The sequence below is a fragment of the Hemicordylus capensis genome, chromosome 2, assembly GCF_027244095.1.
Source record: "Hemicordylus capensis ecotype Gifberg chromosome 2, rHemCap1.1.pri, whole genome shotgun sequence".
In the NCBI taxonomy this organism is placed as follows: Eukaryota; Metazoa; Chordata; class Lepidosauria; order Squamata; family Cordylidae; genus Hemicordylus; species Hemicordylus capensis.
The window spans coordinates 304,826,053-305,671,774 of NC_069658.1; the positions used below are offsets into that span (position 1 = coordinate 304,826,053).

Sequence of the window (845,722 nt, forward strand, 5' to 3'; positions counted from 1 at the left end):
TCCCTCATTGGTCTTATGTTCCTTCAAGCTGTTTGAGAACCCCTCTCTTACCCTCCTCACTGTTTGCCATGCTTGGATCATTTTCCCATTTCCAAACAGTTGTAAAAAAGATACAAAAAGTTTTGGACTACACATACAAAAAAGGGACTCAACAGTTCCATTAATCCAGCTGTCATATCAGATTTGATGGAACGTTGTCCGATGGCTCAGCAAGAAGTTGGAATAGTCTAGATGACCAGACAAGACTTATTAGTAATTAGCAAAACTGGAGTAGATATAGGACTGAGTCTTTAAGAAGGGAAGCCTGCTTACAAATTAAGAACACTCTTATTTAATTGCATTTACATTGCTTGTACCTAGGAGAGACATCCAAAACCTTGTAGCTTTGTTACTAGGCCACATTCCTCTCTTTTTACCAGCTTTCTCTTTCATTTGTAAACATTAGGATAGCAATCCCTATAGATTCAGATATAGATAGCTGAAGTCACATACTCACATTTCTGCCACCAGTTTTTCACTTTAGCTACTGAACATTCTCAGGAGCCAATTTTTAAACATAGTCCAGAAATATGGATTACATTTATTTCATGAAGCAGAGTTCCTACTACTTTATAACTGAATATTTAGGATTTTGTTACTTAAGACATGGACAAGAAAATCAATTGCCACATGAACAGCAAATGAGACAAAAAAATTAGTCTGCTTACACTTTTATGCATTACTAAAAAGCAAAGAATTCTTTACAGTACTTGCAGAAAACCATTTCCTTATTGTCAGAAGAAGTCAATGCACAAACATGTAGGTTTTTTTTTTTTAATTTAAGTACAATTTTGGTTTACATGGACAAATTGATTAGGTCTTGTTTGGGTTTTTGTTAAAAATAACACACCTGAGAACAGGTAGTTGTGCCAATCCACTCTTGAATCCTATATTTAAATAGATGGTTTTATAATGTGGCAGTATACATTTACACAATTTTGGCACCTTGTTAAAGAGCAACAGATATGGTACTAGTTGAGAATACCCAGACCCTCACATTTGTTCCGATTTTTACATAAATTCAGCTGCCCATTGTAGTAGACTGTACTTTAAGTAAAATACTCTTAATCACCATTTAAAAACCACCTGAAAGGAGAAGTATGATAATCCAGCTTTAAAACAGCATTGAACATTTACTGCTTTGCTTATTAACACAGAAAAAGGAGCATTAGCCATAAGAGCATTCTGGTTTATAAGAATTATGACCAGTTACCAAGAGCTGAAAATCTGGTACAATGTCACTAATTGGCATGTAAACCCTTTTATCAAATTCTCCTTTGTAAAAAGTCATGACCAAGCTAGGATTTGAGTTGAATTCTCCTACAGTAGCCCGAATCCCTCCCTTAAAAAGGAAGGAATAGATGCCAAGAATGTTTTAGTCTATTTCCACTTTAAATCACATATTAGTGCTATATGATCTGAGGGGTGTGAAACACTTGGTAAGGCCTGATGAGTGGTTACTTCTTCATGACTTGGCAGTGGAATTACCTGTTCAACTTCCAAAGCATTTGCATCAATGAAAATGTAGTCCAAACATCCATGAAAGCCCCCAACATAATTAGTGTATGCTGGTTCTCCACAAGCACTTTTAAGTTTGAATGGATGGGTTAAAGACATACTGCACCACTGTTCTTCTCCATTTGAGCCCCAGTCCTCATGATCTTCAGCAATGCTGCCACTATTGACAAAACTATACATTCCAGCAGATGGTGTGCTATTAAAATCTCCACAGAATATGACAGGTATAGCAGGATACATGTCATGTGTTACATGCCTAATATGGGACAATGCTACTGCAGCTTGGATTAGACGGATGTTTCCACCTAAGGAGAAAGAAAATAATGTATGAAAACTTTTTTTTTAGCCTTCAGGTTTAGAAGTCGCAATCAATCAGTAAATTTGGAGGTGCGGAAAGACTTACAATTCAGTTTAATACCTTCAGTATCCCCTCACCAACTACCCTAAGAGTTCTGTCCCCTCTACTTCCAAGAGCAGTCTCAAACAGGTCAAGTAATTACTTTGCTCATAGTTTAGCTAAGGCATCTTTTCACAGAGCTGCTCTCTGGCCCAACAGGTGTTTAATGCCATCTTTTTTCCCCAGTTGACTTGATGACTTTTCTGTTTCTAGTTGTCACAAAAGCAGAATGTGGATATCTTCTCCTTTAGAACATTCACGTTTTCAGTAGTTAATCTGGGAAAACTTCCCATCAGGTAAATTATTCACAAAGGACGTCACTTTAGCCATCACTGCAGAAGTCACACTGAAAGCTACTTACAGCACAAGTGTGTGCGTGCGTGCGTGCATGTATAAACACACACACCACCCCAAACTAAAAACTCAACGTTGTTTCCAAACGATCAGTAGCAGAATTACCTTTTGGGTGCCAGTACAAATGGGTGTTAGCTATGCAAATCTTCCTGGAAGGATCACTTGTAGAATGAAGAACAGAAACCTGTAAGAAACACTCTATAAATGCTCATATCATTAGCATTTACAGTTTGTATTTAAAAATAGAAGTAGTTCTGTACTAATTAACCAATCATCTTATGCTTTTAAAGCTATGTTAAACAACAATTTCATTTTATCTTTCTTCCAACTCTCCCCAGTGTCAACTTTTATCTACCCTTCCCCCCATCCTGGCCTCTCATTTCCAAGTCACATTCCTTTACAAGGAGCTAAGCAGCACTTCATTTAGTACAGTACTGTCAACTGTAATTAAACCCAGTAAGCCTTAATCTGACGTTAAAACTCAATTTCAGAGAATGAGTAACAAAGCAACCTATCAGCTTGGAGAATTATCACAGTGTAGTAATCGACTACCTTGTTCCTTTGTCTTTTTGCCACACCACTCAAATTTTGTTGTAGGATAATGAAGTGCAAAAGATGATAGGGCTCCTATGCTTCCAACCTGCTGATTTTTTAAATTTAAGATACAAACGTTCTGCCCACCTTTTTATCTGGACACCCTACTTAGCTCCCTTAGGCCTCATTATAACCTACCCTGCCAGTCCCATTCACCCAAGGGAATGACTACAGCCATTCTACCTGTGGCAGATATTTATTATGTATTTATTTTTACATTTTATATCCCGCTCTTCCTCCAAGGAGCCCAGAGCAGTGTACTACACACTTAGGCTTGTCCTCACTACAACCCTGTGAAATAGGTTAGGCTGAGAGAAAAATGACTGGCCCAGTCACCCAGCTAGTATCATGGCTGGATGGAGATTTGAACTCGGATCTCCCCGTCCTTGTCTAGCACTCTAGCCACTACACCACACTCTCTAGTAACATACCTGCAACACGGATGATCTTTGGTGCACCTTTTCCTGCACCTGAGGATAGGGAGCCAGCTTGTCTCGCAGTTCTTTGTTCAAGGGATCTTCAAGTAGGGCCTGGTTTAAGGCAATGTCGTGCTGGCTGAGCAGGCTAAACTTGTCCCTTCGGTAGAAAGTGGCCAGACCTTCGCGCTGCTTCTCTTTGAGCTTAAAGAGACCCTCCAGGCCGAAGGCATCAAGCGCCGGGCCCAGGCTGTCCGTGAAGACCACCTTGTCCACCTCCTGCAGGCAGATGATGTCGGCGCTGTAACCGGCCAGTTCTTTCTTGAGCAGGTTTTGCCGGTAGTCCAACTCCAGAGAGTAGGGAGCGCTGTAGGGATAGAGCACGGTCCGGGAGAGCTCGGTCTGGGCGTAGATGTCCGCCAGGATGTTGTAGGTGACGGTGCGGATGAGGCCAGGCCCGGTCACTTTCTTGGTGTAGAGGTGCCGCGCGTCGAACGTGCAGGCGCCCGGGCCGGCCTCCACCGGGCCGCTGCTCTCCACTTCGCGGGGCACCCCGTAGCGCCGCTGGCTGTCGCCCGGCGTGCACAGGAGCTTGAGGCGCAGCCCGATGTGCGCGTTGCTCGGCGTGAAGACCCGCTCGGTGCCTCCAGGCGCCTCTACCCAGCCGCTCCTTTCGCCCCCAGCCGTCGCTGCCGCTGCCGGCTCGACCCTCTGCTCCTGGTACCAGCGAAAGAGGCAGTCGCTCGCAGAGCCGAACTCGGTGCGCAGCTTGGGGCAGACCGGGAAGCCGGCGAGGAGGGAGCGCGGCAGCTGGAGCTCCGTCAAGGTGGGTGGGTTGCGCTCCACGCGATAGCGGGCCTCGCCGATCTGCAGGACCGCCCCGTCTTGCCAGGCCTCGGCGTTGGGCACGTCCTCGGCCACGGCCTCGCCGTCCTGGGAGAAGAGGCAGACGGTGGGGGGCTGCAGAGGCAGCGCTCCGGCTTCAGCTTCGGCCCGCGCTTTCTTGCTCTTCTTGGCCGCCTTGGTATGGCCTTTGCCGGCGTTGTTGGCGATGCGGGCAAGCGCCCGGCCCAGAGGCTCCGCCTGGTCCCGCTGCATGTGCCGGGCGCTGCCGTCGCCCAGCACCAACGAGACACTGAGTTTGGGCTCGGCTGGGACGCAGCGCACCACGGCCCGCTCCATGGCGGGAAGCGCGCTGCCAGCAGGGCCCCGACAGCCCAGCCGCTGCTTCCTCCCTCTCAGGCCAGGAAGGGCTCTCAGCGTGTGCCGCAGCAAGCGCCACATTTAACTCGTAGCTGCCAGGGAGACACCATTCATTCCTCCCTTCCTGTCCGGCTACAGCCGCTCCTCGGTTGCCAGGCAGGAAAGAGCCACTTTGGCTGCCCCGCCCCGCAAGGGCCGATGGGAAAAGAAAAGGGACTTTCGAAGCAGGAAACGCGGCGCCTTCTGGGAAATGGTGCCGGTGAAACGCTTAAAGCATGTCGTAGGAGCGGCCGGAAGTGCCCTTTCATTGTTCCCCGTGTAGTCTCTATGGAATCCTGTCATCATCCGATGTTACTGTGAAGCGATAGGGCAATGGCCGCATAGGATGCTTGAGAAACATCTCAGAATCAGGAGATGGTTTCAGTATGCAGCTGCAGTGCAAATTTAGAAGGTGCTCTCCATGACAGTGCCATAGCCACGCCCACCTCAATGGCTACACACCCCATTTAAAATGTTTTTAGCCACAAGAAGTTAAGGATAGTTTCCTAATTTTACAGCCTTTGTAGCTCTCATGGTTATTCACCCAGAAGAGCTGTCTGGTCGATTGTCAACCACAAAGGGTGGACGATAGTCATAGTAACAAGACAGGAAGAATGCTAATAAAATAATAAAATAATATTTTAGTCTAATATTCTATGTAACAAACTGTTGGAATAGCAAGAACAGTATATTATCCCATTTAGAAAGCAAAGGGCTTCACGTTCCTGCTGAGATCCTGGAAGGAAAAAAGTACTGGGACTATGCTGCTGCCTGTCCTTGCAGCGCAACACCACTGGTGTGCAGCCATGGAACATTTAGTTACATTAGTGTGCTTGTGAGCATGTACAGAGCTCCATACATTTTCTTCACCAATGACTAACCACTGTTACTCATCTAGAATTATGCAGAGCAATTCCTTGAGTTGCAAGGAAGATCCAAGTGTCCCTAATAGCATTAGATTTGTCTTGCCAAATGCAGTTTTTAGAGTTCAGAGCTACAGGCATATGTGACAAGTATAAGTAGATCCTTAGGATATCTGTTGATGCTAAAGTGTGTAGGGGTGGGCATGAGCCACGATTCAAGCACCAGTTCGGCGCCATGGGGAGGAGAATGGGGAGCGTTTAAGAAAGAGGAGAGCAGGTCCTTACCTGCTCTCTGCTGCGGCGCAGCTTCCTGCTGGGGTTGCGCTTGGCCCAAGTACCCCCATGTAGCGCTAGCACACAAATGGTGACTGTAGGTGCCATGTGCATGCTGGTGCCATGCAGGAGTACTTGGGACAAGCACTGCCCCAGCAGGAAGTTGCATGGGTCTGCAGAGAGCAGGTAAGCTCTCTTTCTTAAAGCTCCCGCTCCTTTCCCCATGGTGCCAAACCGATGCTCGAACCACGGTTCATGCACACCCATAAAAGAGTTGGGCAAGGTCTCATTTACAAAAACAAGTGAGATGAACCAAAAGGCCACCTAGCCCAAAGTCCTTCCCAACTTGCCACACCAATCCCTATATTAAGGCACTTTGATTAGTGAGATTTGAAAAGGGTAACTAAAACTGCCATCCTAATCATACTTAGGAAATAAGTCCCACTGAACTCAGGAAGATTTACTTCTGAGTAACCTTACAGCACATTTCAGTATGACATCAGCATTCGATACTATCGGCCATAGTATCCTTCTGCAGCGTCTAAGGGGATTGGGGGTTGGAAGCACTGCCTTGCAGTGGTTCCACTCCTATCTCTAGGGCAGATTCCAGATGGTGTCCCTTGGAGAATGTTGCTCTTCAAAATCTGAACTCTCATATGGTGTCCCTCAGGAATCCATATTGTCTCTAACGTTGTTTAACATCTACATGAAACTGCTGGGAGAGATCATCAGATCTGGTGCAGGGTGTTATTAGTAGGCTAATGACACACAAATCTGTTTCTCCATTTCAACATCATTGGGAGAAGGCATAACCTCCTGAAATGTCTGCCTGGAAGCGGTGGTGGGCTGGATGAGGGATAACAACCTGAGACTGAATCCAGTTAAGACAGAGGTACTTATTGTGTGGCATTGGATCTTGGGAGACAATTCTGAGCTGTTGGTTCTGGGTGGGGTCACGCTACCCCAGAAGGAACAGGTACACAATCTGTGGGTGCTTCTGGACCCACACCTCTCCCTTGTCTCACAGGCTGAGGCGGGGGCTAGAGGTGCTTTCTTATCAGCTTCGGCTGATACACCAGCTGTGTCCGTTTCTTGAGATAAACGACCTCAGAACGGTGGTACATCTGCTAGTTACCAGACTTGACTACTGCAATATGCTCTATGTGGGGCTGCCTTTGTACGTAGTCCAGAATCTGCAGTTGGTCCAGAATGCGGCTGCCAGGTTGTTCTCTGGGTCATCTCAAGAGAAACCATTTCACTCCAGTACTGAGCCAGCTACACTGGCTGCCAATAAGTTTCCAGGCAAAATACAAGGTGCTGCTTTTTGTAGGGGAATAATGGCAGTTCAGTCCCCAAATAGCAAAGCAAAACCAATTTGGTGAGAAAGCAGCAAAACAAGAGGTCTTGAGACAGTTCTTTAGTATTGAAGAACTACAAGGATTTATTTAAAGAAAAGGTTACAAAGAAATGTGAAAAAGCCTGTAGCTTATTTCAGCTGTAGCTCATGGCTTGCAAGAGATCAAAACAAACAGACATCTCTGGAGAGACAAAATGAAGACTAATCCTGGAAGAACAAAGAGGGGAGGAGTCCAGCATTTTTATCCATGACCCTAATCCCCCAGTGGTCACTATGAGAAATTGCAGCTGAGAGCTGATACTGTTGGTCCTAGCTTCAACAGTTATAAAGCCCTAAACAGCTTAGACCCTGGGTATTTAAGAGAATGTCTTCTTCACTATGAACCCCACCGCCCATTGAGATAATCAGGAGAGATTTGTCTGCAGTTGCTACCGGCTTGTCTTGTGGCTACTCAGGGACGGGCCCTTTCCATTGTTGCCCCAAGGCTCTGCAATGAGCTCCCTGCCAAAATAAGAACCTTCCCATCTCCTACAACTTTCAAAAAGGTACATTGGTACTCACCATGAAGGTGTCTTCTGGCTGGTGTAGAAGAGGTCACCCAACGTGGGATTACATCCCTCCACATGCTCCAGAAGGCAGGAAGTAGAAAAAACTGAAGAACTCAACCCAGTGCATGTGGGCGTATACCTTCAGTACCTAAAACAGCTCAAGCTCCAGAAGAAGTAATATAACACTAACATGAACAGGAAAATATCACAACATAACTCAGGACAAGAAGAGGAAGAGCAGAACAGAGTAACCCTCCCTCCCGGGTCAGAGATCCAGCCAAGGAAAAGAAACGAACCCCGGGTGGGCCTTGGGTGACCTCTTCTACACCAGCCAGAAGACACCTTCACGGTGACTACCAATGTACCTTTCTCGGCTGGTGTAGGAGGTCACCCAACGTGGGAGATACCACAGCACCAACCACGGGAGGGAAACAGAGTCCCCAAACACTGGATCTAATGAGCCGGAAGGACCCTCTGAAGGACCCTCCAACCAAAGGCCGCCCTTGCTGAGGCGTGCTCGTCCAACTTATAATGTCTTGAAAACGTGAATGGAGACGACCACGTAGCTGCCTTGCAGATTTCCTCCAGCGATACCGCAGAGGACAGTGCCGCCGACGTGGCCGCCGATCTCGTAGAGTGGGCCGTAATCTGATCAGGAACTGGCAGGTCCTGCGACCTATACGACTTCACGATACAGGACTTCACCCATCTGGCGATGATTGCCGCTGAAACCTTCATACCCAACTTGGCCGACTTGAATGCTACAAACAGGGCGTCGGATTTTCTAAATGGTTCCGTCCTACGTAGGTAGACCTTTAGCGCCCGACGGACATCCAGACGGTGCCATTCCTTCTCAGCAGGGTGTCTAGGTTCTGGACAGAATGAGGGCAGAAAGATGTCCGCAGCTCTATGGAAGATTGAGTTGACCTTGGGAGCGAAGGAAGGATCGGGAATGAGTCGAACTGCGTCCTTAGAGAAGACACACAGGCCACTCTTAATGGATAAGGCCTGCAGTTCCGAGAACCTTCTGGCCGACGTTATAGCCACGAGAAAGGCCACCTTCCATGAAAGTAGTTGAAGAGAGGCGGAACGCAGCGGCTCGAACGGGTGAAATTGAAGACCTCGGAGAACCACATGCAAGTCCCAGGATAGGAAACGATGACAGACTGGCGGAGATAGGTGTGCTGCCCCTCTCAGGAATTTCTGTAAAAGAGGGTGCTTAGCTAGGGAGGCACGCTGTCGTGGGAACAGCATCTGGACCAAACATGCCGCTTGCCGCTTGAGGGTGTTAGGTTTCAGGCCCATGGATAGACCGACCTGGAGAAAGTCTAGCAGCAACCCCAACTTACACCTGTCAGGCTGTAGCCCCCGCCGAGCCGCCCAACGAAGAAAACTTCTCCAAGTTGACTGATAGATTCTATTGGTAGAATCCTTCCTGGAGGCAAGGATAGTCTCAATAACCTGCTACAACAATCTTTCCCGAACTAGGATAGCCCGCTCAGCTTCCACGCGGTCAGTTGCAACCATTCTGGTTCTGGGTGGAGAATTGGACCTTGCTGTAGGAGGTCTGGACGACAAGGTAGCCTGAGGGGCCTTCCCACAGCCAGCGCCACGATTTCGGAGAACCAGGGTCTCCTGGGCCAGTAGGGCGCGATCAAAATCATGGAGGACCGGGACCCCCAAAGCTTCCTCAGGCACCGAGATAGTAAAGGAACTGGAGGAAAGGTGTACAGCAGCGAACGAGGCCACGGTGTCGACAGAGCGTCCACTGCTTCTGCCCCCTCCGACAGGAAGCGCGTATAGAACCTCCGCAGCTTGGCGTTCTCCCTGGACGCAAAAAGGTCTATGCACGGGTTGCCTAGCCTCTCCGTCACCCACTGGAATACCGAGGGATGAAGGCACCACTCCGCCGGCTGAATCTGCTGACGACTGAGCCAATCCGCCTGTACATTGGAGGCGCCACTCACGTGATGTGCCAGGATAGATAACAAGTTCTGCTCTGCCCAATCCAGCAGGGTCACTGCCTGTAGGTGGAGGGACCTCGACCTCGTCCCCCCTTGCCTGTTGATGTGCGCCTCAGTCGCGGTATTGTCTGTGCGCACCAACACATTCCGTCCCTGCACAAGTGGATGGAAGGACCTTAGGGCCAGGAACACTGCCCGCAGCTCGAGCCAATTGATGCTGTGACGCGATTCCTCCCTGGACCACTGGCCCTGAGCAGATTCGTTCCGGCAGTGCGCCCCCCAGCCCCACAGGCTGGCATCTGTTGTGACTAGAATTCTTTCTGGTTCCAGAAACGGTCTCCCCTTGACAAGGTTTTTCCGAACTGTCCACCACTTGATCACCTCCCTCAGATCGCCCGGTAGGAGAATCTTCTTGTCTCGCCGCAAAGCAATTCTGCTCTGATGGGGGAGAAGAGCCCACTGCAATCTGCGCAGGTGGAGCCTTGCCCAGGGAACCGAGTCCATGGCCGCTACCATGAGCCTGAGAAGTCTTGCTAACTTGAGGAGGCTGGCTTGGTCTTTCCTCAACACTCTGTTGGCTAGGAATGACAGGACTTCCATCCTGTCCTCTGGAAGAAACAGTCTGCAGACCGCAGTGTCCATGATGACTCCCAGATGACAAAGGCGCCGGGACGGTGTCAGGTGGCTTTTGGCTAAGTTCACCAGGAAGCCGTGCTGTCTCAGTAGAGAGAGTGTCCTGGACAAGGCGGAGCTCACGGCCTCTGCTGAACTTGCTCGAATCAACAAGTCATCTAAATAAAAATAAAGATGAATGCCCTCCATGCGCAGGATGGCTACTAGGGGGCTCAGGATCTTTGTGAAGACCCTGGGGGCCGATGACAGTCTGAATGGCAGTGCTCAGTACTGAAAATGCCTTCCCATGTAACAGAAACGCAGCAGAGGTCGACTGAGGGGATGGATGGGTATATGGAGATAGGCATCCTGAAGGTCGATGGATACCAAGAAGTCCCCTGCCTGCAGAGCCTCTGAGATGGTGCGTAGAGTTTCCATCTTGAAGTGCTTCTTTATCACGAATCTGTTGACAGGGCGCAAGTTCAGTACCGCCCTTGCTGACCTGTCTTTCTTTGGCACAGTGAAGATTACAGAGTACACTCCCCGGCCTCTCCGGTCCAATGGGACCTCCTCTATGGCTCCTATTTCCAACAGATGTTGGATGGCTAGCAGGAGGCCCTTGTGCTTTGTGGTGTTCTTTGATCTTGGAGTGAGGAGGAACCTGTTGCCAGGGCGACTGGAGAGTTCCACCCTGTAACCCTGCTTTACAATAGAAAGAACCCAATTGTCTGAAATGGACTCTTTCCAGACGTGCCAGAAGTCCAGTAGTTGAGCCCCCACACCGCCGGCCAGAGAGTCAGGAATGCTGCTTGGGGCCCCGGGACTGGGGGTTGAAGGACTGACGGTTCTGGGTATGGAATGATTGCCTGCCCTGACCCCTAGATCTATTCCACTGGGGCCGAAAAGAGCGGAAGGAATCCCTCTGCCTGAATTGTGGTCTGAAGGCTCTATAGGTTTGTGTATTCCTGCGAGTAAAAGCCTTATCTTCCTTGCGTGCGACCAATGGCAATGCCTTACGCTTGTCCTGGGTCTCAATGAGCACCTCCTTGAGTGCTTCATCCCCAAAGAGTTTGCCCCCTGCATAGGGAACTGCTGCCAGGTTTGCCTTCGAGGTGTTGTCGACTTTCCAATACTTGAGCCAAATATTGCGCCTGGCTAGCACTCCCGCGCCCAAAGCACGAGCTGAGAAGCGCACGCTGTCGAACGTGGCATCTGCTGCGAGGGTGGCCACTTTTTGTAAACGTATTAGCTTGCGTCGCATCTGCGATTCTTCCGACGGTGGGTTATTGAGAAGCTCATCAATCCATAACACTAAAGCCCTCGAAACCAGGGAGGCTGTCGTGTCGGCCCTGATAGCCATAGCAGACAAATCATGAAGCCTGCGCAGGGCTGCCTCTGCTTTTTTGTCCGCAGGGTCCTTAAAGGTGGAATCCCCGTCCTTGGGGACCACTACTCCACTAAGGAGGGCTCCAAAAGGGGCATCTGTGAGGGGAACCTTCAGGAGGTTCAGTGTCTCCTCGTCAAAGTCATAAAGCTTTGAGGCGGCCGCTGGTGCCCGCTTAGCAGTGGCAATAGCGGACCATTCCTCCTTTATAGTGGCAGAGAATCCCTCAGGCATAACTGCCTTAGACTGCAATGGCTTTGAACTGGGTAGAACAAGGGAGCCCTTGGAAACTGGATTATCCTCCTCAGGGGTCACTGGCCTAAGACCCAAAGCGAGCAGGGATCGGTTAATAATGGCTTGGGCATCCTCTTTCAGAGAGAGACGTTGACTGTTAGCCCCAAGTCCCTGCTCTTCGGGGATCTCGCTATCCTCATCAGAGGAAGAGTCAAGCTCAGGTTCCCTGCTCTCTGCGCCAGCCACCTCATCTCTGTGTTGCATAATGTCGGGAGACTCCTCCCCCGACTCCTCTGAGGAACGAAGTTCACGGGCACGAGAGTAAGAGGTGACCCTCATGGCGTGCCTGAGTCTCTTTCTAACCGGGGACAGGTTCTGGGAGTCCAAGGATTTGGACCCCTCCTCCCGCCTTCTGGGTGCCCTTTCCCTCGATCGCCCTTTCAGTGCAGACACCAGGGAGCATTGGACTGCCTCCTCGATCCAGCCCCTTAGGGCCTCTGGATCCACGGAGCTCCCGGGAAGGATCGCGGGGGTGCCCCCACCCGGTGTAGGGTGGCCAGGGGAGTCCAATTCCAAAGGCTGAGTGGTTGCCTCCCCGCTCCCTCGTGAGGGCCCCGGTCTCACCGGAGATGCCCGTGTCGGGCTGCTGTACTCCTCCTGCTGCCCCGCGGCTTGATCCCCCTCGCCCCGGAGCTCTTCTGGTCTGGGGCTGGCGAGTCGAAGCAGCTGCCGTTCTTCCACCGGCCCGCCCGCTGAGCCCTGCACCGGCCGTGCATCTGCCGGCGATAGCGGGGGCGGGGATTGAAAGGCTGCCTCCTCCACAGCGCATCTCGGCAGCCGCTCTGGCGAGGCCGTCCGGTGTCTGCGCGTGCTCGGCAACGGTTCCCGCTCGGAGTGCTTGCTCTTCTTCTTCTGCTTCTTTCGTGGCGGGGATGCCGAGCGGAGGTGATCGTGCCTGGTCACAGACCTGGCATCCACACCCTGGCCTTTTAGCTGAGGGGACAGTCGCTGTGGCCTGGAGGCGCCAGCAAGACTCCCCCTAGCAGCCGACATTGTTGTGGCGTTCTTTTCACCCGCTCAAGCCTTAGGCGGGAAAGACCGTTGGCGGGCTGCTTGCTCCCTCAACGCCAAAATTCCAACCACCTTCCTTGTGGCCATCGGATGGAGGACCGACCAGAGGTGAAGAGAGATTGAAAGGGCAGTAACAACAGAGAATCAAACGAGGATGAGTAGTGGAAAAGAAAGGGTTTTTTTTGTTTTTTTTGTTTTTTTTAAGGTCTATAACAAGAGTAGAAACAGTCAAAAGTGTAATAAAGGTAGATAATGAGCCGGAAATATGAGAGAAAAGGAGAGAACAGGGAAGATCACGAAGCGAGCTGAGTAGAAGAACCTCCTGGAGCGAAGGCAGGAAGTAGAACTGAAGGTATACGCCCACATGCACTGGGTTGAGTTCTTCAGTTTTTTCTACTTCCTGACTTCTGGAGCATGTGGAGGGATGTAATCCCACGTTGGGTGACTTCCTACACCAGCCGAGAAAGTCTGTCAAGACACATTTGTTCACCTAGGCTTTTAATTAGATATTGTTTTGATAGTTTTTAACATTGTTCTAAATTTGAAATGATTGTGGTTTTAGCCTCTTTTTTGTTGTAATTTGTATTTTATTGTGAGCTGCCCCGAGACATATGTTTTGGGTGGGTTATAAATATGTCAAATAAATAAATAAATAAATAAATAAATAAATAAATAAATTCAAAGGTGGAGGTTGTCTGAGCAAGTTCACATGGTTACGAGTGCTACATGGATGCCAACATTATTTGGGTCATCTTGTATAAATAAAAAGTAAAAAATGAACAAGTGTTGAAACTAATCAAAACTCTTAATCATGCATCTCTGTTCCTCTAGCCTTTGGTGTAACTGGTGATCCTTTTGGCATCAAGCACAGCTCAACCCAATTAAGAATGCAAACCTAAACATACTTACTGAGAGAAGGTCTCATTAATCTCAGTGGTACTTCCTTCTGAGTAAGCATGCTAAGAACCCTTTCACTCCTCCCCCCATTTTTTATGCTCAACACCCAACTTGATAAACAAATGCGATGAACTTGCTCACTTCTTTGTGATGTTTTAGTTGTACACCAAACTATTATTTATTTAAATAAGTATTATATATTTACTTATTTATTACATTGATATCCTGTTATTCTTACAAGGAGCCCAGAGTGGTGTACATGGTTATGCTTATCCTCACAACAACCCTGTGAGGTAGGTAAGGCTGAGAGATACATGACTGGCCCAGAATAATGAGTGAGTTTCATGGTGAAACTCATGAGTCAGTTTCATGGCTGAATGGGGGTTTGAACTCAGGTCTCCCGGGTCCTAGTCCAACGGTCTAACCACTACACCATGCTGGCTCTTTAAATAACTATCATTTATTTATTTAAAACCTTGTTGCTCTTCAGCCAACATGACTTTCCGTGTGCCTTACATAACACCAATGTTTTGCCAGCCAGCATGGTGTAGTGGTTAGAGTGCTGGACTAGGACCAGGGAGACCCGATTTCAAATCCACATTCAGCCATGAAACTAGCTGGGTGACTCTGGGTCAGTCACTTCTCTCTCAGCCTAATCTACTTCACAGGGTTGTTGTGAAAGAGAAATTCAAGTATGTAGTACACCGCTCTGGGCTCCTTGGAGGAAGAGTGGGATATAAATGTGATGATGATGATGATGATGATGATAATAATGATAATAATATTTAAATATGTATGCCCAATCCTCTTTCAAAGAAAATGAAAGCAGTATTTATTTATTTGATTTATAAACTGCCTGATATAAAACATCTCAGGCAGTTCACATAAAATTACATAAAATTAAAACCAACAATTAAAAAGTAATTAAAATAGTTTAAAATAATTAAAACTGTTCTTAAAAAATTTGATGACTTATTCTCCTCCCTACTGCTTACAGGCAATTGGTGGTTCTGCTGGCCTGTGTGATGGGAGGAGAGGCACAGTCCCACTGCACTGCATGGAAACGAATTTATAAATCCAGCTCAGCTAGACCCAAACTTGGTTTTATCTTCGTTGACATAAGCAGCCCAAGTTAAAGTTCTTCCTGGTGGACATATGAAGCTGTCATTTTACTGTCTTTGCTCTGCTGCCAGCAGCAGTTCTATAGGTTTTCAGCCACTCCCAGTCCTGCTCTACTGTCCAAGGAGAGGAGAGCTGGTCTTGTGGTAGCAAGCATGACTTGTCCCCTTAACTAAGCAGCGTCTGCCCTGGTTGCATATGAAGTGTGAGCACTGCAAGATATTCCCCTCAGAAGATGGAGCTGCACTGGGAAGAGCAGGTTTCCAGTTCCCTCCCTGGCTTCTCCAAAATAGGGCTGAGAGAGATTCCTGCCTGCAACCTTGGAGAAGCTGCTGCCACTCTGTGAAGACAATACTCCGCTAGATAGACGAATGGTCTGACACAGTATATGGCAGCTTCCTATGTTCCTGTGACCTGAGTGGATATGCTAGGGACACAGAACCCAGCATCTTCTGTGAGTTATGTTCTGCCCACTAAGCTTTGACCCTTTCTGCTATTTAGGTTTGAGAAAGAATTGGTATTATAAGCAAACTTAGAACAAATCTATTTTTACTTAATATTAAACACATTAGTTAGGATAGTAGATAGACCCAATGGGTTTGTTCAAATAGAGAAATGTCTGCTTTCCATGAGTTTTGAGGTTGCACTTTTGGTGAGTGTAAGTAACCCTACATCCTTGTCTTCATTACAGATTATGTGGTAGGTAAATGACACTCTTTAGTTTTGCTTCACAACTTGTCTTGACTCTTGAGAAGTTAACTCCTGTAATGAATCCTGCACTCTACCTGTGTCAGCTGTTGTAGCTGTTGAGCCATCTTCTGTATCACTGTGCCAATATCTGCCTGAATGAAAGAGTGGGAAAGGCTCTATATGAGCCTCTCTTACTTGTATCTATGCATTGTGCATGATGCATATTTATTGTATAGATTGTATTTTAATGAATATCCATGTATTGTGCATGATTTATTTTTATTTATAAAATAAAGACATACAGCAAAACCATTCAACAATCTAAGGAAGGATTTGCACTAATAACGGCCATTGTTATAGAGATGGTGGTGGGAAATCAATTAAAATACATTAATTGAATAGAATATAGCATAACCACATTTTTAATTTTCAGAATCTGTTTCACAAACACTAAGTAAGTGAGGAGTGTGTTGTGGGGAGTAGAGTGTTCTTACAATTCCATTAATGGGGTGAAGAGGTCCTAAATCCCTATTAACATCACTCTTTGATTTTTCAGTAGGGCAAATGAAACAGGGAGCGGGTATTCACATTTGGTCAAAGTTTTCTTCCTCAAAAAGCAGCCGAGAGGGGAGTGTGATTTGGACCAGGTCATCAGCATGGAGAAGGTTTGAGTTTTATAAACACTTCCGATTGTCACACTGTGGCCCAGTGCAAATTGTGTCCCAGCATTTGTTGGGTCAGGTGTGGAGATGTAACATGCCCAGAGTTCTCTATAATTAGGGAGGCTTAACAAGAAGTACAAGATCAACAAAAGGTTATGAGCATGAGTAAGAAATAGATTTAAGGGAAAAAAATTTTTTTTAAAAAAAGTGGTCACCGAAAGGTACAAAATAAATAAAAGAGTGACAGCTGTACAGACATCCCCCCACCCCTGCTTTCCACAGTCCCACAAAGCTCCCTCACAGCTGCAGTCAGGCTTTTCAACTAATGTCTGCTGTGCAGGAACTGTCTCTTCAGGTAAATCTCTCTCTTTCCAGCGGTTGCCACTTCTTCTCCTTAGGATATTCTACAGCCTTCCATACGGTGGCGGTTTCTTTCCCCCATTCCTCAGTAGCTCGGCTCTTGTTTCTTGCCCCAGTTACAGTTTAACTGCTTCTCCCGGTTACCTAGGTAACCTCCCCCCCAACACTGCCTCCTTTTGCAGAGTTGATTGAAAGCAGATGCCACTGGCAAAGCAAGCTGGGGAAGTTCTTGTGTGTTCTTGTGTGCCCATAGCAACCAATGCATTGTTGACACCCTTGGTGAGCCAGGAAGCTTGTCGGCAGAGCTCAGCTTGGGCACTGCTCAATTGCCCTGCCATTGCCCTCCATCCTGCTCTCTCCAGAAGGGCAGCAGCCTCTTTGCCAGCTTCTTGTCACGCCAACGTCAGGAAAGGTGAGCAACCAGAAGGTGAGAAAAGCCAGAGTTCAGCCTGATTGCTCTTGGTGGCCTAGGGGGTGCTGAGACGGCAAGGGCTTTTGAAGAAAGGGAGAGAGTGAATGTTTATAAAATGAAAAACTGCTGAAAGGCAACACCTTGAACGTAACACATTATGTGTGTCATACATTAAGGACAACTGGTTGAAACTCATCAACTGCAGAACAGAACGGCACTTTGCACATGTTCTTTGTTCTTAGCAGGCAAGCATGTGCCGCCCTTGGCACTGAGAATAGATTGTGTTGGGGCCGACTCCCAGCCCTAGTGCAAATTAAGCCCTGCACTGCTCTGCTTTGCTCTGCTCTCCAAACCAAGACACTGTTGCACTGACTGCTCTCCTTCTTAACAGCTGTCTAGTAATATGGCAGTTCTGGGCTGAAATATGACTTTGTTCCTTATTCCAACTGATTGGCCCAGATGATCATTTTAAATCCTTCTTTGTCAGCAGCATGGCAATAACTCTGGCAGAAATACTTAATTTTTGAAACTCTGTCTCCACCCACATACTCCCAATAAGGAGAGCACTTACATTTTTTTATCCATACCTCAGTTCAGATTTATATTACATTTTAAATGATGTTAAAGATAAGAGGTGTGAGGAACTGAGCATGGATCTTACAAGACTCTCACAGGAACAGTGTTCTCTCAGACATCTCTCAGTCTACCTCGGAATGGATATTAAACTGCATCTTGTTCAACAAAAAGTAGTTTTCAGGATGTATTTGTCTCCAGAAAGATCTCAATCATTGGGGAATAACAAATTCTGACATGGGTTAATCATGCAGTGACCCAGGGACATATTTGATCCATCTGCTATGGCACTGTAAATAATTTTGCCCTTTTGGAGGGAAGTGTCTATGAGACTTAACTTTATGCTTCAGCTAAACCTCAAATTACTAGACACTTTGATTGTTCTTTGATCTAATTTTGATCTCTCAGAGTTAAAAATATCTAACAACAAATCATTGTTTCTAATAGCCTAGAGGCTTATTCTTCAACCATGGAAAGCCACTCCAGCCCTAAATAAAGAAGACTGGATGAATGAGATGATGGCTCTGGCTGCTAGAGAAAACAATGTGTTTAGGAAAATTGACAAGCTAAGCAAATTTAACATTTGGAAAACTTTTATGGAACTCTTTTCACATAGACAGATACCTGAGACTTGTGTTTAGTCCAGGCTTCAAGGGTGGTGGCTCTTTTGTATGTTTTTCTTTCTCTCCTTCCATCTGTATGAAAGATCAGGGGTGGACATATGGAGTTTTGTTATTTTAGATTTAAATAATTGAAATGCTAATAAAATGTTAATACAAAAACAGACCACTATCTAGAAACCTTCTGTCTCCACACTTCAGCAAGTGTCTTGAAAAATGATTTACATTAGGTTATGGCTGCTATGCACGTCTGCTCACACAATAATGAAGAAACTACAGCTTATTTATATCTAGATTAAAATCACTCTGTGTGTGTATGCGTGTGCGTGCGCGCGCCATGCTATTTTGTTGTTCTATTGTGTTTGGTATGCTGATTTTTATGCAAGTTTAATTTTAATAATCTGACCATTTCCCCCGTGCTTAGAATTGTTTGCTTGCTATTTTAGATGTCAGCACCGGGTAAATCGTCGGACGTCCCAGATGATGATGCATGGAACATTCACTTACCACCTATAGCTTTGCCCTCCACATCCAAGGAGTTGACAGAAACACAAAAAAAGTTGATGAAATACCGAAGAGTTAAGGAACAGCAAAAGATGCTTAATAAGATCATGTGAGATACCTTTTTCTATAGTTTTATTGTTAAGCATATTTATATACTTATTTATATACAACTTCTCAACAAAAAAGTATTCAAAGAGATTTATACAGAAACTGCTACATTATATGTTATACATCGTAGACATTAAGAAAGGGTAACAGTTGTACTCATATCAAACTCTGCATCTTCCATCGGATGTGAAGTTCTATGCCAGGTCTCGGAGAATATCTGTATCACCCTGGATTCCATGCAGTATTTTAACTGGCCACTGTAACTATGCTTTTAACAGCAGCTTTATGTACAGAAAAACTTCATCTGCAGATTTCTGCATATCAGGTTGTTGTTAAAGGCACAAGAACAGGTCAGAACAGGTTTTCTGATCAGTTGGAATACTAGCCAATTGCTCTGCTTCAAGCTTATTATCAGTATAAGGGTGAAGGAGAGCAGGAATTAATCCCCCTGGACACAATTTGTAGTGCTAGAATAATTAGCCTCATTTATTTAAAGAGTTTATAAAGGTTATTCCTTTTCAAAATATAGCTAGTGAGTGTACAAGTCTTCCTCATTATCCAGGCATCTATGGACATTCATTGTCATTGACTGTGATGGTGTCTTCAAATAGTAGTGCAAACATAAAAATTCTGTTAGCCGAAATCTATATTTATCACTTTAGTTGAGAAGCAACTCCACCTTTGTGAGCTTTTTGGCACCCTCAAACAATATTAGTTAATCATAAGAAAGAGTGTGTCTCCTTTTTAAAATCACGGTTTATTCAATTATTTTTAAAAATACTATTAATTTACTTTTTAGGTCAATTTGCAAATAGGATGCTTCTGGAGCTAACGTCCTTTTGTTATTATTTTAATTGTAAATTGCCCAGAGATGCATGTTTTGGGCCATATAGAAATATGATAAATAAATAAATAAATCATGACCCTGGTCTTTTTCCATTCTCCCAATTTAGATAGCATTTTATTATTTCAGTTAATTAGTACAAAACCTGTTAAAATGTATCCCATCTCTGAGAAAAATAGATTTCTTTTGTGTCTGATATTGCCACATTACACATCCTACTGTTAGTATACGGATAAACCTGGTACTACATTGTATGCTGCGTTTATTGATTTTAGATTTGCTCTTGACTTGATATCTAGAGTCAAGTTGTAGTGCATACTAAAGAATTCTACCATAGATAGAATAGGGATGTGCAGGAACTGAGGTTCCGTGTCCAGCACCAAACTGGTTCGGATGAGGTCTGAACTGGTTTGGTGCCACAGTTAGAGGAGCAGTGAGCGGGATCTTTAAAAAAGAGGAGAGCAGGTCCTTACCTGCTTTCTGCCACTGTATGCAGCTTCCTGCTGCGGCGGTGCTCATCCCAAGAACCTGTGTGCAGCACCAGCATGCACATGGTGTCCATGCATACGTGAGCGCCATTTGCATGGTCAGTATGATATTGCTGACCACGCAAATGGCGCTGGCACATGTGTGGATGCCATGTGCATGCCAGTACTATGTGCAGGTTCTTGGGACGAGTGCCTTCACAGCAGGAAGCTGCATGTGGCAGCAGAGAGCAGGTAAGAACCTGCTCTCTTCTTTTTTTAAGATCCCACTTGCCACTACCTCCTCGTGGTGCCAAACTGGTTCAAACCTTGTCTGAACCAATTTGGCTCCAAACCAGTGCACAAACCTTGGTTAGTGCACATCCCTAAGATAGATGCTTGTTACTCCTACAGTTTAAACTCCATGAAAATTCCCGATTGAAAGTCTGTTACAGTGTGCAAGGTATGTAATCTTACTAAAGAAATTCTAACATGGAGAGGCGTTAGACAAGGTTGTATTGCTGCCATCATTATTTATTTTCCGTATCAATCCTCTGGTATCTCACCTAAATAATCTCACCCAACATCCTCCAAAGCTGGCAAATAAACCTACTGCAATACTACTTTATGCGGAAGATGTGATTGTGCTGTTTCAGACCCCTGTTTGCCCAAAACAAGCATTATGTTCTTCTGCCTCATTCTGTGACAAGAAATTTTAGAGATCAATTACACTAAGACTAAGATCCTTACTTTTGCTAAGCATCCTTGTAGTTATCAGCCCATCCTCTACCCTAAAGAGTTAGCTGGAAGTGAACCCTGTCCTGACTGATGGGCTGGTGAACTCCAGGGCTCAGCCAATCCACACACCAGGTGGGTGGGACCTAGAGAGCCATGAGGAGGAAGATAAGAGTTTCTTGGTTAGAAGGGAGCAGGCTGAGGGTGAGAGCAGGACATGTGGCCATGGAGTATGACTGCGAAAGGAACTACAGATCCTTTAGAGACAGGATTGCAGGAAGCTTGATTCTCATCAGGTGTTGAGTGAGTTTTCAAGGAAAAGGGGATTCAGCATAGGGAACATTTTGATAGTCAGATTTTGCATTAGAAAGTTATATTTCTTTTGTGTGTTTTGTATACCCCTGAACCTGTTTTGTTGTTTACTTGTAATGCAACTAAGCTAAGAAAATCCATCCAGCCAGGGCATTGCAAAAGACTCTGTAAACTTTAAAAAGTGCTTTTGTATTTTCTTACACCCTTGTTCATTGCAACTGGGTAACCGCAATTTTTAAAGTGTGCCGCCGCAATATCATCTGGAGTGCTTTTGAAGTATCCTTGTAACCTACTGAGCATTTTCTTTACCTGTAACTAAAAGCTGAGAAAGCCTGAGACGGAAGCCATCTGTAGTATTCTAAATAAAGCTTTTTGTTTCTTTTGTTCTTTGCCATTTTAGAAAGCCTCTCTGAGTGGATTTTTGACTCAGGAAAGAGGCTGGAAGGGGGTTTTCTCTGGTGCAACACTCCTAGTTCTGTTAAGAAAATCTATCAGTTTTCTCACCATGTGTAGGTTTGCATGTGGAAAGTTTTTGTACTTTTCCAGTAAAAGAGGAAAGAGAGTTTCCCTGGGATTCCATCCAAGCCTGGGGCAGGGGGTGGGGTCAAGTTCTGTTGATAATTGGGTGGTGGTGGCAGCCGTGAACTACCAGAAATAAAGGAATGTTTTGGGAGAAGCCTTTGCCAGAAAGCTCAGAGGGGATGATTCAGCATTTTTCTTGTTCTGAGACAAAGACTAGTAATTTGCTACTGTCTAGGGGTTTGCACAAAACCGGAAAACCCAGTTTGGTAGAGTAGAACTGGACTCGATCCAAACTGGGTCCAGTCCGGTTTTGTGCACACTAGAGTGGTCCTGGTCCAGCTTGAGTCCGAACCAGTTTGGGCCTGGCTTGCGGGGGACAGGAGGAAAAAACATTTTAAAATTAAAAAATGGTGGACTTACTGCCATTGCAGGGCCTCAGGGAGTGCTGCTATGACCTTGCATGTGTGGGGGGTTGTCTCCTGATGTTCCCCTGCTGGTCTCACCCAGTCTCAAACAGCCCATTTCAGGGCTGTTCTGGGCCTTTCTGCACTGGGAGCAACCATTTTGGAGGCCACCATGCATGCACACTGGCCATTTGTGTGGCTGGACCCGGCCATGCAGATGGTTAGTGTGTATGTGCAGCAGCCTCCAAAATGGCCACCGCCAGTGCATAGAGGCCCAAGCCTCAAGTGGCCAAAAATGGGCCATTTGAGACTGGCAGGGGGAGGAGGAACATCAGGGGATGACCCCCCCCCCCCAGCATGACCGTGGCAGCACCTCTGAAGCTCTGCAATGGCGGTAAGTCCATCTTTTTTTCCCATTTTTTATAAAGCCCAAACCAGACCCAGGCTGGTTTGGTAGGTTTGGTTTGACCTCAAGCTGGGCCAGTTCAAGTGTGATCTGGCTCAGCCCTGAGCTAGCTCTCACATCCCTATCCTAAAGTGCGTACTTGGCAGTTGAATGGCTATGAAATTGAACAAGTTAAAATCTTTAAATATTTGGGTGTAGTTTTTCAAGCCTCTGGTGGGTGGAGTGCCCATTTGGATTATGTTTCTCAAAATGCCCCCAAATCGACATCTGCCATACAATCTTTTTACTTTATTAGAGGGGCACTACTTATTCCAGCATCAATAAAGCTATTTTTAGCTAAAGCCCGAGCACAGCTTTTGTATGGTGCACTGCTTGGTCCATATGGAAATTTTGCCTCACTGGAGGATGTGCAATCAACATTTTAAAGAAACATTTTCCATGTAGCATGCTGTGTATCAAATGTTCTCCACTGGGAAGCTGGTGTAACCAAGGTAGAGATGGGTAGGGGTGTGTCCAGAAGCATTTATTGTGGTTCAGTTTGAATTTGAGCTGTATTCAGACCGAACCACCAGTCCATGAACTGGTCTCAAACCACTGGTTCAGTTCCGTTGGTTGAACTGAGTCAAACCAGTTCAAATCAGTTTGAGACCTATGCTTGTAAAGGGGATTCCGATAAGGATCCCCCTTTACAAGCAAAGGGATGGGGGAATCCTTAAAAAGGTTTCTAAAGAGCCTTACCGGTCTGGTGGCTGGTCGTACTCCATGCATGCACAGAGGCCAGTCAATGTTGGAGCCGCGCTATGCAGGCGGGCTGTTGAGGAGTGCCAGGGGTCTTTTAGGAGCCTCTGGTTCGGTCTGCGATTGAACCATTGAACCAGCTTGGTTCGTGCACACCACTATAGACAGGGTTATGGTTAAATATCTTTGCTTATTGGTTCAGGTTATCTTTCTATTCTGTTGGATTAGTCCCACTGACGTTAGGTGATAATTTTAACACCAAGTAGAAAAGGTCGCTCCTACAGAAATTGTATTATGATGGGTTATCTCAGGATGCTCTTATAGTGATGGGCTTTGAGGAGGCTAAGTTAGCACTTAAACAATCGCTCATCACCGCCACAGCCGGGTAAATGTAGTCTTTTTGACTCTTTCGGGCCTCCATAAAGGCGAGCGGCGGTCATTTTGGATGCCGCTGCGCATGCGCAAATGCCATCTGTGAGGCCATAGGGAGGCTGGTGGGGGGAGAGGGAACCCTCGCAGACACACACACACACACACACACACACACACACACACACACACACACGTGGCTACAGAAAGCCTCCCAAAGGGGCTACAGGTAGTTACTTTTAATTAAAAAAAAAAAAAGTTCGCGGACCTGCCGGACCGGACCGGTGGTTCGGTCTGGATGGAACCAAGGGGGGGTGGTTCGGTTCAACCACGAACCCACGAACTCCCGGACCGAACCATCGGACCGGTTCTGCACATCCTTACTAACAATGTATTTATTATTTTAGTTGATTCATATACCAGCTGACTCCAAAGGCTTTAGGAGATTTACAAAAACAGCAGTACATAAAAATACAACATTAAAACAAATGCAGCAGAAAGATAGTAAAAGCCATTTTAAAAATAGTTAAAAATAGCAATTAATTGCTGCATTCATCCACAAATACATTCTAGTCAGCACTGGGGGTGGCGGGGTGGTGCTAGGCAAGGGAGAGAGAATTCTAGAATTTTAGGCAAGGGAATTCTAGGCAAGAGAGAGAATTCCCTGTTTGTCTAACTATAGCCTTTATTTCACAGGCAGATTTGCTGTAGCAGAAGTTTAGAATTCTGTGCTAATACCTCTCAGAACAGAAGACAGACATTCTGCAGTCAGAGTGCATTGTATGAATTATGAATTTTCTTGGACTGCAGTTCTAAGTCTACTTACTGGGAAATATGTTCTGCAGAAGGGGATATTGTACAATATACTGAGGGATATATTGTATCAAAGTAGGGATAAAATAATTAATGACAAATTGTTTCATGGCTAATTTTGTCTACAGTAAATAATTTAGTTTGGTTGTTCTCTCATTGTGTAACAATCTTGGAAACACTGAGAAATCTATGCTTCTGCAAGATCTTACATTACTTTTCAAATTATTGTTTATAGATGTTCCTATTTTCTAACTGTTAACTTTACTTCAGAGTCACTGAGGCTACAAAAGAATACAAAAATGCCTTAGAAGCATTTGCTAAAAGAGAGGCCGAACCTCCTGTTCCAGAATTGCCTGCTACTGTAAGTTTTGAATCAGTCTTAAGATATAATACTATTATCATAGCCTATATTTGAGAGCATTACAGCACAGCCTGTGTCATATTTGGATACAGTGAATGAACTGTGCACTGACCCTTTGAACACAATCCAGACTCCTCCTTTCCTTTCTTCTCTTGGATTTCAAGAAATCCTGTTGTAGGTTTGCATTAAGAACCCTGCCATGGCACAAAATCTAGTCTCTGTTAATAAACCCAGTTAAGTTACCAAGACTTGCATGGAGCCTGAATTCCATAGTTAAAGTTCAACAGACAACACACAATTCACAGACATTTCCCATGCATCTGAGACATACACTGAGGTTGCATCCTCAGGAGTTGCAATCAAGCACAGGCTGGATCAGTCATTGTTCAGACAAACTAGACTATGTTCAAATAATTGGGAAATATTCCATATCCTCAAGTAAACTGAGCAGAGGATTGCATTTAAGTTACACAAGTCAAAGAAGGAGATGGAGAAGCTAGTAAAAAATGACAGATTCATACTAGCACAAATAGTGATGTAATTGTTGGTGCTGTCACGGCTGGTGATGTGTCTGTTAAAATGATGGATATTTTATTATAACTCCGTTGTAATTGTTCCTCTGTGTATTGTCCCTTTTGTTTAAACAAGTGATAGTGTTCCTGGCCTTTCAGTATTGAGCTTTGTTACATTTTATGTACCTGTTACACTGTGAATATCAACTAGAGATGTGCACCAGCCAGTTTGGCGCCTCCTCTGGGAAGCACCAAATTGGCTTAGGTGCCAGTGTTTGAACCAGCTTGACGGGACGGGCAGCAGTTCCCTTAAAAAGCAGGCAAGAAGCTTCTTACCTTCTTGGTCCCCCCCCCCCCCCGCTGCTATTCCACCAGTGGTGCCCACTCTCCAAACGGCTGCGCAGGGCTGCAGAGCTGTTCCCTGCAGCCTCCGCACGGCATCGCTGGCATGCACTTTTTAAGGCAACCATTCCCTCCTGGAAAGAGGGTCTGTTGTCTCCTCCCCTCTCAGTGACTCTGCAGCAGCAGCAGGAGGTGATGATGTGGAAAACTGCCTTGCAGGCCACCACTTTATACGAATGACTTGTCATTTGATTTTATAAATTGGAGTCTGAAACTCTAACCACTGTGCTATACTGATTTTGTATTTTTGTTGTTTTTTCAACAGATGAACAGTGAGCAGAAAAAAATAAGAGTAAGTCAAAGCATTCAAATATTTTAGTCATATTGCATGATTCCTATGGCAATTCCAATTCTGTACAAAGAATGTGTAGAGAAGGAATTAAAATATGAGGAATATCTATTCTTCAGCAAATCCTTGGAGCCCAGTGCCCTGGCAGGGCCCACTAACACCAATGCAAATATGTATTAATTTATATACATACGAAGGCTCGCCATACCTGTGAGCGGTGGGGCAAAGTGGAAGGAAGTCCTTGTCCCGTTAATTTCAGTAAGACTGCTTATGAGTAACTTATTCTGGGTGTAAGCCAGTGACTCAAGTAGCCCATCTCAGAACTGTAACCTGTAAGTTGGTGTGTGTATACAAATATATACATAAAACATACACATTTAAGTGTTACAGTTAGGGAGACAGGCTTCTACAGTCACTGACTCACATCCACACTATGGCCTCATTCAGACATACAGTGAGGGAAATAAGTATTTGATCCCCTGCTGATTTTGTCCGTTTGCCCTCTGACACAGAAATGACCAGGCTATAATTGGAATGGTAGGTTTATTGTAGCTGTGAGAGACAGAATAACAACAAACAAACCCTCAAAAGCCCAGTGCCCAAAAGTCAGCGATGGATTTGCATTGTAGTGAGGGAAATAAGTATTTGATCCCCTATCAACCAGCAAGATTTCAGGCTCCCAGGTGTCTTTTCACTATATGCAGGTAACGAGCTGAGATGAAGAACACCCTCTGTAAGGGAGTGCTCCTAATCCCAGCTTGTTACAGTACCTGTATAAAAGACACCTGTCCATAGAAGCAAGCAATCACTCAGCTTCCAAACTCACCACCATGCCCAAGACCAAAGAGCTGTCAAAGGATGTCAGGGACAAGGTTGTAGACCTGCACAAGGCTGGACTGGGCTACAAGACTATCGCCAAGCAGCTTGGTGAGAAGGTGACTACAGTTGGCACGATAACTCGCAAATGGAAGAAACACAAAATAACTGTCAGTCTCCCTCAGTCTGGGGCTCCATGCAAGATCTCACCTCGTGGAGTTGCAATGATCATGAGAATGGTGACAAAGCAGCCCAGAACTACACGGGGGGAACTTGTCAATGATCTCAGGGCAGCTGGAACCATAGTCACCAAGAAAACAATTGGTAACACACTATGCCGTGAAGGACTGAAATCTTGCAGTGCCCGCAAGGTCCCCCTGCTCAAGGCAGCACATGTACAGGCCCGTCTGCAGTTTGCCAATGCACATCTGAATGATCCAGAGGAGAACTGGGCGAAAGTGTTGTGGTCAGATGAGACCAAAATCGAGCTCTTTGGCATCAACTCAACTCGCCGTGTGTGGAGGAGGAGGAATGCTGCCTATGAGCCCAAGAACACCACCCCCACCATCAAACATGGAGGTGGACACATTATGCTTTGGGGGTGTTTTTCTGCTAAGGGGACAGGACACCTTCACCGCATCGAAGGGACGATGGACAGGACCATGTACCGTCAGATCTTGGGTGAGCACCTCCTTCCCTCAGCCAGGGCATTGAGAATGGGTCGTGGATGGGTATTCCAGCATGACAATGACCCAAAACACACAGCCAAGGCAACAAAGGAGTGGCTCAAGAAGAAGCACATGAAGGTCCTGGAGTGGCCCAGCCAGTCTCCATACCTTAATCCCATAGAAAATCTGTGGAGGGAGCTGAAGGTTCGGGTTGCCAAACATCAGCCTCGAAACCTTTCTGACTTGGAGAGGATCTGCAAAGAGGAGTGGGACAACATCCCTCCTGGGTTGTGTGCAAACCTGGTGGCCAACTACAAGAAACGTCTGACCTCTGTGATTGCCAACAAGGGTTTTGCCACCAAGTACTAAGACATCTTTTGTGAAGGGATTGAATACTTATTTCCCTCACTACAATGCAAATCCATCGCTGACTTTTGGGCATTGGGCTTTTGAGGGTTTGTTTGTTGTTGTTCTGTCTCTCACAGCTACAATAAACCTACCATTCTAATTATAGCCTGGTCATTTCTGTGTCAGAGGGCAAACGGACAAAATCAGCAGGGGATCAAATACTTATTTCCCTCACTGTAATGGCTAACCGCAGTTAAAAGTGGCCAAGGTTCCAATTTTTTACACCAATTCACACTGCAGATGTTCACTAAAACGTGGTCAGCCAAACTCCAGTTTCGGGAGAGGGGAGCCCCTCCCTGCTGCTCGGCCTCCGAGGCCAATCCCAGCCAGCTCCATGGCCCGACTGTGGGCAAAGTGTCACTGCATCAGCAGCTCGGTTGTAATTTGCCACAATATAGAAGGGACATGCCAAGCACAACTGTGCATTTTTAGAGCGCTCTGCCCTCCTTCAGCAGGGAAAGAACATTGAAAGCCCTTTAAATGCCCTGCAGTGCCAGTGCTGCTTCTGCCAGTCATGGCACTGCTGCCTTCCCGGCACCCCGAAAGCACCAAACAAGCACAAATTCCTTGGTAGTTTTGGGGCTGGGTGGGGAGTGGAATTCACTGTTCCCTCTAACAGGGATTCCCAGATGTTCTTCACTACAACTCCCAGCATCCCCAGCTGCAGTGGCCTTTGGCTGGGAATTATGGGAGTCCCTATTAGAGGGAACAGTGGTGGAATTCTGCTTTCATTGTGGGAGGGGAGGGGGGAATCCACATTTGCTAGAATGGGATTGCAGATGGAGGATGGCAAAGAATGCTAGGGGGTCTGTCCCACCATAACCTGGAAAGATGTCACAAGGGGTGACACTGGAAAAGCAGCCTGTCCTGACCCAAGTGATTTCCTTCTGGCCGGCAGCTTGCTTCTGAGTTGGCTAGCACTCTCATGAGAGGGCCAGTCTACTGGGGATGTAGACTGGTTTCATCTGTAAAATGGCAAATCCCCACCCTCAGACTGCGAGCTCATGAGTACAGCCTGCTGCTAGCACTGCTTTTCTGCTGGCTCCCAGAAGCCTCTTTGCTTATGTTTGAGACTGCAGGCTTATGGGTCTCACTTTTGACATGCTCAGAAGCTTCACAGCATCATGAGCTCTCCATTTGTTGGCTTACTGGGGAACAGTCACTTAGTAGGCAGTGGGACAGTTACCCCTAGATTTAGCAGCTGCACAAGGGCCAAATTGAAAGGGAGCTTACCTTGTGCCTTCCCTTTGCTGGGATACCTGAGTAGACTCTCAAAGCTAAGTTACAACAGTTAACTCTCCATTCAAGGTCGCTCTGCACAATTGACCCATCTTTGGTTTACCTCCCATCCATAGATGCCTCAAACGAGCTAAAGGCCAATTATCTCAGCAGGGAACTCAGATAAGGCTCTTCGAATGTGCATTCCGTCCTTATCAAAAGAAGGCTAGAGTGGGCGATAGGAACTCAGAGATGAACCCATTAAAACGCTGATTAGTTTACTAGGTGTTTCCGACCGAAAAGAGTTCCCATGTTTGCACGTTCAACCACTCCATTTGTATTATCTTATTTGTACATTGTGTTGCAGTGCAGCACAACAGGCAAAAACAATGGGATCTTTAGAGATTCCCCCGGAATGTCCCTAGCCAAGAAAGAAGGTCAACTGGAATGTCCCCTCAGGACACATTTTGGGCTTTATCTGCCCCTGGATTCTTGAGCCAGTGTGCTCCCCTTGGTCTCCAGTGCTATCCACTTGGTTGCCACCTTGTGGAATTGCCTGTTACTTGAATGCTGCAGTGGACACTTGCTATACCACTTAGCTGTGTTTTGCTCTGCGGGCCATCCCTGCTTCCAGGCCCTAGATTGGCTCCCTTGCTGAATCTGATCTGCACAGCCTTCCTTGTCACCACCTGGAGTTGACTTCATGAGAACAGATGCCCTTTGTATCCATCCCTGCTACTTAACTCCCTTGATTCTTTGCTGCTGCTTGCTGCTCCCCAGTCTACCACCAAGGGTCCTTCAGTTGCTCCATAGCCACGAAGACCCACCTGCTACTGAAGGAAGAAATGAAATTGTTTGATAACTGCTGCGCTCCAGTCTGGGCTCCCTCTATCTCTGAATCTTCTCTCCTAAATCCAAGAGGCTGTTTCTCTGAGCCTCCTTTCTCTGGCCAGCCTAGAAGCTACCTCAATCTGGACAATAAGCTAAATTTCCTCTTAGCAGTTGTATGGTTAATCTTGTAACGTATTGCTTTTACTTCAGTAACAATATTGCTTTTAGTGACACTCTTATTCCATTGTACCCCTTACCCTCAAATAAAACCTTCTCTGTTTCTAAACATCTCTCTCTCTTTCTCAGCCTGTAACCAACACTTTGCATTAAAATTATTCTGATGTGGAACTGCTCCACTCTGAGCTAACTTCCTCACACAAAGCCTGAATGCAATTTTGGGGTGTTTACCAATCACCCCAGGGCAGTTCCATTAACAAGCTATCCCTCTTAAGCACCAGGGAACCTAAGGGGGCCTTACTCTGGTGGGCCCCCCAGTTCTCTTTGTTAAAAAATAGAAAATATTCTCAACTACCTTCTTCTCCCTTCATCCCTCTGAAGCCTTGCATGCATCCAAGAGGAGATCCTGACACCCAATGTGCCATAGCCTGGCTGCATGCACGGCCATGGAGTAAGCTAATAGGACTGCATATTTGCACAAATTTAAAAATCCCAGGTCCACTCCACCTGTGTGCCAAATGCAGATAAGTGGGCATGAGGAATTGCAGGAGAGGGCAATTTGCTCTTCTCCACCAACTCCAGGGCAGTGCGGTTGACCGCAGGTGAGGGCACACCTGTGCACATGCACTCTCATGAGCGGGCATAGTCTGCATGGGCTTTGGTGCCCATCATCATCACAGAGGAAGTATCGCTCTAAAAATGAGAGTGATTCTTATTCCCTGGCCCTGCTCATGAGTAAGCGAAGGTTGTGACACCCCTCCTTGGAAGTGGCTGGACCCCACTTCCCCACCCTTTCTTTATAAAAAATAGAACAGATCCCCCTTGAACCTCCCCACCTTCTTCCCATGTGCAGATTTTCATTCACCCAGAGGCCATTTAGACACTCCCTTTCTCCTTGTCTGAGTGCATATGTAGAGGGGAGGGAGGAGTTGACACCAGGACGGACCTTTAAATATTCAAAATTCCCTGGTCCTACTCCGTTGTCATGCTGTATGCAGATATCCCACTGTGGGGATTTCCTGGAGATGTAAGCCCCTGTTCCCCAGCCACCATGGGACAGAGGGGTAGACATTCCAGGGCATGGACAGAGGCTCACATGGGTGGGCTGGAAGGGGACACAGCTTCACAGCAGCTTGCCTGCGGTCACCAAGACAAGGAAACCAGTCTCTGGGGCAGTACTCCCTGTGATTCGCCTGCACACAGCAACCTGGCTCTATTCAGAGCCCCCATGGCCTGACACTCTCATGAAGGAGGTGTTGTTTGGGAAAGGGAATGTATTGGCCTCTTGAATCAGTTATGCTTTGTCTGGGCATTTATCTCCTTTCCCTCCCTGCAGTGGCCCTTCTCACGAGTTCTCTGGGGGTGTCCCCATAGTCTTGCTCTCATGCCTGGTCAGTGAGCCCTGGGTCAGGTGGCTGGATCCTTGAAGAAGGATTACAGTTGACCCAAGACTGACCTAGGTGACTGGTCTCGATCATGAGTAAGCCTGGGGGAGGCACAAAGCCCCCAAAGGCGAAGGGGCTGGGCCCCCTTCCTCAACCGTTTTGTGAAAAGAATATAACTTGGCTGCTCAGGAATCCCTTCTAGGGGGCAGCCTTTCTAACCGTGCCTATAGCACCATTTGCATGGATGGTGTGGACACCAAGCTGTGGTACGGACCCTCAAACTCATTCAAAATTCCTGGGTCTGGCCCGGCATGCAGCAATATGCAGATCTCCTGGCATGGGTATTGCCGGGGAGGGGATCCCTGGTCCCCAGCTGTCCCTCAGGGGAGCGGGCAGGGGTTCTCATGTCCACATGGGTGGGCCGGCTGGCAGGTGGCACATTTCTGCAGCAGCTTGGCCATGGTACCCAAGATGTGGAAAGCTGTCTCCGGGGCTGCCATCCACAAAGCAACCTTGCTCTCTATAGAGCCTCAATGGTCTGACACTCCTGTGAGAGGTCTATTTGTGAGAGAAGGGGACTCTTTGCTGTCACATAATATTGGTGATTGTGGTTGGCTGTTCTTTCTCCTTCCCTTGGATTGTTCTTCTCATGAGTTCTGTGGGGTGTCCCTATGGCCCTTCACTCTCATGATTGAGCACTGTGCCCCGGCTCAGGTGGCTCATTGCTCGCAGTCGTGCTCTCCTCTGGGGAGAGCACTGGGGCACTACAGACATACTGGGGCTCTACTGATCCTGTCAACTGGCCTTGATCATGAATAAGTCTGGGGAGCAAGAACCCCTCAAAGGGGAAGGGGCTGGGCCCCTTCTCCAACTTTTCAGTGAGAAAGATAGCGCTTGGAAGCTACAGAATCTTTGCTTGTGGTGGCCTCTCAAACCGGGACAGGAGCCCCTCCCCCCCAAAAAATTGCTCTGCGGCCAGAGAGGGGATGCCATGCTCATGCTAGCCATCCCTCCCATGTGAGGGCATACCAGCTTGCATCAATGGTGTAGACCCAAGGGTTGGCACGGACCTTTAAACCCATTAAAAGATCCCAGGCTGGGTCCGATGCAGATCTCCCAGCACAGGCATTCCTGGGAGAGGATACCCCTGCTTTCAAGCTACCCCAAGACATTGGCTCATGTGGGGCTGTGGGCAGGGGCACACATCCCCACATGGGCATGCAGATTGGCAGGGCTCAGGGTTTAACAGCAGCCTGGCAGCAGTCGCTGAGACCAGGACAGCACTTGTCTAAGTACCCGTCCCCATGACTTTCATGCATAGATCATCTTCCCTCGCTCCCCTTAGTCTGTCACTCTCTTGAGAGAGCAGTCCGTGGGCCAATGGGCCAGTGTTGCAGCATGCACCGAGAGTACCACCGAGTACAAATTGAATACTATCTCATGCATTTTATATTAGTGCCCACAGACGGTTCTTCTCATGAGCAAGACTAGGGAGCAAATATCCTCACCCAGGGAAGGGGCTGCCCCCCCTTCCCCAATTTATATGTGAAAGAATAGAACTTTGCTGCTCTGCCTTTTATACCCAACCAGTGTTCTCACTATTTTTTTTTTTTTTCATTTTTGTGTGTAATGAGTTCTGGGCGGGAATACAAGTCAGTGTATGCACACATACATTCCGAATGGGGCGTTCCTGATTCAACCTGAGTGGGATCTAAAATTTAACTAAGCGGATATTTAAAAAACTTGTGAGAGCATGCATGTTTGCACGCCTTAGAGGGAATACGGTACCCAACCCCAGGAAACCCTTTCCTCTGGGCACTTGCTCCCCTCTGGAACTGTGTAGGGGTGCCATGCAGTTTTCCCTCTAATTTTTTTAAAATAGTGATCAGGGAGAGGTCTGTCCTGGGCAGCAGCAATGAGGCAGTGTGTGTACATCACACACACACACACACACACACACACACACACACACACACACTCTACATTCAGACACACACACTCACACATACACTACACTCATGCACACTCTCTCACACAATGATTTTTCTTTTTTACACTGCGGAAAGCACAGTGCACATTTTTTTAAACCTCCCCCCCCATGGGGGGAGCCAATGCTGCCTCCCATTTTCCTCCCTCCACCCCCAGCTCTGTGACTTGGGGGAGGAGACACCGCTGGAGGGGAGCCACTGCTAGGGGGAGCCACCACTGCTGCCTCCCATCCTCCTACCCCCCACCTCCAGGCCCCCGGGTCCAGTTTCCATCTGTGCTGCTGGGGCAGGGAGCCACTGGGGAGGGAGCCGTGGTGGGGAGGAGCCATCACTGCCTCCCCCTGTTGTCCTCTGTCCCATCCTCTTCTGGCTGCAGATATCGTGATCTGCAGCAGGAACTGGAGGAGGAAGAGGCCTGGCAGGGCGGGGAGAGAAAAGGAGGGAGAAGTGGTGGCAATCCGGCTGGGGAAAGCTCGGCAATTTTCCCAGCCAGGGGTGGGGGAAACAAGGTGGCGGGTGCAGCAGAGACTGCATGCCCACCAGAATCTTCTGTGCGAGGGGCTGGGATTTGGTATGGATGTGAGCACCTTAGAAGGAACAGTGGTGCCCTGCCCATGTTGCCCACTGTGCGAGGGGCTGGGATTTGGTATGAATGTGAGCACCTTAGAAGGAATAGTGGTGCCCTGCCCATGTTGCCACTTGGAGTGTTTGTGAACATACACAACTGTTGCTCTTTTCTCAGGGAGCAAAACACTTGGTGCCCATCCTCCCTCTCCCTACTGCTTGCCAGGTGGGGGAAGCAAGGGACAGAGTGGGAATTGGGACTGCCCCCGAGCGACTGTGCAGCTTGACAGGCTGACAAGGCCAGGATGGGGCGTGGCGGTGTCCCTGTAGCCTGGCAACTCCATAGCTGTGTAGCTGACAGGAGGTGTGGGGCTGGTTTTCCGAGAGGCTATCTGTGAGAAGCAGCAAAGACATGGAGCAGCCATGTCCTTGGGCAGGTCTGCACTGCCACCTCTATGACTGAGGTTTGAAAATTGGTGTGAAACTGCAGTTATAGGTGTGTAAGCAGTCGGACATAATGCTTTGGGGGCAAAACCTCAGTTGTAGGCGGTGAACTTTAGAGAGAATCGAAGGTTCCAATAGAGAGAACTGAAGGTTCCAATTGGAGTTTGGTGAGACAAACCTGAGGTAGCTTTCAGCCCGTTAACTGCGGTTTCATGCATTTGGGCTTAATGGAGTTACAACCTTGGCCAGGATTAACTGTGGTGAGCCATTATGTCTGAATGTGGCCTAAGTTACTTGTAAGCACTCCTACTGAAATTAATTCTATTAATTTCAATGGGAGTACTCTGTGCTAATTTTCTAAAGCCTGTCAGTCAGGCTGATGGGAGGGGAACGCTGAGCCAAACACAACCTACCAGACTTCATGTTTTTTTGGTCTTGCTAGGACTGCAAAAACAGGAGCATTTCCAGACGAAGTTTTTAGCTCGCTTGTCCTTCAGAATGGAGGGTGTGTGTTCACATATCTGCCAGTTTTACCCCGAAGTTCCTGCGAGCTCTTGGGGAGCACTCCACACCCTATTTGAGATTTTCACTATGCATTGAAACATAGCCCGATTTATGTCCGGGGTTAAAAAAATCTACTTTTTTGCAGGGGGGGGTTAGGGGGGCAAATTCAAATTTGCAGGAAAGCTTCACAGTAAACTTGCGGTAAAGCCTGCTGTCTGGAAATGCTCCAGGTGAGGTTAGCAGTTAAATGAGTGGTAGGCAGTGTTTGGCTTAGTGAGTTATATGTTATGCAGACCTGTGTTAGATAATCCATGCTGTTTTGCGGACCAGGTGGCAGATACTATAGTCCAACATGGTTTTGTGGGGTTTTTGTTTGTTTGTTTGTTTAAATAGTTCAAAATTATTTCTTCCACTGATCTCTTTGATACAGTGCAGTCTTTAATACAGCTGACCTCCAGCTGTTTTTGGATTACATCTTCCATAATCCCCAGCCACAGTGGCCGATAGTCAAGGATTATGGGAGTGGTAGGCCAACATCTGCAGGAGGGCAAAAGTTGAGCAACCCTGCCTTAATATATAGTTCCCTTCTTCATCCTGTGCCGTGACGTAACCTGATGTGTATAATTTCTGCAATGACATTATATTGTTCTGCATGTCAACTTTAGCTAAAAGAAGTTTGCCTCATTTCCTGACAAGGTTTTCTATCTAAGCCTCTGAGGCAAGATAGAAAGGCAAACTAAATGTAACTGTTTTATCTTTTTAATTATCAGCAAGGGGAAATCCATTATTTGATCTTGCATAACAGGGTTTATGTACATGACTATGATGTCATTTCAGACCAACTATCTCTTTATGAAGAAATGCGTAGAAAGTAATCCTGTGGTGCCTATACAGCAGGAATGGTTAGCCTCTATGCTCACTTTGATTCCTCCAAATCTAATGGAAGGCAAGGCCAGAGAGAAACTGGTGGAAGAGCTCTTAGCTGAGATAACAAATGATTATGAAGCCAGCATGAAGAGATATATGGGTAAGTGCCACTAGGAGTACTATATTATGATGAATTTATGTTAATATGACCCTGTGCTCAGCTTCGTTTTGGCTGGGTCCAAATAAAGTGAGGTTCCTGAATAAAGTGAGATATCTGAATAAATAAAATGAGGTACCTACCTTGATTGTTTGTGTAGTCTCTTTTCCCTCACAGACCACTTGAAAATGGCATGATGCATAAAAGGAAAATAAATTAAAAACAATATAAAACACACACGCACTCCACTTTAGGGTAACCAGCCCTCCAGCACTGACATCAATCTATAGTTGATGTTTGAAAACAAGCCTGAATATATAGTGAAAAGTGTGTGTGTGTGTGTGTGTGTGTGTGTGTGTGTGTGTGTGTGTATGGGGGATCTCCAGGAAGGAATAGCTTCAGTTGGAGTTAGCAACTATTTTGCAACTATTCCTCTTGCTATGCAAAACACTTGAACTTTATTGTTGTATATTAATAATGCTGCACTCACTGTCACAAGTTGGATAAGCATAAGGAGAATTCCTCAATTACCATGATCACGTATCCATCACCCATGGTGTCTTTAAAGAGGAAATCATCCAGGAAGATGGAATGATAATGAGGCAGTTTAATTCAGGGGATTAGATGGATCGCCCACAGAGCTATCAGCTCCTCCCCACATTCCCTGCAATCTTTTTCCTGTGCAATCCCACTGGCTTACTCCAGGTTTTTTCTCCAACCAATCACAAATCACAGCAGAGAGGCAGAGAGTGAGAGAGCTTTGTTGTTGTTAGTTTGACAGCTACAGAGGAGCGGAAGACAGCATGACAGGTTGCCAAAAGCTGAATCAAACAGCAGAACACTTAACCCTTGCCTTTGTGAGTGACTGCCTTCATCACCTCATGCCCCCCCCACATCCCCCCCAAATGATTTAAGAGGCAGGGAGGGAAGTTTAAAGCAGAAATCAGAGCTTTGCTTTCTCTCTGTCATGAAGAAAATTGCAGGCTAGTGGAATCAGCTCAGACAAAAAGGCTCAGGTTACTTCCATTCTGCATATCTAAAGCCTATGTAAACTCCCCTCATTGAGTTTTGAAAAACTCTGAATTACTGACATGACCACTCCACACATCAAAGGAGAAGTGGAGGGGCACAACAGAAGCCTCAGATTTTTTCCCCAAAAGCTGCTGAAACTAGAAGATTTTTTTAAAGCCAGACATACTTTGGGCTAAGCCAGAATGTGCAGCCTTGATTTGGGGGGAAAACAGAGTCCTGTCTGTACTGGTCCCCGATAGTCCGCAGGGACTTCAGGGAAAATACAGCTAATAAGTGGACTGGCACACTCCATGCCTGAGGATATTCAAAGTAAAAGCCCTGTGTGTAAAGCCTCCAGGAGCATTTCCAGATGGGGCTTTTAGCTCGCTTCTCCTCTGGAATGGATGGTGTGCGTTCACATGTTGGACAGATTTACCCCAAAGTCCCTGTGAGCTATTGGGGAGCATTCCAGATATGATACAGGTGCAGCTGCTGCTGGAAGAGCTGTGTGCAGCAGCAGCAGCTGAAGTCTCTCCATGCTGTTGATGGTTTCAGCAAAAAACAAAACAAAACACTCCTCATCAGCAAAGACCACAAGGCCTTAGCTACAACATTTTTACTCCCAGCTCCCCTGCACCAAAACACACACTCTCTCTCCCCAGCTCTCCCCAGACACCTTTGTTCTCCTTCACAGCTTCCCCACTCCACATATATACACACACCCTCTTGAGGAGGAAAAGGGGGCAGGGGAAGCAAGAGGACTTGGCTCAGCCCAGAGAAAGGGTGTAAACTCAGCAGGTAGCAAAAACTGTAGCCTTGATCTGGATGTATCATGTATATTTTTCTCCATTCGTCTCATTTTCTCAAAGTATTTTAATATGTTCATTGTCAATTATATATAGCATTTATATAGTGATTCACACACATTGTCTTAGTAATTCTTATAACGCCATTGTAAGGTAAATCAACCTTATTACCATTCAGTAGACAAATGGCTGAGGTGGGGAGGTGGTTGCCTGCCTGCTTGTGGTCTTTCTGGACATATGTGTCTTGCTGCTGATGGAATTGGAATACTAGTCTAAGTAGATTCTTGGCTTAATCCATCAGGGCTGTTCTTACATTCTGGTTCCTAACGCCACTTCATGACTGACACAAGTGTTAAACTTGGTGATTTAAAAAATTCATTCTCTTTTTACAACAGAGATAAGTTAATATAAAATATTTAAACTATTTCCTCAGTAACATTTGAGGAAACTCCTTAAATAAGTTAACAGTCCTATTGATCTGCTTATAATAACAACAAAAAAATGAGATACTCGTTTTTTTCTGTGTTAAAAAAATCATGAGATACTCTAGAAAAACTGGAGTACTTGTTTTAGTAATGTTTCCTAATTTATAATATTTTCCAGTGCGAAGTGTTCTTGTCAAGCCTAAGGTAATAGGGCTTGAATATGAGATAGAGGGACCATTGCCAGTTGAACCACTGTGAGTAAATTAAATTAATAAAATAAATGCTTTATGGTCTTATCAGCCCACCCGATACATGTTTGTATGTACGGTATGAGACACCTTGCTCACTTTTGCTGTCTGCTTGTGGGTAGTATAATATATGGACGTTCATTGACTATAATGTCATTCTCCCAACCTCTTACCCATGGGCTCTCAGAGGCAGGGTGTCGGGAGTGTGTAAAAGGAACAAGAGAAAGGCATGCCCAAAATGTTTTGTTTGTCACCATGTCCTTGCCATTCTTCTGCAACAAAGATATGGGGTAGAGTGGGAGAGAAGGCAGCAAGGGGCCCATGGGGGCAAGGGCCCATTTTAACTTCTTGTCCTAGGGCCCACTCCAACCTTGCTATATGACTGGGAAGGAGAGTCCCACATCACCCCAGGTCAGTGCATGTAGCACAGTAGAAGGTGTGCGCAAGGAGCGTTGGGAGGAGTTTCCCTCCCAGCACTCCCTGAACACACCTCCTGCCTCACCTCACACCCTTTCCCACCAATTGCTGGGCTGGTAATGAGCTCTGCTTTCTCCAGGGTTTTTAGCTGTTTGAATGTTTTAATTGGTTTTATTCTGTTTTTATAGTTGTGATTTTAATTAACTGGTTTTACTTGTTTTTATTCTGTTGTAAACCGCCCTGAGCCATTTTGGAAGGGCGGTATATCAATCAAGCAATCAATCAAATAAATAAATAAAAATAAGGCTCCTCCCCTGCACCAGAAGTGCACAGTACTGTACAGAGACTGCTGCACTACAAGTGACCACCACCACCACGATACCAACATAGTGGAGTGGTGCAGATTATTCAGCTTCTGCACCCCCAAATCACAGACCTAGTGTCTGGGACCTGACAAGGGGCTTCCCGTTCCACCAGGCAACCTGAAGGCAATGTCTAGGGCCTAATTCTGTTGGGAGCAGTGTTTTTTCTGACACAAGAAAATGAAAATATTAAAATCAAACTGTTACACATTTTTAAGGCAGGGAAGTATCTTTGTGATATATTGATAAGAGGTATGAAGTTACTTTGTATTAATCTCTGTTCAATATCTTAATACTATTTATTTTTCCAGAGGGCTAGACTTTTCCAGGCCTTGGCATAAAAGCTTTGTACAAGCAAGAAAACAGATTAACACAAATTTACATATTCTCCATCCAACTCTAAGGATTTTATTGGATATTGGTTACAGAACCTTTTCTAAGTTACTCATAGTAGATATGTCAAGTTTCAGGTAAAATTTATGTTATTGAATTAGTATTTTAAATGTAGAATGTATGAATAGTCTAGTTACGCACACTGTGTTATGAAACTAATGTATTTTTATGCCCATTTGTAACAAATTATTTAATGTGTTACACTGAGGCCTTAACATGGGAGACATTAGACAGCCTCAGTAAAATATCTATGTACTTGTGATATTCTATTACTATTATTTCTTATTTGATTATTCAAATTTTGCAACATATTTTACTTATGACAACCCTTGAGCATTCTTTCCTCCAAATAAAATATGGACTCAGTTGTTTAATATGTAAATGCTAACATTCTAGTTCTCTGTGTGCATATTTATTATATATTTTATGATACTATACAGAATTGGCTTTGTCTAATGCTAATTTTTCTGATTGGTCTTGTTTTATTGATACACAGGTCTCGAGGCCCAGTTGAATGTGAATCACTTCAAAATGATGTGTCTATAAACTGCCTAAAAACAGAAGAAAAAATATTAAATACATGGTACCCAAGTGTAATCAATCTCTTTACCAGAAAAGAAGCACTGGAAGGTGTAAAGACAGACAAAGTTGATTCTTTTTACAATTGCGTAGCTACACTTATGTCTAATCAGGTAAAGCTCATTTTTCAGCTCAATTCTTGGCCAGTCCAAAGCCCCATGCATGCAGTTCCATATGCATATGCTGTCTCATTCATTTCAGCACAAGAGTAGCTCAGGGTATATGGAAAGTGCAAGTCATTTAATTGGTACTAGAGAAAGACCTGCTGTTCTGGTAGCTCCAGGTTTTAACACTCACATCAATTTTGGAGGATGAATACAACTGAAGGAAGCCCAGGCGGGTGCGCGGCTGGGGGAGTCAGTCATGTAACTAGCCTCTAGGGGGCCTCCAAGGCAGTGGGCCCCCAGACAACTGTCTCCCCTTGCCCTATTATAGTTACGCCCCTCCTCTTGATGTTATCCTTTGTGGAAACAAATGGGAACTCTTGTGTGAGGGTGGATTTTTGTGTGTGCATCAGACACACCTCCAAGAATTCACTGGATCAGGGCATGTATTTATTGTGTGTATGTGTAAAAATACAGCTATAGTCCTCTCCCTGCTGATGCCAGTGGGAATTATGTGAACCTAAGGTAACTGAGATTTGTATATTTAGTCACATTAATTAGATCACATTAATTGTCCCCTAACAACCAGGCCTGCATTTTATTCGAAAACTTAAAACTTGCCACTAGGAGAACATATTAAATCTGTATTTTATAAAGCAAATTAAAATGGAAACAAGAAAGGTTTTGTGACAATTAACTAGCAATGGCTGACATGATGAGGAAAATTAATCAATACTATCTTCTCCCGCGCAGACATCTCCTTGCTTGCCCCCGCTGCTGCAGCCCCTGCTTTATTGCTCAGTGTCTCAGTGTCATAAATTTCTTTGTACATGCAGTTTTTGATCTCAGTCTCTAATTAGTGAGTCAAATGATCTTACTCTTGAGAGATCTATGTACAGTTGACCATGACTACAAACTGGAGAAAGGAGAAACTGGAGAAAGGAGATGTCCTCAAACAACCTGTGGGGCGATGAAGTGTGTCCTTCCAGTTGACACCTGACATGACCCAACATAGCTCCCTGTTCTCTTTCATGCAGACTGAAGGCTTGCTTTATTTCTCTCTCCTCCCCCCACACACACTTTCCCCTCTTCCTTCTTCCTTTCTCTTTTTCTCTCTTCCCCTCCCTCCCTCCCTCCCTCTTTCATCCCTCTTTCTCTCCCATGTGAGGGCTTGGTGTTTCCAAAGGGACAACTCTCACCTCCATTGCCCTCAGCAGTCATGGACACTTGTGTCTCCCACCTCCAGTCCCAGAAGCAAAGCAGCTGCGGGGGTTGCCTCACAAGCCTCTGTGCACAGCACCCAGGCGTCTGCCTTGGCTGGCCTCACTGCCACCCATTCCTGCAATCCACCCGACTTTCAAGCTTGCATGGCACAAAAAGAGCCATGAAAACCACAATTATTAGGTCCAAATTAAAACTGAAAATTATAAAAAGCTAAAGAAGCTAAAGAATGTACCAGATATAACAAAATAATAATGGTGCATTTTTTAAAAGCTTCCTTAAAAAGGTGTGTTTTAAGAAGTTTTTTAAAAACACTGAGGGAGGGAGCATGGTGAAGCTCTTCCGGTACAGAGCCTGATTGTAGGGATACGTTATATATTTTAGCAAGGAGGTCATCAATTTCTTGTTTGAGTTCTTTGAGGACTCCTGGATGGATGCCGTTTAATGGTCCAATCACCTCCCTGGCAGGTTTCCTGCTTCTGATATATTTAAAGAAGTTTTTGTTATTCCCCTTGATGCTTTAACTAAATGTTCCTCAAACTCTCTTTTGGCCTCCCTTATTGTCACCGACCTTGCATTTCTTTTGCCAGAGTTTGTGTTCCTTTCTGTTCTCTTCATTTGGGCAGGCCTTCCAATTTCAGAAGGAAGTCTTCTTCTTCTATATGGCTTCCTTGACTTTACCTGTTAGCCATGCTTGCATCCTCCTGGACTTAGTGGTACCTTTCCTCTTTTTGGTATACATTCTGACTAGGCTTCTACTATTGTGGTTTTCAGTAAACTCCATGCATTTTGGTGGAGCGAAGTGACACTCCTGATTTTCCCTTTCAGTTTTCTTTTCACCATACTCCTCATTTTGTAGAAGTTTCCTCTTCTGAAATACAAAGTGTCTGTGTTAGACTTCCTTGGTGATTCTCTCCCTGTATGTGTGCTGAATTTGATCGCACTATGGTCACTGTTCCCTAAGGGATCGATGGCACTGACATCACGCACCAGGTCCTGGGTGCCACTCAGGATTAATTCCAAGGTCACCTTCTCTCTGGTTGGTTCCATGACCAACTGTTCTAGGGCACAGTCATTCAGCATATCTAGAAATTTGACCTCTTCGGATGTATACCTTTTGGATACTAGCACATCCAGCCTTTTAATCACCAAGGCTCAGAAGCAGAAGTAACTTGCAGACTGCATATCTGAGAGCAGGCCAAAGAGAGAGGAATGATTGCTCAATTGGGTGCTAAGTCCACTTATAGGCTCAGCCTCACCCACAGGAATGGTAGGATGATTTGTGTTGATCATGTCCTAGATTTGTATCCTTTATTCTACATTTCAATATTTGGATTTTTATATAATTTCCCATTCTACAAATTCAACTTGGATTAATGAAGTTAGGAGAAGTTATTTAAAGCCTGGCACAATATGATGATATGGGTAGAAAATTCCCCTAGTCTTTGAAAATTATGCATGTCAATATATGTATATATATTTGATGGGGTGGAGGGTGAGGGAGACATTTTATTTTGTTACATGTAATGAAATAAATCTGTGCTCTTTTCTAGATTAAGGAGTTATTGAAAAGAACTGTAGAGCATTATGTGCAACTGTTTGATCTTGATGACCAAAGATGGCTGCCTTTATTTAAGATGGAGCTGACTTTCGATTATGAGAAAATGGACTTTTATCCAAGCTTTCAAGATCTGGAGAGTTCTATTTTGTTTATAGTTAATTTGATTGCACAGACACTGCAGGTTCAGTTTAGTTCGCTGTTATTTTACTTTATAAATGTTTAAGAGTGCTGAATGTTAAATGGCTTCTACCTCAACCTTAAACATAATTATTTTAAACCAAGTCCAATTTACTTCAATTAATGTTTCAAGTATGTGTATATAGGATCACAATCTTACTTGCCAGTACTAAACACGTTGCATTTAACTATATTGCTGGAAATCAATTGGACTTCCTTCCACTTAATACTTACAATTCCTAACAGGCATCTAAGAGACCATGGATTCTTAATGCTACATACTCTGATTCAGAGTATGTAGAAACATACATTATTTGACCAGGTTAGTTGAAGAGCAATACATGCAAACATACCTTTTGTTCTCCAGGGGTGAGCTCAAGGTTAGGAAACCAATTCTGCCAGATTGCTGAAGAAACCAAGTGTGCAAAGTTTGATTGGTTGGCTCATGTGATATCATGACCCTTCCTCCCTTGAGTAATTTTGCAACTTGAAAAAAGTGTGTGTGTGTGTGTAATAAAGCAATGTACAAAATGTTCAGTTGAATAAATTTGCAAGTACTGATTTAAAAAATAAAAGATGAACAGACTGCCTAAAGTAAGGCAGATAAGTAAGGGCAACATATTGAAACAACATTTGATTTGATATTAGGCATGTCTGTAAAATTAATTGCAAAGGCAGGGGAAAGCTGTGAGAAAAAGGAAGCTGTTTCCCCAGGAGAGAGAGAAAAACACAGTGACTGACATCTTGAGTAATGCCATATGTGTGTGTCTAACACCAGCACACACTCATTGCTAGTTCCTGCACTTGTGCAAGAACACAACTATTTTCAGCCCTGCCACTGCACTCTGGAAGCACTTTGTTACATCTGAAACACATCCCTGACCCTGTAACAAAACACTTCGAGATAGTGGGGAGAATGCCCACATAGCTGCACTCTTACACAGAGGAGATTGGATCCTGTTCAATGTTTTCAAAGTGCATAATGTTTAGGGATATGTAGTCTTTGCTTCTAATCAGATGCTCTGCTCATCTGAATTTGTGGTGAATTTGTAGCTCTACTATTGATTTATTCATGGATTATCTGGAAAAGAAAGTAAAGAATGAGATAGTAAAGTCTGCATATGAAACAAGATACTTGCTAGTCAGATCCAAAGCAGACTGCAGAGGTAGAGAAGAATTTCATAAAAATAAGCACCATACAGCATGAGTCTATGCATGTTTATTTGGAAGTAATTCTCCAAATATGTTCAGTTGTGTTTGTTTTCAGGTTAGCATGCATGCATTTGCAGCCTAAGTAAGAAAAGTAGCATATTGCATGTTTCCCCAGGAGAGAGAGAAAAACACAGTGACTGACATCTTGACTAATGCCATATATGTGTGTCTAACACCAGCACACACTCCGTGCTAGTCCCTGCACTTGTGCAAGAGCACAACTATTTTCAGCTCTGCCTCTGCACTCTGGAAGCACTTTGTTACATCAGAAACACTTCTCTAATCCTGTAACAAAACACTTCCAGAGCGTGGGGAGAATGAGAACATAGTTGTATTCTTGCACAATGCCCAGACTTCAGAAGTGTGGAGACTAGTACAGGAAATAGTGCTGCTTGTGCACTGGTGTTAGAAACATGCATGTTTTAGTTGAGATGTCAGCAAGTGAGTCCAATGTTGAAGTATGTGCCATTAGTGTCCTATTCATGGTGCAATTGCAATGCAGGTGCGCTTGAGAGTATGTATGTGGAGTGTATATAAAACAGATAAAAGTAAACAAATTCTGAAATCGCTACCAGTCATCACACCTTGGACAAAAAAAGAGGCCCAAATGAAAAGATCTTACAATGGCTAGGATCCAAACTGCTGCACATGGTTCATACATTTGAGCTTCTAAAGCTCTTTCTTGTAGGGTTGTGCGTTTTGTATTTTTTCTGTTTCGATTTCTACCAACCCCATTTTGTATTTTGTCCAAAATTAAGCCTTCAGAATCACCCCAGTTTTGTTTTGTATCCAAATTAACCCGAATCTGAATCTGAATTAATTCAGATTTAAAAATGGGTCACATGGTCAAAAGAGTGGGTGGGGGTTATAGTGCCCAATGAGTGGAAGCTACCACAAACATTTCAAAGGAATTGGGAAAACTGCTGATTTTTGGTGAATTTTTGAAGTTTGTGCATCTTTCAGATTTTCCCCATAGGGTATGATGGAAGTTTCAGGAAAAGTATAGCTTCACACGCGGGGGAGGGGTGGCCCAGAGTGGAGTGTTGTTCGTGGTAGTGCCCAGTTGGTACAAGGAAGCTACCACAATTTTTTCAGAGGAATTTGGCAAAGGGCTGATTTTTAAAGAATTAATGAAGTTACGCATCTTTCAGATTTTCCTCGTAGGGTATAATGGAGGTTTCTTCAGTCCCATAACTCCACTTGAGGGGCACTGGGGTGGCCCAGAGCAAGTGGCGGTATAGTGCACATAGGGTGCCAACCACCCACATGGGTTGCCAACCCATGAAGTACAGGGTTTTGTTGTTCTAGAGGTGTTCTGAAAGTAGATTCTCTAGTAGCATATGAGAGTGGATTCATGGATCTAGATAGTGATTCCAACGACACTCATAAAAATGGGTTCTGCGCCTGCGCAGACCAACTTTGGGTAGCCATCGTTAGCTCCTCGCAACGCCTTCAACTGCCCCTGAACAAGCGTGCAGTACCTCATATCAGCGGTTAGGCATCTCTGTCTTCAGTTTCTTTCTGACCGCCCTTGCGCTCAGACGCTTCAGAAAGTTTTCAGTTCCTCAGCATTTACTGATTGGATTCTTGGTTTTGAACTTTGGATTCGGCACTGGTTACTTCTTTGGATATCCTTACAACTTAGAGAATAAAAAATAAAAACGGACGGACTCTCTCCCTTGTGACTACGGACCGGTAAACAAATGACGGCTTCCTTAGCGTCTTTCCCCCCTTATACCTACGACAGCCCTCCACCCCCCATGAGCAAACGACCCAAGGCTATTGCCTCCTCTGTGGGAGGAGTGGGCAAGGCCAGCACTCACGAAAAGACCACCTTTAAGTGGTGCCAGGGCTGCCGGGGCAAACTGCCATCTACGGACGGACATAGTTTCTGTCTCCTCTGCCTGGGAGAAGGGCATACAGCCACAGCTTGTGAGATCTGTGCTGGTTTTTCGAAAGAAACCCTAAAAAATAGATTGGTGCGTCTTAAAGTTGCCCTGATGGAGGAAGCCCTACGCCCAGCAGCTACAAGCTCAGTTGGGGTCCCGGGAGCTGTCTCTCTTACACAGTCTAAACTCCCAGGGAAGGGGAGTGAGCCCTCGACATCGACGGCATGTTCGACATCAAAAGATGATAATGGCTCACGACAAGCGTCAACCTCGGTATTGACGGACAAACCTCCAAAGAAAAAGAAAAAGTCTCGCCATCTGAAGGCTAAGGAGGCCATTCCGTCATCGTCAGGCTTGCAGCGGACTCGCTTACGGCATCGGACGGTCTCGCTTTCTCCCGCCCCTATACCGCAGCTTTTGCCATCGCAATCCACAATACAGGGGACGTGTGCTCCTTCGGTGTCGAAGGAGCGCACCCAAGAAAGGCGCTTGGCATCGAGAAAACACAACTCTAGGCGCCAGTCATCTGCCCAGCCGTCGACATCTAGAGCAACTCAGGCCACAACACTAGACAATACATCGACATCAAGGGAGTTGGCGTCGACATCGAGAGATTCTACTGGGACTATTAGGGGCTATGCTGCAGCTGCTGCTGAGCAAGAGGGAACGCCCCTTGTGGTCGAGGTCGAGCCCCTCGGGGTCGAACGCCAATTGGAGTTGGTTGCTGTGTCGGCGACTGAGGACAGTCCCGTTAATATGCAGGAAAGAGCCTTACTGACCCTTCTTCACTCAGAAGAGACAACTCCGACCACCTCCATGTTTCAAGGGTTCTTACACCCTGGCCTGGATGTGGAGGATGATGAACCAATGGAGGATGCCCTACCTGGCGTCCCAAGAACCCCAGATATCAGGGGTTTGCTTCCTAGGGGTGGTTGGGGAGCCTCAACCCTATCACTGTCACCAGAAGATCTGACCTTGTTTAACCAATGGAAGTTGCGGAAGCAACATCTCACTAATACAGGCACTCAAGTCACGCCATTAAGAGAACCTGTTTCTGTTTCTCGTGATGCACAAACACAGCCGCAACTGGCTAGAACCATAGCCGTACAGGCTGCTTTACCTTACAGAGCAAGAACTGTGTTGGTGCAGACAGCTGTACAAACAGCTATGGAGGCTACTGTTCAAGATCGCCCTGTAGTTGCGACTGAGGGTGGGGGGGTCAGGCACCCCTGTGGTTCTTCCTCCTCCGAGGGACTACCCGCCTGCTCCAGACTCCTCTGATGATGAGAGCGATAGCGACGAATCGGATTCTGCTGGGGATGGCTCTGAACCTTCCTTACCGGACCCTTCCTTACCGGACTTACCGAAAGATGTTCCTCCTCCATTGTCGGTCTCTCTGAACGAACAGCTGAAGACATACCACCAACAGGTGGCTGAAATGGCAACAGTTCTTGGCCTTGAGCTGCGCCCAAAACCCACGGAGCTGGATGACCCGGTCTATAACTTTATGAAAAAGACTCCGGGACTACAGCCGGTTTATCTTCCCATGCTACCGGTCATTACGAATGCAGCCCAGTCGGCTTGGGACATATTGCAGACATCAACACCTACATCAAAAAAATTAGAGGCTCTGTATCGAATTCAGGAGGCGGACAATGTTTATTTGCCAAAACTTCTGTCTGAATTCTTCCGGAGAAAGGCTAGCCCTCTCCTCATACAGCTTTCCCCATAAACAATGGGTGTATTTAGCCAAGCAGGCCACGTAGTTAGTAATTTTGAAAGAGCGGCAAGAAGTTGAGTACATGCGCCTCCCTAAAACGTCTAACTTCCGCCCCTCCTTGTCTGCCGGTGTAGTATGACGTCTTCCTGACTTAGAGGTGGAAGCACAGTCTATGACTAAAGAATTAGACTGTGCTTCCACCTCTAAGTCAGGAAGACGTCATACTACACCGGCAGACAAGGAGGGGCGGAAGTTAGACGTTTTAGGGAGGCGCACGTACTCTACTTCTGTCAAAATTACTAACTACGTGGCCTGCTTGGCTAAATACACCCATTGTTTATGGGAAAAGCTGTATGAGGAGAGGGCTAGCCTTTCTCTGGAAGAATTCAGACAGAAGTTTGAGAGCACCTTTCTCCAGACCACTACTACCACGCGCCAGCAGTTGGCCAATGCAAAACACCTGGCGGAGTCTGAGTCTAGAACACTAACATCAGCCATCATGCTAAGAAGACATGCTTGGCTCTGTTCGACTTCTCTGCAACCGGACATGCGGGATCGCATAGAATCACTACCCTTTGATGGCAAGGGTCTCTTTGCAGAGACAACGGATGAGACCATGGAGCAATGGAGAAAGTCCAAAAACATGGCTAGAACCTTTATGAATCAGACCCAGAGGTACACTTCAAACAGGTACCAGCCTTATTACAAGCGGCAGCAGAACTTCCAGCGAGGAGATCGTAGAGACTTCTGGAAGTCATGGAATCGATGGAATAAGAAGGGCTATTCAAACAAGACTAGGCCTGATCAGCAGAATAAGAATAGACACAACACCCAAAATAAGCAACATTTGTGAGCTCAGCGGAATTTAGGGTCCATACCTCCTGGCAGTAACCCTGGGAAAAATCCAACTGAATCACTGACCTCGTCAACGGTCGTGAAAAGGCCCAACATTGCCTTGGACATAGCCATTAATAACAGCATAGCCAGTAATACCATCCATCTGGCAAGTCATGCCTTTGCATGGCGCAATATAACATCAGATTGTTGGGTTTTGCGCATCGTCCAGACTGGATATGCTATTGAGTTCCTTTCCCTGCCTGAGTACACGGGCATCAAGTTTACACCTGAAACTGAAATTCTGAGAGAGGAGGTCAACTCCTTGTTGGAGAAGGGTGCGATATCGCCAGTACCGTGGTCAAAGTGCCACTGGGGTTTCTACTCTAGATATTTCCAAATTCCGAAAAAGGATGGTGGCATACGCCCCATCATGGACCTCAGAGATCTCAACCAGTATGTGGATGTTAGGAAGTTCTGTATGATTACGTTGCAAGCGATCCTCCCTCTCCTTCAGGGTGAGGGTTGGATTGCAACGTTGGATTTAAAGGATGCCTACTTCCATATTGGCATACAGGTGAACCACAGGAAGTTCCTGCGTTTTACACTAGGGTCTCAGGTCTATGAATACAATGTGCTTCCCTTTGGGTTAGTGACTGCTCCGTGAGTGTTTACTAAATGTATGGCGGTGGTTATTGCCTTTTTAAGGGTTAAAGGTGTTTCTATCTTTCCCTATTTAGACGACTGGCTTCTGACAGCAAGGACGAAAGAAGATCTTCTGCGTCATGTGTCAACAGTGTTGTCCCTTCTGAAGCAGTTGGGGATACATATCAACGAGAAAAAGTCACACCTAATGCCGGCCAAGTGCCTGCCACACATCGGGGCAGTGTTGGATATGACGGTGCAGAGGGCGTTCCTGCCCGAGGAAAGATTCAATCGCATCCGCGATCTAGTCCACCAGTTTCACATGCAGCCCCTTCAACAGGCCAGAGCCATCCAGATGCTACGGGGCTTGATGGCTTCCTGCACGGCAACAGTCCTGTATGCGAAACTCCATATGCGGAAGCTACAAATGTGGTTTCTTCATCTGTTCAGCCCAAATTCGGACTCTCAAAACATGCAGCTACTGATCCCAGAGAGGGTGTTGGCATCTTTGCTTTGGTGGACAAGGGCAGGGAACATGCTGGCAGGTGTGCCCTTCTGTACCCCATCTCCTTCAATGACACGTACAACAGATGCCTCTCAGCAGGGATGGGGCGCGCACTTGGGCGGACGGCGGAGATTAGGACGCTGGAGTCGCCACAAGTGCATCCTTCAAATCAATTTCCTGGAGCTTCTAGCTGCGTACAAGGCATTGCGGGAGTTCCAAGACGTGTTACATGGCAAGACACTGCTTCTACAAATGGACAACACTACGGCAGTGGCTTATGTAAACAACCAGGGCGGTACGGTATCAATACCTCTTTGCCACCTAAGCCTTCAAGTGTGGAATTGCAATGCACCTTCAGGCCATCCATATAAAGGGCCGGGACAACGTCCTGGCGGATGCATTGAGCACGGACAAGACGCTAGGGCAGAACGGAACTCTGTGTCAACACGAGTGGGAGCTAAACCCACACCTGGTAGACGAGCTATTTCGGAAGTGGACCACTCCGTTAGTGGACCTTTTTGCTACAGCAGAAAACAAGAAGTGTGCACAATTCTGCTCAAGGATGGGACTTGGAAAAGGTTCAAAGGGAGATGCGTTCCAATTCCAATGGACGCAGAGTGTCTTTTACTTGTACCCACCATACCCACTCCTGAACAGAGTGGTGGCCAAATTGCTTCAGGACGGAACCAGGGCAATAGTCATTGCGCCTTGGTGGCCACGACAGCCGTGGTTTCCGAGACTGAAAAGTCTGATGGGTGTCCGCTACGAGAGACTACCACAGAGGCCAGATCAGATAATTCAAGCAGGGGGAGAGCAATTGCATCCGAGTCTATCCACTCTGAAGCTCACTGCATGGAGAGTAGGCTTTTGAGGCACATTCTACTAAACAACAGAAAGAAGTCAACGAGAAGGAATTATGCCGCAAAGTGGAAGAGATTCATGGCGTATGTGAAGGACAAGGGGTTTCGGCCATGGGAGGCCACTTTGCGGGAGATCCTTCTATACCTTACGTCCTTAAAGTCTCAGTGCTTGGCGAATGTTTCTATTAAAGTGCACATGGCGGCTCTCTCCTCTCACCATCAGGGATGGGATGGAAAGTCACTATTCACTCATCCTCGATCAAAAGATTTCTTGAAGGGGATTAATAATTTGTATCCCCCCTTCAGGCCTCCGATTGAGAAGTGGAGTTTGTCCCTGGTTCTGTCCGCAATGATTCAACCGCCATTTGAGCCAATGGCGACAACAACCTTGAAACTAGTAACTTTAAAGACTCTATTTTTTATTGCCATCACCTCCGCAAAGCGGGTGAGTGAGTGAGTTACAAGCTCTTTGGATAGATGAGCCTTACACTAGAATCTATCCTGAGCAGGTGGTGATGCGCTTTGACCCAGATTTCCGGCCCAAGATTGTGACTAACTTCCATGTTAGCTGTGACATTGTTCTGCCGACTTTCTTCAGAAACCCGTCATCAGAGTTGGAGCAGGCTATGCATACCTTGGATGTTAGGAGAGCTCTCCTTTTCTGCTTAAAGAGGACACATCCTTTCAGGAAGACTTGCCGCCTTTTTCTGGCGATCAAGGGCACCAACAGAGGCTCATAGCCTTCCAGACAGAAGTTGTCCGCCTGGCTAGTAGAGGCAATTGAACTGGCTTATAGTTGTCAAGGAAATACAGCTCCAAAGTCTCTCAGGGCGCACTCGACACAGGCCTACTCAACTTCGGCAGCCTATTTGGCTGGTCTCCGAATGACGGACATCTGTTCAGCTGCGTCCTGGGCTACAGATCACACCTTTGTAAAGCATTATGCCTTAGACCTACGCTCTGTGGCGGAGGCAACGTTTGACAGAGAAGTCTTGAAGAGGGTGTTACAGTAGCATGCAGCTCCCACCTCCAGGGTAGGCAGCTCATTACTCACCCATTTTTATGAGTGTCGTCGGAATCACTATCCAGATAAACAGGTTGCTCACCTGTAACAGATGATCTGGTAGTGATTTCACAACATTCATAAAACCCGCCCATCCAGCCCCGCTGCAGACTGCATACTGCGTACAACCTAGGATCGACATGGTTGGAATAGTTGTGTCGGTCATCCAGGAACTGGAGACAGAGACGCCTAACCGCTGATATGAGGTACTGCACACTCGTGCAGGGGCGGTTGAAGGCATCGTGAGGAGCTAATGATGGCTACCTGAAGTTGGTCTGCGTAGGCGCAGAACCCATTTTTCTGACTGTCGTGGAATCACTACAAGATCATCTGTTACAGGTGAGCAACCTGTTTTTTTCCATTAAAAATCACATTTTCTACCAGAGAATCTAAACTCAACACTTCAGAAACAACAAAGCCCAGTACCCCAATGGGTTAGCAATCCGGGTGTGTGTGGGGGGGTTGGCACCCTCTGTGCACTACACCACCACTCGCTTCAGGCTGTCCCAGTGCCCCCCAGGTGGAGTTATGGGGCTGCTGAAACCTCCATTATTCCCTATGGGAAAATTTTTTAAAGATGTGTAACCCTCAAAAATGCCTAAGAAATCAGCCCTTTGCCCTATTTGGAATCTGGGTGCACCACCCTTGGGGCACTGCCACCCAACCCACTGTTTTGCCCCTGAAGCTACACATAAACAAGTTGAAAGAGTGAAGAGAATGATGAACAACAACGACACAATTTTTTGGCATAGTTATTTGAGAATATTGCAGCGGGTGTGAGCCTGTCCCTGTGGCACTAGCACAGCAGCACAACCCATTTGTGAATTCAAGCAATCTTTCAATAAAAACACTCCCTCCCCATGGAACAGTGACCACAGGTCATTTGAGATAGCAAGATAGACCAATAAGCCAGCGTGGTGTAGTGGTTAGAGTGCTGGTCTAGGACCGGGGAGACCCGAGTTCAAATCCCCATTCAGCCATGATACTAGCTGGGTGACTCTGGGCCAGTCACTTCTCTCAGCCTAACCTACTTCAGAGGGTTGTTGTGAAGCAAAACTTAATGTAGTACACCCCTCTGGGCTCCTTGGAGGAACAGCGGGATATAAGATGTTAAAAAAATAAAATAAAATAAAATAAAACTGCCTTGGTACTATGGAACAGCTTCAAATGTTCATTTAACTGAAGTAGAGTGAGCTGTAGCCCAAACAAATGAGCCTACTGTTCAGAATTGTTGAGATTTATCATCACTGCATTTAAGAAAGTGCAAAACCATGGATCATGGTTGCAAGAAAGAGAGAAGCAACTAAGATTCCTAGGGATGTCAATAGATTGACAGGGGTGGTATTCCCCACCCCCCTCTTTTTGTCTCCTGTAGTCCCATGTGGATGACCTGTCCCTGCAATGGCAAAAGTTGTGAACCACTGGCTTAGACATCATGTCCCACCAAATTACATTGTGGCCTAAATTACGTTAGACTGCTCAACTTGAGCAACAAAACTTAGACACCACTATAACACATAAAAATCAGAAGAAAAATGAAATAGCTCTTCAAAAGACCCCTGAACAAGTCAAGAGATTCTTTCTAAATCTTTGGACACTAAAACCTGTTTAATTTCAGAACTTTCCTAACCAGCTTCTCGAAAAGCTTCTCCACACAATTTATACCGTGGCTTTTAGCAAGAGCTTTGGAATTGCATTGAGCTCCCAAAGATATTTGGGTATTTCTGTCTCAAAATGCTGTCTTCCAAATTCCTTTGTAAGGTCAATTTGCATTTCAATCACTCTGAATACAACACATACTTAACGAAACCATTCATGCTCAACAGCTTTTTGCATATCTTATCTTCTGCTAATCACTCAGTGCCTCAGCTGGAGTGGAGAGAGTCAGAGAAGTCAATTTGAACTGCAATGCTTTTCTGAAGAACAAAGCATTCTGTCTGAAACATGGTCATTTCGATTTGGAAACAAAATTCTCTGTTTTGTAATTCTTGATTTTGTTTTGGTTACAAAACCTCTGAAATTGACATTTTCGGGCACAAAATGTTTGTACCCGAATCGAAATGCACAAGCCTACTTTCTTGTAATAGTGGATCCCCTGAAAAGTGCCCCCGGTCAGGGGCCTTCCTTCAGAAAAGCACCTTATGAGGCACCAGGGGTTACTGCCAGGAGGAAATTTTGCCTTTCCCCATGCATGAGCAGAAGTACTTCCCACTCTCACAGAGAGGAGATTGGATCCTGTTCAATGTTTTCAAAGTGCATAATGTTTAGGGATATGTAGTCTTTGCTTCTAATCAGATGCTCTGCTCATCTGAATTTGTGGTGAATTTGTAGTTCCACTATTGATTTATTCATGGATTATCTGGAAAAGAAAGTAAAGAATGAGATAGTAAAGGCTGCATATGAAACAAGATACTTGCTAGTCAGATCCAAAGCAGACTGCAAAGAGGTAGAGAAGAATTTCATAAAAATAAGCACCATACAGCATGAGTCTATGCATGTTTATTTGGAAGTAATTCTCCAAATATGTTCAGTTGTGTTTGTTTTCAGGTTAGCATGCATGCATTTGCAGCCTAAGTAAGAAAAGTAGCATCTTACACTTTGACAGAAGGCAACATTTGTGGGATAAATCACTGTGTACTCTCTATAGTGATGATTTTTTCTTTAAGGAATCTGACACATTCGTATGCTGTTACTTGTTATTAAGTCATTACTTAAAAGACTATGGGTAACTCTTAAATGTGTTTTTAATAGAATGTCCAAACAATACATACTTGGCTTGGAGGTGGGACCACAGTTACAACTATAGACACTGAACTCCCTGAACATGTGATAACATGGGCATCGTCTGCACTAAGAAAAGCAATTAATGCGAACTTGAAAGGTCCTAAAGCACATTTTGATTCTTATGGTGAGTGATTTGAAGCTGGGCTTTGCAATATAACCTCAAGAGAGACATGTTTTGGGTGGTATAAAAATATGTTAAATAAATAAAGTAAGTAAATTAAACTAATCATATTAAGTAAAATAACGTTGATGAACTTCTGTTGCTTGCAGTTGAGAAGTATGGCTGGTTAGTAGATGGTGCTGCAGATGAACGTTTAAGACAATTTGTATCTGAGGAACATACTTTTGATGAATATACAGAGGTAATATTTATATATAAGTTACTAATAAATTCAGCTTGTATTCTGCAAGCATAGATACAAGTTCCTGCCTGTGACCAGAACTTCCTCCTCTCCAAACCAAGCTTGATTCAGTTGCATGGAAGAGCAAAAATGCTTTCACAGCTCAGCATTCTGACACAGGATGTTTGCTCTGTTCTTGAGTTCTAACTTCTGTTGTGAGATGAACTTCCTGTCCCTGAAGGTTTACCATATCAATACATTCTCTTTTTAAACTTCTGCAATAATCAGGGTATAATGGACTACATGGACCCCATGTTTCAGTTTTCTAGCTAGTTCCTTAACCATTCTGGAGTACATTTCAAGTGATCAATTTTGAGGGAGAGATGTACTGATGTATCAGGGTGTCTAGGACTATGTGCATACCTTATTTAAGATTCCCCGCTAATGAAAGCTGGACATTTGGTACATCTCTCCTCAAATGAGTGTAACATTCTGGGCTACACTTCTCTCAAACCTGATATTTAGTACATACATAGTTCACTACACCCTGATTAACAGAAACACTTGAAAATGAGAATTATACATTTCTCCCCTCAAATTAAAATGTCTTGTTTTCTGATGTTGCTGACTGACATCCAGATTAGCACTATGCTGATGCAACATTGCCAAGTTCCAGATAATATTGCACTGTTGCACAAGAAGGGGGAATGTTCAGTTACCCCCCCTTTCCTCTGAAGCTCGCTATGCATCAATAAAATATGTTCCTGAGGGTTGTGTGATCTTCAGGGACATTTTTTTTTTGTAACTCAAAGTGGGCTTCAGAGGAAAAGGGAGATCTTCAAAAATTGCCCCTTTGCGTGCTTGTGTGACAGCACAGTCTTAGTTTGGAAGTCGGCACTGTTGTGCCAGCACCATGCTAGTCTGGATATATACCATTTTTTTCTGTAGAAAAGACATCGGTTAAAATTGACATATTTAGGTAAAATCATTAACATACAAATGTTGATCAATTAATAGATCAGTCAAAGGAACATAGTGCCTTCCATTCAGATATAATTCAAAATTCCTGCAAAGTTTAGAACTTTTCCTCATTACTTTCATACATTTATATTCTTCACATTGCCTTTCTGAAACCAAATAATATAAATTTCATTATATTAGCCATATCCCATAATTTTACAAGACACATATCTATAGGTGGTGATTTTGTTTCCAGTATTCATCAGGCACAGCTTCTTAGGACTGTAAGCCTTAAATCTTAACTGATCAGTTTTATGATCAATTAATGAATGAAATTGCATTAATTTGCATATTAATAAAGATAGTCATTGTGAAGAAAATGCATACTGTTTTGTTTTTAGAATATGCATGGTCACAGCAGGCACCCTTTTAGAACAGGCTTTCTGTCCTATGCATGAGAGAAGGGAAAATGCTTCTTCTAAGAAGGTACCTGCCCCCATAGTTTTTGTCAGTTCTTGCATTAAAATATATAAACAATTCTGCTGCTCAGTCAATTAGGGGCACCTTTTTAATTTATCAACCCCAGCACAGTGTCCCTCCAGTAGCTACTGCTGGTGTCTACCTTATGTGTCTTAGAATGTGAGCCCTTTGGGTAGGGATGTGCAAATCATTTTGAGGTCAAATCAATTCAACTTGAATCTGGTCAATTTGAGTCATCCAACCTCAAAACGAATCTGCCCTGGCACCTCTGGCAAAAATAGATCTTGAAACGAATCTCCCCAGATTCTATTTGGGATTTGGGTTTCCCTTAGTCATTGCCATTTCATCATGGCCCTCTGAGCTTTTCTGTCACTCTGGTTGGTTTCTTGTAGTGTGTAATGATTGGCTGGTGATCCCCCTTGCTTCTTGGTTGGCTTGTTATCTTGCAAATCTTGTCACCTGGGTCACCCGGCCACACGGGGTCCTACTGGGCAGGCGCAGTGGCCTCCAAAATGGCCACCATGCCAGGGAATAGGCCCGGAAAGCACCAAAGATGCCCGAACCAGGCAAGTTTTAACTACCCAGGAGGCCAGCGGGGAGATGGGAACCTCCACGGACCCTCCCGCCACCTTGTAGAAGCCCCTGGAGGGGGTAAATTTAATTTTTTTTAAAAAGTTTTTTAATTGCTTGTCAAACCCCCGAATTGGGATGGGTTTCGGTTTGGGGTTGAGCTGAACTGGGGGTGGGGGGCAGGGGTTTCAGCTCAACCCCGAACCTTTGAACCAAACCAAAATTGAACCAGTTTGGTTTCAAACCCGTTTGCACACCTCTAGCAAACAGTAGGCAGCACTCATCTTACCCTGCCACCCAACCTACTTTGTTGCCTAGCATGAAAAAATCAAATTAGAATCTATTCTAATTTGAATCACATCAAATTTGAATCAAATCTACCTTGATTTGAGGGCAGCAGATTCAAGTCTGAATCAAATCAGACTGATTCGATTCAAACTTGAATCGAATAACAAAAATCATTTCATGCACATCCCTATCTTGGGACCCTTTATTTTTCTGTGCAAAGCACTTTGAGAACTTCTGTTCTGAAAAGAATATCAATATTTGTAATAGTAGTAGTAATTTTAAATAGATTAATCTAGCCAGTTGAAATTTAGTACTGTTATTCAGGTATGTACATGTTTTACATAGTGTTTTAAATTAAAATTAACAAATATAATTGTTTTGAAGTTTATAGATGAATTTCTATGTCTTTCTAAAGAAATAATGAGCTTGCCAATGTTAGCTCATTTCCCTATGGTGCGTTTAGACTGTGATGATTTGAAGCAAGGTCTGGTTGATAAAGCAAGAAGCTTTGCAAATAAATTATTGGACATAATAGTTGTAAATCACAGAGAAGAAAATGAAATGTGAGTAAATGTCTTGCTATAAATAATATCTAACTTAAGAAAGTTATCGCCACATGCATAGTGTTATTTATTTTCCCCCTTATGCTGTGTGTGTGTGTGTGTGTGTGTGTGTGTGTGTGTGTGTGTGTGGTGTGGTCTTCCGTGCATCCCCAGTACTGGGAGTGTGCCTGCACAATTGATCCATCAGGAAAATTATAAAGCTCCTCATGATGCTCTGATATCACTTGCATGCAGGCAGCTTGGCCAATGGAAAGAGATGGTTGGAACACTGACTGCTCAGTTCCCTTCTGACCATGTGCAAGCAGGTTATTGGGAACAGGGCTCTTTCAAGAGCAAAGCTGGTTTACCTGTAAAGAAATATTTTGTTTTCATGGACTCTAATTTTTTTAAAAATGTAAAAGATCTGGATAGTGATCCGTTGCATTCATAACATTGGGTTCTGCGCCTGCGCAGTGACCTCACGGACCGATTAGCTAGCTCCTCGCTCCGCCCTCAACTGCCATGCACAACGCCGTGCCGTCCTTATCTCTGGCAGTTGGGGCGTGTCTCTTTCAGTTTCTGTTTGACCGCCGTTCCGTCAACACCTTGGACTGTTAGCTCCTCGGATAGTTAATTTTTGGATAAAGACTAGGATTGGAATTGGACCACGGAAAGGATCTTGAATATTGGGCTGTGTATTGGACTGTGTACAGATTGCCCTTCAAAGAGTAAGCAAAAAAATGATCATTCCCAAGGCGAAAATGGCTGAGGCCATGGCGGCCAGGGATAAGCCCAAAACAACTTTTAAACGCTGCTCAGAGTGCAAAGCAAAGCTGTCCTCCACGGACACACATGATTCCTGCTTGTTGTGCCTAGGGGAGCAGCATAACCCGGCGAGTTGTAAAATTTGCTCATCCTTTTCGAAGCAAACTTTGAAAAACCGGGCATTAAGATTGCGTGCGGCACTTTATGATGATGCACTCCGTCCGCCGATGCCGAGACCCTCGACCTCGATGTCAGGGGTGGCTTCGATACTGACCATGATGTCAACCACGAAGTCGGGCTCGAATGCTCCTGCGGTGGACTCTGCCGCCAGGCAGTCGAAAGCCACTGTGGTAAAGGAGTTCAAGCAGCCAGAGGACATGGGGAAGAAGCGCCACCGGCATAAGCGACATACGCGCAAGTCGTCGACGGAAGAAGAACAGGAAGCTTCGCCCCCTCAAAAATGAAAGAAGAAGAATCGAGTCCATAGTCGTACTCCATCGCCATTGCTGCTCCAGTCCGATTGTGAGGGCTGGGACTCCACGGAATCGACCGCTTCGACACCGTGGGTCTCGGTGTCGAGAGAAAGTCCAGGTCTGCCAATGTCGACAGGGGTGACGATGATGGCTGCACCGCAACAACTGGATGCTGTGACGTTCTCGATGTCGGTACAAGACTCATTGGCACCTGTACAGGAACTGCTGCTGTCGATGTCGGGCTCAATGTCGACGCTGGCCTCGGTATCGAGACCGCAGCCTGTCGGGACAATGTGGGATACGGCTTCGAGAATGGTGTCGATGGAACAGAGCGTACTGATGTCGACGCCGTCCTCTGTACCGAGACCCGCTGTGGCATCGTGCTCGGTGTCGAAGGATGCCTGGACTCACGGCATGTTGGAACCGCCGGATGCGAGACCCCTTCTACAACGTCGGGGAGCGATGGAGCTCACCCCAGCGCATACCCCACTGGTCTCGCCTGCCTTGACTCCACGGCAGGAGTACAGGACGGAGGACTACCTTGATTTTGGAGAGGATGCTGCGGAGATAGGGATAGCAGAGGGTGCAAGGGCAAGAACTGACTTGCTGGCTCTCTTGGATTTGACTGATACCACGCCGACTTGGTCAACATTTCATGGCTTTTCGGGTGTGACTACTGACCAGGGTGCCAGGTTGCTGTCGGTACCAAATACGCCGACTGTCCTCCCGGTACCGAGAACCCCATCGATATCGCCGCAGTGTGTACCACTGCATTTACCCGCTCTACTGAGGCCAGTGCAGCATGTTTCAGCTGCAATGAGCCTGATGCAGGCGCAGAGGCCAACAGTGATGGATAGGGCAACCCTAACTGGGCCATCCCCGTTGTTTGTACGCCCTCCTGCGACGTGTTTCACCCACCCGGCCACCTCGCAGTCTAGCCACGTGTGTGGATTTACACACACCCCACCAGTGGTTTGTCTGGCGGACTATGGCGAGTACAAAATCTGGAAGGCACAGCAACAATCTGGGGCTTTGGTAGCCCAGGCTGCGGTACCTGCACCTGAACCTCCACCCAGGGATGCACCGGTGACTGCGCCACCGGTAAGACAGCAGCAGAAGGTGCCATTCCCACCAGTGGAGGTACCAGATTCTGGGGATGCAGATTCTTCGGATACGACAGAGTCAGATGAAGGTGACCCTTCGATCCCGGAGGAACCGCTTGAGCCAGATCTGCCGTCTGATGTGCCCCCACACACTTTTGTATCACCCACAGAGGAATTGAAGGCATACCATATTCAAATTTGTGAAATGGCAGAAGCCTTGGGGCTTGAGTTGAAACAACCAGAGTTGGACTTAAAGGACCCCGTATACAATATGATGGCGCGTGCCAAAGTGGCACACCCAGTGTCTCTACCCATGCTACCGGCGATAACAAAGGCGGCAAAAACGGCCTGGGAAGTTTTGCAGACATCTACGGCTACTTCTCGCAAGCTGGAGGGACTATATCGGGTGCAGGACGATGACAATGGCTACCTCATGAAGCACCCGGTGCCAAATTCACTAGTAATAGAGTGTGCCTCTACAAAAGGGGGACAGCGTCATTCGATGCCCAATGACAAGGAGGGCAGAAAGCTCGATGTGCTGGGCCGGAAGGTCTATGCGACGTCTAGTTTGGCAATAAAGATTGCAAATTACTCAGCATGTCTGGCGCGTTATGGACACCATATTTGGGATACGCTGTTTCAAGACTCGGCGACGATGTCGTTGGAAGAGTTTCAAGACAATTTTAAAAAGTCATATGAAAAGTCCACAGTGGTGAAAAGGCATCTACTGAGTACATTCAAGCATGCTGCTGAAACTGAATCTCAGGCAATGACTACTGCCATAACTCTGCGTTGCCATGCGTGGCTATGCTCGACAAATCTGCAGCAAGACATGCGCGAGAAGGTGGAATATCTGCCATTCGACAGCAAAGGGCTCTTTGCTGAGACTACTGATTCGACAATGCAGTCTTGGAAGCAGTCAAAATTCACGGCAAAGACATTCATGGCGGCCGTGGGTGGACAGACATCTAGGAACCGCACGTTCGGGCGGCAGCAAGGCCGGATGGCGTACAGACAAGACAAAAGGGAATACAGGAGACAGTATAAGCCTTACCAGCATAATAAGCCCTATGCCCAGTGCCAAAGAGGTCAAAAACAAGGCAAAGACCAGCAAAAGCAGTCTCTTTGATGGGACAGTCCATCCACCTCTGGAACCAACAACACCATTGAAACCAACAACACCACAGCAGAAGGAACCCAAGGCCCACGACATCGGTCTTGTGCAGGTCAGCGCATCCATCAAGCTGGCCAGCCACGCTCAAGCGTGGCACCATATAACATCAGACCAGTGGGTCTTGAAGATCATAAGGGCTGGCTATGCGATAGAGTTCAAAGCTTTGCCACCCTTTCAGGGAATAACATATACCAGACCAACCCAGGTGCTGATGGAAGAAGTACAAGTGTTGTTGGAAAAGCAAGCAATCGTACCAGTGAGGTGGATGGACAGGATGCAGGGGTTTTACTCCCGTTACTTTCAAATCCCCAAGAAGGATGGGGGGATAAGAGCCATTATGGACTTGAGAGAGCTGAATTTATATGTAGACACAAGGAAGTTCAGAATGATAACCCTGCAGAGCATCTTACACCTTCTAGTGCAGGAAGAGTGGTCCGTCACCCTGGACCTGAAGGGCGCCTATTTTCATATAGGCATTCGCGAAGAACATCGCAAATACCTGCGGTTCACCATAGGAAGTACAGCATACCAGTATGTGGTTTTGCCATTCGGCCTGTCCGCAGCGCCACGGGTATTCACCAAAGTGATGGCGGCTGTGGTGGCTTACTTAAGGACCAAGGGTATAGTAATATATCCGTATTTAGACGATTGGCTGATGGTCAGCGATGAAAGAGAAGGGTTACTTTTGCAAGTCCAGTGTGTACTAGATCTTCTGAGAGACCTGGGAATTACGGTGAACTTGAAGAAATCCAGGTTGGAGCCCAGAAGGTGGGTCGATTATATAGGTGCAGTTTTGGACATGCAGGAGAAAAGGGCATACCTGATACCAGTCCAGATACCAGCAGATCAAGGAACTTATTCACCTGTTTCAACAACAACCGGAGCAAAGGGCTGTATCAGTACAGAGGCTCCTGGGACTCATGGCTTCATGCAATACAACAGTTTGCAACACTCGGCTGCATATGCGCACACTACAGAGTTGGTATCTGAAAAGCTTCTGCCCAAACCACGACAGTCAGCACAAGTGGCTTATGCTCCCCAGTGCGGTGCTAGAATCCTTGCATTGGTGGACAATCCCGACCAACTTGCTGTCAGGGGTACCTTATCAACCGCTCACACCCGCATGCAGTGTGACAACAGATGCCTCCCTGCAGGGTTGGGGTGCGCATTGTCTACACCATCAGATACAAGGACAATGGTCGAGTCAGCAGGGGAGACAGCACATAAACTACCTGGAGCTCCTTGCTGTATTTTTAGCCCTGAAGGCATTTCAGCCGCTGCTACAAGGGAAGGTTGTGCAGATTCATCTGGACAACACCACGGCAATGGCATACCTAAACAAACAGGGAGGTACAGTCTCTCGGTCACTCTGCGTGCTGAGTCAAGACATTTGGGACTGGTGCATAGCTCGAGACATAGTTTTGATGGCAATACACATCAAGGGAGTGGACAATATACAAGCAGATGGTCTCAGCAGGTCGCTGCTGTTCAGTCAGAAACACGAATGGGAGATGAATATGATCTATCTAAGAACCTCTTCGACGAGTAGGGATGGCCAACTGTGGATCTGTTTGCGACAGCTGCAAATGCAAAGTGTCCAACGTATTGCTCTCGTGCGGGTGTAGGCGAGAGATCACAAGGGGACGCTTTTCAATACAGGTGGACCAAGAGTCTGTTTTACCTGTTTCCACCACAACCACTGATATCGAAGGTTGTTGTACAGATGCTCAGGGACGCCACGACGGGCATCCTGATAACGCCATGGTGGCCCAGACAACAGTGGTTCTCAGCGGTGCTGCGTATGTCGAGAGGGGTCTACCACAGATTTCCCAACGTGCCAGATTTGTTGACTCAGAACATCGGGGCGCTACGACATCCTCAAGTAGAGACTCTAAGACTGACAGCATGGCGCATAGGTTACTAAAAAGAATACTGCTAAATAATAGAAAAAAGTCTACGTGCCTCAATTATAATAGTAAGTGGAGGCGTTTTAAACAATATGCCAAAGAGCATGGTTTTTCCCCAAAGAGGGCAAGTGTTACTCAGGTATTGTTGTATATGACAACTCTTAAGATGACGGGCTTGGCGAACACTTCTCTGAAGGTTCACTTGTCAGCGATCTCAGCAGAACATAGGGGTTGGGACAAGGCTACGGTGTTTTCCCACCCTGAATGCAAAAAGTTCCTCAAGGGCCTGAATAATTTGTTTCCACCAATTCGACGCCCACAACAGCAGTGGGATTTAACTTTGGTGCTGCGGGCAATGACTCGAGAGCCGTTTGAACCCATGGCCGCAGCTTCTTTACGTTTACAAACCCTAAAAACTGCCTTCTTGATCGCGATCACCACGGCCGGATGGACCGGCCATTCATGCAAATTTATCCACATAAGGTCACGCTACGATTGGATCCGAGATTTCGCCCCAAGGTGACAACGGATTTCCACATCAATGCAGACGTAATTCTTCCAACGTTTTTCCAAAGCCCAGAGTCTAGTATAGAAAGGGATATGCATACTCTGGATGTGCGTAGAGCACTCTTGTACTACCTGGATGCCACAAGACGTTTGCGGCGCACTAAAAAGCTGTTTGTCCTATACAGAGGACCCTCTAAAGGAAAGCCAGTCTCACGGCAAAGATTGGCTCAGTGGATTGTGCAAGCAATTAGGTTAGCTTATACTGCTCAAGGAAAGATTCCGCCAGGGTCTGTTACTGCACATGCAACAAGGGCCTACGCGTCCTCGGCAGCGGACTTGGCAGGGGTTCCGATGCAGGATATCTGTAGAGCGGCGACCTGGTCGTCCAGCCAACCCCAAGAAGGAGAGTTTGGGCGGGGCGTACTGAAAAGGGTCCTGCCATGAATGCTACCCACCACCAGGATTACAGCTGGCTAATCACCCAATGTTATGAATGCAACGGATCACTATCTAGATAAACAGGTTGCTTACCTGTAACTGATGATCTGGAAGAGATCCGTTGTATTCATAAGACCCGCCCAGACCTCCCCACGATGAATGAGCAGGACAAGATCAAGTAGGGATGTCAAAGAGACAACTGACGGTCCACCAGAAACTGAAAGAGACATGCCCCAACTGCCGGAGATAAGGACAGCACGGCCTCGTGCATGGCAGTTGAGGGTGGAGCGAGGAGCTAGCTAATCGGTCCGTGAGGTCACTGCGCAGGCGCAGAACCCAATGTTATGAATACAACGGATCTCTTCCAGATCATCAGTTACAGGTAAGCAACCTGTTTTTATAGAGTGAAGCTCCCATTAACAGATCAGCACAATTTTGTCTGATTTTTTAAAGACGAAAATCATAAAATATAAATGTGCTGTATCTGTTTAGCTTTCTCCAAACTCACAAAAAATTGGACTGAGAGTTTGAGCAGTTTTTTACAACCTCGCTCTTCATCCTTCTTACACGCATTCCTTGACTACTACTGCTTCACCATCGGCTGGTCAATCAACATAGAACACATTCTCATCATCAACATGGATGCTGACATCAACCATGTCCATAGTCTCAGCACCAATGGCAGTACTGGCCCCTGTTTCAGAGCTACCAAAACAAATTCTTCAGAACACTTTTCAGGATTCAAGTCTATCTTGGGAGACCACAGCTCTGGCTCCAATCAGAGCTACATCCAATAACTCCTCAACATCAAAGCACAGGAAGAAATCTTTGAAGGAGAAATTGAAGAAATTTTCACATGAGCATACAGAATCTAGAAAAACATAAGAAAGAATATACAACTACAGACATCCCATTGTGGTCATTCTTCTCAATGTGTTCAACCTGGACCTTCAACATAGAAGGCCATTGCTGATCAAGTATGAATAGAGCACATGGAGGATGATGATGAGGTTCTCAACATTCCAAGAACTTCATCATTTTTGCCTTGGTGTCCTCACTCTCCAATTGCTGAAGAGGATGCCCAAGTTAAATTAAATTTATGGCATCAGGCCAAGACCACATTGGATTTCTAAAAATCAAGGTTCTATTAACAAGAGGGTCAAAGTCACTACTTTTTCAGACATGCTTCAGGGGATTTCTCTTGTTTTTCACTGGGATAATGGAGCACCCCATGGAGATCCGATAACAGGTTGACCAAAATATCAAAACAAGTGGACAATGCCAAACAACGTTTTTAATGTCTTTGTATATCCTCAACACCAGACCAGCCTATTGCATCCAAATTCAATGACACCACTTTCCTAGTACAACAACTGCAATCTCATGACAGTAGATTCCTGGGTATTAAAAATCATTAGGATAGGGTGTGTGATCGAGTTTCATACCCTTCCAATGTTTCCAGGGGTGAAGTACACCCACCCCTCTCCTACTCTTACCAAAGAAGTGCTGTCCTTGTTAAAGAAGGATGCAGTAGAGCTGGTTACGTAATTCAACAACTCCAGGGATTCTATTTAAGATAGTTCCAAATCCTAAAGAAGGCTGCAGAATCCTGAACAGATTTTTATTACAACAAAACATAGGATTATATCTATTCAAAATAGCCTCTGTTTGTTGATCAAAGAATGTTGGTTTGTTGCTATAGACCTCAAGGATGTGTATTTCCATGTGAGCATCCCGCATAAAGTATTTATGTTTTGCTGTAGGAGAGCATATCAGTATGAACTGGAGGACTTTGTACTGGTAATCTACAGCCTCCAGGGCAGAGGCATATCTAGGGAAAATAGCGCCTAGGGCAAGCACTGAAATTGCACCCCCTGTCCAAACATCTGACACCCATCTTTCAGATAACTTTACCATAATATCAGCTGAAAAATACAAGTCAAGCTCGTTAATCTTTTAATATTTCAAAAACTATTTAGCAGTAGACGTAGCCAGACCAAAAAATGCTGGAAAACTACAAATTTCAGTATGCTGGGGCTCATGAAATACCCAAATACTATGTGGAGGTGTACTTTGAAAACTAATGTCTAATTCTCTACTATGCATTGTAGCATCACTATTACATAAGTTTTAAAAATAAATGGAGAATTTGACTTTTCCCAGATACTCTGAAAATAATTAAAGGATATGCAGAGTAAACTGTGTCACTGCTTGGAATATATTCTAGTATTTCAGAAAGACAGTTAAAATGAGAGAAAGAGAGCAAGAAACTCCCAGTGGGCCTTAATACTAAGGATTTCACACTGGTTCAAAGACAAACTAACCATTAATAGCCATATTATTAAGACATCACATCTAACTCACTTATCACAAGAAGTAAAATAAGAGCAAATGAACACAATCCTAGCTCATAAGCTTCTGCTCATTATTCACAAGCCCTGATTCTCTGTACATAGTGCCAAACTGAATATGTGTACAGTGACATATGTTATATTAAATTAAAAAAAACCTGTAGCCCCTTCGGGGGCTTCCTAAAGGCTATGGGGTGGGTCTGCAAAGGCTCCCCCTCCCCTCGCTGACCTCTAGGGCTTTGCAGGGACCATTTGAGCATGTGCGGTGGCCATTTTTAAGAATATATATATATGTTAAAATGGCCACTGAAAACAAATGGCTGCCATGCATGCTCATATGGCCTCTGCGAGGCCTGGCATGTCCTAGGGCCTCACAGAGGCCATTTGAGCATGCAGAATGGCCATTTTGTTTTCAGTGGCCATTTAATTTTTTAATTTTTTTAAAAAAATGGCACCCCCTTCAAGTGGTGCCTGGGGCATGTGCCCTGCCTGCCCTACCCTAGATATGCCCCTGCTCCAGGGTTTTCATGAAATGCATGGCCACAATTATGGCATTCTTAAGAGAGACTTTATAGTGGTAAAGATCTATCCTTACGACGATGACTGGTTGATTGCTTTGGAAGACATCCATCAATCAACTCTTGCAGCACATAAAAATGACATTACAATTGCTTCAGGATCTAGGAGTTCAGCACAACTGTGAAAAATTTAAATTGGTTCCCACTCAGACAATACAGGTTATAGGTGCTGTCTTAGATTTCATCACGAAGGGGGCTTATCTACCAAAATAGAGAGTGATGTGTATCCAAACAAGAGGGTACTGTCTCCACATCCCTGTATGCCTTAGCAATGAATATTTGGGACAAATATATCCAACATGAAATATTCCTGGTGACCCTCATATTCAAGCAGTTCAAAATGTCACAGCAGACTTTCCCAGCAGACACTGTCTATCTCCACAGGTTCACAAGTAAAGCAATGCATGGCATTCCCTAAAACCTGTCTTTCAGAATCGGTGTGTTCCAACAACAGTTTATTTCTTCACTTCAGCTGCCAAAAAGAAGCTCACCTTTTCTGCTTCAAGGCGGAAGCCAGAAATAGATCTCTTGGGAATGTGTGAATGGGAACATTCCATGCCGTGAATGGGAACATTCTTCTACCTATTCCTCTTTAATCCTAAGAATTATCAACATTTTAACTCAAGGAATACATTGCATCCTTGTAACCTCTTTGTGGCCAAGACAGGTATGGTTTTCTCTGCTTTGTCAAATGTCAGTCAATACTTACCTAAGACTTCGGTCAGTTGTAGATCTTCTGCCTCAGGACAACATGAAGATCTTACATCATGATGTATCCACTCTGAAACTGACAGAATGGAGGATACGGATTTAATAAGACACAAAAGGCTTTAGAAAATATTCTATTAAATGCAAGAAAAGAATCTACTAGGAAATCCTGTTCCTTCAAATAAAAAAGATTCTCCATTTATGCTCATCAGCACAAGTTTTCCTACAGGAGGCAATTATACAACTAATTTTACTTTATATATCATTGCTGAAGTCATCTGGACTCTTAAATATGTATCTGAAATGCCACTACATTTAGTGGCAATATCTGCATTTTACCCAGGATTGGACTCATCAACTGTTTCCCCCCCATCTACTTGCAAAACAGTTTATGAGGGAGCTTAACAATGTGTTCCCTACAGTTAAGGAGTCTATTCAGCAATGTAGTTTATCAGTTTTCTAACAGCTTTCATGTCTCATTCAACAACTTCTTTAAAATACTCATTGCTCAAAATGTCTTTTTGATAGTAGTAACTTCTGCAAGAAGAATGAGTGAGTTGTTAACTTTGAGGTCTGATGCTTCTTATGTCCAATTTTATAAGGACTAAGTCATCTTGAGACCTGACATTTCTTTCAGACCAAAAATAGCCTCATCTTTCCATTTCAACCAAGATAAAACCTTACCTACTTTTTTCCTAATCCAGTATCAGAGAAAGCTCTTCACATACTAGATGTCATGTACACTGGAGGGCATAAGCTTTTAATTTAGACAGGATACAGACTTCAGACATGACAGTACCTTGTTCATTTTCTACAAAAGCAAGATAATTTCAGGACAAAGAGTTTCACATTGGATAGTAGACAGAATCAAGTTGCAGTTTGCAGAAGGTCTTTCAGGACCCAAGACATTTGTAAAGCAGCCATCTGGTCCACTGAATCACCACTGATCAAACAGTATGTGCTGGACATCAGGCCTGCTGCAGCTGCTTCATTTGGGAATAGTGTATTGCAGCAATTGCTATTCTGACTCACCTGCACCCTCCTATAGTTGGGTAAGTTATAGTTGGGTAAGCATGGAGGACCACAACAAAGGTAAACAGATTGCTTATTTGTAACCGATGATCTTTGAGTGGTCCTCATGAATTCATGCGACCCACATACCTACCCCACTGCAGGTGTTCCTTACCTTTCTTGTCTCTCACTTACCTTCAGATTCTCCTTGATTGGTAGATGGTTGTTTTACCTTCAAAGGTTGTTCAGGATTGGAACTGTGATGGCTCCAATCATCAATGGCCATGCTGCCTATGTGCAAGTGACATTGGAGCATCACGCTGTGCTTTAGAGGTTTCCCAATGGATCAGCTGTGCAGGCGCACTCCAAACAGTGTGAATGCACAAGGACCATTGTAACATCATCATTACAGGTAAGCAACCTGTTTTTCCTTTGATGAATCCTAATCATCTGGATTGAGATCCGTCGAGATCTATAAGAATGGGCTCTGTGCATGCGCAGGAGACCATGCAGTAGCCATGCCCAGCTTGTTGAGGCATCCAAGCCATGCCCCCATGTGTGCAGTGTGCTATTTAAGGGGTGGCTGGACGTTGCGTTCCTCAGTTCTTTTCTGACTGCCTTAGCATTTGGACCTCGGTCTGCCACTGCTTCATCGGAAAGTTCCTCATGAGTTCGATCTTTTTTTTTTTGGTTAAGGCTGTGAGGGCTGCAAGGCAAAACTCCCCTCGAAGGATCTGCACCATCTGTGCTTCATCTGCTTAGGAGAGGAGCATAACATGTCGGAGTGCAAAATATGCCCCTCGTTTTCTAAGCAAACTCACAAGAACAGGGTCCTGTGCTTGTGAGCAGAGATATATGACACCAGGGACGCCAAAGAAAACGCCAACAAAATCTGCCTCAGCATCACCATCGCTGCCGAGTGTATCGACATTGACGAAACCAACATCGAAGGACTCAGGCTCTACGGTGTCAACCCAGGGAGCTGCTTCAGCGTTGGGTATGCTGTCAACATCAGGTCATCTAAAGTAGTTGAAGTCAATGTCAGCCACCCATCATGACCCTTCGGTGTCGAAACCGTCGATGTCGTCTGACTATCGGCGTAGAAGTTGCTCCAATGGCCACCGCAATCGTAGCTCCAGTGCCTTGTTGAGCTATTCCAGACCGTTGAAGCGCCACGGCATCGATGACCCTTCGGCGCCAGCTGAGAAGCGTCAACGACTGATTGACTTGACAGGAGACTGAATACCATCTCCTACTGGTCTACAAGAGCGACCAACGTCTGCAAGTCTACAATCGACATTGGAACCAGCGGTTTTCTGCCTGGCATCGACAACATCACTTCGACATCGACAGGACCCGCCTCCAATATTGGGGATGTCGAGGGCAAGGTCTCTTTCACTGGCACTGACCCCAATATCTTCATCTGCACCTTCGAAGCCAACAGCCAGTACCACTGACATCAACTCTCCACATGCCAGTAGTGTCGATGTCAAAGCAGGTGACTCCGTGCCTTCAGACACCTTTACTGGAGGCCGATGATGATGAAGGATTGCCTACTGATGTCGAAGCCAGACTTGATCCTGCTATGAAGCGCACAATTCTGTCCATCTTGGATTCGTCTTCAAGCACCCCATCAACATCCATCTTCAAGGGGTTCTTACCCACTGAAGAAGGGGTTCCTGCCCCCGTGAGTACACGACGTGCGTCACTCACTGCCGAACACCTGCGTAGCCCCCTTTCTTGGCACATGTGTGATTGTGCACATGTTCTGTCTGCTGCGGCTGAAGACTCAGCCCCCAACCTAGGAGTCTGTTCTCTGGGTGCCCCTTACCAACAACCATAGAAGCCATACGTCCTGCCTTCCACAGCTGTGACAGTTGCTTCGTCTAGACCATTGTCTACCACAGCATCCCAGACAAGTCCGTTGCTTACAACACAGAGGGCAGTACAAACTACAAGCCCATCCATGTGCACAGTTGCCACTCAAACGACACCACTGTCCACGGTTGAATTGTCTACTGCGCATATACAGACAACTGTTCCATCGTCTCCCAGTGGTTCAGCCTCAGAACATTATGGCTCCTTGGATTTTGAATCCAACCCAGAAAGTGAAGATACCTTGCGGGAGCCCCCTACAGACGTGGTCCCGACAACTTATGTTTCACTGAATGAAGAAATGAAAACATGCCATCGACACGTCCATGCCATGGCAGAAGCGTTGGGTCTAGACTTGAGGTCTGAACTGCAGACAATAGATGACCCAGTCTACAATTTCATGCTTAAGACACAAAGCACGGCTCCGGTGGCCCTACCCATGCTCCCTGTAACCACTAGGGCAGCAAAATGTGATGGGAGGGCCTTCACACCTCGACCCCCACTTCAAAGCGCCTAGAGAGTTTATACAGGACAAAGACAATACCTATCTTTTAAAGCACCCAGCACCCAATTCCCTAGTAATTGATTGTGCAACTGCTTCTAAAGCTGGGAAACAGCATGTAGTTCCGCCAGAGCGGAAAGGGAGAAAGTTAGACCTACTAGGTTGCAAGGTCTATTCTACCTCCTGTTTATCCATCAAAGTAGCAAATTATGCTGCATGTACAGCCAAATACGCTCATAGTATTTGGGAAACTCTGCAATCTGACTTAGACTCATTAGCTCCTGAGGACTTTTAGCATAAGTTCCAACAAACACTTGAACGTTCAGCAGAATTGACCAGGCAACAGCTGAGCATAGCCAAACATTTGGCTGAGTCAGAATCCAGGTCCCTGACAGCAGCTGTAACTCTGTGCAGACATGCCTGGCTGCATTCGACCAGCCTCCAATCAGGCATGAAAGACAAAATTGAAGGACTTCTATTCGACGGCTCTGGTCTCTTCAGTGACACCACTGACAGCACCATGGAGCTAATGAAAAAATCAAAATTTACAGCAAAGAATTTCACAGTGCAACCATCAACGTCATCTTACACACCAAGATATCGCACTCTATATTCAAAACAATGGCCGTCCTACCACCAGCAGGATTGCCACTATTACAGACAGCAACAAAACCCCATACTACAAACAGAGTTTCCTGAACAAAGGGAAGCAGACACAGTCTCGCTTAATCAAGACATCAGACACCCAGAAGCATCTTTGAGAGACAAGCCCGTCCACTGGCACCACTCTTCCCATTACCGCCTGCGGGGGCCTCAACATCTCAAACAACAGAATACACTATCAATCCAATACTGCCGTCTCCCTCTATCAGATTGGCAAGCCATGCCCCTGCATGGCACCATATAACATCAGACCGCTGGGTTTTGAAGATAATATCTTCCAACTATGCCATAGAATTCAGGCAGATGCCGCAGTTTACGGGAATGAGATTCACTCCTCCAACAGTCACCTTACAGGAAGAAGTAAAAGAACTGTTGGAGAAGAAAGCGATTACTCTGGTGCCATGGGCGGCCAGGCGGGGGGGGGGAGTGGGAGCGGGAGCAAGTGGGAGCTCGACTCGAGATACATAGTCCCCTTGATGCAACCTGGATGCAACCTACGATAGATCTATTCACAACCCCCAAGAATGCGAAGTGCGACCACTTCTGCTCCAGATCAGGACACAATCCCCTGCCCTTGGGGGATGCCTTCCAACTAGACTGGTCAAGGGAAACACCGTACATGTTTCCGCCTCAACCACTGATTGCCAGGTGGTGGCTCGACTCCTGTCCAAACCAACTTCCTGCATCCTGGTGATGCCGTGGTGGCCAAGGCAACCTTGGTTTCCACAAGTACACAGACTATTGGAGAATCGATACCACTGCCTGCCAAAGGTGCCAGACCTCTTCTCCCAGGACAACGGACTCATCTTACACCCAGACGTCAACACCCTTCATCTGACCGCCTGGCAAATAAGCTTCTAGATAAGATTCTATAAATCAACGGAAACCCTCTACCAAGTGGAACTACCTGGGGAAGTGGCTTTGATTTAAGACGTATGCCAAAACCCAAGGTTTTTTGCCTAGAACTGCTTTTGTCCAGAACATACTCCTGTATTTGACCAAGCTGAAATCTCAGGGCTTGGCTAATGTTTCCTTGAAAGTCCATTAAGCCACTCTCTCCTCGAAGCATGAGGGGTGTGAGGGCAGGTTGTTGTTCTCACACCCGCTATGCAAGGCTTTTATGAAGGGCCTCACTAACGTCTTCCTGCCAATCAAGGCTCCGGTAGAACCCTGGAGCCTGTCATTGGTTCTATCGTCATTGACACAAGCTCCTTTCAAGCCAATGACTGCATTCTCCTAGCGTCTAGTCTCCCTAAAGACAGCTTTCCTCATGGCAATCACCACAGCATGGCGGGTGAGCGAGCTGACAGCTCTAAGAATGGACTCACCATACACCAGATTCTACGCGGATAAGGTCCTCATGTGTTTGGACCCATCCTTTCTTCCAAAAATTGTCTGACTTCCACCTGAACGCGGACATTGTCCTCCCAACCTTCTTCAGAGAGCCGTCAATAAGTCTGGAATGTGCCATGCACTCTCTGGATTTATTTATTTGATTTATTTATTTATTTATTTATTGTTACATTTATATACCGCCTTTCGTTAAAAGACAACCCCAAGGCGGTTGTGCGACGATCACTCCTATACTACCTAGACTTCACCAAAGGGTTCCGAGCTATGCCACGTCTTTTTGTGGCCTACAAGGGCTCTACCAAGGGCTCCTGTATCTCCAGGCAGCGTTTGTCCAGGTGGCTAGTTGAGCGAATCATACGTACCAGTTCCAGAACAAGTCACCACTAGCAGCCATCAAGGCCCACTCCACTCGGGCCTATGCTTCCTCGGTAGCACACCTCTCGGGGATCACCTTCCTGGATATCTGTAAAGCAGTGACATGGTCCTCGGAGATGCCTTTCATTAAGCATTATTCCATAGATGTGCGCTCTGCTGCAGAGGTGAGCTTCTGGAGAAGTGTACTTAAAAGGGTTTTGCAATAGCACTTCTGCACCTTCCTTCTTAGGGAGCTTGCTAATTGCCCATTCTTATGGATCTCGACAGATCTCGATCCAGATAAACAGGTTGCTCACCTGTAACTGATGATCTGGTAGAGATCCGTTGATATCCATAAGACCCTCCCGAACCACCCCTCTGCAGTAGTGCTCTGCTATGTACATACTTGTGTGTTTGCCGTTGCTCATGATTCACCGTGTCATCTTACGAACTCACCCGCTCGACTGGATGGTCATCCTCCTCGGTGGTCGTCCAAGAACTGAGGAACGCAACGTCCAGCTGCCCCTTAAAAGGCATGCTGCACGCGTGGGGGTGTGGGTTGGATGCCCCGACAAGCTGTGGCATGACTACCGCATGGTCTCCTGCACAGGCTCAGAGCCCATTCTTATGGATGTTGACAGATCTCTACCAGATCATCAGTTACAGGTGAGCAACCTGTTTATTCTTGATTACTGCACACTGACAGCCTGAGCCTGTTCTGTGCTGTATAATGCCAGTACAGTATGAGATCAGGTGCCAGGCTCCCGGTGCTGGTGCAAGGTGTCATCTCATCAACTTGTTCCAGCATGAAGAGATGACCTTGCTCTTGCACTGGAGCATCAGCAGCCACTGGCATGGTAATAGAAGACTGCTTCCACATTAGAGCTTTTTAGCATTGCTGAAGCATTACCGTTACATAATTAGCTGAAAGCAGAATTAAAATGGAAGTTCCATACAACACTTAATACAGGTTTTTATTATCCAGCAATACCTACCAAAGTCTTCTACAGTATTTACTTAGAAGTAAGTTCTACTCAGCAAAGAACTTCTACATTGCTAAACGAACAATTCTATGTTACAGATTTAGCCAGTTTTACTGCTCCCCTATTCAGCATGGCTGAGATTAGTGCTGAATAGCCTCTGATTTGTCACTTGAACAGCTATGGGGAGGCATTTTAATTACATATTTCCTCTTTTTTTATCTTCATTTTAAAATAGTGCTATTTTTGTTTTTTTGTTTTTGTTTTTAAAAGGAGCCAGACACTCTCCAGAGATTATATTAGCCTCAGAGATGTTTGCTTTATTCCCCCTTCAGATCTGTAATTGTAAAAGTGATTGTTTGTTGTATTTTTAATTGCATTATTCATTGATTATACTTGATAGATGTGTTAATTGATTTTACTGTAAAATGTTTCAGGAGCTTTCCTGGGAAGCCGTCTAGAAATGCAAGAAATAAAATGTATGGGTCAGGAATAACCAAATTAAGCCTTTAAACTTTTGTATATGAATTATTTTTCAGGATATGCAATGAATTTGAAACTATTAAAGAACGTGCATTAAAAGTTCCTGAAACAACAGAAGAAATGATGGAAAGTATAGTATATATAGACAAGGCTAAAACCATAGGTATCCAGAAGTTGTATGAAAGGATCAAGGTAAATGATAATATTCTTTTACAGGTGATTTATTTACTAAATACAGCATAGAAGAAAGGATTTTAATTTAAATCCAGCTCACTTTGGTTGGCTTGTAGACTGGCTTAACCATATTGTAAAACAACACATGCATATCTGAACTAACATTTAGTCATTGCAGCAAATTTCCAGGTACAAATAATATAATCATAAATAGCTTTCAATTTGTTGACAGATAGGACATTTTTGAATACACAAATATTTAGAGCTGTAGCCTGTTTCTGCATTTCAGACTTTGTCCTTAACTATTCCTCATTGTTGGTTTTTTACTAGTGGCTGAAGTCCCTCTGAGCCACATGTACAAATGTTCATATGGCTGGAGTGTATTTTTGCTGTTTCTCCCTCTGCAAAGGCTATCTCACACCTCCCATCTCCCATTGTTGGCACTACCCGTCCATCACTGCTTTTGCCTCCTCTGCTTCTCCCTCCCACTCCAGCAACCCCTTCTCCCAACTCCTCTTCTGTGCCTGCTTCTTCCTACCAGTGTGCTCTAGAAGCACATTTATCTTTCCCTTTCCCACATGTCATTCTGTTACATGATCAATTACACTCATTTCTCCTCCTGGTCCTTTATTCTAGTATGTCATTTGACTCCCATGCTAAGTTAACCCCACTATATATAGACTGAAATTTCTAACCCAATTAACCCACTTAATATTCATGTGAAGTCAAGAGCACTGATCCAGAATAAGTGGGACATAACCTTCATTTATAATGTGATATTTTTTCAATTTGTGTAGTGATCTGCATGATATTCATAACAATGGACCTCATGCAGGACCTCACAGAGTAAACTTCTTTAGCTCTTCATGTGCTCTAACCACGTTGCGTGAGAGCACAACTGTTGAATAGGCAGTTAGAGCACCTTTACCATCAGTTCCTTTTTGACTGCCTCAGCGTTCACCTCATCAGACTCTGCTCCACAGTGGATCAGTTCTGGGGGACAGCGTAAACAGTGTTTTAATGGTTTGATTCAGATTTGTTTATTTGTTTATTTGGCAATAACTTGTATCAATTCTTGGCTATGTAAGTAGGTTGTGATTTGGCTGTGGTGCTCGAGATAATTTGGCTTGACCTGGACTTGACTTGACTTGACTACCCCTCTGATGAGTGCAAAAAAGACTTTTTAAAATGCACTAGGTACAGTGTGGTTCTCCTTTCATGCGATGGACATTCACTTTTTTTTGTTTGGGTGATGAACACAATACTACAACCTGTAGTATTTGTGCCTTGTTTTCACGCCAAACTAAAAAGACAGGGCTCTTCGACTGAGAGAAGCTATCTACGAGGATATCCTCCACCCAAGAATTCCATGCCCTCATTCACCACAGACGGATATTGCGATGTTAATGTCGAAGCAGCTGACTGAGACTAAACTGAAGCCTTCAATATCGGGCGCAGCCTTGAGGTCAGAGGCACATTTATTTAAGTGCCCAGTGTTGGTCTCTGGCCCATCCTTAACAAATAGGGCAGATAAGAGGCACAGACCGGGAGAGGAAGAAGCACTCCTTTTGGCCACCTCCACAAAGAAACAGAAAATGGCAGATATGTTGATATCAAAGCCCCGCTCTCCAACATTGATGGGGACATCGACAACCATGCACCATACTCCTTCTCTGATGTCAGCTCAGAGTTTAAAAAAAGCATTGATGTTGACATCAACAAATGCCAATCACAGCTCAAAAACAAAGCCTAAGTCAATGTCAAAAGAGAAGGCAAAGCATGCCCATTTCTCCTTGACAGCGAAGGCAAGATCAGAGCCTCCTGTGAAGGCTCCTTCAGCCTTAGTTGCAAGTGAGGGAGCTATCCACCTCAGTATAGATAATGATCCCACTATTATTCCACCACCTAGAAATGTACACATCAGGTGGTATAAAAATATAAATAAATAAATTTATAAATATTTTGACAGAGGATGAGCCTTCCAATACTCTCCTGTCATTATTGGATCCTATAGAAACAGCACCTTCAACTTCTAAAGTTTTTTTTTTAACAGTGAGTTTGGATGTGGAAGGCGATGCAGAGCACATTCCAATCCCTAAAACACCTTCCATGTCACCCTTGAGGCATCACTCTATTCATCAGCAGAAGAACCTAGATGGTGGAGATTCTCATAGTCATGTACCGTTTTGTGTTCCTCAGTGTTCTTGCACAGATCCATTTGGTGCCACTAGTCACGAGTGCCCATATAAGCACCAACAGGGTAACTGTAGATCAAGGGAGAGCAGATTCTTCTGCATTGCCATTTGATTATGAGGAGTTCAGGATTTTTAAGCAATGAAAAGCACAGAGAGCATTACAATATGCTTCCCCAGCAAGGTCACTTGTGCCTCAGTGTCCATAGGTAATGCTACAGCCTCAGATTCCACCAGCTTGTCATTCAACTATACAGTGTTTCAGGCTATGCCAGCTAAGTATCAAACTGAAGAACCTAAAAGGGATTTCTCTACTCTGGCAAATAAAGTTGCTTTTTGGACAAGATCTATCCAAACATCACCCCAGTCAGGTGTAGACATTCCTGAAACAACTTCAGTCTCTGTTCAAGCCCACTTCTCTCTACAACATCATGACCACGAATTGTCTGAAGAGGAGTGTCTGGGTCAGAATCAGAGAAGTGACTGTGAAGAAGGTTAGGCTGAGAGAGAAGTGACTGAAGTAGGTTAGGCTGAGAGAGACGTGACTCTCAGTTCTCTGGCTGAGAGAGAAGTGAATGGAATAATGGCTGAATGGGGATTTGAACTTGGGTCTCCCTGGTCCTTATCCAGCACTCTAACCACTACACAACACTGGCTCAAATAAAGTGGTAATGAGAACAGACCCACAATTTTTGCCAAAGATTGTTTCAGATTTTCATTTGAACACTGGTATTGTCTTACTGGTGTTCTTTCAAAATCCAACTTCTGCTTTAGACACTGTGTTGCATGCTCTGGATGTATGCAGGTCGTTATTGTACTACCTAGAGAGAACAAAGGATATACACAAAACAAACCTTTTATTTATTTCCTATGAAGGGAAATGCATGCAACAGACTATTTTGCGTCAACATATGTCCCATTGGTTGGTGGAGCTAATCCTTCTGACTTATAGAGTTCAAGGTATGAAACCACCACTTATTGTGAAGGCACATTCAACAAGGGCATATGCATCTTTGACTGAGCATATGTCAGGGATGAGCATGCAAGATATTTGTCAGGCTGTGACCTGTTCATCTAATGTGCTGTTTGTAAGACTATGCTTTGGATGTGGGAATGGCTGCTGCAATAGAGTTTGGAGAAACATCTTGAAAAGGGTCTTGCAGTAGCATACTACTCTTGCCTACCAGGGTAAGATTACTAATCAGTGATCACACATTGTTATGATTACCATTCAGATCATTACACAGATAAACAGGTTGCTTACCTGTAACTATTGATCTGTGAGTGATCTGCAGGTATTCAAAAGACCCTCCCATCCTCCCTGCTGCAGTATGCTATTCTGTAGTAAAGGTAAAAGGTAAAGTTGTGCTATTGAGTCGGTGCTGACTCCTGGCGACCACAGAGCCATGTGGTTTTCTTTGGTAGAATACAGGAGGGGTTTACCATTGCCATCTCCCATGCAGTATGAGATGATGCCTTTCAGCATCTTCCTATATTGCTACTGCCTGATAGAGGTGTTTCCCATAGTCTGGGAAACATACCAGTGGGAATTCGAACCAGCAACCTCTTGCTCCCTAGATAAGTTACTTCCCCACTGTGCCATTAGGTGGCATTCTATAGTACTTACCTGTATTTCAAACACTGTTGTTTGAAGTTGTAGGATGATCATCTCACGTGGCAGTCATCCAGGAACCAATGGTAAAGGCACTCTAACCACTTATTCAGTGGCCATGTTGCCACACAATGCAGTAAGAACACACAAGGAACTAAAGAAGTCTACTCCGTGAGGTAGACTACTCTATTCTGCACAGGTGCAGAACCAATTGTTATGAATACCTGTGGATATCTCACAGATCAATAGTTACAGGTAAGCAACCTGTTTTAATGGACTTGCTTAGTAAACAAAAATGATTTGGAAAGGGTGAAGGTCCAAATTCCTCTAAAGCTGCCTCCCACTTCCTCTTCTTGGGTCCTAGAAAGGCACCACTAAATTCACTTCCCTCCCAGGATTCAGGTTTGGATCTGCTTTCTTTCTCTTTATGCTTCCAGAAAGCCATGGTGTCACCAAATGAACTGGGTGGAAACACCAAATTATATGTTGTGAACTATACCTGGTTTCGCACTCTGTACATGCTCAGAGGGAAAGAGGCAAAGTCACATCATACACAAACTGAATTGGTTCTTGGAGATGGTGACCATGTAGGATCTGGGCGCGCAAACAGAGATAGAGAGAGACACACTCAGGAAGTTCAATGGGCTTTATTATAAAAAGTTGCTCATCAGGATAAAATAATCCACATTAAAAACATGTTTCCGATTCAAAGTGTAGTGTAATGCGCCTAACTAACGTGTGTGTGCAATCAGTAATTACAGATATCTAATAATCTAACAAATCCTAAATAAAACATTTAGAGAGAAGCAGAGAAAGGAGGAGGAGGAAGGGCGGGCTTAGGAAGGGGGTAGCAGTGCTTAGTAGGAAGGAGGGAAGAGGGATCCAAGGCTTGTGAAGGCAGCATATTACCAGGATCAGAGGCTTGAGAATGGTGGATCTTTCAGCTGAAGGAGAGAGGCTGTAGCTGGGAACAGCAACTTGGGAGCGGTGGTCTGGCTTCTGGTGGTCAAGCAGACAGTTTGCTCAGAGTGAGGCAGAGAGTGAAGGTACCATGGCTGGGTAAGTCTTGACCTCTCACTGCGCAGTGGAAGTCACCGACAGTTCCTGTCCATGGACAGAGTTCCTGCTTGTTGCCCCGCGGCTTAGCAGCAAACTCTGGGATTGCTCATGAGCAGATCTTGCTTGTAGGCACAAGATTGCTTGTAGGCAAAAGACTGCCTGCTGTAGGCAAGAGACTGCTTGCTCTCTGTCCAGTAAGCCTCATTCTTTCTAGTTGTATCTTCCTTTGATCTCCCTTCATCTTTCCTGGGTCCCAAAAGGTGACAACTTGCTGTTACCTTCTGGATAATGTCTTTTTAATTATTCAGGCAGTCCAGGGAGATCTTAATCCCATCTTCTGTTAGCTGCTATCTTGGGGAGGGGACCCAAGCTAATCTGCATCTCTGAGCTGCAAATGGGCCTCTTCTCTTGTCCCAGATTTGCCAGCCTTATCCCATGAGGTGTTAAGGTGTTAGTAAAGTAAGAATTAAAGTTTATAGGTGTTTTCTTTGTGTGCATTTACCTATGTTGAATTTCTATAGAGAGCAATTGAGTATAGCAGAGCAATCACTGACAAAGATTAACATAGACTTCTTGCAACACGAAAGGGGAAGTCAGTCCCTGGCCTCTCCCACAGACATTATCTGATAGTGAGTCACATTTTAGCATTTGGATTATTCTGGCCTGGCTTTTGTGCTTCTTTGAGTACCCATTTCACAATACAATGCTGGATCACCTCTTCCTTCACAGAACAGTTCAGATCTGGGGGTCAATTCACCCTGATTCCAGGCATTAATTCCTGTCTTAACAAAATGGAACCAGACACAGGCCTCTGGGTTGGTGGCTCTGGGTTTAATGTTGGGGTCAGGGGCGGTGTCCCCAACACCATGTTGCCACACAATGCAGTAAGAACACACAAAGAACTAAAGAAGTCTACTCCGTGAGGTAGTAGGTGCAGAACCCATTGTTATGAATACCTGTGGATATCTCACAGATCAATAGTTACAGGTAAGCAACCTGTTTTAATGGACTTGCTTAGTAAACAAAAATGGTTTCCAACCTCATCGAGGAAGGCCAAAAGGGGTTGCTCAGCAGAGAGGAGAGAGGCCCATGTAGTCACTTGGGAGGAGGGAGGGGAGCTGAAAGGAGCTCCCTGCCCCCCATTCCCAAAAAAGGGGGAACTCTCCCCTCCTTGCCCCCCTGCAGTTACTACCCCCACCCTTGCTGCAGCCACCACTACCCCCAGAGAAGGGTGGCAAAATTTGAGGAGATGCAACATTTGCCACTTCTCAAATTTTCCCACCGTAGGCAAATGCCTACTCTGCCTCTCTCTTAATCCACCACTGATTGTCCCCACAGAGTGATCATGAGCTCCTGCACTTCCCCCACAATCCCCTCACAATGCAGAGAAATGAACAATCAAAACATAATATCTCAAGGGACGTTTACACACAGCAGATTTTACTGGGAGGCTTTACTGCAAACTCAGTTGTCCCACCAAAACAGACACAAATAGTGGATTTTTTTTTACCCCAGATATATATCGGGCTACACTCTTAACAGGCAGTGAATAACCCAAATTGTGTGTGAGCTGCTCCCCGATAACTTGCATGGACTTCGGTGTAAATCTGGCCAATATGTGAACGTAACCCCTCCATTCCGGAGGAGGTGCGAGTTAAAGGGCTTTAAAAGCCCCATGTGGAAAAAATTCATGGTTAGCTGAACATGGGTTCTCCTCTGACACTTCTTAAAAAACTATAAAATTAAATATCCCATGTGTCATTCACTTTTCCCTGTGGTGAAAGAAGTAAGAGGGGGAGCACACAATGATAGAAACACAGGAAACTGCCTTATACCAAGTCAGAGCATTGCTCCAGCTAGCTCAGTATTGTCTACTCAAACTGACAGTGGCTTCTCCAAGGCAGGAGTTTCTCTCAGCCCTATCTGGAGATGCCAGGGAGGGAATCTTCAGCATGCAGATGCTCTTTCCAGAGCAGCTTCATCCCCTAAGGGGAATATCTTGCAGTGCTCACATGTAGTCTCCCATTCAAATGCATACCAGGGCAGACCCTACTTAGCAAAGGAGACAATTCATGCCACCATAAGACTAGCTTTCTTGCCTCAGGAAACCTCAGACCCACTTCCAATTATTTTCCAAGGGCAATCCTGGAGGGAAAATAATTTTTAAACACATCCTAAAAAATAAGCACTTTTTGTTCTTTAGTAGTGCAGGATTCCTGTTTGTTAAAAATAGAAAACATTATTTTATCTCTTTTGTAGGAATGCCAGCGACGAATGAATTACTTTTTAGATGTTCATCTATTTGAACCAGAAGACCTGACACTGAATGCAACTGTCCTATTATGGCCTCAAAATATTAATCCCATATTTGATGAAAACGATGATGTAAATATATACATTTTGTTTTCACATGTTACAATGTTGGATTGTAGAGTTGGGAAAGACCTATGCTTAAACCCCTGAAACCCTTGAGTTGGTTTTAATAATAGCAATAGCAATAGCAATAGCACTTACATTTATATACCGCTCTATAGCCGGAGCTCTCTAAGCGGTTTACAATGATTTAGCATATTGCCCCCAACATTCTGGGTACTCATTTTACCGACCTCGGAAGGATGGAAGGCTGTGTCAACCTTGAGCCCCTGGTCAGGATCGAACTTGTAACCTTCTGGTTACAGGGCGGAAGTTTTTTTACCACTGCGCCACCAGGGGCTCCTATGTAATAACCAGTCGTGTGTAATAACCAGTCATGTGGGGTATATTTGATCTAATTCAGTATAAAGTGACTCTCAGTATCCTTGTATATATTGAGTCCCAAGAAATCCCATCACTAACTTCTTTTCTTTTAACATCTTTACATTATCTTATAGATTATTGAACAGTCTAAACGTAAAGGGGAAAGTGAATTGCTGGCCAAACGTGAGAAATTGATATTGGAAATAGAAAAACAGACTCGTCGTATGCATGAGTTTACTGAATACCAAGATTTGGATCGCATGCAACAGGTTTGTGACAGATGGGATAAAGGAGGCTTATTTTTTGCACAAATATATGAATTTTTAAAAAGTATTAACAGACTATAATGCTGGCAGAGAACAAAAAGTTAAATGGTTAAACTTTGTCCGGTGCTTTTAAGCCCTTCACTGCCGACCTTCATACTGTAATATAATAAAATTAGCTGGATATTGACACTAAAGTTGTCTATTCCGCTTTGGAATAGAATTTCACAAGAAGTTCAGATAGTAAACAGATGGGTAAGGTTGTATAGCAGAAAAGCAATATTTTGAATTTTAGGTAGGGAAAAGGTTTACTTTTATGGTAAATATATCGGGAGGGATTTAGCAGTTCTGAATTAAGTTCCCACTCTGTCATAAACTTACGTCACACCCCTATAATGTCTGGGGCAGCTCATCACACTCAGTATGATGTATACAGTTCTCCCCCAAATTGCACATGTATGGGGAAGTAATAGCTTAAAGGAGAACATAGATACACACAAGAAACCATGGGGCTGGGCTGATATTCTGTGTTCAAATCTCCTCTTCCTTAGTTTTCTATTTTTAAGTCAAACCATATGAAGACTCAGGCTTTTTCCAGACATTCAGCAACAGTATGCTTCAAGAACATTTAGCCTTTGACTGACAATGCAAATCATTCAAAGCACTAAATGCCACCCTATGTAACTTGAGGTGGTGTTTTGCTTCTGAGGATATCTAGCACTGGAGACAGAGAACATGCATATTCAAAATTAGTTTAAAAACAAAATAATTGAAGTTTTGTTGCATCAGGGGACAGAAACAAAAGACCACTTCACTTAGGGTGTATTATCACCAGCTTTATTTCTCTGGTTATACTCTGGAAACAGCTAATGTCATCCACCAAATCCCTGATGTTTAGCATTTTACTTTCAAGTTTGGTTATGGGAAAGTAAAGTACTTTGGCCAACATCGTAATGGAGCAGTCACTATGTGAGATGTACACATGCTGCAAATGGATACAACTAACTTAGCACTAGGGGTGTGCATTTTGGAATTTTCTTGTTTCAATTTGTATCCGAATCGAAACATCCCCGTTTTGTTTTGTAACCAAATTTTCTGAATCCGAATCAACCCTGTTTTGTTTTGTAGCCAAATTTTCCGAATCCGAATCGGAATCGATTTGGATTTTTAAAAAGGGTCCCAGGGCAAAAAGAGTGGGTGGTGGTGGTAGTGTCCAATGGGTGGAAGCTAGCACCCAAATTTCAAAGAAATTAGGCAAAGGGCTGATTTTTTTTTTGTGGATTTTTTTAAATTTTACACATCTTTAAGAATTTCCCCATAGGGAATAACGGGGATTCCAGCAAATGTATCACTTCAAATCAAGGGGAAAGGGATGACCCAGAGCAGAGTGTGGTGGGTGGTAGTGCCCAATGGGGGCAAGGAAACTTCCAGAATTATTTCAAAGTAATTGGGCAAAGGGCTGATCTTTTGTGATTTGTTGAAGTTTACATGTCTTTAAGATTTCTTCCATGGGGAATAATGGAGATTTCTCCCATGGGGAATAATGGAGTTTGCCACTGTCTGCACTGGGGTTGCCCAGCACCCCCATAATTCCACTTGGGGGGGCACTGGGGTTGCCCAGAGCGAGCGGTTGTGTAGTGCACATAGGGTGCCAACCACCCCCACAAGCCTGTGGGATACTGGGTTTTGTTGTTTCTGAGGTGTTCATTGTAGATTCTCTGGTAGCATATGAGATTTTCAGTGAAAAACAAGAATCCACTCTCATATGCTACCAGAGAATCTACACTCAGAACACCACAGAAACAGCAGAACCCAGCACCCCATAGGTTAGCAACCCTTCCCCTGGCCAATGTGGGGTCAGTAAAGAGTGGGAAAAAGCAAAAGAGCCAATGGGGAACAAGGAGGGAATTGTCAGCAGGTCAGCCCATGATTTAGGTCACTGATCAGAAGGCTGGAAGGGTGGGAAATTCAAAGAGATGTCAAACACAAAATGGAGACTGACTCAGAGATCACCACAAAATGGAGGTCCGAAACAACAAAACGTTTTGTAGCCGAAACAGGGATGTTTTGTTTTGTATACAAAACTTTTGGATCTGGAAAATGGGTGTTTTGTTTTGTCTACAAAACACCCGAAACAGGCTGTTATGGGTACAAAACGTTTTGTATCCGAAACGTTTTGCACATCCCTACTTAGCACTGGCAATTATGTCAGGAGATGAATTTTGCCAGTCTCTCCTTCCCTCCAGTGGCACAGGATGTTTCTAGGGGAAGAATTCCCCCACAACAGAAGAATTCTCCACCCCCCACAACAGCATGGGTGCTGCATACATTGAGAACTCTTCAGCAACACTAACACTTCTGCACACAGCATGAGTGCTACGTAAGTCAGGATGTCAACCTTCATTATTTCCCCCACATTATCTGTTGATGTTGAAACATCTTGAAACATTGCCCCCTTTCCCATCAGCATTTTGTTTGAAGAGAAATATAAGTGAATCAAGCTGTCATTGTTTTTTTCTCAGGAATTAACCTTTTGTAGGAGTGGGAGAAGTCTCTCTCTTCCTCCCATTATCACCGCCCGCCCCCATCCATTTCTGAGGACAAACAATAGATTTTCTTGGATGCGACTACTTTCTTTATCAAACTTTAGGGAACGGGATTGCATGAAGGATGGAGAAGGATTGCATCTCTGGCCTGATGGTTCAAAGAGTTAATGGATCTGGAAGTGATCAATTGTCGTCATAAGAAATGGGTTACTGCACCTGCGCAGGGACCTCTTGGATGGATTAACTAGCTCCTCTTTGGCGCCCCTCCTTGCCGTGAACGTGCTCCGTGCCTTGCTTTTCTAGGCAGTCGGGTGCTATTTTGTCTCAGTTTCTTTTCGACCACTGATATGTTGAGACCTTGGTTCATTGCTCCTCAGTTCTGGAAAAGAAAGCTTTACTTCGGACAGATTTGTAGTGTTTAATTTTGGACTGTGACTTGACTATTCTTTCTCCTCTAGACTTCGTTCTTTGGATACTTTGGACTTTTTGGTGCTTGACCTCAGACTGTGAGTTGACTATTCTTGGGGCTTTGATTCAAACTTAGCGACTGTTATTCCACGGCCTTGCCATCGAAAGAGTCATGGCTGAGAGAAAAAAGACAACGTTTAAGCGTTGCTCTCAGTGTCGGGCTAAACTTTCCTCAACTGTCAATCATGAACTCTGTTTACTGTGTTTGGGGGAGCCACATGTCCCGGCTTCTTGTAGGATTTGCAGATCCTTTTTGAAGCAAACCCTGAAGAATTGCTCTTTTCCTGGGTTGCCAGATTTGGCTTTTTAGGCCAAATTCTGGGTTACGGCCTCTATTTCACACGAATATACCCCTCAGGTTCTGGCAACAGTGCTTTGTACCTCAGAGCTGCTCTCTACAGAGATGCGCTGCATCTGCCGATGCCGGAACCAACATCAATCTCGGGATTGACATGGGCAGGCCCGCTCTTGATGTCTGTCCCAGGGTGTGTGTGTGCGCACAGTCTCAAACCCTGCAGGATAATCTCGAAGAGATTGTCTTCAAGAAGCCCAAGTTGTCCGACCACGGGCATAAGAAGTGTAAACAACATCGTGTGGCCTCCGATAGCGATTCACCTCTGATGAAGAAGCATAAGTCGAAATTGGCTCATTCATTGAGGTCGAGAACTCCCTTGCCATTGACAGTCCAATCTCAACCACTGATGCCATCATCGAGTCTGTTGAAACCACTGCTTACTGATATGGCTGCTGGTCTATTCGTCCCCCTCTCAACACCGTTGTGTTCGGTGCCACCGGCCATTCCGTTGACCTCCATAGCGACATCCATGTCAACACCGAGTTTCCCAGTACCATCTACATCGGTCGTTCCCTTGACTTCCTTCATGTCGATGTTCGATACTGATGTGGGCATCCTGCTGACTGTACTCATCTGCCCTCCCTGACAGCTACTGTTGTTCCTCAACAATATAAGCCACTGCCCCTCTCACCAGTAAGGACACCGTTGAAACTGCTGCTTATGCTGCTCGATACCGCCAATGATGCCTTGTTGGATCAAGGAACTGCCAAGTCCCTATTAAGTGTTCTGGACTCTTCCACGAGTACCCCTCAAGTTCTACGTTCTAGGGGTTCCTGACCGGTAGTTTGGATACTGAGGTCAATGTTGACGAGGATATTTCTCTGAAGACCCCCCTCGATGTCTCCTCTCTGAATGGGAGCCAGGTCTTTGAATTATACGGTGCCGACAGTAGTTCCACTGACTACTGCTTCACCCTTGAAACCAACGCCTTCTTTTGTGCCCCTGCAGTTTGTGCCTCCAAATGATCCCATACATGCCTGCGGTTTTCTACACAATTTATCACCGTCCATACAACTGGATAGGGCAGAGTTCTGGTTGTGGAAAACACAACACATGCTGCAAGGCCTGCTACCCCATCAACCAGTAACTCCTGTCCCACAACAGATACCACTTGTTCAACCTTTGTTACCGCTGCCTCCTAAACCACCTGCACCCCAGTGCTTATAAGCCAGTGTGTTCAAATGACATCGGTGCCAGTTGACACCTCTGTATTGCCGTTGGAGCCGCTTCCACAATTGCCTGTTGTGCCTGTTGTGCCAGTCCCAGACCTACCCCTGCCTTCCTGTCCACCAGCACCACCTGTCCCTGTTGCACCATTGGAATCTTCTGAAGATGATTCCTATGATTCCTCGGAGTCCTCCAAATCGGACACGGACTGCGACAGTGACACACCATGGCACCCGTCTGATCTGCCCTTGGATGAGCCTCCAAGGAACCCCACGTCTCCAAACAAGGAACTGAAATCCTACACTAAAATGATTCAGCAGATGGTGGAGATGCTAGAGCTTGAGGTCAAGCACCCTGCCACTGACCTTGAGGACCCTGTCTATAAGATGATGGCGACGGTACAATCCCCACAAACGATTGCATTGCCTATGTTGTCTGTCATAACCAAGGCGGCTAAAATTTCCTGGGATATCTTGCAAACATCGACTCCTATGTTGAAACATTTAGAAACCCTCTATCGTGTTCAAGAGGAAGACAATCTCTATTTGCTCAAGCACCCCATCTCCAATTCCTTAGTAATTGACTACACATCTAAACCTGGCCACCGCCATACTCCCCCCTCCAAGGAGGGAAGAAAACTCGATGTTTTGGGGTGGCATATTTACTCTACGGCAAGTCTTTCAATTTGCATTGTGAACTATGCGGCCTGTTTGGCCCGCTATAACTACTGTCTTTGGGACTTGTTCTGAAAAGAACTTACCGCATTGAATTCAGAGGACCTTGTCAAAAAAATTGATGACATGCTTACTAATGCGGTGATCTCACCCAACAACAGTTAAGCATGTATAAAAACTTGGCTGAAACCGTGTCTAGAACAATGACGACTGCAATCTCTGTTCAACGCCACGCTTGGCTGAGATCTACTACTCTTAATCCTGATATGAAGGACTGTATTGAACACCTTCCATTTGATGGAAAAGGTCTTTTCAGCAAATCTACGGATTCAACCATGGAGACTCTTAAGAAGTCCAAATTCACAGCTAAAAGCTTCTCTGCTACAGCCACATCCTCCCAAGGCTCTTTCCGCTACAGATCCTACAACCGTTACCGTGCCGGTTTTAAATTTCAGGACCAAAAGGACTATAGGAAGCCTTTCAAATCCTATCATAAGAACGGTTATGGTCAACAGAACAAGAACCAAGGTCATTGTACCACCAAGGACAATACCAAACAGTCTCTTTGATCTGGGAGACTGTCCACCACTTGTACCATCACTTCCAGCTGAAGCCTTCAACACCACTCCTCTGACCGCTTGTGGCATGCCATCGATACCAACTCGTTTGCCACCCAACATCATCAGGCTAGCCAGTCGTGCCTCAGCATGGCACCAAATAACATCTGACCAATGGGTCTTATGTTATCAACTCTGGCTACGCAATCAAGTTCATAACTTTGACACGTTTTGAGGTAATCAAGTCCACCCCTCCAACCCCGGCTCTGTGGCAAGAAGTGCATGCCCTGTTGGAGAAAGGTGCACTAGCACTTACATAGCACTTACATTTATATACCGCTCTATAGCCGGAGCTCTCTAAGCGGTTTACAGTGATTTTAGCATATTGCCCCCAACATTCTGGGTACTCATTTTACCAACCTCGGAAGGATGGAAGGCTGAGTCAACCTTGAGCCCCTGGTCAGGATCGAACTTGTAACCTTCTGGTTACAGGGCGGCAGTTTTACCACTGTGCCACCAGGGGCTCACTAGTTCTGGTGTGGTGGACAGATCTACTACGAGGTTTTTATTCCTGCTATTTCCTTGTCCCCAAGAAGGGTGGGGGAATCGGAGCCATTATGGACCTCCACAACCTAAACCAGTATGTGGATACACGAAAATTCCGTATGACAACGTTGCAGGGAATTCTTCCGTTCCTGGCCAAGGAGGAGTGGCTTGCCACATTAGATCTCAAGGACATGTATTTTCTTATCAGGATCCAGGACAATCATTGCAAATTCCTAAGATTTGCCATAGGAGGTTTAGCATTCCAATACAAGGTGCTGCCCTTCAGCTTATCTACAGCACCCAGAGTCTTCATGAAATGTATGTCCATGATCATTGTTTATTTGAGGACTCGGCGATTGGCTTTTAGTGCACAGCGACAAATGTTAATTGGAATCTCAAATCCAATTCACACTCTGTCTCCTGCAAGACTTGGGGATCCAAGTCAACTGGGCCAAGTCCAAGCTTCAACCAGTCAAGATGGTAGATTTTGTAGGTGCCCTGTTAGATACTCAAATGAAGTGGGCCTACCTACCTCTGGACAGGTACTGACAGATTTGTATCCTTACAGACCACTTCAAACACATCCCTCTCCAATTCATATCCAATCTTTGGATTGTATCCAAAGATTGCTAGGCCTGATGGCTTCATGCAAATCCACAGTTTTCAACACTTGCCTTCAAGTGGAGAAGGCGAGGAGAGCTGGTCTTGTGGTAGCAAGCATGACCTGTCCCCTTAACTAAGCAGAGTCTGCCCTGGGTGCATATGAAGGGGAGACTAGAAGTGTGAGCACTGAAAGATATTCCACTCAGGGATGGAGCCGCTCTGGGAAGAGCAGATGGTTCCAAGTTCCCTCCCTGGCATCTCCAAGATAGGGCTGAGAGAGATTCCTGCCCGCAACCTTGGAGAAGCCGCTGCCAGTCTGCGAAGACAATACTGAGCTAGATAGACCAATGGTCTGACTCAGTATATGACAGCTTCCTATGTTCCTATGTAATTGTGGTACCTGCAGACCTTCCGACCGAATGTCGACAGCCAGGCAATGATCTCCCCTGATATTGACATTCCTCCACTGATATTTAAATCCTAACATGGTGGAAGAAGAAAGAGAGTGGGGTCCCCTTCATCACCCCTACTCCATCACTGTGTGTCACAACTGATGCTTCCTTCTTGGGTTGGGGAGCCCATTGTGGTGAACACCACGTACAAGGTCTGTGGTCAATGCACCAACGCCACATGCATATCAGTTTTTTAGAGTTGATGGCCACTTATCTGGCACTCAAGTCTTTTGCTCCCTTGATTCAAAACTCAATTGTGCAGTTATTGATGGACAATACTATGGCAATAGCCTATGTGAACCAGCAGGGTGGCGCGGTTTCCTGCTTTCTGTGCGCCCTAAGTTACCATCTATGGACTTGGTGCATATCCAGGAACATCTTCATAAGAACATAAGAACAGCCCTGCTGGATCAGGCCCAAGGCCCATCTAGTCCAGCATCCTGTTTTGCACAGTGGCCCACCAGATGCTGCTGGAAGCCACAGGTGGGAGTTGAGGGCATGCCCTCTCTCTGTTACTCCCATGCTCCTGGTACTCAGAGGCATTCTGCCTTTGAGGCTGGAGGTGGCCTTTAGCCCTCATGATGACTCTTCACATCAAGGGGCTGCAAAATGTCTTGGCGGACAACCTCAGCAGGACTTTCGAGAACCAGCAACATCACGAATGGGAACTGGAACAGTCCTGCCTGGACCACCTGATACAGAAGTGGGGTCTTCCTCAAATAAACATCTTTGCTTTGGTAACGAACAAGAAATTTCCGCAATACTGTTTGAAAGTGAGCATTGGTCGTGGTTCCCTGGGGGATGCCTTCCGACATCATTGGGGAGGGAACCTTCTTTACATGCCCCCCCCCCGGTAATTGGCAAGCTGGTACGCAACAATGCATGAGCCATTTTAGTAACATAATAGTGTCCTCGCCAGCCTTGGTTTGCGTCACTACTCAGACTGACAGACGACAACTATTGTCACCTGCCTCTAGACCCGGACCTACTGTTGAGAGATACGGGAAAAATCTTACATCCATCTCTGTGAACCTTGCGAATCACAGCCTGGAAGGTCGGCTACTGAAGAATATCCTTCCCAACTCTCGAAGAGCTTCCACTCAGAAAAGTTATGTGAGTAAATGGAAGTGTTTTACGATATATGCAAGAGACCATGGATTTCGTCCACTGAAATCAGGTCCTCTTATATCTCACCAGTTTCAAGGAAGCTGGCTTAGCTAATGTGTCCCTCCGGGTCCACCTTGCCACTATTTCCTCTAAACATGCTGGTTGGCAAGGCCATTCTGTGTTTTCGCACACGATGTGCAAAAAGTTTTTGAGGGGCATTTATAATCTTTATCCCACAGTCTGTGCTCCGACTGAGCAATGGAGCCTTTCCCTGGTTCTAGCCTCTCTGATGGATGCTCTCTTTGAGCCTCTTCATGAAACCAGCCTCCGCTACCTGATGCTTAAGACCGTCTTTCAAATAGTGATTACTACCACCAGGCGGGTAAGCGAGTTAATGGCCTTGCGCGCTGATGCACCATATATGCAATTCTGTCCTAACAGGGTGGTGATGCGTACTGACACGGCTTTCCTACCTAAAGTGGTGACAGACTTCCACTTGAATCAGAACATTGTTCTTCCCTCCTTCTTTCAAAATCCTGAGTCTAGATTGGACAAAATGCGACACTCTCTCGATGTGAGACGATATTTGCTCTACTACCTGAAACGTACAGCGCCTATTAGATGCACCGAGATGCTCTTCGTCTTGTTCAAAGGCAAGAATAAGGGTCTCTCTGTCTCTAGACAGAGACTTTCCCACTGGTTGGTGGAGCTCATTTTCTTAACATACAAATTACAGCATCAACAACCTCCTAAATTAATCAGCGCACACTCCACGAGAGTGTATGCTGCTTCCGCTGCACATTTATCTGGCCTCCGCTTCGAAGACATTTGTGCTGTGTCCACCTGGTCGTCGCACCTACTTTTCATCAAAAATTATGCTGTGGACTTATGTTTGGCTGCGGAGGCCAGCTTTGGGAGAGAGGTACTCAAAAGGGTTCTCCAGTAGTGGGTGAAATGGCTGCACCTTCCACCAAGGGAAAAAGCTAGTTAGTCACCCATTCCTCATGATGACAACAAATCACTTCCAGATAGACAGGTTGCTTACCTGTAACTTATGATCTGGAGGTGATCCATTGTCAGTCATGAGACCCGCCCATGCCTCCCTGATGCAGCATTTTCAAAACAAATCTGACTTACCTATTGGATCAATGAATCCCATACTGTGTGGATCGTCTATCATCAGACAGATCTCCAAAAAACTGAGACAAAATGGCACCCGATTGCCAAGAAAAGCAAGGCACGGAACATGTGCACAGCAGGGAGGGGCGCCAAAGAGGAGCTAGTTAATCCATCCGAGAGGTCCCTGCACAGGTGCAGTAACCCATTTCTCATGACTGACAATGGATCACCTCCAGATAATGTTACTGTTGGAAATTCTCTGTGGTGAGAGAATCCCTTTCTCAATATAGCAGAGTGCACAGAGGCACAACACAGCAGTGTATTAGTTAGGCATGCGTGTGTGCTGAGAGTAAAGTAACTTGGAGCCAATTCATAGTTTCAAATCAATATAAAAGGCATTTATTAAGGAACTCCATTCTAGATAGGAAAGTGAGGATTTAGGATCTCTAATCTATCTATCTAACTGGATGCAGATGGATTCTGCATCCTCTCTGCACATTTGGTGCAGGGAGGGGAACTTGCCATGTTGCAAGGTAGGCGGGCAGGTAGCAAGAGAGAGAGAAGGAGGAAGGAAGTTGAATCCCCTGAGATTAGCAATCTACATTTCAAAGGGATAGCATCAGAGCAGTGGAGAAGTGATGACAAATGTCTTGACCCTCTAGCCCTCTGACTTACTAGTCTGTCCTCCACTGTCTGAGGCAAAGAGACAGCGCAAAGTCCTTTAGCTTTCCAACAGTTACCGGTAAGCAACCGGTCTTTCGCGTTTGTGCTGGTTTACTTGAGGGAAGAGGTTTTAGAGCCCTTTCTCATGATCGAGTGAGAGAGCTTGAGGGCAGGTGGCAGGGAAGGCAGCAGAAGCTCACCTTCCCCACAGACGATCCATGTGGAGTTGCTGAGCGTGGAAATCGCATGCTGAGTCATGGGGTCTGGATGTGTCGTCCTGGCCCCTGGAAATACCATAATGCACCACGCTAGTGCACTGTGGTACATTGTGGTGGTTCACCCAGTGATGTGTGGGTGCTCATGTTTCAGTGCTGCCTGAAAGTAGCTGGCACAGATACACAGTCAATTAAACAGGGTTAAGGGAGTGCTCGATCCCTTAACCTCGTTTAACAGCCCAGCATCTTATCTGGTTTGCCACTGAGGCACCACTGGGAGCTGTGCAGCTCCCAGCAGCTCCCATGGGCAGCCAAGCCTGGGCTTAGCTGCCCTAGCCCGGTCTTGGCTGCTTGTGAGAACAGCCTCACTTTGTAGAAGCTCTGTCTCACACCACTGCATGGTGCTAGAGTAGCAACCCTGGTGTTCCCACTGCCAGTTTGTGACACTTTCTAGTGAAAGCATTGGGACAGGTAGCCTTTAACCATTCAGTGGCAACAACAGCTGAAGTTGGTAAGTGGTAACCCTCCAGTCAACCTCTGCATAAGCTCCTGCTGCTTTCAGTCATTTAAAATTTTTTGGAAAGGATAATTGTGTTTCACAGAGAAAATTGTAGCCCATTCCTGTAACATTTAATTAGAAACACTAGACTCTTTGCTCAGCATTCACCTTAGTTCCTTTTTTGACAAATCTAAAAATGTATCCTTTGTTGGATTAGAAAAAAATATGCCTCATTTTTATCTTTTATTCCTAATGTGTTTACTTTATGTTTTAAAAGCCAGCAATGTATTCTCTTGTAATGTTAACTTGTTATTCATTTAATTGCCTAAGTGTTTCTCAAGAGGTATAAATCTGTTTCTAGTATGTAACCGACATGAGAGCACTGCAGAAACGCTTACAAGATGCTGATGAAACTGTTGCCTTCATTAATAAAGAAGAAAAGCTTTTTAATTGGGAACTGACTGAGTATCCAGAGTTGGAAACCTTAAAAGTTAACATTGAGCCATTCCAAAAACTTTTTGTTTTTATATTGAAATGGCAGCGGACTGAAAAACGGTAATTAAATGCAGAAATATTTATATAAAAGTGTATAAATCTGAGAGTGCTTTAATTTGTTAAAGAAAAAGCTAAACCTAAGCTAAAGCTAAACTGTTATGCTAAACATGTTAGTATTAAACAATTCTGTTGTCCATGAGTTTGCAAGTTTTGCTTATGAGGCAGTGATATTCACACTGTTATGATTTACATTTTATTTCATCTTGTCTTGTGTTAAGTTATTAGCATATATGTATAAATTAGATGAGTCTAATTTACTTGCTGAGTACAAATAGTGTAACTCATATCAAGTAGCCTAAGAAATACACCGTACAAAGTTAGCAGCACAACTTATGAGTAAGTACTTCAGTTTCCTGTATGAAGCTTTAGACTGGGCTCCATATTGATGAAGAGATCTGCTGACTGGGGTTCTGTAGCACCATATTTCCAGCATCCACAGCCTCTACAGCTGGCAGATCTGCTGCACTCTTTCATAAGGCATCATTCTTTCAGTTAGGAAGGTTTCAGATGGAAAACTTGGAGCTCTCTCATTCCAGCAAAGGTACTTCTGAATAACTAACCTGCAGGGAATGCTAATTCATGAGTAGATGCTCTGGTAGGGAGGATTGCATCCTGCCAGTTGAAAAACTGGCAGATCTGCAGATCTCATGCAGATTAGCCAGTTTTTCCCCAGCAGGCAGATCTGCATGAGAACCTGAAGGGTGTAAATACTCATAAAAGAATCTACTTGAAGGGAACCCTTACCAGTCTGCAAATATGGGAATATCTAGCAATATCTGTTCAGACATCACAAGGAAATTAGGTTCCCCTTTAAAGACTGTGCACTCCCTAGCTTGTTACCCAGGATATATCCCAGGACCAGTGGAACATAGCAACTAAGGAAGCTGCTATATACTTAGTCAGACCAGTGGCTCATCCAGCATAGTAATGTCTATACTGACTGGCAGCAGCTTCTCCAAGGTTTTAGACAGAAATCTTTCCCAGCCCTACCTGGAAATGACAGGAATTGAACCTGGGACCTTCTGCATGCAAAGCAGATGCTCTACCACTGAACTACAGCAGTTATCCTACTATAATATCAGGCCTTCTGTAGGGCTTATGTTGCCCTCTAGTGACTAAATACGATATAAACATTAATCTTTTCAGAAAGATGAAGAATTGATTTTAACTTACCCTGTCTGTTCGTGTATTTCTCATATTGACACACCTATACAGCTGTAAAGTAGCATAAAATTGCTTCCTTATCTTTGAAATTAATTCTATACAGTTTTAAAAATCTCTTGAGTTTTCAAATTGCTGCTCTTGAATTCCTTGATACTGCTAGTCTAATATAGTCTTTCTTGTGATTATGAAATGTTTAATGTTTAATTCTCTGTGTACTATAGAAAACTTAAACTTAAGGGACACCGTTATAAACTGGGTTTCTTTGACTTTTTAAAACACTTGTGCCACAAAAATTATTTTTAAAACTATGTTTTGATCTGGAACGTTATATTTGTATTTGTTATATAGGAATAAGATTAATTCTAGCTTTCCTTTTTTAAGGTGGATGGATGGTGCTTTTTTAGATCTCAATGGGGAAAGTATGGAAGCTGAGGTAGATGAGTTTTTTCGAGAAATCTACAAGACACTAAGGTTCTTTCAACAGAAGCAAAAGAAAGCTGAAATAGAAAGAAAAAAGTCAGCACAGCGCAGACCAGTGTCAGATGAGAGAGTAGAGGAAGAAAAGAAGGACAATCCAACTATTAGAATGTGTGCTGTAGTTATGGAGCAAATTAAAGACTTCAAGGTACATGGTTAATTATAAAGACAGATGACGTTAAGCAGATCTTGCTTACATTTGTGCTCTGTACATACAAAGATAAGCCTGAAATATGTTAGAATGTGTTGCACAAATGTTCTTGATAAAATAACTTACATACAGACACCTGCTTGAGCCCTCTTGACTGAAAACCCAAAATACTTTCAAGTCTTCTTCCCAACAAAACTGAATATTAGACCACAATGGGAGTTCTTGGAGCAGATGAGATACAGCTAATAAGTTTCAATAAATAAAATAATATTTCCAAGTAATGCTACTTACAGTGTTTTTATTATTTGTTGTTATTTTATTTTATTTTATTTTATTTTATTTTATTTTATTTTATTTTATTCTCAATTAGGAAAATATCCCTTTGGTGACTATCCTCTGTAATCCAGGCATAAGAACTCGCCATTGGCAACAGATGTCAGAAATAGTTGCATATGATTTAACTCCAGATTCTGGAACCACCCTAAGAAAAGTTTTAAAGCAGAACCTAACTCCTTACCTAGAGCAATTTGAAACCATAAGTGTGGGAGCAAGCAAGGTAAGAACAAACACTGTCTCTTCCACTCTTAACAGCACAAAATTGAAATGAGCTAAGTGGATGATGAAATATTGTATTTCCACAATGCTATAGGAATTCTCATTAGAGAAAGCAATGCACACTATGATGGAGATATGGGATGGAATTTCCTTCCAAACAAGTTTATATCGTGAGACTGGAGTTAATATTTTATCTGCAGTAGATGAGATTCAGACTATTTTGGATGACCAGATTGTAAAAACACAAACAATGAGAGGATCACCTTTCATCAAGCCATTTGAAAAACAAATCAAGGTATTTGTAAACAGATTTCCCTTTAATTTAGGGTATGTTTGCACACTTTGGTTGCTGAGTTTATTGTTGCTTTGTTAGATTTCTATTAAAATATTACATGTCCTGGGCTTAGCAAATTGCATAATCTATGGGATATCACTGACATATTCAAGTGGTTATATTAATTTTTTTTAATCTTCATTTTAGTCTTAATTGATTAATCAGTCAACTTATTGCATTTAAATCCATATTACAAAACCCCCCAAAACAAATAAAAGACCTTACAGAGTGAACAAATGACTTGGACTTAGACCCCACAATTACTGCAGTATCTGAATCGGAGGTGCTGAGTGACTCCTCTTATGTGGTCAGGCTGGATCAGTTCCAGGCTGTGACCCCTGAGGATGTGGACAAGCTGCTTGGAGCAGTGCAGTCTACCACCTGTTCTCTTGACCCTTGTCCGACATGGCTTATACTGTGTGTCAGGGAGATTGTTGTAGAAGGCCTAGTAGATATCATAAATGTTTCCCTGAGGGAGGGCAGGGTGCCGCCTTACCTTAAGGAGGCAATTATTAAGCCTTTTTTTTAAAAAAAGAAGAAGCCTACATTGGATGCCTCAGAGTTAAGCAACAATAGGCCTGTGTCCAACCTTGATTGGGCAAGGTAATTGAGAGGGTGGTAGCCTCCCACCTCCAGACACCTTGGAGGAAACTGATTACCTAGTCCTAGATGCATTTCAGACTGGCTTTCGGGTGGGCTATGGAGTGGAAACTGCCTTGGTCAGGCTGATGGATGATCTCCAATTGGGAATTGATAGAGGAAGTGTGATTCTATTGGTCCTTTTGGACCTCCTGGCAGTTTTCAAAACTATTGACCATAGTATCCTTCTGGAGCGTCTGACGGGGTAGGGATGGGAGGCACTGTTTTGCAGTGGTTCCACTCTGACCTCATGGGCAGATTCCAGATGGTGTATCTTGGAGACTGTTATTCTTCAAAATCTGAACTTTGGTATGGTGTCCCTCAGGGTTCTGTATTATCTCCGATGTTGTTTAACATCTATATGAAACCACTGGGAGAGATCATCAGGAGATTTGATGCTGGGTCTTATCAGTATGCTGATGACACCCAAATCTTTTTCTCCATGTCAACCTCATCGGGAGAAGGCATAACCTTCTAAATGCCTGCCTGGAGGCGGTGATGGGCTGGATGAGAGATAGCAAACGAGATTGAATCCAGATAAGACAAAGATACTCATTGTGCAGGGTCAGAACTCAGGAGATGGTTTTGATCTGCCTGTTCTAGATGGGGTCACACTTTCCCAGAAGGAGCAGGTACACAGTCTGGGAGTGCTTCTGGACGCAAACCTCTCCCTGGTATCCCAGGTTGAGGCAGTGGCCAGAAGTGCCTTTTATCAGCTTCAGCTGATATACCATCTGCACCCATTTCTTGAGATAAATGACCTCAGAACAGTAGTATATCTGCTGGTCGCCTCCAGACTTGACTACTGCAGTGTGCTGTATGTGGGGCTGCCTTTGTACGTAGTCCAGAAACTGCAGTTGGTCCAGAATGCAGCAGCCAGGTTGGTCTCTGGGTCATCTTGGAGAGACCATATCATTCTTATCTTAAAAGATCTGCACTGGCTGCTGATATTTTTCCGGGCAAAATATAAAGTCTTGGTTATAACCTATAAAGCCCTAAACAGCTTAGGCCCAGGTTATTAAAGATAACGTCTTCTTCGCTATGAGCCCCAACACCCATTGAGATAATCAGGAGGGGTTCCTCTGCAGTTGCCACAGGCTCGTCTGGTGGCTACTCGGGGATGGGCCCTCTCCATTGCTGCCCCAAGTCTTTGGAACATGCTTCCTGCTGAAATAAGAGCCTTCTCATCTCTTACAACTTTTTAAAAGGCAGTTGAGACACATTTGTTTACCCAGGCTTTTAATTAGATACTGTTTTAATAGTTTGATGGTTTTTAATAGTTTTAACATTTTAAGTTTTAAGTTGTTGTAATGTTTTAACCTTTTTACTTGTTTTTATTGTTTTGTTGTAAACTGCCCAGAGACTTGCGTTTTGGGCAGTATACAAATCAAATCATCTTTATTACCATCATAGACCAGCACAGGATAAAAGCAAAAAAATGTGATATAGTTACAGATTACATTATAATCATTGTCATAAGGCATATTATGAGACAGTTGAGTCATGATTAATTGTCATTCTATAATTATACTATATGACTATAGTTAAGATAGTGATTATAGAATAAAAGTATAAATCAATTCTCGTACTATAAAATATTACTCTAATATTGTAAGGAAGACAGTAAAATAGAGATAAAATTGGGAAGTTCATAAGTAAAATATGCATTAAATATTTAAGATATAGGACACAAAAGCTAACATGTAAAAGCAAAAAAAGTGTGATATAGTTACGGATTGTATTATAAGGCAGTATAATCATTGTCATAAGGCAAATTCTGAGGCAATTGAGATAGTTTATAGATTAAAAATGTAAATCAATTTTTTGTATTATAGAATACTACTCTACTATTGTAAGGAAGCTAGTAAGACAGAGATAAAAAGTAGGGAACAAAATAGGTAAAATATGCATAAAATATTTAAGAGATAGGATACAAAAGCTAAGATGTAAGTAGGACAACTAACTGCAGCAGAGAAATCAGATAGAATAGACAGTAGGTAAAATCTACTACACTGATTATGAGGTGGTAGTCAGGTTTTGGTGGATCTTGCACACTGCTGCATAAAACTTGGCAGTGTTATATGTGAAAGTCTGGTTATCATCCGAGAGTAGCATCATGGTGTAATCTTGACGGGGGCAACCTGGATACCTGAGGAGTAGTGAGAGTATAAGCTTGTTGCAACTGTCTTTATTAAAGGGGCAGGAGAGGAGAACATGTTTCATGGTTTCTACCTCTCCACTGTCACAAGGGCAGAGCCTTTCCATGAATGGGATCTTCCTGTTTTTGCCTTCCAAAATGGCAGAAGGAAGAGCATGACTGCGGGCAAGGGTGAATGCCCTTCTGTGGCTTGGTGTTTCCAGTTGTGTCAAATATGCAGTGGTGGAGACAGTAAATCTAAAGCTTTCCATGGCCAGGAAGTGAGATGCCCTACCAAGTTCTTCCTGGCATTCTGTATCCAAGACCCTCTGTTTGATAGTTGATTTTGACTTGTCATAGCCCATAGCAAGCAGGAGTGGCGGGGAGAAGCCCAGTAGCGCCACTTTGTTCCAGGCTGCCCATTTCCATGAGGATTGAAAATTGTCCTGCAGGATTAGTGGAGCTAGTCCCCGGGGCACTTGAGCCAGTGGTTGAGAACAGTAATCCATAATCTGGTCTCAACTTTTATCATGCCAGTTTCCAAGCATAGGGTAGCATTGGAAACACAGCAGGGCACTTGTAAGGCTGCTCTAAGGAATTTAGACTGGACATGTTCTAGTGAAGTGAGATTGGATAGGGGTCCAGCTGGGCACCATATATTAATTGGGCCAGCGGCTTGATCTCATGTAATTTGAGCGCTGTAGAAATGTAGTGGCCACCTTTGGCAGCAGAGCTCCTCTGTGCAGAGAGGGCAATGTGGCCACTGTGGGCCTTTCTTTTGCCAGAAGTGTGAAGGACCACCCCCAGATAAGTAAAACAAGCTAGCTGCTCAATTCTGTGTCCATCAATATTCTAGCAAAGGCCATATCCTTAATTTTTTGGTAGTTTATTTAGAGTTGTTTACTTTTGCAGTACTGTGATAATATTGCCAGCACACTTCTGAGGCCTATGGGGGTCCTCAAAAGGATTGCAGCATTGTCAGCATAGAGTAGGATGGAGATGGATCTTCTGGCCAACTTGGGTGAAGGTCAGGGTTGTTCAGGTGGCTCACCATGGCATTAATATAAAAATTGAACAAGAGCAGAGCCAGGATATAGTCCTGTTTGACTCCCTTCTGGGTTGGAATGGGGTTTGTAAGGTGACCTTGGAGGCTACATCTCACCCTGGGTATTGTGTCTGTGTGGAGGGTGTAGATCAGATAGAACAGGTGTTGGTCAATTGTGGTGGACTCAAGCTTTTCCTAAAGCTTAACATTGCAGATAGAGTCAAATGCGGCCTTGAGGTCTATGAAGGCAGTGTAAAGGGAGGTAGAATAATTAAGAGGAATACTTTTCAATGAGGTGTTGGAGCACATCAGATCAGTTGTAAAACTGCCTTCCCTAAATGCACAAATTCTTATAGTCTTGTTTTAATTTTTTTGGAACTGCCTTGGAATTGTTTTAATGAAAGGTGATATATAAATTTAACAATAAATTAAAAAAATTAAAAAAAATTCCTTTATAGCACTATCAAAGCAGAGCCTGGTTGAATTTAAAAATTTGGTCTTAAAAAAAAAAGACCTATGAGTATAGTAGAAGATCCAAGTGAATTAACAGGGAAGTATTTTTATCTCCCTTTTATTTGTATTAGATCTATTGTAATAATGTAAATAAAAGTTATGTTATTTCTGTGTCTTTGGTTTTGATCTTTAACCTTGTACGGTGTGGGTATTTTATGCTAAGGGATTTTCTTTTCTTTTTAAGGAATGGGAAGATCGTCTGATTAGGATTCAAGAGACCATTGATGAGTGGTTGAAAGTGCAGGCTCAGTGGCTTTACTTGGAACCAATCTTTTCTTCAGAGGATATTATGCAACAGATGCCGGAGGAAGGGCGTCAGTTTCAGACTGTGGATAGATACTGGAGAGACATTATGAGATACTGTTCCAAAGACCCCAAGGTAAAGTAGTACGATTGAGGTCTGTACTTAGTAGTTGCTAGGGCAAACACAAAGCATGTGCTCAAACTGTGCACAGGGATTTGCAAGATCTTATTCATGATCAGTTGTACATTCACAATACTGGGTAATGCACCTACCTGCACAGTAGCCTCACAGATGGAATTCTCAAGCTCCTTGAGGCATTCCAGCTTCACCCATCACTCTCAGCATGATCATTAACTTTGGCAGTTGGAGTGCCCAACACTCAGTTGCTTTCTGACTGCTGCAGCATTGTCCTCATTGGAACCTTGCTCCTTCAATTGGCTTGGTTCTTAGCTACAGAGATGAGAAAAACAGGAACACACTTTTAAATATTGGATTTTTGGCTTGACTTTTGGACTATCAGGAATCTCCTCTATTTCCTAATCAACATTAAAAAAATATTTCAAGAAATGTGAGAGCTGCGGTGCAAAGCTGCCCACAATTGACCACCATGATTTATATTTGATTTGTTTGGGTGAGGACCATAACACCAGTGTATGTAAAATTTACATTTCATTCTCCTGCCAAATGAAAAAGAGTGATAAGTTATGTTTAAGAGCATAATGGTTAGAGCATTAAGAACATTATGTTTATATGAATTAATAAGAGCATTATGTTTATATGATCAAGTGCAAACTCCAACTCTGATGCTGAAATATCTTTCAATGCTTTCTGCTATGAGGGCAACATCAGCTGACGTCAATTCAGTGACAACAAAGGGTCAGACGATGTTGACATCAGCATCAAATGTTATAGCACCTGCAGTCCCACCGACAGACATCAGCAACGAAGTCCATCCCCTCGACATTGGCATCAAGCAGGGAGACCAAGCATGTGGTACGTTGGACAGAGACACCAAACATCACCTTCAAATGTCCAGAGGATGTAGGGAAAGAGAAATAAACACAGAATCAGCCAAAAAAGCATAGGAAGCACATGGATTCTAAGCACTCCTCCCCTTCATTGAGATCAAAGATCAGACACACATCAACGTTGAAGCATTCCTCCTCAGAATCGACAGGGAAGGGAACATTGTCACCATCTAGCATTGCGAAACATGTGAGAACATACACTGTCTCTGTGCAAATGACAGTTTTTGCCACCAGAGTACCCATACAACTTCAATACAGGCATCGGTAGCAACTGAGGAACTTCAACAAGAAGACATCACAACATTGTTGTTGACAGCAACATCAAGCAATGTCCCTTTGAAAGCTACTTTGGAGTAAAGGATGCCCATTGGCATTACCAGGCTCAGTAATTACACACACAACACTAAGGGAGGAGACCTGGTCCTGTGGTAGCAAGCATGAATTGTCCCCTCTGCTAATCAGGATCTGTCCTATTTGCATTTGAATGGGAGACTACTTGTGTGAGGACTGTAAGATATTGCCCTTAGGGGATGGGGCTGATCTGGGATGAGCACCTGCACGTTGGAATGCAGAAGGTTCCAAGTTCTCTCTCTGGCATCTTCAAGATAGGTCTGAGACAGACTCCTGCCTGCAACCTTGGAAAAGCTGCTGCCAGTCTGTGTGGACAATACTGAGCTAGATGGACCAATTGTCTGACTGGGATAAGGTAGCTTCCTATGTACCTAACTACTTTGGATATCCCGTTTAGTATACCAGTGCCTTCAGTCTTTCAAGGATTTATTAGCAAGGGTTTGGATGTGGAAGAAGATACAGATAATGAAGTTCCATCTATTCCAAACACACTTTCCATGCCTCCAACTAGAGTGATACCTCCTATTTCACTGGGACATCATTATAAGCGTGAGCATTGGCACACACAGAGAGTCTCTCCACATGAGCAGTGTGGAGAGCTGTAAGGGGTTTGGCAGGGAGAGTGGGTCAAGCCCGCTCTCCTCTCACACTAGCCCTGCCTAGCCCTGGGCGGCTGGATCGGCCGCCCACATGATTACCAGCTCTGTCACAGAGCTGGTAGGAGCAGCAGGGATTGGGGACCCCTAGGTCCCTGAAAGTCCCTGAACACCCTGTGTGAGTGTGTGGGGCATTCTGGGGAGACCCCCAAGGCAGGGAGGCTTGTTGTATTCTCCCATTCGGCAGTCTCCTTGTGATCTGCCATGGTGTGGAGTGGTGCCATGGCTATTCATGATCAAAAGAACGGGGTTAGCAGAGTGCTCACTCCGCTAACCTCATTTTAGGGGAGGGGTACTTTGGAGGGCTAGCAGCTGGGAGCCATATGGCTCCCTTAGCCCAGTTTGGGAAGGTTGTGAGAATAGCCTTAGAGAGTGCCTTACCTGAGTCCAAGACATAACTTCTACGATAAGCATATGGGTTATTGGAGTTCACCAGGTATGTTTGAGTATGGATTCATATATAGATGAGGAAGCTCCTATGAAGGTCATCATACTTTTTCTCCAGGACTTCCTTATGATTATGAGGAATACCACCTTTGGAAGGCAGTAAAGTTGAAAAGCCAAAGTAGCATTCCAGGCGATTGTGGGGATGGACCTACACAACATCTTTCATATTCGGGGCAGGTCATCCCAGCCTTGGCTCATGGAACTGCTGCATCCACATTTCCAACTGTGGAGAGCACTTTACCTATTCAATGACCTCTACAGCAGCCTACTCACCTACAGGCACAAACTCACCGGTCACAGCAACTACAACTTTGATGACAGCAATGATTTCCACTGTCCCTTTGATTCCATAGGACCCTGCAGGAAAAGATCAAGAACAATCAAAAGCACATTATATGTCATAAGAACATAAGAACAGTCCTGCTGGATCAGGCTCAAGGCCCATCCAGTGCAGCATCCTGTTTCACACAGTGGCCCACCAGATGCCACTGGAAGCCTACAGGCAGGAGTTGAGGGCATGCCCTCTCTCCTGCTGTTACTCCCCTGCAACTGGTATTCAGAGGTGGCCTATAGCCCTCCGACTAGTAGCCGTTGATAGACCTCTCCTCCATGAAGTTATCCAAAACATTCTTAAAGCCATCCAAACTAGTAGCCAACACCACATCTTGTGGCAGAGAATTCTACAAGTTGATTATGTGTTGTGTGAAAAAGTACTTCCATTTGTTGGACCTAAATTTCTTGGTAACCAATTTCATGGGATGACACCAGAGTCTAGTGTTATGTGTGTGAGAGAAAAATTCTCTATCCAATTTCTCTACACCATGCATGATTTTATGGACCTCTATCATGTCTCCCCACAGTCGTCTTTTTCCTAAACTAAAAAGCCCCAGGTTTGTAGCCTTGCCTCAAAAGGAAGGTGCTCTAGGCCCTTGATCATCTTGGTTGCCCTCTTCTGCACCTTTTCCAGTTCTACAAAGTCCTTTTTTAGATGTGGTGCCCAGAATTGTACGCAGTACTCCAGGTATGGCCGCACCATAGTTTTGTATAAAGACATTTTAATATTAGCAGTTTTATTTACAATCCCCTCCTAATGATCCCTAACATGGAATTGGCCTTTTTCACAGCTGCCACAAATTCTGTAAGACACTTTCTTTTGCTTTTAAAATTTTTATTGGTTTTTACAATATCTTAACAATCCCATTACATTTAATTGAGTAAATATTGACTTCCCGCTCACCAATCAGCACGATTCATTAACTATACAAGTCAACCATTGCTATAGTAATTCAAAACATATATCCTACACATTGCAAACTTGATTTTACTCTACGCAACCTGCTATTATTACTAAATTTCAAACCCTGCTGAAAAATCGATATTAGAAAAATAGTTCTTTAAGTATAGTAAGAATGGTTTCCAATCTTCTTTAAAAGATTCCAAGTTTTCATCCCTTATCAGTACTGCAAGTTTAGCCATCTCAGCATATTCAAAAATTTTTATCAACCAATCTTCTTTTCAGGACATTTCATTGTCCTTCCATTTCTGCGCATATACTATTCTGGCCGCCGTGGTTGCATTCATTAAAAATGTTAAGTTTCTTCTGGAAAACTCTCCTTGCGTTATTCCCAGCAGCAAGGATTCTGGCCTCTTAGGAAATGTCATTTAAAAAAATTTCTTCAATTCATTATATATCATATCCCAAAAGGCCTTTGCCTTCCCGCAAGACCACCACATATGAAAAGAAGTTCCTTCACAATGTCCACATTTCCAACATTTGTTTGGAACATTTTTATACATTAATGCTAATTTTTTGGGTGTCAAATACCACCTGTACATCATCTTGTAATAATTTTCTTTTAAAGTATAACATGCAGTGAACTTCAAATCCATTTTCCATATTTTTCCCCAAGCTGCCATATCTATATTATAACCCACATCTTGAGCCCATTTTATCATAGTCGTTTTAACCACTTCATCTCTTGTCTCCTCCAAAAACAACAGCTTATACATCTTAGAAACTATTTTTTCATCATTTTCACACAGCTCCTTCTCAAATCTCGACATTTGATCCTCAAATCCAACTTTAAGATCCTTCTTGTAGATTTCATTTATCTGATGGTACTGAAACCAGTTACTAACCAAATTTTGTACTACAATTAGGTTTTTTAATTTACAGCCCTGTTCTTGGAAACATCATAAATCCCTGTAGGTACCCCATTCAGGTTGCATATTTACCTCTTTACGTGCTAAAGCTTCAATTGGGGACAGCCATAATGGAATTTTAGATTCCAACCATTTTTTACATTTTACCCACACTCTCATTAGACGCCACTTAATAATGATTAAGAAAATCTTTATGCACTTTACTTTTATCATACCACAGATATGAATGCCATCCAAACCTTCTATCGAATCCTTCCACATCAAGTATTCTGGGATTTCTTAATGTTATCCATTCTTTTAACCATGTCAAACAAACAGCATCAAAATACAACCTTAAATCTGGCAGGGTAAGATCACCTCTTTCTTTAGCATCTTTTAAATTTTTAAATTTAATTCTTGGTCTTTTCCCTTGCCAAACAAATTTGGTTATGTCCTTTTGCCATTGCTTGAAACAAGTTAAGGTGTTAATTATAGGAATAGTCTGAAAAAGAAAGAGCATTTTAGGTAAAACATTCATCTTCACAACTGAAATTCTTCCCATTAAAGATAAGTTCATTCTAGTCCATCTTTGCAAGTCAGTTTTTACTGTATTCCATATTTTGATATAATTATTTGAAAACAACAAAGAGTTTTTGTTTGTCAACCAGATGCCCAAATATTTAATTTTCTTCTCCACTTTTAGTTCACTTATTTCAAAAAACCTATCATTAGATTTCTGGTCCATATTTTTTGTCAACACCTTGGTTTTAGTCTTATTTATATAAAACCCAGCCAATTGGCCAAATTGTTGTATTTTTTGCAGAGCCGATCTTCTCTAATGGATTTTCTAGAAAAAACACCACATCATCCGCAAAGGCTCTAAGTTTATATTCTTGTTTCCCAACTTTTGGGCCTTGTATTTGATCATCTTCTCTAATATTTCTGCAAAGCACTTCCAGTACTAATATAAAAAGTAATGGGGAAAGTGGACAGCCTTGTCTAGTTCCTTTTTGTATTTTACAATTATCTGATAATTCCCCATTTATAATAATTTTAGCGTATTGCTCCGAATATATTGTCTTGATAGCCCTAATAAAATTATTACCAGCTCCCATTACATCCATTAGCCTCCACATAAACTGCCAGGAGACATTGTCAAATGCTTTCTCTGCATCCAGAAAGATCATAGCTATCTGTTTATCATTGTGTTTTTCATAATACTCCAATACATTCAGAACTGTTCTCACATTATCTCTTAATTGCTGCTGCTGAAGCAGTTTAATGACTTGAGTAATCTTCTTTTTGTCCTTAGCCCATGGAAGTTCTCTTTCTTTTTTAGAAATCTCCATCAATAATCCCTCTTTTTTCAATCCCCTTTGTTTTTTAAAGTATGCATTTTGTTGTATAAAAAAACCTCTCATAACCACTTTTCCTGCATCCCAAACTATCTTATTGTCCATTCCTTGGTTTAAATTCAGTTCAAAATAGTCCTTTAACTTCCTTTTGGCTTTCTGCACAACTTCTGCTTTTTTCAGCAAGTATTCATTCAGTCTCCAGCGAAAGGAAACCGTTCCCTTCTTCTTCCATGTAAAGCAAATTGCATTATGATCTGAAAAGGTTCTGGGCAAGATATCCATTCTTTTCATACGTGGTATAATAGATTTACATGTCCAGACCATATCTATCCTTGAATGAGATTTGTATCTTTCAGAGAAATAAGTATACTCCTTTGCATTTGAGTTTTTGATTCTCCACAAGTCGTAGTGATCCATATGTTCTACTAAATCAAAAAAAGCTTTAGGTAGCCTGCCTTGCAGATTCCTTTCAGACGTATCAGATTTTGTATCCAAGGATGTAGAAACAACCCCATTAAAATCTCCCAGTAAAACTAAATTAGCATTCGATACTTCAGCCATCTTCTGTTCTAGATATTTATAAAACTCTACTTTTTTTTTCATTGGGTGCATAAATTCCAATTATCACAGTTTTGATTCTGGAAACTAAGATTTCCAAAGCTAGCACCCTACCTTCTTCATCCTTAAAAATCAACTTGGGTTCAAACTGTTGTTTCACATAAAACACTACCCCTCTTTTTTTTTCTTGTCAGAGGAAACGAATTCTTGTCCCAAGGCTTATTAACCAAATATTTTCTATCTTGTTTTCTAATATGTATCTCTTGTAAGCATACAATATCCAAGCTTTGTTTTTTAAGAGAATGAAAAACTTTTAGCCTTTTGGTTTTGCTATTTAACCCATTCACATTCCATGAAGCTATTTTATAATCCATCTTGGCTAGTTAAAATTATGTATTGAAGGCACTGGGTGCTCAGAAGTTAAAGTTTTTTTGTATTTCCACCAAAATTCTTGTGCTTTGAGGAGCTCTGTGAATCTATTCCTCTTCCCCTTGTAGAAAAAGAAGACCCCTTCAGGTATTTCCCATCTAAAACATATTCCATTGGTGTTTAAAGTATCTGTTAAAAATTTGTAATCCTTACGTTTCCTTAAAATCCTGGATGGTATTTCTTTCAGAACTTTTATCTGTTGAGCGTCAATGGTTAGGGCTTTGACAAAATGTGCTTGCAGTATCTGCTCTGTAATTGATTTGGAGTTGAATTGAACCATGCAATCCCTAAATAATTTGTTTCTTGTGGCATATTCAGAATTCACACAGAAGCATCTATCTGTTGTTCCATGTCTTCACTTGAAATTCCCAAAAGTAGTGCGAGTTCCTCCCTAAGCACTTTTTTGATATCTTGACCAGTTTTTTCTGGGATTCCTCTAAACCTCAGGAAACACTCTTTTTGCCTCAGTTTCAACAAAGCCATATGATCTAATAATTTTTCCCTATCATCTCTTAGTAATCCCACATCTTGCTCCAGGCTTTCCACCCTTGTTTTAAATTCTTTGTTGTCTTCTGCCAATTTTTTCACTATCTCCTCAATATTTGATGTTCTCTTATTAAGTGTTTGTATATCCTTACTTACTTGTTGGAGGGTACCAGTATTAGCTTCTAGTAACTGTTTCATAGAACTAGTGTCTCATTTAACTCTGAAGACATTTTCCCTTCACCCAGGCCTGGGTTTGGAACAGAAAGTCTCCTAGTTTGTGTCTGTGTTTGGTTCTGCTGCTTTGCCTTTTGCATTATTTACAGCTCCTCCAGCAACACAGCTCTTACAGCAAGATTCAGCCTCCTTGTTGTCCAAGAAAGTAAAGGCCTGCAATTATTTTCCAAATAAACTCAGCTCCAGACCGCAACCTTTCTGTCTTATCACTACCAGTTGAATTTTTTCCATGGTTCAATAATCCGCCTTCTTGCTCTAATTGGTGCACTTCATAATAGACATATCCAACAGCAAACAGCAAATCACTTATCCCTTAAGTTAAAGTCTCTCAAAAGGTACTGGGGAAAAAAAAATAATTCCAACTGCTTTGCTTTTTAAAGTTTTAGAACTTTTAGCCATCAGTTCAATTTTTAAATTCCAGCATTTAGTACACAGATTGAATACCCATCCTTAATTTATAGTTGGCAGACTTAGGACAACTTCACAACATCGGCTTGTGATCTGTCCAATCTTTGCAGCAAAAGCAGGTATAATTCCAGCAATTTACCACTAATCACACTGAGAGGTGAGCTTCTTGAACTTTAACCATTAATTATAATCCAAACTGAAAGAAATTGTATGCCAGACTGGCTTCTGTCCACTGGATTTCCGATGAAGGACTGTAGCTTGATGAATCCCAGCCCCCACCGCTCGACTTAAATCAAAGCTGTACTTTCCAGCACAGCCTTGAGATAAGGAGCAGTCTCCGGGGGATGCAGTGGTCAATCTTGATCCAAACCCTTTGATCCAGGGTGGTGGTGGTGGTGGGGTTATGAGGGCTCAAAACCCCCCCAAATAACTCTTCCTCGGTCTCCCCTGTCGGGAAGTGTGCAGCCTCGTTAGCAGTCCAACCGGAAGTCTGTGTAAGACACTTCCAATGAGCTGTCCACCACAACCCCAAGATCCCTCTTCTGGTCAGTCGCCGACAGCTCAGATCCCATCAGAGTATACTTGAAGTTGGGGTTTTTCGTCTCAATGTGCATCACTTTACATTTGCCAACATTGAACCTCATTTGTCATTTTATTGCCCAAGCACCCAGTTTGGAGAGATCCTTTGGAGAGGATCCAGTCTGGATCCACGGACCCAGTTTGGAGAGAACCCTTACAATCTGTTTTGGATTTCACTACCCTAAATTGTTTGGTATCATCTGCAAATTTGGCCACCTCACTGCTTACCTCAACTTCTAGATCAGTTATGAATAAATTAAAATTAAGTACAGATCCCTGGGAGACCCCATACTTCCCTCCATTATGAAAACTCTCCATTTATACCTACTCTTTGTTTTCTGTTCTAAAGCCAGTTAGCAATTCACACATGTACTTGTCCCCTTATCCCATGACTGCTAAGTTTTCTCAAGAGTCTTTGATGAGGAACTTTGTTGAAAGCTTTTTGGAAGTCCACATATACTATGCCAACTGGAACACCTTGATCCACACACTTGTTGTCACTCTCAAGGAACTCCAAAAGTTGTGTGAGGCAAGATTTACCTTTGTAGAAGCCATGCTGGTTCTCTCCCAGCAGGGCCTGTTCTTCTGTGTGCTTTACAATTTTATCCTTGAGGATGTTTTCCATCAATTTGCCTGGAACAGACGTTAAGCTAACTGACCTGTAATTTCCCAGATTACCCCTGTATCCCTTTTTGAAAATCGGTGTTACATTGGCTACTTTCCAGTCCTCTGGTACAGAGCCTGATTGCAGGGATAAGTTATATATTTTTGCAAGAAGGTTGGCAATTTCACATTTGAGTTCTTTGAGGACTCTTGGATGGATGCCATCTGGCCCTGGCAATTTGCTAGTTTTCAGTTTTTCCAGACAGTTTAGAACATCATCTCTTGTCACTTCTATCTGACTCAGTTTTTTAGCCTCCGTCCCCAAAAAGCCTGGTTCAGGAACAGGTATATGCTTAGTATCCTCTGCCATGAAGACAGATGCAAAGAACTCATTTAGCTCTCCGGCAACTTCCATATCCTCCTTAATAATCCCTTTCACTCCCTCATTGTCTAACAGTCCAACCACCTCCCTGGCAGGTTTCCTGCTTTTGATATATTTAAAGATGTTTTTGTTATTCCCCTTGACGCATTTAGCTAAATGTTAGTCAAACTCTCTTTTTGTCTCCCTTATTGTCACCTTGCATTTCTTTTGCAAGAGTTTGTGTTCCTTTCTGTTCTCTTCATTTGGACAGGCCTTCCAATTTTGGAAGGAAGTCTTCTTCTCTTATATGGCTTCCTTGACTTTACCTGTTAGCCATGCTGGCATCTTCCTGGACTTAGAGATCCCTTTTCTCCTTTTGGGTATACAATCTAACTGGGCTTCTAGTATTGTGGTTTTGAGTAAACTCCATGCATTCTGGAGTGAAGTGACTCTCCTGATTTTCCCTTTCAGTTTTCTTTTTCACCATACTCCTCATTTGGGAGAAGTTTCCTCTTCTGAAATTCAAAGTGTCTGTGTAAGATTTGCTTGGCGATTCTCTCCCTGCATGTATGCTGAATTTGATTGCACTATGTTCACTGTTCCCTAAAGGGTCCATGACATTGATATCACGCACCAGGTCCTGGGTGCCACTCAGGATTATGACCTAGGTCATCTTCTCTCTGGTTGGTTCCACAACCAACTGTTCCAGGGCACAGTTGTTCAGCATATCTAGAAATTTAACCTCTTTGTCATTACCTGACTGTGAATTTACCCAGACTATATGTGGGTAATTGAAGTCACCCATTATTACTGCCTTGCCTCTCCTTGATGCCTCCCTGATTTCCTTCTGTAGCTCCCAGTCACTGTCAGCATTTTGATCCAGAGGATGATAGCACGTCCCCAGTAGCACATTTCCTTTCATCTATGTCAGATGAGGACTATGATTCCTCTACTAACACTGACATACATTCTGTGTTAACTGAGATCCATCTTATCCATCACAGGATGAAAATGCAACAAGCTCATCAGCCTTCAAAAGAATATAAGAACAGCCCTGGTGGATCAGGCCAAAGGTCCATCTAACCCAGCATCCTGTTTCACACAGTGGCCCACCAGATGCTGCTGGAAGGCTACAGGCAGGAGTTGAGGGTATGCCCTCTCTCCTGTTGTTACTCCCCTGCAACTGGTACTCGGAGTCATCCTGCCTTTGAGGCTGGAGGTGGCCTATAGCCCTCTGACTAGTAGCCAATGATAGACCTCTCCTCCATTAAGTTATCCAAACCCCTCTTAAAGCCATCCAGGTTGTTGGCTGTCACCACATCTGGTGGCAGAGAATTCCACAAGTTGATTATGTGTTGTGTGAAAAAGTACTTCCGTTTGTTGGTCCTAGATTTCCTGGCAATCAATTTCATGGAATGACCACTGGTTCTAGTGTTATGTATGAGAGAGAAGAATTTCTCCCTATCCACTTTGTCCACACTATGCATGATTTTATAGACTTATATCATGTCTTCCTGCAGTAGTCTTTTTTCTAAACTAAGTAGCCCCAGGTGTTGTACCTATGGAAATGTTAAAGATATATCATGTACAGGTTATTGAGGTGGCTAAGATATTGGGCTTAGAATGGAAAGAAACAACAAATATTAAGGACCCTGTTCATGATTTTGTGTCAGCTTCAAGTTCAACTACATCACAACCATCTGCACTCTTCATGCTACCACTCCTAATTCAGTTGGCTAAATCTGCTTGACAGAGCTCATCTTCTACATCTAAAATATTAGAAAATCTCTACCATGTGCAGGAGGAGGATTGCACCTTCTTGTTTAAATATCCTTCCCCAAATTCCATAGTTGTTGTTTGTGCCATGGGTAGCAAAACATGGAGAAAACTCTCTGCTTCCACTGACAAGGAGCGTAGGAAGCTGGATGCAATAGGGAGATGGTTCTGTGCCACTAGCTCCTTGGCAGTAAAGATAGCCAATTACATGGTGTGTATGACAAAGTACAACCACACTATGTGGGAATGCACCAGAGGAACCACAACAGAAGTTCCTTGAAATGTATGCAAGGTCTGTAGATGTGACCAGGCAACATCTAATCACAGTAAAACACCCGGCAGAGTGAAAATCCGAAACCCTGGCTGTTGTGATTGGACTACAGGGGCATTTCAGATTTGCTGAAATCTTTTAATCTACAATCAGATATGAAGAAGAAAACGATTTTTAAAAACCTTGCCATTTGATGGAGATGGCTTATTTTATTATTTATCTATCATATTTATATACCACCTGATATATAGGTGGTGTTACATCTTCAGTGCACAGATGAAACACTAGAGAAGATGAAAAACTCAAGATACACTGCAAAAACATTTACAGCACTAGGCAATTCTACAGACTGTACACTTCGGAATATAAGAGTTATGGTTCATGCCAACAGAGGCAGCAGTACAGGACAGGAGATATAATGTCCCTTTTTGTCCGCAGCAAAGGAAAGGGCATGTCAGAGTCTAAAAGAGCATCAAGGCTGCCCAAAACAATAAGATGCAACCAAACAATGTATTTGACATATTGATGAGAAACCAACAACAATTAAATAAAATTGGCTCCCTTTGCACTGGTATGGCATCAAATAACATCAGATGTTTGCGTGCTGAGCATTGTAATATTAGGGTATGCAACAGAATCTGCAACAAAGCCCATCTTTATGGGCATAAAATATACCCACTTCATGGGCATAAAATACACCTTACTCTTGTAGAGGAAGTAAAGTCTTTACTGGAGAAGGATGCAATAGAATCAATCAACAGCATAAATCTTCATAATGAATTTTACTCTAGATAGTACCAAATACCAAAAAGAGATGGAGGAATCAGAGATGTGAAGGTTTGGGGGGAAAGCAAACCTTGGATTTTTCAGGGTTTTTCTGTCCTTTCCCCAGGCTTTCACATTTCTAGGAAGTATATAACTTTTATTAGACCTAAGGTGGCTGAATGACTTCATTGCAACCAGGAAAGTTCAGAATGATCATTGCAGGGCATTCTTCTGTTGCTGATAAGAGAGGAGAGGATGGCTTTGCTAGATCCGAAAGATGCCTATTTTCACATAGGTATTCAGAAATGGAAATTTCTGTGATTCATGGTAGGAGAGTCAGTATTTCAATACAAGGTTCTACCTTTTGTCCTCAATAAAATTGCAAGGGTGTTTATAAAGTACATGAGAGTAGTGATTGCATACCTCAGAACAAATGACATATGGATTTAACCGTATTTGGATGACTGAATAATGACACACATGCAAAGTTTGTCTATGTTTGCAAATTCAGTTCATACTCTAACTGTTGCAAGATCTAGGAATCCAAGTAAATCGGAAGAAATCAAAACTGGCTGCAGTACAGAAACTACAGTACATAGCAAGGGCAGTATTTAATACCCAGAACGAGAGAGCATAACTTCCTCAAGATAGAGTATTGGCAATAAGAGGAATGATTCAAAAATTCAAACAAAACCCAAGGCAGAGAGCGAGACACGTTCAAAGACTGCTGGGTCTATGGCATAATGCACCACTACAATATGGTATGCAAGGCTAAGAATGCAGATGCTTCAGCTGTGGTTCCTCACTATTACCCTGCTTACCCGGGGTGCACGGGTTGCCTGTGCACCCCGAATATAGAAATTTGCCTTTTCTCAGGTCATGAGAAGGGAAGCCATAGCCCACTTACATTCCTAAAATTCCAGACATGGGGGTAGGTGGTTCTGATTAGGTGTTCTTTGTGCCCCCAGGTCATTAGGGCAGTGCAAGGGACTAGGAGTACTGCTCTGGCTGCCTCCGAGACATGTGCAGAGAGCCAGCACTGCTTGGCTGACTTAAATAAAAAAGGATTATCTAACACTTCTCTGAAGGTCCATTTGGCAGCTGTCTCTGCTAAACATCTGGGTTGAGACTCAAAGTCCATTTTCTCACAATTTGTACTTACCATTTAAGACGCTAATGAAGCTAGTGAAACAGTGGAGTTTGTCATAGGTGCTTTCAACTCTAACAGAGGACCCTTTGAACATTTGGTATCAATTCAATTGAAACTGCTGACTTTAAAGATTGCTTTTCTGGTTGCAGTTATGACACCACATAGTCAGTGAACTAACTGCCTCTAGGTCAGACTCACCTTATACAAAGTTTTACCCAGAAAAGGTGGTATTGAGAACAGATTCTATTTTTAAGCCAAATACAGTATCAGACTTCCATAGACATTATTCTACCTGCCTTCTTCAGGAATCCAATCACAGCTCTAGAGATATTTTATGCACTAGATGTCAGAAGGGCTCTCCTTTACTACCTAAATAGAACAAATTATTTTTAGAAAGGACATATAGCTGTTCATTTCATACGAAGGGACAAATATGGGCAAACCCATGTCCAGAACTAACAACATTAGCGTACAGGAAGCAGGGAGTTAAACCTCCACTGTCGATTAGAGCACATTCCACAGTTTCCATTTCTGCATCAAAGCTGTCAAGAATTCCAGTAGCTGAGATCTGGAAAGCAGCACATGGGCATCGGATCAACCTTCCATTAAGCACTATGCATTGGAAGTATGTTCTGGAGCTGAGGCAGATTTTTGGAAGGTTGGTGCTCAGTAACTGCTATAACTTTACTACAACAACCTCATCGGGTAAACTGGCTAATCATCCAGTGTTGTGACTGCACAATGGATCACAACAAAGCTAAACAGGCTGCTTACCTGTAACTAGTCGTCTTTGAGTGATCCGTGTACATTCATATAACCTCCCCATCCATCCCCACTGCAGTAGTGTTACCTGTCTCACCTTCGAAGTAATAATAGGCTTGTTCGTCACCACAGGTTGGTTGTCCAGGAACCAAGTGTTGGGCACTCCAGCCACCAAAGTTAATGGCCACTCTATGTGCAACGGGCAGGGCTGGAGCATTTCAAGGAGCTTGAGAATTCCGTCCACGAGGCTACTGCGCAGGTTCATTATGCAGTATTGTGAATGTTCACAGATCACTCAAAGATCACTAGTTACAGGTATACAACCTGTTTTTTCTCTTCCTTTTGCACAACAGGAGTTGCTTATGACTCCCCCACTCCCCAAAGCCACTCCTGAGACTAGGAGGAGGGGAATGTTTTGAGTGGCATCCATCTCAGCATGCACAGAATTCAAATCAGGAAGTGCACATGATGTACATGGTGCTTTTCACTTTATTGTTTTTATCATTGTTTTCAAAGTAGTTGTAATCAAATAACATTCTTTTTGAGCTACAAGAACTATTCACTCACTAGGATTCCAAGGATAAAAATGTGTAAGCATGGAAACAGCCACCATGTATTGCTTTACTGCAGTAATCCATTTATCTCATTGTTGTCCTAGATGCCTAGCAGCAACTCCTGAACATAGTTCTACAGACTTTCAGACTGTTTTTCACATTTTACATTTGTCATGGGTGCTTGAAAAATGTTACATGTACCTGTAAAATGTAATAGTTGCAGTCAGTAATGCATGTTTTCGGCCATACGAACCAAATATGCACACCAGGATCCAGGACTGGCTTTGGCTCCTTGTATTAAAATGTGATAGCATATGCACATTTGCCACCATGTAACATATGAAGCAGCTGTCAGCCTTTCCAAGCCCATGTACTAAATGCTAAATAAGCATTTAGCAGCATATTCTGTGCTATAGCTGGTATGCCTATTGACCATATTGACTTTTTTAATAGGTTCTTGCTGCTACTTCATTGACAGGCTTGTTGGAAAAGCTTCAGAATTGCAATGAACTACTAGACAAAATAATGAAAGGATTGAATGCTTATCTTGAGAAGAAGCGTCTCTTCTTCCCTCGGTGTGTAATGTATTCGGACTAAAATAGCTAAATGTCAATGCACGCACACTCACATTGTAACTTGGTGTATTTACCATTTTAAAATTTTTTATTTGTAGCTTCTTTTTCTTGTCCAATGATGAAATGTTGGAGATCCTGTCAGAGACTAAGGATCCTCTCAGAGTTCAACCTCACCTTAAAAAGTGTTTTGAGGGCATTGCTAAGCTGGAATTTCTTCCCAATCTGGACATTAAGGCAATGTACAGCACTGAAGGTGAACGTGTGGAGCTGATTTCAACCATCTCAACTTCTGAAGCTCGGGGGGCTGTGGAAAAGTGGCTAATACAAGTGGAAGATATGATGCTGAGGAGTGTACATGATGTCATTACAAGATCAAGACTGGTATGTGTTCTGTTCAATATTTAAAATTAGATCTTGCCAGACATGCACACACAGCTGCCTATTAATTTCAGACTAGTTCTCTTTAGTTTTATACTCCTGTGGTTTTTCTTATCTAAACTAGTAAAATCTGCAGTTACTCAGGCCAAAATTGCCATGCGAAACTCATAAGAGAATAAAGTCAATGAAAATGCTGCATCTGTAAGCACTTAGCTTTGTACTGTTTTGTTTACTGTAGCACATGAAATACAATGTTTTAAACTCCTGAGAGTTGTTCAGTTAAATAATATATATCATAATTTAAGTTACATTTGAAAAATGCATATTGACAAATTAAAATTAACAAATCACTAGATCCAAGTGGCATACAACTAAGAGTTCTTAAAGAATTCAGATGTAAAATGGTTGTTTTAACAAAATATACAACTTATTGCTGAAATCTGTATCTTTACCAGAGGATTGGAAAGTAGCCAATTTTTATGCCAAACATCAGGGTTTTTTTTAAGGAATCTGAGTGGAGCTGGGAAATCACAGGCCCTTCAGCATAACCTCTGTCCTAGGTCAACTGGCAGAAAGATTACAAAGAAATTTTATTGCACATATAGAAGAACAAACCTGCCTGTGGAAGAATCAACATGACTTCTGAGGGAAAGGAAAGGGAAGGGAAGTTCTGCCACATCGATTCTTTTTAGTGGTTTTTAAAAAAATAGTAATAGAAGTGTAGATTAGGGATGTGCATTTCGATTCAGCAACAAAATGTTTTGTGTCAGAAAATGGCACTTTTGGACATTCTGTACACCTTCCGAAAATCAAAATTGCAATGACGAAGATTTTTGTTGCCAAACTGAAATGCCCCTGCTTCGAAAGTTTTGTGCTTTGGAAAACATTCCGTAGTCTCCATTGCATTGAGTCCCTGACTGCCGTGCTGACATCTTCTTGAATTTCCCGCCCTTCAGGCCTGCAGGGCCAGATGCGTGGTTGAGCGTCAGTTTCTGGACCGGAAAGGGAAGGGAGATTGCCAAAAGCTCCTTTCTTTGGGTGGGCGATGAGGTGGCAGCTGCGGGCACAGCTGAGGTGGGGAAGGAGCGGAGGCAGTAGGCAGCTGGGTGAGGAGGAGGAAGCAGCAGCGGCAGTGGGCCCTGGCATAGGAGGCGACAGGTGAGCGGGCAGGCAAAAATGGTGGGAAGGGAGGGAGCCCGGCAGGGAGAGAAAGCACTGCTGGGGGGCGGGGAGGGAAAGTTGCCGGTGGCGGGAGGAGGATGGGGACCTCAGGGATGGCAGAGAACGGACTGTGGAAAGAGAAAGGGACAATGGGGAATGGACTGGGGTGGAAGGGAGGGGGGAAATGGCGGGGAGATTTCAAACTGGCAATTCGGTTTTGGATTCCAATAATATCGGCTCCGAAACAAAAAATGGGGTCTTTTGGGAAGGCTAATTTCAGTCCCTCTCAGAATTGGGGGGTTCCAGATTCCGCCCAAAATGAAACACAAAAATCCAAAATGCACAACCCTAGTGTAGATGGGATGAAATGTAACAGACATTAAATACTTGAAGGTCGTTCACATGATCTTAGCTTCTGAAGCTGGGGAGGGCAGGGAGGAAAGAAGGAGCCCCACATGGCGCTCACCACTCCTGGTCCTGTTGCATGCCTGTATGACTGCCGCATAAGCACTCCCAGAGTGGTGAGTAGGATGGGGGAAATCTGGCTGCATCCTCTGCGATCTCACAATGCACCACATGGGGTGCATTCCTCTTTCCTCCTGGCTATGGAAACCTGGGCTGCCAGCAGCCTGAGCTTTCAGATGACCGGGTGATGTAAGAAGGCACATGCATGCACCCTTCTACTTTACTTTTAGCAATAGCAATAGCAATAGCACTTACATTTATATACCGCTCTATAGCTGGAGCTCTCTAAGCAGTTTACAATGATTTAGCATGTTGCCCCCCAACATTCTGGGTACTCATTTTAGCCTGAGTACTGTTGATGGAACTGCCTTGGGGATGATTGATTGACACCCCAGTACTGGCAAATGTGGTGAATTTAGTTCAAAAGGAGAGGCAGTTCCAATCAGCCTTAATTTGTGCAAGCATATGAACTCAAGAAAATCGGCTTGAGAGAGAGGTTTTAATTAACAAAAAGGAGTTTATTGACAGAGAAATAATAAGAGCAATAGACTAAGTTACTAGGTGGTCCTAACATAAAAGCAATACAAATATGTTTAAAAAACAGTAGGGATGTGCAAAACGTTTCGGATACAAAACGTTTTGTACCCATAACAGCCTGTTTCGGGTGTTTTGTAGACAAAACAAAACACCCATTTTCCAGATCCAAAAGTTTTGTATACAAAACAAAACATCCCTGTTTCGGCTACAAAACGTTTTGTTGTTTCGGACCTCCATTTTGTGGTGATCTCTGAGTCAGTCTCCATTTTGTGTTTGACATCTCTTTGAATTTCCCACCCTTCCAGCCTTCTGATCAGTGACCTAAATCATGGGCTGACCTGCTGACAATTCCCTCCTTGTTCCCCATTGGCTCTTTTGCTTTTTCCCACTCTTTACTGACCCCACATTGGCCAGGGGAAGGGTTGCTAACCTATGGGGTGCTGGGTTCTGCTGTTTCTGTGGTGTTCTGAGTGTAGATTCTCTGGTAGCATATGAGAGTGGATTCTTGTTTTTCACTGAAAATCTCATATGCTACCAGAGAATCTACAATGAACACCTCAGAAACAACAAAACCCAGTATCCCACAGGCTTGTGGGGGTGGTTGGCACCCTATGTGCACTACACAACCGCTCGCTCTGGGCAACCCCAGTGCCCCCCCAAGTGGAATTATGGGGGTGCTGGGCAACCCCAGTGCAGACAGTGGCAAACTCCATTATTCCCCATGGGAGAAATCTCCATTATTCCCCATGGAAGAAATCTTAAAGACATGTAAACTTCAACAAATCACAAAAGATCAGCCCTTTGCCCAATTACTTTGAAATAATTCTGGAAGTTTCCTTGCCCCCATTGGGCACTACCACCCACCACACTCTGCTCTGGGTCATCCCTTTCCCCTTGATTTGAAGTGATACATTTGCTGGAATCCCCGTTATTCCCTATGGGGAAATTCTTAAAGATGTGTAAACTTTAAAAAAATCCACAAAAAAAAATCAGCCCTTTGCCTAATTTCTTTGAAATTTGGGTGCTAGCTTCCACCCATTGGACACTACCACCACCACCCACTCTTTTTGCCCTGGGACCCTTTTTAAAAATCCAAATCGATTCCGATTCGGATTCGGAAAATTTGGCTACAAAACAAAACAGGGCTGATTCGGATTCAGAAAATTTGGTTACAAAACAAAACGGGGATGTTTCGATTCGGATACAAATTGAAACAAGAAAATTCCAAAATGCACACCCCTAAAAAACAGACTATTATAAGGCACATTTAGCTTGAAGTTCCAGATGGTGTGTAAATTCCCAGGCAGGCTTGAGAGAGGTACTTTAAGATAGAGGGGCAAGGCTTCAGAAATAAGAGAGAGGAATAGATTCAGCCCTGAAGGAGCTGGGAAAGAGGCTATATCACCTGTCCTCATGAAGATCCGACTTGGGCAGTTGGAGACTAGTGTCCATCTGGGGAGGTGAAGTGGAAAGCAGGAGAGCTGAAGGAATTATTGGGGTTGCTCATGATAAAAGTTCCATCTGGATAGATCAGCAGGGAGATCGATCTCAAACCAGGCACAATAAGCTGAGCCTTGGTTTGAGGGCAGCGAATTGGCCAAGCAGGTAGTGATTTCAGCTCGGGTGGCCCCGATGAAGAGGGGAACACCAAAGTTGTCTGCTGGAGTTCTTGTTGCAGTCTGATGGGGTCTTGAGTGAGAGGCACAAGGGAACACTGAGATGTTTTGCAGTGGGAGTTCCAGGTGTAATACACGAGGAAGCACACTGAGTCATGGGGTTAGGGATACTTATATCCCAAAATGTGCCTTGGGGGCACTTTGCTGTTGTCATGCTCTGCTGAATAGGGGAGTCCATACAGGCTCTTTCAGAATGCATTGTGTCTGATTTCTTTTCCTGGGTGAGAAGGTGTGTGAATCACCTGTTGTATTCAAGGCTGATTGTAATGAAAACTAGAGTATGCAGGTGTGTCAGAGGAGTATCCTATGCTGGGACTGATTTGCCCAATAATTCTATCAAAAGTTCCAATGGGCACCTCTTCAAAGTTACGTCACTGACTCATCCCTATTCGGAGTCTGCTGTTGCTCTTGTCTTATCTTCCTTCCCTTCCTGGCCGAATTGCTTCATTAGCAACAGGTGTTATCTCTTTTGCAAGAGGATGAGGGGAGTTTAGATTTCATTCCAAGGCCAAAATGATCTTGAATGCCGGACACTTGCAGTAACTAGTTCTGGAGTCTGCTTTGCTGGTATAGAAAGAGGGAGTGTGAATCTAATCCCCTTTCCAATTTGTGGTGCTTGTAGCAAATCTGGGGGTGACCAGTCCACTACCAACTAAGCAACATGTCCTCATGTATAACTTGGGGGATTTTGAAAGTATATAACTGTACACTGTTTTGTGACCAAATGGATAAATTATAAAATGTTGTATACCTAATTTTGAAAGCATAGAACTCTTCTGGTGTTAAAAAGATGATGATCTTCATCATCATCATCATCATCATCATCATCATCATCATTATCATCACATTGATTGATGACATAGTATATATTGTATACATTGAATTATTCAATACAATATATTCAACTGTGAATAATTATACAATTGGACAATTTTATGAACATTTTTAGGCATATCCAGAAAGAGAAAGAAAAGACTGGGTAAGAGAATGGCCTGGGCAAGTGGTTCTCTGCGTGTCACAAATGTTCTGGACAAGTGAAGTACATGAAGCCATAGCTAGTGGCCCAGAGGTATTATGACACACTTTTGTATTGTCTTTTTATGTTGCTTGATTTTATTTTATTCTATCTTACTCAACTACATTAGATTAATTTATGATGGTTATTATTTTTATATTAAAGTTGTTAGTGGCTTTGAACGGAAGAAGATATAGATAGATATGTAACTTGAGTTTTCCTCCTTTCCCCTCAAAGTAAAAATGAATGCTGCAATTAAAAGCTAATCCATCCATCCATCCATCCATCCATCCATCCATCCATCCATCCATCCAGTTACCACTAAACACTGGAGGAACAGAAAACTGTCAAATACTGAAGAGAATTTAGAATCTATTGCTCATGTTTCCATTTGGTATTTTGGTGAATTATTGGTAGATGGGTGACTGCTCCAAACCCTGCAATTACTGGAAACACCTAGTAGATTTTCTGTGAACATATTAGGACATGGAAACTTTTGTAATATATCCCACTCCAGCAATTGTTTATGAGCTCAGATGCTCACACAGGTTTTCTCTGCTTGCATAGGAACATAGGAAGCTGCCATATACTGAGTCAGACCATAGGTCCATCTAGCTCAGTATTGTCTACACAGACTGGCAGCGGCTTCTCCAAGGCTGCAGGCAGGAATCTCTCTCAGCCCTATCCTGGAGATGCCAGGGAGGCAACTTGGAACCATCTGCATGCAAGCATACAGATGCTCTTCTCAGAGCTGCCCCATCCCTTCAGGGGAATATCTTACAGTGCTCACATATGTAGTCTCCCATTCAAATGCAACCAAGGTAGACCCTACTTAGCAAAGGGGACAAATCATGATTGCTACCACAAGACCAGCTCTCCTTCCTAAGAGCTTTCCAGTTTATTTCAGTGTAGAGAATATGTGCATATATGAGGTCTCTCTACCAAATTTGATGGGAAACATTTTGTGGAAGAGAGATGTTTGTGACTGAGGCATTTACATAATGTTTAAAATAGCTATAGCATTGCATTATTGTTCATTAGAGACTAATAATTATATAGGATAGTAATATAGAGGAACCACTAAGTATTCTCTATCAGGATGTGATTTGTAGTAAGCAAAATTGTTTGAGATCTATTTTGATTTTGCAGGGCTTAAAGAATTATTACAACAACCTTCAGCTTCAATTAAATGATATTGTAGAGCTGGTAAGAGGAAAATTGTCTAAGCAAACAAGGACTACGTTGGGTGCTTTGGTCACTATTGATGTGCATGCTAGAGATGTTGTCATGGATATGATTGAAAGTGGTATGTAACTTTGTACTAGCTTTCAAACTACTGTTTGTCATAACATAAATTAGAAGCAAGATATTTTATTATTATTTTTTAATTAGATTTTTATACCGCCTCACCCAGATGGCTCTAGGTGATTCACAAATATAAATACATATAAAAACAAAACAAATAATTGATTAAAAACAAATAAAAACCATTTTAAAATCATTTCAGTAATCACTAAAGGCCTGGCCAGAAAGATATGTTTTTAGGGCTCTTTTAAAGGCTGCTAAAGCTCAAGCCTATAATATCCATAGCGGGTATGTCAAAATATATTGACATACTTTGAGCTCTTTTTCATGATCAGTGAGAAGAAGGGCTTTAGGGTGGGCAGTGGGGAAGGCTGATTAAACTCACCTTCCTCGCAGACGTCCTCTCTTCCGTTGCTGGGTGTGCTTTCCGCGTGCCAGGACAATCCCCCACCGGCCTAGGCAGTGCGGAGGGTTGAGGGCTGGGACATGGTCATCCTGGCCCCTGAAAATCCCATAATGCACCACATGAGTGCGCAGTGAATTGTGGGGATCCCTGCAAAGATGGGTGAGCGCCCATCGCTGCTACAGCACTGACTAAAAGCAGCTGGCGATGGTTCTCACTCTCAGCCAAGCAGTTCTCACTCTCAGCCAAGCCCAGGCTTGGCTTTCTTAGCCTGGTCTTGGCTGCATGTGTGAGCAGCCTCCTGATCTGATTATTCTCCATTGCTCTTAGAAACTACTGACTGTAAAAATTTATTTATTTGTTTGTTTGTTTAAATTTTCTTATATACCGCCTCCTTCAGAGACTCTAGGTGGTGGGCAACAAAACCAATAGGAATTAATTAAAATCATCATCAACAACAACAATAGGGGTGTGTCCGAACCGGTCTGGAGGCCATTCTAAAGACCTCCAAACTGTCTGGACCGGTTTGGACCTGGCCGGTCCGGGTCCGGGTGGGGGGTCTTTCTTTAAGGGCGGGGAGGGCTTACTTACCTCTCCCGCCTCTTTGCCCCCTCCAGCGCCCGTATATTACTGAGTAATTGGGGTGCTGGAAACCAGCTGCCCCTGCCGCCCCTGCCGCCCCCTGCGAGCGGATTATGGCCAAAGCTACTGCTGCCCCCGTCGCCCGCCCGCCTGCCCTCCCAGCAGCCCTCCCTCCCTCCCTCCCTCCCTCCCAGCTGCCCGCCTGAGTCCTCACCAGATATTGATTTAAAAATAGAGAGGAGCTCGCGAACAGAGCTCCTCTCTCGGCAAAGTCCTGGACGCTACTGAGGCTTTGCGCAGCGCGCGCGCGCTGCAAAGGACGCGTGGGAGTTCCGGCGGAGGCCCAGTCTACCCACCAGGACGAGGCCGGGTAGACCGGGCCTCCGGCGATCGGAGGCCCGGTCTACCCAGCCTCGTCCCAGTGGGTAGACCGGGCCTCCGCCGGAACTCCCAGGCGTCCTTTGCGGCGCGCACGCGCTGCGCAAAGCCTCAGTAGCGTCCGGTACTTTGCCGAGAGAGGAGCTCTGTTCGCGAGCTCCTCTCTATTTTTAAATCAATATCTGGTGAGGACTCAGGTGGGCAGCTGGGAGGGAGGGAGGGAGGGAGGGAGGGCTGCTGGGAGGGCAGGCGGGCGGGCGACGGGGGCAGCAGTAGCTTTGGCCATAATCCGCTCGCGGGGGGGGGGGGGCGGCGGGGGCGGCTGGTTTCCAGCACCCCAATTACTCGGTAATATACGGGCGCTGGAGGGGGCAAAGAGACGGGAGAGGTAAGTAAGCCCTCCCCGCCCTTAAAGAAAGGCCCCCCTTCGGTGCCGGTCCAGACTGCTCCGGACCAGGCACATCCCTAAACAACAACAACGAACAGCAAGTGCCGCCTCTGTAAAGAAGCAGATGAAACAGTGGACCACCTAATCAGCTGTTGTAAAAAGATCGCACAGACTGACTACAAACAAAGGCATGACAAGGTAGCAGGGATGATACACTGGAACATCTGCAAAAAATACAGGCTACTTGTAGCCAAAAATTGGTGGGACCACAACATTGAAAAAGTTGTAGAAAATGAAGATGTAAAAATGTTATGGGACTTTCCACTGCAAACAGACAAACATCTGCCACACAATACACCAGATATAACTGTAGTTGAGAAGAAAGAAAAACAAGTCAAAATAATCAACATAGCAATACCAGGTGACAGCAGAATAGAAGAAAAAGAAACAGAAAAAATAACAAAATACAAAAATCTACAAATTGAAATTGAAAGGCTGTGGCAGAAGAAGACCAAAGTAATCCCAGTAGTAATTGGCGCACTAGATGCAATTCCAAAACATCTTGAAGAGCACCTCAACACCATAGGGGCCACAGAAATCACCATCAGCTAACTACAAAAAACAACTTTACTGGGAACAGCCTACATTTTGTGGCAATACCTATAACAACAACAATATTGATAACAAAATTCTGGCATCTCAGGTCCTTGGGAAGGACTCTATGTCTGTATAAAACAAACCAGTCAATAACACCTGTTTAACTGTGCAAACAAGAAATAATAATAATTTAAAAAATAAAAATTGAAGGGCAAATGGCTGGTGAAACATGTGGGTTTTTAGAAGGGCCTTAAAAGCAGCCAGGGAGGGGACTGAATGAGGTTGGGGGGAGGAGAGTGTTCCAAAGAAGAGGAGCAGACATAGAGAAGGCCCTTCTATGGACCCAGGCACTACACACTACACCAAGGCCTGGGGCACTAAGGAGGGCCAGCTGAGAAGATCTCACAGGTTGGGATACAACTGGCTGAGAGGGGCAATCCCGGGGACATACAGGTGTTAAGCCTATAAGGGTTTTATAGGTGAGAACCAGCACTTTGAATTGGACCTGGAAGTGAGCAGGCAACCAGTGCAGCGATGGTAAAAGAGGTGTAACACTATCAAATCTACAGCCACCCATGGGGAGGCAGGCTGCTGCATTCTGGACTAGTTGAAGCTTCTGAATAGTTTTCAAAGGCAACCCTAGGTAGGGCGCATTACAGTAATCCTAAGAAGAGGTAACAAAGGCATGAGTTACTGATGCCAGGGCCTGCTGGTCGAGAAAAGGCCATAACTGGTGAACCAGCCGTAGCTGTGCAAAGGCACCCCTGGCCACGGCCTCCACCTTCTGTTCAAGCAGGAGCCACAAGTCCAGCAGGACCCCCAGATCACGAACTGTCTCTCTCAAGGGAAGCACAACAGCGTCAAGAGAGAAACTCACACATGGCAATTGGCCAGATCACAGACTGAACAAGAGCAACTTGGTCTTGGAGGAGTTGAGCCTGAGCTTGTTTGGGCCCATCCAGGTCCTGGCAGCCTCTAGGCATTGAGCCAGCATATGTTTTGGCATTGAGCCAGCATATGTTTTGGCCAATCCAGGTCCTGACAGCCTCTAGGCATTGAGCCAACATATGGATGGCATCACCTGTTCAGCCAGGGGTAGAGATATAAAGCTGAGTATCATCAGCATATTGATGAAAATTTACCCCAAACCAATGGATGACCAGGCCCAGCAGCTTCATATAGATGTTAAAGAGAATGGGGGCAAGGACCAAGCCCTATGGAACCCCACAAGAAAGGGACCAGGGCACAGAACACTCACCCCCCAATCAACACCAACTGTAACTGCCCAAGAACATTCCCCCTTGCAGCCCTAATGAGCCAGGAAGGACAAAGGGCTAGAGGTCGCTGTGGCCACATTGGCGAGAATCCTGTCCACATCATCAACCTAAACAAGCTCAGCCTCTATTACCTCAACGGATACTGAGCAATTGGAATCCAACTCTGACTGAAGGCGAGCAATTTTATCAGTGAAAAACCTAGCAAACATGTCACAGAGGCCAGACAGAAGGTTACCAGAATCAACCTTTCCCAGCAAGGAACGGGTGATTCAGAAAAGGGCCGCTCGACAGGAATCCGCTGATGCAATAAGTGTGGAGAAATGAGTGGATTTTGCCGCCCTTATCACCACTGTATACTCCCGAACATGGGTAAGCAACCGTGCTTGGTCAGCTTCTGTTTTAGTATTCCTCCAGTGACACTCTAGACATCTTTTGACTCGCTTCATCTCTCGAAGTTCCTCAGAGAACCAAGGAAACTGTGATCCATGAGCCCTAAGAGGCCGCTCAGGAACAATCTCATCAAGCGCCCTCATAGCCCCAATGTTCCAGGCCTCAACGAGTAATGCTGGCGAGTTGCCTACCAGATTGCTGGGAAACTCCCCAAGCGCCCTCTGAAAACCATCAGGAGCCATAAGGCACCTAGGGCAGATCATCCTAATAGGTCCAGTGCCCCTGTGAAGGGAAGGAGCGGCAGCGACCCACAAACAATTAGGGAGTGATCAGACCACAGCAAGGGACAGATGGATAAGTCCCCCACTTTAAGATCACATCGTCACTGCTCCAAGACAAAACCCAGATCCAAAGTGTGACCGCCAACATGAGTCGGGCCAGAAATAATTTGCGAAAAGCCCATGGCTGCGACAGAGGCCATGAAATCTCAGGCCATCATCAAAGTCTCACCCAGGGCCAACAGGTTGAAATCCCCCAGAATCACAAATCTGGGATTCGTAACCAGTAGGCCCGCAACAAGGTCAAGAACCTCAGGAAGGGCTTAGGCTGGGCAGTGGGGCAGCTGGTACACATCCAACAGCCCAAGCTTATCGCGAAGACTCAGTATCAAGAAAAGGCACTCATAACCTGCTGCCTGCAGGGCAGGGGCCTAATAATAATAATAATAATAATAATAATAATAATAATAATAATAAATAATAATAAAAAATCATTTTGATTATGATGCTGATGATTAACTACTTTTCAAGAACAAAAAATCTTCAAGTGGTTTATATAGCAAAAAGGAATAAGAAAATAGTTCCCTCTCCCAAGTGACTCACAATCCTTGAAACACAAGACAGATACCAGCAACAGCCAGTATAGACATTGTTCTTTCCTGCTACATATAAGAAAGCCAGTTTTAAAAGGTACCCATTTCCATTGTTAGAGTAATACCCAAGGCAGCTTATAAAACATAATAAAAATTAAACATACACATTTAACACATATACACAAAACTTTAAAATTGAAAATAAAATTGGAGTAGGCAACCACATTTTCAGATTTTTCTTTTCTTTTTCCCTTTTGCCATGTCAGAATGTGCTGTGGATTGTAGCATAATATATTTTCCATGTTTCTTATTACTAGGTGTGTCGCATGAAACAGATTTTCAGTGGCTTGCTCAGTTGCGATATTACTGGGAATATGAGAATGTTCGGGTCCGTGTAATCAATTGCAATGTAAAATATGCTTATGAATATCTTGGCAATTCTCCTCGACTCGTCATTACTCCTCTCACAGACAGATGTTACCGCACTTTGGTATGCCTTTTTTATTAAATTTCTGATCAGAACACTGAAAAATCCAGTCAATTACAGTACTGTATGGCATATCCTTCACTTGCATTTATGACAGTAACATGCAGAGAGCTTAATGTTCTTCAACCCATAACCCTGTTAGAAAGATTGGAGGGGATATTTCGTTATCCACTCCAGCTCCAGCAGAAGTGCACAGTTATGGAAAGCACTGCTAATTAATATTGTCTGGAGACATGGAATCAAAGTTCTAAATGAAGTAGTTTATTTAGGAAATCCATTAGGGAGATAGATAAAACCTACATGCCTTGTTGCTAGCTACAAACAGGAATAGGGGAAGGGAGAAGAAGTCTGACTCTCAGATAAGAGAATGAAACCTGAGACTATCATTCTAACAAAAGGGAAGTAGAGTAGAGAAAGTGTACTCAGAGATGGAATTCCCTTGCTGGCTGTCTCAACCCCTAATGCCCCTACTGGTCAATCGGGCTGCTGTTGCTAAGATTCAATGCCACCAGGGGCTGCATCTCCAACAAATTTCAATGAGACTTCAGCATAGCTACTTTCTCCAGTTTAGGACCAGTTTTCAGAGATATATAAATCCAGTTTTAATTTTAAGCCTGATTTTAACTGGTTATAAACAGGGCTGTAAGAAATAGCAAATATATGTGTTCTGGACTAGGAATCACTCATCAGCATAGCAAAAAGATTGTCTTCAGTTTACTCGTGCTTCAAATAAAACCTGTGCTCTGTTGCACATGATTTGTATAGTACTATTAAAAGGAAGAGATATGAGGTGGCTGAGCTTAGGAATGAAAAACAGAAATTTTAAAAAGGGGAGGAGAAAGAAAGACAGTTGATTCTTATGGAGGCCCAATGTCAGGGGTTGGCTACTTCAGGAACTGGCTTATGCCCATCAAAGAATCGTGGCTCCCTAGTGGTTCGCAGTTGTGGCACAACTCTCTTGGATGAGAGAATCATGCTGTTGCTGCTGCCTTCTCTTGCCCTTCTCCATTTGACAATGCAGTGGCTGCTGGAGGAAGTCCATTTGTAGATAGAGAGGGTAGGAAGAAATGACAACAGAGCACATCCAGCCCATTTGTTGCCTAATGGTGCTGCCCTGACAGCTTGTGACAGCACTAAAGGAATGTCCCCTGCTGCCTGGTAAAAATCATCTCCCTTTCTGGTCCAACTAGTTTACCAAGTGGCAGTGGCAGCTCCTTCTGTAGTACTGCCTGTGGCTGTAGTGTTGGTACCATTTTTAAAATTGTCTAGTTCTGGACTGGTCCCCACATTTTAAGAAGGGCTTTGATAAACTGGAATGGGTTCAGAGAAGTGCAACTAAGATGGAGAGGGGCTGGAAACAAAGTCCTATGAGGAATGGTTGAAGTACCTAGGTATGTTTTGCCTGGAGAAGAGAGGACTGGAGGAGCATAGGATAGCCTTTCAATATTTGAAAGGTTGTCACAAAGAAGGAGGAGTGGACTTGTTCTCTGCTATTCCTGAAGTCAGGACCAGAACCAATGGACTGCAATGACAAGGAAGCAGATTTAGGATAGAAATTAGGAAGAATTGCTTGACAGTGGAACAGTCTGCCTCATGCAATGGTGGACTCTCCTTCTCTGGAGGTTTTCAAATAGCTGCTGGATAGCCACCTGTCAGGGATGCTCTAGTGGTTTCCGGTCCATTGAGCAGGGAATTGGACTAGAAGACCTCCGTGGTCACCTCCATCTCTAAATTCTATTATTCTATGAAAACTTGGTCCTGGTCCAGGTATTATATTTTTCTATAATTTTGTATTGATACACAATAGTTGCTTTGTGCAACTGATTTTCTTAGCTACTTTGAGCATGCGAACAGAAAGGCATGCTCAATAAGATAAATTGTGTGTGTGGCGGGGGGTAAAACTGGAAGAAATAATGGTGGGAGTTGAGAATGTTGAGATGGCTGGTTCACACAATCAGATAAACCATGGTTTGACAGGGAATGTAAGCTGAGCCTGTGTACTCCCTTTCCCCTCCTCCTCTTATGTACTCTACTCTGTCATAGAGCAGTGATGTTTCAGTCCTGTCTTGTGTGAAGCTGGAACTCATGATATAACTCTGCTTACAAGCTAGGATGTGAAACCACACTTTGAATTTGGTTTCACATCCTGGTTTGTAAGCCAGAGTTAAACAAAGTTCCTGGCTTTGCACAAACCATAGAGCTGGGGTTTAATAAGCCAGGATATCCAGTAGTGTACAAGGTAAGGAGGAAAGGGAGTGGCGAGTGTTTGTGCTCCTGACTGATAAACTATGGTTTATTGATAATCTGAATTGGCCAAAGTCTGATATGCAAGATGACGATGTATAAGAAAGCAAGATAGGACAATACACATTTTCTTCAATACTTTCACTCTGCCATTTATAACTTGGTGTAATTTTCTTTCTTTCTTAACATTGTGATAGTATTACATTTTGCACTATTTGTCATGAACTCTTTTCATTCTTAGATTGGAGCGTTTTATTTAAATCTTGGCGGTGCTCCAGAGGGCCCTGCTGGGACAGGGAAAACAGAGACCACCAAAGACTTGGCTAAAGCCCTTGCCGTGCAGTGTGTTGTCTTCAACTGTTCTGATGGTCTTGATTACTTAGCCATGGGGAAGGTAAAGTGAATTAAGTTCTAATAGTGAGATTTCCTAGTTAGACAAGTGTCACTTCCACTAATCAGCTATGTCCTCTTTAATCAGCAGTGTTTATCCTACTAACACATATTACACCCCCCCCCCAAATTAAAGATATATAATTTTTAAATATATAAAATCAACCAAATAAGTAGCAGTGTCTACAAGGTTAAGAACTTGTCTATTCCTACAGCATGGCAATATCAGTAACAGCTAGATAGGATGCTAAGGAATACTCATATGTGTATTATATATTATACTGTGCTGTGGAAACCTTTTGAAGCATCTGAATCTGGTCACTGTAATGAAGATAAATGGATGGTTGTTGTGAATAAACCAGTTTTGCAAGGTTTGTCTTTTTATAGCATGTCAACTGTGCTCTCAAAAAGCCAACCCCAGCCTCCAGAAACATGAGTGGTGTTGCCACAATAAAAGAACACACATTTGCTATTATTCTTATGAGCATCTACTGAATAATGCCCAAAACAAGCAACACACTTTCCTATTATTAAACCAACTGATCTGGATAGTGATTCCACAACAATCATAAACTATGGGTTCTGCACCTGCGCGGATCAACTTTGAGCAGAACTCGATAGCTCCTCGAGATGCCTTTAACCGCCTCCTGCATGTGCCCTGAAGTACCTTATAGTGGCGGTTAGGTGTCCTTTCAGTTTCTTTCTGACCGCCTAAAGGATCACATCTTCGGTTCACTAGAGCTCCTCAGTGTACTTAATGGCTTGAAATCAGAACGGACTGTGACTACTCTTCCCTTTACTCTAGGAATTTTTGACAGTTTTGAAGATAAGATGGATTTTGACCTCGGAACGGCAAAATGATATAGAGACGCTCATCGATTTAAACTTGTTTATGGCAGGATTTACTGGCTTGGTCCTGGACTGGAGTTAACTATTCTTTTGTATACCACCCCCCCCTTCTGTAATACTGTATCTCCCATGAGTTTCCAAGCTCCAAGGGAGAAGACCACCTTTAAGAGGTGCAAAAACTGCAAGGGGAAACTTCCTTCAACTGACGGGCACCAACTTTGTTTACTGTGCCTGGGAGAGGGCCATAGTGTGGAAACCTGCCCAATCTGCTCAGCTTTCTCTAAGCAGATGTTAAAGAACCGGGCAGGCCGACTTAAGGTCGCCTTGATGGAAGATGCACTCCGCCCAGGAAAATAGATGCCACAGATTCCTGTGGCTTCAAGGTCTACCTCAAAATCGGTACCGAGAACTGCAATTTCAATGCAGTTTAAACTCTCAGTGTCAGGACTGGCAGCCTCGACCTCGAGAGATGAGACATCCTTTTAGAAGCTGATTGCCATGCGGACCAGCCCCTGCTAACTTGGCAAAGAGGCACCTTTTAACGTGGTGATTCTCTTTATTTAGCAGGGGGAGAGTAACTGGCCCTCTCCACCCCCAGCACAGTACCTCCAGTGACTGTTGCTGGTGTTGATCTTATGTTTCTTTTAGATTGTGAGCCCTTTGGGGACAGGGATCCATCTTATTTATTTATTATTTCTCTGTGTAAACCACCCTGAGACATTCTTGGAAGGGTGGTATAGAAATTGAATTATTATTATTTCTTGTTTACACAGTCAGACAGGTGTTATTGACTGGTTTGTTTTATCCAAACATCGAGTCCTTCCCAAGGACCTGGGATGGCTGAATTTTATTGTCAATTGTTATAGATATTGTCGCAGATTATAGGCTGTTCCCAGTAAAGCTGCTTTTTGTAACTGGCTGATGGTGATTTCTGTGGCCCCTATGGTGTTGAGGTGCTCTTCAAGGTCTTTTGGAACTGCACCCAGGGCGCCAATTACCACTGGGATTATTTTGGTCTTTTTCTACCACAGCCTTTCAATTTCAATTTGTAGATCTTTGTATTTTGTGATTTTTTTCTATTTATTTTTCTTCTATTCTGCTATCCCCTGGTATTGCTATGTCGATTATTTTGTCTTGTTTTTCTTTCTTCTCGACTACAGTTATATCTGGTGTATTGTGTGGCAGATGTTTGTCTGTTTGTAGTCGGAAGTCCCATAATATTTTTACATCTTCATTTTCTTCAACTTTTTCAATGTTATGGTCCCACCAATTTTTGGCTACAGGTACCTTGTACTTTTTTTGCAGATGTTCCAGTGTATCATACCTGCTACCTTGTCATGCCTTTGTTTGTAGTCAGTCTGTGCAATCTTTTTACAACAGCTGATTAGGTGGTCCACTGTTTCATCTGCTTCTTTACAAAGGCGGCACTTGCTGTTTGTTGTGGATTTTTCTACTTCGGCTCTTATTGCATTTGTTCTTAGTGCCTGTTCTTGTGCAGCCAGTATTAAACCCTCTATTTCTTTCTTCAAGTTGCCATTCTTAAGCCATTGCCAGGTCTTGGTGATGTCTGATTTTCCACTTTTATTGTGCAAATATTGACCATGCAGGGGCTTATTTCTCCATTTTTCTGCTCGGTTCTTGACTTGTTCTTTTTTGTAGGCCTGCTTTGTTTCATTGGTGTTGAATAGTTTCTCGTTCTTGACCATTTGAAGTGCATCTTCTTCACTGTCCTTGATATATTCTTCAAGGTCTCTTTTCTCGTCCTCTACTGTTTGATGGACTTGCAGCATTCCTATTCCACCTGAGCTGCGAGGGAGGTATAGCCTATCGACATCATTGCGGGGGTGCAGAGCATGATTGATGGTCATGATTTTCCTGGTCTTACAATCCAGCGTTTCTAGCTCTGCCTGGGTCCAGTCTATTATTCATGCAGTGTATCTGATAACAGGTATAGCCCAGGTGTTTATGGCTTGTATAGTGTTCCTGCCATTGAGTTTGGACTTGAGGATTTTTCTAACTCTCCTGATGTATTCACTTCCAATTTTTCTTTTAACTTCAGTATGTGCGAAGTTATCAGCCTGGAGAATGCCCAAGTATTTGTAATGTTCTTTCTCTTCCAGGTTCTTTCTCTTCCAGGATCTTGCTTCCATTGGGTAGTTCTACTCCTTCTGTTTTTGTTATTTTTCTTCTTTTCATTATTAATGCAGCACACTTGTCTAGTCCAAACTCCATTGCTATATCGCTACTGAATATACGGACAGTGTTTAGCAGTGAGTCGATTTCTGACTGGGACTTTCCATACAACTTCAGATCGTCCATGTACAGCAGATGGTTGATTTTACTTGATGTTTTAGATGTTTGGTTTCCGAGGCCTGTTTTGTTTAGTATTTGTGAAAGTGGGGTCATGGCGATTACAAACAACAGAGGAGATAGTGAGTCCCCTTGGAAAATGTCTCTTCTAATGCTAACCTGTCCAAGTGTCTCGCCATTGATTGTTAGCTGTGTACTCCACATGCTCATTGCTTTTTAAAATAAATATCTGAATGTTTTTGCTGACACCAGTTGTTTCTAAATACATTTTAGTATCCATGTGTGAGGCAATGAATCGAAGGCTTTCCTGTAGTCAATCCATGCAACACTTAGATTGGTTTTTCTTCTCTTGCAATTTTCTAAAATCATTTTATCAATCAGCAGCTGGTCTTTTGTGCCTCTGGTGTTCAGGCAATTTCCTTTCTGTTCAACTGGAAGCTGTTTGTTAGTTAATAAGTGTTGCATGACTTCATCTGCTATTATTCCAGTTAATAATTTGAACATGGTTGGCAGGCAGGTTATCGGTCTATGATTACTTGGAACTGCACCTTTTGCTGGGTCTTTCATGATGAGATGAGTTTTCCCAGTTGTTAGCCATTGTTCAATATCACCTCCTTGCAAAATGTGATTGAACTGTTTGATAGTTCTTTATGAAGGCTTGTTAGGTGTTTAAGCCAAAAGCCATGCAGTTCATCATTGCCTGGTGCAGTCCAATTTTTAATTTTCTTTGCTCTTTCACTTATTAATTCTGGTGTTATTATTAGATCTTGCATTTGTTGGTTACATTTTTTGACCTCTTTCATCCAGCCCGCTTTTTTATTATAATCTATTGGATTGTCCCATAATTTCCCCCAGAATTGCACTGTTTCTTCTTTATTTGGTGTTTCTACGTTTCTTGCAGTTTCTCCTTCTATGCTTTGGTAGAAACGTCTCTGATTCGACTGGAATTGGAGATTCTGCCTGTGTTGTGTGATTCTGGCTTCGTATCTGCTAATCTTCTTTGACACTGCTGTTATTTGCTGCTTTATTATTTCCAGGACTTCTCTAATTTTCCTTGAATCTAGGTGGTATTTTTGGATCAGATACTGTTTGGTGTTTTCATTCTTCAGCTTCTTGTCTTTCATATCTTTCAATTTACTAGCATCTGATCTAAGCCTGGAGATTTTATTTTCTAATCTAATCTTCCATTTAGGTGATGTACTACTTTCTTTTTTTACAGGTCCACTGATCTTATATCCGAGCTCTTGTGTTGTTATTGTTGCTGCACTGTACGTTAGTTGGTTTGTTTCTTGCAAATTATTGGTTGTTATTTCTGCAAGTGCAGCATTGACATCTTTTAATGCCTGAGCAAGTTGTTTTTTGGCAACTGTTTTTAGACCTGGAAGTTGAACCCTGGTGGTTGTTTGGTTCATGTGCTCAGTTATTTTTTGCTTTAGTTCTTGTTGCTTTTCTGTTAAACGGCATTCGGGTTTTTGAGGTGAAGGCAAAGGGGAGGTTGCCTGGTTTTGATTTTGAAACAGTTCATCAACAGTGGCATCCTCTGTTTCCAACACCTCCTCTACCTGCGCCTGAGCAACTGCTTCAGTTGGTGGTAATTCTTCTTCCATATCTTGAGCCTGTGTTGCTCTTTGCAGTTCTTCCAGCTCAACTCCTGTGAATACTTTATTTCTTATTATGAATCTTCTCTGGTCTGCTAGCCTTTGTTCTGTTATTTCTGTATCTGGATGCTTCTCTTTCCAAATTTGGAACATTCTTTTTAAATAACCTCTTCTAGTTGGACTAGACTTGTAATAGCAGATCATTATTTCCTTGTTGGCATTTTCCGTATATATTTTTTCGGTTAAGCGACGTTTCTTCCAGTAACTTTGCTGTCTTCAGCCCTGGTTGCTCAACTGAAGATCCTGAGTCCTGTTGCCCACTTGCCACCAGATGTCCAGGGACTGTAGCACCTGGCGCAGTCCTTGTTGACCCGGGTGACGACCAATCCGGTATAGATTTATTAAAGTTATGTCTCACCATATTGTTGATGGGAGAGGCACTCTTTGTCTGGCTCCTCTGGTGAGACCTGTCCAGTATGGTTGGACCTCTGGCATAGCTCTCACCTTCCTCAGAGCACACAAGCCCCACAACCACACCAAGGTAGTGCCTCACTAGGGCATTATTATTATTATTATTATTATTATTATTATTGGCAAGCCCTCAAAAGAGGCACACACACAAAAAACATAACATAAGGCTCACAAGGAAAAAAACATAAGGCTCACAAGAAAAAGCATCAAAGCCAAACTTTGGATAAAACCCCATCTCCTACAGGGTTGCAACACACCAGGAGCCCACCGGCATCTACCTTGGATCAACATCAAACGGAGTCATGTCATCGGGCAGTATCGCTCTCTCCAGCACCAACTCCATAACAATCGCCTTCAACGCCTTGCTCAATATCGATGTCCTTGATATCGAGGTTGGGTGTGCAGACATTGGAACCCTATCACTATAGAACCTCTTTCTCATCGACACTAGAGGTGATATCGATGTCGGAGCCGCAGCTTACTATACCATCATCAGCACTGAAACCATCGTCGACATCAAAGACCAGCAGGCACCTGTCTGAAAAGAGTAAGAAGACATCAGTCACCCTTGACACTGATCATAATACCATGCAAGACCTTCAACACGGCACCGAGCTCGACATCAGCCTCCAACACGGCACTAAGCTTGACATTGGCCACGATACCGAACATGGTATCGGAACAGTGGTAGAGATGGATTTATGCACTACTCCATCACCGGACATTGTGCAGCTCTTACAGTCTCGAGAAAGCACCCCATCGACCTCTATGTTTAGGGATTGCTTAAGCCACGGATTGGATGTCGAGGATGATGAATCCGACCAACATTTCTCAATACCAAAAACACCTTCGGTATCGGGCACAACTCTATATAAGACCACCCCAGTATTGGGGCTATTACCACATGGGAGTTGGAGTGATACCATAAGCTTATCCCCAGAAGAGTACTCTTCATTTAAACAATGGCAAAGACAAAAGAATCAGTTGACGCAGACAGGAACACAAGTTTCACCAGGCAAGCAGGACTTCAGGGATACATCTGTACAGACACTGTCATTGCAAGAACCAAGGTCGCAAATTAGAACAATCTCCATTCAAGCAAGTTTCCCTCCTTTGCCATCGGCACCTACTCGAATGGTACAGCACTCAACAACCCAGACCTTACGAGTAGCAGACAACAAAAGAAGGGACACAAGGAATCTGCCAACTTCTTCGGCTGACAGCACAACGGACACACGTGCTACTATGATCCAACCTTCGGAAGAGCAGATAGGCTGAGAAAGCTGAAAGTTACATCTCAGATTCCTCAGGAGAAGAATCCAAAGAACATGTCCCAGAACCAAGTCAAGATGTATCAACAGCAGCATCAGTTTTGCCAACGGAGGAGTTGAAGTCCTATCATCAACAAATAGCGGAAATGGCTGAAGTGCTTGGCCTAGACCTCAAACAGGAAACTACTGATTTAGATGACCTGGTGTATAACTTTATGAAGAGGACTGCAGCCAGTGTACCTATCTATGTTACCGGTCATCACCGAGGCTACAAAGTCAGCTTGGGAGGTTGTTCAGACCTCCACCCCGACATCAAAGTGGCTGGAGACTCTCTATAGGATACAGGAAGAGGACAATAAACATCTCATCAAACATCCAACACCAAACCCAGTGGTCATAGATTGTGTATCTTTGCCCAGAGGTGGAAGACATCATACAATCCCATCTGATAAAGAGGGTCGTAAGCTGGATGTCCTCGGCAGAAGAACCTATTCAGCTGCATGCCTTTCTATTAAAATTGCAAATTACATTGCTTGTTTATCGAAGTACACACACTGTAACCTGACTCCATTTGAATTTGAAAATAAATTTGAGAATACCTTCGTCAGGACAACAGCAACACGGCAGCAGCTAGCTAATGCAAAGCATTTAGCTGAATCAGAATCTCGCACCTTAATGTCAGTGATAATGATGAGAAGACACGCATGGCTGCGTTCAACCACCTTGCAGAAGGAAGCAAGAGTGTAGAGAAGCACTTCATTTTAATGTGAAGAGTCTGTTTTCTGAGGAAACAGATGCCACAATGGAGCAGTGAAAAAAGTCAAAGAATACGGCAAAGTCTCTCATGACTCAGAGATACATGGGTTCTAGGTACCAACCTTCCCAAAGGAGGCCGTACACTTACTGCCAGAGTGAGTGTAAGGATTACAGAAGGCCATATCAACAGTTTAACCACAAGACATACACTCCTAAAAGTAGATCAAGTCAGCAGAACTGCAACAAGGCTGCTCAACCGGCCAAGCAGCATCTTTGATTGCAGTTAGAGCCCACCTGCACCCAATGACAAGACAACAATAACGACCATCTGTACAAGGAAAAACATCACCTTGACGCCAGCCAGAGTCACCATCAAACTGGCAAGTCATGCACAAGCATGGCACCGTATAACATCAGATCAATGGCTATTAAGGATAGTCACAACGGGATGTGCAATAGAATTTGTGACTCTGCCAGAGTTTAGAGGAATAAGATACTCTCCCGAAACTCCGACTCTGAAGTAAGAGGTCAAAGAGTTGGGGAAACAGGCAATCATGCCAGTACAGTGGGCTCACAGTCAAGCAGGATTTTACTCCCAATACTTTCAGATCCTGAAGCAGAATGGGAGCATACACCCTATAATGGGCTTATGTTGGTTGAACCTGTATATCAATGTGCGGAAGTTCCATATGATAACGCTGCAAACAATCCTCCTACACAAAGAAAGGTAGATTGCAACGCGGGATATGAAGGACGCTTACTTCCACATCGGGATACAGGAGAACCACAGAAAGTTCATACGTTCCCCGAGAGTCTTCACGAAGGTTATGGCAGTCATCATAGCCTTCCTTCAAATACAGGGCCTATCCATCTTCCTATAGCTCGACGATTGGCTCATCTCTGCAAAGACAAAGACACAATTAGCCCCCCACATCCAGGTTGTGACATTGCTGCTGCACGACTTGGGAGTGCAAATCAATTGGGAAAAGTCACCCACCAAGCAGCTACAATACATAGGAGTGATACTAGATATGGATGACCAAAGGGCCTACCTACCAGAGGACAGGATAGAACGCATCCAGATAATAGTGCGACTGTTCCAGGATGTACCGCTACAGAAAGCCAGAACAGTGCAAGTACTCTTGGGCTTGATGGCTTCGTGCACGCCCACAGTTGGCTATGCAAAATTGAGAATGAGAAGACTACAAATGTGGTATTTGTCAGAATTTTGTCCCAATGTAGATTTTTAAGGGAAACTTCTCCATTTACCAAAAAAGATATTGGCTTCACTACAATGGTGGACCAACGGCAAGAATCTCAGAGAAGGAATGCCATTCAAGACTCTGATGCCCACACTGACTCTTACGACGGATGCCTCCATGCAAGGCTGGGCGGGGGGGGGGCTCATATGTCAAATCTAAGGATGCAAGACCACTGGTCAGCTCGAGAAAGACAGTTGCTCATAAATTTCCTGGAACTACTGGCCGCCTTTAAGGCTCTGAAGTCATTTCAGAACATGATCAGGGACCAGGTGATCCAGCTTCAGATGGACAATACCACTGCTATTGCTTATGTAAACAACCAGGGAGGCACTGTATCAAAACCAATGTGTCAACTCAGTCTGCAGATGTGGAATTGGTGCATAGTAAGGAACATTCGCATGATGGCCATCCACATAAGAGGAGAAGACAATAGTCTCAATAGTGGATGCATTGAGCATTAGCCCGGTACTCCAACAGCACGAATGAGAACTGAATCTCCTACTTCTGGAAGACCTGTTCACCGTTTGGGGAACACCAGTAATCGACTTGTTTGCAACAGCCCAGAACAGGAAATGCAAACAGTACTGCTCAAGGATGGGTCTGGGAGAATGATCCAAGGGCGATGCATTCAAATTTCAATGGAGTCAGAGTACATTCTACTTGTACCCACCGTATCCTCTACTGAATAAGGTGGTGGCCAAGGTGCTGCAGGACAAAACCAGAGGAATTTTAATAACTCCCTGGTGGCCAAGACAACCATGGTTTCCGCAGCTACTCAAACTTTCTGGCCAGAAACACAGCAGCCTTCCACAGAAACTTCCACAGCAGCCGGACCAGATATCTCAAGGAAAAGGCCAACTGCTGCATCCAAACCTCGCCATACTAAATCTGACAGCATGTAAAATAGGTTACTGAGGAAATTTTGGTTAATAACAGAAGAAGATCAACAAGAAGGAACTATCAGGCCAAATGGAAGAGATTTTGCACCTATGTGGAATCAAGGCACTTCACACCCAAAGACGCAACTTTAAAGGAGGAGCTGCTATACCTTACATCCCTGAAATCTAGCAGACTCGCTAATGTCTCTATCAAGGTACATATGGCAGCCATCTCAGCACACCACAGTGGTTGGGATGGAAAAATGGTCTTCACCCACCCTAGGTGTAAAGACTTCATGAGAGGAATAAATAATTTGTACCCGCCAATTCGGCAGCCAATGGACAAATGGAGCCTGTCTCTCGTACTTGCTACTTTAACGGAAATACCTTTTGAGCTAATGTGCTAATCAGAATCTCGCACCTTAATGTCAGTGATAATGATGAGAAGACACGCATGGCTGCGTTCAACCACCTTGCAGAAGGAAGCAAGAGTGTAGAGAAGCACTTCATTTTAATGTGAAGAGTCTGTTTTCTGAGGAAACAGATGCCACAATGGAGCAGTGAAAAAAGTCAAAGAATACGGCAAAGTCTCTCATGACTCAGAGATACATGGGTTCTAGGTACCAACCTTCCCAAAGGAGGCCGTACACTTACTGCCAGAGTGAGTGTAAGGATTACAGAAGGCCATATCAACAGTTTAACCACAAGACATACACTCCTAAAAGTAGATCAAGTCAGCAGAACTGCAACAAGGCTGCTCAACCGGCCAAGCAGCATCTTTGATTGCAGTTAGAGCCCACCTGCACCCAATGACAAGACAACAATAACGACCATCTGTACAAGGAAAAACATCACCTTGACGCCAGCCAGAGTCACCATCAAACTGGCAAGTCATGCACAAGCATGGCACCGTATAACATCAGATCAATGGCTATTAAGGATAGTCACAACGGGATGTGCAATAGAATTTGTGACTCTGCCAGAGTTTAGAGGAATAAGATACTCTCCCGAAACTCCGACTCTGAAGTAAGAGGTCAAAGAGTTGGGGAAACAGGCAATCATGCCAGTACAGTGGGCTCACAGTCAAGCAGGATTTTACTCCCAATACTTTCAGATCCTGAAGCGGAATGGGAGCATACACCCTATAATGGGCTTATGTTGGTTGAACCTGTATATCAATGTGCGGAAGTTCCATATGATAACGCTGCAAACAATCCTCCTACACAAAGAAAGGTAGATTGCAACGCGGGATATGAAGGACGCTTACTTCCACATCGGGATACAGGAGAACCACAGAAAGTTCATACGTTCCCCGAGAGTCTTCACGAAGGTTATGGCAGTCATCATAGCCTTCCTTCAAATACAGGGCCTATCCATCTTCTTATAGCTCGACGATTGGCTCATCTCTGCAAAGACAAAGACACAATTAGCCCCCCACATCCAGGTTGTGACATTGCTGCTGCACGACTTGGGAGTGCAAATCAATTGGGAAAAGTCACCCACCAAGCAGCTACAATACATAGGAGTGATACTAGATATGGATGACCAAAGGGCCTACCTTACCAGAGGACAGGATAGAACGCATCCAGATAATAGTGCGACTGTTCCAGGATGTACCGCTACAGAAAGCCAGAACAGTGCAAGTACTCTTGGGCTTGATGGCTTCGTGCACGCCCACAGTTGGCTATGCAAAATTGAGAATGAGAAGACTACAAATGTGGTATTTGTCAGAATTTTGTCCCAATGTAGATTTTTAAGGGAAACTTCTCCATTTACCAAAAAAGATATTGGCTTCACTACAATGGTGGACCAATGGCAAGAATCTCAGAGAAGGAATGCCATTCAAGACTCTGATGCCCACACTGACTCTTACGACGGATGCCTCCATGCAAGGCTGGGCGGGGGGGGGGGGGCTCATATGTCAAATCTAAGGATGCAAGACCACTGGTCAGCTCGAGAAAGACAGTTGCTCATAAATTTCCTGGAACTACTGGCCGCCTTTAAGGCTCTGAAGTCATTTCAGAACATGATCAGGGACCAGGTGATCCAGCTTCAGATGGACAATACCACTGCTATTGCTTATGTAAACAACCAGGGAGGCACTGTATCAAAACCAATGTGTCAACTCAGTCTGCAGATGTGGAATTGGTGCATAGTAAGGAACATTCGCATGATGGCCATCCACATAAGAGGAGAAGACAATAGTCTCAATAGTGGATGCATTGAGCATTAGCCCGGTACTCCAACAGCACGAATGAGAACTGAATCTCCTACTTCTGGAAGACCTGTTCACCGTTTGGGGAACACCAGTAATCGACTTGTTTGCAACAGCCCAGAACAGGAAATGCAAACAGTACTGCTCAAGGATGGGTCTGGGAGAATGATCCAAGGGCGATGCATTCAAATTTCAATGGAGTCAGAGTACATTCTACTTGTACCCACCGTATCCTCTACTGAATAAGGTGGTGGCCAAGGTGCTGCAGGACAAAACCAGAGGAATTTTAATAACTCCCTGGTGGCCAAGACAACCATGGTTTCCGCAGCTACTCAAACTTTCTGGCCAGAAACACAGCAGCCTTCCACAGAAACTTCCACAGCAGCCGGACCAGATATCTCAAGGAAAAGGCCAACTGCTGCATCCAAACCTCGCCATACTAAATCTGACAGCATGTAAAATAGGTTACTGAGGAAATTTTGGTTAATAACAGAAGAAGATCAACAAGAAGGAACTATCAGGCCAAATGGAAGAGATTTTGCACCTATGTGGAATCAAGGCACTTCACACCCAAAGACGCAACTTTAAAGGAGGAGCTGCTATACCTTACATCCCTGAAATCTAGCAGACTCGCTAATGTCTCTATCAAGGTACATATGGCAGCCATCTCAGCACACCACAGTGGTTGGGATGGAAAAATGGTCTTCACCCACCCTAGGTGTAAAGACTTCATGAGAGGAATAAATAATTTGTACCCGCCAATTCGGCAGCCAATGGACAAATGGAGCCTGTCTCTCGTACTTGCTACTTTAACGGAAATACCTTTTGAGCTAATGTCTACAGCCTCTTTAAAGTTGGTGGCATTAAAGACATTATTCCTCATGGGCATAACATCTGCAAAACACGTAAGTGAGCTTCTAGCTCTACACATAGATGAGCCATATACGAAATTTTACCCAGACAAGGTAGTGATGCGCTTGGACACAGAATTTAGACCAAAAATAGTTTCTGAGTACCATTTGAACAATGATATAGTCCTACCAACCTTTTTCAGGAATTCATCCTCACCTTGGGAGCGTGCTATGCATTCTCTTGTTTATTTATTTATTATTATTTATTTATTTTATTTGTTTGATTTATATACCACGCTTCCAAAATGGCTCAGGGCAGTTTACAACAAGATAAAAACAATTAAAACAATTAACAGTTAAAATCAAAACTATAAAAACAGAATAAAATCTATTAAACAGTTCAAACAGCAAAAAAAACCACCCCTGGAATTCCAAACAATAATTTAAAACAATTTAAAACAGTTTTTCAGTCATTTAAAATCCCTGGAAGGCCTGGCCAAACAGTTAAATTTTAAGGGATCTCCTGAAGGACAGTAATGATCTCAAATTACGAATTTCTGCCAGAAGTGCATTCCATAGCCCAGGAACAGCTACAGAGAAGGCCCAGCTCTGGGTTGCCACCAGACAAACCAGCGGTAACTGAAGACAGACCTCCTCAGATGACCTTAACGTGCAGTGGGGATCATGAGGAAGATAACTAGGACCTAAGCCGTCCAGGGCTTTAAAGGTAATAACCAGCATTCTCTTGACATTTGTAGAGCCATTCTGTTCTATTTACAAAGGATACAAAAGATCACTAGGACAAAACAACTTTTTGTCTGTGTAAGCGGCCATCAGAAAGGCCAAAATCCATCACGCCAGAGACTATCATATTGATTAGTAGAAGACATAAGCACGGCTTACGATCTGCAGAAGGTGGCCCCTCCAGGATCTATAAAGGCCCATTCTACCAGGGCATACGCAACATCCACAGCACATTTATCCAGAATTAGATTCAAAGACATCTGTATGGCTGCTTCCTAGGCCTCTGACCAGACTTTTGTCAAGCATTATGCTTTGGTCCTTTGCTCGGCAGCGGCGGCTGAATTTGGACGGGTGGTGCAAAAGAGAGTGCTACAATAGCTTGCGGCTCCCACCTCCTCTAGGGAAGCTTGTAATTCACCCATAGTTTATGATTGTCGTGGAATCCAGATAAACAGGTTGCTTACCTGTAACAGATGATCTGGTGGTGATTCCACGACATTCATAAAACCCACCCAGCCATCCCCACTGCAGAGCGCAAGCTAAGTCAAATGCAGCACTAATTAGGATACAAAATGTGCTATGCTGCACTGCATAGAGGAAAACCGCTAGCCGGCCAACAAGAGTAAAGTAAAGAGTAAAGCCAAACTGAAAGTAGGACACCTAACCGCCGCTATGAGGTACTGAAGGACACAGGCAGGAAGTGGTAAAAGGCGTCTCAAGGAGCTAACGAGTTCTGCCTGAAGTTGATCTGCGCAGGCATAGAACCCATAGTTTATGAATGTCATGGAATCACTACCAGATCATCTGTTACAGGTAAGCAACCTGGTTTTTTAAAAGTGTTTAATGTAGCCCTTTAAAAGGAAAAAAATCAGTTCACACTTTCTTCCTGTTACCTAATTGTAACTTATTTTACTTTTTGTAATCAGATCACAAGCGATAACTCGTAAGAGAAATTGCACTCCCCACTTCCCCGCACAAGCCCACACTCCACCTCTGATTTGTGCATTTATCAAACTACCAATGCTGAACCAAGACTAGAGTCATGGTAATAAAGGGGAAATACAGTAATTCCTGAACAGAAATAACTGTTTGAATGTAACCAAAATTTTGGAAAACATTTCTCCTTGAGAGGAACTCCTGAAATTTGGAGAGAATATAGCCATTGGATCTTCGGAATGCTCCACTTTTCCCCAAATGAGGTTGAAGAATTCTGAATCAAAATCAACTTCCCAAGTGTGGATTGGAAACCTTCCTCCAAAATGGCCCATATCAAGCCATTTCTGATATTCCTAGTGTGACACTGCACAGCCCTAATAGCCATTTTCAGACATTATGTTGTATGAGTGTACAAATATCTGTACAGTCGTACATATTTGTGTGTTCATTTAAAAGTACAAAGATACAAAAGTACAAGTACAAGCCCATAAAAGGTATAGTACAGATAGGAACTGTACTGCTATGCCTATGTTCAACAGGCATATTGTTCATATGTGTGAATAACTATACCTGTATGAAAATCTGTATCTGTGTACACGGTACACTTGTTGTACAGGTGTTGAATATAAAGCGTGAATAGGGCTTATCAGTTTTTTCTGTGGGGAGCTCTGAAAACCCTGAAATTTGAAGAGAATTTCTACTTTGGAGAAAAATTTCTACATTGAGTTTTCTCCCTTACAGATAGGGATGTGCATGAAGTGTTTCATCTGCATATGGGGGGCGGGGGGAGAGTTGGCACTTTAAAAGGAGGAGGGCAAGCCAAAAAGCTTTGAACTGCCCCAGCTGAATCATTTTAGTGGGGGGCGAGCGGGCACTTTAAAAGGAGGAAGGCAGGTCTTACCTGCCCCTCCCTTACTCCTCTGCCATCCCCCGCCATCCTTGTGGCACTGTTTGTATTCAGCTGCCAAGCTCTCTGTTTGCCCAGCTGCAACTGTTCCCTGTTCCCAGCAGCCTTTGGGCAGCATCAGGGAGGAAATGGCATCTGAGCATGTGCAGACACCATCTTGAGTGTACAGCAGTATGACATGCCTTCCTCCTTTTTAAGTGCCCGCTTGCCCCCCACTGAAATAGTTCAGCAGCTCAAGGTATTTTGGCACCTTGAAATAGAGGTGCTGAAATGTTTAGAGCACTTCCCTATTGACAGGTTTCATTGTGATTGAAGTATAGCACAAACATATATTCCTGAGGCATTGAGATACTTTCTTTTAAACAGGGAGTTGAACCATTAGGAATTTCTGTTTAGTTCCTGTTCATGGGGGGTGGGGGGAACCAATTTTTGGGACTGGGTTCAGTTTGACTGCCTACTTTTAAAACTTTGAGTGATGAATGAGTGATACAATTATTGGCTTTTAATTTTCTTTTTTAGTTTTTCAAGGGTCTGGCTTCTTCGGGTGCTTGGGCTTGCTTCGATGAATTCAATCGCATTGAGCTGGAAGTGCTGTCTGTGGTGGCTCAGCAAATTCTTTGTATCCAGAGAGCTATACAGATGAAACTGGAGATATTTAATTTTGAAGGGACTGAACTGAAGCTTAATCCCAACTGTTTTGTTGCAATTACAATGAATCCAGGTTATGCAGGTCGCTCTGAACTGCCAGATAATCTCAAGGTAAAAAAAAGAAAAAAGAAGGCTAGGTAAACAAACAAACAAATAAATAAATAAGGTCATTTTAGATATTGTTTTTTAAACTCATATGTCCTAAAATTATGTCTTAAGATCTGTGCATACACCATGTAGAATGATCTATGTATTTCATAGTGAAGATGTACATTTTCCTGAATAGCTTCCATAATTTTTTCAAATGTTGTACAATAGGCATGTGTATGACAATGAGGTATTTTCATGCATTTTAAGACACAGGTCTTAAAAGGGCAAATATAAAAATACAGCATTGGAAATGGCCCTGAATAAATTAACTGCATCAAACCACAGGGGGTGAAGATGGGATATAGTATTTTAAGAATGGCAGGGGTGGTGGTCTGCTCTGCACACATTTTTTCTCTCCAGGGCAAATGCTGAAAAACCCAGTTCCGCAAGATTCTGGAGTGAGCCAGCTTGAACGGAAAGCCAGTTCATCTTGAATGAGAAGGTGTTTATTAGCTAGCACCCACTATTCTCCAGAGAAATTTTTGTAAATGTTTTAAAAACATATGTGAGTGTGGGGGTAAGGGGAAATCTGAACATATACATGAATATTCATATGCTGCCTAAAAATACGGCAGACAGCCCAATGATGCATGAGGGGAAGTACAAGATTCACAACTAAGACTGGTCTTCAGCTTGATGGTATGTGTGTCTGTCATATGTGTAGCAAAGTCATGTTCCCAGTGTGAGTGAAGAAGCTGCTATGAGTGCTCTTACAAAGGAGCACAGGAAGCTGCCTAACAAGGAATCAGATTATTGGTCCAACTAGCTCAGTATTGTCTACTCCAACTGCCAACAGTCCTCCAGCACTTCAGACAGGAGTCTTTTCTAGCACTACCGGAGAAGGGTGTAGGGAGCCCACTGGCAGCTGTGTGGCGAGCTTGACTGGTGGCCCCCTGCCCTGGGTTGATGTGTGTGCACCTGTGCATGTCAACACACCCTGCACATGACATTATATGCAAGGGGGCATGGCCACAGTACAAGACAGGTGTGCTGCCAGTTTACCAGTTGGACTCGATGCTTTGCTCGCGTACCATTGGGGTTAAAGCAAATGCATTCTTTCTCTGCCTCATTTTGAGCAATGATTCTGGTAGCTTCCTTGCCCCCATTGGGCACTACCGCCCACCACACTCTGCTCTGGGCCACCCCTTTCCCTCTGATGTGAAGCGTTACATTTGCTGGAATCCCCATTATTCCCTATGGGAGGGATTAAAAAAGGGGGGGGACTTCAAAAATTCACAAATAATTGCAGGAGTCTCTGATTGCTTTGCCATTCAGTGGGTGGTAGGCACCCCACCACAGTTTTTTGCCCCTAGGTACTCCACATAGGGAATAATTGGCAAGAATAATAAAACATTTCAAAAATTCATTAAAAATTGTAGGAGTGTCCGATTGCTTTGGGGTGGTAGTTGGCACCCATGGGTGCCTACCACCCAACCCAGTTTTGGAGGCTCAAACTGGCTTAAACTGGTTTGAACCAGTTCAAAATGAACCAGGCTCAGTTTGTTTCGAATTCAAACCAGCAGGTCGAACCCAATGCCTGGTTCAGTTTGAATTTGAGCCATTGAACTGAACCGGTTAAAATTAGAACTGGTTCGGATTTGAATCAGTTTGCACATCCCTGCCCCCCCAAGTGCTATAGTACCACTCTATATAGGCTCCCGCAGCAGCTGCTATTTACCAAGCCTTTAAAAGATGGGAGGACTGATCACAAATCTCTGTTGCTGCATCTAGTTTGGCCCCAAGTGGAGTTTGCCAGATCAGGGGAGACATGTCAGGTGGCTCTCACAGACTTAGATTCTATACTCAGGGACTGCTAAGAGTGCTAGCTGCTATTCACCAAGACTGAGTGAGGAAGGGTGAAATGGATTTCTGCAAATGTCAGTCTTGCAAGTTGTTTTTGCATGTGCACTTGTGGGATACTGAATTCTAGCTCTGGCCAGTAAGTTGCCAATGTCTGGATCTGAGGAGAGAAGGTTAACTTGATACTCTGGGCAAAGACGTCTATGAATGGGGAAACTAGAGGAGGAGTTCACAATAGGGATGTGCACAGAACCAGGTTGGAGGCCCTTTGGGCCTCCAAACTGGTTCAAATAACTGGTGGTTCTGCCGGTTCGATGGTGGGGATGTGTCTTGCTTTAAGAGTGGGGGAGGGTGCACTTACCCCTCCCGCTGCTTCCCCCCCCCCCCCGGCGTCCATTGTTTGAATAGCCCATTGGGGCGGCAGCGTACGTCCCTTCCACCCCGTTGCCCCCGTTTCCCAGATATGACTGGAAGTTGCCGATGCACCTGTGCATGCTGGCACAGGCATGCACACATTGTTCGAGGGGCCCACGCATGTGTCGGCGTGTACAGATGTGTTGGTTACTTCCTGTCATATCCGGAAAACAGGGGCAATGGGGTAGCAGGGAGGTACACTGCTGCCCCAATGGGCTATTAAAATAACGGATGCCGGTGGGGGGGAAGCGGTGGGAGGGGTAAGTGCACCTTCACCCGCTCTTAAAGCACCAACCCCGCCGCCTTCAAGCCTCCCTGCCGCAGTTCTGTGCACATCCCTAATTCACAACACACCTATGTCTAATTTCTCCTCTTTTTGTTTTTTAGTAAGTGAAAGGTTATGGCTAGGCAACTTGTCAGAGATAGGAGGCCAGGGAGAGCAAAACATGTAGCTGCATCCTTGAATTAGAAATAAGCAATGCCATTGCTAGAGGAATATGTGGGGTTGTTTTGTAGTTTTAATACTAACAGAGTTCTTGGAATGCACTTGTATGCTTGTAAGTGCAAAAATGTCATACTTCTTTTGATTCACCTTTCAGGTCCTTTTCCGAACAGTGGCCATGATGGTTCCTAACTATGCCCTCATTGCTGAAATCTCTCTCTACTCCTATGGGTTTCTGAATGCCAAGCCATTGTCAGTGAAAATAGTAATGACCTACAGATTGTGCTCAGAACAGCTTTCATCTCAGTTCCATTATGACTATGGTATGCGTGCAGTCAAAGCTGTGTTAATAGCTGCTGGTAACCTAAAACTGAAATTCCCAGTAGAAAATGAAGACATACTGGTAAATATCTATTTATATCTATGTAAATCACTTTGGGAACTTTTTGTTGAAAACTGGTTATAAATATCTGCCGTATTCATATTCGTACCCTGTTAGTGGACCTTGGCAGTTGTACTATGCCGTTTGTCCTGTTCCAGCACCTTGGTACATAAGAAGAGACTTGCTGGATCAGGTCCAAGACCTATCTAGTTCAACATCCTGTATCCCACAGTAGCCCACCAGCTGCCTCTGGGAAACCCACAAGCATGACCCATCCCCTATTGTTGCTTTCCTTCTACTGGTCTCTAGGGGCATTTTGCCTCTGAACCTGAAGGCTGTACAGAACCTGATTTTTAAATTAATGTACTTGCAAAAGAGAAGTAAAAGAACAGTTGGAAAACCAGAATTGACACTTAGTTTGTATAAATGGCCCCACCCGTGATATCCCCCCCGAGATTACACTGATAGAGAAATAAAATATATGTAATAGATTTTTAATTAATGTGCTTGCAAAAGAGAAGTAAAAGAGCAGTTGGAAATTTGTGAGATTCAACTGCAAATGTTATTCACTTTATCTAAAATTTATCACACACACAAAACTGGCATTTATGTATAAGACCTCTGAACATGGAGGTTCCACACAGCCATCATGACTAACAGCTAGTGATACTTCTCAGAGAATTTGTCTCTCCTCTTTTAAAGTCCTCTAAACAAACACATCCTATGGCAGCAAATTCCAAAAATTAATTACAGATTGTATGAAGTGCTTTCTTTTGGCTATCCTGACTCTCCTTCATTTTTTAGTATTATGAGAGAGGGAGAAAAGCACATTCTCTGCATAATGTACATTTTGTAAACCTCTGTAATTTCCTCCCTTGGTTGCCTTTTTTTTTGGTAAACCCAAGAGCCCCAAACACTTTAACCTTGCTTGTAGGGAAGTTGTTCAAGCCCACTGATAAAACTTTGCAGTATTATTCCATTGACAGAATAATGATAGGTGATAGATAGAATAATGTTAGGCATGATAGGTGGTGCTCCTTCCAGACAGTGTTCACTTCATCAAAATAAGTATCAACAATCAAAAATATTAAATATAGGAACTTATAAATAAGTTCCTTTTAAAGTCCCTACAAATATTTACTTACTTTGCTGAAGTAAATACTGCCTGGAACAAGCACCACCTATCATACAAATGGAATAATGTTGTAAAGTTGATGAGGGAGGGGGGCACTGATTTATAGGTTGCAGGGGTGTGCTAGAACCCCTAGCACCAGCCCTCATACAGAATGCATCCAAAAAGTGTTAATTTGCTTTTGTCTTTAACCTTTTGCCTAGTCGCTAGTCTCCCTGCTGATCTCCCTCCCCCCACCAATTCTCCTCACCTTTCCCCACCAATCTCCTTCACTTCCCCTGGCCAATCTTGGTTTCCCCCCATTTCCCCTTACCTGATGTCTGTGATGGCCATCGCCACCATGGTCTTCATTCGTCTCCCCACTCCATCGCAATTGCATCCTGTCCTGCCTTTTGAAAAGGCAGAGGGTGGGGAAGTTGGAGTGGCAGGAAGTGTCTTGAATCACTTTCTGCTGCTCCAGCTTCCCTGCCCCCTGCCTTTTCAAAAGCCTAAAGCACAGTATGATGTGGCTGGGACAGAAGGACAAGCAGGATGAGGACAGTGGTGGCTGGTATGTGTGCACTCTGTGGCTGTTAGGAAATGTTTGGGAGATGGCAGAACTGGGATAAGGTGAAGCTGCCAGAGGCAATGACAACCAACCTTTTGCCTGAGCAAATCCACTACCCGAGGCGGCTGCCTCACCCAGCCTGATTATTAGATCAGCTGTAGCCCTTAGTCTTAGGCTAGTGTTAGAGCTCAGTGCCATTGTGTGGGGAGAAATTGCCTGTTTGGACCAGTACTCTATGCAAGATCCTATAAGCTACTGCAGCCATGCAGTGACTCATTGGAACAGACTGTTAGGTGAATGGGAAGATATAAAAGTAAGCTGCTTCATGAAGTTTCTCAATTTTATGAGAAGTTTTTTATGCTCCTGAATCTTCCCAAGGATCTTCCAGGCTCCATTGCTTAAATTCTTGTTCTAGCTATATTGAAAAGCTAGTTGATCATAGCCAGCCCACTAATGAGAATGGGTGAGGTGGCTGTCTCAAGTGGTGGATTGGCAGCTGCCTCCACCACCACCTCCAGATGCCTTCGCAGGCCTGCCTCCTCCCCCAAACCATACCCAGTTGTGGTGTCCATGTAGCAACTACCACTCTTGCCACTCTTCACTGTCCCACTCATTCAGCCCTACATTTTTAATTGGCAGAGGACAATATGAAGCTACAGAAAGGGTCTTTTAATCACTTTCTGCCTTTCCACACTGCACTCTGCATTTTGAAAAGGCAGGGCTAGACAAGCAGCAGGAGGAGAAAGAGCAAGAGCACCATCGGATAAGGGGAGATTGGGAGGGAGATTGTGTTGGAATGTCAGAGAAATTGGCACAGGATTGGAGGAGATCAGATAGTGGTGAAGAGAAAACTGACGGGGATGGGGAGGGAAATCAGGCATGGGTGAAGATAAGATTGACATGGGTATGGGAGGGAGATCAGGTGGGTTGGGGGAGATTTGGTATGTGGAGTAGGGTGGGGAAGACTGGCCAATGTGTTCTGCACACCATGTAGGTGGTGGGAGGGCAGCATCTCATCAGGTGCTGGGTTGGGTGGGTCTGTAGCTGGCTCTTTCTATTCATCTGCAGTGGCTTCTAACTCCTTTTTTAAAAATGGGTGGAAAGAAGAGTGAGGAACCAAACACAAAGACAGGCATAGTGTCTATCTGCAGGTGACACACTGATTCAGCATGACTAACACTCACAGTCCCTCTCTCTGAAGCATCCCAAATGATCCTCCTTACCCATTTGCTGTATCCCGTCATTGTTGTCCCTCCAGATTGGATCCAGGCTCCAATTCGAGCTCCTAGCACGTCTTAGGACTGTGCTCTAACTTAGCAATGTCATTAATTAGAAGTTTGAAAAAAGAAATACTAGAAGTATATTCTTTGACTTATGCAAATATCTTTTTAAATTGCAGATCAGATTGTGATATAAACTAAAACAATTCTTTTAATACAGTTCTATTGTTATCTTTTTTGTTCAGCTTCTTCGATCAATCAAGGATGTGAATGAGCCTAAGTTTTTGTCACATGACATACCTCTTTTCATAGGCATTACAAGTGATTTATTCCCAGGTATTAAGCTTCCTGAAGCTGACTACAATGTGAGTACATTTGTAGGGTATGGTTTCCCCAGTAATATTTTCAGCATTTGCCAGCTTTTGTTAATGCACTTGAGTGTTTCTAACAGCATCATGATGCTAATTAACATTGTTGTGTTTATTTATTTATTTGTTTAGATAATTATTTGCTACACTTTAGTAAAAAGAAGATTTCAGTGTGGCTTCCATAACTTAAAAATAGCTGTAAAAACACAGTAAAATAAAAGTAAAATTCTGCAGAGCAAATAAAACCCAAGCATAAAAAGTACAATTTAATAATCAGTAGACCTGTAACACCTGCGCAAATAAAAAAGGTCTTCATAAAGTCCTTTTAACTAAATGTCTTTCTGGGAAGTAAAAAGGTCTTCATAAAATAAAAGGTTGTCTTCATAAAGAAAAGTGAGATGGCATCAGGTGATGCTGTGTTCTGGAATGAAAAGACCCTATCTCAAGTCAACACCTGCCTTAGTTATGTTGGTGGGGATCCTCAGAGGACAATATGAATACTTGAGCAGGTTTGTGCTTGTGTCAGCAAATTTCAGCTCACCTCATCTAATCATACTGTGAATCCAAAGCTTGTCTCAGAATTTGATCTGTTCATATATATATTTTGTTCTAACTTTTAATAACCACTGTTTTATGCAGTCTTTCAGTATATAGTTTAGTATTCTGGCATTCATCCCACCCCATTAGGATTATGTTCCTAGTCCTTGTAATTTGTCAAAAGTTTTTTTCCCCAGCAATGTTTTCTTCAGTCTCCCACTTACAATAGAGTGTCTTGTCATTTAAAAAAGAGGATTCCCATCCCTGAATAGGTGACTGAGATCCTGTAGCCTTGCTTAGTTTTAGAGTGCATGCAGGCATGATGATTTCCAGCAACATTCTCACTTTATTTCTGAAGAGTATTGTGCCAAGTGTTTTTTTTTAGTTAAAAAAAAAAAATCCTGGCAACTACAGTATATTGCCAAGAAGATTCGATGCCACGTTCCAAAATTCTGTTTATGGACTGGCTCACAAGATAACTTCTGACATAATTTCCCATTTTGCTATTTAAAATGTTTCAATAGGTTATTAAATTCAGATTATTATCCCCCAACATAATACAGCTCACTAGAAAGGCTTGATGGACAGTAATTTGAAAGATGTTTTGTGTTTTTGGGGAAAAATAAGAAATGCTAATTTTTTTAATGATATGTGGAAAATATAGGATTGTTGCCAGGTGCATCACTGAATACAAAAATAAAATTGTGAATTTCTTTATCAATCATATTTCCAGTATTTAAAATTGTTTTTCAGGATTTTTTGGAATGTGCACAAGAATCCTGTAAAACACATAATGTCCAACCAGTGAAAGTTTTTCTAGAAAAGATGATACAAACCTATGAAATGATGATAGTTAGACATGGGTAAGTATATTTGTGATAAATACTCTTCATAAGTACTTCCACTTGTTCTTTATCTTAGACCAATAGTCAGAGAGCATGTTTAAAGTGGCAATAGATATAAATCCTATTCACACGTTACATGATACGGATACCTGTACACTTGTTCATTTTTATGTGAATTCATTTCACACAAAATGCTGTAACTGCATTCATTTAAAAAGTGAACCTGGATTCAGGCCCCTCAAATGCATAGTACAGATGGGAAGTGTACTGCTGTACCTGTGTTCAATTTAAAGTGTGAATAACTGTACCCAAGTACAGATCTGTATATTCATTGTATGAGTGTTGATCATAATGTCTGAATAGACTTTCTGTGTATAGTGTACACATGTAGATTTGTATGCACATACAGTTATTGTTATGTTGTATAGCAGTACATTTCTTATTTTCCATTTGAGGGGCCTGTACCCAGATTCACTTTTTAAATGAATGCACATATAGTCATTCCCACAAAAACATGTACATGTGTACAGACACCTGAGTGCACATACAGCATAATGTCTGATAGGGCTAAAGATTATGGCAGAACTCACTCTGGACTCAAAATAAAAGTAACTCACCATATTTCTGCCACCTTTCTGGAGTCCCTTCATGGAACTGTATGTTTTCACACTTATAATAAATGATTCAGGTTTAGTCATATGAATAGTATAGTTGACTTCTACAACAGGGAAGATAACAAATAAAACCTTTCTATTTATCAGTTTTATGCTTGTAGGAGAGCCTTTCGCTGGAAAGACCAAAGTTCTACATGTATTGGCAGATACACTTACCCTTATGAATCATCGTGGGTATGGGGAAGAAGAAAAAGTAGTGTTTAGGACTGTGAATCCAAAAGCTATTACTATGGGTCAACTTTTTGGACGATTTGATCCAGTATCTCATGAGGTGAAATTTCTAATAAAGCTTAGCTTGCACAAAATGTCCGTTACTGTGATAAACCATATAGGTCGGTGGATATGCTTATGCATTTCCAGGAAATGTGTGTAGTTAGGAGTGGGGGTTGGCAAAATAATTCAAAAAGTGTGTGTGTGTGTGTGTGTGTGTGTGTGCGGGTTTGTTTGTTTTTACAGTAAATGTCCAAAATGTAGAAACTGTTGACAACACAAGGGAATGTGGACAATCTCTCATGCATTTAGTGCCATTTCCCTCTCCCAAAGGAGGTAGGCACACAATTCACATATGCAGCGACATAATTTCAGATGTTATCCATTCAGGATTGATACTACCCTCTTGTGATCATCAATAATCTTCACATTTTGGACATTCAACAATGAGAATTGAATGGAAATTTTAGTTTAAAACATATGAACATATATTTATTATGTTCATATATAAACCTTATACTGATGCAGGCATTGATCTATTTAGCTGAGTACTGTCTACACTGACTGGCAGCAGCTTTCCAGGGTTTCAGACAAGGGTGAGCATGGTTCTCTGACATCACTGATAACCAACCTGGAAAGACACAATATAAAAATACAATGTAATTGTACATTTTCTGTTCAGCTTAAATTAATGGCAACACATTAATGTAATGTGTTACATTACACAGCTTATTTGTTCCATTAAACTGTGTGTGCACATAATTTACACTTAGTGGGTTTTTAAAAGATATTTACCTGTTTAATCCATTTATTGTAAACTAGTGAATTTAAGCCCGTTAAATTAACGGGCGCTAGTAGACCGCTATTGCGGCTCGCTCTTTGGGGCTGGCTGTTCCCTTCTCTCTCCTGCCCCACTCTCCCTCCCTCCCTTCTGCCCCACACTCTTGCCTCTCTTCCCCTCCCTCCCACTCCACTCTCTTGCCCTTCCTCCCCCTCCGATCCCTCTCTCTCACCCTCCCCACCCTCTCAGCGTCCTGCTCCAGTCCGGCGATCAGGAAAGTCCCGCTGCCCGGTTCCCTCCCACATTGTCATTACGCCCGTTGCCTTCATGGGCGCAAGAAGAGTGCCACCGCCGCGTGCGGGCGGGCAGGCAGCCGGGCCCGAGAGTGCTGCCGGAGCCGCGGGCGGCTGGGTGGCCGGGCCGAGGCAGCCGGGCGGAGAGTTCCACCGTGAAGAGTGCCACCGCCGCTGCGGGCGGCTGGGTGGCCGGGCCGAGAGTGCTGCCGTCGCTGTGGGCGGCCGGGTGGAGAGTTCCGCTGCTGCCGCTGCCAAAAGTGCCGCCAAGAGTGCCGCCCACCGCTGCCGCCTCTGCCCTCCCCGCAATCCCTCCGTTCCCACGGCCGCCGCTTCCGGCCTTCCCGTGGCCGGGCCGGCCATCCAGCCAACATGGCAGCCTGGTGCCTGCGGCCGTATCTTCCTCGGATGTTCTGGGCATGCACTCCGCGCATGCCCAGAACAGCCGAGGAAGACACGGGCGCAGAGACATGGGCGCACACCCAGGGCTTTTATTATAGAGGATTATATTTACAAGAGTAAATGTCCATTTGCTAAAACAATATGGTAATATTTAAATGAAGTGCAGAAATAAGTCCAGATGATTGCTTACTTAATATTTTAAAAGGTATTTCCTCCTCGTTTTAGTGGACAGATGGCATAGTTGCCAACACTTTTCGAGAATTTGCTCTAACTGAGACACCTGACCGAAAATGGGTTGTTTTTGACGGTCCTATTGATACCCTTTGGATAGAGAGCATGAACACTGTGTTGGATGACAACAAAAAGGTAATGCCTAGCTCGAAAAAATGATGAAAAGTGTTTGCAAAATTCTTTTAAAAATCTAACCTGGTCACAAACTATTGAAGACAGGAACTGGGCTCTAATGTTCTATGGCCAATTGCTGCCCACATTTATTGTAGAACAGAGTTTATACTGCAAAATGGTTTCCTTTTGGATTTTAGTTTTTAGAAATGACATCAAAAATATATGAAACAATCTCTTAGAAACAGCTCCCTTGTTGTCCCATTACAAAAATAACTATCCCATTATAAAGTCTATTATCAGTGGTGCAGCAAGAGCATAGGCAGCCTGTGCTCTCACGAGCAGCACCCCACTCTGTAGCTGCACCCCAGCACTCTCCTTTCTCTGGTGGTGGAACACTCCCTTTCCCAGTAGCAGTGGTGGCCTCCTCCCCACAAAATGCGGGCATGCTCCTACCACCTGCACATCATGCTCCAGCTGGCTCTGCCCCCAAGGCAAGTGAGAATGAAGAGTGTTCATGTGTCCTCATTCCCAGCCTCCTCAGGGTCAGAAACCAAGGCAGTTGGGAAGCAGCGGTGGGCTGTAGGAGCATAGCATGCCACTGGGAATGGGTGGCATAGTGCGGGGAGGAGGAAAAAGCTGCCAGGAGTGCGTTGGCAGGCAGCAAGAGTAAGGTAGAGCATGGCAGCCCAAGGAGTAGCTGGCCAGCAGGGGAGAGGAAGTGAGCGAGGTGGCCACAGAAGTGAGCAAGGCGGCCCCGGAGGCAGAGCAGTGTATGTTCTTGGGACACATGTGCCCCATTGTAGCTCTGCCCTTGTCTATTAAAGCATTTATATATCCAAATTGTTCATATTTGACATCTCTTTGTACAGCAACAGCATAACCATCAGGCATTTGTCCAATGAATGGCCCCCGGGCTCTCTTTTTTAACATAGCTGTGTTTTTGTTTTAGCACTTTGTTTTTATTGAAGTTGTATGTATGTATTTATTTGATGTATATGCCACCCTTCCAAAATTGCTCAGGGTGGTTTACAACAAGATAAAAACAATTAAAACAAGTTAACAGTTAAAATAAAACTATAAAAACAGAATAAAACCAATTAAACATTCAAACAGCTAAAAACCCTGGAAAACCAGGGCAAACCAGGGCAACCATTTAAAACAATTTAAAATGGTTTACAGTAGTTTAAAAACCCTGGAAGGCCAGGCCAAACAAATAGATTTTAAGGGCTCTCCTAAAAGACAGTAATGAACTCAAATTATGGATTTCTGCTGGGAGTGCATTCCACAGCCCAGGAGCAGCTACAGAGAAGGCCCACCTCTGAGTTGTCACCAGACGAACCAGTGGTAACTGGAGTCAGACCTTCTCAGATGACCTTAACGTGCGGTGGGGATAATGCAGAAGAAGGTGCTCTCTAAGATAACTCAGACCTAAGCAATTCAGGGCTTTAAAGGTAATAACCAGCACTTTGTATTTCTACCAGAAACATATTGGCAGCCAGTGTAACTATTTCAAGACAGGCATAATATGATCTCTCCAGGTTGCTCCAGAGACCAATCTGGCTGCTGCATTTTGAACCAACTGAAGTTTCTGAACTACATACAAAGACAGCCCCACGTAGAGCACATTGCAATAGTCAAGCCTGGAGGTTACCAGCTGATGCGCCACTGTTTTGAGGTCATCCTCTTCAAGGAATGGGCGCAGCTGTCGAATCAGCTGAAGCTGATAGAAAGCACTCATGGCCATGGTCTCCACCCGAGATACCAGGGTGAGGCCTGGGTCCAGGAGTACTCCCAAGCTGCGCACCTGCTCCCTCTGGGGGAGTGTAATCCCATCTAGCACAGGATGATCTAACAGCCTCGGATTCTGAGCTCCTATTATGAGCACCTCCATCTTGCTTAGATAGAGCTTCAATGGCCGATGGAATCGAGAGATCCCGAAGAACAAGTAGAGTCACACTCCCTCTGTTGGTTCCCCCGGTAAAGGCCATACATCAGGCTGACCAAGGCTGTCTCAATCCCATAGCCAGCTCTAAAGCCAGTTTGAAATGGGTCTAGATCAGGAATTCTCAACGTTGGGTCCCCAGATGTTATTGGACTTCAACTCCCATAAGCCCCAACTAAAGATCCTTGGGGCTGGGGATTATGGGAGCTGAAGTCCAGTAACATCTGAGGACCCAATATTGAGAATCCCTGGTCTAGATAATCGGTTTCTTCCAAAACTGCCTGGAGCTGGTCGGCTACCACCCTCTCAATCACCTTGCCCAACCACGGGAGATTGGAGATTGGCCTGTAACTATTCATCGCTAAGGGATCCAGGGAAGGCTTCTTGAGGAGTGGTCTGACCATTGCCTCCTTCAGACAAGGAGGCACCCTACCTTCCCTCAGCAATGCATTTATGATATTAACTAGGCCACCTCCAATAATCTCCCTACTAGATAGAAGCAGCCAAGTCAGCAATGATCCAGAGAACAGGTGGTCGGCTGCACCACCTCAAGCAGCTTGTCCACATCCTCAGGAGTCACAGATTGAAACTGATTCAATCTAATACTGCAAGAGGGATCGCTGGACACCTTCTCCATAGACTTTGCAGAAATCGTGGAGTCCAAGTCAGCCCAAATACAGGAGATCTTGTTCGCAAAGAACCTACTAAAAGCATCACAGCAGAATGATCCCGGGAACTGATTTGAAGTAGAAGGAGCAGAAACTAAACTCCTCACAACCCGGGATAGCTCTGCTGAGCGTGAACTTGCAGCCACAATGCGCGCAGACTAAAATATCTTTTTTGCTGCATGCACCGCCATCGCATAAGTCTTCAAATGGTTTTATTGCTGTTTTTATCTTGTTAATCACCCTGGGATCTTTGGACAAAAGGTGATATAAAAATATAAATAATAATTAAATAATAAATAATAATTGGCATATCTAATTCTAATATATATTTAAAAGAAGAAAAAGGAAATGCACATATACAAAAAACCCAAGAAGTTTTGGTAAGAACTAATCTGCCTACTTTCCTTTCACTATAATCTTAATTGATAATTACCATCTTCACAAGTTAGTCTAGTTCCACCTCAAACAGTCCCTATGTGTCCTTACAACTGTTCCAAATTTGGTTCAAATTGGTTAGGCGGTTCACAATTAGCACACTTGCACCTCAAATGTTCATGCATCTGCCATCTTGAATTGGGGTGGATGACATCATCACAAACTACGCCATTGAGGTGTCCCTATGTGTCACTAGAACTGTATTAAATTTGGTTGGAATTGGTTCCCACTTGCAAACATTATCACTACAACTGTACCACATTTGGTCCAAATCAGTTAGGTGGTTCGCAAGTTAGGCAGTCCACTTGTGCCTCAAATGTTAATGCATATACCATCTTGAACTGAGGTGGATGACATCACCACAAACTATGCTGCTGAGGTGTCACTAGAGCGGTATTGAATTTGGTCAAAATCGGTTCCAACTTGCATCTTAAACATTCACGCGTCTGCCATCTTGAATTGGGGTGGATGGCATCATCACAAACTATAATTTTGGGGTGTTTCTATGCTTCCTTACAACTGTTCCAATTTTGGTTCTAATTGGATGGTCGTTCACAATTTAGCCCACTTGTTTCTCAAATGTTCACACATCCACCATCTTGAATTGGGGTGGATAACATCATCACAAACTATGCACTTTGCCTGCAACTGTTCCCAATTTGGTTCAAATTGGTTAGGTGGTTCACAAATTAGCTCACTTGTGCCTCAAATGTTCATGCACCTGCCATCTTGAATTGTAGTAGATGACATCATCACCAACTTTGCTGTTGAGGTGTCTCTAAGTGTCCCCACAACTGTACCAAATTTGGTTCAAATTGGTCTATTTGATATAGGATGGCACATGGACACACAGAAAGCTGGGTATGTCCCAGATTTCCTTAAGGAAGGAAGGCTATAAAAGGGGTGGTGGTCTGGAGAATACTCACACACAGGAAAAGGAAAAGAAAGAGCAAGAACAAGTCCTGATGGTTGAACAAGTTTTGTGTTAAATCACAGCATTCTTAAAATGCATCCCTATTGTTTTTCTTGTGTGAACAATCAGCTTCTTAGAAGCAACCTTTACCATTTCTGGTACTCACGTTTGGAATTGATGAGGGAGGAGATCTTGGTATTCCAAGCCTGAAGTACCAGACATTTGGCAGTAAATGCAATATGCTGCAACCCATCAATGTTCCATACTTTTGGAATACGGCTAAGTATTAACTATGAAGTCCAAGAAACAAGAAGAGTTAATGGCAAAATTATTTTTTTCAACAACCTCTGACCAACCCATTCCTCAAGGACCCTACAGGACTGCAATGTGTGAGTGAGAAGAGCCTCACTTTTGTCATATCTCAAGCACTTTAAATTAGTTGAAGAAAATAGTTATAAACGATCCATTGGAGGGCCAATAGATATATATGCAAGAGATTTTTTCTTGTACCGGCACAAATCTAGTAATGATTTAGGTGTTTCTTTTGGTGCATTACTCCACTGTGAAGACTAGGTTGCACAGCCACATTCTGAGTTCTGCATACACATTAAAGAATCTGAATTTGGTGCTTTCCCTTTCATTAAGTAGTGATAGAGAGGAACTGTGCAAAGCAACTCCAAAACATCAATATAAATGGTCACAGCTGAAACTGAGCAGAGTTATGGTGCAACTGAGTATAATTTCAAATTTGTTTAGCGGTGGCTGTATTTTGTTTTAATTGAACTTCCTGAAAAGATAATAAAAGATCTTGTGAGCTCAAGGAGACCAAATAAGAATAGTTCTACTTGCCCATATTTTCCAATAAAGCATTTCCCTCCCAGGTTCAAACTGGAGTTTAACCAATGTCTGATGCATAAAAGATACAGCAAATTTGTACTCTTATAAGATTTACATCTATTATGCATTTTATTTTAAACTGGGTGGTTATTTTTTCTAGCTTTGTTTGATGAGTGGAGAAATAATTCAGATGTCACCTCCGATGAGCCTCATCTTTGAAGCAATGGACCTTTCTCAGGCTTCGGTAGGTTAGCACCTAGTTTAAATAGTCAGCTGGAATTGAAGTTGGAGATATAATGAGATTTTAAGAATATACTTCTTATTCTGCTATAGCCAGCTACAGTCAGTCGTTGTGGTATGATTTACTTGGAGCCTTCACAGCTGGGCTGGAAGCCACTTGTATCTTCTTGGCTGAATACACTTCCTGAACCCCTTGATCAAAATGAGCATCAAGAACTTCTTCAGGACCTTTTTAACTGGTTAACACCACCTGCATTACGAGTTCGTAAAAAAAAATGCAAGGTAGTCTGAGGTTTGTTTTTAAGAAAATGGTTACTTCAGTATGTCCATTGCAAAGACAATGAACTACAATTATCAGATAATACAATATCAGTATATAAAGGTGCCAGCATTATATTTTAGCAATACACAACTCAGAACCACATTAGAATCTATCCTAAAACTTGTCAACCATGCTAAGGTAAAAATCTAGATAATATTAAATTAAGAAAAGTTTTTTGTGCATATTTTAGAACATGTTGTGATGTCCATCAACCCTTTATAATGTGCTCTGTCATTAAAAAACTTAATCTGTGAAAATTTTAAAGATAAAATATTATTTGTTGAAACGGTATATCATTGATTAAGGAGAAAGTTAACTTATAGATAATATGAAACAAAAATATTTTTCAGTCTTATGGTAATACTGGAATATTGAAAATGTTTCATATTTATAACTATCAGTTAAAATTCTTGAACATAAAATTTTGCTGTATTAAAGGGAAAATGTATGTCAGTATTACTGAGATATGTACCTCTGTTATATACCTTGCATACTTATATACTTTTTGCCCCTCCTACAGGAGCTAGTCCCCACCAGTAATAGCAATGCGGTGGTATCTCTCACTCGGCTTTTGGAAATGTTGCTTTGTGACCCTGTACAAAAGGATCCTCAAAATAAGAACATCCACAAATGGATTATGGTTGGTTTGATGTTGGATATATGTTTTTCAAGTTAGTTATACTCCATCTGGCAAATTTGAGTGTTTAAGCTAATATTTTTTCTAATAAATTTTCAACAACAGGTAGATGTATAGATTAATTTAAATACTGAAACTTAAAATACTGTTATTGGTATATGTGAACAGTAGCTGACATACCACACAGCCTCCTCCATGTATTTAGTACTACAGGCACTGCTGCATCTTCCTAATGGCAGTTGTGAAGGTACACATTTGCACAAATGCTGAAATTCTGTAAGGGAACTGTGTACAATCACACAGCCATTGGAAATAATGGCCACGGTGCACTAAACACATGTGGAAGGCTGCATTGTATGTCAGTCAGCAAACATTTCCATGTTTGAAGTGAAATTTGCCATAGGTACATAATTAGCTGACATAGTTGTACTGATGAACTTATACTATGAAAGGACATTTTAATAATTGCTGTATTTTTTTAAATTAAATCAAAGGCTTGTTTTGCTTTCGCTGTTGTTTGGTCCATTGGTGGAACCTGTGATAGTGATGGTCGGGTTGTGTTTGATAACTTTATGAGGGATATTCTAGCAGGAAAGATAGAAGAACATCCACTGCCAGCATCGGTGGGCAAATGGGACAGTCCGTTTGAAGAGAAAGGATTGGTGTATGATTACATGTTTGAGGTATGGGATCATCCATAGAACAAATACATATTTGAAACTGAATTTTTAAATAAGTAGTTCGCTGTAAATAACCTTTGAAAACCAGTGGAAAGTAGTAATGTGCAAGCCAGCTCGGCTAGAAGGCTTACCCTCAAGCTGAACCGGGGTGGGGGAGGCATCCAAGGACAAATTGAATAAAGCTGCTGGGCAGTGGGATCACAGTGGCGGTGACCGCAGTGGTTGCAGGGATGGCACAGAGGTGGCAGGGGGCTCCTTCCACCCTCTCGTTGGCCTCCCAAATGACAGCCTGCGCTGGCTGCAAAGCTGTTTTGGCGTTTTCTGTGCACATCCCAGCCTGTGCAGAGAGACCTGAAATGGCCTGCAGCCAGCCTGGGCTATTCAGTCCCTTGAGCCGGCTCAGTGGCAGAACCAGACCAGGCTGGGCTCAATCAAGCCAAGCCCAAGCTGTCCAGGGCAGATGGAATCGAGTCTGGATTTGAGCTGAACCGGGTAATCTGGCTCCATGCACATCCCTACTGGAAAGCAACACAAGGAGAATTTGAACTATCTTATGTTTCTTTTTAGATTATGAACCCTTTGGGGACGGGAATCAATCTTGTTTGTTTGTTTGTTTGTTTGTTTGTTTGTTACTTCTCTATGTAAACCACGTTGGAAATGTTTGTTGAAAAGCAGTATATAAATATTTGTTGTTGTATATGAACCTGCATTATTGATCTATACATAGGAAGACACACTGTTATGATTTAGACCATTTTTGTGATTGGCAGCAGGTCTCCAGCACTGTTCCATCTAAGGTGTACGCATGTGTGTGCGCTCACAAGTTTTTTGATGTCTGCTTAGTTAATTTTAGATTCCATTCAGGTTGAATTAGGATGGCCCCACTCTGAATGCATGTGAGCACACAGTGCCTTGATACTGCCGCCCAGAACACAACTCATTCCGCACAGAGATGAAAAAAATTAGAGGGACCACTGGTCTCCAGTGGCTCAAGCAGAAGTCATTCTCAGCCCTGCTTTCTGAACTCCTTTTAATTAGAGATAACAGGGACTGAATTTGAAATATTTTGTAAAAAAAAAAAAAGCATGTACTCCATCATGAAGAATGGTATGTCCCCACCCACCCACCACAGCATTGAATTCAAATGGTTCTGCATTACCCAAACATGACTTGTGCATTTGGAAATCTTGCATGAAAATGGTATGCTTCTTGTATCTGCATTCTAAACAGTTACAAGATAGCATCTGGATTTGATCCCTGGACTAGGGGTGTGCATGGAACCAGCTGGTCCAGTACAGTTTGAGTCTGAACTGGACCAGGCTCGTTTGGTTCAGCACCCCGTCAAACTCCCACAGTTCGGTCCGGTCCGGGGGCAGTTCTCAAGGGTTTTCCCCCCTAAAATTGTTTTCACTTACCCCCTCCAGGGGAGTTGTTCAAGCTGGTGTGTGGGAGGTGTCCATGGAGGTTCCCCCTCCCCCTTCCAGCCTCCCATAGATCTGGTTCGTGATCCGTTGAAACCATTAAAGTGGGTTCTGCGCCTGTGCGGAAGTCTCTCGCTATCGAGTTCTACAGCTCCTCTTCGGCGCCTGCGCCCCGCCCCACGTGACCATGTGGCTATTTAAGGCGGGAGGAAGCGCAGGCACCTCAGTTCCTTTTTGACCGCCGTAGGGATCACTCGTGATTTCTGCGGCTCCTTAGTGTTGGTTCCTTGCTAAAATTGCATGTTAGTTCTACTGTTTTTGACCTCGGACCGGTTTCTGACTATTCTTTTGACTTCGGACTTGGCATTGTTTGAATTATTGGATTGACCTCGAACTGTTTTGTTGGACCCTCTGCTGCATATGGTTTTCAAGACGATGAAGGACGGGACGGATTTTAGTGCTATTTGACGCGGTCTAGTGAAAGGAATGAGTACGATGGACACCCCTAAGGGAAAAAAGACGTTTAAGCGCTGCACTAAGTGTAACGCTAAGTTGCCCTCTCAAGATGGCCATAATCTGTGCCTGATTTGTTTGGGGGAGGCCCATCTAACCTCGTTCTGCAAAATCTGCCTGTCGTTCTCTAAACAAACCAGGAGGAATAGAGAACTGCGTTTGAGAGCGGCTCTATATGACGACGCGCTATCCGCCCCTTCTACATCGGCAAAATCTCCACAAGGCTTGAGGGCCCTGGGTTCGGCCCAGTCTAAAACCTCTACGCCTACCAGTAAAACCCCTAAGTCCTCAAAAAGGCCGGGTGACAAAATGGCATCCACCGAAAAACGCGCCAAAAGATTGCTGACCTCCAGCTCGACACCGTTGCCGGGCTCGGCTCAGGAGCTAGATGCTCTTTCAACGTCGAAGAAATCGGCTCCGACACGACCTTTGACATCACAACCGTCATCTTTTGTGTCAAAATCGAAGCATACCGCTTCTTCGACATCAACGCTGCAAGCGCCGATCTCATCGTCGATACCGAACACTACCGCTCCGTCCACATTGGTATCGGGACCAGTTGGAACATCGACACCGGCATCGGCATCGATACCAAAAGAAGTTTTGCCCTCGACGCCGAGAACACCGTCGATATAGATAGAGTCAGCGGAAAAGACCCCGTCGTCATCGATACCGAAAATTCTAGCAGCTCAAGATCTGGCACCAGCGATGACTCCGATCCGTTCCCCATCGACGTCCTGAGACGGTGACCGTCAGTCGACGTTGAATACTCCCGCTTTTATGACCACAGTTACTCCTCGATTCCGAGTCCCGATGACCTTCTCTATAGAAGAAGATCTCTCCGAAGTGGAGCCTGCCCCACTAGATCCCCTTCTGAAAATGCTCGATCCCACGTCAGCTACCCCCTCGACTTTCCATGGGTTTCCACCCTCGGATGATGGAGTGGCTACTCCTTCAACCCCAGTTCCGGGGCTTCTAATGTCTACACACTTGCGGATTCACCCATGTCGTGTCCCCAGAAATGGCTTTACCAGGTGCGGCCTCGCCAGGATTTGCGTATGATTACCAGTAGGATAGGGTGTGGAGACCCGTAAATACGACCATCCACTCTGATGACCGGGCATTGCATCGGCCTGAGCCAGAGACTGCTCAGATTCCAGTACACCCACTGGCGGCGGGAGATACCCAGGCCTTACCTGCAAAGGTATCTAAAACAACTTCAACTCAGACACCTCACACGATCGTCATTAATAAGGGCTCTCAAACCAGAATACGGCCGTCTACCGACTCAGCAGTGCAAACTGAAGTTTTTACAACACCACCTTCTCCTCGCCCGACTTTGCCAGAGGGCCCACTGACTAGTCTGACTCATTCTGACGGCGAATCATGGGATAGTCATCATGGCTCCTCCGATTTCGAATCGGATGCTGAGACACTAGAGGCTGACCCTTCCCCGGATGTGGCCACGCCAGCCCATGTGTCACCAACCGAAGAGCTTAAGGCATACCACTCGCGAGTTAAGCAAATGGCATCAGCTTTAGGTCTGGATCTCTCTTCTAAACTAAAGACTAAACTAAAGATCCAGTCTATAATTTCATGCGGCGATCTCAATCCTCTCAGCCAGTCACTTTCCACTTCTGCCCATAATATCAAATGCGGCACAGTGCGCTTGGCAAGTTCCTCATACATCTACTCCTATGTCCAAATGCCTAGAGGGACTCTACCACATACAGGAGCAAGATAATATGTACCTATTCAAACACCCTGTCCCCAACCTGTTAGTGATTGATTGTGCAACCATTTCTAAGTCGGGGAGAAGACATACTACTCCAGGGGATAAAGAAGGTGGAAAACTGGATGTCATGGGTAGGAAACTACATTCAACATCCTGTCTCTCTGTTAAAGTGGCGAATTATTCTGCCTATATGGCGAAGTACGGATATTGCATCTGGGAGGACTTGGGAAAGAATTGGGATGCCTTATCCCCGGAAGAACTGAAATTAAAATTTCGCAAGATGTTACAAAAGGCAGCAGACCTCACCTGCCAACAACTGAGTACAGCTAAACATCTGGCTGAGTCAGAATCCAGGTCCCTTACAACAGCAATAACACTGAGACGCCATGCATGGCTTCAGTCTACCTCCCTTCAACAGGACATGAAGGACAAAATAGAGGGGCTGCCTTTCGATGGAAAAGGCCTATTCTCCGAGGAGACAGACACAACCATGGAGAAATGAAAAAATCAAAATTTATGGCAAAAACTTTTACTTCCACTACCACAACATATGGGAATAAACAAAGAACCTTTTATCGCCCTCGTCCTACGTATAGACAGCAGGACCACCGCGACTACCGCAAATCGTATCAACTTTACAATAAACGCGGTAACCAGCAAAAAGGGAAATTTCGTTCTACTCAACGAACACCATCCAAAGAAAACAAGCAGCGGCTTTGAGACCCAGGACAGCCTGGTACCACAATCCTACTCGCCTCCCCACAACATTGGGGACAAGGGGGGTCTGCCTCACAACACTCGGGCATCCCCAATAGCCACCAACAACATCAGGTTGGCAAGTCATGCGCAAGCATGGCGCCACATAACATCAGATCGTTGGGTGCTGAAGATCATTGAGTATGGTTACGTGATAGAGTTCAAAGCTCACCCGCGCTTCTGTGGTGTTCGCTTTACAAAGGAGACACCAGTCCTATATCAGGAGGTGCAGGAACTCTTGCGCAAGAAAGCTGTGGTACCAGGGCAATGGGCAGAGAGGCGGGAGGGGTTTTACTCCCACTATTTTCAAATTCCAAAGAAGGATGGCGGGATACGGCCGATAATGGACCTCAGACATCTAAACAAGTATGTCCAAGTAAAAAAGGATCGCATGACAACATTACAGGATATCCTACCGCTTCTACAACAGGAGCGCTGGCTAGTGATGTTAGATTTGAAGGATGCTTATTTTCATATAGGAATCCGTCCATCCTTCAGAAAATATCTACAATTCACTGTGGGAAGTGCAATTTACCAGTACCTAGTACTACCATTCGGACTATGCACTGCCCCACGTGTCTTTACAAAGTGCATGGCGGTAATAGTGGCCCACCTAAGAACGAAGGGGCTGAAAGTCTATCCTTACCTCGACGATTGGCTCCTATACTCACAAGACAAAAACAAGTTACTTTCGCAGATACAGTATATGCTGACCTTCTTCCATGACCTTGGAATACAGGTCAACTGGAAGAAGTCCAACCTCACTCCAGTACCTGTCATAACATACATTGGAGCTGTGCTGGACGCCAGGTTGGGAAGAGCATTTCTCCCAGAGGATCATTTCCAGACCATTGCATCTCCAATAAACACTTTTCAGGCCCGCCCTTCACAGCCAGCCCGTCAAATACAACGCCTGTTGGGCTTAATGGCCTCTTGCAAAACGACGGTGCGTTACACCCATCTAAAAATGAGGAAGTTGCAAATGTGGTTCCTCTCTTCCTTCAACCTAATGAGAGACAGCCCACTAAAAAATCTTCTGGTTCCCAGCCCAGTCTTACGCACGCTGTCCTGGTGGACTCAGAAGTCCAATGTGCTCAGAGGGGTACCCTTCCAATCTCAACCTCCGTCAGTTTGGGTAATGACAGATGCTTCTCTCAAGGGTTGGGGCGGCCATTGCAATGCCACAATGACTCAAGGCCTCTGGACACACGCACAGAGTCAACTACATATAAACTTTCTAGAACTGTTGGCAGTCTTCCTTTCAATGAAGGCCTTTCTGCCAATGCTACGCGGCAGAGTTGTTCAGTTACAGCTAGACAACACAACAGTTATAGCCTACCTGAACAGACAAGGAGGAACAGTCTCCAGGTCTCTGTGTGCCCTCAGCCTGCAAATTTGGCACTGGTGCATCAGGAACAGTATTACACCACTAGCCATCCACATCAAGGGCATGGACAACATAATAGCGGATGGCCTGAGCCGTTCATTCTCAACGGAAGCTCAACATGAGTGGGAACTGAACGACACTTACCTAAATCAGCTGTTCCGCCTTTGGGGACAGAAATAAGACTTATTTGCTACGCGACACAACACAAAATGCAAACTAATCTGCTCGAGGGCGGGTCACGACCCTCGTTCCTTGGGGGACACCTTCCAACTGGACTGGTAGGACATATGGAGCTATATGTTCCCCCCTCTACCACTTGTGGGCAGAGTTGTAGCTCGCTTACTGATGGGCCATGTGATGTGCATCCTGATCACCCCGTGGTGGCCGCGCCAAGCATGATTTCCACATTTACTCAGACTGACCTCGAACACCTTTCGGAGATTTCCCGACCAGCCGGACCTCCTGATTCAGGAGAATGGCCATCTGTTACACCCAATGGTGCAAACCTTACAACTAACAGCCTGGAGAGTCAGCTCCCGAAACGGATCATGCTAAACCAGCGCAAACCATCTACGAGGCACAATTATGCGAGTAAATGTTCACCATCTACGCTTCCCGGCATGCTTTTCGCCCTAAAGAAGCCACAGTCTAAGAACTCCTACTTTATATGATCTCTCTAAAAAGGCGAAACTCTCGAATGTATCTATCAGAGTTCACCTGGCAGCTTTATTGTCCAGACATCCAGGATGGGATGGCAAGACAGTATTCTCCCATCCCCCCTGCAAGAGTTTCTTGAAGGGCCTGGCCAACTTATACCCCCCTGTCCGCAAACCACTCAAACAGTGGAGTATCTCTCTGGTCCTCTCCACTCTCACTGAGCCCCCATTTGAACCGATGCATTCTACGTCCATGAAACTAGCGTTGTTGAAGACTGCCTTCCTAGTGGCAATCACCATGGCACACAGGGTGAGCGAGCTTACAGCTCTCCGAATGGATGTCCCCTATGCTCGTTTTTACCCAGACAAAGTACTCTTGCGGCCGGATATCTCTTTCTTACCTAAGATTGTGTTGGACTTCCACATCAACCAGGATGTTGTACTGCCCACTTCCTTCAAATCTCCAACCACACCACTGAAAAAGGCTCTGCATTCTTTGGACGTTCGCAGAGCACTTCTTTACTACTTTTCTAGGACTAAACCTTTCTGGTTGTCAAAAAGGCAGTTCATCTCCTATAAAGGGAAGAACAAGGGGCAAGTATTGTCTAGACAACATCTGTCACACTGGCTAGTAGAGACTATCCGCCTCGCGTAAACTCTACAAAACATGCAGCCCCCGAAGACCATCAAGGCACATTCCACTTGGGCATATGGCGCATCCGCTGCTAACCTGGCTGGGATATCCTTTCAAGACATTTTCAAGGCTGCTACGTGGTCATCTGAACAGCCATTCGTAAAGCACTACGCCATAGACTTAAGGTCTGCTGCGGAGGCAAATTTTGGGAGGGCTATCCTTAAGAGGGTATTGCAATAACTCTACTGCTCCCTCCTCCTTACGGAGCTAACTAGTCACCCACTCTAATGGTTTCAACGGATCACGAACCAGATAGACAGGTTGTTCACCTGTAACTGATGATCTGGTAGTGATCCGTTGATATCCATTAGACCCTCCTGAACCTCCCCTCCGCAGTAGTACCTGCCTTACATAGTAGAACTTACCTGCTTACCTGACTGCTTTGCGGTCTCCAAGGAACTGAGGTGCCTGCGCTTCCTCCTGCCTTAAATAGCCACGTGGTCACGTGGGGCAGGGCGCAGGTGCTGAAGAGGAGCTGTAGAACTCGATACCGAGAGACTTCCGCATAGGCGCAGAACCCACTCTAATGGATATCAACGGATCACTACCAGATCATCAGTTACAGGTGAGCAACCTGTCTTTCAGCCACTTTTCGGGCAGACAAAAGACTATTACTTTCCCTGCAAAGGAACACATTGTGCACAGATAACTTTAATTGCTTAATAACTGACCTGAGGTCAGCAATTAGAACAGTGAAAGTATTTTTGCAAAATCTGCAGGCTGTAGCAGTAACCTGCAAAATGGAAGGAAAATATATAAATACCTTTAAAAATTCATATCTTAACTAAAAACCCCAGGGACTTGGCAGTGCCTGGGATGGCTTGAGGCCATCCCTGCCATGCCCCCAAACCCACTTTGGGGTGCCCTGCCACTCGAACGGGGGTTTGGGGCAGCCCCAGATCCCCATTATTCCCTATGGTTTTTTTTTTTGTTTTGTGTTTTTTTTAGAAATTCACCATTAATATTAGGGGCACCCAATTGCCTTGGAGTTTGGTGGGTGGTAGGCACTCCTGACTGCCTACCAACCACCCCATCAACTTTTGCACCCCTGGGTACTCCACATAGGAAATAATGGGCAATAATATATTTTTTTCAAAAATTCTTTTAAAAATCGTAGGAGTGTCCGATTGCTTTGGGGTTCGGGTGGTAGTTGGCACCCATGGCTACCTACCACCCAAACCAGTTTTGGAGGCTAAAACTAGTTTTAACCAGTTCAAACCAGTTCAAAATTGTTTGAACCTGGTTTGAATTTGAACCTAACCCTGGGGGTGGTGGTTTTTGAGCAAAACTAAAAACCGAAGCACCCCACCCCAGTTTGAACTCAATTTGAATTTGAACCGAACTGGACAAACTGGTTTTGTGCACACCCCTACTATCGGGTCTGATTATTGCCTCTATTGAAACTATCAGAATTCATTCCAAAATCAGAACTGTTTCCCTTACTACATACAAAGAACCTTACAATCTTAAAAAAAATGTTTTTCTTTCTTCTTCCCATTGCCTTTGTGAACTGTTTCTGCCAAGAAGAAATGAGTAGGGATTCTCTTACTGCACTTTAAAAAATGTATCCCCCCCCCCCACAATTCACTTAAGAAGCTAGCAGTAGATTCCCTGATGTTACTGCACTTTCTGCTATGAGTAAAAAACCCCATTAATAATTGATGGGTGAATCAATTGGGTGAATCAAGGGGCAGTCTCCTCCAAATGTGGCTTGAATAATGGTTGGGGGTGGCTGCAATTCAATTAATGCACTTTTTGTAGCTTTCTGCCATGAAACAAGCAATTTAACACTTCTTTGAAGTTTTTACTTTCCCCCCCAAAATTCATTAAAAATCAATGAGTGGACCAATTTACTTCAAAAAGCATACATACTGATATAATACCACTGTATGAATTTTTAAAGCTGTCTGTCCAGCCTTTTTGGAATAATACATTAAGGAAACAAAAAGGGGAGAATCTCCTTTTATATGATGGCAGAGGCCAGATTCCTCCCAATGAGGCTGGAATAATAGAGAGGAAGCTTCAATTCCTGTAGTTTTTGCAAATTTTTGCCATGAATCAAGCAGTTTATAGCACTTCTTAAGCAGTTTTTAAAATATAATTTTTAAAAAATCAATTAAAAATAAACAGGATCGATCTTCTTCAAATGCAATTCACTGAGTTCGGTCATGATGTACTACTACTGTGCAGAATTTCAAAGCTTTCTGCCCAGCCATTCCTAACTTATTAATTTTTAGCCTACTATCTAGGCTTGTGCATTTCAATTCAGGTACAAAATGTTTTGTGCCCCCAAATGGCAATTTCGGAGGTTTTGTAACCAAAACAAAATCAAGAATTAAAAAACAGAGATTTTTGTTTCCAAATCAAAATGACTGTGTTTCAGACAGAATGCTGAAAAAGCATTGCAGTTCAAATTGACTTCTCTGACTCTCTCCACTCCAGCTGAGGCACTGAGTGATTAGCAGAAGAGAAGATATGCAAAAACCTGTTGAGCATGAATGGTTTAGTTAAGTATGTGTTGCATTCAGTGTGATTGAAATGCAAACTGACCTTGCAAAGGGATTTGGAAGACAGCATTTTGAGGCAGAAATACCCAAATATCTTTGGGAGCTCAGTGTAATTCCAAAGCTCTTGCTAAAAGCCATGTAAATTGTGTGGAGAAGCTTTTCGAGAAGCTGGTTAGGAAAGTTCTGAAATTACACAGGTTTTTCTTTCCAAAGGTTTAGAAAGAATCTCTTGACTTGTTCAGGGGTCTTTTGAAGAGCTATTTCGTTTTCCTTCTGATTTTTATGAGTTATAGTGGTGTCTAAGTTTTGTTGCCCAAGTTGAGCAGTCTAACGTAATTTAGTCCACAATGTAATTTGGTGAGACATGATGTCTAAGCCAGTGGTTCACAACTTTTGCCATTGCAGGGACAGGTTATCCACATGGGACTACAGGAGACCAAAGGAGGGGGGTGGGGAATACCCCTGTCAATCTATTGACATCCCCAGGAATCTTAGTTGCTTCTCTCTTTCTTGTAACCATGATCCATGGTTTTGCACTTTCTTAAATGCAGTGATGATAAATCTCAACAATTCTGAACAGTAGGCTGATTTTTTTGGGCTATGGCACACTCCACTTGAGTTAAATGAACATTTGAAGCTGTTCCATAGTACCAAGGCAGTTTTATTTTTTATTTTTTTTATTTTTTTACATTTTATATCCCGCTGTTCCTCCAAGGAGCCCAGAGCGGTGTACTACATACTTAGGTTTCTCCTCACAACAACCCTGTGAAGTAGGTTAGGCTGAGAGAGAAGTGACTGGCCCAGAGTCACCCAGCTAGTAACATGGCTGAATGGGATTTGAACTCGGGTCTCCCCGGTCCTAGTCCAGCAATCTAACCACTACACCACGCTGGCTCATTGGTCTATCTTGTTATCTCAAATGACCTGTGGTCACTATTCCATGGGGAGGGAGTGTTTTTATTGAAAGATTGCTTGAATCCACAAATGGGTTGTGCTGCTGTGCTAGTGCCACAGGGACAGGCTCACACCCGCTGCAAAATTCTCAAATAACTGTGCCAAAAAATTAAGTGTCATTGTTGTTCATCATTCTCTTCACTTTTTCAACTTGTTTATGTGGGGCTTCAGGGGCAAAACAGTGGGTTGGGTGGCAGTGCCCCAAGGGTGGTGCACCCAGATTCCAAATAGGGCAAAGGGCTGATTTCTTAGGAATATTTGAGGTTTACGCATCTTTAAGATTTTCCCCCATAGGGAGTAATGGAGGTTTCAGAAGCCGCATAACTCCACCTGGGGGGCACTGGGATGGCCCAAAGTGAGTGGTGGTGTAGTGCACAGAGGGTGCCAACCCCCCCCCCGGATTGCTAACCCATTGGGGTACTGGGCTTTGTTGTTTCTGAGGTGTTGAGTCTGGTAGCAAATGAGATTTTTTATTGAAAAACTATGAATCCACTCTCATATGCTACTAGATAATCTACTCTCAGAACACCTCTAGAACAACAAAACCCTGTACTTCATTGGTTGGCAACCCATGTGGGTGGTTGGCACCCTATGTGCACTACACCGCCACTTGCTCTGGGCCACCCCAGTGCCCCTCAAGTGGAGTTATGGGACTGAAGAAACCTCCGTCAGAGGAAAATCTGAAAGACGCCTAACTTCATTAATTCTTTAAAAATGAGCCCTTTGCCATATTCCTCTGAAAAAATTGTGGTGGCGTCCTTGTACCAACTGGGCACTACCACCAACCACACTCCACTCTGGGCCACCCCTCTCCCCCATGTGAAGCTATACTTTTCCTGAAACCTCCATCTTATCCTATGTGGAAAATCTGAAAGACGCGCAAACTTCAAAAATCCACCAAAAATCAGCAGTTTGCCCAATTCCTTTGAAATTTTTGTGGTAGCTTCCACTCATTGGGCACTATAACCCCCACCCACTCTTTTGACCATGTGGCCCATTTTTAATCTGAATTAATTCGGATTCAGATTCAGATTAATTCAGATACAAAACAAAACTGGGGTGATTCGGAAGGCTTAATTTAAGACAAAATACAAAATGGGGTTGATTCGGATTTGGTACAAATTGAAACAGAAAAAATACAAAACACACAACCCTACTATTATACTTAAGGAAAGTAAGCTTATGAGATAACTCGGCATTCTGTTTCCGTGTCCATGTGTGTGTCCGTATGTCTGTGTCCATGTGTGGGTCCCCCATCAACTTCACAATGTTTGGACCAATATGAACCAAATCGGGTACAGTTGTAGGGACGCATAGGGATACCTCAATGGCATAGTTTGTGATGATGTCTTCCACCCAGATTCAAGATGGTGGATGCATAAACATTTGAGGCACAAGTGAGCTAACTTGTGAACCGCCTAACTGGGGAATTTCTGACTTAAGTTGGAATTTCTGTCCAGAAATCTGGCCTGAATTAATGACACTGGGAAAGGGTCTTAATTGTAATTCTGACAATTTCTATGTCAGATCAAAGTGTGTCAGATCTGAAACAACTTTTGTGTGTGTATAGGCCTACTGACTAGAACCAAACCTGCTTAGCTTTAGCAAGGCTGGTCCTTGTGTGTGTTCAGACTGTAGGGTTGTGCGTTTTGTACTTTTTTCTGTTTTGTTTTTCAGCCAATCCGAAACACCCCAATTTTGTTCTTTCTTCAAAATTGGAAAATCCGAATCCGAAACGTTTTGGATTTTAAAAAATGGCTTTGGGGGGAAACTAGTGGGTGGGGGTGGTAGTGCCCGATGGGTGGAAACTACCACCCAGGTTTCAGAGGAATTGGGCAAAGGGCTGATTTTTAGTGAATTTTTGAAGTATAGGATTTTTCCCATAGGGATGAATGGAGGTTTCAACAAAAGTATAGCTTCATGTTGGGGGGAAAGGGGTGGCCCAGAGCAGAGTAGGGTGGGTGGTAGTGTCCAGTGGGGGCAAGGAAGCTGCCAGAAGTATTTCAAAGGAATTGGGCAGAGGGCTGATTTTTAAAGATGTAATGGAGTTTGTGCATCTGTAAAGGTCTTTCCCATAGGGAATGATAGACCTCCATAATTCCTGCCCCATAACTGCACTGGGGGGGCACCAGGGTGGCCCAGAGCAAGTGGTGGTGTAGAGCACATAGGGTGCCAACCACCCACATGCGTTGCTAACCCATGGGGTACTGGGTTCTGTTGTTTCTGAGACGTTTTGCGTGTAGATTCAGATTCTCTGGTAGCATATGAGAGTAGATTCATGGTTTGTCATTGAAAATCTCATATGCTACCAGAGAATCTACACTCAGAACACCTCAGAAACAACAAAACCCAGCACCCCATGGGTTAGCAACCCATGGGGTTGGTTGGTACCCTATGTGCACTACACCACCACTTGCTCCCAGCCACCCCAGTGCCCCCCAGGTGGAGTTATGGGTCTGCTGAAACCTCCATTATTCCCTGGGTGGGGGGGAACCTTAAAGAAGCATAAACTTCAACAATTCCTAAGAAATCAGCCCTTTGCCCTATTGGGCACTGCCACCCAACCCACTGTTTCCCCCCCCCAGGCCCCCTTTCTGCCCTGAATCTGCCCCAAAGACATGTCAACTTCAAAAATTCTTTAAAAATAAGCCCTTTCCCCAATTCCTTTGGAATCTGGGTGGCAGCAGGCACCCATTGGGGCACTACCACCTGAACCACTCTTCTGCCCCCAAAGCCTCCTTTCTGCCCCGAATCCACCCCAAATAACATCAACATCACACATCAACAGCAGCAGAGCTTTGGAAGAAAATCAGGCAGATTTCCAAAGGTCATGCACAGCCACATCCCCCCTGCCCGAAATGCAATTGATCTACACACAACAGTGTGAAACAACAACAATGAAATGCACACTGCCTCACTGGCCAATGAGGGTAAAATTTACCCTTACATTTGCTTAAAAGGAATAAGGAGGCAATTGCCAGCAGCTCAGCCCATGCTTTCACTGGCCAATCTGCGGGCTGGAAGGGCTGGAAATTCAAACAGATGTCAAAACTCAAAATGGAGTCTGAAGGAGAAAGACTTTTTGCGATTGCAAAATGGAGTTCCAAAACAGCCAAAACAACAAAACATTTTGTATCCGAAACAGGGACGTTTTGTTTTGGCTACAAAATTTTCTGTTTTGAGCATTGGGTGTTTTGTTTTGGCTACAAAACAGCCGAAATGGCCTGTTTTGTGCACAAAACTTTTTGTATCCGAAACGAAACGCACATCCCTATCAGACTGTACCCTCTCCCTAAACAATTTAGGTTTTTTTAACCTATGCATTGAAAATTACACTTACATTTATTTTTTTATATTCTGCATGTATGTACTGAGTATTACCAAATTTATTTGTAAATAAATGGCAGTTTGAATTTCATACACTATAGTGTTTATAATTTTAAAATAATTGCTTTAAGATTCAATTATATGTTCAAACATAACTAACTGCTAAAAGCATCAGGTTCGAATGAAACCATTTTGAATGTCTTCCATCAGCACCGTATTTTCTACAATACTTTATTTCTCTATTTCTCTTTAGCTGAAGGGTAAAGGTCGTTGGGCACATTGGAATGAAGCCATTAAAAACATCAATTATAATGATAAAACTGCTAAGATTCAAGACATTATAGTCCCAACAATGGACACTGTCAGATATACCTACTTGATGGATATGTGCATTGCACATGGCAAGTAAGAAAATTTTCATCTTGTGAAAGGGGGAATGATTTTATTGTTTATCTGAGGCCTTTGCTCAAAGTCTATAGGAACTGGAGTTTTTCAGTTAGTTATCTTATTAGAACTATATTCCTGCACTATGGTTACAATATGCCAAGAAATAGCCTTCCAAAAAAGGGAAGGCTTATTTTTGCAGATACATGGTGTTTCTGCATTAAAAGAGGGTTTTGTTGGGGGGGGGGGTTTAATGGGTTAGCTTCGCCCTCCCCCATAATGTCTCTTGTCATACTGTTATCCTGGCTTATTATATTAAGAATTACTGGTGATTTGACTGTGAAAATTGCCTAACAGCGTAGGGGTGCTCAGTTCTCACAAGTCACCCCCACTGTCATTCCTAACTATATTTCTTAACAAGCATTCTGCAGTCAAAAACTATGGCTTTCATTTGGGATGTGCATCCAGAGTTGTCTCCTCATTGAAATAAATTGGTCTTTAAAAATTATTTATGATATTTATATTCCAGTTTTTGCTAGGTAGCCTCAGTGCAGTTTACAATGTTATTTTACATAACTGTGATTGCATAAAGAGGCAGAATGTTAATACATCTTTAAAAAGTGCTACCAGTCATTAGCCTTTACTTGTTTCAGGGGCCTAGAGCACCTTCCTTATGAGGCAAGGATACAGCATCTGGGGGTTTTTAGTTTGGAAAAGAAATGTCTAAAGTGGACATGGTAGATAGGTTTATAAAAATATGCATGGGGTAGAGAGAGTGGACAGAGAGAAATTTTTCTCCCTCTCTCAGAACATTAGAGCCAGGGTCATCCCTGAAACTGATTGCCAGGAAATTTAGGACCAATGAAAAGGAACACTTTTCACACAGTGCATAATTAATCTATGGAATTCTCTGCCATAGGATGTGGTGATGGTCATTAGCTTTGGGGGCTTTAAAAGGGGCTTAGACAAATTCATGGACAACAGGTCTATCAATGGCTATTAGTCTGATCACTGTAGGCCACCACTAGCCTCAGAGGCAAGATGCCTCTAATACCCATTGCAGGTGAACAACAGCAGGAGAACGGGTATGCGCTCACTTGTTGCCTGTGGGCTTCTCAGAGGCACCTGGTAGGCCACTGTGGGTAACAGGATGCTGGACTAGATAGGCCTTGGGCCTGATCCAGCAGGGTTGTTCTTATATTCTTGTGTTCTAATTTTCAAAGTCCTGCCTTGAGAGACTAATGCAAACATATGAATTTCTTTCCAAGACCACTGCTTTTTGTGGGACCAACAGGTACTGGGAAATCTGTTTATGTGAAGGACAAGTTAATGCACCATTTAGAAAAGGAACGCTACTTCCCATTCTTTGTTAATTTTTCAGCTCGAACCAGTGCCAATCAGACCCAGGTTGGTAAGAAGAACTGTCGTGAGAATTACTTTTAATATATTTTCTTAACCAAGCATGGAGTTTATTATATTATTTGCTCAAATGATAAACCAGTACTCATGATCAACTATTGATTCACCCACTGTGGCTGTGCAAAGCAGCCTTAGCTGCTTCAATTTGGGAACTACCTCAGAGCTACAAAAGGGTCCCCTATTTGATTTGGACCCACTGCAGGGAATCCTGCTTCTCGTAGGACTGAACCTTTCATCCTTCCAAAGCTCATGTTGGCCCCACTCCACCCTCTCTCCTACACAGGACAGGACAAAGGTCAGGAGAAAAGCCGCCTGCCTGTATCTTCGTGCCCGATGGCAAGAGAGCATACAGAATCTTTCCTGGTTGGAATTGTAAAGTGCCCTTTTCTTTTTCTTTACTTCCTCTGAAGTCCTAAGAATAGCAGAGATGCTCCTGGGAATTTCTGAGCCTGAAGCCATTGCTTCAGCTTCCAAAAAACCGCAGTTCCCAGGAGCACCGGCATCATTCCCAGGACTCCAGTGGAAGTTCCAGGTTATGTTCAGGTTTGGCTCTATGACTCTCTCACTGAAGGGAAGAGGCACTCCTACAGTGCCTCCTTCTTTCAATGGCAAATTTACTTACTAACTCTTCAGTACATTTACTTGTGAGTAGCCAGGCCTGGGGAAAAAATCTAAAGCAGGCATGATGTGCCATTTGGGGGGGGGGAATATCTCCCTCATTTTCTTAAGCTATTTTTAAGCTTGAATATTTGCCCAGCTCTTTGTGCATAGCCCTAGTCTAAAAAGAATAATTGAGGGTCAAACTAGATGTGCACCTAAAAGCTTTGTTAGGAAGCATGGTTCTAACTGGAAGCACTTCTTTTTCACATAATACAGCTGGTTGTGAGAAGGCTTTATCCTGAAGGTTAAATCTTCCCCCTTGTGCAGTTTTCCCACTGAAAATAGTACGACTGCATTGCATCAGGCCAATAATTGGAACTAATGTAATGCAAGATTTATCATCAGATATGATTCAATGAAAAACTGTCTGATAAAATGATATAGTTTGATAAATATAATATTGTGTTGTTTTGTATTTTCTGGGTCAGTTGCAGGGTGTGTGTGTGTGTGTGTGGTTTCCCTTCTATATTCCGACTGGAAATCTGCTGCTTTCTGGTCAGTGGCAGCAATGATACTTTAAGATGGATCCAGCGTGGTGTAGTGGCTAGAGTGCTGGACTAGGACCGGGGAGACCTGAGTTCAAATCCCCATTCAGCCATGAAACTAGCTGGGTGATTCTGGGCCAGTCACTTCTTCCTCAGCCTAACCTACTTCATAGGGTTGTTGTGAAAGACATACTCAAGTATGTAGTACACCACTCTGGGCTCCTTGGAGGAAGAGCGGGATATAAATGTAATAATAATAATGCCGTCTCCCCTCCACCAACAATTGCTCCACAATTCAGTGGGGAAGGAACATTGCATGCCTTTCCCCACTTTACTTCCTCTGAAGTCCCGGAAATGGCAGGAATGCAGTGAACAAATAAAGTTGTTTATCATTATCATCATCATCATCATCATCATCATCATCATCCTTTCCTTGGGGATGCTTCCTCAGGGCATTATTGATTTTAAAAAATTGCCATGCCCTGTAACTATAGATCATGATCTTTTTTCCCCTTGGAAAAAATACAAAAAAGTGAGAATTCCATTTTTTATTTTGTATAACCCACTTATAAACAATAGGGAAAATCTTCTGCTTTGTATTTTAGAACATTATCATGGCCAGGCTGGACAAAAGACGAAAAGGAATATTTGGCCCACCTATGGGAAAGAAGTGTATAATCTTTGTAGATGACATGAATATGCCTGCATTGGAACAATATGGAGCTCAGCCTCCTATTGAACTTTTGAGACAATTTTTTGATCATGGAAATTGGTAACTATTTAGGTCTAGATTAAAGATGTTAAATAAGTAGATGATTGAATCCTGTAAGGCTCATTTAGTTTTGAAGTTGCACTTTTAAAGCTACTTTCTTATGTATATTGTTTTTTAAAGTTGCATTTTTCACTTTAGCTTTTAAGCAGTATGTTATTAAAGCTGAATGTGTGAATTTTAGACAAAAGGTTCATTATCATGTTTCTGCTCTTCAGAGTATCCATCTCACCTAACTCTCTTGAACAACTTTTTGTTCTTGTGTTTAGTAGTTCTTAATAGTTTTAGCCCTGAGCTAAAACTATTAATAAAAGCATGTTTATTATTTCTCTGTGTAAACCACTTTGGGAACTTTGGTTGAAAAGTGTTACATAAATATTCATAGTTGTAATAGTAGTAAGGCAGGAAGACCTTGATTCCACATGGAATCCCAATGAATCTAGTGTAGTTAACGCTTCAGAATCAGCACCCGTGGTTAAAAATCTTTTAAAAACACACAACAGAATCAGAACCTGTGGTATTATAGTTCATATATTTCTACATACATAAGTTATATTATGTTGTTTGTAATTGTCTGAATATTACACATATTTGTTTTGAAGGTATGACATAAAAGACACAAATAAAATTGTACTAGTTGATGTGCAGCTGATGGCCGCCATGGGTCCACCAGGTGGTGGAAGAAATCCAGTCACGCCTCGTTTTCTGCGACACTTCAACATTTGCACCATTAATTCCTTTAGTGATGAAACAATGGTCCGGATTTTCTCCACTGTTGTGTCTTTCTATCTCAGAGTAAATGAATTCATCCCTGAATATTTCACAGTTGGAAACCAAATTGTCAGTGGCACTATGGAGGTAAGATGCAAATATCTGTATCCCAAAAATGTTGCAAAGAGTCTCCAAAGTATCTTACTTCAGGCAATCATGCAGCTGAATTTTTAGGATGCACATATAAGAGGGTTTCAGAAATTAAGTTTTTGGCTGCCTAGGAACATAGGAAGCTACCATATACTGAGTCAGACCGTTGGTCCATCTAGCTCACAGTTTCTCAACCACCGGTCCCTGGACCGCTGCCAGTCCCCGAAGGGTTGAGTGCCAGTCCCTGACTGGGAGTCAACTCCCCCCCACAAACAACTGCAATCAAGGCCCTCACTTCCTCAATTTTGCACATGGCACAGAAGAGGGAGAGGAGGAGTATCATGGAGGCACGGGGCCCTGCTTCCGCCTTGTGTGCAAGCACAGCGGCAGCAGCTCTTGGACCCAGGCGACCTTCCGAGTGCAGTCCGGTGCACCATTGCCTCGCCCACCCTGAACAGTGCCTCGTCTCCCCAGCGAGAAGATGAGCCATCCATCACTACAACGCCCCGCATGCCCTGCCATCTCAGAATTGCCCCCTTCCCTTTAACACCAGGTCCCCACCGCTCTTCTTCATGTTTTCTTTCACCATAAAAAAAACCATTCCCAGCGCCTGCCACACAACTGTTTGTAAGGAGTTTTGGAGGAGCTGCGTGGGTTTCATTAGGTCCGCCTCACAAAGTGCACAATTAAGAGCAGGATCCAGATCAAGCCAGGTGATCATGACCAAGCAGCATTGACACAAATGAGAGATGACTACATTAATTTCAGTGGGTGGTCCTGACTAACGTGGTCTGGATCTGGCCCTGCGACTATACAACTCTGGCTAAAACTCTACCTCCATCAAGAGAGGGTTAAACTGTAGACTTCGGGCTCTACCGACAACTTGCCCAGCTCTCCTCTCCTCACCTTCTTTTTGCTTTGCATGACATCCAGCATGATGAATTGTTTGGGGGAATTCAAAAGCTTGCTTGTATGTTGGTTTCGTAGTTTTTGAATTTTTCTAATGGCTCAACATCCCCTCTCCATTGAGTAATCACAAGCACCCCCACCCCGCACATACTGAAGACATACTGGAGACATATTTGTTCACCCAGGCTTTTAGATTCAGGGGTTCTCAACCTTGGGTCCCCAGATTTGGTGGACTTCAACTCCCATAATCCCCAGCCATAATGGCCAAATGCCATTGTGGTTGGGGGTTATGGGAGTTGAAGTCCACCAACACCTGGGGACCCAAGGTTGAGAACCCCTAATATTCCATGTTTGCAAAAGATTCCATATTTAATGATTTTAATGCTTATATTATTTTAATTGTAAACTGCCCAGAGATGCAAGTTTTGGGCAGTATAGAAGTCTGATAGATAGATAGATAGATAGATAGATAGATAAACTTAAACTTGAAACCCCTTTACTAACTGCTGGTCTGGGAAACTGTGCATGAAGAATGTAGCGGTCCTTGAAACTCTGCACGAGGAATTTAGCGGTCCTTGACTACAAAAAGGTTGCGAAACACTGATCTAGCTCAATATTGTCTACACAGACTAGCAGCAGCTTCTCCAAGGTTGCAGCCAGGAATCTTGCTCAGCCTTATCTTGGAGAAGCCAGGGAGGGAACCTGAAAGCTTCTGCTATTCCCAGAGCGGATCCACCCCGAGGGGAATATCTTACAGAGCTCACATGTAGTCTCCCTTTCAAATGCAATCAGAGCATTCCCTACTTAGCTAAGGGGACAAGTCATGCTTGCTACCACTAGACTAGCTCTCCTCTCATGCATACACATGTATTCTATTAAAAGTCTCCTTTCTGACTCTCAAAAGGCATTTTGCTGTTCTGGATTAACTTGTCAAATCCTACATGGGTTACATAGGAAGCAGCCTTATGCCAAGTCACTATTGGTCCATCTTCCTCTGTATTGTCTGCCCTGACTAGCAGGCAGCAGCTCTCCAGCGTTTCCCAGCCCTATTGGGAGATACCAGGGATTGAACATGGATCTTTTCCATGTAACAGGGATCTTCCCCCCACCCCCCGCCCCATGAACATGGATCTTTTCCATGTAAAATAGGTGCTCTACTGCTGAGACAATTTTAGACCAACCAAGAATGGTCAAAGGTATGATCACTTAGCAATAACTGGGGCAGGGGGAGTATTTCTTTTGTTTTTTCTACAGCTATTTATGTCCACATCACTATTTCTAATACTTTGCTATCTTCTCCTCTTGTTTGTGTTTTATGTTTCTGCTGCTACACTGGGTCCTATTAAAAGGTTTTCCCCACTTTCTGTGATTGTAACAACTGACCAATTTACTGTATTGTTCATTGTGCAACAATTTACTGATTTGTAATAACTTTTGCCTCTGTTCTATAACTGCTGAAGTACATGTATTTCTGAGATTATTATTAATCACCTTTATAATACTGTAAAGTGCATCAGTTTAGGGAATATTTCATTCTTATTAATTCATTCTTATTCAGCATTCATTTTCATTCTGTGGTGGTTCCCCATCATTGTAGCTTGTGTATGTGCTGATGGGATCAACACAGTCATCATCTAAAGTAAAATGCCAGCTCACTTTCTCCGATTCATATTCTATCTTCTCCTCCAGAAAATTATTCCCCAAGTGCTGAAGCAAATGTTCAGAAAATTTCTCTGTGTTGCAATTGTACAAAATGTTTTAAAATCATTATCTGAATGTTTTTCTGTTGCTCATCTTCTTTTCAATGTCAAGGTATATAAAAAGGCCATGGAAAACCTATTACCAACACCAGCCAAGTCTCACTATACTTTCAATCTGCGTGACTTTTCACGAGTTATCCTAGGTTGTTTGCTCATTAAGAAAGATTGCGTTGTAAACAAAAATACAATGATTCGTCTCTTTGTGCATGAAGTCTTTCGAGTATTTTATGACCGCCTTGTGGATGACAGTGATAGAGCTTGGCTGTTCAAACTAACAAAAGATATTGTGAGAGAACATTTCAAAGAAGCGTTTGATTCAGTATTTGCACACCTGAGACAAGGAAATGCACCTGTGAGTATTGACATGATTAATTGCAAAATAGTATCTCTCTCTTTTTACCCATATGTATGCCTATTGCTTCATAACTTTACTGGAAGAACAACAAAACTTTTAAATCATGTATCTTTTCACATGGCAAAGAGCAAGCTTGGGACTTTTTAGGGCTCACTCTTTTGAGTCTGGAACCAGTGCTCTTTAATTTAATTATAAATTATCTAGAAATTGGGGTAAGCAGCAAAGTGGCTAAATTTGCAGATGACACTAAACTATTTAGGGTAGTGAAATCCAAAACAGATTGTGAGAATCTTCAAAAGGATCTCTTTAAACTAGGTGAGTGGGTGACAAAATGGCAAATAGGGTTCATCATTATAAACAAAAGGGATGCACATGAAACAGATTTAGCATTCCATGGAATGCTAAATCCCTGGGACATTCTGTCAGAGCAACTGGTCAAGTTGGTTGTTCCCACCCTGTTCTGTGCTGGAACATCCCGAGTGCTATTTTGAAATCCAAAATGGTGCTCTTCTGGCCTTTGTGCACACACAGTGGCCATTTGTGTGGTGCTGCTGAGGCCAGAAGAGTGCAATTTTGGATTCCAAAATGGTGCTCAGAACATTCTGATCAGAACTTATCTGAAATGCTCAGAACATTTGAGGAGTATTCTGTTCCGAGCTCAGAACACTCTAAACTGCCTGTTTTGGGTCAGAATGTTCCAATCGTGGAACATTCTGCACATCCATAGTAAGCAAGTGTAAAGTGATGCATATTTGGGCAAAAAAACCCAGCTTCACATATACACTGATGGGGTCTCAGCTGTCAGAGAATGACCAAGATTGAGATCTTGGGGTCGTGGTTGACAGCTTGTTAAAAGTGTTAACTCGGTGTGCAGCAGCTGTGATAAAGGGAAATTCCATGCCAGGGATCATTAGGAAGGGGGCTGACAATAAAAATGCTAGTATTATAATGCCCTTATACAAATCTGTGGTGTGGCCACATTTGGAATACTGTATACAGTTCTGGCCACTGTATCTTAAGAAGGACATTGTAAAACCAAAAAAGGTGCAGAAGAGGTCAACCAAGACGGTATGGGGCCTGGAGGACCTTCCTTATGAGGCAAGGCTACAGCATCTGGGGCCTTTTAATTTGGAAAAGAGGCGACTATGGGGAGACATGATTGAAGTGTATAAAATTATGCATGGAGCAGAGTGTGTGGACAGAGAAAAATTGTTCTTTCTCTCTTACAACACTAGAATCAGGGGTCATCCCATGAAACTGATGGTCAGGAAATGTAGGACCGACAAAAGGAAGTACCTTTTCATATAGTGCATAATTAATCAATAGATTTCTCTGCCATTGGATGTAGTGATGGCCACTAGCTTGGATGGCTTTAAAAGGGGCTTGGACAAATTCACAGAGGACAGGTCTATCAATGGCTACTATAGTCTGGTGGCTATAGGCCACCTCTCGCCTCAGAGGCAAAATGCCTCTAAATACCAGTTGCAGGGGAGCAACAGCAGGAGAGAAGGCATGCCCTCATCTCATCTGGTGGGCCACTGTGTGAAACAGGATGCTAGACTGGATGAGACTTGGGCCTGATCAAGCATGGCTGTTCTAATGTCTGCAGCAGCCTCAGGGCATAGTGTTATGTTGTGCTGTGTTACATAATGCTGTGTATCATGCCAGTGACTGTTTTATTTTTTGTACATTTAATCTATAATTTAGACACTTGGGGTATTTCCAATGAAAGGGATTATTTGCAGGAGGCTCAATGGGCTCATGTAAGAATTGCTTGCAGGAGTTATTCTTGGGCATCCATACCCAGCAGCTCTTTTATTAATTCATCCTGCTATTTTCTGTCCACACAAAGACAGACATTTCAGGTTATGATTGCTCTCTATTCCTCCCACTTTCACTGTCCCCTAAGGTACTTAATTCTGTGCATGTGTAGAAAGCAACTCCCATTATCCCTGGCTATTGGCCACTGTGGATGGGGATTATGGGAGTTGTAGTCCAAAAACAGCTGGGGGTCTAAAGTTGAGCAGGCTTGTCTAACTGATTTGAAACAAATTTGGTAGAGTTGTAGTAAGTGACACACAGGAACACCTCAACAGCATGATTTGTGATGATGTCATCCACCCTGATTCAAGCAGAGGCATATCTAGGGAAAATAGCGCCTAGGGCAAGCACTGAAATTGCGCCCCCTGTCCAAGCATCTGACACCCATCTTTCAGATAACTATACCATAATATCAGCTGAAAAATACAAGTCAGGCTCGTTAATCTTTTAATATTTCAAAAACTATTTAGCAGTGGACTTAGCCAGACCAAAAAATGCTGGAAAACTACAAATTTCAGTATGCTGGGGCTCATGAAATACCCAAATACTATGTGGAGGTGTACTTGGAAAACTAAACAGAAGTGCCTGTCTAATACTCTACTATGCACTGTAGCATCACCATTACATAAGTTTTAAAAATCAATGGAGAATTTGACTTTTCCCAGATACTCTGTAAATAATTAAAGGATATGCAGAGTAAACTGTGTCAGTGCTTGGAATATATTCTAGTATTTCAGAAAGACAGTTAAAATGAGAGAAAGAGAGCAAGAAACTCCCAGTGGGCCTTAATATTAAGGATTCCACACTGATTCAAAGACAAACTCACCATTAATAGTCATATTAGCAAGACATCATATTTAACTCACTTATCACAAGAAGCAAAGTAAGAGCAAATGAATACAATCCTAGCTCATACGCTTCAGCTCAGTATTCACAAGCCCTGATTCTCTGTACATAGTGCCAATCTGAATATGTGTACAGTGTCTTATACTATATTAATTTTTTAATTTTTTTACTCCTGTAGCCCCTTTGGAGGGCTTCCTAAAGTCTGTGGGGGGGGGTTGCAAAGGTTCCCCCTCCCCCCGCTGGCCTCTAGGGCCTTCCATTTGAGCATTTGTGGTGGCCATTTTTAAAAATAATCTTTTTTTAAAAAAAGGCCACTGAAAAGAAAATGGCCACCGCGCATGCTCAAATGGCCTCTGCAAGGCCTGGCATGACCTAGGGCCTCACAGAGGCCATTTGAGCATGCACGGTGGCCATTTTCTTTTCAGCAGCCATTTTTAATTTTTAAATTTTTTTTTACAAAATGGCGCCCCCCTTCAAGTGTCGCCCAGGGCACGTGCCCTGCCTGCCCCACCCTAGATACGCCCCTGGATTCAAGATGATGGTCGTGCAAATGTTTGAGGAGTAAGTAGGCTAACTTGTAAACTACCTAACTGATTTGGACCAAATGTAGTCCAGTTGTAGGGATAGTAAAAGGAAAATAGGCAGATTAGTTTTTACTAGAACAGCTCATTAATAATTCACTTAGATCCTGTTCTTGCATGGGAAGCTCAGTGTGATCAGGTTCACATCCACTTAGCTTAAGCAATGCTGCAGCTTCAGGTGCTCCCAGACCACTTATTGAATCTTTGTTACCATTCTTAAATTAGGGCAACATGGCCCTAGTTTGTGCCTGCTTATTCTTTTGCTTAAGTACACAGTGGCTTGGATGGGAATTGCACATGCAAAATCCACTTGCCCAAGGTGCCAGTTCCCCCACTGCTGCCCCTTGCATCACATTCCACACCACTCCTAAGCTTTTCAGAGAGCGCAGGGAACTGCAGTGGGGAGGAGGGAGCAGGAAAGCACCACTACATGAGTGATCTGGATCCAAGCCAGTATATAACTAAACTAACCCATGTGCTACTTATTTTCTGCCAATAGGTAACTGAAGAAGATATGAGAAGTCTGCTGTTTGGAGACTACATGAGTCCTGATCTTGAAGGAGATGAAAGGCTTTATTTTGAAATTCCAAGTGTGCAAATGTTCAATGATGTTGTGGATTTGTGTTTGGATGAATATAACCAAACTCACAAAAGAAGAATGAACTTAGTAATTTTCAGGTGCAGGCACTCTCTATAAATAACTTACATCAATAGTTATTTAGATGACATTCTTTTTTACAGTTTGTAGAAATTATTCCTCTTTAGGGCAATGGCATTTGTATTTCTTCTGAAAACTCAGAACCTTGATCAAACTGATCCAAGTGTTTGGATTAACCCACTAATGATTTGTACAGAGCTTCTGCAACATGTCAACTCTTTCTAAGACCACAGCTTAAGAATTCATTCATATTATGAATGGGAAAAAAGTTTATATGTTTGGCAGACAAAGTAGACATTTAAACATGCAGTTCTTATATTATAAGCCCAAATATCTGTTAGCTGTTTTCTCAAGTTCCCGCAAAACCCAGTAAAAATATGGAATTCAGCAGTCTGAAATATAGAATGTTTGTAATGGAACTACTAACCAATCAACATTTGTCTGGGTATGTCCCAGAGCAGTGCAGCCTTCAGGAACATAATTTTGGGTTGTGTAGCACCCTTTCAGGGGAAGAAGAGATCAGCAAAAAAAAAAAAAAAATCATGCCTCCTGCATGTGAGTGGCCATGCTGCTGAAGCAGGACTAGATAGAATTGCTGCAGGTGAGCATCTACTGGCTGCACATGTGGAGCATTAGCTAGGATGTCAGCCATTATTTCTCTCTCAGTGGAGGAGGGTATCCCCACAATGAGTCATCATATCCTCCTCTCACTTTTGGGCAGGGTCATATAAATAAGGCAAAGTTTTGGGTTTGAGAGATGGGGCTTCACCTGGGTTTAGATTTTTCCTGCTCCAAGGCTGGGTTGCAGAGACACTGCTCTGCTTCTGATTTGCAAGGCTATTGGGGGGGGGGGCAGAGAGCAAGGAAGGCATTTTTTTTCTTTATTGCCACAAGACAGTGGCAGCCAGTACCTGCGGCTCATTCTCCGCCCTGCCGCCCACACAGCTCCAATCCTACTGCCACAAGGAGGGAGTTTGCTTGGCATTAAGCCAATGAATAAGCCATTACTTCACTTTCACAGTCCAGGTTATTGTTTGCTTTTTCTGAGGAAGCCTGTGGATAATGGCAGTGCAGGCAATGCTGCCTTTGAGCTGCCACCTCAGGCAGTTCCCACCCAAATGGCATCAGAGGAGCAGAAGGGGCCTTTTCTGCAACTGGCACATTCACCTCACTGAGAGGTTTCTTGACATATGTCCATTCATGTGGACACATGTCTATGAATTTCTTAATCTTTGAAGATTATATTAGATACTCAAATATAAATACCTTAAAAAGCTGCATGGAACTTTTGTAATTATTAGGGCTATGCATGCACAAAAAAATCAGATATGATCCAAATCCAATCTGATCTGATGGAATCAGTTTCTTGGGCACCTGGGGGCATTGGATGTTGAGTCAAAGTCAGATTTCTGGTTGGAAGTCTGACTTAACATCAGATTGCTCCCTATAGAAGTCAATGAGGAAATGGAAAAAATTCAGGAAAAATAAAGGGCTAGGGCTAGGACTTCAAAATTCAGCAGTAGTGAAACACAGGATGGAATGACTGTGTAGTGAATTGGAAATGAATTGGACAATCCTGCAATGTTTAATGATTTTGTTTGTTTGTTTTATGAGGCGTTCTTGTGCAAGAACACCTGTTTGGCAAAGTGGTGCTCTTGCACAAGAACACCATACTACAATTGCCAGAATGCTGCTCTTATGCAAGAACACCTCGTATGATGAACAACTCATCATAAACAAATAAAATCATTAAAAATTGCAGGATTGTCCAATTCACTTCCAATTCACTACATAGAGCTCTGCTAACATGTACTTTATCTGTACTGAATTTTGAAGTCCTAACCCAGCCCTTTATTTTTCCTGAATTTTTTCCATTTCCCCATTGATCTCTAGGGAAACAATCAATTTTTCTTTGGGTTTCAAATGGCAGTTTCCGCCATTTTATGCTTCCTACAGTCCAATATGAATTCCAATATGAATTCTGACATTCCAACATGAATTGTGGCAATTCTGATCTGATATCGGGGACCCGGTATCGGATTGGAATTTGGCTGATTTTTAACCATCTGCAGCAATGTTGGATCAATTCCGATATTGCCAATCCAAATTTGCACAGGCCTAATAATTATATTCTGACAAGAATATCGGACTGAGATGATATTTGATACCAGTTTCTTTGTTCATGTAGACCTTCCTATTAACATTCTTTCAAAAAAGAAAAGTGAAATAGAAATCATTAATATGTCCAAAAATACTTTGGGCATAATAGTGGTGTAGAGAATAGTGGTGTAGAGAATACCACACACAATGTCCCCCCGCCCCAGTAACTAAATATATTAGGCCTTCAGTTTTAATTGTGATGTATATATTTCTGTGATAGGTATGTGCTGGAACATTTGTCTCGCATAAGCCGTGTCCTGAAACAATCAGGAGGTAATGCCTTATTAGTTGGAATGGGAGGAAGTGGGCGCCAGTCCTTGACTCGTTTGGCTACATCTATGGCAAAAATGAACATTTTCCAACCAGAAATCTCTAAGAGCTATGGAATGAATGAGTGGAGGGAAGATTTAAAGGTAAAAATTGACATAGATTAGCTTAGTTAAAATCAGTTATTTTAAAATGGTTCAAAAATCAGTTATTTTTATATGGTTCAATGAAATCTCTTTTACTGGTTCTAGATTATACTTTAACAAGCTAGGAACTTGCGAGGCCTCATGAGGAAAGGCTCAGCCTCACTTCTTCCTTAAAGCAGTGGTGGTTTAACTCTACCTCCCACTCTGTACCACCAGTCCATTCACAGTTCACTGTGGTACCATAATAGTAGGAATAAAAATCATCACCTCCATACCAGTTAAGACTTTACATAAGAACAATGCAATAAACATACAATAGAAATGCATTTAAAATCCAATTTTTAAATAAAAGAATATGGCATGGAAAGGTTCAGAGTACACTACACAAACCCACCGTTGATCCTCTGAAAAGCATGTAACAAAATTTCTTTCTGTCTGCTTCTGCCAACTGACCTACCTATATGTATATGTTCAGGCACTTTTTAAAGATGAGGCGAGAAGAAGAGGAAGATGGACATGTATCTTGAGGGATATCTTGAGGGATAAATTTTCATGCTAAAGTATCCACTAAAGCAGAGTTTCTTAACCTTGGGCCCCCAGATGTTGTTGGACTACAACTCCCATCATCCCCAGACATGGCCTTTGTGGCTGAGGATGATGGGAGTTGTAGACCAACAACATCTGGGGGCCTAAGGTTAAGAAACCCTGCATTAAAGCAAAAGCCTGGCTATCCACAAACTCAAATTTAGGTGGGCAGGGACCCTCCAACAAAGGTGATCCGATATTAGCATTGCAGGCTAATATGTAGGTGTACATGTTTAGCCACCAAAATGCAGAAGTATAAGATTAAATTGTTTGAGTGATTTTTCCCCACATTTGCTTTTAGAGCCTTCTGAGGAGTGCAGGCATGAAAGGCTTGAAAACTGTGTTTCTTATCACAGACACACAGATCAAAGAAGAAGGGTTTTTGGAGGATGTTGACAGTGTGCTCAATACTGGAGAAGTTCCTAATCTTTTTGCAGCAGATGAAAAACAAGATGTTATGGAGGTATCCTTGTGAGAAGCTCATATTTCTCTTAAAACAAAATGTTGTTATGAAAATATTACATTCCCACAGAGATATAGCTATGCCACAATCCTTTAATTCCCATTGATTTCACTGAGAAAGTTAAGCACATACCTAAATTGTTGCCCTTTAAACCAATGGGATATAAAAGTTCTTAACATTGGTTGGATTTTGCCCCTAGTAAATAAAGTATAAAGAATAGCAGGATTGGTGCCTTAACATTATGGGTAGCATCCACAGTAGTGCTTGAACATTTGCTAACTCAAGCCATTTTTCTCCTCCCCCTATGCAAGTTTCCTCATCCCACTGATTCCCCCAATTCCCCCTGAAGGGTGTGTAGGATGGTTGTGTATGGAATGCAGTACAGAGTTTTTGGTGGTCAGGCAGAAATGCCCAGAATCTGTTAGCAGAGCAGTTACTCTGCTAGCCCTTTCTGAGTTTTCCCCAGTCTCCTTGCATCCTCCTGTGCTGTGTCCTGTGTCATTGCCAAGGATCCCATAACCCGGAAGAATTACTTTTCAGGAGGAACCAGGGGGGCAGGGTATAGATGCCTTGTGCTAGTGCACTTTGCACAAGTATCACTCTGGATGCTACCCTATGTTTTTTTTTAATTATATAAACTTAATGCTAAGACTTCATTTCACATTATTTTTATTTCAGTCTCTTGAATTGACTTGCTCCAGTGTAGTTAGGAGTCTGTAGAATGCACAAGCAGTGAAGATTAATATTAAGTTTTCTATCTGATGTAACAGTGCTTTTTGGTCCTGACCTCTGAGCCAGTGTGAGGCCATCTATGTGAAGGGGCTGTTTTGAGGGCACAAAATGTCCTCTATCCAGCAATTATTACTAGTCATCCAGTCCCCATTCTAGAGATGCACATATGCACAGCAGTGGATGCCTGCTGATGAGCTCATGGAATCTGCCCCTACCTTGTCATCCTTTTAGAAGGGAGAGTGCTGTTCATGTACCTCTTTACCTGTCCTCCAGATTATTTAGTGGGTAGAGAAGAAGGGTGGTGATCTATGGGTTTCAGTGGCCAACATCCAGACTTCTACCACACTTGCAGAAGAGTGTTTTTCCTCATGCAAGGGGAGGGGAGGACCTTTGCAGAATCCCTCTTCCCTCTGCAGTCCCACAAGCCTCAGGGACATCTTTTCAGGCAGCACAGGTAGCTATAGAAAGAAGGAGGGATCACCAAAGATTGCCTCTCTTCCTTAGGAGAGGAGAGCTGGTCTTGTGGTAGCAAGCATGACTTGTCCCCATAGCTAAGCAGGGTCTGCCCTGGTTGCATCTGAATGGGAGACTTGATGCGTGAGCACTGCAAGATATTCCCCTCAGGGGATGAAGCCGCTCTGGGAAGAACAGAAGGTTTCAAGTTCCCTCCCTGGCTTCTCCAAGATAGGGCTGAGAGAGATTCCCGCCTGCAACCTTGGAGAAGCCGCTGCCAGTCTGTGAAGACAATACTGAGCTAGATAGACCAATGGTCTGACTCAGTATATGGCAGTTTCCTATGTTCCTATGTTCTTTGCATGACCAAAAAGAAGTTATTCCATGAGCACGACATTAATTTGGATGTTGACTACTATATTTTGTTCAGAGATGCATATTTTGGGCAGTATATAAATATGTTTATTAAACAAACAAACAAATAAAATTATTTAAGCATTGAGGAAGTAGATTTCAGTTTATTTCATCAGATACCATAATCTCTTTCTTGCATTTTAACTAGTTTGATTAGTATGCAGTTTCCTCAGGTATTGGATTTGAAGAATTATTGCTATCTAACACTCTGTAAGAAAAAATAATAATTTCATTTTTGTCATGCTATAAACAGCCCTGCAGGGGTGGAGGACCTATTAAGATGGTCCACCCGAGCAGCTGTTGGATCCAGTCGGATTCCAAAAAGCCTTGGAGGGTTTTGATATTAGTCCTGCTAGTGATTCTGTCAATGCCCTGGTGGGAACCTGGAATAGGGAACTCACCAGGGCAGTAGACACGATCACTCCGAAGCATCCCTTCTGATTTGCTTTAAAAGTGGCCCCTTGGTATACAGAGGAGTTATGGGGTCTGAAGCAGCAAGTTAGGTGACTAGAGCGCAAGTGGAGGAGAACTCAGCTTGAATGTGACAGGACACAGCATAGAGCCCATTTGAAGGTTTATGTGGAGGCAGTGTGTGTGGCAAAAAAATTTTTTGGTCTGCGTGCATTGCTTCTGCAGGTTCGCATCCAGCAGAGCTGTCCCGGGTTGTGAGGAGTTTGATTCAGGCTCCTTGCAATTCAAACCAATCCCCGGGGACTTTGTTCTGTTGCAATGCTTTTAATGGGTTCTTTGCGGACAAAATCTCCTGTATTCGGGCCAACTTGGACTCCACTGTTTCTGCAGAGTCTATTAAGGTGGTATCCAGCAATCCCTCCTGCAATATTAGATTGGATCAGTTTCAATCTGTGATGCCTGATGACTTGAACAAGCTGCTTGGGGCGGTGCAGCCTACCACTTGTTCTCTGGACCCTTGCCCAACTTGGCTGCTTCTTTCTAGCAGGGGGATTGTTGGGGATGGCTTAGTTAATATCATTAACTCATCGCCGAGGGGAGGGGAGGATGCCTCCTTGTTTGAAGGAGGCAATGATTAGTCCACTTCTTAATAAGCCTTCCCTAGATCCCTCAGTGATGGATAGTTATAAGCTGGTCTCCAGTCTCCCATGGTTGGGCAAGGTGATTGAGAGAGTGGTGGCTAACCAGCTCCGGATGGTTTTGGAGGAAACTGATTATCTAGACCCATTTCAAACTGGCTTTAGAGCGGGCTATGGGGTTGAGTCTGCCTTGGTCGGCCTGATGGATGACCTTTACCGGGGAATCGACAGAGGGAGTGTAACTCTGTTGGTTCTTTTGGATCACTCAGTGGCGTTCGATACCATTGACCATGATATCCTTCTGGATCGCCTGGGAGAATTAGGGACAGGAGGCACTGCTTTGCAGTGGTTCCGCTCCTATCTCTCAGGCAGATTCCAGATGATGAAGCTTGGTGACAGTTCCTCTTTAAAACAGGAGCTATTATATGGAGTACCTCTGGGCTCCATTCTGTCACCAATGCTTTTTAATATTTACAAGAAACCACTGGGTGAGGTCATCAGGAGATTTGGTGCAGGGTGTTATCAGTATGCTGATTACACCCAAATCTATTTCTCCTTATCATCATCATCATCATCATCATCATGAAATGGCATTCACTCCCTAAATGCCTGCCTACAGGCAGTAATGGCCTGGATGAGGGATAGCAAATTGAAGCTGTATCCAAGCAAGAAAGAGGTGCTCATTGTGGGGGATCGGAATTTAGGGGATGAGTTAGATCTTCCTGTGCTCGATGGGGCTACACTCCCCCAGAAGGAACAGGTATGCAGCTTGGGAGTGCTCTTGGATCCAGGCCTCACCATGGTATCTCAGGTGGAGGCTATGGCCAGGAGTGCTTTCTATCAGCTTCGGCTGATTTGACAGCTGCGTCCATTCCTTGAAGAGAATGATCTGAATACAGTGCATTAGCTGGTAACCTCCAGGCTCGACTACTGCAATGCACTCTGTGTGGGGCTGCCTTTGGACGTAGTTCTAAGACTTCAGTTAGGTTAAAATGCGGCAGCCAGATTAGTCTCTGGGGTAACCTGGAGAGACCATATTACGCCTGTCTTTAAAACAGCTGCACTGGCTGCCGATATGTTTCCGGGCAAAATACAAAGTGCTGGTTATTACCTTTAAAGCTATGAATGGCTTGGGTCCAGGCTACCTTAGAGAGCGCCTTCTTCAGTATGATCCCCATCACTCACTGAAGTCATCTGGAGAGGTCCGTCTCCAGTTACCACCGGTACGTCTGGTGGCGACTTGAAACCGAGCCTTTTCTGTAGCTGCTCCTGGTCTATGGAATGCACTCCCGGCAGATATCCGCAGTTTAGGCTCACTGTTGGCCTTTAAGAGAGCCCTAAAAACTTATTTGTTTGGCCTGGCCTTCCAAGCCTTGTAAAATGTTGTTGTTTTTTAAAAGTATTTTAATTGGTTTTAAATGGTTGTAATGGTTTTTGAATTGTTTTATATTGTTTTTAGCACTGTGTTTTGAATTGTGTGTTTTTATGTCTTTTAAAAAGTTGTTGTACACTGCCCAGAGCCTCTGGATGGGGCAGTTTATAAATGTAATTTAATAATAATAATAATAATAATAATAATAATAATAATAATAATAATACACCAGATATAACTGTAGTCGAGAAGAAAGAAAAACAAGTTAAAATAATCGACATAGCAGTACCAGGGGATAGCAGAATAGAAGAAAAAGAAATAGAAAAAATCACAAAATACAAAGATCTACAAATTGAAATTGAAAGGCTGTGGCAGAAGAAGACCAAAATAATCTCAGTGATAATTGGTGCCCTAGGTGCAATTCCGAAACAACTTGAAGAGCACCTCAACACCATAGGGGCCACAGAAATCACCATCAGCCAATTACAAAAAGCAACTTTACTGAGAACAGTCTATATTCTGTGACAATATATATAATAATAATAACAACAGCAACAACATTGACAATAAAATTCTGGCATCCCAGGTCCTTGGGAAGGACTCGATGTCTGGATAAAACAAACCAGTCAATAACACCTGTCTGACTGTGTAAACAACAATAACAACAACAACAATAATAATTAATTATCTTATTTATTGATTTAATTATTTTGCAGTCTCATACTGTTGAATGAGTGTAATTTATATGAGTCTATTCTTCAAGGGTGTTCGTGCAGTAGCCCAAGCTGGCAGTAAACATGAAGAACTCAGTCCTTTGGCCTTATTTGCTTTCTTTGTGAACCGTTGCAAAGACAATCTCCATGTTGTGGTAGCTTTCAGTCCAATTGGAGACGCTTTTCGCAACCGACTGAGACAGTTCCCATCTCTCATCAACTGCTGCACCATTGACTGGTTCCAGGTTTGTAAGGTTACTTATACTGGTGGTTCAGAACATAGTTCATCAGCCTCAATATTTTCATACTACATAAAATCTTTGATGCAGGGTACATTTACTCTCAAATTACATATAATATAATATAATATAATATAATATAATATAATATAATATAATATAATATTATATTATATTATATTATATTATATTATATTATATTATATATATTTTAAAAACATTACTATCTTCCATAGTTTTGAGAGTAATGCAGCTTTGAATATTTTATGCATCTGTTAACAGGGAATGGGAACTGAGCCAGTTCAGACTATACTTGTCTGATTGGTTTGAGCACACATGATCAGAACGTGTGCATTCCATGAACACACACATGCTTTCCCCCTTCTAGTGTGCTGTGCAGCTTTGCCTAGTCACATGGGGATAGGGGTTCATCTGATGCATGAGCGTATCCTCGGGCTGGTCAGACAAGTATTGTCTGAACCAGCACACTATAAATAATACCACCACCCCCGCCTGATTACTCTGAAACTCAGTACCTCAAGGCATACTGGTTTGTTACTGGGGAAATATGCACACACACAAACATGGCACTTCAAACTTTCTAGTTGTGTATACTTTGCTACATGCAACTAAATCTGGAATTTCAGTATGTTTACAGCTTGCTATATAATAGTTCTCCCACTGTTTCATTGCTGTGGGAAACATCAAGAAAGATAATAAACAAAGTCTCTGGACAGCTAAGTTCTTGGGTTCAGGTTTCTAACATTTGCTGGGCAAGAAAATTAGCGGCACATCTAGATGCATGGATTTGATAGTACAATTTAAAATACAACACATACAAAGTGAAAAATGAATAGCAACAGAGAAAATACAAGACACCGTCTAGAAAGGGACAAAATATGGATCCAGGCTTCACCAACTGGGCAAAACTTCTTTAATGGTGCACACAATTTTGTTTGAGAAATCCAGGAAGGGAAATGCAAACAGTAAGGGGGGAATGCAAAATTCATGAGCTGTAATGCAGAGTGTGGCTTCTTCCTTGCACAACTGCTTGTAGCAGATTGCATAAAGAACTGATAGTGAGAACAGACCCCCAAACTGTGCTGTGTTTAATAATGAAAAGTAGATCACAAGTAAGGTTTATATTCTTATTTTTTCAGCCATGGCCTGAAGATGCTCTTGAACGTGTGGCTATTAAGTTCTTGGAAAGGCTTCAGCTCACGGAAAATGAACGTCAGGAAGTTGTTCCAATCTGTAAACACTTCCATACTTCTGTGTTATCACTTTCTGAAAGGTTCTCTTCCTATATTTATTTTTTATAAAGCAGGCTAATATAAATATGGGACATCAGCTAGAAGGGAAGAGCTGAGAGTCATATTATTAATTGGTATTAATGATTAATCAGTGACATAAATAAGGTTGTTCCAATTTTTAAAGCATTAAAAATAATGCTTTTATAGGAAGCAAACAAAAGATTAAAAATAATGCTTTTATAGGAAGCAAACAAAAAATTTAGGAGAGAAATGCAGTATGCTCAGTGTTAATGCTAGAATACAATCTACAACCAATTTTGAATGATCTCATTCAGATGTATAGGTTTGCCTGGAGTAAATAGGTAGTGGGTTGCAACTTCATTGCTGATCCTCACTTTAATGCTGGATTGGTGAACAAGAGCTCCTGTGTGTATATTGAATATTTATTCCTACATGTACATGTATGTTTTTCCCTGCAGGGCAGTTAGAAGCTTCTGTAAAGGTAAAGTGTGCCGTCAAGTCAGTGTGGACTCCTGGCGCCCACAGAGCCCTGTGGTTTTCTTTGGTAGAATACAGGAGGGGTTTACCATTGCCTCCTCCTGTGCAGTATGAGATGATGCCTTTCAGCATCTTTCTATATCGCTGCTGTCCAATATAGTACCAGCAAGGATTTGAACCAGAAACCTTCTGCTTATTAGTCAAGCATTTCCCAGAAAAATGGCATGGGGGGATGGGTTAAACTGCCACCCCCTGCCAGGACCCCACCAGACCGGGTTTCCAACCCCCCAATATGATCTCCCCCAGAGAGGATGAGGAGCAGAACCCTGAGGTGGCTCTCAACACAGATGGTGATCCTGAGGAGTCAACAGCTCTGGAGGGACAGCTGGTTTGCCCCCCAGATCACATCCCACCCAAAAAAGGGTGAATATGGGGTGATCAATCTGGAGCACCATCCCAGTTCTAGACTTTTAATTAATTAAAAGATTTAATATACTGCCCAATCCACAGACTCAGGGTGGACAAAGGAAGAACAGCATCCGAGATTTTTATTTTTATTTTTAAAAAAGATTTTAAAGGGCAAATGCCTGGTGGAAAAGAAATATCTTCAATAAGGTCTTAAAACGGAGAAGGCAGACTGAATCTGGGGGAGGGGGAAAGATAATTCCAAAATGAAGGGGTGGCAACAGAGAAAGCCCTTCCAGGGGCCTTAGTACTATGGACCTCTCTGAGACCAGGGACCGAAAGAAGGGCAACCTAAGAAGATCTCGCAGGATGGGACAGGACAGGCTGGGAGAGGCAGTCCTGAAGGTAAACAAGCGCTAAGCCCTGAAAGGTTTTAAAGGTAAGAACCAGCACTTTGAATTGGACCCGGAAGCAAATAGGTAACCAGTGCAGTGACTGCAGAAGAGGTGTCACACTGTCATATCTTCTAGCGCCCATAAGCAGGTGGGCCACCCCATTCTAGACCAACTGAAGCTTCTGGGTCATCTTCAAAGGCAATCCCAGGTAGAGCACATTCCAGTAATCCAAACAAGAGATGATGAGGGCATGAGTTACCATTGCCAGGGCCTGCCAGTCATGATAGGGCTGCAACTGGTGGACCAGCCGAAGCTGGGCAAAGGCACCTCTGGCCATGGCCTCCACCTGCTGCTCGAGCAGGAGCCGTGAGTCCAGGAGGATCCCCAAGTCACAGACCACCTCCTTCAGGAGCAGCACAATCCCATTCAGGGAGAGACTATCCTGGAGGGATTAAGTCGGAGCTTGTTTTGACCCATCCAGATTCTGACAGCCTCCAGACACTGGGCAAGCACAGAAAAAGCATCTCCGGAATGGCCTGGGGTGACAAGCTGAGTATCATCGGCATATTGATGGAATCTCACTCCAAACTAACAGATGACCTGCCCCAGCGGTTTCATGTAGATGCTAAAAAGAATGGGTGCAAGAACCAAGCCCTGAGGCACCCCACAAAGGAGTAGCCACAGAGCAGAGCACTCACCATCAATACAAACCGACTGAAAGCACCCACTAAGGAAGGAACGGAACCACTGCAAAACAGTGCCCCCAATACCCAACCCGTGTAGGTGCTCCAGAAAGATACCATGGTTGATGGTATCAAAGACCACAGAGAGATCTTAAAGGACCAAGAGAGGGTGCTACCCTCATTAAGATCACGATACAAGTCATCAACCAGAGCAACCAATGCCATTTCCGTGCTATGCTGTGGCCTGAAACCCGACTGGCAAGGATCTAGAAAATCAGCTTCATCCAGAACTCTTTCAAGCTGGGCACATACAACCTTCTTCAAAACCTTTGCAAGAAACGGGAGGTTGGATCCCCCTTGTCACTCTCAGGCTCACAAAAACAGTGATGGGAAGCTAGGTTATAAGCACAGAATCAGCAGGGAAGTACTCATTTGGCTACCTGAGGTTTCCATTCCCGGAGTCCTATTCAGGCAGAGGCAAGTACAAGCATTTGCCTTGCATCAGGACTGAGCTGAAGTCCACCAAGGAATAGAACAGCCATTTACCACAAAAACTCTTCAGTATCTCTGTTTATCAGCCACTTGTGCAAGTGCTCTGTGTAAGTAGTGCCTCATTGAGCCTTCCAGCTCTGGCCTTGGGACATGTGACTCTCTCCATCTTTCATGTGTAGCCCAAACAAATACAGCAAATACAAGTTAGTCTGCATGACAGTCCCACAGGTCCTCCTTCAGACCAGTAGAGTGATGTCTAAATCACAAGCCTTACTAGAAGCAGGAGAGCAAGCTCTATAGGAAAAAGGAGAAGGAAGGTATCTGGATTGTATACAGTAAATGAGTAACAAGTGCAATCTGCACATTAATTTTGCTAAACACTGATTATCTGGGAAAGCCTTTAATGACACAAATAATTTGCAATTAGCCAACCCCGTACAGAACATCTGTGCGGTATTTGGGGCTGGCGTTTCCCTCCCGGGCTGGTCCTTCCCATCCTCCCCTCCCCACCCGCGGTTTCTGGCCGGCTTTAAAGCCAGCCTGTTCCCTCCTGGGCCGTATCCTCTTCCTGGCAGTCCATCCGCCACCTCGCCGGGCCTGAAACTGCCGCCGCCACAGCCAGGCCTGCCGCCTGGCCACCACAACCCACTGGCTTGCCGTGACCTGGCCACTCCTGTTTTTTGGTGCTGCCCGGCCTCACTGCTGCCTCAGCCTATCAGGCGCCTCCGACACCCAGCCAATCAGCTGGGCACCAGGATGCATATTCTAAAGGCGCACCCAGGAGAATTAAATATATAGATGTTAAAAAGTATATTCAGAAATTCTTTAATTAAACAAAGAGCGACTTTCTTTTGGATTCCAATTAAATACTATTTTCTTGTGCTGCAGATTTTTGCATGATTTGGGACGACATAATTATGTTACTCCAACTTCTTATCTTGAACTGATTGCTTCCTTCCAACAACTCTTGACTCAAAAACGAGATGCTGTGATGAAGGCAAAGAAAAGATACACTAATGGCTTAGACAAACTAGCTTTTGCTGAATCTCAGGTAAGCTGATTTTTAAAATGTAACAGCCACCCATAGCTTATGAGGACTGCTTACTAACTGTCCAGCACCTTAAAATATGACAACTGTTCCTGTTGTTCCCTTTATTTTCATTCTTTATGTCTATATACTCTGTATATTAACATGTAACACGTTAAAACCACATGTTCTTGTCCCCAGTGTTATAGGGTTCTTTCAGGGGATATAATTAATTAAAATGCACTTGCAAATTTGCATTGTATTTGATATATTGGCATATTTAAGTGTTTACTGTCTCAGTTCCCAATTTGGTATATTTTAAACAGCTCATGTCCAATTGTAATTGGTTTTAGGTTGGTGAAATGAAAAAAGAACTAGTTGATTTGCAGCCTAAATTGGAGCAGGCTAAAGTGGACAATGCAACTATGATGAAGGTAAGTTCCTCATCCTAACAGTGACTGGTTTCCTGTGCAGTGAACCATGAGTGGTCATGAAGAACCTGTGCCACTGCAAGCATCTAAAACGACATTAGTGGTGTTACATTAGAGTGCTTTTGCACTACTACTTAAGCTTGCATCATTAAATTTCTTCAATGCTGCATACATAGGAAATAATGTATGTAGCATCAAATTTCTTCAACGCTGCATACATAGGAAATAATGTATGTAGCATCATGCAAGTTTAAGTAGTAGAGCAAGAGCCCTCTTAAACAACACTGCATAGGAACATAGGAAGCTGCCATAAACTGAGTCAGACCATTGGTCTATTTAGCTCAGTATTGTCTTCACAGACTGGCAGCAGCTTCTCCAAGGTTGCAGGCAGGAATCTCTCTCAGCCCTATCTTGGAGAAGCCAGGGAATGAACTTGGAACCTTCTGCTCTTCCCAGAGCAGCTCCATCCCCTGAGGGGAATATTTTGCAGTGCTCACACTTGTAGTCTCCCATTCATATGCAACCAGGGTGGACCCTGCTTAGCTAAGGGGATTTGCTTGCTACCACAAGACCAGCTCTCCTCTCAAGACTGCAGTTTGCCCACAGTAGCACAAGTGGATCAGAATCACCTAAGTTTTTGCTGTGCATAATGTCAGCTGGTAAGTTTAGTTGCTGAGGTGCACCATGTGGCTTAATTGGGACTGATTTCCCTATCCCAGTTCCCTTAACATAACAGCCACAAATATCTAAAAAAAACACCAGCTTTTCAGCCGTAAAGTGATACTGCAGGGTGGTCATCAGTGGCCTTATGTTAATCTTAACCCAGGTCCCGCAAGCAGTGCAGAGTAGGCAAAAAAGCTCGGTCTCTGAGTCAATTTGGGTCAAGGGTGGGGGGAAACATTCCATCTTGGTCCTAAAAGGTGACTTGCTACACCTACACTGCCTGTGCCAGAGAGGGTAGGTGGGTGTTCCATTAGCCAAAGAATAGGGCACCCTGGATGAGCAACCTAACTTTAATAGCCCTGTGCTTCTCCCTGTACTGTTGGCTCATTCACTGACATGATACTGCTCACAGAGCTCACATGCCAAACCTCCTCTCCACTATGGCTATGCCCAATATCACCCCTCTCCACTTTATGGGGACAGGGAATTGAGTGGACTTCTTGCTTCATCAGAGAAGGTGCATATCCAAACTGATGCAATGACTGATTTCTCCCTTATTTAAATAGTCTAGGAATGGACCCAAGTGAAGCAGTTTCCACTCAACTCTGCATTGCCCATTTTCTCTTCTACCCTTGCTCCTCAAAGAGATGTCATGTGTGGTATTGGCCTAAGTGAACAGGGTAGTGGTTAGTCAAGTGGTTAGTGGTTAGTGGTTAGCCAAGCAGTTAGTCCCTTTTTATGTTTCCATACAAATGTAACAGACATGATCACGCCTCCACATTGAGAGCAGGAATGGCATTTATGGTAAAAACTACCAATATGGAATCCTATCCACATATTCCTTTGTACTTTCCTGTTGGGTTGATCTGATCCTAATCAGAAACAGAATTTAAAGAGCCTTTGTCAAAAGAAGCCTCAAAAAGTACTTCTTGCTGCAATCAATCAGCTGATTTAATGCAAGGTTTAGAATCTTGCATAAAAGCCTTCATTAGAATTCCAACTGATCTGCTCAAAAATAATGAGAATATTTTAATGGATATATCTGGGGCAACTATATAGAACTATTATGTTGTATAGCAGGCCTGCACAACATACGGCCCACAGGCTGCATCCGGCCTGCAAGGCCTTTTTTCATGGCCCACGGGGCCATTGTGCTTGCCCCCCCCCCACGAACCTCCGTGTTTTGTTTTTAATGCCAATTCAAGCTGCTGCGGCCAAGGGATGGCTGCAGGGGTGTGAGCCAGTAGTCCTTCTACCCCCCCCCCCCGCATGGCAGCGGCTACTAGAGTGATGCCGTGGCCTGCCATTTGGCCCAGCATCTCTTCCCAACTGTGAAGTGCACCTGCGCAGTTAAGAGAGTGTTGCGCAGGCACGCCTCACAATTGGGAAGAGATGCCAGACAAATAGCAGGCCACGGTGTACCTCTGGTAGCCACTGTCATGTCGCTGGGGGCGGGGGGGGGGTAGAAGGACTACTGGCTCACACACACACCCTGCAGCCATCCCCTCAGCTGAGCAGCGGCTGGAATTGGCATTAAAAACAAAACACGGAGGTTCGTAGCAGGGGGAGGCAAGCTGCAAACAGCACAAGGCAGAGCGCAGCAGCTCTTTCCATCTCTTTCTTTCTTTTTAAACTCTCCCTCTCTCTCTCCCTCTCTTGCTCTCTCTCTCACTCTCTCTCAAGCCAAACCCACCCATCCTCTTTCCATCTCTTTCTTTAACACTCTCTCTCTCTCTCTCTCTCTCTCTCTCTCTCTCTCTCTCTCTCTCTCTCTCTCACACACACACACACACACACACACACACACACACCTTTCCTATCTCTCTCTTGCTCTCTCTCACTCGCAAACCAACCCTACCTAGCCTCTTTCCATCTCTTTCGTTAACTTTCTCTCTCTTTCTTTCTCTCCCACTCTCCCCTCAAGCCGGCCCCATCCCCTTTTCCTTTTTCAGCCCCCCCCCTCTAGCAAAGCCTACCCCCATCCTTTCTCTCTTTCTTTTCCCATCTCCCTTCTCTCTTTCTCTCACATAAAAGCCTTTGTAGTGAAGGATCGAAGTTTAATCTTATCAAAAATTAAGAGAAAAACTTCTCTAATTTTTTTCCTTACAAGTGCTCCATGTTAAGTGTGATGATTTGGCAGAGGTAGAAAGGAAGAACAATGCATTTTATTATGTATTTTGTACAGATTGTATTGTATTTATTTTATTAGAATGAATTTTAATTCAATTTATTTTATTTTTATTTTAATTAATCTTGGCCTGCCAGAACTCCTGATATTAAGTGTTACTTTAATAATCAGCAACCTAAAAATTGACCTTGGCCCCCATGAGCGAAGTCATGGTCGGTTTCGGCCCACCAGGTCATTTGAGTTGTGCACCCCTGTTGTATAGTATATCTCATTATTTCTATTTATTTGTTCTTTCTTTAGATCATAGAGAAAGAGTCTGCAGAAGTTGAAGCAAAAAGTAGAACTGTAAAAGTGGATGAAGGGCTTGCTACAGAAAAAGCAGAAGAAGCCCAAGCATTGAAGAATGAATGTGAGAGTGACCTTGCAGAGGCCATTCCAGTCCTAGAGGCAGCACTGTCTGCACTCGACACCCTGAAAGCAAGTCAAATTAATACAATAACAGCATGTGAACACAAGCTAAAACAGAGCATGGCCTGGAAAGAATCACCAACCCCCCCTTTTTGTTAACTTCTTCTCTGGCCCTTCCATTGATCCATGCATCATCATTATCTTGATAATGATGTAGCAGTAGACACAATCACTACTAAGCATCCTCTCTGACCTCCTTGCAAATCAGCCCTGCGGTATTCAGAAGAACTACGGGAGCTGAAGTGGTGAGGTCATGGGTGTAGCACCCATTGGACAAACAGGGACAAATATCCCTGGACCCAGAGGGTCAGGGGCCCCCCCAAGGGGCCCCCAAGCAGTTCAGACCATCCCTGCCCTTTCCCTGCCACACTCCTGCCCTTGCCCCACCACCGCTTCTTATCTTTGCCTCATGTGGCAGTGATGGGCACTGTGGCTGGGCCGGGCCTCTCCTCTCTGCCCGGCATGCCCCCCCTCCAGCTGGCTGAACTGTGCGTGTGCGCAGTTCTGACCATGGAAGTCCCATGCCCATGACGTCATGGGCATGCAGTGTCAATAGTCAAACTGCGCATACTTGCGGTTCGGCTGGCCAGTGAGAGAAAAAGGGGGGTATGCTGGCTGGCCAGAGAGGTCCAGCCACAGCGCCTGCCGCTGCCGTCACAGGGGCAAAGATAAGCGGTGGTGGGGCAAGGGCAAGGGAGGTGGTGGTGGGAGATGTTTGTTGCCCCACTCCATGCATCTGATGTCACATCAGACATCATGCACATGCTTTGTGCACACGATAGAGGGGGGCCCCTACAAAGATTTTGTCCCTGGGCCTCCAGGGGTCTCTCTACGCCTCTGCCATCGACCATGGTATCCTTCTGGATCACCTGAGGGAGGTGGGATTGAGTGGCACTGTTTTACAGTGGTTCCATTCCTACCTCTGGTAGTTTTCAGATGGTGTTGCTTGGAGACTGCTGCTCTTCAAAGTGATAATTAAAGTATGGAGTTCCACAAGGCTCCATACTGTCTGCAGTGCTCTTTAACATCTACATGAAACCACTGGAAGAGATCATCAGGAGATTTGGTACAAGGTGTTCTCAATATGCTGATGACACCCAGATCTATTTCCATATCAATCTCATCAGTAAATACTATAACTTCCCTAATGCCAGCCTGGAGTCAGTAATGGGCTGGATGAGGGATAACAAACTGAAGTTGAATCCAAATCATATGGCGGTACTGACCTAATGGCACAGTGGGGAAATAACTTGCCTAGGGAGCAAATCCCTAGGCATCCCTGCTAGTATGTTTCCCAGTCTATGGGAAACACCTATATTGGGCAGTAGCATTATAGGAAGATGCTGAAAGGCATAATCTCATACTGTTTGGGAGATGACGATGGTAAACCCCTCCTACATTCTACCAAAGAAAACCACATGGCTCTGTGGTCGCCAGGAGTCGACACTGACTTGTCGGCACAACTACTGACTGGGGTGGGGGCGGGGGTCAGGACCCAAGAGATAGTTTAGATCTCCCTGTTCTGGATGGGGTTACACTCCCCTGAAAGATTGGGTGCATAGCTTGAGAGTGCTCCTGGTTTCTCAGGTTAAGACATTGGCCAGGAGTGTTTTTTATCAGCTTCGGCCCATTTCTGGAGGTAAATGACATTAAAACAGTGGTGCATATTAGGGTTGTGTACGAAATGGATTTAGCATTTGGTTTTGAGCTCAAAATTAAATGCAAAATCCTTGAAATGTTTCGTTGAAATACTTGAAATGTTTTGAGTCCATTTTGCGTTTCAAGTGTTTCAGCCATAGGGAAAAATGAGGAACTCAAAACTCCCCATTGTTCCCTGTGGGTAGCTCCTGAGGACACCAAAATGTGTTGAGTGGGTAAGGCATGATGTGTGCTACCTACCACGCAATCCACTAAGGAAATGGGCAAGCAGGAAATTAAAAAACAAAACAAAACCTTTTCCCAAACCCCCATGGGATCCTATGGGGGAAGGTTAAAAATTGTTTAAAATTGTGAATTTTTACAATTTCAAGTGTAAAAGGAAGGGGATACTTCCTATTCAAGAGGAACTGGCATGCTGTAAGGGCTCTTTGCTTCCCAGGCCCTTAAATACATTTGAAACCCCCTCCTTTTGTGTTTCCTCCCTCCTACCCTGCCAATGGGGGCACAGTTGCCCATGACAACAATTGATTTGGATCATAACAGCAACCAAAAAGCAAGGAGTTCGCAAGCCATTCAGAAGCTGGTTCCAGAAAACCAATTGGCAGGGGAAAAACACTCCTCCAAAATGGTGCTCAAAACAATTCGACTCAAATGGGATAGTTTCAAGCTCGAAACAGGCCCTTTATTTAAGGGTGTTTTCATTTCAAGCGCAAAACATTTGGAATAGCCCTTTCGAACTCAAATTATTTTACACATCCATGGTGCATATGCTGGTTACCTCTGGTCTTGACTCCTGTAATGCACTCTATGTGGGACTGCCTTTGTACGTAGTCTGTAAAATACAATTGGTACAGAATGCTGCAGACAGACTGGTCTCTGGAACAACTCAAAGGGACTATATACACTGATTTTAAAAGAATGGCACTGGCTGCTGCTATGTTGCAGAGCGAAAGACAAAGTGCTGGTTATTACCAATAAAGCCCTCAACGACTTGGGTCCAGGGTATTTGAAAGCACCTTCTATGTCATGAACGCTGTCACTTATTAAGATCATCTGGAGAGGTCCGGTTACGGTTGCCACCAGCTTGTTTGGTGGCGACTCAGGACCAGGACTTCTCTGTGGCTGCTCCAGGGCTTTGAAATATGTTCCCTATCAAAATAAGAGCATCTCTTTCTCTGTTTGTTTTTCGGAAGATCCTCAAGAAAACCCTCTTTTTTCAGGCTAACTGAAGTTAATTTTAAAATGTTAAATATTTTTAATCCCATGAAATTATTATAACTTTTTATTCTGTGAAATTGTTTTTGTTTTTACTCCATTTTATATTTGTCGTGTTTTTAATTGTGTACACTGCCTAAGAGATGCACAGAACAGGCGGTATATAAATATAAATAAATAAAATACAGTAACACATGGATGGAGAAGATGGTTTTTAAAAAGCAGGGGGCGGGGAGACAGAAATATTGTTTTGGGCAAGTGTTTCTACTAGGACTGTGCAAGTCAGAAATGTGTACAAATGTGTTAAATAAATAAATAAATAAATAAATAAATAAATAAATAAATAAATATCAGCACCCTACAAGGAAGCAGCTGATGGGGCAATTGCGCTAGATAGTATGGTGGTGGTGGTGGGTTCTTTAAATGCTGACCCAGCACTGGTGTGGGGAAAGCTGGGCAGCTGCAGAAATTCTCAGAAGCATTCGGGATTGGTGGGTGGGTAGTGACACAGAGGAGGCTGTGGAAGTGCAGGGTTACCTGGAGAAATGCCAGTGCAAGGATATGTGGGGGCTATAGTTCCCTTCCCAGAGGAATGTTCCTCCCTTCCTATGGGAGAAGCTCTGGGATGTGGGGTGCTGATACTTTCAACTTCTCCAGTCCTAGTTTCTACAATGAAAAAAATAGGGGTGTGCTTGAAATGCGACCCAGCTTCTGAATTGCAGCACAACCCCTTTAAAATCGAGGGCTTATCCAGCCCCTTTAACGCAGAGAAGAGCAGGTCCATCCATGCTCCTCGCGCGCGCGCTGCCATGGCCATACTGGCAGTGCTCTCCCCAGCTATCAGTGCACGCAGGCAGCGCCCTCCCTCCTGGCTTCTGAATCGTAGCAATCCCTTTAAAATTGAGGGCTTACCCAGCCCCTTTAACCAGGAGGAGAGCAGGTCCATCCCTGCTCCTCGTCCGCTCACTGTCTTTGTCGTACTGGCAGTGCTCCCCCCAGCTATTTGTTGGAGATGGAGTTCCAGTGCATTGACCTTTTGCACCAACTATCCTAATGGCCACTAGGGGCATTGGGAGTAGAGATCGTGAGTAAGGGTCTCCCTGACTGTTCTACCCGTCCCTGCTCTATGACCCCTGATCTGACTCTTCCACACTTCCTGTGCTGAGTCACAAACCTTCTTTTCCTCCTAGAGAGCAGATGGAAACATCTCTCTCCCTCCTTACCTATTCATTTTGTAGTCCTTTAGATTATTAGGTTTAGGTCTTTCCTATCCAAGTGTATTTAACCAATAAATACTTAGTGTTTAGTTCTACAAGGATCTCCGTGTGTTTTCTCTAAATAGCTGCAATAACTAAGCCATCCTCTGCTACCTACTCTGTAACTGGAGTGTGTGCTCATTCCTTAGTGCTTTGCTGTTTTGCCTATTGAGGGTAAAAATTAACAACCTCTAACACTACTAGCATGTGCCAGCAGCACCCTCCTCCAGCTCTCCCAGTGGTGGCCATTTGTGTGGTCTATGCTGACCAGGCAAATGGCCACCATGCATGTGTTGTTGTGGTCCAGGCCTGATTTGTATACTAAATATGCTCATTAGCTAGCATACAAAATTAGGCCTGTCTCATCAGTGTCACTAAGTGACCAAGTTCTTTTATATAGTGACCATGTAGGATCTGGGCGCAAGGAAGAAAGAAGGTCAAACCAATCCTAAATGATTCAATGGGCTTTACTGAGTATAAAAGAATAACAACATCAATCTGAGCAGAAAGCAGAACATTCTATCAGTATTACTAACAATATTTCAACCCTAGCCAGCAACAACGTTCACCCAGTGTTCCTAACTAACATATGTTTGTGTATTAAATCTTCCTAGAGCCTAATACAATTCAGATATAGATGGAAAAGGGGGGGAGGTAAGGAAGGCTGAGGGATGGCATGGTTTGGGGAGATCAGGAATTAGTAGAGGGACGAGGGGAAAGGAGAAGAAGGGAAAAGGATGGAGAGATCCAAGGCTTGTGGAGGCACCCACAATCACAGAGATCACAACCACCCAGATCAGAGGCTTGAGAATGGTGGATCTTTCAGCTGAAGGAGAGAAGCTTTTGGCTGGAGAGAGGAGCTTTTAGATCAAGCATGCAGTTTGCTCAGAACATGGCTGAGAATCAGAGCACCATGGCTGGGGAAGTCTTGACTTCTCACTTTGCAGCAGAGGACACAAACAGTCCCTTCTCCCATGGAAAGAGTTCCTGCCTCTAGCCCCGTGGCTTGGGCAGCAAACCCTTGGATTGCTCATGAGCAGATCTTGCTTGTAGGCACAAGATTGCTAGTTCTCTGTACAGTAGCCTCATTCTTTATAGTTGTATTTTCCTTTGATCTCTCATAAAGTCTATTCACATCTCCTCATCTTTTCCTGGGTCCCCAAAAGGGTGACAACTTGCTGTTACCTTCTGGATATCATCTTTTAATTATTCAGCCAGTCCAGAGAGATCTTAATCTCATCTTCTGTTAGCTGCTATCTTGAGGAGGCGACATTGCCCCAAAGCAAATCTGCATCTCTGAGTTGCAAATGGGCCCCTTCTCTTGTCCCAGATTTGCTAGCCTGGTCCCAAAAGGTGTTAAAAGTCAGGAGTTAGTGAGAGAATTAGTTCTATTTGTGTGAGACAGCAATTACATTATTTCTCATGTACCTCTATCTAGTGTGTAATTATAACAAGACAATATTTAAAGTAACATAAGAAGGGGTACATGTGTGAGACGAGTTAATCAATACATTTGACTGAGGCAGAAGCATCCTGTCAGTGAGGAAAAGGGATAATTTCAGCAGTGTGAGACTGGTAATTAAGCCTGACCCATTGAGTCTCTTGTGAGTTCCACAAACACTGATAAACAATGCTAGATTACCCCTGCCTCTACAAATCATTTACCAGGCATTACCCAGGCAGATCTGGGTGTCAATTCACCCTGAGTCCAGGCATTTAATTGAACTCTTAATATAAAATGAAATCAGACACAGGCCTGAATTCCATATACTTCTGGGCCATATACTTCCATATACTTCCATATACTTCTGGGAATTCCATATACTTCCATATACTTCTAGATACCTCTGGATCTAAGGTTGGGGTACATGTGCCCCAACAGTGTAGAGGCCATGTGCATGCCAGCACTGTGTGGGGGCATCTGGGAGAGGTCACTGCCAGCACACGCTGATAGCTTGAGGGAGTGTTTCCAGTTCAGCAATTGCTGTGAGAGGAGGAGCAGGGATGGACCTGCTCTCCTCTGCATTAAAGGGGCTGGGTAAGCTCTCAATTTTAAAGGGATTGTGCCATGATTCAGAAGCTGAATAGTGTTTTGGCACATCCTTAGAAAAAAGTGTAAAAACAAATTATTTTGTACTATGCTACCACACCCTGGGCACATAACTGATTTGTATCAAAAGCAAAGAATTGTATTAACAATTATCCATGGGATTATATATAGAAGTATAATGGGGAAATAAAGAGCATATATATTTTATCATATGAATTCATTTTTTAAATAAAGTTGTCTGGACAGCCTGCATTCCACCCCTTCCTGCCTCATCCCTCTAATTAACCTTTCCACTACCATATCTTTCTTCATCCCCTCCCCTCTGAAACCTCTGTTTAGCAAGTTCTATGAAATTGAGTACCTATGTGTGGGTTTTAAAACTTTTTTAAACTTTAATTTTTTGCTTGTATTTTCTGAACCTAAAATAATTAATTGGATCCAGCTGCTATATGGATTATTCTTTACTTTTGGGCAACTTTAAGAGAACATTAATCAAAATATTAGGTAAAACTTAAATATAGATTCAGTATTGACTGTGGGTTGGTTGTGATGCATTTATATGCACTTTCCATTATAAGATGAAAACTGAGTATTTGTTTTAATGTATGACAGTTGTGTACTATATCATTAATCTTTTTTAAAAATTTATTTTAGCCTGCAGATATCACAATTGTGAAATCAATGAAGAATCCACCTGCTGGTGTTAAACTTGTTATGGCTGCCGTCTGTGTCATGAAGGATATAAAACCTGAGAAAATTGCAGATCCTTCTGGACTTGGAGGCAAGGTAAAATAGCTGACAGTAAAGCAGCAACACATTTCTAATTGAAAATACCATTCTAATCATATATGAAAGGTGCATCTGGAAAAAATTAAGGGCATATTTTCAACTTCAAGAACAGTAGTTGCATACTGTGCACTTACCCATGGAGTTTGCAAGAGCTTTATCGATAATATGTGAACCTGCAGAAAGATTATGGATTGTATTGTTAATAGGCATGTCTTTGACTATACTGATAAATTCCATTCACCATAGGAAGAAGCTATAGAGAACTCTGAAATGTGGTTTGTACAAACGTTCTTGATTCCATCAAGGAAGTAAGCTGATTGTTTCCTTGACAACTGCTTTGGGTTTCAGTGAATATAGAAGAGTTTCCCCCCACTTTTTCCTGTTTTCTTGGTAAGGCTCAGGCTTATGCAGACCAAGTGTCCCAGATTCAGTGCTGCCCCCCCCAAAGAAACATTGAACCCGGGGCGAGGGGCATGGCTAGCTGGCATGCTTCCATCCCCCCACTATCTGGGTACAGTGTACCCAGGATTGTAATGCCTGAAGTAGTTATTATCTCATGACATTGTAGGATATCACTTATATGATGTACATGATTTGAAAGATTAATTTGCTAGCCCAGTGGTGTATGGGACGGGTCTGTAAGTCTTTGGCGGAAAGTATCTGCTATACTGGAACACTGAGGGTGAATAAAGCGTCATCTTTAAGTATACGGATAGTCAGTTACAATTATTTTGTATTCTGCCTGTTTTCTTCTCTGATGATGACTTCTGTCATCATATTTAATGTGTGCATAATTATATGTCAGAGAAGTTATCACATTTCTTTTTTCAGTTCTAAAATTTAATGTTTTCAATACCGCATTACAACTTCCTTTATAGATTTTAGACTACTGGGGACCTAGCAAAAAGCTTTTGGGTGACATGAATTTCCTAAAAGATCTGAGAGAGTATGACAAGGATAATATTCCAGTAAGTTTTTGTTCATTTTTCCAATAATAAATATAATAGATGTCAGTAATGCTAGTAGTACTGAATTTGCCTCCCACTTAACCTTCAAAAGTTTTGTAGCTAATTAGTCGGACATATCGTCCCTAACACAAAAGATTATCTCCATTTGCTGGTAGAGCAGTATTTTTCATTGTAAAGCCCAGGGGCCAGTGGCAGCTCCCATCAACCTGAAGTGCAGCTCCCTGACTAATTGTTTATTGCTATAAAGTTTCAGTCAAAGCTGGCACCCTGTGGAAGTGACCATTTTCACTGAGCAGTGATGCACTTTGCCAGTGCCGGGGGACTCCTTTAAGGGAAAGGGGACCCTTTATAGCCTACAACTTCTTGGAAGCAAGCTGGCACACAGAGTGCTGGGAACTGGAGCTTTTAAGAGAGGGCTCTGTCTCTCTTAAGGGGCGCTCCCAGCACTTAACAGGTGCTCACAGTACCTCCTAGCAGTATTGTGAGGAGGTCAGCAGAATGAAAAACGGCTCTCACACTAAAAGATTTTTGCCAGTGGCCCTCGCTTGAAAAATAGTGAAGATTACAAAGAGTAGCGGGGAAATTTACTTACCACAATCAACCAGGATTTGGTTTTGCAGTCTTAAGTTGAAGGCTGGTGTGAGGGCTTTTTTGGCATGGACAGAATGCTACAGTAGACATGGCATCACACTTCACAGGGACTGAAAAACAAGAGTAAAGGGTTGTTTAATGCTTTGTTGTAAGCTGGTGGCCATTCATATTTTCTGTCCGCTAAAACCTATTTTCCAGGCAAGAGTGTCCATATTCTCATCCTCCTGCTCCATTTGGGCCAATGGGGTTGTGGAGTGTGTGTGATGTGATTTTTTTTTTAAAAAAAATTTAAACTAGGGGAGTGAAAGAGAATCCTGTGGCAAGCCTGGAAGGGGGGAAGAGAGGATCCGGCGCACCTGGGTTGGCTCTCTCTTCCATGGCAGTGGCGGCCAACGGCCCCTCAGCTACCCTGCCAGGTTGCTGGGGGCAGTCATAGCAGCAGCAGCCTCTGCCACTCTTCCTCAGTCGGTGCCCCACTAGAGCCGGAGAGCCTTGCAGCGGTGGTGGGGCACCTTTCTCCTCTCTGCCGTCGTCCTCACTGCTTCCCTCCTGCTGGGCCTTCTCCTGATGAAGGAGGATGGTGGCAGCGTGAATCCAAATAAATAAATAAATAGAAAAAATAGGGAAGAGACGGAGGGGAGGAGGGGAGGGAAGTGCTCCTGCAGTGAAGGCTGTGGGATTGCACAGAAGTAAATGAATCATGATTCAGTTCAATGGACTTCATGTAGTATGTATGTATTTATTTATTTATTTATTTATTTATTTGACATACTTGTATACCGCCCAAAATACAAGTCCCTGAGCAGTTTACAACAAAACAATAGAAGCAAATAAAAAGGTTAAAACATTGCAACAATTAGAATTTAAAATGTTAAAAGTATTAAAAATCATCAAACAATTAAACAGTATCTAATTAAAAGCCTGGGTCTTGACTGCCTTTTAAAAAGTTGTAAGAGATGGGGAGGCTCTTAAACAAGTGAGATTACACAAAAGTAAATAATTTAGTTCAATGGGCTTCCTCTTCAGTAAAAAGTGCACAAGAAAGGATTGGATTCAGAAATCTTCTCAGCTGCTCTCTCCTCCCCTTATGCATTGACAAGCTTGAGTTATGTTGGAAGCAAGCAGAGGAGGAGGGAGGTGTGTGTGGTTTGGGATCTGTGGGGAGGAAAGGAGGGGAAAGCCGAGATTTCTCCCTGCTTGTTTCTCTCCCCATGGTGAGGTGGCAGAGGAAGCAAGCATGGGCACGGCGGGAGGTAAAGAACTGTCCATGCTGCCACACTCTGCAACAGATAAAATGCAGGGCAAGACTCCCTACAATGGAAAAGTACAGCTACTTTCCTGCAGCACATTTACAACATTGTAAGGCAAAAACGCAAAATTAAAATTTGATTCAAGGCATGGGGAATATGAACGGCACCCTGCTGACAACGCAGCGACACTGATGTGGAAACATGGGCAATATGGAAGGGCACTTAGCAGATACGCTGTGAGTACGTTGCAGCATGTAATCTGGAAAATGCTCAGGAAATCCTTAAAGACTCATCATTTTAGCCTGGATTTTAATATCTAGTTTTAATTTTAATCTGGTTTAAATGCTTTTTAAACGTTAATTGTTTTAATATGTGTTTTTGATTTTAATGTAAACTGCCCTAAGCCACTTTCGGAAAGGTGGTAAATAAATAAATAATAAATTACATATTGTACAGCTACTCTAGTTGAATAGTGCATGGATAAAATCTGGTAAATTGTTCACAGGAGGAGTGATAACTGAACCCTATGTATAAACATAGTTTTCAAATTATGTAATGTGTTTTTCACATAGGTAACTGTGATGCAGAAGATTCGTGCTGAATATCTGAACAATCCTGAGTTTGATCCACCTAAAGTGGCTAAAGCATCCTCTGCAGCTGAAGGCTTATGTAAATGGATTATGGCAATGGAAGCATATGACAGAATAGCAAAGGTGGGATTGTTGATGTTATCATCTCTCTGCATGGGAGATAGTACCCAAAGCCATTTGGTTTAAGCATGTTTTCCAACTATGACTAGCCAGATGTCTTTGGGAAGTTCACAAGTGGAATATGAAGACAACAGTCCTCCTTCGTTGTTTGTCCCCCAGCAGCTGGCATTGTGATATATGTTGTTTCTGAATATGAAGGTTCCATGGTAGCTACCATGGTTACTAGCCATTGATAGACCTATCCTCTGTGACTTTGTCTAATCCTTTTTAGGTCATAGTTCACTATTGCTAGAATAGGCTTGAAGGTATTTGCAAAGTATTTGAAGGTGTTTACAAGAATTCTGTGTCTGAAGCGAAGCAGGTCTCAGTCATTACCTGGATGGGGAAACCCCATATTTAGTGCTGTGCGTGTGTGGTAAAAATATGAAAAATAGACAAGTAAAAGCAAACCATACTCTGATATCCTCTCATAGTAAGGGAGGCATGCAGACTTTTCCTCTAACTTCATGCCCTTATCCCACATTCTTTTTCTCAAAACCAAAGATTCGGAAACCTATAAAACTCTCAGCAGGCTGGCCACCTTAAACCCCTTTATAAAAAGAACCCCCATATTATTTGAGTATTGTATTTATCTGGCCATAGCAGTGTATAGAGTAGCCATTTGGCTGAAAAACCCAAGGCACATTTTAAAATTAAAAAGTAAAATATAATTCCAAAGGATATTGGAGTTTAGATAGCCCTTATGGGCTTAGCACCTGTGTATCTCCAGGATCGCCTCTCTTGGCCAGTTGTATCCCATCCTGTGAGGTCTTCTCAGTTGGCCCTCCTTAGTGTCCTGGGCCCTGGTGCAGTGCGTGGTGCCTGGGCCCATAGCAGGGCCTTCTCTGTGACTGCCCCTCTTCTTTGGAACACCCTTTCCCCCCAGATTTGTTCAGCCCCTCAGTGGCTTTCAAGGCTCTTCTCAAGACCTACCTTTTTTGCCAGGCTTTTGCCCTTTAGTTTTTATTATTATTATTACTATTGTTATTGTTATTGTTCACTGCCTAGAGACTTTGGAGGAGGTGGTATACAAGAAATTTAAAAAAGTAAAATATAATTCCAAAGGATATTGGAGTTTAGATAGCCCTTATGGGCTTAGCACTTGTATATTTCCAGGATCGTCTCTCTTGGCCAGCTAAACCCCATCCTGTGAGGTCTTCTCGGTTGGCCCTCCTTAGTGTCCTGAGCCCTGGTGTAGTGCGTGGTGCCTGGGCCCATAGCAGGGCCTTCTCCGTGGCTGCTTCTCTTCTTTGGAACACCCTCCCCCCCAGATTTGTTCAGCCCCGCTTGGTGCAAGATGTTATGCTTAACAGGGCCTCAAAAACTTACATGTCTGTTTAAGACAAGATTCCTAAATAGACTATTGAACATACATACATACATACACACACACACAAACTTGCATATGGGCTACTTGCAGTGGGATGCAGCGAAGGCTGCATCAAGTTGTCAACCAACCTTTAGAAATCCAGCCATATAGGTCATTTCCATTACTCAATCATATTCTTTTTTAGTGGATGGAAGCAGCATTTTGTAGATTATGCTCCTTCTGGTTTTTAAATACAATGGATAATAAGTATTGTTTTGAAGAGGAGGTGGAAGTCTATGTAAGGTGTTTTATTATTAGATTGCCATCTATTTGATTTCATTTTATTTATTTGTTCTTGAATTTCTTTAAAATTTTCTATTGGCAATTTAACAATTCTTTATTAAATATAATTGAATAGGTTGTTGCTCCTAAAAAAGCCCGTTTAGCAGAGGCACAGAACTCCTTAGCACAGACTATGGCGTTACTAAATCAAAAGAGAGCCGAACTTCAGGCAGTTGAAGATCGTTTGGAAGCTTTGCAACAAACCTTCGTTGAGAAAACTGAAGAAAAGGCTCGCTTAGAATTTCAAGTGGATTTATGTGGTAAAAAGCTAGAAAGAGCAGAAAAGCTGATTGGAGGACTTGGTGGAGAAAAATCAAGGTCAGAGAAAAATACATTGTATTCATTTTAGTAAGCACTACTATATAGAAGAGGACACACAATTTTGCAATTGTTTATACATAAGGATTTAAAATCCAATTGGTTAAATATACACAAACATTTTAAAATACAAATATAAGCTTACATAACTAAAAATGTGCAAAAACAATTTTGGTTTCGTGCCTATTTTAATACACAATATTTTAATGTTTACATTACGTTTAGCTATGATCTTCCAAAAAGACACCATCACCATCTTTAATTCTGAGCTAAGAAGTCCTATGTAACAAGGAGAGGACTATATTTTGATGAGTTACTCTGAAAGTAATAGAGCATTTTGGCTTTAATCTTGTTCTTTCCCATAGATGGTCTAATGCTGCAAATGATCTTCAAGACACTTACGATAATTTGACAGGAGATGTCCTGGTATCAGCAGGAGTGATAGCTTATCTGGGTGCTTTCACTGCTGGTTTTAGACAGGAGTGTACTAAGGACTGGAGTGAACTGTGCAAGGTAGTACTGATTTAAACATATTTCTCTCTCAAAAGTGTACAATTTCTACTACTGCTTGCTCTGTCAAAGGTTAGGTAGATTTTATGCTGGGATAGCAAAATGTATTTGTTGATTGTGTTGCTGGTACTATAAGTGGTGATTGTTGTCATGATGTATTTTAATATAAGAGTCCACCATAATTTACAAGGACAGCTTACTAATTGTATTACAATGGATAAAGGAGCTAAACAGGGCTGTATCCTTGTCCTCTCACTGTTCAACTTCTATCTTTATTATTATTTTTATTTATTGTTAAATTTATATACTGCCTTTCATTAAAACAATCCCAAGGCAGTTTACAGCAAAATTTAAAATCAAGATTGTAAAAAAGACACAATTAAGCTAAAAATATAAAACAAATCTGATTAAAATGAGAGCCAGTGTGGTGTAGTGGTTAGAGTGCTGGACTAGGACCGGGGAGATCCAAGTTCAAATCCCCATTCAGCCATGAAACTAGCTGGGTGACTCTGGGCCAGTCACTTCTCTCTCAGTCTAACCTACTTCACAGGGTTGTTGTGAAAGAGAAACTCAAGTATGTAGTACACTGCTCTGGGCTCCTTGGAGGAAGAGTAGGATATAAATGTAAATCATCATCATCATCATCATCATCATCATCATCATCATCATCATTATCCCCCAGTGAGGCACTACTTAGGCGTGGTTGTGGGGCTTGCGTGCTCTGAGGAAGGTGAGAGCTATGCCAGAGGTCCAACCATACTGGACAGGTCTCACCAGAGGAGCCAGACAAAGAGTGCCTCTCCCATCAACAATATGGTGAGACGTAACTTTAATAAATCTATACTGGATCGGTCGTCACCCGGGTCAACAAGGACCGCGACAGGTGCTGGAGTCCCTGGACATCTGGTGGCAGGTGGGCAACAGGATTCAGGATCTTCAGTTGAGCAACCAGGGCTGAAGACAGCAAAGTTACTGGAAGAAACATCACTTAACTGAAAAAAATATATGAAAAATACCAACAAGGAAATAATGATCTGCTATTACAAGTCTAGTCCAACTAGAAGAGGTTATTTAAAAAGAATGTACCAAATTTGGAAAGAGAAGCATCCAGATACAGAAATAACAGAACAAAGGCTAGCAGAATAGAGAAGATTCATAATAAGAAATAAAGTATTCACAGGAGTTGAGCTGGAAGAACTGCAAAGAGCAACGCAGGCTCAAGATATGGAAGAAGAATTACCACCAACTGAAGCAATTGCTCAGGCGCAGGTGGAGGAGGTGTTGGAAATAGAGGATACCATTGTTGCTGTACTGTTTCAAAATCAAAACCAGGCAACCGCCCCTTTGCCTTCACCTCAAAAACCCAAATGCCGTTTAACAAAAAAGCAACAAGAACTAAAGCAAAAAATAACTGAGCACATGAACCAAACAACCACCAGGATTCGACTCCCAGCTCTAAAAACAGTTGCCAAAAAAACAACTTGCTCAGGTATTAAAAGATGTCAATGCTGCACTTGCAGAAATAACAACCAATAATTTGCAAGAAACAAACCAACTAATGTACATTGCAGCAACAATAACAACACAGGAGCTCGTATATAAGATCAGTGGACCTGTAAAAAAAGAAAGCAGTACATCACCTAAATGAAAGATTAGATTAGAAAATAAAATCTCCAGGCTTAGCTCAGATGCTAGTAAACTGAAAGATATGAAAGACAAGAAGCTGAAGAATGAAAACACCAAACAGTATCTGATCCAAAAATACTACCTAGATTCAAGGAAAATTAGAAAAGTCCTGGAAATAATAAAGCAGCAAATAACAGCAGTGTCAAAGAAGATTAGCAGATACGAAGCCAGAACTACACAACACAGGCAGAATCTCCTATTCCAGTCGAATCAGAGACGTTTCTACCAAAGCATAGAAGGAGAAACTGCAAGAAACATAGAAACACCAAATAAAGAAGAAACAGTGCAATTCTGGGGGAAATTATGGGACAATCCAAAGATTACAATTTAAAAGCAGGCTGGATGAAAGAGGTCAAAAAATGTAACCAACAAATGCAAGTTCTAATAATAACACCAGAATTAATAAGTGAAAGAGCAAAGAAAATTAAAAATTGGATTGCACAAGGCAACGATGAACTGCATGGCTTTTGGCTTAAACACCTAACAAGCCTTCATAAACAACTATCAAAACAGTTCAATCACATTTTGCAAGGAGGTGATATTGAACAATGGCTAACAACTGGGAAAACTCATCTCATCATGAAAGACCCAGCAAAAGGTGCAGTTCCAAGTAATTATAGACCGATAACTGGCCTGCCAACCATGTTCAAATTATTAACTGGAATAATAGCAGCTGAAGTGATGCAACACTTATTAATTAACAAACAGCTTCCAGTTGAACAGAAAGGAAATTGTCCGAACACCAGAGGCACAAAAGACCAGCTGCTGATTGACAAAATGATTTTAGAAAACTGCAAGAGAAGAAAAACAAATCTAAGTGTTGCATGGATTGACTACAAGAAAGCCTTCGATTCATTGCCTCACACATGGATACTAAAATATTTGGAAACAACTGGTGTCAGCAAAAACATTCAGATATTTATTTTAAAAAGCAATGAGCATGTGGAGTACACAGTTAACAATCAATGGCAAGATACTTGGACAGGTTAGCATTAGAAGAGGCATTTTCCAAGGGGACTCACTATCTCCTCTGTTGTTTGTAATCGCCATGACCCCACTTTCACAAATACTAAACAAAACAGGCCTCGGATACCAAACATCTAAAACATCAAGTAAAATCAACCATCTGCTGTACATGGACGATCTGAAGTTGAATGGAAAGTCCCAGTCAGAAATCGAATCACTGCTAACCACTGTCCGTATATTCAGTAGCGATATAGCAATGGAGTTTGGACTAGACAAGTGTGCTGCATTAATAATGAACAGAGGGAAAATAAGAAAAACATAAGGAATAGAACTGCCCAATTGAAGCAAGATCACGAACCTTGAAGAGAAAGAACATGACAAATACTTGGGCATTCTCCATGCTGATAACATCACACACACTGAAGTTAAAAGAAAAATTGGAAGTGAATACATCAGGAGAGTTAGAAAAATCCTCAAGTCCAAGCTCAATGGCGGGAACACCATACAAGCCATAAACACCTGGGCTATACCTGTTATCAGATACACTGCAGGAATAATAGACTGGACCCAGGCAGAGCTAGAGACGCTAGATTGTAAGACCAGGAAAATCATGACCATAAATCATGCTCTGCACCCCCGCAGTGATGTCGATAGGCTATACCTCCCTCGCAGCTCAGGTGGAATGCTGCAAGTCCATCAAACAGTAGAGGAGGAGAAAAGAGGCCTTGAAGAATATATCAAGGACAGTGAAGAAGATGCACTTAAGATGGTCAATAATGAGAAACTATTCAACACCAATGAAACAAAGCAGGCCTACAAGAAAGCACAAGTCAAGAACCAAGCAGAAAAATGGAAAAAGAAGCCACTGCATGGTCAATATTTGCACAGTATCACTGGAAAATCAGACATCACCAAGACCTGGCAATGGCTTAAGAATGGCAACCTGAAGAAAGAAACAGAGGGTTTAATACTGGCTGCACAAGAACAGGCACTAAGAACAAATGCAATAAGAGCAAAAGTCGAAAAATCAACCACAAACAGCAAGTGCCGCCTTTGTAAAGAAGCAGATGAAACCGTGGACCACCTAATCAGCTGTTGTAAAAAGATCGCACAGACTGACTACAAACAAAGGCATGACAAAGTAGCAGGGATGATACACTGGAACATCTGCAAAAAATACAAGCTACCTGTAGCCAAAAATGGGTGGGAGCATAAAATTGAAAAAGTTGAAGAAAATGAAGATGTAAAAATATTATGGGACTTCCGACTACAAACAGACAAACATCTGCCACACAATACACCAGATATCACTGTAGTCGAGAAGAAAGAAAAACAAGTCAAAATAATTGACATAGCAATACCAGGGTATAGCAGAATAGAAGAAAAACAAAGAGAAAAAAAATCACAAAATACAAAGACCTACAAATTGCAATTGAAAGGCTGTGGCAGAAAAAGACCAAAATAATCCCAGTGGTAATTGGCACCCTGGGTGCAGTTCCAAAAGACCTTGAAGAGCACCTCAACACCATAGGGGCCACAGAAATCACCATCAGCCAATTACAAAAAGCAGCTTTACTGGGAACAGCCTATATTCTGCGACGATATCTATAACAACAGCAACAACATTGACAATAAAATTCTGGCATCCCAGGTCCTTGGGAAGGACTCGATGTCTGGATAAAACAAACCAGTCAATAACACCTGTCTGACTGTGTAAAATAATAATAATAATAATAATAATAATAATAATAATAATAATAATAATAAAAAAACAAAAGCATAAAAGCAATATAGAGTACAAACAGCCGCAGCAGAGACAACAAAATAAAAGCCTGGGTAAAAAACCACAGTTTAACATGCTTTCTAAAAAAACAAAAGTGATACATGGTATCTTTGGTTATTTGACTTGGATTGGCTTTTATTTGACTATTTTTCACTGTTCAGATGTCCGCTTTGTTTAAATTTGGATAACTTGGGCTGGACTTAGACTACTGTTAGGACATTGGATGTTGGCTTTCTTGAGACCATTAAGCAGTTTTTACTGGCAAATGGATGTTAAAAAAACTTTTTGGCACTGTACAGACTGCAGTGGTAAGCTCCCATCTACCAACTGCCACAACTCCTGCCTCTTATGCCTTAGAGAATATCATAATCCAGCAGCCTTTATGATTTGCACATCATTCTCAAAACAAACTTTAAAGAACCGTGCTGTTCACCTTCGTGCCACACTCTACAAGCAAGCTCTAGACTGCTGACTCCAGTGCCAAGATTTCCCTCAACATTGCCATTGATGTTGAAGTCAATGTTGGGGACTGCTGCAAATGTGCAGTCAAAATCCTTGACATCCACTGCTACTACTTCAACCTAAGAACATGTCTTTAAGCATCTGAAGGAACTCCCAAAGGGTTCCTCCTTAATGCATCACCACAAACATTTACAAAAGAGAAGATCTTCGGATGAAGGACTCTCTCCTCCACCCTCAAAGAAGCACAGGGATAAGTCACCTAGATAGACTTTGAGGTTGACAGCTGGGATGGCTTCACCAACGGGGCTCCAAGATACCTGTCTTTCTCCCTCCATGCCAATGCCTTGACATATGTCCAGTAACTCAGTGTAAAGACAACATCACGTCGACGTTGTGTCGATGTTGACCCAGGTTCCTCACTCTCTTTTGACATCTGTTCCAGGGATTGCTCTTCCATCCCTGTCAGCTTCCATCTTAACTGCAACACATTGTCCAATGATCATGTCTCCAGCCAAGACACCAGAACAGTATCCTTGGACACCGAGGGAGACAGCCCCTCAGCATTGACAAGCTACCTCTCCTGCAGATTCTGTAATCATCTTTGAGCCAGAGGAGGACCTGCAGGATGCTGCCTTAGTCCCTAAAACTGTGAGGACTTTACTCTCTGTTCTGGACTCTACAGGAAGTATACCTTAGGGATCGAATTTCCATGGCTTCCTGAGTCAAGGGTTAGATGTTGACCCCAACATCAAGGAAGTGGCAGCATCAATACAGAAGACTCCTACGATGTCCCCAGTTTGACTGACTATCCGGTGTACGTTGATGTCAAGATCAGTACCTGCTCGAGCCATGGTACCATCATCAGCACCATCGGGATGCACCTGCCATAGGTCTTGGAAGTACCCTATGGAATATACCACCACTCAAAGTTTGATGGGCCATAGAGAGTTGATGCATGGCTGTGGTTTTCACCATTCCCTTTCACCAGAAATGCCATATGATTCTGCAGAATATCATATGAAATATGGAAATTGAGACATTTGTTGAGTCAGCAAATGGCTTCATTTCTTCTTGTGCCTCAAAGGCCATCGGCACCCAAGCTTAACACTCAACTGCCTGCAGGGTTACCTTCTGATCAACACTATGACCTTCCTACTGTGCTTGTTCTGACATAACTTTCATCTGTGCCAAAAGCCCCTAATCCACTTCAGAGTGCCCCGGCTGCTCCTTGCCATCCCACTGTGCTGCCGGCTAGGTTGGCAACTGCTTCTTCAACTACTAATATTGCTCTACAAGGGGCAGGTACTTCTCTACCCCTTCATCAGAGGATGATTATGGTTCTACTTCTGACTCAGATGGTGAGTAACTGAGCACTGAGCATCCTTCTGACCCACCCTCTGATGTCCAACCCGAGCCTTCTACTGAGGAACTCAAAGCCTATCATATTCAGATTTCAGAAATGGCAGAAGCTTTAGACCTGGAAATTTAAAAAACTGTGGACTTGAAAGACCCAGTTTATGATCTAATAGCATCTGTTCAGTTGGCACAGCAGGTAGTTCTGCCAATGCTGCCCATCATATCGAAGGCAGCACAGTCAGCTTGGAAAATACTGCAAACTTCAGTGCCAATTTCCAAATGCTTAGAAGGTCTGTACAAAGTTCAGGAGGAGGATGACTCCTACTTATTGAAACACCTTGTTCATAATTCCCTCATCATTTATTGTGCATCCTCATCAAAATCTGGACGTCACTATACCATCCCATCAGACAAGGAGGGCAAAAAGATGGATGTATTAGGCCACAAGTCTATTCCATGGCACGTTTTCCCATTCCCATAGCCAATTATACTGCCTGTATGGTCAATACAACCATTCTCCATGGGAGTATTTGCCTTTCTGTCACCAGAAGAATTTCAGCAACATTTCAGTGAGATCTATGCTATGTCAACTTTGGTCACTCAACAATTTAGCATTTCCAAGACTGAATCTAGCACTATGGCAACAGCACTCTCTATTTGGAGGCATGCATGGTTAAGATCCACTATGCTGCAGCAAAATATGAAGGACAGGATTGAGTGCCTACCATTCGATGGCAAGGGCCTTTTCTGTGAGAATACTGACAGCACAGTGGAATCACTCCAAAAATCCTAGTTCACAGCAAAATCATTCACCATTACCACTTCAATATCTTATTCAATGTACCATTACTGCCCTAATGGTTGCCAGCGCACCTCCTACAAACCACAAGATCTCAAGGACTAAAGGAAACCTTACAGACCCTACCAATGGAAAGGCTTCAGTCCTAAAAACAAGAATCAGAGATCCTGTTCCAACAAGGATTCCTCCAAACAGAATTTTTTGATGTGGGTGTCAGTCCACCATCACCAACTCCACAACCTGCCAATGCTCCTAGCACCAGCTTGGCTATTGCCAATTCCATCAAACTGGCAAGCCACATAACACCATTATCATATACACATTATTGCCACTAATTACTCAATAGAGTTCAAGGCTTTGCCAGTTTTCTCGGGCATAAAGTATATGCCAGCAACTCCCACGTTGTTGGAAGAGGTGCAGGTTTTGCTGTAGAAAGGGGCTGTTGCCCCTGTATGGTGGATTCAATGACAGGACAGATTCTACTCCCACTACTTTCAGATCCTGAAGCAGGATGGGGGAATCCGGCATATTGTGAATTTCATATGGCTGAACAAATATATCGATGAATGGAAGTTCAGAATGATAACATTGAAAGGCATCTTACCACTCCTCCAGAAGTAGGAGCAGCTTGCAAAGTTGGACCTCAAGGATGTGTACTTCCACATCAGTATTCAGGAAAATCACAATAAATACCTAAGGTTGACTATAGGAAATTCAGTGTACCAATAAAAGGTGCTCCCCTTCAGGTTATCCACTACTCCAAGGGTGTTCACAAAGTTCATGGCTGTGATCATTGTGCACCTCAGAACACAAGGAATAATTGTTTTTCTTTGTCTAGACCAGTGATTCCCAAACTGGGAACCTCCAGATGTTGCTGAACTACAGCTCCAATCATTCCCAGCCACAATAAATTGTAGCTGGGGGCTGATGGGAGTTGTAGTTCAGCAACATCTGGAGGCTCTCAGATTGAGAACCACTGGTCTAAACGATCGGTTGCTAACAGGACAAGATAAAGAAGAGTTACTTTCTCAGATCCGCTATGTGCTGAGTCTTCTTCAAGACCTTGGCATTCAGGTCAATTGGGGAAAAATCACACCAAAAAGGTCATACCTTAACCCTGTGAAACAAATATCTTACACTGGAGCCGTGTTAGACGTGTGCACTAGAAGGGTACTTGCCAAAGGAACGCTACCTTCAGATCCGGGATATTGTTACAGACCAGGCCTGATTTATATGCTAATTACAGTATGCTCATGAGCTAGCATACAAAATTAGGTCTGTCCCATAGTGTCACCAAGTGACCAAGTTCTTTTATATAGTGACCATGTAGGATCTGGGCGCAAGGAAGAAAGGAGATCAAACCACTCAAAAAGGATTCAATGGGCTTTATTTAATATAAAAGAATAACATATCAATCTAGCAGAAAGCAGAACACTCTATCAATATTACTAAGAGTATTTTAAACAGAACATCCTAACCACAACCAGTGTTCCTAACTACCATATGTGTGTGCAATTAAATCTTCCTAGAGCCTAATACAATTCAGATACAGACAGAAAAGGGGGGGTGAGAGAGGCTGAGGACTGGCATGGTTTTGGAATTAGTAGGGGAAAAGAGGGGGGGGAAGGAGAAGGAGGGGGAAAGGATGGAGGGACCCAAGGCTTGCAGCATATTTACCAGGATCAGAGACTTTGAGAGCGGAGATCTTTCAGCTGAAGGAGCTAGGCCTCTGGCTGGAGACAGGAGTTGTTGCAGTTGCTCAGATCACCATGGCTGGGGAGTCTTGACTTCTCACTGCGCAGTAGAAGTCACAGATAGCTCCTGTCCATGGGCAGAATTCCTGCTTTTTAGCCCCGCGGCTTAGCAGCAAACTCTGGCATTGCTGTGAGCAAATCTTGCCGTAGGCACCAGATTCTAAACTGCCATGTCCAGAGACTCCTACTTATAGGAGCAGGAGGGGGAGCAAGTGTTAGTAGAAAGACTAAATCTACAGGTGTTCCTAGGGTGGACTTTCTATAGACAGCAACTGAGTAATCCCCCTTGGGCATATCAGGGCCATCATTGACAATGATTAGCATAGATTTATTGCAACAGGGAAGAGGAGTTCAGCCCCTGGCCTCTTCCACAGACATTATCTGATAGTGAGTTACATTTCAGCATATTGATTAGCTCAGGCCCAGCCTTTGTGTTTTCTTAAGTATCCAGTTCACAGTGCAATGCTGGAATGCCTCACCCAGAGGCAGAGCAGGCAGTTCACCCAGAGTTCAGGTGTGATTTCATTTCTTAATATAAAATGAAATCAGACACAGGCCTATATTTCACATACTTCTGAGTTGGTACCTCTGGTTCTGATAAATAAATATATGGACCGTCCATAACAATATGACCACTGAGTTCTGCAACAGACCAACCCAAAGGGCTAGACACATACAGAGACTACTAGGCCTGATGGCTTCTTGCAATTCTACTGTGCATCATGCCCCACTAAGGATGCACAAGCTCCAGCTATGGTTTCTGCAGGTTTTCAGGCCCAATGTGGACAGTCAGCACATGACACTGACCATTCCAACCTCAATTCTACTGTCTCTGCAGTGGACAATGGAGGCTAACCTCCTAGGGGGTATCCCCTTTCAATCTCTCTCTCCCAGACAGGTCACAACTGATGGTTCCCTTTTGGGATATGGAGAAACCAAATCCAGGGTTCATGGAACTTTTACTAGGGCCAGCTTCACATCAGTTTCTTAGAATTTATGGCTGTGTTCCTGGCTCTCAAGTCTTTTTTGCCTCTATTACAGCTGGAGCTTGACAATACCATGGCCATAGCCTACCTCAACAGGCAAGGGGGAACTGTCACCTACTCACTATGCTCCCTGAGCCTACAGATCTGGCATTGCACACCAATCCATCAAACTGTCATACATATAAAGGGCATAGGCAATGTGCTTGCAGACAATTTGAGTCTACACCTACATCATCACGAGTGGGAACTCCACCAAAATACCTAAAACAGGTTTTCTGGATGTGGGGCACCCCGAGGATCGACATGTTCACCACTGCGGAGAACAAGAAGTGCCCACGGATAGAGCTTCATGGGAAACACCTTTCAGCACAGCTGTTGCTGGGTCTCTTGTTTATTTATTTATTTACTATTTAACATATTTATTTAACATGTTTTATACTGCCCAAAATGTACGTCTCTGGGTGGTTTAACTCTCTGGGCAGTATATGTTTCCTCCATAGAAGGAAACAGTATATGTTCCCCCCTCAACAGAGTGGTGGTGAAACTTCTCCTAGATAATGCAAAATGGATGCTGATCACCCCTAGTGGCCCCCGCCAACTATGGTTTATATCACTACTCAAACGGTCGACACACACTTATTTCCATTTGCCTCAACGTCCTGACCTCCTGTCCAAATAAGGAGGGAAAGTTCTTGCAGACTTTGCACTTGACAGCGTGGAAGGTCAGCTTCTGAATAAAATTTTACTTAATAATTGGAAACCTTTCACTAGATGAAACTACTTTTTTAGGTGGAACTGATTTCGCAACTATGCCTGATCTCATAACTTTGACCTATATAGGGCAACAATATGTCAGGTGCTACTATACTAAACTACTTTGGAAAACTCTGGTTTAGCCAGTGTTTCCATCAAGGTTCATCTTGCTGCACTCTCCTCTAAGTATGAAGCCTGGGATGGGGAAAGAGTATTCTCACATCCCAATTGTAAGAGGTTCCTGAGGAGTATTAATAATGTGACCATTTATGCACCAGGAGTATGTTTTGGGTCTCTTGGCAAAGACCATGATTTTGGTTTTGTGGTAGTTGATTTCCATCAGGTCTTCCTTGTAATACTGGGTGAGGCCCTCCAGTGCTCTTCTGAGGCCTATAGGGAGTCCTTGAAAGAATTGCTGCACCATCTGCATAGAGCATGTGTCTCCCTGCAAGCTTGGGGTATGTGTGGAAATCTGCGTTATTGAGCTGACCACCATGGCATTGATATAGAAGTTCTATAAGAGTGGGGCGAGAATTCAGCCTTGTTTAACACCCTTCCAGGTTGGGACGACACTTAAGAGGTGTCCTTGTGGGTCGCACCTTACTCTGAGGGATGTAACAACGTGTAGAATATGTATTAGGTATAGCAGGCACTGGTTAATGCGGGGGGTCTTCGAGCTTCTCCCACAGTTTAACTCGGGAGATGGACTCGAATGCTGCTTTGAGGTCTATGAAGGCTGCATAGAGGGAAGTTGTGTTGTAACAACCAGAATGTACTCTTAAACATTGTAATGAATTAGGAATCTGTCCTAATTCATTGAATCTGTCCATTATTGCCCTTTCTTCCGTTATTCCTACTCATTCTACTAGAAAGTAAAGTTCAGTCTAAGTTGTTAACTGATTATTTAGATTTGACTCAAGGAGTGTTTTTATTAATATATTTTCTAAAACCATGATCTGTTTCTACAGGATAAAAGTATTCCTTGTTCTGAGAACTTCTCTCTGAGTAAGACACTTGGTGATCCAATTAAAATCAGATCCTGGAATATTGCAGGGCTTCCAACAGACCAGTTTTCTATAGACAATGGTGTGATTGTTGACAATGCTAGACGTTGGTAGGTGACATAAACCTAATATTTTACAAAAAATAAACTAAAATAAACATTTTGTACTAAGAATTATGAATGATGCTTTCAATATCCTGCCCATTTTTGTTTATATTTTCTAAACCTGTTCCAGTTTTATGAGATTCTTTTATAGATGAGATTATCAAAATTGGCTAAAATTATGTAAAATTTATTTTAACTGCTCCTTCTGTTAGTGATCTCTCGTTATGATGTGAAGTGGCAAGTGAATTAAAGAATCCTTCCCCCAGTAATTTGCGAAATGGTCATGCACCAAAATGAATCAAGGGGAAAGAGCAGGAATGGGTGCCTATTCATTGAAGGGATGGTGAAGGTTTCAAGAAAATTCAAATCAAAGGTTTTTTTGGGGGGGAGGGGAAAAGCTCTGTGTTGATAAAATAAATAAAAATGGGGGGTGGGATCATGGTATGAGTGAAGAGAGAGCTTTACTTCACTTATTCTCCACCTCCCATTTTTCAGTTATAATGGAATCCACAGATCAATTATATGAATCACATTTCTTCCAATCATGATGCTACATGGTATTGTGAGTGGGGAGGGGGAAAACAGGAAGGCAGCAGCCACTGGCTAGAACACTGTTGCTGCTGTTGCCCGACCAAGAATGAAAGAAACCCATGTCTCCTGCCATGGTAAGGGGAGGGGGCCCATCCAGCTGGCAAGGTCAGGGCCACTCACCCAAGAGGGTCAGGACTAATATTTGGGGTGAACCCCTCTGTGGCACTGTACCCTTGTTAGCTACCCAAGCTGCCTTGTGCTAATGACATTCAAACTTGATATTAGTTTGGATGTCAAACCTACATGTTGGTCTAGGTAAGTTTGACACTGAAGACTATATTTTTGCACTCACTTTGGTTGCAATATTGGTACACAATAAAGACATATTTCAGTAAAGGTAAAGTGTGCCATCAAGTCGAATTCGACTCCTGGGTGTTTTCCAGATTACACACTGGAACGTATTCACACCATATCCTCTAAGTACCCCTCCATATTGCCTGTGTTTCCACATCGGTTTTGCTGCGTTGTAAGCAGGGTGTGTTCACATTTCCCATGCCTTGATTCGTATTTTAATGATGTGTTTTTGCCCTACAACATTGTAAATGCGCTGCAGGAAAGTAGCTGAATTTTTCCGTTGTAGGGAGCCTTGGCCCGCATTTTATTCATTGTAGCATTTTGCAGTGTAAACAGGCACCCCATACCTCCCTCCTCCTCCACTTGCTCCCAACATAACTAATTAAAAGCTTGGGTGAACAAATGGGTCTTAACTGCCTTTTTTAAAAGTCATAAGAGATGGGAAAGCTCTTAAAGCAGTGGGATTGCACAGAAGTAAATGATTTAGTTCAATGGGCTTCCTCTTCAGTAAAAAGTGCATGAGAAAGGGTTGGATTCAGAAATCTGCTTAGTTACACTAGTAAGAGTCTCTGGCCAAAGTAGCAAATTAAAAGGGGAATGCACATAAGAACCCCAGTGGAACAACAACAACAACAACAGTAATAATAATAAATCTTCCAATCTCCTCCCTCTCCCTCTGTGTTGAGAAGCTCCAGATACTGTTTTATTTGTTTGATGATTTTTAATAGTTGCTTTAAATTTTAAATTGTTGCAATGTTTTTAATCTTTTTATTTGTTGTTTATATTGTTTCATTGTAAACTGCCCAGAGACATGCGTTTTGGCAGTATACAAATATGTTAAATAAATAAATAATAAATACTACAAGGCAAAGGACAAGGAGAGAGAACAGTCACTTACTTAAAAGGAAGCCCATTGAACTGAATCATGATTCGTTTACTTCTGTGCAATCCCACAGCCCTCACTGGAGCAATGCTCCCCTCCCCTCCGACTCTTCCCTCCTATTTATTTATTTCTCTGGAGGCACACCACCAATGCCATCCTCCCTCCTCAGGAGAAGGCCCAGCAGGAGGGAAGCAACAAGGGCAAAGGAGGAGAGGAGAAAGCCACAAGGCTTCTAGTGAGGCTGTGCCAAGGGCAGGCCCATCCTTAGGGTGGGGCAACTGGTGTGATCACCTTGGGCGCTGCTTTTGAAGGGGCCCCACAGTGGTAGTGCCATGGTGGTGGTGCGAGCGGCAAGCAGACTGCCTCACTGATCGCTCAGCTCCAGCCTCCCACTGGCTGCGCCATCTGGGGGAGGGCAGCGAGCAGCGGTCAAGGCAGCGAGCAGTGAGCAGCCTGCTCCACTCGCCCACCTTAGCTTCCAGTGTCACGGCAACCAGCACGGCCACCGCCAAGTGTGCAGGGGGGAGCGGCGGTGGCCAGTGAGAGGTGAAGGGCCTGCTCCATGCAGCGAGGCTGTCCATGTGCCCACCTCGGCTCTGGGGGGGGTGGGAGCAGCCGCAGTGGCCAGTGAGTGGCGAGCAGCCTGCTTTGCTCAACAAGATTGCTTGCATGTCCGCCTCAGCTCTGGGGAAGAGCGGTGGCTAGCGAGTAGCCTTCTCAGCTCAATGAGGCTGCCCACGTGCTGACCTTGCCTCTGAGGGGAAACAGTGGCAGCAGCCAGCAAGCAGCCTGCTCTGATCAGCGAGGTTGCCCATGTGCCCGGGAGAGGAAGGGCTGCTGGCTGCCGCCGCCACCATAGAAGAGAACGCCCACCCAGGTGCACCAGCTCCTCTTCCCTTTTCCAGGCTCGTCACAGGATTTCCTTTCTTTCCCCCATTTTTTTTTTAAATCACATCACACACACTCCATGTCTCCATTGGCCACAGTGGAGCAGGAGGAGGGGCAGATAAATGTGTTTCAAAGAGAATATGGACACTCTTGCCTGGAAAATACATTTCAGGGGATGGAGAATATGAATGGCCACCAGCTTACAACGAACCGTTAAACAACCATTTACTCTTGTTTTGAAACCATTACACTAGTCCGTCACAGTTTGCAATGTATTAGATCTTGTAGTCTGGAAAACACCCTGGCACCCACAGAGCCCTGTGGTTTTCTTTGGTAGAATACAACAAGAGTTTACCATTGCCTCCTCCTGTGATGATGCCTTTCAGCATCTCCCTATATCGCTGCTGCCCAATATAGTATCAGCGAGGATTTGAACCAGCAACCTGCTGCTTGTTAGTTAAGCATTTCCCCGCATTAGGTAGCGGTCATAAATGAGTAATTTTGTAATTAGAAATTTAATTTCTAATTCCACTCATCTGTGGATTCCAGTCCTTTGACTTCCACTGGCATAGTTGTTATGGGTTTTAAAGGCCAGCTACAATATACAATAACAGAATATTAGGCATTGATCCTTTTTAAACATCTGATATTATGTTGTAGGCCATTAATGATTGATCCTCAGGGTCAAGCAAATAAATGGATAAAAAATTCTGAGAAAGAAAACAGGCTGAGTGTCATAAAGTTCACAGACTCCGACTATATAAGAACATTAGAAAACTGCATTCAGTTTGGAACTCCACTTCTGCTGGAAAATGTTGGGGAAGAAATAGATCCTTCATTGGAGCCTCTGCTGCTTAAACAAACTTTTAAACAAGGTATAAGAAATAATTCTGAGCTCTAGACTATATACTTTGATACTTCTTGAATGATCTGTTGCATAATTCAATATTTTTCTTTTTATCTCTTAAATACTGCTGCATAGCAACAGAGGAAGGTAACACCAGAAAGCCATTTTTAGTTTTGTGATATCATTTACATGCACTGCCTTCTCCTGTCATAGATTTAGAAACAAAAAAGGAATTAGCATATTGTATATATGGTCACTGATAACAATGGGGAGCAGCATCTTTTAAAGTGATGGCTCTCTTACATTTAGCAGGAGGATAGCAAACTGACCCTTTTCATTTCTACATAAGATCCCTAGTCTCCCTTGTGCTTCTTTTTAGATTGTGAAGCCTTTGAGTACAAGGAATCATTTTATTATTCTTTTTTCTCACTTTTCTTATTCCATTTGCATGTAAAATGCTTCAGGAACTTTTTTGTTGCAAAGCATACAAATATATAAATATTCTTAATAATAGAAATAACAATAAATATATGCAATATAATCTTTAACATTTTATATTGTTTTGTTTTCCTCTGCTCTGAATGGTGGAAAGTTCAAGGTAGGCCATTACATGGCTATTTCCTTATGGAAGAGAGCTGGAATTTCAAATACTGGACCTATCTTCCTTTTTTAATAAGAAGGAATGTTAGTAGGTGCAAGTTTTCTCACCTATATAAAAATCCCCCCTTCTACACTATTAAAGATACAAAAACCCTTTCAGCTTATGCATCAGGCCACCTTCAAGGGAGTGCTGTAAATTTATACTGTCATACAAAACTGTTATACAAATATACTAGTTGAAGAAGTATTTATGGTATTGCAGCAGTGAGTATATCCACTAGTTCCAAAACAAAACAAAAGCAAGCCTTTCTCTTTAACCACTGACTCAACACAGCCAAAATCACTCATCAATGTTCAGGACCTTTCATTTCACCCACCCACTCACATGAGCTTGAATTCCAAAGAAATTCTATACAGACCAAGTAGTTGGTAATCAAAGCAACATGAAGATCTTCTGCTTTGAGAACATTATCTACTCAGCAATTGATACCATCAGCCAAACATCCAAGGAAAGCTTAATGGTGATGAGGTAGAAGGAAAGGGAGAAAATCAGGAGGGGCAGCAAGAGGGAGCTAGAAGAGTCAAAGAAAATAAATAGAAATAATTTTGTCTTTTCAACACTAGGGGGCATGGATTGCATTCGACTTGGTGAAACAATTATTGAATATTCCTTTGATTTCAAATTTTATATTACGACCAAATTAAGAAATCCACATTATCTGCCTGAAATAGCTACAAAGGTTTCTTTACTCAACTTCATGATTACTCCAGAAGGACTTGAAGATCAACTTCTAGGTATTGTTGTTGCAAAGGAGAGGTAAGCATTCATGCTTTATATGGGTAGTTTTAGGAGCAAATTAAATTAAGGATCCTCAAGATGGCAATTATCTGCACTACTTGAGAAGCTTGCTCACAAGTTCCAAGAGCAAATTTACTCAAGCTCCTCACAGACCCACAGGCTTCCATCTTCTTTCGCAGTGTAAATTCATGCTTCGTTCAGACATTAAGCAGGGTCCTTGCACAATTCTTGCTGTGTGTCACCTGCTGGCCAGCTCTTGTTTTCCAGGAAGAACCTTTTCCCCATTTGCCAGAAAAGTAATAATTCATTTTCGGGCAGGAGGGATCTCGCAGGCAGCTGGCACTGCAAAAATTCTGTTCGGATCCTGCTTGATATCTGAACAGAGCATGAATTTGTGCTGCAAAGGAAGATGGAAGCCTGAAGAAGTGTGTGGAGGATGAGTAAACTCACCCTTGGAACTTGCATGCAAGATTCTCATATTGTGTAGCTTACTGCTACCTGGAAGGACACTTAGTTTCATCCCACAATGCAGCATGCTGACCAATTATCAAACCCTCCCTCCTTTTATGCCTCTTTTATGCCTTTTAAGCCAGTGTGGTGTAGTGGTTATGTAGTACACTGCTCTGGGCTCCTTGGAGGAAGAGCGGGATATAAATGTAATAATAATAATAATAATAATACCAAATGGTAGGGTAGATCAGGAAATAAATGAGACAGGTAATATACTGCAGTGTGGACTGTACCTCTTCCTGTTGCCACAATCAGTAGCAGACTAATTGTGACAAGATGCAAAGCCATTCTTTCTAACAAAAAAGTTAGAAATGATGCCTTGGAATCTTAATGCATCAGATTACATTGTAGAGCAGCAGCACTTATGGGAGTCTCCTAGAGGAAATTACATTAGTCCTCTTCAGACATTGCTCACCCCACAAAACTCATGCTCAAAGCTACCAGGAGCTTACTCACTTCCTCCTGCTGGGCGCTCATGGTTACAGAGCTGTTTGTATGATGGGGGGAAGGACTGTAACCATGGCTGGATCTTCCATGAGCAGCAGCCTTAGGCTTCCCCTGCAAACAGCTCCATAATCATGAGCTCCGGGCAGGAGAGGGGTGAGTGACAGTCCTGGGTAGGACGTCTTGCCCACTTTTGCAGCTGTAAGCTTGAGTTCCATGGAGGTAGGTAACATCTGAAGAGGACTATTGTCACCTTTGCAAGTGTACATAATGGCCTACATCCCAGTATGCTCTTCTTGACCTGGTCTTAACATCATAATGCTGAAAAGGATGCAAAAGATGTGAATTACTGTTTTGATAGAATTCTGATAGTTTCTAATAGTTTTAATGCTACAAATAAAGACAAAACTACCTTTGTGACATTTACAATATTCATATACTTTTTTACAATATTCATGTAATTTTTGAGCTGTGTTGCCCACTGACACCATCCTGACTAACAAAGTGTGCATGCTTTGAGGGACTGCAGCATGTTTTCGATCTTGCAGAACCCTTCTGGAGCTCAGGAAGTTCTTGGAACTGTAAAGGCTCTTTTGCAAGAGAGTGCACTCAGTGGGAATGGGGGAATTGTGCGAGGAATTCTGTCGTGGCCTTGCAATCCCTCAAAGCACACACACTTTGTTAGTCAGGATGTCAGCCACTGATTTGTATGAACCAACACAGCTACTCACAGCACCTTTTTTTACAAGCAGCTAGTGAGCTTTGTAGTAAAACTATTACAATAATTGTAGCATAAGACGTAATATTGCATATATATCTTTTTAGACCAGAATTAGAAGAGGAAAGGAATGCTCTTATCCTCCAATCAGCTGCAAATAAGAAACAACTAAAAGATATAGAAAATAAGATTTTAGAAACATTACAGTCTTCTGAAGGGAATATTTTAGAAGATGAAAGTGCAATTACTATTTTGGACTCTGCCAAAGTAATGTCTAATGAAATTACAAAGAAACAACAAGTAAGCAATGAAAGATTTGATAAACTGTAGTTCTGTAAAATGGTTGACACTCTGATCCTTAAGGTATGCATAGTTGCTACAGTGCACAGAGATGATATTTTATTTATTTATCAAATTTGTGGACTGCTCCAAACTTCTCTCTCTGGGTGGTTTACAACATAAAACAAATTAAAGCAAAAATGAGGGGGGAGGAGCCAAGATGGTGACCAGTTAGCAGCACCTCACTGAAGCTCAGCACATCCACTGGGCCAAACTCCGCTCCAGGGCACCTTTCTCCCTAATTCAGCATGCCATCAAAAGGGGAAAAACAAAGCAGGAACAACAGAGAAAGCCCTGCTAATAAAAATGGTGCTCAGCTTCAATCTGGGAGGAGAAGGAAGAAGAAACAGCTGAAGCTCAATTCGTTCTTGCCACCAACAAGGCAAAGGGAAACTGTGAGTAGTCCCTCTGACAAGACTCCCTTCATTAGAAACAGATGTGCAGCCTTGTGCACTGATGAATTCGATAGCCCCCCACAATAAGGAGTTTGCCGCAGGGGAGCCGCAATTAAGCCAAACTACTCCCAAATCATCTAAACCAGGGATTCTCAATGTTGAGTCCCCAGATATTATTGGACTTCATTTCCCATAATTCCTAACCAATGACCACTGGGGCAAGGGATTATGGGAGTTGAAGTCCAATAACACCTGGTAACTAACATTGAGAACCCCTGATCTAAACAGCCTGGCCAGAGCCATCTCCTGGGACTGAAAAAGGGGACCCATAAATCTCCCAGGCATACAACCCCCCTCCCCCATGAACTCCTCACCCAGTATCTAGGAGATGCCTGCCTGCTGTCCGCAGAGTCCTTGGTCATGATAATTGGGAAGTTGAATGAAATTTCTGCTAAAATTGATTATCTCAGGCTTGAATTTGAGCAACTTATTTCTCAGAGCACACAAGGGAATTGCCCTCCCCCACCCCACCCAGGAACAAAAAGGGTTCCTGTTGACAGTAACTCCCACCCAGCCCCCCTCTCTGTAACGGCTCCAAGAACACCATGTCGATAGAAAGCAAGTAGCAATGTCAATGTCTACAGAGTGCTGCAGCCCCATCAAATTCTTGTTGAGCTGCCTAAAAGGGACTCCCGGATTTGGTCAAACTGGAAAACTATTCTGGCTTTACTGTCTGAGATTCTAAAATGTCAATGTGGAAGCATAGATCTGAAAGACTTTCACTTTCTCCCAAGAAGAACTGACTATAAACGCCTCTTCCTAACTTTCAAAACAGCAGCTATTCCATCTCAACTCCTATGATTGACTCACTGCTTAAGTGCCAGTATTTACGAGCTGTCCATTGCTTTCTAGTCAGATCGCTTATCTCTGGGAGGCTAATTACTAACAGGAGGGCCGTCAGTTCTAATTACAATAAATCCTCCCCATGGACACATCCTCCAGCCACTACAATCCTCCACAAGTTATCCTCTTGATGGAGATCCCCAGGCTAAAAGCAATTCATGATGACTTTGCTGGTTTTGTGTGGCCGGAATGTGTCTCCCTGCCCTTAAAGCAATGGCCCGCGCTGCCCAACGTAGCGCGGGCCGATTTCCCAACAAAGCACAGCCCCATTTGGGAGGGAGACCATGCCCTTGCACCTGACATCAGATGTGGGGGTGTGGCTAGCCATCACCCTGCATCTGACATAAGACATTGGGGGCGGGGCCAGGGGGACCCCTCCTGGGTTTCACCTCTCTCCTCTCCTGGTTTGATCAGGTGTTTGAAGGCAATCTGCTTCTTTTTATTTCAGTTTCTCCCTCTTGTTTTTGAGCTACCTCTTATTTGCAAACAAATCCTTACATAATCTGATTGCAAGCCCTTTTGGAATAGAGCCATTGTTTTATTTATTATCATTATTGCCGTGATGCATTTATATGAACTAAGTATTTTAAACTACAGTACTCATTTATTCCAATGCCTTTGCTTGAGGTTCTTGCATAAGGGTATATTGTATTTGTTTGCATACTCTACATAAGCAAATTAAAATCAAGCAATTACCCTTAATATCTGTCAAGTATATATAATCTGTCTAACAAGTATGGTAGAATGGAATATTTCTAAACTCTTGCAAAGTTCTTTGTTTTGTAATCCTACACATGTTCCTGGTTGCTCTGATCCCTGATTCCATGTACATACTTTTTAAGATATACTTATTCAGAACCATGTGCTTGGCATGAACACATGAATGTGTCAATCTCACTTAATGGAAAATTGGTGTCTTATAGCACAATCAAGGGACGTTGCACTAGCAAAATAAGTACTTAATACAGAATGTGCCAATCATTGTCCCAGTGTAATGTCACAAACACTACACCAACATTACAAGGACCTTTCACCACCAGTAGCAAAAATGTTCAGCACCAATGTATCAGTTTAATGTTCTTTAACATCATGGAAAGTGTCCATTGCTATATTGTTGTTAATTTTTGCTAAGTAAAATATTTATTTTAGATTGCAGAAAAAACTGAAGTTAAAATAGCACAATCTCGAGAAGGCTACAGACCCATTGCAAAGCATTCATCAGTATTGTTTTTTAGTATTGCGGATCTGGCTAATATTGACCCTATGTACCAATATTCTCTCAGTTGGTTTGTAAATCTTTACATCAACTCTATTCATGACAGGTGAGCAATTACTGAGTTGAGTTCAATTTCAATTTTCTTTTTACAATATGCATGTTATTTTAGATACAGTTTCTGAAAATAATTGCTTCTCTGAATTTGAACTTACAAACATTTGTAAATACAAATAGAATCAGTGTCAAGACTGGTTCCATTTGATATTCAATCAACTGAGAGTCAGTTCTCATTTACATTTTGTACTTGGGTATGTACACACAGGTACATATTAGAGATGTGCATGAAACGGATATTGCATTTTGTTTCAAGCTTGAAATGAAACACAAACAGCCGAAATGTTTCATTGAAACAGTGGTTGATCTGGGTGTTTTGATGAAACAAAACTCAAAATGTTTTGCATGTTTCAGCCATAGGGAACAATGGGTAAACTCAAAACACCCCTTTGTTCCCCATGGGTAGCTCCTAGGGACACCAAACTGGGTTAGATGGTAGGGCATGATGGGTGCTACCTACCAAACAACTCATAAAAGAAATGGGCAAGAGGGCAATTTTAAACAAATTTTTAACCTTTCCCCAAAACCTAAATAGGATCCAATATCATTGGCACAAGCTGCTTTCTCACACACCATTATAACTCCTTGGAATATAAGAACAGCCCTGCTGGATCAGGCCCAAGGCCTATCTAGTCCAGCATCCTCCTTCATCCTGTTTCACACAGTAGCCCACCAGATGCCTCAATGGTGAGAGGCGTCATGCCTCTGAGGCTTGAGGTGACCTATAGCCACCAGACTAGTAGCCATTTGTTTGTTTGTTTTAGACATATTTGTATACCGCCCAAAACGTAAGTCTTTGGGCAGTTTACAACAAAACAATAAAAACAACAAGTAAAAAGGTTAAAACATTACAACAATTTAAAATTTAAAACATCTAATTAAAAGCCTGCGTGAACAAATGTGTCTTGACTGCCTTTTTTAAAGTTGTGAGAGATGGGAAGACTCTTATTTCAGCACGGAGTGTATTCCAAAGCTTCGGGGCAGCAATAGAGAAGACCCATCCCCAAGCAGCCACCAGACAAGCCATTGGCCACTACAGATGAACCTCTCCTGTTGATCCCAATGGGTGGTGTGGTTCATAGTGAAGAAGATGTTCTCTTAAATATCCCTAGGCCCAAGCTGTTTAGGGCTTTATATGTTATAACCAAGACCTTGTATTTTGCCTGGAAACGTATCTGCAACCACTGTAGATCTTTTAACATAGGAGTGATATGGTCTCTCCAAGATGACCCAGAGACCAACCTGGCTGCCACATTTTGGACCAACTGCAATTACCAGACTATGTACAAAGGCAGCCCCACACAGAGTGCATTGATGTAGTCAAGTATGGAGGTGACCAGCAGATGTACTAATGTTCTGAGGTCATTTATCTCAAGAAACGTTTGATAGATCGCCATTGATAGACCTCCTTACATTCCTAGCCTTGCAACAGCTGCCACAGGAGCACCCTTAACAGCAAACATGGTCATAAGCTCAACAAGAGCAACTGCAGCCACATTTTGACTGAGTACACCTTGCAATGCAGATTGCAGAGCAGACCAGAACAGTGAGTGAAGCACAAGTTAGTCTCAAGGCCAGACATGAAGCTCATCACAGCAATCACCAAGAAATATGAGAGAGAGAGAGAGAGAGAGAGAGAGAGAGAGAGAGCGCTGCCACTGTCCATTTCTTGCCACAACACTATCTCATAAGCAAAACAAACCACAACTCAAGGAAGGAAGGCACACAAGTTCTGCCTTTGTCAATCTGAGATGCAGCAAAACCAGATAGTTATAGCAGCAATAGGACAGCATATTGTACTCAATACTGAGCAAACCACAAAATCAAACCTCCCTTCCTTCCATCCATCTTCCCATCCTTCAAGAGAGTCACACTATAAGGGTTCTTTCTGTCTCCCAGTCCCTATACATTTTTAAACTCCTTCCTTTTGGGTTCCCCCATTCCTCCTACTCCCCACCCCCAGCCAGTGGGGGCACAGTTTCCCATGACAACGCTTGCTTTGTATGATAACAAGCCAACCAAGAAGCAAGGAGACTGCAAGCCAATCGAAAGCCAGTGTCAGAAAACCAATCAGCACAGGAAAAAACACAAAAACAGGCCTCCAAATGGCATTTGAAAAGTTGAAATGTTTTGACTTGAAATCTGGCTCTTTTGTTCCAAGCTCAAAACAGGCACTTTATTTAAAGGGTGTTTTGTTTAAAGCTTGAAATGGCCTGTTTTGAGTCAAAATGTTTTGATGTTAAAAAGTTCTGCACATCTCTTGTACATATTATGTACCACATCAGTATTTTCTGACTAAACATATATATGCTCTTTTTTTTTTATAGCAACAAGTCTAAAATTTTGGAAAAAAGGCTACGATACCTAAATGATCATTTCACATACAACTTGTATTGCAACGTCTGCCGTTCACTGTTTGAGAAGGATAAGCTGCTGTTTTCATTTTTACTGTGTTGTAATCTCTTGATGTAAGAGGCTCCCTTCTTGCCTTTCTCTTTCTATAGTTTACTCCGCTAATCCAGTCTTATAGGGTGCCTTATTAAACTTGTTGAATTGGACAAGGTTGCATTATTATCCACTTATTATCACAACCACAGCATATCAGTGCTACTGCATAAGTGTTCTCCCAAGTCCATGAGCAATACAGCTGTACTGCACAAAGGACTTAGAAAGAGCAGGGCTGGAGTACAGTGGCAGGTGGGCACACTTTTCAGTGACCCTTTGACTGTTAGAGAATCCCAGATCACTTAATAGTTAAGGCAGTTTTAGCAAGTTTCAGTGACAAATGAGATGGTAAAGTGAGGTCTGACCCACTTGACTTAGAATAGACAAGTATTAGCTTTAGGAGCACACACCTCTCAAAACCAACCAGTTAAGGATGGGCTGTAAATGAAACATTATTGATTGTTTAGGTTATGTTACATCATGGTATTTCAAGCTAGAATAATTAGAAGTGACTTACAAGGTATTTGATCATGGCTTTTCAATATAGGGCTAAGAAGGAAATAGAACATCAAGAATTTATGTTCCTGTTAACTGGAGGAGTTGGCCTCAAGAGCAAATACAAGAATCCAGATCCATCTTGGCTACAAGATAAAAGTTGGGACGAAATATGCCGAGCAAGTGACATGCATGCTTTTAAAGGACTACGGTAAAATAATAAATCTCTTGTGATGTCACTGATTTGTTTGTGTGTGTGTGTGTTCACTTAAAGCAAAAAAAGTTTTGCAATTCTTTGTAATTGAATTTTCTTACTTTTTAAAACAGAGGGTGCCATAGTGGCATAAAAAGGTAAGAGGGATCCTGTGTTCAATAAATGTACATTGCCCCCTCCCAATTTTTATTTTTTTCTGTTTCAGTGAGGAAATAAGCCATTCTTCTTCTTACTGGTATGCAAACGGGCTGGCAAGTGAGAGAGTTACAAACACTCTCATGTTTACATTTTTTCTAGGAATCATTTAGCTGCACAACCCAGTGACTGGCGTAAAATCTATGACAGCAAAGAACCTCAGTCTGTTTCCTTACCAAAACCATGGGATGAGAACTTGAATGAAATAAAGAAGATGATTGTTCTTCGGTGTCTGAGACCTGACAAGGTAAAATATATGAATATCATTTTTATAGGCAGTCACATCACTGCAGTTATTTATAAGCAGTTATTTGCTTCCTGTCATTGGCTAGGATTTTTAGAAAAAATCAGGAGAAATACACTGAGAGGTTTTCTAGGCGAGAGGGGTTTTTATGGGACAGACTGGTGCGTTTAATTTTATCCAGATTGCCTGAGGGGGCTGTGCACATACAACAGTTTCTTCACTTTTGTGCAGTTTTCTTGTCTCCACTGTCAGCATTTTGCAATTAAATAATTGCTCTTTGCGATGGATGCCTCCTTATCTTACCTCCCCACCATCAGTGTATCATCCCCATTTTCTTCTCCATCCAATCCTGCCACCCACTCTTACCACCAGAGCAAGCAGCACAATGACAAACTAGGTCATCCAGCTGGTTTTATTCTCATCCATTTGAGCAGGGGCATAACAAGCTGGTTGGCTGTTTCCTCCCCCAACACCGCTGACATGGAGTTTCTTCCCCCAGTGCCAGCCACCACCTTTCCTCTACCATGTTCCTCCCCGTTGCACACACACACTTCTCCCCCTCATCACTGAGGCCAGGCAACTAGTGCGCTGGTCATACTCCTTCCTGCTGCATCTTCCTGGCCAGCTTGGATGAAACGTGTGGAGTCTCCCTCATTCAGTCTCTCCAAGGCGAAGAACCTGCTTCCTAACAGCATCCTACCAGCATTAAGCAAGCACTTCGTGGGCTGTAGAGTGTGAGAGGGCTGCCATGCGTTCCTTCCCAGTTTCCCAGAAGACACAAGTGAGAGAAGCATGGCCAGCACACAAGTGTGTGAATAATGACCAAAGAAGGCAAAAAAGGTGTGGGCAGGGGTAAAGAAAACTCTTCTCCTTCTCCCCAAACCCACCCTTCACTGCCCAGAGAATGTAATAGGCCCACCTATGCCTCCCACAGAAATCTATTGACAGAGTCTACATGCTGCAATCTAATGCGCACAAAAACGTCTTTTGCATTCAACACAGCAAAAAGGGGATTTTATTAATTCTACTATTTCAACGGATTTGAGGGCTGTTCATAGAAATGTGTGGAATGGCATGAACATAATTTATACAGGCAGCAACATTCACCATGGAAATCAATACTGAAGCTGGTACAACTTCCTGTCTAGAAAGGCTCTGAGAGAACTTTCTTCTATAAGGTTGTCTTACATGTTCAAACATTTACCCAATGCTAATTTGTTAGCTCTCAAAATTGTGAGGTCGGCCTAGCCAAAAGCTGTGTGTAATGTTAGCCTAAGGGCTGCTTCTCCATTCCAAAAAGTCTTCAGGTGGGAGTGATTTGCAACAGAGAAAGGGGGATGTTTAAGGGGGAAAGGGAGGGAAGATATATGATGTACTCTTTCCCTTCCTGCCATTTCCCCTCTGAAACTCCCTCTTTGCTACTTTTACCTCACTAAGTTTCTAGTAGTGTGCATGGAACCGGTCTGGGGCCATGTAAGAGGCCTCTGGACCGGTTCGGAATTCGGCCGGTCCGGCCAGGTGGGTGGGTGGAGTGCTGCTTTAAGGGTGAGGGGGCTGTACTTACCCCTCCTGCTGCTTTTCCCCCTCCGGCGCTCGACTTCTTAGCAAAGTTTTTGGGGTGGTAGAGTTCCTCCCTGCCGCCCCGTCCCTATCATTGTCTGGAATAAGGAGAAGTTGCCCGCGGTTTCATGCAACTTGCCGCCACGCATGCGCAACTTGCCGTCACATGCAACGTGTGCGGCACGCATGCACGGCGGTGGGCGCATGCGTGGCGGCAAGTTGCACAGAACCGCTGGCAACTTCTCCTTATTCCAGACAACAATGGGGGCAGGGGCGGCAGGGAGGAACTCTGCCACCCCAAAAACTTTGCTAAGAAGTCGAGCGCCAGAGGGGGAAAAGCGGCAGGATGGGTAAGTACTGCCCCCCACCCTTAAAGCCACACTCCCCCCCCAGTGCCGGACCTCCATGGTTCCGTGCACATCTCTACAGTATAAGGTTCTAGACCATGTTTACCTCACAAACATGAATCTGAAACTTTGTGAGGATGGGAAAGCACCTGTAAGGAGAGTAGCATTGAAGAAGCAGCCGGCAGGGAAATGCTTAACATACATACGATATCTTTGCTGGAAATTAGATTTCTTACAAATGCCTAAGTGTTTATCAGTTGTATGGTCTGGATACATGAAATGAGCTAAATACTGTGCATTTTATCACAAAATCCTATTTTAGGCTGATAGTTTCTTTTAAAACAGATTACACCAGCAATAACCACCTTTGTGACTGACAAACTTGGGAAGAAATTTGTTGAGCCACCACCATTTGATCTAACAAAAAGCTACGTAGATTCAAATTCCACCATCCCGCTCATTTTTGTGCTGTCCCCTGGAGCAGATCCCATGGCCAGTAAGTTAACGTATTGTAGTATGTTTTCTTTTTCTTTTGAAACAATGGCAAATAAGAGCCTCTGACCATTTTTTTCTAATTAAGGATCTAAATTAAGGATGCTAAATGTTCTCTGGGTATCTCTGTTTCCCTCAACATACAATTCCTCACATTCTATACATACAATCTTATACACTGTTCCTTTAACCTGGCACCAGCCCTGTGTGCTAGGTTAACCTGTGCCAAGTTAATTTTTGTTTTTAAAATTTTATTTAACATATTTTTATACTGCCCAAAACTTATGTCTCTGGGCAGTTTACAATTAAATAAAAACAGAAAGTAAATCATTAGTTAAAACAAGAACAAGAAGTTTAAAATATTATAACAATTTTAAAATTTTAAAACAATATTAATTAAAAGCCTGGGTGAACAGATGGCTCTTTAGAGACTTTTAAAAAGCTGTCAGAGATGGGGAGGCTCTCTGTAGCTCCTTCAATACAGGAGTTATATGGTCTCTTTGAGATGACCCAGAGACCAACCTGGCTGCCACATTCTGGACCCACATAGAGCGTGTTGTAGTAATCCAGTCTGGAGGTTACCAGCAGATGTACCACTGTTTTGAGGTCGTTCATCTCAAGAAACGGATGCAGCTGGTGTATCAGCCGAAGCTGATGGAAGGCACATCTGGCCACCGCCTCAACCTGGGAGACCAGGGAGAGGCTAGGATCCAGAAGTACCCCTAGACTGCATAATAGTTCCTTCTGGGGAAGTGTGACCCCATTCAGAACAGGCAGATCAAAATCGTCTCTTGAGTTCCAACTCCACACGATGAGTACCTCTGTCTTATTCAATCTCAGTTTGTTATACCTCATCCAGCCCATCACCAATCTTGTGGTAGCAAGCATGACTTGTCCCCATAGCTAAGCAGGGTCTGCCCTGGTTGCATATGAATGGGAGACTTGATGTGTGAGTACTGCAAGATATTCCCCTCAGGGGATGAAGCCGCTCTGGGAAGAGCAGAAGGTTTCAAGTTCTCTCCCTGGCTTCTCCAAGATAGGGCTGAGAGAGATTCCTGCCTGCAACCTTGGAGAAGCCGCTGCCAGTCTGTGAAGACAATACTGAGCTAGATAGACCAAAGGTCTGACTCAGTATATGGCAGTTTCCTATGTTCCATTTAGGGAGATCATGCCCTCTCCTGATGATGCTGACATGGAGAAATAGATTTGGGTGTCATCAGCATACTGATAGCACCCTGCAACAAATCTCCTGATGATCTCTCCCAGCGATTTCATGTAGATGTTAAACAACATCAGAGACAATATGGAGTCCTGAGGAACACCATACAAAGTTTCAGATTTTGAAGAACAGCAATCTCCAAGGGACACCATCTGGAAATTGCCCGAGAGGTAGGAGTGGAACCACTGCAAAGCAGTGCCTCCCACTCCCAACCCCCTCAGACGCTCCAGAAGGATACTATGGTCGATAGTATTGAAGGCCACTGAGAAGTCCAAAAGGACCAACAGAATCACACTTCCTCTGTCCATTCCCAATTGGGGATCATCCATCAGGCCGACCAAGGCAGTCTCTGCCCCATAGCCAGCCTGAAAGCCAGTTTGAAATAGGTCAAGATAATCTGTTTCCTCCAAGACTGTCTGGAGCTGGGAGGCCACCACCCTCTCAATTATCTTGCCCAGCCATGGAAGGTTGGAGACAGGCCTGTAGCTACTCAGCTCTGAGGGATCCAAGGTAGACTTCTTCAGAAGCAGTCTAATAATTGCCTCCTTAAGACAAGGAGGCATCCTACCTTCCCTCAGAGACATCTCTTCCAGGCCTTCTACAACAACCCCCCGCCAGATAATATAAGTCATATCGGGCAAGGGTCAAGAGAACATGTGTTAGGCCACACCGTTCCAATCAGCTTGTCCACATCCTCAGGAGTCACGAGCTGGAACTGATCCAACCTAATCACACAAGAGGAGTTGCTGGACACCTCCACATCAGACACTGAAGTAATTGTGGAGATGGAGTATAAGTCGGCCCAAATACGAGAGATTTTTTCCATAAAGAATTCATTAAACACATCACAGCGGGTAATCGATGGTTCCAGATTCTGATTCAAGGGAGGAGGGGCACATACTAGCCCTCTCACAACCCTGAACAACTCCGCTGGACGTGGATGCAATACAGACAGAAAAGAATCGCTTCTTTGCTGCACATATCACCTGAGCATAGGTCTTCAAATGAGCTCTGTGTTGCAATCTGTCGGATTCAAGTCGAGTCTTTCTCCACTTGCGCTCCAGTCGTCTACCTCACTGCTTCAGCCCCCGTATTATTATTTTTATTATTATTTTTACATTTATATCCCGCTCTTCCTCCAAAGAGCCCAGAGTGGTGTACTACATACTTGAGTTTCTCTTTCACAACAACCCTGTGAAGTAGGTTAGGCTGAGAAAGAAGTGACTGGTCCAGAGTCACCCAGCTAGTTTTATGGCTGAATGGGGATTTGAACTCGGGTCTCCCCGGTCCTAGTCCAGCACTCTAACCACGTAGTTCTTCTGTTTACCAAGGGACCAGTTTTGAAGTGGGTCAGAGAGGACGCTTAGGAGCAATCATGTCTAGTGCCCCGGTGAGTTTGCTTTTCCAATTCTCCACCAGGGCATCAACAGGATCGCTGGCAAAGCCAATATTAAATCCCTCCAAGGATTCTTGGAATCCTATTGGATCCAATAACCTTCTTGGGCGGACCATCCTAATAGGTTCCTTGCCCCTGCGAAGGTAGAAAGTGATTGTGAGTCCAACTTTAACCAGACAGTGGTCCATCCCTGACAATGGGGGAATCACAGGATTCCCCACCCATGGAACACCACCCTGATCAGAGTGAAGGACCAGAGTGTGACCAGTAATGTGCATCGGCCCCGAAACCACTTGAGATAGGCCCATAGTTGCCATGACTGCTATGAACTCTGAGTCGCCCTGGACAAATTGGTCCCAAAATGAACATTGAAGTCCCCCAGCATCAAGTCCAAGTCCAAGTCCATCAGCTCAGTTAGGGACTCTGTTGAGCATTGAGGCGATCGGTACACTAACAAAAGTCCCAGTCTATCCCTGTTCCCCAGACTTGAGTACATACATTCAATATGGTCCGACACTGTAACAGGGATCCTGGTAGGGAAAGGTTATTCTTATAGACCACAGCCACTCCACCTCCCTGCCCACGGTCCCTCACCTGCTCCTCAACAGAGTATCCTGGATGAAGAAGCTGAGACCACACTGAGCCCCCAGCCTCCCCCATCCAGGTCTCTGTAATACATACCAGGTCAGCACCTTCATCCAGAATCAAATCATGGATGGTTTCTGATTTGTTCTGGACTGACCTGGCAATACAGAGGAGCAAGGTGAGGTTCCAAGGGTGGTCAGCACTGCTCTCCAGGGTCAAAAAGCTGTCAGAACAGCCGGAAGGGGAAACAGCTATTAGATTTCCAAGTCCCCTTCCCCTGTAACAGCCTGCTGACCTGCCAATGTTACTTCTTCTGTTCCCCACCACCACCAGAATGGCCACCCCACAATCAGTGGACACGCCCCTAGTCTTCCCATCTCCAAGTAAGCCCAAACACATTCTAAAACTATCTCACCCAGATCTCAGCTAAAAACAGAAGCCAAACTATTAAATACCCCACCCTACATGCTGGTACTTGAACCAGGAAACCTGGCCTTTGCCCTCACTGTCCCCCAAAGTTAATGTGATTTGTACAGCAACTAGTTTAAGGAATTTTATATTGGGGAAACAGAGAGACCTGTTTGGACACTGAACCGTGTATGCTCAATTTTGGAAGATCTGTTGTTTATTTTATTTTACACATTAAAGAGGCCTAAACGACTTCTTTGAAGAATGGAACTATGTGTATATCATCACTATTGTATTGTCTTATTTAAAGAAAGACAAAAATGGACAGTGTGATCAATTGACAAATTACTAGGATTGACATGGTACTAGGCATCTTGCGAGATGTCAACATGTACTACAAATAAGGGAAGATGTGTAGGCAGATTAATGTGTAAATAAGGATACCACACAATGGTCTTACATGTGTAGTAACATTATTGTAACATGAAAATTAGCCCTTATTAAGTAACATACCTAGCACCTCATTTCTACCTACAAAAAAGATATAGAAAATTACCAAATCTGATTTATAATTATCTGCCTTGGAAAATGAAAAAGGATTACTTACAAATAATTATATTTTGTAATTAGCATTTTCAAACTAATAAATAGTAAAATGTTACACCTTTCATGCCAGGTCTTCTGAAATTTGCAAATGACAAAAATATGATTGGAAACAAGTTTCAGTCCATCTCTCTGGGACAAGGTCAAGGACCAATAGCGGCAAAAATGATTAGAGAAGGAATGGAGGAAGGAACCTGGGTTTGTTTACAAAACTGTCACCTTGCTGTCTCTTGGATGCCAATGCTAGAGAAAATCTGTGAAGACTTTAATGGAGAGGCTTGCCACCCCATTTTCAGACTGTGGCTAACTAGTTATCCATCACCCAAGGTACTTTTAATTCCAAGAATTATTTAATGATACATGCAATAACTATGTATTTATGAATTTTGTATTTGTAATAAATATGAAGTACTGCATGCACCTTAAGCGGTGCAGTGGGGAAATGCTTGACTAACAAGTAGAAGGTTGCCAGTTCGAATCCCCGCTGGTACTATATCAGGCAGCAGTGATATAGGAAGATACTGAAAAGCATAATCTCATACTGCACGGGAGGAGGCAATGGTAAACCCCTCCTGAATACTACCAAAGAAAACCACAGGATTCTGTGGGCGCCAGGAGTTGAAATCAACTTGACAGTACACTTTACCTTTACTGCATCAATATGTTTACCCATATTGTTCTATTTTAAATAGAAAATTCACTTTTAAAGAGAAAAATTTACTCTTCCTTTGGTTAAAGCATAATTGGATGCATTTCAGCAATCAATTCTGATCTGTACAACCCAAATATTCCTGCTGTTTTGTTTTATTAAATTCTTTTATGAAGTACCATCATAATTTATTTACAGTCCATTATTTAAAAATTAAGATAAAAATGTAATCAAATACAATAAAAGCAGCAGAAAAAACCAATAAAATAACACAAAATAAAACAGCAGTGACTGACACATCAAAAACAACAACAACAAGCAATTAAAAGTACAGTACTAAAACCATTCAAAGGAGCTAAAACAAGCTCCAAGAATATAAGCTATAAGTAGATCTTCAATGGAATGAAAAAGCCTGAGATCAGGAAAGCCTGGGACTGGCAACCTAAAAGAAAATAGTGAAGTTGCCAGGCAAGCCTCCCGGCAGGAGGAAACACAACTCAAAATAAAATGGCATTGTTGAGGGTGGATACCAACAAATAAGAAAGTCCATGATCAACCCATCCTGAATAGGGTTACAGCCCTTAAAAAAATCAGTGTGTGGTATATGCAATGTATGGTATTGTTCAACTGGCATCCATGGTTGCAGTTTCCCACTGTACCTCAACATTCTCCAGGGAGACCCTTTTCAGGGTACCCTCATAATCTAAATTACATCAAGAAGGTACCTGTAGTAAGACCTTAACAGTGGTGATGCCTTCACTGTGTAACTCCCTGCCAAAGGAGGTACTTAGGACTGACTCCTTCCTGTCCTTCAGGAAATGTATTAAAATGTTTCTGTTCCAGGGAGGTTTTGATTGTTGAGCTGGCGTTGTTTCTATTGACATGAATCTGCTGGTTGGAACTGTATAAGGATTTTTTTAGTAGTTACCTGACAGAAGTTTTGTGTATTGATTTCAGTGAATTTACTGTATTTAATGAGCAGTTTTTGTAAGCTACCGTGAGAATCTATTTGATAAGCTGGTGGTACTACATTTCAGGGATAAAGTGAGAAAATGTATCTGTGAATGCTAGTGTTCACAAAATTAGTCTGTCTCACATTTACAAAATAATTAGCACTGGCCAACATCCTAACTTGAGCTGCACACATGAAGCCAAAAGAAGAAGAAGAAGAAGATGTGCAGCGGTAGCATCCCTTCTTCAGAAGTGTAGGGCCTTGCACGCTGGGAGGAATTTCACCAATCTCCTTTCCCCCTCAAATCACTCTTTGAAGCGCCAAAATATGTCCCTGAGGGTCACACAGCCACTAGTGTGAATGTCAACACACATGCATACATATATATACATATACATACATGTCAAACAGTATTGTTAATCTTCATAATATTTTGGCAGTATATTACATTTTCTCCTAATGATGTAAAATGTGGAAAGAAATAATTGTAAAGCAGCTTGTACTCTTGAATGAGTACAAGTTGAAGGACAGAGAAGAAGAGGACGACCAGCAGCAAGATGGATGGACTTGATTACAACAGCAATGAATGCACCACTGAGAGACCTTAAAGGTCAAGTTAAAGACAGATCATCCTGGAGAGAATCTATCTGTGTGGTCACTAAGAGTAGACACTGACTTGACGGCACTTAATCAATCAATCACTCTTGAACAGTAGTGCAGAAATGGTAGATAAGAACAGAGATCTCCTAATACAGTGCTGTTGTTGTACTTGCTTTTTCTAGTTTCCTGTAACAATTCTACAAAATGGTGTAAAGATGACAAATGAGCCTCCTACAGGTCTTCGGTTAAACTTGCTTCAGTCTTATCTCTCTGATCCTCTTTCTGATCCCGCCTTCTTTGCTGGATGTCCTGGAAAGGAACTGGTAATTTTTTGTCAGCAATCTTTTATGTGATAATTAATTAGCAAAGTTACTGACTTCAGTATTGTGTACATCAAATATGACATGTTTACTGAATGTAATTGGACTTGAATATGAAAGATAATAAGGAGTGTCATTGATCAGATTATTTATTAAAGAATGAACTAATAAGACAAAAACATCATATAAATACTTTCAAATCAATAATATTTTTACAAAAATAAGTTAACTAATACATAAGATACTCTGCTTCTAGCATCTACTGTCCTATCAGGAGCTTGCTTAAATATAAAAAAATATTCACTATTTACAGGGTTTAAATAATTACATTTCACACACAGAATGGGGAAGAAGCAATTTTCACCAATACCCCGCAACCCTCTGGGCTTCCTAAAAAGAGAGACAACTTGTCTCTCTTTGGCCTCTGTCAGGCAGAGGTGCCTGAGTTACCAAACTCGGGGAGTCCTCCAGTATTGCCCTCAATCCTGAGGAAGGTTGACATTGATGCCATTGAAGCTGATGGGAGCAGTGATCTCAGCACCGGAGTTGGAGGGTGCAGTGCAGTCTCGTACAATGTAGCCTTTAGGCAGAGCTCCCTACTTTTCCTTGTTTTCTTTGAAAAAGCTTAACAGTTTTGCAGGACCGCACATTATGGGTTTTGCCCAGGCAGATCAAACACTTGTTATGCCTAGCAGAGGGGTAGTGTTCCCCTACAAGGGACATGCTTCTTGAACATTTTTTTTAGAGTCCATTAGAACAAAAGCCAACATGTAATATGAAAGAGAAACCAGAAATAGTACGTGTCAGAAAGCCAGCATTTTCATTGATAAAGAACAGAATAAAGTTCTCCTAAAAATATGTCTCTGAAGCTTGCAGGACCCTCAGGGATATGTTTTTGAGAGACACAGAGAGCTGCAGAAGAAAGGAAGCATTTTTGAGGTGATCCATGTTCCCAATGGGGGTTTTGCGGCTGCACAGTAAACCCTGCTGAAGAATTCCAAAGCTCCATGAGGTGCTCTTCGGCACGACTATTATTTTCAGTTTTCAGCAGGACCTTCTCAGTTCCTTCTTGAACTTCTTGACCGTCGCACTGCTTGCATCATGAAGGATTTGCTCCATAGATACTTGGTTTCTAGGAGAAGAAAAATGTACTAGTTTATTCTGGCTTTGACTTATGGACTGTTTCTTGGTTTATGGTTTATTCTTTGGATCGCATCTTAATTAATTCTGAGGGAGGCTCGGTTGTCGTGCACAAGGGACAGGGCCTTCTCTGTTACTGCCCCCAGACTCTGGAATGCTCTCCTGGTGGCTATTCGCTCCTTGGTCTCCATCACAGTTTTTAGAAAGCGTGTTAAATCTTGGCTTTTTACCAAGGCTTTGATATTATTGTCTCTACTGCTGCTTCTTTGTATTTGTACAGTTTTTATGCTATTTTAAATCTTTTTAGTCAGATTTGTTTTATATTTTAGCTTAATATTTTAATTGAATCATTTTTATTGTCTTGTTTTTAATTTTTGTGTAAACTGCCTTGGGATTGTTTTAATGAAAGGTGGTATACAAATTTAACAATAAATTAAATTTAAAATTAAATGTTACAAAATCAAGCCGCTCGCTGCCCTCCTTGGCGGCGCAGCTTGTTTGCCCTCAGCCCCCACTTCACAGGAGCACATGGGACCTGGGAGCTCTCTCCCATTGGCCCCGGCATGCTTCCGGGGCAGGGCCGGAACTGGTGAGCCGGCAGCGCACCTGCACCGGCATCAGTCCACCTCTCTACAGCGAATGTTACAAATTAAATGTTTAAAAAAGCAAGGTGTCAAACCACCTTCCAGAGTCAAGGCACATTCCACTAGAGCTATGGCCATGTTAGCAGCCCACATGTTGGGCAAGACCATGACAGACATTTGCAAAGCAGCAACATAGTTGTCTGATCTTCCCTTCATTAAGTATTATTCTATCCGCTCAGTGGTGGAGGCCAACTTTGGTTGGGCAGTTCTTTAAAAGGTGCTGTAACTAGCACCCACCACCATTCAGGTGAGCTCACTAATCACCCATTTTGTGAGGGAATATGGATCACTTCAAAGATAAATAGGTTGCTTGCCTGTAACTGATGATCTTTCTGGTGATCCATGTTCACTCATAACACTCACCTGGCCTACCCCACTGCTAGGATACTTCCACAGTAATAATGACTTACCTGACTTCATCCATCAACATTTTCCACTCATCTGATTTTCTGCACATCTGCCTGATTGGCAGCAGCAATCAGGAACTGAGGCGTATGTGCTCTACTGCTGAAAATAATGGTCATGCCCTGAGCACAATTTGGCAGAGCCAAAGAGTGCCTCATGGAGCTTTGGATTCTTCCATGGAGGTTACTGCGTAGGTGCAGAACCCCCATTTTGTGAGTGAACATGGATCACCAGAAAGATCACCTGTTACAGGTAAGCAACCTGTTTATCCATGAAAAACACCTCTCCCCAATGTGCAACCACAATGTTATTCAGCATGTGCAATGTTAGTCTGGATGTCATTCACTTTTTGTATCCTTATGTGTATGTGTAATTTACACAGAGAGCGAGCGAGCGAGAGATGCCTTCTCCACCTATATTTGCATCATATTTCTGTTTGGAACAACTAACCACTTTGCTTTTTTCCCAAAGAGATGGGAGAAACTGCTCTTTGGAGTTTGCTTTTTTCATGCCCTTGTTCAGGAAAGGAAGAAATTTGGGCCTCTTGGATGGAATATTCCTTATGGATTTAATGAATCAGACCTACGGATCAGTGTAAGACAGTTACAGGTAAACATATTTATTATTCCTTCTACAGTACATCTAAGGCTGTGGCAGAGAATCATAAACAGATTTTAATGTAGTTCACATTTCTATGGGCACTAGCAGCTCAATTCTATGAATTGTTGCACAATCACAACACTTGATCGTCACTTTGCTTATCTGAAATTTGCTTATCGGCGGTGGGGGTTATAGATAGGACTACAGCAAAAGCAAGATGGCTCTTGAAGTACCTAGGCCATTTAGGGGTTTAAAGCTTAAAAGTGCTGTCCAGAAATTGACAGAGCCAGTATAACTGTTCCAAAACTGGCAAGATATTATCCATAAATCCAATCCCAGTGAGCAATCTAGGTGCTGTATTTTGAGGTAATTGCAGTTTCTGAATATGTGCTCTGTATGCTTTGAAGTGCTTTAAATTCTTTATTTTGCTTTCTATTTCAGTTGTTCATTAATGAATATGAACATGTTCCATTTGAAGCAATATCTTATCTTACGGGTGAATGCAACTATGGAGGAAGAGTGACAGATGACTGGGACAGACGGCTGCTACTAACTATGCTTGCTGATTTTTACAACTCAGAAATAGTTGAAAATCCTCATTACACCTTTTCTCCTAGTGGCAACTACTATGCACCACCCAGGGGCACCTACGATGACTACCTTGAGTTTATTAAGGTGCTATCTTGCCTCCCTATACTCAAAGGTCATACAAAGCAGAGTAGTCAATCCAATAAAACTGCATAAAACCAAAATCTAAAAGGCTCAGCAAAATAAAAGGGTTTTCACTTGGTGCTGAGAAAGAACAGGCTTAGTCCCAGCCAAACATTCCTGGGGAAAGAATTCCAGATTTGGGAAGTGACAACTAAGAAGGCTGTATCTCCTTTCATCACCCACCTCACCTCTGATAATGGGAAAACCTAGAAAAGAGCCTTCAAGTATTATCATAATACCTGGGCAGGCTCATGTGAGACAAGGTGGTTCTTACTTTACTCCTAAGCTATTTAGGGGTTTAAAGATTAAAACCAGCACTTTGAACTGTGATCAGAAATGGACTGAAAACCAATATAACTGTCCCAAAACTGGTGAGATTATCTCAGTGAGCCCAATCCAAGGGAGCAATCTAGCTGCTGTATTTCAAACTAATTGCAGTTTCTAGGCAATCTTCACAGGCAGCCCTATATACATACAGTGCATTGCAGTAGTCCTAACAGGATGGTAACAGAGAATGGATAACTATGGCGAGGCTGTCTCCTTCCATGAGAGGCCGCAGCTGGCACACTAGCCTAAGCTGATGAAAGCACACACACCACACAAAAGTCATTTGGGCCTTTAAAGATAAGGCTAGATCTTAATAGCACCCCCAGACTCTGAATCTGATCTAAATGGCATGGAGGGTCAAGGGGGGTGAAGAATGGGATAGCTGAAATAGGGGGCAACATGTGAGGGGACAGAGGGAAGGAGATCAGAGCAGATAGTTTCAATTTTTGCATGAAAAGAGGTGAACTTCTGAGCAGTGAGTGAAGAGAGGCCTTTGGCAGGTGTTTGGCATTAAAGGTAGAGAAGAGGTGTTTGGGATTCCTAGATTTAATGCAGATCAGAGAGATGTAGTAGTGTTGTTCAGCTGTATAAATGGCAGGAGAACAGGATGAATATAAAGTGGACAAAATCAGCAAATCCTTCAGTTTTCCTCCAGAGGTGTTCAGCTGCATAAGATCATGAGTAGAAACAACAGATGGAAGAAGTAAGCCAGGGCAAATGTATGAAGAGCTGAGGACAGGGATGACCACATCTCTGCCACGAGATGTGGTGACAGCCAACAACCTGGATGGCTTTAAGAGGGGTTTGGATAACTTCATGGAGGAGAGATCTATCATTGGCTACTAGTTGGAGGGATACCTCTGAGTACCAGTTGCAGGGGAGTAACAACAGGAGAGAGGGCATGCCCTCAACTCCTGCCTGTGACTTCCAGCGGCATCTGGTGGGCCACTGTGTGAAACAGGATGCTGGACTAGATGGGCTTTGGGCCTGATCCAGCAGGGCTGTTCTTATGACCTTAAGATAGAGAATGCAGACTCTAGGGAGCAGGGAGAAATGACAGAAGAGAAAGGACAAAACAGTGGTCCAGTATATTTCTCTAAAGCAAAGGGCTGGAAGTCACAAAAGGCTGAATGTGGTGAGGGTGGATTGTGAGTAATATTGAAGGAGACAAGGTGATGATCAGACAGAGGAACTCGCACAGAAGAAAAGTCAGAAACAGTACAGTTTTGGGTGAAGATGAAGAGAGTGGCCAAGGCCATGTGTGGGGGAATCAGTCCAAAACTGGAGACTGTGGAAGGAAGCAAGAGAGAAGATATGAGAGAATCAGAGGGTCATCAACATGAATGTTGAAATTATTAAGGAACAAAACAGAGGTGTCAGAAAGGAAGAATGGAATCAGTGATGGATGTCACTATGCTTTAAAATGCCATTTTATTCCATGTATCTTCCCACATCTTGTTAAGCACCTAGGAAGATGAGTAACCATCCCCTCCCCCCCATGGGACCCCCTGTCATTTTCAGGCAAAACCACTCATTTAGTCCACAGATGTCTGCCAAGTCTTGAAGTCATGACACCAACTTTGCAAATTCTTAAAAGAGTTAAAGGGACTAAAACTCTTTGAACCAATATAGCACTCACTGACACATTTAATGTATTTGGTTTGTTTTCTCCTAGAATCTTCCTTTTAGTCAGCAGCCAGAGGTGTTTGGATTGCATGAAAATGTAGATATCTCAAAGGATCTCCAGCAGACAAAAATCCTTTTTGAATCTCTATTATTAACTCAAGGAGGAAGCACACAAGGGGGGTCTTCAGGTGCTAGTGATAGCACTTTATATGAAATTGCAGATGACATACTCAGCAAGGTAAAAAAAACTAATTAAAACTATTGCTCTTAATTTAGTTTCATTTTCTGTTAGAAACATAGGAAGTTGCGTTATACAAAATCAGACCATTTGTCCATCTAGCTCAGTATGGTCTACACAGACTGGCAGTGGCTTCTCCAAGGCTGCAGGCAGGAGTCTCTCTCAGCCCTATCTTGGAGATGCCAGGGAGGTAACGTGGAACCTTCTTCATGCAAGCAAGCAGATGCTCTTCCCAGAGCCGCCCCATCCCCTAAGGGGAAGATCTTACAGTGCTCACTTGTAGTGTCCCATTCATATGCAAATGAGGGCAGACCCTGCTTAGCAAAAGGGACAATTCATGCTTGCTGCCACAAAACTAGCTCTCCTCCCTAGTGATATTTCAGCTCCCCCTCCTCATTGATGCAAAGTTTAGGGTAGTCCTTATAGGGTGAATTTTCTTTGGAGAAGAAAGGACTGGAGACTAATTATGATGTCTTTTGTAATAATCTTATCTTTTGTCATAATCTCATATACCAGTACTCAGTTTAGCAGGTATTATAGGACTGCTGCAGTAAGTACTTTAACAGAACCAGATTCATTTCAACATCAGTTTAGTCCCCAAAAATGTATAACTTCAGAACTACTGCTTTTCATTTTTCCACTCAAGACTAGATGATGGTAATAATAGTTAATAATAATAATAAACTTTGTTAGCTGCCCTATAACAAATTGTTCTCTTAAATCACAACAGACCAAAGGGTCATGACACCAACAAAATACAATACAAAAGAATTTCAAAACTGTTTTAAAAATCTGTTTTAAAAATCAAATTTAAAAGGCCTGAGTGAACCTGGCATCTAAAAGAACAAAGTGATGAAGCCAGGTGAACCTCACTGAGAAGGTTATTTCAGATATGTGGTGCAACCACCTAAAAGGCCCTCTCCCTAGTGGAGAGATTGACCATGGTCACCTCACCTTGTTTGGCAGGGGCACTTGGAGCAGGGCCTCTGAAGAAGATCTTAAGGTCCGAGTCAGGATGTATGGGGCAAGGTGCTCTCTCAGGTAACCTGGTCCCAAACCATTTAGGGCTTTAAAGGTTAAAATCAGCACTTTGAATTGGCTCCAGAAACTGACTGGGAGCCAGAGCAGCTGACAAAGCACTTGCATAAAATGATCAAAACATCCAGTCCCAGTTAATAATCTTGCAGCCCTATTTTGTAAGTTGCAGTTTCCAGACCATTTTCAAAGGCAGCCCCATGTACAATGCATTGCAGTAATCCAAGCAAAAATGAGTAACTGTGGTCAAGCTATCTTTATCCAGGTAAGGTCGCAGTTGGCTTATCGGCTGAAGCTGGAACTCCGAGCCACAGAGGCCACTTGAGTTTCTAGTGACAGTGCTGGATTGATGAACATCCCCAGACTGAAAACCTGGCCCTTCAGAGGGAGTGCAACCCCATCTAGAACAGACTGAACATCATTCACCCAGGCAGAAGAACCACCAACCAGCAGTACTTCTGTCTTGTCTGGATTGAGTCTCAACTTGTTCACTCTCATCCAGTCCATTACTACATCCAGGCATTGATTTAGGACAGACACCACCTCACCTGCATCTGATGAAAAAGAGAGATACAACTGAGTGTCATCCGCATACTGATGACAACCACATACTGATGATCTCTTCTAACGGTTTCCCATAGGGGAAAGAATGGAACCTTGCAGAACCCCAAAGCACAACAGCCAAGGGGTTGAGCAGTAAACCCCCAGCACCACCTTTTTGGAAAGGGCCTTGAGGTAGGAGCAGATCCACCTCCAAGCAGTGCCTCCCACACCCAAGAGGATACCATGGTCAAGCATATCAAAAGCTGCTGAGAGATCCAAGGAATTAACAAGGTTGCACTCTCTCTGTCTCTCTCTCTGCATAGGTCATCCCACAGGGTGACCAAAGCAGTTTCTGTTCCAAAGCCAGGCCTGAAGCCTGGTTGAAATGGATCTAGATAATCCATTTCCTCAAAGAGCGTCTGCAGCTGATCAGCCATGACTCGTTCAAGCACCTTGCCCAGGAAGGGAATATTGGCCACAGGCTTATAGTTGTTTGCATCATCTGGGCCCAGACTGGGTTTCTCTAGGAGTGATCAAATAATAGCTTCCTTCAATGGAGCTGTGGCCACTCCCTCTCTTAATGAGGCATTTAGAACCTGCTGGACCCAGCTAAAAATCCCCTCCCTATTAGATTTTATAAGCCATGAAGGGCAAGAGTCAAGCAGATACAAACTAGTTTCAGCAGCATGGCACATGGATATGCCTTTGTATATAGTCGGGAAACTGCAGTTGGTCCAGAATGCAGCAGCCAGGTTGGTCTCTGGGTCATCTTGGAGAGACCATATCACTCCTATCTTAAAAGATCTACACTGGTTGCCGATAGGTTTCTGGGCAAAATACAAGGTTTTAGTTATAACCTATAAAGCACTAAACAGCTTGGGCCCTGGGTATTTAAGAGAAAACTTTTTAAAACTATAAACTACACCTCTCATCTGGAGAGGTTCATCTGCAGTTGCCACCGGCCCGTCTGCTGGCTACTCAGGGGAAGGCCTTCTCCGTTGCTGCCCCAAGGCTTTGGAACACACTTCCTGCTGAAATAAGAGCCTCCCCATCCCTTACAACTTTTAAAAAGGCAGTCAAGATGCATTTGTTCACCCAGACTTTTAATTATTGTTTTGTGTTTTTAATAGTTTTAATATTTTAAATTTTAATTGTGATGTTTTAATCTTTTTATCTGTTTTTGTTGTTTTGTTGTGAACCACCTAGAGACTTGCGTTTTGGGTGGTATATAAATGTTTTAAATAAATTAACTAAACAAACAAATAAATAAATATGACTTGCATTTCAGATGCTTGAAGCAGCTAAATGCCCATTGTGTTCATACTGCCTTGTCAACCATGAGGTCTAAAGGGAAGCCATTTGACAGGATAATTCTCACCAGTATTGATTTAAGCCTCATTGTCTCATTTGTGCCACATTTGCCTGTGCTGCTTTTTGGAAAAACCAACTGTGATTGTGAAGTTATGTGGCACAACAGACACAACAAAAACCAAATCAAAATTGAGTACATATAATTAGGCACACCTACTTGCTGTTTCAAGTATCTGAAATGCAAGTCATATCCATGTGCAATTCTACCTGCAGCTAAACATAGTTCTGGACTGAGGTTCCAATTTGTTCATTTCAAGTCTTAAGTTTGAAAGGGACACTGTTCCTTGCAACATCTATCCAAACAACACAGGAAAGCTGATATCCTTTTAATAGTACTAACTTTCCCAGGGGAAAACTCAGCACTGAAGTCCTGCTCGGAGACGTGAATTGGGGTGCGTTACAAACTGCATCAGCTTTGAATCTCCTCCAGAATGGAGTGTGCCAATCCACATATTAGCTGCATTTATCCCAAAGTCCCTGCAGGCTATGAGGGACCAGTACAGACAGGACTCTGTTTTTCACCAAATCAAGGCTGTGCATTCTGGCTTAGCCCAACTTATGTCTGGCTTTTTAAAAATCCTCTATTTCCAGTGGCTTTTAAAAAACAACAACCAAGGCTTCTGTTATTCCCCGCCACTTCTCCCTTGATGTTTGTAGGGGCCATTGCCAGTAATTCAGTGTTTTTCAGTACTTTTCAAGAGAACAGCAAAGCCCACATTTCCCCTTCATTTTCCTGATTGTGCAAAAAGGGTTGACTTTAGCATGGCAAAAGGTAAATAAACTTGTTTGGACGACAAATGCAAATGCAGAACATTCCCTAATAGCTTTCTATTATTAACAACATAGAACTTTTTCAAGGGAACTTTTTCAAGGTGTAAAGTTCTTTACAATCATGGTTGTCCTCACAATAATCTTTGGAGTTAGATCACTGTGCTCAGCATCTGCAGTGCTAGAATACTTGCGCGGAGCGGGCAGGTGGGCACGCGCAGTTGTGCCTTGCAAAGGGAGGATGGCAGTGGGTGAGGAGGAGAGAGCACGCTCTCTCTCTCAGGCCTTCTCGCTTTGTGCAGGCACCATGCTGGCTCTGCCACAACCAAGTCAGAGCAGGAGGGAGCCAAACCAGGCAGAGCCATGGAGGAGCTGAGCAGTGTGGGAGAGCAGGTCTTCGCTGCTGAGTGCATCCTCAGCAAGCAGCTATGCAAGGGCAAGCTGGAGTATCTGGTGAAGTGGGGAGGCTGGTCTTCCAAGCACAATAGCTGGAAACCGGAGGAGAACATGCTTGATCCCTGGCTTCTCTTGGCCTTTCAGAAGAAGGAACACGAAAAAGAGGTGCAGAATAGGAAAAGGGGCAAGAGACCCAGAGGTTCAGAGTGAATGGAGACTACAGGTTCCAATGTAACCTGAAGCCTTTTTATCTGAGTTGATTCACCTGCATTTTTCTTCATGACTGAGAGAAAGCAATGATTTCTCCTTTAAACTTCCCTGCCTCTTAGATAGTCTGGGCAGGGGGGAGGGCATGAGGTGATGAAGGCATTCACTCACAAAGGCAAGTTCATTATAAAAATCAGCAAAGATTTGGATCAGATTCGGCAGGTTCAGGTTAAGCGTTCTGCTGTTTGGTCCAACTTGTCATGCCATTCTTCCGTAACCAGTTAAATGAACAACAAAAAAGCTCTCTCGCCTCCTCCTCTAAGTTCTGATTGATTGGAGGAAAAACCTGGAGCAAGCTGTGGGGACGCACAGGAAAAAGGTCTGTCAGGGATTGCAGAGAGGAGCTGACCCTGTGTGAACTGTCCATTTAATCCCCCAAATTAAACATCTGTGAATCTGCTGCGAAGCAGATTTTCTCTTCAGATACCACGTGGCATGAAGCCATGTGTGAATAATTCCCTGGTGAAAACAATTGGTGCAGATATTTAAATCACATTTGATCAGTTCCTAGACAGCTAAATATTCCAATTAGAAATTTTTAATTTTGCAATTATAATTAATAATTAAATGAATTACTGAAAGATTCTGTGACTGCTTACAGGCATTCTTACGATGCAGAAGTTGATAGCAATTTGGGGAAAATTAGAATTTGACTGATACCTCATTATTCAACATGGATTTCACAGTTTATTCAGCTCTATATGCTTTTAATATTACCATTGAAATATATGTTAAAACTGATTTACATTTGTCAACATGGAAACAAATATGTCAACATTTCTAGCTTCCAAGTGATTTTGATATTGAAGCTGCACTACTTAGGTATCCTGTGAGATATGAAGAAAGTATGAATACTGTGCTGGTACAAGAAATGGAGCGCTTTAACAAGTAAGAAGATTATTTCTTTAATGTGATTTGTATTTTTGGCTGTTCTGTTTTGGTTTTTCTGATATGCATTCATCTCACAATGTATTTTTGTGATGACATATATGTTGTCCCCTTTCTAACTCTTGAGCTAGAGCAGGAAGGATTTTCTCCTCAGAAGGGTAAGATAGGTTTTAGGATAAATGCTAGTAATTGTGATAGTAGCAAATTAAGAGACAGAGGGGGAAAGATGATCAGAAAAGAAAAAATTGCATACAAATCCCTGTATGTAATCCACCCCACTGTCCACAGTTATAGCATTTGTCTACAGAGAGTAATGCTGACTCATGGACAGATTCCTCCCATGATCAGAATACTGGGTCACCCTGGAGTTCTGCATCACAGTGTATGCATTTATTTAAATAGTTTAAGTGTTTCTCTCTGGGCTTGGCCATAATCTCAGTAGAGACACTTTAGTTCAGAAGATAGGAACCTCCCAGACCATTCATTCTGATGTGACTCCTAAGAGACCCAAATGTTCCCATACAAACAGTTTATTAAGGAACTTGCCACAAAGCAAGGATAGGATGAAGCAGAAACAGTGTCATTGCTTAGTCAGCTGACAGTGCTCAGACTTCCAGTGAAGATTTGGGGGATCCTCTATGCATCTCATACAATAGTTTTTACACTATTACTTTCCAGTCAACATGTCTAATTCCTAGAATCTAATAGGGATGAGCCCGAATAATTTCGGCACCTCTTTGAACAGGTGCCAAAATGATTCGGTTCCCTGCAGCCAAAACATTATGGCGCAGGGCGAGGGGTACCTTTAAAAGGAGGTAGGCAGGTCTTACCTGCCCCTCCCTCAATCCTCCCCCACCCCACCCCATCCCATCATGGCACTCTTCTAAGCAAAACTACTCTGTGAAAGTGGCAGCCCTTGTCGCTGGCTCTTTTAAAGTGCAGTGCTGCAGCGACGGGATGTTGCTCCCTTGCGCTGTGTTGGCACACAAATGGCATTGGCAAAAGGCATCACAGAGTAGTTTTGTTTAGAAGAGCGCCACAATGGGGCAGTGCAGGGCATCAGAGGACTGAGGGAGGGGCAGGTAAGAACTGCCTGCCTCCTTTTAAAGGCACTCCACCCCGCCCCCTGGGATATTGCCGAAGTATTTCGTGCACATCCCTAGAATCTAGATGGTTACATTCTAAGTCCCCCTTCCTTTGGGTCAGGGTTTCGTACATAGCAGAGCAACTCCCTCACTGCAATCTATTGAAAGTCAGCCCTCGGCAACAGGAACAGCCTTTTCATAAGTACAGTGTTTGTCTCTGCAGACAAATCCAGTAGCCATGGACAACAAGGTGCAAGGCTTCTGAGTGTATCAGCATTAGGTGGGGCTTGCAAGTATGTGAGTACAGCATTCTCAGTTTTCAAAATGCCTGGACAGTTAAAGGGAAACTGCAAAGTGCCCCAAGAACTGGCACAGGTGAAGTAGAAAGGAGGAGAGTGAGAATGTAAGCCGCTTTGTGTATGTCCCAGAATATATCACTGGAAATGTCTAGATGGAAGTCAGCTCTGATGTAGACATGTGTCCCAATCCAGTCAGGGGCAATCTGCACACAAGAAACAACTACAGATGTGGAAGTGAAATATCATACCTCAGTGATAGCAGCAGCAGCAGCAGCAGCAGCAGCAGCAGCAGCAGCTGAAAGTGCTTCTCAGTGGCCACATTGGTATCTATCAGCTTTTTTCATCAGGGTCTCAAGAGCTGGCCAGGTACCCTTGGATGATCCAGGGTCTTTAACCAGTCCCTGAGTTTATTGAGTCCTAATGCCAGCTCTGTTGCAGTATCATTTTTTGAGATTAGTACATTATACCTTGCACTGCAAATTGTTTGCAATTTGTCATTTTAGTGAGCTCGGTACCCTTTTCCCTATATTTAGATTAATACGAACCATACGTACAACTTTGGTGAATCTGAAGAAAGCCATTAAGGGATTGGTTGTGATGGATTCTATGCTGGAGGCCCTTTGTGCCAGTCTCCTTGTTGGAAAAGTTTCAGAGACCTGGGCGAAGTGTTCATATCCAAGTCTGAAACCATTGGGAAGTTATATTCTTGATTTCCTAGCTAGGCTGAAATTCTTACAGGTAGAGCAAGCATTTTTTAACAAACCTTTTTGAATTTCTAATTCATGAATTAGGTTAATAATAAATTATTAATTATAACAACTACTTTTGGAATTTATCTTGGAAATCTTGTTGATAAATTATCTTTTTATTGGTAAAAGTTGCAAACATGATTTTGTAAAATATGATTCAGGTATAGCTAAAATATGTTCTTCTATTCCTCTTCCAAGGATTGGTATGAATCTGGAAAGCCTGAAGTGTTTTGGCTGTCAGGGTTCTTTTTCACACAAGCATTTTTAACTGGAGCAATGCAGAACTATGCCCGGAAGTACACTATCCCTATTGATCTCCTGGGATATGAATTTCAGGTATAACTTGGATGCCAAGGCTACATTTTATAAATTAGGCCATTGATTTACTAGCAGAATGTGGTGGACTATCAGGTCTGCACCTCCTTTGTGGGGCAGAAATCTTGATTGATAATATACTGCATTAATTTGCTGATTGTTGCTGGGACAGCACACTTCCAAGGAACAGCACACTTAGTTCCACATGACTAAGGGGGCTTTGAGCTTCTTATGGCACATGGCAAACCACTTTTGAAACTAAGGGGATTTTTTAAAATAGTTTGTGATATGGCACTGAGATTTTGATTTTTTGCTGTCTATTTAAAAATTCCACTAGGCATGCCCAAGCCCTTAGGTGTGCCTGAAGTAGTTCTTTGGATTGTGCCTGTATAGCAGGGTATACTTTTTTTTAACACTGTTTTTGTGAATGAATAATTATGATTAGTACACATGTTGAAAGGTTTGCTATTAACCATTCTCACTATTTTGCATAATCTTTGGTCAGTAAATTACTCCACATGGAGTGTCCAGGCCACCCCCTGAGGACCCAACTGTGTACAAGAAGTATCATCTGACCCAGCTTATCTCCAGAAACAACTGCTTTTCCATGGCAATTTGTATTGGTGTGGCATCTGAATAATATGCAGTACACTCAAGTGGATCTCCACAGGAAGTGGCTATGTTCAGGGACATACTGAGTCAGACACTACTTCCTCTACACAACTGTAAGCGGGTTGCTCTGCATAGAGGAATTTACTCACTCAGGGGCATATCAAGGTTGGAGTGGGCCCAGAGATGATATTTTAAAATGGGCCCCTCACTGCCTTCCTCTCCTTCTCCTGGCCCCATGTCTCTGCTGCAGAAGAGCATTAAGGACATGTGTAATATAGTGTAGCAGATTAATAGAGGACAGGAGACTACAATTACAAGGTGTAAATAACAGCAGAACCAAATAATACAACAGTATCCGCTTTCTGAAATACAAGAGGGCAATTCATGCTTGTTATCATAAGACCAGCTATCTTCCCCTTCTGTGGGTTCCAAAGGAAGCTTCTGTTCTAAGCTTATCCATTTTTGTCAGGGCTGTAGCATGGTGGGATTTAAAACACACACACACACACACACACACACACACACACACACACACACACACACAATTTTTTACTTGGAAAAGGCAGGTGAAGGAATATCCAGGCAAACCAGTTTAAAATTAGCAAACAATCAGGAAGAATGCTAGGTTATCTCCACTCTTCCTCCAACCCTCAAGTATTGTGAGCCATTCTGAGAACAAGGAACATTTTTTGAGAACTTGTTTGATTGAAAAACAATTGAATATATTTTCAACAACCACAAAGAACCAACCAATAAACCCTCTGCTACCCCTCTTTTCCTTTCCACAGAGAGGAAAACGACTCATTGCAAGTTCTGAGGGGAAGATCACATGGGTCATCAAGAAATAGAGGGAAGAATCCAATCATTTAAAATCATTTTTTAAAAGTTAAAAATAGCTCAGGCACAAACAATGGCTTTGGGAGGGGGGGGCACAGACACATAAAGGAAGGCTTTCAATTGGGGATAGAAGGAATCTCTCATTCACTCAGTCACTACATGTGGGAAGCAGGAAAGAACCAAATCACACGTAAAAAACACACAGATAAGAGTAGTTTGTCTGACTTTCCTTTCTACTTGAACAGCTGCTAGCTCCCAGCTCCATCCTTAGTTCAGCAACTGCACTCAGTTGCTGAGCAGCGAAGGATGTCAAGACAAGGAGAACCAATCAAAGAAGGCAGCTGCTGAGGAAAGACAGGACTGCTTTAAGCCTTTCCTTTTTCTGCTGCTGCAGCCGCTTTCCTCCTGACTGACAAAAGAAAAATTGGGAGTCACATAGAACCTGCTTGGGTGCACTGCAGCTCAGCAGGGGTTGGGGGAGAAACTTTTGATGTGGCAAGGCCCGCTGTTGCCCATTCTCCTGGTTTTGGGACTGGAGAGAGGACAAGGACTGGCTTTGGGGGACCCTCAGAGGCTGCGGGACAGAAGACATTTGTCTTCCTTTGTCTTATTAACGGTACACCCCTTATTCTCACTTGTCATATGCATCAATTTAGATAGGGGATTGGCACATAGATTAATGCATGCATCCTGTCGATTTAAAGGGAACTTACAGTAATAAGGAGTAGATCCTGTTGATTTAAATGAAACTTACTGTGTAATCATCCCAGGCCAGGGAGGGTGATTTGCTTGTGGAAATAGGGTTCTGGTTCTATGTGCATTAATGGGTGCTGTGCAAAGAAAAATAAATCCAAGCACTCAGCATCTAAACATATCACTCTTCCCACAGAGTTGGGACTTCACAGGCATTGGCACCACCACACAGTTTGCCATTATTAGCTCTTATAGTACCAATCACTTGTTTGGAGACTGAGGTATATTATTCCAGTCAGCAGATATTCCAGGTATATGATTCACTCCACAACATGGTATGTTGTCAAAATGCTGATGATAAGAGGCGAGATCCTCATGCTGCCCATGAGGGATAAGGGCAAATATACTATTATCAAAGCATAAAGCAAAACTGCTTTGAAAATGTATTCATCTTTCTGTTTCATTCAGGTTATTCCTAAAGACACTTCAAATGTTGCTCCAGAAGATGGTGTTTATGTCAATGGATTATTTTTAGATGGCGCTCGTTGGGACAGAGCAAAGTCAGTAATTCAGTAAATGTGCTGCTTATTGGCATCTATTGAAGTGCTTCCTCATATATTTCCTGCATGCTAAGATCCCGCTTATTTAAATATCTTTATATTGTTTGAATATTGAAATAATGTGTAATACTACAGTAATGTTCTTCTTTCTCTAACAAATTAGAATGAAACATAGTTTATTAATATCATCTTGTTCTTATAATCAGTTGATTTAAAGACAAATTTCTGCTTGAATACAAATAAACTAGGCAGCCATTCCCAGCAGCGGTAGAACTCACACATACATTAACTGTTTATCATTTGAAGTCACATTCTGCCGATGCTTGATCTGAGTTTCCATCAAACTCCATCTGTAGCTCCACCAACTGGGATAGTTTCCCTGTTAACCTGAATGAAGAAATTAGGGATATGCAATATATTTTGAGTTTGAAATGTTTCGAGCTTCAAATGGGACATTTTGAGTGATTTGAACTCAAACAAAACATCCTTACAATAAAGGGCCTGTTTCAAACTCAAAACAAGCTGACCCCATTTTGAGCTTGAACATTTTGAGCACCATTTTGGTGGGTTCTTTTTCCCTTGATGATTAATTTTCTGGCACTGGCTTCTGATTGGCTTGAGATCTCCTTGCTTCTTGGTTGGCTTATTATACAGATCAAGTGTTGTCATGGGCAGCCATGCCCCCATTGGCTGGAGGAAGGGGGGGAACAGAAGGGAGAGAATTTCAAAATGTATTTAAAAGGGAGGCAGAGAGAGCCATTAGTGTGCCCTTAAAGAAGATACATCAGAGGAAGAGGGAGGGAGGGAGGAATTAAGGAAAGTTTGATTTTGTGGTTTTCTTTTCTCAGCACTAAGTATAATATATTGTGCTATTGCTGTAATATTAACTATCTGGTTTTCCTGGATCTCAGTTTGACAAAGGCAGAACTTGGGTGCCTGCCTGCCTTTTCTGGTTTGTTTTGTTTGCGAGATAGTGTTGTGGCAAGAAATAGAGAGTGACAGCTCAGCTCAGCTAAAGCGTACTATCTCTCTGTAATATTTTCATAGTGATTGCTGTGAGATGAGCTCCATGTCTGGCCTTGAGACTAATTGTGCTTCACTCACTGCTCTGGTCTGCTTTACAATCTGCATTGCAAGGAGTACTCAGTCACAATGTGGCTGAAGATATTGCACTAGGGATATGCACAGAACCGGCAGGGGGATAATGTTAAGGGCAGGGGAGGGTGCATTTAGCAACCCCCGCCCACTGTGTTTCCCGCATCAGCGCTCACTGGAAAACTGGTCTGGTGGGGCGGCAGCATACCTCCCTGCCACCCCATCGCTTCTTGGACCAGAAGTGACAAGTAGTAGCATGCACGCAAGCAAGTGTGATGTGCACATGCATGCGCTGACATAAACATGCTACTTCCTATAACTTTCAGTCCGAGGAGTGGACAGGGTGGCAGGGAGGTACACTGCCGCCCCACTGGACTGGTTTTTCAGCAAGCATTGGAGGGGAAAATGTGGCAGGGGGTAAGTGCACCCTCCCCTGCCCTTAAAGTTATCCCCTCCCCACCATTGAACCTTCCAGTGTTCAAACCTATTCGGAGGCCTGTAAAAGGTCCTCCAAATAGGTTTGTGCATATCACTACATTATTATAGTTGAGCTTATGGCTATGCTTGCTGCTAAGGATGCTGCTGTGGCAGCTGTTGCAATGCTGAAGTAAGGTGTCATCATATAATAATTGTGTGTGAGACAGCAACCTGTCATGTGCACTCTGTGTACACTCGAAACATCTAGATGTTCCCCATGGGTAGCTCCTAGGGACACCAAAGTGGGTTGGGTGGTAACACATGATGGGTGCTACCTACCAGCCAGTTGCAGAGGGAGGCCAGCAGTGGCCCAGGCTCAGCACGCCGCCACAGCCCCCTAGCCCTGCCTCCTGCATCACCATCTGATGTCAGACAGGGGAGGGATGCTTTAGCTCCTGAACAGGGCCACGTGGTCCCATTTGGAAGTTAAATTCAGCAGCACTGCATTTGCAGCATGGCCAGGAGCGGCTCTCCATGTCTTTAAAAGGGAGAAAGCATGACTGAACATAAGAACAGCCCTGCTGGATCACGCCCAAGGCCCATCTAGTCCAGCATCCTGTTTCACACAGTGGCCCACCAGATGCTGCTGGAAGCCTACAGGCAGGAGTTGTGAGCATGCCCTCTCGCCTACTGTTACTCCCCTGCCACTGGTATTCAGAGGCATCCTGTCTTTGAGGCTGTAGGTTGCCTATAGCCCTCTGACTAGTAGCTGTTGATAGACCTCTCCTCCATGAAGTTATCCAAACCCCTCTTAAAGCCTTCCAGGTTGTTGGCTGTCACAACATCTTGTGGCAGAAAATTCAACAAGCTGATTATGTGTTGTGTGAAAAAGTACCTCCGTTGGTTGGTCCTAAATTTCCTGGCAATCAATTTCATGGGATGACTCCTGGTTCTAGTGTTATGTGAGAGGGAGAAGAATTTTTCTCTATCCACTTTCTCCATTCCATGCATGATTCTATAGACCTCTGTGATGTCTCCTCACAGTTATCTTTTTTCTAAACTAAATAGCCCCAGGTGTTGTAGCCTTGGCTCATAAGATAGGTGACCTAACATGGAATTGGCCTTTTTCACAGCTGCCGCACACTGAGTCAACACTTTCAATGTGCTGTCCACCACAACCCCAAGATCCCTCTCCTGGTCAGTCACCAACAGCTCAGATCCCATCAGCGTATACTTGAAGTTGGGGTTTTTCATCCCAATGTGCTTCACTTTACACTTGCCAACATTGAACCGCATTTGCCATTTTGTTGCCCACTCACCCAATTTGGAGAGACCCTTTTGGAGCTCCTCACAATCCATTTGGGATTTCACTACCCGAAAGAGTTTGGTAACATCTGCAAATTTGGCCACCACGCTGTTACCCCTACTTCTATAACTTTTATGAATAAACTAAAAAGTACTGGTCCCAGTACAGATCCCTGGGGGATCCAACTTCTTTCTTCCCTCAGTTGTGAAAACTCTCCATTTATACCTATTCTCTGTTTCCTGTCTTTCAACCAGTTAGCAATCCACACATGTACTTGTCCCCTTATCCCACGACTGCTAAATTTTCTCAGGAGTCTTTGATGAGGAACTTTATCGAAAGCTTTTTGGAAGTCCAGGTATACTATGTCAACCGGATCACCTTGATCCACACACTTGTTGACAAAAGACCCTTAAAACATATTTGTTTGGCCTGGCCTTTCAGGGCTTTTAAAATGTATATATGTGTGTATGTGTATATGTGTATATATATATATATGTGTGTGTGTATATATATATGTATATATATGTGTATGTGTGTTTGTGTGTATGTATGTATATGTATATATGTGTATATGTATGTATATATATTTTTTTTAATCTTTTAATTTTTTAATTTTTAACTTGATTTAGTGTTTTTAATGACTTAATAACCCCCCCCCCGCCTTGTGCAGATGGGAGGGAGTTTGTCACAGCCTGTCCTGCGCGAAGCCCAGGAAGGGTTCCGTTTGACCTCTTTGGTCAAGGGGCAGGGCTTCGGCCAGGATTGACCGATCCCGGCCCCATCCTCCATTTTCCATTCTCTCTTCAGTTGGGGTCAGGCAATCACAGGAGAAGCGGCTTTCCCCTCCCTCCCTCCCCGGTGCAGAGCGGGTCTAGCGACTGGCCGCCTGAGGGGGCCGAGTAGGAATTTTTTGCTCCCAACGCATTGGCCACTGTTGGGGTTTTTTTCGCCTACTCCGTTCTGTGTCCTGGGTGCGTATTTAGAGTTAGGTCAACCACAATGGCAGGAACAGTGCGGGCGGGGTGGCAATTTGAGGGTTAGAACATCGGTGAGCACCCTTGGATATATAAAAGGGGTGATTGGTTAATCGCTCCTTTGTAGCCTGTGCGGCACGGGGAGAATGATTGCCATGAACCCTGCTTCAGGACTTCTCTAACCTTTGGGCTGTGCGGTCCGGGGTGGACGAATGCCTAGAAGTATCCAGACCCTCTCTTACAGAAGGGGGGGTTGGCTTTGAAGGAATTGGGTGGGATGTACCTGCCCATTCCCGAGCCAGGGTGTCTCCCCCCCAGTAGGGTGCTGGGTAGGATTTCAGAGTTCTGACCTGCTTCTATTGGCCCGCACTGTTCTTTAAGGGTGATTAATCACCTGGTGTTCCAGTCTGCCATGCTGTGTGTAATAATTAACAAAGTTGTGGCCCTTTTCCTCTATACTGAGTCTATGTTTTCTTGAGCTGGGGTCTGGGGATAATGTTTTATTTTTGTTTTAAAATGTTTTAAATTGTTAGCTGTTTTATTGTTTTAATTTGTTTTAGCTTTTTACTGTTTTATAAGTTGTTTTAATTGTGAACCGCCCTGAGCCATTTTGGAAGGGCGGTATATAAATCAAATAAATAAATAAATAAATAAATAAAAAGACTCCAAAAGGTTTGTGAAGCAAGATTTCCATTTGCAGAAGCCATGCTAGTTCTCCCCTAGCCGGGCCTGTTCTATGTGCTTCACAATTTTATCCTTGAGGATGCTTTCCATCAATTTGCCTGGATCGGACTTTAAGCTAACTGGCCTGTAATTTCCCGGATTGCCCCTGGATCCCTTTTTGAAAATCTATTTTACACATTTGTTACTTTCCAGAGCCTGATTGCAGGGATAAGTTATATATTTTTGCAAGGAGGGCGGCAATTTCACATTTCAGTTCTTTGAGGACTCTTGGATGGATGCCATCCGGCCCTGGCAATTTGCTAGTTTTCAGTTTTTCCAGACAGTTTAGATCAGGGTTTCTCAATGTGTGGGTCCCCAGATGTTATTGGACTTTAACTCCCATAATCCCCAGCCCCAGTGGCCTTTGGTTGGGAATTATGGAAGTTAAAGTCCAATTACATCTGGGGACCCACACATTGAGAGTCCCTGGTTTAGATCATCAATTGTCACTTCTATCTGACTCAGTTCCTTAGCCTCTATCCCTGAAAAGCCTGCTTCAGGGACAGGTATATGCTCAGTATCCTCTGCCATGAAGACAAACTCAAAGAACTCATTTAGCTTCTCTGCAACCTCCATATCCTTCTTAATAATCCCTTTCACTCCCTCATTGTCTAATGGTCCAACCGCCTCCCTGGCAGGTTTCCTGCATCTGATGTATTTAAAGAAGTTTTTGTTATTCCCCTTGATGCTTTTAGCTAAATGTTCATCAAACTCTCTTTTCGCCTCTCTTATTGTCACCTTGCATTTTATTTTGCCAGAGTTTGTGTTCCTTTCCATTCTCTTCATTTGGTCAGGCCTTCCAATTTCGGAAGGAAGTCTTCTTCCATTTTATGGCTTCCTTGACTTTACCTGTTAGCTATGCTGGCATCCTCCTGGACTTAGTGGTACCTTTCCTCCTTTTGGGAATACAGTCTAACTGGGCTTCTAATATTGTGATTTTGAGTAAACTCCATACATTCTGGAGCAAAGTGACTCTCCTGATTTTCCCTTTCAGCTTCCTTTTCACCATACTCCTCATTTTAGAGACGTTTCCTCTTCTGAAATTCAAAGTGTCTGTGTTGGACTTCCTTGGTGATTCTCTCCCCTCATGTATGCTAAATTTGATCGCACTATGGTCACTGTTCCCTGCAGGGTCGATGACACTGACATCACGTACCAGGTCCTGGGTGCCACTCAGGATTAAGTCCAAGGTCGCCTTCTCTCTGGTTGGTTCTAAGACCAACTGTTCCAGGGCACAGTCATTCAGCATATCTAGAAATCTGACTTCTTTGTCATTACCTGACTGTGAATTTACCCAGTCTATGTGTGGGTAATTGAAGTCACCCATTATTACTGCCCTGCCTCTTCTTGACACCTCCCTGATTTCCTCCTGCAACTCCCAGTCACTGCAACTCTCAGGCAATGTCAGCGTGCTATTGCCAGAGGGCAATAGCGTGTCCCCAGTAGCATATTTCCTTTCAGGCCTTGTATTGTCATGCACAGGATTTCTGTGCAAGACTCCAGTCCACCTAGGTTTTCTACCTTGTTAGATTCTATCCCTTTAACATTCAGTGCTACTCCACCTCCAAGGCGCCCCTCCCTGTCCTTTCTGTAGAATTTATATCCAGGGATAACAGTGTCCCACTGGTTCTCACTGTCCCACCATGTTTCTGTTATGCCCACTATATTTCTGCATTAGCAACCAAATACTCCAGCTCACCCATCTTGGCTTGGAGGCTTCTGGCATTGGCATACAAGCATCTATACGCTGAATCTTTTACCTGGTGTGTGCTATCTTTCTTTTGACTCTTTGACCAGCCAGCACAGCCTTCTGTCTGCTCTTATGTGGTTCTGCTCTGTCCCCTTCTGTTTTATCTTAATCCTTTGCACTCTTGCACTTTAAAGGATGACATTTGCTGAACCAGATACTGTCCAGCTCCTGTCGGCTATTCCCCAGGCATCATTTTAAAAGCTGCTCTGCAACCTTTTTGATTTTAAGTGCCAGCAGTCTGGTTCCAGCTTGGTTCAAGTGCAGCCTGTCCCTTTTGTACAGTCCTTGCTTGCCCCCAAATGTATCCCAGTGCCTAACAAATCTAAACCCCTCCTCCCAGCACCAATGGGAGGGCATGTCTGGGCACAAGGCGTGGCCCCTGAGGGGCGGTGGCCCGGATTCTTTGAACCTGTTTGCTCAGTGGTGGCTCCGCCCCTGCTACCAGTAAACTCAGAAAAGAAATGGGCAAGAGGATAATTTTAAACAAATTTTTAACCTTTTCCCCAAACCTCCTTAGGGCCCTATGGGGTTTTTGAGAAAAGGTTAAGAAAAATTAAAAATCGCCTGTTTACCCATTTGTATTATGGGTTGGGTGGTAGGTAGAACATCATGCCCTACCATCCAACCCACTTTGGTGTCCCTAGGAGCTACCCATGGGGAACAGTGGGGTGTTTCAAATTCCCCATTGTTCCCTGTGGCCAAAGCACTAAAAAAAAACTTGAAACATTTCAAGTTTTTTTCCAAAACAGCCAGTTTGGCCACTGTTTCGATGAAACGTTTCAAGCATTTTCTGTTTCATTTCAAGACAGAAATGAAATGCAAAATCCATTTCATGCACATTCCCAGAAGTAATGCATGCAGTCTGTGCAGAGCAGCTTCCTCCGCTGAAGGAAAAGGGGACCCACAGGCAGGCAGGAGTTCCATTAGCACATCAGGGAGTACATATAACTCTATATTGGAATGTGAAGAAATTTAGCCGATTTTGCCATTTTGTAATTAGTTTTAGTATTCTATTTAACACAGTACAGTGGTGTGCAATGGTCTCCTTTGGGTGGATAAGTGTATTATTTTGCCTAGCTGTTGTAGGTAGTCAATTTTAACCCCCAAAGGGATATTTATAGTGCCCCACTAGGAAGATGAGAAAGTGCTTCAAAAGTTGTCATCCTCCAGGAGGCACAAAAGGTTATACTAGGGCTGCACAACTTCAGCATCCGAGCTGAAGTTTTGGACTACAACTCCTGTCATCTACAGCCACAGTGGTCAATAGTCAAGGATTATGGAAGCTGTTGCCCACATCTGTAGGAGGACCAAAGTTATGCAGTCCTGGGTTATAGGAAATTCAAAGGGTCACCCTGGTGGGGGTTGGGGGACCTTGAGATATTGGGTAAACAGAAACAGTTAGGTCCTGCCCTATGGGTTGGTCAAAATCTGGGAAGGGGTCAAACTATTTAAGCCAGAATGAGACAAAGACAGACAGAAGAAAAGCCAGAATGGTCAATGCTGAAGAAGAGCACAAAGGCAAGCTTGGGTGGGCAGGCAGAGGGAAGAAAATGTAAATTGTTAGTTTTTACCACCTGATTGAAGTATGAGAACAGTACAGATAGATTTAGCTGAAAGTGTTTCTTCGTTATTATGTTTATATCAGTATTGCTCCGGGTATATGGGTTACTATACAAATTATTTTAGAATTTTTCTTGGTGTACAGATTTGTTTATTGACAGATTTTTCATAATACCTAGTAAAAACTTAGAGACCAAACTTACCTTGGTCTCTGAAACATTGTTTGCCACCCCACATGTAATTGCTGTTCCAAACTACTTGGTACAAATAAATTTGTCAAAATATTATTCTCTATTCTCAACAATGTTAGTGTTCTAGAGCTGTTTGGTGGAAGCAGACAGGATGGGAGAAAAGAAAGAAAAAATACTTCTGCTTGGTAACTTTGTGGAGCAAGAAGAGGGCTAAGTCAATTGCTTTGTTTGCCTCCTCTTTTAGTCATGGTGTAGGCTACCACTAATAACATGAGCTATGGTTTTTAATGTTGGATGGAAATTTAGATTCATGCCTTCAGAACATGAGATTGAAAAGTCATGTCAGATGGTAACATGATATGCTTGCACTGCAGTAACAGAAGGAATATTTATTAGCCATGACAGCTAAACATGACTGTACAAAACGTCCTCTATTCTTTTAGTTCAAATGCTAACTTTCTTCACATCATTTTATCGTTTCCATCCTTTTATTCTATTCCTAATTTTTTTTATCATAGTTATCCTAAACATCATTTTATATATATATATATATATTCCATTATGTGTATTATTCATTTATTGTTTTTCACAGTTATTTTCTTACTTTCTTTCACCAGAGGACTCCTAAGTGAACAGCACCCTAAAATACTCTTTGACATGATGCCAATTATTTGGATAAAACCAAGTAAGTGAAGTGGAGTTTTGGCAAATATTTGCTGGCAATGCCTCATCCCTTTTTGTCTTACAACCGTATAGAGGTGTCATTCATCTCTGCTGACAAATTAAGTATTTGCATACTTTGACCATGTAACTTTCCAGAAATTATTTAAGCTGTAAATATAGGGCTCATAATTTATAAGCCACCTAATGGCACAGCAGGGAAGTAACTTAACTAGGGAGCAAGAGGTTGCTGGTTTGAATCCCCGCTGGTATGTTCCCCAGACTACAGGAAACACCTATATCAGGCAGAAGCAATAAAGGAAGATGCTAAAAAGCATCATCTCATAATGCACAGGAGATGGCAATGGTAAACCGCTCCTGTAGTCTACCAAAGACAACCACAGGGCTCTGTGATCTCCAGGAATCGACACCGACTCGACGGCACAACTTTAATAATTTATATTCACCTAAATATTTGGCATAGAGTAAGAATCTACTCTGGTGGGCAGATTTACTCTTTCCCTGCTCTCCTCTTTCTTTTTCATTTAACTAGAAACTAGCCGACCCACACAGAGCATCTGTGTGCTCTTTGAGGCCAGCTGTTCTCCCCTCCCTCCCACCCCACTCTCTTGCTTGTCCTCCCTCCTTCCTCTCTCTTGCACTCCCTCCTCCCCCGCCCAACTCCACGGCTGGGCCTGCTGCCACCTGGCCTCCGCAGCCGGGCGCACTGCCGCCACCACCTGGCCTCCGTGGCCAGGCCCACTGTTGCTTGTCTCTGCGGCCACCAGGCCCGCTGCTTGCCTCCTGGGTGTGCCTCAGCCAATTAGGCGCCTCTGCCACCCAGCCAATCAGCTGGGTGCCAGGACACACATTCATTCATTCATTCATTCATTCATTCATTCATTCGATTTCTATACCGCCCTTCCAAAAAATGGCTCAGGGTGATTTACATAGAGAAAGAATAAATAAATAAGATGGATCCCTGTCCCCAAAGGGCTCACAATCTAAAAAGAAACATAAGATAGACATCAGCAACAGTCACTGGAGGTAATGTGCTGGGGGTGGATAGGGCCAGTTACTCTCCCCTTGCTAAATAAAGAGAATCACCACGTTAAAAGGTGCCTCTTTGCCCAGTTAGCAGGGGTTACATTCTAAGTCACACCCAGGAGAATTAATAATATCGATGTATATGTTTTAAACTGCAACATAAATCATTTTCATTTTCAATGGTTGGCAAAACTCAGTAAAGATTTCTACCTAATTCTTCCTTTCTTCCCTAGTTTTTTCTATCTGATAAAGATAGAATAAGCAAGATTTTAATAATTTCTTCTAGGTATAAAAATTGTTGCAGAACAAATAATATTTCTGTTTCCAACCCATTTGTGCATTTTGCCTGAAAGGGGAGGCTTTTCATTATATAATACTGCTATCAAAAGATTACAATTTAATGTGCAAAAGCTTGGGCAGGCACATTATAAGTTCTCAGAAGATGAGCAGAGTTCCAACAGGGTCAGCTGGGTCTATGGCTGTGGAATCAAATCTCCTAGAGAATCTATTCCAGAGCAAGTTTTAAATAGAGAGTATGTGAATATTCTCCAGCATTACACCAAAAGCCTTTTCTATTAGCATCTCATTTGAATTTTAATAACTTTTTGACCATTTAGATGCAGATGTTATTTTGAAATTCATCTATTACTGCTGAAAAACAATAGCATATACAAAATACATTAGTGCCTATCAAGTAGCTCCTTACACATATAAGAGCTTAGATGTGTAAGGCTTTGGCATATGCTTCAGTATCAGAGGGTAAATAAGAAGAAAAAAGAGCAGTAGCCTCCTATACTAAAGTATAAGTGCTGCTGGACTTCTTTAGACTACAGATGTGGTTGTCGAATGTTTGAATATCATGTAAGGATGAATCAGGTTTGCAACTTGAGGGTGCTATTAGATCCAGCCCTTGCTTTAGATGCTTATGTGGCATCTGTAGCTTAAAGCTCTTTTCACTAGCTTAGACTGGTGCACTGGTTGCTGTCCTTCCTGGGCAAAGAGAGCCTTACCACAGTTATCCATGCCCTGGCAACATCCAGATGATATTACTGCAATGGGTACATGGGGCTGCCTTTAGGAACCACAGCTGTTTCACAGGAAGTGCTTCTGAGGGAGAAGGATTGATGACCCCCACCCACCATGCACGACATGACTGCATCATTAAATGTCGTGCACCATGCACGACATGACTGCAGAGGGGCTTGGCAAACTGTGCTTCTGTGGGGATGACACACTGTGTCATTAGTGGGGATGGCAGCAGCTGACTGATGGTCTACCTTGATCTTAAATGTAGCCTATCAATTCTTGAGAAAAAGTGAGTCTCTACTGAATACAAATCATTTTTCTTCAGCATTAAATGTTTGTACAATATTCACATTTTTAATGTAAAGCATAATCATTTTATGTCTTTTCTCATTTAAGAAAAAAAATCAGAGATAAAGAAAACAAATGCCTATGTTTGTCCACTCTACAAAACAAGTGAGCGTAAAGGGACACTTTCAACAACCGGGCATTCTACGAACTTTGTCATTGCATTAATGCTATTAACTGACAAACCAGTCCAGCACTGGATTAAGCGAGGTGTTGCTCTCCTCTGCCAACTGGATGATTAACTTTGTATATCTCAAAATCAGATGTGACAAAACTGAACATATTTGTATCCTTTCCCTAAGCAAAGAACTTTGTTACAGACATCTTTCAATTTTGACTTTTGAACTGATCTAGCTTTTCAAGGTACAATACTTAGCAATAAATAATGAAATATCATTGTTATTTCTCTGTAAAAAGCTGATGTATTTTTCTGTTCTTTTGTAAAATTCGTGTCAAAAGTCAATGTACAATATGGGTTATTTAATGTATCACTGAGACTTTTTGGAATTGTTGAAGGCTCACATTCCTTTTGCAGGAATGTTTCATCCTCTCAGCTCTAAAACCTTGTTTCATCCTCTCAAATCCCACAAAAACTAGGCACATTTAAGTCCCATTCATTTCAAAGGGGGAATTAAGCACAAGTGAAATCAAATGCACTGGATTGGTTCTGTTGAGATTAAGACTGTTCCACATAGGGGGCTTGCCTGCCAGGAACTTCTAGATTATCCCAATCAGACCTCCCTAATGCAAATAAATGACCTCTGATCATAGCCAGTATATTGTTTGAACGTATTACAGGCATGGGCTCTTTCCGTATTTTCTACATGGCTTTTATTGTCTCACAAATCTATTGCAAGCATTATAATACAGAGGTTTAGTATAAAATAGGGATGTGCATGAGCCAGTTCGTCACCTCCTCTGGTAAGCACCGAACCAGCCTTGGAGGATTAAGACACAATGGAGCAACTTTTGAGGCAAACTGACTAACAAATTGTCAGCTTTCACCGTCTGTTTTGGGATGTACACCACTCTGAGATATTGTGTGTCCCAAGTACATCACAGAGTGTGTGCAAAACTGACATTACTCTGTAGAGATAGTAAGTCTGTGGGAGTTTTCTGACTTCACGGGCTTGCAACGATCTATTCGAACTGTGCAGGCGCACCTGACAGTTTCAAGGACCGCTGGGTCAGACAGGCCCAGTGGTCTCTCTGCCCATCGCCACCATGGGGGGTGGGGTGGGGGCAGGGCAGGAGGCCTGCTCAACTCACCATCCTGGCACAAGAACCATTTCCTCACAAGAACAATGCGAGAGACTCATTCTGATGAATCAACAGGCTCTATGATGTTAGCATGCTGTAATCTTAAGAGCTACTAGTAAGTGGTTGGTGCAGTGCTCTGGGTACATCTGTCACTTTGTGTTGTACAGGTATTGCATTTGTCTTCAGCTGAATTATATATTTGGAAAGTATGGAAGTGCCAGGAGTATCAGCAAACATGTCTGAGAAAATCAGCATATTTATTATTGTTTGAGATTATTTTAATGAAAAGCGGTATATAAATCAAAGTGGCTTACAATATAATTAAAACAATGCATAATTAAAATTCAAAGTTACAGACGATCTCAAAGCAGTTTACAATTAACAATATAAATATAAATATATCTCTATTTAAAAATTTAATTACGACATTAAAAACAACACATAAAGCACAATGCAGCAGCAGTAAAAACAATACTTTCAGTTAAAAGCCTGGATGAAGAGCCATGTCTTTATTTTCCCCCTTAAAACTGTCAAGGAGACTGAGGAGCAGATGCCAGCTGGGAGAGCATTCCAAAGCCTGGGGGTAATGACTGAGAAGGCCCTTCCCACATGCTCGACAACCAAGCCTCTCTCACAATCAGTTCATGGGGCAGAGCCCCCTCCGACGATCTTGCCAAGTGGGCAGAAACCCTTGGGAACAGGTGGTCCTTCAGATATCCAGGGCCAAAACCTGGATAAAGGGCAAAACCAGCACATTGAATTGGTCCCAGAAACAAATTGGTAGCCAGGTAGATGATGGATGCTCTATCATCTGTAATACGGTTTCCATGCTATTTGGGTCTAACACAATTTGTAGATCTTTCTGATGTTTCCAGCCCAATATGGAGACTCATTTTTGTGACACATACACTTTTCCCTTCTGCAGTACATCCTTTGTATTCCAGGACAGTGAAGAATCCATTTATTGCAATAAGGGAACCTTCCTATCTCTATGGGTGGATATCTGGAAGCTGCAGGTCTGATGTAGTAAGGTGTTTCTTGTAAAGTAGATGAGAAATGACAGGGTACAGAGAACCAGAACCAGCCATCCTCCTCACTTCATGGCCATTGAGTTTAACTTGACAATGTGAAGAAGCAGGCCCTAATTCTGTCACATTTAAAATGCTGTCAGAAAGTGGTTCTCATATGGTGAATCAGTAATGGAATGGAGAGTAGACTTTCAAACCTCAGCAAAGAGTCTCCCCATTTTTTGCACCTGTTGCAAGTGACTTTCCATGCAGGACAGTGAGCAAAATCAGCTTTGTGGGCTAATGTAGTCTCTCTACATTAGTAGCAGTGGTAACTCCTTTCTTGTGCTGCCGCTTTCTATGGCATTACCATATGAGAAGATTGGGTTTGGAAGGGTTTTGACTGAACAGCCTGGATTTCAGGAGGTTAGTTTTGGGGTATCAAAGAAAGTGATTTGGCACAGTGAAGAGCATTTTCCACTCTCCTAGCCATCTCTATAACTTTATCCAAGGTGAGTTTCCACTCCAGTAGCAGTTTATCATGCAGTTTGGATCAGTAAAGTTGGCAAACTCACAGGTTACACTTAAGGCATGCAATGCTGTGACATACTGATAGATAGATCCATCAGGCAGTTGGAATCTAGAATAGAACTGTAACATTCAGCAATCGCATTCGAAGCAGGGTTGAAATGATCATCTAAGGCTTGAAGAGCAGCTTCATAAGAATTGGTATCTCTTTCCAAATTGGCAGGAAAGGGCAAATGACTATATATTCTTTGACTTTCAGGGCCCAGGCAGTGAAGTAATACAGCCTTCTGCTTCGCTAGAGTAAAATCAGGAATCTGTATAGTAAGGAGATAGTTACAGAAATAGAACCTCAATTGTTTCCAGGGAAGAGCAGGTTCTCATGGGATGGAAAGAAAAAAGGTAGTGGTGGGATCTGAGCCATGCTGCAGTGAGCATCTAGTGAACAGCAGAGTCCAGGATTGATAAGGAAAGGAAAGTACCTTCAGTGGTTGTGTGGGTTGGGAAGCTAGAGAAACAGTCAACAGCGGCAATAGTAGAGAGCAGTTCAGGAATTCAGGCACAGTCATGCAAAGAAATGAAATTGCAGGAACATTCACAAGCTTTGTAAATTCACACACTTAGGTGGTTCAAAAATCTCATCGCCAAATGTTTTATAGCTGCTTCCCTCACAAACACAGAATAATCACCACACACACAAAAATTAACTAAAGGTTTATTCAGAAACAACTCAATTTTTCTCCTTCTCCTTTCTGACTCCACCCCTCACACTCTCTACAGGATCCACACTGGGACAAACAACTAAACATAAAAGATATTCCAGCTTTCCATCCACACATGCAGGCGGCACCTCGGGCAGCAAGCCTGCCTCCAGAGCTACCCTCTTAAATGGGATTAGGAGAGTAAGTGCTCTCCTAACCCTGTTTTACTGATCATCTGCCAGTCAGGGCTGGCAGACTGCGGGGCTTCTGGCTGGCATCAGGGAAGGGAGGGGGGATTCCCATCAGTGTTCTCTCTCATTTTTTTCATCTGTGTGCAGAATGGATTTTGTTCTGGGGGCAGTATCAAGGCAATGTGTGCACACATGTATTCAGAATGGGGCCTTCCTGATTCAACCTGGATCTAAAATTAACTGAGCGGACATCAAAACATGTGAGTGCACGCACACACGCATGCCTTAGAGGGAACACTCATCCCCATAATGCACCGCTCACTTGCATGGCACATTTTGGGAGTTCCGGCGGCAGGGCAGTGCATCCTGGCACCCCAACCCTCAGAGCTACTGGCAGAAGTCAGCAACTGTAGTCTGCATGGGAAATAAGCTTTTCGAGGCTTCCTCCTCTCGCCCATTCAAGCCCTTCTCATGGACCATGAGAAACAGTTCACTGGATAGAATACAACACTAGTGGAAGCTGCTACAAAGGTGACATTCCAGTTAGGATTTTTCTAAGCAAGAATGGGTAACAAATTCAGTTTTCCTTGCAATTCCTTAATTGCACATTTTCACCCAACTACATCTAGATTATTTTGATGAAAAAAAATCTTCCTACTACATCAGGAGTATGACTCTGAATGCTGTTAGCCCTCATGTAACCATACACGAAGAAATTTGTGGGCAAGACACAGTGTCTTCTGGTCAGGTATTTATAGCAAGTTATTAATGGGTATGGACTTTGCAAGGATCATTTTTCAATACATCAAACGTCACACTTAGCTTTAACACTTAGAGTAAGAAGTCTTTTCTGTTTCGGATGTGGAAGAAAGGTAAGTTTTTTGGTTTTGTCAATTTTTAGTAATTTATGTGAAATTTGAATTTTATGTTATTTCCAAAATTAATAATTAAAAGACTTTAATAGTGTGCATTATGTATAGCATTTTATTAATCCTATAGCAAATTATTATATGAATATCTGCTTGTTTGCTTGCTTTGCAAACCATCAGTGTTCTTTTCAGAAAAAAAGTTTGTAACTGAATGGTTAAATAATGTCTTCATTCAAACTCCTGCTTTAAAACATTTGTACCACTTGTTAAAAAATATAGGAACAGGAGAAAACCGTATTCTCAATATGTTATAGAGAGTGTTGCTTGAATAATAACAGAGAAGAGCATTTCACCAAGTTTGCAATGTAGAGAGCGAATGCTAGTGTTTTCTGCAGGAAAACAGAACTATACAGCAGATGTCAGTGCTTTTCTATCAATAATTGAAACCCAGCCTACTGTGCAGCCACTCGCATACCTATGAGGTTAAATTCAGAGCAGTTTTATGCTGAAAGTCTGGCGTTTGTTAATGGGCTTGATTTAATCCATGCCCTGTATATGCTGAAGAGTCATGGGAAAGGACAAGAAGGCAAGAGGGAACAGAGACAATGGGAGGGAATTGCCACATGGGAGAAGCCTACATGGGATGGAGATGGCGGGGTCTGCCATAGTACTGGTTGTGGCCTTTAAGTCTACATTACTTTTGCTTTATTGTTCTGATCAGTAATTATTTCATTGGATAATTTTCTTACAACACACAATTTCTACACCAGTTTTACACAGATGGAAAAACTGCTGCAATCTAAACCCATCCATAATAGTGGGAATTTTGACACCGAGTTGAACCAGTGTAGATCTCACACATATTAAAATCTGCTTCATTCCATTTGAATCCATTTTCAGTTAATGCAAGACACAAAGTATACTAAAACTGAAATTATTTAAAAATCATACCTGATGGCTTATCCCCCCCTTCACAGTATGCATGTATTCTATATTTAATTTAAATTTATTTATTCTTACATTTCTGTACTGCCCCATCCAAAGGCTCTGGGCAGTGCACGACAAGTATAAAGCAAAAACAAATACCATTTAAAACAAACTGCTTAAAACAATGTATAAATATATTTAACACAATTCAAAACCATTTAAAACCACTTTAAAATACTGAAAAACAATTTAAAAACCTTGGAAGGCCAGGCCAAACAAGTCTTTAGGGCTCTCTTGAAGGCCAACAACGTGCCCAAACTATGGATATCTGCCGGGAGTGCATTCCACAGGCCAGGATCAGTTACAGAGAAGGCCCGGTTCCGAGTCACCACCAGATGTGCCAGTGGTAACTGGAGATGGACCTCTCCGGATGACTTCAACGTGCATTGGGGATCATACAGAAGTCTATAGTCTCTTAACCTTTTATTTTCAGACTTACTGTGTCGCAAACTTCCATTTCTATCACCAGAAATGATTAAATGATTGTTAATTGAATCAGTTCTGCCACATTCCATGTTTTCCACACCAGTTCAGTTTTAGATTTAATGTTTGATGTTTTCCATCTTGATGTAATTTCTATTCTTGCAAAAGTCAAGTTGCTCATAAGTTCTAAATCTTCCTCCTCCACCAAATCTTCAAACACACACACTAATTGACACAAACTGTATCAAATTGTATCAAACTGTATCCTGAATAATTCTGTCATGCTTAGTGACTGACATACTGTGCAAGGACATGTGAGCAGCTTGAGCACCACCCACACCTGTGCATGCATGTAAACCTCTGTGACTGGGTTGTGCTACAGGGCAGCAATGATCAATGGTAAGGGCTCTGTGCAACATGCAAATATATGTGATTGGGCTGCACTGTGTTTCAGGCCTTGTGGAGAGTGGGGAGCAATCTAAAGGCTCACGCACAACTGCACTCATGTGGGGGGATGGGGAGTTGCAAGAGGGCTCTCGTCGCACCCCTGCAGCCCTTAGAAGCACAAGCACTTCTTTATTTATTTAACACCCACCTATACCACCCAAAACTCACGTCTCTGGGCAGTTTACAACAAGCTATGATGTCAGCCATTATTCTTTATTCTTTAGTTATGATGTCAGACATTATTCTTAGTTTTTGGCATGACCTCCACAATACCTCCAGATGTATTTTTTTGTTGCTATGTGTTACATTTGTATCCTGCCTTTCTTCCACAGTGGAACTCAAAGCAGCATATACGGGGTTACATAAGATCAGCCCTGCTGGATCAGGCCCAAGGTCCATCTAGTCCAGCATCCTGTTTCACACAGTGGCCCACCAGATGCCTCTAGGGAGCCCACAGGCAAGACGTATGTTCATGCCCTCTCTCTCTTGCTGTTGCTCCCCTGCAACTGGTATTGAGAGGGATCGTGCTGGAGATGGCCCACAGCCACCAGACTAGTAGCCATTGATAGACCTGTCCACCATGAATCTGTCTAAGCCCCTTTTAAAGCCGCCCAAGCTGGTGACCACATCCCATGGCAAAGAATTCCATAATTAATTATGCTCTGTGTGAAAAAATACTTCCTCTTGTCAGTCCTAAATTTCTCAGCCTTCAGTTTCAAGGGGTGATTCCTGGTTCCAGTGTTGTGAGAGAGGGAGAAAAACTTCCCTCTGTCCACCCTCTCCACTCCATGAATAATTTTATTCACCTTGATCATGTCTCCCCTTAGTCACCTCTTTTCCAGGGTAAAGAGCCCCAGATGCTGTAGCCTACCCTCATAAGGAAGGTGCTCTCGGCCCCTGATCATTTTGGTTGTGCTCTTCCACACCTTTTCCAGTTCTACAGTATCCTTCTTAAGATATGGTGACAAAATATTTTGATCAACTTCCTTATAGACTACTGCCTTCTTACAGGAAACACTGTGATGGCCATTTTTCAATAGCTCAACCTTGTCTCATCTAAATTAGACAGTCTCCTGACAGCCTTTGATAATTTCTGCCAGAGGTATTTGGGGAGCATGTACTCTAAGGCGGGCTGTTGGGCTGGGAGATATTTGTAATTTTGGCCACCCCAATAATAACACTCAGCCCACCCAGTTGGTAGATGATTCTAATTGGAAAGGTAAGATGAGACTTCTTTTGGCATTTAGTCAGCCTATGATTCCGAAAATGCTATTTAAGATGAGGAATTACTTGGTGACTTTTCAGATATCTCCAGACAGAGTATTCAAGTACGAGTCTGTATATCCACTGTTATCTGGAGGCTAGAAGACTCCAGCTGTGATTCTGGGCCAGGTGCCAAAGATTGATAAAGAGAATGTTTGATAAAGAACCCCTCTGTGTGGGGCTGCCTTGAAGAATATTCGGAAACTGCGGCTATGCAAAATGCAGCAGCTAGGATTTTATCTAGAGCTGCCCACTAGGATAATATTACACTCATTTTGAAAGAGCTACATCGGCTGCCAATTTGTTTCCAGGTCCAATTCAAGGTGCTGTTTTTGACCTTTAAGGCCCTTAACAGCTTGGGCCCTGGATACCTGAGGGACCACCTGCTTCCAAGGGTTTCTCCTCTCTTGACAAGGTAAGCTGAGGGGGCTCTGCTCCACATCCTGACAATGAAAGAGGCTTGGTTGTCATGCACACAGGACAGCGCCTTCTCAGTTATTGCCTTCAGACTTTGGAATGCTCTCCCGGTAGGCGTCTGCTCCTCAGTCTCCATCACATTTTTTTTAGAAAACCAGTGAAATATTGGAATTTTACCCAGGTTTTTCTTTGAATGATGGTTTTTTTGCTGCTGCTCTGTATTTTATGATCCTATTGTGTATGTTTTCTAAACTTTGATTTTAAATTCCAATTTCATATTTTATTGTGGAACTGTTTTATAGTCTCATATTGTTTTAAATGTTTTGCAAACTGCCTTGAGATTGTTTTAATGACAGGTGGTATAAAAATTAAATGATAAATAAATAAATAAAACAAAACAAAATCTGTAAATCTACCTCCTGTTGCCAAAGGCAGTAAAGGGAAGGGAAATGGATGAGAACATCAGACTCAAGGCAGTCTACAAGTTGTGAATGGAACATTGCAACTCAATCAGGGCAATCAATCACATACTAGATTGTCGGAAGAGAAAACCAGTATGTCTCTCCAGATGGAGGGTTTAGAGAGTAAGATGTGGAAGATACTTTCTATGGCAGAACCCTTGAGAGCCCTCCTCTTGAGAGAAGATATCCATGGAGTTTCAGATAATAGGATGGCAACCCCCCAGCAGGATGGAGATCTGATTGTTTTGGGAAATGGTTTCTCCTCTAAAATGTTCTCATGAGGGCAGGGGATAGGCCTGAGATTCTGTTAGTAGTGGCTGACAAATCAGCAGAAGGGGACTACAGTGTGGAATCTTGGCCTCTGAATCACAACCCCATTGTGAGGGGGACTCTAGGATGGAAATGGTCCTAAATAACGTGGAGATGTTGGAATTGACTGGACCCTCCTCGAAGATACTACAGTTTAAAGATCTACTCAAGGTTGAACCTATTAGGAGATTACCCGAGTAAGACACTATATGAGATCTAGGTGTGCTAATGTGGAGTTGCAGCAGTCCATCACGCAGAGGAACCCCGGGTAAGTGGATGAGGATGTGCCTCTCCCAAGTTCATTCCCAAAGATGGAGGATGTCTCTTGAAGCAGGATGCCTTACAGACCGAGTCTTCTGTTCTGCCAGCACTGTGTGCAGGTGAAAGCAGGGTTTCCACACATGCTCTAGAAAATGCATTGCAAGAGGCAGCAACAGTGGACATCTTGGTCCATGGCTGCCATGAGGGCCTTACTTCTAGTCTTGCAGACTGATGGTTGAAGTTGATTAAGAATATTAAAGTCCTTTCTTGGAATGTGGCTGGCTGGGTGTCAAAATAATCATCACCATCATCATCATCATCCCCCAGTGAGGCACTACCTTGGCATGGTTGTGGGGCTTGTGTGCTCTGAGGAAGGTGAGAGCTATGCCAGAGGTCCAACCATACTGGACAGGTCTCACCAGAGGAGCCAGACAAAGAGTGCCTCTCCCATCAACAATATGGTGAGACGTAACTTTAATAAATCTGTACCGGATCGGTCGTCGCCCAGGTCAACAAAGACCGCACCAGGTGCTGTAGTCCCTGGACATCTGGTGGCAAGTGGGCAACAGGACTCAGGATCTTCAGTTGAGCAACCAGGGCTGGAGACTGCAAGGTTACTGGAAGAAATGTCACTTAACCGGAAAAAATATACGAAAAACAGCAACAAGGAAATAATGATCTGCTATTACAAGTCTAGTCCAACTAGAAGAGGTTATGTAAAAAGAATGTACCAAATTTGGAAAAAGAAGCATCCAGATATAGAAATAACAGAACAAAGGCTAGCAGACCAGAGAAGATTCATAATAAGAAATAAAGTATTCACAGGAGTTGAGCTGGAAGAACTGCAAAGAGCAACACAGGCTCAAAATATGGAAGAAGAATTACCACCAACTGAAGGACTTGCTCAGGCGCAGGTGGAGGAAATGTTGGAAATAGAGGATGCCACTGTTGCTGAACTGTTTCAAAATCAAAATCAGGCAACCTCCCCTTTGCCTTCACCTCAAAAACCCGAATGCCATTTAACAGAAAAGCAACAAGAACTAAAGCAAAAAATAACTGAGCACATGAACCAAACAACCACCAGGGTTCAATTTCGAGCTCTAAAAACAGTTGCCAAAAAACAACTTGCTCAGGCATTAAAAGATGTCAATGCTGCACTTGCAGAAACAACAACCAAGAATTTGCAAGAAACAAACCAACTAACGTACAGTGCAGCAACAATAACAACATAAGAGCTCGGATATAAGATCAGTGGACCTGTAAAAAAAGAAAGTAGTACATCACCTAAATGGAAGATTAGATTAGAAAATAAAATCTCCAGGCTTAGATCAGATGCTAGTAAATTGAAAGATATGAAAGACAAGAAGCTGAAGAATAAAAATACCAAACAGTATCTGATCCAAAAATACCATCTAGATTCAAGGAAAATCAGAGAAGTCCTGGAAATAATAAAGCAGCAAATAATAGCAGTGTCAAAGAAGATTAGCAGATACGAAGCCAGAATTACACAACACAGGCAGAATCTCCAATTCCAGTCGAATCAGAGACGTTTCTACCAAGAAACATAGAAACACCAAATAAAGAAGAAACAGTGCAATTCTGGGGGAAATTATGGGACAATCCAATAGATTATAAGAAAAAAGCAGGCTGGATGAAAGAGGTCAACAAATGTAACCAACAAATGCAAGATCTAATAATAACATCAGAATTAATAAGTGAAAGAGCAAAGAAAATTAAAAATTGGGCTGCACCAGGCGACGATGAACTGCATGGCTTTTGGCTTAAACACCTAACAAGCCTTCATAAACAACTATCAAAACAGTTCAATCACATTTTGCAAAGAGGTGATATTGAACAATGGCTAACAACTGGGAAAACTCATCTCATCATGAAAGACCCAGCAAAAGGTGCAGTTCCAAGTAATTATAGACCGATAACCTGCCTGCCAAACATGTTCAAATTTTTAACTGGAATAATAGCAGATGAAGTGATGCAACACTTATTAACTAACAAACAGCTTCCAGTTGAACAGAAAGGAAATTGCCTGAACACCAGAGGCACAAAAGACCAGCTGCTGATTGACAAAATGATTTTAGAAAATTGCAAGAGAAGAAAAACCAATCTAAGTGTTGCATGGATTGACTACAAGAAAGCCTTCGATTCATTGCCTCACACATGGATACTAAAATGTTTAGAAACAACTGGTGTCAGCAAAAACATTCAGATATTTATTTTAAAAAGCAATGAGCATGTGGAGTACACACTTAACAATCAATGGCAAGACACTTGGAGAGGTTAGCATTAGAAGAGGCATTTTCCAAGGGGACTCACTATCCCCTCTGTTGTTTGTAATCGCCATGACCCCACTTTCACAAATACTAAACAAAACAGGCCTCGGATACCAAACATCTAAAACATCCAGTAAAATCAACCATCTGCTGTACATGGATGTTCTGAAGTTGTATGGAAAGTCCCAGTCAGAAATTGAATCACTGCTAAACACTGTCCGTATATTCAGTAATGACATAGCAATGGAGTTTGGACTAGACAAGTGTGCTGTATTAATAATGAAGAGAGGAAAAATAAGAAAAACAGAAGGAATAGAACTGCCCAATGGAAGCAAGATCAAGAACCTTGAAGAGAAAGAACATGACAAATACTTGGGCATTCTCCATGCTGATAACATCGCACACACTGAAGTTAAAAGAAAAATTGGAAGTGAATACATCAGGAGAGTTAGAAAAATCCTCAAGTCCAAGCTCAATGGCGGGAACACCATACAAGCCATAAACACCTGGGCTATACCTGTTATCAGATACAGTGCAGGAATAATAGACTGGACCCAGGCAGAGCTAGAGATGCTAGATTGTAAGACCAGGAAAATCATGACCATCAATCATGCTCTGCACCCCCGCAGTGATGTCGATAGGCTATACCTCCCTCACAGCTCAGGTGGAAGAGGAATGCTGCAAGTCCATCAAACAGTAGAGGAGGAGAAAAGAGGCCTTGAAGAATATATCAAGGACAGTGAAGAAGATGCACTTCAATTGGTCAATAACGAGAAACTATTCAACACCAATGAAACAAAGCAGGCCTACAAGAAAGAACAAGTCAAGAACCGAGCAGAAAAATGGAGAAATAAGCCCCTGCATGGTCAATATTTGCACAATATAAGTGGAAAATCAACATCACCATGACCTGGCAATGACTTAATAATGGCAACTTGAAGAAAGAAACAGAGGGTTTAATACTGGTTGCACAAGAACAGGCACTAAGAACAAATGCGATAAGAGCAAAAGTCGAAAAATCAACAACAGCAAGTGCCGCCTTTGTAAAGAAGCAGATGAAACAGTAGACCACCTAATCAGCTGTTGTAAAAAGATCACACAGACTGACTACAAACAAAGGCATGACAGGCTAGCAGGGATGATACACTGGAACATCTGCAAAAAATACAAGCTACCTGTAGCCAAAAATTGGAGGGACCATAAAATTGAAAAAGTTGAAGAAAATGAAGATGTAAAAATATTATGGGACTTCCGACTACAAACAGACAAACATCTGCCACACAATACACCAGATATAACTGTAGTCGAGAAGAAAGAAAAACAAGTCAAAATAATCGACATAGCAATACCAGGGGATAGCAGAATAGAAGAAAAAGAAATAGAAAAAATCACAAAATACAAAGATCTACAAATTGCAATTGAAAGGCTGTGGCAGAAAAAGACCAAAATAATCCCAGTGGTAATTGGCGCCCTGGTTGCAGTTCCAAAAGACCTTGCAGAGCACCTCAACACCATAGGGGCCACAGAAATCACCATCAGCCAGTTACAAAAAGCAACTTTACTGGGAACAGCCTATATTCTGCGACGATATCTATAACAAGGGCAACAACATTGACAATACAATTTAGCCATTCCAGGTCCTTGGGAAGGACTCGATGTCTGGATAAAACAAACCAGTCAATAACACCTGTCTGACTGTGTGAACAAGAAATGATAATAATAATAAAGCTGACCTGACTTTTTTGAGATATATAAAATCCTTTGATGTCATTATGTTACAGGAAACCTGTGCATATGAAAATGTGGAACTTGAGCCTTTTATTGCATGTGATTGCTTAACAGCATTAGAGTAAGGGAGGGGCAGGGATAGTGGAGGCTTGGTTACCCTTATTGCCTCAAAATTACAAGTAGATGTAGTTAAATTATTGCCCTGTGATCAAATAGCCCTGGTGTGTTGAAGTTTAAGTCCACTGTTATGCTGTTCATAAATGTATATCTTCCACCCCATGGGCTCCAGGCAGTTATAGATAATAGGAGGTCCCTCTTAGAAAAATACATTATGAATGCCTTATTAAAGTACTCAAAGGTCCTGGCTGTACTGGGAGGCAATTTTAATGTGAGAATGGGACCGAATGATATGATTTTATACTCACATTTTAAGGTGATCCTCCCGGATACTGAAGAGCAAGGAGTCTCCCTGCTGATTTTACAGTCCAAGGATTTAAGATGTAACCAGAATGGTCTCTATTTGTCACAAATGGCCAATTGGTTGAATCTGGTGGTTTTGAATGGGGTGGTGTGTGAAAATCATCCAGGATAATTCACATTTTGGTCTGGATGCGGATCTAGTATGATAGACTACATGCTAGTTGCTAATGGGTTGTTTAAATAAATTTGTTGATCATTTTCCAAGAGGAGTTAGATTGGATCTAACCTTACAAACAGAAGACTACAAGACATGTAGTCGGGTACTCAGAGTTAGATGTAAGACATAGGAGAGTTAGATGGATGGGTAGAATAGGGAAAACAGTTCTTGGGTTGAGTAGCATACAACCTAATGCATGCCAGCATTATTGGCTCAGAAGTATCTGAGAACATTTTACAACTATACCAAGGAGTTGTAGGTGGAATTCAAGAAATACTGTTGAGAGTTGTTTTAGCTCAAAATGGGTTTAGAGGATGTTCCAGACCCTGGTTTGATGCTGAGTGTGTTAAAGCCAAGAAATCCTTATTTGTGCAATTCAAATGCTACAGGCAGAAAATCTGATTCTATCCCACCTGCCTTATAACAGGAAAAGAAACAGTATAAATTGTTAATTAGAAAAAAAAGGAGAAAGCTCAAAGAGAGGCCTGGGCTAAGCTGAAGCATGCTGTTGATAATAAATGTTCTGTATCCTTTTGGACAATGATGAGGGGTGGTTGCAGGGGGAATATTGTTGGTACTGTTGAGTTGATTAGTACTGTAGCAGTCAAGGCACTTTTTCCTCTCCCATTTTGCAGCCCAAGTTGAACCTTCATCAACATGGGTTTTTGGCAGAGTTACCCTCTTGACCTCTGGTCACAATAGCTGAGATTAAGAGTTTGTTAGCGCAGTTTAGATCTGGGCCTGATCACATTTCTGCTGTATTGATTAAAAACCAAAGCTGATTGGTGGATCCCAGTCTTGGCAGCACTGGGATCAATGACAATCAATGGTATGGTGAAGGCCCCTAAGGAAATTGTTTAAGAAAGGAGTGAAGACTGAGCCTGCTAACTACCACGCAATAAGCCTGTTGAGTATTGTGGGAAAACTCTATGCTAGGCACCTACAGGTGAAACTCGGAAAATTAGAATATCGTGCAAAAGTCCATTAATTTCAGTAATGCAAATTAAAAGGTGAAACTGATATATGAGACAGACGCATTACATGCAAAGCGAGATAAGTCAAGCCTTAATTTGTTATAATTGTGATGATCATGGCGTACAGCTCATGAAAACCCCAAATCCACAATCCCAGAAAATTAGAATATTACATGGAACCAAGAAGACAAGGATTGAAGAATAGAACAATATCGGACCTCTGAAAAGTATAAGCATACATATGTATTCAGTACTTGGTTTGGGCCCCTTTTGCAGCAATTACTGCCTCAATGAGGCGTGGCATGGATGCTATCAGCCTGTGGCACTGATGAGGTGTTATGGAAGACCAGGATGCTTCATTAGCGGCCTTCAGCAATTCTGCATTGTTTGGTCTCATGTCTCTCATCCTTCTCTTGGCAATGCCCCATAGATTCTCTATGGGGTCAGGTCAGGTGAGTTTGCTGGCCAATCAAGCACAGTACACTGTATACTTTTCAGAGGTCCGATATTGTTCTATTCTTCAATCCTTGTCTCATTGGTTCCATGTAATATTCTAATTTTCTGAGATTGTGGATTTGGGGTTTTCATGAGCTGTACGCCATGATCATCACAATTATAACAAATTAAGGCTTGACTTATCTCGCTTTGCATGTAATGCGTCTGTCTCATATATCAGTTTCACCTTTTAATTTGCATTACTGAAATTAATGGACTTTTGCACAATATTCTAATTTTCCGAGTTTCACCTGTATATGAACAGTTTAAAGAGTGGTTGGACAGATAGGGTATAATTGCCAATGAACAAGCTGGCTTTAGAGAAGACCACTCCACAATGGACCAATGTTTGATTTTATGAACTTTTGTGGGGAAATATTGTTATAGACCCAATGGAACCTTATTTGTGGCCTTTGTGGATTTTAAAGCAGCCTTCAACTCGATAGACAGAAACAGATAATGGTGAAACTAGAAGTATCTTCTGTTGGCTGCCGCCTCCTAGCTCTTATCTGGATGCTGAATAGTGACAATTGGCTGAGAGTGCATTGTGGTGTGTAGGGTCATTTAACTGAGTAGGTCCCAGTACAGAGAGGTGTGCTCCAGGTCTGGATTTGGGCCCCTTTTCTTTTAAATCTCTCTCTCTATATATAAAGCACATCAGGGGCGAAACTATAATAGGGCAACGGGAGACAGTTGTCTGGGGGCCCACTGCCTTGGGGGGGGCCCCCAGAGGCAAGTCACATGACTGACTCCCCCAGCCACACACCCGCCCTGGATTCCTTCAGTTGTATTCATCCTCCGAAAGTGATGTGAGTGTTAAGACCTGGAGCTACGAGAACAGCATGTCTTTCTCTTGTACCATTAAGTGACTTGCATTGTCCACAATTTACGAAACCCTTTCAAAATAAATTAAGATGATGAAAATCTTGTCTCCGGGCCCACTCCAACCTTGCTACGCCCCTGAATCACATGCTTCTTAGTTACAGGGCCCTGTAAACTCTATATAAGATATTTGAACCTTAAGCCACTGCATCTGTATAAGTGTCTTTGATTTTTTTAACTTTTATAATAAGGGCACAATACTATACAGAAGAAGCATATGCCACTGAGTGAGAAAAACAGGTTGCTTACCTGTAACTGATGATCTGGTAGAGATCCGTCGATATCCATAAGAATGGGTTCTGCGCCTGCGCAGGAACCACACGGTAGCCATGCCTGAGCTCGTCGAAGCGTCTAAGCCACGCCCCACGCTGCTGCGTGCTATTTAAGGCGCGGCTAAGGCGCGTAGTCCCTCAGTTCTTGGACGACCACCGCAGAGGACGATCATCTATCAGGTGAGTTCATCCATGACACAGGACAGAAGATCCGAAGAGGAGAAGCCACACACCAGTACGCACAGAGACGTAGCACTACTGCAGAGGGGAAGGTCGGGAGGGTCTTATGGATATCGACGGATCTCTACCAGATCATCAGTTACAGGTAAGCAACCTGTTTATCTGGTTCGAGATCCGTCGATGCCCATAAGAATGGGTGTTTAGCAAGCTCCAATAGGAGGAGGGAGCAGTAGTGGCTAATGTAACACCTGTTTTAATACACTTCTCCCGAAGGTAGCCTCCGCAGCAGAACGTACGTCTATGGCGTAGTGTTTTATAAACGGGGATTCTGAAGACCAGGTAGCAGCTTTGCAGATGTCCCCAAATGAGACCCCGGAAAGGTGAGCAGCAGAGGAAGCCTGAGCCCTGATGGAGTGGGCTTTAATGGCCTCAGGAGGTGATTTGTCCTGTAGACGATAAGTTAGCAGAATGAGTTCCACTAGCCATCCGGACAATCTTTGCCTGGAGATAGGAGAACCTTTGTTCGGTCCCGTATAGGATATGAATAGACGAGAGGAAAGTCTAAAGGGTTTCGTGCGATCCATGTAGTATAGGAGGGCACGACGCACATCCATAGCATGTAATGATTTTTCCAAGGCAGAGGAAGGGTTCCTGAAGAAAGTAGGTAAGATGATATCCTGGTTTAAGTGGAAGTTAGAAACAACTTTCGGTAGAAACGCCGGATCGAGGCGCATGCGGACTTTGTCTGGGTGAAAAACTGTGTAAGGCGAGTCAACTCTAAGAGCGGTCAGTTCACTAACACGTCTTGCTGATGTGACTGCAATCAGGAAGGCTGTCTTCCAGGAAAGTAGTTTGAGGGAGGACGTGGCCATGGGTTCAAACGGAGCCTGAGTCAGTGAAGACAGGACCAACGATAGGCTCCATGGTTCTACCGGTATCTTGACTGCAGGATATACTCGAGACAGGCCTTTCAGGAAGGCTTTACTTAGTGGATGTGAGAACAACGTACTTCCATCGTGTCCAGGATGGTATGCGGATAAGGCAGCCAAGTGGACCTTCAGGGACACGTTAGCAAGACCCTTGGTCTTCAAAGATGTAAGGTATCGTAGAACTTCACGGATTGAAGCTCGCCGAGGGAGAAATCCCTTGGTGCGTGCATAAGACCTAAAACGGTTCCATTTGTGTTTGTAGTTTTGGCGCGTAGATTCCTTACGCTGATTGAGCAGAATGTGAGTTAACAGATTATCCTCCATACAGTCAGATGAAGGGTTTGAATGTCTGGATGCAGAACGAGACCTCCATCCTGAGTGAGGAGATCTTGATAATAAGGCAGGTGCTTGTAGCAGTTCTTTGCCAGTCTGCGTACTTGAGGAAACCAAGGTTGTCTTGGCCACCAAGGAGTTACTAGGATGCAGTTGGTCGGGTTGGAAAGAAGGCGGGCTACCACCCTGGGTATTAACGGCAGGGGGGGGAACATGTATGGCGTCTCCAGAGACCAATCCAACTGAAAGGCATCCCCCAGTGAAAGATTGTCGTGGCCTGCTCTTGAACAGAAGCGGTCGCATTTCGCATTTTCCAAACAAGCGAACAGATCCACAGAGGGCCTCATCCACTGGTTGAAGAAAGGAGTTATCACGTCTGTCCTGATTTCCCATTCGTGCTGGCGGTCCTGCAAGAAGACCCTGCTGAGGTCGTCTGCCAGAGTGTTGTCCAGACCCTTGATATGTACAGCCAGGGGATAGATGCGGTGTAGAATACACCAGTGCCACATTTGTACACTGAGAGCACACAGACTGCGGGAGACAGTTCCTCCTTGTCGATTTATATAGGCTTGAGCAGTTGTGTTGTCCAGGTGGATTTGGACAACCTTCCCTCGAAGTATTGGCAGGAAGGACTGCAAGGCCTGGAAGACAGCCAGAAGCTCGAGGAAATTGATGTGCAGCTTGGACCGTTGGAGGGACCATTTCCCTTGAATCTTGTGGCTGCCGCAATGGGCTCCCCACCCTTGGAGAGAGGCATCTGTGGCCATCCACACCGAAGGGGTAGGAGACTGGAAGGGCACTCCTTCGAGTAAGTTCCTGTGGTTTGCCCACCAGGTGAGTGATTGAAGGACTTCTGATGGAAGTAGAAGGCGTCTCGATTGATTGTCTCTGATAGGGTGAAAAACTGAAAGAAACCAGAGCTGAAGTTTCCTCATTTTGAGTCTGGCAAAGAAGATCACCGTATTGCAGGATGCCATCAGACCCAATAGGCGTTGAATCACCCTGGCCGGTTGTAGAGGACGTTCTTGAATTTGGAAGATAAGATTCTGGATGCAGGTGAATCTGTCTGCCGGGAGGAACGCCCTTTGTTGCGCCGTGTCTAGGAGTGCTCCTATATAGGAGAGTACGGGTGTCGGCGTCAGGTGCGATTTCTTCCAATTTATTTGGATACCCAAGTCGTGGAGCAGGTTCACTACATAATGGACGTGCGAAACTAACTCGTTTTCGTCCCTTGCAGACAGGAGCCAATCGTCCAGGTACGGATAGATTGACACACCCCTGGTCCTTAGATGTGCGATCACCACAGCCATACATTTCGTAAAGACCCTTGGGGCGGTGGACAATCCGAAGGGCAATACATTGTATTGAAACACTCTGTCGCCGACAGTGAATCGCAGGTATTTGCGATGACATGGACGTATATTGATATGAAAATAGGCGTCCTTGAGATCCAACGTCGCAAGCCACTTTTCCCCCTGAAGCAGCGGGAGGATCTGTTGCAACGTCATCATACGGAACTTTTTGGTGTGGATAAATTTGTTCAGGCGTCGGAGGTCCATGATGGGGCGGAGACCCCCATCCCGTTTCGGGATCTGAAAGTATGTTGAATAGAACCCCCCTTGCCTGTCTGCCCATGACACCGGGGCGATAGCCCCTTTCTCCAGAAGCTCCCTCACTTCCTGAAGCAGCGGCTCCGAGGCCGGAGTGAGTTTCATCCCCGTAAAACGTGGAAGAGTCCTGAATTCGATCGCATAGCCAGAGGATACTATTTTTAGGACCCACCGGTCCGATGTTATATGGTGCCACGCAGGGGCATGGCCTGCCAGCCTGATTAAGGGCTGGAACGGAAGGATGGAGAGATCCGTCAAGGCAGATAGAGGTGCCCCTGCTGGCGGGAAAGGGGGGATATGCGGAGAGAGGAGGCGGGCAGGTGTCAATGGGCGAACCAAAATTTCAAAGACGCTTTTGGGCATCTTGCGTCTTCGGTCGCTGGGATTGAGGAGTCTTCTTTCTCTGATAGAACTGGCGGCGTTGGTAAGAGGAGTAGGGCTTCCTAAAGTCACGTCTATCTTGAGGTTTGTAAGAAGATCGGAATCTACCGTAGTTGTTCCGGTATGAAGAGGACGACGTAGAGGTAGAGGTAGAAGGATGAGAGGCAAAGGTTTTTGCAGTGAATTTAGATTTTTTAAGCTGCTCCATCGTAGAATCAGTTGTTTCACTGAAGAGACCAGTGCCGTCGAAGGGCAAGCCTTCTATCTTTTCTCTCATGTCCATCTGGAGGCTGGTAGATCTCAGCCAAGCATGTCTTCTTAATGTTATTGCTGCAGTCATTGCTCGCGACTCACTCTCAGCCAAATGTTTGGCAATACTGAGCTGTCTGCGCGTTAAGTCTCCGGAGTTCTCCAGGGTTTGGCGGAACTTCTTCTTAAAGTCTTCAAAGGAGAGGCAGTCCATATCATTTTCTAAATCTTCCCACAGGCCGTGCGAATATTTAGCAGTGCATGCTGCATAATTTGCCACCTTGATGGAAAGGCAGGAAGTCGAATATATCTTTCTTCCTAGTAAGTCAAGTTTCCTGCCCTCTCTGTCTGGAGGCACAGTGAATCTCTTGCCAGATTTAGATGCCGCTGCGCAATCGATCACCAATGAATTAGGTGCCGGGTGTTTAAGGAGATAGCCGTTATCTTTGTCCTGAATTCTGTAGAGGTTTTCTAGTTTTTTTGAGGTCGGGGTAGAGGTATGGAGTACATCCCAAGCACATTTAGCCGCCCTTGTAATTACAGGTAACATTGGTAGGGCTACTGGAGCAGTTGATTGTATTTTCAACATGAAATTATACACAGGGTCATCAATAGTGGCTAGCTGGGAACGGACATCCAAGCCCAGCGCATCGGCCATGGCCCGAATTTGCTTGTGGTACGCTTTCATTTCATCGTTTGGAGAAACGTAGGTCACCGGAGCCACGTCAGTCGGAGGTTCGACAATAGAACCAGCGTCTTCCGGATCAGATTCGAAATCAGAAGATCCATAATGTTCTGAGGGAGAGGCAGGTGGCGGTTGGTCACCCTCATCGCGATGACGGGCAGTTTGAGTAGCAGCAGTAGTCAGAAGCGGCAGTAGATTCGCTTGTGTGGACGTAGACGCAAACTGGATTAACGACGTCTGTGTGGCACGGTGGATCACTGCGAAATGGTGTGTTTGAGTGGACACTGTCCCAAAGGTGGTGAAGGGGTGAGAAGGTGTAACCGGTCTCCAGGGCAGGTTCGTCTCATCTCTATAAGGACCAGCTGGAGAAGAGACTCCCAATGAAGGGTGGCGGTACCCACAAGAATGCCAAGGTGTCTGAGGTAAACGGCTGGAGGATGAAGAAGCAGGAGGTCGTGACGAAGGAGCTGTCACTTCTTGAGCATCTAAGCCAATTGACGGGAAACCAGTGAATGTCGAGCGGCCGCTCGATGTCGAGTCCAAAAGTGATAAAAGCGACCGGGTTGCAGCTGGTAAAGATTCCTCAGCTTCAGCATCGACCACCTGGAACGGTGGTATCGGCGCTCGATACCGAGGAGTGACTTGAGTTGAAGTCGAGAGGACTGGAGTGTGCAATGCTGAGGGAACAAGTATCGAAGCTTGTGGTGTCGAAGGCGAAGCAGAAGATGCCAAAGGCGTAGGAGCTGGAGAAAGACTCCTTGCTGTCGGCATCGAAGGCTGTGAAGAGTGAGGAAGGACCAAATCTTGTTCGACGTCGCATGAGGTCGATGCATGTGCAGAGACAGTCTCGGCGGATCGCTCGGCGTCTATTACTATCGATGTCGACGTGTCCGAAATGGGAAGCTGGAGACCCGGGGCATCAATATCGATGACCATCGATGCCGAGGGAGTCGGCAATACCTGTGGGACCATCGTATGCGTCGAGGAGTCGGTCGATGTCGATGTCAAAGGTCTCGGCGTACTAACCGGTATCAATGGTTGAGCCGAGGAGGGAGACAGCGTATGGCCCCGTGGGCTCTCCCGGGTTCTCTGACGTTTAGAACCACTCGGAGTGGAGACATCTTCGCGTCGATGTTTGGAAGCCTTGTCACGTTCTTTAGAGTGACGGGAGGACTTCGAGGTGAAAGAGGAATTCTTCGATGAAGACCGTACCGACACCGAGCCTTTCTCTGATGTCGAGGGGCTTTTCGACATCGACACAGTTTTGGCGGGAACCGCATCAGAAGGTTTACGCGCAGTCGACGTCGATGAGAGTTTCGGCGTTTTCGGTGTCGGAGTGGCACGCGCGGTAGACATCGAAGGTCGAGGTGTGCCAGGTGTAGAAGGGCTCAGAACATTATCATAAATTGCCGCACGAAGGCGAAGAGCCCGATTCTTTCGTGTCTGTTTTGAAAAGGACAGACAGATTTTACAGGAGGAGACGTTATGCTCCTCACCAAGGCACAAAAGGCAGAGGTCGTGGAGGTCTTTAGAAGGCAACTTAGCCCTGCAACCCTCGCACCATTTAAACGATTTCTTTCCGTCAGCCATAGTCAGTGGTCAAAGCCGTTCCGCGTCCGCTCACCAGAAGTCACCAAGAAAACAGTCCAAGTCAAAGCCAGAGAATCACCGTATGCCGTTCCGTAGTCAGAGCCAACGAAGTCCAAAATTCCAGTCCGTGGTCAAGAGGATAGATAGGATGAACGAAAGAGGTACTATGTACGACGAAGAGGCACAGACCGCAGGTCCAAGACACAAGGCGGTCGGAAAAGAACTCAGGGACTACGCGCCTTAGCCGCGCCTTAAATAGCACGCAGCAGCGTGGGGCGTGGCTTAGACGCTTCGACGAGCTCAGGCATGGCTACCGTGTGGTTCCTGCGCAGGCGCAGAACCCATTCTTATGGGCATCGACGGATCTCGAACCAGATCGGGATCTTGAAGATAGTATGAAATTTTATTTTGATCAAAAGGAGTCTGGAGGCGCCATGCCCTCATGAGAACAATAATTGGAAAGTCACTGAGGAAGACTGCGTGTCAAAATGCATCTGATTTTATAAGATCTATAAGGACTCAATATCACCTGGAATCACACAACTACATGATCCAGTCGACATATGTCTAAGGACTTTTACAATATTTGAACTAAGTACCTAATCCCCAAAAGAGGATTTCTAATGTATTATGACTTTTTAAAATAATCCTCATTAATCTTTAAATTTTAAACAATTTTATGCAGCATTATTAACCTTTATCATTAAAATACCCAGGGGCATATCTCGGGGTAGGGCAGGCAGGGCACATGCCCCGGGCGCCACTTGAAGGGGGACGCCATTTTTCTAAAATTAAAAAAAAAAAATTAAAATGGCTGCTGAAAACAAAATGGCCACCACGCATGCTCAAATGGCCTCTGTGAGGCCCTAGGCCATGCCAGGCCTCGCAGAGGCCATTTGAGCATGCGCAGTCACCATTTTGTTTTCAGTGGCCATTTAAAAAAAATATTTTTTTAAAAAAATAATGACCACCGCACATGCTGAAATGGTCCCTGCGAGGCCCTAGAGGCCAGAGAGGGGAGGGGAAACCTTTGCAGACCCACCCCCCCAGCCTTTAGGAAGCCCCCTGAAGGGGTTACACGTAATTTTTTTAAAATTACTTTAAAAAAAAATTAATTTAAAAAAAAAATTAATATAACATAAGTCACTGTACACATATTCAGTTTGGCACTATGTACAGAGAATCAGATGGGTGTCAGATGTTTGGACAGGGCGCGCAATTTCAGTGCTTGCCCTAGGCACTGTTTTCCCTAGATACGCCTCTGAAAATACCTATTGATGTGATGCACATTGGGACAAAGTGATGCACATTGGGACAAAAAACCCCAACTTCAAGTATACGCTGATGGGATCCGAGCTGTCGGTGACGGACCAGGAGAGGGATCTTGGGGTTGTGGTTGACAGCTCGTTGAAAGTGTCGACTCAATGTGTGGCAGCTGTGAAAAAGGCAAATCCCGTGCTAGGGATCATTAGAAAGGGGATTGAAAATAAAACGGCTAACATTATAATTCCCTTATACAAAACTATGGTGCGACCACACCTGGAGTACTGCATACAATTCTGGTCACCACATCTAAAAAAGGACATTGTAGAACTGGAAAAGGTGCAGAAGAGGGCAACCAAGATGATCAGGGGCCTAGAGCACCTTTCTTATGAGGCAAGACTACAACACCTGGGGCTTTTTAGTTTAGAAAAAAGACGTCTGCGGGGAGACATGATAGATGTCTATAAAATCATGCATGGCATGGAGAAAGTGGAGAGATTGAGATTCTTTTCCCTCACACACAACACTAGAACCAGGGGTCACTCAATGAAATTGATTGCCAGGAGGTCTAGGACCAACAAACGGAAGTACTTTTTCACACAACACGTGATCCACTTGTGGAACTCTCTGCCACAGGATGTGGTGACAGCCAACATCCTGGATGGCTTTAAGAGGGGTTTGGATGACTTCATGGAGGAGAGGTCTATCAATGGCTACTAGTCAGAGGGCTGTGGGCCACCTCCAGCCTCAAGGGCAGGGTGCCTCTGAGTACCAGTTGCAGGGGAGTAATGGCAGGAGAGAGGGCACACCCTCAACTCCTGTCTGTGGCTTCCAGCGGCATCTGGTGGGCCACTGTGTGAAACAGGATGCTGGACTAGATGGGCCGTGGGCCTGATCCAGCAGGGCTGTTCTTATATTCTTATCTTTTGTAGTTTAGATATTATTAACCTTGAACCAAATTGCAGTTTTTCCTGATCTTGTATAATGCTTAGGAAACCAAATTGAAACTACAAAAAGAAAAGATTAGACACATCAATTAAGACGTTTCTGCTTCTGAGTGAGAAAATGGGATCATCCAAATCAGCTTATCTTTCTATTTCTTTTTCTTTTTATGGCTACTGCTGTTTTTGGAATACATGAAGAAATCTAAAAATTGGAAGTTGTCTTCCAGTATAGGAAACGATTCAATCCTGGGCAGTTTTATAATCTGAGATACACAGTTTTAACATGTATAATACTACAGATACATATGATGATATTGATGATGACATCCATACTCAGTACGTCATTCAACAAAGTTTGCAGGACAGGCATAAGAGTGAATCAGTGGCTGCAGAAGAGAATGACAGGTATGTATATCCTCTGGCAATATTACTAGTAGCAGCTATGTGAGATCAGCACAGAAGTCTGTGTCACTTTCAGATGTACAACCCTGCAGCATAAAATTGGCTGCTGTGGACTGCTGGAAGGATATTTTTTTGGTATGTAGAATTTCCCCCATTTTCTTTGTTTATTTGGGTGAAGGGTGATGTGTGATTTGGCCACTGTACAGAATCATCATAATTTTAGTCATGATGTAACAAAAGTTAAGCACTGTACATTATTTACTTTACTTGTTCACTTGTACTCCTCCTAACTCAATTTAAAGAGATCCCAAAGTCTGCAATATACAGTACAGTGCTACATATATTCTTATCTGTACTCTAGACAGTAACACTTAGGTCTCCCTACTTCCATCCCGTTCACAACAAACAGCTAATTGTTGCTCAATCAAGCTTAAGTAGTCTTAAAAGATCTGGAGGGAATTGACCAGCTTAGCCCAGATTTAATTGAGAAATTCTGCCCTTCCTGGATTCACTAATGGTTCAGTTTAAGACGGTTTATTTCAAATCCCCTTTCATTTACATGGATAATGGCTTTTTACAAATACTGCCTCTTGTAACCTTCATGAATTGTAAAGCAATGAGTGGTCTATGTATCTCACCAGAGATGGGTGGTCTCTGTTTCCCCACCCCTGACTTTTTCCCTATTCAGGGGCAGCATTTGTTACCTGGGTGTTTTTCACACAGCAGGCTTTACTGCGAGTTTACTGTGAGGTTTGAAGTTGCCCCCCCAAACCTATGCAAAAAGTGGATTTTTTTTACCCTGGATATAAATCGGGCTACACTCTAACACGCAATGAAAAACTTGAATTGTGTGTGAAGTGCTCCCCGATTGCTTGCAGGGACTTGGGGGTAAATCTGGCCAATATGTGAACGCACACCGTCCATTCCGGAGGAGAAGCAAGCTAAAAGAGAGTCTTCTTCTCCATGAGCCCCATTGCCCATTGAGATCATCTGGAGAAGCCCGCTTGGAGCTGCCACCAGCTTGTCTGGTGGCTATGCAGAGGCGGGCCTTCTCTGTTGCTTCCCCAACACTCTGGAATGCACTCTCTGCTGAAATGAGAGCCTTCCCATCTCTGACAACTTTTAAAAAGTCCTTAAAGACTTACATTTTCACCAAAGCTTTTTAATTAAACAAGCCGACCCCGCACAGAGCATCTGTTCGCTCTTTGGGGCCGGCTACCCCTTTCTCTCTCCACCCCCCCATCTCCTGCGGGGCCAAGTGTGGCCGCCGCTGCCAGCGGGCTGAGTGCCGCCGCCACCAGCGGGCCGAGTGCTGCCGCCGCCGCCAGCGGCCTGGCCGGGCCCGCCAGCCACCGCCTCGCATCCGTGGCCTGGCCGGGCCCGCCAGCCGCCGCCTCGCATCTGCCCAGCCAGTCAATTCTCCTGGGTGCGCCTTAGCCAATCAGGCACCTCCGCAGCCCAGCCAATCAGCTGGGCTGCCGGGACGCACATTCTAAAGGCACACCCAGGAGAATTATTTATAGATTGTGGTTTAAAATTGTTTAAAGGTTTTTATTTTGTGTTTTTTGTTTTGTTTTTATGCTGTTGTATCAGGCAGCAGCAATATAGGAAGATGCTGAAAGGCATCATTTATATTGCATGGGAGGAGGCAATGGTAAACACCTCCTGTTTTCTACCAAAGACAACCATATGGCTCTGTGGTCATCAGGAGTCGAAATCAACTTGACAGCACACTTTACTAAAAGCTGCCCAGAGACGAAGGTTTGGGACAACATACAAATTTGATACATAATTCAATAAATAAAAGCCCTGTATGAAACATGTCCTGGGAACTTTGATTGTGCAGAGGGTCTTCTGCTATGAGGTAGATTCCTACATTCCTGGATGGTTTGTTAGTTTTTACTAGGGATGTGCATGGAACTGGCTGGCCTGGTTCAGTTCGAGTCCGAACCGGACTCGAACCTGACTGGACCAGTTCGGTCCAGCACCCCTTAGAACCACCCCCAAGTTCAGTTCAGTCCAGGGGGGTTCGTGAAGGTTTTTTTTAACCTTTAGCCCCTTCAAGGGGGCTTCCCCTAGGCCACAGGGGGGGTCTGCGAAGGGTCCCCCTCACCCTGCTGGCCTCATTCATCACCACTGTGGCCCATTTAAAAAAAAATGGCCACCGTGCATGCACAAATGGTCTCTGCGAGGCCCTGGGCCATGCTAGGCCTCACAGAGGCCATTTGTGCATGTGTGGCAGCAGAGAAAATGGCCACCACACCAACATATGGAGGCCCAAACAAGCTGAAAAAGGGGGTAAAACATGCTGTGGTGGTGATGAACAAGGCTGGTGGGGGAGGGGGAACCTTCATGGACCCTCCCCCCTTGGCCTGGAGGAAGCCCCCCAAAGGGGCTAAAGGTAAAAAAAAATCCCCCAAAAAATCATGAACCCCCCAAACAGTCGAGGGGGTTCAGTTTGACCCCCAAACTGAACTGAATCAGTTCAAGGTAGAACGGAACCCCCCTCAAACTGTTCACACATCCCTAGTTTTTACTCCCATCCTGACCAGACATATCTGAGCAGACAAATGGGGACTGAGGACAGCTTCTGCCTTCAACTCCTTGTATATAGTTTTGGAAACAGATTAAAAACGAGGTAAAGAATGTGTGTCCTTATCCCAACATACATCAAATAAAATTTTCTTTTCAATCAGAAATATATATTATTTTCTTTTGTGTTTTTCATCCTAAGTGAACTGATTTTCTAATACTACATCTTTTAAAATCAAGTCTAACTTTTCCACCTTTTTGTGCTCTGAATTATCTCTATTTGATAGTAAAAAAAATCCAAACCCCGCCAGTTTAAGACCAGAGTTAAGGCTATCTCATATTAGCTGAAGCGCCACAAAGCCGGGAAATTGAAAACTAAGGCTGATACCTTAACAGATGTGGCACATGATCAGTAAATATGTGCAGTTTCACAAACTGTGCTTGCTTAACCTGCCCTCCATGCATCCACACTTTTACTTGGTCTTTAATGCCCAAATCAAGATGGGGAGGATAGAGTGCCTGGCACCAGCAAAGATGCCCCACCAGTGGTGGCTGCTGCCATCTGGGACTCGAGGGGCAAGGATTCTTGCTGCAAAAAACATACAGTGAATGTTACACATGAATAATCCCATTATTTCTGATGGGCCTACTCACAGGTAACAGCTGCTGAGTTATTTGAGCCACTCAAATCTTGCAGCATCCAGAACCCCTCCCACACACACCCCCAAAAGAAAGAAAGAAATCCCATGGCTGGTAAAAGATAATTTACAGTGTCCAGCCAGCCAGGGGAGAAGATAGATACAAGTTTATTTGGTCACTGACCAGCAAACATTTACAATAAAAGAGTACGCATTTTTCAAATAATATAACAGAACCTGGCCATGACAGAGATAATGTCAGTGTCCACATTAGTTAAAAGATAATTTAAATAAATTTCATCAGACCGGCCAGGCAAATTATCTTACACAGGAGATATGTCCTAAACGGGGTTCACTATAAAAATCACAATAAAGAATAACATGCGAGGTGGATTCTATAACCCCTTTGCCACATGGGCAAAGGGGAGAAAAGGGGCAGCTGATCTGCTGGGAAGCAGGGAACTTCCTGCTTCCTCTCCTGCTCTGCTACCGGAGGGACTAGTCTGCTAACCAAGAAGATTCCCTCACCTCGTTGCTTTGAGCTCCCTGCATTACTGCCTCCAAGGATTAGACATAAAAGAGCAAGAGAGGCAGGTGTGCACGTCACAGGGCGCCCAAAGCAACGAGGTGAGGGAATAGCCTTGTTTAGCAGGCTACGCCCTCCAGTAGCAGAGTGGGGGAGCAAGCGGCAGCAGCTGGAGGAGAAAGCAGGAAGTTGCCTGCCTCCTAGCAGATCGCTGCTTCTGCCCACCCCACCCCCCACCCCCCGCCGGCTGGTTGGACACTGTAAATATGTTTTGTTTTTAAAGTATCCATACAGTGTTTCCTTTTCTGTCCTCTTTTTTTTTTTGTGGTGGTGGTGGTGGTGGTGGTGGTGGGGCACAGACGATACTGATATCAATATCCCCCGCCTATACTGATTGGCCACCACTGTGCTCCACATTGTTCTGGTCCTGTACTGCCTTATAAAGTCTCTGAGCCTTAATGTAGTGCTAGAAGAATTCTCCTGTGAGTTAAACTATTCTAACTAATTGAGCAGGCATTGGACTTACAATAGAATCCACCAGCTGGCTTACCTTGCTGATGTCAGAGGACTGGCAAATGTGTCAGCATTCTAGCTTCATTGTCAGTCAGATTGGTCATTCTCTGTATAACTTCGCCAGCACTTGCTACCCATAGATTTTAATGGGACAGAAAAACCTTAATGTCTTTTGACCCACTGCTCGAAACTTCAGCAAACCACTAAAAGGCACTATTCCTGATAAGCCTAACAGAGTACATAAGTCATTTTCACCAAATGTTGAGAGAAAGAGATGATATAACTGGAAAAACTTTGGACAAAGGGCGGTAAATCTGTCAATTTTGAGCATTTGCTATACAGTAGCTGCAACAATTTTTATCGGATCTCCTTGAAATTAAGCACATTGGTAGACCTCATCAAGTAGATCACACAAGTTTCAAGTTATTAGCTCAATGTCATATTTATAAGCAATAGAATTGAGGCTTATAATTTATCTATCTATCTATTCAATTTATAAACGCCCCCCCCTTCCAAAATGGCTCAGGGCAGTTTCAAATTGGCTCAGGGAGGACCTCAGGAAGAACCTTTTTTTGCTGCTCACCTTAATTAATTAAACTCCTGTGCCCCTTTCATTTGAATCTTGTTTGCCTGCCTGTATGCTTAATGCTCTGTTATGTTTTATTCATTCATTCATTCATTCATTCAAGTTATATACCGCCCTTCCAAAAATGGCTCAGGGAGGTTTACAGCAAAGCAAAAACAATTAAAATCAATTAACAATAAAAACAGCATAAAACTAATTAACAGTTAAAACATTTAAACAGTTAAAAACCCTGGAAAACCAGGCCAAACATTTACAGAAGTTAAAAACAATTTACACAGATAGGGACTCTCTTGAAGGCTAGCAGTGAACTCTCTTTAAAGGCTCTCCTGAAGGCCAATAATGAGCTCAGATTACAGATTTCTGCCGGGAGTGCATTCCACAGCCCTGGGGCAGCTACAGAGAAGGCCCGCCTCGGAGTCACCAGCAGACGAACCGGTAGTAACTGGAGATGGAACACCTCAGATGACCTTAATATGCAGTAGGGATCATGCAGAAGTGACTGATACGTGACTGATTTAAAAACAAGAAAACCAACCAGACCCACCTCCTAAGATGGTCATCCTAGTATATCCCATAAAGATTTATTCCCAAGTATATGTACAGAAGATTACAGCCTTAGTCTTCATTTTACTTGCACCACATTTGTATGGTAAATGTCAGTTTAATCTCCCCTTTATTTTCCTACATTCTAATTTCATGTTTGTTTACTTTATAAATTTAAGTGTATAATCATGACAGGGACTTGTTGGGGCGGGGATCTGGGCTGATTTATAATTTTGTTCTCTTTGCAGCTTACATTTTGCTACAAGTGCAAATCATGAAAGAATAATTACTGCCATTCGGAAAGTTAAGTATCTGCCTTGGTTTCTCTGGGGTATTAAGTGGAATTTCAGACACAAAAGCAAGTATCTGCTTTCCTTCAAGTCAATGGACTTTTTAATAACCAGACTGATTAACTCATACTGAACTATCAGTTACTGAGTAATCAAATAATGAGAACTAAGAGAGGTACAGTACAGGTATGAACCAGATTTGAGTGTTTTGTTTTGTTTTTAAACTAGAGATTAAAAATCCCTCTAGACCTAAGAATGCCCCAAAGTGCCTTTCAGTTTAAAGCACAGGCAGCCGCAGAAGTAATTATTGATGGAGAGGTCAGTCAAGGATGGTGACTTTGAGTTGGTGGGGCTGTAGTTGGGGTGCATTTGTGTCATGCTATTCACATCTGTGCATTTTTCTTGTGCTTGTACATGCTTTTGGACCTATGAGCCTCCACCCAGTCAATTCTCTCAACCATCTCCACTCTACATCAGAGATCATACCTATCAAATCACTAGCTGCATCAACGTTACCTGAGACTTATAACATATCCATAAATAACTTCATAATAAATGATAAAACTATAGAATACTCATTTATATTAAAGGTCTTAAATTGTTACTATACTGAGGCATGCTGAGCAAGAGAAGCCAATTAGGAACATGATCCTAGGTGTGTCTACTCACTTTTGAGTCCCAGTAATTTCAAGGGTCTGTCTTATTCCTAGGAAAATGTGTTCTAAGAATCCCAGTTTGGAAACATAAGAGCCAGCAGTGATTGGATTCCAGCCCTAGTACCTGTTTTTAGCTTAATTAACCAATTAAGAGTTTAATCTCAGTCAGGGCTCACCAGGGATTAGAACCAGACCTTAATTTGAATGCCATAGCTGAGTATGAGCAAAGTGACTTTCTTTCACTGCCACTTAGCTATAACAGCCTATAAACAGAGGATCAGAAAGACCCTATGTATTTCTTCAACACAATAACCACCACCATTATGATCTTTCCCCCTCCCAGCTGGTTCCTGAGTTAGCTGCTAAAGTCTATATAAAATGCAGTGCTAACCTTCCTCTCTGTCTCTGCTTGTAGACAGAGAAAGACCTAGAGCAGCCTGAGGGCATGGAGGGTCTTTGGCACAGCCCCTAGCCAGGGGGAGGAGAACGGATATATTTTACCAGGACCAGGGAACCCTATTGCACGCAAGCCCATTATTGTGAGGGGGGAACTGCAGCTAAATTGAAGTAGATCATGCTTAAGGATCGCTATGCAAACCTATGTGCAGCCATGTATATTTTAACTTTGTATTTATGGAGTGTCCAGATCTTGTAAGATTTGCAGAGCAAATCAGAAGCAGTCAGTGTCTGAGAAAAATTATTCAAAGTGACCCATTGTAATTAAAAGGACAAGTCAGGCACTGCCTCACTTGTCCCTTGTCCCTTTAATTTCAGTGGGACTACTTTGAGTAATTTTCCTCTTCCCATCAGCGAATATCATTAGAGGAGAACAAGCAACATTAGTCTGGCTATGAACTGTTGCTGCCCTAGGCCTTCCCTCCTCCAGAACAGTATCAAGAGTCTAGGCTGGCTGGCAGAGCCTGGTACTATTAGTACACCAGGACTGGTCTCAGACATTTCTCTAGTCTAGGCTGTCTGTTAACTAATGGGTGTGGGCAGAGGGGGAGGGAACCAGAGCAACCTAATCAAAAAAAATTTTTAATTAGAATTCGGGGTGGTGGGGATGCTCCCTCTTGCCGCCTTCAGCCATGGTTTAAAGAGCATAGGTGTGCATTATTCTGTCTTTTTTAACTTAACAGGTGAAGAAGATGCTTTGCTCAAGCTGATGAGTAATGGCTCTGCTTTCCAGGAAGCAGACCAACTAGGCTGCATTCCTTTACACGAAGCTGCAGCACAACTGAACAAGAATATTTTAGAAATAACCCTGAAAGGTAGAACCCTCGGTGTATTCTCTGTGTTAAATTAGACTTGCATGCTAACCTGGTGTCCAAGCATATGCCCATTTCTCATTTTTATTTTTATTTTACTTTATTTTTAAAGAACACACAAGCAAATAAAAACAGAATGTTTGGTAGATTACATCTACAACATCAAAATCATTCTTAAACAAATACATCTTTCCAAACTTGAATAAACTGAATTGATCCCTTACTTCCATAATTTTTATGAATCAAGAAATAATAATAGATCATGCCAAATCATGAAAAAGATACAGATGGCATTATACCTTTTTGAATATTTAAAGAATAGGCTAGTTTTTCAGCTGTTGCTAAATATCAAAGTTTATTATACCAATCCTCTAATGAAAACACCTTCTTTCCTATTTTTAGCTATGACCAATCTGGCTACTATTAACATATAAGATAACAAGTCTTTAGATTTCAATAACTCTTGTTCCCCTGAAAAAATACCTAACAAGGCCAAAAAGGGATCTGGCTGAATTTCCTGGATGATGATTTTTGCCATCTCTAAAAAAAAAACCTTATTTCCCAGAAAATCCTATCTCACAGGCACATCTAGCATAGATGGTAATAAGTCCCCTTCTCCTTACAACTATTATTCCAACAATTAGGTGATGTATTCTTTATAATATGAGCTAGTCCCACTGGGGTCATATACCTTTTATGGGTTATCTTAATATAATTTTCTTTAATTTGAGCTGAAACTAATGTAAAGAATTACTAGACCAGATTTTCCCCACTCTCCTTCATTTAGAACTTTTGGTAAGTCCATCTTCCAAACCTATTTTAATCTGGTCAAGGGTTTTCATACTTCATAACCTCTTTCTAACACTATTGTCTCAAATTTGGTCAGATCTCTACTGGACATGGATAACACCTAGTATGAAGAAAGACATGATTTCAGTTGTAGCAACTGAAAACATGAACAACTTAAATCAACAACTAGTTGTTGTATTTGACTGAATGTCTTAAGTTTATCCATATGGTATAAATCTCTCAATCTCACTAACTTATTCTCACATCTATTTATTCCACAGAATATTTCTATAAATTTGAAATGAGATCTTACCTTTAATATATTTAACATCCAGAATTTAACAGTTTAACATTGTTCTCTTTCAGCCTCACACCCCATTGTGTGGCAACAGACAAATCTGAAAGGAGAAACCCCTCTGTTTGTAGCAGTGGACAAATGTTTTGTGCAAAATGTTCATTTTCTGCTGATCAATGGCTTCAGTCCTGATATTAAAAATGAAGAAGGAGATTCTGCTTTAATTATTGGTAAATCATATTATGTAGTTTATGTAGCAACTATTTTACTGTTAGAGTGTGTGTGTGTGTGTGTGTGTGTGTGTGTGTGTGTGTACACAATGTGCATGTTTTACCTCTTCAGCCCTGATGCAGTAGGTTGGAAATATGGTAAGATGACATCTAACATCACAATACTGAACATATGTGGTAGAAATATGTTCTGTTAGAAGCAATGGCTGACATGATAAAGAAAATTATTCACAGTAGTCCCACTGAAATTAAAAGGACAAGTTTACCGGTGCCTAATTTTAATTTCAATGAGACTACATTGAATTGTGTTCCTCATCATGTCAGTTACTGCTACTTATTCATTTTTTTATTTTAAAGAGTCTTGTGGTACCTTAAAGATTAACAGATTGTTTTAACATAAGTTTTTACATAAGAACAATTTTGATGCAGAAATAAATGTCTTCATACGGGAGGTGCCAATGTTCCCTCTAACAGGGATTCCCAGATGTTGTTGACTACAACTCCCATAATCCCTAGCCAAAGGCCATTGCAGCTGGGGAGGGGATGCGGGGAGTTGTGGAGAACTGAATCCCTGTTAGAGGGAACACTGGCAGGGACATAGGGAGCACTTGGGAGGTTGGAGGGCATAGTCCTGCGGGTGGCTCCCCTGCCCCTTGTGACTGTCCATGTGCAAAGCGTGCACGCACCCCAAGCCATGCCCCCTGCATCTGACATCAAGGCCAGTCGGTCAGTGACATCAGGGGACAGGGCCAGTCGATCCCTGCAGAATTTCCCCAGTCAGCATTTTGTTGAATCACTGACTGGGAGCTGCTTTCCCTGCCTCCTCCAATATAAACAGCTGTTAAAAATCATTATAGTAAGCTCCCCTATTATAATGATCAATGGAGAGAGCTTGGCCTTAGTATAATTTAAAAAAAAACAAGAGGAAGTTTTGGAATTTGGTGGCAAATGGCACTCATATGTATATTATAAGTATAATACTATTCCAGATGCACATATTTTGGCAAAGGATTGGTTTCAACATTCTCCCATTATTTATAGTTGCCCCCCAAGTGAGCCAACAGAACACACAGATAAACTTCCAGTGTGGCCAGCTGTCATGGAAGTAGAGTGTAAGCAGCTGATTACTACCTTTAGCTCTTGGGAGAGCTCCTGGAGAGGACATGGTGCTCCCTGAAGTCTATAAGCTGAATGTTTGCTGGTGGGCCCCCATTCTGGCGAGACTCTTTTCAGAAATTGATAACTTGTGTGTCATGCCCCATAACTGGAAACAAAGTATCATATATCCATTTTTTTTAAGCTAACAGGCAGGATCCCTCTAATTATCATCCAATTATTCTTTTAGATGTTTCCTCCAAGCTATATTCTCAACGTCTTTTAAATAAGAGGGAGGATTGGGAGGAAGCGATAAAACATTTTCATCCAGAGCAGGCTAGTTTTCGTAAACGCCATAGCACAATTGATAACTGTGCTACCCGTAAGGCTCTAATTCAAAAATATACCAATGGCCATAAAAAACAACAACTTTATGCTGCATTTATTGACTTTATGTCAGCATTTGATAGATCTAGATTGTGGGAGACCCTTGAGAGGACAGATATTGATAGGCGACTTCTTAGGTTATTGATTGAATTACATTCTAATATCAAAGCTAGGGTGAAAGTGGGCCAACAAGGGTCTCTATGTGATCCTGTTTTATTGAAGAGAGGTGTTAAATAGGGTTGGTTATTGGCTCCAGTTTTTAAAGCAATTATATTGTATAGCCTACGGAATTGAAAAATTTCCCCCCTCCCTCACTCAGTGGACACAAAGTCTTGCTTCTAATGTATGCCAGTGATATGGCACTTATTTCTTGTGCTGAGATCGGACTTAGAAGGATGTTGGTTAGACTGGCCAATTATTGTGAAGAGGAGAAACTGATAATTAATTATGACAAAACAGAAGTGGTAGTTTTTGGCAGCAGAAACATTAAGCACAGGTGGTCAATCCATGCTCAACAAATAGAGCTCTCAAATAATGCTCAACAAATAATGCTCTCCTTTTTCCTTCTATAAGTCTCTTGTATGGAAGGTGCACCTTAACATTGCTCTAACAGCTGCCCAATGCTCGGGGGGGGGCTATTTTAATTTTTTTTAAAAAAATTCCAAAAGGGGAAATAGCTCCTGCACTTAAAATATTCCAGGGCAAAGTGATATCACAGATGCTGTATGGCGATGAGATCTGGGGATAGGATGAGAACATTACTGCTCAGCTGGAAATAGTTCAAAAGTTTCCTAAGGAAAATCCTGGGCTTCCCCCAGCGTATTCCTACTGCTTATCTAAGATTGGAGGTAGGGCTGCCCTCAATCTCTGTTAGAATATATCTGCCATTGCTAAAGTATTTTAAGAAACTAGACAGCCTCCTGGAACATCATTTAGTTAAATCCTGCTACTTGAATTACATGGATAGGAATCAGGGAGGGACAAATTTGCTGTCCTATATTTTGCAATATAGGAATTTACAAGAGCAGAGGAAAACATTAGAGATTAGCTCCTTGAGCAGGATGCTAGCCAAGATGCTGCTGCTGTGCAGTCCTCAAAGTTTTCATCTTGGTACTTAGAAGTACCAAGAAGTTTCTCACAATACCTGGTTAAGTTCACCTGTGCACCAAGGAAGGCATTTACTATCTTATGCTTTCAAACCATGCCTTCAGCGTATCTTGAAGGTAGATTTCAGACTCCCACTCTTTGCCACAGCTTTGGAGCAGCGTCTTTGCCCTTGTGGTTCAGGGCAAGTGGAGGACATTATCCATTATGTAATAAATAAATTATGTCCTACACTGCCCCTTTTATGATGTGATCGGGGGTGGGGGGGAATACTGAACCAGATTATTGATACATGTAAGGGCTCAGATGTGGCATGTTTAAACTACCTTCTTGTGGATGCAATTCCATATTTTAGTTATGAAGTTGCTACCTTTGCTTTATTGTCTTTTAATTAAAAAAGAAAGAGATGTATATCTACTAAGCCTTTCTCTAAATTGTAGAGGTCTAGTCTTATTCTATATGCTTTATTGATTGAGGTAATTGCTGATAGGTTTTTAGGCTATTTTTTTAAATTGTTTTTTTAAAGACTTTTTTCTTTTTCTGTTATGTTTCACCTATGTTATTTCATGTATTTTGCTCCTTTTTAATGTTGTGTTGTGTTTTATGTTTAATTTTGTTACAACAATAAATACATTACTTACATAAGAGCAGCCCTGCTGAATCAGGCCCAAGGTCCATCTAGTCCAGCATTCTGTTTCTCACAGTAAGCTGGAAGCCTACTGGCAAGAGGTTAAGGCATGCCCTCTCTTATGCGGTTGCTGCCCTGCAACTGGTATTCAGAGGCATCCTGCTTCTGTGCCTGGAGAAACTCTTTAGTAATCAAGACTAGTAGCCACTGATAGATCTGTCATCAAGGAATGTGTCTAAGCCCCTTTTAAAGCCATCCAAGCTGGTGGCCATCACCACATCCTGTGGCAAAGTATTCCATCAATTAATTATGCACTATGTGAAAAAGTACTTCCTTTTGCCATTCTTAAATTTCCTGGCAATCAGTTTCATGGGATGACCACTGGGTTCTAGTGTTGTGAAAAAGGGAGAACAATTTCTTTCTCGCCACTCTCACCATACCATGCAAGATTTTATAGACATAATTTTGTGAAGTAGATCCCATTTCATCAGATACATTAAGTTTCATAGCCTTTTGGCAGGTATATATACACTTCAGGAAAGAGAAAGAGAAAGAGAAAGGGTGGAGATTGTAAAGAGTAGAGCCAAAGGGCTATGGAATGCAAAAGCTACATAGTCTGTGACCATTTCAGTGTAGAGTTGCTGTTGCATGTAAGGCACCTTAACCTTCCACTGTCTTGTCTCTTAACCTATTTTTAATAACTAGAGATGTTTTTGATGATATATTTTAACCTGCCTGCATCTCAGCAGAATCACTGAGTTCTCTAGTCTGTGTTCTATGTTCCTCTGTTAATTGCGACAGCTGGAACTCTCACCGATTTCCATTTACTTTGATTGCCTCTTTGTCAGCTAAGACATTACCACATCGAGTTAGGGTTTTTGAGAGACAGTGCAGTGCCTGCCTCATGTTGGTGTAGCTATCAGAAGCATCGCTTCTGTAGCTATTGGACAGCCCAGCAATTATCAGACTGGCCAAATGTGAAGCTGTGCTCCAATCTGTCTTCTTTGGCTGCCACCCTAATGGAGGGTCTAGTATTTTGATTTTATACAGAACGTTTTGCCGCAATTGCAGAACCAAAGGAAGAACCAGGAACTGGTCTGCTGGTTGCTGGCTTGGGGTTCTGACTTTGGCTTTCTCCTGTGCCACTAGCTGGGAGCAAGTGAGATGTGGTTTCTCAGCTTGGTTTGGTGTTTGCCCTTTTGACATGTTCCATTTCAAAGGGACAGCAAGGAGGCTCACTGGGAACAGAGGGAACTACAGGAGCAACTGTAAAAGCAGCCAAACCCCATAGCAAAATAAACCCTATTTGTAAAATAAATAGGTCAATATATATTTTTAAATCTAGAACTGAAGAATTTGGTCCTATTTTTAGCTCCTCACAGTGTTATGTGACCTTATTCCTGTATATAAATAGCACGACAGACAACAGAACAAAGATTTCTCCTGCCCTGGTGTCAAAGTAGATAGAAGTATTTCAGTGCAAGATCTTTTGAATTAATACATTCAATGCTGCTCTTTGCAATCTACTGTTTTGCAGCAATTAAACACAACTCGTATGAAATTGCCTCCTTGCTGATAGAATTCGGTGCCAATCCCAATCTCCAGTGTGTCAACAAGAGAACAGCTTTACATGAGGCTGCCAGGCTAGGCTTAAAATCCATGGTGGAGCTTCTGCTTTGGTCCAAAGCAGATCCAGATCCACGAAGTTCGTACGGGCTCACGCCTCTAGCACTGGCAGCACAGAATGGGCATACACACATTCTGCAAATCTTACTTCAGAAAGGTGAGAACTTATACACAATTCCTTGTGAAGTGTGGACCTTAGGTTGTCTGGTGACTGCAGGAACAATCCAGTTGTATGCTGTTGTCTCCTCCTATGGAATCAAAGGGGCAGAATTCACGTCCTATTGCTTAATTCAGAAGTTGAAAATCCTGTGTTTTCTTCTGTGAAAGCAGATAACATGAAATAAACGATACAGAGCTGGTGGCAGAATGATTTTTATAGGGACATTACTGTATGATTTCTCCCTCAGTGCTGGGTATGCTAACTCAGAGCACCCAATCCTAGCAAGCCAACTAGCAGGCATGCTGATCTGTAAGTAGCCTATAGAGCACATTGAGGGCCCAGCAGTAATGATAATGTATACACACTGGCAACAATTGCAAAACTTTGCTCATCACTAATCAAGCAAAGTGAGGCCTTTGGTTTACTTGCCTGCTCTGTTGGCGTGTTTGGTGGGCATGTCCAGGAAACAATTCTAGCCCCTAGGTTTAAATATCAGTTCTGATTAAAACTGCAGCTGGTTTATTTAGAGGTCAAAATAAATTAAACACATGATTGACCCAATTTAGAGAATTCTAAACCATTGTTCAGATTACTTGGGACAAGCCTGCCCTCCCTCCCTCCCTTCTCCAAGCACCAGAGAGGAAGAGCAAAAGCTTCTGCTTTCACTTTTGAAACAGCCAGAGTTGCCAATTCATTCAAACTTGGGGAAAAGTTGCTGGGGAGATAGCAGCAGGTTGGGATGTGCAAGCCGGCTCAATTCAAATTGTGGTTTGAATCGAATTGGCCTGGTTCAGCCAGTCAGAGTCTGAACTAGACTGGACCAGTCTGGGGGGTCTATTGGTAAAGGGGAATCTGCTGACAATTCCCCTTTACCAGTAAAGTGGGGGGGGGGGCTTCCCTAGGCCTAGAGGGAGTGGGAGTGGAGTCAGTAGTACTCACAAAAAGGATTGGTGGGGGCGGGGGCAGGGGGCGGCTCCCCCCCCCCCGCAGCCTCCTGTGGAGTAGCCTGGGCCATGGTCACGCAAATGGAATCCATGCATGTGCGGAGGTAACTAAAATGGCTTCCATGCATGGATGCCCTAACCAAGCCGCAGAAGACCCCAACCAGGCTGCTGCCAGCCCAGGCTACTCTGGGGGAGGCTGGTGGGGTGGTGGGGAGCTGCCACACCCCCTGCGGCTGCCACCACCAGTCCTCTTTGTGAGTACAAATCCAGTTCCATGCACACCCCTAGCAGCAGGCCGGATGGGGGAACATAATGAGTTAAGGCCCCTTGGTTATTAAGCCCTTGCTTCAAGATTTGTCCTGCTGCAATATTCTAGCACTGATCCTTTACCCCCAAGTTGTCGCAATAAGAGCTCAACTGATTCCAGCACACTCTTTCCAAAAGGACTACAATTCACAGTATAGCAGATTTCCTATGCTAATGATTTCGTGTATATTAAACTGTTGCTCTTTCCTTCTTAGGTGCCGATGTTCTTTCCCAGGCATCTGATTGTGCATCTATATTATTTGAAGCTGCTGGAGGAGGAAATCCAGATTCTGTCTCTCTTCTACTAGAGTATGGTGCTGACGCTAATGTGCCAAAGCACTCAGGTCATCTGCCTATCCACAGAGCTGCTTATAAAGGACACTACTTGTAAGTTAGAACATGCCGGCTCTGTTTATGAGACCTGGGGAATTGGCCAGTGGAAGGCTCTTATAGTCAGCCCTGAAGTTTGTCATACACCTGGGGAGACCAATAATGCCTCTCAGGGAAGTTGTTTAACTGTTCCCCCTTTTGTAAGCTGCCCTGTGACACAGAACACAGAACAACAGGTAGGATGGCTCCTAATATTTTGTAAGCTCATCTGCCATTCAAACGTAAGTAATAGGAGCAAAATAGAAACTCAACCTGCAACTGTAAACCTTCAAGTCTCTTGAAGAATCTGATTGCCTCTGTTTTTCTACCTAGGGCTTTACAGATATTGGTTCCAGTGACAGATTACACTGTTATAAAGGAGAGTGGGATCAGTCCAGTTCACTCAGCAGCAGCAGGAGGGCATCCTCAGTGCCTTGAGTTCCTTCTCAAATCTGGATTTGATGCCAATTTTATGTTGCATCAGAGAATTCGCAAAGGCTATGATGATGAGAGAAAATCGGCTTTGTATTTTGCTGTTTCTAATGGGGATATCAGCTCAGCTCAATTGCTCCTGGAAGCGGGAGCCCTACCAAACCAAGACCCAGTTAACTGTCTCCAGGTGGCCTTGAGAATGGGCAACTATGAGCTCATTAGTCTCCTGCTTCGCCATGGGGCCAATGTGAACTACTTCTGCAGGGTGAATACAACACATTTCCCATCAGCTTTGCAGTACACATTGAAAGATGAAGTCATGTTAAGGATGTTGCTGAATTATGGCTACAACGTGTGTCGTTGCTTTGATTGTCCTCATGGAGACAGCATACATTCTCAGTACATATTTGAAGGGTGGACCTCCACTGTTATCAAAGACACAATGGTAAGTAGTTCCTATAGGAAGGAGGGGTGCTTAACCCCTACTGTGTCCACTATCAATCTGCAAATTCTCCCAGTCCATTTCTCCCCCTCCCCCACTAAGGCTCCAGAAATGGAAGCAGGTCTGGATGGGGATGGGGACCTTTTAAAAACGATGGGAAATGTTCAGTTATTCAAATTGAACCTGTTGGGTGGGATTTCTACTCAGTTGCATTAGTAAGAATTGAAAATTAATAGTAGATTTTTACTCAAATAATTTTGCTTTGCTGCTGTTTTGGTCTGTGAGTTGACAGGCTGACATGCCACACAGGCATATGGAGATGGAGGCAGGTGTGGGGATACTGCTGTAGGCTCCTAAAGCAGGAAGGATACTGTTGCCAACACACAGGCTTGAAAGCAGCATCCCCCCAGTTTTCCTTACTTGGCACAATGTGGAAACTATGGGTATGCTGCCCTGCTTTCACGCCTGTACATCATCATCAGCATCCTCATTGCTTTAGCAGTCTGCAGCACCATCCCTATATCTCTCTCCATCTCTGTACAGCTGCAGGAAATGTTGGCCACTAGGTTCCTCTAGGGCAGGGATTCTCAGCATTGGGTCCCCAGGTGTTATTGGACTTCAGCTCCCATAATCCCCCGCCCCAGTGGCCTTTGGCTGGAGATCATGGGAGTTGAAGTCCAATAACACCTACGGACCCAACATTGAGAATCCCTGCTCAACGGCCACTGGGGCTGGGGATTATGGGAGTTGAAGTCCAATAACACCTAGAGACCCAATGTTGAGAATCCCTGCTCTATGGAACTTCAGTGATACAGTGTTGAATTCTGTGGTCTCAAACCCCTCTTGTCTTCTCACTCGTAGTTCTGTGAAGTGATAACACTATCCTGGTTAAGGCACCTCTCTGGAAAAGTAGTGCGTGTGATGCTAGATTATGTTGATCATATCAGCATCTGCTGTAAGCTTCAAGCAGTTCTTCAAGAACAAAAGTTATGGCCAGAAATCAATGCAATTTTGAGTAAGTGTCAAATACAGTTCAGCATCCAGAACAATGTAAATTTCAAAGATGATGTGCTGTGTTATAGTTCACCAGTTGCATCAGCTTAACAAGCTAATTAAATAAATTCTTTAAAAACCTACTGGACAAAGCTAAAAGGATCCAGTAGGTTTGAATCTATCTATATATTTAGTTCTCTTAGCCAGCATATGTGCCCTCCTGGATTTGGCGGCGGAACTCTCGTGACACATTGCAAGAGTTCTGGCTTTGGGCGAGAATTGAGGGGGAAAGAAAAAATGGAGGTGGTGGCAGGCCGCAAAATGGCCAGATGAGGTGGTGGTGGGACGGCCTGGCCTGGCCAGGCCAGGCCATCCTGGGTGAGGAGGATGATGCGGCCCCGGCTAGCCGCTGGGAGGTGAAGGCAGTGGTGGGACGGCCTGGCCTGGCCAGGCCATCCTGGTAAAGGCGGAGGTGGTGGCCTCGGCCAGGCTGTCCCGAGTAAGGATGGCCGCTGGGAGATAAGGAGGCGGCGGCAGCCTCGGCTGGGCAATGGGAGGCAGAGGCAGCGGGATGGCCTGGCCTGGCGAGGAGGTGGCGACAGCGGCCCGGCCAACGGGAGCATGAGGCAATGGCTGGAAGGCCAGACACAGGCGAGGGGAGAGCCGGCGAGAGGGCAAGGTGGTGGGGAAGCGAGTGGGGCACCCTGCATCGAGAGTGGGGGCAGGGGTGGGGGCAGGAGGGAGGGGGCAAGAGGGAGTGGGACAGGATGGGGGGAACAGCCAGCCCCAAAGAGCGCCCAGTTGCTCTGTGCAGGTCGGCTAGTTTGCTATTATTACTCAAAGTCACAATAATCAGTGTACCTTATTTAGAATCACATTGGAGTCCTCTGTCTGTAAAGGGCATATGAGATTCCATGCCTTTTTGAGTTCTCATCAATGGTAGACTCTTGCAATTTTTTTCTGTATCACTAAGGAAGGCTCAAGCCAAAATACTTTGGGCATCATAAGCCTTGTGTTCTGAACAAATTCTTGAGGCTTTGCCTCTGTTTTTTTTTTTTAATTTCCCATCCACAAATACAGCACTGATGAAAGTACTGTCAACCCAAACAGCACTTACTACCCCCCATGCTCCAAAATCTACAAGCCCAGAGTAAGTTTACTGGCATGTGTGATTCCAAACTAAGGCAATCACACATGCACCCCAGCTACTAGATGCAGTTTTCATTTAGTGCAACAAACTTCTGAAGCTGCAGGATCCTGCTTCACTGTGTGGCTGGCTCTTGATTGTGCCAGGCACTGGATCAATATCAGTTGCACAGCCCTGTTTTAGAGTGTTCAAAGTGTTTTATATATATTATTATTATTAAATTTATATCCCGCTCTTCCTCCAAGGAGCCCAGAGCGATGTACTACATACTTGAGTTTCTCTTTCACAACAACCCTGTGAAGTAGATTAGGCTGAGAGAGAAGTGACTGGCCCAGAGTCACCCAGCTAGTTTCATGGCTGAATGGGGGTTTGAACTTGGGTCTCCCCGGTCCTAGTCCAGCACTCTTACCACTATACCACGCTGGCTCTGGTAACTGCCTTGATTTATCAAAGCTTTGCTTTGAATTTACAGCTTATCCTATCTTGACAACCTCATTAACCTTTGTAAATTCTGGGAGGTAAATAATCCCCCCCACCCCTTTTACTGATGGGAACTAAGGCTGAAAAGCAGGGAATTGTGTTATTGGCCTCACAGATGTCAACAACAGGGCTATTCTGAGCCCCTGGTGGCGCAGTGGTAAAACTGCCGCCCTGTAACCAGAAGGTTGCAAGTTCGATCCTGACCAGGGGCTCAAGGTTGACTCAGCCTTCCATCCTTCCGAGGTCGGTAAAATGAGTACCTAGAATGTTGGGGGCAATATGCTAAATCATTGTAAACCACTTAGAGAGCTCCGGCTATAGAGCAGTATATAAATGTAAGTGCTATTGCTATTCTGTAATTTGAACCCAGCTGCATGTACACTACTCCCCCAAAATTAAGCGGGCTGAAGCAGGAATTTCAAAAGCAGCTCCAAAGACTGACATTTATATTGGCCCATGCGCCTTCATTTTCAGCAAACACCCGTTCTTTGCAACATCTTTGCCGACTGAGAATCCGGAAATGCTTGGGGCGCTTACGTCTACGATGTCCTGTGTTCCTGACATTTCTTCCACTACCAAACCGTATGAAAGAATATATACTCTATAAGGAATATGATCTCTATGGACAAGGAAATCTGAAAGGAATCTACTAATTCAGGTGCACAAGTTTGTGGTCAGAGGATATCCTATATATTAGGCCTATGCAATATCAGATTTCTGATATCAGAACTGTCCCAGCATTGGAAGTAGCAAGTCTGATCCAATATTTAGAAGGCTATATAGGTTTGGAATTCTCTGATATAGTATCAGGGAACATATCAGAAAAAATAAATCGAGGGAAATAGCAAAGGAAATACAAAATGGAGTCCACATTCATCAACAGCAAAAATATTTATATACTGCTTTTCAACAAACGTTTCCAAAGCAGTTTGCATAGAGAAATAAAAACTAGATAAGTAAGATGGATCCCTGTCCCCAAAGGGCTCACAATCTAAACATAAAACACCAGAGACAGTCACTGGGTTGCCAAATTCTCCACTTGATTGCTTTTTAAAATTAATTAAAAATCAATGGATGGGCCAATGTAATTGAAATCAAACACACAGAATCCTGCTATTCTCTACCGTGTGCACCAAGATTTTCTTGCCAATTTAAAAAATGTATTTCTCAATAGACTATCAGGATTTTTGCCTATAGTTCCCAGATTGCCCATCAGCAATCGAATACCAATGCTCTGAAGGGTCAAAATACCAAATAAAGGTATAAATTGGATCAGATATTTATGATCGTGGACATACCTACAATATATTAGTATACTCATTGTCACTTTCTTTTTGTGGAATTCTAATCATTTAATACTAACAACACTGCTAGTTTTAATGTGGTATAAAACAAGCAAAAATTCTTCTTGATAAAACTGGAGAGCCCACTGGAGAGTAGTAATTTATTAATTTAAACCTAACAGTAACAAGCAAGATTTCCATCTTACTTTTCCTAAAATGTGTCATATATAGAGGACACTAAGAGCCATAAAAAGGGCGTGCTCTATTTTGTAGCTGGGTGATTTTTTAAAAAGCATAATTGTTATGATACTGTTGCTTTCCAGTGAGATATGTGGTGGTTTGTTGCTTTGGTTAATATTGGAAGAAAACTGAAAAATATCTAATCTGCCCCTACCACAAATGGAAGCAGATACTAATAGTTGGTCCTTTTGCTCTGAGGCGCTATGCAGAACCGAAAGTACCAATACAAGTGTCGTTTAAAAAACCAAATACTAATATTTTCTGTTAATTCCCTCTCAATCATACAGTTACAGAGTATCAGTTGCTGGATCAGAAACTAAAGATGTTGCCTTTCTGTACTGTGTTGTTTTCAAGGAGATATGTATTCAAATGCACAGCCTCATTCACCTAATGGCAGAACTAGTTACATATAGTTTTATTTAAAGACAATTAGTTGGATCAGAAATGATGTAATTTAGAATTGGTGGGGTTAAGATGCAACATCATGCACAGGTAAATTTGTGTCGGGTATAGTTTGAAGTACTAGTCTAACTCTGAGTGATTAAACTGAAGACTTTAGTCATTTCAACCCTGAAAAGATGGCCCTGATATTTAAATCTAGCAAGAAGCAAAATGAAAATTTAGGGTTGCAAGGAGTTGGCAAGCACCTCAGTTCATTCCACAACATGGTAGCCTACTGGATCCCATTGGGCAAAAAAACAAGTGAGGACAAAAACTGTGGACGAGAACTCAGAAGCTTCAGGTTCTGCCTGGATTAAACACCCTTTTTTATTGTGGCCACAAGTAGAGCAAGCACAGAAACTTGATATAGATCAGACGTAACAGAAGAGGAAGGAATTGTTTGCATAGATACCACCTACCTCTAGATACCCCTGCTAACTGGGCAAAGAGGCACCTTTTACCGTGGTGATTCTCTTTATTTAGCAGGGGGAGAGTAACTGGCCCTATCCTCCCCCAGCACAGTACTTCCAGTGACTGTTGCTGGTGTGTGTCTGATGTTTCTTTTTAGAATGTGAGCCCTTTGGGGACAGGGAGCCATATTATTATTATTATTATTATTATTATTATTATTATTCCCTATAAATTTTCATCCTGCAGCCTCCTAGATACAAGAAATAGGAGAAAAGGCCAGAGAGAACGTACCAAGGCCTTTAGGGGATCAAAAAGCTGCCCAGCCCTCAAGGACATATTTCTAAAGTAAAAATATATTTTTGGAGGGAGGAGGCTACCTCTCTCCCTCTGCTCAGCAACATACTAGGCTGAAGATCTGTTGCAGTTTTCCACGGACAAAGCTCCTGTTACATGTTTCTAATACTACTCAGAATGTTAGCCAGTCTTTCTATGTCCAGTAAGATTACTGATTTTAAATAAATTTGGATTCCCTTTATTTATCTTAAGAGTCCAATATACACAGCCATATTTATCAAGCGAATGCCACTGCCACAGTTCAACTCCCATGGATAAAATGTGTAACCATGTAGAGGGATGAGAAAACCCTAACCACAAAATAATTATACAGAATTAGTTATGTTTGATAGTTTGTAACCACTGAATTAGCTTATTTTTAAACAAACCCAAACCACAGGTTAATGTTCTTGCATTACTGCTATACATATTACATATAGCATTATGTCCCATTAACTATATTATGGATTAATAAGAATTACAGGAGGGCAGAGAGTTAGGGCTCCCTGATAATACCATGCCTGTGAGGAATGGCACCAAAAACCCAGCAGCCAGAAATAGCACAATGTCATCCTTTTATTAGCAGGAATATAGCTTCAGCTTCTTCAGCCAACTGCACCCAACATTTTTTTTAAAACCCAAATGGAATACAAGGTGTATATTCTTCCTATTGCACTGCAGAAGCTGCTATACTTCAATCAGTTTCAAAGAAATAAATATATCATTCCAACTGTTAATATTTTTATTAAGTACAATAAATGATTCTCTGGCTATATTAAATATATGGATAAGATTATTGCATGACTGAAATTTAAAATACATTTGACAACAGAGCATTTCAGGTACTTTTCAAATTTTGGGATATGTGATGGGCTTTTGGGGAGCAACTGTAAATGAAGTATATTTACACAATCATTACAGAAAACCATCTTCTAAAATTAACTGAACTTTGTTTCCAAACAGTTTTATTAGCATGCAGATTTCAGTCTGCAATTGATAACATAAATCTGATAACATTTGGAGATTATTAATTACAAGTACTCAGGGAAACTGTATTTGGTTCTTTGAAACACTGCAAAAAAGCACATCACTAGAACAGGACCAAACCATTACATTACTGTAAGAATTTGACCAATCCATTACACGATAAAGGTCACCTCCAAATTTATTGTACAAAATTCTTGGCTTGCTTATAAATCCCATTATGGAACACTTTCAGAAGGACATTTTAGATTATACTTTCTACCAAACTAGATCACATGATGATCTTAGTTTATTGCTTGATATATGTATTTGCAGAGAGAAGATAGCTATTTGTTTCACATATGCAACTCTGAAGACAGGATGCCCAGAAATACAGTTAAAATGTTAACACCTGTCCACTCGAAACTAGGTGGTCTTTTTGTTAAGAGAGAGAGAGAGAGAATGAATGAATCAGTGATAATTCTGATCAGGATTTTTAACATCTGCTTCACATGCGAACAAATTAAAGGAATGTCTATGGACGACAATACATTGAAGGGAAACATGCAAAAATATTTTTCTTTGCTATATTTCTGGATAGCATAGAAACACACCTCTTAGGTAAGAGTGCTCACCTATCTAAAAAAAAAAAATTAACTATTTCATCTCTTTCTTCAGCTTTGTCCCCCCCAAACCTGATCAATTCTATTGTACAAAAAAAACCCCATAACCCCAGCTGTAAAACACATGCATTGCTCAGGCAATTGTGCTCAACCTGTGGAATTCAACTCTTCAGCTTTGGCATGGTTAAATGCCAAATTTAACAAACAAAACACAGTGTTATTTACCTTGTATATGTAACAGTAAAAAGTGTTTCATAATTACTAAAACATTACTACAAGCATTACAAAATCTTCCATGAAGACAATCTTTAGGGCTGGTTCAGTTATAATGTGGAGCCATTTTTTATTTTGTCTAACTGTGGTTAGTTTGTATGCTTGAACCCATGCCACTCAATAAAAATGTGGTTTATTTCAGACTGCAAAACCACAGTCTGACCCCAGGGTTTGAGGTTGGTTTGCAAATCACAGTTCATGCTAACTGTGGCTTCGCATTATGTCTGAATTCACAAACAACCACTAAACCACCATTAGACATTGCTCCATCTCAATAGGCTACTCCACCATGGCAACAGGAGTGAACTTACAACCGTATGATGCAGAATCCTCAGCAGATGAGATACAAAAGCAGAGAAGTAGATGTTTGGAAGCAAAAACCATGGTTTGGGTTCTTAACTATGGTTAACACAAACCATGGCTCTGTGTTACACCCAAACCAACCAGTGTGAAACACAGCATGAGTATCTTTATGCTACCATAAGCCCAATCGCAACAGTTAAACAAAAACAAAAAAATGCTTCCAGTGACAGAAAACTTATTTTGAAAAAACTTTTGTATTTTCAGTATAATTAGCAATTACAGAACATACTGCTATATATTACAAAAGGTAAATTTAAAACAAAGTCATGGGAAGAGTGCCTCCTGATATAATGTGAAATAAAATACAAAAAAGAGAAGTGTGCATACAATTATGTATGTACATGTGTATACGTTATTAGATAATTAATTTACAGTTGACAGACAAACATCTATCATGTTTATAAACCACCTGACATTTGTATGGTACAGGCAGTGTACATGGTCAATGTAAAATATCCTGCAACATTAGCAGTACTATTGATTTGATTCAAATTACTAGCTGGCAGTCAGTGAAGAAATATGCACTTCAGGTAATGTGTGCATTTCCTTTTTCTTCCTCAGAGGATACTGTTTTGACAAAATCTCTCTGATGATACCACCAGATACTGATAGTGCAGGGGCTAGCAAACTTGACTTTCCAGCTGTTGTTGAACTACAACTCCCATCATCCCCAACATAATAAATGGTGGCTGGGAAAGATGGGAGTTGTATTTCAACAACAGCTGGAGAGCAAAGGTTGCCAACCCCTGCCAAAGTGATATGATGAGAGAAATTGCTCAAAATAGTCAAGTGTATCAGCCAGTACATGTTATCATTGGCAGTCATTTATCATTTTGAAACTATAGTTGATGGGCATAAGGTTACAACAATATGTAATACACTTGCACACTTCCAAGTCATATGTAATATGTACTAAATGTCACAGTTTTCTATTTAATCAATGTATAATCCCACCTTTCAGCCATACTGCCTTACAAGCCAGTGAGGATGATGATGCCAGGAGGTAGTTTTTCCAGGATTTTATATTTAATTTACCAGCAAGTATCTATTTATTCATTTTTATTTTTCAAATTTGTAGACTGCCCAAAACTTGGGTCTCTGGGCAATTAGACAAACATTAGATGAACACTGTGCATACCAAACATTGCATACATGCAATGGTGGAACAGCAATTTTCACTGATTTTCACCCTCTGCAGCCCTCTTTGCTTCCCCCCCAAAATGTCTCTGAGGGCTGCTGGACTCTCAGGGATGTAAGAATCTAGGAAGCTGCTCTATACCGAATCAGACCAGCAGTTCTTCTAGCTCAGTATTCTCTACACTGACTAACAATGCCCCTCCAAGGTTTCAGGAAGGACTCTCTCTCACCCCGACGAGGAGATGCCAGGGATTGTCCCTGGAACCTCATACATGCAAAACAGATGCTCTACCACTAAGTTGCAGGTCCCAATCCTCTGTGCTTTTTCAGGTAGAATAGAGGAACACATTGGGGGAGGGGGTATCAGCAAAAAATCACCCCTCCCCTTTTGTGTGCACACAATGATATTTGGCCACACAACATTAGCCACCTTTTGTACTACATAGCAGTATATTCTGTAATTGTCACATATATTTACACTACGGTCCATTAGTTGTATGCTGGGCAATTCCACAACACTACCAACACTGAATGATCTTTACACCACAAGTATACCAGATAGCCAAGTTACATGTTTTTCTATACAGGGATCATCTCCAATAGAAATACTAATGGGAAACAGCCCTAAGGGTGAATTTACACATTCTGATTAGCAAAATCTTTCTAATATAATGCAGAAAAATCTGCATGACTTCCAGGGTTAAGACCTATTAAAGCACTGCCAAATAAATACACCAGACCAGAGAAAACTGCTATCCATGGTTTCATCCTGTGCTGGCCCATTTATTATTTTTTTATTTATTACATTTATGACCATTCCATCCAAAGGCTCTGGGCAGTACACAACAAGTTTAAAAAGACATACAACAAACACACTACTAAAAACAATATAAAAACAATTTTAAAACCATTCAAAACCATTTATAACCAATTAAAATTCCTAAAAACAATTTAAAAACTTTGGGAGGCCAGGCCAAACAAATAAGTTTTCAGGGCTCTCTTAAAGACCAACAACGAGCTTAAACTGCAGATATCTGCCAGCTGGGAGTGCATTTCATAGGCCAGGAGCAGCTACAGAGAAGGCTCAGTTCCGATTTGCCACCAGACATACCAGTGGTAACTGGAGACGGATCTCTCCAGATGACCGCAACATGCGATGGAGATCATTCAGAAGAAGTCGCATTCTAAGGCAGCCCAAGCTGTTCAGGGCTTTAAAGGTAATAACCAGCACTTTGTATTTTGCCCGGAAACATATCGGCAGCCAGTGCAGCTGTTTCAAAACAGGCATAATATGGTCTCTCTGGGTTACCCCAGAGCCAGTCTGGCTGCTGCATTTTGAACTGAAGCTTCCGAACTATGTACAAAGGCAGTCCCACATAGAGTACACTGCAACAATCAAGCCTGGAAGTTGCCAGCTGATGCACCACTGTTTTGAGATTATTCTCATCAAGGAATGGACACAGCCGTTGAATCAGCCGAAGCTGATGGAAAGCGCTCCTGGCCATAGCCTCCACCTGAGATACCATGGTGAGGCCTGGATCCAAGAGCACTCCTAAGCTGCATACCTGTTCCTTCTGGGGGAGTGTAACCCTATCCAACACAGGAAGATCTAACTCATCCCTCAAATTCCAGTCCCCCACAATGAGCACCTCTGTCTTGCTTGTATTCAGCTTCAATTTGTTATCCCTCATCCAGCCCACTACTGCCTGTAGGCAGGCATTTAGAGAGTGAATGCCATTTCATGAGGAGGAGGAGAAATAGATTTGGGTATCATCAGCATACTGATAACACCCTGCACCAAATCTCCTGATGACCTCACCCAGAGGTTTCATGTATATGTTAAAAAGCATTGGTGATAGACAGGAGGCCTGAGGGACTCCATATAATAGCTCCCATTTCAAAACCAAGCTCCACCATCTGGAATCTGCCTAAGAGATAGGAGTGGAACCCCTGCAAAGCAGTGCCTCCTATCCCCAATTCCCCCAGGTGATCCAGAAGGATACCATGGTTGATGGTATTGAACGCTGCCGAGAAATCCAAAAGAACCAACAGAGTCATAGTGCCTCTGTTGATTCCTTGGTAAAGCTCATCCATCAGGCCGACCAAGGCAGACTCAACCCCATAGCCTGCTCTAAAGCCAGTTTGAAATGGGTCTAGATTATCGGTTTCCTCCATAACTATTAAAAAGTTATACAATCTTTTTAACTGTGGACTACTCCAGATGTCTCCCCCATAAACACACACACACTATTGTTAGACATGTGCATCCATCCCTCTCTTAATAGTTTTTCTGAATCTAGGGGTAACATATGCAAAACCAATATCTGACTTCACTGGTAGAGAAAAAAAGCAACTGGCTTCATTAATAAAGAAATGTAAGTATTATACACATTATAATACAGTGTATCAACATACATCTTTACATATATACACATATACATGCAAGTGCACGCGCGCGTAAACACACACACACAAACACACGAACTGCAGAAGACAACTGCTTGAGCTTAGCTTGAAAATGTGGAGGCCAAAGTTTAACTGTTGCTTGCTACCAAAACTGCTTCACTTCAACATAAATTCAGGCTTCTCATAGTATATGGCTTTAAGCAGTTCAAAAAGGGAGCGTAATTATTGATTGACAAAATTTGTCAGAGTGAGTGGCCTCAAAAGATAAAGCCACATTTAAAGTTAGTATTTCTTACAAGAATGACATGAAAGGCATTCCATCAACCTTTATATTCAAGCTGAAACCTGTGGAAAATCAGAGGTGGACAAAGGAGGCACTGCCAGACTGTGAGTAGCTGCAGCCCCTGTTATGTTTACTGAAGCCCTATTAATCTCTTTCAGTAGCTTGGGGCAAGGAGACTCCTACAGGAACTTAAAAGCTTCCTGGCAAGCCACACCAGGCAGCCTCCAAGGGTTCTAAGAGAGCATCCCCTCTGCAGAGGTCTGGGATATAGCAAAAGGTCCCAGATACATGACCTCTGTTGTATTTCCTTGTGCTTCTTACTTCACAAAAAGATAACATTGCCAAATTATGATTTTTTTTTAATCTATTCACCCATTAAAAAGATAATTGTATTAAACATTGGTGGTTGTTTTCCCTGAGCAATGCTTCCTTACTACAAAGGAAAATATATGTAACACCTATGCCTGGGTGGAATGATGCACATATTGAGTAACAAGGATATATGGGTTTCTCATGTGCAACTGGCCTTCCTTTGTTTATATTATGAGATAAATTAGACCTGGAGCCAAAAACACAAAAAAGGGCGGACAGTGGTTTCTTCTATTAAAAATGGTGTCCACCAACTAGTAAACCCATTTTGCTTGATTTTAAGGAACAAATATAAAGAAGAATTTAGAAAACAAGGTAGGCTACATACGGAACAGGTGACTCAACCCATCAGAATGGATTTCTTTATTGTTTCCACTCATTTATGTTCTTAATAGAACAAGGACTTCTGTATTAAATATTACTTATATGGGGGCGGGGGGTTATAGCTGATTTGATCTCATGCTTTACACTACAAAGTTCACTGTCAATTTATGTGCTATGTTGCATGTGGAACTGTTTAGCAAAGAAGTCCTACAAATTAGTTTTCAACCAAGTTAGATCATTGTTGCCTGAATACAGAAGTAATTTTGATCTCAGCTGTAGTCCTTTCATCAACATTCTCAAACCATGCTGATTAAGAGAGACCCCAAGGATCTATTTGTAATGGCAGTAATCATGGCAGACCCGCTGGAAATTGCTTGAAGGATACACACAGTATTCTCATTTTGACATGGGAAGCTTTGCAGTATATTGTTACAAATACATATGGTGCAATTATATCCCACTTCAATTTTTAAATCTGATTTAATCCCTTTCACCCTCCAAGAAAAAGCCCTGAAATGTGTTCAGGAGAAGCAAGGCCAGTAGGGATGTGCACCCACTGGAAGGGCAGGAAGCAGTTCCCTCAAAAAGGAGGTCAGGAGCTTAAAAAGCACGTATGTCATGCAAGTATTTGCATGATCAGCATGGTGTTGCTGGTGTACATATACGTGCTGATGCCACACAGAGGCTGCAGGGAATAGTGCCGCAGCCCCACACAGCCATTTAGAGAGTGGGCACCGCTAACCTGCCTTTTCACGGAAACTGCTCCCCACCACACCAAGCCAGTTCAAATGCTGCCGCCTGAGCCGGTTCAGCGCTTCCCAGAGGTGGCACCAAACCAGCTCACGCACATCCCTAAAGCCCAGTACTATCCAATGCAATCTTTAAAAGAAGTAGCCTCATATTTAATCTAGAAATAGTAATGCAGGGCTATTTGTTTTCTTTTACACTCCCACCACCACGCCCCAGGCCAATTCTCAGAAGTATTTAGCTACATGTTAGCACTTGATTCAAAGCCCATTTTAGTTCCCAGCACAGGCTACAGAGAACAAAAAGTCAATATAAAATGTTTCTGCCTAGTCCTTATGTTTAATTTATGTCAATTTCTTCCTCATTAAGTCACCTGCACAGCCAGTTAAGTGAAAAGGAAGTTCAAAAGATCCACGTCTGCTACGGCCATTACAGCACCACCATGGTTCCTTATGATATGAAAGGAAATCCATATTTACATTAAGCAAGCAAAGTCTAAGAGATCAGAATATTACTATCTCATCTAATAAAGCAAACCCTCCACCTTTGCCATCTATTCTCCAACAACGCGTCAGATGTCTCCCACTGAAGTAATCTCATGCTTCAGATTCTCGTTTCTTCTTTCCTTCTTCTCCCAAATCACTGTCTTCTGACTGGCTACTACTAAGGACTACAAATTGTCCTTCACCAACACTTTGGTTGGATCTACTAGAAGCAGCTATTAGTCGGCTTTGCTCTTCCAAGTCCTGAAAGGAAGAAAGGAATTCATTTTTAAATGTACTCCATTTAAATAGCTTACCAATGTGACTCTCTGGCACACTAGACACCTGAACAATAAAATGAATAATCAGTAGTCCAAAAAATGGCAAGAACCTAATGCGTTCACTAAGTCACACCTTACTATAAATGAGCAACGAAGACTTCTAGGTAACCAACTAGCACATATATAACAGCCCAGACTTAGAGAAGAAATGTGTAAAGCACTTTATGCGCCATACCAATTAGGGGGACTCAAAAGCATGGTTCAGATCAAGAGTCCACCTGGTCCAGCATCCTGCTTTCAAGAGCAACCAGCCAAATGCTCCTAGGAAGTCCAAAAGCAGGACATGAAGCCAGCAGGGCCTCCTCTGTTGCTTGCCCTCATCAATGGCATACTGAAGGTTCCATTCAGCTATTGGTAACCAAATCTTCTATGAATTTATCTAATCTCCTTTTGAAGCCAATGACCATCAACACATTTTGTATTCATTAACTTAATTACGTGTTGTGTGACGTACTATCTGTCCTGAATCTGCTGCCTATCAGTTTCATTAGGTGAACCCAAGTTCTAGTGTTAAGAGAGAGAAAACTTTCTCCACCATGCATAATGTTATAAATCTACCATTGGGAATACCCAAGTCAAAGCACACACATTTCTGAATCAAGACCATTATCTACACACTTATAAAAGGCAGAAGAAGTTGCATTCTTGTCTGAGCTCAGACATTTCTTTAGGGCAAATCTATTTTCTTCCACAAACAGCAGCACTAAAAAAAAAATCAATCCTTTTTTAAGGTCAAATCTGGTTGAATACCCGAGATACAATCAAATGTAAACATTAAACACCAACATACCTTTTCAATTTGTTTTTGCTTACTGAGTTCTTTTTGTTGCTTCTCTTTCACTCTCTCTATTTCCTTCTGCTTTTCTGATGTTCTACGATCCTGAAGAATTAAAAAGACATATCTAGTAATCGTTCATTAATTACATCATACATATTTGGAGAATATTGAGATTAGTATGTTAAAGCTTTACTGCAACTAACTACTATGGGTAAGACCCTAGCTGCAGTGCAGAACTCTCTAGAAATCTCAGTTTCTATGCCAACAAAATACAGAATATTTAAAGCCATAAAATATTTAATTTTTCTAGAGGATACATTGTAGGCCACATTATCTAACACTACTGCGAGAAGAGGTGTTTTTTTGCTGATTCTGAAGTTGTGACTTGTTTACATACATCTATCATTAGATCAGAGTACTCATGAGCTGACAATTATCTAATCCAGAGGAAAGAGAAGACTGTAAGCTACTGGACAACAAAACAAGTATATTTTCAAAAATTTGGAAGGAACGGTACAGAACAGAGAACTGTAGAAGCAGTTTCAGCAGACTTGGCTTCTCCTTGATTTGGGAGAAGCAGAACGACGACCGGCAAAGGCTTCAGCAGGTCTTGAAGAAGTTCCCTTATGCTCTTCTCTAGCACAAGGAACACAATTATGAGTCAAACGACACCTGTGGTCCTGACACCTGTGGGTCAAAAGGAGTGTCTCCCTGCTGGATCAGACAGGCGTTAAAAACTCCAGAGGACTTTTGCTCTCTTTGCAGAATGCAGCTGAGCTCTAGATCACTTTACTGAATTATTCCTTGCTTACAGGCACCCTGTCATAGTGCATCTTACACTGTGACTCTCAAGAATCTATGGAAGGCAGTTAACCTTTCCCGAGCAGAAAATACCACCGTATGGTAGGGGCTTCACTAACTACTCTTTCAGTTTATTTTAGCTCTGTGACAGGAACACAACATACACAGATTTACTGCAATACAAAATCTTACCAATTCAGCATGAAGTGCAATCTGTTTTGCAAGTCCTACAGAGTCACAGATCTAAATGAGAGAAAAGAGTGGGACATGTGGTAAGAATAATCAGATGTGACCATCTTTAAATATATCATGAAATAAAATTGCTAGAGCTTCAAGATGGCTTAATCAGTGTATTCAAGAACTTTAACTGGAGCAGGGTTAATACCTTTTCTCCTTCATTGTTTGATTCAAATATATAGCAGACTGAAGTTGGTCTACTATCTGTTCTCCCTGCTGAAGTGTGAAGCACAAATCCAAAAAGGCGCTTGTTCTCCTGGTGTGTGGCACACAGAACTATATTTGGCAAATGAAACTGTTAAAAAAAGAAAACAAGAATTGAACTTAAAAAGCTCACCAAATACTAGATAGCAAGAACCTGTAGCTTATTGAGATAAATGAAATTACAAAAATTCCACTGACCAAATTGCAACCATAAATCACTACTTCAGTTTCAAATTATGAGATATTGTTTACACTGTAAAATAGTGGGAATTAAACTTGAAACATGAAAGAGATGGGAATTAAACATGACATTATATTTGAATTCTCAATCAATATGCTGGCTGACATCCAGACTAAAGTGGCATATGTCAAAAAATGTTCTGTGAATGCAGTGGGAGAAGCCACAACCCCTTCCTTTGCAGTCCACTATGCTTCTAAAATATATGTCCTCGAAGGTCCCATGACCCACAGGGACATATTTTTGGGAGGCAAAGAGCAGCTACAGAGAGAAGCAGAGATCAGCAAAGTTGCCCCCCTCTGTTGCCTGTGCAGAATGTTTTTTGGGACATGCAACATTGGTTTAGATGTCAGCCATTGTTTACAGCCACAATTTTACTAAATTACAATATGCCTATTTCCTCCTTTGAGAGAAACTACAATAAAAATATAAGCCAGGAGTCAGCAATCTATGGCCACACATGGAACATAGGAAGCTGCCATAGATGTACCTTTGGTCCATCTAGCTTAGTATTATCTACACAGACTGGCAGAGGCTTTTCCAAAGTTGCAGGCAGGAGTCTCTCTCACAGCCCTGTCCAAAGATGCCATAGAGGGAACTTAGAACCTTCTGCATACAAGCATGCAGATGCTCTTCTCAGAGTGGCCCCATTCCCTAAGGGGAATATCATATAGTTCTCACACGTAGTCTCCCAAACAAATGCAAACCAGGGTAGACCCTGCTTAGCAAAGCAAACAATCCAGAAGCCTGCTGGAGAGGAGGAGAAGAGGATACCATCTACCCCAGGGTGAGAGGCTGGAGTGCCTTCCTGGCTGCCTCTTCTCTTCTGCCCCCATGGCTGCCATCTGCCTCCCCACAGGACTGCTTGTGGAGAGGCTTTGCAGGACTGGGGCTGCAAGGGTGACTGGGCAGTTTTTCCTGGTACCACCTGCTGAGCTTACTGCTCAGCCTATATAGGAAGACTGCCAGAGGCGGCAGGCCCGCCACCAGTGGGTTTTTTTTGGGAGAAACGTTTTGGAGAGAAACAAGGGCGAGGGCTGGACATTTTGTCCAACTATTTGTATAGAGGGAGGCATTCAATAGTGGAGGCTTCTGTTTAATCAGTTTTAGGTTGTGCTGAAGTTGGGTTGAAGTTGTAATGTATGTAGGTTTGTCTGGAGATGGGGAGGCAGGGAGCACCTTCACTGAATGTGGGGCAGCTATTCTGGTGGTGGTGGGGGAATAGAAGAAGTAACGTTGGTAGGTCAGCAGGCTGTTCCAGGGGAAGGATAATTAGAAACCTAATAGCTGTCTCCCCTTCCGGCTGTCCTGCCAGCTCTTTGACCTCGGGGAGCACTGCCAACATCTCACATAACTTTACCTTGCTCCTCTGCAATGCCAGGTCGGTCCAAAATAAATTAGAACTCATCCATGATTTGATCATGGATGAAGGGGCCGACCTGGTGTGTATTACCGAGACTTGATTGGGGGAGGCTAGTGGCCCAGTCTAGTCCCAGCTTCTTCCTCCTCTGTAGTGGAGTGGGTGAGGGGGCGTGGGCGGGGAGGTGGAGTGGCTGTGGTCTATAAGGATAATATCTCCCTTACCAGGGTCCCTGTCAGGGTATTGGACCATACTGAATGTGTGTACTCGAGTTTGGGGACCAGGGATAGATTGGGACTTCTGTTGGTGTACCGATCGCCCTGCTGCCCAACGGAATCCCTTACTGAGCTCACGGACTTGGTTGTGGAACTTACTTTGGAGTCTCACAGACTTTTGGTGCTGGGGGACTTCAATGTTCATTTCGGGACCAATTTGTCTGGGGCAGCTCAGGAGCTCATAGTGGCTATGACAACTATGGGCCTATCCCAAGTGGTCTCTGGACCAAAGCATATTGCAGGTCACACACTTGATTTGGACTTTTACTCTGATCAGGGTGGTGTTCCGTGGGTGGGGACTCCTACAATTTCCCCGTTGTCATGGACAGACCACCATCTGGTTAAGGTTGGACTTACAACCGCTTTCCACCTCCGCAGTCGAAGAGGTTACTGGATCCGGTAGGATTCCAAGAAGCCTTGGAGGGATTTAATGTTGGCTCTGCTGGTGATCCTGTTGATGCCCTGGTTGAGAATTGGAACAACTTGCTCATCAGGGCAGTAGACACGATTACTCCTAAGCGTCCCCTCTGACCTGCTTCAAAATTGGCCCCTTGGTATACAGAAGATCTACGGGGGCTGAAGCGGCAAGGTAGGCGACTGGAGCGCAAGTGGAGAAAGACTCGACTCGAATCCGACAGATTACGACATGGAGCACATTTAAACATCTATGCTCAGGCGATACGTGTGGCAAAGAAGTGGTTCTTTTCTGCCCGTATTGCCTCAGAGTTCACATCTGGCAGAGTTGTTCAGGGTTGTGAGGGGACTAGTATCTGCCCCCCACTCCCTTGAACCAGAATTTGTAAGCATCAGTTGCCCGCTGTGGTGTGTTTAATGAATTTTTCGCAGACAAAATCTCTCAGATGAAGACTCCACAATTAATTTGATGTCTGAACTGGACGTGTCCAACAACTCCTCTTATACGAATCAACTGGATCAATTTTAGTTTGTGACTCCTGAGGATGTGGACAAGCTGACTGGAACGGTGAGGCCTAACACATGTTCTCTTGACCCTTGCCCGACATGGCTTGTTCTATCTAGCAGGGAGGCTGTTGTAGACGGCCTGGTAAAAATCATAAATACTTCTCTGAGGGAAGGCAGGATGCCTCCTTGTCTTAAGGAGGCAATCATTAGACTTCTTCTAAAGAAGCCTGCGTTAGATCTCTCAGAGTTGAGCAATTATAGGCCAGTTTCCAACCTCCCATGGCTGGGCAAGGTAATTGAGAGGGTGGTGGCCTCTCAGCTCCAGGCGGTCTTGGAGGAAACTGATTATCTAGACCCATTTCAAACTGGTTTTCGGGCAGGCTATGGGGTGGTGACTGCCTTGGTCGGCCTGATGGATGATCTCCAATTGGCAATGGACAGAGGAAGTGTGACTCTGTTGGTCCTCTTGGATCTCTCGGCAGCTTTCGATACTATCGACCATCGTATCCTTCTGGAACGTCTGAGGGTGTTGGGGGTGGGAGGCACTGTTTTACAGTGGTTCCGCTCCTACCTCTCAGACAGGTTCCAGATGGTGTCAATTGGAGATTGTTGCTCTTCAAAATCTGAGCTTAAGTATGGTGTCCCTCAAGGCTCCATACTTTCTCCAATGATTTTTAACATCTACATGAAACCGCTGGGAGAGATCATCAGGGGATTTGGAGCCGGGTTTTACCAGTATGCTGATGACACCCAGATCTACTTCTCCATGTCAGCTTCTTCAGGAGTTGGCATATCCTCCCTAAATGCCTGCCTGGAAGTAGTAATGGGCTGGATGAGGGAGAATAAACTAAAGCTGAATCCAGATAAGACGGAAGTATTTATTGTGCGGGGTCACAACTCTAGAGACGATTTTGAGCTACCTGTTCTAGATGGGGTCACACTTCCCCAAAAAGAACAGGTTTGCAGTTTGCGAGTACTTCTGGATCAACGTCTCTCCTTGGTTTCTCAGATTTAGGGTTTCTTGATATCAATCTTGCGCCCGTTTCTTGATATCAATGACCTCAAAACAGTGGTACATTTGCTGGTAACCTCCAGACTTGACTTCTGTAAGGTGCTCTACGTGGGGCTGCCTTTGTACATAGTTCGGAAACTTCAGTTGGTTCAGAATGTGGCAGCCAGGTTGGTCTCTGGGTCATCTCGGAGAGACCACATTACTCCTCTATTGATGGAGTCACACTGGCTGCCAATAGGTTTCCGGGCAAAATACAAAGTGCTAGTTATAAATACAGGTTGCTTACCTGTAACTTAAGATCTGGAAGTGATCCGTTGTAGTCATAAGGAATGGGTTCTGCGCCTGCGCAGGGACCTCACGGGCTGATTGATTAGCTCCTCACGACGCCACTCCCCGCCTGCACGTGCTGTGCTTAGTCGTTAAAAAAGGCGGTTGGGGCGTCCAGTTTCTCGCAGACCGCCCAAGATGACGATCTACAAGACAAACTGTAATGCTGTGTCATGGCTCAGACTTCAGAATTAGAAGAATCAGAGCAGGAGGACTCGCCTGCTAGTGAGCCACAGCAACAAGAATTGGCAGAGAAACCAGACTCTGGAGCTGAAGATTCTCAACAGCTGCCAGACTTGGTTTCTGATGGGGAAGAGCCTGGGATTTCCCCTGTATTGAGATGACGTATCAAGAGGCAGGCTCAGTGGGACTCACGCAGGTGCAGGAGATCACAAGAAAGAAAGCCAAACTGCTGACTCAGGGAAGCCTGATTGGTTGCTGGTTCTGTGGAACCATATATATTCAACAGTTTCTCATGGCTGAGTTGCTATTTGCAACTTCGCTGGCAGCTTATAGTGTGCTCTTGCATATTATATATTTTCCGTTTGTCTTGTCTGTACTTCCCTGCATTGTTCCCTTAATTCCTTGTTCTGTGTCCTTCGCTTGTTTCATTCCTTGTTTTGTCTTTTCCTTCCACTTATTACTCAGTTATTGTTAGAGGGGGGTACCTAGTTTCAGTTCAGGGGACTTTATTCATTTACTGTTTTCTTGGCGAGCCTTTTATTTTCCTTCATCCAGTTTTGTTGCTGCTTTCTGTTTACTTTCATGGGGTTGTAAATCCTGTAGGGTTAGCCGGGCTATCAGTTCACGACATGCTGCCTTCTTCTAAGTAGTACTGCAGTGGGGATGGCTGGGAGGGGCTTATGACTACAATGGATCACTTCCAGAGCTTAAGTTACAGGTAAGCAACCTGTATATCTGGATCGTGATCCGTTGTGGTAATAAGGAATGGGTGATTAGCTAGCTTCCTCTCTTTGAGGTGGGTGCAGTAACCCTAGCTCATGCTAACACCCTTTTTAGCACATTCATCCCAAAATCTTCCTCCTTCACCATTCTCAAATCCAATGCATAATGTTTGACGAACGGCAGTTGTGAAGACCAAGTGGCCGCCATGCAAATATCTGACATCTTAATGCCAGACAGGTGGGCCGCAGATGTTGCATAGACTCTTGTTGAGTGTGCACGCACAGACTTTGGTGGGGCAACCCATTGGCACTTATACGCAAGGTAAATCACCTCCACCAGCCAATGTCCGATCAGTGAAAGAAAAAATAGTTCTGAGGAGCTACAGCTACGAGGTTTGAACGCTAAGGCAGTCAAAGAGAAACTAGAAACTGGACGCCCCAACCACCTTTTTTAATGACTAAGCACAGGACGTGCAGGCGGGGAGGGGCGTCGCGAGGAGCTAATCAATCAGCCCACGAGGTCCCTGCGCAGGTGCAGAACCCATTCCTTATGACCACAAGGGATCACGATCCAGATCTTATAAAGCCCTAAACAGCTTAGGCCCTGGGTACCTAAGAGAGTGCCTTCTTCGCTACGAGCCCCACCGGCCACTGAGGTCACTTGAGGAGGTCCATCTTCAGTTGCCACCAACTCGTTTGGTGGCTACACAGAGACGGGCCTTCTCGGCTGCTGCCCCGAGATTGTGGAATGCGCTCCCTGCTGGGATACGAGCCTCTCCATCTCTGGCAATTTTTAAAAAACTTCTGAAAACACATCTCTTCAACCAGGCTTTCTCAGCTTTTAAAAACTTGTTTTTAAATTGTTCTGATTATTTAATTGCTGTTTTATGATGTTTTTAATTGTTAATCATTGTTTTATGCTTTATAATTTTTGTTTTACTTGTTAACTGATTTTAATGGTGTTTTAATGTAAACTGCCCTAAGCCTTTTGGAAGGGCGGTATAAAAGTTTTAACAATAAATAAATAAATTCATGCTTGCTTCACAAGACCAGCTCTCCTCCCATGCCAAAAGCCACATATGAAATGAGTGCCACCAACTGGCACTCTCACTGCTGGGAAAACCAGCCACTACAGTGCCCGCTGCTTGCTTCTGGCGGTGGAAGTCTCTCTGGCAGTGCCAGCTGCCTGGCTCTCTCTTTTGAACACACACACACACACACACACACTGAAAGAAATGCATGTGCATACGCAAACTAAAGCCAGAGAGCATGCCACCAATCCTGGATGTCTGCTGCCTGCTACAGTGCCAGCTGTTAACTTCTATGCCTTATCTCCTCCATTATGGGGATGAATAGAAAGACAGACACACAATGCTTAATGCCATCTGGGGAACAGTGCTGAATGCCACTGAGAAGAAGAGAGGCTTCCAACTTGGAATAGAGTCTGGCAGCTGGGGACATGGCCAGTGATGGGGGGGGGAGGCTCACTGCCCCAGCTATGATGCAATCCTTTGTAGCAACAGAACCTCTCTGAGCTCAGAAGTGAGAACATGATATTTACTCATATGGAGCCAGCATGGGTGCCCTGCTCTTCTATGGGTAGTGTGCTGCACTGCATGTGAACTAGTGATATGGAGAGGAGAGCTGGTCTTGTGGTAGCAAGCATGACTTGTCCCCTTAGCTAAGCAGGGTCTGCCCTGGTTGCATATGAATGGGAGACTTGATGTGTGAGCACTGCAAGATATTCCCCTCAGGGGATGAAGCCGCTTTGGGAAGAGCAGAAGGTTTCAAGTTCCCTCCCTGGCTTCTCCAACATGAGAGAGATTCCTGCCTGCAAGCTTGGAAAAGCCGCTGCCAGTCTGTGAAGACAATACTGAGCAAGATAGACCAATGGTCTGACTCAGTATATGGTAGTTTCCTATGTGCCTATGAGTTTATGGCTCAGATGAGATTTGAAACAAGAACTCCCTAATTCATACTCTTAGCCACTATCTTACACCCACTCTCATGCACAATCTCACAGACCATTATTTTACTGAAGATGTGTCTTTGTTGTGTTCCCATAGCTTCCAGTAAGTGTTCTTTTAAGCAATGAATTCATGGTGTATTTCTCTCATTTAGAGCCTGATGTAAAAGCCCTGACTCACAGTAGACAGAAAACAGGCTTGGGTGCAATTTAGCAGAGTGTGTGTAGCTGAGTATGATAGAAAGCAGAAACTGCATTGAAAAGCCACAAAGTAATTTTCTAAAATTAGATTCTTTTTAACAACTTACCCTGAGTCTTGTAACTTGGGTCTGTGGATCAATTAACCTAGAAGTGTTAGAATTTAAGAAACCAGAAATTACTACGTAAAGGAAAAGAGGACTGTATTAAATATGCTTGACAAACATTGATTAGATTTGGACAGAGCACTTACTTTAAACAGTCGCACGTTACTAACAAGTGTGATTCAGTCATTCTGAAAATGTTATGGATAGCTCGAGCTGCTAGTATCTGGCGCATTGTCTCGTAAACAACATCAGGACTTTCATCAGACTTCACTTCCATGGATCCAAGGAATCTTACAATAAATAACTGGTGAAGGATAGAATCTAGAGCAAATACACATTAAACATGGAGTGAACCACCTCTGGGTTTTCTAGGAAAATCTTACTCTTTCCTTGCCTAACAAAATATCAGTGTTGTGTATAACATAGTATAACCCACAAGACACTATCCTAATCTTCAGATATTTGATCAAAATCCATTTATTTTTTTTAAAGGGCAAAACATATCTAAGTTCTGAAGTTCTTCACCAAAATCACCAAGAGCTGTCCCCAAATCTTTGTTAACATCTAAAAGATTTGAAGAGTCATTCACCCATTCCGTAAGTGCTACAAGTTCAGCAAGTGTGAAACTGGTAATTTGGCAATGAATGGCATCAGAGAGCAGGTGAATTAAATCAACCACGTAGTGAAAGCAGATGAACAATGAACTAAGTTTGTGGTCTGGATTGATAGCAGGGAGGGGTGAGTGAAGAGGACTGATGGATGAGAGAGGACGGGTCTTATCCTCTCTAATAAAACGCTTGGTGTCCGTCCGTGGACGGGCACCAAGCGTGTGTTCGTGCCTCCCTGCCCTGTTCTGCGCCTGCGCGAAGCGCAGGCCCAGAACAGGGCAAGGGAGACACGACCGCCAGCACCCGGTGGACATCTTGGACGGCCGAGAAGAAGCCGGTTGTGGGCGGAGGGGAGCTCTAAGCCGGGTGAAGAGGCGGCAGGGGAGATTGGCTGAGGCCGCCTCGCCGGATACCGGAACAGGGAGGCAGAGGGCGGCGGCGGCGGTTCCAGGGAGGATGACGGCAGCTCCTGCGGCTGCGGGGAGGGCAGAAGCAGCTGCCGCCAACTCAGGGAGGGCAGAGGCGGCAGCGGCGGGACCGGCCCTGCCACCGAAAGCGACAGAGGTGGCGGCGGTGGGATCAGAACGAAAGCAGCCCAAGACAACAACGAGATGGCCAGAGGTGGCTGCCCCGAATACGCCGGGAGCAATGGCGGCGGGAGAAAATTCAAAAGGAGGACGGGAAAACCGGTCAAAACAAAAAGGAGAACGGGGAAGCCGGGCGAGAAGGCGGCAAGGCCGCCAACGAGGCCTGCCGCACCAAACAAAACAATAGTGCCCGCTCACCCGTCCTCCAAGGTGCCAAAATCCACCTTCCCCACTCCCCCCCCAAATTAATAACTGCACCGCCCCCACCTATCGCCCACCCGCCCAACCAGCTGCCCAAACCTAACTTCCCCACTGCACCCCGCGGCAATCGGCCAAAAAAACCCAAACAAACAAAAAAACCAAACCTCCAAGAAGAAGTGAGGAGCTTACAGAAAAAGCTCCTCTCTGTGGCAAGCCTCTGCCCAGACTGCCGGTATGGAAGCGAAGGAGCCTATTGTATCATTTGCATCCATTGTAACAGTCTGAGCAGCAGCAGAGCATCGAGAAGAGCTCTTTTCGCGAACTCCGCACTTCACAGCTGATAAAACGGACAAACAAACAAAAAAAAAAAAAACCAGGGGCAAAAAGGAGAGAAAACAGGGATAAGGGAGAGGAAAGGGGAGGGGGGGAGGTGCAGGGGAAAAAAGACCAAGAAACAGTGAGCAAAAACCAGAGAGAGAGAGAGAAAGAGAGAAGGGGGGAAAAACCAAAAACCCAAGGGACACAAAAAAACCCACAAAAAACAAAACAAAAAAAAGGGGGGGGGGAGGGAAGGCTAGCGCCCGTTATTATAACGGGCTTAAAAATACTAGTACCATATAATGCTAGAATAATTTATTAAGATTCTATTTTTACCTTCCCTTTTTGACTCTTCTCCTTCCCCCCTTTTTTGCTGTTTTCATTCTTCTCAGGCTTGTAAGCAAATTGCCAGCCAGCAATTTTCATTTAATAATAGTTTTTCTTTAGATGAACACTCCATTATTTTCAAATGTTTCTTGCATAACCACAGAGGCACTATTAAATATCATTTATGTTTAACTGAAAAGTATGCTTTACCTTCTGTTTCTGATTTAGTTCCTCCAGATTCTCCAAAAGGATTTGTACGCCTGTAAAAAACGGGGGGGGGGGGGGAGAGAAACTGAGTCAGGAATCGGTGTGTGCTAACATCACTAATATTTCAACTGTGCTCTTTTGGTTAAAGAAACTACACCATTTATGAAAGGCCAGGAAGGATTCCCAATTATGAGCTTCACTCTACAGAACAACAGATACTTCACAAAATGCTTTAGCAGAACACACATGGGAGGACCACTTTCCTATAATACTATTTCTATGTTTTACAAACTAGAAGATCAAAACAAGAGCACATACCAGGAGGCACAATACCTTTAGCATTCCAGCTGCTGTTTAACTACAACTCTCATCATCCACAGCCACAATTTACTGATGATGAGAGATGTTCTACAGCAGCTGGAATGCAAAGGTAGCACCCCTGGTATACACCTTCATTTTGCTCTGGCAATTTCAACATTCTCATGTTGAAAATATGAAAGTATCATCCAATTTTGGATAATACTGATTATCTAAATCCATTTCAAACTGGCCTTAGCACAGTCTATGGGGTGGAGACAGGCTTGGTCAACCTGATGGATGATCTTTACCAAGTAATGGAGTGCGACTCTGTTGGTTCTTTAAACCTTTCTGCGACTTTTGATATATCGACCATGGTATCCTTCTGAATTGCTTGAGGAATTTGGGAACAGGTGGCACTGCTTTGAAGTGGTTCCAGATGGTGTCACTCAGAGATGGATCCTCTCTGAAATGCATATTGTATGATATCCCTCAAGGTTCCATCCTCTCTGCAATGCTTTTTAACATCTACATGAAACCACTGGGTGAGACCATCAGGACATTTGGAGCAGGGTGGTGTTATGCTGATGACACCCACATCTATTTGTCCAGGAGATCATCATCAGGAAATAGCATGCCCTGCCCCCAAATGCCTACCTACAAGCAGTAATGGACTGGATGAGGGATAATAAATTGAAGCTGAATCAAAGCAAGACGTAGGTACTCATGGTAATAGTCATATTTCTCATATTTCTAGGGACGGGATAGATCTTCCTGTTCTGGATGGGGTTGTACTCCCCCTGAAGGAACAGGTATGTAGCTTGTGAGTGCTTCTGGAATCAGGCCTCACTCTGGTTTCTCAGGCTGAGGATATGGTCAGGAGCACTTCCTATAAACTTTGTTCATATTTGGTTGATATGACAGCTGCGATCATTCCTTGAAGATAATGATCTCAGAACTGTGGTGCACTCTCTAGTAACCTCTAGGATTGACTACTGCAATGCGCTCTAAGTGGGGCTGCCTTTGTATGTAGTTCAGAAACTTCAGTTGGTTCAAAATGCAGTGGCTAGATTAGTCTCTGGGGTGTCTCAAAGGGACCATATTATGCCTGTTTTAAAGCAATTGCATTGGCTGCCAATAGGTTTCCAGGCAAAATATAAAGTGCTGGTAAATACCTTTAAAGCCCTAAATGGGGGAGTGCCTCCTTCTACATGATCCCCACCACACCTTAAGATCATCGAGAGAGGTCCATCTTAGGGGTGCGCACAAAACCGGTTTGCCTAGTTTAGTTCAAGTCCGGACCAGATTCGAACCAGACCAGGCATGTTTGGTTTTGTGCACCCCAACCGCCGCCCTGCTCCCATGCCAGTTTGGCTCGAATTCAAGCTGGTCTGGGGTTCAAAATGTTAAATAATTTTTTAAAAAACTCACCACCAGGCCAGGGGTCATTCTGCTGCCTCTGGAGGCTGCTGCCGTGGCTGCAGGGGAGGGATCTCTGAAGCTTCCCCTCCTCGCACCAGCCTCCCCACAGTCTTTTCTGGGCCAGTCTGGCCCATTTGGAGGCCTTTCTAGCCCCCTCCCGATGGCCAGTTTGAAGGCCACTACACATGCACACAGGTTATTTGTGCCTGTGGAATTTTAGTCTTAAGAGAAATTTGGCTGCACCTGACTCAAAGACATCATTATTCTTCATACTCTATGAAAGTGAAAATACTCTAGGCTTCTAGTCTGTATCACAAGCAAAGAGTGGGCTCAACCCAAACAAACTGGAACATTAGGAGAGGAATTTTAAGAGGGCACAGGCCAGTACAATAGTTGTAGAACTAGTGCTTTTTAATACTGTACAGTCTCTCTCGTAAAACTGAAAAAAGGGCATCCAAGGCAGACAGGTTTTCAGAAAATAAAACATGCATAATGTTTTCTTGGTATGCATTTTAAACATCTAAAAACCTCCTGATGTGAATCTCTGTAACAGCTATTCACAAGAACTCCTAGCAACTTGTATAATGGATATTCTACATTTTTAAAAAAATACTAACAGTTCTCTTGGTTGGTTCTCGCCTTGCAAACTCTCATGTAGTAGTAAACGACACTCATTCCTTTGGCTCAAAAAGGAGGCCCGTGGAGCAATCTCGGTCATACCTAGCAGCAGCTTTCTGTCTAGTGAGCATTCAGTGTCTCTTATCTATGATGGGGATGTGCAGGTACATACAGGAACTTGAGCATAGCAAGCAGTGGGTCTCCACCGGTTGTCATTCCTGTTCAGTCTAGGAGTCTTAGCATGGCTCCTTTAGGACTTTAACAATTCTACCCTACCAATCTGTCTCCATCCCACATTAAGACTGGTCTTAATGTTCCACTGAAGGCTGTTGGTGAAAGTCCACTTAAGTTGAACTATTTTATAAATATGCTACCATATACAGGTTTCATCAGCTACCTGCCTGACTTTACATTTGTTTCAAAAGGGCCAAAAATCTCTAACTATGAATAGTTCTTTCACCTGAATATTCTAATTTTGAATTAAATTATTTTTAAATAGATAAAGAATTGTTAGAAGATTTTGGGAGCGGTCAAAAGGTATATAAAATAAACTGCCAATTTATCCTCCTAACAGATTACTTGAGAAGCCTAGATTATTTTCACTCACCTTTTTTCAGCTTAGGAAGAGAGTCATCAGTATGCCACCTGGAGGCAGGACTCCCACATTTGTCTTGAGTTTCCAACAGGAAATACCCAAGGTGCTGGGGTGGGCAAGCAAGCAATAGGAAAGGAAAATATGCTTTTTAAGAAACAAGAAGTTTAAAGATTGCTCCACAAGGTGATAGAAGGCTGCTGCAAGAAATATCACACAGAGAAGATGAAATGCCACACACACTTTCACAGCTGTGCAAGATTCTAATTTTGCATCTCTCCTCTTTTGATGAGCCCGTGAAAACACCACAATCCTGGTCCTTTATTCACAATTAAGGGCTCAGACTATAGGAACATGCATTGCCCTCCTCTGCATGGGTTCTCTCTCCTCCCCATACCACTTTTAAATGCAAGTAAAGGCTATGACAGCACTCATCTTAAGAGTAGTTAATGCTAGTCAGGTTTCATTCTTAACCAGGATTTGAAATCAACCTCAAGCTTGGTTTCAAGTCCAAGTTAAGACCAAACCTTGTGTATGGTTAATCATGCATGGTTAAGGCTGAAAAGAAGGAGAGAGAGCAGGTGCAATTTCTGCAGAGGAAGGCACTGAATAGGAGGGAGCACATGTTTCAACAGCTTGTTCCTGATCCCTTAATCAGGATTGTGAAAGGATTGTGAGCATTGTTCTGTTTAGGCTAAAAGAGTTCAATGGAAACCATGTTTATTGTAGGCTAGTCCCAAATTTGTTTTCTGCAGTTGCAAACTCTTGGCTGTTCTCTTACCTGCCTGATTGCCCTGGTGTTTTTGCTTGACCAGGCTGATCTTCACTTACTGGAGAAATGATGTCAAATTGTATAGGTGTGTCAGGTGCAACAATTGAATCCAAGGAAAGTGCTGACAGAGATGCTGAATCAGATCCCAGAGACCCAGTGCTGCTAGTGCGAGTTGTGGGAGGACGAGGATGTCTAGCAATAAAATAAAACAAGTCCAGAAGAAAATGTCTCACTATACACTGTTTTACATTTCCAGGAAGGTGGGGGGAAGGTGCTGAAAAGATCCAGGTCATTAGTCATCTACACATTAAGAAAAGAATTTATCTCTCTGCTTGGCAGACAGACCATCAAACTCTTTACCTGCAGGAAGTCCCATTTCAAGCAGTGGGATGCTCCCAATAGTTTCAGAATCACTACCTTGATCTAGGCAAATTATTGTCATATCAAAAAACAGTAGAATGACCTTGTGTAAATACATAGGAAGTCTAATGTCAAGAGGCAGAAATATGAAGAAATTCTAGATCTCTACCATCTAATCCAGCCTTAACAGGCAGACCATCTAACAGAAGTAGTTAAGTTATTGAATAGACCTCTGTAGAATCAATATAATTACACACTGCAAAGTTCATATTGGTACAACTAGTTATCCATTTGTCTTGAACTCCTCCTCAAGTATTATGGAATAGTCTCTGTAGAAAGCTCAAAGTCTGTCTAATAATTACCAGATCTATGAATTCAGAAACCTTGGTAAGATGTTCATTTGGAACAATAAGCCAGGGCTTATTGATCCTTTTCAGTTCATGGCCTGGTCCAAGACTGTTAAACTGAAATAACAGGCAAGAATAGGGCAGTAGAGGTTAAACATGGAAACAAAATGATTTATTTAACAAACTGCAGCTGGCATCAGATACTGTGAGAGTTGTGTACCTGCTGTCAGAAACAGCAGTCTCACACATGGCTCTTCTCAGTAGCAATACAGACCATTCAATAATAGCAGCAATACAGAACACTTAGTTTCTGCCTTCACTCTATTGCACTGATTCTCACTTATGGTGGCAGAAAACTCAGTGCAGTTGTACGACATCAAGCATTTGAGGCTTGCAAGAGTTAGATGCAACCCTAAACAACAGAAGAGAGCACAAAAGCCTTTACAATAGTTTGGACAAATGGAAGTGACAACCCTATCAGTAAATAAATAGCAATTGCCTAATATTACAGCTCAAATTGAAATTACAGGTTACTCTCAGCTTAGAATGACTTTTAAATCTGCTAGGAGGAAGAGGAAATACAGAAGGAGTGAGGTACAGAGCAGGTCTGGGAACATCCCAAGTCCCATAAAAAAGGCCAGTTTTAGAAAAGTCATCACTCAGCCAACAAAGCCAAATCACCACATCATCATAGTCATGAACAGATAACCTGTAAGCTAACCCTGAGTAATAAAATAAACTTCTATGATGAGACAATCAATGAAACATGTTTACAAAATTGACTGTGAGGGAAGATGCAAAGCAACTGACTGCAAGCTTTAAGTAACCTTCAGTAATAATTTAAATTAGCCCTAGATAACCCTCCAGGCCCCAGATAACCCTCCAGGCCCCATGACCAGTTCCCAATGGAATTACCATGATTTACAGGTCATTTTAAATATTCTACTGATTTGCAACTTACACTGCTGGCCTCATACTCTCATGTCTCTGCTGGAAAGATGGAGAGGGAGTGACAGCCTCTAAAGCTGACTGATTTACACGTGCAGCAATTTCCTGTATCGTTGAAAATAAAAAAACCAATACACATTGAAGTGCTTCTTTTCAATAACATTTGGATATAAACAATTCTACTTACTGTAAGACATTCATTCAGCCATATGTCTGGCTCATTATTTATTATTATTTATTTAATTTTTAAACCACCCTTCCAAAATGGCTCAGGGTGGTTTACAATTTAAAACCAGTAACAGTTAAAACAGAAATATAAACAATATAAAACATCAGTTAACAATTAAAACATCTTAAAAAACTAAACAATTAAAAAAACCCTGAAAAGCAGGTTACAGCATTAAAACAATTAAAACTAGTTAAAAACCATGGAAGGCCAGGCCAAATAGATAGGTTTTAAGGGCTCTCCTGAAGATCAATAAAGAATTCAGATTGCGGATTTCTGCCGGGAGTGCATTCCACAGCCCAGGAGCAGCTACAGAGAAGGCCACCTCTGAGTTGCCACCAGATAAACCAGTGGTAACTGCAGATAGACCTCCTCAGATGACTTTAACGTGCGGTGGGGATCATGCAGAAGAAGGCACTCTCTAAAATAACTCGGACCCAAGCCATTCGAGGCTTTAAAGGTAATAACCAGCACTTTGTATATTGCCCGGAAACATATCGGCAGCCAGTGTAACTGTTTCAAAACAGGTAAAATATGCTCTCTCCGGGTTGTACCAGAGATCAATCTGGCTGCCACATTCTGAAGTTTCCAGACTACGTACAAAGGCAGCCCCACATACAGCCCATTGCAATAGTCAAGCTGGGAAGTTACCAGCTGATGCACCACTGCTTTGAGGTTATCCTCTTCAAGGAATGGGTGCAGCTGTTGAATCAGCTGAAACTGATAGGAAGCACTCCTGGTCATGGCCTCCACCTGAGATACCAGGGTGAGGCCTTTGCCCAGGAGTACTCCCAAGCTGCGCACCTGCTCCTTCTGGGGGAGTGTAACCCCATCCAGCACAGGAAGATCTAACACCCCCCTCAGATTCTGAGCCCCCACACTGAGCACATCCGTCTTGCTTGGATTCAGCTTCAATTTGTTATCCCTCATCCAGCCCATTACTGACTGTAGGCAAGCATTTAGAGAATGAGTGCCATTTCCTGAAGATGAAAAGGAGAAGTAGATTTGGGTGTCATTAGCATACAGATAACACCCAGCACCAAATCTCCTGATGACCTCACCCAGCGGTTCATGTGGATATTAAAAAGCCATTTAATATCTGACTGTCAGATATTATTGTGCCATATGACTGTCATTGACAGTCATATGGCACAATGAACACTCTACAATGATCATATATTATAAATGCTTTTTTAAAATGCTTCTATAAATAATTACATCTTTTTAGCTTTCAATCCACCCCATGCTTATACCCGGGGTAAGTATTTCAAGAGGACATGAGCAGAAGGATGCAAAAATCATATTCCTAAACTAAGCAACTGTGTCTGTGCAGGAAATATCTCAGAGCAGCAATACCAATTTTGCAGTGAAAATAGGGTTTTATCAAACACTTGACAGGTTCTTTTTGTCATATTTATTTTATGACATAAAATAAATGGCGCTAACCAGGAAGCCAATACACAAAGTGTATCAAAGCCAGGGCTGTGAAGGATCAACTCACTCCAGAAACTTTCAGCACTTCTGGCTATATGCTACAGAGTGAAACTGGGAAGAGGGAAAGCTGCTGTTGAGACTTTTTATTTTCAATGTTTTTGTTTATTATTTTTAACATGAAAGAAAAGGAGGACACAAAGCATTGATCTAAGACACAATGAATAACGGAGCAACACAAGTTACAGGAATATAAGTTGAGAGTTCCAAAGAGAAGTATTGCACTGTGGCTGAAAATTATGCAGGTTATGAAGAGAGTACATCTTTCTAAAATGATGTGATCACTTATGTTTTACAGTCAGATGCATGTTGATCTGTGCAGAACAGTTTGTGGTCAGAATATTCCAACTGTGAACCGGGCCATTTCAAGTGTTCCAAGCTCAGAACGGAACCCCATTATAGCTTGTAACACTCAAAACTCCCAAAATGACACTCTTCTGGCATCTGCACATGTACGGCAGTGATCTGCATGGTCAACACCACCATGCAAATGGCTGCTGCATGTGCAAAGAGGCCGGAAAAGTGCCATTTTGGAGTCCAAAATGGCGCTTGCAACATTCTGAGTTTGAAGGGGGTCATTCTTTCAGAACAACCAGCTCAACTGGTTGTTCCAACAGAATGATCCAGGGCATTTGAGTTCTGTTCCGAGCTCAGAACAGAACGCAAATGCTATCCTGTGCACATCCCTGATATAAATGTTTTATGAAGCAGTCTGAGCAGGATGTTCCTCATGAGAGCTGTATTTCTTGTGTTAGCTTATCCATTAAGGTTAGGTTCTGCAATTGTTGTTACCACTATGCAATACTGCCCTGACACTCTTAAAACTTCCCCCTCAGAATCAGTTTTTTAAAGTTAGAAGGGTCCTTGAGATCTTCTAGTCCAATGCGCTGCTTGCTGCATTTTTACACTACCTGATATTTGATTTAGATAAATTCATGAAGGAAAGGTCTATCCATGGCTACTAGTCTTGAGGGTTATAGGCTACCTCCAGCCTAAGAGGCAAAATGCCTCTAAATACCAGTTGTAAGGGAGCAACAGCAGGAGGGAGGGCATGCCCTGTGGGCTTCTCAAAGGCATCTGGTGGGTCACTGTGCGAGACAGGATGCTGGACTAGATGGGTCTTAGGCCTGATCCAGCAGGGCTGTTTTTATGTTCTTATTTCTGTTTCATTAAAATCCTAGTTGTGAAATGGGATAAAACTTCATGTATTTTTTAATGTTGGAAAAGCAGAACATTATTTTTTAAATGAAAATAAAGTTATACTTGAACATAACATCAGTACTGGAAGTTCCATTGACTTTTTCTGACCTTTGCATTCCAGTTGTCCCATCCATTTTAAATATATATATCCCAGGGTCACCTGTGCAGACACAATCCCATTTGCATGACTGCACAGAGGACCACCATGACAAAGATGAGGCAGTTTAATCTTTGAAAGAGCTTCTCCTAAATTACTCCACGCTGCAGTTTGTAGTAGTTCTCTCCTCTTCTAAGATACATTCAAATAAATGAATCACTGACACGGCAGAAACCACCATTACTTAATAGCACCCTCGACAAGCCTCACATGCTATGCCAAACCATGGTTAAGGAAGCTTCTAGGATTGGCATATTATCTGAATTCACAAGCCATAGTTACAGCTGTAGTTCAACATGTGGAGGCAGCTGCACCACAAAAATGGAAGTGCTGAGCAGATGGAAAACAAAAGCAAACAAGCAATTCTATACCATGGTTTGCTCCTATGTCTGGAAGCTCTGCTTACAATCCTGTATAAGCTGCTTTTAAAGTACGTGTAGATTTAAAATGAAAATTTCACATTCCTTGCCATCAACAAATGGTTTAGAAAACATTTCTCAATTTCCCAACACAGACTGAATTGGAGTATTTCAGTCTGCATACTTTTTAAACATCTACATTTATACACTGCAGTTAAATTTTGACATTAAATATTCATGTTACCTCTGGGTTTTCACTTAAGTATATCTGTTTAGAGATGTTGTTTATTGTACATATCCACTGAAAAAGAGTCAAAAGGTACAATTAATTCTAATTGTTTATAATGTATCATGTCCATGGTTCATAATATGCCATGTCATTTCTGTTTTTCAGATTTCTCACCCCGTTTCTCCATGTAATTTGCTTCCCACACATTTTCATATTTACATAGTGAAGCAGTGTATTTTTGAAAGCTTGAAGATGTGGTAAAACATTCTCAATGTGACTTCATGTGGTTAGATAAAAGTTTGTCCACGGTAAAAATAGGCTGCTTACCTGTAACATGTAATCCTTCCAGTAATCCATGTTCACTCACAACCTGGGTTCTGTGCCTGCACAACAGCCTGTTGCAGAATAATTCAAAGCTCTTTGAGGTGCTCTTTGGCTCTGCCGAATCGCACACGCGGCCATTATTTTTGATGGAAAGGAACCATTTGCCTCAGTTCTTGTTCGGCCACTGCGATGAGCAAAGAGGAATGTCCATAGGCAAAGACAGGTAAGTATACCTCTATGGAGAGGCTAGTATACCTCTATGGAGGTATACTAGCAGCAAAGTAGTCCAGGCAGGTATTGTGAGTGAACCTGGATCACCAGAAAGATCATCTGCTAAAGGTAAGCAAACTGTTTATCTTTGAAGTGATCCATGTCCCCTCACAAACTGGGTGATTAACCAGCTCACCAAGATGGAGGTGGGCACTAGGATTCTGCTCACAGAACTCTTTTGGAGGACTGCCTGCCAAAGTTGGCCCCTGCCACTGAGTAGATGTTCATAGCATAGTGCTTCAGAAAAGGTAAGTCTGAGGACCATGTGGCCAATTTCCTTCATACTGATGCTAGACATGTGAGCTGCCGTCACGGCCATGGTCCGAGTGGAATGTGCCCTGATCTTCGAAGGGGGCTTTACCCCTTGTTGGTGGCAACACATGAATGTGAGCTCCACAAGCCGATGGAAGAACCTTTGTCGAAACACAGGTTAACCCTTGCTCTCTTCGTTATAAGAAATGAAAAGTTTGTTTGATGTCCAGAAAGATTTTGTCCTGTTGAGGTAGCAGAGAAGGGCTCGCCAGACGTCCAAAGAATGTATCAACTTCTCCAGTAAGGTAGAAGGGTTCTGGAAGAAGGCAAGTAAGAAGATATCTTGGTTGAGATGAAAATCAAAGACCACCTTCAGAGTGAACAAGGAGTCTATCCAAAGAATGACCTTATCAGCATAGAACTTGGTGTATGGAGAGTCAGCGTGGAGAGCTATCAGTTCACAGACATATTGTGCCAAGATTATGGCTACAAGTAAAGCAACTTTCAAAGCCAAGGACTTGAGACTAGTGGAGCGGAATGGTTCAAATGTACCACAGGATGACAAGAAAGGACCAGAGAGAGGCTCCAAGGTTCAACAGGATCCTGAAGGGAAGGAGGTTGTTAACACCCGAGGAAACATTTGCAATCCAGATGGGAAAACCATCCATCCTAGCCTGGGTGTCTCGCAGAAAGAGTTGCTAGATGTACCTTGAGAGAGGTATTTGAGAGACCAGAGCATTTGAGGCCTGTCAAGTAAAGAAGAATCTGCCACAGCACGGGCAGTGAAACATCTCCACTTACATATGCAGTTCCTGCGTGTGGATTCTTTCTGTTCATTCAGTAAGATAGAGTCTAATAATTGAGCCTCCAGGCAGTCATATGCAACAGATGGAGGTCGGGATGGAGGACGCAACCCCTGTGCTGAGAGAGAAGGTTCTGTCAAAGAGGAATGTGCTTCATGACAGTCTAAGCAGGACTGGGAACCATGGTTGCCGTGGCCACCATGGGGTGGCCATGGGGTGAAAAGAATGCAGCAGGTGCATTCCGGTAGAATCTTCACTGGGACCCTTGACAGAAGGGGAAATGGAGATAATAGAGATCACCAGTCCATGACATCTGAAGAAGTGTCTCACATCGGGTTTAGGCCCACTCCCACCCTGGAACAGTACAACCTGCACTTTTTTTGAACTGTGTGGCAAACAGAAAACTCTGCGAGTAGATGTAATGGTGGAAAATGGTGTCAAGCAGGACTGCCTTGACCTCCCACTCATGCTGATCCAATCCCAAAGCTGTAGAGCTACACTGCACAGGGACCTGGAGACTATTCCGCCCTGACAGTTCAGGTAGGCTATGGCTGCCATGCTTTCCAAGAGCATTTGGACCACCCATCCCTGGAGCGGAGGCAGAAAGGACTTCAGGGCATGAGAGACTACAAGGCATTCTAGGAGACTGATATGGAGAGACTGCTGTTGAGGAGTCCAGATGCCCTGGCCATGCAATGTGCTCCCCAACCTGCCTGGGAGGCATCTAAAGTCAGCGTCACTGACAGTCTTGGCACTTTGAAAGGCATGCCCATTGAGAGTGTGGTTTTTAACACCAACACAGGGATTTCAAAATGGGTGGTGGAATAAGTAGCCACATGGTTGTCTGGCTGTCAGAGTTCGGTTTGAACACCGATAGAAACCAATTCTGGAGCCTGCACATGCGAAGCCTCACATACAGCACAGTGGCAGTGCAAGAAGCCAGGCAACCTAGCAGTCTTTGTATGAACCATGTCATCTGTTTTGGATTCAGAGCAGAGACATAAATCAGGTCTGTGATCAGTCTTCTCCTCTCCTTGGGAAGATAAGCTCTCTTTGTAGTGGAGTGGATTGTCCCGATGAACTGAATGTGCCTCCGAGGCCTTAAGACGGACTTCTTCAGGTTTACTGACATGCCCAGAATTGCTAGTAGATTCAGCGTGCACTAACTTGAGAAACAAGGGTCTCCTTTTCGTCTGATGTGAGCAGCCAATTGTCTAAGTATGGATAGATCGAGAACCCCACTCACCCAAAGATGCGCGATGATGCACTTGGTGAACACACAACAGGCCTTCCAAAGTCCAAAAAGAAGGACCTTGTATGGGTAGGCTTGCTGTCCCAGAGTAAAACACAGGTATTTCTTGCAGGCAAGACATCTTCCCACATAGAAATACACATCTTTGAGATCTAGAATCACAAACCAGTCGTCCTCTATGATCAAGGAGAAGATGGTGTACAATGATATTATCCGGAACTTCCTGGTTTTTACATGTTTGTTCAGGTTGCAAAGGTCTATGATAGGCTAAAGGCCTCCATCTCATTTGGGCACCCGTAAATATCTTGAATAGAAGCTTGTCTATTGGTCTTTGGGGGGAACAGGCGGTATCACACCCTTCTCCAGCAGCGAACATACCTCTTCTGCTAAGGTAGGAGTTGTGGGTGTATTTTATCCTGGCAAATGCAGACAAAGCTGCAGGTGTATTAACAACCTCCACATCAGGATCTGAAATGTGAGAGGGAGCAGGCGAAGTAAGGTTTCGTGTGCCTATAGGTGCAGTTGGTATTTATGGAAGCTTAAAAGTTGAGCTGCAAGCTAAGGAGACAGGGTCATGACCCTTGGTGGGAGAAGACTCAGGATTACCCCGCAATGTCATAAGTTTCCATAATCTGTACTCCTGGAAATCGTATGGCTAGGCTGGCGAAGACATATAGTATGGGTCCCGGTACCTATGGAGGCCATTTATAAATTCAGAGTCCAAAACCCCAGGAAAACTCCAGTATTCCAGACATGGACTAATAATGCAGGACAGAATGATGAAAGCTTTCTTCCCAATGTTGGGTGGGAGAACATCGAGTAGCAGCTTTGGCTGGCGAAGCAAGAGTCGCCTTTGGAATCAGTACCAATTTGTTATCGTCATCCCCATCGAGACTGTGCAGCTGGAAACTCCAAAAAGTAGACCCTGAAGGAGTACTAGCAGAGAATTCAGGAGAGATTCTAGGTTGCGAGTACCAGATCTGTTGATCGATGTTTGAGTAGGTTCCCGAGGTGCATGGTGCTTCTGTCCAGGAGAACCACGAAGGGAACGTGCCGGTGAAGAAGCTGGGAAAAGATCAATGGGAATTGGCGAAGGGGCCCTAGGCATTGGCGACAGTGGGGTGACTTGTGCCATCATTGAAGCAGAAGAAGCAATGATCGTAGACTTGGAAGGAAGCGATGTAGAAGCAGACATTGAAGACTATCCCGAACACAGGCTGAAGTGCAGTCTCATAAAGGGCCACGCGTAGACTAAGTTCTCAGCTCTTTTTAGTTTTGTGCGAAAAGGTTAGTCAGATTTTACATGCTTTTACATTGTGCCCTCTACCCAAAGCAAACACTCACATGCTTATCTGATGAGAGTAAAGTACACCCTCAAGAGGTACACTTTAAAAAGTTTTCCCACCATCCATTAGACCAGTAGAGGCGAGACAAAAAATCAAGAACAGTCTGAGGTCAAAGCCAAAATGACCACCAAGACACTGAGTCCAAAGGGAAAGGCAGAAGAATAAGTCAATAACCAGTCCAAAATCAAGCCAAAAATCACCTGGTAAACAAGCCAAATGGTTTAACCAGAAGAACAGGCCAAAAAAAGGCCAAAGTCAAGCCGAAAACCAATCTGAGGAATGAGGAGAACAGAGCGAATCCTTCCCGATGCGAGCAAAGCAGTGGTCAAGAAGGAACTAAGTTCTATGGCACTCCCCCACCAAAAATAACAGTCACGTACACGTGTGATTGGCAGAGCCGAACAGTTCCTCAAAGAACTTGGAATTCTTCCGTACAGGCTACTGCGCAGGTGAAGAACCTAGGTTGTAAGGGGACATCGAGCAAACATTTGACTAGACACACCAGATAAATGATTTTTTTCCTTGTAAAGATTAACGAGAAAACTCTTATCATCCATTAGCACAAGAAGGTATGTTAAAGATGTATTTTACTTTTGACCAGGCGAGAACATTTCACTCAATTTTCCAATAAGGAATTGTTGGCAATTTAAATGGTACACATTCAGAAAGACCAATAATTTGATGAGAGAAGTAATCCTGCCGTAGAATAGACGCCTCTGATCCCACATGGCCAACAGGCGCTCAGATTCTATATATCTGGCAGCACTGTTATGCTAAAACAATAATGATGTGTTAGCCTAGCTCATGGGGAACCCCAACCCAAGTAACTACAAGCTGCTGCAGCAAGTCTAATCATCACCTACATCCAAGACATGTACAGCTAAGTTCCAATCCACAGAAATACCAGGCAAGTTTGTGCAGGGCTTTTAATGTTCATATTTGAACAACAACTCTCCCTAACCTCACTGAAAGTCGATTCTCCCCTTCCTGTTGAGTTTGTGGCTTTTTCTAGGCAGGCATGTATGTCAAATGCAAATGGACTAGCAGGATCAGCACAGCAACAGTGGTTCAAAAACTAGCAGTGTAGCTCAAACACCTCTACCAATAAGGTTCTTTCCTCTGTATGTGCTGGGAAGAAGCAGCTTTTTTAGAACCTTCTTCTTAACCAATTTATGATAGTTTGAGGTCAAGGTAGGATGTACATGGCCTAAGAAGTCACTCTTCCCCCCACTCTGAGTCCCTGTGCAAGCTGAAACATGCATCTACTAGCTATTTTATTTTGAATATGATGGATATACAAAAAAAATCAAGGTCTGAATGCTACTATTTAGCAGAAGTAGTATTTGCACTTCCGGCTACTCAAGTAAGTGTAGAGAGAACTGTTTCTGGGCTCATGTTCATTCTATAACCTCAGCAATCAAATATGATTGATAGAATCCTGGAGGGTGTAGTGTTAGTGCAGGCAAATAACATATTTAAAATGCAAATACTTTTCAACTCATTCCCTTTTGTTCTATTTAATGTTCTATTTTCCTACTTTATTTTGTATATTTTTAAAAGATAATGTCTGAACCAGAACCAAACTCAAATTTCTAACAGTTTGACTCTGCAAAGACGACAGATTGGTAGAACCACAAAAGGGCCACAGTTCAAGAAAAACTTTGGGCTTAATGCAAAGTTTGTGTTCACCCGATAACATTTTTTTCTTTGATCAGCAGGCCCAATATTAATTACATCACACACTGCTTCTGCAATTTCCCCCAATTTCAAAAGTCTTATGACTATCACCATGTGGTAATAGAGGGTCCTGTTAAAGAAATCAAAGTTCAACTCACTGAACTAATTGAACAGATCCTTGGGTCCTTGCCATAATATTCAAGATAAAATATGGATATTGGGTTTTTTAAATTGCTGTTGTCTAAGGGTTTAGTTCCGGTTCAATTCAACCTTGAGATCAGGTCCAGTTCTGTTTCACTGACAAAACCATTCTGAACTGTTTATTTTCTCCCTAAACAGAGTATTTTTGTTTATTCTGTTCTTCTTCATAATAAGTTATCAGCTTCCATTGGTGGTATAATTTTTTAACAGTTATACACCTTCCACTCTTGAAAGAACCAGAGTCTCGTGACACCTTAAAAGGCCCACAAAAGATTAGGTAGCATACGCTTTTGTGGGCCAGATACCAGCTTGACAAATGCATGCATCTTAAGTGCCACAAAACACTTTTCAGTTTTAACATACGTTTTATTGATCAGCTTACCTCTTCATAATCTTTTTTGCTCTCTGCCTGCAAAATTGAAGATCTGGCAGAAAAGAAAATATAGCAGTTTTAGCCTTAGTTTTCTCCTGGTCCCCACCAAAAGTGTTTTCACAGTAGCTACATCCAGATTAACAACGCACCAGTGCAAACATGTTGCACTTGGTGCAAGAATGATGCACTGGCTAGTTCTGCTAAGTTGGGAGCCTGCATTCCAGACTAGTGTTGCGATAGTGCAGGGATGTCAAACTGTGGCCCTTCTGCAGATGTTGGCGTACAACTCCCATCATCCCTGGCTATTGGCCACTGTGGCTGGGGATTATGGGAGTTGTAGTCCAAAAACAGCTGGAGGGCGACAGTTTGACATCCCTGCACTAGTGCAACAGGGTACACTTGTGCAACTGGTGGTGCGCCCCTTGCTGCAAAACCGCTTCCTCACTGAATAATGTACATTCACTATACTTTTGCGCAAATGCAACACTTGTGCAAACAGCCTAAGAGCACAGAACTTTAATCATCTGCTCAGCTATGCACAAGACTAAGCATCCATTCAGCTATGCAACCTTCTTGCATCAATGCATCTTTGTGCCAACACTAGTGCAGCATTAGTCTGGATGTTAGCCAGTGACTTTTCATCTTATGGTAGTTTTCAATGAGTACTACTAAACCCCAACATTTCAAGGACTTATACTGTAATAAAACATTAGAAGAAAATGAATTTCCACGGAGTCAACATGCATATTACTTTATTCAAAACAGTACCTACATTTAATGTCTGGAATTTAGAAAGCATAAGAATTCAGATGTTTATTCATATTTAGAAGATGTATCTGTGCACAATGGAGCATATATTCATTCAGCTGTGCTTACATCGCTCAACAGGGAGGAAGTCATGAGACGTACTTAGGAAATGTTTACCCCGTCATGCTTGTATAATACTGTTATACCCAGCCAGAAGCAGACAGATGGAAGAAAAGGAAAGGAATAGTGAAGAAGTAATAGCTGAAGAGGTTACTCCATGTTAGCTTCCTAAATATGGATGAGCTGATGGGAGCCAAGTATGAAAGATGAAGTGCATAAGTAGCATCCAATCCAGCTGAAAACTACCCATAGAGTCACAACCTTATAGAAAGAAGCTACACATACATTAGACTATAACCTTACCAAAATCCCAGACTGGTTTAATGAGAATATCTACATGGAATAATCTAGGACTCAAACATATACTGGTCTTCAAAAAACATATATTCCAGTGCACAAAATTCTAATCAGTAATTTGATTTACTACCAGCACTTTGGACTTTGGTAGTAATATAATCAGTGTTACAGATCTGTCATTTTCCCAGTCCTATAACACAATACAATACTAAAAACAATAAAAATACAAGCATTTTAGCTATTTAGCAGTATAATTGGTATTTAAATTTTTTGTTTTAATCATTAATCATCACAGAGCCCCTGGTGGCGCAGTGGTAAAACTGCCGCCCTGTAACCAGAAGGTTACAAGTTCGATCCTGACCAGGGGCTCAAGGTTGACTCAGCCTTCCATCCTTCCGAGGTCAGTAAAATGAGTACCCAGAATGTTGGGGGCAACATGCTAAATCATTGTAAACCGCTTAGAGAGCTCCGGCTATAGAGCGGTATATAAATGTAAGTGCTATTGCTAAGTGCTATTGCTATTTTAAAACTTTGTTTTATTGCTGTAAAACATTTAGAAGCTTTGGTAGTGGGCGGTATACAAATCTATTTTTATTTTATTGATTTAATATAACACAGACATCTCTCCCTTCCCTCTGCTCTCTTCAGCAAGAAATTTTATTTTTAAACTAGTACTCTCTCCTAGGGATGTGCACAAAACCGGCTGGACCGGTTCAGTTTGGGTCTGAAATTGACTCACAAACCTCCCCAGGGGTCAGACTGAACAGGGGATGGTTCGTTTCAATCTCCAACTGTCGAACTGAACCGGTTCGACATCGAACATGTTCAACGTCGAACCTGTTTGCACATCCCTACTCTTGCCAAATCAAGGTTTTTATTTGTTTCCAACAACTAAAAGTTTACTCTGTAAGCAACAATGAGAATGAATACGAACTTTTTGCCATCAAAAGATGTTATCTGAAAGCAGTATCTTCTGTCTTCACAATCCACGGCCATTACTGAACAGTTGTCTATATCCATAACAAGTCCTCCAGCTACATCACCTCTTGCCTGGCTCATTAGATTTCCACCCTGAGTGAAGTAAAACTGTCTGTCCCAACTGGAAGACACCAGCCCTGTTTTACTGAAAAAAGAAAGCAAATTCTGATTTAGTGTTAGAATATCTAGTGTTTAACACCAGATATGCAAATTCCTCAACTGGAGAATACAATGATCAACAAAAATGAGGCTGCTGAAATCTACCCAAAGAGAAAAAAATGTGAATTATCAGAAATAGCTGACAGTTTAATAAGATTTTTAACCAACTATCTTTATCACTAAAGAGAGAAACTTAAATTATGTGCATAGTATAAAAATTTTAGAAAGTTAAGAGAAACAAATAAGAGGGGTGACTGAATACATCCAGAGCATCCCAATAAACAACCTATATAAAACTGCATAATTAATTATATATTTAGCTAAATTTGAAAATGTACTGCTTGAAGTATAGTTTCTCCTTTTCTTAGGGCTTTAAAGAAGGGCACGGAATATATTTTCCATGCTGAATGAAGAATATATGGTTACTATAGCTTCCACCTGCAGACATCAAGTCTGCAGACATTAATTGGACCCAAGAACCAATTAAGTTATATTAGCATACTATCAAATGTTATCTATTGCTGTTACCTTAACAGTTCCTATTGTCAAAGATACAATCAATTTTTAAATTGAATGGCTTGTCTATTTGGCAATGAGAGCTGCTGCAACAAACACACAAAACAAAGGCCCAGCTGTGTGCATATCACTTCTTTGAATTCCATTCCAAGAATCCTACCTCCCTCACACACATGGACACCCAACTTAATCTTGTTGTGTCATAAACTTTCAAAGATAAGATCCAATCTTTTTCAGATACATGAACTTGATTGAGAAAGTATATCAGCTGAGTTTTATTATAAATCTCAACCACACCAAAACAAGAATAGCAGCCACATTTCAGATTTATAACTCAATCATTACTGGCAATCCAGAATCATTGTTCAAGATATATCTTCATTTCTAAAAATGGCTTTATTTTCATACATCCTTGTGTATTCTCCTGTTAAAACCCCTACATCACAATGCTGCATGCTATCATTTCATAAGAGACAGGAGACCTGAACCACCTCAAGAACTAAGACCTCTATCTATATATTTAATTCTCTTGGGACCATGCGTGCCCAGGATTTGGCGGCGGAAGTCTCGCAGTCGCAACACGCTGCGAGAGTTCAGGACTAAAGGAAATGTCAGTTGGGGGTTGGAGGAGCTCAGAAGAGGAGGCCGAGGGGGTGCCGCTCCGGCTGCTGGAGGTGGCTAGCGAGGGGCGGTGAGATTAGAAGAGGCGGCGGGCAGCTGAGCTGCGCCACCGAGAGGAGCCCAGCTGGGTGGGCGGCAGTGGCGGTGGGCTCCCGAAAATGGCCGGGCGGAGGCTGGCGCAGCAACTGGGGCTGTTGTGGCGGGCATGGGGGCTTGGAGGGGGGAGAGTGGTAGAGGAGGATGTGGGCCCTGGCAAAGGAGGCGGCCAGCGGGCGAAAATGACTGGGAATAGATTGAGGCAGAAGGGAGTGGGGGAAGTGGCGAGGAGAGACTAGCGGCGCAGATGCTGTGTGCCGGTTCAGCTAGCAGGAAGTAATCAATCTATTCTTTATTTTATATGCTTATATCTATGTCTCTTTGGGAACTTTTGTTGAAAAACGGTATATAAATAATTCGTCGTATTTGTATTTTATTTTTAAGTACCACACAATTAGCAAAGCGTCTCACTGCAGTGCTAACACAGGTTATTCAAACTCTTGAATAGCAGAAATTGGTTCTTACTTTCTTGCATTAAGATAACCAGCTTTCCGAGTAAGGTTCCTCTGTGCAGGAAATTTTGTAGTATCGGGATCAGGCAAATAGAATGGGTCACTAGCTACCTCCAAGTCCTCTATAGTCTGCTGCATGGTTTCTACTTCATGATCCATTTCCCTGCGAACACTAAAGAGCATAGGTCAAATGTCTTAATTAACAGCATATGTAACTTTAAGAGGTGTTTTTTAAAAAGATATGTCAAGTCATTCATTTCAAAAGAGGATATTAACTTACTCCTGTACACTTGTTCCAATATTTGTTAAAAATTCTTCCAGCTGGTCAGTAAGATTTTCTGAGCCCATCTTAAAGAAGCTTATCTTTTAGAAAGGAGAATTCAGTCATTTATCAAAATAATTTTCTTCATGCACATTTCATTTAGGTTCTTATTTGGAATTGGACTTTAGAGAAATATGTGACTATAACCACTTGACTGTACATGTACAGCTGTAGATTGGGAAATCGGTTCAATCACACTGTACATACTAAAATCATATATTTCCCCAGTAATTATTTATCTAACATTTCCAATTAAATGCGGTTTCTCCAAACGGTGAGAAATCACCCTCTAAGGCATGAACACAATGTCTACAGAGTTAATTTTAGATCCCGCTCAGGATGAATCAGGAAGGCCCCACTCTGAATGCACGTGAGTACATACTGCTTCGATACTGCCGCCCAAAACAAAACTCATTCCACACACAGATGAAAGAACCAGAGGGAACACTGCTGCTCACTACTAACTGTAAAGGAAAGAGCTTCTTCTGCACAAACTGTACTCAGTGGCAGCTGGGTAGAGCAGAAAGCGGAGTACATCTTTAATGCTACCGCCATCCTGCATGGGGAACCAACTATGTGCCCCTCCTCTACAACTCAGCTGGCTGCTGTACATATGGCGGCTGCCAGTTTTTGCTATGCTAACACCTCAAATGGCCACACACATGTGCATCGACCAACTGAGTGGCTGGGGTGAGACATGTGGTTGGTTGCCCATACAGGATGCCAGGCAGGAGGTTTTACTGGGTGTTAAAATACTTCACCTTTCACTCTGCCCACCCTCCACTAACTGTCCTGTGTTTAATATCTACTTATGTATGTTTGCTGCTCCCCTGAAAAGTTAAAACAGGATCACCTGATGTACAGCCCTCTAAGAGTGCCCTTCCATATCATATTTGTGTCTACAGTAACTGGATTTTGTTATGCCAAATCACAATCCTTTGAAATGCACTTGATAGGCACTGCTAAGAAACAGCATATTATTTCCTAAACTGCTGCACTTTAACAACACCAGCATATAGCTCATGTGTTTGTTTAACATGGGGGCGGAGAGAGGAAAGCAATTGGGACCGAAAGGCATTTCCAGGAGAAACACTTTGGTGGGCCAAGGGACTTACATTGTTTATTAATCTATAAGAATATTTGACTACATTGCTTTAAGCATCCAAATTACTACTGTAGCACCAGCAAATCTAGATGCAAATGTGACCTCAAGTACTCTTACTTAAGCAAAGTAATTTTACACAAATCTCATTTCATAACTCCTATTTTTGAACACATTCACCTGAGCTTGCATGTATCCTAACAAAGGTTCTAACATAGCAATTTTCTTCTTGTACTGAAGAGTATTTAATGCACAGAAATAGTGCATCATAGTCTGATGTTGTTTCTTCCTAGAAGTATAGACATCTTCTGTAACTTCATATTTGACCTGAAGAGAAAAATAATTTTTGGCTCAAAGAACAGGAAATTATAAGAACATAAGAACATCCCTGCTGGATCAGGCCCAAGGCCCATCTAGTCCAGCATCCTGTTTCGTACAGTGGCCCACCAGATGCCGCCAAAGGCCACAGGCAGGAGTTGAGGGCATGCCCTCGCTCCTGCTGTTACTCCCCTGCAACTGGTACTCAGAGGCATCCTGCCTTTGAGGCTGGAGGTGGCCCACAGTCCTCCGATTAGTAGCCGTTGATAGACCTCTCCTCCATGAAGTTATCCAAACCCTTCTTAAAGCCATCCAGGTTGTTGGTTGGCTGGATGGCTTTATTATATTAGTGCATGTTTGATTATATATAGGAGCAGAACAGAAGTCCACTTTGCTAGGTTTTACATGACACTAAAGCAATGGTTCCCCTTTTATTATCCAGAAGGATCTAAAAATAAGAACACCCAATTTTTTCAGGGTCAGTACATTCTCTCTCTACTGGACATGTTTATTTTGTTTTTTAAAATATACTTTTAGAAAATATGCCATATGGTAAATTATTGTTAAGAATGTTTATATACTTGTTTTCAACCCATACACACACAGCAAAGGGAATGAGAAAAATGGTTCCCTGTTTCAAAGGGGTTCATAATCTAAAAAGAAACACAAACACTAGCAACATCCACTTGAAGGACTTGATGTTGGAATTAAAAGAATAGTAACTATCCTATGGTAATGCTAAGAGAGTTGCCACTTTAAGAACTTGACACTTTGCCCAGTATACAGGGATTCCACACTGTAAATTCCACTTTTATAAGCAGGATAAAAGAATCTGCATTCCTTACATGACTGTCTGGACTACTGGGTGTGTACAATAGTGCCATGTATATCATTTAAAAATTACTAGAGGATGTAGCCATTCTATAACAACCTACTGAAACCTAGCTGATGTATTGAAAGTTTCTCAGACCTTCTCATTCTCTCTCTTTTTTGACAGTCGGCTATATCTGGCGATAGCAGCATCATGATCTGCAAAATAAAACTGCATTACATTTCAGCAACACCTACAAACAACAAAAATGTCTGACATGCACAAAAGCTATACTCTTCATAGAAGTAGTGTTTCTCTGAATTAAACTTAACTCAGTTTAAGTTGAAGGTTCTAGAATCTTGGTAATTATGAAAAGCTAAAAAAACCTCAAGCCAATTACTTATACAATGCTATATCAATTCAGAGTTTTGTATGAATGTTTTGTTACTGGTTGACAGGATGAAAAGGTATTTTTAAAAATTAATATTGTCAAGGATTGAATAGCCTTTCAAAAGTTTCTCTTGTCTCCTTTGTTAAAAATATTCCATGACTTAAAATTTGACGTTGACAGGTAGCTATTGCAATCAACAAACTAGCAAACTAAATCTCTGGAGCCAAATAGAGTATTTTTAATGTTTCAAGTATACTAAATCTCAGAATAAAGCTTTAAAGCTATAATGCTTGTAATATATTTACTACAGTTCAACCAGACAACATATTATATAGAAGTATGCCAGTAAATCAACATTTAAGACACACATACCATTGCTTGAGATCTGGAAAACTTCTTTTAAAGTCAAGATTTCTGAAATGAATAATACAATCTTATTTAAAGTAGTTCACAATTTTAATGCAATTTTGCTGATGTTAATGTAAACTATAGGACAGAGCTGCTTAATTTAGGCCCTCTTGCAGATGTTGGCGTACAAATCCCATAATCCCTAGCTATTGGCCTCTGTGGCTGGGGATTATGGGAGTTGTAGTCCAAAAACAGCTGGGAGGCCAAAGCTGAGCAGGTCTGCTATAGGGCAAGAATTGATTCACTGATTTCAGGCTTCAATCTGTCCTACCTTTTAACAAACTAAGTGATAGATACTTTTTTAAATTGACAACTTTCACTAAGAGTATATACAGTACAGAAATTAATCTTATAGGTGGCTCCTAGCCATCTTTATCTAGAAGTAAGTCCCACTGATTTCAAGTGGACCAAGTAAGTGTGTATGGGACTGACGTTTTAAATTACTAGAATCTGAATGATTAATAGGCACAGCTCAAAAGCTACTAAGAGTAATGTCCAAGCTAAAGAGACACACATATACCATAAGGCAACAATGTTGTACATGATTTCTGTATCTAGGTGGGGGAGAACATGTCTTGATTTAATAATGCTTTTTGATCTGTAAATTAGAAATTAAATTGGGACATTCACAATGATTTCCAAACAATGAGACAAATAGCATGACATTACATCATTTACTGGCCCACATTTAAGCATGTTGCTGATCACCATGTTTTACAAGTATTTTACATTTCCAATGGTTAAAAGTTGAAGATTTCAAACAACAATAATTCAGAAAAATACCAATAGGATTTTGGTGGAAGGAACAGAAGGAACAGGTACGCAATCTGGGGGTGCTGCTGGACACAAAACTCTCCCTGGTGTCCCAGGTTGAGGCAGTGGCCAGAAGTGCCTTTTATCAGCTTTAGCTGATATGCCAGCTGCATCCATTTCTTGAGATAAATGATCTCAGAACAGTAGTACATCTGCTGGTCACCTCCAGACTTGACTACCACAATGCGCTCTATGTGGGACTGCCTTTGTACATAGTCCGGAAACTGCAGTTAGTCCAGAATGCGGCAGCCAGATTGGTCTCTGGGTCATCTCAGAGAGACCATATCACTCCTATCTTAAAATATCTACACTGGCTGCCAGTAAGTTTCTGGGCAGAGTACAAGGTTTAAGTTATATAAAGCCCCAAACAGCTTGGGCCCTGGGTATTTAAGAGACTGTCTTCTTCGCTATGAACCACACCACCCATTGAGATCTGGAGAGGTCCGTCTGCAGTTGCCACTGGCTCATCTGGTGGTTAATCACGGACAGGCCTTCTGCACTGCAGCCCCAAGGCTTTGGAACACACTTCCTGCTGAAATAAGAGCCTCCCTATCTCTTACAACTTTTAAAAGGGCAGTCAAGACGCACTTGTTCACCCAGGCTTTTAATTAGATACTGTTTTAATTGTGTTTTAATTGTTTTAGATTTTAATTTTAATTGATGAAATGTTTTAATCTTTTATTGGCTGTTTTTATTGTTTTGTAAACCACCCAGAGAACTTGCGTTTTGGGTGGAGTAGAAATGTGTTAAATAAATAAATAAATAAATAAATAAATAAATAAATAAATAAATAAATAAATAAATAAATAAATTTTTTTAAAGACATTTTGACCAACTTTAAAATATATGAATCCAAAAATTAGTCTGGATATATCTATATCTATATCTATATCTATATAATGCTCTGCTTAGAAATATTAGGAGTCATTCATTTAGCAGCAACATCTTGTATTCTGCTTACTTTCTTTTTCTGTTATACTTTCTTTCAGTCCTTAACCTCACAGTTTACTACACTGTTTTGGATGGATACTGGGGAAAACAAGTAGGGAGGGTGGTGGGATTAGGTTAGATAGAAATGAATAATGTTGCTAGGGGGTGGAATTAAAGTTAAAATTTCTTTTAAATAAGATATTAATACCTTTTGGCATACATTCAACCGAGATTACTAAACAGCTTGTCCCCTCCCTTTTTTAAAACTGACCAATATTTCTGTCCCAAAATAACTCTCAAAACGCAAAAAATATTCTCAAAAACCATTTTCAAATTCTTTGCAGTCAACAATTTGTGGTTTTATACAGCAACTAAAAAGTACAATGTCTTTTCACATCATTTGATATAAACCCAAATTTCATTTGAATGAACATTTTTCTTCCTTAAACATGGTCAAATTTCACCACAGTATCAGTTTAATACTACTACTGTAGTCAGAAGGGAATGACCGACACAGGCCCATGCACAAATAACAAAACTAGTAAACTGAGATTGAATAAATCTTTATGTATAAACATACCATGTGTGACAGTAATACTGTACCTTTTAGATCTCTTTCCTTGAATTGGGTAATGGGAAACATCATGGCATCAGCTAGCTGAGTTGACAGTACTGCATGACAAGAACTTAGCTGAGGAGAGATAATCCACACAGCAGAACAATTTTGTCTACAAGTGTATAAATTTCATCTGCTGGATAAATAACTTCAAATAATTAGAAGGCTTCTACATCAAATTTCAGTTTAAAATGGCATACACATTTAAGACACAAACCAGCCAAAGTTAGGTACTTTAACATGCCACTGATTTAAATGAGAGAATTAACTAGGAGCTTAAGTATTTTCAAAAACTGCTTAACTTTGGCTAGGTCGTGCCTTTACTTTTGGCAAATAAAGACAACTTTATCAGCCCACAGTAAAATGTTTTCACAAGTGATATTAAGAATGCCTTTTTAGTCTATACCACATTCTCAAATTTTGTTCATGCAATACTTTATACTCTCCTTCCTGGTATTTGACTAACAACAACCTGGAAGAATACAACCCCGGTTCCTCACCACAACCTATTTGGGGTCTGCCAGTTTTTTCCTCTTGTGGAACTCTTTACTAGCCCAAATAAGTTCAGTTAATTCTCAGTGGGGTTTTTAAGTGCCTTTAGATTTATTTCAGTTAGTCTATGTCTAATTGTTTTCAGACTAGGCATGTGCACGAACAGCAGTTCGTGCACAGGTTCGACGCAGCTGGGGGCAGGGGCAGGAGAGAGGCAAGCGGGATCTTTAAAGAGGAGGAGAGCAGGCTTTCAGTGCACAGGTAAGTGCACAGTTCATGCACATTCCTATTTTAGACTTCTTCGTGCACATCCCCTTTTAGACTTCTCCTCCAGTTCTATTTTATTATAGCTATTTTGTTTAAATTAGAGTCTAAGGCCACTTGGCAGGGCCTGTCTTTTTGTGCATACTGTATAGCAACTAGGCATTTAACAAACAATATAAAAAACAGGAGAAAGTTGTTCTTAAATCAAGTGTTTGTTCTCAGTGTGATGCCTTCATTCAATGTATATATTTAGACGATTAAAATACTGTTTCTGAAAAGCTCTTAACCTTTCAGTAAGCAATCAACTAACTGTCACCTTTACTGTACTAATTGTCCTTTCATCAGACAGTCATACGTCAACTTCTTCAGCCATGAAACACTGTCACTGAAAGATCATAACCACTAGATTTATCTTCTTCCAGTTCATTGCACATACATCTTGGCTTTTATCTACTTAGGTTAGCACAAAAGGGCATGAATCCAAAAGAAGGTAAAATGTTTGCTAAATTATGTTATTGTTAGCTGGGTTCACCAATGGTTGAACCACCAATTAGTAAGGCTTCACATCATCCCGCAAGGTGCTATCAATTGGAGAGTCACAGGGCTCTCTCTTGAGCCCTTTACTGTTAAACACTTTTGTAAGTGACTTGGAGGAGGAAGTGGAAAGGATGCTTATCAAGTTTGCAGACAAGACAACCTGGGGGTAGGACAGTTAACATTTTTCCAAGGTAGGATCCTGGTTCAGTTCAATCTAGACAGGCTTCAGTATTGGGCCAACACCAGGATAAAGTTAAACGGAGAGATGTGTATTTGGGTAAGAAAAACCAATGCTCAAGTAAAGAATGTGGGAGACTTAGCCTGGCAGCAGTAGATATAAAAGGGAATTGGGAGTCTTAGTAAACCACAAGTTGAACATAAGCCAGCAGTGTGATGAAGCTGCTAAAAAAAGCTAATGCAATGCTAGGCTGCATTAACAGAAACATACTGTCCATGAAAAATAATTGTTCCACTCTATTCTGGACTGATCACTTAGAATGCTGTGTCCAGTTCTAGGCACTGCATTAATAAGTTTGAACACAAGTGGAATGGGTTCAGGAGGGCAATGAAGATGCCGAGGAGTCTGGAAATACAGCCCTATGAGGAACAGCTGGAGAGAATTGGGTATGTTTAGCCTGGAGAAAAAAAGTCTAAGGAGGATATGATAGCCATCTTCAAATATCTGAAGAGTCGCCACATAGGAAGAGAAGCAATCTTGTTCTCTGTTGCTCCTGTAGGCAGGACTAAAACCTGCCTTCAGGAACAAATGGACTGAAATTACAAGGAAGCAGACTTATGCTACACATAAGGAAGAACTTCCTAATTGTTACATCTGTTTGACAAGGTAACAGTCTGCCTCATGCAGTGGTAGGCCCTTCTTCACTGGAAGCTTTTAAACAGAACCTAGACAACATTTTTTAGGATGTTGCAGTAGTTTCCTGCACTGAGGAAACCAGAAGGCCTCTAAGGTCCTTTCCAACTCTATACTGCTGTTTTTCTAAGGCCCTAGAGTACATTGCAGTATTAACTATACATGACACGTGGGGAGTTACTTTTAAATGAGCTTTCAGCAGTACAAAAGACACACGCCTCAGAAGCACAATTAATTCCTGCCTAATTTAAATAATCCAATGGAGACTCAAGCATCTCAAGAGAAGTATGAATTGGAATGTTGCAAAACAATGACTATGGTTTAATACATACATTATAATCAGGTATAAGAAGACTATCGTTAAAAGAGTTTCTAGAAAAGTAACACATGCATACTTACCTCATCTATCACTTTTGCAAACTGCTGCAGAGTAGAATTCATAACTTCATCATCACCACCCAAGGGAAAACGCTAGCAAAAAATCCACACACATTTTTTTGTCCCATGTTAACTTATATTTAATTTTTTAATAAAACACTCAATTGTACCCCAAACTTTTTATTCAAAATGTATTAATATAGTCACAAAATTAAACCCCCAAAAGAAGGTTATGGGCCAGGAGAAAAACATTCCTTTAACTTTTTACAATTGACTTTTGATAAAGATATGAGTGGAACCATGGTTTAAACCAGATTTGGCACGATGTTCCTAACTGGAGGTAGAATCATTCCTCCTTTCATACATAAAGCTCCCCCATCCCCTTTATGTATGAAAGGAGGAATGATTCTACTTCCAATACTGGCTTAAAACAAGTCACTGTTTGCTATGATGCCCGAACAAAAAAAAAGTTGGTTTGTTCTAAAGAGAGTCTGGAAACAATCTAGGATCTGAAGCAGTTTTTTTCCTCCTCTCTCACACAAAGGAGTATGTGTTCTCAAAGCTAGAAGATATAATATGGAACCAGAATTAAACCATGGTTCCATATAACATCTAAACTGATTAAATCATAAATAAGCAATTAAAATAGGTCTGGCACTCTGGCAAAAATACTTGAGCCTTTCATTCCATAAAAGGACTATACCTGCTTCTCATATTCTTTTAGAAGCTTTGAAGTCAGATGTGTTGCTGCACTTAATTCATTCTGGTTAGAAAGAGAGAGAGAAATACACCAATATAAGCATGTATGTCCTGACAATGTCCTTAAAAGTATTTAAATCTACATAAATTGTGGTTAGAAGCAAGCTACATCACTGATGAATTCTGCAACATTTGCTCAGTTTCGTGGCATGGGCCCGAATAAAGATGTATCAAGCAATTTCAGTCTAGCAAACAGAGCTAAACAATAAGTAACATGGAAATATTATATATAAACACATCAAATGTCAATAAAATTCTAAGCCAATGACTATTACTAGGACATTAGCCAATTTAAAAACAAACTCTGAGCTGTTGAAGTTCTAGGGCAAGGGTGGGCAAAGTTGGCCCTCCAGCTGTTGTTGAACTATAACTCCCATCATTCCCAGTCACAATAAATTGTGGGTTGGAATGATGGGACTTGTAGCTCAATAACAGATGGAGGGCCAACTTTGCCCACCCTGTTCTAGGAACTATAGTTTGCAGCTCATGACACTGAGTAGCACAGAAAATGTGTTCGATTGCAAAAGATGCCATGCACGAGCAAAAAAGGCACTTCTACTTATACAAGACAGCCTCTCTCCCCCATTTTTCACCCATTTCCCTTCCTGTTGCAGCCCCTTGAATCCCAATTTGATACTGCTCTGGTGGGTCCCATGATCCTCAAGAGCAGATTTTTAGGGGGCTGCAATGGACAGAAAAGATCTCTTGCATAAGTGATCTTATGCAAGATCCATTCACACTTCTCAAGATCTAACTCAAATCCAGTTACATAGTTTTGGAAACTGATTTAATATTTTCTATCTCCTACATTCTGCAATCACCTTACCTGTGCATCATAAATGCGGTGCATGGCCTGATACAGCTGGTTAACATATCTAGTAATGGCTGCAGCATCTTCTTCAAATACACCTAGCAAAGAGCGTGTCTAAAAATTGAAGAAACAATTATATGAACAACATTAAAACAGTGTAGCCAACCTTATAATGTTTCTGGGCAACCCACAAATCCAGAATAAAAGTCATGACTATCAGATGAGTATCCTCTAAGCCAGAATATGACAACAATGTAAACAGAAGACAACTGTTTTAGGTAAAGTCAAGTACATTATTACTGTTAATTGCTTTTGACTTTCTATGCTAAACTAGCATTGCAGTGTTTTCATCTTTGAGCAAGTGAAGACCTTTTTGTTCATCCATGTTTTTTAAATTTTTTTTAAAAAATTGTCTTTTTAGTTTTATTTAATAGCAGTTTTTATTTTGTTTGCTTTAATTTGTTTTTAATTGCATGTTTTATATTTTTTAAATTTATTTAGTAAGCCATCCAGAGAACAATTTGTTATGGAGCGACTACGGAGAGCCAGTGTGGTACAGTGGTTAGAGTGTTGGACTAGAACCGGGGAGACTCATCCATGAAACTCACTGGGTGACTCTGGACCAGTCGCATATCTCTCAGTCTAGCCTACCTCATAGAGTTGTTGTGAAGATAAAAATAACCAAGTACACCGCCCTGAGCTCCTTGGAGGAAGAGTGGCACATAAATGTAATAAATAAATAAATAAAATACATAAATAAAGCTAATTATTTATTATTTTATTATCATTAGCAGTTAAATTACTTAACTACAGTCAAATCTAGTCTAAACTGGAGGTCTAGTTCTCCAAATAGTAAAGCTTGGAATCAGGAAGTGTTTCCAATCTAGACATTACCTGAGCAATCCAGACAGTGTTTATATTTGAATTTTCAAAGTTTTTGATAAAAGCTCTTTTCAGAAGGTACCCTCCAATGTTCATTAAGCACATGGGAGGGGAGTGGGGCTGCACTGGCTAGCCATTTGACTGTGCAGGCAGCAGTGGACCGAGCAGGGCTCCTCCACACTATTTGCAACCTTGGATCACCTCCGTAAATGCTTATTTAGTCCTAATCTGGATCAGGGGCTTAAACAAGTGCTATTTACCAAAATAAAAAAGGAAATTAAAGCATACAGGAACAATGCACAAATGTAGTATCTGTGTATATTATTAAGGTATGGAATGTATGCTCTGTTACTATTGTTAAAGGTAAAATGTGCCGTCAAGTCGATTCCGACTCCTGGCGCCCACAGAGCCCTGTGGCTTACTTTGGTAGAATACAGAAGGGTTCACTATTGACTCCTCCCACACAGTATGAGATAATGCCTTTCAGCATCTTCCTATATCGCTGCTGCCCAATATAGTACCAGCGGGGATTCGAACGAGCAACCTTCTGCTTGTTAGTCAAGCATTTCCCCACTGCACCACTTTAAGGGGTTACGATTGTTACCCTGCTCTTTAGTCAAATAAATATTTAGAAACACTTATATCATAATAAAATCAAAACAAAGTTAAAACAACCAGCAGCATCACAACAGTCTCAGCATAGAACAATAAAATCCATCAGTTTTAAAACTCAAAAGCATCTTTACCTGGTGCCAAAGAGCTTAAAAATCAGTGCCAGGCAAGCTCACCTGGGGTGGGACATGTTTCATACTCCTGGACACTACCAGCAAACAAGTCGCAACCACCCATGTCCAACAAAGGCAGGGTGAACAATACAGAGGATCCAGAATGTAAAGTTATAAAATACTAACTAATATAAGTCATACAAATTGCTTTTTGTAACAATATGAGTTTTAGCATTAAAGTAACTCACGCAAGAGTTCAGCAAAAGCGAGATATCCCTGCATTGTTCTGTAAGACATAAGAAAACTCCTGCAAAACCGAGTTTTTCTGAGCCATTTTTGGAAGGGCGGTATAGAAATTGAATGAATGAATGAATGAATGAATGAATGAAGATCAAAAAGCAATTAGAAAAATAGTTCAAAAGCTTTTCAAAGGGTAAAATGGGGGGAAATAGATTCATTGCACACTGACAGCATTTTGCCTTTGAAAAGCTTGACAGCTTTTTGGACTTGGTAAATTCAAGCAATAATTTGGGAGAGTAGCAGTTCTAAGTAGAACTAATGAAACCTACTTTTCACTTCTTCATGGTGACTCCTACCTAGAATCCCCTCCCACATGCTCTGAATTTGGTTCATATCCAACTGTGAGCATCTGGGTTACAAAAGGGCACTGCCTATATTTTGAGCAGCCACCATCTTGAATCACGCTGGACTGATAAAAACTACCCCCATCAAGGTCCCCTCACACACACATCTCCGCACATGAATACGGTTTGCACTGGACTGTAAATTCGAAAGTTATTAGAGATCGAAATGCAAACCCACATGGTGATCTCATCAGCCTTCTTCCCTTTGGAAAGAAGGTTAAAAATGAATGTACACAATCGTGTGCATAGACCTCTCTGGAGCAGAAGAGCAGCCCACTGGATCAGACCAAGGGTCAATCTACACCAGCATTCTGTTTCTAACACCAGCCAAGTAGAATCCTCTGGAATTTCAAAAGTAGAGCATGACCATAGTAGTCAGGCTTGCACAATTCGGTTCACTATGTGAATGCTAATGTGGTCTTTGGCAACTAAAACTGGGAAAGGGGGAAATGATCCCACCCAGCGTTCCCTCTAAGGCATGTGCATGTGTGTGCACTCGAAAGTTCTTTTTATGTCTGCTCAGTTAATTTTAGATCATGCTCAGGTTGAATCAGGAAGGCCTCACTCTGAATGCACGTGCACACTGATACTGCCTTGATAATGCCGCCCAGAACAAAACTAATTCTGCACACAGATTTTTAAAAAATTAGAGGGAAGACTGCCCCAAGCCCCAAGCTTGAAAGAATGTCTGAGATCCATGAAAGGATCACTAAGATGCCTGACACTGCTATTTTTTGGTATGCTACGTGCCTTGGAAGTACAGCACCAAAACAAGTGCAGTCTCTCCTCTAATTGCCCAGCAACCACAGAGCCAAAGAAGCTCCAACCTTCCCTTACTGAGCTGGAAGAGGAGGGTGGGAAAATCTTAGGTTAGTGCTATGCTCTTTCAGAATACAGCTGTGAGGATGATTCCTACCATCTCTTCCTCCCCAACTTGAACTAGGAGCTGTGCTGGGTAGATAAAAATCAATGATTTTTTAAAAAAAATTAAATTGGATTTTAGTTGTGTGTTTTTTAATTATTAAGAACTTAGGTCAAAGATATCATCATGAATATTAATAACTTCTCATTATATTCTATTAACATGTTAAGAGCAGTATATTATTTCTTGTTTACACAGTCAGACAGGTGTTATTGACTGGTTTGTTTTATCCAGACATCAAGTCCTTATAATTCAGTATAGTATTACTATTATTATTATTTATTTACACAGTCAGACAGGTGTTATTGACTGGTTTGTTTTATCCAGATATCGGGTCCTTCCCAAGGACCTGGGATGGCTGAATTTTATTGTCAATGTTGTTGCTGTTATAGATATGGTCGCAGAATATAGGCTGTTCCCAGTAAAGCTGCTTTTTGTAATTGGCTGATGGTGATTTCTGTGGCCCCTATGGTGTTGAGGTGCTCTTCAAGGGCTTTTGGAACTGCACCCAGGGCGCCAATGACCACTGGGATTATTTTGGTCTTCTTCTGCCACAGCCTTTCAATTTCAATTTGTAGATCTTTGTATTTGGTGATTTTTTTCTATTTCTTTTTCTTCTATTCTGCTATCCCCTGGTACTGCTATGTCGATTATTTTGACTTGTTTTTCTTTCTTCTCGACTACAGTGATATCTGGTGTATTGTGTGGCAGATGTTTGTCTGTTTGTAGTCGGAAGTCCCATAATATTTTTGCATCTTCATTTTCTACCACTTTTTCAATTTTATGGTCACACCCATTTTTGGCTACAGGTAGCTTGTATTTTTTGCAGATGTTCCAGTGTATCATCCCTGCTACCTTGTCATGCCTTTGTTTGTAGTCAGTCTATGCAATCTTTTTACAACAGCTGATTAGGTGGTCCACAGTTTCATCTGCTTCTTTACAAAGGCGGCACTTGCTGTTTGTTGTTGACTTTTCTACTTTTGCTCTTATTGCATTTGTTCTTAGTGCCTGTTCTTGTGCAGCCAGTATTAAACCCTCTGTTTCTTTCTTCAAGTTGACATTCTTAAGCCATTGCCAGGTCTTGGTGATATCTGATTTTCCACTTATATTGTGCAAATATTGACCATGCAGTGGCTTATTTCTCCATTTTTCTGCTTGGTTCTTGACTTGTTCTTTCTTGTAGGCCTGATTTGTTTCATTGGTGTTGAATAGTTTCGCATTATTGACCATTTGAAGTGCATCTTCTTCACTGTCCTTGATATATTCTTCAAGGCCTCTTTTCTCCTCCTCTACTGTTTGATGGACTTGCAGCATTCCTCTTCCACCTGAGCTGCGAGGGAGGTATAGCCTATCAACATCACTGCAGGGGTGCAGAGCATGATTGATGGCCATTATTTTCCTGGTCTTACGATCTAGCATCTCTAGCTCTGCCTGGGTCCAGTCTGTTATTCCTGCAGTGTATCTGATAACAGGTATAGCCCAGGTGTTTATGGCTTGTATGGTGTTCCCGCCATTGAGCTTGGACTTGAGGATTTGTCTAACTCTCCTGATGTATTCACTTCCGATTTTTCTTTTAACTTCAGTGTGTGCGATGTTATCAGCCTGGAGAATGCCCAAGTATTTGTCATGTTCTTTCTCTTCCAGGTTCTTGATCTTGCTTCCATTGGGCAGTTCTATTCTTTCTAGTTTTCTTATTTTTCCTCTGTTCTTTATTAATGCAGCACACTTGTCTAGTCCAAACTCCATTGCTATATCGCTACTGAATATACGGACAGTGTTTAGCAGTGATTCGATGTCTGACCGGGATTTTCCATACAACTTCAGATCGTCCATGTACAGCAGATGGTTGGTTTTACTTGATGTTTTAGATGTTTGGTATCCGAGGCCTGTTTTGTTTAGTATTTGTGAAAGTGGGGTCATGGCGATTACAAACAACAGAGGGGATAGTGAGTCCCCTTGGAAAATGCCTCTTCTAATGCTAACCTGCCCAAGTGTCTCGCCATTGATTGTTAACTGTGTACTCCACATGCTCATTGCTTTTTTAATAAATATCTGAATGTTTTGCTGACACCAGCTGTTTCTAAACATTTTAGTATCCATGTGTGAGGCAATGAGTCGAAAGCTTTCTTGTCGTCAATCCATGCAACACTTAGATTGGTTTTTCTTCTCTTGCAATTTTCTAAAATCATTTTGTCAATCAGCAGCTGGTCTTTTGTGCCTCTGGTGTTCGGGCAATTTCCTTTCTATTCAGCTGGAAGCTGTTTGTTAGTTAATAAGTGTTGCATGACTTCATCTGCTATTATTCCAGTTAATAATCTGAACATGGTTGGCAGGCCTGTTATCAGTCTATAATTACTTGGAACTGCACCTTTTGCTGGGTCTTTCATTATGAGATGAGTTTTCCCAGTTGTTAGCCATTGTTCAATATCACCTCCTTGCAAAATGTGATTGAACCATTTTGATAGTTGTTTATGAAGGCTTGTTAGGTGTTTAAGCCAAAAGCCATGCAGTTCATCGTCGCCTGGAGCAGTCCAATTTTTAATTTTCTTTGCTCTTTCATTTATTAATTCTGGTGTTATTATTAGATCTTGCATTTGTTGGTTACATTTTAAAATCTCTTTCATCCAGCCTGCTTTTTTTATTATAATCTATTGGACTGTCCCATAATTTCCCCCAGAATTGCACTGTTTCCTCTTTATTTGGTGTTTCGATGTTTCTTGCAGTTTCTCCTTCTATGATTTGGTAGAAACGTCTCTGATTCGACTGGAATTGGAGATTCTGCCTGTGCTGTGTAATTCTGGCTTCGTATCTGCTAATCATCATCATCATCATTATTATTATTATTTCAATTTCTATACCGCCCTTCCAAAAATGGCTCAGGGCTGTTTACACAGAGAGATAATACAATAAATAAGATGGATCCCTGTCCCCAAAGGGCTCACAATCTAAAAAGAAACATTAGATAGACACCAGCAACAGTCACTGGAGGTACTGTGCTGGGGGTGGATAGGGCCAGTTACTCTCCCCCTGCTAAATAAAGAGAATCACCACGTTAAAAGGTGCCTCTTTGCCAAGTTAGCAGGGGTTGCTAACTTGGCAATTATATGGGTATAACAGACCTGATCAACCCTATTCTGCAGGTGGTGTACATACAGCACACACACACACGCGCGCGCACACACACACACACGCGCGCGCACACACACACACACGCGCGCGCACACACACACACACACACAGTCAAACCCTTGGCCCCTCTCTTTCTCTCAAAGTGAAATGACAAAGGTGGTCAATAAATGATAATATACTTTTACTAGAAAATGATGGTTTTCCTAACTAGTGATTTAAATCATTAATATCGAGTCTTTCTGTGAAGTTATTTAAATCATGATATAAATCAACCCTGGAGCTGTGGGAGAAGTGCACCATAATCTAAGGTGTGCCTGCTCAGAAGTAGGTTCTACTGCATTCAATGGAACTTATTCCATATGTTAATTGTGTTGTGTGAAGACGTATTCTCTTCATGCCTGTTCTGAAATTAATACTGACATCAATTTTATTTGGTGAACCTAAGCTTTAGTATTTAAACTGATTGACAGTAGCTTCACAACAGGCCCAGACTTAGTCTGGATGTACAGTAGATCTGGCAAACATTTCTGCATCATTTATTTGGACTTAAAATTCTTTGCAGAATGAGAAATCCACAAAAGTTAATGTGCATGATTTAGTTCATTAAATGAAAAATAAAAAATAAAAAAATAATAATAATCAATGCATGGTTTAGTTCATCTTGCATCAACAAGATGATCAGATGATTGTCTCTATTCTGCCTCATGCTGTAAACTGGCAGGAGTGAGATTCTAAATGTTACTGAAATAAGCTCCCTGGAGACCAAAGACATGCAAGTTGCTGAGGATCAGAAGAAAACAACAGTGTACTTACATCTTAACAAGCATGGCAGATCACAGAGGTACTATGCATACGCTCCTGTATCATAGCAAAGTGGATATGGGGACCAGTCTTCCCTCTAAGGTGTGTACATGTGCATGCATACAGTTTTTTTGATGTGCACTCAGTTAATTTTAGATCCTGCTCAGGTTGAATCAGGAAGGCCCCATTCTGAACGCATGCGCACACTCACTGTCTTAATATTGCTGCCCAGAACAAAACTTATTCTGAGCACATATGAAAATATTTATTTATTTATTTTTACATTTATATCCCGCACTTCCTCCAAGGAGCCCAGAGCAGTGTACATGGTTATGTTTATCCTCACAACAACGCAGTGAGGTAGGTTAGGCTGAGAGAGAGATGACTGGCCCAGAGTCACCCAGTGAGTTTCATGGCTGAATGAAGATTTGAACTCAAATCTCCCCGGTCCTGGTCCAACACTCTAACCATTACGCCACACTGCAGAGGGAACATTGGTCACCTTGAAGACCCCATTACCTGTGGGTTTTGGGGAACAGCCAAGGAGGAAAAGGCACATGACAGAACGGGCAGCACAGATGGCTCCCAGTCAAAGAAGCAGGGTGCGGATGGCAGCAGCGGGTGTGGGATAAGAAGAATGGAAAGCAAAGCAACTGGGACTCAGGGAGCTGGAGACCTGAAGGGAAAGAGAGCCACAGTCTTTATGGAGAGATAATAAAGAGGTGGGGGGAAGGGAAGGGAGAGGCGTGGGCAGAGCCTTGCCTTAAATAAATTGGCTAGGATCAAGGATGAGGCCAGCGGGTAAAAGAGAGCCTGGGTCCTCCAGTGAGAGGCCAGGCACTTGGGACTGAGCAAGCCCCATAAGAATGAGGGAACCCTTTTGGGGCCCTCTGTGGCCACCCCTCATGTCCTAGAGGCTCACTCCAGAATGCCAGCCAGCATGAGGTTGGGAAATGGGATTTTCAGTGAGCAGTGTGGTTTACTCATGGCCTTCCAAGAGGTACATAACAAAAAATATTTTGTAATTAATAGTGCCCTATTATTCAGAGTGGCACATACTAGCAGACATTTTACCACTGTGCCCGTACCTGTGTATTACAGGGTCATTTGAACAATGACTTTGGCAACTACTAGTCTAGAAAGAATTGTTACTCATCTGGGAAAGCAGCCAACTGCAAGACTAATACCTAGCTTTCTTGGTTATCTATCTATGGTTATCTATCAAATTTCAGAAATGTGTGTACTGTATTAAAGTGACATGGCTGCTAACTTATTTCCCTTCCTTGAATAAAAGCACATTTAGAAAGAACATTGCAAGTTTTAATTAAAGTGTTTTACATACATTATTTTATCAACTGGCTTTCCAGTGAAAACTGCCCAAGTCATTGAGTTGGTTTCATGAGTAATGCCAAACCAAAGGTTGATATTACAGGACCAAGCTTGGGGCTCTTGTATTCTGCTTAATTTGTTCCTAGTTTGATCAAGTCACTGCATGCCATTATAGCTGAACTGGCAAACTGATCTGCAGGGCAAACACAAACCACAGAGTTTCCCCTAGTTTGAATGACAAGAACAAACCACTGTTTGCCTTTATATCTGATCAAATCAGGAACTAACTAACTAAGCAGATCACACAAGGGAAAGAGTGAACATAAAAGCACAAAGCTGGTTCCTGGATTTGTCATGTGTGAACTGGCTGGATTTGTCATATGTGAACTGGCTCATTAGTTCAATAATCTCTACAACAGCCCTGGCAAAGCAGGCTAATATAGTTACCCCGTATTAACAGATATTGGGGGTGGGGGGGGATAAGAGGCTGGATGGAATACTGAATTACTTAAACAGCAATTTCATTGCTAAGGTGAGATTTTAACCAAAAGCTTCCTGGCTCGTAGCTCATATAGTTAGCCAGAAAACTACATCAGCCTAGGATGCTCAGAACTGTCATCAATTTCAAAAAATTATATCAATATAAGCTTGGCTAACAGAAGTGTCTATATGTGCATCACTATAAATTAATGCTTTAAAAGACATTTCATGACTTTTGTAGAAGAACATGTGCATGTCATTTTAACCATTTTTTGAAAAATTGTTGGGAGTTGCATAGAATGTGTAAATCAGCTAGGGCTGCAATCCTAACCTCACACACTTGTAAAGTAATCCCTGCTAAACTCACCAGGACTTACTTATGAGTAAACAAGCAGAAGAGTAGGCTACAAAAAACATATTACCCAAAGCAATAACATAACATTCACAGCATGTCAAACTACAAGAAAAGCACTTCATTCAAGTAGCAATTCTGTCTCTGTAAAGGTAAATATAAGCCTTTAAGTAAATATAAAGGTAAATATAAAAATAATGTAATGGCACAGTGGGGAAATGACTTGATTATCAAGCCAGAGGTTACCGGTTCAAATCCCCACTGGTATGTATGGGAAACAGCTATATTGGGCAGCAGCGATATGGGAAGATGCTGAAAGGCATCATCTCATACTATAAGGGAGGGCAATGGTAAACCCCTCCTGTATTCTACCAAAGACAACCTCAGGGCTCTGTGGTCGCCAAGAGACCATACCGACTCTATGGCACACCTTAAAGGTAAATATAACAAAGCTGCAACTATTTCCTGACATTTGCTCACCAAAAATCGTCATTGTTACTAAGGATATAGAAGAAGTAGACTTCAAAGCACTGCTCAGATAGTTTTGGAGATGGTAGGAAATAATTACACATCTCCAAATTAATCAATCTTCTAAGCAGTGGCAGAAAATAATAAAGTAAACACTTCATAGGAAGTAAAAGATGCCAGTCAGCATCATCCCTTATGTTTCAATCATTAAAAGAAACAGTCAGGGTAAAAGTATTTTAATCTATCTCCACCCCTGCCTTTTCGAAAAAGAATATGCAAAAAATAAGTGCTTCTCAGTTTGTATAAACAAAGCATGGGGCAGAATATGTATTTTGTAGTACAGCATCTAAACTGAAAGCTTATTTAATATATTATTAATATTTATTTAATATAATTGTGCTTTGTAGCACAATCTAGTTGAAAACATGCACATTAACTCAGGACTGTCTTCCATGTAAATATTCTATATATAAGATATAAAAACGTATGACGCCTGTGAACAGGCTTCCCTATGCTATAACACACTTAACACTGCAGCGAAGATTGCAGTTTCAAAGCTACCGATAATCTAAACCGCCTAACGACTGAGTAGGAGGAAAGGGTGTGGTGGTGGGAAACTGAGGCAGCAATTTAAATAATTGCACTGTATTAAGGAAGGCATTGATTTCAGCAAAGTATGTTGCCCCTTTCACACTACCACCCATTTTACACAATCTGGGAACTGCAAGCGCCCACTCATGCCCTCCCCAAATTCTATACTCTAGAAACATTTCCATCTGCCTCCCAGCAGCCCAAACATGGGGGAGGAGGCCCTTCCTACTCCCCCTCCAGCTTGGACCTCAAAATGCAAGCGCGGCGGAAGGAAGGCGACGGTGTCTTGGCGCCCCCCCCGGCCCCAAGGCTAAGAGCCGAGACCACCTAACGCGTCCTCGACACCTCTGACCCCGTTGGCAACTTCCAGGGGCGGGGCGGGAGATCCGACCCCGCGCTGAAGACCCGGACCCCACGGAACGGAAGGCCATTTCCCCCTAACCACACACATCTCTACGGGCGCGTCTGCACCCGACGCGTGGTAAAAAGCCTCCTCGTCGGCGGCGAGCGGGATGGGACGGACCGCGAAGCACAGCGTCGCTTGCAGGGGCTACCGGCCAGGGGCGGCCACGATCCCGCGTTAGGTAGCGCGGAGTGTGCCAAGAGTGTCCATACCAACGAGGCACCTGGCTGGGCCATCCTCCTCGTCGCCCAGGACCAGGAGCCGCCGCCGCCCCCCCGCCCCGACGGCTGCCCTTCCCTCGCCCACCTGGGGACTGTCCTCCAGCGTCTCCTCGATGGGCAGCTTGTCTATCCCGGGCATGTCGGCGGCTGGGTCTCCGCACGGGCCGGCCCCTCTTCCCACGCCGCGCCCAGCTGACAGGTCGCTCTCGTCGCTCCCCTCCTCCCCCCTGCTTCTTCCTCCTCCCACCCGACCCAGCTCTCTCGGGCTCTGCTCTCCGTAGCTCAACCCCACAACAAGCCCGCCCAGCCCAGGAAATCCCGCCCCGGCACTTCCACGGTCGGCGTCTGACAGTCTCCAGCCAGCCGCGGGGGGCGATCCTGCGCTTCTTCCCATTGGGTGGAGGAGCGGCCCGTCTGCCTCGCAGGGAGTGGGCGGGCGCTCAGCCCGCGTCGGGTCCCCCCCCCCCCACAGATGCCATTGGCGCTGGCGATCGTGGAGCCGCTGCTTCTTTTGCGCTGATCGAGGCGCTCGTGGAGAGGCTCGTGGAGAGATTCGGGACCGCGGTTGCTTTTCTGTCTCAGAGGGGCAGGGAGGGAGCGATCCAATCGTGTTTTTCAGGCCCCCACTTTTAAAGTTGTTCTACAGCCTGAATAGAGGGCTGTTGTTATATGGGTCTCTCTCTTTTGTGCTTTTTTAAAAGTGAAATAATAGAAAAGAAGCAAGTGGGTAACAGCATCTTTAAAAAACAAAAAGCGCTATGATGTCGAAAGTCTCCAGTAAGCGCATGACTCGATTTCTCATCGCTTGGTGACTCATCGCAACACGACAGGCAGCACGGCTGTAATCTGATCTCTTTTAAAACCAAATTCAAATGTTATGCGTGGATACATACACACACACACACACACAAATACACGCACGCATACATATTATTATAAACATCTTGGTAACCTCCAGACTTGACTACTGCAATGTGTTCTATGTGGGGCTGCGTTTGTACGCAGTCATTAGACTGCAGTTGGTACAGAATGCAGCAGCAGCCAGGTCAGTCTCTGGATCATCTCCATATTACCATATTACTCCTATACTAAAAGAGCTACACTGGCCCCCAGTAAGTTTCCAGGCAAAATACTAGGTGCTGGTTATCCTATACCATAAAATGGTTAGGTGTGCGGCCGTGCTGCCCGTGTCTTTTTGGGCAGTTCTGAGCATGCGCACCGAAAAAGATACGGCCACCCAGACACGGGCAGCCATGTTGTATCTGAGCAGGGAAAGGCGGCGGCGGTGGCAGGAAGGACTGGCCCCGCTGGCGGTGGCCACTGCCGCGCCGAGAAGACTGGCCCCGCTGGCGGCGGCCGCCACCGAGAACACTGGCCCCGCTGGCAGCCCAAGGTGAGGCCAAAAGCAGCACCCCCTCCCACTAGAGCCCATTATTAAAACGGGCTTACAAATACTAGTAACCTATAAAGCCCTAAACAGGCACGGGCAGTGGAGTTCTTTAAGGGCAGGGGGTGCACTTACCCCTCCCGCCACTTTTCCCTCGCCAGTGCTCCTTTAAAAAAAAAACTTCTTGGGGTGACAGCGTACCTCCCTGCCGCCACTGCCCCCGTATTTGGCACATCATGCGTGTCCATGTTGGACTTGCGGGCACACAATGTGCACATGCATGCGAAAACGGGCAGGGGCAGCAGGATAGTATGCTGCCACCCCAAGAGGTTTTTTTTTTTTTTTAAAGGAGCAGTGGCAGGGGGGAAGTGCACCCCCCCGCCCCTAAAGAACCACCCCCTCCCGGCACCGGACCGTGGAGACGCGGTTCCGTGCACACCACTACTGAGTATTTAAGAGAATGTCTTCTTCACCATGTCCATGAGCCCCACCACCACTGAGATCATCATCAGATGTTTGTCTGCAGTTGCCACCAGCTCATCTGGTGGCTACATTGCGAAGGGCCTTCTCTGTTGCTGCCCCAGACTCTGGGATGTGTTCCCTGCTGAAATGAAAGCCTCCCCGTCTCTGACAACTTTTTAAAAGTCTCTAAAGACTTCTTTTCACCCAAGCTTTTTAACTGGACCTTTTAACGTGATGTACGCACACGCAGCAGACAGCTCCAGCCAATGACTTACAGAAGCGACAAGGAGATATCACACTAACCCTTAGCCAAGTCCTCACTGGATGTCCTTAGCCAAGCCAACACATCTAATTTCAGCATCCAATTACATAAGGAAAAATAATACTAATTTACCTTACTAGGTTGCTGTATTGATTATTTAGGGCATGAACGTGAATCACTTTGAACACTCAAGAAAATGCAATATAAATACCAAGTACTATCATTTTTGTCCATTTTTGATCATTCCTTCTCTTAAGTTAACAGATGTATTAACAGGATCTCTCTTCGTGCATTTTCTTGGAAACTACTGGGACTTGATTGCTGATAGAAGAACATTTTCCTATCAACTGAATAGAAACATAGAGATGTTTGCTTGAATAATATGGTGCAGTATAGCATATGTGTCACTCCGCAATAAAATCTAGTCCACCTACCTGCGTTACAGCTTTGTGCAATAAACCAGCTGGGAATGGGACTGCTTTCCTGGTTCATGGCTCCGCAGAGCCACATTTGATTCACACAAGGTTCAAAAATACAATAAATCAAGCAAGTTGGGTCCTTGCTCTTCAGTAAGCTGTTTATAAATTAATACAAAATTAAGTAATTATACTCCACTTATAGTTATCTGAATGTCAAAAAAAAAAAAAAAAAGCAAGCCCCTCCCAGCCCAGTATTTTTAAAACAACTGCTTTATAAGCTTCTTGAGGAAGGACCTCTCTTTTGCTTATATTACTAGGTAAAGTTCAGTGTACCCTGAGGTTACTTTGTAAATTATATAAATAATCATGACCCAGATTAGTGATGTTTTTGTAAAGTCCTACAGATAAGCATTTCTCCATTTTAAAAATGGGTTCTTGGAAATTTTTTTACCTAGGCCTGTTTTAAACATGACATCTCCCATGTAAAAAACACATTAGTGCAGGTTTCTATCCACTCAGCATTGTTTATAAGCTGGGTTACTATTAACACACCAGAGTTCCATGGACATGGAGTTCCATGGACATGAAACCATCATGCTAAAGGGATAAAATATGTTCTAGATGGGTCTGCACTCCATCTAGGAATATGAACATCTACGATCAGATGTTCATAGATCTGCAGTGCACAGTCTGGGAGTTTCTGGACCTGGCATCACTCCTGAAAGTTCAAGTGCCAGCCATCACCAGGAGTGCCTTTGTACAGTTCTAGCTTATGTTCCAGCTGTGACCATTCTTTGAAAAAGCATGTCTGGCTACCATTAGCCATGCCTTAGTCATATTGCATTGGGATTACTGTAATGTGCTATAGGTGGGGCTGCCATGACAATTATTTGGCAATTTCAGCTTGTGCAAATAGAGTTGCCAGGTTGGTATTTGGAGCTATGGGTAGATTATATCCATCATCCCAGTACTGTACTGGCTGCTGATTTGTTTGCAGGATTGGTTCAAGTTGGCGATTTTGACCTTTTCAGTCCTAAACAACTTGATATCTGAAGGACCACTCATCCTAAGTGAATCTACCCTCTTTACAAGATCTTCTGAGGGGTTTCTTCTCTGCATGCCAATTCTGGCTAAGGCTCAGTTGTCATGCATGTGGGACAGAAAGGCCTTCTCAATCATTGCTTCCTGGTTGTGGAACCCTCTTCCTTCAGAGACATAGGAACTGGAGACCACTTTCTTTGGGCCATGAGAGGGCCGTCGTCCACTTCTGTTTTAAGCCTCTTTTTATAAACATGTTCTTTTAAAATACTTTTTAAAATTTCTTTTCTTCAAGTTTCGGTGGGCGGGGGGAATAATTGATTAGCTAGGTTAACTTAGCCAACAATAAAATGCCTGATGCCATATCAAATTGATAATATTAGTGTTTTTAAAATAAAACAAGTTGTTCTAGTAAGAACTAATCAGACTTTCACTGTCTCTACATCTGGACTGGACTGGACTACATCTGGTCCACAAGTTAGATGTCTTGCACCTCAAATGTTCATGTGTTCACCATCTTGGATCAGGGTGGATGTCATCATTACAAACTGCACCATTGAGGTGTCCCTGTGTGTCACTCACTACCACTGTTCCAAATTTGGTTCAAATCGGTTAGACAGCCCTCAAGTTAGTGCACTTGCACCTCAAAAGTTTATGCATGCACCATCTTGGATTCAGGTGGGTGACATCATCACAAACTACACCATTGGGGCATCCCTATATGTCCATTCAGCTGTAGCAAATTTGGTTCAAATCGGTTAGACTGTCCACAAATTAGTACACTTGCACCTCAGAAGTTTACATGTCCACCATCTTGAATTGGGGTGGATGATATTGTCACAATCTGGCTGTTGAGGTGTCCCTAGAGCTGTAGCAAAATTGGTTCAAATTGGTTCAGTGGTTCACAAGTTAGCTCAATTGTGCCTCAAAGGTTTATGCTTCCTCTATCTTGAGTTAGGGTGGATGACATTATCACAAACAACACCCCTGAGGTGTCCCTGTGTGCAGGTGCGGCTCATGAACGCGCTGCTGGGGGCGGGGCGGCAGGCAGAGTAAACAGAGCTGGTGCTCCGTGCCGCCCAGCAGCCCCCACAGCGGGGAATCGCCTCTGCTGCTCACCTGGCTCCCGCGGAGGCGAGCCCCCGCCAGCTCACTCACTACAGCTATGTAATTTGGTTCAAATCAGTTAGTTAGCCCACTTGTGCCTCAAACGTTCATGCATTCACCATGCTGGATTGGGGTAGATGACATCATCACTAACTACGCCATTGAGATGTCCCTATGTGTCCCTGCAGCTGTAGCAAATTTGGTTCAAATTGCTTAAGTGGTTCACAAAGTAGCCCACTTGCACCTCAAAAATTTATGTGTCCATCATCTTGGAGCGGGGTGGATGACATCTTCACAGACTATGCCATTGAGGTGTCCCTGTGTGTCACTCACTGCATCTGTACTCAATTTGGTTCAAATAGGTTAGGCAGTCCACAAATTAGCCAGCTTGCAGCTCAGATATTCACGCGACCGCCATCTTGAACTGGAGTGGATTACATCATCACACACTATGCCATTTGGGCATCCCTATGTGTCCCTGAAGCTGTAGCAAATTTGGTTCAAATCAGTTAAGCGGTTCACAAGTTAGCCCACTTTTGAGTTAGCCTCAAAATCGACCAGCTTGGATCAGGGTGGATGACATCATCACAAACTACACCACTGAGGTGTTCCTATGTGTCCCTACTACTGTACCCGATTTGGTTCATATTGGTCCAGGTGTTGTAAAGTTGATGGGGGGGACACACAGACACACACAGAGAATGCTGGATGATCTTATAAGCCTACTGGAACGTAGGGTAAAAATGCAAAACACTTACACATATTTTTAATATATATGAACAAAGGTCATAAGGTAAGAATTAGTCACTCCACTGTCAAATATTTACTCTGTTATATAAACTAGCATAGAAAATATAGGACCTTTAATGAGATAAATTATTAACCAAGTGCTTATATTTTATTGCAATGAATACTTTTTCCCTATGTATATTGAGATAGCATGGCCTGGGTTGCCAAAATATTCTAGCATACTAACAAGAAAGTTCTGCCTTAATTTCAAAAAAAAGTGGCATTAGGGAAGAGGGAAACAATAACATTAAATTTAAGTGTATTTAAAGTTACACTATCAGTAGAAGACTCACTAAGGCTGTATATATTTGTAGTGTTCCTCAAAGAATAACAGTGTTTTATTCCTGTAATTCCTCCAATCCAGAGTAAAATACTTCATTACTAAAGTCCTATTCATAGATTATGATCAACGGACATACAGTCTATGTACACTGCAAGCACGTATAGATATGTATGCATGTGCAGTTATTAACATATAATGTTCAACGCACATACAGCTGTACACTTCATATCTGAACCCTACATTTGAGGGTCCCTGTACCCAGGTTCACTTTTAGCATGAACACATATACAATCATTCACACAAACACATGTACAATATAATGTCTGAATAGGGCTCATCTGAACTACAAAATGAATAATGCAGGGAGAGAAAATAAGGGATAAGCCTTGGATTGCCAATTCTGACTGAAGATATTCCTGCATATCCTCCAAACTTTCAAAGATTAAAGTAGGGTTACATTTTTAACAACAAGTTCTCATACCAAAGATTGCTGCCCATACATTATTGCACATTACTGAAGACTGGATTCTAGCCACTGTATGCTGTGCACGGCAACATGCCTTAATGCAGTGCACCCATTCACATGCACTAGAGACATAAGAGACATGCAGACATCCACAATTTGAATTCTTTCTTGGAATTTAGGAGAGCCCTAAAGACCTACCTGTTTGGCCTGGCCTTCCAGTGCCCCTAAATTGTTTTAAAGGGTCTTTGATGTTTGTGAACCACCCTGAGCTATTTTGTAAGGGCAGTCTAAAAAAATCGGACAAACAAATAAATAAATAAGGCATCCACTCACCCACTTGGAAATGTAATTTCTAGAATTATCAATTCAATCTAGAACTGAATCATTCTTCAAGATTCAACTTCATCTAGACTCTAGAGGAAGTTGAATCTTGATTAGCAACTTATGCGGGGCGCGGGGTACCACAAGGCACCCCCAATAGGCAAAAATACGGACAAAGAGAGACAGTGGGGCTATTCTCATGATTAACAAAAATCGGGCTATGAGAGCCTAGCCCGATTTTTGTTAATCATCAGAACCACTGGGCTCAGCTGTGAGCCCGGTGCTTCTAGAGTGGGTAACCTGCTCTGGAATCCCTGGTAAAAAGCAGGTTTGCGAAGCGAGCGCTCCGCAAACCTGCTTTTTACAATCATGAGTAGCCGCGGCGCGCCTTCGCACCGTGCCTACTCATGAGTAGACCCCCGGCCGGGAGGTGAAAAGCTGCCTCCCAGCTCCGGGGGTCTCCCCAGTATGCCCTGTGCGCTCACTTAGGGCATACTGGGGCTTGCGGGGGCCATGCGGCCCCGGCTCCCCCACCCCCCACCGGCTCTGTCACAGAGCCAGTAACCGTGTGGGCAGCCGATCCGACCGCCCAGGGCTCCCTGCCCGCTCATCTGCAGGGAAAGCGGGCTTAGCCCGCTCTCCCCGCAGTTTCTAAAAAAGCGGGTCCCACGGATCGTGAGACCCGCCTCAGTGACTTATCAGGGACAGATTCCAATAGGAACCTGGCCAATGGGAGCCATTGGAGCCTATGTTCTTGGATATTTCTTTCCCCAATACTTTCCAATATTTTCACAATATCAATCTCCAGGATTGCTTTCATGAGATTGATGCCAATGCCTGGAGACTCAAAATAAATCCTGGAAGGCTGGCAACCCTAAATGAGCCTCTGCACTGTCTCTTATTAGTGAATCCCTCCCCTCCACTCTGACCTCATTACCTATCTTTGTCTGAAGGAAAAAGTTTGTTTTTTAATTCCCGCATATCATGGGCTGAGCCTGACTGCCTTTCACGAGGAGCAAGCTAGAGTGAAAAGAGTTCCAACAAAACTGGCTTACGCCTACACCGAAATGTGCTGGTAATATTGTGACTTGTGAGGTTACCCCACGGGCTGTCTTGAATGGATTGGACTGCAGAATCTTTCTCTCAATATTTTATTTGCTAAGTTGTGGGCTTTGGTTTTTAATTTGCAGGAACCTTTTTACATGAGGAAACCTTAAAAAACTGTATCCTTCACCTGAAGTGATACAGTGATACAGTCTACTCTACTACCTCAAGATTATGGGTTGCCAACCAACTAGAACAGATCAAAATAGCTGTTTGGTAGGTGGGTGTTGGGAGACCAGTTGCTAGATAAAAGAACAGCTTTTTTCCTTTTTCCAATATTCCCATCTCTAGTAGTGGTAGTAGTAGTAGTGATTAAATTTTGTTCATTTGCACATTAATACATTGTGCACACATACACACAGGCAGGAAGTATGTGTATCTGGCAGCAGTCCACATAATTTAAGTTGGCTGCCGCTCCCATTGTAAATGGAGCAAGGGAATGGTAGTTACACAGAGGAAAAGAATGGGCAGTCAAAGAGAAGCTCCACCACTACCCCTGGCTGAAGAAACTTAGTGCGCCAAGATGCCATACCTGCCTGAGTGCTAATTTCTCTAATTCAGTGGCCACCCCCAAACTGATTGAGCAGTGGCATTGGAGGAAGAGTGCTGCAGTTGCCAACCCAGCCATGTCTGCCCCATCAATAAACAAACCACAGCCACTACTGGTAAGGGAAGGGCCAATATCCCATGTATGTTGTTAATGGAACTGCCCTGGGATGTTTGGTCAGCACCCCAGTGTTCAGGCTTTGTGGGGGAATTAGCTCTTAAAGAGGGTCAGCTCCACCAGTTTTAATTTGTGCAAATGTTGGGACTCAAGAAATGACTGGATTGAGACAGGCTATAGTTTCAAAATTAAGAAGAATTTATTGTAGGACGGGGTGCACAAAAGTGGAGAGTTATGTGATTAAAGCAATAAAAACCTTTCTAAATATACCAACTGCAATGAGGCACTTTAGCTTAGAGTAATAAAGGTACGTTTCCAGATAAATCAACTGCAATAAATAAGGTGTTTTAGCTCAGAGTCCTAAGACACAATGCATTCCGTGCAGGTCCATCCTAGCACCTCTAATCAGAAAACTAGGGCAGTAGGAATTCTGTGCACCTCAGCTGCAAGGCACCAGCGCCAGGTGCAGAAAGGGCAGCATCGACAGCAGGGCACACCCCAAGCCTTGTGGGGCCACTGACCCTCCGGGCCTGGGGACATTTGTCCCCCCTTGTCCAACAAATACTACACCCATGCCTATCAATAATTTCAATAGATACACCTCTAGGTGTACGTCACTGACTCATCTTCTTTGTGATGGGCAGGTCCTACTTAAAACAGGGGCCAAAATGGCACTGGCCAGGGGTGCCCTTGCTCTTGGGGCAGCTGTGCCCGCCATCATGATCCCAAGACCAAGGGTGCCCACTGCCTCTTGCCACCAGTCAAGCCACCAAGCCAGGCCAGTCCGCCACCTGCTGCCACCACCCATTGTAAGCCCCGCAGGCCACTGCCCACTTGATCTGGCTGCGGTGAGGGTGAGTGAGAGGAGGAGGCCGCCTGCTGAACGTTACTTGGCCTGCTGCACGTTTTATTTCAGTTTAGTAAAGTTAAGTGGGAGGAAGTAGGTTAGGCTGAGAGGTAAGTGGCTGGCTGAGAGGGAATTTGAACTCAGGTCTCATTGGTCTTAGTCCAACATCTTAAGAAGGATATTGTAGAACTGGAAAGGTGCAGAAGAGGGCAACCAAGATGATTAGGGGCCTGGAGCACCTTCCTTATATCCCAAGGCTACAGCATTGGGAGCTCTTAAGTTTGGAAAAGAGGTGACTACTGGGAGACATTATAGAAGTGTATAGAATTATGCATGGAGTAGAGAGAGTGGACAGAGAGAATGTTTTCCCCGCTCTCTAGAACCAGGGGCCACCCCATGAAACTGAAGGTTGGGGAATTTAGAACTGACAAAATGAAGTACTTTTTCACATAGCACATAAATAATCTATGGAATTCTCTGCTATGAGATGTGATGATGGTCACTAGCTTGGATGGCTTTAGAAGGGGCTTCAACAAATTCAAGGAGGGCAGGTCTATCGATGGCTATTAGTTTGATTACTATTGTCCACCTCTAGCCTGTTGCAGGGGAGCAATGGCAGGAAAGAGGGCATGCCCTCACCTCTTGCTTGTGGGCCTCCCAGAGGCATCTGGTGGGCCACTGTGTGAAACAGGATGCTGGACCTGATTGGGCCTGGATAGGCCTTGGGTCTATGGCATGCCTTCTTCCCACACCAGTGCCATCTCTCTGAAATACTGCAGCAATGCTGGCATGGGAAGAAGCTATGGAATGGACTCCTGCTCCTTTGTAACCTTGGACTTCCAAAGTTACTGAGCAGTATAGGTAAGAACTATGTTGAAGTGAAGTGGTTCTTTCAGACCTGCTTTTTCAAACCTGCCCCAATCCCTACTGGTCCAAACTGAATGTGGCCTAAGGACAAAGCAAGGAAGTCAGAAATAGTCTCCAGCATGCATGTCTGAGGTAGCAATGGTCCACATTCCTTCTTCTGAACCTGAATCCTGAGGAGTTGGGGTGGGGTAGTGTCTCAAAAAACGTATCATTAAAATGTGGGGGCAGAGAAAAATTGGCCAAGGGCACCACAACCCCTTGAGCTGGCATTGGTGATGGGGTGACCATTGCTTCACTACCTTATCTACTTTTCTTCCTGCTTGGCATAATCAGCTCCTTAGCATGTGTTATCTCTTGTGAGAGCATGAGGGGAGTTAAGGCAGTTCACTCTTTAGAGTTTAGAGCAGCCTTGGTTGCCAGTTAACTCGCTGTAATTAACTATCTGGCGTCTGCTTAGCTGGGGCTCTTGCATAGGGAATAGGTGTGCATCAGATCCCCGTTCCAATTTGCTTTTGTTTGCAGCCAAATCTAGGGGTAACTAGCCCATTGCCAACTAAGTGACCTGTCCCCCTGTGTACCATAAATTGAGAGCTTACTGTGAAGCTCTAGAGCACATCCAAAGTGAAATCTCCAAGCCTGGAGATGCAACTGCAAAGAGGGAGGCTCCTGGGAGCCGAGAAGAATAAGCACAGCTAGCAACAGTATGTTTGTGAAAGAGACAAACAGACAAAGAGGAGAGGAGAGCCAGTCTTGTGGTAGCAAGCATGACTTGTTCCCCTAGCTAGGCGGGGGCATTTGAATGGGAGACCACATGTAAGCACTGTAAGATATTCCCTGCAGGGGATGGAGCCGCTCTGGGAAGAGCAGAAGGTTCCAAGTTCCCTCTCTGGCTTCTCCAGGATAGGGCTGAGAGAGATTCCTGCCTGCAACCTTGGAGAAGCCACTGCCAGTCTGTGCAGACAATACTGTGCAGACAATACAGGCCAATGCTCTGACTCAGTATATGGCAGCTTCCTATGTTCCTAAATGTATATGACTTGACCTGTAATCTGTGATTTAGTTCACTTTCTTGACTTCTATACCCTATATGCCGGTTATTTCCTACTTTCTAACTGAGGCAAAGTTGTAGTCTGAATTGTATTGTGGTCTGGGGGTTTGATGTCATGTGTAGATAGTATTATATAGTGGCAGGGGATTTGTAAGTAAAGTGTGCCGTCGAGTTGGTGTCGACGCTTAATGACCACAGAGCCCAGTGGTTGTCTTTGGTAGAAGAGAGGAGGGATTTACCATTGCCATTTCTCACGCAGTATGAGATGATGCCTTTCAGCATTTCCCTATATCGCTGCTGCCTGATAAAGGTGTTTCCCATAATCTGGGAAAAATACCAGTGGGGATTCAAACTGGCATCCTCTGGCTTGCTAGTCATGTAATTTCCCCGCTGCACCATTATGCTTTCAGGGGGTTTGTAGGCACGTGCAATAGCTTTGAACATTAGAATAATGAATTTATGTGGCTCTAACAGTAATGGTAACCCCTCCTGTATTCTACCAAAGAAAACCACAGGACTCTGTGGGCACCAGGAGGCGGAATTGACTTGACGGCACACTTTACCTTACCTCTGAGGGAGTATATCTCCACCCCGAGGCATGGCAGACTCTGCTATGTGTGTGACAGACTCTTTTTCTGACCCCACCCAGATTTGATTTTTTATTTCAACAACTGGCAAAACTATCAGAATTCTGCCACTTCATTCTGCTATATGTAGAGTCCCAGCCTTAGTGACCTCTTCCGCTCCCTACATTCCAAGGGTCTCCCTGTATTTGTTTCCTGTGATTTGTATGCCAAGAAAATGTAGCTAATTTGTGCAAGCATGTTATTTAACATTATATGAATGAGAATTAAAACCTAGGCAGCTATTCAGTTGCTATATGGATGCAAAGCACATATGGACTGTGCAGTACTGAAAATTACTTTTTACATTTATCGCGCTCTTCCTCTGAGGAACCCAGAGCAGTGTACATAGGTTTATCCTCACAACAACCCTGTGAGTTAGGTTAGGCTGAGAGAGAAGTGACTGGCCCAGAGTCACCCAGTGGGTTTTGTGGTTGAATGGGGATTTGAACTCATTCAGGTCTCCCCCACCCAGACCTACTCACTCTAACCACTACACCACACTAGGATCACTACATCACTACAGGGAAGGAGGATGTGTGTAAGGACTGTGTTATACCTCAAGAAATGTGCTGGTTTCAAGACATCAGAACACTAACACACATGTGTTCTGATGTCTTGAAATCAGCACATTTCAACTCGGAAAGTAAAGCGACCCCTGCTAACTTGGCAAAGAGGCACCTTTTAATGTGGCGATTCTCTTTATTTAGCAGGGGGAGAGTCCAAAAATACCATCTAGATTCAAGGAAAATCAGAGAAGTCCTGGAAATAATAAAGCAGCAAATAATAGCAGTGTCAAAGAAGATTAGCAGATACGAAGCTAGAATTATACAACACAGGCAGAATCTCCAATTCCAGTCAAATCAGAGACGTTTCTACCAAAGCATAGAAGGAGAAACTGCAATAAACATCGAAACACCAAATAAAGAAGAAACAGTGCAATTCTGGGGGAAATTATGGGACAATCCAATAGATTATAATAAACAAAGCAGGTTGGGTGAAAGAGGTCGAAAAATGCAAGATCTAATAATCAACAAATTATTAGGTCAACAAATGCAAGATCTAATAATAACACCAGAATTAATAAGTGAAAGAGCAAAGAAAATCGAAAATTGGACTGCACCAGGCAATGATGAAGTGCATGGCTTTTGGCTTAAACACCTAACAAGCCTTCATAAACAACTATCAAAACAGGTCAATCACATTTTGCAAGGAGGTGATACTGAACAATGGCTAACAACTGGGAAAACTCATCTCATCATGAAAGACCCAGCAAAAGGTGCAGTTCCAAGTAATTATAGACTGATAACCAGCCTGACAACCATGTTCAAATTATTAACTGGAATAATAGCAGATGAAGTCATGCAACACTTATTAACTAATAAGCAGCTTCCAGTTGAACAGAAAGGAAATTGCCCGAACACCAGAGGCACAAAAGACCAGCTGTTGATTGACAAAATGATTTTAGAAAATTGCAAGAGAAGAAAAACCAATCTAAGTGTTGCATGGATTGACGACAAGAAGGCCTTCGACTCATTGCCTCACACATGGATACTAAAATGTTTAGAAACAACTGGTGTCAGCAAAAACATTCAGGTATTTATTTAAAAAGCAATGAGCATGTGGAGTACACACTTAACAATCAATGGTGAGACACTTGGACAGGTTAGCATTAGAAGAGGCATTTTCCAAGGGGACTCACTATCCCCTCTGTTGTTTGTAATCGCCATGACCCCACTTTCACAAATACTAAACAAAACAGGCCTCGGATACCAAACATCTAAAACATGAAGTAAAATCAACCATCTGCTGTACATGGATGATCTGAAGTTGTATGGAAAGTCCCAGTCAGAAATCAGATCACTGCTAAACACTGTCCGTATGTTCAGTAGCGATATAGCAATGGAGTTTGGACTAGACAAGTGTGCTGCATTAATAACGAACAGAGGAAAAATACACTGGAACATCTACAAAAAATACAAGCTACCTGTAGTCAAAAATTGGTGGGACCATAAAATTGAAAAAGTTGAAGAAAACCAAGATGCAAAAATATTATGGGACTTCCGACTACAAACAGACAAACATCTGCCACACAATACACCAGATATCACTGTAGTCGAGAAGAAATAAAAACAAGTTAAAATAATCGACATAGCAGTACCAGATAGCAGAATAGAAGAAAAAGAAAGAGAAAAAATCACAAAATGCAAAGATCTACAAATTGCAATTGAAAGGCTGTGGCAGAAGAAGACCCAAATAATCCCAGTGGTAAGTGGCGCCCTAGGTGCAATTCCAAAACAACTTGAAGATCACCTCAACACCATAGGGGCCACAGAAATTACCATGAGCCAATTACAAAAAGCAGCTTTACTGGGAACAGCCTATATTCTGCGACGAGATCTATAACAACAGCAACAACATTGACAATAAAATTCAGCCATCCCAGGTCCTTGGGAAGGACTCGATGTCTGGATAAAACAAACCAGCCAGTAACATCTGTCTGACTGTGTAAACAACAACAACAAAGTTCAATTTATTTGTAAAAGTATACCTGAAGAATAACACAGCTCATGTTCATATCATGCTACAGAAGACTGGGATCATCCCTTCTGAACACACCAGGGAAGGGTGGGTAAGACAGTTAGGTTCTTTCTATAGCACACTTTTGAGAACTAATAGCACATTTATTTCCTTAATTTTCCTATTTCTCTTGTAGAAGCTATATTTTCTCTGTTTTCAGAAAACAGCCCCAATTAATTGGAAAACCAATTAATGTATGAACTAACTTCAGAATAATTGAATTATGACACATTATTCCATTATTTAGACTGCAATTCTATGCACACTTTTCTTAAGACCCAGTGAATACAGTAGGATTTACTTCTGAGGAACCCTGCATAGGATTGCAATGTAAATTCACATATTTTATTTAATTATTTCCAGATCATGAATCGAGAAGACTTTATATAACATTTCTACAGGACTTATCTACATACCTTTGAAAATAATGCTTGATGAGTGTCTATCACCAAGAGATTATCAGCACTAGATGGCAGCATTTTAGAATGATAGCTAGTGTTAATATTTTCCATACAAAATAAAACAATCATTTCATATTCATTTTTAAAGAGAAAACCTTATACAAAAAGGAAATAAATATTTAATCTAAGCAGTTTGTCTGTTATTTTTAACACTTCTCACCAAATATCCAAACACATATTTCTGTGCTGTCTGTCTTAAATCATAAATTCTCCTTTTCCATGAGAGAGGTGACCATCCGCAGTGCCAGCTGGACTAACAGCCAGATTTCAGGTTTGTATCTTTTGCAAGTTTTCTTCAGCCTTAAATGTTAATGTCAAAGCAATTAGAATGACGCACATCAGTTTTGACTTCAAGTATATTCAGTTTGCTAATAAACATCTTAAGCTTGGGATAATGTGGGAGGAATATCTCCTTTTGCATCCATGGGAAGTAGAAACTACTAAAGTAAAGGTAAAGTTAACTCCTGGCGACCACAGAGCCCTGTGGTTTTCTCTGGTAGAATACAGGATGGGTTTACCATTGCCATCTCCCACGCAGTCTGAGATGATGCCTTTCAGCACCTTCCTATATTGCTGCTGCCCAGTATAGGTGTTTCCTACAACGACTCTCAAGAGCCTATCAAAATTATCTGTCTGCTGCCTTCAGGGTAACAATCAGCCATTCCTGCTTTAAAGTTTGCTTATATGGATTTCTGGGCTTTTTAAAAAAAAAATATATATATATATATATATAGCAAAACTCACCAGGAGCAAAGACGGAGCAGAAAAAAAATCCTAATAGGTCTCTTCAAGACCTCTTCAACACTGACCTCTTCAAAGGCAAAGGTCTTGGCTTGGTTTGTCATGGATTGTTGAGAGGACTTTGTGGCCCCATTATCCATCTTCTTGTATTTTCACAAAGTCTCCCTACAGAGCTTCCTGCTATCCACCATCCACTCTCAGAACCAATCTGGTACACAGGAACTGCTGTTGTCTTACTAATAATCCCTTTCCCTTTGGGCTACCTCCCTCACCGTATTTTGGGATTAAACTGTTCCCTGCAGTAACTGAAGGCCTGAACCCCTCTCTAAAAAATGTCTAGGCTAGCACCAATTGTCCTTGTGCATTCCACTTCTTCTTCTTCTCCTTCTCCTCTCCTCTCTCTCTCTCTCCTTCTGTTCCTTTGCACTAAGCACAGAAAGGAGAGAAGAGAAGGAGGAGAATCCTAAACTTCCACTTGGTAAAAAGGTTTTATTCATCTGTGGGCAAAGTATACTGGGCTTTACAATTCTCTCTGTGGATCCATAACACAATGCAGAAATCAACACCATGTACAAGTGGCGTGGTTCATCCATGTCTCCAGGTAATAAGAGGAAGGTTTTGTCCTTTCTTTATAGCCATGGCATGGGGCATTTCCCACTCTTATATACAAGCTGCTCCTCTTGAGAGGCTGATCGTTATTTTTGCTGCTGCTGCTGAGGTAATCCCATTTCCACTGCTGAAATGAAGGCTGTCTGTGATTACATCTTCATTAAACAATAGGGGCATTCCATTCAGCTAAACACTGGAGGACTAAAGGTTAATCATACCTATTTCACAACTTCCTGAGCAAGTGAATAAATGCTGGAATTAAGTCCCTGAGCTATGCTTTAAAAGTACTGGTAAAATAAAATAATCCACTGGTTTTTTAAAAAGCTGTCTTGCACACATTTTGTTTAATATTTTGTTTATCAATGTATTGTACCTTACATTACTTCTATATACTTATGTTTATTAAGAAAGCTAGTTCTAATGAGAAACAAATTTTACTTAAATATACACTGCAACAGATGCAAAGGTGAACATAGTATTCTCTCTTTAGGCATCAGAAACAAAGGGCACAATCCTGTTTGTTGAAACAGAAGGATCTTCTGCTGTTGGGATTCCATAGGATTGTTCTCAAAAGTTTTGTACAAGTATTTGGTGGATCCCGATGAGAATTTCAGCATATGCTACCTTTTGATAAAGCTGCATCCCAATAAGTACAAGTTGGGGGGAAAGCAAATGAATGCCTACCTTTTAAAGTACTTGGTTCAACTGTTCCTGTTAACTAATCCAAGCCCTTGGAAGACAATTACACAGAGCTCTGACAACATTGCCAACCCAAGGCATCGTGTCTTATGCCAAACACCATTGTTATTTTATTGACCATGTTCACCATTACATATGCATGTGAAAAAACAGAAGCGTTTTCATCAGGATTACCCTAATAGCATTAAGAGATTATTTTTTTAAATTTCATTGGAAGAAAATTCACTTAAATGAGATTACTTATTACTTGACTGGTTTCCTATCAAGCTGTTGTGTTTAGGTAAGTGGAGTCCATTAGAGTTTTTTTTAAAAAACCGAAACCTGATTTTATACATTAATGATTTCAAATAAAAGAGAAGTGATATATTTGTGCATTGGTTCTTTTGAGAAAGTTAAGTCTGATGTTCTGGTTAGACGAGATAACACTTTTTTGTCCCTCTTGGTGCCCCCCCTGGTGTCACCATTAGTTGCTAATTACTTCCAAACAAATAAACAATTAACTCCTCGTGCCTCTTGGTGGGAGAATCTTCATTGACATGCTAAAACTTTCTAATAAAAGATTTTAATTAATGACGTGGCGAATCCAACCCCCTTGTCAACAAAGCTATAAGAGGACCTGCAAGAAAAACCTGAAGTATAGTGAATTTGGTACCTAGACTCACGATACAAGAATGGCAGACAGATCATCACTTTGTTCTCATAACGCAACTTCTCATCATCGTCAGAACAAATCCACTCTTGGGGAAAATAAAAACACATCGTGTTCATTTTCCATTGAAAGCATTTTGGGGTTAGAGCGGAAAAAAGATGGTGCTTCATCTGTAAAGCCTCACAGGCCGTGGGTGGATAAATGCAATGATTTAGGTAAGGTGGTAGCTTCCATTCTTTGTTTTCTTAACTTTTTACACTGTGTTTGTGCTGTCTATTACAAACTATGCATCCAGCAAACAAACTGTAAAGAAATTTCAGATCATTAGCATAGAATACAGGACAATTTTTCACTACTATACCATATTAAAACTATATATTTGTGACTTTTCAGGAGAGGACTGTAACCCCTGTCTGTGTGTCCCTGCCATTTCCTATGCAATCCCATTGTACAATGCAAGCAGTTACCCAGAGGCAGAAGAAAGAGTTCTGAAATGTGAAAACTATTTTGCAGTCAATGAAAGGCTTTCTTACAAAAGGGAATTGAGTTGGTACAGAGGTAGGAGGCCAAGGACTGCATTCACTCGAAACCAGGTAGGGATTCAGTACATTTAACCTATTCAGACATCTAAGAATGGATGTTTTGCTTAGCACATTGTTTAGTAAGAGGGCATTTATTAGTAAGAATCCAGAAGTGCCTGTTTCAGGAAAGGCTGTACAATTGTGCATTTACTGAATAAAAAGATCTGCAAACGTAATTAGTAATTAGTACTTTTGTTTGTCCAAAATAACTTCATTGATTTCTACTGACTTTTTCTGATGTGTTTAAGATTGAAATCTGTCCTAGAGTTTTATCAAAAAATTAAACTTTATATAATGTTTGCTACAGTAAAAAAACAAAAACAAATTCTCTTTATTTTCTTTAGATTGAAGTACTAGAAAATGTGTTTAGAGTCAACTCTTATCCTGGCATTGATGTTAGAGAAGAACTAGCTAAAAAAATAGATTTAGATGAAGACCGGATCCAGGTAATTTAGCAACATTTTAATTATTTGAATATTTGTTGTGATCACAAATATTATGCCTGCTCAGTAAGGATCACAGTGGATGGAAATAACCTTTAAGTACAAAGATTATGACCTCTAATGAAATAACTAAATACATGGTTGTTTTTGCAGTGTTTGTAAGAGAACAGAAAATGCCTGATTGCCCCATGTACTTCCTGACCCAACACCACAAAAATCTGCATTGCTACAAACTTACTGTGAAACAAGTGCATTTCCTTTTCCTGCTAGAAAACAATTCTGTAGCCATTAAGAGAGTAGAGTAGGTAAAATTATCACTTTAAGTATTTTTATTTCTAAAATCTATGTTTTTCTAACTGCTGTTTAGATAGGTTGAGAAAATTAAAATATGGTGACCATATATAATGGGATATGAGTGGGACCATACCTCTGTGGTAGAGCACCTGCTTTTTTATGCAGAAAGTCCCAGGTTCAATCCCGGGCATCTCCTGGTAGGGCTGAGAGAGAATCCTGCCTGAAACCTGGGGAGCCACTGCGAGCCAGTGTAGAGACAATACTGTGCTAGCTAGACAAATGGTCTGACAGTATAAGGCAGCTTCCTATGTTCAAGAGAAGTAAATTGTGCAATTTGAGAATACTAGATTTTATTTTAAAACGAGAGCGAAAACACAACTTCAAGCCTGTTTCAAACACTTTAATCTATCTTCAGACTAACTGAGCCCATTTCTGACTTCAACATTAGACAATGGGCAGGATCCAGATGAAGTTAGGCATGACTAAGCAACTTTGAAATAAATCAGTCATGACTCCCATTATTTTTAAGGGGCCTTAGTGAAGGCTGAAGTCAGGCTCCTGCCCAGACTTATTTTTATGTCCCAGTCTGTCATCCTTCAAGTCAATAGAAAATTCTTACAATAATTTCAGGTGATTGTGCATCTAGGCCTTCTCAAACTTGGGTTCCCAGATGTTGGACTAACATCTTTGTTATCCCCAGCCACAATAAGAGATTGTAGTTCAATCACATCTGGGGACCCAGTTTAAGGACCTCCTGCACTTTAATCTCTCCCTGCTTTGGATGCCACAGGTAGGGTTTCCCTTTGTTTTCAACTGTGCATTAGCACTAAATGGTAAATACTCAAACATCCAGACAGCACTTTCTAGGATCTGTGCCCAGAAATCTAGAGTTGCACTGGTGAGGTTAAAAGTGGCTTCGTCATGTACTTCAGTGGAAACACAATCTGGTCTTTCCAGAACAGACACCAATTTAAATAATAATTGCTTCATGCTAATTACTGTATTGTTTTTAAAATAATCTGCTTCTCATCTTTGTTTCCAAAATTGACATTTTAATTTAGCATCCAGGTAGTAGGGTTTTTTCATATACTTTACTATATGGTTCTGCACTGCAGCCTTATTTTCCAAATGGCTCTCTTTTATGTAGTAGTATCTAATCTAATCTAATTACTAATCTGCCTTTTTATTTGTTTTGTTTTAAATGTTTAGATCTGGTTCCAGAATCGCCGGGCAAAGCAGAAGAGATCCCACAGAGAATCTCAGTTTTTAATGGTGAAAAACACTTTTACTCAAACAATGATAAAATAAGAAGATTCCATGTGACTCACAATTATATTGTCAGATTATGTGTTCATAAAGTGTACTGTGTTATCAAGAATGATTATGTAATTTAAAAAATGCTTGGATATTATTCAACTACTTTTGAAAGAGTATAATGGTTTTACTGTGAAAAATGAACAACTACTGTTGCATGATTCCCTGAAGGGTACAATAGCTATTTACGGGGGGGGGGGGGGTTTGCCATTTTTGCAATTAACTGACCAAAGGTGCTAGTGATGAATCACTTGGGTAAATCATAGAAACTTCACATGTGTCACTGGAGTTTTGGATGAGGCTCTGTACATCATTTTTCTGGTACTGTGGAATCTTGTAAGGTCTATAAAGATCAGAATAGCTTAGCTGGATCTAAGAGCTAGTCTGTTTCTTGGAAGGGCAACAGCAGCTTTCCTTCACTCAGCTCCATGCTGCATTACAAATAGGCACCTTGCCCTGCATGTAAGGAACAGCAGACTGATGTGATTAAGTGATGTCCTATCTTGGGAGTAAGGAATGGGGGGGAGGGGCAGGGAGTAAAATACTGCACAAGATGGGCACAACTGTTTGTGTCATTCTCTGGCCTGTGGCTATGTTTTTAAGGGAGGGTGCATATGGAAAACACAAAATAATTACTGTCATTCAAATTGTCTGCTAACATTATAGAAAATAAACAATTTTCAGTAACTAACTGAAATTAAATGCAAATTTCTGACAAAAATTCTGAAAGTAGTATTTTTTTTAATTAGACATGTGCTGAGAATTCATAATATAAAAGCTTTGAGCATAGATAATGTATAGTGAATTGTGTATTGAAGATAAAGTTGAATTAAGATTAAAAGCAATTAATTATTGCATATTTTGTACTGTGCAATATTTTCTTAATGTGTCTAGATTACGTTAGCTTTGAATGCTTTCCAGATAACTTTTTTCAGTACGAATGCTTTACCAAGGACTTAACCTTCTGATGTATTCAGTATCTCAAAGTCCTTTAATTATTAAACCCAGCAACTCATATGATATATGCTATTCATATGTTAATTTGTTTGCTTTGCAATCTATAACATCTATAATATTAATTTCACTATGTTATTTATGCAAATGATTTACAAATCCCAATTATGTTATTTGACTTATAAAGGCAGTGTAACAAAGACCAACAATTGGTTATTTGTCAGAGAAACAAACCACCGTTTGCCCCTAAATAAAAATTATGTTGATGTGCCACAGGTAAAATAATCTCCTGATATTTCAAATATACTGAACTATGTATAGCTTTGACACACAAAGTCAGCTGTGAATAAGAGAGTCATGGTTGTGTTTACGATTCTTAAATGCCTGAACCAGAAATGTATTAGCAAAACTGTTTTAAATGGATACATGTCAATAATGATGTTCATACTGTGTTCTAATAAATGATCAGTGGCTTGCCTCACCTTCATTTGACTGGTGCTGTCAATCACCAGCATTAAACTTCTACAGAGGGAATCTTCCAGAAACGCATTTACAGGGGGCAACTTGATAATTTATTCACAGGATTTTGTACTAGAAGGAAGCAGACTTCCAATAAAAGAACCCAGCCTGCCTGAAACCCGATTCAGTCTGTCAGCAGGGAACAGGAGAAGCTGAGAAAGGACTAGCAGATTGCCTTGTCTAGCTGTCATAACTTGGAAGTAGGGAATACACAGGATGAAGGTTACTAAGGCTGCTGAAGCCTGATGACCATCAGTTGCATCCTGGAATTCCCAGCTCCAGGTTTTGGATGGTCTCTTGGGCAAGATCCCCTCAGTGGGCCACTGTCATGCCTGCCAATTTGGTTGCCGTCTTCCTCTGGCCCGAATCTGCACCGCACCCCTCCCTGTTCAGAGGGAGAGGTGATTGGAAGCGACTGTTAATTCTCTTGTTGTCGTTGATTGGAGACAGAAAGTAAAATGACAGTATGGAACATAGGATCATTGGAGGCTGTCTTATGCTGAGTCAGACTATTGGTCCATCTAGCTCAGTATTGTCTACACTGATTGGCAGCAGCTCTCCAAGGTTTCAGGAAGAAGTCATTCCCAGCTCTATGAAGACAGCAGGCACTGAACCAGGAACCTTCTTCATGCAAAGCAGATGCTCTACCACTGAGCTACGGCCCCCATCCCCTGAAGGGAACGTCTTAAAGCAACACACATGTAGTCACCTATCCAAGCACAAACCAAAGCAAACCCTGCTTAGCAACAAAGACAATTCATGTTTGCTACCACAAGGCCAGCTTAATCTCTGTTGTTGTTGTTAGTTAGTTATTCGATTTCTATACCGCCTTTCCAAAAATGGCTCAGGGCAGTTTACACAGAGAAATAATAAATAAATAAGATAGATCCCTGTCCCCAAAGGGCTCACAATCTAAAAAACAACATCAGATAGACACCAGTAACAGTCACGGGAGGTACAGTGCTGGGGGTGGATAGGGCCAGTTACTCTCCCCCTGCTAAATAAAAGAGAATCACCACGTTAAGGTGCCTCTTTGCCAAGTTAGCAGGGGTTAAGCAGCAGCAATAGGGCTCCCTACTCCTGGAGTCAGCAGTGGGCTTCCTGCTAGAGCATGAGACTCAGTAGGTGTTCAGAAATTTCAAACCATGATGCCAGCCTTGGCCTGGTGAGTGGCCCATGGTGGGAAGACATAGGAGCTGTGGTTGTAGGTGGGAGAGTGGAGCCATATGGGGGATATTGCAAAGCATATGAGGAACCCAAAGGATGCCGGCTTTCCTTGCTTTTGCCATGTTAACTGGGCAAAGAGGCATCTTTTAAAGTGGCTTACTGCCCCTACCCAACCCCAGCACAGCATCTCTCCAGTGACTGATTCGTTGTTCAGTATCGGTGGCTCCCAGCTTGTTTTTGTACGGCTCTCATATTGAACTCGTTGCTGAATTCCATTTTTTGGGAGTAGTTTTTGACTCCAAGCTGACGTGGATCCCCCATGTTCGTTCCCTTGAAGATCGTTGTAGGTCACGTCTTAATTTACTGCGAGGTATTTCTGGTAATTCTTGGGGTGCGGACCGGGGGTCTCTTCTGTTGGTGTATCGTGCCATGGTTCGCTCGGTAATGGACTATGGATGTCAGGCCTTCTCGTCAGCTTCTAAATCTACTTTGCACAAGTTGGATGTTATACAGTCTACGGCTCTCCGGACTGTTTGTGGGGCTTTCCCTACTACTCCTTGTAGTGTTCTCCGGGGGTGACTGGTGAGATGCCTGGGGCATTGCGTCGGGAATACCTGGATATTGTGCTATGGAACTGGCTCCGGGATTTTTCATTTAGGAATTGGGGCTCCGTGTATGACCAATGCTGGGAGTTTAGTGATCCTGGGAAGTTTGATGGAGGTCGTTGCCCTCATGCAGTGAGATTGTTCAGATGGCTTAAGTCGGATCTCACTGAGGGGCTACGGCAGACGCGAAATGTGCCTTTGGTCTATCCAATCTGGTTGTATAGTCCCCCTGAGGTTTTACTGGATGGTTCGGGGGGGGCCCTTTTGGGGAGTCCGACGCTGTGTTAAAATCTCTGGCGTTAGAACGGTTATCAGCGGATTCTGGGTTTTGCAGGATCTATACAGATGGTTCCAGGGCCATCCAGGGAGACAGGGTGTCTGCGGCATTTGTTGTTCCCAGTTTGGACGTGAGGAGGGGATATAGGTTGACTGGGGGTGTCAGTATTATGACGGCAGAACTCACCGCAATCCTCTTAGCTCTGGAATGGATCCAGGGAATGCCCCCTGGGAGGTATATGATTTTGTCAGACTCTATGTCCGGTTTGCAGGCTATTCAAGGGGGTGCTTTTTTGAATAAATCCCCCGTTGTATCTGAGATCTGGATCCTGAGGAACTTACTCCATTTGGGGGTTTTTTTCATCCGGTTTCGTTGGGTACGGTCCCATGTTGGGATCTTTGGTAATGAACTTGCGGATGCAGTGGCAAAGGAGTCTTTGGACCGCCCGGATGTGGATTGCAGAATCCCATTTAATGGCATGGAGGTTAGGTCTTGGGTACGGTCAGAATTGCGGAAGGTCTGGCAGGCGGATTGGGATGTGGACTCCACGGGTCGAAGGGTTTATGCTTTCTGCCCGAAGTTGGATGATTTTAGCTTGTTTGGTGTCTTGGGTAGGTCCTGGCAAGTCTCTTTGTTCAGGGTGCTGTCGGGTCACTGCTCGACTGGGGATAGGTTGTTCCTTCTTGGAAAATCAGGGGATGATCTGTGCCAGTTTTGTGGGGTTTCTGAAACTGTGGACCATCTTTTATGGGATTGTATCCATTTTAGTGACGATCGTGTTGGTTTTCTTCACTCTCTTCATTCCGCTGGTTTTAGCGGTAGGTCTATCCAAGAGCTGTTTTTGGATCGACGAGGTTGGAAACAAGCAGTCTCGCTTTTATAGAATTTTCTCAAGTCGTCGCATTTATCTGAACGTTTATAATTCTTTATTGATTTAACCACTAGAGCTCTTTTATCGGTCTTCTAGTAGGTGGCGTTAGTGGGATCATACGGTCCTGGTACGCCATTACCATCCACAGGAAGAAGAAGAAAGAAGAAGAAGAAGTGACTGTTGCTGGTGTCTACCTTATGTTTCTTTTCAGATTCTGAGTCCTTTTGGAACGGGGAACCATCTTCTTTATTTATTATTTATTTTTTCTGTGTAAACTGATGTGAGCACTTTTGTTGAAAAACAGTATATACATGTTTGTGGTAATTCATGGTGATAGTTCATAACTGGCTAACTGAGGAGAGATCAAAGGAGAGCTGGATGTGAGGCCAGTGTAGGGATGTGATGCCTCTCCTCGGCAGCCCTCCCACGATCATGGGCAAATAGGCCTCAGAAGGGTGGGAAGGGGTCCTTCAAGCACCCTGGTCCTTCTCCACCTGCCAGGGAGAAGGAATGCCCTGCTCCTTACCAGGAGGCCAGAGAGGCTGCCATCCTCCATCTCTTCTGGTCTCCTCATCACTGGCCGAGGGCCCGTTAAATAGCTCCCTACAGTATGGACAATCAGCTGCCTCTCCTGGCCTCCTGTCCCTCCCCCTGACAGCCTCTAAGCTCTCCAAGGCCCTGCCCCATCTGCATCATGCAGGGACATTTGCAGAGGGTGTGTGTGTCATGAACTCACTCTACTGAAGAAGCTGACCAGAGATTTATGACACAATAGTTGGAATTGTAGCTCAAGTTCCAGCTTTACTGATAAATGGTAAGTTTTAACAGTCTACCATGAATACAGGAATGAAGAGTGAAAGCACCATAGACCCAGTCAGGGGCGTAACAAGGTTGGAGTGGGCCCAGAGACAAGATTTTAAAATGGGCCCCCCCACCTGCCGTCACCGCCTTCCTCTCCTTCCCCTGGCCCGATGTCTCTGCTAACTATCCCAACTAGTTGCAAGGTATAAATAACAGCACAGCAGAAGAAAACGTAAGTGTTTTCTGTAGAAAGGGTTTTTAGAGAGCTGATACTTCTGCTTCTGTTCTGAGATCAGTTAATTACATATGGCTGTTTGGTAATGGTTTTGTTCCCTCAGTTTGCATATTATTATTGATTTGAAAGACTTACTCATCAACCTCTAATAGTGCCAATAAGCACTATTAAAAGTCTATTTTATTTCTGCAATACTTACCACAGATATGTCCTTTTTGAGATTTTAAAAAAAGAGAGAAAGCAAACTGCCAGACTAGAGACAACTGTGAATCTCAAAAAGGACACATGATCTGTGGCAATTATTGCAGAAATAAAATAGAATTTTAATAGTGCTTAATTTTAATAGTGCTCCAGGACCTTGGCTCTCCATGAGGACTTCAATAGCTACCTCATCCTGGCAAAATATCAGACTAATGCCAGCAAACACACTGCTCCAAAGGGCGCATAGAAGTTAAAGGGAATTTAGACCCAGAAAGATTAAATATGTGAATGTTTGATGCACAACAAAGGCAGTGAGGTAGCAGGCACTTTATTACACATTAATTACACATTATTTGGCACTTTGAAAGGGAAAGATGGATGCTTTGCTGCTCAAAATAAAAACAAGACCATGCTTGTTAACCCCCATGTGGCTGCAGAGGACTCAGGGCAAAAAAAGCAGTGGCTGCCATGTAAGCTTAGGGGTTCCCAACCTGTGGTATTCCAGCTGTTGCTGAACTACAACTCCCATCAACCCCAGCCACAATAAATTATAGCTGGGGATGATGGGAGTTGGAGTTAGCAACATCCCGAGAACCATAAGCTGGAAACTCCTGTCCTGTGGAAAAGCCTAATCAACTTCACCTTGCTCAACAAACATGCAGGAGAACAGCATGAGAAAGTGCTTAAAAAAAAAAAATCCAAGCTGCTCTTAAACACACCACTTAGTGCAGCATCATTTGCAGGAGTTGTGCGCCCAGCTGCTCCTCTGCTGTGCCTTCTCCTCTGGGTGTGCTCCCCCCTCCCTCTGCCTTGGCTGGCATGCATGGCTTTCTCTCCCCCCCCCCCCGCTCCCCAACGCGCCTTCTTTGCCTTCCAGTCAATCATTTGGGGCGCACCCCAGGTCCTCCAACCACCCCACCCCCTCACCACAATCCCCAACAATAAAATAGAAGTTCAGCCAAATTAGCTCTTCTGTGCTTTGTTCCTAAAAAGAGAGGTGAACTGTAGATCTGGGCAGCATACACTTTTTAAAAGGGGCAGATCGCAACTGACTGAAACTGAACTGACTGAAACTGAAAGTTTCTCTGGACTTGGAGGTCCCCAGCAACTCCCCAGCAGCCGTTGCTTGTTCTCCACGTTAGGCATTGTAACTCCTAGCTTGCCGAAGCTGGAAGCATGTTCAGTTTGAAAAATTGCGGGGGTGGAAAGGGGCTAGCTATCTCTTTAAGAGAAAGGACTACTGCGACGTTGGGTTTTGTGGTGGCAATATGCAAACAAGGGAGGACTCGTGCAGCTAGGACAATTTAGTTGCAGATACGGAGGCTGCAATCCTTAGTAGCCTTATCTGGAAGTAGTCATTTAGCCCGTTACATTAACGGGTGCTAGAAGAGTGGTGTTAGAAGAGCGCTAGAAGAGTTGGACGCGGCTCCGGCCGGGCCCACCACCCACCGCCGCCCGCGGCTCCGGCCGGGCCCGCTGCCGCCGCCAGCAGCTCCAGCTGGGCCCACCGCCGCCTCGCCCGGCTTCCCCCGCCATCTCCTCGCCTTGCCCGGCCAGGCCCGCTGCCTCAGCTCCGCGGCCACCATGGCCGCCCACAGCCTGGCCCGCTGGTTCTCCTGGGTGTGCCGCCAGGACCAATCAGGCGCCCCCTGCATACACGGATGCCTTTACGTATGCGCCACACATGCGCAGAACACCTTCAAGAGACATGGACGCAGGTACCTTAGGGTTTTATTATATAGGATTAACTCTCTGAAAGTAATGGGTCTTGTTTCCAAGAAAGTGGCTTGGGAAGGATCGAATTATTAAAATGATCAAGAAAAGACGAACTATGTCCTCCTAGCCCGGGTAAGAATCTTTTCACGGGTGAAGGCAGGAAGCAGACTAAACCAGAGTGAGTGGGCGGGGAGGGATCCCTAAAACTCCAACCTTTTAGACAAAGGAGGCCTTTCAAAATGGGCTTTCTCAGGTGAAACGTACCTCCTGGTAATCTTAGAAGCCCGAAGGGGGAATTTGGAGGGGCAGCAGTGGAGAAGAGCTGCCTGCTACAGCTGGAAAGGAAGGTGTGTAAGCCCTCCGCATGTGCTTTGCTGCCCTCATAGTGTTGGCGGCTCGATCCCCGCACGCTGCTCCGTCAGGGTCTGTGATGTTAGGAAGGCAGGAGCAGCAGCTGCGTGTGTGTTGAATGCCGAGGCGTCCAGCCAATGAGAGCCTTTCTCTGAGCCCTGACGCCAGAGAAGGCTCAAGGCTGGCTGGCTGGGGCCAGGACGGGGAAGGAGGAGCCTACACGGCAAAAGTGAGATGGGGAAAGGAGAGAGGGGAGACAAGGAATACTGCGTAAGGAAAAAATACCGAAGGAAGCCCAGGGTGGGCAGTGGGCTGCAATCGAGCGGGCGACGGCTGGGGAGTAGGGATGTATCATGTGACTTGCCTCTGGTGGGCCCCTCGAGGCGGGCGGGCCCCGAGACATCTGCCTCCCCTTGCCTGGTCATAGTTACGCCCCTGGACCCAGTACATACACTATCTGATAATCCAGGCTTTTCAGTAAACTTCAGAAGGCCCAAACGCCAGAGTCACAAAATTCTCTGACACACGCTCCAAGCAGATTAGACGTGTTGTTTCCAGCAGTTTGTTCAAGGCACACGCACTTAATCAACACTCCACCCCCGCCAGCTGCCATAGATTCAATCCAGCTCCTACTGCCTTCTTGTCAGTCAACTACTTCTCCGTAATTCCCTCATGTGCTGTTGCCGTTTTTCCCACCTGCGTCCTCAAGGAGATAGTGGCTATTCAGTCTCTGGCTCAGATCCTGACCCTTCTCTCCCAAGGTCACCCGGCCCTGCTGGCCCCTCCTGTGACAAAAACTCGCTCTGGCCTGTCTCAACCACTTCCCCATTCAAATCACCGGCCTGCTCCTCCTCAGGCACCTCCCCACTTCCTAGTAAGTCCCCTGCCCTCCACTCCTTTCCAATGTCCTCGGGTGGGGGCATGACAGGTGGAGACTACACATCCCTTGCTACAGCCAGGTGACGGCCTGTCGGGCTACTCGAGCCCAGCCATGAGCAGCCAGCCTCCAAGCTCCCTCACCCTCCCGGGCCTCCATGAGTGGTCGCTTCCGCCTCCATGCGGAGAAAAAAAATGACTGCGTGGAGACAGGTCTATAAAATCATGCATGGTGTGGAGAAAGTGGATAGAGAGAAATTCTTCTCTCACACACATTAAACTAGAACCAGAGGTCATCCCATGAAACTGATTGCCAGGAAATCTAGGACCAACAAACGGAAGTACTTTTTCACACAATGCCTAATCAACTTGTGGAATTCTCTGCCACGAGATGTGGTGGCAGCCAACAACCTGGATGGCTTTAAGAGGAGTTTGGATAACTTTATGGAGGAGAGGTCTATCATCCGCTACTAGTTGGAGAGCCACTTTTCCCATTTACATGCCCAGTGACATGCCCCATGAGTTAGTTAATGCGAACCAAATGGTGAACGCACAATCCCCGGGGGTTCAGAGGGGAGAAATGGAAACTACAAGACTCTAGCTCCAAATCAGGTGTAGGCGTGCCCTGGAAGCCCCCAAACAGGCTATCTAGATAACAATGCTGAATTATATAATTTAAAACCAGCAAATACATATTCAATATATGGAAATGACTGTATCTAATGTCCTAAGGGTACCATTACAGACTTCAGCAGATATAGCTCATGACATGTCATGCTTCAGATATACTCAGTGCTCAATATGTAATTAATCAAGACACCATGCTCCAGAAATATATTTTGTTTCAGAAGCTCTGAATTAAAGCATATGTCAGACACTGACCTCTGCTGCTCCTCCTCTTCCTTCCACTTTCTCTACAGGATTATTGTTAAAACAGTAGACAACATCATTCCCCACTGAGCAGGTGCTGCACAGTTAAAGGCAATGGAAGATATGGACTATGGTTTGGGGCAGAATAGTTATTCTTAGGGACAAACTAGATGTAATGTATCATTTTCTAATTTGGGCTTTACTTTGGAGTAAAAATAGAAGTTCTGTGTGGCCCCAACCTGGAGTGGGACCATGGTATGGAGGTAGGGATTTTTAACGCTTTACCTCCACACTGTTTTCCTGCTTAAAAATACCCCCGCAAGTTGATATAAACCATCAAAGGTATCACTGAAACAATCACCTCATCTCTGCTCTGCAGTCCCAATCCAGACTGAGTCACCAGGCAGCTGCTATTTTTATTTTAACCCCAAACTAGATTATGATAATGCACTCAACATTTCTTCTAGTTTGACCCAAATAGTGAGCAATTGTGGGTTTTTTGTGGTTGGTACATGCAAATATACTGTATTTTGATTGTTATTTGTCAGCAGAGCTTTCTCCACTGCTTTCACTCCCATTCATTAGCTGAACTGCTATGATCCACTGGAATATTCACGAGATGTCCAGAAGCTCAGGGGAAAGCAATCAGCACCATAGTTTTTAATACAAACTTTTAGTAAAAGATCATAAATGTAAAGTGTGCTGTCAACTCCTGGTGACCACAGAGCCCTGTGGCCCTCTCTTTGGTAAAATACAGGAGAGGTTTGCCATTGCCTCCTCCCACTCAGTATGAGATGATGCCTTTCAGCATCTTCCTATATTGCTGCTGCCTGATATAGGTGTTGCCCATAGTCTGGCAAACATGCCAGCGAGGATTCAGACCAGCAACTTCTTGGTTGTTAGTTGAGTCATTTCTCCACTGCACCATATAAGAAATATATATTTTAAGAGGAAGTTCAGATACACAATCTCAACAAGCAAAATATCACAAAATGTTTACAGTGCAGAGAAGCTACAATAGTGCAGAGAAGTGGAAAGTCAGTTTGCCTGTAAGAAGTCTGTTTTGGGGTCAGGATATAGGAAGCCTGTTTGTAGTCAGGCAGGAGGAACAGAAAAAGCAAGGGAAAGAGTCAGAGAGCTGAAAGGCTGTGGGAAGAGGCCCAGGAGGTAGCTAAGGTAAGGGATAGAGAGACAGTGAATGAATCCACAGGGCTAAAAAGAAAGGATCTTCTGGAGGGAGGGTGGAAGAGACCAAGGCCTGAAAAGGAGGTATGAAAAGATGAGGCAAGGGGAAGGGGCAGCTAGGGGAAAAAACAACTCACAGCCTAAGGACAAAAGAAGCTGTATGCTCTTGGTAAAAAGCATTTTCATTTGGGAGGCTGGGGGACTGAGGTCCAGCAAGTAAAGGACAGGGAGCCCAAAGATGTGTTTGCAGTATCCATTACGCCGAATGATTTTACTAAAGCAACTTAGCTGCCTGTTTTCCACACTGTGAGCACTGACAGTCTTTTTGAACTCTGCAAGTGTCTGAATGCATGATGCCTCTGATAAACAGGTCTAATGCTCCAGAGAATCTCATAAACCGCTTTTGCTCACTGCAAGAGTGATACATTGAGAATGAATTAGAATAAGGATTTGTTTTACTCAAACCTTGAATGGAGCTTATGTTGGCATTATGTTAGATGGCTTAGCACTCATGGATATTCAAAGAAACTCATTACCTTTGAATGAAAATATTTAAAAGAACCGGAATGCAAATATGTTACTCTGGGAACTGGTAACAGTGAATGGGATAGTGAAACCAAAAAGCATTTCTTCATGGTGTGGAGGCAATGCATTATGGGTAGGGGGAAAAGTCAGTCACCAGTATGGCTGCCACACTCCCTGGCTGCTGATACTCAGGGGTCTGTAAAGGATCTTGGCCAAGGATCCCCATTAAGCTAGCACTGGCCCTAGGCATTTTGGCAGGAGGAATCTAAGGAAATAGGCCAAAAATATGGACGAGATGTCTTGCATAATGCTGACTGACTAGTTAAAATAATTTAAAACTGTTTTAAATTTACAATGTGGATCAGTTCAGAGATAAGATTAAAACATGGTTTAGTGTGATATGCACAAGCAAGTACAAGACCTGGGCTTACAAATTATTTCCTTCCCTTCCAAGCATCAATTTATTAATTTGTTTCTGGGTTTTTGCCCAAAGGTTGCTCTTTAACCCAAACCCAGCAAACTTTGAGTTTTGACTTTCTCAAAAGCTTTTTGAAAGCCCAAGAATACAATATCTACTAGATAACCACTATCTATATGCTTGTTGACACCTTCAAAAAATGGTTTAGGTTAGTGAGACAAGGAGGCTATTCACACGATAGGAGAAATTGGGCTAGCGGAGGCTAGCCCAATTTTCTCCCATCGTGTGAACCACCAGGCTCGACTGCGAGCCCGGTGGTTCATAAGCGGGTCACCCGCTACACTACCCCTCCCCTTAAACCAGGTTTGTGAAGCAAACCGACCCTTAGTTGGGGTAACCACACTCTGAACTGTCATGGCTTACTGCAAGATCGGCATATGTACCACTGTTCTGAGGTGGTTTATCTCAAGAAACAGAAGCAGCTAACGTATCAGCTGAAGCTGAAAGAAGGCACTGCTGGCCATCTCCTCAGTCTGGGACACCAGGGAAAGGCTTGGATCCAGAAACACCCCAAGGCTACATATCTGTTTGTCAGGATGCCATGTTACCTGGTTGCTTGTGTGGCTCTGAGGAGTCTGGAGAAGGACATAGCATAGCATACCTTCTGTGTGGCTTTCATTCCCTTCAGGGGGTGGTAGGAATGAAAAGGGTCCAGGCTGGTTGAATCCCAGTGGGAGAACACAACAGGGAGAGCTGTAGGAAACTACACCATTGAGACAGCTAGGTTGGGTGAGGCAGGAAACGAAAGACAAGGTCAGGAAGGGGGCGGGGCTGGAAGTAGTCTTTAAGCTCTGTCAGCTCTGCATTGAGGCATTTAAAGACAAGGCAGCTGATGATGAGGAGCTGCTTCTCTGAGTATGAGAGCTAGGAGTTCTCCAGGAGAGGGAACTGACTGAATGCAGCAAACCAGGAGAAGGACTCAGGTGACAAACTAACCACCCCTGGCTGTTCCTGAAACTGATATTTTGAGTGCTTACAAGAATGACTGGATAGTCATTCTGGAGTTCAAGAAGGGCTAGGAGCCTACCTTGTCCCCCGAGAGTCTGACACTATTCCTTCTGGGGAAATGTGACCCCATCCAGAACTGGCAAATCAAACTCATCTCCTGAGCTTTGACCCCACACAATGATATGAGTTCTTTAAAAACTCATGGGTGAACAAAATCTGGACCTGGTGATTTGTTTATTTTTAATTTGTCAGTAAGACCTAGAACTTCATCTCTATTTGCCTCAGTTCTTCAGAATCTCTTCCTAAAAGGCACAGATATCTGGCCTATATCTTCAGTAATGAAGACAGATGCAAATATTTCATTTAAATTTTTTACAATCTTGTGGTATTCTATCCAGTATATTTTATGTTTTGTTATTTAGAAGTTTGTCCAAGTGGGGATCCTGTAGAGAATGTGGGAGTGTGGAGTCAAAAAGGAAAAGGGAAGGAAAGGAGGAGAAAACTGAGTTGTTTCTGAATAAACTCTTAGTTATATAAGGATCCTTTGAGGCTATTCTCATGTGTACCCTAACCCAGGCTAGGGAAGCCCAGCCTGGATTAAGCTACACATGAGAACTGCCGAGATTGGGATCATTCCCACTGGAGCAGTGCCGCCTAGCCCCACTTTGAAACCTGGTTTATTTTTTTGTCTCCTCATTTGTGGAGGAGAACTTCCATTTTCTGAAGGAACCCTTCCATTTTCTGAAGGAAGCCTTCTTGCTTTTAGTAGCTTCCTTGACTTTGCTAGTTAACCACACTGGCATCCTCTTAGACTTGATGGTATCTTTCCTGATCTGAGGCATACATTCTGCAATGTCCCACTTACACGTATGCTGCATTGTGGTCACAATTTCCAGTCAGCTCAATTACACTTACAACCCAGATTCTCAGCACCACTCAAGAGTAAGTCCAGTGTTGCCTCCCCTCTGGTTAGTTCAATTAGCAACTGTTCTAGGGCACAGTCATTTACAGTATCTAGAAATGTTACCACTTTGTCACAACCAAAAAATACTAAAAATGATTCTGAAACCTCTTGGAAGAAGAGCTTGTCTTCTGGTAGCAAGCATGACTTCTGGTAGCAAGCAGTGTTGCCTCCCCTCTGGTTAGTTCAATTAGCAACTGTTCTAGGGCACAGTCATTTACTACAGTATCTAGAAATGTTACCACTTTGTCACAACCAAAAAATACTAAAAATTATTCTGAAACCTCTTGGAAGAAGAGCTTGTCTTCTGGTAGCAAGCATAACTTGTCCCCTTCGCTAAGCAGGGTCCACCGTGGTTGTATATGAATGGTAGACTTGATGTGTGAGCACTGCAAGATATATTCCCCTTAGTGAATAGAGCCATTCTGGGAAGAGCGTCTAGGTTCGAATTTCCCTCCCTGGCTTCTCCAAGATAGGGCTGAGAGAGATTCCTGCCTGCAACCTTGGAGAAGCCACTGCCAGTCTGTGTAGACAATACTGAGCTAGATGGACCTATGGTCTTACTCAGTATATGGCAGTTTCCTATGTTCCTATGTTCAATTAATTAAGCTGTACAAAGACAGCCTTTGATTTAAGTGGAGCAAGGTCTAAAATCCTGTGCATAATTAGGCTGCCTCAGTCTTCCAAGAGATTTAAATATCTAGTGTACAGGACAGCAGCTATGGTTTCCAGTCCTTCAGAATTGCTCTGGAGTCCCCAGGAATTGGCATGAGTCTCCAGGTGACTGTTGAAAGCAGTCCTGGCAATCCTAGTGACTTGATTGTGAAAGCATTGGCGGGCCGGGGACATATCCAGGAATAGCTAAAGTCAGAAATGGCAATTCAAATTGAACCAAGTCTTTAGCCATGGCTTGGCTGTAGTTTGCTTATGGTCAAAGCAAAAATGCAAGCAGAGTTCCTGTAGTAGTTGAGTCTCTTTCATTTTGTGTAGAAGCGTTCCATAAGTAGAAAGTTCAGTCCAGTCTAGATTAATTCGTGTGTTTTTTTCTTGAAGGAAAAACCAAACGTTTTGCCTTACATAGATATGAACCAGAGCTCACAAAAACACCTATAAAACATAACACATCAAATCTGGGCTTCTAAGTTTCCAAAAAAGTCAACATGTGGAGCCCAAGATAAAATGATCTTATTTTCTTGTTTTCATTGTAATACAACAGCAAAACCGCCAGCATGTAGCATTTAATAATTGCCAGGAAAACCTGCCCCACTGAAGAATGAGATGAAATGTTTGAGTGAATGTAATATGCAAAACTATGACTTACCAATGTGTAAGTCTCAAAAATATTGAGACTTACCAAAAAAAAATTGGAAAGGGACATCTCTAATGACCTTGTGGAGATTCTGGCCCGATGGTGACAAGATCAGTGCATGGCTGAAGCACCATTGGTGAAAATAGCCTTGCAGCCCGAGCTTAACCAAAAGAGGCAAAAAGATCCATGGAAAGCACATTGCCTGTAGTGGATGTAAAAAGCACTGGAGAACCGAATCAACCTACTGAATCACTGTGTTTTGCAGCTCAGGTTCTGAACCATGGTCCTGCTTTAAATAGTTTTTGAATCAGTTGAGCCTTGGACAAAGGCAAAATACTTAGCCACTGGCTTAACACACTTCTGTTTGGCTGTTTTCATATAAGGAAATGGGACACTTGCAAGGAATTCCAATGTTTATTTGACTAATTAGGACAAGAGTGTGACTGAACAAAAGACAGTATAATTTGCAAACATCTTCATTTTGCGCACTGTTGAATGATGGAGCATCTTCTAATTAAATACCTGTGTCATTAAATGCCACTAACTGGAGATCTTTGTGACTAATAGTGATCAAATCAGGGTTGTTTAGCTGCAGCCTATGTTATTATACATGGATTAACACAATTTCCTTAGTCATTGTCTTGTTAATCTTATTTGCTTTCTTTCATTTTAGAGAACTGATTGTTTTATAATTGGATACATTACTTGAAAGCTTTATTTACTTCCGACAAAAAATAGTTTATAAAATGCTAAAATAACAGCACTGCAATTTGACTTCTGATTGCAAAATGGAGTGTCTTCACTATCACCAAGGTGAACATATGCAATCTCACTTATTGGAGAGATCTTTATTTCTCTTATAACCACTGCACAAAAATAAAAGTTGCACATGTAAGATCTACACACTTAATGAGTGTAAAGCCCATTGGACAGAATGGATTTTCTTCTACGTATATGACTGGATTGCTTGACTGTTTGTAACCTTTAATCAACTCTGCATTGACCAAGAACACTGTAAGGAAAGTCATGATGGAAGTGATAGTAAGACTTACCACACATACAAAGGTGAGGAAAGCAGCATCTTTGTTGTTTTAATTTTCATTTGTCCCAGGATAGGTAAAATGGACTCACAGTAGAACTAAAGTAATTTTCAGATGAGCTCTTAGAAAGTATTGAGCACAGTTGTCTGGCTTAGCTGGCATAAAGTTTGCATTCTATTTTCACCCTCTGTAGAATGACCTCTGAATGAATAATAGAAAATAAATCACTATACTTGGCAAGATTACAAAATGCAGTAAATTGAATTCCTCCTAATCTGTGTGGTGGCAGGGCACTTGCTCTTGGCAGTGAGATACTGGCATGTCGGCAAAAGCACTATGTTTAACTATGGGCTTATTCACTTGCTATTTTACAAGGAGAAATCTCAGCCTGGTACAAGTCTTGGACAGGTCCCCAGCACCAGAGCAAAAGGGTGAGTTGTTTCCTTGCACTAGACCTTCATACTATCTTAGGAACTGCTGCTTTTACACAAAAGAGCAGAAGATTAAGCCATTAGACTATACAAATTTAAAACACCATAAATTAATCAAGGTTTTTTTTTGAGAGAGAGAGTGGGGTCCAGTCAGTTCCATTGTATTGACATGCCTCCAGTATCTGGTATCCAAAGGTAAGGGTTGGTGGATTGCTTTAGAGAGATTAAACAGGTTATTTAGATTTTGTTTGGGACATATATGTCCAGTTCTTTTAGTATTACTAGATTTTTGTGAGGATTATATGATTTGTCAAAAACCATACACCTTTGACTAAGTGCCAGTTTCCCTGTATGACGTACAAGGAAGTTGATAAATTATATCTCTGGAATTTATTTTCTCCCTGTTCTCTACTCTCTTTAGATGATATTTTCCTGTTATCTGTCTAGATGATCTTAGAATCGTGCCATTGAAATTAAGATCATGATGTCCAAGCAAATTCCCAGAGTGTTCCTTTCCTACCTGTGTAGCTTGTTGGTGTTTTTGTCTGCTTCATTTACACTTTCTTAGGATTCCTGTTTCCTACAAAAACTTGTATTTATTTTGTGCTTTGTCCTTAACTTTCTCCATCTTTTGACTTTCTGTTGCTATTTAGTTCTTGTGTTGAATTGCTTACATCACATGTCCAGTGTTTTGAAATACAACTTGTACAAATGATGATGGATGTGAGAAAATCAGAGAAAAATATAATATCTGGCCAGCAAAGAATACTCAGTATATTGATTGATTGATTGATTGATTGATTGAGTACTGTCAAGTCGGTGTCGATTCTTAGTGACCACATAGATTCTCTCCAGGATGATCTGCCTTCAGCTTGGCCTTTAAGGTCTGTCAGTGGTGCATTCATTGCTGTCATAATTGAGTCCATTCACCTTGCTGCTGGTTGTCCTGTTCTTCTCTTTCCTTCAATTTTCCCCAGTATTATGGACTTCTCAGGGGAGCTGGGTCTTCACAAAAAGTGTCCAAAGTATGAGTATATTAGCCTCACCAAAACTCTGTATGGAAGGTTAGGCTGAGAGACAGTGATCAAGACCACTTGGTAATCTTTGCAACTGAAGTCTGGTTCTCACCAACATCAAGTGAGGCAATGAACCTGTTTCCGAGTTTACCATTTCAGTCTGCAGTTAGAGAATTCACTTTATTTAATTCTCCTCTGTAGGGAAAAATTCCTGGCATACTGAAAACTAAATGGGAGGTCAGGGAGAAGTCTAGGCTAGAAACCTTCTACCTGACAGCTGCTGTCTGCAGACTGAAGTGGTGCAGCCCAGAAACAGGCTAACTTCATCTGCTTTTTGTGAGAACCAAACCCAAATCAGGATGTGAATGTATTTCCCAGTGCAAACTCAACATCTGAATCTCTACCTTACACATCTCCAATGGAAGAAACAGTTTGGGACAATTAATTCTCTCTAGAAAAGCTGCTGCTAACATTTCCCACCCAAGTAATTTCAACATCTCTTTAATTTATGTAAAAGTGAATTAGAAGTAGAAGTTTAATTTCTCTGTGTAACTTCTCCCCTCTTGTGGTATAGTGTGGACTTGCAGTCTTTTTTATTTTACAAACTAAACTAAACTATATAAAAATAAAATAAAACCTTGGTGCCACCACATCTGGCAAGGCCCATTTGATAAGGATTGAAAGCCAGCAGTCAATAACATCAAATTGCTTTCTAAAAACAAAAGTGGAACTCTTGAATCTGTGATACTGGATAACTGCACACCATATATTATTCATTGCTAACAGAACAGAGCTAATTGACACAACTTTATCAGCCTGTGGAAACCACAGCCTAGGCAGACTTTTAGTTGCTCTGCAGCAGATTGGCTGCCACTGAGAACATTGCAGTACAATCCTAACCAAGGTTACTCAGAAATAAGTCTCACATAGGGCCAATACAAATTATACTTTTCCAGCCCTTGCGATGAAAAGGGGTGTGTGCCAAGAGCATGCCCATCCTGACATCTTTCACAGATGTTATCCCAGCATATTTCTTTATCATGTACAGGAAGCAGTTTGTCCAGATCACCGCTCTACACACGACCAAAATACTAGTTCAAACTTGCTTTTAGGAGCATAATAAGATGGTTTATACTAAACTTCCTTGGGTGCTCTAAAACGCAGATACAGGAGGAATATTGTACCCAGGTGCAGGGGAAACAGGACTGTGATGACTAGCTACTCCCCCTGGCAGTGAAGCATTCCATAGTCACACGCCCTCTTGTTCCCATGTCCAGTACTTGTCAGCAGAGGCAAGTGCTGAGCCGAGGGAAACCTTCTTATTATTACTTGGAATACTGAGAGAGACAAGGGGTGAGCTTGGGGACAGCAAGGGGAGTGGTTGTGAAGGGCATGCTTGGCACCAGGGGGCAGGGATAGCCAGCATGCTTCCATTCTCATTATAGCTGGGTACAATGTACTCATCACAATAGTACTACCATAATAATACTACCACAATACTATAATATTAAATACTATGTTCTAGTATTTTAGTGGTGCAGCGGGGAAATGTTTGACAAGCAGAAGGCTGCTGGTTCAAATCTCCGCTGGTACTATATCGGGCAGCAGCGATATATAGGAAGATGCTGAAAGGCATCAACTCATACTGCGCAGGAGGTGGCAATGGTAAAGCCCTCCTGTAGTCTACCAAAGAAAACCACAGGACTCTGTGGGCGCCAGGAGTCTAAATCGACTTGATGGCACATTTTACTTTTACCTTTATAATGTATTCCATTTTTGGAAGTCTGAAAAGGGCTGCTGTCAGGCCATTGGTGCATCTAGCTTAGTATTGTCTACACCAGGGATTCTCAACGTTGGGTCCCCACTGGGACAATTTGTCCCAGTCCACTGGGGCTAGGGATTATGGGATTTGAAGTCCAATAACATCTGGAGACCCAATGTTGAGACTCCCTGATCTACACTAACTAGCAGTGGGTCTCTAGGGTTTCAGACAGGAGTCTTCCCCCACCCTACTCGGTTATATCAGGAATTGAATCTGGGACCTTCTGCATGGCATTGAAAGCATATGTTTTACCACTGAGATATGGTTCCATCCCTTACAGCCCCCTAAGGCTTTACCCCTTGGGGGAAAGGAAACATTAGATTAAGAAAATGCTGAAGAGTAGACAGACATGCGTGATAATAAATTACTAGAATTGGGAGAGGGCAGAAGGTGGCAAAAGGAATGCGGGGGGAGTTGGGGTGGAGTTACTAGAATTGAGGGAGGGCAAAAGGAATGTGGAATGCGCTCCCTGCTGAGTTACGATCCTCCCCATCTCTGGCTATTTTTAAAAAACATTTGGAAACCCATTTTTTAACCCAAGCTTTCTCAGATTTTTAAAATAAAAATACTGTTCAATTTTATGGTTTTTAAATCATTGTATTGTTTTAACTTTATATGTGTTATATGTTGAACTGTTTTAACTTTTATATGTGTTTTAATTGTTGTTGGCTGCCTAGAGACGTAAGTTTGGGCGGGGTATACATTTGATTGATAAATAGATAGATAAATAAATAAATGGAAATCAGGAAGAAGGTTTTGTGAACCTCAGAGAATAAATAAGGAGACTATCTGTTCAATAGCTTACACAAAGGTCAGGATTTAAATAGCCTATTTTTTCCTTAGTATTATTGTACATTTTTCATGTTTCCTTTGAGTAATTCAGAGCAGTTTAAACAGGCCTTTCAGGCAGTTTCCCAGTTTCTCATCTAGGCAGTTTCCCATCTAGACCAGCACCTACCTCTCTTTAATAATGGATCAGCATAATGTATGCTCTGACTGTTCTTTGACCCTAAATGAATCTTGGGTCGGTTTGGACGATACTGCCCTGGCACATGAGAAGAGGTAAGTTATCTCAGCACACTCTTGGCATGTCCCTTTATTGGGTGTGGGTGGAAGTTCATCTGAATTGCCCCTCGTGCTAAAACCCTGTTTAAATAGGTTTTTGGAGCATATGTAGAAGGGCAATTCAGATAAACAGCCCCTCTCCACACAATAAAGTAAGGCACCAAGAGTATGTTGGCATATCCTCTGTGGAAGTCATGAAGGCGCGCTGCATTATTGGCATGACCCGTTCTCTAACTGTGTGTGCTGGGACACTATCATCTATATTGGTCCCTCGTGAAAAACAACTGAATGGTTAGAAGAAGAGGGAATCTATTCTGGTAGAATGAAGCCCAAGCTAATTGAAAGGCAACCAGGTGTGTGTGAATCACATATTTGTCCCATTCACCTACAAAGCCAGGGTAGGTTCTGCTTTTTATACCAAAAGGAGCACACAGGAAAGAGGAGTGAAACTCATCTCACTTTTTACTTTAGCTCAGTTCACTCTGGGCCAGTTGAAATGAACTCCAGCCCACTGCTGCTCCTATGCACAATAATGCTGGGACCTCCCTGAGATTGTGTCTGCCCCTACATCACTCAAGGATGTGTCAACATGCTCCCGGAATGTCCTTTACTTGCGTGTAAGAGGCATTTTATTTATTTATTTATATCTATGTAAACCACTTGGGAGCTTTGGTTAAAAAGCGGTATATAAATATATTTGTATTCTTGATCATCTGCATCACCCTCTATGTGTATGCTTTGCATGCATGTGTAGATAGTGTTTCAGATTATCACCCCTTTCACACTAGTAAAGAACATGCTGGGAATCATGTCACCATGTCCTTGAGTGATGTAGGGGTGGGTGTGTTCTGAGTGGGGCCCCAGCATTATTGTGTGTTGGTGCAGTGGCAGGCTGAGGTTCATCTGAATCATCCCTCTGCTGTTTTTAAGGGTTTTTCCCCACCCCAGCTCTGATACCAGAAGTGAGCTAGGTAAGGAGACGATTGCTTCACACAACAGAGCACAGCAAGGTCAAGCATAAGAAGGGGTGAATTTCACTCCTGATCTCCATGTTCTCCTTTTCCTACACAGAGCAGAACCCCTCACCCCCCACTTTACAGGTAAATGAGAGGAAAATGTGCTTATTAAACATGGTTGCCCCAAAAGTCTAGTTTGGCCCTGAGAAACAGCTGCTACTTTGTAGCCTTCAGGCATACTCATAGGAACATAGGAAACATAGGAAACTGCCATATACTGAGTCAGACCATTGGTCTATCTAGTTCAGTATTGTCTTCACAGACTGGCAGCGGCTTCTCCAGGGTTGCAGGCAGGAATCTCTCTCAGCCCTACCTTGGAGAAGCCAGGGAGGGAACTTGAAACCTTCTGCTCCTCCCAGAGCGGCTTCATCCCCTGAGGGGAATATCTTGCAGTGCTCACACATCAAGTCTCCCATTCATATGCAACCAGGGCAGACCCTGCTTAGCTATGGGGACAAGTCATGCTTGCTACCACAAGACCAGCTCTCCTCTCCATTGGGAAGTTCTCTTGTGCACACCATTCCCTGTTGAAATTAGTGAGAACTTTGCTACAACACAATTTATTTCATTGCCATTCATTTCAATGAAGCTTAGCCGTTGTCTCATGACTGAGTCTCATTTGTTTCTCAGAATGAACAGAAGTTGCTAGTTAGAAAATATCCACAAATTTTCTGCCTAGCAATTTTTGAGGTATCAGTGTTTTGGTTTTTTCTGTGTTTGTTTTTGTGCATCTCTGGACCCAACTGCAGCCAGCAAGCAGAAAGAAATCCCCTCTTTCAGATTCAGAATTTGATTACATCATTTGTACTGTATAGGTCAGAGTGGGGTGGGGTTAATCACAGAGGGGTTCCTCCTTTTCTGTGAATAAAGATAATGTTATTTGCAGGAAAAAAATATTTTAAACCTTGGCGAGACTAAATTCTAAATCTCAGCAACCATATATTCTAACAGTTCCCTTTTACCAGGGACTGTCTAATGGTTGTTTCCTGTTCTTGGTGGTAATTCACTATTCTGATTTTGCTCCTATTTTTGCCTTTTGGAGATGCCTTCTTAAAATTTTGTTAATGTGAGTTTCTCTGGAGTTGTAATTCTTCAGGTTCCCAGAAGTAATATCTCAGCAGAGCATAGATGCACCTTTTCTTGAGTTCACATGCATTAAATGCTCGTGTGCATGAAAATAAAATAGCAGCAGCAACAATAAACACTAAAGCATGATGCAGTGTATGCATAATGTGTTATTCCACCAACTAAAAAGATTTATTTTGAACTGTTGTAATTTATTTTGAACTACAAACAGAGTATAGGTCAACTTTTTCCCCCTTGCATATTTTCTTTTAAACCAGTGGAGTGCTGTCGAGTCAATTTTGACTCCTGGCGCTCACAGAGCCCTGTGGTTGTCTTTTGGTAGAATACAGGAGGGCTTTACCATTGCCTCCTCCAATGTAGTATGAGTTAATGCCTTTCAGCATCTTCCTATATTGCTGCTGCCCGATATAGTAACAGCAGGGATTCGAATCGGCAACCTTCTGCTTGTTAGTCAAGCATTTCCCCACTGCACCACTTAAGGTGGCTGGAGGGCAGGCTACTGCAGACTAAAGGAATACACAACAGCAGACACAGTGTGATTGGAGGAGGGCTCTCAGGTAGTAAACCTTAGGATGGAAATGGCAGGGTGGAGTGGGGTTGGGGGTGGGCAGGTTAGTGTGCCCTAGTTTCACTTGTGAAATATTGGAGGATTTGGAAAACCAGTAGCAAATAACTGTTGTCAAGCATAACAGTTCAATGAGTCCTTAATCTCTTATCTACTCACCAACGTGTTTACTTAGGCCATTGATTTTAAAAAAAAGTTACATTGATGTAAGTAGGTTTGGATAATAGACTAAGGCCACATTCTGAAAACATTTTTGAAAGTAACTCCCAGCGGAATCATTAGAATTTATCTAGGGTAAGTGAGATTAAGGCTGTAGCCCATGTTTCCTTCATCTCAAAATAACTTTTACAGTCAAGAGCACTGGAGAACGGTAAGCCCTGCAGGGAGGGATTTATGGCATTCTTTTCTGCCAGTGCCAGACGTGTGAGGTTTGGGTGTAATATATGTCTGCTAAAATCTCAGGAAGAATTTTTTTTTCTTTTGCTGAGTGATAGAAAGATCTGGTGGGAAGTTTCTGATCACACTGCAGAACTTTTCTGTTATTTTCTCGATGTTCCGGGCTTCCTTAGGGGAACCGTCATGCTCTGCATGTCTCCTCCATCTGGGAGCAGCTGCTGAAGAAGCAGAGAAGGTTTTTAGCTTGAAGCAAGGAGGAGAATGGCAACTAAAACCATCTGCAGAACTCATTACACTGATAGCCATGACTTTTGAATGTGCTCCAAGTCAAAGGTATTCATTTGTATTCAACAACAAGAGGCTATTGTAAAGAGAGAGAGAAACTGGATTTGAACCCCCAGCCATGCAGATACATTTTACCACTAATGTGCAGCATTTGAGATATGATGTCTAATGTTGTCACTTGATTCCCCTTACGTCAAAGCATTGGGCTTTGAAAATAAAATAGCTCAAATACTTAAGAATGTATTTCATGATAGGATATGTTAGAGAGCATGTGATAATTAACAAGAGCAGGAAGGGGTGACCGAACAAAATATTTGAATATTATTGTATTGTGTTAGCCATCTTGACTATAAATGTACCATTATTGAGTAAAAAGTCTGCCTAGGGTCAAAGGTTCTGCCTGCCAGATTCTCAAGTTGTTTCTTCCTGGAATGTATATTGAAACCAGTTCTCACCTATTTATTGTCTTGCCTCTAAACCACAATTTGCACCTTCCTGCCCATCTGGCTGGCAACACTGTGCTAATGAGACTTCTAAAAACCAGAATGAAGCTTCTTTCAGGCTGCAAACTTATGCGTGATTACTTGGGAGTAAGCTCCACTGAATGCAGGACTTACTTCTGAATAAAATGCATAGGATTGGGCTGCATGGTGCATATTAATTAGTTAATTGTTAAATATGAAACTTCAAACAGTTTTTTCACTTACCTTATTATTATTATTTTTACATTTATATCCCGCTCTTCCTGCAAGGAGCCCAGAGCGGTGTACTACATACTTAAGTTTCTCTTTCACAACAACCCTGTGAAGTAGGTTAGGCTGAGAGAGAAGTGACTGGCCCAGAGCTAGTATCATGGCTGAATGAAGATTTGAACTCTGGTCTCTCCGGTCCTAGTCTAACACTCTAACCACTACACCACGCTGGCTTATAAAGAATGTTGGAGTTTCTTAGCCATAAGATGCTGAGAAACAATGAAGAGAAGTAATAGAAAGAGTCTTTCTCTCCACATAGGATTGTGTGACAAATCTTTAGGACCAATATCTTTATGAGAAGAAGGTCCTATACTCAGGGTTACCAGATCCTTGTTCTTTGATTGACCAGGCTCCTAGTGGGATGTTATGGATTTCTTACCCCTGCTAAGTAAGCAAAGAGGCACCTTTTAATGTGGTGATTCTCTTGTATTTAGCAGGGGGAGAACAATTGGCCCTGTTCAGCCACAGCACAGAATCTTTCTGGTAGCTGTTGTGGGTGTCTACCTTATGTTTCTTGTTAGACTGTGGGCCCTTTCAGGACAGGGAACTATCTTATTATTTATTATTGGGTGTCTACCTTATGTTTCTTGTTAGACTGTGGGCCCTTTCAGGACAGGGAACTATCTTATTATTTATTATCTGTAAACTGCTTTGAGAACTTTTGTTCAAAACAGTATATAAGTATTCATAGCAGTAGTATACTTCTGTTGAGACTCCAACTTAACCACATTGTGTGAAGTTGCATAGTTTGTACAAAATTATGTAGGTCACTCTAAGGACTTTTCAGCTGTCAATATTCCCAACCTGATGTACAGCTTTTAATACTTAAGTGAAATGGGCTGCAGTCCTATGCACACTTCACCTGTCAGTAAACTCCACTGAACACAGTGGGCCTTAATTCTGAGTAGAGAAGTATAGGATTAGGTTGTCCATGTATTAATGCGAATGCTGTTTTCTATTATATGCCTGAACTCATGCTTTATTTCTCCAAATAAATATGTTAATTTACACGGTTGTTTGTTCTTCAGGTATTTGGGTAACTCTTCTACCAGCAGCTTTACCAAATGCTCAAAATACAATACTTTTGACATAATACAGAGGGGAGATATGCAGGATTTTGAAATAGTACCTACCATAAATTCGGAAGTATACATAGAAGAATATCAGCTTTACATCTGACTGTTGCAAATCCCCACCTGCCTAGTAATAAAGGAAGGGATGAAGAACTGGTGGCTATCAGAACTAAGCAAGAGTGACAAGCTGGGCAACAGCAAGGACAAAACTATAATTTCCCCGGCCTCACTGCATTAAGAAGTAATTCCAGAGGAGTTTTGTAAGTAGCTTTATTATTTTTTAGTTTGATTCTGCTTTAACTCTGGATATTTTTAAAGCAGCAGTTTAAGCACATGTTTGATTTAATAATCACCCAACAGCAATGAGTTCTACTGCTTGGAATGGCTCCCTCCTCCATTTATCTGAACTGAGACACCCACGTGGCAGAGGTATATATATGCACACATATCTCTGGCTTGGGGAAATATCTGTTGCAACATTTGTTGTTGTTGTTTTATTTTAAATGTATTTTGTTGGATACAAACTGCTTTGAGCTTCTAAAAAAGCATAATAGTAATAAAGAAAGAAGTGTTAGAATTACCATAAGAACACAATAAAAGCCCTGCTGGATCAAGCTCATGGCCCATCAAGTCCAGCATCTGGTTTCACACTGTGGCTCACCAGATGCCTCTGGGAAGTGTACAGGCAAGTGCTGAGGGTACAGGGTACGCCCTCTCTTCTGCTGTTGCTCCCCTGCAACTGGTATTGAGAAGCATCTTGCCTCTCAATATGCCTCAGGTGTGTTTAGATTGTGAACTGCCCAGGAACTTGTGTGTGGGGTGGTATTAAAATGTGTTAAATAAATAAAATAATAAATAAAAAAAATAAATTAATTAATACAACAAACAGATATGGCTAATGCTTTGAGATAGTATCTACAGTTACGTGGTTTTCTCTGTAATTCTTGGGTCGCTCTTGACAAGGAAGACATTCCAGTCCTAATCTACTTAACCATTATTGGCTAGAACTCATCTTAGTACAGAGTTTAGCCACTGGTGTAGCTTGGGCAGAGTGGGCCTGTGTTCTGGTCCCCATTGACCTCCCCAGTCCCTTTTCCACCGATAATGTATGCCTTCTTTTCTTACTGGTGGTAGCAGCAGCACCCCCAATCTCTGCTTCTGAGATGCAGGGAGGCTCCCATTCCATTCATCTCTGGACAGAGGAACGGACTGGGTTCCCAGAGGCCCCCAAGCAGGATGGGAATGAAGAGTACACATGCATGCTCCATTCGCATCTGACTTGGAGGTTGCTGGGAAGCAAGAAGGCAAGCCTGATCTGCTTCTCTCTCCAGAGAGGAACGGAACAGGGGCCTCTCTGCTTCTCAGCAGTACAGATCAGCGGTGAGGGGCAGAAGCCTGCCGGAAAAACAGTGAGGTCCTTGTTCTGTTCTTCTCTGGAGACAGAAATGGAACGAGGCCTCCCTGCTCCTCAGTGGTGGACATCAGTGGCAGCAGTGAGGGTGGCAGCTGGTGGAGAGAAGCATTGAGGAGCTGGCAAGGGGCAGCAGCAGCCATGGTGGAAATTAGGGAAAGGGTGGGGAGAGGGTATGGAGACCACTGTGGGGCCCTTGGTGACCCCAGTCCCCCTACTGGCCTGTGTTCTTTGAATACCTCTGCCCCTGAGTTTAACTGATATTCATGGTGTTCCGAATTGCCTGCTTACCTGTGCTAAGCTAAGTAACAGTCTCTAATCCTATGTAGAGTTAGGCCTGCGTATGCCCATTTATTTCAATGGGTTTAGATTCATCTAATTTTGAAAGCAATTGGCTTGCAAAAATTGACTGCAGGTAAGCAGGCAAGGTTTTACTTAGAAGGTAGTCCCTCCTCTTTTGCAGTCTGTTCCACTGTTCCCTCTAACAGGGATTCCCAGATATTGTTGACTACAACTCCCAGCATCTCCAGCTTCATTAGCCTTTGCTTGGGGGTTATGTAGTCAACAACATCTGGGAATCCCTGTTAGAGAGAACACTGGTCTGTTCATGTGCAACATGACATAAAAATAGTTCAAGATTACATTTTATGGATTTATTTGCAGGGACCATGTGGTGGAACAGCATCCATGTATATTATTCTGTCTCTGTGTGTGTGTTGGAAAGGTAAAGTCAGTGAATGGAGTGAGGGAGAGGCCCTGGTGAACATCTGGATCTGGCCAAGGGGAGGAGATACTCATCTAATGAATATAATAGGAAGGAATCATCCTGAAGCCCCATGTCATTCACTTTCCAGAAAGAATGACTTGACCTTGGCACTGAAGACCGTAGTAGAGTAATGTCCTGCCTACCCAAAGCTATCATTGCCTGTCTGGTAAAGTTGTAAATCTGTGCCCTCGAGTCGGGGTCGACTCCTGGCAACCACAGATTTTCTTTGGTAGAATACAGGAGGGGTTTATCATTGCCTGCTCCCGCTCAGTGTGAGATGATGTCTTTCAGCACCTTCCTATATCGCTGCTGCCTGATATAGGTGTTTCCCATATTCTGGGGAAACATACCAGCGGGGATTTGAACCAGCAACCTCTTACTCACTAGGCAAGTCATTTCCCTGCTGTGCCATTAGATGGCTTTGCCTGTCTGGTAATGATAGATAAATTTATTTCGGTCATTGACCAGTAAACTGTCTGGTAATGTAGATCGATCAGTTAATGAATCCCTGCCCAGTTTGGTACCTGGTATCGGATATTTTCAGTTAACTGTTTGCCATGGTCACAAGATCTCTTACTTGGTGGTACTGCAAAGTTATGCAAAGTTATGCACACATTTAAGAGTTTGCAGGAGTGCAGCTGCCTATGACTATGCCTATGATTATGCATAAAAGTTGGAATGTAACTATCTTTGGAACAACATTTAGTGCCTGGTGCAATTTGCTTAGGAAAATATTTAAATGGGGTCAAAAGACACTAGATGATTAGATACCTCCCCTCTATTTACATGACAAGGAAAGAAAAAGAGAGGAACAAATATATCTCTACTTCGACTAATTATCTCGAACTTCTGTTAGTCCCGCTGGCTGTAGACCTATAAAGAGCCCAAGGGCGAACATGCAATGTTCTTTGTAAAGATCCTCGTCTGCATTCCTTTCAACTCCTTTTGGGAGACTGATTGTGTGTGTGTGTGTGAGAACAATTTTTCCCTCTTCCTTTGATGCAAGAGCTAAGGAAGTAAAGAAACGTCTCACTTGATTTTACTGCGTCTCAGATGTTGCAAATTAAATAATAAAGCTTTAGAAAAGGGTGGGCGGGCAATTGACCTCTGCACCTAGACACATGGTAGTGGTTGTCCCTTCCAGCCCCTCCTCCTCTCGCATCCTTGGCAAGGTAGGGGAGAAAGGAAGGAAGGCAGGCGAGAACTTCGCATGGACATATGTCTCGGTGTGTTGCATCGCGCATGCGTGCAGCTCTGACACACACACACACACACACCCGCGCCCCCCGCCTTTTCCAACCTGAAGTTGCTTCTGGAGCTTTGATTCCGAGCTTCGGTCTCTGCAGCTGCAAGACGGACGATGGCAGCTTGGCTCAAGTTTTGCTCCTTCTTCTTCTCTCTCACTGCCTGTTTCGATGGGCAGCGGCTTGCCGTGTCCGCGGGAGGGACCAGCAGCAGGAAAGTGCCCGTGGGCGATGCTTGTGGCTGGAGGGTAAGGAAGGAAGGAGCTTTTGTTTTGGGGTGACTTTAAAAAAAAAAAATTCAACAGCGGTGAGTTGGGTTGAGTGGGTTCTCCCCCCACTTCTGCGTTCTTTCTTCAGACTTACGGTGACCGGGGAAGGGGATGCCAAGGCTGTCTTGCTACGGGCTGTCTTGTGGGGCCAAGGGGTGCTTCCGAGCCTACACACTGTTGGGACACTCACAGGTGGTGTGTTTGCCTGGGCAGCTGTTTGCCATTTTTGTACCAGGTGCAACTGACTCACACACACACACACACACACACACACACACACACACACACACACACACCCATTTGGCTGTTAATGATGTGAAGAAATGGCATTTCTGTTGGGATGGTTGGTGGTGCTGAAGTTTCATTGCCTACCGAAAGAAGCCGGAGGAGGGAGGGAGGACCAGGGGACGGGAGAAGCTTACAAGTGTGAAGTCACTCAACAGGTCTTTTATCCTCGCCCCCCTTCCTCTCCCTCCCCTTCCTTAACTAGACCTGCCCTGGGAGAGAGGATAAAAGGCGATCGCTTGGGCTTTGTTATTTTAATGATTCGAGGCTGAGTTGGCTACAGGCCTGGTCATTAGACCGAAGGGGAACCGTGTGTGTGTGTGTGTGTGTGTGTGTGTGTGTGTGTGTGTGTGTATGTATGTGAGAGAGAGAGAAGGTGATAAAAGAATGTTTTAGAGCTTTACCCTGTTTCTATCTTTCTAGTTACAAAGTTTCCCCTTCATTGGTTTTCCGGATTGTGTGTGAGTGAGTGAGTGAGAGAGAGAGAGAGAATGAATTTTAAAAAATTCTTTAACCGACTTGGTTTTTCCATTCCATGTTCAGCCTTATTAAAGATTCCAGATGAACGCTTGTCGAAGGCATGAGTGACTTTCATTGCCTCTCCCTTTTTGTCTTTTTGTTAGACTGTCACAGAGATTTCCTTGGGTTCAGATCATAACACTGAGGGGGGAAAGTTACAGCAACAACATCAACAAAAAGCCTTATTGAGATTTGTCGGGAGAATCATACGGGAATCGGGAAAGGCCGAGTGTCCACAAAAATACCTTTAGAACAGGGGGTGGGGGAGTGCAAAAGCAGTTCAGCTTTTGTAAAGAACATAACTCTCCCCTGGGCATATTTGCATCCTGAATTTTGTTAACTGATCTTGAGGGAAACTACATTCAGTTGTCTTTTGTTTACTGTTTCACGTAACAAAAGTGGTGTGGTGTTTTGTTTGCATATTTTAACAGGGCACATACACCAGGTCCTATATATCTAACAAGGCTAAGTGCTTAACGATGTTCGTTTTTTGTTTGTAATGAGCATTCAAGAATGTAGTGGGGTAAATTACATTTTCTGATTAAAACCTAGAACTTAATCTAGTGTAAAGATAAAAGTTCTTCCTTATATTTAAACTTGTAAGGGGGAAGAAGACAGCCTTTTAGACTCATGATCAGTGTCAGGAAACTACCCTGTTTTCAGTTACAACAAACTCAAGGTTCTAACTAGCTTTTAAACCATTGGCTGCTTTAATCTGTGTTTTCTGTAGCCTCTTAACTTCTTTTGTGTGTTGATTTTTAAAATATAGCGGTCATGTTTCTGCAATCTTGCTTTTGGCATAAAAAGTTTAAACTGAATACAGAGAGGGAGATTTTTCCAAGATCTGACTGCAGGATGGGACCCATTGTCCTGTTTGTGTAGTATTTATCTTAGGCTGCATGTAAGTTTTGAATAGACTTGACATACTATTAAATGACTGATGGCCCCTGTAACACATTGTCTGCTCTGGGGCAAGACTGCCTTTGAAGTGCTACCCTGTAGGAAGTAAAAAGACTATTTGCTCTATTAAAATTCCTTGGTATTTCCTCTGTTTAACCACAGGCCACTTCCCCTCTGCCACTCTAAACACTGCAGGGACACTGACTGATTGAAAAGGCACAAGCCCTGAAGTAATTGCATCCTATTCAGACAGATACCCTTAGTGTAGCTTATTTATAGTGAGTATTGTATAGATAGGGGATGGGAACTTTTTAAAAAGATGAAAACTTTTTTAAAAATTTAAGATTGACTTGAATGAATAGAATAAATATGTTGGTTATAATATCTTCTTAATTATTTGGGAACTTATATTATAATCCTGAGTATATTTTACTCAAATGGTCTGGGAAATCTTACAGCTGATAAATTTAATACTGTAAAAACACTTGCAGGCTAACTGTGGAGTAACAAAACAGTATTCAGAATGTGTTGACACTAGTATTTTGATACCCTGATAGACATAAAGTTTTCCGGATTTGTAATGATAAATCTGATGTCAAATGTGTAGCTTTTTGTAATACATTCATGTTAAAAAAATTAAACCCTCAATCTGTTAAGCCGTACCGAGTTCAGTAGGATATGCTGTACATTCTAGAAAGTTGTCTGTGCACACTGGCACGCTTAACAGAGTAAGCCCCTTTGAATTCAGTGAAACGTCTGAGGAAGCATGCTCGGAAACATGCATGTTGTGTTATAGAAGTTGGCTAATTAAAGCCAAAGAGCAAAATTTTTAAAGGCTTAATAAAGACCAGCTGCCCTTTCCAGAAGCTCAGCCCAAAGATGATAGGACAGGGCTTTGATGTGAACTTGCCCATTTACTTCTTCTTAAATGGTGGGGCTTGCCAATGAGTTTGCATTATACAAGGAAATAGTAATAATAATAATAATTGATGTCTGGATAAAACAAACCAGTCAATAACACCTGTCTGACTGTGTAAACAAGAAACAATAAATAATTAAAAAAACAGAAGGCTTCATTGGCCAACAATTCAAGAAAAATTGTTCTTCAGAATCTAAATATGAAAATAATTTTTAGGTCTGCTGTGAGGAGCCCAGTCTAGATACCATGAGCGCATGTGCAGTGATTCCAAACCATGTGCAAGTTGGAAACCTCACAACTGGCAGTGTCCAGTCCATGCGGACAACACTGATCACCTGCTAGGAAAGGAGGTCGTTTGGTGTCCCCATACCCCCACAGCAGCTGCTCAACTATTCTTATTAATAGAGAGAGTAGGGGCCCTGTAAATACAGCACTGGGTAGAAGTGTGCACGAACCTACATTTAAGAAAGAGCAGAGCAGGTCCATAACTGTTCTCTGCCACCCCCTGCAGCATCCTGCTGGGGTGGCACTCATCTCAAGTACCCCTGTGCAGTGCCAGCATGCACATGGCATCTGTGCTTGTTCGGGTGCCGTTTGTGTGCTCAGCAGCACTTAGGTGTACTGATGCTGTGCAGCGGTACTTGGGACATAGTGGGCTCTATGTGCGTACTGGCACCGTGCAGAGGTACCTGGGACAAATGCCACCCAGGTACCGCCCCAGCAGGAAGCTGCATGAGGTGGCGGAGAGCAGGTAAAGGCCTGCTCTCATCTTTCTTAAAGCTCCCATTCCCTGCTCCCCTCCCCTCTGTGCAGTGCTGAACCAGTGCTTGAGCCACAGTTTGTGCTCACCCCTAGCACTTGGTGCTCAGTCTTCTGCTTTGATGATGTTTTTGTGCATTTGGGCATAAACCTGTATCCTAACATTGTAGTACTCCCACCACCACCACCGCCCTATTAAACAACTCTAAAGTTTCCAAGCAAACTTGTGGCGTTGTGCAGCGTGCACAGTGTGGCAAATTGCAATGGTAATGTGATATAACCAGTTGGATTCCTACTACCATCATCTTTCTTTTGGGCCATTAGGATGGTTCTGGGTTTTTTAAGACTCTCAAGAAGTTCCTGGCACCAGTGCACTGGAACAGGTTCATGAAACGGGGTTGCTAGGTTCACTGCTGGCAAGTTCTTAACATTGGGAGCCAGAACTATGTGATGGTTGTGTGGAGGAGTCATGATATAGTGGAGACAGACTGGGTGGGCTGAGTAGTTGCTGACTGTACAGCAACTGCCTGTTCTAAATTTTGCATCACATTTGCTCTCCAGGTTCCACCTCTTTAACCTGGATGCAGGGCTGGATTGTAACAGGATCAGGTGAAGTGAGAGAAAAATGAGTATCGATTTCTTTTGAGGGGAGGGAGGGGCGGCCAAATGCTTTCTGTGTATGTTTTGGTACTGAAATGCTATATATCCTTGTTTGGAAAAGCTCTCAATTTTTATACTTTAATTATTTATATCTTACTTTCCCCTGTAAAAACTGGCACAGTGCACTTACAACAGTTTAAATCAGTAAAGGTAAAGTGTGTTGTCAAGTTGACTTCGACTCCTAGTGCCCACAGAACCCTGTGGTTTTCTTTGGTAGAATACAGGAGGGCTGTACCATTGCCTCCTCCCACGCAGTATGAGATGATGCCTTTCAGCAGCTTCATGTATCGCTGCTGCCCGATATAGTACCAGCAGGGATTTGAACCAGCAACCTTCTGCTTGTCAAATATTTCCCAACTGCACCACTAAAATACTAGAACATAGTATTTAGTATTGTAGTGACCAAACTCCCCTGCCCCTAAAGCGTTAACAGGGAGTGAACCCGTGTCTTGACTGACATGCTAGTGAACTCCAGGGCATCCAATCAGTACACCAGGTGGGTGGGACCTAGAGAGCGGTTGATGGGAATTTTGGGAACAAGAAGGACAGTTTTTGTTGGAGAGAAGCAGGTGTGGAAAGGCTTAGTGAGGGGCAATGGAGTTTGCTTCTTCCTGGTTGAACCCAGCATGGAGGTTTCTGTCATGGAATAACTGTAGGTCCTTAAAAGAAAGGATTGCAGGAAGCTTGATTCTCCTCAGGAATTGGGTGAGTTCAAGGAAAAGGGAATTCAGCATAGAGAACATTTTGTTAGTCAGATTGCACGTAAGAAACCTATATTTCTTTGGTGTGTGTTTTGCATATTCCTGATACTGTTTTATTATAGTTTACCTGCAACGTAATTGAAATAAGAAATATTAGCCTATGCTCATCCTACCTAGGGCATTGCAAAAGTCTCTATAAACATATACCTTTTGGTATATGTTAGGGCATTGCAAAAGTCTCTATAAACATATACCTCTTGTACCTAAGAGAACCTATTTTTTGTAATCTACTAAGTATTCTTAACTGTATCTTAGAAAGCCTCAGATGGAATCAATCTGTAGTAATTGAATAAAACTGTTTTTTAAAATCTGTTCTCTTTACAAGCCTCTCAGAGTTGGTTTTTAGCTCAAGAAAGGGGGGGGCGAAGGGAGACTTTCTCTGGTGCAAACATATCCTCAGATGTTCAGCAGCTATCAGTTTTCTCATCCCACGTAAACTTACACATGGGTTTTTTGTATTTGCCCAATACCCAGTGACAAGGGGAACCTTGGATTACAGCACCTAATCCACTGGTCAGGTTCTCTGCAGGTTTTAGGGTGCTTGGTGGCAGCATTCTGAACCTACCAATAATTACAGAATAGTTTTAGGAGAAGCCTAGCCAAGCAGCTCAGCAGAGATGATTCAGCATTTCTTTCCCTCAAGTGAGCAATAAAAACAGAGACAAGTTTCATTGATATATGTATATATGTATTTGTTTATTTTTGCCCAAGGCCAGCATAACTGATATAATAAAATTACAGTATAAAAGCCAGACAAAAGTTTAAAAGTCTTCAAATGCCATTTAAAAACATTTTAAAAGAAGGAACTTGACTCCTCTCATGCAGTGGGGGAAGAGAAGTACTACCAAAAAGGCTTCGTCCCTTCCAAGCATATTTGGTTAAAGCCAGGCCTCTGAGACTGATCTGTAGCCTTGGACAGATTCATACAGGAGTAGGTGGTCCTTAAAGTAACCTGGTCCCAGGTCATGTCTTGCTTTAAAGGTCCTAAGCAGCATTTGGAATTCATCTCCCTCTTTACTGATCTTTCCTCCTCCCTTAGGGACACGTCTTACTTGCCACACGTAAATGATGATTTGCAAGCCAATTTCAGATTCTTGAAGCATAGTGTTGTTTTATTATAAATGTCACTTGAATACTGTAGTTTTTATTTGTGATGGGGATGGATCTTTAATGTTTGAAAAAAGACCTTGCCTCCACAGCCCTGTAGGTTTGGTACAACACAGCCTTATTTGAGTTACCAAAAATAAGATGAGCACATCAGTTGCATTCTCTTGACAATGATATCCTCTTCATGTATGATTTAGCTTTTACTTGTCACTTCAAAAAATAGCCATAAAGTGATTTTACTTTTAGAAGTCTAAAAAGTTTAGAAGTCTTGGAGTTCTAGGTTCTTGGACCTTGTCATCTATGGCCCCAGCACCCACAGTTTTGCGTATCTGCAGTTGGGCCATGTGCACCCAACCTTGGTATACATAGTTAAACAAAGGGTTAAAATCCATGTGTCCATGTTTCCTGGGTGGTTGGAAATACCTCTGAGGTCATTTCTAACCATTATTTTGCTGAGCAGAGCCATTTTGTGGCTGTTACTTGAAAACAAAATTTTAACTGAGATTTTTTTGCAGAAAATCTACAAAATAGGGGGTTGGGGGGGCATCACTGGACAGCTGGAGACCTGTGGAGCACAGTATGGCACTTTATTTATTTATTTATTTATTTATTTATTTATTTATTTTTCTTGATTTATATACCACCCTTCCAAAATGGGCTCAGGGTGGTTTACAATTAAAACAAACCACTAAAACAATAAAGAGCTAAAACAAATTAAAAACAATATAACAATTAACAATTTAAAAACATTTTAAAACAACAATTAAACAATTACAGTGATTAAAAGCCCTCAAATTGGGTTAGAATATTAAGACAGGTTTTAAAACCCTGGAAAGCCAGGCCAAACAAATACGTTTTAAGGGCTCTCCTGAAGGCTAATAGAGAATTCAAATTGTGGATTTCCTCAGGGAGCGCATTCCACAGCCCCGGAGCAGCTATAGAGAAGGCCCGCTTCCGAGTCGCCACCAGACGAGCTGGTGGTAACTGGAGACAAACCTCCTCAGATGACCTTAATGTGCGGTGGGGATCACGCAGAAGAAGGTGCTTCTTCTGCGTAACTTGGGCCTAAGCCATTCAGGGCTTTAAAGGTAATAACCAACACTTTGTATTTTGCCCGGAAACATATCGACAGCCAGTGCAATTGTTTAAGAATAGGCATAATATGTTCTCTCCGAGTTGCCCCAGAGACCAATCTGGCTGCCGCATTCTGAACTAATTGAAGTTTCCGAACTATGTACAAAGGCAGCCCCACGTAGAGCGCATTGCAATAGTCAAGCCGGGAGGTTACCAGCTGGTGCACCACTGTTTTGAGGTCGTCATCCTCAAGCAATGGGCGCAGCTGTCAAATCAGCCTAAGCTGATAGAAAGCACTCCTGGCCATGGCCTCCACCTGAGAAACCAGGGTGAGGCCTGGGTCCAGGAGTACTCCCAAACTGCGCACCTGCTCTTTCTGGGGGAGTGTAACTCCATTCAGCACAGGAAGATCTAACTCACTCCTCAGATTCTGAGCCCCCACAATGAGCACCTCTGTCTTGCTTGGATTCAGCTTCAATTTGTTATCCCTCATCCAGCCCATTACTGACTGTAGCAATAGCAATAGCACTTACATTTATATACCGCTCTATAGCTGGAAGCTCTCTAAGCGGTTTACAATGATTTAGCATATTGCCCCCCAGCATTCTGGGTACTCAGGCATTTAGGCAGGCATTTAGAGAATGAGTGCCATTTCCTGAAGGTGAAAGGGAGAAGTAGATTTGGGTGTCATCAGCATACTGATAACACCCAGCACCAAACCTCCTGATGACCTCACCCAGCGGTTTCATGTAGATATTGAAAAGCATTGGTGACAGAATGGAGCCCTGAGGGACTCCATATAACAGCTCCTGCTCTGAGGAGCGACTGTCACCAAGCTCCACCATCTGGGATCTACCTGAGAGACAGAAACAGAACCACTGCAGAGCAGTGCCCCCTATTCCCAACTCCCCCAGGTGACCCAGAAGGATACCATGGTCAATTGTATCGAACGCCGCCGAGAGATCCAAGAAGAGATCCAAGAAGACCAACAGATTCACACTCCCTCTGTCCATTCCCTGGTAAAGGTCATCGATAGTCTGGAAAGGAGGTGGTTGCTCTGGCAAGTAGCCACAGACTGCCTCCTAGCCTTGCTTTTGGTTTCATTTTAGATTTCTCCTTAGCAGACTATCAATGTCAATGAACTACCTACAGGCTTGTCCTCAAAGGATCAAGCGGCAGCTGCTTCTCTTGGCAGTGGGGTGGGTCAGAGAACTCTCTTCTCTTCTCCCAGGCCCCTTCGGCACAGCCTCAGCATCCAGTCCCATTCGACAGAGATCCACTGGCTCAGCTGCACATGGGCACAACTTTCATAGAGGTGCCTCTGCAGCCCCATGTGGGAATGCCTCCCACAGTGGCGCCTCCACAGAACAGCAAGGAAGCCACTCCTGTAAGGCTGCACCAGTCCTGCCAATGTTGAGCTTAGCCATGCCACTTTTCATCACAGCCATGTGCCCTCTAGCCGGGCAGTGTGCCCCCATGGAGCTGTTGGTAGGCAGCCTCTTTGTGGCTCCAGCAGGGGCACTTTCCGTTTTGGGAGAACAGGTTCTCCTGTTTTCTCTGACTGCAGGGGATGCAGCGTTAGGCTTTGAGCCTGGTCCTTCCATGTGGACACACCTCTGTGCTACCTCGGCCTCTCAGCAGCCCAGCATTCTGCCTCCCTCATGGGCTGGTCCGCCACATCAGTTACAGTGGTGGGCACTGCAACAGCTCAGGCTTTGGGTTCTGCTGCTGGTCAGGCAGCCCATCTGGAGAAGACCTGAACTGCTCAAGTGGTGAGTAGGCCATCTCCTCAGATTGCCCCCCACCCACATCCAGGCTCTTGATCTGAGCACCGACCCACCCCCATTCTGGGACAGGACCTCACATAGGACCTAGGAGGGTTTCGATGTTGGTGAGGCCGGTGATTCTGGCCTGGTTTAGGAACATGGGGAGGTTGGAGCCCTTGGGGCAATGCCATGGGATGGGGCAGTTGAAGCCCCATCTTTGGCCACCTCTGCAGGTCTACCTCTCAGGGAGGCTCTTTGCTCAAGGCACCAGCAGAGAGACAGAGATCAAATCATCATTCTTCTTTGTGCTCGGCCCTACGTCTCCTGATCCTAGGAGGCCTTTGTGGCCTGCTGGCAGAGTCACACTCAAGGCATCTGAGTCAGACCCAGAATCAGGATCACCCCTTATCCCAGGCACTTCTGAAAAGGAGGAGGGTGAGCTTCCAGAGGAGGACTCTGCCATGTCAGTCCCAATCTATTACTCATCTTTTTTTTCCTTCAGCAGACTTTGTGGTACTCTTGGCAAAGGCTATGATGGCCATTAGAGCTTGGTCTACCTCCTCTGACTCGGCAGATGCAGCTAATTCTACCTTAGCCCAGGAGGCTCTCCCTACAGCTGCCCCACAGGGTGTGTCTATCCCCCTCCCATATCACCTGGCTTTGTGCATGTGTGTGTGTGTGTGTGTCCGTCCATGGGTATGTCCCCGCCCCCATGAACTTTGCAACGCCTGGACCAATATGAACCCAAACGGGTATAGTTGTAGGGACACCTCAACAGCATAGTTTGTGATGTCATCCACCCTGATCCAAGATGAGGGATGCATGAACTTTTGAGGCGCAAGTGGGCTAACTGGTGAACTGCCTAACCAATTTGAACCAAATTTGCTACAGCTGTAAGGACACGTAGGGACACCTCAACAGTGTAGATTCTGACAATGTTATCTAACCCAATCCAAGATGGTGGAAGTGTGAACTTTTGAGGTGCAAGAGATCTAACTTGTAGACCCCCAGATTTAGTCCAGTTGTAGAGACAGTGAAAGGAAAGTAGGCTCATTAGTCCTTACTAGAACTTGTTATAAGACTGTGGTGGCAGAGTGGAGTACCCCTGCTTCCACAAAGTCCAATGGATTCTTTCCCTGCAAGTTTTACACCCTGCCCAGTGAGGTAATGTCTCAGTTGGCCACTCCTGTTGTTCATGGGCCAGAGGCTGCTCAGCTCAAATCACCTGAGGACAGAAAGATGGACCTGCTTCTCTGTAAGGTCCATGAAGGATCAGGATCTCCTCAGTCAGCTCCGTTTGCTAGGGCTGCTATAATTTGGGCCAAGGAGCTTCTTAGTGAAGTTCCGGAGGGCCAGAGTAGGTTGCAACAGGGACTCAGTAAGCTCGCAAGGCACCTGCTTTCGTGGCAGACACCAGTTTAGATTCTCTCCAGTCAGTGCCCTGGTCTATGGCTTCAGGGGTTGCCCTCCACAAGACAATGAGGCTCAAGAACTGGCATGTTGATCACAGGTCCAAGGTCAATATTGCCTCCATCCTGGTGGAGACATGTGACAAGAAAACCTGTCCTTAGGTCACAGGGTCAAACGCCAGTCCTTCTGAACCAACCACTCTAAATCTTCCTTTTGTTTCCTACAGAGTGCCTACCAGGTCCAGGGGCAGCCACACATTCCGAGTTTCAGACCGCCCTCAGTGGCTGGCCAAGACCAAAGCAGGATTCATACTAGCTTATAAGCAGTAGGCCAACACTGGTGGATCCCATCTTAATCATTAGCAGAATTGGCTCCCCTCACATAGGGGGCAGACTTTGGATCCACACATGACCATTGGTTTTCTGCAGACACTCATGAATGGCTACTCACTCACTAGACCTACTTCCCATTCCCCATGATCATTTCATCTCATCTCTTGTCTACATGAATTCAGTCAAGCGGCAGGCTATGGACCAGGCCATTCTCCATCTGCCTCAGATCCAAGCAATTCCCTTGACAGACATATGTTGAGGTGTCTACTCAACTTTATTCTTGGTGAATATAACTGGAGAGAGAGAGAGAGAGAGAAATCCCTTAAACACATGTATTATTATGTTTATATACTGTATGCTTATTGCATTAAAGGAAATTGGGGCGGGGGAGACTTCTGTTCTTGGTCTCCAAGAGAGATGGATCATGGAGAGCAATCCTCAGTCTAATGTACCTCAGTTGCTTTATTCAAAGGTTCCGCACCCTCAAATCCATCAAAGAGGCCATAGTGCCGGGGGACTTCCTGGCTTCCATAGACCTGTCAGAGGCTTATCTGCATGTACTCATCCTCCCACAGAACACCCGCAGGTTCCTGTGGTTATGCTACAATGGCAGGCACTTCTGGTACAGTGCTTCCCTTTCCGCCTCTGATCGGCAATGAAAGTCTTTACCAAGGTTATGGCAGCTCTTGCTGAACACATGGGACTGCAAGATTTGTGTACATGTTGACCTGATTGATATCCACATCAGTTCTCTGCGCCCCCAGGCATAGGGGGACACAGCCCAGACCCTGTGCATTTTTTGCCAGCATGGCTTCATTGTCAATGAGGCCAAGAGCCACTTCACCCCAACACAGACTCTGCAGTAGTTGGGGGTGTGGTTTGATACCATGAGGGCAACCAACTCTCTTCTTCAAGACAGGAGGAAGAGGAAATGCCAGCTTATATCTCCTACTCCTTTATGCGTCTCATTGGTGGATTTCATGCTACTTTCTCATGTCCTAGCAACCATGATTGCCTGCCTCAATTGCATAGCTTGGGTACACCAGCATGCATGCATGCATGCATGCCTGCTTCAGTGGTCCCCTTTCAATCACAGATCATGGCTCGCTTACTCAGGCCAGTTCCCTTTTCCAACCAGCTTCACTGCTCCCTGCAGTGGTGGATCTCCCCAGCAGTAGCCAGGGGTCTCCCTCTCAGGGAACTCCTCAGGGTGGTAGTAACTTCCAATGCCAGTCTTTTAGGTTGAGGAGCTCATTGCAACAACCAGGTATCCCAAGAAAGGTGGAGCCCCTTAGAGATCCACCACAGCATCAACTGGCTGGAGCTCTGGGCAACCAGACTGGTCCTTGTCCAGTTCCTCCTCCTCCACTGTCACATCCTGGTCGAAATGAACAACATGACTGTCGAGTCACACATGAACCATTGGGGGTACCAGATCACGGTCATGGATGTAGGAATCCAATTTCCTCTTCCACTGGGTAGAGTAGCACCTGGCCTCCATCAGGGCAGAGCACCTCAGCAGTTTGGCCAACACTTGGGCAGACTGACTCAGTCAGGAGACATTAAAATCTACAGAGTGGAGTCTCTACCCCAAGGTATTCCACCTCATTACTCAGCATCTTTGGCAGCCTCTGGTAGACCTCTTTGCAGCACCAGCCAATCACAAGCTTCCCTGTTGCTTCACTAGGCTCAGCTCTCCCCTGTCGGAAGCTACAGATGCACTGTTGTCTCCGTGGCCCTGAGGCCTTCTGTATGCCTTTCCGCACACTGCACTGATCTCCAAAGTGATAGCCAGGGCTCAGTCCGAAGGAGTGGACCTGATTTTGTTTACTCCACATTGGTCCAGACACTGATCTCATTCCACTGATGCTCCATGGCACCTCCTTCTATGCCTGGACCTTATCTCTCAGGGGCTCCTCATCCCTCCAGGTCCACAAAGGCTACAGCTCTTACAGGTTGAGCATGCGCTGTTAGAAAAGAGAGGTTATTCCAAATTGGTTCAGGATACCATTTTGGCCTCATACAAGCCTTCCACTAATGGCATTTATTAGCCACATGGGCCACCTTCATCTGCTGGGAGCGGAGGTATTTGCTTTCCTGCAGGTGGGCCTAGACTGGGTTCTTTGCCCTTGCACCCTGAAGCACCAGGCTTCGGCCCTTTCCTCTGTTCAGCCCTCTCTGGCTCAGGTCTGCAAATCATCCCTCCCTACACCCTCACATTTCTAACATTGCCCCTCCCCCAGTACCTAGGTTCCTCTTTTGGAAACACAACAAGGTCCTCAATACACTTATTCAAGCACCCATTGATCCTTTGTGCTCTGTTTCCCTCAAGCTTCTTTCCTATAAAGTCTTCTTTTTGGTAGCCATCACAACGACCCGCAGGGTCTCTGAGTTGGGAGCCCTTTGAGTGAGGAAGGAGCTTTGCATTTTCCATCAGGGTGCTGTGGTCCTTACTGCTGACCTTACCTTCCTGCCTAAGGTTAAGCCTTCCTTTCACTGATCCCAGGATATCATCCTGCTATCTTTCTGCCCAGTACTAGCTCACCTGAAGGAATGATCTTGGCATAAGCTATATGTCTGCAGGGCCCTGCACATATATACGTGCAGAACCAGGGAATTCCGTAAATCCGAATCCCTATTCATGCCATTTCCTCCAAAATTGCTGGGTTCCAAGGTTTCCATGGTCCTTGGCATTGTGGATCAAGGCATGCATCACTCTGGCTTACCAGGACTTTACTTTCCAGTACCATAGTCAATCATAGCCCACTCCATGCTCAGCACCTCTACTTCTGCGGCCTTCTCAGCTCAGGCTCCATTAGCTAAGATCTGCAGAGCTGCTACCTGGTCCTCCATTTCTCCCTCCATTAAGCATGATAAAATCAATGCCTTCTAGTCTGCACAGGCCACTTCTGAGCACACAGTGCTCCACCAGGTAGTGACAGATTGATCCACTCCCTCCCTGACAGCAATGCTCTAGTACATCCCATCATAGGAACAATGACCTCCTACACTGTGGGAGGAAGAAGTGTTGGACTTAGAGTGAATGGTTCTTTCTCCAACTTCTCTGGAGTATTCCTTTTCATTCTCCCTCTAACCCCTCTACCTCTCTTTCTCCTTGTAACCTCACTTGCTGCTGGGAACCTCTTCTCAAGCAGCGGAACAACTACTTGAGAAACTGGGGGAGACCAGCTCCCGCTTCCTGCTGGGTATGGAGGCAGGGCCAGTGAACTGTTGGATCCACCTGACACCTTCCTGTCTCTGGAGCAAGTAAGAGCGATTAACCCATCGTAGGAATGGGTTAATACTATGTCTGTATACTATGGAGAAAGAACCATTCACAGTAAGTCATACTTTTATTTTTCTAGACCTCTCTGTATCCCTGGACTGTGCCTTCCCAAGTCTCTCTGTGTGTTTTTTCCCCCCTAGCCCCCTACTTGTTCTGTTTCTCTGCAGTTTACCTTTAAGTCAGCATGCTCTGGTTCTCCCTTTTTCCTCCTTCTTCATTTGCAAGCAGAAGTGTTCCCTTTTAATAAACCACAGTTCAACATTATATATGAACATGGTTTACCCTTAAAACAGCATCCTAAACCATGGTTTGATCCTCATTTGGGATTCTAGTTTAAGAGCAAAAGATGATTTGAGCAAACCACAGATTTCTGTGCTCAGATGTACTCACAAACTATGGTCTGCTGACAAACAGGAAACTAGTTTAAAAATCCCAACATATGAAGGAAGGATGGAGCATGGAAGTATAAAACTCTGCTCATGCATGTAACACCAAACTATGGTTTGATATTACACCTGAATGCAGTCACTGTGCTTAGATTTTCAAATGTAATCTTTTCTTCTCCCATCTGCTGCTTCAGCGTCACAGATGAGCAAGGCACAGACTGTGGCCTGCTCAAAATCCTAAATCTGTTATCCAGGTGTTTCTCTTGTGGTCTGGGGGAAGAACATTTCCTGCACAGTTTCTTTTTTCAGGCTTTAGGACTTTTGTATGTTGAACACTTCAAATGCAAAGTGAAAGAGTTCCTAATGAAAAGTACAATTGTGAGCTATCAAGCACTTCTTTCTTATAGCTAATTGTGTGGTGATCTGTGCATACAAATTAGAAGGGTCTTGCCAGTGTCAAACAGTGAAAGGCACAGAGAAGTTAATGCCACACTTGTTTGACTATGCAATGTCTCAGACTTAAAAATGTAAACTAATCTGATTGACTTTTATTCTTTTAACTTGGAATTCCTCTGTTCCATCTGCACTGGCTTCTGTTGAATTTTCTGGCTCAATTTCAGAGTGCTGTCTGTTGCATTTAAAAGCCCTAAGTAGCTTAGGACCAGTTCACTTAAGTTTTAGGTCTAAATGGCTTAGACCAGTACCAAGCATCTCTTGCATGAGCCTATTTGTCCACTCAGATTATCAGAAGAGGATCCACTCTGTGTCTAGCCCTCACTGGAGGTACAGTTGGCAGGGACATGGAAGAGGGCCTTCTCTGCTGTTGTAATTATTTGTCCTGCTATTTCATTTTCTGAATTGTTGGGGTTTCTTTTCGTTCTTTAAGCTTTCATTATTACCGAAACACTCAAAGTTTCAGTGAGGAGAAAGGTAAGATATAAACATTTCATCGTCATCAATTTTATTACAGCCATTGGCCAGCAGAAATAGAAATAACAAACATATCCAACACAACAATACTAAAACACAATAAAACAAAATACAGTCATTCATAAAAAATTAGTTTAAAAAGCATAATATAAAAATTTCAGTAAATAACTGAACTGCACTCTGCACATTAGAGTTATTGAAAGATTCCTCAGTTTTACAACAAATTGCAAAAGTCACACATGTTTAATTTCTTGCAAAATAAAATGCACTGTTAAATGGTGTGACAAGCATGGGACTGTAATGAGGTCTGAAGGACAAACTGAGCTTTAATTATCAATGCACAGCGTTTTTTAAAGAGATATGTAAACATTGTAAGAACACTCCTATAATTGGGAAATGTTTTAATTCCTTTTCAAAATAGTGTGAAAGTATATTCAATAGTTTGACATGAATGGATTCAGTGATAAAGCAAAACCTGGTAGAGCATATTATCAATCTTAGCGGGCAGCCTTAGGTTTTAATTTCTAACCCTCCTATGTCTCTAGTGGGAGGGACTAGATATTTCTGATCTTACTTCTGTCCATATTCAGATCCAGCCAAGCACTCAGTGACTTCCCTGACTTTTTTTGTATACGGCTGTGGGAAAATTCCTGGTTGGCTGGCTATGAATTAATGAAAATCCTTAGAATGCTTCACTAATGATAGCTCCTGCAGCTTTTAAAAAAATGCTGTTGCCTTTTTTAATTTGAAGGAGGTCATGGAGGTTTACAGAAACTAAGAAAAGGTAACATCTGGTTGTGCTCTGCTGATGGCTGCTTTTGTGTGAAGAAAAAGGTTATGGTGTTTCCTCAGCATCAAAAGCTTTCAAGGTGATCCTTATAAGAATTCCTTGTAAAATGCCCTTCACTCAAGCTGTGAGTTCTAATTAATAGTGCTCTCCTTTCTGAAATGCTTGATCTTTCTGTTAACTCCCACATTTCTAATACTTTAATCCCCGGGGATTACCTAACTATACTTGTTTGATAATTTATATAGTAGACAGGATAGTAGGTAAATAAGTTTTATTCCTAAGAAGTTTGAGATGATTGTGAAAATTTTAAAAAGCCAATTTGCTTAGTCACTTATGAATGTCCAGGTTCTAATCAGACTTCATTACTCAATTCTGGAATGAGTGGTGGACCTAACATACTTTAGAAACTGCCTGCCTTGTGTCCTATGATGATCTCTGAATTTCACTGAAGGCATCAAGATCAGTCAGCAATTGTATAGGTGTTCTTGGTGTCTCCCAATTTTATAGAAATCCTTCCTGCTGTGCACTTTGTTCAGACCTGTACTGTTAATGAAATGGCTCTGTGGTGTTGACAAACCACCCCTAACTAACTTTTAGGCTTGTGTGGGGAGCGAATCTAAAGTGAGCAGCTCATTACGGAATAAATTTGTGCAAAGCTTCAGTCTTGGAAATTACTGACAGAGAGATGAGGTCAAATATAGTCAGGTTTATTTGGGGGTTTAGGGATACAGAAAGGAAAGCTTGATTAATAAGCCACACAATGTTAACTACTAAAACTAACAAGACTGATAATACCAATAAGACTAAGTTAAAGCTCATGAAGAGGCATTTAAGCTTGAGATCCGAATTAGAATTCACTCAAGGCTGGCCAGAGAAACGGTCTTAAAGAACAGCTTTAGACTTTAAAGAGAGCAGGAAAGGAGCAAAAGTGTTTGGAGCAGAGATTTGTTAGGATACCTGGATCCCTTCTGATGGTGTGTGGGACACTTGTTGCTCAGCTGGTGTTGAGGGGCTTCTCTCCCCAGAAACAAGTAGGAAAATAGGATACAAGAGTGGAGACCTGTGTGCCACTCGTGGGTCAGGAAGCAAGTAAAAGACTTTTTACTGGTCTGGTCCCAAGAGGCCAGTTCCTTCAGCCAAGCATGATCTTATCTTAGAGAGCGCCTTCTTCTGCATGATCCCCACCACACGTTAAGGTCATATCTTAGAGAGATCTTAAGGTCATATCTTAAGGTCATATCTTAGAGAGATCTTAACAGCCAAGCATGATCTTATCTTAGAGAGCGCCTTCTTCTGCATGATCCCCACCACACGTTAAGGTCATATGAGGAGGTCCATCTCTAGTTACCACCAATTCGTCTGGTGGCAACTAAGAGGTGGGCCTTCTCTGTAGCTGCTCCTGGGCTATGGAATGCAGCAGAAATCCATAATTTGAGTTGATTACTGTCTTTCAGGGCCTGGCCTTCCAGGGTTTTTAAACTGTTGTAACGGTTTTAAATGTTTGCCGTGGTTTTCCAGGGTTTTTAATTGTTTGAATGTTTAATTGTTTTTATTCTGATTTATAGTTTTGATTTTAATTGTTAACTGGTTTTAATTGTTTTTATTCTGTTGTAAACTGTTCTGAGGCATTTTGGAAGGGCGGTATATAAACTGAATGAATGAATGAATGAATGAATGAAGGTGCATAGATTGGGTCTGGAGGCTGAGAGTGGGATGGCACAGGAGCCAAGGCATAGCAAGATGGTATAGCTGGTGCCCAGAGGCACATACATGCAGTGGGTGAATCCAGAGAAGGAGACACACTGCTTGGTGTTCTCGATGACAGAAATAGGCAACATCTTGCCCTGGGGCCAAATGTTGACCACACCTTTCTGCGGGACATCTGTGCAGGACAAAAGAATGCATTTTGTCCTGTTCAATCTTTGGTGGGTGTGCTCTAAAGCACAATGGAGTGAAAATGTTTGAGAAACCTGTATGGGACAGAGTAAATGTGGTCAGGAAGACCTGGATGCGATTGGAATTTTTCTGACTTAATAAGCACTCTTCCTGAGCCTCAAGCCAACCATTAACACTTCTGTTCAAGAGATGAACCTTTTATAACTTATATACTCCTTCCTGAGAAGGTGTTAAACTCAAAGGCTAATCCAGTGTGCCAACATAGAGAGGAGTTCTTGGCTATTCCAGTTCAAACATGGAGGGGAGTTATTGGCTCTTGCAGTTAGAAGAATAGCTCTTAATGAACTCTACTTTGGGGGTTGTCTACTTCAGCGTCCTCATCTATTCTAGGACCAAAGAGGAGAGCATGAGGAAGTCCTCTTTCAGTCACAGGTTAGGCTTGACCTGGAGTTACCTTCTCCCATGCTGCCTGCTAAGCAATATACCCTCATGAGTTAGTTCATGTAAGCCAATGGTGAGCCCACGATCCCGTGACTTCAGAGAGTTCAACAGGGAAACTACAAGCCTGTAGTCCCAAATCATGTATAGGGGTGCTACTTGGATCCTCCAAACAGACTATGCTAGACTATACTATAATAGTACATATGATCAGGGGCCTAGAGCACCTTTCTTATGAGGCAAGGCTACAACACCTGAGGCTACTTAGTTTAGCAATAGCAATAGCACTTACATTTATATACTGCTCTATAGCCAGAGCTCTCTAAGCGGTTTACAATGATTTAGCATATTGCCCCCAACATTCTGGGTACTCATTTTACCGACCTCGGAAGGATGGAAGGCTGAGTCAACCTTGAGCCCCTGGTCAGGATCGAACTTGTAACCTTCTGGTTACAGGGCAGCAGTTTTACCACTGCGCCACCAGGGGCTCATACTTAGTTTAGAAAAAAGACTGAAGGAAATTCTTCTCCCGCTCACATAACACTAGAACCAGGGGTCATACCATGAAATTGATTGCTGGGAAATTTAGGACCAGCAAATGGAAGTATATTTTCGCACAACGCATAATCAACTTATGGAATTCTTTGCCACAAGATGTGGTGACAGCCAACAACCTGGAAGGCTTTAAGAGGGGTTTGGATAACTTCATGGAGGAGAGGTCTATCAACAGCTACTAGTCGGAGAGCTGTAGGCCACCTCCAGCCTCAAAGGCAGGATGCCTCTGAGTACCAGTTTCAGGGGAGTAACAAGCAGGAGAGGGAGCATGCTCTCAACTCCTACCTGTAGGCTTCCAGCGGCATCTGGTGGGCCACTGTGTGAAACAGGATGCTGGACTAGATGGGCCTTGGGCCTGATCCAGCAGGGCTGTTCTTATGTTCTTAGATGTTGGTGGTGGAGGTAGCTGTTCCCTCCAAGAACTTGTGAGTTGGAATCCCCTTTTGCAGTCTTTGTTGCAGTTGGTATTCCCCCCACTAAGCACTTGATTCCCCCACTTATTTTACTGAATCCCTGCTGCCGAACTTGATAACTCTTGTCTTCAAGTTTACTTTTTCAGTGTTTGCTTTTTGTATGTGTGAATTCCATTTATCACTCCTTGCTGTTGCACTGCAAAGTGGCTGTAAGTATTTTATCTCAACAAGCAGCCTGAAGGCATTACAGTTATTTGTCAGTCACTTTATATAAATTGTCCAGATTTCACTTTTTGTCACACTTGGGGAGATTTCCATATGTACTGTCTGTGATGACTGGAGACTTTAAAAGTGAATGAAGCAGTGGGCAGGGCAAACTTTGACAATACGTACAAGCAAACAACAAGCAAAGACTCTCTCTCTCTCTCTCTCTCTCTCTCTCTCTCTCTCTCTTTTTTACAGTTCACCCATTTACAGTTAGAGTAAGTTTTGTGAACACAATAATCACCACCACCACCACCACACTTGTCCTTTCCCCACCCAGGCCCAGGAATACTTACCTGCTGCGTGTGCTGGGTTCTAAGGTCAGTGGCATAGTGGAGACAGAACCCCTTTCTGGGACTTCTCCTGGCTCCATCTCACAGGCAGCAGGGAAAAATCTCCCTTGCTACCCAACTTCTCCCTGGCCCTCCACTGTTACCTGTCACTTTAAAACAGCTCTTGCTGCGGTGAGTGGGTGGATTGGGTTTTTTGGACAAATGAGAGAGGCTATCTGCCATCTCACCAAGGCAAGAGCTGACTGAAAATGGCGACAGGTGCACATTTACCCTGATGGTAACCAGAGTATGTGTGCCCTTATAATGACATAAGGGTACATGCACACCTCTCACCGTTCCCACAACTTTTGCTATGGTGAGAGGAAAGATGCGGGCTCTCTTGCTTGCTCAATAGATTTGATCTGCCCACTCACCGAAGCAAGAACTGGGAACTAACACAGGTGATAGGCAGAGGCAGGAGGAGGAACAGCCCAGACCACAGCAATGGAGGAGGTGGCAGAGGAGGTGGGGTAGTGCAGAGGAAGGCATGGAGGGCACTGAAGGAGAGAACCAGAGAGAGGAAGAAGTAGAGGTTTGATCTGTAGGTCATTGGGAGCTATGTTCAGAATTCCTTCTAAAGACTTTTTAAAAAATCAGCCTTCCCCCTGAGCATATGCTTGTATAAAAAGTAGTGCATTCAGCCATTTCAAGTGGCAGGATTGTCCATGAAAAAATTGGTAGTTTCAAGTCATTGGGAAGTATGCTATTCAGAATAACAGGATATTCCAGGATATCTTACATCATTCACATGTAGTCTTACATTCAAATGAAAATCAAGAAAGGAAAGGGAATGTGGGGGAAATCAGAGAGGAGAAGGCAGAGGAAGAGCTAGTGACAGACCTTTCTTCCTCTGTGAATGTGTCTAATGCTTAAAAAAACCCACCATCTAAACTGTGCTAAGTGAGGGTGTGTGTCCTTTTTGGGTAGGAGGTGTGGCTTTGGGAGTGTGGTCATTGTGTTTAAAAGAAGAGGGACTGTAGGAGTACTTACAATTTGTAGTGATAAGCAGAAATAGTAATATAACTGGGTGTTTCTAATACCTCCTAAGTTTAACCTCTGTTGACTATATGACATTATAGAGTTTTCCCAGGATTTTTGCAAATGATGGAATTTCTGTGGTTCTCTTTTCCAGCCATGAAACTATAGATCTGTAGTGCTGTCTGGCATGGATTATAAACTTTTAGCTAACCTTTTGATAGGTTATTTGTGGGTACTTATTTCACTAGGACTTTAATTTTGTCTTCTAAAACTGTAATTTCCAGAGACTCTAGTGAAGATATTCAAATTCCAAACACTTAATCTTTGCAGAATCCTTAATTGTTTTTAACACAGGAAAGCCTTCAGCCACACTAAATGCAGTCATGCTTGGTGTGGCACAGAGATTGCTTTCTGATGGTACACTGTACTAGACATATTATTTTGACAAACAAAGATGAATTTTAAATTATCAATTATTTAAAATAATTGATAATTTAGTTGTATTTCAGGTTCATTATTCAAGTGAAATTTCAACAGGATTTGCTCAGGTTCCAAAAAGATCCAAAGGACTTTCCTTAATGGAATAAGTTCTATATTTTGCATCTCATCTCAAAGGTAGTATTTCCATCAACACAGTATCCTGTAACAAATTCACTGGTGCCTGGTATGCTATTGAAGTAGAGTTAAGGGGCCTTTCAAATTACCAACACATTTGATTTGTTTACATGTTATAAATGATTCTTCCCCTTCCAAAACCATGTATTTCATCACAGATATGTTTTAGCACTCAAAAAAATTAGTGTTTGTGTCTCATTAATCGGGGAAGTATTACAGTTTTAAACCAGGGTAAACTTAACCAGGAAACTTATCGTAACAAGGTTTGATAAGTACCATGCAAACCATTTTTTAGTTAGCAATTTATTATTTATTTTATTTAACATATTTGTATACCACCCAAAACACTAGTTTGTGGGCAGTTTACAACAAAACAGTAAAAGCAACAAGTAAAAAGGTTAAAACATTAAAACAAATTAAAGTTTAAAACTATTAAAAACCATCAAACTATTAAAACAGTATCTAATTAAAAGCCTGAGTGAACAAATGTGTCTTGACTGCCTTTTTGAATGTTGTAAGAGATGGGGAGGCTTTTATTTCAACAGGGTTTCCAAAGCCTCAGAGCAGAAATGGAAAAGGTCCATCCCCGAGTAGCCACCAGATGAGCCAGTGGCAATTGCAGATGAACCTCTCCTGATGATCTCAATGGGTGGTGTGGTTCATAGCGAAGAAGACATTCTCTTAAATACCCAGGGCCCAAGCTGTTTAGGGTCTTCTGGGTTATAACCAAAACTTTGTATTTTGCCCGGAAACTTATTGGCAACCAGTATAGGTCTTTTAAAATAGGTGTGATATGGTCTCTCCGAGATGACCCAGCAGTAGTCAAGTCTGGAGGTGCCCAGCAGATATACTACTGTTCTAACGTAATTTATCTAAAGAGATGGACGCAGCTGGCATATCAGCCAAAGCTGATAAAAGGCACCTCTGGCTACTGCCTCAACCTGGGACACTAGGGAGAGGTTTGTGTTCAGAAGCACTCCTAGACTGCGTACCTGTTCCTCCTGGGGAAGTGTGACCCCATCCAGAACAAGCAGAACAATGCAGTGCTTGAATTCAATTTGAACAAAAGATTTGTCAAACAAATATGACCCTGGATTTATGCTTGAGGAGTTAATATTATGCAATTACATGTCTGTAGTTACACTTATTCTTTATCTCTTGACCAAAATAAAGTGTAAATAACAAAAAAGAGGTTAAAATGTCAGTAAACTCTGTCCCTTAACAGGTGACAAGCTCTTATTGTGTGCAGTTCCAGAACAACCGTGGAGACAAAAAACCTTCCATCTTTTATTCATAAGTTCAGGATAATACCAGAGGGTGCAGCTTAGGTATCTCCAAATAGTTGCATTTCTAAGATTAATTCACTAATCGTGCCATTGACGTTTTGAGCAAGGAACATTAGCTGTGAAATGTCATGCAGAGATTTTAAATGGAACATTCAGTTTGGTAAAGAATGAGCTACAGACTGAACTTGCGCTTCAAGACTATTAGCAGTAAATGCAAGAATCAAAGCCAAACTGAATGAGAGGCTAAAACTTCCATATGACCCAACAGTTTTAAAAGGTATGAATGATTACATTCATTCCAGCTTAGTAATATTTGATGTGTGTGTTTGCTTTCCTTTTGCTTCTAGAACACTGCATGTAGCAATCATTGTTAATCTTTCTAATGGTTTTTTAAAAAAATGATTGCCCTCTGAAAGCCAGTATTCATATGTCTTCACATTTTCCCCCTAGGAAACACTAAGTATAATCCACATACAGGTGGCCCTCATCCGTGGTCCCAGTACCCACAGTTTCGCATGTTCGCAGTCACACAACATAGACTTGACTTTGTTATCCACAGTTTACAGAATAGGCAAATTTCACCTATTTTGTAAACTAAAAAATCTACTTTGTAAACTAAAAAATCCTGGGTGGCCGAAAATGACTTCTGATGTCCTTTCAGGCCACCGTTTTGCAAGATGGAGCCATTTTGTGGCTCTTCTGTAAATAAATAAATACAATTTCCCCCTTCAAATTTGAAGTGGAAAATTGAGGGTTTGGGGGGCATTGCTGGAGAGCATGGTACAGTACTCTATTTTGCTTATTTCTGTTTCCTTCCCACTTTTAAAGCTCTTTTTTAACCTCAAGAAACCTACCCCCAACCCCCATTTCCACTGACTCAAGGTCTCATTATGCATGGTTTTATTATCTAAGGTTGTAGGACGGAACAGAATCCCCACAGCTAATGAGGGCCACCTGTATAGTGAAGTCAGTGATAGATTTTGCATTCTTAAATACTGCCCTGAGCCATTTTGGAAGGAAGGATGGATGGATGGATGGATGGATGGATGGATGGATGGATGGATAGATAGATAGATAGATAGATAAGCTATGCCTTACATCTACAACATTTGAAATGTTTTCCTTACCTGTTTGTTTTCAAAGGTGTGTGTTGTGTCATCCAGGGGCGCAAGGAGCTCACCAGTGGCCAAGGGATAAGCTCTTGACGGCAGCTCCATTCTCCCCATTGCTTGTTTTGTGCACACGTTAGCGTGCAGCAGCTGTTCCGCTGCTTATGATGTAATATGATATGCAGGGGGTGTGGCCACTATAAGCAAAATGGGCCATACGTCCCTTCTGCCGCTCACATTCAGTGCTTCCTTTTAAGCACTGTTTGGCTGTGGTCTTTCTCTGTTCTGAGTGAGACAGAGAAAGACGCACTCAGCCAACATTTGAACAATGCCTCGGCTGGGAGTAGCAGAGGGGACCGCATGGGCATGCTCCCTGCTATGATGGCTACAGGTGATTAGAGGGGATGGAAGAGTCTGGTGGGCCCCAGAGGGTGACTGTGGGAGGTTGAGTGCCTTTGACAGCCCCTGGAGGTACCAGAAGCAAACCTCTTGGCCCCAGGAAGTGCTCAGGCTGGCGGTGGTCTAATAGCTGTTTCCCCCCAACCCCATTCCATGCTCCATGGTAGCCGTGCACCTGGTTTCATCCATCACATGATGGGTGGTATTTGCTGTCAAAATAGGTTGGGCTATGCTAAAAACTGTGAAACCTCCCCCCACACCATGCACACACATTCTCTAGCACAAATAAAAATGGGGACTGTCTGGTGTACTTACCCTATTCTCAGATCAAGGTTCACTGCTGCAATACCCTCCATCTCAAATTATTAGAAAAATGATGAATGATAAATTGTATTTGTCACTGTACAATCACCTGTCATGTACTGGCTTGTGAAGCTGGGGTCAAAAAAGGTTCTGTAATTGCAACATTTAACTTTAAAAAAATCTTAAGAATGTTGAATAGAATATTTAATCTTGCAAATAAATTTGTTGTACTTTCTAAACAGGGTTTTGCTCTAAATAACAGACTGTTACTTGTAAGTAAATGCCATCAGAATGTATGGTAGCATTTGGTAGCTGGCCATAAGGATACCAGCTACCAAATGCTTTGGTGCATTGTATAATGCAAGTGTGCCTGAAGCTTGTTGGCTGATGTTGATGTGCTATGTACTATAAAGTCTTTCGGTTCTCTTAGTCTCCAATTTCTCTATCCTTCCCTTCTCTCACAGTTCTTAGTTGTCAGTTTCGTACTCTCAAATAGCAAAGGGTATAGGGAACCTATTTATGTTGAGAACTGGTAAGTAATGAATCTAAATATAAATTCTAGACTTATTTCTAATGATTTGGTCATTCTAACATTATAGTTCTAATAAAAAGAATCCAGGACAGAATCTAATAACAGCTTGGATTTGTTTCAAAAAGAAAATAATGTTCAAGCTCTTAAATTTTCTCCTGTGATTCTGACTTCTGTAAGGCTGAACTGAAATTCACCTTGACTGTTTAAAAGTTTAATCCATAGGTGTCTAGAATTTTTATTATTGTCAAGTGATTAATTAACATCAAAGGCTTTTAAATTTTAACTTTTAAAATCCTGAAATTGAGAGGCTTTTTTCAGCATTAAAATAACTCCTTAGTCCCCTTCCCCCCACCATTGATCAAAGTAGTGTAACCTGCGCCTCTGTTTTTGTTGCACACATTGACAGTCTATGGATAACATTACATTTTTTCAGCATGAAACTGAATACTCTAAATCCCTAAAGCAGTCTCAAATGTATGGTTAATAAAAGAATTTATTGTACTGGATGTCATCTGTTATATCACTCTGGAAACAAACCTGGCAGTGAGTGGACAGGAAATATTTCCATTTCAAATCGCTGCAATCTTTTATGGTCTAGGGCAAAAGTGTCTGATTTCAGCAAAGTCACTGAATGGCTGTGTAATGAAGGCATTTTAGTTGATTAAATGCATGTTATCACTTTTCAAACAACATTTGGGTATCTTTTTAAAAAAAATTCTATGTCATTTAACACAAGTGGAATATTTATATATTTTTATAGGTGTTCTGTCTGAAGTACTGAATACTAGGAATATCCCCCCTTCCCCCTGTTGGCAGTGGGAATTGTTTAATGCTAAACAATTGGGCATTCCCAAGAGAATAACTGTAAGATAAGCTTGTGAACCACAGCCAAAGCACTTCAAAGTTTGACACAGCTGTATTTGTAATCAGTTACTTCCTTAATGGAGGAGCAGGAGCAGTTGTTTCTGTGTAATGATCAGGCTTTTTTGGCATTATGGTGAAATGTAAACTGATTCAAGTGTGTGTGTGTGTGTGTGTGTGTGTGTGTGTGTGTGTGTGTGTGTTTTTCCTGAATGTCAAGTGCAAAATCTGTGGGAGTGATTTTCATATGAATGGAAACTAAATGGAATCAGAATGAAGTTTGAGTACTGTATTGCTTTAAAGGCCATTTTGAGCCCGTTTCCATCCATTGCTGTACAAAAAGGCAGAGCATGGGATTGCACTCAGCATTACCAGTACGAGTGTGAGGAGGATCCCCCCTCTAGCTACACCAAGCCAGTAGCAGCCATTGGGACTGCTATTTCAATTTGGGACAGAAGACCTCTGGAAGTGTGTCAGCACTGCACCAAAGGTTAGGGGGAACGGGCTTTGTGTGGCAGTAGAATAGTATTTTATTTATTTATATACTGTTTATTTATTTATATTTCTGTAAACCGATTTGGGAACATTTATCAATATTTGTCATATATTTTCATATAACTGGCTTCTGTTGCTAGGAGCTATACCTAGGGAGTTGCCCCATCTGGGGCAGAGTAATCTAATAATAAGCATTTGCATAATATACATGAAATGCTTTAAGCACTCAAAAAAGCTCTTTTGTTATCCTTACAATAACTCTGTAAAGTAAGTATTATTCCCATATTGCAGCAGGGGGCTGAAGTGAAGGCTTGCCTAAATTTATCTCATAAAGCCACAGCAGAGTTGAGATTTGAACTATTTTTATTTATTTATTTATTTATTTATTTATTTATTAACATATTTATATACTGCCCAAAACTTAACGTCTAGAGACTTACTGAGCTACCTCTTAGTCACTGTGTTCCACTAGTTTGACTTTTGTCATGTGCAGGAAGATTCTATTTGTTCCCCAGAACTCAAATATGCCAATAGGGTGGCATCTGTGATCCCCATCCCGACTTCCTGTTTTGGAGCCAAACTATGCCTTCTAGCACTATGTTTTGTTGCCTCTGGCCCCAGGAAAACACTGTCCATTTTCTGTTCTATGAGGTTACTTTCCCCCTTCAATGAATTGTCTCCTGATCCTATAACAGGAAGAGGATAAATAAAGTTTATAGTGAGAATATAAGTGTGTAAACAAACAAGACAAAACAAGATGCACATCTGTGTTATCAGCTTAGTTCTCACTGAGCTGCTGGGTTATACCACTTCAGATTGTAAGTTGTGACAGTTAATGTGACTGTGTGGGAGGGAAGTAGGGTTGCCATATTCTGGCTTTCCAAATCTTGGTGCCTAATTTGCATGAAAATAATTTTTGAGCAGAATAGTGACTGCATGTTTTGCTCCATTGTTCCACTTCTACAAGGGCTAGAGCTTAGCTTTTTTTTTTTTTTTTTAAATGAAAGCTGGAATCCAGGCAAATCTGGGTGAGATGCTTAAAATCCAGATGAAACCCAGAATTTCGGGGGGTATGGCAACTCTAGAGGAAAGGGGGAGAGGAAACTAGGAAGGAAAATTCTAGAACAGCCTACTTCCTTGTAGACTAGCTTTCTGTGTGGAGGACACTTCTTGTACAGAGGTACACTCAATTTTGGAGGATGAATACAACTGAAGGAAGCCCAGGCAGGTGCACAGCTGGTGGAGTCAGTCACGTGACTTGCCTCGGGGGGGGGCAAAGGCAGTGGGCCCCTGGACAACTGTCTCTCCTTGCCCTATTATAGTTACGCACCTGCCTCCACCATTTGGCCCTGTCAATATGGAAGCATTGAATAGCTGCCATAAGCAGATACTGTGTGTTCTCTCTTATCAACTCCATTGTTCAATATGAAAAGTGATTTTGTGTTTAGGTTATGAACCCCCTGATTGTACGCTAAATCAAAATAAGATTTTGTTCAGCCATAGTAAAGTGTTACCCTTGAGTTCATATTAATATGATTGCATCCATACTGGGGCCTATGAAAGTGCCCTCTTCGCTGCAAACTTGTAATGGGCACAATATGCTCATCACTAATACCTCATCACCATCACCCACTAATTTCAGTTAGAAATCTACTTGCAATTTAAAATAAACAGAAGCTGCACAACAGCAGGATTTGGCATACAATTCTCATGTTGACAAATTTGATCAGTATTTATTATTGGCTTATTCCAGTTCAAAAAACATGAACTGAATAATTTAACAGTTTACCTGCAGTTGAACTCTGTATTTTGTCATAGTGAAGGAGAATAGGGCTTGCATTATTCATATATAACAATAGTACACAGAATATCTTGAGTTGTAATTTGCACAATGAGTTGTAATTTGGCAAAGATTTGTAGCTGCACCCCATTCTACACAAATGGGAAAATTAAGATGTATCTGTCAGTATAGACAAAGTATGGCAGAGCAAGGAAACTTAGCCTCTTGAACAATGTAGGGTCTTGGTTGTAATGCCATCCTCGTTCCTTAAATACAGTGTTAAATGTTATTATTCTTCCTCAGTTATTCAGCTGTTATTCATGTGTGATATAGTGCTGTATTACCAGGGCCACAATCTCAAAGGAGGCAATCTGTGCGCAATCGTGCATTTTCTGAGAGTTCCATCTGCCCTCAGTATAGAAAGGGCCTTTTAACCCCTTTAAATGCCATGCCATGCCATGCCAGCGTCTCTTCTGACAGCGATGGCAGCGCCACCCCACCAAAGAGCCTTGAACTCACATAGTCCTACGCACAAGCACAATTTGTGTGGGGGGGCGTGTTTCTTGGGGGCGGGGCTATTTCCCTGTTACTCAGGAAAGGGAGAGGAACATGAAGACATCCTAGGAGAGCTTATATAGATGAGGGAGGTCAAAGGATGCTGGGGGTTTGCTCCACCATAACCTGGGATGATGTTGTGAGCAGTAACCCTGGCAAAGCAGTCCATGCAGACCCAACTAACATCCAGCTCCACTGGCAGTTTGCTGCTGCTGGGCTCACCCTCATGAGCAGGCCAGTCTACTGGGGAGTACCATGGGGTGTTAGCCAGAGGTCTCCCATTTGGACTGCAAGCGCACAAGTTGAGCTAATCCCTCAAAAGGGGTCCCTGCTTGCATGGGATCCCAACTCTCCATGGCAAAATATAGAACTTAAGCACTGTAACACCCCCCACCAGCTTCCCTGTGAAGCTTTGCACACATCCAAAGGGAAATTTGATGCTCCATATGTCAGAGACTTCACTGCTGGGCCTGCTTGCTGCCGCAGGGCCTGCCCTCCCATGAGAGGGTTAGTCTACTTGGGAAGTCCATGCAGCTGTGAGGGCCCTGTATCTCCCCTTGGACTCCATGCTCATGAGTTGAGCCAACCCACCTAAGGGCTTGTGGAAGGCCCCAAGTCTCCATGGTAAAAGCTAGAACAGTATGTCTGCAAACACCCCACCCCAATTCCCTGTGAAGCCTTGCACACACCCAAAGGAGATTTTGATGATCCATGGGAGAGCTGGTCTTGTGGTAGCAAGCATGACTTGCCCCCTTAGCTAAGCAGGGTCTGCCCTGGTAGCATTTAAATGGGAGACTTGGTGTGTGAGCACTGCAAGATATTCCCCTCAGGGGGTGGAGCCATTCTGGGAAGAGCAGAAGGTTTCAAGTTCCCTCCCTGGCTTCTCCAAGATAGGGCTGAGAGAGATTCCTGCCTGCAACCTTGGAGAAGCCGCTGCCAGTCTGTGAAGACAGTACTGAGCTAGATAGACCAATGGTCTGACTCAGTATATGGCAGCTTCCTATGTTCCTGTGTGCCATGGTCTGGCTGCATGCACAGATGGGGGAGACACTGGGACAGACCTTTAAACCTGTTCAGAGTCCCTGGGTTCAGTCGGGCATTGCGCCGTATGCAGATCTGCTGGTGTAGGGGTTCATGAGGGAGCCCCCACTTCCCATGAACCCCAGGACAGTGGGGTTGCCATCTCGGGGCAAGGGTGCACATGTCCACATTGGCAGATGGGCTGTCAGGGGCCACGCTTTGACAGCTACTTGGTGGCAGTCACCAAGACTGGGAGAGCAGTAGCCAGGGAACCTGTCCCCTCTGCTTTCCTCCACACAGCAACCTAGCTCGATATCATGCCCCAATGGCCTGTCACTCTCATGAGAGAGCATTCCCTGGGAGAAGAGATGTTTTGCCATCGGGCATCAGTAGAGTTTTTGCTTGGCAATCCTTTTCTCTTCCCTCCCCTCTGATGGTTCTTCTCATGAGTTGCGGGGGGGGGGGTGTCTCCATGGCCTTGTACTTTCATGATTGAGTGGTGCACCCCAGGTCAGGTAACTTTGTCTTCACTGTAGTGGCGCACTCTCCTAAGACTGTAGCATTACTGACCCTGGCGATTGGCCTTGGTCATGAGTAGGGAGTGTAAACCCTCAAAAAGGGAAGGGGTTGTGTCAGGCTCCTCCTCAGCCGCCTTTTTATGTAGGTTGGCAAGGTGTGGAGAGGCTCAGCTAAGCCTCAGAGTACTTTTAGAAAGAGGGTCCTCCTTTCTCCTGTGAGGGCTTGTTCCGGTCACAAAACTCTCTAAGACCGGTGCTGCCCTTAGCTTCTTACCAGGGTGAGCTCTCCTTGGGAACTGGCCCCTCATCATCAGCATGCTGGCCTTCAAATAGTCCCTGGCACTTGGAACAAATCTCGCGTGATCTCTGCTTCAGCTGAGATATTGAGCTGAGATCCCACGAGATGCTTCTGATTCCACATGAGATGACACAGTTCTCCTGTGCTGTCTCGCTGTTCTCCTGCAGGGGCTGGGTACAGTTGGTTTGGGCAGGGTTGTCCTTGTGGTTGGGGCCACTTGGGGGGGCAGCCTCCCACCTTGGCTTTCGCCAAGGGTAGCCGCTCGATCCCTATGGCTTTGCGCCCTTGTCTGCACAACACCCCTATAGGTTGGTCCCCACCACCACCACCTTTCAATGGAGAAAAAGGCACTTGGCTGTCCGAGAATCCCTGTTTGGGGCTTCCTTATAAACCCGACCCCTGGCCCCCACAACCATTTGCTCCCTTCTGATGGGTGCCCTACTCATGTGGCTTGCTGATGGCTGGTTCATGACAGGGCTGGTTCATGAGAGGGCCAGTCCCTTGGTGGACCAAGGGTTGTTTGTCCCAGGTCTCCCTTGCGACTGAATGCTCATGGGTCAAGCTAATCCCTTTATAGGGGACCCTCCTTGGCAAGGGGACCCCACTCTCAATGGCAAAAGATTAAACTTGACCCTGGCGACTGGCCTTCTGTCATGAGTAAGCCTAGGGAGTGCAAACTCACTGTGAAGCCTTGTGAGCACCTATAGGAGGTTTTGACATCCTGTGTGTCAGAGCCTAGCTGCAGGCATGGAAAACATTGGGTGCATGGATGGACCTTTAAACTCATTCAGAATTCCTGGGTTCAGTCCAATGTTGTGCCGTATATAGATCTGCTGATGCAGGGATTCACGGGAGAGGGGAGCCTCAAGTTTCCAGTGGCCCCGGGACAGCAGGGTTGCCGTTTGGGGGCACAGGCCAGGGTACACATGTGCGGATGGACTGACAGGGGCCACACTTTGACAATTGGCAGCAGTCGCCAGGACTGGGACAGCACTTACTCAGGTATCCATCCCCATAGCTTTCCTCCATAGTGCATCCTGGCTTGATTTCAAGCCCTGATAGCCTAGTACTCTCATGAGTGATCCGTGGAGGAGAATGGGGCAAACTCACAGCACACTATGAGAGTGCCAACTAGTAAATTTGAGCCTATTCCTCACAGGCGGTTCTTCTCTTGAGTAAGCCTAGGGATTGTTAGCCCCAAAGGAGAAGGGTTTGGGCAGCCCTTCCCCAACCTTTCTGTGTGTGGGGTGGGGGGGTGGGGCGGGACTTGGCTGCTCCATAATCCCTGCTAAATGTTTCCCTCCAGGACTGTGATAGAGTGCCCTACTTATGTAGCCACCTGGAGTGTTAGTGCTTCTGAATATACATCATTGTTGCTTCCTTCTCTAGGAACAAAGCACTTAGTGCCCATTTTGTTGCCTTTCTCTCCCACTTGCCCATTTTGTTGCCTTTCTCTCCCGCTTGCCTAATGGTGCTGGTGAGGAGCAAGGGACAGAGTGGGAAGAGGGAATGCCTCTCTTAAGAGGATAAGTCTGCAATGGGATGTGGTCAATGTACTGTTCAGCAAGGCAAAATGGAGATCGCTTTTGCCATGAAACCATGGTTTCTCTTGTTTGGATGTACTGGAGTTCCTTTTTCTGCCCCATTTAACTCTGGTTTCGCACTATGTCTGAACTTGGCAAGAGTATACCTATTCTAGGGTGGTCTGAGAAGCTGGAGAGTGAGGATAGCAAAGTTGCTAATGTCCTCCTTTGGGATGGAAGAAAGCAAAGGGTTTTTGTTGCAGGGAGGCAGGCAGGTCAGCAAGACTTCTGATGCAAAGAAAAGGCTGCATATCTTAGACTACCGGTGGCCAGAGTCTTCAAACTTGGGAGTCACTGAGATATCCCAGGGAATTGGGGAAACAATTGCAAATCACCTCATGCAAGAGCAAAAGATTTCACTCTATAGTACAAACAAGATGAGAAAGGGATACCTCTGAAGCTACAGCACACAGGGGAAAGGATTTATTTTGAGCAAGCACACAGAAAAAGGGGTTTATCACAAGAGGGCACACTGGGTGCAAAAAGCAGGATTCCTTTATAGTTAAAAAAAAATCAGTCTTGGAATCAGAAGGATCTCAGGCCTATTCAGGCATCCCAACAGACAAAGAGGCAGGTGCAGGTTTCTTCCTGAAGGGTGCTTTGTGGAAATTGGGCAGTGATCTCTAGCATGACTCATCTGAGGCTGCTTCTGGGGCTCTTATTAAGAACAGTACAAAAACTTTGAACAGCTCTTGGCATTTATTTAGGTGCCCAGTCATTACCTGATGGGGGGGGGGAGGCAATCTGTCTTGATACCTTTATCTAATTAGTTTCTAATCTTGTGTTCAGCTAGTCAGCCTGCAGGCAGCTATAATAGTAAGATACCTCTTTCCTGGCCCATTGTGATTCTGTTGTTATCTAAGCTGTGGGAAATACAAGTAACCCACTAACTGCATTCCCCACCATCTGGGAGTCAGGTTCTAGGCAAAATGGAAGATACCAAGAGGTACAAGGGTTGCCACCAAGCATAGTAAAACATTTGGGTAGCAGGCCAGGAATTACCTACCAGTTCATAAGAATAACCCTGTTGGTTCAGACCAAAGGCCTTCCCACCATTGTTCTTTTGTAGGGTGCCTCTGAATTTGGAGATAGCACATAGCTATCATGACTATTAGCTATTAACAGACTTGACTTGTCCACCTTGCATTTTTCTAATACCCTTTTAAAGTCATCTAAGCTAGTGGTCATCACCACATCTTGTAACAGTGAATTCTATAGATTAATTATATGCTGTGTGAATTACCTTTTGTTTGGCAGGAAACTTAGAACAACCAGTTTCATTGGATGACCCCGGTTTTAATATTGCAGATGATATATGTCTCTCCATGCACTTTCTCTACACCATGTATAACTTTATAAGCCTCAATCTTGTCCCCTGTCTTAGTTGCCTTTTTTCTAAATTAAAAAGTCCCAAATGTTGGAAGGAGGCGCTCCATTTTCCTAATCATTTTGGCTCTACTTTTCTGTAAATTTTCCAGCTTTACAGTATCCTTTCTGGAATGTGGTAAGTGTAACCAGAACTATACACAATATTCCAAATGTGGCTGCACCATAGACTTATTGTGCATGATAATATTCAGCTTTTTTATTTTTATTTTTCCTTTCCCCAATGATTCCTAGCATGGAATTTGCCTTTTTCATAGTTGCTACACACTGGGTAGATGATCCCCTGCTAACTGGGCAAAGAGGGACCTTTTACCATGGTGATTCTCTTTATTTAGCAGGGGGAGAGTAACTCGCCCTATCCACCCCCAACACAGTACCTCCAGCGACTGTGGCTGGTGTCTATCTTATATATATTTTTAGAATGTGAGCCCTTTGGGGACAGGGATCCGTCTTATTTATTTATTATTTATCTGTGTAAACTGCCCTGAGCCATTTTTGGAAGGGCGGTGTAGAAATCGAATTAATAATAATAATAATAATAATAATAATAATAATAATAAAAAATTGAGCTACCCAGCACAACATCTTTAAATAAAGAAAATAGTGTTCACCACCTTGACCTTGGCAAGTGAAGGTGGATTAGAAATTGTTTTGCCTCACAAACTCTGAATGGACAGTGGAATTAAGACTTCTTTCTTTGCTTTTCCAAAAACGTTGGTGTCAAGGGCAAAGCCAAGAGCTTGATACAGCTTTGTATGTAATAATGTATTTTGAAATGCAGGACAGATGGATGGATTGATTGAAGTCTAAATTGCATAAATCAGTTCCCATTCACAAGTACAGTTTGTTACAGACCAGGCCCGATTGGTATACCAAATATGCTCATTAGCTAGTATACAAAATTAGGTCTGGCTTCAAGTTCTTTTATATGGTGACCGTGTATGATCTGGGCACAAGGAAGGAGATCAAACCATTCCTAAAGGATTCAATGGGCTTTATTGAGTATATAAGACTAGCAACATAATCTAGCAAAGCAGAAAGCAGAACACTCTATTAATAATAGCAACAGTATTTAAACAGAACATCTTAGTACCAATATGTTCCACCCAGTGTGCCTAACTGACATATGTGTGTGCAATTAAATCTTCCTAGAGCCTAGTACAGTTTAGATACAGGCGGAAAAGGGGGGGGGAGGAAGGAAGGCTCAGGGCTGGTATGGTTTTTGGGGGATCAGAAATTAGTAGGGGGAGAGGTGAAGGGTGTAGGAGAAGGGGAAGGGATGAGGGAATCCCAGGTTTGTATGAGCAGCATATTTACCAGGCTTGAGAATGGTGGATCTTTCAGCTGAAGAGGAGAGACTGTCGCAGGGAACAGCAACAGAGCGATGGTCTGTCTTCTGGTGGTCAAGCAGACAGTTTGCTCAGAGTGAGGCAGAGAGTGAATGTGCCATGGCTGGGGAAAAGTCTTGACTTCTCACTGCGCAGTAGAAGTCACAGACAGTTCCTGTTCATGGGCAGAGTTCCTGAGCAAATCTTGCTGTAGGCACAAGATAGCTAGCGTGTGAGTAGAATGCCCATAGGCACAGAACTGCTAAACTGCCATGTCCAGAGACTCCTTCTTATAGTGGTTCCATCCCTTGATGTCCATTTCAGTCTTCTGGATCACAAAAGGCATTTTTCTGCTATCCTCTGAATATTGTCTTTTTAATTACCAAAATTAGCTCAGGATATTTGGTCAGTTCAGAGAGATCTCAGTCTTCTTCTGTAAACTGTTATCTTGAGGAGGGGACAAAGTCCAAAAGCAAATCTGCATCCCAGATGTGCTAGCCTGGTCCCAGAAGGTGTTAAAAGTTAGCAATGAGTGAGAGAGAGTTAGTTCTATTTGTGTGAGACATTATTTCTTGTATACCTCTATCTAGTGTGTATTTGCAACAAAAGAATATTCAAAGTATCATCAAAAGGGTAAGCATGAGTGAGGCAAGTTAATCAACACATTTGACTTAAGGCAGAAGCATCCTGTTACTGGACACAGGTTAATTTCAGCAGTGTGAGACTGGTAATTAAGCCTGACCCGTTGTCTCAGTGAGTTTCCACAGATAACCAATGCCAGATTCCCCTGCCTCTACAAATCATTGACCAGGCAGTCATGAGATTCACCTCCAGTTCAGACATTGAATTGAACTCTTAATATAAAATAAATCAGACACAAGCCTATATTTCACATGCTTCTGAATTGGTACCTCTGGTTCTGATATGTTATAGACTGTTCATAACAAGTTGGCCTATAATGTATTTAATGGAATGGCGATTGCCTTCCTGGAACAAACAGTGGTTGCTGCAGAGTAAATAGCTGTACTCGTCTTTAATCAGAAATGCTGGTAGAATCATAGCAAAGAGACTACTGAACTCTTCCTTAAATGTCAACATTTAAGGTTATCCTTCCATACTGTAATTCATATGGCAGATGTTGACCACCTGGTGCAACTTGAATTGCTTTAAGTGGCTGCTAATGGACAGTTTCAAATTCTGATGGGAGGGGACAGTTTCCTTCAGGAGGGGTCTGTTTTGAGGACCCCACAGTGTAACTGTAGTAGTTGCTGTACTTTCTTTTCTTCTTTTAATTCTAAAAATGGTTTTAGATTGCAACACACAAGCTATTTACACAGGTATATTTGCATACCTGCTAAGTCTGACTAGCTGGGGGGACAGGGGGAGGAATGAGAGCCAGCGTGGTGTAGTGGTTAGAGTGCTGGACTAAGACCAGGGAGACCAGAGTTCAAATCCCCATTCAGCCATAAAACTAGCTGGGTGACTCTGGGCCAGTCACGTCTCTCTTGGCCTAACCTACTTCACAGGGTTGTTGTGAAAGAGAAACTCAAGTATGTAGTACACTGCTCTGGGCTCTTTGGAGGAAGAGCAGGATATAAATGTAATGATAATAATAATAATTAAAAAAAATTCAGATGGTCAGAGTGCAGCTCTGGGGGGAGCAGGTGTAACCACTAGTGGTTTCTTTGAGTATGGAATAATCTTATGGATTGAACATTAAAAGATAATCTACTCTTGAGGCAGGGCCCACACTCAGGTTTTGTGGTGATCATCTTTGCTACTCTCAAGAAGAATATAGGGATCATCTTTATCGAAGTATTTACAAGAAGCAGACAATTTCAGCACTTTGAGGTTGCTCCTTTTTTTCTTGGTTCAAGATTTGCTTCACACACCCCTCCCTTACTCTGTGCACGACCAGTAATGAGACTGGTAAGGTGGTTGCCTCAAGCAGTGGTTGGTGGAGGTGGCAAATTGCCTCACCCATTATTCTAGCCACCCCTATGCCTTCTCTTCCCAGTGCCATTCATCCCACTCTGCTTTTGTAAAAGCTGGGGGTGGTGTGGGGTTGGAACACAGAGAAGAAAGAAGTGTATGGTTCTCCACATACTTTCTTTTGTATCCTGTCCCCTGCAGGGGGAGTGGAATGAATGGCTGCAAGGAAAGGAGATAGGAGAAAAGGTTCTGGTGGTATCAGTGACGGCTAGGAAATGGATGCATGTGGAATGGCGGGAACTGACTGGAAGGAGAGAGCAGTGGTGCAGCTAGGTAATTTCCCCTTCTAGTCTTGGGCACTTAAGGGTATAAAATGAACTGTCTGTCTTCACATATTGAGCTATCTTGCTGCTTTCCCCAGTTTTTCTTGAATGAAAAGGAGGTTTTTGTTTGTGGTGAGGGGAGATCTTCCTCCAATCATGAAGAATTAAACATGGTAAAATAAAATTCTAAGATGTGAACAGCTGCAATGTACATTTCTTTGTGATCATTCACATTTCTTTCCCTGAAATCAGTTCCAACTCCATAGCATGGTATAAGTATTAAGAAAACTAATGACGGAATTTGCATTTTTTCCTCCTGAAATGTGCATACTTCACTTTCTCCCGCGCCTAAGCAATCTATTGAAACCATCTGTTGGCCAATCTCCAGGTGCTTGCTAAAGTCTTAGAGGCAGAGACTGTGAGCCATGCTACCTATACATCTCAAACTTCCTGTGTTTATACCTAAATGGATAGTAAAGGGAGTGGTTGATATTGAAATTGTCTATCTTTTCTCTAAAACAATTGGTAGAAGTATGTTTTAGTAACTTGCTTGGAACAACTGGCAGGTTGCTGCACCTTGTATATAGGGTACTACTTAGGGGCTGCCAACTCTGGTGTTACTCACTCTGATTACCCAGCCCATGAAAGTCACACTCCCTGACCCCAGAGCTTTGCAGCCCATCATGACCTGAGTCAAAGGGCTGCTACTGAAACCTATTGACCCGTGCAAACCAGTGCACAGGGCAAGTCTGTTCCCTGTGAAAACACCCTTATCTGTGAAAGTTTTGAGCAAGGTTGAATTGTATACACTGCAGTGCACTCTCAGCAGAATAGCCCAGAACACATGAGAACACACTTGTGATGGTAGGGAGGATAGCTTTCCAGTGCCCACCAGTTCTGCAGAAGCTGCAGTCCCTTACAGCAATATCTCCCTACCTGTCTGGAGAAGATTCAGTGTGTTCTTGAAAATTCAGGAGGATAAATCAATCCTGTTTCTGTGAGTTGGCATTTTGGTGTCGCAGTGGGTCTGACTGAATCGTTAAATCACTTGCTAGCTCTTGTCCGCTTCCCTGGGCAGGGCGTTAAATTATGAAGCAACTGATTACGCAGAGACAGAGAGGGAAGAGCCACCAAAGGGAATTCAGAATTATTGCAGCAGATATTTCTGCAGCAAGCCTGAATCCCAGCAAGTGTGTGAGGCAAGGCAGCTTTGCCTGTGCAGCTGCGGCCGGTGGGGGTGGGGGGGGGCTTATCTTGAAGGGCAGGTGTGGATATGCAGAGGTGTAATTTTCCTATCGTATTTCACGTGACAGCAGTAACCGTTGCTGAGCTTTCCCACTCCTTGCATTTTGAAAAGGTAGAGGGTGGGGGGGCAAAGTGGAGCACCCTACATTTTCTTCTGTTCCATTCCCTCCTCCTTGCCTTGCAGGAGATGGGACATGCAGGAGGAGGAAGAGAGATGCCGAGACAGCTATTCCTGTCCCCACATGGGTAGGGCAGGGGCATTCTCCTGTCTGATTGGTCAGGCACTGTCTTCGTGTGTGTTCTGTCACTGGATTTTAAAGGCCATCCCTGCATCACGGTTCCTCCTTCACCTGTCTCTGATGTGGTTGCTCACATGTGCACACACTGTCTTACGCTCCCTTCCCAGATGCTGATACTGGTAGACTTTTGCCCGGTCTGGAAGAGTTGGTGGTTCTAGTCCTACAAGTACCTGGGTATCTGCAAAATACCAAATGTCCATATTCCTTGAACATTCCAGGAGAGAATTCATCATATTATTTTGGTTATTAATCACACAGGTTCACACTTTTCTCTGTCTAGCCTCTGCCCCCAGCCATCCTACCTTGATAGTGGAACTTCTATGTGCTAGTGAGTATAGAAGAAAATGTGGTGTGAGTTAATTATGAGCCCTTTGGAGACAGGGATCCATCTTATTTATTGTTTCTCTATGTAAACTGCTTTGGGAACTTCTGTTGAAAAGTCATGTATAAATATTCATAATAGTAGTGTATAAACTCTAAATGCTCCCTCTGCCCCACCACCACACTTACTTTCTTTTGAAAGCGTCTGGTTTAAAATCATATATTAGCTTGGATGTCTCTGCAAGCAGCTTGTAGAATAATTAAATGTGGCAGATTAGGACTGTTCAGAAGGCTTCCACTTGCAAAGGGCTTGCGTGAGGGGTGGGAGGGAATAAGAGCAGGATCTTCTTTTTGGCATGCTTAGCAGACTTGGGCATGTACTGTCTAGGCTAAGCCTTTTGTTACAGGTGGTGCCTTGTGGTTTTTAGAATTGTTTGGTCCTTAAGTAAGCCACTATCAGGCACATCCTGCCAGTAGTGCTAGAAGGTAGGAATCTTTATAGTTGAGGCTAATTACAGCCTTTACTTATTCAGGTATTCTGCTGTGGATTGGTTTGTATCTAATTCCACCCAAAAGATTCTGCAATAAGCCTCACCAAGACTTAAACTACTCAACTCTGACATTATAATAAAATAATATTTTATTTGATTACTTATCATATGGATTTTTTTTTTAAGCTAATAACGTTATGTTGAGGAATGCAAGTTCTGCTTGCCAAAACTGGGGGAGACATTTCTGCTCACATGGCTGTTGAAACATCAAGCATTGTCTCTGAATCAATGACTGTACACGGGAGTTTTATAAAGATGTCCAAATAGGTGCATGCTTTTTAGGCACCAGGTAAAATGTATGAAAGTAGACTCCACTAACCAATACTAAATGTCTGTGTGATACTTTCACTTTACCAAAATCAGCATCTGGTCATTCTAGCTCAAGATGACTATGATGTGTTCTATACAGGTAAGTTCTTGTGTAACTTGGGAGAAGCCACATGGAAATGGGAAGTGGTAATGTTTCAAACTTGGAGACCATGTGGGTGAGACATCTTACATTATCCCCAGGGCTGCAATTATTCCACTCAGATAATCCAAAAATTGCCCCAAGTTTTCATAAAATGTAGAAAGATTTATTTTAACATTTCTATCCTGCTTTTCCTCCAAGGAGTCTGGAACAATGTATGTGGTTGTGCTTATTAACAACCCTGTGAGACAGGTTAGGCTGAGAGATAAGTGACTGGCCCAGAGTCACCCAGTGAGTTGCATGGCTGAATGGAGATTTGAACTCGGGTCTCCCTGGTCCTACTACAATAGTCTACCACTATGCCTTCTGTCACTGTATAGCCAGAATAGGTGTTACACAAAACTGCTCTGGAACCATTGTGTGCCATATTCTATATGGATGTAACCATAGTCATAGCTCTTTGTGGGAAGAATTGCATCATCTTTTTTTCTGCAAGGGGAAGAATGGCATGGTAGCTCCTTATTTCCCATATCTTCTTCCAGTTACAGGCTCCAAATCAACCTATTATAACTCTGGTATTAATTCACAGACGAAAGTGGCTGGGTCATACCTCCTCACCTATATCAGTACTGTTGAGCCTTCAGCTTTCTTTTGGAAACCTGCTACCAACTAATGGAGCCAGCCTGACCATGAAACCAAGCAAGCTGACTGCATAGGGCAGCAAATCTGGAGGGCCAGCAGATTTCAGGCCCATCCCACACACACTGTCCCCTCTCCCAACAGCAGCACCATGTACTGGTTCTCCTACCTACCTAGGCCAAATTTAAATGCTTGGTTGTCCTCAGTCGATTGCTTGCACTGTTGCTGCTCTCCCCTCCTCATTGCCATTTGGTTAGCTGGGGACATGGCTGGACCATTTCCCTATCTATAGATGCTCACTGATTTGTTTATACTTTCACTTCTCTTCATTTGCAGAGTTCCACGCATTCCCTCTTGCTCCCCTTCCCCAGCAAAGTCTTCCTCCTGAAATGTAGCAGTAGTAGTCCATAAGCCTTTGCACATACCCTTATCAAAGTATATCTCAGATAACTCCCAACCAGCCCCAGCCCCTTAATTCCAATCTCCTCAGGTAGTCTTCCAAGTATGTGTCTTGCCTAGGACAGGGAAAGCAGAGGTGGGCCGTGATGTGAAAGCAAGTGATTTTCTAAATTAAAAAACCCCTCTTAAGTAAAGAACAAAAATGAGGGATTTTTGTGTAGTGTGAAACAGAATGTGTTGTCTGGTTGTACAGTTCAATAAAGATGAGGGGGCAGTGCTTGGTTTCTAAAGATAGGGTTGTTTGGGTTCTCTGTATTGGAGAGAAGTAATTTCTCTGCTCCTCGTTTTCTTTAAGTGTGTGGAGAGGAGATGAGCAGCATGTGCCCATTAATATTGGTACATTCTCAGAGGCAAGTCCTTCATATAAGTACATAGCAGTATTCCCTCTAAGGCGTGTGCACTCAGAAATTTGATGTCCGCTCAGTTAATTTTAGATCCCACTCTGGTTGAATCAGGAAGGCTCCATTCTGAATGCACGTGTGCACACACTGCCTTGATACTGACACCCAGAACAAAACTCATTCTATACACAGATGAAAAAAATTAGAGGGAACACTGATGCATAGCCCTTCAGATATTAGGTTGTATGTGCATATATGTGACTGTATACATGCACATGTGTTTGCCAGGGATGTGGGGACAACATACCTGCCAACATGTCCATTTGTTCCTATTCACCTTAATGAGAAAAAAAGAGACAGGTTGGCAGGTATGGGACAATGGAGCAAGGGAAGATGACAGTCTCTCGGCTACCAGGGCCTGGGGGGCCCACCAAGGCATTCCATGTGGGTGCAGGAAAGGAGATCCTAGGCAGTGTTTCAACAAACCATTGGCTGGGGAAACTCTTCAGGTGCTGACTGTCCCTGTCCCTGGTATTGGTCACACCCCCTGCATCTGACATCAAGTGCAGGGGGTGTGGCTTGGGGCACATGCTCTTTGTGCGTACAATTAAAAATAGAAAGGGGTGGGGCAGCTGCTAGCAGAACTTCACCCTCTGGCCGCATGCAAGCTCCCTACGCCTCTGGTTTTTGCATAAATTACTGTACATGTGTTCATTTTAAAAGTGAAAGTGTGTGCAGGCTCCACTAGAGGCAAGGTACAGATAGGAAATATACTACTGTACTTCACTGAACATAATATGTGAGACTATTATGAAGAATGCTGACACACTGCCTTAAAAGGCCAAATTTTATATATATTTATATATATATATATATATATAGAGAGAGAGAGAGAGAGCTGAGAGAGAAGTGACTGGTCCAGAGTCACTCAGCTAGTTTCATGGCTGAATGGGGATTTGAACTCGGGTCTCCCCAGTCCTAGTCTAGCACTCTAACCATTACACCATGCTAGCTTTAGTATTGCTTACCTCTATTGGTCATTTTAGAAAGCTTGATGTTGGAATCCTTTGTTCTGTATAAACAGCTCATCCCAGTGTTTGACTCATGGGATGTAGTAGATAACTTATATCTTGTAGTAAAAAATAGAAAAGGCAAAGTAGATTACTCTAGCTAGAAGTCCACCTATCCCTTCTGTACACCATGCTGGATCAGCTGCTTGGTCTTTGGGGTGTTCAGCCCAGCCAGAGGAAAAGACTAAAGTGTGGTGTGTGTTTGCAAGAGAGCATGTGAGTCAGGAGGCCTTTCCTGGCTTTCTTGAGCTGAAGCAACTCCCTCTTCAGCCTCATTCTGCATGTATTTTGTTCCAGGACTCCACCTTCCTTCAATAGTTCTGTCTGGAGCAAGGTACTTTTTTGTGTGTAGGTTCATTTCAAATCATGTGCAGAGTAAGGAGGTTGAGACCATATTCCAAGTTCTCTAGTTCAGCCTTGATCAGGCTGGACACACTCCTGAAAACCCTTTTGTGTGCTCTAGGTCTTGGAATCCAAAGTGCAAGAGGGAGACCCAGTGGGTAATCAGATTGCTTTAGAAAGAAAGAGGAGGAAGTGGGGAGGGCCTCAGGGGCATAGCAAGGTTGGAGTGGGCCCAGAGACAAGATTTTAAAATGCCCCCCCTCACTGAAGCTCAGCTCATGAAGTAAAGAAATCTTAAATGAGGCTGAATAGTGGTAACAAAAAGCATAGTAAAATTTATATTATAAATTTATATATATACCTATGTGCCACAATAGATCATCATCCTAAATTATTTTTTAAAAGGTTTTGTAAATTGTGGACGATGCAAGTCATTTAATGGTACTAGAGAAAGACATGCTGTTCTGGTAGCTCCAGGTCTTAAAACTCACATCAGTTTCGGAGGATGAATACAACTGAAAGAAGCCTGGGTGGGTGCATGGCTGGGGGAGTCAGTCATGTGACCTGCCTCTGGTGGGCCCCCAAGGCAGTGGGCCCCCAGACAACTGTCTCCCCTTGCCCTATTATAGTTACGCCCCTGGAGGGCCTGAATAGGAAAGAACATCTAGCAAAATACTATTCTTTCTTTTGTGCCCACTCCTTTCCCTGCCCAAACAGACCTTTAGTAGATGTCATTATCATTAGTGGGAAGTGACTATTGTTCCTTTCTTCCATGACTGTGATGCTGCTTCTCAGTCTGACAGGCCATTGTTGGAAGCAGGTAGACCTCTGGTCTGATTCGGCAAGGCCATTTTGTTCTTATGCGAACAGATTTGTGAGAAGTATTGTATAAAGGGTAAAATCCACCTGGAGTGTACCTTAATTAACTGTACAGGAAGATCCATAAGGAGGGGGGGGGGAGACCAAAGGGATATAATGAATAATACATCATAGCAAGTTCATATAATGGAAAAAATCCTATACAACTGCCAAGCCATTGGCTCTTTCAGGTTCTCTTTCAGTGTTTCACACTGAAATATAAATACCAAACTAATATCCAGATGATTATTCACAAAGCTGTTTGCTAAACAAATTTTGGTTATTCTATGTAAAAATCCTTAGTTCAACTCCCTTGTGGGTGATTAAATAAAAATCCTTAGTTTATCCTCTTGTTGTTAAAAAGCAGACATACTGCTTGTTAGGGCGGATAGACACAAATGTATTAAAATTAAAAGGAAAGTGTGCTGTCAAGTCGATTTCGACTCATGGCGCCCACAGAGCCCTGTGGTGTTCTTTTGTAGAACTGATGAAGGAAAATTCCACGATCCCCTTTCACCTAGTTGTGTAACCTACATAAGTCCTAAAGGTCACAAGTTTCGGCACCCTGCTGTTACAAGGGTCTCTTTTCTTAGGGAAAAAATACTTTGCCCCGCCTGAGTAGAGATAGACACCTGTTGACCACTGCTTGCCCTGCCCTGACTAGGCATAAGCATAGCTAAAGCTGATTGGTGAATTATTGCTGGTTTCTGCCCTGTAATTGGTTCACCTTGTCTACCAATGGCTAAGCTTTATTCTGCTTGTACTAGTATGATTGGTGTATCCATGAAACTTTGGCCTCTGATAGGCTCTGTACTCAATCCTATAGCCTGTATGTAAACTGTATAAAAGACTCTTGCCAAAAGCCTGAGTGTGTACTCTTGGAAGAGAGACACCCGGCATGCTGTGATCCAGGGGCGTAACTATTATAGGGCAAGAGGAGACAGTTGTCGGGGGGGGGGGGCAGAGGCAAGTCACATGACTGACTCCCCCAGCCGTGCACCTGCCCGGGCTTCTTTCATTTGCATTCATCCTCCAAGACTGATGTGAGTGTTAAGACCTGGAGCTACCAGAACAGCATGTCTTTCTCTAGTACCATTAAATGACTTGCATCGTCCACAATTTACAAAACCTTTTTTTAAAAAAAATTAGGATAATGTTCTATTGTGGCACATAGGTTATTGAGTGTATGTGTGTGTATATATATCACTATGCAACTATGCTTTTTGTTACCACTGTTCAGCCTCATTTAAGATTCATTCATTCATTCATTCATTCGATTTCTATACCGCCCTTCCAAAAATGGCTCGAGGCGGTTTACACAGAGAAATAACAAATAAATAAGATGGATCCCTGTCTCCAAAGGGCTCACAATCTAAAAAGAAACACAAGATAGACACCAGCAACAGTCACTGGAGGTACTGTGCTTGCGGTGGGTAGGGCCAGTTAATCTCCCCCTGCCAAATAAAGAGAATCACCATGTTAAAAGGTGCCTCTTTGCCAAGTTAGCAGGGGTAACTTCATGATCTGAGCTTCAGTGAGAGGGGGCCCATTTTAAAATCTTGTCTCTGGGCCCACTCCAACCTTGTTATGCCCCTGCCGTGATCAATAAAACCTTGAACCTTTTAACGATTTAATGAGCAGAGATGGTGAGGGCCCCTGCTCATTAAATGAACCCAGAATTCCTGGAATTTCTCCATCAGAATACTGGAGGGGTTTACCATTGTTATCTCACGTGCAGTATGAGATGATGCCTTTCAGCATCTTCCTATATCACTGCTGCCCCATATAGTACCAGCAGGGATTCCATCCGGCAACCTTCTGCTTCTTAGTCAAGTATTTCCCTGCTGTGCCACTTAAGGTGACTTGTATTAAAATTAGGGATGTACAATTTGATTCATTCTGAATTGGGGATGATTCGTAGATTCAACTAAATCAAATTGCCACTTAAATGAAAGAGCTGATTTGAGGTTTCCTGATAGGATTGAAAGTTTCCCCCTTTCCTGATTGGTTTTCTAGCACTGACTTCCAATTGGCTTGAGAGCTCCTTGCTTCTTGGTTGGCTTGTTAACATACAAATCAAGTGTTGGCGTGGACAACTGTGCCCCCATTGGCTGGGGAGAGTGAGTAGGCAGAAGGGAATTCTTTTGGAAGAAATTTCAAAATGTATACAGGTGGACCTCTGTATTCGCAGGGGTTCTGTTTTCTGCAATTACAGAGGATATGCAAAAACGTGAATGCTGGATTTGCGGGTAATGAGGTTTGCCTGTATTCAAAGGGACTGGTAGGCACAGAGAGAGAGTGCCCTAATGAAGAAGAGGATACACCACAAGTCAGACAGGAGAAAGAAAGGATTGATTTTGTGGTTTTCTTTTCTCAACGTTGAGTATATGCTGTACTATTGCTGCTATAACTGCTTTGCTGTTTCTCAGATTGAGAAAGAGGGAACAAAAAAGGAGGAAATTTCAAAATGTATTCAAAGGGACTGGGAGGCAGAGAGAGCCCTTATATCAGAAGAGGAAGGGATCAAGTAAGGTTTGATTTTGTGATTTTCTTTTCTCAGCACTGAGTATAATGCTGTGCTACCTATTGCTACTATAACTATCTGGTTCAGATTAACCAAGGATGCCTGCCTTGAGTTGTGTTTTAGTTACTTACTTGAGTTGTGAGATGGTGATGTGGTGAGAAATGGTACCTCAGTTCAGCTTGCTCGCGTTCTCTCTGTGTAATATTTCTTGGTGATTGCTATGATGAGCTCCATGTCTGGCCTTGAAACTAACTTGTGCTTTGCTCACTGCTTTGGTCTGCTCTGCAATCTGCACTGCAAGGCGTACTCACTCATTCAAAATGTGGCTGAAGAGAGATGTTGCTGTAGTTGAGCTTATGGCTATGCTTGCTGGCTGCTAAGGGTGCTGCTATGCTGTGGCAGCTGTAGCAAGTAGGACAGAGTCATAATTCTGTGTGAGAGAGCAACTTGTGCCAATGATGTTACTGCAGCGCAGGCATTTTGGATGGCAGTGGATTCTGGGTTAGTGATGGGACTGTATGTTTGGGAGTCCATCTTTGGACTGTATGTTGGGAGCACAGGCACTCTAAGGACGAGACCTCGGGGATCTGGCCTGGTCCTCCGCCACTAGGGGCAGGGCCTCCAAAGCCCCAGCAACTGCTTGTTCCTCCACACACTGGGTACTGTGTCAGCGGTGGCCATCTGTGCAGGCATGCCGGGCACCAGCCGCCACTCAGTGGCCAAGGGGTTGGTGGGCTAGCCTAGGCCAGCAGTCCTCAGCCGGAGCTTCAAACTGACTCTGTGTTCAGCCCAGCGTGTCTTTCAAACTGTGTGGCATGCCTGCACAGTTAGAAAGAGATGGTCGCAAGCCCGTGACTGCGGGGTGGGCATCATCACTTATATGACTCAATTTTTTAAAAACCACAAAAAATGGAAGTTCAGTGCAGAAGGAGGCCCCCCAAGTAGATTTTGGGGTGCCTCATGCCAGGGGGTTGCCTCATGCTGGGGCGGGGGAGGGGGTTGGTGGTGGCAAAATTGCCTAGGTGCGCCCATGGTTGGGAGGGACTTTGTGTGCTTCTGTTCTGCAGTTTTTCAAGAAAGGGTTGCAAAATGTGTGCACTCTTTGTTTTGACCATAGGGAACAATGGGGAACTTCAATCACTCCATTGTTCCCCATGAGTAGATCCTAGGGATACCAAAGTGTTGTTTTGGGCATGAATTGGTTGGTTGTTAGGGCATGAATCTACTTACCTGCCTCCCAACTGACAAAAAAAGGGGGGGCCAATCAGGCGATTTTAAATAATGTTTTAAATTATTGTCTGGGTTAGGTTAATGACCTACTGACCTAGATAATTTAAAAATGTATTTAAAATTGCCTGATTGCCCGATTATATTGTAGGGTGGTAGGTAGGGTCATGCCCTAACAACCAACCCACTTTAGTGTCCCTAGGACCTACCTATGGGAAAATGTGAGATGATTAGAGTTTCACATTGTTCTCTGTGGATGATATATGAATTTTTCATTGATCAATTGAGTCAATTTTTTGCTATTCAATTTGAGGTTGAATAGAATTGCAATTTGTGCACATCTCTAATCAAAATAAAGCATTAGGTATACTGTAAAAATTCCTAATGTTTGGTGAAGCATTATCTTTAGCAGCCTGATTTTGTACTTATTTTCAAACACAGCCAAATGACACATTCTCAGTTCCTGTTTTCAAAAGTACCACTGTAGACTGCAGCAATTACAGGGAGTGGGATGCCATTTGGTTATCCATGAACAGGCAATGAAATGTCTTGAGCAAACATTGCCTGCCAACAAGTTGGAAAACAGTACTGCTAGTTACCACTCTGTCACACTTTATGATCTTGATGCAGTCCATTTGAATAAGGGTTCTGATATCTTTTGCAGTTTTCCTTTTTTCTTTCATAATGAATGGCTCTGACAACTGTTACCAGCAAGCAGACACAATTGGAGATGCTTGCTCATGCTAAAATTATCTAGATTCAGCCACATGAGCTCTCTGTGTGCCTTTTATAAACCTAAGTCTTATTCTAGCACTGCATTTAAGATGTCAAGGCACAGCACATAAACCTACCTTTCCAGTAAACAATGAGCCAGGTTTCACGATCAGTGAGACCTGGTTTGCGAAGTTGAGCTGGGAGAGCGGACTAAGCCCACTCTCCCCGCACATGAGCAAGCGGAAGCCCTGGGCGGCTGGATCGGTTAGTCCGATTGCCCGCTCCGTGACGGAGTTGGCGGGGGCTAGGGAGCTCGGGGGCTGTGCGGTCCCCGTAAGCTCCAATATGCCCTGCACAAGTGCGCAGGGCATACTGGGGAGAGGCGGCTTTTCGCTTCCCCTCTGGGGGTCTCGTGAGTAGCCACGGTGCATGGCTACTCACGATTGGAAAGCCCGGGTCTGCGGAGCGCTCGCTCCGGTAACCCGGGCTTTGGGGAGGACTAAAAAGTGGGCTAGCCACTTGTAAGCCACTGGGCTTGCCTGTGAGCCCGGTGGTTTACACGATCAGCCAAGATTTTGGCTGGTCGTGAGAATAGCCCCAATATGTTTGCACAACAGGAATCCACCAAAAAGACAAGACTTTCTTTATCCATAGAATATATAGGCTGGAATTCAGAGAGAGCTATTATAAGCTTGCCCAAAGCTTGGGTATTCCTTGTGGGATTTTTGACCACCACCCCAAGCCTGTGAGGGCTTGGCCATAGATGGTCCTCCATCTTAAGCATCCACTGCAACCAGAAAGACTTTTAAACCTGTGTGGCTGCAGAGGCTTACAGTCACTGAACCCTCTGTCACATAAAAGCAAGACCAAAACTTAGTCGTGTGGTAAAAAAGGGCAGGTAGGCAAAAGGTGTGACTAAAATAACTGACAAGGGACACCAATAAAATATATTAAACACAAGAACAGCTTTACTTGAGTTGGATTTCAAAAACGCAAAAAACAGTACAGGAAGAGTAGATAAGATTAGGTTGGTGAGAATACAAAAAATATGAATAAGTAAACTTGCCAGCCTTCTGAGCTAAGGCCTAGAAGCTTCAATAAGACCAGCTCCCTCATTGCTAATTCCCCTAGTAGTTTTAGCCTGATCTTATATGGCTAGTGTTCTCACACTCAAAAGCAAACCGACTACTTGATCTCTTCTCTCCCCGAATACTCCCTACTCATTTCCACCAGCAGCCTCCTCTTTTGTTTTTAGATTCTTCCTCATATCCAGTTCCAAAGGTATCATTGTCCAGTCAGGGAGTTTCTTCCCTCAGACTGCCAGAACCTTCTGTCTCTGCCCGGAGACAACTATAGGCAACCAACAGAAACCTTTTTAACATTTCCCTCCAAAACTCTGCAGCTGACTATATTTTTACCTCAGATGTGGCTGTAATAGATTGTCACACTTGTTTATTTATTAAAAATTTCTTATATACCGCCTCCTCCAAAGACTTGGCGGTGAACAACAGCAATACCAATACCAATTAATTTTAAATAATAATTAATAATTAAATTAATTATTAAATAATTAATATTTAAACACCTGGCAAAACAGGAGGGTCTTAAGAAGGGCCTTAAAAGCAGCCAGGGAGCGGGCCGAACGAATTCAGGGGTGGGGGGAGAGTGTTCCAAAAAACCCTTGAAGTTCCTGGTGTGGACAAAGAGCAAGGCAAGTACAAAATAAACTGCAACCCATAAAACAAAGTGTGAAGGGGTCAGTTCTTCACAGGCTGCAGACACATATAAAGCTGCCGTTGCACACAGACAAATGCTGAAAGCCCAGTGCTGTGTTTCTCCACTGAAAGAATGGTATGGCAGGTGGGTACACAAGATGGCATCTTCTCAGTTGTGGCACTTAAACTTAAGAATTCCTTCCCTTGGGAGACATAGTTGGCTCATCTGCTTACCTTTCAGCGAGCTGTAAAGATAAAGCTGTTTTAACAAGCCTTGGGGCTTAATTTTACCTGATTTTGTTGAGCTTGGTATTGTGCGTATCAGTTTCTTCTTCTAGCTTGTCGTATGATTGTTTTTATTATTGCTTTTAGTTAGCTCCTGTGAGGATTCTTTTAACTGCACAGTGGAGTAGAAGTATTTCTACAGATGAACATCACAAACTGCTTTTGAAAGCTCCTTCAGTTTCACAGGTGGTTTGCTATGTGACATGGTGGACTACTGTTATTCAAGAAATGCAAGTACATAGCCCCCCTTGGATCTCTTTTGGGTCTTGGCTGTGTGTGAGTCAGGGGCGTAGCAAGGTTGGAGTGGGCCCAGAGACAAGATTTTAAAATGCCCCCCCCCCCCCCACTGAAGCTCAGCTCATAAAGTAAAGTAATCTTATAAATCTATGTGCCACAATAGAACATCATCCTAAATTATTTTTAAAAAGGTTTTGTAAATTATGGATGGTGCAAGTCATTTTAATGGTACTAGAGAAATACATGCTGTTCTGGTAGCTCCAAGTCTTAACACTTACATCAATTTCAGAGGATGAATACAACTGAAGCAAGCCTGGGCGGGTGCGCGGCTGGGGGAATCAGTCATGTGACTTGCTTCTGAGGGGCCCCAGGCAACTATCTCCCCTTGCCCTATTATAGTTACGCCCCTGGTGTGAGTGTGAGTGAGAGAGGGGGTGGTGTGGGGGCCATGATCAAGGCAAAATGAAGCACTTCTAAATTGCATTGATTTCTGTGAGAGGATTAATCATGCTCATTTCTCTCTGACTGAAATCAGTGGAATTTTAAAGTGGTTAGCATTGACTGGATTGTACTTGTGCATTATAGTAACTGGAGTTTTTAGTAAATGCATTTTCCAGGGAAAGTTCAGTGGGAAATGAACTAAACAGGGATCCTCAATGTTTGGCCCCCAGATGTTTCTGGACGTCAACTCCCATAACCCCCAGCCAAAGGCCACTGGGCCTGGGGATCATGGGAGTTGAAGTCCAAGAACATCTGGGGGCCCAACGTTGAGGATCCCTGAACTAAAAGACAGAAGATCCAGCATATTTTTAGACAATAATCTTTTGACTTTCTGCTATGAATTGGGTCACAATTCTTCATGAAGATACCACTCAGGGTGAAAATACCATGCGGTTCAATACAGGCAAACCTTGTTTTTTGCAGGGGTTCAATTCCTCGCCTACTACCACAAGTAATGAAACTGCGAGTAATGTGACATTATGGCTATGGGGTTAGGTTCCTGGGTAAAATAAAAAGGCAAATAAGTCCCGACAAAAGGTGGGAAAGGGGCAAAAAACCAACCTTACCTTGCTCTGTGGGGTCTCCTTGTGTCCTCCTTGTGCCCAGCAATCCCCCACAAGCCGCAAAAAAGTGGGGAAAATGCATTTTAAAAACAGAAATGATCCACAAAATGGCTCCTGCTTACATACTGCTAAGAAATGCCCACAAAATGGCAGCAGAAAGTGACCAGGCAGTCACTTCTGGCCCTCTAGGGACCATGGATACATGGGTTTTAACCCTTTAGTATAATGAAATCAGGTGTCAGTTAGACACTCACAGATATGCAAAACCTGGATGGTGAGTCCACTAATAGTGAGGTTTCCCTGTAATCTGATTCATTCATATCTGTTGGTGTATTCATTCTTTTGCCTGGAAAACTAATTAATTAAAAATTTCTCCTTCAAAGACTCTAGGCGGCGGACTACAATACCAATACCAATTAACAATAATAAAATAAAATAAAGGGCAAATGCCAGGTAAAACAGGTAGGTCTTAAGAAGGGCCTTAAAAAAGCAGCCAGGGAGGGGGCTGAATGAATGAGAGTTGGGAGAGTGTTCCAAAGAAGAGGGGCAGCCGTAGAGAAGGCCCTCCTACAGGCTCAGGCACCACGCACTACACCAGGGCCTGGGACACTATGGAGGGCCAGCTGAGAAGACCTCACAAGTTGGGATACAACCGGCCGAGAGAGGCGATCCCAGAGATATACAGGTACTAAGCCCATAAGGGTATGTAGGGGAGAACCAGCACTTTGAAATAAAAGTTTTGCTTTCTATTCTTAGATCTTGAAGTTTAAATGTCCCTTTTAAGTATATAATTAGTAACTGATATTCACATGTTTATAGACATACCGGTTAGGGGTGTGCCCGAACCGGTTCGGAGGCCATTCTGGAAGCCTCCGAACCGGTCCAGTTCCGAGCCGGTCCGGTGGCTCGGCATGGAGGGGGGTTGTAGCTTTAAGGGCGGGGGGGTTAGTACTTACCCCCCCAGCCGCTCTTCCCCCTCCGGCGCTGTGACTTTCGCAAAAGTTTCTGGGGCAGCAGTGTTCCTCCCTGTTGCCCCTGGCCCCGTCGTTAGCCCGATCGAGCTCAAACACGCTCCACGCATGCGCCCGTTCTGACGCGTGTGCACACTCGCGGCCGCCGCACGCGTGCTCCCTACATGTCACACATCGACGTGTGACGTCTGCGGAGCGCGTGCGCGCACTCGCAGCCACCACATGCGCGCTCTGCAGACATCACATGTCGACATGTGACATGTAGGGAGCGCGTGCGGGCGGCGGCCATGAGTGCACACGCGCGTCAGAACGGGCGCATGCGTGGAGCATGTTTGAGCTCGATTGGGCTAACAACGGGGCCAGGGGCAGCAGGGAGGAACGCTGCCGCCCCAGAAACTTTTGCGAAAGTCACAGCGCCGGAGGGGGAAGAGCGGTTGGGGGGGTGTAAGTACTACCCCCCCACCCTTAAAGCTGCAACCCCCCCGTGCCCATCCGGACCAGTTCAGGGGGCCTGCACATCACTAATGCCAGTTTGACAGGCTACTCTGTGGATCTTCTGTATTAAATATCCAGAAGATCTCAAGTATAGTTTTTGTTAATGTATTATAATTTTATACCTATGTGAAGTATTGCATATGGTGTTGAAAATAAAGATCTAATATTTGAGAATATTCTGCATACTTTGAAAAGTTCTTACAGATTCCTGATGTATTTCTCTAAAATCTCCCATATTCTGTATGGAAAGTTGTGTTGGCAAGAGAAAAAAAAAACCTGTGCAAAATAAATAGCATGATCTAGAAAGTTTGTCTTTTTATGCTAACAGAAGTTAAAATCTCGATTAGCAATGTTTTTCATTGATTGCTCTATACATTCATCCTATTGCATTATTATGATGTTGGGGGTGGCAGGAGAGTTCTGGGTAACCTTCACGAGAATTTGGAAGGACAACATATGTGTAATGTCTGGAAACAAAAGGAAATATCTAGTGACTAGATCAGGTTGCCAAGAAGATTACTCCCTGGAAGGCTGTATTGTGCTCAGGAAGTCAAAACATTAGCTGTGTTAACATGAGAACAAAGGATCTTCCACTCCAGAGAAAGACTAATAGATGTACCAGACAATACAATGCATTTGCTGAAAAGGGCAAATTATTCAGGAGTAATGTATTAACACCTGAGCGATTCGACTGAATTTTCCTTAAACCCTCCCCCCCCCCAAGAAACCAAAACAAGTGATTTTAACATAATGTGCTTGAAGCAGGGCATAGTATGCAGAGTGCTAGACTAATAGTCTGTAGTGAGCATTTCTGTAGTGTATATTATTTGATATCTGCGTTCAAGTCTCCACACAGCTATGAGACTTATTGGATGATCTTGGGCTAGTCACTGCTTGTTGGTTGAACCTATCTTTCAGGCTGGTTTTGATAAGATGTCTAAATGGGAGAGAGCAGAAAAAACACCACAACATTGGGTGTCATACAAATGCAATTAATTCAATATCGTCTTTGAAAAATAGCATACTTTGGTCAGGGACTGTACCCACTAGATAGTTATGCTGGTATAGCACTGCATACAAATGAAACATTTGACTAATGAGGCCACTGTAGAAATGCAGTCACTGCCGTCTGTATAAGCAAACAGTTTTCTTTCTGGAGCTGAGTTCAGGGGAAACTGGTTCTTCAAGTTTACAGCAGAAGCTGGCTATATACAGTGCTGACAAACTTACGCCCATGTCATCAAGAAAACTTCCTCCACCCCTGGAGCAGCTTGGCAACTTTTTAAAAATGTGGTTGTGCTTTTAAACATCCATTGGCATCTTATCTGTTTAACTGAATAAATGAAAACATGGTGCTTAAACAAAAATAATATGTGGGCACATTATTATCTGAAGGGGGGGCAGGGTGAGCAAGACCTACAACAGAATCAGTGTTTGAAGAGCTAGTCTGTATGTCTGTCAATCATCAAAAGGTGGAGGTAGGGAATTGGGCTCACCTTACCAGGAGAAAAATTGTGCTATAACTGCCATGTCCAATGTTTCATTTGAATTGCAGGCTTTGGCTGCTCCATGAAACTTCACCTAATTGTTATCTGTTCAAACACTTTCCATCTATCACTACCAAATGTATCTGTCACATGATTTATGAGTCTTTGAATAGAAATAAAATGTCAGTAGTCTTCCGTAAAAGCAAAGAGTGAGGGCAGATTAAAATGTTCTCACAGTTGTATGGTTTGTTGAAAACTGCTTCCACATGGCCTGTGGTTCCAACTGCAGTATTGTTTTGGATCTGCTTCCCACATAGGCTGGCTAGGTTGCATGTTTTAAAGAACTATGCCAGGTGTGGAGGACTGATGTGAATACCTAATGTTCAATCCAGGCAACCTATGTGGGTGTTCAGTTCTAAGCTTACAGTAACTGAATGGAGTCTTGGCTGCATGGAAGCAAAATATGGCAGCAACCACATCAGTGAGATAACATTTTAATTGACCCAGAAGCAGAACTGAATGGGACAGAGGTCATATAATGCAACTTTTTGCCCTTAGATAGGTAAAGAAATATGATTGCTGCACAAAAGATTAAATCCCTAGAGGAGTATTTCTTCTGTATATGAAATTGTGTGTATTCCCTCATACATGGCGTGTGCACATGTCTGTTTTGCTCTGTGTACATGAAGAAGGAAATTACCATTAGTAAGAGCTTCTCACTGTGTATACTCATGGTGAAATAGACACATGTGTCTTGTTATATACCGTAGGATATATGTGAAATGATATATAGTGTGGTTACTATATTTCTGATCTAGTATAATAGGCTATCTACAAAAAGGCTCAGCGGAGAAATGCTTGACTAACAAGCAAACAGTTGCCAGTTCAAATTCCCACTGGTATGTTTCCAATACTATGAGAAAACACCTATATCCCCACTGGTATCTTTCCCATACTATGGGAAACACCTATATCGGGCAGCAGTGATATAGGAAGATGCTGAAAAGCATCAGCTCATATTGTGCAGGAGATGACAATGGTAAAGTCCTCCTGCATTCTACCAAAAGAAAACCACAGGGTTCTTTGAGCACTAGGAGTTGAAATCGACTTGATGGCACACTTTACCTTTTACAACAATATTAAGAACTTGTATTCTTCATGAACAAATGCACTGAAAATATATTCTAGGTAGGATACAGTGTTAGAGGAGTCTTCCCCCACCCCCAATCCAGGCACCCTGTTCTGTTAAACTTGCACAGATGTAGTAATCTTTATTGTTCCTGGTGCTTCTTTTTCCATTGGCAAACAATGAACACAGCCATTGTTTAATTTCTGCACTACTTTTTCTGTGTTTTGATTGCTCACATTTATTTGAACTGCATCATCTTAGTACCATGTCAATACTAATGGTTCCCAGAAGTGTGTATCCTATCACCAACTTGTGTTCAGGCCCTTGTAACACTGTACGTGGATGACCAGGTACAGGGGCGGATTAACCTTTTTGCCACCCATAGGCAAAAAGTCTTTTGCCACTCTTTAAAAAGAAAAAAAAGAAAAAAAAGTCCCTGGGAAGGTGAGAGAAAGGTTTCTCCTTTTACTTTGATTTTTAAAATCCATTTTTTAAAAAAGCCAAGTCAGCAGAAGTGGCTGCTGGGAGGGGGGCAACTGTGTGAGGGGAAAGTTCCCCCTTTCACCCCCTAAAGATAGCTGGCGGTGAAGCAGGGCCTGGCGGCTGGCTGGCTGTAGCTGCAGGGGGGCGAGAAGGAGAGAGTCACAGTGTGCCGCCCCCTGTTTTTACTTTGAAGCTCTTTGTGTGGGCGGCAGCAGCGAGCTCCTCCCTCCTCCCCCTTGTGCTAGTTGACTGAACGGCTGGGCTCTGCTTTCTGCAGCCCATTTCCAGCTTTCCTTCCATGTGCACCCGGCAGCTGAGAAGGGGGGGGGAAGGCTGAGAATGAGGGATGGGGACCGAGAATGAGGGAGAGCTAGAGGCACAGATGCTCTGCGCCTGGGCCCACTAGTAGAGATGTATTACATTTAGGTTCTGCATAAAATCTTTTTTTTTCCAGTACCAAACCATATGCTGGGGTCAGTTTCACTCTTTCTGTGTGTGTGTGTGTGTGTGTGTGTGTGTGTGTGTGTGTGTGTTAGGGATGTGCACATAACCACCTGGCCCGGTTCAGTTCGAACCGGGCCAGTTTGGTTTTGGCCCCCTTCGAACCACCCCTGGTTCAGTCTGGTCTGGGGGGCGGAAGTTTGATGAGCAATTTTTTTTTTAACTTATCCTCTCTCCGGGGGCTTCTCCGAGGTGGCAGGGGGGCATCCATGGAGATTCCCCCTCCTGCACCAGCCTCCTGGGGAGTTAAAACTTGCCTGATTCAGGCATCTTTGTCCCTTTTCATGCCTATTCCCTGGTGCACTGGCCGTTTTGGAGGTCACCGTGCCTGCGCAGTGAGACCCTGTCTGGCCAGGTCATGACCCAGGGGTTTTTCCCCAGCCCTGTCTTGAGATGCAGGGACTGAACCTTTGTTCTTCAGTTTGCAGAGCATGTGCTCCTCCAGTGAGCGATGACTGCTCTCATTTCACTTTGTCCACCAAATAGGAGATATTTTTAGTAAAGCTGGAACTTGAACCCAGGTTTCTCACATTAAAGACCTATACCTTGTCCAGTGGATCAGACAGCATCTCATATGCATTCTTATCTCTACATCTCAATGTATATCATGGACCTATTGTGTGGAAGAGTAAAGTTGGGTGAAGATATTCTCAACTGGAGTTTGGTGAGTTCAAGGAAAAGGGTAGCCAAGGCTAGTGGTTTCAGAAATTTAGGGCAGGTGAAAGTGTTTTGGTAAAAGTTTGTGTTAGAATTTCTATTTCTATTTCTTTGGTCTGTGTGCTTTTGTATATTCCTGATGAAGCCACTCTGGGAAGAGCAGAAGGTTTCAAGTTCCCTCCCTAGCTTCTCCAAGATAGGGCTGAGAGAGATTCCTGCCTGCAACCTTGGAGAAGCAGCTGCCAGTCTGTGAAGACAATACTGAGCTAGATAGACCAATGGTCTGACTCAGTATATGGCAGTTTTCTATGTTTCCTATGTTCCTATAATAAGAGGGGTGGTGGTGGCAGCATTTTGAACCAAAAATACAGAATATATAATACAGAATAGCTTTAGGAGAAGCCTAGCCAGGTAGCTCAAGCAGGGATGATTCAGCATTTATTTCCCTCACATGAGCTTGCTCTGAGACAAAGGCTTTATATTTTGTATGTGCCTGCAAACGTAATTTTGACTTGAAATACTATAGTATGACTGATACTCCCTTGTATTTTAGGTAGGAGTATGGTGAAAATATAGCACTAAGCATGTTTGCATAAGCCTTGCTATCAAACATTTCACCCACTTGAACCATCTTGACAACTTAAAGCTTTCACTTTTATTAAACAGCACTTGCAGGTAATACTGATGATTTCATTACTTTGTGTTTAAAACTTGGAACCAATTGGTCCCTTCAGTTTGCCTTGTGGGAGCATGAAATTAGGAACATATGTGTGTTAATTAACAACATGTGCAGGATAAATTGTGATTGCTGTTTTGGTCTAGTGCACAGGGATATGCTTTTGGGATAGTGATTTCCTACCCCCATGACCCAGTCTCTGTAATTAGCACAAGAAATAGATCTGTGTCCTTAGTGCCAGTGTTAAAATTGATGGTATGTCTCTACGGCTGTCCATACTGTTGTATCAATGTGTTTATATGCTGAATGCAACCCAAGTAGTGTTTACCTTACAGAAGCAGCGTTGGATGGTGCTTGGATTGTCAGACTAGAATTTGGGAGACCTGGGTTCAAATCCCCTTGCAGCCATTAAATTCACTGGGTGGCCTTGGGCCAGTCATGCTATATTTTAGCCTAAGCTACTTCAGAAGACTGTTCTAAAATGGGGGGGGGGGACACAAGCAGTTGGTTCTGAGCTTCCTGGGGGAAGGTGGATGGTCCTCCAGCTGTTGGACTACAAAAGCAACAGTAGAGTCTGCTGAACCAGCCACCTAATGACACAGCAGGGAAATGACTTGATTAGCAAGCCAGAGGTTGTCTGTTTGAATGGGAAACACCTATATCGGGCAGCAGTGATATAGGAAAGATGCTGAAAGGCATCATCTCATACTGCACAGGAGATGGCAATGGTGTACCCCTTATGTATTCTACCGAAAGACAACCACAGGACTCTTTGGTCTCCAGGAGTTGACACCAACTCGACTAGAGTCTGCTGAAAGAGGAATATGCAAGTGTGTTGTGTATGTATGTATGTATGTATGTATGTATGTATAAATAAATAAATAAAAGCAATTCTGGTATCTGCATAATCTCAAATTCATGTGAAAAGTATAAAAAGCAACCCTGACACTGTGGGCTCCTTTGGCAAAATAGGTTTTCAGTCAGGGGAAAACAGAAGGATACAAACTTCCTGAACTTTGATATTATACAAAGAGTAATCTTAGAAATTAAGTGATCAGTTCTCTTTTCCTGATTAAGATAGGAAGGAACTATTTTTCCTTAATAGTGTTGCCACATTTTCCATGGATTTCAAAAAGAAATACAAACAAATGGAAGATTCTGTAGATATTCCTATTCCCTATTCCTAGGATAAAAGAAAATGGAAATCCATAAGCCACACCTTTTTTGATCAAAATTATATGGCATATGTTTCATTACTTGTGTGGAGATGTTTCTTTTAGATTCAGAAGTGGAAATGTGAGGAATTTCCTAGCTTCCCTGTGATTTGATTCTTCTTTTTTTCATGAAGTCCAGTTTGTTGTGAATGAAAAGCAAAGTCAGGGCTATCTTGAAACTTTCCAACATGGATTATACTGCCTGATTCCTGTCATTTGACCTCCAAACCTACATGAATTGATCTTCATGAAACCCAAGTCGGGCTGTGTATATCAAATATACCGATATATTAGACTTAACCAAGAATTATTGCACTGTTTGTTTAACCTAATTAATTATCCCTACAAATGAGAAACTGTGAAGTCCATAGTTGCTTGCAGGTTTTTGTAACCTAGCATATCCTTAACATTCATGAGATTCTGTTTTCTGCTCAAACTTTTGCTCATTAAATTTCTCTGTGTTACTTCTCAGTTATGGTGTGTAGACCAAAGGGATTTTATTGGAAAAGCTCTAGGCAAGGGAGACTTGCTTTTTAGCAATAATCAGAACGAATTAAAAGCTGCCCATAAGTTCAACAAATGTTAGTGGCTAATTGACAAAGACTGTATAGCCCCAAGGCAATTCATTTACAGTGGAAGAAAGATATATCTACAATGAGCCTTAATTGAAAGCTAATTAAATAGCATAGCTGCTTGGTAGTTTGAATTTCAAGCCATGTGTCTCTAGGTGTTTGATTAAAGTCATATGCTTGCGGGACAAAGCAATATGCTTCCAAGTTCAAAGCTTATAGGGAAAATGACCGTAACAGATAGGCACTTGTTTCATTTAACTGTTGGTCCATTTAAGGTCCTTATTCAATACGAAGCCCTCTGGCTATCGTCTTGGGTCCAAATTGTGGGTACCTGGCATCTCCAATCTAAATATGTTGATTAGATTTCAGATGGGATTGTCTTGCGAGTGAGCTTAGGATTTCAGCTTTAGTTTCAGTTATTGTTACAAGTGGAGGTTTTCTGGCAGCACCTTTGTGTCAGTGGAAACTGAAATCCTCTTTGACTGAATGGCTGCAATATTTCCCCAGAATGTCTGCTATGTTTCCTGTTCCTGATTTTATTGATTTTATTGACTTTATTTTATTTTAGTTTGTTTGTTTGTTTATTATTTACTTATATTTTTATACCGCCTGATATGTACATCTCTAGATGATGTCTCTTGCCTCTGTCAGCATTAGTAGTGTGCTTGATGATGTGGGTGAAAAATAATATACTTCCATCAAAGGCAACCTGGAGAAGGGAGCATCACTAGACAGAGCTGCTTGGACAATGGCTGTGCAGTTATTTCATGTATATACCTGCCCATCCAAACAGCTCTATATGCAGCTGTTCAATAGGCAGCAGCATCGAGTGCAGTCTGACAAGTACTCTCCTGCACACATTGCCCCTCTGTGTGAGGGGTTTCCTTTCCAAACCCATGGTTTTCTCAAAACTTTCCCTGATTCAGCATAGCTTCACTTTGTCCTGTGCTGTTAACTATTAATACACTTTCCTTATGTTGTCCATTCCATTCACTTGTTTTATGTGCATTGGAATGTAAGTCCATGTAGCTAAACAGAAGCGTGGAAAACTGTGTTGACTTTGGTAATACCTAGTAGAAGGCCAATTTTCTCTCCCCTGCCTTTGCATAGCAATTATAGCCGTTGCAGTTTCTGAGTTGATGAGGCTATTCTCATGATAGGAGAGAACTGGGCTAAGGGAGCGTGGGTGAGCCCGCTGGATCCACGGTGGCTAGCCCACCTAAAAAAAACCTCCCCATAAATGAGGTTAATGGAGAGAGCACTCAGTTAGCCTCGTCACCACACACTTGCAGCAGTGCTCCCCTTCCCCCAATCCCTGTGCTCCCGAGGGAGCCACCGCCAGGCACAGGAGTGCTCCAACAAAGCAGCTGCTCGTCTGGGCGGCCAATCTGGCCACCCAGCAACGAGCGACTGCTCGTGTGTGGGGAGAGCAGGCTAAGCCACTCTCCCCGCATAACCCCATGAGGCTCTACACATTGATCATGTGTAGAGCCTTAGTGTGTTTTGACTGCCTGACATGGCTGCCACATGCTGAGGCAGTTGTATGAATATTGACACTAGATGCATGATAAGGAGAAAGGTCCATGTGTGAATTAGTAATTGTTGAAGGACAGGAAACAGAGGGTAGGTATAAATGGACTGTTCTCTAAATAGACGTAAGAAAGAAGCAAGGAATACCCTGTACAGGACCCCCAAACATCTGTACTGGGTCCAGTGCTTTTTAATTTATTCATAAATGATCTAGAAGTTGGGGTAAGCAGCAAGATGACCAAATCTGCAGATGACATACAACTATTTAGAGTAGTGAAATCCAAAGGATATTGTGAGGAATTATAAAAGGATCTCTCCAAACTGGGGGAATACAAATATGACAAATATTTATATTGTGTTTTCCAGCAAAAGTCCCCCAAGTGGTTAAATAAATAATTTAAATTAAATTAAATAGTTGCTGTTTCCAAAGGGCTCACAATCTAAAAAAGAAATATAAAATAGACACCAGCAACAGCCACTGAAGGGATGCTATCCTGGGTACAGATAGGGCCGGTTGCTCTCTCCCTGCTAAATAAAGAGAATCACCACTTTTATAAGATGCCTCTTTGCTCAGTTAGGCCATAGGATAGTGATCCAAGCAGATTCCCCAGATATGCGCTTTGGCTAGAGGTAGATATATCTTGAGACATGCCCTGTGGTAGTTTACAAGCCATGTTTCCCACCCTGAATGTGGCAGATTACATACACAGCAAAGTTATTTCCTTCATGTCATTAGTCACTTTGAATGTAAATTGCCCAACAAAAGCATGGGTGAAGTTATGTAGATGTGTTGGACCTGTTGAATAGAGCTGCTGGATTGACTATATGAAGAACAGAATGCCTCCCAGATGTATAGATGATACCTCTCCAAATTTGATGCACTCATTTCCTTGAGTCTTTGCCACCTAGGTTGTTAATTTAGGTTAGGGAATTCACCAATTATCTGTGAGCCTCTCAAGGAGTGCTTCACTGTTACCTCCCGTGGAAGGGAGGATTCCTTTCCTGATTAATTCACCTTTTGAAATGGAGTCTTCTTGCTGGCTACTGCCTTCTCTTGTAAAACTCATATTCAGTCTTTGCTATTCTAATCTTGGGGCACATTACCCCATGCTTAGCTTATGCTGAGTGACCAGCTGTAGGACCTGTTAAACCCAAGCAGGTGAAAAGTTCATGAGCCCATGAACTACAGCATCTAAAATGGAGACTGTGATCCCACAGTCCCATATAGTTAGCATAATCCCATAGAGGGATGCTTTCTGGGCTACCCCAAAATTGGCTACTCTGGCAACATCACATATGAACTTGAGAAATTCTGATATACTTCAATTTAAAGGAAACAAACCAGGATCAAACCATGGTTTCAGATTCTAGTTAGTTTCTTAACTCTGATTTTAAGTAAATCAGAGCTCTTTAGTTCATACATAACCTGAAACTAAAAGAGCACACTTTCCCTCTTATCCTTGAGTATGGATATCCTTGACTAGGTGGGACTTCGGCCTGATCCAGCAGGACTATTCTTATGTCTAAGCCCCCTTTAAAGCTACCCAAGCTAGTGGCCATCACCACATCTCATGGCAGATAATTTGATACGTTGTGTGAAAAAGTACTTTCTTTTGTTGGTCCTGAATTTCCTGGCCTTCAGTTTCATGGGATGGCACTTGATTCTAGCATTTTTATTTATTTTTATTTATTTATTTTTGCATTTATATACCACCTTTCGTTAAAAAGATAACCCCAAGGCGGTTTACAAAAGTTAAAAACATACAATAAAAAGACAATAAAAACATCATGTTAAAAATATAAAAACATATAAAAACAGGCATAAAAACAATACGACAAATACAACAAATAAAAACACAGAGAAGCCGCAGTAGAAAACGATCATGTAAAAGCCTGGGTAAAAAGCCAAGTCTTTAAAAGCTTTCTAAAAGCCGTGATGGAGTCCGAGGAACGAATGGCCACTGGGAGAGCATTCCAGAGTCTGGGGGCAGCAACAGAGAAGGCCCTGTCCCGAGTGCACGACAGCCGGGCCTCCCTCATTGTTGGCACCCGGAGCAGGGCCCCCTCAGATGTCCTTGTCAAGCGGGCAGCAACCCTTGGGAGCAGGCGGTCCCTCAAATACCCCAGGCCCAAACCGTTTAGGGCTTTAAAGGTCAAAACCAGCACCTTGAATTGGACCCGGAAACGAACCGGCAGCCAGTGCAGCTCTTTCAAAATGGGGGTGATATGTTCCCAACGGGCAGCTCCGGATAAAACCCTCGCTGCCGCGTTTTGCACTAGCTGCAGTTTCCGGATATTCTTCAAGGGCAGCCCCACGTAGAGCGCGTTACAGTAATCCAGCCACGACGTGACTAAGGCGTGGGTAACCGTGGCCAGATCTGCCTTCTCGAGAAAGGGACGCAGCTGGCGCACCAGCCGAAGCCGTGCAAAGGCACCCCTGGCCACCGCCTCCACCTGAGCTTCCAAAAGCAGAGCCTGGTCCAGTAGTACCCCCAAGCTGCGTACTTGCTCCTTCAAGGGGAGTGCAACCCTATCCAGAACCAGCATTGTGGGAGTGGGATAAAAAAAATTTCTTTGTCCAGTCTCTCTACTCTATTCCAATTCTACAATGTCTTCCTTAAGATATGGTGACCAGAATAGTACACAGTTCTCCAAATGTGGATGCACCATACATTTGTATATAGGCATTATAATATTATCATTTTTATTTCCAGTCCACTTCCTAATGATCCCAGCATAGAAATTAGCCCTTTTCACATCTGCTGTGCACTGAGTCATTCAACGAGCTGTCCACCGCGATCCAAAGATCTTTCTCCTGGTCAGTCACCGACAGTTCACACCTCATCAGTGTATATGTGAAGTTGGGGGTTTTGGCCTCCCTCAATATACATTACTTTACATTGGCTTATATTGAACTGCATTTGCCATTCTGTTGCCTACTCAGCTAGTTTGGAGAGATTCTTTTGGAGCTCCTCACAATCTGTTTTGGTTTAGCATCATCTGCAAATTTGGCCACCTCGTTGCTTACCCCAGTGTCTAGATCATTATGAACAAGTTAAAGAGCACTGGTCCCAGTAAAGATCCCTGGGGGACCCCACTGCTCTCTTGCCTCCATTGTGAAAATGGTCCACTTATTCCTACCCTCTGTTTCCTGTCCTTCAACCAGTTACCAACCCACCCATGAACCTGTCCCCTTATCCCATGTCTGCTAAGTTTACTCAAGAGCCTTGGGGGGGGGAGGGTTCAAAAGCTTTTGAGAAGTCCAGGTATATTATGTCAACTGGATGACCTTTATACTCCTTTATCCAACAGACTTTTATGCCTGTTGATACTCTCAAAGAACTGCAAAAGGTTAGTGAGGCAAGACTTTCCCTTGCAGAAGCCATGCTGGTTTCCTTCAGCAGGACCTGTTCTATATGTTTAACAGTTTTGTCCTTAAGCATGTTTTCCATCAATTTCTCCCATTACTGGTTGGCCTGTGTTTTGTTTTGTAGTAAATGACTGAAAAGATTTTCATCTGCCTCTAACAAGGCATGAATGAATAACAACAGAGGGGACTACTGGGAGGTAATTTTGTCTCCATCCTGTTTCAGGAAGCCTTTTAAAACCTGATATGCTTAAAGCTAAAGATAAGATAAGCAAATGAAAAGGCAACTAGACAGGGTAGCAAGATTACAAGGTGCACTCTGAAAGCAGTAAGCAATAACTGTTTTGATCCTTTAAGTAGCAGTTTACATCTCTTTAAAAGAGATTTAACTCAGATGCTAATTTCATTCAGGCACATTGTTTTTCTTTCCCTGCACCTGCCTTTGACTTGCAGGTTTATACAAGTTTTTCATGATACAGAATACTTTTGTTTTAGTGTAGCACCGTTACCAAACATAGCATCCTGCAAGTGTGCTTTAATTCCTCTGTGGAAGGATCTGGTGTTTGGCGTTTCCAAGATCTTTGTGAAAGACAACTGTGTCCTGGGGAACAAGCTTTGCATGCGGACGATCCTTGCTATCTCCAGCCAAAAGAAGCACAGGTAGCAGGGCTGGAAAAGACCCCTGCCCAAGACCCTAGAGAGCTTAGCTACTGTTGGAGTAAACCTTCCTAAGTTAAACTGACTCTGTATGAAACAGCTTTTAGAATAGTCCTGATTTTGAAGTGTTGTCATAGATATTTAGTCATAGATATTTAGTCATAGATATTTAGTCATAGATATTTAGTCATAGATATTTAGTCATAGATATTCATTCATAGATATTTAGAATGATAAATAAATAAATGTTTGTTCTGTAATCAATATACTCCAAAAGGTTGTCTTTCTCAAAATCATCAGGGCATTCAGCAAAGGTGTAAAATGATTTCTTCTCTTTCTACCCCCCGCCCCTTCTCTTTCTGTGCTGTTATTTGTCCAAAGCTGTACCACCACCAAAAGCAGCACACAGCTTTCAGGAAAACAATTTACAATGTTTGTACAGCTCTACAATTTTTTTAAAAAAGCACATTGTGAACTACAATGCAACAGTAGCAAAAACAAAAAATGAAGAGTATAGTAATCAATCCCACTTCAAGGCATGCTTTAAAAAGGATAGTCTTCACTAATCTTTGAAATGCTAAATGGGGAAGGGTGAGCCATTTGAGATAGAGTTCCAAAGTCTGGTTGCCACAGCCAACATCCAGACCATTGCTCTTTTAGGAGGCAACAGTGGACTACAGAGTGAAAGGGAGACTGGCAAAAATCACACACCCCATTATGCATGGAAAGCTTTTCGGAATACAATGTGACATTAGTCTGGGTGTTGCCCAATGATGATTATTTTGGATTGGGCTTGGAAACAAACAAGGGTCCAGTGTGGATCAAAGATCAGCCAAATTTGGTGCTCTAATAAATGACCTCACTCATCAGCCTGGCAGCAGCATTTTGCACCAGCTGCAGTTTTCTGAACACTCTTCAAAGGCAACCCACATTGAGCACATTGCAATAGTCTGACTCAAATGTGACCAAGGCATAGTGGCTAGATGTGCTTTTTCCAGGAAAATCCATCACTAGCACACTAACTGAAGCTCACAAACCAGCCATTGTTTGTGGTTGCTACCATGTCATACTATGTGGGAGATGGTAATGGTAAATTTCTCCTGTATTCTACCAACAACCACAGGGTTCTGTGGTCACCAGGAGTCGACTCCGACTTGATGGCACACTTTACCTTAACCATGTCCCTCCCCCAAGTCCTCTGGCATATGTAGAGGATTTGGGAAAGGCGCAACAATATTTTCTCTCATGGAGATCGTTCCCACTCTTCGGAAGGGACTAATGTTGTTGCTTACATTCTCAAAATGGGCAGCAGGAACAAGACGTGGGGTAAAGTCCTGGGCTCAGGGCCAGATTAAGGGCAACTGATGCCCTAAGCACAGCCCAACAATGGTACCCCTCACGGCCCCCTCCGTTGCTTAACTGACAAGACATTAAGACTTAAGCAAATTATTTACTTATACCTTAATATTTATTTAAATTTTAAAAAGTTTTCTTCTAGATTTTTTAAGGTAAAACAAAACTGTTCCACTGCCTATAATTTCATATAAATAGCCGCAACAGAAGGAAAGATTGAGAAAAATAGTTCATCTTCAAGGTCAGACATCATAACATACATAACATCTTTTACGTGAAGTTTTATCAATATTTTGTACTGCTCTTTACATTAATCTTTCACAAATCAATGACTTTTTACTTCAGATACATAGTTTAGTAGTTTCTCGAAACTTTAGTCGCTCACCAAGCCAAAGAAAATGTTTTTTTAACAATGCAGAGTAAAGTCGAACATGGCAGATAAAAACACTTACAAAAAATTGACTAAAGTTGAGTGTGGCAGTGAAATGCAAGGTGGCGAAAGAAATGCAGGGTGACAATAAGGAAGGCAAAAAGAGAGTTTTAGGACCATTTAGCTAGAAGTATCAAGGGGAATAATAAAAACTTCTTTAAATACATCAGAAGCAGGAAACCTGCCAGGGAGGCTGTTGGACCATTAGACAATGAGGGAATGAAAGGGATTATTAAGGAGGATATGGAGGTTGCAGAGAAGTTAAATGAGTTCTTTGTGTCCATCTTCATGGCAGAGGATACAGAGCATATATCTGTTCCTGAACCAGACTTTTTAGGGATGGAGGCTAAAGAACAGAGTTAGATAGAAGTGACAAGAGATGATGTTCTAAACTGTCTGGAAAAAATGAAAACTAGCAGATCACCAGGGCATCCATCCAAGAGTCCTCAAAGAACTCAAATGTGAAATTGCCGTCCTCCTTGCCAAAATATATAACTTATCCCTGCAATCAGCCTCTGTACTGGAGGACTGGAATGTAACACCGATTTTCAAAAAGGGATCCAAGGGTGATCCGGGAAATTACAGGCCTGTTTGCTTAACATCCGTTCCAGGCAAATTGATGGAAAGCATCCTCAAGGATAAAATTATAAAGCACATAGAAGAACAGGCCCTGCTAGGAGAGAACCAGCATGGCTTCTGCAAAGGGAAATATTGCCTCCAGGGGCGGAGCCACCATTGGGCCAACGGGTTCAAAGAACCCGGGCCGGTGACCAATCAGGGGCCACAAGAGCAGCCCCGACACAACCCCCGCGTCTGACATCAGATGCGGGGGTGGTAGTTTAGCTCCCGAGCGTGGGCCGTGTGGCCCCTTCGGGAGCTAAACTAAGGCTTGCACTGCATTTGCAGCGCCAGCCAGGAGTGGCTCTTCCCTGTAAAGGCAGGGAAGAGTCGCTCCTGGCTGCGTGCTGCAAACGCAGCGCCAGCCTAACTAGCTCCTGAAGGGGCCACGCGGCCCCTTCAGGAGCTAAGACTGGCACTGCCTTCGCAACGCAGCCCAGGAGCGACTCTTCCCTGCAGGGAAGAGCCGCTCCTGGGCTGTGCTGCGAAGGCAGCGCCAGCCTTAGTTTAACTGCCGAAGGGGCCACGCAGCCCCTTCAGCAGTTAAGCTTCAACTCCCAAACGGAGCCTCAAAGCTCCGTTCGGGAGCCAGACCACGCCCCCCGCGTCTGACGTCAGATGTGGGGGTGTGGCTATCCCCTGCGTCTGATGTCAGACGCGGGGGATGGGGCTATCAGGGCACCTGCCGCAGCCGCACACGGGCCGCCGGCGGGATGGCTACGCCCCTGCTTGCCTCACAAACCTTTTGGAGTTTTTTTGATAGTGTCAACAGGTGTGTGGATCAAGGTGATCCAGTTGACATAGTCTACCTGGACTTCCAAAAAGCTTTTGATAAAGATCCTCATCAAAGACTCCTGAGGAAACTTGGCAGTCATGGGATAAGGGGACAAGTACATGTGTGGATTGCTAACTGGTTAAATGACAGGAAACAGAAGTTAGGTATAAATAGAGAGTTGTCACAATGGAAGGAAGGAAGAAATGGGGTCTCCCGGGGATCTGTACTGGGACTTGTGCTTTTTAATTTATTCATAAATGATCTAGAAGTAAGAGTAAGAAGCGACGTAGCCAGATTTGCAGATGATACCCGACTCTTTCTGGTAGTGAAATTCCAAACGGATTGTTAGGAGCTCCAAAAGGATCTCTCCAAACTGGGTGAGTTGGTGACAAAATGGCAAATGCAGTTCAATGTTGGCAAGTGTAAAGTGATGCACATTGGGACGAAAAACCCCAACTTCAAGTATACGCGGATGGGATCTGAGCTGTCAGTGACTGACCAGGAGAGGGATCTTGAGGTCGTGGTGGACAGCTCGTTGCAAGTGTCGACTCAATGTGCGGCAGCTGTGGAAAAGGCCAGTTCTAGGGATCATTAGGAAGGGGATTGAAAATAAAATGGCTAATATTATAATGCCCTTATACAAAACTATGATGCGGCCAGACCTGGAGTACTGTGTACAATTCTGGTCACCACATCTGAAAAAGGACATTGTAGAACTGGAAAAGGTGCAGAAGAGGGCAACCAAGATGATCAGGGACCTAGAACACCTTTCTTATGAGGCAAGGCTACAACACCTGGGGCTTTTTAGTTTAGAAAAAAAGACGACTATGGGGAGACATGATAGAAGTCTATAAAATCATACATGGTGTGGAGAAAGTGGATAGAGAGAAATTCTTTCCCATAGCACTAGAACCGGGGGTCATCCCATGAAATTGATTGTCAGGAAATCTAGGACCATCAAACGGAAGTACTTTTTCACACAACTCATAATCAAATTGTGGAATTCTCTGCCACAAGATGTGGTGACAGCCAAAAACCTAGATGGTTTTAAGAGGGGTTTGGATAACTTCATGGAGGAGAGGTCTAGCATACCAGATGGAGGGCTATATAAGCCACCTCCAGCCTCAAAAGCAGGATGCCTCTGAGTTCCAGTTGCAGGGGAGTCACAGCAGGAGACAGGGCATGCCCTCAACTCCTGCCTGTGGCTCCCAGCAGCATCTGGTGGGCCACTGTGTGAAACAGGATGCTGGACTAGATGGGCCTTGGGCCTGATCGAGCAGGGCTGTTCTTCTGTTTTTCTGTTCAGTGAAAGAGTTAAAAGCATGATAGCTAGGGGGAGAACTCTGTGGTGCCCCCCTTCCCTTGATACCCTAAGCATGTGCTTGTTTTGCCTTATGGTTAATCCAGGTCTGCCTGGGCTCTGTATGAAGCTGAGAGCACTCTGTCCTGACATGCTGGCAAGTGAATTTGTGGATGTCTGTTTTAACTTAACTCTAGTTTTTGCATACACTTTCAGCCAATGACATACCCAAGTTCTTTATATATTATCTCTTATAGTGTGTTACAATTTCTCTCTTTCAAACCTTTGTGCTTAGTTGATTCAAACATCTCCTTGAAAATAAACATGCATACTGTGCAGCCCTCCCATTCAGGCTAAACCTACAGCATATACTACTTTGGAATACCTTCAGGGTCTATCATGGACTGCTGATTCAGATTCGTGTCTTCAAGCTGTGTAATCAGGATTCCTCCATATGCACTAGAGGAACACTAAAACTGCTGCCCTTGAATTAGTTTACATGTTTCAGTATGATACGTGTATAAGCATTCTGCTTGGTAGACTTTTAAAATTGGTATATATTTCTTTGTTAAAATGGATTACAGTTTGCTTTTACAAATCTAAAAAAAGTGTCTTAAAGCAATGACACAAATAATGATAACCTCAAACCGTTGGATTATATTTATGAATTTCAAATATTTATTTATGCTTCATGAATAGTGAAGGTCTGATCAGCAGCTGGCAGGATTTTAACAGCGAATGGCTGGAAGCTGAAACACAAGAGCACTACTTGCATTTGTTCCTCTTGGCCACAAAACAGTTCACCAATAAATTCCCACAGGATGAAAAGCCACTTAATGTGAAAAACAAACCTTTACCCTGCAGTTCCTAACTTAAATTCATTTGTGTTGCAGCTCTGTAGGAGGTAGGGAATGAATTTAATCCATCGATTGTACTGAGAGAATGGAAGACAATGTTTGATTTTTCTGCCACAATCCTGGAGGCCAAGAATAGTGCTGAGGGGTGCTTTGGAGAAGCTGTCCAGGCAGGTTTTGCAAAGGCTTTCTGAGAGGGAGAAAGTAATCAACTGCAGTAAGATAATGCAGTTATTATTTCATTGTTGGTTCTACAGTATCTATTATTAGTGATATTAAAAAGGGTGAAAGGACAGTGTCAGAGCAACAACATTTCGGGGGGGGATGTTGTGTGTAGTCTGCACATATTTAGAAATCTGGAAATGCTTGTTTATTGATAATGTTTTATTTTATTATTTTATTTTGCAGTATGAAGGACCTCCAAATGTTAGTGAATACTTTGTGTTAGGGATGTACAGAATTGGTTCGATTGCGAACCAAACTACTGCGAACTGGTCCTTTCGAGCCGTTTGACTACAAACCACTTTGAGCTGGTTCATTGAACCAACCAGCCCAGCCAATTGGTTTGACTAAACCAGTTCTCATACCCACAGTTTGGTTTGAATTAGTACCAAGCCACATCAAACAGTCTGTGTACACACCTATTTTGTGTATTTTCCTCATCTCCCAAAATTATGCCTGGTTACCACATTACATTTTTTTAAAGCTACTATGGTCACCACAAAGTATGTTTGTATATTAGTTGAGTCTTGTCTCATTGCAGCTATTACTGTTTATTCAAGTGAACAAAGTTACATTGAATGGGTACATACTATTTCTATCATTGCTCGTATTCTTTACCACTAGTGCTGGTTTATACATGTATAAGTGACCTTGGTAAAAACCGTTAAGATAAATCTAGGCTGTAAAGAATGTAAGGCCTGTCTAGTCCAGCGACCACACAGTGGCCCACCAGATGCCTTTGAGAAGCCCAGAGGCAAGAGGTGAGGGCATGTCCCCTCTCTTGCTGTTGTTCCCTGCAACTGGTATTTAGGGGTGTCTTGCCTTTGGAGTAGCCATCGTCACATCCAGTGGCAGAGAATTCCATAGCTTAATTATGTGCTGTGTGAAAAAGTACTTCCTTTTGTCAGTCTAGTGTAGTGACGGGGGGCGGGGGGGCAGATTCTCTTTGTCCACTCTCTCTAATCCGTGCATAATTTTATACACCTTTATCATGTCTCCTCTTTTCCAAACTAAAAAGCCCAGGTGTTGTAGCCTTGTCATAAGGAAGGTGATCCTTATGGTTGCCCTCTTCTACACCTTTCCAGTTCTACAATGTCATCCTAAAGCTACAGTGACCAGAACTGTATGCAGTACTCAAATTGTGGCCAACCAATAGATTTGTATAAGGGCATTATAATATTAGCATTTTTATTTCCAATCCACTTCCTAATGATTCCTAGCATGGGATTTGCCTTTTTCATAGCTGTCGTGCACTGAGTCAACACTTTCAACGAGCTGTCCACCATGACCCCAAGATCTCTCTCCTGGTCAATCACGGACAGCTCAGACCCCATCAGTGTATATGTAAAGTTGGGTGGGGTTTTTGTCCCAATATGCATCACTTTAACACGTGCTTATACTGAACTTTATTTGCCATTTTGTCACCCACTCATCCAGTTTGGAAAGATCCTTTCGGAACTCCTCACAATCTGTTGTGGATTTCACTACCCTAAATAGTTCCTTGTCATCTTCAAATTTAGCAACTTTGCTGTTTACCTCAACTTGTAGATCATTTATGAACAAGTCAAAGAGCACTGGTCCCAGTACAGATCCCCGGGAGACCCCACTTCTTACTTCCCTCTTCTTCGATAACTGTCCATTTATACCTACCTTTGTGTTTGTTTCCTGGGCTTCAACCAGTTACCAGTCCACATATGAACCTGTGCCCTTATTGCATGACTGCTGAGTTAATTCAGTAAAGAAAGCAGCAGTCTCCTACAGCAGTTGTTGCAGATCTGAGAGTCCAGATGGCAGTTAATCTAGCCTAGAGGCAATGGAAAGGTCTTCAGATCTTCTGTTCTGAGCTCAATTAAAGGTGTTCAAAAGAGAATAGCTGCAGTTGCTGTTGAAATCAAACACATTTGACCAGAATTAACTGCAACTGTTGTATCTTCCTGCTATGCCAGCACATACCAATTCTCAATCAGCTGACAAAAATGGAATTGACTGATTTACATCAGTATAAAAGTAGCTTTTTACACTGAAAAACTGGAATCTTATTCCACTTCTAGGAATTCTGCACTAAAAAGATCTGTAGTCAGGCAGCCCAGATTCTGTGCTGGAAAGTTGCATTTTGCAACCTGTATAAATTATGCAGCTTGAGCAAATTTGCATAATTTATTTGCATAATTTATTTTGGCTCATCTCGTAGCAGGTGCAAAAAGCACATTGAAGTCTTGCCTCTAAATCACTAGTTGCTGGGATGTGAGCATGCATTACTCACATATTTAAAAGTATGTACTATATCGGGTAGCAGCAATATAGGAAGATGCTGAAAGGCATCATCTCATACTGCGCAGGAGGAGGCAATGATAAACCCCTCCTGTATTCTACCAAAGAAAACCACAGGGCTCTGTGGGTGCCAGGAGTTAAAATCGACTTGATGGACCTTTTATTTTCAAAGTAATAAGGGCTAGAAACCTTTTGAGGGAAAGTGGCCTTTTTCAGGAAGTTGAATTCTATGGCCAATTCTGCTTTCTTCCTATGCTCCTGCAGAATTGTAGTATACACACAGCGAGCCCCCTAAAAAGTCTTCACTTGATCTTCTTTACTAAAAGCATTCAAGATAACGAAGGGTGCAGTCCTGCTAACCGTTATGAATAGAAAATTCCACTGACCTCTAGAACCTACAGTGTAATCCTGTTCCAATATTTACTTGGAATGAAGACCCACTATGTCCAATGGGGTTTACTCCGGTAAACTAGCATTTAGGATTGTAGTCTTAAATGTAACCAATTTTGATGCAATCTTACACCAATATCTGGAAGTTACCATTGTCAATTCTTTACTGCTGTGTTTTGACTTTTGACTAGCTGTCGCTTCACTGTTGTTTTCCTCTTGTTTCCCCGCAGGGTTTATCACCGATTGGAAAGAATGCTGGGCTGCTTAATATCACCTTTAAGTATGACAGTAAGTTCTTCCTCTTGGTCATGCTGCTCTCTCTAGATAAATAACACTATTCATTAATGCAATACATTAGCTGAAATTACCATAGCAATGCATTATATTTTTTAAAAAATAAACCACAACAGACTGTTGTGCTATCCATTTTTATCAAGTTAACAATCAATTTGCACTTTTAACAGGTTACCACATTGTAAAACAAGGCATAAAAGTTAAAATACATTGCTAAAAATATTTTGTTTCTCCCAGCTGTTAAATGCCTATCCAAATAAGACAGCCTTCCAGTTGATATTCGACCTTGGGGTTTGATAGATGTCTGGAGGAAAAGAGATCCACTACTAGAATCCAGCGAACTCTGTGTGCCCTCACTATTTTGAAGCTGCTGCAAACTAGATACACTGTCAAGTCACTAGCCTTGCTTAGTCTTATTCTTTCATTGTAGGACAACCTCTCAAGTGTCTAGATCCCAGTCTGTTTAGATCCTTAAGGATCAGAGCACCCTGTGCCAAATAACTACAGTTTTGAGGCTATTAATCTTCGAAAACACTTGACAGTCTTCATCAGCAGTTGTCTGAGCTGCTCCTGGTTGATTCAGGAACCTTCAAACTGACCAGTAGCTCATAAAATAAGAGGAAGCTGCCTCTTCCATACCTCCTCAAACCATACTAAGCCATTCTCAGTTGGAGGCCATTTCAAACATTAGTGGTAGCAAACAGGTGTTGGTCATAATATCAACATACAGTGAGGTATGATAGCCGGTTCTGATTCCTGTCCCTGTATGGTTTATGTGGTATTCATGCATGTTACATTTGTATGTACAGATTGAAATTATAAGAGATGGTATGCCTAGGGGGAAAGGGATAAGTTTTTGATGACATATCTTGTGGGTTTTATACAAGCACTAGCTTTGAGTACCCAACATTGCTCAGGCTAAGAACATAAGAACAGCCCTGCTGGATCAGGCCCAAGGCCCATCTAGTCCAGCATCCTGTTTCACACAGTGGCCCACCAGAGGCCTCTAGGAAGCCAACAAGTAGGAGGTGAGGGCATGCCCTCTCTCTTTCTGTTGCTCCCCTGCAACTGGTATTGAGAGGCATTGTGCTTCTGAGGCTGGAGATGACCCACAGCCACAAGACTAAATAAGATTATAACAGCACAGCTGCCAATGGCACCTCAGTGGCAAACCCACCAAAGAGGCCCACCTGTTAGCCCAAAGTGAAGGGCATGAGTGCACCATTAACCAGGACTAAATGCTTGTGTATCAGTGCCACACAACACCAACACAGGAGCAGCCTCCTAACCAGCAACAGCAAATCCCCAAAATGTATCATGCACTTCACAGTGCCTTGTGGGATTTCCGGGGGCCAGGACAATGTGTCCCAGTCTGCAACCCTCCATGCTGCCAGGGGCAGCTGGTGTCCACTGGGTGCATAATATGAACACCCAGCAATCATCTGTGGGAGAGGTAAGTTCCAGCAGCCTTTCTCCCCAGACTGTGAGAAAGGGCCCAGACCAGTATCTTTCGGGCACTTTGAATAACTAGAGAGAGTACATTGAAGAGTCTCAGCACAATCCAAGCAAGGCTCACTACATCAAAATTAATAATTGGAAGTGTTGGCTTTGGCTGAATTATCTTGTCTAATGCTACTAAAATTTCTGCCACTTATACTTCTGTTTGCTATGTTCTGCTACATCAAACACTGGATACCTGTTGCTCCTTTTCTTTATTTTACTTAATGATAGCAAGTGTTTACAGTTTGTGAAAGAACTGCAAAACACAATGCCTTAAAAACAACTACTGTTTATCGAGAAAAAAAGATTTATATTCCTGAAATGTGAATCTTTGGGTAATAAAGTTTCACATTTTTATAATGGGAAATGCCATTATAATCCCATTTAAATAATGGGAAAGTAGGAGACTGTTCCCATTAAAGACACATGTTTATGTTTATAAATATGGAAAATGTCAGACAACTTAATTTGTTCTCTGTTTTGTTATCTCTGCCACTTGCTTTGGTACTTTATCTGTAAGTTACATGAATGCCTTTTGCTGCATTGAAAATTTGCTCCCCTGCCAGAAATCAATGGGATGTTAAAACCAAGTTGCACTTTGCCAAATGCTTGCATGTTGACATTCTCTTGAAAGAAGAGGATGTTTTTGAGCAAATGATTTCCAGATGGATTTGATATTTGTTCCCATTACTCAATTCCCCAGTCAGGTTGTTATGGAGCATGTTTACTGACACATATAAAGGGATCTTTAAACCAAAGGTCTAATCTCTGCGACAGAATGGGATGATACCACAAAAGGTGTTGAGACAGGCTTTAATCAAACAATAAGACAATTTATTGATCAATAAATACAAAAGAGAATTTGCAAAAATATGAATAAGTAGGAAATTAGCAATGAGCAGTCAATTAATAAACCAGGTAGAACAATTGTACATCTCAAACCACAGTGTTCTGGGGAACTGAATTCCTTGATTGTTAGGAAGTGGATATTGTATATACTGGGAAGCCTGGGAAAAGTGAGATATGGGAAAGAGAAAAATGACGGGGCTTACAGCAAATCAAGGCTGGCGGGAAGAAGTAGGCAAAAAGGAAAACTTAAATAATCTTCTATCAGCTCTGGTTGATACGCCAGCTGCATCCGTTTCTGAAATAAATGACCACAGAACAGTAGTTCCTCTGCTGATCACCTCCAGGCTCAACTATTGCAATGCGCTCTATATGGGACTGCCTTTGTACATAGTCCGGAAACTGCAGTTGGTACAGAATGCGGCAGCCAGGTTGGTCTCTGGGTCATCTTGGAGAGACCATATCATTCCTATCTTAAAAGATCTACACTGGCTTCCGATAAATTTCCAGGCAAAATTAGGGATGGGCCCGGACCGGTCCGGAGGCCATTTAAAAAGCCTCCAGACCAGTCCGGACTGGTCCGGACCTGGGCAGTCTGGTTCGGGTGGGGGGGTACCTTTAAGAGCGGCGGGAGGGTTTACTTACCCCTCCCGCCGCTTTCCCGCTCTCGCGCCATAATTCTAAGAGTAATTGGGGCGGCAGGACACTACCCTGCCGCCCCTTTCCCGACGTTGCTCTTCAAAATTCCCAGGTGTCCTTTGCGCGTGTGCGCGCAAGTCACAGAGACATGCGCGTGCGCGCTCATCTCTGTGACGTGCACACGCGCAGAGGACACCTGGGAGTTTTGATTAGCAACGTCGGGAAAGGGGCAGCAGGGTAGTGTCCTGCCGCCCCAATTACTCTTAGAATTACGGGCGCCAGAGCGGGAAAGCGGCGGGAGGGGTAAGTAAACCCTCCCGCCACTCTTAAAGGTACCCCCCCACCCCAGTGCCAGACCGCAGTTGGTGGTTCCGTGCACACCCCTAGGCAAAATACAAGGACTAGGTTATAACCTAACTCCACTGACTAGAGATGTACATATCAGGCGATATAGAAATATGATAAATAAATAAATAACCTATAAAGCCCTAAAAAGCTTAGGCCCTGGTTATTTAATAGAACATCGTCGCTATGAGCCCCACTGCCCATTGAGATCATCAGGAGAGGTTCGTCTGCAGTTGCCACCAGCTACTCGGTTGGCTACTCAGGGACAGGCCTTTTCTGTTGCTGCCCCGAGGCTTTGGAACACGCTCCCTGCTGAAATAAGAGCTTCCCCATCTCTTACAACTTTTAAAAAGGCAGTCAAGACACATTTGTTCTCCCAGGTTTTTAATTAGAGACTGTTTTAATAGTTTGATGGTTTTAAATAGTGTTAATGTTTTAAATCTTAAATTATTGTAATGTGTTAACCTTTTAGTTTGGTTTTTTGCAGAGGCTTGCATTTTGGCTGGTATACAAATAGGCTAAATAAAACAATTAAACAAACAAATAAATAAGAGGGGTATGCTTATATTTGACTGGAACAGGTTACCGGTACCATGGGGGACAGGATTGGAGTTGTGGGTGAGGAAGGAGAGAGAGAGAGAGAGAAGGAAGATGGGTACAGAAAAGACTTTGCTTGAAGCAGAGAGTTATGATGGGAGACAAAAATAGGATTTTTGTAGTGTGATCTGGCAGATTGACAATATTGTGGAGAGAAAGAGGAGAGGCAAGATTTGGAGCGCTTGAGTCTGTTGTGGCCCATACAGATGAAGAGTGGGCCATTCATGAATATGCATCCTTAGCTGTATTTGTGCTTACTGGCATGGAGCTGACTCTCTGATCAATGAGTGGTCCAAATGGTCCTGTAGGGACTTCCTGCCAGTGAACGGTGTGGTAGGATCCTGTGATGATGGGGCCTGCACTGAGCTAACCAATGAGAATTCAAAAGGGGCTTTCTCTGCTTTGATTCTGTTAGTGAAGGGATACAACAGAGAAACAGAGATTCCTAGGTGAGGTTCAGCACAGTTTTTAGCATCGGTATTGTTGCAGTTTGTGGTTGTGTTTTGGCCATTTTGAGAGGAGGCTTGAGAACAAGAAAGGGATAGGAAAATTGGTAGTAGTCTTAAGGGGAATGTATTGCTAGATCAGCAATAAGGGTGTTCTTACAATCATGGAGAGTGCATTTAAAGAGTTAGCTGTAATTGCCAGGCCCTGCATGCTTCACAATGTTTGAATTTCCAAACAATCCTGGTCAAACTGCTGTAAATGCTGTTTTACCACAGCAGTTTGACTGTGATTACCTGGAAATCTTTTAACTCTTTAATCACACTACCTGTAGTTGTAAGAATGCAACTGAGTTGAGTTTTCAGCTCCTATTCTCATGGGAAGATTCTTGGACCTTTGATTAGGCTATCAGGATGTGGTTGTCGCACTGGTTTTCCTTGTCCATATTTGCACTTCATATTTGGTATTCATTTTGAGCTTGAAGGGCCATGAACCTCTTAGATGATCAATTTAGTGGTTGCCGAGAACATCCTGGTCAGGCTTTAGTGTCTTGATTGGAACTGAGAACCCCATTAAGGAGGAAACTCTTCCCATTATTACATGTTCTGGCTAGGGTAGCTTCTCAGAGTGAATCACACACACCCCTCTGTGTCCTCAAGTACTTGCATGCAGTCCTCTAAGTCCTTTTCTTAGCAGCATGGGAGGGCGGGTAGTATGCTTTTACTTACATGCTTCCAAAGCCTTCTAATCTTTGACTTTTGTCACACAGGTAAACTTGGGGTTTTCTCTTTAGGAAGGAGGCAAATTTGAGGGGGGACATGAATATGCTGGTAACTCTCAACAATGTGCTCAGGTCTGAATTGTGGCAAATAACTGGAATGGTCAAGCAGGTTGTCGGGCTGTCTAGAGCTGCAGAGAGGTAGCCTTTCTCAGTTAGAATTTCCCCACAGAGGGAGTGCTACAGATCTGAGAGGTTTTATAGCAGGCAGTGGCACAGGCCTGGCTCTGAGGGATCACCTGATTGCCAGGACCAGGAGTGTACTAGTGGCTTGGCTTGAATTACCTACAGTCTGTCTTCTGACCAGCAGCCTCAGTGTGTCAAGTTTAGATCTCTTGCTTCCTATAGAATTATTTAGGATAGTTTGTAATTAATTCTTTCTGTCTATATTTCAAAAAAAGTGAATGTGTTATTTGTAACTACTCTTGAAGGTTTTCAGCTGAAATGTTTTAGGTCATTTGTAGCAAAGTTAGAATTCTTTTTCCATTTGCTTTTTAACTGGGCAACATGCCTCTAATGTATAGATTCTTAGATTTTGGCAAGTTGTCGAGCATAAACCTTGAGCAGCGTGGATTCAAAATGCAAGGCTAGCTATTAATTGGATCCAGATGTAATAGGAAGCTATTGCTCCAAACTGAAAAGACAGATTTCTGTTTTTCTAATAGGAAGCTTTTTCTGACTTATAGCAGGAGAATTCCACTTACAGTATCAAATCTGCTTTAACAATCCAAGGGCTGGCTATTGCAGAGTAGCAAGAGCATATCATTCTCTATGTAGTTCAAAGGCCCTGCAATTGATTTGCACTGTATTGGTCTTATGAATAGAAGTCAGCATCCCCAGACAAAATAAAACATATGCACAAAGATTCAGAATAATAGATGTTAGAAAATGGAGAACACTCTTTTTATCTTGCAAAGAACTGTGTAAGCTGCAGTTAAGACCACTTGCTTAACTATTTGTTGGGGCTCAAGACTATCCCTTTTGATGGTTTGGGACCAGGGTTGGAACGTTCATCAGATGGGCATAGTAAGAACATCGAAGGCTGTCTGCAGATGCTGCCTATTTACCTTTTGTGCAGAGTAGTTGGCAAGTGGCACAGGGTCGGGAAAGTGCCAGACTGTTTTGTGGGAGGCCAGCATTCCCCCAGGGGGTCATATAGCCCACTTGTAAGGCTGCCGTCACCACACATGGCTGTTTAGAAGAGGTGCTACTGTCAAAGTCAATGGGAAGAAATTGTTTGCAACAGCGATGGCTGGTGCGTATGGAGAGAAACCTGGCCAGAGGAGCATAACCTAGGTGGTAGAGGAGGAAGTGGGTGAGGATGAAACTCTCTCCCTACCAATCTGAGGTGCAAAGATTGTGGGAAGGCAAGATCAGGGCAGATCCAGCAGCTCAGCCTCTGGGGAAATCCCACACTACTGCTGAAACAAGTTGAAAACAGCAGCTTGGACTGGTTTATAGTTATAAACCAGTCTTGGTAGTGGCCTCAAAGTGGTAAGTTAGCAAATATGGTTGTGTTATATCTATTGTTGGGCTGTTTAGATCTGTTTATTTGTAACAGCTGAACAAAGGTTGCTGTGGTCCAACATGCTTTTCAATGTGTATTTGGGGAAAGCCTGAATTAAGCAACAAGATTAATTTTCTTTTTCAGACTGTACTCCTTATTTGAATTTGGTGGGGAAACATGTGATTGGTGATGTACAGAACATCACCATTAGTCAGTATGCGTGCTCTGATCAAGTTGCGGTGACAATACTGTGGACAGCAAATCCTATTGGTAAGTAGGAGAAATTGGCTTGGGATAACAGATCTATCTGGCAGCAATCTGCTGATAAGCAGTATTGTCAATAATGGAAAATTTCCTGTTTTTTCAATTTTCCATTATTTCCAATAATGGAAGTTGTCCTGTTTTTCTTTCACCAGCTAGAATTGTGTTCAACATCCAACACCATGCATAGCATCCAGTACGTCTCAAATTTCCTGTAATTAAACACTCCAAATATGGACTAGAAAAGAATATGTGTACATACAATACATCTTCTAGAGATAGATCATTATCAGTTTGGTCCAACGATGTCCAAAAGTCTTAGCATTGAGAAAACAACTGTGTGATTATTTGCAGAAAGCCCAGTAGCCTTAGTTTCACAGTCTAATATAAAGGATACTGCTCTCCAATGTAAAAAAACCTTATTGTCTGTGCAAGTGATACTAAACAGGTAAAAAATCTGGATGCAACCCAGAGTTGACTTGAATGGAAGAAAATAAACACTCAAGAATATAGGGCAGGAGGGGTGGAGGAGGGGAAAGAGGAGGTACTCCATGACTTGTGTAATGAGAAATGGCATCTCTTGGCAGGTCATTGGGTACATAAGCACATGTTGAACTCCTTCCTTCTCATTCAGATCAGTGAGACTTAAAGGTGCTTAACTTAGATCAACCCCTTTAGGTTGGATTAGGGCTGCACAGTTTTGGCCCTCTAGCTGTTGTTGGATTACAATTACAATCCTCCCTAGCCACAGTGGCCAATAATAGGGATGATGGGAGTTCTAATCCAACAGCATCTGGAAGGCTGAAACTGTGAAGCACTGGGTTAGATTCTCTTTCCCCCAACCCAAGCTGGGTTCTGTGGCATGTTTGCTTGGAAGTAGATTTTATTGAAGTGAGTATTTATTTAAATTGAGGCAAATGTGTGGGGAAGTAATTTGCCTAGGGAGCAAGAGGTTGCTGGTTCGAATCCCCACTGGTATGTTTCCTAGACTATGGGAAACATCTATATCAGGCAGCAGTGGTGAAAGATGCTGAAAGGCATCATCTCATACTGCACAGGAAGTGGCAATGGTAAACCCCTCCTGTATTCTACCAAAGACAACCACAGGGCTCTTTGGGCTCTGGGAGTCGACACCAACTCGACGGCACAACTTTACTTTACTTTAACACATCTAATGACACATTTAAACAATGCAATTTGTTTAACAAAGTTACCAAGATGCAATTTATTTATTTTATTTAAAATATTTATACCTTGTCTTCTAGTACACTACTGCTCAAGGCGGTTCACAACATTAATAAAATAGATACAATGTAAAATGAAAGATTAATAAAATCAGACAAGTTAAGACTAGGCTAAAACCACATTTAAAATGTAGTTTTAACAATATATATTTTTAAAGTTGTAAAATAAAAGTTATTTAAAAGCTAAAAACTGAAAACTACATATCCACATATCTTAATACAGAGGTATCATGCTAAGTATTCAATTCCAGAGCTATTTTGGCTCTTAATGCAAAGTGTTAGGCATGATTTAATAGCCATGTGCTTAGCTGAACAATTTAAACATGTCCAATATGCCAGTAATCTGCTAGTGGATGCCATTTTTCACTACACAAGACCTGGAATTCCCTTTCATGTCCCACCCTCTCCTGCTTTATTTGTTGTGTTGGTTCTTGCTTACCCGTGTTTTGCAAATTATAACTTCAGAAAATAAAATAATAAACAGAAAAACACCTAAAGCTTGATGAATTCCACCTTATGTAGTTATATTCAATAGCTGGCAATCTGAATATAAAATAATGAGTAGTTGCTCATAAGGAATGGGGAAGTGATACCCAGTGCTTCCAAGAGTGGAGAGTTACTGAATTGCTAATCTGCAGCTGCAGGTTTGGCTGCATCCAATCTCCATGGGATACAAAGCTTGGTGTTTTCTCTTGTAATGATCAGAGGTTAATCCTTTTGAAAGCACCAAGAGAGAACTGTAGTTGAAAGATCTCAGGTAACAGGGAGCCCGTTAATTCTTCTCTTTCATGGTTTCACAAACACTACTTTTATTCCTCTAAATATTAAGAACACAGTGGGTGGCTCAGTTGCCTTTCCCATTGCAAGATCATTTTAGACCTGAGAAATAAGATACTTGTGCAAATACACACACTTTAGAATACTAAATTCAAGCACAAAAAATATACAGAGTTAAGTTATGGTAAACTGGAACAAAGGAGGGTCTTCCGTTGTTAGTATTCACACAGCTACTCTTTTATATCAGCCTCAAAATCAAAAATTGTTGTCTTAATAAATGGCATCCTTGCTATAAACAGCGTAGGCTGTCATCTTAGCTATGCATCTGCCTTTCCTCTGAAGTGACTGTGATTTATCAAGTACAAACCTTTGCACCACTCCCAGCTGGCCACTTATGCAGAGCTCCTCTTAAAAACATGCTTCCAAGGTTCCAGCTATACAACTATTTTTACAATAGTTCTCACCCCAACAAAGCTTTTCACATTCAGCTACAATTACTAATCTCTTCAATTGGTAGGCACTTGAAGTAACTCTCTGACTCTCTGTGCAAGGTCAGAGATAATCTCCTCTCTGCCCCTTTCCATCCCCTAGCTTGGTTAGGGGGACTAGGCATTTTCCATGTTGCACTGTACTTTTGGAGGTGCTCTTAGTGTCTCAAAAATGCAGTAGGACGGTGGCAAGCTCCCAAACTTGGAGCAAAGGAGAAGAAACAAGGAATTGTCCCTGACCTTGCGCTGTACTTTAGAGGCAGTCCAAGTGTCTCTGTAGCACAAGATCAGGTTCCTGGTGACCACAACACAAGTACCAAGGCCAGCCAAAATTTGTGGATGCCTGTGGCTCAGCAGGGAAATGCTTGACTAACAAGCAGAAGATTGCCAGTTCGAATCCCCGCTGGTACTATATCGGGCAGCAGTGATATAGGAAGATGCTGAAAGGCATAATCTCATACTGCACAGGAAGAGGCAGAGGTAAACCCCTCCTGTATTCTACCAAAGACAACCACAGGGTTCTGTGGGCGCCAGGAGTCGAAATGGACTTGACAGCACACTTGACCTTTACATCAGAGCAAAGTGTAATCACAGAACTCATGCTAGCTATATAATTAATCTTCAAAAGAAAGGTACAAACAGTTTATTGTGCAACTTAAAAAAAAGAAGTTACACACCAGGCATTTCAAAGTCACAGGACCCCCACCCCCATTCCAGTGATCCCTCAGCAGTGTGGGAGCCACTCTAGTATCTCCTTCCTGTACTGCTCCATTAATAATGGGAATCCAGAAGTCATATGGGTGGAGTCAGCTTATGAATATATGTCTTTATATGTAGTCAGTCTTTAAATATTAACTTTTGTTTAAATGCAGGTATCGAATTTCTAAAGGGATTTCGAGTAATACTTGAAGAGTTAAAATCAGAGGGGAGACAGTGTCAACAACTGGTTTTAAAAGACCCAAAGCAGCTCAACTCAAGTTATAAGTGGACTGTAAGTGGTGTGCTTCAGAAAAATATTTTGTTTTTTAAACTTGTCTGAAGTGTTGGATCATGTAGGCCAAACTCCCCAAACGATTTACTTATGAGAAACTCCACTCGAGTTCATGGGGCTTTTCACTGCAAGTTCTTTTCAAAGGTGTCATGTGGAATACTAGAGCTCAGATAGGTGTTTGCTAAAAAAAATTTTTTTTATTGTTGAAGGTGGTGGTGGTAGCAAAACCATCACAGTAGATCCTGGGCACTTATTAGTTGTCCCTCTGGACAGTTAAAAAAAAAAAGTTCTGCTCAGAGTTATTGTATTGGATACTAGGCTAAGATGAAAATGCCAGCTAGCCCTGCAACAACTCACTCAGTAGCCACACATCCTGCTCTCCTTGGGTACAGTGTTTGTCTTTGCAGACAAATGCTGTGCTTAGAGAGATTAGGGGAAGGGGTATAGCTACAGAGGGTGTAGGAGTGAGGGCTAGCTAGTGTACTTGTTTTAGCCCTGTACCTCGGTACAATAACTTCTGAACAGACTAATGTGAGATTTCAGTGAGTCACTTCTGAGTTCTGAAGAAATCAGTGTGGTATAGTGGTTAAGAGTGTTGGACTAGGACCAGAGAGACCCGAGTTCAAACCCCCATTCAGTCATGAAACTCACTAGGTGACTCTGGGCCAGTCACTTCTCTCTCAGTCTAACCTACCTCACAGGGTTGTTGTGAGGATAAACATAACCATATACACCTCTCTGGGCTCTTTGGAGGAAGAACAGGATAGAAATGCAGCAACAACAATAGGAGCTTGACAAGCTGATGAAGGAACATTGCAGAGTGGTGAGTGTGTGATGCTCTATATCAGGGGTTTCCAACCCCTGGTATTCTAGATGTTGCTGAACTGCAACTCCCATAATTCCCAGCAAGAATTTATTGTGGCTGAGGATGATGGGAATTGTAGTTCATCAACATCTGGAGTACCATCTGCTTTGGTGGTACTCCAGTTTTGGAACCCCTGCTCTACACCCAACCTACCCTGTACACTGCAACCTCAGCACTTCATTGCCTTTGCCTGTTGTTTCTCATTGCCCTGGCACATATTTGTAAATGATGCTCTAAGTAACCATCTGTCATACAGCGCTGTGCTTGTGTAGAGTATAAAAGACAGACAGTGGCAACACTGAAGGCAAAGAGTTTTAGAAAATGTTAGCAGAGTAGCTAAGACTACAAGAGTGACTTCAAAATATGTTTATGGAGTAGCATGGGGGTCCAGGCCAGTTCTTATACAAAGTGGGATGTGTAACCCTATTACTTTTATCTGTTTTTATCAGAGCTGGGCACATTGTTCTTCTTTGTGAACTTCATGGCCATGCCTTTGTAGCAAAGGATTAGCCCTATGAAGTGCTAGAAGAAAAGTGCATTATTGCCACTTGCCGGGGGAGGCGGGGCAGGACATGTTTCCTGTTTGGAAGATTATGGTACAAATCAAGAAGCCTCTAGCTGTTTTGGGTGCCCTATTATCAGGATTAAATGGTGGCATCTAAGTTCTTAAAAGTAAATAAGCACATTTTTATAAAGAAGATGTTAGTTGGGAAATGTGAATGCTGGGAAAATATGCACTCTAATATTTACATTCAAGTAGACACAAAATATTTGCTTTCAAGTAGCCATAAAATATATTACTGACTGACTTCAATTTCTTCTCCCACTCAGGGTGTGGAGTCTCAGCCTTTTCTAAATCTGAAATTTGAAACCGACTACTTTGTAAAAATTGTTCCTTTTCCTTCCATTAAGAATGAAAGTAACTATCACCCATTTTTCTTCAGAACTCGGCGTAAGTACGGCAGCAGTTGTGGCTTTCTGCTTTGCAGATTTCTAGGTCTTGTGTCTTATGAAAGTGGGGAGCAACTAGATCTGCATACTTCTAATCCACATCAAAGCATAGTCTTCACTGAAATTAATTTGGTCTTCCCCAAAAGATGATGGGGTGGACATCTCAATCTACAATACAGGAAATGATGAGTGCTCCAATACATTAGAAGAGCCCTGCTGGAACAGACAAAAGGTCCATAAAGTCCATCATTTTGTCCCCTGTAGTGGCCAGCCAGATGCCACAAGGAGAGCCTGGAGGCATTAGCTTCTCCCACGGTAGCTCCCCAACAATTGCTATTCAGCGTTATACTGCCCCTGAACCTGAAAGTTCGATATAACCATCATGGCTGGTAGCCATTGATAAGTCTTACCTTTTTATGGACTTGTCTAATCCTCGTTTACAGCTGTCTGAACTATTGGCCATCACCATATCTTGAGATGGCAAATTCTGTAATTTCAATATGAATTATGCACATCTGTTTCCCCCCAGTAAACACTCTTAGGAAGTTAGACTATAGGAGGGCTAGTTCATACACTGGCATTAGAATATACAGCACAAGCATCAGGATAAAGAAACAAACCTTGGACTTCATTTCTACTATTTATACAACCTTTAGTGTAAATTGGGGCCTAGGTGCATAAATGTCTTTACAAATGGGACCCTACACATTTTTGCTATGGACTGATTGCATGACCAAAGCCTTCATGTGTCCGAATTTATCTGCGTGAACTCCTGTTCACATTAATGGTTCTGAGTGTGACAGGGAAGGTTACACCTCTCTCCTTGTATATTCTGCACCCTGTGTGTGGATCAGCCATCAGGATAAGTAAAGATACAAATAACAAACAAAGATATCATGTAATTATCATATGGATTGTCTGTTGGACTGAATTTGTAGCTTTACTCAGGATATTAATAGTTTGAAGTTTCCATTCTAAACTATTGCTGTGGATATTAAAATATTACTTTCCTCCTCTTGCTTACATAGTCAGGTCACATGAAGATCCTGCTTCTTGTATGTTGCACAACAAATTTTTAGGAAAAACTATAGTTTTCCTACATTAATCTCTTGGAATATTTGAGCTGTCCCATCTAGACGACTCTGGGCAGATGATAATTAGCAATTCTGTGACAGCCTGAATGGCTTACCCACATGCAACAAGTCAAAGGCTGCTGGAATGGTGGGTTCTTTAGGCCCTTTCCACTGGCCTTCAGGTGGTTATGGAGGGAGGACCAGTGTGTTTGGGTGACATAAGCCTAGTTCATACAGTCATTCCTGTGAGTTACTCATATTAGCATGATTGTGTGAAACCACTCGAAGACTGGAATCTCAGATTAATTTGGGGCCATAAACTACCTTGGCATGGGATTCATGTTAATGTTGGTAAGCCATATTAAACCTAGATTTGAACAATTTTGTGAACTAGGCCATAGAATCATTAGCCCTATCCTAGTTTCTTGTTCTAGAAAAACTTGATGGATATGCCTTTTCCCCTGAAGTAGGCTTTCTTGTTAACTAATTACTGTTTAAGAAAAGTGATATCCTGCCTTTCTCATTATAAGAAAGCTCAAGGTGGTGTACCACAAGAGTTAAAATAAATTTTATTATGCTTTTATTTTGTTTATCATAAAATAAAAATGTATTAACTAAAATAAAAACAAACTAAACAAGCAGCAGAAAACAACCAAAACACAAAATCAACAGTTGCAACCAACCATGACTAATTAAAAACCTGCTGAAAAAAACATGTCTTCAGTGACTATTGAAAGAAAGGCAGACTGGTTGTCAGGCAGATTTCCTGGGACAGGGTGTTCCACAACTTTGGGTTACTACCAAGAAAGCGCTCTAGCATGTCACCACCAACTGAGCCTTGGTGGAGGAATGTGCAAGAGCCCTCTGTTGCTTATAATGAGCAGGCAGATTAATAGGGGGTGGGGTGGTGGTCTTTTCAGTAACCTGGTCCTAAGCCATTTCAGGCTTTAAAGGTAAAAATTAGCACCTTTTAATTTTGTCTGGAAATGGACTAGGAAATATGCTGGTTGTAAAAGTATAGATCTTTATCAGTTTTGTGTGTGTGTTTTCCTTGACAGCTTGTGAATTGTTGCTACAGCCGGAAAACTTAGCCTGCAAACCTTGTAAGTGGAAATATTCACTTAGTATGATCTATACCCAGATATAGTACATGTATACAAAATAAAATAAATCCATGTTCTTGAAATAGCTCAACATCTTTCTTTTCCTTGATAGTTTGGAAGCCGAGGAGCCTGAACGTTACTCAGCAAGGCTTTAACATGCATGTGTCCTTTGACCATGCTCCACATAATTTTGGATTCCGATTTTATTATTTGCACTACAAACTTAAACATGAAGGACACTTCAAACAGAAGACCTGCAAACAGGTATGCCAAGCATGGTTTGCAATACTGTATGTATTGAACTGCTAGGTGTCAACAGCTCTTTATTGTTAACTATCAGGCCTCATTTCTCGCCATTTTAGTCAGTGTATTTAAAGCAAACTTTCTGAAATGGGTTTAATTGGTTATTGCTCCTTTACCAAGAATGTGTTATAAATCATATGAACACATTAGGAAGTCTCATTTTCTCCCTAGGAAAAACTCATTGGATATGGTTAATCCAAACTTACGTACTTTCAAAACCTCTTCATTTCAATGGGAGAGAATTTAGCAGGTGCTTAACTCTTCCCCACTGAAATCAATGAAAGCTGAATATGTTGAGATTGGCTGGTATGGATCGTGCCAGTTTGGCTGGTATGGATCCATTGGCTGGTATGGCTCTGGATTTTTGAGAGTGCTATTGACTGTTTCTTATCTCAAAATAATAAGTAATATATCTGGGCTAAGAGTGCTTCAGTGTTATACAGCTTTTAATCTATGGAATACAAATGCAGTGTTTTCATTACAGGCCATAAAACATTGTACAGTTCTAACTTCCTTGGATTAAATGCCAGTTGCTTTCTATCATATGAATTCATCTTTGGAATCTGTTCCCTTGGGCAGTGTGATAGAAAATTGGGCTACCATCCAACAGAACCAGTCTGGGTACAGCAGGGCTCTCCTGTTGCATTAGCTAGGCGAAAGAAAAGAGCCTTGTACACCTGTGTTCGCACAGGGATTTAGATTTTTGGCATGGGGGGGTGAGAGAGAGAAAGAGTGGGAGAACACAAACTTGCATTTATCTTTACTAGATGAATTTCAGATGCTTAGAAGCAGCATGAATTTCCAAACTGGCTGTCTTTTTAAAGTGAGTGCATTTTCTGCTAGTGTTCAAAAGTATAAAAATTGCTCATTTAAAAATTGCCTTCAATTCTTGATAGGAAAAAAATACAGACGTCACAAGCTGTACTCTTCAGAACGTCTCACCAGGAGATTATATAATTGAGGTGAGGTAAATTATTTGTAGTTTTCAGAAGCTGGAATCGGCAGAAATTGCTTGCCTTGTAAAATTAAAGGAGCCACTATTCTTCAGCTCCTTTTGAAGTTGGGAGTTTTATAGATGATGATTATACATTTGCTATATCTTTGCAGTATTACAGTGGTGAGAGTATTTGCTATGATTTTACTTATAAAAATAGGTAGGGGGAGTGGGAAATAGGTAGGGGCAAAAGCTGAATCCAAACACTCTTGACAATTCTATATTTAGAGCAGAGTTTTGAAACTTGGATTTGTTTAGGTTACATGATGTGAAAATGGAAGTTTTTGGAGGATGGGGAGTTGATTAGTTGTTAAATATGGGAAGATTGTTTAAGCATGCTGGTCTATGACTGACTTTAAGTTGTAAAAACATGAAATCGTTCAACTTAATTTCATAGTCCTAAGGATTAATATTTATTTTAATGTTTTAAAATGTGCGCTCATATATTTCTAAATGTATTAAAATTTTGGAATCTTTTCTTCTGGACCAACTCTGGACTCGTTCATATATGCATATGACACTTGATAACTTGTAGCTTAATGGGTAACTCACAGCTCAACCTATGAACCAACTCTTTTGAAAAGCATTGAGTCTCTGAGGATATAAAAGTTCTGACTATAAGATTAAATGATGCATTCACACAGTCATCTGTGTGAAATTGTGTGACTGAGGTTGCAGTCATCAACTGAAGCATGTGTGAACTGCTAGTCCATAGGCGGTTAATTAATTTAACTTCTCTTGGTAACCTCACATCTTTGTAAAACGTCTAGTTACCTAACAGTGATCTGTTATGTCTAAAAATAAATATTTTATATACACTTCTTTTAAAGCTGGTTGATGATACAAACACAACAAGGAAAACTATGCACTATGCATTAAAACCAGGTATGTCTCCCCCCGCCCCCCGCCCCGCGCTCACTCTTAAGAAAAATATGTTACTTTGACATTACTTCTGAATAATAATTTTTGATCTGTAGTTAGGATAGCTAACGTCTTAGAACACTAATCACATCTTGGGGAGAAAGGGGTGGATTCCTTGGCTTATTCTTGCTGCTTCTGTCCTGTGTAATGTTATGATCAGCACCATTGAACAGTGAAATCACTACAGTGCCACCTTGTATTTTGGCTGCATAACAATGGTAGACGAAAGCAAAGCTTAAATAATTTAGTGCTCATATATTGTTTAATGTAACATTATCACACAAAAAAACATTTAGTTTGGATGAGTTTGTCTTGCATGTGCTAGCCAAGGAAACAGGAAGACAAAATTGTTTTAAAAATCTCAATTTGAGCAGAGCTAATTTAGTTCTGTTTGTTCTTTTTCCCAAAGTACACTCCCCGTGGGCAGGACCAATAAGAGCAATAGCCATTACCGTTCCCTTGGTTGTCATCTCTGCATTTGCAACGCTTTTTACAGTGATGTGTCGCAAAAAGCAGCAAGGTATGTATATAAATATATTTTTGAAATTTGGAGTAGGGGGACTTTACAATAGGACTAAACATAAAAAGGAGCCTGATTCTGTGTTAAAAGCTAGATTCCATCATCATAAGTGTTCTTCAGCCTGTTCTGCTGCTGTATTTCTGTTCTACCTTTAACCCAGCATGGAGGTGAACTTGTTCCTCCTTGGCAAGCTCTAGTCATACGTGGGATGAGAAGACTGACATGCAGCAATCAGTGACACTTCTGTAACTTCTGGGAGCAGCTGAAACAGCCTCTGGTGAGGAGCTACAGACCTGTAGCATGTCTTATTGCCTGGCTGAAAACTGCTGAAGCTGCTCCAATCAGTCCTAGCCACATGGTTGAATTGCTGCATGGCAGTTGGACCGTGTGTCGTCTTGACCTCAAACATGCCTGAAGTTTCTCTAGGCTTAAGTCCTTGTGCTCGCCTGGGAAAGAGTTGTATCAGCACTGTAGGATTGTAGATTGTAGCCTTGTAGATTGTGCCCAGAAATAATGTGCTTTTATTTCAAGAATTAAAATGATTGGCCCCTAATGTCTTTTACACGCTAGCATTATTCCAGTGTTTAGGAGGAGGCTCTGTGTCTATGCTCAGTCAAACTTGTAGAGGATACCCCACAACTGCAACCCTGTGTGCGTGTACATTAGACCCAAATGTTTCTGTTACACTGTGTGAACCACATAGGCAGTAGAGAATAATCTCTCCAACAGCAGGAGTAACTTCAGTTGTGTGAAACATCAAAAGAGGCACTATACTATCTGGCATTGGATGGAAAACCAGGATGTTTGGAAATAAGGACAAATGGACTGCCTATTATAGTTACAAGCTGAAGGGGGAAATGGCAGTGCTTGTGTGTACGTAGACAGTAAAATCCTTCTCTTTCAATTTTTTGTTTCAATTTAGAAAATATCTATTCCCATTTAGATGAGGAGAGTTCAGAATCTTCTGCCTACTCTGCAGCTCTCCATGTGGAAAGGCAACGGCCTCGGCCCAAAGTATTCATCTGCTATTCCAGTAAAGATTGCCAGAAGCACATTAATGTCATTCAGTGTTTTGCCTATTTCCTCCAGGATTTCTGTGGCTGTGAGGTAAACTCTTTTGTAGTGCTTTGCACTGTTTTATGCCTACATGTGCAGGTGTGTGACATAAACATGCATATTGTATCCGATCCAAACAAGCATGTGATAGTTGGTTCTAGAAATGAGCAGTGAAGGTATCTAGCCATGTGGAAGGAGATAGTGCAACATATACATTTTTTAAAAAAGGAAATATTGTTTAGTTTGCACAAATCTTTGGCTCCTCTTTTTCAATATGCTTGGTCCAGGCCATTTTTAAAAATTCAACATTTTGTGAAAATATCCATTTTAAATAAATAGACTTGGCAGAGTCAAAATGAGAATAGTTATGAGGCTTCAGAATTTATTTAGAGGTTTCTTTGTTCAGAGTTAATCCAGTCTCAGCAAGGCTTAAATTAATTGGTATTTGTATGAAATGTTGATTAAAAAAGAAGAAAGAAATTACAGGAAGATTCATACAGCAAGTCTGACCTCTAGTGGCTAAATCATGTTATAAGTGATTGCCTGCATTATTATGCTTTAGTTAGTTTTCAGAAATGTTTCTAACATTTAACTTTTTTAAAGGGTGCAAATTTATGCCAGAATGCTTTAGTTGTGTGGTGTCTTTTTTCTTTTTTTTTCAGATTTGTATGCCACTTCTCACCACAAGGCATCAAAGTAGTTCAGAACATATTTAAGTACATAATTCAGCAACCAGAAAAACACTATCGAGCCAATAAAGACAGTATAAAAATCAGTCAAGAGAAACCTTTCATCTCAATCAATGCCAAAGGAAAGATGAAACAGGCATATCATAATTAGCCATGTAATGGCCAGCAGAGATGGAGAGGGCACAGATCTCTTGGGTCCGGGTGGGTGGGGGAGGGAGGCACTGCAATTCCATTAGTATTAGAAGCTCCAGTGCACAGCCATAGTAGCTACCATGCCAAATGTTTTACTAACCTGCTTGCTGGATACCAGATGGTTTAGTCCTTGCTTTAAAAATTAAACCTAATCTTCTACTTAGGCATATGTAGATAACTTAATGCTGCTTTGCTGTTCCAATGAAACATTTATTGTTTCAGGTCTTGTAACATGTATAATACATTGGGCAAATTTCAGGCAAGTTTGTACATTGCAGCTATTCTCATGTAGCTGCCTCAAGAGTGACCTGGAGGTGCCATTTAATATAAACTGAGGTTCCACATGACTTTCATATATAAAGTAGCTGAACTTTCTGCAAACAGTTATGCTTTTGGAAACTCTAGATCTCATCACAATCTCTACTGTTACTGGCAGGTGCTGCAGTGTGCATCTGCCTCCTCCTAAGCACCATTTTGGATATCCATATTGTCTCAAGACACAATGGTACCCTGGGGCAGTATGGAAAAATTTGGCTGTTGACATTTGAAACTGTGCTGGCTTCCATTTTTTCATGGCAGCAACCATTTTATAACCATACTGTTCCTTGGGGCATGATAGATATTCAAGATGGGATTCACTGGGAAATAGCTCTGCACTGGAACTCCTGCCATTGTCACCAGCACAAATGGTGGCAAAAACTACAGTTTAAAAGGTAAAGTGGTATTTGGTGCTGCAGAGGGCACCCAGTGTGGGTTAATGTCTCCCACTTGGAGCAGGCTGTCTCTGGAGTAGACAGGGCAGAAAGACTAGGTGGGTTCTCCTCTCACCTGCTCTTAAAGCCTTGCCTAATTAAAGCCTTTCCTAATTTTCCATAGGTTTTCCTAAAGCCTATGCTAATTAGGAAAGGCTTTAAGAGTAGGGGAAGTGAGAACCCACCTAGTCTTTCTGCCCTGCCTATTCCAGAGACAGCCACTCTCTCCTAGTTTTCTCCATACTGATTGAGGCCTTCCTTCATCTTCCTTTCCCCTCTTTTATTCTTTTCTTCTGCTCCTGGGTTCTGTCTTAGTGCCTTTTCTGTGCTTTTTTTCTCCTGTTAAGAACTTTAGTTTTGGAGAAATACAGTCTGCTTTTCTCATCCATTCTTTTCTTCTCCTTTCTATGGCTTCTCGACAAGCTAAACCTGCTAAAACTTTACTCATGAAGAATCTCAAAAGATCTTCCAAGGCCTACGCTAAAGTGGCAAAAACTGCAAAGGCCTCATAGAGGACACTAGAGGGAGCTCTTTGAGCGCCAACAGACCCTCAAAGGAAATGAGTGACCAGAGATAATAGCCACTAGAGCAGGGTTTCTCAACGTGTGGGTCCCCAGATGTAATTGGACTTCAACTCCCATAATTCCCAACCCACGGCCACTGGGGCTGGGGATTATGGGAGTTGAAGTCCAACAACTTCTGGGGACCCACACGTTGAGAAACCCTGCACTAGAGGAAGGCAGCTTGTGGGGGAGATCTTTGTCTGGAAAGACCCCCTTTCCTCTCCCCTGAACCTCTGCACAGAAGGACCAGCAAGCATTTTGTCTGCCCTGGCACCTGCTCTGCCTTCAGACCAGCAACAACAGGAAGCATCTGATAGTGAGCCTCCAAGGCATATCCAGCCTCTTCCTCAGGCAGCCCCATTCCTGATAGCATTTCCTCTCCTGGAGCCTCGGCGAATTAAAGAAAGCCCTGCTGCTGCTGTGGTTTCTGCTTGCCCCACATAGTCCTCTACGATGTCCTGCACCCCGGGGAGCGCGACTCCACAGTCAACGCCTCTCTATGCTCAAACTGTGGTGAGATCTATGAAAATTATTGTTTCCATGCCTCTTTCCTCTCGGTCTCCCACAGGCTCTAGCAGCATCTCTCAGGATCCTGCTCCCCTCCCCCACACCCTACGGCCACTTACTCCTCTCTCCGATCTTAGCTGGTTTGCGAAGTGTTTAATGGCTGCCTTGGAGACTTTATTAACAAGGCCCTGGATAATCACCTTCCCAAGCCTGTTAAAGCCAGCAAGTGTTAAAACCAACCAACAAAAAGGCTTCTCCTTTATTCTTTCATCTGAGCAATGCTTTCCCATTGCCTAAGAGGAATAAAAAGAGAGAGATTTTAAAAATCCAGATGTGGGCATAAAGGAAAGCAACACCTTGCATCACATTCCTCAGAACTATCTGGAAGTGATTCTCCTTACTGATATCCAAGAGCAGGGTCTCCTTTGGGTATCCATTCCACATCTCCTGTGTCCCCGCCCCCCACCGCCAGCATCCTGTGCATTCCCTGGGTGGTGAGGATTATGGGGATGAGGATTCCACTCACTCCTTCCCATCTCTTTGACTGTTTTCTGCTGAAGATTTTGTGCCTCTTCTTCTTCAAGCTCTAACAGTATTGGAAACAGAGGTTGCTACTAATGCTGACAACCAACCCTTACTTAAGGATTCACATGTTTTTCCTAAGCATAAGTCTCCATTACATATTACTCTTTTGCCAGAATATTTTCATGAGATCCTTCATAGTGAGTGGAAATAACCAACTACAGCCAAACAAACACCAGCCTTTTCTAATTGTTTTTACTCTTTATCTCAGAGTGTTATGGATAAACTCAAGCGCCCCCAGCCCTGGTAGATAATCCTGTGGGGGATCTCCTCTCCAGGGCAATTCTACTAAAGGACACAGTCAGTGCTTTGAAGGGTCAGTCGGGGGGTTGGGGGGAGGGAAGGAGGCAAAAGCAGACTCATGAGGCTTTTAGCTATTAGAGAGTCTTCCACATCATCATTTTCCCTCCCTAGAGCAGCCCTTTTAAGGACAGAGAAGCTACTACAAAGCCCTCCTTCTGACCCAGACTATCCTAAGACCTTGCTCATGTTTCAGAAGGTTTCAGTTTTCTCAGCAGATGCTACCCTAAATATTTTGGGTTTTTCCTAGAGCTATTGTCTCAACAGAATGAGTAATAGCCAAAAGACACCTGTGGCTCAAGCACTGGATGGAGCATCTTGGAACAGACAAAGATTCCAATCCAGATTCTCTTCCCAAGCACCTCAATGCACTATTCACTATTCATACCCTCCTCCTCTTGGCGACCCTATAGAGCTCCCGACTCACCATCCCAGCAAATAGGAGGTAATCTCATAAACTTCTTCCACACTTGGGGAGTCTCCTCTTCAGACAGGTGGATCCTCAGAACCCACATTACAAGAGGGTTACATGTGAGAACTTCTTTGTTGTTGTTTTTTAAATTCATGCAACAAGCTTCTGGCCACTCCAAGATCAGGATCATCTATAGCGCTTGCACTCCATTCCACCCCCTCTAGTAATTTTGGGTGATAGAAAAGATTCCTCTTTCAGAACACTTTCTAGGCCTCTACTTGATTCTGTTCACTATACCCCAAAAAGATAGCGACCTTCGAGCCATACTAAATCTCAGGCACCTCAGCAAGTTCCTAAGGCATTGCAAGTTCTACATGGAAACACTCTACCCAGTCACAAGAGGTCTCACCATCCCAAGACTATCTAGCATCCATAGACTTAAAGGAGGCCTATCTACAAGTGCCCATCCATCCTGACAGCCATCAGTTTCTCAGATTTGCCTACACAGGTGCTGATTATCAATACAGGGCTCTACTTTTTCAACCTTGTACAGCCTCCACCAAACTACTGACATCTCTCATAGCATATATCTGAAAAGGGGGCCTGTATATTCAGGTATATTTTGATGACATTCTGCTTCAGTTCCAATCTCAGAACCAGATACTCGAAGATTTCCAGATGGCTCTTTGAACCCTTCAGAAGCATGGGTTTCTCATCATGCTCCAAAAGAGCCACCTTACCCCAATGTGTCAAGTGCTCCATCTGGGAGTCTTAACTGACTCACAGCTAGGCAAATCTTTCTGTCACAGGACAAGATCTTTTCAGCCTCATATGTTTGCTCGTCTCATCTCCCAGGGTCAGCCACCACCTCCTGACCCATCTAATGGTGGCAATGCTAGAGTTGCTTATTGGGCCAGGCTGCATCTTTACCCACGCCAGTGGTTTATTCTATCATTCCAACATGATAAACAATCCAGATCTAAAAAGGTTCCATCAGAGGTTTGTCAGTCTCTTTGCTGGTGATTAGTTTCATCCCGTCTGTCCCAGAAAAAAGTCTTTAATCTACCCATTTTGGACCCTAGTGACCACAGATGTCAACCTGACAGGTTGGGGAGTTCACTGCCTTCATTTGACAGCACAAGGTAAGTGGATACCTTCCTAAGCTTGCCACAGAATCAGTTGACTGGAGCTGAGAGCCTTCAGGTATGTTCTCCTTCCTTCCACCACCAACTGAGAGACAGAGACAACTTAGTCCAAACCAACATTATGTCGGTGAAGTCATGTCAACCAACAGGGAGGGACTCAGTCTAATTCCATCCACCAGGAAGCCATTCTTCATCCTAAATTGGGCGGAGATTCATCTTCATTCCATAACTGCTCAACATGTTGGGAGCTTTCAGCATGAAGAGAGACTGGCTCAGCCATCAGAACCTTGACCAGGCAGAGTGGAGCCTTTCTCAGCAAGTATTCCAGTAGATTTGTCTCTGCTTTGGATATCTGTCAGTCATTTTCTTTGTATCTCTAGTCAGTGCAAAGGTTTCTCGCTTCTTCTCTCACTTTTTGACAGAGGGAGTCGAAGCAACCAATGCCTTGACACTGTGGTCCAACCACCTGCTGTAAATCTCCCCACCAATTCCTCTGCTTGGCTGCTATCTTCACCAGGTCAGGCTTCTCAAAGCAAGGGTCATTCTGATAGCCCTTTATTGTTTGAACAGACCTTGGTTTTCTGACCTTATCCAGCTCTCTCATACCCAGCCATGGCATCTTCCAGTCCTTCTCTCACAGGATCCCATTCATAATCAAAATCTGGACTGGCTCCAATTAGCCACCTGGAAGCTGAACACCAGCTTGTAGAGCCTTTCAAACTCAGATTCCTTATCACTATAACTTCTTCCAGGTGAGCTTCAGAAATAAGCACTTTATCAAAAAAGATCTCTGCATGTTTTCTTCTGATACTGGTCTACTCAGACCTGATCAGTCTTTCATTCCCAAGGTTAATTTGGTGTTCCATTCCTCCCAGGATATTTTCTTTCCCTTCTTATGTCCTCATCCATTCCACCAAAGGAATGAGAATGGCACAGATTTGATGTTCTCAGAGCACTGTGTACTGTTGCATCAAGAGGATGTGCTCCTTCAGGAACTAAGAAGTCCTTTTTGTCTGCTTCCTGCCGTCATTCTTGGGATCCATAGTCTCAGCATCTGCTATCAGCAGATGGATTGAGGCTTGCATTGCCATTGCTTATGACACTCATCACCTCCTCCAACCTAGGAGAGTTACGGCATACTCTGCTAGATGGGTGGCTACATCCACAGCTCTCACTGCTAATGTTTCTCTCCAAGAAATTTGTAATGCACTGAACACTGGCACTCTTTGGATCAAACTTCCTTCACATCTGGGGATGGGCTCCCGCCTCCACCACTGCTGCTGCTGCTGCCACTTCACCAAAGGTTAGAAACGGCATCAGTGGTGTCCCACCTGGGAAGGCTCCTCTGGGGGAAGAGGCTGCTTCTCTCCATGGCACCCTGCTGGCCCCTATCAAGCCCAGCAGCAGCAGTAGTCCCCTCCAGCAGGGAGGGAAGCAGTCAAGGTGTGAGCGGGGCAAGGGATGAGCGCTCGGGGGCTGCCGTTGCTGCTGCGAGGAGGGCTTCACTTCCTTAGCCTCTGCTTCCTTGCAGCTGCTGCTCCAGCTCAGCTGGCATTGGGCGCTGACCTCAGTAGCAGTCCACATTCCAACTGAGGAGGAGGTGGGAAAACCCAGGGACAAGGAGAAGCCAGCTGGTACTCAAGCACAATAAAGTTTGAGGTGGGGAGCCGCCACTTCCTCCTGCCCCCCAGGACAAGCCCCTGCCACTCGCCTCTCCTTGCTTTGCTGGCAGCCCCTCGATACACACACACACACACACACACACACACACACACCCCTCCTTGCAGAACCGGGGGGAAGGGAAAATAATATGGGGGGAAATCAGCGGGGGAGACTTTATTCTTGGGAAGTGGTGCAGCACCGTCCAGCCTGAGGCACAACCTAAGTCAGCTGTCGCTCTGGCCTTCCCTTCTGAGGGGGCCTCTGAATACTCAAACCAGACTCGGTTTCAAGCAGAACTTTCTGAAGTTAAAAAGGAAGGAGCGAGAACATGTTGCGTGTCTGCTGTGATCAGAGATGCACTTTGCCACGGACCTTGGGAATCTGCTCCTTGGCCTCCTGTCTCCAAATGTTCAGGGGCTGCCCCGCCGCACATATTAAATCTTTTTTTTCAAACTTTTTTCAACTACCTGTGCACAATGGGGATGGTAACAGAAACAGGGGGCAGGGGGCTGGCCCTCGATGGGAGACTGAGGTGGTGGCGGCAAGAGCTCCTTCACTGAGCCTGCCTGCTGCCTAAATGACAGATCAGGCTATTTTCAGCCCATTTGGGGGCTCTCTGAGCGTTCCTTCCCTGATTCTGTCTCTCTTGAGTGCCCAACGCCACCAGCCACCCCACTCTCTGCTACCATCCCTGCCACACAGTGGCAGCTAAAAAAAAAAATTGGAAAAAAATACTTAACTTGCCCCCGACCCCCCTGCCCAGCCCTCAAGCCAGGAGGGGGAGAACATGGGATCGGGGTGAATAGTAAAACAAACTCATGTGGGGTAGAGAGTGGAAGGGAGGAGGAGAAGGAAGAGGAATGAGGAGGAGAGGAAGGTGAGGATGACAAAAGAGCTGGAGAGCAGCAAATGCACTACATGCAGAAAAAATGGGGCAGGGGGGATGCAAAGAGCCAAGCCAGAGGCTTCCTGGATTGCTTGCAAATTTAGTCTCTCTCTTGCTTGCTGCCACCGCCACTGCTGTACCTGCAGTGATTTATTTTCATCCCCACAGCTAGCAAGTTGCTTGTAGATTTGGCACTTCGCTCCAGACTTGTGTTTACTTTAGTTTTTGTTTCTTCCTTTGGGCTCAGCCTCAGAAGGTGGCCAGCTCTAGCTGAGCTATTCCTGGAGATTCTCCACCCCATCCTACAATGTTTTTTTCACAATATCAAGCTATTAACATATGCAGGATTTATTTGTAATGGGGTGGCTAGCAAAAGGATGGGGTGGGATGCCATCAGAGGAAGCATGCTGGGACTCCAAGAAGATCTGTTGCTTCTTTATGGTCTGTATTCTGGGGTGTTTTGGGGGGTGCAGTAATGAGTTCTCACATGATGCTGGGAATGGAGTCTTGGGAATATGATAAATTGCGTGTCGAAATGGTTCTGCTAATGCGTACTTGCATAAAAATATTATTGTTTTACATCCTTACATTCTTGTGAGTTCAGTTGTGTTAATGAAATTGCTCCTGGGGAATTGGTGGGGACCCCAAGCTACGTTTTAGGCTTGTGGAGGGAAATTAGCTAGTTTGAAATAGAGCAGTCCCACTTTCAGAATAAATTTGTGCAGAGCTTTTTTGCGTAAAAAGCTGAATGGAGAGATTAAAGTTAAAAAATAAAAAAGGTTTATTGAAGGGTTTTTCGGGGGTACAGGAAAAGAAAAATAATGGAAAAATAATAGAGACCCAGGAGACACACGGATTGATTGCGTCTTGATCTTTTAAAGGAAGATTCTTGCCTGAAAGCATTATGCTGATCACACCTTGAAAAGGAGGACAATAAAAATAGGATGAGGCATTGGTCCTATTCAGTTGTGAGGAGTGAACCTCTTCTTGCACAAATGCTGAGAGAAGTCTGAGACGTGTGTAGGGAGAAACAAAATAGACACATCAAAGTTTTTCTCTCATGTCTTAGAATATCTGGGAGTAACTAAAATGCAAACAAGCTGACCTGATACCTCAGGCAATAGCTTGAGGAGATGATATTATGATCTGATCTGCTGTGCCAACATATGGAGAATACTTGCCTGATTCTGGGGGAAAATAGCACTGATTCAGTCATGTCTACTTTAGCATTCTTCACCTGATAGCACAAAAGGAGAAGACATACCTGCAGTCCAGAAATCAAACTTGACCTGACTGAGACCTATCATCCCAGGCTACACACCAAGTGACACATCCTATGAGTTCGCTCACATGAACCAAAATGGAGATCTCATGGTCCTGTGGAATCTACAAGCCTGTAGCCCTGAATTAGGTAGAGGGGAGCCCCCAAACAGGCTTTCTAAAGCAAAAACTTTAGAAAGTAAATACTCTAGAACCCATGTGTTAAAAACTCTAGAACCTATGTGTTAAAAAATACTGTGTGTGTCACTGTGTGTGTAGGTGGGAATGATGCTTATTTTGCTGGGGCAGGGGAGACCTTTAGGTCTAGGCTCCAGAATTACCTAGGTGCACCTCTACAGCCACAAGGTACTGTAAGCAGGACCAGTTTTCCTCAGTGAGAGCAGCATTTGACTGGAAGGTCCTGCAGCAAACATTTCCTTCTCCGTAGGGCTAGTCTCTCCCACCTGTGGTCCTTTGATGTGGGGTATCTTGCATCGGGTGCCCTCCTAGCTGCAACAGAGAATGGAACACTGGAACTTAGCCATGAAGGTTCCTTCCTGTTGGTGTTATGAAGGGCACCTAGACCCATGTTTGGGAGGCCTACCTTTAATGAATCAGAATTGAAGAAGGCTGTTCTTAACTGGAACACCGAACCTTCTCTGTTCTCTTCTGACCTGAGTTTTCTCATGTTGCTTCCTCTAGTTTTCAAGAGGACTCTGCTTTCTTATGGTTCCTGTAAGGTTCTGTGTTTGAGTTAAATTCCCGGTGTTCAAGTTCTGGACCCCTATTCTTATAATTAATATATATAATTATAATTATATATTATAATTAATTCCCTGGCTTGTTCATTCTGGAACAAATGGAACCTGAACCAGATGAACCTCTTTTGGTTCAGTTTTGCATTTATTCCAGAAGCAAATGAACATCCCCCTACTATACACCATCCACGCAGAGACATAATTTAAGCACAGCTAGGCCTTGAACACAGTGGTGCTCCACATACTACCAAGTCAGTTGCCCAGAAATGTTGCCTTAATGGCATATCTGGAATGCCACTGAGAAACTGTCCAATTCTTGCTGGTATTGCTCCAGCGCCAGGTTGCAGTACATTTCCAACACAGATATACCCCAGCTTCTCAGGGCTCAGGCTGAGATTCTTGACTGCCACAAAGTTCATCAGGTGTAGTATCCTTGAGGCCGCCGCACTTGCTCTTCTCAGTGGGGGTCCTCCACCTGTGCACCACCACCACATCCTCCAGGTTGTCCTCCGCCACCAAGTGGGAGGCTCCAGAGAAGCAAAGGCAGAGGCTTGGCCTGGGCTGGCCTCCACTGCCACCCAGGTGCCCAAGAACCACCTTCTTGCCTTAATGCATGAACCAGTTCCAACTCTCATGTGTACACTTCTCTTGTTATTAAATCATTGCTTTAAAAAAACAACCCTCAAGATATTAGCATACTGTAGTTCAACCTGTAATGAATGTGACTCATAAACAATAAAACTCTGATTCATATTACTAAGCATAAGTAGGAAATACTGATTGTTGAAGTTCATTATGTGACCGTCATAACCTTCTTTTTCTAGGTTTCCTTAGATTTATGGGAAGATCTGAGGATTTGTAAAGAAGGGCAGAAAGAATGGCTTCATCGGAAAATCAATGAGTCCCAGTACATCATCATTGTGTGTTCCAAAGGAATGAAATACTTTGTGGAGAAAAAGAACTGGAAGCACAAAGGGTCCAGGGAAAAGGAGGTTGGGAAAGAACTCTTCTTGGTTGCTGTAGCTACAATAGCGGAGAAGCTGCGTCAGGCAAAACAGAATTCGCGTGACCTCTGCAAGTTCATTGCTGTCTACTTCGATTACTCTTGTGAGGGGGACATTCCTGGCATTCTGGATCTAACTACTAAGTACAAGCTCATGGATAACCTGCCTCAGCTTTATTCTCATTTACAATCCCGAGATCTTAGTCTTCATGATTCAGAACTGTATCCTGTACACATTAGCAAAAGGAATTATTTCAGAAGCAAATCTGGGCGGTCCCTTTATGTAGCAATTTGCAACATGCACCAGTACATTGATCAGGAGCCTGACTGGTTTGAAAAACAGTTTGTTCCTTTTTCCACAACTTCATTACATTACCAAGAACCTGTGATGGAAAAGTTTGACTCTGGATTAGTACTGAATGACTTAGTCAATAAACAAATGACTGATGGGGATTTCTACCTGAAAGCAGATGCAAATATTGTTCCATCTTTAAATTCAGACTCTCAATGTACAATGCAGCATTTGAATCTCGGAGAAGACCGAGGATCTCAAGACATTCATAATGGTAGCTCCGTTCTTCAGCCATTACTGCATGTTGTAAAAGCTGCCAATCTCCCAGATATGCCCCGGGATTCTGGAATTTATGATTCCTCTGTTCCTTCATCAGAATTATCACTGCCTTTGATGGAAGGGCTCTTAGCAGACCATACTGAAACTTCTTCCATTACAGAAAGTGTTTCCTCTTCATCTGGACTGGGTAAGATGGAAGTGCAGAAAAACACAACACTTAGTCCAACCACTCAAACAACCATAACTGACTCATTTGGGCTGAATTGTTTCGCAATGGTATCTGTGGTATAATGGTTCATTTTTGTTTTTTCCTATATACTATTGGGGGTGGGGGAGGGGCGAGCAGGAATCAGTTCTTTTTGGAAACAAATGCTAAAGATGTTACTTTTTGATAATCTAATAACAGAAAATGTCTAATGTTTTTCCTCCTAGGAGAAGAAGAACCTCCTATGCTTGCTGCCACCAAATCCATAGTGCCTGCAATCTGTAAAGCAGAACTTCATTGCCATCTCCGCACTGAAGAACTGCAGGCAATTGCACCTTTATAACACATTGCAAGATTGTTATGCATTGCCACTTTATCAAAAGTCTCTGTGTATGCATTAATCTCTACATCATCACAGCTACTTGTCTTACTTGAAGGAGCAGCACTTTCCTGGAAGTTACCTGTTGCTTCCAAGGGGAGTTTATGGCCAGTATATTTTTATATGTAGCTTTGTATTTGGTTTCTTTTTTAAAAAGTATTTTCTGGTTTCATACTGTAATGTTTAAAGAGATAAACAACACACACAAAAGAAAAAAATATTATAACCAGCTTGGATTGCATGATGAAGTTACATTTACAAAAGTTAAAACACTCCTACTTTAGAATATAAACTACATATTTTAAAGAAACCTAAAATGATGAAGTCAGTGTTCTGGTTCTCGGATACTCAGTGCATTTTATAGTGGTGCTTTTTATTCTGAATGCTGAAGTACCTGGTCCTGATAGAATAATAATGTGTACAGCAGGATTTTTGGATGGGAGGCAGGATTCAGTGTTAGAATGCCAAAGACTAGTGTTATAAAAGAATAGGTTTTAACAAAAATTGAAATGTCTCTTAATAAATTCTGATCGTGTTCATCTAATCCATTGTGTTCTAGGAACAAGATGTTAAACATGTCATGTATTCTCCTTAATAGCATTCCTTAGTCAACTTGAAAGCAATTTTAATTTTTAAAACTGTTTAAAATTAACAAAGTAATTAGTTATCCTGTGACTTTATTGGCTTTTTAAAGGATTCAGTGTTTCTTATTGGAATTTCCATCGCCATAAATGGAGGCAAAAGTGCAAGCAATTGTTATGAAGCTGAAAACGGTCATACATGTCTGAGAAAGACCCCGCAAGATTATAACCTAAATCCCGGGAAATCTCAATGGAGTGTTGACTAACACAGCCTCCATTGTGCACTAGTGTCCAAGATTGTTACATGTATTGTTGTTATGAATATACACTACATTTTTTCAGTTGAATAATTTAAAGAAATGCAACTTTATCAAAAACATACTCATATCAAACACTTGCATGTACCAGGGGAAAAAATGCAAGTGCACAACAATAAAATATGTCTATTGTATCTTGTCTAGAGCAAATATATATTAAAGGCATTTTTAATAAAGCTGTATTTCTAAGCTAATACAGAAGTTTGTATTAAAAGGAATGTATATAAAATATGCATATATAATTGACCAAGACTTTTTATAAGACATGTTGTGAACATACATTGTCTTCTGGTGTAATTAATTGTGAATTTTTGTCAGTTCTCTCAAAATAGTATATGAAAGTACTGTTCCACAACAGCAGTTAATATATTATTCTTACATATTTTTATTCCAGAATGATACATGCATTGGCCAAAATGTTCTCCAGCTTCAAATATAAGCAAAACCAAAGTTAATTATGTGAAAGAACTGACAATTCACAGGTAGTGATGTTTACACAAACTGCTCTTGTCTGATAGATACGCTGCATCATATGTGGTAGGTGGCATCCAAATTTTTGATGCATCAGTGCACTATCAATAGAAATTCCTGCTACTGTAAAGAGAATTGCTTTGTAAAGGACCCTTGTGTGACTTTGCTACTGTAAAGGACCATTGTGTGAGTGCAACTCTCTTTCCACTAGAAGGTGCTTCCCCGTTCCCCCGATGTACGCCCACTCCATACCACTAAATTGATTGCACCAGCTAGGAGGCATTCATGGAGCAAGTTGTGACTGGAACTTCCAACAAAGTAGAATCAGTGTCATAGTCAAGATTAACTAAGAGGCCTCTCAGGAGCAGGTTACTGTTGATATTTGGTATTAAATGCCCATTTGTGAGGTTTTTGTCCCCACTAGATTGGTTGCAGATGCACCATATGCCACAGCTGAACTTTAGAAGATAAACCCTGAATAAATGTGTTGCACTGTAGAAGTTGTCAGTGGTCTGATTCTTATGTCAAATACAACTATTGCAGGCTGAAGAGCAGTTATGTTCTGGTAGACATGGTATCTAGTTTCATACAAAGTCTCATCAGTATGTGCATGAGAGACTCCCCTGCAGCTGCTGTGGCATTTTGTTTGGCATGTGGCTCATTTAAAACACCAGCTTGATCATATTGCTATGAGTCTTTCTGCAAGAGCTTGAATGCTGCTGCCTTGACTTAGCTGATTGTGGGAAAGCGTGGCTGACTCCTATTCCAGTTTGTAGTGCTTGAGAGCTATAGCTAGAATCTAGCATTTTGTTTGCTCTAGGCGTCAGAAGGAAAATTCTTCTTGTTTTGGTTGTGCATGAATTAATAATTGTGGTTTGGATTCAGGTGAAATGCAAAAACTAAAACTCTAAAAGGGTATTTACATGACTGTAGGCAGGGCGGGCGGTGGGGAAGGCTACACAAAACTCCCCTCCCCTCCATCCCAAACAATTGTTGAATATTGTTCCTGGCAGAAACTGATCTCCTGGCTGCTCCCAACAGCACAGATCTCTGGAGGCCTGGCCAATACATCCCAGCCTCCAGGAATCCCATAATGCACCATGTGCTAAGCACAGTGCATTGGGGGATTCCCCAGGAGTGCCCATCTCTGTGCACTTCGTGCATTCACATGGACCTCTGTTAAAGGCTGAGGTAAAAAGCAAGGTTTGGTGGGAGGGCAGTACCGGGAGAGGCTGCTTGTGTGAATAGATTTGTTGTGTTCACACAAGGCTGGGTTCTCTTATTTTTCCATCTTTTCCCTGTCCACACCATTCCATAATGGTTCCATGAGCAACTTTTCCATGAGTGCAGTGGGCTGCAGGAGGTCAGGGTGATCACTGAAAAATCAGGAAGCTTGCCTTGCACAAGCACATGTCCTTCCTGCTTGCTCAACAGAACCTTTGAATCAAAGTCAATGCAAGCAAGTCTGTGTCCTCACAAACCATGGCCACATGATAATAATAATAATAATTATTATTATTATTATTTATTTGATTTCTATACTGCCCTTCCAAAAATGGCGGTTTACAAAGAGAAATAAATAAATAAGATAGATCCCTGTTCCCAAAGGGCTCACAATCTAAAAGAAAAATAAGATAGACACCAGCAACAATCACTGGAAGTACTGTTCTGGGGGTGGATAGGGCCAGTTACTCTCCCCCTGCTAAATAAAGAGAATCACCACATTAAAATGTGCCTTTGCCAAGTTAGCAGGGGTTATGGCTAGAAATCTCAGGGGCACTGAATACTATCATTGTGTCAGTATCACCACCTGTTTGCTTTATATTAAGGCCAGCATTATTCTATGTGAGAGATCAATGCTTTTATAACTGTTGGCTTATTGTGGAGGAAAGCCAGTTTGATTGGTGATAGTACACAAATTGTCATCAATTTATCATTTGATATAGGCTTGATTGCTCTTTGTCTGTGCTCCTCACCTTTTCATACTACTGTATTCTGTTCACTGAAAATGATCTTTGCCTGATTGACATCCCTAGGGTACCTGAAATGACAACAAAATTTGTAAGTACTGGAATGTGTAAGGCATTGGAAATAGTAATATTGCAAGGAAGATACTATAGAGAATATATGCCATAAAGTGGAAGTGGAAACCACATTAGTCAAAACTTCATAGGAATTTAAATATAATGTTGTAAATTACTTTTATACTAATTTTCAGCTTCATAACAATTATTTGTACCTTAATTTATTTGTAAGTAAGGGCCAGTTGCTAAATTTAGACTCTGGGAGGCTAGATCTGTCTTTGATATGGAGGCTATTTTCAAAAGTGGGCACTTCTAAACAAATTCTTTCTTATGTGAAACTTATACAGATTCCATGTGAGAACTGTATCACTTCATTATACTCATTTGAAACAGTACTAAGATTCATGTATTCCAGTGGAACTGTTTTGTTCTGGCACCCTCACAGATTTTCTCTGGAAGGAGTTCTGCACTGGCAGAAGAACCTTAACTATTTCGCCTACTGGTGAACCTCGCCATTTGCAGACCCAACAACAGTTCTGCATATCTTTAGTTAGATAATTGACACCCAACCTCTCCATACGCAGAAAACAAAAGGTTAAGTTTCGCTGTCTTGAGGTGGCCGGAAATGATCTCCGAGGTCATTTACAGCCACCATTTTGACAACAACATTTCCCCCCATTACTTTTCAAGGGAAAATGCAGGATTGGGGGTTTGGGGGACATTCCTGGACAGCTGGAGACATGCAGAGCACAGTAGGGCCTTTTACTTAGCCTATTAGTGGCCGTTTTTCACCAGTTTTTGACAATTTTCTAGTCTCCAGGAACCTACCCTACCCCCATCCCTGTTGCCTTAATGCCCTGTTACTGTATTTTGTAAAACTATTTCATGCTGTGGTATTCAGACACATTTATTAATAGGCACAAGTTTAAAAATACACTATGATTCAAAAGTTGAATTACTGTGACTTGGAATGGCTGTATCCTGTTGAAGGGGATGGTGTTAGGCAATTGTGGAAAACATGGACCTATACACAATAGGTATAAGAGTTTGCTCATATCTTAGTAGTTTTGTCTGACATTGCTAGACAACTTCTTCATTCCCCATTAACAAACTACTTATTAAACTTCAGAACCTTCAAGAATTTGTTGCCATTAAGATTGCCAATGAATCACGGGGGCGGGGAGGGGAACTGGCCTAGGATTTTTTATTTGTTTTTTTAAACTAGACTGTTGCTGGATGTGTGTTTTGTTTGGTTTTTAAATATAGAGCCAGAAATTTGACTTGGTTGCCAAATTTTTTGAATAAAAGACAGCATCACCACATGCATTTAGTGAACTTGCTTAATCTGTGTAGCCAACTCATGCACATTAGGTGCTAGGCTAGTGAGTTTCACTCCAGAAAGCCATTTCACATACTATTGCTTGTCTGCAATGGAATTGCTTTCTTACACACTTCCCTGTGCAGACATATCCATTAACTTGCCCTAAGCTCTGCCTCCTGGCCTTACCTAGGTACCAGAATTTTTTAAAATCAAAAGTTGGTCTACTTGGCAGTTGTAACAATATATGAAGAGTCTGCTATACATGCAAAATCTTTGGTAATGGCAACCATTTATGCCTCAAGAAACAGCTCCTACAAATAGTGTTGCTAAATATTCTAAATATAATACAAATAGTGATACAAAACAATCCGAAGTTGTTTTATCCTAAAGCCACAGTTTAAAAACAATATCTACACCAAGTTTGGTAAGCAACTCTGTAGAGGTTATTCCAGAATGGAATGTGAACTTCCTCTAACAAGTTGGAACTTGGAGGGAATTTTGCAGAAGAATTCCTGTGGTAAATAATTATACTTCCACATGTGATAGCTATGCTAATTATTTTAAAATTTTGCACAGCCTATTTCCTGCCCCTATCCTTGCATATGATGACCACTTGAAAATTTAGCCTGTGTATGCTGATTACTTGAAAGTCATACAACAGTTGTCCCTTCATATTTCCTTTTGCACAGCAATCAGGTCATTCTGTTTGGCAGCATTTGTCTACTTTGAAAGAATAGAAAAGAAAGTTTTCTCAAGAGCCTTTGGTGGGGAACTCTGTCAAAAGTTTTTTGGAAGTCCAAGTATACTACCATAGGTGATCAACAGAATCACCTTTATCCACATGCCTGTTGACATTCTCAAAGAACTCCAAAAGGTTAGTGAGGCAAGACTTGCCCTTGCAGAAGCCTTGCTGGTTCTCCTTCAGTAAGGAGAACTTGTACCTGGTTCTTCAGTACCTTCAGTACCTGTTCTTCTATACATTCCAACAATTTTGCCCATAAGTATGCTTTCCATCAATTTACCCAGGACAGAAGTTAAGTTTGCCGGCCTTAAAAGCAATCCCAGATCCCACCTGGATCACTTTTTGAAAATCAGATTTGTTACTTTCCAGTCCTTTGGTTCAGAGCCTGACTGTAGGGACAAGTTACATATTTTTCCTAGAAAATCAGCAGTTTCACATTTGAGTTCCTTGGGTGGATGCCATATGGCCCTGGTGATGAGTTAATTTTGAGTTTTTCAAGACAGTTTAGAACATCCTCTCTTGTCACCTCAAATTGGCCCAGTTCTTCAGCCTCCAAGCCTGAGAAGATAATTTCCGGAGCAGGTTATGGTCAGTATCCTTAGACGAAAAGCCAGATGCAAAGAATGCCCTCCTTAACTAAGGGTCCAGTCGCAGGCATCTGGCAGGTTTTCTGCATCTTACATATTTAAAGAAGTTTTTGTCATTCCCCTTGACCCTTCTAGCTATATGCTTCTCAAACTCTCTTTCTGCATTCCTTATTGTCTCTTTGCATTTCTTTTGACAGAGCTGATGTTCCTTTCTGTTCTTTTCATTTGGGCAGGACTTCCATTTGCTGAAGGAAGTCCTTTTCACTTATATAGCTCCCCTGACTGGAAGTCATGCCGGAGTCCTCCTGTCCTGAACATGGTGGTACTTTTCCTCCTTGGTATAAATTCCAACTGAGCTATTATTGTGGTTTTGAATAAGTCCTATGCTTTCTGGAGTGATTTGACCCTCCCAACTTTCCCTTTCAGCTTCCATTTTACCAGTCCCCTCATTTTTGAGAAGTTTCCTTTTGTGAAGTCCAACGCATCTGTGTTGGACTTCCTTGGCAGTGTTCCCCTTGCATATAAGGCCCTATCCACCCCCAGTACAGTACTTCCAGTGACTGTTGCTGGTGTCTATCTTATGTTTCTTTTTAGATTGTGAGCTCTTTGAAAACAGGGATCCATCTTATTTATTTATTATTACTCTGTGTAAACCGCCCTGAGCCATTTTTGGAAGGGTGGTATAGAAATCAAATGAATGAATGAATGATAAATATAAGCACACAATGGTTACTATTCCCCAATGCTCAGTATCTTGCACCAGGTCCTGGGCACCATTCAGGATTAAGTCCAAGGTCGCCTTCTCTTTGGTTGGTTCCATGACCAAAGGTTCTATTGTTTATTTAGCATGTCTAGAAACAGTTATTTAGCATGTCTAGAAACTTGGCCTGCACGTGAATTTGCCCAGTATATGTTTGGGGGGGGGGTAATTGAAGTCACCCATTATTACAGCTCTGTCTCTCACCTCTTTGATCTGCTTCTACAATTCCAGGTCACTCAGTGTTTCGATCTGGAAGATGATAGATTGTCCCTAGTAACACATTTCCTTTCAATCCTCTGATTGTCACCCATAATTATTCTCTGGAGGATGCCAGTTCTCCTAGGTTTTCTAGCTTTTTGGATTTTATCCCTTCTTTAACATAGAGTGCTACTCCACCCACAATCCACCCCTCCCTGCCCTTTCTGTAGAGTTTGTATCCAGGGATAACAGTGTCCCACTAGTTCTCACCGTCCCACCTGTTTTTTGTTATGCCCACTTTATCTTTGTTTTAATTAGTAATCAAGCACTCCAGCTCCACCATCTTAAGATGGTGAGGACATAAGAATAGCCCTGCGGGATCAGGCCCAAGGCCCATCTAATCCAGCATCCTGTTTCACACAGTGGCCCACCAGATGCCGCTAGAAGCCACAGGCAGGACCTCCTGCTGTTACTCCCCTGAAACTGGTACTCAGAGGCATCCAGCCTTGGAGGCTGGTGGTGGCCTATAGCCCTCCAATTAGTAGCCGATTATAGACCTCTCATCCATGAAGTTATCCAAACCCCTCTTAAAGCCATCCAGGTTGTTGGCTGTCACCATATCTTGTGGCAGAGAATTCCACAAGTTGATTATGTGTTGTGTGAAAAAGTACTTCCGTTTGTTAGTCCTAGATTTCCTGGCAATCAATTTCATGGGATGACCCCTGGTTCTAGTGTTGTGTGAGTGGGAGAAGAATTTCTCTCTATCCACTTTCTCCACAACATGCATGATTTTATAGACCTCTATCATGTCTCCATGTCATACCTGTCAAGTTTCCCATTTTAGCCGGGAAACTACCGAATTTTACCCCTCTTTCCCGCCGTCCCGGAAATCTCCCGTATAATTTTTAAAAAATCCTTACTCTCCTCTGCCACTCCAAACTGAACTTTGTAGCCTCGCGAGAAGCTAGCCGATCGCAGCGCTTGTTTGCCTCAGCCCCACCTCCAGGAACACGTGGCACAGGGAGCTACCTCCCATTGGCCCGGCTCCGTTGTGGAGGCGGGGCCAGCAGCAGCGAGACGGCTGCAGGCCTGCGTCGGCTCAGTCCTCTTCTGGTCAAGCACAGAGAGGACGTGCTGTTGCTGCTCCAGCTCCGGGCTTCTTCCGCTTGTGTCATTAGCGCTGCCTCTGGCCTGTAGCCCCTTAAGCGCTGCGCACGAGCTGAGAGGTACCTGTTGAGCTGTGCGAGCGAGGTGTGCAGAGGAAGGTGGAAGAAAGAGGCAAGAGCCCTGTGGGGAGGGAGGAGGGGCAGGCTGTGTGTCTTGGCTTTTTAAATGTATGGGTCCTGCGTGGCGGCGGGGTGCTTTTCTCCCCCCTTCCCCAGTTATTTCAGAGCAGGTTTGGGAGGCCAAAACAGCGGCCCACCCAGTCCATCTCAGAGTTTGCAAACCTGGCTGCTGTGCATACATGCCCATACCAGCACTGCACTTCCTTGGTTTCTGAACCACATTTCTGTTTCTTTCCCCCTGAATTTGGGGGGATGTCAGTTGGCTTATAATGTGGTTGAAGAATCTCTTTTTGGCTAGTGTACACATTATTTTCTACTCTGCGTCCTGTCCCACCTTAATCTTCTCATGCAGCATTAACAGTGGGAGAGAGATACTGGAGCTTGGTTGTGGTGGTGGGATGGCTCGCGGCGGGTGCCGGAAAATTTTCCTTATTTTCAAATCCAGAACTTGACAGGTATGCTCCATGTCCTTTTTTAGAAGTGGTGACAACAATTGTATGCAGTACTCAAGGTGTGGCTGCATCATAGTTTTGGCTTGGAGGCTTCTGGCTTTGGTATACAAACAGCTATACACTGAGTCTCTTAGCTGGCACTGGCATATGCTATCGCCCTTACTGTCCTTTGACCTTTTTGACCAGCTGTCATGTGTTTCTGTCTGCTCTGCTCCTGTTTATACTCTGTCTCCTTCTGGTTTATCTGAAAAAATTGCACCCTCGCACCTTAGGGTATTTCGCTTGCCAAATGAGATACCACCCAGTTCCTGTCAGCAATCCCCCAGGTTTCATTTTAAAAGCTGCTCTGTGACTTTTTTTTATTTTAAGCACCATCAGTTTGGTTCCATCTTGGTTGAAGTGGAGACTGTCCCTTCTGTACAGGCTCTGCTTGCCCCAAAATGTATCTCGGTACCTAACAAATCTAAACCCCTCCTCCCATCACCACCATCTCATCCCTATATTGAGACCCCCTTGGCTGTTCTTGTCTCACTGGCCCTGCACGTGGAACAGGTAGCGCTTCAATATGCAGGCAAGTCACTATGCAGTCTACACATGGGTCACAAACCCATCTCTGTGCCCCTAAGAACTGAATCACCCACTGCTAGGAGGCCTCCAACGCCCAGAGGATTATCCTCTTTGCAAGATGATATGGGCGCCCTTAGAAAGGGGTCTCTTTTAAGGGAGCATTCCCCTCTTCCTCAGACTGATGTCCTCCTTCCCCGAGACCTTCATTTTTCATGACAGTAAAGGAAGTGTCAGCCTGGGAGTGGGATGCCTCTGTCACATCCCTGAGGGCCTCATCCACATCCCTCTCTGCCTGCATGAGTTTCTCCAGGTCAGCCATCTTGGCTTTGAGGGAATGAACTTGTTCCTTGAGAGCTGAGAGCTCCTTGCACCAAGCGCACACCCATGACTTCTACTGCTCAGGCAGATAGTCACACATGCAACACTGTGCAATACACTGGGAATTACCCCCTCCCCTGCTGGCACTCTACCTTCTACCTGGTTTTATTGGTTAGTAGAACCATTCAGTTAGCAGGAAACTCTCCTTACAGACTCTCAAGTCAAAGGATGATGTCAGTGCTTGCTCTCCCTCGTACCAGTCTTTTTCCCATGGAGATCCATATTTGTGAGGGTAAACTTTTGTTTGGGATCTCGGGGGCGGGGGGGGAGACTACACTCTGAGTCTCTCTCTTTTTAAAGTAGTTTTTCTCTAACAAAAGTGGCCCTCAGGGTGTTCTTAATGCATTTGCATGTAATGTTTAGTTCATCCCTCAGAGATCATAAAGCCAGCCCACGTTAGGTGATGGTTCTGAATGTGTGAAACAAGGTGATGGCAACACATTCCACTCCATTCTGCTATATTACAAATGACCATGAACACATGCTAAATAACTTACTGATATTGTCTACTAGATGCAGTGTCTAGTGACAGTGTATAGTGATAAAATCCAGAATGCTTCATAACTTTGGTAGGACTTGGTTATAAGACAGATGAGTAAATCAAGAATTTCAGAAAACTGAGTTCCTTTTTAAAAATAGAATCTGCCTAAAAAAATTGCATAATACACATGCAACAGCCCCCAAGCTGTTTGTGTCAAGTAACTTACATGAAAGATTATGCTACAATAACTGTGTTAAACTTTAAGGTGCCATGAGACTCCTTGTTTTTAAAATGTTTTGAAATACAGGTAAGCTGAAACATTCAGTTTGTTCTGCATTCAGAATCACATTATTGCCATAGTTTCTTGAAAAGGATAAGTACTTGAACCAAATTAATTATAATTCCTTCATAAGCAAATGAATTTCTTTAACTTGCTTATGAATTTCATTTGGAACATAGGAAGCTGCCATATACTGAGTCAGACCATTGGTCTATCTAGCTCAGTATTGCCTTCACAGACTGGCGGCGACTTCTCCAAGGTTGCAGGTAGGAATCTCTCTCAGCTCTATTTTGGAGAAGCCAGAGAGGGACCTTGAAACCTTCTGCCCTTCCCAGAGTGATTCCCTCCCCTGAGGGGAATATCTTACAGTGCTCACACTTCTAGTCTCCCATTCATATGCTACCAGGGCAGACCCTGCTTAGCTAAGGGGACAAGTCATGCTTGCTATCACAAGACCAGCTCTCTTCTCCATTTGATTATGCTGCCCCTCTTCTTTGGAACACTCTCCCCCACCCCAGATTCATGTTTGTTTTTAAGGTCATTCTTAAGACATACCTGTTTCGCCAGGTGTTTGCCATATCTATATCTATAGATTGATTGTTGGTATTTCTGTTGTTCACCTCATAGAGTCTTTGGAGGAGGCAGTATATAAGAAGTTTCAATAAATAAGCAAGGAAATACATTTTGCCTAATTTAGTACTGTTTTATAGAGGAAATTTTGTCCAGTTGGAATTTGGTTTTACGAGAGAAGGCCTAGACTGCCAGTTTGCCTAAAGTCTCATCAGGAAGTTCTCCTTTTGTGCTACTTACACACTGGCCAATCCATAAGTTAAGTGTGCTTGGGCCCACTGAAATAAATGCTGGCTAGTGGGGTTGTCGGGCTGGTGGGGTTGTTGTCTTGGAAGCAAAGTGAGCAATTAATGTAACTCTAGTTCAACTAAACATGTGCAGTGGATGCTTCCATATACTATTTATCTTTGTACATGGACTTGCACATGTGTGTTCTAGAAGCTGGGAAGAAGTTTCTTTGACTCTGGTGGGATGTTCTTATTTATTGGGTCATATCCAAAGATCCTCTTCCATTCACAGATGAAGGTCTGTTTGTGCAAAGAGGAAGGGGTATTTTTGCCCATCTCCCTTTCCCCCTGCAGCCCCCTGGACTCCCTGAAAATTTATTCCTGAAAGATGGGGAACTCACAGATGTTTGGGGTGCCGGGGACTGCAGAATGAAGAGTATACTGAAAATTGCCCCTCTTTGCAAGTGGAGCTTCTTCTACCAGTGGAAAAACTTGATATAATACCCATTGATCTTTCTTAGCAAGGAGTTCTGCTCAGGCTGTCTCAGTAACATATTTCCACTAAAACTGATTGTAAAAACTTGTTTTCAGGAAACAAAAGACAATCCATTAAAAGTATCCTTCTGTGCTTTTTAGGTTGGGTTCATCCATACACACATCTCCTCCTCTGAGCTCTGTATGCTTTGGGAAGAGAAGCTGAATATTTGATTGTGAATCTTAACTTTTGACAAAGGACACAATTCACCAGAACTCAAGTTGTGTGAGCTCCATTGAAATTTATGTCCCTTTGCAAATCTCATTAATTCCAATGAGATTCACACTGGAGATATCCATGGTAGATTATGCCCAAAGTAGCCTACTTAATTACTATTAAAGTAACTACAGGTACTAGTTATTTTAGGCCTTAAGAATAATAAAATTTCAGGACTGAATGCCCTTTCTGCTGAACAATATAAAACTTTATTGATCTATTACAGCCACTGTATTTGACTTTTAGAGATTGTATGAAGAATAATAGTATCCTTCCAGGATTCTGGCATATTAACTTGCTTGTAATTCCTAAACCTGAAAAAGATGTGATGAATTCAGATTCATATTGTCCAATAGCTTTGATGAATCGAGATCTTAAAATCTCAACAACAATCTTAGCTAAAAGATTAGACTGATTCCTTTTTATAATGATGATCAGACAGGCTTTGTTCCTGGAAGAAGGTTATCAGCTAATAAATGTTTAGTTGGTGTTGGAAACTTTAATTATACTAAAAAGGAAGGTGAATTAATTTTCTTAAATGCTCAAAAAGCATTTGATCATATTGAAAGAACTTGTTTAATTTCAGCACTAAAGGCCTTCAATATAGCTGGCAGTTTTATTAACTAATGTGTCAGTCCTGCGGCCAGAGTTATAATGGATATCTTTTAGAAGGTTTTCAGTTACAGAGAGGCACTAGGCAGAGCTGTCCCTTATGTCCTTTATTTTTTGCTCTGACTGAAACTTTGATTTTTGCCATTTGAGATAAGAGTTCTAAAATTCTGGTTTTCCCACCCAAGATCAGTGACATAACCTCTTGTAAGCCAAAAATATTAATATACAATTTAGAGGTTAGAGTACTATTATATTAGTATTCAATCTTTAGTAACAAGATTGAACAGGTTTTAAAATGGTAAAATAATCCCTTGCGTGTGTTAGATCATACAGATGCAGAGATACAACAATGTTAATGTTTTATAACTATTTTGTTGTGTGTGAATAAATTGAAAACTGCACATTGTGTCCATATGGGTAAACACTTAAGTGAATTTAGCAGTTTCCATGTTTATGTACATGATATAACTCTTGAAAATAGTTGATACTTGGATAAATTTAGTTTTTATGTTGCCATAATCTAGAAATTAACATCAGAATAAAAGGTTATAAAGCTCACCTGAGTGTGCGTGTTTTTATTCTAGATCCATGTTTTGGTAAGCTTATCTGTTATCTCTTGATCAGTCCTTTCTTAGCAACATAAGAGAAGCAACAGATAAGTATATGTTAATATTTATTTATGTAAGACAGATAATATTTATTTATGTAAGACACACTTCATGCGGAAATGTGTTTACAAGTGTTATTTCCAAGTACTTCTGTATTAGAGATGACAAATGAAACTGGTCCAAATAAACAGGACAAGACTGAACTTTCAACTTCCTGAATGCTGACTGTACTTAGGATAACCACCACTGGTTAAACTCAGTATGTTACATTTGTTCAAAAGTAGGTTGCAAACATATTACAGCAAACTGAAAATGACAGCCACATTGGGTAGCTTCACACTACAGTTGCCAAGTTTGGAAGCTCCCAGCAAATGTGTGCTCCTGGTGTGTCAAGTGAACCCACCAACCAGCAGTTCTCGAACCATCTGCCTACAATTCTACCGATTTTCTTCACCCACATGCAACCAAGATTTGAAACTGGAGAAATCTGGGGCTGTTGGATTGGGAATCACTAGTTTGTGGGTTCACATGACACACCCGCTGGAAGCATTCGCTTCTGGACTTGGCAGCAATCATGTGAACACATCCACTGAACAAAATGAAATTAGGAAAATTTATTTCTTGGGATTGATGAAAATATCACAAGGTGGTAAACAAGCCTTTCAGTTCTTCAGGCTACAAGTTACTCAAAATAAATTGGAGAGGAGGGGAGAGAACTGGACATGTTTGAATACTGGACATGAGGATTATTGCAACAAAGAAACAAAAATTGTCTTTCCCATTTAATTTCTCTATAGTGCTAGAGACAGATCAAAGAAACCTAAGCATGTTGCAATTGTTAATACTTAAGTTAACAGTTAAGTTAGATGAATCTCCAGCATTAATCAGAACATACAGGTCCCTTATAAGGCAGCACATGGAAGTAAAAGAGAAACTTTAGAATCTTTTTATATTGGCAGCTCTGGGCATTACTCTTTACCAAAAGTATGTCTTCTATAATTAAACAGAAGCCGAACCAACTAGTAGTTAATCTCATCTCCAGAAGGCAAAAATCTGCAAGGTGATGCTTCTGCATATTTATACAGGTGAAACTCGAAAAATTAGAATATCGTGCAAAAGTTCATTAATTTCAGTAATGCAAATTAAAAGGTGAAACTGATATATGAGACAGACGCATTACATGCAAAGCGAGATAAGTCAAGCCTTAATTTGTTATAATTGTGATGATCATGGCGTACAGCTCATGAGAACCCCAAATCCACAATCCCAGAAAATTAGAATATTACATGAAACCAATAAAACAAGGATTGTAAATAGAACAATATCGGATCTCTGAAAAGTATAATCATGCATATGTATTCAGTACTTGGTTTGGGCCCCTTTTGCAGCAATTACTGCCTCAGTGCGGCGTGGCATGGATGCTATCAGCCTGTGGCACTGCTGAGGTGTTATGGAAGACCAGGATGCTTCAATAGCGGCCTTCAGCTCTTCTGCATTGTTTGGTCTCATGTCTCTCATCCTTCTCTTGGCAATGCCCCATAGATTCTCTATGGGGTTCAGGTCAGGCGAGTTTGCTGGCCAATCAAGCACAGTAATCCCATGGTCATTGAACCAGGTTTTGGTACTTTTGGCAGTGTGGGCAGGTGCCAAGTCCTGCTGGAAAATGAAGTCAGCATCCCCATACAGCTCGTCTGCGGAAGGAAGCATGAAATGCTCCAAAATCTCCTGATATACGGCTGCGTTGACCCTGGATTTAATGAAGCACAGTGGACCAACACCAGCAGATGACATGGCTCCCCAAATCAACACAGACTGTGGAAACTTCACACTGGACTTCAAGCATCTTGCATTGTGTGCCTCTCCATTCTTCCTCCAGACTCTGGGTCCTTGGTTTCCAAATGAGATGCAAAAGTTGCTCTCATCAGAAAAGAGGACTTTGGACCACTGAGCAACAGACCAGTTCTTTTTTTCTTGAGCCCAGGTAAGACGCTTCTGACGTTGTTTGTTGTTCAGGAGCGGCTTGACAAGAGGAATACGACATTTGAAGCCCATGTCCAGGATCCGTCTGTGTGTGGTGGCTCTTGATGCACTAACTCCAGCCTCAGTCCACTCCTTGTGAAAGTCCCCAACACTTTTGAACGGCCTTTTCCTGACAATCCTCTCCAGGCTGCGCTCATCCCTGCTGCTTGTGCACCTTTTTCTTCCACACTTTTCCCTTCCACATAACTTTCTATTAATGTGCTTTGATACAGCACTTTGGGAACATCCAACTTCTTTTGCAATTACCTTTTAAAGCTTTCCCTCCTTATGGGGGGTGTCAATGATGGTTTTCTGCACAACTGTCAAGTCAGCAGTCTTTCCCATGATTGTGATTCCTAATGAACCAGACTGAGAGACCATTTAAAGGCTCAGGAACCCTTTGCAGGTGTTATGGATTGATTAGCTGATTGGAGTGGGACACCTGGAGCCTAGACTGTTGAACCTTTTCACAATATTCTAATTTTCTGGGATTGTGGATTTGGGGTTCTCATGAGCTATATGCCATGATCATCACAATTATAACAAATTAAGGCTTGACTTATCTCGCTCTGCATGTAATGCGTCTATCTCATATATCAGTTTCACCTTTTAATTTGCATTACTGAAATTAATGAACTTTTGCACGATATTCTAATTTTTCGAGTTTCACCTGTATCTTATAGGATCAGTTAAATGTTAGGTTTTGACTTAAACTAAAGGCCAAATGAGATGCTATATTACAGTTTGGCCCTGCGAGCTTGTTTTGTTCAGGCTTAAAGTGTCTGTAAAGTGTCTGTTTTCTCCACCTGAGTACTTCATCTGCAATATGGAATCCTGAAAGTCTGTTGTAAAGATTACTTAGATTATGATTAGGAAGTGTTTTCAATATTCTAACATGCTATGTTTGCTAAATATTTCCATCCCCTTTCCATAATGTGATCTATGTGGCCCTGAATTGTTTGAAAATATGTAATGTGATATTATGTCTTTCAACCGCTTTGTTTAAAATGTTGTGCAATTGGACGTTTGCTGGATTCCTTTCCACATGAACACCATGATTTGGTGATCATGGTGAGAAAAAATGTTGGATTGAATCAAACTTTAGCATTTATACATTTTGGAATTCATTTAATAATATGAAATTGGTATATGTTGATTGTATATTAGCAGAGCTAAGATTTCACCGTGACCCAACTAGAAGGTCTCACTTAACTAATGATCTACGTATAAAACACACAATGCAGTATCACTTGGGCCCGAATAAGACTTGCAGATAACCATGGTGTACCAAGAGAAAACCACAGGGCTCTGTGGGTGCCAGGAGTCTAAATCAACTTGATAGCACACTTTACCTTACTAATATAAAGTTGACAGCTTTACTTTTTGCTAAGCAAATATTAGATGTCAGAGAAGCGATGGGGATCAAGTACCTGCTCAATAGAAATAATTTAGGCTGTCTCCTGGGTGATATGAAAACCAATCTGCTTCACATATTTTTCTATGAGCCCCAAAGCCCCATTTATCCTCTTTCCAGATGTCCAGTATTCCCATTTTTCTTCAATATCCAACAGTGAATGAGAGTGTACTTAATGTAAAGGTCTGCTGTATCCTGAAAAGATGGGGACAACTATTATAATTACATGGTGTATGTCTAATGTTAAATAAACAAAGAAAACCTTCTTGGGCTTTGCTTTACCTATCCAGGTTGTTTCTTGGAGTATAAAAAGGGTAGGGCAGCTGCTTGCTTATTTTCATAGATGTAGCTGGCCAAGGTAATATTGGAATTTGTTAGCTAGTTTCATACTGTTCATTCTTTTTCATTACCACCTGTGTCTTTATCAAAGCCTTCAGAACAATCTGCAGTAAAGCTGCTCCTTCAGGAGGCAGAAGAGCAGCAACCTGGTGTTTTGAAACCCAGCAAAGTGAAATCCAGCAGACGTTTCTGTCCCAAGATAGGAGGGCAGCATGGTGGAACACATTGAAATCCAGCAGAGTGTGTGTTACACCATTTTATCTTGCAGGAGGTCTAAATAAATGGTATTATTTCACTTGCTATCTCTTGTGTGGGATCAGCATGGTTACTGAGCCTGAGGCAGGGATACGTATTCCAAAAAGCGAAGAGTATTGTCACCATGCTTACTCAGGTGCATGTCCTATTCAGGTGTGTCCCAGCTAGTTGTGTGTCTGTGGCTCAGGACATTAACTAACATGAGCAACTATACTTGAAGCTCAGGCTAATTACTCAATTGCTTTTTCCTAGAACAGCTGACAAGTTGGGAAAGCAGGTAGTTATCTGTCCAGGATATCGGGAGAGTACACCCAGAATGACTAGCACTGAATCTTCAAGGATAGATAACTATGCCAAATCATGTCCAGACAGTGAAAAGTACAAAATACACCTTAGAGCAGGCATCCCCAAACTACGGCCCTCCAGATGTTGCTGAACTACAGCTCCCAGCATCCTGAGCCACAATTGATTGTGGCTGGGTATGCTAGGGGTTGTAGTTCAGCAACATCTGGAGGGCTGCAGTTTGGGGAAGCCTGCCTTAGAGCAGGGATTCTCAGCGTTGGCTCCCCAGATGTTTTTGGACTTCAGCTCCCACAATCCCCAGTCCCAGTGACCTTTGGTTTGGGATTATGGGAGCTGAAGTCCAAAAACATCTCAGGACCCAACGTTGAGAATCCCTGCCTTAGAGTATCCCAGAGGGGCAGAGTCAGAAACATGGCCTTTGTGAAAAATAAAGTGTATTTGGTATTTAACACAGTGCAAAAACTGGGTATTTCGGATTGGTTGGGGCAGAGATGGCAGACAATCATAGAAAGAGAAGGGTGGGGGCAGCTAACAGAACTGCATTATGCAGAAATCAAAGTGGAAAGTCTGTTACCTGACCAGTTTGCTTCACCTTTTAGGCGTACTTCAGTATACTTTCTAAACTCAAGCTTCAGCCATTTTCTGTATCCTATGATAGTTTAAAAGAGAAACACTGTCTGCCTTCCAGGTAAACTGTGGTTTTGACATGGGGTTTTCCTAAAAAGGCAAGAGTTGGGTCCATTTGCAAAAAACCTGCCACAAACCTAAGGAAATAACCTCACTGGTTGCATTACGACATAAACCAGTGAAATACAGAACAGACCTTCCTGAACGCTGCAAAAAGGAACAAAGGAGAAAGGAATGCCAGATTTCTTTCCTCCTAGTTTGATAAGAAGCTCTCATGGTTGAGTCAAGCTCTACCTAACTTTTTCTCCCTATCGCTATCAGACTTGAGGGAATCTTGTGATGTTCCCTGCTCTCTCGTCTTTGTCCAGATGATTGCAGTAGAGATCTCCCACTTTGAATATCCTTTGATATGTTGCATATGGGAAAACAGTAACTCTTGAAGTCATCAGGAAACTCCAGCAGGAGACCATCTACTAAATCCCCCCTTGCCTCAGGACATGTTTTTGCCTATAATAACCCCCTTCAAACATGGGATTATGCTTTGCTGTTGCCATTGCATCTGCCACAGGTGTGCCATTGAGCTCACTCTGTGCCTGAGCTCCCTGGAGAGAAGAATCCCCACAACAGCAAGCTCTAGGTAGAGATGGCAAATGGCGCTTTTTTTTCTCTCTCTCTCACCCCCAAAACCTCTATCCACCTTCCTAATATTATTTAGTGTAATAAAAATAAATAATATAGCAACTTGGTTAATCTGCCTAACCAACCACTTTTTCATTTCCTGTACCCTTATTATCCCTCAATAAAGGGAGGGGTTGTTAGGCGGGCTAGCTACCAGGGAACTGCCAGCCTCACCCGTGAGCCCAGTGGTTCTCACGATTGATCAAAACCGAGCTGGCCTCCAGGAGCCTGGTTTTGATTGATGGTGTGAATAGCTTCAGTGACTACTTAGATTTTTCATTCATGAGTTTCCTAGGGGTAAAATTCAGGAGCTTTAAAGGAAGAAGAAGAGGCTTATTCAAGATTATTTGTGGTTGAAGTTTTATTGAGGGGTCAAGGGACTCTCAAAGTGGAGATATTAAAACGGCTATGTTAGACCAAATCTAATTAGCCAGCTTGGAATTGCTCCAATTGCATTTTAGGGTACACTCTGACCTGGGACCTGATTGCTCCAAGATGGAATGTTAGTTTGTTTAGAATGCAGAAGTTGCTGCTGTGGTCTCTACACAAGCTCCAAGTTGCATGACTGCTATTTTATCTAAATGGAGACAGATCCTCTTGGCACCAGGCTTTTGTCTCTGCATCAGTCCCAAGCTGAATAAAGGCTACATCCAAAATGGAGTAGACTGACTTGTAACAATTTCCAGATGTCTCCTAACAATGTCCCTTACTTAAGAATATGACAGCTCAGTGGAATATAATGTACATATCTTGTTTCATAACACTATCAAAATAATACTTTATAAATCTAATTTTTGAACACCCAGTCTCTCAACTATCCAAGTTTCTTTACCATTGGGCAACAAAAAGTGAGGGTAAAGAAGATTTGGCTTTAGCCAAAATCTTGGCTAAAGATTTTGCCTTATAACATTTAAAACCCTACAAAGGAATTAATAGTCATAATTTCTATTTCCACACTGAAATATTTGTAGAACAGAATGCTTTAAACACAGATCTTCATTCTATCTCTATTATAGACTTACAGTTGAATGTCTATGGTACAGAATGGAAAATGTAATGGTTAGGTTTGAGAAAGTAAGGAAAATGTATTGTTATGGAGTTATGAATCTGGAGATGAAACCAGAATTTACATCAGATAGTCCTCAGGTGTCTTCTCTCTTTAGTTCTTTCTGTTGAAGTACAATATTCCTTCCACATTACTCAGGGTACCTTATTTTTATCTTTTGATTTAAGCCATCCACATGCAGTTTAAAGATATTATCCCATTCCACTGTCCTAGAGAACATGGAGACATAGAGCTGAATTTCTGTAAGAGATTTCATACATATCTGACAATTGCTGGAAAATAAGCTGCTGTTTTAGTGAGGACCTGATAGATATGAGAAAGGTAGGACTATTTTTAAAAAAAAATTCTGAAAACTGCATAGTTACTGAGGTAAGCAGGCTTTAGTTTGTGCTGCACATCTAACAATAAGCTGAGAGATAATGAATGTTCCAATAAAACCACATTAGTCATAACAGAAGGAAGCTGGCTACCCTTTATCGTAGCCTTTGCAAACATGTCAAGGTGATGAGTGAGGAGCTGGTTTGAAAGGAAGCCACAGTGTCTCTTCAGGATAATACTTGGGCAGTACACATTAATTAAGGGTGGAGATGGAGTGAAAGTTTCAGTGAAACCAAAAAGAATGAACATAGCCAATAAACAATGTATTCAGAATGTACTTCTGAACATTCTATTGATCTTGTGCCTGTGTGCAGAATATTTACTTAAGATATCTATCTAAACATCAATAGCGGACCATTCTTCCATCCAGACTTAAAACTCTGTTCACTTCCTCATAGCAAAAGAGATGAAGAAGCATGCGGAAAGTGATTGTGTCATTTTGGAATCCATTATATCAAGGACAGGGAAATATGAAGTGTACCCTGGATTTCAGGAAAGCTGATGTATATAAGTTCAAGAAAAGAACAGATGGGATCTCATGGCCAGAAATCTTAGAGGAGATATCACGGGAGCCTTTGTCAAGTGCTTTGCTGAGAGTCTTCCATGATATCCCTGTTGACAAGATGGTAAGATGCAGGCTAGATAATACTGCGGTTAGCAGGATTCACAGGTGGTTGAACACCTGTACCTAATAGCTGCTCATTAATAGCTCCACATTAACATGGAGAAAGGTATCAAGTGCAGTACTACAGAGCTCTGTCCTGGGCCCTGTGCTGTTCAACATTTGCATGAATAATTTTGGAGGAAGTAGAGGGGATGCTTATCAAATTTGCAGATGACATGATGTGGTGCGGGGAATAACTAGGGATGCACACGGAACTGGGCAGGGGTGGTTCAAAGGGGCCTCCAAACAGGTTTGAACACTGGCTGATTCGAACATTTGGCGGTGGGGTGGGGGTGTGGGACTTTAAAGACAGGGGAGGGTGCACTTACTCCTCCCCCTGCTGGTGCTAGATTCCTGTAAAAGCTTTTGGGGGTGGCAGCGTGCCTCCCTGCTGACCCTTCCCCTCTTCAGCCAGAAGTACCGGGCGTGTGCACATGTTGCGATTGCGTGCGAGCCCATCTGATGTGCGAGTGCAAGCATGTGGTCAATGTTGCGCTCGGTACTTCTGGCCAAAGAGGGGAAGGGGCGGCATGGAGGTATGTCGTTGCCCCGGAAAACCTGTTTGGAGGGCTGTAAAAGGGCCTCCAAGCAGGTTCGTGGACATTCCTAGGAATAACTAACACCTTAGAAGACAGAATCGCCACAATTCAAAACCATCTGGACAGCCTAGAACCCTGCCACAGTCAACAAGGTGAAGTTTGACAGAAACAAGCATGAAGTCCTATATTTAGCTAAGAAAAATCAAATGCATAAGTATAGGATGGGTGAGACACAATGTGTACAGCAGTACATGTGAGAAAGTTCTAGGTACCTTAGTGGATAACAAGCTGAACATGAGCAAGCAGTGGGATGGAGTTGCAGGAATGTTGAAGCAGATTCTAAGGTCCCTTCCAATTCTAACATTCTATGATGTTAGATTCTAACCCCTGCTAACATGGCAAAGAGGCACCTTTTAACGTGGTGATTCTCTTTATTTAGCAGGGGGAGAGCAACTGGCCCTATTCACGCCCAGCACAGTACAGAGGCTGTACTGTTTACCAATATTCTAAAACTAGTATCTTCCTTGAAAAGTTAAAATGTTAATGAACATGCCATGACATCACATCAGCACTGCCAATGACAGGATTTATGTAGGGTTGAGCATATAATTCCATTTATTTAAATGGGTATAGGTGTACCTAATGCTGTACAGTGTTGTATCATCATGACACACTGTAAAATCATCTGAAGACATTTAACATATTTGGATAATCAGAAATTTAAGTAAGCAAGAGCGACAGACTTCTGTCTGAAATCCAAAGTGAATTTGGATAACGAGTTGTCAAACTAAAGAAAGCAAGTATTCTCCCTTTGATTTTTTTTTTTAAATCCAGCTTTTTCTTTTCCAGAGGGTTGAAGGGGCAATGCTAGACCTCACAAGCATCCAGGCTACTATTGTAATGATGGTTCTCTTGGGATACAAATAACTACTACTGCTAGTTCCTCCCCACTCCCAGCCCAGATTTACCACAGAGGATGTGGGACTATACTGATAAGGGTACATGCAAAAGTAGTTCCAGATATAAACCAACTGACTGTGAATATAAGAAAAACCACAAGCAGGGATGCAGAGGAAAAGCTTGAGGAACTATTCCTCACATTTTGGGGCAGACGAGGAAAGACATGGGGTGGGGGGGAAGGAAAAATGAGTCAAGGATTGAAAAGACAGGTTATTAGGTTTCGTGGGGATAGAACGACACTTCGGGAGGCAAGATATGGATTATTAGGTTTGGCAGGGGCTAGTTTAGTTAAATATGGGGGTGGGGGCTCCCCAAACAGAGAAGATTTGTGTCATTGACCACAAGGGAGTACAAGGAGCACAAAGTGTAAACTAAGATAAAACCATTAACCAGGATATACTAAACCACTTGCAACAGTTGTAGCAGGCAAAAAAAGGGGGTGCTTGAGAGTAATTGATGCAATGTCCTGAGAGAGAGAGAGAGAGATTTCAAAGATGGAAAAAGAGCTGAGCCTCACATTAAAAAGCTTCCTAGTCTCTCCTCCCTTTCTCAAGTTCAGGCAAGCTTGGTGGAAGACTCTGAGTTCAGACCCAAACACAGTGGATACACCACAGTTTCTTCAGGTGCTTCCCATGGAATAATAAACTTCTGTGTTAAGAAAGGGGCTTCCTTTAATTTTGATGTGCGTTGAACGTCCCCTTAAACGAATTCAGCTCACAGAAAATCATACTTAGGTATTTAATTAACAGCGTTGGTATTTGACTCCATACTTCGGAGGCAGCCCCACTAAGCTCCGTTGAACTTATTCTTGCACAGGATTGCAGCTCCAGAGCTTATCAGTGTTAGGCTAAATAATTAGCTTACCCCTTTGTCTTTCTTGTTTCAGTGATAGACAGATAACGAGGCTCAGTTCCAAAAGCTCTTTTAGTAGTCCCGACCGAGCCATATGAACGAAGAATACCCAAGTGTGCATTAGAGCGTATGCAGACGGAATCTCCGCCCCTATTGTGAGGGACCACAACCCACTCTAACATTTTGAAAGGAGTAGGAAGAAGCAGACGGCGTGACTTCCGGGCCTGCTGTAGCTGCGGGCGGCCCCTCCCCTCAAACAGTGTAGATGTTGACACGTATATAGCAGATATTTCTGCAAAGCATCTTTTGTGTTGCGGGGGGAAAACATACATAAATAAAACTTTTCAAAGGGGGAAAGAGTGCGTATGTGAGGAAAAACGGAAGAATACTTTTTTTAAAAAGCGGCGAGGTAAAAAAATGTAGTGGGGCGAAACAAAAGGGAAATGTTCGCTCGCAGACGCTGTCCAGAAGCGTCCCGTCACTTATAGGCGCGCTGACAACGGAACCCGCCTGTAGTAGCAGCAGTTAGGAGGTGTGGTGTCTATGCACGCGAGTGGCCCGACTCCCGTGTAAGTCGCGCCTATACGTGACGGGGCGCGTCTAAACTGCTTCCAGGGTCGATAGCTTTCCCCGTGGCTGCCATCCTGTTTCAAAAGTGAGGCGGGTAGTATGTGAGGAGTAGAGCCAAGAGGGGCGGGGCTTTGTCACTGAACTGAGGTTGCTGCAGCAAGTGAAGTGGGAGCTGCTCTTTTTTTCCGGGACTCCCTGTGGGGGGCGGGAGCGCCCTTACCCCTGGCGTTGCCCGACGGGGGCTTGGTTTGAAGACATAGCCCGGCCTTCGCGAGGTCTCTCTTCGCTCCCCCACCCCCTGACTTCGCCTTTCCTACTAGGCGGGTGAGGAAAGTGGACCCCCAGGCAGCATCTATCGTGCCCTGTTCCCTGGCCGCCGCTTCGAGGTCGCCGCGGGAGCGGACTGAACTTCCATCGCCTCGCCGAACTTCCATCTCTGGAACGTCCATGCAGAAGGACGAAGAAGAGCCAAAGAGCACCAGGTAAGGTGGTGTCCTCGTTGGACAGGCCGGGATTCTTGCAGAAACACGAACTGGGAGGATAGCTTGTTCGGAGAAGGAATACAGCTGTCTGCCTGTCAAGTGAAAACCGAGAGGAGAGGATTCGTTTTGTTTGAGCCTAGGCAGAGGGAAGCTCGCAGCGGTAACCGCTTGAAAACAAAACACTTTCAGAAGCTGCGGCGAGCTGCTGCCCACAGAGGCTACATTGTGCTCTCAGGAAAACCCCCAATCATGTGCTGAGCTCAGAAAGTTTAAAAGATTCACACACCAGCTCATCTCGTCGTCTTGTGTTGCTCTTCGTGGAGAGAGGAGGGGAGTGTCGCCTTTCCCTCTGGCTTTTGTTGTGTAGGCGGAAAACATTCGTTATGTTTCCCTTGGGAGGGACCATTATGAATGACTGCCAAAGTAGCCTAGATATTGAACCGGGCCTTTTGTCTTTGCCGAAGGGGGAAAGGTACCTGCATCATGAACCATCTACTGCTATCCAAAGCACTGATCAGAGGACCGGCAAATTCCAGGAGAGTTATCCCTATTAGTCAGCAGCTGTTAAACGATTAAAAAAGTGCACTTTTCGTGTATCTGATAAAGTGGGCTGCTGCCGCCTCTGAAAGCCCTCGCAGTAAATTTTAGTTTCCCAAGAATGCGCAGGTATTTCTACAGGTTTGTCTCGATTACCCTCAGCTACCCTATGATGAGAAAAAAGTCAACGAAAAGCTGCTGGTGTGCTAAGAGATTTCCAGCTGTAGGCTAGGAAGACATTAGGTCGTAACTCTGCCATAGAATACAACCTGTAAAGAGTAAGCCTTATTGTGCCTTAGATTTGGGTAAAAATATGTAGGATCAAATTGTCGATAGAGCCAAATTATATAGACTTTCAAAGCATATACAGTTGTAATCATGCTTGAATATCTAGAGTGCCTAATTACCACAACCATTTTATTTACTGTACTATGTATTTTTCTATTTAAACTGCTTTGAAAATTTTGTTGAAGAGCGGTATATAAATATTTGTAGTAATAGTAACATTGTTGCCAACCCTTTGAGGGAGCAGCTACCCCAAACACATGGGGGGGTTATCACATCAGCATTGATGAACAGTAACTCCAAGTGAAAAGAGAAGGAAGGGCAGGCTGTATCTGGAAAATTTTGTTTATTCCAAGTTAACTGCTATATGCAAAGGGGTAGCAGTATTTTGGAGCCTGAATGTGTGAATTTATGTAAAGAAAGCATAGCTAATTTCAAGAATCCAATGAGGCGAGTCACACGAGCACGGTGAGGCGCTGAAAGGAGGTTTGTGGGGAGAGCGGGCTTAGCCCATTCTCCCCGCAGACAATCCAAAGGCAGCCCTGGGTGGCTGGATCGGCCACCCACAGGACTGCCGGCTCCGTCACGGAGCCAGTGTGGGCTGTGGAGATCAGGGGCCACGCGGCCCCCAAAAGTTCCAGGATGCCCCACGCAAGTTCACGGGGCATCTTGGAGAGACCCCCGAGCCCGGGAGGCTGCTTGCAGTGTCCTGGCGGGGGTCTCCTTGTGTGCCGCCACAGCACAGAGTCGCACCGTGGCGGCGCACGACCAAAAAGATGAGGTTAATGGAGCGCTCGCTCTGTTAACCTCATCTAAGGGAAGGGGTATTTATGGAGATTTATGCGCGGCTCCCATTGCAGCACACAATTGGCCAAAAGCGGGCTAGGCTCCTTTAGCCCGCTTTTGGGCGATCGTGAGAATAGCCTCAATGACTTCTGTTTTGTGTTTGTGAAACCACCCAGAAATCTCTCTCTAATAATATAGATTTCTAAAGAGTTGGTGTTAGTGGATAGCTGGTTGAGATCAAGCTGTTAGCATTGGTTTTTGAACTTGCAGACTTGCCTTTTTGCACTCTCTAAATCATCCAAGAATCTGCATCACCAGCAAGAGGTTTTTGGATAAAAACTAGGAATTCAGTGACAGTTCTGTTGAGTGCTTTATACAGTAATGGGACAACATAAGGATTGGCCCACTTAATTTAGTTTCATATGATATTTTCATTGCTTTGAATGGTGAGCATAAATCTCACCATTCTAGGCCTGCCTTTGCAGTCCTATGAACGTTAAGACTAGATTGTGCTGCAGACATAAGAGCTTAATGTCAACTGCTCCCCCAAAGTATAATATTGATTGATTGATTAATTGATTGATTGAATTTATATACTGTCTAGTATAAAAATCTCTAGGCGGTGTACAGAATTAAGATATAAAGTATAACACATTTAAAACCATAAAAAAATTAAAATCATAGATAAAAACACGTTTACACATTAAAATTTAAAAATCAAATCTCAGCTGAAGGCCTAGGAAAATAGGTAAATCTTCAGGGTCTTCCTAAAAGCAAACAGAGAAGGAGATCCTCTTATTTCAGCAGGGAGCATGTTCCAAAGCCCTGGGGCAGCCACAGAGAAGGCCCGGTCCCGAGTTGCCACCAAACGAGTTTGCGGCACCCGTAGTCGGACCTCTCCATATGATCTTAATAGACGACAGGGTTCACGACAGAAAGCGCTCTCTTAAATATCCTGGACCTAAGCCATTAAGGGCCTTTTAGGTAATAACTAGCACTTTGTATTTCATTCGGAAACCTACCAGCAGCCAGTGCAGTTCTTTTAGAATCAATGTTATATGGTCCCTTCAGGTAAACGCAGAGACCAGTCTGGCTACCATATTCTGTACTAATTGTAGTTATTGAACTACGTACAAAGGCAGCCCTATGTAAAGTGCATTACAGTAGTCAAGCCTAGAGGTTACCAGCATATGTACCACCGTTTTAAGGTCACTAGTCTCCAAGAATGGATGTGTCTGGCATATCAGCCCAAGCTGATAAAAAGCACTTCTGGCCACAGCCTGAACCTGAGAAACCAGGGACAGTTTGGGATCCAGGAGCACTCCCAGACTACGAACCTGATCTTTTAGGGGGATTGTAATCCCATCCAGAACAGGCAGATCTAAGCCATCTCTTGAAACCTGACCCCCTACAGACAGTACCTCCATCTTGTTTGGATTCAACATCAGCCTGTTATCCCTCATCCAGCCCAATATCACTTCCAGGCAGGCACTTGGGTGGGGCGGGGGGGTCATGCCATTTCTTGATGAAGTTGGTATAGAGAAATAGATCTGGGTGTCATAAGCATATTGATAGCACTCCAGAACAAACTTCCTGACAATCTCTCCAAGCGGTTTCATGTAGATGTTAAAAAGCATTGGAGACAGTATGGAGCCTTGTGGAACCCCACACTGAACTACTCTCGCTTTTCAGAGCAACAGTCACCAAGAGAATCCACCAGAGAGGAAGGAGCGGAACCACTGTAAAACAGTGCCACCCAATCCCACCTCCTTCAAGCGACCCAGCAGGATACCTTGGTCAATGGTATTGAAAGCCACCAAGAGATCCAAAAGGATCAGAGTCACACTCCCTCTGTTGATCGCCAATTGGAGATCATCCATCAGGCCAACCAAGGCAGTCTCAACCCCATAGCCCACCCTAAAGCCAGTCTGGAAAGGATCTAAATAATCTAGCAGTGTATGTTTGCTGCCCACATACGTGTGCACACATGGGCTATATAATCTCCGCAGGGCGCTTTCCAGACTAACTGCTGAAACAGCAGCAAAATGCCTCCATTCAGGCAAGTCGTATTGAAAACGTAAACAGCAGGGGGAGCAGTCTCGCAGCAACTAACAATCCAAAAAACCAGCAACTTCCTTACTACGGATATACTATGTCCTAGCTCTATATCGCAGTGATTAAATTCAAGACAAGGCATTGGCAATGTGAACAGCACCCTGCTGTCTGTGTAGGGACTGCAGTGTCACAACTCAGGAAGTGTGAAAGCACACTTCCGAGATCAGACGTGACCCCGTTGCAGGGTCTAATCTGTAAAGCACCCAGAAAAATTCATGGTGTGATGTAGCATTTAGAGGCATACTTGAAATGAAATGTATAAACACTTCTAAACTGGTATGGTGTAATTAAGCACACATATAGGTTTACTATCTTACTTCCAAGGGAACTTATTTAATGGAACACATTTCTTCTGCAACTTTACAAATATTCCAAATGTTATAGTAAACTTTTGTATTATGAAGCTTTGTATTTACCTTTTTCTGTAGTGAAAGGACAGAAATCTTAGAGAGACACTGAACTCCCGAGAAGCCTGATCTTGCAAATTAAGTTTGTATTGACACATGATTCTGCTTAGAGCAGGTTCAAAATTAATATCTGTGCCTAACCTATACATGATGACACAAGCTCTACTACCTGGTAGTAGGAGTGTCAAGATTATCACTTGTAGTGACACTATGTTGATGAGTATCTTGTAATCTGATAACACAGAACTGTAGTAACATGCCTTAGTTCATGATTGTCTACCAAAATGCGGAGTGCATGCCTTAAGAGTAGACATGTTCTAAGAATAGGTTCTGATGTATGCAGATATTTTAGGGAAGGTAATCTACATTCTGGGTGCAGTGAAACTCTAGGTTTTGTTAGGACAGCATATGTACATAACTAGTAGCACTTCTGTCCACCCCCTATTATTTCAAATCACATTTCTGCCTTTCCAGCTAAAGTATTTGCTAGTTTGAATCTATTTTGTGTCACATTGGTCTATCAGCATTCCAAGTTGGAATGTTCTGATTTTGCATAAGAATGTAGTAACAGCTTTGTTGTGGTAGAACAAAAGTATATAGATTTGTAGTGGATTAAAGCCTTTGTCTCAGAGCAGCTCACATGAGGGGGGGGAAATGCTGAATCATCCCTGGTGGGCTGCCTGGCTCAGCTTCTCATAAAAATCTATATTTCCAGTAAAATTAAAATGCTGCCGCCACAACCCCTCTTATTGACAGAGCTTGAACCTCCCTGGGCTTGGGGTGGAATCCCAGGGAAAATGAGGTTTTGCTATTGAATATGTAAAAAAAAATCTTCCACATGTAGGCCAAGACATGTGATGAAAAAACTGATAACTGCTGAGTGCTAGAGGATGCTGGTGCTTTGCACCAGAGAAATCCCCTTTCCACCCTTCCTTTTTCTTGAGTTAAAAACCAACTCTGAGAGGCTTATAAAAAGAACAAAAAACCCATTTTATTCAATTACTACAGACTGCTTCCATCTGAGGAGTTTAGGTTTTAAATACACTCAAAAATACTTTATAGGTTGAAAAAATAGGTTGTCAGGCTTCAGTTTCAGGTGGCATTTAGGCACGCTTAAAACTTTTGCAACACCATAGGTGGGCTGAGTGTAGGCTAGTGTATCGTATTTTAATTACATTGCAAGTAAACAGTATCAGGAATATGCAAAGCATGCACACACAAAAATATAAGTTTCTAACACAAAATCTGACTGTTCCCTATGCTGAATCCCCTTTTCCTTGAAAACCCACCCAACACCTGATGAGAATCAAGCTTCCTGCAATCCTGTCTCTCAAGGATTTGCAGCTATTCCATGAGAGAAACCTCCAAGCTGGCTTTGACCATGAGGGAACAAAATCTCTATGCCCCTCACTAAGCCTTTCCTCAGGCATTTCTCCAACACAGACCACCCTTCTTGTTCCCAGGAATCTCAGTAACTGCTCTCTAGGTCCCACCCACCTGGTTACTGATTGGCTGCCCTGGAGTTCACCAGCCCGGCAGTTGAGACAAGGGTTCACTTCCTGTTAACTCTTTAGAGCAGGGATTCTCAAACTTGGGTCCTCAGGTGTTATTGGACTTCAACTCCCATAATCCCCAGCCTCAGTGGCCTTTGGTTGGGGATTATGGGAGTTGAAGTCCAATAACACCTGAGGACCCAAGTTTGAGAATCACTGCTTTAGAGGGAGGTGAGACTGATCACTACAAGCTTGTTTACTGTCTTTGTTTAGAAGCCAGTACCAGATCCCTAGAGGAGTTATATAAGAACAGCCCTGCTAGATCAGGCCCAAGGCCTAGCTTGTCCAGCATCCTGTGTCACACAGTGGCCCACCAGATGCCTACAGGCAAGTGCTGAGGGCATGCCCTCTCTCCTGCTATTCCTCCCCTAAAACTGGTATTTAGAGGCATCACAGGCTGGAGGTGGCCTATAGCCCTCAGACTAGTAGCCACAGATAGACTTGTCATCCATGAATTTATCTAAGCCCTTTTAAAGCTATCCAGGCTGGTGGCTGTCACCACATCTTGTGGCAGAGAATTCCAGAGGTTAATTATGTGTTCTGTGAAAAAGTACTTCCTTTTGTCAGTCCTAAATTGCTTGGCAATCAGTTTTATGGTATGACCCCTCATTCTAGAATTATGTGAGAGGGAGAGAAAAAATATCTCTGCCCACTCTCTCCATACCATACATTATTTTATAGACCACTATCATGTTGCTCCTCACTTATCATTTTTCTAAACTACAGGTGAAACTCGGAAAATTAGAATATCGTGCAAAAGTCCATTAATTTCAGTAATGCAAATTAAAAGGTGAAACTGATATATGAGACAGACGCATTACATGCAAAGCGAGATAAGTCAAGCCTTAATTTGTTATAATTGTGATGATCATGGCATACAGAACATGAAAACCCCAAATCCACAATCTCAGAAAATTAGAATATTACATGGAACCAATAAGACAAGGATTGAAGAATAGAACAATATCGGACCTCTGAAAAGTATACAGTGTACTGTGCTTGATTGGCCAGCAAACTCGCCTGACCTGACCCCATAGAGAATCTATTAGGGGTGTGTCCGAACCAGTCTGGAGGCCATTCTAAAGGCCTCCGAACTTCCAGACCAGTTCTGACTTGGCCGGTCCAGGTCCGGGTGGGGGGTCCCCCTTTAAGGGCGGGGAGGGCTTACTTACCCCTCCCGCCTCTTTGCCCCCTCCAGAGGCCGTATTGTACCTCGTAAATGGGTCACTGGAAACCAGCCGCCCCCGCCGCCCCCCCCCCCCTGCGAGCGGATTAGGGCCAAAAATTAGTAAGGTACTGCCGCCGTCCTGCCCTCCCTCCCCCCGCCCCCCGAGTGCTCACCGCATTGTTTCCAAAAAAAGAGAGGAGCTCGCGAACAGAGCTCCTCTCTCGGCAAAGTCTGTGGCCCAACTGGGGCCTGGGGCGCGCGCACACGCGCGCAATACGACATCTGAAGGAACTTCCGCCGGAGGCCCGGTCTACCCGGCGGGACGAGGATTGTGAGCAGCTCCAAAGGATCTCTCCAAACTGGGTGAGTGGGCGACAAAATGGCAAATGCGGTTCAATGTTAGCAAGTGTAAAGTGATGCACATTGGGACGAAAAACCCCAACTTCAAGTATATGCTGATGGGATCCGAGCTGTCGGTGACGGACCAGGAGAGGGATCTTGGGGTTGTGGTTGACAGCTCGTTGAAAGTGTCGACTCAATGTGAGGCAGCTGTGAAAAAGGCCAATTCCATGCTAGGGATCATTAGAAAGGGGATTGAAAATAAAACGGCTAACATTATAATGCCCTTATACAAAACTATGGTGCGACCACACTTGGAGTACTGCGTACAATTCTGGTCACCACATCTTAAAAAGGACATTGTTGAACTGGAGAAGGTACAGAAGACGGCAACCAAGATGATCGGGGCCTAGAGCACCTTTCTTATGAGGCAAGACTACAACACCTGGGGCTTTTTAGTTTAGAAAAAAGACGACTGCGGGGAGACATGATAAAGGTCTAGAAAACCATGCATAGTGTGGAGAAAGTGGAGAGAGAGAGAGATTCTTTTCCCTCTCACACAACACTAGAACCAGCGGTCACTCCATGAAATTGATTGCCAGGAGGTCTAGGACCAACAACGGAAGTACTTTTTCACACAACGCGTGATCCACTTGTGGAACTCTCTGCCACAGGATGTGGTGACGGCCGACAACCTGGATGGCTTTAAGAGGGGTTTGGATGACTTCATGGAGGAGAGGTCTATCAATGGCTACTAGTCGGAGGGCTGTGGGCCACCTCCAGCCTCGGGGGCGGGGTGCCTCTGAGTACCAGTTGTGGGGGAGTAATGGCAGGAGAGAGGGCACGCCCTCAACTCCTGTCTGAGGCTTCCAGCGGCATCTGGTGGGCCACTGTGCGAAACAGGATGCTGGACTAGATGGGCCTTGGGCCTGATCCAGCAGGGCTGTTCTTATGTTCTTATGATGGGGGGGGGCAATTTTAAAATCTTATCTCTGGGCCCACTCCAACCTTGCTACTCCCCTGGCATGAAGTGAATACCTCAATAGGCAATACAGTCAATGATTACTTTGTATACATTGGAATTTTGCATAAATGCCACTCGTGGCATTTCCAGCATTTCATTCGCTTTGACCCATTGCTTACAGCTTGCTTCCCTGTACCTGTGTGTGTGTATGTGCGCGCACACACACACACACACACACCCCAAATGATAACACTTGATTGATTTGGCAAAGTGGTTTCTAGTCCATGAAAACTTAAACTGCAATAAATTTGTTAGTCTTTAAGGTGCCACCACAACTTTATTTATTTATTTATTTATTATTTATTTAATACATTTATATACTTCCCCAACCCAAAGTCTCGGGGTGGTTTGCAATAATAAAACAATAATACAAAAAAAACCCCAACAACATTAAAATCAATTAAAATTCCCCCCAAAAAGCTGCTTTTAAAAGCTGCTTTTGTTGCAACAGACCAATATGTACTATCCACCTGGAATTTACGTAAGAGTGGAAGACTTACTGATCACTTCCATAACAAAGTAAGGGACACCCTTAAGAGGATTCATGACTTTCTCTAATTTGATAGCTGACAAGTATTTCAAAAACTTGTCTAGTTCTTCTTTTGTATGCTATTATATGACTGTGTGGCAGCTCATGGTTACCCATAAGCAGATCTCATGTGACTGGGAAAATGTCTAAATGGCCAAATTATCTGGGTTTGGCAGGATGTTGGAAAAATTCATGTGATTGGCCCTACCTGTATTCCTGGTAATCTAAAATGTTTTCCCAACCATGTGGGATAAGTGGTTCCCATGAGGCTGAGAAAACATTTAAAGGGCACCTGTGTGCATCAGCCTTTTCAGGTTACTGCAGAGACGTAACTAGGGAAAACGGCGCCCGGGGCAAGCACTGAAATGGTGCCCCCCGTGCCCCCGCCCCCCCCAACATACTACATTATACTTAGGTTTTTCCTCACAAGCGCCCGCCGCCGCCAAGCCAGGCCACTGACTGGCTGCCAGGCGCCAGCAAAGCACTGGGGGCGGCGTGGAAGGGACCGCTCGTCGGGGAGGGGGCGCCGATGCGCTCCCTTGACTGCTGCAGCGCTGCTGCACTGAGCAGGAAACATTTGTATTAACAAAAAATTAAAAAATATATATTAAAATTTTTTTTTGTCATGGCGGCGCCCCCCACGTGACCAGAAAAGATGGCGCCCGGGGCACGTGCCCCCCCTGCCCCCCCTATAGTTACGCCTCTGGGTTACTGACCAGTTCAAAGGGGGTGGGGGTAGAAAAAGGCTTGTTCAGTAAGTTTCATCCTCCTTAGAGAACTTACTTCTCCTCAGTCTTGCTCTCTCTGGGTGTTCAGGAGGCTAATACAATTTTTGTTTAGGAGAATGTGTATGACAGTAAGCTGATTCTGAATCTGTTGTGGACTGGCTTTAATGTATTATCCTATGTAGCCTTTGGCTTTGTTTTATAGTATGTATTTTTGTCAGCTGTTTTTAGGGCCTGTTTTAGGGGCTGTAATGCAGGATATAATTGTTAAAACCTGTATAAAAGCCTCAACTATCAAATATATATTAATACTTGTGTGTGTCCCCATCTGATGTCTTGGTTTTTTCATATCAAGGTCTCCATTATTGGAAAATAGATGTTATCAAAATCTGTAGCACATTTTCAGAGCAATTCTTTTCTTATCATGGGCATCCCCAGCACTTTTTCCAGTTTGGGGGGGGGAGGGGGGAAGCCAGAAATCCATTATTCCCTCCCTGGGAATATGTCCCATTGAATTCAGTGGAATCTGACACAATCCAGGGGAGGCAACTGGCTCCTCTTGCTCTCTCTCCCGCTCTGGATGCCCTTGTAGGTCTTAAGTGTTAAAAAGTGAAAGTTAAAGATGGCTCTTCTGTTTACCAGTTGTTGATGGAACTGCCTTGGGGATGATTGGTCAACAACCCCAGTTCGGGCGAATGTGGGGAATTTAGCTCAAAAAGGGTAAGACATTTCCAAACACTTTTAATATGTGAAAGCATCTGAACTCAAGAAAACTGGCTTGGGCGAGAGGTTTTAATTAATAAAAGGAGTTTATTGTAAGAAAAACAAAAGCAATAAGACTAGGTTACTATGCAGTCCTAGCATAAAAAGTACTACAGATATGTTTAAAAACTGACTATTTTAAGGCACGTTTAGCTTAAAGTTCCAAATTATGTGTAAATTCCCAGGTAGGCTAGAGAGTTACTTTAAGATAGGGGGATAAGGTTTCAGAAATTAGAGAGAGGGATAGATTCAGCCCTGAAGGAGCCGGGCAAAAGGCTATATCATCTGTCCTCAAGATCTAATACAGGAGACTAGCATACATCGGGGAGGTGATGTGAAAAGCAGGAGAGTTGTAGGAATTAGTGTGGAGGGATGCCCATGAGAATGGCTTCTAGGTGGACCTGGCTTCCTGCGCCTGCTAGGAAAGCTGGCTGGATTGGTACAGGGGTCAATCCAGGTAGTGATTTCAGCTCAGGTGGCCTCAATAGAGAGGGGCACACCAAGGTGGGTCTGCTGGAGTTCTTGTTGCAGGTGTATAATACATGAGGGAGCACGAAGATGGTCTTGTTGAAGTCCTTGTTGCAGTCTGATGGAGTCCCAAGTGTGAAGCACAAGGGAGCACCCTGGGTCACGGAGTTAGGGATACTTATATCTCAAAATGTGCCTTGAGGGCACTTTTCTTTTGTCATACTTTGCTTAATAGGGTAAGCCTGTACAGGCTTCTTGGAATGCATTGTGCCTGATCCTCATTTCTGGGTGGGAAGGTGTGTGAATCACCTATTGTATTCAAGGCTGATTGTGAAGACAATTGGAGTGTGCAGGTACCTCCAAAAGTATCCTGTGCTGGGAAGTGCTTCCCAATAGTTCTATCAAAAGTTTCGATGTACACCTTTTCAAAGTTACGTCAGTGACTCATCTTTATCATGAGGGAGTCTGCTGCTTCATCTGCTTTATCTTCCTGGCCTAACTGCTTCATTTGCAGCAGGTGTTATCTCTCTTGAAAGAGGATGAGGGGAGTTCATCCTAAGTCCAAAATGACCTTGGATGCCCGATAACTCGCAATAGCTAGTTCTGGAGTCTGCTTAGCCAGGCCCCCATGTAGGGAGAGGGTGTATGAAGTTAATCCCTTTTGCAATTTGTGTTACTTGCAGCCCAAATCTAGGGGTGACCAGTCCACTGCCAACTAAGCAACTTGTCCCCATGTGTAACATAAACAGAGAGCTCACATTGTGGTGCAGCTCCTGAGCATAAAAGTGCAGTCTCCAAGCCTCGAGATACAGTTGCAACCAGGGAGGCTTCTGGGAGTAGGCAGAATAAACTCAGTTGGTAACACAGTGTTGAGTCTAGATGCTGTGGGTATGCTGAGTAATCTCTGCCTGCTGGGACAAATCCATGGGATTATTATTTTTGCAGGTGACCTTAATGAAGTTGCCATATGTTACCTGGCTGTTGCCCATCCTTTGATTCTGTGGTTATATTTTCTGCTTCTATTTTTCATTGCCATATAACTAAAATCAGGGGCGTAACTATAATAGGGCAAGGGGAGACAGTTGCCTGGGGGCCCACTGCCTTGGGGGGGCCCCCAGAGGCAAGTCACATGACTGACTCTCTCAGCCGCACACCCGCCCGGGCTTCCTTCAGTTGTATTCATCCTCCGAAACTGATGTGAGCGTTAAGACCTGGAGCTACCAGAACAGCATGTCTTTCTCTAGTACCCTTAAATGACTTGCATCGTCCACAATTGACAAAAAAAATTGAAAAATAATTTAGGATGATGTTCTGTTGTGGCACATAGGAGATATATATATTCAGCCTCATTTAAGATTTCTTTACTTCATGAGCTGAGCTTCGGGGGGGGGGCATTTTAAAATCTTGTCTCTGGGTCCACTACAACCTTGCTACACCCCTGACTAAAATAACTATCAAAACAATGACATGAAGCTAGAGAATTATATGACCAGAAAGAGTAAAGTACAAAAGTATTGTTACTGTCATGCTGCTTGGTTGTATGGAAGAAGGGTGGGGAGAGAGCCTCCTCTTTCTAGGTGTTTGTATGACTTGTTACATGATGGTGAACAATGGATGCCTGATTAATGGCTCCTGATGGGCTGCTAGCTATTCTAAGCTTCTGGCACATATCATACCCTTTTAGTCTAACTAATATAACAAAGCATCTTGTGGCACCTTAAAAATATATTGTAGCATTGGCTTTTGTGAACCATGCTCCACAGTATTGGATGAATGAAGTACTATCCTAGATTGGCTAGTGTGGGTGTATATATATGATGCAGCTATTATATTAACAGATGTAACATATTATATTATGGGTAGAGAGTGGATGTGGAAAATGGAAATGTGAAATGGCTATGAAATGCAAGAGGTACAGTCTTGTCAGCAGTATGTAAAGCTTAAATGTATGTAGGAAAAGCACAGTGACATTTCACAACAGCAGTAATGGGTTAAAACATCTTCCTATCTATGCTAAGTGAACAAACCCTGGAATGGGGCAGGAAACTATTATCTTGATTCAAGCCTGAATTGATAGAACAAAATCTTTGGGGGAAATTCTAATTTGGCAGTTTCATGCTGGAGTCTCGCTTTGAAGTTGACTTGTTGAATTATGGTGACTTTTAAATCAGCATCAGAGTTAAATCAGCTAGGACATTCTCTGTCTTAAAGGTCACCAACAAGGGAATTTCCAAGGGAGATTCCAGTGCAAGACTGCTGAATTAGAATCAGATCTCTTGATGCATTCTACCAATTTATCTTAATCCATAAAAGCTTATGCTATAATAAATATATTGGTCTGTTTTTGCAGCAAAAGACTAACACAGCTGCCCCTCGAACAACTGTTCTAGTGTGTAGCTAACATGCTCCTTGATTTTTAAAAAGACCCTTAGGACATACCTGTTTTCTCACGCTTTTAGTTAAATATGATAAATTTCCTGGGTTTTTGACCTCCTTTTTTCATAGTAGAGTACTAAAAACACAATGGCTCACATTGATTAATGTTGCACCTGCATAAGCATGTTATGCATGTCCAAGGAGGAGAGGAGTGATTTTTGCCAATCCCCCCACTTAGCTCTGTTTCCCCCCCCCCTGCCCTCCAAATGCAGGGGTGTACTGGAGGGGGGACGTGCAGGGACAGAGCGCTGGTACTTCTTGGCTTCTCTGGCTGTTAGGGTGGGGCATGGCCATAGGGCCTGTCATGGAGAGCACCTGCATGTCTGAATCTTCAACCATATCACTGTCCAAATGTCCCCGAAGAGTCCCTAAACTACAGGTGGACACTTTTGGGGAACACTGGGGGCAGCAGAAGAAAAGGGATTGGTGAACATTTCCTTCCTCGTTGCACATGTTCTTATGAGCATGTGACGTTAGTATGTGAGCCAATATGTCTTCATGCTATTGGTTGCGGGGAGCAGTCATGAGGGGGCAATGGAGGTGTTGATTTAACTTGATGTACCTCAGTTGCAACGTGAGATATTTGTGTGGGATATCTTTGCAGTACTGTCAGTTTTCAACATGTGTGATAATTTCAAGAGATTTATGTCCAGTTTGGATAATACCTTACTGGCTCATGAACTTAGAAAGGGGTTGTGCTGGGAATGTGCCTGTCATGACGTCTAAGGACATTCCAATGTCCTCCTGACATGTTTGGAGAGAGAGAGTGCTCATCAGACTGGCTGCTCTACAGGTGCTCCTTCCAAATTATGTAGCTGGTAAGTATTTTCCAAGCTTGCCCTTCGACACTGTAGCGGATTGTGGGTAGTGGAAAAAATTACCTTTCCTGACTCAGGCAAAGTTAATGGATAATCTCACTTACTGGTCTAAACCAGTTCTGCAGCACAAGGGAAGACTCTAGCACTGAGTCATCCCTTTCCTCTGCATGAGAAGCAGACTGGCAGGCTTAAAAATCTTTAACTTTCTAAAACCCAGAAAGAAAAAGAAAATATTCTGGTAGGGTAAATCTTGCTGCCACCAAGCCACCTCTATAGAAAGTCTTTCCCAAAAGGGTTTGGGATGACTAGCAATCCCCGTTTCACTTTGCTTCCCCTTGCCAGAGAGAGAGAATAAAACCTCTCTCTCCCGTGCATCTGCCTGCACTTGGAGTTAATTCTTAATTGTTAATTTTTGGCCAAGCTATCTTTGAGATGTGTTCTGCACCAGAGAAATCCCACTTTTGCCTCCCCGCTTTTTTCCTGCTCAGTTAATAACCACCCTTGGAGGCTTGTAAAAGGTAAAGAACCCAAAAAATAATAATTTTCAATTACTACAAACTGGTTCTGCCTGAAGCTTTTAGCTTTTTAGAAACACTTAAAATACTTAATTGGTTACACAAATACTTCAAAAACACCCCCATTATTCCAGGGCAGCACACTTTGAACTCTTAGTTACTCAGTTGCAAAGAACAGATACTTAGGACAATGCAAAGCACACACACCAAAGAAACAGAAATTCTAACGCAAATTTTTACTAAAACACTTTCTCCTGCCCTAAACCTCTGAAGCCCCTAGCCTTGGCATCCTGTTCCCTTGAACTCACCAAGCTCCTGATGAGAATCAAGCCTCCTTCAACCGTGTCTCACAAGGATCTACAGTCATCCTGCTGCAGCAAAACTCCATTGTCACATGTCCTCCTTGCACAGGCTTCAGACTAGTCCGTACTCTCTGCCATGACTTCCTTTTTTGTTCCCAGAATCCCACCCCCTGCAGCTCTCATGTCCCACCAACCTGTTGGACTGATTGGCTGAGCCCTGGAGGTCATCAGTCTGTCAGTCAAGACAGGAGTTCACTTCCTGTTAATTCTGTAGTGGAGGGGGAGACTGGTTACTACAGACATCTAGATGCTCTTCGTAAAATTAGTTTACTTGAAGTCTCTGCATATTCTACATAATTGTTCTGGTGTCGGTTTCCATCTTGGTGGTGTGTACTATGCAGTATTGTAGTGGAGCCCTGTATCTGTGGGGTTGGATTTTTACCAATAAAGAATTAGTAAGAGCCTGTTTGAATTATACTACATTCAACCAGCCTACCCCAAGTGATAAAGATGTGAGTGCACATCTCCCATTCCAGCGTGTCATTCCTTGATCACAGGGGCAGCCCACAGCCTCTCCCTCTTTGATAATTAAATGTTTCCATACTCTCTAAAGCAGGGGTTTCCAACAGGGGGTACTAGTACCCCTTGGGGTACTTGAAGGGCTCCCTAGGAAGTAATCAGGAACTCTCTGGTTTCCCACGCTGCAGCTGTGCTATTGGTTCCCCATATGAGGAACACATGGGACTTGAAGTCAATGCATGCTCAGCTATGTGCCTGCTGTAGAAAGGGAAGGAGAACCATGTGCTGAAACTCAGTGTACCCCTCCCCTCAGCTTGTGTGACAGACTTCAGAACATTAGCAGGATGTTAATGCTCTAAAGGAATCTAGCACTCCCCTCAAAAGCCTGGTGTGTTTTGGCTGGGGATGTTTCTAGGTTCTGTTAGTGGAAGCAGAAATGAATAGAAGACATTCAGCTCCATCCTTTCCCCTTGGCATTACAATGGCACAGAGAGGGGAGGATGGAGGCGGGGGGGACCAGCTTAAACTCCATCTTGTGCATAATTAAAGTGTGCTTTCGGGTCGGTGTCGACTCCTGGTGACCACAGAGCCATGTGGTTTTCTTTGGTAGAATACGGGGTGTGTGTGTGTTTACCATTGCCATCTCTCGTGCAATATGAGATGATGCCTTTCAGCATCTTCCTGTATTGCTGCTGCCCGATATAGGTGTTTCCTACTTGGAAATAAATGCTATTTTAATGTTAACACCGCATTTCATTTTGAGTAAACCTGACTAGCTCGGTCTGCAAGCTTGGTTTTGAGATTGGACCAGACCCAAGATCTTCTGACCCTAAGCTGGGGTGCCAAATGCCGTCATCTCTGCAAAGTGCACTGCTAGGTAAATACACTGATATTCATACTGCATGCATTTGAAAAGGAAGAGGGGAATGAAAGAGTGTGGATGGTGGCCTAGTATGTCTTTGTGGAAGCAGTGGAGATGGGTGTTAGCCTCTGCTAATCTGCAGTCTGAGGATGACCACTTCAGTCTGTCACATGGATGGACTGGCCCTGTTTTGGAGTAGCAAGAGTTGCTAAGGTTTCTTGTTGAAGAACAATTTGCTAGGATCTTGGAGTGCTAGTCTGGTGCTGTTTTGAGACTAGCATTGCTTGCATGTGTATTTGGTGACTTGCTGAATGATATGTTACTAACTTTGCAGATAAGCACACTATTGCAACAGGCACCACAAGTTACCAACTTTACCTCCTGCAAAAGGCTGTCCCAAACTTCCCATTGTTCAGGGAAATGAGACAACAAATCAGTATGCTAAATGCAAAATTCCTTTTCAGATCAAAACGTCAAAAGGAATAGAGACTTGAGGACTTTACCTTGTTTCCTCTGGAAGTAGATATTTCTTGCTGTGTATATGGTGAGCCTGTCCAGCAGTGAGAAGATACTGGAATAAAATATTGAAAGTGATTTAAAAAATGACTATTAACTATTTACCTCTAGAGCCCCTGGTCATACTCTTGCAGTTTCTTTAAAGGACACATAAAAGTTGAACCTTATCTACTAATCTCTTCATTGTTAATCTCTGCAAAAATTGTGGCAAAATACTGGAGACCTCAAAAAAATTCTAGTAGTTGAATACAACTTTGTATATAGTTCTGGTGTCTAAACTCATGGAACTTTTGAGACTTGAAGGAGGACAGAACATAAACTTGTGGAAATGGTGTAACTTTTTGTTGACTTTTAGAATATTGACTGATATGCCTACAGAACCGCTTTGATTTTCTACAATTTTTGTTTATTTTTTCAGTGGAAACAAGTTTTTTACATATTTTGATAAGGCATATGAATAAAAGATTTTAAATGGATATTTCCTGCTGTGATACTTAATAGGGTTGCTTCATACATGATTTATTTCACTTATGGAGTCCCACTCAGAATCATGTATGTCAGAATCATGTAAAAGCTAGCGTGGTATAGTGGTAAGAGTGCTGGACTAGAACCGGGGAGACCTGAGTTCAAATCCCCATTCAGCCATGATACTTGCTGGGTGACTCTGGGCCAGTCACTTCTCCCTCAGCCTAACCTACTTCGCAGGGTTGTTGTGAGGAGAAACTTAAGTATGTAGTACACCGCTCTGGGCTCCTTGGAGGAAGAGCGGGATATAAATGTAAAATAATAATTAAAAAATAATGTATGTGTACTGAAGTACATTGCAAAGTGTTCCAACTCCGAATACATAGTTTGGCCAGCCACTCTCTATATTGTTGCTTGATCTTTGTACACTGTGGCAGATAATACTACTCTTGCTGCACTTCATATGCTACAAAGTTCCTGTGGTGGTGGTGGTTTTTTAACTTTATTTTAAAGATTATAGGGTAGACATAGCATGTTGTCACATGTCTTGTAACCTAAATAGCCTCTGAGTCTGATATGTAGCACTGGCAGTGGTTTACTTTCACTTCTGGTTTTGGCATTCTTAACATTTATGTTTTCAGTTTTGGAGCTGGAACTGAGCATGTTGTTTCCCTTCCCCATATTGTACAGTCACCCCATGCCAACCATGGTTTTACCAGTCACGGTTTTGAGTATATGCAAATAGGAAACTGTGACAGGCCTTGCCAACCACGACCCAAGTATCCATGGTTGGCAAGGTTTTATAGTAACGGGGGGGTGTTTCCCAGCGATTCTGGGGGTTCAGAGGTTCGATCTGCTCATTCCTCTTGGTGACATTTGCTGACCTTGCTGTCCTTTGCCAATTTAAAATGCCTTTGAGTGATTTTGGGGGGTTCAAAATATTTCCAGAGGTCCGATCTGCTCATTCCTCTTGGTGATTCTTGGGTCATTCTAGGATTCATTACAGGATTTTATGTTATTTTGGGGGGTATTCCCCCCCCCTTTATTTTAAAGGTCTTTTTGGTCTTTTAGTGGTCATGGTTCCCCTAACCCCGTTTCCCATAGACTTTAATGCCTCACCAACTGCAAATTTGCCAACGGCAAGGTTTTGCCAGAACAGAACCTTAGCGGTTGGCGAGGGATGCCTGTACTATGCTGGTCGGCCTTCTTCAAATGGATTAACTTGAAAATATCACATTATAGGTTAATGTCTTACTTTACAAATGATAAAGTATGCTATAAACACCATAAAAACCTTAAACATGTCTCTTTTAGATTTGTTATGATTACTCATGGAGAATTATAACTAATTGCCTGAATGCTTAGTTTTGACAAAATGTTACCTTGACAATATATAAAATTAAAATTTTGAATACCAAATGCATATGTTGATCTATATCTTTGCATCCCAGAATGACATCATCAATAATTGCTACTCTTATAACTGTACTTGTTTATACTTGGCATTCCTTTTGTATTCATCCCAGTTTTGAAAGCAACAAACTAATGTCTATTCACAATTATTTGCTAAGCTATACAAAAGGATGCTTTAGCTTGCACAAGTAACTAATAGCACAATTTTATGTATGTTTAATCAGAAGTAAGGCCTATAGAGTTGGATGGGGGATTCCTCCCAAGTCAGCATGCATAGAATTACAGCCATAATTGTGCTGTCTGCACTGCAAGTTAAGGCTGGAACAGAAGTAATAAGGGTTGGATTTAACATTTGTTAAATCCCAATTGAGTATTATGACTGCAGTGGTAGAGAGATTGTTTCAGATAACATGGTACATGAAGTGAAGTGAGGAAGCACCCATAGTATATTCATAGTTTTGACAAAATGGTGCAATTGCTCCCTTCTTTCCCTTCCATTTGAAGGTAGGTAGACTATCCAGGTAGTAATTCTCTTTCTGTTTATGAGCTTAGTACAGATAACTGGATTATTTCCATAGACAAACGTTTTGTCTTATTTCCATAGACAAACGCAACATTCATACAAAAGGAAGTGTGTGTGTCTAAGGGGCCAAGCAGGTCAGGAAACAGCTGGTTTCGTGTAAATGGTCAAAGCTCTCTGTGTCAAAGACTGTGAACATTGTATCAATGGAATACTTGCATCAAAAATACCTGTGTTGAAACAGTTAGTGGGAAATATAGATAAAGACTTTCCTTTATCTATACATACACTAGTCTTTTGTGCATGGGGTTTGTCCCTTACAGCGTTTTTTTGGCTCTGCTTTCTGTTTTGTACAAGAGCTTGATGGGTGTGCAGAAATTAAGCAAACTTTCCACAACCTTTTATTTCTATGCCATTTTTCGGTTCATGGTTCTTCTTCTTTCTCTTGGGAGTTCCATGGGATTCTGTGTTTGGCCCTTATAGCAATAGCAATAGCAATAGCACTTACATTTATATACCGCTCTATAGCTGGAAGCTCTCTAAGCGGTTTACAATGATTTAGCATATTGCCCCCCAACATTCTGGGTACTCATTTTACCGACCTCGGAAGGATGGAAGGCTGAGTCAACCTTGAGCCCCTGGTCAGGATCGAACTTGTAACCTTCTGGTTACAAGACGGCAGTTTTACCACTGCGCCACCAGGGGCTCTTTTCTGCTGATTTTTTTCTGCAGAGAGGATGTTCTAAACTGTCTTGAAAAACTAAAAATTAAAAAATTGTCAGTGCCAGATGGCATTCACCCAGGAGTTCTGAAGGAACTCAAATGTGAAATTGCTGATTTCCTAGCAAAAATATGTAATTTGTCCTTACAATCAAGCTCTGTATCGGAGGACTGGAAAGTAGCTAATGTAAACTCCAATTTCCTGCTCCAGGGGAATCTGGGAAACTACAGGCTGGTAGCTTCTGTGATGGGCAAATTGATGGAAAGCATACTTAAGGACAAAATTATTAAACATATAGAACAGGCCTTGCTGAAGGAGAACCAACGTGACCTCTGCAAGGGCAAGTCTTGCCTCACTAACCTGTTGGGAAGTAAAGGGAGGAAGTAAGAAGTGGAGTCCCCTAGGGATCTGTACTGGGACCAGTGCTCCTTAACACATTCATAAATGATCTAGAGGTTGAGGTAACCAGTGGCCAAATTTGCTGATGACACTAAAATATTTAGGGTAGTGAAATCTACAACAGATTGTGAGGAGCTGCAAAAGGATCTCTCCAAACTGGGTGAGTGGGTGCCAAAAGTGCATCTTTCTTCTAAAGCAAGTCTACAAAATCTGGGGTTTTTTAGTTTGGAAAAGAGGTGACTAAAGTGACCTGATAGAAGTGTATAAAATTATGCGTGGACAGAGAGAGAATGTTCTTCCTCTCTCACTACACTAGAACCAAGGGTCATCCAGGGTCAGCCAGGAAATCTAGGACCGACAAAAGGAAGTACTTTTTCACACACCACATAATTAATCTATGGAATTCTCTGCCACAGGATGTAGTGATGATCACTAGATTGGTTGGCTTTAAAAGGGGCTTGGACAGGTCTATCAATGGCTGCTAGCTGGTGGCTATAGCCCGTGCTGCTGAACTTCAGCCCTCCTGCAGATGTTAGCCTACAACTCCCAAAATCCCTGGCTATTGGCCACTGTGGCTGGGGGTTATGGGAGCCCCTGGTGGCGTAGTGGTAAAACTGCCGCCCTGTAACCAGAAGGTTACAAGTTCGATCCTGACCAGGGGCTCAAGGTTGACTCAGCCTTCCATCCTTCCGAGGTTGGTAAAATGAGTACCCAGAATGTTGGGGGCAATATGCTAAAAATCATTGTAAACCGCTTAGAGAGCTCCAGCTATAGAGCGGTATATAAATGTAAGTGCTATTGCTATTGCTAGTGCTATTGTAGTCCAAAAGCAGACCTGCTATAGGCGATCTCCAGCCTCAGAGGCAAGATGTTTCTAAATACCAGTTGCAGGGGAGCAGTGGCAAGAGAGAGGGCATGCCCCTATCCACCTGTACTGTGTGGAAGCAGGATGCTTGACTGGTAGGCCTTGGGCCTGATCCAGCAGCAGGGCTGTTCTTATGTTCTTCCCCAGTCATCTTCATGTATTAGATTATAAGCCGCCAGACAGGGACTTGATCTAATTGTATTATAACAAAACTATAATTTTATTACTTGTTTTGAAAGTGTGTTAGAAATGATGATTCCAGGAAAATTTTCCATTAATTAATTTCTAAAAAGTGAGCTGCTGCTCACTGTGTCAGAGCAGGGTCAATGAAGAATTTGCAACTGAATTCCATTGCTGCTCTAATAAACTACATGCTGGTTCAATGTGTGTGTTGGAGGAACTTTCTTTGTTAGGTGTTCTGAGGGCTAGGGAGGTTTTTTATCATTGGTCTTTCTGGTGATTATCTAGGTTGAGTTCAGGCTTTAATTAAATATCATCTTTATGTACTGCAATAGCCTTTTTAGAAACATTATAGGATAGCAATAATTATGGTTGGAAATATTTTATTGTATTTTATAAACTTAGAATTTTTCTAAACACACATGCGTGCTAAATGTAAGTTGACATCTTACTCTCTTAATGACCAAGACCTCTATTGTAGAATACAGTGCTCACCAATGTTCTATAAAGTTAATGTATTAAATGTAATGTGTTAGCTCTGAATACTGCTTTTCAGAGTATTCTGAAGCCCAGTCTCTTCTACTTTGCATAGCTTTGGGGCATAATTCTACTGACACCAACTGTCCTGGCATGTGTTCAAAGGTATAAACAAAAGGCAATTGTGTTGGCTTTGGTGGGAGAGAGTTGACAAAACAAGGCCTCACCGTTATTAAATGTATTCATTTATCATTGATATAAAACTCTTCTTGGTCTTCAGTTCTCTGTTCCTCCTTTCTAATATATTCATGGGAATATGTATCCCCCTATCTTTTCATGTAGGAAGAAACTCGGGATCTCTTTAAATGCTATGGTGGTAGTCTGGGAACAAAACAAAACAAAAGTACTCGCTAGAATGATTGCCTTACTCAGCCTATTCTTCATTCCTTGTTGCTTCAGAAGCAAACTGGGAATGCTTGGAAGTTTACAAAAGACCACTGAATTTTATTTATTTTAGATTGCTACCTTCAATATGGATGTTTCCAGGAAAACTTACAATATAGAAATAAAATCACAAGCCCAATAGTAGAAAAATACAAAGATAAAACAGTAGATTAAAAAACAGCAGCAGGAAAACAATTTCCTCCCAACTTGAAAAGCCTGCAAAAATAAATCGGTATTTGCCAGAAGGGGAAAGGACAGCTGAATGGAGATGACCAAGCTTCTCTGAGGAGAGAGTCTAAAAATGGTACAAAACAACCAGGAAGGCCCTTTACCTGATCACTGCCCATCTTACTTGAGAGGGTGGAGACGCCCAGGCCTCTGAGGAGCAGTGCAGCACACATACTGATCATTCATACACTGATCATCAGTCTATCCAGACTGGTGATATGGATAGGGTTGACTACATTTTTATTTGAAATCACACTGTCATTATTCATATTTTTATGAAGTGCTGAAATAAAGAGCGTTTGGAGCAGAAGTAGGCAGAATTTTGTGTGGGGCCGCAGTTATGACTTAATGGTGACGCACATGCTTTGCATGCAAAATGTCCCAGGCTCAATCCCTGTCATTTCCAGGAAGGGCAGGGAAAGACCTCTGTCTTAAATGCTGGAAAACTGCTTCTAGTCACTGTAGACATTAAGGAGCTAGAATATGGACCAGTATTCTGACTCAGGATATTCTGTATACATGGCACGGCAGTACTTCAAAAGGCATCGGTGGAACTAGCCTTTTCCCAACCCTGATGCATGCCAGAATGCTGAATGAAAGAGAAAAAAGGAATACATGGAGATGCAGCAAATTCTAGACCTGTTAATTATATATCTTTTATGTGCTATTGATAATGAAACAATATTGCTTGCTTGCACTGATGAGGTGGGGATCCATTATTTTATACTTTAAATTGATTATTGTAAACAAATTGAAATGTTCATGTGTAATTTTTTTTTTTTTAATGCTCAACACAGGTTTATATTTTCTTTAAGGACAATGAACACTAGAAGACCAGCAGTCCTTATAAACAGCACTAAAGTGATAGGCCAGTGTGCCCAAACAGGGATGGAAGACAAAACAACTTGGTAAGGCAACTTCTCTATGTGTTTTTATAAGAGAAATAAAATATAAATTAATATAACAAACTGTAGCTTTTGTATAAGGAGTATGTGAGAATATGACACTTGCCCTAAATTTAAAATTTAAATAATTTTTATTGTTGTATTAGATTTTTTTCCTGCAATTTATTAATCTTAGTTTTGCCATCTTGTTACTGTGTAAACTGTATTCCACTGCTTCCCAAATGCTTTGCTAAGGAGTCACAAAGAATTTGTTGTTGTTAAAAACTCTGCATAGTACCAGCAGTTGTCCTGGGAGTTGATCTTCTTCCCCTTAAGACACTTGCCTACAAAGCTGGTATGTCCACGCAGATCATCTGTATTCCATTACTGGGAATAAATATCGGGTCCCTTATTTGGGAATAAGTGTCTTGTACAGTTACTGAAGAAGTCTGAACCAATCTGAGTGATGGGAGGCACAGCCAAACATTTAATGTTCCTCTAGGCATATTATCCTTCATATTATCTAGTAGTGGATAATACCACTGTTACTTTTCTGCTGACTGCAGCAAGGTGGGAGGTGGAGTGTTGCTGTGATAGGTCCTTGTAAGGAGACTCGAGTTCTGCCAGGACAAAAGAGAGGTTAAAGCTATCCCTACTGAATTTCCCTTTTGTTTCACCCCTCATTTGAAGCAGTAGTAGACAGTCTTGCAAACAAGAAGGTGGCTACTTTATCAGTCCACTGCTACTCTACTTCGCAGCTGCATATGTTAAATTTGCTCTGTTTTGAAAACAAATTGTGAGCCAGGAATTTGGAAGTAGGTCATAACAAAGTTATCTTCTGTATATAGTAGCTGAATGCAGAACGGATTTAAGAACCTGTGGGGAAATGTTTCCTTTTTAAAAAAAATCTTGGCCTTGAATTCTTGTTGTTTCTTACTACGTTTTGTCAGGTTATTTTGTTGAACAAATCCAAAATTCTGATTTGTTTGGGTTTTTGTTGTGTTTACCAGATGATAGTGTACTGTCAGTAACATGTGTTTTTAATGTCCATAAGCAATGACTCAGTATGTCTGTTACTACTTCCTAGCCTTCCTAATATTAGTTAGTGGGGGAAATACAAGTATGAAATATTTCCTGGTTCTTCTATAGGGAACTGGACTTATACTTTATTCTGAATAATAACATATGAATATTTCCAGTGTCCATATAAACAGTTGTAGGTTGTATGCCATTTCATGAGCATGACTTGGCAAAAACGTGATATTGTTTCTGCTTGTTAAAAGCAAAGCAAGAACATAATGAACCGTGCATTGGCTGGCTTGCCTACTTGTTAAGTGTATTCAACCTTTATCACCCTGTTGTGCATTGGCATCAGTACAAGTTGATTAAAAGTTTCCCAAAATTAAACTATTGTTTCTTCATATTGAGAGGGAGATGCAGGATCTTGTAGCCATGCATGTCTGTGTGTGTGAGCTGGGCTTTTCTGGTGAATAGCCAGACATACAGATTTACATCCACCTTGAGAAAAGTGCTAATGTGGAGGAGATAAAGTCTTGGCACTCCATGTTTACACGACAATCCACCTTACCTAATCTGAATATCAGAATTGTGACAGGGACCCCATTCCAACTGCCTTTACACTAAGAACCTTGAAAAAAGGATAATTAGGAGGATGGTATGAGAGTACTCTGGGAAGGAGAAGCATACATATGGAAAGAGAAGGTCACTGCCAGCCGGGAGGAGGCAAGTGTGAGGGAGGATAAATAGACAAATTTCAGAGGTGATAACTAGAACAGTGAGGCCTCTGCTTCTCAGCATGTCACCCACCCATCCCTATTACTCTGCAATAATTTGGATGTTCTCCATGTCATGGCTGTGCAGCAAGATTGTGGAACACTATCGTTGATTTGCCTCCTCCTTTGGTTTTCTAGGATATGGTGAGCCGCAACTCAGCCACACATCTATGATGCATCAAAGCATTCAAGCAATTGGACGTTTTATAATGGAGGAACAATTTAGTTCTATGACAGCTTTACTACATCAGTTAGCTGTGCTTTCTCCCCCAGCTGTTTGTCTGAATCTACTGTACCCTGAAATTTATGTTAGCAAAACAGCCCTATTCTGGCTTAAAACCTCTGTTTTGGGCCAGCAAAAATGTAGGATGAGGGTTTGTGCCATGAGATACAGGAAGGCAAGAAATGCACCCAGTAGTTTGCATTTGAATAAAGAATGGCATGTACTGGCACCTGAATCCTAGAGCAACAGAACTCTGAACCGAACTATCATCAGCTGCACCCAGATAGTCTTGCCCTTGATTGACTGGCTCATCAAGGAAATGTCTGCTTTCGTTTTTCCCACCAGCTAGGTCTATCAACTAACCTATTCAGCCCCATGACCCCTTATCTAGACACTAGCATAGCTTTATCTGCCTTTTGTTATCCTGGAAGCCCCCTTTCAGAAGCCTATTGTTTTTATACCTGCTTCCCTCATAAATACAAAGTACTAGTGGGCCCGGGCACAGAGCATCTATGCCTCTAGTGCGGCCGGGCCCACCGCCGCCTGCGCTGCGGCCGGGCCCGCCGCCTTACCTCCACGGCCGGGCCCGAGGGTGCCGCCGCCGCGGCCGGGCCCGAGGGTGCCGCCGCCGCGGCTGGGCCCGAGGGTGCCGCCGCCGCGGCCGGGCCCGAGGGTGCCCCCGCCGCCGGGCCGGAGAGTGCTGCTGCCGCCGCCGGGCCCGTCGCCATGTCCGGGCCCAGGAGTGCCACCGGGCCCGGCCAGGCCCGCCGCCTCGCCTCCGCGGCCAGGCCCGCCTGGCTCCCCAGCCATGGCCGCCGCCATTCTCCTGGGTGCGCCAGGACCAATCAGGCGCCCCCGCAGCCCAGCCAATCAGCTGGGCTGCCGGGACGCATTTCTCCTGGGCACACCCAGGAGAAATATATATATAGATGTTTGTTTAACTAAGACTTTATTCCAGGAACAACTCCATTTTCTTCTTCTCCTTCCCCTCCCTTTTCTTTCTCACTCCACCCACCCCCACTACACACACTCTCTCTACAGGATCCTCACTGGGACAAAGTTCTAATCAATAAAATGTAAATGACTACTCAATAAATATAACACCTATCCTATATTTTGTTCCCTTTGTTTGGATCATTATAATTGCCTCTAGAATTCCAGGGTCAGCGTTCTTCTGTGAGCAGGCTTCTGGCAGGCTGCTTCAGTTTCTCTCAGAGCTCTTGGACAAGTGCCTGTTTTTGCACTCCAGCTTAGTTGCACCTCCTGCTTTGAAACTGGTTTGGTGTTGCATGCTGTGCACAAGCCCAATTTACTAACATGTATGTGTATACTGTGCTTTATCATAGAAAATCTCAAGGCAGGTAACAAAATAATTAAAATACAATTTACAAAATTAAGAGAACAAACATTAAAAACAGCATATTATAACTGGGGTATCCCAAATGACCACATCCCAAATAGCTAGAGCTAGAGACCAGTACAGTGGTCAGAGACCAAAAGTGCAGGAGAACAAAACTGCCTTGGCCCACTGCCAAAAGAAAGACAAGGTTGGGGGAGAGCAAATAACCATGAGGAAAGTGTTCAGTACACAGGGATAACAACAGAGAAGGCTCTGTCCTATGTACACAACAATCAAGCCTCCCTTGATGTCAGCATGTGGAACAGAGCCCCCTCCCTTGATCTTGTGTGGTGGGCAGTTGCTTGAGGGAAAAATTGTCTCTCAGATCCCTGGGGTCTAAGCCATTGAGGGCATTAAAAGTAATCACCAGCACCTTGAATTTGACTCAGGAAGAAATAGGCAGACAGTGCATTTTTTAAATGAATGGGAATATGCTCTTATACCAGTCAGATCCCTGGTGGTTGGGATTTGTACTTACTGACATTTCGGGATATTCTTCAAGGGCGGCCTTGCATAGAGAATGTTGCGGTAGTCCAAATGCAATGTGACTAAAGCATCAGTAACTGGCCTCATCAGTGTAACTCTAAAGCATCAGATCTGTCCTTTCCAAAAATGGGTGCAGCTAGAACAAAAGCACTTCTGACCCTGCTGCAGCCTAAACATCCAGGAACAACACTGGGTTCAGGATAATCCACAAATTACAGACCTGTTCTTTTAGAGCAGGCCTGCTCAATTTACGCCCGCCCACTGTTTTTGGACTACAATTCCCAGAATCCCCAGCCACAGTGGCCAATAGCCATCGATTATGGGAGTTGTGGGCCAATATCTGCAAGAGGGCCGAAGTTGAGCAGCCCTGTTTAAGAGGGAATGCAACCCCATCCAGAACAGATTGATAACCCAATTTCAGATCAACTTTCCTACTGCTTAACAGCACCTCCATCCATCAGCATTAAGTCTCAGCGTGTTAGTCCACATACATGTTGCTCTTGTTGATTTGGTTGTGGGTGTTAGTAATTTGTCTCCTCTCTATTGTATGTATAGCTCTCCTCTCTTCTGTATGTATGTCCACCTTTTCCATCTGGTCAATTGACTGCAGAAGTATTTCCCCTAGATTCAAGTGTAATTCCCTAGAGTTGATTCAGTACCATGCCATTCACCTCAGGGGATGGGGCAGCTCTGGTAAGAGCATCTGCCTGCTTGCATGCGGAAGGTTCCAAGTTCCCTTCCTGGCATTTCCAAGATAAGGCTGAGAGAGACTCCTGCCTGCAACCTTGGAGAAGCCTCTGCCAGTCTGTATAGACAATAATGAGCTAGATGGACCAATGGTATGATTTGGTAGAAGGCAGCTTCCTATGTCCCTATGATTCAAATCTGCCTTCTGTTTCAAATCTATTTCCAGAAACAGTATCACACTGTGATGCATTCAGTGAGTTGTTTGCAGATAAAATATCTCACATGTAGGTTGATCTGGATGGACTTTATATTTCTTCAGGGCCAGTTAGGGAGGTGTCCAGCAATCTCTCTTGCAAGATTAGATTGGATCAGTTTCAGTTCGTGACTCCTGAGGATGTGGACAAGCTGCTTGGAGCAGTACAGCCTACCTTGCCCAACATGGCTGATCTCATCTTGCAGAGAAGTTGTTGGAGCTAGCCTAGCTGATATCATAAATAAGTTTGCAGGCAAAATAAAAGGTATTGGTTATAACCTATAAAGCCCTAAACAGCTTAGGCCCTGGGTATTTAAGAGAATGTCTTCTTCTCTATGAACCATACCACCCATTGAGATCATCTGGAGAGGTTCGTCTGCAGTTGCCACCAGCTCATCTGTTGGCTACTCAGGGACGGGCCTTCTCCATTGCTGCCCCAAGGCTTTGAAACACATTTCCTGCTGAAATAAGAGCCTCCCCATCTCTTACAACTTTTTAAAAGGCAGTCAAGATGCATTTGTTCACCTAGGCTTTTTATTAGATATTGTTTTAATTGTGTTTTTAATAGTTTTAATGTGTTAATTTTAACTGTTGTAGTGTTTTAATATTTTTATCTGTTGTTTTTATTGTTTTGGTGTAAACCGCCCAGAGACTAGCATTTTGGGCGGTATATACATGTGTCAAATAAATAAAATAAATAATAATATCTCACTGGAGAGGACAGGATGATGCATTGTTTGGAGGCACAAGTTAGACCTAAGAAGCTCACTCTGGTTCCCTGGTGATGGATAATTATAGGCCAGTCTCCAACATCTCATGGTTGGGTAAGATGATTGAGAGGGTGGTGGCTGACCAGTGGACTTGGATGAAACTGATTATCTAGACACATTTCAATCTGGATTTAGGGCATGCTATGGGACTGAGAAGTCCTTAGTCGGCCTGATAGATTATCTTCGCCAGGAAATTGATAGAGGGAGTGTGTCTCTGCTGGTCTGTCTGGATACTTCAGCAGCTTCTGATACCATTGTCCGTGGTATCTTTCTGGATTTCCTGAGGGATTTCGGAATAGGAGGCACTGTTTTACAGTGGTTCCACTCCTATATTTCGGGTGGTGATTTTGGATGGTGGTGCTTGGTGACAGTTGCTCTTGAAAACAGGAGCTACTATACGGCGTCCCTCAGGGCTCCATTCTGTCACCTATGCTTTTTAACATCTATATGAAACCGCTGGTGTTATCAATATACTGATTACATCCAAATCTATTTCTCTTTGTCACCAATATCAGGAAATTAGCTCCTTAAATGCCTGCCTACCAGCAGTAATGGATGAAGGATAATAAACGGAAGCTGAATCGAAGCAAGACAGAGGTGGTAATTGTTGGGGGCCATAATCTGAAAGATGGAATAGGACTTCCTGTTCTGGATGAGGCTACACTCCCTCAGAAAGAACAGGTTCGTTGCTTGGGAGTCCTCTTGGACCCGAGTCTCACCCTGGTATCTCAGGTTGAGGCTGTGGCCTAGAGTGCTTTTTACCAGCTGCGATTGATTTGAGGCGAATGACTTGAAAACAGTGGTACACCAGCTGGTAACTTCCACGTTGGACTACTGCAATACACTCTATGTAGGGCTGCCATTGTACATAGTTCAGAAACTTCAGTTCAAAATGCGGCAGCCAGATTGGTCTCTGGGGTAGCCTGGAGAGACCGCATTATGCCTGTTGTTAAACAGTTGCCCTGGCTGTGAGAGCCAACTTTGAAATTAAATGAGAAGGTAAGTCCTTAATGGTAGTAGCAGCTGGTGCGGTGGGGTGTGCGGGGTGCGAAAGGCAACTTCAAAATTAAATGAGAAGCTCCTTACCAGCAGTCCTAGAAGCTGCTTGAGCAGTGGTGCTCCCTGCAGCAGCCTTAGTGGCGGTGGCACAGCTCCATTTGGTTCGGCCAAACTGGTTCATGAAAAACGATCCGTACATAACCCCTAGTATGCAATTCATTCATTATCTGAACTAATCTGGTATGATGTGCCTTAGCCAGAGGAGGCTGAAAGCCTTGAAAGTGACACTAACTTGGCAGGCTCTCATGTTTTTAATTTTAGAAAAAAGTGAACCACACCTTAATCTACTGTGTGTTTCATATGTGTGGGAGCTTGTTGAATTCACTCACATTTAGAATGAAGCCAGGCATTCTGTCTTTTTAGAACAATATGCCAAGACTATTGGGAGACTTTCCAGTGGCTGATGTTGCAAGTCAAGTTGCAGTACTGTGTGTTTATCTTTAGGCTGGTATAGAATTTTGGTTGAGACTGATGAATTCATTTGCCAAAGGCAGCTTAAGTTAGTCAAAAAGACCTGCTTTATCTTACCAAATACTGTAGCTGAAATTCAGCTCAGCACTTCTTTCTAGATAATGCTCATTATGTGGCGACAATAAGCATTACATTGCCTTTTAAAAAAATTGCATCTCTTTCCCCAAGCATTTCTTTACAGTGCTTTAAGCATGAGCATATGTGCCTCATGTCCAGTTTCTTTGCTGTTTGATTTCATTTCATGCAGTGATTTCCTATTTTTGATGCACTTGGCATCTAGTCTGCCTAGCTGTGTCTAGGAAGATCACTAGTAGAGAGCAATAGTGGTGCGTGTTCTTCCCTTGCTTGGGGTGGTGGTTCATGCTTATTTGTGGCCCATATATGGGCACTGCAGGTGTGTGTAGGGCTTCTGGCAGCTCGTGGATGGGTCACACTCACAGATGAAGTAGTATTCTATACATGGGGGCTCTGATCTGCATAATTATAATACCACATGTATTTATTTATTTATTTACTTACTTACTTATTTATTTAGCAGATTTATTAACCACCTGATTTCCTTAGACTCGAGGTGGTTTACATAAATTAAAACAACAATGAAGACAAGAGAAGAAGGGGGGAAGAAAGAAAAGGGGAAAAGAAAAAGACCCCCCACACACACACACACGCACGTTAAAAACTAAAAGTCTGGCAAAATAGGTAGGTTTTCAGGCCTTTAAGAAAAGGCCTGACAGTAGAGACAGAAGGACAGAAGAGAGGGGGCATTATGAATCTCAGGAGGCAGAGTATTCCATAAGGAGGGGGCTGAACAGAGAAGGCCCTCCCATGAGCCTGGGGCCCACATACCTCCTTTGGGCCCAGAACTCTGAGAAGGCCCACTTGGCATGACCTCACAGGGTGGGTTGAAGTTGGACAGGAGAGGTGGTCCTGAAGGTAGACAGGCGCCAAACCCTGAAGGAGGATCTTTGATCACAAAAATTGCAGTGGCTATCCATGTTGCCTCTTCTAGATGATGGTGGTGGTTCAGACAAATGGCATCTGTGTGAACATTGCCTAGCCATGTGCCTGCTGATGTCTCCATGTGCAAAGAGGGGCTGCTGGCAAGTGTCAAATGGCTATCAAAGGTATATTGTCTCTGAATATGAAGGTTCCATTCAGGTACCTGTCTTCTATGTACATTTAATGGTGTAGTGCTGCAGGGATGCTTTCCCGGTATTTGTTTTTCTCCAGGGTCTTAGCAGGGATATAAAGCCCTTTGCTTTCTAAATGGAAATTATATGCTGTTCTTGCTGTTCCAGAAGTTTGTTTCATGATTGAATATTGGGGTACAATGGCTTTGATTACCATTCTTCCTGTATCCCCTCCACTCTCTGTGGTTGACAATCCAGACTACTCTTTTGGGTGAATAACTACATGAGGTTCAAGCACGGCAGGATCAGGAAACTGTCTTTGACTTCTTGTAACAGAACCTCTCTCAAAAAATTATTGCCTCTAAGTGGGGTGTGTGGCTATGGGTCATGGCTGTTTTAGTGGGTGTGCCTATGGAGGCTGTCATGGAGAGCATCTGTAATTCTGAATTTGCAGCTAGACCACTGTGTATATTTAACCCTTTTAAAAAGCTGTATAATATCCATGAAATAATTAAATGCAAGCAAGCCACTGGTTAGTTGTATGTATGTATGTATGTATGTATGTATGTATGTATGTATGTATGTAAAGATTTAATATGCTGTCCCAGACTCAAGGCAAGAACAGCATCTTTTAAAAACCAAAACCTTAAATTAAATGCCTGGTGGAAAAGAAATGTCTTCAATAAGGATTTAAAGGCTGAAAGGGAGGAGGCAGACCGAATCTGGGGCGGGGGGGAGGAGTTCCAGAGTAGGGGGGCAGCAATAGAGAAAGCCCTTCCACAGGCCCTAGTACTATGGACCTCTCTGAGACTAGGGACCGAAAGAAGGGCAACCTGAGAAGATCTCACAGGACAGGACTGGCCAGGAGAGGTGGTCCTGAAGGTAAGCAGGCGCTAAGCCCTGAAGGTTTTTTAAGGTGAGTACCAGCACTTTGAATTGGACCCGGAAGCAGATAGGTAACCAGTGCAGTGACCATAAGAGAGGTGTCACACTATCATATTTTCTAGGGCCCATAAGCAGGCGGGCTGCCACATTCTGGACCAACTGAAGCTTCCGGGTCGTCTTCAAAGGCAATCCCAGGTAGAGCACATTACAGCACATCCAAACAAGAGATGATGAGGGCATAAGTTACCGTTGCCAGTTGAGATAGGGCCCCAACTGGTGGACCAGCTGAAGCTGGGCAAAGGCACCTCTGGCCATGGTCTCCACTTGCTGATTGAGCAGGAGCCGTGAGTCCAAGAGGACCCCCAAGCAGTGTTCCCTCTAACAGGGATTCCCAGATGTTGTTGACTACAACTCCCATCTTCCACAATCAAAGGCTATTGCAGATGGGGATGCTGGGAGTTGTAGTCAACAACATCTGGGAATCCCTGTTACAGGGAACACTGCCCCCCAAGTCGTGGACCACCTCCTTCAGGGGCAGCTCAACCCTGTCCAGAGAAAGACTTAAACTCAGTAATTGGCCAGCTCAAGAAGTAAGCAAAAGCAATAGTCTTGGTGGGATTAAGTCTGAGCTTGTTTTGGCCCATCCAGACACTAACAGCCTCCAGACACTAGGCAAGCACAGAAACAGCATCTCCAGAGTGGCCTGGGGTGATAATATACAACTGGGTATCATCAGCATATTGATGGAATCTCACCCCAAACCAGCAAACGGCCAGTCGCAGTGGTTTCATGTAGATGTGTGAGAACCGAGCCCTGAGGCACCCCATAGAGTAGTAGCCCCAGGGCAGAGCACTCACCAGCAATGCACTGAAAGTGCCCACTAAGGAAGGAACAGAACCATTGCAAAACAGTGCCCCCAATACCGAGCCTGCACAGGTGCTCCAGAAGGATACCATAGGAACCTAGGAAGCTGTCATACATGTATACTGAGTCAGACCATAGGTCCATCTAGCTCAGTATTGTCTACACAGACTGGCAGTGGTTTCTCCAAGGCTGCAGGCAGGAATCTCACTCAGCACTATCTTGGAGAATCCAGAGAGGGAACTTGCAACTTTCTGCTCTTCCCAGAGTGGCTCCATCCCTGGTCAATGATATCGAAAGCTACTGAGAGATCTAAAAGGACCAAGAGATGGGTGCTACCTTCATCAAGGTCATGATACAAGTCATCAACCAAAGCAACCAGTGCTGTTTCCATGCCATGGCCGGGAACCTGACTGGCAAGGATCTAGAAAATCAGCTTCATCTTGAACTCTTTCAAGCTGGGCACATTACAACCTTCTGCAAAACCTTTGCAAGAAAAGGAAGGTTGGAGATTGGTCTATAATGATCAAGGAACTCAGGATCGAGAGAAGTCTTCTTCAAGAGAGGTGCACCACCGCCTCTTTTAAGGATGCTGGCACAGACCCCTCACGAAGAGAATAATTCACTAACTCTTGAAGCCAGGATCTTATGTTCCAGGAGGGGCAGAGGTCCAGGCTACAGGATGCAGCACCCATACCAGAGACAATCCTGTCCATATCCTCAGCCTCCACAAGCTCAAAAGTATCCCAGATGGTATTACAAGTCAAAGTTTCTGTCCCCTCATCGGATCCTGTGCAATTGGAGTCCCAATCCCACTGAAAGCGAGTGACTTTATCAGCGAAGAATCTAGTAAAGTCATCACAGCAGCCAGATGGTACTTCCACTGGATCTGCATCCCCGAGCAGGGAATGATTGATCCAGAATAGGGCTGCTGGATGAGAGTCAGCAGATGCAATAAGTGCGGAGAACTGAGCAGACTTCGCTGCCCTTATGGCCACAGAATACTCCCGAATATAGGAGAGTAACCGTGCTCAGTCAGCTTCAGCATTAGTTTTCCTCCAGCAGTGCTCCAGGTGTCTCTTACGGTGCTTCATCTCCCTAAGCTCCTGAGTAAACCAAGGAAGCCGGGATCCACGAATCTTGAGAGGCCGCTTAGAGGCAATCTCATCCAATGCTTTTGTGGCCTCAGTGTTCCAGACCTTAATGAGCTGTGCTGGAGAAATGCCCACCAGATTGCTGGGAATATCCCAGGAGCCCTCTGAAAACCACCAGGATCCATAAGGCGCCTGGGGTGGACCATCAAAGTAGGTCCACTGCCCCTGCGGAGGCAAGGAGCAGCAGTAATCTGCATACAGATTTTATCAGGACAAGACAATCCCGTTTCTGTGTGTGTGTGTGTGTGTGTGTGTGTGTGTGTGTGTGTGTGTGTGTGTGTGTGTGAGAGAGAGAGAGAGAGAGAGAGAGAGAGACAGACAGACAGACTGTTTGAGGGAATAATTTTCTCTTTTCACAGATTAGTTTGAGTATAAAGAGTATTTTTACTTGTTAAACAGACCTGATTTTGTTGGCTTGTTTCTTTCTATACACCTTATTAAGAATACCTTTTTGAACTAGCTCATGGAGAATGGCTGGTTAGTCATATGTTACAAATTGAATACAAACTGCCAGATTAGTATTCCAATCCCTCTGCTGTTGGGGCTCTATTAAACTTTTGTTTTGATTGTCAATTATTAACTAACTGTGGAAAAGGTATAAAGATTCTTCCTACCTTTCTTCCATAAGTAGTTTATTTTAATGGCTCACTTGAAAACAAAACTCTTCCCCCTCCAAAATTCAGTTGAAGAGAAACACTCATCCAACACTATTGAGAGTTAGAAAATAATCTTAGCAATGCCAGTTTACAGTGGAATATTTCATGGTTAAAACATTTGGAGACTGAATTCCATAATTAAATCTCCTCAATTTAGTCTTGTTTGTGTGATTCCTGGAGCTTATTAGCTGAAAGAGAATCCTAGAAGGCATGAAGAGAAGGTTGTGGTGGGTGTAGCAAGCTAATAATATTTGCATAATTAAAAAGGTTTCAGTTCTAAAACACTGTAGACTAATTTCACTTATTGCATATATTTCTTAATTTGTTGTGTTCCTATAAGGAGTAGATTTGACTTATTACAAGGGGTGTGCCTTAATCAAATTTTGTGATTTGAGATTGAATTGAATAGCAGAACCATCAAATTGATTTGTCTAATCATCTGAATCAATTTGGGTGATTTGAGCACCATTTTGAGGCTCGTTTTGCTGTAAAAATGGGCCTCAAAATGGTGCTGTTTTCCAAGGAGAGCTCATCTGCTAATTGGGGGTAGTGGGAAGACCAGCCCTCCTTTCTAGACTTAGCATAGCAGCCTGTCTCAGAGAACTGGTCTATCGAGTAGACCATTCTCTGAGGCAGGCAGATGCGCAAAGTCCAGCATGGATGGCTGGTCTACCCACCAACCTCAATTGGTAGACCAGCTCTCCCCGGAAAAATGGCACCATTTTGAGGCCAATTTTTCCAGAAAAATGGTCCTCAAAATAATAATAATAATGATAATAATGATAATAATTATTATAATTAATAATTCAATTTCTATACTGCCCTTCCAAAAATGGCTCAGTGCAGTTTACAAAGAGAAATAACAAATAAGATGGCTCCCTGTCCCCAAAGGGCTCACATTCTAAAAAGAAACATAAGACACACACCAGCAACAGTCACTGGAAGTACTGTGCTGGGGGTGGATAGGGCCAGTTACTCTCCCCCTGCTAAATAAAGAGAATCACCACGATAAAAGGTTCCTCTTTGCCCAGTTAGCATGATGTTCAAATCAGCTCAATAGATTTGGATCAAATGGGGTGATTTGCTTCTACCCCAATCAGGCCTTGTATTTTGAAGGTGATTTGATTCAAGGTAGAATCTGTGAATTGCCCCCAGTTTTGCCCAAATTGATTTGACATCAAATCGAATTGCACACCCCTACTTATTACAATGAAATCAGCTGCATGTGAACTAAAGTCCTTAATCAGTCCCTTGAAGGAAATGGGCAAAGATTCTGTGAAGCTGAGGTTTCACATGGAGAAGATGAGTCACATAGCATAGCTGTTCTTGAAGTGTACGCCCAGAAATTAATACAAAACATTGTGCTCCAATGGTTAAGATGATGGCAGTCCAGAAAGTGATGTCAGATTCATATATATGCACTCAGAGAAATGGGCCTCATGACAAAAGAAAAAACGTCCCAGAGGCAAATAAAAATGAAACAAACCTAAGACATGTGGAAAACACAGAGTACAGACTGACTTCTCAGCCTTGCTGTGGAAATAAATGTTGCTGGAAAAACTAATAGAAGGCATTTTATTTGCAACTGAGTGCTGCCATAATCTCATTACTATTTTTGGTGATCTAGTGCACGTACATGAGCAATAGTAATCATGTAAGGGAAGACTGCTCTGAGTTGTAGTTTTGATTAATCCTTTTGTATTGGGAAGTGTCATTAGAGAAGAGTTTATAAGATGTGTTTTTGAGTAGCCTAAAGGAGAATGATGTCTGGTCTTTTGCACCCCTCTGCTTCACAGCCCTTCCAAAGTCATTAGTAACTGCTTTTATGGTAATTTCCTTATACTTAGAAGGGGGAGAGACGGTGGTGTAGTTCCTATAGGACCCACATTCAATGCCCCCCCCTTTTGAGGTGCAACTCAGCTGCTGCCACCACTGCTGGGACCCTCCTCCCTTGCTTGCCTGCCCTGGTCATCTGCTTGCTCACCAGCCAGCCGCTCCGCAGCCCCCACTGATTGCCTGCACTGACTGCCTATGGTCAGTCAGTGGGAGCTGTGGGTGAGCTGGGTGGAGTGGAGATGAATGGTGGGGCCTGCCACGGTGGTCCTGGCACTCCCTGTGTCCATGGTGGCCCCACTTTCTTTGAAAATGGCTGCTCAGTCATAGCTCCGACCCTGGGGAGAGCAATTGTCCCTATTCAGCCCAGCATAATATCTCTCCCATGGCTGTTGCTGGTGTGCCTAGTATTTTGTTTTTAAGACTGCAAACCCTTTTGGGACAGGGAACCACTTTCATATTCCTTTTGCTATGTAAACCACTTCAAGATCTCTCTCTCTCTCTCTTTTTTTTTTTTTTTGAGAAGTGGTATAGAAATATTTGAACAATCATGTGGCAATGATAGATAAGGTAAGATTGCTTGTTGTCACCTGTGGAATGCAACAGCTGGAATCCAAAGAACCATGCAACTAGTTCAGCATGATCAAGTGGTATTTGGACCTGTGTGTCTCAAACAGCATCCTCCATGCACACCCCTTTGGAAATGGAGGATAGTTTTGAAAGCAGTTGGTGATATGGCAAGAGGACCTGCTGCTGTTCAAAAGGGGAAAACGTAAAATCTTCAAGTGGATGTGCCCAAACCCTTGGTCTTGCCTAAGTGGCAATCCTGGGCAATACTTTAAACTTGCATCACTTTTTCATCTTCTCAACTATTACAGGAAAACAAGAGAAGTGCCCCAGTCACCAGACAAAGAGGGAGTAGCTGCAAGGCAGACTACATCCTCCATGCAACACAGAACACTGCCAAGAACTGCTGGGCTGTGTGAATCAGTGCATGCTGTTCCCTACAGCAGTGCAAAGGGGTAACAGGTCAGAATAGTAGAAGCAACATAATAAGAACAGGTCTGCTGGATCAGTCTCAAGGCCTATCTAGTCTAACATCCTTCTTCACACACAGTGGCCCACCAGATGCCTCTGAGAAGCCCACAGGCAAGAGGTGAGGGCATGCCCTCTTTCTTGCTCTTTCCCTGTAACTGATATTTAGAGGCATCTTGCCTCTGAGGCTGGTGATGGCCTATAGCCATCAGACTAGTGGCCATTTGATAAGCGTGTCCTCCATGAATTTGTCCAAGCCCTATTTAAAGACATCCAAGCTAGTGACCGTCATCACATCCCGTGACAGAATTCCACAGAATAATTATGTGCTGTGTGAAAAAGTACTTCCTTTTGTCAGGCCTAAATTTCCTGGGCTTGCATTTCGTGGCCCTGGTTGTAGTGTTGTGAGAGAGGGAGATAAGATTATCTCTGTCCACACTCTCTCCTCCATGCAAAATTTTATACAATTCTATCATGACTCAAACTAAAAAGCCAAAGATGCTGTAGTCTTGCCTCACAAGGAAGGTGCTCCAGGCCTCTGATCATATTGGTTGCCATCTTTTGCACCTTTTATAGTTTTACAATATCCTTCTTAAGATACAGTCACCAGAACTGTATGCCATACTCCAAATGTGGCCACACCATAGATTTGTATGATGGCATTATAATATTAGCAGTTTTATTTTTTATATATTTCCTAATGATTCCAGTACAGATCCCTGGGCACTGGTCCCAGTACAAATCTCGGGGGGGGGGGCACTTCTAACTTGTTTCCATTGTGAAAACTGTCCATTTATTCCTACCCTCTGTTTCCTGTCCTAATCCACACATGAACCTGTCCCCTTATCTCATGACTGCTAAGTTTACTCAACAGCCTTTGGTGGGGAATGTAGTCAAAAGCTTTTTGGAAGTCCAGATATACTATGTCAATTGGATCACCTTTATCCACATGCCTGTTGACACTCTCAAAGAATTCCAAAAGCTAAGTGAGGCAAGACTATCCCTTGTAGAAGCCATGCTGGTTCTCCTTCAGAAAGACTTCCATTGCCAGAGAAGCAATATAGGTGTGGGATTTTCTTACACTGCATTGTTGATATTTCTGGAGGCTTTTTACTTGTATTTGCTATTGTATTTGCTATTTTTAATTTGTAAACTGTCTTGAGTATAATTTATCATAGACAGGCAAGGTATGCATATCTAAATAGAAAAGTACATATGCAATTTTGTTAGATCTTCTGATCAGCATTGAGTGTTGTATGCAGTCTGATAGCCAAGGCGACAATAATTAATTTCTGGCACCATACTAAACATGCAACAGCCAAAGCAGATATCCTTCAGTACATGCAAATAGAAAAGGTGCCTCCTTTTTAATCACGAAGGTAGGAAGGAGATGAATTCTGGATTGATTTCAATTCTTAGCAATTTGCACAATGCCTGTCGGCTTCCATCGTGGATATCTACTGGAAATAAAACTTGCTCCAGTCAAATTTCTTGACTAATGTGGGAAATGTATACAGGTTATATATTTAAAATTATATAGCAGCAGGGATGAAAGAGCAATCTGATTTGTAGGCCCTGCCTGATTTTAAACAACATGTGAGGCTTAAAGGTGTGAAGTACAATTAGTGTGAACCACATAGCTATTTTTCTGCTTAATATAGATAAATTTAGTTCTTAAATTTATCTGTACATTTTTTTTACATTTTATTTGACCATAAATACAGTATAATACTCTCAACCCAAGAGAAACAAACTTTTTTTTATTTTGATAGCTAATCTGTATAAAAATGAAACCTATATTGAAACAGAATCAGCTGGGCATGATTCTAAATTCCACACATGCAGATATTTCCTTTTTCTTTTGTGAATTGAAACAATTTTTATGTGGAAGATAATGCACATTGGCTCTTCACTGGCTAGAGCATTTTGCTTCTCATTGAAGAGAATGGAAGAGCTTCTTGTGCGCTTTGGAGATACTGAATTGTGATCCGCATATAATCCATCAATCTAGTGACATGTCTGTGATCAGACTTCAAAAATGTATGACAAAAGATGTGTGGTTTTCTTTATATCACAGCTCTGTTTAATAGTATTCAATATTGCATATAGACTTGATTTCAAACTTTTAAAAAAGCAACTAGAATTTCTAATTCCAGTTAGATGAGAAATATCAAGAGTAAAATCTTCTTGTAAATAAACTCACCTGTGACGAAGCACTTTTCTAACAATATGCATATACTGATGAAGCCCAGTATCTTCAGGGGCTACTCTTCTTTTTTGTTTCTTGTACAAAATGAAGTCTCTTGCACGGATTATGGCTGAGAAAAGACAAATGTGGGATGCTTGCAACTTTGACCAGCAGGGGGCTGTATTGGCCAAGAATGGCTGTCTGGAATTGGTTTTAATCTTAACTGTCATCATAAAAATGAAAATGCATTAGATGTTCGCAATTAAGAAAAATCTAGATGAACATTAGTATTGATATGTTTAATTATGTATCTTTTGTCATGACATTTAAAGAGGGAATGTAAAGTGTTTCCATGAATTGATGTTCCATGAATTGATGTTCGTTCTTGTTCAAATATCATTGTCAAGCTAGACATCATACCAGATGTGGCATGTAGTAAAACATTGCTAAAACATTCAAAGCCTTCAGGGTTACGTAAGCAGTGTTGCTATGTCACTTTCTGTTGTGTGGTGTCATGTATCTATATTGGGGGTCCTAAAATGTAGTTCCAGTGAGTCCCTCAGGGACCTTTCTTCACAGTTATCTTTTGTACAATAAATGTACAGTTGCTCCTTAATTTTTATAGCGCACAAGGTTGTGCACTTTTCCTGAGAGTAAGCCACAGTATTTTGTGGTTAGTACATTGATTGCTTTGTAGATTGCACTAGTATAATGGGATAGTATCTGCAAAATATTTTCCCCCTGTAGCACCCCTCTACGTCAGTGTACCAAGTTCTGCATTGGAGGGGAGGGAAATGTAAGGATCTCTTGCTTTATTTATGGCCATAAGGTATACATTTTCAGATGCTGTTTTTGACACTGAGAGTTGCAGCTTCAAAAGGTGTGTACCTGTAGCAAAAGGATCTCTTGTGTTTTTCATGCTGTTGTATACAAAAATGCGTAAGGATGATGTGTATCTAGAAGGAATTTATCTATGTCTATGAGTAGAAATGTTAGTGAAAGAAGTCTTGAATAATACTATGTTTCAGGATACATATTCCAGAATACTGCAGGGCAGAAAGTGGAAAGTGTGAGGGGCAATTTTTCTCTGATCTCTGCTTCCTTTGGAAATGCCCTGTGCCATCTAAAAATGTGCACAACCCTCAGGGCTGCACTTTTGCATGCTATAAGGCATTTCTGGATAAAGCAGAGAAGTTTCTTCCTCTGCCCTCTGTGCTGCACAATGAAGAAAATTCTCCACATGGGCACTTGGATTCTTTCTTTGGATGTTGGCCATTGTAATTTAGAAAGCTTAAACACATTTTTAAAAACACACCAAAAAATGGCCACCACAAATTCCATAAGGTACCAGTTTTGGAGACTGTTGTTCTTCAAAATCTGAACTTGCCTATGGTGCCCCTTAGGGCTCCAGATTGTCTCCAATGTTTAATATCAACATGAAACCGCTGGGAGAGATCCTCTGGAGATTTGGTGCAGGGTGTTATCAATATGCTGATGACACCCAAATCTATTTCTCCAGGTCAACATCATCGGAAGAGGGCATAACCTCCCTAAATGCCTGCCTGGAGGCAGTAATGGGCTGAATGAGGGATAACAAACTGAGACTGAATCCAGCTAAGACGGAGGTACTTATTGTGCGGGGTCGGAACTCAGGAGACGATTTTGATCTGCTGGTTCTGGATGGGGTCACGCTCTCCCAGAAGGAACAGGTATGCAGTCTGAGGGTGCTTCTGGATCCAAACCTCTCTCTGGTGTCCCAGGTTGAGGTGGTGGCCAGATGTGCTTTTTATTGGCTTTGACTGATACACCAGCTGCATCCATTTCTTGAGATGAATGACCTCAGAACGGTAGTACATATGCTGGTCACCTCTAGGCTGGATTTCTGGGGCTGCCATTGTACATTGTACGTAGTCCGGAAACTGCAGTTGGTCCAGAATGCAGCAGCCAGGTTGGTCTCTGGGTCATCCCAGAGAGACCATATCAAACCTATCTTAAAAGACTTAACACTGGTTGCCGATAAGTTTCCGGGCAAAATACAAGGTGCTGGTTATTACCTATAAAGCCTTAGGCCCTGGGTATTTAAGATAATGTCTTCTTTGCCATGAGCCCCACCACCTGTTAAGATTATCTGGAGAGGTTCATCTGCGGTTGCCGCCAGCTTGTCTGGTGGTTACTGCCTATGGACTTTGGAATGCGCTCCCTGTTGAAATAAGAGCCTCCTCATCTCTGGCAACTTTTAAAAAGGCACTCAAGATACATTTATTCACCCATTTATTTTAATTAGATTTATAGTTTAATAGTTTAAATATTTTTAAAGATTTTAATTGTTAATTTATTTGATGTTTTAAATGACTTTAATTGTAAACCACCCAGAGATGCAAGTTTGGGTGGTATAGAAATATTTTAAATAAATAAAATAAATAAGTTATTTTGTGTTTGTACCCAGAGTTCTGCTTAGCTGCAGATCTCTTCTTATCCAGCTATTTAGTTGTCATTTTCTAGCAGTCATTGTAAGAAAGAATGGTATGATGTACAGCTGAGGTGGGTTTCTAAGCTTCAGCAATGTATTTCCCTTATATGTCCCTGAGACATTTTGGATAAATGGTTTAAGCTTTAGTTGGGTTATAGTAACTCCTTGAATGGCTTATGGGCCTTAAGAGTACTGGGTTTTGGATACTGTGGTCATGACAGCAAAATACACTTCTAAGAAATCTCTTTGGGTGGTCTTTTATGATATTCTGTGAAGTCAAAAGTATGATAATATTGGCACACATCAAAAAAATATCCAGTTATTTATTGATTGATTTGATTTGATTTGATTTGATTTGATTTATATACTGCCCTTCCAAAAATGGCTCAGGGTGGTTTACAATTAAAACAAACTTGTAAAACAATGAAAAGCTAAAACAAATTAAAAACAATAACACAACAATTAACAATTTAAAAACATTTTAAAACAAGTATTAAACATTGTCCCCAGACCCCAGCTCAAGAAGACATGTAGAGTTAATATGGATGAAAAGGGCCACAACTTTATTAACTATTACACAGGCATGGCAGACTGGAACACCAGGTGATTAATCACCCTTAGAGAACAGTGCGGGCCAATAGAAGCAGGTCAGAACTCTGAAGTCCTACCCATCACCCTACTGGGCGACACACCCTGGCTCGGGAATGGGCAGGTACACCCCACTCAGTTCCTTCAAAGCCAACCCCCCCTTCTGTAAGAGAGGATCTGGATACTTCTAGGCATTCGTCCACCCCGGACCGCGCAGCCCAAAGGTTGGAGAAGTCCTGAAGCAGGTTTCATGGCAATCATTTTCCCCGTGCCGTACAGGCCACAAAGGAGCGATTAACCAATCACCCTTTTACATATCCAAGGGTGCTCACCGATATTCTAACCCTCAGATTACCACCCCGCCCTCACTGTTACTGCCATTGTGGCCAACCTAACTCTAACTAAGCACCAAGAACACAGAACGGAGTAAGCAGTATCATTTTCTTTGATACTGTGTAGTGAGCAGTGTTCCCTCTAACAGGGATTCCCAGATGTTGTTCACTACAACTCCCAGCATCCCCAGCTGCAATGGCCTTTGGCTGGGGATTCTGGGAGTTGTAGTCAACAACATCTGGGAATGCCTGTTAAATGGAATACTGGTAGTGAGTATTCTTGTATCCTGATCCTACACACACAAACTTGGAAGTAAAACTTGTTAATTTCAGTTACGTTTGTGTTTAGGATGAATGCCTTAGTGTGCTATATAGTGCAATTGTTTATCAAAGGCTCATTTCTTTTAGCTCAGAGATAGTGACTGAAAAACACTACAGACAATGCAACTTAGAGCAGCTCAAGATTGTGTTGGTAAAATAAAATACATTATCTTAAATGACAAGCTTTTTATTAAGTGGAAAATTTTTAGAAAGCTTGCTGTGTGTGCAGGTTTTCAACAAAATAGAGACGTTCCAGGGCAATCTGTGTTTCTGAGATAAGCAGAAACTAAACTGTTTCATAATATTCATGCCAACTTATGTTCCTGTCACTCTGCTGGTTATTGATAGTAGTAGTTATGATGCCCATTATATGAAACACTGCTGAGTGAACTGTGTGTACATTATGTTGGATTCTGTTTTTTTCCACCACTCACAGGCTCACAGCCATATTCATATTCCTTGTTTACTTTAGCTGTACTTCTTGACTCAGATTTTAACCAAGCAAGCCAAAACATTGTTCTTTCATGTTCAAGTTGATCATATTTTTGAGAGGAGTAGAATTTGATTTCTTATCTACAAAACCAAGTATCATCTTAAAAAAAAAATTAAACCCACAATTCCTTTTATACTTTAAGATCGTAGAAATCAGGTTGTAGAAGGAAACACACACTTATCTGATCTCCTGCTTAATCCTGACTTCAAATTTTGATGTAAAGAAGAATATAAAAAGAGCAAGTATGCAGAGTGTTCAGTGCAAAGATGGATAAATAAGGGAAACAGTGATGCATTCAGATGTATTGGCTACTTAAGGGGCAAGGTATGTAAGTAGGTTGTGTGATGGGAGTGGTGAAAATTACTTCAGTTTTATTGTGTGGTGTGGTGTTTGTTTTTTTGTAAGCCATCTTGTGATGTGTTTTTCATTATTTGTCCACAGGAGGTTGCCCCCCTGGATTTAGTCAGTCCCCGCCACGCAATGGTGAGGCTGGCCAGTATCAGGAAGTGGGGTGGCTCCACCCCTCTCTTGATCCTCGCCAGTCAGTGCTTGGGTGGAGCTGCCCAATACTGGCCATACCTCCCCTGCATCTGACGTTGGCACAATGGGGTGTGGTTAGGGTGCACACACAACCATTTATTTATTTATTGTTGTTGTTTTTTTAAATGCTTTTATTAGTATAATAAGTGGAAACAGAAAGGTTACATCTCTGAGAGTCCAACAAAACCAAACAACATACAGAGTCTTATTCATCAAAACCAAGACAGAAGAAAAAAAGTGGGTTTCTCAACTGGGTATCAGTAAGTCCTCAACTGGGTATCAGTAGCTATCTATAAAAGAGTCTTGAACCCTAACCCTAAAGAGAGAGAAAAGGGAGAAAAAAACAGCCCAGACCTGGTTGATATCCTACTGGCAGGTAATCTAAGGAGGAGGGAACCAGCCCAACTATGACGTACAAAATAGAAATAATACCAGTAATTCGAGCGCAGAGCCAGACGTCCCCAATACTCTGTGGCGTGAGCTCCACCTATATGTGTATTTTTAAATGTACCTCAGATATGTGTCTCAAATATGTCCTGGTATGTAGTTTTACTTCAATGCCGATTATTATTGTTATAATTTCAGTACAATAAGGAAAGAACTGTCAGGCCAGACATAAATTAGTTATGCATTTCTCTGCACTCAAATCACGCCCTAAATCTCACCAATCCCTTCATACTGGCTCTATCCTCCAAAGACAGTTCACACAACCATTTATAATGGCGTAAGGGCCACCAGCAAGAGCTTGTTTCGCAGCCACTGGTGAACTTTGCCTTCTACCCTGTGGAAAGTTCTGCAGACGCCCGTGGTTTGAATCTTAAAGGCCGAATATATTAAACTAGCTGACCCAGCACAGAGCATCTGTGCCCCTAGTTCTTCCTCTCTCTCTCTCTCTCTCTCTCTCTCTCTCTCTCTCTCTCTCTCTCACACACACACACACACACACACACACACACACACACACACACACACACACCACAACCGATCTGGCTCCCTGCCCTGTCTTCATTTCATCTCCATCCCTTCAGCTACTTTGTCCCCCCCACCCATGTCTACAGCCACTTCATTCTCCCCCCTCCATCCATCCAGCTGCTGCTTTCTGGCATTCCTTTTCCTGTCCCAGCCGCTGCTTGCAAACTCTCACAAGAGCTGCCACATATGGGATTAGCCACAGGTATGTCTTAGAGAATGATATATATAGATAAGTACATGAGATGAGAAATATAAAACCAAGCACCATGTCATTGCAAATAAGCTGCAACACAAATAGTAGTAATCTGTCAGTCTGTTATAAATAGTTCCCACATGTCAGAGTGGATTACCTAGTGTTCCTGAGGTTTCGCAGAATTATGAGCTGCTGCTCCATGGTGTCCTAGGTAGTTGTTGGGTGACTAGGTCATCTGTGTTCTGGAAAGCTAACTTGAAAATATGTAAAGCTGAAAAAAACAGAATTCATTTAGACATATTGAGAATACAGTTACTCTTAATAGTTTTCTTAATAATGTTTTTTACACTGAAACTGATACTACTAGTTAGTGTTCCATGAGCATTCCCAGATGGGGCTCTTAGCTCGCTTTTCATCCGGAATGGAGGGTGTGCATTCACATATAAGCCAGATTTACCCCGAAATTGCTTTGAGCTATTGGGGAGCACTTCACACATGATTCAGGATTTTAGACATTAGAACATTGCCCGATTTATGTCCAGGGTAAAAAAAAATTTCACATTTTGTGTCAGCGTTTTTGGGCAAATTCGAACTCGCAGTAAAGCCTGCTGTCTGAAAATGCTCCATATGTTAGTTGCCAAGTTGCTACTTTTGCATTATTGTCTTTTAAACTTATAATAAATAGATTTATGTTTACTAAACCGTCTTCTACATAGTAGTGTTAGATCTAGTCTTACTGTATATACTACATTTATTGATGCAACTGCAAAGAGGTCGTTTAGGTCATTCTTTTTTAACTTATATTTTATTAAAGAGGTGTCTTTTTCTATTTTTAATGTTATGTTATGCTTGTATCATGTTTTGTGTTATGTTATGACCAGTGGTTACCATAATAAATTTATTTACTAGTTGACAAAATACAGACAATGGCTTAGTCTGAGCCAAATAAGGTAGAATGTAGGCTATCTATAATCAGATTTCCTGACACCATTTTTCAGTTGCAGGGTGGTGGGGCTGAACTGCATTGTGGCGGTGGTGCTAGGGAGTTTAAAAACAACAACAAAGTATCTAATGAAAATTGACACACACACACAGACACACACACACACAGACACACACACACACACACAGAAACACACACAACCAATGCTGCTATTAACCATGAAGGTGAAGAAAGACAGGTCATCCCACCCCCCACCCCCGGCTAATAGCAGCTTTGTGTGGAATTTTTCTGTTGGGGAAATGACTGGGATGAAGGATGGAATAAACCCCCAACCCAGCACTGCAGCCTGGGTTTTAGCCGGTTGATTTGGGGCAAAGAAAAAGACATCAGGCTATCCAACCCAGCAATCCCACATCACATCCAGTTTGTCTCTTGCTGAGATGCTAAACCTCTGTCTGGGTTATACCATTTCAGACTACAGGTGGAGGGCTTACATGATTGAATGCTCTTCCACAGAAATAACTAAATCCCTCCATGTAGAAAACTAATATGTCATGGAGAAGGCTAGGTTACAACTCTTCCCCTTATATGTCATTTTTCTGTGTAGAGAGATCTTCATTGTGTAGCAGCATCTGGGAGAAAATATCAGGTTAATGTTTTGGTGTATTTTAAACATGAAATGTTAAAATACTTTGAACATTATATGTATTTTAAAGCAACAGTAGTGAATAATATCTGCATTCAGCTTTCACAGTTATGTGGTACATGTGTTTTGTAGTCGAATAAATATTGTGATACCTAATGTTAAACTCCTACAAGGCTTCTGGAAATCAGATTTTAATTAACCACTTGAATTAGTTTTGTAGATAGCACATTTCAAAAAACCACATGGTATATATTCTCAAACATAGTACAGTTTTTTTAGTTCTGATAAAGCTTGACTGTGTTTTGTTCTTAGTAGACATTCTGAAGGAAACTTCCCTGGGAATTTCATCAGGTGTTACCCCAATGTATTCAGTGGTTTTCTGTAGAAGTTGCCATGGGAACACTGATGCAAGACATAGTCCTGTAGGAACCCAGCTGTGACAACTTATTGCTTGAAAACATTTTCATTTTGTGGTGCCTTACATTAGGTTAATAAAATGACCCTGCAGAGATAATGGAATAAATTATTCAAAGTACCCATATTTACTTGGAAATGATAATTAAATGTTAAACACAAAGCTCCAAGTGTGCATGGTATAAGGTTGCAGAAAAGCTTCACAGTAGCTGTTTTTTGTTTAAAAAAAACAAAACTAATAATTAAATAGCTGGGCTCTAAGTAGGGCCAAGGCCAGAGTACCTGACTTATCTTTAGACCATTTGGATCAATGAAGGGAAGGCGCAAAGGAAGACTTTCTGAAAAAAGAAAGCCCCTGGAAAGAAGAAAGCCCCTGAAGAAAAGAGCCCCTGGTGGCGCAGTGGTAAAACTGCCGCCCTGTAACCAGAAGGTTACCATTTCGATCCTGACCAGGGGCTCAAGGTTGACTCAGCCTTCCATCCTTCCAAGGTCAGTAAAAATGAGTACACAGAATGTTGGGGGGCAATATGCTAAATCACTGTAAACCGCTTAGAGAGCTTCCAGCTATAGAGCGGTATATAAATGTAAGTGCTATTGCTATTGCTATTTGCATTAGACTGTGCTGGTGTGAAGCCAAAAGGCAATTCAAGTAGCCCTTCTCATGTACGATAGCCACTAGAGTAGCCAGATGTAGAGCCAGGCCTCACGATCAGTGAGACCCGGTTTTGGAGAGTGAGTGGGGAAGCCTGCTCTCCCAACACACGAGCAGGGCGGAAGCCTTGGGCGGCCGGATCTATTGCTGGCTCTGTGACAGAGCCTGCAGGGGCCAATCGGCCCCCGGAAGCTCCAGCATGCCCTGCACGAGTGTGCAGGGCATGCTGGTGAGACCCCCAGAGCCAAGAGGCGGCTTTTCGCCTCCCCTCCGGGGGTCTCCTCATGAGTAGCCGCAGTGCCCGGTTTTGCCTGATCGTGGCAATAGCCCTATAGTTTTAATGTGGAGGGACCATTTTATACGAAGCCAACCTCAGTGACCTCCTGCATTCTCATTATTTGGTGATATTTACAAAATAATTCAATGGAATGTGACTGATCTCTTTTCATGTTTGGGCTCTAGAATCTGGAGGCAGGTGTGTTTAAGGGGGTTACACAGTCATGCACACCACTTGATGATTGGCAGCTCTAGCAGAAGGTAATAGTAGAATGCAGAACGAACTGTGGCACTTGACTCTGCTGGTGGAGACTAGTCTGGTGCCATGTTGCTTTAATGTTCCCCCTGTTCCATAAACAAAACAAAATACCTCTCTGCAAATAGAAAACTAGCACAACAGTTGTCTTGTTTTTATGCTTGTTTTATATGTTTTTAGCTTGATGTTTTTATTGCTTGATGTTTTTATTGCTTTTATTGTATGTTTTAATTTTTGTAAACCGCCTTGGGGTTTTCTTTTAACGAAAGGCGGTATAGAAATGTAAAAATAAAAAAATAAAGAAAACAAGCAAAGGGCTTGACTGGAACATTTATCCTTGATGTGGTAGTTTTCTGCTAATAGGAACCTGCCTGAACGAGTGAACACCAGTGACTAAATTTAATTGTTGAATGATATGAGATATCTTTTACCTTACCTCATAGTTAACTGCCTTTGTTGAACAATACTAACTTAGAAAATTAGTACCCCAAGCCACCTAGGCTGACTAACGTGTACTTTTTTCAGAATTAACAAGTTCTGTATCTGCCTACTTTCTTTTCACTATCTTTTCACTATCTTTCTTTTCATTACCAGTCCTTCAACTGGACTAAATTTGGTCCAAATCGGTTAGGCAGTTCACAAGTTAGTGCACTTGCACCTCAAACATTCATGCATCTGCCATCTAGAATTGGGGTGGAAGACATCACCACAAACTGTGCATTTGATATGTCCCTAAGTGTCCCTACAACTGTACCAAATTTGGTCCAAATCAGTTCTCACTTGCACCTCAAATGTTCATGTATCTGCCATCTTAAATCAGGCTGGATGACATCATTTCAAACTACATCCTGGAGCCGTCCCTTTGTGTCACTGCAAATGTACTCAATGTGGTTCATATTGGTCCAGGCATTGAGATGTTGATGGGACACATACACATTGGACACACATGCACACAATGCTCTGCAGATGCAATGAAGGCGGACAAAAAGCATTTCTTTGCCACCCCCATGGAGTAGTCCCTAAAATGGGCTCTAGCCCGTGTTCGGTCTGATTTGTCACGACTCTTCCTCCAGCATCGTTCCAGCCGTCGCCCAAGTTGTTTCATTGCCCTAAGTTCTGAGGAAAACCAAGGAGCCAAACGGGCTCCACCAAGCCGGAGAGGGCGTTTAGGAGCAACTGTGTCAACAGCCCGGGTTGTCTCTCCATTCCAGAGATCAACCAGGCTCTCAACAGGGTCACCAGCTCTGGACACTGGAAACTCCCCGAGGGCCTTCTGGAATCCAAGCGGATCCATAAACCTCCGGGGGCAGACCATCCTAATCGGTCCACCACTCCTGCAGAGGGTAGATGGAGCAGTCAAACTAAACCCCACCATATGATGATCTGTCCATGACAAGGGAGTTAACTCAAACTCCCCCATCTCGAGATCATTTATTCCCCGGTCGGCAAAAACCAGATCCAGAGTATGTCCTGCCATGTGGGTAGGGCCAAATACCAATTGAGATAGGCCCATGGTTGCCATGGAGGCCATTAAATCCTGGGCCACACCCACTAGGGAGGCCTCAGCATGGACATTGAAATCCCCCAAAACAATAAGCCTGGGGGAACCCAAGGCCACCTCTGAGACCACCCCCACCAGCTTAGGAAGGGAGACTGAAGTGCAGTGGGGTGGTCGGTACACCAACAGAATCCCCAGCCTATCTTGGAGGCTCACCCTCAAGGACAAACACTCAAAATTCTGAGATTACCTGACCTGGAAATGGGGAGGGTCTCTTGATAGATGACTGCAACGTGCCCTCCCCGATCCTCCAGGCGGGGCTGCTGCATGATCAGGTAACCTGGAGGACATTGCTGAGAGAGACCAACCCCACCCAGCTCATCCAACCAGGTCTCTGTCACACATACCAGGTCAGCATGCTCATCCAAAATCAAATTGTGGATGAGAGATGTTTTAGCATTAACTGACCTGGCATTCAGCAGCAGCACCCTAATCCTCAAGGGGGTGTTCTCAGAGCTCCCAGGGGTCTCAGGGTTAGGAGAAAAGCTGGAAAAAGGAACAGGCCTCAGTTGCCTGAACCGTTTCCCCCTGTAACGGCCAGCCCAACTCCCACCGCCATATCTCCCTCTGCCCACTACCAGTGATATTGCTGCCCCCACACCAACCCCACTTTCCTGCTATCCCAGACACATCCCTCAGTCAAAACAACCACAGCTCCACTACTTAATAAAACCAGGGGTCAAACAGACGTATGCTGACTTCTGAGACCAGGCAGTTCGCCCCAAGGCTAAGAGCCACAAGGAGAGAGTGCCAAGAGGCTTGCACCCGTGGCTCAGCCTGAGCTTTAAAACAGCCCATAGTTGATACACAAATGGAGAAGGAGGGGGGCAGAGGCAAAAAGCACAATCAATGCCCTGCCAAAGATGTTCCCCCTTCCCAATAACAAAATATAAAAACTCCCTCCTATTAGAATAGGGCAATACAATAGTTTGGTAGGTTTTATGCTGCTGTGGGGAAGAGGAAGAAGAGGAAGAGGAAGATGGATGGATGGATGGAAAAAGGGAAAAAACAGTCCAGGGAGGTATGGGGGGGGGGGCTGTTGTCATTCGTGCTCCTGCTCAGAAGTCCACCAAACTTGCTAGGATTCTTCAACCGTCTGGCTACTGTAGTCCACCGGCTGTTCTCCACTCGGCTGAGAGCCACAAGACCGAGAGCCCTTGTGCTCTTGCCAAGAGGCTCACGACCCTGGCTCAGCTGGTCTTAAGTGGCAGTTGATGTTACCTGAAAGGGGTGGAACACAGGCAAGCACTCAGGTCCCTGCTCAGCAGAGCCCTCTCCTCATCACCCTGCCCCTGCCCCTGCCCCATGTCCTTCATGGCTAATAAAAGCTGCCAGGGAGGGAACAGGTAGATGGTTTGAGGTTATTATTAATGCCTCATTAAGGGAGGGCAGGATGCCATCGTGCCTCAAGGAGGCAATGGTTTAAAAGGAGGCAATTATTTAAAAAGCCCTCCTTTGATTCCTCCAACCCGGACAACTATAGACTGGTCTCTAACCTGCCCTTTTGGGGCAAGGTGATAGAGCATGTGGTGGCGTCCCAGCTGCAGAGGGCCTTGGATGATACGGATTATCTGGACCCTTTTCAATCTGGCTTCTGCCCCGGATATGGGACTGAGACTGCCTTGGTCACTCTAGTGGATGACCTATGCCGGGAACTAAATGGGGGAGTGCGTCCCTGTTGGTTCTGCTGGATCTCTCTGCGGCGTTTGATACCATCAACCATGGTATCCTTCTGGGCCGCCTCTTGAGTATGGGAGTCAGAGGTACTGCGTTGCAGTGGTTCCAGTCCTTTCTTGGGGGGAGGGTCCAGAAGGTGGTGCTGGGAGACTACTGCTCGGCTCCGTGGCCTCTGGCCTGTGGGGTCCCGCAGGGTTCGGTCTTGTCCCTCATGCTGTCTAATCCTCTCTAATAAAACGCTTGGTGTCCGTCCATGGACGGACACCAAGCGTGCGTTCGTGCCTGGCCAGAACAGGGCAAGGGAGGCACGAAAGGCAAGACCCGGCGGCCATCTTGGGCGGCCAGAAGCGGCCGCCCCGGAGAAGCGGCGGCGGGGGAAACTGACCGAGGCGGCGGCAGAGCCGCCGCCTCGACCGAAAGAGACGGAGGCCGGGGGCGGAGCGGAGGCCATGCAACTGTAAAAAAAATTGCTCCCGCGGCCGACGCTAGTGATGTGCACGGTCCGGAGAAGTCCGGACCGGCACCGAAGGGGGGCCTTGTTTTTAGGGCGGGGAGGGCTTGCTTAGCCCTCCCGCCTCTTTGCCCCCGCCAGCGCCCGTATTTAACAGTATAGGGGCGCTGGAAACCAGCCCCCCCCCCGCCGCCGCGGCGGCGAAAGAACTCCCCAAGCCAGCCAGCCCTCCCTCCCTCCCAGCTAGCTGCCCGCCCGCCCGCACACCCACCCACCCGCTCGCTCACCCGCTCACTGGATAAGAAATGAGAGGAGCTCCGGCACAGAGCTCCTCTCGTTCGGAAGGCCTCCTGCAGAATGGCGGCTTGCGCGCGCGCGCGCATGCGCGCGCCGCAAAGCACGCCGTTCTCCAGAGGCCCGGTCTACCCGCCGGGAAAGGGCCGGGTAGACCGGGCCTCCGATCGCTGAGTAGACTGGGCCTCCGATCGCCAGAGGCCCGGTCTCCCCAGCGATCGGAGGCCCGGTCTACCCTCCGGGAAAGGGCCGGGTAGACCGGGCCTCCGATCGCTGGGTAGACCGGGCCTCCGGCGATCGGAGGCCCAGTCTACTCAGCGATCGGAGGCCCGGTCTACCCGGCCCTTTCCCGGCGGGTAGACCGGGCCTCCGGAGAACGGCGTGCTTTGCGGCGCGCGCATGCCGCCATTCTGCAGGAGGCCTTCCGAACGAGAGGAGCTCTGTGCCGGAGCTCCTCTTGTTTCTTATCCAGTGAGCGGGTGAGCGAGCGGGTGGGTGGGTGTGCAGGCGGGCAGCTAGCTGGGAGGGAGGGAGGGCTGGCTGGCTTGGGGAGTTCTTTCGCTGCGGCGGCGGCGGCGGGGGGGGCGGCTGGTTTCCAGCGCCCCTATACTGTTAAATACGGGCGCTGGCGGGGGCAAGGAGGCGGGAGGGCTAAGCAAGCCCTCCCGCCTTTAAAGGCATACCCCCCACCCGGACCCGAACCAGGCAGGGCCGGACCGGTCCGGCAGTTCGGCCATTCTTTGGAATGGCCGCCGGACCGATTCGGGCACACCGCTAGCCGACGCCGCCGACCACCCACCCTCCCTCCCAGCTGCCGAGTCCCCCTTACCCTGGCCGACTGCTGTCGGCCGAAGACAGCCCTTAATTTAAGAGGCAGAGAGGAGCTCGCAAGCAGAGCTCCTCTCTGTGCAAAGCCTCTTGCCGAACTGCCGCTTTGGGCGCTTGCATCCCTTGCGCCCAAAGCGGCAGTTCGACAAGAGGCTTTGCACAGAGAGGAGCTCTGCTTGCAAGCTCCTCTCTGCCTCTTAAATTAAGGACTTCCTTCGGCCGACAGCAGCCGGCCAGGGTAAGGGGGACTCGGCAGCTGGGAGGGAGGGTCTGCGGCGTCGGCGGCGGAAGCAATTTTTAAAAAAGTTACATGGCCTCCGCTCCTCCCCCGGTCCCGGCCTCCGTCTCCCCGGCCTGGCGGGGGCAAGTCCCTGGGCCGATTTGGCCCTTAAAGGTGGGGGGACACACAAAGGAACTGGGACGGCGGCCGGACGGCGGAGGGAGGGGGAATGGCAGCGGGGGGCCAGGAGCGCCGTTACTAGCGCCTGTTATTCAACGGGCCAAAATTCACTTGTATCTACATGAAACCTCTGGGAGAGATAATCTGGGGACTTGGATTGAGTTGTCGGCAATATGCAGATGATACTCAGCTCTATCTCTCCTTATCACCTGATCCTAGGGAGGCGGTGGATGTCCTGAATCGGGAGCTGGAGGCCGTGATGGGTTGGATGTGGGCTAATAAACTGAAATTGAATCCAGACAAGACGGAGATAATGTTGATCAGTAGGAGAGCCGATCGGGATGAGGAGAATTTACCGGTTCTGGATGGGGTTGCACTGCCCTTGAAGGAGCAAGTACACAGCTTGGAGGTATTACTGGACCCGGCACTGCTTTTGGAAGCTCAGGTGGAGGCGGTGGCCAGGGATGCCTTTGCACGGCTTCGGCTGGTGCGCCAGCTGCATCCCTTTCTCAAGAAGGCAGATCTGGCCACAGCTACCCATGCCTTAGTCACGTCACGGCTGGATTACTGGATTATTTATTATGAGTGATTGTATTCTGTTATATTGTGTTTTAGCATTGTTTTATTGATCGTTGTATTGAGTCTATTTGTTACTCCTATTTCTGCTGGCCAATGGCCGTAATAAAATTGATGATGATGATGTAATGTGCTCTACATGGGGCTGCCCTTGAAGAATACCCGGAAACTGCAGCTAATGCAAAATGAGGCAGCTAGGGTTTTATCTGGAGCTGCCCGTTGGGAGCACATCAGACCCATTTTGAAAGAGCTGCACTGGCTACCAGTTTGTTTCCGGGTCCAATTCAAGGTGCTGGCTTTGACCTTTAAAGCCCTTAATGGTTTGGGCCCGGGATACCTGAGGGACCGTCTGCTCCCAAGGATTACTGCCCACTTGATGAGGTCATCTGAGGGGGCTCTGCTCCGGGTGCCGACAATGAGGGAGGCTCGGTTGTCGTGCACACGGGACAGGGCCTTCTCTGTTGCTGCCCCCAGACTCTGGAATGCTCTGCCAGTGGCTATTTGTTCCTCTGTCTCCATCACAGCTTTTAGAAAGAGTGTAAAATCTTGGCTTTTTGCCCAGGCATTTATTTGATTCTCTGCTGCTGCTCTTTATACTCTATATTGCTTTTATGCTTTTGTTTTAAATTTTTAATCAGATTTGTTTAATATTTTTCACTTAATATTTTAATTGTCTTTTTTTTTTAAATGAAAGGTGGTATATAAATTTAACAATAAAATAAATAAATAAATAAAATGCTGGGTGATCTCATAAGCCTACTGGAAAGTAGGCTAAAAATACATTGTTTGCAATGAACAAGGAATAGAAATTAAGTTTCAAAATGCAAAAGTGTTTTAAAAACTTTTTTGCAATTTGCATTAAAGTTAAGCTTTTACTACCCAGATCAGCTAACTGTCAGATTCCTAACATCCGGCTATGAAAAATATCATACGCTATCTTCAAAAGGTCTCTGAGTATTGTACATGTGAGCAACTATTATAATCTCCAGGGATAATTGAAGATTAAATAATTGAACAGTCTTATCCAAGTAAATGTTAATATCTGCCACACCATCTTTTCCTGATGAAATGGACAGAAAATGTAATGTAATAAGATAGAGAAGTCCAGGCATGTTGTAGGAAGTTAATAGTTAAAACCGTCCCCTTTTCCCACATACATTTAAGCTTTATCTACCAGCATGGGGCTCAGTTCCCCTAAACTGAATCTGACACACAAGATCACAATAAACGTGTCTTTAATGATCTCTGTGCATTCATTCACACACATGGAATATGAGACTGTGCAGATGTTCAGAAATTTGATGTTTTATAGGTGTGAACCCCACCTCTCCTCTGGTCTCTTTTGGCTGCAGCAGCATCAGGAACTTGGTTTGCCTTTTCTGCAGCAAGTGAGCATGGCTTTTGGTCTTCTTTATTTTCGGTTTTTCCCTCCTTCCCTTCACTCTAGTCCCCTTTTTGTGTATTTTCCATTAAGTTGGCATAACAGCGATGAAATACTCATTCTCCAAAGAACACAAGCTTTTTTCCAAGACCTCTCTAATACATAAGTAAAATAAAACATAAAACAGCTGTTAAAAGTAGCAAACGTTTCAATGTAACACATCAGTTTCAGTTCTATACAGTAGTGGCTGAAACATGCTCTTAATTTTCCATTATATTTTCTTGTGATTGCTTTTCTAAACCTTCCAATTTCCCTCATTTCTCCCTCTCTTCGGCTGTGACTATGGACTTTTGGTCAGGAAGATAACTTTTGAAAAGTTTAACTTTTTGTGGAGGGGAAATTGTGCACAACTGACAGGCATGATACATGGGCTTAGGCTTGGGCAAAGGCACAGAGTTGATTCATGACCTTATTGCCAAAAATTAACAAAGCAAACCTGCCAGGAATGGGTTTCCCAATAGGTGCTATAGGCCTGGGTCTAAGGGCACTATATTCTGGTGGACTCCAGAGAGGTCAGATTATTTTGGTCAGTTTTCTCCAAAATGGGATGTTCATGCTGAAAAGCAGGGAGGCATTGCATGGACTGCTGGACTGGGGGTGGGTACTAGGGTATGCTGGGCCCAGGGGCTCCTGAGCAGTAAATCCATCTCTGAAACGTGCAGAAATTCATCATCTGGGCTCTTTTCCAGAGGAGAGCTTTTTAGGGCTTGCGTCAGTTGAAGGCCTCAGTCTAGTGATTCTACCATCCCATTGAGTTTATCATTTCTGATAATTGTCTAGTGATTCTACCATCCCATTGAGTTTACCACTCTCTGGCTCTAATGGGCCCCTTTTTGGTCTAAAGTCCAGTGCCCAGACCAATAGCCATCCTTTTTCAGGTGTTAGTGATCTTGCACCTGTTCCAGCTTGCCTTCTAGCTCCTTGTCAAGTAGAGATGCCAACTTGGGACCTGGGGTCAGAGTGGAGACTGGAAGGCCATGTTGGAGAGGCAGATAGTCAGGAGCAGGGTGATCAGGTGTGAGGTTTGAACCAATGGCTGAAGTAGAGACTGGAGCAGAACTCTAGCTGGGACAACAATTTGGGAGCTACTTCTAGGAGGAGCTCATTAAGTGAATCTGTTGCACTAGTGAAGACAAGGTTGCAAGTACTGGACCTTGCATGGAACCAGAGATAGTACACCTCTTCCTGGAGCGGAGACATTCTAGATCCATGGCAGATGCCTGGTCTGCCCTCCCTTGCTCCTGAGTAGGTCTAGCGAGAGGGGGAGGCCCAAGCAGGCATTTTGCACTCCTTCTATGGAGCACCAAAGCTGTTTGAAAGTCTGGCGTTTAAGCCAGTTCAGAGGCAGGCATTCCTTTAGGGGTGCCCTTACTTGCCCTGCCACTCCCTCCTCCAGTGCTCTCCCCAAAACTGCTGGCACAGGGCTGCAGCATACCTCATTGCAGCCCTGGTCAGCATCATACCAGAAGTGGTTGATGTGTGTGCATGCCATGTGCATGCACGTCAGCCACTTCTGGTTCAATGTTGACCGGGGAGAACGCCAGCGGGGGGAAAGCAGTGGGGCAGGTAAGGGCACCATCTCTGCCCCTTAAAGGAATCCCCCGCCTCCTGGGAGTGCACAAACAAGATCGTGCATATCCCTAGCTCATACCTTTTCCTTTAATCTAGATCACTGCACTGATGAGTTCCTATCTAAGTTGGAACACTATACTGCGGAGTCCAGAATTACTGAGCTGAAATCACTGTTCTGGAGTGATCCTTAACATATGAACAGCCCTGCTGGATCAGACCCAAGGCCAATCTAGTCCAGCATCCTATTTCACACAGTGGCCCACCAGATGCTGCTGGAAGCCACAGGCAGGAGTTGAGGGCCTGGTCTCTCTCCTGCTGTTTCTCACTTGCAACTGGGCTAGCTGTAAGGAGACCTTGAACAAGACTGCCCTGGATGTTCTTGGGTCATTCTCTGTGTGAGTTTGCTATAGGTTAATCCCTGAACATGACTGCCTGGGAACTCCCAGACTTTATTGTTGAATCATTTAAATTTTGAATGGAGCCCATGAGGCTGGGCCATTCCCTGTGTAGACTTGCTGCAGGCTAACCCTTGCACTTGACTGCCTTGAAAAGCCCAGTGCTTCCCTTTGCTTGCTGTAGGCATGCAGTGTGAAGTTATATTCTGTAGGCGCGCTATTGTGAAGTTATGAAGGACCCTATCTTGTCAGCCCATGCTGGAGGTGACAGTAGAGCCAACAATGGAGGTGATGGACACTATAATTATAGTTTTGGGGGACAGCATGCTGCTTACTTTGCTGTTCCCACCATCTCAGAGGCATCTCACCTTTTTGCCAGTGCACATAGAGATTCATTTCTTGCACCAGGGCATTGTTTGCTTTTTCTTTTGTTTCCTTTCCTGGGAGATAATTTGGAAACCCCCCTGGGTAGTCAGAACTCAGACCTTGCTAGGAACGCCCTCTTGCCTTGTGACCCAGAGTTTCTCCTGCTCAGATCCCAGTAACAAAAGGTCTCAACCTCTTTCCATGAAGGAAGCCTGCAACTCCTGGAATCCGTGTCCCTGGCCTGGGATAGGTAACTATAGTTACCTATCTTTCTTTCTCTTCCTCTCTCCATCCTCATTCCCTTCCAACTCTATGCCCTTTTCCTCAGTGCTAACCTGTAAACGTGTTTTGGAGGCAATTCACTGCCATTCTCAGAGCATTAGCCCCTAAAGGGAAGATTGTTACCAGCCCCCTTGCCTAAGCACTAACCATTGCCTTTACTGTAAATCTTTGCTCTTCAATAAACCTAGCCTTGCTTTCAAGAAACATGCCTGTACTTTATGGTGCCCTTCTGAGTGCTCCAACACTGGTGCATCCTATCTATGGTCAGCTTTCCTGGTATCTCAGTGTTTAATTTGACTGTAAGCAGGTTTGCATTAAATTGAGTTAAATTCCCCACATTAAGCCAAAGCATAGTCAAGAGAGGTGGTAGCTATCACACTTCAGAGCAAACCTAATAGATTAATTGGTGGAGAAGGTGCGTGCAATCATAACATTGGTTACAGTTATGGGTGGTCAGTCCTTAATCTGTTAACACATGCACTCCTTACTGTTCATGCCTGCAAGTTTCTCATTTTGTTGTTCATGCCTGCTAGTTTAGTTTTGAGTACATTTCCTCAGATTGGTCTAAAGACATAGATATGCGTGTGAAGTATACATGGGTGTGGTAACAGTACACATAGCCTAAAATATATCCTGTATGCAATTATAAATTGTAGTCACCTAATGGCGCAGTGGGGAAATGACTAGACTAGCAAGCCAGAGATTGCTGGTTTGAATCCCTGCTGGTATGTTTCCCAGGATATGGGAAACACTTATATCGGGTAGCAGCGATATAGGAAGATGCTCCTGTATTCTACCAAAGACAATCACAGGGCTCTGTGGTCACCAGGAGTCAACACTGACTCGGAGGCACAACTTTACTTTTACCAACACAGTCTCAGCCAGACTGCAAAGTCCACCTCTGTCAAGAGGACAGAGAAATCACCCCATAGAGGGAAATGCAATTATTTTGTTCAAGTCTACATCTCTTTCCTTAAGAATGGGTTTGGCATGTTCTAAGTCAGTGATGTGTTACAAAAGTTAGAGATTAGATTTTGGGAGTTGGCTAAAGACAGAGGATGCTGCAGCTGGAGAAGTGCGGAAGTGAGTTGTAATGACCACCCCTTGATTTCTGCTGATATCAAGCCTGCTGCGGTCTATGCTGGGAAAACATTAACAAGAAACCCAGAGTATGGTTTTTTCCTCTTTTTCTTTCTTTCTCCTGCACCCATATTCGACCACAAGAAATGAGTCATCGATTTCAGTGATACGCATGCTGACTTCACATACTTCATCACTTTGTTAATTAGTAATAGTGGAATATTTTGGCATAGGGGTGTGTTTGTGGTGGTTAGGCTGTGTTTTTATTTTCCGTGCTGGAAGCTCTGACAATACTAGCACAGCAGAAAAAGAAAATAACTGCTTCTCTGGTCATCAGTCAAGTGGGTTATTCTGACTTCAAATGATTTTGGTGATTTATGAACCATCAAAGGAAATGAGCTGAAAACTGATAAAATTCCTTTTAAAGATAAAATTCCTAGTAAAAAGATGGGTGCCTAGAGGGGTGTAACGTTTGCCCTATAAAGCCCAGAATTCCTTTAACTATTGGAAAATTTAGGTTGATAATCAGTTGGCAGTGAAAACTCACAGATTTTTCTCTCTTGCTATAATGGGGAATCTTTCTCATGTGGTGGTTCTAGTAGATATATGTCCTGTCATTATTGCTTGTCTTACTGCAAAACTCTAAACTTTTAATTTTTTTTAAAGAAGCAAAATTCACAGGCAAGAATGTAATCAGATATGAAAGTGGACAGCTAAAAACAGGCAAACATACCGCAGCTGTATTTTCATACAAACTGATCTTGTCTACTTGGACAATCTGGTTGGCAATCGGCACAGCCAGGATATTTGCTGAGCCTGCCCTGCGTCTGCTCTTTGGCCGTGACCAGCAGAGAAGACCTGCTGCTGGAATTCCTTTTGCCAGCCTGGGCTGCTGCCCTGATTGCACTGACGAGCTGCAGCTCTGGGGGCCTCCCTGCTGCTTCTGAATCCCCTCTGTCACTGCGGAGTTCACTTTTACTCCAATAAGCTTTATCGGCTGGTTTTTATTGCTGCTAGCAAGGCAACCAAGAAAATAATGCAAGAGCTGAGCTGGTACATCAAACAAGGCTCTGTACAAGTGAATGAGGGTAAGCAAAGTATGAAAGGTCAGTTTCAAATTAGTTGAGTCTGGAATCAACAAACAAGTGGACAAAATTAGTTGGTATGAAAATACAGCTGTGGTATGTTTGCCTGTTTTTAGCTGTCCGCTTTCATATCCGATTACATTCCTGCCCGTGGTTTTCATTTCTCCAATTTTATTCAGTTCTCCAAAAGTCAGATTGCCAGGTCAGATGTATTCAAAAACTGGAGATGAGGCCTGGTGAAGTCAGAACTCTTGAAAAATGCCAACCCTTGGGGGAGTTGAGTTTTTCCAGTTTTTAGCCAATTTTCCCCTCCAAAAAGCTATATCCTTTTGAGTTCAAGAGGCTTCCCATTCCATGTGCCTTAAGTGCTTCATCTGATTGTTAAATTTCTTCGAGCTTCAGAATTGTCCTCCACTCCAGTGTGGGCCCTCACCTGGCCAGTCAGGAACTGCCTCAAGTGTCATTTACAGAGCTTTGTAAATGACAGGAGAGCAGCGGCTTCTGGTCAGTTTCTAAATCCAGGAGCTGCTGCTCTCCTGTCATTTACATAGCTCCATCTTATAATTGCTCCACTGCCAGAAAGCTGATTAGCGGCCTTCCCTGTTCAGGATGATGTCATTTCTCACCAGAAGTGTTAGACTTTCCTATTTATTTCCTATTTGTATTTGTTAGCTGCCTTATTGTCTGCATTGTGAAAAGGCAGGGTATAAATTGTATATAAGTGTGTGTCTGTGTGTGTACACAGGGATGTTCACAAACTGTTCGTTCACTCCCAGGAGTGTGGTTGGGGGCTGCTTTAAGGGACAGGGAAGGCTCTGCCTACCTGTCAGCCTTCACCCTGCCACTTTGCCCCCACCAGCGCTCTCCAAAACAGTGGGCATGCTGGGCTGCAACGCCCCTGCTTGTGACCCGATCAGCGTCGTAACGTTCATGGCCGACCCCTTTAGCGATGCTGATTGGGGGCAAGCAGGAATGCTGCAGCCCAACGTGGCGGCTATTTTAGAGAGCGCCAGCAGGAGGAATGCGGCAGGGCGGGGGTTGACAGGCAGCACCTTCCCTGTCTCTTCAAGCAACGTCCGCTCTTCGAACCAGTTTGAACGGCAGCTGATCGAACTGGTTTAGTGCTCCAGGAAGGGAGTGCCGAACCAGTTCATGCACATCCCTGCTACACACACACATTCATTCTCTCTCTCTCTCTCTCTCTCTCTAACACACACACACACACACACACACACACACACACACACTGTTCTCAAACACTTGCACTGACTGCCAATATGTTTCTGGGCAAAGTACAAAGCGCTGGTTATTACCTTAAAAGCTCTGAATAGCTTAGGTCCAGGTTACCTGAGGGAACGCCTTACTCTACAAGGTCCCCACCGTTCATTGAGATAATCAAGAAGGGCCCATCTTTGGGTGCCACCAGTCCATCTGGTGGCAACCTGGAGTAGGGCCTTTTCTGTTGTCGCCCCTAGGTTGTGGAACATGTTCCTCATGGATATAAGATGATTGTCTTCATTGGAAGCCTTCAGTAGAGCCATAAAGACCCATCTTTTTAGCCTGATCTTTAATGATATTTAGTTTTAATATTACCTAGTTTTAATTGTAATTATAATCTGCTTTTAATTGTGTGTTTTCTTGTTTGTTTTTAATGTAAACCGCCCTGAGCCACCTTTATAAGGGTGAGCCTGAGCCACCTTTGTATACCACCTTATAAGGGTAGTATATAAATAAAATATAATATAATCTGTACTCCTCACAATTGTAATGAAGAATGGGTCAAAATCAATACTTATGTCCACTGTACTAATAGGAATTTATATCCAGCTGATTGATACAGGGCATAGAAGAAGCCTTAGCCTATGGCAAACCCACACCTGAATCAAACTTGTGACTGAAGCCATATCTGATTTCCCCCCCATTGTTTACTTTATTCTCCATCTTCATACCTCCAAAAGCTACTTAAGTTTATTGGGAAATATTTGTCTGCTGACATGCAGACTAAGAACACTGTACAGAAGAGGGTTTCACACATGCAACAGGGAAGGTATTTTTGCCCCTTTGTTTGCCCCTTCCCTCTGCAAGCCTTTATGCTTCTCAAATATGTCCTAAGGGTTGTGGGACCCTCAGGAACATATTTCTGGGAGATACTTGGTTCAGTTGAGTCAATGTTCCTATTTTGTTGGAAGCTTGTTCACAGTAATGACAAAAAGCATACTAACTTAGGACAGTAGAACTGGTTGTTGTGCTACTTGAAATACCTTTACTGTATGGCCATTTGGATGTAGGTTGGTTGTTGTGTTAAAACTTGCTTGCACTTCTGAACATTTACATGCAGCATTAATGAGCTGTAGATGAAATATCCTTTCTAAAGTATGACATATTTTTTCATTTATTTACTGCCTTTACTTTATTAGTGTAATAAAGGAACACCCTCAGAGAGAATGCTTTTGAAGTTGAGAAGATGGGGATGAGAGAATTTAAATGTTAATAGCAGGGGCGGAGCCACCACTGAACAAACAGGTTCAGAGAACCCAGCCTGCCAATGAAAAGGACCGCTGAAGCCCCTATTGTGCGTGATGTTATGCACAAAGGGGGGCATGGCCTGATTGCCAGAAGGCCTGCCCCAGCCCTCCCCCTCTCATTTCCAGGAAGTGCTTGCTGCCTGACAGCATTTATTTTCCTTCCCCTTCCAGTGATGAGAAGGGAAAAGCTTGCTCGGGGCTCTGTGGAGCCCGAGCCACGCCCCTGTGCGAGTGATGTCACATGCACAGGGTGTCACTGGCGGGGCTGCCAGATGGGGCAGAACACAGGCTACCGTTTGGCTGGCTCTGCTACTGGCTAATAGTCATATACCATAGGATTAATGTAATTTGCAAATAAGTCCCTTTGCCCCATCTCTCTGACTACACAGAGATGCAGGTTTGGGGCCGTATAGAAATGTGTTAAATAAATAAATACACTATCCTAAGAATATTTGCCTGGTGGGAGGCACTTCATTGGGGCATAGCTGCAGCTTAAATTACTACTACCTTTTTCATAACTGTAATGTATTCTACAGATATCTGTAATGTATTGTTACTTTCTAAGATATCTGTGCTCTAATCCAGAGGCATTACTGACCTTGCTCATATCAGTACTATCAGTAGCTATATCTAAAATCAATTTTGAAAACTCTGGGTTACCCAGAAATTATAAAATGGTGAATAATGGCCTTTTGGCTCTTGATCCATCCTAAATTTGTGCTTAACATAAGACTTTTCCCATGTTACGTTCAATGCACATATAATCTGTGTACAGTGTACACTTCTGTATGCATGTACAGTTAGGTGATACAAATACGACAAATGTTTATATTCTGCTTTTCAACAAAAGTTCCCAAAACGGTTTACATAGATATAAATAAAGTGGCTGCTCAGAATCTAAAAAAGAAACATAAGATAGACACTAGTAATAGCCACTGGAGGGATGCTGTGCTGGGGATGGATAGGGCCAATTGCTCTCCCCCGGCTAAATAGAATTACTACTTTTAAAAGGTGCCTCTTTGCTCAGTTAGCAGTTGGCAGTGTTGAATGGAAGTGCAGCAGTAATCTGTACTATGCATTTCAGGGGCCTGAACCTAGGTTCACTTTAAAAATGAACACAACTACAGTCATTCACACAAAATGTGTTTCTCTAACGCATGCTGTTAAGATAAATTTGGCAGTTAAGAATACAATAAATGAACTTTTTGTGTTTTACTTTTATCTTTCAGGCCTAAGGAGCAGCAGCAGCACAACAACAGCTTTTCTCTGTTTCCGTCCACCAAAGTCTGGAATTTCAGAGGGGTAAGGGTTTTTGTGAACATACCCCCCCCCCCCACATACCTTTTATTTCCTCCCACTAGTGTGTAATTTGCAGTGCAAACTATGATGAGGTAACTAATATTTTGTGAACTCAGACCTTTCTCTCTCAAGTTCTCTAAAGATGCAACCTCAGAAATGATTGTTTAACTTATACCTTTGTCATGGAGCCGAGTAATTATTGTAGGTAGACACACACAACACTTTCATAAGAAGTTATGTTTATGCTGGCAGAATTCCATTCATGTCATCAAATTCTCAGAGGAGGAAGGAATGTATCATATTGTAACATCTGGAGTATTTTTCACTCTCTCTTGCTTAGGTGCCATTCAACCTAGAAAGCCCAGGGAGCATGAAGCCTGCAATGTCTAATTTAATATTAAACAAGTTCATGCTTTGTATTTATAGTGGCTAATTACTTTTAGTGGTTTACTTTACTTTTAACACCCAGATGAAGTTGTGTGCGACCTATTTTATTGTTGTGAGTCACCCTGAGCAGTACTGTGATGGAGGGGCAGGGTATAAATATTTTAAATAAATAAATAAGCTGAACAGAGAGAAGGGCATTTTTTTTCTGATCTTCCCTTTCCTCAGCAGCTTTCTCTGTGCCTGTGAAAAATATGTCCCTGAGGTACAAAGAAGGGACTGCTGTGAGAAGGCAGGATTGGCAAAAATGCCACTCCCTGCCTGGTGAGGCGGGGGTGGGGGGTTGTGCCTCCAGCCTCTGAGGCATGCATGGTGGCCAGCATCTTGGGCCCCCTCTACGTGGCCAGGGCTGGCCAATCGGGAGAGGGGGCAGGGAGAGACTTGCCCGGCAGCCTCCATTTCACACAGTTCCCCAGCAGCTGGGCACCCACCCACCGGCCCAGTACTCAGTGAGGGATAGCTGGTCGCCTGCGGGGGCCAAGTAGGAATTCTTTGGGTCGCGCCAGATTGGCTTTAGATGCGGCCTTTTCCCACCTGCCTCTCACTGAGGCTTAGGAGTCGGGTTGTAGGAAGGCATCGCAGAACAACCAGTCACTTGGCAGGAGAGTGCAGGTGCTGGGTAGGTAGATTCAATATAGGTGTTCAGCTGGAGAGCCATTTGGGGTGAGGGAGGGTCAAGGAACAGCCCTTCAGGGTTTTGGCGGCCTGGAAGGCTGGGAGTGCCCCCCCCACTCGAGGGTGGGGTGGGGTGGCACAACTCACCGGCTCAGAGCTTTGGTGGCTTGGGTTTGGGGTGGGCCACTGCCACCACCACCCCCTCAGTGGGGTGAAGCCTTGCGGTGAGAGGAGGTCAGGACATGGTGCCTGGCCCTTCGCCCTGGTATGGAATGGCCCTCACTAGGAGGTGGCTACCACACGGGAGAAGTACCTGCACTCTGATTAGTTAGGGACCTTGTTGCAAGTTTATTCTCTGTTGTGGTCCTTGTTTACTCCAACTAAGCGTGTCCTGTCTTCATTGGGGCCTGGTGGTGCAATCAGTCTTTCCACACACACCCAGGTGTAAGTGGAAGCATTCTGCTTGGGCAAACCTTCATCTAGATGCTGCTCACTGTTTCTAGTCCATTTCTAATGTTTGCTGTGGAATCTTGTGTTACACAGTACGTAATTCTGAAGGTAATGGAAGATGTTTTCTGTAACATTTTAAATATCATATTTTAAAATCATATTTTTGGAACCTCAGATATGTCTAGAATATGTTCCTAAAATTTACTAAGAGCAAACCTGTTTTTCAAACAATGTAGGTTGCTTTATTATTAGAAATTGCAATGAAACTATTACTTTGTTTCTAGAGTGTTTATACTGGAGACTGGTACTGTGGGAGTTTGCAGTCCTCTTTAATTATTATAGTAATTATTTATTTTATTAATTATTCATATTTACTAATTCTACTATAATTACAGGAATATATAGTTATATTCCTGACTGGAGAAAGGTTTTTGAATAAATATTTAAACTGCAAAAGGAAAGAGGTCACCATATCTTAAGAAGGATATTGTAGAACTGGAAAAGGTGCAGAAGAGGGCAACCAAAATGATGAGGGGCCTGGAGTACCTTCCTTATGAGGCTAGGCTACAGCATCTGGGGCTCTTTTCCTTTGACTACGGGAAGATATGATCGAAGTGTATAAAATTATGCATGGAATGGAGAGGTTGGACAGAGAGAAATCTTTCTCTCTCTCTCACAACTCTAGAACCAGGGATCACCTCATGAAACTGAAGGTCGGGAAATTTAGAACCGACAAAAAGGAAGTACTTTTTCACACAGCGTATAATCAATCTATGGAATTCTTTGCCATGGGATGTGGTGATGGCTACCAGCTTAGATGGCTTTAAAAGGGGCTTAGACAGATTCATGGAGGACAGGTCTATCAATGGCTACTAGTGTGGTGGCTGTGGGCCACCTCCAGCCTCAGAGGCATGATGCCTCTCAATTCCAGTTGCAGGGGAGCAACAGCAAGAGAGAGGGCATACCTCTTGCCTGTGGGCTCCCCAGAGGGATCTGGTGGGCCACTGTGTGAAACAGGATGCTGGGCTAGATGGGCCTTGTGCCTGATCCAGCAGGGCTGTTCTTATGTTCTAAAGATTCTTATCAAAAACACAGCTTACTTGCATGGGCTTAGAGTTGACATACTGAGAGTTAAGAAAGGACATAAAAGCCAGTTTTCTATCAACGGTTGCAACACATTTGGCACCAGATTTAAAAGATGTTTATAAAAGCTTTCTCTTTTATGAATATTGTTAAATCTGTCATCAAGCTGCAAGGAACTGATTACAGATCACGTAGGTTTGGGTGAAGTTGAAGAAGAAGAAAAGTAGTATGTCTAATAAGCAAGAATAAAATTCTCAGTTAAAGAGAGACAGATGAATTCAAACTGATGACAGAACATAGTTTGGTGCTGGCAGCCTAAGGAATAACAAAGCAATTAAGATTTTTTGAATTTACTTTGTATATACCTGAGAATGTGTTAAAAACACTTGAGCAGTCTTTTCAGCAGTGTTTTGATGGCTACAAAGGAGAAAACTTATATAATGTGAACGGCTTGGGTCCAAGATATCTTAGAGAGCGCCTTCTTTTACATGATCCCCACCGCACGTTAAGGTCATCTGGGGAGGTCCATCTCCAGTTGTCACCGGTTCGTTTGGTAATGACTCAGAGGCGGCTCTTCTCTGTAGCTGCTCCTGGACTGTGGAATGCACTCCCAGCGGAAATTCATAATCTTGATTCTTTGCTGTCCTTCAAGAGAGCCCTTAAAACCTATCTGTTTGGCCTGGCCTTTCAGGGTTTTTAATCAGTTTTAATTGTTTTAATACCTGGTTTTCAGGGTTTTAATTGTTTTGATAGTTTAATTGTTTTTTAAGTTGTTTTAAATTGGTATTTATAGTTGTATCTCTGTTTTAATTGTTTTTAAGGTTTTCTGTTTTAATTGTAAACTGCCCTGAGCCATTTCGGAAGGGCGGTATATAAATCAAATAAATAAATAAATAAAGTCATCCAGGTATACAGTATTGACAAATAAAAGTTGTGTGTAAGTAGACCTTTGTCAACCTAAATTCCTACCACAAGTTCCAGTATGAAAGGAAGGCCTGAATACTGCATGTCCATGGGAGGAAAATATTTTGGGTTCTCATTCATTTTCCTGGAAAAAAGTAAGAATTGGCTTGAATTTATAAGCAGATTCAATATAGGGGTGAAACTGCTGATGTTGCATAGTGCTATAGTCTGTACTTGGTGCACTTTTATAGTGGATGTGTCCATATAGATTGGAATACAGTATAGGGAAAATATTTACTGGGAACTGTCTTGCTTTTTTATTTTTTAAAACAACAAACTATACCTGAGCTTCTTAGGGTCACTTTAACAAATACATTTTCAAGTCATTTTCAAAGGTTGCTGCCCACTTGACGAGGTCATCTGAGGGGGCTCTGCTCCTGGTGCCAACAATGAGGGAGGCTCGGCTGTCATGCACGCTGGACAGGGCCTTCTCTGTTGTTGCCCCCGGACTCTGTACTGCTGTCCTGGTGGCTATTCACTCCTCAGTCTCCACCACGGTTTTTAGAAAGAGTGTTAAATCTTGGCTTTTTATCCAGGCTTTTATTTGATTGTCTGTACTGCTGCTTCTTTGTATTTTGTATGGTTATATGATGCCTGTATTTTAGATCTTTTTAGTGAGAGCTATGTTTTTATATTTTAGCTTAATATTTTAATTGTAATTTTTATAGACTTTTTTAAAAATTTTGTGTGAACCGCCTTGGGATTGTTTTAATGAAAGGCAGTATATAAGTTTAACAGTAAAAATAAACAAACAAATAAATGCACTGTAGATCTCTAGGAAGATAGGAAACTGCCATATACTGAGTCAGACTATTGGTCTATCTAGCTCAGTATTGTCTTCACAGACTGGCAGCGGCTTCTTCAAGATTGCAGGCAAGAATCTCTCTCTGTAATCTCTGATTACAACTTTTTTTGTTTATGAGCTGAAAAGGACATATATGCATATGTTTAAGCACCAACGCTTTCCATGGGTGTCTAGACTGGTATGATGCTGTGGCATGTGAACAGACCCAGTGATTGACATTCAGACTAATGAAAAAATGGATGATATTTTGTGTTGCAGTGATTAAAGAAAGGGGTCTATATCAAGTTGTGCTCAGTCTTGCTGCAGATAGTAGCTATTGCTTCTGTAGTTTCCTATAGACTAGGAGTCCTAATTCTTAATTCTTCTTCCCTACACCATATTACCCAATGTGTCTGACAACTTCATTTTTAATTTTAAACTGAAATCTGCATTTTAGAAAAACCCTTTAAATGGCTTGAGTGTTGCAACTGTTGATGAAACTGCCTCGAGAGTGTTTGGTCGGCACCCCCAGTTCAGGCAAATGTGAGGAATTTAGCTCAAAAGGGGAGACAGTTCCAATCAGCCTTAATTTGTGCAAACCTATGAACTCAAGAAAATGGGCTTGAGAGAGAGGTTTTAATTAACAAAAAGTTTATTGAAATAAATATAATTAACTAGGTGCTCCTAGTGTAAAAGCAATGCAAATATGTTTAAAAATAAACTATTGTAAGGCACATTTAGCTTAAAGTTCCAAATTATGTGTAAATTCCCAGGTGGGCTAGAGAGGTACTTTAAGACAGAGGGGCAAGATTTCAGAAATAAGAGAAAGGGATAGGTTCAGCCCTGAAGAACCTGGGCAAGAGGAAGAACCTGTATCACCTGCCCTGAAGAGGAGAACACCAAGGTGGTCTGCTTCTGCTGGAGTTTCTTGTTGCAGTCTGATGAGGTCCCGAGTAAGAGGCACCGAGATGTTTCGCAGTGGGAGTCCCAGGTGTAATAATACTGCAGGAAGCACACTGGGTCATGGATACATATCCCAAAATGTGCCTTGAGGGCACTTGTCTTTTGTCATGCTCTGCTGAACAGGGGAGCCTAGACAACCTTTTTGGAAAGCATTGTGTCTGATCTTCCCTCCTGAGTAGGAAGGTGTGTGAATCACCTAGGCTGATTCAAGGATGATTGTGAGGACAATTGGAGTGTGATGGTGCGTCCAGAGCATCCTGTGCTGGGAAGGGCTTTCCATTAGTTCTATCAAGAGTTTCGATGGACACTTCTTCAAAGTTACATCACTGACTCATCCCTATTGTAATGGAGTCTGCTGTCTTATCTGCCTTCGCTTCCTGGCCTGAGTGCTTCCTTAAGCACAGGTGTTATCTCTCTTGTGAGAGGAAGAGGGGAGATTTCATTCCAAGATTTCATTCCACGTCCGAAATTATCTTGAATGCCAGACACTTGCAGTAGCTAGTTCTGGAGTCTGCATAGCCAGGGCCCCGCTCACAGAAAAAGGGAATGTGGATCTAATCCCCTTTCCAATTTATGTAGCTTGCAGCCAAACCTAGGGGCCACTGCCTACTAAGCAGTCCACTGCCAACTAAGCGACTTGTCGCCATGTATAACATAGTCTGGGAGCTCACATTGTGGTGCAGCTCCTGAGCATAGCAAAAGTGCAATCTCCAAGCCTGGAGATGCAGTTGCAACCAGGGAGGCTTCTGGGAGCAAGCAGAATAAGCCCAGCTGGTAACACAGCTGACTGAAGACTGGAGGTAACATTGCAAAAGGTGTTTTGACTTTTTTTTTCCTCCAGAAGCATTCATTCCAGAAAATTTTCTCTGTATTGGAAGCAATATAATGTATCAGATTTGCGACACAAAATTCTCTGCCATGTGTTGAAGGCCAACGCTTAAGAATATTAGAACATCCTGCCTGGATCAGGCCCATGGCCCATCTAGTCCAGCATCCTGTTTCACACAGTGGCCCACCAGATGCCACTGGGAGCCTACTTATATTCATAAATGATTGCTTTGCTTTCCTGGCTTTAAAAATCTGTTTTGGTAGGCAGCATGTTTACTAGAAGTGAGTGATCTTCTTCCTTCCATGTAGAATTTTAAAATAAAAACCCTACATTTTATCCTTGCACAGATAGCTGACCTTTGTTATTTTTCTGTACTCCAGAAAAGTGCTTTCCACACCCTGAAATCTGTCCCCCAACCTATGTTTCCCACCGTAGCTTCTTCAAGATTTCTTAATGCATCTATCTACATATTTCTTACTTGTAACCTAGAACTATAATGCTGATTAATTTGAATCCTAGGTAAAATATCAGGCAGATTTTGCCCAGAGAAAAGAACAATTTATGACTGTACTTTGCAGATCCAGAAAATGATTCCTTGCCTGGATCTAAATTGATTAAATCAATGACAATTGGGTAGCACCTTACACCTAGTTCAGTCTTTAGTGCTATAGAACGCTCTGTCCACACAAAGTATTTACGACTGTTTACAATACATGAGTGAACCCTGGCACTGCTCTTTGTCCTTATTAGTACTGTTCTTGCTGTTGGCTGCCTTATACTGTAGAGGTCCTAAGTCTTTTTACTCATTACTGGTTTTGTTTATATGAACAGACCACGAGCTATTGTTAACTATAATCAAAAGATTGATTTCTGCTGGAACAAGAGAGTTTATGTTGGCAAGTGGGAAGAGATATTATCAGAAACTCATTGTGTGGTGTGTGTTTAACAGATTGTCACAGCCAATTCCAAATAACATTCAAAAACACAGGTTAATCTGTGAATCTGTATTACATATAATATATTATTAATCCAAGTTAAATTCAGTACTGGCAACCATACATGTTTACAATTTGAAAGCAAGGTCCAAACAAATTGTTATGTTGGTTGTGGTGGTGTTAAACACAGCTTTCAAAGATAGTTGTATCAATTTTTCTTTCTTTCAGGGAGGAGGGTCATGTTTTCTTAATTTTGCCAATTTTGTCAAAACCCTCAAAGCTTAATTGTTCTTATAGGAGCCTAATATCAGGAATGAAGATAATGATGATGTGCCATCAATGCACATGGTTTACAAATAAAGTACAAATTTATCATAGAGGACAGATCTCTCCCTAAGAAGTTTATTGTAAAAGAGGATCAAAATGAAGCTGGAAGCAGATAGAAGCAGAGGTAGACTGGGGAAGAATATGCATTTATTTCAGTTACATATACTCAGATTTAGTTACTGTAGGGTATGGAGATGAGGAAATTATGCTAAAGGCTCAATTAATTAACATGAGTAATTCTTGGTCTCAAATCTGTATATAAATTTGCTCTTGAGAGAAAAATAACACAATAATGTACTGAAGAAAAGAGCATGCTTCTTCTGTTTTTACATGATGCATACGGTCAATGACCGAATAAACCTTTCTCTCTACCATTGTAATTTTCTTGGAGGACAAAACTTAAAACTATTAATTAGCTGACAACTGTACCCAGTACCTAGCTTCAAACCCCATATACTTTAAATATCCAATAAAACTAGTTATGAAGGTAAAATGCCAGCAGGGGAGGGGCTGTTTTCCCAGTATATAGCACAGAATGTTGCATGTATGACTATCTGCCTGAGGGGCAGAAGTCGTGGGTGTGCTCTCGGTGCAAAGAGCTCTTGGCACTCAGGGAACAAGTTTGTTCGCTTGAAGCCAAGGTGACTGACCCGGAGAAGCTCAGGGAGGCAGAGAGGTGTGTGGATGAGACCCTCAGGGATGTGGTAGAGGCATCCCACTCCCATGCTGACGGCACTTCTGCTGTCATGGAGAATGAGGGTCTCAGGGAACGAGGACATCAGTCTGAGGACGCAGGGACCCCTTCATTGAGTGATGCACCCATATCCTCTCGCACAGAGGATACTCCCCCAAGGGGTGGGGGCCTTTTAGTAGTGGGTGATTCGATCATTAGGGGCATAGAGAGATGGGTCTGTGACCCATGTGTAGACTGCACGTTACTTGCCTGCCTGGTGCAAAGGTTGCGGACGTCACGCTGTATCTACATAGGCTGTTGGGCAGTGCTGGGGAGGAGTCAGCTGTCATGGTGCACGTTGGCACCAAGGATGTTGGGAATTGCAGTCAGGAGGTCCTGGAAGCCAAACCTAGGCTGCTTGGTAGCATACTGATTCCAGGGCCCCCAGGTAGCGTTCTCTGAAGTGCTACCTGTTCCACGCATAGGGACAGCAATACAGGCAGAGCTGAGGGGTCTCAATGCATAGATGAGACGGAGGTGCCGGGAAGAGGGGTTTAGACTCATTAGGCACTGGGATACATTTTGGGGGAAGCAAAACCTGTACAAAACGGACGAGGACCAAAATGGAACCAGACTGCTGGTGCTAAAAATCAAGAAGGTTGCAGAGTAGCTTTTAAAATGATGCCTGGGGGATTGCCGGCAGAGACAGGATGCCATCTGCTTCGGCTGGCAACATCCCCTAAGGTGTGAAGGTGAACATGTTTCAGATAAACCAGAAGGGGACAGAGTAGAGCCAGGAGCTGAGAAGAAGGAAACACAGGACAGCTTGTCAAATAGGTCAAATGATGGAAAGGGGGATAGAACATGCCAACACCAGGTGAGGAACCCAGCGTATAGGTATCTGTATACCAATGCCAGAAGGCAAAGGGTAGATTTCTCCACGGGGGGGGGGGGGGGGCTTCAGTTCCAGAAGTTTTTGTAATTTTCTGCCATGAAACAAGACATATAGGGCTTTTTTGAAATTAATTTTTTTTAATTAAAAACAATTTTAAAAATTGACCCATATGTTTCCAATTAAATATATGGAGCCCCCCAGCCCCTACATCTGTGCCTGGTATCAGAGTCCTATGCCAAGCCAATCTGGAAATATAGAAAGTGGGGATAACTCATAAAAGCCCCATACTTTCCATTGAGGATCAGGCAGGCCCAGGCTTCTCACACTAAGGAGCAGTGGCAGCACAGAGGTGTGGAAAACACTGATATCTGTAGCCAACACTGGCCTCTACCCACTTTTTGCTCTGCAATCTGCTGCAAGCAGGACAGCTGTTTCATGCTGGAAAGCTTCTGCGAGGCAGGCAGAGAGGTTTCCCCAAGCCCCACCCACTCACTGAACAGCTGGTTGGTGGGGGGAGGGAGCAGCAGCCCGGCAGCGCAGGGAAAGAGTATCTCAGTCCCCTGATTGCCAGTGCTGTCAGTGGCCCATTCTGGGTGCAGAGAAGCCATCATGGAGCCCAAGCCTGGCTGCAGCACAGAGCGGTGATTCCCAGTGCTGGTGCCTTCCAGTTGTGACGGGAGGAGATCGGGCCATGCTGGGGCAGGGCTGCAGCCAGGCCCACCACGCTGCCTTGGGAGGGGGAGAGCAGTAGTCGCAGAGTTTGGCCTGGCCATCAGGCTAGAAAAGTCCAGACAGAATCCTGCATGATTTAGCAGGGCCCAGAGACAGTGGGGGCTGCCGCTACCCAGACTTCTACCCTGAAGTCTGGTGGGAATGGTCCCTCTAGATGTATTCAACTTTTGTGTTGCTCTTACTTTACTGGCTAGTATCCTAATAAAGCATGCACATAAGAAGGGGACTGTGCACATGCCGGGATCGTTGTCTAACTCCCCCAGTCCTCGTTTGTGCACTATTGTGCAAGAGTCATTGGAGTTCAGAGTGCTTTCCTGTAAGTTTGGAAACACATTGCTGACTACCAGCAACACGTTTCTGATCTTACAGAGTCCTTCTGGAGCAGCTCTTGAGCAGCAGTGCACACGCTGGGGGAATTGCAATACGACTCCCAGAGCACCCCCACAGTCTTTTCCTATGTGAGCCCTTTGTTAGGATATCAGCTATTGTTCTTCGATGAAGTTATCTTAAGAAGTCCTAAGTCTTCTGAGACAAAGTAGATTTTAAAAATTAATCTAAATTAAGCAATATATTTCTGGCATACCCCTGTATCTTTAAAGTTAATTGGATGTGTCAAAAACTCCTTAGCTAGACTGATCTCTCATCGTAGGTGTGTCTTGTTGTTGAAAGTTTCAGTGCTCAGCAACTGCAATAAACCTGTCACTTCCCTGCTGTTCTGCATACAAAAGATACTAAAATTTATAAGTAGCATGTGATACAAGAGATAAATTTACTTGTTACCCAGTCTCTGAAAATGAAGTGCCATGCTGTTATATTACAGATTTCCCATTGTTAATTATAGTCTGGGACAGGGTGTTACTGTGTCATCCTGTTGCCAGTTCTTTGTGAGCAACAGATGAACTTGACCTCTCTTTAGTTCCACTTACACTGTGAAATAGGATGCTTTCTTTCTGCCCCGGCTCCTCCTCCTTGTTTACCATTTGGGGGGACACTGGATGTTCAGCTTGCATTGTTAAATTGCATTTAAGGACATGTCCCACAAAAACTTGTGTGAATAACTTAGCTCATGGAACGATTTTGGTTCAGTGGCTTTTAAAAAAGCTTTTCACATTTATCCTTGTGGATAGCTGAACTTTGGCTGAGAATGTGTACACTGTGTAGCCCTGTAACATTTTTCATGGACTACGCAGCCTTGTGTGCCGTGATGGCACTCCTGATCTTCTGATCATATTCTGTTGCTCTTACAGCCACAGCACCCTCTTGATTATGTTAGGTAGTACTAATCCTGAATACTTGGAGATCACTTGGAGTCATTCACATAGTCTAAACTAAGTCTGATTTGGAGGGCGATTGTCATGTGTTGAATTATTTCCAGATGGAGCTGTATCTACTGTGCAAAACATGGAAAGCTGTATGTGAGTATATTTAGGGTTGGTTCAGATGCTCTAAAGTCCGAGCATTCCTATGGACCACAGTGATTGGTGCCAGTGATTCCTATCATGACAGGTGTCGCTTCCCAGTGGCCATTAATATGAGTGTGGTGGCCCATTATTTTCCCTGGATTGCTTGTATGAATCACCATTGGAAAGCAGCACCTGTCAATATGGTTGCATCAAGTCAGATGTTACTTTCTCCACATGTGACATTCATCAACTGCCACATTTTGCATGGTAGAGAGTTTTAGAGGGTTGGCACTAGTCTTGAGTTAAGTGTGTGTGTGTGTGTGTGTGTGTGTGTGTGGTTGGTTTTTAAATGTGGGAAAGCAAGAAAAAATGCAGATTTGTCTTCTCTCTAGTTGCTAAGTGATCTAGTGTAGAATATTATGCTATTAGCCCTTGTTTCTCTCTGGTGTCTGCTTTTCTTCAGGCAAATTTGAATAGATGTGTAATTTACTACTGCCACATTTGTTACTGCAAGCACTCTTGTTGAGTACTGCTAAGTCACTGTATAACACATAACTATTGGATTTCATGAGTGTTTTAAAAAAGGAATGCATAAATGTTAGAAGGCTAATGGAGGCATTTGATGTGGAGGGTATCAGATGTCTTCGACAGTACTCAACAATTGTGTTGATATTGAATTGCTGAAGGGTTAAGCTTCGCTAGGGCATCAAACCTATATGGGGAAAACACTGTAGAACATGGTCATGGTGCACAGTTTTTTTAATGCTGCTTTACACATGCAAATAATTGCTCCTATTCATCAAAGAACAGGAGCTGCAGCTAATGAGTCCTTCCTCCCTTATTACCTCGTGTGATGTGAATATCAGCTGTAGCAATGTCTGTGCCAGTTCTTAGATGTAGTTCAAGGGTTATAGTGAAGTATTTGGATCAGCTTTAAAGTGTTTGAAAGTGGCACATCTTAGCTTGCAGCTTATTTTCTCTTTAAAAATTAATTGTGTTTTATATTATAGTATTTTTTTGAAATTGTTACTGATTAGATAGTGTAGTGACATGATAGGCATAGATCCCTTTGCGCAAGACCATTGTATCTTGAGGAGGGAAATTTAATGTCTGTTTAAGGATCTCAGCCATGAAATGCCATGTAATATGGTGCCTGTGCAGGCCCCCATTTTGCTTAAGAATTGGTAGCTAGTGGAGAGCAATGCACATGCTCTCAATTCCATCTCAGTGGAGCTCCTTGTTTTGGTTAGTGCTATAATTTGCCGCATCCAGAGGTGCACTTGTGACTTTGGAGACTGGATCTACTGAATTATTGGGGGCGTCCATACCCCACCCTGTCACATGATTTTACACAACTTCCCATTGGTGCGGGCAGGCAGGCCCAGACTGAGGCAGCAGCACACAGAGCCAGCTCCTCCCACCCACTGAGAACTCAAAGGATCCACATACCACCTTGCTCATTCCTCACAAACCCACAGGTGGGCCAAAGTGCATTTGTGAAAAAAAGACTGTGCAACCCCCATTGGATTCTTGACCATTCACATACCAGCTGAGACACAGCACATGCCCCTGGGACACAGTTCTCTCTCGGATCTTCTGTATTGCAAACTGACTTTATCACAGGGCATTTGTTTTTAAAAAGTAGTTTATTCAGATGTTAACACTATTCATGCTCTGCTTTCACTATGTGTGAAGTACTTTGCAGATAGAGATAACTCGGCCAGCTTTATTGCAGCAGGGGGAAAATTGATTAAAAATCAATGCATTGACCTATCCACTTCAAATTAAATATTCAGAGCCCACCCATCCTGCCCTATATCTGTGCTCAATATCAAAGCCCTATACCAAGCCATTCCAGGATATCTAAAGGGTGGGGCAAAAAGGTAGGCGCTTTACCCTTTTTATGAAGGCAAAGGGCATATCCCTCCATATGGGGGGAGGAATTATCTAAGTGGAGGGTTGGCTTCAGTTTCAGAAATGTTTGTAACTTTCTTCCTTGGAACAAGCCACTTATGGGACGTTGTTGGTGTGACTTCTTAAAATTAAAAAAAACTTAATAAAAATCTAAATATTGCCCAATCCATTTCAAATTAAAACTTCAGAGCTGCTGCCCCACCCCCCATGCTCCAAATCTTTGCTCAGTATCAAAGCCCTATGGCAAGCTAATCCATAAATATTCAAAGTGGGGGGAATAATCACAAAAAAGGAAATCACATATCTCCATTACTAGGTGTGAGTAGGAATTCAAGGCAGGCACAGGCTCAGCCACATGAGGGCAGGGCAGTGTGTGTGCACAAGCTGAGGCCACCACTCAGCCTCCTTGCTTCTCCGCTGCCTGCAGGCAGCCTGTCTGGAGAGCTTCAGGGCTTCAGCAGAAAGGCCTCTGGAAATCCTCCCCACCCACTGGACGGCAGATTGTCAGGTGGGGAGATCTTGTAAGGGCTGCTGCTGGGAGGAGATCTCCCTTGCCCACCCCCACCCCCACCCCCCATCACACTGAGGCATGCCCATGGATGGGCAGCAGCACAGCAGAAAAATGAGGATTTGGAGCCCCAGGGGGTGTGGAGGATCAGATTTCCACCTGGTGTCTGTGGGGGAGTGCACCTCTGTCTGCCTCACCTTATCAGCATCCTGTGTGAGAACCTTGCTCATTATACTGTCTTTGTGTGCACCCTGTGTTTGCCATGCTTTGCTCATGCTTGTCTATTGACCAGCAACTGAAACATATTTGTAATCAACTATAAAAGGCAGCCCCTTTAGAGTGCTAATTGCATCTCACTGATGGACTAGCACGCAAAGTGCCTCAGACCCCTGCCCAGAGCCACACCCCCTACTGCGATGGGATCCCTGGTAGTGTGTGTTTCAAGGGATGTAAGCCTTTTAGTCCTTTACCTTTCTCTGATTAAAATGGCATCTATTCACCTTCCACCTGTCTCTGTGTGTGTGTGTGTGTGTGTGTGTGTCTGTCTGTCTGTCTGTCTGTCTGTCTGAGACCCAAGAAAAGAAATATGCCTGCTTGCACAATAGGTAGTTGTTAATGTGGCCATCTCTTTGTTTGATAGAATGCTGTCTGGTAGCCCAGGTGGCCGGCAGGAATGAATAGGGAAAGTCATAAAAGCCTTGTAAAATAGCACTGTACCAGATTGGAGGGGCTTATATAAGGTCTTCCTCTCCTCTAGTCAAGGATGTGTTTGGTCAGTGAAAAGAAACAGCAAACAGGCAACTTCTGAGTGAGACTGAGAGGTACATAACACAGTAGGTCAGTGAGATAGAGACTGGAGAGGGCAGAGAGCTGAAGTAATTTAGGGTGCAGAGTTTTATATCTGGGGAGTAGATGTAATCAGTTACTGCATGTTGGAGTGCTCTGCTTCTTGATTCTATTAACTTGAATAACTGTAAATAAACCAAATATTACAAAGATGCCACAAGCCTCTCCTGCATAAGAAGACAGAATCCAAGTAGTGCTGCACACCCCTGGAACTTCTCACCACTTGGGGAAGTGAGGAGCATGCTTAACATATTAAACTACTTTAGACTCACAATTGCAATTTATAATCTGTGGTAGAAACATAGAATTATAGTTTCATCAGTTGTTTCCTAGAATTAGGAACCTTATGATGACAATATTCTTGTGGCGGGGGGTGGGGGATAATTTAATCCAAGGAATTTGCCTTGGAATCCCTGCTCTTTAATCCTGGGTGTATGGAGGAAGGCCACTTTGCAGTTAACAGTTGGGCAAGAAACACACTTTGTGGTTAATGGTGGTAGAAAGAAAAAGGCATTCGGCACATGTGTTGGCACCATTGATGGTCTCCACTAAACAGCAAATTCTAGGGCAGATCTCATCCCCAAATATTAAAGTGGAGTCTTCAAGCACAACTCTGCTCTCAAGCCTGACTACCCTTTCCTGGGGACAAGAAAGACTTTCTAGAGGTTATATAGATATCCTGACTTCTTTTTGTTTTTCAAAATATTGCTGTGTTTTTAGAGTTACTTTATGCTACTCATTTCACCAATATCTGCAGCAACTGCTGTGTTGTGTACTTCTTATTTGAAGAAAGTCATCAAAGGGTGATTTTCAGGTGGTTGTGAACCCATGATGTTGGAGTGCTCTCCCTCCATAAACTCAGGATTAAAAAGCAGGGATTCCAAGACATATGGAATCTTTCTTGGCAGGGTTGGTGTGGGTGCTGTTATCTCTACCTTGATTTAAGTGATGCCACAGATCTGCCCAATATCTCTAGAGTTGTAGTACCATAAGATCAGAATTCCCCCCCCACCCCACCCGCCACACCAAAAGTAAAAGGCACTTTAGTCTCTGCACACTTGTTGGTCAGCTCCTATCTTCATCTTCTTGGCCCTCCCAGCTCAGCCTATTTTCCTTTTAGGAACGTGGGAGAGAGAGTCAGAAATGCAACTTCCTTTTGTCTTTCAGTGTAAATTAAGTAAACACCCCCTTGAGAAGATGCTGTCTGTAGCTTGCCTTCTGCTCCCCCGCACTCCACCCCCAGGATCACTAGAGATTATGGTGGTTGAAAGAGAGTTCCTCAGCCCCCCTCCAGTGTCCTTTCAAATCAGAGCGGCCACAGCCTCATACACCAAAGGCCTGTAGTATCAGAGAAAGAGACAGTTCCTCAGTTTCCCTGCCCCAGAAGTATCCCATGCAAATCAGAGCTTCAACCTCCTCATTAGTTGTTAGCAAAGTTGGATGAATCTCCCACCTCCCCAACCCTCCGCATGTAGTCTTTCACGTTAATAATTTTAGGGCTTGTTTAGTTGGCATATTACCAGGGTCTGCTGGACATGTGTCTACCACAGTCCATGTCTATGCTTTGCTTAGAGTGGGGAAATTAGTGTCAAATGGGTGCAGACCCGTGAACAGCAAGAAAATACTGGATGGTGGATGTACTGAAAATACTGGATGGTGGATGTACTGAAAGGGAAAAGAAAGAGAATGGAGATGTGACTTTGAAAAAAAAGAATTGTGTTATTGAGGCATAATGCCCTGCTAACTGAGCAAAGAGGCGTCTTTTAAAAGTGGTGATTCTCTTTATTTAGCAGGGGGAGAGCAACTGGCCCTATCTAACCCCAGCACAGCATCTCTCCAGTGGCTGTTGCTGGTGTCAACCTTATGTTTCTTTTTAGATTGTGAGCTCTTTGGGGACAGGGGACCATCTTATGTATGTATGTATTTTTCTATATAAACCACTTTGAGAACTTTGGTTGAAGGGCGGTATATAAATATCTGTTGTAGTAGTAATGGGGGTTCAGGGCATGAAAAAGGGGTTGGTTAGGCACACTACCTTGTTACTGTGCTAGGAAAGGGAATAGAGGTGAAAGAAAATAGTTAGAGAAAAAGCGTTTGTCATGGCTACCTGGATCTAGCTGGGGAAATCATTCTCTTTGGGGAGCTCAAGCATAAAGGGAGCTCATTGGAGTGTACCTGGACAACATGGGCTTCAGAGTCTGATGGCAAGTGGGGCAAATGCAGGAGGCAGCAGCCAGGCTGGCAAGAGCAGCTGCAGGTGGCAGATGCAAAAGCGAGATTCCAGCAAAAGCCTTGGTTCAAATGCAAAAGCATCCCGGGCAGAGTGCAAGCTTTCATGAGAGCTAGGTGTCAAAAAATGTGATGGCAGTTTCAGGGGGGCAAAAACGCAGGCAAAAGGGTTAGGTGGCAAAAGTTTGATTTCTTCTTCTTCTTCTTCTTCTTCTTGAAGTTAATGGCGTACCAGGACCATAAGGTCCCACAAATGCTACCTACTGGAAATCTGCAGGAAAACAAAAACTATAAGCACTTGAAGAGACGCAATGATTTGAGAAAGTTCCACAAAAGGTGCTTAGCTGCCATCCAATTCTGACGGTCTGAGAAAAGTTCCTGAAGCGATCAAATAGGGAGATTAACAGAGCATAGAGATGAAAAAAGAGCTTCATGCTCATCACAAAACTGAACACAGTCCCATAAAAGATTATCAGTCATTTCAATCACAGAGGGCATAGGCTGTCTTCAGATTTGCCAAGGAGGTACAACTTATCCTTGGTAGAACAATGGCCTGTCAATGTTCTCAACAGAGAAACTTGACAAGTTCTTAGAAAGAACTTGAAAGTTGAAACTCGCTCAACTTTCGACAAAAGGAATACACTCTTCGACCTATAAGATCTTTATCCCACTCCCCTTGTCACAAATTCCTCATTTTCCGTAAAACCCAGTTTCTAACTTCCATATTATTCAAGGGAACCTCACAATCCACAGATAAACAATCCAGCGATCGTTTTGCTACTGAATCAGCGAGCTTGTTCCCAAAAATTCCAATATGAGACCGAACCCAATGGAATCTGATAGTAAAGCCCCTGGAAATTAAAATGTTATTCAGGTTCCAAATTTCTGAAACCACCGGGGCTTTATTAATAAAGCCACCTGCCTGAATGGCCTGTAAACCCGAAAGGTAATCAGATAAAATTACAAAAACCCCAGGACGCATATCTTGAATCCATTTTAAATCCAAAAGAATCACTGTTAATTCTGCAGACATTATGCTAATTCCACTGGACAATTTAAAACCCTTTTCTATCTCCAGACTAGGTATAACAAATGCTGCTGATACTTTGTCACCCTGAACAAACCTTGACCCATCTGTAAAAATTTTACAGAATTCTGAATCAGCGAACAACCTTTCAAAGGTCAATGATCTTAAAACAACAGCAGGTCTGGTAAAGGACTCACTCCCCAAATCATCCAACAAAACCTTGGGGGGATGGTAAAGCCAAATCGGGTACAAATTCACCACTTCTCCCATGCACCGCAACCCTCTAAGGAACTCAAGTTCAGGCCATAAAGAGAGTCTAACAACATGAGGATAGCGACCATCAGGAAACTTCCTGAGGTCACCAAATTCCCAACAAGGAGTATACACACTACCCCAGTTCCCAAAGGATAAAGACCGCAACCTATTCCAAAGCATAATATCCAAAACCCGCCAACGCATCCTGCCAGAGAACTCACCGGTCACACCCCAAAGCACACTACAAGGCGTAGTAACAAAAGCCCCACAAATAATACGTAGAGCCCTAGCTTGAACCACATCCAGTCTATGCAATACTGGTTTGGAAGCTGAGGTAAAGGCCTGGCAGCTATAATCCAATAAAGGCCTAATCATGGCCCGATAGACTAACAAAAGAGATCTCTGGTCCACTCCCCACTGATTCCCAGTAATATTCCACAATAAGTTAAGACGAGGCTTGCACCGATTTTCAACATATTGAATATGAGGGACCCAAGTTAATTTAAAATCAAAATATACTCCTAAAAACTTAAACTTAGGGACAAATTCAATTTGGGAACCATACAAATAACAGCCTAGGAGACACTAAAACTTTCCTTCGTGTGAAAATCATTCCCACTGACTTGGAAGAAGAAAACCTAAATCCCCATTCATTCCCCCAATTTTCCAAATTGTTGAGGGCTTTATTCAGCTTGTCAATAGCCACTCCCAAGTTCTTACCTCTACTCCAAATCGCACAATTGTCAGCAGTTTACGTCTTGAGGTAAGACATGGAGCAAATCATTCACCATAATATTAAATAAGGTGGGACTCATGACACTACCCTGAGGAATGCCGTTGTTCACATCACGAGATTCAGAAACAGAGTTCCGGACCTTACCCTTAATCCACCTTCCAGCAAAAAAGGATGCAACCCACCCAAAAAATCTCCCCCGAATTCCAAAACAATGCAGCTTATATAATAGACCCTTCCTCCACACCATATCATAGGCCTTCTCCAGGTCTAAAAAGATTGCAACTAAAAAACCCTTAGAGCAGAAGGATTTCCAGACGTAAGCCTCTAATCTAATCACCTGGTCCAATGTACTACGACCTCTCCAAAATCCACTCTGAAAATCAGTAAGCAGACAGCATTTCTCAAGAAATGACATCAAACGTTCATTCAGCATCCGTTTCATAATCTTGCATAAACAAGAAATTAAGGCTATTGGCTGATAAGATACAGGGTCAGACCTATTCTTACCCAGCTTACTCACCGGAATAACAATAGCACCCTTCCAAGAGTCAGGCAAAACACCATTTCCCCAAATTAAGTTGTAAAACCGCAACAAAACCGTCAAGGATTCCTTGGGCAAATGCCGTAAAATTTCATGGCTAAGCTCATCCTCCCCAGGAGCAGAACTTTGCCCTGCACGCAGGGCTATCTCAACTTCCCAATGAGAAAGAGAAAAATTTAGTTCATCCTCTGACCCGGGATCCATTCGAACAAAATTTTTCCTATGACGGACCATAAAGCCCCCCTGATACTGTTTGAAAATTTTCGGCCAATTTTCCGAGCTGCTGACCTGTTGAAAAATTTGTTTGATTCCATGTTTGAGGGTAGTTTTTATAGACAAAAACATACCCTGAGACATTGACTGGAGGCTAGAGGAGACTGGTAGATGGTATCCTTCAGGAATTTCCTGACTTCAGGAGTTCCTGTTGATGAGGTGAGAACATTGGGTATTGATTAGGTCATGTCAGGTGGCTCCCTATAGATGAAGTTTCCTGAAAAGAGTGATCCCCTGAGCAATAGATTTTTGGAACAGATTCACTGGAATAGATTTTTGGGAAGGGCACATCAAGCATTGAGAGGAGAGCTGGTCTGGGAGAGGAGAGCTGGTCTTGTGGTAGCAAGCATGACTTGTCCCCTTAGCTAAGCAGGGTCCACACCACACTGGTTGCATATGCATGGGAGACTAGAAGTGTGAGCATTGTAAGATATTCCCCTTGGGGGATGGAGCCACTCTGGGAAGAGCAGAAGGTTCCAGGTTCCCTCCCTGGCATCTCTGGGAAGAGCAGAAAGGTTCCAGGTTCCCTCCCTGGCATCAAGATAGGGCTGAGAGAGATTCCTGCCTGCAACCTTGGAGAAGATGACGCCAGTCTGGGTAGACAATACTGAGCTAGATGGACCTATGGCCTGACTCTGTATATGGCAGCTTCCTGTGTTCCTATTCTGGCATATTCTTGTATAACTTTGGTAACAGGAGGGAGGAAGCATTGCACTGTGGGTGTGCTGACCCCTGCGATTTCCCCAAATGTGGGGAAATCAACTGCATAATTTGTGGTCCTTGCAACCTTGGGTTTATCGAAAGTGGAAAAGGGCTTGCATTCCTTTCCCTTTTGTCTGTTTTCAATTTTAATGGGTATGTTCTGCATCTCTTTCTGCCTGTGCTCCAATGCAATCAGAGAGGGGCATTTCGTCTGGCTTACTGCAGTTCTTTGCAAGTGAACTTGGAAATCACCTTGCCAGAACAACCTTTTGCCAGGAATGCAGCCCACGTTTCTCTTCCAGACAGGCTAAGGGAAGAACATGGCTGAAAGGCAAAGTTTTAGAGGCACACTGAAGTACCCCCCAAATGGTGCAGCGAGCATGGCTAGTAACAGGCAGCAAAGAAGATGACAGAGAAAACCCAGCACAATAAGCTGCAGTATTTTTGCCCCGGAGCAGAACAAGAAAGTGGTGTCATAATCAAGTTAGCCAATGGGGATTGCAGTTTTCAGCTAATTTTAAAGTACTTTTAAGAAAAGCTATAAAAGTTAGAGCATTGTTTTTCCCCTATGGGTATTGTGTAGCAGTTGACAACACAGTGAATTCTGAAATGTAGGAAAATACCCCATTGTAACATCTTCAGGAAATGAATCTGTCTGCCAAATACATTATGTCCTGTGGGGTCTCTACAGTTAGGTTGAGTGTGCATGTGTGAATATAGGAGTAAAAATTCCCAAGCTTTGGACACATTTCCCATCACTTAAGGGAAAATAGGTTGAACCTTTCCCCATACAGATAGCAATTTGAAGTGCCAGAGAAGAGCTAGCTTCCTCTCATGGAGCAATTGGCACTACTTTAGATGTGGATTTTTGTATTGTCTAGCTACTGACATAGAATTGTTTTAATATCTAAAGTATTCTTTAAAAACCTATTTCAAGATTAATAGTTATAGACTTGGTCTTGATTGGGAGCATTGGTAACAGAACACTTTTAATTTGAAGAGAACACTGTCCCCTGCTAACTGAGCAAAGAGGCACCTTGTTAAAAGTGGTGATTCTCTTTTTTGAGCAGGGGGAGAGCAACTGGACCTATCCATCCCCAGCAGAGCACCCCTTCAGTGGCTGTTGCTGGTGTCTATTTTATGTTTCATTTTTAGATTGTGAGTCCTTTGGGGACAGAGAACCATTCTATCTATCTATCTATCTATCTATCTATCTATCTATCTATCTATCTATCTATCTATCTATCTATCTCTGTGTAACGTCTGTAAACCGCTTTGGGAACTTCTGTTGAAAAGTGGTATATAAATATTCCATTGTATTGTATAACATTGTTAGTGGTGGCTCTTTCCCTAAGTGGTGGAGCTGAAAAGTCCTACCTTCAACTCTACCTTGCACCACCTTCCTACCTTTCTTCCACCACCTACCACCAGCAAAACATTTCAACTTGTCACTGGTGTAGGAGCTTTTGTCACCACACACATAAAAGCAAAAACTGTCAACATGAAAAATACTGACTAGTTGTTTCCATATAAAAGTATTAACAAAGACTCACATATTCAACCGTTCATTTCCATGAAAAAGTACAGACAGAAACTCCCAAACACACCCGGTTTTTCAGCTCTCCATTGCTGGTGCTGGGCTTGGGTAATTCCAGATAGCAGGGATCATTTGCACATACTTCTGTGGCATTCCAAATTAACCTACATGTGGAAGAGGAAAGGAGTTCCAGATAGAGCAGTTCCTGTGGGTTTATTTTTTGTGTTCGGTGTTACTATTTTACGTCTTCACTAGGGGATGGAATTGTCAGTTGGTTGTCTGTACCTCCCTCTGCCTCTCTCTCCTCTGTGTCTCGTACCTCCTCACTGAGAGTGTGTGTATCTATCTATCTATCTATCTATCTATCTATCTATCTATCTATCTATCTATCTATCTATCTATCTATCTATCTGTGTTGCAGGAAAAATCTTCTGGAACCGGGCCCTCTTGTTTGATTCAGCCCCTTGCGTTCATCCTTCCATCAAGTTTAACAGAGAATGGAGCATCTTGCCGAAGGATTAGACCAGGATTAGACCAAAGAGGATTAGACCAGGTTCCTGCAATTTACTTGTTGCCTGACTGAATGAAGTCAAATGTAGCAAGGATGCATGCTCAAAATAAGCTTTTTACAGTCAGAGAGAATCTGGCTGGTACTGCGCACTGAAGCTGTGCAGTTCGACAGTTTATATAGGTTTCAGCAAACAAGCATATCAGTAAAGCAATTAATACATGTCATTGGCAATTAAACGTACACATTCCAGAGATTCCACTTAGACCCTGGGAAGATGAGTTACTATTTTGCCTTTCTGACAACCTTACTCCCTGTATTAAAAACTATCTGTTTGGCCTGGCCTTCCAGGGTTTAAAATGATGAACTGTTTTAACTTGTTTTAAATTGTTGCCCTGATTTCCAGGGATTTTAGCTGTTTAATTGGTTTTATTGTGTTTTAATAGTTTGATTTTGATTGTTGACTTGTTTTACTTGTTTTTATCATGCTGTAAACCGCCCTGAGCCATTTTGGAAGGGGGGTATACAAATCAAATCGATCAAATAAAATATCAGTATCTGGTGCCAGGGATGTCTATTTTTGCTTGAGTGAGGGATTTGGCTAATGGACTAGTTGCATACCTATGATATCTATCTCCCCAACAGGTTCTGGCATTTGTTACTTCTGGCCTCTTATCTCACATTCTTGAGAGGGGGCGTACATTCATGGTTCGAACACTTCTCCTGACTGAACAGTTTTATTGATTTCAAGCCTAGTGGCTCTATATTCTGTTAGGGACATGAACCAAACTGACTTTTATACATTTATCTGATACACTTTTATAAGCTTGGATTAAACAATTCCACATCACACATATATATAATGTTGTCACACAATTCTGGTTTATTGAGCTTGCACAGCATTCCTCCCTCCTCTAATTCTGCAAAGACTCCTGTAGAGCCTCAAATGGAGGGAACAAAACAATCAATGTGCTGATGTGGTTTTAAGTGCCTCCTGATTCTCTGGATATTTTTGCTGATCCCTAACTTCCTGAAGTCATGCTTAGTCTTTTCTCCTGCACATTTAATGACTTAGCTGTGATTCTGTGCCATTTCTTCTTCTTCTTCTTCTTCTTCTTCTTCTTCTTCTTCTTCTTCAATTTACACTCTTGCACGCTTTGAATTCCTGGAGTAGAAAATGAGTGATGCAGCACTAAAATGTGTCTTCAGATTGTTACATGCACTCCAGTCCTCATGGCCATTTCAGCTGTTTTGTTTATTCATGTTCAGTTTGAATACAGGCATATACCAGCAGCTGTGAAGAGAGATACTGCATCAAGGGTACTGAATACCAAACTTGCTGAAAGATTCATGAATGGTTTTGCTGATTGTAACCACAACTTTGAAAGCTAGATTAGTAGAATCTCAAATCCCATGTTCGCTACATTTATATATTAGAGCCATAGCTTAGGGAAGCAAATCTGTAACTTGTGTATTTCTGACAGAGGCGCTCTTACCCCCGGACCTTGGGGACCTGGTCTGTGGTCTCCAAGGTCTGGGGGAGGCCTCCAAATGACCAGGGGGACCTCCTGCAGCCACCCTGCACCAGCCGCTGCCCTGCTGTGCTGAACCTCCATTTTTTTCTTTTATAATTTCAGCTGAGCCGCCATGTGTGCGGCCGAGGGGTGACGGCCAGAGGGGTGAATTGAGCAGGCCTCCCCCCCTGTGGTGGTGGCGGCAGCTGGAGTGACTGCTGGGCCTGTCCATCCAGTCCAGCGGCTCTTGATAACTGCAAGGCTCTCCAGTGCGCCTGCGCAGTTGAAATCGATTGTCGCAAGCCTGTCATGGGCTTTTTGCCACTCCAAACACATCTGTTTACAGAGGCTTTTAAAATCTTTTAATGATACATTGATGGATTTATTTTTGTATTTTATTCATTTGTTTTAATTGAGTTTATTTTAATTTATTTTATGCTGTCTTGTATTTGTGTTGTTGTTTTAAAACTTTATATTAGTTTTACTGTTATGAGCCACCCCAAGCAGTATTGTAATGGAGGAGCAAGATATACATATTTTTAGTAATAATAATAACTAGCTTAACCCACGCAGAGCATATGCGCACTAGTACTTGATTTCTCCCCTCACCCCAGAGCCCCCCCCAATCACAGCCCCCTTCACCTCAGAGATATCTCCACCCTCACCTGAGTTGCACTCCTGTTCCTCCTCCTGCATCCTGTTGCTTCCAACCTCCTCATCCCTCTTGGTCACTCCTCCATTCCTTTACTCCACCCCCTCACCCCTCTTGGTTGTGGCTGCAGCATTGCTGGTGTCTATTGGCCAAGTTGCAGCCCCCTAGCCCCAGAGACCTCCTCACCCGAGCCTGCTCCTGCTCCTCCCACAGGAGCAGCAGCAGCAGCGGTTGACCGGGCCCTTCTTCCCTACTGCCACCGCCATAGCCATTCGTTCCCCTCAGGCTGCTGACAGTCCTGTGCCCATCCCTTGCCTACCTCCCTTTGCCAGTGGCCTCCGTAGCCCCAAACAGCAGCAGTGGTTGACTGGGCCCTTCCTTGCCGCCGCTGCCACCATAGCCCCTCGTTCCCCTCAGACCTCTGACAGGCTCAGGCACATCCCTCGCCCTTCCTTCTTTCTGTCTTTCCCTTCCTTCTTTTTCTCTCTTTCTCTCTCCTCCATTCACTCTTCCCCTCTGTCTTTCTTCCCCTCCCTTCTTTTTTTCTTTCTCTCCCCTCCTGAGTTAACAGATCTTGTTTCCTCATCTAATTCACACAACGGCAGCCTCCTACTCCTGAAGGGGCTCCTTCCTCCCTCACAACCCCTCTCTTCGCAGACCCCTGCCCACTATCCTTTTTTTTTATATATATATATATATTCCTCTCTTCTACCAATCAAGAACATCGTCTGACCAGTAACAGTATTCCAACTGTTAATGTATTCCAACTGTATTCCAACTGACCTTAACCATCACAGGCTCCTCCTCCCTATTTGCATATGGAATCCCCACTGCCCAATCACCATGGTGTCACAGGCTCCTCCTGCCTATCTGCATATGGAATCCCCACTGCCCAATCACCATGGTGTTTCTGCTCTCACAGGCTCCTCCTCACTATCTGCATATGGAATCCCCACTGCCTAATCAGGTGCTTCTGCTCGTGAACTCTTGTGAGCGCTTCCATGCGCGGGATTAGCCATGGGTATGCCTAGAGAATTATATAGATAGATAGTTAGATAGATAGATAATGACAGAACATTCTGAAACCATGGTGCTCCCTCCCCTGCTCAATTTCAAATAAATAGTTTTAGAGATTTCCATTCAGGCACACTCTAAAGTTTTGAGACTTTTTGCCATTTAAGTTGTTTTAGAAAACAATGTTTAAGAAAAACCTCTCCATGTGAATTGATGAACAGCCCTACTTGTTTCCCCAAGCTCATGGTTCTTTCTTCTCTCACTGCATTCTTGAGAAGTCTCATGAAGTATGGTTGACATGAATGAGAGCAGGCTTTTATTTTTAAAAATAAAAGCAGAGCAGAATATCAGAACACCAATAAAACTATCCTCTTTGGAATTTCTAAAGGGCAATGATAAGGATTGAAGTGGTACAGTGGCAAAGTTGTGGAAGAGGTGTGTGTAACCTTGATAGCCAACCCCTAATACATAACCACTTGAAACTTTTAAAATGTTGGGTTGCCTATTTAACCTTCTTGCATTTTAACACCTTTTAACACAACTGTCACTAACTTTAAAGAAAATAAATACTCTTAATAAAAAGGAATAAATTCTAAAGTCCTTCTGACACCTCTGTTAACTTGGCAAAGAGGCTCCTTTTAATGTGGTGATTCTCTTTATTTAGCAGGGGGAGAGTAACTGGCCCTATTCACCCCCAGCACAGTACCTCACGTGACTGTGGCTGGTGTCTGTCTGATGTTTCTTTTTAGATTGTGAGCCCTTTGGGGACAGGGATCCATCTTATTTATTTGTTATTTCTCTGTGTAAACCGCCCTGAGCCATTTTTGGAAGGGCGGTATAGAAATCAATCAATCAATCAAATAAATAATAAAGTGTCTTACTAAAAACACTAACAACTTAAAATAATTGTTATAAATATTCTGTTGTGCTGCTTACAGATTTTCAGAAACTGAGCACTGGAAGAGAACATCAATCTGGAATGTTTTGTGCAGTCTTATCCTTGGAATATGTTTTAGTGTTACAGGCAGGGGAGGGATTACCTAGTTTTTCACTGGCAAGGAAAACAAGCGAGATGAGTGTTTTGTCACTAAGACAAAATGTAGATCAGTATTAAAAGCTAATTATTTCTATCCTGCTAGCATATTGTACAGGTATGTGTGTGTTTAGAATACTAAAGTCCACAAAAGCCCTTTGGTGTTTTTAATGCAAACAGACAATGGCTTAATCTTTATTTTTTATTTTTTGCAGCTGAATGATGCAGGTTGCTCTTTTATTAGCATTTCATTAGCTATGGCTTTTCTATAGTTGCTTTGTACATTAGCTATATAGTAAATGATAACAATCACAGGTACAGATAGCTTCTGTACCTTCTGTTAGATCTTCTACATTCTAACAGATGGCTCTTTGCCACTTCCTGTCATGCATTATGGTTATGTAGGGAGGAGTTGCTGCAGGAAAGAAACTGAAGGGGAAATGTAGGGCCTTGACGTGAGACACACACTTTTAGTTGCAAGGGTTATACTGTAGATTATGCACCCTTGAAGTCTGGATTCAGTGCATGTATCTCATGGGGTGCTGTTGCTTTTGTGTGCATCATCAGGTAAGGCAGATTTTTGTGACTTAGCAGAAGTTGTAATAGATAATAATACAATTAGTTGTAATAGTTGCTTTTTCTAGTCCTCACCTTAATTATACAGACACTATTGTGCTTGTATAAATAGTATTTTTTTTTTAAAGCATGGCAGTTTTAATTCTTAAAAGTAGGTTCCAGAGTGGCCAAGATGTAGGGAAGTTGCTCTTCCCCATCCCCCAAAACGAGTACTGTACATTTATGTACTACACAGAGGTGTAGTAAAATGTCTGTCTTTAGTTTTGTAAGAATCCTAAAAAATAATCTTTATGTAAACTTAGTAGCATGGGACCATATAGGGCAATTCCTAACAGCATTGCCAATCCTTAATCTCTTAAGTGTTTTCTCTGATTGCATGTGAGTACAGTATCTATTTGTATAATTATGTGCTGCTTTTTGCCACACCCTCTTCAATGAGATATGACCAGCATGTTCAATTCCTTTAGCAAGTGGTTTCTGAAAACTTTCCTTTTTCCACCAAGCCTTTGCTGCTGCTGTTAAATTGTGTAAATCTTTCAGATGCAGGATGATTTTTAAATACACTTTTTAATGTTGTGTTTGTTAATTTATCTTGCCCTCCCTTGGATTTTCAGTTCCCAGTTGCTCCCTTGCAACTGGTATTTAGAGGCATCTTGCCTCTGAGGCTGGAGGTGGTCTATAGAGTAGTAGCCATTGATAGACCTGTCCTCCATCAATTTATCTAAACCCTTCTTAAAGTCATCCAGGCTGTTGGCTGTTAGCACATCTTGTGGCAGAGAATTCCATAGGTTGATTATGCATTGTGTGTGTGGGGGGGCACTGTACTTCATTTTGTTGTTCCTAAATTTCTTGGCAATCATTCTCATGCAATGACCCCTGGTTCTAGTATTAATGCATGAGGGAGAAAAATTTATCTATATCAACTTTTACCACACCACAAATGATTTTATAGACCTCTATCATGTCAGTTGTCTCTTTTTTCTAAACTAAAAAGCCATAGGTGTTATGAGGTATCTTGCCTCATAAGGAAGGTGCTCTAGGCCCTTGATCATCTTGGTTGCTCTCTTCTGCACCTTTTCCAGTTCTACAATGTTCTTCTTAAGGTATGGTGACCAGAACTGCACACAGTACTCCAAATGTGTCTGCACCATAGTTTTGTTTATAATATTAGCAGTTTTATTTTAAAATTCCTTCCTAATGTTTCCAAGCATGGAGCTGGCCTTTTACAGAGCTGTTGATGCTAAGCCCAGTTTACATTAAGTCAACTTGAAATCCACAGCAGCTATTGCTAAGTGAGCTTGCAGAGATGGCATCCAATAAGATGTCCACCACCAGTCTCAGGTAATAGGGTCAGGGGTGCTGTTTAGCACTAGCAGGGGCAGTCCGTTCATGAGGCGAGGTGAGGTGAGGTGATTGCCTCCAGCAGCAGGTTAAACTAAAGACTATCTTGATCAAATTTTTATTTGGTTATTTATTTATTGTTAAACATATACCGCCTTTCATTAAAACAACCTCAAGGCGGTTCACATAAAAAAATTAAAACAAGACTATAAAAATTGCAACAAGTAAAATATTAAGCTAAAAATATAAAAACAGATGTGACGGAAAAGATTTAAAATACAAAGACAATATAATCATACAAAATACAAAGCAACAGCAGAAGAGACCATCATGTAAAAGCCTGAGTAAAAAGCCACGATTGAATACTCTTTCTAAAAACTGTGGTGGAGACTGAGGAGCGAATGGCTACTGGGAGAGCATTCCAGAGTCTGGGGCAACAGAGAAGGCCCTGTCCTGCGTGCACGACAGCCGGGCCTCTCATTGTCAGCACCCAGAGCAGAGCCCCTTCAAATGACCTCATCAAGCAGGCAGCAACCCTTGGGAGCAGGAGGTCCCTCAGGTAACCAGGGCCCAAACCATTAAGGGCTTTAAAGGTCAAAACCAGCACCTTGAATTGGACCCAAAAACAAATTTGCAGCCAGTGCAGCTCTTTCAAAATGGGTGTGATGTGATTTCAGCGGGCAGCTCTAGATAAAATCCTAGCTGCTACATTTTGCACTAGCTGCAGTTTCCAAATATTTTTCAAGGGCAGCCCCATGTAGAGCATGTTACAGTAATCCAGCTGTGATGTGACTAAGGTGTGGGTCACAGTGGCCAGATCTGCCTCCTCAAGAAAGGGACTAGTGCGCCAGCTAGTAGCTGTTGCACTAGCCAAAGCCGTGCAAAGGCACCCCTGGCCACTGCCTCCACCTGAGCTTCTAAAAGCAAAGCCAGATCCATCAATACCACCAAGCTGCATACTTGCTCCTTCAAGGGGTGTGCAATCCCATCCAGAACCGGTAGAATATCTTCATCCCAATTGGCTCTCCAACTGGAATGCAGGTTTTCACACTACTGTCTTTCACACACAGCACGAGTAACACAGAAATTTAGTTTGTAGATTATTTTTGCTGTTAAGATATGCATTTGGAGATTGAGTTGGTTACCTTGGAGATTTCACAACAAACAGTCAAAACAGATGTGTGTATTAAAGCATTTGTCCATAATGGTGGAAGGAAGAAGAAGAAGAATTAGACACATTTTGCCTATGAATTTTGTTTGAGGAATCTGTAGCAAACCAGGAAACAGATTTCATCAACTGTAATCATCTGCTATATTCTATAGTACCTGTACTTTCCCTTCCCTTCCAAAACAGGGAAGAAGGTTAAATAAAGAACACTAGTTTTCAAACAAAACTTTTCTAAGCATTCCATGCAAGTACACCCATTTCCTGTTAAGAATATTTTGTTGTCTAACTTAATTTTCCCTGTTAAATTTTGCCAATGTGGCAGTTGCGAAGAAATAAAAAAAAATTAGGGCATCCTTCCCATTCATAAATATGCTTTAATACCTTCCTCATCCTCTAAAAAACCCCAGTATTTAATTTCCCAATTAAATCCAATTCAGTCAATAGTTACTTTACTCAATTTGTCTCTAAAAGAGTGACCTGATTCAGATGTAATGCTAAAGGAGCCTTTAAAGTTTCATAATGGGCTTGCACATTCTGCTTCCTGTAGGGGTGCGGGGTGTGTGTATAAAAAATGGCCATTCCCAGTAACATGTATTTGTTCATGTATTTCTTGTTCATGTATTTCTAAACCATGGTTTGTTTGTTTATCTATGTAAACCACTTTGGGAGCTTTTGTTGAAAAGCGGTATATAAATATATTCATCATATTCATACTTCTGAACTGGGCCAATATGAAGGTAAACTGTGTAGCATTGGTAGAAGAGCCAGTGTGGTGTAGTGGTTAGAATGCTGGACTAGGACCGGGGAGACCTGAGTTCAAATCCCCATTCAGCCATGATACTTGCTGGGTGACTCTGGGCCAGTCACTTCTCTCTCAGCCTAACCTACTTCACAGGGTTGTTGTGAGGAGAAACTTAAATATGTAGTACACCGCTCTGGGCTCCTTGGAGGAACAGCGGGATATAAGATGTAAAATAATAATAATAAAAAGATGGTTTCCAAATAGAAAACCACAGCTACTTATGAGGTTGCTGCTGCAACCCATCGGATTAGTCTATTTTTGTTATACTTTAAGGTGGCACAAGACTCTCTTCTCTATGTATGTAAAAGAGTTTTTTTCTTGAATAGATGGGGAAATAGACAAGATAAGAGGATAGGTGATATATTTTAATTCTTTGGGTAGCTTGGCAGCAGAACTGAAGGTAGCAGTCCTTTGCTGTGAATTTTCTGTGCTTTTGTCTGCATCACAGGAAACCATGCTTGTCTTTGTGATACAGCATTACATTTCCTGTCCCAGTGGAACCCAGTGATGATGCTAACCTATGCTTCCTTTTCCGATGTCTCATTATTTTAATTCCTGTAATTAAAGTACTTTTAAAAATGTAACTGGATATCTTTCTTATATCTTTATCTTTATCTCTCTCTCTCTACACACACACACACACACACACACACACACACACACTGTCTTGGTAGCTATAAATATGACTTTTGCAGAGTGATTCATCCATGTGTTGCAAAGAAAGACTTTGTTTTTTAAATGGGCTTAAAATACAAGCCATAGAGAATCAGTATGGGCAGTGTTGTTTTTCTTTCTCTTCCCCTTGAGTTTTCACTGCCACCACCAACCATTTCCAGGCAGGTTGACTGCCTTGGACTCCCTTAAACAAGGTAGGTAATGCTCAGACACATAAACTAACCAAGCCTAAGGGAAATCCCTCAAATAATAATAATAATAATAATGATGATGATGATGATGATGATGATAAAAATTAATTAATACTGTAAGTAACAAAAATGGTGCACAGGTAGGGCTCACACAGTATAAAGTCCAGCTCACTCCAAGTTTATAATAAAAAAGCTTTTTAAAAAGTTTCATTACAATAAAAAGGAACAGAGTTTAGAGGCAAATAAAGATCAGGATGGAACTTGAAAACAAGTATAAATGAAAAGCAATTTTACTTGCTTCCTGATCTGGGTGCCTTTGGATTAGGAGGCAGTTATCTTAAGGTGACAAAGAAAGTGGTTCAAAACTGAAGCCTGGCTGAAACATGGCTGAAGTCCTTGGTTCCTTAATGGAAACACAAGGAACATGGCCTATGGCAAGGCATAGCAAAGCCAACCACAAGCCTCTGAATCCCTGCTCTAGGAAAACAACCAACATGGCTATCCCATTTTCCCAATTTATAGGAAAAAAGCAAGATAAAACATTTTACATATGAAAAATGCCCTGAGCTTCTTGGAAGACGTGCAAAATACACATATGATACAATACATTACAGTCGTGGTGTTACTATTATAGTGGTGCACATTTTAATAGTACAGCATTCAAAATGTAGACATCTTGCAATCAACCATATTATCTTTATTGTTATAAAAAATTAGTCACATCAAACTGAGTGGATGACTGTAATGGTCTTATTTATCAGAGCTGATATATGCACATATTTTCAGTGGAATAATAGGTATTGATAGTTATTTTGAAGTAATATTAACCTAGCTCACACAAAGTGGGCCAATAATCCCCTTAATTGCATGCCCAGTGGCCCTATTTGTGTGTGATTTCCCACCACTTTAATAATAATAATAATAATAATAATAATAATAATAATAATAATAATAATAATAATGGATTTTTAGCTATTGCAGATATAGCTGAAATCCATGTTTTACAGAGTGGATGGGGGAAAGAGGAGGAGCATGCACACACGCCCCCACAGAAAGCAACTGTAGGGACCAGAAATGAATTAATCTGACTATAGAGAGGGTGAAGAGGTTCTAGATGTATGTGCAAATAAAATGAGAAATGCTTTTGAATTTGTGTGATTGAGATTAAGGATGTGTGTAGAAGTGTGCACACACATAAGGAGTGTGTGTGTGTGTGGGGGGGTGCAATTTCTCCTGTGACAGTATATTTCATACTAGCTGAACCCGCACAGAGCATCTGTGCGGTAGTTCACTTCCTTTTTGGGGTTAGTTGGGAGAATTTGTTTGGCTGGTCCTCCCACAGCTTTCTCACTCGCTCTGTCCCCCCCACAACAGCTCTCTCGCTCGCTCTGCCCCCCCACACCGCCCTTCTCGCTCTCTCTCTCTCCCCCCTCGGCACCTCTCTCGCTCGCTCTGTCTCTCCCCCCACCATGCCTCTCTCGCTCGCGCTGTCTCTCCCCCACGCCTCTCTCGCTCGCACTGTCTCTCCCCCCGCGCCTTTCTCGCTTGCTCTGTCTCTCCCCCCACACCTGCCTCTCTTGCTCACTAGAGTCTGCGGCTACCACCAGGCCCGCCAGCGTGGGCCGGCCAATTCTCCTCCTCCTGGGTGTGCCAGCCAATCAGGCGTCTCCACAGCCCAGCCAATCAGCTGGGCTGCCGGGACGCATTTTCCCCAGACACACCTAGGAGAAATATATATATATAGATGATAGTATTGGTAGATGGCTATATTTTATATTTGTTCTCTGGGTGAACCAGAGTAGATACATTGGGAATTATTGAAGGGTTTGTTTACTTGCTGACTGGTTCTGGTTCTTGGTTAAAAACTTAAGGGTTTAGTGACATCCTGAATAGACCAATGGAAGAACTCCACAGCAGAAGATATTGGTCAATCAGTTTAATGAGTTATAACTAGACTATGATTGGCTAGCTCTGACTGAAGATTCCAAGGGAATAGGGTTGTTTTGAACAGTTCGTCAGGGTGAGCCTGAGGTGAAACTGGGAAGTGCTGCGGAAAAAAACATGGCCCAGGGAAGAGAGTGGAAAGACAGACACATTAGAGCTGATCTCTGAGGAAGGCTGAGGGGGATCAGATTGGTGGCTTCATTCAAGATGCCTTCAGGAAGCCCAAACTCCTTATCCAGGCAGCCGGCAACTGAAAACCTGCCACGGGATCTTCAGTTATAACTGTAACCAACAGCTAACTGGAAGGCATTAAAAATAAGGTCTGCGTTATGCTTTTTTTAAAAGTTAAGGTGGCTTCAGGGAAGAAAGGGAATCTGGGTTTGATAGGGAGTAGAACTAGTCAAGTCAAGTCTTTATTTTGGTCTTTGACCAGCATAACAACAAAGTAAAGAGTAGAACTAAGACTTGCCATTTAACCAATCCCTTCAGGCTCTTTCTTATTTATGTCTCCTTTTAAACTTGATTCTTTAACACCTGATTGAAAAATTGTGGATTTACTTAATATGTTACACATTTTGTTTATATAATTTAAGTCCCGTATCTCACCAGTGATTAAAACTATGTCTATGATGGCCACACAAATGGCCACCACACATGTGCAGATGCCATTTGTGTACACCTCTCTGAACTCCTTGGAGGAATAATGGGATATAAATGTTAAAAAATAAAATAAATAAATAAATGTATGTGCTGGTGCCACAGAGGGGCAGCTGGGAGACACCCTGCCAGTGTGTAGGCTGGAGGGAGGGGGAGTGCTGGGATGGCGGCAATATAATGTGATTAGTGTATTTACTTATTTATGTTTGTGAATGAAGTGTTTGTTTGTTTGTTTGTTTGTTACTTTTGTATACTGTCCTATTGTTACCAGAACTGCCTCGGAGTGCCGGCTAGACACTTGAACTATGCTTTTGGCTTAGCGTGGGGAATTAGCTTGACTAGAGGGAGCAATTTGGTTCCAGTATCAAATTTGATGTTTTGGAAAAGATGAGGAGGCTGAAATACAATCAAAAAGTGTTATTAAGGGTATATGGAGGTACAGAATATAAGAGTTCAGTTAGGCAAGGTAATATATCTTAGGCAAAAGTATAGATAACAACAATTTAGCTTGAAGTTCTAATTAAAGATTGATCGGCTTGGCTCAGTCGCTTGACCGAAGCCAGGCTTAAGGCATGCCATAGAAAGTGCTCGAAAGCGAGGAGTCTGAAAAGAGGGGGAGGGAGGAGGTTTAGAAAGGGCAAGAGGTTAGTTTACCTATCATTTCCTGTTTAAGTTGGTGTGTTCGTTGCATGCTGGTTGGCCTCTCTGCCATTAGACAAGCAGAGAGAAGCAGGAAAGAAGCGAGGAGCAAAGGGCTACCACCTGCTTGTATGAGAGTCCATAAGACAGTGATCCAAACAGATTCTGAGAGCATGTGCTTTGTCCAGAGGTATCTATATTAGGCTTGTGCCCGAAATGTTTCGGAGGCCATTGTAAAGGCCTCCGAAACGTTTCGGGTGTGGGGGCTGATTCGGCGATTCGGCGCCGGCGGGGGTAGAGCTTTAAGGGCGGGGGAGAGTGTACTCACACACACCCCGCCGCATTTCCCCCGCCGGCGCTCTCCAAATTTTAAGCCCCTCGGGGCGGCAGCGTTCCTCCCTGCCGCCCCGTTCCCCCCGTCGGCTGGAAGTGGCCGGAAGTCCCGAGTGCGCGTGCGCCCGCTGTGCGTGCGCGCACAACGGGCGCACGCACGCTCGGGACTTCCAGCCACTTCCGGCCGACGGGGGGAACGGGGCGGCAGGGAGGAACGCTGCCGCCCCGAGGGGCTTAAAATTTGGAGAGCGCCGGCGGGGGAAATGCGGCGGGGGGGTGAGTACACTCTCCCCCGCCCTTAAAGCTCTACCCCTGCCATGCCGAAAATTTATCATGCACATCCCTAATCTATATATCTTAAAACATGCCCTGAGGCCATTCTGCCTACCCCGGGGATGGCAGATTCCATGAAAGACAAAGAAAACTATTGCCACTCAAAAATCACTCTGAGGGTAGCTTGCCCAATAAAGGCAAGTGGAAGCCATGCAAGTGCGATGTACATATTGAATAGAGCTCCTGGGCTGACTATCTAAAGAACAGGATGCCTCCCTCCAGGTGTGTAGATTGCACATCTCCAATTTTGATGCGCTCATTTCCCTGAGTCCTTGCCAGCTAAGTTGTTGGTTCAAAGAAGGTTAGGAAATGCACTGATTATCTTTGTGTCTTTTGAGGAGTGCTTCACTGTTATCTCCCATGAAAGGGAGGATTCCTTTCTTGGTTAATTCACCTTTTGAAATGTAGTCTGCTCGCTGGCTAGTGTTTCCTCTTGTGAAAGAGAGGGGTGTGGGCATCTCATTCACTCTTTGATATTCTGACCTTGGGGCACGCTGCCTCATGCTTTGCTCATGCTGAGTGACCAGCTGTGGGTCTTGCCAAACCTAGGCAAGGTTTGGGACTATGATCATAGGGACTATTATCCCGCAGTCTCAGGCTATATACTCCTCTAGCTAGCATAATAGAGGTAGAGGTGTGTTCTCTGGGATACCCTGAAATTGGGCTGTCTGGCAACATTATATAAAATCTCAAGACAGTTTACTATCTAATCATATCATAACCCAAACCTAAAAATAATATGAAACAGATTAAAGATAACATAAATAAAAAGTTAAAACTGGAAAATATCATAAGCTAAAAGCCTGATAAAGCAGATGTGTTTCCAAAAGTTGTTTTAAAATAACCAGAGATGAGATTCTGATATCATTTGGGAGTGTGTTCAAGAGTCCCGGGGCAACCCTAGAGAAGACCAACTTTTGGGTCCCCACCAAGACAGCCGATGGCAACCACAGCTGGACCTCCCCCAATGATTTAATAGGAGGCAGGGTTCATGAAGAAGAAGGCGCTGTCTTAGGTAACCTGGGTCCAAGCCATTCAGGGCTTTGTAGGTGATAATCAGCACTTTGTATTTTGCCTGGAAATTAATTGGCAGCTAGTGTAGTTATTTTAAAATAAGCATAATGAGGTATCTATGGGTGGCCCCAGAGACCAACCTGGCTGCCACATTCTGTGGAGTTGGGGTCTCCGAACTACGTACAAAGACAGCCCAATATAGAGTGCATTGCAGTAGTTAAGCCTGGATGTTACTAGCATATGTACCACTGTTTTAAGTTCATTGCCTCCCACCCCCAAATTCCCTCAGCTGGCCCAGAAGGATTCCATGGCTGATGGTATCAAAAGCCACCAAGAGATCCAAGAGGACCAACAGGGTCAAACTTCCCCTGTTGATTCCTAATTGGAGATCATCCATCAGGCCGACCAAGGCAATCTCCAACTCATAGCCAGCCCAAAAGCTGGTTTGAAATGGGTCCAGATAATCTGCTTCTTCCAAGACTGACTGGAAACTGTCATGTGAATCTTTGTGTGAGTCAGTGACGAAAATGAAGAACCGAACTAAGTGAATAATTGCCTTTCACCTTGCAACACAGCAGGATGGTGAATTGTTTGAACCTTTAGAGTAGGATCCAGAAGGATGCACACATTGCATGCATACTCACAGTTTTTCAATGTTAGTCTTTCAGAGGTGACCCTGCATAACTTCCAAGCTGCTCTTTAAACTCTGAATTTAAAAAGCGGGGTGGTGGAATTTGGTGAGACAACAACTGAAGTGTTGCTAGTGTGTGGGTTTTGTTTTTGTCTGTTTTCCCTCCTAAAACTGCTTTTTGAACTAAAGAGTTTTGGTGTTCAGTAGGGGCATCTCTTGAAAGGCTAACTGTGAAAGAAATGTTGTGGATGCACACAGAGTATGAATCTTCTTAGAGACCACTTGTATTTTTTATTTGAAAAGGCCTTTCCAAATAAAGAATACAGATGGTCTCCAGAAAGGCCTTTGTTTATATTATAGTGCAGTATTCTCTTATATTGTCTTCTGCTAAGCTGCAAGCTCTTTTTTTCCTTGTTTTCCAGAAGAAACGCAAACAGAGCACCCAGGATGAAGATGCAATCAGTGTCTGCAGCTTTGACTCAAGTGTGAGTAATTGGTTGCTTGTTGGAAAGAATGTGCACAGCTTTTGTGTCGCTAAAATGAGAATATTGCTCATTTGTGTCAAACTGTTTGGCACAAAAAGCGTTCTGCTTAGCATGTTGAAATATTGCTGACAGACTGAAAATGTTCTATTTTTGAAGCATGTTTTATTCAGGGAAACCGGTTGATGTCCAGAAAGATAGTGCGAATGGAAAACAACAATGCTACACGAGATCCTGCTGATAAATATTAGGCCTAAAATTCTGTATGAAACTCAAGACATTAAACCATGCAGAAACTTATTCTTGTGCCTCATTGGTTTGCTGTGATGTTATTTGATGATGAGTTATAGTGATATTGTCAAATGGTATAAAATGGTGTAGTTTGATACCAATTTCATGATGGTGTTGCTTTAACTTTAGAGGAGTCTTGAATGATTTTATTGAATTAGGGTCCTCTGAATATATTAACTTTATTGGCAAAAAGACAGGATTTATAACTGCCTAATAAAATACTTATAGGTGGTTTGCATAAAATGCAAAAAAATATAAGAACAACTAATTCTAAAAACAACTAAATTCTAAAAACACTGCCTAGAGATATACATATCAGATGGTATAGAAATAAGATAGCTAGATAAATAGATAATTTATCTAATTCAATAAATTGATTGCTAACACTAATTATGTAGGATGAATAATAATACCATTCCTAGAGATGGTCAATATTTGCTTGCTTTTGAGGAGATTCGTTTGAGATTTTCATTTGATAGATTTTCATTTAATTCAGTGTTTATTTATTGTGCTGCATTATCCAGTGTGACTGCTCCTTTTAAAAAAACAAAAAAGCAGAAGGTAGAATCAAAGCCAATGGCAATGTCACCTTGTACTGAGTCAGACTTTTGGTTCATCTAGTCCATAATTGTCTATTCTGACTGCAGGGGTTCGGGCAGGGGTCTTTCTCATCACCTAGAATGCGATCCTTTTAAACTGGATATGCCAGGCATTGAACCTGGGCCTTCTGCATTGAAAGTATGTGCTCTACCATTGAGCTATGGCCCCTCCCCATAGCATCAGTGTTGTATTTAGTTTCTTTGAACAGATAGCCACCTCACAGTTTTCTTTGCTCCTGTCCTTGTCTCTTAGCCACCCCTTTGGAAGTACCCTGTTTCTCTTCTGTTTCCTCGGCAGCTTCCTCTTGGGGCTGGCTCGGTGCCTCCCAGGCCTCCATCTCACTCCCTTTATTCTTCTCAGCCTCTGCATGCTATATAGATATCATCATTGCTGACAGTCCCATTCCTGCACTCTACATGCTCTAGTACTATGGGGCGGGGGGTCTATAGTCCTTGCTGCTAAGAGGTTGGGACACTTCCAACTCATTGGCTGGTGGGTAAACAGTGCTGTGGCACAGACCTCACCTTAAGCCCATGCTGGGCCCCTGCCACTGCTTTTTCCCTATTCTCCCAAGTGCCCTTAGAGATCTCTGCAAATGTTTGTGGAGTCAGAAAAGGGATTTGCCTCCCGATGATAATTATTCTGTTTCAATAACTGAAAGAAGGCAGCATGTTCTGGCCACTTCCTATGACATTCCTATGAATGTGAACTGCACAGCAGTTGTCAAATATCATTTGTATTTAGGGCTTCATTTGATATTGAGCAAGGATTTTTACTTCAATGTAAGTTACAGTCCTGTGTGTACTTGCTAGAAAGTGTATAGTATGCTGTATTTGGACGTAACTCCAAATACAGTAACTCCAAAGGGGTATGACATTAACCCATTCATTGGCACCCACTAGGTAATCTGGGGCAAATGCTATCCTTCAGTATCCAAACATTGTGTGCAGACTGAAATAAATATCCTGATTTTACTGCATTGTTGTGGGAACCAATAAGGCAAAATGTTCATCTTCCTCCCCATAGATGAGATGAACTGCAAATAAAACATGTAGTTCAAATTATTTACTTACAGATTGCAAAAGATGGCTTCACAATTGAAATGATAGATGTGTCCTCTGGCAAACTGAAGGTGACTCAGCTGTCAATCTTGCTCCTTCCCACCCCACTTCTATAAGAACATAAGAATAGCCCTGCAGGATCAGGCCCAAGGCCTACCTAGTCCAGAATCCTATTTCACATAGTGGCCCACCAGTTGCCTCTGGGGAGCACACAGGCAAGAGGTATGTGCATGCCTTCTCTCCTGCTTTTGCTCCCCTGCAACTGGTATTGAGAGGCATCACACCTCTGTGGCTGGAGGTGGCCCACAGCCACCAGACTAGTAGCCATTGATAGACCTGTCCTCCATGAATTTGTCTAAGCCCGTTTTAAAGCCATCCAAGCTGGTGGCCATCACTACATCCCATGGCAAATAATTCCATACATTATGTGCTGTATGAGAAAGTACTTCCTCTTGTTGGTCCTAAATTTCCCAACCTTCAGTTTTATGAGAGGACCCTAGTGTTGTGTGTAAAAGAGAAAAATTTCTCTCTATCCATCCTCTCCACTCCATGCATAATTTAATACACCTCGATCATGTCTCCCCTTAGTCACCTCTTTTACAAGGTAAAGAGCTCCAGATGCTGTAGCCTAGCCTCATAAGGAAGGTGCTCCAGGCCCTGATAATCTTGGTTGATCTCTTCTGTGCCATTTCTAGTTCTACGGTATCCTTCTTAAGATACAGTGGTCAAAGCTATACGCAATACTACAGATGTGGCCGCACCATAGATTTATCTAAGGGCATTATAATATTAACATTTTTATTTTCAATCCCTTTCCTAATGACTCCTAGTATAGAATTAGCCTTTTTCACAGCTGCCATGCACCGAGTCGAAACTTTCAACAAGCTGTTCACCACGACCGCAAGATCTCTCTCCTGGTCAGTCACCAACAGCTCAGATTCCATCAGTGTACATGTGAAGCTGGTCTCTCCAGTGAAGCAAGACTTGCCCTTGCAGAAGCCATGCTGGTTCTCCTTCACCAAGGCCTTTTCTTCTAAATGTTTAACAATTTTGTCCTTAAGTTGCTTTCCATCAATTTACCCAGCACCAAAGTTAAGCTGACTGGCCTGTAATTTCCCAGATCCCCCTGGATCCCTTTTTGAAAATCAGAGTCACATTGGCTATTTTACAGCCCTCATGTACAGAGCCTGATTGGAGGGACACGTTACATATTTTTGCTAGGAGACCAGCAATTTCACATTTCAGTTCCTTCAGAACATTTGGGTGGATGCCATATGGCCCTGGTGATCTGTTAAATTGAGAAGGCATCTCCTCTCCCCTGTGCAAACCCCCATCAGTATCTCCTCTACAGAGAATGAACTACACATGTCTGAACAAGCGGCAATACATGACATATCTGGTTTAATAAGGCCAAAAGCAACTCCTCTGCCAGTAACGGTTTCTAGTGCACCTTCAGCCTTTGTGCCTCTGACATGGAAGTCCCCTAATCAATATGCTCTTTTGCAGGGACTCCATTTGCAACCAACTCAGCCAATTCACAGAGAGCTGACACATTCTTGCGGATTTAGACATGCACTATCAGAGGACTATACAGATTACCTCCGTTGGAAGGCGCAGCAGGAACCTGTTCGCCAACCTATTTGAGTGACTACTGCAACGCAAGCTGCTGAGGTTTTTTCTGTGCAGACAGCCTCTGCTGCATGTCAGATGCAACCATTAGAGCCTGTGCAGCCTTATGCACCTTCCCCTGAGTTACTAAAGGTACCAAAGGTACTGGCAAAGGCATCAGGTAAACAAAGGGAAAAGCAACTTCTCCTCCAGTCCTGCAATCATCATCAGAGGCCGGAGGGTACTCCTCAGAGTCGGCAGAGTCAGATTCTGATAAGGCTAGCCACCGGTAAGACCTACCCTCAGATGTGCATCCGAGATCGTCCACATCCCTGCCAGAAGAGCTAAAGGCCTACCATGCTCTTATCAAGGAAATTGCTGAGCCTCTGTGTATGGACTTAAGGATGCCAGAGATGGAGCTAAAAGATCCGGTATATAAAATGATGGCAGTGGCTAAATCTTCATATCCAATAGCCCTCCCTATGATACCAGTTATTGCCAAGACAGCCTGGGATGTCCCCCTGACCTCTAGACCTACATCAAAGCACCTAGAGAATTTATACAGAGTTCAGGAAGAAGATAACACTTACCTGTTGTGTCACCCGGTGCCGAACTCTGTGACAATCGACTGTGCGTCGACTGCAAAAGGAGGTTGTCAGCACACAACACCATCTGACAAAGAAGGGAGAAAGATAGATGTGTTAGGCAGGAAAATATATACTACATCTAGCCTGGCAATCAGATTCTCAGAGCTGTATGAGAAAACAACCTCAGTTATAGACAACAGCTCAATGCTTTTAAACACAGCAAGATATAAATTACTTCAAGTTGCAGGCAGTTTTTCTGGCTCTAAAAGCATTCGAGCCCATGCTTAGAAACACAGTGACGCAGGTGCAGGTGGACAATATGACAGCGATTGCGTACCTCAACCAACAGTGGGACATAGTTTCTGGCTCGATGTGTACGCTGAGCATGCAGATATGGGAATGGTGCATTGTTCATGCAATATATCCAATAGCCTTACACATAAGGGGTGTGGACAACATATTAGCTGACAACCTCAATCGAACATTGCATTACGACCAACGCCACGAGTGGGAGATAAAGGATTCTTTATGTGGGGACGTCCAGCAGTGGACTTATTTGCAACTGCTGCCAACAAAAAATGTCAGAAATACTGCTCATGTGCAGGAATAGGCATAGGATCGCTGGGCGATGCATTCCAACATAGATGGAACAAGAACCTCCTGTACCTTTACCTGTCACAGCCTATAATCAACTGAGTTCTAGCTCAAATTCTAAAGAACAACACAACTTGCATACTGGTGACGCCATGGTGGCTGAGACAACCATGGTTTGCACCGCTGCTTTGTCTTGCAAAGGGAAACTACCACAGGTTCCCACTTATCCTGGACCTTCTGGTGTGAGAGAACGAAAGGGTACTACATCCAGATGTAAAAACTCTATGGATGACTGCTTGGAAGATCGGATTTTAAAAAGAGTACTGTTGAATAATAGTCTATCTACTCAGCGCAACTATAGCAGCAAGTGGAAACGATTCTCTAGTCATGCTCAGAAGCAGGATTTTTGCCTGTTAAAGGCCATGGTGAAGCAGGTGCTTCTATACAAGACCTCGTTAAAAATGAGAGGATTAGCAAATGTATCAATAAAGGTCTATTTGGCAGCCATTTCTTCTAGGCACAAGGGGTGGGAACAACTGTGTTTTCTCATCTGGAGTGTAAGCGATTCATGAAAGGACTCAACAATCTATATCCACCAATAAAGCAGCCTATGGAGCAGTGGAGCTTATCTTTAGTTTTGTCAACATTAACGGAAGCTCCATTTGAACCAATGGAAACTGTAAGTTTGAGGATGGTCACACTCAAAGTTGCTTTCCTAATCACTATCACCACAGCTAAGCGTGTGAGTGAGCTGACAGCTTTGAGAATGGACATACCATACACCCAGTTCTACCCATACAAGGTTGTCATGAGCCTAAACCCAGACTTTTGCCCAAAGATATTTCTGAATTCCATCTAAGCCAGGAAATTATCTTAGCAACCTTCTTCCAAAAACTGGAAACAGCCTTGGAAAGGGTGCTGCATTCTCTGGATGTCCGCTGGGCTCTCCTATATTATATAAAGAGAACAAAAGCAATAAGAAAGACAAAAAAAAATCCTATTTGTAGCATACAAGAGGAAGAACAAGGGTCTGGCAGTTTCGAGACAGAGAGGCTCTTCTCACGATCAGTGAGAAGAGTCTGGATGGGGTTTGCAGGGAGAGCGGGCTAAGTCTTCTCCAGCACCAAAGTTCAAAAGCGTCAATACTTTTTCTATCTTGCTTCTTCAAAGTCCAGCTTTCGTATCCATAGACTGTCATGGGAAAAACCATTGTCCGAATGATTCTAATCGTTGTAGGCACGTCACGGCATCTAAATATCCTTTCCAAGGCCTTCATTGCAACCCTACCAAGTGCTAGTCCGTGGCATATTTCTTGACTGCTGGATCCTTTACTGTTGATGGTCGATCCTAAAAGGCAGAAGCTATCCACCACTTCAGTGTCTTCATTATAAATTCTGAGGCTGGTTGCTGTACCTGTTTAGTCTTCCTTACGTTTAGTTATAGTCCCATTTTTTTTCACTGTGCCTCTTGACTTTCATTACTAGAGCATGCAGATCATCTGCATTCTTGGCTATCAGAGTGGTGTCATCAGCGTAGCACAGGGAGATAATGAAGAAAATAGGGAAGAGTGGAGCTGGGGCCCCTCAGGAGCTCGGGGCCCTGGGTTCTTTGAACCCATCCACTCAACTATAGCTACACCCCTGTGGTTTAGAAAGTTTCTCTCAGACTTTCACCTAACTGAACAGCGTAGTTTCACAGACTCTTAAGAGGTTTGTTAGAACTAATAATCTTTTGCGTAATGGTATAATGAAATTGTGTTCTTTCAGTACTGCATATTCCCTAAAAGTCACTGAATGTGACTGAGATGTGGACACTTGGGTTTTCATCATTTTATAAATACAATGCAGAAACAATAATATCTGTCTCCAATAATATTGCTTCTTCTGTCAAAACAGGGGCATTAATGATGGACAAATTGAAAGACTGACAAATCAATAATGAATGCATATGGCATTTTCTCCTGGGCCCTCTAGTAAGTACAATGCAAATGTTATAAAACTGTGCATGTATCTGCACAAGTTGTCAGCTGCCTGAACAATTTTTGATTTAGCTCAATTACTATTTTCAGCTTGAGAATATTTCTTCCTATTGTCTGGTACAACTAACAACATAATGTTTCATCACTTAGAAGCACTTGTAATTCCTGGAAGGCAGATGCTATCTGTGATTCATTGTGGTGTTTCCTAGAATTAAAAAAATAGTGAAATCTTATTATTATACTTTCTTATTTAAAATTGCTTTATAGATCTTAAAACATGTTTGTAATTATTTAAATGTGTTTACCCCACTTTTAGCACAGCAGCAAATTGGCTTACAAAATAATAATTAAAAAAAATTATTGCTAACTTGGCAAAGAGGCACCTTTTAACATGGTGATTCTCTTTATTTAGCAGGGGGAGAGTAACTGGCCCAATTCACCCCCAGCACAGTACCTCCAGTTACTGTTGCTGGAGTCTATTTTATGTTTCTTTTAGATTGTGAGCCGTTTGGGGACAGGGAGCCATCTTATTTATTTGTTATTTCTCTGTGTAAACCGCCCTGAGCCATTTTTGGAAGGATGGTATAGAAATCATCATCATCATCATCATCATCATCATCATCATCATCATCATCATTCATCTGCTGGAAAACTCATCTCATAATGAAAGACCCAGCAAAAGGTGCAGTTCCAAGTAATTATAGACCGATAACCTGCCTGCCAACCATAATATGGAATAATAGCAGATGAAGTAATGCAACACTTATTAACTAACAAACAGCTTCCAGTTAAACAGAAAGGAAATTGCCTGAACATCAGAGGCACAAAAGACCCGCTGCTGATTGACAAAACGATTTTAGAAAATTGAAAGAGAAGAAAAACAAATCTAAGTGCTGCATGGATTGACTACAAGAAAGCCTTCAACTCATTGCCTCACACATGGATACTAAAATGTTTAGAAACAACTGGTGTCAGCAAAAACATTCAGATATTTATTTATTTTTAAAAGCAATGAGCATGTGGAGTACACAGTTAACAATCAATGGTGAGACACTTGGACAGGTTAGCATTAGAAGAGGTATTTTCCAAGGGGACTCGCTATCCCCTCTGTTGTTTATAATTGCCATGACCCCACTTTCACAAATACTAAACAAAACAGGCCTTGGATACCAAACATCTAAAACATCAAGTAAAATCAACCATCTGCTGTACATGGATGATCTGAAGTTGTATGGAAAGTCCCAGTCAGAAATTGAATCACTGCTAAACACTGTCCGTATATTCAGTAGCGATATAGCAATGGAGTTTGGACTAGACAAGTGTGCTGCATTAATAATGAACAGAGGAAAAATAAGAAAAACAGAAGGAATAGAACTGCCCAATGGAAGCAAGATCAAGAACCTGGAAGAGAAAGAACATTACAAATACTTGGGCATTCTTCAGGCTGATAACATCGCACACACTGAAGTTAAAAGAAAAATTGGAAGTGAATACATCAGGAGAGTTAGAAAAATCCTCAAGTCCAAACTCAATGGTGGGAACACCATACAAGCCATAAACACCTGGGCTATACCTGTTATCAGATACACTGCAGGGATAATAGACTGGACCCAGGCAGAGCTAGAGACGCTAGATCGTAAGACCAGGAAAATCATGACCATCAATCATGCTCTGCACCCCCGCGGTTATGTAGATAGGCTATACCTCCCTCGAAGCTATACCTCCCTCGAAGCTCAGGTGGAAGAAGAATGCTGCAAGTCCATCAACCAGTAGAGGAGGAGAAAAGAGGCCTTGAAGAATATATCAAGGACAGTGAAGAAGATGCACTTCAAATGGTCAATAACGTGAAACTATTCAACACCAATGAAAGAAAGCAGGCCTACAAGAAAGAACAAGTCAAGAACCGAGCAGAAAAATGGAGAAATAAGCCCCTGCATGGTCAATATTTGCACAATATAACTGGGAAATCAGACATCAGCAAGACCTGGCAATAGCTTAAGAATGTCAACTTGAAGAAAGAAACAGAGGGTTTAATACTGGCTGCACAAGAACAGGCACTAAGAACAAATGCAATAAGAGCAAAAGTAGAAAAGTCAACAACAAACAGCAAGTGCCGCCTTTGTAAAGAAGCAGATGAAGCAGTGGACCACCTAATCAGCTGTTGTAAAAAGATCGCACAGACTGACTACAAACAAATATATCACTGCAGATTGTCCAAATAAATGGCAGATATATTATTTATTGCCATCTATCATTTCACTTAGTAGTGAGTACCTATATCTAGCAATTAAACATTAAAACTGCTTGTATAATATTTGTCTGAATAGTTCGTCTTGCATTACATTATTCGCAATTGTGCATGGAATTTTAGTGGTTTTGGAGTTTAGTGTGTTTTAAGTTATTAAACTCTTTAAATGTTTCTTCATATACTGACTAACATTTCATACAGTGAATTACACAGATGGGTGGGTCCATTTCCATTTAGCATATATATCCATCCACACTTGGTGTCTATGTATAAAAATAGAATTGTAATGTATAATGCATCTTGGCAATGCCAGACTGCCTACCTTTTCCATAATAGTCTATAATGATGGAATAGTTTCCTGCCAGTCCTTAACAGGATGCACTGAAGCATTGCTCATGGTCCTGCCAGTTCAGAACAATAGAGATACTGGGCATTAAAAAACTTTTTAAAAGTCAGTTGGATTTAGGATGTGTTAGAGAAAGAATCCACATTTTAGCTCATTTGGCAAAATGATTGCAGGTTTGGGATGTACATTTAGAAATGGTGGCTTCTTGTTTGAATGTATTGCAGATAATCTTAGACTTATAGCAGATACAATGTTTTATTTTAATTTTAGTACGGAAAATGTAAAAGAGAATACAACCTTTTGAATACTGTGCTGCAGCCTTACATTTAAGGCTCCACACAGGGTGAACAGCACAGAGAGTGTGAACTTGAATCTGAACTTGCATGTATAACCATTTCCCTGTATAACCAAGCCCCTGGTGGCGCAGTGGTAAAACTGCTGCCCTGTAACCAGAAGGTTACAAGTTCAATCCTGACCAGGGGCTCAAGGTTGACTCAGCCTTCCATCCTTCCAAGGCTGGTAAAATGAGTACCCAGAATGTTGGGGGGCAATATGCTAAATCATTGTAAACTGCTTAGAGAGATTCCAGCAATAGAGTGGTATATAAATGTAAGTGCTATTGTTATTGCTATACACTATGGATGGGTTCTGTTACAATGGCAGTGTAATCTTGCCTCGTGGGATTTTCTTTACTCTAACTTTCTGTATAAATTATCACACTTATAACAATGTTTAAATAATAAATAATAAATTTTTAATTCAAAGTTTATCTTTCTGTTGTTTGATTGTGTTAAAAATGTGCAAAAAAGGTTATAGACTTGCTCAGACTCGAGTGTCTCAAACTGAGGGATTTTCTCAGTTGCTGGGTTGTTTGCTTTAGAATTCTTTCTTTTCCCACTAAGATCCAACCAAAATCTGGAATCTCACAGTTCTATATCTTGATCTTTCTTGGCTGGTGTTGAGACAGTCTGATATTTCTGTCCCTTTTTCTTGTAGTCTGAAATTAGTAAGTATAGGCTTATAAAACTACTAGCTAGTCTCATGGAGCTCTCTAGGCAGGGGCCGTCTTATGCAGGCCTCTGGATCTTCTCTGGATTGTGTCTTTTTTACCATATATGTTAGTCCCTACTCAGCTTGCAGCCCACTACTGGACAGGCCTATATCATCTAATGTTTTAACCATTAAAAAGCAGTGGTTGCACATGCAGGAATCTTCCTACCTTGCTTTTCATTCAAGTTAGATGGGAAAGCAGAGGTGTGTGAGGCATGAAAGCCTGCACATTTTTAGGAACAAGAGATAGACTAGCAAACTCAGCATTCCCTATCCCCACCCCACCCCCACCCCCCGCTTGATCTTGTGACACATGAATGTTGTCAAGGAGTGTTTGCTGGGATCTCCCAGTTCTACTTATTACAAACACAATGTGCCGGTTCAAATGATACCTTCTCCCCAAGAACTGCCCATGCAAGTGGGGTGGGATGCACTGCATCCATTCTGCCATCTTTCACAGATATCTTGATGTCTTCTAAGCACATTTGTTTATCACATGGGAGGGCTGTTCATCTGAACTGCTGCTATACACACTACCAAAATATGGGTTGCACATAGAATGGTGGTCCAGACAAACTGCTCCCCTCACACAATGAAGAAATGTGCAGAGACAACATCGGGCATTTGCAAAAAAGCATCAGGATAGGTGTGCTTCTGATTGTTGTCCTTAATCACGTGAGTTGGATCTGGGGCTGAAAGTATCATCTGAACCGGCCCAATGTGAATATTGAAGTTTATTATTTGTTTTAAATTGTTTTTAGTATTTGTTGTTGTGAACCACCCTGAGACCTTGGGTTAGGGCGGTATAGAAATGTGTTAAATAAATAAATAAATAAACAAACAAACAAACAGATAAATAAATAAGACAGTAATGAAGTTTCATTAGGATTATTCCTAGCACAAACCAATGCATTCAGGGAGTAGAATAGAAGTGCTACTGTGCCATCATACCCACCCATATTAGGCTTCTTTTCCCATTTATTTATCTGGCCATGGAATCCTGCCTAGAGCTTCTCCAAATAGCCAAGGTATTTGGATATTTGACTATGTCCCCCTTTAGCTTTCTGAAAGGTCAAGAATTTCGTCATTGCATGATTCCTTTCTGCTGAACTTCCTGCTACTTTACTCTTATTAACCAACTCTTTACTATTGGTTTGAATCAAGTCAAAGATAGTTAACCTCCGTATTCCTTCCTCAACCTTCTGAAAGTTCATAGCAAGTTGTCAGGAATTCGTTGGTGATTTCATGCTTAGCATAGTCTGTTGGCAAATATTAGAGTAGTTGCAGTTATCATGATAGTTGTAATACCCTTTTACCACTAATGCCTGCTTCTTTGAAACATCTGTAATTTGTTTCAGGAAAGCACCATCTGCATGATATAGCAATCTGTAGTAAACTCCAATTACAATATTGGTTTTTTATTTCCTTCTCTCTCTTTTTCTTTTTGTGGTGGTGATGGTAGGTAAGTCATTTCCTTCTCAATTACCCAGATGTTCTCCACTTACCTAAATGCTCTCTAGTGGACTAGCATGTTCATTCTCCTGGATTAAATCAATTAAAATAGTTGTTAAAAAATAAATATCAATAAACATTAAAACTTATCAATGAAAAGCCTGATTTAAACAGCTGTGTCTTCAGCTGTTTCTTAAAAGCACTAAGAGATGGGAAGGATCTAGTTTTCTTTGGGAGCATGCCCCAAAGTGTTAAGCTAACCCACAACTTTCCCAGATCCTCCTCACTGAGACAGCATTCAAGTCTGTTTTTTGTACTTCTCTTCAGGCTTTTCTTTGGTCACCCACATGGTTTAGTCTCAAGCCTTCAGGTATATCAGGCTTCTGAAAAAGACCTTTTCCCCTGTCCTTGTGGGGTGCAACCCATTTTATGCTGGTCATCCTTCATGAAGGAATCCCAGAAAATGAACTCCTTTCAGAACCAAATGTTTTATAAAACTGTGTAGCTGAGCAGTGGCCAACAATTGCGGAGGTGGAGGGGAAACACTGTTCAAGTGCAATTCAAATATTTAATTTTATCCATCTTTACCTACAAAACTGGTTGCCACTCTTAAAACTGGACAGTACTTTTCAGTATGCTAGAACTGCACTGCATTGGCTGTACAAACCTATAATAAAGTTTTCCCACATTAATTTAACAGTAGCCCTCTTCAGACTATATATTTTTTAAAAAGGGATGTTGTACATGTGTTCAGGGTCCCAGTAGCATACTGGAAGGTCCTGCCCGGGCTCTGAGAAGCCTCACACTGCTGCTCTGTGATGAAGCTTGTTTCCATGATTGGAAGGGTAGGGTACTCCACCCTTCCAATCATGGAAACAAGCTCCATCACACTTGTAGTGTTTGCCTCTTCAGTCAAACACTTGAAGTGTGGACAGAGTGGCAGTGCGAGACTTCTTAAGCACATAAATGTGGTGGGGGGAATTCCGATGGGCTACCATATGTTGTATGCTAGTACAACGTCCTTCTTTTCCTAATATCTGAAGAGGGCTAATATTGCAGAAGTAAGGTAGTGCAAAAGAAACACTGTCAACATAATTTTTTTCAAAGGTAGTGCTGGTGGCCATTGAAGGGCCCTCCCTTTGGTGGTCTGTCCTCTCCTAAAGCCTCAGTAGTGGAGGGGAGGGGGGTTTCCTCCCTCCTCGTCATCCACGTCTTCCTTCTCCAGGTGGGCATTTTTCTTCTCCAGAGACTTTTACACACAGCAGGTTTTACCGCGAGTTTACTGGGAGGCATTTACTGTGAACTCAAAGTTGTCCCAAAAAACCGACATACATAATGGATTTGTTTACCCTGGATATAAATCAGGCTGCACTCCAATGCACTATGAAAAACCCGAATTGTGTGTGAACTGCTACCCGATAACTCACAGATACTTCGGGGTGTGTCTAGCCAATGCGTGAATACACACCCTCCATTCTGGAGGAGATGCGAGTTAAAGGGCTTTAAAATCCCTATGTGAAAAACTTCCAGGCGGCCGGCCATTCCTTGCCCTTTCTTCTTTGACCTCTCCTTTTCTCATCTTAAGTGCCATTTCCCCATTGCTTCACCCTCATGATTGTTTCGCCTGCCCCAACTCCTGAGGAACTTGCCCAATTCTGTACCTGTAGTGTGCTGACTTGAACTACCTTGTATGCTCTGCTAGGTGCTCACTGTAGTTTCAGCATAACTTCTGTTTCATCTCGGCCATTGTCCCCAGTCCACTGGGTATCAGCCGGGGCAGATTAACCTTTTGGCTGACTATAAGTAAAAAGGCTTTTGTCACCTTAAAAAAAACCACCAATAAGGGGAGGGAGCAGGGAGGGGGGGCAAGAGGAATGGTGCCCTCCTTTCCTTCATTGTTTCTTTTAAAGGGAGAGCAGCTGTGGCAGAAGCTGCTTCGGGGAGGGGGAGTGACTGGGTGAGGGGAAAGTTCTCCCCTTTTGTCCCCTAAAAGGCTGCCACCGCTCCTGGCAGCAGGATGGGATGGGGTGCAGTGGCGGCTGGCTTGGGGGGGAGGGGAGGGGAGGGGAGGGTTCCCATCATTTTTACCTTTAAAAGCTCACCGCTCACAGAGGTGAGCTTAGCTCCTTTCTCCTCCCCACTGCCTCCTGAGTGAATGCACTCAGGCTGAGGCTCTGCCTACCACTCTCCTATAGAATGTAGCAGAGATATAGACTCTAGAGGCCTAGGCTGGCCTTGGGATAATGATGACTAATCGCAGTCCCTGGGAACACAAACTGATTAATGCAAGTAAAAAGTATTGCCAGTACTGGGGCCCCCTACTCAATGTTAGCTTTAAGCAATTCCAGAGGAATGTGATAATCACCAGGGGCCTTTCTAGACTTCAACTGATCCAGCAGATTGACTATCTCCACAGTGTTAACTGGAGGCTAGTCTGGGAGGGAACCGAATGCAGGAAAATTTTTATTTAATTTTGTATACATAAACCACAAGCATAGTAAAATTACAGTGTGTATGAATTGTATAATTGTTACTTCTGTTAAGACTGATTACTCGGGTAGATGTCCACTTGTCCAGAGATATCTTGATGTCCAGTCCCTAAGGGTTTATAATAATACCAATTTGCAATCACTGAGGCTATTCTCACGACCAGAGAAAATTGGGCTAGGAGAGCCTAGCCCGATTTTTGCTGGTCGTGTAAACCACCAGGCTCGCAGGTGAGCCGGGTGGCTTACAAGCGGCTAACCCACTGAATTGCCCCTGCCCTTAATCCGGGTTTGCAGAGTGAGCACTCTGCAAACCCAGTTTTTAAAATCGTGTGTTGCTGTGAGGTGGCTCCGCGCCACAGCAGCTCATGAGTAGACCCCCAACCGGGAGCTCGGGGGTCTCTCCAACATGTCCTGTGCACTTGCGCAGGGCATGCTGGAACTTCCGGGGCCATGCGGCCACCGAAACCCCAAGCCCCCGCCGGCTCTGTGATGGAGCCGGCAGTCGTGTGAGCAGCTGCTGCAGCTGCCCAGGGAGGGCTTACTGATCGTCTGTAGGGAGAGCTTAGCCTGCTCTCCCTGCAAACCCGATTTGGCTCTTGTCACTCGATCATGAGAAGAACCTCACTGTGTAATATCTGCAGCTGACAAACTCCATTCTAAGCATGTGGCATCGCAAATTTTAGGACTGAAAAATATTATAGCAGACTCTGAACAGTTAATCCTTTTAAAGTTTAAGTAGGATTCTGTGCGGTGATGTTAGTCTAATAAGAAGCTTCCGTAGTTTCCATGTTTTGAACTTTTTTGAGTACAGAATTATTGCATTTCACATGCATTTGATACATGGTGGGAGGATTTTTCATGGATTCTGGTAGCTTTAACGCCTGAACTGAGGTGGTGGTAGGGGTGTGTGTGTGTGTGTGTGTGTGTGTGACAGAGATGTTCACTTATTGCTAAAAATTCATCTGACCTAATTAAGGTTGTCAAATTCTAACAAGCTTAACTCAGAAAGATCAAAGGGATTAGTTTCTTTCTGATTATTGGACTTTAGATAATGAAAAAAAATATTCTTACTTCTTTTATTTAAATTTAATGGTGTTACATATTAATAGCAGAGGGGGATGTAAACCTTGGGCAGTAAGGTAAATATTTCATTCATTAATTATGTATGCACCACTGTAATTTCTAACAGCATAGGCCAATTCATCTGGATTCAGGGTTTATAATAAAGTCAATATACCTAATCTATTTGTAATCCATCTTTGAATTACATATATGCCTTTTATCCTTGACATAATTAGTTGTAGTTTTCTTTCATAAAGAAGGATCTGAATACAGTAGTGAACCTAAAATACTGAGATACATAGCAAAATTGTGAAATGTAGCTCATTGTATACCTAGGTTTAAACAGTGGCCAAAACAGCACAAAAGAATACATCTCACAATCCTATTTGAGGAGATTCCAGGCAAAATAAATTATGGCAATTGGTTCTGCAAATATAATCTTCATCTAAAGTATATAGAAAGTTGACTTCTTTGTTATTTGAATCTGGGATGGGACAGACTCATTATTTGCCTTCACCGTGCTGAAGAAAGCTGAATGGTGCAGGATCTAATATTTGATATCTGAACCACTTTTAATAGCAGATAACATTGACATGCTTCTTAAGAGCATAAGAACAGCCCTGCTGGATCAAGCCCAAGGCCTATCTAGTCCAGCATCCTGTTTCACACAGTGACCCACCAGATGTCTCTGGGGAACCCACAGGCAGGCCACCTAAAATGGGATTGCATTACAGTAAATTCCAACAATAGTATATTTCATTCATTCATTCATTCATTCATTCAATCATTTATATTTTTCTACCTTACCCAGGTTGCTCTAGGCGGTTCACAAATATAAAAACAGATAAAAAACAAAGAACTCATTCAAACCAATTTAAAATCATTTCAGTACTCACTAACGGCTAGGCTAAAAAGATATGTTTTTAGGGCTCTTTTAAAGGCTGCTAAAACTCTTAAGCCTCTAATATCCATAGAGAGTGCATTCCAGGGCCCAGGAGCAGCTACAGAGAAAGCCTGATCTCAGGCTGCCACCAGGCAGAGGCGTAACAAGGCTGGAGTGGGCCCAGAGACAAAATTTTAAAATGGGCCCCTTGCCTCGCACACACACACACACACACACACACACACACACACACACACACTTACTTCACAATATATCATCATGTGACATGCCTCTGGGGGGTCCCTCGAGGCGTGGGGGCCCCCAGGCAGACGCCTCCCCTTGCCTAATAGTAGTTACACCCCTGCTTGTGGCAGCTGGATATGGACATCTCCTGATGACCCTACAGTGCAGTGTGGTTCATACTGAAGAAGACCCAGGTAACCCGGTGCTAAGCTGTTTAGGGTTTTAAAGGTAATTACCAGCACTTTGTATTGCCTGGAAACATATCAGCAGCCAGATCAGCTGTTTTAAAACAGGCATAATATGGTGTCTCCAAGAAACCCCGGAAACCAATCTGGCTGCTGCATTTTGAACTAACTGAAGTTTTCAAACGATGTACAAAGGCAGCCCCACATAGAGTGCATTTCAGTAGAAGCCGAGAAGTTACTAGTGAGTGCACCACAGTTTTGAGATCATTATCTTCAAGGAACTGACACAGCTGTCATATCAACCAAAGTTGATAGAAAGCACTCTTAGCAATAGCTTCCACTTGGGACACCAGGGTGAGACCTGAGTCCAGAAACATTCTCAAGCTATGTACTTGTTCCTTTAGGGGCAATGCAACCCTGTTCAGAAAAGGAAGTTCTATCACATCCCTCAAATTACGATCCCTCACCATTAGTACCTCCGTATTGTTTAGATTCAGCTTGAATTTATTATCCCTCATCCATCCCATTACTACCTGAAGGCAGGCATTTAGGGGAGCTATTCCATTTCCTCATGATGAGAATGTCATGGAGAGAGAGATTTGAGTGTCATCAGCATATTGATAACACCATGCTCCAAATCCCTTGGTGATCTCACCCAGTGGTTCCATGTAGATGTTAAAAAGCATCAGGGATAGGATGGAGCCCTGAGGGACACCATGCAATAGCTCTCGGTTCACAAAGTAACTATCCTTGAGTGACACCATCTGAAATCTGCCTGAGAGATAGGAACAGAACGACTGCAATGCAGTACTCCCTGTTCCCATATGCCTCAGATGATTCAGAAGGATATTATGGCCGATGGTATTGAAAGCCACAGAGAGAACCAAAAGAACCAGCACACTCTCTCTGTTGATGCCTTGGTATAGATAATCCATCAAGCCAACCAAGGCTGTCTCTAACCCATAGCCCACTCTAAAGCTGGGTCTAGATAATTGGTATCCTCCCAAACTACCATTTGGCATTAATATTAAAAATATTGTAGAAATTAACTGCACCTAATTAAACCAGGGTTATTAAGGTTTTAAAACATAAGAGCTGGAGGGTAAAATCTTCCTAAAGACAAGACATATCTCCCATTGCTTACTATTTGCCAATTCCTCCACCTAGTACCCATCTCTAGCATTCCTTGGTTCCTTCACACATTCGCCTTTCAGCTTCTGACACTGCTGTTTCCCTACCCTCTTCCTGGCATTTTTTCCAGGTTTTTTTCCTCCCCGTCCCCATTCCTTACCTTTTTCAAGTTTGAGGCGGTGTACAAATTTGATAGATAGATAGATAGATAGATAGATAGATAGGTGAGTAAGTCTCCTGCCTAGAAGCTGACGGCACCTTTCCTGCCCCGAACCTGACCCACGAACCTCATAGAACACAATGTTTCTGGCACCACTCTTTTTCCTCTGCTTCTATAACACATCATGTGACTAAGACAGGGATATGGGCAATTTGAGAGCAAGCATTATTTATTCAACCAATTCTGTAATTTTTTTAAGTTATTGAAAATTAAGTTCTTACTATTGTCCCATCTTGGTTACCTGCAAGACTTGTTTGCAGAACTTTGGAGAGCTCTGAGGGAGCAAGCTGATCTAAAGGAGTCCTAGTGTTATGAGGTCTGCAGGAGTTGTGTCAGTTGCCACCTCCTGTGGCTATGTTTTGGCTCAAGTGGGGGAAATTAGCATCAAATGATACAGACCTATGAACAGCATTAAAAATACCTTAAGAACTGTATGGGACAGGCAGCCGTGACATGGACACACTGGAAAGGGAAAGAAAGAAGATGGAGGTGTGACTTTGAAAACAAAGAGTTGCTGTATTGAAAGGTAATAGGGGTACAGGAAATGAAAAGGTGGTTGGTTAGGCACATTACCATTTTGCTGTGCTAGGAATGGGGATAAAGGTTTGAGGGTTGAAAGAAACGGATAAGAGAAAGGCTTTTTTCATAGCTACCTAGCTGTGGGAAGTACTTCACTCAAGCATAAAGCGAGCTCTTTGGGGGTGCAGCTGGATAGTGTGGGGTGTGGATTCCAATGGCAGATGTGGGGACTGGGCCTGAGACTTTACAGTGTACTTGTGATCTCAGTAATTAATGAAGGGCATGTCCCACAGTGGTACACAGATCAGACTTCTGGCAAGCTTCTGTAAAGAGTAGTTTTCAAACTACAGTTCTTTCAAAATAGCTGGGATTTCACCCCCCTCCATTGACCAAAGAACGTTCTGTTTCTGTCAGTGAGAAAAGAAGCTGTCAGGGAGAGACATGATGAGGTTGCAGGGACGTGGTGTTCAAGGTGGGATTTAGCTGAGCAAAATACTCTGTACAGGGCTCAGAGAGACACTTGGAGATCATGATGAGACAGAGCTGAAGGTGTTCATGTATTGGGAACTGGGACTGTTAATTCTTTTGGCTGTTCTGTTCTGGATGTTTAAATGACTTTCCTGTACGCTTCTAAGTGTACAGGGCAAGCAAAAATATATCTTTGTCTTATTTTTATCGTGTCAACAATCCTACTAGACAGGTTAAGCTGATACTCTGTTTCTTATACAAGACCGTCTATTGAGCTGTGTGTTTAAGCTGGGGGTTTGAACCAGCCAAGTGGATTTAATTGACTTGGAGTCTAGAAATACATGGTAATTTGGCAACCTGTTTGGTAGAACACCAGTCTGTTGATCTGAATAACAATAATTTGCTGTGTTTATATGAATAGCAATATATATTGTTCAAATTGGCTGTTGTGCAATTTCTCATCTATGGATTACTTTAAAGAGAGAGCCACATAATCACACTAAATAAAACAGATGAATAATGCGGAATTATTATGTTACTATAATCAGTTCAAGGATTCCTCATTAGGTTAGGGAAGTGATGCAAAAAGTGGCAAATTTACTCAAGAAGAAATTAACTGGGAGAGAAAATACTAGGTGAAATTGCTTGAAAAGATGAGTGCTGGATTGCTGGTATGTTCACAATGAAGTCTGAAAAAGAAGCTTGAGGATTATATATGTTTTGGAAATCTGATGAACATCGACATAAGTTTGATTTTGTTTTCTGTTGGTCTGGGATCTAGCAGTGTGTGGTGGTATCTTATTTAGGATATGTTTGTTACTGAAATGACCAGAAACAGCATTTTAGATGTGTGCACCTGGCATATTTAAGAAAAAGATGTCTACATGACAAAATTACACCCTAAGGCAAGTCTTGCCTAAGTATATGAACATAAGTATATGAACATAAGAAACTGTGATTTTATTTATTATTATTTTTTAATTATTGGAACATTTTGACATATATTCATTCCAGTTCAATTCAAACAATAATTCAATACAAATCAATATAGCATACTTATAATATGAACCTAATGGAACTATGTAGATAATATAAGACCACTACTAAACCACATTAAACACATCAAAGTAATCATAATTTCCAAACTTCTTGAATAGGATCAGAATTGCCTCGGTTACACTCTGTATAAAAGATATATATTTTCCAAATGCGATAAAATTGTGATTCTTTTATCTGGTTTTTCATTATCTTAAGAACATAAGAACAGCCCTGATGGATCAGGCCCAAGGCCCATCTACTCAGCATCCTGTTTTGCACAGTGGCCCACCAGATGCCACTGGAAGCCACAAGCAGGAGTTGAGAGCCTGCCCTCTCTCCTGCTGTTACTCCCCTGCAACTGGTACTCAGAGGCATCCTGCCTTTGAGGCTGGAAGTGGCCTACAGCTCTCCGACTAGTAGCCGCTGATAGACATCTCCTCCATGAAGTCATCCAAACCCCTCTTAAAGCCATCCAGGTTGTTGGCTGTCACCACATCTTTAATTCTAAAATTGCCCATGACCATACCTTGTTGTGCCATCTTTCCACATTTAAGTTATCTAAGAGTTTCCATTGCTGCGCCATAATTGCTTTAGCCTCCAGGATTCAAAAGGTAACTAATTATTTATCTTTAAGTTTGGTATTATTTCCTGCCTGTAAAGATATGTAATAAGCTAAATCTGGAAAATACTCTACTCTTTGGTTCATTATATTACTAATTTCAACAAAAATTACTTCCCCAAAAGGTTTGATTTTCTTACACGTCCACCACATATGATAATATATATCTTTCTGTTTACAAGCCCTCCAACATTGCATGGAATTTTGTTGAGACAATCAGGCTAATGCCAAAGGTGTTAAATACCAGTGGTGTAGTATTTTCCAATGTAGTTCTTGAATGGAGGCTGAAAGAAACCCCTCAGTCCTCCATAATGAAAGCCAATGCTTTCTCTATCTTTTTGCCTAAATCAATATCCCATGCATTTCTTAAACCTATTGGGGGGTCTCCAATCTCCATTTGTATTAAAGTTTTGTGTATCTTAGAACCTATCCCTTTAGGTTGATCCAAATAACTGAGTGTTAGTTTCTCAACATCATGCATGGCATGGAGAAAGTGGAGAGAGAGAGAGATTTTTTCCCCCTCTCACACAACACTAGAACCAGGGGTCACTCCATGAAATTGATTGCCAGGAGGTCTAGGACCAACAAACAGAAGTACTTTTTCACACAACGCGTGATCCACTTGTGGAACTCTCTGCCACAGGATGTGGTGACAGCCAACAACCTGGATGGCTTTAAGAGGGGTTTGGATGACTTCATGGAGGAGAGGTCTATCAACGGCTACTAGTCAGAGGGCTGTGGGCCACCTCCAGCCTCAAGGGCAGGGTGCCTCTGAGTACCAGTTGCAGAGGAGTAATGGCAGGAGAGAGGGCATGCCCTCAACTCCTGTCTGTGGCTTCCAGCGGCATCTGGTGGGCCACTGTGTGCAACTGGATGCTGGACTAGATGGGCCGTGGGCCTGATCCAGCAGGGCTGTTCTTATGTTCTAACATTTGTAAGTGTTCAGGTGGCAGAGCTCTCAACACTAGTATCCGTCAGTATAGATCTAATTTGAAACCAAACTAGCCAAAGTATTTGAGAGCCTATTTGTTGTTCACTCTGCCTTCTTAAGTAACTTTTTATTTCTATAAAGTTCTTATATTCTATTAAAAAAACTTCCTTCAATATCTTCAAACAAGCCAATCCATATTTATCTACCCCAATGTCCAGATAAATTAGTAAAGAAGAAACTGTGATATATGGAGTCAGACAATTGATCCATCTAGCTCCAGTTTGTCTACAGTAGTGTGTCTAGGGCAAGACTGGGCAAACTTGCAGCTGTTGCTGAACTATGACTTGCATAATCCCTGGCTATTAACCCCTGTGGCTGGGGATTATGGAGGTTCCACAGGCCAGAACAGCTGGAGGGCCAAGTTTGCCCTCCCTGCCCTGATACAGAGCTATTTGCCAGCATTACCTGGAGATGCCAGAAACTGAACCTGGGAACTGAACCCTTTCAAAACATGGGCCACACCACTGAATTATAGTCCCTGATAGTGGCAAAACACAGGAAAGTCATATACTGTATTAACACCAGTTTCAAAGTGTACATTCATTGTCCAGCTTGACCATAAGGCTTAATCCAGCAAGGAAGATGTGAGTGTGTAGTTGATGGAATCTGCATTTTGAAATTCATATGGATGCCATTGAATCTGATGGATATATCTATTTACAGGAAAGCACGTAGATCACTTTTAATATTTATAACTGGAATTTGATTAGGATTCGAAGGAGGTTAACCTCAGAGGAGGTTAAGATGCCCTCCCCTTCATTGGTTGCACAAAGTACAAAGCAGTTCCTACAAGCTTTTGAAATATCTTGGAAATTGCTTGTGCCATACCCAAATACATTTTTCAGGTAACTGCCTATGCTATTTTGAATCACTTATAACAGGGGTTGTCCAGTTGCTGAACTACTCCAGTTATGGTACTCCAGTTGCTGAACTACAACTCCCATAATCCCCACCAAAAATAAATTGTGGCTGGGGATGATGGGAGTTGTAGTTCAGCAACATCTGGTTAGGGACCCCTGACTTAGAGAAATGGCTGTATAGATGTACCCTTGATGAAGAGCTGGTTTTCTTTCCCATTAAATGCATAGGGGTTTCCTCCTCCTTAATCTGAACAGTAAATACTTGCTTTTGTAACTACAGTCATTTTCATTTTCTCTCACTTTTTGTAGTTTACTAATAGATCACATGCAGCTGAACTCCTGATGACCCACTCTTGCAGATGGGGATGTGCATGTTAATGGGCTGCAGCTTTCACTTGTAGGCAACTGTCAGGAAGCACAGAACTGTAATAAGGTTAAGATATTTTCCAGGGTCCTTAGCCCAAGGGAAAGAGGGCAATGAAAGGTCAATGTGTAGCGTCAGTTTCTTACTAAGGATCTTTCCCCACAGGTTATCAACTATTTAGCTGATATGTTATTTTTTCAGTGTATGATTATTTAGAGGTTTTTCAATAACAAAATATTTGACTGTCTAGAGCAGAACACATGTGAGCTTTTTAGGAGCTACTTCTGTTTTGGCAGAACCTTGGGAGTGACTTGGGAGGTGGAGCCAGGCACAAAATGGTAGCTCAGGATGGTGGAACCAGTCACAAAATGGCAGCATGTACAAAAATTCATAGAAAGAGAAAAACATCGGAATAGCTGAATTCCATGAGAATGTTGCTGCAAGATAGAAGAGGAGCAAAAGAGGCTACTTTTGTGGGGAAACAAGTTGGAGAGAAAGTAGAAGCAGCCTTAGTAAGCGTCCAAATAAAGAAAGATTGAAAATGGCACGGTCATGCCCCCACTCAGCCATTCAGTCCAATTTACAGTGTTGGCAGTAAGGGAATGAGATTCAAGGCCAAATGCCTGGAGAACGCCTTCAGATAAGCCCAAGAGCAACCAGTAGCTCCTGAGCTACTTCATGCCTGCTCCTGCTATAGAGCAAAATAAGTTTCAAGGAAATTGTAATATGGCATGAGAAGAAATGGTATTGATGGGCATGTAAAATACGATACTAGATGATAAGGGATGGATAGAGTGGCTGATATTCTGAGCGATGAAACATTGTGCTGCTGCTGCTTTCTACTAATGTAGCTCCAGTGATCCTTGGAGTGGATTTTGACAACTCTTCCACAGAAGTGCTTGATGTCACGTGAAAATATGTTTCTTGTACTTGACTGCCAGAACTGCAACACCATTGCTGGGAATAGGACTCTGCCTGCATAAAAAGATCCCCATGGCCAGTGTTCTTCATTGTAAGGCCTGGTGGTAATCAGCAGCCCCCATCAACTCTAAGTGTGACTTTCTAACTAACTGGGCCTGTGTGAAGCTTCAGCCAAAGCTGAATACTCTGCACAGCCCCCTGGCACCTCCAATATAGGACTGAGAGAGACTCCTGCTTGTAACCATGGAGAGGCCGCTGCCAGTCTGTGTAGACAATACTGAGCTAGATGGACCAATGGTCTGGCTCGGTAGAAAGCAGTTTCCTATGTTTCTACAACTCTCATTGTGCAGTGCTGCACTTTGCCCAGTGCCAAGTGGCTCCTTTTAAGGGAAATGAGCCCTTTTGAGCCTCTATACCATCTTGGCAGGCATTATTATTTATTAATGTTGTGAGCCGCCCTGAGCCACAGTGTAGTGGAGGGGTGGGGTATAATTGTGTGAAATAAAATAATACAAATATATGACAAATACTTATATACAGCTTTTCACATAACTTCTCAAAGCAATTTATTTTATTTATAATAAATATTTATAATATTTATATATATAAATCTCTAAGGCATACCTGTGGCTAATCCCGTGTATGGCAGCTCTCGTGAGAGTTCACAGGCAGAAGCACCATGGTAACTGGACAGTGGAGATTCCAAATGCAGATAGGGAGGAGGAGCCTGTGATGGTTAAGGACAGTTGGAATGCAACTGTTACTGGTCGAAAGATGTTCTTGATTGTAGTGGAGAGGGATAGATAGCTAGATGGCAGGGGTTTGCAAAGAGAGGGGTCGTGAGGGAGGAAAGAGCCCCTTCGGGAGAAGTAGGCTAGAGCCTCTTCAGGAGAAGGAGGCTGCCATTGTATGGATTAGATGAGGAAAGGTGAACAAGATCTTTTAACTCAGGAAGGGAAAGAGAGAGAAAGAAAAAAGAAGGGAGGGGAAGTGCAAATGGAGGAGAGAAAAAGAAGGGCGGGGAAGAGAGAAAGATGGAAGCGTGAGGGATGGGCCTACTGCTGCTCCTATGGGGAGGAGCAGGAGCGGTGCTCAGGTGAGGGAGGTCTCTCGGGATAGGGGCTGCAGCTTGGTCAGTGGGCACCAGCAACACTGCAGCTGCGACCAAGAGGGGTGAGGGGGATGGAGTAAAGGGATGGAGGAGTAACCAAGAGGGGTGAGAGGGAGGGAAGCAACCAGATGGAGGAGAAGGAGGAGCACAGCTCAGGTGAAGGTGGAGAGAACTCTGAGGTGAGGGGAGCTGTGGCAGTAGATGACGGGAGCAATCAAGTACTAGTGCGCAGATGCTCTGCGTGGGTTAAGCTAGTTTATTATTATAATATTATTACTATTAAATAATAATTTATTATTATTAAAATAAACTTTTTAATGGTAAGAGCAGTTCAGCAAAGAGACTAGTTACTTAAGGTGGTAGTGGGCTTTTCCTTAATGGCCATCTGTTGGGAATGTCTAGCTCTATATTGGATTGATTGATTTTATAACTGGGCTGCTTGGAAAAATTGCTGCAGAAGATATTATTAAACTTGCTCCATGAAAAAAAAAAAGATTTCAAGAAGTTACTATTAAAATCATAATAACTGGTTGTCAAATATGTTCTTGGAAAGAACATTCTTTCATTTCCTGAAGAGGCTTATGATTGCTGAACTCAAGAGGAAGGGAGCACAGGGCAGGTTGGAACAGTTACCAAAAATGTAAATCTGTGTACACTTATTACTAAAATTTTCACATGGATAGTACATGGATACATGGGACTATGCTATCATTTTGATCTTTGGAGCTGAGATATGTCATGGTGAAGAAGTAATAAGGGTGCATATTTCAAATCTCTAATGCGGAGGTCTTTAACCATTCTTTCATACTCAGAAGCAGGAAGCAGAAAAACAGACTTTCCTCACCTCTTCCAATATGTGATTATGTGCAAGTGCTAATTCATGACCAATTCTGAATACAAAATACTTCCATAATTCAGTATTAATATACAATACAAATGTTAAATACCATGTAAAATATGAATGCAAGCCTTCAGTCTGTATTGCTGGTGATACAGAATAAATTATTGACCTCTTGATTTTGGTTGTTGTTGAGTCCTTCCCTGCCCCACCCGTTTTCTCTTAAATATATTTAAAAGGCAGCTAGTTAACTTTAATGGCAGCCATTGTTCATTATATCTAGTAGCTCTCTATTTTATGGAAGTTGCGGGGGAGGGAGACAACCTTCCTCCTCAAGTAATGAAGATAATATTGTCTATTACTGGAGTACTTCATTAGTAAATTAGTGTAATCAGAGCAGTTAAAAATTTTCCTATGGCTCCTGACTGGAATAGTTATGTAACTTTACCTTTTTTCTTTAGTTATAGTTTTTAAAAATGCAATTAACAAGTTCTTGGAAACACTTAAAGACTGTTGTGTGTGTGTGTGTGTGTGTGTGTGTGTGTGTGTGTATAAATTAAAATGATTGATAAATACCATATATCACGGGTGGTAGGAATCATCAGTAAGCTACATGAATAGTATTGATCCAGGGCTCTAAACAAATTTAGTGAGTTCACAAAGATCAGTGCTAAGCAAATGTCTTTACTATTGTCTATAAATCCTAGAAAGCAGTGCACAGGTAATTCAGAGAGACTTGCAGGTCATACACATCTTTTAAATCAAGTCTGGGATTCAGGCAGATCTTAACTGAAAACAGTTTTTGGTGGTTCAAGAGTGATGTTCCTGTTCCTGCCACCTTCTGGGTTACAGTGATTTATAAAGTAATTTAGTTTTGGACCTCATAAATAATTAAATGTCAGGATAATTGAAAAACACGTATTTCTGGTTGAGAAATAAATCTTTGTCAATGAACTGTGTCACTTTGAGACATAAATTGTCATTTTCTAGGAACTTCAAGAATTCTTAGCAGGGACAAGCCCTCTCTAAATAGCCTGTAGAATGCAATTGGGGTTGGAACCACAGCATGATGGGAATTTTTAACCGCTTGGCCCCATCACACTTCTAATCAGAATTTAGCTGCTCCTATGGCTGATATGTGCCCTGAAAGAGAAGCTCCTGTTTGCTCCCATGGGAATTTCCTTCCACGGCAATTAGCAGCAGTGAGAGGATGAGAATCCAGACTGGAATGATGGGGGCGGGGGGGGAGGGTTAAAGCGACTTTCCTCCCATGCTGTGGTCCTGATCCAGATTCTCCCTCGATGGATGCAATTTAGAAAAGAAAGAATACTGCTTACTAGACAGCAGTGCTGGGAAGGAGAAGAATCCTCTGGGGAGGCAAACAATTCACTAATATTTATAAGTATGAATGAAAGCTTCATTTTATTGTAACATATCATATGAAGAATTTGATTTTTAAAAAGTTTTAAGCACTATTGTTTTGGGATCTACTGTGAAGGGATCACCAGTAGATCAGTAGATACTTATTTTTGATAAAGAGTTTCAAAAACTTGATATATTATTTATCATCTCTGTAAGTTTTAATTTTTAAAGAGCAATTTGTTCACTCTGTTATGTGTTACATTAATTTTTCTTTCTTTTCCCTTGCTGTGTGTAGTGGTTAGAGTGCTGGACTAGGACCAGGGAGACCCGAGTCCAAATCCCCATTCAGCCATGATACTAGCTGGGTGACTGAGCCAGTCACTTCTCTCTCAGCCTAACTAACCTACTTCACAGGGTTGTTGTGAGGAGAAACTCAAGTATGTAGTACACCGCTCTAGGATCCTTGGAGGAAGAGCAGGATATAAATGTAAAAACAGAAATAGATAGATTATTTTTCTTGGTCTGTTTGATAGAAAGCCTGCAGGAAGGGCTGCCTCTTATTTTATTTATTGTTCAATGCTTTGTTCTGAAAGTGCTTTAGGAGTCGTTTTTCTCAGTGAGAACATATATTATCATAATTATCATAAGAACATATAATAATGATTTTATTTATGTATTTAGTATATTTGTACACCACCCCAAACTCAACACATCTGGGTCAGGTGCGTAGGGAGGCCTGCGGCGGCCTCTGTTCCACCTGCCAATGCTGGCCCCCCCCAGCCATGCCCCCTGCATCTGACATCAGACACAGCATGCAGGGGGTGGGGTTTGCTTGCAAACATGCCTGCATACCCCGTTTCCGAGCAAATTTCCGGCCAGCGCCATGTTTGCAGTGCGGCCGGGAGCGGCTCTCTCTGCTTAAAAAGGCAGGGAGACATGTTCCCGGCCAGGCTGGGAAGCCGGCGCTGGGCTAAGCTGCTCAAAACGGAGCCGCCTGTGCAGCTCAATTTTTGAGCAGCTTAGCCCAGCGCCGGCTTCCCAGCCTGGCCGGGAACACGTCTCCCTGCCTTTTTAAGCAGGGAGAGCTGCTCCTGGCTGCACTGCAAATGTGGTGCTGGCCGGGGATTTGCTCAGAAATGGGAGGTGAGGCAATGTGTGCAAGCAAAATTTTACCCCACATCTGTGTGTGAGCAAAACTTCGACCCATGGCTGGGGCAGACCCTGAGGGGCGCGGCACAGGTTATTTGAAACCATTTGCGCAATGTTGGATCTGCCCCTGCTCTGAGTGATTTACAACAAGCATAAAACAGAAATCAAATCATTAAAAACAGTTTAAAACAACAACTTTAGTTTAAAAGCCTGAGTGAATGTCTTATGAGTCATTAAAAAATCTGTCCGAGATGGGGAGACTCTTATTTTGGCATGAGCACATTCCAAAGCCTTGGGGTGGCAACAGAGAAGACCTGTCCCTGAGTAGCCACCAGACAAACTAGTGGCAACTGATGGACCTCTTCGGATGAACTCAATGGGCAGCGATGTCTTAGTGAAGAAGACATTCTCTTAAATAAATACTAGTATTTTACAGGCTGAGACCTTGTAAATGAGGGACAAAATGTGATATACCAAAGAAAAGCAATTGTAAATGACGAGATGATTATGCAGACAACAATGGCTAATGCCAAATTTTAGTAAGTAATTGGCTGTCCTTTCCCTAGTTTTAACAGAGATTAAGGAATGTGAGATTGGAGTAACACTGTCAGTGAGTTATTGTTGATCAATGCAGTCTTGTAGGTTCTAATGACTTGCAAATGCAGTATTTTCCCTTCATGTGTCTGTGGCTGTCTGTGCGCAAAATAATACATATTGCAATTAATTTCATGGTTGCAAGGTGCTTTGTAAAAAGGTCATAGAGTTGCTCTTGGCAGAATGTAAGTGCTGATAGACACAAGTGCAGTATAAGGGGTTAAATGGCTTGCTTAAGTGTTCAGAGCTTGTCTGAGATGGAGCCAGGCACCAGACTATTATATAAATAAAAATCAAGTTTGATTTTCTGAAGAAGCTTCAGTCATCTTAAATGTAATTAAGTGAAGTTGGGGAAGATTTAAAAGAAATCTGATTCATAAGGGATTCCATTAGTTCTTTTCAAGTTAAAGCCTTCTAAGAAGTGTCCTTGTCTCGATTGCATTGACCACAGAAGGTATAAACATTACCAGTGATGTGTACACAATGCTCAAAAGGAGTTTGGGAGGTTAGATAAATGACTCACTGCGTGTATTTTACATAAGCACAGGAGAAGCAGTTATGCAACATTTTGCAGTAATATTTGAGCAGAATATATAAAGGTGGAATCTATATTTTATTTATTAATTTTTTCATCATGCCCTTCCTCTAAAGATCTAGGGGCCGGGTACATGTTTCCCTCCCATCCCCATGTTATCTTCACAACAACCTTGTGAAGACTGAGAGAGAGTGACTGGCTCAAGGACACCCAGTAAGCTTCATGTCTGATACAAGCTTCACATTTGTCTGACACTAACCACTACACCATGTCGACTCTCTCTCTGTTCCCTCTTCTGCATTTATATTCTCTGTTAACATTTACCATATTATCAGTGCATTTGTGGATATTTTTGTTGTGATTTTTTAAGCAAATCCTTAAAAAATAATCTCATAATCTCAAAAATGGAAAAGGTTGGGTAATGATTGCAAAATTTATTCATCTTTGCATTTTGATGAATTTCAGCTATAAAGGCATAATGTGTTATGACAAAGTGATATTTGTATAATTCTTTGAAGAAATGAAATGTTACCTAAGCGTGAAGGACTCTTCTAAGTATCGCAAGTGAATGGTCACAAAACAAGAGCATTATTGCTTATAGATGAGAAAAGCATCTTCCAGCCAAGAGCAAAATGTCTATAAATAATTCAACAGCTATTCTCCTCCCTTATTCCTCTCTCCCAGCCTGTAAAGGTAAAGTGTGCCATCGAGTCGGTGTCAACTCCTGGCGACCGCAGAGCCCTGTGGTTGTCTTTGGTAGAATAAAGGAGGGGTTGACCATTTCCTCTTCCTGCACAGTATGAGATGACGCCTTTCAGCATCTTCCTATATCGCTGTGCCCGATATACATGTTTCCCATAGTCTGGGAAACATAGAAGTGGGGACTTGAACTATAGTTGAAGCACACCAGTGAGGATTTGAACTGGCAACCTCTGGCTTGCTAGTCAAGTCATTTCCCCGCTGCACCATTAGGTGGCTTCTCTCCCAGCCTGTAGCCTCTGCTTATCTGTGTAGTTTCCTGTTGTCTAAATGAGATTGGCTAATCCTTAGTCATCACAACTGAGCCCTGTAACCAGTATTACCTGTGGCAATAGACGTAATAACAGAATTTATTTTATTAGATCTTCTTTGATGGGTTTCTGTTTTAATATTTCCTGTTATTTCTTGCCTATGACTCTGATAGATACTTGCTGAATTAATTGTGTGTTTTATTTTTGATCCTATTTTGCTCTACAAATAATTTAATTCAGGGCATTTTCCATGTTTGTTTTTATAAACAAAAATATCAATCAATCAATCTTTGTTAAAGTCTCAGATCAGCACAAGGTAAAAGGAGCATGTAACAGGTGATATTAAAAACAATTAAAGGAAGACAAAAGTAACAGAATCATCTTTGTAAGAAACAAATATCAAGCCAGGACGTTATTCTAAAATAAAGTTATCAAACTACTGATCATCTGTATTAGTAGATTATGCTGGTTTTTACTGGCCCCTTCCATTGGTCACATTCAGAATCTCATCAGCTTGTTCTAGTTTGGGGCTGGTTGCCGCATGCTCCTACCTTGATATCTCACCAATGTAACACAGAAAGAATAATAAGACATGAGTACCCCGCAGTTAACCTGTTGTGATTTTTTTAAAAGGTGTATATCCTTTTCATCTTGAAAATTATTCAAAGCAGATAACATCATTCAACAAAATGGCAAAATCTACAAAATACACTAACACAAACCAACAGCAGTTAAATAAATAAAACTTTATTATATTGTTCTTATTGGCAGAATTGTTATTGGTGGAATTGTTATTGACAGTAAGTTCTTGCTGAATTTTACATACTGCTGCACAAGATTTGGTGATATTATATGTGATATTAGAATTATCAGATAGCAATAAGGAATAATTGTTTTTCTAAGGGTCCCAACAACTTTAAGAGGGAAATGGAACATTTCTAGAGCATTGGATCTGAACACCAATGAGTCTTGTACCACTTTAAAGGCTAACAAATTTATTTCATTCTAAATAAATTATTCTATTTCATAAGATGCATGAAGTGTCCTCATCAGTTGGCATGTCTGTCTGTCTGACTACACATACAGGGATATATTTACACAAAGTGTGAACATATCTTGAGTTCTAAATTGCAGTGTAAAGATAATTCAGTTTATTAAAAGGATGTTGATTCCTTCTGCAGATGAACCATATAATATGGTCTCATCTTTTCAACCTTGGTGATGATACACATGGCTACTCCTGCTTTATCTAACACCCTGGTGAATTGGTAATGACAGTTCTGGTTTTCTGGTAATGACAGTTCTGGTTTTCTTATGCTTGTTTACTGCCATGAAGCAATTAGGCAAGAAATGCCTTTTTTCTTCTGCTCTACTTAATTTTTAAGGGCTAAGACAAAAATGTAAGTAGAATAGCTGGCCTTTGCAGTTTTGCCGTAGTATTTCTGCTGGGTTTTTAAAATGTAGGGCATGTGCTTGTTTTACAGTTACAAGCTAAGAATGAGAGCCATTTAATGCATGATGATGCTGCAGATACCATGTAGGAGATTTAATGTAGGAGAGAGTATGTATACTCGGCATATAGGCATTTATATACTAATGCCAGAAGCCTCCAAGTCAAGATGGGCAAGCTGGATTACTTGGTTGCTAATGAAAACATAGATGTAGTGGGCAAAACGGAAACCTGGTGGAATGGTAAGAACCAATGGGACACCCTTGTTCCGAGGTACAGTAAAAAGTGGGAAAAGTGGTTAGTTAGGCACGTTACCAAGTTGCTATACTGGGAAGGGGAATAGAGGTCTGGGAGTGAGGGAGAAAGAGGAAAGTCATTTGTTATATCTACCTAGATATCACTGTGGGAATTCTTCTCTCCGGGAAGCTCAAGCACAGAGCGAGCTCATTGGCACATCCAGGCAGCATGGGGGTGCAGTGTGCAATGGCAAGGTGTGGGCAGGTGCATGGACAGCAAGTGTGGCCGATGCAATGGCAACGGCAAGACATGATCCCAAGGCAGAAGTGTGACCCCATGTTTGAAGGGGATTTTTATAGGCAAAAACATGTCCTAAGGCAAGGGGGAAACTGGCAGATGGTTCCCTCTGGGAGTTTTCCTGATGACTTCAGGAATTGATGTTCGCGAACCCCCCAAACAGTCGGGGGGTGTTCGGTCCGGGGTTGGACCAAACAGGGGATGGCTTGGTTCAACCCAAAATGGTCAAACCTGTTTGTACATCCCTACTGCACAGTGGTACCATACCACTGCACATCATGTCAGCCAATGTGCACATATCTCAAAACTATTATTACGGAGCTAGAAAAGGTGCAGAAGAGGGCAATCAAAATGCTCAGTGGACTGAACTTCTGTACAAGTAAAAGCTGCAGCATATGGGAGTTCATTTAGGAAAAAGACAACTATGAGGGGTATGTGATTGAAGTTTATAAAATTATGTATGGTATGGAGAAAGTGGATAGAGTGGCACAGTGGATGAGCCCCTGGTGGCACAGTGGTAAAACTGCTGCCCTGTAACCAGAAGGTTACAAGTTCGATCCTGACCAGGGGCTCAAGGTTGACTCAGCCTTCCATCCTTCCGAGGTTGGTAAAATTACCCAGAATGTTGGGGGCAATATGCTAAATCATTGTAAACCGCTTAGAGAGCTTCCAGCTATAGAGCGGTATATAAATGTAAGTGCTATTGCTATTGCTATTGCTATAGAGGAAAGGTTTTCTTCCTCTCTCACCATACTAGAAACAGCAGTCAACCAGTGAAACTGAGTGGCAGATGATTTAGGGTGAACAAGAGTTAGTACTTAAGAAAATAAGAACAGCCCTGCTGGATCAGGCGCAAGGCCCATCTAGTCCAACATCCTGTTTCACACACACAGTGGCCCACCAGATGCCTCTGGGGTCATGCAAGAGATATGAGCATGCCCTCTCTCCTGCTGTTGCTCTCCTGCTACTGGTATTGAGAGGCACCATGCTCTGAGGCTGGAGATGGCCCACAGCCACAAGACTAGTAGCTGTGTAAAAAAAGGGGGGAATTTTTTAATGAGATTTGCTACTAGAAGATGTGGTGATGGCTTTAAAAGACCAGTTGATGGAGGACAAATGTTTCAATACTACCTCCAGGTTCAGAGGCAGGATGCCTCTGGACACCAGTTGAAGGGGAGCAATGGCAGCAGGAGAGCATGCCTTCGTCTCCTGATTGTGGGCCTCCCAAAGGCATATGGTTGGCCACTATGGGAAACAGGATGCTGGACTAGATAAGCTTTTGGTCTGATTCAGTGCTGTTCTTACATTATTTTTGCAGATGGTGAGAAAGGAGTACAAAGAGATGAACCAGTCATATGCAAACTGTGATTTGCTTGCTTATTGTATTTCTGTCATTCCCCATCTCTAAGTTCAGGTAAGCTTATTAAGGGTGATGCCTTTAGGTTTCTGCACTTTAATATAAAATGTAGCATAATTAGTGATCATTGAATGATTCATTGATAAAGTGCCGTCAAGTCAGTGTCGACTCTTAGTGACCACATAGATAGATTCTCTCCAGGATGATCTGCCTTCAACTTGGCCTTTAAGGTCTCCCAGTGGTGCATTTATTGCTGTTGTAATTGAGTCCATCCACCTTGCTGCCGGCCTTGCTCTTCTTCTCTATCCTGCAACTTTCCCCAGCATTATGGACTTCTCAAGTGAGTTGGATCTTCGCATAATGTGTCTGAAATATGCTAGTTTGAGCCTGGTCATTTGTGCCTCGAGTGAAAATTCTGGTTTGATATGTTCTGTGATCCATTTGTTTGTTTTCCTGGCTGTCCATGGTATCCTCAAAAGTCTTCTCCAGGACCAAAGTTCAAAAGCGCCAGTGCTTTTTCTGTCTTGCTTCCTCAAAGTCCAGCTTTTGCATCCATAGTGTCACGGAGAAAACCATGGTCCGAACAATTCTAATTTTTGTAGGTGTGGAAACGTCACGGCATCTAAATATCTTTTCCAAGGCCTTCATTGCTACCCTACCAAGTGCTAGTCTGAGGTGTATTTCTTGACTGTTGGATCCTTTACTGTTGATGGTCGATCCTAAAAGGCAGAAACTATCCACCACTTCAATGTCTTCATTTTCAATTCTGAGGCTGGTTGCTGTACCCATTGTCATTAGTTTAGTCTTCTTTACATTTAGTCATAGTCCCATTTTCCCCTGTGCTCCTTGACTTTCATTACTAGAGCTTGCAGATCATCCACATACTCAGCTATCAGAGTGGTGTCATCAGCATAGCACAGATTATTGATGTTCCTTCCTTCAAATTTAAAACCATGCTTATTTTCTTCCAATCCAGCTTCTCTCAGTATAAGTTCAGCATATAAATTGAATAAATAAGAAGAAAATATCCAGCCTTCTCTTACTACTTTGCCAATCTGGAACCAGTTTGTTTCACCATGTTCTGTCTGGACTGTGGCTTCCTGTCCTGTGTATAGGTTTCTCATGAGAACAATGAGATGTTCTGGGACTCCCAATTTCAGAAGGATGTTATACAACTTGACATTGTCCACAGAATTGAAGGCTTTTCTGTAGTCAATAAAGGACATATTGATTTCTTCCTGGTATTCTTTGGTTTTCTCAATTATCCAGCATGCATCAGCAATCATGTCTCTTGTTCCTCAACCTCTTCTGAAACCAGCTTGAACATCTGGCATTTCCCTTTTCACATAGGACTCTAATCTGCATTGGATGATCCTGAGCATTATTTTGCTAGCATGTGAAATTAAGGATATTGTGTGATGGTTTGTGCAATCTGTTAAGTCTCCTTTCTTTGCTTTGGGTATGTATACTGACCTCTTCCAATTTGTTGGGCATTGTGTCATTCTCCAAATTTGCTGGCATAGTTTGGTTAGAGCCTTGACTGTTTCTTCTTCTGTTGCCTACCATATTTCTGTAGCTATTCCATCAATTCCTGTAGCCTTTCGACTTGGTAATGACCAGAGTGCTGATCTGACTTCATCTTCCCGTACTAGAGGTTCTTGCAAGTAGGGAATATCTTCTAGAGTATCTTGGATGTTGACGTCCCTGCTGTACAGATTTTCAGTATACTCCTTCCATCTCTGTTTGATCTTCTTTGAATCAGTTATTATCTGTCCTTTGGCATCCCTTAACATACCAATTCAAGGTTGGAACCTCCCTCTGAGTTCAAAGATCTTTTGGAAAACTTACTTGTTTTTCCATCCTCAAGGTCTTTACAGATGTCATTGTAGTGTTGTTCCTTGTCTCTTCTAACAGCTTTCTGAAATTCCCTATTAAGTTCTTTCCTGAGGTCTTTATCTTTCTTGACTTTGGCTCCTCTCCTCTTCTTGACAATTTCCACCATCTGTTCTGACATCCATTTTGCTTTCTTCTGTTTCTTGATCTTTGAGTGTCTCTTTTCATATTTGTCCTTAACAACTTCTTTGATTTCATTCCACAGTTCCTCTGGTTCCCTATCAATGAGGTTCAGAACTTCAAAGAGGTTCCTGATGTTCTTGAAAATGGTAGGTACATTCTCAAGATCATATTGTGGAAGCTGGATAGCTCTGTTTTTCCACTTTAGCATTACTTGGAACTTGCACATGAGCATTTTGTGATGAGCAGTCGGCCCCCAGCCATGTCTTTGCTGTTATAACTGAGCTCTTCCATCTCCTTGCACCAATAATGTAATCAATTTGATTTCAATGTATTCCATATGGTAATGTCCATGTGTATAGGCGCCGCTTTGGTTGTTTGAAGAATGTGTTAGCAATGAAAAGATCATTGGCTTGGCAGAAGCTAATAAGCCTTTTTCCCGCTTCGTTTCTGTTTCCTAGGCCATATAGGCCGACTGTGTTTTCCTCCTTACATTTTCCAACTATGGCATTCCAGTCTCCAACCACCAGCATCACATCTTATTTGCATGTTCTGAATTGTAGACTGGACTAGAACATAAAACTCATCAACTTCCTCTTCTTCTGCATCATTTGTTGGGGCGTAGACTTGAAGAACTGTCATGTTAAGGGGTTGTCCATGAAATCTAATTGATATTAGTCGGTCACTAACCACATTGTACCCAAGTACTGTCATTGCTATATCTTTTCCTATGAAAGCAACACTGTTCCTCCTTTGATTTCCATGTCCTGAGTAGTAAACGGTATGGTCTTCTGACAGAAAGTGTCCCATTCTAGTCCATTTTAATTCACTGATGCCCAAGATGTCAATCTGTAGTAGATTCATTTCATCTTTCACTGTGTCAAGCATTCCCATATTCATACTGCTTACCATTTCATGTTCCCATTGTAATTCTGTCTTTACAGCTTCAGATTTTATTTTCCCGCACGGCAACATCAGCTGCTAGACATCCAAAAGGCTTTAGTCTAACCATGTCATAAACACCATCAGTACTCTGAGAGATCCTCAGCTCTTCCTCAGTAGCATGTTGAGTACCATCCGACCTTAGGGGCCCATCATCCGGCACTACATCGACAATCATTCTATTTTGTCTATCCATGTGGTTTTCTTGGTAAAATACAAGAGTGGTTTGCCATTGTCTTCTCGCGCGCAGTATGAAATGATGCCTTTGTTGTTGTCACTGAAGTGATTGTCCGCCTCCAGCACCTTCCTATATCGCTGCTGCCCAATATAGGTGCCTGCTTGCTTTAGCTGGGCAGCTGGGATGACTTTTGCACTTTAGGTGATCCTGCTGGGAGTATATCTCCCGGCATACCTCGCTCATTCCTCCCAGGAACACCCCTCCGCCACGATGAGGCAGCATAGCAGGACTTTGGGGGGGGGGGGGTGGTAGTGACCCTTAGATACATGTATTATTAAGCCATCTTTGGGATTTCTCTCTTCATTTTTAAACACTATACAGTTTAATGGGGGAATATGCTCTAAGTGTTTCTCTCTCCTCTTCACTAGGGTTAAATAATTATACACATGACAAACAAGATGATGTTCTGTGGAAGGGCATGATGTCACCTCCCAAGCAACTATTCCACATTATATAACATGCGATTTGTCAGACCAGAACAGTTTGTGCAGACAGCCTATGCTATACAGTTTATGATAATGGTAACCCAGTCCATGCATGCCCTGCCCCCCATTTGCTTAAACCCATTAATGAAAACAGGCAGTGAGCAACTTATTCATGTCACTATTGCTTTTTCTCATGAGAGCTCTTACACAAATTACCACGCAAATGCTATTGTGATATCCATATCTCTTTATTTGCACCAGCATCCGTATACATATTTTACTGCATGTTGTTTAGAAAATGATATTGGAATTGCATGTTTGTTCTCAATGTTCTTCTAAATGTGGCCTTTTCCTAAATGTGGTACTTAATCTGCTTGCATTGTGATGTGAAGAGATAGGAGCAGATATGTTTTTAAATTGCTTCTGCCCATTTCTGATGAAGTGCCAAGAACTATCCAAACTTTGTAGTGCATTGTGGGGCTGAGTCATCATGAGAGCTGTTCTGTGTCACTCTGAAAGAACATGTAAAAGCATATTCTGCTTTAGTAGAAACTTTTTGATGCTTTCCAGTTTCTCAGATCACTTCTTGTAAAAACATGCAGTTTTCTGAAGAATTTGAGTAGCAAAGTTATTTCCATCAACTCTCCAAATACTGGAAAGTGTACTGCTGCTTTGCCCATATAAGCAACATTGCTTTGGTATCCCAAACGCTGAGCCATTATTGCCCAAGTAAACCAACTTAAAGCCATTTCTCAAATAATAATGAAAATGTCCAGACTTCAAAGAAATTCCTGTTCATAAATTTAGCTCCATTTGGATTTTCAAATAAAAGACAGAATTTTTGCTGTGCAGCTGTTCTTGGACTTTACTGTGTTGCATATTACGTGGCAAATTCGGTTTCCAAGGGTCCATAGGATTAGTTCATTTCCATAATATCCTTCTCAAGCTGGAGAGATTCTACATCTCACAGCAGTAGAGGTTTTTCATAAAATATATTACTTTATTTTTTTGTATTTGTGGTTGCAGAACTTGGGAATTAGTGAAAATGTAACTGTGTTCCATAAATAGACAAGTGTAATTAATGTATTTATTAGTGACATATGGTTGCTGAGGGTTCTTTAAATATTAGAGAGACTGGTGTCATCTCCAGTTCATTAATACTTTCCTCTGTAACATCAGTATCTGCTTGTGTTTATGATAGTATACCCCTTAGATGGATTGACCAGGAAGGTTACACTCTTCTTGTTATACCCAATGTTCCCTATATTTTTTTGTTCCCCTCATCTGTGTGTGGAATGAATTTTGTTCTGGGCAGAAGTGTCAAGACAGTATGTGCAAACATGCATTCAGTGTGAGACCTTCCTGATTCAATCTGCGTGGGATCTAAAATTAACTGAGTGGACATAAAAAAAACTTGTGCGCACGCCTTAGAAGGAACTTCACCCAAATAATATTTTCCAGTATAACATTTTCACTTGGGTAATTTATTATAGGGTAAGAAGATCTTAGCATAATTTGTTGTAGAACACTACCACAAACCACTCTTGAGATAATTATAATTCCCTCCCCAGATGTGACACTTTGAAATTTGTTTACTAAACTTATGCCCATGAGTTGTCTGAATTATTGTTATAGTTAGCTTATTAGGACTATTCATGTGAAAATAACTTGAATCATAGAAACTCAATTGCTCAGGGCTGCATAAATACAGTTTAATCAGCAACAGAATTCATTATTTCCTCTCTTGGAAATTTTGTATCCATTTGAGTCCGTCTCATATGGTTACTGCTTGTTATTAAAGATCTTTTGTTGCATTATGTTGAGTTTGTAACAAGCTGAACTAGAAATACAATTTCTTTAAAAAACAAAACAAAAACCAAACCAATGGACAAGACATTCAGTAGATATAATAGTGGAAACTTACTCTTCCTATACACGTAATGGATTTTATTTGTTATTTGGTATGACTATACTGCTGTGTTGTATGCTGTTTCCCACTTGCACATCTCTTCAGCAGCTGCGCACTGAACTGTGCCACTATTGAAGATAGCATTATTTTTATTGCTTATATTTCACAATATATTAATGCAATGTGTTTGGTTCTGAATCACCAAAATACCCTCAAAATTCAGCCCAGGAACCTTGTTTTTGACACGTGCATATCCAAAGTATGTTAAAATCAAGTTCCTACCACTACTTCAAAATGCCTTTGATTTGTTTTCACAGATGCCGAACAGCAGGATTATTTATGTTTTGTGTGTTACATATTATTTTAGACTCCACACTTGCCTGAGCAGTGCAGAGTTACACCCCAACACTACAGTGGCTGTTTCCTTCAGAGGAGAATGAACAAGCATTGAAGGGTTGTAATGTTACTGTAATATTGCTTTGGTTACAAACAGGTTAAGCAGGTAGTAGTTAGCAAACAGGTACATCAAATGGTAATGCTGATTGAAAAGCAACAGCAGTCTCCAAAAACTATGGCAGCAACACCTTTTGAAGCCTCAAACCTTTTCTCTAACTATTTCAGACTGTATTTTGTTTTTGTTCTCCTGACTTTTCTCTCTTTGCAAACTGGATCATCTTCAGCCCCACCCTGATAGTTAAGTTGTCTAAAACTGGCTTAAGATGATCCCCTTTCTCACTTGTCATGACGCAAAGAGTCTGAAAAGCCACTTTATGTAATAAAGGGTCTTTAAGAAATGGTTGAAGACCCATCTTTTTAGGGAAGCATTTTAACATTTTAGCTGTAATTATATCTGGAGGATTTTTAACTTAAGTTTTATTTATTTATTTTATTTATTTCTATACCACTCAAAACATGCGTGAAAATGTGAAAAACATTTTCACTTGTAATTTTTAATTTTAATTCTGTATTTGTTTTTAGTTTTTATTTTATCTTTATATTTTTATAGTGTATTGGTTTTACTGCCACCCCGAGCAGTAGTGTACTATAGCACCTGCAACAATATTACTATACAATTTGGGGTGGAGTGTGCATGTTTCTATCTTTTTCTTTTTTCAGTTATCTGTTAAGATGTTGTAAAGCAATGCAGTCGCAAGCACAGAATTGTAAAGGTGGAAGGGGCTTTTTCCAGTCTAGTCTAGTCCAACCCCCTGACTGATACAGAAAACCCAGAACTAGAGCATCCCCAACAGTTGACTCTCCAACCTTTGCTTAAAGGTCTCCAGGGAGCAATTGCCCATCATCCCTAACTAACTGGTTCAATTGTTGAGATGCTCTTGCCAAAAAAAGTTTCTCCTACCTGCATGTAACATAAGCCCACTAGATATTTTCATTTGTTTTTGTGTTAATCGATATATATATATAATGCTTAGGTGGTCTGTGGCAAATGGTAAGTGGCAAGCCCTGCCCACACAGTGCTTTACCAATTTGAGGTAACAGAGCAGAAGCACCGTGGTGATTGGGCAATAGGGATCCATATGCAGGTAGGGTGGAGTTGGCTGTGATGTTGAAGGTCAGTTGGAACGCAACTATTAATGGGCAGGGGTCTGCGAAGAGAGGGGTCATGAGGGAGGAAAAAGCCCCTTCAGGAGAAGGAGGCTGCCACTGGGCAAATTAGATGAGGAAACAAGATGAAAAAGATCTGTTAACTCAGGAAGGGAATAGAGAGAAAGAAAGGAGAGGAAGGAAGGGTGAGGGATGGGCCCATCATCCTGTCAGCGGGCTGAGAGGAATGAGCGGCCATGGCGGCAGCAGTGAGGAAGGGCCTGGTCAGTCACTGCTGCTGCAGCTCCTGCAGGGAGGAGCAGGAGTGGGGTGAGGGTGGGGAGGCCTCTGGGGTTAGGGGGCTTTGGCTTGGCCAGTCAATGCCGAAAACGCTGCAGCTGCAACCATGGGTTGAGGGGGATGGAAGCAATGAGATGGAGGAGGAGCAGGAGCACGGCTCAGGTGAGGGTAGAGAGATCTCTGAGGCTGAGGGGGCTGTGGAGGGGGTGATGGGAGCAATCAAGTATTAGAGCACAGATGCTCTGCGTGAGTTAAGCTAGTATTAAATTACTTTGCAGATTTACTCAGAAGTTGTACTGGGTTCAATGGGATTTACTCCCTAGTAAACATGTTTAGGATTGTGACCTTAGTGCTGTGATTCCAGGTATAATCTAGTCTTCTCCCTTCCCTGCAGCTAAGCAAGACTAGTTCACCTTATAAATGAATAAGGGGGTAATAAGGATTATTTAAAAAGTGCATTTCTGCTGGGCAGAGTCCCAGGAATGACATCATACCAAAAACTGAGGTCTGACACCTCCACCCAGCAGCATCTTTCTCAACAATTGCTGTTGGCAGTTGGTGCTGCTGCTGGGGGAAGAAAAGGAGCATTCCAAAATCGGTGAATTAACATCTACTTTTCTCCTGGGCAGAACTCTTCCCAGTGTCTTACAACTTAGCTCTTCTTCTTTAAATGGAATTCATGTCTGCAAGGTTATTTTGATTTAAGTTGGCCTCTTTTATTCCCCAAATGATGTTTTTAGTTTGTGAGCCCCTTGTGGACAGGAGTATTAACATTTTGGAGGACAGGAAAAATAAACAACCACTATAAGTCACTCTGAGCCCATGGGATAGAGAAGCATATACTGTAGACCAGGGCTGCTCAACTTCAGCCCTCCTGCAGATGTTGGCCTACAACTCCCATAATCCTTGGCTATTGGCCACTGTGACTGGGGATTATGGGAGTTGTAGTCCAGGGAAATGCTTGACTAACAAGCAGAAGGCTGCCGGTTTGAATCTCCTCTGGAAATGGGGAAATGACTTGCCTAACAAGCCAGAACTTGCTGATTCAAATCCCTGCTGGTATGTTTCCCAGACTATGGGAAACACCTATATCGGGCAGCAGCAATGTAGGAAGATGCTGAAAGGCATCATCTCATACTGTGCAGGGGGTAGGAGGCAATGGTAAACCACTCTTGTATTCTACCAAAGAAAACCACAGCACTCTCTGGGCGCCAGGAGTCTAAACTGACTCAACGGCACACTTTACCTTGCTTTAGACCAAAAACAGCTGGTGGGGGGGCTAAGTTGATCAGCCCTGATATATAGACCAAATCTATCTAAATCAATTATATGATTGATTTATTTGTATTAGTGCATAAAAGTGCAAAAGTTATATGTAATCATGGATATGGTTTTTGTATGCGGTAAAATCAAAATACTCTGGTTTGTTCATGTAGAAGTAGAACTGATCAAATACACATTTAATCTAAACATAACCTTATACACCCACATTCTTCACTATCTTATCGCAGGAATTTCTAAATAAAGTTACATTGCTTCATCAATCAGCAATCCTGATCACTCAACATTGATTCCAGGGCTAAAGTGATCCCTTAGTCTTCTAAATGTTGAGATTTCTGGTGCATTAATGTATACAAATTCAAGTTGTAAAAGTTGTCAAAAGATTCTTGAAATGCTAAACCCCAGGAATCAGGAACTTGAAATAAGGGCAAGCAGATATTAGGGACGTGCAAATTGATTCGAGTACAAATCGATTTGTACCTGAATCCAGCTGATTCGGGCAATTGGGAGACAGAACAAATCACTCCTGTGGTCTGTTGGCCAGATTCGGGTCCAAATCAAATCGTGCCAGATTCAATTCGAATGATTCAACATTCAGATTCCTCCTTTTAATTTCCCTAGATTCCCAGCTTTCATTTTTTTTAAAAAAGCCAAGCTCTAGCCCTTGTAGAAGTGGAATTATGAAGCAAAATGTGTGGTCGCTATTTTTCAAGTGTTTGGATTCTTTGATGTATAATAATTTTTCCTCAATGAATCCCTATGAGGATTCATTACACAACTTCATTTCTTCTATTCATTTTGACTGTCTTTGGACAGTGCCGACTGTCAACTGTCATGTGCTAACTATACCCCCCCTCACACCCGCAAGGAAATGGGGTACTACTCCCTTTATGTTCTAGGGATTTTTTCAAGTGTTTATACTCTTTGGTGTCTAATAACCTTTCCTCATAATGAATCCCTATGAAGATTCATTACACCCCAAAGAATATAAACACTTCAAAAATTCCTAAAATATAAACTGAGTACCCAGTGGTTTGCCGGTTGGAGAGTAGTTGGCACATGGGATGCCACTAATTCCCCACCCCCACTTGCAAAGCAGTGTGTAATGAAGAGACAAAAGGATCTAAACACTTCAATATTCCTAAACATTAAACTAAGTAAAAATCAGTAAAAACTAAAGAAAATTGTGAAAAATCAACCAATTGCCCCACTGCCTTGAAATTTGGGTGGTAGGTGGTACCCTACGGGTGCCTGTAGGGTGCCCGTAGGACATTTGGTGCCCGTAGGATGTTTATGAATTGTCTGAATCAATCCAAATCCAACCCAATCCAAATTAAATCTGGGGTGATTTGGGGAACAGATTCAGACACAAAACAAATCAGTGGTGATTCAATTTGGACACAAATTGAATTTTAAAAAATCAATTAGTGCACATCCCTATCAGATATGCCTGAGCCTTCAATGGAGGTTCAGCATGAAATTAAGAGTATCAGTCAAGCACTATAATAAGTACATAAGAACAGCCTTGCTGGATCAGGCCCAAGGCCTATTAGTCCAGCATCCTGTTTCATACAGTGGCCCACCAGATGCCTCTGAGAAGCCCACAGGCAAGAGGTGAGGGCATGCCCTCTCTCTTGCTGTTGCTCTCCTGCAACTGGTATTTAGCTTCATTTTGTCTCTGAGGCTTGAGGTGGCCAATAGCCACCAGACTAGTAGCCATTGATAGACCTGTTCTCCATGAATTTGTCTAAGCCCCCTTTAAAGCCATCCAGGCTAGTGGCCATCACTACATCCTGTGTCAGAAAATTCCATAATTTATTTATTACATTTATATCCCGCTCTTCCTCCAAGGAGCCTAGAGCGGTGTACTACATACTTGAGTTTCTTCTCACAACAACCCTGTGAAGTAGGTTAGGCTGAGAGAGAAGTGACTGGCCCAGAGTCACCCAGCTAGTATCATGGCTGAATGGGGATTTGAACTCGGGTCTCCCCGGTCCTAGTCCAGCACTCTAACCACTACACCACGCTGGTTCATAAATTGGTTATGTGCTGTTTGAAAAAGTACTTCCTTTTGTCAGTCATAAATTTCCTGGCTTTCGGTTTCATGGGTTGATCCCTGGTTCTAGTGAGAAAGGGAGAAAAATTTCTCTCTGTCCACTCTCTCTAAAGGTAAAGTGTGTCGTTGAGTTGGTGTCAACTCCTGGTGACCACAGAGCCCTGCAGTTGTCTTTGGTAGAATAGCGGAGGGGTTTACCATTGCCGCTTCCTGTGCAGTATGAGATTATGCCTTTCAGCATCTTCCTATATTGCTGCTGCCCGATATAGTTGTTTCCCATAAAACATACCAGCGGGGATTCGAACTGGCAACCTCTGACTTTCTAATCAGGTCATTTTCCCACTGTGGCTCTGTCCACTCTCTCTACACCATGCATAATTTTATACACCTTTATCATGTTTCCCAATAGTCGCCTCCTCATTTCCAAAGTAAAGAGCCCCAGATGCTGTAGCCTTGCCTCAGAAGGAAGGTGTTCCAGGCCCCTGATCATATTGGTTGCCCTCTTTTGCACCTTTTTCATTTCTACAATGTCCTCCTTAAGATACGGTTACCAGAATGTGTCTGCAGTACTCCAAATGTGGCCACAAGATTTGTATTATAATATTAGCATTTTTCTTTTCATTCCCCTTCCTAATGATTCCTAGCAAGAAATTTGCCCCTTTCACAGCTGCTGCCCACTGAGTCGACAATATGGGCATTACTGTGTTAGAGCCATTTAAATTCAGCTAAAATAAATACATTTCCAAGAGTTCAGGGAAAAGAAATTAGAAGGCAATGCAAAGAAAAAGTATCTGTTTCTTCTTGTGTTGACATCTCTCACAGGTCAGTCAATTGACTAAGAATTAAGTGTTTTGATCTTTTTAGTAGTCAAGGTGTCAGTCTATTTGTGTAGCATAGCATAGTCTTTATTTCGGTCTTTGACCAGCATAACAGCAAAACAAACAAACAAAACAGTTAAGACAATCTACTCCTACAAAGTAATAAGGGATCTCTATAGAATTACCTAAAAACATAGTATAGTGAGTAGAAGAAGCTAAAAGTTAAGACTATGAACATAAAACTATATGTAAAAATGAATCAACTGGTATCAGAATGCTACTGAGTATAAAGGGGACAAGACAGCAAAATTATGTGCCTAATTCAGAATGGATGCAACATACATACAGGCACTAAAGTGTTCTTATTAAACTCTAAACAGATTTTGCTAGCTATGAGGCAGAACTTGGCCACATTATAGGATCTAAAGTCATTCTGATTTGTCAAGAGGAAATTAAGATAAAAAGAATCACTACAGTCTGGCTATGCGCTAATATATGGGGTGATAAGCTTATGTCGAATGTTACAATAGTACTGATAGTACCAGAGTACATGAGCCATCGTTTCAATCTCACTGGAGCCACAGGGGCAAATACGCTCTCCGTATGGGATTTTTTGATATCGTCCATCACAGCTGTGCGCAAGGCATTGCACTGGGCCAATGCCAGAGCTCTGCAGTACTTTGGGACTGTTAACTGGTTTAAATAGTTGGCAGGGATAAAGCTCAAAATTTGACTGCCCAAAAAGACACCAACCGGAATGGAGCCCTGATCAATTTGCCGCTCCATATCATAAACTCCTTCCCTTATTTTGACTCTGGTGCTTTCATAACCCAAGCTTAGCAATGTGGTGGGGAGAAAGCCATAATGATATAGCTTTTCATCAACCCCTTTTTTCCCACCTTGAGTGATATATGTCCTTTAACACAAGTGGAGCTAAACCAGTGGGATGAAAAACCAGCTTAAGCCAGAATTCAAAAATAATAATCCAAGCTCTAGCCTCTAATTTGTGTAGCAAATTTGAGCCATTCTGTGGTGTGTTACCGTAATGTTATGGAGCCAACAGTAATTGGCTGACAGCCTCATGAGATTCCTGCCAGCCCTGTTTGTCCTTGTGGCCCTTTGCTTCCTTTTTGCCAAGCTCTAGTATGTGGCCTCTTGTGGTGGGAGAATCTGTAGCTGCACCCGAAGCATTTACCTGAGCTGTAATGTAGCTCAATCTTGGAAGTTTCCTGTACCTTTCCTCCACCATTTCATGCTTTGTCTCATTTCCTGGGGCTGAGCATACACCTGTCCCCCTGTGGGGGGAAAAAGTGGTTCTCTCGTGCTGTTCACTGAGCAACGGGTTGCTGATACCTGGTCTGAGTACAGTGAAACTGATGCTGTTGATCACTTTAGGCAAGATGAAGACACACCCTTGTTCATGTTGGTGCCACAGCTCAAGCAAGCAGCCACTATGGTAACCTTGAACTATGTGACTGCTAGTAAAGTGGTCTCTGCCCTGGCCAGCTTGCTGGTGTGTGATGTACAGGGGGATCCTCAGCAGTGCTGAAATTGGTCCCACAGTGGAATACTTGGAGGCATTGATCCTCATTCTGAAATGGATTGTCAAACCGTACTGCCCTGTGACAAATCAACTTTGATCAACTTTGAGGCTAGATGGATTGATAGTCTTCCTTGTGGGAACATCTGGGAGCCTTACTGAATTGTCACAGGGCCTGGCCACAGACATCGGGTTTTGATGTCTGTGAGAAAATGAGAGGCTGTCTTGTAGTTTCTGGTTGCCGTACTGCAGGCCTGCTCAACTTAGGACTGTTTTTGGACTACAACTATTTTTGGATAACTCCCATATTTTTGGATAACACAGTGGCCAGTAGCCAGGGATTATGGGAGTTGTAGGCCAACATCTGCAGTAGGGCCAGAATTGAGCAGTCCTGCTGTAATGTGTGCCCAGGAATGGCAACCATCTCCACCTGGCTTGACTATGCAGCACTGGTTATCATGTTGGCCAGTCTCATTCTTTGCCTAGTGTTCAGCTCCATCAGTGCTATCTTTGTATATGCTCCTTCTCTGGGACTTGGGCCAATAGATGTTATCAGTACTGGCTGTGCACTTGGTGTCCCCTTTCATGTACATCTGCATTCTCCCACATTTTAGTCTCTCTGCATGTGCAGTGGTGAGGGGTGGGGAGTGACTGGGCTTCTAGAATGCAGCTAAAAAATGAGAGATTTATCTACAGACCTCTGCATGGAAGAATGAAATGTGAAAGAAGCTTCCTGAGCACAAATGGCTTAGTTGATGGCTTGCCTTCCCATAGATGCTTGATGCAGCCTTTTCCAACAAAACCTTAGCTGACAGCTGTGATATGGTGGATCAAGGGGAGATGTCTGGCATAAGGGGAGCAATCATTCTTCAAAATATGCCAGTTACATACCAGGTCTTATGTAATAGAAGGCAACTGGTGAAGACTGCTTGAAGCAGATCAAGGGGGAAAGCAGCAGAAGTTGAGGCTTCTGTGATGAGTCACTTGATACATAGGGCTGAATGCATTCATGACCCTGACATTCCAGCTGAATTAGTAGCTGAAATGTTGTCTCTGTAGAATGAATGATTCCAGCTGAGACTGTTTGGAATGGACACATGAATCAGATGGCTTTAGACAAGCTATTGAAAATAAATGTAAAACTAAAAGAGCCTGGATGTGCTGAAGGGCTAGACCTTATCCGGCTGGATGACTGATATTATATCAGTGGAAGCAAAGCGAATGGATTTCAGATGATCCAGACACAACTGAAGTAATGACTGGAAGAACTTGTGACCTGAGGGCATGGGAGGTTATATTGAAGTGCCAGTTATGAATGAGATTTGGTCATTCAGGCTTGCATCCTTGGTGACTTTCTGGGTTCCTTTATGGAACTGGAATTCCAGGTTGTATTAGCCTGGAGTGCTGTCAGCTTTATTTGGGAAGAAAATACAATTTTGGGCTGAGTACACATCACAAACTTGGGGTCGAAGTACACATCACAATAACATGGAGTTCTGTGTAACTTTCCCCAAGCTGTTTTCATTTTGCTTATATCCAATTTTACATTTTGTAGACAACAATCGGATGTCTGAGGCTATAATGAAGAGCAGAGGAGGGGATACTTAACCTTTTTCTTGCCCCCACTTTCTTTTCAAAACTGCTCCCTCCTCAAGCAACTTTTTCCCCTGCAGGAGGGGGAAAATACAGGAAGAGGCATTCTCAGTTGGTGGTGAATGGTGAATGCTTTTACCTTGTAGGTTTGCCAAAGACATACTGTATTTACCTGAATCCAAGACTAGGTTTTTTCCAAATTCTTTGAAGTTAGAAATCAGGGTGACATCTTAAACTGAGAGTCCTCTTCCTTTTGGGTAAATATTGGTATAACCTGTATTTAGCTGCTTCTTCTTTTTTTTAAGGCTCTCATCTTAAATTCAGAGTCATCTCGTATTCAGATAAATATGGTACCATCTTGTAGAAGCTATTTGTTTCAACTGCCTTTTGAGAGTCAGGGTTGAGCTGAGTGGGTTTCCTTTTTATTGTATTGTGATCTATTATAATATATTTTGACAGTTTATAATGTGCCTTTTTTTAGTTTATTGCCTGCTATTTGCCCCTGAGATGTGGCAAGCTAAAAATATCCTTTTATGACTCTGAGCTGATAGCACTAACTATCTGGTAGGTCGGCTGAAGTACGGTATCTCCCTCTCACTTTTAATCTGGTCTCTTTAATCTAGAGTGCCGCTAACAGTTTATTTCTTTATTGAATTCTTAAATGATGTTATTGGCTGTTCATAAAACAAAGCTAATCTGGGTAAGAAATGAACTACTAGACTAAGTCAAATTACTTTCCAGGATCTCAGCTTTTCTGCAATTTAAATAAGATGCAGCTCAATTAAGTTTCTCAAGACTTCAAAAGGAAACAGTTAAGATTGACATTTAAATAGAGTGTTACAAGGCGACTGCAATCCTAAACACACTTACTAGAGTGTAAGTCACACTGAACATAGTGGGGTTTACTCTTGAGCCATTGTGTATAGGATTGCAGTTTTAAATTTACTGTTGGACATTTATATAGGGCAGGAAGGAAAATGAGCTTTGCCAAAAGTACTTTGTGAAAGGTTAGGATCCAGCCCATTTATTTTTAATGTACATTTAGAAATGAGAACTGAATCAATGCAAACAGTAGGTTTCAGTGGCTTAATGGATAAATTGATAATGACATATAGGTGAAAGATTGGTGAATGTGAGGAGTGAAGCATTTTCTAAGCCCTGGTGGGCTCACAGGGAGCCTGCTGGCATCGTTCCTCGGAACCTGGAGGTAGCATATAGCCATGAAGACTAGTAGCCATTGATAGAACTGTCGGCCATTAATTTTCTAATCCCCTTTTAAAGCCATCCAAGCTAGTGACCATCACCACATCCTGCGGCAACGAATTCCATAGACTAATTATAAGCTGTGTGTGTCCTTGCTTTTGTCTGTCTTAAAACTCCTGCCAGTCAGTTTCATTTGTTGGTTCTAGTGTTGTGAGAGAGGGAGAAAAGTTTATCTCTGTCCAGTCTCTCACACCATGCATCCTCTATAATAAAAGGCTTGGTGTCCGTCTGTGGATGGACACCAAGCGTGTGTCCGTGCCTCCGATGGTTGTTCTGGGCATGCGCGAAGCGCATGCCCAGAACAGGGCAGGGAGACACAACCGCCGGCACCCGGCGGCCATGTTGAGCGGCCAAGCGGCCGCCCAGAAGAAGCCGGGAAGGGGCGGCGGAGAAAATTGGCCGAGGCCAGAAGAGACAGAGACTGGGCCGGCGGGGGGCCGGAGTGTAGGCCGGCGGTGGCGGGCGGCCCTGGCCCGGCCGGGGAGACCAGCGGCAGCACGGAGGCTGAAAGCGAAGGGCCCGCGCTGGCCACAGACTCCAAAGACGGCGGCGCCCGGCCCAGGGGCCCTTGACGCGGCATGGAGGCAGGCGGGCATGGAGGTAGGCGGGGGCGGGAGGGATGAAGACAGGCCGCGGCATGGAGGCAGGCGGGGGCGGGAGGGAGAATGGTGGCGGCGGGCCCGGAGCCCAGAACCTCGGCCATGAGCTGCGGCGGAGAGGGAAACTGGACGGGGAAAAAAAAGTGAGAAGGGGCAAGGGAGAGGAAAGAGGCAAGGAAGGGGGGGGAAGGGAAGGGAAGGCTAGCGCCCATTATTATAACGGGCTAAAAAATACTAGTAATTTTATAAAACTGTATCATGGCTCCCCTTCGTTGCCTCTTTTTCCTGTTAAAAGCCCCAAACATTGTATCCTTTCCTCAAAATGAAAGTGCTCTTGCCTTCTGATCATTTTGGTTCCCCTCTTTTACATCTTTTCCAGGGCTACAACAACAGCAATAATTAATTAATTAATTAATTAATTAATTAATTAATATACTGCCTGACTGTGAATTTAAAATATTCACAGATTACTAAAAATCAGGCTAAAAGATGTTTTTCAAGGGCTCTTTTAAAGGTGGGTAAAGATGTTGAATAATGAATGCTATGGGCAGCAAATTCCAGAGCCCAGTAGCGACTGCAGAGAAGGCCTGCTCCTGAATTGTGCCCGGCAAGCTGGTGGCATCCAGAGACAAACCTCGCTCGATGACCTCCATGTGCAGTGTGGATCATGTAGAATATGAATACAGCAAATATTTATATATTGCTTTTCAACAAACCTTCCCAAAGCAGTCTACATAAATTATTTATATATACAGCGGGCATGGTATCAGCACATCACCCAAGAACCATTGGCCACAATATGAGTGGGGGCGTGTGCATCCTGCTTTGATTCACTCATATCTTTTTGTCATCTGGCGGCCGTCTTAGGCAAGGCAGAGAAAAATTAGCCCTTTCCTTTCCTCCTAAACACCATGTGGCTCTGCTAGAAGCAGAACCTTCCCACCCACTATGAAATTTTATCAAACTATGAAGTCTGCCCAAACACCCCTAAAAGTAGTGTTTAAGCAATATTTTAAAAAAGAAATCTGCATTTCTTTTTAGAAATGCAGCTGCCTTACCAGCCAGCCCTCCGTTGCCCCAGATGCAGCGCCCCCCTCAACAGCCAGGGTATTTCCACACCCACCACCCTGCCATCACACATGCTGCATCCATTTTCATCCCTTCTCGTCCCCATCCTGCTAACTTGGCAAAGAATCACTTTTAAATGTGGCGATTCTCTTTATTTAGCAGGGGGAGAGTAACTGGCCCTCTCCCCCCCCAGCACAGTTCCTCCAGTGACTGTTGCTGGTGTCTATCTTATGTTTATTTTTACTACTGTGAGTCTTTTGGGGACAGGGATCCATCCTATTTATTTATTATTTCTCTGTGCAAACCGCCTTGAGCCATTTTTGGAAGGACGGTCTAGAAATCGAATTAACAACAACAACAACAACAATAATCCTGGCACCACACAAGCCACATTTTTCATTCTACATGGAGAACTTAAGAACAACACTACACATTCTTAAGTTTAAATTATTGTTGGTAGGTTTGTTTTTTGGCTGAAGGTGATTTACTCAATAACTAAAAGCAATTGCAATGCATAGGAGGTAGGTGGGGTGAATGTTTGAATGTCATTGTGTTAGTGAGCAGGACTGGTGCCATCCTCAAGTGTGCTGTGCAAGGCCGGGCCGCCCATTAAAGCTGATTAAGCACCTGCTTAGGGCACAAAATTGGTAAGGGAAGTGACAGCCTGGGTCACCTGAGGCCCAGGATTGCCTCCCTCCTCCACCTTCCCATGGCTGTCAGTGGGTAGGCAATAGGCAACACACACCTACTCGTTTGCTTGTGCTCCTAGATAGTGCCAGAGGCAGCAAGGAGGGCAAATGAGTTAGCGGGTGTTGCCCATCACCCACCCACCTGCCCTGCCACTGCCGCTAAGTGTTGGGTGGCGGCAGCAAGGAAGCCACCCATTGCCTGCCCACCCTCCTGCCTGCGATGACAAAGGCTTCACTGGCAAGTAGCACAGGCTTCACTGGAACACCACTGATAACGGAGGGACCAGAGACACAAGTTACAGCCCTCCATTCTGCAGCCAGGAGGTGCAAACATGTGACAGCCTCTGTTACTCTGATTGGGGCATAGTGGGATTTGCCCTATTGCATTGTGTGACTAGTGTGGTATTTCTATACTGGATTATTTCAAGGGGGCCACCTAATGGCACAGCGGGGAAATGACTTGACTAGCAAGCTAGAGGTTGCCGGTTTGAATCCCTGCTGGTATGCTTCCCAGACGATAGGAACCCCCTATATCGAGCAGCAGCAATATAGGAAGATGCTGACAGGCATCATCTCATACTGCACAGGAGGAGGCAATGGTCAGGCGCGGAGCCAGCCGAGTGGCAGCCTGTGTCCAGCCCCGCTCGGCGGCCCCTTCCGAAATGCCCATGCACGTGATGTCACGCGCACGAGGCGTGGCTTGGGCTCCATAGGAGCCCAGAGCGAACTCCCCCCTCCCACGCCCGGGCTGCCGAGAGCCCGGGAAAACTTTCTGCCAAGTATTTTAGGCAGCTCTGACTGCCTAATAGAACGTTTTCCCCTTCCTCTCCCTCTCTGGAGGGAGAGAGAGGGGAAAACGTCCTGTTAGGCAGCTGACCCTGCCTGAAATGATGCTCCGAGAGCTCGTTTGGGCTCTCGGCAGCCCAGGCCACGCCCCCTTGTCATGTGACTTTGTCATGTGCAAGGGGGCGTGGCCTGGGCTGCCGAGAGCCTGAACGAGCTCTTGGAGAGTCATTTCAGGCAGTGTCGGCTGCCTAGTAGGATGTTTTCCGCTCTCTCTTCCTCCAGAGAGGGAGAGGAAGGGAAAAACGTTCTATTAGGCAGTCGGAGCTGCCTGAAATACTTGGCAGAAAATTTGCCCGGGCTCTCGGCGGCCCGGGCGTGGGAGGGGGGAGTTCGCTCTGGGCTCCTATGGAGCCCGAGCCACACAGGGCGGGGCTCTCTCGGCGGCTTCTCGCCATTGGCGGCTTGGGTTCTTTGAACCCTTTCGCCCAATGGTGGCTCCGCCCCTGGCAATGGTAAACCTCTCCTGTATTCTACCAAAGACAACCACAGGGCTCTGTGGTCACCAGGAGTCAACACCAACTCACTCGCACACTTTACTTTGTTTAAAGGGGAAATTTTTGGCTTGTAGGTGCCCCTTGGCAAGGGGTTAGTGCTGCTTTGCTTGGTGCCCGATTTCATACGGCACATTCAGCTGTTTAATTCAACACATCCCAATGTGTAGACAAGTCAGAGACAATCCTACAGGGTTGTTTTTGGAGTAGGTTCCAAGGAAACAAGAGCAGACATGGCTCTTAAGACTTGCCCTCCCCATGCCCTTTTCTGGTATTGTGCTTTTAAAAAAGGAAATCTCTGAACCCGGTGTGCCTGTTGCCAGGCAATGAAAGGAGGGGTGAAGCCTCAGGTTGCTAGGTAGCAGAAGGCAAAGCATTCCCTCAAAGAAACAGCCAGTGAGAGAAGCAGGTTGTGAAGAGCTGATGCGTTCTGGAGCTGTTCTGAGCCTCACTCTCTATGGTTGTGGGAGGAGTTTCAGCATGAACCTCAGGTTACAGCCTGTGCTGGATGCTAACAGCACAATGCAGCCAGCAGAATTCTGGTTTGAGCAGCCCAACCAACTTCAAACTGAGGGTTCAAACAAAGATTTGGAGGCAGTAATATAGCCATGGTTGGGAAGAAATCATGCATTCAAATGGTCAGAAATGCTGACCTCAGGTATGTTTAACTCCAGTTTGGTGTTTTGTCTGAAAGAGCCCTTAGAGTTCATTTTTAACTGCAGTTAAGACAATGAAGAGCAGTTCATCAATTGAATCAATTTCCTGTGTGAGTGATGGGCTCTCCCTTGCAAGGAATCTTAACATAGAAACTATCCAGCCACCCATTAGCAATGTTTTAGCTCTGGATTTTCTGCATCAAGCAGGAAACTAGATTAGATGGCCTACAAGGTCCCTCCACTTCTATTATTCTAGATATGAAGGTGGGCAGGTCCCTGGAATAACTTATCTAGGGTCCTAGGGTTCAGCAGCTTTCTTTAAGGTCCCTAGATAAGCCATTCCAGGGAAGCAAAGACTAATACAAATGAGCAATTTCATTTATCACATTAAATTAGTACAGTACTCAAGTAAACACTACACAGTCAAGAATCAATCTAAAAGTTTGTTCTTAGACAGGTATAGTTCACCTCTCAGTTTATACACATACAAACACACACACATGTTGGGGATTAAACATTTTTGGAGTAATTATCTTAAATAATATATATAGAGAGAATAATAATTGTGAGGTTGTAACAAATCTAAGATTTGCTTGGTCTCAGTTCTAGACAGTTGGATTATATTTGAAGTTGGGCTTTATTATACTGACACAGTCATGCCAGTATAGTGAAGACAGAGAGCCGGGTCTCATGATCAGTGAGACCCGGTTTGGGGCGGTGAGCGAGGAGGGAACCATGCTCCAGCATGCCGTGCGCAAGCGTGCAGGGCATGCTGGTGAGACCCCAGAGCTGGGAGGTGGCTTTTCGCCTCCCCTCCAGGGGTCTCCTCGTGAGTAGCCTCAGTGCAGAGCCGCGCCGCGGCTACTCACAATTATTAAAATCAGGTTTGTGGAGCGCTCGCTCCACAAACCTGGTTTTATGGCAGAGTTACTTAGGCGGGTTACCCACCAAGAACCACCGGGCTCGCAGCCGAGCCCGGTAGTTCACACAATGGGGCAAAATCGGGCTAGTCTCTGCTAGCCCAATTTTGCCCCATCGTGTGAATAGCCTCTGAGAGTAGTTTCAACATTCTACCATTATAAGCCCTGAATATTCTGTTGCTTATAAAATTAAAACCATTTGTCTGATCTGCCTGGCCACCAGTGTACATTCACTAGGTGACAAGAGACACCTCCTCTGCAAATTTGGTGATGATCCATTGAAAAATGGCTTAGGTAGAGCAGTTTAAAGTTTTTCTCTTTTGAACAGGGTTGGCAATGTTCTTTCAGACTGAAGAAGTGGTGTTGACATGAATTTGTAGTCCATGCATGCCAGAAAAGTGCTTTTTGTGTGTCCCTTTGGGACCCAATTGATGATTATTGTACAATTAATCCTTACAGTTGCATTTCAAGAGGCTGAAAAATGCATCTTTACCGCTAAAAAAGTCTATGCAATAGGACTTTTGAAGCTGCAGTACCCACAGCATTGCCCACGCAACCATTATGGCGGTCAACTCCTTCCCTGTCTGAACCTTGGAAGCACAGCCCTTGAGCTTCCTTCCCCTACCCTCTTCTTATCTTCCCCCACTGCAGCTATACTTTTTAATATGGCTCCTTTGCCTTAGAAAAAGCACTGTACAACTCTGGTCATTAGTTACTCAGCAGTTGTCACTTATTCAAAACCACGTGCATTTTGTCCCGACCTCCAGCTGGCACACTGCTCTGTGCAGCTGGGTATAAGCTGGAGGCGGTGGGAAGGAGACGTGCTCCATTTAGGTAGGCTGTGACGGGCTCCTCTAGGCTTCACTGTGTGTGTGTGTGTGTGTGTGTGTGTGTGTACAGTGGGGTTTTTTTGGGGGGTGGCTTTAGTTTGGATGGCTGCAGTCAGTTTGTGTGTGTGTGTGTGTGTGTGTGCGCATGCATGCACACGCTTGGATGACTGCAAGGTCTTTGTGTGTGTGGCTGCAGTGTGTGTGTATGTATGTAAGTTAGGGATGTGCAAACAGGTTCAACATCGAATGTGTTCAGTGTCGAACCGGTTAAGTTTGACCATTCGGGGTTGAACTGAACCATCCCCTGTTCAGTCTGACCTCGGACTGAATACTCACTAACTGTTCAGGGAGGTTCACAGAAATTATTACTTTTTAAATATATTTTTTTAAACTTACTCCCTCTGGGGGAGTTGTTGGAGGCAGCAGGAGGGGTCCATGGAGTTTCCCCCTCCCCCCTCCAGCCTCCCTTCGGGTTTGGGCTCTTCCACTCATTTGGGCCTTCCCCCTCCGGTGCCTCAGCCATTATGGAGGCCGCCGCGACTGCGCAATTGGCCTCTGCATGACCCAGCGCAGAAGCCAATTGCACAGGCGCGGTGGCTGCCATAATGGCCATTGCGCCAGAGGGAGGAGGCCCGAATGGGCCGAAGAGCCGGCCGGCCGGCCGGCCAGTATGGGCATCAAGGGAGGCTTGCGGGGGAAGGGGGAATCTGCACGGACACAGACCTCCTACCGCTGCTTTCAACAATTCCCCCGGAGGATGTAAGTTTAAAATATTTTTTTTATTTTAAAAAAAATGGTCGCGAATACTGTCAGACCGAACTGAACTGAGTGGGGGGGGGAGTTCGAGGGGGTGCCAGGGTGCCAGACTGAACTGGACTAGCCAGTTCCGTGCACCCCGCTAATGTATGCATATAGCTTTGTAACTTGTGTACAACTTTTACAATGTTTTGCTGATAACACCATCCTGAGGCAAATTAAATCAAGCAGGAGACATGTGAGGTTTATGGGAAATTTCTGGGAAGATAATCTGTAGTTTTGGATGTAGTTGTTCAAGCATTTGTTTAAAATTATCTCTGTGTGTGTGTGTGTGTGTGTGTGTGTGTGTGTGTGTGTGTGAAGAAAAAGGAACAAATGAAGGATTTAAAGTGAACACTAATTACCTGCTTCTTGTTGTGTCCTTATTCACTGCTGAATATTCATGAGGTGAGATCACACTGTCACTATTACTAAATCTACGAATCTAATCTAATTTTTTTCAGGTGTGTGTGTGTGTGTGTGTGTTTGTGTGACTTGATCTTAGTTGAAGGCTTAGTTGAAGCCAATGGACTTCAATGGGCCTGAAAAAACTGAAGAGCTTATGTTCTGTTCTATTTATGTAATGGTTGTATTGATTTTGAATGACCTTGAATGAAATAACATAAAAATGAAGAGAGCAAGGTATTTACTTGTTCCATTATTGCTGGTAGTTCTTTCATTCCCATATTATCCATTACAGAGGCCACCATAGCATTGCCATCTCTTTCTGACTCAACTAAAATATACACAGCTATATTCAAAAGGAAGAAGCAACACCTTTGAATTAAATTAAATATCACATTTTCCTTTTTCCTTACCCTTCAGGAACTTCTAGTGATTTCCTAATCTGTATTAGAGGCCAACTTTATTGGCTTCAGGAAGGAACTGTTTTGTGTGTTTGTCTGTTAAATCAGTGTATTTTTTCTAAGAGATTTAATTTTTTTTAACCACTGGAGCACAAAGATGTATCCTTACCTTTTAAGGAGCTGAAAGTCTAACTGAAGGAATAGAAGTGTTACATATAACCCTGTTAAAGATGGAAATATTTTATGAAGTAGAAATCGAGTGTATTTAAAAACCAAACAATACATAAATATACAGAGTTTTATAATCAATGCTAAATATAACTTCAGAGCTAATATACAAAATTCATTTGCTTTTCCAATGTTGTGTCTGCCACTAATTCACTATTTACATGAGCCACATTAACCGTTTTTAATAATTTTATCCTGTTTTTATATTGTATTTTAACTTATGTATTAAACCTAGGTCCATCTTAAGTGGTACAGCGGGGAAATGCTTGATTAACAAGCAGAAGGTTGCTGGTTCGAATCCCCACTGGTACTATATTGGCAGCAGCAATATAGGAAGATGCTGAAAGGCATCATCTCAGACTGCATGGGAGGAGGCAATGGTAAACCCCTCCTGTATTCTACCAAAGAAAACCACAGGGCTCTGTGGGCACCAGGAGTTGAAATCGACTTGATTGCACACTTTACCTTAACCTTACTCCACCTAGGGATGCACATATCAGGTGGTGTAGAAATATGATAGATAATACTTAACATTCTTATTAAGATGCAAAGACACATTGATGCAGTTTTATTGTTATCCTATGCTCAAGCTACATTCAGTCTCTCATCACAGAACTGAATTATTGGTATGATTTGTATTTCCTAGATAGTATAATGGTCAAGATACTATAATCTGTAATCTGTCTTGTGATATGGCGAATAACTTTTTTTGGAGCAAGATTTTGCTGATCACTTAAAAGAAAGTGTTTGATCTTGATTTAGTTGTTAGCTGTAGCAAGAATCCTTGACAGTCTGTTGTAGTCGAGTTTAACTGAGTACAGAGGGTATGAGCAGACATCACTATCAGAATGTCAGGGTGGTGGGTGGATAGTATTTGTAGACAGCATTGGCACCTTTCGTTGGCAAAATTCCCGAACATTCTTGTAGTAGTGGCACGCTGAATGTTTCTGTCTGCTGTACTCTGTTAAAGAGGTGGAGTTAGGATCTAACCAAACTGGATTTTACACTGTCTATATGCTTAGTTTAGGCATGACGTGTCTAATGAAATCCATAAATACTTCCCACAACTGACACATCACTTCATGATTTAATGCCAACTTAGGTGTGGCATTCCATACTTCTTTCTGTGCATTGTGTGCAATAGTTAAGGGGTGTGTGTGTGTGTGTGTGTGTGTGTGTGTGTGTGTGTGTGTGTGGGCGCACACACAAACATAGGCAGAAATTGCAGATGAAATAGAAATATTGAGAAATGAATTACACTTTAGAACATTACAAAAACTTGGGAATGTTGAAGAGAAAATACATAGACCTAATTCATTCAACAGCTTTGTCATCATGCCTAATGTCTTTTAGCAGCAGACACTCATGTCATAGCACAAAGAACAAAACCTTTGAAAATCATTTCCGTTTTAGAAGTGGTTTGCCATGTGGCAAGGAGAATTGCTGTTTGAGAGACACAAACTAAATGTTTCTTTAGTTATATGAAGCTAGATACAGGAGGACTTTGTTATATGCAGATTCGGCATCCATGGTTTTGCATATCCATGATTGGGTAATTGGCACCCGACCTTGGTATATGCACGAAAACGTCAGCAAAAAGGGGGGTTAAATCTGCATGTCCACAGATTGGAGGTCATTTTTGGCTGCGTTTTGTGTTCGGGAGCCATTTTGTGGCTGCTTTTCAAAGAAAACGTTTTTAAAACCCCCAGTATTTCTAAAAAATAAATAAATGGTGGATTTAAGTCATTTGGTGGGCATTGCTGGACTGCTGGGGACCTGTGGTGCATTGTAGGGCAGTTTTCATGTTTTTTTGCCCATTTTTTGCAATTTTCTGTGCCCTTCAGAACTGAACCCCCACAATCCCATTCACTTAATGACTCAGTATTTGCAAGCACTATATACATGGCAGTAGCTCAGGACTGAAGCCCCGCAAATACTGAAGTCGTCCTGTATACTGTTGTTTGGATCCCGGCTACTAATTTGCTATATGTTGATGGTCTTGAATAATTTGATGCATTTGGGCTTCAATAAGGGCTGGTCCAAGGATAGTGTTAATCAGCAAGCATTGCCTTTGGTGCCTCCCTCCACCCTGCAAGTTTGTATATCAGTGTTACCAAGATGTGTGGCTTATGCAGGATTGCCAAAACAAAGAAAACCTGGTGGATTAGACTCAAGGCATCTTGTCCAGCATCTTGTTTCACACAGTGGCCCACCAGATGCCTTCTCAGATGCCTCTGAAAAGCTTGCTGTTGCTCCCCTGCAACTGGTATTTAGCTTCATTTTGTCTCTGAGGCTTGAGGTGGCCAATAGCCACCAGACTAGTAGCCATTGATAGACCTGTCCTCCATGAATTTGTCTAAGCCCCTTTTAAAGCCATCCAAGTTAGTGGCCATCACCACATCCTGTGGCACATAATTCCATAGATTATTTTATTTTATTTATTTGTTTTGTTCAATTTCATACCACCTCACCCACATGGCTCTATGTAGTTCACAAATATAAAAACAATTTATTTTATTTATTGTTAAATTTATATGCCACCTTTCATTAAAACAATCCCAAACAATAAAAAACAAATGAATAACTAATTAAAACAAATTTAAAACCAGTTATGCGCTTTGTCAAAAAGAAGTTCATTTTGGTATTCCTAAAATTTCTGGCCTTCAGTTTCATGGGGTGACCCCTGGTCATTGTGTTGTGAGAGAGGGAGATAAATTGCTCTCTGTGCCTTCCCTCTACTCCATACATAATTTTATAGACCTTGATCATGTCTCCCCTTAGTTGCTTTCTTTCCAAAGTAAAGAGCCCCAGATGCTGTAGCCTTGCCTCATAAGGAAGGTGATCCATGCCCCTGATCATCATTGATGCCCTCTTCTGCACCCTTTCCAGTTCTAGAATGTCCTTCTTAAGATATGGTGACCAGAACTGTACACAGTACAGTCTCCCCTCGCTATCCGCAGTTTTCCCGATCACAGTTGTGAATATTCGCGACTGGCAAATTGTAACCAGTCTCGCCAACCACGACCTGAGTATCTGCAGTTTGGCAATTATTTTTGTAATTTTGGGGTTCCCCCCACAATTCTGTTTTTCCCCCCCCAGAGGTTCAATCATCTCATTTTGAGTAGTTTTGGGGGTTCAAAAGTGCCTTCAAGCAATTTGGGGGGGTTTCAAAATTTCCCTAAGATACAATTTGCTCACTCCTCTTGTTTATTGTTGATGATCTTAAGGGATTCTGGGTGATTTGGGGCAAATTTTTCATATTTTTCTTTGGGTTTTTTTGCCTTTTCACAACTGCAATTCCCCTAACCTCCTGTTTCCCATTGATTTCAATTGCTCGCCAACTGCAAACGGAACAGAACAGAACGCTTGCGGTTGGCGAGGGATGACTGTACTCCAGATGTGGCCACACTATAGATTTGTTTGTGGGCATTATGATATTAGCATTTTTCTTTTCAATCCCCTTCCTAATGATCCCTAGCATGGAATTTGCCTTTTTCACAACTGCTGCATACTGAGTTGACACTTACAACAAGCTGTCCACCACGACCCCAAGATCACTCTCCTGGTCAGTCTTCGACAGCTAAGACCCCTTTCAGTGTATATATGAAGTTGGGGTTTTTTGCCGCAATATGCATCAGTTTACACTTGCTTACATTGAACCGTATTTGCCATTTTGTCACCCTTTCACCCAGTTTGGAGAGATCCTCTTGGAGCTCCTCAAAATCTGTTGAGGATTTCACTACCCTAAATAGTTTGGTGTCGTTTTCAGGTTTGGCCACTTCACTGCTTATCCCAACTTCTAGATCATTTATGAATAAATTAAAGAGCACTGATCCCAGTATAGATCTCTGGGGGACCCCACATCTTTCTTCGCTCCATTGTGAAAACTGTCCATTTATTTCTACCCTCTGTTTCCTGTCCTTCAACAATTTACCAATCCACACACAAACCTATCCTCTTATCCCATGACTGCTAGGTTTACGCAAGAGCTTTTGGTGTGGAACTTTGTCAAAAAACATTTGGAAGCCCAAGTATACTATGTCAACCAGATCACCTTTATCCTCATACCTGTTGACACTCTCAAAACTCACAAAGCTCAGTGAGGCAAGACCTGCCATTGCAGAAGCCATGCTGGTTTTCCTTCAGCAAGGCCTGTACTTCTAGACCAGTGATTCTCAAACTTGGGTCCTCAGGTGTTATTGGACTTCAACTCCCATAATCCCCAACCAAAGGCCACTGAGGCTGGGGATTATGGGAGTTGAAGTCCAATAACACCTGAGGACCCAAGTTTGAGAATCCCTGTTCTAGACGTTGAACAATTTTGTCCTTAAGTTTGCTTTCCATCAAATTACCCAGCAGAGAAGTTAAGCTAACTGACATCTAGTTTACCAGATCCCTCCCCTTCCCTTCCTTATTTATTTATGTATTTATTTATACATACATTTATATCCCACTCTTCCTCCAAGGAGTCCAGAGCGGTGTACTACATACCTGAGTTTCTCTTCACAACAACCCTGTGAAGTAGGTTAGGCTGAGAGAGAAGTGACTGGCCCAGAGTCACCCAGCTAGTCTCATGGCTGAATGGAGATTTGAACTTGGGTCTCCCCGGTCCTAGTCCAGCACTCTAACCACTGCACCATGCTGGCTCTTTTTTAAAAAAAACTTTATGGGTTTTCTGCTTCTGATATATTTAAAGAATTTTTTGTTATTTCCCTTGACACTTCTAGCTATATGCTCTTCAAACTCTTTTTGTGTACCTTTTTGTCCCCTTGCATTTCTTTTGCCAGGGTTAATGTTCCTTTCTGTTTTCTTCTTTTGGGCAGGAATTCCATTTTCTGAAGGAATTCTTCTTTATTGATGATGCTGATGCTGTTTACACACAGTCTTCCAGATGTTATTGACTGGATTTGGTACTTTAATTATCGGGCCCTTTCCAAGGGTCTAGTATAACTAAAGAAAAATTAATGATACTGTCATAGTATTTGTGCTGTCCCAAGTAGCGTGGCTTTCTATAGTTGATGTGTTGTAATTTTATCAATGCCCAAGGTGTCAAGATGGTCAAGTTCTTTTGGTATTGCACCAAGGGCACCAACAACTATTGGCACCTCTATTGTTTTATTTTTCCAGAGCCACTCCATTTCAGTCTGAAGGTCCTTGTATTTAGCTATTTTCTCCAATTGTTTTTTGTCAACTCCTCTATCCCCTAGGATTGCAATATCAATGACCAGAACCTGATTTTTCTCGATGACTGTCAGATCTGGCCTATTGTGCACTAAATGTCTATCAGTTTGTATTTGAAAATCCCAAAGGATTTTTGCCTCATTTTCTGTGACGTTCTCAATTGGATGATTCTACCAATTCTTGCTTGCTGGTAATTTTTAATTCTTGCAAAAGTTCCATTGGATCATTGCAGCAACATTATTGTCATCAGTCTGTATGATTTCTCATCAGTCTGTGTGGTTTTCTTACAACAACATACAAGGTGCTCAACCATCTCATCCGCTTCCTTGCATCACCGACACTTACTGTCTGTCTGGTTCTTACCCATTTTTGCTTTTATAACATTTGTTCGTAGTGATTGCTCCTGGGCTGCAAAAATGAGACCTTCCATTTCTTTCTTCAGTGTCCCCTTCTTTAACCACTGCCATGTTGTGCTATTGTTGACTTTTGATTGTATGTCATTAAAGAACTGACTGTGCAATGGTTTGTTGTGCCATTTTTCTCTTCGATTCCTCATCTGCTGTTTTTTGTATTCATCCTATGATTCCTTTATTTTCAATAGTCCTATCTTACTCACTTCCTGTAGCATTTCTTCTTGGTTTTCATTAATGTATTCTGCCAATGCCCGTTTTTCTTCTTCAACATACTGTCTGATTTGCAGCATTCCACATCCACCTTCATTTCTTGGCAGGTACAGCCTATCAACATCACTTCTTCGGTGCAGGGCATGATTGATGGTCATTATTTTCCTGGTTTTCTGATCCAGCACATCCAATTCTGCTTGTGTCCAATCAACAATACCGGCTGTATATCAGATTACAGGAATTGCCCGCATGTTGATTGCTTTGATAGTGTTACCACCATTAAGTTTGGATTTCAGTGTTTTTCTTACTCGCTTGTTATATTCTTTACTAACTTTGGTCTTCACTGCAGCATGCTTGATCTTGTCACTTTGGAGAATGCCCAAATACTTATAACTTTCCTCAGGTGACAGACTCTTTATATTGTTTCCATTTGGCATCTCAGTTCCTTCACTAGTTGGCATTTTTTCTTGATTTATTGCCAATATAGCACATTTGTCCATTCCAAACTCCATTGCGATGTCATGGCTATAAATTCTAACCGTATTGAGTAATGACTCAATTTCATATGGTGACTTTCCATAAAGCTTTAGATTGTCTATATAAAGAAGTTGGGAAAGCTTAACTGATGTTTTTGAAGTTTGGTATCCATTGTTTGCTTTGTTCAAGATAATGTATAGCAGAATTAGGGAGATTACAAAAAATAAAGGTGACAATGAGTCTCCTTGAAATATTCCTCTCCAGAAGTTAACTTCTCCCACTTCTTTTCTGTTGACTTGCAAATAAGTCTTCCATGTGTTCATTGCCTTTTTAACAAAGTTTTTAATGTTATCATTCACTCCAGTCACATCCAGCCATTTTAATCCAGGTCTGGATCATCATCATCATCATCATCATCATCCAGGCCAGGATTAGAGAAGCATAACTAGATGTCTACTGCTCAGTTTTAGTGGGTGAAATTCCAAATTAGAAAGTCTGTCCACCAGATAATTAATACAGAAGTTAAACAGTAGTGGGGCTAATATACAACCCTGCTGGACCCCCTTTTACACTCTAATGGGGTTTGTTAAGTGTTCCTGTGGATTGCAACACACTTTTAGGTGAGAGCCCCTATAAAGATTTTTCATTAGAAGAAGTAACCTTTGGTCGATTGACTAATTTGCTAATTTCCCCCTTAATCTATCACAAGAGATATGATTGAAGGCTGCCTTGAAATCAACAAAGGTAATATACAGTGCACCCTTCGGCTTGTTTTTATACTTGTGTATTACATACCTCGGGACCAGACCCTGGTCTAAGGTGGATTGTCTAGCTCTAAAGCCAGCCTGCTCATCTGCCAGTACGTGTTCTCGCTCAATCCAATCAAGGAGCTTCCAATATAAGTGTCTGGCATAAACCTTACCAATTATGGAGCGGCGGCTAATTGGTCTATAATTAGCTGGATCGGTTTTATTGCCTTTCTTGAAGATTGGAATAATTATAGCTAGGCCCCAGTCATGAGGGATACATGCAGTCTGATTGATAGATGTGAAGAGTGATGCTAAAATTGGGGATCACCAAGCCATATTAGACTTTATCAATTCAATGGGGACAAAATCAGCACCAGGTGCCTTCCCAGATCTTTGTTGCCCAACTCATTCATTAAACTCTCCAGGAGTAACTGGGGGGGGGGGGGGCATTCTGGGGTGGAAGAGATCTAAATGTCAGAAAGGGAATTGGCCAAGTGAATCTTTTAGGGTAAGACAGGAAACTACAATGGAGAAGGTCCTTTATTTTACTGCCACCTTCTGTAATTCAAACAATGAATGCACCTAGAGCAGGGCCTTTTCTACAGATCTTAATGATACTATAGTATTTGATATTTCTTAAGTACTTGGGTCGGGGGATAAGGTGCTGTACAAACAAGATTAAGAATTTGCAAGATGTTGCTTGGAAGCTTAAAACTAAAAAGACAAGACCATTAGGAAAGGATTGAAAATTAACCTGCTAATACAGAATTACAGTGCCTTTATACAGATCTATGGTGCAGCCACATTTGTAATACTGTGTACAGCTCTGGTCACCATATCTCAGAAAAGAAACTGTAGAAGTGGACAAGGTGCAGAAGAGGGCAACCAAGATGATCAAGAGGCTTGAGCACCTTCCTTACTAGGTAAGGCTACAGTTGCTTGTAGTGGTAGGCACTGGGATACATTTTGGGGGAAGCAAGGCCTGTACAAAAGGGATGGGCTGCACTTGAACCAAGATGGAATGAGATGGCTGGTGCTTAAAATAAAAAAGGTTGCAGAGCAGCTTTTAAAATGACACCTGGGGAATAGCCAATGGGAGCTGAGCAGTATCTGGTTTGGCAAAAGCCATCCTTTAAAGTGTGAGGGTGCAAAGGATTCAGATAAAACAGAAGGGGACAGAGCGGAACTGCATAAAGAGCAGACAGGAGCCTCTGCCAGCTGGTCAAAGAGTCAAAAGAAACATAGCATATATCAGGTGAGAGATTCAGCATATAGGTGCTTACATGCCAATGCCAGAAGCATCCAAGCCAAGATGGGTGAGCTAGAGTGCTTGGTTGCTAACACAGAAATAGATAATAGTGGGCATAACAGAAACATGGTGGAACAGTGAGAACCAGTGGGACACTTATCCCTGGATATAAACTCTATAGAAAGGACAGGGAGGGGCGCCTTGGAGGTGGAGTAGCACTGTATGTTAAAGAAGGGATAGACTCTAACAAGCTAGAAAACTTAGGTGGACTGGAATCCTCCACAGAAACCCTGTGGGTGACAATACAAGGCCTGAAAGGGAATGTGCTACTGGGGACGTGCTATCGCCCTCCGGATCAAAACACTGACAGTGACTGGGAGTTGCAGGAGGAAATCAGGGAGGCGTCAAGGAGAGGCATGGCAGTAATAATGGGTGACTTCAATTACCCACACATAGACTGGGTAAATTCACAGTCAGGTCAGGACAAAGAGGTCAAATTTCTAGATATGCTAAATGACTGTGCCCTAGAACAGTTGGTCTTGGAAGCAACCAGAGAGAAGGCGACCTTGGACTTAATCCTGAATGGCACCCAGAACCTGGTGCTTGATGTCAGCGTCATCGACCCTTTAGGGAACAGTGAACATAGTGCAATCAAATTCAGCATACATGAAATCACCAAGGAAGTCTAACACAGACATTTTGAATTTCAGAAGAGGAAACTTCTCCAAAATGAGGAGTATGGTGAAAAGAAAGCTGAAAGGGAAAATCAGGAGAGTCACTTCGCTCCAGAATGCATGGAGTTTACTCAAAACCACAATACTAGAAGCCCAGTTAGATTGTATATCCAAAAGGAGGAAAGGTACCACTAAGTCCAGGAGGATGCCAGCATGGCTAACGGGTACAGTCAAGGAAGCCATAAAAGAGAAAAAGACTTCCTTCTGAAATTGGAAGGCCTGCTAACCCCTAAAATTTAGGAAGCTGAGAAAGCTTGGGTGAAAAGATGGGTTTTCAGGTGTTTTTTGAAAATTGCCAGAGATGGGGAGGATCGTATCTCAGCAGGGAGCACATTCCACAATCTCGGGGCAGCGACCGAGAAGGCCCATCTCTGTGTAGCCATCAAACGGGTTGGCGGTAACTGGAGATGGACCTCCTCAGATGACCTCAATGGGCGGTGGGGCTCATAATGAAGTTCCTCATCAAAGACTCCTGAGGAAACCTAGCAGTCATGGGATAAGGGAACAAGTACATGTGTGGACTGCTAACTGGTTGAAAGGCAGGAAACAGAGGATACGTATAAATGGAGAGTTTTCACAATGGAAGGAAGTAAGAATTGGGGTCCCCCAGGGATCTGTACTGGGACCAATGCTTCTTAATTTATTCATAAATGATCTAGAAGCAGGGGTAAGCAGCGAGGTGGCCAAATTTGCAGATGATACCAAACTCTTTCGGGTAGTGAAATCCAAAACTGATTGTGAGGAGCTCCAAGAGGATCTCTCCAAACTGGGTGAGTGGGCGACAAAATGGCAAATGCGATTCAATGTTAGCAAGTATAAAGTGATGCACATTGGGACGAAAAACCTCAACTTCAAGTGTATGCTGATGGGATCTGAGCTGTCGGTGACTGACCAGGAGAAAGATCTTGGGGTCATGGTGGACAGCTTGTTGAAAGTGTCAACTCAATGTGTGGCAGCTGTGATAAAGGCCAATTCCATGCTAGGGATGATTAGGAAGGGGATTGAAAATAAAACAGCTAATATGATAATGTCCTTATACAAAACTATGGTGCAACCACACCTGGACTACTGTGTACAATTCTGGTCACCACATCTAAAAAAGGACATTGTAGATCTGGAAAAGTTGCAGAAGAGGGCAACCAAGATTATCAGTGGCCTAGAGCACCTTTTTTATGAGGCAAGGCTACAACACCTGGGGCTTTTTAGTTTAGAAAAAATATGACTGTGGGGAGACATGATAGAGGTCTATAGAATCATACATGGTGTGGAGAAAGTGGATAGAGCAAAATTCTTCTCCGTCTTCCATAACACTAGAACCAGGGGTCATCCCATGAAATTGATTAACAGGAAATCTAGGACCAACAAATGGAAGTACTTTTTCACACAATGCATAATCAACTTGTGGAATTCTCTGCCATGAGATGTGGTGACAGCCAACAACCTGGATGGCTCTAAGACAAGTTTGAATAACTTTATGGAGGAGAGGTCTATCATCCGCTACTAGTTGGAGGGCTAACGGCCACCTCCAGCCTCAAAGGCAGGATGCCTCTGAGTACCAGTTGCAGGGAGTAACAGCAGGAGAGAGGGCATGCCCTCAACTCCTGCCTGTGGCTTCCAGCGGCATCTGGTGGGCCACTGTGCGAAACGGGATGCTGAGTAGATGGGCCTTGGGCCTGATCCATCAGGGCTGTTCTTATGTTCTTATGCTTTTTAGTTTCAAAAAAAGGCAGCTAAGAGGAGATGTGATAGAGGTTGATAACATTATGCATGGTTTGATGGATAGGCCTCTATCACAGAATTAGAAGCAGGGATCATCCCATGAAACTGAATGCCAGGAAATGTAGGACCAACCAAAGGAAGTACTTTTCCACACAGCATACAATCTATGGAATTCTCTGCCATGGGATGTGGCAATGGCCACCAGCTTGGATGATTTTTAGAGTTAGACAAGTTCATGGAAGGCAAGTACATCAATGGCTACTGGTCCTGATTAATGGCTACCTCCTTGTTTAGAGGCAGGATAGATATGGTGCAGTGTTCCCTCTAATTTTTAGTGGGTGGAAAGAGTTTTGTTCTGGGCGGCAGTATCAAGGCAGTGTGTGCACATAACTCCATCAGTGCGTGGAAAGAGTTTTGTTCTGGACGGCAGTATCAAGGCAGTGTGTGAACTCCCTCCCCCCACAAACAATTTTAATCTCCCCCAAGCCCCCACCTCAACATTCTGCTGTTCACTCTGCAGTGGGGGAGCCACTGCGGGGAGCCACTGCTTCCCACCCTCCTCTGACTCTCTCTTCAGATCTCGACGGAAGTCTTGCAAGATCTGCAGCTGGAACTGGAGAAGGAGGAGGCCTGGCCTGGGAGAGGAGGGAATGGGGTGCCGGGCAGTTGGGTAGTGGTGGTGGGCACAGCAGAGACTATGTGCCCACCAGAAACTGCTGCGCAGGGTCCGGGTGTGTGTGTGTGCGCACACACACAAACCTTAGAGAGAACAGTGATCTGGTGGGCCACTGTGTGAAACAGGGTAATGGATTAAATTGGCCTTAGGCCTGATCGAGTAAGGATCTTCCTATGTCCTTAAGATACAAAAGAGAAAGAAGGAAGGATGGATGTAAAGGGAGCCAATGGATTAAGACAGGCATTTAGTTAACATTCCAGCAATTTAGGAAAAGCCCAGGAGAATAAATATATATTAAGATGCTTCTTCAAAAGTAGAAGAGACTGAATTACACAAATGTTTGGTGGCAGTGAGTTCTAAACAGAAAGTACTTCCAAAGAAAAAGGACGAAGTCAGGAGATAATAGATGCAATATTTAAAATAACTAAAATATTGGTATTGGAGGAACACAGTATAGTATTCCTCTAGGAGGAATACAAAGAGAAATTAAAGAGGAATTTAAACAGGAGCAATAGAGTAATACACATTTAAAAATAAGCAGTAGGATTTTAAACTGAACATAATAAGAGAAAGGAAGCCAGTGTAAACCAAAATAAAAGGCAAGAAATATGTCCATATTTACAGGCATAAAAATGAGACAAGCTATATATCAGTGGTTTTAAATGGGATAAAGGAAGATGAACAAAAGTGTATTACAATAATCAAGCCTACATAACATGGGAGAGTTATTTTCAGAAAGAAAATAAGTATTTATAAAATGTTACGTTGATAAAAGTTGAGGGGTCAGCTCAGCTCTCATGGATGTATTTTTAAGTGATAAAGAAGGTTTCCAGGGACAGGGGAGGTCATCCAAACAAAAGTTCCCCCTCAGTGAACGCTGGTGCTGCATTAGGCTGAAACTCTCTTGCAGCACCAGTGTGTTGAGCATCTAATGGGGAAAGCAGGGGGGAGGGGACCATGCACTAGGCTTGGTCCAGAAATTCTCTCCTTCCTCCAGAGTGCCTAATGGGATAAGCATTGATAGAGATGATGCTGTTAAATGGGAAATGAGGACTAGAGGGGAAGAGAGGCACCACGATTGCAGTAGCAGATAGACCACCTCCTGCTCTGTTTCCACTTCCCCAATTTGGGGCCATGACGATAATATGTTCAGCATCTACTTTTTGAAAGATTTCCACTTTTTGTGGGTTTTGGGTACTCCAGATTGGGAACCAGTCACTTTTGAAAGCCTGGTTTAAAAATTGTAAAGTTAAAAATAATACATAGCAAAAATGATGCTCAGCCCTCAAAGCACGGATAAAATTTGCATATTATTAAACTTGGCTAATTAGAGCAATTAATTAGGGATATAAATGTGACTTGCCACTATGCACATGAATGCCATGTATTCCTTGCTTCAGTAATAGAAAAACAGATTAATCATTTGCAGATTTAAATACCATGATGTTCACAGCAGCTGAACAATTAAAAACCAGTATCTAAATGTCCATAATATATGTGAGTTGGTTCCTATTGTAATGACTTCCTGGAGCAAAATTAGCATTATGGTAAAGGGTACTGTAGTCAGAGGTAAAGTAAAAGGTAAAGTGTGCCATTGAGTTGGTGTCGGCTTCTGGCGACCACAGAGCCCTGGGGGTTACCATTGCCATTTCCTGTTCAGTATGAGATGATGCCTTTCATCATTTCCCTATATCGCTGCTGCCCGATATAGGTGTTTCCCATAGTCTGGGGAACACACTGTACCAGCGGGGATTGAACCGGCAACCTCTGGCTTGCTAGTCAAGTCATTTCCCACTCTACCATTACGTGGCTGTAGTCAGAGGTGCACCTACAGTAGGTAATTTTGGAACCTGGACCTAAAGGCCTTTTGATGCCCTCCTCCCTGAAAATTAAACATCAACATGCTCAGACAGGCGACCATACCACCCTGGACAGACTAAAGAGGATTTGGGGGGGCCCAGGGGCTGTGAATGCCCTGCCCCGAAGTCCAGGGGTAAGAGGGCCTCTGACTATAGTTCTAGGTCATTGTTTCAACATCTTGTCCTTTGATCAGCTGCCGGGAGCAGGGGTGGGGAGAGTAATACCTTTTGAAGCAGCAAAAAGAACTAGGACTGTTGTTTCATATGTGGTTAACATACCCTAAGCTAATCTTGAGGACCCTCCAATGATTTCAGTGCCATAACAAAAGTTGAACATAACATGTGAATAGGGCTAAAATATAGGCTTAATGGACGGCTTGTGAGGCACCAAGATGTATGAGTCTTGAACCAGGGTCTCCAGGGGCAGTCTCCGTTGCCTTGCCTCTTGTGCCCAGCGCTGTTACTCCTTGATAAGCCTGGAACATAAGAACAGCCCTGCTGGATCAGGCCCAAGGCCCATCTAGTCCAGCATCCTGTTTCGCACAGTGGCCCACCAGATGCCGCTGGAAGATTTGGGTATATGTCTCATGGGCACCTTTTAGGCTGCAAGACCAGCCTGAAAACTGTCAGCGACCCCACAGGCCAGTTTTGTTCCACTAGGCTCTATAAAGCTGAGTTTGGAGCAGAGTCTGAGCAACTTGCTGCTAGGAATATACACAACAGACTCTTCCATCTATTGCCTTTGCCTCGCTCTTCTTGACTATCATTGGCCTGACTCTGATTTGCATCTGATCCCATGGATCCTTGGATATAGCCCTGGCCTTACCCATTTAGAGTGAACCCTCCTTTTGGCAGACGATAACTGAGAGCAGACCCCTGTTGAGGCTTGACATTAGTGTTCAATTAAATAATTAACATTAGACTGAAATCTGTACCTGTTGAAATATGTTGCCAGTTAAGAATAGATTATTGATATGTTAAGGGTACTCTCCTGTGATATAGTGATGGCCAAAAATAGTAATAAGGCATCAAAGCACACACTGGATTTTAAAAAATCAGTGAATTGCCTGGTTTATAACTATTTTAATGATCACACATACGCACATTTTAAAGACTCAGTGAAAGTGGCTTTTTGAGGATGTAGTACTTCTTAAAATGTGTTTGAGAACTTAAACAGATTGCTATCACTCACAGGACTAGTAGCAGCTGGGACCAGACTGCAATGACAGAATGACAGTATCGTTATAATATTAAGCAAATAGATAAAGTGGTTGTTTGTGTTTATTTGTTTGTTTGTTTGTTTATTACATTTATATCCCGCTCTTCCTCCAAGGAGCCCAGAGCAGTGTACTACATACCTGAGTTGAGTTTCTTCTCACAACAACCCTGTGAAGTAGGTTAGGCTGAGAGAGAAGTGACTGGCCCAGAGTCACCCAGCTAGTATCATGGCTGAATGGGGATTTGAACTCAGGTCTCCCCAGTCCTAGTCCAGCACTCTTAACCACTATACCATGCTGGCTCTCATGCATCTTTCCCATCAAATAGCATCTCAGCATCTGGCAGCTGCCAGGGCCAATCACAGATGCGGGGCTACAGGCCCCCTTGTGAGGATGGGCTCCTTGTTTTATCTGCCGCCACCCCCACCCCCCCAACTTCCTGGGCAGTGTCAGAAGCGGAATTATTTCCAGTGGCTGTGCTAATGAAGCTCTTTCCAGTGTCTCTTTCCCCCCACCCACAAATTGTTCCAAAACAATGCTGCATGTATGTGCATAGTTTTGTTTTGTTTTTAAAGGTGACTGCTGATCTGGCCAGTGGTGAGAGCTGCTGCTCCTCTGCTACCACACTGGACAAATAAGAAAGAGAATATGAAATTAGGAGTGAAGTATATACCCATCTTTCACCCACATAATCAGCATAGTTGCAATATCTATATCTTCTTCTTTTGTGAATCATCCTAGGTTCTATTATGATGTAGCTTTGAAGTTTATTTCAGTGGAGGTTTTCATTTAGCAGACAGCGATCATTGTCGTATCTTGAAAATGCATTGTTGTTGAATATTAAAGGACAAAATAAATGTATTGTTTTGCAAAGATGATACAATACCATCCTATTTTTAACCCTAATTGTCAAGCCTTTAAAGGCCACTGATGTCAAGCTCATTTCTATGCTAATGCCAGATACAAAGGAAGGGGAACATGGTTCTTCAGTAGTTTTCTGAGTACATTGGCTTTGCCTTCAGCTCTGCACCCGGCCCTAATGAAAAGCAGAATATCTCCCATAGGACTGTATTATACAATCTTTCCTGCCCCTCCCCTCCCACCAGCTGCCTCTGCTTGTGTTGCTGTTCTTCTGAGTACGCCTCAGCTTGGCAGAGCCATTCAACTGTAGCCAAGGCTATCCTGCGCCTGAGCTCACTGCCTTTTCCTGTTGCCAGCACTTCCTAAGGCTTCCACATGTATCTCTGCTCTTGCTTTTCTAGGCAGCAGCCTGTGTCCCAGGGCCCTAGGAAGGACAAGCAGAGAGGATGTTAGTAAAACACGAGAGCCTCCGCTATAAGGGAATTGCAGGGTGCTTAAAAGAGCTGCAGTAATCCATACATGGAGGCAGTTGGTGAGGATGAAAGGGTTGTTCTAGGACCCCGTGGAAGCCACTTCACATTCTGCTGCCAGTGGTGCAGGACTGCGTCCTTTGTATACAGTACATGGTACTGACTATATATATAATCAACTTTAGTAACTGCAGTACAGATAAACCACTGCTTTGAAACCTAATGATAAATAAGCTGTTGAATTACTGCCAGGAGAAAAAAATAGAAGAGTTTCTACAGGCTACATGGTGTATGGTAGGGATGTGCACGGTACCGGTTTGGAGGCCCTTTATGGGTAGGGTTGCCATATTCAAGCTTCCCAAATCTGGGTGGCCTAATTTGAATATTATGCAAATTATGTGGTAACTAATTTGCATTTGTTTATTTGTTTATTTTACATTTAGATCCCACTCATGACTTGAAGAGTCACTCAGTGTGAGTTTTTAGAGATTTCTGGCTGCTACCCGGTTGTGTTTGGAATAAGTGATGAAAATGTTCCCTTCAGTGCAGAGGTTCTCTTCTATCATCTCTCTTTCAAACTCATCAGCAATAAATACCATACTTCATTCATTATAATTTATCATCTGGAACTATAGAATAGTTAGCAGAGAGAAAGGGGGAGGAAGTGTGCAAGTTTTAAAGGAAGCGAGCTAACTAAACTTTCCTGAGATGCTTTGTTTTCTGTTTTGAAGCCAGTTGAGTTTGTGTTTTTATTTTCACAGTAAATGAATCAATGTGATTTGGCAAAGGACTATTTCAGCCTGGAGGAAGGAAAAGAAGGGGTCCTTGCTACATGCAGCAGCTACCAAGCCCCCCTTCTCTGCTCCTGCCCACCTTGATCCTCCAGCAGCCACCCTCAGAGCAAGTGCTGCAGGCATTTAGTCCTAGGAGCGCCACCTGCAGGCACAGAGCTGGGGGGTCTGCCACTCACTCGATCCAGCCTCCCTGCACAGGGGGCGGGGAGTCTGCCCTACCTCCTCCCTTCCTTACCAAAGAGTAGATGGAGTGCAGCTACCAATCCACGGCTGGGTCCCGCACCATCGCTGACAACCCCGCCAGCACCCTCCTCCAGCAGCTCAGTTGCCCCCAGCAACTTCTGCTTTGCTCCACTCAGCTTCCAGTGCCTGGCCAAATGCGCTCCCCTGCTTGAACGCTTTCAATAATCTGATTCCTTTTTCCTTCCACTTGGAAACGAGAATCCTGGAAAATGAAGCTCCTCCCTCCAGCAGCTCGTGAACAGCCAGCACAGCAGCTGCGTAGATGGGAGCAGGCTGCTTTATCAGCTCCCAGCCAGCTGCAGAGGAATCTGGGCAAACTGGGCAGCACATTTTAAATTAGGGTGGAAAATGGGTGATATCAGCAGCCTGGTGGAGGAGCCAAATTTTATTATTTATTTATTATTATTTATTATTAAAACTTTTATACCACCCTTCCAAAAGGCTCAGGGCTGTTTACATTAAAACACCATTAAAATCAATTAATCATTAAAACAAAAATTATAAAACATAAAACAATAATTAACAATTAAAAACATCATAAAACAACAATTAAATAAGGTTGCCTGAAATTCTGGGCCACATGACTACCCTTTTTATGGGTAAAAACTGGTTCTGAACTGGTTCAAATTACCAGCATTTCAGCCAGTTCAAAGGCAGGCATACCTTTAAGGGCGGAGAAGGGTGCCCTTATTCCTCCCACCACGTTTCCCCCACTGGCGCTCCATTTAAAACATCTCCGTTGGGGTGGCAGCATACCTCCCTGCCACCCCAGCTGGAAGTTAAAGGAAGTACCTGACTCATGTGCACACGCCATGCTCACTCATGTGCATGCCGGGTATGTCCTTTTACTTCCGGTCGAGGACACCAGGGCAACAGGGAGGTACGCTCCCGGCGGAGACTTTTTAAATGGAGTGCCTGAGGGGAAAACGTGGCGGGAGGGGTAAGGGTACACTTCCACGCCCTTAAAGGAATGCCCTCGCCTTCGAACAACCCTCCACCGATTCTGTGCACATCCCTAGTGTATCGTACTACAAGAGAATTTTTCAGTATGGAACTTGATGCCCTACTCTTTTTTGGTGTGTGTGTGGGCGGGGGGTAGTTTATAGAATGCCTGAATTTGTGACAGGTCAAATATTGTTGATTATTTGATTTTAAGTTATTGGAATACATCATCCTTTCTTATGTATAGTTCAAGTACTGATATGCTGAAGCAAAATAGTAGCTGTTTATATAGACTGATTGCTTGTTTGATGGCCTTTTGATAGCTGATGGCTACTACTACTACAATGACAAATATTTATATACCACTTTTCAAAAAATGTTCCCAAACTTTTGTTACATAGATACTTTTTTAAAAAAAAGTCTCTCTGTCCCCAAAGCACTCACAATCTAAAAAAGAAACATAAGGTAGACACCAGCAACAGCAACTGGAGGGATGCTGTGCTGGGGGTGGAGAGGGCCAGTTGCTCTCCCCCTGCTAAATAAAGAGAATCACCACTTTTTAAAAGTGCCTCTTTGCTCAGTTAGCAAGAGACTACTAGCTACAGAACAACTTGGGTGAGGGGCTCTGAAATGGGGAGGGAGAGAGAGAGAGAGAGAGAGAGAGGTTTTTGCAATTAACTGACAAGAAGTTACACTGAGTGCTGCATGACGTGTTGCTGCTTTTGGAAACTGCCACATCTACCTGTATCTAACTGTTTGCCTGCCTATACTCAACTTGTAAATTTGTAATTAATATGAATATATTATTTAGGAAATAGTTATTGGAGGACAGTGGTGGTAGCTCAGCAGTAGCCTCTCATTATCCTCAAAATATCTGATATCAGGGCTGAGAAAGAGTGTTTGAGAGACCAGAAAAACTGGCTCCAGTTTTTCTTGCTATTACTTAATCAAGTAAGTAATCCTCTTGCTGACTCGAAACATCAATCTGACTCCTTGGAAATGTGTTCCTCACATATTATGCTAAAGCTGGTCCTCATGACCTTGAATAGCACCTGATTGTGCAAAGTTTATGTTTCATTAACTTCCAGATGAAGACTTATTTGCTCAGTAAGATTTATTAGAAATGTAGCTTATGAAGGGATCATTTGGACCTGCCTCTTCACACCCTCAAGAATTCCCTAGTGAAGGACCACCATAGTCAATAGTTTGTATTGTTGTGTTAAGTGGGAGGAGAAGCATCAAGCTGTCCTTAATTTTCTCAGAGGGGTTTCATGATAGTATTGAGATGGAGAAGGCCAAGCCTGAAACTGCAATAATCGGGGTAGCCTTTTGTTAACTTTGTTGCTACAATCATTTTCTGCGACTGTGTGGTCCAGGAGTTTTGTTTTTTGTTTTTAATGTTTTAGGACCAAACACAGGAGAGGGAGATGGAAAAGATAAATTTATTTCCCTCTTGAAAGAAGTTGTTTCACAATGCATATTAAGATTCAAAATACAAAAGGAATAAATCTTCAGGTCCAATGAGATGTAAAGTATAAAAGTATATGTTCCTTACTTAGCCTATTTTGAAGGGGTTTGAAAATTTGCTACTTATGACTGCAGTAACCTGAACAGAAGGTTGTTGCACTATGAAATGCCAAACATGAGACAATGGTATAACACCCTCTGCCTGTACCCTGCGCCCACCCTCAATCTCTACTAAAGCTAGCAGGGATTTTTACACACACAACCCTCTGTATTTAGCTCCCAAATAATAGCTTGCTATACATTCCAGAAAATGTACTATTTGCCCCATGATAAAAGTTATCCTGCAACTTACTTAATAGCTAAAATGTAGGTTCCCATTTTACGGAATCAATTCATGTTAAAGTTATTTCTGAGTTCCACTGGTCTGCTGCTGCTGATGTTGCTGCATAGTAGTGACTGTTGCTTTGATTATTATAGAATCACAGTGATGGAAGGGGTCTAAACCCCATTTCTAGCATGCAAGACTAGGCCTTAACCTTTTCTAAAAGGATTACAAAAATTACAGAGGTGGACAACAAAACCAGCTAGAAATACAGTTAAAACAATAGAATTTTAGAGTTGAAAGAGATCTTGGTACAGCCCCCTGTTCTAGAATAGCCCTCTGCTCAGTGATTGAAACTCAGAAAATTGCTACTGTCCCCCAGATTGAAGAGAGCTGGTCTTGTGGTAGCAAGCATGACTTGTCCCCTTAAGATAAGCAGGATCCACCCTGGTTGCCTACAAAAGGGAGACTAGAAGTGTGAGCGCTGTAAGATATTCCCCTTAGGGGATGGAGCCGCTCTGGGAAGAGCATCTAGGCTCCAAGTTCCCTCCCTGGCTTCTCCAAGATAGGGCTGAGAGAGATTCCTGCCTGCAACCTTGGAGAAGCCGCTGCCAGTCTGTGTAGACAATACTGAGCGAGATGGACCTATGGTCTGACTCAGTATATGGTAGCTTCCTATGTTCCTGTGATGGCTGCCCAGCCTCCTATTGGCTAAAAACAGTGTGACTTGGCAAGTTTTACAATCCTATTTACCCATTCAGATCTAATAGCAATTCTGAGAGCTAGAAATTACTCTGCATATGAGAGAGGGAGAGATAATATTTGAAATGTGATATTGATTTGATTTACTCTGGCAGCTCTTAAAATGAGATTCCAAAATAGATCTGATCTGAAATCACTCCATTTTTTAGTTCTTATGCATAATGAATGACAAATTTTTCTGTACAGTCTTATTTCTGGAAAACAGTTGTTCAGCAGATCTGAATATCTGGTCCCAAGAACTGTTGTTGTTATGGAATGCAGTGGGGCAGTGGTTAAAACTGAGCAAGGAGTGGAAGGGAGCTGGGCAGGTAGAGACTGTTGCTTAGATCTGTCAGAACCCTAATCTGGAAAGCATTGCTTGCAAATGCAGCAGTTTTTCCCCTGCTAGATTTCCCAGTTCCCACCATTAAAAGGGGTAAGAGATGTCTTTCTTTTGCCATCTGTAGGGGCCATATGAGACTCTGCTCTACCATTTTTTCTGCTCTACTGACCCTGCTATATATGCTCCACAATATGACAAACCCCAAGATTCTAGCTTTAGGCTGAAAGGAAGAAAGGGGTAAATTATAATGGAACCTGAGAAGAAAGCAAAGACAGATGCCAGAGAAAATAACATTTTCTAAGCAAAACAGTCCAGACTTGTGGAGACAGAATGGACAATAATGTCTGCTGCCTAGGCCTCAGCTGCTGAGTGGATTCATAAGGGGAGATACAGTCCTTAAGGTGTGGAAGGCCAGGATTAAATCAGTACCATGTACTGGTCCCAGAAGCAAACTGGTAACCAGTACAGCCAATATAAAACAAGTTGACATGTGTCCATCTCCCAACACCCTTTATAAGGTGTGTATTTTGCATCAAGTGAAGCTTCTGAGTCATCTTCAAGAGCAGCCTTTTGTAGAGTACATTGTAGTAATCAAGTAGAAAAGATATACTGTATCATCATCAGTCCATGGTCATTCCCTACCAGCATCACCTCCATCTTGTCTGGATTTAGTTTTTACCTATTCTTGCTCAGCCATTCACTTAGAGCAAATTACTACTCTAAAATGAACTCTGTATGTGGAGATTGCATTTGGAGCAGAGATTCTGGTTTATATTGGAATAGATGCATGCTTCTTTGCTGTAGTTTAAGGGTCCTAATGCAGGCAAAAAGCTACATCAAGCGACTGAGATCCAGTGTCAGTCCCATTGCTTGCTTATTACAGCACAGTGCTGTCTCTCTGACAGCTCTTTGCAAAGACTATTTCATGGTACTTGTACACCACATTGTAATGAGTAGGCAGTGGGGCTCGCCCTGGGTCAGATATTTGATACAAAAAGCCAGCTTCAGTCCCTTATATTAGCCTGGAGACCCCAGAGCCATAAACCTCCGAACTGGAGACTCTGAAGCCAGTGCCACTGAGCTCAACCCCCACTAGCAAACCAGCCCCTTATATCTTAAGTACCTCATGCTCCTCTAAGTCCGCTTATCAGTGTCAACAACAGGCCAAGAGGAAGACAATGGAGTGGAGGAGAAGTGCAAGGCTTCATGTAAGAGGTCACATGCAAGAAGCCAGGAGGTCCAACAGAAGCCAAGGTAAAACAAGGTTTTACCCTGAAGTGCAAGGCTTCAGGTCTAACCCTTAAACAGGGCAGGATTAAGGCAGTGACCAAAGTGACACTGGCCAGGGGTGCAGATAGTTTAGGGGTGCCACACTTTCATGTTCCTCCTCTAGCCACCCGATGTTCTCTTGCTGCATGGCCACTGGCCGGGGACTGAGGACCAACTGGGGTCCTCAGTCCCCTGAGGGCCAGCCCGTGGCCACCTGCTGCCTCCACCGCGGCTGCAGTGAGCCCGGCTTGCTGGGCATGTCTGGGGGCAAGGGGTGAGACTGCGAGCAGGAGCCGGAGCAGCCCAAGTCACTCCGCCGCCTGGCCATAGCAGGCAGTGCACCTGTGCAGTGCATGTGAGTGACGTCAAATGACACATGCATGTGTTGGCATTGCATTGTAGGAGCCAGCCAGGCAGTGTGCAAGGGAGCAGGGGAGTGGAGCGGGCTGTGACTTGAGGGGTCAGGATTTCCTCTCACAGCTTGGCCTGCTGGCTTCTTTCAAATTTTTTATTTGAAGTTAATTAATCTTTCCCCTTTGACCTAACAGATTAGGTGAGATTATTCCAATGCAAAAATGCAACCACATGCATAGAAAGTGCAAAGGAAAAACTATAAAAATGGGAGGGGGCAGCAGAGCAAAATTGGCCAAGGGTGCCACAACCCCTTGAGCTGGCACTGCCCTTAAACATATCTGCTTTCCAAGGAGAGAGGTGAAGCCTGGCTGGAGGTGGGGGTGGTAATTGACCCTGGAGGGAGGTATTTTGAGACCTCATTTCTCAGTTGGCCCTTGTTGAAGCAAGTTGTTCACTTGGCGGTCTAACCTCTACGGCCTTGCCTTGTTTTACCTTGCTCCTATTGGACCTCATGGCTTCTTGCATGTGATAAAGGAAACAAAATCCTGCATTTCCATTTGGAAATCCACAGGGTGAATGAGAGAACTTAATTAAAATGCTAATACTAATTGTAACCTATAACAACAGCAACAAGAGAAAATCGGCAGCAGCCCAACAGAACACCAAACTGTTGACAGCAGAAATAAATATGATAGAAGTCTGAAAGCCCCATGGAAAATTAAGCCACTGGAAAATTACCACTTTTGCTAAATTCCTAAAACACAACAGGGAAGTGGCAAAGCAGATGCCCTTGGCATGATCCTCTTATGTATTCATACACATTGGAGTGCACCTGCTCAGTTGGTATTTGGGATACTTCTAAAGTTCCTCGTTATGCTCTGGCATCACCCACATGGATGTCTGTTGCAGTGGAAAGTTAGAGTCAGTTCCCTAGTTCTTTTTCAACTGCCATGCTGACTGGACAGATCAGGAAAAAACCTTTGCTCTACAAGAGTTTCTTGGATGTATGAAAAAGGAGAGAGAGGTTTTTATTTGTTTTTTGTTTTTTTGGTTGCTTGATTTATCAGGCTTTATTTTTCCTTTTCGTTCATTAAGTACATATCGAAGTTTCCCACTACTGATGAGCACTACTGAAAGGTCCCATTCCATGTAACTACCCACCATATATCATAGAGGCCACATGGAGCAGGACATGCAAGCAAGCTATTAATATGCAAATACATTAATGGGAAAGGGGTGGTACTTCAGTTGTCCTGGACCCAGATTGCTTAGGGGTTTAAATATTAGCTTTAGGACATCAAATTGGGGCCAATGAAATTCTTTTAATTGGTGATGGTGAGCTCCATATGGCTAGCCCAAATCAATAACTTGTGTTCTGCATGAGTTGTAGTTTCCAGGCACTCATTTTAAAGGCAATTCCACATAGTGTCTGAGTCTGGGTGTGACTAAGGTGTGTATTACTGAAGCCATGTTTTTTCCCCAGAGAAGTGGAGGTGGTGAAGCAAGACCAGTCAGTTATTTACCCATCTAAAGAACTGCTGTCTACCATGTTTGGCTATGAGATTATCCATTTCTTAGCTTAGCAACTGGGTAAGTCTCATGTCCAGCTCATCAGAATATAAACAACATAGAGCAAGATAGAGTAGTTGAATGAACTTTTATCCTTTAATTTCCCTCGGTTGGTTAGTTGATTCTTTACTCTCTTTGGTTTTACCAATAAAACTATCTTTCATGGCTTAAATGAAGAGAAGAATGATGTTAACTTGCAGGTCAAAGATGCCCCATGTGCCTAGATATTCTGTACATTGCTAATCAAAAGAAGAGTACATTTGAAAGGTTGAAAAGGACTGCACCTGGAAGACTGAAGGTCACAGACCTGCCTTTTCTTGTATACCCTTCTGATCCATCTTCTGTAGAAAGGTACTCTCTACCTTGGGGAGATAAATGGTCTATAGAGGACTGGTGGCAGTGATCAGCCTCCTCTTGCATGGCTCAGAGGAATGATTCTAATCAGAAGAACACATAAAACCTGATATAAAGTGGGGGTGGATGGTGGGCAGTCCACCTTCTCAGATGAGCAGTTTCTGACACAAGCTGCCTCTGCCATTGGTTGGAAAAAACATAATTCACATTCTTCAATAATGTTTAATGATACATCCATGTTTGAAAGTGTGTACACATAACACATCTCATTTCATGATCTCTAACATTCTTATAAAGTTTCATTGTTGTTTGGAATATTAGAAATAGACTCAGGGTGATATGAGATATCTTCATGGCTTTCTAACAGATTCCAAAAGTGGGTTTCTCAGAAGTCAGAAGCTATTTTAATTCATTGTTGATGTAGGAAATGGTCTGACCTAATGATTATTAGCATTCCCTGTTTCTGACCTTTCTCAGTAGGCATTCATTCTTGTTGTTGTTGTTGTTGGCTGTTGAGTTGAAATTGTGTTGTATATGCCTAATGTTTCCCTGAAAATGTTTGTCTCAAATGTGTCACTGCTCAACACAACTAAAGGTGTTATGTGCCTGTCATCCTGATCCTAAACATATTTACTTGGAAGCAAGTCTGATGAAGTTCAGTGGTACTTGCTTTCTAGTAAAGATGCTGAGGCTAATATCTTGTGGCTGCAGTCTTAAACATACTTACCAAGGAAACTAGAACAAACTAAAATACTGTCATAAATCACTATATTTGATTTCCAACATGGATATTGTTGTTCTGTTGGTGCAGATAGTTATCTCAAAACGGATGTATGTCCAATTTTATCATATTTATTTCCCACTGGGGAAAAAATATAATTAGCAGCTTACACAAACAATTAGGCAAACACAGTGGCAGCTCATTGCTATTCACTGCTTGAGGTGAATGTCAACAAGCCAGCCTGGCCATCCTCGCTCATTAGCTTTCCATGGGGTGCAAGCGAACACTGATGTGGCCTCCATCCCTGCCTCTCCAACCCAAGCAACTGCCCTCTTCCCCTTTGTCACTGGCCTTAGCTGCTGCTGGCTGACTGTATGGTACCTACGAGTCAGGGTGGAGCACGTCTCTGACAGGGAACCTGTTTTCTCTGTTGGTGCTGTGCTGCTGGGCCACTATTGACACTCTCACTCTCTATTATTACTACTAATTATATACTGCACTTTTCAACAACAAAAAGTTCTCAAAGCAGTTTATGTAGAAAAAGAACAACAAGATGGTTCCTGTCCCTCAAAGGATACTCTCCAACTGTCTCTCTCTTCCCTCCAGGAATAAACTTCTCCAGAGCAGACAATTTTTTCGCTGTAGAGAAGAGAGAGACAGTGCAGAAGACAAAGGTAGAGATAGCAGTAGCAGCTAGCATCACAGTGGCGACTGACTAGATAGCCGCGATTGCCAGAGGCATACTCTACACCAGGCCTGCTCAACTTCGGCCCTCCTGCAGATGTTGGCCTACAATTCTCATAATCTCTGGCTATTGGCTGCTGTGGCTGAGAATTATGGGAGTTGTAGTCCAAAAACAGCTGGGGGCCCTAAGTTGAGCAGGCCTGCTCTACACTGTCTTGCAGGTGCCTGGAATGATGGGGTGGTATGGAGCTGGCATTAGCATGACCCACTCCAGATAATCTGGCTTGGAATGTTGAGAGTTTCCGATTCTGAAAGGGGAAGAAGGCACAGAGGTGGCAGCAGCAGCACAGTTGAGGCAGGCGAGGCAACGCTTGTGATGGTGAGAAGGGCAGGGTGCTTGCACTCACTGCCCTGTGGACACTCACTGCCTGATACTGTCACCTGACCTGACCTCATGGAGAAGCCAACATGCATGCAACTAGACTTAGAATGAGCAACATAGATTCCAGTGTGCATCACGATGCATGTCTGAGTGTAGATGTTTGTTTGTGCTGCATTATTCTCAATAAGATGCAAATTTGAATGCACATGCCTTCACAGCTAGTCAACATGCATGCGTTGATCCTGTGTATCAGTTTATGCAACTGCTTTTTTGGTGCAGGACAAGCTCCAGTGTACATAGAAGTTGTTCCAAAAACAAAAGCATCCAGAACTCTATATTGCTTTTGAATTTTTATTGAAACTGTAGATTGTCCTTTAATAAAGCTACAACATCATAATCCTGTTGAAGTGATCCTTCATCTTTAAACCAAATAATGTTTAACAGTGCAATGACCTAATCACCAGTAAGAGATGCAGAATATTTCCAGTGAGAAAACTTCCAGAAATGTAATCTTTACTCATTATCCTTGTTCCCTAGACACTTTTTTTTGTCATTCAGTTTCCATATTCTCACTGCATTAAGAGGGCCCCATAGCACTTCCTTTTCATGTTGTCCTTTGGTAAACAGCAAAAGAAATCCATTGACTTCATGGGCTAACACACACACACACACACACACACACACACACACACACACACTCCCCATAATGCATTATGCAGAGCTATTTTTCCACTTTCTTTTGTACTGCCTAATAACTGGAGCACAAACTAACTATGAAAACAAACCTTTCCTCTGCCAAATTGGAAAAAGCAACAATGTGGACTAATAAATGTGCACAATAATTGTGTATGTATGGCTCATAGTGTATGGTACTATTTCTTTTTCTAGACAGGCATTAATTTGGTAAGTACTGTACATATAATTTTGTTACTGGGGGCATAAACATATAATAAAGTTTGACCTACCCCGCCCCCACTGCAGAAACGTCTTCCATATTTTACATGCCCCAAAGCCAAACTGCATGCTCAGAAAAAAGCATGCAGCGCAGCCTGTGCGGGGCTGTGCGTTCCAGAAAACAGGTGGAGGAACTGAAGTGAACACTCACTCACATTAAACAAATAAAATAAAACCTCCTTCCCATAACATAGCATGTGACTTGGAAGCTGTGATGGAGGACATGTGTCACTTATCTTCTTTCTTTCCACAGTTTAGAAAATTGAGCAAAATAGGGGACATGCTATGGGGGAAGATATGGAAGTTATTCTCAAATTGTGAACTACACCTTTCCTAAGGCAGGCAGAGTTGCAAGAATTTCCTCTTCACACAATACTGAGAAGGAACAAAAAAAGAGATGTGTGAGTTGCTGCTCCATGGTATTGTGAGAATTGCCTCATTAAGTGATTGCTCAAGATAGCAAGCCATGGTGAACATATATTAAAGTGGTATGATGCAGTGTGCACTAATCAACAGAATATTGTTACTGAAAGGTGGCAGTATCATTAACCATATTGGATCCAGATGTAAGAGCTCAAATCTGAGTCAAATCAGTCTTGGTGTGTAAAATTATAGTCATTGAGTAGGGTTCAGAACAGCATCCTCTCTAAAAGCTTTGTTCAGTGCAATAGTGAAGTGCTTTTAATATAACTATTGTAATGGTTTCTACATTAGGGAATGAACCGATTCAGCAGTCCTTTTCCAGGCGACTGAACTGGTTTGGTGGGGTTGGGTTACCTTTAAGAAGCTGGAAGGGTGTGCTTCTCCCCCTCACCCGTGTTTTCCCCGCTGGCAATGCTGCCAAAATTGCTGGCGCAGGGTGGCTGTGTACCTTCTTGCTGTCCCTGTTAGCATCAAACCGCAACAATAAATAAATAAAGTGCCCGATGCACGTGTGTTTTGGGCACTTCCAGTTTGATACTGACCGGGGCCCCAAGGAGGTGTGCTGCCACCCCACACCAGCAAATTTGGCAGTGACACTGGTGGGGGGGGGATGTAAGCGCACCCTCTCAGCTTCTTACAAGTAACCCCATTGCCTCCAGTCTGATGGACAGTTCGTGCACTTCCCTATTCTACATTGCTGTGATATATTTAACATAGTGTAAATATCTCAAATTGCAGAAATATTCAGAGTGTCAGTTTACTGTACAAAGTGCTACCACCTCCATGCCATATTTCCCATAGAAACAGCCATAGATATCAGTGGAAGTTAGTTCCCTTAATACGGAAAGGGTGCTGACATTCACATAGTGTGCATAGCTATTGCATTATTCCTCTTATGCATAGGATGTGCATTTATCAAAATAAGTTGCAGTGTAAAGGCACTGAAAGGAGAAATATGGCAATGTGAACTATATCCCCATTATCAAGTATGGAGAGAATCTGAACAAGAAAATGAGAATGCTGAGAATGGTGATTTTCCTTTCATTTCATCAAATTGCACAATGTCTGGTGGATTCTATAAATGTTGCTGACAAATAGCCAGCAATCAAACAACACTTATTTGAAAGATGAGAGCAGAGTGGTGTGTGTTTTCCCCCCCTTATGAAAACAGTACGCTGCTCTTATCAAGTGCTCTGCCCTAGTTTCTGAATGAGTTTTCTGTAATATGCTGTGCTGAGTACTCTGCTGATGTGCACTGAAGTATCTCATCCACTCTCCTCCCACCCTGTGTCAGTGGGCGGATCTCAGTAATGAGAAGTATTGGGTTACACTAGCTTGACACACTCAAGAGCTTTTCTGTTTCCTGTCTCAGTGGAGCGTAAGAGTTGCCTTGGGTAATGCTGTCGGAAGCCTAGTGCAGCACAAGAAGGACGCTTTGATTCTCCAGCTGCTGAGTGTCAGAAAGGTTGCAGGGGGACGGCTTTGCTTTGCTATCACATTTTCTGCGCCAACAGAACCAGCAGTGACATCCAAAACTGCTGTTCCTTCAGCCACGATGGTGGCAAAGGATTATCCATTTTATCTCACCGTCAAGCGAGCAAACTGTGGCTTGGAAGTACAGACAGCGAGCATCTCAGCCAGAGAAACAGAGGTACGATCAGCAAACCTTTTGAGGGGATTTCAGTTCTTGCTTTTCTGTTCCAGACTGGGGCAGGATTACCTACTCAGAATATCAAGTATAATGACTGGTGTCTCATATTTTGTATGCAGAGAAGCTGCACAGTTTTCTTATTTATACTCTGCACTGCAGTAAATCTGATGTTGGAATACCCTTCTGTAGAATAGGATTCATTTTTTGAATTAGTACTTTGGAAATAAATATGCAAATACGTATCAGTAATGTATGTTCAGTGAAATTTATTGTAGTTCATTTCATGGAGAGGTAAAGTTACAAATTCAATGTGTTTTCCCCATTGTTAACAAATCAAGAAATTGAGGCTGCAGTACTTCTATATAGAGTCAAGCACTGAAAAAATGAGTGCTTACTTCCATGTAAATACCTTTAGGATGACTGCTGATATGTTAACCAAGGCTATTTTAAATTCTGTCATTCAAGTAGGATTAAACAATAAATAGCCGTTCTGTATTTACAAATAGTTGCAGAATGTATTAGGTTTTCTCAAAATACTAAAATATTGTAACAATCTAATATTTGGTGGTTTAGTCCTTCATATATGTGTGTGTGGCACTTTAACAAACAGAATGGAGAATTAGGTCCAATGTGTTGGAGTGAGCAGGGAGCGGAAGGGGCAAAATTGCATTTGGGTGATTCTTCAGAGTTTGGAATGTATCTTTATGAGAACTGTATGAATAGAAATCTATGAAATACATGTTTTTAGATTACATGATGCTTTTAGATATGGGGTTGTATGAAATAAAATGTTCATAATGTACTTACTTGTGTATGTTTTGCATAGGTTATTTACAGTACATCCATTATAGTAGTTGAACCAGCATTTTTGCAGAACATAAATACTGAAACAATAAAAATGGATGTCTTGATTCCCAAGGTGCAAATTTTAATCAACATTATTTAAGATTATGAAAATGTTTAATCAGATTAGTTCTGCGGTTTTGATTTCTGTATTCCATAGAAACAGTGGAAGCTGCCTTATACTGAGTCAGATCGTTGTTCTATCTAGCTCAAAATGGTCTACACTGACTGGAAGTGGCTTTCTAGGGTTTCAGTCAGGAGTCTTCCACCAGGATTGAACTTGGGACCTTTTGCATGCAAAGTAGATGCTCTCTGCTGCTGAGCTATGGCTCCATCCCCTAAGTTTTAGATAAGCAAAAATGTATGACAGAAAAAGTCCTCTGCTATTCTATAGAATGTTAAAGAACAGTTGGGAGGCTCACCTCTTGAATAGTGTGAACTTTTTCATAATAGATACAAAAGAAGATGCACACAGCAATTAAAATGCCATTTTGATAACACACATTTGATATAAAATGCTTACTTACAGAAACGTATTTGCTGAGAGGTTGTAAATAGGGACAGTAAAGGTAAAGTTGCTAACTTGGCAAAGAGGCGCCTTTTACCATGGTGATTCTCTTTATTTAGCAGGGGGAGAGTAACTGGCCCTATCCACCCCCAGCACAGTACCTCCAGTGACTGTTCCTGGTGTCATGTTTCTTTTAGATTGTGAGCCCTTTGGGGACAGGGATCCATCTTATTTATTTATTATTGCTCTGTGTAAACTGCCCTGAGCCATTTTTGAAAAGGCGGTATAGAAATTGAATAATAATAATAATAATAAGTTGTGCTGTCAAGTCGGTGTGGACTCCTGGTGACCACAGAGCCCTGTGGTTGTCTTTGGTAGAATACAGGAGGGGTTTACAATTGCCATCTCCTGTGCAGTATGAGATGATGCCTTTCAGCATCTGCCTATATCATTGCTGCCCAATATAGGTGTTTCCAGCCAGAGGGGATTTGAACCAGCAGCCTCTTGCTCCCTAGGCAAGTTACTTCCCCACTGTGCCATTAGGTGGCTAAATAGGGACAATAGTCTGCATTAATTTTAGTGCATTTCATTTTACAATCTAACAAAGACGGAGTGCATTCTACCATGACTTTATGATATAGTATTAGATTATCAAATAAAAGCAGCTTTGAGAATCAGCAATCCTTGGCCTTGAAAATCCCCTGCTTAGTATTAGCTGTAGGCAGCTGAAACTGGCTGAGATCCTTGTCAGCTAATGCATGCACCAAGTTTGCCAATGAAACACTGAAGAAGTAAGAAATGCAGTATTAGCTTTCAGTTTTTAAAACAACACATCCTCATTCCTTCACTCTTCTTGAGTAATTTTATTTTATACTGCTAATAAACAGATGTAAGAAGAGATGTTATATGTTACTTTATGCATGCAGATTTGAACTATCTATGTTAACAATATAAATGAAATACTATATTTGTGTATGTTGAGTGGTAGAAAAGCTGCCATATCATTTGATACATATTGGTGACAAAAGCTAGGGCCAAGGCAAGCATGCACAGTCCTACCTTTTCTGTAGGAGCCCATCCATGGGGTCTAGATGACATCAAAAGGATATAACTGGGGCTTACTACAAAAGTGGGTGAGGCTATTCTTGACAAAGTCTTGGTCACTTAAACCCTGTGCATTAACTCTTTGATGGTTCTAAATAGATTGTTCTGTGTGATTAGTATGAGGGTGGTTTGTATGAGAGTGGTTTGCACTTGAAATGGGAGTGGGGAAGAAGAGGGAAGAAGCAAATGTATATGTGACCACAATTCAGCCAAATCAGCATTACAACACTAAAGATTATGACAACAATTAAGATTTTATTGTGTTATCTAGCTGTAGAAAAGAATTTTCCTTGGGGAAGAAACATTCATTAGTATCAGAACTAAGAGGTAGGGAAGCTAGTGGCTCAGCAGAAGTGTAAGCAGGGCTGTAGGCAGGAATTCAGTAATTTGGTCTATGAGCAACTCAGTCTGAAGGGAACAAGAAATTGCTAGACAGAAAGTCAAGCCAGCCCCAGCAGTTGTGCAAGGCCAGGTGGGACTTGTTGGCTGCTCAGGTGACTTGGTCCCTGCTAAGCTGAAAGCTACAATACACTCTCCAGTCTGTCTGGTGTAGTGCTGCAGAGTTTTGGTTAGCAGTGTCCTCTGCTTGTGAGAGGTTGGGGAGTAAGGCATCTAGTCCTCACTGCTGCAAGATCTGTGGTTCCTTAATAATTTTAGGCTGTTGTGATTCCTCTGGAACTTGTAGACTTTATATTCACATAGAACAGATTTGTAGCTTGTATTATAATGGGTATTTTCAACTGGCCATTAAGGTGTCCATGGTTTTATTCTTCTTTACGCTTAGAAATTCTGTTTTGTCAATGTTAATACTTGGAAACTGGAAAATTCAAGTGATATTTCCACAAATAACAGGTGTGGATATGCTTTTGTTGGAATTCATAATCCTAATGCTCAAATAATAGTCAACCAAATCAGCCAACATACAGACTTGAACAAGCTGTCCCCGTTTCCGAATTTATAATTGATTTTTTATGAATTTAGTTAGTGGCTTTCTTAACAGTTGTGTAGGAAACTGTGTCTCTTTACATACTGTCTGTGGTTTCTGAGGCAGTGCATGTACAAAATTATTCCTTTTTTGATCAGCTGAAACTAGACAATATATAGTAAGAGGTACTAGCTAACAAGTGTACCAAAGCGATATTTGACATCAGTTAATCCAGCTAAAACCAAGAACTTTGAACTCTGTGATATAATAGGATAAGGACTAAACTACTGAGAACTACTTGATGCACTGTAATCTAGTTTCATAATGTTAGTAAGCCTTCAAATTACATTGTGCATTAAGGAAATGCTAATTATGAGACTTGTGGTCTGAATGCTCTTTAAAGTAATGAGCATATTTCTCAGTAATAAAAAAAATATTTTCAGAGGACCTGTATATCTTTAGCTGCAAAAGAAACACCAGAGATACAGGCTGGCTGATTATTGAAACTCTCTGATGGTAACTGAGCGCCACCACAACCTAACTCCTCAGTAAAACAAAGTAGAAATGGCTTCAGTGAGAGGGAACAGGGATTGTTTCACTGTGGCCAGGTTCAGATGTAACACAAACCGGGTGGAACTCTTTGTTTCAGTTTTAAACTGTAAATTATATCACAGATGTTCGTACAACTGCCGTCTGGCAATCTCCAGTTCCAGGAGACAGGAGTCGATCCCAGCAAGCTCCATGGCCAGACTGTGGGCAAAGTGTCGCCATGTCAGTGGAGCAGCTGTGACTAGCCATGATCTCAAAGGGGGCGTGCCAAGCGTGATTGTGCCTCTTCGGAGTGGTCCGCCTGTCCTAGGTATGGAAAGGGCATTTAAATGCCATGGCATGCTAGCAGTTCTTCAGACAGTAATGGTACCATTGCCCACAAGGAGCCCTGCACCCAAATAGTCCCACACAAGCACAATTGGGGTGTGGGCTCGGAGTCACTATTTCCCTGCTATTCAGGGAAGGGAAGGGAACATGATGACTTTCCAGGAGGAGATATGTAGCTGAGGGAGGGCAAAAGATGCTGGGGGGTCTGTTCTGCTGTGACCTAGGATGGTCTTGCGAGGGATCACCCTGGCAAAGCAGTCCATTTAGCCCAAACTGAACTCCAGCTCCATTGGCAGCTTGCTGCTAGTGGGCTTGCCCTCTCACGAGAGGGCCGTCTACTGGGGAGGACCAACGGGTGTGAGCCCTAGGTCTCCATTCGGACTGCATGCTCACGAGTTCAGCTAAACCACCAAAGGGACCCCCACTTGTGTGGGGCCCCCAACTTTCCGTGGTAAAAGATAAAACAGTATCTCTCTCTCTCAACCCCACCCCCACCCCTTCCCCATGAAGCCTTGCATGTACCCAAAGGAGATTTTGACACTCCCTGTGCCATAGCATGGCCTCATGCATGGATGGGGGAAACGCCGGGTACTGGGATGGACCTTTAAACCCTCTCAAAATTCCTGGGTTTGGTCTGGCATTGTGACCACTCTCCCTGTCTTGATGACTGCTGCCAAGTAGTGTGCCCCCTGCCAGCCTGTCCCCAAGGCTTTCCTCCATGGAGCAACTTGGCTCGATTTAGAGCCCCAATGGCCTGTCAGTCTCGTGAGAGAGTGGTCTGTGGGAGAAGGGGATGCTTTGCCATCAGGCATCATGACTGAATTTGCTCAGCAAGTCTCCCCTCTGATGGTCCTTCTCATGAGCTGTAAGGAAGTGTCCCCATGGCTTGGCACTCTCTTGAGCCTGGGTCAGCATGTTCCTTCTGTTCCACTGCCGCTTCTGCACACTTTGAGTACAGCTGACCCTGGTGACTAGCTCTGTTCATACATAAGCCTAGGGAGTGCAAACCTCAAAGGGGAAGGGACTCCCCACCTACTTCAACTTTTCAGTGAAAGGTTCGATAATCCCTGCTTAGGGCTGCATTTTAAACCTGACTCTGGGCACTCCCCCATCAAATGTTCCACTCCCATCACTGTGATGGGGTGGCCCTGCTTATGTTGCCACATGGAGTGTTTGTGCGTGTGCATACATCATTGTTACTTGCTTCCAAGGGAGCAAAGCACTTTGGCCTGTTGGCTTTTCATCCTGCTTGTCGGATATGGGAGTGAGGGACAGAGTGGGAAGAGAGAATACCCCATGTGACTGTGCCACTTGACAGTCTGACAAGCCAGGGATAGGACTTGGCAGCATCCCTGTTGCCGGGCAACTCCATAGCTGAAAGGGTGACAGAAGGGGTGGGGCTGCTGCTTGGAGAGGTTGCCAGCAAGAAGTGCTGCAGGCATGGAGCAACCATGATCCTGGGCAAATCTGTGCCACTGCCTCTATGGCTGCGATTTGAACATTGGCACGAAACCGTGGTTATGGTGGTGTCCAGGTTTGGACATAACGCTTAGGTGATGAACCTTTGTACAAACAGAGGGCTCAGATTGGAGTTTGGCAAGGCAAATTACAGGTTGCTTTCAGCCTGAAACCGCAGTTTCCCAAATTCAGATGACATACTGCAGTTCCAACCTCTGCCTTGTTCAACTCAGATTTCACATTACGTCTGAACCCAGCCTCTGTCTCTTTCAATGCTAGGAGCTACAGGTTGAAGGACTTGTAATAGTCGTGAACTTGAGAGAACCTTTAGTTATAGTGTCATGGCTTCACCACTACCACCAAGAAATGATTCAGGAGATGGTTGTCTCCTTAGGTCCTATTTCTCTGTCTTTACAGCTGAACTGTGTTGTAGCTCTTGGAAAGGTAGCCGGGTGCATCCCATCTAATCTCAGTGGTGGACATTCCGACAAACAAAGTGTGCATGTTTTCAGGGATCGTGGGGATGCCACATCCCCCCCCACAGCTCTCCTTTCCCCCTTATGTGTACACTGTTGCACAAAAGCCATTTGTTCTCCAAGGGCTATTCACATCCAGAAGAACTCTCAAGATTATTTATTATTTATTTTATTAATTGAATTTTATATACTGCCTAATAGAGCAAACTATTAGTGTACAGAATTAAAACAATGTACAGTGTACAGAATTAAAACAATATAAAATAGAAAACATTTACAATTCATAAAAATATAAAAATCATAGATAAGAACACATTAAAATTTAAACATTTTGGTTTCAGTTAAAAGCCTGGGAAAATAGGTACGTCTTCAGATTCCTCCTAAAAACAAACAGAGAAGGAGATGCTCTTATTTCAGCAGGGAGCATGTTCCAAAGCCCTGGGGTAGCCACAGAGAAGGCCCGGTCCCGAGTTGCCACCAAACAAGTTGGCAGCAACCGTAACTGTTCCGCTCCAGATGATCTTAATAAGCGACAAGTTCACGACAGAAGGAGCTCTCTTAAGTACCTCGGACCTCAGCCATTGAGGGCTTTATAGGTAATAACCAGTTCTTTGTATTTCGTTTGGAAACATATCGGCAGCCAGTGCAGTTCTTTTACAATCAGTGTTATATGGTCCCTTTGGGTAAACCCAGAGACCAACTGGCTGCCTTATTCTGTACCAATTGTAGTTTCCGAACTATGTACAAAGGCGGCCCCATATAGAGTGCATTACAGTAGTCAAGCCTAGAGGTTACGAGCATATGTACCACTGTTTTAAGGTCATTTGTCTCCAGAAATGGATGACTCTGATGTTTGAAACGTATTGCCAATAGTGACGTGTTTCTGATTTTGCAGAGTCCCTTCTGGAGTGTGAGTAGTATTTGGAAGTCCAGTGGCTCTTGCACAACAGTGTGTGCAAAGGGGGAGTTGGGCAAGGGCTCCTGTCATGTCCCTGCTCATTAGTCTGTATGTCATCCAGTGTGTCTTATTGTGTTCCTGCTTGCTAGATGAGCTGAAGCATATCTAGAGATCACTGTGCAGGCAGGTGTTAGGCAGGATACAGATGCTGGGAGGTTTTCTGGGCAGAAGAAATACAGGGGAGTACAAGACAGCTGTAGGTACAGAGCAGTTAGAGAAGGTGGTTGTGAAGGATCAGAATCAGAAACATTTTGGAGTTGTTAAATTTTCCTTTTTGAGAAATCTCTTGGAAATTTATGGTAGTGTTTTTAGCATGCCGTTTTGATACGGTGTCTTTAAATAGGAGCCAGAAATTTCTGATACCTCTGGTTTACAAAAGTGGACCTTGCATCAGTTCCATTGTAATTTGCACATGAAGGACTTAAAGGGGAAAGGACACACGTTTAGGTAAATGGGCAAATCTAGCTCTCTGAGAAACTGGTAAACAGGATACAATAAGAAAGAGCTTCCTTGCCAGAAATTAAATTAATGTATGGCAACAAAAGCACTATTTTCAAACTAAACTATATTCACATTTAAGGGATAAACAAGGGTTTATTCATCAGCATTGTTCACTACATGTTAATATTTGAAACATGCATTTCTTGAAAAGGAAGGAAGGAAGGAAAAGAAACAGGAAAAAATGTAATATCCTCCTGTATAGATATTAATAACTTCTCCTCCTGTAAGGGTCTTTGGTAATAGATCTCCTCTGACTCTTTGTAGCAGATAGCAGAGAGCTCTGAGCACAGGAAAGTAATTTTAACAGTATCACTTCTAATTATGTAGATATGGGCTGTGGTCATAAGTGGTCATAAATATTCCTGCTGCTTGTTCTTGAGCAGGAAGAGTAAATAGAGACTACAACCCTTTTTTTAGAGATGACAATCCTTTGTATGTATACTCAATCAGTACCAGTGTGTTCAGTAGTGTTCATATCCAGGTAAGTATGCATAAGATTGCAGTCTTGCAGTTCATGTTGCAGATTTCATTGTTTACAATACACACATTCATTTTGTATCCTGCTATGGACCCTGGTCAAAAAGATTTTGTAGGTTTTTATTGAATTTTTTTTGTATTCTGGAAAAAGTAGCTCCCGTTGCTGCAGTAGACATTTCTGTGTTTCAGTGCAAGTGTCAAGAGTTGGATAGTGCCCAGAATGAATGACACACTCCACACATTGTCTCACCAACAACATATTGGAACAACCTGTGGCTACGTTCTCACAATCAGAAGGTTCTCATGATCACATTGAATCCTAGTTATCTATTCTGGTTAAATGCTGGTTAATTGGAGCAGTTTGCCCTGATATTCTGCATTCTCACAATCAGCTTCTTGGGGCTTGCTGATCACTTTTTAATCAGGATCCTTGTGACCGTGAGAACTCCGCCTTAGTCCCCCCCCCCACATTTAGTAGTTAGTGCATAGATCTTTAAAAAGAAATAAAACAATGAATGACTTACTGATAAATGAATTGACCCGAAAGGACTTGTGTTCCATTTTAGTCAATTTTACCACCCGTTGATTTGTATGAGATTGGGAGTGAGGTAAAGAGGTTGCAGTTGGGGAAATCGAGTAAGCAGGCCTCTTCCTTGTAGTCCGATGACCCCTCTTCCTGTATATTTATCAGATGCAGGATTGGAGCTAACACCATGCTAGTGCTAAAGGGAAAGTTGCTCAGGTTGCTCTCCAGTTCTTTCATCCCTTACAGCTACGGATATACGCCACCCTTTTATAGAAACTTCACTTTGTTACTAAAAATCATACCTAAGAAATGTTAGACTGAGGCTGAACACTTCTGGTTCCTAGCTCTCTCTCCCTTACAAAATATATATATGTAGCATAGAAGTTACACCACTATTATGTATTTTCAGAACTAATCCCCATTTGCATGCTCAGATCAAAACTGTAAAACTTGTATACTAACCTGCCATACCTTTTCACTTTATATTCTACAAAGACCTTCCAATAGTGTGACTTTTGTCCTCCCAAGACTCTACAGTTGGGACAGGTTAAAAGTAATAATTTGTTAACAGCCTCTTATAGCTAGGGTGGATTTGAATCTATGGGTGGATTCTTGGGAATCTCTGGTTCCTAGGGAGTGTATACTCCCAGCAGGCATATTGTCTGAACCCCTCAAAGTCCAGTTTCCATGCCAGACTGCTGACATTTGCCCAACTTCAAGTGCCAAATGATTGTCGGAAGGCAGAGAGAACTGGCAACCCAACATTGGTGGATTCAGACAACATGAAATGGGTACAATTTGTGCCTTATGCTGGAAGTGTGCACTCCAGCAACTTCCACCTTACTTTCTGGTGGTCATTTGAACCCATTCAAATGCAGATTTTCAGTGCATGAATTCCATCAGCTAACAGATGAATGTAAGTTCTTCGATCAATATAGACTGGGGAAAGATAAATGAATACCTACCATAATCAACAAATGTCTATGGAATTTGAAACCCTGCTTCTTAGGGTTTTGCCTTCACAACTTTTGTAGCTATGTAAAATAAACAGAAAGCTGGGTCTACTTCAGTATACCAGTAATGAGCAGCAGGTTAGGACTAACAGTAGAACCCTGTTATTTAAAACTGTGGATACTATACTCGGGATACTATACTCTGGTATAGTGCCTACCTATAGGAGCATCAGCAACCCCTACCCTCATGCCAATGCACTCGAACCAGACACCTCCACTCTCTATGGATACAGTCTTTTGTCTGCAGAGACAAATGTTTTTTTGCAGGCAAAGATAAGAACAGCCTGCTGAATCAGGCCCAAGGTCCTGTTTCCTATAGTGGCCCACCAGAAGCCTCTGGGAAGCCCACAGGCAAGAGGTGCAGGCATGCCCTTTCTCCTGCTGTTGCTGCCCTGCAATTGATATTCAGAGGCATCCTGTCTTTGAGCCTGGGTGCCTATAGTAATCAGTCATCTGTATAGTAGTAATTGATAGACTTATCTTCCATGAATTTGTCTAAGCCCCTTTTGAAGCCATCCAAGCTGGTGACCCTCTCCACAACCTGTGACAGAGAATTCCATTGATGAATTATGCAGTGTTTGAAAAAGTACTTCATTTTGTCAGTCCTAAATTTCCTGGCAATCAGTTTTATGGGATGACCCCTGATTCTAGTATTGTGAGAGGGGGAGAAAAACTTCTCCTCCCCATGACTAAGAATGCTTAATAATTATGCTTTCTTGATGCTATAATGCCTTTACAGGACTTAGGTGGCAGGATATAAACAGTAGGAAAATTGTGGTGGAGAAAGACTGCAGATGTTAAAGAGCAAGAGATCTTTGTATTTTGAAGATTTATCTTTTTCTTACTTGTGATGACTCTGAAGAAGGTGGGTTGCCTGAGGGAAAAGTTTTTCAATTACTTTTAATGTACCTATTGGTGAAATACGTATATTCTAAATAAGTAAGAAATCACTGGGAAGTACTACACTTCCAGTACTCCATGCACCACTTTCCTAGATGTTACTATAGCTTGCCATGACTCTGGTTCTCCTGAGGGGCTCCAGCTTGCACTGGGAGTTGAGTGGTGGGAACAGCTGCTTCTGTGCAAAAAGGGAAGGAAAGATTGTGCCGTTGAGTCAGTGTTGACTCCTGGCGACCACAGAGCCCTGTGGTTTTCTTGGTAGAATACAGGAGTGATTTACCATTGCCTTTTCCCACACAATATGAGATGATGCCTTTTAGCATCTTCCGATATCGCTGCTGCCCGATATAGGAGTTTCTCATATTCTGGGAAACACACCAGCAGGGATTCGAACCAACAGCCTTCTGCTCTCTAGGCAGGTTGTTTCCCTGCTGCACCTTTAGGTGGCTCTTGCTTCTGTGCAGGGCAGGGCAAATTCAAAGCCAAAGTCTTACTAGCTATCTTCTTGGATCTGCACTCTGAATATTTGCCTCCAGCCATTCTCTTCTCCAGTTCTTAGCTTGAACCTTTCAGTCTGCTAACTCCAGCCTAATTTTGCTTCTTGTCGCCTCTGCCAGCTTTGGACCCTTATCCCCAAGTTTTGTTCCTTTTTCCTTTTTTTTTTTTTAAGTCTGTCTAGAATCTGATCCTGGAAATGACATTAATATCCTGATTATTGCTTGCTGTCTGTCCTACTGGATTTTTACAGATTAATTGCCCTCCAGTTTGATCTGATTCTTCAAAGGCTATCTGTATATCATACTCTAAGAAACACATACACAGTTTTACTGATGGTTGTTGTTGCTGTTGTTTAGTTTTCTATATCTTTACAGAAGCACTCCCATGTTATGGGCTTTTGGGGATATGCTGCAGCATTTTGTTGCAGGTCCCCACTTGTATGCTCATATTTGGTTTCCCTTCTGACACTTGTGTCTGAGATGTTAAAAGGCTAGAGCTCGGTGATGCATCTGTTTGAAAGCAGGTAATGCTTTCTAACAGCATAGTCTGGAAAAGCTGGAAGACGTTCCTCAAGGTTATGAAATGTTGGCTCAACTTGGTCAGCTAGTAGCGCTGACTTTTTCCATGCGTCTGAGGACACCTCCAGCCCAAGAGGCAAGTTGCTTCCCAATACCAGTTGCCGGGGAGTAACAGCAGGAGAAGGACATGCCCTCTTGCCTGTGGGCTTCTCAGAGGCACCTGCTGGGCCACTGTGTGAAACAGGATGCTGGACTAAATGGGCCTTGGGTCTGATCCAGCAGGACTGTCTTAATGACAGGTATGGATTGAAAAGGAAGAGAGTAGAACCATATGGTTGTTCAGGCTGTGCTGAGGTTCAAAAAGGATATATGAAACAAAACAAAATGCCTGTGAAAGTGTATGTATTTCTTAAGGTCTGGAATACAGGCAGCTTTGGCAGCCAGGATCATATCTAGCTGGCGAATGGCTGGAATCAGTTAATCAGAGTGCAGTTCAAAGAAGATATCTAGGGCTGGGCTAGGCCTTCATTAGCTATTAGCTAAGAGACAGGCTACACAAAGCATCTTTGTGGGTCAACCTTATTTATATTTCTAATGACCAGTGAGAGACCAGTTACTACTAGCTAATTTATAACTTCATGTAGAGGAAGCAAGTTTCAAAGAGTAGTGGGTTCTCTCCATTTTAAAATACTCATTGAGAAATTTATACCAGAGAAAGTTCCTGTAGAGCCAAACAGTGCCAACTCTCACTGCATCTTATATTTCAGTCCCTCTTTAATCAAGGTTTTTGCAGCTCGTAAACTGCTCTCTTTGATAACAGAATAAGATAACTGATTTCTCTTTTGGATCAGAAATTGGTGTCATATCCACTATGGTTAAAACTGCATCCCTTTTAAAGGGCAGGGATATAGGGATCACCAGATGTGTAGCCTGACTTGCTACACATCTACACATATCTGACTTGAAAAATCAGTCAGATATATTTTAGGACTGTTATTTGTATTGGTTATTTGATTGTATTTAATCCTTTTTTGTTTTTATATTTTTATCTATATAAATCTGCATGTATTTATGACATGGGTATTGTGTGTGCTGTATCATGTTTTCTTCTTCCATATGCCATGGCCTTTGGTTTGGGCATTAATAAATCTGACTGATTCGTTTGTATGTTATTACATAATATGCTGGTTTTTTGTTAAGCCTATTCAGAGAAGACTTAGTAGCCTGAGTCATCAGAATGACAAATTGCATGGTAGTAAGAAAAGATAACTTTCTAATAGGAAAAACAATTAGTGTTCTCCCAAGAATCTAAGGATTATGTGTTGGACTTAAATACCATTTCACTGTAATCATACATGTTTGTCAGGTTAAAAACAAAACAAAACTAACTACTGTACTTCACTTTCAAAAGCTATAATCAAAATGAACCAAAACTTGGGGCAACTATGGAATCCAGTTAGGATTCCGACTAAGTCCGGATGCATGACCAAATCCTATGGAAATTAATTAGTCATGACATAAATTAGTAATGATTAACTTGTCTGACTTATTTCAGTGGCTTCTTCAAGATTAATTTACTGTAGTCCAGATTCTGCTCAGTGTTTTCACTTAAATCAGGCAGTATACAAATATGATAAATAAATAAATCTCTAATATATGCATTTAGGTAGTACACCACTACACAAGAAGCTTCATATGGAAGAAGCTGAATTGAATTGTGCACAATTGAATTGTGCATTTAAATATAGGATAAGGACTTTAAAAAGGAACAATTTGGGCAAAACCCAGAAAATCTCAGCTTGTATAATTTTTAAAGAAAAGCCAGTCCCTTTAGTTCTTATAATTATGGAACCTGCTGAAAGCATATTGGCAGTATATTGTAAATACTTTGTAATACTTTATGGGTGATTTTCCTGGTATTTTTGAATGTTCAGCTGTAACATTATCTAGTAATGGGTTGGCTTTTTAAAGGAAATATTGCATGAGGTCTATACATTTCTTAATGAATCTGAAAACAGAACCTTACATTTCTGTCAAGTCCAACCAATAAGTTTAGCAATGGAAAAGTCTGCACTTTCAGTGAAATGTTTCCATCTGTAGACACCCACGTGAGACATTTAAAAAGTCAATCATATTATGTTGGAACCAGTTCTAAACTAGTTTATCAACAGTTGCGCAAGAGCTTAATGTAAATGTTGCAGATCGGTTTTCAAACTAATTACGGTTGCAACACAGGCAATTTGCAGAACTACTATACATCATTTGGTTTTACAGAAGCTTTATATGAAGCTTTTTACATTGGATAATGTTCTGATATTTATTCCAATAGTTAGCTATTTGCTACAAAAACTTTAGTAATACAGTAGAACTTCCCAATGAAGTTGTTCACACTGCCTGAGTTACTTCAGGTATTATTATCAAAACCCATTCGTCATATGTTATCACAGCCTCTGTGTGCTGAGAGATCAAAATGGTGAAACAGATTTACAAAGTACTTTTGTCTTGTACTAATGCTGTTCAAGTCTCTGGCTTGTCTGGATGGACTCCTGATACCTTTGAGATCTTTTTGCTATGTAGTGATCAGAAAGCTGTGACCAGTTTTTTAGATTAACCCAGAGTACTGATTAAGAGCTTGAACTACAACATTGGCAGAAATCTAAAGGTGTTTCAGCCACTTGTTTTTAATCTGAGGTAATTCTTGGACCATTGTTGACTTGTCAGAAATTTGAGCTCCACCCAACTCTGTGTAATGAGGGCACTGATTGTGCCATTGTTTACACTACACAGTATAATACTTCAATAAAATAGAGTGACGTAAAAGATAATCATTCTCCAAGATTGCTCTTATGGGTTGTTTTCAACTTGTTTATTTTTCATATAAACCAATTTCACTGTATATAGAGACTGAAGAAAGGATGGGGTTCAAAAAGTGGAAAGCACTCATCTAATTCAGTTCACTGTTCTAAAATGATGACATCCTGAATCGTGATTTCTTAAATCTTTTGCAAATTGGTCCTTCCTGATTAAAAAAAACAAAACTGCTGTGGAAACATCTCCGCAATGTTCATCTTTACCTTGGCTTTGTGACAAGCAGACTTTAGGAAAAAAGGAAGAAGCAAGCTATGAAGATCCACAACATGCTTTTAAGATAGCTTTAGAAAAACAGAGCTGTCCTGTTGAAACACCTCTCCTCCCTGCAAACCCCCCAAAACATCCAAGTAATTAAACAAAGGACACCTTTGGAACTTAAGAGTGCTCAAAAACATAGCCTTGCTCCAAGGATTTTGCCTGAAAAACTAAATCAGTGGACTAATTTTCCAAATGTATGAGTAATGTTTCAGCTAAATATCTAACTTTTACTAGCTGCTCTGTTCCAGTTTGCTGAAGAAATTATTGTATTTGCATGAAAAAAAATTAATGCAAAACATGATTTCAGCCCAATCCTATGCAGAAGTAAATCCTATCAAGTTAAATGGGATTTTCTCTCAACTGAGTATATGGAACGGTAGCTGGTAAATTACCTCTCCAAGAATGCCTCTTTATCATGGGGGGGGGGGGAGACCCGGCCCTATCTAGTGCTAAATCTTTGTAACACCCTATGGAACTGATCTTGAATGTGGCTTTCCCCTAACTGTGGTTTCCCACTAAATCTCACCACTTGGGATTATTTTATAGAACGATTTTATCTAGTGCCAAATCAACTAGTTGTAGACTAATGCAAATAAAAATTGTTCAGGCTCTCTGCCATCACAAATGTTGACATGCCCATACAATGTTGACCAAACTAGAAACACTGAAAATAAATGAGTGTATAGAAATCCTGCCATGAATAAGGTGTCTGAAACATGGTTTTGTTTTGTTTTAGTTATAAAACTGGTGAATCATATTTGAAACAAAGACTATATACTGTCTCAGTTTGTGGACTCTTCTGGTGCATTGTGAAGTGTAGACTAATTTGTTCTCCACATCAAGGTCGTAACTATAATTAGGCAAGGGGAGGCTGTTGTCTCGGGGGCTCCACCTCTGGGGGGCCCCCCAGAGACATGTCACATGTCTCCCCCCAGTGCCCGCCCCCCCAGCTTCTTCGTGTATCATTTATTTTATTTTATTTTTTAAAAAATCCTTGTTGAAATCGGGACAGGAGTGTGCCGTAGTCCTCCCTCCCTCCTTTCTCCCTCTCCACCCTTTTGCCTTGTCACATGGGCTCCAGCTCCTCCTCCTCACCCATCTATTGGCTGCAGCGCTCCACGTGAGCCAGAAAGTCACATGACTGTGGATACAGGCAACATGGGGCTACAGCAGCAGGACTAGCAGGAGGACTCGGAGCCAAGTTAGCTGAGTGTTCACTGCAGCAGCCGCTTCTCTCCCTCTCCCTGCCTGCGTGGCTGGGCACATTGCATTGGGCAGCAGCCCGAGCTGAATGATCATGGCCTGCTTCTCTGCCCCTCTGCAACCGCCCCAATGGCTGGGCATGCCCCCCACTTCTCTTCCCCCTCCCCATCTGCGTGGAGGCCAGTTTTTCTCCCCACCTGCCCGCAGGCCGCCGCTCAGCTGGGCATGGCGCTGGCAGCATCCAGTCTAAGCCTCATGGAAATGTATGAGGCACATGAATCGTGGCTAATTAATAAATTAATCAGTTGTGATTAATTAATCACTAATGTCAATAGGGCTTAGCCCCTGGATCTTGCCCATATAGTTATAATTAGGGCTATTGGTTACTACAGCTCTCCCAAACGCTGCCTCAATTCTTCATATTGTCTTTAACCTGTGGAACTCCTTGCTGTAAAGACAGTATTGGTGGCATTTAATTAATTAATTAAATGGTCTTGTGGTAGCGAGAAGAGCCCCTGGTGGCGCAGTGGTAAAACTGCCGCCCTGTAACCAGAAGGTTACAAGTTCGATCCTGACCAGGGGCTCAAGGTTGACTCAGCCTTCCATCCTTCCGAGGACGGTAAAATGAGTACCCAGAATGTTGAGGGGCAATATGCTAAATCATTGTAAACCGCTTAGAGAGCTTCCAGCTATAGAGCAGTATATAAATGTAAGTGCTATTGCTGTAAGTGCTATTTACCAAAAAAAAAAAAAAAAAGGCTGTGATGAAGGAGTTTGTCTTGGACATGAGGGTGTGTGTGTGTGTACCTAGTTGGTTCTGCTGTGCTGTTATTTACACCTTTTAACTAGTTGGGATTGTTAGCAGAGTCTACATTGGGCCAGGAGAAGGAGAGGAAGGTGGTGACAGGCGGTGGCGGGGGGCCCATTTTCAAACCTTGTCTCTGGGCCCAAGCCAACCTTGTTACGCCCCTGCTCCACATCATAACATTTTAGCCCTAATCAGTGTTCTGTAATGGAAATTATTTTGCAAAATATTATTCTTTTAGCACATTTTATCTTTGGAGAGATATGAAACTCATGGATTAGCTGCTGCTTCTTTCCTTTATTGGGAATATATATACATCTATCTGTCTATCTATCTATCCCCAAATACCCACAATTTGGGGAGGGCAGCTGGTCTTGTAGCAAGAATTAATTGCCCCCTTTGTTAAGCAGGTTCTGCCTTGGCTTGCATTGTATGGGTAACTACATGTGAACATTGGAAGATATTTGCCCTAGGGAATGGGGTCATGGCTCAGTGGGAAAGCACCTGCATGCTTGCATGCAGAAGGTTCCTGGCTTATCCAGGTAGGGCTGGGAAAGATTGCTTACTGAAACTGTGGGAGCTGCTTCCTGTCAGAGTAGACAATACTGAGCTAGATGATGGACCAGGGGTCTGACTCAGTATAAGGCAGCTTCCTGTATTTCTAATACTGCTAGAGGTGGCTCACAAAAATGACCAAACAATCACAACATTAATAAAATAAGTAAAATAACTAAAAACATGATCCAGTTAAAACCAGATTTAAAAGTTGAAAGTTTAAAAGTTAAAACCCACCAGATAAAGCTTTAAATAAAACACTAAAAAGCCTTTCTAAGAAGATGGTTTTCAGATGCTTTTTTTAAATCCTGAGGGAGGGAGCATGGCAAAGCCATGAAATACCTCTTGAAACACCCAGGAAGGTGTTCCAAGCCAAGGGGCCATAACCGAAAAGGCCCTGGCTTTAGTCCACACCAAATGAATCTCAGTCAGCAGCCGAGCAGGGCCTGAGATGCTGAATGAAGGATGTTCGTATGGGCAAATATGATCTGATAAATAGCCCAGCCCCGAGACAAGTAGGACCTTAAAGGTCTAGACAAACACTTTGTATCTAGCCCACAGGCAGATTGCTAAATAGAAAAACTGCTGTAGGATGGGTATGATACTGCTGGAGAGACTCATGCTCACGAGTATCCTTGCAGCAGTATTCTGCCCCAACTGAAGCTTCCAAATTGTCTTCAAAGGCAGCCCCACAAAGAGCACATTGCAGCAATTCTGTCTGGACATCAGAAAAGCATGAGTGAGCCAGCGTGGTGTAGTGGTTAGAGTGCTGGACTAGGAGCAGGGAGACCCGAGTTCAAATCCCCATTCAGCCATGATACTAGCTGGGTGACTCTGGGCCAGTCACTTCTCTCTCAGCCTAGCCTACTTCACAGGGTTGTTGTGAAAGAGAAACTTGAGTATGTAGTATACCGCTCTGGGCTCCTTGGAGGAAGAGCGGGATATAAATGTAATAATAATAATAAGAAGAAGAAGAAGAAGTGGTGACTGAGGTCAGGTCTTACTTTTCAAGTAGGGTGGCAGCTGGTATACCAGACATAGCAGGTAAAAGGCATTCCTGCAAACCATAGCCACCTGTGTCTCCAAGGACAGTGTTAGGTCCAGAAGTACCCCAAGCTGCAAACTTGGTCTTTCATGGGGGGTGTTACCTCATCCAAGACCAGATTTTCCTCACCACTTGGATAACCAGTTTTACTGACCCAGATAATTTCTGTTTTAGTGGAATTAAGTTGTAGCTTTTTTGTCCCCATCCAACCCAGAAAAGCCTCTAAACACTGGTTAAGGACACCCACCAATTATCTGATACCTGCTGGTATCTGCTTATCTCTCCCAGTAGTTCCATGTAGATGTTAAACGGCATGGGGAACAGAATAGATCCCTGCAGCACCTCATAGGCCAAAGGGCAGGTGCTGGAGCAGGCATCCTCTAGCACCACCATCTGAGTACAACCTCTCAAGGTAACACTGCAGTAACTCTATAATTATGCCCCCAAGTTCCAACCCAGAGAGGTGACCTAGAAGGATACTATGGTTCATCAAAAGCCACTGAGACGTCTAGGATGACCTAGCATAGGTAAACCACAAGGGCAACTAGGGCAGTTTCCATCCCACACCCGGGCCAGAAGCCATACTGGGAAACATCTATATAATCAGGTTTATCTAGGGCCGCCTTGAGCTGGGGCTCCACTGTTGATACTATTACTGTGCCTTAAAGGACAAATTTCTGGATATTTGTCATAGGATAGTGGTCCTAATCCATAGTATATTGTCTGCAGCAGTTATTTTTGCATATGGCATATTGGGTAAGGGTTACCATAAATGACAAATGTAGCTGTTCTGGTGGTGCTCATCATTTCTTGGGTGTGGGGAAATGGAGGGAAAGTACATGGAATAAGTGCCTCCCTCCACTTAAGTGACCAGAATTGCTGACAACATTGACCAGCTGCCTGGCAGTGCATGAATACCCCTAATCCAGCAAGAGAGAGTGCACATGAAGCACCAGGTACACCCTTTTGTGCATGGAGCCCAATCTGGAAGGGAGTCTGCTTGCAAAAGAAATCACTCTTGCTGGATCAAGATGGATCATATGTTAAGACGACATTTAGTTGTATAACCTGAATGATTTTAATACAGGTTAAAATCATTAGTTGTAGAACCTGAATGATTTTAATATAGGTTTGCCATAGAGTTAGGATGTTGAATGTGTTTAATAAACTTTGAATAATCTTTTTCCTTGTGCCTTCTGAAAAAGTTTTTGTTTGTTAATCAGTTCAGAAAGTTAGGAATTTTTAACAATGTATATTTTGCACTCATTTATTGAATGAAACAATTTCAGTGGATTTATATCAGTTTCAGTGAGTTAGTTTTACTCTACATTGGTGCCATATTCTGACAATATGCTATCAGATCACACACTACTGTACATGTTGGTATGCTTCTCTTATGAAGTTACATGTACATTATACAGTATGTTTTAGGACTGGGCTTCTAAATAGTGGAATCCCATTTCCATAACATTCTTAAGTGGGATTTGTGATTGTAATATTTTCTGATGCAGAGGCCTTCGAGCCAAGGAGACTTAAATGGCTGCTGTGCTGATGTGTAGGTCACTGAGCATTTCATTTTATAAAGGAAATGTGATGAATGGCCAAAGAAATAACTTGACACATGTAGCACAATGGAATGGTGATTGTAGGGTACATTAGTGATGGTCAAAGATACAATGGAGCCTCAGGAAATATTTGTCTATTATTTCTCCTTTTGTGCAGTTCTGCCATCCTATGGTCCTGCCATCCAAACTGTATTTTTTAAAAAAGTTGTTCTTAAATGTGCTAATATTTAATTTTTATTGGAAAAATACTAATTAGCTTTCCAGGAAACTACACATTTAGCTGCAAAAACAAGGTGTTAATTCAAACAAAAGCCTACTATGTACCACCTCATCCAGTCAATACTGTAGGGTTCTAGAACTCATTATTCATGTCACTGTCCACGATAGTCTACATACAAAAAGGGAAATCTGACCCATTTCTTAGGAAAATTAAAATCCACCCTCACTATCCCCTTTTATTCTACAGAATGAGGAAATAAGGAGCCTCTGGGTGGAATTGCTGAACAAACTGAATAAAAAGTTATGAAATGGAATTAACTTAGTCTGACAAGAAGGCTCTTATTTGAGCCTAGATGAATTCCTATTCCTTAAGTAAACTAATACGCTTGCTTTGTCTTGTGGATGAGTTAGAATGTGGGTACAGTGCAGCTTATTAATTTCTATTTCAGATTATCAAGCCACCATATCTTGTTATGTACAAATATAACATCTGTTCAGTAGTGAGCAAAAGGTTAAGGACTCAGTTCTATGGCTTGAAAGGCTGTATGCATAATTATTGTTTAGGTGCAAAAAGGTCTACTACAGTGCCAGTGTAATGGACTATAATTGCTCTACTTTGACAGTTGGAATTTTTGTACTTGCTCAGTGATGATGTTGCTGCAGTTATTCCAGTCTCAGGATTCTACAATCCTTAAATCATGAGGTATCAATCAATCTATGGGATGGATTTGCAACCCAAAAGCTAATTTTTTAATTAATATTTGAGCAGGAAACAAAAAACAGAGTTGGCAGAATTTTGTGGAAATTAGTACTGGGATTGGAAAAAATTGGATCCTGCTGTATGTTGTATGCCCATAGGTTGCAGGGAAGGGGAAATAGAAGATGGGCTTTTTGCTCTTAGTGCATCTGTTGTGTCTGTTACATTATTAGTTAATTCTGTCAAACCATCTTTGGGGGGAGTTGCTTATTCATGCATTCCTGCATGGCTGGGAGAACAGTAAATCTCAGCCGCATGATCAAGGCCCAATTATGTAGGTTCTTCGTACACCTTATGAAGTTTGGAAGCAGTTATTGAGAAGACAAGGCTCAGAACAGGGGATGAATCAAGCAAGCAAGCAAGCAAATAAATCTAAGAAAGCGATGGGGAAAAGACAAGTTGAGTTTGTTGTGGCTAGTCTTTCCTAGGGTTTGATATTAGGCTGGATAGTGGTTTGTTTTGACAGGGCAGTTTCAGTTGTGTCTAGAGAGACAGTGGGTGGGCATTAGTTGAAGATGAGTCACACAGCTTGTGGGAAGGGCCACATTCCTGAGGCGGCTCAGTTTGGAAGTAGCTTTTGAGAAGAAAAGGCTCAGACCAGGGGACTCAGACCTATGCTATCTGGAGTTTTGTGAACAGGAGTTTCCTAACAGATATAAAAGGAGTTTTGCATGGAATTTAGAGGGGAAGTGTGAGGGGAAGCACTCAAGCACCCTTTATCACAGTGGGAGTACCCAGCACAAGGAAAAAGTGAGTACTAACCTACTTTTCTAATTTTCTTGGAAGGCAGAGCTTAAAACCTTTAATTAATTAATTAATTAGCTGACAACTGCAGCTAAGACCTTGCTTTCACGTAAAGAAGCTCTATATAATCTAAATAGCTAATAAAACTAGTTATGAAGACAGAATGCCAGCAGAGGGGTGGGGTGCTTCCCAATGTATTGCATGGAGTGTTGCATGCATGACTACGATGAAGAAAAATCCCACTACTCCTTTCATCTAGTTGTGTCACCTATATACGCCCTAAAGGTCACAAGTTTCTGCACTCTGCTGTTACAGGGCCCCTTTTCCTGGAAACAATACTCTATCATGCCTTACTAGAGATAAGCACCTGTTGAGCATATCTTGCCCTGTCTGACTAGGGATAAGCACAGCTAAAACTGATTGGTGCATTATTGCTGGTTTCTGCCTTGTAGTTGGTTCACCTTGTCTACCAATGGCTAAACTTTATTCTGCTTGTACTAGTATGATTGGTGTATACCATGAAACTTTGACCTTTGTTAGGCTATGTACTCAATCCTAGAGCTATAGTAAACAGTATAAAAGACTCTTGCCAAAAGACTGAGTGTGCGTTCTTGGAAGAGAGACACTTGGAATGTCATGATCAATAAAAGCTTGAACCTGATGGATGGTGATGGCCTCTGCTCATTAAACGAACACAGAATTCCCAGAATTTCTCCATCAACTATCTGCTTGAGGGGCAGAAATCATGGGTGTGCACTTGGTGAAAAGAGCTCCTGGCTCTCAGTGAACACGTTTTTTCCTTCAAAGCCAAGGTTGCTGATCTGGAGAATCTCAGGGGGCAGAGAGGTGTGTGGATGAGACCCTCAGGGATGTGATTGAGGCATCCAGCTCCCAGGCTGACAGCTTCCCTGCTGTCATAGAGAATGAAGGTCTTGAGGAAGGAGGACATCAGTCAGAGGAAGAGGGGAATGCTTTCTTAGAAAGAACCCCTTCCTTGGGTGATGAGCCCGTATCCTCTCACATAGAGGATACTCAGGGGGCTGAGAGGTTGGGGCCTCCTAGTGTGATTTGATCATTAGGGGCATAGAGAGATGGATTTGTGACCCACATGTAGGTGACTTGCCTGCCTAGTGTGAAGGCTGTGGATGTCACACAGTGTCTAGATAGGCTTTTAAGCATTGCTGGGAAGAAGTCAGCTGTCGTGGTGCATGTCAGCACCAACAATGTTGGGAAATGCAGTTGAAAAGTCTTGGAAGTTTCGATGCATGGATAAGGTAGTGGTGCTGGGAGCAGGGGTTTATATTTGTTAGGATATTTTTTTTAATATACTGGGATATATTTTTTGGGCAAGCAATACCTGTACAAAAGGGAAGGGCTGCAGTTGAACCAAGATGGAATTAGACTACAGGCACACACAATCAAAAAGGTTGAAGAGCAGTTTTTAAAATGGCACCTGGGGAGTTGCCAGTGGGAACTGGGTGGTATTTGGTTTGGTAAGCAAAATCACCTAAGGTGTGAGTGTGCAAACATTTCAGATAAACCAGAAGGAGACAGATTAGAACCAGGAGTAGAGCAGATGGAAACCCATGACAGCTGGTCAAATGACAGTAAAGGAGATAGCACACGTCAATGCTAGGTAAGGGACTTGACATATACCAATGCCAGAAGCCTCCAAGCAAAGTTGGGCAAGCTGGAGTGCTTGATTGCTAATGAAAACCTAGATTTAGTGGGCATAACGAAAACCTTGTGGAACGGTGAGAACCAACGGGACACTGTTATTTCTGGATACAAATGCTACAGAAAGGACAGGGAGGGGAGGATTGAGGGTAGAGTAGCACTGCATGTTAAATAAGGGATAGAATACAAGTTAGGAGAGGACCGGAGTCCTCCACAAAAACATTACGGGTGATAATACAAGAACTGAAAGGAACTAGAGACGTGCTATCACCCTCCGGATGAAATAGCCGAGAGTGACCTGGAGTTGGAGAATCAAATCAGAGAGACGTCAAAGAGAGACAGAGCTGCTATAATGGGTGACACCAAATATCCTCATATAGAGTGTGCAAATTCACATGTTGGTATTGACAGAGAGAGGCCAAATTTTTAGACATACTAAGTGACTATGCCTTAGAACATATGGTTGCAGAATCAACCAGAGAGAAGGCAAACTCCCTGATGATCCCTCCCAGTGGTTTCATGTGGTGTATGAAAAAGTACTTATGTGGTGTGTGAAAAAAGTACTTCCTTTTGTGTGTCCTAAATTTCCTGGCCATCAGTTTCATGGGATGACCCCTGGTTCTAGTGTTCTAGTTCTTTTTTTCTCTAGGGAGAAAAATTTCTCTGTCCACTCTCTCCACTCCATGCATAATTTTATACACCTCTATCATGTCTTTCCATAGCTCTTTTCCAAACTAAAAAGCCCCAGATTCTGTAGTGTTGCCTCATAAGGAAGGTGCTCCAGGCTGCTGGTCATCTTGGTTGCCCTCTTCTGCACCTCTTCCAGTTCTACAATGTCCTCAAGTTATGGTGATCAGAATGTATCCACAATACTCAAAATGTGGCCACACCATAGATTTGTATAAGGGCATTAAAATATTATTTGTATAAGGGCATTTATATTTTCAATCCCCTTCCTAATGATCCCTAGCAAAAGAAATTTGCCTTTTTCTCAGTTGCTGCACACTGAGTCAACAATTTCAACGAGCTTTTTTCCACGGCCCTGAGATCTCTCTCATGGTCACTCACTGACAGCTCAGACTCCATCAGTATGTATGTGAAGCAGAGGTGTTTTGCCCCAATATGCATCACTTTACAATTGCTCACAATGAACCGCATTTGCCATTTTGTCACTAGGGGTGTGCACGGAACCGCACACCTGCGGTCCAGCACTGTGGAGGGGGTCCCTTTAAGGGCGGGGAGGGTTTACTTACCCCTCCCGCCGCTTTGCCCCCTCCAGCGCCCGTAGTTATTGTAGAAATTGGGGCGGCAGGATACCTCCCCTCCGCCCCTTCTTGCTCCGCAATTCAAAAGGCTGCAACAAGCCTTCTGCACACGCGCACGCGGCGCACGAACTTCACGTCGACCCGACACGACGGGTAGACCGGGCCTCCGACCGCCGGAGGCCCGGTCTACCCACCGGGACAAGGCCGGGTAGACCGGGTCTCCGGCGATCAGAGGCCCGGTCTACCCATCACGTCGGGTCGATGTGAAGCTCGCACGCCGCGTGCGCAGAAGGCTTGTTGCAGCCTTTTGAATTGCAGAGCAAGAAGGGGCGGCGGGGAGGTATCCTGCCGCCACAATTTCTACAATAACTACGGGCGCTGGAGGGAGCAAAGCGGCAGGAGGGGTAAGTAAACCCTCCCCACCCTTAAAGGGTCCCCCTCCACCCGGACCAGACCGGCCAGGTCCGAACCGGTCCGGACGGTCCGGAGGCCTTTACAATGGCCTCCGGACCGGTCCGGACCCACCCCTATTTGTCACCCACTCACCCAATTTGGAGGAATCCTTTTGGAGCTTTTCACAATCTGTTTTGGATTTCTCTAGCCTAAATGGTTTAGTGTCATTAGCGTTTTGAGATGGAGGGTGATAGCACACCCCTAGTAACACATTTCCTTTCAGTCCTCATATTGTCACCCATAATTTTTCTGTGGAGGACTCGGGTCCTCCTAGGTTCTCTAGTTCATTAGATTCTATCCCTTCTTTAATATAGAGTGCTACTCCAAGTTATGCAGGTCCTTGCAAAAAATTATGACATCTATCACCAGTTCCTGGGCACCATTCAAGATTAAGTCCAACTCAGGTTTGGTCTGGGATGTTATCAATATGCTGATGACACCCAGATCTATTTCTCCATACCAACTTCATCAGGAAATGGCATGTCCCCCCTAATGCTTCCTGGAGGCAATAATGAGCTGGATGAGGGTTGACAAGCTGAAGATGAATCCAACTAAGACAGAGGTACTGTCTGTAGGGGGTCAGGACCTGAGAGATGCTTTAGATCTGTCTGTGTTCTGGATGGGGTTACACTCCACCTGAAAGAGCAGGTTCGTAGTCCGGGAGTGCTCCTGGATCCCAAGTTCTCCCTGTTTTCTCAGGTTGGGGCAGTGGCCAGGATTGTCTTTTATCAGCTTGAGCTGATACACCAGATACATCCATTTCTGGAGACAAATGACCTTAAAACAATTATACATATGCTGGTAACCTCTAAGCTTGACTATTGTAATGAACTCTATGTGGGGCTCCCTTTGTACGTAGTTCAGAAACTATAATTGGTACAGAATGCCGCATCTAGACTGGTCTCTGGGTTTACCCAAAGGACCATATATAACACCGCTTTTGAAAGAACTGAACTGGCTGCCAATATGTTTCCAAATGAAATACAACGTGCTTGTTGTTACCTATAAAGCCCTCAATGGCTTGGGTCCAGGGTTCTTAAGAGAGTGCCTTCTCTGTTGTGAAATCTGTCGCCTATTAAGATCATCTGGAAAGGTCCAGTTACAGATTCTGCTGACTTGCTTGGTGGCAACTCAGGACCGGGCCTTCTCTGTGACTGCCCAGAGGCTTTGGAATGCACTCCCTAAGTAAGAGCATCTCCTTAGGAGGACTCTGAAGACATATCTGTTTTCCCAGGCTTTTAATTGAAATCTAAATTTTAATATGTTTTTCTTCATTGATATTTTTATCTGATTTATGAACTTTAACTGTTTTATATTGTTTTTATATTATATTTAAACTTGTACACCACCTGGAGGTTTCTATATCAGGTAGTACAGAAATACAAAAAATAAATACTAGCTTAACCCGCGCAGAGCATCTGCACACTAGTACTTAATTGCTCCCCTCACCCCCGTCACAGCCCCCCTCACCTCAGAGATCTGTCAACCCTCACCTGAGCTGCACTCCTGCACCGCCTCCTCCACCCAGTTGCTTCTATCCCCCTCACCCCTCTTGGTCATGGCTGAAACATTGCTGGTACCTATTAGCCAAGCTGCAGCCCCCTATCCCTAGAGACCTCCCCACCCTCACCCGAGCCCTGCTCCAACGCCTCCCCACAGGAGTATCACCAGTTGACCGGGCCCTTCCTCACTACCGCCATGGTCTCTCGTTCTCTCAGGCCACTGACAGGCCTGGGCCTGTTCCTCGTCCTTCCTTCTCTCTCTCTCTTCCTCTCCCTTCTTTTTCTCTCTTTCTCTTTCCTCCACTCGCTCTTCTCCTCTGTCTTTCTTTCCCTCCCTCCCTCCCTCCCTTCTTTCATTCTTCCCTTCTCTCTCCCTTCCTGAGTTGACAGACCTTGTTTCTTTATCTAATTCACACAATGGCAGCCTCCTTCTCCTGAAGGGTCTCTTTCCTCCATCATGATCCCTCTCTTTGCCAGACCCCTGCCCACTATCCTTCTATAAATATATAGATTTCTCTCCTCTACAATCAAGAACATCTTCCAACCAGTAATGCATTCAAACTGACCTTAATCATCACAGGCTCCTCCCCGCTATCTGCATATGGAATTCCCACTGCCCAATCACCATGGTGCTTCTGCTCTCACAAGTTCTTCCTCCCTATCTGCATATGGAAGATATGTCCAATCACCACGGTTCTTCTGCTCGCGAACTCTCACGAGAGCTGCCACACACGGGATTAGCCAAGGATACGCTAGAGAATTAGATAGATTCTATGGAATTTTCTGTTATGCGATGTAGTGATGGCTACTAGCTTGGATGGCTTTAAAGAGGGCTTGGACGGCTTTAAAGGGGGCTTGGACAAATTAGACAAATTAGAGTCTCAGGATAGCTTGCCTCAGACAACCCGGGTACCTCAATTTTGTAAACAAGCAATGAGTTGGTATAGTTTTAAATAGCTTATATTCCAGAGCCATTGAAGCAAAGGAAATATGTAATGAAATAAGCTTTTTAAACTTAGTGTATTGTATGTAGCATAGCTCTGACCCACACACCGGACTTCAGTGTCTTCTAACTACAGTGCAGTATGATTGATGAAAGCTCTCTTTGCCATGGGAGATTTGTGGTACAGCAGAATTGGCATGCTAAATAAGAAGCAGCTGATGGCTGAGGCGCCCTTTAGAGGAGAATTGCAGTGAAAGCTCAAAGACTTTGCTACTATGTTCAGTATTCCAGTGGTGCTGCAGTGGCGTAAAAATAAATGTACAAAAAGCTGAGCCAAGGATTGCTGCTGGCAACGAAAAAAAACTGAGTGCACCTTTGAAGATTAGGGCACAGCCTGCTTTTCCTTTTTAAAATCAGGATCCACAAGTGGATACATCTTTTGTTTCTGCGGGGCTATTTAGCATTTTTGTCCTATGTTTTAGGGGTGTCGATTGTTTTCAGTTTAATTTGTGGAGAAACAAATACATGGCTGGTTTTTGGTTCTCCTAGCTCTAGCTGTGCTGATAAAATATTTCTGAACAATATTAGTAACATACTAATCTCTTTAAAAAAAAGAATTAACATGAAAATACTGTGGAAGATTGTAGTAAGATATGGTTTATTTTCCCAGGGATTTTTATAGGAAGCTAGAGTTGAAAGGTGTATAAGCAAAATTCATAACAATGGCTGAAAAAGAGAGATGAACAGGTTTAGAATGTTCTTCAAATATGATTTGTTTGTGGATTTATTCATATCATCTGGAAGATCTGGCTTTTTCTTGCCTTTCACATGTGTTGTCTGAGATTCTTTCAATGTCGGATGGAGGTTAGGAAGGCAAGGGTAATAATAATTTTTTGGGGAAAATTTTTACTGCTGTAGCTTTTCTGCCTCCTGTATCATAGTTTTGTTTACACTTTTCTAGAGTGCAGAATTGGAATTTTATTTCTTCAGAGGATCTTGACATATGGGATTAAATGATGTGCAAGATGTTGATTGTCAGTTTGAGTTGCTGAAATGTTCTTTGATGTCAGATGCTTATAATTTTTTTATTTGAAATCATTTGCATACATATTATATGTTGTATAATATATGCTGTAATAAACAGATGAGCCGTATACATGATCAAATGTGCAAAATTACCTTTGCAAACATTGTCATCTTTAGCTGTCTTGATTATTGCCTTTTGGAATAGAATGTATTTATTAAATGCAGAAATGTATAAAGATTTGATTATCAGCAGGGAGCAATATCTGAAGTTATATCTATGCTCTTCAGTGGCAAGGTCATCATAACAAGCATAGTTAATAAACCTTTTACATTATTGGAAGAGGTAGGAAATTTTAGAGCCAAGTAAGTGTGTGTGTGTGCGTGCGCACAAACACACGTAACTAAATGTTTGTTGGGGAAGACAGAATACATTTTTTGGTGCCTCCCACCACCCAAAATATTTTGTGCCACTGCAGATGTTTTATATATTTGCTGGATTGGTATGTATTGTCATTGTTAGCATTAGAATTGCCTGTGTTGGGTTATCACTATAGCTAAATATCTCAAACTATATTACTGAATCCCTGGGCTTCTTTATGAGTCTAACGCCATTATTTTTGTCTAATATTTGCAGGAACCCAGTAATAAGCGGGTCAGGCCACTTTCTAGAGTTACATCACTGGCAAGCTTAATTCCTCCTGTCCGAGCAACTCCTTTGAAGCGATTTGGCCAGACACTTCAGGTAAAATCTATTTTTAAAAATTAAGTAATTTTCAATACAAATGCAAATATTTATATACCACTGTTCAACAAACGTTCCCAAGTGGTTTACATAGAGAAAGAGAGAGAGTGTCTCCCTGTCCCCAAAGGGCTCACAGTCTAAAAAAGGAAATATAAGATAGACACCAGCAAGAGCCACTGGAAGGATGCTGTGCTGGGGACTGATAGGGCCAGTTGCTCTCTCCCTGCTAGATAAAGAGAATAACCACTTTAAAAAGGTGCCTCTCTGCTCGGTTAGCAGGAGACGCAACTGCTACTATATCTTTAGAGGTTTTTAAAATTGTGTTACATATCACATGTCCTTATGGAGATAACAAAAAGTATTTCTTTTCATAATAAAAAATAGGTATAAATAATGGTTTTGACTTTCTATAAGAGCAAATGAAAGATTGCTACTGTGTAACAATTAATGTATGCACAATTCTCAATTATTTTTCTGGTGAAGGAGAACTATACTCTTTGCAAAACATAAAATCATACATGTATAGTAGTTACACTTTCAGCTTTTTTGGTATAGTTTTTCAGGAACCGCAGTTGTTCCGTGTTTGCAGTATTAATGTATAGAGAAGTATTCTTGAAGCATGGGAGCTAAAGGCGGACAGGATGTAATGAATGTCCAGTTATCAGGGATTTTCTTTTCTGTGTGTGTGTGTGTGTGTGTGTGTGTGTGTGTGTACATGCTCGCTCGCTCACTGAACCAAGTGATCCTCTGGTATGATGAGACTTCCTGGCAGTCACATGGGAAAGGGGGAAAGAGGAAGCTGTGTGGTTGGCCATCCTGAGCAAGTCAGAATGGAGGATGTGGGGAGCAGCAAGACAAGAGTATTCCTCTTACCTCTCTGTCTATCTATCTATCATATTTTATACCACTTGATAAGTACATCTCTAGAAGGTGTACAAGATTTAAAATATTTAGAAGTCAACACAGATTAAAATACACGAGACTTAATAAAAACAATAGTATGAAACAGTCATTAAAACAAATTAAAACTATTAAAATTCTAATTAAAAGCTTATGAGAATAAGATAGTCTTGAAGGTCTTCCTGAAAACAAACAGAGGAGGAGATGCTCTTATTTTAGCAGGGAGCATATTCCAAAGCCCTGGGGCAATTAAAAGCTTATGAGAATAAGATAGTCTTGAAGGTCTTCCTGAAAACAAACAGAGGAGGAGATGCTCTTATTTTAGCAGGGAGCATATTCCAAAGCCCTGGGGCAGTCACAGAGAAAGCCTTGTCCTGGGTAGCCACCAAATGAGCTGGTGGCAACCATAACCAGACCTCTCCAGAAGATCGTAACAGGCAACAGGGTTTATGACAAAGGAGGTGCTGTCTTAAATAGCCTTGTCCCAAGCTGTTAAGGGCTTTATAGGTAATTACCAGCACTTTGTATTTCACCCAGAAACATATCGGTAGCCAGTGCAGTTCTTTTAAAACTGGTGTTATGTGGTCCCTTTGTGTTGTCCCAGAGATCAATCTGGTTGCCGCATTCTGTACCAATTGTAGTTTCTGGACTACGTACAAAGGCAGCCCCATGTAGAGTGCATTACAGTAGTCAAGCCTGGAGGTTACCAGCATATGTACCATTGTTATAAGGTCATTTACCTCTAGAAATGGATGTAGCTGACATATCAGCCGAAGTTGATAACAAGCACTCCTGGCCCCTGCCTCAACCTGAGAAACCAGGGAGAGCTTTGGGTCCAGAAGCACTCCCAAGCTATGTACCTGATCTTTCAGGGGGCGTGTAACCCTATCCAGAACAGGCAGATCCAAACCAACTCTTGGGTCCCAACCCAAACTTCTGTTTATTATCCCTCATCCACTCCCTTACTGCCTCCAGGCAGGCATTTAGGGAAGATATGCCATTTCCCTCCCATGCTGCTTCCTACTGAACTAGCCAGTCCCTTCCTCCTCTTGGTTGCAGCAGGAAAAGGGAGAGCATGTTAGTCACTTAAGATAGCCAATGCGTAGGATTGAGAGAGAACAAGGAGGAAGCATGGGGCAACAAACTGGGGAGCATAAGGCAAAATTTCTGCTTGAGGTGACCACCTCAACCTGCTTCATAGTATTTATTTTTTAAATTTATTTAATTTATATATCATCTGACTCCAAAGGCTCTAGTCAGTTTAGCAGGGCAACTGTTGGGGACTGGAGAAAAACAACACTGCCATATTTACCCAAATAGAAGGTGAGTCTGTGTTTATGATGATGCCTTAAAAGATAGAGGTTATACCTATATTATCCAAAACCAAGAAGACTTGAATTCAAGATGATCCTCCGCCTCACCTAAATTTTTAACAGAAAAGAACCAGGGGAAAACCTCATCTTGGGTTCAGGTATATATTGTAATCTTTATTATTATTTTATTATTATTAAAACTTTTATACCGCCCTTCCAAAAGGCTCAGGGTGGTTTACATTAAAACACCATTAAAATCAATTAATAATTAAAACAAAAATTATAAAGCATAAAACAATGATTAACCATCAAAAACGTCATAAAACAACAATTAAATAATCAGAACAATTTAAAAACAAGTATTAAAAAGCTGAGAAAGCCTGGTTGAAGAGATGTGTTTTCAGATGTTTTCTGAAAATTGCCAGAGAAGGGGAGGATCGTATCTCAGCAGGGAGTGCATTCCACAATCTCGGGGCAGCAGCCGAGAAGGCCCGTCTGTGTAGCCACCAAACGAGTTGGTGGCAACTGGAGACGGACCTCCTCAAGTGACCTCAACGGCCGGTGGGGCTCATAGCGAAGAAGACGCTCTCTTAAATACCCAGGGCCTAAGCCGTTTAGGGCTTTATAAGTTATAACTAGCACTTTGTATTTTGCCCAGAAACCTATTGGCAGCCAGTGTAACTCCATCAACAAAGGAGTAACGTGGTCTCTCCAAGATGACCCAGAGACCAACCTGGCTGCCACATTCTGAACCAACTGACGTTTCCGGACTACGTACAAAGGCAGCCCCACGTAGAGCGCATTACAGAAGTCCAGTCTGGAGGTTACCCACAAATGTACCACTGTTTTGAGGTCATTGATCTCGAGAAACGGGCGCAGCTGGCGTATCAGCCGGAGCTGATAGAAAGCACCCCTGGCCACCGCCTCTACCTGAGAAACCAAGGAGAGACGTTGATCCAGAAGTACTCCCAGACTGCAAACCTGTTCCTTTTGGGAAAGTGTGACCCCATCTAGAACAGGTAGATCAAAATCGTCTCTAGAGTTCCGACCCCGCACAATAAGTACCTCCGTCTTATCTGGATTCAGCTTCAGTTTATTCTCCCTCATCCAGCCCATTACTGCTTCCAGGCAGGCATTTAGGGAGGATATGCCAACTCCTGAAGAAGTTGACGTGGAGAAGTAGATCTGGGTGTCATCAGCATACTGGTAACACCCAGTTCCAAATCCCCTGATGATCTCTCCCAGCGGTTTCATGTAGATGTTAAAAAGCATTGGAGAGAGTATGGAGCCTTGAGGGACACCATACTTAAGCTCAGATTTTGAAGAGCAACAATCTCCAATCGACACCATCTGGAATCTGTCCGAGAGGTAGGAGCGGAACCACTGTAAAACAGTGCCTCCCACCCCCAACCCCCTCAGACGTTCCAGAAGGATACTATGGTTGATAGTATTGAAAGCTGCCGAGAGATCCAAGAGGACCAACAGAGTCACACTTCCTCTGTCCATTGCCAATTGGAGATCATCCATCAGGCCAACCAAGGCAGTCTCCACCCCATAGCCCACCTGAAAACCAGTTTGAATTAGATCTAGATAATCAGTTTCCTCCAAGACCGTCTGGAGCTGAGAGGCCACCACCCTCTCAATTACTTTGCCCAGCCATGGGAGATTGGAAACTGGCCTATAATTGCTCAACTCTGAGGGATCTAACGCAGGCTTCTTTAGAAGAGGTCTAATAATTGCCTCCTTAAGACAAGGAGTCATCCTGCCTTCCCTCAGAGAAGCATTTATGATTTCTACCAGGCCACCTACAACAGCCTCCCTGCTAGATAGAACAAGCCATGTTGGACAAGGATCAAGAGGACAAGTGGTAGGCCTCACCACTCCAAGCAGCTTGTCCACATCATCAGGAGTCACAAACTGAAATTGATCCAGTTGAATCGTATAAGAGGAGTTGTCAGACACCTCCAGTTCAGACATCAAATTAATTGTGGAGTCTCCATCTAGGTCATGCCGATTCCGAGAGATTTTGTCTTCGAAAAATTCATTAAACACACCACAGCGGGTAACTGATGCCTCCAAATTCTGGTTCAAGGGAGAGGGAGCAGATACTAGTCCCCTCACAACCCTGAACAACTCTGCTGGACATGAACTCGCAGAGGCAATACGGGCAGAAAAGAACCGCTTCTTTGCCGCACGTATCGCCTGAGCATAGATCTTTAAATGTGCTCCATGTTGTAATCTGTTTGGTGGTGACCCCGCCAGTGGCAGGCCCGCTGCCACCGGCAGTCTTCCTATATAGGCTGAGCAGTAAGCTCAGCAGGTGGAACCAGGAAAAACTGCCTGGTCACCCTTACAGCCCCAGTCCTGCAAAGCCTCTCCGCAAGCAGTCCTGGTGGGAGGCAGATGGCAACCAGGGAGGGCAGAAGAGAAGAGGCAGGCACCCTGGGGGAGATGGTATCCTCTTCTCCTCTTCTCCAGCAGGCTTCGAGAAATGGAAGGGAGAAGAAGCAAAGTACATCTGTACTTCTGTTTTGATCTCCCTTTTCCTAGATCCTTTGACATGAAACACATCTCTTTCTATTTTTCTGAGACTTTTTTGAATCACCTGTGTTTGGGGCCTATGTTGCTTTCCCTCCATATACTGATGCAACATGACTTAGCAATGTTTGAGGCCTGCATAGCAGCCAATTAATGAGATATGAGATGAGATGCAATATATGAACACTTATGTACTGTAGGAGTAAGTCCCACTGAACTCAGTGGCACTTACTTCTGAATAAATATGCATATGGTTGGGCCATTGGATACGATGAAACAAGTTCTACTTCAAAAGGTGAGGGCCCATTCCGGCTATAAATGGGTCCAGTTACATTTTAAAATATACATATAATTGAAGGAGAGCACAGACAATGCTAATGAAAAGACACAGTCAGTTCATGAATGCTGCTAGAATAGATCTTGAAGCTTATTTTTCAGGACTCTTGGCCTCTCTTCTAAACCTCAGTGTGCACACACTTTCTCCAAGACCCACAGCTAAACCTTCTCTGCCCCGAGACACAGCAAACAAGCCTCTGCAGTCAGCTGCTGGGTACTATAGAGAACAAATTGCACGTCCTTTATCAGTGAATCAGTCATTTTTGACTAGAACTAATGTATTTTATTACTTAATTTTCCCTGTGGGAGGCTCAGCTCCCATTGGTCAGTCTTTGGTAGGGACTCTGCCCTATTCGTCCAGGGACTATGATAGGTCTGCACAACATCTGGCCCACAGGCACATTTTTTGTGGCCTGCTGGGCTATTTTCTGCCGACATCATCACTTCTCACAATGAATCTCCACATTCATGCCTCCCCAGAGGCAGCCTTCAGTCTCCCATTTAGTGCTTTTCTCCTACCCCTGCCACCAAAGAGCTGCTTGGATATGGAGCGGCACAAAGTGAAAGAGGAAAGCCCGAATGGGAGCTTTCTCCTTCTGCCCAGACTGGAACTAGCTACAACTGAAGGATGCACATGCTTCCTCCTTCCCAACACCCGAGAGCCCGCATGGCATGGTGAGGGATGGAGAGAGGCAGCAGCTGGGTGAGAGGTGGAGAGGGCAGCCAGAGGTGGCAGCAAGGGAGAGGGAGGCATTCCCACGACCCCGGGAGACTACCTGAGTGGTGGCTGGAGGATGGAAGGGCTGCCAATGGAAATGGTATGGAGACTCCCAGGGAGGCCTGGATGCTTTTAGTTATTGAGTGCTTTTAATTATTTTTAATAAAGTGTATTATTTTAATTACTAAAATGGTTTTTTAATTATTACATTAGAATTATAATATAAAAACTATATTTAATAATTAATTGTAATGTAATAATGTACTTAAAATTGACTTTGCCCCCTGAACACCATGTTGTGGTTGGTCCTGGCCCTCTAGGACATATGAGTTGTTCACCCCTGCCCTATGATGATGTATCTGGAGAGAACATACTACAGCACTTAAAATAACAACTGATCTTCTCCCATATATCATATGCATACTACGTAAAACAGAATGCCCTGTATAGAAAGAGGACATTTAGGATATGGAAAAAAGATTTAATTCTGCAGTTTAGTTTAGTCTGGCTGCTGTATGAAGGCTTGCATTCCTTTTGGGTTTATAAACTTCAATCTTCCCCAAAGGAAAGAAAATTGGTCTGACTTTGAAGATGAGATCCATTAGTTCCAGTTGCACTGTGTAAAAAATTTTCATAGTCCTGCCTTGTGTAGTGTTGGCATTTGTTTAGGTTGTGTATACTCCCAGCAAGAATCTGATCCAGGCATTATAATACGGTACTGTACAATCTTTTGGGAGCTCTGAGCTTTACTTTCTCTCCAAGATATCAAAAATGTCCTATATGTAGCCAGAATCTTGAATAAACTGGTATTTTTCTCTCCTGATAGTAAGTTTGAAAATAACATGCTTGTCATCACAGATTTATTTTTACATCAGTCCTTTTAAAATATATTTTTTATCTTGCTCCTCACCAATAAGCAAACTGAAGGTTTTTCCTGCTCATAAAAACATAGTATTTTCTAAACAAAAATAAGGATCAAAAAGCCTTCAAGCTCACCACTATCTGCAACGAGCTGCTACAAGTCAATACCTTGAGTACATTTCCCCTTACCCAGCTCTCACAAGCATTGTGCAAGTGCTCCTCAATAAGGTTCAGAGAGCGCAAATAACTTGGGGTAACTCAAGCAAGAAAATCAAGTTGCATACTATGGCAGAATACCTCAAGGCAAGCAAAACCCAGGATTAATCTTACCTGGAGGCAAATTCCTTCTAAGACCCAATTATGGCAACATCACACCCTAAGCAAGAGTAAAAACTACCTAAAGATTACTAAAAAAAAAACCCTGAAAAATGCAACCATGTCACCCAATATTCAATTTATAAATAAGGCAATCCCTGAGGCCTTAGAAGAAGGGGTTGGTTTGAGGGAACATGGATATTTTCCATTCAGTGGTTTTGCTACCATTGGGCAAGCGGTGGGGGAGAAAATTTTCCCAAGATGTCAGGGTTGGAGAGCTTCCAGGCACCCCTCCCCCATGGCACCCCATTGTCATCTTCCTGAGTCCAGCTGGCAAACAAGCACTCTTAGTTGGGAGTGTGGGGCATGGCCCCTCTTCCTCTCCTTTCCAGCCAGCTATGTTTGCTGGCTAGGTGCTTTCTTTCTTTCCTTCACTCAGAGCCCCTTCTGGGTGCTGGCCACATCCTCTGCGTTGGTGTCCTAGCATCCCTATGGCAGAGGAGATCTCCCCTTCATTCCGCAGCTGCCTGTGCCACCCAAAAATATGTCCTTGAGCATGGCATTAGTCTGTTTGTCAGCCATAAACATTTTTTCTGGGTACATTTGAGTTCTCATCTAAGACATAGGTAAAGAGGTATTTCATATGAGAAGTTTAAGCAAAACAAAATTTGTTCTAGGTAGGGATGTGCGAACCAGCTTGACCTCGAACTGTTCGGCTCATCTCAAACTAGTCTGGCTCAAGGGTTTGCCTTCGAACCGGACCTGGTTTGACTTGAGGTCAAGCTGAACCTCCCGGCTGGCTCAGTGCCAGTTCAGGACAGGGTTGGGTTTAAAAAAAAAACCAAAAAACATTCACCACATTTGGGGGTGCTCTAGTGGCTGCAGGGAGGAGGTCTCCAATGGCCTGGTTTGGGGCCTTTCTGTCCTGGTGATGACCATTTTGGAGGCTACCATGCATGTGCACTAGCCGTCTGTGTGATTGCATCACACAGATAGCCATTGTGCATGCCCAGTGGCCTCCAAAATGGGCAGCGCAGAGAGGCCTCAAACTCGGCCTTTGGAGACTGGGGAGAGGGGGAGCTGCCGGAGATTCCCCCTGCAGCTGCAGCAGCACCCTCCGGAGGTGGTGGGGGTTCAAAAAAATAAGTTCTACTTTAGAATCCCCGAACTTGCTCAGATTCGAGCCAAGCCAAGGGGGTCTGTGGGTGGGCAACCAGTTTTGTGCACACCCATAATTCTAGGTGGTATGCAGCTCTAGGTGGGTGTTGAGGTGGAAGAAATGGAAACAAGGTGACAACTTGTAGGCATGATATTCAGCACTAACTTAGATTTTTGCAGTTGGCAGCAAGAACTGGGATAGCACATTGTAGAGCCATTCCATTGCAGAGGGGAATGCCTCTTTGCTCAAACTGCAAATCCTTTTGGTACCGAGTATCCCTTCCAAGATGGGCTGTTGCACATATATACTTGCAGTAGGCCCTTTGGGAGGATTCATGGGTGCTTTGCTGTCCAAAATGGGAAATGGTGTTATTTTGTGTGTGTTAAAGATGCAAGCAAATTAATATATAAACATGATAGCCATGTAGTCACTCAAGTAGGGCCAGCCCTGCTATTGGTATAACATAGTGCAGTTTTCCCTAGCATCAGTCTGGTGTGTGTTTTCCCTTGTGCAAAATAAATGATTCCTAGTGTATTTTGCAGAACTAATTTTTTCCTAGCTTCTAGTTTGTCACTCACTTACATTCTGATATGGACTAATAACTTAAGTAATACAAATTTTAGCTCCACACTCATCCGCACTTTCTTGAACCCCTATTTCCCACATTGAACCCACAATACTTTCTTGAACCCCTATTTCCCTGTTTTATAGCGTTCTATCAGTTTCCGCAATGACAGTCGGCCTGATTTGCTTGCCTCACGACCTTGGACTAGAAACGTACCTGCTAGCACCAAGAGAAGAGACAGTAAACTCTGGAGTGAGACCTTCGATGTTTGTGTCAATCAGATGCTTACATCCAAAGAAATCAAGCGCCAAGAGGTTTGCTTGTTTGTATTTTCTTTGAACTGTAGTGCCTGAAATGGGAGATTAAGGAATGCAGAGAACATGTACAGGTGCATTTCCTCACCTGTCGGTAAAAGTCCCAGTGTGTGCACTTTTCTTTCCTTGGCCAGACAGTCACAGGACTAGCTGCTACCTCTCTTCTGGACACACTCTGAATTGAAAATGCCAAAATGTGTAACTATTCCAGACTTTAAATGCATCTCTAGCAGTTTACAAAGACAACACAGTGGCCCAGGAGAAATGAAAGCAGAAACTAATCACTGCTTCTGCCAAGCCAAGGAAGGCAAGGGAAATTGGTTTCATCTGCCCAAACTTAGGGAGCACAGCTCTATGCAGTACTTCAGACTATTGGTCAAACACTATCACCTTTCAAGATCATTCGAACGTGCACTGCAAGGGGAAATGAAACTTGAATTTCCAAAAAGAGAGAGAATTTGATTTCCACCCCCAATTGACTTAATACTGGGCTGGGATGGAAACTACCCCAATAGAGAATGTTTATGAAGTTTGGGGGTGGTTTTCTACCCCATGTCACATTATTAATGCAAGAAGTCACTGGTGAGTGGACATACGTTTGGGTAGGTTGTATACCAAGTGCAGATAATAATGTCCTGGAAGGAATTAGTTGGGAATGTAGTGGTTTGGATAGTTATGCTATATTTACACACCCAGGGTCAGAATTTATCCCATAATGCAGGACACACTTTAATGAAATAATATTTCCTTCTTGTTAACACAATTGAAATGGCAGGCTCCAACTTTTTATGGGCCCTTAGAAGATACTGTTACTGGGCTCTCTTTAGCTATCTTTCTTCAGTGCCACATCTTCTTCCAGGTAAAGGGGTCGATATTGCTCAGCTATAATTTATTTTTGTTGGAACTACAAACAGTATTGGGTATTTAATTATGTAATTATTCAGCTAGTGATCATCTTACCAAATTAGAATATCACAAGTAGAATAAGAGAGAATAGGTTTTGTACAAGTTATTTAGTCCATTTCTTTTCCAGTCCTCCTTTCTCCCTCCTTTCAAAACAAAATATGCTAGGACCAAATGTATATTTTCATTCTTAGTTTTAAAAAGTTGCTTGAAAAAACTCACCAATTTCTCAAGGATATATTTTGCATCATAGGCAATCTTTGAACTTTCCCAAGGAGAAGAAGACTTGATAGAAGACTTGAAGTTAGCTAAAAAGGTATTGCAATCTAAAATATTTTGTCCCGAGTTCCAAAGTTTTGCTTCTATCTATCTATCTATCTATCTATCTATCTATCTACTTACCTACCTACCTACCTATCTATCATGTTTTAGACCATCTGATATATACATCTCTAGGTGGTGTACAAAATTTAAAACAATATAAAAAGTCACAGATTAAAACCACAAAACACAATAAAAACAATAGTATAAAAATTATTAAAACAAATTATTAAAATTAATTCTAACTAAAAGCCTGTGAGAACAGGTGAGTCTTGAGGGTCTTCCTGAAAACAAAAGAAAAAGAGAAGACGCTCTTATTTCTGCAGGGACAGCCACAGAAAAATGCTCTTATTTCTGCCCTGGGGCAGCCACAGAAAGAGCCTGGTCCCAGGTTGCCAACGGATGAGCCGGTGGCAACCACAACCAGACCTCTGCAGAAGATCATAACATGAGGCGGGGTTCATGACAAAGAAGGTGCTCTCTTAAAAAAAAAATTACCATGGCAACTGCCCTGTGGTAAGTCTGAGGAGCCCTAGGCTTCCTTCCAACTCTGAAGCTGTAGACAAGACTAGGAAATTATCTTTCAGTTGCTCCTGCACAGCCCCAAGGTTGGAAGGAGGGCTGGGCCTGATTTGGCACTTCATTGCCAAGCCACCTGGAGTGCCTGGGCAGCACAGAATGAAGCCAGTAGTCTCTTACTATCTAGAGCTGGAAAGTGATAGCAGTTTCTTCCTTGGGTGCTGGATTGGAATGCTATTCAGCAATCTAGGCAGTACTGTACAGGGGCAAGCCAACAGCCCATACCGCCATTTCCTTTTCAAGTTCCAAATATGGGAGCAAGGGATTGTCCCTGACCTTGTGCAGGCTTGCAGAGAGGTGCAGTTCAAGGTCTGGGACAAGAGAGGGGGGGCAGGATCTTGGTGACTACATTTTTGGCTTGCCTACTAAGGGTAATCAAACTGTCGACTCCTGATTTTCTTCCTTTACTAAATATGCAGCATAGCATAGCAAGTAGTATATAAATATTCATAATAATAATTCTTACACAGGCAGACAGGTCTTTGCTTCTCATACATGTGGATAAAAATTCAAATAAAATAAACTTTAGGCATGAAAGTCCAGAATTTAATTATTATCACTGTTTTCTTTCAAATATATATTTATTTTATAACTTTTCTATTTTTGTACAGGCTTACCATGATCCCATGCTAAAGCTCTCCATAATGACAGAACAAGAATTGAACCAAATTTTTGGAACACTGGACTCTTTAATTCCTCTGCATGAAGGTATAATTTCTTACATTTAATACAAAATAGCTGGAGGCAAAATAAGATGTTTGAAAAACAGCTGTTTAAAACATTGTATTAGAATATAAATTCTACAAGGAACTTCAGCAAAAGAAATCTCTAAACTAAAATAGTCAGAAATCCAATATACTTCGGACTAACCTACAAAAAATATATGTGGTGTGCATGTTCCAAAAAAGTGGCCAACTTCACCCACCTGGCTGCAGGCTCACAGAGAAGCACTGGGGGTCTTTTGCTTTTGGGCAAGAGCACTTCTAATAGTGTGTCTATATTCTGGAAACCCTAGTTACATTGGAGACTCATTGCTTGACCATCAGTGGCATATTTCCAATCAAATTAGTGTTTCTGGAGTGCAGGAGTTCTATTTGTATTTGCGTTTTTGTGCAAGAGTGCCAGACACTTCACTGGGAGCCCACTGCTGTGCAGATGGAACAGCACCAACTCTGTTATGCTGTGTTGGATGTTGGCCAGTATTTTTTAAATGGTTTTTCTCTACGTAAGAAAATACATTAGAACTGAATTTGTATTGTTTACCTACTTGTCAGTGCTGTTTTTGTTGATTTGAACAGCTGCCAACTTTCAGTGTCAGCACTGACACAATCAACAGTACTGGTGGTGTATGTACCACCGGAAGCTGCATTTACACAGTTCAAGTTTCATTACTTCGGTTAAATGTTCCCAATAAAACTTGAGTTGCAAAAAAACATGTGGATGCAGACATTTAGGTGCCATTTTCAACCTACAGTTTTTTGGGGGAGGCAAGTAACAATTACTCATTTTAGCTTCTTCACAAGATTTGTGCAGTTGTGGCATTTTAAAATGAGTCCTGCTGTTCTTCTGACACAAAGTGGGCCTTTGCATCTCAAAGCTGCTCTACCCAGCAGTGGTTAAAGTACAGGCACAATACAGATACAGTAGTTTGATTTCTTCTGCTGTGAAGCTTATTGCAGCTTGGAAGTGTGATTAGATCGGGAAAGCAATTTCGGAGGAGGAATTCACCTGTAGCCCTGCCCTGCCCTTCCAATCAAAATTGGAGTCTCCAAATGCTATTTTTGAATAAAAACAGAAGAGCGAGAAGATCTAGTTATGGATCTCATGTAGTTTGGCCCTGAGAAACGATGTCTAGCAGATAGTACCAACAAAACTTGCGAACAGCCTTATTGGCAAGGAATGGCTCACTGGTCTGTAAAAGCAAGGGTCACATCATTCAGTTAGTAGTTCTATGAGCTGATAATGATATAAATGAAAAGTAGATGGTCAAAAGTAGTGCAAGTCCCACAAACCAACCTGACAAGGTTGAAATGCAGTGTAGAAAAACTCTCAATTTATCTTCTCCATCTATTTTGTTGCTGTTCTTGCTTTCATAAAGTTTCTCATGTTTCATTTTCTTGCATTTTCATCAGATCTTCTTAGGCTGCTGAAAGAAGTTAGGAAACCTGATGGATCTACTGAATGTGTTGGTCACATACTTGTGAGCTGGGTATGGATGTCCTTTATATCCTTTCATGTGCTAATTTGTTGTCATATCAGTTTCTTCATTTTTCAGATTTAGGTTAATGTGAGTTTTTTGATACCATGACAATCAATCGGTGTAAGTGGCACTAGTAAAGCATGCAGAAAATGATCAGTGATGTCTGGTTTTGAAAATAAAAAAGTCAGAATCAATAACTTCATAAATGCATCAGCTAACTAAAATTTATTAAAGTCATATTAGAGCTTAAAATCAGTACCAGGAAGTAAGTCTTCCATTGCAGAAGAATAAGTTCAGAGGACAAACTTTGTGCCATTAGCCAGGACCAGAAAATAAGACTTGACTGACTTTGTGAGTGGTCACCTTCTCCTCCTTGGTGGGAACATTATCAAGCATGTGCCAAAAAGCATAAGCTCCTATATATGTGTCTTATAAGAGACATGTGTATTAGATCAACAATACATCTGGCAGTGGTAACTATTTCTGGCATAATGATGCTGGACTGCACAAGTGCAGTGTCCTTTGTTGGTATGCAGTTCCAACGTGCCACAAGTAATCATCATGTTCCACTGGCTTTACAGTTGCACCTATCTTAACACTTTGCTTGTTGGCACAATGTATCTTGTTGTTGGATTTTTAAGTTACTAATAGAAAATTCAAATGGTGTTAAGTGTGAAAGTGTGTAGCAAAAGCAGTCTTTCAGGGATCATAATAGCTCTACAACTTCAGTAACAGGTATTGATCAAGTAAATAGTTGTGCTTGTACTTGATGTGTGCTGTCCATCAGAGGATTGAAATATAGTTCTGTGCAACTAGAATGAAAATACATGTGTGTGAACATTTGATAGAGAAGGGAAATACCCCAAACACTTGCCAGACGTATGTCCCATAATTTATTTTCAAATTTGTATTTGTTTCTTAGTTGCCTTGCCTGAATTCCTATGATAGCTATTGCAGCAACCAAGTAGCTGCCAAAGCATTACTTGACCTCAAGAAGCAGGATCATCGGGTGCAAGACTTCCTACAGCGTTGCCTGGAATCTCCTTTTAGCCGCAAACTGGACCTATGGAATTTCCTTGATATCCCAAGAAGCCGTCTTGTGAAGTACCCTTTGCTACTCAAAGAGATTCTGAGACACACACCAAATGATCATCCAGACCAACAGCACCTTGAAGAAGCTGTATGTATTTAGTAATGATATCCAATTAATATCTTTTCTAATAGCAGATTTTGTCTTTTAAGTCCAGCCAGTTCAAGGCTCCTACATGGAACAACTTGTGCCGTCACAGGTGCACAACCCTACAGCCATTGGAAATAATGGCCGTATGATCATGCAAGTTTGTTGGCACAACTTGTATCTATAACAGAGCGCATTCTTATCTCTCCTCTAAATGGGATTTATTTTGTACATCCAGCCAATATCTTATCAATTTTTAAAATTTCAGAACACTTCCTTTCCAGAAAGGATAGTTTGAGGTTAACCAAAACTATGTAATAGAGGTGTGTGTGTGTGTGTGTGTGTGTGTGTGAGAGAGAGAGAGAGAGAGAGAGAGAGAGAGAGAGAGAGAGAGAGAGAGAGTTTGACACTGTATATGGTTGTATGTTTATTTTAACAAAATGGCACTTTTACCTTACGAAAGGCAAGTACACTTTAATATGTAGTGTGCAATCCTAAGTTTGCTTATCAGGAAGCATTCCTATCAAACCTAGTGGGATTTACTGGAAAACCTCAGTATATGCGGGGGATCTGGATCGAGATCCATCGACAGCCATAAGAATGGGGTTCTGCACCTGTGCAGGAAACCCGCGGTAGCCATGTCTCAGCTTGCCGAGGCGTCCACACCCCGCCCACATGCAGAGCATGCTGTTTAAGAGCGAGCTGGACGTGACGTCCCTCAGTTCTTTTCCGACCGCCTTAGCATCTGAACCTCGGTGTGCCACCTCTCGTCAGAAATACTCCCTCGTGAGTTCTGCTCGTATTTGTTCTTTTAAAAAAGAAGAAGAAAGGACTGGTTATTTCATTTGAATCATTTCTGGCTTCCAATGTACTCTTCTTCTTGGCCTGGATCGGCTGATGAATTCTTACTGGCTTTTTTGACCTAGAATGGACCCGACTACTCTTTGAAAAATACCTGAGGAGAAAAACACTTTTAAGAGGTGTTAGGGATGTAACGCCAAACTCCCCTCTCAAGATCTTCATGACAGTCGCAGAGCTGAAGGCAGAGGCGTCGCAAGTCTCCAAGAGCGGGCCGGGGTCTCAATGGGCAGAGTCATAGAAACTGCTGGTCCAGAACCTGGGACATGTACTGGCACAGAATGAGCATAACCGCAGGTATGCCAAGGAACACGTGTCTAATTTGTTTGGGAGAGGAACATAATGTCTCCTCATGCAAAATCTGCCTATCGTTTTCCAAACAAGGAAAAATCGGGCACTTCGCCTCAGAGTGGCGATTTATGATGAAGTGTTAAGGCTGTCGATGCCAGGCACACCCCGCCCTATGGCATTGACATCGACGTCTTCAATGCCACCAAGAAAGATGACCTCTGTATTGGGCCTTGCGCCGGCATCGGCCATGCCCGGCATAAGACTAAGGCGTCGACGTCGAGACCATCGACATTGATGTCCAAAGCATAGACTTCAACGTCGAAACATTCACATCAAGCGCCGAAAGCTGTTCATCGAATCTCCTCCTCTGATTGCGACCAAGTCGAGTCCTCGAGGCTGAAGAAGTGTTCAGCTTCTCCTGCCCCCTCAACGTCAGGGGAGAAACTTCAATGCCTAATTGACCTGACAAGAGATCGTACTCCCTCCCCGATGGCTATCCAGGAATCTACAATGTCGAGGCCGGCTCTCGGTACTGATGTTCATTCTGAGGAACTGATATCGACGGATCTTTTGGTTTCAACTCCAATTTGTCCTCAAGCGCCTTCGGCACTGACGGTGCGTTCTTTGTCTCCAGTGTTGACACCGATTGCATCTTCACCTCCGACACCGAAGACGATCCAGCCGATGTTGTCCTTCACCTTTCATACTCCATTGGTTTCAGAGTCGAGACTGGTAACTTCATGTCGTCGCTCCCCATTTCCAACTTTTGACATCGAGCTCGACACCAAGGAAGCCGAAGTTGGTCTACAGGAAACCACCACGCAGTCGCTCTTGTCTCTGCTAGATTCTTCTACAAGCACTCCTTCGATGTTGACTTTTCATGGTTTCCCGTCAGAGCCGAATCCTCCAGCACAGCCTTGCTCGACTCTTTCTGCAGTACAGCTCCACACTCCTTGGCACACCTGCGGTTATGCTCATTCTGTGTCAGTACATGTCCCAGGTTCTGGACCGGCAGTTTCTATGACTCCACCTGGAGACCCCGGCCTGCTCTTGGAGACCTGCAACACCTCTGCCTTCAGCTCTGTGATTGATACTGCTGCCTCCAGATTTCCAGCCAGTTCATGTGCCCACCTGTCTCAGCAGGAACACAAAATAGCCATCCATGTGTAGCGCACCAGGCTGCACAAACTAAACCTCCACTAATGTGCTCTGTGTCTACACAAACTCTGTGCCTTCCTCCTTCTCTGGTAGCCACAGAAGAAACCCAAACTGTGGCTCCTTCTTCACCAACAAGCTCCCTGTCAGAACATCACAGTTCCTCAGATTTTGAGTCTGATCCGGAGGGAGAGGACAATCTTGTAGAGCCACCAACAGATGTGGCCCCAACTGTTTATGTCTCTCCAAACTATGAGCTTAAGGCCTATCACAGGCATATTTGAACCATGGCTGAAGCGCTGGTTTAGACCTCCGTTTGGAATTGGCCACTATAGATGATCCAGTGTACAATTTGATGCTTGAATCACAGTCAACCTCTCCAGTGGAACTCCCAATGCACCCTGTTATTTCACACGCAGCAAAATGTGCTTGGGAGGTGTTCCACACCTACATCCAAGAAACTGGAAAGCCTCTATCGCATCATGGAGAAAGACAACGCTTGCCTACTGAAGCATCCAGCACCCAGCTTGTTGGTGATTGACTGTGCCACCAGTTCCAAGTCTGGAAGACGTTCCACTGTCCCGCCAGAAAAAGAAGGGCGGAAGTTGGACATGCTTGGGAGAAAATTCTATTTGACTGTATGCTTGTCCATTAAGGTGGCCAATTACACAGGATTGTACTGCTAAGTACACTCACTGCTTCTGGGACAATCTGCTGCCAGACCTTGATACCTTGTCCCCCGAGGAATTCAAAGTGAAATTCTGGAAAACATTGGAAACGTCTAGAGATCTTACGAGATGACAGCTAAGCATAGCAAAACATCTGCCAGAGAGTGAGTCTCAGACGCTGGCTGCAGCCATTACACTCCGAAGACACGTGTGGTTGTGATCTACTTCTTTATAGAATGACGTGAATGACAAAATAGAGTGCCTCAACTTTGATGACTCGGGTCTTTTCAGTGAATCGACGGACTCCACAATGGAGCAGCTTAGGAAGTCGAAATTTACGGCTAAGAGTTTTACCACGCAACCTTTTACCTTGACCTACACCTCCAGGTATCGCCCTTCCTACAAACATCGGATTCCATTCCGCAATCAGGAACTCAAAGACTATACGAAAAATTACCCACCTTACCAAAGATGCTCCTACCACAGCAAGTTCAAGTCCACCTAGTCTCAACACCCTAAAGCGTTAGAGACAGAGAAGCGTCTTTGAAACTCAGGTTCACCCACTGTCACCTCTCCACAAAATTTTACATACATTTTACAAAATGTATGGCCGCATTGATTGCCTATCTCAGGACACAGGGCGTCACCATTTATCCCTATTCAGATGATTGGCTCCTGATGTCAAAGGACAGAAGCATGTTACATTCTCAGATCCGCTTTGTGTTGGAGGTCCTTCGGGGCCTGAGCATCCAAGTCAATTGGAAAAAGTCCCACCTGGAACCTATGCAGGTTGCCAACTACATAGGTGCAGTATTGGACACCGTAAAACAAAGGGCATTCTTACCGGAAGAGAGATATGTTTGCATATGCAATTTAGTTACTCTGTTCCAACAGCATCTGGTGCTATCAGCACACTCAATTCAATGCCTGTTGGATTTCATGGCCTCCTGCAATGCAGTAATCTACTATGCCCGCTTAAAAATGCAGAAATTACAGCTCTCTGTCTTCGTCTCTCTCTCTGCCCTCTCCGTCTTCCATCCTGCCAGAGACAGTCAAAGAAAGCGACTGGAGATACCGGCTCTGGTTCTTTGGTCCCTCACATGGTGGACAGAGCACAGGAACCTCTTGGTAGGTGTGCCATTTCATACTCAGACGACATCAATATGGCTGACGACGGATGCCTCTCTAACGGGTTGGAGGGCTCATTGCGACAGCCACAGGACCCAGGGCAAATGGTCTCTGACTCAGAGACAGCTCCATATAAACTTCTTAGAGTTGCTTGCGGTCTTTCTTGCTCTTCGGGCCTTTTACCGCTTCTACAAGGTGCATGTGTCCAAGTTCAACTGGACAACACGACGGCACAGGCATACATCAACCACCAGAGTGGGACAGTCTCTCGGAGCTTGTGCGCGCTCAGAGTTTAGATGGGGTACTGGTGTATTCGACACCAGGTCTATCCTGTAGCAGTGTATATCAAAGGTCAGGACAACACTCTAGCGGATGACCTCAGTTGAGTCTTTTCTCCAAGTCAGCCATCATGAATGAGAACTCAACTCCAAGTATCTCAGTCCCCTCTTCTGTCGGTGGCTGCAGCTGTAGATAGGTCTCTTTACATCCTTGGCAAACACAAAGTGTACCTGCTTCTGCTCCAGGGTGGGACATGATCCCAGGTCCCTGGGAGATGCCTTTCAACTGGACTGGGTGATAGAAACTCCATACATGATCCCTCTCCAACCGATAATCAAAAGGGTGGTGGCTCGTCTCCTGTCAAAACCTGTACCCTGCATTCTTGTGACCCCGTTGTGGCCAAGGCAGTCTTGGTTTCCACAAGTACACAGACTGTCCGAGAATCGTTTTCACCAGTTTCCACCATGGCCGGACCTCCTTTCCCAGGACGAGGGTCACGTCCTTCACCTGGATGTGCAGACGCTCCACCTGACCGCTTGGTGAATAGGCTTCTGAACAAGATCTTGTTGAATCAAAGAAAGGCTTCTACAGGGCACACCTACTTTAAAAAGTGGCTTCGATTCAAAGCCTATGCGAAGTCTCGAGGTTTTTTACCAGGACAAGCATCCATCAGACAGGTGCTCCTCTACCTGTCCTCCCTGAAGTCCGAAGGCCTAGCTAATGTTTCTTTAAAAGTTCACCTTGCAGCCCTTTCTTCTAGGCACCTGGGTTGTGATGGGAAGACACTCTTTTCACACCCTCTAAGCAAAGCCTTCTTAAAAGGTCTCTCCAGCGTCTGTCCTCCCATAAAAACACTGGTAGAACCTTGGAGCTTTCTTTAGTACTTTCCTCACTTATGCAAAAGCCCTTTGAACCAATGGCCACAGCGCCATTGAAGTTGGTCTCGCTTAAGGCTGCATTCCTGATTGCAATAACAACGGCGCGGCGGGTCAGTGAGGAGGAACACCCCAACATGGCAATTTTGGGGCATTCCAGGGGTCACAGTGTGATGTGGGGAGAACAGCAAAGCATGGTAAGGAGCTTCCGTCCACATTCCCCCACCAATTTTGCCAAAAATCTGAATTTTTTCCTTATTTTTCCAGCAACTGAGAACCCATTTTTCCCATTCACCCAATTTCCCATTCACTCAGTGCCTCAATATTCTCAGGTTCTGTATCCGTGGTGCAACCACAGAATGGAACCCCTGTGAATATCAAGGTCCTTCTGTACACCTTTTTAGGACTCCTATCACTTAAATACCCATCTCTTAGGATGTTTCACAGTTGTTTCTAATCAATTGTGTAATCTTAATTCACAGGTTAAGACTGTGAGTTGTATTGAAGGTGCAACTAGTACTATAGGGCAGGATACAGAATTAAACAAATAAAATTAAGATTGGTGAAAATGTAATGTGAATAAGTGTTATAGGGCAAAGTGTGTCCAAAGAACAACAAATACATTCTTTCAGAAATAAATTTTTCTGATACATAACTCTCCTTAGATTTCTGTAAGTCTTAAGGTTAATGTTTTTAAATTGCTCCATGCGGAGTAGATTAGCCCCAGGATGCATCCCTGCAGAGGAAGTAACCATTGGGATGGTGAGTCAGTATATATTGTCACTCCATTCTAGTGGCAACTCATATGAGTTAAGTAATTGAAAACATATACTGTTGCATTCATTGGTTTCCATTGAAAGTTTTTTGGTTTTACCAAAAACATTACCTACTGCACCCCAAGCTTAAGAATGAGGGAGTTTAAACATCTTGAGATAGGAATATGCAGAAAGATGGCAGTTATCCAGGAAAGCAAAATACAAAGCTTTGCTGTTTATGTGCATGCATAAAAAAGCTGGAGGTGGGGTTAATTAGTTTAACAAATAAATAAATCGTTTAACAAATGAATGAATAAATATATGTGCATAAGGGATTTCCTGTTGGTTATACCCTGAAAACAGAATGTGGGTATCCCTGCAGAGACGTAAGTTTTGGGCAGTATAAAAATGTTTTAATAAATAAATATATCATATTCCTGCACATGCATTGGTGCCACTGACAGATGGCCTACATATTTAAGGGTAACTTGAAGAGTGGTTCAGAAGGAATAATAGAAAACTGAAAAACTAAATTGAAGTATACAACACCTATGTAGAATGTTTTCTGTTCATATCCATAGTAAGTCCCTGGGAGAATAATACTGTTATTACAAAGTTAAGTTTAATTCACTCCTTGGCAGGGATGGGGGGTGAGGTATAAATAAAAAACTAGAAGAGGACTTACCAAAATATGACATGTTGAATGGTCTTTTTTAATAGATTAATATTGTCCAAGGCATTGTTGCGGAAATCAACAAAAAGACAGGTGAATCTGAATGCCAGTATTACAAAGAGAGACTAATATATCTTGATGAAGGCCAAAAGGACTCCTTAATAGATAATTCACGTGTTGTGTGTTGTCACGGTGAACTAAAGAACAACAGGGGAGCGGTAAGGAGTTCATTTATAAAAACAAGAAATACTGACTATCTTCTTTCTTCAGTAAGGATCTTTTTTTTAAAAAAAAAGTTTGATAATGTATACAGAATAGACTACATCTTTGGAAATTATTTGCCAAGAATGATGCAAGGTATTTATATATATAATGTAATAATTTGTTTCCTAGTGGACATTCTGGGAAAATACTGATGGTTTTCTATGCCCTGTTTCACCAGACTATTTCATATTAGCTAACCCATGCCCTTCCATCTGTATGACATTAGAACTCATGAAGGCAGCATCTTCTCTCTGGCTGTTTCACTATTGTAAAACTCACCCTTACATGTCTTCTTTTCTGTTAGGCTTTGGACGAGTGAAAGAGCTTGTATTCCTTTACCCTGAGATTTTACTGCTGTGTTTTGCTAGTCTGCTCGTAGAATTTTTGTGTAGTGTTAGTTTTGTACAAAGAACTACCTTGAGTGCTCTGAAGTGAAGGTTGGACACAAATCTGAAGTATAAATAAATGTTCCAACATAGTGTTTCTTCCATAGCTATTTTAATATTGTTCACCTATTAGAGTGGGCAAAGTTGAAAAATAAGACTTGTGCAGAGGTGTGAATTTAATATAAAAAGTAAAACCCATTAACTCACCTGATGGTGAATATCTATCTGCATTGCATTTTTTTTTAGTTTCTTGATTTTTGGAGGTTCTCAGTCACTGGTTGGCCTGAAACATGATGATCAGTTCACAGGACTGGAATGAACATCATTATCTGCTACCGAGCAAGTGACTGAGAAAAAGTAGAGGGAGCGGAGGAGATGGATTTGATCTCCACTCATTGTTTTAGCATTCTGGAACTGATATTAGTAGTGTCAATGGTTGAGGAGACTTGCATGCTGATTTTTTAATTCCATGTGCCTAAAATGGGTCCGGACATTTGAGAATTAATAGTTTGGGATTTAAATGCATCATGTTCCTTAGCACTGTTACCTACCAGCAGAAGCAGCACACTGACACAGAGTGCCCCACATTATGTTGGAATGTTTCTACAGTCACCAGTTTAGAAATACTAAACTTAGCATGTAAGCTCCAGTAGGGGAAAACACTTCATTGCCAGCCCTGTAATGGTTTACTTCAGAGGTTGAGGCTATTCACATGAGCATGCAAAACTGGGCTAAGGGAGCCCAGCCCACTTTTGCATGCTTGTGTGATCCACTGGGATTGGTTTTTAGGATATATTATATAGTTGATATATTATATAGTTTATTATATAGATATATAGTTTTTAGGATATATAACTATAACTATAACTAAACTATAACTATAACTAAACTATAACTATATATATATATATATATAAAAATAAAATTTCCTGTTGAGTATGTTTTTGCTGTATATTTTTGCAATTTCTCTATTTCCAGTTTACTGTTTAAGCATCGAGGGAAAACTGTCTTAATACTCATTGAGTATACCTGTCTTCTGTTTCCTATCATGAAACTAGCTGCTGAACTACTCTTTCTTTAAAAAAAAAAAAAAAGGTAATCTGTTTTAAAACATGTAAGACCATCTTCTATTTTCTTCTTGATTTACTATCAGAAACTGCACGTCTTTCTCTTCCAAGAAGTTCTGGTAATTACTCGAGCAATTACACATAATGAGCAACTCTGCTACCAACTATACCGGCAGCCTATTCCTGTGAAAGATCTTGTTCTGGAAGACTTGCAAGATGGAGAAGTGCGATTGGGTGGATCCATACGGGGTGCATTTAGCAACAATGAGAGAAGTAAGAATTCCTTAGATTATTTTAGTTTTACCAGATACTGAAATGTCAGGCTTGCATATTTTTGTTTAAAGTACTGTTGTCTAATTGCTTAGAGTGAAAGTGTGACCTTATCTTCAGATAGTTGTATAAATGAATGAACCTCTTAGAAACTTAAAGAAAGAAGCTAAAATCCCATGGTCCAAAGAAGAGAGTGATCTGCCAATATGCTTCAGGACTCTTCCAATATTTCTCTTGGAAGCAGAAGCCAGCCTGTCTCATCCATACAAACAAAAAACAAACACTCTGTTATATTTCTAAGAGTAGGAGGGGTAAAATTTTGAAAAACAGCATGTCAAGTCACAGAAGCTGAGCATTTGAGCATGCTAGATGTTGCTGCCAAGGAAGGCCAAAATTGGCCTCTAAGTATTTATCTGCATATGCTTGCATGTTGTTGTAATATATATAATGGATCTATGCACATGGTGCTTTTCAAACAAGACAGATCCCTTTCCCAAAGGGATAACAATCTAAAATCAACACAAAGCAGTAGAGGAAGGAAAGGGAAATGAAGGCAAGGATAAACTGTGGAGGAAGATGTGATTATTTCATTTATAGAATCATAGAAATGTAGAGTTGGAAGGGAAACTGGAGACCTGGTTCAATCTTCTGCTCAGAGCAGGGAACTTCTTCCCACCCCTGACAGATGGATGTCTCTCTGTTTGGAAACCTCTTGTGAAGGAAAGTCTACTACTGCAAAAGGCAGACAGACAGCTACTTCACATGTTTTTAGACATTATGTTTTTACATGTTTTTAGACATTATGTTTTTACATGTTTTTAGACATTATGTTTTTTAGACATTATGGAGTATGGGGAACAAAGAGTTGCGTCAAAGACTTAAAAGAAAAGGTGGGTTTTCAGTTGGGATTTTTAAAAAATGAGAGGTGGGAAAGTGGATGTTTTGTAGTAAAATCATTGGTTATTTTTGTGAAGGCAGTTTCAGTAGAGTGCTGGGAGTGGAAGCCAGGTTATAAGTGCTCAAATTAGACCTGGAGGAAATACTGGCGGGACTAAGTAGGTAGCACACACTAGGAGTTTGGAAATAAGTTAGAAAGAAGAGAGGTTGATAGTGTGCAGAGGGATAATGATGGGGAGGATGTAATCAGGAGGCATTAGTATTCAGAAGGTAGTGCTGGACGATGTCTGCATCAGCCTTGGGCCTATAGGGTGCTGAAGAGATCCATTCTGCCACGTATGCTGTTTAACAGCTACATGAAACCACTGGGACAGATCATCCATGGGTATGAATTGAAGTGTCATCAATATGTGGATAATGCCCAGCAATACCTATCATTTCAGTCAGCAAATATCAGAGAGGTGATGGATATTCTGAACCAATGAGTGGAGGCTATGCTGGGCTGGATGGGGACAAACAAGGTGAAATTTAATCCAGAGAAGTCACCTGTACTTTGGGTCAGTAAAACTGATTATCTGAGTAGTGAGGTATATCTAGTCTTGGAAGGGGTCACACTCCCCTGAAAGACAAAGTAGGCAGCTTGGGGCTACTTCTGGACTAGATGCTGTCTTTGGGGGCACAGGAGGCAGTAGTGTGCAGGAGTGCCTTTTATCAGCTGTAGCTGGTACACCGGCTGTGACCCTACTTGGAGAAGTCAGATCTGACCATAGACATTCATTCCTTGGTGTCATGCAGATTAGACTCCTTCAATGTGTTCTACATGACAATGCCCTTAAAGACTGTTTGGAAGCTTTAGCTGGTCCAGAATGCTGCTACAAGGGTGCTTGTGGGCGCATGTTATTTCATGAGCATTATACCCATCCTGTGTTCCCATTCCCAGATGTTGTTTACAACTTCCAAAATTCCCAACTGTAGTGGGGATTCTGGGAGTTGTAAACAACAACTGGGAATCCCTGTTAGAGGGAACACTGTACCCACCCTGCAGCAGCTTCACTGGTAACTAGTGAAGCTGCTGCAGGATGGGTATAATACTCATACAGCAACGTGCGTCCATAGGCTCCCTTGTGGCAGCATTCAGAAGTATTGGTCCAGAAGTAGCCCAAGCTGCCTACTTTGTCTTTCAGGGGACTGTGCCCCTTTCAAGACCAGGTGTATCTCACTACTCAGATAATCAGTTTTACTGACCTAAAGCACTATTATCTTCTCTGGATTAATTTTCACCTTGTTTGCCCCCAGCATAGCCTTCACACATTGGTTCAGAACATCCATCACCTCCCTGATATCTGCTTCTGGACCAGATTTGATGTGCTGGTCTTTACTTTAGAGCCCTACATGGCTTGAGACCAGGGTATTTGTTAGATTGCATCCACCCATTTGAATCTGCCAAGGGCCTCTGTTCGGTCTCTCAGGCCCTGTTCGTGGCTGAATGAACTTGATTTTGTTGCTTTTACTTTGGCTTCTAAGGGTCTTCAAGAAGTGATAAGAAATCTAAGGGGTGGTACGTGGCAGTTGGGCTGCATTTGGCTTAGTGGCCACGTTGTGAAGGCCTGCTTGGTTGTGTCCTACAGAAGGATTAATTGTTGGGGCTTTATTTAGAACCCCAGTTTTCCAAAGCATTTATGTGAACATTCAGCATTTATATTCCCACTTGTTTGTGGCAGATCTGTAACAAGGCTTTTGCAGAAGAGTTTTTTTTTTTAAAAAAGAAGGCTAACTGCATCAGCTCTTCCTTAAAAAGCAAATATATTAACAAGGATGGTTTCTTTCAGTTAAAAACTTCTTTAAAGTCAGCTTCAAAAATGGATCTCAAAGCCAGTCACACTCGTTACAAGCAAATGACACCTTCAACAAACAGCAGTGGCTCAACTGTATCCGTCATGCCAAAGAATCAGTCTTGTGTGCATCAGGCGAGGGTGGAATGCTAGATTCTGAAGGACACTTTCTGTCAACATCAAACAGGCACAGAGTATTCCAGCAAGAATCAAAGCTTGAGCAAATGAACCACTCTGACAGTGGCTCAGACTGTAGCATGGACACCAGTGAAATCAGCATTGACTGTGATCACATGGAGCAGACAAACTCTTGGGAGAAGGACAAAGAGTTAGAAAGCAATGTCTGACAGAAACTTCATAGAGGTCTGCTGGGTTCTTACCCATACAGTATTTGCATTTCATATGTGGAGCAAAATGCACTTTTTAATATTTTTGTGACAATGTCAATTTGATCTCTATTATATTTGTACCTTTTGACCATAGTACTGTAATTGCCAGTGTGTATAATTTGGAATGTATGGCACTATACTCCTGTAATATTCTATAAATGTCTCAGTGGCTGAGAGAGAGGTACTTGACCAATTATTTTGGATGTCCTGCTGGTAGATAAGATTTCTAAACTACTGTCTTTGTGCATATTACATAACAAGTGTCTCTTGATAAAGTGCCCTGTTTTAACCTCTCACATATCTGGACACAAGAGAATTGTCAAAACCAGAAGTCTGTTGTAAATGACACACACAAATTTCATAAAGCCTGAAAGGCTAACTCTAAGGTCCTTATCACTTGAAGACTTATAGCATCAGGCAACTGAGTGAATGATCAAGCAGAGATGGAACTTCCACATCACCTCACAACACAATGCTTTAAGTTTTCAGTGGAGTCAGCTCACATTCACTTGAGTAAAGAAGTGATATGAAATCAAGTGATATACAAGCTGCATGTTTTAATATCAGCAGGAAAAGTAAAACAGACTGACTTTGGGGTCCTTTTATAAAGGTAAGATCCATGCATTTAACACTTAAAGTCTGGCCAGTGTAGACTGTGTATTCTGACAAGAAACATACAGTGCACAGATGCAAGCTAAACAATCACCTGAAAGTACATTGTATTGCTAATGCTAAATTTTCAGATGAAAATCAGAAACTTTATATATAGATAGATAGATTATTCTTTTAAAGAAGCAGATGGTAGTGCTGCCCCATTTGTAATAAAGCATTAGATCGGGGGGGGGGGGGGAGAAACTGCAACATTTTAGTGACTTTGTATAAATTGTTGTTTTGTTTCATATGTTGTACAGCCAGACTGTTCGTATGTAAAGTGGTGTTCTAATATATCCCCTATACTATCACACTATCATTGGAGCAGTGATTGATTGATTGAGTGCTGTCAAGACAGTGTCAACTCTTAGCGACCATATAGATAGATTCTCTCCAGGGTGATCTGTCTTCAACTTGGCCTTTAAGGTCTCTCAGTGGTGCATTCACTGCTGTCATAATCGAGTCCATCCACCTTGCAGCTGTTACATGATGTCAAAAGGCAAGCCACTCATTATCCCCATCTGATCCCAGCATGCTGCCTGCTCAAAATATGGCTGTGTCTTTCACAGGTATAGATGGCTTTATTGATACTTCTATTGGGGAGCCTCTTTAATGTCCTCCTCAGGACCAGGAATAAGGGACAAGGTGGACCCTCCAAGCAGATGTTAAGCGGTTACTGAAACTTGGGAATGAACTTGGTGTATATGAAGAAGTGGTTAGTTTTTAGTGTGTTCAGATAAATCTAGAAAAATCCTCAAATTCTTTTGATATATTCCATCAAGACTCTAGTTAGCTTGCATAATTATGATGAACACAAGAGAAGCTAATTGCAAATTTGATGTAAAGCCATGATTCAAATCATTTTCCTAAGGGGATTCACCAAAGGAATGTTGCCTTATTCACCAGAGGACCTACCACGTGTGGCCCCATATTACCCTTCTTGTGACAACTATCCCTGGCATCCAATAGCACTGCAACTTTGGCAACCCAGCCATAAAGCTTTCTATACCTTAAATCAGCTTTGGCTTGCTCTTTAAGTTTAGTCAACAGAAAATGTTTGATAAGGCTTGCACTTTAAAGTAGGGAAAATGCCAATTAAATTGGCAGATATGGATCAAATTTTCATTTCATATGAAGGTTTGAAACATACTGAATTTGACTGACTTTTAAGAATGGGCTTAAAATGTGTAACTGAGTGCACTGAAATGATCTGATACCACTAATACTTGTTGTCTGTACAATCTCTGAACTAGCAGTAATGTTGCTAACATATTGCCAAAATGATTATTCACATATTTTACATGTTTACAGAAAAACTACAGGAGTAAACAAGAGGTCAGTTTAATTTGTATATATGTTTTGTTGTGTGTTAAAGGAATCATTGTGTGGAGATAATCAATATAAACAGATTATTTTACATCTATTTTAAAATATATATAGTCAATTTTATTCTATAGAACATACTTCTGTATTTATAGGCTCTAAATATGACGATTTTCTATTTCAGGCTTGTAATTTATTTAAATTGCTTCATTTTGGAAGTTTAGCCAATCAAGAAAGGTAGAACAAGAGACAGTGGAAGAAGTAGAAAGTATAATTAGGATGTGAACTACTGAAATGAAAGACTTGCCAAAACATTGGAGAACCTGTGTAATGTCTTCATTTATTAAAAGTATATATTGATGAAATCTTTTGCATAATAGGCTTATGCTGTTCTCAAAGCCTTTCAGATAAATTACACGGCACTGTCTTTAAAAACAAACAAACTAACTTCCTGCTTAATATCTTACAAAACATCCCTGATTCCTGACAAGTCCTTTTAATATTTGAGCCTAGCTAAACATAAAATGCCTTGCTGGTGGACATTTAACTGAAATATCAAGTTGTCCCACTGCTAATTCATCCAAGATTTGTGCATGTTCAAGATTAGGTATAGTATCTTTCCTCTTAGTTTTGCAATACACTATATCATAGTGTGTCCTGACATGTTACTAATGCAGTACTAAATCAAGGCCTTACAAAGAGAAATTTGCTAACACTAGACCCCACTCACTCATAAGGATATCGAAAACAAGTTGGGCACTTCCACAGTTACCAAATATTGATTGTCATGTATTCTGAGACTAGATTTTCTGAAGACTTTACTAGAAAAATCTGAAAATAGGACATTTTTGTACCTCCCAAAGCATACAACATTAAATTACCTGATACTAGCAACCAGCATTCCAGCAGAAAGCAATTCAAGCTAGAGAAAACTGGCAGAAAACTGATAATTCCTCCTTCACAAAATTTATTTATCCCATGGTTGTAGAAGGGGAGGTTTCCAGTGGCAGCCAGGAATATATATCTGTAAGATAAAAACATAACAGCCTTTCTGTATCAGGCCCAAAGTCTAGACCTTCTTAAGACATGTAGAAGATAGAGCCTTTTTAGCCTACTTTCCTTAAGAAAAGTAAGCTTACAATATCACCCAGCTCTCGCGCTCTTTCTGTATGCACACCTCAACAGCATAGTTTGTGATAATGTCATCCACCACAATTCCAGATGGCAGATGTGTGACTGAGGCACAAGTGGGCTAGCTTGTAAAGATGGTAATTATCCATTAAGGCTACAGTGGAAAGGAAAGTAGTCAGATTAGTCCTTACTAGAACTACTTGTTTTAATTTTAAGAGCAGCTCTGCTGGATAGACTAAAGATCCATCTAGTCTACAGGTGAAACTCGGAAAATTAGAATATCGTGCAAAAGTCCATTAATTTCAGTAATGCAAATTAAAAGGTGAAACTGATATATGAGACAGACGCATTACATGCAAAGTGAGATAAGTCAAGCTTTAATTTGTTATAATTGTGATGATCATGGCGTACAGCTCATGAAAACCCCAAATCCACAATCCCAGAAAATTAGAATATTACATGGAACCAAGAAGACAAGGATTGTAGAATAGAACAATATCGGACCTCTGAAAAGTATAAGCATGCATATGTATTCAGTACTTGATTTGGGCCCCTTTTGCAGCAATTACTGTCTCAATGCGGCGTGCCATGGATGCTATCAGCCTGTGGCACTGATGAGGTATTATGGAAGACCAGGATGCTTCATTAGTGGCCTTCAGCAATTCTGCATTGTTTGGTCTCAGGTCTCTCATCCTTCTCTTGGCAATGCCCCATAGATTCTCTATGGGGTCAAGTCAGGCGAGTTTGCTGGCCAATCAAGCACAGTACACTGTATACTTTTCGGAGGTCCGATATTGTTCTATTCTTCAATCCTTGTCTTCTTCTTGGTTCCATGTAATATTCTAATTTTCTGGGATTGTGGATTTGGGGTTTTCATGAGCTGTACGCCATGATCATCACAATTATAACAAATTAAGGCTTGACTTATCATGTAATGTGCCTGTCTCATATATCAGTTTCACCTTTTAATTTGCATTACTGAAATTAATGGACTTTTCCACGATATGCTAATTTTCCGAGTTTCACCTGTAGCTTCCTCTTTTCCAGTGGCTGACCAGATACTTCTAAGAGGCCTACATTAGAGAGCATGAAGGCAATAGTCTTCCTCTCCCACTACTGCTCCCCAGCAGCTGTGGGGAAATGAAACAGTTCTTCAACGTGGTCTCTGTCTTTTACACAAATGGGCTATGTGCCTGCACAGAGACCTCGTCGGAATCTAACAAGCTCAATTCTCCTGCTTCGGGTGGGAACTCCATCCCCAGCCGCTATATGCGGCTGCGCCACTCCTCATCCCCTCAGTCTTTCTTCATCTGCGCTTCAGTGCAAATTGTGGAGTCTGCAGCTCAGCAATGAATAGGATCGAGATATCCATTGTTGTTTTTCTCCCTGGTCTTTAGTTTCTTAGCTTTCCCTTTTGTTTATTTCTTTTCACGTAGTAGCGTTTTTTCTTTAGCTTTTTGTTTTTGCGGGTTTTCCCTTCCTTGGAGCTCTGATCCCGGCTGGGACAGAGCGTGGTCGCCGGTGTTCAGCATTCATGCCAGGTGCTATGAACTTTTAAAAGTGTTTCCGATGCGGATCTAAGATCCCTTTCCCTGATACTCATACTGAGTGTTTCTTGTGTTTGGGGGAATCCCATATTGTCAAGACCTGTCTGCATTGCCAGAAGTTTACAAAACAGGCTCACAAAAATTGGGCTTCTTGCCTGCGCGCAGCCCTGTGGGACCTGGCTCTCCATTCCTCGGAAACCCTATCATTGAAGCAGTCCATGAAAATGGCTTCATCTGTGCAATTGGAGCGTGCAGTGTCTGCTCCTGCGGAGGCCGAAAACCCGGCTCCGGTACCGATTCTGGCATCCTCTACCATCTGACCATTGGCGGCTCCTAGTGAATCAGTGTGGTCTGAGGACCTTCCTCAGCATCAGGCGCCTATGGTACCGAAGTCCTCCCAGAATACCGCGGGATCGGTATCAAAAATAAAAAAAGAAACTGAAACTGCAACGTCATTTGCCAGCAGGTCAACATCTCCCTCCGATACCCAAGAAGAAGAGGGCTGAAGAAGCTCCTGTGTTAGAGGCCCCTGTGGCCAAGAAGGCCAAAGGGCATAAGTCATCGGTGTCAGTGCGACCTAGCTCGCCTTCGGCTGTGGAGTCAGTGGACTTGGCCCCAATCAGGCGACGTCAAATAGAGTATCGGTGGTGACAGATGAACCTGAATATGCTTCTTCTGAGGAGAAAGTCTATTCTTCACCCAAACCAGCAGAAGACACATTGTGGCTGCCTAGGTGTCGGTCACCCCCTCGGAGACACCAAGAAGCCCTCCCTCCTAGAGACTAGGTTGCTCATTGGGACACGGAAGAACGCTCCTTGACTTATAGACAGGATCGATACTGGGACCGTCGTGATGATTCATACCTGGATTGATACTGGACATGGGAGTACAGATCTCCTTTGGTGGAAACCGAGTCTTCTTATGGCATCTGGTTCGTGCTATTGGTACCAGGTGGACTACTTGAACTATAATCATCCCCATTATGGGTCCCACTATTTGGAGGAATCCACCTTTGGGAGGACTGCAGAAATGAGGGGTTAGCATGAGCCCCCGTCACACTTGGAAGGGAGGCCGCGTTCCCACTCGCTGCAACACTCCCCAAGAGCCCAGTTGAATTAAAGACACAGACCTCAAACATTAAGGACCCCAATGTATGATATCATGTCCTCTGTGCAATAAGCACAGTCAGTGGCTTTACCAGTCTTGCCAGTGATTTCTGCTGCAGCACAGTCATCATGGGAAATTATTAATACTTTAGCTCCAACATCCAAGCAGCTAGAAAGTGTCTATCGCATTCAAGAGGAAGATAGTGGTTACCTTTTAAAACATCCTATCCCCAACTCTTTGGTGACAGACTGCAAAACATCTTAATGAGAGATGAATCGGCACATGAGGTAAGCTTCTGACAGTTTGATGGACACTAAGTAGTCCCTGGACTGGATTGCATCCTTGACTGACCTGAGAGATTCCATACAGAACAAACCCTTCCTCACATGATCCATTTTAGGTCTAAAATTGCTCTCCAGGACCTGTTCTCCTTTGGCACCAGAAATGATTTATTTATGTTAACATATTTGTATACTGCTCAAAATGCAAGTCTGAGTGATCAGTGATGCAATCAATGGCACTGGTTCTATGGCCTGAATGTCCAACAGGTGCTGAATATGGCCTGTTCCATCAACACCTTTTTTGATCCGAGTCTGGAAGTTAGGGTTATCAAATAAAAATTGGTGGGGAAGTGACACAAAGTCAATCAATCATGTTTATTTACGGTCATAGACCAAAATTTAAAACATACATAATAATACACATGATATACAGTAGTAATAATATATACATAATATACTCTGGAACATGGACTCATACTAATCAGCAGTTTCCCATTTGCATAATCTGGTTTACCATCTGTCGTCTAACATTCTTAGCTACCTCACAGAACTTAGCAACTTTAAATGTTACTTCCTCCTTCTGATCTGAGAGCAGATAGTTGACGTAAAATGCATCTGTATGTCCTGGGAAATAAGTCAGTAATGAGGAAATATAACAAGTTCGAAAGTCCTTATAAAAGAGACAGCAGAGTAAAATATGAAAGATAGACTCCTGTTCTCCAGAGCCACAAGGGCATAGTCTCTGCTCTTTTGGTATCCCTCTGAATTTACCTTCTAGTTCAGCTGACAGTAGCACATTAAATCTGGCCAGTGTGAACATCCTGCGATACTTAGTAATGGTGATCTTACCCAGGTAATTCGCAGGTTTGGTATTATACATTTGTAGACCTAGGAAAACTTCTTTAGAGATTAAAGATCGATCAGTCTGCATTTCCATGTCATAGATCCGCTGCTTTAATATCAGTCTTGTGCGAAAAAAACCCATTTCTAATAAACCATCCAGACTAAAGCCATATAAACTTATTTGGCGAGATATTGACTGCTTCCAACTAGAATTAAATTTATCAATAAAAATTAGGTGAGCAAGGCCTGTAGACAAGAAAGACAATCTTAACCAGAAGCTGAGAATGGAAAACCACATCTGGGCTTCCATCTTAGGCATATCAGTTTCAACCCTCAATATTACATTGGGAACACATCTAGGGATCTGTAAAATAGATCTCAAGAACTTTGTCTGAACTACTTTTAGAGGTGTGCAGTTAGCATACGGACCCAACTGCGAACCATAGAGCAACTGAGAGCAGGCTTTAGCTGTAAATAGCTTAAGGGCAGCTGGTACAACAAATTGAGCCCCATCTTGATGGAAATATGATTGGATGGCCAATGCCGATTTACGTGCAGTTTGGGTAACATATTGCAGATGTGCTTGGCGTTTCGTAGAGGCCTGGAAAACAACCCCTAGATATTTAAAGGTCTTAACCTGTTCTAGTTTGTGTCCAGCCAGAGACCAGTTCAAGGTCTTCGGGTGTTTAGCAAAGGCCAGAATTTTGGTCTTGCTATAATTGATTTCCAGAGCGTATTCATGGCAAAAATTAGCCAGAGAGCAAAGCGCTCTACGGAGACCAACAGGAGTCCGAGATAAAATCACTGCATCATCTGCATAAAGCAGAGCGACACAAAGTCTATAGAGTACTCAGAGTATCACGATGCTGCGTGGCCAGGCCTCTGAAAAAAGCAGACTCTTGCCCCCAACCAGAATCGTGTTGCTGCTTATGATTATGATTAGGCTGACCTGCTGAGGAGGGGAGGGACTGCCCTGCTGGTTTCTGGCAGCACTCCTACCTCGGTTGTTCCAGGGGTGATGTCAGGCTGTTTTGAAAGTCAGTGCTTGTTTGTCCCTGTATTGGGCAGCTGGAGACCAGTTGAAGGCTCCGTAGGGACAAAAGGAAGACTGATAGGAAGCATTGCCCCCAAAAGCCCTACGGAATTCCCTGCACCCAGCAGGCATAGCCTTTTTATCTTAAGTTTCGACCAGCACTGGCTCTAAGGACTCCCCAAATAATCTGCCCACCTAAGAAAGGAATGGCTGCCAAGGTAACCTTTGATTTGGTATCGACATGCCAATTCTTCAGCTACAGCATGATTATGCTTAATTTGCAAGGCGTGGGGCGGGGGGGCTCTAAAGGCCTTTAGGTCCAGGATCCAATATTACCTAGATGCACCTCTGTCCGTAGGAATTTAAAAACCGCTTCTCTGAGACTATGGCAAAGTCTACAGCAATTACACGGCAGCAACTGAGCACAGTTAAGCATCTGATGGCAACTGAGTCCAGAACCATGATCTAACAATAATTTTAATATTACGGTCAATGAACAGTCAGCATACACATCAAAATACAAATCAGCTTAAAAACAAAACAAAATCAAAACAGTAAATCTAAATAACAAAGCATCAAGGAATACAAAAACCTCAATCACTGCTAATCAATTGCTCTTGTCTCAGTTTACAAGCTGCTGCACAGAATCTTACTGTCCCCGTTGTAACAACTGCATGTTGGTCCGCCAAGAGATAGGAGATGTAGTACTCTTCTGATTGTCCTAGCCTATTTTTTTAAAAAATTGTTCAATCCAGGTGGTACAAATGTCCCTATATTATGCACAGTGTAAGAGAATGTGTGAGACGGACTCAATGTTGCCCAAACCACATGGACATAACCAGCTCCTAAGCAGTATCCCCTTAAAACTGTCATCACAAACAGCCAAAGACAAGGCATTAAACCATGTCAGCGAGAAAGCTTTCCTTTGATTTAAGGTGGTAAAGTGTGTAAGGTATGCAGCTGGCCGAGGGTAGTTTGAAAAACCACCTAAAGTACTACTGGTAATAACCAGACTTAAATGCAATTGCTTCTCCATATCCACTACAAGATGTATCAATGACCTTCTGCAATTTTCATCCACAGAGATGCCTGTTTCTGTTACAATTTGACATGAAGGAGAAAATAGAAGGCTTACCATTCGATGGGAAACGCCTCTTCTGTGATGAGACTGACAAAACAATGGAAAAGCTTAAATCAAAATGTACAGCAATATCATTCACAGCTCCTTCATTGTCTACATATACCACATCTAGATACAAATCATTTGGGAAGCAGCGTTCCTCTTATTACAAACAAGCGGAACACAGATTTCCATAAGTCCTATCAACATTACCAGAAGCATGGCTATGGTCACAAGGGCAAAAGTAATTAAGACTTGCATAACCAGCAGCCTGAGACACAAAAGCAGCATCTTTGAATATTTGGCCAGTTCAGCGCTCAACCAACATCCTATTGCCAATTCCATCTCAATGGCACCACAAATACCAGCATCAATTGCCAGATCCGTCAAACTGGCAAGTCATGCACAAGGATGGAACCACATAACATTGAACCATTGGGTCCTCTCGATAATTTCTGTGATAGATTTCAAGGCTGTCAGTTTTCACGGGTGTCACATACACTCATGTAACACCGTAATAGATGGAGGAAGTGAAGTATTTGCTTGAGAAGGGAGCAATTACTCCTTTGGGGTGGACATGTCGACGGAATGGCTTCTATTCCTGTTACTTTCAGATCCCCAAGTGGGGTGGAGACCTGTGTAAACTTGGTATTGGTTTACACAGTGTACCAATACAAGGTGTTGCCAGTTGGGTTGTCAATGGCGCAACGTGTCTTCACAAATGCATGGGTGTTATAGTAGCTTATCTGAGAACCAAGGGGATCACAATCTTTCCATTCCTGGATTATTGGCTCCTGGTGGCTCAAGAGTTATGTTCTCAAATGTCCTATATTTTAGATCTTCACAAACTGGGGATCCAAGTCAATTGGAAAAAATCTCACTTGGAACTGGTGAAGGCTTTAAATTACATTGGGGTGGTAATGAACACTGAAATAAAGAAGGCATACTTACCTCTAGAACGTTTCTGCCTCATCAAGAGTTGGTCCAGGAGTTCCGGGTTCATCCAATCCAAAAGGCACACCACATTCAAAGGCTTCTGGGTTTAAAGGCTTCTTGCAATGCAACAGTACAATATGTTTGACTGAAACTGTGCAACTTGCAACTATGGTTCTTGTCAATCTTCTGTCCAAACATGGACAATCAGGCCATTAATTTCAGCATCTCTACTCCTACATCCCTCTCTGAACAGGTAGGCAAAACGTGCCAATCTTCAGGAGGGCGTCCCTTTTCAGACTCCAAACCCATAGGTTTGGGTCACCAAAGATGCATCTCTGACCGGGTGGGAAACACCAAGAACAGGGGTTACGGTCTCACCATCAAAGATGCCTGCACATCAACTTCTTAGAGTTTCTAGCTATATTCTAAGCTTCTTGGAGCTTTAGCTGCTAAATGGGCAATGAGGCAACGTGTTAATGTGGTGATTCTCTTTATTTAGCAGGGGGAAAGAAACTGGCCCTATCCACCACCCCAGAACAGTAACTACAGTGACTGTTCCTGGTGTCTATCTTATGTTTCTTTTTAGATTGTGAACTCTTTGGGGACAGGGATCCTTATTTTATTGATTATTTCTCTATGTAAACCACCTTAGAAACTCTTATTGAAAAGTAGTATATAAGTATTGTATTCCTGGTGCTAAAATCATTTCTACTTTTCATAGGCCATGTGATCCAGTGGCAGTCAGACAACTCAACAACCATCACCTATATAAAGAGGCAAGGGAGAACTGTGTCCAGGTCTCTACAGGTGAAACTTGGAAAATTAGAATATCGTGCAAAAGTCCATTAATTTCAGTAATGCAAATTAAAAGGTGAAACTGATATATGAGACAGACGCATTACATGCAAAGCGAGATAAGTCAAGCCTTAATTTGTTATAATTGTGATGATCATGGCGTACAGCTCATGAAAACCCCAAATCCACAATCCCAGAAAATTAGAATATTACATGGAACCAAGAAGACAAGGATTGTAGAATAGAACAATATCGGACCTCCGAAAAGTATACAGTGTACTGTGCTTGACTGGCCAGCAAACTCGCCTGACCTGACCCCATAGAGAATCTATGGGGCATTGCCAAGAGAAGGATGAGAGACCTGAGACCAAACAATGCAGAAGAGCTGAAGGCCGCTAATGAAGCATCCTGGTCTTCCATAACACCTCATCAGTGCCACAGGCTGATAGCATCCATGCCACACCGCATTGAGGCAGCAATTGCTGCAAAAGGGGCCCAAACCAAGTACTGAATACATATGCATGCTTATACTTTTCAGAGGTCCAATATTGTTCTATTCTACAATCCTTGTCTTCTTGGTTCCATGTAATGATCTAATTTTCTGGGATTGTGGATTTGGGGTTTTCATGAGCTGTATGCCATGATCATCACAATTATAACAAATTAAGGCTTGACTTATCTCGCTTTGCATGTAATGCGTCTGTCTCATATATCAGTTTCACCTTTTAATTTGTATTACTGAAATTAATGGACTTTTCCACGATATTCTAATTTTCCGAGTTTCACCTGTATGTAACCTCAACCTCGTAAGTTTAGCATTGGTGTATTTGCAACCAGATTCATCCAGTGGCTATACAAATAAAGGGCACAATGTACTCTCGGACTATCTAAGCAGGTCTTTTATACATCAGCAGCAATACGAGTGGGAAGCTGACTCAAAATACCTGAGTCTGGTATTCAGTGCCTGGGGCACTCCTACAAGAGACCTTTTTGCTACCTCTCAGAATGTACATACAATGCAAGAAATTATGTTCCAGAGCAGGTCACGATCCAAAAAAATTAGGGGATGCTTTCCAGTTGAACTGGAACTCCAGTCTCCTATACATGTTTCTTCTACAACCTCTAATAGGAAGGGTAGTAGCAATGTTACTGCTCAGTCAAGTGTCTTGCGTGGTGACCTTGTCAGACTTGGTTTCTGTTGGTATTCAGACTGTTGAATCCCAGGTGCCAGAGACTCCCCCAGCACCCAGATCTTCTAGGACAAGGGACAGGTATTCCATCCAGATCTCAAAGCTTGGCAAATAGGCTTTTAGGTTACATTTACAGTGGGTATAGGAAAGAATCACCCCCTTTGATAGACCTTAAATTCTGGTTCCCTTACATCCTGAAGTGAAAACACAAAGAAAATTCCCTTCACCAGCTGTACTTATCCAATGCAACCTATAACATCCAACTGAAAAACATCACAATTACAGTCCAGAAAAAGTGTCAGAAATAAAAAACAAGAATTACTGAGATTGAAAAAGGATCACCACCACCCCATGTCAATATTTTGTTGAACCACCTTTTGCTTTAATAACAGCCTTGAGTCTGTTGGGATACTTCTCTATCAACCTTGCACATCTAGATGGAGCAATATTTGCCCACTCCTCCATACAGAACTGTTCAAGTTCGGTCACATTGGATGGTAGGTGTTGGTGGACTGCTATCTTCAAATCTCTCCACAGATTTTCTATAGGATTTAGGTCTGGGCTCTGACTGGGCCACATGAGGACGTTCACTTTTTTCTCCTTAGCCACTGTGTGGTCAATTTTGCTGTGTGCTTCGGATTGTTGTCATGTTGAAAGGTGAATCTTCTGCCCATCCTCAACTGTCTGGCAGGGGGTAGCAGGTTTTCTTCCAGAATCTGACGGTATTTTGCCCCATCCATTTTTCCTTCTACCCTAACGAGAGCCCCAGTCCCTGACGCAGAGAAACACCCCCACAACAGGATGCTGCCACCTCCATGCTTCACTGTAGGTATGGTGTGTTGTGGATGGTGAGCTGCATTGGATTTACGCCAGGTGTACTGTTTGGTGTTGAGGCCAAATAGTTCAATCTTGGTCTCATCTGACCATAAGACCTTTTTCCATTTGGCATCAGAATCTTCAAGGTGCCTTCTAGCAAAGCTCAAACGAGCTTTAATGTGGCCTTTCTTGAGAAGTGGCTTTCTCCTTGCAACCCTCCCGAACAAGCCACATCTGTGGAGCGCTCGTGAAATTGTTGTCACCAGCACAGAACAACCACTCTTTGCTATGAAGTCCTTTAACTCCTTCAGAGTGGCCATTGGCCTCTTGGTAACCTCTCTTACCAGTTTCCTCCTTGCTCTTCCATCCAGTTTGGAGGGCTGACCGGATCCAGGGAGGATAGCAGTCCACCAACACCTACCATCCAATGTGACTGAACTCGAACAGTTCTGTATGGAGGAGTGGGCAAATATTGCTCTGTCTAGATGTGCAAGGTTGATAGAGAAGTATCCCAACAGACTCAAGGCTGTTATTAAAGCAAAAGGTGGTTCAACAAAATATTGACATTGGGGGGTGATCCTTTTTCAATCTCAGTAATTCTTGTTTTTTATTTCTGACACTTTTTCTGGACTGTAATTGTGATGTTTTTCAGTTGGATGTTATAGGTTGCATTGGATAAGTACAGCTGGTGAAGGGAATTTTCTTTGTGTTTTCATTTCAGGATGTAAGGGAACCAGAATTTAAGGTCTATCAAAGGGGGTGATTCTTTCCTATACCCACTGTACTTAATCAGCGGAAGCCATCCACGAGACTAAACTACTCTTGCAAATGGAAGCATTTTAGTGCAAAGTCACTAAAAAAAGTCAACTGGATTTAAAGTCAACTGGATTCAAACTAAATCAGGCCTCCACCAGAGAAGTACTTCTGTACTTAACTTCCCTGAAATCTGAGGGTTTAGCAAAAGTGTCCATTAAAGTACACATGGTAGCTATTTCAGCCATGCATCCAGGATGGGACGGTAGACCAGTGTTTTCATACCCTGGTTGTAAAAGGGCTTCACCAATTGTTCACCTGTTCGAGAACCTTTGGCTCAGTAGAGCTTATCCTGGGTCATCTGAACTTTAACTGAGAGCTCTTTTGCGCCTATGGCTATGGCCTCACTTAAATTATTTACTCTTAAAACAGTATTTTATAGCCATCACCATGACCCACAGGGAAAGAAAACTGACAGCTTTACATGTAGACACGCCATTCACCAGATTTTACCCTGATGCAAAGTACTCATGCACATGGTACTGATGCACATGAACTACACATTTCTTCTGAAGATTATATCCGACTTTCATTTAAACCAAGATACTGTACTTCCAACTTTCTTCAGGAATCCAAATGCTCCTCTGGAAAAATGAATGCAGACACTAGATGCATGTAGCTCCTTACTGTATTACCTAAGCCATACAAACACCTTCTGTTTGACTAAACGACTGTTCATCTCCTATAAGGGGAAATCTAAGGGTCAATGAGTTTCTAGACGTCTTTCACATTGCCTAGTAGAACTTATCCTTATGGCATATAAGCAGCAGGAAGTTGAGCCTCCAAAAACCACCAGGGACACATTCACTACTCATGGCGATGCTACATCTGCAGCTCATTTGTCTGACATTAAATTTCAAGACATCTGCAAGGCAGCAACTTGGTAATCGTAGATGCTTGTCATTAAGAACTATTCTATTGATCTTTGTTCTGCAACGGAGGTGAGCTTTGGAAGGAGCATATTGAAAAGGGTGTTGCAGTAACTACTGCACCCTCCACCTAGGAGAGTTAGCTAAACATCCATACTTGTGGATGGCCAACAGATCCTGATCCTGATAACAGGTTGCTTACCTGTAACTGATTATCTGGGAGTGATCCATTGACATCCATAAGACCCTCCCATTCTTCCCCACTGTGTGTGTTTGTATACAGACAGACACACACAACAGACATTGAGGAGGAGGATCAGCTTCAGCAGTCATCCAGGAACCGGCACCCAAACCGCCTTATGTATTGGACACGCCAAGTGTGTGAGATGGAATACAGGTGTCACGAGGAGCTATAGCATTCCACCCAGGAGTTCTTGTGCAGGTGTGGAACCTATACATATGGATATCAACAGATCACTCCCAGATAATCATTTACAGGTAAGCAGCCTGTTCTTATGTTTTTTTGGCCGCTCTTGTTGATTCTGGTGTGGTTTTTTCCATCCCCACCAGCTCAATCGCTGTAGAGAACAAATAAGACTACGTACTTGTGCACTGTCAAGCAATGGACTGAAGATAAGAAAGGGGGACAGTGCCCTTTCCCTTTTGCACTGTCCCCCTTTCTTATCTTCCATCCATTGCTTGACAGTGCACAAGTACGTAGTCTTATTTGTTCTCTACCCCTATCATATTATGCCAGTATTGTGGAACGATTTAACTGTCATTTTACATATCATTAAGTCGTATTTATTTGCTTCACAGTTTGGATGCATTCAACTGGCACTTGGGATCCATAATCTGTAAATGCTTCATTGTCCTTTTACCTTGTCAAATTTTGGGTCGACAATAGGGTTTCTGTGGTGTCATCTGTTCTGTTCCTCTATAGTCCAAACACAGATTCTCTAGACATCTTTCATTCTGTTTTTACTACTTACTGCCAGTAGATTATGACCATTGTTGGTAGGTATTTCAATGAAATATTAGACCTGGTTCTTAATTATAATAATCCTTCCCCCCTCAACCTCCTAAAATGGACACTGTGGTGAGAACTCAGCATTTTACATTTCACTTTTGGATCTGACATATCTGGCGTGCACTACACCCTGGTAAGTTGGACTACTCCATTCCATTCATAAGAATTGTTTTTGGCTTGATTACCTCTTTCTATTAGTGATGTGCACAGACTGCGGAGGCGTGGTCTGATGCCGAGGGCGGTGTTGCCTTAAGGCCGGGATGTGTGTGTGTTGTACTTATCCCTCCTGCCGCTTTTCCCCTTGCGGTGCTCCAGTCTTTGGCAAAATCTTCGGGGCAGCAGCGTTCCTCTCTGCTGCCCCGCCCCCTTGTTGTTTTCCAAACCTGGACATAACACGGGTGTATGTGCCCGCTGCTGCCGCGCACGTCACAGTGGCGGCACATGCGGCGGGCGGCACATGCGCCCATGTTACTTCCGGGCTTGGAGAACAACAAGAGGGCAGGGGAGGCAGGGAGGAATGCTGCCGCCCCGAAGATTTTGCCAAAAACAAGAGCCGGAGGGGGGAAAGCGGTGGGAGGGGAATGTATAACCCCCCCTTAAAGCAACACACACACCGCCGGCAGTTTGTCGGACCGCCGGGCAAGCAAACCGGTTCGCAGGCCTCCAACGTAGCCTGCGAACCGGTTTGTGCACATCCCTACTTTCTATCAAAGTACTGATACCTGTTGTATGAGCTGTACAACAGATAATATAGATATTTCTGATAATACTCCAATTTTAGGCTTACATAATAGGAAAAGGCACTTTTAACACATCTCTCAAATGAGGGTTTTAGAATTCATATTAGTAGTGATCTGAAAGAGTTTGAGCTCAGTACAGGCACCGCTTCATCTGAAGCTATGATACAAGATACCTGAAAGGCCTATATACGGAGTTGTATCACAGCTTACACAGTTCACAAAAAGATAAACCAAAGACAGTCACTGTTAAACCCAGAAGTTAGACAGGTGAAGAACCTTGTGTGTTATGCTTCTGATCCTTTCCCAGCATTCTTATTGAAGATCTACTCATGCTAAATTTAAGCTTAAGACATTACAACTCTAAAGCTGAACTAATACTTGTGTGTACTAAACAGAGGCACTGGGAGTGAGAGGAGCATTCAAGTAAATTGCTGGCATATCACCTTAACACAATGTCTTCTCAAATATTCAAAGCACAGAACAGACTGTATATTCCATTACTTCGGACATTAACCAAAACAGCTGTTCAATGCTTTACTCTGCAAATGCTGTACCATTAAAGAATACTTGCTCCAGGTTTGTTTGGCAAGGTGTCTCTGCCATTCTTGGAAGATGAATACAGAGGTATTTTAGCACAACTTCTACAATTCGAAGAAACTGAAAAAGTGGTTTTTTAAAAAAGCAATTCTAAAGCACTGGGCCCAGCTAATTTACTGGTAGAATAGTGTAAGTAATTTTTCAATACCCTGTTCCCAAACCTATCTGTCTTCATTTATGTAATGCTAAAGCCCAGTAAGGATTCCTTAGTGTTTTGCAAGCCATAGATTCATCACTTTACTCAACATAGATATTAAAATTCTCATTTCTATTCTGGCTAATAGACTGCAGTCGATAATTTCTTCTATTATACACCTGGATCAAATTGTCTTTATAAGAGATAATCAGGGATTATAAGGGATCGTCATAATATCAGTCTTTTAACTGACTTGATTGCATTAGCTCAATACTACAATCCTAGCTGTAGTTCTACCTGTGGGTAGGGAGAAGGTTTTCAGTAAGATGTCAGCCATTCCTGTGTTACATTTTGTTTAAATTTAGCTTCCTACCATATCTCAAGTTTTAATTAATTGAGTCTTGTCTCCCTGCATAGTATAGTACAAGGCAAGGTTGTCTCTTATTGCAGCTTTTTTTGGTTTGGTTAGAACCCTTGTCTTGTGCAATTTGATAACATCCAGAAACAGAACATTGGTTCACTTACTGTGAAGGCTTCTTCTGGTTGTTGCAGTAAAGGGCATCTTGGTGGGTTATCCCGCTCGCATGCTCCTGGGGCAGGACTATGTTAATGAGCTAAGATAGAAAGCCTTAAGAGCCCGAGGGGGATAACCCCACCCAGTTCTTTCAGGCCAAGGTAGCAAAGGCTAGGAGATGAGACCTCTCAAGGTAACATGAATTCGGAAGTGAGTCAGAGTCCAGATCGATTCACGGTTGGCTGTCATTGCCCAGTCCCCTGCCATTGAGGGCAAGAGAAGAACATAGGAAGGTCCCACAGGGGTAGGACAAGAGTTAGAGCAGGGAGGGCTGAGATGCCCTTGACTACAGCAACCAGAAGAAGCCTTCACAGTAAGTGAACCAATGCTCCGTTCTCGGTTGCTGCAATCAAGGGTATCTCTGTGAGACATACCAAAGCTAGTACGTCTCAGGAGGGAGAACTCCTGCCTACTCCTGGGGGAGAACCCCTTGGGGGACCCTTCTGCCAAATGCCACTTGTGTGGAAGCATACAGATCTAGCTTATAGTGTCTGGTGACGGTGGAAGGGTTCTTCCAGGCTGCCACCCTACAAATCTCCTGCATTGGTTGAGAAGATGGCTGATGTTGCTGAAGCTCTTGTGGAGTGGGCTGTTATGTTCTGGGGAGGCTGGATCTTCTGGGCCTCATACGCCAGGGTGATACAAACCCTAATCCACCTGGCCAGAGTCAGATGTTACTGCTCTGCCCATTGATGCCAGGAGGTAAGAGACGAATAGAAAGTCCATTTTGAGGAACCTTTCTGACCTATAGATGTAGCACTTCAGGCAACACCTCACATCAAGTTTATGCCATAGCTTTTCCATGGCATGTGTTGGGTGAGGACAGAACAAGGGTAAATACAAGTCTTGGGCCATGTGGAACGGAGAAAGGATCATCGGGTGAATAAACGGATCTGGAATGAGACGGACTGTGTCTTCTGTGAAAATGCAAAAGGATCTGTGGATCAAGAGTGCCCTCAGTTCAGAGACACGTCTGGCGGAGGTGATGGCGATTAAGAAGGTGAGTTTCAGGGAGAGCACTCTCAGTGAGATTGATCCGATGGGCTCAAAAGGGGTGTGCTGCAGAGCCTTCAGGACCATGTTCAAGCTCCAGGTTGCAAAGCAATGGGCCATGTGGGGAGATAGCAAGGTAGTTCCCCTTAGGAATCGTATTATGAGGGGATGTGCTATACTGGTTTTTGCTGAGATTCTTGAAATGAGGCCCACAAGGGAGGCCGCCTGTCTCTTTAATGTCTTCAGCTTGAGACCCTTGTCGTGTCCCTCTTGTAGGAACTGTAGAAGGTGGTTAATGGAGGCCTCTCCCCTTGCGATGTTGTGGTGAGCTGACCAGTGGAGAAAAGCCCTCCAGGTGCACTGATACAACCTGTTAGTGGAAGACCAACGCGTGGCGAGGATTGTGGAGGCGACCTTGTCAGATATGCCTTGGTTTTTCAGGATCCACTGTTCCGTCTCCATGCAGCTAGCTGAAACTAGCCGGGATTGGAGTGAGGAACTGGTCCCTGGCTCAGCAGATCTGGGTGACCAGGAGGTGCCACAGCTCAAATATGCTGAGGTGGAAGAACTTGGCAAACTAGGGGCATCTCAGCCAATGTGGAGCTAGCAGAATGACTTCCACGTGGAGGGACCTGACACGCCTCAGTACTCGGGCCAGCAGTGGGATCGGCGGGAATGCGTAAAGGATTCCCCTTGGCCATGGTGCTGATAGAGTGTCCATGTTTTCTGCCCCTGGACAGGGGAACCTGGTGATGAATCTCAGTAGTTTGGCATTGTGGGGGGGTCGCAAATAGGTCTAGGACTGGTCGCTCCCATCTGCCCGCCAGCTGCTGGAAGATGTTGTCATTTGAAGGCCCATTCTCCTGGGAGAAGGTCCTCCCTGCTGAGACAATCGGCCAGTGAGTTTAAGACCCCCTTGACGTGATGTGCTGTCAGTGAAGCTAGGTGACTTTCCAATCAAGACATCAGGAGGGCTGCTTCCATGTGGAGAGATCTGGATCTCGTGCCCCCATCTGTTCACGTGTGCCTTTGCTGTTGTGTTGTCTGTCTTTATGAGGACATTGTGTCTTGAGAGGTGTTGCTGGAAGTTGCATAACACCAAGCAAATGGCCCTCAGCTCTAACCAACTGATGGAGTGTTGTTTTTCCTCCAGGGCCCACTTGCCCTGGGTCGCAGACTAGAGGCAGTGGGCCCCCCCAGCCTCTTATGCCGGCATCAGTGGACACTATGGTCTTGGGGAAGTCCAGCAATCTCTTCCCACACAGAAGTTTTTGTGGGGAGCACCACCAGAGAAGGGATTGTCGAACTTGAGGAGCCACTGCAGCTCCCTGGGGTGAAACCCCGCCCACGGGACCGAGTCTATGGTCAAGATTATCAGGCCCAGAAGTCTTGCTAGTGATGACAGGGGAACTGATGGTACAGTTGGTGCTTGATTGGTCTCTAGAGAGAGAGTCTGGGCTCTGTCCTGTGGTAGGAAGAGGTGGTCTCTCTGCATATCTATCAGGACCCCCAGGTGGAGGATCCTGTGGGAGGGTACAAAGTGGCTTTTTGACATGTTCACCATGAATCCGTGGGCTCGAAGGGCAGACAGGGTGATTGCCAGGTCGGATTGTGCTGCTGTTAGAGATTTTGATTGTATGAGCAAATTGTCCAAATACGTGCCCTGGAGGTGCAAGTGTGCCATGAGAGGGGCCAGAACCTTGGTGAAGATTCTGGGGGCCGAGGATAGGCCGAATGGGAGGGCCTTGTACTGGTAATCGACCCCCAGTACTTGAATCTCAGCAGTGAACAACTGTTGATGTGAATAAGGACTTGGAGGTAGGCCTCCTTTAGGCCTCCACTGATGAGAGGAGGTCTCCGTGATGAAGTGCTTCAGTTATGGATCTGAGTGATTCCATCCAGAATTTTATGTGGTGCACCCATTGGTTTAAGAATTTCAAATCCAGGACCGCCCTTCTGGAGCCGTCCTTCCTGGGAACTGTGAACAGAATAAACGCCCCTACCCGTCTGGTCTGGAGGAACCCACTCCACCGCGCTGTTCAATTATGTTCTGTATTCTGACTGGATAAGGTCCAGGATCTATCTATCTATTGTTGACTGTTCCCAGGCATGGTAAAAGTTTGAGAGGCGGCCCCCAAGGACCACCGGGTCCGAGTCAGAACTGTTGTTTGGGTTGTTTTGTTTGGTTGAAGTTCTATCTAGTTCCTGAGTATCTGGGAGGGAAGTGTTGGCAGGACCAGGATCCACGTTGTGACCTGAAGTCTCTCTCACAGCCTCTTGAGAAGGTACAAAAGGAACGAAAAGGTTGGAAGGTCTTTCGAAAGTTTGGCTTGTCGTCCTTGCAAGGAGAGGAGGGCATAGTTTTTCTCTTGTTTCATGATTTAATGAGAACGTCCTTGAGGGCCGTTTCTCCAAAGAGTTTGGAACTGTCCTAGGAGACAGCTGTTAGGTTAGATTTTGAGGTAGCATTGGCCTGCCAGCTCTTTAACCAGAGGTGGCACCTGCCTAAAACCGCTGACGCTGAGGGTCTGGAGGCGAATCTTATCGAATCCAGCATGGCATCTGCCACAAAGGCTTGTGCCTTTTGGAGCTTGACCAGTTGTTGTCTGAGGCGTACTGTGTCTGTGGGTGTTTCGTTTAATAGATCATCTAGCCAGAGTAAGCTAGCTCTTGCCGCCATGGATGTTGCTGCCAATGCTCGTGTTACCAGGGAGGTGTTATCGTGTACCTTCCGCATTGCAAGCTCCACCTTTATGTCAGCGAGGTCCTTCAAGGCTGCTTCCCTGTCTCTTGGAATTAGGGAACCCGAAATCAGTTGGGCCACTGGGGCATCGGTACTGGAAGTCTCGAGGTCAGTCGGTTCTTGCTGGAAAGAGTAGAAGCATGTTTCCAGCGCCAGCAGCTTCTTATGTGCAGCTGGTGAGGACCATTCCTGCTTAATTCAGTCAGAAAAACAGTCAGGCAAAGGCAACAGCATATCTTTTGGTCTGGCCTTTGGAAAGACTAGGCCTCCTTTACCAGATTGGGCAGCTTCTGGATTTAGCTTAGATTGTAGCCCAATGGTAAAGAGAATTTTAGTCATTAAGGGGTTAAAATAATCGGGTACAAAGAGGCGTTGGGAGATCTGTGCTGGCTCCAGCTCCTCTGCCCCTGACTACTCCCCGTCCTCTTTATCCTGAGCCATATCCAGGTCTTGGGTGCCTTCACTGGTGCCCGCCAGGAGTCCAACTATATCTTCATCATGAAATGATGAAAGAGCTTTTTGCTTATTCAAATTAGCGGCTGCAACATTCTGGGGAGTGGGGTCTGTGGATTCCGCCTCAGCGAGATCTGAGGAATGGATCTCCTTGCTCTTGCTTTTTTGAGTCCCCTTTCTAACAGCTTTCTTGGTGTGTTTCTGTTTGCACTAAGATTTTTGGGGGGATGGCTCTGAGGAAGATGATTCCTCTGAGAATGAAGAGGGGAGCTTACGCTTTTTAGACTTTTTTACGACCATTTTTAGACCATTTTGGCTGCCACCACACATGCACAAATGCCCTCTGTGAGGCCGTAGGCCATGCCAGGCCTTGCAGAGAGCATTTGCGCATGTGCGGCAGCGGCCAAAGTGGCCACCACTTGTGTTTACAGAGGCCCGAAAAGGCCAAAAATACTACATTTACCCAGCCGCGGTGGTGATGAGGGAGACCGGCAGGGGGAGGGGGAAACCTCATGGACCCCCCTGCCCCCGCAGCCTACAGCAAGCCCCCTCAAAGAGGCTACAGGTATTTATTTTTCATTTAATTAAAAAAAAATTGCGGACCCCCACCAGACCGGACCGGGGAGGGGGTTTGATGGGGCCGGACCGAACTGACCTGGTTCTGTTCAAGGCCGGTTCGGCCTCGAACCAAACCGGGCCAGGCAGTTCAGTGCACACCCCTACCACCGCGCTCCGCATCTCGCACCCTACTGGCGGGAGACTAACGGAGACTAACTTGGAGTCCGCCTGCGTCTTGCGGCCTGCTGGCGGGAGACTAACGGGTCTGCCTGAGAGCATCTTGTTGGAGGGCCCTCTGGCAGTCAACAAAGATGTTGGTGGAGGAGGCGTACCAGGAGGTCTTGAGTCCTCCGGCAATAAAGTGCTTGGTCATCCTGTAGGGATGCAAATGTTTCTTGTGTGATCTGCGTGCTCCATACACAGGAGGAGGAGGGAAGGGAGGGAGAGAAGGTGAGCTGGAGAGAAGAAAGGTGTTTTGTTTTTTTAGTAAAGATATATAGAAGGATAGTTGAAAATCCAAAGTATTGAAGAGGAAATGAGAGTCAGGGCAATAAGAAGTAATGAGGAGGAGATAAGGAGAGAAGAAACCTGCCAGGAGCGCCGCAGGACTGAAAGAATTGAGCGGGGTTATCCTCCTCGGGCACTTAAGGCTTTCTATCTTAGCTCATTAACATAGTCTTGCCCAGGAGCACGTGAGCGGGATAACCCACAGATATGCCCTTGACTGCAACAACCAAGAATGAAGAGTATTTCAATTATTATTTATTAACTAGCTGGGCTGGGCACAGAGCACCTGCACCTCTAGTTTCCCCTGCCCGCTGCTGCCGACTTCTTTCCCAGACTGCTCACCCCCGTTATCTTGCCTCGCCCACTGCCACCATTTTCTCACCCTGCGACCACTGTTTTTGCCTCTCCCTCCTGCTGCCATTTTGCTTCCCAGCTCACCTCTGGCGCCAGCACTTTACCCTTGTGCTCACAGACTTTCACAAGAGCTGCTACACATGGGATTAGTGATGGGTACACCTAATAGAAATATATATAGATAAGATATTAAGGGACTGACACAAGATGGTGGATGCTTTATTTGTAGAGGACCCAGCTTCATCACTCCCCGTTTTGATTTCAGTTGTTAAACAATTTGGCCACCTGTCAGGTTATTCTATTTAATATAAATCAGAGTTTATGTCCTTAGGCTTAACTGAAATATGTAGGGATAGGAATTGCACGTTATACTTCCTCTCTAGCAAAAAGAAATCTTACTCATATTCTTAATTGACAGATGTGGACAGATGGTCATTACTATTCACAAGTATTTAGGGTAAGATAAATATAATTAAAATGAACACATTGAATATATAGAGGCCTTCTGGTATAAATTCCCAAGCAATGGTGCCATTCCCCGCAGGCTTTCTGCCTCTAATACAGTGCCTTACCCGCTTGTGTGCAGTGCATGCAGTGCCCCAGTTCCTGGCTCCTGCACAGTGCAGGTCGTGGCTGCCTCCACCAGGGACCTGCTGTTTCTGCAGAGAGAACTGGTGAGCCTTCTTGGCGCTAGGGTGCCAGCTGATAAGCCTCCCATCAAGGAGGCTGCTGCAGTGCTGGGAACTAGCTCCAACAATTGAATAATTCAGCCAATGGCTTGATTCCTCTCTCCCACAGCTGGTTAAGGACAATGATCTGCCCAGGGTCACAGGGATGACACGCTGTGAGCCCAGGCTGCCTCCATCTGGCTCTGATTTTAACAGCAGCAGCCTTACACCCTCAGTGTACCACTTCTATGCTGCTGTCACAGGGGTACAAAGCATTTGAGCCCCCCCCTTTACTGAGCTCTCCCCCACAAACCTAATAACCCATATTTACAATCCTCAAAACATTTCCACTCAAATGTCTTTCCTCCCCTCCTCCAAACAAAAGAGGAATTGCTCTTCAAGATTTCCCTGTGTCTTCACCCCCTATAACGTCACTTATCTGGCACACAATACAATATCACTTTAACACTGCATTGCCACTTGCTGCTTCTCACTCTTTGCCTCCCATTGCATTGTTACTGCCACTTCTAGTCAGTGTCCTAATGCCCTCCAGTGTATTGACATCATGCAATGCAGACTATAATTCTCCTGCATATGAATTGTGCTTTCTGTCGTCCTCTTCTTCTAAGGGGTATGCAACACACATGACATTAGCAGAAAAAGGGGATAGAGGATTTGCAATGTGCATTAGTGATGGAGTGCACCGCATAGTGACAGATATTAGGCATATCTGTAGCATTTTCCCTAAATAGCTTATCCATTATTTCTCAATTTGTGCCCCTGGTGTTGGTTGAAGAGGGGTTGGGTGTCCGCAAACAGAAATCCAGAGAATGAATGGGAGGGAGGGGGTGGGGATGGCTCCTGCAGATAGCCCTTGGGTCAAGGATGATACCTAGGAAGTCTCCTCCAAGGGGGGGTTATCCATAAGGCCTAGACTCTGAAATTACCTAGCTGCACCTCTCAAAGATTTACTTTACTTTCCCCCCTACAGTCTTCTGCCAATTCATTTGGCAGAAGGATTGTACTAGGTTGTCCATTCACAAATTGTAGCTCTTAACTGGAAGGTGTGTGTGCTAATTTCCCCAATATATATAATTCTCATGAAATGTATATGCTTAGCCATGACCCCAAGTTCCCCAGCCTGGTCTGATCTAGAATTTTCCTTTGCATCACCTTCAACTACCTAGTCTTTTCTGGGATTTAAGTTCATAAATAAATTGGCTGCATTATCTCCCCATTCTGGTCACCGTCAGATAAATGTGGTGTGCCTTGCCTCATATGTCTTAGCTCCATCCTTACATGCACGATAGATTATCTCTATGGTATAATCTGTATATTAAAGTTGCAGGTTGTATGGATTTATAAAAATGCTGGGCTAGGAAAGGCATGTTAACCATGATCAACTTATGGATACAAATCACAATTTTTGCCCCTCTGAACAAATGCCCCTCTGTCAGCAATTTGACATGCCCATAGCTACTCAATGGAAATATATGCAGTTAAAACAATTGATTTGGTCAGTTTTCCTTAGGTGCATCTGAGACTTCTCATATTTTGGAGGATATACTGTGGGCTACAGGAATGCCCAAGCCAAATTTATTCTTATACTGCTGTGTAATATCTGGCAGTTTAGTTTTGAGCAGATTACAGCAGAGCGGGAGATTCTGACCTTCCTATCCAAGGGAAGGCTGCTATCACATTCTCAACTTAATCCTAGATTGATCCAACAGAGGATAACTTTTTATACTTATTGGGCACCACTGCTCCTATTCAAACAATGCATGCCTTCTTCTCAGGGCTGCTGGTGCTATGATACGCTAACACATATGATTTGTAGTTACTCTATTATTGCCCCATTTTGGCATGAGGTCATGGCTTGTATTTTGGTGCTAAAATCTTATCTTAAATTTGCACATAGAACAATCCTTTGTCTGCAGTGTAGGATCTTTCACTAGGTCATCAACTATCTTCTGTGGTTATCTTCTGTGCTATTGGCTATTAAATGGATCATGCTACAACAATGGAAAAACAAATTAGTTCCTCCATATACCGACTGAAGATTTTTCTGTCCCAGCATTTTCTGAATTGTTGACTTATAGTCTTCATAATGCCAGTGTCTGGAGATCATATATGGACCTTTGTACATAAATCCAAACTTGTGGAACTGAATTAATCCTGCCTTTTAAGGTATTTTAGAATTCCTCTGCTCTGTTTCTTCTTTAGTTGTAACTTCCAATTTTCCCTTCCTAACCCCTGACTTCCTCCCCTAACCCACTGCTTCCTCCTCACTGCCAGTGTTTTTATTATAATTAAAAATTTAATAGAAAAAATACTTTGTAGCAGTGGAGTAGTTTCCCTGTACACTTTAATCCTGAGACTGCAATCTTAGAGGTATTATTAAAATGGGTTATGGGATAACAATTGTTTATAATAAATAAATATAATAATAATAATAATAATAATCCCAAATAATCCCAGTGGTAATTGGCGCCCTGGGTGCAGTTCCAAAAGACCTTGAAGAGCACCTCAACACCATAGGGGCCACAGAAATCACCATCAGCCAATTACAAAAAGCAACTTTACTGGGAACAGCCTATATTCTGCGACGATATCTAAAACAACAGCAACAACATTGACAATACAATTCTGCCATCCCAGGTCCTTGGGAAGGACTCGATGTCTGGATAAAACAAACCAGTCAATAACACCTGTCTGACTGTGTAAATAAATAAATAATAAATAAATATCCACCCCCACCATTCTTCAGCAGAAAACAATTCCTCAACTCTAAACAACTGTTTGAATCCCAGCCACAACATAGTGAAGTTGTTAGACAATTGCTGCCATCTGCTGGGACTATTAAAGAGCAAAGGGTAAAGAGACTGGGGGGGGGGATGATTTCTACCTCTATAGCAAGATTCCTTTATTAACCTTAATTATACACTTAATTATACACATCTATACACTTTAGAATAAAATGTTAACTAGCAAAAATTCAAAATAAATTCAAAAAGTGGTAAGATGCTCAATAAAGCATCATAAAGGCTCTTAAAACCTTATTGCACAAGCAAGCAAAATTATTATTATTTTATTATGGCAACCATTCACATCATACCTGGAAAAAGAAAAGGATCACAGCTCTTATGTGAAGTAAATGCAATATATACTTGGTAAAACAATTATAGCCAAAAAAGTAAATAAGCAGATTTCACTTCCCTTTATCTTTCTTCTACCTATTGTCTCTCTCTTTTTCTTTGTCTAGCCTACACAGATAAGAGAATATGTTCCCGTGGTTGACTGCAGGTCTACTCAGTTTCTAGTAACATGCTTCAAACCAGCCACAGTGATGTAACTGAGCATACACAAGTAGTATAAAACTAAAAATACAGCAGCCCCTCTCCACTCAGGATCTGATTCAACTCTGTTCTCTTCCCTAAAGCCAGACAATACAGATCCCCCCTCAAAAGTTGATTTCCTAGGGCAACATCCAGAGTGAGCAAGTGGAACAATTCTGTCTAGCTCTGAAACAGCATGTTTGAGAGCAGAAACTCTTCTCCTTTTGCTTTCACAGAGACAAGCAAATAATAAATTTGCTGTTGGGGCAGCCCCGGCTGTCCTGCTTGTGAGGTGACTCAGCGGGGTGATGGAAGCTGGCAGTTGGAGCCAACCTGGGCTGCTGCCACCACCCCAATACCTGTTCTTTCTTCAGCCCTCCATCCACTGCTGAGCCCTCTTCCATGCCTTCTCTCACATATGAAATGTGCCACATACCTCCCAAGATGAGCCACGGACCACGTTAGGTGTGGTGTGTGTGTGTGTGTATGTGTGTGTGGATTTTGTTTACAAGTCTGGAAAGGATCCTGCTCAACCAACTCTTCTGTTAAAAACGTAACTATTTTTCCTCCTGCATGACAAACTGCTGCTACAACAGATTTGATGATGCAACTCAGGCCTTGACAAATCCCAGGCACCAGGGAACCATAGTGCCTCGAAATGTAATCATGGCATCTAGACTAGGATATTTAGAAGAACTATTAATTAAATAAAAATTTTATTTGTCCTAAGCAGCCCTATTTTTTTCTAAATATGTTACTTGTAAAGAGGATAGAGAAATTTATTTACCTTCCCTCTCCACAATGTTCATCACTAAGTCTGGTACTTTTGTCAAGGGTCCATTGTCTGGCTCCTAAAGTTTTGCCTCGCTGCTAGATCAAAGAAAAATGCCGAAGCCTGACATAACTCTGACAAATCCAATATACTTCTCATTGAAAACTCTACTTAAGCAGCAGCATGGATGTGATGGTGGCCAATTTGTGTTTAAATACACAGATCTGCCTAGAGGAGTGGGAAAGCAAAGAGCTAGCCAGAACTGGAATCTGCTTAACAAAGGAGGCACACAGTTAAGGAGTGAAGAACACTTCTGCAAACTAGGGGTTTACCTCCCTACAATCTGTACAGACAGGTGCTCTCCCCTTAGTTGAGCTCCAAAGGGGAAAGAAGTGTGCTCAACCACGAGAAAACAAAATGGGAAGAAGATTCTGTCCTCACTTCTGTGTCTTTGTCATCAAATGGATGAACCCTTTCTAAGTTATTGGGGAAGATCCATGTTTAAATATATCAATTTGCTGCAATTGTTTCTAGTTTGGCTCTCGGAGATACTTATCTAGATCAGCTTTCAAAGAAAATTAGAGTCAAATCCTCATGGAGCAAGCCTAATGATCAAAAAGAGCAGAAATAATCATATGGCTAGGTAATTGAACCACACATTTTGCAATTGTCAATATGCAATGTGTCAAGGTTTCATAATATGTAAATCAGTGCTATAAACCCTAATTATCCTATTTAATCATGACTAGATCCCCTCAGACTTCTAAATAGTAACTAATTATTATTATTTGCTTGTCTTTCTGAAAGCCCTGAAGGATCCCCCGAAACCAGATATCTCAAGCTTCTTTTCCTTTTTCTCACTTATGAAATAAGAAAATTAAAAGAGATGAGAGTATATACAAGAGAACAGATTAAGTGTTAATAAATATCGATCTTCTGGATATCAGTTTACACACTTACTTTGAGAATTTTAGCTCATGTTTACACTGCCAAGGCAGAAACATCTGTTATATTTTACCCATGTTACTACTACTCCCATGGCACAATGCTTCCTTCCTGCTGGTTAAATGACCTGAAAGGATGACTACTAAGCTCTTTTGGGCTGACACAAGACTGCACTGCAACAGTTCAGCTAACCAGAAAGTACACTGAAAACACACATGAACGTATGTTGTGTAATTATACATGCAGACACTATTATCATGATTATTGCTGGTGAAAGGAGCAGACTGGATGAAAATGGGAGTACAGGGGTTTGAATATGAATTGTAGAATGTTGTCCTCAAATGTGCATACCAGAGGGAAAGAAGATGAGGAACATTAGGCAAGAGGGCACAAAGGGGTGCACTTTGCACATACAATCTCACCTTTGAAGAGCCGCATCCCACAGAAAAGAGTCAACTGCAAATGCAGTCAAAGTTTTGAACTCCCACAGATACCATACCCCCATGCCTTTGGACACAAATGCCCTCACTTCCAATGTTCTCAAATTAAAAATAAAATAAATAAATAAATGTGGTTGACTACAACTCCTACAATCCCCAGCCAAAGACCACTGCAGCTGGGGATGCTGGGAATTATAGTGAACAACATCTGGGAATCCCTGTTAGAGGGCACACTGCCTGGCACCTGGGATTTGTCACTCCCTGGTCTAACCACCAAGTTCTAATTAGCAAACCATCAAAAACGTTGATTAACAATATTGTTTTCAGTTATCTACAGAAGGCCAAAAGAGAGAGAGAACATTTTGAGTTTCAACCAGGAACATCTTCTACAGTCTAAAAGCAACAAGATAAAAGGCCCAGTTCTGTATACTCTACTCAAATATTACTTTTTGAGAAAGCAGCACACCACAGGCCTGCTGCAGATGTTAAGCAAGTGCAGTCATTCTGCAGCAGACAGTCCTGCAGATATTTAGGACCCAAACTTAACTGTTTTAAATGTGATCACAAGGACTTGGACCTAGAAGCAGACTGACAGCTAGGAAAAGTTTTTCAGAATCGGAGTGTTGTGAGCACTTCATGTAGCCCCTGGCAATATCATGGCCACTGAGTTTTCCAGTAGCTGAAGCTTCCAAATGCTTTTCAGGGGTAAGGTAAAGTGTGCCATCGAGTTGGTGTCGACTCCTGGTGACCACAGAGCCCTGTGGTTGTCTTTGGTAGAATACAGGAGGAGTTTACCATTGCCTCCTCCCAAGCAGTCTGAGATGACGCCTTTCAGCATCTTCCTATATCGCTGCTGCCCGATATAGGCGTTTCCCATGGTCTGGGAAACATAGCAGCGGAGATTTGAACCAGCAACCTTTGGCATGCTAGTCAAATCATTTCCCCGCTGCACCATTAGTAGCCAAACATAAAGCACATTAGTAACCTAGGCATATGACTAAGGCACGACTAACTGTGGCAGACTTTTCTTTCTTGAGGTGAAATAGCTGGTGCGTATATCAAAGCTTCCTAATGGCACTCCTTGCCACAATGACCACCTGTTTTTTCAGGAATATGTCAAGTCCAGGAGAAACTAGCTATACACCTGCTTCTTCTACTAACAATAGCTCCAATACTAACAATAGGTCAATACAGATGTGCCATCAAAAAATTAGTGGTGCTTATGGTAACTGCTGCCAGGTAAACTATAGCCAAGCACTGGAAAAATCAAACCATGTTGATGGATATCTGGTATCGCTATCTCAGAAAAGTTAACCCATATTATTCGGTCCCATGGAAACCAGACTGCAAATAACCCTTTTTATGCAATATGGTCAGATTTTATTATTTATACCAATTGGGAGAATTATGGTTGTCTTCTTTACCCAGAAAGCCACCTAATGGCACGGCAGGGAAGTAATCTGCCTAGAGAGCAGGAGGCTGTAGGTTTGAATCCCTGCTGGTGTGTTTCCCAGAATATGGGAAACTCCTATATTGGGCAGCAGCGATATAGGAAGGTCCTGAAAGGCATCATCTCATACTGCACAGGGGAAGGCAATGATAAACCACTCCTGTATTCTACCAAGAAAACCACATGACTCTATGGTCTCCAGGAGTCGACACTGACTCGACGGCAAAACCTTCCTTCCTTACCTCAGATAATATTAGAATGTGGATGGATTGAGGGATCATGGTTTGTTATATGATGTTTTGCTGTTTGTGTTTGGATTAATTTTATTTATTTATTTTATATACCGCCCTGCCAAAAATGGCTCAGGGCCAGTGTTCCCTCGAAAGCGTGTGCACATGCTTCAGCAAGTTTTTAAATGTCCGCTCAGTTAATTTTAGTTCTCACTCAGGTTGAATGTACGTGCGCACACACTGCCTTGATACTGCCACACAGAACAAAACTCATTCTACACAAAGATGAAAAAAACTAGAGGGAACACTGCTCAGGGCAGTTTCTGCATTTTATTCTGAACTATAAATTTTATTCTAATAAAGTTGGAGGGGGGGATACTAACAATAGCTCCGCCTTGTCAGGTTTTAATCTCAGTTTGTTTGCCCATATCTAGCATATCACAGCCTCCAATTCTGCACATTGATTAACTTCCCGAGATAAGATTACGTGAAAGACAACTGGCTGTCATCAGCACACTGTTGATGTAGCCCAAATCTTTAGATAACTTCTAGCAGTTTCATGTAGATGTTAAACATCAGGGAAGGGAAGACAGACCCCTGTGTGACAGCACAAAGGCCAGTGGGCCCAAGGGTATGAACATAAGAGCAGTTGGATCAGGCCCAAGGCCCTTCTACTCCAGCATTCTGTTTCACACAGTGGCCCACCACGTGCCACTGGGAAACCGAAAGGCAGGAGCTGAGGGCATGCCTTCTCTCCTGTTGTCACTCCCCTGCAACTGGTATTCAGAGGCATCCTGCTGATGCCCTAGGTCCCTGATCATCTTGGTTGGCCTGTTCTGCTCCCTTTCCAGTTCTACAATGCCCTTCTTAAGGTATGGTGACCAGAACTGTACACAGTACTCCAGGTGTGACTGCACCATAGTTTTGTACAAGGACATTATAATATTAGCAGTTTTATTTTCAATCCCCTTCCGTAGCATGGAATTGGCTTTTTTCACAGCTTTTGCACATTGAGTCAACACTTTCAACGGGCTGTCCACCACAACTCCGAGATCCCTGTCCTGGTCAGTCACCAACAGCTCAGATACCATCAGCGTATTTATGAAGTGGGATTTTTGGCTCCAAAATGCATCACTTTACACTTGCCAACACTGAACCACATCTGCCATTTTGTTGCCCACTCCCCCATTTTGAAGAACTATCCATTTATGCCTACCTGTTTCTTGTCTTTCAACTAGTTACCAATTCACACATGAACTTGTCCCCTTATCCCATGACTGCTAAGTTTACTCAAGAGTCTTTGATGAGGAACTTCGTCGAAAGCGTTTAGGAAGTCAAGGTATATTGTGAACCCGATCATCTTTTTCCACATAACCTGTTGACCAGGCTTCCCCAAACTGCGGCCCTCCAGATGTTGCTGAACTACAACTCCCAGCATACCCAGCCACAATAAACTGTGGCTAGGGATGCTGGGAGTTGTAGTTCAGCAACATCTGGAGGGCCGCAGTTTGGGGAAGCCTGCTGTTGACTCTCTCAAAGAACTCCAAAAGGTTGGTGAAGCAAAATTTACCTTTGCAGAAGCCATGCTGGTTCTCCCTCATCAGGGCCTGTTCTTCTGCGTGCTTTACAATTTTATCCTTGGGCATGCTTTACATAAATTTGCCCAGAACAGACGTTAAGCTAATGCCTGTAATTTCCCAAATCCCCCCTTGATCCCTTTTTGAAAATTGGTGTTACACTGGTTACTTTTCAGTCCTCTGGTACAGAGCCTGATTATAGGGATAAGTTATATATTTTTGCAAGGAGATTGGCAATTCCACATTTGAGTTCTTTAAGGACTCTTGAATGGATGCTATCTGACCCTGAAGATTTGCTAATTTTTGATTTGTCCAGACAGTTTAGAACATAATCTCTTGTCACCTCTATTTGACTCAGTTCTTTAGTCTCTGTCCCCAAGAGCCCCGGTTCAGGAACAGGTATACACTCAACTATCCTTTGCCATGAAGACAGATGTAAATAACTCATTTAGCTTCTCTACAATCTTCATATCCTCCTTAATCCCTTTCACACCAGGATCATCTAATGGTCTAACCACCTCCCTGGCAGGTTTCCTGCTTTTGATGTATTGGAAAAAGTTTTTTGTTATTCCCTTTGATGCTTTTAGCTAAATGTTCCTCAAACTCTTTTCGCCTCCCTTATTGTCACCGTGTATTCTATTCTCTTCATTTGGGCAGGCCTTCCAATTTCTGAAAGAAATCTTCTTCCCCTGTATAGCTTCCTTGACTTTACCTGTTAGCCATGCTGGCATCCTTTCTGACTTGGGGGTACCTTTCCTCCTTTTTGGTATACATTCTAACTGGGCTTCTCGTATTGTAGTTCTAAGTAAACTCCAAGCCTTCTGGAGCCAAGTGACTCTCCTGATTTCCCCTTTGAGCAAAAGTCCCCAAGCAGCATCTTAGGAACAAACCTGACTCTACCAAGCTGGTGAGGGCCAGTTGCTCTGTAGAGGATCGTCACTTCCTAGAGGTGTCGCTGGATACTTCCATAACAGACTCTGTCTAATTGTACAATCCAGTTCTCCAACTGTAGAATAGGAGAGATTTTGTCCAAAAAAAAAATCATTAAAAGTGTCACAGCAGGTAACCAGAGGGATTTAAAATGGATTTAATTTTATAAACAATCCATAAAAAGAGAACCTAGGTCAAAGATATCATCATGAATATTCATAACATTCTATGAACATGTTAAGAGCAGTATATGGGGATGAGACACAACAGACCTGATCAATCCTATTCTGAAGGTGGTGTACATGCAGCACACCTACACAGCCAAGTCCTTCCCCCCTCGTTCTCTAAAAGTGCAAACACAAATAAGTTCAAATGAACAGAGGATTTGGGGGGATGGAATAGATCTGAGCAAGGAGGAGGATAGGGGAGGGGAAGGGATGGGGAGGGGAGAAGAACACAACAAATTCATGCAGCCCTGATGAAACCTTTTCAAAGTTTATCCTCCACTGAATAAAGCAAACACCTATTGTGGTATCAGGTTGTAAAAGAGAGCCCATTTGGGAATATTTTTATGAAGTTCCTGTACCTGTGGATAAGTCATGCATGTGGGCCAATTACAAAGAAATGCGAGTCCTGTCTGAATGAAACAGCATTATGAGAAGTGTGTACTATTATAGTATATAAAGTTGTGCCCACAAGTCGGTGTTGACTCCTGGCCACCACAGAGCCCTGTGGTTGTCTTTGGTAGAATACAGGAGGGGTTTACCATTGACATCTCCCACGCAGAATGAGATGATGCCTTTAGTATGTACCTACCTTCAAAAATGAAACCTATATCTATCTCTGAAAATGTATTAACGTTATATTAGGTAACAAGAATATACTTTTACTAGAAAACGATTACATTGAATTTTCCTTACTAGTGATTTAAATCCTTAAAATAGAGTCCTTCTGTGAATGGATTTGATTTAAATCAAATCGAGCCTGATTGCATTATAGTATTATATGAAACAATAACTTGAGTAGTGCTATCTTGGCACTTTAAGCAAGCTGAATTAATCAAGATAGCTGCCAAATTATTCTGAGAACAGATTTTAAGAAAACAGAGGAGTGATCCACCCAATATATTTATATTAGTAAAATAAGGATTGCAGTTTGCAAGATTATTGTGTTCTTATGCTGTGATTTTAGTCTGTTTCTATCTCTGTGTGGTATTGCTCCCTATGCTTTCCAATGGGAGATTTTTTGGGACATTAATGGCTTTTTCCAGGCATTTGGATTTTTATGGTAGTCTGGATGAGGTCCACAATCTACATGCAAAAATGGCATGTTTCTATCTTTTGTCTTTTGGTTTGGGAGTTTCATTTATGTCTATGCAATTTTAGTCTGTTTTCTGCTCTCATTCTCTATGCTGTCTAATGGAAGCATTTCCCCACATTTTCCAGGGAAGTAGTGGATTTTTCTTGAGTTTGGAAAATGGATGATTTGTTAGTCTGGGCAAGGTCTGGAACCAAAAACATGTGAAAACAGCATGTTTCTATCTTTCATGGTTGGGTCTGTGAGTTTCATGTGAGTGAGGCCAAAGCAGCTTTATATTATAGATTTCAGGTATGACTGTCAAAATATTAATACTACCTGCTAGGCATAACTGAGTAGGGATGTGCACGAAACTGGTGGGGGGCAGCTCGAGGGTGGATACCTTTAAGGACTGGGGAGGGTGCTCTTATCCTCCCTCACTTCCCCGCACCAGCACTGCAGTTTAAAAGGGTCCGGCGGAGCACCTTCTTAGACTGCAAGTACCCGGGGTGTGTGTGCACGCTGGTCTTTCGAGGAGCACTGGTCTTTACTTAATTAACAACCTGAATTCCAAATACTGTAACAGAAGTATGAGACACCGATCACAAAAATGCACTTAAGGTTGCATTTACGCCAACAGTAGTACCTAATACAGGTAATGTGTGCCATAGAGTTGGTGTTGACTCCTGGTGACCACAGAGCCCTGTGGTTGTTTACAGGAGGGATTTACCAATGCCATCTCCCATGAAATATGAGATGATGCCTTTCAGTATCTCCCTATATCGCTGCTGCCCAATATAGGTGTTTCCCATAGTCTGGGAAAGATGGAAATCATACTTATATTGCGTTCTACAGTTTCCCATAGTTTGGGAAAACATACCAGCAGAGATTCGAACCAGCAACCTCTGGCTTGCTAGTCATTTCCGGCTGCGCCATTATGCAAATTCCAGCTTCTTGTTTCGTCAAAACTGGAAAAAAAAGATGGAAGTCATACTTATATCGCATTCTACAATTCTTACAAGTTCACGAGAGAAATTAGAATAGATTAAAACCTCATAAAAGCTTAAGCGGTGATGAAGAAAAAATGAGGAAACGGGTGGCACTTCATTCTTCGGTTTTTTCTGAAAGACAGCAAGGACTTTTTCCCAGCCCGTTTGAGATTTCAAGTGGGAAGTGAGCACACACATTTTTTTCTTTCACCATGTGGGTTGATTATTTTATTACCATCAATCACTTTAGTCACAATT

At 43.0% G+C, this 845,722-nt stretch overlaps 8 protein-coding genes and 2 long non-coding RNA genes across 51 annotated transcripts; 5 read left to right on the top strand and 5 right to left on the bottom strand.

Annotated features, from left to right (window-relative positions):
* Window positions 1-698: 698 nt before the first annotated feature.
* PDE12 (phosphodiesterase 12) lies at window positions 699-4,780 on the bottom strand. Its single transcript, XM_053291169.1, has 3 exons — window positions 3,334-4,780; window positions 2,414-2,492; window positions 699-1,862 (listed from the first exon to the last, which is right to left on the bottom strand). The coding sequence occupies exons 1-3, from the start codon at window positions 4,600-4,602 to the stop codon at window positions 1,420-1,422; spliced, it is 1,791 nt and encodes a 596-aa protein (XP_053147144.1). The 5' UTR covers window positions 4,603-4,780; the 3' UTR covers window positions 699-1,419.
* An 84-nt stretch (window positions 4,781-4,864) lies between these two features.
* Window positions 4,865-282,082, top strand: DNAH12 (dynein axonemal heavy chain 12). Of its 9 annotated transcripts, none has more exons than XM_053291159.1 (75): window positions 4,871-4,972; window positions 16,129-16,237; window positions 18,646-18,812; window positions 24,689-24,779; window positions 25,959-25,985; window positions 35,823-36,012; window positions 38,430-38,505; window positions 39,590-39,748; window positions 40,168-40,363; window positions 43,129-43,317; window positions 54,793-54,949; window positions 55,096-55,187; window positions 57,849-58,027; window positions 75,288-75,423; window positions 82,528-82,653; window positions 83,139-83,273; window positions 94,600-94,793; window positions 96,339-96,582; window positions 96,956-97,141; window positions 97,235-97,435; window positions 101,993-102,187; window positions 117,421-117,542; window positions 117,641-117,923; window positions 122,709-122,828; window positions 123,924-124,080; window positions 129,283-129,455; window positions 131,938-132,090; window positions 147,654-147,893; window positions 150,746-150,991; window positions 154,115-154,234; window positions 155,528-155,637; window positions 156,381-156,564; window positions 158,205-158,345; window positions 163,280-163,363; window positions 163,453-163,641; window positions 164,202-164,321; window positions 164,813-165,001; window positions 179,202-179,353; window positions 180,601-180,739; window positions 182,502-182,668; window positions 183,268-183,523; window positions 186,248-186,547; window positions 190,298-190,476; window positions 192,837-193,029; window positions 193,916-194,077; window positions 198,861-199,055; window positions 200,210-200,343; window positions 203,664-203,826; window positions 204,156-204,236; window positions 207,325-207,501; window positions 214,327-214,458; window positions 215,340-215,429; window positions 217,843-217,983; window positions 219,747-219,988; window positions 220,354-220,501; window positions 232,012-232,157; window positions 235,468-235,682; window positions 236,879-237,071; window positions 238,833-239,025; window positions 241,512-241,684; window positions 244,020-244,160; window positions 244,685-244,843; window positions 245,144-245,288; window positions 247,538-247,688; window positions 251,969-252,222; window positions 254,279-254,419; window positions 257,077-257,214; window positions 257,647-257,880; window positions 259,919-260,107; window positions 265,272-265,375; window positions 267,293-267,497; window positions 267,707-267,844; window positions 270,434-270,525; window positions 279,159-279,226; window positions 281,671-282,082. In XM_053291159.1, the coding sequence occupies exons 1-75, from the start codon at window positions 4,947-4,949 to the stop codon at window positions 281,859-281,861; spliced, it is 12,027 nt and encodes a 4,008-aa protein (XP_053147134.1). In that variant the 5' UTR covers window positions 4,871-4,946; the 3' UTR covers window positions 281,862-282,082. The 9 variants fall into 9 exon arrangements, with proteins under 9 accessions (XP_053147141.1, XP_053147140.1, XP_053147134.1 ...); XM_053291162.1 differs by lacking the exon at window positions 4,871-4,972 and adding an exon at window positions 11,116-11,130; XM_053291161.1 differs by lacking the exon at window positions 4,871-4,972 and adding an exon at window positions 15,321-15,336.
* A 3,674-nt stretch (window positions 282,083-285,756) lies between these two features.
* On the top strand, window positions 285,757-378,138 carry ASB14 (ankyrin repeat and SOCS box containing 14). 4 transcript variants are annotated; one of them, XM_053294250.1, is made up of 11 exons: window positions 285,763-286,175; window positions 306,379-306,585; window positions 312,169-312,222; window positions 314,004-314,137; window positions 315,290-315,448; window positions 320,200-320,445; window positions 321,914-322,085; window positions 322,401-322,944; window positions 323,803-323,956; window positions 326,036-326,219; window positions 377,984-378,138. In XM_053294250.1, the coding sequence occupies exons 2-10, from the start codon at window positions 306,464-306,466 to the stop codon at window positions 326,212-326,214; spliced, it is 1,764 nt and encodes a 587-aa protein (XP_053150225.1). In that variant the 5' UTR covers window positions 285,763-286,175; window positions 306,379-306,463; the 3' UTR covers window positions 326,215-326,219; window positions 377,984-378,138. The 4 variants fall into 4 exon arrangements, with proteins under 4 accessions (XP_053150227.1, XP_053150225.1, XP_053150226.1 ...); XM_053294251.1 differs by lacking the exon at window positions 377,984-378,138 and adding an exon at window positions 346,402-346,480; XM_053294249.1 differs by lacking the exon at window positions 377,984-378,138 and having other exon boundaries at window positions 285,764-286,175; window positions 326,036-328,471.
* APPL1 (adaptor protein, phosphotyrosine interacting with PH domain and leucine zipper 1) lies at window positions 328,998-388,693 on the bottom strand. Its single transcript, XM_053294248.1, has 22 exons — window positions 388,515-388,693; window positions 377,498-377,596; window positions 376,616-376,675; window positions 375,934-376,005; window positions 373,358-373,445; window positions 370,976-371,017; window positions 370,372-370,430; window positions 369,264-369,410; window positions 367,940-368,022; window positions 367,673-367,831; window positions 365,772-365,960; window positions 363,683-363,725; window positions 357,191-357,247; window positions 353,527-353,618; window positions 351,868-352,050; window positions 348,161-348,210; window positions 346,056-346,230; window positions 345,913-345,949; window positions 338,545-338,691; window positions 338,352-338,402; window positions 337,371-337,460; window positions 328,998-336,503 (listed from the first exon to the last, which is right to left on the bottom strand). The coding sequence occupies exons 1-22, from the start codon at window positions 388,566-388,568 to the stop codon at window positions 336,354-336,356; spliced, it is 2,127 nt and encodes a 708-aa protein (XP_053150223.1). The 5' UTR covers window positions 388,569-388,693; the 3' UTR covers window positions 328,998-336,353.
* A 17,184-nt stretch (window positions 388,694-405,877) lies between these two features.
* On the top strand, window positions 405,878-408,481 carry HESX1 (HESX homeobox 1). The gene is made up of 4 exons (XM_053302726.1): window positions 405,878-406,070; window positions 406,249-406,448; window positions 406,781-406,882; window positions 408,383-408,481. The coding sequence occupies exons 1-4, from the start codon at window positions 405,878-405,880 to the stop codon at window positions 408,479-408,481; spliced, it is 594 nt and encodes a 197-aa protein (XP_053158701.1).
* A 7,849-nt stretch (window positions 408,482-416,330) lies between these two features.
* IL17RD (interleukin 17 receptor D) lies at window positions 416,331-554,434 on the top strand. 19 transcript variants are annotated; one of them, XM_053296318.1, is made up of 18 exons: window positions 416,405-416,454; window positions 424,010-424,401; window positions 424,752-424,807; window positions 431,947-432,106; window positions 433,839-434,143; window positions 508,065-508,242; window positions 511,139-511,188; window positions 518,003-518,128; window positions 521,501-521,619; window positions 523,316-523,436; window positions 525,567-525,611; window positions 525,724-525,875; window positions 526,811-526,876; window positions 527,739-527,793; window positions 528,239-528,349; window positions 529,272-529,456; window positions 539,938-540,874; window positions 541,120-554,434. In XM_053296318.1, the coding sequence occupies exons 7-18, from the start codon at window positions 511,161-511,163 to the stop codon at window positions 541,233-541,235; spliced, it is 2,061 nt and encodes a 686-aa protein (XP_053152293.1). In that variant the 5' UTR covers window positions 416,405-416,454; window positions 424,010-424,401; window positions 424,752-424,807; window positions 431,947-432,106; window positions 433,839-434,143; window positions 508,065-508,242; window positions 511,139-511,160; the 3' UTR covers window positions 541,236-554,434. The 19 variants fall into 19 exon arrangements, with proteins under 19 accessions (XP_053152295.1, XP_053152298.1, XP_053152293.1 ...); XM_053296321.1 differs by having other exon boundaries at window positions 424,755-424,807; XM_053296319.1 differs by lacking the exon at window positions 424,752-424,807.
* On the bottom strand, window positions 553,451-592,994 carry LOC128345030 (ctenidin-3-like). 3 transcript variants are annotated; one of them, XM_053296339.1, is made up of 4 exons: window positions 591,481-591,895; window positions 582,284-582,351; window positions 554,436-554,506; window positions 553,451-553,578 (listed from the first exon to the last, which is right to left on the bottom strand). In XM_053296339.1, the coding sequence occupies exons 1-3, from the start codon at window positions 591,728-591,730 to the stop codon at window positions 554,486-554,488; spliced, it is 339 nt and encodes a 112-aa protein (XP_053152314.1). In that variant the 5' UTR covers window positions 591,731-591,895; the 3' UTR covers window positions 553,451-553,578; window positions 554,436-554,485. The 3 variants fall into 3 exon arrangements, 1 of the variants encoding a protein (XP_053152314.1); XR_008316213.1 differs by lacking the exons at window positions 553,451-553,578; window positions 554,436-554,506; window positions 591,481-591,895 and adding exons at window positions 560,484-565,722; window positions 587,564-587,717; window positions 592,786-592,994; XR_008316214.1 differs by lacking the exons at window positions 553,451-553,578; window positions 554,436-554,506; window positions 591,481-591,895 and adding exons at window positions 575,570-580,821; window positions 587,564-587,717; window positions 592,786-592,994.
* ARHGEF3 (Rho guanine nucleotide exchange factor 3) lies at window positions 564,842-809,868 on the top strand. Of its 11 annotated transcripts, none has more exons than XM_053296329.1 (15): window positions 564,842-564,987; window positions 565,469-565,630; window positions 588,806-588,916; window positions 630,631-630,703; window positions 667,812-667,874; window positions 754,217-754,495; window positions 783,599-783,706; window positions 792,558-792,725; window positions 793,882-793,944; window positions 795,140-795,236; window positions 796,661-796,737; window positions 797,651-797,908; window positions 804,635-804,805; window positions 806,391-806,577; window positions 809,301-809,868. In XM_053296329.1, exons 2-15 carry the CDS (start codon window positions 565,596-565,598, stop codon window positions 809,648-809,650), a joined length of 2,040 nt encoding a protein of 679 aa, XP_053152304.1. In that variant the 5' UTR covers window positions 564,842-564,987; window positions 565,469-565,595; the 3' UTR covers window positions 809,651-809,868. The 11 variants fall into 11 exon arrangements, with proteins under 11 accessions (XP_053152304.1, XP_053152301.1, XP_053152303.1 ...); XM_053296326.1 differs by lacking the exon at window positions 564,842-564,987 and adding an exon at window positions 565,112-565,147; XM_053296328.1 differs by lacking the exon at window positions 564,842-564,987 and adding an exon at window positions 565,112-565,147 and having other exon boundaries at window positions 588,824-588,916.
* Window positions 621,874-652,524, bottom strand: LOC128345034 (uncharacterized). Its single transcript, XR_008316221.1, has 2 exons — window positions 652,381-652,524; window positions 621,874-622,191 (listed from the first exon to the last, which is right to left on the bottom strand). It is a non-coding gene; the product is annotated as an uncharacterized LOC128345034 (long non-coding RNA).
* Window positions 653,733-655,765, bottom strand: LOC128345031 (uncharacterized). The gene is made up of 2 exons (XR_008316215.1): window positions 655,052-655,765; window positions 653,733-654,166 (listed from the first exon to the last, which is right to left on the bottom strand). It is a non-coding gene; the product is annotated as an uncharacterized LOC128345031 (long non-coding RNA).
* Window positions 809,869-845,722: the final 35,854 nt, after the last annotated feature.

Coding starts and splice junctions, on each gene's coding strand:
- PDE12 (XM_053291169.1), bottom strand. CDS start 4,602: ATGTGGCGCTTGCTGCGGCACACGCTGAGAGCCCTTCCTGGCCTGAGA. Junction 2,493..3,333: donor AAAGATCATCCGTGTTGCAG/GTATGTTACTAG, acceptor TGTTTCTTACAG/GTTTCTGTTCTTCATTCTAC. Junction 1,863..2,413: donor TTTGTACTGGCACCCAAAAG/GTAATTCTGCTA, acceptor CTTTCTCCTTAG/GTGGAAACATCCGTCTAATC.
- DNAH12 (XM_053291159.1), top strand. CDS start 4,947: ATGCAGCTGCAGTGCAAATTTAGAAG. Junction 132,091..147,653: donor ATTACTTAGCCATGGGGAAG/GTAAAGTGAATT, acceptor TTTCTTTTTTAG/TTTTTCAAGGGTCTGGCTTC. Junction 219,989..220,353: donor CTTGGTGGAGAAAAATCAAG/GTCAGAGAAAAA, acceptor TCTTTCCCATAG/ATGGTCTAATGCTGCAAATG.
- ASB14 (XM_053294250.1), top strand. CDS start 306,464: ATGTATAATACTACAGATACATATGATGATATTGATGATGACATCCAT. Junction 306,586..312,168: donor GCTGCAGAAGAGAATGACAG/GTATGTATATCC, acceptor TTCTCTTTGCAG/CTTACATTTTGCTACAAGTG. Junction 323,957..326,035: donor AGAAATCAATGCAATTTTGA/GTAAGTGTCAAA, acceptor CTTCATTTTCAG/CAAACACCCGTTCTTTGCAA.
- APPL1 (XM_053294248.1), bottom strand. CDS start 388,568: ATGCCCGGGATAGACAAGCTGCCCATCGAGGAGACGCTGGAGGACAGT. Junction 376,676..377,497: donor ACCGCATTTATGATGCACAG/GTAAGGTGATTG, acceptor CTTTCTAACCAG/AATGAATTAAGTGCAGCAAC. Junction 371,018..373,357: donor CAAGGAAAGAGATCTAAAAG/GTACAGTATTAC, acceptor TATTCATTTCAG/AAATCTTGACTTTAAAAGAA.
- HESX1 (XM_053302726.1), top strand. CDS start 405,878: ATGGCAGACAGATCATCACTTTGTTCTCATAACGCAACTTCTCATCAT. Junction 406,071..406,248: donor GGATAAATGCAATGATTTAG/GTAAGGTGGTAG, acceptor GTGACTTTTCAG/GAGAGGACTGTAACCCCTGT. Junction 406,449..406,780: donor CTGCATTCACTCGAAACCAG/GTAGGGATTCAG, acceptor TATTTTCTTTAG/ATTGAAGTACTAGAAAATGT.
- IL17RD (XM_053296306.1), top strand. CDS start 437,421: ATGGCAGCTTGGCTCAAGTTTTGCTCCTTCTTCTTCTCTCTCACTGCC. Junction 511,197..518,002: donor TATCACCTTTAAGTATGACA/GTAAGTTCTTCC, acceptor TTTCTTTTTCAG/ACTGTACTCCTTATTTGAAT. Junction 529,457..539,937: donor AGGATTTCTGTGGCTGTGAG/GTAAACTCTTTT, acceptor TTCTTTTTCTAG/GTTTCCTTAGATTTATGGGA.
- ARHGEF3 (XM_053296326.1), top strand. CDS start 565,122: ATGCACGCGAGTGGCCCGACTCCCGT. Junction 630,704..667,811: donor AAGTCTGGAATTTCAGAGGG/GTAAGGGTTTTT, acceptor CTTGTTTTCCAG/AAGAAACGCAAACAGAGCAC. Junction 806,578..809,300: donor ATTTAGCAACAATGAGAGAA/GTAAGAATTCCT, acceptor GGTTTCTTTCAG/TTAAAAACTTCTTTAAAGTC.
- LOC128345030 (XM_053296339.1), bottom strand. CDS start 591,730: ATGGCGGCGGCCATGGCTGGGGAGCCAGGCGGGCCTGGCCGCGGAGGC. Junction 582,352..591,480: donor CCTCGGGCCCGGCCGTGGAG/GTAAGGCGGCGG, acceptor ATTTTATTCCAG/TATCTTCTCACTGCTGGACA. Junction 554,507..582,283: donor CTACTTCCAGAGGAAACAAG/GTAAAGTCCTCA, acceptor TATGTTGCTAAG/AAAGGACTGATCAAGAGATA.